Source organism: Bombus pyrosoma, linkage group LG11 (assembly GCF_014825855.1).
Source record: "Bombus pyrosoma isolate SC7728 linkage group LG11, ASM1482585v1, whole genome shotgun sequence".
NCBI lineage: Eukaryota > Metazoa > Arthropoda > Insecta > Hymenoptera > Apidae > Bombus > Bombus pyrosoma.
The window spans coordinates 1,622,996-2,625,412 of record NC_057780.1 but is presented as its reverse complement, the minus strand read 5'-3'; the positions used below and the strand labels follow the sequence as shown (position 1 = coordinate 2,625,412).

General features: G+C 39.1%; 96 protein-coding genes, 4 long non-coding RNA genes and 1 pseudogene across 311 annotated transcripts in view; 54 read left to right on the top strand and 47 right to left on the bottom strand.

Annotated features, from left to right (window-relative positions):
* Positions 1 to 22,942, top strand: part of LOC122572897 — a 520,130-nt gene extending 497,188 nt beyond the window's left edge. Inside the window, exons 3-7 of one of the 2 annotated variants that reach the window (XM_043738555.1) lie at positions 3,486 to 3,606; positions 4,911 to 5,092; positions 10,003 to 10,095; positions 19,142 to 19,230; positions 20,269 to 22,942. In XM_043738555.1, the coding sequence (XP_043594490.1) occupies positions 3,486 to 3,606; positions 4,911 to 5,092; positions 10,003 to 10,095; positions 19,142 to 19,227 (482 nt within the window). In that variant the 3' untranslated portion in view covers positions 19,228 to 19,230; positions 20,269 to 22,942. The remainder of the gene's footprint in view (positions 1 to 3,485; positions 3,607 to 4,910; positions 5,093 to 10,002; positions 10,096 to 19,141; positions 19,231 to 20,268) is intronic. The other variant, XM_043738556.1, reaches the window with a different exon arrangement.
* Positions 22,943 to 27,641: 4,699 nt separating this feature from the next.
* On the top strand, positions 27,642 to 30,846 carry LOC122573113 (transcription initiation factor TFIID subunit 5). The gene is made up of 11 exons (XM_043739076.1): positions 27,642 to 27,974; positions 28,142 to 28,327; positions 28,408 to 28,610; positions 28,690 to 28,886; positions 28,961 to 29,165; positions 29,246 to 29,365; positions 29,449 to 29,594; positions 29,682 to 29,819; positions 29,887 to 30,080; positions 30,149 to 30,440; positions 30,519 to 30,846. The coding sequence occupies exons 1-11, from the start codon at positions 27,912 to 27,914 to the stop codon at positions 30,731 to 30,733; spliced, it is 1,959 nt and encodes a 652-aa protein (XP_043595011.1). The 5' UTR covers positions 27,642 to 27,911; the 3' UTR covers positions 30,734 to 30,846.
* Positions 30,847 to 32,136: 1,290 nt separating this feature from the next.
* LOC122572933 lies at positions 32,137 to 75,143 on the bottom strand. 6 transcript variants are annotated; one of them, XM_043738669.1, is made up of 11 exons: positions 74,026 to 75,143; positions 41,316 to 41,526; positions 40,731 to 40,837; positions 39,254 to 39,390; positions 38,269 to 38,469; positions 37,289 to 37,632; positions 36,609 to 36,828; positions 36,224 to 36,529; positions 35,425 to 36,018; positions 34,607 to 35,334; positions 32,137 to 34,510 (listed from the first exon to the last, which is right to left on the bottom strand). In XM_043738669.1, the coding sequence occupies exons 2-11, from the start codon at positions 41,513 to 41,515 to the stop codon at positions 34,135 to 34,137; spliced, it is 3,213 nt and encodes a 1,070-aa protein (XP_043594604.1). In that variant the 5' UTR covers positions 41,516 to 41,526; positions 74,026 to 75,143; the 3' UTR covers positions 32,137 to 34,134. The 6 variants fall into 6 exon arrangements, with proteins under 6 accessions (XP_043594604.1, XP_043594609.1, XP_043594608.1 ...); XM_043738674.1 differs by lacking the exon at positions 74,026 to 75,143 and adding an exon at positions 71,635 to 71,651; XM_043738673.1 differs by lacking the exon at positions 74,026 to 75,143 and adding an exon at positions 43,508 to 43,524.
* Positions 75,144 to 75,701: 558 nt separating this feature from the next.
* Positions 75,702 to 77,688, bottom strand: LOC122572934. The gene is made up of 3 exons (XR_006318611.1): positions 77,097 to 77,688; positions 76,564 to 77,014; positions 75,702 to 75,834 (listed from the first exon to the last, which is right to left on the bottom strand). It is a non-coding gene; the product is annotated as an uncharacterized LOC122572934 (long non-coding RNA).
* A 5,408-nt stretch (positions 77,689 to 83,096) lies between these two features.
* LOC122572928 (replication factor C subunit 5) lies at positions 83,097 to 85,655 on the bottom strand. Its single transcript, XM_043738657.1, has 9 exons — positions 85,526 to 85,655; positions 84,722 to 84,916; positions 84,575 to 84,639; positions 84,366 to 84,493; positions 84,126 to 84,288; positions 83,900 to 84,059; positions 83,626 to 83,837; positions 83,480 to 83,557; positions 83,097 to 83,412 (listed from the first exon to the last, which is right to left on the bottom strand). The coding sequence occupies exons 2-9, from the start codon at positions 84,757 to 84,759 to the stop codon at positions 83,267 to 83,269; spliced, it is 990 nt and encodes a 329-aa protein (XP_043594592.1). The 5' UTR covers positions 84,760 to 84,916; positions 85,526 to 85,655; the 3' UTR covers positions 83,097 to 83,266.
* Positions 85,044 to 87,559, top strand: LOC122572932 (26S proteasome non-ATPase regulatory subunit 6-like). The gene is made up of 2 exons (XM_043738668.1): positions 85,044 to 86,213; positions 86,838 to 87,559. The coding sequence occupies exons 1-2, from the start codon at positions 85,059 to 85,061 to the stop codon at positions 87,537 to 87,539; spliced, it is 1,857 nt and encodes a 618-aa protein (XP_043594603.1). The 5' UTR covers positions 85,044 to 85,058; the 3' UTR covers positions 87,540 to 87,559.
* Positions 87,560 to 87,573: 14 nt separating this feature from the next.
* LOC122572908 lies at positions 87,574 to 93,467 on the bottom strand. 3 transcript variants are annotated; one of them, XM_043738592.1, is made up of 19 exons: positions 93,163 to 93,462; positions 92,925 to 93,052; positions 92,736 to 92,858; positions 92,510 to 92,661; positions 92,135 to 92,451; positions 91,885 to 92,063; positions 91,327 to 91,818; positions 90,981 to 91,211; positions 90,695 to 90,903; positions 90,371 to 90,634; positions 89,814 to 90,292; positions 89,575 to 89,742; positions 89,290 to 89,503; positions 89,042 to 89,215; positions 88,781 to 88,964; positions 88,522 to 88,720; positions 88,320 to 88,458; positions 88,068 to 88,252; positions 87,574 to 87,996 (listed from the first exon to the last, which is right to left on the bottom strand). In XM_043738592.1, exons 1-19 carry the CDS (start codon positions 93,261 to 93,263, stop codon positions 87,666 to 87,668), a joined length of 4,269 nt encoding a protein of 1,422 aa, XP_043594527.1. In that variant the 5' UTR covers positions 93,264 to 93,462; the 3' UTR covers positions 87,574 to 87,665. The 3 variants fall into 3 exon arrangements, with proteins under 3 accessions (XP_043594527.1, XP_043594526.1, XP_043594528.1); XM_043738591.1 differs by having other exon boundaries at positions 91,327 to 92,063; positions 93,163 to 93,464; XM_043738593.1 differs by lacking the exon at positions 87,574 to 87,996 and having other exon boundaries at positions 88,074 to 88,262; positions 91,327 to 92,063; positions 93,163 to 93,467.
* Positions 93,468 to 93,594: 127 nt separating this feature from the next.
* Positions 93,595 to 95,672, top strand: LOC122572917 (tRNA-dihydrouridine(20) synthase [NAD(P)+]-like). Of its 2 annotated transcripts, none has more exons than XM_043738611.1 (5): positions 93,595 to 94,032; positions 94,119 to 94,632; positions 94,716 to 94,961; positions 95,027 to 95,371; positions 95,445 to 95,672. In XM_043738611.1, the coding sequence occupies exons 1-5, from the start codon at positions 93,843 to 93,845 to the stop codon at positions 95,551 to 95,553; spliced, it is 1,404 nt and encodes a 467-aa protein (XP_043594546.1). In that variant the 5' UTR covers positions 93,595 to 93,842; the 3' UTR covers positions 95,554 to 95,672. The 2 variants fall into 2 exon arrangements, with proteins under 2 accessions (XP_043594546.1, XP_043594547.1); XM_043738612.1 differs by having other exon boundaries at positions 93,902 to 94,042.
* A 384-nt stretch (positions 95,673 to 96,056) lies between these two features.
* Positions 96,057 to 100,174, top strand: LOC122572911 (general transcription and DNA repair factor IIH helicase subunit XPB). 2 transcript variants are annotated; one of them, XM_043738597.1, is made up of 13 exons: positions 96,057 to 96,253; positions 96,424 to 96,635; positions 96,726 to 96,836; positions 96,911 to 97,231; positions 97,305 to 97,496; positions 97,574 to 97,671; positions 97,752 to 98,155; positions 98,233 to 98,501; positions 98,573 to 98,737; positions 98,805 to 98,991; positions 99,060 to 99,208; positions 99,290 to 99,406; positions 99,509 to 100,174. In XM_043738597.1, exons 1-13 carry the CDS (start codon positions 96,220 to 96,222, stop codon positions 99,635 to 99,637), a joined length of 2,388 nt encoding a protein of 795 aa, XP_043594532.1. In that variant the 5' UTR covers positions 96,057 to 96,219; the 3' UTR covers positions 99,638 to 100,174. The 2 variants fall into 2 exon arrangements, with proteins under 2 accessions (XP_043594532.1, XP_043594533.1); XM_043738598.1 differs by having other exon boundaries at positions 96,115 to 96,261.
* Positions 100,175 to 100,594: 420 nt separating this feature from the next.
* LOC122572921 (ceramide glucosyltransferase) lies at positions 100,595 to 131,186 on the top strand. Of its 6 annotated transcripts, none has more exons than XM_043738627.1 (3): positions 100,595 to 103,171; positions 130,825 to 130,971; positions 131,056 to 131,186. In XM_043738627.1, the coding sequence occupies exons 1-2, from the start codon at positions 102,021 to 102,023 to the stop codon at positions 130,964 to 130,966; spliced, it is 1,293 nt and encodes a 430-aa protein (XP_043594562.1). In that variant the 5' UTR covers positions 100,595 to 102,020; the 3' UTR covers positions 130,967 to 130,971; positions 131,056 to 131,186. The 6 variants fall into 6 exon arrangements, with proteins under 6 accessions (XP_043594562.1, XP_043594567.1, XP_043594566.1 ...); XM_043738632.1 differs by lacking the exons at positions 130,825 to 130,971; positions 131,056 to 131,186 and adding exons at positions 107,621 to 115,898; positions 126,953 to 127,102 and having other exon boundaries at positions 100,597 to 103,171; XM_043738630.1 differs by lacking the exons at positions 130,825 to 130,971; positions 131,056 to 131,186 and adding exons at positions 107,621 to 115,898; positions 126,953 to 127,102 and having other exon boundaries at positions 100,599 to 107,405.
* On the top strand, positions 130,982 to 133,108 carry LOC122572930. Of its 3 annotated transcripts, XR_006318609.1 has the most exons (4): positions 130,982 to 131,418; positions 131,504 to 131,558; positions 132,577 to 132,818; positions 132,994 to 133,108. XR_006318609.1 is itself a non-coding variant. In XM_043738661.1 (3 exons), the coding sequence occupies exons 1-3, from the start codon at positions 131,259 to 131,261 to the stop codon at positions 133,015 to 133,017; spliced, it is 426 nt and encodes a 141-aa protein (XP_043594596.1). In that variant the 5' UTR covers positions 130,982 to 131,258; the 3' UTR covers positions 133,018 to 133,108. The 3 variants fall into 3 exon arrangements, 2 of the variants coding, with proteins under 2 accessions (XP_043594596.1, XP_043594595.1); XM_043738661.1 differs by lacking the exon at positions 131,504 to 131,558; XM_043738660.1 differs by lacking the exon at positions 131,504 to 131,558 and having other exon boundaries at positions 132,577 to 133,108.
* A 408-nt stretch (positions 133,109 to 133,516) lies between these two features.
* LOC122572927 (ell-associated factor Eaf) lies at positions 133,517 to 137,235 on the top strand. Of its 2 annotated transcripts, none has more exons than XM_043738655.1 (6): positions 133,517 to 133,742; positions 133,849 to 134,221; positions 134,390 to 134,621; positions 134,894 to 135,127; positions 136,091 to 136,383; positions 136,481 to 137,235. In XM_043738655.1, exons 2-6 carry the CDS (start codon positions 134,071 to 134,073, stop codon positions 136,573 to 136,575), a joined length of 1,005 nt encoding a protein of 334 aa, XP_043594590.1. In that variant the 5' UTR covers positions 133,517 to 133,742; positions 133,849 to 134,070; the 3' UTR covers positions 136,576 to 137,235. The 2 variants fall into 2 exon arrangements, with proteins under 2 accessions (XP_043594590.1, XP_043594591.1); XM_043738656.1 differs by having other exon boundaries at positions 133,517 to 133,761.
* LOC122572913 (chondroitin sulfate synthase 2) lies at positions 137,235 to 140,610 on the bottom strand. Its single transcript, XM_043738600.1, has 6 exons — positions 139,444 to 140,610; positions 139,036 to 139,343; positions 138,372 to 138,962; positions 138,023 to 138,298; positions 137,773 to 137,956; positions 137,235 to 137,703 (listed from the first exon to the last, which is right to left on the bottom strand). Exons 1-6 carry the CDS (start codon positions 140,108 to 140,110, stop codon positions 137,393 to 137,395), a joined length of 2,337 nt encoding a protein of 778 aa, XP_043594535.1. The 5' UTR covers positions 140,111 to 140,610; the 3' UTR covers positions 137,235 to 137,392.
* A 581-nt stretch (positions 140,611 to 141,191) lies between these two features.
* On the top strand, positions 141,192 to 142,632 carry LOC122572923 (evolutionarily conserved signaling intermediate in Toll pathway, mitochondrial). Its single transcript, XM_043738637.1, has 2 exons — positions 141,192 to 142,209; positions 142,282 to 142,632. The coding sequence occupies exons 1-2, from the start codon at positions 141,339 to 141,341 to the stop codon at positions 142,569 to 142,571; spliced, it is 1,161 nt and encodes a 386-aa protein (XP_043594572.1). The 5' UTR covers positions 141,192 to 141,338; the 3' UTR covers positions 142,572 to 142,632.
* Positions 142,633 to 142,640: 8 nt separating this feature from the next.
* On the top strand, positions 142,641 to 146,418 carry LOC122572915 (alanine--glyoxylate aminotransferase 2, mitochondrial). 2 transcript variants are annotated; one of them, XM_043738606.1, is made up of 8 exons: positions 142,641 to 143,208; positions 143,397 to 143,485; positions 143,574 to 143,758; positions 143,846 to 144,161; positions 144,281 to 144,484; positions 144,565 to 144,879; positions 144,999 to 145,255; positions 145,321 to 146,418. In XM_043738606.1, exons 1-8 carry the CDS (start codon positions 143,139 to 143,141, stop codon positions 145,331 to 145,333), a joined length of 1,449 nt encoding a protein of 482 aa, XP_043594541.1. In that variant the 5' UTR covers positions 142,641 to 143,138; the 3' UTR covers positions 145,334 to 146,418. The 2 variants fall into 2 exon arrangements, with proteins under 2 accessions (XP_043594541.1, XP_043594540.1); XM_043738605.1 differs by having other exon boundaries at positions 142,651 to 143,208; positions 144,999 to 145,250.
* Positions 145,448 to 148,595, bottom strand: LOC122572929 (transmembrane protein 64). 2 transcript variants are annotated; one of them, XM_043738659.1, is made up of 4 exons: positions 148,349 to 148,595; positions 147,198 to 147,790; positions 146,956 to 147,117; positions 145,448 to 146,874 (listed from the first exon to the last, which is right to left on the bottom strand). In XM_043738659.1, the coding sequence occupies exons 2-4, from the start codon at positions 147,726 to 147,728 to the stop codon at positions 146,710 to 146,712; spliced, it is 858 nt and encodes a 285-aa protein (XP_043594594.1). In that variant the 5' UTR covers positions 147,729 to 147,790; positions 148,349 to 148,595; the 3' UTR covers positions 145,448 to 146,709. The 2 variants fall into 2 exon arrangements, with proteins under 2 accessions (XP_043594594.1, XP_043594593.1); XM_043738658.1 differs by having other exon boundaries at positions 148,361 to 148,595.
* A 352-nt stretch (positions 148,596 to 148,947) lies between these two features.
* Positions 148,948 to 154,019, top strand: LOC122572909 (VWFA and cache domain-containing protein 1). The gene is made up of 8 exons (XM_043738594.1): positions 148,948 to 149,994; positions 150,059 to 150,424; positions 150,497 to 150,673; positions 150,745 to 151,214; positions 151,274 to 151,475; positions 151,560 to 151,806; positions 151,876 to 152,909; positions 152,978 to 154,019. The coding sequence occupies exons 1-8, from the start codon at positions 149,520 to 149,522 to the stop codon at positions 153,508 to 153,510; spliced, it is 3,504 nt and encodes a 1,167-aa protein (XP_043594529.1). The 5' UTR covers positions 148,948 to 149,519; the 3' UTR covers positions 153,511 to 154,019.
* A 150-nt stretch (positions 154,020 to 154,169) lies between these two features.
* LOC122572910 (26S proteasome non-ATPase regulatory subunit 2) lies at positions 154,170 to 157,878 on the bottom strand. Its single transcript, XM_043738595.1, has 4 exons — positions 157,673 to 157,878; positions 156,771 to 157,498; positions 155,132 to 156,702; positions 154,170 to 155,053 (listed from the first exon to the last, which is right to left on the bottom strand). The coding sequence occupies exons 1-4, from the start codon at positions 157,748 to 157,750 to the stop codon at positions 154,752 to 154,754; spliced, it is 2,679 nt and encodes an 892-aa protein (XP_043594530.1). The 5' UTR covers positions 157,751 to 157,878; the 3' UTR covers positions 154,170 to 154,751.
* A 137-nt stretch (positions 157,879 to 158,015) lies between these two features.
* LOC122572912 (nuclear cap-binding protein subunit 1) lies at positions 158,016 to 161,703 on the top strand. The gene is made up of 11 exons (XM_043738599.1): positions 158,016 to 158,262; positions 158,380 to 158,848; positions 158,924 to 159,418; positions 159,500 to 159,671; positions 159,742 to 159,947; positions 160,034 to 160,137; positions 160,213 to 160,448; positions 160,521 to 160,699; positions 160,774 to 161,029; positions 161,098 to 161,211; positions 161,294 to 161,703. The coding sequence occupies exons 1-11, from the start codon at positions 158,223 to 158,225 to the stop codon at positions 161,405 to 161,407; spliced, it is 2,385 nt and encodes a 794-aa protein (XP_043594534.1). The 5' UTR covers positions 158,016 to 158,222; the 3' UTR covers positions 161,408 to 161,703.
* An 81-nt stretch (positions 161,704 to 161,784) lies between these two features.
* Positions 161,785 to 167,761, bottom strand: LOC122572926 (odorant receptor 13a-like). 6 transcript variants are annotated; one of them, XM_043738654.1, is made up of 13 exons: positions 167,626 to 167,759; positions 166,771 to 166,894; positions 166,231 to 166,656; positions 165,635 to 166,154; positions 164,916 to 165,212; positions 163,974 to 164,096; positions 163,601 to 163,718; positions 163,272 to 163,533; positions 163,044 to 163,208; positions 162,876 to 162,966; positions 162,201 to 162,337; positions 161,992 to 162,124; positions 161,785 to 161,917 (listed from the first exon to the last, which is right to left on the bottom strand). In XM_043738654.1, exons 6-13 carry the CDS (start codon positions 164,028 to 164,030, stop codon positions 161,867 to 161,869), a joined length of 1,014 nt encoding a protein of 337 aa, XP_043594589.1. In that variant the 5' UTR covers positions 164,031 to 164,096; positions 164,916 to 165,212; positions 165,635 to 166,154; positions 166,231 to 166,656; positions 166,771 to 166,894; positions 167,626 to 167,759; the 3' UTR covers positions 161,785 to 161,866. The 6 variants fall into 6 exon arrangements, with proteins under 6 accessions (XP_043594589.1, XP_043594583.1, XP_043594584.1 ...); XM_043738648.1 differs by having other exon boundaries at positions 161,866 to 162,124; positions 166,231 to 166,354; positions 166,458 to 166,656; XM_043738649.1 differs by having other exon boundaries at positions 161,866 to 162,124; positions 166,771 to 166,899; positions 167,626 to 167,761.
* Positions 167,543 to 176,015, top strand: LOC122572919 (protein pellino). 3 transcript variants are annotated; one of them, XM_043738616.1, is made up of 9 exons: positions 167,543 to 167,983; positions 169,495 to 169,673; positions 170,358 to 170,540; positions 170,621 to 170,852; positions 170,926 to 171,126; positions 171,205 to 171,492; positions 171,569 to 171,900; positions 171,989 to 172,116; positions 175,886 to 176,015. In XM_043738616.1, exons 2-8 carry the CDS (start codon positions 169,639 to 169,641, stop codon positions 172,113 to 172,115), a joined length of 1,398 nt encoding a protein of 465 aa, XP_043594551.1. In that variant the 5' UTR covers positions 167,543 to 167,983; positions 169,495 to 169,638; the 3' UTR covers position 172,116; positions 175,886 to 176,015. The 3 variants fall into 3 exon arrangements, with proteins under 3 accessions (XP_043594551.1, XP_043594550.1, XP_043594552.1); XM_043738615.1 differs by lacking the exon at positions 175,886 to 176,015 and having other exon boundaries at positions 171,989 to 172,192; XM_043738617.1 differs by lacking the exons at positions 169,495 to 169,673; positions 175,886 to 176,015 and having other exon boundaries at positions 167,544 to 167,983; positions 171,989 to 172,192.
* LOC122572924 (putative RNA-binding protein Luc7-like 2) lies at positions 172,592 to 179,625 on the bottom strand. Of its 8 annotated transcripts, XM_043738639.1 has the most exons (8): positions 179,413 to 179,443; positions 179,144 to 179,238; positions 176,567 to 176,708; positions 176,252 to 176,369; positions 176,047 to 176,140; positions 174,179 to 174,277; positions 173,327 to 174,063; positions 172,592 to 173,144 (listed from the first exon to the last, which is right to left on the bottom strand). In XM_043738639.1, exons 3-8 carry the CDS (start codon positions 176,589 to 176,591, stop codon positions 173,066 to 173,068), a joined length of 1,152 nt encoding a protein of 383 aa, XP_043594574.1. In that variant the 5' UTR covers positions 176,592 to 176,708; positions 179,144 to 179,238; positions 179,413 to 179,443; the 3' UTR covers positions 172,592 to 173,065. The 8 variants fall into 8 exon arrangements, with proteins under 8 accessions (XP_043594574.1, XP_043594573.1, XP_043594579.1 ...); XM_043738638.1 differs by lacking the exon at positions 176,567 to 176,708 and having other exon boundaries at positions 179,413 to 179,573; XM_043738644.1 differs by lacking the exons at positions 176,252 to 176,369; positions 176,567 to 176,708; positions 179,144 to 179,238; positions 179,413 to 179,443 and adding exons at positions 174,885 to 174,933; positions 175,884 to 175,967 and having other exon boundaries at positions 176,047 to 176,188.
* A 552-nt stretch (positions 179,626 to 180,177) lies between these two features.
* LOC122572914 (histone-arginine methyltransferase CARMER) lies at positions 180,178 to 188,430 on the top strand. Of its 3 annotated transcripts, none has more exons than XM_043738601.1 (8): positions 180,178 to 180,605; positions 181,194 to 181,334; positions 181,418 to 181,912; positions 181,996 to 182,262; positions 182,344 to 182,566; positions 182,663 to 182,949; positions 183,028 to 183,164; positions 183,373 to 185,058. In XM_043738601.1, the coding sequence occupies exons 1-8, from the start codon at positions 180,473 to 180,475 to the stop codon at positions 183,499 to 183,501; spliced, it is 1,812 nt and encodes a 603-aa protein (XP_043594536.1). In that variant the 5' UTR covers positions 180,178 to 180,472; the 3' UTR covers positions 183,502 to 185,058. The 3 variants fall into 3 exon arrangements, with proteins under 3 accessions (XP_043594536.1, XP_043594538.1, XP_043594537.1); XM_043738603.1 differs by lacking the exon at positions 183,373 to 185,058 and adding an exon at positions 187,123 to 188,430 and having other exon boundaries at positions 180,182 to 180,605; XM_043738602.1 differs by having other exon boundaries at positions 180,219 to 180,605; positions 183,391 to 185,058.
* Positions 188,431 to 188,711: 281 nt separating this feature from the next.
* LOC122572918 (putative Dol-P-Glc:Glc(2)Man(9)GlcNAc(2)-PP-Dol alpha-1,2-glucosyltransferase) lies at positions 188,712 to 190,797 on the top strand. Its single transcript, XM_043738613.1, has 4 exons — positions 188,712 to 189,169; positions 189,358 to 189,700; positions 189,774 to 189,913; positions 189,994 to 190,797. Exons 1-4 carry the CDS (start codon positions 188,990 to 188,992, stop codon positions 190,729 to 190,731), a joined length of 1,401 nt encoding a protein of 466 aa, XP_043594548.1. The 5' UTR covers positions 188,712 to 188,989; the 3' UTR covers positions 190,732 to 190,797.
* Positions 190,798 to 191,039: 242 nt separating this feature from the next.
* LOC122572916 (annexin B11-like) lies at positions 191,040 to 194,079 on the bottom strand. 4 transcript variants are annotated; one of them, XM_043738608.1, is made up of 9 exons: positions 193,764 to 194,079; positions 193,625 to 193,683; positions 192,870 to 193,439; positions 192,567 to 192,743; positions 192,237 to 192,441; positions 192,001 to 192,153; positions 191,749 to 191,922; positions 191,489 to 191,670; positions 191,040 to 191,420 (listed from the first exon to the last, which is right to left on the bottom strand). In XM_043738608.1, the coding sequence occupies exons 2-9, from the start codon at positions 193,640 to 193,642 to the stop codon at positions 191,370 to 191,372; spliced, it is 1,530 nt and encodes a 509-aa protein (XP_043594543.1). In that variant the 5' UTR covers positions 193,643 to 193,683; positions 193,764 to 194,079; the 3' UTR covers positions 191,040 to 191,369. The 4 variants fall into 4 exon arrangements, with proteins under 4 accessions (XP_043594543.1, XP_043594542.1, XP_043594544.1 ...); XM_043738607.1 differs by having other exon boundaries at positions 193,768 to 194,079; XM_043738609.1 differs by lacking the exon at positions 192,870 to 193,439.
* Positions 194,080 to 194,220: 141 nt separating this feature from the next.
* On the bottom strand, positions 194,221 to 203,964 carry LOC122572925 (galactosylgalactosylxylosylprotein 3-beta-glucuronosyltransferase P). The gene is made up of 5 exons (XM_043738647.1): positions 202,990 to 203,964; positions 198,323 to 198,531; positions 197,853 to 198,246; positions 196,947 to 197,104; positions 194,221 to 196,775 (listed from the first exon to the last, which is right to left on the bottom strand). Exons 2-5 carry the CDS (start codon positions 198,518 to 198,520, stop codon positions 196,377 to 196,379), a joined length of 1,149 nt encoding a protein of 382 aa, XP_043594582.1. The 5' UTR covers positions 198,521 to 198,531; positions 202,990 to 203,964; the 3' UTR covers positions 194,221 to 196,376.
* Positions 203,965 to 204,122: 158 nt separating this feature from the next.
* LOC122572922 lies at positions 204,123 to 211,886 on the bottom strand. Of its 3 annotated transcripts, none has more exons than XM_043738635.1 (9): positions 211,831 to 211,886; positions 210,976 to 211,757; positions 208,574 to 208,766; positions 208,351 to 208,468; positions 208,154 to 208,264; positions 207,966 to 208,073; positions 207,624 to 207,890; positions 207,267 to 207,543; positions 204,123 to 207,190 (listed from the first exon to the last, which is right to left on the bottom strand). In XM_043738635.1, exons 2-9 carry the CDS (start codon positions 210,994 to 210,996, stop codon positions 207,083 to 207,085), a joined length of 1,203 nt encoding a protein of 400 aa, XP_043594570.1. In that variant the 5' UTR covers positions 210,997 to 211,757; positions 211,831 to 211,886; the 3' UTR covers positions 204,123 to 207,082. The 3 variants fall into 3 exon arrangements, with proteins under 3 accessions (XP_043594570.1, XP_043594569.1, XP_043594571.1); XM_043738634.1 differs by having other exon boundaries at positions 211,066 to 211,757; XM_043738636.1 differs by lacking the exons at positions 210,976 to 211,757; positions 211,831 to 211,886 and adding an exon at positions 208,936 to 210,898.
* A 1,248-nt stretch (positions 211,887 to 213,134) lies between these two features.
* LOC122572920 (single-stranded DNA-binding protein 3) lies at positions 213,135 to 234,796 on the bottom strand. 9 transcript variants are annotated; one of them, XR_006318608.1, is made up of 15 exons: positions 233,690 to 234,791; positions 232,305 to 232,377; positions 232,149 to 232,210; positions 231,911 to 231,995; positions 231,792 to 231,833; positions 231,480 to 231,566; positions 228,939 to 229,046; positions 228,118 to 228,192; positions 227,970 to 228,018; positions 227,191 to 227,220; positions 225,913 to 226,124; positions 225,598 to 225,768; positions 225,251 to 225,451; positions 214,264 to 218,467; positions 213,135 to 214,176 (listed from the first exon to the last, which is right to left on the bottom strand). XR_006318608.1 is itself a non-coding variant. In XM_043738618.1 (15 exons), exons 2-15 carry the CDS (start codon positions 233,743 to 233,745, stop codon positions 218,363 to 218,365), a joined length of 1,356 nt encoding a protein of 451 aa, XP_043594553.1. In that variant the 5' UTR covers positions 233,746 to 233,838; positions 234,025 to 234,791; the 3' UTR covers positions 213,135 to 218,362. The 9 variants fall into 9 exon arrangements, 8 of the variants coding, with proteins under 8 accessions (XP_043594553.1, XP_043594554.1, XP_043594556.1 ...); XM_043738618.1 differs by having other exon boundaries at positions 213,135 to 218,467; positions 233,690 to 233,838; positions 234,025 to 234,791; XM_043738619.1 differs by having other exon boundaries at positions 213,135 to 218,467; positions 233,690 to 233,838; positions 234,268 to 234,791.
* On the top strand, positions 233,522 to 237,721 carry LOC122572931 (ubiquitin-like-conjugating enzyme ATG10). 5 transcript variants are annotated; one of them, XM_043738666.1, is made up of 5 exons: positions 233,522 to 233,609; positions 236,273 to 236,479; positions 236,561 to 236,801; positions 237,259 to 237,427; positions 237,529 to 237,721. In XM_043738666.1, exons 2-5 carry the CDS (start codon positions 236,372 to 236,374, stop codon positions 237,617 to 237,619), a joined length of 609 nt encoding a protein of 202 aa, XP_043594601.1. In that variant the 5' UTR covers positions 233,522 to 233,609; positions 236,273 to 236,371; the 3' UTR covers positions 237,620 to 237,721. The 5 variants fall into 5 exon arrangements, with proteins under 5 accessions (XP_043594601.1, XP_043594599.1, XP_043594602.1 ...); XM_043738664.1 differs by lacking the exon at positions 233,522 to 233,609 and adding an exon at positions 234,737 to 234,874; XM_043738667.1 differs by lacking the exon at positions 233,522 to 233,609 and adding an exon at positions 234,742 to 234,878 and having other exon boundaries at positions 237,268 to 237,427.
* Positions 237,722 to 238,034: 313 nt separating this feature from the next.
* LOC122572656 (excitatory amino acid transporter 1-like) lies at positions 238,035 to 253,440 on the top strand. Of its 4 annotated transcripts, XM_043737897.1 has the most exons (9): positions 238,035 to 238,315; positions 244,136 to 244,578; positions 245,488 to 245,771; positions 248,774 to 249,174; positions 249,940 to 250,134; positions 250,231 to 250,414; positions 250,569 to 250,997; positions 251,063 to 251,197; positions 251,300 to 253,440. In XM_043737897.1, exons 3-9 carry the CDS (start codon positions 245,752 to 245,754, stop codon positions 251,445 to 251,447), a joined length of 1,512 nt encoding a protein of 503 aa, XP_043593832.1. In that variant the 5' UTR covers positions 238,035 to 238,315; positions 244,136 to 244,578; positions 245,488 to 245,751; the 3' UTR covers positions 251,448 to 253,440. The 4 variants fall into 4 exon arrangements, with proteins under 4 accessions (XP_043593832.1, XP_043593833.1, XP_043593835.1 ...); XM_043737898.1 differs by lacking the exon at positions 244,136 to 244,578; XM_043737900.1 differs by lacking the exons at positions 244,136 to 244,578; positions 245,488 to 245,771 and having other exon boundaries at positions 238,036 to 238,315.
* A 136-nt stretch (positions 253,441 to 253,576) lies between these two features.
* LOC122572655 (peroxisomal N(1)-acetyl-spermine/spermidine oxidase) lies at positions 253,577 to 258,032 on the bottom strand. The gene is made up of 3 exons (XM_043737896.1): positions 256,697 to 258,032; positions 255,680 to 256,220; positions 253,577 to 255,601 (listed from the first exon to the last, which is right to left on the bottom strand). Exons 1-3 carry the CDS (start codon positions 256,875 to 256,877, stop codon positions 254,767 to 254,769), a joined length of 1,557 nt encoding a protein of 518 aa, XP_043593831.1. The 5' UTR covers positions 256,878 to 258,032; the 3' UTR covers positions 253,577 to 254,766.
* Positions 258,033 to 258,393: 361 nt separating this feature from the next.
* On the top strand, positions 258,394 to 262,507 carry LOC122572654 (solute carrier family 2, facilitated glucose transporter member 10-like). 3 transcript variants are annotated; one of them, XM_043737895.1, is made up of 6 exons: positions 258,395 to 259,097; positions 259,555 to 259,695; positions 259,778 to 260,329; positions 260,418 to 260,764; positions 260,837 to 261,065; positions 261,164 to 262,507. In XM_043737895.1, the coding sequence occupies exons 2-6, from the start codon at positions 259,575 to 259,577 to the stop codon at positions 261,409 to 261,411; spliced, it is 1,497 nt and encodes a 498-aa protein (XP_043593830.1). In that variant the 5' UTR covers positions 258,395 to 259,097; positions 259,555 to 259,574; the 3' UTR covers positions 261,412 to 262,507. The 3 variants fall into 3 exon arrangements, with proteins under 3 accessions (XP_043593829.1, XP_043593830.1, XP_043593828.1); XM_043737893.1 differs by having other exon boundaries at positions 259,290 to 259,695; XM_043737894.1 differs by having other exon boundaries at positions 258,394 to 259,695.
* Positions 262,508 to 262,657: 150 nt separating this feature from the next.
* Positions 262,658 to 269,051, bottom strand: LOC122572650. Of its 5 annotated transcripts, none has more exons than XM_043737882.1 (5): positions 268,754 to 269,051; positions 268,038 to 268,221; positions 267,767 to 267,960; positions 263,723 to 265,867; positions 262,658 to 263,614 (listed from the first exon to the last, which is right to left on the bottom strand). In XM_043737882.1, exons 1-5 carry the CDS (start codon positions 268,932 to 268,934, stop codon positions 262,887 to 262,889), a joined length of 3,432 nt encoding a protein of 1,143 aa, XP_043593817.1. In that variant the 5' UTR covers positions 268,935 to 269,051; the 3' UTR covers positions 262,658 to 262,886. The 5 variants fall into 5 exon arrangements, with proteins under 5 accessions (XP_043593817.1, XP_043593818.1, XP_043593816.1 ...); XM_043737883.1 differs by having other exon boundaries at positions 262,658 to 264,151; positions 264,260 to 265,867; XM_043737881.1 differs by having other exon boundaries at positions 262,658 to 265,573; positions 265,658 to 265,867.
* Positions 265,819 to 267,748, top strand: LOC122572661 (carbohydrate sulfotransferase 9-like). Its single transcript, XM_043737908.1, has 5 exons — positions 265,819 to 266,053; positions 266,121 to 266,360; positions 266,438 to 266,757; positions 266,828 to 267,014; positions 267,093 to 267,748. Exons 2-5 carry the CDS (start codon positions 266,325 to 266,327, stop codon positions 267,603 to 267,605), a joined length of 1,056 nt encoding a protein of 351 aa, XP_043593843.1. The 5' UTR covers positions 265,819 to 266,053; positions 266,121 to 266,324; the 3' UTR covers positions 267,606 to 267,748.
* A 193-nt stretch (positions 269,052 to 269,244) lies between the features above and the next one.
* On the top strand, positions 269,245 to 273,976 carry LOC122572651 (ubiquitin-protein ligase E3C). Of its 3 annotated transcripts, none has more exons than XM_043737887.1 (5): positions 269,245 to 269,646; positions 269,738 to 270,196; positions 270,282 to 270,817; positions 270,897 to 272,978; positions 273,042 to 273,182. In XM_043737887.1, exons 2-4 carry the CDS (start codon positions 269,754 to 269,756, stop codon positions 272,969 to 272,971), a joined length of 3,054 nt encoding a protein of 1,017 aa, XP_043593822.1. In that variant the 5' UTR covers positions 269,245 to 269,646; positions 269,738 to 269,753; the 3' UTR covers positions 272,972 to 272,978; positions 273,042 to 273,182. The 3 variants fall into 3 exon arrangements, with proteins under 3 accessions (XP_043593822.1, XP_043593821.1, XP_043593820.1); XM_043737886.1 differs by having other exon boundaries at positions 269,247 to 269,646; positions 269,741 to 270,196; positions 270,897 to 272,938; positions 273,042 to 273,976; XM_043737885.1 differs by having other exon boundaries at positions 269,247 to 269,646; positions 270,897 to 272,938; positions 273,042 to 273,976.
* A 55-nt stretch (positions 273,977 to 274,031) lies between these two features.
* Positions 274,032 to 280,094, top strand: LOC122572653 (muskelin). The gene is made up of 12 exons (XM_043737892.1): positions 274,032 to 274,268; positions 274,489 to 274,558; positions 274,743 to 274,885; positions 274,963 to 275,167; positions 275,269 to 275,461; positions 275,540 to 275,775; positions 275,837 to 276,117; positions 276,183 to 276,354; positions 276,426 to 276,626; positions 276,725 to 276,916; positions 276,994 to 277,236; positions 277,327 to 280,094. Exons 1-12 carry the CDS (start codon positions 274,180 to 274,182, stop codon positions 277,567 to 277,569), a joined length of 2,268 nt encoding a protein of 755 aa, XP_043593827.1. The 5' UTR covers positions 274,032 to 274,179; the 3' UTR covers positions 277,570 to 280,094.
* Positions 280,095 to 280,305: 211 nt separating this feature from the next.
* LOC122572334 (dynein axonemal heavy chain 12) lies at positions 280,306 to 294,751 on the top strand. Its single transcript, XM_043737196.1, has 30 exons — positions 280,306 to 280,419; positions 280,481 to 280,669; positions 280,748 to 281,124; positions 281,268 to 281,514; positions 281,693 to 282,091; positions 282,190 to 282,400; positions 282,599 to 282,872; positions 282,961 to 283,341; positions 283,416 to 283,509; positions 283,580 to 283,734; positions 283,847 to 284,132; positions 284,202 to 284,363; positions 284,423 to 284,634; positions 284,713 to 284,830; positions 284,910 to 285,150; positions 285,208 to 285,454; positions 285,511 to 288,691; positions 288,777 to 289,378; positions 289,486 to 289,772; positions 289,860 to 290,113; positions 290,206 to 290,502; positions 290,560 to 291,055; positions 291,143 to 291,888; positions 291,963 to 292,316; positions 292,400 to 292,866; positions 292,969 to 293,126; positions 293,248 to 293,494; positions 293,579 to 293,984; positions 294,061 to 294,324; positions 294,401 to 294,751. The coding sequence occupies exons 1-30, from the start codon at positions 280,306 to 280,308 to the stop codon at positions 294,749 to 294,751; spliced, it is 11,817 nt and encodes a 3,938-aa protein (XP_043593131.1).
* A 163-nt stretch (positions 294,752 to 294,914) lies between these two features.
* LOC122572659 (actin-related protein 6) lies at positions 294,915 to 296,553 on the top strand. 2 transcript variants are annotated; one of them, XM_043737906.1, is made up of 3 exons: positions 294,915 to 295,156; positions 295,233 to 296,199; positions 296,281 to 296,553. In XM_043737906.1, the coding sequence occupies exons 1-3, from the start codon at positions 295,150 to 295,152 to the stop codon at positions 296,408 to 296,410; spliced, it is 1,104 nt and encodes a 367-aa protein (XP_043593841.1). In that variant the 5' UTR covers positions 294,915 to 295,149; the 3' UTR covers positions 296,411 to 296,553. The 2 variants fall into 2 exon arrangements, with proteins under 2 accessions (XP_043593841.1, XP_043593840.1); XM_043737905.1 differs by having other exon boundaries at positions 294,919 to 295,156; positions 295,228 to 296,199.
* Positions 296,464 to 300,751, bottom strand: LOC122572660 (ubiquitin-like modifier-activating enzyme 5). Its single transcript, XM_043737907.1, has 6 exons — positions 298,048 to 300,751; positions 297,785 to 297,920; positions 297,517 to 297,713; positions 297,262 to 297,448; positions 296,844 to 297,180; positions 296,464 to 296,775 (listed from the first exon to the last, which is right to left on the bottom strand). The coding sequence occupies exons 1-6, from the start codon at positions 298,185 to 298,187 to the stop codon at positions 296,609 to 296,611; spliced, it is 1,164 nt and encodes a 387-aa protein (XP_043593842.1). The 5' UTR covers positions 298,188 to 300,751; the 3' UTR covers positions 296,464 to 296,608.
* A 142-nt stretch (positions 300,752 to 300,893) lies between these two features.
* On the bottom strand, positions 300,894 to 306,785 carry LOC122572658 (casein kinase II subunit alpha). Of its 3 annotated transcripts, none has more exons than XM_043737902.1 (8): positions 306,555 to 306,785; positions 305,282 to 305,435; positions 305,036 to 305,147; positions 304,744 to 304,956; positions 303,881 to 304,075; positions 303,449 to 303,800; positions 303,251 to 303,328; positions 300,894 to 301,815 (listed from the first exon to the last, which is right to left on the bottom strand). In XM_043737902.1, the coding sequence occupies exons 2-8, from the start codon at positions 305,374 to 305,376 to the stop codon at positions 301,463 to 301,465; spliced, it is 1,398 nt and encodes a 465-aa protein (XP_043593837.1). In that variant the 5' UTR covers positions 305,377 to 305,435; positions 306,555 to 306,785; the 3' UTR covers positions 300,894 to 301,462. The 3 variants fall into 3 exon arrangements, with proteins under 3 accessions (XP_043593837.1, XP_043593836.1, XP_043593839.1); XM_043737901.1 differs by having other exon boundaries at positions 305,282 to 305,513; positions 306,555 to 306,783; XM_043737904.1 differs by having other exon boundaries at positions 301,679 to 301,815; positions 303,235 to 303,328; positions 305,282 to 305,513; positions 306,555 to 306,766.
* A 638-nt stretch (positions 306,786 to 307,423) lies between these two features.
* LOC122572652 (PMS1 protein homolog 1-like) lies at positions 307,424 to 310,864 on the bottom strand. 3 transcript variants are annotated; one of them, XM_043737888.1, is made up of 12 exons: positions 310,533 to 310,864; positions 310,310 to 310,430; positions 310,062 to 310,226; positions 309,720 to 309,994; positions 309,531 to 309,647; positions 309,314 to 309,460; positions 308,784 to 309,241; positions 308,456 to 308,714; positions 308,273 to 308,390; positions 307,887 to 308,187; positions 307,677 to 307,821; positions 307,424 to 307,586 (listed from the first exon to the last, which is right to left on the bottom strand). In XM_043737888.1, exons 1-12 carry the CDS (start codon positions 310,668 to 310,670, stop codon positions 307,476 to 307,478), a joined length of 2,355 nt encoding a protein of 784 aa, XP_043593823.1. In that variant the 5' UTR covers positions 310,671 to 310,864; the 3' UTR covers positions 307,424 to 307,475. The 3 variants fall into 3 exon arrangements, with proteins under 3 accessions (XP_043593823.1, XP_043593826.1, XP_043593825.1); XM_043737891.1 differs by having other exon boundaries at positions 307,887 to 308,199; positions 310,310 to 310,452; positions 310,533 to 310,674; XM_043737890.1 differs by having other exon boundaries at positions 307,887 to 308,199; positions 310,310 to 310,426; positions 310,533 to 310,668.
* A 195-nt stretch (positions 310,865 to 311,059) lies between these two features.
* On the bottom strand, positions 311,060 to 312,175 carry LOC122572401 (acyl-CoA-binding protein homolog). The gene is made up of 3 exons (XM_043737330.1): positions 312,025 to 312,175; positions 311,442 to 311,556; positions 311,060 to 311,320 (listed from the first exon to the last, which is right to left on the bottom strand). Exons 1-3 carry the CDS (start codon positions 312,037 to 312,039, stop codon positions 311,187 to 311,189), a joined length of 264 nt encoding a protein of 87 aa, XP_043593265.1. The 5' UTR covers positions 312,040 to 312,175; the 3' UTR covers positions 311,060 to 311,186.
* Positions 312,053 to 323,018, top strand: LOC122572398 (serine-rich adhesin for platelets). Of its 6 annotated transcripts, none has more exons than XM_043737325.1 (16): positions 312,053 to 312,178; positions 312,422 to 314,496; positions 315,129 to 316,254; positions 316,340 to 316,668; positions 316,933 to 317,369; positions 317,445 to 317,578; positions 319,598 to 319,792; positions 320,074 to 320,622; positions 320,683 to 320,783; positions 320,866 to 320,968; positions 321,054 to 321,402; positions 321,465 to 321,578; positions 321,678 to 321,839; positions 321,945 to 322,139; positions 322,235 to 322,551; positions 322,635 to 323,018. In XM_043737325.1, the coding sequence occupies exons 2-16, from the start codon at positions 314,260 to 314,262 to the stop codon at positions 322,847 to 322,849; spliced, it is 4,563 nt and encodes a 1,520-aa protein (XP_043593260.1). In that variant the 5' UTR covers positions 312,053 to 312,178; positions 312,422 to 314,259; the 3' UTR covers positions 322,850 to 323,018. The 6 variants fall into 6 exon arrangements, with proteins under 6 accessions (XP_043593260.1, XP_043593259.1, XP_043593258.1 ...); XM_043737324.1 differs by lacking the exon at positions 312,053 to 312,178 and adding an exon at positions 312,201 to 312,338; XM_043737323.1 differs by lacking the exon at positions 312,053 to 312,178 and having other exon boundaries at positions 312,318 to 314,496.
* LOC122572400 (transmembrane emp24 domain-containing protein 1-like) lies at positions 322,991 to 324,624 on the bottom strand. Its single transcript, XM_043737329.1, has 4 exons — positions 324,320 to 324,624; positions 323,870 to 324,066; positions 323,705 to 323,771; positions 322,991 to 323,641 (listed from the first exon to the last, which is right to left on the bottom strand). The coding sequence occupies exons 1-4, from the start codon at positions 324,506 to 324,508 to the stop codon at positions 323,411 to 323,413; spliced, it is 684 nt and encodes a 227-aa protein (XP_043593264.1). The 5' UTR covers positions 324,509 to 324,624; the 3' UTR covers positions 322,991 to 323,410.
* Positions 324,625 to 325,533: 909 nt separating this feature from the next.
* LOC122572312 lies at positions 325,534 to 332,957 on the top strand. Of its 8 annotated transcripts, none has more exons than XM_043737148.1 (8): positions 325,534 to 325,853; positions 326,264 to 326,376; positions 328,009 to 328,251; positions 328,337 to 328,599; positions 328,673 to 328,838; positions 328,915 to 329,153; positions 329,238 to 331,818; positions 331,880 to 332,073. In XM_043737148.1, the coding sequence occupies exons 1-8, from the start codon at positions 325,778 to 325,780 to the stop codon at positions 331,928 to 331,930; spliced, it is 3,732 nt and encodes a 1,243-aa protein (XP_043593083.1). In that variant the 5' UTR covers positions 325,534 to 325,777; the 3' UTR covers positions 331,931 to 332,073. The 8 variants fall into 8 exon arrangements, with proteins under 8 accessions (XP_043593083.1, XP_043593078.1, XP_043593076.1 ...); XM_043737143.1 differs by having other exon boundaries at positions 325,538 to 325,853; positions 329,238 to 330,739; positions 330,830 to 332,957; XM_043737142.1 differs by having other exon boundaries at positions 325,543 to 325,691; positions 325,770 to 325,853; positions 329,238 to 332,957.
* A 579-nt stretch (positions 332,958 to 333,536) lies between these two features.
* LOC122572316 (mitochondrial translation release factor in rescue) lies at positions 333,537 to 334,140 on the bottom strand. Its single transcript, XM_043737156.1, has one exon. The coding sequence runs from the start codon at positions 334,138 to 334,140 to the stop codon at positions 333,622 to 333,624; it is 519 nt and encodes a 172-aa protein (XP_043593091.1). The 3' UTR covers positions 333,537 to 333,621.
* On the bottom strand, positions 334,097 to 334,752 carry LOC122572317 (MIEF1 upstream open reading frame protein). The gene is made up of 2 exons (XM_043737157.1): positions 334,346 to 334,752; positions 334,097 to 334,235 (listed from the first exon to the last, which is right to left on the bottom strand). The coding sequence occupies exons 1-2, from the start codon at positions 334,499 to 334,501 to the stop codon at positions 334,197 to 334,199; spliced, it is 195 nt and encodes a 64-aa protein (XP_043593092.1). The 5' UTR covers positions 334,502 to 334,752; the 3' UTR covers positions 334,097 to 334,196.
* A 126-nt stretch (positions 334,753 to 334,878) lies between these two features.
* On the bottom strand, positions 334,879 to 339,137 carry LOC122572314. 5 transcript variants are annotated; one of them, XM_043737152.1, is made up of 10 exons: positions 339,027 to 339,137; positions 337,676 to 337,969; positions 336,790 to 337,566; positions 336,474 to 336,714; positions 336,173 to 336,390; positions 335,852 to 336,106; positions 335,610 to 335,761; positions 335,410 to 335,533; positions 335,162 to 335,337; positions 334,879 to 335,100 (listed from the first exon to the last, which is right to left on the bottom strand). In XM_043737152.1, the coding sequence occupies exons 2-10, from the start codon at positions 337,811 to 337,813 to the stop codon at positions 334,995 to 334,997; spliced, it is 2,187 nt and encodes a 728-aa protein (XP_043593087.1). In that variant the 5' UTR covers positions 337,814 to 337,969; positions 339,027 to 339,137; the 3' UTR covers positions 334,879 to 334,994. The 5 variants fall into 5 exon arrangements, with proteins under 5 accessions (XP_043593087.1, XP_043593085.1, XP_043593089.1 ...); XM_043737150.1 differs by lacking the exon at positions 339,027 to 339,137 and adding an exon at positions 338,908 to 338,926; XM_043737154.1 differs by lacking the exon at positions 339,027 to 339,137 and adding an exon at positions 338,590 to 338,898.
* Positions 339,138 to 339,242: 105 nt separating this feature from the next.
* LOC122572315 lies at positions 339,243 to 341,864 on the top strand. Its single transcript, XM_043737155.1, has 7 exons — positions 339,243 to 339,380; positions 339,766 to 339,978; positions 340,044 to 340,245; positions 340,335 to 340,432; positions 340,529 to 340,665; positions 340,734 to 341,069; positions 341,147 to 341,864. Exons 2-7 carry the CDS (start codon positions 339,931 to 339,933, stop codon positions 341,490 to 341,492), a joined length of 1,167 nt encoding a protein of 388 aa, XP_043593090.1. The 5' UTR covers positions 339,243 to 339,380; positions 339,766 to 339,930; the 3' UTR covers positions 341,493 to 341,864.
* Positions 341,865 to 342,571: 707 nt separating this feature from the next.
* On the top strand, positions 342,572 to 348,403 carry LOC122572476. Of its 5 annotated transcripts, XM_043737447.1 has the most exons (13): positions 342,572 to 342,717; positions 343,381 to 343,514; positions 343,587 to 344,224; positions 344,304 to 344,416; positions 344,496 to 346,392; positions 346,460 to 346,590; positions 346,678 to 346,767; positions 346,873 to 346,959; positions 347,040 to 347,206; positions 347,284 to 347,454; positions 347,526 to 347,600; positions 347,682 to 347,788; positions 347,863 to 348,403. In XM_043737447.1, exons 2-13 carry the CDS (start codon positions 343,497 to 343,499, stop codon positions 347,972 to 347,974), a joined length of 3,606 nt encoding a protein of 1,201 aa, XP_043593382.1. In that variant the 5' UTR covers positions 342,572 to 342,717; positions 343,381 to 343,496; the 3' UTR covers positions 347,975 to 348,403. The 5 variants fall into 5 exon arrangements, 4 of the variants coding, with proteins under 4 accessions (XP_043593382.1, XP_043593383.1, XP_043593380.1 ...); XM_043737448.1 differs by lacking the exon at positions 343,381 to 343,514 and having other exon boundaries at positions 342,578 to 342,717; XM_043737445.1 differs by lacking the exon at positions 342,572 to 342,717 and having other exon boundaries at positions 343,042 to 343,514.
* Positions 348,404 to 348,470: 67 nt separating this feature from the next.
* On the bottom strand, positions 348,471 to 355,176 carry LOC122573020 (transcription elongation factor SPT6-like). Of its 2 annotated transcripts, XM_043738868.1 has the most exons (10): positions 354,990 to 355,176; positions 354,774 to 354,858; positions 354,439 to 354,635; positions 354,239 to 354,355; positions 354,124 to 354,141; positions 350,565 to 354,022; positions 349,944 to 350,460; positions 349,623 to 349,863; positions 349,106 to 349,556; positions 348,471 to 349,003 (listed from the first exon to the last, which is right to left on the bottom strand). In XM_043738868.1, exons 1-10 carry the CDS (start codon positions 355,026 to 355,028, stop codon positions 348,805 to 348,807), a joined length of 5,322 nt encoding a protein of 1,773 aa, XP_043594803.1. In that variant the 5' UTR covers positions 355,029 to 355,176; the 3' UTR covers positions 348,471 to 348,804. The 2 variants fall into 2 exon arrangements, with proteins under 2 accessions (XP_043594803.1, XP_043594804.1); XM_043738869.1 differs by lacking the exon at positions 354,124 to 354,141.
* Positions 355,177 to 355,728: 552 nt separating this feature from the next.
* On the top strand, positions 355,729 to 359,556 carry LOC122573024 (transcription termination factor 2). The gene is made up of 10 exons (XM_043738886.1): positions 355,729 to 355,846; positions 355,934 to 356,124; positions 356,183 to 356,352; positions 356,425 to 356,616; positions 356,727 to 356,887; positions 356,962 to 358,303; positions 358,378 to 358,724; positions 358,832 to 358,999; positions 359,075 to 359,274; positions 359,355 to 359,556. The coding sequence occupies exons 2-10, from the start codon at positions 355,964 to 355,966 to the stop codon at positions 359,500 to 359,502; spliced, it is 2,889 nt and encodes a 962-aa protein (XP_043594821.1). The 5' UTR covers positions 355,729 to 355,846; positions 355,934 to 355,963; the 3' UTR covers positions 359,503 to 359,556.
* Positions 359,557 to 359,649: 93 nt separating this feature from the next.
* On the bottom strand, positions 359,650 to 363,887 carry LOC122573030 (cationic amino acid transporter 2). Of its 2 annotated transcripts, none has more exons than XM_043738909.1 (11): positions 363,340 to 363,887; positions 362,124 to 362,370; positions 361,766 to 362,050; positions 361,547 to 361,651; positions 361,084 to 361,462; positions 360,833 to 360,972; positions 360,633 to 360,735; positions 360,382 to 360,530; positions 360,107 to 360,273; positions 359,910 to 360,018; positions 359,650 to 359,833 (listed from the first exon to the last, which is right to left on the bottom strand). In XM_043738909.1, the coding sequence occupies exons 2-11, from the start codon at positions 362,359 to 362,361 to the stop codon at positions 359,703 to 359,705; spliced, it is 1,806 nt and encodes a 601-aa protein (XP_043594844.1). In that variant the 5' UTR covers positions 362,362 to 362,370; positions 363,340 to 363,887; the 3' UTR covers positions 359,650 to 359,702. The 2 variants fall into 2 exon arrangements, with proteins under 2 accessions (XP_043594844.1, XP_043594843.1); XM_043738908.1 differs by lacking the exon at positions 363,340 to 363,887 and adding an exon at positions 362,521 to 362,703.
* Positions 363,888 to 364,419: 532 nt separating this feature from the next.
* On the bottom strand, positions 364,420 to 381,394 carry LOC122573047. 2 transcript variants are annotated; one of them, XM_043738953.1, is made up of 4 exons: positions 378,543 to 381,394; positions 364,947 to 365,066; positions 364,629 to 364,807; positions 364,420 to 364,545 (listed from the first exon to the last, which is right to left on the bottom strand). In XM_043738953.1, the coding sequence occupies exons 1-4, from the start codon at positions 378,547 to 378,549 to the stop codon at positions 364,468 to 364,470; spliced, it is 384 nt and encodes a 127-aa protein (XP_043594888.1). In that variant the 5' UTR covers positions 378,550 to 381,394; the 3' UTR covers positions 364,420 to 364,467. The 2 variants fall into 2 exon arrangements, with proteins under 2 accessions (XP_043594888.1, XP_043594887.1); XM_043738952.1 differs by lacking the exon at positions 378,543 to 381,394 and adding an exon at positions 365,125 to 366,827.
* LOC122573028 (protein kinase C, brain isozyme) lies at positions 367,073 to 392,901 on the top strand. 4 transcript variants are annotated; one of them, XM_043738900.1, is made up of 13 exons: positions 367,073 to 367,715; positions 375,880 to 375,911; positions 376,009 to 376,091; positions 378,304 to 378,415; positions 384,295 to 384,423; positions 386,660 to 386,813; positions 386,953 to 387,181; positions 387,281 to 387,412; positions 387,527 to 387,792; positions 387,879 to 388,080; positions 388,232 to 388,420; positions 388,498 to 388,638; positions 388,709 to 392,901. In XM_043738900.1, exons 1-13 carry the CDS (start codon positions 367,516 to 367,518, stop codon positions 388,859 to 388,861), a joined length of 2,022 nt encoding a protein of 673 aa, XP_043594835.1. In that variant the 5' UTR covers positions 367,073 to 367,515; the 3' UTR covers positions 388,862 to 392,901. The 4 variants fall into 4 exon arrangements, with proteins under 4 accessions (XP_043594835.1, XP_043594838.1, XP_043594836.1 ...); XM_043738901.1 differs by lacking the exon at positions 378,304 to 378,415 and adding an exon at positions 381,402 to 381,510 and having other exon boundaries at positions 367,074 to 367,715; XM_043738903.1 differs by lacking the exons at positions 378,304 to 378,415; positions 384,295 to 384,423 and adding an exon at positions 381,402 to 381,510.
* An 801-nt stretch (positions 392,902 to 393,702) lies between these two features.
* Positions 393,703 to 416,255, bottom strand: LOC122573025 (BMP-binding endothelial regulator protein). 15 transcript variants are annotated; one of them, XR_006318641.1, is made up of 15 exons: positions 415,672 to 416,255; positions 415,511 to 415,599; positions 414,909 to 415,173; positions 414,457 to 414,755; positions 414,231 to 414,361; positions 413,932 to 414,109; positions 413,616 to 413,852; positions 413,311 to 413,550; positions 412,790 to 413,076; positions 412,537 to 412,707; positions 409,562 to 409,699; positions 409,131 to 409,477; positions 400,112 to 400,289; positions 398,620 to 398,790; positions 397,501 to 397,600 (listed from the first exon to the last, which is right to left on the bottom strand). XR_006318641.1 is itself a non-coding variant. In XM_043738890.1 (11 exons), exons 2-11 carry the CDS (start codon positions 400,218 to 400,220, stop codon positions 394,818 to 394,820), a joined length of 1,923 nt encoding a protein of 640 aa, XP_043594825.1. In that variant the 5' UTR covers positions 400,221 to 400,289; positions 409,131 to 409,246; the 3' UTR covers positions 393,703 to 394,817. The 15 variants fall into 15 exon arrangements, 9 of the variants coding, with proteins under 9 accessions (XP_043594825.1, XP_043594824.1, XP_043594829.1 ...); XR_006318640.1 differs by having other exon boundaries at positions 398,620 to 398,801; positions 409,131 to 409,699; XR_006318638.1 differs by having other exon boundaries at positions 409,131 to 409,699.
* LOC122573045 (dynactin subunit 5) lies at positions 402,267 to 417,394 on the top strand. The gene is made up of 5 exons (XM_043738946.1): positions 402,267 to 402,284; positions 416,263 to 416,537; positions 416,638 to 416,825; positions 416,924 to 417,035; positions 417,136 to 417,394. The coding sequence occupies exons 2-5, from the start codon at positions 416,490 to 416,492 to the stop codon at positions 417,331 to 417,333; spliced, it is 546 nt and encodes a 181-aa protein (XP_043594881.1). The 5' UTR covers positions 402,267 to 402,284; positions 416,263 to 416,489; the 3' UTR covers positions 417,334 to 417,394.
* Positions 417,053 to 420,851, bottom strand: LOC122573026 (glutamate receptor ionotropic, delta-1-like). Of its 2 annotated transcripts, none has more exons than XM_043738897.1 (10): positions 420,692 to 420,851; positions 420,447 to 420,613; positions 420,037 to 420,366; positions 419,673 to 419,788; positions 419,338 to 419,508; positions 419,008 to 419,261; positions 418,265 to 418,473; positions 417,908 to 418,179; positions 417,403 to 417,848; positions 417,053 to 417,282 (listed from the first exon to the last, which is right to left on the bottom strand). In XM_043738897.1, exons 1-9 carry the CDS (start codon positions 420,849 to 420,851, stop codon positions 417,407 to 417,409), a joined length of 2,121 nt encoding a protein of 706 aa, XP_043594832.1. In that variant the 3' UTR covers positions 417,053 to 417,282; positions 417,403 to 417,406. The 2 variants fall into 2 exon arrangements, with proteins under 2 accessions (XP_043594832.1, XP_043594833.1); XM_043738898.1 differs by having other exon boundaries at positions 420,238 to 420,366.
* Positions 420,852 to 422,492: 1,641 nt separating this feature from the next.
* LOC122573033 (putative inorganic phosphate cotransporter) lies at positions 422,493 to 435,104 on the top strand. 5 transcript variants are annotated; one of them, XM_043738917.1, is made up of 8 exons: positions 422,493 to 422,724; positions 430,141 to 430,322; positions 430,486 to 430,740; positions 430,912 to 430,999; positions 431,263 to 431,489; positions 431,577 to 431,726; positions 431,832 to 432,206; positions 432,305 to 435,104. In XM_043738917.1, exons 1-8 carry the CDS (start codon positions 422,634 to 422,636, stop codon positions 432,488 to 432,490), a joined length of 1,554 nt encoding a protein of 517 aa, XP_043594852.1. In that variant the 5' UTR covers positions 422,493 to 422,633; the 3' UTR covers positions 432,491 to 435,104. The 5 variants fall into 5 exon arrangements, with proteins under 5 accessions (XP_043594852.1, XP_043594850.1, XP_043594851.1 ...); XM_043738915.1 differs by lacking the exon at positions 422,493 to 422,724 and adding an exon at positions 427,247 to 427,382; XM_043738916.1 differs by lacking the exon at positions 422,493 to 422,724 and adding an exon at positions 427,389 to 428,021.
* Positions 435,105 to 435,243: 139 nt separating this feature from the next.
* On the top strand, positions 435,244 to 437,716 carry LOC122573032 (T-cell immunomodulatory protein). 3 transcript variants are annotated; one of them, XM_043738913.1, is made up of 3 exons: positions 435,244 to 435,398; positions 435,723 to 437,250; positions 437,350 to 437,716. In XM_043738913.1, exons 2-3 carry the CDS (start codon positions 435,745 to 435,747, stop codon positions 437,611 to 437,613), a joined length of 1,770 nt encoding a protein of 589 aa, XP_043594848.1. In that variant the 5' UTR covers positions 435,244 to 435,398; positions 435,723 to 435,744; the 3' UTR covers positions 437,614 to 437,716. The 3 variants fall into 3 exon arrangements, with proteins under 3 accessions (XP_043594848.1, XP_043594847.1, XP_043594849.1); XM_043738912.1 differs by lacking the exon at positions 435,244 to 435,398 and adding an exon at positions 435,405 to 435,558; XM_043738914.1 differs by lacking the exon at positions 435,244 to 435,398 and adding an exon at positions 435,405 to 435,611.
* Positions 437,640 to 442,815, bottom strand: LOC122573041 (cyclin-dependent-like kinase 5). 2 transcript variants are annotated; one of them, XM_043738940.1, is made up of 7 exons: positions 439,723 to 442,815; positions 439,433 to 439,521; positions 439,131 to 439,324; positions 438,947 to 439,034; positions 438,703 to 438,874; positions 438,433 to 438,644; positions 437,640 to 438,352 (listed from the first exon to the last, which is right to left on the bottom strand). In XM_043738940.1, exons 1-7 carry the CDS (start codon positions 439,757 to 439,759, stop codon positions 438,248 to 438,250), a joined length of 897 nt encoding a protein of 298 aa, XP_043594875.1. In that variant the 5' UTR covers positions 439,760 to 442,815; the 3' UTR covers positions 437,640 to 438,247. The 2 variants fall into 2 exon arrangements, with proteins under 2 accessions (XP_043594875.1, XP_043594874.1); XM_043738939.1 differs by having other exon boundaries at positions 437,640 to 438,355; positions 439,723 to 440,338.
* Positions 441,068 to 446,561, top strand: LOC122573040. 3 transcript variants are annotated; one of them, XM_043738936.1, is made up of 5 exons: positions 441,068 to 441,442; positions 441,521 to 441,583; positions 441,657 to 441,719; positions 442,462 to 442,575; positions 446,049 to 446,561. In XM_043738936.1, the coding sequence occupies exons 1-5, from the start codon at positions 441,068 to 441,070 to the stop codon at positions 446,271 to 446,273; spliced, it is 840 nt and encodes a 279-aa protein (XP_043594871.1). In that variant the 3' UTR covers positions 446,274 to 446,561. The 3 variants fall into 3 exon arrangements, with proteins under 3 accessions (XP_043594871.1, XP_043594870.1, XP_043594872.1); XM_043738935.1 differs by lacking the exon at positions 446,049 to 446,561 and adding an exon at positions 442,673 to 443,112; XM_043738937.1 differs by lacking the exon at positions 446,049 to 446,561 and adding an exon at positions 442,673 to 443,112 and having other exon boundaries at positions 441,442 to 441,583.
* LOC122573043 lies at positions 443,700 to 446,055 on the bottom strand. Its single transcript, XM_043738944.1, has 3 exons — positions 445,362 to 446,055; positions 444,609 to 444,687; positions 443,700 to 444,346 (listed from the first exon to the last, which is right to left on the bottom strand). The coding sequence occupies exons 1-3, from the start codon at positions 445,431 to 445,433 to the stop codon at positions 443,880 to 443,882; spliced, it is 618 nt and encodes a 205-aa protein (XP_043594879.1). The 5' UTR covers positions 445,434 to 446,055; the 3' UTR covers positions 443,700 to 443,879.
* Positions 446,562 to 450,029: 3,468 nt separating the features above from the next.
* Positions 450,030 to 482,544, bottom strand: LOC122573035 (syntaxin-1A). 8 transcript variants are annotated; one of them, XR_006318645.1, is made up of 10 exons: positions 482,286 to 482,537; positions 478,168 to 478,254; positions 475,078 to 475,177; positions 471,353 to 471,427; positions 470,696 to 470,878; positions 470,515 to 470,588; positions 470,306 to 470,443; positions 467,860 to 467,970; positions 464,523 to 465,810; positions 458,920 to 464,422 (listed from the first exon to the last, which is right to left on the bottom strand). XR_006318645.1 is itself a non-coding variant. In XM_043738925.1 (10 exons), exons 1-9 carry the CDS (start codon positions 482,316 to 482,318, stop codon positions 464,536 to 464,538), a joined length of 882 nt encoding a protein of 293 aa, XP_043594860.1. In that variant the 5' UTR covers positions 482,319 to 482,533; the 3' UTR covers positions 458,920 to 464,422; positions 464,523 to 464,535. The 8 variants fall into 8 exon arrangements, 5 of the variants coding, with proteins under 5 accessions (XP_043594859.1, XP_043594860.1, XP_043594862.1 ...); XR_006318644.1 differs by lacking the exon at positions 467,860 to 467,970 and adding an exon at positions 469,167 to 469,277 and having other exon boundaries at positions 482,286 to 482,533; XM_043738925.1 differs by lacking the exon at positions 467,860 to 467,970 and adding an exon at positions 469,167 to 469,277 and having other exon boundaries at positions 464,523 to 464,616; positions 482,286 to 482,533.
* LOC122573039 lies at positions 455,796 to 457,657 on the top strand. Its single transcript, XM_043738934.1, has 7 exons — positions 455,796 to 455,982; positions 456,186 to 456,445; positions 456,510 to 456,632; positions 456,695 to 456,750; positions 456,834 to 456,912; positions 457,029 to 457,157; positions 457,232 to 457,657. Exons 1-7 carry the CDS (start codon positions 455,811 to 455,813, stop codon positions 457,436 to 457,438), a joined length of 1,026 nt encoding a protein of 341 aa, XP_043594869.1. The 5' UTR covers positions 455,796 to 455,810; the 3' UTR covers positions 457,439 to 457,657.
* A 648-nt stretch (positions 482,545 to 483,192) lies between the features above and the next one.
* LOC122573042 (GTP-binding nuclear protein Ran) lies at positions 483,193 to 486,150 on the top strand. Of its 3 annotated transcripts, none has more exons than XM_043738942.1 (3): positions 483,193 to 483,346; positions 483,900 to 484,383; positions 484,603 to 486,150. In XM_043738942.1, the coding sequence occupies exons 2-3, from the start codon at positions 483,943 to 483,945 to the stop codon at positions 484,816 to 484,818; spliced, it is 657 nt and encodes a 218-aa protein (XP_043594877.1). In that variant the 5' UTR covers positions 483,193 to 483,346; positions 483,900 to 483,942; the 3' UTR covers positions 484,819 to 486,150. The 3 variants fall into 3 exon arrangements, with proteins under 3 accessions (XP_043594877.1, XP_043594878.1, XP_043594876.1); XM_043738943.1 differs by having other exon boundaries at positions 483,312 to 483,553; XM_043738941.1 differs by having other exon boundaries at positions 483,313 to 483,642.
* A 256-nt stretch (positions 486,151 to 486,406) lies between these two features.
* On the bottom strand, positions 486,407 to 493,263 carry LOC122573038 (elongation factor Tu, mitochondrial-like). Of its 2 annotated transcripts, none has more exons than XM_043738932.1 (7): positions 493,023 to 493,263; positions 488,406 to 488,529; positions 488,152 to 488,204; positions 487,886 to 488,051; positions 487,502 to 487,809; positions 486,745 to 487,406; positions 486,407 to 486,654 (listed from the first exon to the last, which is right to left on the bottom strand). In XM_043738932.1, the coding sequence occupies exons 2-7, from the start codon at positions 488,437 to 488,439 to the stop codon at positions 486,471 to 486,473; spliced, it is 1,407 nt and encodes a 468-aa protein (XP_043594867.1). In that variant the 5' UTR covers positions 488,440 to 488,529; positions 493,023 to 493,263; the 3' UTR covers positions 486,407 to 486,470. The 2 variants fall into 2 exon arrangements, with proteins under 2 accessions (XP_043594867.1, XP_043594868.1); XM_043738933.1 differs by lacking the exon at positions 493,023 to 493,263 and adding an exon at positions 488,670 to 488,784.
* Positions 488,927 to 495,002, top strand: LOC122573034. 2 transcript variants are annotated; one of them, XM_043738922.1, is made up of 8 exons: positions 488,927 to 491,005; positions 491,849 to 492,017; positions 492,104 to 492,235; positions 493,129 to 493,419; positions 493,485 to 493,679; positions 493,781 to 494,200; positions 494,283 to 494,543; positions 494,751 to 495,002. In XM_043738922.1, exons 1-8 carry the CDS (start codon positions 490,946 to 490,948, stop codon positions 494,768 to 494,770), a joined length of 1,548 nt encoding a protein of 515 aa, XP_043594857.1. In that variant the 5' UTR covers positions 488,927 to 490,945; the 3' UTR covers positions 494,771 to 495,002. The 2 variants fall into 2 exon arrangements, with proteins under 2 accessions (XP_043594857.1, XP_043594855.1); XM_043738920.1 differs by having other exon boundaries at positions 493,763 to 494,200.
* A 134-nt stretch (positions 495,003 to 495,136) lies between these two features.
* On the top strand, positions 495,137 to 500,035 carry LOC122573027. The gene is made up of 4 exons (XM_043738899.1): positions 495,137 to 496,236; positions 496,305 to 496,593; positions 497,936 to 498,568; positions 498,639 to 500,035. The coding sequence occupies exons 1-4, from the start codon at positions 496,005 to 496,007 to the stop codon at positions 499,558 to 499,560; spliced, it is 2,076 nt and encodes a 691-aa protein (XP_043594834.1). The 5' UTR covers positions 495,137 to 496,004; the 3' UTR covers positions 499,561 to 500,035.
* Positions 499,844 to 504,598, bottom strand: LOC122573023. 2 transcript variants are annotated; one of them, XM_043738883.1, is made up of 10 exons: positions 504,113 to 504,598; positions 503,869 to 504,038; positions 503,554 to 503,780; positions 503,132 to 503,486; positions 502,689 to 502,895; positions 502,501 to 502,620; positions 502,201 to 502,434; positions 501,907 to 502,096; positions 501,581 to 501,810; positions 499,844 to 501,484 (listed from the first exon to the last, which is right to left on the bottom strand). In XM_043738883.1, the coding sequence occupies exons 1-10, from the start codon at positions 504,454 to 504,456 to the stop codon at positions 500,127 to 500,129; spliced, it is 3,435 nt and encodes a 1,144-aa protein (XP_043594818.1). In that variant the 5' UTR covers positions 504,457 to 504,598; the 3' UTR covers positions 499,844 to 500,126. The 2 variants fall into 2 exon arrangements, with proteins under 2 accessions (XP_043594818.1, XP_043594819.1); XM_043738884.1 differs by having other exon boundaries at positions 501,907 to 502,081.
* Positions 504,599 to 505,047: 449 nt separating this feature from the next.
* On the top strand, positions 505,048 to 506,348 carry LOC122573044 (transmembrane protein 222). The gene is made up of 4 exons (XM_043738945.1): positions 505,048 to 505,317; positions 505,471 to 505,681; positions 505,751 to 505,881; positions 505,949 to 506,348. The coding sequence occupies exons 1-4, from the start codon at positions 505,187 to 505,189 to the stop codon at positions 506,028 to 506,030; spliced, it is 555 nt and encodes a 184-aa protein (XP_043594880.1). The 5' UTR covers positions 505,048 to 505,186; the 3' UTR covers positions 506,031 to 506,348.
* Positions 506,144 to 507,331, bottom strand: LOC122573046. 4 transcript variants are annotated; one of them, XM_043738951.1, is made up of 2 exons: positions 507,190 to 507,331; positions 506,144 to 507,018 (listed from the first exon to the last, which is right to left on the bottom strand). In XM_043738951.1, the coding sequence occupies exon 2, from the start codon at positions 506,943 to 506,945 to the stop codon at positions 506,493 to 506,495; it is 453 nt and encodes a 150-aa protein (XP_043594886.1). In that variant the 5' UTR covers positions 506,946 to 507,018; positions 507,190 to 507,331; the 3' UTR covers positions 506,144 to 506,492. The 4 variants fall into 4 exon arrangements, with proteins under 4 accessions (XP_043594886.1, XP_043594883.1, XP_043594885.1 ...); XM_043738948.1 differs by having other exon boundaries at positions 507,158 to 507,299; XM_043738950.1 differs by having other exon boundaries at positions 506,144 to 507,041; positions 507,154 to 507,295.
* A 277-nt stretch (positions 507,332 to 507,608) lies between these two features.
* LOC122573021 (histone deacetylase 5) lies at positions 507,609 to 534,720 on the top strand. 13 transcript variants are annotated; one of them, XM_043738871.1, is made up of 19 exons: positions 507,980 to 508,162; positions 510,638 to 510,768; positions 517,192 to 517,337; positions 524,348 to 524,407; positions 524,989 to 525,146; positions 525,611 to 525,715; positions 526,523 to 526,648; positions 527,016 to 527,098; positions 527,565 to 527,677; positions 528,378 to 528,515; positions 529,000 to 529,103; positions 529,186 to 529,326; positions 529,415 to 529,727; positions 530,034 to 530,504; positions 530,625 to 530,915; positions 531,135 to 531,481; positions 531,661 to 532,215; positions 532,350 to 532,489; positions 532,567 to 534,720. In XM_043738871.1, the coding sequence occupies exons 1-19, from the start codon at positions 507,980 to 507,982 to the stop codon at positions 532,628 to 532,630; spliced, it is 3,669 nt and encodes a 1,222-aa protein (XP_043594806.1). In that variant the 3' UTR covers positions 532,631 to 534,720. The 13 variants fall into 13 exon arrangements, with proteins under 13 accessions (XP_043594816.1, XP_043594806.1, XP_043594805.1 ...); XM_043738870.1 differs by having other exon boundaries at positions 529,415 to 529,730; XM_043738872.1 differs by lacking the exon at positions 525,611 to 525,715 and having other exon boundaries at positions 529,415 to 529,730.
* Positions 510,775 to 516,788, bottom strand: LOC122573049 (annotated as a pseudogene).
* A 508-nt stretch (positions 534,721 to 535,228) lies between the features above and the next one.
* LOC122573029 (GATA zinc finger domain-containing protein 10-like) lies at positions 535,229 to 556,614 on the bottom strand. Of its 3 annotated transcripts, none has more exons than XM_043738905.1 (11): positions 556,422 to 556,614; positions 556,251 to 556,348; positions 541,958 to 542,047; positions 540,263 to 540,445; positions 540,035 to 540,153; positions 539,534 to 539,867; positions 539,325 to 539,437; positions 538,926 to 539,061; positions 538,381 to 538,764; positions 538,180 to 538,269; positions 535,229 to 537,869 (listed from the first exon to the last, which is right to left on the bottom strand). In XM_043738905.1, the coding sequence occupies exons 1-11, from the start codon at positions 556,462 to 556,464 to the stop codon at positions 537,504 to 537,506; spliced, it is 1,956 nt and encodes a 651-aa protein (XP_043594840.1). In that variant the 5' UTR covers positions 556,465 to 556,614; the 3' UTR covers positions 535,229 to 537,503. The 3 variants fall into 3 exon arrangements, with proteins under 3 accessions (XP_043594840.1, XP_043594842.1, XP_043594841.1); XM_043738907.1 differs by lacking the exons at positions 556,251 to 556,348; positions 556,422 to 556,614 and adding exons at positions 544,746 to 544,884; positions 544,963 to 545,268; XM_043738906.1 differs by lacking the exons at positions 556,251 to 556,348; positions 556,422 to 556,614 and adding an exon at positions 547,618 to 547,758.
* A 9,357-nt stretch (positions 556,615 to 565,971) lies between these two features.
* LOC122573036 (FAD synthase-like) lies at positions 565,972 to 569,013 on the bottom strand. Of its 3 annotated transcripts, XM_043738931.1 has the most exons (11): positions 568,429 to 569,013; positions 568,250 to 568,344; positions 568,031 to 568,154; positions 567,848 to 567,960; positions 567,711 to 567,722; positions 567,613 to 567,624; positions 567,411 to 567,550; positions 567,138 to 567,341; positions 566,845 to 567,039; positions 566,401 to 566,710; positions 565,972 to 566,210 (listed from the first exon to the last, which is right to left on the bottom strand). In XM_043738931.1, the coding sequence occupies exons 1-10, from the start codon at positions 568,535 to 568,537 to the stop codon at positions 566,410 to 566,412; spliced, it is 1,305 nt and encodes a 434-aa protein (XP_043594866.1). In that variant the 5' UTR covers positions 568,538 to 569,013; the 3' UTR covers positions 565,972 to 566,210; positions 566,401 to 566,409. The 3 variants fall into 3 exon arrangements, with proteins under 3 accessions (XP_043594866.1, XP_043594865.1, XP_043594863.1); XM_043738930.1 differs by having other exon boundaries at positions 566,397 to 566,710; positions 567,613 to 567,756; XM_043738928.1 differs by having other exon boundaries at positions 567,613 to 567,756.
* Positions 569,014 to 569,347: 334 nt separating this feature from the next.
* LOC122573031 (probable tRNA (uracil-O(2)-)-methyltransferase) lies at positions 569,348 to 571,682 on the top strand. The gene is made up of 3 exons (XM_043738910.1): positions 569,348 to 569,440; positions 569,556 to 570,620; positions 570,765 to 571,682. Exons 2-3 carry the CDS (start codon positions 569,682 to 569,684, stop codon positions 571,662 to 571,664), a joined length of 1,839 nt encoding a protein of 612 aa, XP_043594845.1. The 5' UTR covers positions 569,348 to 569,440; positions 569,556 to 569,681; the 3' UTR covers positions 571,665 to 571,682.
* LOC122573019 (zinc finger protein 236-like) lies at positions 570,172 to 580,862 on the bottom strand. Of its 6 annotated transcripts, XR_006318637.1 has the most exons (26): positions 579,879 to 580,603; positions 579,687 to 579,805; positions 579,319 to 579,612; positions 579,034 to 579,168; positions 578,742 to 578,906; positions 578,441 to 578,572; positions 578,203 to 578,346; positions 578,012 to 578,129; positions 577,768 to 577,910; positions 577,429 to 577,663; positions 577,273 to 577,342; positions 577,029 to 577,164; positions 576,773 to 576,912; positions 576,322 to 576,705; positions 575,919 to 576,153; positions 575,448 to 575,832; positions 575,220 to 575,332; positions 574,858 to 575,124; positions 574,500 to 574,780; positions 574,202 to 574,373; positions 573,948 to 574,060; positions 573,607 to 573,874; positions 573,240 to 573,516; positions 571,959 to 573,098; positions 571,570 to 571,635; positions 570,172 to 570,309 (listed from the first exon to the last, which is right to left on the bottom strand). XR_006318637.1 is itself a non-coding variant. In XM_043738863.1 (25 exons), exons 2-25 carry the CDS (start codon positions 579,982 to 579,984, stop codon positions 571,972 to 571,974), a joined length of 5,559 nt encoding a protein of 1,852 aa, XP_043594798.1. In that variant the 5' UTR covers positions 579,985 to 580,676; positions 580,744 to 580,862; the 3' UTR covers positions 571,710 to 571,971. The 6 variants fall into 6 exon arrangements, 5 of the variants coding, with proteins under 5 accessions (XP_043594798.1, XP_043594799.1, XP_043594800.1 ...); XM_043738863.1 differs by lacking the exons at positions 570,172 to 570,309; positions 571,570 to 571,635 and adding an exon at positions 580,744 to 580,862 and having other exon boundaries at positions 571,710 to 573,098; positions 579,879 to 580,676; XM_043738864.1 differs by lacking the exons at positions 570,172 to 570,309; positions 571,570 to 571,635 and having other exon boundaries at positions 571,710 to 573,098; positions 579,328 to 579,612.
* Positions 580,863 to 581,454: 592 nt separating this feature from the next.
* Positions 581,455 to 598,002, top strand: LOC122573017 (rho GTPase-activating protein 21). Of its 13 annotated transcripts, XM_043738849.1 has the most exons (23): positions 581,465 to 581,785; positions 581,873 to 582,385; positions 584,119 to 584,180; positions 584,929 to 585,144; positions 585,220 to 586,135; positions 586,269 to 586,355; positions 586,576 to 586,662; positions 586,736 to 587,053; positions 587,178 to 587,249; positions 587,356 to 587,476; positions 587,683 to 587,790; positions 588,517 to 588,628; positions 588,729 to 588,812; positions 589,011 to 589,223; positions 589,322 to 589,729; positions 589,849 to 590,013; positions 590,094 to 590,474; positions 590,586 to 590,733; positions 590,858 to 590,991; positions 591,159 to 592,073; positions 592,195 to 592,339; positions 595,596 to 595,906; positions 596,039 to 598,002. In XM_043738849.1, the coding sequence occupies exons 3-23, from the start codon at positions 584,130 to 584,132 to the stop codon at positions 597,020 to 597,022; spliced, it is 5,976 nt and encodes a 1,991-aa protein (XP_043594784.1). In that variant the 5' UTR covers positions 581,465 to 581,785; positions 581,873 to 582,385; positions 584,119 to 584,129; the 3' UTR covers positions 597,023 to 598,002. The 13 variants fall into 13 exon arrangements, with proteins under 13 accessions (XP_043594797.1, XP_043594786.1, XP_043594784.1 ...); XM_043738862.1 differs by lacking the exon at positions 596,039 to 598,002 and adding an exon at positions 594,026 to 594,453 and having other exon boundaries at positions 581,455 to 582,385; positions 595,596 to 595,732; XM_043738851.1 differs by having other exon boundaries at positions 581,464 to 582,385; positions 587,359 to 587,476.
* A 311-nt stretch (positions 598,003 to 598,313) lies between these two features.
* On the top strand, positions 598,314 to 604,057 carry LOC122572902 (mutS protein homolog 4-like). The gene is made up of 16 exons (XM_043738569.1): positions 598,314 to 598,459; positions 598,613 to 598,763; positions 598,862 to 598,932; positions 599,029 to 599,177; positions 599,341 to 599,534; positions 599,705 to 599,826; positions 599,898 to 600,115; positions 600,206 to 600,403; positions 600,487 to 600,673; positions 600,775 to 600,914; positions 601,012 to 601,115; positions 601,223 to 601,442; positions 601,536 to 601,751; positions 601,832 to 602,040; positions 602,191 to 602,380; positions 602,506 to 604,057. Exons 1-16 carry the CDS (start codon positions 598,363 to 598,365, stop codon positions 603,418 to 603,420), a joined length of 3,381 nt encoding a protein of 1,126 aa, XP_043594504.1. The 5' UTR covers positions 598,314 to 598,362; the 3' UTR covers positions 603,421 to 604,057.
* A 122-nt stretch (positions 604,058 to 604,179) lies between these two features.
* LOC122572333 (ABC transporter G family member 3-like) lies at positions 604,180 to 614,142 on the bottom strand. The gene is made up of 25 exons (XM_043737195.1): positions 613,570 to 614,142; positions 612,972 to 613,233; positions 612,480 to 612,790; positions 612,148 to 612,346; positions 611,917 to 612,055; positions 611,465 to 611,795; positions 611,236 to 611,367; positions 610,899 to 611,127; positions 610,673 to 610,778; positions 610,369 to 610,540; positions 610,132 to 610,230; positions 608,265 to 608,433; positions 608,123 to 608,171; positions 607,642 to 607,691; positions 607,429 to 607,568; positions 607,183 to 607,353; positions 606,552 to 606,790; positions 606,307 to 606,496; positions 605,848 to 605,885; positions 605,645 to 605,753; positions 605,288 to 605,515; positions 605,069 to 605,204; positions 604,866 to 604,971; positions 604,604 to 604,704; positions 604,180 to 604,465 (listed from the first exon to the last, which is right to left on the bottom strand). Exons 1-25 carry the CDS (start codon positions 613,669 to 613,671, stop codon positions 604,290 to 604,292), a joined length of 3,984 nt encoding a protein of 1,327 aa, XP_043593130.1. The 5' UTR covers positions 613,672 to 614,142; the 3' UTR covers positions 604,180 to 604,289.
* A 505-nt stretch (positions 614,143 to 614,647) lies between these two features.
* Positions 614,648 to 622,762, bottom strand: LOC122572903 (phosphatidylinositol 4,5-bisphosphate 3-kinase catalytic subunit delta isoform). Of its 2 annotated transcripts, none has more exons than XM_043738571.1 (11): positions 622,273 to 622,762; positions 621,874 to 622,192; positions 621,310 to 621,768; positions 618,271 to 618,702; positions 617,739 to 618,169; positions 617,306 to 617,599; positions 616,916 to 617,194; positions 616,520 to 616,789; positions 616,109 to 616,423; positions 615,564 to 616,026; positions 614,648 to 615,476 (listed from the first exon to the last, which is right to left on the bottom strand). In XM_043738571.1, the coding sequence occupies exons 2-11, from the start codon at positions 622,015 to 622,017 to the stop codon at positions 615,345 to 615,347; spliced, it is 3,219 nt and encodes a 1,072-aa protein (XP_043594506.1). In that variant the 5' UTR covers positions 622,018 to 622,192; positions 622,273 to 622,762; the 3' UTR covers positions 614,648 to 615,344. The 2 variants fall into 2 exon arrangements, with proteins under 2 accessions (XP_043594506.1, XP_043594507.1); XM_043738572.1 differs by having other exon boundaries at positions 622,525 to 622,762.
* On the top strand, positions 618,617 to 621,308 carry LOC122572904 (protein Spindly). Of its 2 annotated transcripts, XM_043738574.1 has the most exons (7): positions 618,617 to 618,989; positions 619,054 to 619,347; positions 619,439 to 619,742; positions 619,848 to 619,968; positions 620,034 to 620,343; positions 620,471 to 620,627; positions 620,699 to 621,308. In XM_043738574.1, the coding sequence occupies exons 2-7, from the start codon at positions 619,088 to 619,090 to the stop codon at positions 621,209 to 621,211; spliced, it is 1,665 nt and encodes a 554-aa protein (XP_043594509.1). In that variant the 5' UTR covers positions 618,617 to 618,989; positions 619,054 to 619,087; the 3' UTR covers positions 621,212 to 621,308. The 2 variants fall into 2 exon arrangements, with proteins under 2 accessions (XP_043594509.1, XP_043594508.1); XM_043738573.1 differs by having other exon boundaries at positions 618,617 to 619,347.
* Positions 622,763 to 622,945: 183 nt separating the features above from the next.
* Positions 622,946 to 633,065, top strand: LOC122572900 (nuclear pore complex protein Nup98-Nup96). Of its 8 annotated transcripts, XM_043738558.1 has the most exons (28): positions 622,976 to 623,155; positions 623,227 to 623,357; positions 623,628 to 623,702; positions 623,793 to 624,002; positions 624,308 to 624,550; positions 624,644 to 624,847; positions 625,172 to 625,255; positions 625,396 to 625,575; positions 625,701 to 625,840; positions 625,950 to 626,265; positions 626,434 to 626,617; positions 626,705 to 626,816; positions 626,918 to 627,058; positions 627,154 to 628,206; positions 628,285 to 628,428; positions 628,516 to 628,630; positions 628,726 to 628,869; positions 628,966 to 629,148; positions 629,223 to 629,399; positions 629,487 to 629,716; positions 629,807 to 630,053; positions 630,306 to 630,443; positions 630,537 to 630,807; positions 630,912 to 631,178; positions 631,297 to 631,617; positions 631,812 to 631,909; positions 632,013 to 632,259; positions 632,340 to 633,065. In XM_043738558.1, exons 3-28 carry the CDS (start codon positions 623,672 to 623,674, stop codon positions 632,518 to 632,520), a joined length of 5,661 nt encoding a protein of 1,886 aa, XP_043594493.1. In that variant the 5' UTR covers positions 622,976 to 623,155; positions 623,227 to 623,357; positions 623,628 to 623,671; the 3' UTR covers positions 632,521 to 633,065. The 8 variants fall into 8 exon arrangements, with proteins under 8 accessions (XP_043594494.1, XP_043594493.1, XP_043594499.1 ...); XM_043738559.1 differs by lacking the exon at positions 623,227 to 623,357 and having other exon boundaries at positions 622,946 to 623,085; XM_043738564.1 differs by having other exon boundaries at positions 622,976 to 623,357; positions 625,172 to 625,234.
* Positions 633,066 to 633,191: 126 nt separating this feature from the next.
* LOC122572901 (voltage-dependent calcium channel subunit alpha-2/delta-3) lies at positions 633,192 to 646,910 on the top strand. Of its 3 annotated transcripts, XM_043738566.1 has the most exons (25): positions 633,192 to 633,963; positions 635,205 to 635,362; positions 636,486 to 636,567; positions 636,817 to 636,927; positions 636,991 to 637,210; positions 637,333 to 637,464; positions 637,565 to 638,167; positions 638,599 to 638,735; positions 638,836 to 638,916; positions 639,106 to 639,186; positions 639,280 to 639,354; positions 639,463 to 639,477; positions 639,567 to 639,674; positions 639,767 to 639,838; positions 640,144 to 640,285; positions 640,380 to 640,601; positions 640,665 to 640,758; positions 641,454 to 641,486; positions 642,010 to 642,114; positions 642,318 to 642,430; positions 642,736 to 642,872; positions 643,015 to 643,184; positions 643,310 to 643,515; positions 643,601 to 643,898; positions 644,201 to 646,910. In XM_043738566.1, exons 1-25 carry the CDS (start codon positions 633,886 to 633,888, stop codon positions 644,493 to 644,495), a joined length of 3,768 nt encoding a protein of 1,255 aa, XP_043594501.1. In that variant the 5' UTR covers positions 633,192 to 633,885; the 3' UTR covers positions 644,496 to 646,910. The 3 variants fall into 3 exon arrangements, with proteins under 3 accessions (XP_043594501.1, XP_043594503.1, XP_043594502.1); XM_043738568.1 differs by lacking the exon at positions 641,454 to 641,486 and having other exon boundaries at positions 643,604 to 643,898; XM_043738567.1 differs by lacking the exon at positions 641,454 to 641,486.
* Positions 646,911 to 656,474: 9,564 nt separating this feature from the next.
* On the bottom strand, positions 656,475 to 718,510 carry LOC122573250. Of its 6 annotated transcripts, none has more exons than XM_043739353.1 (4): positions 717,797 to 718,510; positions 666,826 to 667,027; positions 662,570 to 662,713; positions 656,475 to 661,024 (listed from the first exon to the last, which is right to left on the bottom strand). In XM_043739353.1, exons 2-4 carry the CDS (start codon positions 667,017 to 667,019, stop codon positions 659,074 to 659,076), a joined length of 2,289 nt encoding a protein of 762 aa, XP_043595288.1. In that variant the 5' UTR covers positions 667,020 to 667,027; positions 717,797 to 718,510; the 3' UTR covers positions 656,475 to 659,073. The 6 variants fall into 6 exon arrangements, with proteins under 6 accessions (XP_043595288.1, XP_043595289.1, XP_043595287.1 ...); XM_043739354.1 differs by lacking the exon at positions 717,797 to 718,510 and adding an exon at positions 673,361 to 676,561; XM_043739352.1 differs by lacking the exon at positions 717,797 to 718,510 and adding an exon at positions 672,101 to 673,259.
* LOC122573259 lies at positions 676,999 to 681,565 on the top strand. The gene is made up of 2 exons (XR_006318696.1): positions 676,999 to 680,910; positions 680,990 to 681,565. It is a non-coding gene; the product is annotated as an uncharacterized LOC122573259 (long non-coding RNA).
* Positions 718,511 to 723,265: 4,755 nt separating the features above from the next.
* LOC122573260 lies at positions 723,266 to 727,201 on the top strand. Its single transcript, XR_006318697.1, has 2 exons — positions 723,266 to 723,645; positions 726,115 to 727,201. It is a non-coding gene; the product is annotated as an uncharacterized LOC122573260 (long non-coding RNA).
* Positions 727,202 to 728,383: 1,182 nt separating this feature from the next.
* Positions 728,384 to 731,930, bottom strand: LOC122573248 (tuftelin-interacting protein 11). Its single transcript, XM_043739351.1, has 8 exons — positions 731,548 to 731,930; positions 731,254 to 731,467; positions 730,989 to 731,166; positions 729,952 to 730,910; positions 729,652 to 729,848; positions 729,141 to 729,569; positions 728,903 to 729,060; positions 728,384 to 728,802 (listed from the first exon to the last, which is right to left on the bottom strand). The coding sequence occupies exons 1-8, from the start codon at positions 731,654 to 731,656 to the stop codon at positions 728,554 to 728,556; spliced, it is 2,493 nt and encodes an 830-aa protein (XP_043595286.1). The 5' UTR covers positions 731,657 to 731,930; the 3' UTR covers positions 728,384 to 728,553.
* Positions 731,931 to 734,910: 2,980 nt separating this feature from the next.
* On the top strand, positions 734,911 to 739,859 carry LOC122573252 (eukaryotic peptide chain release factor GTP-binding subunit ERF3A). Its single transcript, XM_043739365.1, has 7 exons — positions 734,911 to 735,531; positions 736,471 to 736,658; positions 736,772 to 736,892; positions 736,976 to 737,438; positions 737,519 to 737,825; positions 737,917 to 738,349; positions 738,498 to 739,859. Exons 1-7 carry the CDS (start codon positions 735,291 to 735,293, stop codon positions 738,539 to 738,541), a joined length of 1,797 nt encoding a protein of 598 aa, XP_043595300.1. The 5' UTR covers positions 734,911 to 735,290; the 3' UTR covers positions 738,542 to 739,859.
* Positions 739,860 to 740,101: 242 nt separating this feature from the next.
* LOC122573251 (acyl-CoA synthetase short-chain family member 3, mitochondrial) lies at positions 740,102 to 748,695 on the bottom strand. 6 transcript variants are annotated; one of them, XM_043739362.1, is made up of 14 exons: positions 747,941 to 748,691; positions 747,405 to 747,855; positions 744,718 to 744,883; positions 744,352 to 744,641; positions 743,987 to 744,083; positions 743,685 to 743,893; positions 743,004 to 743,232; positions 742,351 to 742,461; positions 742,083 to 742,282; positions 741,182 to 741,327; positions 740,834 to 741,056; positions 740,578 to 740,753; positions 740,311 to 740,411; positions 740,102 to 740,229 (listed from the first exon to the last, which is right to left on the bottom strand). In XM_043739362.1, the coding sequence occupies exons 2-13, from the start codon at positions 747,487 to 747,489 to the stop codon at positions 740,316 to 740,318; spliced, it is 2,028 nt and encodes a 675-aa protein (XP_043595297.1). In that variant the 5' UTR covers positions 747,490 to 747,855; positions 747,941 to 748,691; the 3' UTR covers positions 740,102 to 740,229; positions 740,311 to 740,315. The 6 variants fall into 6 exon arrangements, with proteins under 6 accessions (XP_043595297.1, XP_043595296.1, XP_043595299.1 ...); XM_043739361.1 differs by having other exon boundaries at positions 740,102 to 740,411; positions 747,405 to 747,604; positions 748,608 to 748,695; XM_043739364.1 differs by lacking the exon at positions 740,578 to 740,753.
* On the top strand, positions 745,380 to 757,112 carry LOC122573257 (myosuppressin). 6 transcript variants are annotated; one of them, XM_043739379.1, is made up of 4 exons: positions 745,380 to 746,273; positions 746,450 to 746,663; positions 756,273 to 756,487; positions 756,606 to 757,112. In XM_043739379.1, exons 3-4 carry the CDS (start codon positions 756,274 to 756,276, stop codon positions 756,692 to 756,694), a joined length of 303 nt encoding a protein of 100 aa, XP_043595314.1. In that variant the 5' UTR covers positions 745,380 to 746,273; positions 746,450 to 746,663; position 756,273; the 3' UTR covers positions 756,695 to 757,112. The 6 variants fall into 6 exon arrangements, with proteins under 6 accessions (XP_043595314.1, XP_043595313.1, XP_043595311.1 ...); XM_043739378.1 differs by having other exon boundaries at positions 745,380 to 746,368; XM_043739377.1 differs by lacking the exons at positions 745,380 to 746,273; positions 746,450 to 746,663 and adding exons at positions 749,817 to 750,801; positions 750,894 to 751,311.
* A 333-nt stretch (positions 757,113 to 757,445) lies between these two features.
* LOC122573246 (C2 domain-containing protein 5) lies at positions 757,446 to 767,765 on the bottom strand. 3 transcript variants are annotated; one of them, XM_043739341.1, is made up of 16 exons: positions 767,099 to 767,764; positions 766,693 to 766,967; positions 766,081 to 766,478; positions 765,881 to 766,021; positions 765,588 to 765,804; positions 765,389 to 765,508; positions 761,766 to 764,371; positions 761,080 to 761,232; positions 760,822 to 760,990; positions 759,944 to 760,739; positions 759,559 to 759,876; positions 759,267 to 759,465; positions 759,022 to 759,191; positions 758,811 to 758,936; positions 758,586 to 758,732; positions 757,446 to 758,514 (listed from the first exon to the last, which is right to left on the bottom strand). In XM_043739341.1, exons 3-16 carry the CDS (start codon positions 766,448 to 766,450, stop codon positions 758,428 to 758,430), a joined length of 5,619 nt encoding a protein of 1,872 aa, XP_043595276.1. In that variant the 5' UTR covers positions 766,451 to 766,478; positions 766,693 to 766,967; positions 767,099 to 767,764; the 3' UTR covers positions 757,446 to 758,427. The 3 variants fall into 3 exon arrangements, with proteins under 3 accessions (XP_043595276.1, XP_043595278.1, XP_043595279.1); XM_043739343.1 differs by lacking the exon at positions 766,693 to 766,967 and having other exon boundaries at positions 767,099 to 767,765; XM_043739344.1 differs by lacking the exons at positions 765,389 to 765,508; positions 765,588 to 765,804; positions 765,881 to 766,021; ... (1 more) ...; positions 766,693 to 766,967; positions 767,099 to 767,764 and adding an exon at positions 764,513 to 764,618.
* Positions 767,766 to 767,896: 131 nt separating this feature from the next.
* On the top strand, positions 767,897 to 769,881 carry LOC122573256 (iron-sulfur cluster assembly 1 homolog, mitochondrial). 2 transcript variants are annotated; one of them, XM_043739373.1, is made up of 3 exons: positions 767,897 to 768,001; positions 768,697 to 768,750; positions 769,046 to 769,881. In XM_043739373.1, exons 1-3 carry the CDS (start codon positions 767,918 to 767,920, stop codon positions 769,298 to 769,300), a joined length of 393 nt encoding a protein of 130 aa, XP_043595308.1. In that variant the 5' UTR covers positions 767,897 to 767,917; the 3' UTR covers positions 769,301 to 769,881. The 2 variants fall into 2 exon arrangements, with proteins under 2 accessions (XP_043595308.1, XP_043595309.1); XM_043739374.1 differs by having other exon boundaries at positions 767,987 to 768,081.
* A 1,696-nt stretch (positions 769,882 to 771,577) lies between these two features.
* On the top strand, positions 771,578 to 778,019 carry LOC122573253 (BRCA1-associated RING domain protein 1-like). 5 transcript variants are annotated; one of them, XM_043739370.1, is made up of 12 exons: positions 771,578 to 772,039; positions 772,281 to 772,346; positions 772,641 to 772,708; positions 774,405 to 774,582; positions 774,964 to 775,152; positions 775,380 to 775,533; positions 775,622 to 775,708; positions 775,775 to 775,971; positions 776,157 to 776,381; positions 776,477 to 776,586; positions 776,657 to 776,775; positions 776,848 to 778,019. In XM_043739370.1, the coding sequence occupies exons 4-12, from the start codon at positions 774,512 to 774,514 to the stop codon at positions 777,220 to 777,222; spliced, it is 1,527 nt and encodes a 508-aa protein (XP_043595305.1). In that variant the 5' UTR covers positions 771,578 to 772,039; positions 772,281 to 772,346; positions 772,641 to 772,708; positions 774,405 to 774,511; the 3' UTR covers positions 777,223 to 778,019. The 5 variants fall into 5 exon arrangements, with proteins under 5 accessions (XP_043595305.1, XP_043595304.1, XP_043595303.1 ...); XM_043739369.1 differs by lacking the exons at positions 771,578 to 772,039; positions 772,281 to 772,346; positions 772,641 to 772,708 and adding an exon at positions 773,820 to 774,081; XM_043739368.1 differs by lacking the exons at positions 771,578 to 772,039; positions 772,281 to 772,346; positions 772,641 to 772,708 and adding an exon at positions 773,820 to 774,271.
* Positions 778,020 to 778,165: 146 nt separating this feature from the next.
* On the top strand, positions 778,166 to 789,021 carry LOC122573247 (protein masquerade). Of its 6 annotated transcripts, none has more exons than XM_043739350.1 (11): positions 778,166 to 778,546; positions 783,101 to 783,411; positions 783,715 to 783,748; positions 784,255 to 784,715; positions 784,795 to 784,983; positions 785,133 to 785,256; positions 786,651 to 786,830; positions 787,050 to 787,305; positions 787,461 to 787,738; positions 788,200 to 788,354; positions 788,804 to 789,021. In XM_043739350.1, the coding sequence occupies exons 1-11, from the start codon at positions 778,429 to 778,431 to the stop codon at positions 788,969 to 788,971; spliced, it is 2,274 nt and encodes a 757-aa protein (XP_043595285.1). In that variant the 5' UTR covers positions 778,166 to 778,428; the 3' UTR covers positions 788,972 to 789,021. The 6 variants fall into 6 exon arrangements, with proteins under 6 accessions (XP_043595285.1, XP_043595284.1, XP_043595281.1 ...); XM_043739349.1 differs by having other exon boundaries at positions 785,097 to 785,256; XM_043739346.1 differs by having other exon boundaries at positions 786,651 to 787,305.
* A 3,085-nt stretch (positions 789,022 to 792,106) lies between these two features.
* On the bottom strand, positions 792,107 to 793,217 carry LOC122573255 (iron-sulfur cluster assembly 2 homolog, mitochondrial). Its single transcript, XM_043739372.1, has 3 exons — positions 792,996 to 793,217; positions 792,601 to 792,822; positions 792,107 to 792,519 (listed from the first exon to the last, which is right to left on the bottom strand). The coding sequence occupies exons 1-3, from the start codon at positions 793,097 to 793,099 to the stop codon at positions 792,345 to 792,347; spliced, it is 501 nt and encodes a 166-aa protein (XP_043595307.1). The 5' UTR covers positions 793,100 to 793,217; the 3' UTR covers positions 792,107 to 792,344.
* A 413-nt stretch (positions 793,218 to 793,630) lies between these two features.
* LOC122573238 (kinesin-like protein Klp61F) lies at positions 793,631 to 799,832 on the top strand. 2 transcript variants are annotated; one of them, XM_043739329.1, is made up of 18 exons: positions 793,631 to 793,734; positions 793,896 to 794,244; positions 794,659 to 794,806; positions 794,879 to 795,028; positions 795,431 to 795,591; positions 795,725 to 795,874; positions 796,262 to 796,504; positions 796,586 to 796,961; positions 797,041 to 797,312; positions 797,467 to 797,606; positions 797,709 to 797,815; positions 797,911 to 798,252; positions 798,333 to 798,560; positions 798,628 to 798,807; positions 798,884 to 799,106; positions 799,181 to 799,302; positions 799,383 to 799,616; positions 799,711 to 799,832. In XM_043739329.1, the coding sequence occupies exons 2-18, from the start codon at positions 794,180 to 794,182 to the stop codon at positions 799,735 to 799,737; spliced, it is 3,168 nt and encodes a 1,055-aa protein (XP_043595264.1). In that variant the 5' UTR covers positions 793,631 to 793,734; positions 793,896 to 794,179; the 3' UTR covers positions 799,738 to 799,832. The 2 variants fall into 2 exon arrangements, with proteins under 2 accessions (XP_043595264.1, XP_043595265.1); XM_043739330.1 differs by lacking the exons at positions 793,631 to 793,734; positions 794,659 to 794,806; positions 794,879 to 795,028 and having other exon boundaries at positions 794,226 to 794,244.
* LOC122573239 (paramyosin) lies at positions 799,108 to 803,962 on the bottom strand. 5 transcript variants are annotated; one of them, XM_043739335.1, is made up of 6 exons: positions 803,845 to 803,962; positions 802,888 to 802,994; positions 801,868 to 802,713; positions 801,650 to 801,799; positions 801,343 to 801,576; positions 800,813 to 801,274 (listed from the first exon to the last, which is right to left on the bottom strand). In XM_043739335.1, exons 2-6 carry the CDS (start codon positions 802,960 to 802,962, stop codon positions 801,248 to 801,250), a joined length of 1,332 nt encoding a protein of 443 aa, XP_043595270.1. In that variant the 5' UTR covers positions 802,963 to 802,994; positions 803,845 to 803,962; the 3' UTR covers positions 800,813 to 801,247. The 5 variants fall into 5 exon arrangements, with proteins under 5 accessions (XP_043595268.1, XP_043595270.1, XP_043595269.1 ...); XM_043739334.1 differs by lacking the exon at positions 803,845 to 803,962 and adding an exon at positions 803,290 to 803,429; XM_043739333.1 differs by lacking the exons at positions 800,813 to 801,274; positions 803,845 to 803,962 and adding an exon at positions 799,108 to 800,410 and having other exon boundaries at positions 802,888 to 803,283.
* Positions 803,356 to 915,266, top strand: LOC122573243. Of its 2 annotated transcripts, XR_006318690.1 has the most exons (4): positions 803,356 to 803,492; positions 803,826 to 803,895; positions 857,804 to 857,905; positions 914,953 to 915,266. It is a non-coding gene; the product is annotated as an uncharacterized LOC122573243 (long non-coding RNA). The 2 variants fall into 2 exon arrangements; XR_006318691.1 differs by lacking the exons at positions 857,804 to 857,905; positions 914,953 to 915,266 and adding an exon at positions 825,481 to 825,777.
* On the bottom strand, positions 804,810 to 906,402 carry LOC122573240 (zwei Ig domain protein zig-8-like). Its single transcript, XM_043739336.1, has 7 exons — positions 906,275 to 906,402; positions 864,105 to 864,364; positions 824,070 to 824,254; positions 823,244 to 823,457; positions 808,720 to 808,906; positions 807,655 to 807,776; positions 804,810 to 806,038 (listed from the first exon to the last, which is right to left on the bottom strand). The coding sequence occupies exons 2-7, from the start codon at positions 864,259 to 864,261 to the stop codon at positions 805,908 to 805,910; spliced, it is 996 nt and encodes a 331-aa protein (XP_043595271.1). The 5' UTR covers positions 864,262 to 864,364; positions 906,275 to 906,402; the 3' UTR covers positions 804,810 to 805,907.
* Positions 915,267 to 1,002,417: the final 87,151 nt, after the last annotated feature.

The following is a 1,002,417-nucleotide window of genomic DNA, read 5'->3' as shown; positions in this document are numbered from 1 at the left end:
ATCTAGACTACATTAAGTAGCTTTTAGCTTGATATTGTTTTTCAAATAGTAATACTCGGTAATATTAACATATATCGTTTTCCAACAGCAATTTAATTCTAATATTAAAATTAACGTTACATTAATTTTCTAATATTCAAAATAGTACTTTGTGTATCATTATTTGGAAAACGATACCAATTACCGAGTCCTATATACGTAAGAAGTTTTTAAGCATCGAAAGCAGAAGATGCAAAATTATTTTATAGCGTGTATTGAAATTTATTAATTAGAACAGGTACAGTATGTGGATCCATGTAATCATGTTTGAATACTAAATTCATCATCGAAGGAACCAAACCATGCGACTTAGCAATTGTAGTACGCATGAAAGGATAATGAGATCTCGTTGCCTTCGATTAAATTGCACTTGCTTCCTTGATTCCATGAATACGATGTTGATTTCTTGGCCTTAAGCGAACATGAAGAACTACATTCCATCCATAGACGCTCGATAGATACACTTTGCATCTCCACTGATTTTATACGAAATAGTTGAAGGAAAAATTAAATACTGTATTTAAAATTAAAAAACAAAAGTGAATAGAAATAAAATACCATTTCAAGAACTTCAAAGATTTCGTTAATATTAAATAAAACGAAATAAATCATTAATTTAATCGCTACGAATTGATTGTATTGATTTAAATGAATAGTAAACTTGCTTCCGATTAATGGTATAACTGTTATAAATTAAGAGGATAATTATTTTAAATTAATTGCAGGACATTGTTATATATTATTGGTATAATTGTTATAAATTAATAGTTTAAATATTGTGAATTTATGGTTTAAATGTTATAAATTAATGACTTAAATGTTATAAATCAATGGCTTAAGTGTTGTAAATTAATAGCGCAAATGTTATACATTAATGACTTAAATGTTATAAATTAATGGCTTACATGTTTAAATTGATAGTTTAAATGTTATAAATTAATGGCTTAAATCTTGTAAATTAATGGCTTAAATATTGTAAATTAATAGCTCAAACGTTATAAATTAATGACTTAAATGTTATATATTAATGGCTTAAATGTTTAAATTAATAGTTTAAATGTTATATATTATTGGCTTAAATGTTTTAAATTAATGGCTTAAATGTTACAAATTAATGAGTTAAATGTATAAAGTAATAGTTTAAATGTTGTAAATTAATAGTTTAAACGTTATAAATTAATAGCGTAAATGTTATAAATTAATGGCTCAAATGTTATAAATTAATGGCTTAAATGTTTAAATTGATAGTTTAAATGTTATAAATTATTGGCTTAAATGTTTTAAATTAATGACTTAAATGATGTAAATTAATAGCTTAAATGTTATAAATTATTGGCTTAAATGTTATAAATTAATGGCTTAAATGTTACAAATTAATGATTTAAATGTATAAAGTAATAGTTTAAATGTTGTAAATTAATAGTTTAAACGTTATAAATTAATAGCGTAAATGTTATAAATTAATGGCTTAAATGTTACAAATTAATGGTTTAAATGTATAAAGTAATAGCTTAAATGTTATTAATTAGTAGCTTAAATGTTGTAAATTAATAGCACAGATGTTTAAAATTGATAACTTACCTCGTAAAAGTCTTCTTCTTCGATCTTCACAGTATGAGAGATGTTCCACAAATGAGCTCGCGCGCGAGTCTTCTGTTATTTATATACCTGATGTCATGCACTTGACAATGTGTCGGAATGTCAATCGAACAATAACAATTTACTAACCTCATAAAAGCTGATTTTTCCGTTAAAATACAATCAAATCTAATAATTTTTCAAGTTTTATTGTAAATTAACACCTCCAATAATCTATTACAACAATCATTTTTATAATTTTGATATTTTTTACCAGCTAAAATTAAGCTTACAATTCTGTGATACTAGTTTTCGATTTAGAACTCTGCTAATTTGTATCGAATGCCAGTTTATGATGAAAATAACTGTACCATTATAGTCAAACGCTTATACACAAATAGATGATACGATTGATGGATCTAGTAATTGCTACGACCCAGATATCTTCGAAACTATAGCAATTATGTAAGAATTTGTCTAACTGGGATAACGCGCACATGGCTACCGAATCATCTTCTACATTAACTATGACATAATCTGAAGCAGTAACTTCTGAAAACAACGTCGAACATAATCATAACTGTATCGAAATGGAAAGATAATATGCACGCCTCGTGAAAGTAACGATTAAAGAATAATAAAATAGTATCACGTCTTTTCTACGAGTCCTACAATTTTATACTATTTTTATATTATATTGTGAATTCGATATTTAATATATAATATATAATAAACCATTGAAGAAGCGTGTTCTTATTAATAAATGATTGGCGCAGGGCAGGAACGGTATAATACATTTTTCTATCAGAAAGATAAAAGTCGGATGCATACGTAAATTTTTGGAAATATTAGAACAAAATAGGCCGCTAACGAAATTTAAAAATTATTTAACAAAAAAGTTATTAGTATTTAAGGAGGGAGTGAAACGTCATATCTTTTTATATTATTCGTTAAAAACGTTTAAAAACGTGCGGAAAGGAAACATTTCCATTCGTCAAATCATCTAACGATAAGACTAGCATATAGTATTTTATACAACAATATCAGTTACGAAATGAAAAACATAGGATTTATTCATCGTAATGTAATATGTTACGGGGAAAATACATAGAGATACATTAAGCGATTTCCGATACGGTTTAAAATATATTCGGAAGCGAACGCGTCTGAATAAAAATTGCAATAAAATAGAGTGTTGTCTATGGAAGGTAAATTTGTTGGACGTGCGACGAATAAAACTTCAAAGTCGCTTTTACAACAATAACAGGCGTAGCTGTTGGCCGCTTTCGAATATGTCTGAATCAGACGAACAGTCCGGAAATCATTGTCGAACATTAAGCTTTATCGTCTGTACTGTGTGCACGGTCGAATTTATCTGCCAATTTGTCTTATGCCAATAAGCTCACGGTAGAAAAAATAGATAAAAGCCAGAGAACTGGAAAAATAAGAGTCGACGGTTTAAGGGAGGCAACGGGTTGAATAAATTTCGAAAACAACCGGAAGCTTCGTTTTTCTAGAAGATCTGTGAAATCGTAATAGACTCTGATAATTAAATCTTTAGAAGATGCTTCGCACGATACTAAAAATTGCTTTTATTCTCAATTAAATTTCTCTATTACCTAGAAAGTCCACAAGATTGAAACGAACTGTATCATTATCTTTATTATTTTTATTTCTCTAAGAAAGAAACTTACGATGTTGTTTGTGTAAATTCATGCGAATATAAAATTTAACAGTATAATTCTGTACCTTCTTCCACCTCTTTACAAAACAGCTTACAGTATATATATTCTTTCTTTATAAAGTATTTTAATTAATTGGACCGTGATACTCCATTTATTTAATCGAGTAAAACTTATTTGTTCCAGCAACGGAGGACAAATTCGATCTTACGTATAGAAAGAAAACTATAGATAATAAGGATGGGGTGGAGATAACGTGTATGGCAGAAGGATTATATCCACACCCCACCCTGGATATATCCATCGAGTAAGTACTCCAGCAAGCTTTTCAACCCCTCAACCATGCACTACGGTAAACTACCTAATTTTCTGATACTTTTAGATCTTGATAAAGTCGAACTTCCGCTTCGTTGTTAGCGAATTAAACGTCTGTGCACGAAACAACACGATACGTGTTATCATTTTCGTTAAAAAAAAAAAAAAAGGAATGAAACTGTAATTTGCAATTACTATCGTCGAAACACGTTGGAATGTAAAGCGAAAAAGTAAAAATTATTCTCGAATTTTACACGTCCGCAAAATTCTAATTCTATGGTGAAAGAAATTAATGATTTAACGTGTTACAGAGTATGCTAGTGACGAAAAAAAATTCGTGTAAAATAACGAAGGCAACCGGTACGCGTAATAATTGTAAAAGCGTACGAGCTTTCTGTTAAACGTTGAGAGAAATAATATTTTATGTAGTCGATGTAATAATTTAATAATAGAAGCTCTTTTGCATGGATCAAGCGTAACAAAAGTATGTAGGAAAAATATGAATGATAAAAGCATTGAAACGAAAACAAACGGAAAAATTGTCTTATTTTAACGCTGCAAACCACTCAACGATAACAATGAAAATTATGAGATTCGTCTTGTAGCACTGTGTTGTCTGTAATAATAAACCTGCAACACAGACGAACCGTATAAAGAGACAAAGCGAACGGTTAATTATATTAAATAAACATTATTATTACCATTGTTTTAAACATAACGCGTAAAATAAAATATCGAACAACAGAATTATAAATTACTCGCACGTTACAGAAAAATTCACCGTTATCTCTATCTAAACTAATTGCCGTTTTTTCGTTAGAAAATTTGTCATAACTTTGAAACCTTACACGCGAAACTTGGAATATTTATCATTTTGAATAATTACGATTTGATTATTCGAAGCGTCGATCGAAACTCTAAATTCTGTTTACGTGCAATTCGAAATTTGCTTCTAACGAAATAATTCTTCCTCCATTCGGCAACTAAAATTTCTCAGATCTTCGGAGATTAAGTTCACCATATATACATCTCTGTTCTATGCTAAAAAATAATATAGAAGCTTAATTTCAGAGGAATTGTTGTTTCAACTTAAAAGTGCCTGAATATTATTGCAAAAACCAGCGATCAGAATTTACAAGAACAACAAGAACAGTAACAACGGAGAAGCAAGAGACGGGCGTGCGTCTCCGAAATAACATTAACATGCTAATGGCCGCTCATTCGGCCGACATATTGCATGATATTTCAGGTTGAGACGTGGCCGTGATAATTTTGCAAACGTCGCTTCTATTGCAGGGGTGTCCCGGAAAAGCAAACAGCAAAGCCCACTGTTACGCTGCGTCACGATGGACTGTACGATATCTTATCACGAACGACCTTACTGGACGAAGATTTACCGGAAGCAGCGATTGTCAAATGCTTGCTCGGTATACCAAAGGCGAACTACAACGTTTCCCACAAAACCGTCTACTATCCCGGTTAGTATAAACGTATTTTAATCTATCCTATCTATCTTCGTCTCTCTATCTCTACGGTCTCTGCTATCTTTCTCTGTCGCACGCTACCGGAAGCGTTTTACCTTCGATCTTTTCATATTGCGGCGAGAAAGGGGAAGAAGGGGAAAAAATGGAATAGCTCGTTAATGAGGTTCGGGGGAGGGGGAGAAAAGAGGAAATGCAGGCCGCATTTACCGCGAATTAAAGACGTTTTATTCTCGCGTCCCTTGGAAAATCGATTTACGTCAACCCTTTAATAGGAACGCGACTCAGTTTGCCCGGCAGTTTCGCGACATAAATATTTGCCCAGCCAAGTTTGCGCTTTTATAACCGCGATAAATTCACTGAGTGGTTTTAATTGGTTTACCTTAATCTTCTTTTTCAACTTTTTTCAACTTTTCAACTCCGACACTCGCAAGTATATATGAAATTCGCGATAGTTTGCTCGATAACGATAAATGTATTTCTCGATCGTGGAACAAGATGTTACGTGGTATTTATGGTGATTCGGACGTTTTAACGTTAAAGGGTTAATCATCAGCGATTCGTAGCGTGTTAGAAAACTCTCTCTCTCTCTCTCTCTCTATACGGTACGATTATAATTATTTAAATATGAAAACTATCTTTTCTCTCTTAGAAAAAATTCTAACGTTTTCAAACGATTTAAGATCTTCCGTTCGAACAACGACGATTAACAGTAGCGACGATTAAGAGATCGCGAAAGTACTTTTCTAACAATTATAGCTTCGATTCAACGATACTGAAAACGAAATTACGAAGCCAAGTACCGTCATCGTCGAACACTAAACATGTAACTTTTCGCAAAGTGAGTATCGCAAAGCCTGTGAACTAAAGCTGTGCAACTAAAAAATTTCACCCACGTATTTATGAAAATACAATGTAACGATCGTCAATGTAGATAACGCGTCATCGATGTATTTCGACGTTATTCAATAATATTCGAAGAATTCTCCTGGCTCGCGTGCAATTGTGTCTCCTGTGTGTACATGTTTTCTGTACCGTGCAACAAACAACAAGCGTCAATATAACAAACTAAACATGATCGATTGTCAACGAAATCAACCCTGTATAGATATGAATGTGCAACGTACGTGTGTACCTATCTGTGTAAATGTATGCGTACGAGTGTACATGTTTATGCGCGTGTACGGAGCGAGCGTACGATACGCATCGTTCGCGTCACGTACTACGAAACGTTAACGTCAACGTTGAATTTCGAAGCGATATCTTCCTTTGGGTCAGTAAATAAACCACCCCCTACCAGCGATTCTGGCAATTCACGTGTTTTTTTTTTTTATTTTTCACTTTTTTTTCTGTCATGGCTCTATCTTTTCGAGTACGATACACGGACGCGTGTGGAAATGTCGCAGCCTTCCGCGTCTCTGCTTCCGCGAGAAAATATTGCAAACGCCAACGGACGGACTTCCGGCCGAGCACGTTCTCTTTTGACCGAATTAGTTTCTCGCGTAGTAGGATAATAAAGTGACACGAGAAATAACGAGAACTACAGAGATGAAGTAATCGCGAGTATCCCGTAAAAAGTCGAGTTTCGTAAAAGTTCGAGCGGAACGCGAAATAACATTTTACGATCGCTTAACTAAAGCGAGAAATACGTGGGACTCGTAGCGAAGGAAGGTTCAAAGTGTTCGATGTGTCGTACGGTGTCCGCTTGAAGCGAGAAAACGGCCGACTATTTTTGTTCGTTTTATGGTTTCAAACGACTTTCGTTAGCTTCACGAATATATATGTTTCTCGAAGAATAAATCGACGAAATTTTGTAAACGATTAATTAAAGATCGTCATTTTTTTAAATGTCCAACGGAGAGCAAAAATACGTGTCAAGCATCAGAAGCAAATAAAAGGAGTTTTGGCAAGTTGATTATCGAATTTGAAAATCGCTTATCATATTCCTCGACTACAGTAGTCTGTATTTATTCTCTTGCAATCTCGCAATCGTGAAAATCATCAGGATAATCTCTTTTTCTATGAATATACACGGGAAAAGAAGTAGCAAATGTAATTTGTAGGAATCTACGTGATAAAGGTAAGAGCCTTTGAAATCTACCTCGGTGCTCTTCAACGAGAACCCCGGGCAGAACCTAAAACCTTGTGGCCTTAATCACCATTCTGGACGCAACCGCGAGCGTCGCTGGCCAAAATCATCTTAATCAAGCGTACAGCGTTTCGGCTTATTATACGTGTCCTTCCATTATCCTGGCAACGTCTGATCTCGGCAAGATGACATTCCAGCGATGGCAGTCGAGTTCAAAGGGCAAAGTCCTAAGAGGACCAGCCCGCGCCGATGGGTCAAGTAGTGGGCGTCGACAGTCTTGGCGTGTGCATCACGTTTACTCACAGACGGCCGGTGTATTTTGCGGTGAAACTTGTAGCCACGTCCTTCCTCTTGCCTCGTTATCATCTCGACCGAAGAAGGGTTTTCAGTTCGTCCGGTTGCAGCCGTGGCCACGCGGCGTAGACGAAGAACGAAAGGACTAAATTACACACAGGCTAAATTGCTTGTACTCGCAAGCAGCACGCCCCGTCTATTATCGTCCAATTTTCTCTCGCTTCGCTGGACTAAGTCTTCCTGTCCTCCTTCCTCCGACCAAACGTCTCACGAGCTTTTCCTCGAAGGATCCAGGGAAAAAATTCACGGAGGTTGAATCCTCCTTCGTGACATACGACTCCACGTTATAGAACGGTGCGCGACTCGCTTTCACACGACAGTGGATTCTTCGTTAGCCCTTCGTTCGTCCCACGTGTTTGCCAATTTGCGCCCCTGTCTATTCGACAGCCGCGCACGTGACGAGCATCGCGATCCGCGTCGCTAACTCTCGCCCCGCCGACTTATTATTGATACGTACTACTGGTCACGCCGTCTATGGTAGAACAGGTGCGCGCAAACTTCCACCGACTAATAACCGATCCCAGGCCGTTTGATCCGGAGGAAGGTAGAAAACCGGGCAAATATCGTTTACCAAATTTTTTATCGTTGACGGATTTCGGTGTTGTCGAATGGTTGATTTGAATTGCGAAACTCGCTTAATACTTTGACATAAACGAACGAACGATGATGAATTATTTGTCGTCAGAGTGTAGCGTGTTCTAAATTCTGTGGAGAGAACGTCTAAGAGTATTCGTAATTTATGTGGTCAGCCAAATATCGACCAGCTGTGAATAACAAATTTCTGTCCTCCGACATGGAAATAGCGCAGAAAATATAATTCTATCGTGCTGTCTAAACTTCTTCTCGTCGTCACCTCTGTAAACGCTTTATATCCTTTTTACAACCACTTCCATCTCCAACTTATCAATCGATTTTGTAACTTTAACATACGAAAAATGTACCAGTGGTAGATAGAGTTAAATCGAATCAAACGAATTCGATCGTTAATTCGTCTTTATATAAAACTAGCCGTATATAAAGTGTGCGATCGACATGTGAGACGAGCGTAACATTCTGCAATTGAATTTGTAACGTTTATTATAACCGACTAGTTAGAATTATTTTTCGAGATTAAATGGATGAAAATGTCTTATATCTTTGTCTCAACAAATTATTAATACAGATTTCGCGCTACGTAAATGTATTATAAAAAGTTAATAGAGTAACGTCATTCTCGTTCCATGAAGACGATGTAATTACGAAATTCATTTTTCCAAATGTAATAGACGCGAGAAACTTTGACTTTTCGCATTTCTCATTGGATAACTCGTGCTGAAAACTTAGTTCCTTTACGTGATTATCTCGCTCACTTGTCACGGAACTAGCATAATAAAATTAAAGGACTCCTGAAGTTTCCCAAGCATTATGTGGTATAATGCAGTGCTCGTTTAACGTTGCGCCAAACCGCAAAACATTAATTATCTGGCCAAAGGAATATTCCACGGAAATATATTTATCTTCTGTTTCCATCTGATGTAATTATCTCCGTATACTTTCAAGGAAGAAAATAGAGTAGTTGAAAAAGAAATTGTTACGTTTTGGCCACGAAATGTCCGTTAATATAATACAAAGTATTTAAAACACGCTTGCGACACGTCTAAACCTCAGAACAAACTGACCCATTTCCAATCAGAATTTTATTTGTTTTATTTGTTGCTACGCCATACTGCGTTTATACTGCGTTTACAAAACGCGGTATGAATATGTACAATTAGACGAACAATCTTCGTATGCATGCGCATATTAAACATCTTCGTAAGTTTCACCGGATTCGTTTAGTCTTTCGGTTGATCTTTTCTTTCATTTGTTACTAACGATCCGACGTTTTCAATGATCTTTATCTTTTACCACTGTCAGACCGTCCAACGATACAAATAATTAAATCACTTAAATTAAATATAATTGTAATTTATAACTGAAATTAAAATATAATTATAGTTATATATACGTAGTACATTTCTTACAATAGATAGAAAATTGCTATAATAAATTACACCGCTTTCGTGGAATAACATGTACACATTAGGAAATTATGTATCTTGTACCCAATAGAAAGCCCATACCTGTTCCTTTTCCTAACTTTCATTTTCTATATTCTTTCATTCTTTAATCTTCGCTTCTTCTCTACGTTTCTAACAAGAAAATAAACTGTACGTATACGGTGTGAGCGTTTAGAAAGAGATTCATGTCTAAACCTCTATGGCTTGCCAATGTGTTTTTTTTTTCCTAACGAAACTTTTTTAATATAACAAATTAAGACTATAAAACGATATTAGTTGTACCGTCACTACCAAGCTAAACTATTAGAACGAACTAACTAGTCGTGATTGACCAGATCCGTTCCTCTAACATTCTAACTACCCAGTTCGTAGAAATATATATGCTTACTACTTGATGGACGCGATATGTGGTGTTTATTGTGCAGGAACGCCTACTACTACTTCAACCGCTACAACGAAGCTGCAGCACAAAATGGAGATGAACGCGCTAAACGACTCAGAGGATGGCAATGGTGGTGGTAAGGCTTGTAAATTTCTCCTCGTCCATTCACGACATCACCACCATAAGCCACCATCGTTCATGAGAATTGGAAACTTTGACAAGATTGATCTCGTTGTCTTTCTTGCGTACGGGATTCCGATCCCCGCGACCCGATCCCATGCCCAAATTTCCTCGTGAACGCTTGAAAATAGCTTTAGATGCTCGGGGCCATGATTTCGCAAGCGACGATTCCGCAGGAACCCGCCGACAAGAAGCACGCGGTTTTTCTGCCTTGAACGGTTCGTAACCGAACGTTTCGGTTCCGAAAAACATTCACGTGTGTCCAACGAAATCTGTTTCTTTTCTCGGATGAAATCCTGCAATCGAAACTGTGAAGCGTACAGATATCGTGGAAACTCGATTTTTCATAGATTCTGGCAATAGACCGTCAGATTTCCATAGAGTTGAGAAAATTAAGAAATATTAAGATTATCTCCCTCTTAGGGTTCGATTTACTGTAATTATTCTCTTTCCTCCTCTTTTTTTTTTTCTTTTTTTGTTTACTTGGAAACGAAGAAAACATTAAAATTGATTTAAAGATTATTTCTTTGTTTCTAGTTCGCTTTGAATCGAACAGGAACGAGATTCTCAAGTATCGTTTTAATTTTCTTTATACGAATAAGTATATTGGATAATCGATATTATACACGTGAATATCCTTTCAATTCAAAAAACCGTTCGCTTCGGTGCATACCTTTGAACAGCTTGTTTTTGGCATCGTGTTTTCTGCACTCTATCGCACTTTGACATTTATCCTGAGGCACCAAATGCTGTTCGATGCTCTGATCATGTTAGAATTGTTAACCATAGGCATACAAATACTTCCTAAGTTCGTTTCACTGCTTGCATCCGATGTCCAATTTTTATCTCTGTTCTACATTTACGATCAGTGTTACACACGCATCGTGAAACGCGTTCAACGATCAACGGATAAAACAAAGTTAATTTTGATCTCGACGCAGTAGAGTAGTAGTTCGAACAATAGTATACCATCGTCTCGTTTATGTTATTCATTTTATTTTTCTCCTTAATTTCATATAACAGAATCTCTTAGTTAAACATTTTTGGTTACCATATTTTTGACAAATGTTTGTTTCCCGTTTTTTCTCATTTTATTTTTCTCCGAAATAATTTCATACAAGATACAGCTCAATCTGCTCAAAGTTCTCGAACGATGTAACCCAAATTTCAAACATCTCGAGCACGGTTAACAACTGTGCAACGTGTCCTTCTGCTAACACGCCTCTTCCTCATCGACAAGTAAAATATTTATACGCTAATTATGCCAACCGGGCTAACAAAATAACAAGTATTTGCAGATGGTATGCAAGAGGAAATACAAACAATTTCTAGACATAGTAAATAAATAAACAGCAGGAGTCCGCAGCGTGCTTTATAATGGCAACTATGTTTCTTCGTAAATATTCTATCAAGATTGATGTTTGTATAAATCCACTATTAAATGAAGCTTGTGAACAGGCTAGTGTCTTTCTGCGAAATAGAATATAAAAATTTAGCCACGCGAGAGATTAATTCTCAAAGAACGGTGGGTAATAATTTTCGACACAGGTGCGAACATTTCGGTTGCTTTATGATTTATTACTTCCACTTCTGATTCATCGCCTTTTCTTTCGCTTTTCCTCCGTTTTCCTTGTTCATTAATCTTTTTTTTTTTTATATTCTTTTTATGTCGTTTAAAGATACACAACAAACAGTTGGAGTAACGAAAAAAAAAGAGGAAAGTGTTTCGAAACGAAAATGCTTTTAAAAATGGATGTTCTAGTCTCGCGGGTCGATAATCGCGATAAGCGAATCATCTGGAATTTCCTCGACCAATCGATTTTTCCTGATACAGTATCGGCTATATCGCGTTTCTCGTTTCATCGACGGAAGACTTATTTCCTCGCACGCCGTTCCCGGCAAAAGGAAGCTGGCGAATTTTTGCGTAATCACCGAGTTCTTTTGCCGTTTCTTATCACGCAAAACGACCGTTGCAAGCACAGTTTGCAACGTTACTCCTTTAAACGACCCAAGAGACAGAGGAAAACACCTAGAACGTACGATAAATGTTATCTAATTTGTGTAAAAAGTGGGGCTCGAGATTCTTATTCAGAAGCCCGCGGGACTGAAGATTTTATAAATGAAAATGAATTTGTTAGGAGAGCGAGGAAGAGAGACATTTTAATTCGATGGGACGGGCAGAGGAAATCACGCGGGAATCACCTGGTAAAAGGTATTTACTTTCGTTAACAATTCTGTTTAACGTATCCGTTTGAAATTCAACTGAATTTCAAATATTCCGTCCGCTAGTAAAGTATTTAAATTCATCGAGAAAAAATACTGGCCAAATTAACAAAATTTTATGCCGCGGAATGGCAAAGACTAAAATTTTTGTGACAAGTATTCTACGCAATTTAATCAAAAACTCAGAAACACTGAATCTCGCTGATAAACTAAATTAAATTCAAGCTGCCTCCTTCGAAACGAAACTACGTCAAATGAAACATTTAAAAAAAATATTTGAAGTATCAAAAAATATGCTCCACCTATATCATCTCTAAATCATCGAACAAAGCTAAAGAGAATAATTATGAAATACCGAAGAGTACACTGCGGCTACATTGTTTCTGAATTTCTCGGAATACACGCGTTTAAAATCTCAGCAAATTGAAACTCAAAAACTGAAATTCAACCAAACCGACAAGGTTTCTTCGTCGTAAAAAACAATTTAACTGGCCGAGAAAATACCTTAATTCGTCTTATCCTTAACGCTTTATTTATTTCGCTCGTATAAAATAAAGACTACGCTTAAAGAGCGTAAAAGGAGAATTTTTATTCCACCAAAGATAAAAATCCAAACTTGTAAACGCTAAATGACGTGGCGTTTAATTTCGATCGCTAGCAAATTAATAAAACTTTGAGTTTCCCTCCGACGACGACGACCAAGAAAAAGAATAAATAACGTACGAAGAGCAGCTACGTATATACAGTAGATTAATCTCTTCGTTGATAATCGAGCATCACCGAAGGATACGGTTAATAAACTAACAGCGGCGTAAGTTCTGGTTGAAGGGGATGAAGGGAAGTGGCATTTCCTCTTGAAGCTCATCAGCTGGCATTACTGCGCTACGCTAATAAATAGCCGAAGTTGAGGTTGCGTTAATACCTTCTCCTCTTACACACTGGCGCACGAATTTCCTCGGTGATAACGCTATCAAGCAGTTTGCCGATCCATATCGCCGGCAACGCGTTAAAGTTTCTAGCCGAGCATCAAAGGGGAACGGCGTGTGTAACTTTCTTTTGCCGCGTAATACGGTGGCAGGTCTGACGAAAAAAAAGAAAAAAGATTTTAGAAGAACGAAGCAATTCGAACGTCGCAGCGCTTCGAGAAACGTATCGGCGTTTTCTCGAATACAGGAAACCGCGGACAGATTAGTTTACGATATCTCGTTGAATTTGGAAATATATATAATAATCGGAAAGATAATATTTTTACTTGGTCGTAATCTTGTTCGTTTTAATGTCATTTGACCTACGTACTTACGACTTTTCACGTTTAACCCTTCGCACTGGGAATTTTATTTCAATTTCGTTAGCAGCAGCTCCCAAACGCTTTTAAGTGTTTTATTCGAAATTTACTTGAACTAAAAGATAAGACAATTTAAATAAATAAAGGAAGAAAGAAATTCGCTTAAATAGCAGTTTTATCCACACTATTGTTGTATTTTGTAATTTTTCAGTGTATCATATATCTTGAAACAATTTCCAGCATGCAATCCTGCTTTCCTTTCGCACGTTTTACAGAAAAAGGTGGACATGAAATAATGTCGAGTGGAACTCGACAAAGGAGCTTCTGAGATAAAAACTAATGTCGAGTCACACTCGACATATGAATGCAAAGGGTTAAAGCTTAATTAAAAGTCGAGTCACGATTTTTCTTCGTCCTAAAGTCCACTCGAACGTACTTGAAAATTTGCGATATCGAAATTGTTAACGTACTAACATCGTTTCTATGATAATTCAGTTTGGTAGGTTAATTTGATTTGATTTTATCGTTGATATAATAGTTATCGAGCTACTATTACTGAGGAAAGAGAACGATATTAAATATTACGATATTTTATCGATAAATTACCTCAAAATGAATATATTATAATATAAGCAACATGTGTAGTACATGAAGAATTTTTGAATTCCGAAATCAACGAGTTTTATAAATTTGGAAGTGAAACAATTAGTTAACATTATTCGAGAACAGGGTATCTTTATTCCAACCAAATAGAAATTACGCGCGATCGATTGATTTCGTTCTGATCATGTTGAAATGATTAAAATCTCGTTTATACATATACATCGCTCTGATATGTATTATTTATAAAGTATATTATAAGAAAGGAAAAGAAGAAGAACAAAGAGTACGTCTTTCAGTTAATTGGAAACCATCGGAAATCATGCTCATAAACACGTTTAACGTGTTTCAACTTGAACGAGATTGGATTATGTTAATACGCAGCGTGGATCTAGTTAAATTTCATAGAGACGCCAGACGTTTCGTTTAAAAGCATATATCCAGTTTAGGAAGTTTCTTCCATTCGATCATTTTAGAACAGAGCAAAATGAGCAATAGACAAAGAACCTGGAAACTTAATTTCTACTTGTTATTAAGTTAACACAGACGGTCAATGCTTCTAACAATGTACACTAATTAGCCATGGAAGTTAGACCTCGTTTGCATCAGATAGCAACGCCAGTGGATCATTATCATATGGATACGCTATAACTGCACGAAATCAGCAGCATTCAATTTCAATTCCCTGCTGTCTCCCTGATTATGAACGGCAGAAACTAAAATTGCTAAGTGTTTCCATATATACGAATATATTCTGTAATTAAATCGCATTAATTCCAAATACAAAACATTTATTTAGTACGAAAGTTATATATTAACACTAGAACTACCGATAGTTAACACGAAGCTGTTTCTACCGAAACCGGTCAAAATGACTGGTCTTTAAAAAATACGTAATAATGGAATATTTTTATATTTACTGATTTATTACTTTCCTACAGAAACAATTCCATGTTATGTGGTACATTTTTGGTATTACTAATCCATCTGGGACCATGATAAACCTAAACGGGGGTTGACACATTTATAAAATTGTAGAACCAGTCGTTTTCACTACTGTGGTATTTCGAGCGATTCAGCGATCGACCCGGAATTTTCCTGATAATTGAATCATCATATCGAATGATACGCGGTAAAAGTTTTAAAAACGCGTGACAAGTTGTAGAAAACGAGGAAACTGATTAATTGGGGTTCGATAAACAGGTCGCAGGATCCTTTTACACTTTTAACTGCTATTGGTACAAGTAGCCTTGGTACAAAATTATTTTCAGTTTGAATACATAAAAAACAAAATAAAATTCATTATATTATTCTTTTAGTTATCGTTACGAAGGTCATTACACCATTGCGGAAAAAGATATAACATAAAGTAGGTATTTTAAAATAAAATTGTAAAACCAGTCAATTTGACCGGTGTGGTAGTTCTAGTGTTAAATACCAACGTTTCGCTTAAAACGCATAATTTTCGAAAACGTTGATCATTCTAGGCTACTTGTTTGAGCAAACATAATTCCATCGTTTAATACTAATCGTTATTCCAACTGAGCTGATATTAACACTCTGACTGCCACGTTGCTCATATACGACCGGCCACGGTTTCTCCTGTGACGCCATGATGGTCATTGGTGACCCGAGCGCTTCAACTTCTTACAATTGTAAAAATTGAATGACAATTGACAGTTAGGGCATTTTGAATATAACCGATAAATAGAAGATACTTTGAAATGAAAAGTGCCCCATTGAGCAATTAAACATTTTTATTGGAACATCAATAAAAAAAAATGAGAACAAATCTTGCATCTAACGGTGCACTGTATTTACGTCCATATCTTTAAGGGGTAATCTACGAATATTATTATAAACACACCTTAGAAAATGATCGTAAATGCTGCTTTATAAACATATAATTGAAGTTTGAAGTGTGAACATACCTTGCTATTATATATAAAATATGCAAATACCGTTTACTAATATCTTCTATACGTTTCAACGATATATTCTGCACGTTTTGCTTACGACGAAACGACGAATGCGAATGGTTCGTTGAAATAAACGAAGCTTTGTTGTAATATGTCGCTATCGACTGTTACCAAGACGCCACGGTGGTCACCAGTGACCACCAATGAGATAAACGGTCCATCGGGGAAGAACGTTGTCTTACATCGTCAATTTATTATTATTTTGCCACTGTATGCTTTGAATAATAAAATACTCCCGTGGCGCCCTCTGCGAAACATGTGATTTCGACGTGGCAGTCAAAGTGTTGAACGGATCAGCTATAGATACATATCGTATCCTTGTTTCAAAAGTGACACAACTTGGAAGCACCAATTTGTTAAAAATATTCAAGCAATAGTTTCCGAACGTAGTATGGTACGGTATTTCGTGAATGTCAGCAAAGGGAATAATATTCCTGGAGCAAGATCAAAATCGTTTTCGTCATTTGTAAACCTCTAAAAAATCCCCAGGCACTTTCTCGTAATTGCAATATAAGAAACACGTGTTCCGGAGTACGTTAATTTTATCACAGGAATATCATACACAAGCACCTACACTACATGTTTTCCGTATTTGATTCCGAGTTTCATTTTTAAGCATACGAGCCGCCATCTTTTCTTGTCTTCTTCGACTTTGAAAATCTCAAAGATTCAAATTTCCATTGTAAATCAAAGAAATATCGCGAACAAGTACTGCGGAAATTCCATCGAATTTTTATAGCAGCGCGATTCTACGACGCTAACGCCAGATATATCCAGAGTACTCGACTTTTCCAGAAGCCAGAAACACATTGCGCAAGAAAAACAACTTCCACCGCGGATGATTAAATCGTTGGAGGCAACGTATACGCATCATACGTGACGCGTAACGTTCTTTTCCCCGCGGAAGATTTCTCCTCATCGAGTTCACTGAACTTGCCGAAACGCACACCGTTATGGAAGAAACTTCCAACCGAAGCGACGATTAAATCGTCCGACCGTACGTTTTCGAAACGCCCACGAAGCACTGCTCTACGTCGACGATTAAATCTTTCGCCGGGCCATTTCCGAAGCGTCCTGTACGATTGTTACGTCCGCTCTTGGCTTCTGTCTTACCCCACTCCGTGTTCCACCTCCCCGTTGGCCAACGATTAAATCGGCCAACCATGGAAAAAAGTTTCGAGCAATGGAAACATTTCCCAAGGTAACGAAGGAAACAATAGGTAAAACAAGGAAGCTCGCAAATAAGAGAGTAATTAGCCGTGGCGGTAGTCGGCGAGTTAATTCTTATTGCTAATGGAAACCCCTTCTGCTGACAGGGGGTGAGAGAAGAAGAAGAAGAAGAGATAAAGCGAAACGGCCCGGTTCGCGGAACACATTCCCCTAATTTAAGGACATGCAGTTTACATTAGCGGTCCCTGACTTAGCGTAACGTCGGTGTCACGAACAAAGTATAGCGGCGTTATATCGCTGTCGTATCTCATAAACTTTTCGCCGGATCGTAATCAAAGCTTAACGGGCCACCGTAAAAGAAAATGGTATCCGCGACTATAATTTCCAGTCGTGAAAGATACTTTGCAGCGCGCTGGTTCATCGGCATGTTTATCGACGTGTAACGCACCGGTTAACCGGTCCGTCGGTCGATTACGTTTGAAATAATAATGCACGCAAAAAGCACACTATCGATCGCGATGATAACGACCGGCCAAGGAAAAGAATCCCCTCTGATAACGTTGGGAAAGAGTTTTTTTCTTTGAAAGGGATATAAGCGTATATATGAAGTTGATTAAATTGCGAAAAGTATCAACGATGTAGCAGCTGACTTATGAATTTTAAGCTCGTGTTTTATTTGGCAAGGAAGCAGGATATGTTCGAGAAGAATTCTTTGTCGCAAGAGGATACAAAGGAAAATAAATTGAGTTTTGTAGACAAAGTTAAACGAAGATTAAACGATTATTTATGATGTACCGGCTGATTTCGATCGTTTTATATTTGCATTTTGTTAAAAGGGCAACTGATCGATTTTTTTACCAAGTTCGAGAAGATTTCCTTTGTTAAGACCGTTCGCGGGGAGACGCGATCGCGAGGAAAACGCGTCAGCGAGAGGCGTAAATTCTCGCTACGATTCTGATAATCGACGCCGCGAATCAGTCGTTCCCCTGTTTCGATTAGGATAACAGAGATGATTCAAATGATTGTAACGCCGAATTAACAGGGTTAATATAAACTTGTACATTTAACAATATTTAAAATTATAATGAACACGTCACAAATGATTTACCGATGATGATGTATCCGTTTCACTAAGCGACCTCGATTTTATTACTCTCAACCTCTCGATACATTCGGTTTGAATTCTCAAATGATACTGACTGCCCTTCGAATTTTGCCTTTGTCTTCTCTGGGAGACGACCCCCACCATGCTCGAGTCTCGCAACTGTTTGCGCCTATGATCAAGTATGCCACCTTCTTTGTGTAAAATAACGGACCGAAGGCGAATCGATGTTTCTAGAACTCGCTGCTCGACACAGCTACGCGCTTATCGCTACTTTGAGTATATTTCGCTGGTCATGTAAGACGATCTGTCTGCGACACTGTAGTACCAAGGAAGACGGTTAGGAACACGGCCTATAGTAAGCCTCGGGGCGTAACATCCTTATTGGAATGGAGTATAGTAAAACGCATAGATATACGAAATCCTAGTACACGCGATCTGCCAGCTGATTCGAATGACTTTACATTTATGTTTTATTAGATTTTCGAGCATTATAACGCAACTGCACTAGCATCAAATTACAACCAGCAAGGATATATAGTAAATAGAGAAACGCATTGAAAATACGTTTCGAGCAAATGTTAACGTTAAGTTATAAAAATACATTTCCTTCTTTTTGACGCCAACTGTTCTTTGATTGCAGGAAATTTCGCCTCTGGATTGTCAATTAACGTCCTGCTAGTCATAGCGCATCAAGCACTGGTCAACATGTTCAACATATTGGACTAATAGGTAAGTAAATGAATATATAATATTTTCTGCGTTAAATCATTTCAAATTCAATTTGCTTATCTCTCATGGAATTTGATACGTTTTACGTTAAATTAGCCTACATCCTCTGAATAAAACATCAAAGAGTTGTAACTTTTTCAGAGCAGGGTACACGTAGTTCAAGTAGCTAATTATTTCCATAAAATCTTTTACATTTTTCGAGCAACGATCCAACAACTTCGTCGTTGCAATTTCACAAGCATTAAACGTTATATAAATTATGCAATTATTTAAGAACTCTTTTAAAGATTATTTTCAAAAATCTCTCGCTTCGAATTAATAATTAGGTAAAGCTAATCTACATGCTTCTAACGTTGTTCCACTTTGTCATTTCGCTCCTACATACGTAGACGATTGTCACGTGCGTCAATTCATTTAAGCGTCAAATAATTTTCGCTAAAGTCCACCTCGTGCAAAGTATCGCTTTATCGGCGAGATATTAGGTTGTCCGAAAAGTTTCTTTCGTTTTATAAGGAAATAATAGACGCACGATATTTTTTGTTTTATATTATTTATATATTTTTATATTATTTTATATTATTTTTATTTTTAGCTTTATATTTTTAGTTTATTGAATTATGCACGAACATAATAATAGAAACAGAACGAAATGGATCATAGTTGATTCAATAAAATAATATAAAACAGAAATTGTTGTTCATCTATTATCGCTTTATGAAACGAAAGAAACTTTTCGGGCAACGTAATATTTTCATCCAGAAGCCAATCCAAAAATATCATTCGAGAAACAATTTCCGACATAACGAAATAATTCTCGCCACTTTTTTACATCCCGGCGGAAAGATTGAACATTTCTTTCCCACGTGGTTTCACGGAATTCAGAACACGAAACTGTATTCCCTGAAACATCGAAAGAAAAGATATCGCGAAGAAGAGAGTAAGGAAGGAAATGTCGACTCTCTCGAACGTTTACGATAGAATTATATAAATATATGAAAAGTATGTGTAGAAAATTCATAACGAAATATTTGATTGCAGGTGGTCGCTTAAAACGCAGTGCAAAGCGATTGACGGACTGACGTGTGGAAGCTGCGTCGTTACGCCCTATCGTCTTGTACCATGATTCATTGCCTAAGATACTTATCAACAGACACGGTGTGCCCACGTTAAATGTTGTTTGACAAAATGCGACAGAATCGATCGTCGGACGACGAACGCCGATCAACGTACGCGTTCGTCGTCAGCACGAGAAAGTCCTGTTTCTAACTCCGTACACATACATACATACATACATACATACATATATACATACGTATACATGTAAACACACGTTTAACAGACAAATACGGTTAACACACATGATAACACACAGAGAAACATACAAAGATACATTATACGCGCTGTTTAGAGTGTTATTTGTACTCGTAATGAAATTCTAGTTTATCGTGGCTAGCGTGCACACGATTTAAAACCAAAGATATAGGTAAAAACCTGTTGATAGAAAGAAAAGACGGAGAAAAGCAGAAGGAGAATGTTCTTCGTAGTATGGCGTTGTAAATAATGTTCAAGATTTGATGATCGTATTACAGTTCGAGTCATATTGTAGACTGTGTTTGTTACTCTTCGTGTTACGTCAGATTCATAATATATTGTTTAAACGACTAAGATGTATGGAACTTTGCATACGATATACAGCAGATAAGATATTATATATATATATATATATACATATATAAATATAAATACGAATACGAAGATACGATTAAACAGAAGAAAAGAAAGCCGAGTGGATATATATATATATATTGATTATACGTAACTTGGATGTGTAATTATTTTAATATGTGTAAATAGCTGCGACAATATGCGGTATGAAAATGCAAGCGAAGAGGCGATTACGACGAGTATTTAGAGCCGAAGGACAACGGCGTTGTTGCACGGGGAAAGAAAAATGAATTGTACAGTTTGCACGACGATGATATTGCGACTAACTTTATCACGTGTGTTATTCCTGATCGCGAAATGAAAACGTGACAATTATATTGTAACAATGTGAGAAATAAAAATATATGCTAACGAGAGAAAAACAAAATTAGGAGAATTTCGATGTACGTGAGACGATAACGCTGGTGAAGTCGATGAATTTAATTTATCGATTTACCGAAATAATTGGAAAGCTCGCGCAGGTATTTTTATCGTTGTATTATCATTATTTTAGTTAAACGAGGGAAAAAAGAATTAACGCATAATTTCCTTTATCTCGTACGTTTAGTTTCTATCTTCGCTGTCCCGTGAATTATCATACCAAAGATAAACGTGAAAATACCCGATCGAACAATGTCCAAACTGTACGCACCAAAGTTTCTCGTTGATTAAATTAGGCCTAATCTATCGGGTTGGCAACTAAGTGATTGCGGACTTTGTCAATACCACCTAATGACAAAGTGCGCAATCACTTAATTGCCAAGCCAATGTAATGTATCTTTCGCTACGGCATGTAACAGACGCCAGCTAAAACTTTCCAGGCACATCATACATCGACCTACAAAATACCCGAGTTTTCCTTTTCCGATAAAAACATATATTCTTTCGTACGTTCGACCACCGAACACGAACAAAGTATAAAAGAAAGATTTTGTTGTTGTTGCGATGGTTAATTAAATTCGACTGTTGGAATTATCGGTAATGGAGGCTGGATGCGCGCGTAGCGAATGTAACGTTCAACGGAGAGCAAAGAAAGAATGAAACAACGGATTATAGTAGACGTTATAGTTGTAAATAAATTGCCCTCTGTAGCACTTCTAGTCCTTTAAAACACGGAAAGCCTATCGGACGAAAGGGAGGAAGAAAAGAGGAAATTCTGTATTATAATTTCGTGTACGAACATCCGACAATTCTAATTATGCAGATGCTTGGATAAAAAAGAAAACAGACGATTTTCATTGTTTGTAAAGCGAAATACATTTCTGTACCAAAGAAATCGCTGGATGGGTGTATCTTGTGTCGTTGAATATTCCACAAAACGTCCGTATCTTCCAAAGAGATGCCGGATATGACGAAGAAAATTAACGTTCGTCTTTTTCTCTACGTCGAGAAAAAAAGGAAAAACGAACGAACGATACACTTGCCGCAATGAATATAAAGGCAAACCGAATTTATTTTCCGGGGGACGGTATCGGAAATATATGTATGTGTAACGCGTGCCTCAAATTAAAAATAGGGTAGCTGATAACTTCTCCGATGAGTTTCAAATTTTTAGCAGTCTTTGAGAAAAACAATATTTTCATAAAGGTTCCAATTTATATATACACACACACACATATATATATATGTATATTCTTAAGTAATTGTAGCCTCGTTTGAAAAGTTTGCTATTCTAATTGAATATCGTAAATATTTAATACCAATAATAATAATAATAATAACAACAACAACAACAACAACAACAACAATACGTTATCATTTTGTTTGTTAACATTAAAAATTATTAAGCGACTAATTTGCTCTCGAGAATCGAGCAATGAATGGTTTTTATTTTTACTAACTGATTTTTCAATCTTACCTTACGCGGTAACTACATTGTAAAAGAATTCACGCAATTCTTCCACCTCATCGCTTTTTCCGAATATTTTCATTAACGTTTGTAGCGTTTCGAAACATTGGATAAACTGTAACGATTTTAATAAATGAGTTCTGTTTCATTTTAACGATACACCTTCTGCTTATTCGTTTCGTTCCATCTCTGCTGCCTTTACCGGCAGGCTCGTCATTTTTATTTCGCAAATTCCAACTTCGCCTGTCTGCGCCAGATAAAAGATAAACTCGTCACACTTTTACAATCGAATATCGTTAGCGTTTGTACTTGAGAATTTATTGGTTACCCTGGCTACAAACATTTGCAAATTCCGCTCTAAAAACTCGAGTCTTTCGAGCGAACGGCTTTCGACGATAGAAACGATTGGAAAAATCGTAAATGTGTAAATAAACGATTCAAACGAGCCGACAGTTCGATCGAAATACGAAAATTTATTCAGTTATCAGGTAAAACGCTCACACGCAAAGGGTTGGCCTTTCCGTCGCTCTTCTTGTGTATGAAAAAGTTGAAAGAAAATCGTGCGCAATTACGTTCGTTTGATTTAATCGACAGATAATAACGGATATTAATAGAACAAATTGATATCGAATCGGAACAGATCAAATTATAAAATATCAGCAACCTTTTGCGTCTGTGTAGTTCGAATGATCGGCATCGATACCATGTAATTTTATACGAAGCTCCCCCCCCCCCACACCTTCTTCTTACTTATGTCTTAATTACTTCTGTAAATAACGCAATTAACATGTATATTGAATTCACTTACGTGTATAGAGGTTGTAAGGAAATTTTAGATACAAATTTTTTAGAGTAATAGAACTTATTGAAAAATAATGAAAAATATTTTAATAACGACGACGATTTAACCAGCTAATAATCAATACGATGATTATTCCTTCGGTAAATTTGCAAATTCACTCGGTTACGAACGCTTCTATTTATCTATTTCTTCGATATTATGAAAACTTGATATTTGTTCGAAGATAGACGACGCGAACGTGCGAAATACGAGCGATTATCGAACGTAACGCGAGACGAAGAAATTGATATTTACGTTTCTCCGGGAATCGTTCGACGTTGTTGTAGCAAGTAACCGGAGAAAACACGCGCGTCTCTCATTTCTTTCAATACGTTCTATCGACGCACAAAACTTGTAGCCATAATTCCTTTGCCTCCTGTATACAGCATAAGATATTTCAAAATCGAGCAGATCGATTGTAAAAGCGAATTCTTTACGTTGAAACGTGCGCGAAGAAATTCTCACTTGGCCGAGGATTCTGCGGTACCATGCTCGAACAGTATCGAAACGATCTGAAACTATCGGAGAATCGATTACGTCGAGAAATCGACAATTCTTTTCCCTTCGATGGTAGACACGCGCGCGCGATGTATCGAAACGAGGAGAATATGCTTTCATAATTGCTCTGTGTAATTTTGAAAAATACACGAACGCGTGTACGAGTACATCGAACTCAAACAATTCACGAACACCGAACCAACAAGGTTTGTTGGGAAAATTTATTTAAATCTTGAAAAAGTGAATGGCGAAACGATAAATAAAAATATCCAAGTAACAAGGCAAAGGTAAACGTGGTCGGTGAATATCTGAATAAAATCGGCCGTATCGTTGAATAATTAAATGTTGATAAATAAATTGTAAATTGTCTCGTTATTCGCGAGATTTACGCACCGATTACTAGGACACACACACACACACACAAAGTGGCGAATCGTCTGGACGAGCTGCTAGACGTCGGTTCGTACGGATCGAGTGTTCCGTTAAAGTCGAAAAATCGTATTTTCATTTTCTATAAATCGTGTATCGTTTGAGCCAGACGTACGCTCGAACACTGGATCAGAAATAGTAGGCGCGCAACACACAGACACGCGACCAATCGTATCAACGTCGTATGTTACTGTAATCCATATTGTATATATCTGTGTATAAATGCGAATTAAAACGGCTATAGAGATAGATTATTTCGTACTAAATACAGGCGTTTAAATCGGTGTTTCACGTATGGAATTGCATTTACGGAATGTACTCGCCTAAGCCTGCGGATACCCCGACGAACATTTCGATAGCAAAGGATTACTTATTGACTTGTTATTCCTGTTCCAGCTGAGCCTTCGTTTCGTTCCACTGCTAATTTCAAATTGTATATCGTAAACGGCACACGTCCATGCTATTACTTTTCAACGCTTTATTCGTATCGTCGTTGTCGAGCGATCAAATTTTTATCGGCGAAGAAAAATGAAGAAGCACAAGGTTTGACGAGTTTCTATCACGTAATACGTGTTGATTCGTATAGATTTCTTTCGTTTATCGTACCTTTCATCCGACCAAGAAATCACGAATATTTCGAGATCAATGGCTATGCTCTCGTTTTATCTTGTACGAACGTAAAACACCTATCGATTCGAGAAACATTCATGGCCTTTTCATTACGTGAAAAACCATGAGAAATTTCAGAAATCTATTCAGACGATCGTACGCAGTGCGACGGAGAAAAAAACCATTGTCCTCTTTCTTTTTCTCGAGAATTTGTCGCTTGCAAAACAAATCGTACGGACTAATAACACAAACATAAAAATTATACTTTGAACGGAGAAATTTATCGTGAGATAATTCTTCGTGTTTTGATTTACGAATGAAATGATTACCTAATGTCTATTTGTATATGTATACGTATGTATATTTATTTATACTTTGATATTATTAATGTCAGCAAAACGATGTAAAAAGTTTATTTCGTTAACGAACAAGTTAAATGCTAAAATGTTGTATTTCTATGGAACCGATATGTAGCGAATTTATGAAAATGAATGTTTCGTAAAAATGTTTACGAATACTATGGAATCGTGAAATTGTATTTGACGAAAGCCATCATAGATGATATGTCTGTATTAAATTATTTTACTATGTTATGAAACGAAAGATTAACAGAAATATGTGAAATATTCTAAACGAATGAAATGCCAATAAGAGCTTTTATCGTGATCGTTATACGTTAAGTAACACATTCGATTTACCAGTCGAGACGATTAACAGAGTATTAATTAAAAAAGCATTTGACTGCCATTACATTAGATCCTGATCATTCGTCGATTATATCATGTAAAATAATCATATTCATTTTTGCCAGGATAAACGATGAAATTTACCCGGTATTACTGATCGTATTAATTGAAGATATTATTAATTGAGTAATCCACACACAGTTAATATACGAGAAAAGGGAATGGAAAAAAGTGTCACTGTGTATTTTCGCTGTTTTATAAATAAATAGAAAAATATATTACAAAACCAAAACTCCACGTGTGTTGTTTTATCTTGAATATCTTGTAAATATATTAATGTTTCACAAAAGGAAAAATTAATTATTACAGAATATATCGTACAATTGAATTGTGTCCTATAGTATATTAAATGTTACATACCGCGATTGCACGTGATGGAACTAGACTTTCTGACGTTATCCGTAAGTGTCACTTGTACAATGTTCTTCTAAAGAATAATTCATGAATTACACGAAGTTGTTGCACAATGATCATCACTTTGAAACGTCTTGAAATACAATTTTTCAAATATCACAAACGAAAAATCTCGAACATAACTCTCACTTCTCAGTTCGCGATCCCATTTGCCGCTTTAAGCTAACAACTTTTATACACCAAAAGTCCCTAGTGGCTTGTAGCAACATATGCATAAAAAATCACCGTTGAAAATAGTAGAATAGAAAATGTCTCTGACATTATTTATATTACGTAATAAACATAGAATATAAAGTACAACGAAACTAAAACTCCATATTACATACATTTCTCGAAAATTAAGGCTTTATATATGTATTTTTAATGTAAGTGTATAAATTTAAAACCGTCTATGCTGGTAACGCCATGGAAAAAGTACGTACATTTAGATACAAATTTCTACTTTATCAACTGATGGAAGAGGTTATTGTTCTAAAATTTTTAAGTACAAACTTGCGGTCATTTGTTTCAATAATAATAAAAATTGAAATTCCAATAAATTTTAATATCTTTAAAAACTGAAATTTTCGTATGAACGTTAAAAATCTATGAATTAAAACAAATACATTAAATAAATTACCTCCTGAGCACTAACTTTAATACCAAAAATGATTATTAAAAAATGTACGTATAAAAAGATAGAAATAAAAGACTATTAAAGTAAGCATCATCGACGAACAAACAGTGACTATAATTTCGCCTACGATTACTAGAATTAAATTCAATAGTAGCTATCGTGCTTTCAAGAATACCAAGTTACGAAGCAAACATTGATTCTACGTTAATGTCGGGAGTTGTGCTTTACAAATCGGTGCTTTATAAAACGTTGCGGTCGAAAAATTAGGATTATGTATTTAACGCCATCCTTCGATGGTAGCATTGAAAATGAAAGATATAAACTGGACCACTGAGCTTACTCAACGACTAAACTTAACTACTTTTCGTCATTTTTTACCATTTATTTAAAACAAGTTCATATATAATTCAAATTCACCGTGAGTCAAGTGCGTAATCGCAACAATCGCAACAAGGACAGAGAGGAAGGGACAGAGGCAACCAGAATCCTAACTTTTCGAATGAACTGCCTTACCATGGACAAATTAATAGCTCACTAAGAGCTCTGTCCCCACCGCCGGAGTTGTCAGGTCTATGTATGCAATCCGTGGTCAAAACATGGAACACGTTAATACAATTTCATGTCCGATCTATTCCGTAGCTCGTTTGTGATTGTACATGTGTATACATATGTACCTCTAAATAGATATATTACTTTGAAATCCAGCGCTTAAAAATTGTCTGATTTTTTCCACAGTCGGTACTTCAGGACGTACGACATTATCTTGTCATATCATGTTGTACATATCTAACTACATATCTATCTCTTAATTTATCAGTGACCGTAGCTCGTTCGTGGTTTTATGGCTATACACTGGATAACTAATGTTCATACGCGCCTACATGCGCGTACGGATAGTATAGTGGGTGTTCGTTCCTTGCAGAATTCGTTCGTTAGCAAATATTGCAATTTATTGACATAAAAATTCGGATAAACATGGACAATGATAAAAGTACTATGCTGGCAGTTCTGCAGCTACTTAGAAAATATAATTTAAAGGTATTTGGCAAAGAATTTCGTCATTTAAACTGTTCTAACCTCAAACATTTATACAAACATCAAAATTTTTATTTAAACAACTCTTGTACAGTTTGATATTTTTATACGAAAAATACATTTGTAATATGCAAGCATGCATTATAATTTTATAAATATTATTCTTACAGGGAACAGAGGAATTATTTAAAAAGGAAGCAAATCTGATAGACATTTCTCCAGATGAAGCTCAACAAACTGATTCTGAGGTGAACAGTGTTCTTTCTGCTTACAAAAGCGAGGGAGATCCTGCGTTATATGAGAAAGCATATAGTGAACTAAAAAAATTTGTAGAAGGATCTTTAGATATATATAAGGTAGGTTATTTAAATTTAAAAATGCATAATAAACTTTACAAACTAATAGAAATAATATATTTGTTATTGTTAAATGACAGCACGAATTAGGCACAATTCTATATCCAGTTTTGGTACATATGTACCTCGAATTGGTTTACAATAATCATTCTGAAGAAGCAAAGAAATTACTGGAAAGATTTGGTGGAAATTTGGAAGAATATTATCAAAATGACTTGAAAAGATTGTCCAATGTCACAAAACGTGAACAAATGGCTGGAAATGAATTAACCGACACTTTCAAGTATGTATTAATAAACTTTAATGATTATATGTACAATATATAATTTTATGATATAAACAATCTGTAAAATTTTCTACAGATCTAATCAGTTCATAATCAGAATGTCGAGGGATACACTCTCTATATTAAAAAGACATTTGCAAGAGAAGAAGCACTGCGTGTTGTTAAATATTATACAAGAACATCTTTATTTTGATATGTATGAAGGAGTAGCTAGGAATAAGCAGCAAATTGATGCCACATCAGGTGCAATGGTTGGTGAAGCAACAAGACAAGGTAATTTATCCAAATTAAATGCCAAAACTTTTATAAAAATATGTTTTTTATTTAAATTATAACTTTTAATTCAGATAATAAGGCGAAAGTATATTATGGACTTTTGAAGGAGCCAGACATTCAATGCATGCCTCCAACCGAAGAAGAAGAGGATGATACAGGTGGTATAGATGGAGATAAACCAAAAAAGAAGAAAGCTAAAAAGGATCCATTATTTTCTAAGAAAACTAAATCAGATCCAAATGCACCTCCTGTTGGTAGAATGCCTTTGCCCAATTTGTAAGGAGCTTTCATTCAATTCATAAATTTGTTTCTTATATTCTTATATAGAAAATAACACAATCTGATCATAAATATAGGAAAGATGCGGATAAGTTGGAAAAAGGAAAAGCATTGAGGGAAGCATCGAAACGCGTTGTACTTGGTCCTGATACTTTGCCATCTATATGCTTTTACACGCTATTGAATACAGTACATAGGTAAATATACGTACATATTCTATACAAAGAATTGTATATTTCTATACAAAGAAATGGTAGCATATATGTAATATGAGATTTAGTGTTACAGCAGCTGAAGTAGCAGAAGATTCGAGTTTGCTGGCCATCGGATTTGGTGACTCTAGTATAAAGGTCTGGAGTCTGGTTCCACAAAAATTAAGACTGATGAAGACAGGGGAACAATTACAGGACATAGATAGAGAAGCAGGTAATATCTCTTTTCATTCAATGAAGTTATGATATTTTGAATACAATAAACATTTTATATTACTAACGCGTTTATATTATAACGCAGACGACGTACTAGTAAGAATGATGGACGATCGTACAGCAGAAACATCGAGATCGTTATTCGGGCACAACGGTCCTGTATACAGTCTATCATTTAGTCCAGACAGAAATCTCCTTCTTTCGTCATCAGAAGACAGTACAGGTGCGTTTTAAAATGATGTGTCAATTACGCTTAATAACTATTGTATTATACTTATATTATATTGCAGTGAGGCTGTGGTCTCTGCATACATGGACGTGTGTAGTATGCTACAAAGGACACTTATTCCCAGTATGGTGTGTAAGATTTTCGCCTCATGGTTATTATTTCGCAACTTCTTCTCACGACAAAACCGCCAGACTCTGGGCAACTGATTCTCATCAACCACTTCGAATATTTGCCGGTCACTACTCAGACATAGATGTAGGTTTATATTCGTATAACTTCAAATGCTAAACGTGAATCGAAATGACAAATTAATTTTGTTTTAGGTAGTACAGTTCCATCCAAATTCAAACTACGTAGCAACCGGTTCTAGCGACATGACAGTAAGATTGTGGGACTGCGTAAACGGCGCCCAAGTCAGGTTAATGACAGGACACAAAGCTCCGATTTACTCCCTTGCTTTTTCTGCAGAAGGGCGATTTCTGGCATCAGCCGGTGCTGATCACCGTGTTTTAGTTTGGGATTTAGCACATGGTCATCTTGTCGCTGCCTTATCGAGTCATTCTGGCACTATTCATTGCCTATCATTCAGTAGAGATGGGAATATACTAGTTTCAGGTTGATCATATTCCTTACTTACATTTTCTTTTTGACAACCATGAAGCAAGTAAGTTATAATTTGTATTATTTTTTTAGGATCGTTAGATTGTACGATCAAGTTGTGGGATTTTACGAAACTTGCTGAAGAAATGAGTTTGGAAGATGTGAATGTTTCACATAATCCGGATGTAAAAACGAATACGGAATCATATCTCCTTCGAACGTTCGCGACAAAAAACACACCTGTGCTAGCGCTACATTTCTCGCGAAGAAATTTACTCTTAAGCGTCGGAATGTTCGAGTCAACTTAGCAAACATAAATGTCTTTCAACGAATTTTATCGTTAGTGATGGAATATGATTTGATGTCAGATCAACATTGTTGTAAATTACAAATGTTTATTAATAAATTTTTTCATATTGATCATGCAATGTACCTGAATTATACCTAATAATAATGTATTGAATTAAGATCCTAGAGACTGTATTTGTATACAATTAGGATATTTAAATATTCTACAGTACAAAATATAAACAACCAAAATATTCTAATACTTTATGTGTTTTTTCTTTCAAATAAATTAGTTTCGTTCGTACTACGATTATTTTACATATTCGATTATGATGAAAAGCAAATAAGATAGGAAAATCGATTAATTTGTTATGAATTGCTTAGCGTTAATGAATAAAGCGAAGACTATATTGTTTGTCTGAAATCAACGGAACTCTAAAGACAAAGCAGATTTACGAAATACAGCGGATCAGATTGATGAACCTCAATTACGAGTAGAATATGGATGGAGCGAGAATGGACGTTTCTCAATGACCACCGGATTCCGCGGCATCCATATTCTATTTGAATGATTAAATGGCGGACTTGGAATATTTATCGTCCTTTAGAATTCTATCGTTGCTTCCTGTTGTATTTTCATGAGCTTCTAGCATATTGTTCGCCGAAGGAACAGTGTCATCCTTAGAATTTAACACATACATATTCTTTACTCGAATAACGCGCACTTTATCGAAATTTCAAGCATACTACCTGAATAACTAGCACCGATTGATGGTAAGTATGACGCATGTGAAAAGTTTACAGACTGATTCATACAGAGGTCTTTTGATAAGATGAGGGCACTTCACTTGAAACTCTAATTCTAAGATCTTAAGAAATGAAAGAGTCTATAAGAACGAAAAGACCTCGAGATTTCGGAGTAAGATAGAACTGCAGAAAGAATCTGCATCCATGATCTCAAAGGGTACTTTGAAAAAAAAAACAACTCAAATAGGTAAATTATTGCCGAGGTACGTCCCACTGACCGACAAATGAATATTTCATTTAGGCAGCGATATTTATAGCTGACCGAAATCGGTTTTCAAAAGCACGTCCTTTTAAAAACCGCTTGAATATTAGAACAGAACAAATAAAACTGACGAGGATATATGAAAGTGGATACGCTCGTTACTTCGAAGGTCGGCCGAGAGAGGGATTTAAATAATAAAATCGGCGCTTTTTGAAGAAAACATTTCATTCCACAGAAGTCTTTTCATGAAAAAGTCGTATTTCTTTTCTAAGGTACGTCGTAACTTTTATTTACTGAAACGATGAGTATCATGTTTTATATATCAACAGGAACTGCGATAGGATTGACAGGAGAAGAGAAACGGACAGTATTTTAATTATACAGTTGAGAAGGTAGAATGCAATTCAGACCAAGTTTACGCGAGAAATTTATTTCCGATTGTTGATACGCTTACTTCTATCACAGCATACAGACGTAAGTTATACGCGCTTTTACCATACGTGTGTGTATGTGGTATGTATGTAAGTAATGTATTCCCTCTCGTACGTGTGGCGGTGTGTGCGTACGTGAAACGATGGCTTTTTTAATTAGTTAACACTTTCGTAATAGAGTTACAATGTATGCGTTGTCGATTTCATGTTGCCCACTTCTCTCGCCTTTGCACTCGTTTAAACGATAATCAACTATACACCAATCTCTACGTCCCAGTCAAGCCTCGCGCATTGATATCAAACCTAGGTTACATGTGTGATTTTTAACTATATGTTATACCATCTTCGTTAACGTACTTATGAAATCTGGATAGGTTAGGATCGCGGTTAACGCGGGAGCATAGAGTATCGACAACCGGATTTTCTGTACGCCCGCCGGGATTTTCCATTGATCTCGAAATAAATCCTAAAATGGCAGTTATAGAAGACGTCGCTACGCTCTCGCGTTAGTAGTCGTGATGGCTGCATGTTTCTTACAAAAAACGATGGAGTTTATTGACGGATCGACGCAGATGACATCGATTTGATAATAAGATGGAAACAGAGGGTCGATGATAACGCGTTTGGTTGATCTTGGTCGTATAATTCCTTAGAATAAATTGCATATGAATATCGTCGTTCAGGCACGACAATTTATAAAATTATAGAATAAAACCGGTTTTAAAAGTGAGAAATATCGGTCGAAATAATCTTTCATTGATTTATTTTTTTCTTTTCTTTTTTTTCCGACTTTTCCTTTTGTATATGTTTCTCGTAAAGTATAAAATCAAGGTTTTTTCATTTCTTTCTTAACCTTTTAAATGCCATAAGCGCGTGGTGCCACCTATACAAAGAGCGTGTGTACTCACGCTTTAGTTTGAACTTTCTTGTTATTGAGATTTTTTAATCGCGGCCTAGTGAGTATCTCCGATATAATATTATACGGCATCTAAAGGGTTAATTTCTTTTTCGATAAATCACAGTAGTTTCGTTTCCTTTTTTCCCCCCCGATGTTCACATGCGATTTATATCAAAGTCGTTCAAAGGGATTTTATATTGGCCGTTATTTTGTCAGTTCCCTCTTTTTCCCGCCAATTCTGTTCTGCGTCGTTTCTCGTCGTGGACGTTTGTAACACTCGTTTCCCGGCAACCGACCGTAATAAAAATTTTCTTTCTCTCTCTCTCTCTTTCTCTCTCTCTCTCTCTCTTTCTTTCTCTCTTTCGCTCGCTCGCTCGCTCGCTCTCAATGCAAATTACAGAATCCTACTTCACTTTAAAAGCATATATTCGTACGCATCAGCCGTGCGCGTTTTCGTCTTTCTCTTTATTTTCTTTCTAGTTATAATCTTTCGCGCTCTGTATGCTTCATTTCTTTCTTCTCATCGTCACACATTGCTTTATCCTAAAAACGTGTGTTCCTAGTGCTACTGTGATACGGCGGTTTTACCGTGAAAACCATATACGCGAATTGTTCGAGCAGCGCAAACGCTTCTCATCGATTCGATTCACCCTTTGTCTGTTCTCTAGAACGTTTTAAAATTCAGAGTTTTATAATATCCCAATTCGGTGCGAATTTGAAACTTAAATAGCGCCGGGAAAAGAGACGCTTCTCTTGCTCGGGTTTAAAATGAAACATCGATTCTTTGGAGACAAAGCGTGGATCGTGGTCGAGGCTTCGAAACAATCCGGAATCCGCTCCTTCGTTAAATGCCTTCGAATTGGTCTACGAGAGTTTAATACGATTATTGCGTATATATATATATATATTTTTTTTTTTTGTTGCGCCATACGCGCTGTGAGATGGGTTCGATCGACTATTCCGTCGTTTGCTTCCATTCTCTTCGCGGGAGGTGAGGGGGATCAAAGAGGCCAGCGAGGTAGGCGTATTTTAAAAATCCTGTAATATTCACACGGTGGTCTCGATATTGGCAATGGCGTATTGTCAACAAATACTGTCTTTCCCGTAATTTTCCAGATACATCTCTTGCGGCGTGGCGAGATTATAACGACCGCTCAGGCGAGTTCCGGTCAGACCGTTATTATGATGCGTGTGATTCACGTGGAGATGGTTCACGTTCAGGACAACGTTCTTCTTTTTCTTGCGAGCTTTGTGTCGATAGAGGCAATATTTGAGGCAACCGGTGGCAAGCAGTAGGATAAGAAATATACCTAGGGCGCCGGCACCTACGGCCACGTAGAGCAATGTTACGCCGAAACGGTACGAACAGTTGGTCTCCTCCTCGTCGAAACCGGAAGGGCAGTGACGGATCCCATCGCACCATAGCACGGAACTTATACACGCTTGAATTTCCGGGCATCTATAAAATAAAAATACACGGTAAATATGATCCCATTGTTTTACTTTTATGTCAGCCTATAAGTTATCAGAATAACGTAGAAAAAATTATCGTTACCGATAAGGACAATCCTCGTGTGGCATTATAGAGAATACATTTGGCCCGACGCTAGAACTAGAAGACCTTTTCGAAATGGCCATCCAAGTAACGGCATAGAAACCAGGTTCTCTCTGGAGGAACTCGACAACAAAGCTCCTGGAATGTTGCATCATGGCCACGGTAGTATTAATAGCGCTGTAGTTCCAACCACCGGAGAAGAAATCCACCGTTCTGGCAGTGTCAACGCCGCCCTCGGGACATATTACGCTACGATCTTTCGTATTGGCCGCCGAGTAGACGACGATTCTGTTCAACGTTGTACATTCCTCGACGTTATCCAACGTGATACTATATCCCGCCGTCCTTAAATACAAATAATTGATGCGTGCATCTTCAGGCTCTATCAGCCAGGGCTCGTTCACACATTGAGTCGCAGTCAGATCCTCCGTATTGGTTAGAATCTCTTCGACGGCGGCGACACCGGGTATCACTCGCGGCAGGGGACTTCTGAGGGAAATTTCACCGCTGGTTCCGCGTAATCGTCGCTCTTCGAGCTTCGTCGAGCAGCCTTGTTCGCTCGACTCTGCGCCCAACGCGACGAAACGGTACTCCCCTTCGAAATAGAAATCTCTGTAATCTTGCGTGACGTTCATTAAGGTCACGGTGAACCGGACTTCGATCACGTTGGATGTCAATGTTCTCAGAACGATCCTATCGCTGACGTTCGAGCACAGGCAATCGCGAACCTGAATATATACGAACAATGTTATCATTAGCGAGATTTGCATATCTCACGTTGCATTTCTAAACATATATTAACGTTATGAGAATCGTACCAGTTCCACTCCCTGCCAAGGGTACTCGGCAACGATCAACTCAGCCGTGCCAAACTTGGTGGAGTCGCCTATGCGTCGATCGCAGGTCCAGCGATTGACTAACGGGTCTACGTACGAGGAACATCCTTTATCTCCGAACGAGGCTCTACTTATGGACAGTTCTATCCTGTGATCCGGCTCGGTCTCGAAACGATACACACAGCTAACGTTCTGCGCACCACCGCGACCGTAAAAGAATACACTTTTCGGCGACGCGAATTTCCCCGCCTTGGCGAGCGACGACAGTAACGACGTGGAGGACGATGAAGAAGAGGATGAAGAAGACGTGGAAGACGTGGATGAAGTGGACGCGAAACCGAACACATGGTTACAAGAGACCGCCTCGTGCACGAACTCGTAACGCAGTACAAAACTTATCGGATAAAGTGCACTTCCTTGACGTAATATGTGCTCCAAGGTGAGATCTCTGCCGCTGGAAACGTAGCTTTCCGCGAGGCTACAAGGCCTCGCATGACGACTTCCGTTCCGTAGCAAGCTATGGTCGCAGAGACGTGGGGTATCATCCTTACAAAACTGACCCATCAAAGTGATATTCTGTAAATGAAAATTAATTTAGAAATCCTCCTGACGTAAAAATTAAACCCTTGCCGTCCGATGTTGCCATAGTGGCGGCATTTAAAATTTCTCTTTAAAGTCGGATAGATATTTATTGCTTCCTGATCAGACCGCCACTAGAAAAATATGCCAACCGTAAAAGCTTAAAGAAGGCTAACTACAAAAAGAAAGATGAGTATCATACCTTACGCATAGGAATTAATTTATTTAGCGTGCGATCGCCGTCCCAAATGAGCAGCTTCGCATTGCAATCGGAAGCGACGTCGATGCTCGCGGCGGCATCGGCGCTGGCAGCATAGTACTTGACAAAGGACAGCCAAACGATCTCGTTTGGCTTGCCCTGGAAATGGTAGCGACAAGTCGTGTTCGGAGGCAGAGAATGTTTCGGATTTTCCAAGACTCCCGAAGAGCTTTCGTCGCTGGGTATATAAAAGTCGCAGTTGTTGTTCTCCTTAACAAAACTCCGGGATTTCTCGTCGACGAACAGCACCTTTGAACCGTCGATGTGATTGACTAGGTAAAAATTTCGTTACTAGCAAAAGTATAATTAGGAACCTGTTGGGAATTACCTGAACCTCGAGCTCGAAGCCGGGCAAGAACGACAAAGGAACGGGATGAAAGGGATTGTCGTACGGAGACGTGTGGAACTCCAAAAGCATCGTGTTATGGCTACTAACTATGTCTGGCACCGCGTCACCTCCACAAAGTCTAACCAGCACCTTGTCGGAGGTTGAACCCCCGTCGTACACCGTCAAGTAATCTTGCACCACGTTGCATTGATCCCAAACTCTGTATTACAAAATAATTCAACGCGTTCCATTAATCGATCTTTCAAAGAATGGAATATCTTCAACTCTGTCGAAAAATTTGTATTTTTCAAAGTAATTCAAAAGCTCTATCGATCGACTTACTGCCACGCGGTAATTCAATTTGTAAAATAATAAGAATTTTATATTACTCGCATTCTGGCCGTATTTGCGAGGGCCGCGACAGATTGAAATATACTACGTCATAACGTATCATTTTTGTAAAATATTATACCGTATCTGCGCCTCTTCTCTCTGAAAATATTATCCAAATCATTCACATTGTTGACAATTTTCTGCTCCATGAAATATATATTTTTTTAGTTAGTCTAAAAAATTTATTATTTTCTAATTTAAAAAGAGGCGCAGCGACGGTTAATGTGACAATCAACGTGTTAAAATATTCAAAAAATAAGAAGAAATATCGTACGATAACGCGGTACCTTAATATCCTTTGGCTGCCGTCGTACTTGACGACCTGGTCTTTGATGTGTATCTTGTGACTGTTTCGCTGACTCACAGCGAGCAACGCCCGATGACCGGGTGGCGCCCGATTTTGCTCTACCCGGTAATAGCAAGTGACGTTTCTGGGATAAACGCCCGGGTAATTCGGCGATTGAAGTCGACAGGCTCGCGTGTCGCACTTGGTAAGCACACGGTCGCAGTACGTTCCGTTCACTAGCTCTCCCCGCCACGTGGACATACTACTGTTCCCGTATCTGAGGTGCGCCTCGCTACGTCTCAGGAACTTATACGATAATTTGAAGTCGAAATTATAGCCACTACCCTGTTGACAGTCAATATACAAGTATATCTGAAGAAGAAGAAACATACACGAAGATCTTCAGATACGTAACTTTCACGTATTTCTGATTTTTCGGGTCTCAATCGCGTTATTAGGACGTTGCGCTTGGGTCCGACGTTTCCTGCACATTCCAGTTCGCTCAATTAGTACAGAGTTGCTTCTTTACTATAAGAATCGAATAAAAGAATTTTCGAATGAATTAGAAATAACAATATTATAAATAATTTAGCTTCTGCGTATAATAAGATGAAACGGATCTTGTTGACGAATGGATGAAGAATTGTAAAGTGTAATCAATTTTAATACCTCCTTATCTAAGGGAGCGAAGAAGCGAGCTGAAATATTCATTGAAACGTTGGACAAAGTGAAACGTATTAATAACATCATCGAAACCCGGACAATCACAAACATGTCACATAGACGAAGATTTATAAGGTCTCTAAGAAGCTCAAGGGGCTTTCCCTTTATGTACATATGTTAGCTGTTATCGGACCTTAGTGCTTTGTGTGCGACTTGCCGCTAAATCGCAGTTTTATTTGGTGCTTACGTTTTGTGCTTATTATTATCTCCCACATGACATACGACTGATAATTATCAAAGAAGCAAATTTGCGCTTACCTGTTCTGCTAGCCGGAGTAAATACAAAGTTAAATTGATGGAAGGAGTTTCACTGTAATACACGGTGTACCCCCATGCGCTTCCGCACCATTGACCTCCGGTCGCTGGTCGACCCTTTTCCCGAATGGTCATGTAACCATCCGGACATCCTTCCGACGTGAACGATAAAAATCGGCCAACGGTGAACGTGTCGAATGTTAACTGCAATATCACGAACTTCCAGAGAATGCTCGATAATTTTTGTCCTCGTTGATTGTTCTTATCTACGTATCGTGCTTATCGTGGTATCGTATAAAGAATTAATTTTGTACATAACTAACTTTCTACGTATTAAAAGTTGAAAAGAGCGCAGATAATACTACACAAACGAGGGACGTCACATTAAAACCATTAGGTGACTGTAGAAGTTCAAAACCTTCCAATCGGTTCTGTTACTCTCGGTCTTTGTAAATGATTAACGTGAAAGCACGATGGATAGGTAAAAACGCATTTAGAAAATGCATCACAGAGTTAAATTGAAACGCTCGTTTCGTCTGAGAGACAAAGGTTCGAGGAGAGTTCCTGCATCAACTCGATATTCGATTTATTACGAAACAACGCGAAATCCGTGGACAAAAGTAAAAAGGGGATTTCTACGTGTAAAGAAGCGAGGGACGAAAGAACAGGAAAGAAGTACATCGAAGAGAAACACGATTAAAGAGGACATACAGAGAAATAAACAAACTTACAAAAACAATTTTCAAGAGACGATCTATTTTCGCTAAAACATCGACCACGCGCGCGCGTCCACGCGTCTATCTGTGTCCGTATATGCCTAGGAGAAAAAATTATTGTCCCCTACTACTGTCTGCCTCGTGACAGTCTCGTTCCACTCGCGCGACGAGTCACCGTTTATTTCCTACGGATTCCATGCTGGCTGCCCGCACGCTCGTTCGTGTGTTCGCTTCGCGCGCGCGTGTTCGCAACTCCTTTTCCTCCATCCCACCTGAACTAGATCTCCGAGATCAGAGCCGGCGGCAGTGAAATTGAGATGACACAAGAATGGCAGTCGATCTTCCCTCGGCCGGCGAACTTCCACCCTGTAGGTCCGGCCGACGTCGCCGTACAACGTTCTGTTGCACACTGTAAAACCAGGTAGAAAAGTAAAAATCCTGCTGCGATATTCTCGCGAGATCTATGACCGCTTCTTTCCTTCCCTTCTCTTTCCCCCCGATTTGCCACTGCGTCGCGAATCACGAGATTGCGAATCAAATGGAGAGGCAACAGAAGCGAACTTCGGGATTCTGATGTTCTATAGTTTGCACGGCAGAAGGAGTTCTCGTCCTGGGTAAAAACATCCTTTATCGCGTAATGCAGTTCGTGTTTAGGTAACCAAACTTTGATTAACGAATCTTTGTTACCTTTCAGATGGTAGATTTAGCACTAGAACTACCGACAGTTAACGCGAAGCTATTTCTACCAAAACCAGTCAAAACGACTGGTCTTTCAAAAATACGTAATAATTTTATATTTATTGATTTATTTCTTTCTTACAGAAGCAATTGCATTATTATTAATCCATCTGGGACCGTGATCGACCTAAACGAGGGTCGACACATTTATAAAATTGTAGAACCAGTCATTTTGGCTGCTGTGATATATCTAATGTTAGCATCTAACGATCTAGCGATCGATCCGGAATTTTCCTCATAACTGATATCGTCCTATCGAATGATACGCAGTAAAAATTTAAAAAACGCGTGGCAAGTTGTAGAAAACGAGGAAACTGGTCAATTGGGGTTCGATAAACAGATTGCAAGACCCTTTTACGCTTTGACAAGTAGCAGTCATTTTGACTGGTATTGGTATAAATAGCCTCGATACGAAATTATTTTCAGTTTGTATACATAAGAAACAAAATAAAATTCATTATATTATTCTCCTACCTATCGTTACGAAAGTCATTACATCGTTGCGGAAAAAAGTAACATAACATGAAGTAGGAATTTGAAAATAAAATTGTAAAACCAATCAATTTGACCGGTGTGGTAGTTCTAATGTTAATAGAACGAAGAATTAACGTCACCGCCGTGGAGCCCGTGCGTTGTACGAGCACATCGAATATTATAAATTACGAAGGTTTCTAATTGTTACGACCATCGTACATTTCATACTTCAAGATCCACATGGGAGAATCTTTGTGTCAACCTCGCGACGTAACCGTGGCAGCGCATCCTTTGAATCTACAGCGAAAGGGTTGAACGAGAACTTAAGATCTTCCATCTTGGCGAACAAACGATCGCGAAATGCGTTCTTTGATCGATACGTTTCGAGATTGGTTGTATATTCTTGAAAACGACGTTTAATCATCGGCGTACTAGTAACCGCGTATCGAAGAGAAATAGGAATTTTAATTGAATTAAAATTGCTGGGGCGAAATGGCGGTCAGGAATCGAACGAAACAGGTCGGATAAAGGACTCACGGGTGCAATATTTCGGCTCGTCGGAGTTGTCGCCGCAGTCATTTTCGCCGTCGCAGTATTTGTCCTGGGCAACGCAGTTTCCTGTGCCACATAGGTACTCGGATGGCCTGCAAATGGAATGCAAATAAAACGTACAATATATCCTTTCGAATACGCCTCGATACGACAGATATATCGGTTTGGTTCAACGACGGACACGCGTACGATTTAATGGCGGACCATCGCCGAATACGATCGACGCGATTTTGAATCACGATTTAATCCTATTTTCGTAAGCGCCACGAATGGAAAGCGTAACGGGGGAATAAGAGTAAGAAAATATCGATCTGCAACGCAAACATTTGTGGTTTCGAACGATTTTAAATTTGCCTGGTAAAAAATACAAGGTTTTTCATAAAACGTGACCGAGTTGGTATAAAGGGAAGTCTGTTCCAGTTGACCTTGTTTCGACGTTGCTGTAGAATCACATTTCTCTCCCGATACTAACTGCTCGTCTAATTTCAAACAGAAGAGAATAATGAAGAAGTTTTCTGGTAATGTAACCTGAGAATCAACGACGAAGAAACAACGGCCGATCGATTATACCTGCAAACATTTTCCAAATTTGTTGTTGGCGTGGTGGTCGCACCGGACGAGGTCTCGGACGACGTCAGAGCTGGATAAACGGGAAAACCAGGGTATCCAGAGTAATCTGAGGAGATTCCAGGGTGGTAACTAGCGGAGCCAGCCTCGATCGAGGCCGTGATCGCGGCTGCGATCAGCAGCAACCGCCGGCACATCAACATGCCCCCTCACCCTGAAAATATACAAAAAAGAAAAAAAGAAAATAAGAACGAGGGAACGCTTATCAAAATATATTAGGTATTTCGTATCTTTGGTAATTAAAAGACGACGCAACTTTCTTTTCAGTTCAACTCTCTTCTTTGATATTGACAAATTAAATAGATCTGGCAAATTAAACGTATTGTTTACGCGCGAGGATTTTAATACGAAACGCTTATTAAAATAGAAGACACGTAGTTTCGAACAAAGAGGCCAGAAACTCGGAGAGATAGCGACCGGGATTATGCTAATTCTATTCAACCGCTCGTATTTGTCTCTCAAATCTGGAATGTGTTCTTATTTCTCGGACAAATGGTCGGTTCCAGTTTACTTCATTCGTAAGTTCGTAAGAATTTTTCCTTTCGTTTCCCCTTGCGTCGTGTCCGACCGTCATTGACGAAACGAGGGAAGAACAAGACGTTGCGGAGAAAAAGCGTACCGCTAAACGTGGGTAAATGCCATAAAAAAAATAAGCATATCCAAGCGGGGAAACTGCGTAGTACGCGTGCCGCAAAAGCGTTCTGTTTATTAAGTCGCCGAATGGAATCTGGGCCAAACATGACCCAGGGACACGTACCGGAAACTGGAATATGGTAATTTGGCCTGGCTCGCTCCGCGAATATACGGCACAGCCTCGTACGAGTGTCACTGGAATTGCAAGCAACTTAAGCGTGCACGGTCAATTGAATACGAAAGAGTGGAGGATGACGGAGAAATAGGGTGAAAGCAGCACATTCAGAGAGGATCGAGCGATTTTTTAAATTGCCGTCGAATTATGAACGTCGTGCACCGTTTCTCGAGTCTACCGCGAGCAACGAAGAAGGAAAGGGTAGCTCGAGACGATAACAGTATCTTGAAGTAGCATCGTTGCACGGTCGAGCATAATCTTCAGCAATTTACGATGAATTCTGGCAAACACCTCGGGGCAACGTCTTACGGCGATTTAAGACCAAACGAGCAAATGCTTCGCCCATTTTAATAAAATTTAGAAACGAAAGCGCGAGGGAACATTCGTTTCGCCGTTTAGCTCCGATTGGTCGCCGAACCGGAAATCGAATATCCGAATGCTCTAAGAACGTTCTATACTTTGGCGACGAACGCGAGCGAACGTTCCTAGAGAGTACACCTCAGAGACGCTCGATAATAATTCTCTGTTCTGTTCTGTCTTCGTTCGGTCTCGAAACAACGATATCCGATGAAAACATCGTAGCTAACATTTGTTAACGAGAAGAAGACATTTCTGCGGCGATATTCGACGACGGAACTTTTTGACACAAAGCGCTGTGCCATGAAAACGTAAGGCCAACTGCCCAATGTACCATCGATATCCCTACGCGGAAAAATGCATACGCGGCAACCGTCGCGGACGTCTAACAAACGCGTGCGTAGTGGAGACATCGAGGAGCAACAAAGGAAAGAATCCGTTTGGTTTTGAACAAAAGATTCATTTTGTTTCGAACAGCGAAGTGCGAAGAGTCTAGCGTAATAGCGAAGCAAACGCATTCGAGAAGCGTGATCGTTGATCGTTGATTGTTGACTGTTAATTGTTTGATAAACTTTTTTGTCGAATATCGAGAGTATTTCTTGGGCACTTCCACATTAAACCACCTCGTTTCCAAGAATGCTGCATGAAACCGTTCGCTCACCTCTGCGATTAAAAGAATCGAAGATGCATTTTTGGAACGTTCGCGGAGCATTCTTAAAGCATTTGGACGTTAGATTTCCAATTCGGCGAACAATCGCCAAACAGCGAACTTGCTCCATGCTCGTTTACGCGTTCATTTTACTCGCTTCGTTTAGACGCACAATTACAAGTGTCGTTCCGCGGTACCGAGTTTTGTACCGTGTCTCGAACGATCGAGCAGAGAAAGATGGCGATGAACGCGATGGAAACAGGAAAACGATGGAGAACGAGCGTCTCAAAGCGGTTTTAAAATCAGTTTCGACCGTTATACCGCGACGAGGACTCGGTGATCCGGTAATCCGACAGAACGACGCGACGTTCCAGGAACGGTCGGACCTGGGTTAAATTGCCCGCACCGGCTTCGAAATTGGGTCGGTGCACGAGAAAATCGACTGCAGATTGAGAGGACCTCTTCGCGGTGGATCAACCGTCTCTCCTCCTCTTCTCTTCTTGATTTGTCCTTCCTCCTCCTCCTCCTTCTCCTCCTACTTCTTCCCTCTATCCACGGTCGTTTTCATCGATGCGAAATTGGGGCCGGTGAATCGTCGGCCAAGAATAGGCAGGCTGGATCGTCGATCGACGATTCCAGCTTTCACAGAACCCGATGGTTGTGCCGGTACTTAGAAACGCGGCCGAGGAAGAAACGATTTTGCGTAACAACCGAACTCCGGCCGCTCGCGCTCCAATTCGGCCGTATTGCAGCGGCCTTCCACGCAAATTGGCCGCGTATTTTGGCCTTCTTCGTCCACCCGATACGATGATCGTGCCAGCGATGTCTGTAATTGTACCTGCCGGCGAAATTCTTTCCACGAGGAAACGCGCACGGCACTTTTCCGTTATCTTCGTCTAACTTGTCCCATCCGTTCTTATCTCTTTGTTATCGATTCGAAGATCGGATTACGCGTTAACGGACGAATACTTTACAATAAATAAATTCTAGTCTGTATATTTAATTAATCGTCGATACGTTAATTAACAATACATATCGCCGAAGCGAAGTGCCTAATGAGCCGTCGATATCCCAATGGTCCTTCCAATGTTCGAGAAGAAGGCGTGCGTGGCAACGGTCGCCTAACAAACGCGTCACACGCTGAAGAAGACCACGCGCTGAGAAACAGTAATAGGATAGGCCAGACACCCTGCATACCACAGCCATCGAAAATAACGGAATAGTAACGGAATAGGCGCCTCTGAGATACACCAGACGACAAGCCCTCCAAAGGGACTAAAACCTCAGTATAAAAATCCCTCAAAATAAGCGCTCGCCCCAGTCTGTTAAAACATCTCGACCCAGTCTCTTGTAACACTTTGAACCGTCGCTCTGTTGGATTTGCATAATAAATTCCATTATCATATATAAAGTTCAATTTCTTCACCTTATTCGCGAAACGTTCGAACTGCGACGCGAGCAGATCACCGGCGATCTATCGGTTTCGCGATTTCTTGTATCTCCGACGTGACAAACGCGTGGATAGTGAGGATATTGAGAGGCGACAAAGAGAAAAGAATCGAATCCGATCGACGGTTAAGTTTGAACCAGGAAGCGACTTATAACCGAGAGCGATACGCGACGCGATCAAAAGAAGACACTTGTTAATAAATATATCGTTGACCTAAGCACCGAGCGATTATTTAACGCACTATACTCTCAATATCACCTCATATTTCTGAGAATTCTTGATAGAAATTGTTCGATGTATTCCTCCGAGTATCCTCCCGTATTTCGATATAGTTTAACAAAAGGCAAGGTTAAAATTCAAGCGAAATGACCGTCATTAACGTATCTTGTCTCGCAATATCCTGCACACAAGTTCCAAGAAAGCCGTAGTATTATTCCTGGCAACTACGCGCGCCGATAAAAGCTCGTTAATGTCGGCCGATTGCGCATCGAAAATTCTTAGGCGGAGACGGAGGCTCGGAAACTTGCTATTCCGTGTGTTCCATTAACATTTGCCATCTCGGTTACCCTTTAATCTCGCCAAAAATAGGGGCACCGGAATCGTTCCAGGTTCACCTTCGGCCGGTTGGCAAGCGGCGCCTCTTTCCGCGTTATTGATCACGCGGCGGCCTTTTTACAATCAATTGCTGTTCCCTCGTGGTCGATCGATGCGAATGCCGGTTCGCAAAAACTGTCTGGAGCCCGAACAGCTCCGACAGCGGAGGGAGCACCGGATTAAAATTCAATAAAACCGGTGGATCGTCCTCTATCGGGGCGCTGTTCATAAATTTCCGTGAAGAAGCTACAACCTGTTGCTTAATTATAGCTTCTCACGCGGCCGCCACCGAGCCTCTCTCTTTCTCTCTTTCTCTCTCACTTCTTTCTGTCTCGATTGGTATGCACGCCTCGAAAATCGATGAGTTCTCCCGCTGTACTGGCCTCGATACCGGGACTAAAGAGTTTCGCGACCGCTTTCATTCATTTCACCCTTCTGGTCAGCCGTTTCGCGGTTCGAAAATCTACCGACAGTTGCCTCCATTCAGGCCGAAACCGATACCGATCGATGGTTGCCGCCATTCAATTCAAATATTCGACAATGTCTATCCATATTCCGTTGCGTCATTTTGCCCGACGTCTATAGACCCTATGAGTCGTTATAGCCTTCTGTTCATTGAATAGCCGGTTTCGATTCGGCCAGGGAAGAGTGCCAGAAAAAGTGAAGATTTCGGGGAATAAGTGATACCAATGAGAGTGAGAGAGAGAGAGAGAGAGAGAGAGGGTGAGAGGAAAGGGAAGGAGAAGGGGAGGAGATGTAGGAAAGTTAGTTTCCACGTGAGAGATTTCGTAACGAGGCTTGCCTTGCAACCGTAGCTAGTGCACAGCAATAACGTGATATTAAAAATTACTGGTAATAAATAAGGCGGAAATTGCTGCGCGGAAGATGGAGGATTTTCAAGATGTATTACGCTGCTACTCGGACTTCGTAGTGGCTTAAGGCGAAGCATCTAGGAAAAATACAGAGAATGATTAACGCGTTTGGTTACACGGTCTGAGTTTCCTACAAACGATGTCACTCGTTAAATTTCGCCGATCGTAAGCAACGTCGTACGATATTAGGAAAAGCCGCGTTCGTTCGGAGTAGCGCGATCGGTGGCAACGATCGATCCGATCAAACACGAGCGAAACGCGCAAGACGTTCAATTATTATCGTTCGAATATAATCGAATTCTCTACGTTGATCGTCTTCTACGTCGTAGGCACGAGTTTGATTAAAAAGAGAAAAAAGTTAGCACGTTGTGCGACGTATTGCGAAAATACGTTGCCAGGGCTAAGGGTTGCAAGGTAAACGAACGATGGAGATTTTTTTTTATCGGAACGAAGCACCGTCTATAGAGTCCTGTGTTCCTAGGATCCGACCATACATCCCTCGGGTGTTACGAGACAGATGCAACGTGTCTACGTATTGGTGGAATAGGAAAACTGCGCATATGTGGTGGAACAAAGTTGGACGTTGGCAGGGAAAAGTGCCAGGAGGTAGTGAAAAGGGAAGGAAATAAGTGTTGTACGTGATGGCGTGGCTTGTCGTTGCCAAAAATCAAACTTTCCGGACCGTGCAAACCTTACCCGACACACGTAGGTGCTCGGTTATAAATAAAACGTAGAAACTGTGTATTTTGTAATATTATATTCGACGGAGGTCGCTTTTCAATTGTGCATTAGTCGTTAACGAAACGGAATATCCCCTCCCGCTACGGTTGATTAATATTTGCCCGAAAGCCCGGTCGTTTTGTGCAGTAAAAGCGAGCTATTTAATTACATCCTATGGTTGGGTCATTAAATAAATAAAACGCTGCCAGCAGGCGGAACGAGATAAAATTTTCATGCTGGTATCGCGAACGAAATCAGAGGCAGATCAAATTTTCAATGGATCTTTGACGCCATCTATTTTTATTATTATCCTTGCTAGATAATTTGTCGGACGAGATATAGAATAAATCTATCGGCTTCGTAAATCTCAAACATAGATGCTGATCTTGAAATTTATTTCCGTTTCGATGGAAGACTGGCAAAAGATTGAAGTCTTTTGATCTTTACATTTTTGATTTTCAACCACCGTGGTATCTTTCCGTCGAATTTTCGCCAGATTCCGGATTCAACGAAACTGTATTACGGTAGCGAATTAGCATTTGGAAATCCCTCTTAACACCATCTAGCCACCCGTTTCCCATCCCTCTATTATTTCGTAGTCTAAAGTATTCTAGCTCCTTAATTAGTCTTGGTAATCTCACAGCGTCCTAGCCCGCAATTACACCGAGCTGCTCATTAAATTTAATTCTCACGGTTGAAATAAATTTCCCTTATTTACCAGGCAGCTCGTTTGTCATCAATTCTTTGGCCGATTGATCGAGCGGAAGTACAGGCAATCTCGCTAGATCAAACACAGCCATCTTGCCTTTCCTGTGGCGAGAGCTGAGTAAGTAAACCGTGCTTGGCGCGACCTGACATCATCAGGATTTTATCTGGTCGGTAATTTCTTTCCATCGATTCCGCCGCGACGCGGGCAAAAAGTCAATTTATTCAAGACCCGCGTGTACCGTGGCGCTGATAAATGTTCCTTTTCCGAACCTTAGCCCTCGTTTTCTGACCACAACGTGTTGCGTCATCCCACGTACGACCGATTCTCCTGTCGCGCATTGTATTCTCCGTCATACGTTTCCATTTTTACTCGTCAAAAGTACCCCTCAGCGCGGTTTCCTCCCTGCCTCGCCGAGACGAGTCAGCGACGATATGGCAAAAAAAATCTAACGTAACCGAGAAACAGGGGAGCCGGTAAATCGAATTTTCGTCTAAAGGTCAGCCCAGAAACTCGACCTTATAGCTAGGTAGAATTTGGCCCCCTCTTATTAATCTCGTTGTCCAAGTTCCGTGGCGAAGGTCTGCCGATAATCCGATAGTGATCGCACGACATCGAGTTACATCGTTGAAATTGAAAAATGTCTAAGCTGATCGGGATTTGGAAATTCCTGGAATTCCAACCTTGTCTGTCTTTACTATCGTCGTTCTGCGGCCTATCTCAATTATATTCCTATGGTTTCGAAGCTGGTCACTCGTACGTAACGGCTGTTAACCAGCCGACAAATTCAGTTTGCCGCTTCTGCTTGGCGATTCCCTCGAGCTTGGGAACGAAATGTCGCCTCTCGTCATCCTCTTATCGCTCACCGAAGCATCTAAACGAAAGTATCTGTATCGCAGAATGAAGGGGCGTAGCATAAAATTGATGTGCCGACACATTCATCAGCGGCGATTTTCGGGCAAGTTTCAACCCTCTTTTCAATCCCCTGTTTCCCCGCAATTTATACCAGTCCGCGTAAACATATCGCGATCATACCGACAAAACAAACACATGTATTACCAGGCTTGTCTATCAGAAGCTGGATAAGAGCGGTTGGCGCGACCTAGCATCATCAGGATCTTATCTGTCGCTGGTAATCTCGCTCCATCGGTCCCGTATCCCGGTTCCATACACGCGTCATACATCACCGTGGCACGTTGCGCTATATAGCTAAGCCCTGACGTTTAGCTTTTTGCGAGAGCGTCAGCGAGAACACACGTAGTATGTGCGGCGCCATGTTTCGATCCACGGCCAGGAGTCCCCATTATATCTCTTCCTTCTCCTTCCTCCATCTCCTCTTCCTTTTTTTCCATCCCTTTTTGTCTATTCCTCTCTATTCTCTATTTTTCCCACTCTTCTTTCCGCTGCATCGCCCAGGTACCTCGTCGAATTCAGAGGCCTCGTCCTCTCGTGCGGAAAAGGCAGTCGAGCCAGGGAACAGCACGTGAACGAAGAATACCACGCGATTGTTAGGCGTCCCCGATTAATCTACGACTTCTTTTCCTTCTCCTCCTCCTCCTCCTCCTCCTCCTCCTCCTCCTCCTCTTCCTCCTCCTACCTCTCTGTTCTGCTCTCGTCCTCTATGTCGGTGTAATGGTGCTCGTCTCTCCTTATGATTGCGACGACACAAAGACACAGCTCCACTCGTGTAGACGGCCAAGATAGATATAGTTAAGTGGGTGAACGTGGGTGTCATCGACAGCAGCCGAGTATAGCCTGGTTCTTTTTCTTCTCTCCTACCGTAGACGCTAATCAAAGTACCACTACGGGTATACAGCTTCGGAGAAATATACGGAGAATAGCGGATTGATTGGCCGAGGAGGCGCGTCGATTGTGCCGGGCAAACGATAAAGCTACGCGCACAGAAATGGAAGATCGATGCGTGGAATTTTATCTGGCAATTTTTAACCTGTCGTTAGAGGCGCGTTTTGCTGCCGGGGCAAAACTCTGGCAAATTTCCCGTACACCGACCTACGTAGCTACGGTTTGTGGCGGGACAAAGAAAAAGAAGAAAGGAAAGGAACGCTAGCAGGAACATTTTAATCAGCATGGGAACAGTTTGCAGCCTCCAAGTTTTGCACGCGGGATGACGTGTACGTTACTTCTCCATTTTTTTTCTTTCTGAAAATTTTCTAGCAAAGCTTGACAAATTGAGGAACGCCGAGAGTCACCGGTACAAAGGTAAAAATTTATGTTCAGTGTGTATATATCTCGGCGCACGCGCGCACAAAAAACGGATCGGGGTGGGTGGGGAGACGAGGAGGGGGAGGAAAAAAAGAGAAGAAATGTTAATCATGGTCTATTTCTATGGCGAATGAAAACTGACGTTAAAAAGTGACGTATAAAAACAGCAGTTATTCGCTGCTCGGCCAGAATAAATTAATTACAAACGGAATGGTCGGGTTTCTGCTTAATTGCTCGTTCTTGTACAAATTTTTTTTTCGCATTTCCTTTGGCCAACACTGGTCAAGCCGAATACTCCTGCCAAATGAAAGAATCAACCGTGAAATGGCTACTTCCGTTAGGACAGAAATGGTCTCCGCAGGATTTCCGACGTTTTTGTACCGGCCACCGCACGAAACAAACAATAAAATTTATTTACAGACGTTTCAACCTCTGTGACCTCGTTCTACGAGCGTTAAAATTGGAACACAGGATATTTTCGATGGCCGTGCTGCTATTAAATTTCGTCATTTTATGTAGACCCTCGACCAAGCTCAACAGAGCCGTAATGCACTAGTCACGGCAGCAGGATTAATACGCGAATCGTGCATTTATTCGACGGAACTGTTTGTTTATCAGGAAGTTGACTGGGACCCTGTCGGAGTTTACAACCGCCCCTGTCGCTCTTCAAATAAACCTCTCTCGAAAAATCGATGCGCAATCACGGAACGCCACTGACGAAATTTCGCTAGTGCCGGGGCATCAACGAACGCGTTATTCTATCGCGACTATCGTGCCAAACGCGTTTCTAATATTTATCGCTAAGTTATTCGAACGATCGTGTCAACATTCCGGATAAATTGAATGGAAAACTCGTCTAAAATATTTTGCGCACATTCTGAGCAAAAGCGATCTTTAATCCTTTCGGTTCGAGCGTCGCTTATAGGCGGCGACCACGCGACGACTCCTGAGTCCGGCGCCTCGAATATCGAGCATCCGAATGACGCATATACAAGTAGTCAACAAAATATTTTTTCGTTATCAGCAGAACATCTTCCGATGATTTTATTGGCATATTGGATTAATCGCTTCTTAACGCGTTGGTCGCCCGGCGTGATACGACTAAGTATCCTGCGGGGCCCAAATCCGACCGCCGCTACGCAGAACGTAAATAGAGCGACAAGCGGCAATTCATTGTTTATTGCCTTCGGTTCATTGTTTATCACCTTCGATTCATTGCGATAAGCTTTCCAGCTGGAGTATTCCGAGGGATCTCATGGCAGATATCTCGGATCTTTGATTTGATCGAGAAGCATACCTGTGAGACGTACGTCAGTGATCTTTTTCATCCTCAAAATGTTCAGTAAACAGCATGAAAATATATTTGAAAGTGAGGAGAGTAGTGATGACGATGAATAGTCTACGACTATTGTTCGAAGTGCCCAAAATCACCCCAAATGTGTTTGGAATGTTTTAACAAACACCGGCGTAATGTAATATTTTATCCAGAATATAAATTAACAAAAAGTACGGTATAATTTGTTTTTAATATTTTTATCTTGTATATCCTATATTTAATTAACTCGAACAAGAGATATGGGTGACATTGATATGGGTGACGCGGCGACCAACGTGTTAAAGTTACTCATTGTTGAAACAACATCAAAATGTTTCACGCAATATATTTCAAACATCCAAACGATCGTATACTGTTTCATGCTAAGAATCTATTAAACCCATTAGCAGTGAAACGATACTTCATATACGGCTCTCGCAAGAATTATTGTTATTTAAGACTTAGGAAAAAGGTGTATATAGCTGCCACGCACACTGTGCGTATCTCTGGTCCGCGTTTCCGTTCAGTGACAGTACTTTGGCAGACTGGACTGCCAAAGCGAAAGAGTTAAGATACACCGTTCGATAAAACACGAAGTGCTAACGCGCTTCTCGTATTCACCGCCTTCTAGCGAAATATCTACGACCTGTGTGCGCTAAAACAATCGACAGAGATCGTAGACTCAAGTTTATTATTCAACTTTGAACAAAATGCGCTATAAACACTTATTATTCCATGTTTCGATTCAATTTAGAGAAACGTACGAATAAAGATTATTCTTTTCTACAAAGGGTCTGGTTCAACGCCGAAAGGTTAAAGTGAAAATCTACACCTCCGCGTGCTTTACGTTTCGTTCAATTCGTTCGTTTCAATATGCCTGAGGACCTAGAAGACCCATGTACTTCTCTCGTCTCGTAACCTAGAGAACTGGTGCGCCTGGCGAATGCAAAAAGCAGAGGCAAAGTGTTCTTAGGGAAAAGGAAAATTAACCAATCCAAGAGGGCCCGTCTCCGCGTAAGATATTATGTCGGCTACAAAGAGGTTGACAAAGCGAGACCGTTGGCGGATGAAAAATTTCTAGACCATCCCTCATAATCAAGGACATGACTAATGGACTCAGCTGGCTATGTTGCACGTACCGCCAGATAGAATGCATAGTGGACGCGTGCCTTCGGGCTACGTGTCTCTTTCACGCAACCAAAGTCAATAGTTGTCGTTATTTCGCAGCAAGGGGAACACGCAAGTTCAGCCAACTGCTCGTGAATATCGCGATCCGAATCGGTGAGTACCACGGATCGATACTTATTTTGGGTTCCGCTGGCGCGAATAATTGAAACGGAAGCGGTGGATGACCTGTCGTTAAGCGGAGATCGTTGCCCGATGATCTCAAATCTTCGTCTATTCTAGGAACGATCGCTAACATGATAGAACTGAGAGGAGGAAGAAGAAGAAGCGACAGGCTGGAAATAGAAGAGAAATAAGAAATTAAAGCCAAAGGAGACAGTTAAAAAGGATGCTGAATATCACGTGGGATCGGAAAATTTCGAAGAATTAGACCAGAGAGAATTTCGATCGCTTTGAATATACTGTCCGAATTGAAGGATGTTTGAGAATCTTGAAAAAAAAAATCTTGAAACATTGGTGGCTCTTAAGCGTCTTGAGAACGGCTGAAATATGCAGCAGGTGAGTTCAGCCAAGAGGGACGAGGAAGCGTAGAAAGAGATGGGTTGATAAGAGATTTAGAAAGGGCGGAATAAGAGGTGAAAAAGAAGAAGAACGTTAGAAGGAGGCGAGCAGGCAGCAGTTGATTAACTTTTCACTTGACGTTATTGCTTTGGAAACAGTCGTACGATTCACGCGCCTAAATCGCTTTGGAAAAATTGCGTTTCAAACATCGTTCGATCGATACGCGGCCAAATTCGCCCCGTTGATTTATCGTTAACGATATTATATTTCGAACTTGCGCGTTTTGTAGCTTTTTGCTTGGTCCGTCGCGCGCATTTTACGACGCGAATATTTCAACTGCCCGTGGCGAACGCAACATTTGCGTGTCTCGTACGGCTACATTTATTTTTACATTCTGCTAATTTCCAGGATTATTCTATTACCTATAAACATTTTCCCGCTGCACTGGAAATTATCCGGGAGAAATGTCGCGCTTTTATAGGTACGCGGGAAACTATCGCGGATCAGGATTTTTATTTCGCCATGTAACACTCGTACGAGAAAAACCACGACGAAACGTACAGAGACGGGTGACTGGACGCTTTCGCGCACGCGTGTCAACCTGCATATCACCGACTCTGATTTATGGAACATTTGAAATCTGATTTTCAAGATTGCTGAAACACAGATTACAGAATGCTCAGCCGAATTAAACGTGCCACTCTCCATCCACTCACGGTTTTTATTCCGCGATAGTGTAAAAAGATATAAGAGGTTTGCAACGACGAAAAGAAAAAGAAACAGAGAAGGAAAGAAAGAAAGAGAGAGAAAGAGAGAGAACGACGTGTATCTTCGTCGATGAATGCGAGCGAGAGAATTCAGAAACGCGAAATAATCCCCTGTTTTATGTATCCGACAGAATGGCCGCGTGCGCATGCACGCAGATACGTGGTACATGGCTGGCGAAGTTAACCAAGAGCTTGTAGGCGAACAAAAGCCTGTTGTTATCCGGCAGAGGGCAACCGTTCGATCCGGCTAGCAACATCAAATTTCTGTTTGCGAAAATCTGTAGCCATTTAACCATCGAATCCTACCGCGATATTATCCACCTCGTATAAATATGAATCGAAACGCGAGCTGGCAAAGCGAGCACAATCGCGGATAGAGAATAACGAAATGATTAATTCGTCGCGAAGCAGATTCTTTGAACGAATCCGCTTACCTATGGTTGGCCGGTGATACGAAAGAATCGACGGGCACTGGGTAACTGGGTATCAGGTGGCAGGTGACGCTTGGAATCATTTTTAAGCGGTCTAATTCTTTCGCGTTTTTCTTTTCCAGCGAACAATGATTTATCGCGTCGTAAATTTTTCAAGAGGATTCCATACAAAGAGAAGTTCGCGAGAGAGACAGAGAGAGGGAGAATAGAATAAAAGGGAAGAAGGATAGCGCGGAGATATAGAAAGAAAAATAGAAACTGAAACGAGAATAGAAGCGAACCGGGAATGGGAAGCGAGAGGGTGGTAACATACAACGACGAGAAATGTGGAGCAGAAAATGAAGGACGTCGAAGTGAGAATAAAAAAAAAGAATACAACGCGTATCTAGATAAATAGGTAGATAAATGTAAATGGACGGATAGATAAACAGATAGGCGACCAGATGAACCTTTTATTCCGGGAACTGATATTAAAGGTGTGTAGAAATAGAAACAAAAAGAAGAAAAAAAAAACAAGCGAGGAAGGAGGCAAGGCGGAGAATAGAAGCGAGAGAATGAGGAAGAAATTGTCGAGAGCAGTACTGCTAATATCCTGGGGGCGGTCGTGGGATAGCGTGCACCTGCGCGTATGACAGATACGCCCCTGGCATAAAGGCGACATTTAGGTCACCGGCTTTTACCGCGGCAGGCTGCACATGTAGACAGGCCTTACTAGCGATCGTTCTCGCTACTAGCATCAACGATGCCCTTTCTTGCAAAAAAAAATATTCCATCTACCCTTTTCAAGACCATTTAGAATGATTACTCCGTTATTAACCGAAAAGAATCGATCTTTTTTTAAGATTACGATACAGATGATGTCACTATTTTATCTTCACAAATATCTTTTCTCTCTTTTTCCTTTTTATTTCTTCTTCAACTCGGTTCTCTCTTTTTTTTTATATATATATACAATTCGTTAGCCGTGGATCGAACGTGGAAAGAAATAGCAGGACTTTTGAACTTTCTTTCACGACTATCTTTTACGATATGACGTAAACAATATATTTGTCGTTGCACGCGCAACACAATTCATTTTGATCGTATCGTTTTTATGATCGACACAGTTAGACAGTTACAGCGGCATGTTAGTCCCGTTACCTAAAGGGAACAATGGCATCGAATGCAAATAGCAAGAAATTATAACGTCAATCGATTATATCTAGCTCTAATATATTTAGTCGGACCGTATGACGTTTATGTGCCCGTAATGCAGAGCACTTTAAGCACAGCGAATGTGGACAGAAAACTCTGGCTGTCTCTCTCTCTCTCTGTCTCTCATCGAAATATAGGTTGGCCATTATATGTATATATTTATCCATTCGATACCGTAGGCCAATTATCGAGCACTTTGCTATGGAATAAATTACAGAAGGATAAATTGCATAAAGATCGTTCAACGATTCCGCTTATTTTCTCTTCTCTTTCTCTTTATTGACAGTTTGCCGTATCAAGCTTGAATAATACACCGCAAAAATATCTTTATAGACGAGACACGTATCGCGAACGGGTCAACGGTGTACGAAAGTTAAAATGCTAAAGTGCCTCTTTTTAAAAATGATTAACTTCTTACCATTAACGTCACAAGCCTATCTACAGGTACTCGCCTCTTTCCATTCGAATCGTAACTCTCGTCTTTGTACGATAATTGTACGATGCCGTTTAGATTCTCGTTTCGCTTGCGTGCCTCCTGCCTATGGTCCCTGATAAAATAAATACTTCATCGCGGCATTGTTTATTTGCTTATCCAGGTGTAGACGAACCAAACGAACGTATCTCGTTCACGTTGGATTAAAAATCCATGCATTATTAAACAGGCTGTGTTGGTTGGCTCTCCGACTAACGTAAACTTGCCGTTTACGCGATTCAATAAAACTCGATCTAACGGTATGCGCGTCTTTAACATCGCCGCGACGTCGCTATTCTGTCATCTGGCGACAAGTTTATCAAGCGACAATAATTTGACAACGCGCAGCGAGACGCGATGCAGTACGTAACAGGAGGAAAATTATCGTCTTGACGCCAATTTCGATCCTGACAAAGCTTTGTCGCCGGTATATTCGGGCATCCGTAAGCTCGAGACACTTCCGGCACGAGGGTAACGACTATTCTCCTATCTATACGACGCTAACTGTTCGCCGTACGAGTTGTCGCCTCAAGAGTGCAACTCGTCGAACGAACATAATCGGACACGGAAACAAGATACATACACAGGGCCGATTCTTTGTCAAACTATGTATTAACATTAGAACTACCACACCTGTCAAATTGACTGGTGTTACAGTTTTATTTTAAAATTCCTACTTCATGTTATATCTTTTCCACAATGATGCAATGACTTTCGCAACGATAACTAAGAGAATAATATAATGAATTTTATTTCGTTTCTTATATATTCAAACTGAAAATAATTTCGTATCGAGGCTACTTATACCAATAGCAGTTAAAAGTGTAAAAGGATCCTGCGATCCGTTTATCGAACGCCAATTAACCAGTTCCCTCGTTTTCTACAACTTCCCACACGTTTTGCAAATTTGTACCGCGTATCGTTCGATACGACGATATCAATTATCAGGAAAATTCCGGATCGATCGCTTGATGTTAACGATAGAAATGCCACAGCAGTGAAAACGACTGGTTCTACAATTTTATAAATGTGTCAACCCCCGTTTAGGTTGATCATGGTCCCAGACGGATTAATAATAATGGAATTGCTTCTGTAAGAAAGAAATAAATCAATAAATATACAGAGGTACAAGTACCTTCGTGTTAACTACCGGTAGTTCTAATGTTAAACAGGTTTAGCGCTTTGGAAAACTTTACGACGCGACGAAAAAGCTGACGGTTTAATCGTAGAAATAGGTCGATCGTATTTGCGAACGTGTATTGCTATACGAGGCTCGTTCTAATGACGAACAGAAAGAGAGTAATCGACCGATACATATTATCGATTAACCGTCTATCGGCCGACGAAGCGAATTTCGATATCTGAAATGTCTCCTAGACAAGCATTGAAAAATGAACCCCAGGCAAGAAATAAAAATACAGTCGGTTGGAAAACAAAATGCAACCGCCACCGTTCCGACACGAAGCTTCGGACAGATGAATTCGTCGACGGTTTAAATATCGGCCCGATCGATTCCTATAATTTCCTCGCGAACGATACATACGTTTGATCGTTCAGTTTCGAATATCGATAGACGTTTACCGATTCTCTTCCCGTATACGTGTATTAACACTAAAACTACCGATAGTTAACGCGAAGTTATTTCTATCAAAACCAGTCAAAATGACTGGTCCTTAAAAAACACGTAATGATGGAATATTTATTTCTTACAGAAGGAATTCCATTATTATTAATCCATCTGGGACCATGATCGACCTAAGCGAGGGTTGACACGTTTATAAAATTGTAGAACCAGTCGTTTTGACTGCTGTGGCATTTCCAGCGTTAGCATCTAGCGATCTAGCGATCGAACCGGAATTTTCCTGATAGCTGATATCGTCGTATCGAATGATACGCAGTAAAAATTTTCAAAACGCGTGGGAAGTTGTAGAAAACGAGGAAACTGGTCAATTGGGGTTCGATAAACAGATTGCAAGACCCTTTTACACTTTGACAAATACCAGTCATTTTCACTGGTATTGGTATAAATAGCCTTGATACGAAATTATTTTCAGTTTGAATACATAAAAGAACCAAATAAAATTCATCATATTATTCTTTTAGGTATCGTTGCGAAAGTCATTACACCATTGGGGAGAAAAATATAGCACGAAGTAGGAATTTTAAAATAAAATTGTAAAACCAATCAATTTCACCGGTGTGGTGGTTGAGGTGTTAATTGCGATTTAATTTGTCCGAACGATACGAGTGATACGACGTTGCTCGTTCATATACAAACGAACGAACCGATCTTACCGGCGATTTCTATGAAAATAAACGTATTTGTTATACGAATTTCGCGTATCTTCGTCAAGAAGTACCAGCGTCGACATTCTGTAGGCTAGTAAGTTACGTATTTCTATAGGAGAAACGATATTGAGATTTTTATTCATTAGGTACAAACAGCGAGGACAAAGGACTTTTATGTCACTGTGAGAAAAGTTCTTAACCAGCGTACACGACAGAGAGGAGCGTGTAATCATCGAAGCTGACGAATATTCAAAGCGTCGAACGTTTTCGATGCAGAGAAAGTATTCCGCCGGAAGTCGAATATGGCGGGCAATGCGTATACGCGTCGTCGTTTCTAACAGAGGGCCGCCTATAGGAAAATGTCGACGCGATAGAAAAAGGAGTATCGCGGATAATGGGACGGGTGTGTATCACTCCCCGAGATAAGTTATTGCTGAATCAGTCGTCGTTGTATAGTGTGATCAGTTCCACCGAAATAAAGCCAGAAGCATCGTTGACGAAGCATCGGTAAAGTGTCGAGATACGATTTTTTTCATCGGCCTCTATTTCCCTAAAAATATCGTCGAGGTTCCCGCTTGTAATTTCGATCGATCGAAACAAACGCCCCCTCTTTGTCGTTTCTGTCTTCTCTTTGCTTCTTGTTTTTTTTTTTTTTTATGTCCTTTTAAACGTACCAATGAAACGGGAATAAATATTGGGAATTTCTGGACGTGGCGAAATACTCGACAGCGTGGTTCCATTATGATCGGTAACGATCACGTACAAATCATTCTCGCGGGAATCGTTTCGTATTTTCCTATTTTCCTTTGGATAAAAAATTAGCACGAAAGTCAGCGCAACTAATTGCTTATAAACGGATAACGTGTAAGGCAAACTCTGATCGATATTATTCGATTTTCCATTGCAGTTTCACCTGGAACGCGAAGGCGGCTGATCGGCGCAGTTCGCGTTCTATCGCTCGTCGTATAGTGCTTCATTTTTCTTTCTCTTCTTCCTTCTTTTTTTCTTTCCCTCTTTGACATCGGAAGTTTCTCTACCCTTCGTTTTTCCAATTTGCCATAAATTTGGGAAAGCAAAGTGGCAGAGAGGCGAAGAGAGGAAGAAAAGGAACAGAATTATCCAGCTTTTTGTCAATACGCTCGTTCGACATTATTCGGCAGCCTTTGAAAAGGCCAACCGAATCAACAATGATAAATTCGAAGCGTAACGTGAATAATCGCGCGAACGAACAAAAAGCGATTCGAGACAAAAGCAGGCGAGAGTGAGAGAGAAAAAATCAGGATGGTTCCTCCTCCATCGGTTTCGGAACATTTAATTCGAAGGTACGAGGGGGCCAGGAAGCGGCTCCACAGGGGAGGAAGGGGAGAGTTGATTCACGAGAGCAGGCGAATTAATGCGAAAATTTAATGCAGCTGTCACGTGTCCAGCCGTTACTAAATCTACGTATAACGTCATTAAATCGGCAAAATCGGCGCTACCGTGACTCTAACACGCGTTTTGTTTCGTCCCGTCCGCACAGGCCATATTGTAACGTGTGACCCGTTTTGCAGTCGCTAATTGTAATAATTTTCTGACTCCCGAGCGTGCTGTAAAAGCGTCGAAAGGACACAGACGATCGTTCGAGTTGCACGAGTTATACAGCTCGTTTCAGAGTTTGGTATACAGGCTGGATCGGCCAATCGACGTGTTTATAAAAAAGAGTAGGAAACAAAAGCGATTTGACAAGCACGTGTACAAACTGTGTACTCCACAATGCCGAACAGATTGTGACTCTGCGCGTCAACAATCGATACATAACCTCAAAACGGTGCAATTTTTTCTACACCTTCAATGGCGCGCTTTACCGGCGCAAAGCTGAATCAATATCTCTCACTGTTTTTTCTACGCATCGAGCATTGTCGAATGTCTGTTCGACTAAAAAAAAAGCATAGCTCTGTCAAAAAAGAAAGAACGAATTAGCAGGTACCGGAAGATATCGTTTCATCAGCGGAACAGACTTTTCACATTCGTGAAACGACTACCTCGCCCCCATCCTAGATATTATCAGATATTCGTTGCTACTTGTTAAGCTTTCTGAAAGCCTAATAAGCGTAATTTCGCACCTATAACTCAGAAACACCCTGTATAAGTCGAGTTTCAAGGCGAAATTTTCCACAGGACACGCGAGCAACTCGATGTACTGAAAACTGCAAGTAGATATACCACCCTAGGCGTCTCGTCTCTAGAGCCCTCCGCTCCAACGACCGACGTCTTCCAGCCAAGAGAACACGAGTATTACCGTTTCATGGAGATCGGTAATTCGCGCGGTTTGCCGGAATTTGAAAATTACGTAATTAGAAATTCTTGATGCCAGAAATGTTACACGCGGCCCTGCGGCACAGGTATCCAAACTAAATATGTACTTTGTAGGAAGAGGCCGCTTTTGAATTTGATCACTTCGAAATCCAAAATTCGGCTCGTACGCGTTCGAAAAATCCGAACGGTCCCTTTGGCTATATTTCGTGCGATTAAAGACTCGTCCGCTTCTGTTACCTCGATCGTGTCCAATTTGACCCGAATAATTAAAGTAGCAAAATAAAAGGCGGATAATCGATGCGTTGGATTCTGGTACTAATTAAGAAGGCGCGAAGCTCGATCGAAGCGGCGGTTCTAAACGTGTAACGTTCCTTTCAGGGCAGACCAAAAGTGCACTAATTTCCGATCACGTGGTGGAACAATTTTACCGAAGAATATTTTCAGGCGGGCGCCGACGGGAGAAAGTCTGCTCCATTGTTGGAGAATTTTAAAGGTATAATGGAATCTATCGGTAGCTCGTTATTATCTCACTGAGGCGAAATTCAATCGAGCCTGCCCCTCATTTCTACCCCTGCCCAACGCTGGAATTCTAACTTCGGTTTCGGTCGATATTCTACGTAATCTTCTTCGGTGGTTTGGCAATTACGCTAGAAAATACATAATTCCATATGGAAGGGAAAACCACGAGCTCCGATGCTAATTCACCAGTTTTCTTATTTACTATACGACCAGTTTGCAAGGCGATATGCAAAGTTAATAGAAAGAGCAGTGAGGAAATTGGTCGAATTCTGGTGCAGGACACCGACAACCGTTTCAGAAATTAGATTAGCGGATTAGCAAACGCCGTGCCGCGGCCTGATGTACGATCACCTCTCTCCACCATCTCTGTCAATTTTCTTTTACATTTCGATCCTATCCCACGAGAAATTGTAATCGTAATAATTCCGCGCACAGCCGGCCAATACTCTCGAGGATCGACGTTCCAGTCGCGTAATTCTATTTACGTTAAACAATTTGGCCGGCAGGTGGAAATTCGTGCGTGGCGTAGGAAGATCTGGCGAAAAAGATGGAAATTGCGAAGCGATTTTAACGAGAAGAGATAACGCGAGATTCTGAAAGAGAGAAAGAGAGAGAGAACTACAGCAAGGGAACGTGATCTGAAGTTTGGACGCTCGGAACGAAGATGATACGATAAAGATGCTTCACGGAGTGCATCGGTGAGCGATTCGATAGCTTTTAAACGAATTAAAATTCTAACAAATGTAAGAGAAGAGTAACGATCGATGGACGAGTACTCGAACCTAACAACCTTTCGAAACGAAACTTTCGACGATTTATACGGCGATCGGTCCTAGAAATCTCCAGGTATCATGATTTCTCTGCCGCGAAAAGTCGTCGGCGAAACGTATTCCCATCTGCCCGATACACTCCATATGCAAACGACGATCCAGTTTGTTTGGATCTGTTCCATCCAAACAGTCGCGCCGTATACCTACCAAAAGCATACACGTAAATGTATGTATGTATGTATTACAGAATCCCAAAGGTGTACGATAGCGTTGGAGTCGGTTTACCCCGATCGACTCTCTTATCCAGCGAGGGAAAGGCAAAACACCGTGAGAGGATACATATGTTCCGTGCAAGCGGCCGGTAATCGATCATGGAAATCCCGTAAAAAGTATCAGGGATGTGTCTGGCCCATCGGTCTCCGAGTGTCAAACGAGAATTAATAGTTCGCCGGAGTAATGTACAATGTGTACTAGGCTGGCTAGTACACGATGAATAAAGATGAGACCGATGAGCGAATCGCTTCATCGATGTTGAAGAAACAAAGGAGAAAAAGAAAGGAGAGGCCGGTATATAGAAGAATGCAGAGGGAAGAAAGACGGATAACAGACGACGCGGCCTAGGAATATGGAGAGGCGGAGCGAAAGCCCGGTGGCCGAAAAAGAGTAGAAAAAGAAATTAATAATCGGGGCGGGTCACACGATGGCTGTGGCCATGGTGGTAGAGGTAGAAAGGGATGGAAAATTTAACCTGACCTTTTTGAAATTCTAATTTCGTTGAAAGCACTTCGAAGCAAGCGGATTTTCATTTTTTCCCTGGTCCCCCCGCCTCCTCTCCTATACGGCCTTTCTCCTTTTTCTTTCCTCTCCGCGCCCTGTTTTCTCCTTTCTTTTTTTTCATTCTCCACTTGGCTCTTCTTTTCCCTCGCTGCCGGTGTTTTGCAGATGGTAGTAATAGACGCGAAAGACAGAAATAAACGCTTTGACGAGCGGTAGCCCCGCTCCAGTCCCACTGTTAAAAAGATTAATGAGGAGAGATCGTTTCCGGGACTTCAATTTTATTAAAGGACGTTCAAAGAGAATCCCTCGATACGACGTATCCCTTCGTCCTGTTCGTTGGCGGATTTAAAGGGGAACGGAGGTGGAGAAGGCGATGAAAGGTAAAAAAAAAAAAAAAGAAAATAAAAAGGAATCGGCGGCGTGTTGTATCGCGAACGGGCAAAGAAAATCCCGGCATTGTGCAAGAAATGCAGCGTAGACAATGCATAGACAGAGCCGCTACGTGGGATATATTACGTCCTTTGAAAATGAACTGATTGTGAGAATTCCGCCGTTATCGATAACCGTTCTGAAGAGACTGCCGGCTTAACCGTTACCATTTCCAATTATTTTTTGTATTTCCGTGTGTCGATGCTCGAAGAAGTATCGTTATCGAAGCGTACGGAAGCATATCGCGAGATGTTGATAATAAAGCGTTTTTAAAAAAGAAACCTTTTCGTTTCGAGGAAAACCATTATGGCTGTATAAAACTGAAGTAACGTGTTTGTCGCCGATCGGACGAAACAGGCAGCGCTCCGTAAAAGATTAATAAAATCGCTATGAGAATTAATGAACAGATGGTTACGACCGAGTATACCGTAGAAAGTTGAGTGTCCCATAAGGACGGTTTATCGCATTCTCCGCAATTATCCGACTTTTCTTTCGCTAGTTGCCGTTTTATATACAAACTTGGATAATTTTGAAACATTTAAGAAACGATAAAGTTAAAGATCTTTAAAAGTGAATAAAACGATAGAAATGTGTCAACCGAGCGGAACGTGTACCGGCACTCGTCGTATTTTATATATCGTAGAACTCGTCAAGAATTTCACGGAATTCTCGCCGAGCTACGAAATAATATCGCACGTTAGACGACTATTGCGCTGTGAAGCGTATCATAACAAACGGAAATTTCATGTACGAAGCACACCGAAAGGGGAACATCTTGACGACGGAACGATAAATAACAGAGAATCGCGATAACTCGTCGATCGAAGCTCGCCGCTTCCTCTACAAATCGTCTCCATTTTGAAGCACCGTGGAGCACGCCAATCGGCGAGAAACCTAAGGATGGAGTCCGCCGATACAGAGAAAGAGCGATACTAAATGCGCCCGCGGCGGCGGAGCGTGAAGTTCCTAACAATTCTCATTCTATGCTCTCCAGATTCCGCTGTGTCGCCGTTTCTTTTCCGCCCAGACGCTCTGTATACGTAATTCCCGTAGCCGCGATAGCTCCTTTGTCCCTATTCGCGTATCCTGGCTACAAAGCCGGCTACCTTTCGCTTTGATCGCGACGTATCCTCCAGTTCGGCAACTTCTTCGGGCTTTTCCTTCTACCTCTTCCTTCCCTTCCTCCTAGTTTTGCCAACGGCAAAGCTGCTTTGGACGAGCAGTTCTCTCTCTCTCTCTCTCTCTCTCTCTCTCTCTCTCTCTCTCTCTCTCTCTCTCTCTCTCTGTTGATAATTTTCCTCTAGAGAGTTTTTCCTAAAGTATTTTATAGGTTTGCGCGTACTATTACTATCGAACTACGTACGTACGTAAGAGACGAAGGCAATGGGAAAATATTTGCGCTTAAATTCTTGCAATTGTGGCTAGTGGTGTAAGAAAGAAAGGGGGCAAATTGTTTCCAAATAGACGTAATTTTAATCGACTTTCACGGAATGTAATTTTAATCGACTTTCACCGACGCAGATCCATTGAGAGAAACGGGTATAACAAGGAATACAAGAGTCTGGGGGGATCAGAATTAATAAGCGATCCCGCTTCGGAAACTTTCTAGTCCTTTAAGAACATCCGGACGTCGTGACACGGAGGGAACGCGATTCTCCGCGTCGCGACGATGCACCCGCCCCCGTGTCCATTATACAAAGCTGCCTCGAAAACTTGAGGGAAGAGAAACACAAAAAAGAGAGACAAAAAACGGCGAAGAAAAAAGAAGAAGAGGGGGAGAAGAGAAAAGAACAGAAAGTTTCTATCACGCGAGCGAGAAGTCTGCTCGCTGGCTGGCTGGCTGGCTCGCTCGCTCGCTCGCTCGCTTGCTCGCCTCTACGAAGATTTACGCCTGACCGTCTGTAATTTAATAGAGGATACTTTGCCGGAGTTCCTTCGAGAGTTACCTGTTCTGTTCGCGCACCTCGCGGAACGTGAGCTGACTTTGTGTCTCGGCATATCGCAGGGAAAAAGAAATAAAAAGGTAGTCTATGAAAAGAGGAAGACGAAGACGAAGAGGCGGAGCGAGGAAAGAGACGAGGACGTGAAAGAGGAGGCAGGTTGCGCGCGACTCGTAGCGTCGTTATTCACCGAACTAGCTCGAACATCTAATTACAATGAAAGAGGCTGTCCACGTAGCGATGAAAAATTCAATATGAAACTGTAATCGGGAGCTCTGTCTTTCTCCACGGATTAGTATCGGTGGGCCGACCGCCTCCTCCGTCTCTGGTAGCCGTGATTTATGACCGGGCCACACGTAACGCGCATCGGCTGAATAATTTTCTCTATCGGGCTCGGCCTGATGTACGATACTTTCCATTCTCATCGATCTCCAAGTGTCAAACTGGTATTAGAATCGCCAGAGTGGCGTACGATGTCTTATCGAGTTCTCGTCGACCGAGACCCAACCTGTTCGAGCCCCTTCTCTTCCACCAGCTAGATAGAGCTCGTGGAACCGAAAGTAAATCGCTCGACAAAGAAAGGCAAACGACATCCTGATGTCTCTTCCAGCTAATCTCGAACGCTATTCGCCTGATACTCAATCTGCGGTAAGGGCTGAAAAAAGAGAATCTTACGAGTAATATTTTTTCATTGATATCGTTATGGAGATAGGGCTAGATCGGAATCGTTGCTATTAGACGGAAGAGCTTGTAGTTTAGAGCGAAAATCCTTTAACGAAACGAGAAAGAAGAACGTTGCCCAGGGATATATACGAAGAAGCGATACTCGAAGCGATTTGAAGAAAGATCAGGATTTCAGATAATCTCGATTGGTGGGATGTAATTTCAATTAACTTCTCTTTAACACGGTTGCAAATGTACCGATCTAACGACGCTCTTAATCGTAAAGCCAACATGAATTTCTGCTCCATGGCTGACGTACTTTCTACGTGGAGATACAAAAGAAAAACGACAGAAACAAATCCTCGAACAAATCCCGCATCCAGCCCGAACAAGTTTCTTTCAGCGCGCTAATGATCCCCGAATCTTCACAAAAGACTCGGATCGCAATCTCGTTTCTCTTTGCTACGTCTGTTTATCTTGCAGTAACATCGAGGCGAAGACGAGAGAGATTAGATGGACCCCTGTTATGACGTAAGTTAGGGAATTAACGTTTTTCTGCCCTTTCGGGATGAACTTCGTTAGCATAACAACGATCCGCGAAGAACGCGTGGACGTAGAGAAGAAAATGGAAAAACGAAGAGACTAGCTTTCTCTGGCTGGCATAGGTAGAGAAGCGAAGCTGTGCAGACCCGGCGATAACGTCACGGAATTTTCACGTCGCGGCTCTTAATAAAACTTACGAAACGCACGAAACGTAATAAACGAGCGACGTTATATAGGTTGATACACGCAGCCAGGCGACTGACCCACTTTTTCCAAGATGTATGAATATTAGTTTAACGAACTCTGCCTGCAACGAAGGTACCTGCCACTCTTTCTTTCTTTCTTCCTCTTTCCACCGCTTGCTATTGCGCCGTCACACTCGCGTCGCACGAATTTTTCCTCTTTTCCGCGTTAAACGAGCCACCTCCAGCCCAGACCTGGTAATCAACCGTCTTATTTTCGCAGCTTACACAAACGTTTTTACATTCTGAGCGCGATATCGTGCGAGGACTCGCGTTATCATCTCCGTCGCGCGGTGCCTCTTCAAGATCTTCGGTTCGATTAGCCGATGCACTATATCTTTCGCGATGAAGATTATCGCTAGAAGCAATCTGCAATACGTAGCTAAATATTTCGTAGATGGTTGATTAGAATTAAGCTAGTAAAATGAAAACAAATTATATGTAACCGCGTTTCTGTCTTTCTATATGAGAATGAAAATACCTATAGTTTCTTTAGTAATTGCAAATGCAGAAGATTTGGTACCGATCATTCTGATCGGTTCGGTTGGTCGATGTAGCAGATTAAGAATCAGTAACGCGAAAATTACAGCCAGATGATCGAACAAATATCCAACTATCCATGTAATTCGTCAAATTTACAACGACCCTAAAAACATTCGGATAACCTTGAACCTAAGTCAAACTGGTTGAACCTTCAAGACAGCAAATACTTCGATCGCTCAAATATCATCACCGTCCATCTAACACCAAACGTTTATGTGGAAATCGTGATACAGCTGAAATGTCACGACGACAGCCGTCGTCTTGAGCTTAGCAAGCGATGGGCCCCGATGCGACGATTCTCCGGTCGGAAGGCATAGCGGATCAGCGCGGGTCAGAGTAATAATTCGTGCGGAGAACATCGGAAACTGTCGGAACGTCTGAATCGCATATCCGGCCGAAATGGCCGGATACGAATCGAGTGTCAGCTCTGGGAATCCGCCCGGTCTATCGGTCGATTATACACGCCGTAATAGACCGTCACGCAACTATGAGAATCCGTTGTGTACTAGCTGGCTTCGAGCTACCTCGAGATGTGTCGAAACAGAAGCTTCCACGCCACGCGGCCAAGCTTCAGGATTTGCGAACGGACACGTGTACGTAGTCGCTCTTTGGCACCGTGTTCTCGACGTGGAATTAACGACGCGACCTCACCAAAGCGAATGAAATATCGAAACTAAAAGCTATTGACGTCTCGCTGAACGATGAAGATGTTTTTCAAGAATTTCCGGAGCAATGGATCTTTTTCCTTTTAAACGACCAGTCCATTTGAGAAAAGAAGATAGTTCGTCGAACAGTTCGTAACGAAAGTAACGAAAATCCAAATTGTCAAAGTTTACCATTATCTTTGCGTTATTCGTTGTTGTTACGTCAATTAATTTAATTTTATTTATAAATCGAACAGGTAAGAACTTTTTGGTAGTTATAATACAGAAGAAACTAGATTAGCGGAGGATTAACAAGCGAGTAGTATTGGCGGTTACTTCTGTGCTGGTATGGCCAGTCTGAAGGTCACTAGTAGAAAAAGAAGCAGAAGAAGAAAGAGAGAGAGAGAGAGAAAGAGGAAGAAAAGAAGAACATAAATCAAGTAGACAGCTAAGAGAAAAAGAAATAAAGTAAAGTACAGTATGTGAAAAAAATGAAACAAAATTATACCCCTTGGAAGTTAATATCCCTGAGGAATCTACGGGCTTCAGCTTCGAATACAGAAACAGTGTTTCGTATTGGTAAATGGAATATTGTCACTGTATAAGTCGAGCTCTATAATTCCGAAACATCTCTCGGCCTATCTGATCCTGGCCGATCAGCGATCGACAATTAACTGGACGCCGATCGAATTCTATTTTTTAACAGGCAAAAACGCTAGCGATAAAATGATTGCGACAGCACAGCCGATCGACGATGACCGTTCACCCAAATATCATGCATCATCGTTGAAAACATGCTGGAATTCTAACAAGGACGAAGAATATCCTGGCGAAAGGATCTCGGCTGGTCCGCAGCAGGAAACGATTACGGAACAATCAGAGCGACCCAGGCTTAATTACGAAATGATTTCGTTGGTAGTTTGTGCGCCTTATAATCGATTAGCGAGCATCGGGTTGGCGCTTTTCAATTAAAAGTTTTTGCCAACCGGGTCGAGCGTCTGAACACCGGTAAAACTGTCCGTTGTATGAAACGAGCGTCGACCAAAGGAACTCGACGTGGGATTAACTCGCCGTCACGTTTATTTTATATTATTCGACGATCAGAGTATACGACGATAACACGTCGGCGTCGTTGCGAGGGTTTACGAGACAGCAGGCGCTATCTGTCCGGTGCAACGGGGCACGGAGACCCGCCAACAGCTGCGGCAATCGTCGCTAAAAGATACGAGAGCGCGCAATGTTTTAACTCGATTCAGAATTACCAGCGCCAACACGTGTACACGTGTATCCCCTTGTTGCGCGTTCACCGCGGCCATTAAAGCCGCGGCTTTAACTGACCCCGGTGGAGCTTCGCCGATATATTTTCCGTAGAGGCTAGTAAACGCTGCAGCAAGTTGCCCACGAATCCGTCGATCCTTTACATTCCTCAACCGTCTGAGCGAGCTCGCTTCATCTGGAAATGGCCTGGGGACTTCACGCCAGATTATACACGGAATATATAGAATATATGGCCGCTGTTATCGCTGACAGTTTAGACGATTTTGATACCTTCAGACCTCGACTTTGGCAGCCTGTGTGTTACAAACGGCAGACAAAGTAAATTGTAATTTACTTCGATTTCTCTCTTGACACGGTTCGTAGGAAATTTCAAATTGCAAAAACACACATAACGTGCAGGAATGTACAAATTATTTAAAAGTATAGTCGTCATTCTAACGAAATAATTGTCTACTTAGGCTCTATCGATTTGATCGAGCTTCTAGAAACCTACAAATACGCGTAAAAGTATTATTACTACTGTGCCTGTCTGTGAATTTCAAGTCACCGCGATAATCCTATCTCTCCGTCTTCTAATACGAGACTCTACTCTACGCACTGGGATCTGTAGACTATAGATAACAAGAAAACAAAGAGCCAATCGTCAAAATCTTCCCGTCGCTGCAACTAGGAGACAATCAATCATCTAATCAACGACTCAAACTCTAATTACGTGCGGAAGCACCCTCGAAGTTCCTCCTCGAAGGCTGGAAACCGAGGAATTCCATTAAAGTACAGGCTCGTTCCATCGAGGGAGAGCTGCAAGAAAATACAGGGTAACTCGATCCCGCGGCCAGATCGAACAAAGCGGCGCTATTCGTGGCTCACGAGGGGGAACGAACTGCTCGATATCCTTTTTTCACCGGAAACGGGACCACGTACCGCTGGCTGGTCGCGGGTGCTCTTATTAAAGCGAGGCACGCTGTAATTCTCCGCGATCCGCGTTTCAAAGCGCGGTGAACTATAACGATTTCATTAGTCGTAGGTTCACGACGCGGAATTCCCCTGCACCGTCTTTGCGAATCGTTTCATTGCGAGTCCCGACCCGGTTCACGGCCAATGAAAACGCGATCGGGCTTCTGCTTCAGACTCCTCTTCTGCTCTACTCGTTTTCTGCCTCCATCGAAGATCAAGCCGATTAATCGTCGACGAAAGCCTGCTCGAACGCTTATCGTGGGAAATTTCTATCGATACATTATTACGCGCGTTGGAGGAAACTTTTTGAAATTTCGTTAGCCCCGCAACAAGACACAACCGTAAATCGTGATTACGATAGTACGATTTGAAATAGTACGTCTTCAGATTCAGAGCTAATGAGATTTCAAAGTGTTTTTTATACAGTATATACATAAAATATTTTTGCGAGCCGCTGTACATGATCCGCGTACAATTTCAAACTTTCGTAAGATCCGAGGAATTTAACCGTAATGTTTCTGTTTCTCCTTTCTGGCGAGATAAAGAAGTTATCAGCGTATTGCTGGAAGAAAACATTGGTACTTTGAAACTTGCAATTCTTTTGGTTCATAGGCATTTAACGGAATAGGTGTTCCGAAGAAAGGGAATAATTATCATTGGCGATGAAACAGCTGCCTGGTGAAATAGCTCTGAAGCCAAGCATTTCGCTAGCATGGTCGCAGAGAATCGGTGTGCCGGATCTTCATGCACAATGAACGCGAGCGCAACGAGTTACCGCGATGATGCGGTTTCCTGCCGGAAGAGTTGACCAGGGTATCGTAAAGAAGTTGGTAGAAGCCTGGAAAATGTTCACCGGGATGCCACTTTTCCCCTCTGGGTGGCCAAAAGAAATTGAATCTGTAGTTTCGCTGGTAACATCGACACCTGACAACGAGTTCAGCGGATACCTTGAAGCCACCTTGGAGAAGCCATTAAAAAGATCAAGCAGCTAACAAGATCGTAATAAGAAACAGCGGATCTATTAGAATGTTCAATCGCTTTTCCAGCCACCGCCCACGGTAATTTAAGGTTGGCTAACTTTCCGTAAATTATACTTAGAATTTCGCCATTGGTATAATTGAATTTCATAGACTATTCTCCGCTACTTAAAAGGAAGAACATAAATTCTCGTCTCTGTTGAAGCCGGCCATGTGACTACCGAATTCCTGATGGAATGTTAAAGTTCGACATCCGTGAAAGGAAACCATTTCTCAAGGAAATCTTCGAACGGTAACGATAACGGAAGAAAAGAAGGGAAAAGAAAGGACGAGAAGGAAGTTTCGCAGCGACGTAATAACTCTGGCAAAGATTAGACGGATAAGAGAGAACCGTCGAGACGTCCACTTCGCGAGATAAGATTCGGCGGAGACGACGCTTTCAAGGCTTTCGTATCGATAATGCAACTTTGACCGACCAGTCGTACAACATCGAATCGCTCAATTACCTGGACCAGGTATAAACCGTGCAACGAGTCGCATACGCGGCGCAAAGGAAATGGGAAAATCGACCGACGCCGAGTCCTGTCCAAGCGATCGTTCTGCTGTCGGCCGATCCATCTTTTTCCTGTCAATTCTTCTGCCATGCCGATCGCCTTTGCAAATTCCCGGTATATCAAACAATTTTACGACACAAAGGCACAGTAAGACCGACGAATTGAAGAAATACGTCACTTTTCATCCAAAATCCATCTCTGTACCCGATGAACGTATCGTGTCGCTCGTTGACGATCCCTGTAGATTATTTCGATAGAGTTTGACAAGGATTCGTTGATTGCCGAGTAATTTGTGACACTGTTGACCACTGAAATCTGACTGCTGACTTGAGATTGAGATTCGCGAACAGGGGAGACCTCGTGGTTGTCAATTGTTCAAAGCATGTTACGTCGGACTTATGTTATAAAGCGAAAGCTTGCATCTCGATTTCGCACGATCGCTATAGAAGTTGCAATATTACAGGTAAGAGATGTCTACATATTACACGATCGTTTCAGTTAAAAAAAATTGATACTGATTAGAAAACATTTTCAATTTCTGGCTCGTTAAATCGACTTTCAGTCACGTGTTGGGTCTCGGAAGGAATGTAATTAGTCTTACCAGTATAGCGATTTAATTGGCGAAAGTAAACGTGCCTAGCGTCCACGGGTTAACGTTCCTTCGAACGAACTTGAAGGATGGATCTTCAGAGGGTGGGAGAGCGAGAAGCGCGAGGATACCGTAAAGATTTATGGCTGTTGAATCGACGTGGAAACACGCTGTCACGGAACACGGAATCCATCTTGGAAACTCGTACACGAACTGAAAAATACTTGCGAACTGACGACAGACACCAGGAACAGGTGAATCTGAACAGGATTAGGCTAGTTTCCAAGTCAGCCGAACGGACAGCCTGGCCGTGCCGCGCGACACTTTCTCGACGACTGGTCTCTAATGATCGCTCGCATTTGTCGAATTTAATTCCGGATACTCGATCTCTAAATGCCTCGGGGCGAGACGAAAGCCAGCTGCCGATGGAATCGATTCGAACATATCCCTGCCGGAGTTCAAGAGGTTGGATAGTTATCGGAAACGCGGCTAAAAACGATAGTAGCTGTAGGAGGGGAATGAAATACTATCTTGACCCTATTTACGAGCCAGCCGGTTCGTAGATCCTTTGCCCATCAATCGAACGCTTGAACCAGCGTCTAGTAAAATACAGTTTCTTTGATTGCAACTAAATATATACGTATTGGAAAGCTAAAGCACACGTTGGACATTTAACCGTTTCGTAGAGAGATGAGTCCCTGAAAATTTTCTACGAGTAATAAGAAAATTATTCGATGAACGTTCTTGGTCGACGATGACGTACATCGATGAAACGTAGGTCCACGGCGTGGAGGATAATTAGCGAAGACAGTGCGTGCATGGCAAGCGAGGAAGAGATTGACAGGGCCAAGAAAAGGCCCGTTAAAAGCACATTGGAAATCTCGCGCGCGTGTATATTCCTCGCAAACGACGTTAATCCATTTTCAGATAACCGTGCTCGCTGGTCACTTAACCGTAACAAACTACGTAGCCCGTCTCTGTTTCCTCTCTGCTCAGACAAAACGACGACAAAACCCGGTTCTTTCGCGAATTTTACCACTATGCGAATCATCCGGCGAACGTATCCTCTGCTCGAAATCCCTCGAGCTTTAAACGTCAATCTCCGATGGTGAGATTTCCACGCGAGAGTAAGATCTAATCTAATCAGAGGAATTAAATTGCGTGTGAATGAAAAATGTACTTCGTGTTTAGTGGCACCATTAACGATTATGGCCATGAATCGAAGAATACTGTAGGAATTATACCAGTAAAAGAGATTCTTTATAATGGTTCAATGGTTTGCTATAAATGGACGTTAATTGGAAGATATTACGGTAGATCGCAGCGTACTCGGTTACTTTTCGTTGCTACGTAATTCTAGTTAACTACTTTTGTTTGTTAGTCTTGCAACGACACGGAAGGATACATCGAAAATATGCAATTTCCTCTTTTATAGATCACACTAACTACCATCAACTACGATCACTTGCTCGCAAACAATTACAACGAATATGAAAAGTCACGCAAGAAACCACGAAACCCGAGTAACGATTCAACGTCTGGTAGTTCGCTACTGCAAGCTTCGTTGCCACCGAGTACACCCAGTATTTTCAATTTCGAATATCATTTCACGGCACGTTTAATTCGTCGCAGACGTACGTTTCACGCGTGTACAAGTTAACGGGCTTCGATACACAACGGATGCCTCTTTTGCCGATTTTCATGCGTTTCGTTCGTTTCTATTTTGCGTCAGAAGCAAAGCTGCCTATCTCTGTCTGAAAGCCGAGCCAGCTATCACAGGATTTACAGATAAATCCATTTGACCAAAGATAATCACGATGGCGGACGGACAACTTGATCAAGCCTCGACGATCTTGGTCCGATACTTTTTTTTTTATTTCTTTCCCTTATTTCTCTCTCCCTTTTTAGTTCGCAGTTGCGCAATCTTTCCCGTGCTTTGAACGGTCTCGTTTCACCGTCTGCTCCGCTCCTTCGAGCAGATTTATTCTATTTATTCGCTCAACCTCGAGGGAAGTCGGCCGATTACGTCGAAATTCCTTCTCCAAAGCCCTCCGATCCGACCCCTTTCCAATATAGCTATCTCTCTTTCGCTCTCCTGTAGCCGAGGTTCGAGTGTTTACTCGCGTGTTCGAGTTCTGTCAGTATCACACGCTCTCCGCCAAACAAATCGATCGTCTCCTATCGCCGCCTCTTTTCGCCGATTTTCGCCCGCCTTTCGACTCGACCGATCCCCCGGGACTACCAGGGCTTCTGCGATAGACGCAAGAAAACAGGGAGCGTAGAAAGATCCGACCACTTCGTGCCAATATCTTCCAAGAAACGTACGGATATTTTCTCGCGGATTCGACCAGAGTTCCTTCGAGAATATAGCTTAAACGAAATGGCAATGTTACGTGTACTTACATGTCCAAGGATCGGCCACGTTGAACGACCGGCTTAGGTACGAAGTTCTCGTCGCCTGGTGCGAGGAGGATCGGCTTGGCAACCGATGGAGTCGCGCGTGTGAACGTCCTTCGACACAACGTGCACGCTATCCGGGCCTCACAGCCGCGTCTTCCCTTCTATTGCGGCGTCGCACCTCCTCATCTCGCCGTCACTTGCCCACGCAGAGATTCTTCCTCACTTTCCACCAAAAATCCCAAGAATCTTAGTTCTGGACGCACGAAAATATACAGAATATTCTCTGGGTTTCCGTTTCAAGGTTGATCAACCGATGAATCGTCGAAAATGTCGAGAGCAAACAGGCCAGGGTTTCGCGTTCCGAACAAACCCCCTCCGCTTCCCACGAATCAGTCTTGTCCGCCGCTGCGTCGAGACGCGAGAAAACAGAGGGTGGAAGGGTGGCGAGACCGCGATGAAAGGGCAGGTCAGTGCGTCGCCGGAGGATACAACCTGCCGAGATCAGTCACGCTGTCGAACATACGATATCCTTCTGCACACGAAGCAGCCAGTGACACACGCGATCCTCGTCGGTAGAAATGACAAAACAAAGGTGTACAGATACTGGTTCACTCTAAACGCGACAAACGACAACGAGGACACCGAGAAGAGGAACGAAACGGTGGACGAACGACCGAACGAACGAGGCGGCTGAAAGCACCGGAGAAAGAGTAGGAGTAGTGCGAAGAAGCAACGGCGAAGAGGGGTGTACCAAGCGATAGTCCAAGGTGGGGGGAACGATTTGGGTGGCGGGCGACGACTGGGGGTGGCTCTGAAGCCCGGTGGTTGTGCTCTTGCTCTTGCTCTTGCCTGCCTGCCTGCGTGCCTGCCTGCCTGCCTGCCTGTCTGTCTGCCTGCCTGCCTGCCTGCCTGCCTGCCTGCCAGTCTGCTTCGCCTACCTAAAGGCTTGCCTGGCTATCTGGTTGCTTGGTCGCCAGCTAGCTCGCTTTTGCTTGCCTCGCTTTTGCCACTCTACCTCCACTCTCTTTTTCTCTCTGTCTCCGTTACACTCGTCGTCTCACTCTCTCTTTGTCTGAGTATGTCTCTTTGGTTGCGCAGGACCCGCCGCGCGACCCGGCCAAACCCAGAACCCGGCGTATAGGTACCGCGGGCTCGCATTCGAGCTCCAGCCACCCCAGCTGCTCTATCCCCACCAGACCAGTCAACCCCCTCGGCCAGTGATGTGTCGACTGTCCTCCGGACCACGCCGAAATCTAAATTCAAGGATTTCTGTTACTGCCTGTTATAAGAATTGTCTTGTTTAATTATTTGTAAATCACATGCGTTAGTAACGGTGGATTATTTGAAAATTATAGCAATATATTACTATTGGTGAATCAATTCCGTTTACATTGATAAAAAGGATGATGAAAGATCAATGTATCAAGAATGTTCAAAAAAATTTTTTGAAGAACGTTTTATAGGGGTTATGAGATTGGAATTAGGGATGAAAATTTGAGGTACGTACATGGAGAGCAACTTTAGCGATGAATTAGTACGATTTATGAACGTCGGAGCGTCGAGGGGCGGAGGCGAATGGACGATTAACGACAAGCTAGCGGCGCGGCGATAGGCCCGTGTCATACCGGGGTGTATTAGTAAAATTTTATTTCGAGCACTCGAAAACCGGCTATTACAGTCTCGAAAAAAGAAGCAACGGCCGAGGCTGCTCGAGGTGAAGACGTTGCCCGTCCTACTTTTCTTCCTCGCCACTTCTGTGCTCGCCGTTATTTCTTGTTTCTCGTCGGCTGAACGCTTCCCCTTTCGAATAGCCTGCAATCAAATACGTGCGCGTAAATGGACCATTTCCAGTCGAGCCGAGAATTTTAGGCCATTCGAGGCGAACGTTGGCGAAGATAATTAAAAGAAAACCGCAACACCATCGATGTTCGAGCTTGGCGAATATTTCACGCATAAATTCGGTGGACATGGGAGCAAAGAGACACGATTTTCTTCCAGCCAATTAATTAAGAAGAATAATCACCCGTTTGGAGGGATAACAGTTATCGATATCAGAATGATATTGATAAAGCATTGTTAAACGATTCGAGCGGGAATTATCGATTGCGAGTCGCGGCAGTTCGCTTCTCTTGAATTAGTTAGACAACAAGCCACAAAGCTGGGCTTCCCTCTACTTCTACACTCCTCCCTCCCTTCTCCACCTGTGATGCTAAGTAATTGCTGCAACGAAATGTTACTTGTACAAATAAGTCGTTATCAGAAACGGTCTGATCCACTGGGGAGGAACGGCACGAATCACAACTCGCGTTATCAAACTCCAGTACCTGGAGAATAATACAAATTCTTAAAGTAGTGTTTAACATGTAATGATTTATAAACGATCTACGATCTAACAGACGTTATTAATCATTTCACAGGTGGTACTACAAAAAAAAAGAACGATCGATAGAACACTCCTCAAAGGTGGCTATTTCAAAAAGCTGGTGCATGCGAAATAGTTAACAAGACAAACACAGAAAGCTCTAACAAGCCTATATTTACGTGTATGCGAAAGATATCCGTCTCTGTTGCAGCCGTTCCATAATTTATCGCGCGAAGGAGTGTAGTTAACACGAAGCCAGGCTGTCATTTCGCTCGCGACAATGCCGCGAGATTATCCCGCCTCGAAGAGACCACATAATGATACTAAATTTCAAGCGACGAGGCTATCACTCGAAGCTTGCTTGTGTTTTTAGAAACCTCCATTTAAAGTATCCGCCAAGCGTGCAGTTGAACGAAGTCTAGACTGTATCTTAATTGCGCGTCGATGCTTCAGAATGTAAATCTCGCGACAGGATGAGGAGGTAGTCCTTGCATGAGATCTTGTGTTGTTTTATCGCTTCGAGTGAGCGTTCATAAATAACGAAACTCAGTTGTATTGTAGAATAACATCCAATTCTTCTTGCTCGTAATTTAGAATCTGACGATATTATCTTTCGTTTTTAATGTACACCTTAAAATGAAAGACGTTTTATACGTAATTTTAAGAAGGGTAAGTAGTTAAGAATATGTATCATAGAAAAATGTTAAGTTACATTCGAAAATGGTTTGCCCCGACTGTCTTCCGTCACGTGAAGTGGTCCTAGGCTCTTGAGTGTCGACTTACGGCACTAACGACAACGCCAGCCCCCTCCAAACACCAATTCTACCCTCTCCTTACGCTCCCCCTCTCCAGGTCAAGCTCCGCGATCAGCATCGAGCCGCACCACCGTATACCTATTTCAGCATGCCGTACTCACTCAATGAGTCTGAACGAAACGCCTGCGTTTTCTTAACCAACATCTATTACTTATTACGTATTTCTTTCACTGAACTATACCATCTATGATTTAAACAAACAAAAAAGAATGATTCGTGATTAAATGATCGTTTGATCTCCCTCGAAATATTCCAGTTCATGTACAAACAACGTGAACTATTTTATAACATTTTTATCTTTTACCTCGAGGAAACAAGCGCACTGGAAAAATAGTCGAAGGCCTAAGACACCATTTTTCAACACAGAGATACTCAACTTCCAAGACATGATTGACATGCTCCACTTCTTCCCCTACGAAATCCACTTTTTCTTACTTCACCGCAAGGCTGGTAATCATTCTTTCTCTCTACCTTCATTCCCACGTGATCCGGAGAAGGCTGATCTCTCGGCTGCGTTGTCTGCGCCGAACATTTCGCTTTAACAGTCTTTACAAATTTATATTCAGACCTGATCCTTCATACGTATGTACGTACCTCCAGATTCTGTAGCGACATTTTTAAGCAAATTTTCGCCAAATATTCGTGCGGTTGAAATCGTGGCCACGAAAAATGAAACACTTGGTAGAGACAGAGTAGAAAGGTAAAGGACGAAAGTACGTGATACACAGAAATAAACGGTCAATAAAGATTTTATAGTTCTCAAGGATTTAGCTTAGCACGTTGCTCTCGTAACAGTATTTTCCAATATATATATGTATCCTAAACCAAGTTTTTTCTGTGTCAGATATAAAGTCTCACCTGATTCATTCTACTTTCTATTTTGTTTTTTTTTTTTTTTTAGTTAAAATTATCATTCTAAGATGTACTTTATTTGTTAGCCAAAGTTAACAGCAAACTTTTCTACGAAGGAAGTCGATTCTTTGCTGTGTAACAAAACAATGAATTAAAGAGGATAAAGAATCACTCATTACCTCTTTATGATTAAAGCCACGGTGTCAGGTTTCCTTCGCAAAAGTTCAGTTACCTTCACCCTTGTACAAACTCTCTTGATTCTCATCGCTTAAAAGCTTTGCAGTTTCTTCTTTCTCTATGTTCTCTCGAACACGAAACTCTAGCAAGAGGAGACGGATCCGGAAACGGAGCAAACAATTTTCTAGTCAATCGTATTCCGTGAACGAGTCGGTCGTTGACATACAAGGCGGAAGATACGCGCGAAGGTCCGTGCTGTGATAATTAGGCAGAGATCAGAGTTTTCTTCTAGTTTCGTATACCTGAAAACAAGTTATCTCAGCACGCGCCAACTTCGAAAACACGCGGCTAAGATTTCATTCTTCTCAAATGGACCGTCGATCGTGATGCAACGGGACGGATAAAAAAAGGAAAAGCACAATGTATCTGGCAAAAATACTTTGAACGATGCTTAATAGCAGAGAGCGGAGAAAGGAATTTTTGGTGGGCTATCGACATACATCACGACTTTTTCCACTATGCTTCAATTCCTAAACATCACGGGATCCTGTCGAGCCGCCCCCAAAGCAGAAAACGAATCGATAAGCCGGCGGGAATCGGGCAAGAAATATTCGCGTGAAACACGCCATTTTAAACACCGACTAAATTACCGAAGCGCGTGAGAAAACGAAGTGGCCGATTTCTTTTTACCTTTTCCTTTTCTTTTTTTTTTTTTTCTTTTTTTACTTCGAGTTGCGACGTGGTTCGTTGCGAGACAAACTTAATGTTGACGTTGAAGAACTCCATCCTTGCCACCGAGAGCGATCTCGACGTTATTTTCAGCTCAACCCTGAATCTTAATGAGCGTTACAATCATGCTACTAGAGTAGGCAGAGCTTTGGGACCTCTGTCGAGGTTCTTGGACGAATTTAAGAATCCTTCCACGCACGGGACACTATATCTCGTCGTCATAATTCACTTTCTCTTACGAAAGATTGCTATCATTTGCTTATAAATCTCTTTATACTCTATGAGATTGTCGAAGGTGAAGGTTTTAAAAAGTGCATTACGACGCAAAGATAATACCCGGAAGGTTTACAAAACAACGTGTATGTATAGAGCACACAGTCGTAACAGTCTTTTTCAAATGTCGATACTTAATATACTTAAATGTCGAATGACAGTACAACGATGAACGTTCTCTTCAACGTCTTTGAATAGCCAATAAACTTTACGCGGACTATATATTATCAGTCCTTCTACCTCCGAAGAACAGTTTCGTTCGTTAAAGATAAGATATAATCCCAGCCTTTAATTTCACGTGCAATACCAATATTCAGACACCAGTTTTATCGCAATCGACGCCCTGGTAAGTTCGTTTCTTCCGTTCTATATTTAAAAAGCAGCGCAAAAAGATTTACTCTCTTCGCTGCCAACGGATCGATGCTGTGAGCAAACAGCGAACACTACGTCAAAATCGTGCAACGTTAGTATTCATCCGAAGGGAACGTTTATTGCGCTTTACTGGGTTCGAAACGAAGAAAAATGTCATCGACATTGCACAGAGCGAGTTTTTTTGAGTGACTTGCACTCTCTACTCAACTTCAGAAACTATACATATATCATTTAACGAACAGCGAACAGAGATCACGGACGATCAAGAACGCGTAGAAACGCTCGAATATCATGGAATATATGCAAGGGGAGACTCATGCTCGATTGCCTGTATCTCCATGGTTAGAGATGGTTAGTGATGGTTAGAGATTGAAACGTGGTCGCGGAAAGAATTGGTTGGATTTATGGCCGATCGAAGTGGCTTCGTGCTTCTTTCTTCTTTCTCTTCTTTCACGTTTCTCTTGTTTTTCTTTTTTCTCTCCTTATTTTGTACTTTTTCTGTTCTTGTATCGACATTGATACAACCCGACGGAGAGTAGACTTCTTTCTGCGAGTGTCCAGATACTTGTACATCAAAAGTCTTTGGAAAGTGGAAATCTCTGAAGTTAGGCGGAGACTTCAGCTATAGCATTATATGGAGTTTAGTAATGGACCATAGATCGTAACGTGGGATAGCAGAACGAAATGCATATTCACCACACCGAACCTCGTTAAAATCCCTAAGAGACACAGAGCCAGATAGTTCTGCTGTTAGCCTTTCTTTTTCCATGGCTCTAGTTGAAAATACGTATCGCCGTGTAATATCGATGAAGGTAAAGAATGCTCCATTCATTTGTATTCATTCTATCTTCTGCATCGAACATGGATGACACTTTGGAAGTCATCTTGAAAAATTCTGACATAACTTTTTCTACGTGACTTAAAAAAATGGGTAATCAAATTTCTTTATATTCATTCGAAACATATTACTTTGCATTTACTTAAATGTCTGAATGTCTATACAAATCAAATACTACAATTATCTTATTATAAACGTCAAAATCAAAATGACGAGAACAGTTGATTTCCCAACGAAGCTTTATCAGGTGATTAGCAATGTGAGAGTTAACGTTAGCGCGAAGATTAGATACACCATGCAAAGATGTAGTCAAACATAGAAGAGAAGGGTATAGCAGCGCTGATATACTAATTGAATTAGTTATTTCGAAGCAGAAAGTTAAGGGCACGTCTGCGCCAAGTTTTCAAGCTGAAATAACTCGGAGAATCGACGTGCTAGTAAGGGTGCTCGCGTACCCACCCTGCGAAGTTCTTATTAAGCTGAAAGTTCCGTTTGATATCGAGTATGAATATTATTTAATTATTAATTCCAGGGCTCACTGTCTGATCGATTTCGCTTTTGTAAAACGATTCGATCTCGTGCGAAGTACAAAACGACTATGATCAATATGAAATAGTTAGCTAGTCAATTCTCGAAAATTCACTACGTACCATCGTACACGCATTACACTTTATAGTCTGCTCGTTTTTCCGCCGATAAATCTGCGCTCCACTGGTCAGTCCGTTGAAATATTTGAATAGTTTGCATGAGAAAAGGCGTGGAATACAAATTACGAGCAATAGAATCCTTTTTTTACTCGAGCGAACACAAATGGAAAAGAAGAGGTGCGTGTTGTATGCTAATTTGGGAAAGTTTCACAAATGTAAAAAGAAAACGAAGAAAACTTGTACAGTACATATGATAATTAGAAAAAGAAAGCAAGGAAAGAAAAATTATTACATTACTTCTTAACCGAAGTCGAAGAATAAAATCCTCGCTTGCATGATCCTCCTTTATGTAAGGGGAATATATGTATAACAAGGTCGGCGCAGGACAGTTTATGTGTGATATAAGAACTTATAACGTAAACCTTCCACGGCAGTAGTGGTGCCTATATTAATACTATCCGTGGAACTCTGAATTGAAATTTATACTTTTACTATGATTATTTGTGATTAAATCGCAATTCCGATGTAATACCTATCTAATCAGAACATATAATTCTACGATATTCACATTTCTTCTATTTTACCTAAAAAATAAACAATCAAATTCAATTTCACTTTATTTTAATAAGTTAACAAAAAATTGATGAAATAAGGTTATAGCATAAGGAATTGTTTGGGGACCTGTATTCACTAATGAATTGCGAGGATTCCAAAGAACGAGAGAAAAGGAGAGGAAGCTAATAGCATGTCGGTCCTGTGTCAGGTTATTCTACTTAGGCATAGCTATAGACTGAGACGATTTCAGCAGTTTCGCCTCACTTTCAGGACTATGATATATGCAAGCAGCTTCTCCATTCACGGCTGTAACAATAATGTACAACGCATTAACACGTGCCAGCGATGTAAATTGAGCGCTGGCGCAAAACCGCACTAGTTTTTCGATACATATTCATTAGTGGTAATCAAATGATTAATATTCCTTCGTATCGTCTAATTTCATCGAGCTTCTCTGATATACATTATTATTAATGCCAACTAATTAGGCGAAGGACGCAATTATAGTTGACGAAACACTCACGGCCGAGTTCCACTCGTTCAAGTGGAAATTCCCTTCGAAATTACGGAACATGAACGGAAATTGAACAAGCCAGCAAGTGTCGTGTTTCGGTAAAAGTTACAAAATATTTCGAGCGTGGAAGCATAATTAAAACTGGATAAAACATACCGTTACCGTGGCATCGATAATGGCGCACATGTTAAATGAATATAAAATATTTTATATTAGACATTGGCAAAACAAATATCATAAACATAATGATGAAACATAACTTCAGTTGTTTTTCGAAAAAGATTTACTGCACGTGAAATAAAACATAAGAAAACCATTTTCTCTAAACATGATTCTGAAAGGAAATACACATTTCCGTTCCAAGTATATAAAATTGCACAATTTGTGTACTATGGATAATGTAATTCAAAGATTTTTAAATTACATAGTTTAAAAAACAAATCAATTACCAAAGTATAACATCCTGGAAAGTATCCACAATGCAGAAAATAGCGTAGCATTGCATGTTTAGCCTCTAGATATGTTTTTGTCGACATGGTACTTGAATGATCGCGTGCTGATTGAGCGACATTCGTCGGACCATTGTCGGACACTGTTTCACTTGTACGATCAAACGCTATCGTCACACAGTGATTGCACCAAATACATCTAAATACGTCTGTCGGTTACTACTCCGGCAAAACTGATCATTTCGGGCATAAGATTCCTATAACTGTTCCATACACATGAATTATCGAGGATACATGGATAGGAGCAAATAAAAATTAACAAGCACGGTATGCAACTCGCTTAGATGATTTGACTGATTTGTGATGTAGTCCTTGATAACATATTTTCAGAAATTCACTGCTTTGATACCGTTCACGTGAGAACTTAATTTATTATAGAATTAAAAAACAAGGTGGATAGGAGCGCGTAGGAGAATCCATTGCTTCATGTGTATGGTTTTCTAAAATTCTCGATCTTTTCTTTATTACACATAGTAACAATCGTAAATAATACATTCTTACCAAATTAAGTATTATTCTAAAATTCTTCGTACGAAGATATAGTGCTTCAAATTCGCTATTACTTCAATTCATAGAATTCGATCCTCAAATGTTGTACGCACTAAGAAATCTCGATATCGCGAGCTCTTTGAAATGCTGAAACGAGGGCATTTAATTGTACCGCTTCACTACAGCCAATGGATACTCTTTTCTCTATTTCGGCTAGTTTAATTACTAAATCGATAAGTATGGAATCTGGAAATTCAACTAAAACGAAATGATTAATCTAATATCTTCGCTTATTTTTTATGAAATTGATAACTAAGAGACATACTTTTATTTACAAACAGATGCAGTTCTGTTAATATATCCTGCAATGCCAGTCCTTTCTTTAGTTTTATGTCTTGTATTTCTAAACATGTGTTAAGGCGATCGTAATTTAAAAACGAATAATTGCAGTTAGTTATATAAAAAGGATACTACAATAACATAATTCATATGATTCATTCAACAACCAATTGATGATGTTTTTTATATCAATTGGAAGAGGATGTCCTACGCAAGAATAAACATTTTCTTCTGTAACTGCACTGAAAGCAAGCGAAGTACTTTGGAGGACATTCAAAACTTTCCTCATGTCTCCTCCACTCAATGTTATCAATGCTTGTTTTCCATCCTCCGAAACATTTAAACTGACGCATACATAAAAGTGTTAGTAATAGATACAATATTTTATTGTAATTTATATACCTACTTCTCTTCCTTAATAATGGTATCTAGCCTTGGTAAAATTTGGTCTGTAGACAATGGGCCAAACCTAAATTTAGTGCACCGAGACTGAAGGGCAGGGATAATTTGACTGAGATAATTACATATAATACAAAACCTTACATTGTCTGTGTACTTCTCTATTACTGAAACAATTTTTGCATAGAATGTGTCTTTCATACTTAAAGCAAGTAATTCATGTTACAACTTACTTCTCCTAAGAGCGTTCTGGGCATCCTTTGTCATAGCATCAGCTTCATCAAGGATGATTAATTTAAAACCAGATCTGTACATTGTGCCTGTACTTGCAAAGCTAAGGATTTGTCCTCTAACTATACCAATACCTCTGTCATCTGAAGCATTCATTTCTAATACCTGTATGGAAAAGAATGGTGTATATAAACCATAGTAAGTTGTATAAAATAAAGATGATATATAACAAAGAATCAAACCATTGAATTAAATTGGGCTGGTGTATATAATTTACGTGCACAAGCAAGTATTGTACTTGTTTTCCCTGTGCCAGGAGGTCCATAAAAAAGGAGATGAGGAAGCTGATTTTCATCAATGAATTTATTTACTGTAATAAAAAATAGTAATTTAGTAAACGAGTGATAATCATAAATTTTTGCAACACCATTGAATTCACACATATACTAACTAGTTTTGATGATTTCCTCGTGAGATATCAAATCATCTAATTTTTTCGGTCGATACTTTTCCACCCTGAAAGAACAAAATAACAATGTTATTCTTTATACTTATTCGATTATTTTTGTAACTCCATTGTAGATGACATAAATTTTACCATGGTAAATTGGTGGTTTGAGTAGGTTTCTCTGTCATAGTTTATAATTCGAACTTGTATGATAAACTTTGAAAAAGTTACCTAAAAGGTTAGAATCTACATAGGTTTTGGCGCTCATTTAATCAATGCCGGTTGCGAGTAACGAAAATGCGCCATTTCTTTATTTGAATAGCACATGCTGATTGGTTGATATATCTATCGAAATGCATTATGCAAAATATGTTAATAATTCAAATTGTTTTACATCTAATGATAAGCGAATATAAATCGAAAAACAAAAGACTGGCATGCAAAAGTCGTATGATATTCATTAGACTAATGAGTAAAAGTAAAAGTCATGAGTAATTCAGAATTGTGTCACAGAACCCCTGAGCATATATTCTTTATCAAAATCCGATTTAAATTAACTCTGCCAAAATACCAAAATGATGAGAACTTAAAAACTGAATTACTCGATATAATAAAACGCGGAAACATGACACGTTACTACGAAGATGTATGTAAGGCATTCGACTGGAAAATTGACGAGAATCTTCTCGATGCAATGAAGCATGAAAACGAGCTTACGTGGAAGGAATTAGAGTCCTTTGATAATTTGACTCTTGAGGACACTGAAAAAAGAAATTGGCGAGAGAAGTTCGAGTTCTTTTGTGAAACTGGTAATCTCGATCGTGCCACAGACATTGCGAACTCTGTCATAAACGACGAAACTAATTCATCCAGCATCAAAGTCGAAGCTGCATTCGGTTTGTTTAGAATAGCGCACATAAAAAATAATATTCGCTCGATGGGGCAAATAATTACCAAGATAACAAATCTGATGGAAGGTTCTCATGCATCAGGCAGCAATTGGTGTTGTCGTAATAAATTGAAAGTGTACGAAGCTGTTTACTATCTGGCAACGCGAAACTTTCATCGCGCTGCGTGCCTTTTGCTGGACTGTATCCCAACCTTTGAATCCTATGAACTATTGCCATTCAAAGAGGTCGTAGAATACACAACATTATCAGGAATAATTTCCTTATCCCGATCGGAACTTGATTCTCGATTCAACAACAATGGCCTCCTGCAACAAGCTTTGCTCACTGAGGCTCCCAAATACAGAGCATTTTTTTATTCTCTCTATGATTGTCACTATAAAGAATTCTTCGAAAATCTCGCCTGGATAGAATGCGAGCTTAGAGCAAATCCTTTGCTTCATTTCCATTATCGCTATTACGTAAGAGAGATGCGTTTGAGGGCATACTGTCAGCTATTGCAAGCATACAGGACCATCAATTTAAGTAGAATGGCGACAGAATTTGGCGTGACAGAAGAATACATAGAACAAGAAGTGGCACATTTTATTGCCAATGGTAAATTGCATTGTAAGATCGATAAAGTGGCTGGAATGATCGTTACCATCAGCGCTGCTGGTTGCAACAGAGGGCAAGCACCTGATGTTTCATGCGATCGAGGATTAATTTATCAAAATATCATAAAAAGAGGCGATGCGTTACTTAATCGATTAAAAAAGCTTGGTCAAGTTATAGATTATTAATTTTATGATAATTTATTCGTCAATGATAGTCTGATATGTCATTATATCAGTGACAATATTATTATATACATATGTAAGATTTGTACTCCTGTGCAGTCGTAATTACTGTTACACTTGATCTTCAACCTTAGGTAAACTTTCATGGCTCAAGATTTAAAATTTACTAGGATATTCAAAAAATTTTAACGTCGAATTATGTTTAAAGTAATTCATATTCCCACAGTATTGAAAAATTTCGTCATTTCGAGATTGATATTCAAACGTGCATTCACTAGTTACTAGTTATAAGTGTAAACCGGATGCGATTGAAATATTTGCGTCAAGTATGTCAAGAATCTGATGTATTTTTAAAATAAGTGTTTGATAGTATCTTAAATAGTATTTGTCAATTAAAAAGAAAATATGTTTTGTTTTTTGTTTTTTTTTTTTTTTACAAATGTTGTAACTAGATAAGTGGCGTTAGGAATTCTCCAGTTCAATAAACCATTTATTTTCTAACCTTATTTGACCCTGTATATATTCTGGAACGTTTTGTTTCGTTTTAACAGGAGTTATAGTAATTATTTTTTTCACGAGTGTAATGAAATAATGGCGAAACGACTTCTCACGAAATATCCTCGATCTATTTATAGAGGAACCAAAGAAATTAAGCAATCTTTCAATTATTTGCTTGTACTGGACTTTGAATGCACTTGCAAGAAACACGAGAAAATTGATCCGCAAGAAATTATCGAGATTCCCTGTGCAGCAGTGTCTACGACAAGTTGGGAAGTTGAAAACGTCTTTCACGAGTATGTTAAGCCAAAATACCATCCTCAGCTTACTCCATTTTGTACAGAACTTACTGGAATCATGCAGGACCTGGTAGACAATCAACCTTACTTTTCAGAAGTGTTTGAAACATTTTGTAATTGGTTAGAAGAACACAAATATTTTAAAGACGGGAACGATTCTGCATTTGTTACATGTGGTGATTGGGACTTAAAGTTTATGTTACCAAGCCAGTGCGAGTTAGAAAATATATCATTACCTAAGCAATTTATGAAGTGGATAAATTTAAAAGGTAGCTTTTGTGACGCAACAGATTATTATCCACGAAATTTAAAAGATATGCTTTCACATCTTAACCTTCCTTTGATTGGAAAATTACATTCTGGAATATCTGATGTAGAGAATATGGTCCAAATAATACAAGCTCTCCAGTCACAGCATAATGTACAATTTAAGATAAATAATGTACACCATGATGTATTAAAGGAATATACTATGAACAAATAAAGATTTTATTGATTAATTTATTTATAGTAAAAATATTGCTGATATAAAAATTAAAAGCTATAGGATAGTAGTATCTGTATAATAAATACTTCAATAAAAAATTAATTCTAAGATTTCAATTTACAATTATTTAACTGTTACTTTTATTTGTACATCAAACTTTTTGTTCTCTGTATAAATTTCAAGAATTGCGTTGAAATTCCGTTCGATTTTTCGTTTACACTGTATTTTTAATTGAAAATCTCTTCTAGTAGGTATCATTCCCTCCGCAGGAACGACTCTTAAATACTCCGTATTTGATAAAAAAGTTTCAAACGGTTCTGCCACAGTACAAGGACTTCTTATTGTTACAACTGCTTCTGATCTAGTCGGTGGAGTTAAAATCACAACAGATGGGCTAATCATAAAATCGTTTGCATTCATGCCGTTTTGAAGTGTACTATTTGCTACAAAAGTCCTGAAGATTTCTTTAAGTAAACATCAATGTCTATTGAACTTTATGACATTTAAGTTATTTATTATACTCACTCTGAGGGTAGGAAACTTTCACCATTTCCTTCATATATATGACTATTGTCGCTACAAAGAGAATAAAACATTTGTGATTCGTCGGCATTATCGTGAAGAACGGACATAGTATCATCGGCGCACACTTCCACCGTTAACATTATTTCATGTTGACGAATCCCTTGACAAAGGTCCCCAAGATTTTGCTAAATAATACTTAGATTTATAAATAATTTAATAATTAGAGCAGTTAGTAAATTCCTTGTTACCTACCACTGAATCTCGTATAGCATTTATATCCGATATTAATTGTTCTCCAGAAAAAGTTTTACATAATGGTTGAATAATATTCCTAAAAGTTTCATTTTCATTCCCACTCAATTCACCTGTTTCTTTCATTTTATTATACAATCTAAAAATAAAATATAAAAAAATGAAGAGTAGAATAATTTTTTATAAACTTAATATTACTCACCGACGAATTCGCCAGCGCGTAGGTTCATCTCCATGGGTAATTAATAGGGTTCCAACATGTGAGACATTAGATCGTTGCAGTAAAGCTAGATCTTCTTTTCGCGGTTCGAATTCCAGAGTCACCCATTGAACTTCTTTCGAATTTAACAACAATTCAGTTGGATTTACTTGCCAACTCGATGCCATAGTAGGATATACAGCTGAGATTATTAAAAAATAATTTAGAAAATGATCATTTACAATTCATATACTTAAGATACCTTTGGGTATTAATTTGATTTTAACATAGGAACACAGATCTCCAATGTTTTGTAATTTGATCTTTGCACGTGGAGATCTTCCGCACCTTAAAATACCAAGCGATAACCACATTTTTCCGCCTGTGTCTTTAAATGCTTCTGAAATTTCAACTTTGCTATAACCCCCATAACCATATAGGAATAGCTGCAAATGATATATTACAAATGGATTCAAATATTAATTAATTTATGGGAGTTTCAACATACAATACGTTTATTTACCACTTTCGAAGATCCAAATTCAGACTCTTCTCTTCTTGGCTCATAGTGTCTGAATATTATTTTTCCAGCCGCTGCGCCTATATGATGAGGACTAAATAGAACGGACAGCATTCTACTTTCCGAACCTTGCAGAGCTAATACAATAGCACCAACGGGCTGTCGTTCTCGAAGAAACTGAGAGGATGTCAAATGTTTTCATAAATGTAAAATATTAATTAAATGATATTTCAGTGGATTAAATACATTACTCGAAAATTTTTTTCACTGTCCGATATAATAGCTTGTATCCTTATTTTGTTGTTACTCGTATTACGAATAGTGAATTCCCTAATTTCTGACTTTCCTGTTTTCACGCTATTCCATATCAGAGCAGCGTGAGTTGTTCTGATAGGTATTTTATCGCCAGTAACAGTTGAACCAGATACTGAACTAAGAGGCGAATTTCTGCCAGATGCGCCCGACCTATTATCGTGTAAAATGTCAACATGTAAAACTTTGTAGAAGCTTAATATAACATATAATATTAAATTTACTTGTTTGAAACCACGCTATGCGGAGACGATGGAGAACTAACAGGTGGTAAATACTGAGGTGTTTCACATCGAACATTTTCATTTTCTGCCTCTGTATATGTGTTTGATTCCCCGATTACAGAATAGTAATGATCATCGCCAGCAGCAGTTAATTTAATTTTTGCATACCTATAAATATATGCAAAAATCAATAAAAAGATATTTATGATATTATATAGGTTTATAAAATGTCCTCTCACATTTTAGGAGTGCCGGATGTTTGTTGCTTGTATGTAATATAGAAGCATCCAGTTTCCCTAGGTTGCACAAGTAAATTTTCTGGTTCAACTGAGAAATATTTTGAATTTTTCATTAATTCAATTTCTTGGATAAATGAAGCTGTTATTAGCGTCGGTATCGTCCCAAGATTAATCACGGTCAAGGGTTTGCTTTGTTTGTTAGGAACGATCAAAGGTAGGTCCGTATCAATTGTTTGTATCTTATAAATTCCTACTTGTACAATAAGAGGAATTTCTTGGATTATTATACTGTTCTCTGGAGTACTTTCGTTTTGAATTATTAAAGTGCCAGCGTAACGTTGTAAGGATCGTTGTTGCGTCTCAGTATTTTTTTGCGCAACAGCCTTGCATCGAACATTTGTAGTGCGTACTTCTTGAGATTTAAGAGTAATATGTTGTGATTCTTCTGAATTTTCTAAGCTAAATATTGCTGGTTCATTCTACATTGCATTAAAAAAAGAGAGATAGCAGACATAACAAATAAAATACATATGAGATTAATTAGATGGAATTATCACCTGTAGTATAGAAATTTTGATGGGTACATCGACATTATTTTTATTTTTTATTGTAATAGGTAAGACTGCCATGCTATTTTCAGCAATATACTGAAAATCTAATTCTTTTTTTTGAGAAGGGTTTGACACGTTTATATCAACTTCTTCGGGTTTGAGACATATAATATGTTTCATAATCCATTCAATTCTTGTTACCATATCTGACACTGTTATGTTTAAAACTGCAATAATTGGTTTACACATTTTCACCACTATTACGGTAATCTGAAATAATTATGTTTTAACTTTTATATTACTGTAAATTTGTAATTGTCTTTCTTTTACCTTAACATGTTGTTCTGCATTTGGTTTAATAAGAATAACATCTTTCGGCAGTGTAAGTCGGACATTATGCTTATCTCCTTGAATTTGATTTACGCTTAATGCACAAATGACCCATCTATCACTTTTATTTAAGAGTTCGATATCAATTTCTCTAGGTATAGCAACGATACAACTGCACAATTCTTCTGTACTCTTGCCAATGACGACATCTATAAAAAATAAAAATTAATAAATCATAAAAGAGCAAATTAGAGGATGATATACTTATTGTGTTGTAGTATCTTACTATTAACATAAGATTCTTGTAAATTTGAAATATTTTGAATTTCTGATCTATCTTTATATGAAACATTTTCCTTTTTTATATTTTCTTTTTTTCCCATTCCTTCTTCTTCAAGACTGGCAGACTTTTCCTCCTGACTAATCATTGCGTTAATTTTCGAAGTATGAGGTGGTATTCTGTTTTCTGTATAATTTGGAAGAGTTAATTTAGAGTCTTCCAACAATGACTTAAGCTCTGAAAGAGATAATATTCTTTGAGTAAAGTGAAATATAGGAATAGTTGTAAACTTAATTTATTCAAACAACTTATTAGTTGATTAAAACTTAAAATTTTTAGGAAAAAACTATACCTTGACTGTATAAGGATGGTAAGTTTCCACTACTTAACTCTTTTTTAAGTGCCTGAGAAATCGCCTCATAGTTTATTTTTGTACCCGAGTTAGAGTCAAATGAAAGCATTCTTGGAATAGAATGTTTAATATCTACAGTTTCATTGATGATTTTACTATCTAAAGATAATTTTGAAGAAAGATTTAGTAATCCTACATCTTTTCCGAAATTATCTATATTTTTATTTGAAGTAGCAGGCATGGATTTTCTACTTGAAGGCGATAATGTGTAAGTATCTCCAGCTACACTCTTCTCTTGCACCTGTGTGGATTTTTTCTTTTTCTTTGCCATGATGAGTTGATCCACTAATCTTCGTGGTGTACCACTATCGATATCCTGTAGTGCTCGAGCGATACTGGTCAAACTCATAATACTTTGCTCTTCCGCATCTTTTGTTATATTTGGAATATTTTGAGTTTTATCTTTCGCGATATTGGGTCCAATTGTGGAATCTACAAGAAGAAATATCCTTTTAGATATACAAAAAAAATGTTTCAATGAATGCAAATAAGTAATACCTTCTGTTACAGAAGAGCAAGTTGAATCAACTAGAGGTATAAGATGATCTTTCTTTTTTGGACTGTCTACTGACAGACCCAAACTTGGTCTTTCTATCCCAGTATCCGATAATTCTCCAAAATTTCCACATTTTCTTCTAAAAAACTCACTCACAGATACTTTATGCCCAGCGCAGGATCTAAAATTTAATCGTATTTGATTATATTTAATAATATTTGCGATGCAAAATATTTGCAATTATGTACTTACTCTATTGATAAATCTAGTTCACCCATGATGCCAGAAAAACAGGATAAATTTAAGTATTCTTTTTCAGAAGAAGCTGTTGTGGGAAGAGCATAGGGATAATTTTGTTGCCAAGACACTTCATCAGCTAACATTTGACTGGCCATTTCAGAAGCTGGACGAAAATCTTCATTATTAAATTGAGCCATCAATTCAGCAGTTGTTGCATCAAATGTTATTTGATTCAAATTTTTACTTGAAGCTGATGATGATAAATTATTTTCTGAACTTCTACTTAATCCGGATGAACGTGCACTGATCTCTTTTGGCTCAAAAACAACCTATATATAACACTCATAAATTATTCCAACCAATTCTTCATAAAAAGATCATACTTACACTATTTGGTTTATCCTTAACTGAATGTGAAATATTTTCATTCTGAAGATTAATTTGATTGGAACATACGGATTGACCATAATCATTTAATGTTGAAGGAATGATATTACTAGATAAGTTTTGAATATTCGTATTGTTTTCTTTGTTTGTATCTGCAATGGTAAGAAGCCATATTCGATATTTATCTACAAATAAAGACTTATGTTTAAAAAATTAAGGTTTTTACCACATGTAATAGATGTACTTTTTATATCACTGCATCTTTGAAGTAGCTTTCTAGCACATTCTATGTCCAATTTACTCTTACTTTGTTTCTCTACTTCTTCTATTCCACTTACTTCAGCTAAAACTATAAAGATATATTATTTATCATGACCATCACTATAAACTGTATAAAATACAGCACAAAATTTACAGGAAGATATACTGTCCAATATTCCAAGAGATGAGTCAGTAGACTTCCGTGCAATATCATTTTTGTCTTTAACAAATTGTTTACAAATAGCCTCTTCAATATCCCTATCGAGAACATTGTTTTCCAATCTGAAAAGAGTAATGAATTTTTTTTTTTAATAACATACCATAACCATTTGAATTATACCGTATTATTCAGAGCTTGTGAAATACAAAATTTATAAACAAGACAAACTCACGTGCTTTTTCTTTGTACAGTTGAAGTTGCTTGTGGCTGAGGAGTACTTAAAACAGTCACGTCGATAAAATCTGCTTCTGTGGGCTTTAATGGTGTGAACATTATCAAAATTTTTCTTTGTCTGTCGTTCAATCACTCTTGACCGTTAATCTCTCATAGATACAATTCGTACACGTTGAAGATTCTAAGCGATTTATCAATCGCCAAATTAATGAAACAAAGGAGAGATTGTACCATATTACTCGCAACTTAACGTATTGTCTGACAGTTGATCGAACTTAGCGTTCAAATTTGAAAGTATTCTGTGATCATCAAACATAGAACATGAAATTCTTACTATGTTGGATCAACGATTCACATACGGTGAATATAATGAAACTGCCATCTAGCCTAAATATTCCCGAAGCAAACCATCATGTGTATCGTTATCATTATTCGTTATTAGAAGGAATCGACATGTGTGATACTGTACTAAATAAATCCATAAAAAGTTATTAATTTTCTGTAAGAGAGATGTTGAAAAGAAAAAATATTTTTATCTTAATAATGCATCGATAAGAAAGTATCGATAAGAAATTATTAGAACTATATGTTTCATAGTAAATATCCCAATTCGTTGTGACCGCATTAAAATTTACATTTTCAAGATCACAATAAAAATTGTAACATATTGAGAATAGAATGAACGAAAAGGCAGGGATAACGATGGAAAGGAAAAGATTGAATTATGAGAATAAACTTATATTAGCACCTATGGTACGAATTGGTACTCTTCCTATGCGTCTTCTTGCACTTGATTATGGAGCTGATATAGTGTACACGGAAGAATTAATAGACTGGAAATTATTACGATCATTCCGTCGTGAAAATGGTAAGAAAATGTTAGTATTAAAGTATTCATCAATACTAGTTTGATTTAAAGAATTAGAAAAGTTACTTTAATGAATTCTTCTTTAGATGTTTTAGGTACAATTGATTACATAGATAAAACAGATGGTACAGTGACTTTTCGAACATGTCTTAAAGAGAGAAATAAAGTAGTTTTACAAATTGGTACTTGCGATGCAACAAGAGCATTGAAAGTAGCCAAAATGGTAGAACAAGATGTTGCTGGAATTGATTTAAATATGGGTTGTCCCAAACTATTTTCCTTGGTAGGAAAAATGGGTGCAGCCCTTCTAAAAGAACCAGAAATAGCTATAAATATTTTAAAAACTTTAGTAGATAATTTGAGCATTCCTGTAACTTGTAAAATTCGTGTATTGCCAGATTTAGATAAAACTTTAGAACTTTGTGAACTTTTACAATCGACTGGTATATCAGCGATTGCGGTTCATGGTCGGACTGTTAATGAAAGACCACAACATATGAACCGTAATGATGTTCTGAAGAAAATATCTGATAGGCTTGCTATACCAGTTATAGCAAATGGAGGGTCAAAAGAAATACAAAAACATTCTGATATCTTCAAGTAATGCTTTACTTGAATTTTACCCTTAAAAATACATATATTGTTTGCACAATTTAAAAGTAATTGCAGTTATTTATTTACAGATTTAAGGAAATAACAGGATGCAGTAGTGTGATGCTTGCACGTGCAGCTGAATGGAACTGTTCAATATTTAGTAAAGAAGGTTTACTTCCCATGGAAGATGTAATAAAATCATATTTAAAATATGCTGTGGATTGTGATAATTCACCTTCTAATACTAAGTACTGTATACAAAATATACTTAGAGAACAGCAGGAATCAACATTAGGCAAGAAGTTCCTTAGTTCTCAAACTTTAGAGCAGATATGGTATGATTAATGTTGTTAGAATAATATGACCATTTATCATGACATTAATCAGTATCTTGTTTTAGTGATTTATGGGACTTAATTGATTATTGTCTTTCAAAGAAAAAAGAATTTGAAGAAAAAGGTTTATTGGGAAGATCTCAAGTTTCACCTATGAGAGAAGATGGAAAACAGGATGAGGGACAACCATCAAATAAAAGAAAGATTTCAGAAGAGGAGGACGTAACCTTAATGCATTGTGCGTTTTTAAGAAATAATTATGTAACAGATCTTGAACTACCAAAAACTATTTTACATAAATGGACGCAAACTCAAAGGAAAAAAATGCCAAATTATGATACACAACAAAAGGGAAAATTATTTCAATCTATCGTTACCGTCGATGGACGGAGATATGGATCATCCTTCTGGTAATAGATAGAATTGTATATTATGTTACATACTTTGATTTTATTAACGTAAATGTACTTTAAATTATTTTAGGGAAAAAAATAAAAAGTGGGCAGAACAAGGTGCTGCTCTGGTTTGTCTTTTTTCCTTAGGTCTAGTCAATAAGAAAGCTCTTTCTACAAAATGCAATGTTCCTTGTTGATAATCTATGAGCGAAGAGTGGGAGTAATCAATTATTACATCACGATTTTTGAAAACTGACCTCATATTTTTTTATTAATTTTGTTAATAATAAAAAAACATTTTTCTGATATAGAAAAATATAATGTTTTTACTTATCCTTTCTAACAACAGCGTTATATATGAATAATTTTTAATATTTTTAGATATTTTAAAAATATCACAATATTAACTGTACAATATTCGTTTTATAATATAAATTTTTCAGTAACAAGAAATCATTCTAATCAGTGGTTATCATTCAGGAATAATGGAACAATAATATCAGTGGTTATCATTCATAATACAAATAAAGATTCTTTTTTATATAAATCAGTCTAAATGCTAAAAATATAAAAAAATGTATATCATATCATGATATCATTATTTATAGACTTAAGAATTCTTACTAAAGACTTAAGTACTTTAACTTTTGTGTATCTAGCGTAACAAAAAATTGCATCCGAGGTTAGGTATATCTATATTATATTTTGTCTATGATTAACCATTTTTCGGATTGTGTGTGTTGGTATTCTAGTCTCCTAAAAAATTATTAATTCTGATTTAAGTGATAAATAAATTAGAGAAAATAATCGATCAGCGTTAAAAGTAACTATTTATAATTTAACAATTAAATTTTTAATTAATAATGGGCCCACCAAAACGTTTTAAAAAAGACAATGGTATGAAGGTATCTTTTATTCTATTAAAATGTTTTACAATTTTTACCTACAAATTTTATTATTTTTAGAGCAATTTCAATAAAATAGGAGTTAAGATAATTTTTATTACAATTATATATGAATGTCAAGTTATTTGATATTGTAGTGAAAGCTGTCACTTACTTTTACAGATAGAGGTAAATGGAAAAAGCGTAAAGAGGATCCAGAAGAATACAATGATGATGATACTTTAGATGATAATGAAACTGAAGGTATACCTGATGCAGCCAAAAATGATGTTGAAAAGCAAGATGATACAGCATTGGAAGATGAATTTGGCGCAAAGGATTATCGTTCGCAGATGATTTTAAAATCTGATTGTAGTTTAAGGCCACTTTGGGTGGTAATGCTAATTTTAATGTCAATCAATCTCTTATAACCTGATTTTTTAAACATATGTATACAGATTATCTTATTATTAAAATTTTTTTAGGCACCAAATGGGCATATTTTTTTGGAATCTTTTTCACCTGTATACAAACATGCTCATGATTTTTTAATTGCTATCTCAGAGCCAGTGTGTCGTCCAGAACACATTCATGAGGTAAAAATATAATTAAATATCAAATTTGCTCATATAAAATATAAAAAATCTTAATAATTCAAATTTTATTTTAGTATAAATTAACTGCTTATTCTTTATATGCTGCTGTTAGCGTTGGGCTTCAAACTCATGATATAATAGAATATTTAAAAAGACTTAGTAAAACTAGTATTCCTGATGGGATTATAGAATTTATAAAATTGTGTACATTGTCATATGGCAAGGTAAAGTTGGTATTAAAGCACAATAAATATTTTGTCGAATCTCCGTATCCCGAGGTATTACAAAAATTACTGAAGGATCCTGTAATTCAAGAATGTAGGTTGAAAAACACTGTAGAAGATGAAAAAGATGAGATAATCACAAATGTTCAAAGCAAAACAAAAGCACCACAGGTAATACCGTTTGAATATTAATAGCGTAATTATTTTGATGAGATACAATATTAATATTTTCTGTCTTTCCTAGTTTGGGGTAAAAGCAGTGACTAATGTTCCAACTGGAAACACTAAAGTAACAGAAACGACTAACGATCAGGTTCCAGCAGAAGTAGCTGCTGTTCCCGAAGATATTACTACCTTCTATGATAAAATGGATAAAGAGGACGAAGATGAAGAAGAAGAACACGAATTAAAGACAGTTAGTTTTGAAGTAAATCAGGTACGGAATTTTTATCTTAATTTACAAGAAGTAAAATTTCACGTGTTATTGAATATTTGTAAAAAATTATGTTGTAGGAAAAAATTGAAGTTATTCAAAAAAGATGTATAGAATTGGAGTACCCGTTATTGGCAGAATATGATTTTCGCAATGATACCGTAAATCCAGACATAAAGTACAATAGAGTAGTATAACAGAATTGTGTCTTATATATATAGCAGAAGGTGTCTGTAAAATTACTAAATTATATTTTAGCATTGATTTGAAACCGTCGGCTGTACTGAGGCCCTATCAGGAGAAGAGTTTAAGGAAGATGTTCGGAAATGGGCGTGCTAGATCAGGCGTTATTGTTTTACCTTGCGGTGCCGGTAAAAGTTTAGTTGGAGTAACAGCTTGTTGTACAGTTCGGAAACGTGCGTTGGTCTTATGTAATTCTGGAGTATCGGTAGAACAATGGAAACAACAATTTAAAATGTGGTCCACCGCGGACGATTCAATGATTTGTCGATTCACAAGCGAAGCAAAGGACAAACCTATGGGTTGTGGAATTTTAATCACAACATATTCTATGATCACTCATACGCAAAAACGTTCATGGGAAGCGGAACAAACTATGCGATGGCTCCAAGAACAGGAATGGGGAATTATGGTTTTAGATGGTAATATACTTTTTCAAAACAAAATAGTTCGAATTACAGATTTTCATTAAATTATTTAATATATATTATGCTCTTAGAGGTACATACGATTCCTGCAAAAATGTTCAGAAGAGTGTTAACAATCGTTCAGTCCCATTGTAAATTGGGATTGACCGCAACATTACTTCGAGAAGATGATAAAATTGCTGATCTCAATTTTCTGATTGGACCTAAACTGTACGAGGCCAACTGGTTAGAACTGCAAAAAAGGGGCTTTATCGCAAGAGTACAATGTGCCGAAGTTTGGTGTCCTATGTCGCCGGAATTTTATAGAGAATACCTTGGTTGCAAAATGACTAAAAAATTGGTAAATAATCGCATATTAATTTAATTTCATTTGATATATTTGACAACTTTTAAATACTATTCTATTTGCAGTTACTTTATGTGATGAATCCTAACAAATTTCGTTGCTGCCAATATTTAATACGATATCATGAAAGGCGTGGCGATAAAACCATTGTTTTTTCAGATAACGTTTTTGCTTTGAAACATTATGCCATTAAAATGAACAAACCGTATATCTATGGTCCCACTAGTCAAGTAAGTATAAATATAAAAATGAAAACCATATCAATCGCAAGATACATTACGACACAAATAATTTCAGAGTGAACGAATACAAATTTTGCAAAATTTCAAATTCAACACTAAAGTCAATACCATATTTGTGAGTAAAGTGGCAGACACTTCCTTTGATTTACCAGAGGCTAATGTCTTAATTCAAATATCTTCGCACGGCGGTTCACGACGTCAAGAAGCACAACGTTTAGGACGAATTTTAAGAGCTAAAAAAGGTACAATTCACTAAAAGTTATTTTACATGGAACGAATTAGACATATTAAATATTAAATGTTTTCATAGGTGCCATCGCGGAGGAATACAATGCATTTTTTTACACTTTGGTATCACTAGATACGATGGAAATGAATTACTCGAGAAAGCGTCAGCGTTTTCTTGTAAACCAAGGATATGCTTACAAGGTCATTACAAAACTTGCAGGAATGGAAGAAGTGCGTATTATGTACCTAGTAACATTGAATAATGATTTTGTAAAATTACTTTAGATTTTATTTCTTCGATTATTAAAATAGGAACCAGATTTGATGTATACATCTAGAGAAGAACAGGGTCATTTGCTACAACAAGTCCTATCTGCGAGTGACATTGATGCGGACGAGGAAAGAATACCTGGAGAAGGACCCAGACCTGTAAGTTTTAAGATATTAATGTGACTAAAAATCATATTCATCAAATTAGAAAATGTCATGTATTTTATTGTTTGTTTTACTTTACCTAAACTATTATTTCAGATTGTACGTAAAGCCGGAAACATGACTTCGATGTCAGGCGCGGACGATGCAGTTTATTATGAATATAAAAAGGCTCCTAGTTCGTCTACAGCAAATAAACATCCGCTGTTTAAAAAATTTAGGACATAAAAAATTTGGATTGTATATATAAAAGTATTTAAAAAATAAGGATAACATATAAAATCTTTCCTTAGTGTACATTTGTTAATATCAATCTTTTACTACACAAAAGAGTTTGAGTTCGGAGATATGAATTTTGTATTTAGGTTTACAAATCGCGTTTTGTAAAAACGGCGACCAATAACTTGCGACATGAGTGACATACTGATTATTTCTTTATTCTTTGTATACCTAATACGTCTGTTTGCACGATTTACGTGGTAGCAATACGATTTACCAATGTAAACTGGACTCAAATAATGCGATAAAGATATTCCTGATAAATGCGTTAATTTGGAGCGATAATATTGGCACACCTGTAATACGTTTGATGTTGGGTTCATTCGAAGCTCCCTAAATAATCTCGGCGAGGAGAGATAAAACTTAGATTTAGTAGATAAAAACAGCATAACGGTAAAACGCTACAACGGTATAATTTTCGTAAAATTAACAAAAGTTAAAATTTACGCATTTTGGTCGTCTAAACATTAAACATTTAATTCATAATTGTTTAATTCTTTCATACCATACTCTTATACCATACATCCTAATTTTTAACAAACATAGATTAAGTTTTAATAATACTACTCAATACCACATAATTTTATCGATAGATTATGGACAGAATATCAAGAAACGATTTTAGAAAAAGGCGTATAAAATAACTTTAGGAAATGGCATTCAATCGCGTTATATCCTTCCTACCTAGTATGTATGTACTAGATACAAAAAATTCCAAGTATCTAAAATATTAGTACAAAACATAATAAAAAAAATCAATAATAAGGGATTAAATTATTGTTTCAAACCTTGTTACATAATTCATTTAACATAAAGATTAATTTTAAAATTGCAGAATACCGCCAAAATATACACCTACAAAAGTAATATATGAATTCATAGAAATTCCAGTTTTCTATTACGTAATGACTCATTTCTTTTCGATTAGAATGTAATCGAAATCGTGCGATAATGGCACGATAACGATTAACAGATTATCATAAAAGTGGTAAGTTACACGCGGAGCACATCAGTTGATCGTAAGGTCGTACAAAGTATGTTGTGAACTTAGTAACGAACAAGCGGTTGAGTTGCCGGCTGTCGCCGTCACATGCAGCCAGTTATCCCGTCGACGTTTGGCGGTGCGTCGTTTATACGTAAGACGTGTCGTTCAAACCGCTGTTTCATCTCTGTTTTTCCTCTATCACCTTCTTATTCTACTCATAATCAGCTGGAATCGAGCAACAGAAATTTGGTTATCGACATGACATGCATCGGTACGCGTTGGCAGTGGCGTAGTTGCGGTCGAAACAGAACGGAGCAAAGCCGTGTAGGCGCATCGTTATGAAAGGGACCAGTCGTCCATGAACACAAACGGAACGTACTATCTTGACGTTACACATGTTGCATTGAAAGGATCGGTGAACTCTGGTTGCTGAACGTGCATATAGTTAAACAACGTCATCGAAAGTTATTAATTGTTGGAAAGCGTTGTGCGCGGAGTAAAATAAGGTAAGAGGCAACAGAAAAATTTACTCTGCTAACCAATACGAAATAGATCCGGGGAATAAAAGGTGGACGCATCGTTCGAGGGTCGTGTTTGCTCGTCGTTGTGTCGTCAAAACCACATATGGGTGCGCGTAAGGAACGAGGAAATTCAATGTATCGGTGAAAATTGGGGAGGATCGCTGGTAGTACGTAGTGACAAAGAGGGTGCTTTGGTGTCAATAACTGTGAATAGCAGGGCGATCCTCCTATCTCTCCTATCGTTGTTCCGGTGGAAGGTGGAAGAAAAAGAGAAAGAGAGAGGGAGAGAGAGGAGTACGTTCGGTTGGTATACCTCCGTTGGCACAGCGTGCCGGCGTTTTGGAGTGCTCGTAGACGTGGACGCGGCTACGTAGCTATCCTATACCTACCCTATAAACCGCGCGGGGGAACCTAGTACGTGAATGTGTTGGAAGCGGTGGCCACGTCTTCGTCGTCGTCGTCGTCGTTGTGATCGCCGTGAAAACGGTGTTACACCGTGGGAATTGCCGAAAACACATCATCGATGGCCCGCGCGATTTTTCCGCACACTCGGTATCCGTGATCGCGGCACGGCGAGAACCTCGTCAAGGATGCCGCGGATACCGTTTATTAGATATCCACGAAGGATGGCGGGCTTTGAGATCGTCGCTCGGATCGATAGGTACGAAAGGATCGAATAATCACGGAGGAAACAAGAGAAAGAGACAGACAGATAGAGAGAGAGAGGGAGAGAGAGAGAGAAAAAAGACAAAGCGGTGAGGTGAGTCAGGAGACCTTCCCCTATCCGGAGGTTAGGCCTCCGAGTATCAAGGATCCTTATTCGAAGATGAACTCCATGATATATACCTTGTACGGCTTCGCTATATTTTTCATGATATTCTGGTCGGTAATGTGGATCGTTCATGTACTGGCACTGATAGCCGGTCACTGGAAGCTGCACCGTAAAGTCACTCAAGTACCAACCTACGAAACGCCCTTACCCGGTGTGTCGATCATAAAGCCCCTGATGGGCGTTGATCCGAATCTGTTCAGCAATTTAGAGACATTCTTTACGATGCAATATCCCCGTTACGAGTTACTGTTTTGCGTGGAAGACGACTCGGATCCGGTGTTGATGTTAGTACGTAAACTGATCGAAAAGTATCCAGAAGTGGATGCGAGACTTTTCATCGGCGGTTGCAACGTGGGCGTGAATCCAAAGATCAACAATATGCAACCAGCGTACGAGGCGGCTAAACACGAGTATGTACTGATTAGTGACAGTGGTATCAAGATGAAGGAGGACACGCTGTTGGACATGGTTAATTACATGACCGACAATGTTGCGTTAGTGCATCAGATGCCGTTTACCTGTGATCGCGAAGGTTTCGCCGCGGCATACGAGAAAATCTTCTTCGGTACTGTACAGTCGCGTATGTACCTAGCCGCTGATTTACTTAGGATCAATTGTCACACAGGGATGTCAGCGTTGCTGAGAAAAGCGCCTCTCGATGAGGTCGGCGGTTTAAAGACGTTCGGTGTGTATTTAGCCGAAGATTTTTTCTACGCAAAGTCACTGACCGACCGTGGCTGGCGAATTACTGTGTCCTCGCAGCCAGCGTTGCAGAATAGCGGTCACTGCGAGCTGCATTCGTTCCAGGCGAGATTACGGAGGTGGGCGAAGCTCAGGGTGGCTATGTTGCCTACCACGATCGTTCTCGAACCGCTTAGCGAGTGTTTAGTGTTAGGTGCCTGTGCTTCCTGGGCGGCCAGCGTACTCTTCGAGTGGGACTCCCTTGTTTTCTATTTGGTACACATACTATTGTGGTTCATGTTCGACTGGACGCTATTGAGCGTCGTCCAGAACGGTCCATTGCCGTTCAACAAGTTAGAATTCGTATGCGGATGGTTACTCAGCGAGATCACAAGGCCTTATCTTTTCCTTCAGGCGGTTCTAGATCCTCTGATACAGTGGCGGTCGCGTGTCTACAAACTCAGGTGGGGTGGAGTCGCGGAAGAGGTTAAGGCAAAAGTCAAATATTAAATTGCACTATGAAACCAGCGGTTTTACTTTTTCCTCCTTTCTTTTTTTCGTTTCTTTCCTTTACTTCTGTTTCTTTCTCTTTCTTTGATACGTATGCAGGGTATTCCAGTTTTCTCCGACCAAATCTTGTCAGGATATTCTATGACCATGGGTAAATACAAAGAGAATGATACCAATCTTACGATTATTATGCTATAAGACGAAAATAGTTCATTTTCACTATATTATTTGATCGATGTATGTACATAATTTTTTTTTCAAACTTACCTAGATATAAAAGTTTAAGGCGATATTATCGGAGGCCTAAGCATCGTTCTCTTTGTATTTCTCTTTTGTTACAACTTTTTAATAAAGCTTTGAACGATTATACGATAAAATCGGTATACGTTTACACAAAGTCTTCTCCTTATTTATACCCATAAAACATCCTGAAAATATTTAGCCCGAAAAGACTGGTACATCCGATATACACGTAGGGATTAATATGCACACATTGAGCTAGAAGCGTGGATGTTTTGTAATATCCGATATATTATACTATTACGCATGTAGTTCTTATTATACTTGAATTGCGTTATACCGTGGAAAAAATATACGCCGTATATACACGATATTTACTAAATAGGGGTGTCTACGCGTCGTGTGTACTTGTACACGTATATACGTATGATTCGCTTATGTAAAACATTAATCGCGACACGCATGTACGCACGTGTGCCATCATTTTTCAATTATTCAAAATATCATCTCCGCCAGCTCATTGGTATGCTCATTTCACGTACAATGTTTACAGAAAAAAGAAGAAAAGTATAATGTAAAAAAAGAAACATCTATGATAGGTTATGTTCGAAAGAGGAAACACGTACTAAATAATCGATATATATGTAGCTTTTCTTTCTTTTTTTTCTTTTTTTGAAATCCTCGTCCGGAACGAGGTCGCCTTAAGTCGTTATTGTAGTATATTCGGTACGAAATTATTCATACATTTTAAGGAAACGATTCCTGTAAAAAGCCATGGTTGCGCTGGCTTCGCGATCAATTTAACATCTTATCGACGTAGTTGGTGATTTATTCTCGAAACATCTTTCGCGCGTTGTAGTAACTAACTAATTGGTAAGGTTAACGTTGTTTTGATTTTTAAGTAAATATTTATTTCTAACATTAAAAAGTATTTAACAAAGGATTATATGATTAAGCGAAGCATAAGCACGTTCGATTATGGAAAAAGAATCGTTTACAGATTTGATGATAATAATATTCGCTGTTAGTACTATAGTGTTTTCTTTCGACGTCTCCGTGTCGCTAAACTGGGAAGAAGTAGAATCAAATAAAAATATACGTACGTATTAGCAGAAACGATTAATTAACGCGTTATAGACGGTGCATATGTACTAATTGTACATAACAGAGAAGCACATTTTCAGGTATCAAAGTGCTTAACCGTATCTTACATTCTTTCCCCTTCTTTTCTTTTATTTTTCTTTTTAAGATTATAATTTTTTTGTCGAACTATTTGTTTTATTACGCAAGATATTAATTCTAACAAAATTTCGATAAATCGCTAGAATGGAACAAATACGATTATGTAAATATTAATTTATTTGATATGTATCTTTTTTTCGTTTCGTTCGTTTAATACGCAACGCGTACACGTACATACGTACATTTTCAATTAGAACTAATTGTTATTGTAAAAATCGTTCCCGTGAAAGCAAGTATCTTCGCGTCGAGTAATCGAAACAAATTGATTGTGTTACGTAACGTTCAACATACTGACGATGTTACTTTCTATCGATGCATATTTCTTTCTTCAACGTCTAGTAAAGTTCGAATTCAATTTCATCTGTCCGTGCTATTATCGAAACACGTTTATATTTCGAACGGAAGATATCGGACGCTTAATTACGATATCTCCCCCCCCTCCAAAAAAATAAGAAGATCAACAAGTATTAATAAGTATTAAGAAGATTATCAAGTATTAAAAATAAATTCGGATTTATCTAAATCTAAATACTTGTCTGCTTCTCGCAAGGTGTCGAGAAAAAAGAAATCGCACCATGTCGCTTAATTGTATTTTTCTACGAAAGAACTAATGTTTTCTACGCGGTACTTGTATCGCTTAATCGCTTATTAAGACTAATTAAGGGCATCCGCACGATGCATCTTTCGTAATTAATTTTTCTTTGAAAGTTTCGTACAAAATTTAGTCCCTTGAAATTAATTAATCCTTAATGCTCAAAATTATCGCCAACCACGATAATAATTTAGATTATAGTTAGATCGATCGGACGTTATTACATAAAGAGAAAAACACTCGTGTAGTTTTTAGATTATCGAATGGCAGGCATCCCAAAAGTTGTGCCGCTTCTTCGCGCTAACTTTAAGCTTAAGCTAATAATAATATTTACGTTGGTCATTATTTTCAAATACTGCAACTTCACCGATTTCGATGATTTTTGAATATGCTGTACAAATTAACATTTTCAACAACTTTTTCCTACACATATAACCCACGCGCGACCTTAATTGTCCGAGATGTTCGCAAAAATGTGAATTCTGCCTAAAATCGTACGCCCGTGATAGCTTATGTGTTAACATTGGTAAAATGTTGCTTAACTGAATCTACATATGCTATAAACAAACGATAAGAATTAGTTTTGGGCCAGGTGCTATTTTATTCGGCCACAATGAGACAGTCGGCAACCAATACCAGCGCATACGTTGTCTCGGCTGCACAATACAGGCAGAATTCACTGTAGTTGTACCGGCAGCCTTGTGCGAATATCTCGGAAACTAAGGTCAGCCGAGAATTATACGTCTAGGAAAACGTCGTTCAAAATATTGATTTCTACAACATATTTAAAAATCATCGAAATCGATGAGGTGGCAGTACTTGTAAATAATAACGATATTCCCTTACGTTTATTCTTACTGGTAGATCGGATCTTGTTTCATGGGGAAGTCGAAATTTACCTTTGATATTCTCTTACGCTTAAACACGTTCTCCATACACGTTACGAATATTGTCAGCGGCACGTTTAAGTATATTGCCTCTTTAAAACGAACACGGCATGCGACGCCGAAAATGAATTGCGTTCATAATCGTTGCTTCTAATTACTTCGGATGCATTTTGTAGATTGACGACGACAGTATCTTGTAAAGCACAGGAAAAAGGTTTCTATAAATATATCGCATAAACAAGATACGGACATATAAAATTCGATAAGAAACAACACGATTTACGGGATGACTTAACGCGACACTTTTATTTAATAGATTCAAAATACTTAATATCGATTCTTATCCCTGCCGGTCATACGTTTCTCGTGCCTGTAATCCTAACAACAAGTGAGATGACGCTAGCCATCCTCGCATGTAGGTTACCTGGCGTCGTAGAACCAAACACTGGCTAACAAAACTTTCGTGTACGTTCTCATATGGCACGCGTTCGATCGATTTTGTTGATTAGTTAAGATCAGAAACGTTAATAGGGTTTGTCGAATCTAGTCTTGAGTGTAATTTGCTGTGGAAGCTTCGACAATTGTACATGGTACATATTATTCTTTCAAATACGAGTGTTCCTTGCTTTTTCTACATTCCATATTCATCGTGTGTGTGTGTGTATGCGTGTGTGTGTTTTTACGTATGACGATCGCCATCCTTATAACGTTTCGAATGAAACTATCGACTCTTTGTTCTCTGTCTTGCGAACCAATTAGTACAAACTAAATATGTTTGTAACCAGTGTTAATTACACTCTTCTATTGTACCGCGCGTTTTAATTACTCGTGCAACGCAATCTATATCTAAAACTATACCGCTTGATTAGAAAACGCACGACAACATCATTACGCCAAGGTCCGCTGTTATTAAGATTTTCCTGTGTTCCGCGAGCACGTCACCGGTTAACAATGAAAAAAAATCTATCGGGCAGGGTCATCTATACTCTGCGTTCAGCGAGTGGAGTCAGTAGAGGTAAACAGACGCACATGACTAGGACAGAAACGTATACGTAACTTTCAGTTACGACGAAAAAGAATATCGATGTGTTATTCCTTATACATTTAAGTATCTGGTATAGGAAAATCTTTTTGTTTACATACAATTTTTGAAATCGAATTTTATCCGGGTTTTCGGTGCGAGCACCATCGTGCGTGTTTATGCATCCGAGAGGAGCAACGACGTAGGTAAATTTGCTCCTAATGTCAAATACTATTAATTTATTATCGAATAAGGAACGAATACAGAGGCAAAGGGTCGAAATGATATAAAAGTGTGTACAAAAAACGTTTTAGAAAACAATTTTCTAATTCCTATTTATGATTCTCCGATTTTCGATGTTTTTAATTTATTTCAGTGAACGAGTTATCTAAAAAGCTAATTGCTGTCGTTAATTTTTCAGAATATAAATATAGAAAAGAGATAGATCCGTGTTATCTGGCTGTTATCTGGTTCGATGGGAAGCGCGGTTTTAGCAAGTTTTCTACACAACGAGCGGTGCTGCGGTGCTTAACGACAAAAGTGAATTTAAGGCTTTTGAACCCTGACACTTTCATCAGTGAAGTGGTCAATTAATTGTGATATTTATATCGTACCCGTTCCACTACACAACCAATAACTGTTTAACCCTTGCCTCGTCAGGCTTCAACGAAATAGTGTGCGTGCGTTTAATTAATAGCAATTGTAACCGTACGATTTTGAATGGTTGGCAGCTATTGTGATTTTTCAATCGTAATAGTTTGTAATTGAAGGTCATTGATCGTGTTTACATTCGACTTTTATTCAAGGTTTACATCCTAATTTTTTAATTACTACAGGCCGTTAGTTTTCAGCATTTTTCTCCTAAGTGAAATAATGACGAGTCTACGAATGTTTCTAAATCGATAATTATAATTTTTTAATTTCTATAACGATAGAATTTCATTGTCCTAGCAAATAAATACATTGTTATAAAATCTCTAAATTATTTACTTTATTTTTGTATTTCGGGTACTTTGAATTCTATTGAGTATTTCGTAGATTTGTTGAACTCGTTCCAGTAATCGCTATCATATAATATAAAACGTCAATTCGAAAACATTTGATGGAAACAGTAACTGTTTTTATTTAAACAATGAATTCTTCTTTCGTAACTTTTCTGTCGTCGATATTTCGTTTCTTTTCGTCTTCGTTCGATAGTTCTTTTACTCGACGATCTCGCGAAGGAAAAAAAGCGACATTTTTTGCGATTTTGCTGAAATCGATAACTCGTATTAGAATTGAACACTGTTTACGTGCGAAGAACGCTTCGATTCGCGGAACTAGAGGTCAATTGTGTCGGTTAGATTTTTTTCCACGAATTGCCACGAGTACACTCTTTTTTGTGCCGGTGCAACACGGAATATTGGCCGTCCCCTATCTTATCGTGATTTATCGAAAGTCAAAGAATTATTCCACCTTACTCATCGATGTTTCCATCTATTAAGATTTGAAGTCTTCAATATCGCACGTAATCATCTTCGATCTGTAAAATTGACGTGTAGAATGAGAAAAAGGCAGGAAAGACAAGGGAGGAACTAAAAACGTGACAAAGAAGTTATCGTCCAGTTTGAATGAACGAAGAAAACGGAACGACATAGGAGGCAGTCTCGCGACAGGAATCTTTCGAAACTTGTTTTGCTCAGAGAGGAACTGCTTTCAAAATCTATCGTATGATAATTTTGAATGCGATTAAAATTTAGCTGAATCCATGTCGATATATTTTATCAGAAAAGACGTAAGAAGTGACGTCGCTTTTCTTAACCAAAAGGTGCAGTAGCTTAACACGGAAGGGATCTCCGTGTTAATGATTAGATCGAATTATCATTAAGGGTATCCAGAGAGTTTTAAATATTTTTCATAATTTAACGATGTCAAAAAGGTTTTAGGAATTTGGTAATTCAAAATTATTGCTTCTACCGACTCACGATCAGTCTTGATTTCAAATATGATTTGCGGCTACAGCGCATCACGTACATCATGTACAACGATGTTTGTTTCATATTTTTTTTTTTTTTTTTATCTTTCAAATAGAAACCTCTTAATACATTTGATCCTGATAAAATTTATTTGGTAAGAGATACAAACACATTTAAAGAACACACCCTTGTTTACTTATAGGATAGTTCGAAAAGAAAATTCTCCTAGCTTTACGTAAAGTATTATCGAAACAGTTACGTTACGTTAACTCAGCTTTCTGGTTTCTTACTTTTTCCAAGACACGTAATCTATATTCCAATGTGCTGATAAGATTAAAACGATACGATCAATAAAAATGAAACTGCTACTGTCTCTATGTACAGGCAGCGCGAGACTGACTCGTGAGGCTGTCTCGGGACGAACCAACGACTGCTGGGTTCTTGGCGAGATCAAAGGTGCCTCGCGGCTCCTTCATTTGGATACGTATATTGATGAAATGGATTGAGACGACTTTGTCGAAAGCGTAACCGTTGCTCACTTTGCTTCGCGTAATTATTACGTCGCGTACTCTATGTTACGACAAGAGGCAGCCTCACGGGTATACCTCGCACTGACTGTACATAACGTTAGACACAAAATCGCTTGAAATAGAGCGTCTTTTGCTGAACGTCGCTTTATTTTAACGATGCCATTCGAAACAGGCGTTTCAAGATTTTCGAGGATTCCTTTCATCCCAGAAGTTCGTCCAATTCTTCTTAATTGCCAAATGACACCATCCATCATTTTCAGCCATTTAAGTCACTGACGTAATCCTGTACTTCTATTGAAACTTTATTATGAACTATGACTTTAAGATACATACTCTGAGATGGACTATTGCTAATCTCTACGTACGGTAAAATGTTTCTAATCGTTAATTTTATTTTCAAGTAACGAGTTACTTAGTAATTGTTCCCAGCAATGTATAGTATACTCTTCAGTATGCCCTACCTACGCAATGAGATTTGCCCCGAATCATGTCTCCAAGTATCGTTCGAGGCGAGCGTTCATGAGACCTACTTATAAGAGTAGTATGGACATCTTCTGAGCAACGAAATATCATCTCTATGCGAGAAACAGTTGCAATTGTTTAAGTATAGCAGTAGATATGTGTATGGAAGAGCAAACAATACCACGTAAAAGAAGAAAAGGATCTTGAAGAATTAGCTAATTGTCAATATAATAGTATCGCTTTTTGGTCTCAGTTCAATCATGGCAATCTCGCCAATACTTTAATGAAATTTTTATTAACGAAAATATATAAAATAAAATAATTTCGTCGTTACATTAGCGTTCCATCTCACTGATACGAGGGCGAAACGCGTGGCTCTGTTGTGCGACACTCTCGAATACTTAAGATCAGGTCACAAGGACAAGGGTCATACAATGACGGTAAAGACTGATGATACAAAGCAGTCTCACCCTCACCGTATCCCATCGAAGACGAAAGACCAAAAGTGACCATGAGGTTAGATAATATCTCACTGACAAATGATTAAAGGCAGTAACTTTCCGTCCGTCTTTTTTATGGCTTTATATCTACATCATGGAATACAAGAAATTTAATCATGTCCAACTTATTTACGTTCAGTTAGTATTACCAAAATACCTTGGTCTACCGGACTTCATCCCATTACGATCTCCTGGCAAACTATAAACAAATTGATTTTTTATCGTTAGCTTCCTACGTCATCGAGTACAAGGTCGTAATAGGGCTTAAATTAAAGCTTATGATTCCCACTTTACGAATGGAAAGATCTGGCTGACTTCCGCTTGACTTCTGCCTGCCATAAATATGCAGTAGACCAGTTCTTTAATGCATACGAGACCTTGGCTATTTTTATACCTTGACTAAAAATTATTATTAATGCGTTTTACGCTGTTATAATAAACATATATACGTACATATTAGTTTAGCAGGTATTTTAGTCTTTATTTTGTAGAACCAGTCGTATGAGAGACAAGGAAAGATGTGAAGCAATTGTTACTTTCGTATTCGTCTTCCTCGTCTTTCATACGATAGGTCTTGCAAGACAAAAGCTAAACTATCAGTCAAGCTAGTATTTGTTCGACATATATAAGTTAATAATTTGCTATAAAGAATATCAAGACAGCGCATTAAAAATTATATGGTTCCATTTAAGGGAACGCATATCACCTTCATATCATCTTATGCCCCTTTCTATAAGAAAATTAATTACACCAGATTACGGTCCTCTTGAAATCATCCATTTTTTATCTGAACCATTTATTATATAACTGTCAGTTTAATATATATATACATATATATGCTTACAGTAGTGAAAAATGCTCCCTTCTTCATTTCGTATTGTCGACGGCATATTAGTTTGTTTCAGAAACAAATTTTCTAACGCCATTTCACTCCGAAGTCAGAACGGATACTTATTGTAAGTAGGCTTCATGAGGCCCAAAACAGGTCTCATAAGACCCAGCTCGCTTCGCATGTTAGACTAAGGAAAATCCCATTGGCTAAGACTCGCAATCATTGCAATCGCGTTTTTTTTCGACACGATTACTGATTACTGTATAAAGTTTCCAGTAGTTCTAGTAGACAGTTAAGCCCTCGAGATTCTATATGCTTAACATTGCGTTCTCCGAATTCCACCGTCTTATCCGTCATACCAATCAGCATTTATCCTGAATTCAAGATTTCACGCAATCAGATATTACACAATCTTTCTTTATAAAATAGATTACAATCTATATGTGTGTTTCAATTGCCCTGATCTCCAAAAAAGAAAAAAATACGATTTCAAGTGACTCGTCCTCTATCTTAACTTCCTTTCAATTTTTCAGATCTCGATTGGGGTTAGGTTGAGGTTAGGTTATAGAAATAGCTTCGTGGTTTCAGGTTATGCAACTCGATGTTTCGACGACTAATTTTTGATACACGAATATGTAGGATATTCTTGAAATTCCTGAGAAATTGTATCGTTCTCGGGAAAAAAGGGTTGCTGGGCTGCGCAAGATTTGCGTTTTCGTTGAAACGACACGGCCACATGGAGAGCAGATCTTTTTGATGTCCTTTCTAGCAAGATGAAAGGAAAGTCGAACGAAAACACTCTTTTTCCACGAACCAACGGTCGCTTGCACTCGAGTGCCATTATGAAAGTGCATTTAACGAAAAAGGAGCAACAATGGCGACTGTTACGAGGATCCATCTGTAGCATAATCTTTTTTTGCCGCGGCATAATTTGTCGCATCTTCTTTATGGGAATTATAATTTCAATTTAAAGGTGACGATTTCTTTTCTTCCACCTTTTTGGTTCCTATTTCCTGTTTTCTCATCGGAAAAGTAGCACGTTTTTCATCGATAAAATGATCGATCGTTGTTTGCAAAAAGCAAAATAAATCAATCAGCTTTCTGTCCTAACTCATCGCCTTCCTATTTTGTCGTTTACCTTTCAGACAACGTATAACCACTAGTATATATGTTTTATGATATAACTCAATGTTTATCGTATTTATCATATTTTTCATGAAAATGAAGTGAAAAATCAAACGGATATATAAAAGTGGATATAAAACTGGCAATAATGTTTATTTACAGATATTGGTCGATATCAAGCGAACGATAAGATGTTCTTTATTTGTAAAAATAAATAAATAAATTTGATGCAGCGTTGCAAAAACTTATTTCGTAGAATGACGAAGAATTGATATCTAAAAATCGGGAAATATAGGATCATATCTGATATCTATTTTTGTCAGTCTAATATGTAATAGTTATTAGTTAGTTATTAGTTTGATTATTATTACTTTATAAAGTTCGATTCTCGATGTTCCTGTTTCCTCATTTCAGATTCCTCGCTATTAAATAACTAAATCAAACAAATTTCTTTATTCCTTTCTGTCCTCACTATGAACGTGTTGTTTTGATATGCATAAAAAAATTTGTAGAAACTTGCCCGGAGGTTGTTGAAAGTGCATCGTAAATATCAAAGAGTTTTCATCAAAGATCAAAGAAGTATACGTCGTACTTACAGTGTTAATTCGAGAATTAATAAAACAAACAATATCCAATTCCTGTGAGAGAAAATACGCGTTCTATAAATTTTAGAGGTTATAGTTAAGCGATATCGGAAATTCGATTCATGGGCGTGTACAACGATGCAAGCTTTTCCACATTATTCTACTCGTATCTATTTATTTGTATACGATTTTATGAATGTTGTGTCAAAGTTTTGATCGTTATCTCTCTTGTAGAGATACAGAGATTTATACTATTTGGAATGAATTAGAGAATAGAGCTCTTAAACGAGCATGTCCAACCCAGTGATAAATACGGTACATAATAATTGTGTGATAAACATGATATGACTCACGCGTGAAACATTTCATTTCTCTCTTTTTCTTTGGTTCGTCGAGAGATAAAGTGACTTGTTGAATTTTCTATATCGTTAAAACACGTTAACGGAGAGATAATTCTCGGATTCGTCATCAATTATATTTTCCTTTAAAACTTTGTCCGCCTAGTCAAAAGTATACGAGGGAATTTTTTAATTTAAGAAGTTAAATAACGAAATGTCCCTTTTCATATAAATATTATTTGTTAACCAGTTAACTGCGTTTGACGAGTATAGACGTTTAGAGTATAGTCGTTGCTTGTATTTATTTACGCACTCTACGACCTAACCTAGTGAGAGAATTCTAAAACTAAATTCTGCAGTTAACTGGCTAATGTCTTAACGAACGATACTTTCGCTTATTTTTACTTTTGCTTTACTTTTTGTTAATGAATATATAGAAATTTTTAATTTAACATCTGATATCTATCTATCTAATATCTGCATATGTACAAGAATTCTGAAAGCTTTGCAATTTTCTTCGATTTTTAGTTTCTAAACTTTCAGTGTTTTAAATTTATTCATGCAAAAATACGTATGCACAAATTGTAGTAATATTTATAAGACATATCATATTATCGATGACAATAAAGGAAACCGTGTTGTCGTGGCGCTGTTTTAAAAGCAATAAGGAATTTCATTCAACCAAATTTAGTAGTTAAACGTTTGAAGAAATAAAATAATCCGGTTTATTACTTAACAACGATTCATATCTGAAACATATGTCGATTCATTTCGATTTACCGGATATATATCAACATACAAATCATATCAAGAGTGTTGTTTAGTGTCACTATATAATTGAATATCTTATTCTCGATTGCAATTCATTGTTTTGACTAATAAGTAGTCGTACAGGTGTTATTAAGCATCTGACGAACATCTGAATTGTCGCCTCTTAATTATGGAGAACCAGAAATGCAATTATTTTGCATTTTGTCTTGTTCTTGACTATTATCGAAGATTAATTTTCATCTAAAATTTAGTTGTTTAGCGATCTTAGTCGTTAACGTCGTGTTGTATAGAGCTGAATATTCGTAAAAAGAATTATTTTCAGATAAAGAGAGCATAAAATGTCTTTATTCGAAATAGTATCTCAACGTTCGTCATTATTGGTATAATGAAGGGTATGAAAATCAAAGTAATCATCAGGCAAAAAGTTAATTGTCGAGAAAAGTGTGTTAAGGCATTGACTACCACATTGCTAGTTATCGATGACTCATCTTTCTTTTTTACTAAATCTTTTAGAATGATTAAAATAAAAAAACAAAAATTTTCGATAATGTTAATGATTTAGATAACATTGTCAGAGGAAAAGCGAGCAAATATAGTGTAATGTTTTGCTAGAACGAAACGTTATAATATGATATATTTCAATTTATTTCGGCTTCCAGGACAAAATACGTATATAAAATTCGCGTGGCAGTCAACGCGTTAACGAAGATGTAGACTCGAGGAAAGTTCGGCTAACGTGAACGACGTAAAAATTGCTCTGAGCGTTTTGAATGCGAAACATGTTGACACAAGTCGACATTTGGAACTTGCATTGAAGGTTTCGTGGATCATTAAGTCTCTCGAAGGTTCTCGAAGGAATCTTCGCGCATAGAAACTGACGATGCTCGTTCTGTCCATGGATAGAATCGAAACACGCGTCCAATAGAAGGAAACAAGCGTTCGATTTACATTGTGCCGGATGAATCATCGAGGGAACACGCCAGACGACGAGAACAATACAAATGAATGAAGTTGGCTCGTTCGGATAGCACGCGAATATCTCGAAAACGCCCCATCGCATCTGGCCGTGCCGTTCTGGTGACTAATTTTTGCTTGTTATAATCTGTGATTCGACAGAATTTATTTGTAGGATGCGGCGTTAATATCTTCTTTGACATTTGAAGGGAAAGTCGAAAAATTGAAAGAAAAATATCGCTAAATATCTTCAAAAAATCATCACAAGCCCAATATTAATTACACGCACGTTAAAATGTGAAATCCAAGCACAATATAAAACAAAGGAAATAACGATTCGTTGAGGTAATTAAATCGAGTTATTTCCACGCTCTAAATGCGTCATTTCGAAGTCAGTTGTAAACCAAACTGGAATTTCCCCATTATTTTGTGTATCCGGGTGATGCCAACTGCTCTTGCAAAACCCCATTTCTATGGTATTCGCGAATCAACAACGCCGACAACGTTCCAAGCTCTCGAACGTTTTCGCAGCACCGTTTCACACGATCGATTTCAAGGTCTGTGGTTTATTCTTCGAAAAGTGGAAGCAGCACTGGTCTCAAGGTTCTCCAAATGCACCGCACTTGAAAACATCCAATACTGGTCCAAGTTAGTGAACTCGCTATCATTGATCTCCATTCACCGAAGAAAGACCATTCCACGCTATGTCGACTCCACGCTATTCCATGCTATTTCGCAGTAATGCCAACCTAATCTTTGATAATTTCACTACTATGATTTCGTCGTGATGAATTTCATATTAATTTCAAATATGATTTCAGGTGACTCATTAAATATCGTCTGAGAGTCATTAATGTCCATAACATGTACTTATCGTAACCTACCATCATAATATGTAGTACTTAGTTTCATTCCCGTACTCGCACTTCATTTTGTGATTGACAGCTTATGCAATCGATTTATATAATAAGTTAATTAATTATCGTGACTAGATATCTTACAACTATATTATCGCCAATATGCGATCTTTAACTTGAAAGTCACAGGTTGATTAAAAGTACAATTTAGTAATTTTTCTTTAGAAATTAATCTTAAAAGATCGGGGAGAAGTGGAACAGTGATAATAACACGAATAAATGAAATTATATATATATCTACAATTAATATCATAAATAAAAAATATATATCTCGTTTTTTCGTATTTCTTATTTCATTGTACAGTGGGGGAATTACGATGGAAGAACGTAACTTATTCTCGACTGTGTGTCACAATGAATAGTGAAGTACTAATTTCTATTGTCATTGGAAAATTGGGACAATCATGAACGATCCTTTACCAGCTTTTCTCTTTCTTTTTTTTAACAATTCCATTGGCACGAATTTTTTTTATTACTCCGGAATCGAACGAAGTGCAACGAAATCAAAGAAACAAATTGATACCCAACGATAGGATTAAATTCGTTTCGGTGAAAGTTATCGAAAGTATCGTGTTTGTTATTATGATATCTGCGGTTTTATGGTAAATTTTTCAAGGTAGACGAATGAAAGTTGATGAGCATGCGGAGAAGATATGACCTGAATGATGTAGAAAAAGGAAACACGCGCTCTGACTCAGACCTAACCTAACTACTTAATTCAATCATAATTCATACGCATAATTTAGACTTAAAGCGCTCTATTTATTTAATTTGCGAATTACTCAGCTTTTTGTATATAGATATATATAAATCTGCCTCACGCGTTACGTTATTTTACCCAACCTAACACACGATATTCAAATCTATTCCATTTTAATCCATAATCCAAATATTGGACCAATATACATATATATTTACACACTTCTTCCAACTAGTTCAACTATTATAATTCAGATAAGCAATCTGATAATGAGTATCGTGTAAACGCGCGTGCGTATAGGTACACATGGCGTTAAATATATGGCGTTAACTAGGTAGGGAATATTTTTGACGTTTTTGTATTATATATTTGCTCTTCTTTACGTTCCGTTTCTATTTTTACGTGACTAATCACGCGATTACATTAAACGATTAGTAACGACCGCACAAATACAGAGGATCCAGAACTTTCGAAATTCGTTCGGAATCGATATATCTGTCCAACGAATAACAGTTATACTTATCAGTCAATGTGAAAGTGATACGAAACCTTTACAACTTTTTTAACTCCAAGATGAGAGCCAAATTATTTCTATCTCTTTGATTGTGACTTGGCTGAGATTTTCATTTCGCGCACATATCATTCACAGCTGCTATCCGATCCTTTTCTATAAGAATTTAATATGTACATATATAATGCATATAAAAATTGAGTATTCGTGTTTATTTATACCAAATTGGCTGTACGATATTCTTCGAACAGAAAATTCGGAGCGTGCAGAATATCGAAAGCAACACAAATTTATCGATTCGGCGAAACAAATGTTCGAAGCTTACGACTATTATATGTATGCAGTTTCGAATGATCGTACCTTCGCGAAAATTCCACATCTCGGAAGCGTTTCTCGGATGGCAGGTGGGTTATAAAGCGTCCTATTGAATTGTCTTTATTAACGTTTTTTTTTTTTTGTAAAGAGAACGAGGAATGAAAAATGAAAAATCGACCAGTAGTTCGTAAGCGTGTATGACGGAAGAAAGGTATACTACTTAAGAGTAAGAGAGATCCAAAATGTGACCAAGCGGAAGCAGCTGTGATCTGCTTAAATAGGATTTCCGCGCCTTATGTAATATATGTCATCGCGAAACGTCGCTGTGTCGACGGATATACGTTTTATCGATCAATTTGTTTTTACCTGGTGGTGCAAAGCAACTTGTATTCATATGCTGCTAATGCCAACGGATTCGAGTGATTTTTACTTTTTAAAGTCTTTATACATATATGCCCATATAATCGATTTTATTTCATTTATATACGTCGGATATCCTACACGTATGTAATGTAATTATTAATGTATAGTATCGATACAGATATTATTAATAATAATACGAGAAAAATTATTAATAATATGTGTGATTAATGATATTATAAGAATATTATACATATAGATATGTATGTGTGTGTATAAAGACATCAAAGACTTACCGTTGCTTTTACTTAAAGCGCTTTCTTTTGCGCCACCTGGTATATTATTTAAGTACGAACTCGTTAGTCTAACTAGTCATTCGTTCACGATGTCGTGTCATCGCGCATTGTAAAAGTCATCCTTTTCCTGTGAATCATTTTGGATCTTACCCGGAATTGAATGACGCTGTGTCCGGGAAAGATTTAAAAGTTTCAGAGGAAACGATTCACCTGCGACTGTGACGCCTATGCGCTTTATCTGCGAACAATTTATATCTCGTTTTGTAATTGAGTACGTCCGTTCCGGTTGGTAAATTCGAATGCATCAAACGCATCTCGCTGCAAGTGACTTTTGCCTTTGACTTGATTTGCCGACAGTCAATCACACCAAATTCGACACACACGGAATTCCCGCCAGCCTTGGAAAACCTTGAAAAGTCCGCAAAAAAAAAAAAGTCGATTACGGATATACTCTCGACTATGAAACCAACCACCGACCTAGCCGACGCGCTTTATTTCCAAATAAAACATTCCCATGGTTGAACGTATTAAAAGTACAGATTCGAACGTTCAATTATTCAGGGCTAGCAGTTTCAAAGGCCATTCGAATAAATTGGGAACGCGTTCTATAAAATTACACGCATAATAGGCGTGTTGAAATATCAAACATCACAATGATCTAAAATCTAAATCAGGTACGAATTCTCGTTTCTTTAATCCAATATTTACTGTAAACAAATGGAAAGAAAGGGAAGGAACGAAAGAGATTTGCAGCGAAAATAGATCGATCTCTCATTTTGAATAGTAACTTTCATTCGATTGTTAATGGATGATCGATTGAATTTTCAGTTCGCGTGAAGTGAGAATTCGGTGACGTAGCAATAGTGACACAATTCCTAATTATTTGTCCGATTTGGCAAATGTCTCCCATTCAGAGTTCTTGGCGCACGCGCTCTCGTTTGGATTATCCAGCAACCGTTCGATTTGATCCTATTACCATCATAAGCCGCGTTAAGAGGATTTCAGACCGCGTTATTACGCGTGTGGGCGTCCATTTTCATTGAACATTCACGTCGAAAAACTTCTTTAAGCGTAATAAAAGATATCGTTGTACAGTGCGCTTCATCCAACTTCGTACGTACATTCTTATTTGGATCTCACAGATTGAAAACGCTAGGAGAACGTAAGTACGATCGTTTTTACCGGATTACATTTATTTGTATTCGCATGTGTGTGCGTGTGCGCGTCGCGCCGTCTACGCCATAAGTATCCAATTTGCGCAAGTTTACCGCCTTTGCTTGGAGAGAGGAAAAGGAGGCCTCATGAATATGGGTTCGATTCGACATTCGTTGAGAGGCAGCAATCGATGATTCATCGACACTTTGAGCTGTGATCCGCGGGAAATACTGCGCTGTTATTGGCTTCGATTCTACGTATATAGGATCGTTTTGATTAAAGATATAAAATATAATATTTAAGTAGTATATTTAGAATACGATTGAAAAATCAATCGTGTAATCATTTGTCAATAAATTAGCAAGTAAATACGATCGTTGAACACGCTGCCTGTCACAGTATACAGAAAGATATGATAAAATTACTATGCATTGATAATCTGTGGTATTTTTACGCTACAAGTGTTCATCGTTGAGGATTAAAATCTACTTTCAGTTCCTTTTCATACTGTGATATCTTAAAACTTTTAATACATTGTCGACTGGCCAGAGAGAACTCTTCTTTCTGAAATACATACGTATGTTACGATCACTGGCATTTTTATTTCCCCGATTTTGCCTCACGTTGTTTCCTTCCGGTATGGTTTTAAATTTAATCCAAAGCAAAGTACGATGTTTATAATTATTTTATAAAAATTCTGAAACGAACGAATATACACATAAAATGCCTTGCTCGGTGATCCTTTGACTACAATTATAAAATTTCAATCCGCAATCACAGTCGGCAATGTTTTAACAAACAAAAATATAACATAATCAGTTTCCTTTTCTTTTTTCATTTTATTCTTTGACTTTCTCCATAATAATCGTTCTTATCTAAATGCTGCATGACTGTGAGGTAAAATAAATCGAATAAGCGTAAAAATTCGGCAAATCCGCTCGAATTTTTCTTTCCATCCAATTCCGACGAGGCGGTAAAGCGGTACGCTACGCGTTACTAACGCTGCATGTATAAATGCGGTTGCGAAAGACTGTGACGTTGTAGGAGGGTTGTTTCGATTCGAGAGACTACAGCGGTAATGTTCCGCTGTTACGTTAATTAACACTTTCGCTGCGATATACGAGTCACTGGTGGTTCGTACATTAGTCTTACCGTAATTGTTCACTTTCAATGATAATTCGCTCTACCTGAATACGCGGCGTGATTTATCGCTTAAGATAGTATCAAACGTGGTAGGAATAACGCGACGCTACAAAAATTTCTTACTGTACAAATCGAAAGACAGGATGCGTCTCCTGAATAATTAAACGAACTGGATCAAGAAATGTATTCGTAACGAACGTGTTAAAACAAAGTAGCGAACAAAAGCTAACATGACAACCGCTAAACATTAGTACGTAAGAACGCGTATTCTATAACCACGGTGAACAAAGTGGAACTGTAAAAAGGCAAAGCTGGCAGTTCAAACGAGGAGGTGGTAAAAAGATTGTAAGAAATTTTGTCGCTGATAAAAACAAAACACTCGTTACTTGTCTTAATAAATTTTAATGCTTCTCTAAATCAATAAATATGCAATTTTTGTTCACCGGTATACGTATACGCATAAATACACACGAAGATCTCATCCTGTCAAACAGAAACCGTGTACGAAATTGTCTTTGCTTCTCCTTTTCTTTTTCCGTTTCCTTTCTTTTCTTATTTATTAATGTTCCTTTCCAAACTTGAAGGTCAAAGTTTCAGGATCGAGTTGGCCCTCTCCTCATTTCCAAACGAACTTCTTTGCGTAGCTTTGTAAATAACGAATCCTAGATAAGAGAAACGTTGCATTGTCACTCTAGGTGCGTATAATTCCGCAAAATTAATTCCTTAATTTCTTTACTGCCAAATAATAAGTGGTTGAAACGCTACAATCGAACGTTGTACGACTCTGTCGACGAAATCGATAGCCTGAGGTAATATTTGATAGCAATATATGTATCTACCGTTCGTTGGTGGAGCCTGAAACGTGAATATATCAATGGGGTTGTGTGGGTGTGAATATGAGTGTATTGTTCGGGTTGCATACGCGTGTATGTACACGTATGTACGTGCGATATTTGTATGTAAAAAAAAAATTAGGCGGACGTTCGTGTATTCTACAACGGTCTACACTCATGTGATCTGGATATCAGCGAGTTAATATCATCTTTGTTAATAATCGTTAGAACATTTCAAGTTTCGTATTCGTAATTCAGATTTATTAAACTTTGCTTTGTTCTTAACATCGACATTGTTTTTAGCGAAATTTTATTTAGCGCCACTTATTTACGTATATATTCGTATCTTCAAATTTTGTCATTCGTTTCGATCATCGCCGAAATTACGTACAAGAAATTCACGCGTGCCTATTTTCTCAACACGAATGTTCGCCGAGATCGAGTCTGCACCATTTTTTGCGCACTTCTGTACAATATTTTTCCGCGATTTTTGCCGCACGAATCATACTGTGACAGAGAGATGCAGGCAAAGAAAAGATTAATAAACTGAATGATGTGTTTCGACGAACTATCGCTATCTTTTTCTAAATCTTTGACAAGCTGCAACAATCGCGCGCAATTTTTTTAGGCGTCAATTGTGGAGGGATGAGTTTGAAAAAACATATAAAGAGGAAGATGGAACGATAGCAAGAAAAAAACGAACAATTGTTACTTGCTGTAACTTTTTGTGTAACGCGAAACATTGCCAATTATAGTTTATAATAATTTAATCCAATGTGTACTAGGCGGGTTCGAAGTTGTTTATCATTTTACTGTGTTTCTCGGTCATTGTAAAATGACTCTACGAGTCCGCCCGTGTTCAAGAGATGATATATATGTATATACATATGTATTTACGTATGTATGTATGTATAATATACGTATATATATATATATATCGTCAAATAATAATAATACGTTCAACAGAATACGTTCAACTGTACATGTTTATTAAAGTACCTGAATGGAAACCACTACCTTGTGTTTTCTCTTCGTCTTATAGGGCAGAACATGTTCTCACCGCATGTAAATGATACCAGCACACGTACTTTTCAGACTCTACCCTTTTTCTCACTTGTGCACATGTTTTGTGTATATGTGACTGGTTTACCGTCACTTCCTTTATCTCCGGTTTCTACACCCAAATGCACTTTTCCATGCGTATACACCCGACAGGTAAGCGTTCCCTCCACCCTTGTGCTTTTGTCGTTTCACTGCTTCCACATATCCGGAAACCTGCCGTGTCGAGTATTTATCACAATACCGAGCTAATTCTTTTTTCGAAAAAAGAAACAGGAACTCGATGTGAAAAACATCGGATAAAAGGGGCGGATTATTACTTGAAATCCACGACTCGTATCTGGCGACGATATCGTTTCTCGTTTTCCTGCATTATCGTAGACGATGAATTGTTACCGATCGGGGGTCGATACGCGACTTATGAATCATTTCTTTTTTTTTTTTGCGGTCCGAACAATTTATACAATTCCAATTCGGGTAATCTTAAAAGAGATAATAGTCCGACGGAAATTTTCGACGTCGATCATACACCGTTTCTCTATTTTATTTGTTTTCGCAGCAATTGTCGTGGATACGCGGAACAAAATAACACGATGGGAAGGACTGATTCGGACGGGATACATTGATCGGCGTACCCCGTGAGAAAATGCATTACATGGCTATCGCTACTTGGATATCGATCTTGTATCTACATCACGCGATACGTTAATCCAGGTATCGTGGTGCAGGTTTCGTATTTCGGTATCAAAGCAAACAATTTTTTACTGTCGAAGGTTCTTATACGCTTAAGTTAATCTAAACAAGATTAAATTTGATAATACTATTTTGCTTGATTTTCGAAAGAAATTTGCTAATTTTCTAATTTGTGACATAATCGGAACAGCCTACCGTGCCAACAATTTTGCAAAGGCCAGTTTCTACTCGGCGGATTAAATGTTTTTATTTATACACATAGCAGCGGATAGCAACGCATTCCTGATTGTTTCTTTTTCTTTCTCTATGTACAAGGTCGTTAGTAGATATTTAAGTATACCGTACAAGCTACATTCATTTATTTCGACAAATTATTTATGCGATTCGCGCAAAATTTACGATGCGCTAGATCTATCCAAGGCCAGAAGCTGTTATTTAAAGGAACCGCTTGTAATTCTCGAACGAATTACTCAAAGATTATACGGAATCTCGTATTTGACACAGACAACGAAATCGAGCTTCTGAGTGCTTCGCTTTCTGGTATTTTAAAGGACCGGAATATTCGAGTTCTCGAGTGCCAAGATACCCGAGTAAGTCAAACGCTCGAGTGTCGGCTTTCAAATTTCAAGTACGCGAACACTCGAATTTTTGATTTCTTGAATTCTCGAGTATCAAGGTATTCAAGTAATAGAAGTGCTCGAACAATTGGAAATATAAACATAATTTATACGTTTATTTATAAGTACAAACAGGAAATATCATGGAGATCGATGAAATCACATTCAGCGAAATCACAAGTGGAAGAGAGAACACAACACAGGTATATCTCTGAATGGAATGGATGGGAGACATCTGACAATGAGAAACTCGAGAGAAGTTTTCACCTTGTCTCCCCTTGGATTTTCTCTATAACGAGCGCATTGAACCAGACATTAGCCAATAAAGTCAACGATTTCACGTAGTATTTAAAATCCGAAAGCAGAATTCATTAAATTTCTCCTTAATTGTTTCATTAGAGACGAAGTAATTCTCTTGCGCGACCAAAGAGAACTTTACGGAAGCTGTTTTACAATTTAAAACTTTCGAAGACCGTCTTTTATCTGACGCGATGTTGTTCACCCCTGGATATCATCGGATAAAAATATTCTATTTTCGTGATCCAATCTGTAGAAATATACTTTTGCAACGAAAATACAAAATATATGATATTAAAATTAAACAGCTCAAAAACTAGACATCAAAGATAGAAGGAAGAAGAATATATTTCGCGTTAATGGTTGTAACGAAGTATTATTGATAACAGGCAAAAAGAAAACTTAAAATGACTGTATGCAACAAGCGGAAAAACAACTGGTCCGTCAAATAGTATATCAATAACCGATAACAGTACATCTAGGCTTTTTTAAATATCAGGCATAGGACAATGCTGCGTGTCTAGGTCAACAAAGCTTCAAGATCCGACCCACTTTCAACATTATAACTTTTCCTCCTCGTGTTTCTTTCTTTTTTACTTCCTTAATTAAACCTGAATCGTGCGGCACCAGCATCGACTAAATTGCTAACAAGCCAGAGTTCCGCAGTCGCGTCTCTTCAATACGCGATAGAGCTTCATTCGAGCAAAAATGAATACTTTTCCGGCGTTGATAAGCCGATGTTTGGAAGTATTACCACCGACAATCATTTCGACAATAGCCGCTTCATCAACATCGTCTTTTACTGACAAAAACGGTAGAAACCGTGATATGTTATCGTTGATTATGCATCTTTATCTACATATTCAGTTCCGTGCATAAAAAAAATAAAGAGGAAAAGGAGCGTGGGTGGGAGGCGCTCACCGAAAAGAAGGGGTGGGGATGTAAGTAGTGACGCAGAGCTGTTCTCCACCCGTCCACGCATTTAATTTACTATACAGACGCCCTATTAAGACCTTTAGAACACAACTCAGGATGGTGATTTTGAGAACGTATTTATTAAAAAATTATCGAATTTGGGGGTAACTGCTTTTTTGTAAATGTCTATCTTTCTTTAATTTATATTGATTAATAAAGCAACAGTTAGCTAAAGCAACTTTTATCATTCCATTTTATTTTTTTATGCAAACGAATATGCAGATAAAGATGCATAATTAACAATAACAGCGAAACTATAGAAGGATTGTAGAATGACCGATTACTTACTATCGTGTACGCTGCACACGCTTGCTAACGTATATGCTGCCACAGACGCACAACTATAGGCAGAATTCAATAATGCAGTAGCGGCAGTTTCCCGTGAATATTTTGGAAACTAAACGAGGTCAGTCTTTATATAGAAAAAATTAGTTGGCGAGTTGATGGAAAAATATTGTGTTTCGTAACATGTCCAAAAATCTTTTTAACAGCTTCGGCGCGATAACATACCGCGGTAGGTATAATAATTGCCAGCAAAAGATGATATCGGCGAAGTGACTGTTGATGAAACAATTGTCGGTTGTTTAAGATTTTATACCATAGGCTAACTCTCTTGTAATTTCTTTGAAATATTGATAATATATTATTGATAATATTATATAATATTTAGATGGAGATATTCATCTTCAAAGTTGAAAGTTTTAACATATAGCTGCTATAGTAAGTCGCTGCGAAATTGATTTTTTCATTAATCGTGGAAAAGCCATTCTCACAAAGTAGTTAAAAAGTTAAATATCGGTAATTTCAGAGTTCTATTTGCGGTATACGTTATAACATAAAGTTAACGTTCTGTCCATTTCTAAATTGTTTGTTAGTGTACGTAATGCGAATTCTCAACTAATTAGCGATTAGTCAGCTTGCAACTGATCGGTTGATATCGCGAACCGTGAACGCTATTAACGCTCAAGTTGGAGGTAGATTAAAGATGCAGAGTAATGCGATGTTTAGTGTATCTATTTCCATTGTTTGGTATAACACGAAGAGCGTGACTGTGTGGTGAACTGTTTGAAGACTTGTTTTACACTCCCTGAAGAAGCCTCGCCTGGTCCTTATGTACTAACTCCGCGTCCTGGGATTTTCCTTCTTACCCTCGTGTGCGCATATCCTCTGGTGTTTTTTATTGATACCAGATGTTTACTTTAGAGCGGACTCATCATGCATTTAGGGTGTTAATTAGCTTCTTGACGAGGTCCGCATCGTAAAATTTACAACTTGGGAGATAGGAAATTCGAACTTTGCCAGAAAAGGCAGATGTGCGTCCGAGCCATAAACTGAGGGTCGCCCAAAATCATAAACAGTACGCGTATAGAAATTTCTTTCTAGAAAGAGAATCTCAGACATACGCGAAAAATATAGCTTTCGGGTTTCAGCGTGTTTTATTCTTGAAGGCTATTCTCGCGCTACAAATACCTTAAAAGTAACTGGTAACCGGTTTACTCTTACCACTATCCTTATCGGAAATTTTTCCAAATTTCCCGATAATCAGTTCGCCTCTGGAAGAAACTGATAATTTCCATATCTCTACTTTACGCGTATATTATCTATTTTTGCGAAATAAAAATTAGTTCTGTTATCTTGGCTAACGCAAGTGGTCGACATCTAGATCGCTAAGCTTCGTAAGATAAAATGTGACATCATTCGTATTTGTGATATCTAGAAATCAATCAATCGTGCAATCTCACTGTCGTCATCATATTATATGAATACGTAAGGGGTAAGAATGATACCGGAACAATTCATTTTCTAACATGAAATTATCTTTAAATTCCAGGAGGTCTATCACGTGACGTTCCTATCTTGTATTATGACGAAAGTACGACGATGCACTTGGGACGCGAAGTTGAAAAATATAAAGTTCTTTAACACTAAAACTACCAACCTGTTATATTGTATAATAGATATAATAAATTATATCTCGTTAGAAGTCAACATTAATTTTGCTAAAATCGCCTGTATCTGTATTTTGAAATTGAAAAGATACGAAATCTAAAACAGACCTTTCCTGCTAATTTGATAATCGCGGTAAAGCGACCTAGCATACGCTGAAACATAGGTATTGCACTGCACGCATCGACTGCTAGGTTTCATGATGTAGGTTAGTGTAAACTCGCATCGACGTATCGATTTAGAAGTGGCGTACATCGATACATAAATCGATATACCATCCTAGCTGATGAGCAAGGCTAAATTCTAACGCAATTTCGTGAAATCTAGAAATCGATGTGTACAACATGTTTTAGTGTATGTAGGTCATTTTAAAATATGATAATAAACTTTTTTGCCAAACTTTCTTAAGCTCGATGAATTTAAACGCTTTAAAATGTTCCAGAACTTTGTATCCTGCAATTCTACCTCTTCGTCTGTGGTCAAAGTTCTAAATTACCGCCTAAATTGCAAATTTTATTAACAACTAGCTTCTTGTATATCTTTGATTTCGATCCTACGTAAGTAACTTGCATACGTCAAACATGTAGCTACTCGCAAAACTATTCGGGTGCTTATCAGAGATTTTTTCTATGAGTATATTACGTGCAATATACAAAATTTTTTAAAATTTCGTTGGCACTGTAACGAGACACGACTATCGTAATTATACTAATAAAATTTGAAATCAATCTGAAAACGTATATAAAAGTTACAAGACCTTTATTGCAAATATGCTCTTAGTAAAACATTAGTATACGCTACAAATAATATCTAGTCTTGAGCATACAATTAGTGCTAAAAATGATCTCAGTATATACTGCGACTTATTAATATATTCAATAATAGGCTGTACAAGTACTTTGGTAATTTTTGTGAGGGGTATGCTTCCAATAAATGTCTTGTAACTTCTAAATACATACACGTATATGTTTTCAGATCCGTTTCTTTAACAATACCTCTGTCTCGTTACAGTGCTAATGGGATTTCAAAATATTTCATATAATATATGCATAAAAATTTTCTAGGAGCGTTCGAATATTCTCGTGTACTGCTATACATACCTACGGATATACGTATATATATAATATAATAACCGAATATGCAAATTACCGAACATTTAACAATTTTAATATTCGCAATTCACTGGTAACGATCGTAAGCATATAAAAGGTTAGGATGTAAAGTTATTCGGAGAATTTCGATGCCACTGTGTTGCATAAATATTTCATAAGGAAACTTTTCTTGAGGAATTTATCAATATTCGTTAGAATTTTTTTTAGTAATAAAATTGAAATAATGGATTATATTACGAAGAGCAGTTTCTCTCTTTTTTTTGATTTTGTATAATATAATTATGGTGTATTAAGTAATGCATCGTGATGAACAATAAAGTATACGCAAAAGGAGAAAACCCAAATACATAGATACGCGTCGTTGACATTGGCAAACGGAAAACGAGAGCGGTAATTTCCCCGTTCCTTCCGTCGCGTAACCTCGTTGCAACAGCGTTGTAATTTTGATCGTTAGGTAATGACTAATCTCTGACAAAACGAGGAAATAAGACTCTGAATACATAGAATGTAATTAATATCTTGCAATAGCACTGCAAATAAGGAGAAAATTAAAGTCAGAAAATATCAGGAAATTAAGGTAATCGGAAAGTCATTACATAAGAAAAACGAAAGTCGTTAAAAGAGTTTATTTTCTTATACAATGTTTGTAGAAGAGAATCTTTTCCATCTTTCCCTTGTCGAAAATCGTAATAAATCGCGACAATTTTTCTCAATATCGGTTTATAAATTAAATTATAGTTCAGTTCACAAAGAGTTATGCGGTTACATTTTAAAATAGCATTTCTAGCGTCCAATGTAAAAATATCGCAAAATTCTATTTTTAGTAGTTACCTGCATAGGCGTGCAGGGGAAGGGAGAATGGTTATCTAATTATAAGAAAATATCCTGTAAACATAGGAGAATACGAGAAATAGGAGAATTCGTTGTTTCAAGGTGTAACCGTCCTGTTGGTGTAAAGGTTTCGTTATCGTGTAAGAACGTTTGACAAAATACATCATCATACAGTTCGTGACGTTGTTTGCCAAGGAGTGATAATAAAATCACATTGGAAAATTGTGCTAGGATTGTCATGACGGTTATTAGGACTGATCCTCCTATTAATGCGCTGCACTAAAAAGTAGTACTTCTTAAATAATATTGCTACTTTTTTGTAATTCAAAAGATAAATATAGCTATTTGTAAATGAGATTTTTACTATCACATCGATCATTCTTTAATTCCAAACTAAACACATACATTGAAACACATACAGCTAAAATAAATCTTCGTTTAATACTAAATGTCATATATTAAATAAGAATTATTACTGTTACTATGTATTTATTTTTCGTAAATTTTAGAAATTTGTGTATTCCATAAGATCGATTGCTGAAAAATGTGATTATTTAATTAAACAAAAGTATCACATATGTGAATAGATAGCTTTTATGGGAATAATATACATTTAAGATATTAGAATTTGTGTGTACAATCATTTTGATATAAGTGTAAAACGCGATTAGCAATTTTGTCAATTAGTATTTGTCATAAGGGCGATTTTGATCTGACAAATACCATCGAATCTTCACTTGATAGATGGCAGCACTTACTTAATAATAGCTAGGGATTCATAAATGAAGTATGTACCGTTTAAAGTCAAATATTAACAGTTATAATTTATAAATATCATTTCTAATCATTATCGTGTACTTTTACGAGATATATACGAGATTTATAAGAAATGAAAAAATAAGAAATTTAATAAATTAAGGAAATATATTTGAATGATTTTGTTCACACATACACAAAAATATGTTGCATATTTGGATTCAATGTTTCTCATTTGGAGTGTTAAAAAATAAAAAAATGTGGATTAAATGAATTACATCTTTGCGAGTCATTAAAAAAACCTTATTTGTAAATCATTGGTATAAACAATAAAATTAAAATTTTCAATAGTATGAAGTTCGCATAAGGTTTAGAGTAGTGTAATGATTTCACGTCGTCCGCGCACGAACGTTTAGCGCGATTACACGACAAGTTGTCAAGGGTAAAAATACTGCAGTACTGCTGCAAAATTTTTAGTAGTGACAACACGTATCAGTGATGTACTCATTCTTATTAGTCATATTGTCGTTCTGAACGAAGGAAAGACGTTGACCTCTAGCATATCCTTCCTCTTTCTTTTTTTGCGCAAAAACCTCTTTCCTTGCGTTTGCTTAAAAAACTTCTTGATCCAACGCCAACTTACTTGCCAATTCAATCCTTGATACTTCCTTTCATACGCAAGTATAATTATAGCTATTTACACTGATATTCCTCTAATCATATTTATGATTCTCATTTTTTATTCACGTTATATGTAAAATGTACATAATGTTCTTATATGTCATTTGTAAATTGTTAAAATATACATATACATACATACATATATATATATATATATAAGCTTAAATGTCATTATACTAATACTTACTTTCATGAGTTGCGAGTATGATACTTTTCTTTATCAACCCTCAAGGATAGAGTCATCAATTTTCAATCATATTTTTGCATAGATTTTATATCGAAAATTGAATAGAATATTTGGAAAGACGAATTTCTAATCAATCCAAATTTCTAATTAAATTATTAAATTAAATGTACTGAATCTATTAAATTTCAGATGTATCGTAGTAATTAAAATATGTGGCAAAACCATTTGGAGACACAAACAAGATACTTACATATATGTGCACATGTATATTGAGCTATCTAAAGAGAATACGATGTTCGTGCTGCTATCTATGCCGAGGATTGTGTATTAATAAAGTTAAGCAAATTCAGAAACATAAATGTAACTCGCATAATGTAGAATGTAGATCAGTCGTTAATAGATAAAGTTTGATCATTACAGATCCAAGAATACATAACCTCACTCAAATATCAAACAAATTGTAAAAGAATTGGTGTTTACCTTGTCAATAAAACACAAAGATACTTGTTCGTAACGACGTATTTTAATTGTGATCGCATGGAAGTTTTCGTCAACTTTAACGTATTACGCGATCTTAAATTAATTAAGCCAAAAAGTACAGTGTCTGTGGATAAAAGGTAGCCATGATCTGTCCAAGCAGCATCCTAGCACATTTAGCGAAATTCTTCGTGACAGTTGCTTGCATGAGATCTTTCAGTAATAAGTATGATAAAACAAGCACCTGGTCATTTCATGCCTTTCAAATTCTACTTTCACACTCCATACTGGGATTACTCAGGTTTGGTAAGAATGTATCTTCTGATAATTGCCTATATTTTACATCTTGATATTTGCCTAGTATATTTTTAAAGCAGTGTTATCTGTACAGGGCCCCCTAAAAGTACGTCTTATATGTTAGTGGGGGTCATGCAGAGGATTAGTTGGTATGAAACTACATAAGGGTATTGTACTTAATTTTTAAGTGTAAAGCTCTAAAAGAAGAAACTACTCTCAGTTTATCATTTTATCAAAATTTCAACTTTGTTGGAACAGGTGGGAAATAATAACATAATTCGATGCACTTGTTTTTAAGCGAAATGTAAAACATAAAGAGTGATCCCAAAAAATGTCATCTTATAATAGATACATAGTATCCTATTATATATTCTTTTAGTTACCACATAGTTTGCGTAAGTATGTATATAGTTGAACATTATGAGAATTAATATGGTAGATAGATAATAACTTCATTTATGTTTTGCATGCTTATAATTTCTTAATTTTGCTTCTTACAGTATTATAAATAGCGTTTTTCTGTTTTTCTATATTTATTACTTACATAATAATGAAATTCAATTATGTACTATAGCTTTGATCCTGACATTATATACATTTTTGTAACGATTTAAAGAAGTATAAATAATATGGATGAAATTTAAACTTTTTCTCATTTATAACAAACTTCTATTCTCTAATTCAAATAGTGATTATCAATTAGTTTTGCTTTGAAATATACAATATTATCTAAATATTAATTGCTTCATAGAAATTTCATTAAGTAGAAAATGAAATAGATAATGAAATTTTTATTTTTGTTAAGAGCTAAAAGTATCCAGTAATTACATTATTTCTCACAAGTTCCAACTGTGCATTTACTTTTATATCTGTAACAAAATTATTGATTATTCATTTATATATCATATTCAAAAATTAAAAATTGTTACTTTTCACATCTTTTTTGTCTTTTCCTCTAAACTTCTGGAAACTGATATGAATGTAGATAAACAGTGTCAGAAAATTTGACTTTTTCATAATAGTTCTAAGAACATTAGATCTAGAAAAACATTTATAAATTAGATGTTTAAAAACAACTAGTTCACGCTATGACACATAGTGAATAGTAACCGTCATAATATGTATCTGTGGTATAGAGCATATTATCTTTAGCAATATTGTTTTCAGGAGCTCCATTTCTTACATCAGCAACCAGTGTAGCAAGGTATTTAAGGATCTTCTACAATTGGTACTCTATGATCGTTGATGTTATATCAATGGCATTATTCACTGCTGGTATCTTACAAGGATATAGAATTACTGAAAGCATTTGGCTCACAATATTTTCTTTGAGCATTTTGCCAATATTTTTTCATCTACAACCAAGGCGAAAAGAAAACCAAATACGAAGGCATCAGTTGTTCATGAATGTAACTATTACTCTCCAATTGCTAATGATTATGTTGGTCGGATTGAGAAATAGTAATTACAATGTTATCAGTTTAGTTATCTCCTATATATTCGAAAGATTTTTTATTGATGAATTTTGTTATTATTATGATATTCCAAGTACTGATTTGACCCAATATTCTCTCTGTTTTGTAGAAATTTTCATGGTTTTCACTTTAAATGAAGTATAAATAATACATTTTATTGAATGTATAATATTACTTTTTGTATTATATATATTTGTCTGAAAATAAATAAACATTTATATCTACCCCTTTTGGATTCATAAATATTGTGCGATGCGGTAAATCCCCTAGAATTACCATCCACAATAAAAACAAAAATTAAATTGATATTTGAATTTTAAATTTCATACAATCTTGCGGATTTATGCTAAAATCAATGCTCCCCGAAAATGCTTCACATCCCTTGCCTATAGTAGAAGTTTACGATTGTGGTATAGGAATTTTGTAAAGTTACTAATATTAATAAAGTATATGTAAATTTGTAATATTAATAACAAATTTTATTCCTGAATAAAATATTTTAAAAGATATATGGTTTGCTTAAAATTCTTTAAATTTTAGACATTCTCAAAAAATGTTAATAAAATGTTGATATACACAATGCTTCTCCTTTCATACGTCACATCCGTCAGACACTTTAGTTTGTAGCCTATCTATATTTGATATAGATTCTATGATAATACTTAAATTCCTATAATACAGTGGAAAGTTCATTTTCGGTTGATTCTGTAAATCTTTTCTACAATGCTGCTGTTGAGAATTCAAGTCTTCGAATTCGGGAATTCGAAATCAACGGTGTAACGCGTGTTTTAGTAATTATTAAATAAATTAATGCAGTAAATGTGGATATCGATGAACGCAGATACTCAGACGAACTAGGTCAGTGAATCGTGTTGCAGTGAGTTGTGATATTTTCGCTTGATTTTTCTTTACCATATGAATTGTTCGGATTTGTAATGATAATTATTTTGCTTATAAATAACAGAAGGAATGGACGTGCAAGTAAATTAATCATAACAGGATAAAACGAAGCAAGAGTTTACGCAGCTGTTACCGAACTGAAATGCAAATGCGCGTCTCTGCCATATTTTGGCAGGATAACGAATAAAACGTGAAATAGTCAATCTCAGTCGGCCGTAAATTCCGAGTGTCTTTAGCACTTGTTTTATTCATATTATCGAAAGGGGGATTAATAAAATCGTACCCAATGAAATCAGTCACATCTGTTCCGGAAACAAACTTCCAAGGTATCGGGCGTGACATGGCAGAGCGGCTTGGTCTGGGTCCTGAGATTCGAGAACTCAAATTGGGATCAACTTTTACCAGTAACAGATCAACGGCCTTTCACACTTTGAAATGTTAGTCAGCACATTTTTTTCATTTATAATCTACATATCCATAAATATTTTGACTATAATTTTCTTTCGCGTTTTTACATACTGCAAGAAATATCAATGGTTAATAATATTGAAAATATAATTGATGTGTAGCTAATAATAGAAACATTAACGCGTTTTTTTATTCAGATGATTTTAAACCAGCAAGTGTTGATGTTTCCAAGGTGGCAAGAGTCGATGTTGGAACAAACAACATGATGACAGTTACTGTTCCACATTTAGATGGTGCTGGAATTCCACACACAGTTTTCAAGGGCTCTCAGAAACCTTATCACAAAGAATGTGTTTTGATAATAGATAATGTTACAGGTGAAATTACACTAGAAAAATTAACAGCAAATATTCAAGTGAAAAAAACTCGGTATGTAACTTTTTTATAAGATATTAGGTCGTCTGAAAAGTTTCTTTCGTTTTATAAGGAAATAATGGCAGCACAACATTTTCCGTTTTATATTATTTTATCGAATTACATATGATCCATTTTGTTTTATCAAAATAAAGAGCACAATATTCAACAGATTAGGTTTCATGTTTGTATAAAGATACATTGTTGTAAAAGATGTGTCTGTAAAAGAAAAATATTTTTCGGACAAACTAATATATTAGATCATAACATTTTATATCATCTTTTAGAACAGAACCAAAGTCTCAGATACATTTAGGAGTTTCTGGGGGAAATAGTAGTAATAGACCTATAACTCCAGTAGAAAACAAAAAGAGTCCTACTCATGGTAGGGCAACTGGAAGAACAAAAGTTATAAGTGGAAAAAAAAGGGAACCTAGTGTTCAGTTACATCCAAAACAATATAGTCCTCTTAGAGTATCACCATATCACAGCAAAAGTCCACCTTCTATCTCAACTAATAGGTATAAAACGTTTTTTGATATCTTCAAGTACAAATATAAATAGCAACTTTGATGAAAAAAATGAAATTTGTGATGCTTTTTAACACGTTGACTGCCACGACACCTATATCCGGGTGGCGCTTATTTGACTACTTGCGAAGGATCGTCGTAGGTATTTGGAAAGATATTCCAGAGGAAATAATAAAACTATTGAATTGCTATAAAAGTAATACGAAAATGGTTTATTAAAAATATTATTTAGAATGTAAAACTTTAAAGCATTCTATACATAGCTGAGGTTGGTTGGGACAATTTGGACAATAAGTTGTTGTTTTCTTTAAATTCTTTCGCGTCTTTGTTCGGTCCATTCGACGTCTTTTATTTGCATAACATAGTTTACATGCGCGTCTAATGCGTCTTCCGGAGTCATTTTTCCGAACGGCGATATTATGCTGACTCCGTCGAAGACAAGGATTTTTTGTATTTTCAGACAACCCTAATAATTTTGCAGCTAATAATTCTCTAAATATTCTAATATTTATATCCTTCCTTGTTGCAATTTTGTAAACTGTCAAAGCGTTTACAACAGAAATTCCCAGAAGGAATTGAATACCAAGTTTTCGGCACCATTTGATTCCTTTTCTAATTGTGGTGGCATAAGAAACCATTTGGTCGGAATAATCTATACCACACTTTCCTTCGTTATATTGAAGAACAGCTAGTGGTTTTAATGTTGCGAACAAATAAGGCAAGAGATCATTCTTGAGACCACTACTTGAACGACTCGCATTACTAAAATATCGATGAGAGTACCTAGCAGAGAACGTGTGAATACTGCGGCACGTGTGGCCTGAAGGAGATTTCATTGAAAACACGCATGGCAATCAATGTGTTAAAGAATGTAAAATAAGCTTGATTATGTAGTAATGTCATAGTAATATATTCAGATTTTTTTGTAATCTTATTAAAAACACGGAACTTTAGTTCACCAGTGCAATCTTCAGTGGCACCATCTACTTTAGCCAGCTTACCAATGATTGGTTCTGATAATGATGACTGTCCTTTAACAACATCTGGGACATTCCCGACTATGAATTCTACTGCACCTTCAAAGTTATCATCCGTAACTAATACTCAACCCAATATGAAACCTTCTGTCATTGTGGATAATGATGAAGGTGCTCTGAGTGATAGTACTTCGAGTAGTTCAAGTTCAGATAGTTCAGAAGATAGTGACTCAGACACTGAAGATGTTCCAGCTTCGACAGAACTTAATGGTATGCTTTCAATATGACTATTTTTACAAGTTTTCCTTTTGAATATAAGCAAATTTCCTTTTTTGATCTATTTTACATTGTACATATTTCTTTTTAGGAGATTTAAATAGTACAACTCCATCTCCTCCACTTCTTATGCCAAATAATCTCCTAAATGATGATTTACAATTATCAGAATCAGAATCTGAGTGATTAAGGGTAATATATGTTCAAATTATAATATATTTATATTGATAAACGCGTTTCTACTTGAATATTTTCCAAGGACAATGGAAGATTTTCTAAAGATCTTTTCTGCCAAAAAATTCTCTATTTTTACAACGCTTTATTTGCTGTTATATATTGAAGGATTCAAAAAAAAATAGAAAAATTCAATTGTATTCCATATCACACACAAGGTATGTGTCTAGCGAGTCTGACAGCATACTCTACATATTCAATATGTATTACAATAAGTTATGGTATATATGAAACAAAAACCTTTTGCTTCTTGTGCAGTAAATATATGAAAAGAATGTAATGAATACAAATGGTACCATATGTACGTTTATTTATAAGGTATTAGGGATTGTACAATTACTACTGACTAATATTTAGTGTAATTATATGATCTTTACTTTCTTATATAATTTAAAGGTAGAAATCTTGCCAAAATATTTTATGTAATTTTTAGGAAACTGGCTATTTTTTTCGATTCTATAGTTTTCAATTTGATTATTTGTGTTTTTTTAAATAGTTGTAAATATCTAAATGTCATACATAGCACATCTTATTAATTTTCTCTTATAACCTCTTTATAAATATAAAATTATGTGATGCGTTACGAAAAACAGATAAATTGAACGCCTGTATTATTTACAAACTTATTTATTTAAATGTATAAATTTAATGAAGTATTCATTATAATATGAATTTTATTATATATGTACATGCATAACATGTAAAACATATTAATATCCTTTACATCAAACAAAATAGTAGTATTATTTGGTAATACTTCCCTTACAATTTATCTTAGTAAACTATTCTTATAAGTTTCATAGTCGAGTATTAATCTAGCAAGTTGACTACGTCGACCTAAGTGATGATTCTTCGACCGTGTACAGAAATTGCTGATATTATCAGTTGTACCAAAGCAATCAACATTTTTATACCTTACTTTGAGAGCTGGTTCTATTGCGCGTAAAATATGTAGGTTACTGAAAGAAACAAACATATCGTATAGAGAAGTATCGGGAATATTCTGTAAAAGATTTAGCATCGATGAAATATCTCGATCGGAGTGTATTATTGGAATGCTAGCCTCAGTGGTTTTTCTCACTGCAAAAAAATGTAATATATGAAATTAATAATACAAAAATATATATATAAATAGAAAAATATACATACTGGTGTTATAGTCTCTAACATAAAAGGCAATATTATTGAAATTATATTCGTCGTATCTTCCATGATTGCGATTAATATCCGTATCAACTTGTTTTATATCGTTCATATGAGCTATATCAGGATGGTATTCCATGAAAGGAATTGGACTGAATACTTGGTATTGGTTTATGGTATTCATACGGATCTAAATATTAAATTTTTAATTAATTTGTATATACGAGATTTTTGTTACTATTAATAATACACATACCCTATTTAAATAATCCAGCCGAAGTTGTATTCCAGTTTCGACGAGAAGTATTAAACTTTCGGGTGAAAATTTTCTTATACATAAATCTGTAACAGCTATGTTCAGCAACTGATTTGTTTCAATGGACGTTACAATATTCGGTAAGCGTACAGAAAGCCAGGTAATTTTTGACTGTTGTTTCTTATATTTATCAGCCAATGATAGTGCATATTGTTTAATCTCATAGTATATATCTGCCCTTCCTTTAGATGCAGAGTCAAAATTATATAAAAGGACCTACATATAAATAAACAAGGTTAAAAAATACATAAAAGAGATTTTAAAAAATTAACTCAAAAGAAATATTAACCATCATAAGAAAGGTTTTGTACTTTTTTTCCATACAGTCTATAGCATAGTGCTCCAAAAAGTTCAGCGCATCCTGTTTCTTTGATGGATTTATGGTTAGTATTATATTTATTCTCGTGTTTTCTGTTACGTACGGAACAGGCAAGATCTCAACTTTTCCAAGCGGTTTGCACACTTCAATCCTCTTCCTCAATATTTTACCAGTATTAACATTGGTAAACTCCAAGTCTAATATGTAATTCATTCCTCGAGATGCATCAAACCTTTTATATCCATTCAATAATTTATTAAATTTGAATGTATATTGATAATCAGCGATTATACTAGAAGCTGTAATATTAATCGTTCGATCTATGTCAAATTTAGCATCGGTTTTTAATTCTTGTACAGTTGAAAAATCAGTATTTAGAAATATGTGAGTTTGATTAAAATATGACCATCGTAAAATATCAAAACGACCAATAGCTTTATTTCCTGGTTGATTACCAATTGGCCATGAAACATTGCGTTCTTGTGGAGGCCCTAAAACTGCCATATTTAAAATCGATTTCCGAATATTGGAAATCTTTTCTTGAATTTCCACGGACTTTGTCTAAAATCATTAAAAATTTGTATAAAATGTAAATTACAACTGAATTAATTTTTAATACATTCAATACACTCACTGCTGCAAAATAAGTGTTCAATTTGTAGGCAAGAAGGTGGTCATATATTGGATATATTACAAGTGAACTTAGAAATTCTTTGTTTCTAATTAATTCCTTCAGATTCATCTCAAATAAAAATGTTGGTTCCAATTTGGTATGCCGAAATTTCTGACCTTGTATGTGATCAGAGCAAGGTGTCGAGGTAGAATGAACAATACATCGCCCAAAATTGACATCATCCGAATCAGAATAAGCATTTTTTACACACCAATCCAAATTGTTCTTTAATTCCTGTATTATCGAATTGCTCAGAAGGATTCCTGAATCTGAAAATTAGAAAAAATTTATTATTAGTGAAATATTAAAGTAAAAAAACTATAACATGTGAATAAATGAACAAACAATATTTAAACATGCTAAGTTTACCCAAGGAACAATAAGTTGGAATGTCTCCAAGAACCCCCACATGAACATTTTGACTTACACTAATCTTGGTAACGAATTTTACTAATTTTTTAACATTGATGTAGCTTACATCTTTGATTAAGAAATAGTAATCATAATTTTCCAAATAATTGTCAATTATATATTTCATAGTATGGAATGGTTTCAAAATGCTTCTGGTATCTGTAAATCCAACTATACCAGGAAGAGTAACATTAGGCTTTGTTCCTTCAGGTATAGAAATGAAATATCGTACTTTGTCCACAATGTGTGCAATAGTTTTATTAATTGCTATGTCTCTACTATATAGGTATTGTTGACTTGTTATCACTCCAATGAATAATTTCTCTCTGATTCCAAGTTCTGTAGAATAATATCTTGGACGTACTAATGCTTTAGAAACTTTTTGTGCCTGTTGAGGTTTGCTGTTAATATTTATTTTTGGTTCATATTCATCCAAGTCATCTTGGTAATTTAAATAATGCATTGAATACTCTGTATTCCCATTAGAATTATCTACATTAACTGGTATTAACATCATACTGAAACTTAGACCCATGCTAATCCCAATTATTAAATGTATATTTGCCCAACAATGGGTTAAAAATATTTTTAGCACAGGATTCATTTTTTGATAATGTTTGGTCATATACTATATACATGCAATGAATATATCAATATTTATTGTACAAAAATAATTTTCTTTTATATTACAGATTTTATGTTATATTCAATCTTATGAGTAATCATCCTTGACATTAGAGTATTAAATATAAAAATATATATTCATTATCTTTAATAACCTGTAACACAGTCTGCAGTTATGCAAAGTTTAATAATTTCCTGTTAGTATATTATTCATCAGCCACAGCATTAATTTATTGCAAAAACACTGTGTGTATGTGTTTTTAATTATTTACCTATTATATTTATTAAATAAGATTGAAAGAGTACAGGTTTATCATTCATTAAAAATATTCTAATACTTATGTAGTAATTTTTAAATATCACTGGTTTTAACTCGTTTGTTCCTTAATGGTAAATGACATATAATGTGATATGACAATAATTTGAAATTTGAAACATTTATCCTCCATTACATTAAATACCACACATATAATTACTTCTCTATCACATTTATAACAGTGGTTCTCAACAAATTTTGCAATCAATTTCTTCTGTAAGAATGTTAAACTATAGAGGAAATTTCTTCTCTGGTCAAACTATGGTTAAAAAATTTCACTAGAATATGGATAGATAATAGCAGAGCAATACAATTATAGTCCGGTGTTTTCGGGCTAGTGCTCCCCCCAGTGGCTAAATGCTGAAGGTGTTCCACTCTATATATACATATACATATAACATATACAAGACCTATTTAATTCCATCATAAACGTGATATACCCGCTGTGGTTTCACGCTACAGAAGTTTATTACAGTATACCTCGTTTATGGTGGAACTAAATAGATTCTTATATATGCTAGTGTGGAAACGAACTGGGTACATTGTAAACTTTGCAGGTTTTTGTATATGCTAGAGTGGAACACCTTCAGTATTTGGCCGCTGGGGGCAGCACTAGTCCGTACACAGCCAGAACTCAGATACTCATTCTTTTTTATTCAATAGATATGTATTATTGAAAAATATTGTAATAAAATTGTACTATTATTAAATACTGACTGATAAATTAGTACTAAAATTTGTAAAAATATATTTACATAGAATGTTATTTTTATATTTGCATATCCGTATTACAAAATTTATTAATTCTCAAGAGGAAGTTATACAGAAAAATCATTGACGACGTATATTTATATTTAATTGTATATTTATGAATTGTGTTTAAATTAAAAATTATAAAATTTTCTCTAATAGTATGAATATATTAATGAGAAGCATAATCATCTCATTAAATAAATCACAAATAATTAAAAAACATGCAAGTGTACAACTGACAATCGTTAACCATTTTCATAACAATAAAATTTTCTATAATAAAGATAATCCAGATAGTGACATTACACCTTATCGTTTTAACGTGCAAATAAAAGAAAAAAAAACTTTTTTGGAAATTATACGTATATATAAAAGGGATGACCATGCTAGAAAAGCACAATTACAATTCATAACAACTGCTTTAAAATATATGGATGAATTTGATGTAAATAAAGACTTAGAAACTTACAAGGCATTATTTGATATATTTCCAAAAGGAAGGTACATACCAGAAAATAAATTTCAACTTATGATGTATCATTATCCAAAACATCAGGATACGGCTCTATTAATACTTAACAAAATGGAAAGTAATTTTGTAATACCTGATTATGAAATGCAAAAAATGATTGTAGATACTTTTGGTAAAAATGGTTTAGTTATGAAAAAATGTTGCAGCATGTTTTATTGGTTACCAAAATTTTCTCAACTAAACCCTTGGCCACTACCAGTACCTATACCAACAGACGCGAAAGTACTTGCCCAATTTGCATTAGCAAAAATATCGAGCATAGATGTACAAGCTAATACTACTGTATATAGAACAAAGGATGTACCTGATGCAATTGACGATACATGGATTGTATCTACCATGAGTAAATCACAACAAGAACTTCTTGCCGTACAACCAACTGATAAATCATTAACTGTCGAAGGTCCTTTTGCAATTTGGGTTGATAAATATTATATAGATTATTTTGTATTAAAAGGAGAGACAATAAAAAGGGAGATCATTTATGAAGAGTGTGATGGTAAAAGAAAATAAAGAATCTCGTATATTTCATATCAAATAATAAAAGTATTAATTGTTGTTTCATTTTCAGATATAACTAAATTGAAAATTCCATTTTGGGAAAAACATAACTTTAAAATACCAGTTACTATTCATGAACAGGAAGATGGTGTATATTATGCAATGTGTGCTACAGGTACATCTTCTAAAGATTCCCTATTATCATGGATAAGATGCTTACAAAAAACAAATCCGATTTTGGAAAAAATACCAGTAACATTTAAATTAAAATCAATTACAAATGAAGAATTATACATCAAAGATGATAAAAAACTTGATGTAAAACAAATATCTGAGAATATGGATGCAACAGAAAAATAGTTTATTAGTTTGTATAAATAAATTCAAACTGTAAATAAACATGTTTGTACAGTAACAACTATATGATTTTTAATATAATTTCAAGTTTTCTTCAAAATGTATAATAAAAGATTATGCTTTATTGAACTTAGCATAGTTTTGCAGATTATAAATTGAAGTAATACGAATTCAATTTTAATTGAAAGTAATATTTCAGCGCGGTTATTCATTACAAATATGTATTCACAATGGAACACTCTCGCCTATCAATATTCTTAAAATATTTTGACCTTTTTCATACACACAGAACTGAACGTGCCTCATACATACTTTATACACGTTTATATGAAAATAAATTTGCTTAACTTTTAAATTCATGCATACATAATCGAGTAACATTCGTAATAATCGTAGTGAGTGTTCGATTTTCAAACAGTTCAAACATACAATAGGAAACTCGTACAAATAAAGATAAATATTTTTAATACAATTTAATAAAAATAGAAATTAAATTATATTGCTAATTCCCTCCAAAAGTATAAAATAGAATTCATACTCTGCTAATTATAAAATAAAGTTTGTAGCAATATGTTAATAAATAAGTGTTTTCAAGTCACCACAACTTCTGCTAATTTATCATCTTTTATAAACTTAAAATGTAAGTATCTTTTTATTTATTAAATTTCAATTAATTTATTAAATACTGGATTATTTTATTACCGAAGAGATCTTTCATTATATACAAATGTGCTATACGAGTTTAAATTTCCGCGATGCAGTAATTGCTTTTCAACCGACGAATTTTTTAAATCACGAAAGATGAATAACATATCATTATTATCTTAGGGTTCACTATACAAACCAGAAATTTCGTCACTACGGTGAAAGATGTTTTAAAAATGCCTGATTGCGAATACGTACCTTTTACCAACAAGGTGAGATCTTTTGTTTGCATGTCGAAATTATTTTTTCCATAATACAAATACATAAAAATGTGTACTATTACATTTGCTTATGAAACAGATTACAAATTATAGAGAAATTAAAAAGGCATACGAATCGATTATATCTCCTTCTTTGAAGCAATTTTACAAAGAACCATTATTAATACACGAAGGTCGAGGGCAATGGTTGTGGGACCATCGTGGAAAACGATATTTGGATATGTTCGGCGGGGTTGCTACTGTGTCTGTTGGTCATTCTCATCCGTAAGAACAGCATAAAATAGAAACTAATAAAAAATGCAATGAAAAAGATTCATAAATATAAGAAATTAAGTGATGCATATTTTCTAGAAAAATAACAGCTGCTATATCTGAACAAGCGTCTAAATTGAACCACGTATCTTCCGTTTATATGCATACCCATTTATATGAATATGTAACCAAGTTAACAACTAAATTTTCAAACAAATTGAGAGTAGTATATCTAACAAATAGCGGATCGGAAGCAAATGAATTGGCGTTCTTAATGGCTAGGATCTACACGCGCAACCAGAATATCGTATCGCTAAAAAATGGATATCATGGTGCAACTTATGGAACCTCAGCATCTACAGCCATGAGTACATGGAAATTTCCATTTGTTGCACAACCACCTGGCTATTTACATGTAAGCAAAATCCAATTAGTTTTCGTATACAAATTCCTTCTGAGATCATTATTGGAACTTTGATTTGAATGCCTGAATCGGAAATAGATGATTCTATAATCAATGTGTAACCATTTCAGGCGGTATATCCAGATGTATACAAAGGTAATTGGGGTGGATCAAAATGTAGAGATTCGCCTGTACAAGTGATAGGAAGGGAATGCGATTGCGGAGATGAAGAATGTGTAGCTTCTGAAAAATATTTTCAGAAATTCGATGAATCATTTCGTTTTAGTTTGGCAAGTACGCACAGTGTCGCAGCGTTTGTAGCTGAAAGTATACAGGTATTCTGTCCTTCACTCTCAATTTTTCTATTTATAATTATTGGCAATTACTAATTACAAAGGTTGTGTGTCCCTTTTAGGGAATAGGAGGTGCAGTTCAGTATCCCAAATATTTCCTTCAGAAAATATATAATTATATCCATGAAAAGGGTGGTCTTTGTATAGCAGATGAAGTTCAGACTGGTTTCGGTAGGACGGGTGAATATTTTTGGGGTTTCGAGAACCACGATGTGGAACCGGATATAGTAACTTTAGCAAAGGGAATAGGAAACGGATTTCCTCTTGGAGCTGTAGTGACAAGTAGTGAGATTTCCGAAAGTTTGAATTCAGCATTGCACTTTAACACGTTCGGAGGAAATCCACTTGCGTGCATCGTAGGATCAACGGTATTAGATGTAAGTATATTTCACTCTATATATTTTTTTACATGTTTTCAAAATTACTTCATCATTTTTTTTAATTATTACAATTATTAATTAATTATAATATATAAGGGTGAATTAAAATAATTTAGATTATAAAAGAAGAAGATCTTCAACAAAATGCATATACAGTCGGGACATATTTGATCGATCGCTTGAGTACTTTGTTATTAGAATTTCCCAATATCGTTGGTGATGTTAGAGGAAAGGGATTAATGATTGGAATTGAATTAATTTCGAACTCCGAAACGAAAAAGCCGTTACAAACGGAATACGTGCTCGAGATTTTCGAGAATATCAAAAATATGGGTGTTCTTGTTGGTAAAGGAGGGTTATATGCAAATGTAAGGTAACTGATAATTAAATATTTATAAAATTCAATAGATGAATATTTATGGTGTTCAATGTACATAGGTGCTGCGAATAAAGCCACCTTTATGTGTAACGAAAATGGATGCAGATTTTACTTTCGCAGTTATTAAGAGAACATTAGAAATACACCAAGAAAAATATAAGCAGATTAAAGGATAAACGAATGTAATACGTGAATTCAGGTCCTTTTATTTGATATAATTATGTATGTTACATTTGTACAACATATGTAGTTCTTTCATTTTATTCATGCAAATTGATTGTGTTTAAGTTTATTCTGTACATGGTCATTTATGATAAGCATGAACAGTGAAAATTAATAATTATATACAAATATTTGTTTCCTTCATTTGTCCTTTAATAAAGTACACTCGGGTACTTGTCTAACGCGTTCGAGTATCTACCTATCGTGAACATTCGCAAACGCTGTGCAGCTGATAAATATCTAAATTAAAACTATAGTATGTATTAAAAGCAGATGTTTAAATTCACTTTGAAAAGAATCGTAATGTTCATCCGTATATATAATAAAAGGACGACAGAAATTGTAATCAACATTTTTATCTGCAGCTTCAATTATTAAACAGTCAGTCTTCGAAAAATAAAATGCGCATCAAATTTGCTTGATAATTCGTCATATAGCATTTAAATGTTATTTGAATGTTCCCTGTTATTTTCATGAAAAATGCAGTTTTCTATATATTACATGTAAATTACGAAAGTTAAATACTTCAAATCACATACGTAAAGTACGTAAAGCAACTTGTACGAATTAAATAAGTTATTGCTTTTGATCTTAATACTTCAAAATCTCCATGTTTCATATACTTGTTTGATTGTACATTTTTCTTCTATAATCTTTTCTTTCTAATCAGTTTTTCAATATGTTCTTTCATGTAAAATTCAAATTAATACATGTTTTGGAAGACTTTTTATATTACGTAAAAATATTACCCAAAGTAAATGCAAAGCTGCCAACATTACATAAAAATTATTGTATATCAACAAATGTAAATGCACTCAAATTTTCTAAATATGTGAAGACAACAATACATGGGGATTTCAAATATGTAAAAAATAAGATTTGGCACAAAATCTGTTTGTTTGAGAGAAAAAAAATAAATAAATAGAAAAATGTAATATTAACATGATACTCTATTTGCCCTTGTTATTGTCTAAAAATGCTCACTAAAGTATATTTAATAAAACAATTATTCATTATACTGTTGCTTGTATCACAAAATATTCAGTACTTTCAGAGTAATATTATTTGGAAAAGATGCATGTATAACTCTGTTATTAATGAATAATAAATTGAATTTCTCCAATCTACTAAACATTCTTTCATTAACTACTCCATAACAAAATGAATAAAATAGTGTTAAATATGAAATATGTAGGCACCTAATTAAAAAATAAAATTTCCAATTTTTAAGCAATCAGATTTGTTAGAACGATTTTAGAGTCTGGTAATGTATCAAGAAGGTAATGAGAGGTTTCAGCCATTGAGGCAAGATCAGCTTCTAATAATGCCAGTTGAAGTTCCCTACGTGCTTTTTGTACAACATATACCATCAGTGAAATACCTATTAGAATCTGAAAGTAAAATGGAAAAATTATTTGCACTTTCAATATCATAAAAAATTGAATCTTAATTTTTTTATACTAAAAATATACTTGGAAACAGAAAACAATGTAACCAGTTGCTGCTGTTGATCTATCTTCAAGGACATCTTGCATAGATCTTAAACTACTGCCCAGGTAAATATTGATGATTTGAGCAGGTAGTAAACCTAATGCACTAGCTATGTGGTATCGAATACCACCCATATTGCTTACCTAAATATTTGTGTATATTGTTAATAGTTTTTAACATGTTTTTTATCTATATTGTTAAATATTAATCAGAAAGTACATACCGCAAAAATGGTATTTTGTAGACCGAAAGGAATGGGAGTTAATCTTGCAAATAATACAACCTTGAAAGCTTGTGGTCCAGATATAACTCTGAGAATAGCTCTTGCAGTATCATTTTGTAAAAGAGCTCCAATAGGTAATTTAGATGACAATGCACTAAGGGTAACATGTGCTATAGCTATTCCTAAATTGGCAGACAAAACTACCATGACAATGCCTCTTAATATGCCAAATAAATAACCACTAGCAATGATAAGGAATAAATAACCGATTACAATAGGGAATGAGACCACTGTGAATAATGCAATGAATATTACAGTAACAATCCATATGTTCTGATGTTCAATCCAATAAAGCAACACTTTAATATAGTCTCTGCAGATAAAAACAATTGCACCTAAAAGTGCCAGGGTGGCAATTGTTACTACAATGTAGCACACTGAATTTGAGTGGATACAGTTACACTGTATCGAAGTAGAGTTCTTAGATGGACGAACACCAGTTTCCACATCTTCTATATTAATTATATCCATGTCCAATATGTCTATTCCTCATTATGAATAAGGAAAAAATCATTCAATTCTTTTGCTATGACCTGTTTGAAAAATGTCAAATGATATGTTATATACATATAATACATTTGCTTCTTATCAGTTTAATATTAGGTAATCAGTAATATTCAGTAATATATCAGTAAAATATATATTATATATATATATATATATATATAAAGGGTAATGTATTTGATGGTATTAGAAAGAAACATATCAGCTCATTTGCCTTAAATATATGTATTGTTATCTATGTTATATATAAATCATTTATGCAATAATTTTTTTATAAATTTTATGATACTTAAATATGTACTTCAACTAATTTATGGATAAAACACAAATGTTTGATTATAATGTTGCGATCATTATAGTACCATGATTATAAATAAGGCTACTGTGAACTATTCAATTTTGTATTTATTAAATATTTTTATATTGTTTACATAAAAACTAATTTCCTCAGAAGCACGCATAATACGGGAAAGAAACTTTCTGGTACAACAGAAATAACTCTACATTATTGTCTTAAATTACTGTAATCATAAATTCGTAGGAAAGCATGCAAATAAAAAATAACACGTAATAATATTTATTTTTACCTTATCACCTACCATAATAAACAATTTAGTAAATCGCAATTTTCTATACTTTTTCTATTATCATCAGATATTAGCAATATTATGTTTTATTTTCGATTTTTCTTTCATCCGTTATCATTCTTATCAAAAAATATGACAGTTTTGTGATAAAAAGATAAATAACATAAACTCGTAGAACATATTAATTGAAATCCGTTTATGATTTTCGTTTACGTCAAGCACTCTGTTGGTGTGAAAGCAGGAACATTTCATTTTCCAATATCACGCAGATTTATCAAAAAAAATTCCCATAACAATTCTATTATCTAATATTTAAATTAACAAAATTCTAAATATCATACTTAAAAACATATTTTTAATAAAAAAAAATTTTCAGGGTTTAGATGTGGTATCTATAAAATTATAGTTATATTTGAAGAAAATTTATATTAAAACTTGAAATGTTGAAACTTTGATCATTAACTATTAACGGGTATTATTTAAATCATAATTTTTATTCAAATTTAATAACTCTGTTTTCGATGTATTATTCAAATCTTTTATTGTGTAAAATTTCAACTTTTTTCTTAATTACATATTATATTATACTATGTAAATTAATACATCATATGATACATTAATTTAAGTTGTAATACAAAATACACATATAATAAGTATTTTTGTTATATACATTTTGTATTGTAAATATATATGATTTATATTATATAGTGCATTTTCTCCAAAATTACTCGTGGTTCAAGTACGGTTTTATATACGAAGTGTGAAAACGAAGAAAATCATGAAGTAGAACATTGAAGAAAAAATTAATCCCGGACTTCTAAAACCACAAGATATATTCATATAACACTAAGGACAGATCGGTTAGATTTCATTTAGAAAGTGATAGGGCTAAGAAAGTAATATTTCCAGTTGCGCACTTGTCAACCTTGTTTGCGGTGGCCGCGTCGTTATGGCGGTATAACGAATTTTTGCAGGTTACAAGCTAACAGGTGTAAGCTGAAAAACAGGATGGTCGTTCATACGTTCATTTGCTCGAATTAATTATTGTTGATTGAATACTGTGGTTACTAATATCAATCCACAATTTTAAGTAAATTCCAAGGTATCGATGTCACCGACACACAGTGCATTCTAGTTTTCTATGTGATATCGAATTTTATAACTTGACAGAATGATTGTCAAGAGGATATTACAGCTAGGATTTCTAGTAACAGTGCTTGTAAACGTGCATAGTTCAGCCGATGGAAGTACGAGCGTAAATGCAAAATGTCAATTTGGAAAGACCCTACGGAAACAAGTAAACGCGGAACCACTTAATGGAACCTGTTTACGAGATATTGTAGTTCGACTGTCGAACGAGTTTCGGTCTATCACTGATGCCGAACTCGGTTTGAAGCCGTTCCAAAGAATGCTCGGTGAAATGGAGTTCATGAATGTCTCGAGTAGCTTGAACATGAGACTGAGCTTATTAGTGGATAAATTAAACAACAAGCTATTATCCTATGCAAAGCTTGTGAAGCAGAGCTATAATATTATAGAACCTATTTTGGCAAAGAACGAAAATCAGTTTGATTATTTTGAATCTATGAATGGACTAGAATTGTTATCAAATGGATTGGCTGATTTTTGCTCACAAATTGCACAAAGTATGTATGATAAGTTCATTTAGAACTTGTAAATTCCAATCTAATGTGATTTTATGTATTTTAGAATTGGCACTTCATCTAAAAAATCAAGAATGGAAAAACTTACATTTGTTGCCTTTTATGTATCCGGTCACCATGTGTGGTCCATCTAGTGCAGGACATAATATTGGGCCTCTTTTGTTGTCTCAGTATTGTCCAAAAAAAAATGTTCTGTTATTGCTTGAGCATGCTGTGTTTATGTCTGAAGGAGATCTTACTCTAGCTCAAATAACTGCAGAGACAATAATTGACATGTTATCTCACACAGATTATGTTAATGTTATTGGCCTCTCTACTAATACTTCCATTCATTGCAAGGATGGTTTATTAAAAGCTACAGATGTTAATAAGTTTCAATTAGCGCGTTATATTCATAGTTTAACAAGAATAGGTACAATTATCTTCTTATCTGTCATATTTCCTATTTATCATTATTTATAGAAATTTTTTGTCCCAATTTTAGAAACAAATGACACAATTGAATTTGATCTTAATAAGTTATTACAGAATGTAAAGGGTGAAGTAGTGTTTATACATTTGACTAATACACTTAAGCCCACTTCACACATAAAAAAGATAAGAAACATGATTTCTGCAGAGAAAGTAAGTGGCTATATAAGAACAATATTAATTCTTTCAGGTGAGTTTAATTATGTAATTACGTGCATGAGTTGTTTGTAATATATTATTAACGTAATCGCTTTTTTACAGATCAAGAATCGCATTCAAACACTAAGGATTACAATGATAGCATTCTAACTCTTCCAACACAAAATATACTCGGTTTTGAAGTATCAAAGCTGTTTTCTGATTTAAAATGTTCTGAGGAACATAAGAAAGATTATTATTTATCTGATCCATACTTTGATTTATATAGTAAAACAATGACATTGTCTATTGGGCACATTACAAATAAAGCATTAATATCTTTAGATATTAAATTACGAAATTTCCTTGATGATATAACATATTTTAATGCTGGTATGCATGCATATGCTATACTGTTTGATAATAAGGGTATAGTTTGGATTCACAAAGATTTCCCACGAATGGAAACGATGCTAGATCAACCCCTCAAAGTTAATTTACATCACATAGAAAATATTAGTTCTGAAACTGTAAGAACAATGATCGAAGAATACGAGGGTGTTATAAACGTGAAAACACAATTAGGGAGAAAGGTACATCGGCATATATAAATATACGTAAAACTCATATTGATTTAGTTTTTATATTTCAGAAGTGGTATCGGTGGAAGCATTTGACGTACATGGATTTAATAGTATGCTTAGTATCGGCAACTAATGAAAGCGTATTACCTGTCGCAAAATTAGTACCGACATTGTCAATGAATATTTTGCATCATCGTCTCGATCTTTTAATGCATAGTATCACTGATAAAAGCATTCTATGTACTTATCACAATAAGCTTTTGTCCTTGTGTAAGTTAATGGATTTTAATAATTTGAAGAGATAAAAAACTTATCTAGCATTTGTATGGAAGAATATATGTATTTATGATTTAGCAACAGGAGTGGTCTATCTTTCTCCATGGTGTTTCCAGTCTCCAATAGAGCAACTTAAATTATTAGAAACTGGAACCGTTGTAACAATGCAGAGTTACATGGCATATCTAAAGGACTTAACAGGATTACTAGCTAACCCTGGTTTATATCAATCTGTCAGGCCAGATGTAGCTATGTTGACTCAAATGTTGGGATACTTTAAAGGCAGGCATATAGAAAGTGCTTTAAATAAATTTATAATAAGAAGGTACATTTTATACTATTATATGGAACGAGATTTTAAAAGAATTAGAATTTTTATTTAATTTTGTTATAGATATATCGTTGGAGTCGTAAGTGGCGTATTAGAGATATATCCAGGAATTATGCTCGATTCTGGTTTTGATCCTAAGAGAAGAGTGTGGTATGGAAAAGCACTGGAGCATTCTGGAAAATTAGTTTTCACACCTCCATATTTGGGTGTTGGTAGTTCTGGATATGTTGTTACTCTAAGTCACACAGTTCATCATAATTCGGAATCAACTACAAAGGATGATGCTATTGCAGTTGTATCTATGGATGTAGCATTAGGCTTTATTTCAAGACTTCTGAAAGAAATGTTCCCATTTTGTAATAATTCGACGGTGAAATGTTTCCTAATGGATGATAAAGGATATTTAGTCTCACATCCAGCATTATTAGAACCAACTGGTAAAATCGAGCAGCAACATTTGACTCACAAGGAATTATTGGTTGCAAATGACATATTAAATCACGAGCTTTTCGTTAAAAAAAAGGCTTGTGCAAATTACTTAGATGGTACTGTACAAAGGTATTACCAATTTAATACTTCACTCGATGAGGTTCTTACAAACATAGTTCACGGCGAACATTGCGTCAAATACCAAGTAGCAGCTGTACCAGGAACTAATGTATTTTTAGGAGTAGTTAATGTGACTTGTAATTTATTAAGAGCATTTTGCCCATGCAGTACTATGGATCACTCATGTTTAAACTGCAAAAGAATGGAACAAACCGAATGCGAATGTCCTTGTGAATGCGCATTATATTACTCTAATTGTGCAGAGTATACTATAAATGAAATGAACCTCGAATCCTGTCCGGTACCATACGAACAAGGAGGAAATTCGCAGATGTCCTGGATACAATCTACGAATTTGAAAACGTGTCCGTCCATTGACTGTAAGATATTCAAAGGAGAAAACGAATGTCTCGGAATTGTAGGTTGCCAATGGTGTCATATAGACAATGATGGAGAAACGCCATTGCAAGCACCATTTTGTAGCGATATGTCCGTATGTTTTAGAGGTATTCTTGGACTTTTTATGCCACTTAGTGATGGCACATACAGTAAGTATTGTATTTTTAATATATAATTCTGCATATTTTTTTCTCTTACAAAATATAATTCCTTTCAGATTCTCAGTCAACAGAAGAAATTGCAGTACGCGACTGGCCATCAGTTGGGCCTGTAGCTGGTGGAATATTAGCATTTCTTTTGGTACTAGGGGTATTGTTATTTTGTTATAGACTTCGATCTGTTCAGTCTGGTGTAGAACATCAGTGTTTACATATACATACATCACCCGATATGCTGCGTATGACGCATTTAGAGGGTGATGCAGAACCTATGGAGCTAGAGCAAACAAAAAACAATTTAGATTCTCTGATAAGGGATGGCATAGCGCCCATTTCGCCATATAAGGTTTCCACAAATTATAGAAAACCACCCGGTGGTGATAGTGATCATGGATATAGTACAATGACACCTCACGACGATTCTGAACAACAAACATTTGCTGAACCGCTATTAGTAGTTGGTAGTAATACTGAACCCGATCTGAAAAGACAGTCCACTTGTCTTCCCTCTCCAACAACAAATTTAGGGTCCCCTTATCATGTTTTAGCGCCAGTCACGGTTCATTGTAATATGGAAGCAAATTTTTGTTAACATCTATAACAAACAATAACCTGGAAATTTTTATTCAGGTATTGTTCCTTGAAAACAGTAAAACTTCGTTTGATTGAAATCAATGTTATAAAACATAATGTAAAAAACACACCTCAACCCTTATATCTCCAACTGACAAAGGCAAGCCAGCATTCTACTCCAAAGGAGTAATAAGGGTTAATTTTAAAAAGAGTTTATGATTTTTTATAAGTTCTTTTTATAAATATTAAGATTATACAAGTTATATAGTGATATATAGACGTGCATGTCTACTAGTATTATTTTAAGATAGTAATAATATTATTTCATTCAGATAAATCATACTTAATTCAACAATGAAATTGGATATGATTATTGACTGCTATCACAACTAGCAATGATACTGTTCTTTTTTCGTTTCTATAGTTAAGAATAATGCAGCAAATGTAAATGTGTTCGAATATTACTTAAAATAATCATATATTTTTTATATAAATCGGAAACGAACTATGTAACTGAGGTATCTTGATCTATTAAAATTGATACATATAACAGATATATGTATATTTTAATGTAATAGCAAGATATCTTACTTCATAGTTCGTTTTCATTGTATACATTTTTTAGAAAACAACATCACAAATTAGCTATTTACGTACTGTGTAATGTAAGCCACGTAGTTTAAGATTTTTAATAGAATTTATTGGTAGATATAAATTCGCGTAAGCATAAAATATATATACATTTTTATACATGGTAGTACTTTTGGAAAAAGTGTACAGTGACCTTTTTACGCATAATGAAACAAACTTTTATAGCTAAGAGCTAATCTCTTAGATATTTACATTTTATACGTATACACGTGACTGACTACTTATCACTTGATCTTGCCAATACACATAGTTTATTATAAACGCAGGTTTTACTATTTTTATAACTTGTAAATGTAGAACAGTTAGTTTTTGAGTACTTTACATGTTGATCAGTATTTTAATTATTAAAGTATATAATTGCTGTTAAAAAAATGTAATTTTATTATTATGATAAGTAAAAATACAAAAATTATCAAAACTGTTTGTTTATTCATTGTTTAAGTGTTTCACTGACTCGTAAAAAATAAATCTTCGGTAATTTGATTACTTTAGATCTATTTAAATTATGAATTATATACCAAAAAAATCAACAGCATACACGCAATAGTTTTCATTATATGTTATACTAGAACTTATATAAAATATTTTTTCCACGTAATTGCTTTATAGTTAAGGTATAAAGTCTGGATTCTTCCTTAAAATTACAAAACCTTCCATGATGGGTGTTAAAGGTATATATTCTTCAGTTGCAAGTTCTGCTCTTTCACCATATGCTAGTAAAACAGGAGTTGTATGTGTTTGGAAACCTGTAATCGTTTTGGGTTTTCCTGCTTGACCCACAACGTCTACAGCAAGACCTACCCTTACCGGTACAGCTAAAGGATTTAACTTTTCATCAAATGTTACTAACATCCTCGGTTGCATTGCAACTGCTAGCGTGTACAACAAATAATGAGATCGACCTAGAATGACTGAAAACAAAAATAGAGTCATAGTTATTTAATACATCTTAAATAATTACAATATCTAAAAAAGATTGAAATACTTACTGTTTTTTACGTCGAGGAAACCAATTAAGGTAGCTAAAAGTCCAGCAAGTGCTACAGGACTTAATACTTGTCTATCACTGTGATATGGAGATAACGTCAAAGTTCCTTTACCAAGATGCGTCAAACCTTGTGCGATGCGAACCATGAATAAATTGTTAGGATCTTTCGCATGGAATTGAGCAAGCTGCCTTAACATTGCAGCCAATCTTGCGTTGTTTGTTCCAGCTCCGACCAAACCCATTGCGAAAATTGCATTATGCGCTACTTCCGGATCGCTATCATGGGAGAATTTAGATAATGTATCGAGTATATTCAGTTTTGGATTGGAGACTGATATGAGTCCAAGTGCGAGTGGAACGGATCGCCTGATAACAGGCTCGCAATAACGCAATAAATGACCAAATGTTCTGTACGCCATCTCAGCACCAATTTCTTCTCCCATGGCAATTAAAGCAATGCCAAGCACGGCAATTGCTTGCCTTGAGCTGAGATCCTTCGCTTTATCCTCCTTTTTTTCTTCTTTTTTATCTTTATCTTTACGATCGCTCTTGTCTTCCTTCTCGTTGGATGGTTCGTAATGTTCAGAACAAATATGCAATAGATGTTGGATCTTCAAAACATTTCCGGTACCGGCGTACGCGCACACTTCTACTAAAGTTGTGGACATTGATTTGAAAGGTTCAGGTACTATTTCTAGGGCTGCTATTATAGCTTCTGCCGCTTCTTGTTTCCCTAAAAAGCATAATCCGAGGCCTAAAGGTAGAAATCGTGCGTACGTGTCTTTTAAATCTGCTTCTGACTTCTCCATGAGGGCGTGCATTATCGTTGTTGTAACGTAAGCATTGCAAGAACCTACTGCTACCATTCCTAGAGCAAGACCTGCCACGCCTATGACTTCCCAACTAGACTTGGGATCGCTAAGTACAGGAATTAAAAGACCATAAACAGCTTCCCGATTCGAACCCGCATATGCCAATCCAAGACCAACAATTGCACCAATACGCATTGTGTTACTGCTGTGCAATACATAATCAGATAGAAGTGCTAATGCAGGATCGCATTCAATTCTTACGCGGCAGTTGACCAGACCACAAGCTAATAGAGCACCAGATTTGATATAATCTTCAGAAGAATAAAGATACTTGTCTATCGGTGTCAAACCACCATCAACGTCCCATAATAGTACAAGACCAAGGGATGCTGTTGCACTAAGCATTCCATGTTCTTTATTCTTATACAACCATTTATTCCCATCTTCAACCAATAGTTTATCTTGACCAAAAGCTGCATTGACAAAACCATTAACGAAGCTCGCAGCAAGATTTTGTCTTGCTGAATCTACTTGACCACCCCCAAATGGAGATCTAGAATTTTCTAAATGTGACTTGTATACATCTTCTGGTGTTTTTGGCTCCATTATGTCTAATTCACGCGCAAGATTAAGGAAATGGTAATTTAACAAAGAATTGGACATGATTTCAACTAGATCATCATATTCTGGAGTAGATTCTGGAAGTTCCAAGAAAATTTGCTGTCTACCTAGCATAAATGCTAGTTGCTTTTGAACAGAACTAAAAACAATAGTATATATTAATACAATTTTTTTTTAAATATTTATTTTAATAGCATCTTAACTTACAGATCAGTGCAGTTTGTAAATATATCTTCAATAAGTGGTAAATCATTCAGTTGCATTGCCAGCCTAACAGCCTGAGGGTACTGGCCAAACTTCCTATATAATTTGGCAGCAGCATGAAGTAGAGTATTATTTTCTGGATCTGCTACATATGGTACACAGCTTGTTAAATATAAACAAACTCTTTGATATGCACTTTCATCTACGTATTGCTCCAATAGATCTAGCCTTTCAATTTCCATTAGCAGATCACAAGCTTCTGTTTCAGCATTGTGGGCCATGTTATAAGGTACAATTTCATGTACCAAAGCTATTAGTTTTTTACTAATAGCTTCTGCATTGTCTGTTGGCTCATCCCATTCACCAGCTAATTCTCCTGATAGATGCCTAACATATTCATGTCCCCATTCTCCAATAGCTATAGCGGACCCAGTAAGTCTATACTTAAGACATTCTCTACCTTCACCCATAGTCATAGCAAGGACAGAAATGACATCAGAACATAATTCCTTACACTTTACGTCTGTTATCTTTTCATAAATAGATTTCATAGTATCATAATGAGGTCTCATAAATTTAAGAGGTTTTGGAACACTAGTCATTGATGTTGTGGATGCACGGATATGGTTACGTAGAGACTCTAAAGCTGGATAATATAAACTTGTATTAGGATCTTGCAAACGTTCAACAAGGTGAGTTAACTCTTCTTGCAAAAGTTTATCCTCTTCAGACTAAAAAAATATTAGAGTAAATAAATGTTATAATATTAAAGTTATATTTTTTTATATAATGAGAATTTTATTTAAATTTATAATAAAATCAGATACGTCCTTTTTTACTTTTCGTATTTTCTACTGTTGAAAATGTTATTTTGAAATAATCCTGCAACAAAAACTACAACTCACCAATTCATTTTTATCTTCCTCTTTTCCGTTTCTGACTTCTTTGTTTGTTTTTGGCTCCACTTTCACGCTTTCAGGCATTTTGTTTCAATTATCACTTAAAATGATCGCAAAATATAAAACTCAATCGACCCTTCAATCCTAGTAATAGGAGCGTAGGTTAGAATAAATGTAGACCCTATTTGCGAGTCACCACTATTCATCATGGGTTAGAGATGTGATAGAATTGTAACATCAATTTCTGCATTTCTGACGAAGGTTTCCAGTTCCTCCGCCAGATGGGCGTTCGACTTCCACGATTGTATAGTGTACGATTGATACTGTGAATGTACAAGAAATATAGTAATCTACGTATCACTTTGTGTTTAAGGGTATATTTTGTGTGACGCTTCACTTTGCAACTATCTGTGGATTGAATGTGGAAAATTATAGAGTTAGTTATCCAATGATAATTTATAGTTACAGTATAATTGTGTAAAATATAATCGTGTTGAAATAAATCACGTTGTAAACGTTACAACTGATTAACGCGATATATTCAGTTTTTTAAAAAATGAGTCGCAGAAGAGTACATGAAGAAGAAGATGGATACGGTACATTCTCGTTTTTCTTATATTATCATTAATTAAAAAATTAAAAATTGTACATGTTGAAAAAATTAATTTTTTATACTCATGAGGAAGTATTCTATTTTTATACAAATTTTATAGAACGGGCGTATAAGAAACGTAGGAGGGTATCAGAGAATCAAGAGATTGAAGATCGACTTGAATCTCTCATCCTGAGAGTAGGAGAAAAATCTACATCATCCTTAGAGAGCAACCTTGAAGGTCTAGCTTCAGTGTTAGAAGCTGATCTTGGACTATTTCGCAGCAAAATACTTAGGATTCTGACTGAATGTGCAATTAGAATGCCAGAGAAATGTACAATTTATACCACTCTTGTTGGGTTGTTGAATGCAAAGAACTTTAATTTTGGTGGTGAATTTGTTGACTACATGGTAAAGAACTTTAAAGACGCATTAAAAGCTTGTAAATGGGATGTAGCTAGATATTCATTAAGATTTCTAGCTGATTTAGTAAACTGCCATGTTTTATCTTGTGGATCTTTAATGCAATTGTTTGACAATATGTTAGATGCTGCTAATGAAGATGGTGTACCTCAAGTAAGACGAGATTGGTATGTAAAATGTATTCTATGTGATTTTGTGGATGAGTGTAACAAAATATATTAATTTATTATCATTTATTATAGGTATGTCTATGCTGTATTATCAACATTACCATGGGTAGGAAGAGAATTATATGAAAAAAAGGAACAAGAATTAGACCATTTGATGGTTACAATAGAAATATTTTTAAATAAAAGAAGTAAAAAGCATCAAGCAGCATTAAGAGTATGGTCAAGTGATACACCTCACCCCCAGGAAGAATATTTAGATTGCTTATGGGCTCAAGTGAGAAAACTTAGGCAAGACAATTGGGCAGAAAAACATATTCCTAGACCATATCTTGCGTTTGACTCAATATTATGCGAAGCATTGCAACACAATTTACCTACTATAATGCCACCGCCGCATCATGAGTCTTATTCCTATCCGCTACCTACAGTAGTTTTCCGCATGTTTGATTACACAGATTGTCCAGCTGAAGGACCGCTATTACCTGGAAGCCATGCTATAGAACGTTTTCTTATAGAGGAACATTTAAAACAAATTATCAATAACTATTTCTTTGAAAGAAAAGATTGGTACGTATTTCCTACCCCTATCTAGTTTTTTTTTTGGTATTTCTGTTCTGTAATTAAATATTCGCGTATAATGAATTACAGTGCAGCCCAACTATTGAACTTTCCATATAAAGCAAAAATACCATTGGATTATTGTATAGTTGAAGTAATATTTGGTGAATTGTTTAGACTACCAGCTCCAAAGCATTTAGAAATATGTTATGGGTCGATTTTGATTGAACTTTGCAAATTACAACCATCAACAATGCCACAGGTAAAATGATAAGCATCATTATATTATAAATTCAAATATTTATCAGTAATTTTATTTTACGTTGATGTAGGTTTTAGCACAAGCAACAGAGATTTTATTCCGTCGCATAGACAGTATGGCCGCAACTGCTTTTGATCGTTTCGTATGGTGGTTCGCGTATCATTTAAGCAATTTTCAGTTTCGTTGGTCCTGGGAAGATTGGGATTCTTGTTTGCAACGCGATGCAGAACATCCTCGGCCAAAATTTATTCGAGAAGTACTTCTAAAAGCCTTACGGTATATATGTTAAATTAATCATGGAAACGTTTTACTGATATAAATAAGTTCATAAAAATAATATTTTATTTATAATTTATACTTAGATTATCATATTACCAAAGAATACGGGATATGATGCCAGGATCGTACGCTGACTTAATTCCAGCGCCTCCAGAGCCTATTTATAAATATACTTCAGAGGGTGCCAGTAAATATAAATTTTTTAACAATATTATTTATAGATAATAGATAAAAATCCTATGTAGAAAAAATTGTTCTATAGGTTCACTTCCGGGCACAGCAGCAGCTCATGAATTGGTCGTTTCTATAAGACGTAAGTGTACTCCAGAAGAAGTTCTCAACGTATTAAATACGTTACCAGGTCCTAGAGAAAATGAAGAAACGAATAATTTCAATCCTTTGAAAATTGATGTTTTTGTACAAACATTATTGAATTTAGGTTCAAAAAGTTTTAGTCACAGTTTCGCGGCGATAGGAAAATTTCATTATGTTTTTCAAGTAAGATTTTGAACAAAAAATATTTATAATCTGACAAAAATAATTACAGATGTAATAAGTTTGTATTTTCAGGTTCTTGCTGAAACAGAAGAAGCTCAAATATGCATTTTGAGAAATATGTATGCATTATGGAAGAATCACTATCAAATGATGGTAGTCTTGACTGATAAATTCTTGAAAACTGGTATTATTGAATGTAGTGCAATCGCAAATTGGATATTTTCTAAAGAAATGGTGCCAGAATTTACCAAGTATGTATAATTTTATAAACAGTACTGTTTTAAAACATTTAACAAAATTTATATTTACTATATCGCCTTTATAGATTATATATTTGGGAAATTCTTCATTTAACAATCCGAAAGAAAAACAAACATGTAACAAAGTTAAGCACAGAATTAGCGGAAGCTCGTGAAAAATTGAGAAGAGCAGAAAGTAGGTCAGGTTCATCGTCAGAAGATGAAGACAATAATAAAGACAGGAATAGGGAAAAACCTTCAGAAGATGTTGTAGAAAGAATGGAAGAAAAGCTGGAAACAGCTCAAGCAGATCAAAAAAATTTGTTCCTTATCATTTTCCAAGTACATATAATTATCTTATTATTACTATTATAGAAATAAAAAAGATATTCACTAATATCTTTTTTCAGCGTTTTATAATGATTCTATCGGAACATTTAGGACGCTGTGATACTGACGGTATAGATTATAATACTCACTGGTACAAATGGACCATAGGCAGACTACAGCAAGTGTTCCTAACTGTAAGCTTTTTATCAAATGATAAAAATAAAATTTATTCTTTTGTTTGTACATAATGTTAATTGTTTTTTCTCTTATTAACAGCATCATGAGCAGGTTCAAAAGTATTCATCGACATTAGAAACTTTACTTTTTACACCAGATCTGGATCCGCATATCTTGGATGTTTTCCATCAGTTTGTCTCTCTACGAGCGTAAATGTCATTTTCTACAGTAATCGTTATGTTAAATGTATTTTATGTCATCGAAAAGTTATGACTCTAATTTCCAACTTTTGAATATTTTATATAATCATTGTTAGACACACTGTGATTTTTCATGACGCAATTGGCGAATTAGAACTAAAAAAAGGAAATTTTTATATTGCAATATATTCTGTGACAAATTATTTGATTTTCAGGACAGCGTAATATCATGTAATATGTAACATAACATTATGTGTAAATGCTGAATGCGTTATTACGCGTGATGTAAATATATTTATCCAGCTTTAAGTGTATTTCTTTTCAACAAGGCATTGCAGTATAAATGATGGAATTCATTATTTCATCATACGTGATAGTATGTATTGTAAATAAAAATACAAAGAGCAAAATATATTATATTGATAGTTTCTATTAAATATACAACTAAGATATATTCATTTTTCATTTAAGTTTATATAGTCGATAATAACATAGTGAAGTAACTCATTGTGGTTTGAATAATCTGAAAATATAAATAATAATAAAATTACGTATACTTTTACGATTATCTAAGGAGTTATAATAAGAAATTTTTACCGTGAGAAACGTTTCCATTGACATGACCGCCATTTTGAAAGCTGTTATTTTGCTGAATATCATTGTCCTTGCGATTAATAACATATATAAAATATGAAACTTTTTAGGAAACATATACCACACTACCTCACATCTAAAGTAATTGGTTATCAGTTAACCGTTGGAATGTAAAAGTTGAAAAACATCAAAGAAATATAAAATATTCTTACGTCGCGACATACACTTCTTCACTATGATTTAATAATCTTTGTCCAGGAAGGCAAAGAATGAATATATGTATAGCTTGTGCCAATGCAAGTGATCCAAATCGCGTCATTTCGTCCGTATTACCTAAATTCAAGACAGTCTAAAAATAACAAAGCATTTCGTTATTATTTATTATTATATAGAATTAAGGAAGAATTGTCTAATTTACAACAGCGTACTGGCGATATTTCTATTGATATATTTGTAAGAAATTTAATATGAATCGAAAGCACATCTAAAATACTAACGAATCCAATCTCCTCCATTATTGATTACAGTTTGGCAATGTTTCAGCATACTTTCTATTAATTTTTCGGTGTATAACGCGATCTATTAAAGTGCTTAATTTCAAAATATGTTTTTCTTTCAATTTGTGTTTTATAATAGATCAAACATTTTATATGGAATTTGCGTCAAGTGACTGGAACGGACAGTCCAGCAAAATATCGCTTCAAATTGCTTAACATATACAGCATTCATTTCGAATAGCTCTATGCTTTTCAGTAATATAAGCTATGGTAAGATATTATAAGTCAAAGCATAATAATCACTCCCTCATTGAATATCAATTTTCGTACATATTGCCAGTACGGTCTTGTGGGATAGACTGTAGTTGCATGTAAAAATACAATACCTACTCCAACTCCACCAATGGTAAGACAGATAATGTGAAAAAACATCTGAGCTAATATAAATTTAGCGAACAATGATTCCACGAGATTTGAGTATCTACAAAAAAAGAAATGGATTAATTTCTCACACGAACGAAATAAGTAATTACTGTACATTAACAATAAACTATCGACCTTATTGCATTTTTATGTTCTTCTATACAAAGTAATAGTTTTCTAAAAATCTTCTCCTTTTCCTCCTGTGATAATTTGACATTTTTATACTTTTCGAGTAAATGATGCTCCTTTAAGTTTATTAAGCTACTTGTATCCAAAATGTGCATAGTTCTTAATTGATAACTGCAAACAAATTTATGCGATCAAATGTCGCGGAATATTTGAATCAATAGAGATGAATTTTACCTCACAATTGCAAACAAAGCACAGGCATGTTGGACGTATAACATGTAAGCGCTATAGCTAGTAGAAATTACCATAGCTACCACGAATATTGCTATATATGCAGGTATAAACACATAATAAAAATATTGTTGTGTATCCACGCCATAATCGACTATGACTGGTAAGATTTTCTCTTTGGAATGATTCGAAGGTACAATGAGATCAATTACTAGTGATCTGGTTGGTACCAGCAAGAAAGCCAAAACTGTTGAATAAAGGTACGCTAAAATGGAAAATGCTTTTAAAGTCGATGAAAACAATTTCTCTTCATTTTCAACTAGTCCACTTACAGAGATAATATAATACAATTTTGTTTCCTCGCGTGGTATAAAATTGAAGAATCTTATTTTCTGGACGGTTCATGTAATAATTATGATCATTTTTAATGAATAAGAGTACATCTTTGACCTGTAATAAAAGAAAACAAAAAAAGATCATTTAATAAAAATAAGAAGAGTTTATTCTAGAATACAGAAATTTCTCTGCAAACATATTTTTGAAAGTCCCCTCGTGCTTCGATCATTGCGTATAAATTTTAACTGCAACGAAAAACAAGTTGCTTTCATCTTGAGAATATTATTCCTTACTAAAGATTGAAACAGAATTAAATTAATTAATCGTTTTCAATTCTGAATATTCGTAGGGTAAACGAGGCAACGGTACCTTCTCCTTGTTAAAAATTAGATTCAAATGCGACGACAAGCAGAGAGGGATTGTCATCAACGGTGGTATGCATTCAATGATAGCATTTTTGTTGACACTCCACTTATTGCATAATCCTCTAATCTAAAACCAAAAGGGAAATGAAATATTGAATTACAAAAGCAAATAAATAAAAGCTTATTCAAGATACTGGTGCTTGAGTAAGGTACGAAATTCTATTCCATGCCAAATTATCACATTTTGCTATAAAAATTAAAATTTTCACTGATATACAAATAATTCATTAAGCGCACGGAATTATTCCTTTAATTTGTTGCCAACCGATCATACGAAATTCAGACATTTTTCCAGGTGATCAGTTTCGTGATCATTCATTCAGTGAAATACTGTACATACTTCGAGAAGGGCAATTAAGTAATTTCTATATCACACTTTTTATTTGTAATTATAATTGTAGGATATCTTATAATATAAAAAAGAAAGAGAATACGTGGAAAAAATGTTATACGCTTTAAAAATATCAACGCATAAGAATAAAACTAGTTCACACATCACACTGCCAATTTTGACTACCGCACATCGAGGACATCGAAGAAGTTCTTCGTGCAAAGGGTTTATTAAAACTTACTATAAAATGAAAATCGTTCTAATGCGGAGAATCAGTTTTCTATAGTCTACTTTTAGCAGGACGTTTAGTAACAATCGATCGTTTCGCTTATTAAATAGAGCGTTCTGTGTAAAATGATAAAAGGAAAAAAAAAAAAGGAAAAGAAGAAGTACTAATATTCTTTAATTAGCTATCATTTTACGAATCTATCATTTTAACATTAAAGGAATAAAACCTCGACGGAGAGCTTTTAAAGAACGTAAAAATCTCGTTTTTTTTTTTATTTAATGAATGTAGGAAGACGGACATTGTGACTGTTTAAATAATTAACTAACTTGTTAATAATTTAACAAGCAAATCTTCGTCAATTTTCCTTGTGTTTCGTTCGACTTTTTATTACTCGTCATCGTCACAGTCTATGTCTTCGTCTCTTAGCTTCAATTATGAGTCGAAGAAATGAAAGAAACGCGACGATAATCGGCATGAATTTCTTCGAGCAGGCTGCCTTTCGATTGAACAAGCGTCTTTTGTCCATCATCGGAGTATGGCCGTTTCAGAGTACTCTATCGAAAATGTTAATGGGAGGCATCGTTCACTTATTCTACATCTCTCTCTTCATAGCCGAGGTAATCCTAAAAATACGAATTATGTATAAATAAATTGATGTTACTAGAACAAAAGCCTAGAATGATACTTTGTTCAAATAATAGGATGAAACTGTAAAAAGAACAATAGCATGATATTTGTGTTTAAAAAGATATTTAGCGGTAATAATACACGATAGGATATTATGTAAGATTGTGTTGCAGTTTTATCAATGATTCAAGAAATTCACTATATTCCATGCCAAATCATTGTAAATCATATCTACTTACATATGTATGTACGTGTGAATTTGCACTATATATTTATGATAGCAAAAATCCATTGTTAATATAATATTTACTACTGGATTGAACTAGTATATAAAAATTGCCAGAATTATATGATAAATTTAATGCTTTTCTAACTATGCAGTGTTAATCCAATTTATGACTTAACTATCGAAACGTACCGACAAATATAATTCTTTATCTTATAACTGTAAACAAGACAGTCATGTTACTACGGGAATACTATGTACGGCGATGATGATAATCATAACGAACGCCAGTAACGTCTATAAATTTTTATAAGTTTCACTACAGCTGAAATTTAAAAAATTAGATCTTGGTATAATTACGTGCCTTAACATGCTTCAATAAATCCAGAGAGGGAAAAGCAATAGACGTAAAATTTATTAAAGATGGATGAGGAATATCAAACGATATTGGTATCACAGAATGACAAATTCGAACGGTGGAAATACATTTTCTTCCAATAGTCTAGACATCCATAATTACGCAGGTCTTGCATAATGGTAATTCGTCATTCCCAAAATTTATGGGAATTCTACTGTTTTGTAAAGGATACAATTATTCGGAGATGGTTAACTTCAGTAACACTTCAATACTAATATTAAGTACAATAACAATTATTGCTTTTAAAATTGTCGAGGATAGAACAGTGAAGTACGATGTGATTGTCCGTGTGTCCTATAAAAAGAAGAGAAATTACTACAATTGTGGATACATAATTGATGAAGAAAAGTATGTAAGTATTGAGACGGACGTTTGCATGTTCAGTTATATCATTTTTGACTAATTGATAAGATCTTAGAGTATTTGCACTCAATTAGCATCCGTACATTGGATGTTGGTGTCATAATCTATTCCGCACGATTCGATCAATTTATCTGAGAACATAGGGTAACTTATATTTTAAAAGATATCGCTTAATCAGAGTGAATAAGTACCAGTATATTACAAAAAATATTAAACAAAAATTATATTTCGCACATAATGTCAGGCAGATCTCCCCTTGTTCAAAGACAACTGTTTGATGATTGGTGTTGCATTAATTTTAGAAAAGAAGTTATTAAAAAGATAAATAAGACGTTTATGATAGTCCAGCTATACGCCATGATACTTGTAAGGCCAAATCCTATTCTTGCACAGAATCTTTTTCACAAAATCTCAGGTCCAACTTTAATCACAACTGCAAATAGATTTTAAGCCTTAATTAATGGTATTCATGGATCATTTAATGGAGCATTCTGCTGCCTCGAACTCAGACAATTGATGATAATGTGAAATTATTTTAATTATTTACCATTCCATATATCAAACAAAGTAGTTTGTATAGTTTTCTGCAAAATTTTTTATTTTTGTCCGACGAATAACTCAATAGAATACAGGAAATCATTTATGAAGAACGTGAATCTCCTCATCTCGTCCTTTTCTTAAACAGTTTCATTTTATTAATTGAAATTCAACAACAACATCAAAAAATCAAAAAGATCGATAAGCAATAAGGAATTAAATCGTCGCTTTATCGGAAGAGTGATACAAATAGAAAAGGTATATTTTTCAAGAAATCGGTTTTATTACTTTTTCAGCGAGTCAAAGATAACGACTTTTTAAATGTGTCATTCTTCTGGCACTAATTTCTGCTAGCACCGATCAAATGTGTATAACATGTATATACATGTATATAATGTACAGCGATGTCTCTGGAATGTTTTGAATCGCTTTGAATATATGCATGTGGCGGAAAATTCGAACCACTTCGAGCATGATTTGATATTTCAAACTTTTGAAGGCTTGATAAGTTTTAAATCTTAAGTTTTTCGATGGTTATTGAGTATTTAAATTTCGGATAAGTCTTGTTGTGAATTTTTACAATATTGAAAAATTTCAAATCGCTCTAAAATTAAGATTCAAATGTCTGTCACTAATGATACGCATTCTACACATGTAATATAATAAAAAGCTAACGATTCTTAATTCGTTTGAAATTGGCGCCATGTTAGTTATATAGACGTAGATTATAGTAAGAAACAAGGGAATTTTTTTCCTAGATTGGTGGCTATAACGCCTTCCACTCGTATATCTTTCGGTCGTGTCGTGATCGGTGTCGTGATTGTTCGATGAGTATAGTCTGGTATAGTTTATGCGAGGTACTTACGAATAATCGGTGCGTCTAGCGATTATCGGGGAGAAAAAATATCGGTGTCTCGTTTATCGTTAAATATTTATTCGCAGAATTTTTCTTAGTTAGGGTGATTTTGTCCCGATAATATTGGTCCGAGAATCCGTGTGTGCCGTAATCATGAATAAGAGGATCATCAGCGCGATACTATTCGAATATCATGAACATAGTAACAGTGTAATCTAGAAATGGAAAATTAAATTAAGGCATAACAGTGGACAAATGATTTTTATACTTCGTTAGTTTTTGTGCAAACGATCGGTTGACTGTTGTTGCGTGTCTCGAACGTGCGGCGATAATCGTTTCTGAACGCAGAGCTCAGCATGGTGATACGGTAAATAGACCATCGTTTCTGGATGCCTAGGTTAATTAAAGTTGTTTGTACATTGTGATTCCCTGACGATCCATTCGTGCTCGATATTACTCCCTTTCTTTTTCTATGTTCCAAATCGGTAAATTTTTTCTCAAAGTTTTTAGTTCGCTGTTTGATCAAGTAAACATTTACCTACATATATATTATTATTATTATTATTTTTAAATGTAACTTACAGAATGCCATCCAAATAATATTTTTCCAAAGATTGGAATCTATTGCTAGAGTTTAATATTCGTTCTTAATATTTTTCCATAGGTTACAATATTAAATATGATGTAAAATTAAAATGAAATTTTCTTTGTTTATTATTAATTTATGTGCCATAGACGATTGTATATAAGACGTTTATGTCGTGAAAACGATGGATAAATAAATTGGCAGATATATTCTCCGTTTAATGAAAACATTTTATTTGAAATGACGATTGAATATACAATAAATAATTTTATATTTTACAAAAAGCGTTTTATTATTTTCTCCAAGGAAAAATATACACAAGTGTGTGTGATGGAAAATGATGGTATTAAGGATGCCTTAGCATTTATATAATGGTTGTGATACTATGTTTATGATTTATATAAAATCAAATTAGACATACTTAAAATAAGCAAAAAAATGTAAATACATTATTGAATGTTTGTATATTTCTATAGTGATATGAAATAAATTAGAAGTATTTAGATTTAAGATTTAATGACATAGAAATTAAATATTAGAAATTAAATAGCTGCAATTAAATATTACTTAAAAAAAAAAGGATATTCAATTTATTTAAATGAGAAGCACGTATCATTTAAATAAATGTTATTTGATTAAGTATGCATGCATCAATTCTCAGTTATAGTAATGTTTAATGTAATATATGTACTTGTTTATATCAATGCAATTGATGGGTGCAATATTTTGATAAAAATGAATATATAGATAAGATAAAAGAATCAACTCTTTGACCAGTACAATCAGATGAAATCAAGAATAGCTATATCAATTAAACAGTCTCATATTGGTTATATATTTTTCTCAGAGGATATAATGTATTTTTTATTTCTTGTTTGTAATATCTGCTGTTCTAATTTAAATAAATATGTTATAAGTAAATTTTATCACAAGGATATATTTTTTATGAACAAATCTTAGAAAATATCTTGGCCATACTGTATGACATATCATGTATAGGAACAGACAGTTTTTCCTACAAAACAATATCAATGTATAATGTTACAGTTATGTGTAATTAATAAAATAATAAATTAATGTTTGTATAATATAACATAATATAATATTCCAATATACCAATTTATTATACCAGGATAACAAATCCTTTCTTAGTTTTCTACTATTATTGGATTTTTTATCTTCTCTTAATCAAAGAAGTAACTAGATCGTTGAAACTTTTATTAAATCTAGGAGAATGCTAAACTATACAATAGTATAGCAATTATTATTACACTGAATGTTTCTTATTGCAGATTATAATTACCAATTCACAGCATCCCATGTTGCACTTGCTCATGTTTGCTCAACTTTGCAAAGATACTTAAGACTGTCTGTCCTTATGAGTATCTTTTGAAGTACAGTGGAAGTAGTAATCTGTTAATTTTACTCAAAGGAGGATGCCAGTAACTAAACGTATTCCATGCCCTTCGCGGTAAGTAAGTGGTTTACGTATTACATACTGTAGGACAACAAAAAACAGAGATCTACAAATAGGTGACTTATATTCTATCTTTATATTAATTTTCAAATCTTTCTTTTTGTAATTCAAATTATGTAATCCTTCTTAGGAAGGTCCCCCCTTGTGATTTTTAAAATGAATTACAAAATACTGTTATTTCTATCATTTTAAAAATAACAGGTTTATTTTCTGAATTTTAGCACTTATGTTACTGACATCCACCTTAAAGCTATAAACTACTTATAATGTGTTAAAATATATGGAGCAATTAATTTAGTTGTCCATTTTTATACATAATGACTGTATATTTTCTAGCATAAAAAGTATAAGTAAATAAAAACAAAACTAGATACTTCCACACCATAAAAATGTTTTGTACCTATGAAAATATTTGTAAAAATATCTATATTTAATACTAGGCTTAAGAATATCAACAGTGATACAATGTGTAAGGAACATAGATATTATATTGCACTATACAATATTGTAAGAAAGAAAAAAGGCAAAGGTGGCAGAAATATTAATCATTCATTCCTTCCTCAAATATTTCTCAATCTGAAAATAAAATTATTACTTGTAGTGTTATATCAATAACTATCATAAAAATAATGTCAGTTACTAGTTTTGCTATTAATTATTACATTACATTTATTTCAGATCTGACGGTGGTAGCAGTGAAAGTCCATTACTTGTGGAAGAAGGAGAAACAGTTGGTGCACCTCACAGTCCACGCAGCAAACATAATCACAATCATACACATGCTAATCCTCATAGGTCCCACAGTTACCGCCATGAAAAACCAAAACAGCTAATAAAATATGGAGAATTAGTTATTCTTGGGTAAGAAGCTAATTTTTGTCTCTTACATTTGAATGGAAATATTAATGTACGAAAGTATAAGTTAATTAAATATTTTTTAGTTACAATGGATTCCTTCCACCAGGGGATAGAGGAAGGAGAAGAAGTAAGTTCGTTTTGTTCAAAAGACCTGTACCAAATGGCGTGAAACGCAGTAAACATTACATCGTTAAAACACCTCATAGTTCGCAAGCTATTCTTAATACAAAACAGCATTCGATATCGTATACTCTTTCTCGAACACAAGCCGTTATCGTGGAGTATACCGAAGATGAAGGAACTGATATGTTTCAGGTAAGTTTAATATTGTTTAATTCTTTTAAATATTGGAATATTCTCATTTACATCATTGCATTTATAAATATAGGTTGGACGTTCTTCCGAATCTCCTATCGACTTTGTTGTTATGGACACATGTGCAGGCGGTAGTGACGGTTCGAACGAAGGACGCGTTGCTCAAAGTACAATTAGCAGGTTTGCCTGTCGAATTCTCGCCGATCGATCGGATCCTAGAATCGCCAGAATATATGCTGCAGGTTTTGATAGTTCAAGAAATATCTTTTTAGGAGTAAGTTTCCTTTTATACTGTATACAAATACTTGTTTCGATGGGATTATAAGAAAAACACAAAAATTGATTGTTTTAGGAAAAAGCAACAAAGTGGCAAGAAAATCGTGAGATTGATGGGCTCACAACAAATGGCGTTTTAATAATGCATCCGCGGGGTCAGTTTTGTGGCGGTGAAGCACAGTGTGGTTTTTGGAGAGAAGTCAGCGTAGGTGGAGGAGTTTTCTCGTTAAGGGAAAGTCGAAGTGCCCAACAAAAAGGAAATGTCGTAGAAGATGAGAACAATATTCTGCAAGATGGAACTTTGATCGACCTTTGCGGTGCCACGTTACTTTGGAGATCAGCGGAAGGTCTGGCAAAGTCGCCAGTAAGTGCAAATAATTTATAATTCTTACATTCGTATGAAGACTACAAATCGAAAATATAAAATATGTTTTACACAGACAAAGCATGATTTAGAAGAACTAGTTGATGCTATAAATGCCGGAAGACCACAATGCCCCGTTGGTTTAAATACATTAGTTATACCACGTAAAGCAGCTGCAGATTCAGCACAACAACAACCATATGTCTATTTGAAATGTGGACATGTACAAGGTCTCCATGATTGGGGTCAAGAAAAAGACAAAGCCACTAGAAGGTGTCCAATGTGTCTAGTAGCCGGTTCAGTAGTTAAACTTTCTATGGGAATAGAACCTGCATTTTATGTGGATTGTGGCCCGCCTACTTATGCATTTAGGCCTTGTGGACACATGGCTACAGAAAAAACTGTCAAGTTAGTATTAAGTATATTACAGTACTTGCGGGTTTTCATTTGTTTAACGATATATATTTATAGTATGTAAAATTGTATCGTGTTACAGATATTGGGAGAAAGTTGCAATTCCACATGGTACAAATGGTTATATTGCAATTTGTCCGTTTTGCGCAGTCCCTCTTGAAGGAACACCAGGATATGTAAAACTGATTTTCCAAGATAATGTAGATTGAGGTTCGTTTATTGTAAGATCGTGAGTATGTGTAGAAACTATTAACTTCTTATAAAATGCAAGGACTATTGAAATTAATAAAATGTAAATAATCTTAATACGAATATATATATATATAATATTATATATATATATATATTAACAAAGTTCTATCTTCTTCCCACAAACATAAATTTAAGCAAAACTTTTGTATGTACAAATAGCTCTGCAATACTTACTATGTACATGGCTCTTAAAATAAATATCCCTTCTTAAACAGTATTAATTACATATATTTTTTATATATCGTGGAATTTCTTAATTTAATAACGCAAATTTTTTAGTTTTTAAAGTTTTAACGTCTTAATTTTGTAGCTACTGTTTTAAAACCAAAACTTCTGTTTTTTTATATGATTTGAATTTTTCAACTGGTGAAATGTAAGGTTATGAGAAAATGCATGGTTGCAGTGTTTGAATCAATAATTATTTAAACGTATATATTTTTGAACATATCTTCATTCTTTATACTCGTATAATATTCACATAAGATCATGTAATTGTATTATAAATATGTAACATTTCCAAATATTATAGAATTACGCCTGAACTATCCATATTTACACGAAATAGTAACTAGATTTAAAAGTATAATCAATATATCAAGATCAAATAGAATAAGTATAATAGTATATTAATATCTAATAAATTTATTCCTGTTTTTACATTGACAGGTAAATATGTTTAGTTTTACACAAAGATATTTCGAAATATTGGTGTTTTGAGTAAGTTGTGACGGACAATGTATAAATCTTAATTTATATTATTCAGGAAAGATCTCTATTGAAAAAATGATGTTTAACAAATGCGATCCTGTTTTCTTTTTTTCTCTTTATACATAATATGTATAAGTAAGCACGTGAGAATTCATACGAGGAAAAAATGATTGAGCATAATTAAAAATGGTAATTAGTTTTATCTTTTCCGATCATTGGACCCACTACGACGAGAACGGGATCGACGACTACGGCTACTACTCCGTGAACGTTTCGATCTAAAACAAATCAAACAATTATCTTTAATAATCATAACGTAAGCACTAACTATGTTTTATTTGTTTACAGATTCAACTCCGTAAGAACAAAAACTTATACCTTATACTTATAACTTTATACGCTAGAGAAATTGTTAAAAATTGTTAAATTACATGCTAGTTCTCAATCAATTGTAACCAACCTTTTTCCACGACTGCGACTTCGTGAGCGAGACTTTCTCCTATCTCTATCTCTGCGTTCGCGATCTCGATCTCTGTCACGATCACGATCACGATCGCGGTCGCGGTCACGGTCTCTGTCTCGGTCACGATCACGATCTCGATCACGATCACGATCACGATCACGATCACGATCTCGTTCTTTGTCTCTATAACCCAATCCTCCACGTCGACTGTCTCGATCTCTGTCGCGGTCATCTCTATCTCTGTCTCTGCGTCTATCTAACAATGATTCTCTTTTTTCTTTACGTCTTTCTTCCACGGTTTTTTGAAGCTCTGCCAATTTCTCACGGATCTTGATGAAGCCCAGATGTAATTTTCCACCGAAATGATCAGCTAATCGTCGATCATTATCATGAATTCCAAGATATGCACTGCAAACTTCACATACTCTTAGCTTCTGTTGCTGATAACTGGATGCCGGCATACTGTTTCGATATTCTTGTTCAGCCTCGTTCTTCTTCTTTCGTAACTCGTCAATCTCACCCATAAGCTTCATCGATTCTTCGACAAAGCCTTCTTCGCCAAGTTGCTCAGCTTTCGCCAATTTTTTGCCAATTTCTTCTGCGAGTACATGAACGTTATTTGCTTTCGCCGCCACTTCGGCGCTAAGCTCTTCCTGCGTTTCCGCGAGTCGTTGTTTTGCTTGTTCTGTACGACGATCGCAATCGGCGATAAAATTTTGTAAATGTTCCATAGCCTTGAAACGTACAGTAAAAGAAAAAATTCAATTACAAAATAAGCTATACGGCGTAAGTAAAAATAAATTTTCTATTCAACTTAAAAATTTGATAACAGAAAAGAATAGAACTTACATCAATGTCGTAGAAATGGTCCTTTTTCTTTTGTGCAGCTTCATAGTCAGCCCGTAAGGCCAAGTCGTGAATCTGGGGGCATTCTCCCAGGTCCATGCGCTGCGATTTACAAATCATTCGATATTAGCTTATTATTACATTCGATCCTAAGAAGCCTTATTGGATTTATTTAATATATACATATATATATACATATATATATATACGCATATATACACATATAGTCCCTCCCGACTTGTTTTATGAAAGATTATATTACGACAAGAACAAGGTTTCTCAACTGGCTGTTCCGTAAATAGAAAACCGAACTAGATAAATCGATAGCCAACTAAATAATTTAAAACGCAACAACGATAGAAGTTAAAGACCCTAATTATCCAGAAAAATACGGTCCAAGGATGTTCTTTATTATTCTTTTTTTACGAGAACTTATAAATTGTAGACAAAAGTATACAAATGTACACTTCCGGTATAGACATACGCGCTTACAAAGTAATTATATATACTTGTATATATATTTATTTTCGAATAAACAAATATACTAATACATATTTATTTATTCTTATATACATACACGTATATACGCTTACATTCAATCGATATTATCATTATTATTATTATCATTATTTATTTTTTTGATTCACAGAAATTTTAAAGTAAAAATGCAGTTCAATTTACAGATAAATATTTTGTTATGTTCACTTACAGAGTGGTAACACCTCTCCGCCTGACACGACAATGCGATGGCAATGAAGCTACAATCAGCACACACCTTAAGTTCATATGTTCAATGGTCTATGAAACAACTTACAACCTAATAGGTTTATTATACTATTTACGATAGAACACGAAATTGCGATATGTGAATCAATTCTAGACGATTTAGAAAACGAGTTCAATACGTACATCCAATGCTGAAGAAAATTTTTCTAACAAAACTGCCGTGCTGTATAGTTTCCCCTAAATAAATGACTCTCTCCCTCTCGCTCACTGTTCATGCCACTTTTCACTCTCTTTTTTCTCACCGATGACTTTATTAACTTGCAAATTGCCAAAATAAATGTTTGATCATTAACAATTAATGCACGATTTTCCCTTTGATATTAGTATCTCATTTTATTACTGTTATTGTCGTTTTCAAATAAAACGGAGATTTAAAGTTAACTGCGTATGCATATCAACCGAAAGGTGCGCGTTACGATAGTACGCATTAAAATTAGTTTTGATAATAGTTTGATTGTACATAAATCTCCCTAATGGTACATACGTTTGAAACGAATGAATGAAAAGAAGAGTTATAGTATATCTGATGTCAAACATCACAAGACTAACATACAATGAAATCTCGATCGAACATTTCTCTAAATAATTTTTACGTAAATCCCTAAATCAATCGTTTACATAAAACAATAATATCTTTTCTTTGTAGAAAAGAGAAATCAATATTATAATATTTTTCACAAATCGAAAAATTAATCGATAAATATTTCGAATAACATAGCGAATTTTCATAAAATAACCAATCGAAGTTTCATTGCATTTCAAATTAATTGAAAATTTATTGAAAAACAAGTTTAAATATGTTGAAAAAACATTTACGATTCCGAGACTCGAATTCGTCAAAAATTTAGTGTTCTTGGCAATTCGCATCCATTTTTATTTTTTTCCCTTCCTTTTTAAAATCTTTTTCTTTCTTTTTACTTACAGATCACTGCTTCATTTCCTGAACCCACTATATCTCCGAGGATGAATACGATTTTCACACATACTTTCAAAGTAAACTTGATTTCTACCTGCCGTAAACGGCATTATTAGTAAGAAGCGACAATAAGACATCGTCTCATGAGAATCAGCATGGCGCTACTCACCAACTTTACACTGGCCTTTTGGGGTCTCGGAATTAATATTCGACACTCAGCCTCGCCACCGTTGACCGGTAGAGGGGCTGAGGTAACCGCCCGCCTTTATGTATCATTAATCAAATTAATATACCTAGTACTTGAATTATGTTAAAGAGATAATCAAATTGTAGAATTGTAATACGTACGTCCTCTTCGCTTTTTCAGTACTTACAGTAACGCGCATGTGAGAGCGACAAGTACAACACGACATATGAGCGGACAATACTCGCAACAATATTGTACAATGGATCTGATTGGAATTGCTTTTTCCAGAGACTCTGGAAATAGAACTGTAGGTACATTGACATTAGTGAACTTGTATATTCATCATTCTCGCGAGTATTTGCCAGAAGTATTTCGTTTTTTTTTTCTTTCTTAACAATTTCATTCATATAATACTCTTTTTTATGTTTTCAAATCAGTCTTTAAATACTTCGTTTTATTTATTGTTATTTTTTGTATCTTACGTAGTTATTTTTAATTTTACCGTAATAAACCTGAGCGTAAGACATATACAAGGGTGCTTGCTAACTGCGATAAGAGACGCCACCCTAAGCACCGAATGCTAGGTTGTAAGTCTCCTTTTATCATCCCTCAACATGCTACAGTACTTTCCAGCGGTTCAATTTCTTAAACATAAAATAAAATATACTTTTCTCTTTTTTATTTTTAAATCGAATTATTTAACAAAAGAAAAAAAAACAGCTAAGAACTAAAAAGAAATTCAATGATTCCCAGCCAAATGATACTATAGACTATAAACACTTAATACATATGCTTTATATAAAACGCATTTTTTACATCTTAATGAGAAAGAATTTTTAAAATGAGTAAAAGTTTTCTGGCCCTTCTATAAAGAAATGTGATATTATGATATGCCAATTACTAAAAACATTTTCAATATCATTTTAAAAAATGTTCAATCTATTCGAACCATCACATAAATGCAGTTTACTTGTTAAGATTTTATTTTTCTAAAAAAATTCGCATAAATATTTAATACATAAAAAAAAGATTCATAATGTCGCCTTATTGCAAGTAATTGGGCGGATATAGAATCGGAAAAATCTGAATTTTTAATTTTTTTTTTTTAACAAACACCCTTTAGACCAATTCGCACAAGATGACAAAGAAATGCGCGAAGCAGTACTAATATGATCGGTATTACGCTTGTCGTACGGAAAATCATGTTCTCACTGTAATCGTAGACGTCATACGTTCGCGATTTCCTGCATGTAGATACGTTCCGCGATTATACGGGGCCACCAGACTAAATGTCGTTTTAATTTCTAAGTTTCATGAAGAAAAGAAGTAAAATGAATTTAAAAACTTTTAGAGTATTCTTAATATTATTTTGAGCAAATACCAATTTTTATTTACAATTGAAAATACTACATTATATCATGACATGATATTTCATATATTGATAAAATTAATAAAATTGATAAAAACAGATTGTTGATGATTTCAACCATAAATATTCCAAACTGGATATTAAAAGTTCTGCATCTTACTTCTTTCCTTTTCTGAGGAATCTGAAAGGCTTCTCCTTATTTATCATAAGTTGCTGCCCCGTATTGCACTTCAACGCCTATCTGGTGTGAATTGATCGGAATCAATTCTCCGAGTGTATCACACAAATGTTATCCTATTATTTGTATGCCATTGACTTGTGTTGTTCAATTATTTGATATAATGTGTAAAATCGATCCGACCAATTGGCACAGATTAAAAATGGTATGATTCACAATATATGTACTTTGAACGATTTTTTTATGATATTCAAAACTATGTAAAAACTACCATATGATAATATATGAAGAGAGATTTGTCAATGAAAATATATGTTGAATATAAAATAGTTTAATATATTATTAAAATAAGAAATGCTTCACTTTTTTCAATTGTCCAAATAAGATAGGCAACCATTCATCATTGAAAAAGTTGACATAATGTGTACATAAAACTTAATTATGATAAATAATATCAATATTAAATAATTATTATAGTTACACGATATAAAATATATGTAAATATTAGATATAAATATGGATATTACATATATTATTTTGATCATTCAAATGAAATGAAATAAATAATGTATAGGAGCAATAAAATGATTTATAATATTTGATTATATCAATATTGAATATTGAATATTGAAAATATATAACACATTTATGTGTACACATGTATGCATGTTTATGGTATATATAATTGCTTATAATGCATTAAATATATGAAACATTATGTTTTGTGTTCTTATAATATCTATACACTTATCTATAATAGCTACTATGTTTTAGTTGAACATCTTATAGCAAAATATAAATGTTCGCTTAATTATATAAAGCTACAATTTTGTTATAGCTTTTCTTTAGTGCACTTTTTTATTCAAGTTAAATGCAATATTAACTCTAAATGGTGCCATTAATAAAGTTTTATATGAGAAATATGCAACTTTTCTTATAATTTATATATTGTCATTGACATTATATATGTTATCATTTATATTATACTAAAAACATATCTTATATGAATCATAACTCATATAAAACACATATCTAATGCTATTATAAGTTACAGGTATGCAAATTGAATGATATTAATATAACTACTGCATCTGTAATCATCTTTGTTATGTATTACTTTCACTTTATATCAATATAAGAAAAAAAACCAAATGTTCATTACACATTGAAAATATATATAATTTAACCACTGAATTTTTATAGCTTTTGAAAATTATATTAAAGCAATGTTACATGTAGGTGTTGAAAATGTATTAATGTTTTACAATGTATGAGAAAAAAGCTCAAAAGGAAAGCAAATGAGTTTATTAATAAAGTGAAAGCAATTGAATCATGTAACCAGAAGAGACTGAAAAAATACAAATATAATGATGAAATAACTAACTGTGACATCAATACATACTGATGTCTGATTGCTTTCATATTAATGCAAAGACGTATCAAAAGAGAGATACGATAATGCTCTATTGTAGCGCAGAAGTGCCAATGGTATGTCATCGATATTCAATATGTAATAATTCAAGTAAACTCACTGTTGATGATAGGATTTCGTGTGGGCAGCATGCCAGCAAAAAGCTCTTGCAGACCTTTGGATCGGAGTATTTCACTTGAAATTTGTTATTTTCTCCTAAAATAATGATATATTTGTTAGTAATCAAGTCTCATAAACAGATGAGTATACATGTAATGGTAAAAGGTGTAAGCCACCATCTTGTATTTTTGTACGAGATTTCAGATAATTGTAAATAATAGTGTTATACGAAGGATAGTCAAATTCCATTTCTGAATCAATAATACGTACCATTCCGTCCAGTTCCCATCAACTGGTCAAGCATAGCACGCATTTGATCATGAGCAGTCATTTTTTATGAAAGTACAATATCTAAAATGCACTGTCAAAAATGGGGAAGAGCAATCAGCCACGCCGCCAGCCTTCGAGATTCGAGTTATTGTCCAACTCGTACTTATCGATCAGAATGTGGTACGTATACCACTAATCGTGTGCGTGAGACTCGCACAGGTCGTTCTACATAACATATAAAACTTCCGAGCATAAGTCAGTAACCAATAACGTTTCAGATCTTATTTTCACATTCAGAAACTGTATTTGATTGGTAGTCCCTTTAATAACAATTTCATAATTTAGCCATTGATTTAATATATAATAAAAATAGGACAATATACGGAGTTGTTAATATTTGATATAAACCTTTTTAAAATTATCTATATTTTCTACATTTCCAATGTCTTTTTGAAATATTTCTCTATACGGCTTTAAGTTGGTAATAGATCAACAAATTTTCCGAATTTCCTTCAAAAAAGATACACTTAATAATCCAAAATTATAAAAAGCTATATAAATAAACGAACAGTATAAATTATAAAGAAAAATATTACCAAGTTTAGAAAAAATTCACGTCTGATATACCTTAAATTCTAGATAAAATACGAAAATATAATAAAAAAAAAATATGATACGGAAGATGCAATTATATATAAAGTTGCGTCGGCGCAAGAGAAACGCATTTCATTAGCCTCCAGAACGATCATCTATGGTCATTGTGAATCTAGGGAGTTCAATTAACTGCTATACATATATTCAGTGCACTAGTAACCCTACTGCGCGTGTGTAAAACGCGCCGGGGGTGGTTAGTCGATGGTTCGGTCTACGAACGTGAAAAATTGCTATTTCAATCAAGATCCGGTTATATTGTTTGTGTGATTTGTATAAGAAGAAGCGAGATCACATACTATATTCTTTTCACTGATAATTTTTCGAATAACGACGTTAGAATAGACGACAAGCACGATAGAACCGATTTGCGGAACTGCAGCGTACAATACGCACGCGGTGTCTAAAAATGGCGAAGGTGTTTCGCGCGGTGACAGTATCGACTTTGTCAAACAATGGACAGTCAACAGCAAAATTTAACAAGCCGGTCACGCTTAATATCAATTATGATCCACAAGGTCTCAGCGTTGAGTTCCTTGCAGGTACTTGTTCACTGATAAATAATCAATTATGAATTATGTTAGCGTCGTTACAAAGTAGACAACATAACCATACTTAAATGATCGTATATAGTCTCTTTTTTTTTTTAATCAAAACTTAATGACTACTACTAATATACGTCATAATCATCGAATTTTTTTTAAAGACTTCTCTAATTTGTCATGTAAAAAGATTGACAAAATGTAGGATACTTATCTTTCGTTAAGTATCCATTTAATTCGATAGAATTTATATTTACGATGTGATTGTTCTGCTACATAAATATAATTTTCGTTTATGTTAAATGATAATAAATAGATTTCAATCGTCTCTTTTTTAAACATTTGAAATATTAAAAATATTATGTTTCCATTATTTTCTGAGAGAGAAGGTGCATACTTTATAATCTCTTTGTATTCGTTTGATGTTTTTAAATATACCCTTTTAATTATCAATTAATGAGTTTATTTTATTGTAGGAAATTTTTTATATAAAAGGAGAATATTAATAATAAAAATTGCAGATGATTGTAAGTTATTTTGTAAATGTGAAAGACAACTTTTTATATTCTTTTTATTGTTTCATAATAGGAGAATCAACTGGTAGAGATAAAACAACACTATTGGAATTCCCAGTAACTCCTAGTACAGAGTGTTCTAGAGTTTCATCTAGAAGCTATGTATTCACACTTGATACCGATAGCTTACTTATAACATTTGTCAGTGAAACCGGTGAGCTAACAAATACTCATAATTTAAATTGTATTGTTTAATTTAATTTCTTACATCACACTAAAGATGGTGTGTTTTCTTAGATTTTAGAAATTTTCATTCACAAATATTGAAATTAAAGAATGGCAAAGGTGTTTCTGCATTTAATGAAAGGACTGAAGAATCATCAGCTATGCAATATTTTCAATTTTATGGTTACCTATCTCAGCAACAAAATATGATGCAAGATTACATTAGGACTAGTACATACCAGCGGGCAATCTTGGGAAATCTGTCTGACTTTAAAGATAAAGTTGTGTTAGATGTAGGTGCAGGTTCTGGAATATTATCATTTTTTGCAGTCCAAGCTGGTGCAAAAAAAGTATATGCAGTAGAAGCAAGTAATATGGCAAATCATGCAGAACTGTTAGTTGCTGCTAATAATTTGTCAGACAAGATTATTGTCATTGCTGGTAAAATAGAAGAAATTGATTTACCAGAAAGGGTAGATTGCATAGTGAGTGAACCCATGGGTTATATGTTATACAATGAAAGAATGCTTGAAACGTATCTTCACGCAAAAAAGTGGTTAGTTCCAGGTAAATGTCATTTAACTGTTCTCTTGTTCCAATTTATTTTCAATAATTGTTATAGTAGAAATAATAAAATAATCATTTCACAGGTGGAAGAATGTTTCCCTCTCGAGGTGATCTTCACATTGCACCTTTTTCCGATGAAAATCTTTATATGGAGCAATTTAATAAAGCTAACTTTTGGTATCAAACATGTTTTCATGGTGTAGATCTCTCAGCGATGCGAAATAATGCGATCAAAGAATACTTTAGACAGCCAATAGTTGATACCTTTGATATAAGAATTTGTATGGCTAAATCTATCAGACACATTGTAGATTTTCAAACTGCTAATGAGACTGATTTACATAAAATAGGTGAATTTGTAGATAATGTATGATTTTTGCAATCAAGGTATTTAACAATCAATATATTACATCATTTTATATATTGCTTAGAAATTGATGTGGATTTTCACATATTGGAAAGTGGCACTTGTCATGGTCTTGCATTTTGGTTTGATGTTGCATTTATTGGATCAACACAACAGGTTTGGTTAAGCACAGCTCCCACAGAACCTCTTACTCATTGGTATCAAGTTCGTTGTCTTTTGGAAAATCCTTTGTTTTGTAAAAGTGGTCAACTGCTGTCTGGGAAAGTCATTCTTATTGCGAATAAAAGGTGAAATAATATAATTATAATGATGGCCTCTAAAGTTTGAGAATGTTCTTTTTAATATAGAATGTATGCGTAATTTCGTATAAAACGATGTTTCAGACAATCGTACGACGTAACAATAGAATTGAAACTAGAAGGGACGAATATGGAAAGTAGTAGTAATACTTTAGATTTGAAAAATCCGTACTTCAGATATACAGGAGCAGCTGCACAACCCCCACCTGGTTTAAATAATACGTCTCCTAGCGAGTCCTATTGGACTACTTTAGATGCACAAGGTGCCAGACAAGCGGTAAACATGGTTAATGGAATGTCTGTGAACGGTTTAGGAGAAGTTTCTATGGATGCGACCGCGGCAGTAAATCCCAGTAATTTGCTTGCAATAGGTAAAAAAAAAAGGTTGTAAAAATGGCTTTTTATTTTAAGAACATAATATAATTGTTATTTGTGTGACTGTAATCTAGGAGGACAACCAAATATTCATCCCGGTTCGATTTCGAGTACAGGGCGGGGACGAGTAGGGGGTACAGCGACAAGTACACAAGCAGCACAGTTAATAGGTGGTGGAATCACTCCAAATATGTTTACATCTCCCGCTACGGTAAGTGTAAAAGTATCTGAATTAGACTTCGAGCGAGCTACTGCCAAAATGTGGTACTAAGTGTACTAAGATATTTATATGCTCCGTACTCATATTCAATATGTGTAAACATCTGCACCAAACAATAGCTCGCTAAATACTCGATTTATAAATCTAAAGCAAAAGGATACTAAAGTGTACGCCTGCCTGCGTGTCTTTCGCGCTACAGCTTGGTGTTACTTTCCAGCAATCGCTGGTCCTTGGCAATACTTCACATTACCCAGTGAATCCCAGCTTGATGATTGGAGATTACGTGACACCTGGTAATGGCATATCATCTCAAACGTATCGACAATGATCAATGGCTAAATCATTTTGCACCGAGTATTCTCATTCGGCAAAACAATTAAGTGATCGCCATAGCTCTAGCAGTAGCGGAGATATCAGCAACAACAATAAACAGAGCCGCAAGTTGGTGTTTAGTTCCCCAGCAAGCAAATTACGACTCTCATCTGCTGTTCGTATCTTAAACGCGGTTAACTTGGCCAATCTTAATACGAACGTTGGTCACGTTAGTGGCAGCAGCAGCAACAACTTCGCTTACTTTAATAAAGTCATCATTGGTTCTGGTTTTGGATTTGGATGGAGCGTTAGAAGAAATAAGTCACAATGGGAAGCACGTTGGAGGAGAGTGCGAACCGTCCTCTCGTAGTTGTCATTAATTTCCAATTAGCCTTTATTTAATTGAAATCCCTTGAAGGTTTGATCTTCCAGATCGAGAAGTGCATGCTTGCCAAATGTACCCAAGAAAATAATATTTTTTAACGACAATACAGTTTACTAAAGCGTAATGTTCCACGCGACAACTATTTTACGGGATCCTGATACAACATCGATTGTACATCAAAATCAAATTAACGAAAGCAACGGGAGTAATCACAGTTGCAATCTTTTTCCCCCTATTTCCTTCGATGTACACTTCTTCAAAAAGGTTTCAGTATCGGATTAACCGTGCATCTAACGATTAAAACTCTACTGTGTATACAGGTTTGATTGAGTTTCGATCTTAAGCGATTTTTACACAACGTTTAGGTATATATAGCGTAATAACGTTCCGAATATTTCGAAAAGTGCAAAAAGCAATAATTCGTTAGGGATACGATATGGAGCACTCTGTGGCATTGCCTGTTATTTATATCGATTTTATTTTCGAAGTGGTTATATTCAATGAATCCTTCTTATACTTTTCCTCTATTGAAAACGAAAAAAAGGAAAAAAATAAATAGAATATGAAAAATTCCGTATGGTTACGTCCACCATAATTTCATTTAATTTCTGAACTGTTATTTTTTATTTTTTAGTACATAGTACTTCCGTTAATTATTTATAACTTAGAGAAGAACAAAGAAATTGTATATAATTAATTACGTAAATCGATTGACCCGATGATATAATTTGCATTAACAATAAGAGAAAGAAGAACATATTTCAATAAAATGATGATAAATTATGTTGCGATTCATATGTAGCTGATTTACTGTATTGTATTATTGCAATGTACAGATACTAGAATAGCATGTATAGGCACAATTTCAAATTTGTGACATTTGTATTACATATCGGCCTTCGGTCAATAGGATTAATTCTATACTTTTAGTGTACTTCTATTATAGTAGAATTTTACATATGTCGTCCCCATATGTCTCATATTGATTACTCATTTCATTGAGTAACTAAATTTTCCTTTGTTGCAAATTGAAAAGAAGTGGATTTTGTTGTTTTAGTAAAATATGACTTATAATATTCTAATATTTATAAATTTATGAAATAAGAATTATATGAACAATATATAATGAAACAATATCTTGTTTATTTAAATAGGTTTATTTTTCATTTACTTGTTTCTCAGTATACATATTTTGTCTATTTCTATAAAAAACATACATTAAACAAAATCCATTTGTTTCATTTTCCAATCTTAACAAATTTTGTTACGCGGTATATAATAAAAGTAGGAAAAAATTTTTTTTATAGTCTCGAAGTAACGAACGACTTATTTAATTGAATGGGTAAAGATATATTTCTAAATTAAAGATTCAGGTAATCTTCTGATAATAAGGTATCTTTATGATATTTGTAGAAATGAAGTAAACACGTGTAGTAATGTCAATGCGATTTTTACATATTTCTTCAGTTTAAAGATACAGAGTTACAAAATCTTTCGTTTTTATTTTATAACAAAACCTGAAAAACATAAACATGTATAAAAAGTATTATATTTCTTGAGGTTCTTGTTTTTTTTACATATTTATGTATTCATTGTCACAGTTTCATTCTATATATTTTGGTGATCCTAAATTTTATTATTCGAAGATTATCTATTCATAACATAATTGTACATATGATACTCTTAATTTTTACAAATTGATTATATTCAGATCTCGGTAATAACGCTTAAGTCTCATTAGTTCCTAAGGAGTGCTCTTTAGTTGCTATTTGCACAAACTTGCTTTTCATTTTAAGATACTTGTTTTTTCTTTTAATATATCAATCCTATATAGCTTGGAAAGTACTTTCGAACTTAATGAACCAGTTAGGTATACATTGCTCTCACAAAGAAGGGAATCGTTTGATTTGAGATCAGCTTGTAGTCTTGCAGATTAAATTTTTCGGATTTGATGTGTATGATATAAACGTTTATTTTAACGCTTATTTTATTGATTTATTGTCATTCTTACAAAGGGTTTCCTTTATCGACGATGTAATGCTAGATGTGTAAATAATTTGCTAGTATTCTTTGATGTTTGTTTAAGGAGTGGTTGTAGTTGTACGTAACGGAGCATATAATTTTTTTAGTGTATGTATTTAATATTTGAGATCACATTGACTGCAGGCATTCCACAAGTGCTGATAACATTATACAATTCGTTACTCTATATAAAACATGAACATGCCTCTTCCAATCTCGTTCTTTCTCTATTTCTATTTCTCTTTCACTCTTTCTCTTTCAGAGAAAAAAAAATTGGAAACATTAAAAGCAATATTTAGAATCGAACGCGTACAAAAGTATTAGTTACCGTGTGTTTTAAGTTTCAATAGGAGAGACAAAAGATTGAGTAAAACTAAGCATATACCTTTTTTGATATTTTTCTAGATATTGCTTTCAGTGTTAGCGCGTGTACTTTCAAGCGTATGTTCTTTCTTTTTTTCCTTTGCCGTCTTTTTTCCTCTTTTTTTATTATTCCATTTTAGAAAATTTTTAACGACTGAAAGATACAAAATATCTCAGGTAGCCAAGTAAGTTTGAAGGATACTGTTTTTATACATTTTCTGCCACTTTTCAATTGTGCGCTCGGATTTCGGAAATTTATGGTTACGTGTGGAAGAGAAAAAAAAAGAATAAGTTCTTCCCGTTTACTCTTCATAATATTGAGCTTAATTAATTGCTTTTATCTAGATACGAAATATTTGCAAGTAAAGAAAATGTACACGTATTAGTTTGGAAAACAATGACAAAATATTTGCGTATCACAAAAGATTTATTACTCAATAATGTCATTTCTGATATTGTTTTCTAGTTCTCTTGTAATGTGTGATAAATGAAGAGTTATTAGGTGGTGTAGAAAGTATTAAGTATTAATCGATTTGCAGCAGGAAGTATAGTTTTAAAATTTGGAATAAATCATTTGTTTTAATTAATCAATAATTTATAAGGCATTAAATTTTATAGAGTGACACCCAGTTACATTATAAAATCATATTTGTTCAATATTTCCTGTTGCTAATGGATTAAATATTTTTCCATTTTCTTTTGAGTGACCAAACCGAAGAGTGATTTATTTAATTATAAACATTTTGTAACTCGGCTTCGATTCTTTTTTCTACATTAAAATTTTTTACAATAATCGAAACACCTTGATTTCAATATTATTGCGAAGTATTTATCTCATAATTAATCGAAATTTTTTATCCATTCCAGATATCAAAGTCTTAAAGTACATGTATCGAAATTTTCATTCTCGGACATCAGAAAAATTGCTTTTTAAATTATATTTAAATTATAGGCTTAATTTAAAGACACGTAAATTATGATTATTCATTTAGAACTTATTATAATTAGATAAGAATAAGTAATTGTACATAAGCTCAAAGGTGACATAAATTTTTGTTCCACAAGCGATTGTTTTAACATATAACGTATAATCCACATTATGCTTTGTTTACCGTAAACTGATTAAGGAAATGAAAAGAGAAGTAAAAAGAGATTGATAAGTATGCACACATTTTACTTAAGAAATTAGACGACACTAGAATTCCAATAAAAAGGAAATGCTCAGCTTTGTACAGTGCATACATATAAACGTATAAATTCGTGTATGCATACACACTCGTGATATATACAGTTTGCCTATGTCTTTTTTATGTATAATGTCTATATATGTATAAAAGAATCATGTTTTACATATACGACAGTCGCAAGGAAAAAATCTGCTTACACACACGTGCATTGTACTTCAACAAAACTTCGATTACTTTATATTTAGTGCATTGACAATTTATCCTGTAATTATTCTCAGGTAAAAAATGCCATAAAGTTCGATATGTACGGTGTGAATTGATTTCCCTGAACGGCCAGGAAATCATCAAATAGAATAGAAACAAACTGAACGTTGATATATGTTATACTAATACATCATCGCCTTTGTAAGCTCCATCTAATGATACATCAAGAAGAAATTATACACAAAACGATCATTCGAGAACTGACGAAGAAATTCAATTTCAATAAGTGAACACGATACATAATTCGACTTAATCAATTTGTATCGATACATTTAATAGAAACATTCAACGTCAGAGTGAATTATATATTCGCTCTTAATTCTATTTGAACATTTAATGATTCTGAAAATTCGTAAAATTACTTGAAATTTTGTCTGTATTATTATATATATATATTATTTTAATTTAAAAATTTATTTATTGCATTGCAAATATTTGTAAGGATTGGTGTGTTGATAAGTTGATTCTTAATTCCTGTATAACATATCTCTAAAGAAAAGTACATTAAACGAGCGAACATTAAACATTTGTTCTCGACTATATATAATATACTCATCTTTTAACATTTTTTTGATTGAACAAGATAGGAAGTAAGCACAATATCTAAGTAAGAAGCGTAACGTATTAGAACAAATTTGCCTAGTATTTGCAATCTACTTATTTGTAAAATATTAATATTTGTATTCTGCCAACGTTTCTACAGATAAACGGAAAACAAGATTGCTCAGATTATTTCACCCTAAATCTGAGATTAAGTTAAAATAAACTTATTTACTTCAATATCATTGTGAAATTCATTCCCAAATGTCGCGTGACAACTTATTCTTCTATTCTTAACATTTTAAAAGTTTATGTTATTGAAATAAATACATAATTTTTTAAATTCCTTTGTTTTCCCGCCTTTTACTCAAATCGTAGTTTCTATGAATCGATATATCAACTCGTTGATTTGAAAATATTGATATAACGTTTACTTCACAGTGAAAACGTTACAATCGTATCCTAATTACGAGATGTTCATAATTAACCTCATATGTCTTGAATTACATCGCCTTGGGATGAAAATTAATCATTAAAGTATGATTATTAAAAAGTTTGACAATACGGTGTTATTTAATAATATGTATGAATGAAATGATCATCGTAATAAATGAATGTCTTTAATTAAGTGTGATTAATTAAGTAAATTGTTAGTGGTCAATGTGTTATAAATGGTTTTATTTTTTATTATTTGTGAATTATAATCACATTTAATTTTTATTTGATTTCATTTTATCAATGAAATGATGAACCAAATTTTACCTAAAGACATTCAATATGTACAAAAAGTTCTGATGTCGTTAATTTTTTTATGTATTACACAGTTATTTATTTATTTGAACCATGTACAACCTTATTATTTCATTGATGAGGTTTTTCACGTACCTCAGACTTTGCGATATTGCGCTGGCAATTTTACACAGGTATGTTTTAATTGTTTGTAATTAATCTCTATTTTTCATAACAAATTATTACAGTTTCTCTGGTTATTGAAGGAATAAATTATTTTCAAACTAAAAATTTAATTTTGATGAACTACGTTTATGAGATATATTACTGAAAATAAAATAAAATATATTTCGTTATTACATTTGAGGGATGTTATTTTCAGTGGGACCCTAAAATTACCACTTTACCTGGGTTATACCTAATTGCAACTCTGATATTATCACCCTTAAAACTCTGTAATATTTTTTATATGAGATGCATAAATTTGTTCGGAACATTTCTGAATCTCTATCTTGCTCACAGCATAATTAAACAAATTTCAATAACTCATTGGACGCAAAGATGGAATGATTGGATGAAATTTACTGTGGCTTGTAACATTATGTTTTTTCCACCGTTATTTTTTTGGCATTTTTTATATTATACAGATGTCGCATCAGTTAATGCAATATTACTAATGTTATTGTTACATTTATATAAAAAATTTAAAACAGCAGCTTTAGTAGGTATGTATAAAAACCAATGAACTACAAGATATATTGAATTTCAAAAGTAGCAGTTATCATTTATATCATGCAGGTTTTTTGTCTGTGTTAATTCGACAGACAAATATTATTTGGATTGCATTTATTACTATGGAACATTTATTTGATTTATTAGATCATAAAATACAAAAACCAATTTCACATGAACAGTATACTTCAATAATGTATTTAAGAGTGAGTAAATTATTGTTGAAATATTTGTCAAAAGTCGAATATTTTGCTTATTTAAAATTTACATTAAATGTGCTTTTTAGTTGTTATGGGAAAAAATAATGCAAGAAACATGTCATGGATGGAAGTTGTTTATAAAGTTCATAATTCAGTTGGGTGTACAATTATTCCCATACATTGTAGTATGTGTTATGTTTATTGCTTTTGTTGTATGGAACAAAGCAATTGTAGTTGGAGATAAAACAGCTCATGTTCCCACTGTTCATATTCCTCAATTGTTATATTTCTCTACTTTCCTATTTTGCTTTTTATGGCCACACATGATTATTTACTGGAAAGATTATTTAAAGTTTATTAGTAAACACTGGGTGTTTGCAAGCTGTATCTTGATTCTTTTAACTATAATTGTTCATTTTAATACTCTTGTACACCCATATATGTTGGCTGATAATAGACATTATGTATTTTATTTTTGGAGTAGGTTAATGGGAAGATATAAACAATTTAAATATCTTTTGGTACCAATATACTCATTCACTTTATATACAATGTTTCACGGACTTAAACATTTAAGATTTATGACACAAATTAATTACATCATTATGATTTCTGTAGTACTTATTCCTCAGTTACTAATAGAACCACGTTACTTTATTATTCCATATATACTTTATCGGTTCCTTGTTAAGGAACCAAAGAAATGGCAAATTATTGCAGAATCAATAACTGTAATTGTAGTAAACTTTTTACAATTCTATATCTTTGTCAATAAAGTTTTCTATTGGAATGATCAGCCTTATCCTCAAAGAATTTCTTGGTAAATTAAAGGATGAAATTTTCTGACTACAAACTTGTTATTTGTTTAATAAATTTTAAAATTTCCAAAATGTATGTATTTATTTCCATCCTATATAATTCTTACAATACCTTTTAAATTTATATTTATTTAGAAGAATATTTATGCAATATATTGTAGATAACAATATAATATAATAAACATGCTTACGCGTGTGTATATAGCATATATATATATATATCTCGCATATGTATAAAATAGAAAAATACATCATATAATAATAAATTTTAAGATTCACCTTTTATATCATTTTTATAAGTCATTAATACTTTCTTTTTTAACATTTTTCTTATAAATTTTTACTCGTAGAATACTTTTACAGTATTTAACAACAGCGCTTAACAATAATTGAGATTCAATGAGTGGAAATATAACAATTCCAGATTTGAAGTAAAGCTTGTAAAATTTCGTGTCTTCTGTATTGTATGTAGATTCTTATAATCTTCTTTCGTTTCTTAGAAATATATCAATATAATAGCGTAAATCATTTGTAACACATTAAGTGAATAACAAGTGAATAAATAAATATATGGACATTAATATTCGACAAATTGGCCATTAAATGCGATGAGATATAATCTCACATTTTTTGTTAATATAGTTTTAAGAAACAAGTGCTAAAAGACATTTCTTGTAATGTCCGGAACAATCGCCCTGTAAAAAACATAGTCATTAGACTTAATCAGTTAATTTTCTTGCATTTTTCTGTTGAATATACTAACGGATATAAATTCTTCTAGCGATTCATTATATAGCTGTCTGAATGTTTCTTTGATTTCTCCCATGTCCACTTCGCAACGTGTGACAACCAGTCTGATTAAACGATCATCATCTGTACCAAGACCTTTCATGCTTTTGTATAATTGTTCAGCAAAGAAACCGGCTCTGTTTTTGACGCACTTCACTGTGGTGGAATTAATTCAATATCAATATACCGTTTCAATCAAGACTATAATATGAACATAATATATTATTTACATACCGATGGCTAGAAGACCTTTTTTGATATCACCCGAGAATTCGTTCTCGATTGCATCTTCAATAGCATGTCCCGTAATATTTTCATATTCTTGGAATACCTGTTTCAATTGTGGAACATTTCTTTGAACCAGTACCGCATTAAATGTTGATTCATCAGTTCCGAAACGGAGTTCACCTGAAAAGAAAGGGAAAGTGCAAATACCATATATTGATAACGTTATAAATCAGTTGCGTTATTTATAACATTACATACCAGCTCTGAGAAGTTCTTTGGCATCTTCTATAGCGGCTGCGTGATCTATGTCGAATGACTCATCTCTGTTGGCACAACATAACGATACCATTAACCGCTTGAAATTCCCGGAAGTATCATCTCTTAGATCATCCTCTAATGTTCTTCCATACACTAAACAGTAAAAGAGAAATGATTGTGATTCTTCAATAAGGAAATTTGTAATTTAAAAAAAAATTATGTCGAGTGGGACTTACTCGCTTCGTAAGCTTGTTTAATCACGCGAATCTCGTGATTGGACATAGTACACAATACTTCTATGAGGACGCATTCGTCGGTACCGATACCCGCCATTGCGTCATGTAATTCTTTGGCATAAAATTGCGGTAACGGCATCATCATAGCAAGAACTAATCTTTCGAAGTTGCCCGACAATTCAGACTTCAAATCTTTTATAAGATCCTATTAAAGAAAATTTGAATTAATTTAAAATAACATATATATATATGTTATATATTATATATATATTATATATTATATATGTATTAGTCTTTTTATAGCCTATAATTAAATTTTAACGTTTTTACCTTCCCATATAAAGTTTTGAACTGGACTGCAATTTCTTGGCGTTGCAGATTACTGCGATTGGCAAGCACATGAATAATAGCTTTTTCATCTGTCCCAAAACCCTTCATTGCTTTCCTTAAGACTTCTGCATCTGCTCTGGCATCAAAATCGTTGTATGGTACAACTGTAGGGGACAGCTGTAACATAAACCAACGATCATACTTGATATTTTCATTGGAGAAACAATGATTAAAGTATATGTTTTGTATATTAAATCATTCTTTGAGCAATGTAGGCTTCTAGACATCTTGTGTTAGTCTCACCTTAGGCGTAAACTGATTTCTCCGGGGGGCTGGGGCTGGGGTAGGTTGATAGGGAGAAGATCTACCTGTGTGCGGAGAATAATATCCTGTACCCTGCCCCCCAGGATAGCTTCCGCCTTGATAGGAACTTGAATTATTTGAGTGAGCATTGGAAGCAGAGGTGTAAGGAGAAGGTATATTAAAACATTCTTTTGCATCTGGTGCATTCCGAAGATTTGGATACATATTATAATCTTGCTGTTGCGGATATACAGAAGGTTGTCTTGGATATGGTTGCTGCATTTGTTGGGATGGGTAAGGAGAAGGGGATTGGGGCATAGGTAAAGGTATTTGTTGAACAGGAGCTCCTGGTGCTGGAGGAAGACATTGATTTGATATAGGATGACTAGGTTGCACGGGATATGGAGAATAAGGTTGTGGCATACCAAAAGACACAGGAGCAGAACTTGTAAAACCTATGTTGCCACTTTGAGGATAAGGCAGAGCACCGGGGGCAGAGGGTGTACCAGGTGGAGCCCCAAATGATGTTGGTGGTGGTGCATGGCCAGGAAACTGAATCACTGGTGGTCCCTTTGATAGCAAGGTGTAAATAAAAAATAATACAATCACATTTTCATGTTCATTTGTTTTCTGACTGTAAATATTTCATGCTATTTAGATGTGTTTTTACGTCGCACAAAGATATGTGAATAAAAACATATTTAAAAAAAATATGTAAGAAGTATCTATAATAGTAAGAAAAAGTAAATACTCACTTGATAACCGTAACTCATCTTAGTTGATTTCTTGCAAAATGATCACTAGACACAAAAATCTGTAATTAAATAATTATTATTCCAATTAAATAAAAAGCGTGATGTTTCGATGTTAATCTAATTGTAATAATTAACAAACCTACGGATAAATAACAGACGAAAAAAGAAAACTGTAAGATTGGAAACGCCCAGTAAAGATGCACTTGTTATGAAACAATGACAAACAAATCGTATTTCTTCAAGCTTATATCGAAGTTATTTTTGTTGCACGAAAACAGTTTAGAACTGCTTAATGTTTCGTAGAATTGTGGTACTCTATAAGTATCGGGAGATTTTATTTTTGTGACGTATTAGTAACGGGACTTGGAACCTAAGCAGATGTTACAAATCCGAATTCAAGAGAAATGATGTTTCATCAGAAGGTATATGTACAATGTAAGTACGTATACACAGTCATGGGATTAGTAGGAAAGGATAAGAGGCAATCGTTTACCAGTTACTGACGTCACATCGAACTGACGTAGCGACAGCGAATTAGACGGAAATGCCATGATCAAAGTACGCATGTGTAGTTTAGGCGCGTAAAATTCAAAATATTTTCATCAGCTGTCCAAAGCTGTTTTCACTTTTCTTTTATTTTGCCATGATAAAGATTAAATGTATCGTTCACTTCCTTTTTTTTATGATTGTTAAAGTCATTAATATCCACGCACGCAAAGACATGATTCGCACAAAGCCAACATTATCTAACAACGAGTTTATTGCTTTCATGATATAGTATCTCCGCTTAATTAGAGTACGAGTAAATTGCAGGAAATTGCAGACTTGGTTTAACAATTTACACGTTGTGCTCGAAACGCTTTCACGAAACTATGTTTATGTGTCGACAAAATCTGGCTAATATATATAAATATATTTATAGTTTGCAACATAAAGATTATAATAGTGCTTCGCTAATTGGCCACGGGTTGGGACTTCTGGCTAGTTATTAAGATTCCAATTATCTTCAAAAATGTCAATCAGTTAACGTAGCACTACTGTAAATCTCCAATATCGAATATTTCAAAAAATTATAAAAAATGAATTTGCGTTTGTTCTGTGAATTTTTAAAGAAATATGTAATATACAATTATATTCGCTCGACACTGCGGTAATAGATTTTTTGATAATTTTAATATTCATTACAACGTTGTTAGACTAGATAATAATGTTCCAGATGCGTGCAGCATTCTAAGTTATTTTTCTTATTTATTTTGAGCAACAAGAGCGCGGAGAACTTAAACGTTTTGATAATGAAACATCGAGTTCCAATAATCAAGAACTAAAAAATATCTCTGTTTAACTTAGATTTTTTTGTATATCATTTGCATTACTTTGGTAAGTTAATGTTGCATATTAAGAAGAAGCTTCAAAAGGTCTATTAAAATTTGAAAATAACTTTTTAATTTCCGTATTATACTCTACTTTCGACTTTAATCGTTGATCATTTAAAAGTCGTATAAATCAGAGATTTGGTTACAGACCTTTTGAAACGCTTCGTTACATTTCATTTGTTTCCTATCTACGCATGCATTCGATATGAATTCACGTTCGACGATCGAAGTTCTTCCTGCCGCGAACTATGTATAATCTTACGATATTTCATACAATCCATTAAAAACTGGTGTGCATAATGTCTTCCTTTATCGACGTTTTCTTTTTTTCATTTAAGACTGACTAATTTCATAATACATTATATTATACACGTAGGCAATCTCCTTAAAAGTAACACAAAATAATATGAACTAATAATATTAAGGATCCTAACTATAAAAACAGAAAGTTAAAATATTAAGGTTTCCTATTTGCTATTTCGCAAAACACTTTGTTCGTTGTTTCACAAGACAAAAATATATATACGCTGTTATAGAAATATACTATAAAACAATATTTGTACAACAACGATAAGTATAAAAGGTAACTTGCATTCACTCTGTTTCATTAAAGATTTGATGAACGCTATTCACAGTGGAATTCTAAAAAAAATTGATCCGTTGATCATATATCAAATTTAGGGTACCTACCTAGAAAACAAACAACTTGCAAGGCGAAACGGAAGATAATGCAAGAAGTTGTATATACTGAACAGTAAAGGTTTTTCTTTCTCATAGTTCTTTTAGTTTTATCGTAACTCAATCGAATTACTTTTCTCGCGCTAATTGGTCTTTACCCTACACATTATATATTATTTATTACAAGTAAAATTAATACGTTAATATGTAAAATAATGCTCTATACTCTATGCTATACAGAAACATACCACTGTAACAAAGTTTGGTTAGTTCCCATTTCCTTTGCACATTAGCTTCTTTTAAGAATTTTGAGTTATAAAGAAAGCTATATTTTGTTTCAAATCTATCAATCGCTCAAGATTAAATAATCTACATAAGATGAAATAACATGAAATAATCTAATATGATTCTATCATAGATCATAATTCCACTTTACAGTCTGTTTAAGAAAAGGACAATGTAAAAAGATAGCCTATATAGTGTCTTTTTATAACAAGGGAAATAACTTTGTTCAACCAGTCCATTTTAAACAAGCTATAGCTTCTTTCGAACTCTTTCGAAGAATAAAAGACCAAAAAAGAAGATCATTGCTACGCCAATCGTACTTTACAATACTTCAGGCACTGAATCACTTTGTTTGTCGTACTTATTAATGATTAAAATCAGATCGAACTCGGAAGTGCAATCGTAGTCAAACTACATCATACTATTTGTTGTTTCAGTTTAACTAGGTTCGTTTCACCATATAGTTTCATATCAAGGGGCGCACTTGGTTCATTTTTTTTTGTTTGCGTGTGCCAAGCGAGCACCTTGGTGCAGTTGTCGGCCAAGAATTCGATGTCCTTTGGTTCGAATGGCGCCAAACTTTTCAGAAAACCGTCTTCCTCGTAGCCGGCCTTAAACGGCATCGATGCATTCGGCCTCTGAAGTAGAAACTTCACGCTTACCGCAAAACCTGCCATATCGACCGGGAATTTTCGTCCAGCGATCCAACCGTCGTAAAATCCAACGAACTTCTCGTTTTTAATGATGGGAGAACTTAAACCAAATTTGGTGCATAATCCAACGGGGAACATGGAGACTCGTTTCGTTTTACGGATCTAAAATACATAATTGCATTTCTGTAATGATTCTTAAAATAATATTTCGAACCAACTATGACCGTGATATCTAAATCACCAGAAGTAACATACAATTTTGTGCATCGCTTTAAATCAGCAATACTTGCTCTACGTAAATTAGAAAGAATTATATGCTCGCAGAAATAATACCTCGTCAAAAAGAGCTATGTCATAGGTATTATCGTCATCGGCAAAATAAAAAACGCCATTGGTCGCATTCGCTCTGATCCATTGCAAGCCACGATTTCGATTAGATACGCCTCGTGGTTTGGCACCCTTCTTCTGCTTATACTTCTCAGGCATTGGAGCTGAAAAAGAAAGCACAAAGCGTCCGGGTGAGGCAACATCGTCGAATTTTGTGTCACGATCCAATATAAATTAGCTTATGCAAAGACTGACATGATACCCCGTTTGGGAGAATCGGCCATTACAACTACATATTCAAACACAGACTGGCCTGGCCAACAAAATCAATATAACGCTTTTTCATCGAGAGCTTTGCGGCTGTTTCAATTAATTCCCGATGAGACGGCAGTCGATCAACGAAATTAATTTTCACCGGAACTATTTACACCGCGTGTGTCGACTCGATGGCGGGATATTTTGAAAAGACTCGAAATTACTTCTTTCGATCATGTCAATAAACGATATAGATGAACAAATACAAAAATAACACGATCTTTAATTCTGATGGCTAGTCACGTATGACGAAAGAATTACAACGATATAATACATAATGTAAAGAATTAATATATTGTTGTTCCAATCAACAACCTTATGAATCGCCCAGTTGCATTATCTTTTTATCACTCTGTAACGATGTCGTTACGAGAAACTTGACCGAAATACGTTTAACTTGGAACGAGAGGTACAAAGTGACGCGAAGAACATTTTTCCTAGGACAGAGTAATTATCTCTAAACACGCTTGAAACAGAGAAAGGAAGTAGAGAAAGTATCGTCGAATAGCCGACAGATTTCGCCCAGGCTAACGATTGATACCATTCAGTCGCAGCTCCGTTTGAATTCCGTTCCAATTTCTAATCTATTGGATTTACCAGTGAGATGCTCGAACTTCAATCCTGTTCGCTCTAGCAGCCTCGTGACTTGTTTGGTAGCAACGGACGCGTCCTCGATAACGAGCCAGTAAATGTTCTTTACCAACATCAAAGTGTGCGACATCCTGGTGAGCTCGGGTATTTGTTCTGGTCGGCGATACGTCGGCGTGATTATGTACAGCGGTTCCGGTGTTTTGTTCAACTTCATCGATGATTCTTGCTGTTCGTTCGATGTCGCGTTTCGACTAGGTTCGAATCGCGCGATCTTCGAATTGTTCTCGCCCAGCTCGAAGATATTCTTGTGCAAATGATTTATTAGCTGTTGCACTAACATCGACGCTATGTCTGGACTAAGTCCGTTAATCTCTTGAACTCTGCGCACAGCGCTTTTGATCTACAAATAGAAGGACTGTGTTTTAAACGAGCGATTAAACGAACCCGAAGCAAAGCTTTCATCTTCCAATGTTTACCATTTCTTCGGTGAATTTCGACGTCCTTACGTAGCGTTCTACTTCTTCCTGGGATAGAACGGGACCATCTTCCGCGGATCCACCCGTGTTAAAGTCAGTTATCTGATCGAATCTCACACTGGTGGACAAATGATATTGGTAGAACACCACGAACAGACCTATTATGGCTACCACCCCCATTTTCATGGATGACTTCATTATACCAAAACCTGCAAAGAAAAAAATACCATTTATATACATACAATAAATTAACTAATTGATAAACCAAGTACCCTGAATCTCGTATAGGATTAAAGAATTATACAAGCACGAAAGAGATAGTTATATAATTACTTAATGGCTATCGTAAATTGATCGTGAGTTTTGTAACGGTAATTCGTTAACTGTTCGGAAGGTCTCGAGCATCTAGATAATGAAGTCGTTTAGTCTTCGTTTTTCTCGCTTCTCTGTCTTTTTTTTTCGACCAAGATGCTTTGCAAATGAACGAGCTCGTAAAATTAGGGAGCGTGTATACTGTCGTATACTAAAGCCGTTATAAAGGGGAAACGATAAGATATATGTTTCCGGTGATACGCGTGCTCTTTTATGCATACAAGATTTTCAAAAGTCATTATGTTTTATTAATTTTAACATGCGCCAGAAATACGTGATACATCGTAAGTATTTGTGATCTTTTATCGGTAATAATCGGGCTACAACGTCCAGTTGCGCGTTATTAAGAATGGAAATCACCGTGGCTTACCGTTCCACGAGATACATGCCTATCATCCGCGTCTTGAAAAGTAATACATCACGATACATTAAGGAACCGACAGCGAATGGAATTCTATTTGACGAAATTATCTTGGCGATCGCATCTCCGATGAATACCTCTACCTTTGCAGGCAATTAAAAATTAACAATATCTTTAAATAAATGTTCCATTCCAAAAACTGGCTTCACGTGTATGCATATATGTTCTATTTATCGGTTCTATCTGCTTTTTTCTAGATGCCCCATCCTTCGATCAATTTAATCCAAGTTGCGTTACACTTGGTTCGTTTTATTAATCTGTTACAAAATGATCTTATCGATATGATTAGTATTTAAGTAAATTCGCGGACACGTCGTGGGTTCTCCAAGAGATTGTTTCGATACGGATTCGACAGATACTTAACAACGACACGAATGTGAAGATTTTCAATCGTGGATACAAATGTAGTTCTTTAACTGAATTACCTACTCCGGTTTTTTAAAATGATGGACGAAAAATTCCAAGGACGTAACTTATCTCTATGAATAAATAATAAACTGATTAACGTCACACAGAGCACCCAAGTAATGATTTATAACGACGTTTTAAACATATCAATCAACATTTTCATTTTAAACACAGAAACGGTCATCTTATCCCTAGTCGATAGAAATCTGTATAAATTTATCTGCGCGACTAAAAGAGAAAAAAGATTAAAATGGAGACACCGACCTGCGATTGAACCGATCCGATACACTTCAATTAATTTAACAACTAATATGCCTTTACACGAGTGATCATTCAGTTTTTATATGATACAATAAACGAATCTATTCGCTTTTATCACGATAACTTATTACGTGTGCTTTCTAGAATTTAGCAAAGAAAAGAAGAAGAAAAAAGGAAGAATATCTTCCGTTAGTGAATTAAACTTTGATAACGTATGTACATATTTGTACGCGATTGTCTCTTTTGTACGGTCGATTGATTTATATTTTCTATATCTCTTACAAGCGGTATATAGTTTAATAAAGGAAACGAAATAAAAGAAATTAATGCAATGGAACAGAAGTTTTTTCCAACAAAATTGGTGATAGTAAAATAGACGTTTTCCACGAAACAAGTCGAAATTGTATCTTGTATCACCTGACCGTGTTACACTCAGCAAGATGATACAGAAACAAGTGTAAATATAAAAACTTCTGTTTCTTATTGCAAATATGTCGATGATGACGAAAGCACTGATCAAACATTTATAATTACGCTCGATTGAAGATAACATTGACAAAAGAGAAATTAAAAAATTAAAGAAATTTGATATTCTGGAAATGCACCGAGGTTGAAATAATCGGATAAATTATGTATATTTCCACTAATTGTGTTTAATTACTACGGCAAAGAATTGGAGGTCTTGTCTGCTTTCGTTCTATTTCTAAATCGAATCCATCCAAAGTTTCGTTTAACTTTCATTAAATTTCTAAAATAGTGTTCGATCGTTTCGTTGGAAAGAAACTCGGCCTGAAATAGAGGAAAAATTATTGGTATTTTTACATCGTTAAACGAAGTGCGTCGAATTTTATGGTTGTACGATTATTTGAGAAGTAAAATAAAAAAAAAATATAGTTAATAATTTCAGCGAGTCTCGGGAACTATTTAAGATAAACAAAGTGTAAAATATGTTAGATATATTAAATACAACGTAGAGCAACCATATTTTATTCGAGCCCAGAGTGAATTGAGTGAAATGTAAAATAATCGCACATAGGCCCGCCACCATTATTCCTTGATGCAATATCGAAGGTAGTTTCGATGAAAGCGCGCGTTTATTTCACTATCCAGAACCGCAAATTTGCGACGAGAATGAGAATAATCTTCACGCACGGAATTCCATACAATTTCATCTGCAAGATAAATTACGCTCCGTTGGTGCTTCCACGGAATTTGTGGAACGAGTACATTTTTTAAACGTTAAGTTTTCTTCAGCGCGATGTTGCTGATTGTTGTATATGATTAATCGATTAAAGATAGTTTTTCTTTCATTCAGAGTTTTGCCATTTAATTTAAAACCATAAAACTTTCGGTCTTGCTCGAATACAAAAGCTGCTCGAACTGGAATTTCCCGAAATTTTGTATAAATATGATCAATTTGCGCGTTAGTTGAAACATTATTCAACAATTCGTCCGATAAAATATGCATGTCTACGTTTTTGAAACTGAAGAATTTATCATCTACTCGTTCATAATATATCTCACGAGTTAATTGTTTTTTCAAACATTCTTTTCGTAACTTTGTTTGTTCAAACAATCAATGAATTATCGACGACTATATTTCATCGTTACGCTGAATTACTTTTTCTCCAGCCCGAAAGTAATATGGAGGAGATTTAACCACACTGGATAAAAAAAGTTTTCACCAAGTTTGAACCAAAATTTCTTCTTCTTCGTGCTATCAGTCACTAACTCGAACGATCCCATGCTAGCATATGTGTTTATAAATATATATAATCCGTCTATTCTTTACCACCTGGAATTTCATTTATTAAACTATGCTCGAATATAATAAAAATAAATATAGAGATCAGATTATTTGAATTCAGATATGTAAAAATAGTTTTATCATGCATATACGAATAGATATACCAAAATATAATGATGTATTATGTTATCGTTATTATTAAATGTAGACATCAGATATAAGTTTATCAGGACGACTCCGCCTGTATGTATTGAAATCCAAATAGTCGATAAACATGCGGAATTTATTTCGCATTAAGAACGATACAATTAATATGTGTAATTAAGTTAATCGTGAAAAGTCCTGCGTGATTCTTGAAAAGTGGATAAGAATGCAAATAAATCAAAACGTGACAACATCTCGGGGCTTATAATATTACCGTTAAGTACCTACTATGTGAGCAGTAGGTGCAACATAAGATGCCAATGCTCGAGAGTTCTACGAAAGCTATCAAAGAAAGTGTAATATCAAGAAAATAATAAAAAGAAAAATGAGAAAACATCTGCGTTGAAATAAAGACGGAGTGAAAATTCCAACGTGCGCGGCGTTACATAATCAAATCAGAGGATTGCAAATAGTCTACTAAAGGATCGATTAGACTTAATTTAGCGCCATGACAGACGTACATCACTTGCTGCAGTATCAACTTCGGCCATATATGTAGGTCACAAAAAGCTGCAATTCTCCAACCCTTTGTTAACCCTTTCAATTTAGTGGCGCCACTTTAATAGCACCGGCGAATTTTCCTCTGCTTTTGAATGAAATCGTGCCTTTTCTTTTAATCAAAGAACTCCATCTATGTTCAATGTATGTTTCGAACGTTTCTAACTCAGTTTCCCCTCCTTTTCTAGCCGGTAATAAGCAGGAAAGTTACCGACACGCAAAATCAAAGCAGTTCGGTGCTTATAACCTCATCGCCTGGTTAACCCTCGGACACCGGGCCATGGGTTACTCTGTTGGGTTAATTCTAACTCATATGTAATTTTTTCAAGTAATTCCACTATTACAGAAAAATAGAAAAACCAAAAACGTATATGTTTTCCATCGATCAAAATCAAGTATGAAACATCAAAATATATTGCGTTATTAAAAATATATTTCTTTGCTTTCTTTCAGTAGTCAGGTCTCGTATGAGTCAACCATAGCCGGACAAAACGTATGAATAAGCCTGAATTTTTATATACTACTTTTTGGTTATCAAAATTAGTTGTGCGAGCGTTAAACTTGGTTTTAATTTAATAATATTTAATCAATAGAGTTCAAAGCTACCAGTTTTAAACGTTTTCTCGAAAGTCCTCTTTCCACTTGATTTCTGTAGACTAACATGAACTTTCATGATCGACTAATTCATCTTCGATATTAGTATCGATCTAACGAACCATGAATGCCCCCTATTCATTCAAGACAATTAAAACTTACCTGATAAACGGTGTTCATGCTCCGCTCACGAGTAGTAATTGTTCTGCTTCTCGTTTATGTAACTTGTATAAAATCCGGCTTATCACACATGTCAAATGTTCGCGCGTTTTTTACAAGACGAGAAACAATGGCACGGTAGCTATGTTATTGATATCGTTTAGTAACATTATTGACGGGACGTGGGGAGTCCCAATTGAAATTCGACACTAGTAATTTTCCTGCATACATATGTTCCGTGATTGTTTCACCGTACCATGCATTCGTGTATCGAATTTAATGCGCTCGATAAAGGGCACAGTATAAACGACGTTGTTTTCTCATAATTTAACGAATTTCGTCTATATTTCCACAATGAATTCACAAGTTTCGAATATAGTTGTTGCTACAAGGAGAAGATCCATTTAACAACTGCGACGGACTCCATCGATACGCGATGATGTTTCACCGAATCGCGCTCGTTTCCCTGCGCGATGCAGATAGACTGACAGACGATCACGAGGATTTCACGGCACGTAAATAACTAAGGGGATAACCAAGAGATTGCTGCCTTCGGTTGAGTTTTATAAATTTTCATGATATCACGACTACGTTCGAAAGACCGGGTGACGGAAGCACGTTGTCACTGACATGATTGAGAAAAAGGTCGATTCCTTTCATTAGAATGTATCACTGATCTCTGCTTTCACTCTAATCTTGTAACACTTTGATAGTTTGGCAAATGTATTTTTAGCGAAGAGTCTTGAGCCGCTTCGAAATTTTGGCCACATGTCGTGTCGTCTCGAGCGAGGACTGATCGTTTTGAAGTCGACCACAAACCGACTGGATGTTCGTGACGACGTCGAACCCTAGTCGATTGTTTCATTAATCACGTGCCTGTCCACCGTACGTTTCATTCGTGTTCTGTCAGCGAAAAGCGGAAACAGCATAGTTGACGGAGAATTCGATCGAACAACGACAAAACGACACTCCTCCGTCGGCTGATACTGAACTGTTCCTTCGTCGCATTCCCCTTGTGCGATCCGTCTACGTTCGCATATCCCCACTATTTCGTTTCAGCTGGCGCAGCAGCCGACACGCCGCCGTCACTGCTCTTATATGTGTACATATATACATTATACATATACATCTATCTATCTATATACATGTACGTATGTATGTATGTTTATATATTACATATGTATATCGCGATATATATGCGCGCTGCACTGAATCACGTGGGAGAATGTACTTATTTGACGCAGAGTAGGTGTTTTTATCGATCTTTGAAACATCCGCGTGGTGACTGTTTCGGATCGAGCGATCAGATGGTCAATTGAATTTTGGTATCAATTTTCCAATACATCCTCTACCTTTGTCGCCTTAATAACATGACCGAAAACCATTAAATCTTAAGTACAACTATCATACCCACTAGTCAAAATGACGAAGTACGAATTTATTTTTATAATTATCAAAAACATGTAGGTGTTTTTGGCAAAATTAACTTTAGTTTTTATTCAAATATGAGTATAATTATGTACATCCATTTATATCCATTATACCATTGTAATTATAATCATCTATATACAGGTTTATGATCTTTACTACTTGTAATGAAAATTGCACAATTAAAGTACACTATCGAAGTATTAAAATGTTAAAGACCTGTATGTCTCCTCGATAAAATATAATGGCATCGATAAATCATACATAGTAGATATATAAATAAAAACTATAGATTAGATTGAATATAAATCTCTATCTGTGAGTAATTATAATACATGATAAGCATATTATTTAGAATGTAAAATAGTTTTTTTTTTCTTAAATCCTTACGGCAAGTTCTAATTTCTTTGACTTTATTTCACTTGATTACAAATTCTCGTGAATTCTTACCAACTACGATGGAAAGTTAATTTAGGAATGTAATCTCTGTCAAATGAAAAACATTGTGATGCAACTATCTGGATTAAACGTGGAGTTACATTACAAGCTATTGTTTAAGTGGGGAAATATGTTTTGTTGGGTACGATGCAACGTGACTCAACTAAACATTCGCCGGTTGGCTACGATAACGACTAGTATGCGAGGGTTAAGTTTATATATCGATTAAGCAAAAATGTAGATCGATCATCGAACCGACAAATCTTTTAAGGTATACCGATTCCAACTCTTAACTTTAATTTATGACGTATTTAATGAAGCAAATAGATCGGCCGGTTTTGTTACCATCGCAGAAATGTAGTGAAAAAGTGAGAGAAAATTTATCTGGTGGGTTAATGAATCGGTTTTTAAAGCACTTTTTCGACCAATTTGCTTAAACAAATTAATTGCTCATTATTGTTTGTACACAGTGCAAACTCAATACGAATTTTCCCCAATGTTTTTAACTCAACGGCCCCATAACAAGTGGAATCGCTCGATAACCATGCTCAACAGACACCATGCGGTAGTCTCTCTCTCTCCGAGTATCGTCGTTTCCACTACCTCTCACCTCGTCTTTCAGCGACCGGAGTATTGATCCAACCTGGCAATACTTATACACTATACACACGGTAGTGTGTAGTATTGTAAATGGCCACGGTTGCCTACGAATCTCGAGAGGGACTTGTAAACGATGTTGTCCGAACTTCCTTGTGTTTTTGGTCGTATCCTACACTCGTTGCGGTTAAAATGCATAATGCAGGAATTATGTGTTCAATTGACAAGCGTTGTTGCGTGAAATACGTATGAAGAGAGGAATGAAGGAAAAGAGGAAAAGAGAAGCATACAGTAAAGTCGAGCCATGACCTACACAGAAATGAACTATTTTATAAATTTAGAAAGTAGGTACTTTCGGCTTTTGCATTACCTAACCAACAGAGTTCGAATGAGTTCGCGTGTAAATTCGATTATCAACGATCTAAAATAGAGCATGGAACTTCTATTAGCGTGCAGAATTAGAAAGGAAACGCTTGTTTAATTATCTGTATTTCTCATAATGTCTGTCACTGATTTTTATCGGCAGATGAGATAGGTTAGGAGAACAACAGAGATACGACATTTTTAAAGGAATCTCTTATCACGCAGTTTTAACAATATATATTAGAATTGTTTATTTATTTAAATAGGTGAACGTCGCATCCGCGTTCAAAGAATGTTGCAACATTGAAATATGGACATATTATGTAAATTACGTAATAAGTAGTTATAGAATGAAACGTATGATTTTACGTTGACTTAAATGTAGTCGTTTCTACGTCAACATTTAAAAAGTAGAACGACTGGTTTCAGTGGGTAGTTTAGAAGTTGGCTCGTGTCTTTGACAACGAACGTGGAATTTACTCAGCCCTCGGAACTATATATAACATATAATTTTCGAATAGATAAAGAACGGAAATATAACAATGTTTCATTATTTGTAAAATAAAATATCTCAATAGCCGAATAAATATAGTTCCGGATTTCTGTAAAAAATATCCTAATGTCGATTACGTATTTTTTAAATAAAAAATTTAATGTTTATATAACTATAAATGAGGGTTCTAATTATTCTTATATGAATTTCATTTTAATACCATTGAGATATTAATGAAGGACAGTGATAAGTATAAAAAGAAAACAGGAAAGAATTCTATAGCTATTCTACTACGTTAATTTAACAACGTATCTTGGTAAATGAAAAATGCAAATCATACTTTCATACAGTGCGAAACGTGGATTATTTAAAAAAAGAAATATGTACTTAGTAACAACGCGCGTTGATGCAACTTCGTTAGCGCGTTCTACTGCGTTCACGACAATGGTACTTCTCTTCAGTCTTTAAGGTGCACAATGCTGCGAATTTAATACAACAAAGTATTATATTAAAGCTAGATTATCGATCGCACTCAGTAGATCCACTTTAATTCTCCTCATTCGATGGTTGCTGAAATGCGATCTTCTACGTAGGTATTGTCTAAAAAGTGTACGTTCGATTCTAACATCTTTCCTATTCAATTATCAAACAAATCATCGATCGATCAAAACAGACTATTTCACTGAATCTGACAAGCTTATCGATTTAATCGTATCAGTCATATCACGCAAGCGCGTCCTCTTGCTCATTTACGTGATTTGACACGCGATATTGCCATCACAATTCGACGTTAGACCCGCTTCGACGGACGTAGCGGTTGAAGTAATCGGGACGCCAACACTTGCAGCTTCCTGGCACCAGGAACCAATCGTAGTACAATCTTACCTGTATCGCACACAAACGGGGTTAAGAAACTGTTAAACAAAATTTTCACTTGGAACATTTTAAATCGTCCGGTTACCTGGAAACAACCCATTTCGTCGACACCGTCGCAATGATGCTGGGATGAACCGCTGTTACGAGCTTCATTCTCCCCGGCACGTTTCTGTAAATATTGTTGATAATTCTGGAAATCGTGAACAGGTGGCGGTGAACCGGCAGTATCCCTCAGGCCGTTGATTCTAGAATTTTGATTTTCTTCCAAAAACGTGTCAGGATAGAAAATCTCTGCTACTAGCAAACTAGTCCATCTTGGAGATGACAGACAACCACCATCCAAGTAATGACATCTTGATTGCCTGTGAGAGATCGATTAATATTAAAAATCGCTCGACGATAATAATTGGTTACGATAATTGCATATGCTCTGTCGTATTACATGCATCGGGTTACTTCGATAGTCTGAGTGAAGTAACCCTCGTAAGGGATTTGCACCACGTAGCGCCAAACTCCTTGATAGTTCTTGGCGAACACTGGTGTAGCGTACTCCACTTTAGCTGGACAAGGAGTGGGTGGACCGGTGTATTCTGGCTTCTCTTGTGGCGGTGTTCGTTGACGGTACTCAGGGGTGGAGGGCTCATCACGGCGTTCAGCTGCTGAGGTAGCCAATGGTTCACCTTGTATAGCCTTGTACAGCATGCAGACTCTTTGGCGTAAAACAGAAATTATAGTTCAAAATCCAAACTTGTATTTTTTTTAAATAATTCGTTTAGCGACTTACACTCCTCCACCATTTTCGCAAAATTTACGACCGTTTCTGAGAGTATCCAAGGCGCTTTCTGAATCGGACGATCGCTTGCTTCTACTTCCTTTCTCGTCGGTGTCGACACTGTCGATATTAGGGGAAAAAAGTACATTTTACAAAACGACAACCCAACGATAGATTTACGTTTCTATATAATTACTAACGAATTCTGGAAGTAGGATTGCACTGTGGCGACCTTCGGCAACGAATCGTCAGCCTTGAGTATAGGCAACGCTTTGCTCAAAAATTTCAACGTGTGATTTTTCAACAGCGCGCTATAAGAAAAAATGAGAAAGGATATTAAATCACGGTTAGAATTTATCATGGTATCTCATCATATAAATAATTTTGTTACACTTACAAAGGATACGACGAGCCATTGAAATATTGATTCATAGGATTTCGCGGGATATAACCCTTGTTAAGATCCCCGCAAATATTGTGTATGGAAACGTAACCCTTTCCCTGTTTACCGGTGTCTAGAATCATTCATGTACATTTATTTGGAAGTAGCAGAGAGAATAATTTGTATTCCTTCTTTGCTGACGCATGATATTAAAGTGGCACAACTTTGAAATGCGTACCATAGCATTCTTTGTCGCTATCTATATAAGGTGGCGGCCTCACTTTAGGCGGTTCTGCGTTCGGTGACTTCACGAAGGCGTAATATCCTTCTGGAGGTTCGTTAGATTCTATCGTCGAATTGACGTCATTTGGTTTCGATTGTTTCGTGTCCGAATATTCATTCGCGTGGCATAAAATGCATAAAAGTACCATCTACAAAATTCACACGTGATATGTACAATACCCCTAACCTCTCTCGTATAAATATTTACAGTGATTCTCTTTATTTGCGACATTACTTAATCGCAATGATCATGTTTTTATGCCGTTTGTGAAATTAAATTATATAATCATTGTTATACATTGATTTCCTCTATTTTACCTTTTCGTCTCGATCGCGTATTTATCAGTGTCTCAAAACTATGAAACTTCATTCGATTTAATCGTTATTGTAGCTTAATTAAAATCTTAACTTAAGCAAACAGACGGTTCGTGCCAACATTTCATAGATCCAACAAGTTGGCTACAACAGAGGAGAAGCTTTATTCGAATAGAAGCCAGGATCAACGAAATACAAACAACACGTTGTTTGAACTAGCTTGTCGATGATCCTTCGTCTCTACGCGTTTCGGTCTTACAAGGTATTCCCCGTTAGTAAGATACCGACGTGTATCGTATTCGGCCTTAACGGTACTCGGTCCACGCTCCGCGGACTATTAATACCCCGAGACTATAGTCTTGTATACTGACTGCCCCACTAAGCGTGCACGTTCGCCAGCCGTTACATTCTTTCGGCTGTTTAACCTTCAGGAATTTCGAGGATAAAAATCGTCATGTGGAACTATCAGACCAGAGGATATTTCATTAATCGTGTAAGCTACCGTAGATCATTTATTTTGCTGCCTCTTTGACTACACATTTGTACAGATTCACAGAATGATTATTCGTTTGATCAAGAAAATTGTGGTAATCGAATTGACGAGGAATTTGATTGCCCAAAAGGTTTTTTCAAATTTCTTCGCACACTACACTATTTGCATCATTATTATATGTGAGCTGCGGATGTTTATGCGGATTCATATCTTTATAAACATCGATAAAGGAATGAAATCTCTTTATAAGAAAAAGTGATTTATACTTTAAGTGCAAATATTCTCAAGAAGGATATTATGAAACTACTTGAAAGATAATGGAGGCAAGATAATTGTTAAGTAGAATATCTGATACTACATTATCCAGACGCTAAGGTTTATATCTGAGACCTGCATGAAATCTACCTTTAAATTTCTTTAAAAATAGCGAGGAAACATCTTCACCGACCCAATACATATATATAGTATATTTGTGGTTGTTACTATCAAGAGTGCATTTATCGGCTGTATCGTATGTTTTATCAGAAAAATAATACCGAACTAAAATTTCTGTGAATGAGTAGCATTTGCTTTCTATTATTTACCTGTTCTAATGCCTTGGGCATGATTAGGAAAGGTAGGATGCAGTCCCCTGTCATTCGGTATGGATATGACAGGCAAAATTTGTATCCATAATTCGTGTTAAATTAGTCTATGGTGATGATGCTTTGTATGATTGTTAATCGAAATGTTTACTCCATTCCCAGAATTGGAAAAATAGTTTCAGCAAGAGTTACATAGTTTTGAGAGAGACATGTGGTTGAAAAGATGTTGAGTTTCTATTTTGTTTAATAGGTTATGTACTACTTTCTTTTTAGTTGGTGACAACTCTCAAAAGCAAGTTTTAATGATAAACTAATAAAATGAAATAAAAATCATCGTTGGATTGCGTTACGATTTCCGTTGGTTTTGAAAATTTTGTTCATTGTAAAATAAAATCATAAATCATTTTCAGAATACCAAGGCAAAGTGTCAGTCGGATTTATGACTATTTAAATCGCGTTCGATTAACATTTGACATTCCATTGACAAGAAGCGATATTAAAAAAAGACGTAAAAGTATATTTTTCCCGCCATGACATTTATTACGCATTTGTGTAACGGTATTACTTTATACCGGTTCCCTGCGATTACTGAATACGGGACATTTCTATAATAAGCATCGACTAACGTGAAGGTATTGAATTTATTGAACCTTTTCCGCTACAGTTAATCTAGAATGCGCACCGATCGAGTATATTTGGCGCCTGATTCCATAGAAATTGTAATCAGTTGTACTTGTACGAGATTAGTTTTGAAGAAGAAGCGATTTAAAAAATATCATGGTTCTATATTCACTTTTATATATAATTCGTTCCAAATTATTGATTCATTATACTTACATGAAAATAATTCATTATTAAGAAAGCAATACGATAAAAATAATATAGTAAGAATTCTTAGTGATCAAAAAATAAAAGTAGAGAAAAGAAAGGAAGAAAAAGAAAAGAACGATTACATTGTCAACTCACGATAAATGTTCGATATTCCATTGTAGTGTCGCTTTTTTTTCTTCTTTGACAAAGAAACAAAATGTATTAAACTCAAAATAGGGGTTCTACCTCGGAGATGTCTCGTGACCAGTCGACGGTCATAGCAAAACTGAACACATCGAACCCGTGCTATGGTATAAGGAGCCACCTGCCTTCGGTCCCGTACTCATCACCACCAAAGCCATCCACCATTCCACTTCAAATCACGCCCCAATGCACTTTAAAACTTAGTCATTACGTTTAGAATTTTTCGATATGCTTTAAAAATGCAAAGACGTTAAATTAATTTTTATAAATCCACAAAATTAAAAATTCAGAAATTTCAACGGTTATAATTACAAATTTTTTTTAATTAAACGAATTTTTATATGTAATCTGTTAAAAATAGACGAATCACTATTGAATCATTATTAAAATTATAATTCCAATTTCCGCTTCTTACGAATATAAAATTAGAAAAAATTTTGAAAATATATATATGTATAGTATAGTATTCCTGCAATTGGGATAAGTAAAATTTATACCATGGCGCGCCGCGATCTATCGCGCATGCGTACGCGCGACATATGCAAGATAGAAGTGACGATAGTTGGAAGTGATTCTGTGGGACAATGATACGAACAGCTTATAAGCTATAGACAACTACAAGTTGTCAATGTTACTGTTACTCATCGCCATTTGTATATAACTGTCGCGACATTCCAATATAATCATTACTTTCCAAAAAGGACACAGTCTTTGAAAGGAATTTCTCTTGAAATCTGGATAAACAAATAGGCACAACTATTCATATTATGATTATATAAATAAAGTAACTAGAAAATTTTAACTTACATTTTAATTTTCCAACACTTCTATAGTTTTATTTTGTTTTCCATTGGTTACAAATATATTTGTGATTTAATAGTATGAACATAAAATCATAATTTCGACATTTATTTAATTTATTATAAATTTTCCATTTATTTTGTTGAAAAAGTATCACATCGTAATACTATACTCCGTTTTTTAATAGAACATTCTTACCAGTTTTCTTTTGAACCACTATTTTATAGCTACATGACTTGTTACATAGAAGAAAGATCTCATGAGGCGAGAGCAAAGCATTTCCGGAAATGCACGTCGCTATAGTAGTTGGTCAAGGCCATCGACTCATTGAACATCCTTCCATGGCAAGAGTACAAAGAGGAATGTGGAACGGCAACCTGTCGATCTACGCATTGGCGTATAAACCGTATTTTTTATTCTTCGCATGTTAATACGTTATGGTCATTCTAAAATTGTATAGTTACGCTTATCGTATTTAGGCAAATGATTACATATGAAATACTTATCCTCTTTGAATTTTGGTTAAGTTCAACTTATACCGAAGTTTAACGATAAAATAGATTGGGAAATGAATTTTGTCTAATTTCACGATTCGGCATCTATCTCACAACGTTATATATTTGGAAAAATCGTAGATATAAAAAAATTAAAGTGCAAAATTTGTAGCGTGTTTCCTCGAAATTTAAATAATCGTGTTTACGACATTGGCGAACGAATGTATCAAGTTTACCGCTTGGAGCGCTGCAGGTCATTGATTCGTGACTCCATAATAGTTCTTGATGTTGTTTTAAAAAACGTCAACAATGACCTAATACTATATGAGCTCTAGAAAGTTTAACTGGTAATGTAGGAAATCCATATACCGCGTCATGCTGCTCTCACATACTTAACCTTCATGACACAATGAAACTGAATTGCATGAATTTTCTATTGGGATCACATTAAGTAATATATGTATAATTTAACAAACATAGAAAATTTACGATCAGTGTAAAAATCATCTACTATCACTCATATTTTGTATTTTGGAGATTAACTGTGTGCAACCATCACAATATTGTATTCGTTTCCCTTTTTTTTGTTTCAAAAAAATATAATCATAAATAAAATTGCCAAATTATTTTCTTCAAGTTTGTAATTCAAATAAAGATATAATATATAACTTACCAGCAAAAATAAGATACAACTAAATAACGAACGTTCTCGAGTCTTCTAGTATAACGATGCCGCCTTCTGCAGAAAGTAGATGCATAGTAGAATTTGCTAATAAGAGCGGAAGGTATTATACAGAAAACAATTTGGACACTTGGTAGGATAGATGACATTTATTCCATTATTTTATTGTTATTACTTACTACTTGAATGCTATACTCGTAATAGATATCTATAATTATGTCTATAATTATGCGTGAATTTAAAGAGTACGTGAGGTCAGCCGCAAGATGTACAGCTCGTGTCAGTTACAATTGTCATAGTTATATAGGTAAATAATTATAGAAAGAAATTTATGTTTTTAATTCTGAATGCAAACATTCGTTAAAGGGGTTGGGAACGATGGCAGCTCATTGATTTCCGTTAATCTCTAGTTTTTCGTTATCGATCGATTTTATAATTTACACACACTTCGATTCTTTTTATCGCGGCTAGGATATTCTTCTGTCCTATTATTTTCCTCTTTTTTTCGTTTTAATACGTTTTTAAAAATTACTCGATCACTGTTTTCCTGCCAACCTAACACCCTTACTTATTATAAATTCCTAATTATCTTACGAAATCGTAACGCGCAATAATAGTACACGAGATATCATTTCTTTCTTTTCCTCTTACTTCTTCACTAATCACGGCGAGTTCAACTCTTGTTTTAAACAATATACAAATATTTTTTCTTATATATATCCTCTCGATATATCGATTAAACTCGTGATCTTTTACAACTTATTCTGCGCTAAAAACGATCAAATACAAACTATATACTTCTTTCGTCTGAAAGTTTTTGGTCTACATTTAACGCAACACATCCCTCTAAACATTTTTTACATTAAAATTTTGATCATAATACTTATCTATTTCATAAAAGAAAGAAAATTGTTTGCTATTTCGTTGGAACGAATCGCTATAGACGACGAACGAAATAACAGAAAAATCAAAAAACTCATAAATTTTTGGTGACCATACAAAAAATGATCCCCATAAAAAAATTAAATATACATTAAAAGTAGACGCGCGAAACGTTCCGAAAAGTATTGAGATCCGAACGTGCCGTATCTTTAAATTCGGGTAAAAAAAATATCACCATATATAATCCATCAACTTTTCCATTCTTCCGCTTTGCCATGAAATTCTTTCGCCCAGCTGTAACAATACACACAGATGATAACAAAATATAATATTTACCCGAATTCAAAAATTTCTTAACGATAAAAGGGCGGATGTCAATACCGTTTTGATGTTTCACGCAATTAGCAGGAACACCGTATTCCGCTGTATATGTTATTTTAATCCGAATTGCACTCGACATTTTGTACAACTTATACATTTATATTTAATTACGCCGGAATAGTATACACGTGTGTGTATATACACGCCGCCATTCCCAGATTTGAGGCACGAACTAGGAGATAAACAGGCGAACGTAAAATTTATACACTTTATTCAATTTTCTTTACCCTTTGGACGAGTTACGATCGTACTTTATCGTGATTCTACGGTGACCAGGATTATTCCATCGAATGAGGATCGGATTTCAAACAACAAGTTAATTCCTGTTCCATCCTGTTATATAGTTACGTTCACGTTTGTCCGTTGCGCAATTCGCTGCTTTTACGCAGCTTCATATTTGCGAATGTCGCTTTTTATCAAGCGACAAACATGATACTACATGTGATTAAAAGAATTAACTCGCCTATGTACCGAAAGCATAGTCGATGAAAGAGATATAGCGAGGCCGTAATTATTGATAAATCTTTAGCTAATTAATAATTAATTAATAACTTACTCGAAGATTACCAATTTAAAGATTACTTAATCGTTATCTATTCATCGTCGTAAAACCGTATCTGATGAAAAATAGTTATGTAATAAATAATTAATCGCAGATACTGATTAATGCAGCGGTATCTAAACTGTGTCTGTGTTATATATTACGAACAAGAAACAATTCTATATTCATCCATGTTGAATTATTGTTTCACCTTGTTAAGACATGACTGATTTTATTACCTCCCTGTATTTGTTTCATCAACAATAAGCACCTTCATTCAACGTGAACGTAACGTTGCTATTGTGAATACTGAAAAATTCAATGGTAAAAGAATGAAATCTATAGGAAAGAAAGGAAAAAAAAGAACAAATTCCATTGGCAGTTACACATAACTTGTTTTTTATCCGTAATCGACAAACGACGATCGTCTCGAATAAAAATTCGTTTCGTGTGTACTATCGACGCACACTGGCCGGATTCCCACCATATCGGATTAAGTCCTAGGGGGAGTTCTAATAATGCGTTCTCTCGAGAACCGTTTCGTCGGGTTCCCCTCGTTCGGACACAGATAATACAAGCGAATTCTCGCGAATTCCCTAATAACCGAGTGTTCGATTTTTTTTCGAAATAATATTATTGCAGCCTTTCAGTACTGTGCGCTTCTCGAGTTAAATAAAGATCTGATCCAATTGTGCACAACACAATCGAGACTGCAACGTCTGTGCAACTGTTAACAATGCCCGTGAAGTCCTCCCTAAACGCAAATGTACCGATGTGAACAACGCTATCGATGCAATCGCTTGACGTTGCATCGTATTAGTCAACTTTTCGACACTCGATATCATATCGTTTCACATGTTCCCACCTTGTTATGTACAGTAGTGCTTCGCTAATTGCCCGCGGCTCAACATTTTAGCTGATCAGTTATCGAAAGAGGTATATCACTAGGATATTTCGAGAATCTCTCTTCTTTATCGGATACAAATGAGATATGGAAACCTGATACATACACTGATTTATTTTACATAAGTATACCAGAAACCATCAAATCGCGTCAAATGCATGCATGTAATGAAAAATTGGAATAACCTCAGATAGGATTCGATGCCCTAAAATTCGGGAGTTTTCTTAAGTCTTAGAAGTCTCGTCGGTCTTAGGTATTTTGATAAATCTTGAAAGCTTGGCGCGTAATCGATATTTCACAAGGATTTTAAATACCTTAATCTAAACGGTCAATTAAAAAAAAAAAAAAAACGATTCGAGGTAACGAAAATGCATTTACGGGAACGATTTACACAATTTCATGAGGTTAGGTTATCGAATTTTATTCGCTATGATTCGAATTTTAAGAGTATTGAGGAGCACCAAACTCTTCTCAATAAAATCAGTTGCGAGAATCGGTGAGGACAGGCGACAGGCAGTTGACGAAGCAAAATCTTGGTTAGTTAACGTGGCACTATTGTACGTACTATACACACAGCACTTTGAACGATCGATAAACCTAACGTACCTAGTTTCTTACTCCCTCTTGTAAATAAATTAAGAAACCACTTTTTCTTCGTCTCACGCACACGATAATATCGATACCATTGACCACTCTAACACTAGCATCTATCGGGACCCCTTTTAAAATCGCATTCTTTGTATTGACAGAAAAAGAGCACAAAGGCGTTGCGTTCTCGTGGATCTTTTCTCGGGTATATGTATGTATATAACTTCATGGAAGATATCGATGCTTCTTTTCTCGGAAGGAATAGCCGACAGATCGACCGTAGAATGATGCCACAATAACGAGTACAGGTATTATGCTACCAATACTCGCAAATTGCTGCGCTGACGTACAATCTTACGCGGGATCGATCGATCGTTCCAAAAAAAAAAAATTTAACAAGCATTTACATCTACGAATAATTCCATCATATACGTACAACATATGTTATAAAATTTTAAACGATGTTATAAGATTTGAATTTGTTACAAATAAAACGTAGATGACATTTTGTGAAAAGATCTTATTTTGAATAGAAATTATAAAATCTTTTTATTTGTAACACGACCCAAGGTATAGCTCTCAATAATGTATCATCTCAAAACTTATTACATTAAAGTCACGATAGGTTTTCTTCTCAAACAGAATCATAGAGTTTGTCGTATCAAAGATATCCGTATCGATCGATCTCGTTTCGAGAACAGTTTCGCAGAAGGCGCATGCGAAAAGTTTCGATTGTTTGAATAAAAATAGAGGAATCGTTTCGTCAACGTATGGAACCAACATTTGTATCAATATTAATTGAAATAAGTACAGAACGTACGTATAAAAGTGGTGTTCACCCGAGTGTACACTCGATGTGTGTACTACAATTGTTTGTTATTCTACCTGCGAACAGATATACGATAGTATAAGTATGTTGTGTAATGTTTCATTTAAAACGCTATCTTATCACAGTTACTTATGTTTTTTTAATAATTTCATACACTGAAACTATTCGCTGTGCACAGACGATGTAGGAAACCGATGAAACGTCACTCAAGTATACTCCATAAAAACGTCTAAATAAAAACTGAAGGGTTCGAAGAAAGGGACAGAGAGGAGAGGAGAGATGACTACTACTTTCACATATAAAAACATCACATGTACCTCTTGAACTGTTTCTCGAACTGTACAAAAAATATACTTTCCTTTTAACTTAGGGCCAATAAGGAAGCACTTATTATTTTCCTGTTCTTATTTTCAGAAACAAAATCAGGTTCCCTAAGAAAGTAGGAGACGATGTAGGAGTTTATAAGGAAAAAAAAAAAAAGAAAAGAAAAGACGACGTTGAAACGGGTCCACTTGTGTGAATTGCAGACGGTAATGAGCAATTAGGCATTCGACTTTTCATCGGTATGAAAAATCTAATCGAGCGTGAGTATTGCTCGAAATGAGAAACATTCGAGAATGTTGGAACGTAATATTTTAACAATAGATTTCATAATCTTAGCGAGCATACTCGAGGACGCTCAAAACATCTTGAGCCCGTGCTCACTTACAAAAACGGTGAGTATCATCGATTGACAATGATTTAAGATGATTGTGTATATTATATGGAGACATTTTGAAGAATGTACGTCAACGCGAAATTATGAAAGATTTTACATGAAACGGTGCTCTCTTACTTTAAATGGTTAGATCCTTTCCGTAATCCGGAGAGGATGAAAAAATCTTGGGATGCGCCCCCCCTCACTTCGCAAAGGGAGAAAACGCTTCTCCAATCTCTACGTATCTCTACGTATCTCTTGTGCACTTCTCTCACGGAGCTTAACTTTTTCTTTTTTCAATTTATCTTACTTTTTCCTTTCCTTTGTTTCTGCACACTGTTTTCAGTACCTCGATTCGAAGTTGCAGGGGGTTGGGGTTGTGAAAGGAAGGAGATTATCGTGGAGTACAAGTGCAGTAAGGAGAATTCTGGATTCAAGGAAGAGAGAGAAAAAGAGAGAGAGAGAAAGAGGGGAATCGATTTGCGATTTGTTTTTCTTAAAACGTTAGTTTGGTCTGAGGGCCCAACGACTCGTGACGAGTTATTGTATATAATAATCGGGGTGATCTGAGTCCTTCTCAAACCTCTTGGCTTCTTCCTGCATGCTTTCCTTGATCTTGAGTATGGCCGCTGACTCAGTCTGATCCTGCGAATCAACCAACACCAGGTCGGTTACACGTAAGAGGTTAGGCAAGTCCACCATTAGGCGATACCTTGCCCATTTTGTTTTGGACTGGTTTCATCAGCGTTTCATCAGCGAGCTGAGAATACTTTTCCCCTTGATGTTTCAATATTCGAATCTCTGAATTTTTTAAGCATGCAAATATTCTCTGGAAATATTTGAACGCGACAATGTCGCTTGAAACGTAATTTCCTTTTCCAGCTTCTTGTTAAAATATAGAATTAACTGATTATAAAATACATAAAGAGATTAATCGAACCCAGTCACGGTGAAGGTACTACAAAGAAATTCAGGTGACGGAGGAAAGTTCGTCGCAGTTCGCTGATCCCAAGTGAACTCTCGGGGAAAAAACGCTGACATGCTGCGTAAGTGATTGCGCAGCGCGGTGACGGTGCGTCGTGAAGGGGCTGGGCTCGTGAAACGCAAAACTTAAAGAGAGGATATATATGAAAGAACTAGGAAGAGAAACTTGGTGTTGATTTTTTGGGAACCGCGAATGAAGAAGAGAGAAATGTGGTTCCACATCTCCAGGGCGCTCTGACCCACAACACATGGACGTTATGTAAAAAAGAAGCCCGTATCGAGCACAAAAAGAAAAAAAAATAGAAAAAACATTGAATAAAAACAAAGAAAAATACGGATGTATAAAAAAAAATTCTTGCGCATTCCGTGTGCGCTGCCTGCCCCCCACTCACGCACACCTCACCGAGTGAACCAACAATGAAAAATTCTTATTTAGAGATTAAGAAAAAATTGTAACATAGAAACTCGACGTGTCATTCCTCACGGATTCTTAAAATAATTTTTTTTTTTCACTCTTTGCTTAATTGAAGTACTTTTTTTCGTTTGAATCGTTTCTCGATACGATCTCGCAATCCACCAATCGCTTTGCGCTCACGCATCCATGTGCTACAGGTCAGTACAGGCTAGTACTATATACAGCTATCAGATTTCACTATATTTTCTTTTCGTGTTTCAGAGGGCGATTTTCGTTCAATGAAAAGACATTAAAAGATCTTAAAAAGAAAAAAAAGAGATGAAGAAATTGAAGATATTTACCGTTCCATCAGGACGGTTAAGTAAATCACAAACATTGTGTTCCACAATATACGATAGTATCCGTTTATGGTGTGTCGATTTGTACCAGATACCGGAAGAATAGATCGAAATTGTAATTTATTATGCAGTGTATATATGCGTGCATAGTGTTAGTTTGAGTTTACTGTTTCTAATCATGTAAGCAAGTGTCATCGTTGTTAATATTAGTGGCAATTTGTATAATGTAAACAATATTACGGCGACGTTAAAAACACATACTTTAGTTACATATATCGCGTTTGTTGTAAAAGCAACGAATGTTAATGTCTTCCGTGTACCTGGGCGTGTATGTGTTAGAATAAATATCACATGATTTGTGATAAAAAAAAAAAAAATAGAAAAAAAGACAAAAATACATGTAACAACTACATCGTATCGACTACATTAGTTTAAGGATTGCATTCGGTGAGTTCAACTAACGCGGAAATATGAGGACAGTAAGTGATCAAACGGAAACATTCGTTTGATCGCGGTATCGACGTCGCGACGTATAATGCAATGTGAAACACAAGTGACATGTGATTACCAGTGTGTCTTAGACAAAAAACTTAAATCGATCGACCGCGTAAGAATAAATAAATAAAACAAGTAAAAAAAAAGACATAAAGTGTATATGAAAACAGATAGTCATATATAAATGTCTAGTAGCCAGCACCCTGCGGATTTGAACGCAAATAAAAAAGAAAAACGCAGTATTCTCAGTGTAACAGGTTTACATTTATTGTCTCGATCTCCCCTGGTTTAGGCATATATTAATAAATGTAATGTTCATTGCCATTCATTAACGTGGCTTACAACGTGGGGCTGTATTAAAAGTAAAATCGACGATTTTCTTTTAAAAGTACCATTCTGGTGCGCTTCACGCCATATATATATATATGCATATCCGTATATTATACATATGTATATATTGGTTCGAAGCACGCTCTCTCGAAATTTCTTTGAACAGCGCACGACGACGAGTCGTGTTACAAGCAACGAAAAGACTACTACTGCTCTTATCATCGTTAACAATTCCACGTTTACTCTTTCTATTTTGGCTTATTTCTTCGTCACGAACTTCGAACCCTGACCGCGTGCTATCACCAACTTTTTCGCCTGTTGCAACAGATTAAACGAGCGTTTCTTTGTATATACTGTGAAAGTCGCACCGATTAAACGTATTAAAGTTGGTACAAGCGAATATTTAGTTATCTTTCGTTGTATATATGTATGTGTGTGTACTTCCTTTTTCCCAATTAAAAGTACGCATTTCATTGACATGGTGAATACTCCGGAACAACGGCAAGCAGCAGTCATATCTCTACGATGATATCCTTACAAATATATTGAATGCTAAAAATACTAAACAAGACAGTCTTCTTTCACTATTAATAAGTCTCAGTTTATCGATTCTTTGCACTTTCAATTCGGTAAAACGAATTGCAGAACATAATATGTATATGCGTATGATCCGACTAGCGTTTATCAACTGTTTCGTATAATAAAAGCTTTGAAAATCGTACTTGTATAATGATTGCAGTCATAGAAAAACAGTGAAGAAGTGCGCTAGAACTGTTATACTTGATGTCGCTACTTTTTCGTTCCTTATATAATCGTCACATTTTTCTTTCGTCTTATAATATAACGTCATAAATATCAAAGATGTGTATTTTAAAAAAAAAAATATATATACATATATATAGATATGCATTATATATATTATAAATATATATACATATATTATATATTATATATAAAAACACATGTATATTATGTATGAATGTATAAAAAAGATAGAAAATATACAAAATTAAAAGTAAGAAAAGCGTGGCCGTTTAACGTGGCTCGTAGCATAAAAAAAAAAAAAAAAAATTAAGAAAAAAAAATAATACAGAATCTTTCTCGAGAAGTCACAATAATCATAAAAAGGTAAAAAGATCTGTGTGTTTGATCGTCCTCGAGATCATAATCAATCTTGCCGGTGCTCCTAGAGCATACCCTTGCAATTGGCGCTCTCTCTCCCTCCCTCTCGCTCTCTCTTTCTCTCCTCTCTTATATCGTTTTACATAATTTGATATCAATACCTTTTACTTTTTTAATAGTTTAAGTTAATTTAAACACAACTAACAGCAGCACAGCATAGTCCGGTACTGACCTATAACCATTACGGACGGATGGATTCCGGGAGGTTCGCACGATATATTTTTCTCCATTATCGGCCCGTATTACCTCTTTCTCTTTCTTTGTATTTTTGTCACACTCATTCATGTAGGTTCAGTACTTACACCGTCTATGATTCTTATACCATACAAAAATAATTACGTTATATATATATCGTCTATATATTGCCATGCGTACGTTATATATATAACATCTTTCTTTATACATTTTTGCCCAAGTACTTTTTTTTCGTTAAGTTAATCGCAAACGCCATTCGCTTCGCAATACTCGCCGGTACAGCATATCGTTCAAATAGGAAATACGATATTGCTGTACGCTTCCGTTAGGAAAGAAAGTTAAGGAACTTGCTACAAAGCTGTTTTCGATGTTATCTCATTTAAATTAAATCTTAATAGGAACTTTCTAACGAAATAAGTATCTGAATCATAGAATATTCGTACGTTTAGGAAATATTATTCAATGGGACAAGTAGAAAAAAATAAAATGCAAAGTGCATGTAAAATGAGGTTATGTTCGAATACCTGCGTTAGTTGATCGATCGATAAAAAAAAATCCCCATTTTTAAAACATAGTTCGATCGTAGGATCGCATGACTAGATTTGTACGCGTTTATTAGCTTTCGATTCGCTAAGGATATCGACGTTTTGCATTAAAATACACGATGGTACCTACATTCTTTTTCCAAACAAGGCACTAGGCGGAAATGATCCATTAATTCTAATTAGTCGTGTATATACTCGCGCGAAGTATTGCGATGTCAATGGCTGCGAATAGATGGTGCGCAAACTTTACTTTTCTACCAATATAATGAATTCTGAGCAAATAGTGGAGGGACTCGGTCTGAGTTCGGCTAATTTGATCACCTCATTACAGAGTTTTATTGGTTCAATGAAAAGGAATTTGATTCGAGAGATTAGGCAAATGTACCTCTAATACGTCTATCGATACGAAAATTATCATCCGAATAAATAAGATTCGAAATCGTTTATCGATGTAAAATTTATTAGGCGTTTCGCAAAAGCTTTGTAGTGAAATTTCAAAAGATTCTTTTTCCATTTTTCAACGACTGTCATGTCTTACCTGTCATAAACTTAATATAGCGTATATTATTTTCTAACCTAATACTGCTTAGAATCCAAACTCTATAATAGGATGAGAAATAAGCCAGTTAGCTAGCGACGAGCTAGCGGTGCAATTAAAGAAAGAAAAAAGATGGCAGATGAAGTAGAAATAAAATAACAATCATCGAAAGAAGAAAGATAGTATAGAGAAAAGAATTAGAAATCGATTAACAATTATGCGATTGATAATCACAGTAGTTCGTGTTTTTCAGGCACCTTTGCTTACAAGCTAATATTCAAATAAATATAAATAGACGTTGGCGTTGACACGAGTCGATAAAAATTACTGTCGATAATAAAAAGTATAGAAATAATAATATTTAAAAAAGAAAAAAGTAATAATAAAAATAAAGAAAAAGAATCATAAAATTCTAGTCTGCAACCTTGTGAGTATTTAGCAAGAAAAGCATATATATATATATAGAATATATACATATATATATATATACTTTTAAATATTTATGTAGTGTATTTTGCGCGCGCGCGCGTGTTATAAATGATCCAAGTATCATAGTTTCGTAATAGTAGCGTAATGAGCACTTAAATGCTAACCTAACTGATTAGGAGCGATTAATTAACAAACGCAAGTCGAGATGCGTCGACGCGAATGTATGTCTGTATCTTTTCTTTTCTCTCTTTTCGTTTTCTTTTCGTTCTCTATCTTGACACGAGCGAATAATCGTGCTTGAGCCATTGACGAAACCGTTATGAATCGCGTTACCACGTGACGATCGCACGTGACATAAAACTCAGGGTTTGCGTATCATCCTTTTCCACATTGCATGATTAATCGGGAAATCTACGGCATCTACGAACTCGGGGCTGGATCCAAGGCGACTTGATTTTTTAAAAAAACTGTCGGGAATACAGAAGGCGCACGTGCGAGATTACTGATTATTCTTTTAATTTAGAATCCTACTCACAATCCGAAATAATAACGTAAGATTAAAGAAGGAATATACCGTTTGTGCGCGCTCGTTAAAGAAATCGATTATTTTATACTATATTATATATACGATTTCCCGCAAGGCGTATCGTACTTGAAAAATATTAATAAGAGACATGGTTATAGACGAGAATATCTGTCATTCGAAATAATTGTAAGTATTTAAAAAACCATCAGAATTATTATAAAACGGAATTCGGTCTTGTATCGCTTATCGTATACAAATGCCGCAAAAGTATCACACGATCCTTTATGCTGTTGCAATGAAAATGAATCACATACGTCATATATGTGTATATACACCATTAAATTTATATGTACCAAGTAAGTTCATATTTTCATATATTTTTTAACCATGATTGAGATTTGTATGCAAAGAATATTGCATATATATTTAAACAAAATCCATGAACGAATGAATATAGATAAATTACTAAATTAATTTTGTTATGACAGTTATTAAATTCGATTAGCCGAAAGGAGATTTAAAATTAATATTGCACTGATAAGAATATTTTGAAAATTATTAGAAATCATCATTTCGACGTGTCTTTGTTATCATATACGATACACCTTATGGAATATCTTGTGTATTATTTTATGAAAGTTGATTCATACTCTTTTGTAAGTATAAAATGGGTAGAAAATGTTTTGAAGCATTTTATTACTGCGGGCATTAAAGAATCATTAGAGAATGATTTTTAGTTATGATCTTCCACTAATATTATGCAAAGTACTTTAATAAAACAGCCCATAACTTAGAAAATTTATCTTATCACCAACATTTAATTTTTTATAGATATAAAAAATACTACTTTTTAACAAGTTGAACATTTCATTGTTTAGTAAATTAAAAATTCTTTAAATGTTTCATGATTTTTTATACCCATTTTATGTTTGCATCATTAGTCATACTGTTAGTATGATAATAGTTAGACACAATATGAGCCAAACAGTTATAACATTAGATGCAAGTGGGTAATCTAAATTAAATCTCCCAAAGAAGCCTAAATGATTAAATAAGAATATTTCGAATTTTTATCAAATATTGATACTTTTTAGATTAAGCATTAACCAGGTGGTTGGAATAAGCTTGAGGATAAGCCCTCTAAATGTAATAAGACCCAAATTATTTTAACAGAATAATTAACTAACTGACGCATTGATGGAAGCACCTGAATCTGTTAATTGCTGAATAATTAGAAGAAAAGTCAGTTCTAATATGGACTTATATTTCAAACCAGAAATATCAACAATAAAGATCAACAGTAATTTCTTTTTTAATTATTATTAATCCAAAAGTATTCACGTTTACTAGGAATATAAATTTACACAGAAAAAGAAATGGTAACATATAAGTCCATACTAACACGTCGAGTAACCGTTATCGGAAGTATAAAAAAACTTACTAATACTTACATTTTCACCAGGGCCTCCAAAACCACCCAGATTATAATCACCCATTCCACTTCCACTATCTTCCCGAGGTGTCCCAGGACCACCGTTAGCTGGACTGTTTTTCATTCCATCAAGGCCATCACCATTCAACACAGGACCCATTGTATTTGGTCCCATAGGACCCATCGGACCACCTTCTGGTCCACCACTCATTGGAAAGTCCTGATACAATCAAACAAATTATTATTGCTATTATATCTCTATATACTTCATTAACAGACATGAACAAAACTAAATATTGTCTTATGATGAATCATATTTAATATTACTAAATCAAAATAATACAAAAGTAGTAGACAGTTACTTACACCAGGCATATTTCCTCCAGGTACAGGTTTCATCATGGTATACATATTTTCACCACCACTATTACTACTATCTTGAGGGCTGGGCATAATTGGTGTACCTGGGCCTGGAGGACCTGTTGAACCAGGTGGACCCCCGTAATTACCAGGTGATGATGATGAATAATTCATTGGCTAAAATAAAAATTCATTATCGAATTATAATATGAACATTTATCTAATTATATCACTGTCAATATATATAAAGACATATATAAAAAACATTTTGTTAATTTAAACAGGAATAACTCTTTAAATATGTACAGAACGTAATCGTACCGTGGATGTATTAGGTTGCCATTGTTGTCTACCCCCTGGTCCAGCCATACTCATTGGCGGCATACCAGGGCCTCCTGGACCTCCAGGTCCCAAACTACTATTAGGTGGTGGTCCTCTCATTCCAGGTCCATAACTTCCCGGTCCCATTGGACCCATTCCTGGTCCTCGTGGAGGATTCATCCTTGGATTCATAGGATTCATGCCTGGAGGAGCTAGTAATAAAAACAATTTTTGATGCATTTTCCTAAAGACACAAATATTAATACTGTTCTAGTTTATGTTAATACTAAACACTAATCGTGAATCTTTGGATCAACGGCAAATCATGTGACTGTAAAATATTTCAACATATGAAAAAGAGTATTTTAATTTAGATCTTTATTCTTTTGTCTGTCTTCTTTTTTACTATAGAATTAAAACATTCGAGTCATGCTTTGCCGAAGTCATATGTAATAGTAAAGCAAGTGGATGACATGCTAAATTGGTAATTTGCATCTACACAAATTAATGAAATAACAAAGCTCATGCGAAGGATGAAAAACAACGCTACTAAGTAACTTTTACAAACGTATGAGCTTTTAACTTGACAAAGGAAGATAATAGCGCCAGATACATAACAAACAAGACAATCATTCAATTAATACCTAGTAAAAGGATTGCGACATCATACAGCAATATTTTTATATATTTATGTGATATGAAATCAATTGTAAAATATTGTAAAGTTATTGTTCTATAATTGAAGATATTTTCCTTTTTAAGAACACATGAATCTTTTTCTCTTAAAATGTTACGAATGAAAAAGTCATGAGCAAGTAACTGCATTATAGTTCTTAGTATATGTTAAGTTTATGCTACAATGATTGACAATGACAATAACAAACAGATATATTTTGTTAGCCACAAAATTATTGCATTATATCTATGCAATGAGAAACTGTAATGTTAAAACAGTTATTCCTTTTTCTTCTACAAATATAAATATATCTATGTTAATATTTCACATACAAAAGTAAAGAATCTCTTTAAATGTGATCATTTTTTGTACATAAAAAACTGTTCTCATAGTGAAGTTCAACACATTGATTCTATTATTATTAAATTACGATTGGCATACTGAATGCAAGATCGGATGAGCAAGTATCGCACAAAGAAACGAAGCTAGTGCATTTATTCATAAAAAGTGAGAACAGAAACTTTAAAACGAGCAGGAGAAAAATAATAGTTAGGCTTGACTAAGTCATGTGAGTGTGATTTGGTTGCTGGGTTGCTTCCTACCTTGCCACCCTACAAATTCTCCAGCTTCGCCTGAGGAACACAAGAGCACACATTAGTACGGCAGGTAGGTAAGGTCAGGTTGATGGCGGTAAGGTCTAGTTACTTTGCGGTCGCATAGTGAATAAAGTTGTAAATATTACTTTAATGCTACGAAAATATATCGTTATAGCATATACCGACAAGTTGTATTGTATATTTAAATACTAATTTAACGAGTTGCTTCTAAATCCTTATTGTTAAATATTGTTAAATAATATATTCACGTCAAATTTTTTTTATTTGAATCCTTATTTACATGTCCCAATAAGATTATAGATCATTTAAAACAATATTTCTTGATAATTAAGAAAATATCTAACAACATTTTTACAGTAAAAAATTCTTAAACAATTATAACAACTATAGGATTGTATATAGGACTATTATATATACTAACATTACATTATTATTAAAATGTTTAGTCTAATCATCACTGAAACATTAAATTTGTATCTTTATCTCGAATGCAAAAGAAGAAAGCAAGAATACACAGAGTCATATAAATATATAATGCTAATTATAATGATTTAACTTGAAAACTACACCACTGCATGTAACTAGACAATTCAAAAACCAATCCACTCCACATCACAGCAATCCAATCCACTTTTAATAATTACTGATTTATTTATTGCTGTGTGGTTTTTGGTATGCATGCGTCTATGCCATTCTCCTCTCGCAATTATTGTCAATGCCAGAAAAAAAATCAATGTGAATCTAGCATATAACTGAGCCCTTACCTTGCCTAGTTGGGTCCATACTATTTGGCATCATCGGTTGTCCAGGTGGCTAAATAAAAATATCAATATGTCAATAATTGTTCAATATCGTAATTTAATGTACATTATTTACAATCGTTTGATCTGTTGGTAAAATAATAATACATACCCCATTAAAATCATTTCCCATTTGTGGCATACGTACTCCAGGTCTTGGTCCAGCAGGATATCGAGGACCCATGAACTGTAACAAGTCAGGAAGTTATACATTAAGTAAATTATGTTTGCCAATATAATTATGTAGCTAAAACCCCAGAATGTTATAACTATTGTATATCACAAAACTGACACACCAGGCAGCCGCAACAAGCAATTGATCACACATTAGGCAATATAACATATGCACTTTGATAGAAATCATCATAGTGCATCTGGAGGACACATGTTATATTAATGTACAAATAGAACTGCAAACCATGGGGGTTTATATTCAACAAAGAACAGATTATTTAAATCAAAGTACGATGTGCACTTAACACAACTCTTACCTTAAAATAAGCCCATTATAGACAAAAATAATAACATAACATTTTTTTACATTGTGCAACATTAAAGAAACCTTTTTTCTTACCTTAAAATTTCTGTTGTTACACATATTTAATAAAACTATTTTGTTTCTTTTTGGAGTATAATAAATACAATATTGCAAAATCATGTATTAATCGTTAATGTATTTAGGTGTAGAAAAGATACAAAATATCTGTGCTTGAAACAATATCATTATCCGTAACCATTTAAGCGAATCCTGTTTGTATATTCTATACATTGTACTTGAAGAATGACGGGTTAAAAATTGTACAGTAGAAATAACTTTGGTAGGAAAAGAAGCGATTTCGAGCAAACAGTCATAGGTACACGATGATATGGTATAATGAGAGTGGACTGAGTGATTTTCCATGAGTGATAGTGTATGTGTCGAATGAGGCTTACCTGAGTGGACATCATCTGCGAGTGTGGAGGCGGGGGTGGCTGGGGGTGCTGGGGGGATGGCTGTGATGAGGGGTGTGTGGGCGGAGATGGTCTCATTGTCGAGTTGTTCTGCAACAAGCAACGCAAACGACAGACATGTAGCAACACTGCGATCCAGGCAACAGCTAGACTAGAAGGCTTGGGTATGATTGTGTTAATACTATGTTGGTCAGCACCTTAAAAATCTAAAAGTTATAATTACGAAAATACAATGTTATAAATATTGTTTTCAATAAAGATTACATTTACGATATTTATTTCAGCCTACATACGTTAATCAATACTTCATTTCGTAATTACGACTTTGTCCACGAAGTAATATTTGATACTAAATGCCTGAGAGGATACCCCCCTCCCACCCATTTCACACTTAAACAAAATTTTGATAATTAAAAAAAAGATAAATAAATAAATAAAAAAAAATATATAAAATAATTTTCTTTTATGGATATATACGAATGTATCAAAGTGAGATCATGTTGTTTCTATCTGAACGTATACATCGTTACCCTAAAATGATTTAGAAGGCAATAAATATTCGAACAAGCAATATATGCATAACTAGACATTTTTTTCACCTACTTATATTGTTATTTAGATGTTATAATAAGCGGTCAACGAGAATATATTTTTCTCATAGAATCATTAAACTATCATTTATACAGAATACAATGTTTATAGTTTCTAAGGGTATACTTAACTTATACTACATAAAATATGTGTATGTCATATATAGATATAAATTTGATCTTTTCCATGATGTAAAGGATGGTCATATATTATTTTTACTAAATTCGTAGACCGCTTGTACTGAATGCTAGACTACTATCTATGCAGGCTTTTATATTAAATATATTAGAAATCCTAAAAAGTGTGACCTTAGCTGACATTTTTAATCTTTATAGTTTGTTAGATATTAAGAATTGTAGAAAGATAAATCCGTCTTAAAATATTACTCTAGGAGTAAATATATGCTTTCATTTTCAGAACTCAGACTGAAAATCGTAATACTAAGATATCAAGGTAGATCAGAAGTATTATAAGTAATAACTTGAATGAAGGAACAAATATATTTTGTAAATGTAGTTCAATAAATATATTCAATATTTTGTTATTGCAAAACAACTGTTAAGTTCTTGCACAGAACTAAAGTCAGCACAAGGTAGAACACTGTCAATTATAGACCTACAATATAAAATTATTCAAACTAAAACTATTCTCTAACATCTATACAAAATTTTTCCTGGTAAGTTTCTGAAATCTGCTTTATGCAGAGAGGAGATCAAAAAGTGAAAATGGTAAAGGAACGCACATACAAGTGTTAGATACATAGCAGAGAGAAAATAAGTACATAGATACAGTATAGACAAGCATGGCATGAGAATCTTATCCAAATGTACACTTGTTTCAAAACAAAATATATGTTTCAAGGACACTGTGTACATTTACAGTAATCAGACGAATGACATTGTACAGGATTGTGTTATTATGTGTAAGAAACATTAGTACTAATTAGTAACACTTGGGTCCGATTATACATAAATTAACTGTAACATAACAGATTTTTACTATCATATTTATAGAATTGTTTTCAATAAAATATAGCTATTTGTCATGACAGTATATCATAGATAATTAGATTATGTATTATGTAAAATTGAAACATTATTGTTTATCCCAAAAAACCAATGTCAAAAAATTATATATATATATATTATTATAAGGTGTATTTAATAATATGTAATGTAAATTTATTAACAATCTGTACTTGATTAATAACAATCTACAGTTAGAAGATATTTTAATTACTAACGTTTATTATACTTGATATATTTAATAAAATGTTAAGAGCTTTGAATCAAGTGTAGAATTATAATGCATGAGAATTGTAACTAGGCATAACAATGATAACAGATATTTATACATATTTATGTATGTATATACATATAAATATTGTGATATGTGTTTATATACAGTTAATATGTCTGATTTCCCTATAATAAAGATTGTAAAGATTAGAATGTTTTTATTCCTTTTAGAAGAATTAAGTTTGAAAACTTTCAATAATATATCTTAGATTACAATGTTATATTATATATAATCATATGTAGTAAAACTATTTTTTTATTTTCTTGCCCTCCCTTTCTTGAAACACAATATACACATGATGTATGTATATGTGCACATATAAACATAAAAGGCATGTTTCACAATATTAATTATACTATACTATAGACTATAGTAGGAGAATGTCAAAATTCATAGTTGATTGCTTTGAAATAAGAAACTATCATTAATAAATAATAATGTTTTCTATAAAAAATAAATATTTATCTAAATCTTTTTACTCATATTTAAACAACAAAACATAAAAGTAATTATTCATTAACAAAATACATAAACAGACATAGATAATTCAAATACTCTTCAAATTTTTTGATTCACACAATGAAATTAAGTAAAATAATATTGTTATCAGTATAAAGATATAAAAAAACTTACTGGAAAGAAGGCAGGAGGCATCGGACCACCAGGCATACCATCATTGGGTGGCATTTGCCCTATAGGTGAAGGCGCTGGACCAGCATTCTGTAATCATTTGATAATTATCTACCAGCCAAATTTCAACATCTAATAATTCATTTAAATGCCAGTTAAATGTGCATGCAAACTTTAGTAACAATCCCTGTTATCTACATACTCTAGTTTAGAAGTACATGGTCTTAGATCATATCAAAATACTCATGTAGGGTAGAACACTATGATTGAATAAACATATTTCATATGTATGAAAAATAATACAACTCAACTTACATGGGCAATGCCATTAACACCATAACCGCTATTCACAAAACCCTGAGAACAGAAATAATCTCTTGTTTATACATTTGTAATATATAATTATAACTTTCACATTATAAAATTATACTAACATAATCATGGAAAGCTTTGGCTTCATTGCTGTGTTCACAGGAATCCCGTCGTTCTGGTGCTGCTGAATATAGATCCCAAAATACACTGAAATATTTTTAATTGATTATTTTGTATGCATGTAAGTAGGAAAAATATATTAAATTATGAACATGTTCCTGAAGAAAATTAATATTTTATAAATAAAATGCAATTTTGTTATTTTTGTAGCAGAAGAATAAAACAATGTCTAACGCTTACCACCACCAAGAATGCAAAAATCCAGGCGGTTCACCAAGAGTGATATTTTTTTCCCACCGTATCTATGTAACAAAATAAGATATAATTATACCAATAATATATAATCATCTTTTTCACAGGTTCCATTAAATTTTCAAAACAATTTGAAATCATTACCTCTGACAAAAATGTCTGTGCCGCCTTTTGTGCACCAACATGTAATAAGTACTCGTACACATACAAGGCTAACCTGAAATATTATAAATAATCTGTAGATAAATATAAAACTAATTTATTTTTTTGAATTTAAATTATTTTTATATTATATAATAATATCTTTATGTAACATAAAGGTGTTGTTTATCGTTTCAAAATAGGTATACTCGCAACGATAAATGTTTAATTTATAAAATATTCATATTGAAATACCAATACGTATTCACAATACAAACACAAGCATCTGGGTAAAATATTTACGCATATTACAATTTATAATATTTCACAATGCAAACACAATATAAATAATCAGTCACAGTTAATAAGTGATATTTTTATAAAGTTTTATTAATGTATAAACGAACTTAACAAACAAAACTAAAAAATTGGAAACTTTTTTAAATGCAACAGATTCAGCATTACAGTCGCAGAATAATATTTTTAAAACTAAGAAAGAACAATTAGAATTATTTATCAATATTTAAAAAATTACATTTTCAATGATTGGTGTCATGGAAGGTGTTATCGTACTAATTTTTTCGTAAACTGTTTCTTGGTTGCAAGTTGCAAACGATAAAAACATGGCGCCCGATCGGCCTGCTTTGCCAGACAAGTAATTCTAGTGAGTCATAGCATACACTTCAGTCGAATTTACGATAAATCATATTGCAGGGAAGACAATTTTAGATAAACAATACGATTCATAAAAGTTCAAAACTAAATTTGTTAGATTAATTTCACAACGATAATTAATTACAACTGAAAAAAATTAATTACAAAACTAGATTTTCTCAGATTCCTTATAAATCACAAGAAATTTTACAAAAATACGTATTAACTATTTTATTTTAATTCATTAAGTTTGCATCAAGATTTTCTCATATTCATTATAACAGAGCTCATAAATATTATCTTCAATGATTATAATATAAAACTTGTATCAAAGAAGTTAAAATGAAAAATATATGAAAAAAATACATATATAATGCAAGGGAAAAAACAAGAATTTATCACAAACAAACTTCATAAAAGAAAAATCATTCGAATCTCGAAAAATGTATTGTAATAAATCTATAAAATTTCGATGAGAAAATAGAAATTTGTGATTTTTATTACTGTGGTAGTTCCAGCGTTAAGTAAGCCGGAATTATTCGACGAATCCGATCGCCCGGTTTGCAGATCAACTAATACCTACTACACGCATATACGTAGTATACGCACGCTTGATGTAAAGAAAAAAAAATGGAGTCACTGGTCGATCAATTGGTAAAATTTTTTTCTCCTTCTCGTTTACTTCAACAAATACATAATGCATGATAGATTTTATTATAAAAAATAATACTTACTTTTCTCTTGCTTGAGAATCTGAGGGTACCGTAGTCCCCTTCCCCTTTGCGTACATCCTCGAAGACTGTCAATTTTTCCAATGTAAACAGAACCACCGTTTTCGTTCCACAGATAGCAATGTCCGACACCGTGGCAAGTCCCGCACGAACTGGCAGAAAGTACAACTTAATATATGCTTCTAATTACTATACGTATACTCGTGGTTCTTAGATTTTCGAAGATATATGTTTCTACTTTCTAACACACTTGTTTCAATGGAAGAAACGTAATTATCAGAAACAGAGAATTATTGTATTTTCTATCGGGTCACACACACGTTACGAACACGTCGTACCACTGCCGCGGCCAGCAGCCTATACTAGATAGAGTACTCCGCATCATGGCTCGGCCAATTGTGGACGCATGACCGCGGAACGAACGCGCGTCGTCATCGTTCGTGGACTTCCCACTATATTCTTTCTCCCCCCTATAATGCAGCTCACTTTGCCTTTTTTCTTCCCTTTTGTTTCCTTTCCTGACTTTTTTTCCTTCACTGATTATCAAAAAAAACCTACGTGGTACATAAGTCGTGTCTTACAAATTCAACATAAACGACGGTGCGTCCTCTCACCACGATGCCCAAGTAGCGCTCGGTCACTTCACTCTCTTCACTCTTCACTCTCTTTAGCTTCGGCTCGCTCTCGCTGCTCACCTTACCTCACCTCACCAATAACTAAGCTTCACCTCGTCCCGCCTCACCTCATTAAAGATACAGACAGACAGACATACACACTCGTATTTCACCCCGTCAGAAGTGAAGTTCACTTTAGCGACACGCCGATTTTACGATCCTCGATGCGTATACTTCGATGATCTTACATACAGGACGACCAATAGGAGTTTGTCTGTTTCTATTTTGTTTCCTTTTTCCTTCTTCTATCACACCTACCTAGCAGGTAGCGAACGAACACGGTGTCACTTTTACACATACAATCACAAGTATAAGTGAACTTATTTTTATATAAACACGCACAAGATCGGAAATGTGTTTCGTACACGGCTTACGCGCAGTTCTCACACGCACACATATATACGGAATACGGGAAGCACTGTTGTCTTTCTCGTCCCTTGTCCCTTCTCTGTCCTTTTTGCGTCTATAGGTCATAAAAGCTGCGCGCGCAACCATTGGTTTTCACGTCAGGACCGTACGTAAGTTAAATTTTATTACTCCGCTTTATTATCTCACTTTAACACTAGGGCTACCAGAGTGATCAAAATCGTTAATTATTAATTTTTCAAAGATTATTTATTTAGGTTTTATTTCAGACTTATTTAGATTTACTCATGATGCATATTTGGAGATTTGAATGATTTTTTGTATTATGTATCTTTTCATATATCTTTTGTCTTGATTTTTTTAATAGAAATTTTACTATATATCCATCGATAGTTGTAAAGTTGATATTTTCTTAATAAATTTCAAATTGAGTAATCTAAATTTTGCTGTAACTATCCTATGATGTTCTCATCTACCATTTTTTCCGTTCATTTTATTAATGTATAGAAAACTAAAATTTTTTATGTACTTCTATCTTAAAAGTTTGGAGAACTCATTTTTTTTATTAATGTAAGAAAAATACAGAATAACATTTTATAAAAGACTAGATATATTATTTGTAAGATATTTATCGGGGACGCGTTATAAAAATTAGTAATAGAAGAATAGATACTTATGTGCAATTGCACCTATTATTGCTACATTCCTGGTTGCATTTTACCTGCTATTGGATGCTAACCGTTCCATGGTGGATGTATCTGTGTATACACCGCACACGTATATTATACAAGCTCTCGGCGCAGGTATCCAATAGCGGGGATAACCGAACATGACCGAATACTAGCGAACATTGCCGATGCAAAATAGCCGACAATTGACTGAGCGTCGAGGGGTCGGACAGAAAAGAGACAAGCCATTCCTTCGGGTGTACAGCTTCCCCTTTCTCAACTTCATCATGGAATTAATGTATCATTGATTTTTATAAACTATGAACAATTATTTCGAAAGGTTCATACTTATAAGAAAACAGTAGAATCTATTATGATTAAATATCTTTGTTTATTCTGTGTACTATAAATTAGTCTCGAGTCTTTCAATTAAGAAACTCAATTATAAGATATTGAGTTTTAAAAGGAAATGTATAGATCTTTTGATCTTTAACTCTGTTGCGTTTTTCTATTGTTAAAGAATTTCTTCAGTTTAAGGAAAATGCGAAAGAGTTTCTAACATTAATTTTTTGCTAAAGTTTTTCTTAAAACAATAAAGCAAGATTTTTACATAAAAATCTGAAAATCGCAGCATAATTAATATTATTGCTGGCGTAGTAGCGTTTTATTTTCGCGGAATTAAAAGTACTCCTTGATTTGTAATTTATTTTCGTTACTTATTAGTAAATACCCATATACTTATACCTTGTATAGTACACAATGTAACATATAGTTCATGTACTGTGTAATGTATAAAGCTATAATTCTATAATGTAGAATTGAATACATAGTATTTGAGTACATAATAAATTTTTACGAAATTTGTTGCTTGTCACCAGGGCTGTGAATTCTTAGAACATAAAGAATTACCTTCACAATATATTGCAAAAAAGTATAGAAACAATTAGTACCACATTTGTCTGATTTGACAAATATCAATGGACGGTCCAGGTACGATCACGTGGGACGAATTTCTCGAGAATGCTGAAAGGTTCGTAGAAATGTCGAGTGAAATCTCTGATCGATGGGAACTTCGAGGTAATAAGGTGACCGTCATTTTTTACTATTTGAGATCCCTAAACAAAGAGAGATTTTTAAAATAGCAAATACCTATACACGATTTGCAGAATGTGCCAGGAGAGGCATACATTGTCCGCCAAGAGAGACAATACATATGCAGTAATAGTAACTTAAATGATTATTCGACACCAAAAGATAACGACTCCGTCGATGATTTCGACTTTGTATTGAAACAAGACCCTTTTGAGGCCACTTGTCCTATGGAGAAACCATTAGTTACAGAACATCATGTGTTATGGTCCATGAGCTACAGCGTCCCGACACTTTATTTTAATGGATGGAAATCAGGTGAACGCGCCATATTTATTCGAACCATTGGAAAATTCTAAAGAAACGTTACAAAGAAAAAAAAGATCATCTTTACGATTCATTTTTAACGATATCTTGTGAATGTCGTTAATTTTATAACGACTATACATCAAAATACGAAACATCTATTACAATTGTTCTCTGATCACCACTAGACCTTAATCGGGTATGTACAGCCTGTTGAAAGCAGCAGGCGACATAATGCTGATTGTTCCTTCGATTGTAGCCTATCTCAAACTAGGCTAAGAAGTCAGCAAAGAGATTAAGAGTGACTGAAAGAAAGAGAAATAGAGGAAATCTATGTTTTACGGCATGCATGAACTTGCGAATAATTTTTCAGTGTCTTGTATTTTTAAACGAATTCGCCGTTTTCTCGTCATCTTTTCGTACAACCGTTTCATGTGTTTGACGTTTTTGTATAACTAATTTTTTGTAGATTTCCCAGGTATTAATCCAATATCCGTGGAAGAGGCACAAACCCTCGTTCGTAACGGAGAATTGAAATACAAGGATTTATCTCAAGCTATACATCCTATATTAGGTACACCTTTTCTACACTTGCATCCTTGTATGTCTCATGAGCTTTTACAAATTACAAGTAACAGGTAAGGGGTATAGAAAGAAGGAAAAAATCGTCTTATAAATATTTAGCAATAGTATAATTATTTATAATTACAAATGAATGAATTACTTTCTTACCTTTCAGTAAAAACAAGATAGTCAGTTGGTTGAGTACCGTCGCTCCTGCTGCCCTTAATTTTAAACTACGTCCTGAATATTGTCAGTTAACTATGTAATGTATATACACTTTAAAATATTCGAATTAAACTGTAATATGTCCTATTGCTTTAAGAAAGTACACGTATACACACGTGTATCAAATAAAAGTAAATTAAAATACTTTACTTTAGTATGGAATAGTCCTTATATATACGCATATTTTATTAATTTTAATTATGCTCTTAACAAACGGATTTAGCAATGCAATTTAAATTCCGATAGAATCGCTTATGGTTTACCGCCTCTGCGCAGAGGACGTGCGTCTGGTGGAACTTCAATTCAAGTAGGTGAACGCGATTGGCCCAACCAGTAACTGAAAGTTACTCGAGCACCAATCACGTCAAGCGGCCCATAGAACTGGTTTCTTTCTCCCTTCTTTCCAATTTCCCCACCACCCGCGCGCTTTTCGAACATTTGGCTCGAATTAGATGCTTCTAGTTGTAGCACAGTCCCGCGACTGTCATCACAGAGTATAGGTACATGAAATCGCGGTATAACTAGTGGAGCGTCGTGTTTGCACATGCCTTTTGTTCTTTCTATCATCTGAGTCGAAACGAACCTGTTATAATTTTTCCAGTAAACAATCGTTTTCGTAAACGCGTTCTGTACGCGACGGAAACGCAAACGGAATCGGTGCGTATTTAATGTGCATGCGTAGTGTTTTGTTCCAAATACAGAAATAGACAAAAATCATCGACGCACAATTGCTACAGGTAAGAAATTTCATTTCTACTTTAATTATGCGGCAGTTTCAGAATAACTTTTTTACAATCAAACCAAACGGTTTGAGTTTTTTTTTTACAAGTTAGAAGGATTAGTTTAATAGATGACGTATAAACAAAATTTAAAAAAAATTGCAATTAGCTTTTCCAAAGCCTGTAATGAAAATTTAAGCAACACATTTCGAAGATTTGTGCCAGTTATATACATGCTGAAAATTTTATCGAAATCGGTTGATGCGAAAATATGCGTCAGGTGTCGAGAGATGTACGAATCTTTAGATTTTAGACTGAAAATCGTGAAAAACTGCGATTTTCATTATTTTTTCATCAATTTCAGCTTGTGTACAAATAGTATATATCTTTGAAACGTGTCCTTTTAAGTTTCTTTACAAATTGAGATAAAAATGTTACAAAGAATGGCCTTTACTTATTTCTTTGTGATTCCGATTAATTGCAATTTCTTTAAAATTTTGTTTATACGTCATCCGGATGATCCCTCTAACTCGTCAAAAAACTTCAAGTCGTTTGGTTCAATTTTAAAAGAGTTATTATGTGTTTTAAAAACTGTTCAAATATAAATGGGGTCCACTGTATGTCCTACAAAACTTGTCACAATCGTCATAAATGTATCAATATACGAGTTATAATTGACGTTAAAGAATTTAATATTTTGTTTGTTCAAAGTTAGAAAATTATAACTTGTAAGTACAAATATCCCTCGGTGTGGAGAAATACAGAATGCAATCTTGTGGTTTGCAAATTTGAGAGAAATATACGATGCAGTCCTAACACGTGTCGGCGATAAAAATATAAAAATATCAATCGAGAAATAATTATGAAAAGATACTTAAGTCTGTTTTTCATTGTTTATGATTTTGTATCTTGGACTTCTACAAGCTGGATGTATAATAAAACGCCGTTTTTAATTTTAAATTAAAATTTCCGCGCGCATTATGTGTTACACAAAAAAGATATAATATATACGAGACTTTCGTACTTACGCTTTTCATTAGTAAGTACAATGTTCTTTTAGAATATAATCTATATTTAATTGCATACGTTTGAGGAACTGTATAGTCATAGGCGTAATATCAAGCATTTGGCCATTATATTCGCATTTATCATAAAAGAGATGCATATTTTGTAGCCATTTATCATTTCTTTTTAAACAAACAGATAAATTTGAAACAAGTTCCAAGAAATAGAAGTGAAATGTATTGTTCCTGGCTTGTCTATTATCATTTTGGAAAATAGAAATACGCGTACGAATCAAACTATCGATTACACTATGGCAAGACATCATAAAAAAAGATTCAAAGGTGAACTTGTTATATTCATCGAGTCACCTTCCTCGAGTGATTTTTCATTTCAATCTTAATTCAATTTCCTATTTGCATTTTATGTTAGCTTTTTCTTAATCATTAAGAAGGTTCACATTTATTGAAGTGAGAGCGAGGTTAGCAATTCGAGAATCGTAGTACAGTTAGATTATCGATAGCCGTATTACAAACTGTGATCAAAATTATAGAGACGGCATACTCGCCATTGATTAAAACTTCTAAATATCACATACATATGTATGTACATAATTGAATGATCATACTCGATGGCAGACTATGTCATTTTATCAGTCTTACATTATCCGTAAACATGTCGCAATATGATGATACAAAATTATATAAGCACATATACAATGAACAGGATATATAACGCCTTGTTGGTTACCTTGATAAACTCTGGGGTATCTTATAATACTTATCTATTAAATACATTAATCGTATAATACGAACACAACGACCAACATATGGAACATCGGGATTTCAGTTTGTTTTCAACATGATAGTTTTCAACAAATACTTATTTATTAACAGGACTATGAAGATAAGAGTGGAATACATGTCACCTATTTGAACAGAGATTTTCTTACCGCGCATTAATTTTATCATCGAGCGCAGACAAATGATTCTCGTATAAATCTTTTCAAACTTCATTACCATTATGTTAATACACGGTACAGCTATGGTACATTATCACAATCGTTATAGATCGCTTTATTTCTAATAAGTACTACGTTTTCGACAAATGGATTGTATCAGTCACGTTTCTATTTTTTGGAAAACTAAATATTAAAACTAGTTAAACCTTTTTCTTCTTTCTATGCATCCTAAGCAATTCTTTTTCTTCTAAATAAAGAATATAAATGTCTAGACATATAACGCTAAACAAATCGTCATGAATAATCAAATCTCACTCTTAAGTTTTTGGATAAATGCAACTTCATCCTTTTTCTTATGAAAACATTGAGATACCAATGTCTTATATAAACCCGTGAATAGAAACGAGGTTATGGTTTGTCCGGCCTTTAACTTGTTCGATCGTTTCGCTTGTAACTTAAGAAAGGAAACCACGTGACAAATCCGAATCTCCAAACCGACACAGTATATTTCAGAACAGCGAGAAATGGGCATCGATGACGTTCGATTTGACGAAGCGGCCGTCGTATCATCACCGAAAGACGAAACTGCTGATTGCAAATAAATATGTAGTCGCAACTAAATATAATTGCTAGTTTATCGAAAATAGATGCATTTTTTTTTCTTATGTTCGTCGCGGTTCCGCGTCTAATTGACTTGATCTTCTATTACTTGCATCTTATTTTTTACTGTCTTGCTTCGCCATGCTGTTTATAGTTACGTAACTTTCTTGATCCTGAGTCTATTAAATAGTACACTGAAACATTTGTTGTAGCTGTTTGAAAAACAGGAATTAACTGATGAATAAGAGAAAAGATATTGCGATTCGATGAAGTATCAACTTTCTTAGTAGCGTTGAACGTTATATTGATTCGTTTAATGTAATGTAAAAAGTGTAGTAAAAGTATTGTTTACATTTTCGTCGCGTTAGAATATAAATTGCGTTCGCGAATAACAAATTATCTATATACTTTGTTAATCAATACACTGATATCGTGCTGTTTGAGAGTCAGGTAAGTTGTCGCGCGTTACAGTTTTATCGTCGAAATTTGCATTGAAATACGAGCGTGTAAAAACTTGCACGATATTGCTTAATAATACTCTAATTATTGTCTTAAAAATTTATGCAAAAAGATGATAATATACGTCGTTTTCTTTGGACCATCTTGTCAATTTTGAAATTAGAACTATTAGCCAACTGACACGAACAGTTCGATAACAAAAAGACCCGATTGTTATTCCAGTTGATAAACTCAGTTTCTTACGGTCTTTCTCTAGGTCATCCAGTAAAGATCAAGGTTATCGTTTCTAGAAAAATATCCGGAAGAGTCATTTCGGAGGTCATGAAAACTTATTACGTACATATATGTATTTCGAACTGTTGGAAGACCTTGATTGATAAACTTATCTTGTATAATATTCGTTATATGAGAAGATAATGTTTCTAATAATACCCGTGCAAAATTGAAAATTATAGTGTTTTTACAATTGTAGCTAATTGGTTGATTCAAGGTTTATAAGAAAATGAAAGTTGATAGCCGTTGAAAATCATTTTAAACAACGGTTAATTAGTGAAACAAAGAAAAATAGTATTAGTTAAAGTGGGGAACTAATTGCGCATTCGCCAAATGGCAAATCGCCACGACGAAGTTTTAAACGTACGAAATTTGTCTGCCACCGGTGGGAATTAAAATTTTTTAATAGAAATTTCCAATGTTTCGAGATTGGGAGGGAAAGATTTAAATTCTCTTGTATCGTTTATTCAATTTCTCCATATTTTTAAGCACGCTATGAAATTTCATTTGCATCGTGCAGGACGAACAATTTATCGATATAATTGCACGTAATGAGAAAAGGGTAACGCGTTCACGTTCGGCTAAATGTACGGGTAAAAGTGAACCATTCACCTGGCTGAACACTACAATGAATAGGATACATCGTGCGTATTTAACACAGTACAGTAGAAATCCATTTATAGGAACGAAATTTTAATTAATGCCCGATTAACTGAACTTTTTCTGGTTGGATTCACGCGAGCGCCTATTATGTGAATGAATAATACTAGGCAGCGAAAAATATCGTTATATCGAACTCCAATTGTATAAACTGTTTGTCCCTTGGTTCGACAAGTTCAGATAAATGGAATTCTACTATAGTGAAAATACCTTTCTTATTAACAATAATGCTAAAAGCATCCTCCATTCGATTAAACTGTGTTACTGCCTATCGAGAGATAGAAGAGCCAATTTGGCTCTCAGTGCATTCTAATTGCCACTTTTACTATCCTTTAATCCCAAACGAACATTTTTATACGTTGCTCGTTTTATTCGATATAACGGTAAAATAGGCTTATGTCGTGCTGCTGTTCACTAACTCGATAAACTAAAAACGACCTAATACGATGGGTACACGTTTACTTAAAACGAAGGAACGTTCACAAAAGAACATTCGAAGTTTCCGCCTACGTTTTGATCCCATAGCTATTTGTAATCATCAGCTGATTGCGTCACGGTCCGGTTTTATAATAGTTCATTAAATTGCCGGTAATTCGTGGTTGTGGGGCTATTTTATGTAGTATAAATGAATGAACATTATCGTGCAACACTTTGAAGCTGTTCCACGTTAAGGCCAATTTACGAGTCCGTGAACTACGTTGACTTTCCTCAGTTTTTTATTTTTTAATTTCTTTTTTACAATAACAGAAGACAAACATCGCGTGCAAATCTATAAACCAAGATGAGAATTTGCATTTAAAATGTTGTTAATTTACCTTGAAATTCGAGCAAGTCTTGCAATTAGTCAGGATAATTAATATTCTTTACTCCTCAGATCCCTTGCATCAAATTATGCAAAGTTATGATCACATAACATGCGTTATGATCACGTAATGAATAGGCGTCGATGACTAATCGCGAATATACATTCGCGCGATCATATAATTGTTTAATTTATTGTGGTTCTTTATGGACGAATACGTAATCGTTTCCATAAATCGGCGCGATAAAAGCCACAATGTGTTCAAAGAATTGTTATTTCGTATCTTCTACTTTCCATTGCCACTATTCCGAAATAAGAAACAAAAGAAGAATAAATCAAGATTTCGTTCAAACGTAATGTCATTTATACGTATGTCTATAAAATTTGATGGAGCTCCATAAATCTCGAAAAATGGAGAAAAATATGATATTTGGAAACGTATTTTCTACAGATCGTAATGTATATCTAGGTGGAACACGCATTGTTTCTAGATTCCGTCGAACTGAAGAAACACTCTAATGGCCCGAATAACAGCGAAAGGTGTTGTTTCGTGCGAACAATCCGTTAAAGCTTTCTTCCTCTTGACACGAAACGACAAAAATGACCTACTTATCGCTCTTTGCTGCGGCGATCCTTACGCGTGAAAGGATTTTACGATTTAGGACTCTGAGATACGAGATTCGTGAAACGTACGGGTGGCCATTCTTCGTTCAATTCGGCGCACGACTCGAACGAAATTAATTATAAACTTGACCCATCTCGACCCGTCCTGTCAGCCAGAGATGCCCGAAAGTATTACAACTTCCTTCCTCCTTTCGAATGACCGCCTACGGAAAAGAAGTTGCCATTTCTTTTTTTCGTTCGTTCTCTTTATTCATCGTACTTGAACCGAAGAAAGAGTTTCGAAGCTGTAGAACCTTACAAATTTACGAATCCCTTCTACACATTAATCCATTAACCATTAAGGGTCAATGTTGCGAGCATAGAGTTAGTTTAAACGCAAAGCAGAGAAATTTTCGAACATTGGAAACGACAAGCTCTTCAAGACTAATAAGTCTAATCAAGTAACTTTCCTTCGCAGATCGAGAAACCATCGATCTCCGAAGAAGCTGTACGTCGCGATTCGCTCTTCGATCGAAGATCCACGAGCACCGTCATCAATATCGTCGTTATCATCATTGTCATCGATTTAATCCCGCTAGGAGAAGAGACATCGGAGGAAGAGGAGGTTTATTGTGGAAGTCGGAAGGAAGGGATCGGTGTACATGATCGGAGGAAGGTGATTTGAGGAGAGAAACAGAGATAGACAGGGCAGGCGACAAACAATAGACCCGGTGCTCCCGATGGGGTCGTAGTTGCACGTATTTGTAATATATCTGACGATGATAGGCCAGCACGGCAGGAAGAGATCGTCGTAGGGGGATCACCATAGCTAATCGTACCACCCAAGGTGGCACAGATTGAGAGCTCTATCAGCACACATCCTCTCCTGGTCGAGCACGAGTACCCGTCGACGTTCACCCGGTACGCGAGCACCTAACCACGTATATACGTACATTTTCATTAAAATCTCGACTCACTTTCTCCCTGAGTGTTTACACCACGAGCACAATGTATCTGCCCACCTTTACCTTCCTCTCTTTCGAAGAACCACTCGCTTCCGATCTCTGCCACTTACACGCTCACCGTTTCCAATGGTGTGACAAGCTTGGAGACTTCCGGATGTAATCACTGTTCTTTTTCGATTCATCAGATCGGTGATCGCTTCGTATCTGTAATTGGATTTCGTTGAATAATCGCAAGCGATAGTTAAAGTACACTGTACGATACAATATCTATTTGTATGCAAAACATCTTGGGAATTTCAGATATTAATTGGGATACTTCGAATCGATGGATTTATCGTTCTTGCATTCAGAACATTTGAGTAGCTTCCGGCTGTTAATTAGAATCCTTCGAAGGATGTATCGTATTCTCTTAGTATCTTTCGACCGTAAAAGCATTGGTAGTATATAAGGGTTGACGGTATATGAAGAAGACACGCATGAAACCTGAACGTTTCGGTCAGCCGTAACGATCTCCCACTCGTGAAAACGTCAACTTTTGGCGTAGAAACAATTCAATGTAAAAAGATTCGACAACTCCTGAAGGAAGTTTCCGGATCACTCCAACATTCGACAATGTGAGAAAGTGATACAAGTGCATCTTTCGCAAAACCTTTACGAACACATGTAATAATATATATTTTAATATTTAGAAGCACATAGACGTATTTCCTATGACGTATTTAATATCATCTCTCTAATACCATCACGTAGTTTATTCCTGTACGTCCTCGAGATCATTCTTCTGTAAATAAGATCTACGAAGATCTATACGTATAATGGTTCCTCGTTCTTTTTTTTTTCTTTCCTCCCTCTACGGTGACAACAGCGATCCAAGAAGTTAGAATCCGAGGCCAATACCATCATCGGCGATCAACGGATCAACGGATCGGATATCGTCGATCCCTTTTGAGCCTCTCGACCTCTCCTGCTCGTTCCACGCCGCCTTCCCTTCCCCATCGGGGCGCGAGCCGCACACACAGCAGCCGCTTCCGGCTAACCGGAAGTGACGCTCTATGCGAACGGTTGACCACCGTCTTTCGTCGGGATACCAACACCACGCAAACGTAGGCCAGCACTCCAGACGGGCATCATGGAAGTCGCCACTGAACTGTACGTATTCATTTAGTTTTCTTCCTTTCCTCTGTCTCTTATCGCTAACTTTGTCTTTGCTTTTCTTCCATCTTGCTACATTTCATTTTTCTCATCACAGATCACATTCAGTTTCGTTTTCTTTGGATTTTATTCAAATAATTAGGACGCAATTAATTTTGAAGACGGACCTAATGCTTTTGGATCCAATCACTGGACAGTGATATTTATGCAAGTTTTGGAAATTGGATATCGCGCGTTGGTGACTTGTGGTAACAGAAACATCTTTGAAACTCTATAAAATACCTTGACGAGTTTTGTCGTCATCGGTGAGTTTTATCGAATCTTTTTGGAGACCTTGTAGATCGTTTGGATCGGTGGATTCGCGCTAAAATCGTACGAGACGCGGGCCCATTAAGGCGACATTGACAGACAGATGAAGTTTCTCGTTCGTGTAATTCACTTACATCACCAGTTCGACTAATGAATTCGCGTAAAAGGATACAATTGCGAAACTGAACAGCGGTTTACCCGGTGTCTACTTTTAAGCCTATGAAATTTCTACGAAAAGTAAACAGTCCTTTCACTTTTGCCATACCGTTTCCTTTTGCAGTATTCCAAGTGACATCAGAAAGCACAGAAACTGATCGCTCGAAAAGCCGTACCGTGAAAGTACAATTTGATAATTGTCGGACCAGTTAAGATTAATCCCGGCCAACGTCGATGCTAGTTTGTCGGAATGATCCACGTTAGCGTGACCTTGTCGGCGAAGAACATTTTATTCGATCTTTTGCAACATTCAAACGTCAAAGTTCAAGGAATTCCATATTAATTTGAATTAATCGTTTAATTGTCATATATGCGCAAGAGAAGAAACGAAAAAAGCTTGTAAAAAAAAAAAAGGAAGGTCTAAGAAAACGTCGACATCTAAGCTGGTAGCATTTTATTGTTACTAAATATGCGTGAATGTAAGCTAAATATTCTGATAAATTGGATAAACGAAGCAATGTTCTTCGGGCTTTAACAAAAAATTATCAACGTTTGAGAATTTTGTAACACGTAATCGAGCTAGAACGTCCAAGAACTGGCTGAAAGGGCAACGACGTATTTCCCGGCAAGGTCATCGACTAGCGAGCAACAAGACTTTCAAGAGTGGCCAGCAACTCTCTCGAAGCGTACTTAACACGAGGTCACTCGTAAAGACTCAATCAAATCATAACGAAGACTACTGACCCTCAGTTCAAACGATAGGTTACGATAAGCATCGGCGCCTTTTACTTTGTTCTCAATTTGTAAAACATGCGAGGAAGATCTCGATCGATGCGAACTACTGTTCGTAACCGTAAACTGGAAGCGCGTGTATCACGGTATAACGCGGAACGTGGTTCGTTTGAAAATGAGGAATGTTCGATAGAAATAGATTTTTAACTCGCAAGATCTCTATATACGTGTTGCTTTACGAGCGATTTTCTGCATCATGAGGAAGAACTTGAACGACGATAACAGATATCTGAAACTGAAGAATTTGATGAATTTAAGACGTGGATACGTACACGGAAATTTGCATTTCGTATTGAAAGACTCTAAGATCGAATATCTTTGTATCTATATTGAGTTGTATCTATGCTTGATATCAAAGTAAGAATTATTAGTTTCACTCGTTATTCGGTAATCGTTGAAAGTTAGTCGAACTATTAGAGTATTAAGCATTCAAGTAACGTCTAATTCTACGTGTCAAACGAATTGACTGGTTTAATTCGATTAGAGTCAAATGTTATTCACGCATGGTTGAATTAAGACGCAGCGAAATATGTGCGGAGAAACAATAATACAGCTAGGACAAATGACTGCCAATCATCGTGCTTTCCTGCACACTCACCGCACGCGTAGCTTCAACACTCGGCGTTTTGTTAATCATCGTTAGCAAATTACCTTTATCGTATGTTGAAAATTAGATCTAAAAGGCGTCAAAGTTACTCGTAAATTGAATTTAAATTTATGCTACGCTATGCGTATTTGATAACGTTGTTTGAAACGCTGATATTCGATATGCATATAGGTAGAAAATAAATAATATTTACATGACCAGATACCAACGTAATAACATCAATATATATTATAGCTATATTTAAAACTTCTGTTACTCGGACGCATATTTATCAATGAGCTATTAATCATTCACGACCTTCAACCTTTCATGCTGTCATGATTAAAATATTACAACATAAAAAGTCTGCTACTATTTGTACACATTACGTAAATGCTACTTTATAAAAATATAATGTATTCGTAGAGCCTGCTGAGTAGGTCTTCCACTTACGATCAAATATGGAAGATTAGAAAAGCTATCGATTTTAATAGAATTTTTATCTGTGTGTGTAGGTAACTTGAACGACCTAACGTAAACGGTTTGACTTAAACAAGTCGACTGACTTAAATAATTTTTTAGTTTCTTTGGTAAGCAGACGCTATTGAAACCATTTCTGAAGGAGCACTCTAAGAATATCGCTTAGGATAGCTGTATACTCCACCTAGAAATCGATCGTATTAAGATTCTCAACTCGCGTCACGCATGCCTCTCGATCGTTCACAGATCGAATATATAAAATTCATCGAAGTTGCCAACGCATATGCAAATAGGGAATGACACATCACGCAAAGAAGTAAGACAACATGCCAGAAAAACTACAATCACTTGCGATTCAAAGAATCTACCAAAGTAGCTACTAACTAAATGAATATTATACAGAAAAAGTTACATATGCAAAAGAGTGATGACTATTTGAAGATAACATTACCTTTTGCCAGAATGTAACGGAATCCTTTGTCTTTCTTCTAATACTCGCGTCATTTAGTCGGTTGTCATTAAAACTAGTCAAACCAAGTTATCAGACCTGTTAACGCCGTTAAGGGATTAATTATCGCAATTAACCCCTTGTACCATCAAATCATATATTTTCGGAATAACAACCATTGTGAATACGTTATGGAAAAAGCCATTTAATCGTGAATGTCTATTTCAGGTCACCATTGTCAGGGTCTGATACACAATGCAAGATCGCCGAACGAACTTCGTATTACCCCCAAGAGCCGAACAAAAGGCCAAAGACCAGACAGGAGAAGATTCGATCATGTTTCAGGCACAATTCTCTGACTATTTTAACCGTCGTCGGTGTGTTCGGAGGAGTGATCCTTGGTATTATCTTGAGGAACGTGCGGAGTCAAGGATGGACGCGCCGCGAGATCATGTACATCAACTATTTAGGAGATCTGTTTCTGAGGATGTTGAAGAGCTTGATCCTACCGCTGATTATATCTAGCTTAGTCTCGGCCATTGGATCTCTCGATTTGTCATTGAGCGGCAAAATTGGCATGCGTGCTATAGTGTATTACATGGTGACCACTGTTAGTGCCGTTATATTAGGTCAGTACAGCTAAGAGATTCCTGATATTCGAAAGTTATTTAATATGGATACTAGAGTGACAACATAATAGTAGTAGAGCAGGCGGAGTATCGTGTAGAATGTAGAGGAACAACGTCGTGACATATTATAGTGTAGTAACGGGAAAATTTAGATATAAATTTTTTCCCGACTATTTACAATTTATTTACAATAAATTGACTATACAGACATTAATTAGACAGAAAACGATGGTTGTTTAACTGGAACTAAATACAAAAAATCATACTCTATCTCAAGCAACTGTCGCAACTCGACAACGCTAACGACTCTATTACTCGACTTCTAGACTAACTCTGCTTCTTGATTCACACTCACTTCTCGATGCACACGCTCTGATCTCTCGATCAACGCTCCTTGAAGCCAAAATCGTCCTTCTCTTCTAGCGTTTGTTTCCTTTTTTTTTCTAATCTCACTACGCCCATGCTCCGCAAGAACTAGGTGACCTTAGTCACATAGGCTTTTTTAGATGTAAAATAACAACTGAAGGGCAGACGACACTGTTTTTATGATTTGATCGATCTCTGCTTAGGCCTTTTTTTTCACGATACTACAATATGCATGGTAGTATATCGATGGAGTGAAAAAAAAAGCGATATTAAGATGATATAGTAGGTGCAAATGATACAGAATTTATATAAACATCAGTAGTTTCGCGATAACAATATGATATTGGTGTAATATAAAGCGCTTCTCGCGTATTTAAAAAATGTATGATTTCTTTTCAGGTATCATTTTGGTAATTAGTATTCAACCGGGTGTAGGAAATGATCCGGATATTAAACCAACAGAACGATCTCAAAACGTTTCAACCATCGATACGTTGATGGACTTGGTTCGGAATATGTTTCCTCCGAATCTGGTAGAAGCGTGTATCTCTCAACATAGGACGGAAATGCAGAAACCGGCGAACAGTACATCAGGTTGAAATCTTTCCTAAAATAAAAAAAGAAAAAAGAAAAATCTAGCAAACTATAGTAGTTACAACGAATATCTTAATACATTGTTTGTTGAAATAGGTAACATGGATGATTGGGAACCAGTGCAAAAGAGCGTGCCGGGAATGAACATAATGGGCCTGGTTGTCTTCGCCACGGTGCTAGGTATAACACTAGGAAAAATGCAAGAACAGGGCAAACCGCTGCTCCTGTTTTTCGAGTCCTTATCCGGCGCCATGATGTTGATTACTCATTGGGTGATTTGGTAAATTCATATTTGACGAAACTATCTTTCTCGCGGTACCATTCAGTCTCAGACAATAGCATCCCGAATTCTATCTACGTTATCACGAATTTATACGTCACGAAAATAAGTTGTATAATTCTTTCACGTAATAATGGAATATTTTATTCTGCAGGTTGTCGCCTGTGGGTGTCTTCTTTCTGGTAGCCTCGAAAATTACTGGCATGCAGTCGCTGGACGAAGTGGTTGCTCAGCTAGGAATGTACTTCCTCACTGTCTTAATTGGTCTCTTTATACACGGTTTCATAGTTCTTCCATTACTATACTTTGTAATAACAAAAAAGAACCCATTCAGGTACATATCCAATATGGCCCAAGCGTTGGTCACTGCGTTTGGCACATCCTCCAGTTCCGCCACGCTTCCAATCGCAATCAATTGTCTGGAAGAGCGAAACAACGTCGATCCACGAATTACCAGATTCGTCCTACCGATTGGTGCTACCATTAACATGGATGGTACAGCCCTGTACGAAGCCGTGGCTGCGATTTTTATCGCGCAAGTGCGTCAAGTTAGTCTCAGCTTTGGGCAGCTGGTAGCAATCAGGTAACTAAAACATAAAACAAAGTTTTCTTTATATAGCGTTAAAACTTACGCAAGAATTTCTTTAGTATTACGGCAACTGCTGCAAGTATCGGAGCAGCTGGTATCCCGCAGGCAGGTCTGGTGACGATGGTAATGGTGCTGGATACGGTTCGACTTCCGGCTGACGATGTTTTCCTAGTTATCGCTGTCGATTGGTTGTTGTAAGCACTCACCTTTGCTCATTTCCCACCAGTATACTTCGTCTAGTTTTTTCATTAAGTTAATATTGGATTTATATGAAACGTTAATCGTTGGATTTGCAGAGATCGTTGCAGGACGACGGTGAACGTGGTGGGCGATTCCCTAGGAGCGGGAATTGTGAATTATTTAAGCAGAAACGAGCTGGCTTCGTTGCCACACAATACACACACCCAAAACGGGGCGGATCATCATACCACAACCACTATATGAGATGAAAATCGTATCGGTATTAATCGGTATTAATTGGTATTAATGGAGAAAATTTGAAAATTCTGGCAAGAACGATGAGCGTTCGCTTTTTTCAACACTTTGCTCGTTAAATTGCTGCACACTCCCACCGAACTTAAAATTTTTCAGGTCGAAGACGAAGTTCAGTAAACATAATAATTCTTGGAAAGCAACGACAACGCATAGTAGCACTTGTGTAACTACTATACTATAATCCGTTTTGTTCGTAGCAAGTTCGTAGAAATCAGTCTTCCATTATTCAAGAAGAGACTTCGATGATTCTTGTACGATAATGTTAGAAGAATTAGAGCGATATTTTTTTATATTTAACCGTACAGCTGCCAGATTCGTTCGATTTGCGTACAAAAAATAATCAAATAATCTGATCATGTTTTAATGGTCATATTTTCCGTTGATTTTATGTTAAGTTGCGAGGTCTAATTGAAATGGTACGAAACGACAGGGAGTTGAAGAATCTAGATCTGATTTTATCTAAGTTGGAGCGTGGAAGCACGCTGGGAACGTGATTTCTTCAATTGATTCATCATGTGCCATATGCTTTAAACTGTTAGAAAGTACAATTGTCTAGCCTGGTGTTGTTAAGTTTCGAAATATTCCGATATTTTTAAATTTGTACGACCTCATTTCCTGAAGACCATTTATTTATTCAAACGAATTTATCCGATATAATGAACATATTACTGCCTAAGTGTTTTCTAATTTATTCTAAAAGTGTTCTTCTTTATCTTATTACTTCTGAACTCGTTTACGGCGAAATATCATTCTCTTCTCGCGAATCAACGAAGTTGTTATGCAAACATTTCATTTCAAATTGCATCTTTTCATGAATTATAACTTTCTTACATATGTATACTTAGAAAATTCGATGGTACTTCAAAGAAATACAGAAATAGTGCGAATACAGTTGAGATATATCAAATCCTATTATAATATATGATTATTTTAGTCACACCGTTTGTATTAACGATAGCTATATCGCATCAAGCTATCACCTACATTTCGATCTTTGTCTTCCATTATTACATTACGACCTATAATCTTTTTATCAATTTCTAAATTCTTAATGGTACACCTATAAAATCGAATTTCGAATTGAATTCAATTCCTTATAGATTTATACGCCTGTAAAAAGATTACGGAAAGATGCAGAGGAGATGTTGTTTCAAACTAGTTTCAAACTACTACTATCTATAGAAAGCCAGTAACAAGAATATTATGATATTCAATATACCTCACCGACTAAGACGAATAACGTTCAATTATTAACTAGAAAGTGAAAAAGCGTATTTTATTATCATCTGACGAAAAATAATCAAAGATGCATTATCACGTGTACTCTTTTGTGCAGTTACATTGGTGCATGCAGAGAATGTAACTGAATAGTCAATTTATATTTGTAATTTATTTACAACATTATATCGTATGTGGGGATCATTTAATTGACTCAAGAGACGATTAAGTATATTACACTCTTTTTCCTTTTTGCATATTTAACGCCATTTTTTTAATGACAATTAAAATAAGAATGTCAACATGATATTTTATTATAAAATAAATTCGTAAATTATTTAAAAGACCTAATCAATGTGGATACATACTAACATTTTAATCGCAAAAAAAATTGTGTATAAAGAAAAAGGATAACCATTCGTTTAATAAACATTCAGGAAAAATTTAATTGCTCTTCAGTATCATTATTTAGGAAGGAAATCAAGTTACAATGCATGTTTAATATTAAGGTATGATTCAAAACTAATAATCGTATTATCGTAATTAATCCCGTGAATCGATATACAGTTACACCTTATAATCAAATTCTATTAGCAGAATTTATGTACCTGTACGTAATTAAGTATTTGCCATAGTTGCTTAAAAATATACTGTATAATATTTATTTGTACAATAAATGTACAAACTGACGTAACAATAAAGTTATTGCTTATTTCTAAACAAAGTTAGATAGATTTTTTGAATATCAGTTGTTTTAACTCATCGAAAAAAGAAAATATATATATTTTTTATACTTAATATTTGAATTGCTTCTCCTTCGTTGCATGGGTTAATTGAAGATGTAAAATAATTCATTAAAATAATTACTGAAAATTATTTATTTCAATCGTAATTCTATCTGTGCATAATATAACATTTTTTTGGTTTTATCAATTATATTTCGATTTGCGTTGTCATGAGTAATATTAAGTGGCAGTTGCAGAAAAATAAATGTATATTTGGGATGTTAAAAATCTGTAATATGTATTAAAAAGAATCTTAGAATAGTATTAAATGTACGTAAGAAAACAATAGTATTGCAAAGGCTCCTATCACATTTCAAACATAATTTATGGTCACCTACATATTTCTATTGTCTTGTTTGCAAAATGGATATGCAGGACTGATTCATATTGTAGATCACTGATTGATTTTATTATAAGCTGGTACATTATTTGCATTAAAAAGAAACATATAAAAGATAAAGGATATTTTTGTTGCATATTTAAAAACTATAATGCATAATAACGTAATATGACTAGATAAAATGCACTTTATAATAATACTTTCAAATAACAGCATATAAAAATGCAGAAATAAGAATAAATTCAATAGAACAACTGGCAATTTTGGAATTGTACAATTTTGATATTCTTTCCATTATCATCTATATATATTCATAGATATATGTATAGATATAATAACAAACATTACTAAATTTGCTATGCAAATATAGATGTTTAATTTTATTTCTTTGTCAAAGTAAGATCATGTTACATTCACTTTGTTTTATCCATAGATAGATAGAAATCAATTCATTATTTAATGCAATGATTAGCGATCACTGAATTGTCTGAATTTCTATTAAGAATAAAAAGCACTTGTGATAGCATTAATTATATAAAATTTGTATAACTGATGTTAGGTGACCCTATAAAATGAAGCATGTTTTCGTGACACGATTTTTATACTGTCATCGCTTTCTTGATTCTTTAAGAAGAAAGGCATAATAGTAGATCAAATCGCAAAATACATATTTATAAAGTCTTAAAATTTTAAACAGGCGTTGTTATGTACATAATATAAACAATTCGCTATATTATTTACAAAATTAAAATAGTTCACAAGATTTCGCGTTAATATTAAACATCTATAAATCACAATTGTCATTGATTTCGACAGTGTGTAAAATATTCTTCGTACCACGATAATAAATTGTGCTCAATTGTGTGAAAATTTCGATATAGAGAATAACTTCCGATTCGTCTTTTCTTAAAACAACTTTTAATATTTAACTTAGAGAAATTCCTTGTATCCATGAACTTAGATCACTTGTGTCTTCGCAACTGAGACTCAATGAATTCTTTTCGTTCTTTCTCGATTCCAAAAGTGCTTGGGCAGCGGTCCGACCGGTTAAATACGCCCCGTGTACCGTACTATAAAAAGAAGAATGCGTATGTTCACCTGCAAACGCTATTACTATTTTCGAAGGATCATCTTCTTGTAGTATAGGCTCAGCTAAACGATTAATGTCTAATTGACTTGCACCAACAGCCATAGCAGTGTAGGAACCACGCGTATATGGCTGTGAATGCCACGAGGTGCACAAACAATTTTTTGGTGCTGGTACAAACGGATCGTTAAGAAATCTCCTTAATATTGATGTGCATACTTCTGCTACTTCCGCTCCACTTAATTTCTCCATGTATTCAGCAGCTTTTCCTGATATCCAACCCAGTAATAGAGTTTCCGAAATTTTCGTAAAAGAATAGATCTTTCTGAACCATGTTTTACTAATATCCTGCTTCTCTTCCTCTGGCAGTCCTCTATCATCCCATAGGAGCATTACTTCTGACACACCAGGATTTAAAAATGGTCTTTCATATTCTAAAAATATTTTATCTACACAACCAAATAAAAGTCTATCTATGGCTTCAAGTTTGTCATTTGGTAAAGGTGGTTCAAATATATCATTAGCTTTTTCCTTAAGTACTCCTAGTGGCAATGTACAAATCACATGATCAGCTAATATTGTTTTTCCATTTTCACATTGTATTTCGATAGGTGAATTTGTATTAGAACAGTTATTAGAATTTTCATTGTCCATGCATTTGTTTCTTTGCCACCTATAATTAATATATTTATGTGAGAATCCATAGCATAAATTTAACATTGAAAAGAAACCAATTTCAAGCTATGTTTACCTAATCTTAGTGACAACGTGTTTAGTTAGAATGGTGCTCTTTGGTATGTGTTTTGAAACTGGTTCTAATATAGCACTGTATCCATTTGGAAGACTAATATTTCCACCTTGAAGTTCAGCATAAGATCCCATTTCCAACAAATCGACATCTTCCATGCTATCACAGCCAGTAATACAAGTTTCTCTTTTGAGTAAACAATCAAACAATAACTGTCTAATTTTTCTTTCTTCAGATGGCAAGGTTGATAGATAAATCTCAGCCTCTAATGATACATGTGCTCCAACATTGTTTATTCCATCTGGGGGGCTATAAGTACTTAAGAAATATTCCTCGCATCTTCTTAAAAAACACACATAAGCTTCATAAATTTCTTGCAAAACTGGAAAAGGCAATTGTTTCCCATCTTCCATAGCAGCTACAACTTTGTGAGGCCTTGGTACATGTACTATATCTATTAATCCATTTGCCATAGCTAATTCAAACATTGGATTCCCTAGGACACCATGGATCCAATTTGCTCCTAATTCTACTTTTTCATTGCCTGTATTAAAGTGCATGGGTATTTAAATTTCAAAAGTTTTTATATAATTATTTCCATAGGAAATTAAAATTCATATGTACACATATATATAAATTTATATTTTTGTTTTATTTTTTAACAAGAATCTACCTTTTAATGGCAGTGCCATTAAAGTCCTAACCAAAGTATAAATGCAAAGGTCAAAAAAATCTTAGTACCTTTTGTACTTCATCTACTTTTACGTGTTTATCAAAAAATAATTTGTACAAAATACAAATGTAATGGTACAATCTTCAATTTATATTTTCTATGATTGCAACAATGAATGAATATTATAAATACATAATATAAGAAAATAACAATTCAGGTACATATTATAATGTAACAATCATATTGAGAAGATACGTAAATCGGTCGATTAAAATCAAAAGTAAAGACCAAGAATCGAAATACTTATTGATTGAGAAAGTTCTAAAATAGGTTAAGTAGAAACTCACCGATTTTGGTAGCGATTATACGCCCACCTATGCGACCTCGTGCTTCGACAATCAAAAAATCGGTCTCTTGATTCTTCAGTAAATGATTTGCAGCTGACAATCCAGCCATTCCAGCTCCGACGATTAAAATGTTACACTTAATTTTATCATCCTCTGTCTTCGTAGATTCCGCCATGATCATATCATATCAGTTGTCAATGGCAAAATTTACATAGCTTATTAATATTTATTTAAAAGGAAAGACAGTTAAGAACGTTCTTTCTCATGTTGATTCGACCATCATACTTTTTAGCATTGTCATTCAAAAGTACTTTGTTAAAATCTATTCAAAGCTTTTGACGTTTTCCATTTTAACGTACATCCAAAATACCGCAAACCACAGACCGCAACATATAAATCAGAGAGGAAATGAGAATGCTCTCGCTTATGATCCTGCTTATTCCCGAACTAGTGCTGCACCATACGGCCAAGCAGTGAAAGAAACTAGAGTTAGCATATACAAGAACCTATAAAATGAGGGATCTGGCCTCTTTGGTCACAATTTAGTATATACAAGATCCTATGTATTTAAGCTTAAACTTAGGGATCTGTCCTATGTGCTTGTACACTAGCATTACAACATAATATTTTTTCAACCACATATCCTTTTTCTTAGTACGTACGATGGTGTTTGTTAAGACGAATTCAACAACCTTGTATATGAGATCATATATTTTCATTTATAATAAATCAAAAATAAAAAAGTTTGAGTTTTGAGTTAAAGGTCTTAGCTTATCGCGGTCCTATTTGTTGATCGCTTCGATTCTCAGTCCTTCTTTCTCTTTCACTCGCATTATCATTTCCTACGTTCGACACGTCTAAGATCTCAACTTCGAGAAATAAAATCGTTTCTACATCTCCATTATCGCAACACTAGGGTCCCGATTTTTGTGCAAAAAAATCAAATGTTTCCTGTATTATCACAAAACGCAATATTTGAGAAAGAATTGCTGTAAGAAAATACTAAAGGCGAATTCAAGGCAGTTACGTTTACAGCACGTTCTATAGAATCGGAAATACTAAATTCGCGTGGTTCTACTTCGACGTTCGCCTGCGTCGACGATTGTACAAATAACACTCGAAAAAATCAGGCGTCGCAGTTACAAAACGTCGGAGCCAGCTGGCCCATGACATCATACGGGGGAAGGCTTAATTTATGGCACTCTCAAGTTTTGACGCTTCTTTCCACAGACTAGGGTGACGAACGCCAGGCGACTGTCTGGAGGAGGTTCTTCTAGCATGGAACTCAATAGGTTCTTGTCTATGCTAAATTACGGCCAAACAGTACATATCTCTAATTTTATAGGTTCTTGTATATGCTAATTTTAGTTAAATTCAGTACTTGGCCGCATGGAGTAGCACCTGTACTATGAGATAATTAGAACTACGGGCCTGAGCACTCTCATTTCCTCTCTGATGTTAATAGGGTAGATCCCTAACTGTAAGCTTAAATACATAGGTTCTTGTATATGCTAAATTACGACCAAACAGGGCAGATCCCTAATTTTATAGGTTCTTGTATATGTTAATTTTAGTTAAATTCAGCACTTGGCCACATAGCGCAGCACCTGTACTGTGAAGTAATTAAAACAACAGGCGTGAACATTCTTATTTCGTCTCTAATGTTAATAGATCGTTTACCCCACTACTACTCTTCCGAATATAGATTTCACGAGCGATCTCCATATACCCCTGATCGAGGATCGAGAAAGTTTTCAAATTGAACCATATTACACACCTACGGAGCGCATATCTCCGCCTTGGCATAAATTATATGAAATATTAGTGGTTCATAGCATGTAACAAATAATGTAGCTATTCATTGATAAAAGAGCATATATGGTAACATTTGAAGGGGGGATTCGCGACAAAGTGAATCTTGACTTTCCAAAATATACTTTGAACAGCTCGAGTCCGATAGACAACTAGCAGCATCGCTCGTACAGCGCGCGATGTGCACCAAGGGTGGAGCCACACGTAAAGACACAAATAGCGACATCCACAAGAAAATTCAAGAACTCAAATCACTCATGGACTTTATTCTATCACAGATTCTTAACAATTCTTTCATTTTATCATTCTTCTCACTTTCTATATAAATATCTCGATAATTTCAAGCGAAAACAAATGGAAATTTTCTCTCGATTCTATATATCTGTTCGTATTTACCTTTCTTTAGTAAGGCTGTGTCTCGCTTTTGCGCATAGCTGAATCTTCTTGTTTCGAACATCTTGTAAGATGGCGCTCCATATCTAAACGTCATGAGAACTGTCAATTCTTGCATCTACAAATCCAAACTGCAAATGTCAAATCAACGAAAGTAAACAGTAACATTTTTTTCTACTTTCGTTTTCTGCAAACGGTAAGTATCGTATTAAAATTATGTTACTTAGTATGCTGTCGATCGCGTGAATACATGTAAATGTTCCTGAAAAATTGGAACTTGGATTTTCTTACAAATTTACATTTATTCGAAGATTGCCATCAATATCAGCAACATTGATTGTAATTAATTTATTCCTTTAAATTGATAAAGATAAAGTTCATGTTTTAGGATGTAGAAGTAATCTCCTTAATGTGATTTTTATGTACTTAATACTACATATATTGAAGAAAAATGTCAGACGAAGAAGATACTACAATACTGTTAAACACTGCAAATAAAACTACCGAAACATCTATAAGTAAAGTCCCAAATGATTATCAATGTTTACCACCAAAAAATTTAAGGAAACCACTTCCCAAACCAAACGACAACTTAACACCATTGACATCAGGAAATAAAAATATTTTTGTTTCCATGGTAGCAATTTTTGCAGGTATTGCTTTTGGAAGTGATATGGGTATAGCAAAACCTATAGCACCTTTGATCAAACATGAATTCAATTTGAATTGCTTTGAAAAGGATTTTGTTATTAGTATTTGGTTCGTTGGAGCTCTTGTTGGTGGTTTAACGGGTGGTAAGTGTAGATAAATTTCTAAAAAATATAGAAATATAAAAATTAATAAAATGGATAGTACTAACGACACAATACTTTATAGGTTTCTTAATCGATTCATTTGGTCGACGTTGGGCAATGATATCGACGCTCGTTTTTCTAACTTTTGGCGCCACATTATCAGCTTTGGCAAATCATTATATCTTGTTACTTGTCGCTCGGATAATTTGCGGATATTCTGGATCTGTTTCAGCAATAGCTCACTGCATATATATGGCAGAAGTATCCGAGCCAAATAAACGCGGATATAATATAATGTTATATCACTTGGGCACAGCTACTGGATTCTTGGTTTCAGTCATTGCTGCTGCTATAAAAAATATAGACTATCAGTGGCGATTTTCCATTGGTATAACAGCTGTTCCTGCTTTAGCTGCATGTATAATAACCATTATATTTCTTCAACGATCTCCCCCATTCTTACTTTATAAAAGAATGGCAAACGTTTCGAAAACATCGTACAAAAAAGCTTGGTATACGATTTTTGAGACTTTAACGATCATGGCTTTCTTACTGATATTGCAACAAGGTACCGGAAAACGACAAGTTTTGCATTATGCACCAAGATTGTTTGCATTATTAGGCATTTGCTCTAGTAAGTATTATAATCATATATTCTTTTTTTCTATTTTTTTTTTTTTTTTGTTTTTATATGAACATTTCTTGCTTTATTCGTTTCACAGATGTTGCAGAAGTCACAGCTTTAATATCCCTTGGCATCGTAAAGGTATTTAGTACGATGTTATCTCTGGTTATAGTAGAAAGATGTGGACGTCGAACAGCTCTAATTACATCGGCAACTATTTGTATGACAACAATATCATTATTATCTTTACTTGCTACGATAGACAGGGGCGACGACAATTTAGATGTTGTAAATAACCATTGCAAGAATCATCATAACGAAGAAGTTAAAATTCATTCGATTTTACCTACTGGATCACCACCACCGTTTCCTTTATTGCCGACTCCATTAGCTATAGTCCCACCCAGCCCGGAAACCTGGACGCAAATTAAAGCATCTTGCGAAGTATATTTCTTTTATCTGGTATATTTACGATCATTAAAAGAATCCAACAGAATTGTTTTTATTCTATTGCAGACACAGAATATTGCTGTTTCTGAAGGTCTAACAGGTGGTTTACGTATTTTAGCAGTAATAACATTACTTGTATATGAAGCAGCATATGCCTTAGGGCTTGGACCAGTACCACTTTTAAATCTTACAGAAGTTTTCCCTGCAGCTATACGGGGGAAATGTATTAGTTTCGTTTCTATTGTAATATGGATAACACATATTATTGCCACGGAATCCGTCAGTGCTATGACCAGTAAGTTTCCTCCAACTTTTCTTTTTCATGTATTTTAAACAATATGTAATAAACAATATTTCTCATCCAACATATGCATATAATTGTTCTTCTTTCAGGATCATTGACATTAGCCGGATCCTATTTGTTTTATAGTTTCATGTGCCTCGTTACAATATTTTACGTTTTTTTATTCATTCCCGAAACAAAAGGTAAGTCTCTACATCAGGTTGCACAAGAATTACGGAAAATTTCTCTCGGAACACGTATATATAATAATTTACGTAGTTTACCGCTCATTTGTCATATTCAATGGATTAGAAAATATGATGAAAACGCGAGTAACGGGCAAAGCACCCTAATTTGAAAATAAAATTCCGACTATCAAAGTATTGGATTATCTTAAAAGTTTCCCGTAGTTTATCAGGTTCAAGATCATTTGTAGGTCACAGAGAGTCAATAAACTTGTTTTATAATTGCTGTTTTACAATTGTTCGTTTCAAAGTCTTTTCAAAGTCATTTCAACGAGATTTCAGTAACATTATGGTCATTCAAAGTGAACAGTTTAGAAACTACAGCAAGTTTCAGGATAATCCAATAATCACATGTAATCCCTATGTGTCTACGAAAGTATTTCAAATACTATTAACTTCATCTCGTTTTGCAAAGTCGTAACTCTTCTATAAAGTATTGTGTTCAACAAATATTGCATAAAAGTAACACACACGTATTTCAATAAAATTTTCTTAACTACAGATTATTACAGAACATATCACACAAACGTAATAAAGAATATCGAAATATGTAAAACATTTTCGATGCGAAAGACTGACTAGTTTTTGAATTTCAACTGTTCATCTTTCCTCAATTTATTAAGCAAAAGATTACCTAAGTAATAATTTTTTTCATTATTTATATATGTTTTATGTATTTTATTATAATTTTTAATGTTATTCAATGACACTTTTTATAATACTCACTTCTATGAAAAGTTTAATTGAGAAGGTGTGATTAGTAATCAAGTATTAGACTAGATATGTTGAGAATTAGATATTTTATAGTGTAACAACAGATCAAATTATGTTTAGAAATGCGTACCTTAGAAATTTCAATAAGGAAATGTATATGTTATATAATATATACCACCTCATATTAAGAATAGTCACCTTTTTTATTATACGTATCGCTACGCATATAGAATTCTTCAAATATCAATTTTATGATGTTCATTTGGGTGTTCATTGCGATTTCTCTACGTATAACAGTAACGTGTAATGTTCTTCGGTGCCATTTAAAATAAATATCACTATGTAAAAAATCTTTTATTATACATAACATTGCTGTATATAAAAATAATTTTCATATGTATAATTATTGCAGATTTACAATATTGTAAAATGTAATATTGTACTTAGCAATGATACAGTTGGTTTACGTACTTAATAAAATGTATAGAAAATATAACTGTTTTTTCCTTACATGTAAAAATGATATTACTCTGAAGAGTAACTTATTCCAATCTTATGAAAATATTAATGTGCATTACTTCACATCATTCAGTCGACTTGTAAACCTTAAAAACATTTTCATGTATTGCGTATCAAATTCGATTTCTGAATTATATGTATATACATTATTCTTATTTCCTCCTTCACTTCGATCGATTAAAATTAATCACGCGAGTACGGGAAAATGACATATTCTATGAAATAAAATTAAGTATCACTCTTGTAAAAACGTTTATCCTAACGAGCAACAATTAAGTACATTAATCGTATTAAATCACTATCGCAATTTTATTTTGGAACTATTAAAAATGTTATTTATTCTATGTAACTAATCTTATGCAGGTTTTTTCACAGTAGATCCACTAAAAGACTTTCTTTTATTCCATGTTAATAATTTCGGCGGCGATAAAACTTGCTCCAGAAATATATGTCTTCTTTCTTTCAAATTTAAATCGCTACCGCACAAAGACTTATCGTTTTCATAAATAAGGTCGATATTATCTCGATTTGAATGACACCTATCGTTCGAAGTGTTCTTTTCGTGACTTACTTTAAACGATGCGATAGGAGCTAAATTTTCTTTGTCGTACCTTGTACAATCGGATGACTTTTTTAAAATTACCGAGACATTTTTTTTCGATGCATCTAATTCCGAAGAGGCAGCGGATTGTCCAATTTTAATAGCATTATTCGGTGTAACAACGTAAACTAATTGCGACTTGGATTCAAATTTTTCTTTTAACAGAGAAAATTTTCGTTTCGGATAATTAATCGGTTTTTTACGTTTATCGTCAGACGGTTCTAATTTTTCCTCATTATTATTGGAATTCGACTTTGCCGATTGCATGCAAATATTTGGCATAGTGGCTGCCCGCGTAACATCCGTAGAATTCATATTCATGATATTAGAGGATACTGTCTCGGATAAATTATTATGTACAACCTTAACATTTTCAACAGGTACCAATGGACTCATTTCAACGTATAAATCGTTCTCCTTTGAATCGGATTCATCCTTTTGACGTGCGACAGAAGCTTGTTTTTGCAGCTTCGCTTTATTTCCTAAAATGGGTGAATCGGAAAGTATAGCATCTATCAAAGGCGTCTTCTTAATCGATTCTATCGTACAGTATTTAACTAAATCTTTGATAGTATCTATTTCGCATTTACCTCGAACAATCGATTCTGATTCGTCCAAACAATTAATGTAATTTCTGTTACACGTAGCGGAGTCATTTTTAAACAACGCTTTCGTCAGCTGCGCCTTCTTTATCAAATTTTTCGGATCAAAGTCTTCCCATTGACTACCCGTGGTATGATAGACATGCCTAGGAGAATTTTCCGCAGTATATTTCCTGATTTGATCTATCGTACTAACTAACGTACTAACCGAATCAGGACCGGGTTGGGTATATTCAAATTTTTCTTTCGTGGTAATTTCATCATGTTCCTCTAAGATGGTATCCAATGCGAACATTCCACCTTTATCATCTATTACCACCGGCTTCGCGATATACAGAGTGGGGTTTTGTTCGTCAATGTCAGAAATTCTTTTCGTAGAAATATCCTCATTGTATGTCGTTTTTAACTCTCGAGAATCTATCAAATCATATGTAAGTGTGTCGAGATAATCGTCTTGCTTCAGAATTCCTCTTAATAACGAACTCGCGCAAGTCGTGTCGGAAAATTCAGAACTGTAAGTAGTACCGGTAGTTGTACTTGTTAAAGTATCTCTTCTCCTGTCTCTGACAACGCTATCGTCATGGATGTAAGTTTCTATATCCGTATATCCTTTCCAACTACGAATACACCACGGTGGTCTAGCCACACCAAGAGGACAAACATTCTCATAGTCGTGGATCGAGGTAACACAACTCATCGTTTCATCCCTCTGCTGCAACTCCTTCGTCAATTTTTCTGTTTCCTCTGTTGCAATTTTCTCGCAAGTATCGTTAAAAATCGTTGGAGTTTCCAATCTCTCTCTTAACAATGTAATACTGTTAATATCCTCGCAAATATTACCACGAGAACATTCATCTAGTTTGTCGCGTTTCGTACTTACGTCCGGTACCAAATTTCTATTGGTCACAACCTTTTCCTGGACATCGTTCTCCATTTCAAGGATAAGCTGATTTGAGAAACAGATACCTCGTCTCTTTTGCAATGGAAGACAAGAATTTTGATCTTTTGTTGAAACATCTTTGTCTATATCTAATCCATGGGTCGTTGGCAAACAAATACCTCTGCGTTTCTGGCGATGAATATCTTTCTCATTGGAATCGTTACAATCGTTTTGAATTTCAAGATATTCGCAGGTATTGTCACCAGTTACGGAAAATGTATTTTTTTGTAAGCCGCTCGACGACATATTTTCGTCTTTCGAAATGTTGTGCGCCGACTCGCACTCCGAAATAAGGCAAATAGCAGTGGTTGCTGGTTCGCTTTCAATTTGACAGATTTGGTTGATAATACCATTTTCCGTACATTCCGAATTTTGTACGATATTAGTTAATAAGTACTGTTTATCCGTGGTGATTTCCTCGGAAGTAGCCCTCGGAGAATGATCAATAGAACAGGAGGACGACGCGAATGAATTGGGATAATACTGTTTGAAAGATCTAGGGGTGACAGCTTTGTTGATTACGGTCTTAGAGCTTTCATCGGTAGCTTTAGATATACCTCCGATTTTTGATGGGTGAAATTTTCCATAGTAGAACAACATGCTCGTCAAGCCGATAATCATTCCTCCAATTATTAAACCTGTCATTATCGCTATTTCTTCAGCTTTTATCGCATCTTTAAAACATAATACAAACACGACTAAAAAGACTATGTTTTCTATTACAATGACAGAGTAAAACACGAATACTCTATACCGAGATTTGCCTACACGTAAATTAAAAAAATCGAAGCAATAAATAAATCCTATAATACAATTATAAATACGCTCTTCCCATACAGTTGGGCAAAAGTCTGTGTTTTGGAGAAGTACCCAAATGGTCATAAAAAGCCAGTGGAATCCTGTAACATTCAGAGTGGAACACGAACTACGTGAAAGACATGAGTTTATTTTGAGCAATCTTGCTAGTTCGCTCTCATACTTACCAAGAAACAATAAAGACCATTCTTTTAAACAAATTACTGTTAAAACCAAAACAGCTATTCGGGATATCAGCATTCCAGCTCGCCAAAGACCTTGAAGAGTCAGTACTATCCATGTTGCTTCATTATGATCAGGATTTATTTTGTGCATAGCTTTTGTATATGTACTTATAGCCCAGCTCAATGAACAAAAGGAGACTACAGCGGATAAACCTATTTAATTATTTATTTTAAAATGTATTAAACATTGTTGATTTTTTTATTTTTAAGATAATTATCATTTGTATTTGCTCAAAGCTTTTAGTCAGTGACAGTGACAGTGGCAGTTATATTATTTTTAGCACTACAAACACCCACCCTACTGGGAGAAGAGAACATTATTTTTAAAGTTTCAGTGCTGTAAGTTCCCAAATAGAATGCTTAGATAGTAACTGTATAATTGGTTTCTAATAACGAAACATCTTAGAGTCTACAAGAAGATAGAATACTGACAATTATATCTATGCCACTGCCTTTGTTATCTATGGGGGCGGGTCAAAGGATGTGAAGATATGCAGCCATACAATATTAGTTTCTCTTCAAGTTCTTTAAATTCTAATACCTCTGTGTCTCAAAAGTATTATTATTTTAAACAATAACAGCGCATTTATATTATTTGAAAGTGAAATATATGTATGTTTTTACTAACATGTTCTCAGGACTACAAGTGAGTACTATTATCTATTTAATATAAATATTAAAATAATAAGCCATTTATATTATACATGAACTATTTTTCTACAGAGACAACTTATACTACTAAAGTTAGTTATGATATTTGTTATAATATTTATGTTGTTTATATTATTATTAAGTTTGCTGTGTAATTCATATTTACATGCAAGCAAACATGTAAAAATTGCAAATTATATCAGCAATGAAAATTATAAGCATAGTAATCTAATAAGCAATAAATCTACTATAGCCATGTTTTCAATAGAAGAGATGAGGAATATAAGAATGCAATTAAATTCTAGAAAAAATGAATTAGAACAATATTGTAAAATCATTGGTAGAACAAGCTCAAACTTAGACAATGTATTATCGAATATGATTATTGATACGTGAGTATCACATAATTTACTGCATCTATTACATTGTGAAGTGTAAATTTATTGAATTTATATTCTACAGAACACATGGATTATCATGGTGTCCTATATATAAAGCAGCAAGTTCTACTTGGATGAAGCACTTTGCTACACTTGGAGGTGTATTAACAGAATCAGCTATGGAATTGATTCGCAAAAATATTTTGCAGATTAATACTATTGTTAGAAAAGCATTTCCACGTGATCGAGATGTTAAAAAAGTGTATCAAGTATGTATAATATACAAAGAATACAAAGTAACAAAATATAATATACAAATATTTGAATGCCGAACATTCTTGTTGCAGAAGTTAAATATAACAACGAAATTTCTAATAGTGCGTCATCCATTTGAACGTTTAGTATCTGCATATAGGGATAAATTAGAACATATAGAAGGAAGAGATTATTATTATAAAAGATTTGGACGTCATATAGCACACAAATACCATCGCTATAGGAAACCAAATGAAACGAAATTAGAACCCACGTTTACTGAATTTCTTCGATTTATAGTGGAAGAAAAATATTTTGATGAACATTGGGCACCATTTATCGATACTTGTGAACCTTGTTTAATTCAGTATAATTACATTTTAAAATTTGATACTTTTGATAGAGATCAAAAGTTCTTAATACAAGAATTAGGTTTAAATGAATACCTGTACGAAAAAAATGACTTGAAAAATATAAATCCACGTGGAGTTACCACTACTACTTTAGTTAAACAATACATGCAAAATGTTCCTAGATCATTGCTCGATGAAATTAACAAAGTTTATGAAAATGATTTTAAACTTTTTTCCTATTTACCCATATAATATCTCAAGATATTTAAGAGTAACAGTAGAAACAAAAGCATAATAAATCTAAAAGTTACATTTAATTCTTTTTAATACAATTTAAGCAATAATAATCTCTGCCATAGAATTAACAGTTTTTAAATTTTTTGGATTAAGATAACTGTTTTATTTGTTCTTACTTGTCCATAATGGTGTATAACGTAATACTGCCATGATATACAGTTGCAATATTAATTGTGGAGCAGCCCCCATAAATGACTCAAATAAATGCAACATACATATATCACTTTCCTGTCTATATACCCAATTTTTATCCTTCACAAATCGTTTGTTCCTTAATGAATATATTGTGGAGTAAAGTAAAATTAAATACCTAAAAATAAAATTATTCACCCTATCAGAAAAAACACAACTAACTGCTGGCTGATAAAAACAAACTTAACACAATACCTGTGTAATACTCCCAAGAATAAAAAATGTAATAACCAATGTATGTTCTTAATGGAACCATCGCTGTGATACCATCTCAGACTAAATATTTGAATAACACCTGCAGGTAAAATTGTAAAGCTCAAAGCAAAGCATCCCCAAACAAACTCCCCTTGTAAAAAGTATTCCATAAATACAATACTATCTATAACAAAAATTTTGTTTCATGGTAACTATTATATATTTTTTATGTGTATATCAAAATATTAAACATATCTTCTATCACTTATTTTATTGTTTCAAAAAACACAACTTCATTTTTATGTTTCAAATGTATATATTTTTCACTTATGTAAAAATTAAAAAGTTTCAGTTATCATGTAATATAAATGATTTTAAGAAAGATCATTCAGTCCAAGCTTATACTCATTATATACTATACCCCAAGTATAAAAGAAATATACAGAACTTATAGATAATTTTAAGATGTAATTTTTATCTTACATTGTTATAATTATGTCATTAAAAAAATATATACAAATACAATGAATATATACTAAATTATTGCAGTTGTAATATTCAGGTTTAAATATAGAGACCGTATTAAACATACATCGATTCAATAATTATCCTTTATATCTATTGAAATATATTCTTTAATAAATTGTACTATTCTTCATACAAAGAAAGACATTTCATTACAAGGAATACGGAGTAAACATTCATTCTTTGTTCACCTGTTGCTATATCGATGAAAAAAAAACTGACAGAAGTTAAGTAGTAAAATAAGTCTAACAATCTAAATTGATAACATTCTATTTCCCTGTGTAATGTTATTATCGATACATTTTTGTTCACAGTTTCATAGCACGAAACATTATCATGTTTTAACTCTGCCGCCGCCATCTTCCCGGCCATTCTTGATTTAATTTTACACAACAAATGAAACGCGTTCCGAAATCAGCCACATACTTTCCACTTTTTCTTTACTTAAAATTCTTTATGTCATTAAGTACGGTATATTTTAAGTTATTAAGTATCTTTTCAAGTATGTTATCAAGTTATTCCTTCGAAAAACAGAATTGAATATGCAGAGTTAGCTTGATTCATCGAAGGAAAATCATGGACATATACAGGCATAAATTTTACAACACATTGCACGCAAAACCTGCATATACACACACGCAGGCGCATATAATATCTACGATTTTCAACATGTCGGTGAAATAAAATATGGCGAGTATTTGATGACTAGACGTATACGTACGATCTGGTGCTAGTTGCTTTTTGCTGACACTTTCACAAAATAAATGTTCTTCCGAGAATATGCCCATAGTTTAATTTTCAACGTAAATTGTACAGCAATATAAATCGAGAAAAGTAGTAACTATTGTACATCTTAACCTTATAGAGCAAAAAAATTTTAACTCTATATAAATTAGAATTTTGAACAAAACCGGCGATGCCATTAATTTTAAAATCACATTAACTATTGTCGAGAATACAAAGATAAATGACAATATTTTTCAATTATTAAGAAATGATACTTTTCTGCAAAATATTTATGTTTGGAATATATCAGAAAGGCTTGTGAATCATTGAGTAAAACTGTCATCAACTTTGCCACATTGTAAGTACTGAAAAAATTATTGCTCATTCTCAAATATATTCAATTACAGAAAAAACTGTTAATTGGTATTGTTATTATTCTTTTTCAAAAGAAGGAATAGGAATGTTATGCTATTAAAAAGAAATCGAAACATCATGTACAGTTTTGAAGGAGATTACAGACGTAAACCACAGCAAAATTTAGCAGGTGCAAGTAGAAGAGATGAGAAGTCAGTTCTGTTGCAGCATGCACAGTTAGAACGTTTAAAACGAGAACAACAGCGTAAAAGACATAATGCAGCACTGAAGATTCAGGCACTTATACGTGGTTTCATAGTAAGGAAGCATATGAAAATAATTAAACGAAAAGAATTTGATGAAGAACAACAAATAAGTAGTCGTAGAAATTTAAATTTAGATGAGTTAACAATATATTTCCAAAAGTTATTGTTCTTTTATAATCACACCTTGGATGCTAGCAGACTAGTTTGGATACTTCAACATTTTCTGAAACACCAACAAGAAATCAAACAGAAATGCGTGAATTGTCCAGAATGGCTATGGAGATTAAGGTAGGTTGTACAGCAAAAAACATGACATAGTAAGTGTTGCCTATTGTTTAAAAACGTGAATAAAATGTATGTCATATATATACAGATGGATTCTTCGCATGTGTATGCAACATAACTCAGAAGCTTTAATGAATGGAGCTTATTCATTGGCTATACCATTAAGAGCATTAGAAACATTTACAAGTCGAGAAGATGCAGAAAAAGTCCTACATGAAAATAGTTATAAATATCTAGGAAATATCTTTATTTATTTGATAAAACATAAATATTTTGATCAATTAAGAAAATTAATAGATAATAAAGTCCCATCTATGTTAGAACCAACCTCTGTTGCACCAACACCAATTTCAAAATGTTTACTGGACATGATTAAACGACCATTAGATTTAATTTCTTTTTTAGAACATGAAGACAATTTCTCTATGCTTGTTTTACAAGAACTTTGTAAAAGTATATTATCTTCTAAAATATCTGATCCAATAAGAATGTTTATCATTCCATCATTATCCGAATTTGTAGAGTTTCCATATAATCAACTAATAAAATGTATCGATAGAATTGAACTAGAACCAACAATAAGTTTACTTTATTCCATTTTATCTCTGGAATCAAATCGAATTTGTAAGTATACAAAATAATCGACAGTACAATTAATGAAAATAGAAAAGAACATTAATTAATGAAATTTCCTTTATTACAGCAACATGCAAATCTAAAGATGTTGTTATTAATTATTTACAAGTTCTTGCATCTATGAGCTCAACTATAATACCATTAATTGTCGAAGAAAACATAGAACAAGGAAGTGATTCGGACTCTGAATCTACTGCAAATATGATTGATCAGGATCAAGCCGATATTTTACACGAATGTATAGAAATGCTGAATGAAGAGCAACGTGTTCAAGGAATACTCTTAGCGGTAGATCGAAGCAAAGATCCAGCTATATTGCAACCATTGTGCCAACTCTGTCACCATTTGCTAATTACTGACAAATTAGCCATTCATAAGTATAAACTATTATATATGCTCGCTTTTAAGCCAGCATTTTTAAAGAATTTATGGTCTGCTCTATTATCGGCTTGTCAAATGTCCCTATTTGGTGGAGCAACCCCTCTCTTACAAATCATATCACGGGGAATTGGTCTTTCTACAGAAGATACGAAAAAAATAGTTCCACTGTTAGCTGTATTTTGTTCACTATTTAGTTTACTTATAGCAACGTTACACGACACGGAATTTTTCATTCAAGATCAATCTTTAGACATTAACGGACAACAAACGATGCCGTTTACTACTTCAGAACTGGTATTGCTGTCAAGTCATTTAAAAGGCGTTTGCTTAGGTTTGGTAGAGCTTGCATTTCCTGATAGTCGGCCGACCGTACGAGACGATTATAAGAGAGCTGTTCTTGGTCCTTCATGTTCTCTGCAAAACCAACAGGACACGCAAATGTGGACGCATTTGTTCAAAGTAACAGTCGGCTTATTACGCCAGCTGCATATGCGAGACTTAAGACGGCAATTTTGTCCAGAAGGGCACTGGATAGCTTCGAATATTGTAATACCAATTGATAAACCTCAAGATTTCACATTTCGCAGACGTAGATTGAGAGGGTATATTCCCTTTCAAGGATTACGAGTGTTCACCCGAGAAGACTTAGAAGAAGGGCCACCTCTTTCCGCAAAGGAAGTTCGAACGTTGACACTCCTTCGCGAAATACCATTTGTTGTGCCGTTTAATAATCGAGTAGTGGCATTTCAATCGCTGATTTATCGAGATAAAACGGAACAACAAGGTGAACTGACGCACTTCATGCAAGGACCGTCGATACAAATATCGGTAAGAAGAAACTACCTCTACGAGGATGCGTTTGAGAAATTGTCACCGGAAAATGAGCCAGAATTGCGATTAAAAATGCGTGTACAGCTTTTTAATACAGCTGGTTTAGAAGAAGCTGGTGTAGACGGTGGTGGTCTGTTTAGAGAATTTTTATCGGAATTGTTAAAAACAAGCTTCGACCCTAACAGAGGCTTTTTCAGGCTTACCAAGGATAATATGCTGTATCCAAATCCTACAGTACAATTATTGGTTGACGATTTCCCGAAGCATTATTATTTTATCGGTAGAATTCTTGGAAAAGCTTTGTACGAGAATTTATTAGTCGAACTTCCGTTCGCAGAATTTTTTCTATCAAAGATCGTTGGACGTCAGTCAGATGTTGATGTTCATCATTTAGCTTCCTTAGATCCGATTATGTATAGGAACCTTTTGTACCTAAAAAGTTACAAAGGCGATGTTGCGGATCTTGGTTTGGATTTTACTGTATTATCGGATGAACTCGGTGAAAGACGAATCGATGAATTAAAACCAGGCGGTGCTAATATTCCTGTTACAAATCATAATCGTATCGAATATATTCATTTGATGGCCGATTATAAGTTAAATAAGCAGATTAGAGCGCAATGTTATGCATTCAAACAAGGTATAGGTAGTGTGATTCCCTTGGATTGGCTTCAAATGTTTAATAATAAGGAGCTGCAAGTTTTGATATCGGGCGCACAAATCCCGGTCGATGTGAACGACTTAAAATTGCATACTAACTACACAGGAGGATATGCCCCTGATCATCCGACAATCATTGCATTTTGGAAAGTTGTTAATGAATTTAACGACCAGCAAAAAGGACAGTTACTCAAATTCGTTACGAGCTGCAGTCGACCGCCTTTACTTGGATTTAAGGTACAAAGCGGTTATTTCTTTTTTGATGACTAATCGATAGGTACGTGTATATGTATATAAATAGATGGATATACATATAAATATATGTTGATTTTTTTTCTAGGAACTTGATCCGCCTTTTTGTATTCAACATGCCGGCAGTGTTGATCGCTTGCCGACTTCCAGTACCTGTATGAATCTGTTAAAGCTACCAGAATTTCCAGATGAGAAAACTCTACGCGAAAAACTTTTATATGCAATACAAGCTGGTGCAGGTTTCGAATTGAGTTAAGCTCAATTTTTTCCTAATTTTAAGCAAATCCTTTTAGTTAAACCGATGATACCTGATTGTATATAAATTGTAAACGTAATTAACATTAAGCACGTACTTTGAAACGAACTACGAATGCAAAAGTTGTCATAACTCATTAATGGATAGGTGATTTGATGTTAATTAAGTGCTTTAAATATAATGTGTTTATTTATAACAGCGGGTAAGGACAAAACAGATTTCATTTGAACCATTTTTTCGCCCGCCAGAGGGCAGAATAATTTGAGAAATCTTCGTCGGATCAGGCAATAAACATATAACATTGTAAGGAGGGGCCAATTAATTAGCTGTAACGTCTGTTAAGGAGACAACTACCAGTACAGTGAACGAACATGTATTGTTTGTAAAAATACGTTACATTACCCTACAGGATATATACCAACTTATGTGCATATATATACATCCATATATACGCACACATATATGCATAGATAGATATATATACACACACACATACAACACATATTTCATTTGTTATAACTTTTCTGCCCTTGGCCTATAACTGTAAATTGTGTATATTTTTTGTATTCTATCATAATTACCGGCAACTATATATCAATATTAAATATACATGAGAGAATAGAATATATGTATTTATGAATTCGTTAATTTAGTGTAAATAACGAAAAGTCCTGAAGCGTTATATCTACATTTATTACAAATATGTAATTTGGATTTTACAAATAGTGTTCTATGTTTTAATAAAGGTTGTACACAAATAGAGAATAGACTGTCTTAAAATATTAAAAATTTTAACCGAAATTTATTTAAATGAAACTTAATTACAATTAACTGCAAAATTAAATTATACATTAAGGACATTAAATAGCTCATCGGGTCATGTTTTCATACAGCATTCGTCCTTAGATATGTATCTATAAAAATGGTACACATATGTATTTAGTGTTAAAGCTTATGTCATTTGTGTAACATGGCGTCCAACGAGAGTAGCAATTTTCAAAAAGTTTTGGAGTTCAAAATTTATAAATGCTCCAGTTTTTCTTCATCCTATGTGCCAGAGTAAGTACTTTACTAGTATTTAAACGGTTTTCCTTTGAATACATTTCGTAATTATAAAACAAAAATCAGTTATTACATGGTAATGATTCTCTAACCTAAAACGACGGTTATGTTGAACGATAAGAACCACTATATCTGAAATTATGAAATGAATATTTGCATTAATTACGCCGGATTTTTCGCCAAGTATTAAAATAATATTTTCTTTTTCTTTTTTTAGAAATATCCTTGTAGATAAACCATCAGATCAGACATCGCGCTGGTCTTCCGATATTGACACTTATCCACAGGTAAACATTGCTTAAAAATAACACGATTTATAATCAAAAGGTTGAAAACGTTGTTGCGAAATTTATAGAGATATTCAAATTACGAGTCTTTCTTTAATTACGTCAAAAAAATATTCGTTATTTTATGCCGCTGAAACTAATATTCCATAATAAATGTGTACAATAGATAATTTGGATTTTTCAGTTTCTTATATTGAAATTGCGATTTCCCTCGATCGTGAAAACAATTACATTTGGTAAATACGAGAAAACACATGTATGTAACATAAAAAAGTTCAAGATATATGGCAGTTTAGAGCCACAAAACATGATGGAACTTCTAGAAAAGTAAGTGTTGAACTTGCAATAGAAAGGAATAATTTTAGGTGTATTTATATATTGTTAATCTTTACTATCTTTTTCAGTGGTTTAAAAAATGATTCAATATCAGAAACTTTTGATTTGAAGCATGTATTAGGAAATGAACAAAATTATTTTCCAGTTAGATACATAAAGATTGTTCCATTGCAATCGTGGGGTCCTAGTTTTAATTTCTCTATTTGGCATGTACAACTAACTGGTACTGATGATGTTAACATTGTAAAACCTAGTATCGAATGGTTTAGTGTGGTAAATATATAACAATATTTAACTAAATGATAATGTTTCTTATGACAATATGTTTATGTTTTAAGTATTCTACATACTTGTTCTATACGAATATATTACAGTATCGCCAAAAAGAAGTTATAAGGCTGTGTATGAAACACTTTAGAAAGCTAGAGCAGTCCGAAATTGTAGAAACATTGCAAAGAGTTACCGGTGTTCCACTTGAAGACTCTAGATTGACCGGATTATATGATTTATTAGTTACAAAAGGTGACCACTTACAAGCTGAATGCTTCATAAGTAATGCTGTAATGAGTGAGTATTTTTCTCCTTTATTCATTGTTTTATAATATTCTGGCACAATCTTAGAAAGTAATATGATTTATAATACAGTGGGTCTTTTAAATGACTATATCAATGCTCAGACTTATAGAGCAGTTTGGACTAAGTTATCATTCAATGATGGTAAACCAGGAATGAGAGGAGGCCACCAAATGGTGCTTGATCCAACTGCAGAACTTCTATATCTTTTTGGGGGGTGGGATGGCAATCAAGACCTTTCAGATTTGTGGGTGTATAATATAGCTTCTAACAGATGGACCATTATATGTAAAGATACAGAAGCTGTGGTAAGTTGTCAAAAGAAAATATATATTATTCTCGATAGAGAATTTAAATGTTAAATTATAGGGTGGTCCAAGCGCAAGATCTTGCCATAAAATGTGCCTTGACCCAGATCGCAGGCAACTGTTTACTCTTGGTAAATACTTGGATGCAGAATATAGAACGCCAGAAAATTTGAAGAGTGATTTTTTTGTATATGATATTGAATCGAACAAATGGACACAAATATCAGAAGATACGTTCGCCGTAGGAGGACCTCAATTAATTTTCGATCATCAAATGTCTATGGATGTTGAAAAACGGACAATTTACATATTTGGCGGTCGTGTTCTTGTATCCCCAACATGGTAAGTAAAACAACAGCTGCAACTGTATCAGTTGGCGTTCTAATATGTTCATTTATAATCTACAGTTCCGAAGATCACGTTATGGTGTCAAGTTCAACTGAACCCATTTTTTCTGGATTGTATTCTTATCATGTACCAACTGGTACCTGGAACAAACTTGCCTGTGACATTGCAAGACCATGTCCTAATGCACCAACTATTAGATCTAGAGCTGGTCATTCTATGTTGTTTCATCCTGTATGTATGCATAATATCGTACGATGTATATCATGGATGGAACATAATTGAAAAATTTCATCCTCTTGCAGGGATTGCGGAGATTATATATCTTCGCAGGTCAGAGAGGTAAAGAGGATCTTAGCGATTTTTTTACGTACGAAGTTGATACAAATCATATTGAACACATATTTAACGATTTCGGTGCTAAAGACTCAAATCATGTTCCGGCGGCTGGATTTACGCAAAGAGCCACTATCGACCCTGAATTGGGAGAAATATATGTTTTATCGGTTTGTATCATATAATTATTTTTGTTAATCATATCCATAATACAAACAACACTCATTAACAGTAGTATTTGAATTCTTTTCTATTCCTATTTATTCAGGGCTTAAGTAAAGACAAAGGTAAAAGATTTGATAGTGTTCAAAATTCTTTTTGGGTGTACAGTATTAAGAACAATAAATGGTCTTGCATTTATCGAAATGACAATGTTGGGGAGAAATATTGGAGTAAAATGCAAGATTATGAACCATGTCCACGATATGCACATCAATTGGTTTATGATCACGTAAAGAAGGTTTGTTATATATTATTTATAAGAATTTGTTTTGTTTGTGCAGTATACAACAATAACGTTACGTAATATATTATTAGGTTCACTTTTTATTTGGAGGGAACCCTGGTAGATCCTGTCTTCCAAATTTACGTCTCGATGATTTTTGGCAATTAAAATTATGCAGACCGTCTCATGAACAAATCCTAAAGAGATGCAAACTACTTATTAGAAAGCACAAATTCAAAGAGCTAGCTTTGAACAATAGCGTCGAAGCACTCGAATATTTACAGACCAAAGTATCGGAAATTATTGATCATAACGATGTGGAACAAACGAAAGAGGTAGTAGCATTTTTTTAATCAGTAACGAATGAATACTGAATACTCCTTGCCAATGTTGCCTTTTCAAATGTATGCATTTCTTCGTTACAGTTTCAATTGTTAACATCCCTTCTATTCAGAGAACAAAACTCCTTGTTAGGAGAAGCCACAAATTCAAATAGTTCAGACGCCGTATTAGGAAATTTAATTAACATGGATACATCGTCGTTATGTTATTCGACTACGCGCGATATTCATAGTTTGAGAACTGAATTATACGATAAACTGACAGAATTTTTTCCTGAGTCATCGACACAACCCCGTGCTAATTTGATCGATCTTTTACCGTTGTGATCCAGCAATAATTAAAATTTAATTAAGGATATTTCGAAATGTAAAGCAGAGAGATTCTTTTCATTTTCGTGTAAAGACATTTACTATGATATCAAACGAATTTTATCTTTAAAAGAGGAACGTTATTTTTATAGCGTAATTCTTTGTATCATTTTAAAAGGAAAAGAATTCTCATAAAGCATGCAGCCTTCCCCTAACATATAAATACACAACTTCATTTCTTTTACATAAAGGATAATTTTTTTGGAAAGAAAAAAAGAAAAAAAGCATATGTCGATATATATTTCACCGTGATGCACTTAAGCGAGGAGTTAAATTATAACAAAAATTTATCCTTTACATCTTTTTCTTATTGAGTTTTCGTTTACATTGGACTGTTCTAGCTGTTTTTACTACATGTAAATTTGTTAAATTTATTTGTTAATTTTATTTCATAGAATGCGATTAATAAGTATCATAATTATTCACCCAAGTACTGTTACACATTGTTCAAATCGGTTCTCACTATTAACAAATCGGAATTATCTTGTCGATATATATTAACCATGTGTCTACAAACAACTATCATTCTTAAAGCAATTAAAAATTGACTATTTTTTAAATTTCTTTTTTATCCAATGTGTATATACTGAAGGGATGCTTTACAAACTCGAACGAAAACTCGTTAAACGTTGTAACGTTAATGAGAAATTGCAACATAAGTGCAACAAATAGGCGACGCATTAAAAAATGTATATTCTTCTATTTTTATGGCTTCGCTTTGTTCGCCATTTAAAATATTTTATACAATGTATTGTTATTGAAGCATCATCTGTACATCATGCGAAATAGGTCAAACTAGCATTACCATTTATATTCATAATAAGAATTTACTATACATATTTCACGATAAATGTTATAAAGCTTAGTATATAATAGTAAACTGTTATAAAGCATGGAGCTTTCTATGCATACTATGTATATCTGCAATATGTTTTATTATACTCTATGTTTGTATTATTGCTACATCGCTATTTAAATAATCAGTTATCATGAAGAAGACGCGCCAGCATATTTGCTTGTGATAGAATTGGTATAAAAAGCATTACTTTTGTTTTCGCGATCTTGTATATATTCTATGACCATAAAAAGTAATAGCTAAAGCTACCATTATTGTTAATCTTTTTGTATTATAAATGTTATTCAATGACATGCGCGGAACATCTTGTACATAGTATTGCTTTATCGGTGTATTTGTCTGAGCAATTATTTGTAGCATTATAAGATACGAACAGCGAAAATGTGATTATAGTGAACGTTATTAATTATTCGAGATACATGTACGAGAAGGTGTTTCTCTTAAGCGTATCTTTGTATATAACTTTGTGCGCTAGAGAATGAAACGATTGTACAATTCGGTTATAGGATAAGAAGTAGTGGATCTATACGACGAACATTAGAATAACATAACAAGGAGAAAAGATGCGAAATTTTTTTAAAAATATTTCATTGTTACAATCTTTCTCTGCGATTTTCAACGAAAACAGGACAAAATAATTTTTGGCAGAGAATCTGTTATAATTATTGGTTTAGTTAAGCGTGACTCTGGCATGTGTGCGCAGTGCAAGTATCTTCGATGTTTATCAGCTATCGTCGAAATCTATTTTATACGCGATCGTGAAAGTTACGTTGGTATTCGAAGATACGTTGCGTATACACGTTCAACAAATGAAAAACATTACTTCCACGATGTTATGCATATATATCAAGATAGTAAATATCAGATTTGTCTCAGGATTTTATCTGATCGTTTTATTATAAAATTCGACAAGAACGTTGAGTAGAATTCTAAAGACGTGATATTCGAAGTTCTAGTCAACTAATATACGATTATGGGGGAAAAAAAATAATCACCATTCGATATTTACAGATGAAACGATAAAAGTATAATTTATAATGATTAAGAATCATAATCATATTGTCATGTAATTTTTCTGGTTTCATCTTGTTCGTATAACCTATCCGTTTCTAGCGATAATTCGACGTTGCCTTTACTCAAAAGAAAGATAGTTATTTCAGAATTTTAGAGGATCAAACTGTCAACACGTGATATAGACAAAGATTAGTGGGAAACCCTCATTCAAATGTCTTTTGTAAATTTATGGGCGGAATTCCTACTAAACAGAGAGATATCTGAAAATTTTGCCTTCTTTTTAGCATATCTTTACCAATGAGAACATATTATTTTTAACATATATTTTTATTCTATTCGAACAAAGTATATGATATAATATATAACACGTGGACAGTTTGATCTTCAAATTCCATTTTCAAAAAGCACCTTTTACTTGTTTCTTATCTTCGATCATCTGTTCTATTTTTCTTTTTCGTACATTTAAATATAATCATTTCATTGCCAATGATTACGTGCATTTATTTGAAATCGTTATTGTTTTTTAAACAGTACTAATTGTAAGATAAAAACGAACTCGTGTCACATATGTGTACATATAAAATAAAAAAGGTGAACTTTTTTGCAAGAATTACTTAAGCGTAATAATTTGAATCGCTACATGAGCATTTATAATTTGCGATAAATAACTTCCGGCAAGTTCAAAAACAAGTGGCGATATTCAACGTCGATTTTCAATTCTACGGTTTGATAATCCATTCTCGCGTGGATGCGAGTACAAAAGGGAAATTTATTCAGAAAGAAAAAAAAAGAAAGAAACAAACCATCTAGAGAAAAAGTTAAAGATGTCAGACGCAGAAGAAAAGGAAAGAATAATATGCGAAGTAACTGCAACGTCTGACACCAAATTTTGCTGCAATATGGAGCAGTTGTCTAAAAATGCAATTAAACTTCGAAAGGTATATTGATCTATTTTTTCTAAAAACGAGTGAAAATGAAAAGTTGATTATCGCTTGAAAGATCAATGATGAGAGTGGAGATGCGCGGAAGGTATTGGAATTAATGGCAACGAAGTCAAAGATTCGTCATGAAAGGAAAGAAAGTAATTGTCAGGTTATTAACGAATGCCAACTGGAACAGCCTCAGAGTTTCTACTTCGCGAAGATGAAAGAGTTTGCAAATAACTTGCCCGCAAATACCCTGTTACCTGTACGTAACTTCAAAATGCATTATGTTGTTTCTAACGTATAATAAACGTAACGTATCGTTGCATGATTCAACGTTTAGGAACAGGAAGACTCCATACGAGGTTTAATATCGGCTGGGTTACGATACAAGTACGCGAATATTTTCGAGGAACAAATGCTCGAAACGAAGATACGTTATTACGAAGCGATGCACGATTTAGCTGTGAAAAGAGTAGTAGCGATCGAATGTCAAGATGCGTGTAATGTAGATTTAGAACAAATTCCTCCGTATAAACTTGCTGGGCGGACAGAATTTTATTCAAAGTATTTAAAACATCGATGCGCGATTAGAAAAAAGTATTATTTACCTCATAGATTGATGAGGAACATTGTTGCAAAAGCTCATATCTTGATGCCAGAGTGGATTTGTAATTTCGGCCGATATCGATTGGAATTTGATTATCTTGATTTCAACAGGTGATATATGTAATGATTATATAGTTTTTAAAAATTAATACCTGAACTGAACAGCGTTCTGTTCTTATCCCACACGCGTTAGCGTATATCAAATAAAACTTAACCATTGAACGTTAATAGCCTTTCATAACGGACAATCGTAGGTTCTTGGATTTGGTGGAAAACGATACGAAAAAAGGCGCGCTGATGATCAGCAGTACCTATTACAGCGACATCGTGCGATTAATTTCTCAACCCCGCTACATTTACGACGTGCCTCAACCCTCTTTGCCAGACTTTCTCAATTGCGCTAATAATTTGCTCGCGCTTCAAGTGGTCACGCGCATGATAAACACTATTGAATACTTGCTTCAAGTTTTAAAAGACAAACAATCGGTGCCTTTATTCAAGGTACAACAATTTCTTTGAATATTTCGAATTTTTATCGTTCGATCGATTGGTATCGATCGATAAATCGTTCAAAGACAACTACTGCTGCTAACTTCGTAAAGTATGATTGAAGTTCATTATTCAAATATGCAATTGACAATGAGTCGAAGAAACATTCATTGATATTTTTGTTCTGCAGTTACATTTAAAATGCGAGAACAACAAGCTATTTCTTAGTCCGACGATGCGTGAGATATGTCACGCATTTCATAGCATAGTTGATCAAATTAGTCATGTCGGTCAACAATTACCGCCACTGGATTCTTGGGTCGGTGTAAAGATTCAGTGCGAGAACATTAAAGCTGTATTACCAGAACTATATCTAGAAGAAACGCATCGACGTCTCGCAGAGATTTTACAAGATACTTTCCAACCTTTTAGTAGTTACATTGAAGAATTGTCTAACAAATTTCATGTTGTTTTCGATCCAGAAACGCACAAAAATATCGTTGCTTACGTTAAGACGGGACGCACGTTTCAAGAATGTGTATCCAAAGTTGAAGATTTTAACCAATTCATTAGAGAAATAAATGGCATGGTACATTATTATGCATGTACATAGATACACATATGACACAACATTTACTTATTTCGGAAGAAAGTAATAGGAGTTCACGAAATCTAGTTTTATTCCAGCCGGATCAGGAATATTTTTCGATCGGAATAATTCATCAAGTCGCAGCAAAAGCAGGACTTCTTTATTATACGGAAGAAGTACGTAAGCTGATTATCGAGAAGTTGGTCGAAACCCATCGAAATTACAATCTTGAAATTTGTGATACGTTCGAAATGATCAGAGAACGTGCTTTAAACATTCCTCATACTACTAAAGAATTACTCGAATTAGGTAAATTTCTTAAATAAACATTTTTAAATAAGAAGATTTTTTAAGTAAGAAATCTATTGGATTAAAAACTAAGTGATTGCGGATTTTGTCATTAGGTGGTATGGACAAAATCCGCAATCACTTAGTTGCCAACCCAATAGAAGAAAATTTGTAAATGTATCAGACAGAAAGGAATCAAGTGATATAATTTCTTTTTAGGTGAATATATGTTAATTGCTGCATCAACGTTAATGAGATCGTTAGAAGAAAAAATTACTTTATCGTTGCGCATGATGGCGTCATTAATCGGGATGACAGCATTAACCAAAGATCATATCGAATTGAATAACACCACTATTCATTGGTTAAAGCGGATAAGACCGGTATTCGAACAGAATAGCGCAGCGTATGAGCAAATTAAATTTGAATTAGAGGAGAAACTTCAGAAAAGAATCGAAGATTTAAACGCGGATGTAGAAAACATGTTTCCTAGGTAAACTCCTATGATAGGAGAATTGATACAGTTTTGAATCTCTTGTAATATATATTATAATATTGTATCGTTATTTTGCTGATTTTAGATTGAAAATTATGAACGATATGGATGACGCAAATCGAATACGGGAATATATAGAATATATGCGAAAGTTTGCGCGTGATTTAGATCGTATGGATGAGAGAACGACATGCATCAACGACGAGGAGAAACTTTTCAAATATCCTCTCTCGGAATATCCACGAATCAATGAATTGAAAGAAAATATAATGCCATATTATGAATTAATTTATCGTGGTTACCAGTGGCAAAGACATCGAGATGTTTGGTTAGATGGCCCGTTTGAGTACTTGGACTCAAACGATATCGAAAATAAGGCAACTGATTATTTTACTAATTTTAACAAAATCAGTAAACAGTACAAAACAAGAATAAAGTTGGAAATCGCAATGAATTACCCGCATAGGTAATGGATACAATATCGAACGTATTTAGTTAATAAAGATATCGAGTGTTAAGGCATCGCGATATTTTCGCTAGTTTCAAGGGATCGCCAGACGAACCAGACCCTTTCCAACAGCCGGCGCCCTTAAAACTTTGTCATCAACTTATCGAAGATATCAAGTGGTTCAAGGTGATTTTTAAGACACAATAGCCAGCTGTTTGTCAAGAATATTTTCTTACTGCCATTATTCTTAACACAGCAATATATACCGTTGCTAGCTGTTTTTCGAAATCCCGCGATCCGCCAAATCCATTGGGATGAAATGTCGGCTATAGCCGGTTTCGATCTTACTCCTGATGCCGGGACAATATTTCGAAAAATTATAAATATGAATTTAATGGAAGATTTGGAAAAGTAACAGAATTTTTATTACTTTCATGCTTTTTTCTCTAACGTATTATAAATTAGATATTTTCCACTCTGTTTTATACATCAGACAGTTGATTTAAGTCTATATTCGATCAAGGTACGAAACGATAAGTATAAGCGCAACAAAACAACTTATGCTTGAGGAATTATTAGCAAAAATGATCAGCGAATGGGATGATGTACTATTTACCATTTCTCTTTATAAAGACTCAGGAGTAAACATCTTGACGCAATTAGATGATATTTATGCTCTATTGGAGGAACATATTATAAAAACTCAAACAATGCGAGGTTCCGCGTTTGTCAAACTTATCGAGGAAGAAGTTAAAAATTTTTACTTTCTTCTACTTCGAATACAGTCAACGATCGAAGAATGGACCAAAGTACTTTCAGAAGCTTCACGGCATATTCCCTTTACGTTTATAGATATAATTTTTACATTTCTACATTAGGTTCAAGTACAATGGATGTATTTGTTACCCATCTTCTCAAGTAAAGATATCGTAGCACAGTTACCCGATGAAGAAGTACTGTTCGTTCAAGTCGACAGAATATTTCGTAGCGCAATGAGTGGTGTTGCAAAGGATCCTCGTGTACGAGAAACTGCCGGTTCCGTAAGTTTTTGAATCGTTGTAGTAATCGTAACGTTGAAGTAACGGGACTATTTACACAGGTGGGTCTTCTAGAAATCATGCAGGAGGCTAATGAATTAATGGAAAAGGTAAATGATGGAGTACTAAACTACTTAGAGAAGAAGAGACTTTTCTTCCCAAGATTTTTCTTTTTGAGTAACGACGATATGTTAGAAATACTGTCTGAAACAAAAGAACCCTTTCGAGTCCAACCCCATCTTCGAAAATTATTCGAAGGGATAAATAAGCTGCGGTAAACTATTCTCGTTGGATGTTAATGGTTAGGAACGCGATAACAATTTCGATTTTCTAACAAAGTATAACATGATAGATTTGACGAAGATATGGAAATATGTTCGATGTTTAGCGAAGATTACGAAGAGGTTAGAATGCAAGAAAAAATTTCAACCATTGCCGCAAGAGGCTGCGTAGAACGATGGCTTATTCAAGTATGCGATCACAACGTATTTACAGGAACAAAATTCGAATCGAATATACAACGATATGCAATCTGTCTCGAGGTTATAGGTCGAAGAACAAATGTCAATATCTGTAAGGCATGAAATCCTTATGAGTTACCTTGATTATGAAGTTAATAAACGGGTCATATGGGTATGTATATGGCCTGGTATGGTCGTCCTATGCGTTTCTCAAATTTACTGGAGTATGGAAGTTCAAAATAGTCTCATGACCCATATTCCTTCGACAATGGAAACACTGCATACTAAACTTAGATCTCAAATCTTAGAGATGGTTGAGTTAGTCAGAGGTACACATAGTTCGCTTAAAGCATTTGCTGTTATTAAATAAAACGTACCATCCTTAGGACAATTATCGAAACAAAATAGAACTACGTTGAATGCTCTTATTACTCTGGACGTGCATGCTATGGATGTGGTAAAATCGTTGATCGACAAGAAAATCATAAACGAAACGGATTTTGATTGGTTAGCGCAATTGCGCTACTATTGGGAAGACAATGTGTTTGTTAGAATTATATATACAGCTGTGGCTTACGCATACGAATACATTGGAAATTGTCCTCGCCTCGTTATTACTCCTCTGACAGATAGGTAAGAAAGAAGGTGTTGAATTGTCGAAACAAATTTAATGGGACTCTACTCCATAGGTGTTATCGCACTTTAATCGGTGCATACTCGTTACACTTGAACGGTGCACCGGAAGGTCCAGCTGGTACCGGTAAAACAGAAACGACGAAAGACTTAAGCAGAGCTATAGCGATACAATGCGTGGTTTTCAATTGCTCCGAAGGTCTCGATTATAAAAACATGGGAAAGTTCTTCAAAGGTCTCGCTTCGTGCGGAGCATGGTCTTGTTTCGATGAGTTTAACAGGATCGAACTAGAAGTATTATCTGTAGTTGCGCAGCAAATGCTTTCCATCACCCAGGCAGTACGAGCTAAATTGGAAACGTTTGTCTTCGAGGGCACTGAATTGAGGTTAAATCCTGCCGTTTACGTTTGCATCACAATGAACCCTGGCTACGCAGGTCGTACAGAGCTGCCAGACAATTTGAAAGTCCTATTCAGAACTGTAGCAATGATGGTACCGGATTACGCTATGATCGCTGAAATATTTCTTTACTCCTCTGGATTTAGTAGCGCTCGAGAACTCTCTACGAAAATCGTAACGACGTACAAGTTATGCTCCGAGCAACTGTCCACGCAATCTCACTACGATTATGGCATGCGAGCTGTGAAAACAGTCTTAACAGCCGCGCAAAACATTAAACTACAATTTCCAGACGAGGACGAGTCCATGCTTCTACTTAGATCCGTGATCGATGTGAATTTACCAAAGTTCTTGGCGCACGATGTTCCACTTTTCCAAGGTATCGTATCCGATCTGTTTCCTGGATTGGAACTTCCGTCTCCAAGTTATGAAGTACTTTTAAGAGCGGTTTACGAGGTTGCTGACAAATACAACTTGCAACCAGTGGATGGTTTTCTCCTAAAAATCATACAAACGTTCGAAATGATGATCGTTCGTCACGGATTTATGCTTGTTGGAGAACCATTCGGTGGGAAGACCTCGGTTCTCCATACTTTGGCCGATGCTCTAACCTTAATGCATGAACGGGGCGATGAGAACGGAGCGACGACGAGATATTATACGATTAATCCGAAGTCTATAACGTTAGGACAGCTATACGGATGTTTCGATCCGGTTTCATCCGAATGGACGGACGGTGTATGCGCTGTTATATTTCGAACGTATGCCGCCGAAGACTCGCCGGATAGAAAATGGATTATTTTCGACGGACCAGTCGATGCACTGTGGATCGAGAACCTGAATACCGTTCTCGACGACAATAAAAAGCTTTGCCTAACGTCCGGTGAAATAATACAAATGTCCAACGTGATGTCCATGATCTTCGAAGTGATGGATCTTGCACACGCATCGCCCGCCACAGTGTCCCGCTGTGGAATGATATACGTAGAGCCGCGCGTTCTTGGCTGGCAGCCATTCGTTCAATCTTGGATAAATAAACTGAATCCCGCGTGGAAGGAAGGTCAAGAGAAAAATATCCAGGAACTGTTCAATTGGTTGGTGGACCCATGTTTGGAATTTATTCGAAAATCCTGCCGCAAAATCATCAGTGCTGGTCAAATTCACGAGGTTGTATCAACGATGACTCTTTTCGAAATGTTTATGGAAGACGCGGTAGAACAGAATCCAAAAACGTACGATCAATTCATTGTGCCTTGGCTACAGGCATCTATACTAACTTCGATAGTTTGGGGAGCCGCCGGTACGTTGGATTACGCTTCCCGTGTCAAATTCAACGCGTACTATTTGACTTTCTGGAAGAACGAACAGAAGGATCACCCGCTTCCCGAATTTCTCATCGAATCCCTGATCTCTATCCCAACAGATGAATTGATTCACGATTGCTTTTACACGTACCGAGGACGAGGAGCGTGGAGACGTTTCTCTGACCTGGCAAGGCAAGAAGAGTATTCGGATACCGGAAGCATTGTCCAGTTAATGATCCCTACCATCGACACAGTAAAATATCAAAATCTATTTTTAAAGCACGTTAATCATCGTAAACGTTTTTTATTGTATGGGGAGACAGGGACCGGGAAAAGTTTCTACATCAAGGATTTGATCATGAACAAGTTAAACGAACAAGAATATCTACCAAATTTCGTTACATTTACTCCGCATATTACGGCTGCACAGACGCAGGAGCTGATCGTGTTAAAATTATACAAGAGACGCAGAAATCAATTTGGTCCTTTGTCGGGCACACACTGCATCGTATTTATCGATGATGTCAACATGCCTGCGAAAGAAACGTTCGGTGCCCAACCGCCGATCGAGCTGCTCCGGCAATTTTTCGATCATAAAATTTGGTTTGATCTAAAGCAACCGGAAATAATTTATATATACGATACAATGTTCATCTGCGCGATGGCCCCGCCAGGTGGTAGTAGGCAAGAATTATACCAAAGATTCCTGAGGCATTTCAACCTGTTTAGCATCGACAACTTCACCGAGGATACTATCATCAGAATTTTTACGAATATCGCGTTTATCGGATTGCAACGGAATGGTTTCACCACAGCAGTTATGCCGACCATCATGGAGATTGTAAACGCGACTATGAACATTTTCCAGGACGCTCAGAAAGAACTCAGACCGACCCCAGCGAAGTCCCATTATCTCTTCAACTTACGTGACTTTTCTCGGGTGATAACTGGATGCACGATGATCAGCGAGGAGTCCGTGAAATCGAAATCGGATTTCACAAAATTGTGGGTTCATGAAACTCTGAGGGTCTTTGGTGATCGTCTAATCGATACAAACGACCGACAATGGTTGTTTTTAAAGATCAAGGAAGTAGTTGGAAGTAATCTCAGAGAGTCGTTCGAGATGGTGTTTGATTATTTACCAAAATTTAACGACCAGTTAACGGAACAAAGTCTACGGAGTCTCGTATTTGGTACTTTCATGGATATAGATACGATTCCGAGCGATCGTCGTTACGAAGAAGTAAAATCGATAGAGGAGTATTCGGAAGTAGCAATTTCTTGTCTCGAGGAATATAATCTTACACACAGGCACAAGATGGATATCGTTTTGTTTCGTTACGCTTTGGAACATCTCGCAAAAGTCTGCCGCATATTGGTAATTCCTTGCGGAAGCTTACTAATGGTTGGCGTAGGTGGATCCGGTAGACAATCGTTAACAAGATTAGCTTCCAATATGACCGGTCTCGGTATTTTCCAGCCAGAGATAGGTAGCGCATATGGCATACAAGAATGGCGGGACGATATAAAAAAGGTACGTTCCTTAATCGAAATGGGATAATTAAATGGAATCCTGACAATAACTTAATAAACGCAAGTGTTATATTTGCATCGTTTAGGTGCTCATGAATTCCGGCGGCGCAGGCAAGGACTTCGTGTTCTTACTCACCGAAGGGCAAATTAAAAGTGAAATTTTCCTGAACGACATCGACAGTTTGTTAAATTCAGGCGAGGTGCCAAATCTATTTACTATCGAGGAAAGACAGGAAATTATTGAAATGGCACGGTTACCAGCTCAGGGTGGTGATCGAAATTTAGACATATCGGTACTCTCGATCCTAGCCTTCTTCGTGAATCGTTGCAAAGAGAAGTTACACATAATGCTATGCTTCAGTCCCATCGGGGACACCTTCAGAATTAGACTCCGACTTTATCCGAGTCTCGTGAATTGTTGCACGATAGATTGGTTCGATGTATGGCCAGAGGATGCTCTCGAACAGGTAGCACTACGCAGCACCACTGCAATCGATATCGATGAACAAGTGAAGATCAACGCAGTGATCGCGTGTAAATTTTTTCACGTTTGCGCCAAAGATATTAGCACTCGGTTTTACAATGCCACAGGCAGGCAAACTTACATCACAACGGCCGGATTTCTGGATCTCATACGAACTTATGCAGAACTGATGAAAGAGAAACAAGAAGCACTTATTCTCGCGAGGTACGCGTTCGGAATAAATATTCAGCGAAACTGAAAAAGAATGCAAATTTAAGATTACCCACTCTTTCTTTCTCTTATATTTGATACTTTCTTCTTGCGTATCGCAGAGATAGATATATCAGCGGATTGGATAAATTAGAATACGCGGCCGAACAAATTGGTCGAATGAGAGTAACGCTTTCGGAATTACGGCCTCAACTTGAAGCGTCTGCCAAGGAGACGGCCGATACTATGAAGAGAATTGAAACCGAAAATATCAGCGTGGAAAAGGCAAGGATCATGGTAAAGAGAGACGAAGATATAGCGAATGTACAGGCCGAAATAGCGAGAAATTTGAAGACAGAATGCGAGGCGGATTTAGCGCAGGCTTTGCCAGCTCTAGAAGATGCAATAGGTACATAGGTATACATATTCATAAGCACCTTGCGCGCGGTTAGGCTTTTCATAAATTTTATTCACTTTACATTTTACACGATTGTAGCCGCTCTAAACACTCTAAAGCCAGCAGACATAACGGTTGTAAGGACAATGAGAAGTCCTCCAGCCGGGGTAAAACTCGTAATGGCTGCGGTATGCGTGATGTTAAGCATACCCCCTCTCAGAGTTGAAGATCCAGCTACCGGTAAAAAAGTACTCGATTACTGGACTCCAAGCAAACGTTTATTAGGTGACATGAGATTTTTGGAAACTTTACGGCAGTACGATAAAGATAACATTCCACCGCATATAATGCAGGTCATATTGTCAGTTACTGTTTATTCTCCACAGCAGCTTGTTTGCGTAAATATGATAGGCTTAACACATAAAAAGAATCTTGGTAAATATAGGAAATCAAAACGACGTACATGACCGATAAGAACTTCGAACCGAAAATTGTAGCTAGAGCATCCTCGGCTGCCGAAGGTCTCTGCAAATGGGTGAGAGCGATGGTTTTATACGACGAAGTGATCAAAGTAGTTGGACCGAAAAAGGCGAAGTTGGAAGGCGCGCAACGAGATTTCGAAAATACTATTAAATTTTTGAACGAGAGACGTGAAATGCTGGCCGAATTGACCGAAAGATTAGAACTTCTTAACGAACGTTTAAATGTAACTCTCGCCAAGAAGATCGAGTTGGAGAACGAGGTAACAGAGGCATAAACGGGTCGTATATTATGCTAAATGCTAATTGCAATTCCATAGGTGTCAAACTGCAGAAATAAGTTGATTCGTGCCGAAAAATTAATTAGCGGCTTGGGAGGAGAAAAAAATCGTTGGATGACTGCAGCAGCAAATTTACAAAGTTCTTACGATACTTTGCCAGGAGATATTTTAATTTCCTGTGGCATGATAGCGTATCTAGGACCGTTCACGTCTAACTACCGTATCGAAAACTTGGAAAAGTGGATAGACTATGTTAACAGCTTGAATATCCCATGCTCGAAAAGTTACGATTTCGTTGAAGTACTCGGCACTGAGATAAAGATCAATTCTTGGAATATATTTGGGCTACCTCGAGACTCGTTCTCCACCGAGAACGCCATTATCATGGATAATTCGAAGAGGTGGAGCTTGTTCGTTGATCCTCAGAGTCAAGCGAATAAATGGATTCGTAACATGGAGAAGCAAAATGAACTTGAAATCATCAAGATAACGGATAAGGATTACATGAACATCATAGAACAAGCACTAGAGTATGGTAATATATGTACATATGTACATGTATTATTTGAAAAATATATTGCCACAATTTATTCTTACTGTTACTTTACGTACCTGCGTTTAGGAAAACCAGTATTAATAGAGAACGTTCTTGAAGACTTGCCACCACCTCTTGATCCGATATTAACAAAGGCGATATATAAAATGGGTGCCTTGTGGTATATCACGCTTGGTGAAAAGTCAATTGAATACAGTTTGAGGTTTAGACTGTATATTACGACGAAACTACGCAATCCGCATTATCTACCAGAAATTTTCAACAAAGTAACCGTGATCAATTTCGCGTTAACGATTGGTGCTTTAGAAGATCAGTTGTTAGGTATTGTGGTTGCAAAGGAGAGGCCCGATTTGCAGGAAAAGCGAGAATATTTAATCGTTCAAAGTGCCGCGAATAGACAAGCTTTGCAACAAGTGGAGGATAATATTTTGAGAACTTTATCGGCGTCAGGAGCTAGCATATTGGAGGACGAGGAAGCCATAGAAATTTTGGACTCGTCCAAAATTCTCTCTATCGATATATTTAAGAAGCAAGCTGCCGCGAAGAAAACGGAGGCGCAAATCGAAGAATTCCGACAAAATTATAAGCCCATCGCAAGACATAGTTCCGCTCTCTACTATACGATCACCGATCTACCCAACATCGATCCTATGTATCAATATTCTTTGACTTGGTTTATCAACTTATACATCAATTCCATCGATACTGCGAACAAAAGTAAAATTCTCGAAAGAAGACTCGCGTTTCTACGAGAAACTTTTACTTATAATTTGTACCAAAATGTCTGTAGATCTCTATTTGAAAAGGACAAGGTAAACTTTCATACTATATTTTCTTACGATATAATTGAATTGAAAATTTTGATATGTGTCATCTCCCCGATCAGATTTTGTATTCGTTTGTCTTATATACGACAATTTTAATATCGGAGAACACGATCACGAGAGAAGAAATGACATTCTTTCTATCTGGAGGCGTCGCATTGGCTGCGATACCTGACAATCCGGCGTCTAACTGGCTTCCACCTAAATCTTGGGGAGAAATTTGCAGAGTTCATATATTACCTAGCTTCGCCGATTTTCAATCAAACTTTATTCGCAATTTAAACAGATGGAAGCAGTATTACGATTTATCGAATCCGGAAAACTCACCAATACCGGACCCATGGGAGAAGAATTTAACGCCTTTTCAGAAATTGATCGTCACAAGAATGATCAGAACAGACAAAGTGATGATCATGGTAAAATACACAGACCATTATCCTGCCCTTCGTTCTTTTATTTATCCTCTTATACTTAATGCGAAAACACTAAAACGTTTTAGATACAACGATTCGTTGAAGCTGGGATTGGTTTGAAGTTTGTATTACCGCCACCCTTTGACATCTCCAAATCGTTCGCAGAATCAAATTCTCTGATACCATTGATCTTTATTTTATCTCCGGGCTCGGATCCAATGGAAGCGCTTACGATATTCGCAGAGAACATGAACTTCCATGAAAGATTTCGTTCGATTTCCCTCGGTCAAGGTCAAGGGCCGATCGCTCAGAAGCTGATTAAACAAGGCCAAAACGATGGCGAGTGGGTGTGCCTACAAAATTGTCACTTAGCTGCCTCTTGGATGCCTATGTTGGAAGATATCTGCGAACACCTCGATCCTTCGAATACACACAGCAACTTTCGTTTATGGCTTACCAGCTATCCTGCCACTCACTTTCCAATTACAATCCTACAAAATGGTGTTAAAATGACAAACGAACCTCCAACTGGATTGCAGAACAATATTATGAGGTGAATCTAACAAATTATTTAAACATAATCTACTAACTATCTATGTTTCAAGCGTCTACAAATGAAACGAATGAATAAACGAATGCTCAATTCAACCACTAGGTCCTACAAAGCAGAAGCTATCAAAACCATGGATTTATTTGATACGGAACCCAATAAAAAGAGAGCGTACTCGAAGTTGCTATATGCTTTATGCTTCTTTCATGCTGTAATACAGGAAAGACGAAATTACGGCGCTCAGGGTTGGAACATAAAATACGGTCCGTCAAACGCCTTTTTCTTTTTTTTACTTTAACTTTTTCCTTCATGTTTTTAAACTCAATAGTATCATACCTAAATGCTTGCAATGAGAAATATTGTATAAGATAATTACATGCACAGGTTTCAACGAATCGGACCTTCAAATATCAGCCCAACAACTTCATCTATACATAAATGACTACGAAGATGTTCCTTTTAAAGCTATTATATATCTAACCGGTGAATGTAATTACGGTGGTCGAGTCACAGATGATAGAGATCGACGATGCCTAAACACGATATTACAAGATTTTTATAATCGGAACGTAATTACGGACCCAAATTATGCCTTCGCGGATATCGGATCTGAATACACTTTACCAAAAAAGTATTTCTATTTTCTTTGCTCAGGCTTTTATCGTCGTAGTGTAAAAAGAGAGAAAGATTAACGTGCTGTTTTACATGCACGTAGGCACGAATACGAAGATTATATAAAACAAATTCAAGGAATTCCTTTAAATCCACCGCCAGAAGTACTTGGATTGCATATGAACGCAGGGATTACGCGGGATCTTGAATTGTCGAATGAATTCTTTGAGTCCATGATGTTAGTTCAAGGAACAGTGACGATAGGCGATACTACTAAGCAAGACGAAATGTTATTGAACATAAAAGATGATATTTATAACAGAATGCCTGAATTGTTTGATATCGAAGAAGCGCAAAAACAATATCCTATTGTGTACATGGAATCCATGAATACTGTTTTGATACAAGAATTGATAAGGTATAACATTCTTTTACATGAGATTCGGGGATCTCTCGATATGCTAGAAAAGGCGGTAAAAGGATTAATAGTGATGACTCCTGCGTTAGAGGTATTGCGGAATCCAATGGCATTATACAACGATAATATATATTTGGCGATAAATAAAATATGAAATATAATTATAGATTCTAGCTAGTCATATGTTAAGCGCAAGAATTCCACCGTCTTGGGTACAAGCATGTGCTTATCCAACTTTGAAACCATTGCCAAACTTTATCAACGATTTTCTTGACCGGTTAAGCTTCTTTCAAAAATGGTTAATACAGGATAAACCGAAAACATTTTGGATATCCGGATTCTCGTTTGTACATGCTTTCCTTACGGCAACGACGCAAAACTTCGCGAGAAAATACAAGATACCCATCGATAGAATTGATTTTGATTTCGAGGTTTTACGATAGTTACAAACGTATCTTTTATCACGGTGAGGAGGATGTTAAATACTTCCATCGTCATTTGTTCTAGGAACTTCCTACGTATGAATTGCATACATCCCCAATTGATGGCGTTTACGTTTACGGAATGTATTTGGCCGGCGCAAGATGGGATATACAAAGCATGCTACTCGCTGAAAGTTATCCAAAAGTTCTTTGGGAGCCTATGCCAATCATTTGGATGAAACCAAAAGTAGTGGATTCCATTCACGTAGGAGAGCGATACGAATGTCCTCTTTACATAACTTCCGCGCGTTTTGGTGTTCTTAAGACGACCGGACATTCAACTAATTACGTGTTATCGATCCTCTTAAATACCAACTATCCTGTTAGTCATTGGATTAAAAGAGGACTGGCTCTTCTTTGTCAACTTGACAATTAAACAATCTCTCATAGTGATCTTTATCACTAAACTTGTATTTTTTAGCTAGTTAATTACAAGATTGCGAATCATATGTGTAATATGTATAATGTATAACATTCAATGAATATCCTATACATACATACATACATACATATACATCAATACATACATAAAAGAAGTTAAAATATGGCGCCTCTCTAAGCGCTTAAGGCATAAATGAAACGTTTTGAATTAGGTAGTAAATGAAACTTATTTTAATATATATTTTACATCTACATATTAACTAAGTTTGTACAACGGAATAAAGAAACAATCGGATTTTATTTTATTATTTAATCACTTTATTAATATGAGTAGTTCTACTTTTGTTCTTGATAATGGTGCCTATACCGCAAAAGTTGGGTTAGCTTCCGACAATGCCAAGTAAGTTATGATGCAGAAAACAATTAAATTAGAACAAAAAAGAGTACAATTATTAACGGATTTATTTTTAGATTAGTTCCAAATTGTATAATGAAAGCGAAAAGCGAACGACGAAGACCTTTTGTAGGAAATCAAATCGAAGAATGTCGAGATGCATCTGGTCTGTTTTATATCTTACCGTTTCAAAAAGGATATCTCGTCAATTGGGACGTTCAGAAGACTGTCTGGGATTATATATTCTCTAAAGAATGCTGTCTGGTAAACTTGAATCAGCTTTCTGTAATTGTAACTGAACCTTTATTTAATTTTCCAACCATTCAAGAAGCTATGACAGAAATATTTTTTGAAGAATACGAATGTCAAAGTCTTTTAAGAATCAATAGCTCTACTCTCTCTTGTTATCAATATAAAATGGAAAATCCTAATACAAAATGTTGTATTGTAGTTGATAGTGGTTATAGCTTTACACACATAGTACCATATATAAATGATACCAAAGTTAAAGAAGGTATTAGACGCATTGACGTGGGTGGAAAACTTCTTACAAATCACCTCAAAGAAATTATATCTTATCGTCAGCTTCATGTTATGGATGAAACTTATGTAATAAATCAGGTGAAGGAGGATTCTTGTTTTGTTTCTTCAGAATTTTTCAAGGATATGGAAACTGCCAAAAATAAGTTAGAAAACAATCCTATAGTCAAAGATTATGTTTTACCAGATTATACAACATTAAGACGTGGTTTCCTCAAAAATCCGGAACCTCCTAATGAACAACAAACTCTACGTTTAAGCAATGAAAGATTTGCTATACCCGAAATCTTGTTTTTTCCCTCGGATGTTGGTATTCGTCAAATGGGTATTCCAGAAGCAATTATGGATTGCTTGAAAGCATGCGACGAAGAGACGTGGCCGCATCTTTTGTCTAATATTATTCTTACTGGAGGTAACGCAAAATTTCCTGGATTCCAAGAAAGGATTTACAAGGAAGTTAGAAGCTTAGCACCTGCAGAATATACGATAAATGTGCATTTACCTGAAAAGTAATGAAACATTTAATTTTTGTAATTGATACATGTGAAAAGATTTCGATCTTCGATATTACTGTTACATATTGTTTTCAGCCCGATCACATATGCATGGCACGGTGGTAAAACACTTTCAAAAGATCCAATATTTTCAAGTCTTTTGGTAACTAGAGAGGATTACGAGGAAGAGGGCCAAAATCTTTGTTTCGAACGTTTCGATGTCTAACTTTAATAAATTTGTTGTATTAAATAATCCGTACATATGTGTACAATATTGTATATTGTATATAATATCGCGACATATATTAATCTCTTTTTTTTACATGTGATACGAATAATATAAAAAATATAAGTGGAATGTATAAATAATATTACTATTAGTATGAAATATTATTACTGTTCCTGTAAATTCTTTGAATAAAACTCAAATGGATTTCATTTGTGCCATCAGTTCTTCCAGACTAGCATCAGATTCAGACGGAATTTGATTAATTTGAGAACAAATCGAATGCAAAGCGCTATGCTCACTTCCTGATAATAAATTCTCTTTTTCATCCATTTGTTGATCTTGTTCATCAAGAAGAGAAATTCCTGCAATGAAGCAATTGATCAATTTATTAATCATATACTAATATTTTATCTTTCCATGTGTTACTTACCCCATTCATTATCTTCATGAAGAGGCTTATCTTCAACTATTTTCTCTATCTTTTGTTCTGGTTTTGGTTTCAATGCATATTCTACTTGATGTTTTCTACAATACCTATCTTCACAGTTTGGATTTGGTTTTAATGTCATTTTAGGAAAAAAATCTTGCATAGCATTATAACCCAAATAATAGGTAACATCACCAAAGTTTAAAAGATACTTCAATGCATTTTGAACTAAAAAACCTGCAACAATTCCCATAGTTGTTGGCAAAGATGCTGCGCAAACCCCATCTCGTTTTAGAGTTTTTTCATCAATGTTTTCTGCTACTACTAATGGAGGAGCACACTAGAAATAAAATGATATTTTTCACAAATCAAGTTTAAGCTTTAATGCTTTGCTTATACTTTAATTTTTATTTTTATTCACCGCAAAACAAGCTGTTTCTCCAGGAATAATAAATTGAATATGACCTGAAACTGCATTTTCAGATACCCCACTTTCAAACCACTTCTGATTAAGTTCGTTACATGCGGTATTAATCGCCATTCGTGCTTCAAAATTGTCTACACAGCTCAAAACTAAATCTACTGGACCTTTATTTAAACTTGCTGTGCTAAAAATAAAATTTAATGTCACTTAGATATTGTTAATTACAATTATTCAAAAATTAGGTTTATGTACCTTATGATATTTGTAAAATCTTCAAAATGATCCATTGTAGTAATGTTGTAATTGTAAGTTTCAATCTCTACATCTGGATTAATATATTGCAATGTTGTTGCTGCTGCTTCTACTTTATTTTGGCCAGCTTGGTAAGGTTGGAAGAAAAGTCTATTCATATTGGCCATTTCTACTTTGTCATAGTCAAAAAGAATCAACTGAAATTTACTTGTTTGTTACATAGAAAACAGATAAATTCTTTATTTATGATTTTATATGAGACTGTTACCTTGCCAATTCCACATCTTGTTAGCATTTCTGCAGTCACGCTACCAACTCCGCCTATTCCAACTATAGCAATTGTTAATTCCTTTATTCTTTCATAATTATTTACTATACCCATACGTTTTAATGCCATCAAACGACTAATCAAAGGACAAAGAAACATTAAGATATTTTCCTTTCAATTTTGTATTAAAGAGTATATAATTGAAGTATTTATAATTCAAACTATTTAATATAATGGAAAAGTTTTATATAAGCAAAAATTACCTGTAAGGATTTGCATCAGTCACTTCACTTGACATATGTTCTATTTTTGCTCTTGTAGTAAACGTATTTTCATGTTGTTTTTGAAGTAGTTTGTCTTCAAGTTCTTTGATTTTTTGCCTCAATCCATCAATTTCATCCATTATGGATATTACAAGTAATTTTCAAAAATATATAAGCAGCTGTACTTACTTTAAACTGCAACTGCGGTTATGGCACGCTATTCTATTACAGGTGCAAAGCAACGTATTTATACATGCATGTATACTTATACGATACGCGCTGCAAAATATGAATCTTTATACACATAACACACTGATAAAGAGGATAATCCAATTTTGAATAAAAATTATTAACTTGGCAATTAATCGCATATACGATATGTTCGAATTTTATAATAACTTTTATTGAATTTTATCATGATTTCGTAATTAGAAACATAACCTGTTACATTCTACTTGATTTATCCAAGCAGAGTACGTATTTACGTATGCTACAAAATTAAAGAATATTTTGTATAGTTACTTATAAATTCCTATCACTTTTTTCCTACATTAAGGCAATAAAAATGTTAATTTTTTCGAAAATCAATTTTACAGATTTAAATTGAAATGTATGAAGATACGACTATGTGTTGAATTGTAATTATATGATAATGATGAAAAGTGAGAAATCAGTATGAGATATTGTTTAATTTCAGTAAAAAAATTCAATAATTATAAGATTTATTATTTCTTTTTAATACAAACAAAATTGTATCTGCTTTTTTTTTCAATTAATTTCTATACAGCATTGTTTAGTATTACAGCGTTTCGTATCGTAAATTATACATATTGTTATTACATTGCATATATGCACAAATGTTTTGTACCCGCATAAAGGAAAATTTTGAAACTTTTCGTCATTATTTATTTAGCCATTGTATCACTAACTTTAAGAGTAAATATTAGAAAAACATTAAAAACATGTGATCACGTAATACAGGATGGATAATTTTTTATTTTCATGCTTTTATGATCGATGACAAGTTTAAATCAAAGTAGATCCGTGCATTTTGGCTAATTTTATTGTCATACCTCAACCGCATTAGAATAATTTATTTTCCAATAGCCCGCGTTAAAAAAAAATTTAGAACCGAAGAGAGAAACAGAAAACGAAGAAGTATGTAAACAATTTCACTTTATCGCTTTGGCATTATTATGAGTGAATATAAAATTCGAATGTACATTTAGTATATATTGAAATATTAGGTGCACTTTCTTCTACCAGGATATAGCCGTTCTTAAACGAAATAAGAAAAACAGATTTTTAAACTGGCCTATAATATATGATAATGATAGAACGGCTTTCCTAGTGATATTTGTTTAATAATACATTCTGTCCTCAAAATAGTGTTAAATTATGATGTTGCAAGATAAAATATCAACGTTAAAATTTAGCATAATATATTAATTACATTAGTGACAATTCGTTATTTTAATTTTTTTTTTTTGTCTAAGTTAATTTGCAGATTTAAATAGTAGTTATTTAATAGTTTTTTCCTATAAAACTAAACTAGATTATCGTAAACTTAACGTATGAACAGGGAAGAATTATCAAATTTGGACAAACAATTATATTTGCGCCGTTCTTGCCATGTGAAAGTGACTTGAAATTAGATATTTGTCGCGTTCGAGCAATACGACAGTTATAAGCAGAATAAATAAAATGTATTTATACTTGTACATAAAGTATTTCCTTTTTACATCTTTAACATTTATAGCGCAGTATGCATCTCATACGTCTACATACTCTTTCCACTTATTTTCACTTATCTGCGTTACGTATATATGTATATATATTTTTTATGCATTATTGAAAAATAAAATATACATATATATATATACATGTAAAATCTTTAAATACATGATAATAAGGCAAAAACGGCGCAGTGATCAGAATAAGAAGCGAACATTACTCTTTAACCGATAATATTCGAGAGCATACCACGCTCTTCGAATTCAAATCCACACTCCGCTTGATAGGGTACGCATTTATAATATGCTACGTGTTTGTGTGTGTGTATATATATATATATATATATATATATATACACACATATACACACACTTGTATATATTTATATGTATGTGCATGTATTATATATATATGCATATGTAAAATTATTTTGTATATATATATATTGAATTGACCGTACTTTATGCATAATTTATACGTATAGGAACTGACGAATTCTTTCGAAATAATACGAAAGGACATGGTTTACAAGTGGAGTGTGCTCTATTCCTATACATTCTTTAAAAGTACGTCACTCTTCTTCTCTTTCTCCTTTTCTTCCTCTCAAAGAAAATTTATCAAATGTACACAATAAACTGACTTACGGTCGTATATAAATAATTACATGTTCAATTTATAAACATATTGAATAAGAAACACATTGGTAATGCTGTATTCGAAATAATTCGATCGATTTAGTGGGTGTTATTGACGTTAAGTTTTTGACCAGCGCGTTAAGCTCACAATGTACAGCAATACGAATGTTTCTTTTTTTCATTTATCGACGTGTGTCTTGTTCATGTACGTAGGCTTTTATTGGCGCCAAGTGTTTTAAGGTGCCTGTGAATTCTCGTTTTGATCAATGTATGAAAATTAAATTGAAAATCTTAACAGTTCTCTTTCTCTCTCTCTCTCTCTCTCTCTCTTTCTCTTACTCTTTCTAAATACAAACGACGAAATGGTCATAGAAATGTGGATATCATGTTCTCAAAATTTGATCAATTAAGTCTTTACCAGTACTTTGGTAACATCTATTACTGGATATACAGGTATTCACAGAGCACAAAGAGTACTTGGCTATAACAAACATTTTATTCAACTATCATTGTATCAGATATAAACGAACATTTTTATCATCGTTAAAAGTACTAAATCGAGCGGCCTAAGGTACATGTTAAGTGTAAGCACGTATGTGCTATGTGTATGTGTGTGTCGTACGCGCTTGTGTGGATGCAAATACATATAGTTTTTGTTTTGCATCATTTTTGTTATAATGTCTTATGACGGACGATCTTCGAAGTGACATAACATGATCTAATCGCATCTTTATGCATTTACAAATTTCCCGTGATCGTGACATTAGCAGCAGCGTCAAAGGAAAACAACAGAAATGACAGATTAAAAAAATAAAGAAAAGCAACATACAATTATTAATGGCACATGCACACCGGCCAATATGGACAGAGCACATACATTGATAGATTTCGTTTTAATATTCTAAACTTTCTTCCGTTCCTAAATTATTTGCAATATAGTAGAATCGATAGTAGTTTTGAAACGTATCATTTGCTCCTCATTTGTGCCATTTAAGGTCTCAATCGCACATAACAGATTGCTTCTGACACAACAAACGTAAATTCTTTTAAGTAATACCCAGGATAAAAAACAAGGAATGTCTAAAATATAGAACTTTATACACCACGTCAAAATATAATTGCCATTTACATAAAGACTGGTCCGCCATCATACAAAATACTTTTCTTCTTCTTAATTTTGCAAGTTTGGGTGGAATGAAGGGTTTTAGTTTGTAACTAACCAAAAGTCGTAAACCGTATGTTATGGATGAAACGGATGTGATGAATACTTCATCGTTTTCTGAGTCCCATTTCCAACTTGTCCTGCCACATTTTTCAGTCGGTTTATTCCACGAACCGGTACGCTGCTCACAGTCACGCTTAGGGATGGGATTAAGCCCCTCGCGCGAAGTATCGATACCTAAATGAAAATGTTTGATTCTTCGCACGCTCCTTATAAATACGCATACTGACTAAAAAGATGCCTGTTTTGAAATGACTGAGCAATTCAAGTCCAGTTGTCGTTTAATACGGATCGACTTATTTATAGAAAACATACTACATACGTATCTGTTATTAGTTACTGATTATCGATAGATTTTGAAAATAGTGTATATCTGACACACTCTTTCTCGAAACTATATCATTTCGATTGCACATTTTATTTGTTATTTGCTGAACGTTCTATGTTATCGATTATTCTGTTCCAATCTATTTACAGTTTTGGAGACTATTATATAAAGCTAGTCAGATCCGAATCTAAATAAATTAATTTTTGTAATATTTATTGTTTGTCAAGGAGGAATCAAACATTTTCTTCCAGGTATTATTTCTAGTGCGTGTGACTTTTTCCCGTCATTAATGTTGAGGGAAAAATGCATCCATCGCATAATCGGTGAGGTATCACTATAACCGATTTTCTGATGCGACAATATAAGAAAAATCAGCATTTTACACGCTTCATTCTAATCATAGATTAATCGATACTAAACGACATAGACTTGAATCGTTAAAATATTTCAAATCAAACATTTGTTTAGTCGCATCTTTAGTCACATTACGACCATTTGAAACGATCTTCTTATTTCAAGAAACAGAAAGAAGATAAAAAAAATCAGTAGTCAAGAATATTTGAAATTCTGAAATATAATGTACCGCGAAAAATAAAATATATATTAGTTGCAAAAAAAGATCGTTTTGCATTATTAACGGTCGACATTACTCTATTTCGTATGTTTTCTTTATAATATGACTATAAGTCGCATTGGTCATTCCATACACCTGAAACTTTAGATCAAAGAAGTATTACTAATGGATGTTTATATTCTGACCACAACGTAGTACATCTTGCTCTCGTTATTTAGATGCCTGGAATGACTTTGCGTAAAGCGTAACACAGTTGTTTACTTTAACTAATTCGCAATGGGAAAAATTTCCGATGGGTACTTAATAGTAAGGATTTGTTTCAACATAAATGTGTTTTCACGCTCAACGTTTGAACACTTTACAAGAACAGTGTTTATCATTGCGAATTAGTCAAATTTTACAATGCCGGACGATGTCAACAATTGAATGCCAACAGAACTGCGTGTATTCGTACATTACAATACAAACACGACGTGTTCATATTCCCGGCATTCTTTCTCATTCTTTGTTTTTATAAATATCGTAAAATAGAAGTTGTGAATTCGAATCAATACAAACTTCATGGATGTTCAATTGATACGCATCATATTCGTAGATGCGAATGAATATTCACGGGATTCTCATGGTCGATTCAACAATACGTGAATGATATGGTTAAATAATTATAAATTGGAAATTGAGGTGGTGACATTACCTGGGCCGTTACTCACCTACAGGCAACGAACCTGTTATGGGAGTAGGTGACGATGATACCATGTTTAATCGACCTTGATCTTTTACTATTGGATCTAAAGTGAAAGAGAATGGAGAAATAAAAATGAAACTATCAGTCTTTTGAAGTATTACACCATTCATATTTTCTGTCAAAATTTATAGCGCAAAATTTAAATATACTTCATAATACTTACAAAAATAAGGATGTTCCATAGCTTCGCGTGCAGTGAGTCTTTCGTAATGATCATAACGCAAAAGTTTGTCAAGGAAATCAAGGCTTTCGTGCGATACTAAATGTTGATTTTCTGAATGCATAAAACGTTCCCAACGTTTACGTGAATGTCGACCTAAAATATCATTGAAACGAGGATCCAATTCAATATGGTACTTTTCAAGATATTCAAATAATTCCTCAGTCCCGAGAACTTTTGCAATTCTCACTAGTTGGTCATAATTATCGTGTCCATGAAAAAACGGTTCTTTCCTGAATATCATACTTGCAAGCATGCATCCAAGGGACCACATATCTAATGAATAATCATACATCTGCAATACAGAAGAAGAAGCATATTATCCATAAATTACTTATAACATACAGTTAAAGATATGATAAATTACACACAAACCTGATAATCTACAAGTAATTCTGGACCTTTAAAATAACGCGAAGCTACTCGTACGTTGTATTCTTGACCTGGATGGTAAAACTCTGCTAGACCCCAATCGATTAACCGTAACTTTCGATTTTCATGATCTATCATAACATTGTGCGGTTTGACGTCCCTATGCATTATTCCCATACTATGGCAATAATCCAATGCCTAAACAGAAAAAGGAGACGACCATTTCTTGTACATTATTAATGATTTTCTCTTTCGTTTTACATCTTATTCAACCACAGATGCAAAATGGATCAAACACTATCGACACATTACTTACTTAAATATTCATGAGTCCGAAAATTTTTAAAATTTCTGAAACTAAGGATTCTTTTTATATGCTTTGACTAATAAGAAAGAACAATTTCAGTATTTTTATGGAAAGGCACTACATCATATTTTCGTTTAGTATATTCACTTTTAACCCTTTTGAGATAAGATACATTTAAAATTATTATATTTTATTGTACTTCATGATCAGAATAAACTAATAAAAAGCATAAGAAAGAAAGAAACATAGAAAATTTATATATGCAAGTTCATAATTGTTTAAATACTTAAATTTCAAATACCATAACATTGAAAGAGTAAAGATATACTTATGAGCAAAATAAAAATATAGAGATAAAATAAATTTCATATGAAATATTCTTTTATCTAAAAATACTAATACTAAATAAAACAATGGTAATAGAGGGAAAAAATGAATTTGTATAAATAAAATATTTTCGAACTCTTCCTTGAACCTATGATATACACCTACATCTATCAAAATAATAATCTCGAAGATTCACATTGGACTGTTCCATTGCACTTAACAATACACGCACTTTTAATAATTCGTAGAGGTAGTATCTTATGTCGTAGTCTGTTAGCGTCTGGTATAATTGCTTGAAATCTGTGTTGTTCACATGTTCAAATATCAGTGCCGGCGTCCTTGATACCGGATCTTTGACAACAGCTTGGAGTGTAATTATGTTGGTCCCACCTTTGAGGTTTTCTAAGATTTTAATCTCCCTTTTTATTTTCTTCTTTTTTACAGGCTAGACATTAAAATCACATGAAAATTAAAGTTTCCGCTAATTATAACTCACTTACTAAAACATAAGCTATGCTTTTTACCTTTAAAATTTTTACAACACATTTTTCATTATTTGTAATATTTATGGCTTCAAATACTTCGCTATATTTTCCTCTGCCTAATTTTCTTACTAGTTGATAATCATCTTGTTGTCTATATAACAAAAAATTTGTTACAATTAAATAAAATGAGGGAAATACACAAATATACATACATACAGACATAGATATGCACAAATATAGATACATTTATCTAAATACACACAGAATGTTTTATTGCACACTTACCCCCAGTCGACAACATAGGATTCATAGTCCCAGTAATCTCTGGATTTGTGTGAATTCACATCTGTGTAGACTCGCGCTCTACTGGGTAATGCCATTTTTTCTGATATATCACTACTACTATTTATTTTGTGGATTGCTATTCTTTCACTGTTGTCTATTGAAAAATTACAAAAGCTAGTTAATTTATCTCTTCCACTCACCCAGTTATAAATGCGCGAGGACAAATATACACCTGAGTCATTAAAAAAAATCATATTAAAATTAAACATATTTTAAATTAATAAGAGAAATATAAAAAATTGATGAATAATATATGAATGTGTAATAGTCTTTTGCTAAACACTAACTTATGTTTACATATGAACTGAATCAAATATTAATATATTAATGTCAATAATATAATTTATAATATCAATGATAATAGTATCTATTAAGGCAACTCAATATTGCACTTATATTCATGTATACATTGAAAAATTCATTAATACAATGCGATATTTAATCATGAATCTAAACATTCTCTTGATTCTTATATACTTTTTATTTAACTTGACATAAAACAATAAATGAGTAAATTCTATCTATACTATATTCTATACTACATTTAATGTAAATAAATTGACAATTATGTGTATCAATTAAAAATCAATAGTAGTTGCAACGTAATTAAAATAACATAGTAAAGAAAATATAAGTATATCATTGAGTTATAATTGAAACATTTAACTTAATTTCTTGTAATACAAATTCTGCAGAATACAAATAAATTCATTTATAAACTATCTAATAGTATCTTTATTAAAAATATCTATATGATATTTAACTGAGTGTAATTACAAAAAGGAGTTATATGGTTAGAAGAATCAAAACAACTTCACTAAAAATAATTATATGATAGCAAGTAGACTAACCAAAGAAAAAACTGAAACCTGATATAAGAAACTAACAAAGTTTAAAACGTGTTCACCGAATACAACGAATGAACTGCATATTCCTTAGAAGTCTATTGATTGTGAGCTCACAGAACACTATCAATTCGTTTCTGTGGTTTGAAGTTGTGATTTAGCAAAAGAACAATTCTATATATTCAAGCACAATTGGCATATAGGGAAAATTGGTATTTAAGTTAAAGATAAAAAATGTAGGTAAAAATTAATCTACTATCGCAACAGGGATTAGAACACGCACAAGCACAAGACACGAACACACATGTACGAGATAAATCACACGCCATCGCAATCAGGAAATTAATGTTGACTTATTCTAGACTCACCTAATACATTCCGGACCCGAATCTTGATTAGTTTGAGCGCAGCAGATCTCTAAATTCGTCGTGAAACCACGCAACCTGCTTAGGGAATATGTGAGGCCGCGCGAACGCGTGAAACTCAAGGATTTTTGCGGGCGGCCGGCTTCTCAAACGACCGAGGTCCAAGATGGCAGCCAACAATCCACCACAAACTTCAAATATATAGATTGAAAACTCCAACCTTCAACCGTCTCTTCAATCAAATCTTATTACTACTATTACTTAAATTATCGACTTAACCTTTAGAGATATTATTGTTCTTATATTATCGTTTACATCAATTAACTACATAGTTTTATATATACAGTATACGTGTTTGATATGTTTTATATAGGCACATAAAATTTAATATTAACTTTTTAATATTTTATACATATCATTCTCTTCACATAGTAATAAAATTTCATCCCCAAAATGTACGTATTAAAATAAAATATTACTAACAAATAAATTATAAAAATATTAGTACTTATAATATATAAACCTTTTTGTATAACAAGGTTTTTATTTAATCAAGGAATGTTCATTTTTATTCAAAAGAATTGTTAATTGTAATTAGAAGGGAAACTCATGTACATGTTTAGTAAAATATTTTAGTACACTTCATACATATTGACCAATCAGAATTTCTTTTATGGTGATATCTTCATTATCGCGTGTCTCAACGTGTGTCTTTAATAAATTAAATGTGAAAAAGATAATAAAGATTAATATATAATGTAATATAATATAATAAATTACGCTTACACTCGGCAGATGGTGGTTTGTTATAATAAACTACTAGCTATATTTACGTTAAATGTTAGATAAACTTAAAAATAAAAAAACATCTATATTTCAAACTTAATAGGGTTATTATTTAGATAATGTTTACAACATTTTAAGCTAAAGAGTATCCCTGATTTGTGTTAATGAATGTATAGGATGTAATAAAGATATGTCATTTTTTATTGAAAACCATTGCTGTAAAAGTTGTTCTATATTCTTAGCATTATCCTATAAGAAAAAAAATTTATGTAATAAATAACCAGATGGAATAATAATATGAATAACACTGCATATTTGATGTGCTATTGTCTAATTTACCTCATTCACATTCATATCAGTTATATGTAATTTTTTTTTAAGATTTTCAGCATCTAAAATCCAAATATGTGCAGATTTATAAACAATCCATAAATTTTTACGTAATAATCCAACAACAACAACGTCAGTATTTTCACACGGAGGACTGCAATGTTTATATTAAATGTTAAATAATAGTGTCATTAATGCATAACGATCTCCAATACTTACCTATCTAGAAAATTTTCAGTAACTTTTTTTAAATCTATATCCCAAGATACAGTAGTTCTCATGACTAAATTTTCTTTTTTCTCCATATTCATTGTTTTCATTTTTTCCAATGCTTTTAATAGTCTATTTTTATTTTTATTAATATTTACTATACATTTTTCTTTTGTTTCCAGTTTGCTTTTGTTGTGCTCTGATTTCTCATCGTGTGCTAGGTCTCTATAGTATCCACGTTCTTCAGGTGACAACTTTTTCCAAAGATTAGTTATTTGATAAGCAATTTGAGGTGCTGTCATATTAGAATCTTTTTTTATCACTAAAAATAAGAATACAGATCTAATATGTATATTTCGTATATAAATTAAGTTGTGTATGTTAAATACTTTTACCTTCTGACCTGGCATATTTTGAAAATTTAAGAAAACCTGCACATAAATTTGTATGTGAATCGATATTTGGTGACTCCTTTAGTTTTATATAATTGTAAGATTCTACATTTGTACCTCCCTGTAAAAATCATTTTTTAATATATTTCATGTGATTTCATGAATTGGATTTCTTATAAATCTTACCTCCAATTCAGATACGTGTCCTTTACTCCATTCTTTTAACATAATTGACTTTTTCATATCCAATTTATTCTCTGCATGCAAAGCGTTTGTTTCCGCATTTTTTATCTTATTTTCTTTCTCATCTGTATTTGTATTAGAAGAATCGAACAATACAAAATCCTCACCTAGATCTACTATAGGTAACTGACTGAATGTTTCAGATGATGGACTTAGTTCAAATGGTGGAGTATCTTCTGTGTTTTCTTTTGTATTACTATCACTATACAAAGTAAAAAACATATTAAAAATAATTAGATTATATTTTTTATCCTATATTATAAATACTAACACTGAATTATGAGAAATATCGTTATTGGAATAAGTCAATACAAAATTCTGTGATTCATTTGAATCTGATTCACTTAAATCTAGAGATGGTAATTGAATACTGAGGTCATCTACTTTTTTTTCATTTTCAGCACTTTCGTCATCACAAATTTGCATATTTATAGAAACTTGCGGTCGTCCTTTATGCTCGAAATTATTAATCTCGGTAGAATTTAAATTATTTATTACATTTTCATCGGTATTTATATTCCTTTCAATAGGTTTATCAAAATTTCCTTCTAATCGTAATTTTCGTTTTTTGCATGCAGGTTCCTCATTTTCAGTATTGTTAATGTTTACTTTTTGTGTATAATCTTGGTAATCAGTAAATGAACTTTCGCAATTGTTTTCTGGTTGCATTTCTCTTTGTATTCCATAAAAATTTTCTAAATATTTTTCTATTATATTGATAACCACGTTCTGTGCACATAATATACATAATACAAATTCTTAAAAAAGCATATAATTAATCATTTTTGCAGATATAACTACCTGTTCCTTAAAAAGGAGAGAAGTTTTATTTGGTTCTAGATTAACGTCTATGTTTGCTGCATTTATTAAAATATATACAAGAAATATTGGTTTTTTCCTTGTTGACGATTCTTGTCCTAATGCCTCGAAAATTATTTTAATCACTACCTGGAAATAACTCTTAAATTCTTTGAAACTGCATCATCTAATTAAAGGAAAAGCTAAGTAAGGTATATACCTTCTCTAATTCTTTATATTTAATTGGTCTATCATTCACAAAAATATATTGTCCTCCAGAATGTAACACTTCAGTTGCTTGTGTCATCCTTGAAGGAACCATTATTTTAATTTTAATCTAAAACATATACTTTCATATATTAAAGTATTAAATAAAGTATTAAATACATAAAATTTTGTATATAATTACATCTGTATCTGTAATATCTATCCAATTCATACAGCATGTTATTTTTTTACCAAGAGTATATGTAACTGCTTCTTCAAGATTACTTATACTAGGTTTTGCAAATATTATGTTATTATTTACTTTATAATTTATTCGTGCATTAAATTTGCATATTCCGTAACTTTTTATTAAAGACTCCAAAGTTCTAATATCTTGATTAGCTTTCTTTAAATTTGTAATTATTTGCCTTCTCACTGGCATTTGTTTAAATAATTGTTTAACTTGTACAGTTGTTCCTAAAAAGAGATATATAAATGTATATTTAAAAAATTTGAAGCAAAATATTTGAAGCTGTCTTGCTACCTGTAGATCTGTGGCAATGTTCTGAATTTATGATATGACCATTATGATCTATAGTATAAGATATAGCTGCTTCATCTTGTTCTGTTTTTGATATGATCGTAAGATCCGATACTGCACTCAATGCGTATAAAGCCTCACCTCTGAATCCGTATGTTTCTAAAGATTCTACAAATAATAGTATGATTATAAATGCAAAATCATATTATGCATTGCTATATAAATGTTTTCTTTGTGATATAACTACATACCTAAATCGGAGAAACTAGACAATTTTGATGTGTAAGATGATAAAGCCATGTAAGGAGCATCTACTTTTGAAATACCGCATCCATCGTCCTTTACTTCTATTAATGTACATCCATTATCTATCTAACATTTTTAAAAATATGAACTTTATATAAAAATTTTTAAATACTTTAAAGTAATTATTAAAGAACAAAATGTGCTCCGAATAAGAAAAAAATGTAGTACCAAGTTAATTTCAATATTTTTAGCACCAGCATCAAACGCATTTTCTATTAATTCTTTTACAGCAGTAGATATCGAAGTTATAACTTGAGTGGTAGTTATTAGTTTCACTGTGTCTTTGTCTAAAGCTGAGATGATCATTTTTACGTAACGTCAGATTTATCGAAGATCCATTAAGGCATTAAGATTTTTTATACGTCAAACTTATATCTTGTGCATTTTGTACATCACATAATGTATCCACTCATAATTTAATGAGATCAACGCGCGAATATCTGTTTTAAAATTTGTTTACAAATGAAATGGAAAAGATAGATCGTATACGACTTTAGAAATGAAGAACGCGATTGTAACGACATTCAGTGGACCGCATTTTCAAGCGCGGGAATTTATAAATATGAAACCCTTAAGTGTCATATTTTAAAAATACGTAATTGAAGACGGATCTAATTTAATAGTTAAAATTTGAAGGATGGGAGAAGAACAAGATATAACTCAACAAGATATGACGAGATATAACTCAAAATAACTATTTTATTTCAAAATATTATTTCAAAATAATCATATAAATCATATATGATAATCATCATAAATCATATAAAGTCATACACCGATATAATACAGTGTCGTATTTGAATAACAAAATAATTAAACACTTTATTTGTACTTCTCCAACAATTTGTCCACGAATTTAATGTATGCTTCTTTCGCATCGTTCTGCGACATACCTTCCTTCGATTTCCATGCGTCCCATTTTGCTTTCCCCTTTAAATCCAGCATACCAGGCCTCGCTGTACAGAATAATGGAATGATGTAAATAAAATAATTGCATAAAATTTTATACGAAGTAAGACAAGCATAATCCATATACTTCTTGTATAATATGTATTAAACATGTATGTAATAACTCACTGGTATTTATATTTCCCACCGTTGCTTGTTTAAACAACGCGTACAGTTCTAAAAATTCTTCGTCAGTAGGACGTTTGGTAAGAGCTTTTACAGCTTCTGTTGCTTGCTCGAATTTCTACAAAATCACATATACAATCATATACTATCTAGTCATATTAATTATTGCAGATGCTCGTAACTATATTTTCCTTAATATTTAAATTTCGTATTTCCTTTTATAGCACAAAACATTACTGAATAATGGAAGACAAATTATGACGTTGCACAAAATTTCACCTTTGAATCATTACGTTATCTAGTAGGAAAATATCGTTAGGAAATAAATTTCTTGTAAATGAGTGAAATTGGTAATATATTATGTACGTAAATCATATTTCCTCGTTTTCTTCCTACTGAGCAATTTTAAGCATTAACTATTTATCACAAATGACAATAACAATTATTATAACAAATTTTTCTTTCTGCTTTTTACAATTATACAATCCGATCTTGTATCAACACATAGTGATTTATTTGCCGAATATAGTCACATAAATGAAACCGAACGCGCCGAAAAGTATTGAATAAATAAAATCGTAATTACCTGATCAAGAGACATCCTTTTTAGCAGTTAATGGTAGCTTTCGGTTAAGTACTGCTAGTGACCAATGGATCTACCTATGCATCGATTAAATATTGCTTCTGGAGTCCCCACCTTTTTACCAACTATGCTACATAACTGGCAATGACAAAAAGAGGTACATGTAAGATTTAAAAAAAATTAGTACGTACATACATCTATGAATAATAATCTATCCATGTCGATGTTTTTAAGCCGATTTATATATTTCATATATAATTTACTACCAATAGTTTACAAATTGTTGGCTTCGTAAATTTTTATCGATACTACCGAAGGTGCGATATTTTCTTCTCGTCTTTAGCTCTAATTTTTTGAATTACATCTATAATAATTAAAAACGAATTTATATATAAATTAGGATGGTTGCTCGCTGATCTACTTTTGAGAAACAATGTCATGATACGCATGATTTGGTTCGGTCCAGCGATGGGAGACCAAGTCAACGAAAACCGCCTGGAAAGAATGGGGCCAACCTGCCACATCATCACCCAATACTCAGCTACGCAAGAATGTAGAAATTCTTGACTACCTGATACATCGTTTTACCTTTCCCTAACTTTGCTGTGCACGAGAATCTCTGCTCCTCAGGGCCGTGTTCGAAGACAATGTGTACATCGAAGCTCAGGCTGAATTTCAGAATTTCGAAACTAAACGAAATGAGTTTCAATCTCTCGAACGCATCGTACAGATTACACGGAGGATTTTATTTCTTAGCACGTATGTTGTACGATGATGAAATTGTACATGACAATATGGAATTAGATGTTTTATAGATGCGCATCGGATAGAAGCAATTTGATTGTGTGAATATCGAAAACAGATTAGATGATAAACGTAATAAAGGAAGGAAGACAAGGAGGATAATTTCGTTGGTATTTAGAACCGCAGAGTAAATAATAAATGCCTTGGGACAAAAGTATAGAAATAGCACTCATGAAGCTACGAGAACAGGGAGGGTGAATCATTTGAAGAATACGGGAATGGTTGACGAGTAGCAACGAAAACCGACGGAGACGACCGATTTCGTGTACGCGGGATCGCGGCCGCGCGCAGTCAGAGCAAAGTGGTTTCAAAATTCACCGAGTATGCGTGATTTGTCACTCGATCGCCGATCAGTTCGATCGGGACAGTGTTACTCTCTCTCGGAAGAGTACGCGGCCAGCTAACACTAGTGCCCGACAGACACGTCTGTCATCGTGTTTGCGATTTATCCGATGATCGGTATCGTCGGTATAAATATACTTATAAGCGGCAAATGTATCCGTGGCCTGGTTAACGAGATACAAGTTCTTTACATCGAGTGTCGAACAAATTTTGTGATTGTTTACTGTTTATTAACCAATACGGGAAAAGAATCAAAGAGTAACAGTAGCATAGGAAGTCAGAAAGTTTCGTGTGAAATATCTCAAGTGTCTCGGCAAGCGGACAAAATACATACCGTGAACAAGGAAATTCAACGAGAATAAAAATATTTTGATTATTGCGATTGCGTTTTTCGTTTGTTTAATAAACGGTGATATGTATTTCGTATTGCTCGAGAAAACGGGCATCGAATAACGAACGATCGACAAAACGTGCAATGTGTCTTTTTGAATGTTACACGTTACGAAGGAACAGCAGACAGGCTTAGTTGTTCATTCCGAGAATCGTGATCTGTACGGCATTCGATGCGACATAGTCGACAAAGATATGGCCAGACCGCGTTCTCGTTTAATCGCGATTGCTCTCTAACAAGCATTACGTATCAAGGATATCAACGTTGTTCGACCAACCATCGTATGATATCGATCGTATTATGTTAAAAATTTGTGCTGACAGTGGAGAAAAAGTTGTTGCTGTCACGTATGCGGCGACTACCGTGTCACGTTGCATAGCATCGAAAACCTCGTTAAAAGGTAGATAAATTCAATCGAATTCCTCATAACATACACGGGTATTTGCCGGTATCTGATAACAGGTCGTGTTCCTTTCGTTATCGCTGGATCGTCGAAACAGCGCATCCATGGACTTTCTTCGTTATGCGACACGATATTATGCTGTTGGACTATGATTTTCGCGTGGTCGCTATCGATAAATCAACTTTGGAAGTGAAAGGTATTCACAATAGTAACATGACAAAATGACGATTCTTTGGGTGAACCGGTAATGATTAATTAACATACGATACCACTGAGTGACGTTGAAGTAAGAGAAAAGATGAGTATTGTACCAGTTGCGAATAGGAGTTTTCTCCACGGAGACCGGAAACCATCTCCAACTTCGGAGAAAATTCTTTACGCGACTCTCGATAGTCTGGCTCTGAAGAGAGCGACGTTACCTTTGCAATTGTTACCTATCAACGATGATAACAACGCTCCGACCGAAGCAACGAACGAGTCGATGAAGCAGGGGAAAATTCATACTGAGACGATTGCCAAGAGATCCAGCTTCAAGGTTCGCGTTAATTGTTCTTTAATGGGTGTTCAACTTCCAGACGATTTCTTTCAGCTCGATAAAATTGCAATTTCGCAACTGTCAGCGCTATTTCACGTTTGTCATTTCACAATCGTTGGAAAAACACAACGAACGGGGTAGTTGGAATCCCGTCGCGATGCGAGTTCGCGAAAGTTAAAACGATGCTAATAAAGGAGTGGCTTGGAAGCTTGTTAGCTTCCAACGATCGTTATTCGCCATTCCGTTTGAATTCTACTGACCGACTGATTCGGTAACAGATTCGAAATCACTTTGTTATCTTATCGCACTCGTACTATCGTCTTGTTCCTCGTGCTTACATCCGTTAATTACCGACCGACGAGATCTCCTTTTTTTTTTTCGCCCGTTTGCGTGCCTTTGTCGGAAATCAAGTTCTTCCGGTCAAATCAACTAGTTCCTCTGGTTCCAATTCCTCTAGAAATTGCAACTCGCAGAGCGACGGGTCGGTTACTATTTTGAAACAGTTAGGATTGCGATTTTTATCGTATTCCTTGAAACCGTATCCGCAAAACCGTTATAAATGTCCTAACTATAGCATAAGTAGGTAAGTATATATACGCAAACTAATGAATCGCGTGAAACGTTTCGTTCAGGTCGACGCGACGTGTCCTTCATCGAAGCAATATGCAAAATACCTTGTGGTTGCATCGCCGTTGTCGTCGTCGTCATCGTCGTCGTCGTCGTCGTCGTCGTCAAAGTCAGACTCGCAGGAGACGCGGTTGAAAATCACCGCGGTCGAGCCTAATCTAAAAAAAGATATCGCCTGTTTGCAACGCAATTGGACCAATAACAGCGATATCGAGGATACTTCGATAAGAGATAGCGCGTTGGAGACTGACATTTTCGAGAGAACCTATACCGGGGAAATTGCACGTAATTCCAGTTATTGTTGTTATATCGCGAACGACGTAACAGCAGGTTCCACAAACGATAAAAATGAATCTCCATCGGACGATTATGAGAAAATAGAATCGGTGACCGGTACGGACGCGTGTTGCAACTTTCAGGCAGAAGCGAACGATGACGAAGAGAGTCTCGAGAACGAGGAAGATACTTCGTGCAGGAAAAATGTATTTGTCAAATCTAAATCTACCAATGATTTAGCTAGCAAGAGTTATTCGGACATGAGACTATCCTTAGACGGACAGTCTTTAGTGGGAACGTTCTCGGATGGAAAGTTAGCGAAAAGTTTGCTCTTTAGCGACGAATTTCCAAACTGCGGGAAAAAGAAGAAACATTTTGCGAAAAATGTGTTGCATTTCGTACCGGAATATTTGGTAAAGGGACAAAAAGGGAAGAGGAAGCAGAAGGAAAAAGGTATTCCGAGTCGATCGTTGAACTCTTTGAAAACTTCATCATCGGTAGATACAAAGATAGGGATAAATTCCAACGGCAGATACAGATCGAGAAGTCTTTCTCGGGAGGAATTGAAATATCTAAAAATCTCTTCGCCGACGAATTTCGTTCATATCGCGTCCGCCACGAATCCGAATCTGGTTTCGAAGGAAAACACGATCAGATTTAGTTTGGGGCAAGTGGTAATTACACACGAGCAAAAGTGTGCCACTTTACCTCTTCTCGTTGCAACGAACTACGAAAATTCGATGGCTGAAAAACGAAACGGGCAATCGTCGTCGTCGATCGTCGCAGCTGCTGCGGAGTCGACTTCTTTCGATGCAACGTCGTCGGTCGTTGATAAATCAAATGAGAAAGTCAAACGTACGTTTTCTCTTTTGGGATTACCTTCCTCATTTAAATATCCATTTTCTTCGTCTCGTTTAATCACAATATTTTCTACTTTTAGGAAGAAACGACGGGTTCAATGTTGAAACTCTAAAACGTCAATTATTATCCGAGTTGCAAACACGTTCGGCAAAACTATTGGAGTTAAGCCAGCAGGTGAAAACGGACGAATATCGGGCAAATATACGCGAGGGGCGTAACACAACGTACGAACTAGCGTACGAGCCGTGTACCGAATTACCTGCCAATTCCAGTTTTCTCTGGAGCAATCGGACTAAGAATTTCCTTCTGGAGAATACGCGGACGATACCCAATGAAAATACCGAAAACATCGAAGACACCGTAGGTGAAGTATACGACGACGTTGGACCTCTGAATCTTAGCAACCAGGTGATAATCCAATGCGTGTGTACGATGTATTAATGTTTAGCGAATCGACGTGTTTCTCTAATTCTTCGTTCGCCAGTTATTTGATACATAAATATTGATCGCATTAGAACGCGACGTCTTGGCAGTTTTGCATTTCAGTTTTTTCATATTGCGTTTTTGTTTACCTTAAGAAATGTAATCGCTTGGCGGTTTATAGTGAATTATCAGTTTCTTTCCTGTCGCGTTGCAATGCATTAATTATGCGTTAATTAATACATTAATTAGGAGGACGATTACGATGATGTGGGCACGCCTGATGCGTTACACGTTAATGAGAATCGTATCGGCGAATCTTCGACTGCTTTCCAAGATTCCGATGATATTTACGACGACGTTATGGGTCCGAGTTGCGCAGGAAACGATTTTAAGGACGACAAGATCGAAATTTGCGATAACGAAGTGAAGCAAGAAAGCAGCGAACTATTCGTCACTAACGAATATTCTAGCGTAGACGAAAATATCGATGTATCAAATAACGATCAAGATGTATATGATGACGTCGGTTTACCGAGCGAAGAGCGAGTCAATAGCCTTTATACCGGCTCTACGATAGGTTCGATCTTGGGATCGAGTTGGATGTGCGGCAAAGAATCCGAGTGGGAGGATTTAGAGGATTCAACTATGATCGGACTATCTCAATTTGCAAACAAATACTACACGTCGTAAGTAACATCGGATACGATAAAATACTTCCTTATCATTTCTCTAGAAAGTAGTTTTTCTCTTGATGAAAAAAGGATAGAGACGCAAGTTGTTTCGAGTAGAAAAAGGTCAGGTCAGAGATGGTCTCGGATGATGAGAAAACAACGATCCAGAATATCAAGGAAGGACTTCAATTCGTCGTCGAAGCCGTGCGAGTCTACGCTTCGTGGTAAGTTTTTGCAAAAATATTATAAAAATATTCTAAGATGAAATTACGTTATATGTATATCGGCAATATCAGGTATACAGTTGTTTCTATAATTGTTTAACAAGTGATCGACTTTAGGCATTTTATGTACAAACGCGATGTCGTAAATTGTCGTATCTCACAGACGATAAACGTTCCTGACATTTTCAATGAAACTGATTTTCAAAAAATATCTTGTTCCCATTTAAGAATTCGTATAGCACAAAGAGTTGAAAGATCGACGTGGCTTCGATACTCGATGCGACGAATACACACGTCGTTTTTCTTTTTCAAAAGTATTAGACAGCGTAAAATGAAACATTTGCTAGAAATTTCCGCTGGTTCACGCGACACGTGAATAGTATACGTAGGTATATATAGTAACAAGAGCAAGCTGGCCGTATAATTGATTCAGCGCTATTTGCATTCTTAAATTAGACGAATCATATGACAAGATAATGTTCAAAATCGAAACATACAGCAATGAACGGAGTGAAAATTTTCCATCGATTGTGACTTCCTTTGCCTTCGTACATAATCTCGTTGATTCGAGATTGAAAATCTCCAAGTAAAAGAAAGAAATAGACTTCTGGAATCAACGGCTATGGGACAGCTTGTGGAGTGCATTGTGCTGTTATATCGCTGAAACAATAGTCGGTTGCTCCAAGTAAAAGTTACCTAAATACATACTTACTTGTCGTATCGCACATGTCTCGCGATGAACGAACATCGCTAACAATCTACAAATGGTTGCACGTAATCGACCGATCGCGAATTTTCTATCTGAACCAGACTTACCCATTGAAATTTTCTTTCTTCGAAATGTTTGACACAGTTGTTATTCCTGAATTAAAAGAGAAATTGAGAAGGAAGATAGATCGCATCGATCCTTCCGATCGCTTTCACGGGCATATTGCCCATACCTAAGGCGATTCATCGATATCTTGTAAGGATTAGCAACAGTGGGATGGACGATAGTAAATAGACAGAACGTAGGCGATGATTCGATGCGCGTGAAAATATTTTATCGAGGAATTCAGCCTGGAAACCGGACTCGAACACACAGATGAGGGAGGTGAAAGCGCGTATTGCGCTCTCTCAGTGTCAGTCACGGCCGAGACGCTGCGCTGTTTGTGTCGCGTCGTGTAGCGTCGCGCTACTTCCTATCGTATCGTGTCGGAACTCTCTATTATACTTTCGCACGATTTTTCGTTCGTCGATTGCACAACGATACGATTCTTTCTTGATCATCGCTACCTGCTTAGTCTTTTACTTAATTCCGACACGAATTTCATATTCGTCCATCGATATTCGTAAGCGAGACTCGTCCGCAACGAGTCGACATGTCGTGGAAATGAAACAGACCTTGAAAACTTTCCAACGACCGAATACACAAGGTAAATTACATTGGTTATTTCGTACGATACTTTATTACATACACGACATGATAAAGACTTTACAAAAATCGAGGTTTGTCCAGGACATAAACAGGACGAAACCGTTTACAATGTATCCCTTTTGTCTGACTGATCTCAACTTATTTGCTCGCCATTCAGATACTGGAGATAAAAAAAACTCCTTTCGTCGCTTTTGTTCGTTCGTTCGGAAATATATATGTAGATTCTAATTATTCTTTTGAACAAGCAATACGTTTTAAAGTATCGGATCGCGAGAGTTATTCAACGAGATCCGACAAGACGATCTGTGTTTAGAAATGAAAGTAAAAAGAAATTACACGCGACTCACGATCGAAATAATTTCACTTTATTCATCCGATGCACCATGGCTTCTACCTGTCCCCTTCTCCTCTTTGATTTCTCGATTTCTCGATCTTCCTGTTAACGTTTGAAACTTGGACAAATGTCGAGCACCACACACACACACACACACGTTATACCACATCGCACCACATCACGTCACACCATGTACATATGCATTTATACACGTGTGTGCGGTAAGAAAACGACATAGTAACGCTTGACCGTGAACGATGATTTTAAGTGGCTGTCAGCCTTGGCAACGGATCGGTGTTGCTCGTTGGCTGTACGCAGAATATCGAAGAATGGAAGAAAGAAGAGAGCGAGGACCGAACGACGCAACAAGATCCACAGAGAACACAGGGTCTTGTTCAGATGAGGGTCATCGACCTAGACGAAGACGTGGACACGCAGGAAACATCGTGCTACGTTCACGAAGGTCCTTGCAAGATTTTAGGAAGTTGCGCTGATTAAAATTTTCACATACTGTTATACAACAACGAATTTCTATCGATTGTTTGTCCGTCTATCTTACGGGAAGAAAAGATTTTCTATGTATCTCAAAATCAATCCTAGAAAAGAGATCTAATAAATACTATGACTTACCTTGAAATCGTATTAAAACAAAAAACCACTTTCCTACTGGTTTGAGAGATAGAGGTTGGAACATAGCGCGTGTCCGTCTCGTTTTTCATCGACTTAGTCATTAACGTTTTACAGACGATACATCCGATGACAGCACGTACGAGAGTCTCCATTCCTTCCAGCCGGATGACTTCTGCACAGATTCGGAAGCGGAGACGACAACCGACGAGACGACAAGGGAGCGAGAATACGAAAGTACCGAAACAGAACAAAAGATTCCGATAGATTCCGATCGATTAGTGATCGCGTATTTGGAAGCACCCACAAGACCGAATCCTCCACCACCGCGCGAAGTTAGTCTGACTCGAACTCTTGGTAAAAGAATAAAGATGCTTCGTAGGACATGGAGTATTACCAAAGGAAGTCTGGGCCGCATGCGAAAGAGAACCACGGTTGATGACGGTCATTCATGCGACGAAAATAAGGAATTCTCCAACGATCATTCAAATTTAGACGGTGGAAGATATTTTAGTTTTGCCAGACATTTTAAAAGAACCGTTACCGGACCTTTTTCAACCTTTTACTTAAATGGTTACATCGATTCCGCGAATGGCGATAACGATCTCTCAACGTCCAAAAATTCAAGCGAGCAACCAGTGTATAGCAATACCAATGACGAGATGGGTAAGTCAATGTTTGAAACTTCTCTCTTGATTTTCCTAATTTCTCACGTAATTCCTCTAGACCACTACAGCGTACTCGTCGATCAAGAACCACTCTATCAATTTTATGCAGCAGCTGCTGCTAGGATCGCGTCCGACTTCAGCTCAGACGATTACGAGGAGGTAATATATTATATTACAGACCATTCGGAATATTCAAATGCTTCTGATACAGTCTAATTATTTATCTATTATCGATTATCAGGTCGAGGGTATGATCCCGTCGCGATCTACTACGGATTTGGCAAAACCGGGACATAGAACGTTGTGGTGTCAAACACCACAAGTCATAAATAATGGTCTTTTACGTAAGCGACACGTTACATTGTTGCTGTTTTGAATTTTCATATTTTATCCAAAGTCTATCCGAGATCACGTTTTACTTTTTACTAGAACGACTAAGTACGGAGGAGAAGAAGGTTCAGGAAGCGAAATTCGAGATTCTCACTTCGGAAGCGTCCTATTTGAATTCTCTTCGTGTCCTAAAAAACGAATTTCTCAACGAATCCTCACTCGATGAAATTTTAACTCCGCTCGAGAAAGATAAACTGTTCGGCGGTATTCCTAGCGTATTGCAAGCATCGGAACAGTTTTTAGCTGAACTAGAAACTGTATGGAGATACGATCCCATGTTGCACGGTTTGCCAGACGTGTTGCTTAAATATGCCGATAAATGTTTAGATATTTACGTAGCGTATTGTTCGAATCAAGTTAGCATAGACACGACTCTTAAAGATTTAAGGTAAGTAGAAAATAATTCCTCCGGATGATGATAAAGTTATATCGGTGGATTAATTTTTCCAGAACACGAAAAGGTTCGAAATTTATAGAAACCATATCGCAAATAGAAGCTCGTTCGACTTGTCAAAGTTTGTCGTTGCACTCATTTTTAATGTTACCAATGCAGCGAATAACGAGGTAAAATAAATTCTGTTTAAATGTTAGAATTTCACACATGTCGAATAACGAATGAACGCGACAGAAGCATGTAAATTATTAAAAAGTATGTGAATCCAGGCTTCCTTTATTGGCCGATGCGGTTCTCTCTAAACTACCAGTAGAATGTGAAGATAGATCACATTGGGAAAAAGTTTTGTCGAGTTTAAGTTACGTCGTTGCTGAATGTAACGAAGGCGCCAGTACCGCAGCGAAAGAAATCGAAATGGAAAATTTAATACGGTAATGTTCACGGCTTAATATAGCCCAAGAAAGTTTTATCGCAATCTTCCTTATTTACTTACATATATGTGTATATATATTAAACAAGAAATTTTATTTTAACAGAAAATTGGAATATTCCGCAAAAATTAAACCAATTGTATTAAAAGGGAAACATTTGATTAAAAGCGGGCCAACCGTACAACTATCGACAAAAGCCGATGCGGAATACAAACTCACGTTTGGAAAAAGATTTAACAAGACGCCACTTTATTTATTATTGCTCACGGATCTTCTTCTAGTCGCAAAACAAAAATCTAAGTATGAGCTTTCGTTATAATAGCATTCTCCTGCTCTGCTATAAAATAGAAAATTATTGTTTCATATAACGTATGTTTTTCTTCTATATGTCACAGTACTCACGACGAAGTGTACACCGTTATAGATACTTGTAAGAGAAGTTTAATCGCTTTAGAACCAGTTCCTGAAGACTCGCCATTTTCTGGACGCAATGCGATGCTGTTAACGCTCTTAGAAAATTATTCCGGACATCAGATCGAATATGTATTAACATGTGAAAGCGACACAGAAAGACAAAGATGGCTGGAAGCAGTTTCATCCTCGAAACGTGGATTACCAGAAGAAACTCTTTACGAAGTGTGGGATTGTCCTCAAGTAGTAGCTTTATATTATTACTCTCCAAATCAACCGGACGAATTGTCATTGCATCCAGGTATATAATATTTTTTATGAAAAGACTACTTAATCTACTTTGACCGATTCTGCGTTTCAATTAACGCAAAAAGTTGCTTTTAGGTGATATTATAAACGTGTTTAGGAAAATGTCAGATGGGTGGTATCAAGGAGGAAAATTGTTAAATGGTGAACAGGGCTGGTTTCCTGGAAATTATACGAAAGAAGTAGCTTCAGAACATGTTCGTGCAAAAAACCTTAAACAGAGACATCGTTTTCTTACACTAAGCGGAAACGCATTACAACGAAGAGCAAAACAACAATCAGCGACTCATTAAGTGAATGATGATTCAACTACCGATTATTAATTTATGCAATTTTTAATAAATCAGATTTTACGATATTCTACAATAATCTAATTCCTATCGTTCTCACATAAATAATAATAAATGTAAGGATTAGTCAAAACGGAAAACATGTTTATAATAAAAGTATCTTATTATTTATTGTCTTAATATAAATACTATTATAAATGTTCCCTAATAATCTCATCAATCTATAACTGTACTTCATATATTTTAGCTAAAAGCCTGAGAGTAAAAAACAAATGAAATTAATATTTGGATAATTTATAACAATCAATGGAATGTTTTGTTTATGCAAAAATAGGACATGACACGTACAGTCTTATAAAGCATGCTTTCCAGCTCTTTCTGAGAAAAGAAGAATATAGTATCCTGACAGTACAGCAAACTTTAACTTAAACAAAATAGATTGACTTCTATTACATTCTAAATAAACAATCCAGTATATTCGTCATTATCCTTCCGACGATAAGCGCAAAATATTTTTTCGTTAATCGCGCTCACAATCACAATGGTACAATGTGTCAATAATGTTTATATACCTGCTCTAGAATATCTAGATTGTTTCACTTCAAATAATTTTCTTACAAAAAATACCTGTACTGTTGTTGTTACCATTATGACAATTATTTGGGCAATAGACCATGTTTGGACATGAGAATTATTATCCAATAATAAATTAAAATCTCGAGCTTCTCTACTTCTGCTCAAATGTTGAGTTTGAAGCATTTCATTAATGTTTTTCTCCACGTTGATTATTGCAGACTAGGAAAGAGAAACATATCATGAACAAATTGTTGCTTTGAAATGAAAATAATAAATACTTACTGTAAAGTTTTCCACAGACAGATTTAATTCCTCTAGTTCCATTGAATATTTATCCCATTCATCGTATCTGTATCAAATAAATAAATAAATTATAGACTATAATTAAAAGATATACTTTGCAACATTATACATTTTAAAATGTACATACATATATGTATTTATTACCTGATTACTGTAATATATAAATTAACTAATTTTGAAGCAAATCTGGAAAACTGATTATCTATACAAATGCTATAATAGCCAGCATTTTTCACAGTATCTTGATAATCTGAGTTAGGAAGCCACTGATAAGGATGAACTATTACTCCTTCTGGATTTCGTACTGCAAAGCCAGCTTTTCTATCTCCACCACGTACCACCTGCATTTACAAATATTCTTCAAAATTTTCTTATTTTCTCTTTTTTTCGAATATTTAAAAATCTTTAGGAATTTATGCTTAAAGAATAGAACCATATGGTTAAATATATTCAGATAAATCATCACAGATTATACATATTTAAACTTGTACGAAAAATATTCGTTAATATTATACTATACTGATCCTCAACTTGAATAAGTGAATAAAAAAAAATACTTTCTACGAAATAACCGTGTGAAAATTAACTGTATACCTGGAAATTTACGTAGAAAGTAGCGCCAGCATTAACATATTGAAAGTAACAATCTTCTTTTCCGGCATCAATATGAACTTTGTAATCTAAGGCCACCGCGGGTAAAGTTTCATACCACGGATGAGGCATGCTGGCGTTCGCGAGGCTAAGAAACACTCCGAAAACCAAACTTCGTAAAAGATTAGACATTGTTCACGTTCAATCAAACAGACCATCACAACAATCCACCCGGCCAACAATCGCTTTCACGATCACTGACAAATGTGTTTCAATGTGCTTCTCCTACATCTACCACAATCTTCAGTGGTTCTCAACTGTCTTTATCCAACTCTTTATTGTAATGTATAATTCAAAATATTGAAATCTATTACAAATTTTATTATTATTTCATATTAGAAACGTAAAAATAGAACAGTTTAAATTTATAAATACTATGATAATATTCAATGTAAAATATTGTTGTCAATATTTTACGAACGCCAATTCTACTACCATATATAATTTATTTAAATCGTTGCAATTTCACGGTGTTTTATGAAATTTATGACGAATTTAAAATAAAATCCATTACCTATTCACTGTCCATTAAGGAAACAAAAAAAAATTATAACTAATAAAAGTAATAGTAATTTGAATATCTTAAATTTAAAAAGCTCTACTACAAGGTGAAAATCATTAAATATGAATGGAAAACAATGAACAAAGAAAATAAATATGTGAATAAGTATCATATGATCTGAATTTTGGCTTTCAATACCAAGTGAAAACATTTGTGAAAGAGAGAGCTGCTCGGATGTAATACAAATAAAGATCTAGTCTAAAACAAATTAATATTGATTCAAAATCTTATACACTGAAGTTATTAAGCTCCGTACATAAAAATAAAAATCAAATGGTTGTATGTAACGATATGATAACATATCATATAATTTTTAAAAAATTTTTATAGGTAGAAGATCAAAAGAAAGAAAAAATGAAAGTTTTATTCTGATATTCTGATATAAAATTATCGAGTAACTCATTGAATAGTTATTAAAATCATTTAATAACCATATTTTAATTATTACAATGAAATATATTTAACTTTTGTAAAACATTAAATATGAAAAATATCGGGCTATGTAAATTCAGGGACTTTTATTATAGTGGCTATCCTTATACGTTTATATGATCATGGTTCGGTATATTTTTCAAATAATCATCTAGAGTGCACAACTTCAGTTCATGAAAACGTTCAGAACGGTTCAGAAGAGTTGGATTTGCTAGTTCGGAAATGAAAATTGTGGTGTAATTTGTAGTTGATAGGTTACGTTTTTCTAATTAAATGGATATAATTGACAGATATGCAAAGAAATATTTATGGGAATATGTGGTACGTTTTTGAGAATGGAAAGTGTTGTAAAAATACAAAAGTACAGTAAAATATCGTTGTTGTCTGTGCGGTGCATAGCATAGGATATGGTATCGCCATCCAAAATTCAACATCAGGAGCACAAGCAGCCATCAAGAGAAAATAAATTAAACAAACACTCACGTATGTCTAACATATATACACATTTGTATTTATGTCAAAACAATTGATAATTGAGATTATTGAACTTCTATGAACAATTTCCTTTCGATGTACATACATACGTAATAAAACGTGCATTTGCATAAAAAATTATTTCTTCTATTGTATTAACATAATATACGTATAGAATGATCTTTCCGCATTGCGCGTAATATACATATGTCTATTAATAAAAAGAACATGTGATATTTCATTTTTAATCAGCATATTCTCTTCTTTTACATGATGTATTATCTTGATATTTTTGTAAAACTGATACAAACTTAAATCTATTCAAAATTATACGTTTTAATAGCATTTTAAAATTGTATTCTATCACAGGTATAGGAAAAAAGATAAAAAATTCTTATGACATTTCTGTGACATTTCAGATGTTTGTACAAAGAAGGAACTGAAATCATTGGAAGGAAAGTCATTTTACTTGGATATCAAGAATCATGCTACTACAGCTAAAATAGAAGCTAAGATTAAAGATTTGGGAGGAGTAAGTGTTTAGTTATATGTAGATGGCACGTATGAATGATATGTTGTTACTTCATTGCATAGTTTCTCATAGTGTATTTGTAGTAACTCCTTTCTGACATACATATATCCCCACTATGTCTCTCACATTTATTTAGTTTCTAGCTCATATTTGTGACATTTATCTTCTCTTTTGTTTTCTACTGTTCTCTATTATGACTTAGCCTATTAATATTAACTTTGCAAAGATATGATTTGTCATTATCAGAAAAATTAATTTCTTTCATAATATTTTTTATTCATATCTATTTTAAATTTTTAGTTGAAGTTTAAAAGTTGAGATAATAAGAAATAATTTGGAAACATGTTTAATTGTTAACTCTCTTCTTATTGACAAACTGTTTTCTCTTGTACAATAAATAAAAATCACCGATATATCAAAAAGCAAACTGTATTTCGGACAATTTGAATATGGTACAGAAGGATTTTCGTAAAATATTTCTGTTGACAAACAACCGTTAAAAAACCGGGTCGTGTCACGCCATCTTTAGGAAAAGCTGAGAAGTAGAAGCGAAGTGGGGCAGATTCGTCGCTTTCAACTGTTGTGTTGTGGTTTGAAAAAACAAAAAATATGGACGCGAAAATACAGGGAAAAAGGATTTTCAAGTATTCAGCGAGGCTACCGTATTCATTTAGTCAGAGTATTCATCGGCGGAGAGCGAGCAAGAATGCAAAGCGCCGCCTCCAGGCTCGTCTGCCAAGCTGTTAACGGCGAATGGCCATTTTGTGCGTGACAGTTCTCCCCCGCGAGTAACGATCTTGTCGCGCGTCCCAGCGCTCTTTTCCTTTGCCTCCTTCCTTTCGTTTCGCCGCTTGAGATATATCTCGACAAACTTCTCCCTTCAAACCCTGTACTGTGAATCGCATTTTAAATATTTTACAACGCAAAGTTCGAAATATTTGCGAATTCATAAACCGATAAACAGTGTGGTTCGAGGAAGTTGTTTTGTGTGAAGGTTTCATGCGTTTCAAGACCGCTTGACAGTAATTCAACATAAACTCACTGATTATTTTCATTACCATGAATTTCTTTTAAGAAATCCTTTTCAGTTGATTTCCCAATAAAAATTCCTTGAATTATTCCCTTCATTTGATCCCACGTGCTTCGTTATTGTCTTGATTGTGCGATTCGTAACATATTATTAGAACGGTGTGTAACAATGCGGCAACCATTGTTAACTACATGAGGATTTCCAACTACATACGCATGGCTCGCACTTCTGCGAATTCGATTGATAGTAGTGCGCTTAGTTGCGCTTGAGAAGAACACGAAATTGTTTGACGTCAGCATACCGCGATGTAAACGTGTGTATTTGTGCATCCGTCAACGGGTCACTTATCACCGGGCATCCACACATTACGTATCCTTTTGATGCAACTTCCAATTTTTTTCTCGTGAGTTCAATCACTATAAAGCCGGCAAACTTTTCTTCTTTGTTCTTGCTATTTTCTTCTCCTTATTTCTACCTTTTTCGCTTTTGGTTCTCGCTACCTTTCTCAATTTGTTTTGTATTTCATTTTACTTTTACATTATTCATCGTAATTAATCTATAGTTCTAGCAATCTTATTTAAGTTCTATTTATAATTTTCTAGGTAATAGAATTATTTTTAATACGGAGTGTAGACCTGGTGATTAGTGACAGAGTAGACAAGACTGGTTACATAAATTTTGAAAAACATAAATGGGGTTGTGCCAGTGGAGGCAGCGGGGGACCTCCCTCGCTGAGGAGTTTAGAAACTCCAGCCCCCATGCCAACTCCTCCAACATCATTTTTTAGTCCTGAATGCCCCTTATCTAATACAACCAATCTACGGGGTCAAACTACCCAAAGATCTGTGAGTATCATGTCAAAGTAAAATTTCACCTCTACTTTTCATACAACTGAATTTTGTGCTTTGTAATCTATGTACTATTTTTTAGAAATCGCGAGTGGAGGCAATGTTGGAGCGTGCTCTGATACAGCCACAACAGTGTTCCGTGGATCCACTCTACAACGCTCAAAATTGGGGAATTCCTATTTGGGCAATTGATAAACTTCAGTCTTGGCTTGACAAAATCTACTCATCTGTTAAAGACACGAATCATTTGAAACAATTAAGACACTCGCATCAACAGAGTTCAACTAAAGATATAAAGGTCAGACACCTCAAGGGTCCTTATCTGAAATTTGAATCCTTTCAGAGGTATGTTGTTTAACATAAGATCTCTATAACTATACGTCAAATTATTCTAATATACAATGACATATTGACATAGGAATATTAGACCTGTATTTGTTGAACTACCTGTGTGGCCAACATTGAATTTTCACGGTGATCCAGGCTCTTGTCCTTTCAATACGAAGAGACGAGAAAAACTGGAAAAATTAGGTAAAGAAGTAAAAGAAAACAGGGAAGGTATTCAGGCTATCAACCAAGAGGAGGTAATGTTCGATATACATATTTATGTTGTATAAAGTTTGATCGTTAGACGCAAAAAATTATATTGAATGTGAATAGAAAAAAGAAATGACTCGGCGACCACGAGCAGCTGTCCGCACTCGAAGAACAGAACAATTAGCTTCCGGTTATTGTGAAATTTGCCGTATTAGATATAGAGATCTGACCAAACATGTGCAAAGCGATCAGCATCTTAGCTTTGTTCAAAATGATGATAATTTCTTGTCTTTGGATAAATTGATCAATGCAGGAGCCAATGTAGAAGCGTTTTTAAAACTAAACAGAGGAAAAAATATAGAGTACGTAAAATATATTAATAATTAAATCACTTCTTTAACAATAAGTGTTAAAATATTGCTTAATATTTTTTTGCTCTTTTGTAGAAAAGATTGCAATTTGTTTTCCAATGGGGATCGTAATCTTCATGACACAGTATTGCCAGAGGGGAAGGTTAATAGAAATGCAAAAAGTTTAGGGGATTTTGACGTTGGAGACATAAAGATGGTACAACGTAATGGCGCACGTCGGAATCTCAGTTTAAGATTAAATTCCTCTCATAATTTACGTACACGTACAAGACATGAAAGCGGCCATTTATTAAGATCAAAAGGTAGTCCCTGGCATGAAGCCGATAAAACGGAGAAGTTTTATGACGAATTCGAAGGTTTTACTATCAAAAAGCGAGCGAAAGGGACAATTTGGATCGAAGAAGATGAACCAGAAGACAAATATGTAGAAGAAGACGAATTAAAAGAATCTAAGCAAAATGAATACAAAATTAAAACATTCTCGGCGGAATTGGAAGAAAAATGTTGTAATGAGAAAAATTGTGAAACATATAACAAACTTAAAGATACTAACAATCAGGACATACAAAGGACAATAAATTGTAATAACGAAGAAAATAATATTGAAAATAATACCGAACGTATCAAACAAGAACAAACTCTTACAAAGAGTAAAAATCATGATCAAATTAATGGAAACGTAAAAAATGGTTGTAATGAAAATCTTTTAAGTACAAATGATAACAGTCGTATTAAACCATGTAAAGTTTCGTCTGGAAACGAAACTCTAAAAGAATTGACTTGCAAATTACAGTTAGAAAATACTCCATCATGTGCAAAAAGGTTATCAGAGCACAATGATATCAATACAGACACAATCTGTAATGGTCATTCTGTAAGGGATGAACAAAGAATTAATAGAACATTGAATAATACAGAAAAGAACGAAGTAGCAAAAGAAGAGAAATCAAAATGTTGCAAGTCAAATAGAAGAGGTAGTCGGAGCGTCAGAGGGCGGCACAGGTTGTCCGTTGAAGAACGTTTGATTGAAGATAATCGTGCATATTATAAAGTGGAAGTGTTAGGAAGTAAGTTAAGATCGAGTGTATTGTCAAACAATAATTCCCAATGTACAGTTCAAAAGGATGGGGATAGTGAAGAAAAGAAGGAAGTGCCATCTAGTGAGAAACCAGTAGTTGTACGATTTAAACGTGTAAGAAAGTCGGAACTATCATTACTAAGCGATGAAGCGGAGTCTTTTATGTTTAGGGAACTTAAACGAGATGATTCGAGTGAAATAAGCGATGACGAACAGAGTAGCGTATTACCACGGGATACTGAAAGTGAGTGCAACGATAGCGGCAATTCTATCTGTCCTAGCTCATTCTTCACTTCTAGTTCACCTGTAAAATCGGAAACTACCGAAGACGATTCTCAGGACTCTTTAAGTTTGGGACGAGCTAGAAAAAAAAGACGGACACATGCAGAAGCGCTGATCAAAGATAATGTTGATTATTACAAATTTGAAACTCCTGGGAGCAGATTAAGGTATCAGGCACCTCTAACTGGTATTAAAGAAAATCAGGAAAAAATAGAAGGTAATATTGTCGAGAAAGGTATAGAAATAGCAAAGGTGTATCCGTCCAAACCCTCACCAGAGGTTGAAAAAATGCAATTTTCTTTTGAAGCCATACCAAAGTCTGAACCATGGTATCAAACGTATCAGCGGCAAGATGAAGGAGCAGAATTTTGGCACTATTTTAGCGAAGGGGACTCACAAAAGCCATTTCTTTTACCATATGAAATTGAAAATTTTCACGAAATTTTGATAAAAAACCAAAATAGAGCGGAAAATAAAAGAAAAGGTCGCGGACGGAGCATGGGTTGTATTGGACGATCTCCTAGGAAAAGTCCTCGTTGTCATGCTTCCACATTAGCTATTATGTCAACAATTATAAGAAAAAGAGAACAACAGCAACAACAATCTTCGAATTTGTACACGATAGATGAATGCCAATCCATCAGATCACATGCAAATACTCCCAGACCTGATCAGAAAACTGAGTTGAAATCTGATGTGGATGAAGATCTAAAAGAAATGGTAAAAAGTATCGACGAGATGCTTAATAATGCAAATGATAGTTTCGAGTTGATTGAATCGTTCGAGCCAGATACAACACAGATGGAATTGAATTTTTATGAACCAAATATCCCAAGAGGACCACCTCCAAACTTGCTTGAATTATTGGACAGTTGTCACGATATGGTAAACTGTTTAGAAAATTCATCATGTGCAAGTTCTGAGTGTGGTGAGGGAAGTGTCGAGTCACCTTTAAAACGAAGAAAGAAGAGGAAAAATAGAACCGGATGGCCTGGAATTAAAATGAAGAGAAGACTCCAAAGCAAACCTCTGGCAGACATAAACTGTGACAGGGAAAACCTAGTGGAAAAAAATACAGGGCCGAGCGAGAAGGATTGTAATGTGCAGGTCACGAATATGTCTAATAGATTAACAGAAGAAGGTAATATTAAAATAGCTACATCCATTACGAGTTCCATCACACAAGATGAACAGTCATTAGGCTTTGGCCAGAGGAAGGACGACGGACGTTTATTCGAAGTGTATACCTCGAATATTTCTTCTAATACGCGTCACGACGAAAACGAGAAGAAAGACGTAAGTATAGCGGTTCCTGATAATTCCATGTTACATACAACAAATGCTGAATCCTGCACAGGTTCACTCACATCTGATATATGCAACGAGACTGACAGGAATTTCATATTGAACAAAGACTATGGATTCAGAAAAAATTTGTCGAAGATCGAAGAAATGTCAGAAAATGATCACGGAAACGATGAAAATCACGAGAACGTGTTTCGGAAAGATGTTCATTCTATATCGGAACGTCGCTTTATTTCGAATGCAACCATCAAGAAACGGCAACATGACAACACATCTTCTGAAACTTGCGAATCCCGTGTAGAACTCGAAAATCATGAGATATTGTGTAGAAAGGACACCGAGACCAAAATTGTTTCTAGGAAACATCATAATACTAACGGATTACCGGGAAAGAGGCAACAGAAGACTCATTCTGAAAACTCTGACTCTGAAATTGAACAGCATCATCGCCTCCATCATCATCACCATCACCACCTCCACCATAGTAATGTATATAAAAGGAACAGAGTAACTTCGCGAAAACGGATTTGCGCGAAGAAACGGACGAGAAAAACTGACATATCTTCAGATACAGTCTTCGAAGATGAGAATTGTAAAAAGGATTCCTATTTAAGTATTACATGTAAAAAGCAACAAACTATAAAAGGTACAAAACGACGAGCCGATACCATGTCATCGGAAACACAAGATTCTGAAGTCGATTGTGCATTATCGGGGCATGTCAGCCCTACGATTATAACTACTTCAGAACTTGAACAAAGACGTTCGAGTATTGAGTTTCAACCAGTTGTTAGAATGATGAAGATCGACGATCAAGTTGAAATGGACCACAGTATTCTCTCGGTAACGATTGCAAGCAACAGACGGTTAAGAAGTTCCAGTTCTCCGAGATCGAATACTCAACCGCCGAAAAAACGTTTAAAGACCAACCGTGGTCAATTCGGAAGGTGGTTAAAAAGTAGCTGAAATCCTCAATATGACTTTCGTTATAGTTTAAATTTTAAAATCGAGATTCAGTCTTTTATACGATCTCGTTGTTAAAATTTAATCTATATGTTTTACGAACATGTAAATTATGTATAAAATATTTGTGTATGTAGAATAGTATTTAACACTACTGGCGCACCATCGATAGGGTTTTATTAATATTTTCCTTCATGTCCTTTTCCGATTTCTAAAGTTCTATGAAGAACCTTGTACATTGATATTTTGGTGCAGTCTGCGTTCTTGTATCAGAAAGTTGGCGTATGTATATATATATATCTGCGTTTAAAGAAAGTACTTTCTTTTATTTTCTTATTTCGGTATACGTGCAAAAAATGTGTACATCTAAAAGAAATTATTTTTATTTGTAAAAGCAGGCTTTAGAATGCGCAATGCTGTAAACAAGCTTCATTGTAGCAAACCATAATGTTCTGTCACAAAACGCATCATTGAGTGTAAGATATAATTCAATATATATGTATGTATATATATATATATGTATATATATATATATATGTATATATATATATATTGAATTCCTTTGCGAGAGTACATCTAAATATTTTATTTCAAAGAAAAATAATGTAAGCCTTTCGCGATTTCAAAAAAGAGATGACTATTAAAGATATGAATTTTCCATTAAAAATGACAACGAGACTCTACATGCTCCTAACCTATCTTGTTTTATATTATACTTCGTTATTGTGTAACATACAAAAATAGTATTGTGTTTGACTTAAATTTTATTAGACAAGATATTACATAATATCTAGAGCAAAAAATTGTTTAAATGATACATTATATTTTCGATTATTTTAAGTTCTCGCGTTCCATAAACGCATTCTTCAAATCTGCGAGTTTTTTTTTCTTTTGTCTCTTCTTAATAGAATCTTTTTTCATTAATCGTTCCTTTTGACTTTCCAGAGAATCCTGACCATTCACTAAATTATCTAATTTTCTTAACAATATCTCTCTAGCAATTTTTCTATTTTGTTCTAAACTTCTAGTTTGATGACATTTTATAACTAATCCTGTAGGTTTGTGTTTTAAAATTACTGCGTTATTCGTCTTGTTAGTTGCTTGGCCGCCAGGTCCAGTTCCTCTAACATGTTGTTCTTGTAAATCATTTTCATCTAGCCTGGGTACTTTTGAATAATCCAAGAAGCGATTGTATGATTTATATCGAATTTGTTTCTGGCTATTTAATAGATTACCCCAATTGTTCTTGACTTCACAACATAAAAATCCGTATATTTTTCGAACAATCAATGGCGATATATGAGTATCATAAAATTGATTATTATATGCTCTATTTAACAGTTTCAGCATTGCTGTAAGCAATATATAATTATGTTTGTCTAATTTTACTATAACGAACTATAGATTTACAATACTCTCTGATTTTGTAGAAGCTTTTGTCCCTTCTGAAAAAAATAACCTTTACGTTAAGTAATGTATATTGTTTTACTTTATTTAAACACATTTGCAGCTGCAAGTTTATGACAAAAATGCACTATATTTTATGATTACTTACTTGCAATTGAAAGTCAATCTCTATTTGATCAATTAAATGCTTATTTTGTTTAAAATTTTTACGAATTCTGTATCGGAAATATTCTTTGTCTGTATACTTCAAATTATCACCATAGCGCAATAAATCTTTGTATAATTTTAAAATCGTTTGTCTCATTTTATACTTTTATTTTGAAATTACAATTTTTCTGACGTTCGTTAAACTATTAAATTACTAGATTACTGATCATTAGAACTACGAATCGTCCTAACCTCCCAATGTTAGCGTTGCGTATTACTACTAAGGGATAAATCATCCGATAAAGTTCTTTCTAATATTTTAACATATATAAGTATAAACACGCCCAAATAATCACAGTTGCGATTTTTCAGTTACAAAAAAATATATGATTAATTCTTTTGATTACATTTAACTTTATCACTGATGTTATTACTATTACTAATTTATTAATAATTTTATTAAAATGTTTTGATACCAATTTTATTTTTATAAATAGAATTAACATAAAAGAATAAATAAATTACACGTTAATATACAAAGTAATAATTTATTTAAAAAGTTGTACTTTTGAATAAAAAACATTTGAAAAATTATTTGGTTTGTAAATATGATTTCCTATATTAATCCCATATAAACGAACGTTGTGCTGTTATAATTCTTGAAATTCCATTTCAAACAGTTTTTTAATTACATCATTCATTTGTAACTCTTCTGTTATTTCAATTATTAATTCCTCTATCAATTTATCAGATATCCTGTTTAAAAATATTTTTATCATTTAAAATTTATAAGAAATATATAGGATAGTATACTCACCATGCCACGATATCCCATGGTTTATTTTGTGTATTGCTAGAATACATTGGCCTTGATTGACACAATTTTTTATATTCACATCTGTATGTTAGAAATAGTAATTCAGTTTCTTCTGAAATAGCAAGCTGCACTCCATTTTTGATGTTTGAATCAGTAACCTTCCCGTTATGAATAATCTAGAGATTTTGTTAAAAAACATATATAATTTCTATCTATTCTAATTAGTTGCAGTATATTATGTCACATACCTTTAGTGCTGTCTCATAATCTACTTGACACGAAGCATCACAATGTGTCATTTTAGGAACTTTGCCCATAGAAGATACACAAATTAATTGTACATTTTCATTGTGTCTTTTAATTTCAGATAAGCTGTCACAATTCATAAAATATTCAATTTTATTGTGCTTAATAAAGATGTATTTTTATTACTGTATTTTCTATTTACCCATTAAGATTACAATGTGATTGTTGTTCATAACTGGTTTTTGCTAAAGAAGCTTTAGTATCACAATCTTTAGGTGACTGATATTTTTGTAAAAATTCTCTTAATGTTTCCACAGACGTTTCCGAAACAGGTTGCATCTCCAATTCATTTTTCTATAATATAATTCACAATAGTGAATATTAAATAACATATTAATTTTCATTATATATATATAATATACAATAAACTGCAATGAGTGTTACCTTTTTTGATACAAGAGCCACTAAGTCGTTTATTACAGGAGCTAGTGCAACCAAATGCTCCTTGGGAATTGTAGTTACTTTTTTAATTAAATCATCCTCCTCGTTAGTAAAATTGTTTGCTTCAATATTTACTCCTTTGCTTTTCATATTTTTCGCCTCCCGCATTTCTGTAGATGTCTTTTTACGTATTGCGACCGATTGTTGTCCACTATTTGTTTCAGGTTTACGTTTAGTTCGTATTTCTATATTACTATCCTATTTTATAAAACCCAATGTTTTGTTAAATCCTCCTTAAGATATTTTATTTTTAATATGTCTTACATTTTCAGAATCTATCGTTAATCCATCCATCACAGTTCGAATGTCATCTTCTTTAGAATTATTTATATTTTTCATGGAATCAATCTGAACAGCGTCCCTCGAAGATGTCGTACGCGTTATAGGACTAGGATATAGTAGTTCTGGTAACGTATAATCCTGAGCGTACAAATTTCCGATTTCCTTAGTATTATTCTCATTTTCTTTCTGATAAGTATAGCCTGCAAAATATATACTTAAAGTTATAACATATCTAGAATAATATATACCAAGTAATATAAAACCTGAAATAATTTTCGTATACTTTTTCTTCTTATATCGTTTCTTCTCTTTAGATTACCCTTAGACATTTTAACATCCATGCTGTACATGCTTAACCGATTAGATAGATTCTTGCGATTGCAACGTCCTTTGTTAGGTAAAAATATTGGTGCAGTAGTGATTACAGATTGTACATTCTTGTGACTTGTGGATCCATATCTACTTTCTAAATTTAACTTTAATTTAGATAAAATAGCATCACATTTATTTTGAAGAGTCTTCCCCTGCAGAAGAATATATTTTTAATAAATTTTATAATTTATAAATATTAATAATAAAATTTCCTATTCAAGCATTACCAACGGTATAATTGTAGTATCTCCTGAACAGAAATAGTAAGTAGAAATCTCAATTTTATCACAAATATTTATCAGATTGTAGACAACCTGTAACACATCTTGAAGTTTTGTAGAATGACCTTCAAGAATAGAGTTTGGAATATGTTTATAATAAGCAGTTAGAGCTTGTATTAATAATTGATGAGCAGCAACCAGCTTTTGTTTTATCATATCTTGATGAAATACAATATTCTTATATTGTTTTAATCCTAGTCTGGGAGACATAGCTCTGATATGTCTTTGAATGCTTGTAACAAGTCTGTTAAGATTGTACAGATAATTTCTTGAAAATCTTATAGAAAATTCTAGTGTTTGCTGTTGTCTTCTTTTCAAATCACTATCACCATCTGGTAAAGGAATTCTGCATAATCTAAATGATATTTCATCTAGTAGTTCAGCAATTTTCTTTTGCATCGATAATAGTTTCTGTATGGTAAATGGATCTGGTTGTATATAAACAATATCATCTTTGTTATTACTTGAATCTGTATCAGAATTATTCTCAAAATGATTGGTTGCACGAAGAAGTTGGTTTGTATAACATTTTTTCTCTGTGATAGAAGAATCTGACAAAGATTTTTTAGCCTTAGATTTAAAAACTGTTTTCTGTCCTTCAGATTCACTATACATATAAATATTACTGCCCCGAGAAGTTGGAACTGAAACATTAGTTTTACATGTACCCCTATTCTTTGTTAACATTTTCTCTTTTGAATAATTGTTCCTGATGCTGTTTACCTAACATAGATGAATTAATGAAAATTTGATATAAGTTAGAACAATATAGTGAATTAACACATTATAGTACACATAACATAGATCAAAATAAAAGCTTCAAAACACTTACTTTTGTATAAATCACTTCATTTTTAACATTAGATTTAGGATTTCGAATTCCTTTACTTCGTTCAGGGAGGGCATCTTCTTCAAGTCTTTTAAGTTCTCTATCTACATTTTGCATATTTTCTTGCAACAGGTCTTTCATATTTTGTATAGAATAGTCAACATCTTTTTTGTCAAACCTCAAACTATTTAACTCCTGTTCTTTAACGAATGAAGCCCATATACGTTCCTCATCCTCTTTGCGTCTGTGTCTCTGTACATTTCTTACTATGTGTTTAAAATGACTTTCAGGTATATACTATAACAAAAGATATTATTTTATATTAATGGTTTTTGCCATTTTAATTATTATATGTATTTAAATATGCTTGCATGTTTATATATGTGTATATATATACATATATATATGTTTACATATACAAATACCTTAAAGCTATAATCTTCAGTTACTTCTAAAGAAAGAAAATGTTCTCTATCTTTATTGCTTATTTCATTGGTTGGTCTATTTTCTACCATAAAAGACATTTTTTCTAGGATGAATTAAAATTTTGCAGAAGCGACAATCAAATCTTTTTGTTTACGTGACAGTATGGCAAAAAAATATCTCAAAGGATGTGTGAACTTGATGAAAATGGGTGTAACCTTATTTGTTTTGAATAGTAATATAGAAGAAAGTTAAAAAATTGTCTTCTATTCGGTTTTTGAACAGGAGTTAAATTAGCATCTTAACCTCGATCTTTTGACAACATACCAAAAATACTTCAGAGCATTCTTTTACATCGAAATTAGACCTCTATTGAATGTTATATATTATATGTATGTATGTATATATATACATATGTATGCATAGATGTTTAAAAACTAAAAACACACGTTCATAAATACATGTCTATTTTAGTTGATATAAATAATTTTTACTTATATTTAAAATGAAATACAATTTAGATTGCAATTTCTCAATGTTCAATTTCTTTAATACATCAGAAAATGTTATATCAATACAAAAAGTCTTTTGCTTCGTTAGAAATTACAATCAACTAAGTGCAGAAAATTACAGGAAACTTTACAATAGAAATATTTTGACAAATGATTCTTAATATGCTTATATGTTAAAAATTAAGCAATTTTCTTTTAGTTGGACAAATTTTTAACCCATGAAGATTTACAAAATACAAATATAAATAAATAAGTCAAGATAGTATTGATAAAAGTTTGGGTGCGGTTAAGGCGTGCTACCATTTGTTAAGTATCATTGGATCAATACTCATGCGCGCAAGGATATAGAAAATACAAGTGTCGTGGTTGTGAACGAGTTTTGTCCTGCGTATCTGAATAGTCTACCTGACGATCTATACCTTTGCGCGCTTGCTTTTCAAATTATCCAAGTAATCAGCATTACGATCAACCTTTATTATTCTTCTGTTATGATATCATTAATACATTTCTATACGTGCTCCCAAGAATTTCAAATCTCCTTATCTAAATATATTTAATCAACTGTTTCTTAGAAACGACCAAATTTCTCTTAACAGTTTATTGTAAGTGACCGCAAAATTGTTGCTAAACCGTTAACCAATCCTTAGTTAGTTCGACGTGACGTCAGGAAATTCAGGCGCAGAATCACAATCCACCAGGCTCCCGATTACTTGCATGTTGTCGATTTTTCGCCTTTTATTACGCAAAACGTCTGGAAATTTAAATCTGATTTGGTAATGTATAAAAAGGCAATTCATTCATTCTTTCTGCAGATTTAATTTATTTTTATTTCTTTTTATTTTCTGTGCTTGTCACATATCATTTTGTAATACTTATATTTTTACATTGATGTTAAAATATGCCGAATAACAATTTAATATTATGGAATGATCTTAATGGTAACGGAAAACGATATGTTACTTCTCTGTTAAGAAACAAAACGATATTGCTGTATTTGCATTTTAAAACATATTACATTTTCGAATTAATAGTCATTTAAACATTTTAAACAGTGTATTTCATTATATGAATATTTTTAATTTCAATGTTTCTTCTATTTTTTATATCAGATGATGTTTTATTTGAATTATTTTAAATTATAGTGTAATACTTTTTCAGATTTCCAAAACATGATATACATCTAAGGAAAGCTTTTTCTAGATAAGAAAGTAATTCATATCTCTGTGATTTCTGTTTGTGTGTGTGTGCGCAAAAATTTTATATGTCATTCAATTTGCAAATATTTATGTCTTTACATATCAAGTGAACATAAATTTTTTCAAAATGGCATCTACAGTATTAGTTAAATTATCAACTGTACCGTTTCCTCAAGTAAGTATCAGTTATATTTTATTAAAAATAAATATTCATCTAAATAATACACATATTACTTTTAGGGAAAGAAATCACCATCAGAGAGAGATATAGTAACATTAACAGATAGGAATGAAGGGTTGAATCAAAGTATAAGACATCAAACTATAAATATTGATAGAATAGCTCAATTGGAACAAAATATGAAATTTTTACAAGAACAACATCAAGCAACTTTGGTGGCTTTACACCAAGAAGTAGAATCATTACGTCAAAAAAATAGAGGTAAGCAGTAAATCATAACGTTCTTTATCAATAATATGTTTGTTTTTCCATGAATAAATAAATCCCTAATACTTCGTTATTATGTGTAGATTTACAGTTTCAATTAGTATTCTCAAAAGGATCTACTTATGTACCTAGCAGTCCTTCTTCTCCTGAAGATAATGGAAGTGGGTTTGTGAAACCAAAGGTATGCTTTACAGTCTTGATGTGTTTCATGTAGATGTATGTGCGTATATGCTCATGTGTGATATCAGGAACTTTAATTAGAAATTCTCTTTTACAGGGTAGCCCAGTATGTGTGAATGTTACACCATTACAAGTGGAACTTTTGGAGAAAGATTTACAAGATACCAAAATATCTTTACAAGTACTTAGAACAGAAAATCAGTATTTTTCTGAAATTATTGAAGAGCAGAAAAAGTTAGTAGTTGCAATAATTATCGGAAGTACTTAATTATAAGCTATAAAAATAATTTTGTTCATTGCAGAAAGTTGAGTTCAATAGAAGAACAAAAGATAAATAAGAAGTCAATGATAGATGTAGGAATTCAAGTAGGACTTCATTCCCCTCGAGCACATTTAATTGCATGCTTTGAAGGCACAGAAGCGGCGATAAAACGATTACGCAAACAAAATGAGGAACAGAGAGAACAGATTGGAACATTGAAAGCAACATCACCAAATATGAATGGTAATAAAGGAGCTCGATCCCGTGACAGTAATAATAGTCATCATAGTCGCGGGTCACCTACGAGCACTATACAAGAACAAACTCCTCATATATTTCCACCATTACAGAGCTACTGGCACCATAAGTCATTTAGGTACTGAGGACTTAAAATGTTTGCTACTATTACAGCGTATATATATTTTACAGTTTATTTGTAATACCATATTGCAGGAACGGAAGAAATCGACATAATAAATCGGACCATCAGACGGAGATGGATTCGACTATGTTACCACAACTCCAAAATGGCAATATAAAATTAGATACGATGATGTTTGAATCTCTATGTTATCGATCTCGTGGTCATCGTAATTATTATCGCGATGAGAGCAATCGAAAATATAGAGGAAACATTTCACAAAAAGATCATAGAGATAGTGAACATCATCAACATCATCACCATCATCATCATCGACGAGATTACAAGGATAGGAGTTCTAAAAGTCATCAAAAAGAATTTCCAGATTCAGCAGAAGGATCTAGCGAAGCTGATAATTCTGCGGGTGGTAAATCATAAAACAAAAGTAGTCTGTTAATATACTAGTTATGTAGCAGACTTCCTATTCTCTACCTATATACGAACAATTACGAAAGACTCTAACAACGGTATATTTGTTAATAAAAGAACAATCTACGTTTTCTTATATCTGCTTTAATAAGATAGTATTAGTTATATGCATACAGCTTGGAGTAGGATAGTCGTAATATCAAATTAAAATTACGCAATCTTTAATGTAAAAATCTAGTCAAGTTTTACTCATTATAGACTACTAATATAAAAACAAAATATTCGTGCTTAATGGATACAAAAGTATTAGCTTGTATGATTATTTCTGTTGTTACAGAATAAATAGAAAAATATATGACTGTACCATTTTTAATCAGGAAAGTGACAGTATATTTCTCTCCGACAGAAAATATGATCACAATGATGATTAGAAAGAATATGAAAATGAATAATAATAACAGTTACAATAATAGTAATAGTAATAATACAAATAACAATAAAAATGATACAATCGATATTTGTGCAATGCTATGTTCTCAAGATTTGAATGATAAAACCTTACACTTAATGTACACATTGTGTACACTTAATGTAGGTATGATATTTCAATATTGTGTATACATATAATTTCCTTTTATAATATTATTTATATAAAATTGAGATTTAATATATAATTGAATGATTCAGTGATTATTTTTTGTTATATTTTTTAAATAATTTAACATAACATTTCATATACAATACGTTTAATAAAATGTAAGTGATGTAAACAAGAAAATTATCCTGTAATGTTTATTTATTTAGTAAGATTGTAAAAAAAATAATTAAATGTCAGCTTTCGTTTTATTTATTCTCTCCTTCACCTAGAAATCTCTCCCACTCCTTGAAACCTCTTTCTGTATTTTTCATTAAATTTCAATAAGAATAATTAATATCATTAAACATATAAAAGAAATATTTTAAAAGATACAAAGATATCTATATATATACTAAAGATGTAAAAATTAATCAGTTATTAGCTGCTGTCATAATAGAGAATTATTCTTTAAGACAACGATACTTATAATTGCCGCGCAATAGCTCTTCGTATTAGAATCTACCAGGTATGGCAATTGTTATGGTTATGATTTGATATTGGATAGTTAACCGAGCTAATAGAGATGTAAATTGTATGGACGATAGTTACTGTTTAATTATGCAAGACTGTATAATTTAAAGTGAAATCTAATAAAAGGTATAATAACACATCTATATAAAGATTTATTTCTACACACGTAATTATTATTAAATTTTGAACCTTTCTATATCAACTGAAATGATACATTTTTAAAAAAATGTATTTACTTATTCTCGTTAATAGTATCTTGACTATTGAAACAAATATCATACAAAATATTAAAAAATTTTTTATTTTTCATACTATATAATGTATAAAAATGCAAATGAATTAAATGTTGGTCGTAGCAGAAATGGTCGTCTCTGGAAAAACTCATCTCTGGTCGTACCATAGTTATATAACTGTAATTATATTTATATGTATCATAAATCTATTTGAGAACCACTGAGAAATGAAAACGGTTGTGTTGTGCGTTGTGCATTATATTTGAATTGATAGAAAATCTTGAAATTACGCGCGAATGTCGGTTGGTTTAGATATAACCAAAAAAAGAAAAATAGTAGTAATAAAATAAAATAAACTAAAGAATTAGATATACATAGATTTGATGTCTTAGAATTTAAACAGTAGGTGTATCATTTTAATTTGTATCTCTCGATATTTATTAGTTGATTACAATGTTAAGACATCTGAGATGAACATCAATTGAAATCCTTATGCTAAATACTTAATAAATATATAGGAACTATATTGTAACTACATTGTGTTTGTGTATCTCAGATTGGTATGAAAGTGTAAGATAACAAAATTTTAAAGAACAGAAAAAGAATTAATTAAAAACAATAAACTTTATATATATACATATGTATATGTGAATAACTAATTGAAATTTTTAAATGACACACATGACTGAGGTAAGTATATTCTAAGTATTGTAACGATAATTACGTTTTTTATAAATTTAAAATTTGCTTGTATTGCCATAGGTAAACTTTGCCGATTTTCAAATGGAAGAAAGATACAAAAAATTAGAACGAACTTTAAAATTAGCTTCGCTTAGACAGGAAAACAGAATCGAAGATACATCATGGCCATTACTTACATCCCCTAGTATTTCAAGCATTAATGCAGATCCACTTGACTCTACTACTAATATTCCATCTTTGCAATTTTCCAAAATTGATAATGAAGTTGTTTCTTCAAGCAATAATTTGAGGAATATACTGTTGAAAAAGAAAGGCATTAATAGTAATCACAAAATGATTGCTACATCTAGCGTTAAGAAGTTTCGAGAAGAAAATGATTGTTTAAAAGATCGTCTTATGATGCCACCACCCAACTTTAATAATCATTTTTGTATCGAAAAAAAATCAAACAGCTTAACATCTCCTAATGCAAAATCTTTAGCACGAATTAGAAGTAATTCCTCTGATATTGACATTGAATCACCTAAGAAAACAGGAAATCACAGATTTTCTAGTAACAATGGAAATTATATTGACAGCTTTATTCCTTTACAAATTAGTTGTGATAATTTTGAAAATAAGAATGTTAGAATGTTTACAAAATGGAAAGTTATGTTAAATGAACAAAATCAGTTGGTTATTAAAGGAAAAATTGAGTGGTAAGATATGCAATATGTACCTAGAGTTTTAATTTATTTGCTTTTTAATATTTATTTACTATCGATTTTATTATGTTAGTGGGAAGATTGCTCAGAGTAAGCCTATTGTAAGAAGATTAACGAGTACTAAGGTAGTATCCATTTTTAAACATTTGTATCACTTGCAAGGAAATATTGTTGATGATGAGTATGGTAAATATCTTATAGTATTTACATATGTATGCACATGTTTATGTTTTGTATATATTGTATATTATTTTTTTATATTTAGAATTACCAGATTATGTTCGAGGTAAATTTTATAGCGGATTTCCTGATGATTGGGAAAATGTTTATCAAATTTGGAGAACATTTGTACAGCAAGGATATAGTGCAACTTTTCGTTGGCCTACTCCCATTACAGACAGTGATGATGATTTAAGAAGTGAAATAACAGATATCACATTTGTCGATTCAAAAAGCCCAAAGAATAAAAGATCAAATTTGAAGCCTTTTGAAGAATCCTATGCATCTGAAGCATCAGTTAATGTTGACTGTACATATAATATTTTGCAAACAAAGGAAGAACAAAATCTCAATTCACATAGCTGTCAAAAAAGTGATTCATTCACACAAACATGTTTATCTGACACAATTAACAATTCGCCTTACAGAGGAGTCAGCATTCAATCTTTAAAAAATCAATATGGTAATGATAAAGAAAATATAAATTTGAATTGCACTAAAACTACAGTAAACAGTTTGAAGGATAAATTGAATGTTATTGTAAACAACTTAACAGATAAAAATTGTGATGAAGAATGTGTGGGTAAAATTATTGAGATATTTGATTGCTTAAATTATGTTGTATCATACGGGACAGTTAAAGATGATGGATCTAATATTGAAAATTCAAAATTAAAAGGAGATAAACGTATAGTGGAAGAACAATATAATGGGATAAATGACGAGTCTCAAAATTGGGTAGAATCTGAATCAATTTCACTGGAACGTTCTGCAAATAGTAAAGTTGCAAATTATAACAATTCATCACAAAGAAAGAGAACTTTTGCGGAAATGAGTAAAAATAATGATATCAGTACCTCTGATAGTGAAAATGAAATTTATGTAGGGGTTCCAAGGATACCGATAAATCGAATAATACGACAGAAAAACATATTACTGAAGCCTTGTAAACGTAAAATACGAAAAAAAGCAATATATCAAAAACATGATGCTATAGAAAAACAACATATTTCAAACGCACCATCAATTATGTCAGATAACGATAATGGAAGTTATATAAAAACAATAAGATCCGAAAAAGTAAATGTTACAAATTTTAATGATTCTAGTATCAGTATTATAGAAGACGAGAGGGCTCATTTAAAAGTAAAGGAATGTATAAGTTCAAATATTCAAAATAATGTAGATAAATATGTGAAATCTGATATCATGGAAAGAGAACAACGGGGAAAATCAAATGATTTTACGAAAATCGAAGATACACACGAAATCCAGAAATATTCTGTACAACAGAATTCAACAGTTATTAATAAACCTATCAACTATTTGCACTATTCTAATAAAAATACAACAGACAATGATCCTGAGTTTACTGTGGCTAAAAAATGCAATAATACAATGACACAAACGAATTCTTACTTAGAGGGAAACAGACATAAGAACGATCAATATCAAAATCATTCACCCTGTCAACAATATGAAGAATCATTATTACATCCAAAAAATACCATGACTGAAATGACAAAGCCTGTTGTAATTAGCTCAGTTCCTATTGATATAGAAATTAGAAATACACAATTACATTTTTCACAAGATCCAAAGGTAAATGTAATTGAGGACGAAAATAAAGCCATTAAAGATTTAAATGAAAAAGTTAAAAATAGAAATCTGACAAAGAAAAAGTCTCCTATGAAATCTAATGCTATTTCAAAAACGAACTCAAATTTATTATCTGATAGTACGCAATATTCTGAAGAATACAGTAACATTCAATCAAGTAATGTCGATCCTATTATTTTAAAAAAGTCATTACAGGATAATTTAAAAGTTTCTAGAGATAATAAATTTATGAATAATTGTAAACCGAAATTATTATCTGCTTGGACACCGAACATTTTAACCAAATCAGGATTACATTTAATTTTTGAGGGAAACTTATTAAAGTAAGTAATTAAATCGTATAATGCGCATTATTAATTTGATATAAAACATATCATTATATTTATGTAGCGAAGTTGGCCACATCATACATAGGAAGTTTAAAACGGATATAATATTTCGTCGAGTATCACAAAAATTGGTCGAGACAATTCATCATGAATTTTATCAATTGATTGGTGACTTAAATGATACGAAACATGGTTAGAACTTGAAATATAATATTTAATAACATTAAAATATTTGTAATTATATTTTATATATTAACGATATTATTCTATTTCATGTAGTTGTACCTAAAAAGTTGGTGAACCAGTGTCGTTATGGTTGCCCCGCCGATATAGAACAGTTTTGTGAAATATGGAAATCATTAGAAAATGGTAAGCTCGTGGTAAATAATAATAGCAATTAACAGTAAGTAATAAATGATATTGGAAGTATGTATCTATTTCAAATTCTAAATAGAGTAATTGTTTGTGTTTAAGCTGATATTACCGATTCGGTACACATTATAAATGTTGGTGTGAGTTCAAAAGGTAGAAGAATAATACCTCCATTAAGTTATTGGAGAGGTAAGAAATAAAGATGTATTTTTTCTTATCTATAAAATGATACATATACATGATTATTTTTGAGCCTTTACCGTTTTCAGGAGAACGCATTGTTCTAAAAGACAACAATCCAGTATATAATCCTGGTACTTCTCAAAACTCTCTAATAATTTCTCCTCATAAGTCTTCTGCTAAAAATAACGACATAAAAAGGAGGAAAAACAGAAGTGATAGCAGCAAGAAAAGCCATTTAGACATATTGGCACAGGTAACAACTATAATTAATTAACATAATCGTTATAATGTCCTGAGCTTTACGAGAAAGTGCTAAATTTATTATCGTAGAATGTACCTACAATTTCACCAGAGAAATTGGTTAAACCCACTAAAAATGATACAAAATTAGTCGGACACAACAGATCCACAAGGATTGTAACAAGAAATAAGAGAAAAGCTTTGCAAGAAGTGTCAGAATCAAGCGTTTCCAGTGTTAGTAAAAATATTTCCGCATATGAGGTAATATCACTTATTTACTTCTTTGTTTTCCTCTTTCTATAGGTTTCTCATCTTTTTCTTTATTTTAGTAGAATCAGAAAATGACATTTAATTCCGGAAATATAATAAGTAAAGACGATATAGAATCCATAAATGCTGAAAATTTGGTAAGTGATTCTTTAATGACATTTATATTTATCAAGACATTTTATAAAATTACCAAGTATGTAATTACATTATTTTCGTAGCATGAATCTCGCATAAATCTTGTTACAACGAAACCGACAAAAATAAGATCAAACGCGAGAAAAGATATCGGACCGAATATGTCACTTAGCACCCTTTCTAAGCAAATGTAAGGTACTTACAGTTATAATATCAATTTTGTGATCTTGCATTCAATAGTATTGATACCGTATATTTATTCAGTCTTGGAAATCAGCCATCAGCTGGGAAATATCGTGATGTAGTATATACGTATTATCAAGATGTTGCAGGTAAAAACGACATATTATCAGATGATCAAGTCTCTCATGTATAAAGCAATACGACGTTGAAAAAATTTTATTTATATGCACATTTTACAGTTATGACTAATATAGTGTAAGTGTTTTGTTACATTTTTAAATAAAAAAACAGATATATGTCTATTGTTCGTTTGCTGATATATGTTGTTTATTTTTGTTTCAACTGAAAGAGGATATTATATGTACTACTACTTACTAGAAAAATTAAGTAAACTTACAAGATAAAATTGAGTTTATTGTTTAATGGTGTAATTTAACAATTGTATAAAGTATGTAAGAAACATGCTGCATTTCTAAGTTAAAAACATAAGAACTGTACAATAATCCATCATCAATAAAATTAAAATTAAAATAAAAATATATAACTTTCATATGAATTAATATATGCTAAATAAAAATATAAGAAAAAAATTCAAGATTTAATTTTTTACATTGCACTCAATATATATATATATATACATATATATGTATAAATATATATATATATATCTTTTTAAAGATAATCGAGTATGTAGTTTAATAATATAACATATATATACATATATAATATATATATACATATATGTATCGTGTGTATTCACACACACGTACACACATATGTGACACACACATATATATGTTTTATTGTTTATTTAAGTATATGAACGTAACAGAAAATGCTGTTAAAGTTAACAAATGGGCTCGGTAAATGGTTTTATACAGTACTTTTAATGCTCAACGTTAGGAGCATTTTGTATGAGATATAGGTCACGATTCTTTTTCAACTTCTATCAATATCTTTCTTTTTATATCACGTGATATGATATAATCGGAAAGTATGATATATTATGTATAAGCGAACCTGTTAACTTTCATCATATAAAGGAGTACCATCTCCACTAAGAGACATACTTCGAGGACTTGAATTAGTGTGTGGTGTACCTCGAGGAGATTTATAAGAAGGTGTCCGATTCGAAGTTCTATTTCGTGGCGTTGTTCTTCCAACCGATTCTTCGTAATTTCGTGGAGTTCTTCTAGATTCTTCATATCTTGGAGTAGAGGTACTAAAAAAAGGCGAGCAGGGAAAGAATGTGAATAAAAGAAAGAAACGCATAAAAAAATTATATAAGTCAAAAGAAATGCGGAAAGAAGAGACAAATACTTACGACACACGTGGTCCACTTTTTAACCGTGCCCATGCTTCCGCTGCTTTTTTCCAATCCATAGGATCGCCTGGTGTTGACATTGGAGGCGTAGGTCTATGCGATGGTGTTGATCTGTGATGTCCTGTAGAATTTATCCCTGAAGGTGGAGGTGGATGAATGAAAGGACCTTGCTGATGATTGGGTGTTTGTTGCCCATATCTTGGAGTTGGTTGACCATGATGATGTGGAGTATGATGTGGTGTTTGATATGGTGTCATAAAAGGTGTTTGTCCCGAAGGTGTGTACGGAGTATTAGGATAAGTATGAACTCCACCATAACCAGCTGCATTCGCAGTTCCTGGTGTGTGTGGTGGATAATGATGAGGAGTCTGATTCGCCACTTGCGATAAAGAATGTAACATATGATGCGGAAGATTCTGCGCCACTCTTTGTATGGCTTCTTGATTCATTCCTATAATATTACAATAATGTTGATGTCAAACAATTTTGAAAAATTGATGAAAGTTGAAATACGTACCACTCACTGCTCCTGGCGTTGTATGATAAGGTGTTCTAGATGTCATTGCTCCACGTGGAGTACTAGGAGTAGATTGTCCAGGTACCGGATCACGGAAATGTTCTTTGAACCATCGGAACAAGTCGCTCACTCTACCAAACATTTGCCCTCTGAACCTAAATCCTTCTGGTGACACTGTTACATATTCGTGACGACATCGAGTTCGCGGAAGATAAGATAGCAAAAACTTTCCAGGATAATTCTGAAATGATGCAGAAACGTACACGAAATGTTCGAATCTTATTGCACGTCCGAACATATTTGAAAGCTAATCTTACTAACCTTTGCAGCAGATATTATATACGGAATTCCTCCAGGATTTTCCTTCTTTTGTTCCTTTAATATCTCTTCCGCTTTATCCTTAATGCCTTCTACAGCTGGTTTATAATATTTAAAGTCCAATAATTCCGAAGCATATGCAGCCATAGGATTAACATGTCTCGCAATAATTTCATCCAAGTCCTCGAATTCTTCGTTTCCAATCCATAAGCTTTGACCGAGAGAAAAGGCATTTTCTTTTCCCTCCTCTCTAACATCGATATGCTGATAAATCTCATCAGTAACTTTCCATGTGACAGTTAAATGATCAGCACCTTTACTGCTCGGTCTAACTATTGCTTCCCCTTGCTTCATAGTTTGCATTAACTTTTCAGCTTCTGCAAAACTGATGTTGTGAAAAGAAGGATGTACGATTACGCGTTTCACATATGTCTGCCGTTGCTTCGCTTTCTTGGCATCTTCTTCGACTTTCGCATCTTTTTGTTCTGCTTCTGTGTCATAAAACGGATCTCTTTGTGGTCTAAAAATAAGATCAAAATAATCAGAGAAAATAACATTTTAAAACAAATGCACGCAACACACACACACGCGCGTGCGTTCGCGCATACGGACACATTTACGTACCTCCATTCGTGATTTTTATCCGCGAGGTCGCTACTTTTACTTGTACATTCGACGCTGAATCGCTCCACTTCAATCTTTATTATCCGGCAATGTATTATTTGTCCTATGCTTACTCTCTCTTCAGGATTCGCAACGTGTCTGTCAGATAAATTTTTTATATGAATATAACCAGATATTCCATTATCTAATCTTAATCTCACGCCAGTAGCTTTGCCGGGGCAAGCTCCGGCGTCAAAATGATTCCATACTTCGGATAATTCCGGAAAATCATTTTTCAAACAGAATGGACATTGCCACAATCCAGTTTCGTCGTTTCTTACGGGATTGGCTTGATCCAACTGATCACCTTGCGGTTTTCTATGGCTTATTCCTATTACTGTGGCCAAAACTAATTTCCCTACGTAAAATGTTTCCGGGGTTTCCTTCGTTAGAATATCGAACAACCTTTCCGCGCTCAGTGACTGATATGGTACACGTAAATCTTTATATCTGCAATTTAATTCTGCTCTGATATCGTATAAAGTGACACATTTATTGCCGAAACCTTGTCTTTCAAGTTCTTCCGCGAACGCGTCCAAATCAAGATCTTTTAGTCTTTCAGGAGATTCGAGAATCTCTTCCAGTGCTCCGGCTGGATTAGCATCTTCGTCGTCGTATTCTAAAGCGTCGACTGCCATTTTTCTCGCCCATTCATACGTTTCGGGATGTACTCGAGACCCATCAAGGACTTCGACATACGCTTCGGTGCTGTCTCCTAAACTGTTTGTATCTATCTTAATAAAACCCGCACAGTTAATAAAAACCTTAGGTCCCATGTGACAAGAAGTTACAAGCTGAGTTCTATTTTCCAACCTTTGATTGGTTTGTTTCAACATTTTGATCAATGCCTGTCCTTTTCTCGGCCCCAAACCACACACAAATTGAACTAAATTCCCGCAATAAGCTTGTTGTACCGCCTTATTCACATCAACGCCAACTTCGTTTACGCGATTCACGAATTCTAAATATAAATTATCCAAAAGTTCGTCTTTCGGCAATTGATCTTGCAAGTTGTGATACTTTAAACATAAAATTTCTTCGTCAGCGGTGCATAATTGAGAAAATTCCACCAAGGGATCCTGCATTCTCCTGCCCAATGAGATAGCCTGTCGCAATAATTCCGGATAATCCCGAAATTCAGATACACCTTTATTACTGTTCGAGTAAATTTTAGCCAATTCATTGTCACAAATTTCTATCTTAATGTTTGGGAATTGTTCTTCTTCTACTAGGTTCGCAATACATTCTTTAATATCAGCCGCGATCATCATTGCCTCTCTCGACTCACCACCTATAGCTACAACATGCGGCTTTTTTGTTGCTATAAAATTTCGAATTGCTAACAAATCGGCTTCTTTCATAGCTTTCTCGTCCTCTCGGTAACTATTCTTTCGTTTCATTATGTGTGGCAATCTCAAATAATCTGTACATTCCCCATCCGGTGCGATTAGACAAGTGAATGCGGCTTGAGAGTATTCTGGGACATAAGCTAAACCCATTACCCGAAGTCCTTTACTGGTATCCCATTCCTCATCTTCTTCCTCTGGAAATTCACAGGTATAAGGAGCAACTTTAATCCAATTGTACATTTTACGACCACATGCTCTCATTACGCATTCTTTAGCTTCTGCAATAAGATTTGCTTTTAGCTCTTTCTTTAGACTCGGTAAAACAATACGTGTAAGTGCCATTTCAACACTCCCAACTCTCAATGCGTTCCAATCCTGGACATTTTTACTAAACTCGTCTCGATAATAAAGTTGTTTCATTTCGTCAACATAGTTGTTACTAGTATTCCCTTCGATGCTATCACTCAATGTTATCGTAATTAATTTATCTTCTTCGGCTATAACCAAATTTAGGAACTGATCTCCAACCAGATCTCGCACTGGTTTATCCTTCAAATACTTCATCCCGTAAACTGGATGGTTTTCATCGATCTCTTTGATTCCTTTTTTCGTAGGTTTTACAGATATCTTTGCTCTTTCCATGTACATTTCTCGGACACACTTCCTTACCAAAGGTTCACGCGCTAATTGAATAGCTACCATTAATTGAGCAGCTTTTAGTACTTCTTCCGAACTATTAAGTATTTGACTACAGTATTCATTAGCAATGGTTAAAGGTTCCGTTGGTTCCTGATCTACTTCGTGTCGCTGATAATTGTCTCGTAAATTTTCGGCGAAATGTTCGGGAGTGAGACCGAACTTTTTTGCGAGGTTATCGAGGCCGGCCCGCCTGCAAATAGAATATGGACCAGTTCGAACAGCCTGTTTCAATGTTTCATCTGCTTCCTCTTCTTCCTCTACGTCCGGCTCCTCTTCCGGCAGAGGATCTTCTCCGTTTTCCTCGGCATCCGCAATTTGTTGTTTTCGTTTTTGAATCTTTGCTTCTTTCCGTGCTTCTTTCTCCTTCTGACGAGCAGCTTCCTGCATTGCTGGTATCTCATGACTATAGTATAACATGAAGTGGTGATAAACGTCATTTAGTTCCTCGCTGGTTTGCACATTTTTCAATCGTTCTATGTCATCATCTTTAATCAATCGTACGTTATCTGGTAATGGAGCATCAGGATTTTTCATAATCTCATCTAACTGATAATTTCGCATTTTGTCAAATAATTTTAATAAATTTTCTTTTCTCTGACGAAGTTGACACCACTTGGCGTCAAATTTGTACACTTTCCAGAGATCGTTAATGTTTAGTTCCGGTAGGACATATTCCTTTCTATAAAACGATATGAAAGGTACTTCGAATTGCTGATTTCGCATGAAGTCTAAAGCTTTTTTAATTTTACCGATCGTTTGAGGCCCTTTCCGAGCTCTTTCTTTAGCCTCAGCGTTTAGGTGTGCATCTTGAATTGAAATAGTTGGTCGACAGAACGCCTGTTTATAGATCCACTCCGCCTCTAAGTCTAGTTCATCAGAACCCTCTGCAACTGGCGTAACAGGAACAGTACGGAGTTGCATTCTCTCCGGTATATCTGTGTTCCGTATTTCATTATCCATATCGGTAAAATGACCGCGTTTAAGTTCGCTTGGTTCGTAAATTTCGAAAATACTTTTTCTCGTAGTTTTCTTTTTCAACTGTTTTTTCGGCCTTCGCGGTCTCTCGGCGTCTTCATCGTCCATGTATTCATCTTCTTCTTCTTCCTCTTCTTCCTCTTCTTCCTCCTCATAGTCCTCTTCGCCGTATTTACCAAATTCATCATAATCAAAATCAACACCAAAAATGTCTTGTGCTTCTTGCAAAGCTGCATCAGAAAAGATTGGCTTTTTCTTTTTGCGTTTCTCGGCGATTGGTCTACCGTCATCGTCAACAATAAAATCATCAGCGTCGGTGTATTCTCCTTCACTTCCTTCCTCGTCAAATGTGTCGACTTCAGGTCTGTGACTACGTTCGCTTCGCCTTTCATCTTCCTAACACATAACAAAAATAGGGAGTGAAACGAAAAAGAATAGATACAGAATAAATGAAACAATTCCTCTTCAATGGTATTTTTATGTCCATTTTTACATACCATAGCAATCTCCCTTTCCTGATGTAAAGATAGAAATAAACGCAAAAATATTGGGTATGTAATAGAAAGAAGTACAAATTTTGGACTAGGATATTTTAATAGTAATATAACTTACATCGCCGGAACCTTCAAAAAGTTCGTTTGCAATAGCATCTCTATCATCGTCTGCCTCCTTTTCCTGTTCCTCCTCTGATTCCTCATCTTGTATCCTTCGGAGGCGTTTGAAACGTTTCTAAAGTAAAGAAACATATTGCTTCATTTGTACTTCATATATAAGTTTACATACTTTAAATAAATGCATCAATTTGCACGTACTCTTTCAACTTTGACTCCTAAATTTTCTTCTATCAAATCATAATCTTCATCTTCTAAACGATCATCAAAGTCCTCATCATCACTTTTTTTACGTTTTTGAGACACTCCAGAAGCATCACTATCGTCTCCCTCGCTTTCTTCTATAGGGTTGTCGTCAATGAGATCCTTAAGTTCTTCCCGTAAACGATCCTCATCATCTGTAAATAAATGATAAGCATATTATGGTCATTCACCAATTATAGAATAAAATAAATAAAATATTACTGTATTTAGACGCATAAAAATTAAAAAAAAAAAATATGATACAACCTTGAAATGTATTACTCTATCCTCACCTTCCTCCTCTTCTTCATCACTTTCTTCCATAGCTTTTATTTTCTTCAGTTTCTTTTTTTCATTATCGTCTAATTCCTTCTCCTCCTAAATTTTAATAAAAGATCGATTAGTGACAGAAGTTTCAAACGATTAAAGAATATACATATAGATATACATATGATATCATTATAACAGCATTACATAAATAATGATATTGAACTCAACGATATAAATACCTCGCTTTCTTCCGCTTCTGAATGTAAAAAATCAGCCATTTTGTCAAAGAAAGTTTTGCTCCTCAATTGACAAGTCTTTGTTCGTTTTCACCGACCCGGAACAACAGAACCTTCACAGATGAGACGAGAACAAGAACTGAATGTTGAACATTACATCCAACTAGGTGCAAGAACAGTAAGGAAATGAGAATGCTCACACCCACTGTTCTACTTGTTCTACAGTACAGGTGCTGCACCACGCGGTTAAGTGTTGAAGTTGTTCTATGATATCATATATAAGAACCTATTTAGTTCCAGAACCTTTTTATTCCCCGTGGTTGATCGAATGTTGTGATCGTTCGAGATTGGTTGGTGCGCTGATAAAACCAACTAGTTCCCGTATAATGAAACAGGCTCTTGTAGCATGAAACCACAGCGAGTATACCTCGTTTGTAGCATGGACCTAAATAGATTCTTATATATGCTAACGTCGAACATCTTTAACACTTGGCCGCTGAGGGCAGCACTAGTCTGGAAACAATCGAAATTATAAATATGAGCATTCTTATTTGCTTGGCAGAAATCTCTTAGCCTTGGTATTTCTACATGAAAAACCCTAGTGAAAGAAAACCACTGACTTACTAGATAAAATTTTTATATTTTCGTTGATTCTCGATTTATAAATATCTTTCCAATATGTTTCCATTTGCTCTTGCTTATTTCATTAGTATCACGATTATTTTTTATAACTTTCGTTTCATATCATTAAAAAAATAATATAGCATGTCATACTATGTTATTACATAGTTCATATTCACGTGATACTTCGCAATTTGAAACAGTTTCGGTTAAACTTCCTGTCAACAAGTGATTCAATTGTAAGAATTAGATATTTATTTATATTCTGCATTATTCTAACATTTACATATACAATTTAATACGAATGTTGTACTTTTTACAATTAGGTAGGATTAATAAAGTTTACAGAAATTCAAATGGAGGAAAGCTTGAGTCAGTGGCGAGATTCGCCCGGTGTTACAAAGAAAACGAGATCTTATGTTATTTCCGATAGCGACGAAGACAGTGAGAATACCGAGAAAGAACAGATTTTTGTAATTGAAAGTAGTGAAGCTAGCGTAAATTCATCAGCGGAAGAGTAAGTAGTACATTTTATTTAATGTAATATTCCGAAACTTAACTTCTTTATATTTTAGAGATTCTTCATCCGAAGAATTATCGTCAACAGAGAAAGGAATTAGACGTAGGATTAAAAAGCATATCCCTCATTATTCTGACAGTGAAGATATCAGTGATCATAATGAAAATGATTCTGTATCAATCAGTAGTAGCGAAGAACATAATACTGATGACAGTATATCAAATGGTATCAAATTTGATTATTTTCATTAGTAAATATAATAGCTTTGAATTTGACATTATTAGTTATGTTTATTAGACGAGATTGAAACAATGATGAAGAATAATGACAAAATATTAATGGAAGAAGAATTGAAAGATGTACCAAGGAAAATCCAAGACGATTTGGAAACTAATGCTTCTAATATATCTAAAAATAAATCCATGATGAAAGAACATGTTTCTAAAAAAAGAGAAAAATGTGAAGAATCATATATTTTATCTGATTCGGGTATAAATATTTTCAACATTTCTTATTTCAAAACTATATATATATATATATATATATATATATATATATATATCATAAATTTATTATATTTATGTTAAATTGTTTTGCAGAATCACATACAGATGAAGAAAGTAGTTCACAGTTTGGAACTGCAATATCTTTAGCAAAGCAAGAAATAGGTGTTAATAATATAGATCCAGTGATAGCACAGAAAAGAGCTCTGCTTGTTTGTAAAATGCAACAGTTACAAAATGAATTGAGTAAGACAAAGGTAAATTCCAATAGTTAATAGGTAGTAATGGTTAAAAGCGAAATATACATTGTAAATGCTATATACATTTCCAGTTATTGCTTACTGCCGGTAATATCGATTTATTGCCAGATAAAGGAAAAAGATTACATGAAAGTATTGTAATGCAACAAAAAGAAATAGATGCAATTGCAGCTGAATTAGAAAAAACTCCTTTGACACAAATTATTAAATCTGAATCACACTCTGTAAAGCAAGAAATGTCATTTACCGAAGGAGAAAAGAAGGAGGAAGAGCCATATTCTGAAAATTTTAATTCGTATTATGATTCATGTAGTATACCATCGAAATTGAAGTCATCCGCAGAAACTGGAGAACTTGGGAAACAAGCTCAAGCAACGTTAGACAGAGAACGATCCTTGACGGTTGATAGGTTGCAAGATTTACATGGATCTCTTGTAGCTAGACCGACCGAGGAGGACAAAGCGGAAGATCCACAAGGCTTGAAAGTAAAATTAATGCCTCATCAACAGCACGCGTTGGCATGGTTAATGTGGAGAGAGCAACAGAGGCCTCCTGGCGGTGTCCTCGCTGATGATATGGGTTTAGGTAAAACTTTAACAATGATATCTCTGATTATAGCCAGTATTGCTAAAGGAAAATCGGAAGAATCGAATTCCGAGGAATGGGTGCATTGTGATCCATCAATGGCACAGCGTTGTAAAGGGGGTACACTCGTAGTTTGTCCTGCCTCCTTGTTATCACAATGGGAAAATGAAATAGATCGTAGATGTAAACGTGGTATGCTCTCTGTTAAAGTTTATCATGGTACAAATCGGGAAAATGTACCAAAAAGATTAGCAAAAAACGACGTTGTTATTACAACGTACAATATCCTACTCCGTGAATTTAAGAATAACTCTATGGCCTATAAAATTCATTGGGAACGCATTATATTGGACGAGGCGCATGTAATCCGGAATCATAAAAGTCAAGCTTCTCAGTCAGTGTGCGGTTTAGTAGCGAATAAACGATGGGCTCTTACTGGTACACCCATCCAAAACAAGGAAATGGATTTATATCCTATTTTGAAGTTTCTCAAGTGTACTCCTTTCGACGACTTACGAGTATGGAAACGTTGGGTAGATAATAAGTCAACCGCTGGTCGTCAACGATTGGCAACTGTGATGAAAACGTTAATGTTACGTAGAACAAAACAAGAACTTCAAGCAAATGGCATGTTAGAAAGTCTTCCAGAAAAATTTGTAGAGGAGATACTTATAAAGCTAGATCCAGAGGAACAGTTGGTATATGAAAAAGTATTAATATATTCTCGTACATTGTTTGCTCAATTTTTGGCTCAAAGAGCTGATAAGGATCATATGGTAGATTTAGCTGCTGGAAAATACGATAAACCAACGTTTCTTTCGAATCCAAGTAAGTACTTATATACGTTATATTTTGTTAGTAATGCATCAAAATAATTGTCTGTTTTTTCTACTGATTGTCAGATAAAAATACTCAGTTTACGAAGGCGCAAAACAAGTTATTATCATTACATGCTGATGTCAAAACGCATGAAATTTTGGTTCTTCTACTAAGATTACGTCAAATTTGTGTTCACCCGTCGCTTATTCATTCGATGCTAGATGAAGAAGATATAGAAGATAGCGATATAAGGGAAAAGGAAAATGTCAATTCAGATTTATTATCACAAATGAATAATATAACATTAGAAGAATCAGAAAATAACGAGGAGGAGACAAACGAAAAAGAGATTGGCATTGATCGCAGAGTAGCTGGTAATTTACTCACGTCTAAAAATCCTGTGTTTAAGTGCGATCGCGTGAGCTCGAAAGTGAGTTATCTTGCATATTCTCAAGTATGAAATATCACGCATTTGTATTTGTTGTTTGGCATCAGTTGGCTGATTCGAATTTACTTATACTTGCATCTTGAACGCAGATAAGGAAGGTGCTTGATACAGTTATAGAAATTTTACAAAAAAATGACAAAATAATTATCGTTTCTCAATGGACGAGTACGTTGAATATTATTGCATCTTGTTTGTCCTCGATAAAAGGCGCTAGTTTTAATATGTTCACAGGCAATGTGCCGATTAAGGAAAGACAGGTAGTTTTTTAATGAAGTGATAATTTTCGGTCATATCAAGTAATGCTGTTTGAAACGTGTGAGGTATTTTTACAGGGCATAATGGATTCGTTTAACGCTCCGAACGATGACCCGAAAATATTATTGCTTTCGCTTACCGCTGGAGGGGTTGGATTAAATTTGGTAGGTGGAAATCATTTGCTGTTAATAGATATTCATTGGAATCCGCAATTAGAAGTGCAAGCTCAAGATAGGATCTATCGTTTCGGACAGAAAAAGAATGTCTTCATATACAAGTTAGTAATAGTCTTTGCTGTAACATTTGTAAAAGTTCACGGGAAGAGAACGTTATTTAATATTGTATTATATTTCTTAGATTTATCTGTCGGGATACGATAGAAGAGCGTATAAAAAATTTGCAAGAAAGGAAAATCGAAATAGCTCAGAATGTACTCAGCGGCGACAAGAACTCTGCTGTCTCGAAACTTACGCTTAACGATCTCAAATCTCTCTTTGGCCTTTAAAATATAAACCTTTTATATAATTTTATTTTTTAATAGACTCAATTATAATATAAAGAACGCTCGTTTTTAGATATCTTTACCTTTCTCTTATCTTTAAGGCATCGAATTATCTTACCGCAATATTAAATCATCTACAAATTAAGTAACTTTGGGTATATACAAAGGTTTTATTATGAAAATAAAATACAGGAAATAGTGTATCATTGAAGTCTGGCAAAATTGTTGGTTTCCCATGTTGCTCCGTTATCACAATTGTTTTCAGGTAATTTCTTGCATTTATCTTTCCTCATTTTACTATGCCAAACACCATAACAGAAATATATTCCAAGCCCTGCAAGGAACAAAAGTATCATTTCTCCGATTATTTAATTTAAACGTAATCGATTATTTTGATGCAGTCTACTTACCAACTATCATCCATATTAAAAATCTCACCCAAGTCATTTTGTCTAACATCATCATAAGATATATATTAATAAGAATACTGAAAGCAGGTAAAAATGGCACTAACGGAACCTAAAAGTATATTCTTGTATGCGGTCAAAATTGTTACTGAACGTTCATATTAAAAGAGAACGATAACGAGAATGGAAACAGTATATACCGAAAAGGCAAGCTTCTTTCCAGAAGAAGGTTGGAGATAAATAAAAGTAAGAGTAATGATTAGAGCTAATAGTAGAATTGCTAATAGAGCGACGAATGTAACATTACCGCTCGTTATGTCATTGATAAAAATCGAAACAGTAATGCCGATGCAAATACACAGAATATCTGTAAAACATATGTTACTAGTAAGCGACACAGATGGTATTTGTAATCGTTAAAGATCAATAGTAAAACTCTTGGTTAATCGAAATAGTAAAATATACTATACTATACCATAACACACGACAAGACACGTAACGATTTGGGATGTTAATTTTGTAGAGTGATTTAAACCATTAGCGTTAATTAATTGTTTCGCAATGAATGTTAAGGTTCTTGGATCGCGATCTCCCTTTTTTTCATACGCTTCGCTTTTTTCATACCTGAAATGATACAATATATATACATAATGGAAATTGCAAGTTATTCTATCATTATTAAATTGCCATATCTTCTATGAAAACAAATGAGTATTATTCTTTTACCGAAGCATTAGTACGCATGTTGCGACGATCGAATAAGCGAGCAATGTTCCGATACTCATCATATTTACGAGTTGTTGCAAGTCAAATATCGCAGCTAATACACCTGAAATCGTAGTTGCGTTTCATACATTTAGCAGTTAGTGTAAATACCCGCCGAATTAGGGTATTATCAAGCAATAGAAAAGTGGTAAAATACGAACCTGTGAGAATTCCTGCCGAGAAGGTACCCATGAGAGGCGTATGAAATCGTGAATTAACTTTTCCCATCCACTCGAATATCAATCCGTCGGATGCCATTGCATAAATAATTCGCGGTAAGGGAAACATCGCACCCAGTAAACTGCATAAAAGATTGCTGTCACTTACATCGGAAACATCTCCGTAGGTATACATGCATTTACACATATATATGTGTGCAATTATATTGTATCATACTTATCGGAAGTTTTACCTGGAACATAGACCACAAATAGCACCTATGGTTACCAGCCATTTCGCCCAGTTCCAACCGATACTCTCGAATAGATGAGGAAACGGGGTTTCTGCATCCTGCTCGTAGTAAGGAAGGACGGTGGTTAACACCATAGAGACACCGAAATATGCTAGAAAGACGACGGTCAATGAGGCAACGATCGCTATCGGGATCGATCTTTGGGGATCTTTCGCTTCTTCTCCCGTTGTAGCGACGCAATCGAAACCGATGAATCCGTAAAAGCACGTTGCTGCTCCCGTTATAACACCCGCTATACCATAAGGCGCGAATCCTCCACTTCCGTAATCACATTTTTGCTCCGTGCACGTGGGCTTCGTTTTCCAATTGGTTATATCAGCTTTACGCCAAGTGCATATAAATAGAAACACGTACGTACACACGAAGAAACAATTATTTCAAGTTTAAATACTCCGTTGCTCACCTTTAAGAGATCCGGCGATTATCACGAATAAAACTACCGAGAGATTTGTAAGGGTGAAGATATTGTTCGCCACCGAAGACTCCTTTGCTCCGAACGCCAACGCGGCTGTATTAAATTTCGAATAGATTGGGATTGTGAAATAATCGATATTTTAGTGGGTAAATGTGTGCCTAAGTAACTTATATGATATCGATGTTTATTTGGTCGATAGCATTTTACCAGAAAAGATCAGAGTGATCCCAAAGGCAAAGAAATCCGGATAAGAAGAGAGGTGATTGATGTCGATATGTGCTGCCGTTTCAAACGCATTTCGCATAGTGTTGTTGAACAAGTCATCCACGTAGGTGCTCAGTCCTCGTACTACGCTAGCCGAGCCAATTACGTATTCGAGAATTAGCGTCCAACCTATCAGAAAAGCTGTAAATTCTCCCATCGTTACGTAGCTGTATATATATGCTGATCCAGCACGTGGAACTCTTGCACCAAATTCCGCGTAACAGAGACCTAAATAGTTTCTTCTTTACTATTCATATTATTTAGGGTAAAACACAACGAACGAATCGGATACGAATTGTACCTGCGAACATGGACGCGATTGCGGCAATAGCGAACGAAATTATTACGGCTGGCCCTGCGGTTGTTTTTGAAACGGACCCAGCGAGAACGTACACACCCACGCCGAGGGTCGAGCCTATTCCGAGAGCTGTGAGATCTAATGTTGACAGACATCTCGCCAAATTTGTATCCTCAGGAAGATCCACTTCTTTTTTTCGACTAAACGTTCTGTACAGATTTCGTAATTTCCAATTCTTCATGTCGCATAACTGAAATCAACGTTTGTTACACGCGATATGCAGGAATTTTTTTTTTTTAGGAAAAAAAATAAAATAAAAAATAAAAACGAAAACGAAGAAGAGACGAGGAATCAAGACGGTTTGTTCGAAAATATCGTGATATCTTTTTAATTTGCTCACCGGGTGAAGTACGGTCAAAGGAGAATCCATTTTTGTCTGCAGATGTTGAGAGACTACAATAAGCGACCGACTATAGACAGAACATTCGGCACACGACTAAAGGAGCGCTAATTAATGTCTTTAAATCAAGCTCAACCATCAGTCACGGTGCGAGCACACAGAATCATTCAATTGGTCGGAATCGCTTCGCCGCTGTGAGTATATTAGAACTGTTCAGCGTTGTCTATATTGATCATTTGCTTACAATATTGATCTTAAATCACACGATTTGATCGGTCTTTTATTTTGCTGATTTTTGTCATCGATAAGTTCAAATAGCATTTCTTTGACTTTTTTATGAAACAGATCGTACTTTTAGTTTCATCGTATCGTGGATTAAACATTTCCTCTCGTATTTGAACGTACTATTGTATTTTAGAATAGAAATCGAATAGATAGAAATCGTCTACATTTTTCAAGTTCGAATATATTTATTAATTTGATATTATTTCGATCGTCCATGACGTCAAGCATTGTGTTTGCAAGCAGTAAAGTTCAATCTATCATCCACATAGTTGATACGTCGGATAACCGATGCTACATAGACGAGCGACGAACATATACACGTGCATACATATATAGTTACTACGTATGCGTAATATTTATTCCCGTTTCTCTTCGATTATATTTTATTTTACCGAAATATACGATTTTTCTTACACAATAACACGTATATCTTCCCACGAATATATGATATCTGTATTTATTATTTCAATTAACTTAACCGGATACTATAGCGTATACAGAATGAGGAAAAATGCTGATTTTGTATATACTTACACAAGCAATGTACGCAAAAAGACGTTTATCCAAGGTTCGATTCAAACGATGCTGCTTGATGCTGTGAACGATATGAACTTATCCTTTGTGGGAATTACTTCCCTGACCGTGTTTGATTCGGCTTATCTACATCAGATATAGAATATCCTCTAAGCGACTTTAAGCGATATACGATCCGTTGTAAAAAGATATGTTGGTAGATTACGAATCAAATGGATGGATAATACACATTTTAAGATAGATTTTTCAGAGAGAATGAGTTCTTTATATGTTAGCTACGTGTTGAAAAGGATACAATGTACATCTAGTTAAAATTTAAGAAAGCCTAGCGATATGAAAGTCGGCACCAATATTTAAAACGTAATTGCAACGAAAATTTTCTTAGGAATTTTTCAAAAAAATTAATATATGATGTGAAACTGTGTTAGAAATTTCATATTAAAAAATGGGGAGGCTTAGCAGTTCCATTTTTGAGGTAGAAAAGTACGAAGTATGTGATTCGATAAAATTCTGAAAGAATAGAAAGTATGCACGTGTACAGATATAACACATCTATGCGTGTCTCTACGTAAGGCGCGGGACTAGTTTTACAAAAAAGTTACTTCCACGCCTTCGTGTGACGCGCGTCGCGAGCGATTGTGCTAGAAGAAATACCTTAAAAAAACAACGTGTTACATATTACATGTAATTTTATTAATTTTATCAACAAGTACAAAATATTTGTTAATGCATTATTTAATAAAATTCTCTTAAAAAATGTATAAAAAAAGAGTGTTTGGACGGATTGTTGTAACAGATGTTGTATACAAAGAGATGTTGTATACATGTTATAATGAAGGACGGATTCAAATTCAATTCCACCGTTGTTTTACCTTATATTATAGATTATATGATACGGAGAGTATGAATTACTTTTATCGCAGAAATACTCCGCATCGTCATTTGTTCCTAAATATGTTCCTTTCAGATACATGCAAAGTATCAACTTATATATAGTTACAATTAAAATATATATAATATATAATTATTTGTTCCATGCACAGTTGAAAAACATTGTTTTTCTAATGAAAAGGAATATCACTAGTTGCAAGAAGCCGACGCTGGAGCAATATCTTTTGCCATTATTCGTCATTTCACTATATGCCATAAACTATGCAAAGATATCATTACGATCAACCAGGAAACATGTATTTTCTCCGCTGCAGACTGAAAGAAAAGAAGCAAATTCCATGTATATAGTCTATATCGCTAATGAAGCTTTTAGAATCAGTATGTGAACTATGACTTACGATAACATAATAATTGCATTTATCTCCTTGACAACAATCAGAACATTTCCAATCTTCATACCATATATATGTGCAATCTCCCATATTAGAATGTTTTATTCTTTCGCATTCTTTTCTAGTTGCACATCTCTTTGAGACATAAAACTGTTTCTTCGCACCTTGTGACCAATATGGTGTACCTATAAACGATGTACGATGTTACAAGGATTTAAATGAATGATTTATATTGAAATGAACCATCGAGTATTGGTTAGTGTAAACATAACCTCAAATGTTGCTCTCAAACGAATTGTCAGCTATGGAAACTTTAAAACTTACTTCCCCATTTAATTTCCGTTAAACACGTGTCTTGACTCTGTTCACAGATTTTTGTACTCTTTAAACATTTTTCTCGATTACCCTCTTGATTGGTACATACATAGCATTCCAGGGCGTGGCCTAAAAACATTCATAAATAAACAAAACTATTCGATGAACAAGTATTTACTTAACATACTAAATGATAAGCAGCACGCGATGAAAAGGGCACAATATAATCCTGTTAATCTCATTGTGGAACAACAAATACACAAATTCAGATGAAAAAAAAATAAAACCACTGCACAATGCGACACTTGTTCAAATCGAATGTAGGAAAAGATCGACGACTGTAACGTTGGTACGAATGATGACGTTGACGCTCCCTATGAAGTTCGAATAATTTTACGGCTACGAATTAAAAGGGAATATGCATCTATTATGCTAAAATAACAATGAAGTACTATTAATTAAACAGTCAAAAGTTCTTTAGCGTTTATCTCGATATTATTTGAGTTTATTCGTTTCTTTGTCGATCTTATTGTGATTGGTAAAAGTGCGAATTAAATCGAACAGCAGAAGAAAGACGTACATCGATAATACAAAAATCGATCACGTCTACAAGAAACATTTCGTGTGCACGTAAGAAGTTCATGCGTGATTTTGTTATTAAAAATAACTAGTACAAATAATATCGATTCGCGCGTTAGAACTCGAGGTATATGCATCAATTTTCTGGTTGACTGGCTTAGGGTCGAATTATATTTGCTCCAATCTCTGATCAATCCAGTACATGGTTCGAAAATATCGTATTGAATTTTTTCAGGTGAATTTGTTGACGTTGACCTACGTAACGATATGGTATAAGAGCAAACGTTAAAATTTCAATCTTCCCAGCCTATGCTATGCTATTAAAAGACATACGTACGTCCAACGATGAATTCTAACAATGAAAAAAACAGAGAACATGATGGAAATGACTTTATACGTAGAGGAATGGATAAAAGATTAAAAACGGAAGAATGTTAGAACGATTTTAGCATAGTAGAGGAGAAACGATATTGATTAAAGAAAGAAGGAAAGAATCAAAGTCGCTATTGAGAAAGCACAAGAAGAAGCGGCGTATAATAGAGAAAAATACGGTAGAAAGTAAGAAAGCGAGGAAGCGAAGCAGCAAGGATGCAGGGGGAAGGTTAGCTAGTGCATTGATACTCCCCTCTCTAAGTACGTAGTCCGAACTCTCCCTCGGGGTTTCGGTGAGGTCGCATGTGCTCGCGGTTCTCGCGGATGTCGAATGTCGATATTCGAGTGCGCGGCGCAGGCTGAGCAGTAGCAGTGTCGAGCCACTGCGCCGAGAATCTAAAATTATCGGCCGGTTCATGAGAGGGGAGGGCAGGCATATGCAGAGGTGGAGAAGGCGAGAGAAAGGAAGGCGGGGAGGTTGACAGAACGATGCAGGAAAAAAGAAAAGAGAGCGAGGAAAAAAGAGAGAAGCAAAAGGATAAGGATGGAGAAAGAATACGTAGCCAAGAAGAACGATGGCAACAAATTCTCATGGAGAACGAAAAGAAGGGAAAAAGGAAGAAAGTCGATCGGAACTAGGAAGATGTAAATCATTATTATGTTTGATGATTATTTTATTCCTTGATAGGAAGGGACGAATCGACGAGAGTAGAAAGAAACATTAGAGTTAGGCTAAAATCCAAATATGAAATGACAAGGGCACAGAATGCAAAAAAAAAGAAAAATGGAAGATGAGAAGGTGGATGATATGAAAAGGAAAATGGAAAGCTGGAATGGAGATGGAAGCTGCGGGTGGGCAATGGCTGGGCATTGGAGAGCATGGCTGGAATGAGGAGGGCGACGAGAGAGGAGTACGGGCGAGGAGAACGGGCACGCGCGCGCGCCGTTTGGCATAGGTAAGAAGAGAGGAAAAACGAAAGGGAAGGGTGGTGAAGCGGGGATCAGATGCAGGCATAGAGAACGGGGTAGCGATGGTCGCGGAGGAGGGTGAGGAGGGAGTGGAGGTGGAGAAGGAGGAGGTGAAACGTTGTGGTGGTGGTGGCAAGCAGGCAGCGGCGGCGGCGGCGGCGGCGGCGGCGGCGGTGGTGGCGGTGACGGCGTTGGCAGCGAGCGAGGGCAGAGTCGTTGACGGTGACCGTCGGTCTCGACACGAGTTACCGTGACAAGTGCATTACTTATCGCACGTCGAGCGAGTACACATTGGACGCGCACGTCGAGCATTTCGACAACCGCGCAAACAAACGGCTTTTTCTCTTTCCCCGCTCCTCCGGTTTTCGTCTCTTTCTTCTCGACCGTACTCTTTCCCGACTTGTCCTCCCTTTCCCTGAACGTTTCCCCGAGCATTCCTGTGGTTGTTGGCTCTCGCTCGGATAGCTTACTCTTCCCCAGCAAGGGTCGATTCGTATACGCGCGTGCATCTTCCGACTGACGTGTGACAGTCGAGGAAAAGCTGCCGCAGCTCCATACATCAAGGGAAGAGTGGCCTGAAAGTGTGCGAGCCACGATCAAACTTTCACAGATTTTTGCTCCGATCATTATCTAGGGGAATCGATTAGTTGACTGCACGATGGCGGACGATCAGGAAGCAAACAACACGTGTGAGGATTCCCTTGGGCCCGGCGACGCGAACACTGCATTCGCCAAAAAAATTAGGGGACGAAAAGGAGCTCTGAAGAAGAAGAATGTCTACGTCGTCAAAAATCATAGCTTCATGCCGCGCTTCTTCAAGCAACCGACCTTCTGTAGTCATTGCAAGGACTTTATATGGTGAGTCCTTTAAATCGTCTTTTTCTTTATCTCGCGTTCCATCCTTCTCTCGCGATGTTCTCTGTCCTTACATCACCGCTCCACTTTTGTCTTCCCGCTCCTCTCCTTCTATCGATTCTTCTTTTCGCAATCGAATTTAATCTACGTACAATCGAATATCTGTCGCGTCTCGAGTTCCATTTGGAACGCGCGATCGTCTCTATTTTTCTCGTCTTTTTTTCCATCCTTCTCCTCTTTCCCTTTCTCTCTTTTTCTCCCTCGCTTTCTCTTTCTTTCTGTTTCTGTCCTCGATGATACATAAATCCAGTGGCCGGTAGCTGCCGGTAGAGTAACTCGAGCAACGGTTAAACGGTCCGGCCTTGAGAATACTCGCGCTTCGTCTAAATTAGAAACGACGACCGAATGAGAGATCAATTTGAGCGCGGGATTTTTGAACGATTTTAAGCAATCCAGCATCCACGAAACGAGTCCTGCTTTTTCTCTTTTAAGCTCTATCGATTATGGGACATCCAATAATTACGCTTATATTTTCCGTTGGTAAGATCGAACAAAGTAGAATGACATCGAATATATATAATGTTCACTTTTCGAATTCATTAATTCAGGGATCGATTCTGAAGTCTGAAAATCGAGTTTATTGTAACAATACTTGAATAAAATACAAAGGTGAAAAACAATTAATAATAATTAATAACAATAAATAATAATGAATAACAAAGCTTTGTACAAGGTCTGCTTGAAAATCGAGATTCGACTTTCCACGTCCTAAACTACCACTCTTCCTTTATCTATCTTCAATACTCTAAATAATAAATTCTCTCTTACGATCTTGTCTGTTTCTAACGCTCGAAATCCTTCTTCTCTAATCGTCCGTCTGTGAAATCACTGTTTGGCAAATTGATTGTCCGTAACAATAAATAAGGTCGCACTGCCCGTTAAACAGAGAAAGTCCCTTTGTTTATCCGCGTTTGAACTCTTAGGGAGATTACATATATGCGTCGGAAAGCAAAAACAATCGGTAATCGAAGCGATGACAAATCTTTGACTGACGATATTTCGTATTTGCATAAGAAATATCGGATCGCAATTGTCCGATCTTCTCCATATATTTTATACAATTTGGCGTACGATAGACAATGATACGTAATTAATTCTTTGTAAAGCGTCAGGTAAAAGAAGTTTACGGCATGGCATAACCCGGATGATATCTAACGAGTAACATTTACGTGCAGTTGAAACGGTTACAGGCATTGACGCACAATAGCGAGCGACCCAGTAACCAAACTAACTTGTTTCGCCGACATCGATTTTGCCGTTGAGAACGGACGCAACAGACGTTTCCGATCCAATTCTTCCACACCTTTTGTTGTTGCCTTCTTGCGGAAAAAGAAACGCGAAATGATCGAGAAGTCGTCCCGGTATCTTAGTTAGACTATCCCAACGGTTCTCTTTGTTCCTTCATGATGCTCCTATGCTTGTGCTTTCTTTCACTTTGATTCGGTTAAAAACATCGACGACGAATAATTCGGTTAAATTGTGTCGAATATGGTTAACCGTGATCCTGCCCGTGATTCTTTTCGATCGACCGCGACGATCCGGTATTGGACGCGATCCGATCCGATCCGATCCGATCCAATTGAATCCAAGCCGATCTGATTCGATCCGGTCGTGTATAACCGGAATGTACGAGTCTACTTGCTCGCCAGTGTTTGCTCTCATTTACGATCGACACTTGGATGTAACGTTCCGCCACCTTTTCTTCTCACGCTCGTTCGAACCTTGAACGATTGTCTTTCAAATATACGTCAACCGCATTTTTATTATGCAATATGAAGTTCAAATAAAGAAAGCCAAAAGCGATAACGTTGTTATTGTTATTATTATTATGTATCACTCTATCCATACAGAATAGTGTTTGGGTGTGACAATTGCATTTAACAGACAGTTTAAATCTCAACTTAACTCTAAAACCTTAAACTTAAGTACAACGTATTACCATACCTTATCTGATCATATACAAAAGCAATGTATTTTTACGAGCTTCTTTCGAAGAAAATAACAGATCATTTCTCGGATTTCGTTACCTAATAATGGAAGTCAAGCGTCTTTCAAGAGGATTGACGAACCTACTCACGGTTGACCGCAAGATTTATTTCACTGGCTTCTGTCTATTCGCGAATCACGTGTTGCGATTGCAAGTCCTAACGTATTTAAAGCTATAAGTCGTTATCGAGTTGTGTGGTTTCGCGTGACGAACTTGCATTATCCGTCAGGAACGGTGAACACAAGCTCGCCATTCATTTCTAATTACATACTTAGGTGTTCTTTGCCACACCGCCACACCGACTATACCGACTGATTTTATTTACGCGAAGCGATAACGCTGCACTCTTTTCTTGTTCAATTGCTACATGCTAACGAGAAGATAGAAGGATGAAGAAGAGAATGTGCCTCTTGTCGAGGAATCGGTTGCACAACGAGCAATGGTTGCGCGTCGATATACATATACATACACACGTATATGGCGATAGAGATGACGAATCACATACCAAACGATGCATTTGAGTTTCGTGAACCTTGAGATCGAGATGACGAAGCCAATCGACGACGATTCATCTTCGACTCTGTGCAATCTTCATCCACGGAAGAATAATCCGCACGATTCTAACGGAATATCGTAGATCGTAGGCATTGTTGCGTATTCATCTATACATAGAAAAAAAAAAAAAAAAAAAGATAGGTCGTACGATGCTAAAGAGGGTCAACAACGACCAAAAGACTTCCACTCGTTAAACAAAGGGATTGGCCCGTTCCCTTTGGATAAACATCGACTTGTCGATTTACAACCAATTGCTCGGAAGTATCTGCTTCCGACGTGGCTTGCTTCTGACAGGCCGATAAGTATACGATCGAGTTCAATGAAAAGGAAGCAAACGCGTTAGTTCCGTTGTCGAATTTCGAAAATTTCACCGCCAATGGTTATAACGCGGATTCTAATCTCATCTCCTTTTATTAAACAGTCGAGCGAAAATTGATCTCTGATTCGAAAAATCGCGTCTAACAAATAGGCAGAAATATTAAGTTTGTCGTACGTTACTTTAAAGTTTAATGCTTTCGGCTTATCGATCGCATTGCATTGTAACGAAAGGAGAACAGCCTGTGTCTACCTCGTCGGAATTCTCAAGCAACGCGACTATTATTTTTGGATCGTTGAAAACGCTTTTTATTTTAGAGATCAGTTACTTTTCAGGTCTAGAAAACTGGTTACCGAGTTTACGTAGAAAAGACACCTAACAGTTGGATCGTGAAAAAATTGAATACGCGTTCAAACGGGAAAGTTTCTTTTACTTTTAGCGTACTCATTTTGTTCGTTTCTGCTTGCGTGTGCCTTTCGCTTAAACTCGTGTGTTTCTTGTTTCGCGCGAGAAGGACGAACAAATATCTTGCACGCAGAAAGATGCACTCTTGCATCACTCAGAGTGATTTTCGTCACTGGGTATCTTATCAGGTAATTTCTTTAAGCTCCTCAAACGATGTCCGTGTGTCCCCCTTTCGCCAATTGATACTTTATCGATTTTAGACGCTTCCGCTTAGCGAATCAACAGACTATCTGACTGATTGGCTTTTTTTCGTATCAATTGTACCGTTTTACGATGTCGTATCGCTGAATACCTACGTAGTCGTCGATTAGACTGCACACGCCTGGTGCGGGGTTGTCTTATGGTACGTTTCGTATTTCGCGAAAATCCGAATACGACGTGCCGGTAAATGAACGTTACCAGCGTTGCTACCAAATGAACGTTCCGATTTATTCGTATGTTAGTTCACTCGTATTTGAGATTCGATGGAATATCAGGACACGGATTCCGACAATCCTGGCCATTCCTCGGAAATTCATGAGAATCCTGTCGCGTTGATCGTATCGGTGTGCCGCACACGCGCGTTGTGTCTACATACCTATCCAGTAGCTTTGAACTTCCATTTAATCATGATTTTATGGAATCATGCTTGAAACGTATTCGAAGCTTGTTCATTTTGTCAACGAGTTGGCCGGGTCGTGTCGCGTAGCGTCAGTTAAAACGGAACGCGAAAAATAGAAAATTCTCTTTGAGAATTCTCGTAGGAGACTGGTCGCTACGATTTACCAACAATATTTTTCGCCGCCATCTATTTCACCGCGTTCGGAGGAATTCTGTAAGCACTGGAATCTAAAAAAGCACGTTCCGTGAAAGCGAGCGTGCTCTGGCCGAAGGCCAGCGCCTGTGAGCTGCCTGTTGAATTTTGCATCGAACGTTAAGGATCTCGCTCTGAATCTCTCGTGCATCGTTCGCAATACCAATCGATTCAGAAGAATTCATACTTTCTTGCAAATAAGACGTACAGAATCAGCGGACAAGCGTGTCAAGAACAATCGCGTCTTTGACAAACGACCGATCGCTATCCGCCGCTAAACTAAGCATCGCGACTACACCCGTTTGTCGTTGTGCAAAGGTTTCGTTGCGAAAAAGTACTCGCGATATCTATTTCGGACTAATAAATTCGGGATGAAAGGTGAGAGACGAGGGTATGTGCTCGTAAACGCGAGTATGCTCGACGCTTCGTTTGGGAATTTTTAGCGGTCCGTTGCGGTTCATTGCGGTCCATGCGGGGGAAGAGTGAGGCCAGGGAGGCTAGAAAATCGATGGGAACCGAGCGAACCCAATTAGCTTAGAACAAAAGGCTTTCGATGGATTCTCGCCTGGATCGGTAAGGTCGTCGTGAGTCTCGATGAGCCCAGGAAACCCGTCACGGTCCAAGAAGCACCTGCGGGTTAAGCGAATATACATAGATGCGATATCGCGATCGATTACCTTTTCTCGAGGAAAGATTATAAAACCTTACGTTTGTACGATTCCTTCGACAATTGCCAATATGTACATTCATTGGCAATTTTCCGACCGAGCTTGCTTCTTATCGGTCCTTCCTTGTCATTAGACATATTTGTATGATCATTTGCATATTAGACACGCGTCGGTGTATTTGTGCGCTTTTAAATTTCCCATAAATGCGTAAAAATCCGTCCATTATATCATCAGCTTTACTATCCTTCCCCTTGCTACCGGGACCTCGATTGATCGTATCCTCCGGTCAAAGTGGAAAATCGTATTCGAAACACGGTGAATTTTCATCGCGCGTTCCTCCTCTTTCACCGGATAGTCAGCAGGACGGAACTAACTCGTTCCCTCTCCACCCTCCCCCCTCTCTCTCTCTCTTTTTCTCCCTCTATCTTTCATCCAGCTAACCCATATCGGCTTTCGCTTGAATATCCAGCTGATTCAACTAAAAAAATCGACAGCGTTGTGCCGAGCGATGTTGTTTGTTCGTTTGGGACGAAACGAGCGTCAAGCCAAACTCCTGCAACGATAGCTGGTTAAAAGATTAACAATATTTGGCGATCGTGTGTCGGAAGGTAGAGACTATCGGGTAGAATATGGTGGCCGCCGGTGTGGTGCTCCCTTCCGGCTCCGTTACAGTGGTACACGAGTAGCGGATAGCCAAACCAGTCGACTAAATCGACCTTAATTTTCCAAAGGGCGGCTACTGACGATGTATCCCGCATCGAAAATAGAACCGATCTACTTGTTATTCCAGTTATAGTAACTTCCACGACATAGGCATATATATCGTGCGTGTATACAATATATATACGCATACGTATATGTACATCAAGTGTACGTATATGAAGTAGCAACGCTGATTGATGCGGTGACACTTAGGACGCTACGCAGCGTTCTATTTTTTCTTAATAGGGATTCATTCCCGGACAAGATGTGCACGTTTCTCGATACGGCCAGCTTTAACGTATAACGGATTTTACGACCGTAGCTTTAACGTGCGAAATCCAGCTTCTTTTATACTGTTCGGCGTACCTGCAGATCCACCGAGCGAATAAACTCTCATTTCTTACCGCGTATAAGCGATTTAAGCTTGTCGTTTACCTCGTGGCACGGCATCGGGCCAGTTGTCCATGCATTCATCGCATTTGCCGCACGCCTTATCGACATCGATACGAGACACTATGAAAAGGAATATACGAGATTTAACGCTAGAACTACCGACAGTTAACGCGAAGCTATTTCTACCAAAACCAGTGAAAATGACTGGTCTTTAAAAGATACCTAATGATAGAATATTTTTATATTTATCGATTGATTACTTTCTTACAGAAGCAATTCAATGTTATGTAGTACATCTTTGGTATCATTAATCCATCTAGGACCATGATTCTTAAACGAGGATTGACACATTTATAAAATTGTAGGAGCAGTCGTTTTCATCTAGCGATCTAGCGATCGACCTGGAATTTTCTTGATAACTGATATCGTCGTATCGAGGGATACGCGGTAAAAATTTTCAAAACGTGTGGCAAGTTGCAGAAAACGAGGAAACTGGTTAAATTGGGTTTCGATAAACGGATCGCAGCACCCTTTTACACTTCGACAAGTACCAGTCATTTTGACTGCTGTTGGTATAAGTAGCCTCGATACGAAATTATTTTCAGTTTGAATACATAAAAGACAAAATAAAATTCATTGTATTATTCTTTTAGTTATCGTTGCGAAAGTTATTACACCATTGCGGGAAGAAAATATAACACGAAGTAGGAATTTTAAAATAAAATCGTAAAACCAGTCGATTTGACTGGTAGTGGTAGTTCTAGTGTCGATATCGAAGGGAAAGACAGGGAAGGGAAGCACAAAGAAGAAAAGAAGGAAGAAAAGAAAGGAAAGAACTTAGGGTTGTTCGATTTTAAGACGCCGTTAGATATAACTGTATATCGTTTATTCGCAAACTAACGCGAAGGGATCTGTATTATTCCGATAAAGTAAACAAAGATTAATAAGACGGCGTGGAAAACGCAATTACGAAGAAAGGACACGGTTCTGAAATACGAAACGCGACTGTATAAGCGTTTACGTCGATGTTGGTTCGATGCCGTTCATGTGCCCTGCTGTTAAGTGAGCGATAGCCTTTAAGCTTCGAAGAAATGTAGGCTAATCTGGGATTTGTATCGATTTTTCTTCTTTCTTCCTTTTCCTTATTCCTTTCTTTTCGTATTCCACGTGTCCTTTCTGAACATCTTCTTGTGTTTCGCATACTTTCCAGTTATAATCCCTGATCCCTTCGTGAAAGTGGATAAAACAGAGCAACTTGCCGCTATCTTTTTCTTTTTCGCTACCGTACGAGTTTCATTCTCGCGTTTGATCTCGCATTATCCTTTCGGTCGACCTGTCCTCGTCGCTTATCGTACGTAAGGTCGTTACGCTTTACGATCCGCCAATGATTCGCCCTTTGTTCATTATCTTCGGTTCGAACGACGCCTTTGAAACTGCGAATACGCGAATTCCGTTTGATCGCCGGCAATACGATACGCGTAATCGGAAGCTACGCGCACCCAAGTCTAGTCGTCTTGAATCGAAACCTTATTGGTATAACAGCGAAGCCTTGAAATCGAACGATTTGCTCGTTAAAGCTGTATTAATCATTCACGGACCAGTATAGATGGTTAAGGCGGGTTACATCATTGGTAAATAAATGCTATATCGGAAATGTACTTTGGATCGTCTCCCAAGATCCAACAAGTTCTCTTTCCTAGACACGCACTCGCCCTGTTTAAGTTCAAGCTTCGGCTAATATCGAGAGCTTGTTTACGTTGTTCGGCCAAGGTTTTAATATACGCGGTATAACGATTCGATAAAGTAGAATTCGTATCCTTCCTCGTTTCATTGAAATCGCCGATAATCGGGACAAAAAATCTACTTTGAACGTTTATCGAAAGGTTTTTATACAGGCACTTTCTTATTTAACGTAGTAAAAGTGTACAGAGAGAAGAGCTCGTTCGCACTTTGCTTTTGACAAGCCACCGAACGAAATGGATGCTGTTTCAATTGATCGAACATACAGACCTCGAACGCGTTTCCCCATGCAGCACGAGACTCGTCAGTCTGTCGTACTACAAATAGTTGTCAGGTGCTTTGTTAGTCAGAAATAACAACTACAACAACAAGAACAACAACAACAAGAACAACAACAACAACAACAACAACAACAACAACTGGAACAACAGAGAACGATGGAGCGTTCGATGGAAAAATTAATTTCACGACGAAAACTTTTGTTTCAGGGGCTTTGGAAAGCAAGGATACCAATGTCAAGGTAAGAACGTCTGAGGCTTCGACGCGATCGACCTCTTGTTCAGCCACAATTCGTCCCATGGAACAACTTTGGCTCCATTTTGCCGCTTGTGTTTCAGTCTGCAGTTTCGTCGTTCATAAACGATGTCACGAATACGTGACTTTCACGTGCCCTGGCGCCGACAAAGGAGCTGACTCGGACGTGAGTATCGACGAATTGCATATCTCGTTACACACGATTCTTTTCGTTTATTATTCTTCTTTCTCGAAGCAGTTTTATCGCGCCTTTCTCTCTTTCGTCCGAAGCCAAGGACGTTCTAAACGCGCTTCGTTTCGAGAAAAAAAAAAAAAGAAAAGAAAAGAAAAGAAAAATGTTACAGTCGCGATTTTCACGCGATTCGATTAGCTCGCATACCCCGCAGTGTGTTATCTGAACTGCGTATACGATTCATGTGATCGGAGTGAATTTCAAGAATAGCGGAATACGGAAATTCTGCGAGCAAAGAAATGCGCGTGTGTTGCACACGGGTGTCCACCACGGACTATTGTATTACGCCGAGACAGCTTGCAATTACGTTCTCTATTTCTTTTTCTCTTTCTCTCTCTCTCTCTCTCTTATAACTCTAGCTCGCTCACAATCTCTGTCGTCTAAATACGTGTTAATTAATAGCAGCAACAGCGTTAAACACGCGTAGAGGGCCGAGCATATTGGTAGCCGTTGCGAAAAGTGGCGACCGGTTAAGGAAGGTCGTTGTCGGATCGATATCGAGGTCGAGCTTTCCGTCGACCAAACGCGCGCGGATCGTATTTTTACAGTGTAATCGATTCAATGGATTCCGTATTTTATCAGCTAATGAAATTCGTTCTATCGAACAGAACTCGTGTTACCTAAACTTACGTATATCTAATAATAATAAGATAAAAGAAAGAAAGAAGGAAAGAAAGAAAGAAATACGTGTTTTGCGTTACACGTTGGTAGAAACTGTAGATGAGTTTATCTCGCGTTTAAACACGTAGGCCGATGTAATTTGAAGAAATGGACCAGAACGTAATTGCTTGCGCGTGTCGAGAAGGAGAGGAAGAAAGAGAGAAGGGTAACGAGCTAAAACGAATCGTCTAATTAGCCAATAAATAAAGCGGTAACGCGACAATTAAAAGAACAAGGATGATCCTCGGCTGGAGCAAATAGGGAAAGGACACCCGGGGCTAAGAGCTATATATTTCTCCACGTTTTCTCGCACCGCGCACGATTGGCCTAAGCGTTTACTGCGCTTCGTTTAACCACGCTTGTAACACGGAATAATTATGCGGACGACTATAAGGAAATTCGTTGGCCCGGATCGTCTAAACGGGAACAACGCTCCCGACTCGTTGCGAGATCGCAACAAGCGAATCGGAAAATTCACCGCTTCCATCATCCTGCTGCGACGCCTTCGATGGTAACCTGTCGAAGGACCGACGAGTCGCGAACGTTTTTCCAATCACTGCGGAAGGAAATGGTTTTTATTTACATTTGGGTATTCGACTAAAACGATCAATGTCCTAGCGTCTTCCTTGGCCCTGGTGCTGATTTCCTTGTGCTTCTGTGCTTCGAAGATGACTCTTTCTCGATACCCCTAATCCCTATACGACCTTGCAGATCGAATTACGGCACAATTTCCCTGAAGGCGATATCTTTGCTAGCCAAGGAAAACGTACGGTTGATCGATCGATCGGAAACTAGATTTCAAAATTGGCTGCGTTTTGACGTCGGTTAACTGACACGTCCGTAGCACGTAGCGGTTACGAGTAACGAGTCATGCCACGGAGAGTAATAATCGAGTTGGCGCTTTCGTAGTTTGAAAGCGTAGCATAACTTAGAGAACTTAATGGACCACAGCGCGGAGGACACAGTGCCGCCTCGTGATAACACGTCACACGGAACCGTGGTATCGCTTGTTCGTTTCAGCTGCGAAACTGGCTCGTTTCGCGGTTACCGCTGCCACCGATTCCGATGCTGCTCCACGCGACGGCTAGACGACCCGTTTCTAACTTGGACCAACGTACATAGCACCGGTTTATTTCGAACGACGTGCTACACGCCTCTGTCACTAGCGAGCGCGTGCAAGCTTCGTGGAATGGAAATAAGCGCTGGAACAGATGTTTCGAAACGAACGTGTCGCTGTCACGTGATCGTTCTCCTCGATATCATTGCAATTACGTCCCCGTGCAAGGCCGGGCAACGCGTTTATTCGCTTATCAGGGAAATCGATCGCCACCGATATGTGTTATATCCTTTCTATTCGATCTCGATCCTGATTTCCATTCCGATCCCGATTACGATCCCGGTTGCAATCCCGATCACGATCATGATCCCTACGCCATGACCCGAGAGTCTGCGTGTGTGTGCACGGTGTAATGGTGTAATAACGCAGGACACGCGGACGAAGCACCAATTCAAGCAACACACCTACAACAGCCCCACCTTCTGTGACCACTGCGGTAGTCTTCTCTATGGTGTCATCCACCAGGGCATGAAGTGCCAAGGTATCATATTAAAAACGAAAAGAAAAAAAAAAGAATGGAAAGAAAAAACGAGAACACGCAACCAGTCACACGCACACAGACACACGAAAAGAAAAAGGACACAGACACTATCGCACTTTATACTGACCGTACATTTTGTCTATGGTCCACCGTTTGTTCGTGGTGTTGCTTTATCTTCGTCTTGTTTCCTCTAATCTTCTTCGTGTCTTCTGATCTTCTACTTTTTCTTCTTTTTCTTCTACTCTCTCATTTTACTTTCCCTCTTCTTCTTCTTCTTCTTCTTCTACTACTACTGCCACTGTTTCTTCTTCTTATTCCTCATCCCGATGTTCGTACTTTGTAAATATTCTTTCGCAAAGCTTATCTCTCCCGCGCAAGAGTTTAACATATTCGTGCGTACGTAGCAGCCTGAACGCTCGCGAATTTCACAGAACAAGTTATCGTCGATGCGCGATGTACACCGTCTTCGATCAGTTTTCTCGATTACGCGCGAATTAATTTCTCGTCGGTCTTTCCTGTTTCGGATTTTACGATTCGCGGCAAGCTCTCACGTGGCAATCCTTGCGCGCACAACTTGATCGCTATTTGCGCCTTCGAACGGCTACGTATTCGTTGACACTCTCGTATCCGCGTACGTTTATCTCTATGTGCGCACAGAAACGTGTACCTATTTACTTTTCACGGGACGGGGATAAAGAAGCGAAGAGAAGAATAGAAGAGAGACAGCGAGATACAGAAGAAAAGAAATGGAAAGCTAGGGGAGAGAGATACACGATGTACATATGTAACAGAGGATACGATTCGACTTTGGTTTACTTTTCTGTCCGCTTCTTTCTTTCCAGTTTCCGCTCTCTGTTTCCCTCGCTCCTTCGCTCTCCTTGCGATCGTCGTGGTGACCGATCTGGCGATGGGACAGAAATCGGTTTAACAAAATCTCATCAGACTCGTTTCGTTAACGCGCAACCGGGAAACTATGAAAATATGGAAACGTGGAAACGTCGTAGGTACATACCCATCGCTGGACGAATCCTGTCTTTTTCACACACGACTTGTCTTTTCTCTTTTGAAATTTAACGTGTGCGCGTGAAACGTTTCCTTCCCACTTACACCTTTAAACCTTTTCACACTTCTCCTCGTTCTACTTTTCACGATGTGTGTGTGTGCACAGACTTTGATGTTCGTATACATATGTATAATAGTTACACGCAATATTTAGCTTGGCCTTTTAGACGTCGAAGCTTGATATTTGCGTTACTTTGTTACATCTACGATCTTCTCTCATAGTTGTCGGTGTTTCTCGAGATAGGCAAAATTGTGAATTCGAGGATGACGCGACGATTTTGAATGCACGAAGATCGCAAAGAACGCGCGATAGAAATAGCGGAAAGTAATAGTTTCGGAGCCGGCCGCCGCGCCAGGTTGCTCGTAAAATTTCGAGTAGAATCGGATAGTAGCCAGCAGCGAGAAAGAACCAACGATAATATTAATTATGGTTTAGACGATAGAAAGGGAACGCGTGATTTCCATCATACTGTGAATAACATCTTCGACTCTAAGCTTCTTCCGAATAAAGGCGATCTTCGATCCTGTACAATATTATACATATGATATATTACATTATACTTGTTATATTTTTGTAAATAACTCTTCTACTTTGTACAGATTGTCTATGCATTCTGTGTCTTTCCGCTTCTACGTGTTTTTTTCGGATAATCTGATGTCCCGCACACTTTATACGTTGATCTATGCCGCATCATGTGTCACCGCAATTCGTTTTCTATAATGTATATATGTGTGATTTCTGTGGCGCGTCTCGGTACCTCTTTTCCCTTACGTCCCTTTCCGCGAGATACACGCGAAATCGGACAAATCGAGATTCCTTTCCACCCCGTGTAATTTCCATTTTTCTACTTTATCGACGAGCCATGTGTAGAAATAACGAGAGGTTTGCGAACGAAAAGTCGGAAGAAGAATTCCAGGCTCCAAGCATAGAGTATAGAACGTGTTTGGCGCCAAGAGAGTAAAAGAGAAAGAGCGTAGTAGGGGGCGGGCTGAATTGGGAGAAGAGCGGCGTGGAAATGAATTAAACGCTCGAGACTACCGGGGTCGGGAGAAAAGCCTGGAAAATCGAGGCAAAGGAGCGGGCCGCGTTAGTGCCCGAAAGACGGCAAAGGCCTACTTCGCTCCTCGCTTCCCTCGCTGTTCCTCTTTCCATCTTTCTCTCCGTTAGCTCGATCCCATCTTACTCACGGGCTAGTCCATTTCAGCTCGTCCTAGCCTCCCTTTCACCCCATCAGCCCGACCGACCAAGCGGCCGCCCACCCTCCTACTGGGATTCTTCCATTTTTTCTTTCTCATTGTACGGAAACTAAGAAGAAAAAGAGACAAATTCAATTTCGCGTAGCAAACCATGACCTTAACTGGGTTCCAAGTGAACGTTACCGAGCGACTAGCTGGTTATCTTTATCGCGACAAGGATTCCTTCCCGACAAATAGGTTTACACTGGTGGGAAACGACATTCCTCCCTTCGCTCGAATTGAAAAAGATGTTAAAACGGCTTTTCCGTAAACCGTCTCCGATTAAATTTGAGATTAAATCGAGAGAGCGGTTGATTCGACCAACCACTGAAACGGACGCAGCAACACCTTTGTACTTTCAATTTCGGCCATCCTTTCTCTTCGTAGACTTTGTTCAGCAGCTTCGACCGGAATCCGAACGCGTCTAATCGTAGCGAAAAGCGAGAACCGGGAAACCATTTTTTTTTTTTTTTTTTGGTCGACGTTTTTTTGGTAACGAGCAAGTTGGTCGATGAAACGATCGCTGAATTAGCTTCGAGCGACTAAATTGGTAAACGCGATACAGCAGTTTCGGTCGAGCTATCGGTAGAGACGAAGTAGCGAGGATTCGGCTGGTATCGCTCGGAATCAGAGCATCAGATCACAATGAAGGACCGGGCTTTCCCGGGCCGCTATTTCTTGTTCCCAGATGAGCACCGCACACAAATGGGAGGTTTTCACGTACCTGACGCCAACCTTCTGCGACCACTGCGGCTCGATGCTTCACGGTATCGCGCATCAGGGACTTAAATGTTCAGGTAGTTAACAAACATTCAAATCAAACAAACTCAGTCCGCAATACATTCCACGAAGCGGCTAGATTTCGCACTCGTTTATCTCTTCACGTAGTTATCTTCGGTATAACGTACAAGTTCGCATTCGTCTAGATTCGAGTAGAAACAGCTGCTACCGGCATATCTACCCTCCGTCGCGTCGCTTGTATCGAGCGGCGCGCCTCTCAATATAATAAACTATGAAAACGCGTTGCGCTGTCTCTCTCTCGGATCCAGCTGGACCGCGATACCCATATTACAAACTGTGCGATCAATTTTTCAAATCCGTTCTCGATTCTCGATTCAACGATTCAACCCGAAGAGAGTAGGTACGACGCCCCTCCGTACGTACTTACCTTCTGCGACGAGAAGTCGATCGAATAAATTCCCTCGATTACCACGTAAATGTGCGAAATAACGCAATACTCGATAGAGCTTCGCTTCTGCGTCTCACTTTCAGTATCCTTATATTCCCCGATCTTATCCAACTACCATCTCTCCGACCTCGAAATCGCAGTTTAAGAAAACTCTCACTCGTCAGTGATCGCTAACTGCATCTACGATTCAAACGTATCCTTTTCTACGTTTCTTTCGCTGTTCTCGACTCGACTTTGGAAACCTCGGCAATTTCCATCCTTGCTCCCGTTCATGTTAATTTCTAAGACAAGAGAAACGTTAGGAAGGTTATTCCCGTGCATGACAAACGTTCTGCGTTCCCACCGTATTTTCCTCGTCGCTGTCATCATCGTGCACCTGTTCGATGCTATCTTTCCTTTCCTGCCTCATCTTCGTTGACGTCATCGTCGTCATCATAGTCCGTTGTTGTTCTCGTTTCCGTTCAGCTCTTCCAATCTTTTGCTATCTCATTCTTCGATCACGATATTTTTCGAGCAGACCGATTGGTCGGTTCGCTCTCAGAACCTTCTTCGTTTCTTCCAACAACCTGCATCCTCGATTTACTTCTCAATTTCTCATAAATCCTTCTGTGTATATCGGACGTATCGAACTCGTTACATCGATATATCTACATATCATATACATGTACGTAGATAAGTCGCGTTTTCAAGCGATTTTTAAACTGTCTCGCGTGGATCGTGTACGTGGCTCGTAAGATCTTCGAGGATCTTCGACCTCTGCTCTGAAACGTCCGTATCCAACGTTTACGATGTTCACGACGTTGGTAGGTACGAATAATTTTCTTATCCTTGGAATATCGTTATCCGTATCTCTCCCTGTTTGTTAAGAAGGAACGCTATCCCGTTCTGCTCGTATCTTCGTTCGATGATTGTCGGTGATACTGCCCCCCCTCATTCGCTGCGAAACGTTACCCGTTCCGTTTAAAGTGGAAGATGGGAACACCTTGCACTTGGTTGTTTGCCTATTAGCTCCTCGCTTGCTTACCCCGTTGCTCTTTTTGCCACATCCTATCGCACAGTTAGGCGAGCTCACCGCCTCCTATACATATACATACATCTATATAAAATACCTTAACAACAGTGTACGTACGGTATTTGTTCGCGATCTTTATACATAGATATTGTATATACGGTACATAATTGTTACACGATTGTACATACGATGCATGCTCGTAATTATCATAATACGTATACGTAGATTTGTCCTTTGCTCATTAGCGAGTAAACATGAACGCAACACCTACCCTTCTTCGTTGATTATGCCACCCTTTGATTGCATATTATTATTTTCAGATCATGCATACCATTCATACGTGTCAACTGCGATATTAGATTTTCCAATATACTATTATATGTATATACAGATACATATGTACATACGTATCTATGTATGTGTACTCGCGTGTGTCAAAACTTCCCTTCGTATCCTTCGATGGAATTTCGTTAAATGGTAACACTTTGTTCTCTTCTGGTTTCTCTGTGATGCTTGGTATGCGCACGGGAGAACATATCTATGTACATATGTTTCACGATCGCTGTCTTTTCTTTCCTTTACGAGCTATCGATACCGATGCGTACGCGTAGATATCGATTTCCAACGATAATTACCCGTTCGATATAGATCTTGTATATATTATGCCAGATCACGTGGTTTGTCATAGTGGCAGCTTCTCGTTGTATTCCACTTCTCGCAGTCAGAATTACGAGGTGTTATCGACCGATCGATGCGCGGATCGCGCGAGAAGAAAATCTCGTAAACGAAACGAAAGAGAAATAGCGAACGAAGAAATGGCTGTAACTGCGTTTACCAGCAGTCGATAATGTCCTCGTAATTCGTGCAAACTCCCTTTGTATTACGATTTATGCACGAACTTCCGTCGATCGAGCATGTCATTCGGACGGTTGTTCGTTTAAGTTCCGCGCGTGTGCACTTTCGACTGCAGCCGCGATCGCGCGTCTCGAATCGTTTTTCCATCGAGGAAAAATGAGAAAAACGGACCGAACCAGCTTCGATCGCGTGTAGCGTTCGGGTAGCGTAAACGATACGACAATTTAGAAAAATGAACGAACGAAAAAGACAGAGAGAAGGAGACGGTCGACAGCTGCAGTTTCGATGGCTAATGAAACGCGTAATGAACCGCGCCCCTATTCTGCATCCTGCTGCTCGAACCAAGACTTTCAGACAAAATATGCCGAGAAACCGTACGAAAGAAAAGAAGTAAATGAGTAATACGAAAAAGAAAAGAAAAAAAAAAAACACAGAAAATATACGAGATTACCGGTCTGGCTGCAACGTAAACGTGCCAGCGAGTATCGGACAACGATTATAATCGATCATGATCTAATAACGTAGCATGCGACATGAACGTACACAAGAGATGCGAGGAGAGCGTGCCGAATCTTTGCGGATGCGATCACACCGAGAGACGTGGTCGTATGTTGTTGCACATCTCATGTTCCGGAAACAAGCTCACCGTCGAAGGTACGTTTACCTTCCGCTTTGCTGCTCTCGATTTTCCCTACGACGATTGCCCTCTTCGTTGTACGAGTGAACAACGGAGAATAAAAGAGAAACGATTTGCAAACGTAACGTGCCATGTATCTTTCATATTTTATAATTATTTTTTCTACAACCGAAAGGAAACTTGTCTCCAGTTTAACCCCTCCCCGTGCCATTTAGTTCGGCGAAACTCGGGCCCAATCGGTAGACATCGACGCGCGCTGAACGGACTAATGCTCGTAAACAGTCGCAACACGAACCGAAATGTAGATGTATCAGACTCGCGATATTTATGTTTGGCCCAAGTATCTGGTCGCGAGTCAGACTCGCCGAAGTACGGGGAGGGGTTAAGGGGGCGCCCTGAATTAGAATATTCTAAAACAGCGTTTTTTTGCGATTTTCTTTAGAAGGGAAAGAAAGAAACGAAGTTATTGCATTTTGAGATATGGTTTTGTATATATTTAACGAATACAAAAAAGTTTTTTTAAGGTAAAGAAGAAAATTGTAACAGGTTTCTAAGCCTATTACATGGGCGTCTTGTGGCTGCAGGGCGGGAAAGATGCACCTCGTAATTCTTGATTGAAAGAAAAAACCAAAAAAAGGATTAAGTTATTATATATTTTTTTTCTGGGTGAACTAAACAATGGCAGAAAGAAATGTGAAATTAAAAATTTTGGCGGGGTGAAAAAAATATATACTTTAAGGTGCTATAGCAATTATTTAAATAAACTTTTTGACGAACCTTTTTAGTTTACCCAGAAGAAAAATATATAATAATTTAATCCTTTTTTGGTTTTCTCTTTCAGTCAAGTATTACGAGGTGGATCTTCCACGCCGATTTGCAGTCCATGAAATAGGCTTAGAAATTTGTTATAGTTTCTTTTGTTACTTTAACACGTTGACTGCCACCCGTATTCGGGTGTCACTTATTTGACTACTTGCGAAGGACCGTCGTAGGTATTTGAAAAGATATTCCATAATAATAAAACTGTTGAATTGTTATAAAAGTAATACGAAAATGGTTTATTAAAAAAATTATTTAGCATGTAAAACTTTAAAGCATTCTATACATAGCTGAGGTTGGTCGGGACAATTTGGTCAATAAGTTGTTATTTTCTTCAAATTCTTTTGTGCCTTTGTTCGGTCCATTCGACGTCTTTTATTTGCATGCGCGTCTAATGCTTCTTCCGGAATCATAAGCCTCGTAAAAGCTTTCTTTTTTACTGCTATCTGACTCACTAAGAAATAAGTTTTCAATTTTTCTTTTCGACATTGTAACGAATTAGGGCAGAGATTTTAAGTTATACCGTTCGTTGCTCGGCCAAGATTCAAACTGATTTCGTAGAAAGTGGAGAAATGAGAAACAAATACGAAGGAATGGAAACAAAAGAAACGAGAGGTAAGACCACCGGATGAGCGACTCGCATTATGAAAATATCGATTGGAGCACCGAGCAGAGAACGCTTGGTATTGTTGTACGCGTGGCCTGACGGAGATTTTTTTGAAAACAGGCCTGGCAGTCAACGTGTTAAACAAAATCTTTTTGTATTCGTCAAATATATATAAAAGCATACCTCAAAATTCAATAACTTCATTTCTTTCTTTCCCTTCTAAAAAACAAAAAATCACAAAAAGACGCTGTTTTAAAACATTTTAATTCAGAACACCCCGTTAAAGATAGAAAATATATTTTTCAAAATTATGCGAATTGCAATGGACCAACCATTGCATCGAATGCAAAAGCGTGACTATTCCTGGTGCGCGTATTACGCACGACAATAGTCTTTGTTCGATGCACGTACATAGATTTGCAACTTGAACGCCACAGCTGTGTAGCACGGTTCGCGTATAAAATGGATTTAGTCTTTTTACACCGTCCTGCGATAATTACCATTAAAAATACCCTTGTAATCGATTTATCGATTCTTTCGTCAAACGGCTGGCTCTGCAAGAGATGAAATAGGGCCCCGGAGCGACGCGACGCGACCGACGCAACATCTTTATTATTAGATGATTATTACCGGTCAAATTAAGCTTCTTTCGTCTCAAGGCCGTGATATTAAACGGTCGTTGATTATCGTAAATGAAATTCTACCCTTTCTCCGTTGCTCGTAGAACGGAACAATCGCGTAGGACGGTTGAAAGCGAGAGCGAATACCAAAGCGAGGAATGTAACGAACGCCAGGAAAATTATCGTAAATTTTGACTGCGATTACAGTGAAACAAGGACGAAATCTGATTCCGATGGATCCAAACGGTTTGTCGGATCCCTACGTCAAGCTGAAGTTGATTCCGGATTCGGACAACGTGAAGAAGAAAACGAAAACGATCAAATCCTCGTTGAATCCCGAATGGAACGAGACGATCATTTTGTAAGTGACGGTAAAACTCGTTTCTTCTCGAAACGATTCTCGAGAAATATAGTTTTTAATCTCGACGCGAAGAAGATGTATGTATTGTACGCGAATAGAAGTAAGAACGTAGCTAAAGAACGACCGATTCGATTTTTAGCGATCTGAAACCGGAGGACAAAGACAGACGACTTTTGATCGAAGTTTGGGATTGGGATCGGACGTCGAGGAACGATTTCATGGGTTCGCTGTCGTTCGGGATATCGGAGCTTATCAAAGCGCCTGCCAGCGGATGGTTCAAACTTCTCACGCAAGAAGAAGGAGAATACTACAATGTACCTGTGCCGGAAGAGGGTGTGGATCTTGCCGAGTTGAAGATGAAAGTGCGAGTATGTTTCTTGCTGGCAATGCCGCGACCACGAGCTTGCGAGAAAAAAAGAACAACGAAGCGACATAATAAACGATTATCCTGATTTTTTATCCCGTAGAAAACTTCGGTAACGAGGAAAACGACGGCGACTCAGGACAAGGAAGTGCCGCACAACATGGGCAAGAGCGACTTAATAAGGGCGAGCGATTTCCACTTCCTGATGGTGCTCGGCAAAGGCAGCTTCGGAAAAGTCAGTCGTTCGTTCCGTATACATAGATATTTAAGCAAATAATAATCAATAAAGCGGCAAATGCACGTATGTTTGAACCGCGTCATGTACATTAACACGGGGGTCGTGTTTAAGGTGATGTTGGCGGAAAGGAAAGGAACCGACGAACTATACGCCATCAAGATCTTGAAGAAAGACATCATAATACAGGACGACGACGTAGAATGTACTATGGTCGAAAAACGCGTTTTGGCGTTGTCAAGTAAACCGCCGTTTTTGGTGCAACTACACTCTTGCTTCCAAACCATGGACCGACTGTATTTCGTGATGGAATACGTAAACGGTGGCGACTTGATGTACCAGATACAGCAGTGTGGCAAGTTCAAAGAGCCCGTCGCAGTGTAAGTCCCGATCGTCGAACAAAATCGCGCGCTATTCGCGTGGTAGCGATCGTTCGCGTTAACGACCATACTCTTACCGTTCGTAGATTCTACTCATCCGAAATAGCGATCGGTCTCTTCTTTCTTCATGGCCGAGGTATCGTGTACCGAGATCTGAAGCTGGACAACGTTTTGCTGGATCAAGACGGCCATATCAAGATCGCGGACTTTGGAATGTGCAAAGAAGGTATCAACGGAGACAAGACTACCAAGACGTTCTGCGGAACACCCGATTACATCGCTCCGGAAGTTAGTGTTCCGCTTCTTCCTGACCAAAGCTATCGTAACATATACAGCAAGTATGCTAGTATATATAGTAATATACTATATATACTATACATACATCGCGTATATACGAGGATTCGCGACTCGTATCGATTCGTTTGCTCGTTTATTGCAGATTATATTGTATCAACCGTACGGAAAGTCGGTTGATTGGTGGGCATACGGCGTACTGTTGTACGAAATGTTGGTCGGTCAGCCGCCGTTCGACGGAGAAGACGAAGAGGAACTGTTCGCCGCGATTACGGAGCATAACGTTAGCTACCCAAAGAGCTTATCGAAGGAAGCCAGAGAAATTTGTAAAGCGGTAAGCGTTGCCCCATTAGCCGACGATTTTGTGGTTTAACCGCGATTAAATTATCGATTTCGACCTTGGTTTTTCAGTTCCTCACCAAGAATCCGGTGAAGAGACTCGGTTGCGGATTACGCGGAGAGGAAGACGTCCGCAGTCACGCGTTCTTCCGACGGATCGATTGGGAGAAGATAGAAAATCGAGAGGTGCAACCGCCGTTTAAACCAAAAATCGTGAGTATGTCGCGTACACGCGAAGGCAAACGGTATGAAAGATAAATAACGCGTGAACGTTTGCCCGTAGAAACATCGCAAGGACGTGAGCAACTTTGATAAACAGTTCACCTCGGAGAAGACAGATTTAACGCCCACGGACAAATTATTTATGATGAACCTGGATCAAACGGAGTTTATGGGTTTCTCGTTTCTCAATCCAGAATTCGTGCAACACGTTTAAATCGATAGAATATTTAAGTCACTGGATAGTTTTAATCTCTCCATTTCCTTCGACGTTCATCTTCCGACTCTTTGCTACTCAGGGCTTTCACCGTCATTTCTCCCTTCTCTCTATGTCTCTCTCCCTTCCGTCCTTTTCCTCGCGTCGAATCACTTTCTCTTTTGAATCATTCTCTGTTGCAAATGCAACCCGAAACTTTTCATCTTGTATCTTTGAAATAAAGATCGGGGTAGTCTGAGATGTCTGGTCGCTCGTATCGCGTTAGTATCGTGAAAACTTACAGGACCGGCGTGAATAATGGGTTCGTCGAATCTGAGATCGTAAGAAAAAGAAGGAAAATAAACTACAATCATTCGCTGAGGAAATCATCGTGCTTCCTCTTGCGCTTTTATCAAGAATCGAGGATATTTCCTAATTACGATACTCGTTCTTCTCTCCCCTTTCCCTTCCCTATGTACGTTATCGTTATACGTTTACTTCGGTATGTTCTACTGTTGCCTTCCGGAATACACATACACAAACACAGAAATAATACACGCATTTATATATATGAACGATGCATACCGAACAAACGAATTATATTCTTACCGTCATATTATCATGGTTATTATTATATAGATAATCTTATAAAAATAGTCTGAAATTGTTAACGTTATACGTATTAAATTTCCATCCGCGTTTCGTTAACGTTAGATACACTTTTCGTCTCTATGATCGTTACAAGTAGTTAAAGTACGTCTACGCATAGTATTCGAATGTTCTCATGCACCGGTTTTATCTCCCATTGAAATTGAAATTTCCTAGCGTTATAAATATTCGATTCATATTCTCGTTTCGTATATCTGCACTCGTTTACACTAACACCTATACATGCAGGTACATGCTTACATTTATACACATGTGCCGAAGCAGAATTATTACGCGATACAATCATTCTTGTTTCCTACTCTTAATGAATTATATCGTCGGAGCACGAACCTGACGCGTGTTTTCTTACGAATTCTATTAATTCGTTCCCAGGAACGTGCTCGATGACCACCATATCGGTAATAAGACTTACGATCGTAAAACTAATTTCATACCACGCGAGGGTACGCGGTGAATGTCGGTGATGTTGTTACACGGGTTACATATACAACACATGGTTGGAGCTGCTAAAAGATCGACGATGCGTTTAATGATCGCGAAGAGTACACGGTTGTTTTGCCTGTTCGATCGGACGTTGTTCTTGTCTAGTTTATAACCAATGTCCGTCAGATGTTTGCTCCCGTTTCAACGTTCACCGCTCGTTGAACGTTGTCGTTGGTCGAAAGAACGACTCTGCACATCGAGCAACGTGTTCGCCACGTGAATACACCGTTCTAGACAATGAACAGCTGTTCTCGACAGCACACACACCTCGTCTCCTCTGCTTCCTTTCGTTTGTCGATTTCGACTTTGCTCGAGATCATAAAACGAGCAACGCCTCGGTATTCCCTGATGAAACTCTTCTCGTGCCTGAAATCCTCGCTCCAGTGATATACGCCTTTTCTATCGAACTTGTTTCGGCTCGCGTCATCGAGGACGAGAACGATCCGACGTAAAAGAACCGGACGAATATCTCGCGTAGAACGTCGCATGGAACAAGAGCAAATACAGGAATTCGCTGAGAATCGTTCGAGATCGTGAAACGTTCTCCTCCTCGATTTCTCTTTCTCGGTCGGTTAACATGCCGACGCTCGATAGTAGGATTAATTATTACTTGTCGATTAACTGCGCGTAATTGTCGTAGATAGATAGATATACACACACATATGCATGCGCGCACACGCGCGTAAACACACATACACAGAGTTGACTGACTCGTTAACTTGAACGGACATCCCTTTTTTCCTTTTTCTATTCGTTTCGCGTTCACGACTCGTCGAGTGACGGTGTAATCGTACAACAACGGAACGTCGAGACAAATAGACGCGTTTGAGTTGGAGCGCGAACTACGAATTGCCGAAATACCTACCGTTTAGGTATTTTACTTGGTATCCTTGAGGACGACGCTCACTCGCCGAGAACCATGTGTATACGCTAGAAACTCGTATCTTTTCGTTGCACTTCGACGCGGACGATCGTCGTCGTTTATCGTCACATCCGACATAGCAGGAATGACGAAGGTTGTTTGGTACCAAGGATTACTATACGCTCAGGTACAGATGTTCGTAGCTCGAGATGCTGAAATCGCGAGTTTGCAGATCGTTTGATCATTGAAAATACTAAAAGATGGAAACGCTAGTGGTTCAGCTAGATTCGTTAAAACGTAAAAATTTGGACATTTAATAATCCCCTATATTCCTGGTGGTTCAACGACGAAAAGATACGAGTTTACAAGTTTGGAAAAATTCGAACATAATAATTACATCTGATTAAGCGTGTTCCAATAAATAAGTAATTATCGTGACGTAGTTCTCGCCCCCTTATTCAGCGGGTGATCCAATCTTGTTCTTCTATCAGCAAATCGGGCGAATTTACGTAATCTCGTCCATATTCCGCTGTCGTTGTCTAATTGAATTGGCCGCGTTACCACGGTTCGCGCGTTTATTCGTTAAGAAAACGAGTATTGTTTGATTCTCTCAACAAACGGTTCGTATAATTAATAATAGAACGACGCACGTGCTGGCTCTACCGCGTAGATAAAGTTCACCTTTAATTTGCCGAAAAGTCGAAAATAGCCGCGCGTAAATTACGTTCCGAATACGTTTCACGCCGCAAGATCGATTTCGGAACATTTGCGCTAATTCTACCGACGAATCTCATCGAGGTCCTAAATATTCCGGCACGAGACTACGTAATCTACGCCCGAGATCTATTTTTGTACGAAAAAAAGAAAAAAAGACCAACAAAAAAAAAAAAAGGAATGAAGTTCGACAAAGAATTTGCTCTAAGCGCGATGGCGATTCTTCTTTCTCGTTGCTCGTCGTCGAGAAGGAGATAGTACTTTTTCCCCATCACTGTACCGTGACACCTTTCGTAACGCTCTTTTACCCTCTACGCGATATTCGAACGTTGTTGTCAAAGGAACGTTAACCAAAGATAATCGTCGGATGATTTCGAGAGCCGTAGCCGTCGATTAGCGAAGCGTTTAAGCAATTCGATTCGCGAGATATATTTCGAAACCGAAATAATAGAGAAACTAGAAACGTAGCGATCGATCGCCCTGCAGCGGCGGTCGGTACTCAGCGACGTAAGTACTTACATACTTACGTTTTCGTTGTTTCGTCGGGACTGCGACAGCGTACGTATTTACTTAGATACATACGTAAGCTTCGCTCTACGCTGGTGTTCCAGCGAGGCGACACAGTGATTTTATAATCGTTGTGCCGATTTATCTCTTTTGTCCTTGTCTTTATTTTCTGTTTTTTTTTTCTTCGAAACAGGAAACAATGAAAAAGGAAGGAAAAAAATGATGCTTTTCTATCGATACTTCTTTATCTCGGTTAGGGATAATAGTTGACTGTTTCCTCTCCGATTCTGCTTCTGACCTCCTTTTCTATACCCCTTTTATCCTTCGCACTCTGTTCGCTGTTCTCAATAAACTTACATTTTAAAACTAAGGGATAGAGAACGGACCGTTCATGCAGTTTTCAGTGCGACGAACAAACATATTCGCGTACCTCGATTTTAACGCGTGTCTTCTTTTCGCGCATGAAACTTGAAATTAACAACGCTCGGATCTTTGAAGCTTAAGATTCGACCGCGCTCCAGTAGTAGCGCAAGCAGCGAGGCAGTTGGTCGGTAGCGCGGTTAAATCGAAAAGGTTTACGAATTTGTTTGTTCGAATACGAAAAATTGACATTAACAAGGAGAAAAGAAGAGGACGGGGATATTCGAAATGTAGCGAATGTAATCCGCGTAGTTCCGGTCACTCTCGAAGTTGTAATTCTGTTCTTTTATCTCGATTACACGTCGTATAACACTATACACACGTTCGCTCGTACACACATATTTTTAAAATGTTTTCTGCATTTATAATGTCGTAATAAAAGTTTCGAATCGTGTCATGAGAAAAATTACTCGTACGTACACTGACAATGAAAACCACTGCGCGTAACGAAGAATTTCGTTCGAACTTACCGCGTATCTGTTGCTCCAATCGAAACACACGCACTGGCAATGGCAGCGCACTCTTTCGGTCGACGTTGCCGTCCGCGAGAAGACGCCACTTGTCCCGCTACAAGCGTCGACGAAAGTTGAACCGTTCGAAACGCGGTAAACGATTCGCTCGTCGAAATTACCAGAAGATTACGAGATCGTGTTCATTGTCGACCTCATCGTCGTTGATGCTTCGTACGATGATACGCACCTCGGGTAGTATTCGGCGTCGCGATGTACCGGTGTACGATCTCCTCGCTGTGTTTCGCGTCCTCGACCATCGTGTCTCGCGCAGCACGTCGATCTTTGCTTTCTAAATCGTTTTCCCGACTAACGACAGTTTCAGCGATGCAAATCCTTTGCATGTTCCCATCGCGGACTCACCCACGGACTAAACACGCGCGATATCTGTTCGTCGTGTGTGTTTCTTTCTGTCTTACGCGAAATCGGTTTTCGTTTAAAATACGGTGATATGGTCCTCGAAAGACGTGAATCTGCGCGCGCGCCATTGTTGCCAGCTGCTGAATGAAAGGATCGCGCAGCGCGGCAACTCCGAAGGGAACGACCTGTCGGTGAACATGGTTATGTTTACCGATTATGTATTATTTTCACCTCGAACATTCGACTGCGTCTCGAACTCAACATACGAACCTGAATCGTGGTAAGTGAACTCGTTTTTCTTCCATTTCTGACATAGTGTGCAATGAAAACGTTGTCAATTTTACGAATATAACTCATTTATTTCGTTCGTACTCGATGCGTGCCAGAACATCTCTATGCTATAGTCGATACAAATTGGCTAAGGCTTTGGACTATCTCCGGTATATTTGCGACTCTTTCGCGAGACGTTGACGATTATGTCGATATAGTTGAACTTGTAGACGCATATACGTGTCGCTGCGCGTATGCGTACGCACGTGTCTATACTCGAACTATGTACAATTTGGACGCGCAACATAAACGAATAGGAAAAAGAGTGGTAGGAGTAGGTAGGATGCGAGAGAAAGGTAATAACAAAATGTAGAGGAGGTAATAGAGACGCGAGACAATTGAAGAAAGGTATAGAAATCGCGGTGGGAACACGTCCCGCGAAGAATCGACTCGCTGTTTCGCGAGCCTGGTCCGGGGTATTTATGTACAGTCGACGACGTCTCGTCGAGATCGAACATCTAATCGTAAAAACGTGGACGTTTATATACATACGAAGAAAAGAGAGAAACGACGACGACGACGACGAGGAGGAGAAGGGGAGGCGGATTAGCGTGAAAGAAAGGATGGAAAGTAGGAGTGGTATCGCGGTTTTACGCGATGTCGGCTTAAATCTACGAATATCGAGGATTCAACGAATGCCGGGACGTAGACGATATGCCGCGAGCCTGCTCATCGGCCGAAATACTGCACGGTGCTTCGGAATCGTCCGAGCTCGATAGGATTCGCGATCGGATGAGGAGAGGAAGGGAAGACGTCGTGTACTCGCGAGGACGAAGGAGGGTGATCGTCGACGGGACGCGGGTGTACAGTAGTTGTACGATGGTGCGCGATGCGTTTGCTCGTCTGCGGTGCGAATCGATCGGTTCGTCGCGGCTAACAAACGCGGTGACTAGCTGAGAATTTCGCGGAGCGATCGCTCGCGAATCCGGCAAACGCGGACAGAGACCGAGAGAAGAAGAGGCGCGAACGATCGTTTCCTCGCTGTCGGGACGTCGATCGCCTCGGACACCTTTCTCTCTCTCTCTCTCTCTCTCTCTCTCTCTCTCTCTCTCTTTCTCTCTTTTTCTCGAGACTCGAAGCTCGACGCTCGAGAGAAAGGACAAGGAGGGGACGTACGCATGGATCAAGGAAAACGTGGACCGAGAGATGGGCCAGATCCCGAGAACTGGTCCCAACCGGTTCGACATCTGGTCGATTTTCGCCAGTGCGGCAATTGAATGCCCAGCCTTTTGCACTCGTGCGCGTATGCGGTGAACGATTCGCAGTAGCAATTCTCGGTCGGGCATTCGCACATGTCCTGTAGACAAGCCTTGTAGTACATGGTCGGGTTCACCTTCTTGTGACAAGCGTCAAAGATCTGCGACCTCAGCCTGTTGCATAACCTGCGCGACACACGTCCATGTTGTTACATTTGCTGGCTACTGTCGGACGCGTAAAATCCAAATAGCCAAAGGGAGTACGACAGATAGATCGAATGTCACCGTACCTGTGATCTTTTCGTCCTCTGCAACGTTTGGCCCGATCCGGGCTCACGCTCGGCTTTGGCCTGACGCAGCTCTTTTTGGCCCCCACTAGCCAAGATTGACCGAACGGTTGAGGATCTTGCAACAATTTGCCCCTTCGATTGGTAAAGTCGTCCTTTGGTAGGGAATTGAAGTTGCCGCAGAGACCGCAGAGCCGTCCCCTGTACGAAGTCGGCGCCGATACTTCGAGGAAACTGATCCCATCCCACAGAACCTTGATTCCTATCTGCGTGCTCACGATTATGCTGTCCGTCGTGCGATTCACGTCCAGCCGGTTCGCCATGCGATACGGTATCTCCACCTTCTTCCCGTTTACCTTCACTCGCATCTTCTGCCCGAGATTCACCTTCAAGTCGCCTACCTACGACCACCACGGCGGATAGAGAGACTCGGGACGAGAGTGAGCTCGATCGATCGATCGGCCCGCACATCTCCGTCGCTCACCTTGATCGCGATCGTTTTCGTCCATGCGGAGAATCTGGTCGACCTGGCGTCGTTCGTCACTCGAACGCTAAACGTGTGTCCCGAGCAATCGCTGGCCAGCTGGTACTTGCAAGATCCCTTGAAGCTGTAAAACTTGCCATCGAACGTACGATAGTGCGGATCCCCGAAAACGGTGCACACCCCGTCACCTGCGAACAACGAACGTGCGATAGACGTGAAGAATCGCGACGACGTCTCGACGCTTGGCGGCGGTGGCGGTGCGCTTACTTTCCACGCAACGAGGACAGCATTGGCCCTCCGGATGTTCCAATCTGGAGTTTGGAGGGCAGGGCAAATTCAACGGTGGACACATCGGCATCGCGCAGCGTACTTTACCTTGCATGCAGGCGCATGCCTTGCACGAGTCAAGCTTCCAACTTTCGCCATCCTGCCTAGGACAAAACAGAACCTTTAATAAATCTTTGAACGAGATCGCGTTGGGTGAACGACCAGCGGCGGATCGATCGAACGATGATGGTTGTACTTCTCGATGGGAATAAATACTCGCCCCGTAAGTTTTGCCGGCGTAGGTGCAGGATCGTCGAACCTCCTCGACCTCGGAACACTGGGGACAGCAACGACCGGGGACAGCGATCTGATGTTCGGCCAGACAGTCGTGTACCGGGCAGGTTTCTCGAACGCAGGAGACGGTGGAATTCGAGCAGCTGCACCGCGTACACTGATCCAGGTAGAATTGATTGCCGGAGTTGTAGATACCCGTTCCCAACATGCACGCGCCTTTCGGCGGCGACAAGTATCTTCGACTGCCTGTTGACAATGACGTGCGTGCAAGGCAACATCGACCAGAGAACCGTGCTTATCGCTTCGTCCGACCAGGCAAATTTGACCTACCTTTGCAACGTGGACAACATTCTCCGGAATCGTGAACGATCTTCGAGCCAGGGCAGTGTAGCACCGGGCAGGCCTGTTTCGCGCACGTTAATCGACCGGCAGCGTTGCATCTGCAAGTAACGCAGGGATCTTCGGTGGTGGTCACCGATCTGTCTGCCGTCACTAGCTGTCCGTTTACGTTGCACCCTACGAAAGAAGCGATCGTGCGTGTAGTCCAACACACGGGACAGTGACCGATCCAGCTCGCCGACGTACTCACCTGCGCACACCGGGCAACATTGGCCGGCTGCAGCCGGAATAGGATTCGCGCAAGGCGTATAGCAGTGCAGTCGAGACTCCGTGATCACTCCGGCTTTGCAAGTGAAGATTCTACATGGATCGTTCTCCTCGGTCCACTCTGTCTCGGACTCATGATGGACTCCATTCCGCATACAACCTTCGGCCGATCGAACCAATTAAACTTTGAAAAAGTCAAAGAAGCCACGAAGAACGCGCCGATTAATTTCGCAATGGCAAAATCAGGGCTCGTGCCGAGCGCATTTAACAGAGACGAGAGAAGAGCAGGAGAGGAAGAAGAAGAAGAAGAAGAAGAAGAGGAAACGGACGATAAGAAATCCTCTGGCCTCGATCGAGCAAAGAGTCGGTCCGTGGAGCAACGCAACGCGACGGTTGCCGGTGTAAACAGCCGATCGCGATGCCCAAGTTGCTCGGGTTTATCGGCGTATCAACGCGACGTATCGACGAACAGAAGCGCCTTTGTGCCCTAGGAACAATGCTCCGCCCCGGACATTCCACTCGCGTCGAAACTCACACGCTCTCTCGCTCTTTCTCTCTTCTACTCTGTATGAATCCATTTCTCCGAGAGCTGTGCGCGATCCAGCTACTCGAACATGCCACGTCGACCCGTGCAACGAAATTAAACCGAGTCGAACATCCGTTTCCGCTTACCTTTGCACCTGTGACAGCACTCTTCCTCCCGTGGTTCCAACAACGTGTAGCAACCCTCGATACTGGGGCACTGCTGTTTCCTACACTCGACGAAACCATTCTGCGAAACAGAAGAAACAGCGGATCGTTTAGCGATAGATCAAAATCGCATGGCGATTCGATTCGATGCCCAAAGTCCGAGATCTCGCCTCCAGTCGCGCGACTATCGTCCAACTCCGGCGTAATTATTTCTCGCGCCTCTTATCGCGCGGCCTATAATTAAACCTTTGTGGTTTATCTGCCGGTTGGATTACGTAAAGCTATTTAACGCGCGGGTCACGGATGGTCTCGTAGCGAGAAGGTCGAGACTCTCGAAAATAATAGAGATTATCGCCGATGAAAGCATCAGACGAGAGTGGCGTTCTCGATCGCGAATCCAACGCTCGATCGATCCATCCATCTATCGGTCCATTCGGATCGGCTACGAACCGAACGTACCGAGATAGTCGTCATCGACGACGTCGTTTCGCCGGCCGTCTCGCTAACATCGCGTTCGCTCCAACGATCGCCACTTATTTGGAAGAATTTTCGAGTCCGATAGGTTCGGCTAAACGCGAACGAATTGCGAACGTGGCGTCGCGTCGCGTTAAAGATTCTCGTAACGCGCGTGGTCGAACGCTGTCCTCGCGGAGCCCTGTCGTCCTCGTTTACCTTGCACAAACAGTTGAAACATCTGGTATTCGGGATCTTGTCCACGGTGAAATCTTCTCCTTCGATGTCACATGTTTCTCGGCTTCCTGTAAGCAAAGGCCGTGAACGGCGAATAACAATGCGAACGGTGCGACGCGATCGGTACGCGTCGCGGTCGCCCGATATCGATTACGAGTGCCGATAAATCCGACGTCTGATCGCTGCGCTCCGCTCCGCGCCGCGCTGCGCCACATCGTACCGCGATCGAACGACGCTCGTTTCGAGAATCGACCTTCGCCGTTGTTCCACGCTTCCTTGTCGCTCGCGTCGCCTTATACCAAGCAAGTACCAGAGCGACGCGCTCGGTGTTCGCGGTCGTTGAGCGGCGCTCGGCGTCGCGTCGTGGCGGTCGATCGGAATCTCGATTCTCCGTCGTTCTTTCTTACTTACGTGATACACAGCTATCGATATCCAGTGGGATCGATCGTGCGCGCATCGAAGGTCAAATATCTATGGGAGGTCGACAGTTCGGCCGGCCTTTCCCCAGCCGCGTTGTCTTAGGTCAGCGAAGCCATCGTCGCAACGTCCCTCTCGGTTTCCTCGCGCACATATTCCTGCACACTTTAAACAACCTTCCTTTAACATCGTGCGCCCCTAACCTGTTCGCGATTCGCACGGCGATCTATTCGCGAGCGACGATCGCGCATCGCGTTGTCCGCAGCGCTTTTCCAACGCGAACACCACTCCCGGCGCTGTTTCTTACGCTCTTTTCACACTTGCACCGGCTTTCCGTCTCCGCGCGTCTCCATTCCATTTCGTTCGAGTCGTCTCGCGCTGTTCCAATTACGGGGCGCGATAATTCGACATCGCGCTCTATTGCTGGTCGCGCGGCTCCCCATCGCGCTTCCGTTCGAATTTCCACTCCGTGGAAAGTGAAAAAAAAAGAAGCAGAGAAATCCGTTCCGACCTGCTGGTAAATCACGCGTTTCTTCTTCCCTTTTCGGTTGTTTTCTTTTTGTTTTTTCTCAAGTGCGCAGGAATGCGTGCGAGAAAGAACGCGGCGGCGTTGGCGTTCGCGCCGTCCGTTTCCTTCGCATTCTCTTTCTCCTCTCCCCCCCCTCCCCCCGACTGGCAGTGTCCTCCCCGCGGCCTCTCCTCTCTCTCTCTCTCTTTCTCTCTCTTTCTCTCTCTTGTTTTTCCTTTCGCCGGTTGTTTCTCTTGTTCTCACCCGCGCGCGCGTCTAGTTCCGTTTCGCGAGAAAGCCGCGAACGCGACGACGAAACGAGAAAACGCGAGAGACGTTTGACGGGCGAACGCGTATCGGTAAATAATCAACGACGGTCGGAATTTTCTTCGGTCTTCATCTCTTTCGAATATTCTGTTTTCGGGCGTTTCGAGAGGCATCGTAGGACGAGACGGTTGGAAATGGAAAGTGGGAGAAAGAAAGGGAACGGTGGAGAGAAGAGGAAAGAAAAAGGAGGAAAAAGAGAGAGATTCGATTTGACCCAGCTACGAAACGAAGATGGAAACGGACGGACGGACGAACGAGAAGGCTGTTTCGATGGATTCGATCGAAAGTCAAGGCAAACGCGCGGGCGTTCGTTCCTGCGCGATTACGCAACTCGACTCGTCTCGGGCAATCGGTGGAATTTCTCGTCTACCGTGGAGTAACACGGACGGCTGTGCCGTCGTTCTCAAACGTTCGGAGACCTGTTTTCCCGCGAGTCGTGATTCGACCCGACCACTTGCGGTGCAAATAGACCGGTAGATAATGGAGACGGACTAAGAATAGAGCCTTTAAAACCCGTTAATAGAGCGTGACCCGCCTCGCGTTCGCGTTCGTTACACTGACTTTCGATCGCGATCGCGATCGCGGTCGGATCGTTACCGCGAATCCGCGAATCGAGCGACACCGCCGCGCCGTTTGTCACAGCGAACTCACCTATTATGCTTTCCGAAGCGGCGCACCGACCGATCGGCGAAACGAAAGCCAGGGCCAGAACTAGGATCAACGGTTTCGACAGCGATCGTCTCGTCCTCATCCTCGACATCGATGTCGTTCCGCTGTGCGCGTCGCCTTCGCTTCGGTCTTCCCCTTCGCCGCCGATCACGACGATTTACTAGAAAAGAGAAAGCAAAAGCTTCCGTGAGTGATCGTCGCGTTTCTGCCCAGGGCGACGTTCCACGATTTCCTCGCATTTCGCGAGCAACGACGATCGAAATCGGAGAAACGGACTCGACGAATGGATTTACGGGAAAAAGCGCGCCGGACTGGCGCGCGAATTCGGATCAAGGCTGTGGATAGCGGCGCGCCCCGCCGTGTCGAGTAACCCCCGGAACGCGTCGCTTCGCCTCGCTTCGCATCGCCTGCTCTCCCCTCGCCGCGCCTCGCGAACAAACGGAAAGAAAAGAAAGGAACGATCGATCGAGAGCGGTTGTTGAGAACGAGTCGCACGATGGTAGAGAGAAACGCGCTCGCCATCGTCTATCGAACGATTGTTGTCGTAACCTTCCTGCCGTCGGTATATTTGCGCTAGATCTTCGTATATTTTCACGAGCCACGCGCACAACCTACGGAATCTTTCTTCGGAAATCCATAACAGCCGGTTCGTAGTAGTTCCGAGAAACGCGTAGTTAAACGCCGCCGACCGACTAGTGTCCTCCGTGCAAGCGCGCCGATTCTCGCGAAACGATCGCCCATCTACTCGCGGCCACCACGCGGCCGCCGGATGATCAGCCGCCTGATTCACGGGGGTCGCGCACCATGCGACGCGGTGCCGTACGCGCGCGCCTCGTTCTCGCCGCATCGGCTTCGCGATGCCGTCCTCGCTTCGTCCGGGGGCGAGCGTTGCCGACCGAGATTTGCATAGAATCTCGCGCGGCGACGCGACGCCTTCTCCTACGACTGGGAAAAATGCGGCCAAACCTACGATCGATCGCCGCGCGCCATGCCGTTGCCTTCGAAGCTTAGAAAGTCGAGCGAAATTTTTCCGTCCTCGGTGACACTCGCGATCGCTTCCAACGCGATTTCCATCAAACGCACGCCCATCTCTTTGTTTTCGCTTTTCCTCCCGATTCTTACTCGCTGCGCCGTTTCTCTCTTCCGCGCGTCCCGCGTTCCCTCGCATCCTAATGGACCAGACGAGTTTCGTTTATCTCCGATTTAGAAGCAGAGGATAACACTTGGTCGGGACGGTTCAGTCGCGTTCACGAAGATAGCCTGACGAGGATAAACCGCTAAGGATAAACGAGCCAGCAACAGGTATTTGGTCGGGTTGTCGCGTCCCTCGAACGAACGCGTTCCTTTTCGAACGCGATCCTCGAGACTGGATCCTCTTGCCCGATCGAGAACCGACGTTCCAACGAGAAGCGCACGCGGCCACTGTACGCGTCGCGGAACTGCGTGAAAACTTATTTCGATTACCCACGGTCGCGTTACGTAAACGGCTGTTTCCTCGAGGCGAACCTTTTTCACGCGAAAAACCGTCATCCGCGAGACTTGGTCTCGCCAGAGGTTGTCCGAAAGAAGCGCGTTATCGTGCAACGTGCCGGTACGTTGCGCGCCGTTCTACCTCGTTTTTTCTTTCGGACGTTCGCCGTGCTTCGCGAGACGCGACCACGCGAACGGTACCCACTTGGCTCGAAAATTGAAACGCGCGTTCTTCTTTTTGTAAATAACTTTTTGTAGGATCGTCGATCACCGAGTACGGTCGGACAGCCGTACGTGTAGGAGAGGACGAAAGGAGGGTAAAGGGGAAGAAGGAGGAAGGAAAAGAGAAGAGGAGGTCGACTTTGCTTCGGAGCTTCGTTCTAGAAAAACGCGCGAGATCGTTGGCCGGATCGCTCGGTCGGACGATCGTGTTACGCGCGGCGTACGACGAAACAACGACGACGGCGTTCCAAGGAAAACGCAGATGAGCGAATCGTTCGCGGAACGAGCGGCTAAGCGAAGACACCCGCGACTCGATCACGACGATGTCCACGAGGGGCGATTCGTACGAAAGCGGAGAGACAAAACACCGGCTCAGAAGGTGGAAGACGAACGGGCGCGCGATCGACGATGCGGTGTTCTTACACGATCGGCGAAGAGGCCGGCTCTCGGCAAGTAACTGGAGGTAAGTGGCACGAGCTGTCGCGTGCAAGCACGCCGTGGCGGAACGACAACAACGGAACAGGTGCGTGGAACGAGAAGGGCTAGCGCGCGATCCGGCCGCGCGTGCGTCGGTATGCGAGCACCTTGAACGCGCGAGCTGGCCTGCCTCTCTACCTTGTTGTTGGTCGTTGTTTTACGTCGATCGGTGCCGGTCGAAGGTAACCGCGAGGGCAAAACAGGGAAATCGGAAGAAAGAAGGAAATCGAAACGGCGGGAACGGCGAAAACGAGTGAAGAAGGAAAGGAAAGAGAAGAAAAAGAAAGACGGACGGGAGAAGGGGAACGAGCCGGCGAGTCTTGGACGATCACGATCAGCGGGACAAAGCGGATCGCGTCACTGGCGACATCTAGCACCGTGTTCTGGGCTGTCAGATGGCTACGCGCCGCCTTCGATCCTGTATCGTGCGCGACCGTTCTCTTCCTCCTCTTCTCTTTAACCCTCCTCGATCGAGCGCAAATTCCACGCGCCACCACTCGTTCAATTTCGAATAATCGTTCGCGAGCTGGACCGATCGATCGTTCGATTCCGTGCAAACGTCGCGGCTACATCCTCGACGTCGATCGCGTTGCATCGTCACAGGTGTTTGCCGTTTCGTCGCATCGACGTTTCGTTCTTCGCGTCGCATTCGCAGGATCGCGAAACCGGCACGCGCGAACGTATCGGTCGGCGAACCGCGTTCCACGCGTTCAGGAATACGAAACCACGAAAAATTCGGTGGAATCGGAACGAATCGACTTACCGGAACCGTCGACGTCGACTCGGTCGAAGTATCGCCACGCACCCGTGACACTCGGCGCCGACGCGTCGACGAGGCTACTGTCCGTTGGCCGCGATAAATCGAGACTTGGTACATTTGACGAGCGGGAAAGCCCGAGACGTGTTCGAAACGACGCGCGCTCTCTCTCTCTCTCTCTCTCTTTCTCTCTTTCTCTCTGTGGAATCCCTGCAGCAACACTCTTTCGACTAACTTTCGCGTTTGTACTCGCGACCGCGTACAAAACCGCGCGCGCGCGCGGTGCGTCACAAACGAAAACCACCGTTCGAAGAATCGAACCGCGCTACTGCGTTCGCGGGGCAACCTCGACTACCAACTACCGACGATTCCGCGTCAGCTGCTCGCCGCAGCTGCACTAAAGTTCCGTTGCGACTTCCACCACCGTGGATCGTTCGAGCGTGTAACGACTAACGAGGCTCCGTAGCTGCGTGTTGGACTAGCCAGAGCGGAGGTATAGCGGGGAAAGGCGACTGGAAATGGCCGAGAGTGGTGGCTACGTCGGAGATGGTCGTCGGGCCAGCGGCGGAGGTGACGGTGTGGTGGCGGTGGCGGTGGCGGTGGCGGTGGTGGCGGTGGTGGAGGAGGTGGCGGCAGAGTAGCAGCGCGGGAAGCTGGAGGAACAAGAGCTTGGGAATCAGGAGAAGGAGGAGAAGAAGGAGGAGAAGGAGGAAGAGGAGGAGGCAGTTGCCTCCGATAGAGAGTGGGTTCGCTCGGAGAACCGGTGAAGAGAACAGCGGAGGAGAAACTGCGAGCGAGGTTTCGACAGAGAGGGGGAGAACGTTCGAACTCGGCCTCTCTCTCTTCTCTCTCTCTCTCTCTCCCTCTCTCTCTCTCTCTCTCTCTCCGAAGCATGGGTTAGGAGTTAGGACATCGCCGATTCGATTACCCGGTAGTTTGACAATTTTTGTACGCGACAAGACGCGATACCCGTCCGATTTCTATCGATTCGGAACGAGTGGACGAGTGTCTCGTACGACGACTACCGATCTCGAGAAGCATTCTCCGACGTAGCACACGGCGAACAACTCGTTCGATCGTGGTCGCGTTCGCGACTGGTCATACACTAGCGATAAGATAGACGACGGCAGCGGTCGACCGGATTGCGCGAATCGGTGCTGAGAAAGGTAGAAGGAAGACCGATCCGCGAGAGACGAGGCGAGAGAAGGAAGAAAGACGGAGGAGAAAAAGTTTGGTCGCGTCGCGGAGCACGAACGAGTAGCTACACACCGGCGACGAAACGTACGTTTTATCTTAGGGGCCGGTGGCGAGAAGAGAAGAGAGGAGAGGAGAGAAGAAGAGAAGAGAGGCTATCACGCGCGTCCCTATTCGATCGGAATGCTGGAAAATGCCGATTCCTCGGCGCGGCGTACGACGTCTCGAGACGACTCGTCCGACCCCGAACTCCGAACGACGAGCAAATCCGCTGACTCGGTGGACCTCCGTTCCCGGTTCTTGGCCAGCCACGTATTCTTTTCGATCGGTGCCGTCAACGGCAACGTCTTCGAAATCCGGCCATTCTATCGACGGTGTTCCAATTCGATAATCGTATCGGCTGCGCGCATTCAATAATACGGCGTTTTTACGAGATATCCGGGAGCGGAATATTCGCGGAGGATTTCGCGCAAACAGCCTGCTCGCCGACCCGATCGATCCGCGAGCATTAACCTCGATACCATTAACGAGTTTACGATCGATTCGACCCGATGCGAAAGAAACGACGCGCTAGGTATGCACCTCTTCCTTTCTTGTTCCGCAGCAGCTTAGCGAGGACGAAGAACGGCTCCGATCCTCTCGTCGCCTCCCTCTCTTTCCTTCTTTGCCCTCTTCTCCACCGCGTCTCGACGATGCGGAGTATTCCGCGAGCGGATCTTCGTAACGAGAAGTACTGCCTACCTTGTTAGCTTTGTTCGTGGAAGCGCGCCCTTGCAACGAGCCACTGTAAGAAAGCTAGACTAGAAGCTTCGTTGCACGCCACTCGTTATTAAATTCCACCTGGCCATCGCTGAACGTATAAACAACGTTCGCGTTAAATATCGTTGCTACTCGTTTCGTTACCTCGCGACATCGCGATCGAACGGGCGAATCGGCTTTCGCGCGTGTCTCTCTCGAAAAAAAAACGCGGAATTAATACTCGATCGCGCTATCTGCGATCATTGACGCACGCGCGAGCAAGACGAAGGAGGAATCGAAGAACGAAGAATAGAGGAAAACAGATTGGACGGACAGCGGAGGGAAATGAACGAAGGAAAAACGACTGCGAAACGGTCCTGTTTGTAACGAGCGGAACGTCAAACTGCAACCGCGTCGTTCGCTTTTGCTTTCTTTCGCGTAACGAGTGCAAGGTCGTGCGAAAACCTCGCTTGGCACAGTCCTCCGACCGAGTATCGCCTCACGACCGTTACGGAGAAATTTCGCCTACTACGTAGGACGCGGGGCTCCTCCGATGACGCGAGGACCGCTCGCTGCTCGTTGCAACGCGAGGGGACGAGCGCGAAGCCAAAGAGTACCGTTGCTCCGCGATATCTCCTCTTCCACTCGGACCTTACGTTCATTTTTCTCCACGTAACGGACAGCGTTCGAATCTGTTTCGACTTAGCGTCGGGTTCGTTACACGATATTGCTCCGTTGTTGACGCGTTGTCGGTTGCCGCGCGCGTGGCGGTCGCCGCAGCTCGTATCCGGTAAGCGCAACGCTTCGCTCGAGCTGCGTCGTGATCCGCTCGACAATAATAACACGTATCGTATCGTATCGCATCGTATCGCATCGTATCGTATCGTATAATATCGTAAGGCGTGTCAGGGGATCGGATCGGATCGGATCGAGTCGAACTCGGATTAACTCGTGCAAGCGCATACGTACGTATTGCACATTCGGAGTACGTAACGTGGGACATGCTCGCGGCAAGGTCGTTTAGGGATATCGCTCGCACGCGAGCCAAACATCTTTCGCGACCTGAAAAGGCAAACCTCGACCAACGAGTTCGCTTTCGATTCACCGGTCGACCGTTGCTTAACGTTCGCCCGACTTCGGCCGATTTTCTCATCTCGCCGAGTGGCCCTTCCTCCCATCTTCCTCTAAAGCTTATCGCGAGAAAGAAACCACGCCGCGAAAAGACGTGCCAGCCGCGCGCCATAAACGATCGATCGAGAGCATTTGTTTGAATTAGCAAAATAAACGAGCGGCAAACGCTGAACAGACGTTCGCGTGGGAAGCGCCGTTTTCGAAATATCGTAGGCAGCGTCGCGGTCCGCTCGGCTACGCGACCACGCGCGGACCGCGAAACGCGAACCATGCGACTCATCTTTCTTCCATCGTAACATTCCGATTCGCGGGATCAACGAAAAGAAACGATTCCTCGAACAGATTCCAGTCACGAAATTTATTTTCTCTTGCGATTCTACGACGCGACGATACGTTGCCCGATACGCGCGTGCGTTACGCTACCGGCTATTTTCGGCGAATCAAGCGTACGCAGCCTTCACGCGCGTAACTACCGCGCGATGTTCGCCGAGCGTTACTCGAAAAACAAAGCCGCGCCGCTCGCCTTCGCCAAACTTTTCCTTTCGAACAGATAGCAAGGGTATACGTTGGAGTACGTTCGACTCTGCCAGAGTCGCAACCCCATGACTCGACCGGAAGCTCGAGCTTTCCGAGGATCAGAAAAACGGACGCCTAAATTTGCGGAAGTCGAGGGACCCTGTCGTTAGTGAGGCGCTTGCCTATCTTTCGGCTCGTCATTATCCTTCGGCTCGTCATTATCTTTCGGCTCATCATTATCTTTCGGCTCATCTCTATCTTTCGGCTCATCTCTATCTTTCGGCTCGATCGGAACGATTTTCGTCGAATCTTTAAAACCATCGGCCACTCGATCTTCCATTAGGATGATTTACGAGTCCATCGAGCGAAACGTTGCGCGCTGCTTTCTCTCGACCCAGGCCGCCGGACGACCTTCTTGGGCCGCGCGAAATTTTGAAACACGCGGCTAACGTAAAAAGAAATTGCAAGGTGAGGTACGCGTTGTAACATCGTCAGGTAGACTGTGAACGAAGAAGGCGCAAACGCATCCTCGGATGGTTAGGTTGCTGTCAAGTCGAGAACGTTGGAACAGGACGATGGACGGCCCGCACGGCTGGCCCGCTCAGGGATATCGACCACCGAAAGAGAGGCAATAGGTATTTAGGATAGGAGTCGAGAACCGAGGTAATTGGTCGGAACAAGAGCCCTGTGAGAGAATTCTAACCGCGCGCTCCCCTTGCCGCCGTTTAGTCGGTTCGACCGCCTCGTTATCCCTGATTACCGCTCTCACGGAGATTCCGATCCTCTTCGAAAGAACTCCATTGGTGGTCCCAGGGGGGTTCGAGAATTTAGCGAGGTGGTCCGCTTTTAAATCATGCGCCGTGCCGACGAGTCTTTCTCTCCGTCTCTTTTACTCTGCGGCGAAACGTCGCTCGACCCCGATAACCGTGGCACGGCGTGGCGCGAAATTCAAAGCGGGCAACGTTCTTTCCGAAGCAGGTTTTCGAGGTCGCCACGCTCGCGACGCAATCTCGAGCGTGAAAAAGGAAGAAGGTTGCGGCGTACGATTCGCGCGTAATCTTGATCGCGTTTCCGGAAACGACCGTATCCTGCTTTAGCCTGGCCGAGCAGAAGGCGGAGAGAGAGCAGAAGTAGGAGGAGGAGATGGAGGAGAAGGAGGATCGCGAAGCGGCAAGAGGACGGGAGTGCGAGGCACGCGAGCGCGCGGGATGCCTAGGCAGAGGGGAAGTCGGAGGAACTCGAGCCGACCGACCGTTCTCGGTCGTCCTGGCGAAGAGGCAAAGAGGCAAAGAGGCAGGTTTTATCGGTATATGGTAAGCTAATTAGCGGCGTTCGCAATCAATCGCTTCCGGAGGCGGTAACGAGTTGTCCGTTCTGCATCGGCCGCGAACCAACGTGCGCGCCGAATTTTCCGTATCGCCATAGCGTTTGCGTATAGAAGCGTGTTGCTTTTCTCTTCTTCTTTTTTTTTTTAAGCCGACGAAAATAAACGGTCGATCGATCGGTATCGCGTAGCTGTCGTAATCGTGAATTACCGTGTAAGAAAGAAATCGCGGTCGTAATCGCATCTCGCGTGGGATCGTTCTTTCTTCCGAGAAGGTCGTCGATTGCCAACTCTCGGACGAGTTTCCGCGTAATCCCCACGGCGCACAGAGAACAGAGACACCGCGCACGTATTACCGTTCTTCCTCTGTTCTCGGCGAACACCATCGGCGGCTGAGAAACGAAAGACGACGCAACGACTCGCGCGATGAAAACGAGCAACAGTGAAATAACAGAATTGCGATGATTCTCCACTGTCCGTGACTACCGGTACGAACCGAACGACGCGATGCGACGCGACGCGACTACGCGACAGGGAGAAGGCGAAGCGGAAAGGTTCGCGAATCTATTTGTCGCTCGATGTCTCATCGAGGATGCGGTCTTTCCTCTAACGCGTCGCTTCCGACCGCGAACGTTCGTTCCTCGAAACGGCCTCGAACAAAAGCTCGGTTATCGCGATAAAACGCGTCCGCGCTTGTCGCCACATACGAAACGTATCACCGTCGTCGTCGTTCCGAACCGTTTGACGATCAAACTCGTTCGAAACGAACGTTCGTCCACGATGCAAAAGATTCATCGTGCAACGCGGTGCACGCGAGGTCCGATCGCGTTTTATCGCGGATGCGTCGGTGCGTGTAACTATCGGAAAATCATCGAACAAAACGTGCATTGTCATCGAATTCCGAGACGAAATGACGAATCTTTCGACTCGCGCGATTCCTTCGTTAACTAACGAGTCGGGAAAGCAGAATCACGGCGCCAGAATGAATCATCGTGGCGTGGCTTGGCGATTCAAGCAACGCGTTTCATCGAGTTTTATCCACTTCTCGAGGATACCGCGGTAGCGTGGCTTGGATCGCGAATCGCGGCTCGCTGGCCATGAAACCGCGCGAGCAAAGTCGCAATAGGAGCGATCGATCGAGTAAAAAGTTTCCACGCCACCGCCTCGATCACCTGTTCCAATTAATCCAACGATCAGCTTCCCGAAACGCATTTTTCAGACGAGCTCGACGGAGAAGTATCGCAGGAGGACGAACGAAAATAAGCAGGAGGAGGAGCTACTAAGCGGACTCGACGTTGCCGTCGTTCAGCTCGATCTCCGCGATGTCGGATTCCCTGGAGCCTTCGAGTCGTCGAATCGCGTGGACCAGCCGCGTCTTCAACTTGTTCACCTCCTTGTTGGACGCGATGGGGCTGAGCGCGTTCCACGTGGACGACGATCGCGTCTCCGAGGTTCCAGACTTTCTCAAAACGGATTTCAGCAGAGCGACCAGAGCCGCGTCGGCGATTTCTTCCCAGTCCTGTTTCCACACGCGAAGCTTCATTATGTCTGAACGAATCGTGCGTAGCTCGACGTTATCGACGTTGCGTATGACGTTACTTACGAAACGATCGGACGGACGTGGTTCGAACCCGATCGCTGCCCGCAGCGCTTCGTATTTATCGTTGGTCGCGTTCGATCGTACCAGCAACAATAACAACTCGACGCTGCATCGAAGCTCGTGGCCGGTCCGTTCTCGTTCCTAGGACAATTCGTTTGTTTAATTTATTTGTCGATCTAACACTTTGGCTGCCACGTTGGTCGTATACGATCGGCCACGGTTTCTCCTGTGACGCCACGGCGGTCGTTGGTGACCGGAGCGTTTCAACTTCTTACAATTACTTCTTTGAAACGAAAAAGTGCCCCATTGAACAATTCAACGTTCTTGTTAGAACACCGTTAAAAGAAAAGTGAGAACAAATCTTGCATCGGTGAACTGTGTTTGCATCCATATCATCGAGGGGTAATCTACGAATATTATTATAAACACAGCTTAGAAAATAATCGTAAACTACTGCTTTATAATCATATAATTGAAGTTAGAAGTGTGCGCATACCTTACTGTTATATATAGAACGAGCAAATACCGTTTACTAATACATTCTACACGTTTCAACGATATATTCTGCGCGTTTTGCTTGCGACGAAATAACAAATGCGAATGGTTTGTCGAAATAAACAAAGCCTCGTTACAATATGTCGCTATCAATTGTTACCAAGGTGCCACGGTGGTCACCCGTGACCACCAATGAGATAAACGGTCCATCGGGGAAGAACGTTGTCTTACATCGTCAATTTATTATTATTTTGCCGTTATATGCTTCGAATAATAAAAAATACTCCCGTGGCGTCCTCAGCGAGACACGTGATTTCAGCGTGACAGTCAGAGTGTTAACAAGCGACAGAACCTTTAGGACAACGCAAAACCAAGTCACAGCATTAACTGCTGATGGTGTCAGATAGGGTACTGTAATAATAATAAGACCACCAGCGTTTGCGATCTTTGTAAAAAATATGCACGCGGAAAATGGACGCAGAGGAAAGAATAATTTAAGTTATATTTTCATTTTATTTATTCTATCACGCTTATTACGCTTATTATTATTATATCGTTAGATTATACCTCTTATATTTACCAATGGAAATTTATTTTAATATTCTTGTTATCAAAGATTTTGCCACCGAATATTCCTCATTATTGTACTTATTATTACTATTAAAGTTGTTATTATATAATTTCTATGATCTCAGAAGATGGAGATTCTTTTGTAACATAATAACAGATCAATAAGTATAAAAATGTTTTACTATTACACATTGTTTAAAGACCAGTCAGTTCGACTGGCTTTGATAGAGATAGCTACGTCTCAAATGTCGGTAGTTGTAGCGTTAACAGCTGATCGAACTTAGCTTCAATAGCAATAGCACCTGAGCGAAAAGTATTAGTAACAGTAATAACTTTAAGTGACGCACACCGTGCACGCAAACGGGAAGTCTCATACAACGATTACCTCGCTTTGCTTTTGTAAATCGCTGGCTAACAGCTGCTGCGATGCGTACACGAGTAACGTGGAATTCTTAATCGATGCCTGAGACATTCGAAGCGATTTCTTCCTACTTTATGAATGAAACGTTCAAAACATGTTACCGTTTAATATCTCGAGATATCGCGTTGCGCGTTTCACGCGGAAGAAAACACTACTTGATTTCGCCTACTCTATAAACGACGCAGCAGTGGACAAACAAGGAACTACAACCGCTTTAGACGTTACTTTTTCCTTCTCGTTATCTTTTGCTGACCGTATTAATTAACCATGTAAGGAAAACAACGTCTTAAAAATCATCGTGTGTCGTTACCGAGCACGACGCGAATTTCAAAAAACCTTTCACCCTTAACATCTCTAGTGAAAGATACATAATTTTTTCACCTTCTAAAATAATCTCATGGCCAAGGAAAAATTGAGAAAAACACGTTTTGCAAGTACCTTTTTAACAATTACGTCGGGTGTAATAAATTTTGAAATACAGAACACACGATAATACGTTCTAGTTCGAACAATATCTTGTCTTTTCTCTTATTTTTCGTCACCAAGAGGTTGTGTTCGTTTCTCAGACGATAACTGGGAAGTACGAAAAAAATTATGCAAATTTGAAAACGTACAAAATTTGGCCCGTGTTGGAATTCGCGTCGACGATTACACCGGAACAAAATCTCTCTGTAAACGAAAGTTTGCTGTTAATATAGAACACAATTTTTCACGCTTTTTATCGCAAACGGAAGTATTCTAAAATATACAAAATATGTAGATTTTCTGGACCGGAGCTTCTAATTTTAATAGACCGAAGGGCTAAACAGTTCTGACGCACGCCGTGCCGACATCGCACTCGGGATAAACTGTACGGTACTTGACGCTCTGCTCGAGTCATACCCCGGATAAACTGTTAAGGGATTAAAATACTTTACCCGTCTCTAGTTATACCATACTTCGAATACGCGTCTCAAATATGGAATCCAGCACGGTCGAATCGCGTGAAATTGCTCGAAGGTATGCAACATAAATTTCTAGTATAAGCAAAAACTTGCCACAACTATGAAAATATTCTTATCGCTTTGAACATGCTCTCGCTCGATCAACGTGCCACCATACAGGATCCGAGTTTAGTTTTAAAAATCCTGGACCAATTCGTTTACTATCTATAAATTCTCCTGCTCTTTAAATTATATGCTCAAATTATATGCCCCTGAGGTCATCGTTAAAAGAAGGCAACTTTTCCATATTGTTCCATACCGAGGTAACTTTGGTACTTCCGGTTGTATCGACGGACTTTGCTCGATCGTAAACTGTCCCAGCGAGATCGTTGACTTTTTTCATCCGCAAATCAGTAAATTCCTTTAAGGCATCCACAGGATGTGAAATTGCAAAAATCGCCGCTTATGTTTATCGCTCGTTCTTCTTTAAATTAACTCCAACTTCGTGTTTCCGGTACCAACCGACGCATGCTCGTTAAATGAAATAAGCAAGAAATGAATAAACTTACCGCTCGCGCTTGCGCGAGTTGCTCGAGAAGCGCGAAGATCGCGTCGCAAGTGGAATCGAAGAGGAACGGCAATCCGGTATCGGGCAGAGATCGCTCGTTTCTTTCTCTCACGGCTCGCAACATTTTTCTCTCCACGTTTCTCAGCTGACTCGTCAGCAGACCGAGCTCGTTCTATCCTCGGCAATGAATGCAACGCCACATAGTTTCGACGATTCGATGGAAGACGACGTTGGTCGGTTGCCTCCGTACTTACCGTTATTCTGTTAATCTTTTGTCGTGCGGCAAAATGATCGTCTATCCGTTGATGCACCAAGCGAATATGATTTTGTCCTATGGTCGCCCCGACACTTTCCTCGTTTTTGCTCCTCGATCTGTCGATCAGTCGAGAAACGACCAAGGTCGACGATAATCCGTCGTTGGACTGTACCCGATATCGATTTCCGGCATTGCCGGAAACGACGGTGACCGTGTGGCCAGAGTTCAGGTGCCACAAACCCAGAGCGTTCCATCCTTGTCTTTGCGACTGATCCGCGCTGAATTCTGAACAGATAACGTTCGTGTTCCTGAGCCACGGATCGATAGCGTTAACGTGCAAGAATTTTGCAGAATGATGAACGATAAATCGGCCGTTTTCAATTTTCGGACGAGCCGAGGAAGAAAAGGAGGCGATAAAAAGAAAGCCACGGCGAAAAGGAGGGACGAAGAGCGCCGCGAGGCAAATAAACGGCAGATTCGGACCGTCGATCGATGAGACAGAATTTAAGACGCGTTTACCGGGAAACAGCTGGGTGAAGGTGAGCAAAGGTGCGCCGCTCTTGATCACGGTGACGAAGGGGGCCGAGCTTTCAGGCGGGCAGCTTCTCAACATCGTCTTCAGGGGCAATTGGCTGGTTCTCCGCACCGATCTTAAGACACCTGCGTCTGTCCGATAAGTCACGGTCGCTCTGATTTCCGAAGAGAACGCCGGCAAATCCCCGTCCACGTACACCCGGGTCTTCATCGCGTGTCGCTCGCCTGGAAGTTGAGAATTCGGTTCGGACGTAAAACGTCTAGACACGACTGTCTGCGAGTTTGCTTACAGAGATTCGGAAGAGCGTAGAAATCGTCGGCGACGACCAGAGGTTTGAATACGTCGACGCAGACCTGGACGTCGCTGAGGACCGCGTACGAGGACAACTCTATGGTGACGCTGCAGATCGGTTGTAGCTGCGCCTCCATCTCGCTGTCTGAACGATGATCCGACGAATTCGAATCCAGCGACACGTTTATCGATACTATGAGCTCCGCGTCCATTCCGGCGTCGCTGGTGCGATCCTCTGTCAACAACGATCGTTGCTCACTACGATCGCACGTAAACGCGTGGCTTTAGTGTCGTATACGCGCGCGCCGTCTCACCGGAATCCTTGCTCTTCCTCGAGAGAGCTCGCAGTTCCGCCAACTCCTGTTCCGCTGCCGTGTAATCGTAACCCCGTGGATGAAGCGGCGGTGCGACGAACAAACTCGGCTCCGAACCTAAGTAGCAGGCTTCCAGTCGACCATCCGCCGACAAAACTACGATCACGCCCTGCAGATGCTGTAAACATGGCGAGCCACGACAGTTGTCACCAAACGTAACCGTGAGATGCAAAAAGCGCAGCCCTGTTTTGCGATAAGCCAAACTTATCTTGGCTCGACTCGGCCCAACTCGGACTCACCTCTAATTGAACTCTGGCAACGGCAACCGGCGCGAAAGGCAGTTGGGCCGACCATTTCAACGTGCTACCCTCGTAAATCATGAGAGTGCTTGTGTCGGCGATTACGAGCACCATCAACTTCCCGTCCGGTTCTGAAAGCATCGTCGTCATAGAGCTGGATCAGTGCGTCTGTGTTTTCCATTGAACCGATAACGCACGAACCGACCTCGACCATCCAGCTAATTACCGATAACGTAAGCTCGAAAGCAGAGCGGCTTGTATTCCAGCCTCTTGGCGTACTTGACCGACGTACAATTGTCCTTTAGACAGTACAGATGTTTCTCGCCGAGAACCACTATGCCAACCTCGAAGCTGCTCAAAGTGACAGCCTCGATGCCGAGAACCGCTTCGCCGATGTTGTACGTCCAATCTGGCTCGAGGCTCGTGGCATTGGCGCGCCGATGCTGCGCGTCGCGCTCCTCCGCGCCGTTCGAGCTCCCGGAGACTCGTTCCGTGCTTCTCGACCACTCCGCCATACTTTGGTACCTACGCAATGGCAACGCAACCCACGCCATATATCTTACTTACTTACTTACTTATTTAATTACGCGTTACGCTCGAGTCGCCACCGCGACACCGAGTTTTATTAGCGGCCGTGGTCGAGCGGACGACGCGACAACGCATCGAGCAAGCACGTGCCTGTGACACTCGAGATACCAGGAGGAGCTGGCGGCGACGAACAGATCGTAGCGCGGAACGTAAATGATCGGCTCGGCCAGCAACCGATTCCGCGTCACCTGGCTGAACGCGAACATCTCTTGCTCGTAGAAGAGTAGCGTCCCGTCCAGGCATTGAACGCAGAGAAAGTCTCTGCCGCGAACGCCGCCGAACGGTCCTATCGTCAACGATGCCGGAAATCTCGGCAGCGGGTGCTCGTAAGCGATCTTCAGTTCGCACCGATCTCCTGTCAACCAAACGCGATCGTGTAAACTTGGTAAACGAAACTGGGGACTCAGCTCTGGGAGAAACGGAGAAAGGATCGCGCGACTGCCCGATACCATCCGTCCGCCGAATATTCGACGTCCACGACATTACGCCCGGAGGCGTGTTCTTTCGCCGTGTTGCGTCTCTCGTGAAAGCTGTTCCCCGCTCTCGTCTCGCCGAGAACGAAGAACGTACGCGATCGTCGCGATCTTTTCCAACGCGTTTCGCCGTCGCCGCTTTCGAGACGATTGCGAAACGCGCGCGAGGAACAATGTAGGAGAGGACCAGAGGGGAGTTTGTACTATCGGCAGTCAAACCGTATTCGATGGATTGGTCGACCAGGGCCACGTTGTAAACAGTCAACTTCGATGGCGTCAATACCGCCAAACGTAGATCTTGCGAGCCTCTGCAACCAACGATCGTCGTGAACCTCTCGTAGTTCGCAACGTTTCGTCGACTTTCGACGGCCGATACTCACGAGACGAACTTGCCCGCCTTCATATCCACGATGCAGTCGTCTAATCGAGTCTCGATCATCAAATCCGTGGACTTGTAGTTGGTCGGTGATTTCGTTTCGTCCACCCATCGCGACGACGGACTGTACATCCTTAGGTAACCGTCGTGACTTCCCACCACGAGGATATCTTGTCTCTCCTTTCCGAACAACGGCGCGGCCAACAGGCTGTGCTTATCGAACGTTTCGTTCGCACCGCACCTCGTTCGCCACCACTCCTTCGTCTTGAACAACGACATCGCCGTCTAAACGCTCGAGGACCAACGAAAATGGTTTACTATCTCGTGGCCGCTTTCCTCGCGTTTCTCTTTTCTACCCTCTATCGGCGTTACTATGGAGCCGCTGCTTCAAAACACCGCGTTCGAGCGGACTTTGTTACGTAACTTACGTCGACCGACGTGGTTCGATCGCTGCACTCGCGTGCGTCGCTAGCCCATTCGACGCTATCGCCCGACGATCAATCGACCGAGTTATCGTTGCGATAACTTTTCCGCGAGAAGGATCGAACGTTTGGATCCTTACGTTTCTTCTCTGTATTCTTTTTTCTTTTTTCAGTTCGGTGATTCGATCGTTTGTATGGATCTCGCTCGACGATCGAATCGAATTTGGCGCCGCGGGTTCGTTAGTTATCCGCGACGCCGCTAGATAGCGAGACCTACCGGTAGTCGGACACCGCAAGTACACGAAATCGTCGACAGTGGCTCTGTAACGTACCTGACAGATCAGTGGTTTGTATTTTGGAGAAATCGAGGATTACTTGGAGTTAAGAAAATTAAGACGATATGGAACCCCAAGACGTTTACTACAGTAAAGCGGAATACGTAGAAACGGTAGGAGAAGACCAAACTAGTAGTATTTGATTGATAATGGTGAAAGAGTACGGACGACCTTAACCTCTTTTTTCCGTTTCTCTTGATTTTGACGTTTCAGGCATCCGGGAATAAAGTAAGCAGACACACTGTTTTGTGTGGTTCGCAGAATATTGTGTTACACGGTAAGGTGATCGTACAGTCGGATGCTATTATCAGAGGCGATTTGGCAAACGTTAGGACGGGACGTTATTGTATTATCAGCAAGAACGCTATTATAAGGCCACCGTTTAAGAAGTTCAGCAGAGGGTTGGTAGTTGGCGGCTCGGTGATCGCCGACGCATTAAAGAAACGACGGAAAGTTTACCACCGCCGTAACGTCTGATTTCATTTCGTCGTTTCTTCAGCGTTGCCTTCTTTCCTTTGACGATGGGAGATCACGTGTTCGTAGGAGAACGGGCGGTGATTAACGCAGCTATCGTCGGCTCTTACATATACATAGGAAAAGATGCAGTGATCGTACGTATAAGGCATACACGCGTAAACTTTATTTATACGTATTTGCACGAATTGAAGCAACGGGATAACAGAAAGAGTAAGTGCTTGTTCAACTACGCAGGGGAGAAGGTGCGTCCTGAAAGACTGTTGCTACATCGAGGATGGAGCGGTGGTACCACCGGAGACCGTGGTACCCTCGTTTACCCGTTTCGCCGGCAACCCTGCCAAGTGCGTCGAAGATTTACCCGAGTGCACGCTCGACCTCATGCTGGAATTCACCAAAAATTACTATCAACACTTTTTGCCGTCCAACGTTTAACGGGTTTGTACGCGCGTGGAGAATAGAATTTATACGGAAACATGTTAATATTCGCTACTAATCTCGTACGTTTTCATTGAACCGAATTCACCGAATCCCCGATGGTCGAACGTGTTCCTTGTCGTTGACGATCATCCACGTCCTCTGACACCGATCCATTCTCCGTTTCCTTGTTCTCCGGAAAGCGATGACTCTCCCCGATGAACTCAAACGGATCGGCTTCGCTCCAAGGTGTCGCGTTGTCGTTCGGCGTTTCACCGGGAAATGGCAAGGCGTTTGAAGCGAACCTCTTTACGACCCGGAGGTCGATCAAGCTTCCTTTCCTATGCCAGAGATGTTCTACCGCCAACACAACGAGACTGAGAAGCGCCCCGTAACCCACCGCCACCAACGCGAAATAGCACTCGGTGAGTCCTATGCTGACGAAGCTCGTTTGTCCTTGACATTTGGGCTTCTTCGTGTACAACCGGCTGTCTTCGCGAGTTTGCAGACCAGTCTCGGCCAACACCAAAGCCCTGAAAACGATTCCTTTTGTTTTCTACCGTATCACTGCCGTGTATCCGTGCCATCTTACGCATTTTTTACGATCTCCAGATACGGCGATCGAGTTGGGATCACCAGAAGCGGATATAACATGTTCAGTATATCGATCTCCGTGATCCCGCACTTCTCTTCCTCCCGATACGTCTCCTGCATTATCTTGTAGAATGCGCCCAGTTCCGAGTGGAACGCGAACAGCTCGTCCTTAACGCGTCGAACCCCTTCTTCGACCGGCAACCACGAGCTGTTGTAACCCTTTGGTTCGATCTTTTCCACTATGGCTCTTCGCAGAGGATCTTGAAAGCTCTGCGAGAAGATCGACAAACGGACATTGTTACTGGATCGAGTTGGTAAACTGGATTGGAAGAGGTACGATTCTTGGCCCGCCTACCTTGAGGTAGTGTCGAACGTGGACCACATCTTGCGCCCCCAATTTTAACGGGCTGTAGAACAGGTCAGCAACTGTTCTGATAGAGTCGGTGGTCGATTGGAGCAGAGCGACGATATTGGCCGTGTAAGAAGCGTACAGATTGAGAGCGGCGAGTAAAAGCATCAAAGTGACGATTCGTGAGGGAACGCGATATGGCTCGTAAGAGTATCCTGCGGGATTGCGGTTCCATTTTACCGACTCGCCGGAGAGGGAACGTGAACGAACGAAAGGGAAGACGTACCCCATCGTTCATAGTATTGGAACACTCATAGAAAGCGAGGAGAATAACAATGATTAGGAAATCATTAAAATATTTAGGAATTATTGTCTGCATTAAAAGTTACGCACAGATATATCGTAAGATAAAAGGGAATTCGTATCTCTCGTTGTATGACGTTGTAATAATAATCTCATCGTTTGTCGATCGTTACTCGTAATAGTAATCTCCTTCTACTTTATTTATTCTTATTTACTTTTAAATTTTGATTCATGCAAGGCAAACTTTTTTAAACTTCGCACGTAATTTATAAGATAAGAACGTATGATACATCGTAAGATTTCTACAAAACATACGGCAAGTTTTTACAAAATCTTAATCGCTTAGTCATTTCTCTGATAACATAAGCTAAGATTATCCCGTATGCCGTAAAAATTCGAATCGCGTATTACATTGTTCCAGTACTTACGAACGGCAGCGAACTTACCTTGTTGCGCAAAAGCACCCAACACGACCATGAAATTATCACTGAGCGTTTGTTCGTCTAGATGAAATTGCTGCCAATATGCAGCGCTTTTCGCCGATGCTCCCCGACGATATTCCCATTTGGAGGAAAAGTAGAGCAAGCCAAGTACCAGCAGAAGAAAGACGCCGATCGCTATCCAGACGGATCGTTGAAACGGCAGCGTGAAAATGTTGCTCACGGTGGACAGCAAAGGCGCACGGAAAATGAATTTCGCTCTGTCGCGATTTAAGCTTGTACATAGGTTCGTGGAGATGGTTGTCACGTCCTTCGTTATCGAACGACACGACTTACTTGGTGCGGGTATAAAGTTGTATATAATCGATTACACCGATACGCTGTTGAATAAGATAGGTTCCCGTGCCTCCTATATCGATCTCTCGTCGTTGCAGCATCCCAGTGAGGCCGTTCCACGACCCATTCTCCTGTTGATATCCCCAGGTGTTGGTCACGCGAAAGTCGATGCTAAATCGATGCGAAAGGAAAAACGCAGCTCGTTAGAACGCATGATCTCGGCTAGGAGCCGAAAAGTTCGTCACAGCGGGAGACATTTCGGCCCCTGTCAGATGCTGGTTGCCATGCAAGAGAAAGGAGAAGCGACGCGGCAGGGGAACGCGAATGCGACTCACGTTGCATTCATTCGGCTCGCTATATGCAACATCCAAGGATAGTTGGCCTTCGTAACTGCATCTATATGCTTATTTTCGTAATCGGTTAAGTGATTGATCGTATCAGGATCCGTCATCTATGGGAATGCAAATGCAAGGCTAATTTATTAGGCGACGATTATCTACGCTCACGAGTTTTCAACTCCGCCAGCGAATGAGCGTTCGACGCGACGCGATGTTACGCTCGTTGTTGCAATTTGGAAAACTCGTTATCTTAATTTCACTTATCGTTGTTTGCGTGATCCAAAGTGAAATTCATCGCGGCACGTGTTCGCAAATCCACGGCGGATAACTCTTTGTTCGACGATCGCGTGTCGAGAGATACCACGAGACAGGATTTCAGGGGCGTCTGCCGAAGATTCCTTCTTCGTCGTGACGCCGCGTGCAGATTCGCCGCTCGAACGCCACGATCGACTGTCCAGTTTCCCCGATTCTCCGTTATAACTCCGTGATACGGGCTAGGCCTGTAGACGGACGTTATTCCCGTGAAGCTATCCTCGACTCGCAGCTTCGTCGCCACAATCACCTCGCTATCTGGATAAACGGCCATATTCCTGAACGTTTGCTCCACGCGCGCCATCGAGTCTCCAGCGATTGTCCCATCTCGAAGCAGAAGCCATCTCATCGGCGCTGAGAACCGACCGCTCGAATTTGCCTGCGAATCGGATGGACGCGACGTCGTTAGAGATCGATCGTGGTATCTCGCTGCTTCTCGTTTCCAATCCGACGACGTACCGCTCGCAAGAGTGGAATCGCGTAGTCGCAATCCAGATCCACCACGTACAAAATTCGATGTTCCCAGCTGTCGCGGTGCGTTCGTAGCTCGAATCCCTCGAACTCGCGATGTATGTCATGAGCCAGACCCTTTCTCGACATCCTTCTGGAAAGCTCGATCGCGCCGTCTACGAACGGGAAGAATCGTTCGATTTATCGATGCGCTCCGTTACCAAACGTCAACGAGATTCGCACTTTCGCCTTACCTTGGTCGACACGACAGAGATGCGCCGATACTCTTACCGGTGGAAACAGCACGGTGATCGAGTCGTCGATCAGATCCACGAACCACGAGTCGAACGCAACCGCTCGTCGAGTACCGGCGAGGATCGCGACGATACCGAGAACTCGACCGAGCGAGAGCATGATGTCGCTGGAGGAAGGATCGTCGGGAAATACCGCGCGACTGTCCTTCGACGACGTTGGACGTTGGACGTGGGACGACGCTCGCTGTATTTGAAATATTCAAAGGTTTGCGAGGAACCGCCCTATCCGCAAACTACCGGCTTCGAAAATAACGGGCTAGCTGCTTGCATGGATACGTCGTGGATTGTCCGTGGCGTGTTTTCGTCACGACAGCGGCAATTTGCCGTTTCGTGGAAATTGTCGCGGCAAAGGGTACGCGTGATGCGGCTGATGTAAATCAAGAAGCAAGCCATGATGTAACGTGGTTCCTCTTTCCAATCGATAAATCGGTCGGTCGAAGATAACTATCGGTGACCAGCGATTAGACGATTAAGTCGAGACACGATTATCGGGAAGGCTGAAACGAAATGAAAGAGAGTATCGCGTCAGTGCGGCGGACAAGCGGCAAAGTAGGTAGAGACGGCCAAAGATATGCACGCGGGAGAATGTTATTAGGCAACCGCGCGTACAAGTTCTCATAAAGGGGAGATCTAGCGTTGCGCGCGGCTCTCATCGGTGTATCGCGTGACGACTTAGTGATAGACACGTGCGCCGAGCCCACGGAGTAGTTGGATATCAGCGGCAGGTCGTTTGTCGACTCGCGGAGGTGGGCTGCCCTCCTATCAAACGCGATGCCAGAGTATGCAGCTGCGATGAGCTACGCGTGCTAAGGATTACGTCGGATTTGCAGAAAACCAGCGCGTCACGAGACCGCTCGTGCCTCTGCGTCAACATCGACGGATCAACATCGAGATGCTTTCCTCGAATTTGCCTGACCGGTTCCTTCGGATCGTCGCGGCCGCGCGATCACGTGCGCACGCCAACGCGTCAAAACAGCGAACGAAACGAAAGGGATTACGGAGTCCTTAAGCTCCGATCGTCGAACGCCGAACCATTAGTTTGTCGACCTATCGATGGCGAGGTCGAGGCGAACGAGCCAGCGCGAACGCCACGGGAATCGTTGATTCCCATGAACGTCGAGGTCTCGTTAAGCGAGAGCATTCGCGTTCGTGCTCGGAATAAGTTGTCGCAGAATCGAGCGCGATGACGCATAACCAGGTCGGATTCGTCGACTCGAGATGTACCGAGGATCGAATCCACCGAATCGCCAGCTTCTTACTAGGTCGGAAGAGCGTGTGCTCGGACAATGGTCTAGGCATTTCCAAGGAAACGCGATAGTCGACACCTTCGCACGTAGACGTGAACGTGAAAAGGATCGTATATGGAATTTTTCGCTCGCGATCGCGCAACGCGGCTTACGTTTATCTACGGTGTCGGCGAAAACAAAAAGATGGATGAGCGGCGCGCGACAGTAAAGTAAGGAGACCGAGGACGGTGGGCGAGGCGCGAAGCGAAGAGAAATTGGAGCGGAGCTGCGAAGCATGGGGGCAAGGGCGGAGAGGAAAAAATTTGGAAGCCTCGGCGGCAGCGGCAAAATTCTTTGATTTCCCGCGGCGATTCGGTTCGGGAGAAACGATATCGGTGCGTGGGGAAGGCGGTTGCGTCGGTGGGGTTCGAACCGCGTGTTCTAATTGGTCGCCGTCCATTAGGTGTATACAGCTAAGTGTCGCGAGTTCGGCAGCGTTCTCAACAGTAGCGACGAGACCGAGCGCGCGTCAAGCTTTGCGACCGATCGCTTCCTGCTTAGTTTCGTTCATCGACATCGAGTCCGAGACCCAGCTATTAAGGACGAGACATCGAACGTGTACGAGCATCTCGTTCTGGACACCTTCGAACCATACGATGTCGACGAACGGTGTTGCCGTGGGCTCGCGCAAGTCCGAGACGAAGAGGCCCGCCGAGGTGTTCGAGACGGAAGTGCCCTTACCGTCCGGTGAGTTTCTTATTCCGGTGATCGTTGCCGGGACTTTACTCTCCGATTGTAATAGGAATTTTCGCCGCTCCTTGTTCCACGCCGCAGGAGAAACTCGAGCCACGGACGAACGCGTTCGCTTTACGTAACTAGAAACGCTGTATTTGCATAACCATTCCTGCTCCCTCGTTATCTCGAATTAAAAAACCAAACGGAGCACCTACGAGCACTGACACGAGTTAAGCTGGCGAGAGAATTGGTCAGCGCCGCTCAAAGCTATCGTTTACCTCTCGCAGATCGCACAGTCGCGCGCATTTCTACGCTTTTCCCTCGCTTTCTCCGAAAGTTACCCTCTACGGGGCTGTTGCGCGCTGCCCGTTTATCACGGCGGTTCTTTGTCCGCGACCAACACAATCGGAGACAAAATCCCACGGATGATGTACCGCGAGTCCTAAACGTGCCACCGTCACGCTATCTCGCGCGATCACCTTGGTGTATTAAGACTTGTGGTGAAATTAGCGATACGGAGTACGGGCATTGCGTCGCAATCTTGTACCGCGGCGTGACGGTACGAAGGGGGGACACAAGCTACGACTGAAAATAATTTTCCTTCACTGGAAAGATGATACACGTGTTTGACGTTTTAACGCATTTCGCGGTACTTCCTTAAAACACGTTTTACGACCGATCGAACGAACGATTTAACGAGCTCACGATTTCCCAACGATCCTGACGAGATACTCGAACGATGGCGACCCTAACGCGTCGCCTACCATCGATCATAATCGAGTTCATCTATCCTCCTTTCCGAGACATCCGATGATAACGCGCGTTCCGTTTTCCAATTTATTCTCCGGTCAAAAACTTCGTATTCTCGTACCGTGTACCCTTATCGATTCGTTCATTGAAACGAGCTAAGCGCATCGTCGATTTCGTTTCACTTTTCGCCTCGGTGGATTTTCTGCGAAACCAGGAATTTGAAAGAACGCGCGACCAAAACGATCGCTCTCTTGCCGACGACACGTACATATGTATATACGCGCGAAAATACGTGACAACTAACGCTGGCCGACTATCGGACCTTCTTTTTCAATTACCGGATGCATAATCGCCAACTAACTGGAAGCGTCATGGCAACAACGTATTGGAAGAGTTGACGAGCCTCGAAATCTTGTCAACGTCCACCTATCTTATCGACAACCGCGAAAGTCTGTTTCCTTTCTTTCACGACGACGCTCGACGACGATATCTTGTCTCGATTCATCGTCTTACGAGAACCTGCGCTTTAGAGCTCAATCGCCCAGGATGAGGAAAACGGGAATGGACGCGCGGAGAGCGAACAATTGTACCTCGTTCAAACGATTAACGAGTTGGAAAAATGTGACCGTGACGGAGCGCGTGTGGGTGCTTCGTAAATATGTATCGAACAAACTTTTTCACTCGTAAATCGACCTCGCTTCCAATGATATCGAATCGACTGAAAACCGTTCACCATACGTTTCCTCTTTCGCGATAGGAATTCATCGGTAACAACTTCCCCGACACCGCAAACGTTCTCAAAGCGTGTTTTTCGGAAGAAGACACTTTCGTGAAGATGAACGAGGAAGAGGAAGAATTCCTCTCGTTTCGATAAAAGTTCTCGTTGGGAGAGAAGACAAGCGTGTCGTGCCTCGTCGTTTATACGCAAACCCTCTCCCATATCCACTTCTCTTGAATAATGTATTACGCGACTCGTACGACGCTCTCCTCTGTAATCGCCGGTACTCTATCGTCGTGTTTTCTCGCAGAACGAGTGGATAAAGCACGCGCATTCAATAACAAACAGGCAACCAGGCGGAAACGATCGATCGATAGAGCACCGCAAATCGTCGCGGAATTGCAACGATACCCGCGGTCCGATCGATCTTTGTCGTTGATAGCGCGTGTACCGTGAATTATAATTTCTTGTGCTTTTTCCCCTTACCGGCGCGATGCTCGTCGCACGATCCACGCGATTTCCCATTACTAGCGAGAATATTGGTAGCCGAATATCGACAGAGCGCAACTATCCGAGGGTATATACCAACGAGTAAATAATCTACGTAGATACTAAAGCTATCCATTCACGGAAGCGCGATTCGACGGCAGCGACACGTCGAAAACACGAAAGTAGAAAGTTTCTAATCTGGCACGAGATGGCTGTCCCCTGGAGCGTTCGCGTTCTACCTCGCGTTCACCGGTCAACGTTCCGTGACGTGCGTGTAGATCAGGGGCCAGGTTCTCGGGCAGGGCTCGATGTTCGTCTATCAACCGATATCCCGGTTGCGAATACGTATCAGGAAGCGCGTTCGTGGAAAAAACGCGGCAGAAACCTTGACACGAATTGTTCGAAAGTTCAAAGAGGGGAAGGGAAAGGTCGATGAGCTCGCGCTCTCGAAGACGGAAATCGTGCCGACCTCTCGGCTCCTGGCAATTTTCGCAAAGCGGACGTATTACTTTCAATTTCGAGTTCCGTCGAAAGCTTCCTGTACAATTACGCTCGCGCGTGCACGGTCTTTCGTTGTTCGCCCGAGGCGGACGCTATTTTCCACTTTACAAAGTGGATAACGCGTTTAGGGGACGAAGCATTTCCTGTAGACACAGACGCGAACGCGCCGTGCCAGTTGACTCGTATCAAGTCGATTCTCGAGCATCGAGAACGTCGAACGTCGAAGAAACGTGACGCTCTGTTCGTTTGAAAATTAGCCCGCGATATAGACGTCGACACATTGACGTCGACGAAGAAACGGAGCGTCGATAAACGAATGACTGTTTCGAACGTATCGGACACTCAGAGACCTCTCCGTGTCGTGAACACAGTGACTAGGTACAGATGGGTGTTCGGAATAACTCGTTACCGACCGATCGTTCGGTCGATACTCGGTTGCCGAACACGGCCCGTTTCTCCCGCTTGTCTTCTTGTCCGGTTGTCGGTAACAAACCTGATTGCGTAACGAATTCCGATTAAAAGCATTTATGTATGTACATACGTACATGTGTACTTACATAAATGCGTCGAGAGGTATTACGTGTATTTCCCAGAAAAAAAGGAAGTTGATACTTTTTTCAAGCACATCTTTTCGTTCGAGCTAATCGCGGTAAAGATTACGGCTGATGATCGCCGCAAAATAGCGAGTAAAGGCGGAAAGTACGAGGCGCAATTCGCCACGCCGGATTCGTGCGAAATGGCCGACTAGTTTATCTCGCACTTGCACGATGCAAAGATTTTTGGCACGCGAGATCCGCGAATCTATCAATAGCAGCCCCCCGCGTATCTTTTATTTTTGTACGCGAATTGGCGGCGCGGTTAATACGAACTTTCGAACGTTCCAAACATTCTGGCGTATATCGATGCGAAACGATTTCCGCCTTTGATTTCGAGGAAAACGAACCTAACCCGCATCGTTCCGATAATCCATGATTATGCAACTTTGTCTCGCGACGAAATGCGAAAGTCATCGACGAAATCGGAATTTGCCGTGTACTGTGTATGTTATGTCACGTCACGTATTTGCTCTGACAAACAGAATAAAGCCCTGACCTTGACGCGGTAACCATCAAACGGATGTTTCGTTAAACAAATGCGACTATCTCACCAACGTGACTCACGATCGACTTCCATGGCGATCGTAATCAGCGGAGGCTGTGAATTCATCGACGCGACGAATTTTCATCGTTCTTCCACCAAGATCGTAAACGACGTATGACGTACTACGATTACGCCATTATTAAACAGCGTTGCGATTCGAGAGATAATAAATTCCAAGGGTTGCGCGAGTTGATCCGAAAGATAAGCAGCCAGGCCAGCCAGCGATAATTTTACCGATAATTTTTCCATTACGTAATATTCGTAGATATTTTCGGACCGAGAATTCCTCGCGGTTCGGGCATAACGAATAAATTTTTCTATACAAAAATTTAAATGGTAACTGCAATGAGCTCTTGATCCCGTCAATTACCACCGTTTTCTACCAGATCATCGAAGCTCTTTTATGCAGTTACTCTCAACCGCAGGTTCGACCGCATCAATGTCATAAATGAAATATGTGACACAGACGATAGTTTTCGCAAACAGATTTGAAATTTCAACTGTTATATCTTTTTCTTCCGTTTTCTCTTACATTTTCTTGTATTTTCCTGTATTTTCTTTTATCACGCAATATTTTATGTTTCTGAAAAGCTTTCTATCCTCATATATTTTTGTATAATCTTAATGTTAAAAGGATTTTCCCGTCCGTCTTAATAAATCAAGTTAATTTAAATAATCGCGAAATCTCGGAAGGGGCGCAAGAAAATAACGCTGAAAAGTAGCACGTTGAATAGTGGGCGGGGCAGGTCGAAGGATGGAACGTGCTCGCAAGATGAACAGATCGACAGGAATCGATAAGATCGAACGCGATTTAAAGATATAATGCGAAAAGGGACGTGGTTTCGCGCGCGAGCCTTTGATTGGTGGAACTAAGGCAGGGACGCCAGATGGCGCCGTCGCGTCCAATCGAGGAAAGGGATTGACGAAGCTAGCGCGATGATTGGACGAGAGGTCTCGATTGCTCGGACGATACGTTTCGTCAGACCGCACCCCGCAGTTCCCCGCGGTTCCCGTCGATTCGCGGCTTCGCATCGAATCAACTGGCACGAGGGAGAAAAAGAGAAAGAGGCAGGTGTGTACTCGCTTCTGATCACGGGTTCCTTGTTAATCATCGTTATCGGTCTACAACGAAACCGTCAACCGATTCGCAGCAACGAGAAGCTGATATATTACTGGCGCACAGTGAGTGCTCGATCGCGCTCGTGAAAATCCTTCTCCATCGTCTTTCTCGTCGGCGTGATTGTGACCGTCGTCTTGTCGTGCAGGCCAGGAGCGCGTGTTTGCCGACCGATCGCGCGCAGGAACGGCGTTCGATTTTCTTCGGCTGGTGCTAAGAAGATAGCGCGAGTCATCGTATCTCTGTTGTGTTGGGAGAAGCGGACGGGCAAAGAATTCGCCGTTACGTTTTCCTTCGGTTCGCGACAACGTATCTCGTTCATCAGATTCGTTCACGAGATCCGTGTACGAGCATTTCGCACTCTCCTTTGGCATCTTCGTCAACCGTCGGTGTTCGCGTTGGCTATTTACTCGGTGGTGCATCGGTTCCGTGTGTGATCGCTTGTGCGTAGAACGCGTATCGAGCGTGCAATGAACAACAGTAACGGCACTAACGGCAGATCGAACGGAGAAAACAGGGGACGAAATGGCCACGTGCTTGTGTGGGAGCAACCAGGCTTGGAGGAAGAGGATAGACCTATCAGAAAACGTAAAAGTACGTCGGCCCGGCAGGCGCACGCGCTCGTGCGCGTGCATTCCTCCGTTAACGTAGAATTCTGTGCGATTTTCTCAAACATTGAATGGCGTTCCGAGATTAAATCCGTCGTCCATAGGCCGCATGGTTCGTACGAGTTTGCCATTCGGACGAAACTCGGTTTACCTCCGTTTACCCCGTGAACGGCGCGTCGAACACGTGCTCCCGCCGTCACTCTTCGCTCTCCTCTTCTTTCATTTCGCCAGTCTCGTCCTTTCCTTTTCTTCTCTCTTTCGGTAGCGCGCGCGCGCGCGCGCACTCACAGGTATACCGTAGCTGCGGAGCTCGCAGCATGACGGATTCGCTGACGAACACTCGATTTCGCGGGCTCCATTTTTCAATCATTAGTCCTTAAATGCGATCACGATGCGGCTGATATCGTCGAGTGGCGTAAACGCGGTGGCACGCGGCAACCGACCCGGTTTCCGGGCCTGGCAGCGAACTCGTTAAAAAAAGGAAGGGGCCAGAGTCGAACGACCCGATACGTTCGTCGACCAACGCGTTCCATTTATCTGCGCTTTCGACAGAAATCGTGCGTGGGTATGTGGCAGGTCTCTCTGTCTCTCGCTTACGCGAACGCGCGCCATCGTTGCAATCGTTCGTTTCTCAGCTCCTTGCACTCTGTCGTTCGCCGAGAGATGCCGGACGAAGAAAGAACTGAAAGAATCTTCGGGCGAACGGTTAAAGGCAACTTTTTGAAATCGGCATGGAACTCGGTAGTCGCATTCCGTGGCCGGCGCCAAAGAACGTCAAACGATAAACAGCGAAGAGGCAAAGGTAACGCGCGGTCGCTGATTCCCGGCATCGTTGTTCAATCGGCGATTAAACGGAGACGGAGATGGTTGGTGGGCGGCTGTCGCGTCGAAGCGTCACGTGCGTGGTTCGACCGCGCCTCTCCTCCCATTCGCTAATTCCATGTTGCTTTACGTCGCAGCGATAGCAATAGCGTCCGCACGACTGCGGTGCATGTCGACGAGCTGAAGTTATTTCTACCGAGCACGATCGACCACCACGTGCTCGATGGATGCCCGATGAATGCTAACTCGATGCGTCCTTAGGGAAAAATAACGATCGCAAGCCGTACGTGAAAACGGTACAATGAAAATCCTTGAAATCGCGAACCGTCTGACTAGCTCGATCGATTATAGTGCCGCGGTTGTTTAACCCGCGCGACCACGGCAATTCCTTGTCGGCAAATTACACTCGACGAGCGACCGACGTGACAACAGACGAAACGTTCAAAGTTCAGACGGCTGTTACCGAAAACTATTCCTATTACGTACCACATATACACACGTACGAAGAAGCGTATCGTAACGCGGAAGGGTGGGGAGCGCAAAAGCTTTGCGATTCTCGCTCGTCGTCGACAAATCATCGCGATAATCATCGCGATTGCATTCCGAAAATAAAGCTTACATCGTCGCTCTATTATTAATTCGCGTGTTATCTCGACATCTCGTCGCAAAAACAACGCGGTATAAATAACCGAGGAAATCGCGCCTTGCCAAACCGGAGAAAGGACCTGTGCAGCGGCGCGCTTTTCCGTCAACGACCGACCAACGCGTTACTCGATTCTCCCCTCGACCTTGTCCCCTCGCGTGCTCGAAACTGTCGCGTCCTTGGCGTACCTCCGACCGTGGATCGCGAACACGCCGTACGTTTTGTCTCCGCCGTCTTTTCTATCTTCCTTCTTGCCATTCTTTTTTTCTTCTTCTTCTTCTTTTTTTTCTTTTTTTTTTTTGCTTTTTTTATCGTATCATTGAAGGTTCGCGCCTGGCGCTCCCATTGTATCTGGAAAATTACCGCTGTTTTTCAAGCGTGGTTACGGAATTGGCAAACGTTTGCCGCTAATCGACCAATTATTTTTCCTAATCGACCGCAGAATTTTTCAAAAGATTTTCCCTTGGCAACGATCGAGACGACGAACGAAATTCGAGCGGCTGACCGAACCGATTCTATGCGCGTGCACCGCTCGCCGCTTTCGACATCGTGTTATTTATCAGTTAACCCTTCGTCGTCATGGTCGTGGTTGGCCCGATCTTTAAATGACCGCGTAACGAACGAACGTTTGCTGTTGCAGCGTTGGTGGGTTCGCGTCACATAGTGACTTTGATGCTGTTCCTCGGCATGGCGAACGCCTACGTGATGAGAACGAACATGTCCGTGGCGATCGTCGCAATGATCAATCATACCGCCATCGTAAATAAGGACGAAGTGGCCACGGTGAACGAGTGCGGGATCGTTAATTCCAGCATCACGAGCGTAAGTACGAGGCGCGATGCTCTCGACGTGTGCTGTCCGTAATCGACTCGCGCTATGTCTCTCTTATCTAATCGTTGCTTCTCAGGTGTAATCACCGATCAAGCAAAAGATCGGTAACCGTAAGTCGCGAACAATATCCATCGAATATTCTTTGTTGCGGCAGGACCACGCTGGAAAGAGCAGCGACGGCCAGTTCGTATGGGACAGCACTAAACAGGGCTATTTGCTCAGCTCGTTCTTCTATGGCTACGTCCTCACGCAAATACCATTCGGGATACTTGCGAAGCGTTACGGATCCAAATACTTTCTTGGTGTCGGCATGCTGATCAATTCGTTGTTTGGACTGCTCGTGCCTATGTCGGCCCGTTTCGGCTACTATTATCTGATGGGCGTTCGCTTCATTCAAGGTCTAGGCGAGGTAAGCGATCTCTAAGGGATCTTTCGATCCTGCGTTCTCCCTCTATGCGCGTACTCGCACGATCGGTCGAACGAAAAAGGATAGAAAAGCCTCTAATGTTTATAACGTTGAACGCTTTTTGATCGTTCGGGTGTATTTCCTGCCCCTAGGAATGGATTATCCCTATTGCAGGGTCCCATCGTGCCTTGCACGCACGCGATGTTGGCCAAGTGGATACCGCCGAATGAGCGTAGCAGAATGGGAGCGTTTGTATATGCCGGTAAGCTCGTTCGTTTCGACGATATCTTTTCTTCCGCCTGCGTAGCCCTGTCGCACGTCCATCAACACGGTACGATGCTACCTTCTGGGATCTACCGAGCGATTCACCTTCTTCTTCTTTTTCTTCTTCTTCTTCTTCTTCTTCTTATTCTTCTTCTGCCTTCTTTCTTTTCTCTTCCTTTATTAATCTCTCATCTTATTCGAGGTATTCGCTTTCGAATTTGCCGATCGATCTATTCATCGTTCTCCGTATTTTACCTGTAGGAGCGCAGTTTGGCACTGTCATCTCGATGCCATTGAGCGGTATCCTATCCGAATACGGTTTCGATGGCGGTTGGCCGTCGATTTTTTACGTGTTCGGTGCGGTCGGTACCTTGTGGTGCATTGCCTTCCTGCTGATGGTCTACGAGGACCCGGAAAGCCATCCGCGTATATCCGAGGACGAGAAGAAGTACATTCTGAGCGCTCTGTGGGGCAACGCCGGAGCTTCCGTGAGTATGAAAGGGTTAGCCGTGACTCGCAGGTCGTAAGCTCCAGCAAGATCGCTCTCGGCTTTAACGACAACGTTGTTTTCACAGTCCCCACCCGTACCATGGATATCGATCATTACCTCGCTACCGTTCTGGGCTATCCTGATAGCGCACATGGGCCAAAACTACGGATACGAGACGTTGATGACACTGCTGCCGACCTTCATGAAACAGATTCTACACTTTGACATTAAATCGGTAAAGAAACACCGGGAAACGGATAGGCGTCGCAACCGTCGTAAACACGAGCGCAAAAAGCAAACTCGTCATCGAGACGATAAACATCGCGTAAATATGTTACAGAACGGCACCGTTTCCTCGCTTCCCTACTTGGCCATGTGGATATTCTCGATGCTGGTGTCTCACGTAGCCGACTGGATGATCTCTAGCGGAAAGTTTAATCACGGATCCACGCGGAAAATCATCAACAGCATCGGCCAGCTGGGACCGGCGATCGCTCTGATTGTCGCTTCGTATACCGGATGCAATTCCTGGTTGACAGTGACTATTCTTACGATCGGCGTAGGCTTGAACGGCGGTATCTATTCCGGATTCAAAGTGAATCATTTGGATATCTCACCGAGATTCGCCGGCGTTTTGATGTCTTTCACCAACTGTTTGGCCAACCTGGCGGGCTTACTGGCACCCATCACGGCCGGCTATATAATCGTCTCACCGGTAATTATCGCGTCTCGCGAATTCTCACTCGGACGGCGGCAAGGAAAACCTCGAGTCGGACCCCGGTATCCAATGAAATGTCGCCTTTTTCTTTTCAGCCGACTCAGGCGAAATGGAGGATCGTGTTTATGATTTCGGCGGGCGTGTATATCGTGTGCGCCTTGTTCTACGCAATATTTAGCTCTGGACAACGACAGCCGTGGGACAATCCGGACAAAGACGAGGACAAAAACGAGAAAGAAGGCTTGGAGACTGTGAAAACACTCACAGAAACGCACCATTGACGAGCCAGCGTGCTAGTTGCTTTTTACTTTTATTATCGGGTCCTTCTTCCGCATATTTTTTGTACTTTGTTCTTCGTTCCTGCCACTTTGCCGTTCAACGCGACGGTGTCGCGACGTGGTTCGCAGTTGCTCGCCTTCTCCGCGTCTTCGCATCTCGCGCCCTTGTACGACTCGACCGTCCATCGTCGAACGTTCACGTTGTCGTTCGACGAGTGGCCATTAACACACACGAAACACGGACATCGGAAACGCTAGACGGAAAAGCAGATGCGAGCAAGACGATAGGAACGCGCGGGCATATATTCCAAGAAAGAAGGATATTCAAAGAAACTGCATAGTGATTTGTCACAGCGGCAGTGGATCGCCTGGACGATTAGCTCTTTCCTCCGACGCGCGACGAGGAACCGTACATTCGCTGTTTGTCCCTTGCTCGTGTGCCAAGTTAAATAGCACGCAAACATTTGTACAGCAAGTAAGTCGAATCGAACGTCACATTTCTATATCGAGTACAGACAAAGTAAATTACGGAGATATATGTATGCTTGGATACGTACGTACGTACGTGCGTGCGTGCGTGCGTGCGTGTACGAGAGAGAGAAAGAGGGAAAGAAAGAATGATAAGCGTGAAAAAATAACGAGCGAGCGAAAGATAGAAAATGCAGATAATTTTACATTTTTATAGTATTCATTTTTACTTAACGGAGATTACGTGCCTTAAGACCAAACAGTGTCGAAATAAAGATCAAATCGATGTATTTTTCGAGGCGTTAATTTTTACTGCGCGCTAATAGCCATATTATCGACCAACGAAAATGATCGATTAAAACTTCCGTCCGATTTCTGGATGCACGGGCACAGGCGAATCGCGCGTTTCTCTCTTTCTCGATCGAATATTAATCAGTGCTTGGCGCGACGCAACCCAGCACGCAAATACGATGGTGCGTTCGAGACGGTAACGCGTCCGAATGCCGCTTCTACGAGTAAACGGACAAGTACTATAACAGTATTAAAGTTAATATCCTCGCGTTTCTCCCATCTCTATTTTCGTTCGTTACTTACCATGCGTTATCGCGAGCAACTGCCATTTTATATTGCGCGATTGAAACTGATCGCGAGAAATGCGATAAATCGCTTCCCGATTTTGCAAACGTCCGGGAACCTTCAAACCGTCGCGTCGCAACTAATATAATGCAATACAACAGTGGTTTATAATATAAATATTGTAAATATTTTTACGCGTAGGTTTTTATCGAGTTGTAGACGTTAAACGATTTGTTGCTCCTTCTTATTTATGCAACGTGTACAAAGCAGAATGAAAGGATAGGCAGAAAGTGAAAAAGACAGAGAACGAAAGAGAGCGAGCGTGAGAGAGAAAAAGTAGCCGTTAAGTATGCTAAAAAGAAAAAAAAAGAAAACATTCAAAGGAATTATATCTTCGTAGCAGAATGCATTTTCTTTTTCTAATTATTATTGTTATTATTATTATTATTATTATTGTTGCTGTTTATTGTTGGTATTATTATTATTATTATAATTATAATTAGTAGTAGCAATAGTATCGTAATTATCGTCATCGTCACTAAGATGTAGTCGTGAGTGCAGAACTATCGTATGACACACCAACGCCAAAGAAACATGTACGCCTTTGTTTCGTTTCTCTTCCTTTTTACCCCCGTACATGCAGGCGTTGTTACGGGTGTATACGACTATAATTTATCGAACGACCGCTTCGTCGTAATTCGTATGAGCTTGGCCCGTTATGTAGTACGCGCGACGACACTCGAACAGGTATACACACGTACCCTCGCGTTCAAGCGGACGTTTACAAAAGCTCCTCTGCTCGGGACATTCAGCCTCTGAGACGATGTCGCTCCCGAGTGGAAATTTTTTGAAATTTCTAATTACTTACCGTTCGTTATCGCGTATCTGTTTTTGCTCGACCGTCTCCGGAGCGAGCGTATCGCCGATACCTCTGATCGCGTAAACAGGGATCGCGGCGGATCAGTCTGAAGTACCTGCGTTTTTCTGTGATCGTCTACCTAAAAATGTATCTTCGACGACTTGCCCCAAGGTTACTACCTCGCTAATTTCTTGGTAACCCGTAGACTATCCAAATCATTGTTGTAGCGGAAATATGACCAACTGCCCGTATGAAATTTTGCGTACGCGAGGATATTGTTAAATTACGGTCACGTATTACACTCAACGCCTCGTACAATTCGTACCTATCTTTTTACGCTAGGCTATCCGTATATGCCTATATGTATATACGCGCGCGTGTGCGTGTATATATATGCGTGTGTATTTATATATATATATATATACACGCACGCATACACATATAAATTATGTAACTATGTATACTCGTGGCTGCGTACACTTCGTGTGCGTGTATGCACGACTTACCGACAATCGCGATAGAAATTCTTGGAAACCAACTTTTTATAAGGTCAATTGTAAAACGATCGATATTTTTATACAAATATGTATGGTCGTTGCGCGGCAAAAGCTGACGCAATCTTTCTAGATCGTACGCGAAATATCTTTAATATTACCGTAATTGCAGAGCATATAAAGTGTACACACGGGTAAATAAAATATCGCTCAACGAGTACATCGCTTTCGAGATCTTAATTCATTGTAGCGTAAGGGAATTCAATTGAATGATTAAGGAAATGGAGTCTTCTTCGATGCATAATAATCGGGAAATGGATATATACATATATACGTACGTGCATAAATCGAAAGATGATCAAATTTTCAGGTATCTCGCCGTAACAGTGGTCGACAAAATAGAAATCTTATTCGATCGTTGCGTTATCGGTCGAGAGATGGCGCTTCCGATGGTCGATTAGCTGTCAAAACAGGATGAGCAATAACCAGTTTTCGTTTGCAATTCGTTTAAAACGTAAGTGATGGAATGATGGTATTCTGTGCTGTCCTCGGCGAATACTTTTGCGTCTTTCTCACGTAGTAATAATTGTTCAACACGCTGCGAGTAAAGTTTCTTGATTGCTGGATTTCCTAATCGTAGTACTGGTTCTTTAACTTGGTTGGACAATTTATAGGTTAGTTTGTCAAATGCGATCGTTTGAAACGACGTCAAAAAGACATTTCAAAGGTGATTCGTGTTCGAAGGATCTTACCGTTGGTCCGATATGAAACACTACGAATACGATACGAATGAAATTGAAATTGAAATTGAAATTGAAAATAAAATATTTGTTTCCAGATAAGTAACGGTGGACGACGCGATGAGGATTCAGTCGATAATCGTGCTGGTGATAGGGACTGCGATGGCAGCGAAATGCAGCGACATTACTCCTGCGGTGTTCGGGAACGTATTGGACGGTATGCCGGCCGCTTTCGGTGATTTCAATTCCGACGAATTGACCGACGTGTTTATGTTGCGCAAAAACGGTACCACCGTTGAAATCTTCCTTGCTACCGAGCAGGAGCCTCATTTGAGACCCAGCTCCGATTTAAGTTGCACCTTCGGTCATCTCATCGTCGGTGTGGTACCAGGAGATTTCGATGGAGACGTGTTCATGGACGTGCTGGTGATCACGTACAACAAAGAAAAGAAATTGTCATACGGCTACGTATTGTGGGGTGGAAAAGGTCGGTTAAATTGCACCAACGAACCACTGATAAAGATGACAGGTCAACCATTGGCTCTCGACTATAACGGCGATATGATAATAGATCTGTTCGGCTTGGATGAATATAAAACTAGGACGTTCTGGATATTCGACGATAGTAGAAAACCACCGAGATCCGTGCCAATGAAGACACCGTTAGATCTATCATCGATCAGTCAACCCCATTCGAACGCTTATCTAGACGTGAACAACGATTTCTTGGCCGATCTGGTGGTCACTACGAACGAAAATTTTGAAATTTGGCTGGGAGTCGAGCAGGGATTCGAATTTCACAAGCTGATAAAATTTCCCTATGGAATTTCAGAGAATTTCCACGGTATCCTCGGACAAACGCTCTATCTGGACGTCGAACTAACCGGCAAAATGGATTTACTTTTGCCCCTCTGTTTCGATAACGCGTGTACCAACAGCACGATCATGATGTACTCCTCCGGCACATGGTATAATCTCGAAGTGAACTTCAGGGACGCAGACAACGTACTGTGGGGCTTCGTGAAGCCTAACGGGCAACGATACACCGACACCATTACTCTCCGCGGCGGTGACTTCAATATGGACGGATATCCAGACTTGCTGGCTACGCTCCAGTCGACCAGCGGCAAACAGACACGATCCTATTTGCTGGAGAACGTTGCGTGCGTTTCGTGTAACACGTTCGCTCGAAAATTCCAAGTGAAGTGGCAGGCGTTAAATCCGTTCCACAACGAAACCGCGATGGCGGTGTTCTACGACTTCTATCAAGATGGCATTTTGGACGTGATCTTGGTCGAAGTGGACAAAAGCAGCAACAGCTACCGTACAGCGGCGTTCAAAAACAGTTTGGACTACGACGCAAACTTTGTCAAAGTGATGGTACTCACGGGCCGCAACAATAGCATGTATCCAATTTCCCCGGGCTCGCTCGGCAAGAAAAAGAGAACTTACGGGACGAATCTTCCCGGTCCGTCGATAGCGTATCGGACCACCACTCAAGACGGCAGCCCGCGTAACGCGATTGCGGCTCAGCTACCGCAAAGCGCACACTTCTCCTTGAATTTACCATACACGATCTTTGGTTTGGGTAGAACACCCAACTTTGTCGACGCTCTCACTATCGGGGTAAGTATATTCGCGCGAACCACTTACTCGCCCTTCTCTTTGTTACCTCTTTTTCGCGCTGTTGTTCGTGAGCTGACCGGTGTCTGTTTCTCACGGCAGGTCGGCGGAAAATCTCGGGAATGGCCGCAAATCATCCCCAATTCCCAGATGGTAATGATTCCGAATCCGATAGCAGAACCTTGGCGATGGAAAGCCCAGCTATTAGTAACTCCCAGTAAATTAATTTTGTTGAGCGCCGCCGCGTTGACCGGCACCTGCGGTTTGATATCCTTTATCATCGTCGCTCTTTATTGGAAAGAGCGAAGGGAAGATAAGATCGAGAAGCTTCAAGAGGCGCACAGATTTCCCTTCGACGCGATGTAAAGGTTCGATCAAGAGACCGTGTGAGATATCTTTAAGAAATGTATTTAATATATCTGTAAATTATTTCGTAATCGTTAAATAAATAGATAAATTAACGAATCAATAAATTAATAAATGTACAAACATCTACAAAATAAGTGAGCAAGTGAATAAACGAACGTGCATACGCGGCTAGACGCGACTACACGCGACTAGACGCGACGCATAATACAAATCAATACACGATCAGCAATACGCGTGTGTATGTAGTTTACGGAAATCTTTGGCGATATTTTGTACAGTAAGTTTCTGAAATATATCACGCACTCTGCGCGTTTCGAATATAAATCGTCGTCGCTAATAAAATTGACAATTTATTGATTTCTCTTGGACATTCTTATTATAACACAGGACCCGTCGCTTCGTATCGCGTCATAACCGACGCATCGAGTGCGAAATATATACTTACGATACTAGTTATATTATATATATATATAATATATATACCCTTTTTATATATTATATATTATATATATATATAATGTATATATATATATATATATATATATTAACAAACGATCTTTGCCGACGTGATTTTGGTCGTTACGCTACTCGCGACATACGCTGTAGATCGAGGCAATTCGAGTGACATTCACTACTGACAACGATCGTTTTTAATGGCAGGGTTTAAATCGTTGAAGTAGGGATGCACCATTGCTTCGTCCGCTGACAGCCGTAACGCTGGATTGCATACCAATAACTTCTGAAAAGGACAAGTTTCCCTGGTGAAAATTTGGGACCAGCGATTTCTGTCGCGAAACATCGAATACGATGAAATACCTGTAATAAGTCTCTGCCTCTGGAATTAAGTTTCGGCGTAACTTGAGCCAATCCTTGAGCGGGATGATAGAGTGGAAATGGCTTGTAGTCTGGAAGAGTGGTAAAATCCGGCCACGTTTCCTCGACCGGCGTACCCAGCATCTTGAATATTCTCTTCAATTGATCGTCTACGTCCGACCCGGGAAACAGTGGTCTACCGGCGTTTGCTAATTCTACGCAGTTGAGATCGGCATCATATTTTTCTCTCTTGTTTGTTAAAAGGCTACTTACCAGCAAATATACAACCGGCGCTCCACATATCGATGGACGTTGTGTATAATTTTGCTCCAAAGAGAACGTCCGGTGGACGGTACCATAACGTAACGACTTCCGCGGAGTAGCATTTTACAGGGATTCCAAAAGCTCTCGCCAGTCCAAAATCGGCTAACTTTAATTCGCCGTTCTAAGTAGAAATTTGAGAAGATAGAGCAACATTTCCTTTTTCAATTTCTCTGGAAATTACAAAATCACGTACCTTGTTGATCAGCAAATTTTGTGGTTTAAGGTCCCTGTGCAATACGTTTCTACTGTGACAAAATGCCAATCCACGGAGCAATTGGTAGCTGAAAAGCGTAGAAGGCACACGGTCAGCATAGGTAAAGGGTCTATGTACATGCCGACGGCCGACAAATCACAAAAGAGTCATAAACGGTACTTACAGAAAGGATTTGACCACGTCCAAGTCGATTTCTCCGTTTAGACTGTCGAAATACTTTTTCAAGTCCTGATCGCAATGTTCGAAAACCAGCGTCAACTTTTTATCGCTGTGCAATACGTCATACAACCTCACTACATTCTTATGTTTCAACTCTTTCAGTAGACAAATCTCTCTGAGCGCGGACGATGGTACACCCTGCGTGCAACAAACGGAAAAGGTCGTCACGATAAATCGAGTTTCGAATCGCAAGGGAATCTGTAGTGACGCGAATGCGACAGAATCTCGTCGGCGCCATAAACTTACTTCGTCGTCTTCATCCAATCGAACTCTCTTTAAAGCAACGATTTCGTGAGTCTCGCGGTTCTTGGCTTTGAAAACGGTTCCATAAGTACCTGAAGTACGCCAGAGATGAATATGTCGTTGGTAATCGCTAGCGAATCGCGAGAACGACGCGTTCTACGATCAGTTGTCAAAAGGCACGCACACGCCACACATTCACACATCACATGCACCCGACTCGGCACGCAGCACCGGAATTCTAAACGAGAAACCAGACATAATCGGTAGTCGAAAAAGGATAGACTCTTGCTTACCTTCTCCTATTTTCTCGAGCTTCTCATATTTTTGCATATTTTTGGCGATTCTTCGGGCGGAATAATCACAGAGTGGTTAGCGCTGCACTCGAAACAGTCGTGCGCGAACACACTGCTGCAAGTGGCGCCACGAACCTTTCCTAGCGCGCCGTTTCGCCACCAGGTTCGCACCACTTGTTTGCCGCGCGCCACTTTTAAACGGCTTCGCCAATCAGTGAAACGAATACGACCTTCGAATGACTTTGAACGCCACGCACACGACTTGAACAACCTCGAAAGGACTCCGCGTATCGCGTCGACCCGACCGATCGGTAAATCTATATACGTATACCGACAGCACGAAGCAAATCGAGTCGAGCGCAATTGCATTAAATTAATTGAGTTTCACGATAACTGACGCGCAGTATCTGCTCGATTACGCGTTACCGCTCGAAACATAGGCTTATCGTGGAAACTCATTCGCTGAGAGAGGGAACGTTTATACACGCAAATGCACATGCAGCATGCATCGTTGTTGTACGTACATCGCGACACGAACTCGAGTGACGGATCGATGCGATTTCAACGGCACGCAAACGCGTACATACCGCTCTAAAGAACCACTAGGCGTAGCTGTATAATTTATAAATACCCGCGCGCGTGCACGTTATAAAACGCGTCGCACGAGGGGAAAAACGTGGACAGGCAAGTACTTGGAAGTTCGTACGTCGTTGGACTTTCAAACCGATGGCAAAACGATAATGTCGCGAATTACGCGGAATCCATAGCGATTGCAACGACAACAATACAAACGTCTTCGTATTATCGTTCTTCTTATTTCTTAATACGTATTCGTATATCTCTCGTCGTTCTCCGTTCGTGAAAATTATTTCCCTCGTTTCTTCCGTTTTTAAGACAATACAGAGGAAGAGTATGGATAGCGTAATGGACATGGACGTCACCACAAGCCTGTTATCGATTGTTTATTTTATCGGTTCTTCGATAAGTACACAATGTTGACAATATCAGAAGCAAGGGACTGCGTGAGCAACTCCGAAGGAAAAATATGATGGAAAAATGCGTTTAGAGGCAGCAGAGTCAAGAAGTAAAAAAAAAAAGAAACAAAGAAACTATACACGATCAGTGGACGAAGAGTTAGGATTAAATTATCCTTATTAAATTATCGCTCGGACGAGCATATACCCATCGAACATCTCGTGTCGAACGTTTCGATAAGATTTCGTAAAATCGAGAAAACGCAAGCGGCATACACGCAACTACGATCTTCTGATATTCTAAACGGAGGATCGATAGTAACGCGAACCGAAACACTTCGCAATCGCGTGGAATCGCATTCGTATAGTATATGGCGACGAATTCGTATCATTTCCAACACTACTCGATGCTTGAAGCTCTACGTATGCAGATTCCAAGCGATTCCGCGCGTTCCAAATGCCAGCGCCAAAGATCGGAACAGAGAGGAACAAATCGTATTGGAATGGAAAGACAAGATGGTTGGGAACGAAGTTGGCAACGGCTAAGCGTCAAGTCGTGTTTTGTTTCGTCGAGGTATAAATTCGATAGGAAAGTACCGCGTGGACGACGATGCCACGGGAAAGGAAAGTTTTCGCGGTGTTTCACGTCTGATCGTTGCGCGACGATGCGGCTCGTTCAACACGTGCTCGGCAGCTCGATCCCAATGTTCGCCAACATGGCGATTCTGTTCTACGTTCTTCAGCGCGTAAGCTACCACAGAACGAATTATCTCGTAGCATCGGCCGCAGGAGCCGAAAGAAGACGCGTAACAGCGATCGTATAGTTTCTAGCGGCTACGAGACTGCGGCGCAAAATCATGACGGAGATGAGAGAATTCACCACGATAGTAACGTATTATAGTCGATGAACGATCGATCACGCGTACCAATCTTCCGCTAGCATTCCCCGCGTGTTGACAGGTTCGACGGGCGCGCGACAACCTCCGTTACATCAGCGAACGAGTGACCATGGGAATGAACGAGGTACGTATCGCTATCTTTTCCAATTTAACTCTATCGCCAAGGTAGAACTCAGTTTATCCGAATTCTATTTATCGATTTTATTTCTTTATTTATTTATTCATCTAACGGCTGAGAACATAGAGTATAGATACAATGACGTTAAACGATGTAAAGCAATTAACAGCCGAGTGGGACGAGTAATTTCTCTGTATCCGGATTAACACTTTACCGACCGATGGCCGATTAGACGGTTTTTTGTCATCGAAGGTTACCGATCGATAGCCTATTAATCGGCTCTTTGTCGCCGGCAATTTTTCTCATTATTCGAGCAGTAATTTGTTATTTAGTACTAAGGTGCCTTGCTCAGTTGCGTCAGTTGCGTTGCTTTGTAAGCTGCCACAGTTTTTTATCCATTTGAAAAACGTACCGTTCGCGATGAACGAAAATAACGGTATTGGAGAGTCTAAAGCGAAACAGAGCCGGCGTCAGGGAGAATCTGCGCCTGTGCTGCCGGTCGGACGTGCGTATGCTGTTGAATCGGCAGTGGTCGGTAAAGTGTTAAGATGGCAAATAGAAAAAATCGCGAGCTCCTATTGTGCGAGCGAAAAGTAACAGATAGCGAGAAAAATCGTCGACCTGCTGTTATACGATCTCCGATTACGTAAATCGTACGGCGAAAAGTTCGGATAAACGGAGCTGTACCGTACGATGAAGACGAATCGAGCGAAGATAAACATAAATCGAATGGAACGCGCGATCGCAGATCGAAGGGGACGTCGGCAAGGAACTGCGAGTGACCGGTCGGATAACGACGCAGAGCGCGAACCTGGCAGCGGTGTTACGACGGTTCACGGGCCTCGAGGAGAACGTGATCGAGGTAGGCTCGTCGTTTTTTCGCTCGTCGTCGGCTCCGAAACGTTCGGAGCAGCGCGAAACGGAAACTAATCGCGCAACGTTTCGACCGTCGGACACAGCTGGTACGCATGGACCGTAATCGAGAGAACGCGAAGGTGGAGACGCCCGTCGACGTAACGACGGAGATCGAGAGGGTAGTTGCAGCTGCCGAGAGGAAGAGCGTGGAGGATCGACGAGAAAAGGACGGGGTCGAAGAGGCGGAACGAGTCGGCGACGGTGCCACGCGGAATCCTCTGTCGAAATTCTCGGCTTGCGGACACCGAGAGACCGGGGCGGTCGTGGCGCGAAAATCGGTCGACGGTCGGAGTCGAGTCCGTACCACGCCGGAGGTTCGTCTTCTCGGCGAGTCGCGGCAGACCAAATAAATTTTCTCTCTCGGACGAGACGATCGTTTCGATAGGGTTGTTCGATGGCGAGAAGCAAGACAGAGGAAAAGAAAGAGAAGAAAGTGGTGGAGTATCGTGGCGGGAATGGGAAGCGATGTTTCGATGTTTTCCAACGCGTGGAATTTGTTTCAGCCGCGCTGTTCCAGGACGTTCGTTCTGCCGTCGCCGGTGACCATGTCGTCTGCGAATCTCTTGACGAATCCGCTCCAGCCGACGCGATCTATCTCGTCGAGGTTTCGCTTGAAGAAATTGTCGAAAGCCGTGCGGTCGATCTCGTCGATGTTTCGCTTGACGAACCGCTCGAGCAGTTGTCTATCGATCGGGGAGAGCGCGATCGATTTGCTGCGAACAAACGAACGGCAAGGCGATAAAAGAGAAGCGAGGCAACGAGGCACGCGTCTTACCTGGCAGCCGACGACTCGTCCGCGTAGTCGTCGGCGAGATACCTCGTCGATCCGGAGGAGAGACGAGACTGCATGTCCCGCGCGAACGGACGGACGCGTCGCAGACGGTCGTCCGTTGGGTCGTCCTGGTCGTCGCGCTGTTTCCTCGCAGCTTGAACGAGATGGAGAAACGCGTTGCGTTAGTAAAATTTTCGGTAGCTGCGCGGAAGCGAGAAACGACGTCGAGGAGGCGAGAAGAGGCGAGACCGAGAGGTGGAAAAAAGAGGAGAAAAGAAAAAGTTGACTCTGCAGCGCTATGCGATAATCGTGCGTTAGTCTTTATTACTATGGTTGCTCTAATACTACACGCTACACAGAATCGACCGCGGAAACACGGGCGAACAAAGAACGAAATTTATCGCGTCTATGCGGCGTCCGCGCTACCGTGGTGCTTCGTCCACGCGTCCCTACGTGACGGCGTGTTAATCGGGTCGTCTCTACCGGGTCTCGGCCGGCTCTCGAGACGCGTCGTCGGGCAAATTGCGCACCAAATTTCCTCCACCGATCTGATCCAAATTCCTACGAAGATGATCGGCCGCACCGCCCAGCCCGCGAACGAGATTCCCTCCACCGATGCTGTCCAAGTTGCGTTCGCTCCGATAGTCCGCCTCTCGAAGCAAATTTCCGCCTCCTATTTGATCGAGATTTCTCCGCGATGGCAACCAGCGACGGGAGCTGTCGTACGAGTCCTCTCGCTCGACCATCAGTCCCCTGCGCAACAAGTTGCCGCCACCGATCTGATCCAGGTTTCGCGAGAATCGATCGTCTTCGGCATTTCCTTCGTGCACGTACCAGCGACCTTTTCCTGGAACAATCGATCCTCTGCCAAACAACCGGCGTTCGACGTTGCTCGGTCGAGCCGACTGATATCGTTCGTCTTGCGCCGCATTCTCCTGCGGCGAACCTGAAATCCGTCGATCGTCGATCGCAGGTAAGAGATCGTTCGTCGATCTTCGTTCCCATCACCGTGATGCACCAACCTCCGCCACCAGGACCCAGGTCACGCGAAAGCGCGTTTTTTCACCATCGGTTAAGCGTAGAAATCACGACGAATACGACGCACACGAAGCGGCAGAGAAACTTCTTGGTTTCCTCCGCGGACCAGAAAGAAGCTTATACGAGAAACAAGCGTACGAGATACATGGGACCAGTCTCTTTTCACTTACCGTGACCTTCCAGATATTCGACGAGGAATTCCGGTTTGCTCGGCCCGTAAAACTCTCTTCGCTGGGAGCTCGTTTCAGCCTGCAACCAACGCGTCGTCGTTCGATTACGTTGAAATCGTGCCTCGTTCGTCGCGAACGCTCCTCACGCGACCATCCGCTCGATTTAAAGTCACGCGACGTATCCGCAGATCGATCCCCGAGAAAATTTCTCCTGCCACGAGATCTTCCGCGAGATTTCCCGCGTGATTTCCCAACGAACGTCCATCTACTCTACGTCCTTCTTTAGCCGTACGACAGATCGCTGAATCAATGGAGAAACCCCCGCTAGTTTTTCCCCGTTGCCTTTCCGGCGAACGTAACGACGATCGTTGTGTTCCACGTATTCGTAAAACTTTTCTCGTCCGCCGAGTCACGTTGAATTTACGCTTCGTTCGTCCGTAACTATCCTCCGGAATGGTTGACGTTCAACGACGCTTTCATACCGATCTCGTCGATTCGTTGGCGCGCCACTTTTACGATCCAACAGCGAACGATGCGACAGAAAATCGCGCCAGCTATGAATATCACTGTTTTTGATCGCGTGACTCGAAATTCTGCGAACGATTACGACTACGATCGAAACTCCGACTTGGCTAGCTTCTTCGAACTAGAGGAACGACGTTACAACGACGAAATGACGAACGAGAGAGAGAAAGAGCAAAAGAGAGAGAGAGAGAGAGAGAGAGAGAGAAGAAATAGTAAGAAAGATTTTACCTGGACGGCCAATACGCAACCAGCGATCGAGAGAGCCAGGATCGAGAGAACGAAAAAACAATGGCGCGTCATTGTCGATTTGGCACCGCGGCGGCTTCTATCGGAGGTGCGAACGTGGTACTGTCGATGGTAGTTGAAGTTGCAATGCGAGTCCGCGAGTGTTTCTGCTGCAAAAATCGCGTGCCGTGTACCGGTTCATCTCGTGTTTCCTCGAAATATATAGGGTGTAAGCGCGTCGAGTGCACGGACCGGGGGGTGAAACGCTCTTGGAGAACGCACGCGCCGAACCGTCGCACGCGCCGCCGAAATCCATTATCCGTTACGCGCGACCCTTCGCGCCTCCTGTCCTCGTCCCGAGCCATCGTCATTCGTCGACGAGTCGTCACGGCCCATCGAATCGACTTTCCACCACCCACCCACCCACCGATTTCAAACGTTTCGAAAGCGAGTTTCAGCGTGTGAAAAATTAGCCTACGTTATCGTAGCATCGCGTCACCATCTGTCCGGAAAGTGTTCCACCTATGCGCATATTTTTCCGCCTGGCTGTGCTACCGTAAAAAACAAATTTTCCTCACTCACAGTGGATCTTTATGAGTAGCGAACTACGCGAACCTGAAAACGTACGACTTGCCGTTCAGTTGCTCCCCCAGCCTGTATCAGCCGTTAACAGCGTCGTTGGTTTCGCAGCTTTTCGTAACTCGAGTGGCAGAAATATCGGAACTTGACATTCGCCGTAGGCGTCGCATCGGAGAAGCGTCGGAAGAAGAAATCGCTACGTCATTCCGCACAGCTAGAATCGAACGAACATTAACACGTCGACTGCCAGACGAATTTTCCATGCTTTGTCCAAGGCAAACTTTTCATTGTGCGATGCGTATTATGTTGAAATATTATTTGCAGAAAATAAAATGAGTTATAAAATCGTGCTTGAAGCATTTTTCGCGGTGAAGGTCACCGGTGACCCCGACGGCGTTGTAGACAATTATTACGATTGTTCTTTTTTCAAACAATCTTGCTATGTACTCTTAATATCTGCTGCGTCGCCGGTCACCGGTGGCCCCCGCGGCGCTATAGCTAAATCGAGTGCCGGTCACCGGTGACCCCCATGGCAGTCAACGTGTTAAACACAACATAATATCACGGCGTGAATAATTTGCTTGTGATTGTAAAATTCTTCCAAATAAAAAGAAAAAAAGGGAAAGAAATCCTTCTAGCGACTACCACTCGTTCTATTTACGTCGCCGCTTCGAGTCTTTCGATTTTTGCGATTCTCAAGCGAACAATAATAATCCCAGGCAGAATCAGCCGAATATGCGAAGAAATATTGTCAAAGGGATGACTATCTGTCCTCTGTCCCGCTGTATCTGTAGCAGTAATTATTATTCATTCGTTTATTTATTTATTTATTCACGCGGCTAATACACTTCGGTTAGATGTAATCAACATGAACGAACGTATATCAACGTATAACAAAAATATGACATTAACGATACACGTTGCCATGAAATTCAGATGAGCGTAAAGCTTTTTCGACATGTTTCGATTATTGCTCGATGATGATCGATTCGTGATTATCGAGATACAAATGATTATTATCGGAGAAGTTATCGCGCGTTTTGTGGTTTCCGTGTTTCGGTAATCTGGCATTTTCTACCCAGTTTTTTGCAAGTGAAATCGAAAGAAAAAGGCGATACGGACGGGTGTCCGACACGCGCATCGAAGACGGGTTCATTAAGGTGAGCAAAGGTTGGGTGTAAATAATCACTCGGTGTTTAGATCAACGATATATTTATTAACAAGTGTCTTCTTTTGATCGCGTCGCTCCTGGTTTCGCTAGTCAATCTTGCTACGTCACACTCGAACCGGCTGGCTGCGGAAACGATCAACACAAGCATAGAAACACACGAAGATGGTACCCCGCTGGGGGTAACCATCCACATGCTATATTTTACCATTTACAGCTATAATATTTTACCAAATGTTCCACTGGACAAATTGTAAAATTTAAATAAATAATAAAAAAACAAGCATAGAAAGAAGACTGAAAAGGAAACACCCAGCAGACCGCGCAAAGGATATAACCTAACAAACACGAAGATGGTACCTCGCTGGGGGTAACCATCCACATGCTATTCAATCACATGATACAACATTTTACCTAATGTCCCACTAGACAAATTGTAAAATTAAAAAAGCAAACAATAAAAAAAAAAACCCCAGCAGATCTCGCAAAGCATATAACCTAACAAACACGAAGGTGGTACCTCGCCGGGGGTAACCATCCACATGCTATGTATATTTAAGCTATGATATTTTACCAAATGTCCCACTGGACAAATTATAAAATTTCAATAAATAATAAAAAAAAAACAAGCATAGAAAGAAGACTGAAAAGGAAACACCCAGCAGATCTCACAAAGGATATAACCTAACAGACACGAAGGTGGTACCTCGCCGGGGGTAACCATCCACATGCTATGTATTTATAAGATATAACGTTTTACCTAATGTCCCACTGGACAAATTGTAAAATCGCAATTAAACAATAAAAAAAAGAAAATTACAAGCAAAAATTCTTAGAACAATAGTAAACGCACCATGGTACGTTAGAAATGAGGACATTCGGAAGGACCCTGGAATGCCAACGGTCAAGGAGGAGATTAGCAGATACGCGGAAAAATACAAGGAAAGAATAGCAACACACCCAAACAGGCTGGCTGCGGAACGATCGACACAAGCATAGAAAGAAGACCAAAAAGGAAATACCCAGATGATCTCACAAAGGATATAACCTAACAAACACGAAGATGGTACTCCGCTGGGGTTAACCATCCACATGCTATTCAATCACATGTTACAACATTTTACCTAATGTCCCACTAGACAAATTGTAAAATTAAAAAAGCAAACAATAAAAAAAAATAAAACCCAGCAGGTCTCGCAAAGCACATAACCTAACAAACACGAAGATGGTACGCCGCTGGGGGTAACCATCCACATGCTATGTATATTTAAGCTATGATATTTTACCAAATGTCCCACTGGACAAATTGTAAAATTTCAATAAATAATAAAAAAAAAATCTACGCACAAGACCAATCTCGGAGAAACCTCTTCTCCGAACGACCACGTATTCGCCGCGTACGCACGTACGCACACGTGTCGCAGCGGAGAGCGCTAAAACGTCGCGACGTACGATTCCGGTCGGGCCGAAAGCGGCGCCCTTCGCGCAGTTTCTCACGCTCCACGGCTTTGATTCTCGTAAAGCGTCAACGGGACGTTGATAATTTAATCCGACGTGTCGCAACGCGCCGCGACCGCGTATACACTTACGCACGCACCTGTTGTGGCATTCACGGCCGGCGAGAATTATTTTCCGCACCAGATACGAAGCGAGATCGATCGCGGTTTCCTGCTCTCGTTCCCCTCTGTCTCAACGTTGCGACGCATCGAGAAACGAAATCGAGTCGAGTGCAAGGACGATGATGATCGTCGATCGATCGATCGAGCGCCACGTTAGCGTACGTTAACGATCGAAATTCCTTGGCGAATAATCGCGGGTCGATCGTTGAACGAAACGCATTTCAAGATGACCTTAGACTCGCGTCTCGACGTTTCAAGGTTGCTGCTGATCGATTTCAAGTTGAGTCAGGCGAAGTGCACTCGATGATCCTGAGGTAGATAGGTCGTGTGGCGGCACTCGACGGTAAACTTTCCAACGGTTTCTGTCCCGTGGCTCGTTACACAAAGACCCTGTTCCTGCGGACAAGATGATTGCCAGATATCGATACATTCTTACCGAATATTTTCAGCTAGTCTAAGGACCCGCTATAAATCTTAGGATTTATCTTAGCTAAGGTCCTCCAAAGGGACAACTTTGTTTTATCAGTCCCTAAGTCTACCACCTATTACGGGAACACGCGAGAAATCTGCTTTCTCTCACGTACGATGCTTTCCGCTAGCAACTTCCTCTCAAGGGCAGTTGCATCCTTTTCCAACGACCAACACAAAAATTAGCCGATAAACAACGACGTACATTTCCGAACCAAAGCTTTCCGAAACGAATCCGACGATGTCGCATCCTTAGACACAGCCCATCACAGTTTCCCTCCGCAGCATCATCGTGACGGAAAGTCAGTATTTTACATAGAGTCTTTGCATAGAGTCGTTCACAGAGAGTCGTAACACAACGGTCGTTACAATCGCACGGTCCGAGTCAATCAAAAATCCAAGTCTTTGGCATCTCGCGCAATCATCGTCCGAACTCCCGTCGCGTCAAAACACATCGACCAGTAGTCAAACTGTTTTTCTTTTTTTTTTATTTAATACTTTGCATTCACAATTTGTCCAATTTGGACATTTGGTAGAATTTTTTAGCTGTTTGATTATCATGTGGGTGGCTACCCCCAGCGGGGTACCATCTTCGTGTTCGTTAGATTATATCCTTTGTGAGATCTGCTGGGTGTTTCCTTTTCAGTCTTCTTTCTATGCTTGTTTTTTTTCATTATTTATTTAAATTTTACAATTTGTCCAGTGGGACATTTGGTAAAATATCATAAGCTTAAATATACATAGCATGTGGATGGTTACCCCCAGCGAGGTACCATCTTCGTGTTCGTTAGGTTATATCCTTTGTGAGATCTGCTGGGTGTTTCCTTTTCAGTCTTCTTTCTATACTCTGTTACATCTATTACCGAATTTGGACATTTCTTCTTTAACTGTAGGTATCTTAAGGTCGCGATGTATCGTTCCGCACGTTTGGTAACGTACCAAGATGCATCTATCAAGGATCTTAGAATTTTCGATTGGAATTATTCCCCATAGTTGGATCCCATAGGTTCAAACAGGTTTTAATGTGGCTTTATATAGCGTTGTTTTACTCTGCACGCTTAAGTTGGAACGTCTGTCGATGAGCCAGTAGAATTTTTTAAATTTTGATTCGAGTTATTTGAACTTACCTACGATGTATCGTTTCCATGTCCAGGTATCCAGAATCGTGTCCAGGTATCTGACCGAGCTAGAAGGATGCAACCACCAAGTTATTTTTCTCGGTATAACACGCGCCAAACGCAACGACGATCTTCGAGTTCTCGACGAACCGATTCGCTGATCCGTCTCGTTCGTCTTTTCGTCGTGGTCGAACGGTTCCTGCGAGTCGCAATACGAGTTACAGGATCCCGCAGAGGCTTATTACTCGAGCTCCCCTTGGCAAATGCTGAAATTGGCGATCGCGTCGCAACCACTGCCCATCTTTCGATCCAATTCCATCCCATTGCGCTTCTCTTTCCCGCAGATACGCGTTCCAGGACTGCGAGAACCGAACACCGGATGCAACATCGCTCCCGAAATTCCTAAATCGCAACTGGCATCTAAACGCGCTTTTGGTCGTTTCTATCCAATTTCGGACGCTAAACGAGATTGATCGTCCTCGTTTCTCGATTCGTTTCGCCTTCCATTCTCGTTCTTCTTTTCGTTCCAGCAACCTTCGAGTATCCTAAAATGTCGAAAGTAGTCCGATCGTAAGGTCGTCGTCGTCGTTATCTTTACGAGTTTCGCTTTAACTGCGTTTCGTCTTCTACGGACAGCGGCGATGTCCGTAAGAAAAAGGGAAAACGAAGGAAAAAGAAGCGGAGATAGCGCTTCTCTTCTTTAGCTTTTTTTCGTTTTAGGGTGGACGATAGACGTGTCACGTAAAATTAGAAGTTAGATTATGAAGACAGGATGGTTGAGTCGTAACCCAATTACTATCTTTATTTTTTATTGAATAACGCTGTTTACAGGAAGCGTGACTAATCTGATAGATGTTGACTGATCGTAGGTTTAGTTTTCTATCCTCGGGTGTTCTCGTGTCATTACGGAGGAAAGCTCGGTGTGGGTGTGTGTCCCTTTGAATTAACATCGCGGATTCGCTGTTCGCACTTTTCGTTAGGAAAAGTCAGGGTAACGACCCACGATGCCACTTGGTTATAGTCCCCGTTAATAAATGAAGATAGGAGGAGGAAGCCTCCTAGCAACGTGGCTAGTAGGTGATATCGTTTATGGGAAAAACCAGCTTTTTCGTTAGTTAAATAATGCGTTTTTCCCATTACGTAACTACCTGCTTTGCCTGTAATTTGTAGGGACGTGTAATAACCGAAGGACTGTTCCAAGTACCATCCATAAACCGATAACACTTGATAAACTAAAAGTTTAAGTTTATGGTGGGTCCTTGAAGTAATTGAAGACCTGCACACATCCGGTCTCTAATGTGGATTGACGTCACAGACGCTTGTACTTTTAACCCTTTCGCTACGGCAGTGTGCTCCGTCGGAGTGACGTCGCTGTACGGGCCACCGTGCCGCCGGAACAGTGCTACTGAACGGAGCACTGCGACGGAAAGCGTGCGCGTAGGTAAACTGGTGTTCGGACTTCATCTTCCGGTGCAACCTCGTCATTATCCGAATTCTTTAAATGTTATACAACAACATATTTGGAGATTTTGCAATTATTATCAATAAAGATATATTTAAAAATTAAAAATTACACTTTACAATAACAAATTAAAATTCTCAATAATCTCATTCACAGTGATATATTTCGAAGCAGGGGATGGCACACAATCCCACGTTACAGTTTTTACATTCATACGCAGTGCAAACATCACGGGACTCATGGTCAAGTGGTATCCCGCGGACGTCGTCTATAGGCGACGCCCGTCCACACAGGTCGTCACGCGGATGTCGCCTATATACGACGCTCGTAGCGAAAGGGTTAAAAAGTACAAAAGATACATCGACCATTGGACCATGCACCGATGGTGACGATGCGGAGCATGCGTTGTTCCGCTGTCCTAGGTGGATTTACGAGAGGACTGAATTTGAAAGCTACGTTGGCATGCCACTTACGGTGGAAAATTTGATAGAGCCGGTAACCAGGAAACGGGACAATTGGACCAGGTTCCAAGCGTTTTCCAGGAAAATTATGCAAGAAAGACGAGTGCAAGAGAGGATTGTGGAGAGGAGGAAAAGACAAGCTGGTAGACTGAATTGACAAGACTGTACTACTGAGGGGTACGCACTAAAGCTAACCCTGAATTAACGTCGAAAGGCGGTTCCGGGGTTGGTTCCTGTACCATAAGAGGAGCGGATAGAGGAGGGGTTTTTAGTGGGTATGGCGACACTCCTTCCGCCGAGTCCCACATACATACTCGGTTACTGGGTATGCGTAATAGCATTTTCCCCTCCTCGAGAGAGAAAAGAAAAACAGAAAAATAAAAAGAGTCAACGATAAAGGATAAGAGAAGGTAGGAACGCTTTAGCCTGTATGGTCACTCGAGACGTTGTTTGCATGGCAATTGATTCATGCGTTTAACTTTATCCCCGTGTCTCTCGATCGTGTGCCGAACCCTCGTTCGATAGACAGCTTTCGACTAAAGAGCACTCCGTTTTTTGATAGCGTGACAGCCGACGATAGCGCGATTGACAGCCACTCGACACCTTCTGCTCGATATCGTTGTCTTATCTCTTAGCAACCCTTTTCGTAGCTGATACACCGATCGAACGACGGGTCTTCGTTTAGGCTCCCGATTTTATTCCGGAGTCGCGTTCGTCGTCGTGGTCATCGTGGTCGAGCGACTGCTCCCGCGGGATCGCACGAGTCCGACCGAGAAGAGATTACGGCGGTCAATGGGAAAACGAATAAACTAGACTCGCTCCCTGGAGAATGACTTTTGTTGTCGTTGTCAGACGCCTGACATCAACTTTTATTACTGTGGCTCGATGTTTCAGCTAAAAACCGGCTCGTTGTTGTCGTTGAAACGTCGAGACGACCCGAACACCATGGGAGAGCATTTGTTTGATCGCGTTCCGGCTGCGCGGAAAATCGTTAGCCGACCTTTACGACGCAACGCGAGAACGGGTGACAACTAATTTTAGACTATGCCTTGGTGAACGGATCTTTGTCGCGGTCGTGACGGAGTAGTTGCAAACTACTCGTCGCATGGAACGCCACGTATAATCGAGTAATTAATAGAATTACAGGAAACAGGAAGGTTTGGTAACGTTAATAGCTGCTAACCGAACGTATCGAAGCAACTCCTCCTCTTTGCGCTTGATATAACTCGCCTAGAGCAAAACGCTTCGTCTTTCGAGTGACGATTCGAGAACGAACCGCGAAACGCTGCGTCGCACCACGAACGTTTGTAAGCTTTTAATCGTCATCTCGTGTGAGAAGGATCGCTTCAGCTATACCGGTCGAGCTACGCAATCAAATTATTTAAAAATTGCACAATTACGCAAATTATTATGCAAAAAGTTTCATACTTGCAAATCGAATTGAGAAACGCCGAATCGTTCAAAATTCTTGAAACGTCAAATCCTTTGCAACTCTCGTTAACGTAACGAAGGAGTCGAAGAAAATTGGTAAATATTAAGAGAATAAAATAGCAGAGAGATATTCCATAATTTTTGAAACACCTGGAAATATCACCCAAACCGGCTGGCTACGGAAACGATCAACACAAGCATAGAAAGAAGACTAAAAAGGAAACACCCACCTGATCTCACACAGGATATAACCTAAAAAACACGAAGATGATACCCCGCTGGGGGTAACCATCCACGTGCTATTCAATCACATGTTACAACATTTTACCTAATGTCCCACTGGACAAATTGTAAAATTAAAAACAAACAATAAAAAAAAAACCTGGAAATGTCATTCACTGAGAAATTCCAAGAGTAAAAGATTTCCTGTTCAAGCGAGAAAGTCGACTAAGACAGCGTCGATGATTAAAAAAGCAGAATCTCGATAGAAAATTGTTTTACCTACCGAGTCTTATAGAAAACGCTATACCTTGGATAATTTATTTATTCTTTCCTACAAATCCAGAAAAATTTGCGATCTAATAATGATATACATTTCTACCTATTAATAAATAATCCTTTATATTTCAAAAAATGATTTCCTTTTAGTTAAAGATGCGAGTATGCGAAATAAAAATGCAATCTTCAATATGTTTGTGTGACGGTACAATTGAGTATAACTTCATATAAGCGGTATGTTAATCCAGGGACGAGCGAGAAGATAATGAGCATGGAAAAATTTAATCAGAAGTACGTTTCAGAATCGGCTAAAGACGGTATAAACGTGACATTAAAGGACGTGACGAGACACGGTTGTATCTAAGGTTCCGAAATATCGAAAAATACCGGAGAAAGATAAAGTTATCATATCACAGACGAGATGCGGAATAGACGTGACATTTGTGACGTCTGTGTCGGTAGGCCGACGTCTTACTGTTTTACCGACATAATTACAAGGAATTTCCGTATTTATCGCTGCTCCGTATTTGACGCGAATCCTGTTATCGCCCCTGTATCACCTATACCAGTCGATCGAGGTACACTTATATTACTGGCAATTCAATAAAGAATAAATGCATCGATAGACTCCAGCTTTGTTTAAACGTCTCGCATCTCAGTTCAGTTGAAATATTAAGGATCGCAAATGACGAGAAGATTCGAATAAAGTTTCGCTCACTTAGCTAAATCAGTGCAAAACAATTTTTAATTTCATCAAGCGGAAACGGGCAATGTCGCGTGAAAACGCTCGCAAACGGAAGAAAACGCGAGAAAGCAGGTGTAAGATCACGTCAAATAAAAGTTATACATCTAGACAAGATACATCTTTCGTGTTCTTCTTAATGTTACTTCTTTTTTTATGACAAACGGTTTAAGGAAAACGATGAAGAAAAAAACTTGGGAATGATTGTAATTTTTTTTTTTTATTTGAAAATTGAAATTGTCTCGGTCATTTTATACCAATTAGAGTTAATATTTGGAAAAATATCGTCATATTTTTCAAAATTGTAGTTATTCTATCGATATATGTATAACAGATTCCGCACGAAATCACTGTTCCAATCAGTTGCAGAAGTATAGGATTCTATACTTCCTTTGCAAACTGTTCTATTCTATCATTTACGTGCAATTTTATAGGAGAATTTAATTTCAATTCAAACCACTACCATACTGAATCGATAACGTTGAATGCGATACGAAAATGGCATGGGGTGGTTAGGTGACCGCCCAAACCTTGCGACACGAGAAAGCACCGATTGTCATGACTACTCTATACTTACTCGTTGGTAACTTCAAAAATTAGCGTCTCTAGCAGTGATGTACTACTATATTATACGGTACAATATGTATGTACATATCATATCAGATCTATGTAAACTCTGTATAATATATGTATATTATTGACATACATTTATCATACTGTGCATATTTTTTCAATTTTCTGATTATATAATAACTTGCCTTCAGAAAAACATGTTTACGCTTTAAAATGTGACGAAATAGCATTAGAGGCTTCCGAGGAGTATTATATAAAGCAGGATTTGATTAAAATTTATTGACATGAAAAAAGATAAAAGAAGTTGCGAAATTGCTAAGCTCTCGTTGCTTAATGGCCGCGAGATGGCGATCGCATCGGACGACCGTCGATCGATACGTTGTCACTTGCCACCGCGTCATTCGCGTGAAAATGAAAACGGAGACTGTTTTACTTTTTTTGACGTGTTACTTTCTCGCGGGAAGCATCGCGGACTACCAATTCCTCAGGGACAATTACGTCGAAGGTAAGGGCACGAATGTCAAACCGATTCGAGCTACATCATATCGTGTATTCGTATTGTCTGTATTTCCCAGCTATATCAAACACGCGTATCCCGCCTTTCTTAACCTCCAACACTCGTTCCTTCCCGATCGTCGTCTCCTTTTTCAAGACCTGTCTCGAACGAACCGATAGGAAAGATTGTAATATTTGATCGAAACATTGCAGAAGATGCACAACAGTACGACGATTTCGACCGATTAACCTCGTTACGGAAGTACGCGTTTGACGATGACCGCGAGAGTCGTCGAAACATCGACGATGAATTGGAGAATTGGACTGGCCGATGGATGCCCGACAGGCCAAACGAGTTCACTCCATCTCCCAAAGAACTTACAAAAGTCGATCAGATAACGATTTCCGGATCCTCTCAATCCCTTCACGGAGTACCGATGGGATACCCGTCAAGAGACTGCGACGATGCCAAAGTACAATTTGCGTCTTTTGTTCTTTGATCGATTCTTTGACATTGATTCTTCTATTTCCTTTTAGACCAACTTGACCATGGATTGGGACGGTAATCCGATCAATTACACCTGCTACGACAACAAAATCATCCCGAATAGAAACACGATAGCGCTCAAGTACTGCGAACGCATTCCAAAGTATTACGTGGCAAGTATTTAATCGCAAGGGCGGCGGCAAAGACGCTAGGTAATCGACTCGAATGTTCACAGGCTACGCATAAATGCATGTACGAGGACATAGAATACGACGACGACGTTCCGCTGTTGTAAGTACGCTGTTGTGTTGTTTCGTTAACGAAAAACCAATTACGATCGTATACTCGTAATATTAGCTGTGCGCTATCTTCAGCGGACCGCACAGGCCACTCTGGCCCATCTACGGCGAATACAAATTTTTACCGAAGCAGAGGTGGCTGCATAATCTCGAGGTAAATACACCGTCCGGCGCATTTGATTGATTTGTTTCCTCTCTTTCCGTTACCCGTACCCGTTTGTAACCATTCTTTCGTTTCTTTTTGCTTTTATCTCTTGCCTCTGGCTTTAGCACGGAGCGGTCGTCGCATTGTACCATCCATGCGCCAATCCGATGGAGGTAAGGCGTTTGAAGAGTCTGGTCTCGAACTGTCTACGGCGACACGTGATCAGCCCGTACAACCTGCTAGACGAACGTCGTGTAAGTCCTTGCAATTGCTAGAATTACTCTGTTTCGAAAAAAATTGGACTAAACTCCAGATATCGATGTTTCAGCCATTCGTTTTGGTTACGTGGGGGTGTCGTCTGAGCATGTCTTACGTGAATGCTGAACTGGTGGTTGAATTCATTCGCGAGCACGCCCTTCGCGGGCCGGAGGAGGTCGCGAGGGACGGCGATTTCGCAGATAATCTGCTACATCCAGCTAAAATCGTGTCCGATCTGGATGATACAGTTTTGTGCCCGAACGCGCGTACAGTTTAACGCAATTGACATGGCGTATCCGTATCATACCTACGTGTACATACCAACACCTGAACGAACCTTTTACCACTTATTTATTAGCTGAGATTTCTTTTCCCTTCCGTCCAGCAGTTTCCCATCAACTTTCCAAACTCTCCTCTCCTTTTCTCCTTCGTTATTCGTCGTTTTATCGTGACAGCATATAACAGAAGAATCAATAAAGATAAAATCGAATCGAAAGGCAACGTTGAACTATTTTTTTTTTTCCTTTTTTTCCCTTTTTCGCCCGATCAACGGACCCCTTTTTCCTTTATTTCATTCGCTAACCGAAGTGACGCGCCGGCTGTATTGGCTGCAGGCGTCCGGCAACGAGGGCAAAGGAAACTAATAAATGGGACGCGCAACATTCACTCCCGTTACATATTCTTGTATATTGTTCATCTTTCGAGAGAGAAGATTTAAATACATTGAACATCGTGTCGGTTTTTAAAATCTCTTTGCGGACCTTTGTTATCTACAGACGTATAGTAACTTCACTGTAGTGCTGACTATAATCGTTATTCCTGCGGATACGTATCTTCGATGATATATAAAATTAGGGTAAGACAAGTAACGCTATCATATTTTGGTAATGTAAAATATACTACTCGTCTACTCAATAGTAAGTCGTTAACGTAAAAGAATATAATTGTACAGTAAACGCTTGGCTCTTTTTCTTTTTTGTTTTTGTTGTCGCTTCGGCAGATCAATAGATCGAAGATAACTCGCAGAACGCGACGGAAAATCGGCGAATCGGGAGTCAGAGAGGACGAAAATATCCCGAAAGGTCGAGACGAAACTGTTGTACGGTTATCGTGTCACGACGAAAAAAGACGAAGATTCGACGATTCGCCAATTTAACGCTCACGCGGAACACGGACTCGTCGTACCCTTTTTTCCCTTCGTCTCTTCATTTCTTTTATCTTTTTCTTGGAAACATCGGTAGCCTCTGTGTTGCAAAGCGAGCCAGACCTATAGGATATCTATAGGAGCTACGGTCTATAGTGCAGGAATGCGTATGGTATATTCGATACAGGCTCGCAGAGGCGTTCGTATTTTTGTGCAGGATCGGGCGATGCTGAAAGGGCACCACCACCCTCGCTCGATCGCGCGTCAGACTTTCGACAGCCCCGTTGTTGTTTAGTCCTAGACGATGCTGCAACGAGCTCTCTTCTCTCCATTGGGCGACAAGCGCGCACCTCGCCTCGCGTTTCTCTCCTTTTTTTCTTCTTCTTCTTCTTCTTCTGTCGTCAAACACAGCTAGTAAACGCGTTACGACGGTGGATCTCTTAAGATTATTGCCAACTTTGTACAGTGTCGATAATAATAATGGTAATAACAATAATATCGCATTAAAGATGGAAACGAAATAACCATCTATCTCGTTCTGTTCTCGTTTAACAGAGAGAGAGAGAGAAAGAGAAGTGAATGCATCAGTGCTCGCTCCACGTAAATACGACTCATAGGCGGAAAAAACACCGTTCATTTATTTAATAAGTAATCCTTAATACAGGTCTCTTTTTGTCTTTTTCTTTTTCTATTTTTTTGCCTTTTCATCGTCCTTGTAATTCTCTCGCCTAATAGAAGTGTGTCTACGATAAAAAGTATTTCCATACCATTGTTCAACGTGCTAAATTCTTCAAAGTATCTCTTTCGTGCATCGGTTTCTCTCTCGCATGCACGCATACGCACTCTTTCGCTCGAACTTTTCTTTCTTTTTTAAACATCGTTCGTTCGTTCGTTCGTTCGTTCGTTCGTTCGTTTGTCAGTACATTCGTCCGATCGCACGTTGCTTCTCTCTTTCTAAGCTTTTCCTCTCATTCTCTCTTTTCACAACCCTTTTTCCCAACTTTCTTACTTTCTTATTTCTTTGCTTTCGTTCGTTCGTTCGTACGTTCGCGCGCTCGCTCGTTCGTTCGTTCGTTCGTTCGCTCGCTCGTTCGTTCGTTCGTTCGTTCTTTCGTTCGCTCGTTCGTACGTACGTGCTTTCTATACTCCTTCCTCTCCCACTCTCTCATTCCCTAATTAGTTTTCTCGATAATGTAAATTTATTATAATAATCTCACTTTGCCGCGTGGCAGTCAAGAGACACGACCACGTAACCTCTCTTATCGTTATGATTTAACACCAACACCCCAATCACGATCGCTCTTTATTTTTGTTCGTTTGTTCTTTTGTCTGAAAACATTCGCAAACTTACGATTTACGCTCGAAAGTGGAATTGACACTCATAAGGTTATTGAAATAGTCTCTCGAAGAGTAATAATTGCACCGATGCGACACGACCAATGTACATTTCTCGATACTTTGTCGTGTTCGAGGTCTCTAAAGCGTTCCCTCTGCTTCGTCACAATTCCCATTTACCTGTCGTGCTTACTTCCTGATTGGCTCACGCTTTAGCCCATCTGTCGGTCTTGTCTTTCGTCAGTTCGCGTTGCTACGACGTTCATCGGATGCGAACGCGTTTCCCGTCTCGATCGCTTTATTTATTTATTTATTTATTTATTGGAAAACAGAAACGAGTACGTACAACGAAGATAGGAGGAAAGAAAAGGGATATAAATGAAAGAAAGACAGGTAGACAGACAGATGGACAGACGGACAGTACCGTTGCGCGAATTAAGATCAAAGATTGATTCGCACTCGTGAAATCTCTCCTCGTGAACGAAAGGAAATCAACGAAGCCACAGGTAATATATATATATATATATATATATGTATAACGTGTGAACGAGAAAATTCCTCTTTCCTAGTTTTTCTTTTTAGGCCAAAATACGTATTCTATGCGCATACCGACCGTCGAGATTACCGACGATACGTACGCTTATTACAAATTATACATACAAATCTATCGTGGCCGGGAAAACTTATTCGATGGTACGAAAGTAAGTGTGATTCTTCAATTCCTATCGCTACACACGAGCGCGCACGCGTCTGAGAAAAACGCTAACGACAAGATATTTACGAGATTTAAAGCTAGTCGAACAAAAGGTGAACGACCTGTCTCCAAATCGCGGAGGCTGATTATATACAAAAATGATGCGCACAGGGGAGAGGGAGTTTGCGACGATCTCTCGTCTCGGTGCGGATACGCGATACGCGATCGATCGCATTGAGGCCGATAACGTGTTCACGATTGTTCCTGTATATCGTAGATCGGCATCGAACCAACACCGAGAGAGGATCGACGATTATCGACCAAAATCAATCAACCGTGTTCGTCGAAGCGATCACCACGATCACTCGGTGCACGCGATTCGATTCGATTTCAAAATGCGAAGCAACCAAGTTTGGAGGAGGGGTGGTGTCTATCGAGTAGACGGACCGCCGCCGATTATCGTTCCTTTTCTTTCCTTTCCACCGACAACACACGTACGCGAAAGCGAAAGAAATTTTTCTTCTTGAGATCCTCCTCCACCTGCTTCTCCGCCGCCGACGACGACGACGGCGACGACGACGACGTTGACGTTGACGTTGACGTTGACCGCGAGTGCGACCGCGACCACAACAACAAAATACCATCCGGTCCGATTCGAACAACCAGGCATATCGATCGACTCGTCACAGAGGGATTTTCCGCGTTTTCTTTTACTTATTCCTTAATCGTATTCAACGATTAAATAATAGATCGTGGCAACGTAGCTACCTAAACTAACAATCAGTATGCTTCTGTACAATGCAAAGTGATTTGAAATATCGTTAATTATCGTTATCATTATCATTATGATCGTGTCGTACGTTCCCCTCCTTTCACCATGTATATTTGCCACGTTTTTATTATTATCGTAGCATCGTATCGCCGTCTTCATCGCATTATCGCGTTCTACTACTTTTAATATCGTTGCTACAGCAACGTGGCCTGTGTGTAGCGTAACCATTTTTTACCTCTGTTTCGCCTCTTTCTTATATCATTCTCAAACATTAACCCATAATCTTTGAAACTCATGTACCTCAACGTTCATATAATATAATCAACAAAACATTAACACGAACGTCGCCCATTTCTTGCCCGAAAAGCAATTATCAGACGACAGTTTACACGAGCAACAGGCGTCGCGAATAATAAATTATCATCGTTAATATATTACTCTTTTCGACTGTGCCGACTACCTATTTATATATACATGTAATATGTTTTTATTTTTTCTGTGTGAACGCGTGTTACAGCGTTTCATGTAGGTGTGCGAGTATGTGTATGTGTATGTGTGTGTGTGTATATATGTTACTGCGTGACTCGTGTCTCTCACGCTCATAATCGCGAGCTACGGTATACGCACGCGCGTGCGTGCGTGTGTGCGTGCGTGTGTGTGTCTGTATTCTCTCTGTGTGTATATGCGTACGAGTGTTTTGTGTGTATATATATACATATATATACACATATAGCAATAAATATGTATACACTTTGTGTAGATACGATACATCGGTATGATCCAGATTTTATCGTCGACGATTGTATTAGCGTTAATTAGTTTCCCGTAACACCTATATCTTATTATTGCTGCAACTTTATAGATCTCCTCTTCTCTCCTCATCGCGTGTTCCTCGTCTCTGCGTCCATTTCCCTGCGCCCTTCAACAGCATCTTGTTCCTTGCGCTGTGTGACCGACCGCCTCAAGAACGACGCACGCTTCTCGCGAGAAGCTCTTCTCGATGTTCAACCGATATTCGCTTCTCGACCAATCATTCGCGAAACCGAAATCCAACTAAACCGGACAAAGTTCGACGAAACGAAATCGAAAGGAATGTTCCAGTCTTTGTCGTCGTAATAGTCCTGGTCGTAGTCGTAGTACCGTCGTTATTGTCGTTGAATCGGACATTGGCCGATTATTTCGCAGTACTCGACAACGTACTCAGTATCCACGAGCTGAACTGAAAAAACAAAACACCAGGCTCTCGTGCGTGTGTTTGTGTATGTGTATGTGTGTGTGTGTATGTGTAATCGAGAGAGAAAAGTCGCGAAACTCGGCAAAGATCGAAAGAGTTGCGACCTCTCGCGAAGGGAAGCAAAGCGATTACGCCGATCGGTCGATCGAACCCAATACCCTAATGGCGTTTCGTGCAACACGAAGTCAATGACGTTCCACTATTCGACTCGTCGTTCTCGATTAACCGGTCTCGACTTGCATCGACCAGTCGATGATGACGCCACGTCGAAAGCGAGAAACAAACTACTTAGGTGTATACGTATTTCGTCGAACGAAAGCTATCCTAACGTTGCGACGCGCTTGGAAATTCGTCCTTTGCGCTCTCGCGTGATCTAGCTACATATACGGTTTTGTTTTCTTCTCTCTTTCTTTTTTCCTTTTGTAAACAGAGTTCTCCGTCTTTGCCACAATGATGCGTCTCGCCATACTGTTCCTTGTCTCGCCGTTTCTTATCGTTCGGAGAATACGAGGATTCTCTCTCGGTTCGTCCACGTACTAGCCACTATCGTTGACGATCATATCTCGACGCGATATACAACAGCAGCTGGCTGCTGCTCGGTTCGATCGAAGACAGTTACGGCGATGTTAGAAGCAGCGAGAGGGGGAAGGCTCGTTAGAAATCTACACGCTTCGAATAGTACATGATATGTGGCGAGTGATCGTGTATGCGTGATGCGCGTCTCCAAAAACTATCGCGCGACTATGCTCGAAAGCGTTCGAAACATTCGAGAGGTTCGTAAAGAACTAATTTCCAAGCTCGGTTAAAAATCACAGTCAAAAGAATGCACTTCGGTAGGTAGTCGGTTTAATTGGACACGGCTACCAGAGCCGGCGCACCACGCCGAAAATGGCGTGAAAAACGAGAGGGTTACTCGGTAGCCTCGCGCGACGCCTCGCGTTACAGAAAAACTCCATTGGGTGTTAGGCTTGGCTCGGAACGAGATACATCGATACGACCTATTCTCGCAGGCAGCCACCCGCGAGAGCACCGCTCTTATTTTCTTTCCGCTCGTACTTACGTGGGCCCGGTTAGCCTCGAGTAAAATCGATCGCGTACGAGCGAAAGTGAACGACCGTTCGTCGCTCGACTCCGACGTTACATCACGCGTGTCATCCTCGTGTCTCGTTGATCGTCGGCCGTGCAATCGGCCAATAATCGCGATAGGCACACCGTGATCGCTCGAGAGAGATCGACGAAGGACTCGCTGCTCCGCCGCTTGCTCGTTGACGTACAGCAATACGTCGTCCGTGCATTTTATCGTTTCTCGCGTGTACGCGTTTCTGGCTGTCGGTATTTCCTATTCGCTATTTCCTACTCGCTACTTGCTATTTACCGCAATTGAGAAATGACCGATCGCGTACGAAAGGGGAGGTTGGAAAAAGGGGTAAAGACGAGGTTGAGATCTAGCGAAAACCGAGCCTACCAAGACAAATCTGGCGCTGTTAAGTTTTACGCTTGCTTCGTGATAGAAAGTGGAACGAAGCGAGGCTAGCGGCGAAACTATCCGCGCGCGTATCGAGTCTGTCGATGGAAGCGCGTGAAAACGGAAAGAAACTAAGGAGGACGGCGATTCGGTCAACGATGGCGAAGCTAAGGCGACAAACGACGATCGCGCAAACAAACAACGACGACGGCGATTCTTCGTTCTATCAGCTATCGCTTCCTCGTTTCCGTTCTCGTTCTTAATTCGTGTCTACGTCCGTTCTTTGCTCCCCTTCCTCTTCTTTCCTCCTTCCTGACGATGAAGAAGTTGGACGCGTATACGTTGACGCGTAAGCGTGACAGAAGGCAAAATACAGCGACGATCCGTAGGACGAGGAGCGGCACGCGCGGACAAAAGGCCTGTCGACAACATCGCGATCGAGCCACTGTCGTCGCTGTTGCTGTTGCCGTTGACAATGGCCAAGTTCCAGTCGACGACGACCGTGCGACTTGGAACGGGCGAGGTGTCCAATGTTGTTTCGGGCCGATTTGTCTGGACTCGGACGTTGCCGACGTTTCGCGCGGTGACGAACGCGACGGCAACCTCTTCGGATTTGTCTGCAAAAGAGAAAAACAGAGGAGGATCAATGGAAAACGCGTGTCGTTCTCGCCGATTTCGTTCGTATACGTGGACCAAAAGATTGAACGGGGACGGTACCTGGGTGCGGCGTTTACAGCCCAAAATATCCACCGATGGTGGTAGTCAGAACGACGGCGAGTATAGCAAGGCAGATCATGATCATGATCTTCTTCTGCGCTCGGCATCAATGCATCGGCAAAAACATAATGATCGATTATCAACACGGTACGCAATTTAGCGGTTCGTACCTATCGTAACTACTCTGTGATCTCCTCGCTGGTATATGCTACACGCCACGTTGCATCACGCCTCCCTTCTTTCTTCTCTTTACGCGTACACAACACCCACGCAAACATCGTATTCGATCTTCTTTTTAAATCGCACGTGTTTCGCATGCCTCTCTGCGTGTGTCACTGACCACTTGCTGGCAAACTGTTCGCGTGCTCTTGGATCCTTGCAAATCTCGTCGGATCGTCGGATCGTGTCGCATCAAACGAATCCTAGATTCGCGCGTTCGCTTCTCTCTTTTCGTTTCTTTTATTTTCCTCTCTTTTCGCATCGCTGTATAGACACGACACGCGTTCAGATACGAGAAAAAACGCAAATTTCTGCTTAACGAGATCGCCCGCCCTAAATATCCTCCGTTACATCTACTACCTCTTTCGTACAAATCGCCTACTTATTAACGGATCGTGCGGAATTAACTGAAAATTCGTTTCGCGCGATTGCTGGATCGCTCGATCGGTCGGGACGTCTGGTTTCGTCATCGACCTCCGTGTACCTTCGACGAGCCACGGCAACGCGTGCTACGCGACCACTTTTATACGCGACGACAACGTACGTAGCTGGAAATACACAAATTTCATAATAATTCTGGACACGGTTACGAGAAAATCGGGGAAGACGTTTAAAACGGCGTCGCACACGACCGCTCACTTAGCATCGACCGCCGCACGCGATTCTCCAGCAAACGAATCCGAATACGGGGAGAACTCGTGCGAGTATTTCTAAATCGTCGGACAGCGTTCGGCGTGTTCGCTTTCTCGAAACGTGTGACGCGTGTACGCGAAAACGCCGCAGCTGTTGCTACAGTTCGCGACCTTTTTCTGCGAGCTGGCTGGGTGTGTATGCGTGCCCTGCCATTCAACGAAAACATTGTCTTTCCTCTCTTTTTTGTCTTTTTTTTTCTTTTCTTTTTTTTTCTTTTTTTTTTTACTTTTCTTTCATGGTCCACTTTCGTGTTCGCTTTCGTACCGCTTCACTGAAATCCTCGTATCGTCGATCTATCTTCTTACAACGCATATACCAGAATGATTATGAGAATGATGATCGCTATTGTCAGGCAAATTACGATGAACATCAATTTCTGCGAACAAAATACAACATTGCTGTCACTCGATGAACGCTGAAAGCGCATCCAAGAACAGAGCCGCGAAAGAGAATTCTCGGTTGAGAAGTTGGAGCTCGGGCCAATGCTCGAGATGCCGATACGATCGCCACAGAGGACGTGCGACCAACTCGCTAAACGACGAGGAAGAATCGCGTGAGTTCGATTCGAGGCACTCGAATCGCCGACTCGCTGCCCTCTTCTTTCCTCTCTCGAGCTATCGCAGTGGCTCTGCTCTCTCTCTTACTTTAGAACGTCGCGCGCACCGATTCTACACGACCTTACGAGAGAGATTACGAGGACGAGTCGGCGATCAGAGTGCGAATAGAAAAGATTGGCGCGTTAGTGAGACGAGCGGTTGTGGGTTAACGAGGGTTATTGCGTTACGAACAACAAACAAGTTTCGTTTTTAGGTGTTAGAGACCGGAGCCAGGGGAAACAAGAGCTCGGAGGAAAAATAGCGAAGCTGGTTCCACTTGCCAAGAACGAGGCGCCTGCGTTCGCGCGTTAGAAAGAACCTGCTGCTTCAACGACAGCGTTTAGAAACGCGGCAAATCCGAAATCCTCCGGCGAATTCCGAAATCCTTCGACGAACGTGTACTCGTTTCTTGTCATCGTCATCGTCATCTATTTCTTTATACGTAATTACGTGCGTCGCTGACCAACCGCTCCGTTTACCACGAGTATAATAATATTCTCTAGCTGCGCTTCTTTCGTCTCTTCGCTTGTTTCCTCGCGCGCCTATTATCGTGGCTGTTCGATCGGCGCTCTTCCTCTGTTCTTGGCGTCGTATCGAAGCGTCGGTCAAGCGTCGCACACGCGTTCCGAAATCCCCGAGTAACCGCATCGTGTCCCATTACCCAATTCCTAGCGCGCGTTTCTCCGATACTTTAGCTCGGTACGCTCCCTATTATTATGGCGATTAATATCACGACCGATATTAAGACGCAGATTACGATGAAGATCATTTTCTGTGGACAGAAAAAAAAAAGGTACGATTCGTGTGAGAAACCGGCGAAACAGCGACGAACGAATCCGTCGAAGCGCGGGCAAAGGTGCAGAAATCACCAGAGGAGTAGGGAAACGTTGCGCCGTGTCGTTTCCACGGTTCGATGAGAAAGCGGCAGACGCATCGGTTCTTGCACACTTAACAAGGAGAACACGAAGGAGAAGAAGACAGGCAAGGCAAGCAGACAGAGATCGAGATCGAGATCGCGACCGATAATACTGGACGAAAGAAGAGATTATTAAGGTGGTCTGAATCGAGAGGAAGGGGAGAACGTAAAGAGAGGAAAAGATAGGTGAAACGCGCGTTTCTGCGCGAACTGTTGCGTCAGCGTTGATTCTAAAGATGGAGGTTTGCGACTGTTCGCAAGCAAGAAGAGAAGCGGCCGATGACGTACCTTTACGTTGCACATGCTGTTGATACGTTTATCTACGCCGGCGTCAGCTCTGCGCTCGAACGTATTGCACGACACACGACATACGACATCGAAAAGTCGAAAGAAAGCAAAGCGAAAGAGAGAGAGAGAACGTACGTAGATAGAGAAAGAAACTCGTACACGACACACGATCCGTTGCCACCGCTTTCGAAAAGGGGCTCGCAAAGCCAGCGAGCGATTAACGCGTACGATGATCCGCGTCGCGCGAGGCAAAAACTGAACGAGTGGCTTCGGATGTCGACGAAAGGAGTCGTCGTCGTTGTCGTCATCGTCGGTGAAATACGGATACGACCGAGGAGAAAGAAGAAAGAGAAAAAAGGAGAAACAGAGGTATAATAGGAAGGCAAGAAAGAAAGAGAGAGAGAGAGAGAACGAAGAAATCGCGAGATATCGAGAGAAAGATATGCGTCGACTGGTTGCTGTCGTCTCGTGTTTTGGCCACGAAATCCTCGGGGCCTCTTCCCCTCGTTCCTCCTATAACGAAGTATCGATGATCGCCGCTGGATAATTATCGCTTCTATCGATCGTGCTTTTCTATCGAGAGCGATCCGGCGGCGATCAACCGTTATCCATTCGATTCGTTTACCTTACGAGCTTTGCTTCGATACTCCTCGGCCTTGATCAGCTCCTCCCAGGCTTGGCCAACGTGGTCGCCGGTTTGATCCACGAGGTATTCAATGCGGTCCACTAACTCACCCTGACGTGCCGTACCAGGGATAGGACGGATGGGACCGATGAGAGCGAACAACGGGAAGAGACGGTGAGGATCGGAGGACGGCGATCGGGACCTCGGGAACGAGAACGAACGGAATCGAAAAGGAATCGCAACGGTAACCGGGGTGGATCGCCTCCAACAAGGATGTACCCAAAAAGTTAATCGTTATGCTTCGTCGCACGCGTGTTCATGTGCGTTTACACGTATACGTGCACGAACGTAATCGGATCCGACGACGGGCGTACGTATACGCGTAAGCAGCGTGCACAGATAGAGGTAAACACACCATGAGCGAAGCCACACACCGCGGTACGCCATACACCGCACACGTCGCAGCGTATCGGCAGCGCCATCACCCCGCGGGTCAGAAACAGCCGCGACGCCAGCCCAAACAATGATTCACGCGTGTACACGTTGTGTTTTCACGTATGACCGATAGGTGTACACGCGCGTGTACGCGCAAATCCAATCGTGAACAAGAGTTAGACGGTTAGAGAGCACAGATTAGTACGTGAGATTTTAGTAGTACAAATAAGAGCCACATTTAGCACACTCATTTTCAGTAGGACAGAGCGACACAAGTAGAGAGACACAGAGAGGCACGCACACACACACATATATATATACACGCGCGCGCGCACATAGAAAAGGTAGAAAAAACAGTCAAAGTGGGTAAAGGACGCGTAATACATACATCGTAATAACACAGATGCACATCGAACGTAAGAACGCACACAGGTGTAAGTATGCGCGCGAGCGTCGTTTCGATTGTACAAAATGTGGTGACGGAAACGACAGAGAAAGCGTCGTCGTTATTTGATGTCGTGTCATTGTAGTAGCAATAATAGCAGTAATAGTAGTAATAATGGTAATAGTAGTGGTAGTAATAGTAGTGGTAGTAGTAGTAAGCATACGCGTAAAGGCGCACCAGATAAACCAAAAAGCGTAAAAGGTTTCGCATAGTAGCGTAAAAATGTGTACAGGATGAAAGAGAACCGCGAATACATGGATGAACGCGACGAAGTAAGAGTGTGGATAGGCAGAGGAAGGGACAAAGGTTGAGAGATTTGTCGTGAATGACAGAGAGGGGGGGAGGCAGAGGATCAAAGGAGAAAACAAAAAGTGACCAATTAGACGCGAACGAAAGATCGATGGTTTGAGATCTGGGGAGGACTCACCCGTCGAGCTTTGCTTTGATACTTGAGCGCTTTTTTGGTGTCCTGCGTAGCCGTCTGCACGTAGTCCACCGCGTGTTCCACGTGGTATTCTATGCGATCTATCATCTCGCCCTAAAGTAGGTGCGTGGCGCGAATCCACACAGCATAACAGGGGAAGAGAGAGAGAGCGATGTTAGTTGTATAGTCGGTTACAAGCCGAGTAACGATTAAGATCAAGAATTTTCTCATGCACCGCTACACACGGAACAGGGAAAACGACGAGAAAGAAAAAGAGAGAGAGAGAGAGAGAACCATAGCCACGACGATAATAAAAAAAATGAAGTCACGAAGACGAGTCGAGCTAGAGTTGTCCGAAACTTGCTAATTACATTTCTCTTCTTGATAAAAAAAAAAAAAAAAAAAAGAAAAGATAAAAGGTTTGACGTTAATATCGTCGTGTTAATATCGATAATATCGTTATTACTGTTATTCATTTAGTTGCTCGCCGGTATAGCATGCATCTTTAATTTACCAACAACGGCCATTGACCTATTCTTCCTCGTTAGCCGTCGCGGTCAAGAAAACTCGCGAGAAAGCTCCGTCAATGGCCGCCGCGTTAGCGAACTCGACAAACACCAAAAAACGAGATCAAAGCGAATAGCCGATGTGTCTGGCAAAGAAGAAGCTGACCGCGAAAGAAAAGTTACATGGTTCGCGCTACGCCCCTCTTAAAATTCATCCTTTTCTCCGTCTCCCGAGTACTTCCGTGTGCTTCGTTAAACTTTGCCATCCGTACGTTATACTTACCTCTAACGCAAACGAGTGCGATTTTAAATAACAAAACGACGATAAATATAGAATTCTCGGTATCGCGTGAGCGTATCGAAGGAACGTCAACGAACGATCGAAATAAATAAACAAACGTAGCGGTGACGTGCAGAAGTAGCAGCTGACAAAAATACTATGCAAATACCGAGGCTCTCTGTTTCTCTACGCTCATAGACTATGGCGCGAAAAGATAAGAGGAAACATTTTTCGAAACAAAAATGGATGCAATATAATAACGAATAACCGAAAAGACAAACTGTGGAAAGCAAAGTCGGAGGGTGAACTGGGGGACGATTAAACACAACTACGACGTTACACGTCGCGGACCTTACCTGACTTTCTACCAACATCGCCATGTCCATGAACATATCGTGAAGTTCCCTGATCGAATTTTCTAGTTTAATGATGTCGGCATGACGCGCCTCGATATCGGCGAGCGTCTGTTTCGCTTGTTGCGTTTCCATGATAATCTGCGAGAAACGCGTCTCGATACAGCACCATGTTTTCGATCCATGTAGAAACGAAGAAACGAAACGCTTACCCCCTGCGTGAACACCGCCGGATTTCCTTGTTCCAGCATTTCCTCCAGTTCCTCGTTGGTGGTCGTCCTACCGGCTAAAAGTAGAAACCGATGGTCGTTTAAACTCTAACATAAGGCGTAACACGCGGTCATCTACGTGCTCTTATACGATATACAGGTACAGGCAATGATCCTCGCTTACTGATTTCCAGCTGTCGTTGTATCCTTCCCTTACACCGTTCTCTGTAATCGGTTTGCGTTCGATTATACTCCGTCATCACTTCGACGAACTTCCTCGAAAGCGTCGAATGCTGTGTCTTGCGTATCCTCAAATCCGCCGAAGATTTGTTCGTGTGCTCTTCTTGCTCGATATTTTGTTCTATCACTGTCCACATGGGAAACGTAATATCAAAACAGAGTCGGCCAGCGGACACCGTCCAAACCATACACATACAACATGCTTGTCTTCTCGAAACGCGACTACTTTTTATTTATAGCGAGCAGAGGTGCCCGTGGCTTTCACCAATACCTCCGCGTGCAATCTGCGCGTGAAGATTTACACACGCGCGTTCATTCAGGCCGAGGAACGATGTTGGCGCGTCCAGAGACAAAAGCCACGCGTACCTCTGTTAACACTATAAATACACCCCCAAATCAGGGCAAGACATAGTCAAGAATCATCGAGCGTTCGATCGGTTATTCGCAACGCACGGTCGATTTAACTACGGCCATCGTACGTATATAGTTGTAGACATACTTTCAAAGTAAATCTCGCAATTGGATGAATTAACGTTATTCGATATTTGTACAAAGACTTGCATTTACTTCGTCACGCATCTATCTAGGATCTGTCTCTTACCCTTCAGCTTAGCTCTGACTTTATTGGCCGTTTTCTTGATATCGGACATCAGGTCTTCCAATTCCATTTTAACCTCTGCAATGAAAAAACAAAAACTTGATTCATTCTGTTATCTACGGAGCTTGCCATCGTTCAACCACGTTACACGATACGTCCCTTTCCATGAATTCACAAGCGACTCGCCAACGGCCCATAATTCTTCTTTCGACGCGTAAAAGTATCCATTCGAGATAGCTCGAAAGTATCGAAACCAGATAGTCTACGTTTTTTTCGAGCTTTCTCGCGGCGAATGCCTGAGTTTCGGTTACGTTTACGTTCGAAGTTAATTGCCTGAACGAGAGAACGCGACAGATGGCGACTCCTTAGGACCCGAAACGGGGCAAAGCAAAAATGCAACGACACGATTCCACTCGATCGGTATTTCCTGCTGTCATCGGCAAAGTCTTTTCCACCTGACCCGGTTGTCACCGGATACTCCCTGTAACCCCTTTCTCATCCCTGTTCGTCGTTCATCGACAGGGTTACCCGATCAATTCCACCAACCGCACGGAACCGTATCGCCAATTATCGCGCGTTTATTAAAACGTACCATACCCATGTCGTGTCGCGTTCGTACTATACATCCGTACACCTACTATACACCTACGTGGTCTGCGTATCTATCTATATGTCGGAGACGAAAGGACATCGGGGCCTTTCTTTTGGAATTTTTGGGAAGATTCCCAATACTTTAACCTAGACTCTTTATTACAGCTGTACTTAAATAACGAAACTTAGAAGTAGTTGTTTACGATTTAATCCGATTATGTTTGCCCGAGATTTATGACAGTAGGCTTGGGCTCCAAGTGACACAACTGGCCGCTAAACGTAGGCCACGGTCACGGGATGGACGTTTTTACCTAACAGTGGTACGGAGTAGTTGTATAGCTCTGCTTAAAAATATAGTTGTAGCGGCACACGTGGACAAATCAAGCCAGCCACGTGTGGTTTTGCCTCGTTGTATCAATATCGTGGAACACACGAATATTGTACTAATAATCGAACTCGCCGCTACGTGGAACCGTCTAACAAAGGCGATTGGAATTTTATCGACCAGTATAATATAAACGAGCGCGATCGTAAGGAGAGGAGAGTTTCGTCGCTCGCAGTCGCATGCGATCTCATCAGCCAGTTACACACCACACCGTCTTTACGATGAGTTAATACCGAGCGTCCTAGCGAACATTCTTTGACTCGAGGGGTATAGAGAGGCAAAGAGAAAAGCATATAAGTGCAGTTCCACTTGGAATGATTTAGTTGGTTGAGTTCTACTTGTACTGTGGACAAGTACGTTGAGTTACACTTAAATTCTGGACAAGTAAGTTGAGTTCGACTTAGACTTTGGAGGAAAGCGCATTTGCCATCCCATTGACCGTGGATTCGTTATCGAACTTAAGATCATTGTCATTGGCATCTCGAGTATCTAATCACCACGGTTACTCGTCAAATTCTGTAACAATCATATTTGTACCAGTAAATATCGTCTCTATTGTATAACAACAATGGCTGATCCAAACAAAGACTCGTTACACGCCCCCAACCCTAATGAGAACTCGACATATACATATAAGTATCTACTGATACTAGTTAAAAAGCGAGGCTGGAGCCTAGAGACGTGGTCGAACGACGCACAGAGAAGAAAGGAAAACATCTCGACCGATCGAATTTGAATTCGACGTTGAATTGGATTCCGCTGGTATGGTCGCCGGTTGTGCACGCGTTCTCATAGGTGACGCGACGAGCGCGCGCATTCTCCTGCGTCGAGGGTGCTCGATGGAATTGGGTTAATACGGGGTGGAAACGTGCCAGACCTACTTCCAAAGCCTCTCGAGAACTCGGCACGCCCGGGAGACACGGGACGCTCGAATTCGATCGAATGGCGCGCGCGTTTCCTGTTCCAGAAAGATTTCCTCCTTTCCTCTTCCCTTTCTCGCCTTCTTTCTTTTCTCTCGAAGAAACGACGATATCGATCTCTCGGACGCTTCCGATTTCGGCAAACTCGTGCGTGACCCGGCATTCTCGTCCGCGATTTATCAAACACGTTTCCATATGGAACGCACGCTTCCGCTACGAATTGTACGTATCGAGCGTAACGAGCAGCACAGCGAACGATAAAATCGAACTACCGCTCCTCTTCGTCAACCAGCATTCAGCGACCTATTTATTCCAACGAATCCGTTCTATCGGGACACGCGACGGACGATCTTCGATACGACAACCTTTCGATAACAAGCGCTTCTCGCGATCGTGGCACACCGCTCATGTAACCGACAGCTAGAAAATCGACTCGATGCTATCTAAAGCCAATCTAAATCGCGCTTTGATCGTATTCGCGTTCCTTCGGCAAACGAAGCCATCTGTGACCGTTTTAGGACGGTGCTGACGCTGTTTCACATCTCCTCGACCGTGATCAAGCATCGTACGAGCACGTGGGAAGAAATAGATCGATAGCGATAGCCGCGATGAGAAAACCGTCGTCGCTTTCGTTTTTCGTTTCGAAACGAGATACGCGTTTGAACGAGGAGCAAGAGAGCTCGATCGATCTTTTTGCTAGAACGCTTCCAAGTCAGCCGATGTCAGACGTAAAAGTAAGTACGTGTGTGCAGTGGTGCACTCGTGGTGCATCGATCGGGTCGTCCTCTCCAGTTTCTCGCGACGAACAACGTCACTCGACTTGGTCGTTCACGGTGTTCATCTCCGTTCTTCGTGAATCATCGCGCGCGCACATTCGCGTCTCTATCCTTCGGTCCTCCTCCTGGCCTCGTTGTTCCGGCTATTTCCCCGATGCTTCGACTCCTAACCTACAGTTGTAAAATAGCTCGCGTACATTGGACAAATCGTTTCAACGATCGATAGGGATTTTCTCGTATATATCAAGGGGTCTAGCGAAATCGAAAGATCAGTTCTCCGCTGCTTCGGTGTATCGACGTAGGGGCTCGCTCTTTATATCCGAAAATTATAATAATACAAGGAGACACGAGTCGCATTCTCATTTTGTCGATTATATCCATCCTCGGACGTAGGAGGACATAATCCTGCTATTTATATCGCTTCCTATATACAATACATATATGTAGATCCGAAGAGGGATCAGCCGCATTCAGCAAACATTCCAGCCGGAACGATCGGATCGAACTGATCGGTTTGCCGAATAACCGGAACGCCGGTAATCGAGCATCGTTAAAGAACAGTAAAATAAGAAAAAGTATTAGCAAGCAACGAATCTCTAATTACGAGTGCCGAGTGGACAGTTAAGATAGCAACGAGGTTAAGACCAATCGTATTGGACGCTTCTAACGATCTTTGCGGTTCTAGCGTTCCGTTCTTTTTGCCTGTCGTCTTTCCTTGTCTGCTTCGCTGGCTTTCTTTATTACCGGTCCAATTCCGTTCGTTCCTTTGCTCGTCTAACCACCATTTCCGAAACACTGGACGAACGACGTACAATCCTTCCCGTTCGACTCGTACACGTTTTTCCATACTCGTTGCAACGCAGCTATTTTCTGCGAATTGTTTATCAGCCGGAATCAAATAGATTTGATCCTACGGAAAATTGGCCGTCTGCGTTCTACAAACAGCGATCAAACGTATCCAACGATGGAACAATTTTGATTTGGATCTCTCGCGCGATGGTTTGCGCGATCGATGCACGGGACGGATAAGAATAAGGAGAGACCGTTGGAACTCACTTTCGTCGGTTTGTGGTGCCGATAAGATGGCACTATGTTTTTTCTTCACATCCTCTACGTTCGTCTGGATCCTGTCTATCATTTCGCGGATCTCCTCCACCTATGGAAAAATTAGAAGACGTTAAACCACGTAGCGGTGTCGATAAAGATCGAAGAAGATAGAGAAACGAAGGAAAGAAAACAAATAGAAAAAGAGAGAAATGGGGAAGAATACATTGAAAAATATGAACTATCGATCGTGAGTTATACGACGAGAAAGAAGAACGGAAAATAATCCAGCAAGGAAGGAAAAGTATGCAATGGATGGTGAACTCGTTTGAACAATATGTAGTTTTCACAGGCATCGTATTACGAAGGCAAATCCACAGAACTTAAACAGCAAATCGGTTAGTAGCTACTTTGTCGTAACATACGTGAATAACAAAACGTTTAACATCGGTCGATAAGATCGTTGAAAGTTGTAGGGCCGCGGTTGTCCAGTAGGAGGAAAGGCAGATTTAACTGATTTTATTTTCAAAACGATAAAAGACGACATGTGGTTGATACGTCGTTTCTACGGTAACGATTCGCACCGATGTTTCACCTTTATTAAAATTGTCTCTTCCCACGCGCTGTAGAATAAAAAAGATCGGATACCGAAACAAGCGGTCAGAGTTAATACGAGCCCACGCAAATAGCAACGAACGCAAATGTCAAGGATCCTATTTGCACTGATTTCCTACATCGAATTGCCGGTAATGCGTAGGTGCGTGGTATCGAGTCGCGTTGAATTCTGATCGTTCGTATTTTTCCATTTTACGTTTCTCAAACAACGTTTGTTCCGGTGTGATGATTCGCATCGAGTATCGACGTACGCCACCCTTTATTATTATTATTATTACGATACCTACGTGAACTCCAGTAAGAAACGTTAGACTATAAAAGATCTGTAGCACGAATAAAAGAGGAAATTGTCATGCAAACGACTAGCAAGCACGGTTTATCAGCGAAGCTATTCTTAAAGCTATCTTTCAGAAAGCCGTTAGCTTCCAATAAACAACTTTCCTTGGTTGCGTGATTTCGCTGAAATATTTTACGGCCGGTGTCATAAACACCGAGTCCGAGAAACTATTTAACACTTTACCGACCGATCAACAGCAAACGCACGTCCGACCGGCATCGTCTCAGGCGCAGATTCTCCCTGGCGCCGGCTCTGTTTCGATTTAGACTCTCCAATACCACTCTTTTTGTTCATCAACGGTACGTTTTCAAATCGGTATAAAACTGTGGCAGCTTACAAAGCAACTGTGCCAGGTATCTTAGTACTAAATAACAAATTACTGCTCGAATAATGAGAAAGATTGTCGGCAACGAGAAGCCGATTAATAGCCTATCGATTGGTAAACGTCGGTGACAAAGAACCGATTAATCAGCTATCGGTCGGTAAAGTGTTAATTTTGCAAAAAGAGTTGGCCACGCGAGGTCGGTCCACACGGTCGATCAAGTCGCGACCCTCGAGCTACAAGAAAATCCCCTTACGTCTACCAATTTCCCCTAACAACTCTAACCCTCGCCAAAGCGCATACAAAATGTACGAAATTCTCCGCAAACAGGAAACGCAGAGGTGCAGCCTCCGACGAATACGGAACGTACACGCGGCAACGTAAAAATCAACCACTGCAAAACTAACCTCTGTGATTGAATCGAACACGCATCCAACAATCCCTTCAGATCCATATATGTATATTCCATGTTTTAACAAAAGTCCCGTCGATTTGATGTAGCGGATAATTATATTCTTTGTTCACCGCGCTTTCACTCATTTTCACGTTCGTATCTTTTGCTATTTGCCATGAGATATGCTGTAAATGATTCTATTGTTTTGGCAAGTAAGTAATTGCGGATGTTGCCACTAGGTGGTAATGATAAAGTCCGCGATCATTTAGTTTCCAACCAATACAAAACATATTCGCATTTTGCTATCCTAACCAATTCATCTTCAATTTTTTCGATAGAATTTAAGTTAAAAAAAGGATACTGTACTACCGTTCATTCTTTCGCATAATTGAAACAAATTTACAAATTTGTATCCTTGCATGATTATAAAATTCTCTGATCGATTAATCATTTTCTTGATACTTCAGATTAATTGTCGCGTTTCCTGTGAAATCAGTGGGTGTTCTAACATTTATGAACGGGGGTGTACGAGTAACGCGACCCAATGAGAAAATCGCACAGCGAACAACATACAGACAGAACGGATGCGAATACGGGGGTTGAAATATTTGATACATTTTGTACGCGATAGGTGACGCGATATGGCCATTCGGCTCGGAGTCGTCTCGACCTAATTCTCCAATATCGAGACGAAACCATCCGAACAGAAATTTTCTTGCGTTTCGATATCGACGTGAGCTCGTTTGTCGACGACTGGTCGCGTCTCCTTTGTAACTGCGTTCCCTCGTTCATCGACGAATCAATGGAACCGCGTCAAATAGAAATACCGATCGTTCGTCGCCTTCCTGCGCTTGCTATACGTAAACCACTTTTCATACGCATACCGCAGTTGATAAATTTCGTTCCATCGCTTATCGCGATTCCGTCGAAATAAACACGCGAACGCGACAACGATACTTCGATCTCCGAGTCCGACGACGAATTGTTTTAACTGGTCAAGTTACGTACAGATGGTTTGCGTATCAATGCGAAAATTCGACCGCCGTTCGCGACTTTGAAAAGAATAATTCCACCCGATCGCTCAACAGACGGAATCCGATCGTCTGGACAACAGGAATCGATAGATTTGATCATAGCCGATCTTAACGTTCACGCGAACTTTCGATCTGCCGCTTAATCGCCCTCGATCGCGTACGTATAATACGCTTTGTGTGTTTGTCTCGCGGTTGTGTGAAATAATTCGAAGAGGGAGATAGAAGATAGAGGGCGGGGCGAATAGACGAGATCGGTCGGAGAATAGATCGAGGAAACGAAAAAGAAAGAAAAAGGGAAGAAAGCATGTTTTTCTTGGCGATGAGATACCATGCTGGGAAATAGAGTTTCTTTCGAAACGAGACTTGACGTCCGCAGTCGTATAGATTATTATATACTTACCTCCGCGAAAAATTCGGTCATAAAATCATCTGGCCCGCCAACGTTGACGGAAACATCGTCCGCCACGTCATCGTCGTCCGACTGGGCCTGAAACAAATCAACAAAGTATTCGTTAATAGTCGGTTTGGTTTTTGCACTGGCGTGCATCGAACGCGCCATCAGCATCCATCATCCAGTCAGCATCTTTCGGATTACGTTGTTTTCAATTCGTGTACATACTAGCGATCGATCGGTTGATACATATTTCAGCCGCTTATTCGCCAAATCGGTTAACACTTTACCGACTGCTAGCGGTTCAACAGCATACGCACGTCCGACCGGCAGCTCAGGCGCAGATTCTCCCTGACGCCGGCTCTGTTTCGCTTTAGACTCTCCAATACCGTTATTTTCGTTCATCGCGAACGATAAGTTTTTCAAAATGGTGTAAAACTGTGGCAGGTTACGAAGCAACGCAACTGACGCAACCGAGCAAGGTAGCTTAGTACTAAATAACGAATTACTGCTCGAATAATGAGAAAGATTATCGGCGACGAGAAACCGATTAATGGGCTATCGGTCGGTAAGCGTCGGCGACGAAAATCCGATTAATCGGCTATCGGTTGGTAAAGTGTTAACCGCAGAAAATAAAAAGCAGACCAAGTCGATGAAATTATAAAAGACTAGCTAAAATTTAATTTAGCGATTCTAGATTCACCGTCGTTTGTAATAGAGATCGATATGGTAAACGGTATTTGGAGAAACATTTGTAGGAAGTGTTTCTCCACCGTTGGGTCGAGCAAGACGCAATCGTGAAGTGAAAATCAAGCTGCGCTAATCCGACTTGAGTCGCATCTACGCTCATCGTTCGCTTCCTTAACCGTTCGAATGGCAGAGGTGTTTGAAAAAACAGGGTAGAAAAATGTTAACCATTATTAACCTCTCATCATATTTGTTATTTTATGAAATACACCTATATTATTACATGTGCGTACTATTAAGTTTATAAATGTTTCGAGTTTTGTTCAATAAAAATTATTGAGAAGATAACGATAAAGTACAAGATACCATCAGTCGCTCGTAGCGTTCAAATGTACTGGGGCTTTTCGACACAAAATCTAAACAGCGCGATCGCGCTGCTTGCGACTCAAACGGTTAAAAGCGGAAGCGTGTAATAAGATATAGTCTGTGTCCATCTGGAGGAAATGTAGCTTCCGACGGTGAAGGAATTATATAAATCGATTGAATAGTTTCTGAGATTACCTCGGGCATACACATATACCTACGTAGAGGCTTTCTCTATTTACAATATTACTATAGATAAAAGTATCAGTCGACTGCTTTAGCACAAAGACGTGCAAAATTTCCAAAAATCGAATTAAACGTTTTAACCTGTGAACGGCTCATTTTCGAAAGACCGATTCGCGAATGTAAAGTGAACGCGATGTCAACCAACGACAAGTTGCCGCCGAAGAACAGTTCGTGGTGTGTGGATCCGCGTCGACGAATTAGCATCGAAGACACGATCGTGAGAAAGGACGTGAAAGACCAGTCACATCGATGCATCGATACTGTGTATTTTACTCGCGACCCATGCGATACTCATTATTCCGTTCCAATTAACAAATTGTTATATGTGTTGCATTTCGTATCGAATAATACGATACCTTTATTCCACTAACAAACTGAACGTCCGATAATTATATCGTCAGTCCAATACGATCGATACTCTCAAAGCTTCGTTGTATTTTCAAACACGTGCCAAACAATGTCTAAACACGAATCAAACGGAAAATCTCATCTCCGTACTGGTTCTCGTCACACACCCTGTATCTCATCCTCGTTCAAATCATCGAACTGGTCTAACCTTACTTTGGCTGTTCGCGATCGGCATATTTTTCTACCGCCACTACCGAACAATAAACATTTACAGTTTGAAAATAAATGTTGAATGCCGCCACTATGGCGACATCCGACTTTGATGGCAAATTTTAAATGCCGCCACAGTGGCGACATCCGGCTATAAAGGGTTAATCGTCTCCACGCGAATATATTTTTATATTCCAGCTATTGTACGTTTTCATCGATCTCTCCTCCTTAACTCTTTGTTCGTACCTCCTTCGTTTATCTACAGCCTAACTAATAAATGCAGACCTGGCAAAATTTGTCGCGAGACATAGTTCACTGAATTTCAAATTGTTTAAATGCGACTAATAAAATATGAAACTATCGATATTGTCATATTCTAAAGGATGTGTTAAGTATGTAATGAATGTGAATCTAATTGTTCAAACTACGGTATCAGACAGAGATATTAAAATAGGAATTACAAACAAGTTTTAAATCTTGTAAAAAAAGGTTCCATAATGTATTTACGTATAATATTTACAAATATCACTAATATGTTCCTATTATAATTCTCACATTTCGCCCTCCGCCCAAGAAAGATTTCTATATCCGTCACTGTTTCGAAGTCCTACTCGAGATTATATCAAGATGTCGAGATTATAGCGCGATACATTATATAAAACGCGAAAACGAAAAAGTAGGCCGTCCTTTCTCGATTCTTTCTTTTCGAAACTCTAATAACCGATTTTTGGATAATACCTTAACGATCTCGAACAAGTTCTACTGCTGTTGCTTTTTCATTCGGCATAACCTATGCAGACGCAACAAGCGCATGTTCGTGTCATCCCTTTTTAACAAATATTACGATATACATACATACATACATCTTATTTACTTCTTACTTTTTTTATGCGGCTTTTCACTTTGACTACTATTTTCAGTTGTATCAAAAAATAAAGAGAACTCGATTAGAAGTCGAGCGTACGATTCGCCGATTTCCAAGCGTTTCGATCGTGAACGCATTCTCGTACGAAAATCCAGGCCGTTGAAGAAGAAAGAATTAGAACACAACGCAATGTCTAACGCAGCTAGGCACGCTAAACAAACTACACATATACTATCTACGTAACGCGACAAACGATCGAGAAATAATTTTCAACACGAATGATTTGTTCCTTGCACGGTATTGGACAATACGCGCGACAACCGCGTGTAATTAACATCTCAAGAAAAAAACGACAGATAACAAAGCAAGTTGATTCTCACGATTGGCCAGAATATATGCAAGGGAGGGGGGAGAGTGTGGGGATGAGGGTGATTGTTCGTAGGGCAATTGTTTATCGTAATTAGAAACCACTGATTTCTTTCTTTCTAAAGTCAAACGAAAGAAGAAAAGTAGGAAAACGATCGCCGAATGTAACCGATGGGCTCAGGTACGCCCAAATACATATGTAGCAGGTTCTCATGAGTATTAGTCGGCGCCTCTGAGTCATCGACACCGACACCTCTATTCCTACGTACGATCGGTCACCTCCCAATGAAACTATAAAAATACTCGTCAATACCCGGAACATTGTATACTGTATCACAATGTTCGAACGTCATCCGGGAGAATGAATCTTCCGTTTGAAAGTGACTGCCTGAATGTACTTGTACCGGCATCGAGAACTCTGTCATCGTTATGAAATAAACGATGACGAAAAACATATATTGGCAAACACCTGTCAGTCACAGGAGGCATTGGTCTCTCTCTTTCTCTCCCTCTTTTCTGAACTCTCACGCTCGCTCACTCGCTCGCTCTCTGTTCAACTACCGAATGGTTGACAGTCAAGTAGACATCTCGGAAACGCCTTCTTTCCATTTTACCAGTAAACGAGCATCGATTCGTTTGACGATTGGTGTTTTTAAAGGAAATATTTGAAGTCGTCGAATGAAACGACGATGTACTATATTACACGTATAAATACATATACATATATATATATATATTATATATATGTATATATTATAAGCGCATATGTGTCGCGAGAGAATATCGTTTCTTCGAACGTCACAAAATACGAACGATGCAGAGAGTCAGAGTAACAGAATTACAAACAGACACTAGCAAAACTGAGATTTGCAGGAGTAAGAGAGAGAGAGAGAGAGCGCGCATGAATTAGAGAAAACTAGAGAGAAAACCACAGAAAAAAGGAAGGTAGAAGGAAGGAAAAAGTAGACGGGCAAGTTGTCGTCGACCGTTCGGCGATTCGGCTCGATTTCGAAAAAAATATAGCTAGTTTTTGAAAACTCACCGCAACGAGGGCTGCTAATCTATCCTTGGTCATGGCGAGGGTGGCAAAGTGTTGCGAGTCAGCGGGTGTACGGAACGATGAGACTAGCGACTAATCCCATTCACGATTTTATCCATGTACTATGAGCACGACCACTAAAAACTAAAGGAAACGGACGCACTAGCGGCGAGAGACACGATCGTAAAATCGATACACTCGCGAACTCGGCTGCTTCTGCAGTGCCGTCCGTTCTGTTGCGCATGCGCCGCTGACGTCAACTATACTCAGGACCGAATCTAGACCTCGACGTAGCCCCACCTTCGTCATTTTCCCCCTCTACTTCCTTTACCATTTATTTACCCTAAGAATTTTCCTTTCCATGCTGATCTATATGTCCATCACATATACAGCCTCCAACATAAAATTCAGAATTTTTTCGATTTCTTCTTTCGCTAATTTATCGATATATGTTTGAATCTGTCGCCTTCGTACGTAAATATTCTTCGAAGTCTGTAATACTCTGTTTTGTCAAATGAAACGAAAAAAGCGAGTGAATCTCCGTTATCAAAGCAATCATAAAAATATCAGACACTTTGATACGACAAACGCGAATCTTACGATCTACGTTTCGATGTATTATATATTTCTATGGAAAAGGAAGAAAGAAAACGAAAACGAAAGAAAATCATTGGGAAAAAGATGGAAGGTTAAAGTGGACGTGTGCATTCAAATTTAACCGCCTAACGTGCGCCAATGCATCCTTCCACGTATACGCATACGTATACGTACTAATTCTCCCGTTAAAAACTGAAATTCTTCGATACCGGCTCGGTGTGGCGCGCATAAAATAGATGTCGCTGACTTACGTCATTTTCTACTTATAATTTTTAAAAAAACCACCGATTTACATATTATTTTAATAATTTAGACGAAAAAATATTCCAATTTAATTTTTTCATAGCGTATCGATTAGATATATTCGTTACATTGAATGATATTCTACTTAGCGAATGATGAAAATGCGGACCCCTGTCGTCGACTCGAAGGAACGCCATTGTGAGCCGTAACGACTGTGTTGCAGGGTAAATTTTATCGGTCATTTTCACGTACACGTTACTTGCCGGGAAATTTTGTACAAATATTCTTCGATTTTCATAGATTCATAATAAATCTATCGACGGTTTGTTCAATTCTTTGCGATTTCTATCAAAATTACGTGTAGTCGCGTGACAAGATTAACGCGAAAGCTTGTGTTACAACGAGAGGCGCCATTCTTTTAGCGGAACGTGGTAAATTTTGTACATCGAGCGCGGGACGTTAACGATAAACCGGCCTTGCAATTTACTAGAAAAGATACGACAAAGTAGTATTTTGATAGGTGTGTTCATGTTATAATCGAGATATAACATATTATTTTTAAATAATTACGAATATAGTGAAAAAACAGACACGTCGATCACGTTTTCGATGCGTGATTTTCGATCTAGTATCTTCCAGCAACTTCCAAGTGTCGGACTATTCTAATTTTCTGTTGTGTATCTATAATAACCTAATCGATAATACATTTCTCTTTTGCATTCGGTTTTACTTTCATCTAGCTGATCAATTTTTTATATATAAATGTTACTTTTTCAGATCTCTTTTTGTCACATCAACAGTTTGTGGTCTAACAATCGGTATGGCACAAATGGCACAAAATGTTGAGATTCCAACTTTCAAATGTGTACTAGTAGGTGACGGTGGTACTGGAAAAACGACGTTCGTCAAGCGGCACTTGACCGGTGAATTCGAAAAAAAATATGTCGCAACATTAGGTGTCGAGGTACATCCTCTGATCTTTCACACGAACCGTGGTCCGATTCGTTTCAATGTTTGGGATACAGCTGGTCAAGAAAAGTTTGGTGGTCTGAGAGATGGATATTACATTCAAGGACAGTGTGCTGTCATCATGTTTGACGTTACGTCAAGAGTAACGTACAAAAACGTACCTAATTGGCATAGAGATTTGGTTCGTGTTTGTGAGAATATACCTATAGTTCTATGTGGGAATAAAGTTGACATTAAGGATAGGAAAGTAAAAGCCAAGAGCATCGTCTTTCATAGGAAGAAGAATCTACAGGTAATAGCATGTCCAAAGCATATAGTATATTTGTAGTTAGATTTTACAAGTCTTTTCTTTCTTCTCGTTTCTTGCAGTATGTAATGCGCCAAATATCTTTCTAGTTTGACTTATCTTAAGCTATACACATTCTTCTAATCTAACTTACCTTTAAATATAGGAACTGTCGACATAATACACATTTAATCGAAATAACGATTTTCTCCATGTTTGCTTTAGTACTACGACATCAGTGCAAAGAGCAACTACAATTTTGAGAAACCTTTCTTATGGTTGGGACGTAAGCTGATCGGTGATGCAAATCTTGAATTTGTCGCGATGCCAGCTCTCCTTCCTCCGGAAGTTACAATGGATCCACAATGGCAGCAACAGATAGAGAAAGATCTTAAGGAAGCACAAGAGACAGCGCTACCAGAAGATGATGAAGATCTTTAGTTTGCCACGTCGTGTGTATAATACGAATAGGGGCAAACCATATACGTACACGTGCATACTAAGTACGTTACGTACTTGTGCCTCTCTATAAGTCAGAGATTCTTTCTTGGATAGAATTAATGGGTACGATTACTTCCGTTTCATATTTAACTGTCATACGATGATAAAAATATTTCGACGATTCGCGTTTCTTGAGTTTTGTCTTAAAGGTTAGATGATACCAGGAATTGAACATTGCGTTTCCACGCATGTTATGATTTGCGTGCGTGAATTAGGCACGAGGTCTAATTCCATACAAGTCAGTTTCAAAATACGATTTGACCGATACACATTGACCCAATGAAACTTTACGTATCATAGATTACAGTACAGTCGTTCTTTCCTTTATTTACGTATAATTGATATGAGTATGCGTGAGTACACGTATGTTGTGTGAAACGATGTATTTAGTATAATGAATGCATAACTTGTTGATCAACCGAATTGTCGATTTGCTTTAAGGCATAGTGTCAAAGCTGTCGGATTTCTGTTGCTAACTTTATAATGTCGTATGCCGAAACATTGTACGTGAATTGCCTGTGGCGAAATGAATGAACGGGCTGCTTCGTAAAGCAAAAATGTGAAAAATTAATTCTGTAAGAAAGAATCTTTCGATACAGTCGATGCGCTAATATTAAAAACAACTGTTTACACATGCGTCTGCATATGCTTACGCGCGTACACACTCATGTGTACACATACACACACACGAAATTTGAGAAATTCTCAAAGTAGTTCAATCTTTACAAATAAATGACATAATCTTTTCTGCTATCTTGCATATGTACACACAGAATCATCCAACGAACATAAATGAAGAAGGAAAAGAAAGCATTAGGCGTGCAGTGCCCGCAGTCGTTTTTACGAGTAATATACGATTCTCAAACACAGCGTTGTATTTTGAAATAATATTCCGATTGGAGCGAAGTACAGTTTGTAGTCAGTTGCGCCTGTCCAGGATAATGAGGACTATTTACTATTTTTATTAGCGAAGGTGAATGTACCATTTGTTCAACTTAAATTATATAAACAGTGTTTTTTTCTTTCTATACAAATACGTTCGTTTCGTTATGGAGAGACAAAGCGTTGCACACGGTCCTTTCCCTAATTCCTTTATTTTATTGCCAATTGAATGCACCAAGTAATGTATACAAAAACACCATAGCACAACTATGGTTAAGAAATAACAGATTTAAGAGGAGAACGAAATGTTTCGTATTGGTGTCTCATCTGTTGTTTGAAACAACTTGTACCGTTGATGTATTGGACTCAATAAATCATCGTTGAACTGTTTTTTCAAAGTTAAGACATTTTCAAATCGTTTAAAGTACTTACGTTCTCTATTTGTTGAGGAAATTATGCTTTATCGATAATAAAAATCGACCATTTTAAAAACAAAATTAAAATACATTATATACAAGAACAATTTATTTATAAATTTCCAACATGACTGAAAGTAATATTTTTAAGTCGAATACTCTACAATAATAATATATATATAATAATAGTATATATATATATTGTGTGTGTGTGTGTGTGTGTGTGTGTGTGTGTGTGTGTGTGTATTTGTTGAATATTGACTGATACACGATAAATGCAGTAAATAATTTGAATTATGCTTCCGCCGCTTCTTTCTTCAGTTTCTTTTTACCTGCGAGAAGATCTAATCGCTCGATTTCGCTGAGACCTGACAAAATATTCGTGATTACTCCAGTTGCTATAGTCGTCGAGCCATCTCTTATCGTAAATCGCTGGCCCTTTTCACACACCATTGGCCTTATCAATTTTATCGTAATACTGAAAACAAAAATCCATATCCACGTTGAATCGATTTATCAATTCGTGTAACACGTTTTTCTGCTTGAATAACATTTAAAGAAAATTTACCCAGAGTCTTCGCCAGGCATGACCAAGTCCTTCGCTGACAAATTTAATTGAGCTGCACAATCCCAGGTCTTTGAAAACATTTGACCTTGCATGAGATCATGAATAGGTTTTTTTCGACCTCCTTCCGTAGGAGTCAGCACGTACATTTGACATTCTAAATGATCGTGGGCTTTCATGCTTCCTGGTTTACACATTATCATACCCCTTCTGACGTCATCTCTTTTTAAACCTCTAAGCAAAGCACCCATTTGGTCTCCCGCCTCGGCTTCTTCCAACGTTTGATGAAACATTTCTATTCCTGTTATTGTGCTCTTTATTAGTTTGTTGTACCCAATCACCTCACATTCCATGCCCTTCTTTATTTTTCCACGTTCCAATCTGCCAGTAACTACCGTCCCTCTACCCGTAACAGAGTAAACATTTTCTATCGGTAAGAAAAAAGGTTTGTCCAATTCTCTGACAGGGGTTGGAATATAAGAATCCACAGCCTCTAACAATTTCATTATAGCATCCTGTCCTATATTTGGATTAGTACCCTCTATCGCACAAAGGGCACTACCTTTAATAACAGGTACGTTTATTCCATCATAACCCATTTCGGTTAACAACTCTCTTATTTCCATTTCTACTAAATCGACCATTTCATTGTCTGCTATATCAACCTTTATGAATAAAAATAACGTTTTTGACAACAGAGAGGAGGGACGAGATAGCTTTTACATAGATAGTACTCAACCAACTACACGAAAGATCTTACCTTATTGATGAAAACAACAATGTTATTGATACCAATCTGCTTAGCAAGAAGTAGATGCTCTCTGGTTTGCGGCATGGTACCATCTGTAGCAGCAACAACAAGTATAGCTCCATCCATCTGTGACGTTCCAGTAATCATGTTTTTGATATAATCCGCATGTCCTGGACAATCGGTATGTCCATAATGGCGTTTCTCCGTCTGATATTCAATATGCGCGACATTGATAGTTATACCGCGTGCTTTTTCTTCGGGTGCATTATCAATATCAGAGTATTCTTTCGGTTTTGCGAGTTCCATTTGAGAAAGAACTACGACAGACAAGGACAACAGTAAACACAACAGATAAAATGATTAATGTAAATGAAAATCAACTGGTAAATATACTCTTGGTAATAGCTGCTGTAAGCGTCGTTTTTCCATGATCGACATGTCCGATTGTACCAACGTTACAATGAGGCTTAGTCCTACTAAACACTTGTTTCGTGCTGTAAAACCTTTGCGTTGTCAGACTCGATAAATATGTCCCTGCTCGTAACTGACCATAAAATTGCTAAAAAGAAAAGTTTTATTTTGAGATACCCCGCAAGCATTAAGTTTAGGAACGTATCATGGAAGTAGCGGTTATGGAAATTCCATTGTAATTTTCTTACGTGTTTAACAAGACGCTCAACTAAAAATAGCTGCTTCACAGTGTGCCTGAGTGCTGAAAGCAAAAGAAATGCAATCTTTTATCAATGGTCTGTAATCAATCGATGAGCAAATTAAAGTTTAAGTTTCTTCGATTCTAATTTCGTTCGAATGATTTCCATCTTTACGAAATCTTTCTACATTCTATCGTTGTCTTAAAGAAACACCGACTCGAAGCAATGATCATTCGATACAAAGCGATTTTACGTCTACTTACCAGAATTGCAAATTATTTTCGTAGTGAATACCATGTTTGATGCGTAATTTCTTTAACGTTTAACCTATACTTCCAACAAAACCTCTGAGCAACCAACTCGCTGAGGGCGACGCGTGCGGACAAACTATTGGACAAGTTGCGTAATATTTATGATTATAATTCGTTCGAATGTACACATTACATTAACATTTTGCTTTCCCTTGCCCTTTCCTATTTTTTCGAAGAGCATTGGACGCAAGAAAGAGTCTAAAAGCAATTTTTTACCGGTAGATATTCTAGAAATGTCGGCTATGCAAAATCTTCCATTTTTTGATTGGGTGAAACCATCCACATGCGGTAGTCCAATTCCGTGAAAGATTTTAAAAGGGCGGCCTTCTTCAAATATCGCTTACATCGTCGGTATGAAAAGTTTCAAAACGAAATTAGTGAACGAAATTTTGGCGAAATTGAAAACGAACTAGATCGAGAGACGCTTTTACGATACGTTTTCTGGAGTACGATCAAAATCGTCTCTTTCGAGAAGAAAACAGGAACAAGGATGCATGTACTCGTATACGCGCGGCAAAATTAATAAGTGAGATCTAATTAATTCGAAGAGAACAACGAGGCACGAGAAAAAGAAGAAGGTATAGAAGGTGCGGGGATCGGGAGGATTATCATTACCGTCGTTAGAGCATAATTTCGAGATACTCGGTCAGATAAGAGCATAGAATTGGGATCCATTCAGAATGAAACGTGAGATAAATTAAGGTAGATATTTAAATGGATTCCGGACATCCTTATTCGCACATTTCTCGAATGAATTTCTCGCGGATGAAACGAGCAATCGTGCAGCACCAAGGTGAGATCGATCGTCTAATCGAAGTGCGAAAAGAATTTTGTAAATAGGCACGGTTGGTACGCTAGTAATCTTCCCTGACCCGTCGCTTGTTTCGTAGCACACAAAACGTGCTACAATACGAACGCTCGGACGGACAAAACAAGAATGTCGTTGAGAAATCGTGTGTTCCGAAAACAGAGGTCCCTATACATACGCAATATAATAGATCTTTGCTGCTATTAGGCGATGTCGGTGACAGTGTTTTCGACCGATTTATTTCATGTTTCAGTGATTAACCTAACCCAAATCGACACACGATATATCGCGTCTAAGGTTAGTACAAAGATCTGTTATATATGTATAACAGTATATAGGGACCTGTCTGTATCTTCCGAATGTACCGTCTGCCGAAGCTAAAATTTTATATTTTAGATTTACCATTTGATTCTAAGATGTGTACAAAATTTCGTCTAGATCAGCCACCGGTGCCTTTCGAAAGTACAGACGAGAGGAAATTATTCGTTCACGGATCAAAACGAATTGGCAAAGATTTCGACGTAGCGATCATTTCCCATCTTGCTTCGAGCCCTGCAGAATTTTATGGCACTTCCGTGTAGGTCTTTTACCTCGCGCCCAACGCGCACTACGCGTTTCTCGCGGTTGGCTCTTCTTTTGTTCTCGGGTCTCGGTCGATTCTCCATTTACATTCCAACGTAGTCCATCGTGGCGCTTCCTGTTTCTCGGGCGACTCACCGCGTGCCGTTTCCCGCTTCCCGCTTCCCGCTTCACGCCTCCTTCTTTCGGCTTATCGCGCGGGCCTAAGGAAAGAGTCCGAAGGACTGGCCGTCACTCGCGTCTCGATCACGAGTCGGATACGGGCCAAGGGTAGCTCGTGAAACGATGACGTGCCGACGAAACGGTAGGTTAACGATACCGTTCGGTTGCGCGACCAATCTTCCTCGAGGAGTAGAAATTAACGAAACCACATGCACCGGTAGATGTACCGGTGCGACGAGTAACACAACGGGCAAGACGACGAGGAACACGATGAGAAAGGGAAGCGCGGCTGATCGAGCAGGAAGAAGAAGAAGAGAAGGGGTGGTGGATCACGACCAAGTTCGTTGCTCGTTTCGTATTGGAATACCAATGAATTTTGAAGCAGTCTGCGCGTGACCCGAATATTATTCGTTCGTCACCCTTTCTTCTTACCTTTTCCATTTCCGTCTTGCTCGTTCCTCGTCGTTGTTACCTCGTCCGACAGTTCCAACTATTATTCTCGAAGAGTCGCGTCATAGACATAGGACGCGAAGCGGGCAAAACATCGTCCAAACGAACCGCGAATTTGCCGATCACGATACGCTACGATCGCGGAAGGGAGTGTAGTGACTCGAAGAAGGATCGAGACCAGAAGTCCGGAACATAGACCGAGACGAAGACCGAGAGCGCGGTAAAGAGGTGGGAGAGCGAGGGAACACAGTTGTGTCCGCTTTTGCATCGTTCGTGCACGGGGACCAAAAGCAGCCAGGGTCGCCGTTTGCTTTCAGTCATTGCGAAGAACGCGCGGACATCGCAGTCGCGCCGGGTACTCGTGCGAGATAGATCGATTCGTTCGTCGCGAGCACGCTCTCGACGCAGAAGAAAAGGAAAATACAGTGTGATCGATCGATCGATCGATCGACAATCGGTCGTCGAGGCGAAGAGCCGTGTAGCCGAGAGAACGATGCGTGGCAACGGTGAAACGATCGTCGTTCTTCTGTTTGCGATCGCGATCGATCGTTTGGTGAGTTTCGTTCGCCGGTGGACCATCTCCGACGCAAATTCGCGCGCTATTCGTGCGCGACCGATGATCGCCAAGATTTACGGTTTCGCGCTCGGCGAAAGAAGAAGATGGGGCGGGTGAAGCGAGCCGACGGGCACGAAAGCGCGGCGCGAAACACGCGGAAATGGAAGTGCGGTGCGTCAACCGCGTAAACGGCCGTTCCCGCGAAAACAAACGTCGTCTTGCAGGAACTGGAAACTCTAACTCCAAGCGCTAGCTGGCAACACCTGATTAACGGTGCATGTTACGCGGCTACTTTAAACTCGGAACGCGAATGTCGCGCCACGTCGTCTCGTTTCGCGCTTACTTCCTTCCGAGCACATCGCCATGTGTCGGTCGTCGCCCCTCTTCTCCCCCGTTAGCGATTCCTCCGTGTCTCTCGCTACGTTGCACGTTCGACGTATTCCGTCTTCTCCCCCCCCTCTCTCTCTCTCTTTTTTTCCCAGCTACCTTTGTCTCTTCTTTACGGTCCTGCTCTTTCCATTCTATCCGGCTTGATTCTTCCGTATTGCCAGCAGTTTTTACCGTATTCGCGGCGCGTTTGTCCGCGCTTATTGTTCGACGATGAGATGAGAAACTGGCAAACGCGATCGAGGTAATGGGACAGGAAACAGGGTGAGAGGCGGTAGAGGGGCGCGTAGGAATCGAACGCGTGGAAAAGACGAGCAAACGGGCGACGAGTACGCCAGGCTGGTTCGCGCTCGTTTCCTTCCGGATAAACGAAGAAACGAGCCGCGGTTCTGGTTTACTCGTTGCCGTCGCCAGGCGAACGGGAATACGAGAAGACTGCGATGCGCGTTTCAGGGGACGATGGTTGTGGGCTCGGCAGCGAGGACAGTGAGCGCGCGGCTGGACGAGCGATGTACCAGGGACGCGGAATGCGATTCCAGCATCGAGGGTAGTCACTGTCGGAATGGCTATTGTCGCTGTTTGCCCTACTTTGCCGCGTACAACGGAACGTACTGCCTCGAGGGTGAGAATTTGTTGCGATTACGAGCCTCGATACGACGACGAGAATATAACAACGAGCGCTGTTTCCTTTCTCGCGGCGATATGCAGCGACTCTTTTGGGCCAGGAGTGTCTCGTCGACGAGCAATGCACCTTGAAAGTAGCCAACAGCGGCTGCATGGATGGCTTCTGCGGCTGCAGGGATGGTTTCCTCCAATTTCGTCGGCATACGTGTCTGGGTCGTAAGTAGACGCGATCGTTAAACCGTTCGTCGAGCTATAACTGTCGAATCGACGAAAATAGATTTTTAGGAGTTTTCTAAGCTCGTTTGCCGAGTCTGAGCAGCGCAGTCTCCGGATATTTGTAAACGTCGCTTCGTCCGACCACTCGTTTAGAGTAACCATGACCTTACGCGTGTTTCGCTCGTTTCGTATCGGCCCAGTGAAATCGAAAAAGACTAAATTCCACGTCAGATGGTAGCTGAAATTTTCTTGCGCCAACGTGGTAACAGTAATACGTTTATTACGGTGTCTATCCTAACCTGTCCATGGTATATAGACAGTTGAGGTTTCGTATCTCGCATTATAGAAATTCTTTGTTCAGAAATATTAGAAATTTGGATTACCAGTGGTTTCTATCCCATATGATAATGTACTGATAGATGGATTTATTACAGTGGATTAAATAAAAATCGATGATTATTTGACTCGAACTTAATGCATAATCAACGACTGCGGTTGATCGTCGAAAGGTATTATCGATGGCCGTTAGGCCTATTGAAGTTTTCTGACACTTTCGGCTTGTCGACATTTGCGCTTTATCGTCGACATTGTCTGTTTGTATGAGACACGCTTCAACGCCGTCTGTCCGAACGACGAGACTGAGTTACTAAAGTAGTCGAGTACGTCGGAGAAACGATATGGCGCAAGGAAATTTCACGTACCGTTTAACGTTGCGTCCAAGGCTACTTCGACTGGACTATATCGAAAACCGTCAGATTCGAACGAGACGATAGCTCGAATCGCTTACCGGCCTCGTCGTATGCCCTTCGTCGAAGCTTCGACGAGTCCGAGCAAGCAGGGATTAATCTTCGATGAGAGATCGATCGAACGCGCGTTGTTTCGTAACGTTTCAGCGGCGAAACTTGGCCAAGTTTGCTACGAGCACGCCCATTGTCGTCTATGGCAGCGGAATTCACACTGTGATTTCTTGATCCCCAACCTGTTCGGACGTTGCCAATGCACGGCGCCTATGCGTCGCGAAAACGATATTTGCCGACCCGACGATCTGGTTAGACCTTTACCGATGTTCGACGATTTCTCGACGGGAACGATCGCGACAGCGACGATGTCGTCTCGCCACGACGAGCAAACTCAGACGTTTGACGATCGACGAGAGGACGAGGCGGAGAAAGAGATGGAAACAGGTAACTAGATGGCGCAGAAACGATGTTGCATCGACTACCCACGTATTTCGTTCGGCTCTTTTCAGGAGTTCGAATCGACTGGCTGAAAAATGATACCGCGCAGTCGGCAATCCCGTCGTTTCCCCTTGACGCGACCACCGAGACGACGAATTCTTTCCACTCGCAAAACGTCTTACCGACGGCGGACTACGACAGCAGAGACGACGCTATCGTGGTCGAGGCGCTCACCGAAACCGTGTCGTCGACGGTGTGGACGTCAGGTAAGAGAAAAGGAAGAGGCAGACGGTCGATAAAAAGGGAGAAAATCGTTATCGATAAAACTTTTGCGCAAACTTTTACGCAGCGTCCGCTTCGAAAACAGATCGACAGTCGGAGGTGGAGGCGACCGAGCCGCCATCGGCCATCAGTTTAGGACACGATTGCGTCTCGGATTTGGAATGCCGGCTGGCGGATCCCTACTCGAGATGCATCGACGGAACGTGCGACTGTGGTTTCCGAGGAAACGGAAGCTGCTCCGCGAGAAATACCGGTTGCGCGGCTGGCACCTTCCAATGCAAGAATTCCGGAAAATGCATCAGTTGGTTCTTCGTTTGCGACGGACGGCCGGACTGCGGCGACGGCTCGGACGAACGATGCTCGGTGCGAGAAGGAGGGACGGAATGCCCTGTACAAGCATTCAGATGTGGTAGGAGCGACGTTTGCGTGTCGAGAGCGCTAATGTGCGACGGTAAACGGGACTGTCCGCGAGGCGAGGACGAGTTCGGCTGCAACAATCGACGGAGTAAGTGCTTCGTTGGCAATGACGCGAGTCGCGAATACCGCTCGATTCTCCAATGATCGAACACAATGAATCCGTGTCGTAGAATGTCCGGAAGGAGCGTTCAGGTGTGACAACGGACAATGCCTGCCAGCGTACGAGTTCTGCAACGCCGTGGTGTCTTGTCGCGACGGAAGCGACGAGCCGAGGGGAGTTTGTCGAAGGCAAGTCGGAAGCCGCGGCAGAGTCGCCACCAGACATTGTCCGTTCAGGTGCGACAACAGCAGGTGTCGATCGGACGCGATCGCCTGCAGCGGCCGCGACGGCTGCGGCGACGGCTCGGACGAGAAACGCTGTTCCGTTTGTAGTTAGTATGCTTCCTTTCTCTTTTCTCTTTACCAACGTTTGCAGCGACGGAACCGGACGTCGTGGATAAAAGTATCTAACTGGAATGCAACGCACACCCGCTCGTCCAAGGGATTGCACGACATCGTGTGTCTGCGCGCATGCCACTTAATTAGCCGTTAATTGTTATCGCATGGTCGTTAATGATTTTCCGTATCTTTGATGACAGGATGTCCGCAATTTCCTTAACTGGGTCCGGTAGGCGTTACAACGAACGAGCTGGAGATTAGCCGAATAACGATGCTCGATGTTGCAAGCGTGGTGATTCACGAGGTCCGAGGAGAGGACGAATCAACGGCAGCCTGACGTTCCAGCACGGGGCAAGGTTCCGATGCGACGCGACCGCCGATCATTTGTATCCAAGCGTGTATTTTTTGGTAGATTCGCGATTCGAATAAACGTACTGGAAAACCTGGAAGAATCGATGATCGTTCTTTTCGTAACGTCCCCTCGATGCCGCGGCGAGAGCATCGCCGCGCGTATGTGGTCCGTACAACGTAACGGACGTTTCCAGCCGAGAGTCTGTGTGGACGTGGAAAATTCGATTCGGCCACGTTTCGATTCGAAATTGGAGGAGATGCGCGCATCTGCGCGAAGCGAGCCAACACTTCGGTGGGGTGAGTACGCGTCGATAGCCAACCATCGTTCCTAGTTCCTAGTGTCTCGCTGTGTTTCGACGACCACGCGAAACCTTGGTTCGTCGATTCGTCGCGTCGAGCCAAGCCGTGTCCGCAACTTCGAAACCTTTCTCGTTCCTCTGTAACCTTCGTTCGACTCGACGATTTCCCCGATATCGGTCACCGAAGATTCTACGTTGACGAACGCGAACCGAACACCTGCGTAGACTACCAAACCTAACCCTGACGTCGCGTTGCCTCGCATTGGCCAGCGTTGGGTCGCATCGTCGCATCGCGTCGCAGTTTCTTCCGTTGCCAGTCCTCCCTACCCATCTGGAAAGACGCATTTGCCGTCAGTCGTCGTCGAAACGCGGTCGACTACGTTACCCGGCAGTGCGGAACGATCGGACGGAGAAACTGGTCCGCATCGCTGAAAAATCGTCGCTCGGTGTCCACCGTTGGTTGCTGGCCGACGATCGAGCGCGATCGAGGTCGAAGGAAGGTTCGTTCTCCGGACGAATAAATCGATATCAACGACGACGGCCACGACGACGACGACGACGACGACGACGACCACGTCGATCGCCAACGGTGGTGCGCGGTAGTGGTGCAGGGATAGATAGGTAAGCGTCCAGGTTGGCGTTTCCTAGCCGCTCGACGATCGCTCGAAGGACATCGTAATTTCGCGAGAGAGATCGATCGACCGGTGAGGAAAGGACGAAAAGCGATCGCCGGGAACCGGGCTCGATGACCGTTCGATCGGTCGCGTGGAAGCGACGCACGGTAGCGAGGACACGCGGAAAAATATGGTTTCGCGAACATCGAAGCCGGTGTTGCCTGTCACCGACGAAATCTCCTCGCGGAAACTCATGAGACGGTCCCAGTTGATCGTCGATTGCCTTCGTCGACGACCGAGTTTCGTTCTGCTGCTGTTGCCTGCTGCTTTCCTGGCCAGCTTCTACGTCGTTTCTTCGGAAAAGGATTACGATCTCGAGCCACGATATCCGTCCTTCGTCAAGTCATACAACGCGGTCGACGGTAAGTACGATCGACGATTAGCCGACCAACGCGATGGATAATCCGGAAGCGCGCGGATCTCTGCGTAGGTACGATGGAAGGTTACCTGGTGTGGAATTCGAGATGCCAAATGCCATCGAAGAAACCCGTTGACCCGTCGATCCGATCCTACGTGAAGAAGAAGGCGTTTGAAAAATGCGCGAGCGAGCCGCCGTTTACCGGTTTGTCCCTACGAGAAAACGGCACCGTGGTTCTGTCCGTGAACCCGGCCACTGCGGCCCGTCATCCCGGCCTCAGATGCTGTTGGTCGCCGGTGTACAGAGCCGAGAAACAACCGAAGAAACCGACCAAAGACAACAACGTGGATTCGTCGATCGTGTGAGTGTCCTCGGGTGAGACAGAGAACGAAGGTAAAGGTCGATTTGTATTATCCGTTCAAACACGGAACGATTCGATTCCGAGTTGGTGGATTGGCCAACGTAAACGAAATTCGATCTCTCCGGCTACAGATATTGGTTGCCGATTCGAGTGTCAGTAACAGGCGTGACTCGACAGGTTGCAGGGTTGTCCGTGTATTTATACAATTGGTTCGCGTCTGGCAACGATAAACGATAAGCGCAAAAATAATAACGCGAAGATTCGAAACGTGGCAACGGAACATCGTCGTAACCATCTGCGTTCCACGCAACTGTAACGCAGCTTGTGCTTTATTATACGCAGGCCGATGGATCCTCGTGAAAAGGGTGTCATCGATCGAAGCATCGATAGAGGGATCTAATCAATTATCGAAAAGTTCGGAAGAAAACGCCATTTTGACGAACTCGTGGATAAATTCGTGGCTCCGTCATAGTATTCAAGCTTGATCGCGTTAGTACTAACGTAATGGGTTTGCGACTATTAATCGGTCGCGTGACGTCGCGCCTGTGAATACACTTATCGATATTGATATAAACAACGTTGGTCTCTCGCCTCAAGGCGCGGTGCGCGGCCGGATGAATATTACATAAGTACCACTAACCCAAGCGGAGGTGGTTTGAAAATTAAGGCCGAGCGACAGAATATTCTTCCATATAACGTGAAAACGAAGGTCGATCGGCGATTACGCGTATAGGAAATGATCGATCGAAATGTTTCAACCAGCTTTACGACGCATTTCGAGATCATCGTAATCGTGGACAAGTTCGTTGAAACGGTGATCTTTTTCCAAATTTCCAGCGGTTTTCGCGCAGAATAAACAGCGTTGTCACGTTCCTCCGTCGACGCTTCACCTTTTCACGAGGCTCCATCGTCTCGTACGTAAGGAGACGCAGCTGCCGGTGATAGCAGCAGCTCCTGATTGTATAAACTATAATTTCCGATTCATTCCGTCAGAATCTCGTGACGCGTTGCAAAATATAGAACGGTCATGCGTTCGTCTGTTGATAACTAAATGCATATCGTACGAGATATGGGTGCACGTATCTCTATGGATTCCATTCAACCGTGTCCCGATAACTTTGATCGGTTTGCCGAGAATGTCGATCGTCGTAGTCACACGTCTGAGGCTATATATATATATATATATATGTATATACGTATAAACGCATCCTTATTTAATAAATCACTGCGACGCTGTTCCGTGTTTGAACGGATGATACAAATCGACCTTAACGCAACCGATCGACCAATCAGATGGCTGCGTGACACGCCACGCGTTCGATCGCGACCATCTTTTTTCTAGTGTGAAACGATGCGAGAGCTTCGAGAAGGAAACGACGACGCCCGACGACGCCCAGGCTGTGATGGTCAGTTGCACCGTCGATTCGAAGATCGGCGGTGGCGGCGGACAACGCGGTAAGCCAATCTACGAGAACGTTCACGCCATTCCGAACCCTGAGAAGGTTCGCGATCGGACGCGACGCAACGACAGCCAGCAGTCGACCACGTTCGGCACCGTGGCTCTTTCTAGAAAGCTGAGCGTCCTGCTGCTCGGCATCGACAGCGTCAGTCGATTGAACTTTATACGTAGCATGCCGATCACCGAGAGATACTTGCTGGAAACCGGCTGGCTTCGATTCGACGGATACAACAAGATGGGCGACAATACGTTTCCCAACTTGATGGCCATCCTGACAGGACAGAACCAGTCACAGGCCTACTCGTTGTGCAAACCGACCGTTCCGTACATGCTCGATCGTTGCCCCTTCCTCTGGCGGAATTTTCGCGACGCGGGCTACGCCACTGCCTATGGCGAGGACGAAACGGCTCTCAACACCTTCAACTATCTGAAGATGGGCTTCGTCGAGCCGCCGACCGACTATTACCTCCGACCGTACATGCTCGCCTGCGAGAAGTTGCTGAAAGTGAAAAAGAGGTAGATGCGATGGTTGGTTCTATCCGGGTCGCGGTGTCTTCTCTGCTTTTCATCGTTACCTACTTTTCAGATTCGGGCTCAAGTATTGCACCGGACCCGAGACCAGCTTCGATAGAATTCTCGATTACGCGACCGAGTACGCGCGAGCGTTCCGCGGCTCGCCATATTTTGGCTTCTTCTGGACGATCAGCGTGAGCCACGAGAACGCGAACGGACTGTCATCGATGGACGGCCGACTTCTCGACAAGCTGAAGCGACTGGAAAGCGAGGGTATCGCGAACGACACGATGATCGTGCTGCTGAGCGACCACGGAATGCGCTGGGGCCCGATCAGGAACACGTTCGTCGGGTGGTACGAGGAGAGGCTGCCGTTCCTCTACCTTTGGCTTCCCGAGTGGTTCCGAGAAGAACGACCAGAGGCGTATTCGTCGCTGCGCGCCAATCAACGTCGGTTGATCTCGCCGTTCGACCTCTACGAAACACTGAGGGACGTGTTGCGGTTGTCAGGTGGCTCGGCCAATCCGTCCTCGGGATGCCCCGGATGTCGCAGCCTGCTTGCGGGCCCGGTGCCCCTCGAGAGAGGTTGCTCCGACGTCGGAATCTCGTCTCATTGGTGCGCCTGTAGCGCCTTCGAGTCGGTGGACACTCGCGATCCGATCGCTCAGAAGGGAGCGCAGGTGTTTCTCGATCACGTGGACAAGCTGCTCGACGGCTATCGGGACAAGAAGGGAAGACGGTTGTGCGCGAAACTTCGTTTGAAGAAGTTGCACCGTGTTGACCGCGTGATCGACTTCGGAAACTCGAGCAGCGTCGCCTACTTCTACATGATACAAGTGAGCCCCGGGGATGCGAAGTTCGAGGTGACGGTTCGATACCACGAGAACGGAACCTACACCCTGTCCGACCACGAGGTTAGCAGGATCAATCCTTACGCCTCTACCGCGGAGTGCTTGGATCGCGGAACCAAGCAATATTGCCATTGTCTCAAGTAATTCGCGTGGAAAATCTCGGGCCGTATCGAAACCGCCAGATGTATTACGCAGGAACCAGGCCTAATAAAGTGCCAAAATCGATTTGCCTCGAACAACCTTGAGATTCCGTCTCGCCGAATTTATTTCGTTTTCTTTGGCAACCACAGGGCACTACTACGAGTACCATGGCCGACGAAACACCTTCGTACACGCGCGAGTACCAATTCATGCCCGCGTATGTACTATATTATTATTGCATACATATATTCGCATATATATATATGTAAATATATATGTATATGTATATGTGTGTATAAGTATGTATATATATATATATATGTATATTTTACTACGTCTCTATAAGCGTAATTTCCTTACAACTTCAAGAGAGGTACGCGGCGAAAGGCGATCGGACGTCGCCGCGTTTCTGATTCGCTACATGTTATCCGATCGTCGTTGCCAACATTACCAAAAATAAATCTTTTTCGCAAAAGTGTCCGTTACTTGTTTCTCTTCTCTTCGTTTCTACGTCCGTCCCGTGTCCCGTTTGACGAACGAACGTGATCTTCGCCCGATGGAATCCTCGATCAATTCGAAAGACCGTCCAGACTGAGTCGAGAAACGCGTCCAATCTCGCGAATCGTTCCCTCCTCGCCGATAGGTCGTCGCCGTATAGCTCCGTGCTCCGGTGTTCCGAACAACATCACCGTTACCGATTGTTTCCGAGTGTGCGCGACCGCCAGGCCCCTTCGCGCCAGGAATCCATCCAAGATCCTCATTCCTTCGTAGAGACTCTGCAGATCGCAGCTCGAGTATCGTCGGTAGCCTCGTCGTTCGCGGTACGACGATCCGATCGAGACCGGATCGGAGGCGTGCAAATTCATCCGCGACTCTTCGAACTCGCCGTTGCACAACTTCTCGTAACTGCTGATCGATCCGATCGTCGACGTTCTGCCGAGGTATCCGTCGCGCGAGCAAACCGGCAATTTCCTCATGGACTTCCCGAAGGTACCGCACGGCGTCGAACTCGCCGTAGATGCAACCGTGGACCCGGCGCTTCCATTTTGCCATTTACCCATTCTCGCGCCCAACAATTTCACGATCGTACTGCTTCTTGACTGATAGCTGCTTCCTCCTTCTTTTCCCTCCTCTCGTTCCTCTCGTTCCTCCTCTTCCATATCTTCGTCCTCTCGCTCTTCCACCTTCCTACCCCTTCTCGTATACCCCACAGCATTCTCCTTCTTTTCGTTTCGCTTTTGTTCCTGGCCCGATCTCTTTCCACTTTCCCTCTGCCAGCGTCGCCTATTCGTCTCTTCCGTCGCCGAGCGTTCCGCGTTTTGGTCCGCGGTAATGCGGCGAACCGACCACAGGCGGCCGATGGTTCGCTCTCTGAACGACGACGATCGACGAACGGTGGCGCAGCCGCAGGCACCTTCGCAGGAGCATCCGGACACGAAACCGTCGTCGGACTTGACGTTATCCTCGGTAACGCTGTCCGCGACGGCATCCTCGACGGTTGGCTGGTCGCCCGGACCCTCGCACGGTTCCCCGATCTGTTCTTCCATGTCCGACTCGATGGTTGCTCCGGATCGTTTCTCCCCCTCGACAGTTTCTTCCGCGTCTCCTCCTCGGTCTCCGCGATCCAACGACTCCGCGTCGATCGAAGCAGCGCGCGAGGTTCTCCGCTGCGAATCACACGAGACGCTGGCCGTTCGGATCGAATTCGAAGCGCTGCAAGTCGGCGAATACGCACCGAGAAATTCGACGTTGATCGAGACCAATGATCCCCGTGCTTCGAGGTCCCCCGGGGTGGTCGGTCCTGGAAGATCGTCGTTTCCGGACAAGGGCGATGAGAACGGTTCGCCGGCTCGACGAAGCCAGTTCCGCCGACGCGATTCCTCCTCCTTCTCCTTTCCCTCCTCCTGTTCTTCGTCGTGCCGTTCGCCTGACGGAACATCCTCGCGTGAAACTCACACGTCCAAGCGGTGTTTGCTGCACCCACTCAACCACAGCAAGTACCTACGAAGGTGGGAATACTTACGCGTGTTCGAATCGATCGACGCTAATCCGGATACGTTGAAATGTCGCGATATCGATCCTGGAGGAGTGACGTACGGCGGCGGTGGGCTCTCGGGCAACCGCCGAGTCGTAGTTCGGTTCTTCGTAATCCCCGCGTCCTGGTTGGAGCTCGACGTAGCGCGACCGCTCCCGCGACTGCTGCCTGCCATCTCGGCCAGCGAACAAACCGAGGAGGATCGTTCGACGTCCAACCTTCGATCGGCCAACCAATTCGTATTCGTACCGCGTGAAACAGGTATAACGAAGAATGCGTCGAGTGAAAGGAAAAGATATCGGTAGGTTACTTACGAGCAGCTTTGACTGGGCGAACTCCTGTCGCGAGTTTCTCGACCGAGCGCCCTCTTCTTTCTTCGAGCGATGATCTCCGAGTCGAATCCGAGCTTGACCACCTCGTCGTAGCCAGGTGGTGCTTCGTACACCGGCGGGTCGTCCGACACCGTGATTTCGTCGATTCGCGCTCCGTCTGCAATATCGAAAACTGTCGAAAGTGACGGTGAGAGAAATCGACGATGACCGCCGGACTATCCATGCTCTACAGGCAATGACTCCCGTATTAGATGTACGTATTAACTGTCTTCCTACCTAGAAGCTCGCTGATCGTTTGCAGTCTTGACTGAAGCTCTCTTTGCTGCCTGGCTCTGGCGCCAATTCTGTACAGCAAGATGATCAGCGCCGATATCAAGACGATCAGTCCGAGGCTGCTCGCCACAAACACCAGAGTAGCCGTCTTCAGGTCTGGGTAGCGATCGATCTTTGGAAAGTAGTAATTCGCCTTGTTCGCGTGCCATTTTCGATCCTGAGGTTCGAGCTCCCAATCTACGAGACGATGTTCGCGTCGAACAAAACGAAACTGAAACGGTTTGAACGATTGCGTTTACATACCTTGAAAGCAGGTTGCCGGTTCGTCGCTGTTGTCGCCGCAGTGATCGAAACCGTCGCAATTCAGCTGACTCGGTATGCATCTGTGATTGCGGCAAAGAAAGTCCGATCCCGCGAAACAGTCTGCGAATGATCGGACGAGAGGGAATGACGAATCGAACGGGATCAGGATTCGCGAAGGTTGCGCTCACCCATGTAACTGAAGGCCGCGTAGGCAATCGCCAGGTGCGAGGACGAGCCAAACGTTCCTCGTAGACTGACGTGAAAGCCGCTGGTGACGGGAGCGACGTGCTCTCTGTGCCTCGGTGGTTGCACCTGACTCGCTGGATGTCTGAGGATCTCGAGCGGCAAAAGAGCCGAAGTGGGCCCCTGTTTTACCACTAATTCGGTATTGCCGGCTGAAACGAATGCGAAAGCGAGTAGAATAATTAAACTGAGTCGCGCGTTTCTTCCAACGTTTGTCCGCAGGCACTGCTTCCTATTCCCCATGATAACGGAAAGCAAAATACAGACTAGTACGCGTTTATCCGCGAACCGTCTTCTCTCACTTGCATTTCGTCCTCGACGACGTATACGGATTGTCTGCGGGCAATTGAAGAAGAGAGATAAACAAAGATCACGCGTCTACACTCACCCATGTCCGCGAACGTGATCACCTTCAGATACATATGCGTTTTCATGTGTAAAAAGTTCTTGGGGGGCCTGATCAGCCAGACGCAGTCGTAAGTTTTTACCCCCTCGCCCACCATATCCAACATGGTAATCGTGCCACCAAGATTCTCCACGTAGCCGCCGCAGTCGGTTATCGGTTGCACGGACTTGTCCAAGGGGTGTCCAATCACGAATGAATAGAAAGCCTTGTAACCCAATCCGGTGCCGCCATTTGCGTAGAATCGTATCAGCAACGAAGGGCCGGAGCTCATTATTACCGGTGGCCGAAATCTCGCGCCGCTACTCACGTCCAATCGTTGACCGTTCCAATCGTAGAACTAGATCGCGCAGAACCATCGTCGATATGACAGGCGATCGTTTTTGCTTCGGTTAGTTTGCACTTACCTCCATTATCGACACGGTCGCCAGCTGAAAATCACTGAACAACAACCTGATGCGGCAGGACGGTGCTTCACTGGGACAGGTGACCACGTACTCCAAGCCAAGATCGCGAGGATACCGAGCCGGGAAGAACGGAGACGTTAAAATCCCACCGCCGGTGTTGTTCAATCCCTTGGCTGCTTGACCGGTCGCCGTTGTCAATTCGGTACCCCTCAGGTGTAATCTGTTCCCTGTCAACGGATCGTGAATCGTATCGATCGATCTTCGATCCAACGCGCTATTAATTCCGCGATGTTCTCTTCAAATTAATCTGCTTACTCTCCGCCGTGTACTCCAGCGTGAACGCGTGCTTGTGCGACTGACTGTAAAGCAGCGTGATCGACAAAGTTCTCGTGCTGGACCTGTACGTGATCGGCGCGTACAGTCCGCAAAACGGAGTTCCCGACACATCCTCGTACGGCGGCTCCGAGATCCACACGTAATCGCACCTGCGGAGACGAAAACAAAACGCCGAACGAAGGTTGAACGCGTTGACGCCTAACAGACGCGTGCACGTAATTACCTGCACGGGCTATCCAACGTGACGCTGCCGTCGCCGCAATGATGCGACAACGCGATGCTCTCGAAGGTGACGATTATCACGCAGGACGGACATGTCACCAGCTCGAGATTACACTGAGCGTGGGAGCTGTTGGTCGTATATACCTGAGAGCCCTCTTGTCTCGGCTCGTTCTTTATCAGCGAGACGTTTCTGGCGTATAGAATACCCTTCTCTCCTAGCTCCAGATACAATCGCCGTCCGTTCTGAGCTCCGCAGATATCCTCATTACGGACGATGTTACCTTCACCCGTTACCACGATCGACCACCATAGCGATATCCCTACAATCGCTTTTAGCGCTAGCATCGCGCGTTTTCGATGCCCCTCCTCTATCTACCTCGACACGCGCGAATACCGTATGCGTTTTCAAGATTTCTCGATCTAGATCTTATCGAGCCGAAACCGATGGAACATCTCCTATCGACGGAAGGGAACGTTCTGCCTTTCGAGAAACTACCATCGCGATTACGCACATAATTTCATTAGTTCGCAACACTGTTACGTACCTCCTTATTACGGTATAAAGCATTTTTATGGTATCCTTTGCACGGTTCTCCTCGCTCTATACCACCACCTCCTATCTTCGTTTACAACCTATACAAACAGATATTTCACGCAACTTTCCATCGCCCTGTCAATTTCTTATTGTCCGAGTAACGTGCAGCAATAACGAACGCCTACCGGTACTTTTACCTTCGTTTACGTTTTCAACGAATATGCCTTCGTATAGTCCTAAAAGTTCGATACATCCGAACCAATCGGTCCCATTCTTTTATCGCCTAATTCGACGAATCGATTTCCGTGAACATACACGTCTGTTCGACGACATATTCACGATGGATCTCGAATGCTTCCTTCCAATCTGCCATCGTGTTATCGTACTGCGCGCCAGCTGCGCTTTCAAACTTTAATTGCAAGAAGTGACATCAGATGTCTCCGGAGGAGACAGAGAGCGCGCGCATGTGTGTGTTTGTGTGTGTGTGCGCGAGAAAGAGAAAGAAAGTAGCTAGGTTGTCGCTCACTATCAAAACAAAATATGAAAGAGGAGGAATTGTTGTCTGAACCGCAAGAGTACTCCGATAATATGTCAAATATAGATCTTGCTATTAATTTGGAAAGGCAAAAATTCCCATTTTGTATAGTTTGGACACCTCTACCGATTCTGACGTAAGTAAAGCTAGAAAAATAACCTCAATCGGTGGCACGCTGGAGTTCTTATATAGTACGAATCGATCGATATATGATATATTTGCGTTGCTGATTTCGCAATATCTCCCCTTATCGCAACCTCAAAGCGATTGCTTTTGTTTCGTTGTGAAGATATTTCTTACCGATCATTGGTCACGTGGGGATTGCCACTTCTACCGGTGTGATACGAGACTTCGCTGGCCCGTATCACGTTGCGGAAGATAATATGACGTTTGGAAAGCCCACGAAATACTTGCAATTGAACTATACCAAAGCCAAAGGAGGCGTTCAGGGATGGGATTCTGCTGTCGCACATGCGAGTGAAATCTATAAAAATAGGATGGTTAGTGCTTAAGCTTGCCCTAATCTTCGCAATTATTTTTCTCTAAGACCACATCTATCTTCTTCACAGCACAATTTATGCTGCGACAACTGTCATTCTCACGTAGCTACAGCGTTAGACCTAATGTCCTATGATAATTCGAATAATTGGAATATGGTAAAGGTTGCGTTGCTTATGCTTATTCGGGGAAAGTATGTAAGGTAAGAGAAGATTCGACGTCGACATCAACGTTACCGAGCATCTTAGAACGCACCTGTCTTTTTTCAGTTTTTCAGGTTTTCTTAAAACTTGGCTGCCATTTTATCTTCTGGTGTTCGCCATCACCTCGCTTTGTCTGGTACTACGATAATACACACGATATTTGTATAATACGTTTTCTCTCCTGTTCGTCAATGACGTTCGCAATCGATTCGCTATCAAACGTTGACAGGTGTATGTCGCGTTGAAAGAATCAATCTTAAGTCTGGTGATGCTTAATATTTATTAAAAGCACTTATTAACACATTAAAATTATACATCCGATACAAATGTACAAACATATAATATAGAGTATACTTAAAATTATGGATAAGTGCTATGTTACAAACGCGCGTACAAAAACTTGATCGCGTATTTTCTTTATCGAATAAATTTGTGCTCGTGCATTATCGAGCGTGGGTGAAGGTAATTTGGTTTAGTTCCTTTTCCTTGTTTTCCTTTCCTTCGTTAAACCACGAGTAGAAAGTACATGTTTAATTACGAACGCATTAATCAAAGTAACGAGTAATGGTGATTTAGACGATCTCGTGGACATTGCACGTTGGAAAGGAAATCATTCGTCGCTTCTACTGCTCATTTCTGCCATGATGCTTTCTTCCAACGAGAAACTATAATCGTAATTTCGATTTTCTATTCTCTCTATAAAAGACAAAATCTCGCTAATTCTAAGGTTGTCTATCTCGAAATCGTTGCTCGCGTTAATCTCCAGACGTTTGCACAGTTTAAATGGAACTCCGTTCAGATAGTGCGGTGCGTTCTCTCCTTGATTATAGTCTTTGTGCAATTCGGGCGGTAAACCTTGGCCAAAATTTGGAACAGGAGGAACGTACGGATATAAATTACTACTAGAATGAGTAGCCGCGGTGTTGTGGCTTGTATCCATTGGCATTGCTGGGGGCATTGAAATGATATCGAATCCGTCGCTTTGACTCGATGACTGTTCTTCTTCCGTCGAATCGGGAGGCGAGTCCTTATGTCGTTTCTTCTTTCCGAATAACCAAGACATTTTTAGCGAATGCGATGCAGCGAAATAGCAACGACGATTATTCCAACGTATCTCGAAAGGCGGAAGAGGTTATCTGTGTGAAAAAAACTTGGCAACCTAACCAAACTCGACCAATGGACATAGGTAAGTTTTTGATGACGCGTGACTTGAATATATAAAGCGATTCACTCGAAACGAGTTGGCTAAAAATGAAAAAAGAGATACTCACGTACAATGGATTTAGGAACAGAAGAACGAAACGTACGTCTACAAGCTACCCATAGTCGATCGATGATTACGCGCCGTAGCATCAACGATATTTCGCGTCATCTTGGTTTAAAGGAAGTAAGCAGGCAAAAGTAAAGTCCGTCGTTCGCATTTGTAACGATTTATATTAACTGGGAGAATAACTTGAACAGCTTTTATTTAGACCGATCGAGAATGATATTTAACGCGGATACAGTGTTTCGTCAAATGTTGGAACTACATTGCGAAAACAGATTATTTCGAAGATTGATTGGCAGATGGCAGCATCACGGCAAACCTAACCCAAACTGAATATTACGGGGCGCAAGCGTTCGAGTAAACGGGCTGGGGTTAGGAGGTGGATCAGAAGTAGAGGAAGAGAGAGCTGCGCGCAACGTCATCGCGGTAATCCTTGTCGCATTCGAGGCCGTTCAAGATACAGCAGTCGCGGTAGTTGGCAAGACTGCAACGATCCGCCAAGTTGTAGGTTAGAGATAGCTTGTACAAGTAGCTAGACGACGACATCGTGAAATCGCGAGGAGTGATGAAGCGTTGAGGACCAATCGTAGAAAGTTTAATCGACAATTTGCACGCGTGGAACGGTGTCACTGTGTATACAAGGTGTTTCCAAGAGGTACACGTCGTTCGACGGAATCCAATTTACGCGTTCCTCGTGTTTCGCGAAACGCATGCGTGCTACCAAGGTAACCAAGTGCATCTGGCAATAATCGGACGAGCCGTTATAGTTGAACAAACCACGTCGAGGTAGCAGCGCGATCGCATTGTTTTTATGTTTCTCGTGTGTGTACATGCCATGCATATACGCTCTGTGTAAGGCGTATCGCGAGTGTCTCGCGAGTGATCAGCGTTTCTTCCTTCTACGCGTTCGCCGTTTTTCTCGAGTGTTCATACTAAAAGCGAGATTACACCGAGTGCCATCGCGAGACATTGGTTACGTTCGTGGTTCGCAAAGGTGTGGCAGCGTTAAGCCAGTAAGTCTTGGTGTTGGATTTGCGCGGTACCGACCATTGCTGGCTGTTCTCTTCGCTACTTCTTCGATGCGTTCTCCTCCTCCGCTTCCTCCCCCTTCTTCTCCTCCACCTCTTCCTTTTCCCTTTTTTCTTCTCTCCTCTTTCTTTCTATTTCTTTTCCAATTTTCTCGGTCCTCCCAATTTCTCTCTTCTTTCTTGCTGTTTCTCCGTCGACAATCAATCTTCCGTATCTTTTCTCCTCTTGCCTTCACGTCACACGCACGCACGCACGCATGCACGCACGCAAGCAAGCATGCACGAACTCACGCACATATGTGCGCGCGTGCTTCCATACACAGACACTCATCTATCTCTCCTCCCTCCCTCCTCCCCGTCTCTCTCTCTCTCTCTCTCTCTCTCTCTCGTTGACACATACACACATACATAAGTAAAACATTCTCCACGAATCTGCGCGTCGCATTTTTGCCACGTGTCGAACGATCAAAATGTATTCGTAGTTTAGCAACTAAATGATTTATTGTACGCGATACCAGTCTCTAAGCATAGTTTGTTCGATCTCTCGATCGTTCGACTCGGATCATCCGAAAATCGAATCTTCCATTTTGGGAGATCGAAGCGTTTTGCCGATGAGAGCGAGTGACCGCTTTCGTGACTTTCGATCTGTTACCGCTACCGCTACCGCCGCTCTTTACCCACCACACGACCACTATCATCGCCACCGCTACTACCACTACCACTGTACCGCCACCACCACTACCACCACTAGTGCCACTATGTCCACTTCCACTACCGCCATCGCCACCACCACTACCACCACCACCACCACCACCACCACCACCACCACCACCACCACCACCATCATCATCATCATCGTTGTCACGGACACTGACACGGGACTTGTTCACGAGCTACAAATACCGACACTAATACCAATACGATTTTCATCGTAACCGCGATTGAACGTCGAGCATGCCGCTCCTCGAACACAGAGTTCGATTTCCGAAATTAAAATCTTCGAAAATGTTAAACTTTTTTCAAAGTTTAGAAAATGACAAATTAAATTAGCATCACTCTGGCCAGCCTGCGTGCGTGCGTGCGTGTGTGTGTGTCTCTCGTTTTTATCTTTTTTATCAGCTGTTTCTACATAAACGATTTTTCACGGTTCGACAAAGAAATCGTTCCATTCCATGTGATTTTGGCGTGCAGACAAACGTTTTTGCCTTCAACCGAAGGTTATATCTCGGCGCTTCCGCGAGCTAACGTTTTTCGTTTACCATGCCCGACTCGAAATACCAATATCTATTCGTTCGGTATTCGTTATCGACGTTATTCGCTATCCTTTCTAGTCTTCGAATTGATTCGGTCGAGTTTAGCGAATGCCGTGTATACATGTCGTGCGTGCGCGCGAGGGTACGCGCACTCGCGAATACAAGTCGATCGATGTGGTTTCTTACATGGACGTTCGGTATATTTATTTAACGATCGTTTCTATCTAAACGAAACGTATACGTTACGCGCCAACTTTAGTATTCCAAACGTTTTCCAACGAATAGAGAAATTTCGCGACTATTGGTTGTTATGAAACGAAACGGAAGTATCGCCCGTTGCAAAGATGATATCGATCGCCCCCTCGAACGAATTGAACGCGATCGAAGTTTAGCGCTGACGCAGCCGGTAAGCACGACAACCATTCGAGAGATCGCGATACACTTCCACGATCGATCGTATCTGGGGAATCTCGAAATTTTGATAAACGAGATCGAGCCTACGCGCGACATGCGATACTCGGTACGCGATACGCGACACGCGACGCACGACACCACGCACGATATCCAGCAGAATAAATTTAATCGAATGAGAAATTTGGATTTCCCGTTGAGAGTGACGATCGAGTGGCAAAATCACGGCGTCGTCCGTGTCACGTGGACGCTTCGACTTCCGCGTTTACGGTTGAAAAAAAAAAAACGAGGAACTGTTCAGTTCTCGTGATTTTCGCTTACACTGGCACATTTCGTTTTGCGACAACTAGGAGACAACGGACGATTATCAAATCGTTACGATCGTTATAACGTTCGAAATATCTCATTAAGATATAGCGCGGTTTGAAAGATCTTGGCGTATTGGGTAAAAACAGGGAATGTCCACTACTTGCTGAATCGAAACACGCAATATGACAAGGATTACAAGTACTGTACAGTAATTACTATGTTAACATTCTTTTTTCGTGATATCTAATCAAAGTATAAACGTCGCTTTATAAACAATACAGTTAAATTTATCGAACATCGCTTCTTTACTACTGCATCAAAAAGATTAAAACTTGATTTTCTGAATAAAGTTATTTCCAGACAATCCTTGTTTTTTCCTCTTACCCTTTAGTTTCTAACTCGACGATCGCGTACGCTCTAGCAAGTTGTGTCGTAGTTGTTTTTAAGAGAGAGAGAAAGGAAAAAAAATTGCTTGTTCGCGTTGCAGGAAACGCATGCGACCAAGACAGAAAAGAGTTACGACGTTGCAGCGTTGACGGTAAATGCAGGGTTCGGTGAATGTTGGAGGAAACAGAATGTCCAGCGAACAAGCGCGAGCAAGCGCCGTCGCGACCAAAGGTAAGTTTTCGACGTAGACACGTATACATTTGAACTGGATTTTCCGGTTCTTAATATCAATTCAACGTTGGAGTGGCAAGAACGGTGATCGATGAATTTCGGATCGGCTCGCGATTTCCGACTCACGATAAACGCGGATAAAGAGAACGAGAAGCGATGCGGTCGAGGTCATCATCGACGCGACCCGCGATTGTGGTTGTTGGCGATATTCTAGCAGCGTGGGAATCGACGTTCGCAAACTCACTGCCTGCCACGCGATCGAGAAACGATCGCCAAGATAACGACAAGCAGTCTCCGTCGTAATAATAATAGTCAAGCTGACGAATACTACGAACGATTCGTGATCGTCATCGAGTCGATCCCAATGTCTCGATCGTTCTTGCCGCCGATCGTTCTTCTGGCCTGTTTCGTTGATTTTCGATCGATCGCGATAGGACCGCGATCGATTCTCTTCGAGACGAAAATTCTCCTCGAATCGGTCACGAACGTCGAACCACAACCAACCTTGCAAACGGCCTCTTCGCCGGTCTTACCAGCCGATCGTGTACCCTGTTTTCTCGATTACCAGCGAGATCGAGGTAAAATTGATCTTTCGTTTCGCGCGTCGGTGCGAATCGGTCGTATTGGAATCGCGACAGGCTTCGAACATATCGAACAACGACGGTAATCGTCGAGTATCGTCGTCCGTCGTGCCGCCCATATCCTCCGACCATAGCGACCGTCTCGCTTCTTACGGTTGATCGCGAAATCGCTGGCGCGCTCTCAACGTCAACGCGGTAGGTTCATTCATCGTTTGGTATATATTTTCGATCCGTGCCACCCCTTCTCTTCCGCGATCGCACTTGTTGCCATTGAGCGCCGAGACGAGCCGCGTACGTGCGCATAGATCATCGACGCGACACGATGTGACACGATTAGACCAGGCTAGACCAGACCGGAGACGAAACCAAACGAAACGAAACGAAACACAAGCCGAGTACGGTAAAGGGTGGGAGGAGGGGGAGCGATGGGCGAGCAGCAAAGCAACGAAAGTCAAAGTCGATACATTCGAGGAATCACGGTTATTTTAGAGATAGGGGAATTTACTCGCTCGGTACGCGGTTACGCGTAAGAGCGAGAAAAATGGAGGGGTGGAAGATGACGCGCGACGTGGTCGAAGAAAGAACGAGTAAAAATAAATCTCGAAACGCAGCGGGGATCTCTCGATCCGAAATAGATCGTAGATCAGCGACCGTCGTTATCTGTCATTCGCGATCCATGATCTATTATTCGTCGATCGTCGAAGCCACCAGCTGAGCAGAACGCGACAGAGCGCGCGCGAGCGGCCGTGCGAATGAGAAAGAGAAAGAGAGAGAGGGAGAGAGAGAGAGAAATAGAGAGAGAGAGAGAGAAAGAGCTGGTATAACGTTTGTTGCACGGTTTCTCGAGCTTTCTATTTTTAGACGGCCCGATCGAGCATACGGGCATCGTCAAGGCCGCGCGTTGCGAAACGATTATCGGTGGCACATGTTGCGCCCGCGCTACCAACCGGAACCGAATCGACCCAACCCGACCCGACCCACCCATTCCATCGCGACCCAACTCGATCCAACCGAATCTCTTCTTCCTCGTTTCTCCGTAATTGTCCGGCCCTGTCTCGACGCGCGTGCAACTTTATCGTTGCGTCGAATCGAGTCGAACTTTTTTACAACGGTAAAAAACACGACGAGCGCGTATCAGTTTGGTAACGAGCCGCTTCTCTTACTTCCTCGGCCGTGTTTGTCCGCGAACGGAGACGTCGGATGTAGAGGTTCTCTGGCGATGGTATTCGGTACGTAAGCTATGCGACGGCTTCTCAAATGCGACCAATTTCGTCTGTTGATATGCACGACGGACACCAGCAGCATCAGAAGGATTCCCATGCATTTCAGCGTCATGATCTTTCGCGTGTCGTGCTCCGAAGACGCCGTCCACATTAGAAACTCTACCACGTCTTTCGCCAATTGCGACTCCGTGGCCGGTGTGCCGTCGTCGTACTCGACGATTCCCTCGTAGAACATCTGCGAAAGCGTCGAAAGGGGCAACGGTAGTGGAAAACAAGCGTAGACGGGACAAGGCGCGTTCGACGAATCGCGATTTCGCTAATGCCGTACTCGTGGCATCGTGGTAGATCCACCGGTAAAGTAAACGTTGAAGTATTGGCCTTCGTCCGGAGTTACCCCTGCTGGAGGGTCCATCCATCCGGTTAACAGGGAAAACACGTAATCTAGGCCGCGTTTGCGCGTCAAAATCATGTAAGTTAGATCCGGTGGGACAGCGCCGTAGTTGGCCGCTTTAGCCGCTTCCTCGTTCGGATAAGGAGACGGAATCGCGTCCGATAATATCGCCGGTCTCGTGTAATAGTTGCCTTGATTGTCGGGGCCGTCCTCCACCTGATCGAAAGCGTTCGCTCGGTTACGACTGGTTACGCCGGAACGCACGGTGATCGCGTCGCGTCGGTCACAACCACCGCGCTCTAGAAATCTGACTGATAGAAACCTGGAACTCGGCGGCGATCTGTTTAACCTCCTCCGCCGTGTGCGTTACGTTGACCAGGTCAAGGAAGCGAACGAATTGCAGACTGTGACACGTGTGGCACACGGTTCGATAAACCTGCCATCCTCTTCTCAGAGCGGCGTGATCGAACGCCTTGAACGTACCGTTGAAAGCCCATGGGTACTTGGGTGGTCTAATTTCTATTCCGCCGAACGCCTTCACCGACGACTCGTTCAGAAAATAAAGAACAACGCCACAGCTTCCGATCGTGGCTGCGGTAAATCCGAACCACGCCTTTATCCTTTTCCCGTCGCACGACCAACGAAATCGACTCTCGTTGTTAAATTTACGACGGTAAATGGCCGTGGAAACAGCTCGACTGACTCTACCGATTATCGCCATCATCTTTTCGTCATCGAATAGACGCGATCGACGCTCGAACGGCGAATCGATTCTCGTAAATCGCGCTCGTCCGTTGTCGCGCGAGCCGTTTGTTCGTGTAACTCGATGCGATACGCGATACGTGAAGCGCAACGATGCGAACCACGCTCGTAAAGCGCGGAAATCGATTCGTCGTCCGCGTCGTTCGGCGATCGCAGCCCGTCGTGTTCGACGCGCGGTGCAGGGACGCGAGACGGTTCGTGAACGTGTAGTTTCTGTCGCGGTTACGCAACACGTAAGCCACGTTACACAACCTTTTACAATAAAGGTGTCGAGTGTATTTCCTCGACGTTATAAATAAACTACTCGGTTATGCTTGGCATTATGCATGCGCGCATATTGCCGAGCTTACGTCGAATCGGACCTACACCCGCTGTCTCGTGCGCAGCAGCTGTGTCGACAGGACGAGCCGCGCGAACGACACAGCTCGTGTTTACACGCGCGATTTTCCTTCGTCGTCTTTCTCGAGATTTTTGCCGAAGCAATAGGACGCGATCGATCGCACCGCGCGTCCAATCGCTCGACTCTCGTTCGACAGCGGTCAACTCAGCCTCGGTAATTTCATGCTCGCGTCGCATCATCGGCGCATCGTATTATCGGTAAAGGGTTGCGACGCGAACGTCCACGAGATGACGAACGAGCGATAACGTTACGGATGCGATAATCGGCGTGTCGACCGAGGCAGTCTAATAATAGATACCTACGTATCGATCCGTCACCACGACAAACCGTTATTGTCTTTGATATCGCGGTGGAGTCGAAACGCGCGTTAGCGAAAGATCGATTGGTCCGATGGAGAGACGAAAGAGCGTGGTTGTTATCAAAGAGCGTATCGAACCGCGTTATTTATACCAGCGACGCTCGTCGCGCTTCGATACCACGGTATATACGGGCTATATCGGCAACGCTTGGATTAACCGACCCGCTAATCGATGCGCTTTGTTTCCGCGCGCGCTAAGCTTGTTTCAGCCGCCTCGCGAGTATCTGCACACCGCGCGGCCCCTTTTGAAAAATGGAACGTCGTTGTCTAAACGACGGCGGCGGCGGCGGCGGCGGCGGCGGTGCGTGTTCGTTTTACGAGCCCAAACGAGGGTAAAAACTAGTCGGCGCACCTTTGTCCAGTTTCGATCTCGTCGGTGGAACGAGGTCGCCAAGGAGGCGCTCGGGCGGTTGCGCGATCGAGTTTGTCGCGTTCGAATCGATCGCGTTCGATCCAAGTTTGCGTCTACATCCGCTCGGCAACGTTGACGACAACGATGACGAGTACGACGACAACGACTTACGGCGGCGAACAGGCACGCGCGTAAAATCGTCTTTCGCGTTTATTTTCACCGGCTTCATTTATTTTTGCTCGGATTGCCGTTTACCAAGGATGCTGCGTGTGAACGGCGTTGGGCCACGCGTTCGATAACTCGATCTTCCGCAGTGGTTCGGCTACGTGGACGCGACCAACGTCGATCGCGAGGCCAACTGTCACGAGCGTCATTCCGATTGCGCAAAGATCGCGGTTGTGCGCGCTCGCGGAGGAAAGGTCGCTTTCACTGCGATGGCTAGCGCGCGAGAAGGAACGCAAAAGACTACGATGATCCATATATTTGGGATCTATTCAAAGCCGAGTTTTGGTACTTTGCCAAATCTATTTTTCCGAGCGAAGGCGGGATCGCTTATTGTGCCCGTGCTAATTTTGTCGCGCCGTAACGCTCTCCATTCCGGAGGTGTGGGTGGGTGGTGTGCTGCTGCTTGCTCGATACTCACTACGAGAGTTTTCAATCGTTTACACGCGGCCAACATCGCCGTCCCCGTCGCCGACCAGTCGCCCTTCAGCCGAGCTTCGTGCATCGATTTTTCCAAAGCCCTCTAGCATTCACCGGCTACGTACGCTCGATGATATTCCACGATCCTCGTGCCTTTCGCCGCGCATCGCGATTCCCGATCCAATAGGATTCGATCGTGAAGTTCATGTTGAAAAAAAAAAAAAAAAACGTTTCATCGGTTGGACAGCCTAACGGAAACGACCGCCGATCGATCGCCATGGCTATTTCTATTTTTATCGCAACCGCTAGTTGCTACGTGAACGGAGGTTACCGCTTCTTCGACGGTTTAGCTCGCGCGATGGCAGATTCTGCCGGGCCCCTTAAACTTCGTTCTCATCGCGTATCTCTCATTGGAGAAGAAAAGATTCTTCTCTTGGTCGAGAATTCGTGTTTGCTTTTGCCTCTGCTCTTCCGTCCGCGAAACGCGCGGTGGAGCGCGTACGCCAGCGAGGGTGTATTTTCCAGACGAGAAAATGCTTGCGGCGTCGCGTCGCGCTCACGTAGGAGGCGCCAAAGTTCGTGCACGCGTAAACCTCGTGGAAGGTACTCGCGGAGTTTCAGAAATCAGGAGGGGGTAGTAAACATAACCCAGATTCGTGAACGGTGGCATCTGCCCGAAAGGAAGCGTCCAAGTGGGATACAACCAATAACCTAGCTTAATAACGCGTTATAAAAGTAAACGTTGATCCGTGCAAAGGTCATCCTCCATCTATTTATAAGTGGCTCGTCTCTTTCAACTCTTTTTCCAACCTGTCGACCACGTCTCGGTCTCTAATTTCCTGTACGCGCGTTCGTGTACGTGCGCTCGTCGCATTTGCATTTTCGCGCGAGAGAAGCAACAACGCGTTCCTAGATCGCGCGCAATTTTTCCTCTTTTCTTTTCTTTTCTTTTCCTTTCTTTCCTTTCCTTTCCTTTCTTTCATTTGTTCGGTAATCTCAGGCGACGCTGACGAGGACAACGACGGCGACGACGATGGCGACAACGGCGCGATCACGATCGTCGACGTCGCCGTCGCTTTCGTTTCCGATGAGTCAGTTGAAGCATCGCTACAGCCTGTCGGGGTGGCGCCAACGCGTTGGCGGACTTGCTCTATACGTTTTACGACAGTTTGAAAATACCGAGCGGGTGAACCGATAGGACCGGCCTTCCGTGTTCGGAATTCCCGGTGTCTCGTGGCGCCGACCGTCTTTTCTCTCAGACCTCTAGATCCTCTGGCAAAGGGCACGCGACACAGCGGCGGCCGAACATAACGCCGGTAACGTTGGCAAGACACCGGCGCAGAGACGAGGGTCACGGTTCACGGTTTTCCTCTTTCTCTTTTCCAAACGACTCCTCGAACGCCCGGCTCGATCGCGCGGCTCCTCCTAGTCCCGTCCTTTCTTCCTTCCTCATCTCCTCTGTCGGCTCATCGTCCTCTAGTGGCACGAAAACACGAACGTCGGACGCACAGCGAATATTAATGCGTGTTTTTGCACGTGTAGACGTTTATTTTTGCTCGTATTTTTAGCAGCTGGTATTTTCGAACGGGACCGCCACTATTTTTGTCCTAGCACGCCATACGGCGTATTACCGTCCAGAGACCACCTACGAAGCAAATTCTCTCTCTCTCTCTCTCTCTCTCTCTCTGTCTCTCTGTCTCTCTGTTACAATTAGGCGGACGGACGGGTTTCTGTCGCGGACACAAGAACACGCAAGTCCATCTCCTGTCGCTTCGAGAGGTATTCGGTCGTTCCAGTTCAGTTCCAGAGATTCGAGAGGAATCGGGATAATATCGGACCAAGACGTCGCGGCCAGACCACGTACGTTCCGAACGTTCGTATCGATTTAGCTATTTCAAGCGGAAGCTGGTTTACCGTGTAATTGCGACAACACGTAATTAAACCGAGTTACGTGATCCACTACACGAATAAACGTCGCTCAGGTATCGTCGTGTAATTACGATACGCGGCAATGTCGGTTCGGAAACGCGCGTACATGAACCAGACCGTGAACGTTTTCTCGAAACGAATTACAGCGAAATTTATTTGCCGCATCGCTATTTTGTTCCAAGAGTATCCACTCACCCACCCACCTACCTATCCACCTACCTACCTACCTACCTACCTACCTATCTATCTATCTATCTATCTATCTGGTATCACGCTGCATGCGTCGCATAAAAGAAAAACAGAAGAGAAGGCGATTTTCGAAGGAATCGTGGTCGGTGTTGGACCACGGTTTGGACGCGTAACGAATAGCGTTCTCGTTCGCGTCTACCGCGCGGTGCTATTTCGAAGGGGTGAAAGGGCCGTAGCTAGGTAAGCCGCTAAAAATAACACCGGTACATCATATCGAGCGGTCGTCTATAAATAGTGGCAAGTGACGAGAGACCCTGGATGGATTGGAGTCACGAGCAGCGCTACCTAGCACGCGCCATCTTTTAGAAAAATTCAAAACACTGCCACTCCTGGCTGTTACCCTCCTCCTCGGTCTCGCTGCCCGTCCAACGCCGTCCACCTCCAACTCGATCGATCGATCGTAAATAACAATGGACGCGGCCATTCATTGACGCGACGTTGCCTGCAAGGTGGAACGAATCGACGAGCAAATCGACCATACGGCCAATCGATTATTTTCGCCAACTCGTCGTACAGTCGATGCGAACCGAATCGACGCGAGACGGAAATTCCTGCCGTGTCCGAACGACGATCGACGAATTGCGAGAGACGGATTTTCTCGAACGTAGTAACGACCACCGTTCCGCTTATCGGGGCTCGTCGTTCGATCGATCGATGCGTTCGAGCTTCGGGGTGGAGCGACCAAACGAACGGTACCAGATGATTCAAGAAGGGGCGACCTTGTCTCCTATTTTCGGAAGGTAGATTTCTCGCCACTCTCGTCAGTCTCGCGGACCTGTCTCCCGAAAGGAATCGAAGAAAAACCACCAGGTACAAAGATCGACGTTCGACGAACGTTTGCAAAGTCGTTCGCACGTGTATAGCGGTTTGCACGCACCACCTGCTAGTGGCGCGAAAATATTTCGCTCTCGTCTCGCCGTCAATAGCTTTTCCGTATCTCTTCGTCCGTATAGATTTGCCAGCGAATCGTTCCGCGGATAGAATGGCGCTAGGCATTCCGTAAAATCGTGTACATCGCGTAACGGACGACTAAATTGCGTCAGCGGAACGTGATGCATCGAGAATAAATTCCTAATCGCGCGCGTATTTAGAAGCGATACGAGGCGCATCGCGTTACGCTTTGTCTCGATTCCAGCCGTCCATCCGTCCGTCCTTCAGCCTTTGAAAATTCAGCGTCGCGATCTATTCCTCGCGTCATGGAACGTTTTGTTTACGCGACCAAGCGAAAGGGGGATCGAGCTGGCGGAAGGTAGTCGTTTCCTCGATCGAAGAGGCAGAAAGAGAATGCGAGGAAAAGAAGGGAAAGGAGCAGAAGGAAGGAGACAGGTCGGCAAAGTTTATCGGGCTGGTCGCGGTGCGACGAAAACGAGCGAAGAACGTTGGCGAGTGTAAGTTTCGGCGATGGAGAAGAGCAGTGGCGGAGCGAAGCAACGTGGAAAGGACGAGGGGGGGACGGTGAATTTGGCAGGGAGGGAACGGTAACACGGCGGTATAGCAGCGGAGAACAGAGCAACGCGCAAATGCGCTAGGAAGGCGGCAGAAGGGCAGCGGCGCGGCGGTTGCTGCTGCTGCTGTTGTTAGCGGTATAGAAGCTAGTGGGCGGCAAACTGGAGAGGCACGGAACGAGGCAGTTTTACAATTACGTTGGCGACGCTGTGCGCGCGCTCGCGCGAGTAACACAAATGTGGTCCGAACGCAACAATACCGGGTCTCTATAAATAGCCGAGATTCGCGAGTCTCGCGAGGGAGGGCGCTGTCATCGTGTGCGCGCGACACCCTCAGAGAATGCGAGAGAATCGCGAAAGAAACGGTAGCGCGTACCGCGCGCGCAGTTCTCTCTCGTTATCCGTGACATGCGCGCGCGCGCGCTCCAGCAAATCCGCGCTCCAGTCTCTACGTTCCGTCGTCGTTCCGAAATTATCGTCGTCGTCGTCGCCGTCATCGTCATCGTCGCCGACGTCGATATCGACATCGTCGTCATCATCGCCATCGTCACCGTCACCGTCACCGTCACCGTCACCGTCACCGTCACTGTCGTCGACGGTGTTTCCATTACCGACGCATCGACTCATTCGCTCGACTCGATGGCCTATCTTCGATAAAACGTAAGCCACTATTTTTCACGTTCTCCGCGTTTCTCCGTGTTTTTAAAGTGCGACGCAAGCGGATTCGCGAATCAGGTTGCAGTTAAATTCGGTGCTGGCTTTTGTGTTCGTTTGGTGCAAAGAGTGACAATAGTGCGCGCGATGCTGCAGCCAGCCGATTAAACGCACGAGACTACGTGGTGAACGTTCTTCGAAAGAACGACGATAAATTCGTTCGAGAGAAAAGTGCATTTTTAGCGACGCGTGGTCACGCGTGATCGCCTACGTACGCTTTCTTCTCTTTTCTTTTCTTTTCTTTTCTTGTCCTATGTATTTCGCTTTTGCCGCCGCTTCTCTTTCTCCGCATCGTCTTTTCGATCGTTTCCCCTCTGGCGTCTCCGCGTTCCGTTTTTTTGTCACACGATCGTTGGTAAACGGTTACGACGCGTGTCACGAGAACGATCGACGCTGTTTCATCGGAACTCGGCCTAAAAATCCGATGCCGAAATTCGAGCGTTTCGCGTTTCACGCAAAGTTCTCTTCTCTTTGCTGCCTGTCGCGTTGTATTTTCCATTCGCGTCCACTCGCTCTACGTCGATCGTTTCGAACGCTTCGTAGTAGAATCCCGTCGAGGCATTTCCATTCTGTGTATGCTGTATCGCGATTCAAAGTCCATTTCCAAATCGACCGACACCTGTTGTGCCTAGCTTGTAACGACGCGAGCGACTAGCATCGCTCCCGTAACTTTCTGTTGTCCCGTTGGCTGCTTCCTCTCTCTCTTTCTCTCTCTCCCTCCAATCCCCTCTCCCGTTCTCCGTCTCTGCGCTGTTTCCCCCCTTGTTTCTCGGTTCTCTCGGGTTTTTGTGCGTTTCAAAACGAAAGGCAACGCTGCCGCGATCGACGTTCGTCAACTCCATTGAAAGTGTTATCGTTTCTTCCGCGCGAGTCCTCGTTACTTGATGCTCGCTTTGCCGTCACTCGTGTTTGGTAGCGTCCAGGCGATATCGAACGGAAATGTCTCCGAGAGGGAAAAAAAGGAGGGAAAGACAAAGAACTAACGCGTCCGTGCACGAGCACATGTGTAGCATGTATAATTGAAATTACAGGGAGAGAGACAGAGAGAGACAGAGAGAGATAGAAGAGAAAGACGTTGAACTAGTTTTTAGAGTTTTCAGTTTTCAGGCCTCTTTCGAATATGCGGCGTAACGATGCAGACGAACAAGGAGAATCGCATTTGTTCGTGTTCGCGAGACTCGTCAACGCCGCGTCGCGCGTTAGCACGCATGTGCGCCGCGCGGACACGATTCATCGTTTTTCCACTGACATTTGCGGGAGATCGCGGGCGAAAGCGAGCGCGCGCGCGCGCGCGTTTCCTGGCTTTAACGGCGCCGCGTTCTTCTCCGTTTCTTTTTCACTCGATTTCCAGTGTACATTGAGGCGACACGAGATCGCGCAACTCGGTTCTCGAAGGAAACGAACGACTTGCGCGCGTTTACGTTACTCGCAACGGACGAATTCTCGCAATTGCGCGTACGACGGTCTGGAAATGAGTCGAGCGGCCACGATTCGCGAACCCGTCGCAACAAAGAGCAGAAACTGAAACAACGCTTGACGTCACTGCGAATCATTCTCGCCACTTAGACGAAGTCACGAGTTCAATTTAGAACGCGAACGAGCCAGCACCGTGGACCCGATTCGCCGTTTCGTTTTCAAACCTGTGAAACCCATCGTTGCGATCTTTTACACGATCGCGTGTTGCTCGCATCTAACGGAAACGAGAGAGAAACAAGGCGGGAGAACGTGGCGAACGAGACATCGATCCGTTCGCCTTACCAAACGCTTTTTTCGAGAAATAAGCAATCGAAATAACGCGGACAGAGATAGCGAGTCTAATTCTATCGTCGGTCTGTGACCACCGTCGGAGTCGATTCGCCTTGTTCCGATATCGCTTTCATTACGGGGTCATTGGTCTTCCTTCCTCTTGCTTGGTCTTTCGCCTCGAGGAAATACGTAGCACATACATACGAGTCGTACACGCCCACGCGGTCACACTCGCACGATCGCGTTGTCTCGCGTCGCGTCGCGTCGTTTAGCGTCGCCTGCTCTTCCTACTAAATCCTGCCCTCTTCTATCTCTTCAACCTGTTGAAACCACGATCCTCCGGATCTCTTCGTTCGTTCCTTTTTCTTAGCCTTGTTGCCCGTTTTCATATAGAATATACGCAATCGCGCGCATAGAGGACAAGAAAGAGAAGTTCGAGCGTAATCGAGGAGCAAATAATCGCACGAGGATGGCGGAGATCGACGAAGCGCGTCGATATCCTGTCGAACAGAGTTAGCGCGCAACAGCCATTCGATTTACGCGGTACGTAACGAACGCCGACTCGCGCGGAATCTTCAATTTTACTTGCTTGCTGGACGCTTATTCGAGTATTTTATCGTGGTCGTGTAAATGGAACGGCGCGGGACGATCGTTAGGTCGGCTTTCCAAGAGGCTGAGAACGAGGTGCGTGCGTGGCGTTGTTTCGATCGCCGCGTGAACGCGATGGTCGCAATCGGCAAAGGCAACAAGTACGTTGCACGATCGCGTTAACTCGCGTACGATAGGCGGTGGCGCTTCCACTTACGTGTCGGACGAGGAATAGAATCAAAATAGAACAATCGGCTACGTGTTACGGAATATGCGACACGTTGGAAGGAAAAGTGACGCGGACCAGACATAATTCGAAAGGATCGTCGAAAGGAGAACGTAGGGACGAACGGAGAAAGTTGCGTGTGTGCGTGCGTGTGGGCGACCAGCAGAGCGGCGAAGGAGAAAGGGGAGGCGCGTGTACCGTCGCGTTTAGTAGGTGCGTATATAAATGTCATCCTATATATAGCGAACGTTCGTCTAATCTTAGCTAGTCGGCCACCGGCCAGGAACACGAGTAAAAACTTACTTTGACTCTCTTTGCTCTCGGCCTCCTGTCCCGCTCGCACCGACCCCCATCCCTTTGGCGAACCAACGGCACGCAACGCGGCTCACTCCAATTTCCGCTCGAGCTCGCCTTTTCTCCCACGCGTTTACGCCTCGGTCCTCGTCCGATTCGCCGGCGATCTCGATTTATCGAGCGCCGCTCGGTCGGCCGACGTCCGATCGAACGCAAGACGGAGACCGAGCGAGCACGAGACAAAGTCGCTCTAAACTACGAAAGCCACCAGCAAAATACGAACCACCGTCTGCGCTGGTCTCGCCGAACCGACCGCGGTCACCTTTTCCTCTCTTTACACCAGCTACTCAACTGACCTACACACCGACATTCGCTCGCTAATAATAACGGTACATCGCGGCGAGGCGTCGATACCACGATTCTTCTTCTTCTTCTTCTTCTTCGTCGTCGTCCCGTCCGTTTTCTTCGCTCACACCCCTTCTTTCCCCTTTTTATCACGTAAAGTCACGACGAAACGTAGGAAACGCGCTAAACGTCGGCAAACGACGAGCAAACGTTATCGAAACGCGTATATCGCGATCGATGGCAATTACTTTGACCGATACGATGCAGCTGTGATCGCGTCGCCCGACATGTAATCGCAGGCTGCGGATGGAGGCTGGTCGGTGAATTAATAAATTTGAAACGTTCTCCTTTCGGGCGACTACGATTGCGACACGCGTGCGCTTCCGCTCTGCGAATCGACCGATTTAACGAAGAATTTTGGCAGAGCGGATGGCGGCACACAGCGAGGCTCGCGTAAAATACGCGGAAATACGCGGAAATACGCGGAAATACGAGCTTGCGTTGGAAGGGACGGCGATCGCAATTGCGGTCGGTACCTTTCGGCTGTGGCAACAGAAACACGAAGGAAAGAAAGGTGAACAGCAGAGCGAGCCTGTGGAGGAACGGCCCTCCTCCGCGATTAACCTTGGACTTGACTCGAAGGAATTCTCGCAGCGTACAGTGACCTCTGCTCGCCCGCTAACTCGACGCTCGTCGTCTCGACTCGGTTGGTTCGCACTCGCGCCGCGCTCATCTTCGCTCTGTTTTCGCTCCGTTTCCATCCGATTCCGAAATCCACTCGAATTCGTACGTTCGCTCGTTTACGCGCACACGCTCCGCCGTACATCGATCCCGTTTCAACGAACGTACGTTCCAGCTATCGGAGCCGCGCGAGCAATTTATTTAGTTATTTATTTATTTATTTATTCGTTTCGTAGACGGGAAGTGAAATCCCATTAGAGTACAAAGAATCGTGTGTAAAGAGAACGCCAATGGAATACGAACATAAATTTTCTTATATTTCTCCCTACGCGTATTTGTGTTCTTGCCGCTTCGGCCTTCTCCTCCATTACGTTACACGCGATTCCCTCTACTCTAATGGGATTTTACTTCCCGTATATCAGACGAATAAATTAAATTAATCGAGTTAAAAAGTAAACGGGTAGGAAAACAAAGAGCAAGTCGGAAGATGCGAGAGGCTAGCGGAAAAGGAACGAAGAGGGAGAGGGAGAAATTAGAGAAGAGGAAAGGAAGAAACGCGCGCGTTACGGAGAAATTAGCCGAAAGGAAATCCCAGCAGAAAGACAGCCAGAAGAGAAAAGCCGCTAAACGTTTGCATTTTTGCCTTGTTTCAGAAGACGTGGGTTACAGGAGCGTTGAGATCGCGTCCGCGTTTACGCATCTACCGCAGAAAGGTAAGCACGGCAGAAGCGGACCAGGCGATCGCGATTCGTCGTACGTGTTCTCGTAGACGTTCGAGCGGAGATGCAACTCGAAGCTCGACGTCTGGAAAGATCGCTACGAATCGACGAGATCGCGCCGAGTCCACGAACGAAACGTCGGGTCGCGCGAGTTTCTCTTTCGAACGACGAGTCTCGGCGGTGTCCGAACCGGACGATTCGGACGTCGGAAACGTTCGACGAGACCATCGACGCTGCATCGAAACGCTCGATCGAACGTAAGAAGAGAACGAGATACTTTACGCGCGTGACGCTTCCAAAAATAAACACGCTATCGAGATTCCGAGACCGAGCGACGACGGACCGTTGAACGACGAAGCTCGTTGCGGTGTCCGTTTCCGCGCAGGAAACCAGACACGTTGTTGCCGCTGTCGCCTTCTTTCTTCTTTCTTGATATTCTCGTCTCAGCGTCGATGTTGTCAGTCAGTAGTAGCGCTTCTTCGCACGATCGTCGATTTCGTTGAAAGTGGAGCTCCGCGACGCGAAACACCGCGCGTCGTCTATGCGTGCGTGTATATATGTATATACGTGCACAGAGATGGCCCGGGATACACCAGGCTCACCAATGTCCAGACCGAGAGACCTGGTCGGCGGAGTTGGTGCTACGACCACCTTGACATCGGGCGGCTATCACGCTGGCTCCGGCGATCCAGCGAGCCTGCACGGTCACGTGCTGCAGCAGAAGATACTCGAGGTAACGTAATCGATTCTCGTTCGTGGTTCGACGATTGCACGCGCGCCACGATCCCGCTTCCCTCCTCCTATCCCCTCTCTTCGTTTCCACCGTTTAATCGCGGTTGACGCGCGAACGCGATCGACGCACAGGTTCGAACGTACTTGTAATTGCCCCTGGCCGCGTCGTCGGCGGACTCGAGACCGGAGAAGATAAAGTTTCTGTCGAAGCGAAACGAGCGGTGACCGGCGACGTTGCACGGCTATGAAAAAGAATTTCTTCGTTCGCGCCGCTACCCCGTACGGGTAGCCTAACCCCGACCTAAGCCCAACCTAACCCCGTACGGGTAGCGGCGCGCGCATCTATACGCTTACACACACGTTACGGTGTTCTCGATTCGAATCTCGAATCTGTGCGTCGCGCCACGAAGACGAATCTCGGAATCGTTTCGAGCGTTACTCTCGACGCGTCGGTTGTGCTTTCAGCTACAGCAGCATCATCAACTTCAGCAACAAATACTGCGGCAACAGTACCAAGCTCAGGAGCGACAGTTGGCCGAGTTACACGAGCAACAGATGCACCAGCTAAAGGTAAGTCGCGTTCGTCGCGGCGCGTCGCGTTAACGTTCGGTCGTTCGTTCGTTCGTTCGTTCGATAGCGCGTGTCACCTCCTCGTCAATTTCGTTTCTCGGTCACCGTTCCGTGCGGTTCCTTCTCTCTGGAGGGTGACGAACCACACCATCACCCTCCCGAGTATCGAACCACCGTCGTCCAAGATCCATTGTCTTCGAACCGTCTCCGAGTCGAAAGTCCAGCGGAACCTTCCTTTTCCTCGTAAACTCGATCGATGCGCGACGCGTCTCTATCGCGACCTATTCGAAAAGCAGAAAGAGAGAGAGGGAGAGGGAGAGAGAGCGCCTAGACCGACGAGCAATGAAATTCCGCGCGTCGTACCTCGCGATGGAACGACGGGGAGTCGTAAATCGCGACGGATGAAAGATCGTCGAGTCCTTGGAGATTCGACTCTCGTCGTGTTCTCTGCTCCCCTTTCCTCTCCTCTTCTCTCTTCTACTCTCCTATGCTATTTGCCCGCTGATGTCTTCCCCCTGTCGTTTCTCGCTTCCACTTTCACCCTTCTTGCGGTAAAATTATCGTTGGACGTTGCTCGCACTTTCTCCTCTCGCCTTCCCCCACCCTCCCCCCTCCCTCTCTCTATCTATCTCTATCTCTATCTCTTTTTCTTGAATGGACGATATCGGCCGTCACCGTCAATGTCCAGCACACCGTCGTCGTGTAACGCGTACTACTACCCGTCCGTCGTATTATCGATCGAAACGAGGCGTCATTTCTCTCCTGTTTTTTCTTCGTTTTTTTTTTCTCTCTCTCTTTTTGTCGTAGCTCTGGGAGCAGCAAAAACAGCTGGAAGAGCAGAGGAGAGAAAAAGAGAGACTCGAAGCACTGAGGAAGAAGGATAAACACGACCACAGTGCGATCGCTTCGACGGAGGTGAAGCAACGACTTCAGGTACTTGAATGGCGGGCAGGGCTCGGTCGTATTCGGCCGAACCCATCCGCATGGGTAGAGAGGATTATCGTCGTGGAAGGGACGCGAAGAGGCTAAGTGATAGGCGAGATAAAAGGGAGCAGAAGAAGGTAGGACGGGCGGGGGTTTTTTAGATTAAAGAGAAGAACGAACGTTAGACGAGATGGCAGGCTGAGAGGGCTGGGAGATACGATTCGATTTAAAGCGTAACGACGGCTAGCTTCTCGTCGGTTTGTCGTTAAATAGTAGCGAAACGCATAGATGACGAGGGATGGTGGTATGCGTAGAAGAGGGAAGGGAGAAGTGTTGCGCGCGAGTGTTCGCTGAGAGGGGAACCTTACGATTTCAGAGCTTCCTCGTGAACAAGAAGCAAAGGGAGGCAGCGGCCGCTGCGAACGGGGCCGTACCTGGTACACCCGGATACAGAAGCTGGTGAGATTTTTTTCGAGACTGACGATTCTCGCGCGCGGGTACACCCGCCGCCCCTCGATCTTGTTGTCGTCCATCTTCCTCGAGTACATCCTCTCGCGATGTTTCACGCTTTCCGCCTATAACCCGTTCGCTTGCTCGCCCGCAATTTCGCTTTCTTCCTCGTCGCTGTACCACCCCGTACTGCACATTCTTTCGCTCTTTCTTCTCTTCTTCGCCGCATCCCAGTTCCGCTTCCCATTCCCGTTGTTTCTATCTCCGCCACGCTTTTCGACGATACCGCGCTCTATACACGCACACCCACCCACCCACCCACCCCAGCCGCCAAGGATGTCGCAGGGGGTGTACTCGAGTAACAGAAGCTCGAGTCGAAGAGCCGAGCGATACGATTCGATCGCTCGATCGCTCGATCCACCGAGCGAACGACACTGGAATCGATTGAACAAGAAGCCGCGAATTTGTTGGTCAGGTTGCAACCGCAATCGGCGGAATCGGCGGGCGCGGCGAACGCTTCGCATCCCTACCGGATGCCACAGATGCTGCAAGAAAAGTTCGCCGATGATTTCCCTCTTCGGAAAACAGGTACGTACGCGCGACCACGCGCCAATACGCGTTGTTTATACTATAAATTCCCGTGTTGTCGAGTGATAAGCATATTTGGTGGAAGGTAGTCTCTTTCTATGTGTGCCTATGTACGATAGTAGAATGCCTCAACTAAAGCATGGTTTTTTGCGACGCCCCCGCCCCCACCCCCCGAACCCGTCTCAATCATCTTGCCTGTCGACAAATGTACGAACAAACGAACGAACACGCACGCACGCACGCACGCACACACGCACTCGAACGTACACAAGACAGAGGCAAAGACGGACAGAGAGAGACAGAGAAAGGCAGAGACATCGTAGCCCCCTGCATCCGATCGACAATCATCCGCGCCGTTGTCCTGATTGCGAGCTTGTCGACGATCGACGATCCGACGAGCGATCTTGACCCAAAGAAGCATCGACTTTCGTGAAAAGATAATCGCGTCGGTGGCGGCGTTGGTAACGCTCGCTACAGATATTCGCGTAGACGTAGAATCTAATTAATTGGGTTATCGGACGGGGATCGTGTGGACACGCTCGCACGTCGTGTCGTTTCGCGTCCTCCTCTCGTTCCTCCTTCCACGCGATCGCCCAATGCTCCTCGATGTCCGCTCCCCGAACCCTGTGCCATCGTTTTACACTACTCTCCGGCCCGATACGACGACGACCAACAACTAACCCTGGCTAAAATTGGCCAGCCTCGGAGCCGAACCTGCTGAAGGTGCGACTAAAGCAACGCGTGGAGAGGAACATGGCCGCGTCGAGAAATTCACCCCTGATGGCACGCCGGAAGGATCGCCTGCTGTCGCACCTCAAGCGGAAATCACTGCTAGCAAGTACGTCCTTCGATCGAGCTTAATCGAAATTCGTTCGATTAATCGTCGAGTTATTGACTCTTCCTGCGTGAGCATTAGCAAACAATTCGTTGCACCCGTGTTTTCGATTAATCGATCGTTGATTTTTGCCTTTTTGCCAGTGTCCAGTAACAGCATGTCGACAACAAACGTTACCGATTAACATTACGTTTCCGAGACCGAGTCTCTCTCCTCTCGTTTCGCCTCGGCGTCGTATCCGCGTTTCGCACGCTTGCATCGTGCAAACATGGAAAACCGAACCGAACCGAAGGCGAAACGACGGGCGCGATGCGTCCCTTTCGCGCGAAGGAATTCGGGACAGTAGCGGCACGGGTCTGTGATAGGCCGAGGGAGGGGGGGGGGGACAGGTTGCTCGTTCGCTTTCCCGAATTCCAGTCTCGTACGCGACGAGTTGCAGGCAAACCTCGCCACGCTCATCGCCGCTCGCTCATCGAACGCTTTCCAGATTCTAGCAGTAATCCGGAATCTGGGCCTAATTCACCACCGACCGTAAACAATTCTCAAGCGAGCCCCACCGCGACAGCCAACGCAGCGGCAGCCATCCAAGAAGTGAGTATACGCGAAGACGCGTTACGCTCACTCTTCCTTTCTTTCTTTTTTTCTTTCTTTCTTTCTCGTTCTTCGTTCGCAGGAGACGGAAAACACCGGCTACGGAGGTCCGTTGACCAGCAGCAGTCAGCAAGGTAGCCTGTCGGATCTGTCGTTGTTCAGTTCACCGTCCATGCCCAACATCTCGCTGGGGCGACCTCACGTTCCATCCGGTTCCAGTACGGTGAGTATTTTAGCCGCCGATCCTATAACGTGATCGCCGATCGATCTCTAAAGGACAACGTGGCTGGTTTTCGCGTCTCTATTCGCAGACCGGTACGAAATTGGCCACCGTCTCGGAGGCAGAGGTACGCGCGGCGTTCACCGCGCGACTAGGGATGCCGCTTACCGGACAGATGTTGCCCGGTACCTTGCCTTTCTACCCATCGTTGACGGTGATCGAGGGAGGAGACGCTGCGTCGAGCGGCGGTTACGTTCACAAGCAAATGCAGAATATGGAACACCCGTCGATAACGAACCGGCAACACCCGTCTGCGGTTTACGGCACCGCGACCGCCACGGCTCCCATCACCGACACGCAAGTAGCGCATGCGAGGCTGCAAAAGGCTGGTCACCGGCCTTTAGGTAGTATGTTCTCTCTTCTTTGCTAGCAGCCGATTTTTACAGCGCGCGTGCCATCATCGTTCGCGCACCGCCGACGATTCCCTTGACCTGCGATCGTCGCGTTACACTCTGGTCGGTCAGTGTTTCCGGAGAGACACTGCGACGGAATCATATCGGCCGACGCCGAACAACTGGCACGCGCGAACGATTCACCCATTATTGGCACGGGTGAGGATCCCATGGTGGAGAATCGCCGCGCGCCTCCCGAAAATTTCCAGCTTGGCATACGATTCACGCGTCCCTTGGTCGCTCGTCCCGTTCCCACAGGTAGGACTCAGTCGGCGCCTCTGCCGTTGGGCCATCCGATGCTGCAAGGTGGCATCATGGCGCCGCAGACCCATTACGAGGAGTACCTGGCCGAGAAGCAACTGCACGATCAGCAGCAGGCGCACAACTACCTCAAACAGCAGATTCGTCAAACGGTGCTGACGCGTGTCGGATCTCGGGGACAGGCGAATCAGCTGGACGAAGCACCGGAGAACGACGAGTCCGCCGAGGTGATAGATCTTACCGGGACGAAGAAAGATTTGTCGGAAGAGAGCGAGATCTCGAAACAACAACGGGATCGCGAACAGTTTCTTCAGCAGCAGAGAGATCTGATGATGAGACACACCTTGCAAATATCCAACGAGTCGTCGACGGCCTACGGCGGGAGCGGTACCGGTGGCGGCAGCAGGAGCAGTCAGCCGAGTGCCAGACCGCTGTCCAGAGCGCTGTCCAGCCCGTTGGTTCACTTGAGTAAGCTGACCGACCGCGATTCCTTTACCTTTGCTCGCCTTTAGGCCGCGTTACCTCGTTCGTCGAACGCGACCACGATCGTACGCTGCTGCTCCACGCTCTCTCTTTGTGTCTGCTTAGCGCGCGACGCAGGTCCTCAGGGAAGCCAAGCCACCACCGGTGATCTGTTCGCGCGCGCTTCTTCCCATCGATCCACTACCGGTTTGGCCTACGATCCGTTAATGTTGAAGCACGCCTGTGTCTGCGGCGAAACGGTTCGTGGTCATCCCGAGCACGGAGGCAGGTTGCAGAGCGTCTGGGCACGGCTTTCGGAGACAGGACTGTTACAGCGGTGCGATCGGATACGTTCGCGCAAAGCCACCCTCGAGGAGATTCAAACGTGTCACAGCGAAGCTCACGCTCTTCTCTTTGGTGAGTGTTCCGTCGCCACGCGTCTCCCATACACGCACGACGCTCGGGCTTCCCTCGTTCCCTCCGTTCCCTATCCCTCTATCTACACCCCCGCCTTTGACCGGGTAGCCACGCTCCTTGTTGCTCACTCTGCCCGTGCAGTTTCTGCCGCCGTCGCCGCCGCCTTCCGTTAACGCGTAAACGTAAGTAAAGTAAAGTAAAACGTGCTGTCGCGCGCAGGGACGAATCCGATGAACCGACAAAAGCTGGACGTGTCGAAGCTCTCTCAACTTCCGATCAAGAGTTTCGTGCGGCTGCCCTGCGGCGGAGTAGGCGTCGATTCCGACACCACGTGGAACGAACTGAATACCGCGCCGGCCGCCCGAATGGCTGTCGGTTGTGTCGTCGATCTGGCCTTTAAAACCGCCATGGGTGACATTAAGAACGGTTTCGCCGTCGTACGACCGCCCGGACATCACGCCGAAACCAACCAGGCCATGGGTTTCTGCTTCTTCAATTCGGTCGCGATCGCCGCTCGATTGCTTCAGCAGAAGCTCGATATTAGGAAAATCTTGATCCTGGATTGGGTAAGAGACAACCAACCTAGCCATTTCTCTTCCACGTTTTTCGTCGGTTTTCCTCCGTTTGTTAGCTGCTCGTCGCGGTGTATTGCGATCGCGACGACGGGAACTCGTGCTCGGCATACGCGATCACAGTCCGCTGGACGAGAATCGCCGACTCGACCAGTTTTTTACCTTCTGTTTAGGATGTCCATCATGGGAACGGCACGCAGCAAATGTTCTACGACGACCCACGGGTGCTGTACATGTCGATACACAGGCACGACGAAGGTAACTTCTTTCCAGGAACCGGTGGACCGACCGAGTGCGGGGCTGGCGAGGGTCTCGGCTACAACGTGAACGTAGCCTGGTCCGGTGGGCTGAATCCTCCGATGGGTGACGCGGAGTATCTAGCCGCGTTTCGTACGATCGTGATGCCGATCGCTAAGGCGTTCGATCCGAGCATCGTCCTCGTCTCGGCAGGATTCGACGCCGCCGTTGGCCATCCCGCGCCCCTCGGCGGCTACAAAGTCAGCCCCGCTTGCTTCGGCAAGATGACGCAACAGTTGCTCGGACTGGCGAACGGTAAGGTCGTTCTCGCTCTCGAAGGTGGTTACGATTTGGCCGCGATTTGCGACTCCGCCCAAGAATGCGTTCGGGCTCTGCTCGGGGACGAACCTACTCAACTTCGGGAAGAGGAATTGACGAGGATACCTTGTCAAAACGCGGTCGACACGCTGCAAAAGACGATCGCCGTGCAGGTACGATCATCTTCCACTTGGCGACTCTCTCCTGTTCCATCTTCCTGCTTCCTTCTTCTCGTTGCTTTCGACCTCTGGTCGAGCCTTTGTCTTATCTTCTGTTTTTTTTTTTTTGGTTATCGTTTGACACGCAGATGTCTCATTGGCCTTGCGTCAAGCTGAACGCGCACACGGTGTCGATGAGCGCGATCGAAGCTGGACAGAAAGAGCGCGACGAAACCGAGACGGTCTCCGCGATGGCCTCTCTGTCGATGCAGCAGCCTACCAATTTAACGTAAATCTGTCTATCTGACTCGCGGTACGCTCGCCTTTTCATATTCCGCCGATTACTTACAGCCATTCCTGTTTCAGGACTACCCCAGAACATTCCCGAGAAGTTTCCGAGGAGCCAATGGAACAGGATGACGCCAAATGAAGAAAGACGCGAAGCTGCTCGTCGATCGTGTTTCGAAATAGTCACGAGGCTATCGTTGCGTTCGCATCGCTTCTGTATAAAATATGAGCGACGACCGACACGAAGCCGCTGTGAGCTGTGAGTTGGCAGCTGCTGCCGACGCCGCAGCCGGTCGCCGTCACTCTCATCGTTGCCGTTGTCACCGTTGCTGACATCGGTGTCTCGCCAACGCGCTGTATCGTACGGTCAACGATAAAAGCGAGCCTTCTTCGCTGCACCTCTTCCGCTTCGCTGTCGCACGTTGTTTGTCTAGCGTAGCTTGACGGAGCTGAAATCGCGGAGATCGGGCGAAACTAGCTTCTCGACTAAATCTAAAAGACAGTAGGTTTAAGTGTTTTCTACGCTTTCGCGTAAAGTTGCCCTAGAAACGCGTGACAGCGCGCGTTCACACGGCCTCGCCTTACCCATCCAGATTTCACCTTTAATTCGTCGATCGTACACTTTCCGCGTGATTGCCATCGAAATATTGCGAGAGTTTTTGAAAACGGCCGAGTGGCCAAGGCGAATCGAGGAGTCGCGATACGGAAAAAGAAAATGGAAAATAGAAAACAGCGCGTTCTAGAACGATGCATCGAGGGCATCGAGGGACGGAAGCGACGACGTTCGCGGTGGCGAAAGCAGACACGAGGTGCGCAGCGATGTTCCGCGGAAAAACGAAACGATTTGCGTTCTGTGTTTTCATCGTAAGGCGGCGTTTCGTTTCGGGTCGGGTCGTCTTTCTTCGAGCGGCATAGCACGATATTTGGTTGTCCTTTTTGTCGCGAACAAAGGCTGGTGTGATTTTTGTGATATTTTGTAAAAAGCAGAAATTTCATGAAGCATATAGTTAATTGAAGATGTACAAGCGTACGCGAGACTGTGTGTGTAACGTTGTTATACTTACGATTAGAACGGAAGAATGCATGCGTCCGTGTGTGTGCGCGTGTAGCTATGCGTAGATGCGTGTAAGGAAAAAGGAGAAAGAGAATATATGTAATCGAAATAGGAGCATTTATTTTTGTGCCGTGCATTTTACGAGAACACGGAGAATGCGAGCGAATCTATCGATCGATCATTTTTCGCCAATCCGTACGTTCTATGTAACGTTACGTACGGTTTAGCGTGACAAACATTGTATCGCGCGGATCAAAGATTTTAGCACGCAGACTCTTGTGTAGTATGCGCGAGATAAAGAAGCGCGTATGCGCGCGTCGAGTACAAGAAATACATGTGTATATTGGATGTTATGTGTCCGCAAGAATCTCAAGTGTTCGTCGTGTATCGTCCCATATTTTTACCAAAAATTTCGAAAATATCGAGCGCGAAACGTTCTTTTCGGTCGATTCGTGTCGCCGATTCCCACCTTCCTATGTCTCGTGCTTTCCCCGTGTTTTACGGCCCGGAAGCCCCGTTTCTTTTCCCGCCTTCGTTGTGGTTCCTCCTTCTTTCCTCGTCCTCTTCGTTCACTTGTAAACACCTCGTCTCCGCGATTCGCACCGTTCGTATCAATTTCGTTTCCCTTTGTTCAAAGCTGCGCGTTATCTCGTCCTAGATCCACTACTCTCTCTCTCTCTCTCTCTCTCCTCTTTATATCCGTTTCGTGCGATCACCGTTTGATCGCCAACATGGAGACGACCGTTTCTCTGCTCTATCAACTTCGACTCGATTCGACCGAACTCGATTCGTTCGACTAATCGATTCCGTGATCGTGTATGGCGATCGTCGTAACGGAACTTGTTGTTGACATTTTTGCGAGAATTTTATTTGTTTCGGCCAAAGGGACTTGCAACATTCCGGTATCGTTCGTAGAAAATCGATACAAGTTAGATGTAAATCGTTGATAATTCGCATCGAAAGCTGATTCTAATAAATGAACAAGAAATAAGAAATTAAACTCGCAGAGTATAAGAACGAAAATGGAAAAAAAAGTGTTACAATTACGTTACTGCACGTGTACGAATATGTCCATATTGCGTAAGCTTAAATGTATTAGTCATACATTTTTTATGTATATATAAATGTACCTCGTAAAGTAATTTTAAATAAAAACTATAGTCATTGTGTTACGCATACATTAACGACGGTACGTGCTTCACGGTATATTGTCCTGGCTGATAGAAAACTACGTTCCGTTTGAAAGAATTAATTATTAACTCACCGAATACTACTATCGCTCGTAATATAGCTCGTCGAACTAAAATCTCTGTCAAGGTACGCGTGTACGCGAGAATGAAACTGTCGTCGGTTGTTCTCGAGAGTATCGTTCGCATGTGAACATTGCTTCGAGAGTCGCTATCCGATCCACTATCGGATCAGATAATCGCACTCTCAACGCCGTGTCCGTTCACTTGCAAAAAATGCTCTTGAGACTAACTCGCGATAGTTGTATTATCAAGTGGATGCGTACGTTTACTCCACTCAGCTTGTTACATGAAAAAAAAGCCAAACTTTATGGAAAGAAAATGAAATTCGTTTCGAGTATACATTGTTACGCGTATGTACATGTAAGTGCAATGGCATGTAACGGCAAATAGAAACAGGGACACAAGGTTGCTATTAACGTATCGACGATATACACGATTAGTTGGATATCTTCTAAATTTTATTTTCTTTTTTCTCTTTTCGTCTTTTCTTTGTTTTTTGTGTTTTTGTTCTTCGGTATACAGATTTACGTGATTACGTCTAACCCTGGAAAAGTTCGAACTCGCCGTGTTTTGGATCAAGGATCGATGTTATTCGGCCGCGTGCGGAATAATATCGTCGCGTTTCGGGCAATTCGGCCAATTCATAACCATCTATGTAGTGATTGTTTACATTCAATAACGACGACAACGTAGTTATTCGCAGCTGTCGCTTCCTTTGCTACGTGTGCACATTCATATATACATACGTACATACAGGCGTGAGTCGCGTATACGTATACATGCATATGTAGGTACGTACTTATGTACACATGTATGCACGACGTCACCGATTAATTTTTACATTTATATTACTCATATATTTCTATATCATATTATATATATATATATATGATATACATTTTTTAAATTATATATATATATATGATATACATATATATAATTATTTATTTATTTATTTATATACCACAGACAACACACATGCACACATACGCGCGCACACGCGCATGTATATAGGATTATATACGTATGTGTGTATATGTGAGTTATGCCATTATCAATATGTTACACTATAGATTATGTTTACATCGTAGAGACTTATAAATCTACGGAATATTATTCTTTTTTTTTTTTTTGTTGTATGTACAAGGATACTGTTACAAAGAAAAAAAAAATTGTTTAAAAACTTATCAATGCCACGCGTTTACATGCGCGTGCGTATATGGGCACGTGAGTACGTCTGTCACGGAAAAGCTACATGATCTTTCGTAATATAAACATATTAACTTGCTAATTCCCCACTTCTTTCTGGAGTCAGAAATCGTGCAGAATCGCCGTCGAGAACACATGCAAAGGTTTGGAAGGGTAATACACACACACGAGTACTTTCCCACAAATCTAACAAAAAAAAAAAAGAAAAAAGAAAAAGAAAAAAAGAAAAAAAAAAGTCGGCCTTTTTAGGCTCCCGTTAAGTTACCATTATTTACCACCGTTATTAAGTCAGCTTTTGTTCGGCGATCGTGAACGGCTAAAGACTCGCGTCAGTACAAACTATCATGTTTCGAAATAAATAACGTCGACTCGTTTGCTTCGAACGTATACCAGTTGAGAACGTAATCGGATTATCGATTCAATGACACGAAACGATACGCAATTAACGCGAGCAGAAACGAACAAAACAATCGAATCGGTTGTGTGAATTAACTTGGCGAAGCATACGGTGTCACGTAACGATCACGTCTTCTCTGGCATCTGCACGAATCTTCTCCGCGACTTTCTCTTTCTTTGTAAAATTATACAAAAATAAGTTGCGTCACTCGTTCTTGATGGCTACCAACCGCCAGTCCTCTCTCGCTCTTCTCCTATTCTTCGTCGTGTCTTCGCGCTCATCATTCACGTTCTCACATCGATTATTAATTATAAACGAGTTGTCAACGCAGTCCGATCAGCAGGCAAACACTTGCTCGTTTACGTTGTTCGTTTCTACCACTTCGACACGGCGTGGTGCACCTATGCGAATTCAGTATGGAATAAACGTATCCTAAACGTTTGTGAATATATTTCTACGAAATTACTGTTATCTATCGTTAAACGGTCCCTAACTAGACGTTCAAGGAATGCAACATGGTTTACGGTCGCGCGCGATTCATCGTTACTTCTCGTTTTCGATAGTGTGTATGCGGCACGTGAACGTTTCGCGCGATCGGTAAACGCGCAATAACGAGATCGATTCCCTGGAACTGCAACCCGATGATCTTGTCGGCTGCTATACTTTGGCGATACTAATACTCTTTCGCGATTACGCAGCTACGTTGCTCGTCCTCGCGTGAGAAACTTAGTCAGTGGAAAAGTGAAACGGCAATATATATCCGCGTTGACGGGCATCGCGCTGCGACGCACGCAGTCTTTCAAACGAAACTTAGAGATCTGTGTAGCGATTCGCTTAGCGCGCTTTCTATCCTCCGGTCGTTCGTCTTTTGATTTGACGCGAAACCTTGTGTGTGTATATGTGTGTGCGCGCACGTGTGAGTGTGTATGCATGTATGTGTGTGCGTGTGCGTGTGTGTGTCTATCTGTGTGATGGACATATGTACAAAAGATATCGAATCGGATCACGCTTTGAACATCAGGTATATTCGTGTTCCGCGACTACAACAAACGGTAGGAAACATTTTAAACGATCGCTGCGTTTCACCCAGCTCGGCCCGTCGTCCTTATTTTACGGTCGAGAAATTCTGTTGTGGATTTTGGTTCGATGATACCCACGTGGTGAATACGTCTCTGCAATGGCTAACCACGCATTCGTTGCTGCAATACTCGTCCTCCCATTCGCTGTTTGCAACAGCGGGGTTCGGACATCCGTGACGTATACAGGCGTTCGACGTCGGTCTTTGACCGGCCATGTTCGCAGCCTGAGTTACAGAGTTCACTGCCGACGGTGAACTCGACAAAGAATCGCTTTTTGTTGGGTTCGAATGTATCATTTGCTGCTGCTGCTGTTGCTGTTGCGGCGGTTGCTGCTGTTGCTGATGATGTTGCTGCGATTGTTGCGGTACTTGTTGCACTTGCTGTTGCGGCATCTGCGAAAACGTACGTACTCTACTGTACAATTTGTCTCGTGGTGACATACTCGTACTTGCTGCTGCCTGGCGCTGTTGCCGACAACCGGCAGCATCGCAGTATGGAATATCGTTGCTATTTTCTTTGTGCTTGTCGCGGCTTTTTACGCGTTAAGCATATTCGAATGGAAATGAATTAAAAAGTCGTAAGGATGAATATGACGAAAGTGCGGGAGGACGAAAGGAGACAAGAATACAAACGGAGAAAGAAATGATCGTTGAAGAGAAATGAGATGCGAAATAAAGAAAATGAATTCATATCGCTGCTGACCTGCATGTACTGTTGCTGCATATGCTGCTGCTGTTGCGATGGTTGTTGTTGCGAGATATGCGTTGGCGCCATCGATGTAGTCATCATAGTCTGAAAGAGAAAGAAGTACACGAAGAAGAGAATGGTAGCCAAGTTTTAGGACACGTAACGCGACAATGGAAAATAGAAAGAGTCGACAAACGGACGAAGAAAGATGATTACCTGTTGCGTTTGTTGTTGCTGCGAGTTTCCTGGCATGGTTAAATGGTGAGGAGATTTTTTTATTTGCATTTGTTGCGCGGGTTGCTGATGATGTTGAAGCTGTTGATGCGGGTGAGGATGCGGATGTTGTTGCTGAGGCGAAGAAGGTTGAGGCTGCGGACTATACACCTGATACGAGACGTTTCCCGGTGTTCCGTTCCCGGCGTAGCTACCATACGCCGTATATTGAACTTGTTGCTGTTGCGGCGATGGCTGCTGTTGCGGTTGCTGCTGTGGATGCTGTTGTTCGTTTTCGGCTGCACCCTTGCTAACCAGAGACGCTCTGTACGCCGCGAGTGCCTGCAGATATTCCTTTTTCGCTGCTTCAGTCTTCTTCTTGTAAACCTACATAAATATAAATTTCTTCGTATACAGCGGTATAGAGAGACGAAACCGAAATTTCTCTAACGTAACGCGCGCTCGCTCTTCTCGAATGAATTTCACGAGGACGAGGAACGAAGCAGCAGAAAGAAGAAGGAAGAAAGTTACGTTTTGCGAGTACTCACGTTCTTATGCTCGGTCTCCAACGCATCCCACATCGAAGCGACGATCTTGGAAACTTCACCGAAGCTCGCATTTGGATTTTGTCCTTTTATCGCAGCTTGGGTATCTCTGAAGAACAGAGCGTACGCCGAAACGGGCCTGTAAAATAGATAGCACGGGTCTAATACGACGAAGACAGAGAGAGAGAGCGCACAAATTTTTGACGAGGAGCAATCTAATCGATCTTTCGAACGTTCTTTATCGCGGTGTTTCTCGTTTTTCGAAAGTAGATTCGATTCGATCTGGCTACTTTCGGGATCTATTATAGCGCACGCGCGCTACTGCGCCAAAGAGCTCGAGACACGAGTCGGCGGAAAAAAAAAAGAAAGGAAGAAAGAAATAAAAGTAAAAAGAATGCTCACTTTTGCGGTTCGTTGGGATCTCTTTTCTTCTTCTTTTTCTGCGATTTTGGTTTCCTTTGATTTTTTGCTGCAACGTCGGTCGGTTCCGGTGAGGGTCGTTTAATGCCGGTAATCTGAACAAACGACCGCGAATCGTGCCAGATTCGTTCGTTGTTTATATATGATCGGTCAGATTCGAGATGCGAGCCAATCGATCGACTAAAACTCACCATTCCGGAATGAGGTGTACTGTCATCGCTATCTTCGCTGGTGGTAGTATTGTTGTTTGCCTCGGGGATCGTGCTCGATTGTATCGCGGATGGACTACCACCCGTTGGACTCCTATATTGTATTTGTTGTTGCAACTGCTGCTGCTGCTGCTGCTGTTGTTGTTGCTGCTGCTGCTGCTGCTGTTGAGTATGCATGTACTGCATATGTTGCTGCATCTGCGCCTGTTGCTGTTGTTGTTGCTGCTGTTGAAGCAACATTATTTGCTGATTTCCATGCTGTTGCCGTGGAGAATTCATGCTCGCATACGAACCCTGCGAGTTACTATACGTCGAGCTACCAGAAAACATCGAAGAAAAAGTTGTTTATAGATAGTTAACGAGGATCGTTTCTTGCGAATTCAAGAATGGAATTGGCGATCGCGCGCCGGTTCTGCTTCAGTGGCAAGGTTATCTCATCCGTTATCTACATCGCACGCGGATCCGATTACGGCTCCGACTTACCCAACGTTCATCGGCTGCTGCATCGAGTGGTCCTGCTGTAGATAAAGAGATTGTTGATATCCACCCGGATCGAGATTCAACCCATCCGCAGATTGTTGCACGTTGCCGGTTTGCATCATCTGCGAAAGTCATTCGAACGATGCTGATTATTCAATCCGTAAAAGTGGAAAAGGCGCACGTACATTTCATCCCCTGCGAAACTTTCGTCTCATCTTGGATGAAACTTACCTGCGTTTGGTAACCGTGCATCGGATCGTGCTGAGATTGAGGCTGAGGCTGCTGCTGCTGCGACTGGTGTTGTTGCTGTTGCTGCGGCTGCTGCTGCTGTTGATGTTGATGCTGCTGATGCGAGTGCGAATGGATAGCCGGGATGTCGAAATCTTCATCGCCGAAACTGGGAGTGTGAAACGTCTACGAAGGAGAGGAAGAAATCGGACATTTTAATCGGTGACTCGAGGAGTACGGTCACCGATTCGGAACGTAGTAGGACACCGCGCGTCCGCATGGCTGTTGCTCCTGTTTAATCGAGCTTCCGCATAATCGTTCGATCAACGAAATACCCACGGCAGAGAGACTTATAGAGGAGAGAGATTGAGAGAGAGAGAGAGAGAGCATCGTCGTCGTATCGTTTGAAATCCTTTCAGCGATTTATTAGCGTTTCGGAGCGGGGAACGGAGGAAAATACATTTGCCGTGTAGAGCGCGTCGGGACACGGGGAATAAAAGTTTTTAAATTGGATTTAATAGCATCAGGAATTTTCCTTTGAAGGAACGTACTTGCCTATTGATCGAGTACACCTCTGCCTCTCTTCCCTCGCCGTGCCCATCGCGAGCGTTACCCCTTACCTCGCGATGTTTCTCTTACTCTATCGTTTCGCTCTCGCCTCTCTCTTCTCTCCCCTGTCCCTTTTCACCGCGCTTCGCCCCGCGTAACGTCCCGACGCCGCCCGTGTGTACGCGTACCCGTACCCGTACCCGTACCCGTCCTATTTCAACTACTCCTACACCTTCTACTTCTACTCCTACTCTCGCGCACCACCACCTCCTCCTCCTCCTCCGCTTCCACGGCCTCCTCCTTCTCATCCTCCTCCCTTTCCATCTCCGAATCGACTACGCGCGTCTATCCATCTTCTTCCTCCACCGCGCACCGGTTCCAAACTTTTCTTTCTCTCTGCACCCCTCCTCCTCCTCCTCCTCCTCCTCCTCTTCCTCTATCTCTCCTCTCCACTATTCTCCTCCCGCCCTATACCCTTCCCACCCGTTCGACACTCCTGCCCCCGTACCCTACCCAGTAACCGTGCCCGTACCCATGCCTGTTCCCGTTCCCATTCCCAACCCCGTCGCCGCTGCCGCCACCGCCGCCACCGCCAGCTTCGCGTCTCCTCTGCCTATCCGGCCTAACCAAGATAGTCGTCCCATCTTTCCTACCCCCTTGGACCGCGCTCCTATTCTCATTCGCTCCCTTCGTTCCCCATGTATGTATATAGAAAGACGACTGGTGCCTGTGGCCCGTGGCCCATGGTCCGCGGCCCGCGGCCCGCGGTCGCAACCCGAGCCCTCCACTCCCACGCGTCTCCGCCCCCACCCGTTTACACCTGCACTGGCACCCATACCCTCGACCGTCCACCACGTAACCACGGCCAGATATCCGAACAGGGTACGAGTCTTCTTCCCGACAGTCGAATTTCGTTGCCCAATTTCCAACGGCTTATTAATCCCAACAACTTTCGCGGTTAAAATATCGAACGAACGCTCTTCTGGTCGAGGGCTTCTCGCAACTTTCCGTCTCTCTCCACGGCTCAGTCTCGCTCCTCTCCACCACAGACACCGTGACTGCCTACTTTATCAAAGCGAAGAAGAAGAGCGTCGAATCCCGCCATAAATACAACGCCATAGAATCGAGGCGGAATACAATCGAACTTACTTGATCAGCCATGGCGTAGCTGTTATGATGGTAGGATGTCGAGTGATGATGCTGCGGAACGTTCAACGAAAAATCCAGACTGTCGTTTCTCTGAAACAGACGAAATATTTGTATCGATTTGCATCCACCAACGTCCAATTCGTTCGTCAAATCGTTTAAGAAAGTTTTCCGTTCGGCCGACAACATTTCTTACGACTTATCTCCTATGTTACTATTTTTCACGCCCGTAACCAGATTAACGATCGCTAGAGACCGCGATTCTATTTCTACAATCAATCCGTGAGGAGATTCTCGCGAAATATCCGCAATTTGTCAACCCCGTCTCGGTATCCTTTCCGCGACGGGACACGCGCGTCCTTCCTTCCTTCCTTCCTCCCTTCTATCGGTCAATGGCCTCGACAAGCGTAGCTTCGTCGATTCCATTCGTTCGATGTTTCGCACCACGAGTAAAAGCACACGAAATCTTTGTGCTTCCGCGTTCCCAACGGTCGCTTCCACTCGTCTCCAATTCGCTGGATTACACGCGACGGAAACGTTACGTTCCGTCAAATCGTAAACATCGAGCGAATTGATTTTTACGCAGCACGGGAATTTTTTCTACGCCTATGAATGCGTGTTCGAACGGACCAACGTTCCGAGCAACTGTCTGTGTCCGAGCGATCAAATATCTACCTAAACAGACTTTTACGACCGCATACATCGAAGCCTCGAGGCGTTTCGTTCGTTCGAATACGCATCAGCTATAAACATGACCCAAGTTTTAAGGCTCAAAGTCAAAGTCCTATCGGTGAAACGTCCGACGTAACGCTACGATTCTTCCGCCCCTGCTTACACTCGTCATTGTCATCGTCGCCATCGTCTCCTCCACCTGCTCGCTCTTAGGGGACAGCGTTATTCGCGTTTCTACACGGTCATCGACCCGTGCATCTATTTCGACTTTACTCTGTCCGAAATCTCTTTTCCTTCGCCACGCTCTATTATCGATCTAACTTTTCCTACTCTTCTTTCTTCTCCTTTACATCTTCCCTTGCTTACGTTCTCCAAACGATTCGACAAAATGCTAAAAGATCGGCACCTTCCCTATTCTTCGCTCTTTACACCATCTTTCCTCGCCATCTGGAAGACGACTTTCGATTCTTACGGCCTATGTTCTCGTGGGAGGGTCGTGCCACGATTTTGGTTCGAACGAGTCAACCAGATGGCATCGTAACGCGTTTTATATCCCAAAGAAGAAACGAAACTCGATCGTAACTCGATTTAATATTGTGACCAAAGTTCCAGACGAAATCGGCAACTGGGGCCCGTAAAAGAACATTTGAAACAGACAGGACCGCGCCGATCGAGGGAAGACGTTGCTTCTGCATCGATTCGATCCAACGACGATTATCGAAACGAACGAGTGGCACCTACTGAAATTACGATATCGTTCGACGGTTGATAACGTTAATGAAGGAGGTAGACGGCAAGAAGTGACAATGAAAGACAGCCGATGGTAGAAAGAGAAAGAGGAAGGTAAGGTGCACGATACGTTACTTTTTCCAGCAGAAGTAACAGCAGGCAAGCAGGCAGCCTGGCAGGCAAGCAGGCAAGCAAGAAAGCGAGCAGGTAGATAGGTAGGTAGGTAGGTAGGTAGGTAGGTAGGTTGGTAGGTAGGTAGGTAGGTAGGTAGGTAGGTAGGTAGGTAGGCTGGTTGGTTGGTTGGTTGGTTGATTGGTAGGTAGATAGATAGATAGGAAAAGACGGTAACGTAAGAGACACGAGCAAGAAAGTTGGATCGGGCTGAAATGAAAACGCTCTCGCGAATCTTTCGATTTCGACAAACGATATTAGTCCGATTAACGACCCTCGTTGGTTTCCTTGTTTCGTTCGTGATTTTATCGTTAGAGAAAAAAATCAAACGACGTATCGAATTTTCGATCCTTTCTGGCTGGAGTAATATTTCGATTTTCCACCTGATCAAATTCGAAAGCTTTTTTGCAAGTAACAACGCGTAGAATAGCTAAAACCTGGAGAAGAAAAAGGACGCGAAGAAGGGAATGGGGAGAGGGAGGGGAGTTATCTAAAGTAAGAAAACGGAAGAGCAAAGCGAAAGCAAGAGATCCAATAGACGTACGTACACGAACGAGTCTCTTACTCGGCGTATATAACCGATGTTAAACCTGTTCCCCGTTCCAATCCCCCTCCTCACTCCCGCCATTTGCCCTCCTCATACTCAACATTACTACCATTTGTAATCCGTACCTCCCCGTTTCTTCTAATTTCTCCTGAATAACGTCGTTAAACATCCCCACTCCCCTCCTTCAACAAACCGAAGGAAATAGTACAATTTCGTATGGTCATAAATTATTTTGGTTATATTTGAATCTCTCTGGCCTAGAATAGATACAGCGAAACGAAAACGAACGTGATATAATTTTATTATTCTTGAAAATAGAATTTCATGGGTAAACGAATGGCTATAATGCGCGAAGCGTGCTTTCTCGTTGTTGAATACGTTGAATACGACTGTGAAATAACTTGAAAATCCCACGATCGGTGTTAATTCATTGAATATTAGAATCGGCGTCACTCATAAAGTTGAACCATCGCCCGACAGATGGCGTTCCGAGTTTACCTCGAACATAGTACATATTTCGAAAGCAAATACAATCGTTTCCAAAAATAACAAATCTTAGGTCGATGACGTACAAATTTGATTTCAATCCCACGGTTCGACGACGAAATCCAAGAATTTTCGTACGCGAAGAAGGTAACATACCGGTTACCAATATTGAGATCGATGACTTACCGATGAGACGAACCGACTCGTCGTCGGGACGAGATCCAGGTTATCGAATGCACGTGTAACGTGCAGAGCGTGCCACCGCCGGTTAACCACGTTAACGTTATCACGATGAATTCTTCTCTTTTAAAACACAGCCCCTTTTCTGTAAGAGTGATTTCGTTCGGAAGTGAGAGATTTGTTAAAAAAAAAAAAAAAAAAAAAAAAAGGAAACAAAACGTACGACTGGAGCGAAAAGATAGAAACGAAACGATTTAATTCGACGATTCTTCGTCACACGATTGTTTCGATGCACACGTCGACACTTGACAAGCAACACGTTCTCACATCACCACGCGTGTTCTCAGTTACGTTACATCAATATAGAAAAACATGTACGCGATGACTTTACCGAAACATAACACGTAACCAAAATACAGATCGCTGCGCAACATACACAAAATATTCGACTCGTGGCGTAACTAGTGACAGCGTGGCAAAACGACGCGCGCTCCTCGCGGCGGCCGGCGCGGGAATGATTGAAGGGAGGTTCATTTTGTGGCACGCTTCGATAGTGGGGATAGATCTTTCGACAGGGGAACAGACTCGCGCGCCCCCTGCTCTCGTATATTGCTAAAGGATACAATGCAACGGCACGATACGACACGACACGAGACGATACGACATCACACGATACACGACCACCCAATTGCGAACATTTTTAGAAGACGAACAACGACGATTCAACGTACGAGGAAATCGTTAAACGGTATAAACGAAGATTTTCATAAATGTACCCAACGACGATGCGAATCTCGAAGAAGCAATTTGTTCGCTCTTTCCTGGATGCCTATTTTTCGATCCCGTTCGTCGATCTTCTCTAACTCTTAACACGCGTTCTGTTCGTCGCACACTTTTTATACGTTTCGGAACGTTCTAATAATTGGAAATGAACGTGTTCTCGGAGAGTCCGCATGAGATACAACGCATCGTACGATAATCGTGTATGTACCGGGATGCGATTCGACTCGATTGAATCAACAACGACGATGAACAAGGAGGCCCTTCTTCTCCAATGAGAACGAATCGTTTGACATTCTGTGATCGAAATATATGTACTTATATATATATATATATATATATATATATATATTCGGACGGTTTAAATCACGCGCTTAACCAGATCTCTAAACGGTTACTAGTTAAACATGTTTCTCCTGTTGTGTTTCTAACGCGATGTAGGATTTTATTTCAGAATCACGTTGAATCACGCGACGAATAACATTCGTGGTTTGTGGCCCAGTTAACAAGCTGTGATCGCTACACCGTGGAAGAAAGGGGTCGTCGGTTCGAAATATGGAGAGGGGCCAGCAGAAGGTAGGAGTGGGGTTTCTGTCGAACGGAGGGAGCGGAGGGAAATGGTGTGCAGGATTGAAAGAGGCCGGTGGCGCAACGAATAGAGAAAAGAGGACTCGCGACGTATGACGCGCACGCGGTCAAACGATGACGAAAGGAACCGTGCGCGTGCGGCAGGAGCATCAATGTTTCCCTTCTTTTCTTCCAACCAAACGATCAAAGGAATCGTACAGTAACTTTACTTACTCTATAGTCTCAAATATTCTCGAAATGATATATCCTCGACTTTATGTTTCTACGTCTTCTCGCTAAAAAATTCTATCCAACAGCGAAAAGCAAGCAGCGGTATCGAGATTGATCAATGCCACGGTTCGGTTTCGATCTAATCCTGTGCCTGAATCGAGAATAGAAAACCGCAAAACGAACACCAGCTGCTAAAAGCTACTCTTCCGCGATTCGATACAACGGATTACAACGTAATTAAGAAGCAACTAAGAGCAAGTAGAATCGGTATTGGACGACGTAACAGCGTGACGGCTTAAACGCGCGTTAAACACGCGTTATCTACCGATACTCGGTTACTCGAATATTCCAAGAAAGTAGGACACGACTGTGTGTGATGGCAACCAAGTGTGCCGCGTGGCCCGAGGAAACAGGGGTTACGTCGGAGTTTATAAAGAGTCATTACATTCCCGTGAAAGGTAGCTTTAATTTCAGTGGCATTCCAATCGCATTAACGTATATACCCGTGTATTTGTATTCGTTCGCGAGAAGCGACAATCTACTCGAAACGTTTACTCGAACGAGGTTTGTTACGGGTTCGAAACACGGCCGTGACAACTACGATTTTAACGGCAAATTCCTCGCGATCGATCTTGTAGTCATAGTCGTCAAAACTAATCGCCCATGTTACTCGATGTTTCTTACGATTGTCCATGTTGCGTAGCTGTGCCAGTATTTTCGATTTACGAGGCGAGACACGGCAAACTGTGCGAATCTTTGTTATACCCGCGTAATCAACAGTATAGGAACCAAAAAATAAAAGAAAGGGAAAAGCAGAAATGGGAGGGGGGGTGGTGAAAGAACGCTGTTAAAGCGTCGGTTTTTAATTTTCGTCGAAAGAAGGAAAATCTAGAGGCAGCCGGCTAAAAGAGTTTTACGAAGAAACCGCACGCTCCGTCGCCGGCAGCCGAATCGATATTCTCTCGCGGGACGGTCTACCGCCGCTGCGCCGCGCCGCGCCATTTCGTTCCAAAAAAACGAGACAGCGTGCTGCCGTTGTCGGAAATCGTTGTTTCCAATGTCGATCACATCGAATAGCGTGATCAAGTACGAAAATCAACTGTCAGACATTATTAAGTATCTACGATGCTCTGGCTGCTTCGGAGATTCATTAAACATGTTCTTCAACATCTTGGACAAATGTTGATTTTACAAATTCCTTTGAGCGAACGTTTGCACAGCTGATAATCGCCCCAGGCTTATCGCGCTGTGTGGTGATTTTCTCTTTTCGTCGTTCAACGTGTTTCTCTTCTTTTTTTACCATATGTTTGCACTTTCCCGTTTCCCTACTCGTTCCACGCGCCGCTCGGTACTCCGTTGCCCCGTGCCCCGTTCCCCGTGCCCGGTGTCCCGTGTGCCGCGTCCCGTGCCCCGTTCCTCGTGCTCCTTGCTCTGCACCCTGTCTCGCGCACCACGTACCCCTGTATCCCGGCCCCTCCGCTTCGTGCAGTACCACCTCCAACCCTTTTAGTTCCACCACAACGCGTCGAGGTGAATCGCGCAACTCGCAACTCGCAACTCGCAAATGCGTTTCATCTTTGTCCCGTGTATACGTCGATTCGTATTATCGTCGACGGTCTCTTAAACCGGTTTTACTTATTACGCGAGCGTCCGCTTATCTCGCGTAGATCTCTTATTACCAGTCACGGTAAGCGAACGTTTCTCTGTTCCCGCGATCTGTTTCTCCGGAGTTTCTACCTTCTAATTCTTTTTTCTCTCTTTTTTTCTCTTTCTCCTTTCGACGTGCTCGGCTGTTCTCCGTTTGAATATTCCATGCGGAAATGGAACGGATCCAATGGACAAATTTTATTCGAAGGAAAATAGGGGGAGAACGACAACCGAGGAGAAGAGGCAACGACGGTGAGGGCGCAGGGGAAGATAAGCGAGGAAAATGCGGAACGAAAAACGGGTAAAGGGAGAAGAAAGGAAGAGAGAAGCGTGCGAAAAGAAGAAAGGAATAATGGCGAGGGAAGAGGAGATCGTGCACCATAACCACGTGACCTTTTGACCGCAGGAAATTCTTCGGATAAACGGGCTTTTCACTGTACACAGCCAAGAAGGGAGCAACAAGTGTGAATCTTGTCTACCCTGTGGATCGGACGGTTCTTAGCTTTTCTCTCTGCTTTTCTACATCTTTCTCTCCTCTTTCTCCTTTTTCTCTTCCCCCTTCTACTTATCTATCTACATCCCCTCCACCATTATGCGCGCGCACACTCTTAACGATGCACACGTTGTGACTTTGATGACCTATTCTTCGGTCCGAATCGCAACGGATCGAGCGCTAATCGGGTACAAAATTTTCATGTCCCGGCGATCTTTCGCGTCCCGTTTCGTTTTCGATCGGAAGAGGCGAAAAGCGTTAAACGCGCAAAGTCGAACGAAACGCGTATCGAGATTAGTTTCGACGCTGTCGGCAGCCGTATAGAAAATTCGTGCCGCAGATTCGAAAATCACGATTTGAACAGCCCGATTCGTACCACGTAAGAAGCACGCAAGACGCGTAGAGCCCCGAACGTCGTCAGTACAAACACGATACGATACTCTGAAATGCTTATTCACCGCTACGGAATGAATAATGGATTGCTAGCAAAATACATCGAGACATAAATATTGTATCTGGAGCGCTATATATTACCTGTATCGAATACATTATCTAGATCGTTCTCCGTTCTCTGTTCTGCTAGTTCCTATCTGATCGAGATCGTTGCCATGGGAATGCGCATTCGCGACTCGATCCGATCGTTTCGTATCGCGTCGGACTGTTCCAGTCTCCTCCAACTAGACACTGGTACTTTCTGATTTTTCGAAACGAGCGGCTCTCTCGCGTTTCAAAACATCGCTACTACCAGCGGGCCACCCAGTCACGATAATCACGACGACACGTCGTAACGTGCTCGAAAGCTCGACGCTTGTCTTTCTCGCGTGGCTATTGTCCGTTCGATCGTCCGTACGTCGCGTCATCGTCGCGTCATCGTCGCTACTTCCACTGGCATCCAGCGATCTCGCTTCGATCTCTCACGGACGTAAATAAAATTCTTTTTCGATTGTGCTCGATCGGCGAAAGATAAAGTACGATGGAAGCGGGCAGAAATGGGGACGAGAGAAAGAGAGAGACAGAGAGAGAGAGAGAGAGCGAGAGAGAGAGCGAGAGAGGGAGAGACTAAAAGCCTAGCCAAGATTCGGGCTGCGCGCGCGCGAGTAAACGTAATCATTTGCAATCCCGCGTAGAACCGCTTTGAAACTCTACGAAGGAATTTATTAAAGTTTGACTAAGTCGCTTTACAAAGTTTCATCGGTGCACCGAGGCACCGAAGAGTACCAAGAGGTGTACCGGCGGCGGTGTGAGAGCGGGGATTGCGAGGTGCTCGGCGAGGAGATCGGGTACCGCGCGGCAGCCGAGGGGCCAGCCACGACAAGGAAACGGAGGGGAATCCTCTCGAAGAAGCGGGACGAATTGCCGAAAGAGACGAAGGCGAAGGTTCGAGAGGCGGGAGGAGCGGTTGAAATGGATGAGAAAGGGCTGCTGGTGGAGATGGTGGTGCTGGCGGCGGCGGTGGTGGTGGTAGTGGCGGTGGTGGTGGTGGTGGTGGTGGTGGTGGTGGTGGCGGCGACGGCGGCAACGGCGGTGGTGGTGGTGATGGTGGTGGGGGTGGTGGTGGCAGCGACGATGGTGGAGGAAAACCCGGCAGGAGAATGAGGAGGAGGAAGAGATGGCGGTGGTGGAGGTGTAGGAGGTGGAGGTGGAGAAGGTGGAGGAGGCAGCAGCGAACGCAAAACGACGATGGGATGTGAACGAGGTGAAGCGGCAGAGGGATGAGAGGAATGGTGGAACGAACAGACGGAGGACGAGGGAGGCGATGGGTGGTCGTCTTAGGCGGGGACGGAGGGGAAATACAGGAGGGGGTAAAGTTACTTTCCCGGAGAAATAAAAGTTAATGGAGTTCCCTACCCCCCTCGTCCCGCTACCTCCACCGCCTTTTTCTTCTTTTCCATCTCCTTGCCGGCGTACAACTTTCACGAAAGTTATTATATCTTAATTTACTATTGAACATTATCTGAAATTTCTCCAACGTTTCCGTTTTAATGCGCTGGAGAATACGAACGAAGAATATGCGCGTAGCATAGTCGGACCATACCAGAGACGAAATAACGTCGATACACCTTTCATCGCTAACAAAAGGAAACGAAAGGAAAAATAGGGAAGATAACGCGAGGAAAAACGTGCCTCGTTCGTACGTTTCGCCGTGGTTATGACTACGCGAGATAATACGTGCTCTCTTCTCCCGATGATCGGTAACTCGCGCGTTTCATAATTCTCGTGGAAAGAGATACATACTTTGCGAAACGTCGACTATCGACACTTTACCGAGTCTTTACATTCCTGACGTTTGCTTTGCCTCTACGCGATGTAACTTTGACCGTTATGCAAACATTATATCCTCGTTTATCGGATATTCGTTTGGCGATGTAGTCCTGGTGTCAACGACCTTGTATGTACAATCACTACCAACGTATTCTCGACTCTCGATGTCTTGTCCACGATGGAAACGAACGAATTGACTTATTTTACCAAGCTTCACCGGGACAGCCTGGTTTCTGCTATACCTAACGTTAACTCCTCCCCCCCCCCTCCGTTTGCTCTTTTCCTCCTTCTCTCTTTCTCCGGTACTCGGTCTTTTTTTTCTCTCTTCCATTCCCGTTCCCATTCTTGTTCCTATTCCCCATTCCTATTTCCGTTCTCTTCCCTTCCTTTCCCAGCATTTCGTCTTCCAGGCCACCCCTTCCCCCGCTTTGATTTACGACCATAAGTTGTAATATTTGCGCCACTATTGTATGGTAATACGCACAGCAAAAAATATGTTAATGGTTGCCATAAAGAAGATATACAGCACGTACATATACATATGTATCCCATTTCGCGGCATGTACTTGCTGTACATATAGAAACTCCACTCTCGACATCCCATCTCTTTCATTTTCCTCCAAATGGTATCCTCCGCTTTCTTCTCTTTCTTTTATTGTATCTTCCTCTCCTTGTTTAACCCCCTCCTCCCCTCCGTTTCTATACTTTCTTTACTTTTCCCTTTCTTACCTTTCCCGTTTTCAAACGGCATTTCGAACGGTATTTCGCTTTCGTCGATTTAACTAACGAAAGTACGAGCGTACGAAGATCGCTAAAATATAGTACTATATTTCTTCTTGCTTTTAAATCGTTCGTTGGTCGATGCGTAGTTACGACCGGTGATATACCCCAACGGTAACGATAAAACGATGTCGATATCGAACTAAAATAATCGACGGCGTTTATTTTTCGAACATCGGATGAAACTTTCTCGAATATCATACGTAGTACGTAAAATATATGTGGATGTATCGTACGTAGATCGTGTTTCTCCGCTACGTAGACGTAAACTAGCATTGCTTTGTTCTTGCATCATCGATCGAGCAATATCGAACGATCGATTGAAATTTATCGATCGGTATTCGGACGCTGAGATCGTGTCGTTTCTGCCTTCGTAATCCCTTTTTCGCTACCACGGCTGCTGTTGCCGCTGCTTGTACCGCTGCTGCCGCTGCTGCCACTGCTGCTGCGCTTCTCTCTTCCATAACTCGAACAATTCCAATAGTCGTTAATCTGTCGGAAACTTTCGGAAAACTTGCCGTTATTGCAGGTACAGAGGCGAGCAGTCCATGCAAGTAGGATAAGCGGAGAGGCGCAAGGAGAAGGAGAATGGTAGAGAGGAATTGGGGTAAGATGAGATGAGATGAGATGAGATGAGATGAGATGAGACGAGATGGGATGAGATGAGACGAGATAAGATAAAACGAGATGAGAGGAGACGAGATGGAACGAGACGAGACGAGACGAGACGAAATGAGATGAGATGAGATGAGATGAGATGAGATGAGGTGGGAAGAGAGAGAAGATAAAAGAGAGTAGAGAAGAGGAGAAAGATGGTCGAGTAGGCGAAGAAGAAGCCTATTTGACGGGAGGTGGAAGGGTTCGGAGAAAGGAGTTCGCAGGGCAGATTCCACGCAGAGATGCGACTCTAGAAGAGTCGAGGGAGAATGGGGATGGGAACCGGTGTGCCGAGGTAAGTTAAATAAACTTGTTTAGTTTCGCGGAAACTTCTGCCTGGCCATTGTATTCGACTGCCTCGCTGCCGAGTTTGCTCTGAAACTTTCGAATACGAACGAACTCGGTTCTCCGTTACGCTTTATTCGCTTGCTTTACCAACTTGCTACCTACCGTTAGTTACTTCTCTCTCCCTTTCTTTCTTTCTTTCTTTCTTTCCTTCCTTCCTTCCTTCCTTCTTTCTTCCTTCCTTCTTTCTTCCCTTCTTTCTTTCCTCCTCTTCCTCTTTTTCTCGAGATCCCAATGGTTTCTATAGGCATAGGCCGTATAAGTGTACCTCGTCGCTCTATTTTTTCGTCATCGCCGTCTCGGCGCTGCGACGCGACCGCGGCGCGCTGTCTCGATATCCCATCATTGCGAACGTTGCCCCCGTAACGTCTTCGCCTTGACCGTTCTTTGTTCTTCGCGTCGCCGCGTTTACGAAAAACAGACCGCAAAGGTTTCTCTCTGTCGTTCGCCGTTTCGTCCAGAGATTAGGCAGAAAAGGGAATCCGATCGGAAACAAAATCGGGCAAAGTGCCCCGTCGCTAGTGTGGCAGCAGACCGAATGGCTTATTGATTTAACGAGAGAGAGAAAGAGGCGAAAGAGAAACAGGAGGAAAGCAAGCACGGGGAAGAACGGGGGAGGCACAGGGGAGCACGGGGAAACACGGCTCGAGGTGGCTGGGGGGTCGCGAGCGGCAGCCTGGGGGAGGTTTGTGGGTGGCTAGGCTGAGACTAGGGAGAGGGTACGGGTACAGGAGATGGGTAACGCGGAATAGGCTAGGCGAAGGTGGGGAAGAGGAAGGCTCGCGGGTTCGCTGGCTCGCGAGCTCGGCAACGGAGAAAAGAGTAGGGTGAAGCGCAGGGTGAACCAGGGTGAATCAAGGTAAGGTAGGGTAAGATAGGGTCGGGGGCCGAAGAATAAGGGATACGGTTGCCAGTGTGCGGTGATGAAAAGGGCAGAAGGAAAGACCAGAACGAAGCAACGGCATAGAGACGATGGCTGGAAGCGAAACTGAAATCGTCGAGTAACAATCCGGGACTGGATAGAAAGCTAATAACTTGTTTTGCCTTTCCGATCCGATGCTCTTTCGAATATTTTCTCACCTAGGTATCATCCGTATCATCCGTATCGCTTCCGACACGTGTACCGACTTGCGCGTAGGTAAATGCACCAGCTGCGTGTAATACGGACAGCGATAATACATATCCGATCTGTGATTTTCAACTTGTTTGCCTTTTCGCGATAAACTCTTATAGATATAACGTACTCGTACAATAGCGAGTCACCGATTCCACTTTGTTCGAATACGTGGAAATCGTTGTGTTTGCAATTTTCAAATCTCTTTCGATTATCCTTCTTATTTTATTCACGACGTTTCCTCTCCTCTTTCTCCTTTCCGTACCTTCGATATCACGATCTTCGTCTCCCTTTCAGCTTTTCATAACTATAGTTTCGCTATTTTTCTTGTTAAAGCGGAGAATTGGCTGCACAGAGCCTCGCTGGAATATCGTAATAGCAACCGTTTCGTTGAACGACGTTCGAGTAGTATCGAGGTGGCCGAATGGTCATTGGCCGATCAACAAGTGGCTCATGATTTTGTCAGTGGCTCTGCAAGCGACTAACCCCGCTGGCCGGCCTGTTGTCCGACCGTCCGGCTGGCCGACTGTCTGCGTCCGGTTACCCGATGCGGTCTACCGCTAAAACACTCGTGGCATTCTCCGACCCATCTAACTCGTCATCCATTATACTCCTTCCAACCCATCCTGTTTCGGGAAACCTTGATCGGTCGATGTAATACCGAAATATCTGCCCAATCCAATCCAATCAAATTTTCCTCCTTTCGTCGTACGTTCGACGAGTATGTATGGCTTCCGGTCGGAAGCTTACGCTCATCCGCGATCAGTTTGCCTCTAGACAACGGGCGATCGACAACGGAAAACAACGGAACTTCCTAACGAGTATACGAAACGTTTCGTACAATTTCTCGGTTTCCATAATCGCTTGTGATGTTGTTGCCGTCGTCGTTACCGTTGCGAATATCGAGGTATCGATGCTTATCGGTCGCGTCTGTTTTGCAAAGCATCGTGTGCGACACACTTTCTCTATGAAACAACTTGTCTACGAGCGAAAGAGAAAGCAAGTTTACCAGTAGCGGTCACTTTTCTACCACGCTTAATTCCTCGGTTCGGCTACGAAATTAGCTTGTACGGTCGTTGCAACCGTACTCGAATCGTTTTCAACATTTCGTACGAATGGTTGGAAATAAGCGAGAGACAAGTATACGGGCAAAGGACGCGCGCGCGCATGTGTGTGTGTCTGTGCGTGCATGCATGCGTGCGTGCGTGCGTGCGTGCGTGCGTGCGTGCGTGCGTTGGGAACGAGCAAGAAAGAAACCTGACGGAAGAGACAAAGGATAGAGATCGCGAAGAAATCGAAGGATAGAAGACGAGGCGAATGTATTTTATTTTCATCGAGCGGCAGTAACAGCAGCAAACTCTTAATCAAACGAGTCGCGATAAGTAAATTCGATTACCGACGTTCGTTAGAACGAATTTACTTTGCGCGCTCGCGATCAGCAGGATTTCAATTTTTGCTTCAACGCGATAGGTATATGTAAATGTGGTAGAAATGCAGCACCTAGCCTGTACGTTTGCTTCGAGAGTACACAGACCTACACCCTTTTTTTATGCTGTTCCAATCTACGTTTATTCATTCTTTTATGGATACCAGCTGCCTCGTAGTGTAGGTTCGCCTTTCATTTTGTTTCAACCACGAGCAGGACCAAATGAAAAGCTGAAACGGTCAAAGAAGGTATACCGTCCGATGCAGAAATAAAGGTAGCGCAACGCGATGTAGCAAGATCTATGCCGTTATACGATCCAGGGTCGAGGCGTTTTTCACTCTTTATCCTGGAAACGAGGAAAACGGAAAGAAAACACGATCCAGAAATCGGAAGAAGATGTCGAAAAAAGACGGCAAACGACTACAACCGGAAAATAGAGTTGAGAAAGCAATTGGAGATAAACGTGTAAATTGGCCATGGTGACGGGAAAGAAAGGGATGCTCGAGTCTTCGACCGCGTCAACTCTTCGCGTATAAGACGTACAGCTCGAGGAGGTATTGTTTCGTCGTATTAAGAAGACATCGTTTCGTCGACCTCAACCTCTTCTTTCGTTCGTTTCATTGTTATAGCTTCAAACGCTAACAAATCGCGATAAATATTTGCGAACGCGAAAGTCAAATGAACAAAGAAACGAATGAGCAACGAAGAACGAAAAATGAGAGGAACGAAAGAATATCGGACGGTTCTGAACTTTTTTGCAGATAAAAGAACAGATAAAATAGGATGATATTCTGTGAGAATGACAGGAGAGAAGAAACGGGACGGGACGGGACGGGACGGGACAGGACAGTACAGTACAGTACAGGACGGGCGAGATGAGACGAGACGAGACGAGACGAGACGAGACGAGACGAGACGAGACGAAATGAGACGAGACGAGACGGGACGGGACGGGACGGGACGAGACGAGACGAGAGGAGACGAAACGGGACGAGACGAGACGAGACGGAACGGAACGGAACGGAACGGAACGAGACGAGACGAGATAAAACAAAATACACGATACGCTAAACGACATACAAGTATCTACATACGTACATCGTACGATATACGAGAAAATACGTATAATTTGCAACATATACATTTTCATTCTATGATATAAGATCTAAAACATGGTAGAAATATCTCGATGAGAAAAAGAATACTAACCTTGTAAGAGAACTGGTCGAACATTCTGCAGACATCGACATCGTTGCCAAGTATCGTGTAACCGGCATCCATGCTGTCCCGACGTTTCTTCTCGCTGCCTGGAACGAGGCTTCTGTAAGTGAAAATCGTTCGTCGAACAATACGGAAAGAAATTTCGCGGTGAGCCAGTACCAAACAGACTGATCGCGATTGCACCGACTATGCCGTCGCTCATCGTCCCGCGGCTTTTGCCGTGGTCGTCACCTTCCTGTTCGCCACCCTCTTCACCCGCTTCTCCGTCGCTCTTTCGTTATTTTCGTTTCTTGTTTTTCGTTCGCGTAACAGCCGCAACCTGCGTTAACCGACGACATACGAATCTTCGTGTTTCTTAATATCGTTGGAACGGAGGAGCGAGGCGCGAATCGTACCTCTTACGAGATCACTGATCGCGAGCCGAATCGATTCGATCGATCGATTAATCACGCGGTCGTGCGTAGCTGCGTGTACGCGTGTGCGCGTGATGCCACTTCGATCGTAAGTTAGTCGAAAAACGAAGGATCGGCTTTCAACGATATTTCTTGCGTGTACACATCTTCCACGAATATCCCGAATATACGAGAAAACGGAACTGCACCTTTTCAGACACCGCGATTTTCCATTGGGGAAACATTCGTTCGAGATCGGTCGCTCGATTCTTTGACGGGGTCGATTAAATCGCGAAAGAGCATAACGCGATCGTATCCAACTAAACCCTCTCTCTCTTCGCTGTTCTAACTTGAATCGAATACGCTTTATCGTTGGCAGGACAGTGCAACGATTATTGAAAAATGCTTCGAAAAATCGATTTCTTTTCAGTTTCTCGATGATCGACCTCGCCGCTGTATCGTTCTCTTCCTCTCCTCTCGTTTATCTCGTACTTTTCTTCCCTCTTCCTTCTCGTATTGTCTTTAATCCCGTTCTAGGTTCTCGAGTCTAGCGTCTGTTTTCCACGAACCTTCTGTACGTAGCATTCGATACGTGGACCATGCGACACACGCAACAAATATGTTTAACGTCTCGACGTTCAACTTGCCAAATCGATCAACTTCGAATACTACGTACTTTGCGATACTTTGTTACTTTCGCGTTTACGTCACCATTTACGTCGCCTGTTCCTTCGGTTAGTCTGCCGATTAACGAGATATCTCACGGAAATCGAGATCGTAAGCGCCGGAATACCGGCTCGCCACTGCCGGCTGTAAAGCCGGAGCACGTGGATGAACCGCGTTTACCGTTTACGTTGCTCTGTTTTCGGATCTATTTCCTTTTAACCATCTAACACCAACCGCGACCACCGACTGCGCACCGGTACTGACAACGGCAACAGCAACGTCGACGCTGAGAGCGAAAGCAACGAGAACGGCCGTGATGTTGGCGGTGGTGGTGGTGGTGATGGTGGTGCCACTGCCGCCGCCACCGCCGCTATCGCCGCCGCCGTCGTACCCGCTGCAACCACCACCACCACCGTCGCCGCCGCCAATGTTCAAAATACTGTCAGTGGTGGTGGATGTAATACCATCGAGGTAGGGGGTGGAGATATAACAGTAGTGGAGGTAACGATGACATTGGTAGTGGTAATAGTTGAATTCTCTCTCTCTCTCTCTCTTTCTCTCTCTCTCTCTCTCTCTCTCTCTCTTTATTAACCTTTTCTCATTCTCTTGTTTGACTATATACCTATTTACTTATTTGCCAAAACGTTTCATAGGTACTGCGCGGATAATAATACGAATTATTAGAAAAAAAGAAGAAAGCATATTGCCTTTCGGCTAATATTTTTTCGCAGAACGTAGATTCTGTATGCAATTGCTGTACGTCTTAAAAATGGTTCTCTGGTGGATGTTATCTCTCGCAGGTCGTTCGATTACCAGATAAACGTAGATTAAAATTTCAAACTCAGCTTTTTTCTCCCTCTGGATCCAGCATCCTATTATCGGAAGTTTTACGAACTTGATTAGTAACGACGAAGGGAATCGGTGGCAAACAAAGAGGCAATTACCACGACGGAAAACGTGGTGCTCGATTATCGATACGCGATGATTAACATCATCGTAAATTTCGCGGAAAAATCGGTCAGGGTCGAGAACTAGAAATTACGGGTTCGACACGAACGGTCACGTGGATCGCACGTGGGTTTCATTCATGAAAGTCGCCCGTAGGTCTCGGAGGTGGCGTCAGCTGTGGTAACGGTAGTGGTAAGTAGCGGTCGGTGGTGGTAGGTAGTGGAGGAAGGTAGTGGTAGGTAATGGTAAGCAGTGGCAGATAGTGGTAGTGATTTCGGAATGGTGATGACCGAGTTGGTACATGCTATATAGTTTGTAGTAGTAACACCGGTATCGGTGCGAATCTAACCATCTCCATGATTCTCCCACCGTGTAGCCTGGATCAAATGGATGTTGTTACGCGTCCGTAAAAAAGGGCTGTTTCAACAGGGAGGAAATCTGGCAAATCTCTCGAAATTTTTCGAGCGAGACATCGACGTTAGGGACGTTGATCTACAAATCGGTCGATTTGCTTTATTATCGTTAAACTTCCTACTTACGTTTCGATGTTGCACGTATATATACGCGATCGCGATTCCAACGGCAAAACGATCGATCGTTGAAATCCGGTTTTCGTCTTTTCTTTCGTCGGCCCTTTTATTCATTTTTTCTTTCCATCCTTCTCAAGACTCCGGGTTTTAAAACGCGCTCGACTTCTCCTTTCCCCGAGTAATACTTACATACGTGGCGTCGTATACGTTCGCGTGTCGGCTATCACGCTCCGATTACCATCCTTATCTATAGTTCTCGAGCTGTGGTGTTATTCAAGCAACGAGCTTGACATCGTGCCACGAATACTCTATAATCGAAACGACTCTCAGGGTTGCGCTCCATTCATATCCTCTCGTTTCCTTCGTTTCATCCAACCTTTTCTATCGACCCTGAGGCAATTTCCCTTTTATTCTATTCGCAACGTGTATTCGTTTCTAAGCAATTTGCTGGTACAAAAAAGGATCGCACGATAAAAATCGAAATATATCTGGATTGTTAAAGATAAGGTAGACGAGACGCAAGAACGTTCGATTCGCGAGGTCAATTTACACGGAACGGGGTACGGGCCACATCTTTCCTCGCTAAGATGCAACTTTCATCCTAGGCCGTTCCGCTTCGGCCTACCACCCATTCGTTCGTTGCTACATACATACTTGCTTCTCTCATTTTCTTCAAAAGCGATTTGTTTTAGATTCCCTACTCCAGTGCCTACCGCACCGCGTCCCGCCCGAATCCCCCCCGTCTACACCCCTGCCGCTCCTCTATTTTCCTTTCCTCCGGATGAGTCCAGATATAGATGCGCATGCCGCGCGACGCGTATACTTTTCTGTATGTCCGCCGAAGCATCGTACATACGTTTAGATTTCCGAGTCTCGTCGAGCGCGCGCATATCCCACGGGAATCAATATCCGCGTGTTTCTCCGCTTCCTCTCCCTTCTTTCCCTTCTTCTACGTTCTCATACTCGTCCTCCTCGTGCCTCTTGCCTCTTGCCTCGCGCATCGCACCTCGCGACTCGCGCCTCCGCGCTCCGCTACTCGACAACTTATCAACTCGCTCGCTCGCTACCCTCTTTCCCTCCAACTTACTCCCTTCTCCACGCTTCTCACCCATCCTTTCATCCCTGACTCTCTCTCTCTCTCTCTCTCTCTCTCTCTCCTGCAGTCTCTTTCTCTCTTTCCTCCACCCTCCCCCTCCCCTCGCCCCGCCGACCCGCCCATGCTTTACCGGCTGGTTCCTTTTTCTTCTCCTTCGGCCGCACCTCCTTCGATACTGCATCGCGCTGCTGTTCGCCATCCGTCTCTGATAAACGTGATTTAAAGAAAAGAGTGGCGAGTATACGACCATCCAACTCCTTCCTCCTGTAGATCAGTCTTCGTTTGTCGTACTTGGTATTCCACGCTGCGTACCTCTGTCCCTCGAACCCAGACCTACCTTCTATCGTGTCCACCTTCCGTGTCTTTCCTCTTTCAGTCGCTCGCATCCCTTCCTTGTTCCTAACGTATATTCTCCGTCTACTTTCGATACTCGGGCCCATAGCCCTCGGTCTTCGTCACTCTGACCGACTGCCGCCCCCGTCTCGCCTTTCCCACTATTCCACTCTAGCGTCATTTCTGACAGCTATTTTTCTCACTTAGGTCGACACGCATCTGCGAAACATTCGATTTTGATGCAAAGGTGTAACGCAATGCACGTTCTATGTGTATTACGTTTAATCGTAAACGTAATACGCTCATCGACGAAGACCATGATGGTCGTTGGCTTGATTTCACGATCTGTTCGAACAACGAAATTAGAAAACCATAATATAAATATCATATGCGAACGCGTGTACGAGGACGCGTTCTTTCGCGGACCCCCAAAAGAATTTTCGATGCAACGATTAAGACTATACGATAACGAGGAAAAGGAAAAGCGTGCGAGCTTGCTGTGACGAGGCCTTCGATGTTTTTACCTATGTATAGGTAAAAGTCACGATGAGAATGATGGACAAATTCCGTTAACGGTCAAACAGCGTGCAGACGACAAAGCTTGTTGACTGTGTGCACGATCTGTCTATCTAATAGCCAGGATAACGATCAAGGTAACATGACGTTAAGAGGCTACGAAAGAAAATCAAACCTCTCGGTAGATAACAAATACGAGAAGGTAACGTTGTCGATGAAATCTCGAACGCGAAAAAGCTTGCAGAGGATCCTCAGCTTTTATGCGATAACTTGCCGTTTTTCAAAACTCGATCGATATATCAAGTTTCTATGCCATACATCATCTTCTTTTTACTCTTTCCTATTTAAACGTACGTGCCTTTAACGTCAAACGCACGCGCATCTAATAAGGTGATTAAGCTGAGAAAAAGTAATGGCTTTTCGAGAAAGTAAAAGATTTCCAGAAATTCCTAGAGATTAACTGGTCCATCAACCAGCAAATTAATTCCGATGGAAATTGCATTCGAAAGCGAGATATTTAATAGGATAACAGAGAAGAATAATACATGCGATTCGAGGCGCGGCAATCGAAATTCCGGCCTTATCGGAACACGGAATTTTTCGGAAAGTAACGCGCGAACAACAGCCCAGACGCGTTCTCGTTTTGATTGCGCGATCGAGCAAACTGGTACGTACTATACGCTCGTCGCGACGCAACACGCTGACGCGCTTCATCGAAGCGTTCGCTGAAACGAACTGTACGGTTAAATCGAGCGTCGTCTAATCTCGTAAAAGAAATTTTGCATCGTTACCGTGCAGCATCGACGCTCTACAAAGCTTTTTTTCGGTCGAGTGATCTGCCGCAAAAACATTAGCGCGGTTAACGCAGCGACATCGCGATCCAGTTGCTGTCCCCTCCCCCTATTTCACCCACGCCACCAGCATTTAAAAATCTCTCGTTGAACTGGTCGTATTAAAAAACAGAAAGAGAGCTGCCAATTAAGAAGCCGCGTATATACGTACCCATTTTTCGTTTTACAGTTTTTGAAATTCCCATGACTCCTTTTAAAATACCATCCGGTTGTAACCTGTCTCTCGTACGCCATAGAAAACGATCGTTCGCGAAATCGTCTTGGTAACTTGTTATCGAAGTTTCCATGGCTGGATCGCGATTGCTTCCCAAAGAACATTTACTTCTAATCGTAAAGATGAAGGAACAAGATTTTCAAACGTTTGTCCGGATGGAAAATAGTGGACGGGGAATCAAAGGAGGAAGGAAATGAAAGAAAATCGAAAAATGTTTATACGCAGGATCGAGGACCGGTTGAAAAGCGAACGAACGAATAAAGGGGCGAGGTGGAGAGGAGAGGAGAGGAGAGGAGAGGGCACGTAAAAAAGGATGTTGAAAGGAGGAGAAGAGAGGTGCCGCGTGAACGAGAAAAGAAAAAAAGAGAAAAGGACGAACCGGCTCTGCTCGCCAGCTGACGGTCTCGTGCCGCAACCCAAAACTCTTTTCGAAGATTCGGTTGCCGGTATTTGTATATCACGTATGGTACCCGCGCAACTTGGCTGCTTTTGCGCTACCTGCCGTTGCTGACCCTCGCGACTCTGGCTACTCGATCTTTATCGATTCCACTCGATCGATTTCGCTACGCAACCTTTCGACCGTACACGCTTCCACGCGAAATAATCAGTCGATCGATCTTTGACCATACCTAAAAGCCACAGAGACAATAGTATTGTTCGTATCATAGAAGAAATTGCCGCGGACGAGAACGATGTCGTTCGCATTCGTTGTTCCTCCTCTTGCGCAATTCTCTTCGTCCGCTCGCTCGTCTTCGTCGCATTCCCGTTGGTATTGATCCGTTGAGTTTTCGAAAGTAAAATAGGTTATGCCGTGAATCGCACGGAACTACAACTCTGAACAGCAACGAACGAGACGAAGCGGTGGTATGGAACAGAAACGATGAGAAGCGAAACGATGAGAAACGAAACGAAAAGAGCGACGAACGAGCTGGATCCGCGGATGAATACAAATACGTCGCCTAAACTGTACCTACCTACTTACCTACCTACCTATCTACTTACTACTTATCTACTATTTATCCTATCTATCTATCTAACTATCTATCTATCTATCTATCTAGGTGTGGATACCGCCTATACCAATGTGCAAGTTTACACGAAGAAGAAACCGTGGTTACACTAAGGGGGCCGAGGAGAACGGGTGGGGACCAACTGGCGAAGCCAAAGGAAGAGATGGGGAGTTTGCAAAGTTTCGAGATTCAAGAGCGCTGCTCTCAATACGACAAGTTTGTGCAAACAAGAACTTACTTCGAAGGATGGATAATGTCGCAGATAAATCAACGAAATTTAATAAATCGACGTCTCTAAGAGTTTCGTTTAATTGTGTCTTCCTGCGCTCTCTCGATAATTTTACCAACTGTCCTTCATCTTCCTAGCCGCTGCATATTGTTTTTACACCGATCTCACAGCAAGACAAAATCGTGTATGCTTTCGGCATAGTGATCGGTAGCGTAGGGGTCACTTACATAATAGCTCTTTGCTTTTCTCTTTCTACAAATCTTAATCAACAACGCACGAACATCGATGTGAATACTCTACAGCATCTTTCGTCACTGCGACCTCTCGATATTGTATTTTAACAATAAATTAATCTCCTATGCATTATCACTGAACGAGTCTCCACGGACATTAGCTTTGGAAAACCGTTGATCATTCGTTGCTTCAATATTTGCTTCATAGCAAATATGTATTCGCAACTATTACATAAGCTTCATATTGACTGGAAAATTTGGAGAAATTGCGATTTCGGTATCGTAATAGTAATAATAATAATGATAACGATAATAATAAAGAGAAGGTGTGTAAAAAGAAGATGAAGAACCAGAAAACAATGAAACAAGACAAGGATAAAAGAAATAAAACGATGAAGAAGGATGAGAAGAAAATGTGGAAGAAAAAAGGGAAAGGAGCAAAAGAGCGATTATTCGTTTTCCTTTTAAAACGCGCCAACTTTGGTATATTGTATTTATCATCGAATTTCATTTCTCTATATCTTCTCGCTTTCGTTCTTTCAATCGTCCTCATCCTATTTTAGCACCCTTTTCGGGACTAGCTACCCGAGGGAATCAATAACCGACGAGGAAGCGACTGTAGATTCGGGAACTGGTGGAGAGAAGGGGAGACGCGAGGAACCAAAGAGTACCGAGGGGCGTCGCGTCGAGTAGAAGAGCTCCCCGCTGTTCCAGGAGGGTGTCGGAGGGTGCAACAGGGACCGCGAACTTTAGGGTGGAGGTGGCACGCGAGAGAGTCGAAGCTTGGCTCCGCCTCCGGCACGCGACCAGCACGCGACCATCGCCATCGACCACGCCGTCGGTCTAAGCCGCCGCNCACCACCACCGCCGCCGCCGCCGCCACCGCCACCGCCGCCGTCACCACCGCCGCCACCGCCACCGCCACCGCCACAGCCGCCACTACTTTACCGTTACCATTACCACCGCGTCCTTCTCATCTCCACTAGCTTCATCTACGATTACGCAAGGATCAAACCCCCATTCGCATCAGTCTCTACTCGATCTCTCACACTCCTATATTTTTCCTACTCTTCCTCTGTTCTTTCGTATCATTTCCAATCTTTAAACGATACAAATCTCTTTTATGTTCATCATTTCTATCGCAGAAGGCTTGACCCGTCGTCTTTTCCTTACAACTTTCTTCTACCCTTTTGCTATTTATAGTTATCTTATTCTTTCTCAACCGTCGTCTATTTACGTCGTCGTGTGTCTATATTACCACTATAATGAATTATCGAACACACATGTTGTGACATCAAATCAAATAATTTCGCGATGAGAATTTTGCCTTTTAACGTTCGCAATTGTTTTATAGTCGTGCCAATATTTACTCGATCGATTTCTTCTCCGTTATAATCGTAATAACTTCGATATGCTAATTGTAAAAAGACCGACGCAGAGAAATCGAGAAAAATCGCGCGTTTTATTTTCATTTATCATATTTTCTTTTCGATATATATTCGTCCTTTTCTCGCGATTCATTTTTATCTACCAACTAACCAGTCGAGCAACCACTTACAATCAATCCGTCGATTAATCAATCGCTCAGTTGTCGGTCAGTCAATCGATGAATGAGCTATACAGCGAACCAATCAGTTAAATAACCAGTTAGTCATCCAGTTAGACAGCTTGTATTCTGTCTTCTACCAACCTTGTATCATCGGCTTCTTTCTATTCTATTCTACTCTCGTGTAATCAATTTCAAACTTAAATGAAATACTCTGGTGAAATATGAGGCTCATTTCCGTCTCCCCACCTTCTCTTCTTTCCTCGCACAACTTTTTCCATTTACTCAATTTTTTTTTGTTTCGTTTCACTCGTGGATTACCTCGTTCAATTTTTCTTTTTTTACCGCAATTGAAACCACTACTGCTTGTTATTTTTTCAGATTTATTATTTTCAGAGATCGTCTACTAAATTTTTGATAAAAAGTAATAAAAAAGGGAGACACAGTTCTGTGGTACAGAGCTTTTGGCGTTAAGCGATGTGTAAGCGATCGCGGAAGAATGATACGTAAAGACAAAGTGCGAATAACGGAATATTCGACTTAAGTAAGTACGTCTTTTTTCTTTTTATTGATAATAATCATAAATATAAAAAAACAACTCGTATTTAGTAATTAGCATAACGAAGAATATCGCACTGTATATGGTTTATAAATTGCATAATCACACACACATACACACACACACACACACAAACTATCTAACTAGCATCATTCATTCGCTTTCTTTACCGTTCTTATCTACTCCCCCTTCTCACCATTCTATCATTCTCTTTTGTTTTGAGCTTTCAAAAGAAAAAAAGCTAAAAATACTTCAATGCGAAATTAAATTTCAGGAGGATGCGAGCAAGTAACAAAGCTTCTTTTTCTTTGGAACAAAACAATGAGACGTCGCGACTCAACTATGAGTTCAAAATAAATGACACAAATTTATATCAATACGATTTAAGGGTTTAATGAACCTTTTTTAATTGTATCCATCAAAAACCTTAAACGTTTGATCAATCCTTTTCCTCCTGCTCATCGTCTTTGAAGATACATTAAAAAGCAATCTATAAACATAGATGTCTTTCCATGTGTTTTCTTCGTAACAAATCTCGCTATCCTCGTGATAGATGATCAGGGATTAAAATATGAAGAAACGCAACTTTGATAATTTCTGATAATGTTTTGATTATAAACTGATTTTTGAACAACTTTGGTGTGAATTTGTTTTTATTTACTTCTTTGTTGTATGAAAGAAGATCATTGATCATACAATAATCTGCTATTGAACCAATCAATAAATATAAAATTTAATACGAGATACAACTATCTCGGTCACACTTCCATTAGCAGCATATTATGTATTTTGGCTTATTCTTGCTCTTATTTTTCTGCCCCATACCTATGAAAATAATTTGTATTTCTTTATACGGGAATCGAGTTATATAAATATATACAATATATATGGCAATATCTAACTAAGCATAATCAGAAAGAAACGAAAACAAAAACAAAAGGGTAAACAAAAAGAGACAGGGAGAGTAAATCAGAAAATGAAGTAGGGATAGAAAGACACATTTTTACTTACTTACTTATCGATTTTAATACATTTCTGTTGTATAGTATGGTAAACAGAGTGAACTAAAGAAATCTTTAATATCGTCATCTGTCCAATCAGCAAGTGGAAAATGTACTTGCACAGACTTAGAACTGTCGTCGTTTAATCGTGCAAGATCGTCGTCGTTTAATCGTGCAAGATCGTCGTACATTACTCTTTTATTGTTATTCAACCGTTTTCCAACCAATAACGCTTGTAATTCTGGTTTTAACACAGCGAAATTGCTTATCGCGTCAGCGGCATCGCCTTCCAAATGTTCTAACTTACATAGCTCGATATTATATCTATCAGATCAGTTAAATTAATTATGTTCATGTTAGTTTACATCTATTTTAGAAAATTGATTGTAACATTCTACATGCAATCCAATATAATTTTTGTTTGTAACAATTTTGACATGTATCGATACCATACCTACCTGTTCTTAAGTTCATGGAAGAATTCGTCAGTGCCCGACTTTAATATATCAGATTTAAAACAAATTGCACGCAGTTTGAACTTTGAACAATGTTGCAGTTTGTTACTAGCGATTCGAGCAAGATGTATCATAAGGACTGATTCTTCACTACCGTCCAAATATATCCAAACATTTTCAGGTTTTTTATAATAATTTCTACAAGGAAAGAAAGAGAAAGAAAACAAAGAAAAATTCGATGACACCTTATAATCGATACAAATAATCGATACTTTTTCCAGTTGTAGATGCATTACACGAATTTCTTGAAGGAACGCTCATAAAATGATCGACGTTGGGACTTTTCAATCCATGCTTCATACTTTGATAGACAATCCACATGTGGCATACGATCATAATGTACTAGCACATTTCTCGGAATACGATTACAAAACATTGTTTTTGCTGTTTCAGTATCTTTTTCGTTTTCGCTTTCTATGGTTACACGCGCTTTATAATACCTACAAAGCGATTTCAATTATCTACCAACTTCTCTATCATTTTTTTTGTATTGTAGTCGATTTTATTACCTATTCCATTCCGGATACGAGCCGAAGGTAACAGTTGGACATTCTTGTGCAACTGCATATAAAACATCTGCGAATGATTCCTCTTTTGCATTTATGTAAACTTCAGTTGCTGCAAAACTTTTGTAGCTAGCAAAACATTCCTACAAGAATAAGATGTTTTCTACTCTCAAACAATTATTCAAACGATTTGTGCATATTATACCTTGCAAAATGCCTGAAACGATGTTTCAAAAAACATAGGTGAGCCAGGGAAGATGTAAACATTTTCCACCATTATACATGGATAAGTCAGCTTTTTACCTGTGACTTGGTCTATCCCAAATTTAAGTACAGATTTAGTGGGTATCTTAAATTAAGAACCTAGTTTACATTGATCGTCAAACAAGCATTAACATACTATCATTTAATTTACACCATTCATTTAAATCACTACTTACATATGCCATTTTATAAGCCGGTGAAGGGAAAGTTCCACAACTGAAGCAATCTTTTATAATCTTCACTAGCGTTGGGTGATAGTGCAATGAATCGTTAAAGGCCAATGCTAAAGCTGTAAAATATAATTTCATTATAATGAACACTTACTATGTACTCTTATTAATTTTCAGACTATATTTTACCTTCATATGTAACATCATCGTGAGTTGGTCCTATACCACCGGATGTAAAAACATAGTTGAACATTTTAGAAAAGTATTTTATCTCTTTGGAAATATCTTCAAGATTGTCTCGTACGACCGCAGTCTAAAAATAGATAATTAAAATGAAGAATAGTATTAATAGAAAACAACAATATTTGACAGATAAACTGTAGACATCATGGATTAAGTTATACCTACTTTCTGAACCTTGACTCCATGCTTATAAAGCAGCTTACACGCATAAAAACAATTGGTATCTTTTACTTGCGCTTTTAAAATTTCATCTCCGATTACTAAGTAAAATAAGATGAACTTAACAGTAAGAAAAGTAGTATGTCCAAATATATGATATTAATAAAGTGTATACGCAATATTACCGATTATTCCAGCAGTAGGATGCTTTCCACTACTTTTCAACCGAATTATGTTTGTTCGATAACATTTTAATAAAATTTGTACTACCTTGTATCGATGTAAATTTATCATAATGCTTTAATCTCACTGTTAACAATTATTTGTGTATTATCTATATACAATACTGTTAGAGGGTGCTACGCAGCGCCTTCAAACTGAAATACTTTTACCTGTGTACATATGTATATACATATCTTTATAAGATAATTTACGACTATATTTTTACTCTTTGATATATTTATATATTAAAAATACACATGTCATTATACAAAGTCGCTTGAGTTTTCTAATTATATTGTACTAATTATAATCTTCTTTTTATGTTACCACTTTTATTAAATTTAAAGACCGTCTAGTGATCTTACGCTATAGGAGCTTCTTTCCTTGTCCTATCATCGTATTAATTTCAATTAAAATAGGATGAAAGAAAGTGAATCGTAAACAATCGTGCAACTTCGTTTTTTTTAATATTCTTACATAAAATTACACAATATATTATTCTTAACATTTTAATAATTATCGTTTTTCTTTATATTTTCTCCAACTTTCCACCAAAATGGCAAGTACAAAGTTACGAGAAGCAGCTTTAAAATCGCCGAAACAGCTGTACAAATTTTTGCTGCGAGAATGTGAAAAATTACCAAAAGAAGCACAAGGATTTTATAAATATTCGGTTAAGCAGGTAAATCGTATAACAATTTTCACATTAACAAATACATTTGGAGATCAAATTCACTACCTTCAGTAAAAATAATAAACAATAAAACGTTTAGGTTATGCGGCAAAATATGTAATATTCACATAACGAACATGTGATTAACTTGATTTTCAAGTACATTTAATTATTTAACAATAATTGGTTTTGTACTCTAATGCTTGCAGAGTTTTAAACAGCATTTAATCGAACCAGATGAGGAGCGTATTCAGCAAATTATGAAAAAGGCAGTACATGATGCAGAATGGATTGTTAAAAAGGTATATCAATATCAATAATATTATTAATATATATATTTTGTGAATGCTCACCATCTTCTTTTTTCCTTCTTTTTTTTACATATACTAATTATCTGTGTTTTAATGTGATTTTTAGTACTCAAAGCCGAGAGGAACAAGTGAACAAACAGACTAACAAGTATATAAAGATAGTATTCGCATCATAGATGCATTCTATAAGTTATCCTCTAAAGAAAGGATTTGTAATTGTATCATGTAAAATATGGATTTCAAAACCATAATACGTGATCAAAGTGGAATTAATGTGTCACAATTTTTCAAAGCCATTAGTATATGGCGTCGTAATCCTCAAACTGTGAACCGTAGAATTCTTGCATCTATTGAAATACTGGATATCGAAACTAGCTGCGATATCTTCCAAATTTTTCAGCGTATTAATACCTTGGACATTTCAACTTTAAGTACAGATCACCAAAAAGACAACATTGATAACATAAAATTACTAGAAGTACTACACATTTCTGATCAGGTGGCTATTACAGCCAAAAGGAAGATTCACTTATATGTGGCAAAGCAATTGCCACGTATGCCACACATATTTTCCACTGGTATTGAATTTTTTTTATCCGATAATGAAGAGAGTTGCATAATAAATGTCCACAAACCCTTTCTCTCGCATAAACAATCTCTTGGTGCTAAAATAGCATTTATGTTACAACAAGGAACAGATGGTTATACATCCCTTAGTGTCTATGGAGAGAATAACATTATATCCGATTTCAGCATTGAATGGTTAAAGCAGAAACTTTTCCCATGTATCCTGAAATGGGCAAGAAGCAGCGACTCAGAAAGAACATCCATCCCGTTGACTTCATTGAATCTCGTGTCAGCTGAAAAATATGCAAAATTGTATTGTAAGTTGAAAGAGAAATATGGTATGAAATTGATAAAGAACTGGCCTGAAAGTACAGATCCAACGAAATTTGTTTATGAGGATATTGCGATCGTTGCCTATTTACTGTTATTGTGGGAGAAAGAGAGATTTGAAAAGAAAACTAATAATTTACAATCGTTTCTCGATTTGGGATGCGGTAATGGTTTACTCGTGCACATCCTATTTAACGAAGGTCACCGCGGATTAGGAATTGATTTGCGAAGGAGGAAAATATGGGATTTATACCCACCTGAAACTCCATTGCAAGTATGTATAAGTATTATTTATAAAAATTTTGTAATTCAGATATTAATAGCAACTTATTTTATCTTATGTACATACATATATACGTGATTACGTATCTTCGATCTTACGATCGATTGATTAAATTTATTGAAACGTTTTGTACAGGTTTCTACCGTTGTTCCATCGTCTACGACTGTATATCCGGAAGTAGACTGGATTATAGGAAACCATTCAGACGAGTTAACACCATGGATTCCGATAATTGCCGCACGTAGCTCTAACAACTGTCGTTTCTTTTTATTACCCTGTTGTCCATATGAACTTAATGGCGCAAAGTATCAAAGGTACTGTGCCTCGAAAAGTCAATATTCGGAGTACATTGATTATGTGAAAAGTATATGCGTTCAATGTGGTTTTACAACACATCTTGATAAATTAAGAATTCCCTCTACGAAACGAATATGCCTGATTGGATGGGAAAGGACGCCCGAAGAGGTTAAAGAACTCGAAGATCGTATTCAACAAATGCTAAGTACAAAGACAACTTTGACTTGGCAAAAATACGAATTGACTGATAAAACAGTCGATAGTGAAATAGTTGAAGAATGGACTTGTGATTTTAAGCCAAGGGACAAAGTGGAAAAAGTACGAAATTGTACACAATTAGACAAAACATTAATTGCAAATATCGTTGATATCGTATCGAATCAGTTACTTCATGAAGGTCGCATTATGACTATTGAAGGAACACCCAAAAAACTTTGGAACGCTGGTAGATGCCTTGAATTACGTGAAATCGCTGAATCAATTCCTAAAGAAGCTATGATACATTTGCGAAAAGAATGCGGAGGTCTTCAAACTTTACTAAAAAATCATAGCTATATATTTCGTGTTACTCAAGGAAGGGTAGAATTTAGAATACCTGGAACAGGAGGAAGAATTAATGAAAAATCAAAAAAATATAAGTTACCATTGCCACAAACGAAGACTAAACCGTGTTGGTTTTATAAAAATCATCCGAATGGTTGTCCTGTAACTGAAACAAAATGTAATTACAGACATTAATATGATACCTTGATCAAATAGTTGTGTTTTAATATTAAAACGACATTACACGTTAAAAATTTATTTTTTGCTTTCATATAAATCGGCGAACGTTTTATACATTGGATGCGACGACAGATTATATTTATTTGCGAGATAGTATCGAGTAATTATTTAACATATTAAATAGTAACGTAAATAAGAAGAATGTCGAAATATTATTGTCTCTATCAGTTAATCAATATTTTATCGCAGTTAACAATTTTTGTCGAAGGCATAAAATTTAATTAAAAAGTAAAATGATAGTTTTTGTACCAGATGCATATTACTATTTAAGTAGCTCTACAAACGATATGTTGTCTAAATTTAGACTCTTAGCTTCGATCGTGTTTTCCTGAAGAGATGTTTTGGGTAGGAAGGATTGACGGCTACGTTTCCATTTCCTGATGTCAACAGTATCCAGTTGATGTACGCGTTTTACATGCGTTCGAAGATTGCCTTTTTGCGTAAAAGAATATTCACAGTACGAACAAGCGTAAGGTCGATCGCCAGTATGGTGTTTTTGATGCATCTGTAGAGTTGACTTTTGGGCAAATGATTTCGTACATAGATCACACTTGTATGGTCGTTCACCCGTATGAATTCGTTTATGTCTTTCGACTTGATACGGTTTTGTAAATATTTTCCCACAAATGTCGCATTCCTTTTTCGATGGATTCCCTTTAATCGTCGGTTTATTGGCTACTACTGGTAACGTTTCTTCCGTAATCACCTTTGAAAATGGTTCCAGCTGTCGTTCCAATGAAGGTGTCACAGTTGATATCGCTAAAAGACAATTATTTGCTGGCGTTTTTAACATTTCTTCTATATGAATTTCATCCTTGGCATGTTGTTCGTTAGTATCAGATACGACGCTGGGTGTTGTTAGTGCACACCCAGTATCAGGAACCCCAGCCGGTCGATGCTGCGAATTGTTAGCTGGTGATGCAGATGATTGTGACAACAACGATTCTTCGGTTTGTATAGTAACAAGACCGTTTGTCAGAAGAAAGTGTAAATTCGTAACTAACTGATTGTTTTCGTTTATAGACACTATCGTTTGATTGTTGTTCGATACGATACCTTCTGTGTCGAAATTAATTTGATCAGATAAACAGGAAGCAGCTGTTTCAATACTATATGCCTCTAAATGGGACGTTAATCCTGCAACTGTCTGTGATAGCTGCTGTTCCTGTGCTATTTGCTGCTTTGGCTCAAAATTATTCATTTTCTCTTCCTTTCCGTCACATTTCTCAAGATCAGTCGCTACTTCAGCTATGACTGCAACCTTCAAATGTTTTTGTTTTCTCTTTGGATTATCTTTGTGTTCGCGTGCATGTTTCAATAAGTGTACTTTCCTATGGCCGGACGTTCGAAATCTCGAATCGCATATAGGACATCTAAATGGTTTCGAACCTTCAGAAACATTGATCAAAATTTATTAAACAATTTACAAAAATATACGAAAGAAATAGTCGATACTACTTATTTATATATAACATGAGAATATTTTTTCTCAACCAGAATGAAAACTTGAATAGTAATTATTCAACTTACCGGTATGTAAACGCATGTGAACTTTCAAGCTACCTTTAGTCGCAAATAAACTATTGCACACGTGGCAGCGAAATGTCTTTTTTCCCGTATGAACTTTTGTATGAGAATCCAAAGTACATTTTACGGCAAAACTTTTACTGCAATAATCGCACTTGTATGGTCGTTCTCCTGTGTGTGTGCGTACATGTCTTATAAGATCGCTTGGTTTGCGAAAAGTTTTCGGACAATATTTACATTTGTTTGTATACTCTTTTCGTTCCTTCTTTTCCAGGAAAATCTATATTGCGTATAAAAAAATTCAGTTAATAATCCTTTGTCAGCGTTCCGTTTTGCTTCACAACGTAGCAACAACTAATAAGAAACTTACTTCTACTTGATCCATTACTTCTTTTTCAGCTACTGTATCCAACAGAACTTTCTCAGAAACGGCAGAATCGGGTTCTATCATAATATTATGTAATGGTGAATGATCATTTGCAATTCGTGGTTGATGCACTTCCGATAAAAACGTCGAATTATCTGAATTATCATTTATCCCTGAAGCATTCCATATTGAAGTTTCATGAATTTTACTATGTGATAGCAATTGGATTCTATTGTTAAACTGCTTCTCACACGATAAACATTTAAATGGTCTGCAAGAAAACATAACAAAGTACAATAATCAATTATGATTCATGTTAATGTAACATTTTTTTCGACACTCACTGCTTGACGACATGAATCTTCGAATGCCTATTTAATCCACCATTTGTGTAAAATTTAGAAGAGCACTCTGTGCACTGATATTCCTTCGTTCCGCGATGGCTTGTCAAATGTTCCTTACATCAAAAAGATGCCTTCATTAAACTTTGTCAACGTCAACAATGAAATGTGACGGAGAACACACACGGACCGAATTAGCGAAAAATAACGACTAGCAGAAGAAAGAAAACACCTATTATTTATTTTAAGATATTTACCTTTAAACCAACTGTCGTGAATCCTTGTTGGCTACACATATGACACTGTAACAGAGATTGTCCACGGGATATTTTGCCCGTGGCGGTTTTAACGATTTCTGGAACATCGGATGACAAAGCGTGCATATTTGATTGAATCTTGAAATCTTGTGATGTTCCCCGAAAGTCTTCTCTACGCAAATTGAATATTTGTTTTCACCGTAATTGTTTCTGATTTGTTCGCGATAAATACATATATTAGAACAGCATATGTGTAGAGAGGGTAGACAGCTGAGAAAAGAAACTAACGAGAACTTACGTAAAGAATATCGGGTTGATTATACATTGTTTGTGAATACTGTTCTTCTGGGTTTCTTCTACAGTAAATTCATTTGTTATATTCTCTTTTTTGGAAAAGTTTGGCTGGGAAACAAATACAACCGCTTGCACACCGGACTTCTCTGATTGTTCAACATTTATGTTATCTGGTGTCGTAACACAAACAGAAAGACGATGTTCATCTTTTACATTCCTAGGTAGTATACTCGCCATACTAGTTGAATTTCTTGTATCTAGTCCAATGTCAATTTCAGTATCCGACTAACAGATAAGATCTTTATTGGTTTCACATTCTCTGTAACGAAGACAATTTATAGAGAAAGAAATCTTTATCTTACTTGCAAAGTAATATGGTCCATCTCAAATGAATCTAATTGCGTCGAAAATACATGTTCTCCAGCTGATTCTACGTTACTATTACAGTTACTGTTATTGTTATTTTCATATATAACATTCAATACAGGTTGTTGTTGTTCTTTCATATGACTAAAATCACCCGTGTTTGTACTACTCGAATGTCTCGAGTGATTACCTCCCAAGTTAAGATTCATCCCGATATTAAAAAACTGTTGATTCAAGGTTTCTTCTATTTCTCGTATACTTTCCTATCGAAACAAGACAGATTTTAATGCCGAAGAGTAATTACAACGAACTCCTTTTACTTTATTTACTGACAACATGGCACTATGATATACAATACCGGTGTAAGTGTCTGATCGCCAGAGTAAACGGGCAACGTGACTGAACCAGCTTCATCAGCTTGTAATATTGGTGAATTTTCAAGATTTGTTACAGCTATTCCCGCTACATTTTCTAAAAACAAAAGCACAAAAGAAGAAAATAGTGCATACAAGATTATCAAGCTTATACAAAATAAAAAAATATGATTTCCTGATACGTATAACACACATACAAATTTGAAACATACGATTAATAAACGTTGTACTATCGCAATTTGTTGCTAGAATTGGCCTTATTTTTTCCTTTCCTTCAGTTATATTTTGAAACTCGGGAAAAGCTTGTGAAAGCTCTGATCCGAGCTGTGATTGAAATGACAATTCAACCGATCCAAGACGAGAAAGTGCAAGATTATCTGAAAACGTAGAAGAGGAAGTTGTGACGGTGGTAGGGGTGGTACTGGTAGTGGCAGTGGTAGTGACGGAGATGTTGCTGGTAATAGTGGAATTAATTGTAGTGATAGAGGCAGAAGAGGAGGAAGACGATTCAAGAGCCGCTTCTTGTTTAGAACTTTCCTTCATATTTGACTTGTCTGAAGCTTGTTCTTGTATTCTGATTTTCTGTTGTTCCAATTGCTACGAATTCAGAGAAAAACATAATGTATCATCGTTAATGACGAATCCAATTTTTGTTCTCTTTTCTTCTGTAATAGATACTATACCCGTTGTGCCAACTCATGCTTATGTATTTTCATGTGTTTCCGACAATTGACGTAAGTTTTGAAAGTCTTGTGACAATAAGGGCACATGAACGGCCTTTTATTACTGTGAGTAACCAAGTGTCTTTTCATGCTGCTTTGCGTAGAAAATTTCGCATTACAAAGAGAACAACCGTATGGTCTCGAATCTTCGTGAGTATGCAAATGCGATTTTAGAACACTATTCGATGTAAATCTCCTGAAACGATTTAAAACGATTTATCACTTGTTGAATAATACTCTTGTTAACAATTTATGTGCACAAAAAGAAAAGACAAACAAGGTACAAAAGAAATTTATTAGATGCATGTTTTAAAGGAAGAAAGAGGAGAGATAATAAACCGGAAAAAAATATTTGCGCGTGTACCTATCGCATTTTGTGCATTTATATGGACGTTCTCCAGTGTGGCGGCGATGATGTTGCTTCAAGTGACTGATTTTTCTAAATGCCGCCTGACAAATCCAACATTTATGGGGTCTGGCCTGATCAGTAGATGTATCATAAGCACGTTTTTCCTTTCCCGATGATACCACGGAAATTTTATTTCCTGTATCACTAATTACCAACGGTTCTTGCAAGATAACTTGAGGTACTAAACTTTCTGCTTCCGGTGATAATTTTAATTTACCCTTTATTTGATTTTTCGATTGATCAGTAGGACAAATGTCAGCATCAATTACCGCATATGTGTCGGGATCCTTATCATTGTCAGTGGTTTTATTTGAACAATTTTCGGACTTTGCATGCGATCTATTATAAAAGGCTTACTTGCAAGTCATCCGATTCTATTATAAGAAAAACTGTAACAATCACTTACCTAGTATGTGCAATTAAACTACTATGGCACACGAATGCTTTCTCGCAGGAACCACAAGCGTAACGTTTAACACTTGAATGCGTACGTTCGTGTGCTATCATAGTAGATTTCAAAGCGAACGAACGATAACAGTGGGTGCACTAAAGATACAAATAAGTATAAATGTCAAAAAAAAAAAAGAAGATCTAAGATAAAGTAAGTAAGAAAAGTTGTCCTCAAGTATGTAAAAAATGTTTTAATGTGTACATATAAGTACCTTAAAAGGCTTTTCTTGCGTATGAACACGCAAATGACGTATCAAATCTGATGGTTTTTTGAATTCTTTGTGACAAAATGTACACGCGTACCATCTCACGTTTCCTACGCATCGTTGTTTTATTGTCAAATATTTTCTAAAGGAATAGCAAGAAGGGAAAACGATTTATATCAACTATTTGCTTTTTACAATACACTTGCTTTTAACAATAAACTTGCTTTTAGGTACATATAAAACGGATTACCTCGTATCACCATCAGGCGCTCGATCCAATAATGTTACAAAATTAACACGAGCTCCAAGCTTCTTTATCTCTGATATACGGTCAATAAACAAAACATAGTTAATTATTAAAAATAATTATGCCATAATCTTGTAGTTTATCGAGTGTAATGCGTACCTTCAGAAGCAATTTTATTTTTACTAGGAAGACCACTGTTTTTCAATGCTTGTTGTAAAATATCCTTTTTCGTTACATTTTCCGATAATAAATGCGGTTCGAAATTTGACGACTCTGTAGTTTGATGAATGTCGGATTCTAAAGATGCCAGTTGTGTTATAACACTATCAACTGTTGCATGTATGTCAGACTCCACGGTATTACTCGAATGAGTATTGTCATTAATGGTATTCTCCTAAAAATGTCATTGCACATCGATCTAATGATTTCAATGCATTGTAGCATTAATAACAAATGAACTGAGAGACATGTCAAGTAATAATTTTGGTCATAAATTACCTCGTTTACATCGGTATGCATACGTTTCATGTGACCATTCAAACTGCCGAGTTTTTTAAACACGCATGAACAATAATTACATCCGTATATAGGTTCTCCTTCTGGGACATTGTGAACTCTCATTATATGAGCATTCAAATTACCTAGAAGTATTCATATTTACGTATAAATAGTAGTAGGAATGACTCAAAGAATAAATAAATAGCAATAAATTCAATCGTAAACAGTTATTCTAAGAAATTACCTTTCTGACTAAACTTGGCGTTGCAAAACTCACAAGCATGAGGTCGAATACCATTGTGTTGCCACGTATGAATTTGCAGCGAACTCTTTTGCGTGAATGCACGACCGCAGTCTGTACACTTTGAAATTAAACAAAATTTAGATCATTTATCATCCAAAAAATACAATAACACGAAGTGAAAATTAGGTTACTTTGAAAGGTTTTTCACCAGTATGCACTCTAATATGCCGCATCAATTGACTTGGCTTTTGAAAAGACTTCAAACATATGGTACACTTATACATTGTTTTGTGTTTTGTCCCTCTTTTCGTTTGTTTTACTACTTTTGTCTGCAACTAAAGACGAAATAGTGGTACAAATTATGTCAACCTTGCTGGAATCCTCTGGGAATCGTCGCTTGGAATACATTTGACACTGGTAGCATCTTACCCTATAGTGCTCACGAATATGAAGTCTATATAAGGCGGGTTGACTGAACTGTTTATTACATAATTTACATTTTCGTACTTCTTCAATCGTCCACTTTTCCCCATGCAGCTTTAAATGTGCATCTAATTGAGTCTATAATGTTCAAGATTAAAGTATATCGTCAATAATTTGTAATTTGCCATTGATTTTTGAAAGAATAACTATTTTCATTTCTATTTTCTTATCTTTATTGAATTAAGACAAGGTTATACCGTGAATAAATCAATTAGCAATTAAAATGTTTATTAATATTAATACCGACCTTTGTCGAGAAAGCATCTTCGCATTCTGTACAGAATAAGTTTTCTTCTTTTTCATGTAACAACATATGAGACTTTAAGCTAGCCATTCTCGCAAATTTTTTCCCACATTCTGGACATTTCGGTTCACCTGTATTATGCGTTGCCATGTGAAGTGTAAAATTTGTCTGCAACATTAATATAAAATAACAAATAGCAAAATTTCTATCTAGAGTATACATTCCATTATATAATATGTTAATGTTGAAAGTATCAAATGAAACATTGAACGAAGAGGAATAGAATAATTAATACCGGCACGTTGAACGATGCAGAACATTTTGGACATCGATGTGGTTTTTCTTCTGCATGACTTTCCATATGTTTCCGATATAATGTTTGTTTACCAAATTCTTGGTGGCAAATATCGCATGTTAAACTATCTGTATCCTAGTGCAAAAAAAATTTGTTCTCCGTTACCTTTATACCGTATAATGATTGAAAGAACAAATACATCGTATGTAATGGATTATTAATTACACATATAATTTATTTGTAATCACATATGGGAAAATAAAATGTAAGCAATTTCAAAATTACTTGAATTACTTGCAAAGAAATTGCTTTGTTTTTCTTGGGTCTTCCAGGGCTATTTCTTTTCACAGATGTATTAATTGGCTTCTGTTTACAAATTTTTCCATCCTTTTCACTAGCTACTGAATCACTCGAAGAAAGAGACTGATATTCTTGTGTAACTGTTTCCTTGCATGTTGATTCTTTGCATGATTGTAACTTTATTTGATCAATGCTATTAGGCTCAATCTCAAAATTTTGTGTTGATTGCTGAAGTTCTGACTCATTGACAATATTTTCAACGCTTATTTGAAAAACAGGCTGAAATAGCAAACAATTGAAAAATAAAAGCTTCTTCTGTAAGATAAATAACGAAGCATAAGATAACAATGTACCGAATGTAATATTAGATTTCCATTAAAATTTTTTACATCTACTAGTGGCGATGCTGCTTCACTTTGTCCAACAAGCATAACTGGAGTTGCAACAATTTCCAACATACCATCTTTATGTTCTGCAAAGTTTACAATGAATTGCTATAAGTGTTTGTTGCGAACATTTCCAATTTTATTGTCACAGACTCTTACCAGTTACTGCTAGAAGCGTTCGACCATCCTCAGTAGCAACGAGATTTATAGGTATTGTATCGACGTGTGAAGGAGATTCTGTAACTACACTGTGTCGCGTCAACATTTTTTCTCTATTTCAAAATGATATACGACTCGTAAAGAAAATAATTCTTTAGATACAATCGCGCATAACGAGAAAAACTGCGATGACAATTCCGAACCACTAGGCACATTCACAAAGATTTCCCATTGTACTAGATACTCTAGGAAAGTTCTGGCATAATTCAAATATTCGAATTTCTTTTGAAAAATGCATAACTCAATTTTCCTAGCGGACTTAATCAACTTAACCTATACTTTTACGATATGAGAGGTTAACTTGAATGATAGGTATCATTAACCATTGACTAAATATAAGATAGACCTGACATTATATGGGACTTTGTGTCTCATGTTCTGAAATACCGACCTCAAAAAAATCCGAGTATGTAAGATAGGTATGGAAGGGAACTGGGAAGAAGTCCCTTGGAAGGACTGCACACCTAATTGGTTTTTTTACAGACTCTACACAGTCATAAAGTTAAGCATGTGTATTGGCCGAACGTGTCACATAACAAATAAAACGATGTATCAACGCGTGTAACGATAGCGATAGAGAACAGTACAGTATCTCTTATATCTCCCTCGTCCCTGTGTCGTCTCGTAAAACCTTTTGCAGTTCCGCATTTTTACTTCCACGTCTATTATAGTGGCATCTTTAATAATGTGTCTTGAAAATGATAAGAGGATCGCGTTACCTTCCCAAAATATGGGATACTAAAAAACATTACATATTAGGTCTATTCTCTATTTTATCTATGGTCGTACATTTCACGATGATTACCTATTATATACATAGATCTCGTTAATAAAAACTTGACTCGTGAAAAATGAACACGGAAGACGATAAATTTCTTGTTTTTGTAAATCAGACAGAGATGAGTACCGTTCTTCTTTAGACATATCTATAGAATTCAATACTATGGAGCAAAATCATAAAAATGTGAAAATATTACGTAAATACTACGCACTTTGGCTTTTTTAAAAGTTTGATGTTCATTTACAATCATTCAGAACCACAAATACAGGAAACTTTCATATTCAGATACCTTCTTTTATCTTCTAAATCTAATTTGAAACTTCTAACATTTATAAATTTTACGTAACTGTACTTTACTTTTGCCCAAAATTGTATGTTTTTATTTTATACAGAAGTTCGTGTCTTTTGAAAATTGACGATCATAGAGCAATTCTGCTTCCAGATTTGTGTTTGGGGCGAGCAACTCTTTAAGGATCAACCAGTGGATATTGCAGAATAAAAAATAAATATCTTTTTGTTTGAACAATGTTATAGGCAGCATCTTTATCAACTATTGGTGTAGCACTGTACAAATACCGTATTTAACAATTAACGTATAGATGTCGTTCGCAGAGATCGTGGACGTATACGTTAAAAAAATAAGGAGATAAACGAGGATTGCACGATAGAGAAGGGAGTTAACTAACGCTGAGTGAGCGGTATTACGTACTAGTGGGGCAGTGAGGATGGCTCACGGTGGAAAGAAAAGGAAAGAATACGAAAGAAAGAAAATGTTAAAAGTAGAGGAAGACGGTTAGAATAATGGCGGGCACAAAAGTAGTGTTTCGTGACATTTTTTTCACAATGGCTTGAAATTAAATTACTTGCAAATTGTGCAAGAATATCGTAAAGTATATTCTTGAGCTTACTTTTTCTCAATTTCCAATGACGGCTACCTTAGCGAACTTTACTATCGTCACTGTGCTCGATTCTCTTAGGTCGCCATATTACTGTGCCGTGCCGTGTAGTATCGTACTGTGTCGTGGACGTTATTACTTTCGTACCAAGGCCCTACAAATATGTTAAAGTAATTCGATATATCATTGCATTTAACGAGAATTGAAAATAAGATTAGCGGATATGGTTTGTACAGATTTGTTCGATTAATTTATAGCAGATGAGTGAATCGAAGCGTCGATTCGATTGACATGAGGTGCATTTATGGAAGACGGTCGACTGTTTATTCCGAAATATAAAATAAGAGGAGAAGAAGATCGGTAATTGTTATTCTAAAGTGATCATACGGATACGTGTATCGCTCATTTATAATTATGTATCTGCTGTACGTATACATATATTGTCAGTTTACGACCATGTGTCCGTTTGAAAATACATTGATGTAAAAGGTAATTGTGACAAAACGTTCATCACAAAGAAGATTATGTCTTGGAAAACGAAGATTGTCTGCCGCCGACACATCTTTTATGGCGAGCATCTTCGTAGAAACACACTGACCGAAGTCTCTTTTTTCGATTCGTCCGCGTATAGTTGGTGTGGATGGACTTTTTAAGAGAGAAGAAAAAAGTCAAAGGGATATCCCTAATTAATTTATCCCTGTATCAGGGAAAACGAGGGAGTAACGGCAAGGGCGCAGCGAACACTCGATGCACGACACTTCCTACTTAAGGTGTGTACTTGATGTACTATGTAGGTATTAGTAGTAGCTACATTTCTCTCTCTTTCTCTCTCTTTCCCTTTCTCCCTCTTCCCTCTCTCTCTCACTCTTTCGTGCGCTCGCGCGTGTACGCCACACTCAGGTACACTGTACACCTCTCCTTTTCTGCTTTCCTGCTTTCCTCCAGTTTTATTTTTCAAACATATGCAATATCATGTGTTGCTTTCAATAATATACGCTATTTCATTTATCCATCATTTTATATTTTATACGATCGCCTAAAAATCGATGAACTAACGTTATAAGACGGTGTTTTTTTTAATACTCGATCGATGTAAAGAAGAAAAATTGATTGGCATTCGTGTCATATTCACGGAAATTGTGTTCGTTTCTTAAAAGACGGATAGAAATTCAAACGAAGTTAGGTACTCTTTAAGAAAACACTTTATAGTCGTTTGAAAAACTTATTGAACCAGTACTATGTAAACTTTGTCGAAGAGTTAGGATAACTGTGTACTGTATATATATGTTTTCGTTAATACAGCGAAATAACGTAACTTCAGAGAAAACAGCCGAATGCATTCTTAGTTTCTTATCGTACGCTTATCATAATAATCCCGAGCGTAAATATTAAACAATGTCGAACCGTTTCGTTTATCACCGATGTGAATCGGTCGGCATAATTCAAAAAATGAGCAAATAATTCGTACACTAAGTCGATTCTATTCGAACGGGCAAAATTAAAAGGAAAAAAGACTTTCACCCTATACTATAATTTTATGTAGATGTAAACGCTAGTGAGAAAAATGTATTCTGAACGCGCAAAAAGGACACATATCCAATGTGAATGGAAAAATAGAGAAGGACAGCAGAATCTTTCATATTGGCTATCGCAATGAAAAAATTTCTATTCTTTATACGTAAAACTGCACGATGTTTTCGGTTAATCTCGATGACCGACGAAACGATGATATCTGCGGCGTTCTAAAATACGATAAGGTTCAGTGGTAGGATAAAGAGAAAATCAAGCCGTTTAAAAACATTGGACGTGTTTGATCGTTCTACATATGTAAAATAGGTTATACGATTTGTTATTTTAACTCCTGCTGAGATCGAAAAATCTGTTTTTGTTGGAATGGTCGATATCACAGGAGAAACACCGTTATTTTTGTCTTTAAAGTTTAATGTGTATTACATTTTGTAGTTAACCTCGCTGTGCTATGGAATTACAAGATAATCAGGTTAAATCGACGTAACGAATCATTCGAATGAGTTTTCCTTTTTCTCGTGTCATGGAGGATAAGTAAGTCAAGCGGGACAATGAAAGATATTTCTGTTTTTCTTTTTTTTTTTTTGGTATTATTATTCCGACCTGAGTAAATTATATCAAGAAAGTATGTCGCGTTACAGAGAAAGTAGAATGGCTCGCTGCTCGGCCGTACTATGTGCGCGCGCGTATATACGTAGGTATGTACATATACATGTGTACATTAATTCCAATATGTATAGTACACTTTAGGAACGAAAAGCACACGACTGATAAGACAACTTTCATACATTGTAAATATGCGGAGAAATTTTGGAAAAGCAGCTTGTTCTATATATATATTACGACGTAGAATCGAATACAATTGAATTCTCGATTACTTATGGTAAATAGTATTGCCAATGTTTTTCACTTTGCCAACTTAAGATACTTTGGTAATACGAATGTACAATGACGCTAAATTATCGGTTGTTTTCAGGAAACGGCACAATGGCTGAGGACCGAAATAATTCCCAACGGTTGGTTAGGCAGGCGCACACGGTACGTAATACCAAACGATCGTGCCAAACTTCGATTCGGTTTATTTTAGTGAGCGAAGCTGGGAAACGCGCACTTTCCAGACATAGCGCGAGGGTGGGAAGGGAAGAAATTGAAAGGATCGAGTCACTGAGCGCTTTTCCAAGCGCTTCTTCACCATCAACATCTTTTACTTCATGCTTTCACACTCATTAACTTTTGCTGCCACTTAACATGTCTTAATGATTTTAAATTAGCAATTCGCCTGCCTGCCGTTACTTTCTACCGTGTTTTTCTTTTCGATACGCGTTTCTATTTCTTTTTCCTTTTTAGCTTCACCGATTCTTCCTTTTTCTTCGAATTATGCCTTGCTCTCACATTGTTCGTCGTTGTTACTTTATAATAAAGAAAAGGTTTTGTCGCAAGCAACATCAACGCTAATGCCTTGTTCCTGTAAATGCATCGGTTGATCGGTAAGACGCGATATTCCTCTTTTGCTGTTCATTTCACCTGCTTTCTGTATTTTTCTGCACCTTTCTTCTCTTTTCTTTCTTGTTATCCACCGATACCAGAACACACGTCTATAAAGGGGGAGAAAGAGCAAGGAGCGGGGGTTAAAAAGGGGATTGTAGCGTTCGATCGTTTTAATATCTTGGAAACAAACTAAAGTAAAATCGTTAAGAATGGCATGTGTGCCCATATATGTATGCGGGCAGGATTCGTCTCAAGTTCAAGGTTGAAGAAAGAAGAGAAAGAATAGAATTTCTTTTAGATAGAACACGGTTCGTCACCGCCTCCAGTATCGACGCTTCCAACAGGATCAGGTGGTGGTGTCGGAACAATCGCTAGTGCGATAGCAACAACGGCAGGCGTTCAACGATACGATTCGCCACCTAGAGGTCCAAGAACGTTATTGTTGCGCCGCGGAGAAAATGGTTTTGGCTTCACCCTCCGTCATTTTATCGTTTACCCACCGGAGTCCTGTTGCGTAAGTATTCGTTTAAAATTGTGACTCGATTCGACACGTTCTCGACTTTGATAGAAAATGATGAATTTCCATTAGATGCTACCAGGACACGAACGAACGAGGATAGACGAGCCGATGGATACGATATTCGTGAAACAGGTACGCGGGAATTCGCCAGCAGCCGAAGCAGGGTTACGTACAGGGGACAGGGTCGTTTCTGTCGACGGAAGACCAACGCGCGGTGAGCAATACGCGAAAGTAGTTCAACGTATACAGCAGGCGGGTCCGTGGCTACGACTTCTCGTGGTCTCCAAAGAGGACGATATCTTGCAAAGATATTTCGGTGAAACTGCTCACAATCCTGAGACCAATCAACGACCGCGCCTTCGTTCTCCGGAGAGAAGTGGACACAGACAACGCAGGTCAGTCAGTATGATTCCGAGTTTGTCGCCAAGAACAAGACAGTCTTGGGTTTGTCCCGCACGAAGCTCGATGCCGACACCTCTATGTCAAGAGCAAGATTCACCTCGACAGCTGATCGACGACAGTGTAGGAATCATCGATAAACATCAGCAACAATTGCAACGAAACATCGCTAAATCGAACATTTTTGTTGGAACACTGACGAGAATACATGAAAATATCGCAAGCGCTGGCACTTTACTACCCGGTGATCGGCAATCGATAGATACGAAAAATGGTACTTCTTCTCTGCCTTCGTCTCCTGGACCTGAAAAAAAGGTAAATGATAAATTTCCGATACTACCGCAAGGACTTCAAATCGTATCGAAGCGAGCGAAACAGTTCGAGTCAGGGCGATTATTAAGCGACGATGATGAACCGACTGGTGATCGAATCAGCCTCTATAAAAGCGAGCTGTCGAGATTATCGACTAAGCATAGCGTGCCGAACGTTGCCGTTAGAAGAAGGGAATTTGAATCGAAAGCCGAAGCTCAAGAACCGAGAAGAATACCACCTGTGCCAACCAGGGAAACCAAATCCTTGGATAGTGGTAAGTTTTCGCATTTGTTCCTTCCTTCTTTCTGTTTTACTAATCTAAAGGTACGTTTATCGTGGAATTACGAATAAAATGACGTAATTCTTTGATTATTGTACATTCTTAATATACTACTGTGAATATCTAGGTAGCGGATTAAAAGGCAACAGAATAATACCTGTAGGCAGCAAACACATCCACTGCGAACCGCCGGGCAACTATAACACGTTAGAAGGTAGAAGAGAGAGTCGATTTAGTTAAATGTTGTGTTTGTGCCGGTGTATTTCTCTTCTCTCACTTATTCACTAATTTACTGATTCACCCATCTCTTTAATCCTTCTCCGCCCCTTTTATCAGTCTTACTTCCATACATACACACATCCTTCCTTCCTCTCTCTCTCTCTCTCTCTCTCTCTCTCTCTCTCTCTCTCTCTATTGTTTTTGTACCGTTCCAGTGTCCGTCGCACAGCTTTTAATGTTGTGCTACTACATTGCTCTGGCCAAGCACGAGGTTTACTTGTTTCGTAGGCATACACGTTTTTGTACGTTCGACGCCATGATATTAAAAACTTACTAATAACTTGAGACATTGGTTCGATTTCAAAAGTACTCTAGTGTTTTGTTGTTTTCGCATGATTTATATAGAGACACCCAATCCGAGAATCACAGACGGGGAAACAGTACGGCCGAGGATTCGTAGCAACAGCGCTGAATCATGGGAATCTACGAGTACAAGCAATTTGTTAAATACCGTTAGACTTCACTGGTTTCAACGACAGGACGATACCGAACGAAAGCGAGATACGAACGGAAATGACAATAGTGTTTACGTTGATGCAACTAATATATGTGATGGAAAGGAGAAAATTGTCGAGAAAGGGTCTAGAAGACAACAACAGGATGGTTACGCGCAAATCATCAAAGCTGAATCTGGTTAGTTTTTTCGTGTTATTTTATTTTCTTTTCTTTTCGTAAATTCGATGAAGTTACATCATCTTAATTTGAATTAATCGATTAAAAGAGGTATAATTAATTAATGATTTTGGTTGATTCAAAGGTGTATTGCCATCGGATAATGATATGCACAATAACGAAGTTGTATTCAGGCGGCAAAAGAATACGCAGATTGGTACGTATTTATATCTATATTTATATTTGTCTAAGTATCAAGTATCGATAAGTTTAACGAATCAATCTGCTCACCAAAGAAATTTGTCTCCATTTGTTTTCTTTAGCAGACGAAGATCGTGCCACAAGAAGGGTATCTTACTTGAAAGCAACTTGGGGCGAACGAATTCATGTCGACAGTGATTTGGAACTAAGCGACTCCGAGCCCATTACCCATACTTCTAGAAGGTAAGTTGAGGAGATCGCTGCCACCATACATAGAAGCTTTTTTCTTTAGGTCTATCCACCTATGTTTCTTTCTCCTTCTCTCTGTCGTGTACGGGGTATAGCATCTTTCTATGATGTTTGGGGTGTGGATCACTTGCCTGTCGTAGTATATCGTAGTTGATCATTCGCGAGTGTACATCAAGTTCTGCCTCCGTCCATATTTTCAGCATTCATAAGAGATGGCGGCTACCGCTACTTCCAAACGATATAGCATCGCTGCGTCGCATCTTCGAGGAAGTGACTCAATCGACGAGTTTAAACAAAAATATTAATCGGTGAGGATAGTACTATGCAGAACTGGAAAGAAGACTATCGGGATGGCACAAGGGCAAGAGGGATAGTCTGCTAATTTCTCTCATCAGACAATACAAATTTTGGAGTAATACGTTGCATGTGTATGAGATTAAGGTGGACCTAACGTATTACGATCAATTGGGTGCCCGCATTCTATCCGCTCGTTTTCTTTTCAATTCTGCACTGTACATGTTGAGAAAATTACAAAGATGGTGTATTCTGTTTTCGCAACCGTCTTGTCTTTTACCGCGTTTTCGTTATAAACGTGTCCTAAATACATGGTATATTTCCTCGTTACTGGTTGCGATTGAGCGCAACATATTAATACACTTATCGCTCGATTTAACTGCTTCGTTTCTAACAACAGTAATCACTAATCACTAATCACATTCGTGTTCGTAGAAACGCGTATTAATTCCATCCTATACCTTCGCTGTATTTGTGTTTGTAGCTGGTACATATTGTTGGTTGGAAATAGATAGTGTTGGTAACGAAAGATGAAGGAAAAGAGAATCGCGTCGCTGAATTGTCCAAATGCATTCGCTCCTTTTGCTCTTTTCATTGTTATCGTCCCTTTCGCTCTTTTCGCTAGTCTTATCGTGGTACGATTAATGTGGAAAAAGAATTGATCATGAGATTTCTTGATCAATTAGACAAATGTATGACAGTAGTTATCGTATTAAAGAAAGTACGCTGGACTTTTTCAGCGGCAATTCTATTTGTACTGGCCGGGAAGCAGCGACTGGCATTATAAAAGACATCGGACAAGTGGAACGAGAGGGACCTTTACATGTCAAATTTACTGTACTTGATGGCAAGGTAATGATATATATATTATGTATATACAGGTTCACTGACTGTAATATATGTAACGAGGTGCATTTAATCATGTCATTTTTTACGTTTTATTCAATTTCAGCGATCTTCCGATCGATCATGGAAACAGCTATGGGGTGTTCTTCGCGGACCGATTCTCTTCTTTTATAAGGATCGTCAAAATCAGGTATCCAAAAAGCGATAAGTATTTTCAAGTTGATCGAATTTAAGATTATAATCTATAAAATTTGTATATTATTATTATTTACTATATACAGTCTTTGCCTATCGGATTGGGATAGACTTTCGGTTTTACGTTTCTCTCTGGTATAAATTTTTATATAAATGGGATATATATATACATTTGTTTTCGATTTTTTTTTAGAGTCCTTCGTTATCCTGTGACGGTGAAAATGTAGCTCAAAGCGTAGATGTGAGATGTTCCCTTGTAGATATCGCAGAGGATTATACGAAACGTAAACACGTATTACGGTTAGCAAATCCGAACGCAGAAGTTTTGCTACAGACCGAAGACGCAGCGTCCATGGCGCTTTGGCTACGAGCTCTACATGAACATGCTGCTGCTGAAAAACCGTCCGTAAGTTAAGATGTTACAATCTGTAATCTTCATTTATTAAACTGTAAGCTTTGTAACAAGTCACTCAACCGTTAGTTTTGTTTTGTTTTGTATTTTAGGAAATTGCTCATAATAGTACTTTGAAGCAACAAGCTGTCCCGCAAACTCCAGGTCCCACCAGCAGTTCTTCAACGTGTCAAACAACCACGAATGCTAGTCCAATGACAATGTCGACTGGTAGTGGTAGTGGTGGTCAGCGATTAAGCCCCCTTCCAGGGCATAAAGGCATCAAGAAGTTAACTTCGTTTAGGAACAGATCTCCGACTGGACAATCACCGATAAACAAGACTCGAAAACCGAGTCAAACGATCGATAGTTTGGTTTCTCCAAAGACCAAGACATGGAAGGGTAGAGTCGCAAAACAATTGCGGAGAATGCATGGACAAACGGGATCTCCTTCTTCACCAACAACGCAACTACCACCAGAGGGTGCTACATTCAAAGTACCGCTTGAACTTTGCCCACCGGTGATTGCTTTCATCTCTCTCTATTATTTTATTACCCGTATTTTCTTCGGTTAACGACAAACTTTCTTACTAAACTCATATTCTAATCGACTAAACTAAATTTTTTCGTTTTCGAATAGTCATCTTTCTCGGAATATGTGCCATTGATCGTTGAAATGTGCACGAGTATTGTCGAAGCGAGGGGTCTCGAAGTAGTCGGTATTTATAGAGTACCCGGTAACACTGCCGCTATTTCACATTTAACTGACAGCGTGAACAAAGGTTTCGAAAATATCAATCTCCAGGTAAAAATATTACATCGTCATGCAGAACGATTATTCTATTATTACATTACTGATTATTCGACTTATCTTGCTGCTTCTAGGATCCTAGATGGAGCGATGTAAACGTAATATCTTCTCTTCTGAAGTCGTTCTTTCGACAGCTCCCAGATTCACTACTCACCGCAGAATTATACCCTATGTTTATCGATGCCGATAAAGTTGAGGATCCTCAAAGAAGAATGACAACGATAAGGAAGTTGCTCAGGGATCTTCCGGAACATCACTTTGAAACTCTCAAGTATTTGATGTTTCATTTAAAAAGAATAGTCGAACATAGCGAGGTTAATAAGATGGAGGCAAAGAATTTGGCCATCGTGTTTGGTCCTACATTAGTTAGAGCCAGTGGTTCCAGAGACAATATGGTTACTATGGTTACTGATATGTCGCATCAGTGTCGAATTGTCGAAAGCTTATTAAACAACGTATGTACCTAATCTATGATATTTTTAATTCTGTTCATATAAACAAGGATGAAACGATGAAAGAGAAGCATTTTTTGACTGGAATATTGATGATTACACACCTGGTTATAGGTAGATTGGTTCTTTTCGGACGATGATTTGGACGATTTAAGTCGACTGAGCGTGAATCTCAGTCTTCCAGCTGACACTAGCGAGATCGAGACTACAACGTCGAGTAATAATCATAATCTCTTGTTGAACAACATTCAGAAAGTCGAAGGTACGATTTATAAATGGTCTACTTTTGATTGTTATTCTTCGATATATTTGATTCTGCGTCGCAACGATACATTTTTCATATTTCTATACTTAATTTCGTTTTCAATTTTGTATGAACGAAATAGGACGCGAAATGGCATCCGCTAAGGACATTGTATCATCTATTATATCCGCTGCTAATCGAAAAATACAAAGAAGAAGAAAGTGTCAAGACGAGACGGATAACGAAACTCACGAAGTCGATAAGGTTTGGTTTTATGTGAGAGATATAAATGTTTGACTGTACACGTACTTATATTTGATTTATTTAATTTCCACAACGAAATGGTGACGATTTGCTACGATTTACATTAACGTACACTTATGTAGACTAACGCATATTAACGCATTCTAATTGTTGCAATGTCGCGTTTGTTTCATATTTAGCTGAGGATGAAACAAGAAGCAGAAAACCTTCAAAATCGGCGAAGTATGGCATTGAACGAGAGGCAATGTTCGGTCAGTGAGATCGTTTTAATGCACGAAAGTCAGAATCAGTCGAATCGTTCCATCGATCGATGCGACCGGTCACCGACGCTCGATCAGACTGCGATTACTAGCGCAAGTATCGGTAGTTCCGATGTCATAGCTGATTGCACAATTAATAACCGTGATTGCACGTTAAACAGTCACGATGATGTTTCTTCGGAGAAATCGAACAGATATTTAAATCGTATGGTAGAGTCGGTTCCATCAATTCAACCGACTCATCGCTCGGCCGTCTCGTCGGCTTCAGAGTCTTCCCGACTCTCTAGCGAGACTGGCCTGAGCTGCTTCGATGCAAGTTCGACGCTTTCCAGCGCTTCGAACGACACGAAACAAAGCAATGACGAGGTTACGATAAGAACGTATGCTGGATTGAGCGCATCTACTCAAGAACGTATACGAAGATTTGAACAGGAAACAAAGGCAATGTTACAGAGGGATCGGAATCGACAAAGACGCGAAGCTGAAAGGAGAGAAGAAGAGAGGCGGAGAATCGAAATGGAATGGCAATTGGCTAAACGTGAAATGGAAAACGACGATCTGCTCGACAGTATAGTAGACACAACTGTGACAACACCTACTACTTATCTTTCATCCACAACAAGACTTTCTAGTTTTAACGACAGGCTTGCCGATAAATCTTTCCTCGATATCGGTTCCCGATCGACTGCTCGGATGCCGTCTTTATCGATAGCTGTGCAGCAACAACCCACGCCGGTTAGACGAGTGTCGCAACTCGCAGACGAACCTGCTACGATTCTGCCCTCGGAGAACGTCTCGAACACTATTATAAAGAAATTGAAAACTGATTCAGAGGTAAGATCGCATCGATTTCGAATCTGATCGCAATTCGATTACAATTGAGAGATCAAATATTTGCGAATATAACAAGACGCCTGTTATTTTACCATTATTACCGGTTTCTTGAAACTTATAGCAATCACTGGAAAAATCTACGACGCTACCGCCAATTCGTTATGGCAGTTTGGATTCTCTGCACGAAACGCACAACATTTCTCAGTCGTCGCTTTCACCGACCAGTCAACAACGGAAACCCCTTTCCAGTGATGTCTCGGACGATGGTTAGTATCGATGTATCAACTATTCTCCTGCGATATTCGTATTGTGTCCATATCCTTGTTTTATTTTTCTAAACTGGAACCTAAACTGATAGCTATAGTGTGAAGCTTGTCTTTGAATCTCCTGGGTGTATATTTAGTTGTTGGTTGATCCTCCTTAATTATTCTTAATTATCGAAATACGAACTAGTCGAAAGAAATGAATACGCGATACGTGCGCGATATCAATGTTGTCATGTGTTCCGGCACTGACGATTATCATGAAACGTTAACTCTCATCCTATCTATGTATTTATTCTCTTTATATTTTTCTCTATCTAACGTTGCTTCTCCGACGCTCTTGGTGAGTGTAGCTGGATCTTGTTTTCTACAATGGACTCAGAAGATTCTGACCATTAACAAAAAGCTTTCTAGGTACTCTTTATTTGTTCTTTCTACTCTTTAACAGATCTTTATGAGTAACCGTCCGATATTGCACGATAGATGCATACGGTTATTTTCTTTAACTTTATATCTTTCTACAGACATTTCGAGGTTGTTGTTTCTCTTCTTTCCCTCTTTCTTTTTTTCCATTACTAGCTCTTGTTCAATATTATAATATTTTCGCGAAAAGCCGACGATACAACCGGGCAACGATGGCACATTGCATTTTATGTAGATCGAAAGCACCTTGCTACAAAATTGTTTTTTATTTTTTTCGTTTCGTGCATGCTAATACGTATAACTAGCTCTATCTCTATGAATATCGAATGTCAAGTTGATTAAGCTTGATCGATTAATCAGTTGCGCGCTATTGAGATTAGTTTCAACGTGCACACTGTGATTATCAGTCTTATATTTTGTTTTTCTCGAATCGGGTTCGATCATTTTAAAACACGCAATCGGCTAGTTACGTTGAAAGCTTTTTCTTCGCATCTGCATGTAACGTACTAAAAACGACAATGTCGAAAGAACAAAAAAGAAAAAAAAGAGAAAGAAAAAACAGGACTATTCGTCGGGTACCGCAGCTTGATCGCTTGCTCGCTGAATTGTTCGCTTTTGATCTTGGCGTTGAAACTGCCTCCTGCTCGTTCTTCGAACGAGTCTCACCTAAACTCTCGGTGTATTACCTACTATAGTATCTGTAATTAGATGTGACCGTGCAATATCTTAAATGTATAAAGTATCTTTATAGTTTTCTATATTTCCCTTTCTATTTTTTCGTCTTTCTGGAACACGATAAAATCCTATTTACAATGTATGCGTGTATGCGTGTTTGTTTGTTTGCGCGTGTGTGCGTGCGTGCATGCGTGCGTGTTTGCGCGAGTTCAATTAGGAATATTAAATACGAAAGAAGAGGCGTGTAAAGCCGAGTGAAAAATCGCCAATACGAATACGCGATAGTCCGATACGAACTGAAAGAGTAGAGAAGAAAAGAGCGAAACAAGAAGGTGGTGTCAAATGAAAGAAAAGTAAAGAGGAAATAGATTCTATGGAGGAAGGTATATTAGAGGTAGATCGATCTGTAATCGATTGGAAGATGAAGGAAAGAAGCCGAGAGGGTGTAAAAGTATGGAAGAGGGGCAGGGGCAGACTCCTCGCTTTCGTGTTCGTTCGATGGTTTGCTCGTTTGTCACTGCCAGAAGCTGTTAGTACATGTTCTCGATGGGGTGTCGATTATGACGATGCGAATGCGTTGAACACTCTTAGGCAAACGGCAAATCCCGGTTTCTGGTGGTACATATCGTCTCACCTACATGGTACCGCAAGCCCCTCTGGTTCCGCCACGAAGACACCGGGCCCATCGTCAATGCCAATGTCCATGCCGATGTCAATACCAATGTCAATGCCAATATCAATGCCGATGTCAATGCCAATGCCAATGCCAATGCCAATGTCGATGCCGATGCCAGGGCGAATGCGAGTGCCAGGGCCAGTGTCAATGTCAGACGCAGCCGACATCGATGTTGTGCAACGATCATCGACACCCATCGCATCCTCCTCGGGAGTATCACCGGCCTCGGAGCCCTCCGAATTCTCGGAGCCTATCGAGCCCGTCGAGCAGTCACCACCGCGAGGGGTGTCTTCGGGCTCAGGGGCCGGATTGTCTTCCAAGACTATAAACAGGTTCCTTCGAGGTAAATTACTTCGTCTGCCAATAGGAATACCAAGTCGTAAACTGCTCGACTATGGTTGTGACTCGCTCATACGAATGGCTTTACACTCTTTATTTCTGCTAAACGCACGTTAACAAAACATCTGTCTCCTACTCCGAGTCTTATTTATCTTTATCGCTTTATCTCTGTCTCTTTCGCTCATGACATCTCCGTCATTCGAACGCTCCGTTGGTTATCGCGATGGCTGGCTGTTTGTCTATCCGTCTGGCTGTCTGTCTATTATCCTTCTTTGCTTTCGATAAACATAGTTCTTATCGATCAAAATCTCCATACGTACTACGATTATTGCTCCCTTTTTCTTTCTTTTCTGTTTTTGTTTTCCCCAATATTTCCAAGTTCTAGACTGTCGCTACTGGAAGAAGAAACAAATTGCATTTTCTGTTATTCGATGCTTTCTCATCGCTGCACGATATTCTTTTCATTTGTTTCTTTGATTTCTATACACATTGAAGATGGCAAGATGGTAATATTCAACGTTATTTGTGTTTCTCTTTCCTTCTCCTTTGTTTTACATCCTCTCTTCGTTCGTTCTTCTCTTCCTCTTATCTCTCTCCGTTCCCTTTATTTCCTCTCGTTCTTTCCCTACGTCTCCCTATGTGTCGTACTTTTGTTGCGTCTGCTCTTCGCTTCAATTAAGATTTGCTAATCGATCGAGGTATCATCGTGGTTTAATTATATTCGATGCGACGTGCCGAGGGGTAACAAAAATCGAAGAAAATATCAAGATGAGAGTAGCGAAGGGTGAAACGGATATACGACAGTTTTTGATACTGACCAATCGTTATCAATTGCTGGCAGTAATACCGCGTAGCAAGAACGACGATAGAAATGCAGTTTACGCAAATTGTGACTTGTAGTTGCTGTTTCATTCACGTAACAATACCTTCCTAACGAACGGCTCAAGCTCGTTATCACGCTCGTTGTTTGCTGTTACGCGAACGACCATAATTTTATTTTGCGGTCGAGGACAATCACGACCATCGTTCGATGCTTTGTGTGTGTTTCTCGTTGAACCGTTCGCTTCCGATTTAATATACAGGTATCATCATGATCGGTAAGATCGGTAGACGTGTTTCTATTAAAGCGAATCGATTGAATTGCAGGTAGCGATTTGCTGACCAGCTTGACGACCACGTTCGATCGTAAATGGAAGTCCCTGGTAAACTCGTCGAATCAAACGATACGTGGATCCGCTACGGAGAATCTGTCTCTCAGCGACGAGGACGCTGCGATAACGCGAGACTCGCAAAACTTGCGAAATCAACGAGGAGGAGGAGGAGGAGGAGGAGGGTTACGAGAAGAGAAAGAAGAACACAAAACAGCTTGTCCTCAATCATGCTCGATTGAAACCTATCGGGATCCGAGCCTCCATAAAACATCTATTGAAAAGCATCAATACGTTCGTCAAAAAAATGCAAGTATACACTCCAAGTCAAAGCGAATTAATGAAATTGAATAAAATTTAGTGTAATCGTATAGCATCCATAGCACATATGCGCAGGTACATTCATTTACTCATACCATTGGTTGTTTTACTCATGCGCAGGATGCTCCGGAAAAGGATACGGATTCATCGGTAACAGAGAATAGCAGCGTCGATCGACCGGATAATACCGATATGCCGGATAATGATCGAAGCGCTAACGTACGAAAAAGGGTCGAACCAAAACAAGAGCAATTGCGATCGAGCAAGGAAACAACGACCACGGCGACGGCGACAGTTTACGAAGCAAGTTTAGCTGCGAACGAACCGCAAGAATGCTGTAGGCACGAGAAGGAAACATCGGTGTTAGCGCAAAATGGTGGTAAAGCGATCGACGATGTGAAAGATTTTCGACACGATGTCGATTCAGCGAATTATTCGAACAAGCTCGAAAAATTTGAAAGTCTGACAAATTCCGAAGTCAGGTCGCGGCTGAAAAGATCTGAATCTTTAAATAAGAGATCTGAAAATACCACGTCCAAGTTGAAGAGGTCTGAAAGTTTGAACAAACATTCTGTCGAGAGGCTCTCGTCCCCGACCAATGGCAAGTTGAAACGCTCTGAAAGTTTGAACAAGCATTCGGAGAGATCCGATTCTCCGAACAGTAAATTAAAGCGATCGGAGTCGCTGACAAAAACTGAAAAAACTGAGTGTAATATTAGCAAGAGACGACAATCCGTTAGAAAAGATAGTGCGACGAAATTAAAACGAAAAAATGGTATGCCCGAACGATCGATCAAGCGCAGGCACACTGTAGGTGGTACTAAGGATTTCGATAAAGTACATTGGTTGGATAATAAACTGCAAGTCGAGGCTGAGAGAGTGGTCAGAAACGAATATAGACCGAAGAAGAGCCAATTGAGAACAAGTTCTCCGGATTTAAGTACTGGTCGTATCGGTCTTACCGATACTAGTTTTCTCATCGAGGTCAGTTTTCGTGGCCCGAGTAACGTCGTTTTTAACGTGACTAACGCTCGTCCACAGTCTTTACCGGATACTAGCTTGACTTCTAAAGTGTTTAAAGTACCTCTGGAGAGTCACGTGTAACGAATTCGACGTACAGCCTGTAAGGTAAGGGGCAACGAAGAAGAAACAGCTGGCAAAGCGTATGAAGCGAAAAGAAATTACCGTGAACGTCGATATTTCGCTTATCGCGAGCATCGAAACGCGACGTTTCTTTTTTTTACATCGCAGCGTGTCAATTATTTACGTACCGTACTTGTAACCCGAGCGCGATTGTGTGCAATTTTTTGTACATATAACGTATATGTATATAGATTATATAGTGTGTAATTAAAAATTATAATTCTGAATGTTCTATAAGTGGTGCGCGTATGTGGCACCATTTGGTGCGTATGTATATTGCCCACTCTCAATAGCGTTACATAATATCGGATTAATATCGGAACAAGCGTTGTAACCCATAGATTTTCTACTTCTTACAATTACAGTAACCGAATACGATGCGATTATACACATCGGCTGTGTGATGTCGGTCAATTTCATCGACATTTATCATCTGTCTATACTGTTTTAGACGTATGTATTTCCAGAATGGCAACGATTCGCTAATATACGTTGCTCATCTTCCCAGAACGAGTACTACTCGTTTCATCGATTATATACCCGTATACAGACTGGATTTGTTTGTACGTTTAACACGAACGCGATCGAACGGTGGTATTTCTTTTATTTGATCAAACGTGGTTTTATTATTGAACGTAATCGATCGATAAGACCGTGAGATCATGTAAGGCAGCTTATGAGCCTGACAATCTTAGATTTATAAGATTTTCTTAGACTTGTAAATACTTATAGACACGAATGTAAGTACGTAACGAATGAAACTGTAGACCGGCGATAAAGCGATATTTATTTTAAATCCGTAACAATCGTGATACTATTATTTATTGAATATGCGAGATACCTGGAATTGGAACAAGCATGTATTATCTACGAGTACATGGTATCGAATTTGTAAATAAATCTTATATATTGCTAAATTAAAAACCAATCCAACTTGTTAATTAGTAGGTATTTTCAATCTTCTCCTGCATAAACTTAAACGATGTATGCATATACAGACAGTGTGAGGTTGACCCACGAAACCGCCTCTCATTCGGCGAGGCAAGTAAGAGAAGTAAGGTGAGCCGTAATTAAATGCGTTTAGAAGAGGTTTTGACGTGTGTTCAATTCAAACGAAGCGAATAAGTTAAATAATTGACAATCATTGACTCGCCCCGAACCAGTACATACCTTTGGAATCGCCAAATTTTTTCCCCAAAAAGAATGTAGATGGCGCGCGCAGTCTTATGTATCTATTTGCCTTCCATTTTCAAACTCGTTGTCGCACATTTCACCTTGATTTTTCGATCGATTCAAAGAATATGAACGTAATACGAACTGAAACAGCTTTAAATGCACCAAGAAAACAACATGAGGCACGATTCTTGCAAGAATTCAATCATCCGTTAACGAAAGATCGTACGTAGCGATTTTGTTGCGAATACGTATAACCAGAGAGGAATTTCCTCTCCGATATAACCAATCATTTTTTCGCACGATTTTTTATCGATCCTTTCCTCTTTTTCATTTTTCTTCCATTTTTCTTTCCGATATGTACGTATATCCTTGCAGATAGGAAATTTGACATGAAGACAAAGCGAAGGAGAACCAATTGGAAATCAGCAGCTACCACTTCGAACAGCTATTCCAAAAGTCCGAAATTTCGTAATGCTCCAGTGCCGTCTTCTTTATTAACCAGTACATCGCGTTATTGCGTTTCCAGGTAAGCCTCGAATGAAACGGTTTGAACGGTTCGTGATCAAATGATCACATACGCTGTTCCTTATCGATAATGCTATGTTCGGCCATTATTACAATTAGATCTGCAACAAAAACTACCACGGGTCCTAGTTCGAGCTTGCTCGAGTCTGCTTCTGGTGGTACAATTCTCGGTTAGTTTTTCTTTCTCTTCTTCTTCTCTTTATTCACTTTCCGGATAATTATACATATAAATAATTAATTAAGTATAATTTGATTCGATCGAACAGCCATAACGACCGGCCGAGGTGATGCGAGATCGGAAGTGGGGATGGCCGCGTTGAATATCCGATGTCCACATTTGATTCTTTGTCAGATCAGCGATGCCCAGACTTATATTAACGCGTTAAGCAAATTGTATTTATTCGATCCAACGGAAGTAAGTGCTTTTAAATACATACATATTTCCATCTATCACCGTATTAGATTTAAAAAAGTTTCAGAGCTAAACTTAATTCAATTGATTCTTTGAATGAAATACTATGCGTAATCGACTCTGTTCGAGGGGCGTACCAATGATGATTGCGGTTTGAATATTGTAGGTTTTGATGCCAGACACGATATGCGAACGTACCACGGGGAAATGTGCCCTTTACAATTCGATAATGGAGAAATTTCCTGAAGTAGAGCTAACCGCAATATCTCGTGTACACTTTAATGACACAGTCGGACTGGAACGAATCAAATCACTTTGCAACCCTGAATACTCTTCGGTGGAATTATTCGTTAAACAAAAGTAAACGTTACTTTCAGTCGATAATAATGTGATTATGCATAATATATGTACATGTATCATCTTCCATTCTTTTTTACGCGTCTAATAATGTATAATAAAAAGCGTAATATAAATCTGGTACGTGGTCTTAATGTTTTTAAAGTCGAATATACATTGGTGCATGATTACAGATATTACGCATTAGCCGCGGCTGCAGCACTAGTGAAATACGTCGAATACACTCAACGTATTATTTACACTCCAAAATCGATGAAAATCGAATTTCAAGGATCACCGAACGCTACTATGATAGGTAATGGTGATTGTATCGATAGAAAGAACTAGAAGATATAGTAGAAAATATTATTGACTCCATACTCGTAGATTTGGAAAGCGCACAAAGCTTAGAGTTAGTCCAGTCGCAATGTGGTCGACGAAATATCAATTTATTAGGTAGCTTGGATCGTTGTTTAACGCCAATGGGTAGGAAACTTTTACGCTCAAACATACTTCAACCCCCTTGTGAAGAACGCGTGATTCTCGAACGACAAGCCGCCGTTACCGAACTGGTATCCAACTCTTCGTTACGTGCGTTAATCCAGGTTCACATTTTATTATTTCTTTCTGATATTCGATTTTATCATATCGTCCTGTTATTTAGCTTCAGTTTTTTTCCATTTTGAAACTTGTAGCCCATCATACGACGACTTTATGGCGCTGATAGACTTCTGGCTTTATCGACGATGCCAACTATGCACGAAAACAGCGTGCAAAATGCAGAACACAATTTAAATTACGTTCTGTTATTGAAAAATTTATTAGACGTCATACCCGAACTTGGAAAGATATTATTAGCTGGTGAGAGTGACCTCTTGCGCAGAATTCAAAAGGTTCGTGCAAATTTCCCATCGTGTCTTATCATCGTACGTACGTGTATCGTTGTTATCATCTCTATTTTTTTATCATCCTTTAGAAACTGGAAAGAGACGAATTTCGGTTAATGCGAGAAAAGATTGTCGAAACTATACATCCAGATGCGAGATCAGTAACTGGATACACATCTTCGAATATGCAACGTTGCTTTGCTATCAAAGCAGGAATTAGCGATCTGTTGGATGTTGCTCGACAAACCTATTGCGAATTAATCGATGATATGAAAAGTTAGTAAATAAAATTATGTTCGCGTCCTAAAAAAAGAAGAAAAGAAATAAGAGACCTTTATATGTAAAATGACCCATTTGTGTCCCTTTTCTTCCGGTAGCTATGGTGGAAAATTTGGCATCCAAACACAACTTAACTTTGTCTCTAAACTGTAATGCTTCTCTGGGCTATCATATTCAAGCGATATTGCCGCGAAATTTAAATACTGAAAACTTTAATCTACCATCCGAATTCATAGAGGTAAATATATATTTTCAAGTATTGTTATTACATAGCAGTTTTGAACGATAACATATAATATAATGAGAATATAATCGGATGATGATCCAACACCTAGGTACGGAAGAATAAACGAACGTATACGATGACTACCAATGCGCTTGTGACATTGAGTCAACAGTGTACAATCGCATGTGAGGAATTGCACTTAATGAGTAACGTGTAGGTATCGAATGATCGAAAAAGAATTTTTACACTAGTTAATCTGCGATGAATTTTCAATGCGTTATATATATGTGTAATGGAATACATTATTTTTCTATAAACAGGCTTCTCGCTAACTTGCTACAAAATATTCGAGAATACATTGGCAGTATGTTCCAATTGAATGCAGATGTCGCAGAGCTGGACCTGATAACATCCCTTGCTCAAGTCAGTTCTCTTCAGACATATACGAGACCATTGTTTGGATCTAAATTGGAATTAGTTGAATCAAGGCATCCAATAATGGATGTTTTTAGTCTGGATGGTCCCATACCTAATGATGTTGTAATTTCTTTTACTTCGATATACATACACATATACCGAGTACTAGAAATGTCTACCTTATAATTACCTTTCTTATTCCCTTTCGTGTTACAGAATGCATCGATACCTCGGAATCTATATGTAATTTCTGGACCTAATATGAGTGGCAAGTCGACTTATCTTAAACAAATTGTTTTGTTGCATATAATGGCACAAATTGGTTGTTTTGTACCAGCCAAGAAAGCGATGTTTCGCATCACAGACCTCATATTCTGTAAGATAGCCATCCGCGATGATATCGAATGCAACGCTTCCACGTTTGCTCTCGAAGTAAATAGTACTACTTCAATGTCAAATGCATGTATATAGTTTTTCTAATTGCACTAAACTATCAATTTTTTATCATGTAGATGAAGGAAGCCCAGTATATTTTACGTTGTGTTACGGCAAGATCGCTCATCATTTTGGACGAATTGTGTAAGGGTACTGCCATTGAAGAAGGCGCTTCAATCGCTTGGGCCATATGCGAAAAACTTTTGAATACAACTGCTTTTATTTTTGCTGCAACTCATTTTTCTTATCTAACGAAATTAGCAAATCTATACTATAATGTGACAAAGTATGATTCTTTTCCATGTAGATTTGGTATCGATAAATCTCTCTCTCTCTCTCTCTCTCTCTCTCATACTTTACTTACTTACCCTAGAAATATGTAATTATTTTTCTTCAACTTTTTCATAAAATAGCATCTTAAATTATCATATTTCAGTCTACATTTTGAAACGACAAACGTTCGAGGAGCGGAAACTGATAATTGCTCCCACCGATTAACCTATACTCATCGATTAAAATCCGGTGTGGCGGCATATTCTGACGATTATGGCATCCTTTTAGCTGAATTATCTGGTTTGCCAAAGGCAGTTACGGAAAAGGCACGAAGATATGGTTCTGAACGAGTGGTATTTATCGTCTGTTAATTCCTATCGTATTATTCCTATTACTATTACTTTCTCTCTCTCTCTCTCTCTCTTTCCTCTCTACTACTATTGTTCCTATTGTGCAAACGTATGATTATTTCTGGTAGGTTACGGATCAAGTCACAGCTAAATCGATTGTATGGGAAAAAACATGTTATAGCATTCTAGTTAAGTTGTACGAACTTTTAGAGACTGAAAAGTTTCATCAGGAGCAAGTGATCTTACTTATCCGACGCTTCGTAAATCTTTGGAGACATCAAGATTGCAAAGACACTGTACAAGAAGAGAAGAAAACGACAAATGAAAATGACATCAACACACAGAAAAGCAATGGAAAGGATATCGACACACAGAAAAGCAATGGAAAGGATATCGACACACAGAAAAACAATAAAAAGGATATTGACACACAGAAAAGCAATGAAAATGAATACGTAGAAGATATCGTATCCAATAGAACGAATATCATATATTCTGGAAAAAATTGTAATGAAACGGAACGACACGATACCTATGAAACTACAATTTATACAAATACCAGGTCGAAAGAGATTCCTCTTGTCTTGTCTAATACTGCAGGTACCGATATCTCAATGAAGGCACATCAGATACAAAGTGAAACTCTTAATTTTGAGAATGATTCGTCCAGCATAAAACATAACCAGTATTACATTTCATCGAATCACTCGTTCAATTCGATCGATCCTACATCTTCTTATTTAGTACCAACTGAGAATATTTCGAACAAATCTGACAAAATTTCGTTATCGTCGGATTATGTAAAATTTCATAAACAGTTTCTGGAAGCCTGTGCTTCTACAGGTCCTATTATCGATAAAACTATTCCATCTCCATCGTTTATTCCATCGAACGAGTTATCATCAGTATCGATGTCAATGATCGAAAAATCAACATCACAATTGTTCGAATGCTGTCTCTCGGATGATGATTTCGAACTACCCGATGTTTCTTGCAGCTCAGTTCTTACAAATTCAAGTCAATTGACGATTAACAGAACTTAAGTGGCTAGGTCCAAAGTTATCACTTATCTTATTTTCCTTGATACACGTTAGAAGTACATTCATAATATTATAGTAAGCAATATTATTCGTTTCGTTTTACTTTATGTATACTCCCTTATTTTTTTGTAGTTTTCTTTTAGAAATAGCGCTATCAAACGTATTGGTCTAATGTCAGCACAGATATGTCTATGGACTAAATGATTAAAAGTACTAGGATTCACATATTTGTCTCATTTTTTCCTTTATTCTTGTCCCATTTTCTCACTCTTTATATTCGCAAAATTATTTGCTTTTACATTTGAAGCATAGCTATTCGCTTTTTCTTTTTACCGTCAGATTTATTTCCCGTATCTTCCTCTCTTTTAAGCTTTTTTATTTATTTACGTCCATTTTTCCACCCTCCCACGCTTTCTTTTCCTCTTTTCACCTTCTTCCTTCGCTACTCAAACCTTCCATATCCTTTTGTAGCATTCTTTTTTCTTTTCTTCTTCTCCATTCCTTTTCCCACCTCTTATTCTTTATTCTTTCCTCTTGCCATCAAATTGTTACATATCTAGTTGACAAATGAATATTAAATAGAAGTGTCACACTACCGGTGTATATGTATTACTTGAGATGCATGTAACTTGAGATGAATTATGCGATAGATATACGGAAATAGAAACATGGAACATAATCCTCAAACCTTTACAAACACGTAATTATACATATGTATACTAAAATAGTATGTAATCTCTTTCGACATCGGTATTTTTCCACTTTGAATTTTAAAACCATATTTTATTCTTACTATTGTTTAATACACGAATATATTTTAAACGAATACAAACAAGCCAGCATGGTAATTGATATCATGATATAGTACTTTCTCATTTGCATCTACAACGATTCCATAGACACACGCAGGCAAGGATGTGAAAGACGAGATAAATAACGACCATTGACAGCATATCCATCCAAAAATTAGTTTCATCAAAGTCATAACGATGAAGCACATCGATCCCTTCGGTGATGCAAGGTAATTCAGGATCAGTTGTTTCACAAGCTAGAGATTTAGAAAAGTAACGGTCCAATGTTACCATCTGACATACATTTTACAGCATAATACTAATCATATCCATATGTATTGACGCGCTATTACGTATATATTATCCTCTGTATAAATTAGCAAAGTGAAACTTACATATATTATGCACACCGTTCCATTGTAGAATGGAAAGTGCTTCGCTGGAGTGTAGTAACCAAGAAATGTATTTAATCCATTGGATGTATAACGGTAACGATCTGAAATAAGTTAAACGTTAACTGACATATTTCCAATTAATTCATTTTTGCACGCAAGCACATGCACGTCATTTGCATGCACACAGAAAGATGCTCTTCCTTTTTCCTCGTTATCTTTTCTTACCACCTAGAGCTAGAATATAAGCCGTAATTAAAAGTACCCTAGTTTGAGAAAAGGACCCATAGTAATCATGAGAATATAGTCGAACGGTATTAAATAAGCCATCGCTAACGGTACGCTCTCAAATGCCGTTGAAAAAAAACATCCTGAAACAAGTTTCCGTTAATACCGCTTAATTCTGCCCTTAGATTCTCTTTTAAAATGTCCAACTTTTAGTTTTATCGTATAGATAAATTGCTTTACCGCACGCAGTCGATACGTTTATAGTAAGTAGGAGCACAAGTAACGTGAACCCAAAAGTTTCGACGTTATCTCGCAATCCAGCTAACCAATATATGATCGTTGCAAATAATAGCGGCTCTATTATTAAACCAGGTATCTGAAATTCATGCATTTAGTTTTTAAATAATTTCCCTTTAGTATAAGACTGTGCGAGGGAATTACTAATGATTCTTTACTTGCCAAAGAAAGTATACGCGCAGCATAGTACAGATAAACCGGATACATCCCAGCTCGGTACTCTCTTCGAAGAAGCGGTAGCTCCTGCGGTATCAGGGCTAATGTGGCGTACATTGGAAAAAATGCGTTCTCAGACACCAAGATGAAAATGACACCTTGCGTAGCTTGAATTCCGAGCTGATCAAAATTTACAGCACCCACGAAGCACAAACCAGCGATTGTTGCCACACTCTGTTCAATTTGTTACTTTAGCTTTAATTGTTAACTCATTATGACTGTATACGCTATGCTATTCGGTACTGAATTCTCCTTTATCTTTTCAGATATTTCGCTATGGTTTTCACATGTAAAATCACTTACCACTTTCTGAAGTATTCGAATAATTTGTACCGATGGATCTCTCAAAACTTGCAAAAAGTGTCGATAAATCAACCAGTAAAGCCGTGGACAATATCGTACTTCCTTTCTTCTATATTAAATAGTCGTAATATACAGACATACGTGTATAAACAACGATGTTAAACAGCGATCAGTAGATACTTGAAATTTTCTCAAATACTCACGTAATAAATTTGTCGTCGGAAAGTAATTGCGATCTAGACTGAAGTAATGATACAAAGAGATTGTTACTTCGTGTCTTATTATTACACGGATTAACCCTTTCGTTTCAGCAGTCCAGTCCGCCTAAGTGCTTGTTGTATAAATGTTTTCCTAAGTCTTAAATAACAACTGTGCTGAATAAAACGATAATATAACAATCTTTACTCCAATAATGAGTAACTTTTAAGAAGCGATTAATCCAATATATCGATAAAATCAACAGAAAATGTTCTGCCGGTAACGAAAAAATATATTATTTACTACAGATGGCACTGGTGTATGCCTGATATATGGGGTGCCGATCGTCACGTGGTCGCCGCCTATAACCGGCATCCGTTCACACAGGTCATCTAGCCGGCGCCGCATATAAGCGGCACCCGAAGCGAAAGGGTTAAAAGGCAAGGAAAAAGATGATCGCTTACATTCAGAGAATGCATCGATTGCATCTGATTTTCTAATATACGATCGATTTCGTTATATGCTTCACTAGTTGAGAAAACATCGCATATCTCGTGAGCTATTTCTTCACCATTCTCGTTCTTTGAGCCCGTAGCTACAATCGCTATTAGGAAGTCTGCTGGATTGTATTTCCGCGGACACTCGTATCCCTGACTGAAAAATGTATCAGTTTAATGGAAAAATATCGTTTTACATTACGGAAACGTACCTTGCAAAAAATTCCACTGCCTGGTCGATTCCACCTGCAAACGCAACTCGACCCTCAGCAATTAATATTATTCGATCGAACCAATTGAATATAGTGGAACTCGGCTGATGAATGGTGCACAACACTGTTCGTCCTTTCGCTGCGAACGATTTCAGTTGAGATATCAAACAATTTGCCGAATGCGAATCTTGTCCGGTCGTTGGCTCGTCCAGGAACAATATTTTCGGATCTGTTAACAACTAAATTAAATTTGTCAGTATGTTGCATCGTCGGAAATGACGATAATCGACCGCGATACAAAGGAAAAGAGAAAAAGCAGCGGAAAGTGTGCCCGCTGAGCCCGACGTTATTTAACATCTACGTGGCAGGGCTGGAAGATGAACTAAGGAAAAGGCATAGCGATAGGAGGAAGAAAGGTATGGTCACTGACGTACGCAGATGATATTGTATTGATGGCGGATAGAGAAGAGGAGCTAAAGGAGATGCTAAGGAGATTCAAGAAATTTTTAAAAGAGGAGCAGCGGAAAGTGTGCAAAACGAGTGAACGTTCAAAGAACAACTGATAATCGAGGAAGCTTGAAAGCGAGGCGAGAAGATAAAATATTATACAAAGGGGATGATTGTATCATACTTCGGTGGCAAAGGACAACCTCTTTTTTTCACCGCCAGATAATACTTTGTCGTCGGTGTCACTACCAATTCGTATATCGCGCCTGCTGGTCAAACCAACGTCTCTCAATAAACTGTCAATTTTTCTTCGAATGTCTAATACTTGTACACGTCCGTCGAGTTTCATTCGAGCCTGCATCAAAAATCGAAAAACGATAGAAAATCGCGGGCAAATGGGCGAAAAATGTGTACTGGATCGTATACCTACCATAAACCAAAGATGTTCGATCACTGTCATCGTTGCGACAAATATATCCTCTTGATGCATATAACCACTGTTATGCATCATGTAAGAGGAATCGACTGGCGTTCCATTTGCTCGTATATCACCGTGGATTAAAAGCTCGGCTGTGAAGAATCGGAAACGAAGATAAAATATTGTATCGATATCGAGGAAACAGAGGAAAGAGGAAGGACTTACGTCCGGTGCGAAAAGCCAGCGCTGCCATCAATGAACTTTTACCAGCACCGCTGAATTAAAAGAAAAGTTTGAAACAAGTACGAGAAGTATTTAAGATGTTGGAGCGTAATTATCGCAAATTATGAGGACAGTAAAAAATGTTAACATACGACAGGGAAAGGAATTTTGATTTATTTAACTCTTTATTAAAAAATCGTCAAGAAGAAAACGCTTTGATCCATTCTATTGATTCAAAGCGATACTCGAAGTGTACCATGATAACTAGAGAATATACATTTCCGATGAAAGTCGTTCCAAATCGTCAGAAATAATACAGGGTTTTTCAAGGACGATTCAGAGACAATTCCGGAGACGATAAGCTCATAATTCGCTGGGAAAGAAAGCAAGGAAAATAGAAGGAAGAAGGAATAGAAATTTACGCGTCATACGTATAATTTATATTTCGATGATATTTGTTACAAATTTTTGGATAGAATACTACCTTGCACCAATTATCGCTGTTAGATCGCCAGGTTTGGCCGCACCCTTCACTGAAATCGGGAAATATCGTCGATTATAGCTGTTCGATCGGATCGATATTTATTTTACGACAAATAAGCTCGGTAAAAGCCACGATTACACACCATTATTGATTAATTGCTTGCACATGTTTTTTCGTCCGCGATTCATTGCGTATACAGAAAGGTCTCTCCAGGTAAGCGTCACACCTCGCAAACAAACCGTATCCTCTTCCGTAAGGTGAGCTTGACTTTTGGAAAACCACTGATTTTCTTTTAAAACGTACATCGTGATCGATCAGAAATCTTGACCCTAATTATCTTCTACCGATTACACTGTTTTGTTGAAAACACCAACGACCTACCAACCGGACAGCCGATTGAACCGAGTTACTCCACAAATAAGATTGTTACTGAACCCACAGCGACGCGATAGCTCTTACCTTCCCACTCGACCCGTACCTGTTCTGCTTTTCCCTATTCTTTCGGCTGAATAAAACCTTGGGACGTACATATACATATGCATAATCTGCATGGTTTTTCTATTATTCTTATTGTTTGATAATTGTTTCATTAATATGTAATAAAAATGCCGGAGGTTCTCACCGTGAATCTTATGACATACATCTTAATCACTTAGTAAGAACGAGCAATCACTGAAGAAAAGTCGTTTCTATTAGTCATGCGTTTTTTCAGGTAAAAATAAACGAAAAATATACCATGTAATTGCTGAGACAACTACTAAATGGTTACCTACTACTAAATTGTAACTTGTACCAGTTGTAAGGAAATATAAAAGGGAAGGTGATTAAGGAGGGTCGAAGCCAGATTAGACGTATTACAGTAATCGAAGATGGAAACCTTATACGTGTCTCGTGGAAGCCGTAAGAATTCCCCGTCCAGGGTACCCTTTCTGATAGTATTTCCTACATACGATCACTATGAGAAGAGTTTCGTTCGATCTTTGCAATAATCAAGTACGTCTTTTCGTTACGTTCTATCGGAATGTTCGTCGGTAATTAGAAAAATGGGAACGTTTGGCGAGATGTTGGAAGAAGTTAAAAGTCAACGAAAAATTAACTCACGATATCGTGTAGAAATTTGTTACCACGAAGCTCCGATAGCTTTGAATTCGATAGAACTGAAAGTATCGCGGAATAAGCTCGTCTGTGAAATTTCAAGATTTAAAGCAAAATATACATTTCGGTATAAGAATGTTCTAACGTGTATTATCGAACAGATATATCCGTATGTACTATGTTTCTTTGCTATTTCTTTCTTACGTATACACGGTCGGACGGTGTAAGTAACAACCGGTTTGTTAACCGATATCGGAGTCTCAACCTGGAAGGATGGTCAACTATGGTGTACTTGTTTTTTACCGTCTACCGTTTGTCACCCGCAAAAGTTAACAGGAAACATCGACGGAATAATCTCACGGCTATATCGCTACTTTCTTTCGTCCTTCGTTTTTAATATTTTTTCCGTTTCTTTGCGGTAAATGCGCATGGCTGGAACGAAACGAAGATTATAGACACGTAATACGTAGTCGAAAAGAAGTCAATGCGTGTTTTTTCCAAAACCTTTTATTCGCTGTAAAATTGTAGTACAGAGTAGCTCTAGTTTAGTGTATCTTTTAGAAATAAATGAAAAAATGCAAGATTTTTACACACAGGCAATATACATGCATATACATATAATATAAATATACGTATAATATACAATACAAATATACACGTAATTTACGTTTGATATTATCCGATTAAATTACATAAAATAACTTGGATTATTTTAATACGATGATATAGATAATTAATAAATGTTAAAGTTAATCATTCATCGTACATAAACGTATGGAATAAATATCATTACGAAGAAGCGTTATCCGGCGAAAACGGCACTGTTTGTGCGAGGTTCTTGATATCATAGCAACGATTGGCAGCGATCATAAAACGTAACTTTTAATTGCGTACTCTTTTTCCTATCTTTGTTTGGAATTGGTCCAAGTCTTTGACAGTAAAGCCAAAAATGCCAAAAAACGAAATGCAACGATTAAGGCGAACAGGCAGGCGATGTCAGTCCAGAAATGATCCTAAAATCGAAAACAATGAGCAACGAATATCCGTATAGCAAGCATGAATATACGAACAAGTATAAAGGAAGATATAAAGATATAAATACGAAACGGCAAGAGTACGAAGTGAAGTATAATATAACAAATGACAAGCACCTGCTTAAAATTGAACGTTTGCAAAACCATTTGACCAGATTTAGGGCAAGTCGCGTTGCTTCTTGTGCACTCTATAAACTCTACTTGCGACCATTGATTAATAAGAAGAGCTTCGTTACCGTAACGAAACCAAGATAAATAAGAGAACCATTTAAAGTAGGATGGAACGGACCTGTGTGAATAACATGTAAAATCGACATGTGTATAATACATATATGTATGTGTGTGTGTGTGTGCGCAACATTAAATAATATTTATTAGATCGTGTAATACTTGTTAGATTTAATGGAACGTTCGTCCTTACGCTGTATTTAGAAAAAATCCACCAAACAGCAGAAACGGTATTATCACAGGTGGTCCGATAGATAGCGCCATGGATAAGTTGTTGCTGACACAGGATATTAAATAGCCTAGAAAAGATAATGGAGAAGAAAACTTTCCCATAGTTAATTACATACAGAACTACCACTGCATATTTTTAAATGCGCGTAGAACTGTACCATATGCGACATCAAAAAGAAACAACGTACCGAAAGACGTGGAAACATTTGCGACGAGCGCAACAATACCAGCGGTAATGAAAAAGTGATCGATCCCCGGGTACAATCCAATCATGGGATAAGCGATGATAGTGAAGAGAAGCGGTACCGCGATGAATATAGGTGCTTCTGCGAGTGTCTTACATAGAAAATACACATCGGTACGATACATACCGTTTCGGTGTTCTCGTAAAAATATCGGCAACTCTGCGCAGAAAACCTAAACATAAGGTAAGTGATAGGCGTAAACGTATACGAATACGTACTAACAATCCATCTAATTTCTTATTTTCTTCTTTATATACTAAAATAAGCAAATAAATCTTACATTGATTACGGCAAAAACATTCTGAAAAGTCATGTTGGTCAAAAATATAAACAAAGCACCATTGATGTTCATTACTCCGTCTTGATCTAACCGTTGATCGAAATAAACGATTCCGACCAATAGAGACACCATCTGGAAGAAACGATAAATATACGTAGCACGTTTTAAAACGAATCCAATTTTGCCTACGATCGATTGCAACGCGGTATTCGTTACAGTAAGCACTTACGACAGTCTGCAACAGGCGGACTTTGATAAGGATCGGTTCCTTAATAACCGATATCCAAGAACGCCATAAAACTGCATGAAATTGTTCGCACCAGCTTGCTTTATACGGCGATTGATTTTTCGAATATTTTGTATCTTGCAGAGAGTCCTCGAATTCGCCGTTTACTGCCTCCGCTTCCAATGCAATCTTAATACCATGATCGCTCTTTTGGAATGTATCGCACACGGTATTTATCGCGTGACGGCAGGATGTCTCCTGCCCCGGCACAACCGCCAACATTTGAACAAAGTAATCAGCCGGGTTGTAATTACTAGGGCAAGCAGCGCCGAGTCTAGAAACATCGTTTCGCTACTTACAACAACTTAGAACTTAGAACAACGCTATTTAAAAAAATGAAAGCACTGATTCGATATACGCAAGTATAGATGTATGCATGTCTGTCGATTACTTACGTCTCGAAAAAGGTGCAAGCTTGCGATGTTGTGCCCATGAAAGCTACTCTGCCTTCGGCCATCAACAAAATTCTGTCGAAGAGAGCGAACAGTTCCGACGACGGTTGGTGCAACGTAACGACGATCGTCTTACCGCGCGCTACGACATCACCGCTATCTCCCATTAACCGTTCTTATACACATACTCGTATATCCAATTTACAATCGAATCTATCTATACGATCGACTTACCAGTTAAAGTTTTCAATACGGAAACCACTTGATGCGCCATAAAAGAATCAAGACCTGACGTAGGTTCGTCGCAGAACATCAACGGCGGATCGGTAAGAACTTCCGATGCGAACGATAGCCTTTTCATTTCACCTCCGGAAAGACCTTTGATCCTACCTGGTTGTCCGATCACCGTATTTTTGCATTTGCCCAGAGCAAGCTGAAAACCACAAAGAACAGCTAGCTCATCGCGCGTTGCAACTGTCATAAATATACACAGGTACACGGGTTTATATACATAGTTATGCACGTATATTTATCTAGATAATATTGTATACCCTCATTCGACGTACCTCGTTGATTACTTGCTGTACTCGATCGAATCTCTGTTCCATAGGTATCCTTCGATCCATGCGAACCATAGCTTGAAACAAAAGATGCTCCTTAACGGTCAAAGTGCCAACGAATAGATCATCCTGTTGCACATACGCTGTTCTCGATGTCAGTATCGTAGAAGATACTCTTCGTCCGTTAGCAGCCATTACACCGGATGCAGTCACCCCAGAACCCGAACGAAACGTCAACGCATTCAGTAACGTTGTTTTACCAGCACCCGATGATCCCATAATTACTAATAATTCGCCTGGATATGCTACTCCACACACTGTAATTTAATTTTAGTCGATCCAATTTTTTGCTCTCTAGAACAATCCTACCTACGTAATTGATTCCCATAGCTTCGCTCAAATTCTAATATTTCCCAATTTTTTCCTTTCAACTTTCGATATCTTAATCAGGTATTTTAATAAGTATATTGATCAATGCGTATATAATTACGATCGTACCGTCCTTCAACAAGTGTCTTCTTTCGATTGGTTTCTTTCTCCTTAAAAGACTGTCCCATGGCTTCTCGTCTCTTTTGGCAGCATACACGTTCAAATCACTCCATGTGTATGTAATTGATTCGTTTTCGATACAACGAGGTATCAACGTCGCTATCAACGGTGTTACCGCTGTACTCGAAGAATGTAAGATGGGCTTTAGTTTGAACGACGATGTATCGGAAGCTGTCTTACACGATGCTGCTGTTTTTCCATTTCCTTCTCCCTATGATCAAACGGGAAAGTGATGCAATTTATAGAAAAGATCTTTAATAGCAAAGTATTATTTCTTTATTTTATCATCCCTATCCCTATCCCTGTATCTTCGATGCTTTTCTATACATTTATTCAGAATCTAAAATTCTTAAAATGAAACGAAAGGAGATAATCCCGGGAGAGCTGTCAAGTACGAAGGAAGCCACGTACATGATCGTAATCTTCGTTCATGTATCTATTCATCGGTCAAGCTATTGTCTGACTGATTTTCTATGTATCTTCTATAAAAAAAAAAGAATAACGCAAAAACTTTGCTAGATTAATATTTTGATTGAATATTTCTTACCATTGAGATCGCATTGTACGAGACCGTTTGTGATTTACTTCCGCTAAAACTAGCAAAGTCTCTCGATGAAATTAGTGGTTCAGTTTCTTCTGTAGCAGTCATATTTTCTTCTCTATTCTGGTTCAATCTCTCATCAATTTCATCTATTCTTCGAATCGTCCTGAGTACCACACGTACCACCGAACATAAATATTATCCCTTTTACGCATTAATGTCTACTATTGTAATCGAACCGGTTTCTACCGGCACCGATCAGTGCACACAACTACAATCCTTTGTTTACCATGCGATTGGGTCTCAAAACAGAATAGATCGATGTAATCTTTCCTTTCGAGGTGCCGCTCGATGCCGGGCATGCAGTTTGAACCTTTGAAACTTTCAAAAGATGGAAGTACGAATATTCGAACGAACGCGCACGTCACTTATAGTTTCTTTTATTACTTGTATTATGCTTCAACTTAATCAGCGTGGAATCGTCGCGCATCGCGAAAACACACTCGATTCGATGCGTTCAACTCGGTGCATGATGACAGTAGAGTTTAGGCGCGAGGTAGCCGCAAACGAAGTATATACATAACATTCTCGGGTTGCCAGTCTCCCACCTCCTGTCTGCATTCGTTGTTCCGTCACCGTCGTTGTGTCAACTTATATAACGCGACTCCAGTGATCCACGAGCTTACCAGCAACGCGACCAATAACGTAGTAAAAGAATCCACACGACGGCCTTGCTCACGTAATTGCATTCGATATAACTATTTTCTCTTATTTCATTTTCATTATTTCGTTTTCATTATACGTGTATGTTCGTTTAAGCTAATTCTCTTATTATTCTCCCTTTCTTTTCCTTTTAATTCTCATCTATGTATATTTATTTGCAAAATTCTGAAATTACACCGTCTAAGGTATAAACATTGTTTCAAAAGATCAAACCCTACACGTCAGCGTACGCATTTATACCTCTTTCCTAGCTTTTCTGTTTATATTCGGTACAAGTAAAATAATTTAATACTGTAAAACAGACATTTCATAGATTTTTTTTATAAAGGTTGTTCGAATAACAAAGAAGAAAAACAAAAGATGAAGAATAACTTCGTTTATTACAATCGATACAATAGTATTCCAGGATTCAGAAATTTCGTGGATTATTCAAAGTTTATTCCAAGCCTTCGACCATTCTTTGTTACAATCAGAAGATTATAAGACTGCTGGTAGAATAGCACAGCCGTGATACTGCAACAATCTTGTCAGGCGAGCAAATTGTCTTGAAACATTCCTTTCAAAGTAACGCCTGCTTATCTCCTGTTTATGAGAATCCTGCGATCGCAATGTCAACCAATGATATGTACTATACACGTATTTCGCTTCTATTTTCCGTCCACTTATCATAAGTGGCAAAAAGGGGGGTGTAGCATATAAATGTACAATAAAGAATCAAACGCCTGTGCGTGCGTAGTATGTGATAATGTGTATGAAATATAGAGAAAGAAATAAAGAGGGAAAGAAAAGGAGTCAGAGAGGAGGCGTGGGGATAAGGATGCGCACGCGTTACGGTTATACGGCAACGAGAAAAATAGTTGCTGGTGATCAACAAAATCTGTCTAATCATTCCATCGTTTACGTCTCTTCTTTACAGCAAACATGTATACTCTTTCCGTCAAGAATCATTCATCATCCAAATCAAGTTTTGCACATTTGAATGATACGATGGCACTTGTTCGTCGATAAGCATGTGCCAATCGAATTCATTCGTTTCAATTTGTTTTATTTTGTTCCGCTCATGTCGTTTTATTGTTTTTCGACATATTATGTGAAGCCCAGTTTAACGAAGTTTTCCACGAATTACAAAGAGCTTCGTCAAATTTACTCCTAAAATGTTTTTGTGCCTCGCTTTCAGACATCTCAAGTACCTATTTATGAACAATCGCATCAAACCTCTAACTAACATATGTACTCTTTCTAAATTCAGAAGGAAAGAAAAAAAACTGATAACGTACCAGAGTATCTCTTAAATAATTAAGATCTTTTTCTGATGATAATTCAGGTAATCCCGTTGATATCATCATAGCAAACAACGATAATATTAGACCTCCATGTTGTCGTAGAACGAGGAAAGCTTGTTCGCAGTGACTCTGAAATCGTTGAAATTCAACTGCTTGACCCTTCTTTGTCTGACCCTTATTTATTACATGTACGAAATCATTGGTCAACACGAAGGGCACGCGTTCACGCCTGAATCCAAATTTCTCTTTAAAGTGTCCAAGTATGTGACCAAAATCAACGTGAAACAATTGACCGGTCTTCTTCACCATTATATTATCCGAATGTCTATCCGCAATTCCGAGAACATACGTAGCCACGCAATAACCCGCGCAGCTTAAAGTAAATTCTTCGATAGCCCTATTCAACGCTGTCTCGGTGTGATTATGGTCTTTCAACCAAGCAAGTAAAGATCCTCGCCTATAGTGATACAAAAATAATTTGAAGAATATAATACAGATTGTGTGTCGTAAAGATACATAATATCTCTATTTGAATATACCTAAAAGCAGCAGTTGCCGAAAAAGTGCCTTTTTCCTTTTGAATATTTGCAATCGTTTCTGCATTTAGAACCACCTCGATCATGCCAACTCTATTTTCCGTTGATATGCAACCGTAAGGATTCATACGTAAATCCAGACCTTCTTTTTTCCACAGCTTATCCATGATTCGTAACATCTGCAGCGTAAGCATATCTTGTCTCAAATCATCTCCATGTTTCAATATCAAGTAAATATCATCACCGAACGGATCAGCATTTTCAAAAACTAACCAAAGTGGCCGCATCTTGCTGTCCATTACTCTACATTTCTCGATTCTGTAAACGATTGATATTTTTGTAAAAAGCCCAATGTAAATAATAAAGTTGCTTAAGGTAATGAATTCTGCGTATCATCTTAATGCAAAATCTTACTTAATGCGTTTCCATCGAAAACTTGGATCCAATGGATTTAAAACGTTTGACAGCGCATCTTGACAATGAGGTTCTTGAATAAATTCTTGAAATCCTTGTAACGTGGCTTTCCGATCTTTTCGCTGTTTTGTTTGTTCAGAAGCACATTTCAATTTGCCCAAACATTCCATTTGTTTAAACAGCGATCGCATATGCTGTTGGCTTCCTCTACAATACGCTTCTAATATTAAACCAAAACGAACTGATACAGCACCCACTTGCATCTCCGATCTAGCAAAGAATGTTCATAAAAGAGAAATAAGTGATTATATAAGGTATAAGTGAACTCGAAGAAATATGATGAGTACGAAATAAAAGAAATGAATCGAATACAAATGGAAAATATACAATACCAACCTAAGATGCCAGAATAAGAAATGACCAATGCTTCGATTGTTGAGAGCGCGTCTCAGTAGAAACTCCGTCAGTTCACAAGATAAATAATTTTCGTGTTTTAACGCTTGTACCAGCTGCAATAGATAAAGGCTCAAATCTTCGTCGCTGACATCCATTAAACAACGCACAGCAAAACTTCGAACATTTTGATCAGCGTAAGCATAATCCAATAATTCAAGTGCCTTTTCGACGGGTAATTTGGGCCACTGTTGCACCAGCGCCGTAGCTTCAGCTACTTCCCTGTATACGTCGAGAATCGGAAAGTAGATTTAAACGTTCTCTTTTTCTATGAAAATGGACGATGTTAAAATAACTCCTATCATTTGGTATTTCGAATATCTAGATTTTCACCTATGATCATTCCATTCCACGCAGTGCAACAATCTGGCCAACAGCGTGGGTATCTCAAGAAGACAGTGATGCCTTAATGTCCACATTATCTTTCTTTCTTGTTCGTGAAGCTCGTGTAGTGGATCTCTATCCGCTAATAATCGAAGTTGCTCGAGTTGTTGAAGCTTACCGACATCAGATTCTTGATCAGGTTCTTCTTGGATCGAACGTTCGGCAGATGATTCCCGTAACTTTCTCGCATATTCCACCATTTTCTCCGGAGTTGGATAAAGAACGGATTTGTCTTTCCCATAACTAATGGAAATACGCAGACAGACAAACAACTCGAATGTATATAGGATAACGGAAGCGGAGTATAGAAACGGAGATTTTTCAAAAAATAAAAAGAAGAAAGGAGAAAGAAGAGAAAGAAAGAATAAAAAGACTTACTTACTTTGGAAATGTCAACATTAAAGCAGCCGCTCTATCTATATGGGGATTTGAGACTACTGTTCCGAGAGGGTGCAGAAGATCGTCGTTTTGCATGTCCTCGGCATACGTCCACGTATAGAGAGTCATTGCTCCCGTTTTTAATTGAGATTTAAAGTCATATATGGTTGTATTCGCCCAGCATAATGGATTTATAAAAAACTCCTGTTTGGTATCTTTAACTAATCTACGACTTTTCAGTCCTTTCGCAGTCTTACTAATTTCATATAGAACAAAACACAGCCTAGCCATTCGCGGTATATCCCGCACTTTTATATCAAACCTCAACGGTTCTTCCCATTCGCAACTTCCGTCAGAACTGACAATAGTTTCTTTAGTCTTCTGGCTTTCACACAGAGATTTTCCACCATGAAAAAGGCCAGCTTGAAGGCCAATCTGTGGAAACGAAAATTAAAGAAGAAATATAAATCAGCTACTGTAAAAGATGATATCTCGAAACAAGTCACGTTTACCGATTACGGAAACGTGATTTATACCTCAACGGTACGATGAGCTGCATCGCAGTTTAATCGTGATATACCATTCACAGTAAAAACAAACGGTTCCTCTATTTTCCAAGCAGATATATGTTTACCCTTCTTACGTAGAGTTAACGTAGAAAAGGAAGGCCTTGTACGTTGTAAGGTATCTACTTCTACGTTCTCTGCAGTACTTTCTTGATCAACACAGACGCTATCTCTATTTAGGGTAACCAATGTAGGAGTAATATCTTTCGCTAAACAATCTTGAATATAACTAAACTGTATTAAAGGATAATCTCCAATTAAATACTCTTCCTGTCCGCAAACCTTCAAAGTAAAATCGTTTGGGTGTCCTTTCGACATTAACGTGTTTGCTCGTTTATTTAAAATAGATACCAATAACTGATATGGCGTCGTAGTGTGTGGTATTTGAAATGTGAAGGCCGTCTGAAATCAAATTGCAGTTGCACGCAAATATTGTACATATGTCCTTTAGGAAGATAAAATAGCTTTTGTCTTTTAACGTTTAGTTTCAAATGTTCCGCTTTTTAATGTATAGGCGGAACGGAACCGGAAATAATTGAAATAAGGATCGAAGAAGTAGAAAGTGGGGGGCAGATGAAGAGAGAGGGAGAAAAGAAATTGAAATAGAAAAGAAAAGCATATCAACAACAGAAGTCTGTGCTTTTTACATACCAACTGTAATTGGAAAGAAACCACAATGAATTGGTTAGGTAAGATAAACAACGTGTGCGTGTGCCGAATGTTGATTTTTCAATAACGTTCGTCGTGTTTAAGTTTGAATGTACAAAAGGGAACTTAACCTTTAACTATGTCGGCACGAGATTCAATGAATGAAGGGTGCAATGAAGAATATATCGGAGATTCTGAAATACTTAATCAGAGTCATTCCTATAATGTATTAAAAGCTGAATACGAAAAATGCAGACAAGAGAATCATGATCTAAAACGGAAACTTCGAGTAAACGAAGCAATGCTACGGGAGGTTCATGAGGCAAATGAAATACTTGAACGTTCTCATGATCAACGAATTTCCGAGAAAAAACAATATATTTTAAAAGTCGACGAAAAGTAAATATACGCAATTTCTATGTAGCAAACAATCGTTTGTTAATCTCTTTTTGCTAGGTTCTTCTTCTATTCTATTTGTTTTTCGTTTTAGACGTCGCACTGTCGCGAAAGAGTATGAAAACACAATTTTGAATCTAGAAACGAAATTAGAGCAACAAGCGGAAGAAATTGAAAAATTACGACAATGTGCTGATCAATGTATAAAGACTGAATGCGAAGCTGTTATCGTAGATCAATTCGCAGATCTTTCTTTAGAAACAGACAACATCTCCTTAAAGAAACGCATCGATGAACTTTTATCGATACTAGAAGAAGAAAGAAAGAAATATGAATACGCGGAAGAATCGATCGCGGAATTAAAATCTCGATGCGACCATTATGAACATTATACTCGAGTGAGGAGCGAATTATTCATGTATTTGATATTGAAAATCAAATTATTTATACCCGTGATCGTAAATCTCATAAAATAAAATGCAAAATCCTTTTTCTATCGATAGAGTATCAAAGAACAACTAGCGGAGAAAGATCAAACTTTGGAAGAAATTCGCGCAGAGCTTTCTTTGAAACGTACAGAGCTGGAATCACTTCAAATGGATCCTGCATGTAAATTGCGCAAAGGTAAGCGCCGATGCAAATTATGCAATTTCATTACTGTCACAGTCTATGTCTCACCTTTTTCTCAGGCAATTCAATATTTGCTGAAGTGGAAGATCGTCGGCAGAATGTAATGAGTAAAATGAATGTATTACGTGAAAAGTACATGGAACTCAAACGCATATGTAAATCACAAATTATGGAGATCAAAAAACTGAGAACAGAACGTGTTGCAACACTTAGGAAGTTGGATAATGACGCAGATCATACATTTACAGAAAATGAGGAATTAATTAAGAAATACAAAAGTAGAATATCAGATCTTGAAAACAAATTGAAAATTGAAATCAAGAAAAATAGTAATTCGAAACAATTGAATTGTGGCGATACATCTTTTAGGTACAAAATGTTAATCAAATTATATTATGAAATTATGAAATTCTGCAATAATCAATATGTTTTAGTTCATTGCTGTCTTTTTGTACTTTCTTGTTTCTATTTTTCTGTTCTATTTTCGAAACTATAGGTACTTTCAATCTCTGGTAGATACTCAGAAAAGAGAAATGGAAGAACTTCGTATAAAAGTTGAAGATCTTTGTACAAAACTTCTGATGCAAGAAGAAACAAAAATGAACATCACCAAACAACTACATTATTGGCGTTACAAAGCTTCCTCTTTGGAGGTAATTGTTTTCATTTTTGGTGCCTATAGAAATGAGAATGATCTTGCGTAACCATTTTTATATTTTTATAGGTTCAAATGTATGCTGTGCAAGCAGAATCGAGATTAGATCTTATGAATGATGCAGAACATGAAGTTTCAATCAAAGATCTCACACATAAGGCAGAACATGAAGTTTCAAATGTACTCAAAGATCTCACACATAAGTATAATACTGGTGCAACAATTGACGAAAAACAATCCACTTCTAACCAAAGAATAAAAAGTTCTGCTCATGCACTTCCATTAAATTATTCTCTTGAAATTGAGCATACTGGTTGTTCGATTGAGAATCCAGAAGAATATAAAACCCACAAACAATTAACAGACAAAGAAAATAGCAACAGTACTAGCAGTGATGTAAAAGTCAAGATTATTACACCAAAAAGATCATGCAAATTTGAACATAACCAAAGTACTAATAACGATGAGAACAAACCTTTCCACTCTGTGGAGAATACAGCCATTAAGAAGAGTAAGGTCTCACCAAGCACAACAGAACATGAATATCCTGTTGTTTACATACCAACTAATTTCAATGATTAATAAAAATTTGTTATATAACATGCATACCCGATATAGAGAAATATTTTAATTTTTATATACAAGTGACAATAAACGTAATAAAGCAACTGTTTTCTTACCTCTGTATTCTCAAATTTAGTGACAAGAACAATATTCCCATCCTTTAATCGACATTCAATATTTTTTGGTATTGTGGCAGTTGGTGCTAATCGGGTAGGAAACTGGTAACGTACTTTTTCCATCCAAGACTTCTTTTGTCTTGCCATTGCAACTTCATCTCCTAAAACTCTCATTTTCCACCTGAAGTCATTCACTTCTGAATTCTTTAAGGCTGTAAACTCGTGTAATCCTTTTCCAATGAGAAGACCAATTTGAGAATCTAAATTTCTATCGCTTTTAACACCTTCACGCTCTATAACTTTAAGCACAGAACAAAATGGTTTTATATCACATAAACGTCTCGTTTCATCTCGTAGTTCTTCTGCTTCTGCATTAGAGTTGATACATGAAAATACATAGGACGGAGCATCTTTTAATGTACCATGAAGAGGATATTTGCTGGCTTCATCCCAGAGGTCCTATGTAAAAATATGTATTGACATTGATATTTTAAGTTACTCTTGTTTATAGCATATAAAAAAACAATATTAGTCTTGTTATGTTTTATTATATTTTTGACCTACCTCTTTAATTTCGGCCAAAGTGATATTGCGATTAGTCTCTAAGGGTATAACGACCCCATTTGGCATTAAACAAGTTAGTTCAACAACTTCTGTGGGTGATTTTGCCCAAAAATTGTAAGTATACGCACTCGGTATATGTACCATCGTGTTAAATCTTCTCTTTAGGATGTAGAAAAATTTAATAAAATACAAAGAACCGTAGCTCAAATGCAATTAATTGAAGAAAAAAACACGAAATGTATCGTGCAAGTCGCATCGCGACCGAAAGTATCCTTTCTCTTTTAAGCAATATGACTTCATTGAAACGTTTGATAACAAGCTGTATAATACAGAAAACAATCATACGATCAACATATCTTTTATATGGATCTTTTTCTTCATTTTTACAACCATACATACGACTGTAAATTTTATTCAACTATGAATTTCGTAAAGTTGTATACTGAGGCTAAATAGTAAACTTGCTTGGTTTTTTTACTAATTGTTATCGATTGTATTTGTAAAGTACAGTCCATCGATATCTATTGTGTGCTTTAATACAAAATGTAACTTTGTTCGACTTGGATCACAACTAATGTCCATACAATCGCTTCTTTCTGTGTACGATACACTACTAGTCAGCCATTATTTTTATAAATGCATTCTACCCACCTACTTACACGTACATTTCAGTATATACGTGTATATCAAAGCAAAATTAGTCTCTTTTTCTATTGGGTCTCATTTCAATCGGATTCTATGATGCTGTTTCTTTAACTTCTTCATAATGCCTTTTAACTTATACTTCTTACTGTATATTTAATTTAATAATCTCATATCATAATACAATATTTCTAGTCCAAATATTGATCATTGTTTAATTTCACTATACAAAATAAAAACATAAATATACGATAATAATCTAAAAGTCCCTACTTGGCTCCGAATTAAAAAAGTTCTAGATGTTGTTATTTGTTAATTCAATTTGACAAAAAGATCTCTAAATACAGATCAATCAATGTGAAACGTGACATACTAATTGTAGAACTTTTTTACCTTTTATTTTGTCTACCCTGCTGGTTACCGATTTATTCGCATGAAAATTATAATATCGTCACTGTATTATCGATTGACTTTCGAGGTTTGCCATTTTACGACGTATATTATGCGCACTTACGTGATATCTACGAATTTTACGTGTCTATAATTCAGTATCAATAATCAGCAGTCGAGGTAGTTGAAACGTATGAATCCCGCGAAACTATATATTGTCGCTTTTCATATATCGTTTGTTGAATTCTTGGTAATATCATCAAAAATTTCATTTGTGTAACCTCTTTATCAAGTAATTATTTGTATCAAAACAAATTTTAGAAGATGTACAGTTTGAGAAGAATTCGTTTCATAAAATTATAACAGACGATTTTAATGTACTCATAACAATTCTTCGACAAATGCTCAATTACAGTGAATGACAATTTATTCTTACTTCTGGCGTCTTAACGGTAACTTTCTTAACGTTCTAAGAAAAAAAGAGAATGAAAATAGAGATCATAGTGTTATCGCGCGTAAATCTTGTGCATTTCCGTATCACATTTTAGTTTCATCAAGTTAATAGATTTCAGAGAATACTGCAAAATTTATAATAATACTTGAGTATACATTATTTAATATATTGTTTTATAGTTTTAGTAAATTTGAATCCGATATAACGATGGATTTTATTATTTCAAAATATTTGTTTTGAACTTTTTTTATTTACTATTATATTGCAGGTGCCAATAAATATTAAAAACAAATTAGGATCGTCCTATTAAGCATGTTTGGTCAAACTGGAAATACCTCTTTTAGTAAGTAAAACGAATTATATCTGTATTTTGTATTCCCTATCTTCTTTTATGTCCTTATGTAAATCCTGTTTTAATTCATCTTTATCATAGGTAGTTTTAATACACCAACGCAATCCAGCCCATTTGGGCAATCTGCGTTTGGTAAACCAATCACTACAACAAGTTTTGGTTCTGGTGCTACACCAGTCTTTGGCAGTGGCAATACTTCTCTCTTTAGTTCAAAGCCTGCAGGTTCTACCACTGGTGGCTTGTTTGGCAATACTACAACTCCACCTGCATTTACTCAACCATCTTTTGGAGGTAGCGATTCATAGATCATTCTACTAGCTGTAATTCAAAAGTATTTATCCATATAAATATTTGTAAAAAATATAAAATATCATTTTGCTAGCATTGATTTATAATTATCAACATACTGTCTTTCGTCTTTTTTACTGATCCTTAAATACAGTTAATAATTTGATCAACATAATGAATATAGTAAAAGTTTAAATTTTGTTATGTCTGTATATTTTTCTTGATTTGCAATATGATCGAATTTTATTTGTGTAAATGAAAATTTCAGGTAACGAATTGTTGTTATACTAAAATTTTCTTTTCTATAGGGTTTGGTACAACAAATACAAATACCAATTTATTTGGCTCCCAGCAGAATGCAAGTACAAATCTTTTTGGTACAAACACTGCAACGTCAGCATTTGGTCAATCGAATAAACCAGCTGGATTTGGTTTTGGTACCACATCTGGTACAAATTTATTTGGGCAACCCCAACAATCAGCTCAGCAAACCACACCTTTTGGGCAAAGCAGTACCACTGGAAATACAAATTTATTTGGTGCAACACCTGGTATGCTTATAATTTATAGTTATATAAGCTATAAGAAAGATCTATTCTACTATTTGATCTAGAAAGACAGATTTGAGAAGAATCTCATTCTAGGTTTTGGCAATACGAACACAGCAACCACAAGTATAACTGGTACTGTCGTTAAATTTGCTCCTATGATTACTACCGATTCCATGTCCAAGAATGGTATATCTCATACTATATCGGTGAGACATTGTTGCATTGCGACAATGAAAGAATATGAATCAAAGTCTTACGAAGAGTTACGTTTTGAAGATTATTCTGTGGGACGAAAAGGTAAAAATTATCACGATCTACTCTAACTACATAATCCAATTAATTTAAATTTTTACATATCTATAATAATATTCTCCTGATACTTAAACATGATATTATATATGTCGAGTGATTACGAACAATACGAATGCGTGTGCGCGAGTGTTAGTATGCGCGGTTGACGCACAGAGTCGCGTGAAGATTTAACTGACTCTATAAGATGGACTCTATCAGAGTGCTGTGTTATTGATGAGCAAGAAAGTTTTAACTAAATGTGTTGTGTTCTCTATTCGATTACACGAATCCTACATATATCATGTTATTTGTGTTTCCTTTGATGCTTAGGACCCAGTACAGGAATCTTTGGTGCACCAGCACAACCTTCACCTTTTGGTAATGCAGGGGCAGGTACTAGTACTGCAACAACGGGTAAAATATTCTAATGCAAATTAGTTATTGCATATTTATTAGATATTATACTTCAGGACTAAATAGCTTAACGTTTATTCTTAAAATTGAACTATTCCTATTGTTTATCTCCTCGATAATTGTTCCATATTTTAAATTAGGCTTTGGTGGAATGAGCGCTGGTTTTGGAGCGACCACACAGTCTGGCTCAAGTGGTCTCTTTGGAAAGCCTATAAGTACTTTTGGTACACCCTCGACAACAACAACAAATAATTTTGCTTTTAATTCTACTCCAAGCACTAATCTGTTTGGTACTAATACCCAGAATAAACCATTTGGTAGTAAGTATCTAATTTTCCAAATACCATTGGTAATTTTTGTTGTTGCTAATGTCACTTTAGAATTACTATATCGGTGTCGGTAAACACGTCTGTATAAATTATTTATATGCGCAAAATACAACTAGTCTTATCTACAGCAGCAGCTCCAACCCCACTTTTTGCAACCAGCAATACTAACCAAACTGCTGGTACAGGTTTCGGTGGCATTAATACGGGTCAAAATACTGCTTTCGGCTCCGCATTTGGTTCAACGCAACCGAATCAGGTAATACAAAGAAGAAATGAGAGAAAATTTTTATTAACCATCAATCATAACCGTCGATTGTAATTGTATTCTGATCGATGTTAACATTCTTATATTTATCTTCTTACAGAGTATTGGTCTATTTAACCAAAACAAATCAGCTTTTAATGCACCTTCCACATCGTCTAGCACTGGGTTTTCCACTTTTGGTCAGACACCAATGAGCAATACGGGTACACCTTTATTCTGTTCTAAATCAACTGGAACGATAGGTTTCGGGGTAAATTCGACTTTCGGTTCGACTGCACCATCGACTTTTGGAACTGCACCAGGCTTCACTGCAGGTCAAAATTCCGGTACTTCGTTGTTTAATACACCTTTTAAGCCTGCAGGACAAACATCTGGATTTTCTTTTGGTTCAACTTCTACACCATCGTCCGGACTCGGTAAATTATTTATATGCTAGTCTTTAATGTGACTATCAATGCATTACGACAATTTCAAATTTCAGTAGCCTTATATTTATTTTGTTTTATAAAGTTTATCTGTATATAATTTTCCAATAGAATAGTAAATTGAATAAAAATGTTGTTGAATATAAATTTATTTTATAGGTACAAATACGGGTTTAATGTTGGGTAGTGGCTCTACTTTATTTGGTCAGCAAAAATCAAGCGGTTTGTTCGGGAACAGTGGCAATAATGCACCATTTAATACATCGGGGTCGTTTGGATCTTCAACTTTTGGAAATAATACAAATGTAGGAGCGGGTATTGGGACTGGATTACTCGGAGCTGGGTATTACATCGAATTTTTGACTATTTTTATTCACATCGATCACGCGATTGAAAGTATTTTAATATGTTTTGTATCTTATCATTATAGAAATACTACGAACCAAGTCAAAAGTTCCGGAACTGTGCCGGTGCATCAACAAATTTTAGCTTTGGTGTCTGCACCTTTCGGCGATTCACCGTTATTAAAAAATCTTTTACCAGTAAGTAGTTTTTAATATGTATGACTGAGAACTTATTTGAGAACTTATTAAGGCACATTTAAGTGATCTATAAATATTATTCGAATATGACATGACTTTAGGCTTCCGGTAAAACAGAAGAGTTATTAAAACCGGCAAACGCGCCATCCAAATTAATGAATGGTCAACAGTATAAGGTTACTGCTGATAATAAGTCTCCGAAAATCAAGGCCAAAGTTGTTACTCCTGCACAGTTATCTAAGGTAAAATATCGATGTAATAAGAATGTTTATGTAATTGAAACTTTCTCCGCTCATAACTTACATGTATCATACATATGTGTAATGAAATTTTGTAGAAGTCAATGTTCGAAGGTCTTGAAGAGGAAGATCCACTCTCGGAAGCATTTCAGCCTCGTCCAAATGCAAAGCGTTTGGTACTACGTCCGAAATCCATATCGAACTCAATAGTTCCATCGCCCACAGAAAGTTCACAAACTGTAGGGAGAAACTTACAATCTTCCGGAAAAGGAGAAGAGAAATCATCTGTAACAAATACATATATCGAAAATACAACTATCGAAACTGTAGATAAAGAAAATCATAGTCAAGATAATAATCGACAATTAGTAAACGATCGAAGATCATCTTTGTCTTGGTTGAAAACGAGCCTTCCACGAAATGCAAAAAATTTAGACGAAGAATCATACGAGGCTCAACGGTCGCTATTTTCTAGTCCGAACGCATTGTCCGAAGAGATGATAAACAATACTGTTACTGAATTGCGACCTTATGCTAACGCCAATTCATCAAATCAAAAGTGCTCTGAAATTAATACATCTGTGGATACGTCTTTAAAGAATTCATCTCTCGTTGATAAAACATGTACGGACATTGTGACTCAAAACTCTGATTCGAGTCAAGAATTGGACGAAAATTCCTTTTCGACGTTGCAAACTTCAAACTGGAAACCAAACGCGGCTAAAGTAACACTGAAACGTGCTGGTTACTATACAATTCCGCCGCTTGATAAATTAGACGAGTATGTTCGCGGTGAAACGTGTATTGTACCAAACTTCACTGTTGGGCGTGAAGATTATGGGAATGTGTATTTCCCTGAATCGTTTGATATATATGGCTTGAATTTAGACGAAATTGTACATTTTCGACACAAGGAAGTCATCATTTATCCAGATGATGAGAAGAAACCACCTAGTGGAGAAGGATTAAATCGTAAAGCACAAGTTACTTTAGACCAAGTATGGCCACACGATAAATCTCTACATAAGCCTATTACCGATCCGCATCGTTTAGCTGCGATGGATTACGAAGAAAAATTACGAAGAGTGTCAGCGAAACATGATACTAGATTCTTAGAGTATCGACCTGAAACTGGTTCATGGGTTTTTAAGGTAGCTTAAATCCCAAGCAGTTTTATAATCTTTCTAATCTCATATTCATATTTCTGTCATGGTTATATATCGTTTCAGGTAGATCATTTTTCTAAATATGGCCTAAGCGATTCAGATGAAGAAGATAATAATGTCCCTACAGCGAATGACACGAAAAGATTAAAATTGTGCGCAACTCAGCAAAAATGTGCAACCAAGCAGGAGCAATCAAAAGTAGTTTCAGTAAGACTGTTTTACTCGTTAATTACACAAAAATTGGAGTCCCTACACGATCCAAATTTTTACAATCAATTTCTTGTTTTTAATTAGAATAAAGATACTTCCAAGGCCAATGATTTAAAAACAGCGAATACAGACTATTCAGATTTAGATACACGTGGACTTCTCTTGGAAGCAATTGTCTCACGTCGGTCGTTTAGAACAGGTGCGTGAGATGTATAACTTTACATTCAATTCGATTACGAGTAATTCTATTGTATTTATTGTTACTATACTGTACGAAAAATTCTTTTTCAATAGATCAGAATCGTGAAAAACAACTACCGATAAGTCCAACTGGTGAGAATGCTCGCATTTTGGGTACAGACAGTCATAAACTGCAATTAATGAAGGCCAGCTTCTTTGATGGCAGCGACGAAGAGATTAACGAGGCTTATGATCAAGGTAAACTCTGATCGTGTTAAGATTATATTATTAATCTTTTAATTTATATAATGATGTTTATTCTTATTTAATATTGGAATATTATTACTATTTTAGAATCGAATCGCGCGTTATTTCTTCCCGATCGTAGAAGTTCTTTGCGATGTTTCACCAATACGCCACAAAAATTAGATGAAGATCAAAACTACGAACCAATTTACAGTCCGATGTTACGATCTAATTTGGCAATTCATCGGACGCCAACTATTGCTTATGAAGAATCGACCCTTTCGAAGACAGGTAATATCAGGTTGTATGCAAGATTAATATTTTGTACATTGTACAAGTTACAAGGGAATCAATTTGTGCTATAGATTCCAAATTGGAACGCTCGATGGACATCGTTGTTAAGACATCAACGATATATGAAAAAGGTTTGCCGGATCCTTCGATAACTCCGGTGACTACAATTCTTCGATGTATTTCTGAAGTGATTCCGTTATCAAAATCTATTATACATAAACTGGAATCTCGCTCTGTTGCTGATATTGGTAAGCAGCTTTTATCACATTCGTATTTATTAAGAATTCGTGTAGATAATGTAAATAATTATATGTTATTCCTATGTATTAATTTAGGCATACAAATGGGAAGGAGGTTTAAACCAAGCTGGGGACGTGGTTTAACATTACTTACATTGAGTACGAAGAAACAGGCTGACGATGTACTATTAAATAATTCTTTTGAACAAATTGGATCTTACGTATGTGGTCGTTCTCCAGAAGATACAACATCCGTTGGGATAGTCCAACGTATACAAATTTTGGGTGGTAGTGGAACCGGCGAAGAACGCATTAAGACATTCAAAGTAAGTTTCATTTTTAAGTAGTTACATTATTTAGAATTAGACATTTTAATATTTATACTTTTATTTTCATTCTTTGTAACGTCATTTAAGGAAAGTATAGAAGGTCATCTAAAAATTCAGCTGTCACATCGTGTAATGAATCCAGATGGAGACTGTCTAATTTTTGACGTAGATACAGATATTAATAAGGCGAGCATGGCTTTACACGCACATTGTAGTTTAGCCGAAGAATTTGCGGAACAGTTTGCCACAGATTCCTTTGCTTCCTATGTTGCTAACGTTTGGAAACTCTGTGTAGCTCTTTGGGGAAATTTACCTGATGTAAACGTTGCCGCAGGTATGTATAATATGTATGTTAATTTATAACTTGATCGTTTAATTTTTAAAATGTATTATAATTCAAATTCAAATATAATATAATTTCTTCCTCCATCCCCTCTTTCGTTTATCTTTTCTCCTCTATCTGTAATCTTCCTTCCTCCGTTTTTTTTTTCATATATTTTTTGTTCCTGATATACGTCTGATATACTTATGAAGAAATTATGTAGAATACGTAACGAGCACATTCTTGTGTGTTTCATTATTTTAGAAAATTCAGAAGAGCATAGCGTCGTAATTGCGCGGCGAGAGGCAATCGGGGAATGGTTAAGAAACGTTATACGAAAAACTCTCGTGTTGGAGGATACTGATATTAATTATGAAACAAAGATATTGCTTTTACTATCTGGTATGTGTACCTGATAAGTATTGTATGCAATTATATAGAATTTCTGTCTTCTTTTCGACTTATTTTTCTATCGTCGTCTATTTGAAATTGCAGCTTTCGAATTAGAAGAGGCGTGTAAAATTGCAAGAGAAATGGGTGATCATTGTTTGGCCTTATTGATGGCGCAGCTGTGCAGTGGAATGCCAATAAAGGTATTAACACAGCAGCAAATTGCATTATGGCAAAATGCCGGTGTTGATGAAAACCTCTCGTTAGATCGGCTAAAGCTTTTTGCATTGGTGGCGGGTGAACCACCTAGTAAACATTGTCCAATCAATGTGTGTGAAGGTTTCGATTGGAAGAGATCGTTAGCTGTTCATTTGTGGTAAACATCAAATTTTCATAACATGATACAGTCATTTTTCTATTTTCATTAAAATATTACAATATACGTATATCCATATATTATATCGTTCGTGTATGGTGCAGGTATTTTTCATCTCCGACTGCTTCTATAAGAGACATATTAGACATTTACGAGGCCTCCTTCGATACAACCAAGACAAATGACGTTTATACGTCGATACCGAAACCCGAATACAAAGGAAACGATTTCGAACTTGAAATAAATAATGGGAAACCAATATATGATCTCTGTTTTCATCTTTTGAAGTTATTTTGCACTGGCAATCATACGTTAGGTGAATTATTGAATCCAGCAACACACACTGCTGATCCAATGGATTACAGACTCAGGTAATCGATCAATTTCTTTTCTGACAATTTCAAATTCAGTTTAATTTCGAATAATTAATAATCCGAAATAATTAATAAATAATTAATAATAATCCGAAATAAATTAATTTGATCGCAGTTGGCTGATGCAGCAAGTACTTTTAGCTTTGGGTTATTCACATCTTTCGGAACATGTTGCCATTTTGACACATGTTAATTTTGCTACACAATTAGAAGCATATGATCTCTGGCATTGGGCTATATTCGTAATGTTACATTTAAAAGATGCCGCAAAGAGGAAGACTGCGGTAATGAATTTATTGCAACGACATGTCGAAATAGACGATGCTAGCGATTGTCCTGATTTTATCGAGCGAGAAACGTTTTTACGGGAAGAATTGGGTATACCTTCGATTTGGATTCACCATGCGAAAGCCGTGAAAAGTTACGTAGCTAAAAGGTTAGTGGAGAGTTGGATCTATATTAATCATACAATACATGTTTATACATCAAATGTCGTTTCGCGCTAATGTAAACGCATGGTTGCAAAGATTTCACATTAAAAATGCAATACAATGCAAGAAATTCTAATAATAATAGAGTTTAATGTAATTCCTAACCCAATGTAAGGGAATCTTTTTTTCTTACTTGCAGATACGGGAAAGCAGCTTTCTATTTTATTCAAGCAGAACAGTGGAATAAGGCGCATGAAATTATTATTGAACATTTAGCAGCAGATGTTATAATAAACGGTATAATAAACGGTTTCATTATGAGCTAACGTTCAAACAGTGTGTTATCTCATTTTCATTATGTTAAAGTTATATGTATGACTTATTTTCAATTTTTGTTCAGAAAATTACGATTACCTGCGCAGCTTATTGCGTCCACTGACTCCTTTAGAATGCAGTAGCACTATAAGTGGTTGGACGTATCAAGGACAATTACTCTGGGAATATATGGAAATAACTATGAATGTTGAATCTTTGCTACGTAGTGCCGATCCACGTGGAATAAGTTCTAAATTGGAATCACTAAAACAACGATTGTCAAATCTTCCTTCCAAGATCAATCAATTTCCATGTTTAACTGCGAAACATAGGTAAACTGTTACATTTTCTATACAGAGCGTAAAAGATCAGCAAATCGTTAATATTTGAATATGATTATTCTTTGTGATAGGCTTTGTCAAGCGGAAATTGCAAAGAGAACGATACACTTAGCTAGGAGTTTGTTACAACTGAACGAGAATAAATCTACGTCGATATATCAATTGGTATCTCAATTACCATTGCCGGAAGACTATGCACAACAAGAGCTTCGTTTTGTCATTAATATGTGCGTGAACGAAATTATATATTAGGCAAAATAATTGTTTTTTCGCGGAAATCAACAATCTTCTCTCGGCCAAAATAGATATTTGTGGTGATACTTCTTTTTTCATGATTTTGTAATAATAATTAGAATGATTTATGAAACGATTTTATGATTTGTAACCACGATAATGGTGATAAAGATTGTAGTACAATTAATTACAACAATGGTAGTGATAACAACAATAATAATAATGATAGCGTCAATAATACATTCAATAGTTTAGATTTATAACTATAATTAACAATTAAGAATGTTTATACATATACATATATACATGCTAATTTGTTACTTAAGATATTCTATGTCTATAAATATTTAGATAAGTAAATAACAAGCGGAAAAGGACCAGAGAAATGACACGGTAAATGTTATAAGTTTAGATATTCAAACGATGCTTTTAATTCCATAAAGTGATAATTAAAATACGCATGTCATTATCTGATTGTTTTAATTTTAATTATAGGAAACATTTGAAAAATTTTTCGTTCTGTATTGTATGTATTTTCAGAATATAAACCAAGTATATTATTATTATTATGTTATTTATTTTGATATTAGTATGTTATATTGATTATTTAATTAGATGAATTGCGAAAGACGAGACGGTTGTTTTTTAATTATGCGTTCACGTTTGAAAGTGAGGAGGTATAAAGGTGGAAAAACCGTTGGAGCTTCCAAAATCCTTGGGATCTAGGAAGTTGTCTCTGCGCTTGAAAATATAGATAGGCGTTAAATCAATGATACCGAGCTTGCGCGCCCGGTCATTTCGACCATCTCTATTATGGTAAGAGATTGCGAGCATCTCGGTCTGCTCGCTAGCTTAAACTTGTCCGTTCGTTCGGTTTCACTCTTTCGCAAGGAACAGCTCCTCCTCGATAGTATTCGATCTATCTCTGTTCTCTCGTATCGCCTCTACTCGTTTTCATATCTGGCAACCTTCACCTCCTACTGTCTACCTTCCCCACCTTGGAGTCGTCAATCTAAGCTGCTCTTCCCCTAGTTCCGTTTTATCCCCGATTCCGTCGTTGCCGCTGCTGTCGCCGCTCTCATCGCTGCAGCCTCCATCGCCATCGTCATCCCTACCACGCACCACTAGCATCATCCCCGCTGGTGCCAATGTCACCAACAACACTACTACCATTACCATTAGCTGATATTCGCCGACTGCCGTCATTCCTGTTTTCAGGGGTGGTTGCGAGCACGCGCTCGCACCAGTAGAATAACGTTACTCCTAAAACGCCCGAGTCTAACGTAGTACCGTAGTAAGAGTAATGCGCGCGCGCTAGACAACCAGCCAGCCACCTTTCGTTTGAGCATAAAGCGACTCGTACACCATCTTTGTCCGATTTTCATGAAGAAGTGTTATCGGAACGGAGTCATCGCGTGTAATATAGTTATTTTTCACCGGGAAAGAACCTATATTTTCGCTGTACGTTATATTTTCGCGTATCGTATTTTTCAGTGCGCGCGTAACGCGTGCAAATACTTGATTTTTCTGTCATTTTTTTCTTTCTTCTATCTCCTCCGCATTCCCCTTCTTTGCTTCGTATCCCACCCCTTCTGGTCTCTCCCTTTCTCTCTCTCTCTCTCTTCCTCCCTACAACTACTCCCTTGTCCCACCCTCGTCCTTCATTCTTTCGGGTTCTCTGCGCGTTACGGTGTGAACATACTTGAGAGATCGCGCGACAAGGCGGTAATCGGTGGTGCAATCGTGAATCTCACAAAACGAATCGTGTCGACAGCGCATCGAACAATGTCTAATTTATTCGTGAAAAGAAAAATATACGTTCACTTGGGAAGGATACGATAATAAAGAAGAACACCGACTTACTGTCTAGGGGGTGATTTGACGTAGGATCGTTTTTTTCGTTTCTGTCTTGGTTGGTTAGTCGTTCGGTCCTTCGGGCGATCGGTCGATCGGGTGTTCATACGCGCGTACGTCGAAGATGCTTTTATTTTTGAGATGATTCGATTGTTAGAGAGGTTCGTAATATGTTCTGAAAAATGTTTACGACGAAAAACTGCGCGTTGGAGGTGAATTACGTGTTGTTGAACTTGCTTTGATTGGCTAGTTTTTACGAACTTTTCTCTATATACATCGTCGTCGTGTCGTCGTCGTTATCGTCGTCGTAGACGTCGTTACCATTCTGGTTGCATTGTGTCGTCATTGTCGTATCGTTATCATCGATAGTGACACTCTCATCGGCGACACATTAAAAAAAAAAAAACAATGATTTGATTCGGAATCGAAATATATATGTCCGAGCGAAGAATGCCAGACGCACAAATACGTACGAACGTTCGTCGCAATGAAACGTCGAAAACGTGCGTAGTGAAATGAAAGGAGTTTTTTACGTTCGACGGCTATACGATTAGCGTAGTTTCGATCGTCAGGTGCGGAGAGTACGTTTAAAGAAGAAGATGAAAGAAGGCGAAGAATCATACATAGAAGCTTCTACGTACTAGCGTATATAAGCGTTACAAAGTTGTGTTTTCTATCAAATGTATGTAGATGTATATGGATAAACAAGATTCCGTCGAAACGGTAAATTTACGCACGTAACGCTGACTCGCGTGTTCCGGCCGATCGATCGCTACTACGAGGGAGCGGTAAGACTAATTCTTTTCGAGAGGTTACTTCGAATTAACGTATGCGTTTTTTTTTAAAAGATTGGTTCGTTCGTTTCATCGTTTATTCGTATTCGGCTGCTCATCGATAGCATCGAAATAATGTTTCTGTCCGTGGAAAAATTTGTGCACTGTGGAGTGTTGTTACTGTTATGGATCAAATCAAGTTATCAGCAAGAAGAGGATATACCTCATAACGAGTAAGGATACATAGCTTCTTTTTCTGTCATATATCGTTTCAGTTTACACGTGTATTTAGCAAGTAAAAGGGGAATGATAAAACAATGACTCAATTTAGAAGGGATTAATGGGATTAACAAAGCAAGGCGAATATAGAATATTATAAATGGAAGGGCGTGGATGTTTTAAGAAAGGAGTATATCCACATGCGATGTTAAACGTATCAAAACGTATCGTTGATAGCATGGTAATCGGTTCGACTTTAACGCAAGTTAAAAATTAAAGACAATCGAAACTGTAATTGTATTCTACTGCTCTTTTTATGTGAAAAATATTTATATTTTTGTCTACTGTGGTAGAGGGGAGAGGGATAAAGGAGACACGAAAGATGCCGAAACCTAATACGTCACAGCGCGCAATAGTACAAATATGTATTTCCTTATATATATCTGACTGCATTAAAAGACAGACAGCATAGTACTTTCCATGATTCTCGAAGGAAAGCAACGAAAATTGGAAAGAACGCAGGCGCGTGTAGAGTTACGCGTACACAGTCGATTAACGAGGATCAGAATCGGCGTGTATGCGTACGACCTACGTGCGTGCGCACGTGAGCATGTACGTAAGTACGTACATACATACAAATGCATCAATGGTGCTCATTTACACGTAAAGCTATACGATGTATGTATATGTGGAAGCTGGCGAGCAGAACAATCGTCGATTTCGGTTCAAACCGAACCGTTAAGTAGCGTGCAACTTCATCGTAATACGACATTTTCCCTAAATTAAGGCGCAATTAACAATCGATATAACGATATTCGTCTCGATATCTTCCTTATTCGTTTAGTGACACATTTACGATTTGTTATCTCGATATCGAGTTTCATAATTTGAACGGTCAAATTCACTTCTCCGATATCAACCGTTTCTAATCTTTTGTTTCTTGCCTGTTATTCGCAAATCAGCGAACAAACGAAAGAAAAAAATCGAGACAGAAATAAAAGAACTCGATAATGTTAATAATACCGTGAACTAACGTACTTTAACGATTCGAATATTTACAGAATGCAGATCAAAATACACGAAACGTGTTTCGCTACAGATCCCAGTCCACTTAACGTTATCTTTGTCGTATTGCAGAGTAAAAAACTGGGCCTTAAAATTTGGCGTTGATTTATGGGAATTTGGCAAACAAGTTACGAAAATGAGCGAAATACAAAGGGTAAGCAACCGATCATTCTTTTTTCATTTTTTGAGTGGCAGGCCTAGAAGAGTAGAAACTTTTGAAATAGCGAAGTGATACGAATTTCATTCGAATAAAGGTTAACTATGCAATTGCCGTGGTATATCTGAACGTTATTTATAGGTAATAGGTGTTTCATATGATTAAAGAATTAAAGATTAAAAGGTATAATTTGTAAGGATAGTACGGTACACGTGGAAAACTTGGCTTGTCGCATTTTCGTTTCAGAAATATCACGATATGGAAGCACAAGTTGAGAAAAAGGATGGACTGGTCGTTGTCCGAGACATAGCCACGGAAGTAAAAAACATGTTGGACTTTAAAATGAACGCCGTTATGGTAAGGATGATTGTATTACAAAAAACGAAAAGACCATTGTATATCGTTAACGAACATTTACAGAGGTTGGTAGAGAGTGCCGAACAGGCAGCTGTGTCGGCACCGAGAGACGGGAACGTAGTGCCGAAATATTATCCTTCTCAGCGTTTCGACGTTGCTTCAGACGGAAAAATGTCGGGAACGGGACAAGAACCCTTGCTCTCGACTAATCGACACTTCGATCACTTAGCTGTGAACATTACTTTTTCGGCCGTTTTATTACCTGCTGGAGTAAAAGAAATTGGTAGGTATACAGGAAAACCGCAGGATCATGGCCCTGATAGGAACGCGACTAAATGATCTAATTAGATGATATTCTTACGCTATTACCCCTTCGATGAGATTTTAAATTTGCTTTCTCTGCAGATCGCGAAGTAGCCGCTGGTATCCAATGGAGTCAATATTTGGATTTGTTGTTTGTTAATAATTATGAGAGCGACTCTTCGCTTTCCTGGCAATATTACGGAGCGACTTCGGGATTCTTAAGACGTTTTCCTGGTACGGTTTCTCCAACACGCATTATCGATTTCTTCTTATAATTTGTTTCGTCTCACTGAGACCTTTCTCCTCCGTAACGATAATCGTTTACTTGTTCCAGCAATTTCTTGGCCGCCTATCGAGGAACGAAGTTTCAGCACTGGTAAAAGCGCGAATCGAGTCGTTCGAGACGTGTACGATTTCCGAATTTCTAACTGGTTCGTTGGAGCCGCGAATAGTCCGAAAGATCTGGCGATATTGGTCGATATCGACTGCTACGTCTCAGAGAGGAATAAGCGTTTGGCCGTAACTACTGTTAAAACTATACTCGATACCTTGGGTCCCAACGATTACGTTAACGTTTATCGTTACGGAGACACCGCGGAAGAGATCGTACAATGCTTCAAAGACAGTTTGGTCCAAGCGTCACCTGAAAATATCCAAGAATTGAAAATAGCAACGAGTTCCATGAAGCACGAGGAAATGCCAAAAAATATATCGGCTGCTCTTGGGACCGCGTTCGAGATTCTTCATAAATACAACAAAACGGTACAAGGGAGTCAGTGCAATCAAGCGATCATGTTAATTACTACGGATAACGCTGGCCTACCTACAGAGGTGATAAAACGATACAATTCGCCTCACATGCCTGTCCGTATTTTTACGTATCTAATTGGTGGTGATAAAAGTCCGGAATTACACAACGTAGCATGCTCGAACAAAGGTACGTATTCGCTGTTCTTTCCCTCTTGTTTGCCTCTTTTTATTTTCCCTTTTTGTTTTTTAAGTTTTATCGACGATGCTCGATACTACAGTAGCGTCAAGTAAAACTCAATTCCTATGAACTTGTCGGAACGCGAATAGATTACGCACCTGATTGAAGTTCGTACGATAGGATTTCACTGATTCCCCTCGCTACATCTATGATTTTTCGCCCATATAGCGAAACTTTCTGTTAAAACAGTTGGATTCAACTAGTAAGAATTCATTTAATTGGGGATTGACTAAAATTTGGTTCGAATAAATGCAGTTCGTACAAACGTAATTCTGCTGTATTTATCAAGTTCATTCGCTAAATCATAGTTGTTTATTGTACTATGCCTTTACGTAAGTAGACTATGTGTTATTCGTGTCTCCATCATTTCTATTATGCAGGATTCTACGCAAGGATCACTGAACTGGAAGACATTAGAAGTAAAGTTTTTGAATATATAAAAGTGCTCGCACGACCTATGGTGCTCTACCAACACGAACACCCTATTCATTGGAGTCCAGCTTACGTTGGCGGAAAGGTGAGCAAATTGAAAACCCTCGCTTTTGCTTCATATCTGTCTTATATCCAAACGTGATCTGCTGTACGCGGAGTTGTCTTCTCCTGTGTTTCTGTTTCAGAGCGGTAGATATGGTAAAGAACACATTGGCCAGTTAATGATGTCAGTCACCGCGCCTATTTTAGATCGTCGCAATTATACGGTAATATGTTTTCATCAAAATTTAGAATCTTGTCACTGTTTGCAACGGTGATTTCATTTATCTAGCTTGAAATATATTAAAGTTTATCAAAAGCTTGTCATAAACATATATATATATATATATATTCTTTTTTCTTTCTCCCTTGTGTATCATTATGTATCATTATGTATTATTATGTATCTGTTGCAGATGAAAACGGCTAATTTATTGGGTATCGTCGGCACGGATGTACCTGTAGAAGAGATACAGAAGTTGGTTTCACCTCATAAGGTAGATAAAATCGGTTATGCGAATATGTAACGTTCACGCGCAATGGAAAGCAGATTATTCAGATTAATCGCAGATTATTTTTCGAATTTGTAGTTGGGTGTCAACGCATATTCTTTTATCGTCGACAATAACGGCCGCGTTTTGTATCATCCGGATTTACGACCATTGGTGAGCAATGATTTCGTGGAATGCTTTATAGAGGAAATTAATCTAATTGCTGTTGACTCATAGCCTTAATGTTCACTGACATCGCATTATTTGTTTTTATTTACGCAGCCAGGAAACGTAGACGTAAGCAAATCAAATACACAGATCGTAGCATAGTACAAAAATTAACGTTTTCCAGTTGCACAATTTCCGTTGCTCTCGTTTCGTTGCAGTACGAGGAAACGTTAAAACCCACGTATATCAACGTAGATTTGTCGGAAGTCGAACTTGCCGAGTACGATGGACCGTTGCACCCGTTGAACAATTCCCTTCTGCTCGATGTAAGCGTCCCTAATAACTACCTAATAATAATATTATCGACCTTCTTTCTTTATTATGGTATGTCGTTATACACATATATGTCGTTATACAGTTGAGGCACGACATGATTGATCAAAAAGAAGGGGAAACTAGTTTCGCGATCAAAATTCATTACGACAATATGGTGAGTGAAAGAATGACGTTGGAAACGCTACATGCTGCTTCTTACACGTCTGTTGACGCTCGAATCGATCTTTTACGCGTCTATTTTGCCATACGTCGAAGAAAAGTTCTGATTTTGAAAATATACGTATACCGACAGGTACGGTAAGAGGCAGTAGCTATCTCCATTCATGTACATGCATATTTAAACTTGAGCCTTATCTTGGTACATGTAGAAGGTTTCCTATCGTTGCGTTATTTAACATAGGCATTTTGTTATTTTTCCGGTACACGCGCGCGCGCGCGCGCTCATGCATATACATACAGAGACGAGTTACCATTAGACGTCACAATTATTTTTATACACCGATAGAAGGAACTCCGTTTTCATTGGGGCTGGCATTGCCCGAAAATTATGGTATGTTTCAATTGAAGGCCGAACAAGAAATCAAACGTGCGATAATAAACGGTAAGCAAATTAGCAGCAGTATGTCTTCGATAGAAAACGAAGCAATAAATAAAATAAAGTAATTTCTATAATTTGGTACGTCTCACGTTTTCAGTAACCGACTATTTCAAGGGGAACAATTGGAAGGTGCATCCCGATTGGGTGTACTGTGAATATAGTTCGGCTTCCGATAAGTGGTTTCCCACCCCCGAAGAACGCGTTCTCCATTTTTTGGCACGAACGCAAAGCCCGGGGTGGAAATGGATGTCCTTGAGACCAAGGAGTCCGAGCTCGCATCATAAACAAGCGAGCAAGCCCGACAAAGATGCTTATTATTGTAAGTTGTAGCAATGAATAAATGGTTCGCCAGCTTTCACCTACCATTGTTTTTACTCCGTAGGTGATAAAACATTAGTGCAGTCCCTCGTGTTGGATGCGTTGGTCACCGACGGTTTCGACAAAAGAGGTGCGATGCACAAAGAGGAAAATCAAAGGTAAGTGGGTTGCGTGAGTGGAACTCGCGGATGCATGTCCTCCATGCGCGGACACTTATAGTGGAAATATTGACAACGCACTGCAATGCACAAGCAAGCACGCGGTCTTTTTTTTTCACGCACCGATTATCAAATAACATATCTTATTTGATATCGTAAAATCGCTGCCTACTCTACTTTCTCCCCCTCTCGCCGTTGACTCGCATAGTCGTGTTGCGAACGAGATGCATCGTTGAACGATAATGAAAAGGGGCTGCGTTGTTGAGAACACTGTTCAAGGTACGAGGGACCCCTTTTTGCGACGAAAAGGGGATGGCAAGGAAACGAGAGCCAGATTAAGGAGGTGTACGGTCATCCGTGGAAACGAAAAGGAAAAGGCAGCGCAACGATGTGAAATCAGAGAGAAAGAGCTGGAAAGCGTGCAAGAAGAGTAAAAAAGAAAAACAAAATAACTTTGATCGTTCTTAACTGTTCGACTTGTTATAATTTCTTTCTTACAATCACTTCGATCAAGTAAGATTAGAAAAGTATCTGTGTATCTATGTACATATTACACATTATACATGTATACTATAGTAGCGTTGTTCGTTCAAACGCGACACGTACTATGCGCAACGGCTAATCTTTTTCATTTACAATGCTACCTTTTATCGCATATTTTTATTACATTTTATATTGTGTGTCTCCACCGCTAGCCCTATTGCCATACTGATGGCTCTACTGCACAGGTAATCCATTATGCACAATTATTTGTATAAGCGCACTCGTCGATATATTGCACGGTGATATTTTCCTAAATGTCGTATTAATCGTTCGTTTTACGATACCTGCGAAAATATTCCTGATGATCCGATATCCCTTTCGTCGTTATATTTTTCGTATCTCTCTTGACTTTTTCTTAACGATTAATCAACTCGTATGAATCGTACGAAGTTCCTCGTTCCTCAACAACTGTAAAAGTACGGCATCGAGATTTACTTCTTTTCAAGAACATACGATAATCGCGAAGTTGTATCGTGCACATTCCATGTTCTAAGCAACATTAACGGAAATCAGAGAATGAATAGGTTTGATCGTACTTGAACTTTATTCTGCAAAGTACGTATTCTATGTATCGATTTTGTTACGCGGTAATTATTCATATTCGTTATCGAATATGAAAACAACGATATTTTGTGCTCTCTTATACTTTTATTGCGCCGTCTCTTACTTATTTTATTACGTTCCATATAACTACCTTCGTGTTTGCAGTCAAGGAAAAGGCACATTCGGTGTAACAAGGAGTTTCATCGCAACGAAAAGCGGCCTATTTCGTTGGCACGAGCATCAACAAACTGAAGAAATCACGAACGAACCGTAAATGTCAAACACTCATTGTCGTTTAATTCCGTTTTCTCAATCTCATACGAATTTTTCTCGTCTCTTCTGAAATGCGTACATGTTTGTCTTTCTAACAAAAACATCAACATATTAGAGTCTCATCGCGGTAGAAATTTCTTCGGTTCAACTTTACGATAAAACGTTTGGTAATCGTGATGAAAATTTTGTTGTTTATTTAGCCCGTTTGCTGACGAGTATGCAAGAGCTATAGATTCTTCATGGTATAAACGCGCCGTCGACCAACACTATATAGAACCGGAAAGTTTCGTTTTCAGCGTGCCTTTTGACGCCGGTAAGTAGTACTTGCGCTCTCGCAGCTTTCCACTTTCCACGGATCAAATAATACGCGTATACTTGACCATTAGCGATCGACGTATTTTCTTCGCGGCACTGCCACACAGCGAACTATCGTAGTTGAAGCGATCGACGTTTACAGTTTGAAGAGAAAATGTTAAATATCGCCACTGTGGCCACGTTCGATCGCAAATGGTTAACGCTCGAACGTTGTCCTATAGCGATTTTTCTTTCTCTCTTCTCTCTTTCGTTGTCGTTTCTTAACATCGTTCGTATGGTAAATTTAATGAAATTGCAAATTAGCCGACAGCCCCAATCCACTGGTCACGGCCACTCACGCGGTTTTCATCGGGACGGGACATAGAGCACCAGCAGCGGTCGTAGGTTTACAGTTTCAACATTCTTCACTGGCCTCTCGTTTCGTCAACATTACTTCGACGGTAAATTTGTATGGAATATCAATTACACGCTCTTTTTGCTTTCCTTCCTGGAATACGAATCGAGCCGAAGAACGAAGGCAAATTGCACGAATCACAGCCGTTTTTGCAACTCGTTTAATAACAATTTTCTTCTACTTTTCAGTGCAGTGGTACGAGCTGCAAGAAGAACTGCGCTTCCGAAGCATTAGACTGCTACATCTTAGACAATAACGGTTTCATTATAATCAGCGAACGACACGAGCATACCGGGAAATTCTTCGGCGAAATCGACGGTACTATAATGGATTCTCTGGTTCAGGACAGGATTTATAGGTAAAAATCTTGAAGCGCGATAGTACTTTGAAATGGAAGAAAGCGTTGGAGAAAGGAGAAGAACACTACACGCCTCTGGGCTCGTACGTTTTCATCTTCGAGTTAATTTCGTTTGTCGATTTCAGGAAAGTAACGGTGACCGATTACCAGGGCACTTGTAGTCCGCAAGAATCTCATCAATCGGCCGCACCGAGGACTTTCTCCGGATCCATCACGACAACGATCGCGATACTGGGAAATTTTCTGTGGAGCATGGCGTTCGGCTTTAATTTTCAAAATTTATGGCAAGTTGCTTTCGCGTTCGCTGGCGAATCCGCGAGGGCACTCGATGGTAAGACATATTCGCTCGAAAGAACGCTATGCGGAAAGAGAAAAGAGGCGAATTTCCTAGTTCTCGAACGTAAATATACTTTCAGAAGACTCGATGGGAGAAGTTCACGAGTTCGATCCGTTCGTGATAAGTAGAGACTCGATCGACGAAACAACGGAGGGGAACGAAGAGGCGTTCCCGAGGCTTCCGGCAATTGCCGCCGCAACCCCTGTTTCTCCTGGGACAACGCGAGCTACGTCTGCCCATTATCCACAGAGAAATTTGAGATCTTGCGAGAAGAAGACGGATCTTTATATTCTACAACCCGAGAGATTGAATACCAGCGGTCAAAGTAATCCGTTGAAAGGAAAGTTAACCAACTGTCATGACACCGGTTGCGAAAGGTAGGTGTATAGGTATATTTCTCGTTCGGGAACCACTCGCAGCGAGATAATTTGCGATCGCGGATATTATTCCGAATGGCACCGACGATCGATCGGACGATATTTGGTAGGAATCGTTGGGCGAGATAGTGGATCCGAGATATAAAATCTCGAAACGAAGATCTTATATCTCAGATTTACAATGTCCTCCGTTTGATATGCAGCAAATTTCGGGAGCACAAGCTTAATCGACAGTAGGTAGACTTATCGTCGTTTTGTCGCAACATTCAAAGATGTATATATATATATATATATGTTTGCAGGCCGTTCAGCGTACAAAAGATTCGCCATACGAATTTGATTCTGCTGGTGGTAGACACGTTGTGTCCATGCGGGAGTAAACAATTGAGCATCGAGCCCATAGAGGCTCTGACGGAGCCTGGTGCTTGTATCGCGAGAAGAGAACGTTTGTATCGTCGTAGGCCTCCGAAATGTATAAACTACCATCCGGAGGAGATGGAGATCAAGTTTTGTGGTAGCGCGAGTCGTCCTTGTCATTTCTTTTCCACGTTGGTTATCGCGATTGTTTCAAGCACACTCGCGACGCGATTCGCGTGACTTTGTTCGAATTGATCTTACACATATACACGCACGCACATCTACACGTACACACACGGACAGATAGACAGAGAGCGGACAGACGGACAGAGACACACAGATACTCGTGAATTAACGTTTTTGAAATGAATTTAGCGTTGCCGTTTCTATGAAACAGTTATGAAAATGGTATACTAGTTTATCGGTTTAATACCTATATAATTGATAAATACGTGCATACGAGTGAGCGAACGAGTGCATGCGTATGCGCGTTCATACACGAGTCAGTGGGTGCGCGCATACGAGCTTCGTGCGTGAGCGCGTGAGAGAACGAGATATGAGTGTAAGCGCATAAATTACATATATGTATATACGTATATGTTGCGTGTGTATGTGTGCGTGCGTGTGTATATACATGTTTACATAAATGCATGCATGCATGCATACGTACGTACATACGTACACACGATACATACGTATACGTATGAACGTTAATTTACACGCATTCACGTACGCGCATATGCACTCTATGTGTACGTAACAATCACATACATACACATGCTCACGCCTTTGAGGCATGCGTGCGCACGCGCACAGAGACATGTACATATCCAAATACATAATATTAATGTTGATCTATGATTACATATCCCATTATAAATTCTGTTGCGAAGAAATTTGTGAATATTTCCTAATCGTAATATTTCGTAATCGTATTACGTCGAATCTAAGTCGTAATATATAAAACAAATCGATAAGAATCACATGTACTCGCGATGCGTGTTCGAACAGAGTGGCAACGACAATATGCGTAAACATCTAAGATCTCGTAATACATACATCCGATGATTACAGTCGCGGCAAGAAGCACGATCGTTTTTTATCGTTTGGACGAGCCTGCCGTGCCAAACGAGACGTTCTATTTCTTTATATTTCGATTCGACTAAGACGTAGCATTACCGTTGTTTCCATACCTTCCGAGATCGGTATATGGTATCAGCTGATAATCATTTACACGCGAAGCACACGTGCAACGTGTGCACGACCCACGCAGGTACAAGCGTGGTCAGTTTTATAATTATTAATGCTCCGAGCGCGCGTGTTGTTTCGTTCAGAGGTGGTAATAGAAATTTTATCGAAACGTTCCTATTTCACGAACACGCTGTCGTCGTACGATCGCGGCAGGTCGATATCGATGTTCGTCGGAAACACCAAAATTTCCCCTTGAATTCTCAATGTAATTGCCAAAAGCGTCGACCTCGTGTCGTATCGTATATCGTTACATAGCGTTAGACTTTGATATTACGCTTGCACTTAACACTAGATCGAGTACCGATCCCTTTTTTCTCTCGTTTCGCCTTTCTTTAAAGTCGCGCGGTTATTAAACGCAACGCCAACAAGTTGTCGCACAACGTTCCGCGATTTCAATTCCAAATTACCGCTTGTAATTCTACGTAAACGCGATAGACTACGTTCGTCGAGAGTCAAGAAACAAGACGAACACGAATGGAATATTGCGCGAGAAGCTTGGAGCAACGAAGAACCGACTAGGAAGTAAAGTGTCGTAGCACTTTCTTTTTATTAAAAATAAGGCAGCATAAAATGTAACATATTTACAAAGAACTATCAATTTCAAATGTACGAAGACATTAAACGATACTTACGTGTCGTCGGTAATTTGACGACAATGTACATCTGGCCAGAGATACTTGTCTATGTAGTTGCGCGATTCCAAACTGGCAGGAAGACGAGAACGGAAAAGAGAATTCGTCCGTGTACCATGCTATGCTGCGTATATTTGTGTACGTAACGTCTCTTTGCCGCGCGCAAGTACATATACGCGTATCCGTACAAGATCACGGTGTGTCGCAAAAATTTAACGTACGACGTATCCGTCGTGTAATAGCCTAACGAAACGTGAAATGCGAAATAAAAAAAGGTGAATTAAATCGAATTGAGAGAAAAAGAAAAAAAAAAAAAGATTACGATACTCTATCATTACGTATCTCGCAGTTTGGTTACCTACGATAATTTAGTACGTTGTTTACAAATCTGCGGCTAGAAGTATATCGCGCTTCGTTTGCAGCGGCAACAGCGTGAATTACAGGATGAAGCTATCGAGAGGGGGTTTACAACAGTCTCGCGGAAAAGAGAACAATAAAATTTACGAATGTTTTAGGTAAGAGGTCGTCTTTTGAACAGCACTTCTAGGTGCTGCTATGTCTTCCATTATTTGTATATTGATAATAAAGTCGATTATTAAAACAAACACGCAGCGGTATGCGCCACGTGTGTGCATCATATATAGGTGTATATGTGCCGAACATGTTCTTAGGTACGTGTATGCCTATATGACGAATAGGGTATCGAATACTTAAAATTATGTAACTGAAATACGGCATAATATTATATAATAAAAGTTAAATGCAAGATAAACTCGTGCCTTTCTCTTTTTTCAGGTTAGCAACTAAGTGATTGCGGATTTTGTCAATAGATGGTATCGATATATCCGCAGTCACTTAGTTGCCAACCCAATACATCCCAAACGACCACGCTTCTTCGATGAAACGGAACCAAGCAAACTCGATCGAAAAGCTACGATTGGCCGGCGATTTCGATAGACGCGATATTAGCCGGAAATCTGAGAGAAATGGATTCCAGAGAGAAAAAGGTTAGTGGAAACGTAACGACGAATCGTAACGCGATACCGTTTAGTCGATGCGACTAGAAGTAACAGAATTAAACGTACGATCCTGAATTTTTTGCTAGCGCAACTATCGTATCTACGCGATTGGGAACGCTGAACATCTACAGATGTATTCGACGGTGACTGTTCTGCTATCGCGACAAACGCGTTTGGCCCACGAATAATTCCGTAGCCACGCACATCCCCTTGGATGGTCGAAGGGGTCGAGGTTTCTTGCTGTCGCTGATTCCAATTCGGATTTTTCGTTTTCGTCGCAGCTGTCGACCCTGGACAAAAAGTTGGACCAGCTGGTGTACGTGCCGGCTACCATATCGTCGCGTCGCGATCTCACGAAACTTAGAGGCGCGCGTGTTCTCCGGATATCGTTGTACGTTCGCCACGCGAATCGGATCAGGATATACGTATGAACGTGGTTTCGAAAATTATACTAAACGCACGAATCGTCGTATAATTAGGTATTACAAAGTAACAGGATTGAAAAATGTTTGATGTTACGACGGCGGCGCGACGCCGCGTCGCGTTTCAAGCTCGTCGAAAGAACGCTCGTTTACGGCAACGACGCGACTAATTAATCCGCGTCGGGAAAGGAATAGACGAGCAAGATGAAGAAGGAGAAGAAGAAGAAGAAAAGCGTCTGTCGGAGAAAAGAGGATCGCTGCAGTGGAGAAAAATCATCCACGCGGAATCCTGGTCGAACGACCATGGACAGGTTGCTCCTGTTGTCAGTCAAGCTGCGGCGTATTCCGGTTTTCCCTTCGATTAAACCTACCCGGGGAGAATGATGATTTCCGGTGGCGTCTGTTTCTTGCCTTGGGCCGCGGGCGCAGGTTGAAATAGCGGCCGAACGAATAGAGGCGGCCCAATAGCGTATTCCGACGGCATTGTGCCGATACCAGTTTCTACGCTCTGCCTGTCGCTGCACGGCGAAGAGAGAAACAGAGCGACGGTTAGACGAAGAAGGAGAGGAGGGACGTAGGGAAGAAAGAGGGAAGCAGGCTTTTTGCCGAACCACGGCCGGGTTCATTCATGAACCCGTTCCTCGACGAAACAACGATGAACGAACGACGTACCGGATGCCGACGAACGGCCGGGAATGCGGCTCTAAGGGGTTAATTGCGCGAATTACGTGAATTGTGCGAGCACGTCTCCGCATGGTGCATCTTAATCGGCCGGAATTATCGGCTTGCCGCCGTGTGTCACCGTTTTACCAGGCTGGTAAAAGGAGAGCGTCTTACGTAACATCTCGTTCTCGCGGCGTTCTTCCCGGTCGATCGATTTCGGTTCGTTTCGTAGGTGGATTGTCAAAGGGAGCAGGTAAAAGTTCACAGGTCTTAATTGAGTCGTTCAGGCAGAGCAGGGAAGAATTCTCCGATCGAGATTTGACGCGAGAAGGGAACTCGTTCTTTTGGCACTTTGACTGCCACGCCGAAATCACGCGTTTCGCTCAGCACGCCACGGGAGTATTTTTATTATTCAGAACATAAAATGGTAAAATAATAATAAATTGACGATGTTAGACAACGTTCTTCTCCAAGGGAACGTGTATCTTGTTGGTGGTCACGGATGACCACCGTGGCGCCTTGGTAACAGTTGATAGCGACGTATCGTAACAAGGCTTCGTTTATTTCAACGAACCACTCGCACTCTATATTTCGTCGTATGCAAAACGTGCAGAATATATCGTTGAAACGCGTAGAAGGTATTAGTAAACGATATTACGATTATTTTTATAATTTCGACGAGACATTCGACTGAAATGGTAGAGGTAAAAAAATTATGTTCGTGATAAACCAATGGTAGTGGTAGATCACAACGGAGGAAAATGTGCTGTAGATTTATCAGATCGAACGATGGCATATTCTACACCACATAGAAGAACCCTCGAGTGGCGCATAAAATTAGCTTTAGAGTTATCGTTAGATACGTCGATTTCAAACGCGATGATACTCCATAAACAAGCAGGAAAAACCAAAATCAAGGTATCGGATTTTAGAATGGCACTCGCGATGCACCTTACACAGTGCCGTTCGCCAGAGCCGTGAAATATACCTATTCGACAAAGATCGCGACACGAAACGCGGAAGGAAGAAGGGCGAGCGTATCTGGCAGGAAAATTTTGCAGAGAGTGGTATAAAAAAAATGTCAAACAGTTAGGATGAAAAATAGCTAAGAATCGGACCAAAAAGGTGACCACCTATCGTCCAGATTGTATCGACGAGCCACATTTATGTTTAAAGTGTTCTAACACAGAGCACCGTCAGATGCAAGATCTCTTCTCATTTTTGTTTATCGATGATATCAAAGTATCTTCTATTTATCGGTTATATTCAAAATGCCCTAACGGTCAATTTTCACACAATTGTTACGATTGTAACAAGTTGAAGCGCTCGGGTCACCAATGACCAACGTGACAGTCAAAGTGTCAACGATGACTTCGGGGAAACGATAGTCGTTTGATTAAAAGCGAATAAAATCGACGACAGCGGCAGAGCATCGTTGTTCGTAAAGATAGCGGCGGATCTTCTACTTTTCTTTTTTTCTTTCTTAGGATATCTAATACGGTAAAACGTATAACCAGAAATAGCAAAGTGGACGTGATAGCGTAGAAATAGAACGAGCGAAATTAAAATAATGTTTTTCACAGTACCGACGCGTAAGCGTAAGAGGAGCCAGGATGCTCGCGCACGAACGTAGACAACTGTATAAACGACTCGATAAATCAGAGACTAGCATTTACCAACACCTGGCAGAAGCAACGCCGTACCCCTGTAACGACAGGTCGATCTCGCGCGAGACGCTTAAAACGCGAAACAGGCGTTTCTCGATCAACGCGACGATAATTCGACGGGTTCGATAGCCAAACGAGTGGAAGCTGAATCGCGTAAATGCAAGCGTTCGATGAAATACGGTTAATTAATTATCGGGTAGGCTACGTCGCGGCGGACAGCACAATGTACGCGTTAAGCGGCACCGGTGTTACTATTTCGCGAATGCCAAATTAAGACCAGCCACCTTGTATGGAGTCGTCGTGCATCGGCAACGAGCCTCTTGGCTCCCTTTAATTAATGCTTACAGGCGGTTGTTTAAAATCGCTTGACTCCGCCCACGCCTCGTGGCGAGCACTCGGCTGCCATTCGGACGAATATAATTGCAGAGAACGCGCTGCACCGACACCATATAAAAACCAAGCGTGTCTATGGTGCAGAACGAACACGTACACGCAGTATGAATACGGAGAACGCGTTCGGGATACGCCAGTAACGAGTGTAAACTCTGTTCGATTACGGTTGTTCCAGCCGGACGATAAGGAAGGTTTATAGCGTGAAAGTTTTCGATCGGACGATGATCGGAGAAAAGGAGATTTAGGATACAGTCGCGGCACCAAAAAGTACGTTAGTTGGTAAACGAAGAAGTCCGATTTTAGACAAGACGCGATTCCCTTTGGGAATATGAAGCAAAAGTACAGAGCAACGTCTTTTTATCGGAAGTTTGGTTCTCGAGAAAACCGATTTTCCGCGTGGGTACTGCGGCGGCACTCGACCACGGAACATTCCAACGGCTTCGCGACGCAAAGCGCTATACCTTTGAAGCGTAAGGCCGACGCGCCTGATGTACCATCGATATCCTTACGGTTCTTTCGTCGAATATTCGGAAGAATGCGGCAACTGTCGCGGACATCTAATAAACGCGTGCATAGTAGGGATATCGAGGGGCAACAAAGAGAAGAATCCGCTTGGTTTCGAACCAAAGATTCATTCTGGCCCGAGCTGCGAAGTGCGAAAGGTTTAGCGTCATAGCGAAGCGAACACAAGCCGAGATACGTGAATATTAACTCTCGATCGTTGATCGTTAATTGTTGATCGTAAATTGTTCACTGTCGATTGTTAATAGCTTAATAAACCTTTTTTGTTGAATATCGAGAGTATTTCTTGCATCTTCACCAACAACCACCTCAGTACGTTTACGTAACGCGTAGCCAAAACTAAGACAAAGTCCGTAAATCGGCGCTTGCCCATAATTAGGCGAGACGCGCCACGCATTCCGCAGAATCCAAGTATCGCAGGTGAAACTTATCAATTTTTCCAGAGGCGAGCGGTGGTATTTTCAGCGAAATAAATCGAACTTCGCATTGGTAATAAATTTTAGAGTAAACGACAAGGTGGCGAATTTACCTTTAGTCGGAAATCTAATATTTCATTCGTCCCGATAATTTACCTCGCGACCTACGACCTTGCCGCACAGACTCATATTCGAAGGAAATAAAATTTCTTTCGCCACCCTCGGTGAACCTGGCGCAAAGCTCGAGCAAACCGACGATTAAACTCCCTTAGAAACTGGTAATTTCAAAGAACGTTAACTCCTACACGCGCGGCAATCTCGTTTCGTTGGAAGAGCGCGTGCGCGCACGCGTTATCCAGCCAAGTCAGCGGAGATATCCCGGCGGCGGGATAGGGGAGCGTGCGAGACAAATTGAAGTTTTTCGCGAACGAACCTGTCCGTGCACCGCGAACCTGTCTTTCTTCGACCGAACCGGCCGCAGCAGCCCGCTCTATCCGATCTTGCTCGCTCGCTTCACGCTTCACGCTCGATGCAATTCCGCGCTCGCAATCTCCTCGGCGTCTCAGCGGCCACCGACTCACCTTAAATCGCAGATTTACTGGACGCGCGAACTTCTTATCTTTTTGCCGTATAAGGCACTCGCCGACCCGAACGCGAGGAAACGCAAAGAAAGGGTACGCGTTTCCACTTCTCTTCTCTTTGTATCTCGTAATCTCAGAATTTCGGAGAACGCGTATCTTTGAAAGTTGCGGACGTTCGGAGGAACAGAGACGAAGCAAATTCGTCTGTCTCGACGACCGAACGAACGTTCCTGCGCTCTTTCCACGATTTATCGACGCACCGATCCAATAACTTTCGCCTCACAGGCTTCCACTTTATCTTGCTATCTTCTTTTCTACGCGCTTCCTTTTATTCTTCTTATCAATTTCTCGCTTCCGTACCGTTTTGTCGTATGTCTTCTCGCATCGATCTACCGAACTCGAGTCTTCGTCTTTGCCACGATCCTCGTGCGGACTTTTACGTTTCAATTTCAATTTCGCTGTCGTTTTAGCGAACGAAAGGAATTTGTTGTAAAGTCGGAACGAGGAATAGCGATAGCACGTTCTCCAGGTTTTGTCCACATCGTGAAGAGATTTCTTAACGTCGAAGAGCTACAGTAGCGCGGCTGAATGAAAATGCGAAGGTCGAGTATTCGTCTAGCTGAATCGTTTTCCCTTTTCTATCAAGAAGCGAGAAGCTCGAGTAGCCGGAGGAAGGCAAAGTTACGAAGAGAGAACGGTGGTCGATTATTAAATTTCTGTGCCGGCAGCATCTAACGCGGGACGTTGCTTCCCAGGCCCCCGGTGGTGGCCAAAATTCCTCTTTTTTTCATCGAGTTCCGCGACGAGACCGTATTAGGAAACCTGCAGTCATTGTGCGCGCCACGCTCCACAACGACGACACGAAGAAGAATGGCGACGACGACGACGACGACGCCTTTTCGCTTCGAGCAGTTGCACGTCAAATTTTCTTCGCTCGTGTTCGTTCGCAAACTAAGCACACGGTGTAAGTGGCACGAGAAAGACGATCGTCGCATCCTGTCGCTAGGAAAAATATCTACAAACAAAATTCGCGAACGAAGCGCTACGTTTCCTCCGAGACGAAAATATCGTGGAATTATAGCCGCGCGATGCACAGATTCTAAAGCGGCAAAAATTCAATCAGACGAACAATTTCTACACTTTTCTCCCTGAGATCGTCGAATCTTTGAATCTCCACGTTCCCCTCCGACATCGACAAAATTAGCATTCCGAGTTTCGCACGTCGATCGTCTCTTAGCGAAACGTTTCGTCTCGAGCCGCTAGGAAAAATATGTAGCAACAAAATTGGCGAACGAATCGCTACGTTTCGCCCGAGACGAAAATATCGTGGAATTATAGCCGCGCGATGAACAGATTCTAAAGCGGCAAAAATTCAATCAGACGAAAAATTTCTACACTTTTATCCCTGAGATCGTCGAATCTTTGAATCTCCACGTTCCCCTCCGACATCGACAAAATTAGCATTCCGAGTTTCGCACGTCGATCGTCTTTTACCGAAACGCTTTGTCTCGACGAGATCCTCTGGACGAACGCGCCGCTGGAAGCGTCGGATGTGAAAGAAAATTCGAGTCAAAGTGTAACGACCTTGCCTAACGAGTTTATAAAATTTGCAAATGCGCGAGTTTAAGCTGCGTACGAAGACGCGCGGTTGGAGCGCTGAAGCGCGTCGCGTCGCGCCGCGCCACGCCGCAACCACGTCCACATCGACCGACGATAAAAAGTGTTCAAGGTGAGCCGGAGAGACGTATGAATGGGCGTATGCATGAATGGCTGGCTGTACGCATCGACCTGAGACCAACCAGTGCGTGCACACTGCACACGCATCCTTATGCCTTCTCCGCGTGTATACGTCGTGCACGCGTGTACAATACACGTAACACGTACTTATCTGTTCAAGCGAGCTGCATCGCGGTCGCGATGTATATGGATCCTCGATCGATGTATCAATGAATCGTTCAGCGAACGTTTAACACGTTGACTGCCAGGCCTGTTTTCAAAAAAATCTCCGTCAGGCCACGCGTGCTGCAGTACCAAGCGTTCTCTGCTCGGTGCTCCCATCGATATTTTCACGATGCGAGTCGCTCAACTGGTGGTCTTACCTCTCGTTTCTTTCGTTTCCATTGCTTCGCATTTGTTTCTCATTTCTCCACTTTCTACGAAATCAGTTCGAATCTTGGCCGAGCAACGAACGGTATAACTTAAAATCTCTGCCCTAATTCGTTACAATGTCGAAAAGAAAAATTGAAAACTTATTTCTTAGCGAGTCAGATAGCAGTGAAAAAGAAAGCTTTTACGAGGCTTATGATTCCGGAAGAAGCATTAGACGCGCATGCAAATAGAAGACGTCGAATGGACCGAACAAAGGCATAAAAGAATTTGAAGAAAACAACAACTTATTGATCAAATTGTCCCGACCAACCTCAGCTATGTATAGAATGCTTTAAAGTTTTACATGCTAAATAGTTTTTTTTAATAAACCATTTTCGTATTACTTTTACAACAAACCATTTTCGTATTACTTTTATAACAATTCAACAGTTTTATTATTATGGAATATCTTTTCAAATACCTACGACGATCCTTCGCAAGTAGTGAAATAAGCGACATCCGAATATGGGTTTTGTGGCCTGACCAGAAACTTTGCTGACACCCGAATACGGGTGTCGTGGCAGTCAACGTGTTAATTAGGCTTCTCTCGGCAATTATCTTCGACAATCGTAACAAATATTTATGCGTATACAAATACGTATTACGGAGTTGGCGACATACTCGGCGCCGAATTACCGCCATTACGATACAGTCGCGTCGCCAGGTGAGAACGTTGCATCTTCTTACCACATTTGCATCATGGCCCTATTTAACCCTTTGCACTCGAGGGACTTTTTCAGTGGAGCGTAGCAGCTACTCCGGATGATTTAGCGTATACGTGACGCGTGTCTTACAGCTGGCGTAAATTGATTTTATATAGAAATTAACTTACAAAAAAAAATTATATTCTAATGATTTATCTATATTTGCACGTTTGGAAATATGAGTTTGTAATGTTAATTTCTGTATTTTTGTTTTATGATAATTTACAAAGCATTCGCCAACATGCGTTCCTCGATATAATCGATCTCGTTTTTCAACAGTTCAAAATCAAGTGCATCTTCGTTTCAGTTAATTTCACTTTCGAATACTATTTTTTAAGGGTTTTTAAACTATAATACTTTTGCCATGATCGTCGAATCCAAACTAACTTTGCGGACGTTGTCGGAACCATAGTTTCGAAGGTATACGGGATTAAATATTTTATCTGCATTTTAAAGTCTAACACTTTACACTTCCTAACGAAGAACATAAAGAACTAAGGAACCAATTTACCAACCAATATTGCACTCTCGTCAATCGCAGATGTCGAAATCTAACATAAACAGGGACTGTCGCTCCTCGCTCGCCACTGGAGGCGCAGCAGGAACGCCGTGGTGGGTGAGAGTCACCTTTCGAGTGCGAAAGATTAACACTTTGACTGCCACGCGGGTTTTCACTGAAATCTCCGTCAGGTTACGCGAGTTTTCCTTGAAATCTCCGTCAGGCCACGCGGGTTTTCACTGAAATCTCCGTCAGGCCACGCGGGTTTTCGCTGAAATCTCCGTCAGGCCACGCGTGCCAGTACCAAGCGCTCTCTGCTAGGTACTCCCATCGATATTTTAGTAAATAATATTTTTTGTTGAAGGCCACCACTTGTAAGAAAACTCTACTAAAACACTGAAGCGATCGACAGCGTATAGACAAAAGACTGGGACGAAGGCAGACCATAAACAGGCGACGTTGACCTCGCGGTTTTCAGTTATAGGGTAAGAAGATTTTCACAACGAAAGTAAGGTTTGTTTGGAAAATAATAAGCCGATATAGGCGAGATGCTGACAAACGGGTCAAACGCGACCCCTCACGTCCGAAAAATACTTTGCGACTGAAATAAAAAGCAGTCGCAGCGCGCCTAATAATCCGCGTTTGGTGATAGAAGACAGTCGTCCGATTGCGTAATAATCCGCGCTTGGATGCAAATGGTTTACCTGGTGCTTCGTACAAGTACAGTTTTCCAACGATCGTCGTACGACGGGAATCTTTCTCGAGACTTTCTCGTTCGGTGTCGAGCGTATGGGAAACTAAAAGCTTGAAAATTGAAAATTTACGCCGCGTGAATCTATGGTCCACCAACGAAGAAATAGACGAGACGAGATTGAATACCGGCAAAGTACAACAATGATCGGCAAAGTGCTAACGTGGTAATTACTTTGCAGCTAGTTTCGAATACCAACGAATCGTCGAGAAGAATTCGTCAGAACGAAAAAGAAGAAGAAGATGATCGTAGTAAATCGGCAAATAAGTACATAAAATGAACAGATTTATATCGTCAACCTTCTGGCGCTTGCGACTCTTCTACTCCGAACGTGATCGACCCCACGCATCTTCCTGAATTTAATCGAACAAGCTTCTCGCCTTTTTCGCAAATCGTCCTTTTCACGGTAGAGGATGATACACGTGGGAGAAAGGATGGAGCACGCGCGGGAGTAACGAGACGCAAACTGAACAACTTGCAAATCGTTGGGGAGGAGTAGCACGCTGGTCCGTTCACAACTTGTCGTTGCTAAAAATCAACAAGCAGAAAGATCAGTGACGATTACGTTTTATTATTACAGATTATAAGAACCGATCTGCTCGCTACCGGCAATACGTACAAAATAGTTTTGCTTGTCGCTGCACAGGATAATAACGACACGGGTATAGGACGGCGGTTCCTGTTGCATTTTCCCTCGTTCCGTCGCTTGTCGTCGTCGTTTTCGACGCGCAGTTTCTCCTCCAACAACGGAGACCCATCGGCGCGTTTACGAACTCGTTTAAATCGCTACGAACACGTGGGATATCCGCAAACGGGGCATCGTGAAAGCGAAAAGTCGACGAAAGCACGTCCCATCGAAGGAGGCGCCGCGAGTCTCAGGTACTGATCGTTTCTCATTCTCGTTTCCAACCTTCTCCTATCGTTTTCTTCGGACGTGTACGAGGCGCCAACGCGACGATCTCCGTCCTTTCGATCGACGCATTCGATTACATGTTTCCACCAACGTTTACACGTTTCCTTCCATTCGATTACGTCTCCATAAACGCCACTCACCGACACAAACTATGTACGACTATGTATGTACATGTATAAATAAACCGTCATCTATAATAATAATAATAATAATAATAATAATAATAATAATAATAATAATAATAATAAAGAAAAAAACACGACTTTTGATTTAACAAAGAGTATAAATAAGACTAGATTTCGTTAGGCGTTATTAAATAAGATTGGCGAGTAATTTACGATTAAAAAATAATCACGATAATCGTATAGTTAGAACGGGCTTTCCCGTTTCCTCTTCTTTCACTCTCGTTCTCGTTATTCTGTTTCTTCCTTCGAGATTATTCCCCATCCCGAGTCTCGCTCTCTCTCTCTCTCAACCTACGTATATTTATTCTCTTCTTTGCCCGATCTCATTGCCTCTCGTTCTTGCTGTCTGTTCCTGGAAGCGTACAAGCCTCGCGAAACGTATCGCAAAATCGAAAGCCGAAGAAGAAAGTCTCGCCTCGGCCATGGTCGGGGCAGCTAGAAAGCTGAATTTATCGCGTCACGCCTCTCGTTTCTTAACACGAAGATTACATCCGCTTCTAATCCGCTTCTAATCCGCTTCTAATCGGCGAGCACGAAACCACGCTCTTTGGTTAACTACGACAAACACGTTCTTTCAGCGCTATGTACATTCCAGTCTCCCATCTTTGGCACGAGCTACGATCGAATTAACATTATTATTAAATCACGTTACGCGACGATACCACGCCGCTGTCTCTTCTCTCTTGCGCTCTCGCTCTTTCTCTCCGCCTTGGCGTAAGGCGGTAGCAACGAAATCTCGATATCCGTGTGCGATATTTAGCAACGCGCGCGTCGTCCTTCGATAAGAAAAAGATACAAAGGGAAAGTTTGATAGAGGAAGTTTTCAACAGCCGCGAGAACTGCCACAAAGTCTCCATACCGAACCGCCGTGACGTTAACAGTCAGCTGTCGTTGATCGCGAGCGCAGAGTGAAAGCCACGCGATTGTCTTTCGCGTTTAACCTGTTACCTTTGTTACGTTTCTTAATCGGCAACTTCTTTAGCCAAGATCATAAATTCGATGAAGAAGAGACGACGTCGATCGAGTCTTTTGAATATCGCGAACGTACGCAACCGCGTTCTCGATTTTCCAAACGCTAAATCGTCCGGCGACGATTCATCGAAGAATCGACCAATGACTTTTAGATAATTTGAAACAAGCATAATCAAGCGAAAGGCGGATGAACATTGAAAACATCGGTAACCTGAGAGACGAATTATTAGGAGAATCGTGTAACAGGTTAACGCGTTAAAACCGCGCTCTAAATCCTAATCGATTGGCTATTTTTACTGTGCGCTAATTAGGTTTCTTAAAAACACCGTAACAAGGCAGTTTAACAGCGACGAATGCAATAAACGCTATGATGTTAGCAACAACGATCGAGACTTGTAACAGGCATTGCGATACAGAGTGATGCGTGATCGACGAATGGCTAGAAAATGCAGGAGAAACGAAAAGGAGACGTTGCTGAACCAACAAACTCGATGAATTAGGCGACCAGCAACGTTCACCTGCTTCGAGTAGATTTAACAATCGCGTTTTACAATCGCAGACATTTTCCTATCCGTTAATTTCGAAGATCGATTTCCTCCTTGGGATCTAAACGTTTCTTCCGCTTTTAATTCTTGTTACATTTCCGCCAGCCAAAGCTCATCGGCAACGTATCGTTACATGTTTCACGGCTTAAGGAATATCATCCTGCAATACGCGGTTTATCGTTCACCAAAGTTTCGTTTCGTTAGCTGATACTTTGCGCGATCATCGGATACGAAACACGGACATACGAAACTCGCTCGGAGGAAGAACTCCTCTCGACCATTTGGCTGTTCTTTACATCGAGATCGATCGCCACAGAACCGCTCTACCGTCGTCCTTCAAGATCTATGTACAATATGCTGGCCGTTCTTCGCTTCGAGCACTGGCAAGAAAAAGAACGATCGTTGAACCGATCGATATCCGCTGGACATCGGGAAGCGTCGCGTACTCCGCAGAGCCGGAACGCGGCACGCAACCGTGGCAAAAGTAGCGTCAAGTTGGAATCGTCCGACCGCCTCGGGGAGCAATTTCAACGTTTCACGTCAGAGGCAGAGCGCGATGCTCGTCGACGAAGCCAGCCGGAACGTCCACCATATTGGGACGAGGGACCGGCGAGGGTAACACGTTCGTGTCGCTCTCCGCGTCTCCGTCGGCCATTTCGTTGTCCGGCGCACCCGTCAGCTCGCGCACATTCCCCGGAAGATAGTCCTTCCAGCTTCTAAACAGATACCTGGTGAATTTCCTAAGCTGCCGGAACTTGCAGTAAGTAGCGCCCTCGGCTGACTCCAGCTGCTGCGTCTGTATGAGAAATCCTTTCTCCTTGAACGTTTGCTCCAGCTTCTCCCTCTGTAGAGACTTTCGAGTCTTCCTCTTGCGGCGACCTTCCTCCTGATTGCCGCTCCTCTGGCAGGCTGTCGGCTGAATCCTCTCGCCGGCGGCGTTCAGGAAAGCTCCCGTCGAGGAACCCGATTGCCCTGCCGACTGTTGAAGCGCTTCTCGCGGAAAGAACTCGTAGCCGCGCATACTTTTGTCCCCGGTGCCGCTGTAGTATCTAAAGTTGCCACCTGAATCCACCGACAGGCTCTTCTTCTCCTGTAGACTGGGCTTCGCACCTCCGGTGAATTTAAATTTGCATATGCTCACTTCCGTCGCTGGATTGTTGTTGTTCTCCGATGGCATGGGCGGGATGAATATGGCGGATCGTTTCCTCTTCGTCGGCTGTCCCTGGGCTTGAACCACGGACGCGTTCCTCTTCGGTCTGGGCGAGACAGGAGGCGGCACGGTGGACGTTTGAGAGGCTGGTTGGACCGCGGCTGGCAACAGAGGCGGACTCTTCGTCTCCATCATAGAGTATATCGATTTAGGGACGATCTTCTGCTCCTTCGGATGCTGGTCCAAACCTCGGGGATAACATTTGTCGTTCTGTGCCATCTTTTGGTAGTAGAGTAGCTGCGATTGCAACGCCATCGGATGGATAAAGACTCCGGCGTTCGGCCAGTACACGAATCCGGGATTGCCACCCAACACCGGCTCGATCACGTTGTTGTTGTGATTGACGTTGTTGCCGGTGGTGTGACCGAGATGATCCAGCGAACGGTAGCCCGGTTCCGAAGGGAACGTGGCGCCTATACACTCGATCTCTTCTCCGTCGCTGGACGTCTCGCTCTTCACCTGCCCGGACTCGTACACGTTGCCGTGTTTTCGCAGTAGCCTGATTTTCAGCTGGTTCAAGTCTCTGATGCAGAGATTCAACGGCTCGTCCTGCTCCCTCGAGTTTTCCATCGCGCCGAAGCTTCGTCGAGACTCCTGGGTCAATCGTTTCTCCAACAGGCTACTGATTCTATTCTGAACGTCGGTTCGTTGGAACGGCATCTGCGGCGAGATCCTCTCGCGGCAGTCCAGCTTGTCCCTCGGCGACAGCCTTCTCTCCTCGTGGCCAGGAGTGCCGGGTAGTATGGTGCCGTAATTCTTGTAGATCAAATGGCAAATGTCGGCTTTCTTCGGTTTCCTACCGCGTCGCGGCTTGCTGTTGTCCAGCGTGATCTCGCCCATGTAAGGCAGATCCGAGTATTTCATCGGCGGCCTGCCGGTTCCTTGAGACAGCGGCTGTTGCTGCTGACCGTGACCGTGGTTATGATTATGGTGGCCCGCGTTCAACGCGTGCGTGGAGGTGGACGTGATCACCGACCTCCTGGAGCCCGACGCTTGGCACGAATTTACGGGCGAGCATTGCGACGACGAGATCCGCGGACACAGCTCTTGTTGCATCGCGGCGATCCGCTGCAGCCAGCCGTGCACGTCGGCGATGGGACTCGGCGTCGAGGTGGAGCTGGTTGGCGCCGGGCTCGGAATCGTCGGTTCCGTTAGCCGCGTCGGCGACGAGTTTAAAGCCTCTTGAGCAAGGGACGCCTCGTAGTGGTCAAGGTACTCCGGTGGCAGCGCCTGGTGATGAAACTTGAGCTTCCATCGCGACTTCCTGCGGCCTCGGCTGCAACAGATATCGACGGTCCGCTCGTTTTTAACAGATTCGCTCAAGCTTTCTCCGTCAACGTTTCTTTCGACTACTCGAAGAGACGGTCTCTCGGTCGACCGTCGAACGAGAATGTCACGCGATAACGTCCGATCGCCCTACAGCTCGGAGCTCGTGATACGGAAACGGGCAAAGAGAAGATAATTTTCTCCTCGACCGCGTCCCTTTCTCTCCGCACGATTCTACAAAATTCGCCGCGATTCAACGACATCCCTCCGCGTTCGCGATTCTACCCGGTTCTCCGTTAATCGATTCGTAATTAATTTCTCGTTAGGCGTTGCAGATGTGGCGCGTTAGAGAAACGTATGGAAATCGGATGCTCGACGCCGATAATTACATCGGCGATACAGGCCTTTCGTTAACGTTCTTTTCCACCTAACTGCATTCCGAACCACACCTTGGGACGGCGATTTATACAAGCGGCTGCGTGCCACCTTACACGCATATTATGCATAGAGAGAGAACGTGCCCCGCGCTTCTCTTCCACCGGTGGCTCTAGCGCGCGACGCGTTTAATGAAATTCAATAACGGTAATCGACTCGCGGCGTTTCAGCGACGTACCAAACAAGTTCGCTTTTTTCTCGTCCGCGCAACAGTCCGCGAGACACGCGGAACGAACCAGTTTCTCCCGGCGAAGAGTCCTTTTTGTCGCTTATTTAAAAGCGACTGTTTCGTTGCCAGCGCCGCCAGTTTTACGCGAAAATGATCGTTAAAAGGGTTTCACCGCGCACGTCCCACCTCGAGGCTGCAGGCGCGTCATAGCGGAAAAATCGTTTCTCGAGGGAAACGTTCGGACAACTGGGGCCGAGAGAGTTTCCGCGTCGCTACCATCGCCGATTATCGTTGTCACCTGGTTTTTTGACAGCTGTTTTTGCTTTCCAGTATATACAGCATCAACGATATCTTTGTGCTTTTAAATTTCCCGTAAACGCGTGAACGCTCGTGATTTGTTAACGAATTATTTCATACGCAAAACTCGTATTTCGAGCAAACGATGATTTCGATATCTCAGAGTCGCGAATTTATGGGTCGCGAGTAAAATAAAAGGAGATTACCAAATTTTCTTTCCGTCCAAATCGATCGATTACTAACGCGATTATTGGAATAATTAGCAAGTTGCCAACCCAACAGAATTATTGGTAAAATTCGGAATCGAAAAACAAAGTTTCCCTCTTTTCTTTTTTTTCTTTTTATTACGTATTAGGTTGTCCAAAAAGTTTCTTTCGTTTCACAAGGCGATGATAGACGAACAACAATTTCTGTTTTATATTACTTCATCGAATTAGCTATGATCCATTTCCTTCTATTTCCATACTATACATATTATTACGTTCGTGCGTAATTCAATAAACTAACATAAAATAAAAAACATCGTGCGTATATTATTTTCTTATAAAACGAAAGAAACTTTTCCCATAACAAGGAGCGTAAACCGCAGCAACTCGCTTTTCAACCTCGCAAAGTATTTCGCGCGAATAAAAAAGGATTAAAAGGACGATTTACCTCGGCCTTCCTCGGCTATTGAGATCCGTAACAGTCTGTCCTGCGCTTTCCTCCAGTTCTTGAATCTGATGATGGCTGGTTTCGTGTCCATGTCCGTGTTTGCCATCGACGGACGTCGGCGAAACGTCTGCATCTACTTGAGGACTATCGAATTTTCCATTAGCTGTGTGTCGCGATGAGCGAAGAAAACGGAACGAAGCTTTCGTATTTCACGTACGTCGATAAAAATACGAATAAAGTAAACGCGGATACCTAGGCGCGTGGATCGGGTGAAAGTTGTTACTCGATGAACGTATGTATATATCTCGAAAAAGAAAAAGGAATTTTCTGCGCGATGTAAACATTCGTAAAACGTCACACATAAATCACATGGAAGAATCAAAAAACACCTACGACCTTTCCAAAACTTTCGTTTCTTCGCAAACTTTCGATAGAGGAAATAAAGTATCTTTACGATCTTCCTTTCCAATGTACCTACGTAGAAATTGAACGATATATAAAACTCTTGTCGACACGAGACGATAACACCGATAGACGTGTACAGTGGCTGAAGAAAATATTCGAACGCTTACGTATACGAAATTCAATGGCCGAAATAATGTACGTTAAAGTAATTTGCTTAGACAAGCGGATGTCGATATGAAGATGGAAGTCTTGAGATTATGTCGGTAAAATTTGAAAAGGATCGAACAACGTAGGTAGGAGTTATGGTACATTTGTTAGCTTAAACAAGCGTTGTTAGCGACTGACGAAAGTATTTGAACACTTACATATGCGAAATTGAATGGCTGAAATAATGTACGTTAAAGTAATTTGTTTAGAGAGGCATTTATTAGAAATACGCATTGTAAGTGACTGACGAAAGTATTTGAACACTTACATATGCGAAATTGAATGGCCGAAATGATGTACGTTAAAGTAATTTGTTTAGACAAGTAGAAGTGAATAGGAAGATGGAAATCTTGAGATTATGTCGGTAAAATTTGAAAAGGATTGAACAACATAGATAGGAGTTGTGGTACATTTTTTAGCTTAAACAAGCATTGTTAGCGACTGACGAAAGTATTTGAACACTTACGTATGCGAAATTGAATGGTCGAAATAATGTATGCTAAAGTAATTTGATTAGACAAGCAGATGTCGATAGGAAGATGGAAGTCAAGATTAAGTGAGATGATACATTTAATCGAAACACGCATTGTAAGTAACTGACGAAAGTATTTGAACATTTACATATGCGAAATTGAATGGCCGAAATAATGTACGTTAAAGTAATTTGTTTAGACAAGTAGAAGTGAATAGGAAGATGGAAATCTTGAGATTATGTCGGTAAAATTTGAAAAGGATTGAACAACATAGATAGGAGTTGTGATACATTTTTTAGCTTAAACAGGCATTGTTAGCGACTGACGAAAGTATTTGAACACTTACGTATGCGAAATTGAATGGTCGAAATAATGTATGCTAAAGTAATTTGATTAGACAAGCAGATGTCGATAGGAAGATGGAAGTCAAGATTAAGTGAGATGATACATTTAATCGAAACACGCATTGTAAGTGACTGACGAAAGTATTTGAACATTTACATATGCGAAATTGAATGGCCGAAATAATGTACGTTAAAGTAATTTGCTTAGACAAGTAGAAGTGAATAGGAAGATGCAAGTCTTGAGATTATGTGAGTAAAATTTGAAAAGGATTGAACAACATAGATAGGAGTTGTGGTACATTTTTTAGCTTAAACAAGCATTGTTAGCGACTGACGAAAGTATTTGAACACTTACATATGCGAAATTGAATGGCCGAAATAATGTATGCTAAAGTAATTTGATTAGACAAGCAGATGTCGATAGGAAGATGGAAGTCAAGATTAAGTGAGATGATACATTTAATCGAAACACGCATTGTAAGTGACTGACGAAAGTATTTGAACATTTACATATGCGAAATTGAATGGCCGAAATGATGTACGTTAAAGTAATTTGTTTAGACAAGCAGAAGTGAATAGGAAGATGCAAGTCTTAAGATTATGTGAGTAAAATTTGAAAAGGATCGAACAACGTAGATAGGAGTTATGGTACATTTAATCGAAACACGCATTGTAAGTGACTGACGAAAGTATTTGAACACCACATATATGCAATTGTTGTGGACTTACTTCTGTTCACAATTCCGGCAATCTCGTTATACGTAATCGGAATATTATTTCTCTTTCGCGCTTTTCTTTCACATTTTTTGGTATTCATTTTAAATACTATTGTGCACATTTTTACGTTACTGTTACGGAAACGATGTCCTAACATCAAGCGAACATATCAATATTTTCATTTACCAATGATGTTTACATTAGGTGCAAAGGAAGATGAAAAACCATCAACAGAGTTACAGCGTTTAATACTTTTCTGAGACACTTATCACGAATGTTTCTAATAAATGTATCGTAACTCCTGTCTATATTATTCAATCGTTTTCAAACTTTACCGATGTAATTTTCATACTTTCCCCTCACTATAGATACCAAATTGTTTCAATAAATAGTACACCTCAACATTTAGTACACCTTCTTTTATTATTTGAAATTTCTAAATGTAAGCGTTCGAATGCTTCTGTGAGACACTTATGAATGATTCTAATAAATGTATCGTAACTCCTGTCTATATTATTCAATCGTTTTCAAACTATACCGATGTAATTTCCACACTTTCCCCCCGCTATAGATACCAAATTGTTTTAACAAATTAATTTAGCACACCTCGTTTTATTAATTGAAATTTCTAAGTGTAAGCGTTCGAATACTTTAGTGAGCCACTTATCATGAATATTTATAATAAATGCATCATAATTCCTGTCTATATTATCGAATGGTTTTCAAACTTTACCGATGTAATTTTCACACTTTCCCCTCGCTATAGATACTAAATTGTTTTCACAAATTAGTTTAATGCACCTCGTGTTATTAATTGAAATTTCTAAGTGTAAGCGTTCGAATACTTCTGTGAGAAACTTATTATTAGAAACATTCATAACTCCTGTCTATATTATTCAATCGTTTTCAAATTTTACCAACATAATTTTCAGACTTCCTCCTCACTATAAATACCAAATTGTTTTAATAAATAGTACACCTCAACCTTTAGTACACCTCCTTTTATTAATTGAGCCACTTATCATGAATATTTGTAATAAATGGATCATAATTCCTGTCTATATTATCGAATGGTTTTCAAACTTTACCGATGTAATTTTCACACTTTCCCCTCGCTATAGATACCAAATTGTTTCAATAAATGGTACACCTCAACATTTAGTACACTTCCTTTTATTAATTGAAATTTCTAAGTGTAAGCGTTCGAATACTTTCGCGTGCCACTGTATCTCGGTTGTTTGAAAACGCGAACGTTCCACCGAACCGATACATTTTTTCTTCTTCTCTTTTCCGATCGTTTTGTAATCGATAACAAAGTGACGAGGAAGAAATTTAAACTCGTAGGTACCGGAAAGGAAATTATAAAATTATTACGGTCGATTAGACGTACGTACGAAGGAACGTGATCCGTGTGCCAAAGTTTTAGAGATCGCTGTACAGTGTACATATACATACACGTGTATACACATTTGCATGGTGCGAATCGACCCAGCCGTTTTCCCAACCATCCTCGAGTGCATAAATTACTTTTACGCGACTCGAAGGCGATCGTACTTGCTATACTCCATTAAAAAAATAATCTGTCGCTCGTAAACGCCAACGGAACGTCCACCGACCCGAAAACCTACACCGTCTGTATGTATACACATACGTTTCGCGTAATAATAACCTTTTCGGTGTATTATTTCATTTCCCTGACGAGATGTATTCATCTTGTTACGATGCGCAACGCGCCATAATAACAATAATAATAATAACTAATGCCTTTCTTATATGATTTACGTATGATACGATAATAACACATCGGCCTGTCGGCACGAGCGTTTATCTCGCTCGTGGAATGTTAATTTCAGTCATCAGGCTACGCAGTGTCGACGAAAAGGAGAAAAAAAAAGAAAAGAGAAAAAATAAAAATAGCCGACAAACGGAAAGACGCGCGATTTATATCGAAAATTAGTCGAAAGATAAAAAGAGCGTTGTCGGTCGTATGCGATCGAAGGATCCGAGGATTAAATTTACGACGAAAATATTACGAGGAAAAGCGTTAGACAAAGAGGAGATAGTATGGACCAAGTGGGAAAGCTTCGATCGGTATAAACCGTAGGCTCACCTCAACGCATTCGTGTCACGACTTCGTTCCTCCTCCTCCTGTGGCTCCTGCTTGACCGCCATGTGGAGCAGAGGTGGCAGCGGACACTTTACACGCGACGTACGATGCGGATGATGGTGCGGAGAAGCGTCGTCCGTGGGGCCACCGTCTATACCAGTAGATTGCGCGCGAGACACGATTTCCTCGGTCTGCATAGTGCCCCCTGCAACGTGAAACGTACTTGGTTACGTCGAGATCCAGCGATTTTTCACGTTCCGATTTGTCGCGTCGGGAATAAACAACATCGGCCATTCTGTCTTCCTCTCTTTCTCTCTGTCTCTCCCTTTGTCTCTTCTTTTCGTCCTCCTTCCTCTTTTTCAATCAATTAAATTTTAAATCGGTGAATCGGATTTTACGATTGGTTGGATCGTACCAAACGTTCGACGGTTCGCCGTATCTCGCGCAGGAAACTGTTTGACAATTCTAAGGATATCCTTGTCGATACGATCCGATGGAAAGCAGGTGGCAGAGAGACGCGAGCGTTACGTTGCATACGAACGTCTATCGAGTCGACACTCGGACGATCCAAAGAATCGACGATCTTGCCGAGTTTAGGACAATTCGGAGACTGGAAGAACGCAACGCGTGCGATATAAAATTACGATAATCGCGATATTACATGGATAGATACTCGAGCGAATCTCTGCTTCGGTTCTACCTCCGCCTCTACCTATTCGTACGACTTTCGACTCGCTCAAACATCCGTGTGACCCATCGATAATCCCTTTTCGCCGCGAGAGATAAGAAAAATGGGACGCGTACGACGAATTTCGACTTTTCGTTTCATCGTATCGCTGCCAAGTGGTACGCGCACGGGCCGAAAGGAAAAATTATCGATGCGTGGGCATCGGTCGCATCGACTTTTACGATGCAGCCTGGATATCGCGGAATATTCATAAGCTTCTGTATTAACGAAACATCGTTGGATTCACCGTAAATGCCGTTACGGCGTTTGTACGCGACGACAGGAGCAGACGTAGATTTCCACGTAGACGTAGAACGGAGCGGGCGTGAGAAATGGAAGAAACTAAACAAATGCCCACATGCGAATCGCGAGGGGAATCGTGTGGGGTGTTGCAGCATAGTTGGGCCGCGTGTGGGCACGCAGACGCGTCCAAGGCTTCGAAATCGAATAAAAGGAAAACGCGCAGCTGCCGTGTATTACGCGACGGATAGCTTTAGGAATGTTCTTCGACTCGCCTCTACGCACACACCTGTCGCGTATAATTCCTCGTAACGTTCCTTTAAGCTCATCGAAACGTCGATCCGCCCCGCCACGCACGTATAAATATAGTGCTCGGTCTAAGCGCGTTCTTCGCGCGTAATAATACGTACGGCGATCGGAGGACGACGCGCTTACGCGCAAAAATCAATTCGCGTTGGCGAAAACCACGCTATCGAAAGAAGATGCGACTACGAGACGAAAATAAAATCGCTTTCACCTATCGTCGGTGTGTGAAAAGCTCGGTTACGTGGCTCGGTAGAAAGCTACGACTATATCGTCGGCCAGAGAAGGCTCGGTATTCCCTGCAGAGAAGTCACTTTTAATCGAATAAAACGCTACGTTTGTCGGATAGTCATCGGTCAGATTTGGTTACTACGACCGGAAGGAAGCTGGAACGTCGTTGAAAGCTCTGCAACAACCGACAGCGATGAGGAAAGATCGCGAATCGTCGTGAAAAATCATCGCGACTGGGGAGGAACGCGATCGAGTCTCTCGCGATTCGCGTGGTTTCTAGTAATATTGGGTTGACAACTAAGTGGTTGCGGATTTTGTCATTAGGTTGTATTGCAAAAATCCGCGATCACTTAGTTGCCAAGCCAATACGCAACTCCATACGCCCGCGACCCGATCCATCAATTTGTTCGTGGCGGGACAAATTTAACGAAAGACGATGACGTTTGATCGATGATATATTATTATAATATATGCATATACAGGGTGGTTGGTAACTGGTGGTACGAGAGGAAAGGGATTCTACGCGAAAAAAGAAGTCGAAAATATAGAATAAAAATTTTTCGTTCGAGGCTTCGTTTTCGAGAAAATCGACTTTGAATTTTCGCTCGGTACGGACGAAAGAAAAGATTATCGTAGCCTTTCAAACTTTAAAACAATCGAATACGTTAGAAAGTGTTCATAGAAATTTAATTAGAAGAGCAGAACTATGTGTTCGGCAGAATGGGCAACATTTTCAGCAATTTTTCTAATAATAAACTTTATGATTACTTCATATTGTTTCATTATGTATTCCTAATCTTCCGTTACGGCAAAAACAAACTTAAACTGCGATAATATCCACCGAGACAACGATCTACAGTGAGATCCGTTATAACGAGACGTGATAAAGTGCGCGCGTACCGAGCGAAAATTCAAAGTCGATTTTCTCGAAAACAAAGCCTCGAACGAAAAATTTTTATTCTATATTTTCGACTTCTTTTTTCGCGTAGAATCACACCCTTTCCGCTCGTACCACCAGTTACCAATCACCTTGTACATTAGGTTGTCCGGGAAGTATTTTTCTTTCGCAAACGTGTCTTTTACAACAGCGCACCTCGGTACAAACGCGAAACCAAGTCTGTGAAATGTCGCGGTGTTTGTCTGAACAGAACAAGAAAGGATCGCGCGTAATTCGACGAAATAATATAAAACAAAAAACCTTGTGCGTCTATTATTTTCTCATAAAACGAAAGAAACTTTTCGGACAACCTGATACATCCGAAGAGCGAAGGGGAATGACGCGTGTCTGAGCTACCGGATCGAGAAGGACGGTCGACGAAAAGGAAGAAAAAGGTGTGGCGACGGAACGATATGAAGGAAAAAGGGACGCGACTAGCACCGCTCGTAGACAAGAGCGGAAACGAGAAGCAGAAAAAGAGAAAGAATGGAGAGGCCGGCGCGTGGAATCGCAGAGATGAAGAAGCGTATTGTACATACTGACTTTGCAGCACCGTAGGATAAAAATATTCCTGCTCGAAAATAGAAACAGACACGCGTACGGTTCTACCCAACACCCGCGACTCTTGCTCCGTACTTGGCCTTAGTCGATCGGGTTTCACGCCTTACCTTCCTATACCATCTTCGTTCCCAGACATCGGTGTAGTCGTGGTCGAATCATGGCGAGCGACGACCAATTCGAATCAAAGATTTCGATTCCGTCGTCTTTGTACGTATCTTTGTCGTACGATCTTTTGCAACGCGCTTGTAAAAGGTTGGTTCGCCGAGAGTCAAAAAGTTTCGACAGACAAAGACCACGAACGTCGGTAAATTCGTTTACGTAGCAGCGTTTTCTCGCTTTTCGTTTCTTATCGGGGAAAACGTGGATCGCGTCGCGTGTCTTTGATGCACCGCGAAGCGGCAAGCGCTTCGTAAGCGCGCGATATCGATGCAAATTTTGGCGAATGTTTTCTAAACTCGAAAATACTGTGATCGCGATACGAAGTAACGTGGAACGACGATGTTTCTCTGTCGATTTAAAGGCATAAAAGCTATTCTGGCAACGACGTTTCGAAAGCAAAGCGAACGTTCGAGCATCGTACAGCCAAACCGAAACGATATCGACCGACGACAGCTGATCGCAGCACGGAAAACGTAGCGAAACGCGGTTAATTCGTTCGCAGCACGTGCGGCAAAAGTTCTAATAACCCCGGACACGTGTCATTTAAAATTAAACGGCACGGAGAGCGTCGCGCTAGCTAGATCGATCGAAGCAAAGTTGCGCCTCGACCTAGGCGTCGACCGACGTCAACGAAGACCAAACGTCGCTCCAGTCGTGCACGCACCTACGAAACGTAAAATTCGATGGCAACGTCGTATGTATCGTGTACGGTTCGTCTCGGTAAAACGATCCCTGGATTCGGCTTTCGAACGCGATTTACCGCGCTAAAACGCAGGCCAAAAACGGGAGCAACGTAGCTTACCGACCGGCGTGTCTGTGTGATGGTGTATTAATAACGGCGTGTGCGGGAGGTGGCCCGATTCATTGAAGACCAGTTATAGAATGATGCAGGCGGCCGCGTAACTACAATTTATTTTTTGGCTATTTTTAGCGGTTGGCGTAGCGCCACTATTTTCGGTTCTCTCAAATTTCTCACTCCATATTTGGGATTATGGATGACGGGCCCGCTGTGCGGTGTATCTTTACGACTAAGCCGGTTGAGACACTTTCGTTTGCCCGGTCGCTGATATACGCCGATGTTTCCTCGTCTCTGCCTTCTGCTCCCTAACTTCGGTATCCATTTATGCTCGCGCTAACTAACTCGCCACGCTACGACGCGCCGGTTACGCTCGTTTCACACGGAACATCGTTCCGCACCGCACGCCAAATTTTCCATAGTACCATTTCCCAAGCAAAATTACCGCAAAATCCCCTAATCTATATTCGGCAACGCGCGTCTATGCGGCACCGTAGCACGTAGAAGCGTGCGTCGTAGCGTCGGTGTAAATCGCCAGCAACCAACTGTTCGAACGGAAACGCACGATATCGTTCGTCGCGATATTCCAACGACGTTTAAACGTCCGAATCGCGTTAAATCGACAGGATCGTCGGTGATTTTCGACGCAGCTAACCGATCGCGGCTTTCCGCGACCTGTGGATAATTAGATCGCGTAACGATCGCGTCAGCGCAAATGTCAGAGGCGATGATACGGCTACCGACGAGGCTGATTTTTTCGCATTTACCCGTGACACGCGACGGGCGTACGCGATTACACGGGCAACAAGTGGACAACGATTCGTGGCGAGTACTCGCACGCGGTCGAGCATGCGTTTGCTCTCTAATTGGCAAGGACGCAAGTAGGTTAAAAACGATAAGTCGGCTGTAACGCGGAGGAATATGTCAAGGCGACGCGGTGACGACGAAGAAACCGCGAAAAACCTTTTCCCAACTCCGATTATCTCGTAGGTTATCATCGTTGCGATGGAAAATCGCGTTTTACCCGGAACGACGCTGCACGACGATTTGAACGCGAAACTCGAAACTCGCGTTACGACGTACGCGACCACGAACCTGTCGTTGATCTGGAAACTTTGTAGCGCGACAGGATGCTGGAGGAAGAGCGAAATCGAACAATTTCGACGGACCGTGATCCACTGGCCCGGTTACGCTACCGTGTCGCTGCAACACGCCTACGCGCAGGGTCGTCGTGCCGCGTGGTCGTGGAAATATCAAAGGGAATCCGATGGAACGCGAACGTGGCCGTTAGAAAACGGTTGGTCTGCGCTAGCTGTCGAGGTACCTGTGACGGGAAACTTGCTTTCTGGCAACATGAACGGTCGTTGCCGAAGGATCGTGGTTCCCGGTAAATCCTGTTCCACGGACCACCAACATTCGTCGTTGAAGCTCGTGCTCCGACTCGACCGGAAGCCTCCGTCCGAGGAATCTTCGCTGGACTGGTGGTGATTTCGTAGAAAATCACTGGCGCGATCGCGATCAACAGCGTACGCGGATAGGACGACGAACGATAACGAGAACGCAAGACGCAGCGACACGATGGTTGCGGTGCGATGAACTCGAATCACGCGATCCTCGCTCCGGACACTTGTTGTCTCGACCGGGTCGTGTCGCGTTCGCGAGTTTGGCGCAGCCACGGACACGCTGGAAAAACGGGGAAAGCGTGGTCGATCGTATCGTCGACCAACTGGATGCCGAGAATGGAGACGGTAATCGAAGGTTCGAAGGAAGGTGCAAGAAGGCGGATAGAGGGCACGTGTCTGCGATGAGTTAGGTTATCCGTGGACGAGCACGGGACCAGCGATACGCGAAGAGGGAAGGAACACGCGCGAACAACTAGACAGAGAAAAGAAGAAGAAGAAGAAGAAGAAGAGGCAGAAGAAGAAGAAGAAGAAGCAGAAGAAGAAGAAGAAGCGGCTAAAGTAGAAGAAGAAGAAGAAGAGAAACAAGGAGAGATTGAAGAGAGGAGTAGAAGAAGAGCATAGGGAAGGAGGAAAGGAGAGGAGAGGAGAGAGAGAGCCGAAAAGGGGAGAGAAAGAGGAGGACGACAAAACGGAGCAGTCCGTTTTGAGGCAGTTTTGGCACTGTTACCAGCACCAACGGCCAAGCACCAACCCCGAGCAGCGCCTCCACCTCCGCCTGAGGAAGAAAAGAGGGAGAGGTAGCGAGAGGAATACAGAGACGATGGCGGTGGCAAAGAAGACGAGCAGAGATCCCCCTTAGAGGAAGAAGAGAGCGAGAGCGGAGGCGAGGGCGTATATTCTTGATTTGGGCGGATGGAAATCTGAGATTGCTCCATATCGGGCTGTGCGCCGTGACCACGGAGGTGCTCCGTAATAGCAGACGTCTCCGAACCTTCTCCTCGCTGTCTCTCTTCGTTTCTCAACCTCTCTAGCCTTCCATCTCTCTCTCTCTCTCTCTCTCTCTCTCTCTCTCTCTCTCACTCACTCATCGCGTGCCTAGTTCGCGTCTGTTCTTTTCTTCGCTTCTCTACTTCTCTGTTTCTACTTCTTTTTCTATTTCATCGCCATGTCGCTGTACGTACCTCGTACGGTCGTATTACGTTCGATAAACCTTCCTCGTCCGATCCATCCACTTTGTCTTTGTATTTCCCAACAACGTTTTTAGTCGTTCCAATTTCGCCCGATCTTTAATTACAGAAGCAGCGGCGTTTGAAAACGGCGTCGTTTTACGCGCAACAAAGCAGTCGCGTTTCTTCGAAAACCTTTGAAACTGTTCGTCGACGAAAACGATAGGTTTCGTCGATTAAAAACGCGATCGTTCGATCTTTTCGGAGTTGACAATTTCGTTGCCTTCGCATAGATCCGTGATATTCGATATTCGCGAATTCACCCCGTTTCCTTTTCCACGTTTATTTTTGCTCGCGTTCGTTCATTATTTTTCCAGATTACCCGCTCTCCCGTCTATTCCCATATGCGTATAATATTACCTTCTCGTCTCTACCTTAACGCGTTATCCCTTCCCCCTCTCCTCTGCGTTGTTCGGTTTCGCGAATGCGTATGATGCAAACACGAGGGTATATTTAACCCCGTGAACCAGCAGGGAAGAATCGAGCCGAGTGCAACCAGGATCTTCTTTTTCCGCTTCTCTCGTCTCCTTTCTTTTTCCCTTCTTTCCTCCTTCTCTCGCCGCGTTCCACGCTCCACTCTCGCGTAATTCGTTGACGCAACGTGCTTCGAAGCTCGTCGATCCGTCGATCGATCGATCATAACGACGGTCGATCTTTCGACTAACGCGTCGAATGCCACTGAAATTCGATTTTGCCGAATCCTTTGGAATTATTCGAAAGTAAGACAGGCTGGACGAGTTAAAAAATTGCGAACCATCCGGATGGAACATCGTCGCATCGGAAGTTGCGGAATACGAAATTGCCGCAACTCGTTGGTAATCGTTGAGTGAAATAATAAAAGAATAATAATAATCGTAGAGTAAAAAATTCAAGCGACAATCGGCGGGCTAATTGAATGGTCGATTAATAAAAGTTAACGTTACGGTATAAAGAAGCGAAAGCAAGTCGAGTATTTACTCGAATTCCTTACGCGCAAACAAGTTAATCTACAAATAGCAGAGAACATTGTAACTGTTTGTTGGCTTGACCAGAAAATTACATGGTCGCGCGGTGGCTGTGCAACAACCGGATAAATGAGAGCAAAAAATCGACCATCCTGAGTGCTGCCAACAGATCAGCCACGCTAACCGTCCGAGACACACCGTTTTGCCTATGTGAGGTCGGGCTGTTTACGAAACGGACGCGAATCGAAAATAGTAGAGCACCGAAAACTCGTATATATCTGGAAACCTTATACCATTACCGCTTATAAAACCGAAATAACACGGTATAATAGGAATAATATCTTACTCGATGTTTCGCGAGTAGTTGTTTTCCGCCGTTTAAAAATATTTCTATGTCTCCTACGTCGAATGACTGCGATACGTCTTGGAAAATAGCCTGTGAAACATCTCGTTTAAAAATATTCTTAGAAACGAGAATTCGTTTCGATGGAAAAATTCTCGTTTTCCGCACGAAGATCAGAAAATAGAAAATCTTCGCACGTATCGCTGACGATAATTGCCGACTTTTCAAAACCGTCAGAATTCCTCCTTCCTTCCTCGGAATCGACGATACTCGTAAATCATCTTCCGCTGACACGCCAACGTTCGTCTTCCTTATGACGTAGGGAAATAATAACGAAATAAGGAAAAACTCGATATATTTCAACGTCGATGAGAGGCTTATTTAGAACGTGGTTCGGCAAAACCGATCAACGCGACAAGCGTCGTAGAATATCTCGATACGTTTCGAGCAATTTCCAAATTTAGAAATATATTCGATTATGCAACGACAGAACCGTTACACAGCTCGAGTGGAAACCAGTCCCGGCGTGTAATAACGGATAAGCTAACAATAGATATCCAAGAATCGAGACATTTTTAAACAACTCGTAAGCCAAGAACGGGTCCCAATAAACAACGGTGAGACGGTTCTCGGTAGGAAGAGCAGCCACTTTTCTCCGTAATAACGAACAAGCTAGCGATAGGTAACAAAGTGATCTTGGAAACATCGAACGAACGAGGATAAATCGATTATAATAAATTATCGTAGTATCGTGGACAAATGGCCTGAGAAATACCGGGTGAACCGTAAACAATGTAGCGACAAAACCAAAGCGCCGACAGACACAACGATGTATCGTCGGTCCTTCGATCGAATAGTTTCGTGGAGAAGATCTGCGTGACCCTGGCCATGAGCGGTTACGAAACACGTACATGATGAGGCTAAGACAAAGGACAAAGGGATGCTAAGGGACAAAGACGAATTAATAGTCAGTGAGTTGGTTGAGAAGTGAAAGAGTGTTGGATCCGTTGATAATTAACTATCTAGTTGTGTTAATTATAATACGTTATTGTGTTCACGTTAAACAACCATCGTTTCCTGTTTAATCGATTTATTTTAGATAAACTAATTAAAGATCCTATACTAGCGATAGGTAACAAAGTGATCTTGGAAACATCGAACAAACGAAGATGAATCGATTGTAATAAATTATGTTTAAGTGGAAATCGAATTTTCTTTCGCTTAATACGCTATCATATTCCTTCGTGGTATTCTTCGTATACGAACTCGATCTAATCGCGATAGGCGAATCCGGCGCGACACATTTTTAAAATACCAGAATACGACGAAATAAAAATTGTCGTTTTTGCTAATTTACCGAAACTAAAACGATCGAACGCGTCCCATCGAATATCAAAACCTGGCCTCGGTTCGTACAATTTTGTGTAGCTGTACATCGATAGAAGTTTGAACAGGAAGAGCGGGACAACGAGACTGAAGAACACGTTACGTGTAACGACGTGTACGTCTCTTTAACAGTGCAACTACCACACCAGTCAAATCGACAGATTTTACAATTTTATTTTGAAATTCCTACTTCGTGTTATATCTCTTTTCCGCAATAATGTAATGACTTTCGCAACGATAACTAAAAGAATGATATAATGAATTTTAATTTGTTTTTTATGTATTCAAACTCAAAATAATTTTGCATCGAGGCTGCTCATGCCAATATCAGTCAAAATGATTGGCACTCGTCAAAGCGTAAAAGGGTCCTGCGATCCGTTTATCGAACCCCGATTGACCAGTTTCTTCGTTTTCTACAACTTGCCACGCGTTTTTAAAATGTTTACCGCGTATCATTCGATACGACGACATCAAGAAAATTCCGGATCGATCGCTAGATCGCTAGACGCTAACGCTAGAAAAATCACACCAGTGAAAATGACTGATTCTACAATTTTATAAACGCGTCAACCCTCGTTTAGGTCGATTATGGTCCCAGATGGATTAATAATACCAAAAGTGTACTACATAACATGGAATTGCTTCTGTAAGAAAGTAACAAATCGATAAATATAAAAACATTCTATTACAAGTCATTTTTCAAAGACCAGTCATTTCGACCGGTTCTGGTAGAAACAGCTTCGCGTTAACTGTCGGTAGTTCTAATGTTAATGTTGGACTTGATGTTTTCAAATTCTTCAGACGGTGCGATCAACGGAACGCGTCACTTTTCCTACTTGCCCGCTACGAATGGCAAGCTGCGCTCGTCAAAGAAACCACTGTACCTACTCACTTACCTCGTCTGTTCGCCCCATGTACGCTAATACCTGCGAGTTTACCCTTGCAACTAATGTCGCAAGAAATACGTTGCAGCGCAACGATATGCCTTTAAGCTGGACACGGCCGACCGCAATTATCCGTTTAACTGGCAGAAATGTAGCACAGACGCGGTTACGTATGCACGGGTAACGAGTCGAATGTAGCAAAGTTTCGAAGAAAGCAGCAGCCAGCGCGCGAGAGGAAATGCCAACGTAAATCTTCGAGTTAATGTTGCTGAAACTCTGGCTAAGTAAAAAGATAGCCATGATCGAATTAATACGGAGGAAACGCTGTTGCCAGGAAATTGTACGTACAAAAGCATCCGATCAACGTTTGTTCAAGCAACGTTTAAATTCCAACGATAAATGTTGCATTCCCGGCTACGGATTTCCGATGCTGATTACGCGTTGGTCGATGTTAATTCGTTGTTTCGACACCCAACAGACGATACGTTGCATAATAATTTTTAAAAAGACCTACTGCTCGTTAGAATTCTTTTTTTCTATCGCGCGTTACCACGTAACGCGCGTATCTTATCTTATTTTTTTCTCTTCCTTTATCTTTCTACAAGCTTCAGCGTTTTATAAGCCGTATTATCGCGCGATAGTATATTATTCAAACTATCCCTGTACTTCGATTTCCATCGCTGAGCAGCGCTGATAAACCGTATCGCGATTTTCCTCCAACATTCCACCGGCCAACGTTAAAACGAATCGCATACTCGTTCGCCGTACACGAGCAACAAGTGGCAGCGAAGGCACGCCACGCGTTTCTAATTTTTCGTGCGAATTCTTCGATGATCAACAGCTGTGTAGCCAAGAGTCCAGCGCGGCGATATTCCTCCTTCGAAAGCAAACAGCAATCGTAACTTAACGCTTAGCCAACCGAACGGGGAGATCTCCCTTTTGGACTTTAGCGAGGCGTTTTCTTTTTTTTTTTTTTCTTTTTTGTTGTTACTATCAGTTATCGTTTACCTGGAATTGTTGCCAATTAATCGCAACACGTTTTCTACTATTATAAAGTACAGTGTATAATAAAATACACCAATCTGGTGGTGTTGAAATTAACGAAAAAGTTACACTATCTTTTTGAATTTTTAATTTCACGTTCGAGTCGTCTTATTTATCCTTAGTCGTATTTAATGTTTTTAATTTTACCTGTATCTTTTTATACTTTTAATATATACTTTCAATTCGATGTTTTGCATAAACGATATTTGAAATCGTTAAAGAAAACCATTACTGCAAAATATAATTGGCCATTTAAATAATTTTTACGCTTTTTTGTTTTTCAAGTAACGAATATTAAGTCCTCGTTACTTGAAAGAATGCACGATGGACAGCTTGTTCGTCTGCGGAATTTCCCTTAAATCGCGAAAACTACGAGGAAGCAATAGACGAACAATAATTTCTGTTTTATATTATTTCATTGAATTACATGCGATTCATTTTGCTCTATTTCTATTATTACGTTCGTGCATAATTCAATAAACTAACATAAAACAAAAAACATTGCGCGTCCATTATTTCCTTACAAAACGAAAGAAAAATTTCGAACAACCTAATAGATCGCGCGCCGGAAGTAACCGATCGAGAGACAAGCGATTCGAAAGTCCAAAGCGATTGCATCCGCCTTAAGAATCGCTCTCCGTGTTTCCTTCACTTGCTCGTGGAATTAACGTTCGTAAAAAAATTAATATTCGCGGCGAAAGCGAACATTCCGCGGCCAGATTCGCTGTCCGAGAACGCGTAACGACCAAGAAACAGCGTAATCCGACATAACGCGCTATCTCGCGGGTTAACGAGCTTCGAACACCCCACCGATGTTCGACATCTCGAGTTTCCCGCACAGTGGCACCGAACGATACTACGACGCGATGCGACGCGCCATCTCCTTTGCTCCACGTCCATCCGCTAACGTACGCGATTTATTGCGCGTTCCGCTATCGCGTGTTCGCAAACGCACGTCGCGCGTTGCATCGTTTAGTCGACAGAGAGGATCGCGTTTGTCCCGACTGTCAAATATGTCAGCGCACGAACCAACAGGTTCGTTAACCGCCGCGTATCGGAAATTCGATTCTTGGTTCGCGATTTCGTCGTCCAAATCGCTCTGTCGTATCGAACGATGTAACAAACGCTGACGCGGAATTTAGACCAAGTCACGGCGATACTCGCGAAAGCATTTCAACGTCACCTCCTCGACCCTCGAGTCATCAAGTACAATAGCTAGAAAAGGTACTGGCGCGAACTTGGATTTTGCAACGAAGCGTTCTTTCATCGGGTAGCAAATTCTCGTAGTCGTGCGAAAGATATAAAACGACGCGAATATTTGGATTCGATCGATCAGTGCGTAAATCCTACAACGATGATGCAACGGCGGCTCAATGGAATAGTAAAATTAGGAATCGCCATCCGAGCTCTTTTCCTCTTTTCGCTGTGACACGTACGTATACACAGATATATTTAAGATGGTCTTGGAAACCACGAAAACAGAGACGAGTCCGCTTCGGTTCGCGACGGTAAAGTATTAGGTTATCCGAAAAGTTTCTTTCGTTTTTCGAGGAAATAATAGACCTTTTTTTGTTTTATATTATTTTGTCGAATTACGTACGATCCATTTTGTTCCGTCGAGATAAGCACCGCGACATTTCACAGACTTGGTTTCACGTTTGCACGAAGGTGCATCGTTGTAAAAAACACGTTTACGAAAGAAAGACGCGTCTTTTTTGAAACCTAACCTATCGAACGTTGTGATCTTTACCTTGATAGAACAAAATGGATCGTACGCAATACGATAAAATAATATAAAACGGAAAATGTTGCGCATCCATTATTTCCTTATAAAACGAACGAAACTACCTAATACCACAACGTGAAATACCTGTGGCGTACTCAAACTTTGTCGAACGCTGTGTACGAACGTTGCAAGAGGCGTTGTCTCGGAAACGTAAATTCGAAACGTCTTGTCCCGCGCTCTATCTTCCACGCTGTCCTAATTTATTAACCTAATAATATTTTTATCGAGATATGTATAACTTTGTGTGTTAGACTAGATTGGCCGCGTAGTAGTGACGTATGTGAATATGAGTGTGTGAAGTATGTGCGTGCGCGGCGTCTCGAAAAACAGATGAATGTAACCGTTACGTTGGTAGTGTGATAGGAAGATGGCGAGACAAAGAGAGTGCTGAAATAAATCTAAAACTATTTTAATATGAATTCTAAGTGTAACCTTAGCGTTCCTTCACCTTTATCTCGGCAATTAAGATCCACAATTCTCAACAATTTTATTTAAAAATATAAGAATATCGCCATAACTGTACTCGTTGACGCCCTGTCGTTGTCGTCGCGGCCACTCACGACCATGGTACGTTCTATGCTACGAGTACGTTATGCATTGTGGAATCGAAGAGTCTGTGAACTTTGCGTTGAATCAAATTGTACGTTTTCTTTCGATAAAAAGAAAGAACAAAGGCTTACATCGAAGGCGATGTTGCAGTCTATAACGTTGCTCGCGACGCATAACCGTGTGTTTATTACTTCGAAGACAATAAACGTATAGCACGGATTTATGTCGAAGGAAAACTTTTGTAAGCGGAATTTTAACGCAAGATGTTTACGCACCGATGATACTACGGTACATAGGAACCAATAAACGTATGAACGTCCTCTATCGCGTCGGTTATATCGCGATCGAGTTTAACACGTTGCTTACGTGTTGTAGAAATGGCACAACCGTTGGGAACATGCATTTACGATTTTCGTGCTTTTAACGATATCAACGAGACAGAATCGGAACGCAAATTCTTTCTTTGCATATTACGCAAAGTGTATTTTATAAATATACCTATTACCACATTTTTTAAGCTCGATATTCAAAAACATACTGACTTTGAATAGAAGGCGTAGGAGAATACGGTAACACGCTTTTGATATTCAAATACCGACTATGCCGTGAGAATTTATTAATGGAAAATTGTTTTTTTTTTTAATTCAGAACGACGTTGATATTCCACTCGTGTATTAGAATTTATTTGGTTGGCAAAGAAAGGATCGCTCGTGTCAAAGTTTCGTTCGTAGAGCCGCTGAGACGTATTTCTAGCGATCAGAAACTTGCAACGACTCGATTGCAACATCAATCACATCTCAACCTACATCACAGATAAGACATCGACTCCGAGCTTCGGACTCCTTTGGACACATCACCACCTTATCGTCATAGCCTACACCAAGGCTGTGACGCACCCCAGTTCACATCAAAGACAGGATATCGACCACCGAGCTTCGGACTCCCTTGGACACATCACCATCCTATCATCATAACCTACAGAACCCACAGAAGCTACGACACACCTTAGTCTACGTCATAGATAAGACGTCGGCCCCCGATCTTCGGACACTTCTTCACATCACAACCTACACCGAGCCCCTCAACATCCTCGAACCAAAATGTATATAAGTTGAGACTTGAGACAGTTGGGGCAGTTCTTGCGCAGCCCTTTTCTCCGGTTCAGTGTCAGTCTATTGCTTGTAAGTGGTGAATTTATAATAAAGTTCAATGCAAGAAGATTAATAGCTGGGTTACGACTCAGCATTCTTTTCTTTTATCGTCCAACCCTGAATTCTACGTGACACGATCGTCGTTAAGTTGGAAAGACACTTTTCCCGAAACGAGCCCCTGATCGAACCCAAGGAACCAACATTCGGTGCGAAATTATTCGGTTCCGTTTCGAAAGAAAGCAAGATCAAAATGTAACGCGAGCTGCTGCGAAATTGTTTAATTACGCTCTATCCAAAGCCACGTAACTTGTTACAAAACTTTGAAAATCGTTTCTTCCTTCATCTAACGCGTCCCGATTGCCATGCCGATCATCCACGTTGTTGGTACGTGTTAACACTTTGACTGCCACGACGAAATCACACGTTTCGCTCAGCACGCCACGGGAGTATTTTTATTATTCAGAACATAAAATGGTAAAATAATAATAAATTGACGATGTTAGACAACGTTCTTCTCCAAGGGAACGTGTATCTTGTTGGTGGTCACGGATGACCACCGTGGCGCCTTGGTAACAGTTGATAGCGACGTATCGTAACAAGGCTTCGTTTATTTCAACGAACCACTCGCACTCTATATTTCGTCGTATGCAAAACGTGCAGAATATATCGTTGAAACGCGTAGAAGATATTAGCAAACGGTATTACGATTATTTTTATGATTTCGACGAGACATTCGGCTGAAATGGTAGAGGTAAAAAAATTATGTTTCTGATAAACCAATGGTAATGGTAGATCACAACGGAGGAAAATGTGCTGTAGATTTATCAGATCGAACGACGGCATATTCTACACCACATAGAAGAACCCTCGAGTGGCGTATAAAATTAGCTTTAGAGTTATCGTTAGATACGTCGATTTCAAACGCGATGATACTCCATAAACAAGCAGGAAAAACCAAAATCAAGGTATCGGATTTTAGAATGGCACTCGCGATGCACCTTACACAGTGCCGTTCGCCAGAGCCGTGAAATATACCNTATTCGACAAAGATCGCGACACGAAACGCGGAAGGAAGAAGGGCGAGCGTATCTGGCAGGAAAATTTTGCAGAGAGTGGTATAAAAAAATGTCAAACAGTTAGGATGAAAAATTGCTAAGAATCGGACCAAAAAGGTGACCACCTATCGTCCAGATTGTATCGACGAGCCACATTTATGTTTAAAGTGTTCTAACACAGAGCACCGTCAGATGCAAGATCTTTTCTCATTTTTGTTTATCGATGATATCAAAGTATCTTCTATTTATCGGTTATGTTCAAAATGCCCTAACGGTCAATTTTCACACAATTGTTACGATTGTAACAAGTTGAAGCGCTCGGGTCACCAATGACCAACGTGGCAGTCAAAGTGTCAACGATGACTTCGGCGAAACGATAGTCGTTTGATTAAAAGCGAATAAAATCGACGACAGCGGCAGAGCATCGTTGTTCGTGAAGATAGCGGCGGATCTTCTACTTTTCTTTTTTTCTTTCTTAGGATATCTAATACGGTGAAACGTATAACCAGAACCAATGACACCGTCAAGGTGTTAAGGAAGTTAGTGGCAATGATTTTTCCCTTTTCTGTTCGCGCGGGTATTAAACCTGCGTAATCGGTGATCGCGCGTTAAAATGGCAGCTTGTCGAGCGTGTTGTATGCCGTTGTATGCTCATGGGCTGTCGCCATGGCCGAGTAGCCGGCATAATGTCGATCCATGAGCGTCGCGGATAAAGCTGGATGCCAGGACACTCCAGCGGAGTGGAAAGTAGCTGTTGACATATTGCTGCCAGGTATTGGGACACGACGCGCAAGTAGGCGGGGTGGCTTAACCTATGCGGTATATAATATACGCCTCCACGATATCCAACCGGCTTGGTCGCGCGAGACAGCAACGCATCATCGTAACAGCATTTTCACGTTTCTCTATCGACGACGACAATTGCGAGAACGACGTTTACGCGAACGTGAATCAACGCGTCGACTGGCACGGTGCTCATTCGCGGTGTTTCACGTTGTTAAGCTTTTTCCATCGATCAAGGTAAGATAAACTTCATGGAACAGAGAATGGTCCAACAACGCGTACGACTCGCGCGGATGACATCGTCCGAGAAAAAGCGCGCAAGTGCGATATGATATTTTACAAAAGTGGAACGTCGTACACACGCCGATCGACTCGATAAATTGAAAAATAAAGTTAATAATTCTATCGTTGGATCGTTACTACAATTACTTTATTCGCAATAAATGGATTAAAGAGATGTTGATTAGACAGGAAACGATGGTTGTTTAACGCGAACTAATCACGTATATAATTAACGTATTATAATTAAGACAACTAGAGATAGTTAATTAGCAAGTCCCGTGACAATGCAATTCGCACTCTCTGACTTCTCAACTCACAATGACTGTTAATTCGTTTCTGTCCCCTAGCAACCCCCCTCGTCTTTTGTCTTAGCCTCAGCACGCACGTTTTTCACAACCGCTTGTTTATAATTCGCCCGACACTGCCCAGGTCCCTCGTCCGCGATACTACGCTATTTGTTAAACTCGTCGATTCGAAGTTTCGAAAGCTGACAATCGGCAATCGTCGTTATTCCGTTGTTCGTTACGCGCGTAAACTTCGTTCCCTAAACGAGCTTGCGATAATTTTATTTAGCCGTTAAGAACGACCAGTTAAAAGCTCGTTAGAAGCTAGATTCGCGATAATGCCAACTATTAAATAGATGCGAGAAGATAGACGTAGAAAAGCGAAGCTTCTGTTATCGGATATTATCGCGCTATAGCTCGAGTGGATTAATTATCCGGCGATACGGCGAGAGATAGTACGTTTGAACCGGTTCGTCGACGAAAAGAGTGCACGAGTCAAACTCGCGAAGGACGTATCCTCGATGGTATAACTACGGACTGGCATACGTCGAAAACTTGTTTATGCACTTGCACAGCGTACAGCGAATCGATTTTGCCTCGATGGTCGATGGCCAGAGCGAATTCAAATCCATATCGGTGGAATGGCTGGCCGATAAGCGTAGGGCGTAGGCTGCTTCGTACTCTCGACTAGCTCCTAAATCACGTCGATCAACTCGTTACGACTCCAGAGAATTATCTAAACGTTTCGAGAAACGTGTAAAACGCTGCTCCGATATTTATCAACCTGATATTTTCTATTCCTATCGTGTTCCCATGCAAATATCCATCGCGTTGAATTGCTGAAATTTTCAAGTAGTTTCTTGCGTCCGTCCACTTTTTGCGAATCGTGTCGCCAAGTTGTATCTAAATTTTCTTTTTATCGTTAATCGCATAACGTACGCGTTATCGCCGAAGGACGGTATAAACATCGATTACGCGTTTTGTTGGGTTTTCTTTAGAAACACGTCAGTAGCTTAAACGAACGTCGGAACGAATTTGTATTCCATCGAACAAACGATAATCTCTGTTCTGTGGAATAAATAAAACGTTTGGAAAGATTCGACCGGAGACTGTTAATTCGAGATATCCGCATAGCGTAATTTTCTCGTCGTCGAACAGCAATCATCGTTACGGAGCGTAAAAATTGAATAACGCGCATCTAGCGCTCTGCACGACGCGCGGCACGAGTCGAGTTCCGGCTAACGCGGAAGAATATTTCTTCCCTTTTGACGCAAAAAGCAGACGTGGAATTTTCGTGAAACGAGAGCGCAGCTTTCGCTTCGGCACGCGCGCGTTAAATACGCGTGATGATTACTTCTCGTCGTAATATCCGTCCTTGCGGTACGATATAGCATAGATCGTTGTATCTGATTTTCGAACGTACACGAAAACAATCATCGACAGGGACGAATTTAAGCGTGATGATCGGAAGGTGTTTCTAAATCTACATTTACGAAGCTCGAAGAAGAGAAAACGAGCGTTCGCTGTAAGCCAACGATGGACCACCTTACACAGTTAGGCCAATTGGATCGCCCACGCACCGTAGAAATCTGTGAAAGGAATACCAAGCTCTGGGCTACCAATACCGTTAAATTGTTCCTGGCATTTCCCTTCGAGAAACTATTCAAGGTATACTACTTTTAATTTGGAACTGGCGACTGACGCAATTCATCTACGAGTCTGTCATCGACGTAGGCGTTTTCTATTAAAACTCGTAAAACCGAGTCCATGTTCGGCGGTAACAAGCACGTGGCGCTATTTCGTGTTCGTGACGTACAATTTTCCGATAAAAATGCGTTTCGCACGACCTCGTTCGATGATATGGTTGTTGCCGGTCCGTAGTCGCTTTTTCGCCAAGTGGAAAAGAAGCGAAAAAGAGAGAAGAAATTACGTAAGACGAGCATCGAACCGTTTTCCACAATTTCGAAAAGTGCAATTACGTCGACCACTGTGGCCTGTCAACTGCTCGATTATTATTTACTTGCCATAATTTTGCCACGTAGGTACACGGAACACGCGTAATCTTTGCAAAGTTCCGGGAACCTCTCTGTCCCGGATGTCGTCGAGGATCGATCGTTTTCTCGATTTCCTGTCGCTGTACCCGTAGACTTAAACATTCGGCGCTCTGACTATCCAATACTCAAAATACCGACTATAATAATAACGATATTGTTATAACCAAGCGTTACGCATTAGATTGTCCGAAATGTTTCTTTCGTTTTATAAGGAAATAATAGACGCACAATTTTATGTCTTTTGTTTTATGTTAGTTTATTGAATTACGCACGAACGAGGTAATAGAAATCACACGTAATGCGATCAAATAATATAAAACGGAAATTGTTGTTCGGCTATTATCGCCTTATGAAACGAAAGAAACTCTTCGGACAACCTAATGCTCATCTGGCGTACGCTGTTCATCGACCAACGTTCAAAGAGCTTGCAAGCTTTCTCGCGACTCGCGCTCATCCGTCCGAGAGATCGTGCGTTTAGACGCTTGTACTACTCGACCGCGCACTTGGCAAAATTTGAATCGGCGCGATGTTCGCGAATTATATTCGCTCGTCTCTGATCCGTCGAGACGAACGTTGCAAGAAATTACAGCCGAGTTTCGCAGTTGACGCTGTTCGCTGCACTAAAAACTAAAATCTTTCGCTCGAGCGACGATTTACCTGCAACTTATCGTACCGCGTTCAATGAAATCGCGTTGCAACTAAATTCTAATCTCCTGTGGAATCAAAGAGCACGTTCGAAGCTAACCCGAACTGAGCTTCTTCCCTTATCCTGGACGCTGGTACTCGACAAAGAGTATTTGTGGGTTCGTCGTTAGCAAAGTATCAGCCTCGTTGCCTGCTACTTACGACGAGCGAGCAGCCAGCAGCTAAAACGATTCATCGTACCCACGTTGGAAAGAAAAAGGCTCGTTCCGTCAAAGTAGTTTCGAGCGATCGTTAAAATTCGCATTACCGCAACCAGGTTTCCACGGGGCCAAAGAAACGGTGCTTGCAGCGATCTTTTCGAATAACAGAGCAGACACAGATAGTAACGATCTGCCCGAAGGAAGCCAGGCAAAAAGGAACGCTCGGAATAGGGGACACCGTGTATATAATACCAGTCGGTGTCACTTGCACAAGCCACTTCTCTGGAACTTTGATTGGACGATTCGAGAAGGAGAGAAAGAGACGCAGACACGTTTGTAAAACTTTTCCCCGGGCTGGTATGCCCGAATGTAAATGTCAATAGGCGGATAGCCAGGAAGAAGGGAGAGAAGGAAGGAGCGAGAAACGCTGTTATTTCACCGTTGCGATCTGTCTCTGGTTGCACGGGCAATCGCTGCTGCAGGTAAAACCCGCCGATCGCGATTGGCAGCTCTCTCGATGTGGAAATTCTCCCACCTCCGATCTTGGTACCCACCTTCGATTCACTGTGCCTCTCGATCGCCCCCCTCCCCGCTATTCTAAAGAAGCCTCTCGCGATCGCGATCTCCGCGGGTCAAGCCGACCCTTCCTCTCCGCTTCATCGCCATAGCCGCTAATTCCAGAAAATATGGCTGTCCGAATCGATCGCCGGCTGCTTAACGCGATCCACGTTCTCGTCGCTAGCGTCGATACGCCTTTATCACGTGCGCGATCGGATTGGCAAATTTACGACGCGCGTTTCCACGCGTGCGTCGAATAGTCGCGTCTTATAGCTGCAACGTGCAACGTACAGAGATCGCCATTTCATTTCCAATTGCCTGGAAATTCGTCGTACTAGCAATTGAACGGTTTTGGCACATCTCTCGGTCGGTTTACGTAGAAATTGCCATTCTTGGGAAACGCGAGCGTGTAATTCGCGAGGATCGACGATTACGTTTCCCTCGTTGTATCTCGTTGTATCGTGTACAAGGCGTCGGAAAAACGCTACGTCGCGGCTGACGTTCGTCGCGACGATAACGAAACGATCGGACGTGTTCTTCCGATAGACGAGCGTCGTCTCGTACAGAGAAAAAGAAAGAAGAAAAGAGACGCGCGAGATACATATCGAGTATTTTACAGCTCGTGCTAGATTTTATATTTAGGAAGCTACCGTGTAACCTTAGAACTACTGAATTAGGTTAGAACGAAAATACTGGCACCCACACGCTCGCCACTCTCGCGTCTCTCCGCGTTACGCGTTCTGCGTTCAACGGCAAAACTGACGATTTTTCCATGCAGTTTCGTGCAACCTGTTACGCCGGCCCGAACGATTCTCGTTACAAACGTTGCATCAGGTGCTCGATAAACCGCGAGTAGCCGGTAAAACGTAAGCAACAAGTTTCCTCAATACGATTTTCCTACAAACGTTTCGTTACAAAGTGGCAAGGAAATATCGAACGCGAACCGAAATACACGTGCAACGCGAATTTCCGTTGCACGGGGTATTAATATTGCGTCGTAGAACGCTTCGTTCGTCGAGACAATTCATCGCGACAGTTACGGCGAATAATTCACGAGCGCTTGAAATATCGAAATTGCATGGAAAGCGCGCACCTCGCTCTTGCTACGATAGAACCGTATTTCGCTTCGCGCTCGATATTTGCTTACGATTTTACAACGAAGCGGTCCGTGGCGAAGTTTTACAGACGCGACGCACCTTCTTTATTTTCGCTCGCAGATCGAATAGCAAAAGCCTGTAACCGATCGAAATGAGAGACAAGTTTGCCCGAGTAGAAAATGCTGGCATCTTTTTTTTTAGATCTGTGGCATGTGCGCGGCTTTTAGAATCGCGTTACGATCCGAAAGCTTCTCCTAAAATATACAGAAGCGAGACGAATCGAACGCGATACGAACAAACGTATTTTTTCGAGGATCGAAAACGCGAAGGTCGCCGACAAATTCGCGCCGAATAAATAGATCGCGCGTCGCTAGGAATCGCAACACATCCGTTCAGGGGCATTGTTTTCGATATTTATACATCACGGCACGATTAACGGAAATATCCCAACGACGGAATACGGACATATTTTTCGGAATATTTATCGCAATTCGCGTTGCCGTGTATACATAGAGAGATAGATATTTGCGGAACGTCGTCGTTGGCATAGAAAAAGCGACAGCGATGTTTGCGAAGCGATATCGCTACGTTCGGAGGAAATCGATGTAAATGAGAACGCGGTATCGGCCGTTTGACTTAAGCGATACTTGACGCGAGGAGAAAAGTGGACGCGCGCGTACAGCCATAAAAGGCATTCGCAAAAAGGGTTGAAGCCAGGATGTAGTTGTCGAATATAAAACTAGTTCTGCCCACGTAATTACGAATCGATCGCGGCGTTGATAACCAAACGAGAACGCGCCACCAAGCTGAGACGGGTTCTCTTAATTAAAAATGACGAAGCGAAATTTTCGTGGCAGCCAACAAAGATAAATACGCGTAAGTACGTGCCAATGGCATCGATCACGCAGTTCGTAAATGACCCTGCCAACGGTGCCAACCGGTCGCTCGTTACTCTCCGTTCGAGCAACAACGTTTTACCTATGCAAACTGAGCGTTCGCGTTGAAAAAAGGGCTGCAATTAGAGGCGGTATCGCGAGCAAACCGAGACTACCGTGCCATTAATCAAAACAAGACAGAAACGATTTAAGAAGCTGTGCTTGGCTCGGAACGTCGCGTTCACCTCGCTTCGAGCATCCTCCTCCGATGTCTTATCCTTCCGAGCGCGGCCGGATTTAAATAAATTTCAATACCGTCGGCCGCGAGTAACCATCTCGTCGTGCAACTTTTACTTTTACAACGAAACTGCTTAATATTTATCCGTTTGATCGATTGCCAGCTTTTTCGAATCACCGCGTACGGAGGCCAGCTATACGCGTCACTTGCACGATTTACCATTCCGTCTGATCGTATCGCGTAAATACCGATAACGGTTCCTTCTCTCTTTAACGTTAACGAACGTGAAAAACGAACGTACGAAAGGCCAGATATTTTTAAAAGCTAACGGTAACTTTGCATATTATTTCGTCGGATATACAGCCGTTTCTTTACTCTCATTGTCAGATTCCTCTCATTGTCACGCCGAAATCACACGTTTCGTTCAGCACGCCACGGAGTTTCCCTTACACGCGTTTCTTCTTTCGCGACTCCTTCACACCATCCAGCCCCGACCTAACGTTACAATTTCATTCGCGACACTGCTCGTTACTACCGTTGCGGTTCGTTTATGTTTCGTCTCTGTGACCCACCTGTGAAAGGACAAGCAGCGAACGCCGTAAACCCAGCTCCGACCGAGTTTTAGTTTTGTTCCAACGAAGTTTGTTTCTATCGCCGCGTGAACGCGTGACTAGCAGCGCGTCGCGAGTTTCACGAGGATCCGGTGCGCGAATTTAACGGCTGGTTAAAGAATTAGAAATTCCGGTAAATCGATATTTTTAAGCATCTTCCAGATTTAAAGTCAAACTTTATTTGTCGTATACTCCGTTGCAGAATTCTGTTAAGAACGATGGTAATACACGTTAGGAATTGCTTGCTGGAAATATTCCTAGAATATATTTCTTAACTTTCTTTGACCGCCACGTCGAAATCACACGTTTCGCTCAGCACGCCAAGGGAGTATTTTTATTATTCGAAGCATACAATGGCAAAATAATAATAAATTGACCATGTAAGACAACGTTCTTCCCCGATGGACCGTTTATCTTGTTGGTGGTCACGGGTGACCACCGTGGCGTCTTGCTAACAGTTGATAGCGACGTATCGTAACAAGGCTTCGTTTATTTCAACGAACCACTCGCACTCGATATTTCGTCGCATGCAAAACGTGCAGAATATACCGTTGAAACGCGTAGAAGATATTAGTAAACGGTATTACGATTATTTTTATAATTTCGACGAAACATTCGGCTGAAATGGAAAAGGTAAAGAAATTATGTTCCTGATAAACCAATGGTAGTGGTAGATCACAACGGAGGAAAATGTGCTGTAGATTTATCAGATCGAACGATGGCACATTCTACACCACATAGAAGAACCCTCGAGTGGCGTATAAAATTAGCTTTAGAGTTATCGTTAGATACGTCGATTTCAAACGCGATGATACTCCATAAACAAGCAGGAAAAACCAAAATCAAGGTATCGGATTTCAGAATGGCACTCGCGATGCACCTTGCACAGTGCCGTTCGCCAGAGCCGTGAAATATACCNTATTCGACAAAGATCGCGACACGAAACGCGGAAGGAAGAAGGGCGAGCGTATCTGGCAGGAAAATTTTGCAGAGAGTGGTATAAAAAAATGTCAAACAGTTAGGATGAAAAATTGCTAAGAATCGGACCAAAAAGGTGACCACCTATCGTCCAGATTGTATCGACGAGCCACATTTATGTTTAAAGTGTTCTAACACAGTGCACCGTCAGATGCAAGATCTCTTCTCATTTTTGTTTATCGATGATATCAAAGTATCTTCTATTTATCGGTTATATTCAAAATGCTCTAACAGTTAATTTTCACACAATTGTTACGATTGTAAAAGATTCAATCGCTCTGGTCATCAACGAGCACCGTGGCGTCACAGGAGAAACCGTGGCCGGTCAAGTGGCAGTCAAAGTGTTGAACAATAAATACCTGTAGCTCGAATAATTCGGATTATTAATTGTTTGAAGGACGTTCGAGGAGAGGCAGAAAAGAAAAGGCCTTTTGCTTTCTTTTTTTACGGCGCTTGTACCGATCGACTAAATTTATATTCTCCGTTTTAATCCAAGCGATGTGTGCGGATCTTTTTTAAAAATATCTCGTTGCCATTCGTGTTGCCTTCCACGGACCGTGCATTATTTCATCGTAACCTTGCCTAGCAGAATTTCGCCTTACTTCGCCAACCGATCGACCATTGACTAACGAGTCTCGCAACGAGTTCGCCCACCCGTGGTCGATACGTCGTTGTTCGATATCCCTGACGATTAAACAAGTATGTACACAGCATTGTTACGCGGCGGAATTTAGAAAAGGCGACGTCGAACCACGCAACGCTACGCGCTCTTTCTTCTCGTTTCTTTCTCTCTCGTGAAAACGCGAGCCGCGATGACGAAATGCCTCGTTGTCTCACGCCAATCCGTAAACTCGCCTATTCTATTTCTACGACGATTACTATATACCTGTTCGAGATATATTTTTGGTTCCTCTGACTCGTCTCGGGGCACGGTAGGCGAACTAAACGGTCGGTGTATCGCTTCGAGCAACGATGGATCAGCTTGTGAACGTAAGACGGTGCTCGAAGGGAGAGAGATCTCGAAAATCGGCCATTGTCCTTACCGGTGAAACGAAAAATCTTCCAGCAGATAAATCAGCCGCAGTTCGTGCTTCGAAAGGAAGCTGTCTTTTCCCGAGAAACTAATCTCGCGCGATAAACTAAATCCACGAACGCACGAAAGCTACTTTAGACAATTCGACTAGCAAATTCGAAGCAATTCGCGTATATTATCGATTTGAGGAATTTACAGAGATATAGTTCGATGCACGTTTCGACTCGTCGATGAAATATCGTTGGAATATCGTTTGCCCGGAAGCAATCGATTTATACGACGAATATAAAACAGTTTATCAACTGCGATAGAGACGCGTGTCAGAAATGGATAGAAAACGGCAGGTAAATGGCAAGAATCTTGTTAGACGCGTGATATCCCTATAACCGAAAGAAAGTACGTCGACTCTCGGGCAGCCTACGCCGCGAATACCTGTTGCTAAAAATCTACGCTGCTGCCGAGATGCCAGCCTCTCCCAAAAAGGGCGTTTAATCTTCGTATCGATTTGCATACCCCACGTTCATCGAACTTTCTCGTTGCCACGATGCCCATTAATCACTTAACCCGGTGCCAGTACACCTGAATCAGCTCGCACAAAGAGCGAAAATATCGCGTGGAAGCAACCGTCGGGATTTCACAATGACACGGTCCTTTGTTACACATCGTACGCAGCGTGCTTTACGTTCTGGCACGGACGTACGTCTTAATTAATCAACAGATCGTTCAGGCGGATAACCGACGCTCTTACGCACGTACGTTCGACGAAGAAACGATCGATCGTAAGAATTCGAAAACCACTGGACGGGAGAAAGTTTCATCGATGCGACTAACGGCGCGCTCGATGGAGGAAAAACGAGAGAAGGCGAGACGAAGTAAAACGATAGAGTCGAATGAGCGTTACGTTCGAGGGGCGACCACCGTGATCGTTTCAAGGTCGTAAAACCGGGCACAAGTGTCGAAAAAGAATGTTAGTGGGAATCGGGTTTGATCGGAATCCATCAGACGCGTTCAACCTGGAAATCGCGTCGTCCACCTGTTCTGTTAATTTCGAACAGCCACCAGTCGTTATCGCGTTACGTTTTTTATATCATTAACGAATCGACGGTTGTTTTCTCGTACAATCGCTTTTCCTGCCCGATTTTCCACAGAAAAATATGAAAATACGCGTCCCAGTACCGCGCTACCTGTGGCTGTTTTAGCCGCATCGGTGGAACGACGCATTCAGCCAAGTCCGTACATCACCGCGATATCATCCGTAAGACACATCTTCTACGACGTACAAACACGCTATATTTTTATAATCGTCAGGACTTTCGAAGCTCTTCGAATCTCTGCGACCTTCCTTTGTATATTTTTATAATCGTCAGGGCTTTCGAAGCTCTTCGAATCTCTGCGACCTTCGTTTGCCTTATCTTGTTAGTGTAGGATCTTTACCGCAATTGGTTTATTTACGATAAATGGATTAAACGGATGTTGATTGAACAGGAAACGATGGTTGTTTAACGTGAACTGATTTAATTCTCAACTCTCGTCACCACGGATTCGACGCTCTCTCGACGACCCTACTCTGTGACAACGATCATACCCACGTCCGCGTCATTCCATACCACCTGACAGCGAACCGTTAGGCTTTGACCTGACCTTAGCACATGGCCCAACATTACATTTTCCCCATTACGTAGGGCAATCAGGATCCTCTCCTTGCCCCTCAATACTCACAAACGCAACATATAAAACTGCGAGCATTCTACCACGAGACTAGTCTTGTGTACAGTTTGATCGTGATTTGAACGACTATTTTAACTTTGCTACTTCATCGTTTTCGCGAATAAAAGCCTACAAAATTACAAAAGCACAGTCGAGTTAAGTTATTGCTCAGCTACTCCTTCTTTTATCATTAATTTTACGTGACACTAGCAACACTCTCTCGATAACGCAATTCCTACTCTCTGACTTCTCAACTCACACTGAATGTTAATTCGTTTCTGACCCGTAGCAACCCCTCGTCTTTTGTCTTAGCCCTACCACGCACATTTTCCGCAAACGCTTGTTTATAATTCTCCCGGCGCCCCCCAGGCCCCTCGTCCACGATGCTACATTAGGTCGTCCGAAAAGTTTCTTTCGTTTCATAAGGCGATAATAGACGACCAACAATTTCTGTTTTATATTATTTTATCCAATTAGGTATCATCCATTTCGTTCTATTTCTATTGTAGTATCGCTGAGGAGACGGATGAGGGGACTGGGGGGTGTCGTGCGGATTATAAACAAGCGGTTGCTGAGCATGTGCGTAGCGAGGCTAAGACAAAAGACAAGGAGTTGCTAGGGGACGATAAACGAATTAACAGCAGTATGTAACAGTGTTGTTAGCGTTGTTAAGAGGGAGAATTGCGTTGACGAGAATTGTTCATTAATTGTCCAGTTGTCTTAATTATAATACGTTGTTACAATTCTCTGTTTAATTAACATCTGTTTAATCCATTTATTATTTAATAATAAATAATCATAATAGTTTACGATACTATACTATTATCACGCATCACGTGCATAATTCAATAAACTAATATAAAATAAAAAACATTGCGCGTCTATTATTTCCCTATAAAACGAAAGAAACATTTCGGACAACCTAATATAATGTCTCTCATTTTCTCCTTCTATTCTTTCCTTCTTTTTTCATTTATTTTCCCCGGCATCGCATTTGTGTATCAACAGGTTTGCTTAACCCCTCGCCCTCTAACCACGAGCAAGACCCGTGGTAAAGAATTTGTACCATAAACGGAACCCATGAGTCTGACTCGTGGCAATTTACAAATTTCTAGCGATTCATTATCCACTTTGAAATAATAAATTGTTTTTGTTAACCGATCGATTGATCGTGATTACGTCCTAGACGTCTTAAAAACACTATTTGTCCCCGAACGTTGTTTATTATTTCACAATTTCTTTTGTAGTCCTTAACACGTTGACTGCCACGGGGTCACCGGTGACCGGCACTCGATTTGGCTATAGCGCCGTGGGGGACACCGGTGACCGGCGACGCAGCTAATATTAAAAGTACATAATTATAAAAAGAAAAGAAAGGACAATCGTAATAATTGTCTACAACGCCGTGGGGGTCACCGGTGGCCCCCGCCGCGAAAAATGCTTCAAGCATGATTTTATTTGCTGCAAATAATATTTCAACGTAATACGCATCGCATAATGAAAAGTTCACGTCGGCGCCTTGGGCAAACCATGGAAAATTCGTCTGGCAGTCGACGTGTTAAATATACGTGTCATAAGAAGTATACATTTTGCGCCAGTTCGGGCACACGGCTGAACAGATGAATGGCACGGCGTGCGATCAAACTTGCTTACTATGGCTCGCGCGATCGGCAGATAGCGTGTAGGCCAAGAGGTTAATCGATGATAATAATACTAATAACAGCAATAGCAATGAAATTACACGCGTTTCTTCTTTCGAACGATCGAAACTGAGATTCGAAATTCTACTGGGTTGGCAACTAAGTGATTGCGGATTTTATCATTGCCACCTAATGAAAAAGTCCGCATTAGTTGCTTAGTTGCCGATCCAATATTTCCCTGGGAGTTGAAACGCGTTCGCAGCTGACGTGACTCGGAGACTCGTGTTTTCGGTGGAACAACGAAAGAGCGCAACAACAACAACGCCGGAGGTCGCCGCCGCTGCGTCTGTCACTGAAACGCCAAACGATTCGAAACGCTGGAGTCGATGTCTTCCATCGAACGATCTTCCGGGTAGCTTTCGTACTATGGCGCGTTATTAAATAAAGCCAGCCGGTTTGTAAATCACCGGGTGTCGTCTGACCGCGGAGTTCGAAGAAACGTCGCGTAGGAGTGAACGTTACACGACCAATAAATGGTTATTAATCGTTACGCGTACGCAAACGACCGGTAGATCGACGAGAAAAAATATTAGCAACGGCGATCGTGGGTGAAACGCGACAAAAGTTGTCGGTTTCTGGTTCTGTCGGCTGGTCGCCTTGATGGCCAAGAAAACGAGGAAATATTCATGAAGCGATTGTTGCAACGCGTTATTAAACGAATATAATTGCCGCGTGAATCACGCCACGCCGTCATGGTACGAAGCGCGAGAACCTTGGGCGCGAGAAGCAAATGAAACGAGACTGCAAATCGGAAAATCTTTTTACGGTATAGTCTACCTCGTAAAATTTCATCCGACGCTTTTATCGACCAACGTAATTAACCAGTTAACGAGGCAGAGACGGACGACGATTCCCAACGAACCGCTTTACCCGCGCTAGTTAACGCTAGAACTACCACACCAGTTGAATTAACTGGTTTTACAATTTTATTTGTATTATATTTAAATTCCCACCTCGTGTTACATTTTTCCATTTACAATCTTTACTGCGTATCATTGAATATGATAGCAGTTATCAGGAAAATTGCGGATCGATCGCTAGATCGCTAGATGCCAACACTAAAAATATCACACCAGTCGAATCNGACTGGTTTGACAATTTTATTTTAAAATTTTCACTCCGTATTACATTTTTTCATTTGCAATTTTTCCTGCGCATCATTGAATATGATAGCAGTTATCAGGAAAATTGCGGATCGATCGCTAGATCGCTAGATGCCAACACTAAAAATATCACACCAGTCGAATCGACTGGTTTGACAATTTTATTTTAAAATTTTCACTTCGTGTTACATTTTTTCATTTGCAATTTTTCCTGCGTATCATTGAATATGATAGCAGTTATCAGGAAAATTGCGGATCGATCGTTACATCGCTAGATGCTAACGTTAGAAATATCACACCAGTCGAATCGACTGGTTTGACAATTTTATTTTAAAATTCTCACCTCGTGTTACATTTTTTCATTTGCAATTTTTCTTGCGTATCATTGAATATGATAGCAGTTATCAAGAAAATTCTGGATCGATCGCTACATCGCTAGATGCTAACGCCAAAAGTACCACAGCAGTCGAATTAACTGGTTTTACAATTTTATTTTCAAATTCCTACTTCGTGTTACATTTTTTCCACAATGATGTAATGACTTTCGCAACGATAACTAAAAGAATAATATAACGAATTTTATTTTGTTTTTTATTTATTCAAACTGAAAATAATTTTGCATCAAAGCAACACTTGCATACGCTCGCAACTGTTCTCCAGAGTTTTCCTGAAATGATCTTGATGTTTGTCGGCGGATAAATTTATGCAGCTTTCGCAGTGTTAAAAGCCTTTCAAGACTGTGTTTTGCGATAGCAAATGTTCCATTTTAGCAATTAACAGCAATGGTGGAATAGTAACGGTTCAATTAGCATCTGTATAGGAAAGAGACGATATCTACGAGAAAATTTGGCAAATGGCATTTATGGGAATTTAGAAATATTCAGCCTTCAGAGACTGGTGTTTGAGGTAGCAGCGGGAAATTTATTTTATCAATTAGCGATAATGGTATTAGGTTGTCGGAAAAGTGTCTTTCTTTTACAGACACGTCTTTTACAACGACGCATCTTGTGATCTTTATTTTGATAGAACAAAATGGATCGTACGTAAATAATAATAAGATAAAATAATATAAAACGGAAAATACTTTCTTATAAAACGAAAGAAACTTTTCGGATAATAAACCTAATAAACAGCGACAGAAATAACGAAAGGAAATTTATCAAAGTCGAATAAGTCAACCAGGTATAGAAGTTAAAGATTCTCACGATTTATCTTCCCCAAGTTTGCGAATCTTCGAGAATAAAGTAATCGCGAGCGCGATGAGATTCCTAGAAACGAGAACAGATAATTGCCGCGTATTAAATATGAATATTAAAGATTACGCTTTTCCACGTGTAAACCTGAATTACAAAGACACGTATAAATACGTGTATAAGTCAAACGCGTGTAACTTAATTCGTACATATGTTTTCGCGTCTATGTACACAAACGAGGTTCGCGTATTTGCGTCTGAATTTCTGCAATTACATAAATACGCGGATAGCCGAGTGTCGGAACACGCGTCCCGGCTTAATTCGTCAAACGAGACGAAAGTTTTGCAACAAAGTTACGAGCTGCAGGTATCTACAGTTGCGGTTTTCCACAGAGTTTCTTCTAACAAACGCGTTCGGTTCAAGCATATTCCAAAAGCTGAGGATTTTATCACGAGACTAACGCCGATGTCTCTACAAGTCCGACGAACACCTCCGTAGTCTAAAAGCATGGAACAAAGCTGTTTTTGCCGAAGAATTAATAATTACACGACACGAGGGTAGACATCATAAAGCAACGGGGAGGCAAGAAAAGGAATAAATACGAGTTAACTCGATTCGTTGGCCGGCCATATACGGACAAAACGACCGAACGAATTATCAGTGGCTAACGACGCGGGATCGAGCCTTTAAAAAGGCGACCGGCCGACTACTCTTCCCATTGAGAGGAAGCCAGCCAGACCTCGTTCGTCTGGTTCACTGCTTCTTCTTCGCCTTCATTCATCAAACATCGTATTCCAGCAGCAGCGCATCGTCAACCCGGACATTATTCAGCCGCGTTTTTCGAAGATAATAGCTGCCTCTACAAATAAGATCGTCGAACGAGAAACGTCCGGCAACTCGAGGTGCCTCGTACATTCCTAGAAGAGAACACCGACGCCGAGCGAACCTCGTAAACATTCCTCGTTTCTTTTCAGCTACTTCAAAGCGCGTACCATGGAAAGAAGTTTGCCGTATGCCAGGGAAACGCGGATTCGTCTTTGGGAATTGTGTCTCGTCGTCGCGACAAGTTGCAGGAGTATCGGAGGAAAAGAAAGAAAAATTGTTCACGCTCCGTTTCGATTCGCGACGGCGATATAGTTTAACCTTATCGTTCGAAGGACACGCGGAGGACACGAAACGAAGTTGAAGGAGAGAAGAAAATTATTAGACCGAGGACTTTTATGCAAAAGCGTATTTTTTTGCGAACGATCGCGTCTAAGCAGAGTCTCTTTCGCCTCGTAAATATTTCCATAGCTTTCGTATCTCGGATATCTTGCAGATCTTCGTACATTACGCACGAATGCTATACATTTTTGCACCTGCAAATTTCCTAGCAACGCGTACAATTCGACGGTCCGAAGATCACGAAGATTTAAATGTTCGCTTGCTCGAATACCGAGTCGCTTTTCGAAAAGAGTTGACACTGCAACTACCACACCAGTCAAATCGACTGGTTTTGCAATTTTATTTTCAAATTCCTACTTCGCGTTATATTTTCTTCCGCAATGATGTAATGACTTCCGCAACGACAATTAAAAGAATAATATAATGAATTTTAATTTGTTTTTTATATATTCAAACTGAAAATAATTTTGTATCGAGGCTACTTATACCAATAACAGTCAAAATGACTGGTGCTTTTGAAAGTGTAAAAGGGTCCTGCGATCCGTTTATCGAATTCCAATTAACCAGTTTCCTCGTCTTCTACAATTTGCCACACGTTTTTCAAATTTTTACCGCGCATCATTCGATACGATGATATCAGTTATGAGGAAAATTCCGGATAGATGCTAACGCTAGAAATACCACAGCAGTGAAAATGACTGGCTCTACAATTTTATAAACGCGTCAACCCTCGTTTAGAGATCCTAGATGGATTAATAATCCCAAAAATGTACTACGTAACATGGAATTGCGTCTGTAAGAAAGTAACAAATCGATAAATATAAAAATATTCCATTATTAGGTATTTGTTAAAGACCAGTCGTTTCGACTGGTTTTGGTAGAAATAGCTTCGTGTTAACTATCGGTAGTTTTAGTGTTAATAAACGATATATTAGTGTAGTATCGTAAATTATTATGATTAGCATACTAATGATAAACGGATTAAACAGGTGTTAATTAAACAGAAAAACAATGGTTATTTAACATGAACTAATTGCAACGAACGTATAACAATTAAAACAGCTAGACAATTAATGAACAATTCTCGTCAACGCAACTCTCTCTCTCTCTTAACAACGCTAACAACACTGTTACATACTGCTGTTGATTCGTTTATCGTCCCCTAGCAAGCCCTTGTCTTAGCCTCATTACGCACATGCTCAGCAGTCGTTTGTTTACAATTCGCATCTCAGCAACCGCTTGTTTACAATCCGCACGACATCCCCCTGGCCCCTCGTCCACGATACTACATTAGGTTGTCCGAAAAGTTTCTTTCGTTTTATAAGAAAATAATAGACGCACAATGTTTATTGAATTATGCACAAACGTAGTAATAGAAATAGAACGAAAAGGATACCCGATTCGATGAAATAATATAAAAAGAAATTGTCGTTCGTCTATCATCAGCCTATGAAACGAAAGAAACTTTTCGGACGACCTAATGTATATCGTTTCGCAGCAGAAAGAACCGAAATCGGTGCAAAGATCGAAATGCAAAATTCGGTGTCCGTGCGAAGCGATAGGACGGTGACGCCGCATTTAGCCCGGCGATCGTCGAAAGAGACGAGGAACAGGATTGTCGAAAAGCTCGGCGTAATCGCGGCGAAATAACGGCGGTTCGCGTAAAAACGCTAAGAAGCTGGTGAAAATCGTAAATAAGAAGAGAAGTTGGAACAGGATGGATGGCCGCGCGCAAAAACAAAGGAATTTATACGCGAGATATCGTGGCTTCTTGCCGCTATAATCGTAAATAGAGGTTTATACGTTTGCAGCGATACATAGATGCCCGAGCACGCTGGTAATCTGAGAAAAGCCGGATAACGAAGCGCATGGCGAATAAGATTTTATTGGATCGTTAAAGAGAATGGCGATTCGCGACAATTTGCCCCGTTTAATCCGCACGATCCATAACTTTCTCTTTAAATCGAACGATAGTAACACGCGCCATCCATCGCAAATCTCTCCGACCTGTTCGTGGTGCCGTGATAACGTTCCCAGCTATTTCGCGCGCTCTTTCGTTTATATATCGATAGCACCGTAGTGCAGGCTTTGCTTCTTTCCAAGAACCCGAAAGTCGCAGCTTTACGACGTCGCTTTTCGATTAACGCCGGATGTGAAATGTCCGCCTGACGACGAATATCAAAGTTGCAGAAACGATTTCTCCAAACGCTTTTCCAGCGGATCGAGCCGCGCACTTTTCCAAGAAACCAGAGCTTACGACGCGGTCGGACTTTAAACGTTGAAACGTTTGTATCGCCACGAATCATCGGTCACCGTACATCGTTCAACGTGTTTCCAATAAGACGGTGCGGCACCATCGCACCGACGTTGCACGGCCAATCGTCTGTAATTCCACCCACGTGCCTGCGTCTGTCCTACGGTCCATTCATCAAACCGCACGAGTACTTGAGTTTCGCTCGTAACCGGGGAAAGATAGACGCGGTTGCGTCTTCGCGCGATGTGCAAACGATCCTATATGAATACGTACGTGGCCTCACATAAGCAGCCCTTATCCCATATAAGACGAGCCTCGCAGCAGTCGAGAAGGAAAACTCGAGATAGCAGCTCGATATAAAACGATCCGGCCCAGCGTTTATTTATTCCTGTCGCGGAGTATGCGTTCTACAGAGCGATTCCAACGAAATCGACCAACGGCGATTATCGTTCGTGGTTTATGAGATACGAAAGGAGAAAGAAACGTCGTGAAAAGAACGGGTCGAAAGAGAAACGATTCGTATCGTAATCCGAGCTCGCGTAATCCACGGACCAGCTATCGATCCTGTTTCCATCGTCGCGGATAATACAAGTTTGCGTTTACGCGAGCAAATTGGACGCGAAATGAAATAATATTTTCAAAGTTTCGTCGAGACGTAATCGTCTTTTGTATTCGATGAAGTAGACGGAGATGAATCGCGAAACACTAAGCTTCTGCTTCTTTCGGAATATCGGAAAGACGAGAAAATCGAACGCCTTCTATGAATCACTGTGTATGCGCGCAGTAACGCGCACACATTCATACCTTTATCTTTAGCGTCGCGAGCACGATGATTTTATCCGGCTTGCACGATCGAGCCTTGATTTACGAGTTCCTGCCTCTCGATTGTTACTGGTGAGGAACTTGGCCTGTCACGCGATTATGTATTTCTACGGGAAAGCTGCTGTTAACCGATATCGATCCGTGACAAAGGTCGCACCGTGGTCGATCCGCTGATTCTCGCCGGTGAGTATTAATTTGCATTCTGCGTAACTTGTCTCGATCGCGACGTAAAAACGCAGTCGGATAATTGGAACGCTTTATTGCAAAAGTCCGTGACCCGAATGATAATCGAGCATAGAATAGGTTACTCTGGTTTCTCACGACGATCGTTTTATTTCCAACGCCCCCGGTTTACGCTCAATCGCGCTCGAAGGATGAAGCGTCTAATCTGCATGCATCGACGTTCCGAGCGTCGATCGGCGCGCTAGATCGTTGCACCGAGTAGAAAGCGATAATTTACGCCGATCGACTGTTCAAACGGAGAAGAAAGTTATTTGGTTAACCCATTTGCATCGTGGCCCTACTCAAGGGGCCATTTGAAGGCATCAGCGGCGTTCAACTGACGACACGCGAATTCTTCACGGAGTTTGTCGAAAATTTACTGTTCAAAACGATTGGCAGACAATGTTACCTCGCAAACGTCGCATCTTACGTTCTTTATAACAGAGGGAAAAAGTAAAAATTATTCATTTGAGAAGAAATTATTTTGATTAAAATGGAAATTAGATAATTTTGTTTCTCGTGGAATTCTTTAAAATGGTCGATACATAACGGTACATCGGAAATATGGCATTTAAGGAACGTTTCTCTTCGAGTACCTTTAGTTTACGTTATAAAATTAGAACATTTTTTAAATTTGAATTTATTAAATTTCATTAAGATTGGCGGTACTTACGCATAGTGGCAGTTGAAAAGATTTTCACGAGGAAAGTAAGGCTTGTTTGGAAAATAATAAACTGATATAGGCGAGATGCTGACAAACGAGTCAAACGTGATCTCTCGCGTTTGAAAAATACTTTGCGACTGAAATAAAAAGCAGTCGCAGCGCGCTTCAATGCAAATGAATTAAGAATCGCGTGTATCGCGTTTGCCTAGCCGGTGAAATACGATTCAACGTTTTCAACTCGCAACGAGGCAAAGCGAAACAACGTGTACGTCCGCTGCGCGCTTTTCGCTCGTGCCACGAGTTTTCGAAACTCGCAGCGAAAGAACGTGCGCCGAGTACGCTCCGATCGAGTCTGACCTCACGTTGCGATCTCCAGGCAACTGGGCGAACGACTTCAATTTCAAAAAGATAGAGGCGCGCTGAACGATCCAGGCCGTAGACCGCAGGAACGTGTCATTTACGAACGCGATCGCTGCAGCTTGCACGCGTTAGCGCCAATAACGATCGGGTATCGAGCAAACGATAGATAATCGGCGAGATGGAGTATCGAAAAATCGGAAAAGAAAGGTAAAAGGTAGAATGATTGATTTCCGCGTTGGTATCTCGGCCGTGATCGAGATCCAAAGCGCAAGGTAAATCTCGAGTGGACGCGAGGAAGCTGATGCAACGCGCTGCTGAAACGCATTGTGTGCTGGAGGAACGCGCGCGCGTAACATCGACGCTCGGCCCCGCGATAGAAACAAAAGTAGAAGGCGGAGGCAAGCGGGGCGGCGCGGCGTGTGTACGAGGAAAGCCGACCGACCACATGAATGAAACTTCCATTCATGCGTGCCTCTAACCCCTTCCTACAACCCCCTCGCACCGTCTATGGGATCTTGTCGGCTACCAACGACACGACTATGCGACATACGCACGAACCTACATACACAGAAACATGTTGGAAGCGCACACGCGCGCAAAACGAAGCGCCGCGGCACACGTGATCGCCATTGTTGATCGCGAGGAAGAACCGGCAGCGCCAGCCAGCCGCGTTATTCCCTGCTTTTTTGCGACAACCGGCACACTGATAGCATACCCGTTCCCGTCTAAGTGGTACCCTCCGGAGTCTCTATACCGGCACCAAGCTCATTCATTCGTTCGGTCACGTAACCGAGATTAGGTGTGTTTAGCGCCGATGTTTTCAACGGCCAGCGTCCACCCTTCGACCACTAACGAACGGTACGCTTTCCACCATCTTCACTCCGCCGTGAATTACGGGTCAGTGCAGGTGTTTTTTGCCAAGTTCGCGTGGACCATGTGTCTCGTTTTGGGTTTGCCAAACATGGTTGCGGAGTATGCTGTTGAGACAGGTTTGTTTGGTGCCTTCATTCACTTGTTTACGACGAGGGCAAAGTAAAAAGTTCCAAGAACATGCTCTTTTCCCCTCGATCTATGGTACATCGAAGATAACGTCCAAGAGCCGATTCGTCACACGAAAAGTGTCCTAAACCCGATGGCGTCGCTTGATTTATTCCGAGCTGCGCGATTCCTTCCACCGGAGAATCCGTCGTACGAGAAGAAACGCCAGCATCTAGGGAAACTCGGTAAGAGATCGTTCGAATCCGCTTCAGTCACGTTCCTCCGTTTGCTTGTCCGTTTTCGCTAAAATGTCACGCTGCTCTGTCTATCTCTGCTGGTAACGCACTTTGCGCTTTCGTATTCGCTCGAGGGACATCGGGTGGACCGCAAAAGCGTCAGAATAGCAAAGAAACAGCGCTTACATCCGGTAAACGAGGATGCAAATATATGAGAAATATACGAGGAATATAACAAATTTCTGCGGCGAATGCAGTCACTTTGGAACGTACGAGGTAACTTAACGAGTAGCGACCAACATCGACCAGTTCCTGAGAAGTCGAGGCAGAAGAGCGTACGACTGTTGTCTCATTGATCGGCGACGAGGAAGAAGATTCTTGTCCCATTCATCGTAGTCCCGTCACGCTTGACGGGGACCTAGGTTAGCTGGATTTTAAGCACGCAAGAGGTAAGAACGGAAGAAAACACCGGCTAGAAGGGACTGGCTGAGCCCCGATGGCAGACGAAGAACGCGTTTCTTCTTCCTCGTCGAAAGAGTAACAAGAATGTCATAAGCGGCGGACGAAGAAGACCCGGTCGATCTGTCTCTTTCTGTTCTGCGTAACGAGCGCCAACCACAATTACAGTACTAATGGAAGTCTGCCCTTTATATGGTAAAATAAAATTACCGCTAATAACGTCGAATTAAAATATCATCGAACAACCGACCCGTGGTATTAACCTTCTTTCTTTCTTTTCTCTTTTTTTCTTTCGTCCTTTCTTTTACTTTTCATCGACGCGCAGAAACGCGACGCGATATTACGTTACGATCGATTTTCTTGCGGCGCTAACCGAATCGCATTTTGAAAGAAAACAGGGGAGGTTGTTTGATTTTTAACACTGAAACTACCACACCGGTCAAATTGACTGGTTTTGTAATTTTATTTTAAAATTCCTACTTCATGTTATATTTTTTTCCACGATAATTAAATGAATTTTATCTTGTTTTTTATGTAATCAAACACTGAAAATAATTTTGCATCAAGGCTACTTATACCAACAGCAGTCAAAATGACTGGTACTTTTGAAAGCGTAAAAGGATCCTGCGATCCGTTTATCGAACTCCAATTAACCAGTTTCCTCGTCTTCTACAACTTGCCACGCGTTTTTCAAATTTTTACCGCGCATTTTTTCGATACGACGATATCAGTTATGAGGAAAATTCCGGATAGATGCTAACGCTAGAAATACCACAGCAGTGAAAATGACTGGCTCTACAATTTTATAAATCTGTCAATCCTCGTTCAGGGATCCTAGATGGATTAATAATACCAAAAATGTACTACGTAACACGGAATTGCGTCTGTAAGAAAGTAACAAATCGATATTATTACGTACTTTTTAAAGACCAGTCATTTTCACTGGTCTTGGTAGAAATAGCTTCGTGTTAACTATCGGTAGTTCTAGTGCTAAAAATTACATTTCCTCGGTTATACGTCGTAAAACCTGCGTTGTTTGTCGCTTTCATCTTATCCAGGTACCGTCGACATTGTACATCCTTTTGCTACGAGGCTTCTCCAACGTCTACCGTCTTTTCTTTACGCGTAACTTTCCATTTTGTCGTTGAGCAACCTAAATACAAGAAAACGAGCGATTCATTTTCACTGTCTCTCCTACGTATTCCGCGTATCGCACCTGCAAACGGAGTAAAATAAATCTTTGCGCGTTCAAATCGATTAGCTACCGACGTTTCGTTCAACCTAATCCATCGGTTGCTCTATTCGTTACTCGCTCAGATTGTTCCTTTTCGCGCTTCCATCAAGACTATTACACCTCGAATCAATTGCAATTCGATTTAATTCGAATCAATTACAAAAGCAATATCACAACCATCGAAAGAGTTTTCAGGTTCGTTTTCTCGCGCCTGTTTTCGTTTAATCGTACCGCTATCCCCGGCGTAACTGCACCGATCATTTGCAATTTCACACTCGTGAATATTATTACGCTCGTCTCGCGCTCGCCTGTAGCACGAACCGACGTTTTCCTCCACCGAGAATAACCGTTTGTAATCGAAAACTATAAAGCAATGTGGGAATTACAGCGATGCGAATAGTCGCGCATAATGCAATCGGCGCGTAAAACATAAACATCGCAAACGAAATATCCGGATTCGCGGGTAGACGCGTAGCGGCACATCAGAGTTACAGGACAATTCGAATCATGTTGTTGTTTTGCCTGGGAGTATCAACGTCGTTAGAATATACATAATGCAATAATAAATAAATTCCGGGCGAAACAGTGTCGCCGCTACGTGCAACAAAGTGGAACTTCAATTTTCCGATACTCCTCCGATCTGTATAAATAAACATAAAGTTTCACATAAACATAAACATAAAGATTTTAATTTCAAGGGGGTGTCGTGAATTAGAATGTTCTAAAACAGCGTTTTCTTTGTGATTTTTTTTTTTTTTTTTTAGAGGGGAAAGAAAGAAATGAAGTTATTGAATTTTGAGGTACGGTTTTGTATATATTTAGGGAATATAAAAAAATTTTTTTTAAAGTAAAAAGAAAAATCATAAGAGATTTTTAAGCCTATTTCATGGGAGTCTTGCGCTGCAGGGCGGGAAAGATCCACCTTGTAATTCTTGACTGAAAGAAAAAACCAAAAAAAGGTTAAATTATTATATATTTTTCTTCTGGGTGAACTAAACAACGGCAGAGAAAAGTTTATTTAAATAATTGCTATAGCACCTTAAAGATTATTTTTTTTTAAACACATTTTTCTTTTAAACCCGCCAAAATTTTTAGTTTCACATTTTTTCTGCCGTTGTTTAGTTCACCCGGAAGAAAAATATATAATAATTTAATCCTTTTTCGGCTTTTTCTTTCACTCAAGAATTACGAGGTGGATCTTTCACGCTGATTGAAAACTGCAGTCCATGAAATAGGCTCAAATATCTGTAATAATTTTTTTTTTTACTTTAAAACAAATATTTCTGTATTCGTTAAATATATACAAGACCGTACCTCAAAATTCAATAACTTTATTTCTTTCTTTCCCCTCTAAAGAAAAATCACGAAAGAAAACGCTGTTTTAGAACATTCTAATTCACGACACCCCCTTAATAGATCAATACACAGTCTCAGCGAACCAATTAGTACAGAGTCTTAGCGAACATTCTCCGTATCTATTATTTTAAAATATATTTGACTGTTTTCAATATCAAGATATCTCGTCGTTTAAACAACAACTCAACCAACCATCCTCTACAGATGGTAGGACGTTAGAAGCGAGCGTGTACACAGGTAAACGCTGGAAAATTTCTTTCGCCGAGGGTACGACAAAGATCGTACAAGAACGGTCCGCTTAAATAAAGATCGTAAATAAAGAAGTTAACTCGTAATAACGCGCGATCATTGTGCAACGCGTAATTTATCAGGGCCAATTACATCGTGGCGTTCCATCCCCACGGACACCTTCCAGGCGATCGAGTTTCGAAAGCGATCAATTCGACGTAAAGGCCGCGACACCGTACGCGATTTATCGATTCGGATCGCGAGACGTTCGTTGGACCAGGTTCGGCACCAAACCCGACGCTGATCCGGCCTTCTTCGTTAACTCATATTTATACCGGTGATATTTAATTGATCGCGAGGATCTCTCAATGCCATTGTGGTCGCCTTTGAATGGAACATTGCGATCCAGATAAGCCCACGCGGCCAACTCGCCGTATCCCCGCGTCTACCAAATGCTGGCCGTGTGCGAGTAACGACGATGAAAATGGCTGACCGGCAAGCAACTAGTAGAGTTATTAATCACAAACCGGACGGTGATTATTTCTCTTGGAATAAATACAAGAACGTTAAGAAGGTACTGTTGCAGCGCGGCTAAGTACGACGGCGGATAACGTGGCTGAGAAACGCGTGTCCGCGATACCACGCTATACGCACAGCGAGTTTTATCGCGCGTATCTGCCAACGAATTAACGATCGAACCAGCGATTTGCCGATTTTCGATCGGCGGTGAACTCGGTGGATCGCGAGGCTGATAACGCTTCCACGACCAAAGCATAGCGATTATAAATCTTCTACGACTCGTATAAAATCTGCCGTATAATTTAAAGCGTTTACCTTGTTCGTCGAACGTGACAGATATTAATCGATCTAAATTTTTTCCACGATTTCCACGCGTGAATCTAGAAAGTTGTCGCGGTTTCTCTGCGAATATTCTAATTGTTTAAATTCTCGCCGAAGATTGTCATGGAAAAATGGGACAAAGTTCGGTACAGCCAAATTGGAAATATCAATCGACTGATCGTTCGACGTATTGTAAATTGAAAAGAACGCTATGTGAAAATATTCTCTTGGATACCGTTTCCGCCATCGTTGGCACGAAGAAACGACGAATCAACCGAACGGATACGCCTGGAAATCCGTAGATCTGTAGCCGTGAATGTGACGTTTAAATAATCGTTTCGCACGTCCCAAGTGCCGATCGGACCCTATAATCATCGAGGCTTCGCTTGAAACAATCTGCAGTTGCTCAGGTGCGTACGTATAGCAGAGACCCGGAGGATGCGATCAATCCTCGTTTATACTTTATACGCGCGCTTCACCAGCTGGAATCCAGCATCGTTTTAAGAAAGCTATCATAAATTATTGCGTGCTCGGACGTGTCCCATATGGCATCGTAAGTTTCCAGGCATCGTCGAGAGCATCGGAACGGTGCCGCGGCGATTCTCCACGATTCCGAGTCATCGCGAACCTGCAATAATAACCGTTTACCCACGCACCGGAATTAGAATATATCCGGCTGATAATTTATGGCGAAATTATGCGCGTTATTATGTATGTCAAGAAGACAAGGGAACGAGCACGTACACGCTCATTTATCGTCGATCGAGCGCACACGTACATCGTTTTTCCTCTCGATGACACACGACCACCGATAAAAAATAACTCGAGAGATCGCAGTCGCGTCTCAGACGACCACGACGGCCATGCAAAATGAAAAAAAAAAAGGAAAAACCAGAAGGAAGATCGTGTTCGATGCACGCGCGAGACGGAATCTTCTGCGAGAATTCTATCAGAAATATCATTTTCCGTAAAGATAAAACAATCAGCAGTTCAATGAAATTAAAAGCGATGTAAATATAATGAAAAAAAAATATAGCTTTCGCGGGATGCCGTCTCTTTTCTTTTTTCTTTCGCAGCTTCCTTTTTTTCGGTAACTGTCTCGGTCATCCGATCCGCGTTCGTCCTTCGTTCTCGTACCTTCTTTTCCTCTCTCAACGCATCCTCGCGCGCCTTCGCACGTAGCTCGCTCGATATTTCCTCCGGCATACATAAGACGTATCTTCGATCTTCGAAGACACATCGATAAAATCGTCATCGCAGCCGAAAGGTTTCGTACGATCCGCTAACGTCGTCATCCTTCGCTGTCCTCTATTCGCGTTACTTTATACCCGTCGTCTTGTTCGACCATCGATAACTTTACATCTTAAACGTTTCAAGATAAACACAGGAAAAATAACCTCTGTCGCACGTTTGCATCGCGTTTGCCTTCAGTCTCTGTCGCGAGAAAGACGCGACAGCGGAGCCACTCGTATCGGTTTTTAGGATATGCCGTTAATACGGCTCGCATTTCGTCTCTTTGTCTCGTCGTACGTTAATACTTTATCGACCGATAGCCGATCAATCGGTTTTTATTACCGACGCTTACCGATCGATAGCCGATTAATCGGCTTTTCATCGCCGATGCTTACCGATCGATAGCCTATTAATCGGCTTTTTGTCGCCGACAATCTTCCTCATTATTCGAGCAGTAATTTGTTATTTAGTACTAAGATGCCTTGCTCAGTTGCGTCAGTTGCGTTGCTTCGTAAGCTGCCACGGTTTTACACCAATTTGAAAAACGCATCGTTCGCGATGAACGAAAAGAAAGGTATCGGAGAGTGTAAAGCGAAACAGAGCCGGCGCCAGGGAGAAGCTGCGCCTGAGATGCCGGTAAAGCGTTAAATTACTTTCGAGTTGTCTTAGTTTGTAACAGGCCACGTGACTGATAGAAAATACGACGCGTTCTATCGCTCGTTAACCAAGGACAAAGTGATAGTAGGAAATACCAGGACGATTGAGTTTCGGATCTTTTAGTTGTCTCGTGGAAGCACAAAAGACGAGAGGATGAAAGAAGAGACGAGGTGGAATTAGGCGCACGAAAGCGGATCTCCTTACGGAATATCGGGCCATTCTTCGCGTGAGATCGGTCGTAGGGAAACCGAAAACGTGGCATCGCAGACGTATCGGGAACGTGGAGACGGTTAAACCGCGCGTTATTATTATTTCCTCAAGTTTTACCAGAATCGAGGGCATAATGACCGGTTGTAAAATTTAACAAGCACCTTATAAAGCACACTCGTCGGCCGGTGTTCCTCGCTGTACGTAAAATTACAATCGTATCGTGTATCGTGTTTCGAGATTCTGCTGTCCAACGTGCACATCGGACACCGCCGAACTTGTACCATTCGAGCCGTTGAAGAGGAACCGAAAAAGGAAGATCGTTTAAGAAGCGAAAAGGAGGAGAAAATATCGAAGGGAAATTCTTAACGGCGTGGCGATTTCGTCGTCGCCGCGGACATCCCGGTTATCCGCGACAAAGCGTCGCGCGTTCACGGCCGTCCACCATCTGCCTCGGTTTCATCGATCGCGATAAACTGTCGAAAAGAATGACAAGGCTGGCCAGAACAGTTGGCGAAAAGATGGCGAATAAGCAAGGTTGCCGCGATGAGCGCCATCGTTTCTTTTCCTTCGAAATGACTTCATCCACGGACCATTCCAAGGATTTCGTTCGTGCAAGGAAACAAAAAGCAGGTAGCAGTCGCGTCATGGAATGCGCGGGAAGGTCGAAATAATAGCCGGTACCGCGCGGCAGTCTGAGTAAAGCGGAGCTGATTACGAGGATAGCTCGATGAACTCGCGACCGCGCGATCCTCCGCCAACGATCCGACGATGAGAGATCCGCGCTGCCGCTGACTAATAACGCGATTCTGTATCGCGTTAAATTCCAGCCGGTTATTTCTGCCGGTTTACGGGCCTCCTTCCGGGGATATCGCGATAGCTCGGCGATTAATTGCGCCTCGTTCCACGCCGCTCTCCGGCTCCAAGTAAATAAACCCGATCTTGACCTTTCGACGAGCCTGGAATTTCTTTGTGACTCTCCGCGAAGCCCCGCTAAATAAACCAAAGCGAAACAAACGGACGCACATTCCTTCTTTTTAAATATACCTCCAGATGGATCGGACCTTGCTTGGGTGTTCTCCTCGGGGTTAGCTTCGCAAATTATACAGCTTGTATCAGGAATCGCGCTCCAGGCTCTTGACAAGAGTTACGCCAGCTATTCGCCGGTCAAACTGATCCACTCTGTTTCCTCTCTAAGTACCATATGCTACGACGTGTATATTTGTTAGCGTCGCCAACGATAACCAGGCCAGAAATTCTTTCGGCGACGCTAACAACTTGTATCGAGCTACGGAAGATATATGTGGGTTTGCAGCTAAGTGTCTGCGTATTTTAAATAAGAAGGAACATTCCAAATTTTTGCTTAAAAATATAACTTTATTCAATTAGGCCATCTTTCAAACTCTTATTGTTATAATTCCATGTCCGTGAAACTTCTGATTTTTGCCAGCAAAAAGCTGAATGAACTGTGATTTTACGTCGTCAGCGTCATTAAAAATTTTACCATTTAAGGACTTCTGCATGGAACGAAATAAATGGTAATCTGAATGTAATCCGAATGGTGGATCTGACAAAATATCCCAACTTAATTGCAATAATTTTTGGCGAGTACCCAGAGATGTGTAGGGCTTTGCATTGTCATACTGGAAAACAACATCCTTCCGATTTCCCAATTCTCGCCGCTTTTCTTCAACTGCATCGCTCAGTTTGGCGAGTTGTTGAACCCACGCCTTTGAATTAATCGTTCGGTTTCTTGGTAAAAAGTTCAAAGTACAGAATTTCTTTCTAATCCCACCAAACTGAAAGCATAATCCTTTTTCGGTGAACCTCAGCTTTTGGTGTCGCCTGAGCTGGTTCATCTCGCATCGCCCACGATCTTTTCCGATTAACTTTGTTATAAACTATCCAATTTTCGTCGCCAGTAATCATTCGTTCCAGAAACGGATCAATTTCAAAAGAAGCGAATCGCAGATGCTAATACGTCGCGTCAAATGAATTTCCTCAAGCTGATGACCCATAAATCGAGTCTCTTCACATAGCCAAGCTGTTTTAATTTTTTTCCAATGCATCGAGCTCCTCTGCAATCTCACGCGTTGTCCTATGACGATCTGAATCGATGGCCTTGATATGGGCCTCGTCAACTTCAAGCGCACGGCCAGGTCGTTGAGCATTTTTCAATGAAAAATCAGCGGAGCGAAATTTGGCAAAGCAATCTTCACACTGCCTTTCTTTCAAGGCTTCATCCCCATATAACTTCTTGCGTGCTTGCGATGCGTTCTTGCCTTCTTGCAATTAATATTAGGTTGTTATTGTTGAAAAGCGATAGCAAATGTTCCATTGTATCAATTAACAGCAATGGTGGAATAGTAACGGTTCAATTAGCATCGGTATAGGAAAGAACGTTTTTTGGAAAATTTCACGTTTCTGCGAATTTCACGAACGATATCTACGAGAAAATTTGGCAAATGGCATTTATGGGAATTTAGAAATATTCAGCCTTCCGAGACTGATGTTCGAGGTAGCAGCGGGAAATTTATTTTATCAATTGGCGATAATGGTATTAGATCGTCGGAAAAGTGTCTTCTTTTACGGACACGTCTTTTACAACGGCGCGTCTTTATACAAACACGAAACCTAATCTATCGAACGTTGCGATTTTTATGTTGATAGTACGAAATGGACCAAAATAATATAAAACGAAAAATGTTGTGCATCCGTTATTTCCTTATAAAACGAAGGAAACTTTTCGAACGACCTAATACGATAAAATATGTCTGAAATGCGCGTCCTGTTCTTCCACTTTTAAATTCGGATAAAAACGAAACTAAATGTTGGAATACAACGATATTACACATACAGACACCTACACAGGCATTTGAACAGGATACTTACACAGGTCATACTCACTACTGTATAGAGAGTGGGGTTGAAAATCTTTAACACGTTGACTGCCATGACACCCGTATTCGGGTGTCAGCAAAGTTTCTGGTCAGGTAACCCATATTCGGGTGTCGCTTATTTCACTACTTGCGAAGGATCGTCGCAGGTGTTTGAAAAGATATTCCATAATAATAAAACTGTTGAATTGTTATAAAAGTAATACGATAATGGTTTGTTATAAAAGTAATACGAAAATGGTTTATTAAAAAAATTATTTAGCATGTACAACTTTAAAGCATTCTATACATAGCTGAGGTTGGTCGGGACAATTTGGTCAATAAGTTGTTGTTTTCTTCAAATTCTTTTATGCCTTTGTTCGGTCCATTCGACGTCTTTTATTTGCATGCGCGTCTAATGCTTCTTCCGGAATCATAAGCCTCGTAAAAGCTTTCTTTTTCACTGCTATCTGACTCGCTAAGAAATAAGTTTTCAATTTTTCTTTTCGACATTGTAACGAATTAGGGCAGAGATTTTAAGTTATACCGTTCGTTGCTCGGCCAAGATTCGAACTGATTTCGTAGAAAGTGGAGAAATGAGAAACAAATGCGAAGCAATGGAAACGAAAGAAACGAGAGGTAAGACCACCAGATGAGCGACTCGCATCGTGAAAATATCGATGGGAGCACCGAGCAGAGAACGCTTGGTACTGCAGCACGCGTGGCCTGACGGAGATTTTTTTGAAAACAGGCCTGGCAGTCAACGTGTTAAGGGACCATGGGTCATTACCTACAGTCAGCCTGAAAGTAACTGGCCACCTGTCAACAATCCATATCGCTCACTTATATTTTAAATACATTTGGTTCTGTAATTCTGTTTAATAAACGTCACCTGATATTATTTCAATATAAACATCGTGTCTTCCACAGATTATTTATCTTAACTTTACGACTCGATTCTAACGCTAAATAACTGATCGATATGAGGTGATCGTTGGCGAAGGTGCCCGCAGGGAACGCTCCTGATGTTTAACAATAAAGTTTATTAACAGCGGTCGAGTGCCGCCACACATACAATTTTTTTACGAAATTGTAGTATCGTGGACGAGGGGCCTGGCGGGCAGAGTGTCGTGCTGATTGTAAACAAGCGGTTGCTAAGCATGTGCGTAGTGGGGCTAAGACGAGAGATACGAGGCTAAGACAAAATACAAGGGGTTGCTAAAGGACAGAAACGAATTAACATTCAGTGTGAGTTGAGAAGTCAGAGAGCGCGGATTGCGTTGCCGAGATAGTGTTGTTAGCGTTGTTTAGAGAAAGTTGAATTTGCGTTGACGAGAATTGTTCATTGATTGTCTAGTCGTTTCAATTATTATACGTTTGTTGCAATTAGTTCATCTTTAATAACCATTGTTTTCTGTTTAATTAACATCTGTGTAATCCATTTATCATTGATAAACCGATCATAATAGTTTACGATACTACGAAACTAAAGCTGCGAGTCCAAACAATAAGAAAATAGAATAAGAAGATATAGACCGGGTGCTTTAAACACGTTGACAAAACAAAAGAACGTGATAGGACCGCCGATTGACAAAATCCGCTATCATTTAGTTGGCAAGCGAAAGAGTGCCGAACGTTTGCTACGGCGTATCGCGAATTGAACCGTCGAACGAAAAGCTTGGAAATTCCATATCTCGTGAAACTCGATTTCCCTAAAATCTACGGAAGCTTTTACCTCTTTAATTTCCGTAACGTAATTTATTTAAAACGTGCCTCGGCTATGCGATAAATCAAGTACCGCTGCTTGCTATGTGCATTAATTAATCGGCCGACCGAACATAGTAAAACGATCCTCCGATATAAACATCAAACCACGAGCGTAATCGCGTTCACGTTCTACGTAAAAGTGATGTTTTAGAAAGTCAAGGAACGTGCGGCTGATAAAACTGGACGTCGGAAATGCGGACGTCGGGTCGGTAGTTTGTAGGAAATCGGAGCATCGAAAATTCATTCGCTACAGATAGTAACTTACGAGGATCGAGATACCGTTATAGAAAAGATCGTTATCCTGCCGTTAAATCCAGAGATCTCTTTGTCCGCGATCGCCACGAACGACGATTCCACTTTTATTCCTCGTAAACGATAGCTTTTAAGGAACCGTAAAATATGGATCTCGCGTTATCGATGAAATTCAGAGGAGGCCAAAGAGGAAGACGATAATTTGGTTAAAAGTGGAACATCGGTAGCGTTCCTTTCAACGAGGTAACAAAGATCGAGATAAGAACGCGAACAGATCGTTATCTTCGTATTAAATCCAGAGATCTGGTCCGCCGGGGTCGCAAGGAACAACGACACAATTTTAGTCGCGTGTAAGAGCCAACTTTTACGAAGTCGAGGAATATATGTCTCGCGTTTGCGAATGAAATCGACGCAAAGAAGTGGATAATTTGCACGAAATCGGAACTCGCAAGATATTCCCTGGCAGCGAGTTTGCGAGGATCAAGATAACACCGTGGAAAGATCATTATCGTGCCGCTCAATCCGGAGAGCTCATCTGCAGCGGTTGCAGCAACTAGCCGAGCGCGACTTTGCTTCGCGTTTTGCTCCTTCGATATATCTGCCTTATTATTGCAAAGCGACGTTGCGAAGATACGGCGATAATTTTCCAATTAATCGCCAACTGCTCCCTCCGAAATACCAAGAGTTTCCGCCACAAGAACAAGAAGTCGCCTCAATCTTGACTGTCCCGTGGAAAATTTTATACAAATTAGAAGGAATATTTGTAGGAGAAATACGTTTGGTAAGTCCGTTGAACATCCTTCGCGTTTCGCTTCCAACGTTTCGCAATTTTAAAGATCTCGGCTGTACGATGCGTCTTCTTCTTTCGTACAGCCAAATATCCACGTGGCAACGTGCATCTCAGTGGTTCGCTAAGAAAAATGTCCAACGTTGCTTGTATACGGACTAGTTGTAAAAAGAAAATTTCGTTGCAAAAAGCACGACCGCTTTGTGTTCCAAAAACTAATAAATGAAAAAACAAAATGCGGTCGTTACGCGCGATGAATCGCAATTTCCCGAACGACGGCTTGTTTTTGCGGTGACGCGCGAATTGCTACATTTGCACGGCTCGCTAATGGCCTTTTCCAGAGGCGGTAACATACGCCGGTCATTATTGTCATTCCGTTCACGATTATGAAAATATCCGATCCTTAGGCACTCATTGTGCCTATCGCGCTTGATGACATAATAGCACTCTCGCTGTCCCGATCGAATGCTCGCTACCAATAATAAGGAATGTCTTTATTCGTTGCAAACGTGCAGTAACATTGCCTTTCGATAATCGATCTTTACCAGATTCGACGAAATTTAACGATCGGAATACTCGAAACCGGTTGCTAGAGTAAACGACCGGCAATTTGTTTGAAATTTGACTAATCTAGTAGTTGCGATACGCCGAGTTGTACGTATATCAGGTAGTTAAACTTCGTTTCGACATATCCGAGTTACTTTGAGTTATAAATCGAACAGAGTTGTTCGTCTTGTGTGGTCTAGAAAATTCGTATAATTATCCTTGAAAATATATCGTCTCCTTTATCCCAAAGCTACGAACATATTTACATTCTTATGTTTTCCGGTAATGTTGTAAGCTGACAATGGACGTTTCCTATTCTTCTTCCTACCGTGCAAATTAAAACGACGATCGCACTAACGAGAAACTTGATTCATCGTCTCCACGATCGTCCGATTATTTTACGTACGATCGGCAATTTGTACGATCCGTGAAATCGTACATTCGCGGTATTACCTAATCACCATTATGTATTAGAAATCTGTATATTCAACGTATATACATATATTGCGTGCAAATTTAATTTGGTAGAAATGCGTAAACGTAGATAGATCGTTGGTTACGAAAGTACGAGAATACAAGCAAATTACAAAATGTCGAATTCCACTCCGATCGCGCAGGGTTGATAAACTTCGGAATTTGTCCAGTATGCATACATGGCGGAAGTTAACACCGGCAGCAATTTGAACGCGGTCGAGAAAAATGCGATGATGTCAGCGTATTAACACACCTGGAGAAGGATGCGCAATGATATCAAGAAACGACTCACCATCGGATAGGAATCCATAACGGGCCTGGTTCTGGGAGCGCTTTTCTCACTTTGTCAATCCGTCGACCCTTTGCCGTTTCTCCTCTAAAACAGAACTTTAGAACTCGTGGTCCTCGCGTAGCTAATCGGCGCGTATTTCGTATAACAGCGGAAACTTCAAGTCGTAGACAGCCACGCGGCACGTGCATGCACTAACGTAAAGGTTAGTTCGACAATCGGCACATATATCACACTTTCGGCGTTCCAAGCGTTTGTCTTCCTTCGTCGCACGTCATTTAACCCCCGATGACGTATAGCACGATTACGCGGACGCAGCAAGAGGTTCGCGTGGAAACGTTGCACAAAGTTCGAAGCGTGACGAGGCACGGTGGGAATCTGTCACGAACGACGTTCGAAACCGCGTGTCGGTCGATGGATAACGACGTGCGCGCGCGTCGACGATCGTATTCAAGTGTCACGCGGGCAACGAGTTCATCGAGTCACTCAGTCGGACTCGGGGAAAATGTTTGCGGGCTTACCGGTGACGTCGGAAACGTCAGCCGAGAGCGCGGTGAGACGACGCCGGTGTCGGTGACGGGTCGCGGTAGCGCGCGTATTTTCGAAAACCCGAACACGCCACCGCGCCGTCGCGATTCGCGATAACGGAGAAACGAGAGAGGACGAACCTCGAACGACGCACTAGGGAGACAAGCGAGACAGCCAGCCCGTGCGCGCGTTCGAACCGATGCATCGCGGCAGTGCGATTCGAGCCGACTATTCGTCCGCGTTCGTTCGGCCTCGGCCAATCTCGGCCCCCTTCGGCCCGGCCGAGCCGCTGCGCGGGCGGCTCCGCCGAACGAGAACCGCTTGCGCTCGTCGCCGCGCCTCAGACATTTCCAACGCTCATTCGGATCTTTCTGTCAATGAATCGAGTCAACGTGACTACCAAGTACACCGGTTTCGTCAACACAACCGGGAAAAGAAATCGTTGCTTTCATATCACGGATATATTCTGTACGAACAACGAATATCGATCATTCGCGTTCTATTTGTTCGTTTGTTGTTTCAGTAAGGATCATGACAAGTAAATGAAAAATATAGAATTCTGTCAAAGTACAAACTCTTTGCTTCGCCAAATTAGATTTGAATGCGAGTTGCGATAGCGTTGTAGCCATTCCAGAAATTTACTTTCTCGTATTTCATATATAAAAAATGAACATTTCTCTTTCGTTTCGGGTTCAGTTCGACCGAAACCGGTCTACCGTTGACTCGTAATTTACGCGATACGAGTGGATAAGGCGAGCGCATAATTTTATCGCAGGGACGTGTTTATGATTTGTGAACGACACGAACGATGCGATTGGATGAGAAAATTTTCGGCAGTCGCGCGGCTATTGCTATATCAATGCTGTGTAAATACTTCGCGTTAAATAGCGGCGAATATAAACCAGTAGATGTAATAAATTGTCGCAGGAAATGTGTCAAACAAATCATGTTAGTGTTTCGATTCGAATTGGAGCATGGCCTGCCAAGTGGATGAGGTAACGAGATTCGTATATTTGTAAAATTTTGCAACGCACAAACGTGTCAAGTGCTATTTGCCTTGCAAAACAGAAACCGATCCGTCATGCTTGAGAAATGTCAGATATCGTTTATCGTGCATCGATATCGACGCTAACTCGCTTTTATAAAAATCTCTGCAACTATACAAACAACGAGTTTAGAGTCTCACGAACGAGATGTAGTTTATGCGGAGCTTTCCATATGCGATAAGCGTGCCACAACATATGCGGAAGCAAAACGCGTTACCGTGTCACAGTTCTTTCAACAACGGCTAAATCAGTTGATAAACGATAAGGGTTCAAGCATCTGCGAGTACTTTTACTCGACATTATGTACGTACGTAACGCGATATCCGCGTTGGGCAAGTAGGAAAACTACGATATATGCGACTCTATTGCCCTGATTGTACGAACAGCCTAACGCGGCGTCGTTTCTTTGCTCGAAACGATCCAGAATATCGAAAAACTTCGTATCCGAGAGGACACTTTTTATTAAATGCTTCGTTTATACGACTTTGATATGCCACGATACTTTGATTATAGCAGATCTTTAAAATAACGACACGCGTAGTACAGTTACGAAGATCGAGAATCATAGAAAAATGTAATGAAATTTAATCGACGATCTCACCAATATTTCATCGTACAGATTATGTTATCATAGAAGAATACGAATATAAATTTCCAATGAAAACAACTTACTACACTACAATATACTAACGCACGTGATTGAGTACAAAGGTAATATGTAGCCTGAATCGCGCTCGTTCCAATCGTTAAACGGCATCTGGCACTTTACTCTAGTTTTGCATATCCGCTACAATTGCGCGTAGAGAAAGATCAACCTATCTACGTGATTTACATTCCCTGGCTTTTGACCAAGTTTCCTCGCTATGATATTGTACTTGAATGATCCGTATATTAGATTTCATCTGTACATTCGAAGACGCAACAACGACGATCGAAGGACGATCGGAGAACGAGAAATACATTGCAATTATCGATGCAACGTACTTTAAACGGTCGATTAAAATCGTACGCTTTCCGTTACATCATGTTGTTACAAGTATAACGATTAGACAGTATGTGTGTGAAATAAATTAAAGTGTCAGCATCGAATAAATGCCAAGCAAGTTAATAGCGACGTTTGCTCGGGTAGATAATGGTACGGAAAATAGGGGTAAAAATTGCAAAATCTTAAACGTGCTGTTCTCGTTCTTGAACGCGAAAATTGAAATTATTACTTCCCGCGATGGCGACATAACGTTTCCAGATAACGTAGCAACTTGTAACAATGTCCTGACTAACGTGCGATCGATACCTTTACCAATGGTAAAACCGTGATTCAGGTAAAACCAGTTTCTTCCTATACTCTCGACGAATTCTAAATTCCGTGATCGTAGGACCACCGAGAGGCGGTCATTTCCGGCCGTATTACTTCTCGATTCCACGTTCTGTGTATTCAGCTACGCGTATGCGTGTATCCGTACGTAATTACGTAAACCAGATGATACGAGCAGCGGTCACGGTTCACGATTGCAGTTACTTATACTGAAATGACTGAGGTAAGATGGAGTAAGTGCAGACTGTAATTCCGTCTGAAGTAAATGCGCCCACGCTGTCGCGCCAAAGAAGGTCAGAACCGAAGCACGGATTTGTCGTATTCGTTCATAGAACATTCAAACCAGCTTAATATACGAGCCGGCCACGGTTTACGTTCCCCTGTAAAACTTGTTCGTTAATGCTCTGAAAATGGTGCAATATTTTTGCTTAATAACGCAGTCACGGGACACTATGGTTCTCACAACTTCGACGCGGCTATTCGCTCGTAATGACCACTTTCTCGCCCTTCCTTCGCGCATAACCTTTTCCACCAACATAGATACCTTGTCCGTGGAAACGTTTAACATGATCCCTACACGACGCAAATTAACCACGATAACGTACGATGTTGCGTGTTTTAAGATGAACGTATCGAATTGCAACAAAACCAACATCTGCTTGGCAGTGTAACGTAAATTCGAAAATTCGCAAGACGCATTGACGATCCACTGTACGTAAACGAGCTTTGCAGAATTTTACAGTGTCCTTACCACGCACGCCTTAATAAGCGGACGAAAAGGTAACAAAGGTCCTCGCGAAGAAACCCTCCCACCTCGTTCCTCCGTCGCAAATTACGATCCATCGTCGATGAATACGGTTCTTCTTTTTTTTTTTTTTTTTTTTTTTCTTTCAACGGCAGAGATATTCCACTGTAGGGAGCGCAATCTGTGGTGTCAATTAACGTACAAAACGGCAAGAAATATTTCCGTACACGGACGACCAGTTGCATGTATTTTTATAAAACACGAACGGAGGATCACGCGCAGCAAGCATATTCTCGCTCTTTTACGCCGGTAATATAGTTCTTGTTATTAAACCGTTACACAACCCGGCTCGTTCCTCTATACAAGATGTTAGAGAGGATGTTAGACGTCCTAATGTAGGGTAGTTTATCTCTCCATAGAAGGTATAGCCGTATTAGGGAAACCCTATTCGCGGACTATAATATTTCGTACGCAATTACGATTCAGACGTCAGCGACAAAGCTGAAACGCTGCAACAGTATCGCTCGGTATGATTGTAAGATACGCTTATACCGTATTTAGCAGGCGGATGCTTTAACGCGAACATATTGCACTTTCGATATACACGCGTATACGTCTGTATCTGGCACTAACAGTCAACGTTATGAAATGGATTTATAATCGCGCTTCACGCGTTTCTCACTGTTACGCAATCGAGCTACGTTAGCTAATAAACTCTATGAAAATCAAGGTGTGTTTCGATCCTTCCAGCTAACTCGTCGACGAGACGGTTTTTTAAATATTTCATTTCATGGGGAAACGGTGGAAAGTTCATAGGAACATGTTGCGCGTTCCTTGCGTCGCAAGTTGAAAGAACGACGATTCAAAGAGCAGAAACACGTACTTTGAGACAAATACGGTGCTAAATATTAACGACGATGTTAATGGAATCCCTTCGATGTAATATCCATGTATGATCATTATATTATAATATTCGATCGCGTTATAATAATATTTACTACGATACATAATTTACAAACATTAATTGGAAAGAAACATCTCTACCAAATAGCGAGAGAAAATTTGAATCGAACTCTTCTATTCGAAGCCTTAAATCGCTGTGCCAACGAAATATTTAAATTAATCAACTTTTTCTAACAAAACAGGGGCTCCGCTTCATACTCGGCCATCGCATAAATAACTTTAATCTCATAAATCTGCACGAAGCTTTACACACGAATACGATACGAACAGCGTATATACGAGAAGAGAAGCAGTCGCACGGATGGAGGTCGTTTAAACCGAGTCGTAAGTGTTTGAACGAGCAGAAACCGGACGATAGTGTTGGTGTACGCGTAGAAACATGTACGCATAACCATGGAGACCGCGTGGGACCTGTTAGCCCCGCCCTGTACCGACCAGATGTCATTACTCATTACGCGCTACGTCGTTGCGGGTTCCTCCTTCTTGATTAAAGGGCCAGAGAAAATCGTTCGATCGGACATCACCCCGTCTTTTTGCTTCTGTTCTTGCTGCGCGTTTCGCCTTGCTTCACAGGTGCGTGCTACGAATCAGCAGCGATCCCGAACTTATTGTTCGGAATTTTAATTAGTTCCCATATCTTGTCGTTGGAGAGAAATCTTTGGCATCGGTTCTTCTCTACCAAAATTTCTTGGAATCGTAATTCAAAACCACACCCCCAATTTTTACCGGGCAGAGGTAAGCCTCGAAGATTAATCGAACTTATCCGAAGTTGCTACGAACTGAACGGTTAACCGAGACGGTTGATACCTCGCGAGTCGATGTAATCGAGTTTTTCGTGCGCGAACGATACGATATCTAGCGGTAGAATCTATAAAAACGTTGATGCAGTTCGCGCATGCTGATCTGACACGTAGTTCATGCAATGGAATAATATCGCAGAAAGCGATCGTTCGCGTCATTCCCCGTGGAGACATACGCGACTCTAGACGGAACGCGGTTACGTACACCTGCCAACGTAACGACCAGCAGGATTATTCACGTAATGTACCCAGCGGAGATACACGAGTCACACCTGTTGCTTGGTTCGATACACCGGGTGCTCTCTCGGTGTTCGTTCACCCGTGGCGTGCCAACGTTTCCCCTCTGACTCATTCATCCGCAAAAAACCTCCGAATTATCCACAACATTTTGACCGGACAAACTCGCTGGTAACCAAATTCACGAAACTTCATCCTTATGACCGTCTAACGTAGTCGAAGTAAGTACCCATATGCGAATATTCAAGCATAACAGCTTGAAAGATTCCATTCTCTCTAATTTACACTGCTATGTAATCTTAGCTGAATATTATGCATTACGTTGTTTCCGTTAACTCGTGTTCCCTTCCAATTTTCATGTGCGATACGGTAGAACTTCGTTTACGATGTACATACGTCGAGAGATAAAACAGTACCGATAATCAAATTGATTCGATAATATAAGTTCGATAACTATTCCCACCACGTGTTCTCGTCACGGTAATTCCGATAATAGGAATTGACATTCGCTCGTTCTGTATCTGAGACGCATGCAAATTATTCTAAATATAAATAAACAATTCACTATGTTACACGATAAAAACTCAGCTATGAGTTCGTGTATTTAAATCTGAACATTAACTTGCTTGTATGAACGATACGTAAATTTTCTCTAATTACAGACGATTAGATTTCTTTTTTTTTTTTTAATTCGGATTCGTAAAAGTATGGATCTGCTTAATTCTTTCCTCTTATTCCTTTTTTATTATATTCTTCTTCGAAAATAGATGAAAGAAGGAGTTGCGTTTGAAGCATAAGCTGCAATAGGAGATAACGATATGCAAAGCGGAGAGCAAAATGCCGTTTGTTTCTAAAACAATCCCATGGTTCGCTATCGTTTCACGTCGAATAGTCACATCTACGGTGTACATAAATGACACTTGCGCGCACACAACGCAACGCAACGCAATGCAACGCATAGAGGCACGTTCGTGGAACACTGTAATACTGGTTCAGTACATTATATGTACATAGTAGGAGCCACGACCTGGGAGGCCTTTCAGATAATGCAGAAAGAAGAACAAAATGACGATCGAGGCTAAAGGAAGCCTGTCGAGCATATCTTATACAGATATGCATTATGCGTTGTTCGCATTAAACTTCTTGCAATATCTCGTATATGTGTGTGTTCGCTATTTCCATTGCTAACCTATTTAGCAATATCATGTAGCGATGCAATTTTCCTCTCTTGTTTTATACGATTTCAAATTTTCATGATTTATGGCACAGCAGTTGCAGTAAGGAAACGTAATATGAACGAGAATCGCACGAATTTTCGAATAAAAATAAATAGAATTGCAAACTGAAGTAGCTCTGTATAGGTTAGGAATGGCTTTCAATTTATTCGAGGAATATCTTGGAAATCACTATGTACGATAGATTTATTACGCTATTCGTACCACAATAGTACTATATGTTCTTTTTGGCAATTCGAGAATGTATAGATCTTATAAATCTCCCTGTCCTCGAATCTCGTCGCAACACCCACGATCGACGTGACGATAATTCACGCGTCTGTTAATTCCTTGAAATAGTCAGTCGTGTAAATCATCCACCGAATTTATCCATACGTTATATAAGACTAATCGGTTAGTTTAGAAGATGGACGACACGCAAATTTCGAGTTTGTAATTCTGTCGGTGACGAACTAGACGCGTAACCACTATCGTTATTATACCACCGTTACCTATACTATTATTCTCTGCTACGGTGGTACTTCATTCCGAACAAAATGTAACTATATCGATGCTTTGTCCCATGGTTATTCATAACCTCGTTAACGGACGTTTGACAATAGAGAAGACAGTGTTTTTATAATATAACCTAAGACAACAATTGCAATTGATTTATCTTCAAGATTCGGATTGCAATCGAATATTGAGCCATCCACAATTAATATCCTACATTTTGCACCTTTTTTGGATCCGAAAACGTATCGAATGAACGATCGATGTCGCAGACTTAGTTTCGGTATTAAAAATAACTTTCTACCTATTGAGGAACAGTATTGCGGCCAATCCAACCAAACGATCGCTAAATTGTTCCGACGTTTTGCTGTCTCTATGAATATGTACTTGGTATTTCGTGGAGGGACTTAGGGATAGCGATTTGCGTGGGATTGGAATGTTTGGGCGCGATCACGTTTTGCTGAAAACATACATATGTCTACGAATGTATATATGTATATACTATCTATTGCAGGCCGTCGACCTCTCTAGGAACTATTTAAACGTTGCTCGTATTTGCCACGACATTAATACCTAAATAATCGATCTATCGTACGTTACGTTCAAAATTCCCTCGCATCTAGACCGGTTCTACTCAATATACATAGTGTATGCATACACACTACTAAGTATCTACGAGCACACGATTGTTTTCGTAGATTAATTTACATCTAAAATTGCAAATTTATCGCGAAAGAACTTAATTATCAACTAATCTTACTAAAGATCGTAACCCAACTATTAGTAATTGTTACATGACTATACGATTAGAAATAGATATATCAGATAGACAAAGTTTCGTTATAAACAATGGAAAGAGGACAAACTTTGTATACGCATATACAAATTTTCCGGAAAAGGATGATGCGAGTGAAATCACTTACGCATAAATCGTAAGTGAAACGCAATTACTCTCTGTTCCAGGAAACTTTGATCCTCGAAGAGCGTAAAAGCATCACGACTGAGAACGCGGCGATGCTGGCTTACTCTTTCACCTGTTATCAAGGAGACTTCATTCACCGCGATACGATGGCGCAACCTGAATGGTGCTGCCATTAAGTGGTTGCCTCGCTCAAGTAACCTCGCTTCCTTCAAATTGAATCCGCATTAATCCTAAGAGAATGCAATACATATTACTCATAACCCATCGGATACTCCGGTTCGATAATATATTTTAAGTCGGTTTTTGACTTAGATTCAAACTTATTTCCCAGCAACTATAATAGAGACTTCAAATTTTTGAAATAATTGTTAACCTAGAATCATATATCAGGTCGCGATATTTGGAATTTATAATGTGACAATGTCAAGTAAAAGCGTAAAAAGTTGAACCCTTCGACACGTCGCTCGAAGACGACATGACGATACCTGCGACTTCAAAAATATTACAAGCGCTTCGAAGAATGTCCGACGATGCACACGCGATTCATTCTTTTTCTGTACGTGCTATCTTATTTTTCAAACGAGAACGATCGTCGGCCCAATATTTCCCTTCGCGAGGCGACAACTTCACCTCGACTGTCTCTCGTACGATAGACGTTAAGATCTGGCAGACAGTTCGACAAGTGCTCGCGTGCACGTATGCACGTATCATGGACACACACACAATGAAAGAACGAGAGAAAGAGAGTGCAGGGACCGTTTCACGAATCCGGCCGTACGAGTCCGTTGCAGCAAAGCCAGCCAGTTACTAGGCAGACACACTCCGGTCCAATGCAAATTTTCTCGACACCCGAGAGCACGGATCTGCTAGGCGTGTAGGCGAGAGATGTCCATCCTCTTACAGGACCAGTCTTCTACGTGTATGAGTATGAGACGCAAACTCGTTGGTAGTGGTGCCATAGGCGTCACCTAGAGTCCAACTCATGGCTCATTGGAGGAATACAAAAATAGCTTTGATTTCACTTATGGTTCCAACTACGTATTACATATTCAGTTTGTCGCACCTGCGAATGCACTTGTCGTAATTGCTATGCGAAAATGTGAAAATATATTTACGATGATCGGAAAACGAAGAGTCGAGATTATTATTTCAGAGATTATAATAGTCCGATCGAAATTAATCGATTGTTCAAAGGTGTAACATCACTGTGCTGTTTAAGTATTCTTTCACTTTATTTATTAATTCTTTACGATATATATATTTACTTCCTCTTAGGATTGTTAAGACGAACTACGAACTCAAAACCGTTTCAGTTGCTTTGTTGTTTCAGCTGCGCCCAAAGATATTTGAAACGTATAATAAAACTATACGAATTTGATAAAATCAAGATGACTTTGAACAATTCATCTATTTTTATTTCGTTTTGATACGAGATAGTCGAGAATTAAGTCTTGCAGTATAATATATTATTTATTTATCATATGCAAATTATTATATAAAATATGCAATTCGTTTTTACTAGGGTGCACACATCTGTAACACGTATGTAATTTTGTAAAATCAGTTTATACCTATTTAAAGGATCGTCATACGTGAGTACGTACATACGTAGTAACGTCGATCACGTAGTGACCTTATGGCCTATGGGGCAGCTAACAATAAGTCTGGAAATCCATGTACCTCGCGCATGGTGGCGCCCATGGTTGATACACAAGACCGGCACACATCGTAGTGGTTGATACACGGTGCCTATTGGGCGACTCTGTAGGTACATACGTACGACTCCGCAGGATCACGTGCAACTTTCCATATTGAGGAGTTTTATAGCTGCGTCTCGGTAGTAGGATAACCAGGGGCGCCTACACGCGTTCGACTTCGACCGCTTCGAACAGAAGTGGTCAATAAGACAAACATTCGCGAACGCGGGACTGCATTCGTGAAACGTGAATGCCGGGAGTACCATCGAAGAAAAGAGATGTTCTCTGCTCGCACGGTACAACGTCTTGTAGCCGTAATGCCATTGACTAAGTAAAGCTATACAAGGACAGAGAGCAGAGAGGTTCGTGTTTGTTGGCTAGAAGAAAAGTCTTATCATTCCAAGAAGTTTAAATATAATTTCTTCTTTAAGCATTTGAATATTTGCTATTATTATACTATGTTGATTACTCATTTCGTACTTGAACATGTAACGACATAAATGTAATTTCAAACTTTTCAGGAAATCCATCCATTTTCTTATTTTAAAAAATAAAAGTAAATCAGATACAAATAACGATAGATAAGAAAGGGTTTGCAAAGAAATATAATAAATTTAAATATAAAAAAATGACAATCAATTTTATTCATTACACTGTACTTAATCTAATACAATCCTTTCAGCATTATATCTTGTAAGATATTTTGCAACGTATATACAAGAAAAATAATTATACACATTTGTTAAATATTAATCGTATACTATATTAAGATTACAATTATTCCTAAAGTTCGGACATGTCTAGTAAAGCATTTAAATGTGTTGGCATCCAATTCATGCCATTGTGACAAACGAATAAAACATTTCCATCTATATAAGCTTGGACATTACCAACTTTATAAACTTGTTTTGCTTCCCTATACCGATTCGGTATTGGCATAAACAATATACCTTTTTCTTCGCACTTCTTTTGAACGAGGTCTTTGAAACCGTGAGGTATTTGCGATGCCGTCCTAACTGCTTCGGCAAGTCTCTGCAAAGGAAAGAATGTAATATTATAATCAAAGTTAACATAACATAATCGGTAATATAGTTATCTCACTTTATTATAGGTAGGTAAAACTAAATCGTACCTCCATTCTTGGTTGAGCTGTTGAAGGCATTTGTGACATAGTAGGTTGACTTCTTTCTAAGCTCGTTAAATAGGAAACTTGTTCCATTGCACCCGGTTGATGACTCTGTGGCACGGAAACTGCTCTATTCATTATTTCTAACGCCTTTTTGAAATGTTCTGTAAGTCAATAAGCGTATGAGTATAAATTGATGACTTTGTTTAGAGGAAATTCAATATTTGTTATCCTGAACACACACCTTTCACCAACGGTTCGGCCAATATTTTTTCACTCAACATACTTTTCCATCCCATATACCAATTTGTAACTTGATCATAGTTAGGAGAATGATTTAGCCACAAGGCCAAAACTTGTAACCATTTAGGGAAAAAGAATTTATCCAACAGGCCTGCCATTATATGAGATGGAAGTAAGTCCTTCCATTCGTATACCCAGTTCCATTGATCTAAATGTTGCTGATGGGGATTTATAACAAATTCTGAAAGTGCTATTTGCAATTTTGGGATGATATTTTTCACTAGGAAGGCTTCCATATCTCCTTTTGCGAAAACATTAGACCATGGTTGTAACATCAGTCTGGCAGATCTGTCGGACGGGTGCCAACCACCCAATGCGGATCCTAATTTACGTCTTATTATTGGATATATTAAAGTATCTAAACGATTTCCTATAATAATAATATAACGTTACTGAAATAGTTTCTTTGTGTTTTCGTATAAGTAACGGTAAATTTTTGTATGTATACGTACGTAACAGTGGTAACCAAGGATGAATCCATGTGTGAATAGGCACTGTATCAGTAAGGGGATTCCATTCTTCTACTTCCAAGGTAAGTTTGGGGAGAACTAGCATATCTAAAATATTTTCTAATATCCAACTTGGAAGTAACGGGATCCAATGTTCTATTAATTCAATTAATGGTTCTGGCTGCCTACATGTCCACTGTCTACAAAAAAGAAAAAAAAAATGAAGGGTATGGTAAATATACATATATATAGTACTACTGAAGTATTTTAACGATCGAATTTTCTGTAAAACAAACTACTTACTGTATAGCACCTCTGATTGATGGCATCCACGAATTCCAAACAAGATGATCATACGGGTGCATAGTTCTTGTTTGAAGAGTGGTGGTGGTACCACTCTCTAAGATACTTTTCCATTGATCGAATAATTTAATACATTGCTTTGATTGCATCAATGGATTCCAACTAGTTAGACAATCTTTTATTTTTGGACCAACAAAACTGCTAGCTAATTCACCGAGTTCATACATTTTATATTCCTCGTAATATTTATCTTGTAAATCTTTAAAAGCGTCCGCAGTTTCTTGTAACGTTAATTGATTTGTTTCATCCATCAATCTGTCTACGATTGCAAGTACGTTTTCTAACGTATCTATTAATTGACCATGTTGATCTATAACTTTAGACAAGTTTCTCTTCTCTGCCTCTAGCGCAATTACTCTATCGCTTAGATGCCGTGTCCTTCTATCGTTCTGTATAATATCTTGCTCACACATATCCACAAGTATATTTAAATTATGCTGAAGTTCTGGCAATGCAAAATTAACTTTGGACTTTTTATCGGTAACTACGACGTTTTCGTCGGGTCGCTGTTGACCCCCAGCTATAGCATGATATCCACTGAGAATTCTTTGTTCCGGTCCAGTCATATCTATAACTTTAACCCTACTCATCTCGTTGGCTATTCTTACCTTTTTGTTAGGTTTCAATTTCCCATCTTCCAAAACTTGATCAACACTTCGATATATATAATTTACTTTTTTCTTAACACTATTTCCATCTCCTTTCCTCCACTGTGATAACTTAGCTTTGGGATCTTTCCCCTCTTCTATTTCTTCCTCTTTCTTCTTTTCTGCAACTTTAGGACCTTTTTCTGGTCCATAAGCACCAATCGCGCCTCTACCTTTCCTCAGATGTGCTTCAACTGGCGCACTTATACCTTGTAACTGTTTACCCAATCCTTTTCCAGGTTCAAAACCCATCTAAATAATGAACAGAACAGGAGATATAAGTATATCTATACGGAAGTATCAACAAAATAATTATTGTTTTATACATACCTGTAGCAATAACTTGGCACCAATACCTTTTGTATAGACTTCCCAACTCCCCATCCCACTTTGCATTAATAAGGGATTTACTTTATGCTTCTTTTTACGTAAACCCGCAATATCCCCATCCGTATTTAACGAGAACGACGTTCGTTGGTGCACAGAACTCGGCTTCTCATCTTCAGAACTATTGGCGAAAAGAAAGTTTACCGATTAGAATACTTGTACCAATATCATGAAATGAAATAAATAGGTCTTACTATCTAAAATTTACCTCGAACTATTTGGAAATTCTTTTTGTGATTTACTCTCGTTGTCACTTTCATCATCATCTTTGTCTTCTGTTTCATCTTTAGGCTTCCCAGCTTGTTGAATACCTCCTGCTACAAAATTTACAGGAGTCGTATAATTCTTTGGTCCTTTATCAAATGTTTTAAACGATGGTCTAGCAGATAATTCATCTTCGTCGCTGTCATCGCCCCAAATACCTGAAATATGAAATATGAAAAAAATATGAGTTTAATATTATACTGAATAGACGTAATAGTTATTAAAACAAAGAACTTACCAAGCATTTGTTGTTTTTTTGATAATTTACGCCTAGGACGATTAATATTGAATTCATTCTCAAGGTCGTAATCTGTGATTTCAAAGCTTTCTACTTCGTCTTCCGACATTTTGCTAACGTTTATTAATACTCTGTCTGTACAAATTTGATAAAAACTTGTATTAAACAAGTTTTTAATGATTGTTATTATATCAAATTTATGTTTTAAACAAATTTATATTTTCAAAAAATATAGAAATAAAGCAAAACGATAACGTAACTATCAAACATTAAAGGTTATGTTGTGTTTTACTCTCACAAAATTGAACAGTGTTCAGCTGATTGTGTTTAGCAGTGCTGCCAGCGTATAGGGGAGAGCTGAGAAGAAATACCATGGGAGGGATGCGGGCCTCATTGGGGTAACAAATTATTAATACGGTGTATCACATATATGTCTATATGTATATGCAGCGTTTAGTTTGGTGCACGCAGTGGTTTGGTGCACAGCTATCCATGGTTTGGTACACGCACGTTTTATGAGATCTGGGAACTTTAGAGTTGGTTCGAATGCCCACTGAACCGCTTTGGTGTATTTAGGACTCTTCGTTTAAGATTAGATTAGGATTAAAAATTATTGAATTATTTGGAAATTAACAAGAATAATGTATATTTAGCAACTCAATTACAAATTAAGAAACTTTTTCAAGATTTTTACAATTATGTATTTGCGTTCTGTTAGTACGTCCGGACTTAGTAAACACAGCGATAAATCTTCGAAGAAGTTATAGAATGATTCAAATCGAAATCTGTCCTCGTCCATGATCTTTCTTTCTTTTTCCTTGGCCATCCAAGCTGATTCAAATGGTTAAGTTAAAGTTCTGCATCGGCTGTCGAAGTCTCGTCTTCGTGGGTGGGGGAAGATTGAAGCGTTTTAGGAGGCCACCTTATTCGTCTAGGTGGAAAAAAAATCACAAGAGAATGCGAAATGATTGAGAAGGAAATAACACCGAAAAAAGAGAAATGCAATTTCTAAGTAAGTTTACATGAGCTGCCGAAGGTAATGTATCGAAAAATTCTAATTGTCCGTAACAAATAATCTAAAGTTAACTAACAAAATGCCCTTTTGTTTCCTGAACTGCCTCTTCTTATACGACTGTTTTCAATGAATAACTGAACAATATACCGTTCTCCGTTCGTACTGTATAGTATAATTGACCACTTTAAATTATACTTATTAACACTGATCCTATCGACACTTCGTATATACCTATTTCTACCGTGTACGGTCAAAATGACCGGTAATTAAAGAAATAATAGTTTTTATGATTTAACTTAGATAATGGTTAATCTATAATTAAATGTATATAAAATACTTTCATAAAATTTCGTCCACATTTACTTTTGTTTAATTTCAATTATAGACAAATACAATTACACTTTTATTTATATAGAGATATATCTTATTCAACTTCGCTGCATTTTTACATCGGCCCCATACTGTAGATATCATTGCAAATTTATTGGTTCGTAAACGTTGGCTTCCTTCGCTCTTCTTGCCAAATCGTGTAAACCTCGTAATTTCAACAAAATCATCCATGCTCATTGTTCTTGAAAAAAATGCAGGTCTCCAAATTTTATTCCACAAATATGAGAATTTTTTTGCCTAATATGCACCACGGGCATATAGCAGAACAATAAATGCATCTAGTTTTGTTGCATCTAGCTCCCTCTTAGTTCCCGATACTCTAAATGCTTCTCTTCTTTATAATTTTTTTTTTAAAGTCTTGACATTTCTAGGGTAAATATTTACCACAGAATAATACCATGTACGGAATACAAAATTATTGCCAAATTTGATGTGCTTTACTTTTCCTTTTAGAACAACTTTACACAAAACGCTCTGAGATGCTTTCTGTCTGAGTTTTAGAGATAATAAGTTTAGACGTTGACTAATTGATCAACAAACTGAGATGTATCCTAGTCGAGAGGACAATACACGAAAATATTGGCAGTGGCCGTTCTCCACCAACGGTTACTCGAGAGTGGAGTTGGGAAAGCTTCTCCCGTGTTTTATTGCAACGAGCAATAAGAAATTTCGTAGGATTATTATGGGCCTGAGTTGATATGTCTTGACAGCTGGCCATCTTGATCGAGGGACGGATTATGTTTTATAACAACATTACAAGTGTAACAGCTGTTATTATTTGTTATTACTGATTTTGTTTATCATTTGACCTTGAGATAGCCTTCTCTTTGTACTGATTGGATTTATTTTAAAAATGACTAACATATTTTGTCGGGCGGTCAAAATGATCGTTCACGGTAGGCAAGGCAAAGTATAAATTTTTCTCAGAAAATAAAAAAGCAAATCAAAAGCAAATACCGAAAGATATATTGTATGCATGTTTTAGGAAAAGTCAGAAATTATGAAGCGATATGATAAAATTTAAATATGGTTAAATTTGTGTAGAAGTTCGAGAGCGGTCAATTTGACCGACGCTGGTAGGTATAGTGTTAATAATATAAAATATAAAATGAGTTCTAATTTATACAAGGCGTTTTTTCAGGATTTTGGGTGACCCTTGCTTTATGCCTCTGACGCACATCTGCCTATTTTTGGAAAAGTCCGAATTTCCTACCTCCTAAATTGTAAACTTTACGATGCGGATCTCATTAAGGGAATAACGGACATCCCAAGTGTCCAATGGGTCAGGTCTAAAGTAAACATCTGGTATGAATCAGCGATACATGCTCTCACGAGAGTACACAATTACAAGATTTGAAATAATAGATTTCCATGCCATAAAAACTATAGTAAGAAGGAAAAATTGTATAAGGATCAGGCGAAGCTTGCTAAGGGAGTATTAACAAATTCATACGACAGTCGTATTACTCTTCGTGTTACTCATGTTACTTCGTGTCAGTGTAATTAAATTAACTAAACATAACGTTGTTGTGCATCTTGTATATACTTGTGTACACTAAAGAGTGCAAAAAAAAAACTAAACATACTCTACGTCTTTACTTCCACCTTGAGCGTTAATCTCGTTCAAGGCTCGTGATATTAACAGATACTTAGTTGAGAATTCGCATCAGCGTCTGAAAATACGATTATCGGAGCTAAATTCATACAAGCATATTAGAGACAATTTTACGCGATAGTGCAACACGCAAATGCAAATACATTAAAATCGGATTGATATGACTATATTACGTGGTGTTATAATGATGTTCGCGCGCTAACGTAACACGTCCGTACATAAAACGAGTTTAAATTTCGCTCTTAATTCTATTGGCAATCCTGCTACTGCTAAATTCACGCGGTCGTGTAACGCGTAACAAATGGAATTTGGTGATACCAACATTATCGTGTGCCTAGAGATATTTTAGCAAAATCGCGGGCTTAAATATTAGAACGTCATTTGTTGTACTGGTCGTAAGTTCGCGACACTTATTATCTTTTCGGTTTTGTAACGACGGTAATCCGGTTGAATGCGGTAAAACGACGGAACGTTCTCGAGTTGAAAGTTGGTGTTTTGATGTTTGCAGTTCCGGCGAAGTAGAACAACGAAACAGACCACGGGGGTCGCACGCGGGGTACCGATACGCGTGTACGGTGTTGCGCGGATATCATAAATAATTATTTTTTTAAACCCCGTCCCAATTGTAATCGCGGTTTAATCGAAATCCTGCACGTAGCGTAGCGTGATTTCCGTGTTCGATTAATCTACGAGGTCGGTTCAACTATTGAACTCTTAATAAATATGGCGAACAGTGTAGCACCAGATTCATGGGAACAGCAGGCGGATAACGGAGACATCGGTCCACCACAGGATAAGTCCATCGAAAGCAAATTTTCCACTCTGAATGTAAATGCTGCGGAATTCGTGCCTTCTTTCTGCATTAATTCTTCACCGCAGAACAGTAATACGGCCGACAGTTCCTGCAATGTTGCTGTCATGATGAATTCTGTAACCACTTCTATGCCTCCTGAAATACATCATGGTTAGTTTTGAAATAAAACTCGATTAACCATCAATTATGTCTTCCCAAACAAATGTACAGGCTATTAATATAAAGGGAAAGCATGTAAGGTTCTTGTTATTGTAAGTCATTTGTAATGTAACTGCTGCGGCTAACCCCCATTACTTTACTCGCATACTGATTCCTATCTTCCATATATTTGTTAATGAAAGATGATAGTTGATTTCTTGGTTTAGTTTAATGTCTGTCTTCTCATTGTAAGTTGACATTACTAAATTGTCGCTTTTTGGGAAGAGACAAGTTACACACAATACATATATTTAATATTAACCCAATATTGTGCAATAATTAAACTGATGCTAAATTCAAAGCATTTATTTGTACAGCAATTAAGGGCATGAAGTTAGGAATTAGATATGTATACTATAATAATTTTGTTTATATAATAGCATTAATACAGATCAAAATATTCGTATACAAATTCTAATATTCTTTGAATAAAAATGTGTCAGATTGATAAGGAAACATACTATGTAAAGTAAAAAGAAATATTAAATTTATTGGTTTATTTATATTTTGAGAAGAGAAGATGTGTCATTCGATTATTATTAAATACGATATATGAATATCAAAATGATATTTCCAATACAATATGGTAATGTTTTCAAATGTTTTACGTAACTTTACATTATAACAATGTATTATTTCCGATGAATCTATCATTTTCACAGCCGATAGATATATATTAGCAGAGGAAATGACTTATTACATTAAGATGGTTCATAAACATTTATGGGAATAAGATGATTGTACAAGATGACCTGGAAATGTGGGGAAATGATAAACCATAGAAAGTTCTTTTGACATTTTTCTGATTTATAAACTGTTAATGAGCATTTCTTTATCTTTGCTTTGATAGGAAAATTTTCCTTTTATTACAAGTTTGTGTATGTTTATTAGGTAATACTACGCCAGTAGTTCTACCAGATCCAGTGGGCAATCGTGTGGAGGAACCACCTGCTGGAGGAGGGGCTCCACCTCCGAATGTTACCGATCAAATGAATACTAGCCCGGAACATCAACCAGCTGATTCATGGGAAGAAGCAGCGGTAGATGGTGATCCTCTTTTAACTCCCGAAAATGAAGAGGTACGTCGAAGCTTTTACGTCTATAATAAGATCTTTCTTTGACTTTGGTTTATTGTTTAAAAAACTCCTTTTACCAGACGATTGCTTAGAATTTTTCGTTTTTTCGTTTTTAGGCTGAAAACGAAGAGGATGAAGAAATGGTTGTTAAAATCCCTAAGAAAAAGCCTGTTAAAGTAACAGAGGATACTAAGAGTAAAAAGGAACATGTTAATGTTGTTTTTATAGGACACGTTGGTATGTAAGAATTCTATTAGCAAGTTAAGATACGTAAGAATATATTTCAATCAGCATCGACTCCATTTTGATTCGTATTATAGATGCAGGAAAATCAACGATTGGAGGCCAGATTATGGCATTGACAGGAATGGTTGATAAAAGAACTTTAGAAAAGTACGAAAGAGAAGCAAAAGAAAGAAGTAGAGAAACGTGGTATCTGAGTTGGGCTCTAGATACGAACCAAGAAGAACGGGAGAAAGGGAAGACGGTGGAAGTCGGTAGAGCGTATTTTGAAACTGAACGAAAGCATTTCACAATTTTAGATGCGCCTGGTCATAAGAGTTTTGTACCTAATATGATTGGCGGAGCCGCACAAGCTGATCTCGCGGTGTTAGTTATTTCTGCGCGGAAAGGAGAGTTCGAAACTGGCTTCGATAGAGGCGGTCAAACAAGGGAACATGCGATGCTGGCTAAAACTGCTGGTGTTAAACATCTGGTTGTGCTAGTGAATAAAATGGATGACCCGACTGTAGAGTGGGATGAAAGAAGATACAACGAGTGCAGGTATGTTGTATAATATATCGTAAACTTAAGATACGATAGTTTTGTTTAGAATGGAAAATTAATTTGTTTATATTATTTAGGGATAAAATACTACCATACCTCCGTAAATTGGGATTTAATCCTGCTAAAGATCTTACATTCATGCCAGTCTCAGGGCAGCTTGGTTACGGTTTGAAAGATCCGATACCAGAACATCTTTGTACATGGTACACTGGTCCGCCATTCATATCCTTCATTGATTCTCTACCTTCGCTTAATCGTAAAAACAACGGACCTTTTATTATGCCAATCGTTGACAAATATAAAGATATGGGAACAGTGGTAATGGGAAAGGTCGAGGCTGGAGAAGCGAAGAAAGGACAATCGCTACTTGTTATGCCGAATAGGGTATACTTGTTCTATTTTAACAAGATATATATTTCAATATCGAATCGACTACTTGTGCTAATATATTTTATACTTTATTACGTTTTATTAGACGGCAGTGACGGTAGATCAGTTGTGGTCAGATGACGAAGAAGTGACATCGGTTGGACCTGGCGAGAACGTAAAGATCAAATTAAAAGGCATCGAAGAAGAAGACGTAAGCCCTGGATTTGTTCTTTGTGACAGCAACAATCCGATAAAAACGGGAAAAGTGTTCGACGCTCAAGTTGTAATTTTGGAGCATAAGAGCATTATCTGCGCTGGCTATAGTGCTGTGATGCACATTCATTGTGCAGCGGAAGAAGTTAGAGTGAAAGCATTGATCTGTTTGGTCGACAAAAAGACTGGGGATAAAAGTAAAACCAGGCCGAGGTTCGTCAAACAGGATCAAGTGGCAATAATGAGAATCGAATGCGCAGGTGTCATTTGCCTTGAAAGATTTAAGCTATTTCCACAGATGGGACGTTTCACCCTTAGGGATGAAAGTAAGTGTTACGGGTTTCACGCGCGCGCGCTCGCGCTAGTGTTTGCGCGTATGTGTATTTAAATCTGAAAAATTTCCATTTCAAGTGGATTACGATTTCTTACTTATCAACGATCGAGTTCTAACTGGTTTTTTCCTGTTACTTTTAGATAAGACTATTGCAATTGGCAAGGTGCTGAAGGTGGTGGAGTAAAGTTGCTCAACTGTGACCACAGATTGGGGTAATAATCGACTTTGATAACGAGAAATACACAAGAGATGCAAGACGAATACAGTACGCACGAGAAAAAAACGGAACTAGCGTGATTACTCGCGAACTACTGTTAATGTAACATACACTCATCTTACTCAAGAAGCAAAAAATGTTCTACATCAAAGAAAAGCACATACATCGTATGCACAGACAGTTGGGTCGGGGTTTGGGGTTACGGGGCGGGGGGGAGGGAGGGTATTTATAACCTGAGATAAAGAAAAAAAGCAAATAGATTTGATTATATAGATAAGGAGACAAAACCACTAAAAAAACTCAAGAGCGCGTGTTCCTTCTAATTAGGTAAGCTGAACCACAGCACTCACATTGAGTTCATTACAAATAAATTAATGATCAAATGACAAACAGTGTCTCCTTAATATTGTAAAACACGATATTTTTATTCTTCTGAGGTGAGAGACATTAATGAACGTAAAAGAAGAGAATAACAATTGCAAGATAAAAACTAAGGAAAATATTATTAATATTATTATAATGATTATTGAATAATTATTATTAAATTGGTGGTAAGAAGCGAAAGGATACTAAAAAAAAAAAAAAAAAAACAAATACAGAAATTTATTAAATCTGCCAGATAGTGTTACACGACAATTTATAATTATAAAATTAATATTATTATTACTACTATTACACCGTTTCTTATTGCATTGTCATTAAAAACAAATTTGCAACAAAAATGTGCTCTACTAATTTCGATAAGAGGTTTCATGTGTATGGTTGATTTGCTTTTTCTTGCACGTACTGTTTCTGTTAATACGATTGGTGTTTGACGGCGCCAAGGTTCGTGTATTGTATCGATGTATTACGTGTCTATAACACCAGATATTCTTACACTGTGCTTCTTCAGAAAAAAGTTTCGATGATTTATAGCGTTATATGCGATAAAAGAAAATTAATGTCGAGATTTAACTGAAAGGAAGTTAATATAGAGAATTTTCAAAGCAGACATTTTGTGAGTGCTTTCTTTACATGTATTACTGCTTCTTTTTTCTTTGCTGCTAATTTTTCATAGATATTAAAGTATATCTACATCTCTTGTCCTATTCTTTTTACTTTTTACGTTTATTATTATCCTTTATTTCACGTCTTACGTCGAATCTGTTTCCTAACAAAACAGATTTCACAGACAATTAATTTTATTCCTATAAATTGTTCGGCAAAGTTTGCGTTTTATGGTTGTTATATTTTTTAAATTGTTAATATTATTACGATCGATACATTAAAAAAAATGCTAATATAATTTCTCTTTTTTTTTTTCTTTCTTACTCACCATAATTTCAGTAATACAAAGTAGAAGCGACAGCATGAAACATATTACGGTGAAAGGAAGGTGGTGATATATTTAATAGAGATAGTTTTCTTTTTCTATCATACGAAATATCTGTTCCCGTATGATTTTTTATAATTTAAAGTATATTACGTTCGTTGTCCAGGTAAATTATAATTACAGCAGAGGCCTAACGGCGATACAGATTACACAAGTTGCTGAAATTTCGAGTTTATTTACTGTTATGGCGAACTCGAAAATTTTAGTGCAATCGACTAAAGTAATTATCAAATCGAGTTTTTCCACGTGTGATTTTGTCAAGACGCTCTTCTATGCGTGTCAACTATATGCCATACGTAGGTTTATTACATTTTATATATGATTATTGAAACATTTATAATAAAAATGGTAAAAGCTTAATTACACTTATTATTGAGGATCCGGTGCTAATTTAGCGTAACCGAGTTTCCGAAGTACTTCCTTGATTTCGACGTATACCGATGCATCTTCCACTGTACTTGAAATCTACAAATAAAAGAACAAATATTTTACATCGACGATTAACGAATGAATAAATAATGTATTCTTATCTCGTATGCAAATGCAATTTCATTATTCGAACCGACAATGTCGTTTGCTTAGCGCCAGTTTCTCACGTTTCTTCATACGTTTCATTAAACGATCGATTTACCTTCGCTAGCTTGGATCGAGCTAAATTAGCGATAGATTTACGAATCAATTTTCCCGAACGTGTTCGAGGTAACGCTCTAACGGCTGCAGCTGTTTTAAAAGATGCTATGGGACCGATCAAGTTTCTTACTCGCGCCACCAATTCCTCGTTAATCTGTTTTTCGTTTCTTATCGCTTCTACAGAGACAGATACATGGTATTATTAACAAGGCTAACATTCGCTCGATATAGACATTTTTCTCGGACAAAATCTTCACCTTCTTTCATTATATAAAGGCACAAAGGTATTTCTCCTTTAGTCGGATCTGGAACGCCGACTACCGCCGCGTCTACGATATCCGGATGAGCCAACACGACGTCCTCGAGGGCGGAGGTGGATAATCTGTGGCCGGCAACGTTGATAACGTCGTCGTCGCGTGCCATCACATAAACGTAGCCGAATTCGTCTTTATAGCCAACATCCATGGTGTCGTAGTAACCCTGTATTTCATCGGTTAAATCATCGAACCGTTGTAAAATGTCATCGTCGTATGTACGTATATGTCTCGCAATCCGATCGTAAAGGCAAAGTGACACAAGTCGCTGGTATCGAGAACAAGACTCACTGGATACGTGGAAAAGTATATTTCCTCGAATCTGTCGTCGTCTTCGTAGAGCGTGGATATGCAGCCGGGCGGTAATGGTAATTTTATGGCGATCCTGCCCAATTCACGCGCTTCCGCCTCGCTGCCGTTTTCTCGTAGTACGTCGACTAGGTAAAAAGAAATTTTACTCGCATTCGTACAATATTCGTTGAAACGGAATAACTTTTTTAAAAATTAAATATATAACTATGTTTTTGTGAAATAAATAATCATAATATATAACAAATTTATGCGATAAACTATAAATTTAAATATACAAGTTTCTATTAATTTATAAACAATATTGTTTTAGGAATAATTTTGATCAATAAATATTTAATAATTTAATATTAAAGAATTTGAAGAATTTAGATTAATTTCAAAATTCTTAATGACATATATATATATATGTTTATTAAAAAAAAATAATTTATAATTTATTTCTAAATTAGTAATATTTTTTGTTTAATAAATAAGTTTCAATATAATTAATATATATATAAGGAATTAGGCAAATTAAATATGTTCACCTGTTTAACAAAAACACGGCTTAATGAATTTAATTTTAGGTCTATCTGCCCAATCGGACCAAGCGACTCGAGCTTTTCCGACAAATTAGAACGCAGCGTAAAGGCCGTTTTTCCACCATTCTTTTCCACCTTTGTTTATCATCCAGTAAAGTAATCCTTCCAACTTTTCGAGAAACTCGAATCGTTCGGTTCAATCTTAGGAAAGTTACTCGAACAAGAAGAACGTCACCCGTACTTTGGTGACGAGGCCCGCCACGGAAGTATAGCCGTCACATAGCTATGGGTGACGGCTAACGTGTTGTGGCTAAAGTGGCGACGAACGTGTTAAAGCACGTACGAAGCACGAAACTTACTGTGATAGCCGGGAATCGGAAGACCGGTACTATATTTCGGTAAACCAGGATTATGCCCGTAATCGAGACACAATGCCGTAATAGGGTGTCCCGTTTCCGATTGCCACCAATTGTTGAGAATCGGCACTTTGAACGCTGCCTCTGCCCACGTTTTCGTCTTGTGGTCGCAAAATTCTCCAGCAACGAATACGGTCTTCAAGCTACGAAGAGCAAACGCGTGCTTCACCGAGACTACATCGACTGTACGTCAGTTTGTAAAGATACGTACCGCTTCATGGAGTATTTTCGACCCAGCAACAAGTCAGGATCAACGCGTCTTATAACGCGCAGCGCAGTGGGCACGCAAAACAATGCGTTCACACCGTGCTGATCGATCACCCTGTAAAACAACGATAGAATCGCGACTACTCTGTTGGACCAGTTTAGGCGAGATAGGCGAAGCATAGAAGCAATTGCGTTAAACGGCGATTAATAGGCAGATTATAGGTTGTAATTGAAAGACGAAATTGACGATTGATAGCAGCTGGACCGTTCAATTTATAATATCGTTGTATTTCAACCCTTTGCACTCGTATGTCGGGCGTGACTCGACATCGGTTTTCATCCCAGCAGCTCCTTTGTCGAGTCCCACCTTTTTCGGTGAAACGCGCGAAAGAAAAGCAAAATTGTATCCTGGAAATTGTTTCAAGATATATCATACGCTTAGAAATTACGAAATACGACGACAGTGTGGATAAAGCTGGTATTTAAGCGAATTTCTTTCTTTCTTCGTTTATTTAAATCGTCTTATGTTTCTTCAGGTTCAAGTAAATTTCAAATAAAACGTTTGAAAGCGTCGGTAGCTGCTGGCAACGAAATCGAAAATAAAATTCGCGGTGCAAAGGGTTGATACGGAATAAGATGCAGGTTAAATGTTTAAACCTAAAGTATTGTGCTGCATCCGGTGTCCTATCGGGTTTTCCCTCGTACATCACGCTGGTGGCACCATAGAGCAGAGGTCCGTAACAAATGTAAGAATGTCCAACCACCCATCCCATATCCGAGGCTACCCACCAAACGGAATCCTTGTCCATACCATAAACTGTTTTCATCGTCCAACAAACGGCAACCAAATGGCCACCGACTGATCTCAGAATTCCTTTCGGTTGACCTTTAGCGAAACAGTTTGATTTTCTTCGTGTAATATTCACGGTGAAACGAATTCGATCGTTTCTATTGTATCTGCTTTCCCGATAAATCCTTTACGCGCTTTATTCAAGGGCAACGTTTCCTCTGAAACGCGCATATCATTAAAAGTACGTGACGCCGGCTCATTTAACCGTTTAACGACTTTGCCACGCATAATATGAATTTTTATGCGTACGAAGTTTCGCGGTAAATGAAATTCGCATCGTACAATACGAAGTTAGAAATTAATGAGTTTCGACGGAACAATACCGCGAAAGCAATTCCGAACAACCAAACAACCAAACAAATATTTCGATATAACGCGTACAAAGAGCATCGTACAAGTTGGATACAGCTGATTGCAAGTTGAGGATATTTTTATCCTCTTCATCTCTATCCAAAGTACATAGTACAGCTACGAAGAAGGTACGTTACCCGTTGTTCCCGAGGTGTACAGAATGTACAATGGTGCGTTTGCCTCGACAGGCTGACACGGATGAGATTTCGATCTATCCATCACGTCGTCCCAATCGTACTGATCTTCCAAAAGAGCACTCTGCCAGATGTTCCTTCTTTGAAATACGATGCATCGTGGCCTCTTTACCGAGATGATCTTCATTGCGCCGTTTAACATATCGGTGTATCTGCGTGTACAGTGAATCTCTTTATTTACACACGTATTTCGATGGCGAATTTTTCCAAAACGCTATCGTTTCAGAGAACGTAGACGAACGTACTTGACGATTTTCGACGGTTCCAGGCCACAGCTGGCCGCGATCACTACCTTCGGCTTCGCGTGATTTATTCTGATGGCCAATTCGTTCGCCGCGAAACCTAAAAACATACGATAGTGAAATACACTTCTTCGTGGGTTGTCCTTTGAATCGTTCGATGTTACGATCTGCAGTCTTCTTCCATCGTTTACGATATTATGAATATTAGGCAAACACTTTCGCTCTTTTACAAAGCGGCACGCAGATGGAACGATCGGTTCGTAGCGCGAACGCAAGTGGTACGAGTCGGTGTATTCCGAGAGTCCGACGCTCGATCGTGTCGCAGATCGTAGAGACGGTTACTTTTAGGAATGTGGAAATAGCTTTACCGCCAAATACGACGGAATGAACCGCGCCGAGTCGCGTAGTCGCCAAAATCGCTATTATAGTTTCGGGAATCAAGGGCATGTAGATGATCACCGTGTCGCCCTTGCCCACGCCCATATCGGCCAACGCCCCAGCCAACAAGGACGTTTTGTCTAAAAGCTCGTTGTATGTTACTTTGCGAATCGTTGATGTTTGAGGACTGTCGTGAATCAATGCCACTTTGTTCCCATTTCCAGCGAGAACGTGTCGATCCACCGCGTTGTAACAGGCGTTCAATTCTCCGCCTACGAACCTGCCGAACGGACATATTTTTATTTAAACGACGATCCAAGTCGAGCGTGCAAGATCACGGACAAGCAAGTTTTTACCATTTCGTAAACGGCTGTTTAGAGTTATCCAGCACCTTCTCCCAAGGTTTGCTCCAATCTATGCACTGCGCGACCTTTCCCCAAAAGCGTTCAGGATTCTCCAAGGATTCCTTGTAAGCTTCGTCATACCTCGGACAGGGAATGTGATGGAAATTGACGATGTAATCTACGAAGAGAAGCGTTACACGATTTCGAGGGGAACATCTTCTCTTACGAGCTATTTTCTTCGATAAGAAGACAACGCGATGTAATAATTCCGAAAGAACGAACTATCGATAAATCCTATTATTTGTTTATCCACGATCTTAGATTGTATCAATCGACGTTCTCTACCGTATACAGTCTGGATACGCACGATAAATGTCGATCATTATATCGGATCATTTACGAAAAAAAAAAGAAAAAATGTACGTATTTAACGATTGACCGATAAATATCATAGACAGGGAGAGAATCGTGAGATCGCTAAATGGAAATTCAAACCGCGATTTAATGGTAAAATCAAGCACGTGTCGTGTCATGTACGATACGTTCTCGAAGATCGGAATAAATCTCTACGGAATTAAATCGACGAGTTTTAACATAAAACTATCGTGCCTCTCACGACGGGCATAAAGGGTTGTTCAGGCAGATGGAAGTTAGCAATCATTTTCTTACGAAGGGATATATTCGAAAATGCAATCGCGGTCCCGATTCAAGAACATCTAACGTCCGCCTTTCGCAAATTTCGAGATCGTATCGCAACGTGTTAAGGATAACGTTGACTTCTGTAATCTGCGTTATATGGTCGCGTTTCATGAATATTTAAAGGCCGCGTGTTGGCATCGTTGTCTTACTGATATTTTTTACCTCCGCCAATGAATAATTCATTGGAAGTTGTCGGTATCAAGTTCATAGTAATTTCCTATGCTGCCCGCGCCCCTTTAACACGTCCCTCACGTGTGTGCGTGTCTACTTCCGTGTGTATCATGAATTACGAACGTCGTGTGAAAACAGTCTTAACGTATCGTTGTTTACGCTACTTAAGATAATCGAAATTTTACGTTCACCTTGCCAATAGCGCGATACTCCAGCTTCCCTCCGTTTTACACGCGTTTCCCTTTCTCGGACAGTTTCTTCTTAATTTTACGAGACGCGTTTATTTACACGATCGGGTTAAACATCGCTCGAGGAAATTCTTATTCCGCCGGATATGCTGCGAACGCGTACAGGTAGAAGAATACGACGAAATTGAAAGAAAAACGTTTTCGGAAACGTTTTAAATGAATCGAAAGCGTGGAACGTCCGATTACGCGAAAGCCGCAAAATTTATTCCGCTCTTAACGATTGATTTCCATTCGATTTGGCCATTCGAAAAAACAAAGCGAATATACGTGGCGGCTGTACCTATATATACGTACGCTAGTTAATTTAGAATTTCACAAGCTGTATATTTATCGTACATGTCGTACGTCTGAACTCTACGTTAAAGTATAGCGAAAGCAACTTCTCCTATTCGAAACGATCGCGTGATGAGGAAAGTATTTCATTCGGAACGACGATATTTTGACGAACACGTACGTACGTAGCCGTGAAAAATGTCCTCCTTCTCTTTAACGCTTTATTCAATTTCCAAGCGCAACAATCTTGATATTGTTTTACCGTTGCGTATGTAAGTCTTCGCTTCCTGAAACCGTCGCGCGTGTACGTTGCATTAATTCGCCTACGAACAATTTATCGTATCCTGTTGTAGGAATCGACCGCATGTTTTTCGTTTCTTCGATCCAAAGATTCCCCGTAGGATGGAGATCCGGAGATCGAGCAGACCATCCAGCAACGCCGATCCTTTGCTACCTCGAATATTGTTGGACGACACGAGCGATTTGTCTCGTTATCCGCTTGATAGATTCGATAGTTTCGTCGCACCGAACTCTACAGCTTACGAAATTCTAAATCAAACAGCGTAGGTGAGTATATGGACACCATTGTATCCACGTATAACCATAAATATTCGGTTCAAACTTGTCTTATGCGAGCTGTTTCACGCTAACGACCGTCAACGAATACATTTTTGACAAAATTCGTTCGCTCTGTATATGAAAAATGTATCGGATTCGGAACGAAAGTTGGCGCGAACTGCTTTATAATTTTGTTTACGGTGCCCTTCGTATGGAAATTCTCTGCTCTCCCCTTGCCCCCCGTCGCTATCTGTCGCTCTCTGCATTTAATTATACGTCAACGTTTAGTAGCTCCGAATGCATCTGGAAAATAGCAGCTGCGTCGGATAATTTGATTAAAGTAATGGGTATTATCCGTGGACTTCCTTAACAATGAAATTTCGACGTTGCGCGGAACGGAAACTCTTACGCGTACCGCGTCGACGTTAATCGCACCAGTAAGCGAAAATGTTCCAACACGGAGAAATCTAATTACGGATAAAACTCGTGGCAAATACGCGCGTCAGTTATTAGAAAAAACAGCCAGTTTCCGAAGAAAATTAGTTTCACGACGATAGCGAGTTTTCGATGAGAGAAACGCTCCTTCTCCTTCTCCTTCTTCTCTCTTTCTCTTTCTCTGTCTCCACTTTGCCGGAGATTCGTCGCGCGACACTTTAGAAATTTCTTTAAATCGAAATTGTTAACTCAAATATTATTCTTCGATCGAATAGTTACCGTTCGATCGAAACGCTAGAAAAAAGAGACGTTTACCTGATCCATCGCTGTTTCGTAGATCTTTCGAATTGGCGATCAACGATTGGAAACTCATCTCGCTCGAGATCTGACCGTGAGACATCGGAGAATGAAGAATCGAATTAAAACGTGCCACACTTTTCTATCTACTTGGAGGCTGAGTCCCACCACGATCCAGCCTGATAGATTTACGATCTATCGGATCGTTGAACGATATGCTGCAAATCACGTTAAATCATCACCGCCTGATACCCTGATTATCACACGTAAAATACGATTATGGCAGTAAATGGGTAAGCACGGATTTCGTGCGGTTTTTCTTCGGCAAATATTACAGCGGCGAGAGGTCGGCTATATTACGGCAAGGCCAATACGTTGTCTAATCATAGAATCCTCCACCCTTGGATTTTGATAGGTCTCTGTCGAATCGTGGATCAGTGGAAAATAAGGTTCTTGTTAGTTTCCCGCTCTAGTATACGTATATAATGAATTTCGGCCAAAGGTTTGGCATATTTCATGAAACCGATAAACAATAACGTGATAATATTTCTTACTTTGTGCGGAGACGTGTCCCTGATAAAACGTCGAACGTTATATAAACGTCGATGTGTGATATAATGGGTTAATAGCAATAACGGTAACAAAATATGTCGAGACAGGGAATTAATTTTAAGTCGGATTCATGACAAATCGCGTAACCGACGATGACGTTACAATCGGTACAATTAAGTAAATTCTATTATCCTACGTTCAACGAATGGCATTCTTCCTTTATCGTTCTATTTTATCGTTTGTTACGGCTATCGCGAATGCAACGACCGAAGAAAGTGAAAATATCTACGGATACTTGGGGCGAAAAATTGAGCGATAAAGACGAATCGGCTGCTTTTACCGTTCCACGAACTCGTAAAATCGATCCTTTGCTATTTGAAAAACTCGGAAACTCGTCGCGGGCTAGTATCTAATGGCAATCAAAGTGTTTAAAGTCAAGGTATCGAGATAGCAAGATGGAAATTTCCAATTAATGTTACTTCGTTGATCGGGTTATCGGTTTTGTTCGCGGATCGAACCCTAATCTCCCGTAAAATCTTTCGTAGACGAAAGAACTTGAGGTATCTCCGCTTAAACTTTCTGATTGTTATTGCAAAGATAAACCATGCTGGGTAAATTTGAACTGTCTGAGGAGTCCTGGCGTTAGAACGGTACACAAATAATAAATACACTGAATGAAAATTGCTATCGAGTTCGAGGAGGAACCACAGAGTGTTGCCACACGGACGATATACGAGCTGAAACTAACGATAATCGTTATTGTATTGAATTTCTTATTATTCGCTTTCAGTGATCCACTTCCCCGCGTGAATTTTGATCCGAGGGTCGCTGCATTTAATTTAGACAGGAAGTTCGCTCGCCAGATCAACCGATCTATTATTCCGATCTAATAACGTCGATATTTTTGGCTACTATTCGAAAATGTCTTCCCTCTTCTTTTACTCGAATCAATCTTTTTAAAATCTTACACTTTTTCGGCATTTTTTTATCCTGTGTATGTGTGCGCGCCCGCGTGTCCCTATACCTGCACCTACGTATACATGTACGTATACGTACGCGTGTATCCACAGTCGACCTACACACATTTTACCTCTATATTTTATACCAATATTTACATATTAAAGCGATATATTTAAAAGAAATGCGATTAAATCAGAAATTGTAATGTGTTTCACCTTCTCAACGGCAAGAACTTGGCTCGATCCATTGGTACTTACGCAGAACCTATGAATATAATTAATTGTTCGTAAACGTACGAACATAATATTACGTCTGTTACTTTTATCATTTCGCGTAGATGTAACAGGTACGTGTAAACGTTCTACTTTTTTCCTCCGAATAAAGCGAAGAAATTATACGACGTCCTAACGCGTCAAAATGATTCGCAGTGTGTACGTTCTCAGCGTAAAGTCTCACGTTTGATATTAGGCGTTGACGAGCGTACGTAGATTATCGTTGCTAGCTGTACACATCATTCTTATCGCGATACCTTGTCGTTTTACCATTATCAACCGTAATTTTGATGTTTTAGCGGAGATTCGATTCCACGGTAAACTTTGATCCCTAAAAAGTGAAAGCGGACGGATCTCATCTCGTATTTTTTGCCTCGCTGGTCCTCGGTTCTTTGATTCGAGCTCCACCTTCGCCGTCGAACGCGTCGAAAAATTGCGAAAGAATATCCGTTCTGGCATGTAAAGAACTATATAAACATCGTGATTGACGAGAAAATCGACATCTCTGTTCTTTCCATTTCTTTCTTCGCGCGTTTCGTATTTCCTTCTTTCTCTTTCTCGTCTCTATTTCCTCGCGAATATTTCAGACATTATAGAGCACGATCTCGCTTATTAAGTTTATACAGCAACCTCTTCATAGCCTATCGTATTTACCGTGCGGCTATTTCATTACGCGCGATCAATCGATAATTCGTTCGTATTTAGCGTTTCGTGAAAATCTTTCGTTTGTTCCTTCGATCGAACGTACGTATCTCGTATCGTATGTATCAGCGATATCGATATTCGTCCCTTGCTCCTGTCCATTACGTTCTTTCGCGTTTCGTCGGAAAAAGTCTCCTGACTCAATCGCGTTTTTTTCAACGCGTTGCTTACGGTTTTACGAGACGCGATTTGCAATTTCATCAATGAAAACACTCCTTTTAATATCTTTCTTCTAATATTAGTCTTTCAACGCGGTTTCCTTCGTTTTGTAATATGTACGCGAGATATTTAGAAGGAAGAAGGAATCGAGCAAGAAGCGTGGTTTGTTTTCTAAAAACAAGAGAAATATATAGAAAAAGCCCAAGGAAAACTAGAGAACGAGGTATAAATTATTATACTCGGTGACTACGTGTGAGATACAAGTTTTCGCAACGAAAGATATTTAACGCGCCGAGGGTGCGTGCCGAAAAATTGAAATAAACCGCTTCTCTCGCCAATGCGTTTCTTTCGTATTTAACGAATGAAACGATATTCTCGACAGATGGGTGGAAAACAAACGAAAAAGCAATTTAGAAAGGACGATATTAAAATTCTGCGGTGTCTCATAAAGTCTCGTTAAGGCTTCCTATCGTTTTATCGCTCTGTAATTTCTATGACTTTTATCGCGTCGTTAAATTCATTACTTGGTCGATAACTCGATTAACCGTTTTGCTGGAGAACGTAATAAATTATCGACGGATCCGGGAAACATAGAAACAATCAGGAAAACCAACCAGGCAAGGAAAGAATTCAAGAAAAATAAAGTAAGAATTTGCTCTGCAAATGGTCTGCGTCTACGGAGATTCGGTGCCGGCTACGACGAAGCGTTCTTCGACAAACAACGAAGGAGTATCGTCGAAGAAGACCCATAGGAACCGGCAAGAGTGCAGGTAGAACTAATCAAGAGTTGATAAGAGTTTTCTTGTCTAGAGAGTTGTGCCGTTCGAAGCGACTATTTGACCGTTAAAAATCTCGTTTGCAGGCAACGCGTTCAAGCAAGAAAACGAGCGGCAACGAAGGCAGTTGGATAAGAGAAAAGGCACCCTCTGTTACGTAACCACCAGCGTTTTCATGAAATTTTTATTCAGTGTGTCGACGGGGAAATTGAAAATGTACGTCAACTACGAGATGAGAGGGTGTAATATGCGTGCGATTTCGCCTGACTCTTCGTTGAAACGCGCATGGCCGTGGAAACGGCGCGTATTTAAGGGCTGATCTCTCCCGTATCTCCTCACTATCATCGTATCTTTGGATCTTACCACAGACGTATATCGCACATCTGTCCCCGTATTCGCCAATCGTCCAGTGTCCAGTGAATCGACCAGCATTCGCAAGGATCGTCCACGTCGCATTTTCTTCGACGTTCGTGCGTTACCTTGGACCTCTACGTTCGTGAACAGGCAACAGGTATTCTCACTCTCCCAGATACCTGGTGTACCGTTGCGGTTCCCGTTTGCTTAGATCGCAGGGGCGAACGTTAAATCCGAACCGCTCGAATAATTTGCAAATTACGAGTGGTCGTAGAGCCAGGTACGCAAGTTTTGGAAGCAGGCTGACTTTTATTCATAAACGTAACGGAAAGTTCAAACTTTAATGACTCCCGGGACTCGTTACTTGTTGCATGAGAATATTCGTCGCGTCCCTCCCTGCCAACCCTCGTTAGGTTTTTTAATCAATTTTTTAAATTAAGTTACGAATCAGGTTTCTCCTTAAGCCCCTGTAATCAAGTTCCAAGCCAGCGTCTTATTAATCTTCTTTTTAAGACTTTGATTCAGTTTTTAACGAGAGATTTTATCGAACATTTTACACAACTTTGTGTCTTATTTGGCGAACGTTTTAACACGTCCATTTACCTCGATACCGTCATCCTGCTCGTTTCTGTAGCGGAGATTGTATAAATGAAAAATTCCAATCGATCGCACACCTGCACGCACGAACATCATTTTTACGCGACGCGGAAGAAACGAGCTTGTTCCAAACGCAAACATTAATTTCGGTCGACAATGTGGAACATTCTGTCCCAGGGGATAGTTTGCAGCGTTGCCTGTCCTTGTAAAACACGCGGACCAACGGTATAACGTACGTTCGCGAGACGTTTGTCGGTCGAAAGAAATTCCAATATATATGCATGCTGTCACGGCATTCTTCGCCCACCCTCCCACCTAGGATTATTTACTATTATTTTGAAATACTTTTCTCCATACCCGACTACCTCGTGTACAAACCTCCATTCCTCTATTTTACAATTTTTCATTGCAAGAAAGTGGCGACAGACGATACAGAAGATTTGATATCTTTTAACACGTTGAACTTTCTCTCTCTAGAGCGGCTGTACGACGAACAATCGTCGAACATAATTATTTAGTCTCGTTGCAAAAATAGAAATTATCGTAGAAAAATATCGTAGACGCGGGTAACCGAAACACAAAGATGCTGAAATTTATAAAATCAAACGATTCCATTATGCAGATTATTCGTGATATACGAGTTGTTGCGTGCGTTCCAAGCTTTTCTTCCAGATCATAAAGTTGAACGTGTTCCATAGGGAATAGGATATAATTGCGCGTGTCCTTCCTTCCGAATAAATCTCGTTCGACGTTCCCACGCGATCGCATCCTTTACGATCGTCGAGTTATTCTTCGACATCTACATAGAAATTCTTTCAACGATGATCGTATAAATTATATTACCTCCATCGCGTGCGTGAGTTATAAATTCTTCTCCGCGAATCCCTCTCTTTTACAATGCGATTTACCATTGAAATTCAAAACTCAATTTCACCATAGACGTATCCGGCGTGAACTTTTAGATCGCAACGATTAAAACTGCTGAGTCACGCGGTTTAACCGTAATTCCTTATTAAACATTATATCACCAAAGTCTTTCGTAAATCTTTCTAATCCCGTAGCGACGGTTTTCATTTATTCTCGAAGACCGGCAGTATGGGATTAGACCCGATATTGGGTTAATTAGTTGCCAAGCTGTTACCAACGAAATTATTACAAAACACGTGATAAAAGATATTTAACATCGATTGTGTTTATAATTCAACATATAATCTCGCGGAGATACGTTTTCAGGATATTACGCAAAAAAAAAAAAAAAAAAAGAAACGCGCACGACATGATAACAAGAAATTGCGAGAAAAGCACGAGATTGAAACAGAAGTTTCGTTCGAGCTGCCTGATCGTCTACGAGGTACCATAAGCGGCCTTGTTACAGCTCGCGCTGTACCGTTGACATCCCGGACAGCCTATTCGCGTCTATCGTAAGGATGACCAGCGATCGAGTATTTTATTTCTCCATGTCGATTCAAGGAATTTTTCTTTCTTTCTATTTATTTTCAAACGTTTCATTACAAAAATTTATTATATCTAATCTACGTTTACCCTTAATCCTGCACATCGTACAACGTTTACGTTAACGTGTTTCTCCTGTTGTCCTATCCACAAGACTATCTAAAGACAAGGCTATTAATCTTTTTCGTGAAAATTTCACGGTCCATGCTCTTTCCAAATGTTTTCCTTGAGCTTCCATTCGTTTCGTCACTTTTCTCCCTTCTTCGCATCGCGCGATAGAACAAGACCGTGAACTAGTGCGACGATATTTCAGATACAAACTCGATTAAGAGCTGACGTTCATTTCCTCTTGAAATCTCCCGCGAGCGATATCTGTTCGGTTTCTTGATCGATCTGCCGCGAGGGTAGCTCGAGGGACAGCTCGCCGAGTGTCCCAAGCTGTTCATCAAGATTTACATAGGTCTTCCTAAAACAGCGCGAGCAAGTAATTCCAATGAACCTTTGTTAACGTCCCCTGCTTGCAAATTTAATCATTGCTCGATCCAAAGTGTTTAGAAGATAAACGCCCGTTGTTTTCGCAACTGGCTCGAATTTTAAGCTTCGTCGGAGGAAGAACGACGCGCGAAGGATCGTGTACTCGCCGTGAGACCCGATCGGATCGAAATCGAGGGCGTAAAAAAAAGATCGTGGAAGATGATGGGTCGATTCGAGAAACAGTCAAAAACTATTTGTCGGTCGTTACAGGCGTTATTTCTTTTAAATGGACGATTATCAAGCTCTCGCGTCATCTTTTTTCCGCGCGTTTCTCCGATCACGTCTATCGCTTCTTCGAGTTGAGACGAATTATGGACGTACGAATACGTTTGATCGATTCATCATTTTCTTGCCCGAGAAACAAGAAGCGACGGACTATCGTAAAAAGACAAGGCGCTTCGTTTTATTAGCGCGGAAAGGAGAACTATGATGTTAAGTAGTAAACGTCGGCTTGGGTCAGACGTTTCCACGTATCTCGCGCGTTTTGCTGCGACTCAAGAGCATAAAACTTGTACTATGTTCGTTTATGTACATCTTTTCGTCCTTTCGTATTCCGTCCTAGCTCTCTCGAATATTCAAGAAGCAAGAAGCGCGTATCTCGCAAGCGTTCGAAAATGTTGTAAAAGACCAATTTCCTGCGAAATCATACGTGCTGCGCGGTATCTCTCTTAGTAAATTACCTTTTAGCAAAATTAAATTAACCGGAAGCGATTCCAGTCGCCTAAAGGAGATGGGGCGACTTTGGTAACGCAATTACCGGACGACTGTTTTATAGAAAACAAATGAAATTCGTAAAGTTTGAAAGCCCCATGGTATTCGAAAGGAACTTTGTAAAAACGAGCGAGCCAATTGGAATTTGCAAAGGTTGCACCGTTAGCAGAAATTACCTTTGTTATAGAATTACGTTTCTCTCGTTAAACAAACTTCGCTCCGATTCTTCCATTGCCATTTCGAACGCACCAAAATATCGGTGCTGTATCACAAACGTTTTATGGCCAACGATTAATCCTTTCGGATGTTGCGATTAACAAGTTTGATACGGGTTTAGTCGAGGCTGAAAGATGGAAAAAGAAAAGGAAACAGAGGTAATATCTTGATCGCCGCAGGGGGTGTAGAGCACGAGGTCACCAAAGCAATTCCAACTGATTCTATTCTCTTAATTAACTATCGATAGGCGTTCGAATTATTTACGAGTCGATCCTTTCTTGCCGAATTATACGTTGCAATATGCGAACCAAAATGCTAATTTATCGTTTTTCCCCTCTTCTCGCCGCTTTATCACTCCCAGAAACGTACAACTATTCGTTCTATTCGTTCGATCGTAAATAATTGATTTTCTGTATCGACGTCGCTTTGCACGCGGAAAATGTTTGAACATTCCGTCGAGCTAGAATACGGCGCTAAACTTTCAAGAACACGACGCATTAAGCTGGTTGAACAGAATGGCAGAAAGCTACAAAGCGTTCAAATTCAATCGCTGATGTCATTCTATTATTATTTGAATATTAATATCTGAATGATAATACGCTTCGAGCATTATTATTAATCAAACGCACGATAAAATCGCTCAAGTAGGTATATACTTCCGTTTACATACAATGTATGCGTTAATCGATTTATCGGTACTTTAACGTCTTTGAAAATTTGTTCAAAAACAAACCAAGGATTTTTCGTACGACCCTTCTCCGACAGACAATTTTCCTTTCCCTCTTTACCTTCCAGCCAACAAGTTGTACACACGTATGTAGGTACATACATAGCAGCCGACATTCTTGAGCTTCTTGGCCATCGACTACGACAAAGGCGCGTTTCGTTTGTCCGTTTCCTTTGACGTCGATTTAACTCCCGTGGTGTTCGTTTTACATTTAGTTCGAATAAATTGAAAACTACTAAACATTCCAGTCACGTAGCGCTGGTAATACGATTTCCCGGCTCTCAGATCACCTCGGAGATCACATCGGAATCGGCGTATTTTATTTCTTCGATACTCCGATTCCGTCTTGTGTAACGCAATACATATCCCAAATAAACATTAAGCGATCCTTTTTCAACCATTTCCCTGTTAGATGTTTTACACTATTCGCATAATTTTGCACGTTCGCGCGATAATTTTATTTACCAAATTCGATTATCACTCGGTAAAGCAAGAGAGTAAAATATTTGAGACTACCGTTTATTTCACCAAGGACAATGACGTTTTACAGTTTAACTTTGAGGAAGAACAGCTTGGTACAGTTCTTCCGTTCTACGATTTGTTGTTAACGGCGTTGATAGCCGCGTTAAAAATATGTCCGTTGAACCGTTAACCGCGCACTCGTTGTCGGAAAATTAATTCTCCTCTAGGCTGTCGCGTATTCGCAAGTAACGAGCTAATTCACCTGTCAGCGAAAGTGCATCCACTTTCTTTTGTTTTTAATCTCCTTGAAACTTTCTTCGTTCGAAATACGCCTACAACTCCGTCGAAATCTTCCAATACATTTAATATAGCGCTTATATGAAAAATGTGTCACGATGTCTTTTTCTTAAAGGATGATGAGCTCAACGATCGTGATCCTCTTTTCAATGACAACCATGGCCATATCCTATAACAATGTCCTGGCAGCTTTACCAACCCAATGTAATCCTGGATTCTTGGATGATCTTCCACCGAGGATCCGGAAGGTTTGCGCCGCTCTTTCAAGGATATACGAACTTGGTTCAGAGATGGAAAGTTATATCGATGACAAGGATAATCATATATCAGGTATTTCTTCGTTTTAAAATATTCACGATGCCCTAACTGTAGAGATAGAACTTGTATTACGAAGGGGAGAAAAGAAGGACATTTATTGGAACGATCGTAATGATGTTATAATTTATAGGGTTTCACGAAAGCATCCCGTTACTAGACAGTGGCGTTAAGAGACAGGATGTCGATCATGTTTTCCTACGCTTTGGAAGGCGTCGTTAAACATGACGCAAATGATGACGCTTCGCACTTGAAACGATCCAACAGTTCAATTCACCGCATCGTCAAGCTACAAAAGAAGAAAAAAATGTCTGCAAACCCCATTTAGAGATCCTTACTTATCTTCATATCGCATATAACAATTTGTGTTTTTCCTTAATAATCGAATAATTAAATCTGATAATAACGATAAGCGAGCAAAAGTAATGGCTCTCTAATTAAAATCCTGACAATTTACTCGTGCAGCTTCTGATTTCATTTAAATACTGTTTAAGAAGTTTCTTTTCCTTCCATCTCCTTGCTAATAAATTCTATAATGATAGCATTAACGACTTGCACTGGTGAACATTAATTTACTTCTTCTTTATAAGATTCGATGACTCTTTCATTTTGTCGTTTTTTTTTTTTTTTTTTTTTTTTTCGATAAAACAATTAGCAGCGTTTCCGCGTTATAATGTCGCGTCATCGCGTTACGATGTAAAGAACTTGAAAAACAACTTTAACAGCCAGTTTTATGTACTATTCAACGATTTTAATCATTTATTAACATTTATCAACATTTAAAATTATAATAAAGTTGTTGTATAACATCATCTTTTTCTCCTCATTAAGAAGCAAAGAAAATACAGGATGCTTTAATATCAAAACGTAATTTAAAAAATGTTAATATTTAATTACACGACGATTTTATTTAATCACATTGTAACAGAGGGATTAATAATCAATAACTATGTTAAAATAAAACACAAACACATTTTACAATGCACATTTATCACGTCGTTTAATTCTCGCAGAATAAGCGTTAAATCGATAACAATAAATTAGTACGACTATCGACAAACAACGATCAAATGTAAAGGATTGGAGACACATGCATAACAATCCAAATACACAGGATACTTCGTAAGCCGTACTCCGTCTCGTAATCTAATTATGTACATTTTACGTAGCTTTGAATTTCGGGAAAGATATTCCCCAACCATAGACAAAAAGGTCGTAAAACTTGAATTTCTGTCCCGTAACGATCAAGATTGTTTATATGTATATCCTTCTCTTATTCTAATATCTGCAAAATTATAAACAAATGTTTACTGGCAAATTCATTTTTACGAGCCAGCAACGTCGACTGTTATCATCCTCTAAAGAGAGCGAACGCTTATCCACACTAATATTGATCATCGCACTTTCATCTGTGTCTGAACTTAAGAAATGTCTACGTCTTTCTTTTTTTGTTATTGTTATTGTTATGTTTTGTTGTTAACCGAACGAGAAATGGGATTCCATTCAGATATCCGAATCATACAATTTGCCTCCAACGACTATCTACTTCGTTGGACAAAAGAATTGTTCGCAAATTTTCTGTGCAATTTCCAAGGCACCTAATCATCGAAGCAGCATTTAGAATTCTTTAAAAGGCCTACCTAAGACCGTGCTGAATCGAACATGTGCGTCTTGTAACACAATTATCGTTTTCGTTAGAGAAAGCCGCCTGACTAAATTTACGAAATTTAGCAAACTTATCTAAATCCATTAATCGAATTCTAGTAACTTATAGTACTTATACGCTAAAGATTCGAATATTTACAAACCCTATCCTATCACAGGATTGTAAGATAAAAGATACGATCTGTCCAAAACGATTAATGGAGTTCGTCGATCAACGAGAAGTCAAATCTCCAACGTTGCTTCTCGGTGTGCGGTTGTAGCTATGGAGGTGCAGAATGTGGAGGTTGGGGTCAGCAATTTGAAACACCACAGTGTTTTTCGTCTGTGAAATACGATACAGATACCACATCTCCACCGACATTGATCAAACATTGACCCTAAAATACAACTTTCCCTTAGCTATATCCCATCAGTCGAGCTCACTAAAGGTTAAAAAAATTATACGTACTTGGTTTTTGTGCGGACTGTGGAGGAGTACGCACTTGGTCATAAAAAACGCTACCATCGCATTACCACCCAAGGCCGTAATATGCGCGCGAACGATTGCCAAAACTTCCATCACAAAACTGTGAGTAAATCCACTCAGACCACCATTCTGTAATAGGTAGAAGATTATTAATTTTCGTTAATTTGTTATTTTTTATATCCGTTCGTGTAAAAAAACAGTACTAACTTCTCTGATGGATGTGCTCTCACGAATGAAGAAGAAGTTTAAATTTCCTAGATACCTTTCTATGCGGCCACCCGGTAGATAAGACAGAGGTGTTATATCTACACCGTACCTTCCCTTTAAAGGCACCTGTTCGTTTTAATTACAATTTATAATCAAAATCGTCTCAATCACATGCTTCATAAGATAATTCTTCTCGCATCGAAACACTTACATGTTTATGTTTACGTGTTGTAAAAATCTTGGATCGTAGTGGCGAACGAGTCCGGGATTTCAGCGATGGCGCGTGAACTAGGGTAGTTGAATTCATATTACTGCTAGACACATTATCCGACGAGACTTCCGTATGATCCACGTCAAGATTAAAAATCATATCACTATCATCTAAATATATAATACATTTTAATTAATAAACACTTCGAGTATAACAAGAATTTGTAAACAGCTTATGGTGCCCACCTTGTCTTTTAACTTGGTCTTTACTAGCAGAATGACTTATCAGTTTTTTCTTAGATTTATTTATTTTTACAGGATCTCCTAATCCAAGAGCCATACCAATTACTGTGAATTGTATTTCATCTGGCTCGGGAAGCGCCAACTTAAACTGCATGTCACAGAGCGCACAGGGGATCATTCTTCTTAATTTAAAATATACAGACTGAAACGAAAGGCCAATAATTTTATTTACAATTAAATTAATAATGATTTTATTAAACGTAAATTAACGATTGAAAACTAAATGCAACGGTACCTGAAGTAATCTAGCAAAATATTTAGAGGGCATTGATGCAAATTGTCCAGCGGGAATTTTCGTTCTCGAAATTTGAGTAAACATTTGCAAATTCCTCACGATTTCCAAATCGTCTAAACCAGGAATCGTTTGAGTATTTACTACGTGGAAATCCTCCGGAGGCCTATCATCCATCAGCAACGATATTCTATCCATATCTTCGATGTCATCGACTTCTAGCACACAAGTATCTCTCGGACCTACGCTAAAATCTAAATCTGGGAGATCATCGTCCGATTCATCGGTATCAGAAGTTGTGACACGTCCATTTTCAACGTCCTATAACAAATACATAAGTTGATTATTGATTATTTTCAATTTCAAAAACGATCAATAAAACACCTACCGCAACAGATTTGAGCCGATAGAATTCTCTGTTCTGTTTGACTGTTTCGACTAAAGTTTTCTGAATTTCAGCTAATTGCTCCTCTTTATGCCAAGAATTTCCAGAGGCAATTTGTGGAACAGAGGGTGTGGGTAAGGCGGTTAAAAATATAGCCGTACCCACAGCCATACCAATGATTAGCCGTTCACCAACAGAAATCTGTAACTTCAAGCCAAATATCGAATTCATTCCTTTGACTTTTAATTTGTTTAAGAGTAAACTATGCAATTCGTATTCTAAAAATGGTAAGCAATCGGATATCTCCTTGGCATTTAATTCTCCTCTGAGATCTTTCTTGGTTTTACACGCGGTAGCTTGAATGATGCATCCTCGTCCGGTCATTAATACGTTTTCTGGTAACTCTATAGTAGTGAACATCACATCCGGTACTCTGGCACGTTTGCATATGCCGCACTTTGAGACGTTTACACGAAACGGAACACTCGCTTCGTTGTACGGTAGATGACAGAGACTGCATTTACTTTGAAATTGGACATCTCTCTCGTGATCTCTACTCTCTGACATATGCCTTACTTTACAGGTTTGCATAGAAGTTGGCACAGACGTATCCGTATCGCTTTTCTCTTCTTTTATAGGTGCAGATTTCTGTTGAGCTTTCTCGCGTTCTACTTCCGTGGCATTAACACCGGATCCAGATTGTGCTTTGCTAACAAAAACATTGTCTGCATCCTGACTTGAGCTATGAAGATTAATTACTGCTGCAGTTCCATACGCATTTAACACGCAGACATCATCGCTACAAGAAAAAGAGTAACAGTAAAAAGCGTAAAAACAATGTTATTATAAACTACGTTTAAATGTCTTATCCTAATTTTTACCAAATACTAGTTTCCTCTTTGTAACCAATCACTACGTTACACGCTAATGCTCTCGCATGCGATCGAACTTCCATTCTAACTTCTTTCCACCAGGCATCACGACTCTCCGGTTCTTCTAAATTGCTGATCCTTTCGAGAAGTTTGACTGATCTTGAGCTTACAAGACCACCTGTCTCAAAGTACACGCTTTATGATTAAACTTTGCGACAAAGTCGTAAATAAACGTAAATTAAGATATCTAAATAATGAAATGCTTACCGATATGCAAAATAAATCCTGGCGGGTACTGTTGCATCGTAATAAATGGATATTCTAACATTTCAAATGCATCTTGATTCATGGTTCTTATCACAGCAGTTGACGTTTTTAGTAATCCAGTCGTTGATCTATCATTTGCTCCAAATGAGTTGCCTATAATGTACATTGCACTTTCTATTTTCGTTACAAAGAAATAAATTAATCTAAGAACAAAATATTTATTGAAACGTGTATTGTAATTACATGTCATAAAGAAAGAATGTCTCATAAAGTGATTCCTTGTTCAGCAATGTAGATATTCAGTAAGTAATAAGCAAAGAAGGAGATAAAGAAAATAATTTTTCAGGAAATGATACTCTTAATCATACATAAATTAAAAAAGAAATTACCTAGAACCATGTAGGATCATCATGAAATATGCTATTTTTGTTTCAGGAATTTCTTCTTTGCTGGCTATAAGTCACTTTATGAGGCATCCTGTAATTTGAATTTTGACCCATAATAAATCACCTGCAGATCAATGAATTTCGTGAATAAAGTGCGCTCGTAGCACTACATTAAAAACAACTCCAATTACGTATATTCACGAGTCATTCCAAATTGATCGAAAATGAATACGTTCTACATTCTCTATCTTAACTTAAGTTAGATAGAGATGTAATTAGCGTATAATTAAGAAAGCTCACCTTTTGGAGTAATGCTCAAATCAGAATCACTGGATCTTCGATGCAACGGGGCAGTGGGTTGTGCCTTAGTCGTCGGTAATTGGCATACTTTTGAAACCATAGGAGGAACAGCCGGAAGTGGATAAGACGGACTTAGAGATGCCTCATCTTGTTGCCTATGATCGAGGGAAGGAGGGGACACGCACGAGTTGTAAGTCATATTAGCAGTGTTAGTAATATTAGTTAATTCATCCTGATCTAATGCCTTTCTTATATTACAAATGCTATGACTCTCATGTACCGCATGATCTACAGATGTGTATGATGTCGAATGGTTAGTATCTTTTGGCTTTAGTTGATTCATTTCTATGGTGTTACTATCATTTTTAAACGAATCGCTGCTTTGTGTATCTAGAGTTAATTCTTTCGCAGCAATCTCGTACGTTTTCAGATCGACTGTAGATCTTTTGGTTATGAAGTTATCTCTCGAATAAAACGACTCAGTTGTTCTGCATAAATGTGATCGAATTAGCGTGTCGTAGATGATTACACTCTCGAGAGAGGAATTGTAGGACGAGGTGTCAGGTGTACGCAATGTTGGCATGGATTCGCCTAAAGGAAAATCTTTAGAGAACGAGGACACACGTGTAACTTTTGCCCATTTGTGATTGTGGTGATGTTTTCTCAGAAACTGATTATGCAAATTCCGATGTAAATTCCGAGGATTAATATTTCTGCATGCTCTATCTCGTCTTTTCCTTCTAAGGTGACCATCGTTGTTGTTATTATGATGAAGCGGATGCACCATCATTTTCGTGTCAATTATTCTGATTAAATCTAACATACGACGTTGCCTATTCTTGTGAATTACATCAAAAGTTTCGTTGCACGAAGATTGTAATAAACTTTCGATGCTAGACGATGTTTTCGACATAATTTCTGACGTTAGTTTATTGTCCAGATCTTTTCTTGAATTTGACTCTGCAGTAGAGAATTGATACAGTTGCAATGATGGAAGTGATCGTGTTAATAAAGTTAATTTCAATGCATTGCCCTCCTCTAATCTTTTAGTACGTTGCTTATCTTTGAAAGAGTCTTTCAAAGTGATTTCATCTACCTCATCGATCACAGAAGGAAATCTTTGAAAGAAATCTCTATCTATCCGTCTAGGTATTGCTATCGTATCCTTACTTTCAGTTTTACTTGCACCTTGCAACAGAGAATACGCCGAGATAGATACTTCACAATCATCGGCATAAGATGATTCATTATCCTTCATATTGTCCACATCATTCAAAATATCTTCCGAAGTAGGTTCCCTTATTACAGAAATTTCATTACACTGTTTAAGTTCGTCACATTTTTCATAGTCAGTAACAAGAGCAGTTAATTTTTTTGCTACATCAATAATTGAAGAATCCGATTTCGTTTCTTCTACAGAATTTTCTACAGGCGTACTCGTCGCGAGCGGAAGATTGAAGTCTTGTGAATTTTCACTACTTTGCCGGCTTTGTAAAACTTTCCCACCTTCCGGATTTTTATCAAACCCTGCTGCTGCTGTTTGCGGATTAGCTTTCCTTATTTCCGAACTTGCAGCAAATTCGAAATTAAATGTCAATATTTGATTCATAGATAGGCATTTAACAAGTGGAGGGGATGTACTCTCTTCGTGAAGAGGACACGTATCGCTATCTGTTCCTTGTGACCTTACTTGCGTTGGTTTTCTTTTTAATGAAGGGAAAGTATCGGCTCTACGAAGTTTCCTAAACTGATCGATTACGTTCAATTCTTCGTCGGTTGAAAATTTTGAATCGTTTAAAATATTATAACTAGTACTATCAATTGATGATTCGTTCGAAAAACCGTTAGAGCTAGATGTGTTTTCTTCGAACGAAGAATCGTGTTCCCTCTTCATCTGTTCTTTCGGGGTTACGGTATAAATTTCACCTTTAAAGTCATCCTTATTTGTTCCCTTTTGGATAGCATGTTCATCGATATTTTCGCGTTCCATCGTATTATCAGACAGAGAAAGGGCTGTTGATAATTCATGATCTTCCTTAACATGCTCCAAAGGAACATTATGTATAGACTTTATTAAAAGGGCGGCAACTCCTTCTTTACTGTCCTTAAGTGCTTTCCCTTTCTTTGAATATTGAATACTTCCAACGGAAGACCTAGCTGAACTATTTAACCAAGAAGTACTAGATTTACTTTCTGTATCACTTGTACTAAACAATCTCCTCAAATTTTTACGGACGTCCAATATATTTTTGCTTTCACCTCTTTCATCTTCCAACGCTAGCATCATTCTTATGGACGCATCTTGAATAATGGATTCAGTTGAAGTTGGATATGAAACTGGAATTCTATTTAAATTATTCGTGCCTGATGACTTCTCAATAGTTCTTACGTCGCGTAATTTACGGCAAGGACATCCAGTCTTTGTTATAATTCGCCGAGGACTTCTAGATACCTTTGAATGATGTGGAAAATCATCCTTTACACGCGTGGTTTGTGTACTCGCAAACCGAGGATCAAGGATATGAGTGGAAGTAACGGGATATAACGGCATACTCTCATCGAGTCCTGTACGTTCCTTTTGTGCTTTGTGTTGTGAAAAGAATGCCCTATATTGACACATGCAGGTGGATAGAAAGAAAAAGGCCTAATTAGTTTGTATATAAGAATTCTCAATATTTTTCATTCAATTAAAGATCACTAATCTTTTTTACTATCAATGATCAAAGTTGGATGCGCGTGTAGCGTACCTACTTATTTCCAGTCTATCGCAGTGCTCCGTTTTCTATACACACATCGTCCTGGTTTTAATGCACGCGCATCAGACCTCGATCTAGCTTCTACATACCGGGTGTCCTAAAAAAATTATATACTGATTAGAAGTTTTATAAAGTATTACCGTAACTTTTGTAGTCTATATTTTTACGCTAACAAACGCATCAAAAAATGAAACGTTTCTCAAAATAAATAATAAATAGTAGGTAAACGGAATATAGGGATAAAAAGATTATAAAATATTTATATCTTTTTATGTAAAAGTAACAATTCCAAAGAAATAGGACACCCAATGCGTAGAAGTTGAAATGAGATCGAATACGTTTGAAATATGTGGTACACTATGAATGTAAAATGGTTAAAACCTATTTGGTTCTTTTGTATGCAAACGCATCAAACTTTAAACCATATATTTGAAAATAAAATAAATACACATTATCAGTATCAAGTACTTGTTGACTAAATGTTAATGTTTATTTTTGAGTAATAAAAAGTTTAATTAATATTTTATCGCCTACTAGAATTAACTAAAAAAATTAGTAACTTTTTAATTGAAAAATAATAGTTTGATTTCTTTTACATGCACTTAGTTACGAATAAGCGGTATAAAAATTCGTACTTGTACAAAAAATGTGCAGTAGGACAAACTTCATCTCTCAGATTAAATAATCAGCATTATAATTCACAACACAGAACACTTCAATATATTTTTAGTATTACTAACATTGTTATATTAAAAGATACTTGGTAAAAAATTTAAGAGTGTAAGAATTAGGACACGATTAACGCAGAACTGGTCTATAAAAGATTAAGCTAAATGCGATATAGTGAACAGTATCGTATATACTTACTCTTCTATATCGTCAGATGAAAAGTTCAAGGTATCCTGCAATTTCACAAGCGTAACGGCTGTACCTATCCCCCGTGCAACAATGCCAGATTCACCTTCCAGGTCAAAATTTTGTAAATACCTAATTATGATAATGATAATGAAAATAGTGTGATAAAAACTTCTTCAATCAACATTTATGCATTATGTCTGTAATTTACCCAATAACAGCGTTTCCACCAAGGTCTAGAGCTTTCAAGCCAATTTTCCTTTGAACTTCCCCACTTAGTTTAAAAAATAATGTTTGCCTCGCCTCATTTGAGGCTCTGGGTGTTCTTATCTTATCAATCCATTTGTATTCAGGATCATCACTAACAACTAATTCTTCTACAAAACCGTGTATACTTTGAGTGTGATATCCGTGAGGTATATTTGGTGCTGAAAGAACATTATGCTACATATCAAATTTAAAAGAAATAATTTCTAATGTTTGATAAATATTCTGTATATTTACAGTAAAAAAATTGTACTCCACAGGAAGATTGTCTGAATTTATTAAAATCAGAAAATAACTCTACTTTAACGATAATATTAACTTCGCCACGAATTCCATGCATTGTATCATACACTGGTATCCATCCAGTCATAACAGAACCTAGAATAAAATCTTATTAAATTTGTTTGAATGTTCTACCGTTAAGAACAAATACGCACCACTCTGAGAGCCAGCATTGGTATTCATTGCGGCCTCTAATGTCCAGATATTCTTAACTGTGGGAGGAACACCAGGCAACAACAATGGATTTAAGTTTATATAAACTTTGCCTATTGCATCGTTTGCAGAATAGGTATCATGGTCCATTAATCGGATCTGCAATGGCTCATCCTGCAGTTCAGAATCATCAACTTCGAACCTGTACCATTCTGAATTCCATTGAGGATTGAGCGATTTTCTGCATACGTCTGTTTTAAACGTTGTATTGCCAAATTTTAATTCGACGTATGCATCCGTCGTATCGCCAGAACGATCCATTACTGGCAGATTGCGACCAGCCAATACTTTTACTTTTATCTTCCCTGGCATCCTGACGGATAACTACTTTAATAAAATCCTGCAATCAAAGTATTATAATTTTCGCAATCATATAAAAAAAATTTGGCCAGTATGTCATCATCTTTTATACTAGTAACGACACGTTTATTTGTATATGTAGTAACAGCGGAGGTTATGTTTTAAAGAATTTTATTTCGAGGAATATGTTGATCTATATGAAAACTAATTTTATAATACGTCGTAATCACATTTCCAGGAACAATAATACTTACTTCCGTCAAAACAGTTTATGAGTTTTAATACACGTTTTCGCAACAAATTCATTTGACGTGCAAATTATTATTTGTTACATTAGTACATAAAACTTCAGCTCAGCTAATATATATCAATGTTGTATTAATCATTCTAATGTAAATTATTTAAAAGTCTATTAAGTAATGTTGAGCTGACGTTTGTTTATAGCCATAACTTCCAGGTAATGCATTACGTGCTTGTTATCTTCACAGAAAAATTCTTCAGACACATTAACATATTTATTTCACACATTCTATAATTTATACAAAATAATATATAAGTAATGCGTTTACTTATAGAAACGAATAAAATATATAAATTTCTACGAATAGTACCAACTATTAATTTTATCGATTACTTTATTCTCGTTAATATTCAGCTTACCTATTATTTTACCAATAACGTTCGAAATCCGAATATTATGATTATGTGATAGAACATTATAATTGGAATTGGATAGCGTCCAAATTATTACTCTTTACAAAATTCGTATGGTTTATCGCGTTAAACGTGAAGTGCGATTTCAAATTTCTTCTATATCGCATACTTCTATTTTAGGTTAAAGGACATTGAGAAAATGATATGTGCAAACTTCGGTTTGAAATTTATAACTTTATTGCCCGCTGAGCAATTTTAATCGATTATAATGATCGTCTTTGTATGCAAGTAGATTAATGAAACTTATATTATTACGTTGATTCGTAACAGTTCCCATTTGCCATGAGAAGTGAAAAAGGTTATTCGATAGTTGTTTGTTACCTTTCGATTGATACTTGATACCTACGTTGTACTATATTCAATTTACCCAAGTATTAAATAAAAGATGCAATTACAAATTAAATACAATCTTAATCTTTTCTCTCTGATGTTATATTTATTGCTACCCTTATTTGGGATAACCTGAACATATGTCGAAACAATCTTACAGAATCGACTTTACTATATTGAAAATTGTAGTCTACCGGTGCGTAGAAAATTCCTCATTGTTTGTTACTGTAATTTGGCAGCATTTGGTCCACTGATGCATGGAAATACATATGTATATCAGCGATTCAGTCGATGTCAATCGTCAATCCTAAAATTCTGTATTCTAAATGCATCTACTATACCTATGTATGTTTGCATGAATATAGTTATATCATTCCTTGTACATGCATATATTTTACATGTGTTCAAACGCAGTATCAACGTTACGAGATCAATATGGCTTCTTCCGTAGCTGCTGCAGCTACTGTTCGCGCTGTCAAAGGTAGAAAAATACTTGCTACACGAGCTGCGCTTACGTTAGTAAGTGAATAATTAACATACACACATATAAATATGTGATAGTTTTAGATTATTGGTACATGGTTAATATTGCTACGAACGTATGTATATTTTGAACAATGAAAGGTTAAGATTAAGTTTTCAATCTATGTTGATATTTTGATGTATAATTCTTATTCTTAAAATCAATGTTATTACATATAATAACACATTGAATACTTATTTATCTTCATGGAAATTTCCATGATTTTAGCTGTTTATCATTTTCACAAAACAATAAAATATATGTATCAATAATTAGCTATTAATTTGTGGATAAACATTTCTTTTTGTAGCTATGAAATATCTTATAAAAACTTTGTATAGTGAATATTAAGTTATTCTCTATTATTGAGTATGTAAACATGTATAATTTGACTTTGTATTACCATTTATATTAAAAGTTAAATATAATTACACAATGCGTGACTTAAATATAAGTAGCAAAAAATATTTATAAATATTCTCACACTTGCACTTGAATTTTGTTTTTATACACATATATCGCACATTATATAATTAATTTCAGCATATTATTCCATTCAATAGAATATGTATTCATTTTTAAATTGTGAGAATTATAATCTTGTATCAATTTGTTTATTTATAAAAATATTTGCCATTTCCAAATAAGCAAAGATATTTTAGATTTTCACGCTGTAATTATTTTATTTCAGACATCAAGTGCGGTAAAAAAAGTTAAGGAATTGTTAAAAGACAAAAACGAATTTGTGAGTAGACAGTTTAACCTCTACTTTAATACCTTCTTATTTATTATAAAGTAACTAAAATACTGTGTTTATTTTAAAATAAATTTGTTTTCATATATTGACCATTTCAATTTTAAAGATTTGAATATTGTTTCAATTAAATACTAATTAAGCTGATTTTGTTCCAAGAATAATTGTTGAATTATAAATTGTACAAAATATTAATAATTGATGTAAAATATTTTGTAATATAAAATAGCTGACTTTTTAGAAACAGATTTTTTTTTTATTGTGTAAAAATTACTTCCTATTTCAGATCGGTTTAAGGGTCAGTGTGAAACAACGAGGATGTAATGGTCTAAGTTACACTCTTGATTATGCCAAAGAAAAGTGTAAACTCGATGAGGAGGTTGTTCAAGATGGAGTTCGCATTATGATTGACAAAAAGGCACAGTTGTCTCTGCTAGGTACTGAAATGGATTATGTGGAAACTAAATTAAGTTCCGAATTTGTTTTCAATAATCCAAATATCAAAGGGACTTGTGGATGCGGAGAAAGTTTCTCTGTTTAGTAAACTTAAAAAATCGTAGTTAATGCAGACTACTTAATTATCACAAATTTTGGTAAAATATGACTTCACAAAAAAATAAGGTATAATATAATATAAACAAAATGTTTTACAAATCTCTATTGGTTCAGATGTATAGATTTACATATTACATTATTTTGTATACTGTAAATTAGATTTGGCAATATTATATGGCTTGTTATCGCGGTAAATTCATTTCATTATCTTTTTTCTGTTTAAATAATAAATTTTGTTGATTATATGTATACGTATATCTGTATACTATATGTGTACATATATAATGAAAATTAATCGATTATTAATTCAAAAGATTATGATTCCGATATAAAAACATCTTTCAACATTATTGACGTTTTCTTGTAAAATATTATTACATGCATAAATCGTATTTCTTGATAAATTCAACGAATAGATAAAATATGTGAGTTGTATTATAGGAATTATTGAATGTTTATAATATTGTATATTTATTTTGTGACTCAGTACTGTATATAGAATGCTTCATATGATATGTATACATTTATAATAATTAATATGAAATAATATCCTGTTTGTTACAATAAGTCTCCTATGAAAATTTATATATCATTCTGCATCGTACGTGTGTACTTTTGTATTTCGACGATTATTAGTATTATATGCTATACGTATTTATTAACAGTAAATATATGTGCGTGCATATATGTACATATATGTACAGCAAGATTTATAAAAGAATAAAATAATGCTCAAAGAATATGACAGTGAAATCATAAAGCGTAATAAAGGCACTGTTCGTTCAAACTTTATGCGGTGATTTTGACGTTGATGTGCTTGATTCATTTTGATTTATTGAGGTGTACTAGTAAAGTAAACAATTGCAAGACATTGATAAATCGTGTTAAAAACTGTAAATAGTTCAATTTTAACATAAAATATATTTTCACGTAATACTAACATATTGCGTATATTTGTCCGGTTTTACCAATAATAAAAAAAAGTAATTGTTTTGAACTATTACATTTATTATAAGAAGAAGTCTCTATTAGGATTTGGACCAATCTCCTTCGGATCGGCAAAATGATACCGTGTGCCTTTTTTCTTTAAATTGTATTTTTTGTCAGCTACTTTTATTTTTGTCAATTATATTATTACATTATATAAAAAGATACAAAAGAAATTTATCTACACTGCCGAATGTAAATATTAGCCTATCTATTTGTCATATTTTGTCAATATCGGCGTCACTCGTGTAAGACATAAAAGCTTTTCATTAAGAACATAATCTTATTCGTAATTGTTACTGAACATTGCCTTATTTATGTTTTCTGTTCCTCAATTTCATCAATTTGACTATTTGAATACGATAAATTTGCGCGCGCTCGTATATACGAAAATCGAGCGCTCCTATTGGCGCAATATATTGCGAAGTCAAATCGAGCGTGGCTATTGGCGCAGAATATTTTCAAAGTCAAATCAAGCGTGCCTATTGGTACAGAATATTGTCAAATAAAATTGAGCGTTTCTATTGGCGTTCCTATTGGAGCGTTCGTATTGTCATTCAAATGGAGCCTTCCTATTGATGCGAAATATTGTGAAGGATCGTGTCGTGAGGTGTCATTGTACTCTCGAAAGTCGTGGAGCGAAAATTCGTCTCGTCGACCGTTACCTTATCGTTATTAGTACTTTCATTTCGACTTTATCAACATTTCTACACTTTTATCTGTTTCATTTAAATAGTATGTTCGTATTTAATCACTTATTAATCATAATCTTAGTAAAATTAAGAAATTTTCTTTCATTTTTATCGTTGACTGCGTACTTGACAAGTTACAATCGTCTATAGCTCATATTATCGATCTTTGAGGCAGAATTTGGGTTATATTGTTACTTTATTTCACTGTAATTGGTTTCATTATGGCAAATTAAATGGTTTATTATACATTTATTCTTGACTGTATTTCTGATGATTAAAATGATCGAAAATTCATATTACCGGCCTTTAAGGTAGACTGTGGATTTTATTATTCTTTTATTTTACTATAATTTGTTTAGTTATTGTAATATTATTGTAAATTATTGATTTTTTGTCATATTTATTTGAAATTGTTGATTTTCTTTTGTACAGATTATTGGCTGGTCACGTGACTGGAAAAATAGAGGTTCACATCACAGACGCCACAGGTGACTAATAATCGATAATTCGAACTGATACGAAATGGATGACACATTGATTAATAATCAATTCGTTGGTTTAGAAGATATTTTGCAATACATAAACAGTGTTTGAAATATTACACGTATATTCCTTAATATATACACACGTATATTTTCTTAATATGTATATGTAATACCTGTTTGTTGGTGAAAAATGAATGATAATCGGTATATAGTATATACGTTTCGAAAAACAGCAGTATTTCCTAAACAAACACTTCGCTCTCGCCCAATCTGCCTGTTAATACAACTTTTTTTCAAGGAATGTTTGTTATCGCGCGCAATGCGGTCGATAGAGTCAGTGTTTGCTGCATAATAATATTTTGTATATTTTCTAGAGGATAATAGCTTTTAATAATTATAAATTCAATTACAATACTTGTACGTGAAATTAGAGTCAGTGTGTTTGCCGATTATTACTTGGGCGGACGCGATAGTAGCCTTTCTTTTCTTTCCATTTTTTTTTTCAAACATTCGCTTTTGGTAGTAGAGTCGCAGGTTTCGCAAGAAGATACAGTCTCTTCTGTAAGTATTTCTGTATATTGTATTCTAATTTATTTTATTATTCGTATTTTGATCGAACCGTAATTAATTTCCATTGACATAAAATCTAAAAGTTATAATGTCGAAATACACAATAAAAATATTTAACATGTTTCAGAAATGATTAGATTATCATCATAAAATTAAAAAAAGAAATGGTTAAAAATTGTTATTTTAGCGTTTCTATTTTTATAGTAATTGGATTTCACATGTTTTGTTTCAGTTTCTCATAACTTTCACTTTTTCCTGCGCTACGGGAAGGACGCAGTGATGCTCCAAAGTTAAACACGTAAGAATCTTTGCATATCGTATTCAAATTAATTGTATACCTTGTTTTCTGCTTTAATTATTCATAATGAAAAAACAAGTCTGATTTTGAACTTTAATCTCAGAGTTTCAATTGTTACAGTAATTTGAGTTTACTAGCAATTTAACTTTTTTATTATCATTAAAGTTCAAAGTTTTTATAGAGTTCCATATTACATTATCTTAAATTTTTTACTGATTCATCACGTAGTTTTCAAAATAAATTATTCTCGCATATATTATTCATATATGTATAATAAGTCATATTTTGTTAAAGGTTTATCGCTCCTTCCTCTCCCTTCTGTTTCCTGAAAAGGATCTGGTGGGGCTTCAAAAGTCAAGAATGTAAGTAATTTTGTAATCGTTTAATTCTATTCCTTGCTACTTCTGATCCAGGTATTGTCATTAGAGATTTAACAGAAATTAATAGAAATCTTTCACTATTTCAAATTTTCAGCGATCTCCATGATCGTTGTTCATCCATGTACACTTGGATCAGCTTTCGCGATTTATATTTTTATTTCACCTTTGTAAGTTATTTTTTGGTTTGCGATTTAGAAAGTCTCGAGCCTAGATGTAAGTTTCAGCGGGCATCGCGCCCGAAGAAAAGAAGAGGCTACGAGCCGAAAGGTCCGGCAAATTGTCATAGAAGAGAGCAACTACTAATGGCTTTCCATCTTCTGGATCATCCAGAGAATGGAAAGTCATCCTCGTTACTACTTTGTTACTGTGCTCGCCTATAGTATTTGTAGTAGTATTAGTTGTGATTTGTTTGTTAGCCAACGTACATGTCGACCCATCGTCATGTTGGGCTAATCGCAGTCTTTGAAATTAGCGTTGCGAGTCTAAATTTCGTGTTGCGAAAAAGTACTGATTTCTGTTTGGATTAGCGTTACCATGGAAAGATGATCGCGTTTGCTTTAGCGTTGCGAATTATAAAATGTCGCGATTGTTATTAGCATTTGCTATCGTGAATTATTAGAATTTGTCGAAAAGTAGGATTTGAATTTGTCGCGTTTCCTTTTATTTAAAGGCGAATTAAAATGACACGTTAGTTTTGAATTAATTTCGTAGCGTTGCGATTTGTTACTATCGCGTATAGTTGAAATATTTTTTTTTCATTCATAGGTAGTAACTTTACATTAAAATCATTTTAAAATGTAGCGTTGCGTTGATTAATTGTCGCGTTCTTATACGTAGCGTTGCGTCTATGAAATACCCAAATTTCTTTCACTGGGATTGGGACATATAATTACTAATTGTATCATATAATATCATATAATTATGAATTATATAGCAAATAATATGAGTTAATTGGCTGCTATTTCGATCATGTTTTTTGTACTATTTCTAACTCTACTTTGTGTCATCGTACAAAATTGTAGTAAACAATTAATTTCTCTTTTTTAGGCAACTTACAATTAGTTTCATTATTGCGCGATTTTGTCATCGTTATACTTGTCTATCTCGAACAGAAAAATAGATATGAACTTTTCTGTAGAACCATACAATTAGATAGGTTCTTGTAGCGTGGAACTCGATATATTCTTGTTTATGCTAGTGTGCAACCAAACAGGATAGATCCCTAATTTTACGGGTTCTTGTACATGCTAACATCAATTAAACTCAGCACTTGGTTGCATGGTGCAGCACTAGTCCGGGAGCAACCAGCTCTATAAGCGTGAGCACTCTTATTTCCTCTCTGGTGATGTGAACAGGTGTGTGCTGTTTATTGTGGCGTAGTTCAACAGTTTAACTCCGTTTTCGTTTCAAGAAACAAAAACTTCTAATGCCTTAAAGAAAAGTGTTCTATACAATTGAAACAAGAAATGACATATATTTATATATATATATATATATTTTGATTAAACTTCGGTTTAATGGATATAAACGCGAGGATATATACACGTAACTTTTGAATTGCTGTGCTCCTAAAGTTCAAAGTTGTATTTTTTTAATTTTACACATTGAAAACTATTACAGTAATTTTATGTCCATTAGAATGTATTCTTCAAACTTAACAAACTCTTTAACCACGCAGGGAACTATAATTGGACTTAGTACGGTTAACATTCAATAGATGTTTATAAAAGGAATGATAAAGAAATTTCTTGAATATACGTATATGTACTGTAATAATAATTGAAAATGGACACTTCATGGAAGAACACTCGTGACGCTTTAAAAGACTTTGCAAATGTGTTGAAGTGTAACAAATGGTAATATTCTAATTAAAACAATTAACAAACTTATATTTATATTGTCTTTTAAATTTTCTCACATCTGTGTGTGTGCTGTGTTTGTGTGTTTTGTGTGTGTGTGTGTGTGTGCGTGTGTGTGCGTGCTTGTGTAATTTATATATATTTTATCTTTAAGTTCCATTATTTATTTACTGAATAAAGATAAAATTTGAACTTATTTTTACAATCTTATTAAAATTGTTTTAATATTACAATTAAAAAATATATCCAAAAATTAACATGCCTGATTAATTATAATAATACATTTCATATTTCTTACATAGTTTATCTCATATATTTAGCACTTTTTAAAATGTATAAACAGGTATGTTATAGTTTTTCTTACTTTTTTTTGTGTAGTGGAAATGAGCCAATAACTGCAACAAGATACACCAATTGTGGTCATTTCTTTTGCAAACAGTGTGTTGGGAACGATTCGCTATGTATAATATGTAAGACACCTGTACAACCCATTGAAATATGTAGCGATCATTTAATTGAGAGTCTTGTATCTCATTGCAATAATATTGCAAAAATAATACAGGAAAGGTATTATAAAAGTTAAAGAATAAATTTTTATATTTCTGTATTTGCATTCTTTAAAATATATTTAAATTGTTTCAAATATGTGAATAAGTGTATCTAATCTTATGAGACTTTATTAATATCTGATTATAGTTAATTCCAAAATTTTATACTAAATATGTCTTATACAAAGAAATAAAATTTTAATATGATATGTTCTACTCAATTTTAAATTAACATAAATTTAATAGAGATTTATGGAATGCAACCACAACTTCAAATTGGATACAGTCACCTAACAGAATCAATTCTACAGTATGTAATTTAAAATATCGCATACCAAAAAAAAATATCAATAAACAGAACAGTAAAGGAGAAACACAATTACATACTGCATGTTTGAAGGTAAATTTTTGATGCTCATATATATAATATAATATAATAAACAATTAAAAAATAAAACATATGACTAAACTTATGAAATGAACATTAGGGGAATATACAAGAAGATCATATAAAAGTTCTATTAGCTGCTGGTGCAAATCCAAATACAAAGGATTATAATGGTTGGACTCCTCTGGTAATTATTACATTATAAAATAACTTTTTAAATTGAATTTGAATAATGAAAATATAATTTGTGCAGCAAGAAGTCGTAAGTTATGGTCATACCAACATATGTCAGTTACTATTAGAATGTGGTGCATTACCAAATACACCTGGTGAAGGAAACAGAACAGCGTTACATGAAGCTGCTAAAGCAAATAGATTGTTAGAAGCAAAAATGCTATTAAAATATTCAGCTAATAAAAATGTGTATGATGATTATGGAAGAAAACCTATGTATGTGTTACTTAATATTGATTTATTAAACTGTCGAAGTAAATGTTCTATATATTATATACACATATGTTGATATTCTCAATATCTGTATAAAGTTGTTAGTAATATCATAGTTCTTATATATGTAAACTTCTCTTCTTATTATCATTTTATGTTTTCATTTCATATTATATGTTGTATTTTAGAGATTATTGTCAGCCATACAGTGAGATGTGGAATATTTTGAAAGATGAAAATGAATTGGATAATGTACTTGAAACCACCATAGATTTTAGTCACACTTTAAATAAATCGCTTTCCATGGCATTTGATATGGTTGTTATATATGTATCAGATTTACAAGAAGAGAATAAAAGACATCTGAATGAAATAGCGTCAAAGAATAAAATTAAAATTGTATCTAGATTTCAGTATGTTGATGATATTTTTAGTCATTTTATAGTATATAGTATTATATTACATCTTTAAATGTAGGAGATTATAAATATTACATAATATGTTGTAGATCATCTGTGACTCATGTCATAGTAGAAGCTAATAGTGAAAATATCGTACAACTGTCATATGACGTAATGATGGCACTTTTACATGGAGCTTGGTTACTTAATACCGAGTGTAAGTTTGTTTCTAGATTAATACCTTGTGTACAGTTATATAAATAAATTTTCATCTTTTATCATAAAAGGGATTCAATTAGGAATGGATATAAGTGAAATACTAAAAGGAGATTTAGAAATATTTGAAGTTAGTGGCACACCGATTAAAGGTATCCCAAAGAAAGCTAGAGAAAATGCACAAAAACAGGTAAAACTAATTGCAAACACATTGTACAGGAAAATTAAATAATACATTGAATGTTTTTGGCTATCCTTTTAGAATCCAGGTCTCTTCAACCGATGTTATTTTTATTTTGCATGGCAGTCAAAAAACGTTTATGCAAATGGTATACAATTAACAAAAGAGGCATTAATAGCACTAATACAAGAGGGTGGTGGGATGGTTTTGAAAAGAGAACCAAACCCAGAAAATATAAAGGACCAGGGATTATTTATTCCTTTTCACATTGCGAATGAACCTACTCATTCTTTATATAAGTGTACACATTATATCATATATGTACCAGAAAGAGATGAACCACGTATAAAATATAATATGCCTCATATAAAAACACTTCCGCTTATATGGCTAATTGAATGTATAGAAAAATTTACATTAATTGATCCATTGCAATTAGGTCTACATAAACTTTAATTATTAACACGTTTTGTGGCTATAATTGCTGTACTTGAACTAATGAAGAAGTGCTATTAGCTAGTAAAGTGTAATTTTTATATTGAATAGAATATTATATATTTTGATATAATTAAATATGTTAGAGAATTTGAAAAATGTGACGAATTATTTAAATATACTAAATTTTCTTGTCTGAACTTTTTAAGGAGACGTATGTTAATGTAGTACTATGATTACGAAGGATTGACCGTTGCGCAAAGAACGATAAATTCCAAAGGGAAATATCGTACGGTATCCCGTACATTTACGGGTAAAGTACCGCTAGTCGTGCACATATACTTACATACACATGCGGTGAGAAAGAGAGAACGGAAGAAAAAAGTTATAGGGGAGTGAGAGAGAGGCAAAGAGGAAGAACAGTGCGAACATGAAAGATAGGGAAAAGAGAGATTCTAATATAGTTGAGATCAGATAATAAGGAAAATCGAATATAAGTAAAAATTAATAAATTAGAGTATATATAAAGCAATAAATAACATAAGACAGTAATTAAATTTAATGAAAGAAAACCGAGTATAACGATCATAATCGGGATGATTTACGCCTATTTGTGTTATATGTTAATGCTATTACACTAATTTTATTAATAATATATGCTAGTAAATAGTTCATTCTTCATGGTTTGTAAATATACTTTGATTCAAAGCTGTTTGTTAATCTATTGTCAAAGAAGTGAGCAAGGTAAACAGAAAAGAAACATGTACATATTACGTATTACTAATAAATTGTAATAGCAGAATTGTTCATATTTAAAATATCGTGCATAAATATCTGATGTTGATGCCAACAACCCTTCCCCCTCTTTTTGAGTAATTCTTAGTGAGGTCGTCGACGATCGTTCTCTCTATTTCTCCGCCTTCGTTCTTTTCTCTCCTTTTTCTGACTGGCGTAAAAGAGGGGACCCGCACCCTGACCCACAAGTGGGCCCCGGTACCTCCTCAGTCAGTCAGTCAGTCAGTCAAACAAGTCTAACAGGCAATGCGGGCCCACATAATACCGTGGCTGCCGAACTCGCGGTAAAGTAGTTTGACACGCACGTGTTCGAACCGGGTAACGACACAGTGTGTCTTTCTTTAACTGTTTTTGCGGTTACCTTTTTAAATTGAAGAAAAAGAAGCGGAAAAGAAAGAAAAAGAGGAAGCAAGAGAGAGAAAGAGAAAGAGAATGAGGAAAGCGAAGATGATACTAAGAACAGTCCCTGGGGGCATCGTCCTTTTCCTCCTACTTAGCGGATCGATCGCTGCTCAGGACGACGATTCTTTGGCTGGCAGTTTCTTGTCAGGTAAATCAATTATTTCTTCTCACTTGGATACCATTTCATTTGTAATTATATACTCCTGTAAATTTAACATTTTGATAATATTTCGTTCTCACTCTTAAAGAGATTTTTTAGTTTTATTTGCGTTTTTTAATTTTTACACACAACATACACACATATACATATAGTTTGATGTATCAGCTGCGAACAATAAATAATAAGGAATATCTAATTCAATCTTATATTATTCCATATATTTCTCGATTTATTAAATGTCTTTCTTAAATTTTATTTATCTATTTATTTCTCCGTTCTTAGAATGAGTTGTTCGCTATATAATTTTATATAATTTTTAATTTATTTATTCTGCTTTCTCCTTCCCTGTAGAGAGATTTATTATGTTATTTAGCTTATGAATAAATAGAGATATATCTAAAGTATTGTCTCAAGAAATAGAAAGAATTTTCAATTACCAAATTTAAAATGTACATTTTCCCTCGTAGTCGAAAAATTTTTGATCGATTATATAAGTAACAGCATTTAGTAAAAGTATATAGAAAATAGCTGTAAATAAAATTAGTTCGTTGCAGAGGAGGTTTCGAGAAATAGAAATTCGCATGCGTGAATGTATGCTGTGTACGCTTGTATAGATAGTATCTGGAAGGATGTGATTGTCCTACTTAGGAGTTGTACAACGCTATGCGGATGACGCTCAAGTTCACTGTTGGTGAGAAGGCCATTGGCAAACTTGAAAAGTACGCGATGATACATATGTATATACGACGTACGTAATTAGCAATTGTTCGAATTTTCTGTCTTAGTGAAAAAAATGTGAACTAGAAAATTTTAGATGTTTCACTAGCTTATTGTTACGTTGTATCTCTTTTTTTAAATGATCAATTTTTAAACGACCAGTACAAAGATATAATTCAAAGCATTATGTAACAAACATTGATTTTCGAACATTTTGATATTCAAAATATACAGGGTGAATCATTTAATTTTATTACTTTGAATTTGCTTTAAAAGTGGTTATATAAAAAACCTTTCTTCAAACAAAAGTTCTATGGTATCAAGGGGATCGTGTAATATAATAATTAGTCTTTTGTTATTTCCCTTTTTTATTTGCATGTAAAAGTTAACTTGAGTTCCACAAATGTAACGTATAACACTAGCATAAATTATGAAGGTATATGGGTCAAAGAGCCAATAATTATTCTTTGAACGATTGTCTATATAAATAATTCTTAGAGTCAATGCAGGTGTGTGATCGCAGAAAATTCTATCGTTTATATCTTCGTGCATCGTTGGCAGCTCGCGATAAACTTCATTTTTCACATATTCTCGGAAAAAGTAGTCTAATGAGGATCAGGTCCGGAGAACGAGTTGCTTACGAGTCCTTCACGTTCAATCCATTGATCCCCGTAATACCTTACACATTCATTGTACACAGCAACTGCTGTGTTGGTAACGCATTGTTAAAGGAGTTTCACATGATAAATTATCTAATAAAGTGATAGTGTTTTAGATACAGAGATAGAACATTTGTGTCCTATTAGTGAGCCGACAATAAAATTTACTTGTCTGAAGTTTGTAAATGTGAACGATTGATAAGATATATTATTTTCGTTTATGTAAAATATCTTCGGAAACCATTGACAAAATTTCGCAGGGTTTTCAAAATCTTCTTCGTCGCGATGTTTCACGTGCTGATAATGCATTTGTTGTGATCAGTGAATTATTGTATCGATTGCGATGATTGCTCATAGCAATTATAATATTAAAATCTCTTTCGTTTCTTACTATTTTTAGTCGTTTTACATCTCGCATTGAGAAATTGCTAGATTTTCCAAACATTTCACTAAGCGCTTAAGACAAACAATATTTTAACGCATACAGCGATTCGCACTCATACAATTTTCTTCACAAGCAACGTAAACGACGATTATATCTCAGTTTTTCACTATTGCTCAATTTCATCGATGCAGAGATATTTTTCACGCTTACTTCTGTAGTTTAATCTACTACCAATAACTTTGGTCTAGATGTCCAGTCGTGTTTGTAAATGCTCTAATCCCCCTTTGCATAGAAGGACGAAATATCTCGCCACGTTTAGGTCTTCGATGACACGTTTTGGACGAGATATCTCGCAATGCCGTTCATGTGATATTTTTTGGTATCTCGTGTGACGCTTTGGGAGTGATATGTCGCACATCTTTTCATTAGAACTCGAGGTATCTCGTTCATAAAAGTCAATTCGTAAGGCACTGCGTTTGTGAACATCGAAAAATTGGGGACACGAGTTATTTCGTTCAAAGCGTCGCACAAAGCGTCGCGAGATATTTCGTAGCGTGGAATAAAATGTCCTTTTCGAGAATATAAAGCTTGAATATCAGTCTAGTGCGCACATGCTCGTCAAATATGTCGTTAAACTATATCGTTAAAATTTGATGTTCTTTTTATTTCGGAGACATATTTCTAGTTCCAATGAAGACGTAAAGAAAAAGCGTAAGTTAAAGAGCAGTGAATTTCGTTTGATCAGTTACCTTCATGTAACAGAAAATTATCTTTCCATGCAATTTTCTAGACTTGAAAAGATATAGATACGACGTTAACGCAATCGTACAACGCTAATTGAATATGTATACGGAATATAGATGTGAGTCTATTATCAATCTAAGACAATTATGTTAGAAAAGGCACGACGTATGGTATCAAAAACGGTCATGCGATTAAGTCAAGCTGTTTAATTAACTACCGTTATGTTTGTTTGGGCCGTTATGCCTGCTAAAGTGAAAACACCTAGAAGTCTACAACACTATGAGACGAATTTCTTGAAATTTATTTACTTAATTATTGGAAAAATTAACGGTCGTTGTTCATTAGCTGGAAATAAAAAATTGTACATTTTCCTTCGCTGTAAATCGTCGATTTAAATAATATACATATATTTTCAATCGTATGGCGCGTTCGTCTCATTTGTAAGAACGTTGCGACAGTTGCAAAGCGTATTTGTGAAACGGCACGGTAAAAATTCTTGCCCAAAACACACTTCTGCTTCAGATAGTTATCGTAGGAAAACTTAAACACGTAGTTTTATTTCATAGGCAAAAGAAAATAAGTTATCGTCGCTTTTTAGATAAGGAGATATGCTCCAAATTACATAGTTTGACCTTATTTTAATCAGAAAAACCTCGTAGTCACTTTGATAAACATTTCACTCGATAAAGATGAAAAATTAAAAAATTCTGTCCTTGCATTAATATTGTCTCATCGATATGTTTCTTTTGATCGATTCGGCTCTCCGATCTCTTTCTCCTTCACTCGCGATATCCTTTTCTACGTTCGGGGTAATCTCGAGCCTGATAATAATTAGGATATACTGGATTTTTTCGGCACTTGTTCAATTTTTACCGCATTTATTTGATTTCCGTTTTTAAAGAAACATTTTGAAAGAAATTGTTTTCCAAGATGGTTTCTCACTGCGTAAATTAAATTACATCTTCATATCATTGTCACTTCTGTATTGATTCATCATCGTGCTTTATGGCTGGTTGTAAATGTTTCGAAATTAGTTCCCCTTTCCACTTTCTTGGTACATACTCCAACTCTTCTGCCGCTAGAATAAATACTAAATTGACTCTCGTCAGCAAAGATAATGTTATTCTCCCATTGACTTTCTTTTGAAATAAGCTCTTTTACGAACTAAGATATTTTTCGTCTGTCGAATCAATGCACGGCCTTCTAGTCCTCTCCTTGTAATCTTTCGTTTCTAACGATTTAACAATTTTCGAGAGTGCACTAATTCTGCGTTCTTTCTTCGGCATTGCTGTCAATTTTGAAGCATTTATCCGTGGTTCTTCCATAATTTTTCCCATAACAGTGGTGAGAGGTGAAGAGGACAGTTTCAACGAATTATTAATTTCGTTTAGAAGTTCACCAACTGTCAAGATCAAATTCAATCACGCTTGACCATTTCATTTTATAAGTGGAGCGTAAGATTACGTATGCAGGAATTTCTCTTGACTCACCGTGCCTTCGCACCTGTACCCGATAGTTGATGTTGAATTTATAATACACGTGTTACTCATTATCCTGCATAAAAATGTCTCACAAGTAATCTTCGCAATAAGATATTATTAAACAATTGTCGTTTCTATTGAGTCATAAATTTATAAATATTAAATGCTCGAGTATAATATTAGTAGAATTTCTACCGCGATTGACACTCTAACTCCACTAATTTTTTAATATCTGTACTAAAATTTATGTGTACAGCTTTACAAACTTTCTTTAACAAATACATATTCTTACTAAATTATAATATGTGAAATACTCCATTTTAAATACCTTGAATATTCTTAGATACTTAGAAAAAATCCATTTCCTAAAATTGTTTGGTATCAAGCGAGTCATAACACGTCAGTAGCAATCCTTCTGTCATGAGTAGAGATTTTAATGATATTTTCATCTTCAACACGAACGTAATGATCTGGAAATGTGGCGGAGAGGTACACGAAGTCACAGAAATTTCATTAAATAAATAGATCTCACGTGGATGTTTTTATTTTTTTTCAGGTCTGTTAGATTCCATAACAAGTACAGCCAACAGTGCAGACTGCCCAGGCGTGTGTGTACACGCATTTGCAACGTTAATATGTTACGAAGTTCTTGAGGATGTAGAGTGCCCTACTAGTATGCGATGTTGTATCGAGGCACCTATAAATGGTACCGGAACTTCTGAAAGTGCAGCCCCTCCTCATGACGATGACTCTACTTCAACTATTATCACTACCGTTAAGACAACGACAACTACGAGCACAACAACACCTTCAACAACTACAGCACTTACAACCGTATCTTCAACAACTTCCGTAAAAGCTACTTCTGTATGTTCACAAAATCGTATTCTTCGAAACAATAAATATATTTATTATGTCGTACAAGTGAATGCATGTTTGATATTTAAAACTTGATCACTGACGTCTTTAGCGTAGTTATTATTACAGAATAAAGAATGCACAGAATGTCGTTTCTTTAAAAGTGATTGGACTCACATCCCAATTGACTCGTTAAATAGTAGAATTATTATTGTTGAAAAATTTATACGCATACAAATAGATATACTCTTTAATATCTATCGTACTAAAAATAAGAACTGAAAGTATATAAACACTTTACTTATTTTTCAGGAAAATCAGAAAGAAGCAGCGAATAAAACATCATGTATGTATTTTTTATCTTTAACTATATATTAAAAGAGCGAGATATATAATAAAATATAACATCTTTATATACCTTCTAAGCTTCAAGTAACAGTCCTTTTCAAGTTTCGAATTTTGTAATATCTTTCCATTTTTTTTCTCTGAAATTAACAATTCAATTTTCATCCAATTGGTACATAATCACAGTTAACGATTAGAGTGGGTATTTAATCGTCAATTAGATCATTAGTTAATTATTGCAATCTTCTTTCTTGTGAGATTGACGTTTTAATCTCTAATGAGTATCGCCTCGGATCTCGTATGAATCAGTTTTAATTGTTAATAGCATTAATTTAATATAATATACATTCTTAAATGTCAAATAGAATTTGATTTAGAATTTAATAACTTTTAACTTTTACCAATGGCTTTTAATCAATTAGTGCCTAATCCTGCCTCAAATGAAGTCATTTAATATTTTGCAATCAACGATCCAACAGTATTTATCACATAATTATTTTCTTTTAGCAAAAACGTGTTCAGGAATTTGTATGGCAGAGAGAATCGCCGATTACTGCGATGCGGTTCTGGTAATAGACACCCTTTGCAAGCCAGGATATAAATGTTGCGTATCCAGAGATGCGTTTGGAGATTCACCTCCGCCAGAACTACTAGTCATTGACCGAACGAATTCAAGCCGCATCGATGAAAAGACTGGTCTCAATACATCTTACAAAGGTTCTTCACCTTTTACAACTGTAAGATCAAATATGATTACCTCTACGAGCATAGCTAGCACTACGATAGCAACGACTACTACGATAGCGAAACAACCAACAACTACGACAAGACCAAAAATTACGGTGAGAAAGCCGTGTAAAGGTGAATGCGTTAGTGGCTTCTTCGCTCTTTTATGCGATAAAGTGGATGGAGAAGCTGAATGCCCTGATGATGGATCTTGTTGCGTTATCGACGCTTTCTTAAAAACTGTAAGAAAGTAAAGCTGTAGAAAAATTAATATTTCTTAAGAGTCAACTTCATATTTACGACCGTAATCCGATTGAACAGGAAACGACGACAACAACGACAGTTGGACCAACAACGAAACCGCCGGAACCAAAATTACAACCATGTCCCGGATTTTGCTTGTTAACCATTATGGCAGCCTTCTGTGAACGGCCAAACGCAATAATAGCGAAGACTTCGACTTGTCAATCCGGATATATTTGTTGTGACAACACGAAAAGCTCGCCGCAGGTGATTCTATTTCTTTTTTACGGTAGAACCCTTTCAATGGAACGATTAAATTGAGGCAAGTAAGATATTGGATAACCCGTACGAAAAAGAAAATTGAAATTACTCGCACATAGACAGTAAACGTAGTGACACCATCTTCTCCGTATCAGACACCAAGGCCAAGGCCAAGGCCCACACCGAGACCATCGATTACTACAGTTTCTTTACCACGAGACACACGTGCAGAGTGTCCTGGATCGTGTATTGTTTCCTATTTATCATTCACTTGTTTCAGTAAGTATTTGCTCTTCTCTTTTGTTGTTCCTACTTTATTCGTTTGAAAACTTATCGTTACCATAAAATATTAATTGCTTATGTTACACAGCTAATAACTTCCTTGCGTTAATACATTTTTCGTAAATATCTTTTCGTTATATCTGCATCGTATATTTCGAAACTGTCTCACTCTTATTTTCATCGGTAACATATAATGTAAAATAATAATAATAATAATGGTTATAGACTCCCTTAGAAATTCATTCACAGATCCTTTATTTATTTTCTTCTTAGCTTGAGGTAAATTTTATTTTTTATTTTAGATGTACTGTTTTTTAAGCGACTTCCAATTTTAAAGAAGCGAACAATTTGCTTTGAAAGTCTTAGTAATTTTAATTAAGGTAACTACTGATAAACTCGTTAGCTGGATAATTAAAATTCAATTGACATTTCCAAAAAAAGGAAGACTTCGTTTCGTCGATTCCGTTGATCAGAAATTACCCAGAATTCTAAATACCAATCCGTTGAATGTCAAGAGCACACATTTAATATTCTCTCGACGCACTTTTTCTTGAAAATTCCTTTTCTTCGGTTTGACAACGACACAGTACTTCAGGATTGACTATTCGATTATTGAATCGTGACAATTGATTTTCTAATTTATCCTTTAGAAACTCTTATTTTATGACGTTATTTCTTCACGCTATTGAGGGCGACAGACACGAGTTTCTAAAAACTCTGACTAAACAATTCTATCTTTCCTTGATGTGCTTTGGCATGCCTAAGCAACGAATAAGGACTCCAAAATAAAAATAAATTTTAGGCACGATACTACGAATTATTTGATCTGCTTGTACACATTCTGACGATAGTGGCTCTGTATTTATACGCAGCTGGATTAACAGTGTGTCAAAGCGACATGATTTATTATTCACTATAAGGATGCAGAAAGTTAAATCTATCTTTGTTTGAGTCTCTTTAATTAGAAAAATGCTAACCCTCGTACAAAGCCTCTTTTCAATTCGTTTTGCTTTCTCAGCCCTCCTTTATTCGAAAAATTCGATAACGTAAAGATAAAAATTCCAGTAACTTGAAAATTTTAACTCTCTCTTTGAGTTTCAAGTTACCGAGATTCGATTTTATTATGAATTTTTCCGTTTTTTAAGATAATGATGCAGCACGATTTTCGAAAGCACAGATACCTTTAAATCTTTAAAAGTTATAAGAATTCAATTCATGACTCATACAACTGTTGTAAAAATACATAAAATTTAATTAGCTTTGTAATATGTATCTCCATTCCTTCTCCCTATTTCGCTACTCTTTTAAAAGTTTGTATAGAAATTTAATATCGGATTTTATGAATTTGTTACAAATGAATATCATTTCTCATTATTTTTTCTTCTTTATAGGAAACGCTGAACTGACGAATTTGTTTAAATGTAAGAAACAAGGGCATCAATGTTGTGCTCCAAAATCATTGATACGAGAAATCAACGGTGGAAATTCTAGCGAAGCAATTTTGACTAATAGAAATGACACCATGTATGTTACTTCAAGGCCATACACAACACCATTTACAACAGCTATATGTAAGTTATACATTAATGACATTCAAGTTAAAGATTTATTCAAGATATTCGCACGAGCGGTTTTTAATTTATCTTGTAATTTTGAAAGATTTCGTACAACATACTACAGCATACAACGTCACGATATATTTATCCATAATCGTGTATTGTATTTTAATACAGGAATGGAGAATTTAAGTAAAATTTATTTATATGTAAAAAATTACACTAACTTTGTAGATGAAACAACAACGATGATGACAACTATGAGAAGCCCCGTGTACAGTAAATACGTGTGTGGTGTAAAAGGAACCTCCCGCGGACCGATTCAAGCACGTAGTCTTGAAAGAGGAGCACGAGTTGTCGGAGGGGAAGATGCAGATGCCAATGAATGGTGTTGGCAGGTTGCGCTGATTAATTCCTTGAATCAGTACCTCTGCGGTGGTGCACTCATCGGCACGCAATGGGTCTTGACAGCTGCACACTGTGTAACAAAGTAAGTTTTATCGTGATCAGTATATTTTGAATTTTAAATACATTTACCACTGTATAATATTAACTTACTTACTAATCTTTCAAAACGTTGTAAAGTTACAGACAATGAAAAAGTGGATATTTAAAATGATTATATTACCTCATTTTTACTTGTAGTATTGTACGATCTGGGGATGCGATTTATGTAAGGGTAGGTGATCACGATTTGACGAGAAAATATGGAAGTCCTGGTGCTCAAACTCTGCGAGTGGCAACCACTTACATTCATCATAATCATAATAGTCAGACTCTTGATAACGATATAGCGCTATTAAAGCTTCATGGACAAGCAGAGCTTAAGGATGGCGTTTGCCTAGTATGTTTACCTGCACGAGGGGTTAGTCATACAGCTGGTAAACGATGTACCGTCACTGGTTACGGATATATGGGAGAAGGTAAGATTCCCATATTGTTTTTGTTCGTTATACATATGTATGTACATGTAGCAAAGTTCCGAACAAATTGAAACTTTTTAATAAAATCTTCCATCAAAGTTAATAGTAAGTAGATTTTGTTATTATGAACGTTGTCTGTTGCTTATTTCTGTATCAGCCGATTTCGATGAAATTTTCAACATGTACGTATGTATATAAGTTGACATAAATCGACATAAATTGCCAGTTATTTTATTACAGCGCGTACTACAACTGTGCGTAGTTAACTTTTACTTGATGAGTACAATAAAGAGTCATTTTCTTTGTGAAGTAAAACATATTGCACTTAATCAAGATAATTTCTACATAATTCTATATACTTTTAACAATTTCATATTCCTAAAAATACGTATATATTTTCCTATATTTTCATGTACAACGTATATGTATATTTAATAAGGTGTGTCTACTTCTGTATGTAGCTGGTCCTATCCCGCTTCGAGTACGAGAAGCTGAGATACCAATTGTAAGCGACGCAGAATGTATACGTAAAGTGAATGCCGTAACTGAAAAAATTTTCATTTTGCCAGCAAGTAGTTTTTGCGCTGGTGGCGAACAAGGAAACGATGCGTGTCAGGTAATATTAATTCCGCTTTATATATATACATACTATACAGTGAAATCTCCGTATTCGCGAAAATAACTCACAAAATCGATCGCAAATATAGCTGATAGTAGTAGCGTACACCACATGCGATATTTATCTATGGCTCATTTATTAATCAAGCGCAATTAGATATTAACAAAAGTAACTAATAACTGTATAAAATAGTACAAGTTTTGTGATAATGATACAATTCCTATGTGATAAAGTGAAATGACTTTTACTTTTTTTTAAATAGAATGGAATGATATTTTCTACATAGATAAGAAATGAAAGAAATAATAGTTCGTACATTTCATGATATTTACTATTTATTTGTAAATATAGTATGTTTTATTGGTTAGGCTAATACAAGCAAAAGCACTGTTTATATTTTACTTAAACAATTATGTATAATAATTGCAAAAGCTAATATTTGATAGGGCGACGGTGGAGGTCCTTTAGTATGTCAAGATGACGGATTCTACGAATTAGCTGGACTGGTGTCATGGGGTTTTGGTTGCGGAAGATTGGATGTTCCTGGAGTTTATGTCAAAGTTTCGGCGTTCATTGGTTGGATCAACCAAATTATTTCCGTAAATAATCTTTAGCTTTTTTATGTTCTATTAATAAAAGTTAAAGTATTTATTTATTAAGGAAACATTGTAGTACCTTTACGCGCTTGATGACGTAACATCATTATGTTACGTATCCAGCAAAGATATCTAAGAAACATCTTTTTAAATATTATTTAATTATATCAATTAAAATATATGAGAAGAAAGAAAAATCTTTTTGACGCATGATAAGAATGCAACAATTCGTGCAAAGGAATTTAACATTGAAAATGTTACGATAATCGTACTATATTTATAAATATCGTAATACTTGATAATTACCTTTAATAATTAAAGGTAACTAAAAATTTGTTTTAGCAATATGGTTTTATATAACTAATGCAGTAAACTTCCGTTTATCCAATTTTTTAAATATTCGAATCACCGCACTTCAAACATTGAATTATTTTCGCCAAAGGTAACAAATACGTATTTATAATTTTTTGTGAGTCATAAAATCTTGGTGAGTAAAAATTACGTACTTTTAAAATACCAAAAACAAACGTAATTCTTAAAATTTTAATATCATGACAACAAGGTATAAATAAACATTATATTTATTAGTTATATATAATATATTTTGTAAATTTTAATAAATCTTGTTCCTGTAATTATTTAAACATAATTTTATGATATAGGAAAAACGAAAGTTTATTGTATCTATCAATTAAATAGAATCTTTTAGAATTTAAATTTTAATGTCATTGGTAAAATATATATAATAAATAAGCTTAATCTATGATTTCCTTCTGGTAATTGTGCCATCAAGTGCGTCAATTTTAGATGAAAAAATGCTGTTTTAAAAAGGATTCTTAGATAATAATGAAGATTATACAGTAAATTATAAAATTATTGGTAGACATAAATTCGCTCGAAAAACATTAATTAAAAGATTATATAAAAGTACAAAATACTCTAATTTTGTAAAATACTAAATATAATGTAAAAATATTAAACATTAGTGTATTATTACAATAATACATATATACGATACATATGTTAAATATTAATAAGATACATAAAACAGATTTGATTACTGTAATAATTATAACAACCTTCAGACATTTCTTACGAATTTTGTCGAGTATAGTTTGAGTGATTAAATATAAACGTTTTTACTATCGCGCATAATATATGTCTGCATATAATATGCGTAGAACTACATATATCATTTTGTCAGTTGCTTGTCACTTATTTTAAACGTTAGACAAAATGTTAATAAAAAGATAAAACTTATAATTTTAATTTTTTTTTTTGTGTCTTTACCAACAATTTTATAATTCATTGTATATATATATATGAGTATATACATGTCATTTATTTGTATTAAATGACATATCACAAGTGAAAGTCAATTTCATAGAAATTAAAACGGTTTTGTTAAGGCCAAAATATAGTGATATTTAATTACCATAGTAGAGAATATATATATATATATATATTTAATGTAATTTTTTAATAATAATTTATGTAAGACATTGCAACTGATATATGTATGTATGTATGTTTATTTTTATTATTATATATGTATATTCATCAGTTTTGTTTTATGAAATTGGCTCTTTATTTTATATATATGTTGCGGGCGAAGGCTGCAAGACATACAAAATCGGTTTTGCCCGGACAGTGTCAGCATTATGCACCGCTGCCTGGCAAAGTCTGAAGAAATAGTTGAATACGGAATATAGTTCAATATAATACGAACAAAATTTAAATTGCTCACCACTGCGTGAACAGTGTCGGGAATTATTATGTATTCTCCGAACTTTGCCAGCCTTAAAATGCACATTGAGAATAATAATAAATTAGTGTGGGCAGCGCTACGCTAAGTTATACCTGCTTTATTAATTTCAGTCACACCATTCCTTTTGAAATTAAATATCGGTATTGGATTAGGCATATAAAAATCTCTGGCCCGCAATTCTTTCGCCAATAGCATGGGAACGTCTACGCACGGAAAAACACGCGCGATAATAGTTTTCGGCCTTAATTATGATCCCGTGCACAATCGGTGAAGGAGTTGCTAGCCAGAAATTTTTATATACCTAATCCTATACTTTCAAAAGAAACGATATGACTGACGTGGGATGAATAAAACTGGAAGAACTTAGCGCGACGCTGTCCACATGGATTTATCATTATGCACAATACCGACTTTACATTTCAAACAAATAATAGTTTCCGACATTGTCCACTCAATGATGAGATAGGTAATCCTTGGACTTGGACCATGTTCGCCATTGAATTATTTCCCCTGACTTTGCCAGACAGCGATGTGCGGTGTGTAATGCTGATATTGCCCGTGCAAAGTCAACTTCGCCTGTAACATACATATACATAAATTGTTCAATATTTACATTATGTAGATTCAGTATATTTGGGGACAATATCACATTGCTTTGTACATTATTGCATCACTCATAATGTATTCTTCAAGTTATAATTATAAGAATGTTTTATCGATTTAAAAAAAGAGTGAAAATATTAAATGTGAATATCAAAGTTAGTTATTAAGTGCTTTAAATCTATAAAACATTACTGTAAAACATTATTGTAAAAAATCTTTTATAATTCAACGTAAATATTGTGTACCTTTAAAAACTAGACATTATTACAAATATAAATTTTTTATTACAAGTTAATAACATAACTTGTTATCGAATTTAGATGCATAAGAAAAAATTGCAGAATTTGGATTATTTATATATTTTTTGGTCTACAGTCTAGAGTAGAATTTAGGCTGATAATCTAACTTATTTTTAATATCAATTATTTTTCCACAAATGCAATATAGGAAGATAAAACATTAACTTATAAAAATTGTGACATCAGTCCAATCGAAGCAATTAGCTTCCCAAGATGGATCACTGGATTAATATGTAAAAATTACAAGTTATTTTAAGGGCAAATATAGAGAAATTCAAAATTTTATAAGTCATTCAACATTATTTGCGAAACCTCATAGTCGAGAATCATCTGTTCTCATCTTGTTTACATCTTGTAAATATTATTTTTATTAGTAAGTATACGATTTAATAATTTTAAATAATTAAAATAATAGTAATAATAACAATTTTAAAAAGTAACAGGGAAAATGAGTATCTCAATCAGAATTATTAGCAACTTTAATTATTAACAATTCACAGCTGACAGACAATAATTATTTTTAGTAATATATAATTTATGTACTAAGATCATTTTTAGTATTTAAATGTAAGATATACATAAAATAATCAAATGAATTAGAAAATTTACAATTTTGACAGAAATGTAACAATATTCTTAACCATTTTATTAGCACAACAACAATAAATATATCTATGCATATATATATCTAAATTTCTTTACAATTGAATTTAGATGAAAATTATATTTTAATAGAAAAACTAGCACCACAGCTACAACCTTGTTCAGCTAATGGATTATTAGTTATTCTAAATGCAGAACGTATCAATTCTGTGTGATACTCTATTGTGGATCCTTTAATATATTCTAAAGATGTTGTATCTATAACTACTTTTGCACCATCCTTTTGAAACACTCTGTAATACATCATTGCACTTAATTAGCTACCAGTGACACTATAGTCACATAAATATTTGAATTATTTTTATGACACTTACTTATCATTTTCATTTATGTTTGTATCTAAATCAAATTTATATTGAAAACCAGAACAACCTCCCCCTTCAACTGTAACTCTTAAATAAGCATTATCATCTGTAATTTCCTTTAAACGTTGAACACAACTGTCTGTAATGATGATATCATTTTCGGTTTTTAGTGTACTTTCCGTTATTGTTTTATTTAGTAATGAATCTGTAGACACATTGTACCACTGAGAACTATGAACAAAAATTAATTTCCAATTCATTGCAAATACAAAATAACACTGTCAAATTTTGCCTCTTATGAATGAATCTCATATTCTATAATCAAATCGAATTTGTTTCATATGAAAAGAGATTCAAATAAATGTAATATAAATTAATAAACAAAATATTAGTTTAAAACTTACGTTAACAAACGCGAAAAATATCGATTTGCAGCAAAATTGGAAGAAACATTCCAAATTGCGCGTTTCAATTTCGTCATGTTTTCAATGTTTTGTGCGACAGTCATAAATATATAATATTATAGACGTGAATAAAGTATTTATTTGACAAAGACGGATTTGTCACCTAATTCATACAGCAGACAATATTGTAGAAAAGTTCTTGATTATATATATTAGTGGATTTATTGTAGAATGCAATTTATTGCAAATAAATATTTATCTGCAAAATACGATAACTGATGGTATATAAAAACAAAAGTAGTATTTGTTAGGATAATTGACATGAAATATTTATAACATATTTTAATTTTTCATACTTTAGGTTGCATACACATAATATTATTGCATTACTGTGCATCTGCATTGCATAGATGCCTTAATTGTCCATAAGAATTAAGCGCGAATTTTAGACTGTTTTATAAAAATCACAATATAATCCTATATACTCGCTTATATTATCAATGCACAAATATAAACTCTTCATTCATAAAACAATTTACCGTTGTTTATAATAGTAACCTTAAAAACACCTACTAAAATAAGAAGTCAACAATACATGTAGTTAGCTCATAACAAAATTGAGTTAAAAATCGAAAGTTTTATTAGTTAATATCTAAATTTAATCAAATTTTTCAATAATGTAATTCGTTAAAATTTTGACATAAATCTGTAACTGTAACTATGTATATATCTGCGCAGTGTAAGTAACTACACCGGGAAGGATAACTATTTATTTAAAAGTATAACAGTAAAAAGTATAACATTAATATAAATTTATAATTCTCATTTCTCTTTGATATAAACGTTATAACTATATATTCTGTCCCTGACTAAGCCTATAAATTTATTTGTATTTTCTAGAGGGATGTTGATCTTTGAAGACGGATTCACATGTCCGCTTTCTGTCGCCCGATGTGTGCGACTCTTGTTCCATTGCGATCATTGCCCGTTCTGCGGTAGGCAGTAGAAGCTGTTTCTAGCTCGCCACAAATCAGCGCAAGAGCATTTACAAAACAGCGCTCCAAGTGACTTTACGAGGTACTACACATTTGAAATTGATGTTTAAATTGTAACGAATAATTTGCATCATTTTACATAGTAGTCTGATTGCAACGAAAATCAGCATTATTTAAATAATAATAAAGATGAACGATACACGGAGTGGAAGAAAGGAAAAATGTCAGCAGATACAAGTATTCGTTCGTGTTAGGTGAGTGATTGAGTTTTTTTTTTAAACTGTTGTTTTAGAAGATTATGATATTAATATCATGATATGAACGTAAATTTTATCCAGCGTTTATTAAATATTAAATTCGTATGTAGAATTAGTTTATATTATTGTAGCTTCTATGTTATATAGAGAAATATCAGTAGAATATGTAAATTACAAGGTTTCATATGTACCGAAAAAATTGAGAAGGTAAAAATCTAAAGAATCGAAAGAGACCTGAAACGAAATAAATATTTAGTAATAATAAGCTATTGATATGAAAAAATAATCTTTGATATTAAAACATTTATATAAGTTATACATTCATGTAAGCATTAGTTGTTAGAATATAATTTATTTTTACATGAAAAGTTTGGTTTCTTATGACTTATTTTCTAATTTTTATTTTCTTAGACCTATCAACAATTTTGAGGAAAATAATAAATCTACATCCATATTAGAAGTTCCAAATAATAAGGAAATAATAGTACATGAACGTCCAAATGACAAAGTTTCTAAAAAATTTAAGTTTAATAATGTATTTGATCCTTTGTCAAAACAGGTATATGTTTATGACTAATGAACATGTATGTTTAAGGAAAAGTTAGTTTATTACATATTTTTCAATTGATAGATCGATGTATATAATGTCGTTGTTAGTCCATTATTGGAACAAGTTTTGGCTGGATATAATTGTACAGTATTTGCATATGGTCAAACTGGTACAGGGAAGACATACACAATGGAAGGAATTAACAATGATCGAACATTATATTGGCACAGTGTAAGATATTTTTTATATTCATCTATTCATGAAATATAAAATTTCAAATATAAATAAAGTGGTAGTAACTTCTGTAAATATTAAATGAAACAATGAAAAAAGAAATAAACACAAAAAATTTATATATAAATATAATTTCCCAAAAGTATTCCATAATAAATTACATAAATAATGATAATGAACATACTCATAATATATAAAATGTCAGTATTAGTAAATAATATTTTTATAAAATACAATAGTGATAGTAAACTAAAATAATATCAGTTATTAAGTATGTAAGATAGATTTAATAATCATGTAAAGTATAAAAGAAAGAAATATTAAATAATATAATATAAAAGTATAAAGTAAAATATGAAAGAATATTATTTATACTTATACGAGACTATATAATTGTAGGACTCGTCTGCTGGCATGATACCACGTTCTTTAAGTCACTTATTTGACAAATTGCAACTATTGGAAGCACAGGAATATACAATTAGAGTTAGTTTTCTTGAACTCTATAATGAAGATATATTTGATCTTTTATCATCTAGTAACGATGCATGTAAATTGAGGTACGTAATTCAAGTTCTTTAAACTAAAAAGAAATGCTCAAATATTTAGTTAAATTTTTTTTATTTATTTAAATTTTGATAGATTAACGTATACATACATACGTACACATCTAATATAATGATAATTGAATAGGCTATATGAAGATGCATCAAAAAAAGGTGCAGTAATCATACATGGATTAGAAGAAGTAACAATACACAATGCAAGTGAAGTTTATAAAATTATTAAGAAAGGGTCGGACAGAAGGCAAACAGCTGCAACATTGATGAATACTCAATCTAGGTCATTATTTTTTATTACTAAAGTTAATTTTTATTTATTAGAAATATCTGCAAATATGCATGTTTGCTTAAATATTCAAATAATCACTAAGTGCTAGGAGATATGAGGAAGAGTTAAAAACTTTTTCTCTATCCTCATGCAAGAATATTTGTTATATTATCTCATATAATGTTAAAGTGAAAATTCATTATTTGTTAAAAAGTTAAAAGTTACTTCTATGCTATTATACTTAGCATAAAAATAAAATGTGCTATTTTACTCATATCTCCTGTATTTTACTAATTATTTCAGATGGTATATGTTTGCAAACATTTTGTGTATTATATAAGTTTACATTTTAAGTATATTATTGGTTCCAACACATGAAATGTCCAAACATGATTACAGCCGGTCCCATACTATATTCTCAATTACTATACATATGAAAGAAAGTACTGGTAATACGGATGGTGAAGAGATTCTGAAAATGGGGAAATTAAATTTAGTGGATCTGGCTGGTAGTGAAAATATTGGAAGATCTGGCTCTGTTGATAGGAGAGCAAGAGAAGCTGGTAATATTAACCAGTCTTTACTAACTCTTGGCAGAGTTATAACAGCTCTTGTTGAAAAAGCACCTCATATACCTTACCGGTGACAAAAATAAATATCCTGATTTTTACAATAAGATCAGTTATATAATTACTTTACATTATTACTTTTTACATCATGTAGGGAATCTAAACTTACAAGATTACTGCAGGAATCATTAGGTGGTCGGACAAAAACGTCAATTATCGCAACAGTATCCCCTGCTAGCATTAACCTTGAGGAAACATTATCAACGCTAGATTATGCACATCGTGCAAAAAATATCACAAATCGTCCGGAAATAAATCAGAAACTTTCGAAACGAGAATTTTTGAAACAATATACAGAAGAAATTGAAAAGCTTCGAAGAGATTTATTAGCTTCACGTGATAGAAACGGTGTTTATCTTGCAGATGATAATTATAGAGAAATGGAAACACTAATTTCACGACAGACTAAGCAAATAGAAGAAAAAATTAATCATATAAAAGCGCTTGAGAAAATTATGCAAGACAAGGAGGTACATCTTTATTAACGAAGAAAGTTTTGATTCCTCTATTTTATTGCCTATAATTTTAGTATGTTCTTTTTGTTTTTAGAAAATATTTAATGAACTTGAATTGCAAAATATTGCCCAGACAAAAGAATTAGACGAAGTTAAGACTAAATTATATAATTTCTCTGAAGCTTTACAGTCGTCAAATTATCGATTAAAATTAACAACGCAGGAACGAGATGAGCATAAATATTTAGTAGAGAGACATATGAATACAGAAAAGTCTTTATTGGATCAGGCTCAGACTTTGCTAAATGTTGCAGATACAGCAATAACAGATTCATATAAATTACACGATAAAATTGACAGGAAAAGGTTTGTCTATTTACATTTACAGCTTTTCTGACTATGCAAATGCTAATTTTATGATTCTTGAATGCATAAAAAATCTCTTAGTAGGCATAATATTTTATATTTTACATGTTATTGTACAATAAAATAATTTTTTTACTGTCTTTCTTCTCCCAAGTAAAACAGAACAAAAATTTGAAGACCTTGGTAGAACCGTGAAAAGTAATGTTTGTGAGTGTTTGCAAAATATAGAAAAAGATATATCTACATATGGTGAAAAATTAAAGACATTTTTTCCAGCAATGAAAAATGACATCGGTAAGAAATACTTTCTCACATTATAGAAATTGACGTATATATTTCGTCTACTAATTTTTTTCATTTATCATCTACTAATTTTATTTATTCTGTTGGATATAGAAACCTCTATCAAATGTAACGGTATTGACACGATAATACATCGAAACGCGACGAGCAATTCGAATCAATCAGATACTACTAATTTAACAAAAAATATAAATGAATTTGTATGTATTATTAATTCTTATCAAGTTGCATATTTTATTTCTACATCTTTTGATTTCCAATTACAAAGACTTATTGTTTTTCTTTAATATCTCAGCATTTAGAGTATCAGAATTGGATACAAAATGAAGTAAGAAATGTGGTTGGCACAGTGGAATCTGAACACGAATTAATGAGTGTTGTTTCTCTGCAATTGGCTGAAAGCATCAACAGTATGATAGAAAATGAAATAGCTAAAAACCTGGAAATCATAAGGAATAATGTATCTGAAAAATTAAAACAAACTTCGACTCTTCTAAAAGAAATGATAGATGCTTCTTGTAATTATGAATTAGAAATTAATGATCGTATGTGCCAAAGTGTCAAAAGTATTATGGAAGCTGTTGAAGTACTTCGTAAAAAACAAGAATTTAGTGAAAAACAACAGTTATTTACTAAAGTATAAAGAATATATCTTTATTCGATTCCGAAAATATTAATACTGATTTTGAAATCAAGAATAGAATTATTATATTTCAGATGATGGGAAATCTATTTTCACAGTCTAACGAATTACATGAAAGTCAAGGAAAGCATTATTCTGCTACAATTGACAAATGTGATTATGTTAGCAAAATTTGTAATGAAGCTAATGTTCAAGCAACAAATAGTTCTAATATAAATGTTAAAATGAGAAATGATTTAAAAGATTATATACAAAGTGATATAGAGAAAATAGAAAATAACGTTATTGTTACAACAAGACAGGTAATTTTCGAATTATAATCCTTTTTATTAATTCGAATAAAAAAATTGATTTTTATCTTGTCAATAGAATGAAGAAATTGCAAATGAGATTACAAAGCAAGGAAAGGATTTAATAAACGAATTAAAGTCAAATATAAATGAAAATTGTAATATGTTGAAGCAGTATACAAGTGATATGGAATGCAATATTAAGGAAGAACAACTGAAAATGGATGCAGATAAGAATATATCCCTTTCATTAATCAATGTAAATATACAGGAAATTTTTTATTTAACATGTTATGAAATATCAAACATTAACAAATGCGGTGTCATGTTTATAGGACGCGCGTGAAGTAATTTCAGATATAAGTAAAAACCATGCAAGATTCGTGAAAGATATAAAGGAAAATACTGGATATGTGTCTCAAAACGTATCTGCCCAATTAGAAAACCAAATAAGAGAATCAAGTGCACGGAATGATAATATTATTGAACAGTTACAAATAACAGTTGGTGAAATTAACAAATTTTTTGATGAAGATTTGCAACGTGATGTCGCAACAGGTTTGTTACCGTGCGCAGGTTAATAAAAAAAAAAGGAATATTCGCATTTAATTTAATTTGTGAATTTTTTCTAGGATTAACTCCAGCAAGGAAAAACTTTTCCTATCCTCGTCAATTTAAGGTAACATCTCCGCATGAACAAATTCTTAAAAAGTTTAGAGAAAGCAGGAAATTCCTTGAAACAACAGATGATGATGTAAGTGATACATACATGTGATAAAATATATTTTATGTGCTCTTAATATTATCTCATATACGTCTATATTTTTATATAAGTCTATACAAGATGACACAATTATCAGTGGTGAAATAATGAAGGGCATTGCAAATTCAACTGCATTATCTGACATTACACTCATATCTTCTGCAATTGATAATATAACATTTGATACTTCTATTTCAAGTAGTAAATTTGTGGATTCTCATACTGAAAATATTACACAAATGCTAGATGTATCTTCAAAGTTGATACAATCCCATACTCAATCTGAATCTGTAATATACAGGAAGGTAAATGCTTAATTACTTATACTCTTGATTTCTTAATTACTTTTATATAATTATAAGTAATATTTCATTTGATACTCATATTAATGTGTTACAGAATGAAAACAAGGAAAATAATAACTAATATACAACAATCAGAATGATGAAACAAAAAGTGAAGCTGATAGAAATATTTACAGTATAGAATTTTTTCTACTTATCTTTATAACATCTGTCCAATTAACATTATGTTAGATGTATGCATGTTAGTTTAGAAAACATATATTACGTGTCTCAGTTTAATTATTAGGTGATAAAAGATAAAATAAATTTGTATTATAGAATTAAAAGAAATTAACTCTAATCATGTATTCTTGTGCTTCGAGTGAAAGTTTTGGTCGAAATGTTGTTAATCTTCGAAGTATTACAATCCCGTGAGAAAAAAATCATACAATAATCTATGTGGGTCCATTTTAAAGGCTAAAGGCTCTACTTTCTCATTCCTGAATTGAATTTCTTCGATTCCTTTTCACTGAATTCGAAAAAGTTCCTTGTAATTCTTTAACAGGAAAATCGTTTTTATCGATGATAATTAAATATATAGCTTTATTTGGTGATATTTTTAGATTAAATTCTATTTGTGAAAATTTAGAAAAGAAATGAGTTATATTCTTTTAAATTTCTTTCACATTATGTTCGTTTTTTCTGTTTATGGTTCATTTAGATAATAACATTATACATCTGTATTCACAGTGTGCCTCATGACAGGATCGATGCTTGTAGGGGTGAGACTCCCATATCCGCCAATTGTTTTATGCCTGGGCATGCAAAAAAATGCCAATATGGATAATGATGTGTAGATATTCGATTATTTCTAGCTAGATATAAAAAAGTACAACCTGAAGAAGTGAACTGTAATGGAATAAAGTAGAAGGTTCCATTGCAAAACTTTGATAGAAAATAATACATCTATAAGATGTAATCGTTTAAAGAAATTTTTTCTACATAGTATGAGTTTAGAAAGATATTAAAAGAAAATATAATATTTCAAGTATTTCACAAAACTGAGCATTTAAAATGATTAATAATCTTTCAGTTAAGCTATCTTTATTTATTAAAATATAAAATTCAATGTAAAGTAAAAGAAAAATGTATTTATTATTATTTCGGAAAAATGGGAATATTTTAAGATTCTCTTATAAAAGAAGCAAATTTTCCAGTGTGTTTAATTATTTTATTTATTATATATTAAATACTTAAGAGAATATCAATTTAGATATTTTAATTTACTTCATGTTGTAATGAAATACGAGGAAAAGTTTGAACTTATGAAGTAAAAATCAGTTGATGTAATGAGACTGTAAAATGTACATAAATGACAGTATTATATTTCGATGCTACATAACCTATAATTTTTGTTGTTAATATTCATAAATAAAACACCAATAATAATTCTTATTTCTTTCATAAATAAAATAACATTAAGATAAACTTAAAAAATTTTCATAGCATATTAGTTAAAATATGACGAAAAATAATTACTATTTGTCAGGCATAAGTTGCATATGTACACAAAATTCAAATTACTAATAATTCTGATTAAAGCACATTGTTGTAGGAATGTCAATAATCGTTACTTTATAACCTGACTTGTATCACTTTTGTTTTCCTTTTTTACTGTTCTGAAAATTATTAAACCATACACTGAGTATTTAAAATAATTGCATTTACTTTTATGAGGAATTGTTACCTTATTTACAAGTTGGAATTTTAATTGTTGTATTTCTTCCGTTTGTGAAATGAGTTTTTCATTCATATTAGCAAGATGTTCACTCATAGTACTGAGTTGTGCTTTATAATTTCCTTCTTGTATCTCTTTATCTTTTTGTAAAGTATTACAATTTGAAAGTGCTTCTGTAAGAGCCGATTCACATTTTTCTCTCTTTGATTCGCTTGTGTCTAAATGAACTTGTAGAACTTCACTCTAAAAAATATTTTTCAATTAAAAATATATCAAGTTTTACATACAGATAAATTGCATAAATATATTTAATTACATTAGCAGCCATAGTTAAATTTTTCACATGATAAATATGTTTTTCTGTTATTAATTTGTCGATTTCTTGTAGAAAATAATCTCGGATTTTTGCTTCTCGAGCTTCAATTTCTTCTGGTATCGCTAAAGGTACTGTTAACTTTCCAATCTGCTATAAACATTTATTGATTAGATTATTTTAAATAAAAATTCTTATAAGTAATTTGAAATAAACATTACCATATTATTTATTTCTGCAGATTGCAAAGATTCATGTTCAATCTGCACATTACTTATGCAAGCCTTTTGCTGTATTTCATCGTATTTTATTTTAAGCATATGATATTGTGCCTTCCAATGGTTAATTTCTTTTTCTAGGTCACACGATTTTGAAAAATCAAAGTCGTTACTTTCTTCCTGTACCTTAGGATGACCTTCGTCAATAGACTTTAATGATTTACGTGTTATAGACGGCGATGAAAATGGAGACGATTCTACCTCTGGGAGATTGGAATGTCCTACCTTATTATCAGATTCGTATCCATCTCGTTTACCTTCGTTACTAGACCACGATACATTTTCTTCTTGCTTTTGTCTATCATTTAACTTTTTTTGTAAATCATTTCTTTCTCTTTCCAATTTGTCTATAGTATTTTGATATTGACATTCTAATTCAATTTTGCACTTTTCACAATAATCTAATTTAGATTCTAGTTGTTGTATCCTTTCATTTAAGGTTTCAATTTCGCTATCTTTATCACTGATTTGCGATAATAACTGGGCATTTTCGACTATTTTCTTTTGAAATTCTTCATCCAAGATATGATTCGGAGATGTTAGTACCTGGCTATTATTTTCCGATAATTTATTCTTTCCCTTTTTAGATTTATTTTGTGCTTTGTCAAGTTCTTCTTGTAATACAGTTATACGTTTAGTTAGTTGTTGATTTCGAAATGACAAACTGTCTAATTCTTGTTCGGCTCTGCGAAGTTCTACTTCCTTCTCTTTCAGTTGCTCTCGTATATCAGCATTACGTGCTTGTTCATCAATCACAGCTCTCTTCAAGACATTTGCCTGAGCACGAATCTAAGGAAAAAATTCTTTGATAATGATCTTCTTATAAATATTTACAAATATCGAACTAGTAAGGACGATAATTCTTTTTCACAAACAGATGATAGTATTAAAAATAAAAATATGTCCTAGTACATAAATGTTCAAAAACCAGATTATGTAAATGATATATTGAATATTTCTTACTTTTGAATATTCTGTGGCAATTTTTTGATATTTTATTTGTAATTGTCCACTTACACCCTCCATAACGTTTTCCATACTTTTTGCCTTCAATGTGTTGTTGAAATTTTCTAGAGAAATCATTAAAAATTGCTTATGGTTCTGCAGCTAAGGCACGGTATTTTCTAACAGGAAATGTATACATATTAGCATTTCCAAACAAATGTCAATAAATTAGAAATTTTTGACAGTTTGTAATGGATTGTATTTGTGGGAAATAAAGTTAATTATTTGTACAGTAACTTTGTAGCAAAACATAGCAAATAACACATAAACTTAACGCCCCCAAATGATACACATTATACATATACTTTTATATGAAATTCTATATTCACTATTCACTATCCAATTGTCAAGATATCTTACTGAAGAGAAGTTAGTTGTTAATCGAGGTACGAGATTTGATCCATTATGTTTTATTACGCCATCTATAATTTATAACATTGCGCGGATGTAATTAGTTCGTTTGAATGCACACCGTTTATTTAAATAAAACTTTAGTTAGTGCCCGATTAAATAAACTTTTGGTGATTGGATTCATTTATTCGAACGTGAACTACTATTATATCGTGAGTATAGAAGTTGTAAGTAGTAAGGAGAATCAGTATGATCTTAAAAGGGTTCAAACGATCAATATTATTGTCAATATCGTCAGTATTATTGTCAATATGCAGCATTCTCAGCACTATATTGACAATATATATTGGTCGTCCAGAAGATCTCTTACTTACGATAACATTGAGAATCCCGAATATTGATATAATACTGAAAATAATATTAATCGTCTGAACGCTCCTTTATTATATGATCAATTGTCTCGCGACAAATTCAAATAACCTATTAAATATGTATATGTATATTAAAGCTCTGAATTAAATAAAATTCCATCTTTTCTGTTACAGATTTTTCATAATCTCCTACTTCCATATTGTGTTATGACTTCCAGTTTCTGATGACTTCTTCTGGACCAAGGTAAAATTTCTTTATGCTCTTCTTATTTACATATTAATGAATTGCATGCATTTTCATTCCTTTGATCACCCAATTATGTCGTATGACAAAAGATCTGAAACTGAACGGATGGCTGGTTGTATTACGTAGAATTTTGTAGCGAGTATAGTGAATATAGATATCTATTTTATCCGTAAGCAGTAACGTTTCATTTTTATGTCTTTTGTTTATTAGTTTAGGAATTAGTTGATTATATGTTTTGTTTATATTCAGTCAATGTAGTAGGATATCCTCCGATTTTAAAAAATATTAATTTGAAACTTCATACCGAATGAAGGACGTATTGTTTTTAGGAACAATTTTGTTTATTTTTCTTGTATATACAAGTAACACATAAGTATATACGAGTATCTAAAATACAGAAAACATATTCACGAGATATTTCGTCCGTAATTATTTAAATTAAAAAATAATTCCTATTATATTCAACAACTTGTTCCTATAATAATGTGCTTGGAGTTGTGAGCATTTCGCTCCAAACAGTTGTTTCGTTAGAAGAATGAGTAACGATTCTGTATTTCGTTCCTGATCATAGGATATTCTTCTGTGCTACTCTTTATTTGTAATTTTATATCAAAAAGTATCAGTTGGAGCCACTATGAACATTGCAATCTTATCCTATGCTGAATCGGTAACGTTGGAAACTTCTGGCTGCTTCTTACTGAAAGTAGTCGATAAGAATATCGCAACAGAGGAAGTGATCTCGGTCTTTTCGGTAACTGTAGTTATAGAGATACTCATTGATTTTGACTCGAGAATAAAAAGATCTATTATCAGTAGTAATTTAGATAAATATCTATCAAAATGATTGTAAGGATAACAGGAGCAAATGTTTGGGAAGGTAGAATGATTTGAGCAAATAAATTTAGGTGAAATTAGTTAATGATAGTTTATTATCTGAGAACATATGCGCGTAGCTAAACTGGTCGATTTAAGTCGGGCAATTATACACACATTAAAGAGCAAGCAATTTGCACACCTGTAAAATTATGTCAAGTCGCAATAGATCGACCAATCGAGCATAATGTTTCCTTGACTATACAATATTTAAGGTATTTTATGTACAGGCCATCGAGAGGAGAAGAATAGAACGTTTATTACTATTCCTTATCTTTAAACTACTAGTATTCGCAGTTGTTCGTCGAGAACATTTATGTTTTCCCTAATAAATGCATGTTACGGTTGCTATTACAGTTTCAACTTAATTATTCATTCACTGATACAATTACTATATGATTAAAGATGGATACGGTCAGGAATACCGAATAACATTCCAAATATTTGACGATCTAAAATAGATTTTGATGGCGATTACACTAAAAAGAAAAATGAATATCGTATAGCCTAAATCGTGTAACAAACGCACAACGCAACCTTTCATTCGCTTTAACACTAACACACTTATATGTAACATTAACCATTTATCAAGAACAGTTCTTGTAGAAACGAACAAGCATTAGAAAATTTCCGACGATTTGTAATAATTTGTAAGTTAATTAAAATAGGATAACAAGAAGATATTAAATTAACTAATCGATATATTTCAATATAAGCCAAACCTCGTGAAAGACAAAGGCGTAATTTGTTTTAGGTGAATCACATCTTATCATGTTCTATTCTCTGTTACAATCTATCGAAACATTACAAAACTCACACGTCTGTTGCGTTAAATCGATATGGTCGAATAGTAACATGCATTTTTTTAGGTTCGGTCGGCTTCGTAAAACAAAATTTCCACGAGATATACTTTGTTGTCAGATTGCAATGATATAAGTTAGTATTCACAATGTCGTTCGTAGGTGGTTTTGCGATATTGTATACAATGCACACTAAATTATTGCGTACAATTTATTCGGCAGTTTTCTTCCATCGTAATACTGATCCGTTGCTAGAAACGCTTTCTGGCGGATATGCACGAGAGAGAGCGATGCGAGATAATGCGCAATCATAACCTCAAAATGTTTCGATGAACTTTATGGCGAGTTGATCATCCAAGTACGGAGAAAAACAAGGCTGGCGATTGTGACGTACAGACTTTTCAATTTTTCGTGATTCGTTCGCGCTGCGTTCCATTGATCGTGGTGAACTGCTGCTTGTTTCTCACCTACGATGAAGAAAATATAAGAAAGTATATAAAGATATGAAAATCAAACAGTAAATATTCGCGATTAGAAACTTGTTTATAACACATCGGTCAAATTGAAGTGCAAGTGAGTTTGTAGCAGTATCGGTCGGATTTAAAGCTTTCATTTGAAAGATTAAGTTTTGAATTAGTCGAAAGTTCTTAAACATTTTTAAACTTAATTCGATCAATTCATTTGGTAACCATAAGCTTGCCGAAATTAATTACTTCGATTATGCATGAAGTCCTACTTTTGGAACAGTAATTAATCTTCTATGATCTGAAGTAAGTAAAGTTTTAAATTGGCATCGCACCAATTGGAATATTTTTGATCTTTAATTATACGAATGAAACGAATAACAGATTACTGTCCTTTTTAATTAAAACGCATAATTAGTTCAATCGAAATTATTTAATTGGCATAAACTGTTTAATTTATTTAAAATAGATTGAACATTCGATAAATGTTACATGATTATTACGAGTAAATATCGATATTTACGAAATTTAACAAAATATCCCGTCACAATCCGACGTTACGTTATCCTTGATTTCATGGTTGGCTTTAACACGTTGACTGCCATGGGGGCCACCGGTGACCGGCGACGCAGCAAATATTAAAAGTAATAATTATAAAAAAAAAAGAAAGGACAATCGTAATAATTGTCTACAACGCTGTGGGGGTCACCGGTGACCCTCGCCGCGAAAAATGCTTCACGAATGATTTTATAACTCATTTTATTTGTTGCAAATAATATTTCAAGGTAATATTCATCGCACAATGAAAAGTTCACGTCGGCGCCTTGGGCAAACCATGGAAAATTCGTCTGGCAGTCAACGTGTTAATTTTGATAAATTTTGTAACGATGAGGTTTGCCAATAAATACCACTCTGTCGTTTACTATACTGTAGACGTTTACTTAAAGCTGGTTCGCAAACATACTAACGAGATTACGCATTCTATACGATTGTTAAAAATTTAACCAAAGGCAGCGGTTTTTACGGTATAATAAACATGGCATTTAGCATGTGGATGTGACTGGTCGTGATACTCCTTGGGATATTTCGCGGATTTTTCCTTCGAACCAGCTACGTATTCGACGATCGTGTAACTTACAAGATGTACCTAAGCTTCAACGTGCATTTCCACGTTCTATGTACGATTTATTTTAAAAATGAAAAAGTCCAGTGGATACTTGGTAATTTTTGAATTTCTTAAAAAACTCGTGGATCAAAGTAAGGGAAAGAATACTGATTTGTTGAATGGCAATTAGAATTTTGACGATATGTTGTATATAATATAAAAAAAGTGCCAACGTTTTAATTTTTCATTAATATTCTATTTACGTATCTTTGCCATTTCAAACGAACCTCGCGCATTTTTTCCCGAATCTACGAATTTTGTATTAAACTCCTTTTCGTTCGTTTGAATATCAGGCTTTCTTTTTTAAACATTGCTCCCCGGCACTTTAAGCCTCTTTATTCCACGTTTATCTTGTTACCAAGCGGTTGCCTCAATTTCCTGTACTCTTCGTAGAACAAAAATCCTTTTCGAATTAAACTTAAATTTTGAACGCATGACCTTTAATTCAATTTACCATTCAGGACGTGAATATGCACCGCGGCGGTACTAAATTGGCTCACTGAGCATGAGTATTCGCCGCTGTCAGTCTTTTTCGCCTGCTCGATATATAGCTTGGTCACCAGATCTTCGTTCGACCTGAAAAATCAGTTGTCATGTTACATATCGGACGTACTTGAATATTTCCGGTGTTCGATCGTACGATCGTGGGATATCGAGAAAATTACGAAAGTACAGTGGACTATGTATACCGCAGAAACTATACATATCGTTACCAGATTCCTAAAATCGGCCACTAAATCATAGCAGTATCCCGAAATGCAGCGATACAGATTGTGGCCAACGCTCGATGGATATGAATTTGTTACATTTAACGAGACAGCCGAGGCTCCTAATCTAGTAATTTAGATTCTACCGAAACAGATGCAACCGTACTGAATTCCATCATAAAGGCGTGCGACAGTCGGTCGACAAATAAAGATTCGCTTAACATATATATCGTATCTTGATCGGTTAATAATAGAATTTGTTATTCGTACGGATTGTAATTTATAGCTACGGTAGGTTTAACGACTGTAATTTGACGAATTTGGAAAAATGTACGAGAGGTGGAAAAATTGGGAAAAATACAAAAAATGATAAAATTAATAAAATTGCACATTTACTTAAATCGATGTACCGATATCGCGCGATCAAATTCTTCGTCTATACCTTGACAAAGTTGGTCGAAACTTTGCAACTTGTGCTCAGTGCCATCGAAAACATAAATTATCAAAAAGGACAAGATAAGGAACGTATGTGAAGGCGGCGGCGGATGCGACAAGTAGAAATGGAAGTAGCGATTGCAAGAGCACCGAGCGTCTCGCAAAGCGCCTCCAGGGAGATTAAACGGTTCGCTCGTTATCAAGAAAGGACATAGGTGAAGGGAATACAGCTTTCGGCAGGCAGACGAGCCGATAAAACGTTACGTGTTCAGTGATACGTGGACACAATTGCACATCGATGAACGAAAGTAAATCGGAACGTCGGTTATCTATCGTAGTTCTGTTCGATCGACCGTTTTGCTACTCTATATGCTCACCCATTAATGTGATAAACGTTGACATGATCCGGCAACGTTTCACCATTTTTCCTCCAGACAGGGTGCGGTATCCTGGAGTCGGGACAAGAAGGTCGAGCAACGCAAGCTAGCTCGATACCGCTTCCGGTTTTGTAGTAACGATCACGTAGTTCGTGTCTAGCTTCGTCCAGAATCCTGATGTCTGGAGCTACAAAACGAATGTGACGAATCGCATCTTACCAAAAACGATGAAATCTTTGTCGTGATTTGACTTTCTGTTTTTCCCGATATATCGCGAATACGCGGAGACAGAAATCTTCTTCGAAGGGAAAATTCAACTATCGTTTTAGAAACGGCATAGGGCAAAGAATCGAAGATGTTTGGGACGAATCAGGAAGATTGGATACTCGACTATCAGATTGTGAATTTTTACGTATCTATGGAAAATTCGAAGATGCGTTAATGAACAGAATGCTGTATTATGCTGTACAATGAAAAAATATCCAGAGCATTTAACGCCCAGTGGATATGTCAATTTTCTGCCTAACTTCCATTTTCAAAGTTATGTCCATAAAAATATGAATTTACATAAATACCTGTAGTTTAGCAATTACACATAAAATAAAATAATCCGAATATAGTAGCGAGTAGTATAAAATACTTGATATAGTTGTTATCCTGCGAGGATTTAAATCTTCGGGACGATGCGATTTTTGGGGAAATTTGGATTTAGAGAAGCCAAGGTCCCCGTTCGCAGGTATATTTAGCCCGAGTTGCATTCTCCAAGGATCATCTAATTCTGGTCACATGGCATTGGGACGCTGGGTATTAGGAAACACGCGGCTTGCGTAAGCTACAAAGTGCTCTGTCTCATTGCTCGACCACGAGATGATACTATTTAGGATTTAACAACTCTAGACTGAGAGTAATCTGTATTCAAGAGCGCTAAGCGGCACGGAACGAATCTCGGACTCACGTCTGCGGATTTCTTCGAGTCGATGTTCTTAAATAGTAGCTTGGCGCGAACCTTACGAATCCGTGACGAGTCCCTGGATTTATCCGCAGGATTTCTTAATTGCGAAGTTCCTGCAACGTAACCTGTTCCATGCTTTTCATTCATTTGGTCGTCTAAGATAAAGTCCTTTTTTTCTTAAAACTTGTTCCAAATTCTAGAAATCCTTAAATTATGTTTCGAATATTGAACGTTCAGTTCAATTTTTCTTGACGCGTCATGCAGTTCTAGCACGAAGGAAGAAATTCCAAATTAGTTTATGCTCCATGCTGCGTCTGTCGTTTCAGATAAATGGACAAGATCACAGTAGCTCGCCCTATTATCTCTCGTGACGGTCCAACTTCTCGTATAGTTAGTTGTTTAGTTAACGCGTATAGTCGAAATTCGATTTCCTACAGTCATAATCGCGCGATTCGTAGGAAGCCACGCTATAACATTACGAGCAAAGTTCTCCTATTTTCGGCAAAGCAGATTTTCAGGCAGCCGCTCGTTGCCGCGATTGTTTTCCCCAGACGTGCGTTTATTCTTTCGCCAGGGCAAGCAGCTCCCATTCGATAATTAGGTAGGGCGAACGCGAAGAGAAGTTTGGAGGGAAAACGCGCAACAAGGTGTTGCGTTCCTTCGGTTAAAACTGAGAAGGAAAATAAAAGAACGGAGGGTACGTGACACGGTACGTGTTCTCGTTTCGGCTCCCTCTCCTCTCTCTCTCTTTCTCCTTCTCTCTCTCTCTCTCTCTCTCTGTTTAGGTTCTGCAAGATTCCCCCGACGTAATTGAATCTTTTCAGGCACGAAATTCAAACTCGTTTCAGCATAGCCGCGGAAAACACTACGTTCCGTGCGCATTTCCAATCACAGACCGGTGAATGCGGTTTCCACCACACGATCGTGTTTGTACACAACGTAAACTGGCTCGCAAAAGCGTTGGAACACTTGTAGATACGTAACACTCGAATATGTTATTTACGTGATACTTTTACATTTAGAAATTTCATCGGCATTGTTACGATAGCGACGGGTTGGTAACGTTTGAAATGTGAGAAAATATATGGAAATTAGGGGCATTTAATAAAGGCAACCTGTGCAATGCTTCGTATTGTACTATGTATATGTAGTTGGAATGATTTTGGACTGGACATTTGAAAATGTTAAAAGCACAACTGTTTGGCTAAGCTTCGTCGTCGATGACGTTGTCGATAAATTTCGTTATTATTCGATCGTGACGGTTAGTTTGATGAACCGGTTCAAAGGATATATTCGTGGAAAGCACGTGAAAATGTAGCTTTTGCAGTGTATTAATTGGTAGCTGGAATTCATTCACAGCGTCGATTATTTCGATATCGTACACGTTGTCTCTTTTGTTTGAAATATTCCATTTGCTAATCGAATCACCGAAACATCGAAAACTGACAACAGTTGTTTGGCTCTTGATTTTTTTAAATCGAAAGTGTCATAGTTAAGAAATGCGTAGTTGGAAGGTACGCGATGGAAGGTATAAGTTTATAAAAACTTGTAAAATGTCAGCTCAAGAAATTGACGGACGAGCTTCACCAGAAGATCATATTTCGTTCCAGCAGAAGATAAAACTTCATAGTAGAGTAACTTTTCACCCTGAGCGTATCTCATGCCTATCTGACTCTGTACGAAAAGGATGATCGTTCGGTCGGCGATGACAAACGAATCTCAATCTCTGCTGTTCTACCATAAACTTGATCTCTGAAACAATTCCAAGCTCGTTCGAAGCAAATTACGAGAGTTATGCATTCGGACGAATCGTCTTCCTTACGCAACACACAGTTGCAGATATAGCTACGTATATGGTTGTATAAAACTGAAACTGAAACGTCTCTGATAGTGAAATTAAAAGTAGACTTTACCGTGTCACGTGCGTGAATTCAAACGTACGCAGAGCTTTGCGTGTAGAGAAAATAAACGTTGAACGTCCATGGTATTCGTAAAGTCAGTTTGATGACAAATAAAACTTTAATACAAAGATGTTTGAGAGGTGGATAGGTCGTGATAGCGTGCTTGCTGTTGCGGTATGAGATTTTTGTCTTCATCCGGGTTGGGGGATTTTCCTTCCAACCATTCGGACCGCTTCATTCTTCTTGTCTAGGAATCGTGAAAAACAAGACCTATGAGTGTCAGGATTCGAACCTGGGTCTGGAGCGTTCGTAACCAATTACGCTAACCACTGCGCTGTTGTCACACGCTCAAGAAAGCCATCCGCTCAGAAACAGCAATCAGAGATAAGACATAGACTCCGAGCTTCGGACTCGCTTGGACACATCACCATCCTATCGCCATAGCCTATACAGAAGCTATGACACACTTTAGTCTACATAGATGAGACATCGACCCTCGACCTTTGGATACTTCTCCACGTCATAGCCTACACCAAACCCCTCAACATCCAAAAACCAAAATGTATATAAGCCGAGACTTCAGACAGCTCGGGCAGTTCTTGCGCAGCCCTTTCTCCGGTTCAGTGTCAGTCTATTGTAAATGGTGAATTTGTAATAAAAGAGCTTAGTAGTTGGGTTGCGACTCAGTGTTCTCTTCTTTTATCATTCAATCCTGAATTCCACGTGACACTGTCGTTGTCCAGGCAGAAATCGTTGAAGAGTTTAGATAAATATCAAGTATACGGCGAGACAGCTTCTGCGCGATAAGACAATAAAATACAAGTTAGACTACGAAGTTTTCAGCAAAAAATAAAACATTTCAATTCTTATTCTAATGCTCGCAGTCTAATTCGAAAATAGTTTGAAGCCTACGGGATAATATTACGGGACGCTCCCATCGCTATTGACAGAAGAGGTCGAGCTTTTCGACGTTTCTCTCGATCACCAAAAAATCGATATACAAAATCCCCCGAAATAACGGATGTTTTCTAATCTTAGGGCAATTGCGTGGCTCGAACGGTTGACATATAACTCTTATCGTATATTTCGTACTACGCCTATCGTTACTCACATCTCCACTGCTTTCTTATTCGCAATTGTACCTTTGATTCGATTCCACTTCGCCTACCGTCAAGAATGACATATCGTATTTGCCTCGTGCTTTCATCTGCTCCCAACAATTTTCAACATCGTCGATTCACCGTCTATAAGATGCACAAACGCAAGAAACTAGTAGACGCACGTACGAGCGTTATTACCGTGCGTACGTTGAAGAGTTTGCACGCTGAAGCAGACATAGTCTGTCAAAGCAATCTATCAGAAATAACAATGGAAAACAACGACAAAGGCGACAGTGGGATAATTATCTCCGCTCGTTTGCGAGTAGAATGCTGCAAGTGCTCAAGCTCTCAGGCAGAATGCCGCGAGTGATAGAAAATATCGAACGATCCCGAGGACGAAGGAAGCATGCAGCCGCGATTCCTTGCCAGAGGAACGTGTCTTAAGTACACCGTTGAACGGGCGTTGACAACGATAAAGGCGGCTAGAAATCATCTTATTGTGCTTTCGCGGCGTACTATCGATCGACGAAGCTTTACAGTGGAAGCTTCCTTCGCCACGACCTAATTGAACGCGCGTCTTGTACGCGAACAGCGATTCATATCGCGTGCAAAGTTCGACTCGCAAGTCTTCGTGTCTTTCCATGTCGAACGAGCGCAGATTGTCGCGCAACTCCGACCATCTGTCTCGTCGATCGCTGAAAACTCGGGTAAATACGCGACACGCGCCGAAAGGGAAGATTTTCCTGTCCGATCAGGTTTTCCTTCTTCCCTTTCACGAGCGTGGCAACTGTGGATAGTGCGACAGTAGTCGCAGCCAAGTGATTGTAATTGCACATTTTTAATTTACCTTTTTATTTTTTATACCTTTCTTGATGTTTAGGAATACATCGTTAATCTCGCAGTTAATCTCGTGGAATTAGCAATCGATATATCGCGGTAGGTTGCATTGCTTTCGACATGATTCTTGGAAAAGCCGCGATACTTACTAGACAAATGATCAGATTCTTGGCTCAGAGGATACAGAGTGTGGAATTTGTTGCTGGTTGTTTCTCGCGTATGTTGCAAGAAACCAGCAAATCATACAATCTTTAACAGAAATTTCCTACCATTAAATTATTCACGCTTCATACAGAAAGTACGAGGAAGAATCATCTTTAAAATACGTTGTTCGTATCGTCCTAACGTCTTTTCATCGACAGATACTCTTCTTCGTGATATCTATACTTGTGTAATTCGATTTTGATTACTCTGATGGTTCGTTGTGAATAAAGTAAAAGCTGGCGAAAATCGGGCAAAAAATAACGAACGAGAATAAAGTAACTCTATTATCCTTGAAATAGACTGGATTAAATGTATTTCTATTTGCTTGATGTATGCAGCGGAAGGAAAGCTTATCGGATGGAAATAGTATTAGCCCCGTTGATACTCTAAATAGTAACGCGTTCGATCGATAGTATAGTTGGTTTTTCCCAAGTGTATCAGGGAGTTCCATCGATCAAGATGTTTCGTACGATATCGCGAGAAAAGAGGGTCGAACAGTGTTCGTGTTTAGTTTGTTCCTTTTCTTCTTCTTGTTGGAGATAAAAGAGTTCCTCGGGGTTTCGCGTGGCACACCTTATCACAGCTTCTGTTCGCGAAAGGATAAAAATCGCTGGAACGACACGGGTGGTGTCGATACACCCTGGGTTTTTGCATATCGCGTTTATGCTGCCGATATTTTCGACTTTCGTCGTGTCTCGAATCTGATGGAAATAAATGATGGATCTGAAATCGAAGCTCCGACGCCACGCGATAAGAAGAATGCATCCTTCCTTTTTTTCCTCGTCTTTTTGCTTTTGCTTGGCAAGAATCTTCTTGCGTTTTTTCCATAATGCAATCGATTCACGCACATTTACCATAGTAGCCTGTCGACGATTTCTGATTCGTTTTACGCGGCAAGCGAAATTCGTCTAACGACGAGGCAATGCTATATCGATGCGTCTAGAAGGGTGGTGGGTGGAAATGAAAATGAACGAAGCCGTGATACGACCTACTCGAACCCAAATCATTTGCGACCGTTTGCAAAGTCGCATGTGTATCTAATAATTTCCAGAGGTAAATCGCTATCGCGTTCGTTGTATTGCGTTGGCAACTAAGTAGTATCGCGGACGAAAGGCCTAAGAGATATCGAGTAAACCATAAACAATGTCGCGAGAGCCGAGACGCCGTCGGGCCCATCAATGTGTCGTCGGTCCTTCAATTGAATAGTTCCATAGAAAAGACCTACATGACCCTGGCCACGAGCGGTTGCGAAACACGTGCGTGGTGGGTCTAAGAACAGTCAGTGTCAGTGGAGAAGCTGGAGGGTGTGAATCGAGAAGTCAGAGAGTGCGAGATCTCGCGTTGTCGAGATCCGTTGTGACGAGAGTTGCAAATTAACTATTGAGTTGTCTAAATTATAGTACGTTATTGTGATTAGTTCACGTTAAACAACCATCGTTTTCTGTTTAATCAACATCTGTACAATCCATTCATTGTAAATAAATCCTCATATTATATTTAGGATATTACAATACCACGTAATGACAAAATCTACAATCACATAAACATTCGTCGACAGTGATGTTTCAAGAAATCTCGGAATTACATTAAATTAATGTTCACGCGAGAAAGTAGTTGTGATAAATAAAATAAGACGACGTAAAATCGCAAACAGGTTTGTAGATTATTCCGTGTTTTAGCTTGGCGCGATTCTTTTATTCATGGTATTAATCAAACGTTCATGTAAAATGAAAAGTATTTCGTACAGTGTGATGTTTAGCCAGAGATGAATTATTCATCGGCAGAGAACTCCTTGTAACGTAATCTATGAAACATCCTGCTCACGTTGACCCTTACTTCGGATACTATCCTTGCCTCTTGCTTACCTTAGATATCGTGCTTACCTCGGTGTTGTTGCGAAATAGCTGCGAATCATCTTTAAATAAACCACCTTCGCTCGCTTAAGAAACACTCGCCTCTTTCCTACGAAATTAGCACGTTGTAAAACCATTTAAAAGAGATTCTCGTTACCTTTGCGCGAATCTAACCTTCCACAAAGCTAACCACAAAGACGGAAATAATCGAGTAATCTCTTGAATTTTAATTTCCAAATAGCTCTCCCTGGAACGTTTCGTTTGATTATTCACATTGGAAATATAATCTCACTCGGTAAAATTTACCGCGATTTTCTGTAACAGATTATCGCAACGACATAATTCTCCGCTTGTACTTTAATCTTCTGTTCAACCAAAATTCATAATAATTCAAACTCGGATTTTTACAGAAAGTTTCTTTTCATCTCGTATATGACAGACAAGATTCGACGTAAATGTGCACCGTAAGTCTGAAAAATAACACGTATACCAGAGAAGATCTTAAAATCGCGCACGATATGTTGGCTGAAACTTTAAAAAGAGTTTCTTCCAACATCATAGACGATGTAGCGTACTTTTAACAAAATTAGAAGATTATCGCAATTTATCATTCCTTTTTCGGCTAGATTTGAATTTACTATGTCCTCTTCTCGGTACGTTGAAATTTTATTTAATCCAATTATCCACTTTTTACTATTAACGATGGAAATAATCGATCTCATACGCTGTATTCCGAATTTCTCTTCCACCATTTAACCTTCGCCCTCTCAACCTCGATGAAAAAATGAATGTCCGCTTTATATTGGAGCTTTTTGATTCGATGGTTTATAGTTTTACGAATTTAATTCCGCCTAACGAGCACGCGGAAACACATTAAACCTCGGCTAATTCGGTACACAAAGGCGGAGACCTCGAACGTATTGACTCCCGATCGAACGTATCGACCCAATGCTCCTGCGAAACTGGCCGACATACACGTTCGAAGCCGCTGAAAAGCGGTAGTGTTGTTCGCTTTTGTCGCGAGCCACAGCTTCTCAATCAACCTTTTATTATCCTGCTCATAAGAGCGATCGGGCAGCTTGCGGTCGTAGTGGCGAAATTACTCGAAAGAGAATGTGCGACGGGTTGCTGGAAAAATCCGAGTTCGGCCATCTTCTAATTAAACGGATACTCTCCGGCTGCCGATAGCCTTGGAACGAAATAAGAAGAACGGAAAGGGAAGAGAAAGGAGCGGAGAAACATAGGCTGGACCCAAGTAGCCGCCTGGATATGGACACAGAAGGCGAGCGGAGCGAAAAGGGTGGGTCGAAAGCAGTGCGGGGGATGAAAAATACCGTGTCGAGCTTAAGATTCCGTGAAGTCCGACAGAGCGAGGACTTTCCGGCCGGAAGCTTGCGGGAAACTCTTGCTACTTTTAACTAGATTAAACGGAAGTTCCGTGTTCCCTGGTCTTCCTCCGTTCGCCGCGACAACGGCTATAGAGAAAACCGTGGGGACGTCGTGGAGACATGGAAAAAGGGGCGTGTTACGTGCAAGGGAACTGCGACGAGCGACGATTCGGCCGAAGGAGCGACTCGCGACAACGTCAATTTCCTTTTCTTCTCGCTTTGTTCTCTCTCTGATATCTTGCCCCTGGATTCGTCGATGCGAATCTTTGCATTTTCGCGGTGCTCGTGCGGCGGGAACAGTGGAGCGAAAGGAACATTGATCAAAGTTGGCGGTGCAATGTATTTGCGACGTATTTGCGACGTATTGGCGATGCATCGGAGAATTTTTCCAGTGGGTGAAAAAGGTCGTGTGGGCTTCGTCGAGTGGAGAACGCGCATTTGTCATTTTGTCGTGACTTTTTGCCACGGGAATAAGGATGATAATATTTTAATACGACGTAGTTGAAACTGGAAAGAATCTTGAAGGGAAGAAAGAGCGAAAGAAGACGATTTTCGAAGATAGTCGATAGATGTTTGGAAAAGAAAGTTTGGAAAAGAGTTGTTAAGATACGATATTTGAGTATCCCCGGCGCTTTGATATTACGACGAGTAAAATTCTTAAAATTACGCAGAGAATATAAAAATCGGGGAATATAAAAATCAGAAGGTGAATTTTGTTAATATAGCATCGATCGGCCGTTTACCGAATTGTGCTACTTTCGTCTCGCCCTTTCTCTCTCTTCTTCCTTTTATTTTCTCCCTTGCTTCTTCCAACGAAGAATGTCAATTTTCTCCTTCGTTATATTACGGCCCGAGCTTTTTATATTTCCACGGAGGAATCGCATAATTGTCCTACGCCATCTCTGGCAATAATCGAGAACGAGAACTGGAAGGAATTGACCCAAGTAAGGATTTTCTGGCGGGATGTAAAAACGGCCCTTAGGAACACCCTGTTCCAATTGTCGTGTGTATACAAACGAAGGGCAAGAAGAAACTGCGAATAAATTTCCATGGATAAACCGAGGCTCTTTAACTCGACGATCCGATACTCGGCCGAGGTCTTTTCAAATTTCAGTAAACTTGCAAATTCCCCTTGACTAATCTCGATGGGGCATCTAATAAAGTTAAAAAACGATGGATCGATAAACGGAAGAAAGAGTCGTGTTCCGTGAGCAAAAGGTCCACTCTGTTACTTTCTCGTGACAGGGTTGTCGCGAGTTTCCTATTAACCGGCGGAATAACAATTTTTCCAGCGTCGAAGCTATGCCTGGTGAATTAAAGATCAAGCTGGCTCGTGAAGCTCGGTAAACGTTAACGAGAATTTAAAATGGGCCATCCTCGAGCGTCCGTTAAAAGTTTCGACGTGGTCCGGGGGACGATCTGTAAACCGAGTCGCGAAGAGAAAATAGCAATTTGAAGTAGGCAGCCGCTTCGTGTTCCGATGTGGAGAGCCTCGGAGAGCTCGAGAGTATTCGAACGCATCCTCGATACGCCGCCGGCCCAATGGTTTTTCGATTTAAAAAGCGAGAACCAGTCGATAATTCAGGGGGACTCCGGTCACGAAAGGAGGTCTTTATATTGAAAGGGAGGACGGAAAAGCGGCGTGCGTGCAATTAATCACTCGCCTTTCCTCTCGTCCATTTCGACCCGGCACTCGATATGGTCCCATCGATATTCTTTAAAATTATACTCGTGCTCCTCCTGTTTGATCGGTCTCTGTTCTCGTTAGAATTGTTTTCGTATCATCAGGGTTGAACGTTTTTTTTTATAATGGAAAGTTTAAAGCTCGTTGACCAGGTTCGTCGATCGATTTGCCAGTTTTATGCACCACGGCCAAATTTTCACCATCAAGTGGAATTTATATTCCAGCAGCGCAGTCTACGGTTAACGTCTTTTACATAGATGATTTTAAAACGATAAACGACGCTCGACGAATAACGTACGAATCGTTGTAACTTTTCCAATTTTCCTGCGTCTTGATACGAAATAGCACGCGCACGTAAAAAATAAATCGATGGAAATCACTGGCCGTTTGAAATTACTCGGATAAAATTGTTTCAGGTTTGCTAGGAACCCGTAGGGCTAAAATCCTCTAAAAGCGTCGAATATTTTGCTCCAGATGTTCGGGCATTATTTTCATCCGAGATTTTTCCTTCAACGGGCTGTGATACGAAAACTGGAACGCTTTGCGCCGTCGAACGATGGCGATAAAGAATATCATTAGAAAAATGTGATTTGTAGACGCTAGGTGAGATGGGTTTGTGAATTACGACCCATCGAGGACCTTCAATCTGAGAAACAATCAGACAAAACGAGCTGAAGGCAGTGATTTCGTTGAGTTTCTTGGTCGATTATGTCGCCGAAACAAAGGGAGAATAAAGCAAGTGCGCAATCTAATTCACAGCCGGGGAATTGCAAATTCTTGTATAAATACGTCCCGCCGCGCTATAAAATCAACGCGCGCGCCCCTTGGCGTGTTCCACTTTTGTACTTTTGGGAGACGCTCGAGGCGCAGCCTTGGCGAAAACCTGATCCTGCCATCGCGTTAAACTTTCGGTACAACTGTCGTTTGAAACTGCCTCCGCGTGCGCGCCAACTTGATTAGTTAAGCGATACCGATCTCTCGATAGCAAATTTCCTCGCTGCAACTGGGATTTACACGCGGCCTGCATAATTAACCATTTTTCGCCACGCGGCTGCTGTCTCGTCTCGCTGTGAAACAATTGGTCGGCCGAAATTTATTTCCTCTTTCTCGCCAACGTTTGAAACTTCAACAGCCGTTTTCGTAGATTTCTAAAATTTCTAATAGACAGACCCCGGACGTTTACGCAATTCGTAGAAAATGTAAAACCGCAAGAACGCGCAGAACGCAATTGGTAAATGCAACAACGTGGAAACGAAGCCGAGTTTTCAAAATTGATAGTTGATGATATATATGCGCGCGCGTTGATAAATAATATTTAAGTGGAAGTGCTTGCGCGGAAGTGAATCGAAAAATTCAATTTTATTTGCGAATTTCGTATAAATTTCGAAAGCGAATTTTCAACAGCAAATTTTTACGAGCAAACGAATCGAAAGAAAGAACGAGTACTCTGCTAAATTTGTACCTTCTTGTAAAACTTTTGATTCTGACATTTTGCTCGATTTTTATTAGCAACTTGTGATTATTATTGATAACATATGAATTAATGGCAGATGAACATGAAACGCAGATGATAAAATGAAATATATTTGCAATTCGTCCAAGTGTCAAACGATTGTAGACGATATTATCGTTGAAATCAGTCGCGATAGTCTCTCGATCACTTCGAAACGGGTCTTGTCTACAGCTTGGCAACCATACGAGCCGAGTATAACGATCTCCTTAAATAAAATACTGCAGCTGCTTGACGTTTATCTTTTTATTGCACGATAACGCGATATTCTACGATAATTCGAACGAAGGACAAAGTGTCTCTCCCGAGTCTCCTCTCTATTTGTTTGTAATTTTCTAGCTGATTCATCATCCGTCAAAAGTAAGTAAGCGCGCATATCATTTTGGGCGGTAATGTTACGCGTTTGTCTGCCTCTTAGGAAATAGATAGCAACTTCTCGAAAAGTCATTCTAATTAACTAACAAGCTAGCTGCACTTGGAACCTTGTTAGTTTCCTATTTACTCTCGAGACAGGTATACGAAAGTGCATGAAGTTCAATAACAACTCATTCATTAGACAGAGCTACTTTCTGCAAACTTCCTGACAAATAATTATACCACGGGGTTTGTGATCAATGATATAAACAGAGAAACATTTGGTTTCACCTGCTGTCCCGGTCTTGGTAAATCAAAGAACTTTGATTAAACTTCTCGTCGTTAATATCCTTTTAATTCAGAGAGGTTGGCAAACGTTATTTGTTACGCTATTGGTAAGGAAAAGGAGCAATATTGCAAGGACCTGTGCTTATTAAACGCCAAAGACATAGATGGATGAGCGAATTTGTAAACACGATGCTTCAATTACTTTTAGATGAAACGCATCACAGACCATTATAATATTTTAATACTCCTCTTGCAAACGCTATACGTATAATTATTTGGAGTGGCTGCCATCAGTTTGAGCGATTATAAATTGTGATTGATAGCTTGACGCGATATTTATGCAATATACTTGCAACAGAGATATCTCGCATGTTTATTATCCGGATAATCAATAATACGGTATTAATAATGTCGTCAATTTATTTTTCATCAATCTCGAAAATATTTACACCTTTAGAAGTTTCCAATATACGTATATATATATATATGTCGGAGTTGAAAGGACACCGGGCTCTTCCCTTTGGAATTCTTCGGAAAATCCCCAATATTTTAGTCTCTATAATTAAACTCGATTATAATTGTCCGAGATTTGTGATAGTGAGCTTTGGCTCGAGGCGGCAATCAGTTGCCGAACGTAACTGCGGTCAAGGAATGAACGTTTTGTCTAACAAAAGTATGGAGTAATAGTACAGCTCTCCTTTAAAAGAGATAGTTGTAGCGGCACACGACAGTAAACATTCCAACGGTATCTGTCCCGTGGCTCGCCACAAGCAGACCCTATTCTCCGGGTAAGATGATTACCAGATGTCGATGCATCTCCACAGAACAGGTTCAGCTAGCCTGAGGAGCCGTTATAAATCCTAAGATTTAGTCAACTAAAGTCCTTCAAACAGATAAACAGTCTTTGTCCCAACTACGGGAAGATAGGGGAAATCTATTTTTCTCGCGAACGACGCTTCCCGCTAGCAACTTCCCCTGAAGGGCGGCTGGCATCCTTCTCTAACCACCAACATGGAAATTGTCCAATTAACAGCAACGTCAATTTCCCTCACCTTCCGAACGAAGGCTTTCCTCGACGAATCCGAGGATCTGGTGTCCTTAGACACACCCCATCATAGTTTTTCCCTGCAGCATCATCGTGACGGAAAGTCATTCTTTCGTGAGGTCTCATTAGCGAGTTACATAGCGTCTTTACGCTCGGTGAATATTTCACGTTTTAACAAAGACTTAGTTTAGTAATACTTGTACCGTAGACAAGCAAGTTGGGTAGAACTTGGGCTTTGGAAGAAAGCGCATTTTGTTATCCCGTTGACCGCGGATTCGTTATTGAATCTAGTATCATTGTCATTAGCTTCTCGAGTGTCTAATTAGCACGGTTACTTGTCAAATTCCGTAGTAATCATATTTGCGCTAGTAAATATCTCCTCTATTGCATAACAACAATGTCTAATGCAAATGAAGATTCGTTTCACGCCCCTAACTCTAATCACAATGTGAACCCGACATATGTATAGATTGTCCATTATTTCTAATAACAATAATAATGTATGCAATTTGAAAAATGATGGCTACCGTGTTATGCAGAAACTTGGTTAATCGATGGAATGAAACTTTGGTATTCGACATGTTGTTAAGTTATCTCATAAAAGAGCTCAAGGCATTACACTTAATGGTGAAACTTTAGATATTTGCTTGAGAACACATGGGATATGATAAAAGTGGATCTAAACTTGTATGACTAATACCTATAGACAAGCGGAACACGATTTATTTGTTGGAAAGTTGAGCAATTTGACACCAATTTGCGGAAAGCTTAACTGTATCGAATTAATCCCACTAAATGTTACGCGGCGTTATACTCGTAACACGTAGGATACAGTCATTTATTCAAATTGTATTTACCGAACATTCGAACAGATTTCTAAAAGTTGGAAAGCTTAGAATAATTTGGAAGTTAAATGTCGCACGGAACGAAAGAAATCCAAGGGTCTGAGAATCCAGTCGGCTAATCCGAAGGCTTGAAAGCTTATTAACAACATCATTGATTCAAGAATTTGAAGAATTCAAGAACCTCGAAAGATTCGGAGTATCCGCTAGCCGTCCAATCTTGCTAAATTTCCAGCAATCTTGGCATTCTCGAGATCTTCGCTTCTAGAAAATTTACGCGTGCTGCGCTGTTTATTTGCCTGCCGGTGGCCTGTGTTATTTATTTCTGAGTGCGTCAAATTCGCAGAATAAAATCGAAAGTCCATTAACTTTAGACTAGGAGATCGTCGATCGTAATTAATATGAAAATTCGTTCGCCAAAAGCACTGGATATTTCGCGACAGTTGCACTAAACGTTTCTCTGTATTTTCTTATCACGTCAAGTTTGATTTGTTTGGATGTATATCGGTGATGGTATTATGGTTGACTATCTATATATTTTGTAACTAATAGAGAGAAAGCGTTACCGAGAACAGTGACGTTAGTGACGAGCATTCTCGGAGGATGCGTGTTCACTTGACAGACGTACAGTCCACGATCCTCTCTGCGTACCCCGGCGATTGCCAGCCTCCAGTTGTTTGGATATTGGAAGCTAACGCTGTACCTGGGATCGGAAATGTGAGTGGTATTACCCAGAGTTAAAAGGGATGCCCAGTCGGCGTTGCGGCGTAACCACATGACCTATAATTGCGACACACATTCTACAGTTGCATGTGACTCTGCGTGAGAAGTTGATTGGTTAAAACACGACGGTTTAAATCAAGTTACATCGTAAAACACCGATTGCGTGGTAGGCTCTGTGTTACGTATTTACAAGATTCTGCGATTACAAGTCGCTTCGAGCGATTTCTATCAGCTTTGACTCGTCAACTCGTTAAGCAGTTTCTCTAATTTAATTTCCAGTATTTGTTACTTTCTAACTAGTCATAACATAAAGTGTTTAACACTTTTCTGGTACAAACTGTTTCGAAGCGCGATTAATTCTTTTCATCAAATTAGTTTTTGATCGTAACGCAGCCATTTCGTGATTAATTTTTCTTAACACGCAACGATAAAATCTAATCTGGTCTCGATGGAACGCGAAACCGTGGAGTTAGGATCTTCTCGTTCGTTCGTTAATTTTTCTCATCTCTGTTTTATCACGATTAATATCTTTCCATTTGATCATCGGTGTTTTAGAATACTTGTTTCGCAAGTGGTGATCAGTAATCTGTAAGCGTTTCGATGAAAATCGTACAGATTCGTGATTGTTCCGGATCTGTTCCTTCGATATGGAAATTTATGAACGAATACCTTTTTGCCAGAGAGCATTGCGACGCGACAATCGAGGAGAGCAGTCGCACCAAGATGCAACGCTACGTTCTGCGATCCATTGATTCCCTGGCCTTCTGCATTTTCGAAGTACGGATCCCAATCTGTCACTCGATGATGCCTCAATCGAGGAATTCGAAGGGGTGGCAGATTAGCAATTATTTCCTCTGCAACAAATCCATGAATATTTAATGAGTTTCTGCCAATCTTATTAAACCTTCATCTTCATCTTCCTTCGTTAATGCACCCATAAATCCGACAAATTAAAACAATTTCAACCAATTACTCTCCTCTTTCGCTTTGAATATTTTTTCTTATTCGCATGCAACATCAACGCGTGTTGATTTATATGTTACGAAAGATCATTAATAATCGTCGTTAGAAGGAGCAATTTAATTTAATTCAAGCGATATATTTACATAGACAAAGTGCATATCACATGTTCCGCAACCCGAAACGCGTTCATTCTTTTTTAAACGAGGGACGAGGCAGACCATGCGTGCACGCGTGATACGTTTCCCATAGTTTTATATTATTTATTATAGTTCACCATAAATAATAGAAAGTTGCCCGTATTATATTAGTTTGTCCGGAAAGTGTTTTTCTTTTACAGACACGTCTTTTACAACGATGCATCTTTACACAAACATGAAACCTAATCTATCGAACGTTGTGATCTTTATCTTGATAGAACAAAATGGATCATGGGTAATTAAATAAAATAATATAAAACGAAAAATATCGTGCATCCATTATTTCCTTATAAAAAGAAAGAAACTTTTCGGACGACCTGATATGTTCCTAACGAAAGGAATATCGCGTCCCGTCGTGCTACAAAATGGAAGTAAAATAACACGGCGATTCTAATTCCTGTGAAGGTACAATTTCGCCAAGATTTTCCGGTAAGCTGCAGACATCTGTCTTGCATGGCGGCGCTGTAATAGGATTTTTACGGACGCGTCAAGCTCGTATAGGGAAAAGCGCGAAAAATGCGAGCACACCGTTCAAGTAAATTGCACTCTCATTCCATGAATCATTGCGCGATCGTTGATTTATCAGCTGCACCGTCGTTTGCTAACAACACTATTTGCTGCCGCGTAAATCACGAGAACGCTTTATTAAAGCGTTATTAAAATATACCGCTTTTGATTTATGACGCTCGGAAGACTTTTTCATAAAACGATTGATCAATCCGAGCAAATTAACTCGTACGGTTTTCAGAAGCCTGTTGTATCGTCGAACCTCTCCGTTAACAAATTTCTATCTATCCTTTCGTCTTCTCAACGTTAAAAAGTTTATATTTTCTTTTCTTATCAAACATGCGGTCATTAATCGTCGAAGTGGTCACCACTTCTAAGAAAACTCTACATCTGGCCTTTTTAGTTTTCCCCAGCACTGAAGCCATCGACAGCGTATAGGCAAAAGACTGAGACGAAGGCAGACCATAAACAGTAGACAGACGACGTTGTTGTCACAGGGTAAATTTGACTCATTATGCTATAAGATAGCAAATCCCAAGCGCCTTATCATGAGTGACCACCGGGGTAGCATCCAGTCACTCTAAACATACGATACGACCAAAGTCTTTCTCCCACTCCGATAAATAAAAGAATATAAATACTCCTCTCAAAATCATCCAAGTCAATCTGCAGTCTGCGTAAGTCCGAACCACCCTGAACTTTAAAGCCTATCGTCGCGAACCGCGAACATCATAAAAAGTTTACCATTAATCATTGTATAAGTGTGTGGAAATAAAGAGCTTGATCTCCTGTTTTGAGATCGACATTTTTTTTCTGTCATTTGTTGAATTATTACGCGACATTGTCTTGGGGGTTTTCAGTTATAGGGTAACACTGCTAGCGTGCCGATCTGGACCAGCTCGAATTATATTCCTACTTGCACTTACGCTTTTGTATTTAAAATATATTTTTCTACCGTACAACTTATCCACGCGTTTCTCTCTCTTTTTACATCTAACAACCTCAACATTAATATCGAGCACGATCGGTTTCTCGATATCCGCACAAGATAGAAATTTAATGCATTTTCGATAAAGCGTTTTATATCAACAAGCGCATCGTATTCCTTAAATAAGTCGCCACGAATGATCATCGATTGCTCGGTAATAATCGCTTCAGATTTAAACTCGATTCTTAATTAACGATGAAGAATGTTGCATTAATTGTAATTAATGTGGTCTCTGCATTTCTATGAGTAACCTAATAATACGTGAAGCAATGTTACGTGTCAAAGAGATTGGAGCACTTTCGTAGCGGACAACAGCAACGATCGATTGGATCATTAAGCGCGACTACTGTCGATCGAATATTTGGCAGAATATTCCGGCATACGGAAAAGTAAAATTCTTGGGACGCTCGAGATTGTTCGTTGAACGGGTTCGATGATATTTACTCACAGAGCTGAGTGAAATATCGCAGGTTGTGTGGTTTCTGGAACGCGAAGAATTTATCGGCACAGCCACCAATTTCGTGCATAAGCCGCGCGTTCATTTTCCACCAGTTCTATCACAATTTGTTAATCGTGTCAGTTTTCGATAGATCGTGTTATAGCGTTACCTCGTTTCATCCACGTGTTTCTTCAACTGACACAGTCAGACTGAGACTAGTCGATACTATAAACCTGTTATTTCTGCATCATTATAGTTCAAATATACAGGGTGGTTTGTAACTGGTGGTACAAGCGGAAAGGGGGTGATTCTACGTGAAAGAAGAAGTCGAAAATATAGAATAAAAATTTTTCGTTTGAGGCTTTGTTTTCGAGAAAATCGTCGCTATCGCTATCCACTATCAGTAACTATTAGTATACCATCATGTCTACATACAGCAATCGGGAATATACGGACATGTTACTTTCGTTAGGTGCGTGTGGTGGTAACGCATCAGCCGCAGACACCGGTATCCAAATCGTCAACATCCTGACAGACGTGTTATTCAAAGAGCAGAACGAACCCTCGGCGAATATGGTTCTTTCGAAAAAAAGTTCAAAAGTTGAAAATTCAAAGTCGATTTTCTCGAAAACAAAGCCTCAAACGAAAAATTTTTATTCTATATTTTCGACTTCTTTCTTCGCGTAGAATCACCCCCTTTCTTGTACCACCAGTTACAAACCACCCTGTATATATTCAGCGTTTAATTTGAATATACACAGATTTAGAAGATGTCTGTAATTGACATAAATATAGGAAACGTATCGTTTAAATTTTCATTACGGATTCGTTGGATAAGATGGTTGTAAAAAGAAATTTGTACCATTCCTTCGCAAAATTTCTTTCACGCGTTATCCATTAAACTAGTTGTTCTAATCTCTCAGAAAGACTCAAGCAATTTGTTCGTTTGGTGGCGGTTTTAAAGAAAGTTAGTCCGTTTTAAAGAGCGTCCAAATATTAACGAGAGCGACTGTAATCCCTATCAGAGGGCAAACTGATCGACATCACTGTTCGTCGATTTCTTAATTTCATTACACGAGCACGCGATTAATATTCAGTTTCGAGGAAACGGATGTCTTACTTCCACGAGTTGGCCCGGTGCAAGAAAATGACACAAATAATATAAATCCTGAGAAGAAATGAAAGAAGCAGCGTTTGTAACATCATCGGTTTTTCGTACTTTTCAATTTGCGGAGTTAATCAATGTCGCTCCTGAACAGCTTCTACCATCTTCTAATTATAAATTTCATCAAATTTCGATCGTCTTTTATTGATTTTCTTCGGTTCACGAAATTCATGCAATTTTTCACAACAGCACAACGATATCGTATTTTAAATGAAATTCCTTTGATAAATTTACCAACGTTTTAATATAGCGAAATCAAATTTCCAGCATACGGAACTCGCTAACGTAAGCGTTATCGTTGTAAAATACTAAATTTCATTCGTCGAATCGATATCTGAAATTAATTAAGCGCCTCTATCGAACACATTTTACGCGTAAGATTTTGTCACCGATGAAATTCCGTTTCAACGTGTACTCGAGCCAAGCTCCTCGAGACATTTTTCACGCTTACTGTCGCTTCGAATTTCCTGTTCCTTCGACCACCAACAAGACACCTTTGTGGCGAAGATGAAATCTACGGATCGACCAATCGATTCTAGCGACAGGCGACATTCTACGAAGAGGATTCGCTTCTTCGAGTATTCAGATGCGATCGCTTTCGCGACTCGACGCAACGTTCGTTGAAAACGCGACAAAGCACCGAAATCACGAAATCCCAGAACAATCGAGAGCGGTCTTGATAAGACGAGAGGGTGTCGTGGCAAAGCTGATGAAATTTGTCTACGTGCAAAGAGACAGAGACAGGAAGAGTCAGAGGGAGGGAGAGAGAGAGAGAGAGAAATAAAGAAGGTACTAAAGCGAAGAAAACCGAGAGCAGAAGAAATGAGGCGTGCAGAGTGGAAGGAAGGTAGCAGAGAAATCGTTTCTCGTCTGTATTAGTCAGCTTTTTCTTTTTGTTAATTATTTAATAACGCCGTAATATTCTGAAACGACGAGTACCGTGGATCGAAGCAATAGGGAGAGTACAAAGGAGGATGGAGGATTGAAACTGACCAAGGACAGAATAGAGCGAGAAGGATGGAAGAAATCGCAGAGACCATGGGTCTGATCCACGTTTCGCCACTTAACCTTTCGACCTTTCGCGTGGATTTAACTTGGAACGATTCTTAGGATTCGCGTTCGAGGGGAAACAGGAAATATAATTACGTCCCCGTGAATAGAGCAGAAGTTGCGAAATTTGATACAAAAGGGAGGAAATCCTACCGGTTTTCGAAGTTGTACGAAGTTGATAAAAATAATGGTAGGAAGGAAACGTTTCGTTTTGTTTTCTTCGTCCGTTCGTTTATGTCGGCGACATAAAGTTTACGTTTTCCGTAATCAATCGTGCCATTAGGTCTCGCTTCGTTTCAGGATTGCGAGACGTTCGACGATTGCTTTCGACTGTGTTTCAAAGTCTCGACTCTTTTCGATTCATTTCGCCGACTTCCTCGAACAATTATTTCCATTTCCCAAAAGGAAAAATATTTTTGATACGGTGATATGAAAGGAGATGGAAAGAACGTGGCAAAAGTTACTCGTCTCTCAGGTGGAGATCGTATCATCGTCGTTGATAGTTTACGAGAAGGCAAATTAGTTGGTGTACGATAGCGTTCAACGATAGAGTCAACATCCGAACGATAAAGCACGTGACATTATCGGGTGGATCGCGTGTTGACACAGCGAAAAGCGCGAAATTCTTAATTCGTGGTTTCTGGTTACACGGTTAGGCGATTAACAGAGGATTTCCTGAAATGTGGTGGTTATACGTGGAGCGCGAAAAGGCTGCGCTTTCGTCCGCATGGCTACCGACGTCATGAAGAACCAGTAATTAAACTTTGTGAAAGTTGTAGAACATGTAAACCGGCGCTTTCTAATGCATTCGTCGCGTGCGCTGAAACGGTCATTGCTGTGTAACGGATACACGGTTATGAAATTCGCTGGCCGTAGAATATCTGCACAAAGTTTGCGCGCGATACACTCGTGAAAAGCCTCGTGTGCCGCGGAACGTGATTCGTTTACGAAAATTTGACGTTTAATGACATCTTCGAGCGAGAGAACTTCGCGTCTTACCACCGAACGTTACGCAATTTTAACGTTGATTTTAACAAAAATATACTTCATCGACTGGTCGTTGATGCGAATACGAACATTCCACGGAGCGAAAAATCATAGCGGTCTAAGACAAAATTTCGAGAGTTTGAACTTAGCCGCGTGTTTCAACCCTCGAAGGTGTCGTTACTTTTTAATTAAGTTGTAATTTTATTCTCTTTATGTTTTCCCAACCCTTTGAACTCGTAAGACAACGTTTTTCTTAAAACGTTACTCCGCGTTTGATTTGTTCAGTCACACGAACACGAACATTACAGCGAATTACAACGAATTACTCACATTTTACGTTGCGAATTTCAGCCAGTCGTTCACAGAAGGTTTCACGTCGTAGTATTTTTTGTTGGATATTTCCCAAGCCGCTGCTAGAAATGTATTATTGAAAGGTAGGGCGAGTCAAGATGATACTTTTCGAACTTGTAACAGGCTCCGTGCGGAGAGTTCGCCGAGATCAATCCCTGATTTTCTTTCGGATCTCGAGAACGTGCTATCCAATACGTTGTTACGCCTACGGTCCATACGAAGAAGTCCATTTTCAACCGAGAGAAAATTGTCGAGAACAACCGAGTGGATTACATACCGAATTTTGAGGAAAATCTATTTGATCAGAAATCGGAATTATTCGTCTCGCGAAAAGAGGAGTTTCTATCGACATTTTCAATTTAATTGGAATCTTTTTATTTCTCGTCATTTGTACTAGCGTCGTTCTTGTCCTTTCAAATATTATTTATATTTGTTTAGGGTATTATACGTATCTTCGAGGATTTGAAAGAAACTGGCAATCTCTGTAACTTTATCGTTAAATCTCGTCAAACTCTTCCGAAAAATTAAAGTACGTTCGTCTTCGCTTCGCAGACTGTAACATTTTACTCCTCAGAATTTAATTAAAATTACTCAAAAAACGAGATACCTAAAAGTTTCACGTTCCATCTTTTTTCTCACTCCTTGCATTCTCCTAACTTTATCGGGCTTCCTTGTAATATGGCGAAGTAGCCCGAACGCTTCAATAAGTATCAATTAATATCAATAAACACCTGAATCGCGAACAAAGGAGAAATATCTTTACTTCGAAGGAGAAGATGTACATAAGTTTTAACTTGAAGTGCAGTGAATTTCATAAAAAGTATAATTTATATTTCAGGTATTTTTTAACGAACAGACGATGCAAATAACTTGCCGCGTTACATTAAATTATAGCATCACGCTGTTTATCTTTAATTAATGCTGTTTAATTAATGTTGTTTGGTGACAACGAAATCTCTCTCGTCATCTGATGCACACATTCGAATCTCTGTTACTCAAACACACCACCGTCTTCCGTTTATATCACTTTGCACAAGTTTTCAGTTATCTACTGTCGTTTAGTTAAGTCGTGTACATACATAGGAATACGGTAAATGCGGAGAAAACTAATATATTGAAACGGCAGGAATACGTAAAAGTGGTCAGAGCGACGTAATTTCATTTCGTTTAAGTAGTACTTTTCTTTCCCGAACGTGTTACTTTGTAACTTTTAGGAGAAATTGCAAATGATAGTTAAAACGCGAATATTTGAAAAATAGTTAAAAAGTCTCCGAGAGCTAGATAGAAGCCTACGCGTTGTTTTTAGCAAAAATTTTCTAAACATCTGCGGGAAACGTTCGTCTCGAGATATCTGTTTGACAAACCCGTGCACTTTTACTTGCAAATTGCGTTTTTCTTATCGAGACAAGCTTCACCATCTAGATTTATGAACGGTGTTCCCGGGGGAATTCTGCTTTGCCCTTTACAATCTTGCTACCTTTTCTTGAATAGACTGGTCAAGTTTTATGAAACGTATAACGGGAAAAGTGAATAAATATGCAAGCTCTTCTCCATATATGCAGATATCGTATAAACAGAAAATGTGCACGTTAATATTTTTACGTATGCGAATATTTCGTTATTATTAAACGATCAAGCGCAATTCAGGCGGTATAAATCAACGAAATTAACGGAAAATCATGATGTTAATTTTTGTTTGGCTATGAGGTAAAAAATCGTTGTGCGTTTCATGAAAAAAGGAAGGTCGAGAGAAAAGAGAAAATTTTGAACATTTTATGAGATATCACGCGACAATCGTCGCACTGGCAATTATTTTTGACATATTTATCGAAGAAGTAAAGTACATTAATAAATCGGTGGAAAAGTTTCGCCACGTTTATCGTAATGACGCTCTTCGTTCGTTCCTTTGTCATTCGTTTTGCTCGTTATTTACCGAGATGCTGCATCGTGCCATAACATAAATAACGCTGGGAAAGAGGCACGAAGACTGAGGGAACGGAGACGACGATTAACGTGGCTAAGTAAATGAAAAAAGCGACTCGCTTGATCGCCGATACCGAAGCATTTGCTCTCGTAACTCACCGATCGGAAGATTCGTCGAACACACATGCGTCAAACACGTCGTGAGACGAAGTATCGCGTAAAGAAGAATTTATCTCTCCACTTCGATTCACCTTTGTACGCGCGAAAGAAACCACTTCTTTCCAATTGCATCGTGGTTCTCGCTGCGTCCGCTGCACTGTATCCTATTTCACAATTCCATTAAAGCTTAAAGCCGGAAGAAAAAAGCACGCCTCCACCTATTCGATTAAAGAGGATAATCTTGAACGAGAGACGATAAACCGGGCCACTCTTAATTCGCGAAACAACGAGATTGTCATCGAGGAAGACATCGGACGTAAACAATCGGACGTAAACAATCGGATAGCCGAGCTATCGATTCGACGTGGAAAAAATACGGCAAAAAGAGAGGAAAATACACAGCGATGGATCCTTTCGGGTCGAACGACCGAGTTCCTGTAGCGACCGAAGGGCTGAGGGGCCTACGAGAAGAGGAGGGTGAAAGGGCGAAGGGTACACTCATTGCCGAAGACATTTAGTTCTCTACTCCGTTAACCCCGAGTACTCTGGCACAATCGAATCAACAACGGATGGGTAATTTCCTTGGAGGACGGAACAAAGCGGGCCACTCGCGAGATATCGAGCCTGGCGGAAAAATGCACGCGGACAAAGAGCCGATAATTGTAATTGCGATCTACTAGTCTCGGGGAGAAACGATTTATCGTCGGCGGGCCACCGGAAACTCGTCGCGTTCTATTAAACACATCCCTCGAGGAAAGATGTACAACTTTGTCTTTGAACTGTTCGCGATTCGATGACACATATTTGGTAATTTCAAGCGAATCAGCTGTAGAGATAAATAACAAGAATCGCAGTAAAGACGATAGGAATATCGATACGCGACTTTACACGGCTACGACTGTAGGTCTTTAGAATTTCTCATTTTTCCTACCTCGAATTGATAAAAATTTAATAAAACCACAGCCAGTTGTCGTATTTTATTAGAATATCGGACGAACTTGATGCGTCGACTCGACAAGTCGCATACGTATGTTGAAAGCGACGCGCGTTTCAAATCTCAGGAGAAGCGAAAAATGATTTGCAAGTTGAGCTATTTACCGAGACGCATATTGGCAAAATGAATAGATCCTAGACACAACGGTTGAATAAAACACTCCTCTGACACGGGACCGAGTTTATTTTGAATTGCGGCACATTTGAAACGCGCGTGAGAAGAGCGTGCATTATGGGCATATTCTACTGTGCATCTGGTCGCGCATACGACGAGATCTCAGCATATTCTACTGCGCGTTTGACGACGCATTCGGCACGCCGCTGACGTGCGTGCGTAGAATCCTTCAACTCACTGAAGATACTAATAACGAATACTAAATTTCGGATATTTCATATGTTTTCGTATATTGCGTGTCTAGTAATAATTGACAAAAATTCGCAGTCTAGTAATAAGTTAGATCTACGTACATTACGAAATTAAACTGGAATGAAACAAAAAAAAAAAAAAAAGAAAAAAAAATAGAAGAAAAGAGAAAAAAAGGAAGAACTGCACGGATGTCAAATTCTCCACGAGATTAAAGTCACGTAGAAAATACGATCGTCAAATAGAACGTGTCAATGTATCGTGAACAACGCAATTCGAGCGTTACTCTTTTCACAAGAATGACGAATAGAGAAACTGGCAGCTGGAACGATACAACGTCGATATCGATACTATGAATGGTCCTAGAAACAAACAGGGCTGGACGTGCTTTACTGGATTTTTTCGAAAGCTTTTCCAAGATTCGTTAATATCACAGTCTTGCAGATACAATAGCTTTCGCGAGCTGCGATTCTCTTCTCAGTTTGACAGCAGTTTTGACAATACGATTTATCCTACGAATTATGCCGCATCGAACAGATGGAAGATTTGTTTCAACGAACTCTGTAAATGTTCTTCTTAATCACAGTGAATTTCTTTGTAGATATAAATGCTATTTCAGTATCGCGACTTTCCACGCACTAAATTATCCCCTAAAAGCCGACGCGTATGTTTAAAAAGACCGCATCGCTTTTCAAATAAATATTAAATTTAAAAACCAATAGCTTTCGCCACGTGGCAGATAAAACTGACGTTTAAAATGGTCTGGATTTTTAACGCGAAACAATTAAAAATAATTCGACTAAATGGAGCGCTAACTAATGCACAACGCAGCCGAAGGAAATTGTGCACGGACAGAATAAATATAAAATTATATATCGTGCTGGACGGAAGCGCTTAATTCATTTTCGCGGGGAACAAGTCACTCGTAATTTTTTTAAAAACTATGCGCCAAGCGGGCGATTAAATTAACTACACGCAATACTCGAGAGCGAATGCTCGCAAATTGCATCCATGAAAAGACAAAACTGTACGAAGTTCTTCTTTCTTAGAGTTGGCTTAGTGGAAACGTGCACGAAGGCCACTTGATTTTCTAGGATATCAAATTGGACAAAACATCGTGCAGAACTAGAAACATTTCATTGGCAGAATTAATACGCTGCTGCGAAGGAAACGATACGAATGGAGATCGTAGGTCGACGCAAGAGCATGTCAAAGTATGTAACTAAGGATTTAGTTGTTTTTTGTTTAAATAAAAATATCGATACGATTCAATTCGTTTGGTTCTATTTAAACTGTGGACGAGTTGATTTTACGGGCGTTCGGTAGCGTGACAAAGTGTCTATTGAAAAGAAATGTCACGGTTTTCTGTATTTTAGGATACAGAATCAAACCGACGTTTCGTTCACAACTATCTGTATTTTCGACAGAGCTAACGGGAACGTTGGCAGTCGTTGGAATACTTTCGCGTTTCGACTCGATTTTCCAGTGAAAACAAAACCCTCTGTACACCGCGAAAAATTCCAAACTATCGAAATAGTTTAAAAAATGCAATCGTGTTATACGCGTTAGAAGTGAAAAAGTATTCGGTCAAGCGTCGCGGAAAGTATTTGTGGCCGAAAATCGGACAAAGCCGATTGCACGACAAAACCTATGAAACTTTGCAAAGGGATAATTCAGGATGGGGGAAATTTGGTTAAACCGCGCGCGAGTAAGCGCGAGTAAGCGCGAGATCGATTCGCTCGGAGAACGAAGTTGTATCTTCAACGGTGGACAACGCCATTTCCGTTCGCACGTTTTCATTTTTCAAACGGACCTAATTTGCCCCAATTAAAGCGTCGTATTATTCGCATGCTACCGGATCGGTGGCGTGTTTCAGCATCGATCTGGTCCAACGACGTTTGCCTATCGATGGCGACTGCGATATTCATTAATTAGAATACGCGGGAACAAAAGGTTCGTGCCATTTATGGAAAATTTTCTCATGAAACCGGGACACCGTTGTCCCGTGACCGAATATTCCGCTCATTGTCGCGCGTCAATGACACGCGAAATATTCATCGGCTGCTTCCTCGGCTGACGCGTATCACAGAAGGTGGTCCGGCCCCGAAAGAACATTAATTAAGCTCCGCGTGTCCTTCAGGCATTCGAAAACTCGTGTATAGCGAGGGTGGGATGAAAAAAGAAGAACGAAGTCGCTGCACGGATCTTTCATTAGCGCTAATGGGAAGCGGCTGAATTCGTGCTGAAAAATCTCTCCCCTTTCTCCCGACCCTTTCCTCTCTTCCCATTGCCATCCCTTTTTTGCCAGTCGATTCTTGGGAAAGATCGGGATTAAAGCGCCTCGTCCAACAGCACACTGCCATCGATCGGAAGTTTCGCGCCGATCGAACCACCAACCTTCGCATTTGCTGATTAGCACCGCTGCATTACCAAAGACGACGAATCTCGAATACAGCATCCGCTAAACGCTGTTGTCTTTACCCAACAGTACCGCGATTTACGGATTTAACCAGCACGCATTGCGAAATTTGTCTTGAATTTCCCTATGAATTTCTCGAACAATCTGACGCAAGCGTATTTTTACGAATGGAATTACTCGACAGTTGGAAAACCAGGCTTTGCTTTTTCTAAGAAGAAACGTCTCGCACGATCCGGGAAGCCCGGCATAATTTACCATGGCAGTGTATTGGAAGCACGTAAACGAGCGACTGTATCGTAAATAAATTTGTATTCGTGTGCTAAAAGATGCTTATTTGTTGGAACGTTGAGAGTGTTCGTAATGTGGTGAAATTTACGATCGCCTATTACGTGTAATATCGGAAACGTTTTTTTAAAGAGGTCGACGGCCGTTCATAACGCTATTTGGAATATTTATAAGCGATGATATAAAAAGCGGGTTCGAGGAGAGTGATTTTAAAGTTTAATCTACCGCTATTATACTACACACTGGGAAATATTAAAGCGGAAGGATTTGTTGTCGTCATAAAGGACCCGCAATTTACTATTCACCGCATAAACAAAGAACCCTTGGAAAACGGCTTTCATAAGCACGACGAATTATTAAACCGTGACTACTCACTTGTTCGCGGTTGATGCGCGGTGATTATTTTCTAAATGGAGCGTCACAGTCTATTAACGCGGAAAATTTGTGAAAAAGGAAGAAAAAAGGCAAACTGGCGGGAAGAAAGGCACGCGTATTCGAACCGATATCAAACTATAAAGTGCAAGTACGAGAGATAATTTCGGAGCTTGTTCGTATTGATAAAAATTCCATTCAAACGATCCTTTCGAAATTCTATTATTGGCTTAAACAATTTCGCGTGAAACGTGCAAAAGCGTCGATTAATCTTTGTTTCATAGGTAATAGAAAATACGCATGAATCTTTCTGCGATAAATCCGTCAATTTAAGCGACGCTCTCCAAACACGTTTCATTGAAATTTGTTTGCGTTCTATCTTTTTCAATTCTATTTTTACGCTTACAAATCTGGCGTCGTATCAGCCTGATAGAAGTTTGCAACGTACAGAGTAACGTTGTGACGTGAAAATAAACAGAATTACCGATGAATTTATCATCAAGCACTATACAACTACGAACGAAGTCGTGAATTAAAAATGGAACGCGCATTCTCGATATCTATGTTGACTTGTTCAAGTCGATTCTGTTTCAATCGCGAATGACGGAGACGACGGGGGAAATTGTTTGCTCGCTGTCTCCAGCTTTATTTATCGAGCAGCTTCACTTGGGTTACGCGTCAATTTCTATAGATTTGAATTTCATTAAAAAAAATTTCCTGTTGGAAACGTCTCGTAGAAATGAACAAAATTTTATCAATTACAAAATCGTTCGAATCTACGTTCGTTGATGTATATATGTATGTCGGATTCGCATTATGATCAGGGTTGGGGTTAAGGGCGTGAAACGAATCTTCGTTATGGTTAGACTTTGTCGTTATGCAATAGAGAAGATATTGACTGATGCAAACACGATTGTTACAGATATGGACAAGTAACCGTGGTAATTAGATACTCGAGACGCTAGTGACAATGATTCTAGCTTCGATAACGAATCCACGGTCAACAGGATAACTCTTTATTAAACGTAAAATACTTTAACACGCAAACACGTTTGCTGGGACGCTCTGTATATACCGCTCGATGTGTAACTCTCCAAGGCGATCGCAGGAATAATAGACTGATGGAAATTTTCCTTCCTTTACGATTGCGTTCGTTTGTTATATACTGGTCCGAAGCTTCGAGAAAGTTCCAATCGCCGTTGCTAGGCAACTTCTGCTTGGAGTTTGATTATTAATACGTGTGTCTCATTATATTGACACCTCCGAGGCAAAATGTCCATCCCGTGACCGCGGCTACGTTCGGCGACCAGTTGTGTCACCTCGAACCCAAACCCACTATCGCAAATCTCGAACAAATCGGATTGAATGACAATTGTTTAATTACGGCTATAGTAGAATCTAGATTACAATATTACGGGATTTTCCCACAGTTCCAAAGGGGAGGCTCCAGTGTCCTTCCATCCCCGACATGTAGAATTTCATGTTCTTGACTAGATCAGCTGCGTAGTAGTGATACATGTATGTGAATATCAGCGTGGGGATGTACGAAAACAAGAGAATGTAAACTGGTATGGAAGAAGGTGAGACGCGTGCAAGTGCGTATCGATGAATATCTTTGGAATCGTTTATCAAACAAGTATATAACTCTTCTAATATAAATTCTAAGCGTAAATTTAGTGTTCCTATACCATTATTTATTTCGACTATTAAGATCGAAAATTCTGAACGCTATGAAACACGCAGCCGAGTATATATACGATGCATTTATTGCCCTTTCTCGATAAGTCGATAGCAAACACGTTGGTCTCTCAGGGATATTAATAGTCTTCGTTCAATCGACGAAAGCATGTCTGCATAGAAAGCACTTCCTTCGATCTACGAGCGGAAGAAATCGAATTAATTCGTTGTCCGAATCGCTGTTGCTTTGAATGTGATAATTCATTTAGCCAGACATATTCAATCTCTTTAATGCATTGTTACGTTTGTATTAAAAGTATATTATCGTATTCGCGTTTGTAAGGACAAAAGTGAATAAATTTGCATTCGTCGATCTTCGACGTCGCGTTCAAAGAAAGTTCCTGAATAAGACCAATCTATTTAATATCTATCCAACGAGTCTCTTTAAATTCTCAATTTACCTTGTTCGCTCCCTTTTTTCCCTGTTGGCTCCGTAGAAAACAATATGTTTCGTCGCACATTGCTGCTCGAGACCTGGCTCTCGTTCATAAGTATCGGAACATCCGATAGTTTCACGAGAAACGTGAAATTTGAGTCCTGGAAAACCGTCTATTTCTGCAAAATACGGGGGGGGAGCGAAACGCTACAGAGGATATATCCGGAACCGTAACAAGTGAAGTCAGCGAAATAATCCCATCCAGGTCGTTGTTGTGCCGGAGTCCCCTTATTTTCCTCGGTCGCGACAGCGCAACGTTTCATTGGAAAGAAACGCTGCGACAAGGAAACCTTTGTCCTCCGAGTTCTTTTTTTTTCCCTCTCGTGTCTCGGCCTTCCGCGCGCGGAACCGACGCATCCAACGAGGTCAGCGCACGCCTTGTAATCGAGGTCGTCGCAGACGTTACGGCTCGCCATCGACCATGTAATAAATGTACAACCAAGACGTCATTTGTTTCCGAACATTGCCTCACGGCGAGGAGAGCAGCGGGCAAACGGTGGAAGACCATTCGTCTTGTCGGTCGTTTTTCATCGGGGCGAGTGCCAGCAGCCGTGGCGCTGATGCCTTTCCTGTACCAACCGAAATGACGTTCAACTGCCTCCTTAAGCTTGTACCGCGAATATATGAAACGAAAGAGGAGAACGAGACAGACAGAGAGAGAGAGAGAGAGAGAGAGAGAGAAAGGGGGGGGCGGTGTGAGAAAGAAAGACACGAAAGCTGCAGACAGGATGCGGCAACTCAGTTTTAAGTGTTACTGTTTCTTGGCTTCTTGCTCGCGCTTTGACCGCCACTCTCGATCTTTTTCCACGCTTGAGAAATGACGGTAAAAAGCTTGACAGACTCGACCGCGGCGAGTGTAAAGTAGATGCAGTGGAGGGGAACTGACGTTAGTCCTGCGAGCGAGCGAAAATCATCGGTACACGCGTCGAAATGGGCGTTTGTTGAAATCTATCGGCCATGTCGGTGGTTAAATGTCCAATGTTGTGGCGTAGCTTAGGATTATACGGTGAAGAGAATTGTAATTTTTGCATCTATTTCGTTGCCTGTTTCGAAGTTACACAGCGTGGTATATCTAGAAAACCAACAAGCACGGCGACTGTTGACGTCGTAGAAAGTCGTGGTTTTTCTTTTAGCGCGAATAGAAATTTAATATTCTTTGCGTTTCGTTCGAGTTTCTGGTCGAGCTTTATCGCAGTTGAAATATTTTTGGTGGATTATTGCGTTGCGCGTAGCCTTCTCTCAGTACGGGACTAATTCCTCCGTAAAAAGTTTGAAAGCTTCTTTACGTTTGACAATTTATCTGGTGCTGTTTGAACGAAGCAACTTATATCTCGATAAATGCTGATAAAACGGTATGGTAGGTGCTTCCGAAGGTATAAATGGTTTTCGAGAATAATTTATTAGTATCGTGAATCAGTTCGCTGGGAATCAGTCGACACCACTTTGACCCATTTTCCTGTGTGCGACTTTCACAAAGAAATTCAACAAATTTACATAGGATGCCCTATTTTCATCTATGAGCGGATTTATCTGGAAAAGTACATTCAATCGGAAGGATTGAACGAACAGCCCCTAAAGGAATTCTGTGAAATCATTAGAATTCCGCGGAGGAAAATCTGGAAACGAGAACATTCAAGATGTTTCACGATATTCTAAGTTTCTCCCCGAATTACGTTAACGATCTCGTTAAGAAAGTAGAATTAATCGACTTACATAATTCGTAAGATGGACCCTAACGCACTTTGAAAATTCGTATGATCGTCTCGTAACCTCAGTACACTTCCAAAACTGGTTTATTCGCTTTATCCCTGTAAAGCATCGACAAGTTTTCTACAATGGATTTTTCACTCTACAAACTTTTATTTTCGAATATCTGTATTATCTTTGAAGCAAAAGTAAAGGTTCCAATATAACGTGAATTTTTCTCTTTTTTTTATTCTTTTTTCTGCTTCCCCATTTTTTTTTTTTTTTTTTTTTTTTTTTTTTTAATAAGACAAATCTTTTCTGTTTTAAAATCATCGTTGAATTGGACGACCGAGCAGAGTCGGAGGAGAGGAGACTAGCTGGGAAACGCGCGCGATATTAGTAGCTGGGCGACGCGGATTAGTAACTATAAGGACATATAATTAGTTATCTTATCCAGAGCAACGCAAACTTTCGTACTTGTACTTTGCCGATACGAACTTGTTTAATCAAGGAAGTACATCGTGACTGCGCGTGATAGAGAGTTTCAAGAAGTACATTCGCTCGCTATTAGGCGCGAATCTTTGGATCAAGTTTGCCAACTGGAGAAGAAAGATCTTGATCTTATTGACATGCCAAGGTCATCTATCTCGAACTTACGATCTCATCGATGAGAAGCTATCTCGTCAGAAGATTAATTTTAACATCGACGTTATCTCGGCTACGCTATGGAAAATCTCCCGCGGATATATTTGAATAATCAAAAGACACGATACGATCGTGGTGCGGATCTTTAGTTTCCCCTGGCATTGCTGACTTTTTCCTTAGTAAAAGAATTTTCTTTTGGGAAACGGAAATTAATTTTCGCATCTTCATTCGTGCTAAATGTAAAACTGGCGTGAAATATGAAAGAACGGCAAATCTGAAGGGCCAAAGAATAGTCTAATTAGAGTCAGGAAAACCTGTGGTTGTTGCTTTAAACGGCGAGACAAGTGTCCTGCAAAAACTGCAGAAATTGCATGAAAACGTGCAGCCGCATTTTAACAATTCTTGCACGGTAGCGAGGTAGATTTTTAAATTTGGCGCACGTCGTCGAAGAATACGCGTAGAAAGTTAACTGGATGGTTAACCGAATCGAGTAACTTCGTAAACGAAGTACGCGATAAAAAAAAAAAAGAAGAAGAAAGAAGAAGCGTCAAGTTATCGTCGGAGGAAAGAATCGATTCAACTTTTACTCGATTATTTCGTTTTCGTGATACAGCACGTAATTTGAATAGATTGCAGGTTTTCCAAACGTTCGTACACCTTACGAACCGATATACATTTCCTCGAGTGTACAAAAAATACTCGATTATTAATTTCTAATTTTATTTTTCTTTTTATTTTCGACGAAGGTCGAACATTCGTGTGATTTATTTCAGCGATTTATTAAAGTTGCTCGGAAAGTGTCTTTCTTTTACAGACACGTCTTTTACAACGACGCATCTTTATACAAACATGAAACCTAATCTGTCGAACGTTGCGATCTTTAGTTTGATAGAGCAAAATTGATCATACGATAAAATAATATAAAACGGAAAATGTTGCGCATCCATTATTTTCTTCTAAAACGAAAGAAACTTTTCGGACGACCTAATAGTTGGCAGGTATCCAAACGTACCATCCAGATCTTGCGATATCCAAATATTTGTGAACAAAACTAGACGGAGATCTTGAGATTACGTATTTGTGAAGAGTTTCAAGAAACAAATAGCAGGGTTTGATAATTAGATTGTTTAAGTTGGTGAGTTTCGTTGCAATTACAAAGCTCACATTCTACCAAGTTCTCAACATATTCGTGGTTTATGTGTTAAACAACTCTCAGATCGTATTTACGTTCTTACCTGTCTTCTTTGCACCTGTAGCTATATTTCTCTCGAGTCATAGTTACTTTAAAAACTAATTTCTCAAACTGGATACGAATTTTGCTAAATACATACATATCCACGGAATAGAAAACTCGAATTATACGTTACGTCGTAGAACATTGTTGTCTGCTGTTCAATCTGATGTTTGAACATCGAAATATCGTAGACGATACACTCGTAACGTAGCCTGGCTGTCATTTCTGGATAATGAGATTTCGTATAGGGGAAAAGGGGGTTTGTATAGTCAGGTAACACTGGACTAATTCTCTGGCAAGGCGACATGTTTCTCAGTAACGATGAAACTTTCCACGTAATCCTCTCTGTAATCCTCCAGCCGGTGTACGATATTAAATCTCACGAGATTTCGTTCTCCCAGCAAGTCCCTACTTTACAAGACACGTTTTGATATTAATTATCGCAAATTAGTGGATCGTTTAGTACCGCGATTCTCTCCTTAATCGTCTTCGATATCGACTTCTATTCCCGAAATTCTAACAACGAATGTAATTTCCGCTTTGAAGCGTTCGAAAGGCAGCAGCGAGCATTCGATTGCGATTAATTTCATAATTTTCCAGTTTTAGCATTGAACGCGAGATAAATTGCTGTCGCTAACAAACGAGATCGTGCTGTAATAAATCCATCGGTGTTCACGATGCTATCAAGTACAATGCTCGGTGCAAGACAATGCTTAATCACGGTTCAAGCAACATTTAATCGTTTGTCTGGCAATACGGAACATCGTCACGCTGTGTGTATGTAAATTTTCAACGAAAACAGAAGCAAACGTCGATCACGTTAAAACCTACAAACTGTACTTTAATACTTTAATCCATGGCCAGAGAGATATGGAAAACGGTGGTGGCTTGACGTGGATTGATACAGTGCTCCACTATCCGACGAATGTTTTGTCTACCTGTTAGTTATCCCTGTGCTCGTTGCGACTAGATAGTACGACCTCACCGTTCCACTGTCCACGCTCTCGCGCTGTTTGTTCTGTTTCTACCGTTGCGAATCAACAACTCGCATTTTGCACAGTCGAACCTACGAATCGATGAAACAGCGGTGTCTGCATTCTCTATGTCCATGTGCATCGTTTCGAATGCCATTGTTCACGAGCGTCGTATGTCTTACCAGCGATACGCTTGTACTCTGCCTTTACCAGCGTCTGATCAAAAGTATCCTGTTGGTGAGAAACGCGGATCTAACAGATATCGTTGAGCTCGTACAGACTTTCGTACGACGACTTGGAAGATAAAGCAATGCAAACAGCAATTTGCTATTACGCGTAATATGTTTGGAGAAGTGAATACGAGGCAGATTATGTTTAGAGTTTCATTACCTAATTTTCTTTTCAAGATAAAACCTCTCTCTGTCGATAATTCGCTGTTTATTGTAACGTTGTTGTATAGTCCGTTCGGAATTTTGAGTGGCCGTCCGTTTATGACACGGACAGGCCCATTCCCTTCTTTAGGAAATTCCGAATTACATGTCCTCCCCGAGCTGTAAACCTACGGACTCCGAGGTCAGGTTAAAAGACCCCGGGAAAGGACGGACGAAACCCAACGGCTGGTAGAGAGAATCAGCGACGTAGGAGGACGGTTCATCATCGGACATCCTACCGTGCGGGTGAAATAGTTCACTCCCAACAAGATCTTACCACCGCCATGTTCGTAACATCAAACGTTACTTTTATACAACCAGTGCAAATACAGTTCTGGATTAATCTAACACTCGATCTATTTAATTTCCTCCAGCTTGAGCGTTAAGTCATTCGAGGTACGCGATATCGACCGATCGGTTCGACCTGACCGGTTGCTCTTTAGTCGACAATTCGCAACGCTGTTTGTAGTCTACTCGTTTATAACGGTGTATTTATTAAGAAGATTCGAACGGCAATGGTTATAACGCTTGACAGGATTTTACAGCCGATGGAAATGCAAATATTATTTCGCTGGAGACAATCGGCGAAAGGACATTTATCGAGAGAAGTAGTCCGAACCTCGTAGAACGTTCACGACAAAGTGTATGCACAGCGATCGTTATCGTCCTTGATTTAGTAGGAAAGTGCAATAAGCTAATGTACGTCGGTGTCTGACCAACGACTGACATTATCTACTGTTCATTTGCGCGGCGCGGCGCGCTTCCGTCTACCGTCAATTTCCAGACGCGCGAAATTGTTTCGGAAGCGTGATGCATTAACGAGCGCCTGAGGAAATAATACTTTCATCAAGAGCTGTGAAATCGCGTTCGAATGGCCGCGCGAATGCAAAACGGCAATTACTCGAGGAACAGCAGTTTGTCGACGTCCTTTTTTTTCCCGGAGGATCATCGATCTTCGACTTGAACGAAGCTAAATTGCTTCCATTTGTTATTAATCGTGTAATATTTATCATATGCTACGTAGAATCGTTACGCAACGTAGGAAGAAACAGATCTCATAAAGTTTAGCGTGGAATTTTTGACTCGAGAGAAAGTTCGCTCAACCGAGAGATCTCTAGCAACTTCTCTCTTCTAAAAATACTTAATAGCTTTGGATACTTTTCTTCTTGCGCCAGTTTCCCCTCTTAGACACTTTTAGACACTTCTGGACATTATAATACTTTCAGAAGACCGCGAAATAGCGAAAATTGCACGATGAATTCATTTTCCGTCTTAATACGAAACTTAACAGTAAGTTCGTCAAGCGAACGAACATATTCGTCTTTTTTAAACGATATTTCTTTTCTTACGTCTTAAATACTAACGAAGATCGCGAGATACCATGTCTAAGCGGACCTCTTTAAATCGTAACGACATTTTAAGCGAAGTATCGACCATGTTGACGTAAAAATTGGTTCGTCAATAGAATAGACGAGATAAGAATGGACGAAGAATTTCGAGCGAGCTGAAAATCGCAAGATGATGGCGATTCGCGAAGCTATGCGCGCATTATCCGACGTTATTCGCTATGGTGAACCAACGTTGCACGGACACTTTACAATCTAAAGAGTCTACGATGCTATAGCCAGCGGCAAGTTGTGGCAGCGACAATGACCATTGTGTCGTGGGCTGCTCTCGACGCAAAAGTACGTCTCTTTCCACTGGCTGCGCCAGAAAAAATATCTTCGTCTCGTATATCGTGCACGTGGAAAAAGCTTGAATTTTAATCGACTTTGATTATCGTCCTTGCACACCCGGCAAGACTCGCTCATTGAGCATTATAGCGTTCAATTTTCCCTGAATTTCGTTGAATTTCTTATTCCTTTCATTCTCTGTAGAAAATGTAGCGTGCAGCGTCGAGTCCTTATCGCGTACGGTTTGGTTTGTAGGGTAATCGTGAAAGGGTTCGCAATGTTTTGAAAACGAAGAGTTGTCAGCAAATGGATAAATATCTAAAAAAGAAAGGAAAATTATAACAAAGAGTTAATGATTCTTTCGAGGTAAACGATATCTTATGGATGCAAAGGAGTTGTTGCTAAAAATGAATATCCTTAATCAAGCAAAAAGCAACAGAATACACGGATACTGTGTCGAAAATATAATATATTTAATTTATCTGTTTCATAAACCAATATTCGCAAAAAAAAAAGGACACGCATAAATCATTTTGACGCGCACGTCGCTCGCAAATAATTACCCATAAATAAGAGCACGAATCTATCGTATAGTGATTTATAGGTTCCATTTTGATGAATTCCCTTTTAAATTCCCTTTTATCGAAGCGTGAATTACGGCACGCACGCATATATCTGCAGTTGACAATAGAAAAGACTGAATTACGAGTTTTCGCGAAACTGATTGACTAAACGCCAGAAATGAAAAAATCGCCGGTGGATAAAAAGCTTGGATTAATTGTGCCAAAAGTTAGACATATTTTAAGCATTAAACGACTGGCGCAAAGTCTATCGAAGTTATGCACTTTACGTACGCAGAATTGTTCGCAATATATGGTGAAAAATTTCGAATGTATCGGCTTCTTGGCCGGGTACCAGCTCCGAATTATCAATCACTATCAACACCGATGAAAGGTGACATTAATCCCTGAAAGCCACGAACCGCTACAGACGTTCGGAGAGCTTTTAGATTTCTTTCGGGGTTACGACATTTTCTCCCATCGTTCGCCAACTTTTCCCTAAACGTATAACTCCTTACAAGGCTGTGCAGATTCGAAAGCCGATTTCCTTCAAATCGATTTGCACTTGGTGCCCGTGATCTGCTCGGCCGACGTGTTCGCTATGATGGAACTACTTGAAAACTTCTATTCGAGGAAGTGTCTTTCATTGATTGAACTAACGAGCGGAGCATCTGCTCCGATGCTCCGCATAATGACGCTATTTAGAATAATCGCCAGTTCTTTGCTTTATTAACTTGTACAAATTGGGATAATTCCGCGCTCGTAATTACGTCGACGACCTATCGAGGCTACACTCAAATTTGATAATCGCGCTAGTAATAGGGAAAATATTAAAAAATATTAACATCATTATCACGAAACAAGCGTGTCATATCTGTTTTTAATAATCGCGACTGTTTCATTTAGTTGCAACGGACTTTAAATCCATTAAATTAATTCCAAGTTACCCGGTACTTCGATCGTAAAGAGTATATCCATCCCTTCTTTTGCAGAATACTATGCTTTTTAAGAGGAAGCTTGAAATAACAAGGGGAAAGCAATTCGTTAAAAGAAGGGGACAACGAACGAAGAATATCGAGGAGCGTAATGCTAATTAAAGTTGGAAATATCATTGATAGAGACGTACTTTGCGGCAATGTTATTAATTATCGTCGTGTTTCAGGTATCGATGTTCGTAGAGCCTGAAAAATTTCTCCTAAAAGTTAAAAGGCAATTTGATATCTTATAAAACTCGAAAGAGCGTTGAATTAATTTGCTATGCCGCGTAACATCGAATTTTCCAAACGTCCAAGCTCCTGCTCTCGTTCTTTCGAGTGAAACGATCGGCTTATTGGATAAATTTTTCGTTTCACGTCGACGTGTTATTACGGTTTGATGCAACAGCTCTCGTCGAAATTACACGTCTTTCGTTTTACGTGTTTAGCGTAATGTAGTGTATCGGTACAGTTATTTTTCCGCAGCTCCGCCGCGAAATTACATCGCATTAGTGTGTAAGTGGCGCTTTGAAGAAATCCCTTCAACGCGGGTCGAAATTGGACTTTCATGAGGATTTCGAGGTAGATAGTTGCCTGGATAGCAATAAACAGGCCACCGTAATGTCAGCCACACTGTGCACGTACAACGATTAACTTGCGCTCGTATCGTTTCTATTACGCGAAAATTTGTTTCCGCGGATTCGCGCCAGCGAAAGAATTCTTCGATAGAACGTACATATCTCTCGATAGTTGTACGTACGTTACGCGTAAATAGCCGTTGCATACAATTTTCGCATTTTACGACGCGCCACGCTACGTACAAGATGGTAAACTGTTAAATGAATATAATTATCCTATCTCGTTTTAATAATAATTAAAGTATTTGCCGGGTTTCAAGCCAAATCGCAAAGTTTCGGCTTACGCGATTTCCCTTTAATGTGTTCTCGAACGTTGTCGGCTAAATTAATATTGACCAATCGAACGATTAACGATAGACGATGGATGACTGCGTGCGTTTTGTCGGTTCGAATGATCTTGATACGAACAACTGTCACAGTTGTCCCAATTTGTTTTCCAAAATATTAAATTCTACGTTCGTTCCACTAGCGGGGCAAGACGATTCTTCCGAGCATGACTTAAAATTGTCTTCTCTTCATGGTCACCGGTATAACGCGTAGCCGCTAAAAGTTTCCCATTACGCTCCGTTAAACATTCGAGTCTCGCGATGGGAAAAATTATTTCGCGTAAAAGATTGTGTTCGATACAGATATCAAGTTTGCAGATTATCCGTCGAACCGTTCAAACTCACCGTAGTCCGAGCTCTTTCACTTTGCTTGTTTACTCATAATACGGCAACATCGTTGGATCGCCTTGTATTATCAAACGTCGAGCAATTAAACGCGCCAATTGTTACCACTAACGAGCGATCCGCTCTCGTTATCGTATCCACTAACGCGCATGAAAAATCTCACCGATCTACCCGAACGTTACCGATCAAACCGGAAACCGCGTTATACCTCGCGTTATACCAGTAACGACGACGACGACGACGACGACGACGATCAATGGTATCGATCGAGGAATTTCATTTGTCGAAGTTGCAGTGGGAAATTGTGGCTAATACGGCTGTTCGGGCCGAATCTAACCAACGATCGGTAATTTACAAGATTAAACCATACAACGACCGGTTGCATCGAAGTTGATTCGGAGCAGCAGTAGCCAGTCGTTTGGTTCGCAGCCGATCGATTACCGAATTTCCCACGTAGACTATGAAACCGGACGTCGGTGGGATGGATTGACCCGAAAAAGTCTCCAAGTTGTCCGGTCTGATGCATGTACGAGAGGCATTATGCCGCGCTTGAATTATTATCGAACGTTGTCAAAGGATTGAATCCCTCGGCCGCTGGGGAATGCGCTCGTAAATGGCTGCAAGCGCGAACGCCCGTAATTCTGGAACGCGTGCATAAATAGGTAGACGAGGATGGCTTTTAACGGCTTTCCATAAAAAAAGAATATCGACGAAGAGCCACTTTCTGCGGCCTTCGGATGGGATTTTTGCTTTGTCGCAGGCTTCAACGCCCGGTTTCGTTACTGTTTCTTTCGAACAACTTAGCGAGGTTACACGCTTAACGAAATTTCGAGATTCACCAAATTAATTTCACTACAAATTCAGGCACACAGTCAGTAGATTGAAGAAACTATAAGTAATTGCTTAACGCTAGAACTACCGATAGTTAACACGAAATCAAAATGACTGGTCTTTAAAAAATACGTAATAATGGAATATTTGTATATTTATTGATTTATTACTTTCTTACAGAAGGAATTCCATGTTATGTGGTACATTTTTGGTATTATTAATCCATCTGGGACCATGATCCCTAAACGAGGGTGGACAGATTTATAAAATTGTAGAACCAGTCATTCTCATTGGTGTGGTATTTCTAGTGTTAAATGGCGAAATTTAAATTTCTAGTTAAATAGTATCTCCTTGTTAAATATGATATCGACGATACAGTTGCGGATAGCACTTTTAATATTTACTCTGGTAAGCGAAATCGATTAACGTCAGTTTTTGTAAATATTCAACATAAAAAGTCCATACGAGTCAAACAAAAGAACAAATAATACGTTTGATAGATTTATACAGGATTTTACAGGGCAATCTGGATTTGGTCGATATTTTTATTCCTCGCTGTGTATACGTATGCTCACAGGGCGATAGAATAAATTTTGCTCGAGGAATATGTGGTAAATAAAAGAGAAAAAATTAAACGAAGAAGGAATAATTAGAAAAATGTGAACCGTCAAAGGGAAAACGATTAAAAGACTTTGACGATTTCGACGATAAACGTAGAGGTGGTGGGCAATTCGGCGGATATCGCGGCTGAATTTCGCTTGGTTAACCGCTTCAACAACTTCCGCTCGATGAGGCGACAAATCACGCGTATCTGCACGCATCGTTCGGATAAATTCTGGCGTGGAAAGTGGCGTGCCAGCGCCGATATATTTCTGACGGTCGAGTGGCACTCTGTAGTCGAGCGAACGGTCTCATGCACGCGATTTGCATACATGCGTGGGCGCAGGTGACGGCGCGGCGCGGCTCGTAGCACGCGACTCGTCCACACCATCCAGTTCCGACCTAACGTTACAATTTCATTTGCGACACTACTCGTTACTACTATTGCAGTTGGTCTATGTTTCGTCTCTGTGATCCACCTGTGGAAGGATAAGTAGCGAACGCCGAAAGCCCAGCTCTAACCGAGTTTTAGTTTTGTTCCAACGAATTTTGTTTCTATTGCCGGGTGAACGTGTAACTAGCCGTGCGTCGCAAGTTTCATCCGGTACGCGAATTTGACGGTTGGTTAAAGAATTAGAAATTCCGTTAAATCGATATTTTTACGCATCTTCCAGATTTAAAGTCAAACTTTATTTGTCGTATACTCCGTTGCAGAATTCTGTTAAGAACAATGGTAATACACGTTAGGAATTGGTTGCTGGAAATATTCCTAGAATATATTTCTTAACTTTCTTTGACTGCCACGCCGAAATCACACGTTTCGCTTAGGACGTGGCGGGAGTATTTTTATTATTCAGAACATAAAATGGTAAAATAATAATAAATTGACGATGTTAGACGACGTTCTTCTCCAAGGGACCGTTTATCTTGTTGGTGATCGCGGGCGACCACCGTGGCGCCTTGGTAACAGTTGATAGCGACGTATCGTATCAAGGCTTCGTTTATTTCAACGAACCACTCGCACTCGATATTTCGTCGTATGCAAAACGTGCAGAATATACCGTTGAAACGCGTAGAAGATATTAGTAAATGGTATTACGATTATTTTTATGATTTCGACGAGACATTCGGCTGAAATGGTAGAGGTAAAAAAATTATGTTCGTGATAAACCAATGGTAGTGGTAGATCACAACGGAGGAAAATGTGCTGTAGATTTATCAGATCGAACGATGGCATATTCTACACCACATAGAAGAACCCTCGAGTGGTGCATAAAATTAGCTTAGAGTTATCGTTAGATACGTCGATTTCAAACGCGATGATACTCCATAAACAAGCAGGAAAAACCAAAATCAAGGTATCGGATTTTAGAATGGCACTCGCGATGCACCTTACACAGTACCGTTCGCCAGAGCCGTGAAATATACTTATTCGACAAAGATCGCGACACGAAACGCGGAAGAAAGAAGGGCGAGCGTATCTGGCAGGAAAATTTTGCAGAGAGTGGTATAAAAAAATGTCAAACAGTTAGGATGAAAAATTGCTAAGAATCGGACCAAAAAGGTGACCACCTATCGTCCAGATTGTATCGACGAGCCACATTTATGTTTAAGGTGTTCTAACACAGTGCACCGTTAGATGCAAGATGTTCTAATAAAAATGTTCAATTGTTCAATGGGGCACTTTTTGTTTCAAAGTATCTTCTATTTATCGGTTATATTCAAAATGCCCTAACCGTCAATTTTCATACATTTCCGCAGCGTCACAGGAGAAACCGTGACCAGTCGTGACAGTCAAAGTGTTAAACATCGTCTCGATATAAAGGGAAAGATACGATAGGTTGTCTTTCAAAAATATTCCCATTTTCGAAGCATAATTTTCACGTGATGTTGTTTGACGACATACTGAATTTTAAAATTGTTTTTTTATATAATACGAGACACGTGTCTTATCGTGTTTTTCACCTTTGGTCCTCGCACGCGTTAAATGTATTTCTACGAGAGAGAAATATATATTTTGTGTGTTGATTCTTTGTAGAAAATTCGTAATAATTTTAAAGAAATTGTATATCGTGAAATAAAAATCTGTTCGTATTATAAGAGGCTTATTCACGATCGATATTACGCCGATAACGTAAGGAACTTTTGAAATGCCATATTCTCTTTCTTCGCTTTATTATACAGATCCCAACAAAAAAACTTCAAGTACACGATGTCGTATAATTTTCCTTTCTGTCCGCGGCCTACTTTCCGCCATAGAGAAAAGAGGGAAATTTGGGTCAAGCCGGTAAATTATTTTACACTTAGTAGATTTGAGAAAAGCTTTCTTCCAGACCGATTTTCGACCAGCGAGGAATAAAAGTTATCTTAAAGTAAGAATCGTTTCGGCAAAAATTCCTCGAAACAGAGGAATTACACCTTTTAACATCGCGTCGTTGAATTTCATTTCCTTTCCGTGTCAAAACTCTCTTTCATTCCTCTCTTAACCGCTAATCGTCGTTTCACAATTAATTATAATCATCGCTTCTCGATATTAATAAAACTGATGCAATAAATTTAATATCAGCTTCTCCAAATATCACGGGAACTTAATTTTTCGATTTCATTAAGCTTCAGTTACGAACGAAAGACAAACCAATGCGAGAGAACAAACGTAGAAATCACCTGTATAATTTATTGTCTGCGTATTCAACGGTTTCTCAATTATTCTACCCTGTTAACCGCCAACCACCTTTGTTCTCCATAGCAGTGTATTTGAACAAACAAGGATTAATTTTACAAACTTCATCCGATATGTACCTTTCGATCTATTTAACGGAATTTAACGCGGCTTTTAACCGTATCAACGAAAATCTGTCGTTCCTTTCCTTCATCATCGTGAATTTAATTACGTCCGCTCGGTTAATTGCGAACGTCGGTCGCGTTCCTACCGACGATCTAATCGACGGAGAAACGGATCAAAGCGCAACGTGATTTTCTTTCTTCGTTTCACGACCGGTCAATACCGAATTAATTGGAATCACTCGTCGAGGAGGTTGGTCGACATCGAGAGATCTGCAATTAAAATTTAGCCATCGTGGCATCCTTCTTTTCGAAATATCTCTTCCAGTGCCCCCCTGAAACGGAGTGACAGGAGGTTCAACGTCATTCAATCGCGGTTATCGAACGATCTGCGAATAATTTCGCTTTCCCTTTAATCCGCCGTTATTTCGATGACGATCGTTAACGAGACGACGTTTTCTGTGTTCTTCGTAAAATCTATTTCTCGTTAGCGCAACGTGGTTGGCGCGTTTCACTCTTATACGCCGTGTGGATCTGTTTAACCGATGAATCGCTAGTCGCCGTTCGTCGTTATCGTTGAAAGAGCAGTCGACGAACGAACGGGGCGATGAAACGTGTCTTGACCGTTACGATGGAAAATAGCCAGTCGAGAGTTCAGTTTTCAATATCAGAATTTACGCTGCGTACGTACGTTGTACAGACGATGTAAAACATCGACGCGAATATTTTCGATATTTTACATATTTTTAAAGTTTCATCGTTTATACGCTCAATTGGAATAATATAACGAATTCATTGTATAACATTCTCTCGATATTAACAAGTTGAGTGGCACCGGTACTCGTCGGTGAACTACGTTATTAAATTTTGCAGAACGATCAAAACGAAATAAATTTCACGGGCTGAAATTTTCAACAATGCGAATGATTTACGCAACATTGACTGGCAAAAGTACGCAAATACGATATAATATTTTGCGACAAACAAACGATGCCGTAACGTCTCGGTCTATTGACTGACGCTCTTAGGGCAACGTACGTGTACACGTAGAATTCGCGTGGTAATAAACGTGTTAAGGGAGTGTTCTGAAACAGCGTCTTTTTGTGATTTTTTTTTTTTTTTAGAAGGGAAAGAAAGAAATGAAGTTATTGAATTTTCTGGTATGGTTTCATATATATTTGAAGAATATAAAAAAATTGTTGTTAAAGTAAAAAGAAAAATTATTACAGATTTCTAAGCCTATTTCATGGGCTGCAGTTCTCAATCGACGTGAAAGACCCACCTCGTAATTCTTGAGCGAAGTAAAAAACCAAAAAAGGATTAAATCGTTATATAATATATTTCTCTTCTCGATGAACTATGAAAAAGTTGGTCAAAGAGTTTATTTAAATAATTGTTATAGCGCCTTAAAGTTTATTTTTCCTTTTTATAAAACACATTTTTTCTTTAAACCCGCCAAAATGTTTAATTTCACACTATTTTCTGCTTTTTCTTTGGTCTTCCCCTCCTAAAAAAAAAGTCACAAAAAGACGCTGTTTCAGAACGTTCTAATTCAGGACACGCCCCTTAACACTCGACTACAAGGTTTTTAACAACCGCAGCGCAAGTTATTGCGATAAAACGCCGGATGATAAGAGCGACGTAGGTCGGTGAGAATGTTCATTGAGAAACACGTGTAAAATCCTGAGATCGCGAGCGTAAAGTAGAACGATGGCGTAGAGAAATCTCGACCGATTAGCGGAAAGCCCGTGGAACGAAACTCGTTAAACGATACAATTTACTTTCGCTAAGCGGACCAGGCTTAATCAGCTTTCATTCTCATTCGTTGAAATTCCATCCTGGTCGCGTTAACACGTAACGCTCGCGAAAGCAAAGTGATTAACTGTTGAATAAGGGCGATGATGCTCGTATTCAGACGGCCACGATTTCAGAATTATTCATCGTGGCAAACGTTTCCGCTCGTCGTATCTGGCCACGATTGTCCTGCGTCGTTCCACGCGACGATTAATTTCAACGAGATTTCGACAGCAACTCGTTCCGCCACCGAAAAACCAGCCGAGGCACGTTTATCCTCCTTAACAATATCGCGACACTTTCAATTATTTAACGACGTATGTTTCAAATCGATCTCCTTTCAACTCACGCGGAAGATTTGATAAATTTTTGATAAAATCGATGAATCGTATACAGGTCGCTGTTAATATGGCTGAGCCAAGATTACAAGTATCGCTAAGAATAGATGAAAATTGCAGTGGATTAAATGAAATTGTCTCGTATTGGCATTGGATGCGTTTCGAAGAATCCAAGATTACTTGCATTTTTTAGATTACTAAACTAACCGACGCGTATTTTTCTTCCTATAATAGTTTCGTGTGAAAACGATCACCAGTTTCTTCAGTAATCGGTTTTTAGTTCAGTTCCGAATACCTCTTTTTTACACGGAATAAAAAGACGCATCGATCGATATATAAAAGAGTAATCGCGAAAGCCGAGAACAACACTGAAAAGTTATTCAGACTTGTGCACTTTGGGAAAAAGCGTACGCGACTTGTGACGCACCACTCGAAACTATTCAATTTTGCTTGGCGAAACTTTTTCTCAACGTTCGAACGCCTATGGCTCGGCTCGATCGCGGCAAACACTCGGTACATTTCGTTCCGCGTTTGATTGCTTGTTCTTCCCGTGTCGTACATTTCTTTTCCCTCGTTTTTTCTACGAAACCAGCAGCATCAAGGCAGTGTCTGCGATGGAATTCCACGTCGGCAGAAAAATGGTTGCTGAATTGTTCATTCAGAGAGAACTTTTCCGCTCGGAAGTTTCCCGTATTAAACCCTCGTTCTATACGGCAATTAACTTCTCCGCCGTTTATCCCGATACTATCTGCTACCGACAACTATTAAAGCACGGTCTAGCTTTCAAGTATACTTGTTTTCTCATACCATTAGTTTCTCCTATCGTTAGTTCCACTCAGTATATCACTCATTATATTAGCTTGTTCGTGTCTTTCTTTTACAGACACGTCTTTTACAACGACGCATCTTTATACAAACGTGAAATCTGATCTATCGAACGTCGTGATCTTTAGTTTGATAGAAGAACATGGATCGTACGTAATTCGATGGAATAATATGAAACGAAAAACGTTGTACATCCATTTCCTTCTAAAACGAAAGAAACTTTTCGGACGACCTAATACACGTTATACTGCGATAATATCGTTACGAAAAAGATACGATCGCCAGTTTAACGTTACTTGATTTTCTAAGCGTAATTATTCCTCGCGCTGTAAATATAATTCCCCTTTACGAGCGTAACTTTTTAATATCTTCAAGTGCACTTCAAGCCGTAATAAACACGAGAAGTGGCATGAAAGCTGCATTGTAATATTCTGGCGAATTTATCCCGCTACGAAACGTTTCACGCACAGAATATAAACTGATAAATGTGTATATTAATAGAATTGACATACACGCGCTCTCTATATTGTATTTCGCAACGTTAAATTCGTATTAAGAGCGGTCTGTAATAAATAATGGAACGCTAATTGCTTTGATCGACGAATATAGAAAAGTGTAGGGTTAATTAATTATTTCAACGTTCCTTAAATACTCGCTAATGATACGGAACCTAATCTGCCGTGAATTACAAAAATTTTAAGCTTCTGTAAGCCTTTTAACAGAACCAATAATAGAGGTGCTTTAAAAGTAGAATTAACAGTATCGACGGAATTAATGGACCGAAGAAGTCTTTGACGCGTAGCAATAAAAGTTTGAGTCGAAATACTTTCTCGCGTAACGAAAGTTTCCGATACGACCTATGCAACGACGTACAAATTTTCAGGAAAATCCTGCGCTCCAGATTGAAGGAAATACCAGTTGAGTCGTGACAGAGGATATAGGACGTGTAGCCTTTGCCTTTCGGCGTGCCGGTCGCAAAGGCGCAACCACATAAAATGTCTTTACAATTCGTCTCGGTGCCATCCTAACGTCGTTCCTTTTTCTCTGTCTCCTCGTATCTGTCTATCCACTTATCTCTAACTTTTCACGACGAAGCTTACAGATCTTACGGCACATCTCGCGCGAGCTTTCGCCGTTCTGCACAGTTTATTCGCCACCCAGTTGTAAAGAAGTCCAACAACAAGGAACCAATCCCTCCCGAACCGAGATTATTATGAAACACAATCTTCTCTTCGACTTTTGCTTAGATTCTTCCATGATTTTTCTTGAGCAAATATTTTGAGATTTAACTCGAAACGATCTTATGAACGTCGTTTCAAAATGGACAAAACCACCCGATTTATTTGTTAGACGCTCGGAACAAAAAGAAAAGACAAGAGTTTAAGTTTTCAATTCCTTCGATCGTCGATAATAAAAGAACAAGATTCTTCGCAACGATATTCAAAGATCGACGTTATCATCGATGCGATAAATCGTACGGTTTGCTTTAACGATACTTGAAGAGATCGTATCGCGTTTAAGTATCTACACGCACGAGACGATTATTCCTATAGGGTACGCTTGCTATACTTGTTATCAATTATGGTGTTACTTTAAGATCCTGCTTCGATTAAAACACAGCCTGAAACTTGGGTTATAAATCGAATTTCTCGAAAACGATCTTCGCAGCAGTTACTCCTCGTCAATTTCCGCGAGATTAATAACTTTTGCAAATTAAACGGAGGCTTATGTCGTAAAATCAAATCCCTTGCCATTTCAAGTACCGTGAAACTCTTGTTCTCGCTTCGATTCCCTTTAATGATGAAAAGCGCGTGGACAAGGAGGCAAATGATTGGAAGATGAACGCGAAATTACTAATTCACCGTTGGAAATTCCGGCAGACACTCGGACGCGTTCAACGCTATTCAATTATTTATCCGAAAAGTTGCCCCGAATAAATTCCAGCCATTTTCTTCAACTTCTCTCATCATTTGTTTGAAAAGCTGCTGTAATATTGTCCTCTCCAACCTTATGAATCTCAGTGAAATACGCTAACGATAGGGCAACTAGCTTTCAACTTGATCGTATATAGGGCGAGTCGCGAGAAACGGAACATCTACAGTCGGAGACGAAGATAAGCAGCAAACAGAGGAAACAAGTGTCGACGGAATTTCGTTAAATATGGCTCGTTTACACAAAACTGCACATACTCCTCTCAATTATTTGCTACATAATCTGAACCAGAAGAGTATATGATAAATAAAATCTACCTGCGTTATTTTTGTCCCCGACTGTAAGCACATCAGCTTTGTTTGTTCTCGTATGAAAAAATTTGTCAAGAGAGTTGCGCCATTTCAAGAGCGTTACACGCAACGGTGAAGAATTTCCGTTCTCCTGATTATTTTTAGATATTCAGATGACCCGTTTGTCACAGGTTTCGCCTTACGTACTCTGTTTTACACCTTAAAAAGGAAAGAAGAGAAAAAGGAGGATCGAACTAGGGGAGAGATAGAAAATTAAGCAGCCAGCAGCAATGGTAAGGATAGTAACCGCGTTTATTTAGCATGGACCGTGGCGGAGTGGTCGGTCGATGGAGTTATGTCGTAAAAGGCGGCTGCGAAACGAAAGTTCCGGTGGCCGTAGGTTCGAATAGTTGGGCGGCAAGAAAGTTGGCTGTAACTTTCCCGCTAGACGAATCACCGCCATGTTCGACTCGGTTTCTGAGCTTAGCCGCGTACATTGATCAACTCCCGGGGAGCTGGTAATTAAACGTGCTCGCTTCCTTACTCTTCGACTTCCTATCCCCACGCGTCGTTTATTATATTAAAACGGAATCGTAGATTCTCCGGCGTGGCGCACTTAATTGCGCGGCCCGGGCCGTTATTCTACCGTAAAATATCTACCGATGAACGTTCCTGATCCGTGAAGATACTCCATCGATCTGACGAACCTGAAGTCTAAAAGCTTCCTCGAAAGCGTAGGCAAACGAAGGTGCATTAATCGGTGCAAGTGTAATTATTATGGAAAGGCGCGAATGTATAAATTTCGGGGAACGTGCATCTTCCAACAATTATTTAAACAGGAACGACGAATAACGGAACAGAAGTTAAAACGAATTAAGATTTTTCAAAGAACCGAAGACTCGCTAATTGTCGCAAGAAACGATACATCAACTTTTGCTCGATGTAACGTCGACATTAGCAGAGCCAAATATCGTGGCAAGTTATTGTATTTTGTTAAAGAAATTTCCCAAAGTATCTTTCTCCCGTTTAGTCTTTGCACGTTGTACTTTAGAAAAATACGAAAATTGGCTGCTCCAAGCAAAAGCTCCGTTGTTTCTATAAACCTGCGATTATGGATATCCGTTACTCATCGTAGAAAGGTATTCGCAAGCAAATATTTTAGCGCTGTTGAATGAAATTGGAATAATCTAAAGCGAGATACGCGTAGTAACAAGCGTGTTAATTAATTATCTGTGCGAACTACAATTCCGACATCTCTCATCAATTCCTGATATCTCGAACTTCGCGATCAACCCTAAAGGAGCGCCGTAATTTCATAAGCACACGATCGTAAGTCGAGATCTTAATCGATCTGAATCTGTCTGTTGAATCTGAATGTGTCTCTTGAGGATATTACCGCCGCTCTCGTACATCGATATAATTTCAATTATTACTAATATTACGCGATTATTACTAAGTCTGAATACTCTGTGTAACGAGACAGGATTGTCTTGCGTCTGTTTTGTTCCAACACGACAATGGGGGACCAGCTGCAGTATGTAATTATTTGTAGATTGAATCTGGTTCAATGATTCGCTATGAGCAGTTACTAGACGCAAAATGTTTCATTATACAGTGTTTTAGACAATGACGGACTAGGAGAGACGCTTCGTTGCTTGAATAGTTCAACTTAATCGAATCCGAGGGCTGACAAGAGCGCAAACAAGAATTCGGATGATTGGCCAGCCTATAGAAATTGTTGCAAAAATTACGATTACGGAGGATATCTATCGAAATATGTTGTTGAAGGCGTAAGATCGAAAATATGAATTTCACTTACGACGACGTAGATAGATACACGGTTGGTTCCACCTGTCCAGTTAAGCAAAGCTGACGTGAATTTATGACTTTCGATGACGCACCTGTAGCATCTGCGAGCGGTACATTTTCCCCTGATTTTTCGCTTCAATTTGTCCTGGATTTATTAACTTCGCAACTAAACGAAAACAATACGCAAGGCACAATATCGCGAAAAACTTTTTTAATTTGCGATACTCCGTAACGAGATTCCGGGGCGTTAAATAACAGTTAATTATATGTACTCAGTTTTCGCCGACACAGCTAGCGCCGTTTCTTTTTTTTTTTTTTTTTTCCACGCGATGAATGACAATGTTCAACTCGGCAGATAATTAAAACGAAACAAAACTGTCCTTCGTTCGTTTGTCTCTCGTTTTCTTCTTTCCAAGCCTGTACAGACATCAATCGTACGATTTATAACGCTATAAAGGGATAAAATCGTAAATATATTTGTCAGGATGCAAGCCTGGTTCATGAGTTACGTCATGCTTTAACGACGAGGCGGGAAATGAGGCTACAAAATGGGATTAAACGAGTAAAATAATTCGCCCTGCAAAAGGAAAGAGATGATCCGCTTCTCGACAAAAGCGTATTTAAACGCGTCCTCTTCGTCATTGGTTTTCCCCGTATTTGTTCTCCATTACTTGGAAATGTTCGCATAATAAGAGATCCGGTAACTCTGCAAACGCTCTTTGTAACGCATGGCTTGCAAAGCGATTTTAATTCGATGTAACGATGTTTGGTGAGCGACATAGATGTTTCTCTATGTAGGGATCGAATTAAATAGCGTGTAAATCTTGATGATTCCTGAATTAGTATTTCTTCTCTCCTGAAATAAATTTGATTTCCTCATAGAATCAGATAGGGGGAAATTGTCGTGTTACAATTGATGTTGCTCTTCTTAGTTGAAACATTCCATTTGGCGTTTCTTCGTTTTACAAGATACTTTGATGTTGAAACATTTCCTACCGCGTATTTTCCGTCTTTTAAAAACTACGAGATTATATTGTTACGATAACGTTGCTAAGATTATTGTTATAGTGAGATAGCGACTGAATATTTTATTTAATATTCGAACGAAGAAAAGAATGGAAACGAAGAAGAAAACGATGAAACTTCGGTTTTCTTCGATTTCGCAACGCTGGATAGGAGATTTTAACCGAAGAAGATTTGTTCAACATCGAAGTTTAATATGCCAGGCAAATATTCCATTGACGCCGTCGTTTCGTTTAAAATCCTCAAGCTTCTTCTACCCACTTCTCATCTTCATTTTCTCCACGAAAAATTAGCTGGCAAGTAGAAGTTTTCCGTATCGGCAGTTCACTTTGCACAGAATTTCTCTGAAAAGCGACCGTTTGAGAAGAAAGTTGGAGAAAACCCTCTACGAGAAACTTTTGCAAATAATAAAAATTCCACGTCCGATTTGTCCGAAGCGTTTCTGTCTGTAACAAAAATTTCGAAACGAAGCTAACGCGCCCAGAGAACGTGCGAATAATACTCGGAGGTGCAAGCGGGTTAAGAAGTTGTTGAAGCGTATTTTCATCGTTGTCGTTCAGTCTGGCGACTGAAACGCGAAACAATCTGACGGCGAATTTTCCCGCAGGTAAATCGCTGATAAACTCGTGAATCAGGCGGCGGAACGTACGCGTCGGACGCAGAAAGGCGTCGACGCCATGGAAAACGACGCGCCATGACGTTGCCACTCGTTTTTCATCGTGGCTCGATACTTTAGCCACGTACCCAGAAATCAACGTTGGGCGATACACGTCCGCTCCTGTTCCGGTCTTCGACGTGTCGCTCGACATCCCCGAAATTGCTTTTATGGCTGTCTATTCCTTTTTTTATTACGACAACTCGTCTTTCTACAACAGCTTTCTTTTTTCATCGAGCTTTTCTTTCGTTAAACACGTTGAAACGTTCGTGAAACGTTACGAGTCGCGAGTTACAAGTCGGCGGTATCGATAAATACTATAACGGCCTTGCACAACGGTAACTAAGTTTGGTAATGAAAGAAATGAAATTTTGCAAAATTCACTGTACTTGCTAAAGCTATAAGATGATAGAAGAAAAGTATTTTATAATTTGAAATTTGAGGTGTATTATGTTGTCCGTGATATTAGTAGCTGCTGAGTGTAGATGTTGCTTTGCTGGAGTACTGTTTTGCTGGAGTACTGTTGTATTTTCTTCCTATTTAAGAATCGTGGAAGAAAAACCAGACTTCGGTCGCCGGGATTCGATCCCAGGTTCGAACGTTCGTAACCTAAGGCGCTAACCACTACGCTGCCGTCGTCCGTTGTTGTTAGTGTCGATTGGCGGTATTTGTGCTGTCGAGTGCCGCCACAAATTGTTTATTCGACCATTCGCGGAGAGACGCGATCGCGAGAAAGCACGTCAACGGGAGTCGTAAATTCCCGTTACGATCAAATAATCGACGCCACGATTACGATCGATCTCCTTATTTCTGTTAGGATAATAGGGATGGTTCAATTGAGTATACACTGAATTAACACGTATAAATTACAGTTTATTCCAACGACTTTGTAAAGAAGATAGTTAGGCTGCTGCGTATGTACAAGTTAAGTAGGTGATTGATCAAAGGGTAGAAACCCGGTAAAGAGATGTTGACTATTCCAAAGTGAATGAAGTATGAAGAATAAGTGAAGTTCGGCGACGATGCTGTGGCGGAGGAAAGCTGGTGATGGGTGTGTCTAGCGCACGGGACCATCGGATTTGTTGATGACAATTTTGGTTAGGAAAGTGAGGGCAGTAGACATTGCTTCTGATTGGATAATAAAAAGGTTGATGGACTAGGAAGGGTCTTAGCCGCCCTCGATAGAAAGTTGCTAGTGGGAAGCATCGTAGGCGAGAAAAACTAACTTTCGTCGGTCCTTCAATTGAATAATTACGTAGAAAAGCCTACGCGACCCTGGCCACGAGCGGTTGCGGAACACATGCGTGGTGAGGCTAAGACGAAGGGATAAAAGGGATGCTAAGGGAGAAAAACGAATTAACAGTCAGTGTCAGTGGGGAAGCGAGACAGTATATGAATCGAGAAGTCAGAGAGTGTGGTCCGCGTGAGAGGGAGGGAGCGTTGGATCTGTCGCGTAAAGTTTGTGATAGAAAAGGAGTAGCTGAACAGCAACTTAACTTGACTGTGCTCTTATAACTTTGTAGGCTTTTATTCGCGAAAATGATTAAGTATAATATCACAATGAAGTAGCGAAGTTAAAATAGTTGTTCAAATCACGGCCAAAACTGTACACAAGACTAGTCCCGTGGCCCACTGCTTGCATCTTTTATATGTTGCGTTTGTGGGCGTTGAGGGACAAGGGGAGGATCCTGATTGCCCTACGTCATGAGGAAAGTGTAATGTTGGGCCATGTGCAAAGGTCAGGTCAAAGCCTAAAGGTTCACTGTCAGGTGGTATGGAGTAACGTGGATTTGAGTATGGTCGCTGTCACAGATCCGTGGTGACGAGAGTTGCAAATTGACTATTGAGTTGTCTAAATTATAGTACGTTGTTGTATTTAGTTCACGTTAAACAACCATCGTTTCCCGTTTAATCAACATCTGTACAATCCATTAATTGTAAATAAATTATTATAATTTACGATACTACAATCTATAGCTGGAATACGACGCTGTCGTATGCTCGAGGAAAAGAGCAATCTACGTAAAAGGAAATTATGATTTCTAAAAGCAAAATTATCCGAATTTTTACTTGGCGTGTTTTAATTGTGCCTTCGTTTTCTGCTTGCCTTTTCTTGTTACGGTCGGAAGTAAATTGAGAACAGTAAAAGAACAAAATGCTTGGAAAGACGTAAAACATACGTTGCTGTGCTTTTTTAGTCCCGTTGCGTGGCTCGTTTTTTGTTGCACGGTTAGAAAAAAGTCTCGAAAGTACGACTCAAAATAGTATAGCTGGCTTGCATACGTTCCACTTACGACCGCAGAAAAATTACTAGTGCTTTGAATGAACGAAGAACTTATCGTCTATATAGCGATCGTTTCATTTGCTACTTCCGCTTCGATTACCACGGTTTACAACTGCGCTTGTTTGCCCCGAATTTTTTCCAAACTGAAATCGCTGAACAAGAAATTGTAGCGGATTAGGCCGTGGAAGAAGTGGCGAAAGAACGGCGAGTCTGTAAATGATTGGCTTTATACTTGCGCAATGTTTTTACTCGACGCGTCGTTTTCTTCGCGAAATATTTTCCAGGTAGCTTCGACACGCGTATTCGGCGCAAGTTTTCTCGCTCGTAACGATATCAGTTCGGCGTGTCCAAATATAGGGAATTGGCGGAAACCTCGTCTACATCGCTAACTCGCGTTTCATGCGAGATTGCTCGCGACAAGAGTTCCCATCGCACGCGAATATTCTCAACAATTGGAATCGATATTTTTAAAAGACAAGGAGAAAAAAAAAAGACGAATTAGAAGCTGTCGCTATATCGAAGACACGTGGATTTCGAGTTTGAAGATTCTTACGTAGAAACACGGATTCGTGACACAGCTGGTGCACATAAATTGGAAAATCGAAGCCGACAGAATTTCTAATATTTAACGTACGTTCGATGAACAAATCGAACGAATATGGATAGTCCGAAACTGAATTATCGAAATGAGCAATTTTGCTCGCGTTTAAACAGAACTTACCTTGTAATCGAGTGACGTTCCTGGTGACTTTGTGGCTGTTAACGAGCTGCTCGCGCAAATGAGTCCTCTCGCGATGTCGCTGATAATTGCCGATAACGATCGTGGTCGTCACCAGCACGAGAAACAACTTGGGCCCCCAGGCCGGTCTCATCGACATCGTCCTCCGGTTTTCGCATCCCCCGAAGCTTCTGATATTTCGCGGCGTCTGTTGATTTTACCGGGCCACCGACGGAAACCCAATCCCAGCCGTTCTGCTGTCTCTGAAATCCAAACAGCGGCTTGAAAGTCCAACAGCGGTAGCCATCGCGGTGTTTCTTCACCGTCTAAAGGAAAATTCGCGAAAGCGAATATCCGATGAATGCGCGTTCCCGCCAAAAGCGGCTCAGTTTATGTACTTTGCGGAGAAAGCGGCATGGAAATTGATATTTGCCATCTGCGCGTTTGCAAGATTTTTGCCAGCTGATCTTAATAGACGAAGGAAGTTGATACGGTACCGGGGCGAGTCTGTTTGGTCGAGAACTGCGGGAAAATTCGCAACTTGGTTGGATCACCAGCGGCGGTAGTTTGTCCATTTTGCGGAGTGAGTGGAGGATCAATATTTACACGATGAAGACTTTCTACGACTTCTGGAAAATCGAGATAAGAGACGGATGAAAATAATACGAGTTGGAATAATTAGTGGAGCGCGGATATTTGCGCAGCGTAAAATATGTAAAAGAACAGACGAAATTTATGCGCATAACGAAATATTCAGTTTTTCGTTTGCGAAAATATTCCCTATCTACGAAATAAAAATTGCCGCAACTTTGTGATGCAAATTTTTTTTACCGCTGCTCCGGTTTATCGAAAAAAAAAAAAAGAGAAAAAAAGAAAAATGGCATTGTACGGTCAAAAGATAATGGAAATATATCTTTCAAACGCTTGTCACATGTTTAATTTAATCCATCGCGCAATCTGTGGTTTCTCGAATACGAGTTATGCTTGTTCAATATCAAGCATCGGTATCGAAACTGTAAATTTCCGCTTCGGTACAGATCGATAATAATATTATTTTACAAATGTAGGTCAGAATAGAATATTTTCATTTTGTAAAATTTGATGCGAAACTCGATACATCGGCACGCAAAGTATAATTACTCTATTCGTTCCAGACACCACGTTACGTTCGAACGAGATCCGCTCATAAACTAAATACCGTAGCACGGGAAACGATGCAAAGTAACAGATCGTGCTAATAAAATGAAAACGACCCAAGTTTTCGTCGAAATAACAATTTTACTTGGCAATTTCGTCGACAGCGGAAATAGAATCAACGTTTTATCCAAAAACTGACGATGATGAATATGGCGATAGCAAAAGGCGCGATTACCGATGGAATCGTGTTACGTCATAGAACGCTTTATCATAGTCAGATAACTGTTAACACAGGCAATCATACGTAGTTGGTAATAACGTTGTCGAGAATGCAATAATAACTTGGATTGCGAATGGAAGTGCGTTTGGCGTATGATTCGGTTCTCATTGATCATAGTTATGGCTCGATTCCCTCCAGATGAACGTGAATTATCGGCAGAAAGCCTGCAACGATGGATTAAACGCAATCGTCGAGCGAGATACACGATTTTCGCGAATATTTTCACGAAACGGTAATACGCGTGGTACGTCGGTCCGCGCAAGTTTCGCAAACGTTGTACGATTTAATCCGCATAATAAACATTTGTAGCCGACAGTCAATTTGCATTTCGTTAGCGAAGAAAAATTACACAAGATGCAAATGGAAAACACCAGCTTCTCGCGTGTAATCCACTGCGTTCTTTACCGCGCAACGCGGTATAAAATTTCAGCAATCTCTGGCAATCTACTTGCGCGCACATGTTTCTGCACGATCTATCCCTTACGAGATAAGCTGCTCCTCGGTGCAGTACTTAGAGAACACGAATGCAATTTCGCTGCCGCATCTCGAATCGAATTTACGGTTACGTTTGCAGCTACGAGACAGGCTCGTGTCGACGGTTGAACGAATCTTGTTGCTGCGAAGAAGTGAAGTGACTTTGTATGGATGTTGATCGTCGAGTCAACCTGACACCAAAATGAAAATACAGCGGGGAAGAAACGCGCAAGTGGACAGGCGATGGAAGCAGATATCGATAAAGTTCGATCGAACCAGCGTTGTTAGTTTTTCATTTTTTATCGTTTCTAGCTTTGTATTCTTACAGTGCATAGATTATTTGCCGAATAATTGAAATTAACGTTCACATTTTTCTAAACAACTCGTATGTAACTGTGTCGATATCTATTTCCACTATCTGTGCCCGACTGCACGTGTCAGCGTGATGCATTAGATACGACGCGATCAACGCGACAAATTAACTTTTGGGTCAAGTAATTTTTCAAGCGCGTCATCGTTTGACACGAGCGGCCGATTCTAAACGATTTTTCGCTAGCGCGTAAATACTGTCAAAGTCTCGTTTCGAAAAGCCGCGATCATTCAAAGCTTGTAAAGCGACGAACAGAGGACAGGGACGGGAGAGACGGCAGGAGGCGGCAGCTATTCTAACGGAGATGTGATCAAAGTACGAATGCACGCCATTGCATGCACCCTACACAGATGGAAGTATCCGTCGATGCACCGCACAGAACATTCGGCAGCCCGACCGAGAATGATCTATTCAAGCATCCAGGTCGTCGGCGTATCCCTTTCATCCCCGTGGCATCTCGAAAAATCGCTGAAACTCCGTGCAACTTGGCCGAAGATCGACGCGAATTTCGCCCACCGAGAAACACCCATTCTTCCTTTGACACGTTCGCGAGAAAGTTTGCGAGAAAGGATCAGGGTTTCAGGGGTAAATGCGTCTGCCGATATTTCGATGCAGGACAGAGGATCCTTTGCGATCTTAAATTTAAGGGATCGTAGGTTAGAAATTAGACAGATCCTATGATCGTTTGAAAAGTTGCTTATAGAATTGCATAACTTTTTATTATTTATTTACTACGAGTTACAATACGTCGACTGGCAAGTCCAAGCTCTTATCTACTTTGCATTGCTCGACTCTGTTGAGATACGTATAATTCTCTGTGCTGGACTGGGTTAAATGCGTAGTAGAGATACTTGTATGTGAATATCAGTGTGTGGAGGTATGTGTGTGCGCGCGGCGTCTTGAAAACAGATGAATGTAAACTATTCCATCGGTTAACAGTCGGATATAGAAGAAAGTGCTGAGACGCGTGCAAGTGTGTATCGATAAATATCTTAGGAATCGCTCATCAAATAAATATATAATTATTCCAATATTAATTCCAAATGTAAATTTAATATTCCCGTAACATTATTTCGGCTTCAAAGATCCACGATTCTCAACAGACTCGAACAAGAGTGCACGGTGTATTCGCTGTTTGATGTTGAAGAAGGGACGCAACATATTTTCCTCGCGCGGAATGCAGACAAATTAAAAGCAGAAATAAAGATCGTTTAAAATCAGAATATCGAAGAAGATATCTCCAGGTTTCTTAAATTTCAGCGAGACTTGCACGGACATTTTGATTGAATTCCCAAAGCATAAAGATTCACCAGAATTATCATTTGAAAAGAGACCGTTGAGGATTGTGGATCTTAATTAATTCGCCGAAATAAAAGTAAAGCAACGCTAAGATTACACTTAGAATTCATATTAAAATAGTTTTAGATTTATTTAATAAACGATTTGTAAGATCTTCGTCGATACACATTCGCACGCGTCTCGGCACTTTCTTTATCCTCAGCATCTTCCATACTACACCGCTAACGGAACAGTTGCATTCGTCTGTTTTTCCAGAAACTGTGCACACTCATATTCACATACGTGTGTCACTACTACGCGGCTAATCTACACACCGGAAATAGAATCGCGTTAAAGGAACGTTCCTTTGAAATTTACCGTACAGTTATTCTTTTCAATCGCATCTCGTTCATGCGATCCGTGTAACGACAAGGCCGAAGCGAATTACCCCGGACAGCGTTGGCGAACAATAGTCGAAAGACGTTTTACATTTCCCACGTGAAGTTTAACTGGCATTTATCCCGGCAATTTTGAAGCGACGAGACTTCGTTTAATCATCGCGCCCATCTTTATCGCTTCGTCTCGACCAGCTGAAAGAGAGAGAGCGAAAGAAAAAGCATGTGAAGAACATAGACGCTTGGCAACGTAATGAGTCGCGCGAAAAGCGTCTCGACTGTTGATGAAAATTCAGAAATGTATAGGGATAAGCGCAGTTTCATCCATTTAATTACTGGCTCGAACATCCTTTTTGTGATCGTTGAATGGGTCAACAGAGTGAAAACCGCATGCGAGAATAGCGAGGCAAGCAACCGGTTAAAAACTTAACAACGCGTCTTATCTTAGAACGATGCTTCGCACTTCACCTGTCTAGTCGTGGGCATCGATTATATATCTATTCTTCGTTGAAATATCACCGACTCGAAATATCTGCGGCTAAATGTCACGCTCCTATCTGCATTTGGTGGACAAGCGTATCTATCAGAATAGCAAGCAACCGGTTCGAGGATACTAAATGTCGCCGGTCCTTGAATAGCACCATTATTATTCGAAACCAAGTTACGGGAATCATGGCGGATTGATGGTTTCCTTAGTTATTTACGCCAACTGTCCGATTTTACGTAAAACCAGGTGTCCTAATATTTAAGAAGAGTATTATGTCGTATCTGTTTCGAACGTTGTATTCGAATTGGACGCGCCGTTACCGCTGATCGGATTTTTCTCATCTACAGTGGCTACGAAAATTCGTAGTATTCGTGTTGTAATTATTTTCCATTGAAGCGTTCTTCAAACGACTGGAAATTTATTACAGTCGGATTTAATTAATTATATTATGTAAACGAAATGATAAAAGCAACGCAGTAAGCTATACATGGTAGGAAAATATTTTATTAGGTTGGTCCAAAAGTTTCTTTATAAGTGAAATAATAGATGCACGACATTTTTTATCTTATATTATTTTATGTATTTATGTATGATCACTCTTATTTTATTACTACAAAATGGAACGTAATTCAATAAAATAATATAAGACAAAAAATATTGTGCATCCACTACTGCCTTATAAAACGAAAGGAACTTTTCGGACAACCTAATACAAGCGATCAGGAAATGATTTTCTATCTATAGGAAGAATAGATGCGAGATACGAAAGAAAAGCGTTTTATTCGAAGCTTAGTTTTCATCCGAGTACACGTACAAACCGTGTACTACGATATGTGTGATGGAACTGTTACATGAGCGTCTCATAAGCTACAATTACGAGGCCAGTAATATGTGGCATGTTACAGACCCACAACGTGACACGCACAGTCCTGATCCTAACCAAACTGTAACACTTTGATCTAATTTCTGACAGCCATTCATGTAGCAGTATCCGCCGATCAGTTGCAGGATAATGAAGGGATGACGAGAGAGATACAGCGTAATTTAAGATCGACGGATGTAAACTAAATACATTTGATCCTTCGCTGTATATACAATACGCGTAATACACGATATAAAAATACAAAGTATTATTTTACCTATCATTCATCTTTTTTTAAAATATCTCGTCGTGCCTTTTTATTTATTTTTGCCCTCTAACTTGATTCCACCGATGGATAAGAAAGCGACAGCATCGGCCGTATTCCAAGCAACAGTGTTGAGAATTGTGGATCTTAATCGCCGAAATAAAAGTAAAGGAACACTAAGGTTACACCTAGAATTCATATTAAAACAGTTTTAGATTTATTTAATAAACGATTCCCAGGATCTTCGTCGATACACATTCGCACGCGTCTCAGCGCTCTCTCTGTCTCAGCATCTTCCGTACCACACTGCTAACGGAACAGTTGCATTCGTCTGTTTTTCCAGACGCTGTGCACACTCATATCCACATACGTGTGTCACTACTACGCGGCTAATCTAATCTAGCACACAAAGTTACACATATCTCAATAAACAGAATTGCGGATTTTGTCATTGCGACTTATTAACAAGATCCGCAATCACTTAGTTGCCAAGGCAAAATATACGCATAACAGTTTTACGATGAAATCAAACACTTTTTCGTAATAGTTCAAGGGTTTGTCCAGGAATTATCACAAAATTCCGTCATTTATATTCTCAGTAGAATAAGTTCGTGTGTCTTGAAGCGTTTTATTTCTGGGGTTAGCACGTATACGGGCGTGAAAGCTTCAGAAACGGGGGAAAATATCGTTTGCGTAAGTACGAGGGGTTCGCTATTCGATGTCAATTCGATTTGCAGTTTGCAGAACGATGGACCGTTAGATGGAATGTGGATTTCCGGACAATGAAAAAGCGATGGGAAAGAGAATAGCGATCGCGCCACCTTTTTCGCGCGAGTTTCGTGTATCGCTTGAATGGGATTTCCATTGAGAAAGTTGGCGTAAACACGCGAGTTGAATTCTCTTTCGCTTCGTTCGTTTCGTGACGAAACAAATTAATCGCGATTCGCTGTTTGAACGTTCTTTTCCGAATAAATTTCACGAATATTGTTCATTCGGGAGTACGCGAGACCTTCCATCGTAATTTAATTATGAACTGAATTGTTTGTCATCGAAGAGTTTAAAAATTTTACTTGGATCATCGAATTGTGACCGAAACTCATAGGAAATTATTTAATTAAAAATTTGAATTTTCTTTACCGTGTAGTACAGCCATCAACGAGGTAAACGAAATTAACAATTCTGTAACATGAAATAGGTAAAAGAACGTTTTTCTATATAACAGTAATCAGTCATGCTGGTTATAACGCTTTAATTAACGCTCTGTGGTAAGAAAAGATGTTTCTCCGTTTTTCTTTCTTACAGTTTGTCGTTAATCAATTATCGTAGAAATATTTTTCGAAATTAAACGACCGACGAGCTATCCTTTTATGGAAGAAACAGGCGGCGGAAATGTATGCTGATAGAGTAAATGTGGTAAAGTTTAATGCAAGGGTAGACAACGTATGTATGCAATGAATGTCGATAACAGGCTTCTTTTCCAATATTGCTTTCTGCTCGTAACTTTTAATTTATTGTAACTGCTTGCTTAAAATAGGTCACACTTTGGCGTTTATATAGCAGCTACGGACACGGTTTCTTGCAATTAATGTCAATTTATAATCCACTATTACGTATTAATACGCGCAACCACTTGCTCGTAATAAAGAAAATTTTTCTCTACGGAAAAGTTTGCATTTTAAATTGCTATATCCAATTTAAGATGATGGATCACTTTGATGTAGAAGTTTCTCCTCAGCTTTGCCTTCATTAACTAACTTGTATTCTTTGAAATAGTTTACTTTATTACGTAAAGTATCGTTTTGCTGTTACCAGGAATGACGCTATTAAATAAACAATAGCTAGTATAGAAAACATTGTGAAAAATTTTAATTCACAGAACAATCGAACAATATAGAACGTAAATGAACGGTTCACGTTTATCGTTAACTGACATAGTGCACTGCACGTAGCTATACGGTTCGTAGGAGGAAAATTTGATAATTAACCTTCTTTTTTCATTAATTAAATTTCTTTACTCGCTACTTCAAACGGTTACTTTCTGTCTACGTAAATCGGTCGAGCGGTAGAAATCGACCAGGTTAATTCGCAATTTATAACACGCGTGAAGCTGTAGATGTGCAGTAAGGAAGCGATCTTGTAGCTGTTCTCTGTGGGACGCCTGCGTGCACATTTTCCCAGTGGAAACACGGGACAATTAGAGAGTTGGGTGGGAAAAAAGGGATTACAAGTGGAAAAGGAATGGGAACGTGACGTGGAGTTGAAATTAGACAAACGGTGAACGCTACCGTAAGCTGATAGAGAAGGAGAAAGAAAGGAGGTCAGCGTGTAACCGAGACAGAAATTTAAAGATAGGCGGCGAGAGCTTAGGAAATATGGAAAAGAGGCTTGCAGCGTTTGAACCGCTTGACCGAGAACGAGAAAAATAAGTTAGCGAGACGATTAGAAGGAGAGATTCAACGAAATAGCAGGAGAACGATTAAAAGTGGACAGAGAAAAGCGCGATACCGGTTAAAATCTCCCACTTGTTGAAAAAGTAGGTCGTTAAAGAACCATTCAAAATGCAAAGTCGTAAAAAGTGTCTGCATAAAATTTGAAACTCTGTGAAACTTTTTACAAAATGCCATGCTACTTCCAATTAGGATAATTCGAATTAAACAAACACGGGTAGCTTTCCAGGCTGTCAGCGTCGTTATTGAAAATGGATTATTCTTTTGGATATAATTTTTGTGGCTTTCGCGGATAAACAACACGACGAATATTACGAAAGGGAATTAGCACAATGGTGAGCTTAATGTTTCATAAACATTCCATATAGTTGCTGAAAACTTTCAGCGGAAGCAACTTTCCCTTCTCAAGCTGAGCAATTATGGAAATACGCTAGAAGCTGTAAACTACCAACATTTCACACACATACACACACACACACACACACACACACATACATATCTATATATACACATATACAGAAACCATTTTCATTAAAATTAATGCATTAAAATAATACCAACGGCGGATCAGTGTCATATATTTGCACGAAGCACGAAAACGAAAAATTAACAGTGAAGAATATTATGGAAGATAGAATTCAGTTAAATAAAACAGAGAATAATATATGCAAGGTATCAGCGCAGAGATTAAGAAAGGAAATAATAGAAGATTAGGACGAGGATGATGGAGGTAAATAAGTAAAAAGATGAGAAAAGGAAGTGGAAATAAGGGAAATAAGATTCAGGCTTAAAGGATGGAATTAGGATACGCGATGGCGTTTTCCAGCTTCTACGAGATCTCGCTGTAACCGGTGGTGGTCGGAAACGGGAAACCGCGACTTTTCCAGCCGAACAACCGAGTCGTCGCACCGTCTTCGTCCTAAGATATGCGCGCGCCTGGCTAGCATCGTTAGGCAGCCGGACTATTGTGTCCGCGAAATAAAGTAAATGCATTTGCAATGCAGAGTTTATGGTTCTTACATAAGCAACTGGAACGGTGCATTGCGCGTTCTTCGAGCGTACGCATCGAATTGCAACGTCTTTTAACGAAGTCTCGCGTTTCTTGGATCGAACTTGCGTCTTCGTTCAGTTTCACGAGCAGCTTTAAATCTGGCACGTGCTTTCGAGTGATTTGCGAATTCTTGGGTCGCATTGTGAGGGAAGCAGCGTTGGAAATCCAATTTCAGGATTGAAATTTGAAGAAATTTTGTAGATTGAGTTCTAGAATTATGTCCTGACGTACAGTGGCTCGCGAACCTCTTCAAACGCTTATTACGGAATTTCTTTTCGCTATATAAATGCGGTCTACATGAAACTTTTACGTAACATCGTAACGAGACTCGACCATCCTAATTACGTCGAAGAAATTCGAAGTCAGTTAAAAAATACGTATAGAAATCATAACGAGTTTATCGCAGATATGCAATTGATAAAAAAGTTAATTATGATTTAATGATAGCGTAATAAGAAGTTGTTTTATTCCTGTAATACGAGAATCTTTGCGGGCCGAAGCATTGGTGTAGCTCGTTTGTTGCAATAAAGCAGACGGCATAAACACGCATATGCATGATAGTTGATGTAACGAGAAAAATGAAGATATAGAGGTCTTGAATAATTTTCAGTGTTCGCGTCGACAGAAGAATCTTGCTTTGCCGGCGCATCGTTGAGAGACCGGAGAACAAGCCAGCAACAACCGTTCTAATTGCATTGATTAACTTCATGCTTTAAAGGTTAATTCGAGGAAATTAGTATCGCAAACTGGTTGCGCTTATACCGAAGTCTCGCCACGTGCCGCAATTCGTTGATTCGAGTTTTGAAGATCGAAGACACGCGAGAACTTTTCGAATATATTTGAAGAAAGCAGGGAGAACATTCTAAAACTAGCGAAGATTGGAAAACTTGGCAGCGTTAGCGAATCTACCGATAGCGGAAATTTGTTATTCCGAGAAATATCGAAGATCGATGGAGTTTAATCTTTTCTTGGAAAGCGAAGCTTATTCTTCTCCAACGATCAGAATCATCTCGATTGTAAAATTCATCGATAATGGTCACTGGTTATCAGAAAAATATTTTATCACATACCAATATTTTTTAACGATTTCATCCTTTGAAACATCCTTTTAAGATCCGGTAAAATCATTGTGTTCCATCGAAACAAAAATTATCTTCTCTCGCGAAAAGTTGCAAAATAATCGTCATCTGTAGCCTCTGTGTTTCTCGATTTAAAGAAAGCTGTTGATACAGGCGGATAACTGATGAAACAGCGACTGTGAATTATTAAGAATCAGGACACGGGATAAGTATCCTTCCATGAGTCGCGACAAAATCCGCCAACATTATCTTCTCGGAATGCGATAAAATCCCTCCTTGGCACCATTCCTGCGATGAAAACGCAAATACGACGGAACAATAAACAAGCACGTGTGTACATGTAATAGAAACGTAGTACGTGAGACTTTAAAAGATTTTAGTCCGACTAACGGCTTGTGGTCTTTTCGGATTTGAGAACGGAGTACGCTCTGGGAAGCTCGTTTCGTAACGATATTTATGACGAGGTTCGCTCCCTGCGAGGGAAATCGTGCAAACGGAGCTTAAGCAACGGTGGAACCCTTCTGTAGTCTGGAAACAAAACGGTAAATAGGCTAGAGTTAATGTTGTTTTACGAGACAGATGAAGTCAAATGTCTAATTATGTCAGACGTAAAATAAAATTGCCAACGAGAATAATAAATTTGGCATTTTCTTAACGAGGAGATTCGAATATCGTAGGCGCGTGTCGTTAACAAAGGAATAGCAGAATATTGTTGTTGAGAATTTTGCATCTTAATGGCCGAAATAATGGTATAGGAACGCTAAATTTACGCTTAGAATTCATATTAGAATAGTTATATATTTATTTGATAAGCGATTTCAAAGATATTCATCGATACACACTTGCACGCGTCTCACCTTCTTCCATACCTGACTATTAACCGACTGAACAGTTTACGTTCCTTTTGTTTATTCGACCATTCGCGGAGAGACGCGATCGCGAGAAGGCACGTCAACGGGAGTCGTAAATTCCCGTTACGATTAGGTAATCGACGCCACGAAATGATCGATCCCCTGATTTCTGTTAGGATAATAGGGGTGGTTCAACTGAATTTACACTGAATTAACCGGTATAAATTAATGTTTATTCCAACAACTTTATATAGAAGATAGTTGCACTGATGCGTATGTATAGGTTAAATAAGTGATTGATTTAATGACGTGTTGACTATTCTAACGGTGAAGAATAAGTAAGTTAAAGTGGCGATGCTGTGTCGGAGGAAAGCTTGCGATGGGTGTGTCTAAAGCAAGGGACCGTCGGACTTGTTCATGACAATTTTGGTTAGGAGAGTGAGGGCAGTAGACTTGCTTCTGATTGGATAAAAGAAGGTTGATGGACTAGGAAGGGTTTTTTCCGTGTCTTCCCGTAATAAACAATAGGCTTTGGAAACGAATCAGTAAAAAGATGTTTGTACGGTCTGAAGGACTTTAGCTAGAAACTGCCTGAGATTTATCATAGGTCCTTAAGACTATTGAGGCTATGCCGTAAGGACGTGCGGACATCTGGTTGCTATCTTGCCCGCGGTGTGTGGCCTGGTCTAGGTAGAGTGTCGCTCGACGTAACACCTTTGTTTTTGAGACGCCGCGTACACACGTACTTCCACACACTGATATTCACGTACACGTATCGCTGCTACGCATCTAACTTAGTCTAGCACATACAATTATACGTATCTCAATAATTGTTATTAACGAAATGAGAAAAAATATTCGGTATGAGGTCCTAATTAACATGAATTCAGATTTGTTTAAACTTTTGCATACGAGGCGAATCCGTGTACGTTGCGACAAGAATAATTGTTAAAAAAAGAAGTTGGCTGCTTATCTGACAATTGGAATTGCTGGCATAAACCATCGGTGTATATACAGCGGTTAGATTACTGCTGCAAATACATTTTGTTTGATAAAGCACTCTGCAGACAAAACCGCATAACTATGCTTCCATGCAAAAGTAAATGTTACCGAAACTCGGACAAATTGAATGCGCTTTAGAGACAGATATAGCGTACCAATGCATCGCACGTGCAAATAGCAAAAGAACGTGGATACTCGTAAGTTTATAAGAATAAAAAACTGTCGATGGTGTACGAAAAATATTTTGCAATCGAAGAGAACGAAAGAGAAAATTCCAAAGACAAGGGATTGATGAAATTAATGAATTATTACGATGAATTGTTAGCAATGAATTAAAGAAAGTTTGATACGAAGAAGCACGATAATTTTATAAAACAGATTAATTTACACTTCCAGTAAGCAGTATATCTAGTAGTGCAAAGATTGCTAATCAATTGCAAATTTACAGAAACAGTAACTTCAAAAAGGTATTTCAACCTTAAACATTTCTTACAGCTGCGACTAACTCAAACCAAATTTCCAACTCGGACGATAGCTTTGATGATAGATAGCGTTTCTCACAGCGAATACGTATCACTTCGACGTCCACAAATGTGACGATAGGGAATCGTATCGAAATAGTACACAACAAGTGGTTGGAAAACCACATCTCCATAGACGAGGCGAGAGGCGTGATTCGCAACATCCTAGAAACAAGCAACAAGATCCGAAACGTTGGCAAAACGAGGATCTTGGGATAGGCCACGTCAAGATCAATGGTGTTGGACGTATATAACTTGGAGATCAAAAGGCACTAGACGAACCATCTTGCGATCGAAAGAACAGTCTCTAGCCACCTTAGGTGCGATAAGCCCAATATTTATAATCGCACAGGAACAGATTTCTGTAAGATCGTACGATTTTGATGACAACGGTGTCACGATGCCTATGGTCCTATTACCAGCTATTTCCAAGCTGCAAGACGTATCGTAAGAGCCTCGTATTGTCAGATATCAGCTTACGATTCTCATAGATTCGAGCGAAACAATCAGAAAGAGGAACATAGCAGACTACGACACGGGAATCCAATATTCATGATCGCAGACGCACAAGAAACCTCGTCTAAATCATCCGGGTCTTGTATCGTCTGTAGATCTGCCATTACAAGGTTGGAAAAGCTGATCTAGATCGCTCCAGTATCGAAGAACCTTGACACCTATAATTTCGAGGTCGAGAAACTCGATGCACACTATTGTAGGTCAACATACCACTTGGGCTTTGTAAGGATCAGCCCCTGTCATAGATGTAGTATCGTCAATGGAATATATTGTTATTATATCCTAATATTTGTAATTTATTTATAATGAATGGATTGTACAAAGATAGACAGAAAAACGATGGTAGATTAACATGAACTAATCGCAATAACACGCTACAATTTAGACAACTCTCGACACAACGGATCCAACGTTCTCTCTCACGCGGACCACACTCTCTCGACAACGCTAGCAACACTATACTCTACAACGCAACTCGCACTCTCTGACTTCTCGACTTGTTCTCTCCGACTTCCAAACTAAAACTAAAACTGACTGCTCTCGCATGTCTTTTGTCTTTCCGTAGACCCGCCACACACGCGTTCCGCGACCGCTCGTGGCCAAGGTCACGTAGACCTTTTTTATGAAACTATTCACTTGAAGGACCGACGACACATTTACGGGCCCATCGGCACCTCGGCTCTCGGGACATTGTTTATGGTTTAAAAACGTCTCGGCTCTCGCGACATTGTATGTAGTTCACCCGCTAACTCCTAGGCCTTATGTCCGCGATACTACATAGATATCGAGGTTACTGGAACCACATTTCTTGAGCTAAGACGTTGTATGTATCGAGGTCTACGAGTCTAACGATTGTTCTGATAAAATTCCGTAGTCTCAAGAACAGAAAAACTGGTATTTCCGTGTTACTGTGTTTCCAATCGTATCTTTTGCGAAGTTACCATCAATCTCCATCAATTCCTTTGATCTTTGTGCACGTATATATAACGAATACCAGGTCTCTATAGCTTTTTGGTAACTTAGGTTGAACCTATCGTTTCCGAGGTCGCGAATGTTAGAGTTGTAAGAGGTAGACCAGGTCGTTTTGCTTGGTTCTTGGACTCTGGCTACCGTAGTTTCTCGATGTTGGGCTGATCTTTCCGGTCATCTGTTCTCGAGGTTACTCGTATCGCGTCGGATGACACTTGGTTGCATTCCTCGTCCCAGTGGCGATTTCAGTTGTTTGCTAAACTTTTGATTAATACGGGTTACAGTGCAGTAGTTTAGTTGTCTTCATTTATTCATAGGGTTATGCTCTGTAAATAATTTGTTTCTCCAGTTCTGTGTTGGATGATCGAAATATCGTGTTTACAGTACCTATGTTTCATACTATTAGGTTGTCCGAAAAGTGTCTTTTTTTTACAGACAGTCTTTTACAACGACGCATCTTTATACAACCTAAATACAATGAAACCTAATCTGTCGAACGTTGTGATCTTTATCTTGATAGAATAAAATGGACCATATGTAATTCGATAAAATAATGTAGTATCATGGATGAGGGGCCTGGGGGGTGTCGGGTGAATTATAAACGAGCGGTTGCCGAGCATGTACGAAGCGAGGCTAGGACAAAAGACAAGGGGTTGCTAGGGGACAAAGAACGAATTAATAACAGTACGAGTTGAGATGTCAAAGAGTGCGGATTACGTTGATGAGAGTCGAGTCGTTGATTAATTACTCAGTCGTGCTGATTATTGTTTGCTGCGATTAGTTCGTGTTTAACGAACATTATTCTCTGTTCAATCAACACCTGTTCAATCTACTTATCATTAATAAACTAACTATAGTAGTCACGATACTACAATAATATAAAACGAAAAATGTTGTTCATCCCATTATTTCCTTATAAAACGAGAGAAACTTTTCGGACGGCTTAACACCTACATCTTCGAGGTAAATACCAAGAGCAGGATTAACATGTCGCGTGTTTTACCGTTTTGCAAATATCTTTGTTGCTCATCCTCTAGACATTCGCCTAGCGAACAGTCCATTTAATCTGCGTTGCCGCTTGCCAATTGATTATGAAATTCATTTTAATAGTTCATCAAAGGTCGAATGGGCTCGATATAACGAATTCTCTTTCGTCGGCAACAACAGCTTCATTAGCAGTAAGTTGTATCAGAGATATAATCGAATGTCAGCATCCTTATTGCATAAACCCACTAAGGCTGCTATTATGGTGACGTTTACAAGGACCAAGTAACCCACCCGGTCTTTATAGGGATATATCTCGTGAAACTACTGAACCAGAACAATTAACAATGGGCTGGGCCGAAACAAAGGGGCCAGAATTACCATAGCAGGCAACAACGATACAAGCTGTTGGATTTTCATAGTTAAAATTTCAAAGTTGTAGAGAATCTTGATACATGCAAAAAGCTGAGAATATGAACAGCAGGTGTACAACAATTCTAGAGAATCCGAGTTAATGCGTAACAAATTACAGCACCTTTAAATTATTACGTTGCATAATCTATTATGGTCACGTATTTACCTGTATCATTTCCTTGAATGCGATAGGTTTCGTAAGAAACATAGACAAAGACACAGTTTCGCTATCGTTGAAAATCGACTAAACTTAATTATCAAAATCTCTCTATTACATAACATTGCGAGTGTAACGTCACCTACAAACCAGGAATCTGCCGACCTCAGGATATGTAGATAACACCTGGTCGTGCGATAGCGATGAGAACAGACAGTAGCCGGATTCCCACGCGTGGGATATGTGAATGATAGTGAGGAGGTAAAGATTCCAGTCCTTTAGTCAGTTAGTCAGTCTGTGTTTCGCTATTGAAGTGTAACATTGTCCTATTAATAAAGTATACGAACGGGCTGTTGCTCATTCGCCTTTTTTTTTGTAATACCTCGTCATTTATTACGTGACACGAGAAATACTGAAAACTTGAAAGTATTTAAAATTCTCCAAATTTCGAATTCAAATAGCTCCTGTAATCCATGTGTGAAGTTTGAATGTTAAAAATATTAGAATCAAAAGTATGACAGTAAGTGGAATTACCCAGAGAAAGAAGCGAGAAATGGTTAGGAGACAAAAATTGTTAACGACTCGATCTTGTAACGATCGCCAGCTGGGATTCCCTCGTAAAATCGGTCGTTATTTGCATATGTAACGCGAGCATCTTCTTAGTTCTTTCTAGGTTCCTTCCGAGTGTTGTTAAACCACCGCAACGACGAGAATGCGAGTTGGTCGTTGGACAAAAGAGAATCGATCGGTAGAGGGTTGTTTTCAGAGATGAAACTCTCACGAGATCTGACGGTAGTGTCTCCTGGTCCTTTTAGTCGCCCAAAGACGTTCGTTCGATGAACAGGATATCCAAACGAAGAGTAGAAATCCGATTCCTTGTATTTTACGTATAACTTGACTTGCGTTGACTTTTCAAAGAGAACTGGTCGTGTAATTCGTTTTATGTATAATCGAGTCTGCGGCTCGATAAGCGTTCAAATAAATTCCGTTAAATAGAACAGATTTATGACGGATTATATTAAATAAGCGGTGTTATCTTGCAAGCAAGAAAATAAAAGTGGATGAAAGTAAAGTAGGGTGGAGTTTTTCGAACGGCGAGCCGTAACTCAGCACGTAAAAGAAGTATGAAATTTCTAAAGGAGTTTATAAAATTGAAACTTTGTCAAGCACGCGTGTGTAAGAAGGCTGCTTTTACTTGACGCTTTCTTTTGCAGGGAATTATTTTCTTCGAAGATAAAAGACGATATTAAATTGCGATATTAAACGCGAGTGTTCGCGTTGTTTATAACAACAACTATCCTACTTACATTCGATAATATTTGTCGCTCGCAACGCAAATAAATATTTCTATCTAATATCAGATCCTATTCGAAACATAAAATAAAAAAGAATGTATTCATAGCTTGTTCTAAATTTCCCATTGAACGCGTTTGACGCGAAATATGCAAATTCGTAAATATTTCAGGATTCATACATCAATCGATGGAAATTGCCCAAGAGTAGATATTATACGATGCTTTAAACCTTTATGCGTGTATCGCTCAAGACCAGAAATAGGCACGTAACGTTTCTATTTCGCTATAAATCAGTGGGAGAAATTTCGATATCTCGCGTATGTTTATATTATTCGCACTGCTTTACCACCACGAGCGTCTCTCTTCGACAAATGGATCGTTAAAAGAATATTTTCCAAAACTCGTAATCAAACGAGATTCGAAATCTAAAATAACTTTGTGATTACCGAAATCAGTTTACGTCATGAAATCCTCTTTGCTTACGATATAACAGCGATATATTGCTATTGTTCTGACGAAATGAAAAAAAGAGTAATACGATAAGGGAAATAAAGTGGATTTCAAGTATAGAAATAGTAGTCGAACGGAGTGATGGAATACTTTACAGTGGAATAGACTAAAACCCAATATCGCGTCGATATTAACAGGGCAGTATCGCAACGACACACACAAGGAGACGAATATAACGAACGTCGAAAATGGTTAAGTGATTTCAAAGTAGACGTTAAAACGCGTTGCAGACACGTCGACGAGTGGTCCGCTGTTCGGCTATTGAAATATTTGATTCTATCGGTGAGACGCGACGCGGAACGAGGCCTTTACGAATACAAATTGTTTCAGCGGCTTAATTTTAATTTCGAACGAAGTATATGCAATTTATTCCGCGCCCTTTCAATTATTCATCGCCATTACAGCGTCTGTGCCTTTCGTGTTTTCGCGTTACGCGTTCGTTTCGCGGACCCAATGAAATCTGACAAATATTTGTGGGCAAATGTTTGGGTAGGACGAACGAAACTCCACGTGTACGCGCGTAATTTATAATTATTGTCGTGAGGTTTTGTAAAGAGAATCGCTCGACAACGTTCAAAAATCGTGTTCATTAAAAAGAAAAGGCTACTCCGCTTTAACGGAGAAATTACCACCTACGATGTGTCTCGTCATCCACCTCTCATTTCTCTTGGCATTTCCCAAGACACGGTAAATTTTTAAAGAAGAACTCGCTGAAACCGTTCTGCACTTGCACAACGTTCAAGTATCGCAAAAACGGCTACGTGAAAGTTAAGGGGAACGACGAGCGGGAACTTTTTCACCGTCTCATCGCGCGAAACGAACGCGTTGCCGCGACCGGGCTGGAATCATTGGCGTTTTAACTCGATGCGGAATGCGGAGAGCGACTTGAAATTTAGAGAAGAGGTTCACGGAAAAGAATAATATTAACGGGCGAGACGGTCGATGCTCGAGGTAAAATATAGCGAAAGAACGAAGCTATAGAAAAGCGTGGTAAACGCGAGAGGATACTATCGCGACTGCGTTATTTCAACATTACGTCGCACACTCGACCTCGCGTAATGATGACTTCCCTTGCTTGGAAATTTGCCTTTCTTGCAAACGACTTTCTTCGCGAGTAAATAAACAGCTTAGCTAGGTTGTCGTCTTGTTAAACTGACGTTCCATATACTATTTGCATTTCTAGTCAGTTTCGTATCGTTTGAATCGACCGAATAGCATCCCTTTGAAGAGACGCAGCTCGAGTTACGTTCATGTAAAATTGCTCCAACTTATCGTATCTTAATGGAAATGTATTTATCGGTCTTTCGTTTCCATCGCCTTTCATTACGCAACAAATTGGCTAATTCGAAAGAATCCACGTGCGTGTAATATGCAAAGATGTGTCTTTGAATCGGCACATTAATCAGCAGATAAATTCGACACGAGAAGAAGTCTGGAAAGCAATCGAGCGACGAGAACTTGAAATAGAATTTGGAACGGAACGAAAATGTTTTCCAGCAGGAATACCATTACCAATATCACGTACGCTATTGCAATTCATAGAGAACCTACCACTTTACAATGGCATCCGTTTGTGTGTAACGAAACTGAAACTATTCGAAGGATTCGTCATTTGTAATGTAACTCCTTAAAAGCACGTGATCACGCGTAATGCTTGGATATAATATGGTCGTTCCGTGACAATCAGCAACTTGTTGAAACGTTAGCCTGAACTTTGAAGCGAAGCTAGCTGGTGAACTTTGAAGGGAAAGGTAAATAAAAGGCAATTAAAAATGCAACACCTCTGGCATTGTTACCATGACGAGGTGAAAATGGAACAATACTTAGCTTTTCTCTTCCTAATGTACACGCGAATGTTTGCTTTCACGAAGGCAGTTCTGTAATGGAAATACCTTCGTTTTTTCTGTGGTCAGAAATGCAAAGGAAATATCAAAGTCACGTAATTCCTGTTCTTCCTTGCTTTCTAACGCGATACAAAGTCTTACAATCCTTTGTGAAATAACGATCTGAAATAAGTAGATTCTGATTGAACTGTGAGCTCGTAGCAAGAAGCTTCAAGTTGATAATTTCGTTTAGTTCCTTTTTTATTAATCGCTTCGTTAGAGCATTATTCTCTCATATTCATTGACTTTGATACGACTAAGATATATTTTCTTCGCTCGGGTCGCTTAATCTGTTTATCTGTTGTTATTTTTAATTGCAGTCCGATTGCAATTCGCACGATAAAAGATGTCTCATTAAACGTAGCTGTGGCAAATTAATGTTGCACATTTATTAAATCATCGCCTGTCGATATTTCACAATATTATTTCCATGATATTTGTCTTCCATTGGTTTTCGCTAATTATTTTCATATCCCCGTTTTAATTCAATTAGATTAAATTTAATTAAATTAAATTAAGAGTAAGTACTAAATTTCATTGCGTATTGTGTGTATAATTGTACATCGTGTTGTTGTATCGGCAAGTAAATCGCAAAAACACGTTATTCTTCGGTCTTAGAAAATTACAGCCGAGTCGTTGATTCGAAAGGACAGCAAAAGAATATTTGACATCACGTTACACACATTGCTACGCGATGATGGTATCTTGCAATTTGTGCGTTTTTGTAAAATTTCCGAATTTTTCTCGTAGCATCTTTTGCAATTTATAGCTGCTCATTCGATATGCATACGTATGAATATTGATTTTAATAGCCAGTACTTGCAAATTTTATCCTCATCATGCTTCACGCATAAAATAGATCGACCTGTTTCCTGTCAATCGATATTCTATGGCAGAGCAAACCGTGTTACAAATAACTTTTATCACGTTCTAAAATTTTAGGAATATTCTGCACTTGCGTAGAACAATACGCGGAACTCGGTCTATTCTGATGCTTTCAAACCGTTCAGGCAATTTTCTTTTTATTCGAACCAATAACGTGACGTTTGAAAACGTGATTTTTAGGAGCTATGCCGATCAACTTTTCTTCTAAAATTTTCTAAAATTTGCTCACTTACTTCTCTGCCAATCAACGATAGTGAAATTCGCGAAAATAAGTAATTTGTCTCTTAAGATTTGAAGTTCTAGTCGCCTGTCTGATTCACGAAATTGAGAGCTTCGCAGAAAGTGAATCGATCGGTTTCACTTTTGAGAGACTCGAACAAGGAACTGCATTTTATCTGTGTGAGCAAGGCAAAGCAAATTTGTTCGACGATCAACGCGTTAACGTTGAGACGACTAATTATTAGCTTGTCTAGATCCTTCAGCTTGAGAAAGCAACGCGCTCTTTGCCTCGCGCGTGTCTATAACAAAGCTATTTTATTTAGTTGGAAGAAGTTTGCTGCGTGAATTTCAATTTTAAACGAGCGCAACAAAGATCTTGTTAAACAGAAATCTATAATGTACGTGTTCACGATGCTAATGTCGATGCTCGGGCTGCAAGCTACACGATCCGCTTTCACCATTCCGATATGCATCTCGTGACTGCAAACTCGTCGATGAATGCAAATGAACAGAATTCTTTCTACCCTTGTTCCGTTAAACGTGATCACGCGCGACGATAGGACGCCCGCCCCGCCTTCGAAACAATCGTTTCGCGGTATGCATTCCGACATTCGTTTAATTGAATCTCGCGGACAGCTGGACGCGCATTACGGTCATTTAAACCGTGTGTTTGGCCAACTGATTTTCATGGCGCCAGATTGCACGGAACTACTGCTGCTCCGCTGCTGTTCACCGATGTCGGACATAAATTTGGCACGTTCGTTTCGCAAGAAAGAGCGAAACAGCTGGTTGCTCGCGAATTTTCGTTTCAAGCAGATCTCTCTAGCTTTTGCAACTTGTGATTTGCGAACGACGAACGAGAATCCTCACTTCTGACATAGACTTTGCAGATGAAAAATAATTATTCCGCATGACTGGAAATAGATGTTAAATTTCAATGGACATTAGGCACCAAAATATAGATATGTAGAGGATGGTTGGTTGAGTTGCTGTTTAAATGACGAGATAACTCGATGTTGAAACCGTCAAATATATTTCAAAATAATTAATAAATACAGAGAATGTTCGCTAAGAACATTCGGTGCTAACTGACTCGCTAATAAAATCGCTCGAGACTGAGACTGAAAAACTGGCCACCTTACGATCGCGTTCGTTTATTTATACTGGCCGGGGGAGTACCGGAAAATTGAAATTCCACTTTGTTTGACGGTTGCACGTAGCGGCGACATTGTTTTGTCCGTAGTTTATTCATTATTACGTTATGTATGTTCTAACGATGTTGATACTCCGAGGCAAAACAACAACGTGATTCAAATTGTTCTCTAGCTCATGTGCCGCTACAGGTAATATTCTCAAATTGTCGATATTTCCAATAAAAGTATGAAAAGTAACATTTGCCTATCGATATAAGAGACTTCTGTCTGGCAAATAATTCAATTTATTCGGCATTCCCTGTAGCACTCTGTAGTCGATTTCTCATAGAACGCCTAAGTACACAGAAATATATTGCTTTTATGCACGATCCGAGATTGCTCGTAAAAATTCCCTTTCATGTTCCGCTAGCATCGGGAACGTATCTTCTCGGCGTGTAAGTACATCGCGATATCGAGCCACTTCGGTCAGATGGTCGGACAAAATAATAAAAATGGACATTTGCGATGCACCCATTCACCGACGGTCTATCGAGAATGCCCCAACTCGAACCACAGACCACTGTGCTACAATTTCGGGATGCATTTCGTGCTACGTGCACGGATTACTGATTCAAATTGGCAGCTTGCAGAGGATTTTATTTTATATCGGCTCCTCCGTCACCATCGTCGTCTTCACCTTGATCTTTCATTCGATAATTTTAATAATTAATCATTACAAGACTGTTATATCTATCTATATGTTTGTCGATAATATTTGACGTAGGTTTCATCGTTCATTTTTCATTACATTTCGTTTTATCCCTACGTTTTCATCGTAGAACTGTATGATTCCAAATTTTTCTGTCAGAGATTCACGTTTACGTACTTTTAACGTTTAGATTACGAGAAACGCCGACGTATATCCCAAGAAGAAACTGTATAAAATATTCTATGGCTTTTCCAGTACTAAGCAATCTTTTGTTTAAAACAGCGTTCTATAAGAAATAGCTGCCAAAAAGGGGAAAATATTAGAGTTTATTCGTGTCGATGTTGAGGTTGACTGATTGAAGAACGAGAGGATGAATTTGTAGTAGAAAAGTATTTTTTTTATTTAATAATTTACATTCACAATTTGTCCAATTTGGACATTTGGTAGAATTTTTTAGCTGTTTGATTATCATGTGGGTGGCTACCCCCAGCGGGGTACCATCTTCGTGTTTGTTAGGTTATATCTTTTGTGAGAAAAGTATATTGAAATAATTAAAGGTATAAGTTTACGCTCATTCAGATCCTTACTCTCTTAGTGTTACTAGACAATGGAACGATAGGGAACACGTTCATATATTTATAGCAAAAGGACGTTACCAAAAAAGTTAAGCTTGTAGCTTTAACTAAAGGCTACAAGGAACATAAACAGAAATCTGTTTATTAGTTCCTTTGTCCCTAGACCTTGCAACCCAAAACATAATGTATACTCAAGGGTACAATAATATGAACCGCTTCTTATTTAGAATAAAATTTCTGCGTAATGACAGTCCCCAGGTCACGGGTAAACATAAATAAAGATGTAGAGCTTTTCTCGAAGTAGTTACTTTAACAATTCGTATTACTTGGGAAAGCGAGATTCCCTTGTTTCGTTAACCTTCGATAGGAATTTATTAAACCCCAAATGTACAGTGTTGTCACGGTTTAATCGGAAATCTGAGAATCTGTGTGACGAAATTCGGACACTCTAAGGCAACAGCCTAATTAGAGAGCATTGACGCGCGCAGGATAACACGATTTTCCAATAAATTCGTTAATCCAGACCGCGAGCTGACCGATGAGTGGTGCGCGTTTAATTAAAAACTCAATTTCAGGAGGGTGGCCCAAGGGAAGCGCGAGGTACGGTCTCTGCATGTCTATTTAATGTAATTATTAACAGCAGACCGTAACTTTGAGTCGGGTTTCGGTGTGCGCCCATACAACGATCCTAAATGGCTACACGAAGAGCTGCCAGCCTTCGCCGTTCCTGATTATAACGATTGCATACGGTTAACCAACTACCCTGCATCGGGTTTCGAATTTCATAATTCGGAAACGAGACCGCGGCAACTGATATCGATAGGTTTGATACCGTTTCGTCTTTCTGCGTACTTGTGCCAGCGTGAAATTGTCAGTTCGTTTCCGAAGCTGTGAATTTATACGTCTGACGATATTTCGAAGGATATTGACGAAGGAACGAGTCTTGGACGCCATTTACCTCGTGCCACTGTAATTCGACCGTTCGACCATAATTTCGCGCGTGGGAAAATCGAGCGTCTAACGATATAACGTCTCGGAAAATCGAACGGTAATAATTTTACGACGTAGAAGCGTCGCAACGTGAAACACGGAACGAGCGAGTAGGCTTTTGATCGAAATCGTTGAAAATCCTCAAATTAAATCGTAGACGTAATAAGTAAAACGTAGCGACAGAATGTTTCGATCTGCGTAACAAAACTGTTAAAGTAACGTTTCTAATGCTCGATGAAATATCGAAATAAAAATAATTGCGAAGTAATATACGCAGCGAGGAAATTTCGATTCTTAGCAGATGAAGGCGATGGAAGAGAAAAAATTGATAGAGAAAAGAATGGCAAAGGAAAAGTTGACGGCGAGTACTCCATCGCGCTTCCAATAACACCTAATATTCATCAACTGTGGCGCGCGAGTTTTAAAACAAAGTCATTATCAAAGTTCGGCTGCAACTTGTGGTTTAGCCGGTCGAGTTATCGCGTTCTTTGCAGCTCTGTTAAACGGCGCAGCGGAACGTATAAAAGCGCTTGAGAAACGTTTCATGCGTAAATATTAAACTCGTGAAACCTTCTAAACAAAACGGCATGGAATGAAAGGAAACAACGAGCCGAGGGCACAAAGGCAAAAAGCAGCAACGATTTTTACCGTTGCCTTCGCATTGTGGCCGATCGTTCGAGGCCTTGGTATGCACCTTTGTTCGTTCGAGTTTCGTTTATCGGATACTGCTTTAAAAGGTTGGCTCCGGTCAATTCCGGTGTCATTTAACCGAAGACAAAGTGTGCCCGGCCCGTATTTCCTGAAACTAACCTGCGAGAGGTGGCGAAGCGAAACCTTGCGCCAACATTCACCAACGCCATCACCTAGCAGTTCGTAATCCAGCGAATTTATAGCAGGGATCACCGAGTACACGCCAGCCACAACGTGCGAGCCATTTTTACCTTGCAAAAGAGGAAAAAGCACTACTGATCGCTTTTTCCCTTTTTATTGAAACGTATGTTATGTATTAAGGGACCTTGGACCGATTGATCAGCAATACGATCGAATGGAAACCATCGCGTGGAATCTCCGAAGGGCAAATTCTGTTTGATGGATAAATGTTTTCGCGCTGGATTACGAGAAGGAATTACGACGAGATATCGTAGTTTGCGATAACACGGCACACGCGAAACGAAGAAAATCGTTACGATTATGATTCGCAGATTTCGATGAATTTCTGAAGCGAATTACATTTTTTCAATAAACCTCACTGATTTCATCGACCTTGATACATATGTTTGTCGAGGTTAATGTTCCGAGTAATTTCGCTTTGTACATATAACAGCCGTCTGAATTTAGTTACGATGACGTACGTACGTCGATATCAATGAAATTTGTCAGATACGTTCTTCCGTACACAAAATAAAATGCGGTAGGTAATGGTATTCGATGTTAAATTTGATATTAAACAGGCTTTGGAGTTCGATATTTAATTGATTCGCACAGATTCAGTTTTTATATTCTGTATTTCACCACCATGTACAGTCATATGAACACACCGCATACACTCAGATAATTACACGTGGCAGACGCCAAAACAAAAGAACGTCGTTAGAAGTCGTACCAACTTTGCATGTAGGAACTAGTGATCATACCAACCTAATATTTTCCTCAACATGATGCTTGATACATGGAATGATATTACTTGAAGAAGTTGCTATAATAGGGAGGCAGCTCCGTTTTTCAGTAATTCGGGTAAATTAACGGAAATTAACTAAAATTCAAATATTTTTTCACACGTCCTACAAATTGGTGGTCAAGCAATATTCGTAATAATAAACTTTTGTGTTTCTGAACGTGGAATCTACACCGTCGTCTTTCTTTCGCTAAACACGATTCAAATAACGCAGCTACATACCTCCTTGTTGCTGCGAATCGTTAAATTAATATTGTTGCAAAGTACTTTGGATATCTACATTTTATTAACGTTAAAAAGTATACTCAGCTTCTACGATGATATATTCAGGAAGTTAGGAAGGAAAGCATAAATAGGAGCATGCAGTGTACGGCCAAACTATAATTTTCCTCGCGCTTTTCGTTCATATATTTTTCACGGACACCTTTTCCGTTCCATTGAGAAAAAACGTCTCTATTACAGGTAATACCGGCGCACGGTATACCGCCATTTTTCTTGGATATAACTGGAGTCGCGAATGATTTTTCTTAGATATCTTTCAGTTGTTACGCTATTTTCTTCTTCTTCTTCTTCTCTAATGAAACTTCTAACAGGGTCGACGTGGTTTCCTCTTTTTAAATATTTAGCATCAGCCACGGTAACAACATTCTAGTAAAGTATACAAATATTATTAAACTTCTCTTCGTACGTAATTGAATCAAAAGTATCATGTCGCTTCTCATGAAACTATCCATCGTCAGTTAGAGTCATCATCGATAGACTTCTTATAGCCGCAAAGTCTCGGATAATTCTCTCACTCTCTGGCATTACGTATCGGCATGTGTGCAAGTGTGGCACGCGTGTTAAACAAGAAATATGATGTAAGTCTAGCGAGAGGATCTTTCACGAACGACGCGATACGCACCATGTATCACGCTTAAACGCATATAGAATCATCTACGAACAGGTAATGAATGGATTATCGGAACGCGAAAAGCGAATATAAATTAGAATATTTTTGTTAGGGGAAAGGAGCGGTGAAGCTGTTTTAGCATTTGAAATCTCGGTGCATGTTTATCGAATCTTACACGAGCGTGTTTGATAACCGATGACTCGAGTAATAATTTATCGACGATCCGATAACGAGCATAATTCATTTGTGTCGCGTAAATTTAAAAATGAGCAGAGAACGAACGAAAATGAATGGACACTAATGTTGTAACGTACTATGCAAATTGTTCGATAAAAATGAAGAAGCCTTTACGAATCGTAAACATCTGCGAAAGTATCGATCAGTCGAAACGCGAATGTGTTTAGTGCGCCACTTTGATATCACAAAGTATCGTGGAAGTTTGCGAATTGTTCCTTACATAGGCAAGATAACTTCATAGACATGATCATGTCAACGCGGTAACAAGATCTTGCAGCTAAGCGCATTAATGTAAATTACCTGGAAGATTGTAACGTCCTCCTATTTACCCGAGAATCGATACTTCGTTACAACACTTGTTATAAAAATAGGTAGACGAAGGTGGTGGCACAGTGTAAATGCATAATCACTGCTTTACACGTATCATTTTGTCGACGGGTGTATGCGCAATATGCCAGGGACATTGAAAAATTGTATCAACGCCAGTCAAATGATTAAATCACGTCTGAGTCAGTAGGTTACTCGTTTATTTATACAAATACGTAATACAAAATTAATTTTTCAATTTTGTTCTTTAATCAAATATTCCAACTGGCGTTATCTCGATGCGTTGCTTTGCTGATCTAATATTTTTAATCGGCTTATCATCATCGAGAATTCCGATTCGTAATAATACGCGTCGCTTCTTTTTTTAAAGAGAATTTTATTTCCACTCGCGAATACCACGATCTAAAAACCATCCGATTGGAAGAACGTTTACATTTCCCTTGTTATCATGAAGTATCTCGAAAATTATTGCTAATATATTCCATTCTCCACGTCAGATACGCTTGCATTCGGTAAAACGCTAAGAAGAATCTACTCATTGTTCTTTTCGCTGAGTAAATTTATGTTGCACGTTTCCTTGTTTGAAGTTTCGTTGAAATCCGTTTCCGCGTGTATATGTACACGGCTGGGTATATATATTGCTTGCTTGGTGCGCGTAACGATAAAAGAAAAGGAGGAAAAAGGGTCATGCATTCTTGTATCAGAGGTCCGATAAATTTAAATTTTCATGAGAACTATTTCCAATTGTGTGTTGCATATCAGCTCGGCAGAAATTGAAGGTAAACAACGTTTGTAAAACGCCAGCGTTCTACTTCGCTACGTTCGATCATTTTTCTTTTGACCTTTCCACTCGCCTTGCTTCGATATCGCTGGCTTGCAAGTAATTTCGATCTCTTCTATTGGCTCCGCCGAAAGCCTATTTATTTTTTTAATCCGACACACACGTACACACGGCCAGCCACGGCTTGATCCTGATGAGTGTGCAGTTTTCATTTCGAGGGACTGTAGTTCATCAGTCGCCTTCTGCAAGGCTTTTTTCTATTTTATATCGCGGTAAGAGCGGCACTTTTATTCCGCTGGATTATGTTTGACCAAACAACGCCACTCTGTGTAGATCACGCGTGAAAAGATATGCAACGCGCCATGGACTTTTCCATAGCATCCATGTGAAGTTTAAACATCGTTGATCTTTGTTGTAAACGACAGAAATTTAACAGCTTTTTGCCAATAGAATCGATCAGGTATACTTTGTCTTAAAATACATTATTCAGCAAAGTTTTTGAATAAAATTCTACGGGGCAGACAAACTTCGGTTTCGGAATTGAATTCAATACTTCAAAACTATAACTTTTTTTTTCTACCGACAGCTTTTGATACGTTAGTCGTCTCAAAACACTCGAAAATTTTGACAAGAGCGGAAAAGTGATTTTCGCTGAATCGCTTTTGTTGCGTTCGTTATATGTAAAGGCAAATATTATTGTTTCTCTAAAGATGAATATGAAGCTTACACATACACAAACTTTCTGTCTGTCTGTCTGTTTGTCTGTCTCTTCCGCTATTCTTTTTAATATATAGAAAATATACCTTCAGGCTTTTCGCTGATTAATATTGAAGAACAGATTTATATACTGTATAATAGATTAATTGTAAGTCATACGGCACCAAAAAGCTAATTATTGGTAGAAACTAATTACGAGATACGAGGTCGTTCGTAACAATATTTGCGATAAAGACAATAGAACGTTACGGAAAACACAGTTTGCATATTATTAGCAAATTGTTATATTCCAAATGTTTTGCGCGGAGATATCAATTTTCGATATCGCGTCTGTTGTCACAGATAATCGAATAATCTACGATTTAATAGAATCGAAACGGTTTCGATAATTATCAGCATATGATTTTATTTCTGGCTTCAACCAAAGGTAAAACTCGAACATGAGAAAACCAACGCAAAATCGAAACGGTCTATGATTAAACGAAAAATCGGAACAAATGCACGAATCAGCGGTATCTCGGTTAAACGAATGAAAAATCGGTCTATGCGTATATAAAAGTGTTTGTTGAAAAAAGTAAAATGTGAAAAACGATTCAACGGAAAAGCATGCAGAGTATGGAAAAGCAACGCGTGAAGCAACAATTTGAAACAGACGAATGCTTTGAATAAATTGTCAGCTTTCAAGAGTTTCGAGTATCGTTCGGCCACTTTGAAATCGATGCTATTAAACAAATATCGTGTGATCGTTGTTTTATTCGAACGAATGCTAAGCAAACGCCGTATCATCGTTGACTTATCCAAATGAATGCCAAGCAAATGTCATATCATCGTTGATCGATCCAACCAAGTCGTCAACGCAGAGTTTAATAAAAGTATAGCTTCCATAAGTCACAACGTTCAGCTTTTACGTCCCATATATTCTCGTTATGGGTTTTCACCGCAAAATATCCCAAGTCTCGGAGAGTGTCGTTTCACGCTAGACGTATTTCACCGCTTTTAACGTTACGCGATTTATTACCGATCGAATTTCCATTGATTAAACGTCGTCGAAGTAATCGTTAATTTCCCTTTTGATTATCGGCTAAACGGTATTCTAATTAACCAACAGTTTCTCTCTCATCGGCCGACAAGCTGACAGGGTTGCAGTTGACAACTCTGGCTAACAACCGCACCGACGCCGTGTTATCTTTTCAAGCCCGAATGGCTGTTTAACGTTTGTTGTTTTCAATTAGATTGTCTGCGTGTCGCGTGCCTCCCTGGCCAATGCAACACCACGCCTATAATTAATGAGGCTGAACGGGGTTAACTGGCCGCGTTAAATTTCACAGCCACGCGCTTACTACAATTTCGAACGTTGATCCTCGCCCTGTAATCGCGCGACTCCGCTCTTTAAAGCTACGCTTTTCATCAACCAACGATTTCGTCCGATCAACTTTCTGTCTTGCGCTTTGTGACGAGAATTAATGGCCAGATTCGATGGATCGCGTTATACAGATTATATCGTTATCCTGTCTTCAACGAGCTAAACTACTCGTCATTTGCAAATCAAATACTTTTTGCGATCGTTCTACATATTCATATTCTACGAAGAAGAAATTCTTTCTTAAAACGTTCCTTTTAAGACAACGGAAATAAAATTAGAAATAATGTCACACGTAAATTTCGCGGTATATGTCCCGCAATATTTTTTTCGCACATATTTTTCAACGTCTCCAGTTTCCATTAGCGAACAAGTAGAAACGAAGATAGAGGAAATGCATTTTTTTGCCACGATATTCGCGCTGCTCTTTCTCTTCGCTTTTCGTCTACACGCAACAAGAGGCACGCGCTATTCTTTTCGCATGGCCTAAGGCGTATCATTTTTCGCGTTTGTATCGTAGCATCGCGTTGGCCAGAAATTTCCCTCTACGTACGATGAAATCACGCGTCAGCAATAGCAACTTCAACAACCGAACGCTGGTACTTGGCGGTTGTACGTGTCAAAGATATGCCGGATGAATTCAGAATGCATAGATCTGCACCGTGGCAGATGCACGGGCTAGGAAAATAAATTGTTTACGTCTTTGATTTCCCCCACGTAATAAAAGATGCACCGAAACTCCCCGACGCGCGGTCTGCCGCAGCAAAGTTTTGCAAGCGGTATCGCTTCGTTGAACTTTATGAAAATTTTAACGCGACCTCGAATTATTGAGCCTCGGTTCGTGTTCATCCGTTCGCGTTCCTACAAGAAACAAACTGCTACTTTACATTTACCAAACACCTACACGTATGATTTGATTTTATTGTTCGATGAAACGAATAAAGCGCGAAGTTGGATCTTTAAGTAGCCAACAATATTTTTACGAACGTTCTGTCTTCTACGATTCTCTTCTTCCGACATTATCCACAGAAACGTCAGTAGGATTTTCTTTTTATTTATTTCGTTGTAAATCGGCAAAACTCTTTTTCTTTTTGGATGTCAGAATATCGACGCGTTTCTTATTAAGGATTTAGTCACACCCCGAGGCTTACTATAGGCCGGGTTCCTGTCTTCCTTGGTACTACAGTGTCGCAGACAGATCGTCTTACATGGCCAGCGAAATATATCCAAAGTAGCGATAAGCGCATAGCTGTCGTCAAGCAGCCAGTTCTAGAAACATCGGTTCGCCTTCAGTCCGCTGTTTTACACGAAGAAGGTGACGTACGTGATCATAGGCGCAAATAGTTGCGAGACGCGAGCGTGGTGGGGGTCGTCTCTCAGAGAAGACAAAGAAAAAATTTGAAGGGCAGTCAGTGTCATTTGAAGATTCGAACGGAATGCACCGAGAGGTTCAGACGAATAAAATGCAGGTCGCTTAGTCTAACGAATACATCGAGAAATATCATAAAGTCGGGTCGAATTACTGTAACAAACTAATTGTATCATCGTTAAATCGTTTGTGACGTGTTCATTGTAATTTTAAATATTGTTAGATATACAAGTTTATATCAACCCTGTTAATTCAGTGCTAAAATCATTTGAACTACCTCTGTTATCCTAATCGAAGCAGGGCAACGACTGATTCGCGGCGTCGATTATCAGATTCGTAACGAGAATTTACGCCTCTCGCTGACGCGTTTTCCTCGCGGTAGCGTCTCTCCGCGAACGGTCGTAACAAATTTCTTTGGCAAAATTATATCAGCATTTCTGACGAAATCGGTACTTTTTCACCGAAATAAAAACGTGGTCATCTCAGACTGCGGATATCTACGCAGATTCACGTTCGTATGAACGCAACTAGAAGAATAGGACCTAGACAGGATTTTAGCATTTGTTTCGTTTACCAAATACTATAACAGGTACTGTGGGTATTTTGGATATTTTATGTACATCTTTGCGTATCGAGTATACATTTCTCCGCCATTAAATTTCTCGTAAATGTGCAAAAATTCATTGTTCAGCGAACGTACTCGATTATTTTCTTCGCGCCACGTAAATCTGAATTATCATGGAAGATCGTCGATAGTTCTACCGTTAAGTGTGTTACCTTAATTTAAAATCTCTCGTTTTAGCAAACACGTAAGTATATAATTCCCTGCTTAACCTATATAGCAGGTAAATAACATAAATCTAAGGCATATTAGTCATCGGTGAATGTTATTTCGAGACTGATAAGAACAATAAATCTTCATCTGGCTGCTTCGTACGCTTTCATCATAAGGCATTGCTACACTTACGTACAGTAATAACTCAGAATTAAACGTACGGCGATGAACACGAGACACTGTTCTACGTAAATTTCAAGTAACACGAGTTTCAGTAGTACGTGACACATATTTGTATCACGAGATATGCGAAATGCAAAATACTCGAGTCACGTGTAAGAAGATGGCCATCATCTTCGTTAGATACGCAATAGCGGACGAAATTAATAAATTTGAGAGATAAATGGCACGAAAAGGTACCATAATTTTACAAAATCAAATTATATTTTACAAGATTAACGAACCAATGTAATGTCTATATATCCCAGTATAGCTTACTGTTACCGATACGATATTTCAAAATATTTAATGGAAAATTTAACGCGCTTGTAAAATAATTTGACAATCTTTTTTTTCGTTACTGTAAATGCAGAATAGAATTCGCGAATTCGTAATTATTAGACGAATCCTCCTCTAAAACATGATTTTCAAAAGCACTGTTCGCACATTGGTCGTGATATTGGGTTGGCAACTAAATGATTGCGGATTTTGTCAATACCACCTAATGACAAAATCCGCAATTACTTAGTTGCCAACCCAATACGTTGTTTACGAGAAACCAACCATTTTTCCGTACAATTTGGTTACGCTAGAAACTCGCGGGAAACGAAAAAAGTCGAAAACGAAAAGGCCCTAGCCTTTTTTCAGTTCTATCGTTATTTCTAAATGCCATTGACGTATTCCAGTGTTAACGTAGCACGTGAAGTTAATCTTGCGCCGGTACGACGGACGGAAATAGTTTATTGGCAGACCGACTTCCTACGGATGATGAAACACTGGCTCGGGTTATCGCGCGAATATAAAGAAAAAGGCTGAAAAAAGTGAAGTGCCTTCCGCGATATATTTCCTCGCTTCTCGAACGGAATACGTTAAAGTTTAACGCAATTTCATGGCGGGAAGAACGTTTCGTTCTCCTTCCTATAACTCGAAGGCGTATTGCTTTACACATGTGGCCCGTGGCATTTTTTGGCACCTCCAGGAATCTGTAGAACGGAGGAAATAAGAAACGTGTGTTGCCAAAGATGGCGCAAATTGTCTTCGCAAGTATATACAGTACATTATTTATTTCTTTGTCGACAGGAATACGTAACGAACTCTTTGTTCTTGAATGCGTTCTTAATTGTAAAGGAGAGATTTTAGTTTTGCGTGGATGCAGGTTAACGACGAAGAAGAGATGTAGTTGAAAAATTGTACAGACTCTTCGGTGCAAGCGATCGTACGTTATTGGCCATAGAGTGTTTTTAATGAAATATTAACGTAACATATTTCACGCGAGATTACAACAAAACAGTTGAGGAGTTTCTACACACGTGTTCACACACGTTTTATGTTTAAATTTCGGTAACATAATTGGATATTTATTACGCAGAATTGCAACACTCGTAACAAAATTATTTCAGCATTCCCAGTTTTCCCTCAATTATGTTTTAATGAATATTGGCAATATTTTTGTAAAATACATTGTACTCGTAATAGTAGTTGAATAAATGAAAATAACGAAAATAAATCGAGTAAAGGTATCTCCGTGAAATTTCACCTCTTTTTTTTTTTTTTTTTTTTTTTTTTTTTTTGATTGAGCCATGCACATGCATAAATGCAGCATTTGAAAAGAGATATATCGATCTGTATTTTTTCGATTTCAATTTAGCACATTGGAGAAAACGGAAGAATTGTACTTCCCTTTTCCATTATACAATTTTGCGTGTATAGGACGTCGTTGGGAAAAATATGATCAAGAGAAATAAGGTTAAACACGATGTACAGTAGCATTTATTTTACAGATTTGAAATTCATCTGCAGCTTGGTATTAATTTAGTACATATATCTAGTCCTCAATAGCATATTCGGGCAATTAATAGCGCCATTATCACAACATATATTTGCTATGGTATTTAATTGTTAGGATATCGACGTTGAAGCGGAACGCTGGCCGTCGATAAACAGTATCAAAAGCGTTCATTATACCAAACCACGTAACAGATCGATTGATGGCTGTGTACGAGCCAACGATAGATTAGAAGATGATCAAGGTAACGCCAATCAAAGCCTACTCGATATATCATTTGGAAGTAAGCAACCCATCGCAACCAATTCCAATTGATTGCATCTGACTGCTTTGATCGTTCGCAAAGCGGTTTTCTTTATTTTATCCACGCGTATCGTTGTTCTGTCAATGGCTTTTGGCAAAATTCACGAGAACCGTGAAATCTAAATAAACCGAATCAAAGGCGTTAAGAAATACAGGAAAGTTGAAATTTTGCACGAAACACAGAATATTGTAACGTAAATGTTATTTCGGTTGATCGATAACAGAACAACGTGTTAGTAATTATCGCGAAAATGCATGGATAATACGAATTTGAAGCGAATTTGGCTGGAAAACGAATGTTACCATCGTGTCTGATCATTGCTTGACTTGTACTACTTGTTGGTTCGCAACAGTATGCAACAGATACGCGTTTCTGAATATTCAACGTAATATTGTAATACCTAGGTCCTATATATTATGTTTCGTCAATGTAAAAACGTTAACTAAGACGGGATTTCATTTTATTTAAATTTTATTCAACCGTCTGTTTCGATCGAAACTCGTCTGAAACTTTACGTGGGATTTATTTCAAAATACCGAAATTATATTCTACTAATTTCAACGTTGAAGAGTGGACAACGCTGCAGCGTATAATATTAAAGCAAGAGCACAGCGCACTGTTAACAAGAATGATATAAATTATGCTACGAAGAAAAAAGCTTGCTTCCTGCATCGTGTTTTAAGTACGCCTTAAAATAAAGAAGTTGGATTAAAACGACTACGATTAAACGGAGAAAATAAATTTAAAGTGGGTTGTGAACTCGAAAACACCTAGTATTTATACCATAGAACGGAATAATATTAAGTTGTCCGAAAAGCTTCTTTTTGTTTTATACTTTTATATTTTGTCGAATTACGTACGATCCATTTTGCTCCGTCGAGATAAACACCGCGACATTTCACAGACTTGGTTTCACCTTTGTACGAAGGTGCACTGTTGTAAAAAACACGTTTGCGAAGGAAAGACACTTTTCCGACAACCTAATTGCAAGCCCGATATTTGGCATTAAAACGGTTCTACAATCTCGTTTCTGTACTTTGCGTGTTTAAACAAATGTTGCATAAACAGTCTTGCGATTAATGGAAATTGAAAATGAAATTGATAAAAGTTCGAAACTTTAGTGGTCGATAGGGTGGAAAGCTTTGGTGTCCGAATGCAAATGAGAAAAGATTTAAAACGTTCATTTTGTAATTTGCTGATGAAACAGGATTTAGCATGTTACACGTGTTATATACGTTATATGAATACATTTGTACCGAAAGTGATTTCCAGAATGCGATATCGAGCGTCCAGATAATTTTCACGTACTAATGTATAAAGTACGAGGGAATATTAAACATTTTTAAGTATTTAAAATTTCAGCGGAACCATCGTTAAAACATACTTTTATATCCGTACAATTTTACTGATATTTTGCACCGATTTCGCGTAAAATTCTTCTATAAAAGCTATTTTCCTATACCTTGCGCTCTTTACCTGTTCCAGTAGTTTAACTTTTTTAAGTTCGTCAGCAGCATTTTCTGCCAATCCTTTACGTACTTTAAAACTTCGATACCTGAAGACTCATATAATTCCACGGAAACTGGACGATTCGTTGGAAAACACCAACGTAATTAGTCAGAATATCATTTATTAACAAACTCTAAATTAATCGAGTCTCATGCACACCTTGTATAAGATCTCCGTATATTCTTAACCGTTTTATTATTTTAACGAAAATCTTGATAGGTCAAAGTCGTTCAAAATAAGCAATTTGCAACATGTTTACTTCCTTTCTGTACTCCTCCGCCGTTTCTCGCTCATTTTCAAACAGGCAAATGAGATTTCGAGGTCAACGAACAGTTCGTTTAAAATGAAAAACATTCTCGCGAGTTTGTTAAAGTAAGTAAAAAATAGCCGAGGCAAATGTTTACGTAACTCGATGCTCCGTTATATGAGCTTCGTTTTAACATCTCGAGGAAAGCCACGAATATAAAAAAGTATAAAATACCGTAAAGCCTCTTTAACAATTATCTTCCGCAATCCTTGTTTCCGATCTTCCTTACGCGGGACCATTTCCAAGTTTTTCGACTTAATCGACGTCCCGATGGACGATGGTTCTCTCAAAATCGGTATTTTGATAATCAAAAGTCTACTTTGTTCGATATTTTATCATTCGTGGTTTCAAGTTAACGTTGATTCCTTCTTAAATTACCTAAATTCCAAATCATTCGAGAGCGAAATTTATTATACAGAGTCTTTATATTTCACTTGAGAAAGAGACGGTGAACACAATTATGAAATACCTGGCATAACTTTAAGAATGTAGGGGATAGCGAATGAGAAATTACAAGGACCTGTGACCGAGGATTAATAGCACAAAATATCCCAGTAATCTTAAACGATTTAATGCTGATCCCTTGGCTCGTAATATCGATTACTTCGATGCTTCTCACCGGTGACCTAAATCGGACAGGGGGGCCTGACGTTTAATTATTCGATCAATAAAGTAACGTGTCCGATGATCGAAATTCGTATCGGTATCGGTATCTCGGTCGATACGATCATGAATTCCACGTGATTCTACGTGGAGGGAAATCGTCAGGTTGGATTGCGCCGTTCACGTTGACACGTTTGTCAAGCTCGACTCTATTCCTGCCGATGTACAGGTTCGATGGAAATTGAACGGACGGCTTACGAGCTCCGTTCGCTGTACCGAGTCGTTTACATGCTAGACCGGAGTAAGATGGATCACCGATCGTGTAAACCATTATTCGACATGGCGCGTGGAATCGATTATCGAAATAACGCGTCCGCTCACTGTCTACTGCCACGTGTGTGCTTCAGCTGATCGAACCTATCGAACCTCTGCAGCGTATTGCACACGTTTCCAGACGTAATTCTTCGCTTGGTCCGAGAAAACTCGGTTTCAGAAATTCCCCTGACACTTTGATCTTGCCACCTCGACCATAAAACTCATAAAGTCTTATTGAAATCGGCGTCGCGCTCCAGATGAAACGCGAGGCTCGCGTGTCAAAGGATCGACCAGTTCACCGCGCCATCATTTTTCAGAACGGCTCGTGACATTCAAATTTCTCCACTTCCTTCGAAAGGATGCGGGGAAAAAGGAAGAAAAATATAGTCGAAACTCGGATGATCGACGCAAAGGAACCTGACTTCCTTCGTTCATATCGTTTCGATTTGCCGATCGTTCAAGCCGCGTACTTGACAATTTCACGTGCAATCAGATTATCGATCGCATTTATGGTCGATCGAAGAAATTGACATAAAGTTTCGACATAAAGCGTGCGAACTATAATTTCAGGGCTAATAAACTTGGAGATAATGGCTCGAATCGATCGATCACTTGTGGAAGCACTCGAGACCTGCGAAATTTAGATATCTCGATCTTTCGAATTTCTATGGCTGAATTATTACATTTACATAGTAGTTTCATTTATAATCGACTGTCTAATTAGATGTTTATGATAATTTTACCTGGGTGATTTATATGGATAGTTTAATTGCTCAGTAAGAAATTCCATTTTCTAGGAAATTTGTTTTCAAAATTCAGGATGCGATTTCAGTAACAATGTTAACTGCGCTGTGCTCTCTCTATTTGTACATGTATACGTACATGTATATGCATGTACATGCATACGTATATGTAGTATTTTATCGTCTTTATATGGTAAACGCGGAAAGGTGCAAGTCAGCGCTGTTAGCAGAAATATAGCTCAATCTTACCACCTTTTTATTTTTGTAATTAATAGTCCCGTGAAACGTTCTTTAACATAATCTAACTTTATAATTCTTCAGCGTTTAAAAAATTCTTCGTCCTCTATTGTAACATATTTTGCAATTTTAACGATGCGAAAGTTGGCGGGATATTTTCAAAAACTACATTAACTATTAGCGGCTTATTAAAAAAGCTCTGTTAATATCACATGCGGATTTTCATTGCGGATTCGCTCCAAGTTTAACCACGTACGGGAAAATTACGCGGATTCTGTAAGTTTTCCATTGTACTGTCCCAAATAGAATATCAAAGAATTTTTGAACAAAAGATAGACGGAACAAAAGAACATATTTCTATCCGATATTTCATTCAATTTTATTCTACTCTTATATTTTTTCATAGTAACGATTTATATATATATATATATATCAAAAGGAATTAGATGCATCTCTCGTTTGTTGATCATAATTGGAGCGTGGAATTTATGCAATAGAATTTGCGCGCGTTCATATTTTTTTTACGAATACAATTAAAAGGAACGAAATGCAGACAGAAGTTTGTCTTCCGCACCGAATATCGTAACAAGTACACTACGCGTTGCATATTTCGCATATTTTGCCGTATCACGCGCATTCTGTGCGTTTTTCAACCTTTAAACGCACATAAACGCATAAAAATCCGTAGTCTGACGATATTATTTGAAGATACGCACGTAAAAAAAATATTCTTCGATGAATTAAACCATCGAATAACGCGTCGATCGTTCGCGGACGAAATATTTCACGCGCAAATTGCCACGAAAGGATAGGAGAGGAGCTAAGGAGAAGCGACTCTCGACGCAGAAGCTATTCTCAGGTCGGTGGTAACCCGGAATGGACAAGCATGGAAGCGAAACGGCGCTAGCTTGCAGCCTTTGTTAAAGGAACAATTAGCATTCTGCATACTGGGAATCTGGCAAAGGCGCGACATCCTGTCAGCAACGTTAAGAAAATGCCGAATGGTTAGCGGTTCGTTGCAACGTAATGGCGATTTACATTCGCCAGGGGGCAGAAAGCGGGGTCATCGCCGACCCATCTCCCATCTTCTCTATTTCCGGTTCCGTGTTTATGCGACAAATTGCTTCTGAAGGGTGAATTGAATTCTGTTTGTGGATGTTCTCGAACATCGTGAAAACCTTTATAAACGGAAGAGAGCGCCGGCATTTTATCCGGCGGAGGAGGAAATTGCTGGCCTTGTTTTTCTGAAACTTTGTCGAAGTCTATCGAACTCTAATTCTATGGTAATCCCGAGCGAACGTACGACGTTTTAGACGAAGATTCAATTTCGACACCGTGCACGTATCGAACACGTAATGAAAAATACCTTTTGTTCGTCGGGAAAAAAAAAGGAATTTTAATGAGGTGGTTTTCAAATTGCGGCCATTCTATCGAACCACTAAGTGCCCCTCTCTCGCTCTCTGTCTCTCTCTCTCTCTCTCTCTCTCTATTTCTAGATTTTTCGAGCTTCGGTAATTTTTAGGCCGCGAATTCGCGCGGATAATCAGGATATCCGAATTCGATATCAGCCACATGAAAATTTGTATGGATTATCGAACGACCCAGTCTAGTAGCTTGCAACAGACTTCCACGGTTTGTGTTCACAGACCATTCTTAACGACATGTTTGTCTTTCGTACCGATCACGCTCTTTTGCATATTTCCGGTACGATATATTGGGTCGGCAAGTAAATGATCGCGGATTCTGCCATTAAGTGGTATCGACAAAATCTGCGATCACTCAGTTGCCAATCCAATAATACCAACGTGTTGACAAAGTTTTAAAAGAAAGCTGTGGAAAAGGTGTCGTGCGTCTTACGAGTTAGAATAATTTTTTAACGGAATTTTCTGTTCACGCCGTTAAGCAACGAAAGTAATCTCAATCTAGAAAATAATGTTTCAGGCACGAAAGATCGTGTTTAATACCGCAAACATCTTTGCAATTGCGTAATTCGTATTTCCAGGTTAATATGGAATTAATTATTCTTTGTACGAGTCCTTTAAAAGCGAATCTACGAGGAAATAAAGGTCCAATAAAATGTCGAAGATCTACTACCGAAAAATACGAGTAACCGGATGAATTATAGCCCGTTGGTTTTTGCGACAAAAAACATGTCTTTGAGTGATGTATCAAATATATTAGCGTAATGTTCGTTCCTAGCTGAATATTTGTGCATATTGCGCATGCTGAAAGTAAATGGCACGTACACAGTAAGTAACGAGAAACATTAAACTTCACTTTCGTATCAAACTGCACAAGCTTATCCATCAACATCGTACCACAAATTTTCTTAACCTCGAACGAAATAAGATGAAATTATTAGAATGCGGTACACAGGAGAATAAAAGGATACAAGGAATCGACTAAACGTCTCTGAAGCTACGTAACTATTTCTCGTTCCTTCGTCATTTACAAAGTCACGTATCAGTTTTGCTCATCGTTGCCGCGTATGTTTTAAGATGGTGGACTATTGCACTAAAATACTACAGAGATTAACTTATATAATGATTGACATTAACGATAAGAGATTGTAAATGGAAATGGAGTGGCTACGAAAGGTGAAAGGTAATTCTTGCAAACTTAACGCGACGCTTGAAAAATCATCAATTATTCTCCGAACGACGTTCGCAATTTCATCCGCTGTACCGTCGCAGTTCTTCGCGCTAACAAGATCCCGACGTAACGACGCAAGTCGCAGGCGTATTCGATCCCACGGAACAAAAGCAAGGAGCAAGCAAAAACAAGCGAAAAGGAAAATCGAAATCAAACAATCGTCGCAACTTTGCCAAGCAGTCCGTTCAAGCTGCGCCGGGACGATCCGATCAGGACAATCGAAACTTTCTTTACCGCGCGAAAGAAATTATTCTAAAGATCTCGCGAGCAAAGTCGCTGCGTCTCTTAATACGCGCGCAATTTTCAGACCACATTTCCACCGTCGCTTTTATTCGAGATATCGCGACTGGCAAGGAAGGATTAAATTCACGAGCTGCGTTGTTATTGAATAGCTGGCCTCGTGTAGCCTTTGACAAGGCTTGCTGAAGTGTTTGATGAGACGACCGGTCGTTAGACGAGTTTTCGAGGTTTCTATTTAAGTTGGCGCGTGCTCATGAACCGCGTCAACGTTCGCCGCGCACCGCGTCTTTCCGCCGCTTTCTCAATCTCCAGCCCTCTGACACCACATACGTCATAATTATCACGAGTTAAGATGTCCCGAGCATTTCTTTCTTCTCCTCCCAGACACCGTTCAGGAAACTAATTAGCTACCGCATAACGAGCGTCGCGCGAACAAAAAGAAGTCACGTAATTAGTCACCGCTAGGGACTCGAGCCGCGTATCGATCTCTCCGCGAAAGATGCACGGTCACCGCACGAATATTATCCTATACATGTTGAATGTAAATTGTGATTGTAACGAGAGGTACCGGAGTCTCCTTGTGGCAGCCAAACGAGACTCGAAGATCTAGACGGCGATCGCATATGCGGCTGAATTATCGCCTCTGGTCATCGAAGTGGACCATATGCAGGAATTTCACATTTTTAGTTAAGACACCGTGTCCTTGGCTGGTTAAATCATCGTCAGATATTTAGAAGATCGTGCGCGTGGACAAGAATTAGTTTATCGCTGCTGATTCTTCGCAGAATTCTTTAGACGCTGTCGATACGACGAGATTATATATATTATGGGAGCAGATGATGGCGAAATTAATAAATTCTTCGATATTATTATGCACCCGATAACACGGAATTTCTATTTATCAATATGGTTTAATGAGAAGAAAAGAAACTTGCATTGCGTGGAGAGGGTAAAATTCAGTCTTTCGATTCTTCCGCCAGAGTTAAAACTTTCTAAACGAATACGACAGGGCATGGCTATCTTTAAAATCTCTCAACTTTCCCGCGCAAACAAGTTCTCCATACGGAAAGTTGGAAACTTTCCCAAAAGTTGGTCGAACGACATCCGTCGCGCTAATTTACAAAAGAAGAAGCCGATCATTTCTCTGTGTAATTTCAATTCCGGCGATTTCTACGTGTAAACGTTTAGCTGGAACACGTCCAGCAAATTACGGATAAAAGCCGCTGAAAAATACAAATCTCTCTGGCCAACTAAATACGAAATATAACATTTTTCCCGTCATTTTTCCCGAAGTGATTCTCGTGAAACCAAAATCATTTTAATTTAATCGTCCGACAAAGTTCGGGCAATTCAACGAATAAAGTTTTACTTTTGTTGTTAAACTTACCGACAACGATGCACAGTTCGCGGTTTCAAAAGCCGTCACGGTATTACGAGGACGATATCTCCTGCGACAAAACACGACAACATAACTCACAACTCGTGCAGCTCGGTCGGCTGGCGACTGACTGCTCGCAGTTTGAAAGCTCGCAAGTCTTAGAAGCGACCTCTGCCACCACCACGTGCTTCCGATGGATCCGGCGACTACAACGCCGTAAGCGGTGATCCTACGAAGCCCTCATTGTCCTGGAAAATCTTCGTAAGCTCGAGCTTTCCAAGCCGCAACACCCGATCCAGCAACTTGATATCGCCCCGATGATCAACGCGCCAACGTTGGAAACTACAAATAAAAGAGGGCTTTGTCGTTGCGGCCGCGGTAATCCGTTTCCAGTTGCAACTTGCATTCATTGCGGCAACCTACAGGAATTTACGATAACGCCACGTGTAATTCTTTCTTCCCTCTTCTTGTTTCTATTCTTCGCTAGCTACGTTTCTGCTTTGTTAAAATCGATACTTTGTCCAAGCGTCGAACTTAACTTTACCAAGAGACTGTCTCAAATATTTGTTGCGACCAGCGGCGTTTTGAAAATTTTGGAGATGATAAACAACTAAATATGCAGGCAATTTTAATAACGTAAGATTGGCAACGTATCGAGCCTTAAATCTGCTTCCACGCTGAAAATAAGAAAATAAGAAAATAAGATTTATCGTGTTTTTCCCTTGGAGTCATTAGCATTCATTTGAAAGAATCGTTTCACTGCATTTCGCGTCGTAGAATTCTTACGCGAATGGGCGACCACAGCAAACCGCTCGAATTTCTCCGTTTGGAAATGCTTTCGTAATAAACTATAGAATGGCTACGTGTTTTCAATTTTCACGAAACACGATCGTGTATACTAAGTATAGGGACAAGCTTCTTCCCGATTTTTTGGTGAAATAAAAATGAATTCGTCGGAAGCAACTCATTTCTACATCTATTAGATAGCTAACGCATGAACGTCGTAAAATAGTCTGGAAAAATCAGTTCGCGCTAGCGAATGCTGTCGTTGCGATGAACATCGAACGGAAAAAAGGGATGCCGATAGCGAAAGCGTTAATTGGAATTAGATCCTTTGCTGGAAGCAACTCGTATCGCAAACGGCCAAAGCGAAAGCGTTCAAAGCGCGAGTTACAAAAGTTAGGGGCTTGCAGCATAACGGGAAACGGGAAAATGATTCCGATCGTTGGTTTTATCTATCAGTCGAAATGAAATATCACCGGTCGTTTAATCGCGACGAAACTCTCGCAAATCTCGCTCGATCTCCTGCATATTTGCCAGGGATGATCCAACGAAAGGAACATTCGAAGCTGACGAAGATTGATGATCGATCCCGGTTGAATGTATCGCTCGCGTGGTATTATTCGTTGGAATTTCGCGGTGGTTCCTTCGACCCCGAAATAGTCTTTTTCGTCGTATACGGCTAGCATTCTCTCTACAAAAACAAAAGCACGAATCACTTGTGTGGGACACACGTGCTCGTAAATCTCCGAGCTTGTGACATGCTTGCGACCTTCCAATTACATTCGACGGATTAATCTCACGATCGAATCGTCGCTCGACGTTTCCGGGTCGTCGACCTGCGACGAGGCTGCCGCGCTTCTCCGATCCGCGTGTTTTCTTCTTCTCCCGCGTTCTCCGCGTCTTGCTCTTTTTCTAATTATTCTCCATGGGGCGTCCGTGGTGTCGCGCGATCGTGAGTACTTGGTCCTCTGGCAGCTGTTGAGCTTGTCCATCCGTTTAAAAGCTCGTCGAAAGTCCTTCGATCGATACAGGAATTTTCAGACGAAGCCGGGGCGTAGAAGCGAGGCAAGCGGAAGATTCGTCGCGATTTTTATCTTCGCTTTGTTCCGCGCGCATGCCATGTTCTCGCGTTTGTTTCGAGATTGGATTTTTATTTATAACGAGTAAACCATTCACGTTGTATCGCTTTATCGTATCGACGTTAGGAAAATCACCGTCGTGCGTACGCGACCGTTCTTTCAAGGGGAATTGAAATTCCGTCGCAGTTTCTTCCTTGTATCGATTTACCTACGCACGTGGTGTTTATTAAGAAACGTTAAACGTTAGCTTCGATACGGTATGCGATTTAGAACCGCGATAGACATTGATCGGCTTTCATTGGACGATGAAACGAATTAAAAATTGTCATCTGGTCGTATATTCTGCCTGATAAAACATCGTATCGCGCGTGCAGTAAAACGTAAACGTTTAAAATTGACGATACATATTTCCTATCTTTTATTCATAGATATGATATTATACTTTATAAATATTAGCAGAAAATTATATTCGCTATAACCTCTGGTATCGATGCGTCTATTCTACGTCAAAATACAAACTTTTTTTAAACACGTATCAATTATTAAGGGCACGATACGTCAAAATCGAACTGCATATTAATGAAATGCCTAGAACAGCGGGCTGATCAGTTGGAACGTGGCAGTACCCGTAGAATACAGATTTCCCAGTTTGTAACAAAACATTGGTTTAGGTCTTACCGGTATCGAGTTTGCTGTAATTAAGCATCGTTTAATCCCCTCTGCAACACCATGTCACATACGAATTCCGTAGCCATAGTGCTGCTCTGTTTCGCTTTTATTTCATTTGCCTATCGTCACGTTGTATTATAGCGTTCTTTGAAAGATAGGCAATTCTATTGCTATCAAAATCACTTTGGTTTAGTTTTACTGGTTAGATCTCGCATTCAGGACACAAAATTATAACGAATCGTTAATTCGTTCGAGTTTTCGATCGTAGATGCTTTTCTAAATACGGAAAGCTAAGATATATTTCTATAAATATTGCGCCATAAACTTCTTTCTATGTCTGGCTGCGTGACAAACGAAAACGTTCGACGGTAGTTGTTCGTGTTTCGCGAATTCGAACGAAGCTTTGCTCGAAAAGCTTTTACCCCTCTTCGCGACTTAGAAATCCACTTTAGTCCAAGTTGATAAAAGATTTATACACCCTTGTAAATCTCATAAATTCGCGATGGCGTAACCTGTTTTCATCGGCGATTATTGTGTACCGCGTTAAAAATGAAAACGCTTGATCACGATAACGAGACTGTTAATATTATTCATGAATATATCATGCGTATTTTCTTACCTGGCCTCGTTCGAATAGCAAAGATGAAAAAAGTTTGATCGTAATTTTGATTTAAGGCTACCTTAACGTTCTCAAGCTATCGGTATATTCAGCACTGTGAAATAGTTAAGATATTTTTTTCTTGTTATTTTCGACGACTACCCAAGAGTTTAGATTCTTAAAAGATAATAAGAAAATGCCCAGAAAGCCTTGAAACGAATATATTTATACGTATTAGGTATTAAACCATTTCGCATATATATTTTTATAGCGCCTTTATTTATCGATGTAATTACCTTATAACAGTCGATATAATTGTTGAGAATTGTGCATCTTAATTGCCGAAATAAAAGTAAAGGAACACTAAGGTTACACTTAGAATTCATACTAAAATAGTTTCAGATTTATTTAATAAACGATTCCCAGGATCTTCGTCGATACACATTTGCACGCGTCTTAGCATCTTACATACCGCACTACTCACGGAACAGTTGCATTCATCTGTTTTTCCAAACGCTGTTGCACACTCATATTCACATACGCGTGTCACTACTACGCGGCTAATGTAGTCTAGCACACAAAATTATAAAATAATTAACAATATAAATAAATAATAATAAATGAATAACAAATAACGATTATAAAGGATAAAGATTATAATATATCGTTTCTTATTCGACGTCAAGATCGTATATGTAGTATCTTCAATGGAATATACTGTTATTATATCCTGATATTGGTGATTTATTTATAATGAATGGATCGTACAAATATAGACAGAAAAACGATGGTAGATTAACATGAATTAATCGCAATAACACGCTACAATTTAGACAACTCTCGACACAACGGATCCAACGTTCTCTCTCACGCGGACCACACTCTCTCGACAACGCTAGCAACACTATACTCTACAACGCAACTCGCACTCTCTGGCTTCTCGATTTATTCTCTCCGACTTCCAAACTAAAACTGCCCTGCTCTCGCATCTCTTTTGTCTTTTCGTAGACTCACCACGCACGTGTTCCGCGACCGCTCGTGGCCAAGGCCACGTAGACCTTTTTTATAAAACTATTCACTTTGAGGACCGACGACACATTTACGGGCCCATCGGCGCCTCGGCTCTCGGGACATTGTTTATGGTTTAAAAACGCCTCGGCTCTCGCGACATTGTATGTGGTTGACCCGCTAGCTCCTAGGCCTTATGTCCGCGATACTACATATATGGTAGACATGCAAAAATCGGAAGCTGCGTGGGTCGATTCCTACGTGACATCTCGACTGAAAAGTTTCCGACTGCGCTAGCTGGGTTACGAAACTTATCGATAGGATCTCCTTAATCGGTTTATCTTGGCATCTGGATCGAGAATCGCTATATCGTTGGTCAATAGCTGGCCTTCCTTGTTGTTGCATCCGCGTATCGCCAACTTCTACCGGGGAAATTTCCTTCATAACTCGCCTGGCACGTAGATTACGTGATTCTATCGTACGATACCAACGATCGTCAGATTTAAGTCACAAATTCGCTATATTTCGTCATTAATGGTTTACCCCCCCGGTAAATTCTTCGTGTAACAGTTTTAGTTTATTTTATTAGCAGGATACACGAACTTTATCAATTTTACGAAGAACAGAATTTCCAGCAGGATATTAATAAAGAAATGGATGGCAAATAAATGGAACATAATATTAGCGCTGGTGAATGTTTTTTCTTTCGCGAATTAATTTCCGTACTTCGGTTATTTAGAGAGATCCGTCGGATTGTATAAATTAAGGTGTTTCCATGGAAATCCATGTGAAAATATTTTCCAATCGTTGATTTACCTAAGTATTCTTTAATCGATGAAAAGTATTTACGCGTGCCACCGTTTTCCAATGGAGCGTTTTCATCGGTTTCATTTTATTCTTCGTCGTCAAAAAATAGATTAAAAAGAAGCGAGATGATACAAAATGATACGAAATTTAATAAACGCGGATCTAATTAATTAGTACGTAAACGTTACAATAAATACAACGGGGTGCAAATATATCTCGTAGCCGCTGTATTTGTTTCATATAGAAATTAAAATGTACGCGATGGAACGAGTAAAAATTTGAGCAATTTAGATCTATCGAGGAAGACGAAACGACAAGTTTCCTAATTATTCTCTTATCGTAGAATTACATTATTCAGTTACATTTTACATATACAATTACATTTGCCGCGTGTACTATTCCCGTGTTTATATGCAACGCAAGAAATATTCCTGATATGCCGTACAACAGCGTATTCGGTCACAGATTATGCGACATGCACCGAATAAGATTTATCTTGTCATTTTTCCCCTCACCATCTTTCTTCATTCTCCGAGAAACCGTATAAAAAGTTGCGACTTCCATGGGAACCATGATTAATGGTTATCCTTGTCTTAAAGTGTACGCAAAATCCACGCATTCGCGCGCTGAAAGTCGACCCACGGGGCTTATCGATAACGATAGGTGACCTTCTTAAAGCTCGTTCATCCACGGTAAGACGATGAGTTTCCAGTACAAGGTAAAAAGCGTTTTAAATTGAAGCCATCGCGGTGAAGTTTATCGCTGGTATAAACGTAAATCAAGTTGCGTGTGACGATGTCATCTCTTAGATTGTTTTATTTCGCGCGTTACGAAGGAAAAAGGCAAATTGGTTCTTTAAATATAAATCGGAAAACACGTTTATTTCGTGGAATCTGTTTCGGTTTTTCAGCGTTTCCTCGCTTATTTCAATCTTGCAAACTTCGAATTTCTTCTCTCGTGGTAACGATCGATTCGGAACGTGAAAAATGTCGAGAACGTATTTGGCTTTGAGCTTTCGCATTTTCTGTCCCGCGAACTGAATTTAACCGGAAGTTATTGTAAGCAACGTTGCCGCTGATCTTACACGCACAATTTCAGCCAATTTTTACACTGCCATTCGTGAATTATATCTTCTTATAATAGTTTATTTATTGTATGTGCGTATATTATGTTACGCACGCGCTTCGAAGATTTCCAGAGATACCGGAAATTCGAAGACTCGCGGAGAATGGACGTCTAGTGTCATTGATTTTCATGTATCTACATAATTCTGTCGTGAAATTTTATAGCAAGTTTCTTCTCAATTTTAAAAACGTCGACGTACTTGAGAGATTTGCGAGTCAATAAACTGACCATTCAAGCCCTTTCCATATTTACATGCAGCGCGTTACATAGAAACAGCTCTTGACTTTGTAGAATCTACAGCAACCGAAATTTGCATCTTGGTTAATTATCTATGCAGGGAGCTTTTGCTTTGACGCTATACTCGAATGTAAATGTATCAATTCCACTTCATTTTCACGTCCATTGTATCTGTGTCAAGATTGATTCGTGCATTTGCAATATCGCAACGTGTTTTATCGCGCAGTGAAAAAATATTTTTTAATAAATGTAGCTTAGACCAGTCCCATAATCGCTAGTGCGAGGCGTGAAGCAATTCAGAAATCTTGGCCCAAACGATCTTTTTGTTAAAGGAATCTCGTGAGATTTAGAGGTGGCAATTTTTGTTCCGCTAATTACTGGTGTTTCGTGGCAAGTTGCGCATTAATTGCATAAAGTACGGCCTGCAAACCGTTTATCGAAGATACGAAATTAAAGCAGCAGCGTGACGTGGCTCGAAGCTAATAACTCATGCTTGACCCTACCTGGCTTTCATTTGTCAACTGTGCTTAACGTGTCACCGTTGCATTTCCATTGTCACGAGTGCACGAAAAACTTGTATGACGTAAAATAACAAGGAGGCAAAAACTATGACCCGTTCATACAACGGATGGCTCGTGTTTTTGTTAACGTAAATTTCCTAACTGCTCAACATAAAATCACCGCCGGACAAACTGTTCAACAGCGAATGTGAAAACGTTCGGCCGTTTTTCGAGAGGAAACCACGGCCATGGAACACAATTGTCAAGCAATCTTCCATTCTGTGAAAATCAGATTTCGACGTTACGTTGTTTGCTTTATCGCGGTTATGTTTGCTTTCTTTGTCGTTCCGTGTACTTCCCTCGGCGGGACGTTGTTCCCGCTTGCCAATGGAAAACACTGGAGGGTTTCCAACAATTATCCAAAATCGATTCTTTAAAATACCCGCACGATAATGTTTTTAAAAGGGATTCTTAACGCGACGTTTACTTTTACCGTAAAATTGCCAGAATCTGTCCTTCCCTTTAGCTTTACACTCAGCGTTTCGCCGCAATCGAAGGAGCAACGTAAGCGATTCCCTGAAAACGTTCAAACTCGATCGATTTATCGACGAACGACAAAAGACGAAGACGAATCATCTCCACGTAGAACTGGAAGTGAATATTTGCAGAATCAAGCAGATTAAATAAAAATGTTTACGTAAGAAATTACTAGGCAAACTAGATGCCTTTTACACGAATTAAACGTTTATCAGTATTGAGATATGTATAATTTTATGTGCTAGACTAGATTAGCTATGTAGTAGTGATACACGTATGTGAATACGAGTGTATGGAACTATGTGTGTGTGCACGGTGTCTCGAAAACAAAGCAATGTAAACTGTTCAGTTGACAGTCTGGTATGGAAGAAGGCGAGACGCGTGCAAGTGCGTATCGATGAATATCTTTGAAATCCTTTATCAAATAAATATATAACTATTCTAATATGAATTCTAAGCGTAAATTTAGCGTTCCTATACCATTATTTCGGCTATTGAGATTCAAAATTCTCAACAATCGGTAATTTTGCATTTCCATGGAACATATTTGTCTAAGATGGGCGAACAGATCTTTGGTATTGAAGCCGTGTTTCAGCATATCGCGAGAGCTCTCTAAATGCACTCGGAAATTCGGCGTGTCTTTCCCGCTATTCTTGGCGGGAAATTGCACGAGTCGTAGGACCGAGAATCCACCCAGCTACTGAACGTGCCTGAACTTTTAAAAGAGCTGCGGCTGCGAAACGTAGCAAGCAGACTTCTTCGAAATTTCGCAGCCAAAATCACGCGACAATTTTCACGATGCAAGTCATCGGCACGGTAAGCTCTCGATCGACGCTTCTTCCTTCCGTCTGCTTCCGTAAGAAAAAAATTTGACGAATGGATAGACTCTGGTTGTTAAAATAACAGATTATTTAAAAATTTATTTAGCCGGGAGGAATGTTATTTTTACACTCGTTATTCAGAGTTATTATTGCTCGGTTAATCCATTGGCTATAGTATCAGGTTGTCCGAAAAGTGCCTTTCGTTTTATAAGGAAGTAATAGGTGCGCAAGATTTTTTGTTTTATATCATTTTATTGAATTACGTTTGATCCGTTTTATTCTATTGCTACAAATTGGATCATAGATAAATCCATAAAATAATATAAAATAAAAAATGTTGTGTATCTATTGTTTCACTTACGAAGCGAAAGAAATTTTTGCAACAACCTAATAATTCTTTTACATAGATATTTGTTATTTTCTGTTAAAACAAATTAGATACATTATATTTAAGCTTTCTCGCGCAATTTAGCTTTATTAATTTTAGCCAATAATTTATTAATTCTTTATTCTGTGATTATAGAAACTTCTAGCTACTACCTGGCTAACAGTTTAAGTAGAACAAGGAAGATGAGTCAGACGGTGAACGCATCCGTTTCGATAATAATTGGTGAATAGAAAATGCACGATTGCAATAAATATTTGACACAGACAGTCGATCGTAATCCTTTCGAAATCTACAAATTGGATCCATGCACATCTTAAGAAGATGCAGATTAAGTCTCGAAACATCCGACAGACTACAGCGAAGTCCTTCGGGTGAGAAATAGTCCGATCTACAAAATATATTTGGTTTTTAGAGATAATGTACAGTTGGCGTGTGAGTTTGAAACTAGATTCTGTTAGCGGTATTCTTTTTACAAGGTGTCATTAGGATAGAATCACGAATTGGTCAATGCGCAAAATAACTCGAATTACATTGAAAATAGAATGTCGATGTAACGTAATTCGTATTTGACAGTGTTCTCTTTTAGTTCAATACTTTACACACGCGCATAGCGAGAGAGACGGAAAGAGGATCCGGAGGTTTTTTTATTTCTATGGCCCACTTGTTCTGGTTGCACTAAGAGTATGCAAACATCGCGCTTCTCTTTGTTCGACGAAACTAAAATTTCACGGAGTGTTGCATCGAAAAACGGAGGCAGATGTTCGATATACACTAAGGCAAACTCGAAATACTTTTCGTGTCGCGAATAAAGCGAATTATTTGATGTACGCTCGATGACACTTTAGATTTTTAGTCCCAGTGACTCGTATCACGTAGATCGTGACATTTATATCCTGACATTTCCTTTCAAATTTAATCGTCCAGTTCTCATCCTAAGCAGAATTTGCATATTATACGAGTCGTCGTAAAACTTTAACTATATTTTCGTTGCAGAACTTTAAATTCAGCAATTACTTTCGAAGTAGCCTCGACGAATTTGACGAGAACAATCTCGCCGATAGTAAACCAGAGAAACCAGAAGCATTCACGCAGTGGCAAACGGCGATCTTAATTCTTTTACGAAGTAGCTGACTTTCAAACTGTCTCGAAAATAATTTGACGATCCGTTTTCATAAGAATTGGTCCGCGATGACCCATTAAGGCTCAACCATTTTGCAATTTTCTTTCAATCGCTTTACTCTCGTTATCGAATTCTGTATTTTAACATTGCGGCTACGATTAGCTTCTACGATTTTATCAAACTTGAAAAGGTTAAATTCTAAAGAAGCTCTAATCTTATAGTAAACTATTGCTTGGTTCTGAACGAGTTAACGTATACTATACGATACACACATCAATTTTAAGGAATACGATTAACACGACGGGTATACAGTTATTTACACGAATTACTTTTACATTGCGGCTACGATTAGCTTCTACCATTTTATCAAACTTAAAGAAGTTAAAATCTCATAGTGAACTATTGCTTGGTTCTGAACGAGTTAATGTATACTATACGATACACACATCAATTTTAAGGAATACGATTAACACGACGAGTATACAGATATTTACACGAATTACTTTTACATTGCGACTACGATTAGCTTCTACCATTTTATCAAACTTAAAGAAGTTAAATTCTAAAGAAGCTCTAATCTTATAGTAAACTATTGCTTGGTTCTGAACGAGTTAACGTATACTATACGGCACACACATCTATTTTAAGGAATACGATCAACGTAACATGACGAGTATACAGATATTTGCAGGAATTACTCATCTATCGAATACTCTGCAAAACGATAAATAGAGAGAATTACTGAGACTATGAAAAAGTGAAACTGATCGGTTTGGCCTGCGAGCGGATCGTATAGGAAGCAAAGATCGAAGAAGGAAGTTAATCGTCGAAAGAACGGAGGGAATAGGAAAATAAAAAAGATTTAAAGGGAAGGGGCAACGATTTTCATTGGACAGACGCACAACTCCGTAAGACGATCTAGTTTTGTCTATTGCAGGATTCGTAGCATTAGGCATTGTTCGCGGTCGATAGTTTCCCGCTTGGCTGACGTATACACCGGGGCCTGGCAGTTGACAGTTTTTGCTTGATTAATTGTAACGCACGTCATCAGCCTACGGGAATAGTTTAGTCTGCTGCGAGCGAGCTCGTTGTTCTCTCAGCCCTCGATTCTGTTCTTCTCGTTACGAGTCAGCAAGAAAAACCGAGACTTTTTACAAATTGCTGTTTAACATTAACACCGTGCTTGGTCGTATCGTTTATGAAACTGTTTTTATTCGCGTATAACGGAAATTAAGAGTGAAACGTTTTGCACTTTCCCGCTCGACGATCTATGTGAAGCTAATTAGAAAATTAGGCAGTTCGGTATGAAATTATCGCCTACCTTTTGCTTTTATCAATTTATTTATTTGGTTGGTTTGGTTTGTAATTAAGTGGTAATGATAAAATCCGCAATCACTTAGTTGCCAACCAGATAAATAAATCGATAAAAACGTTTTGTAATTAAGTGGTAATGATCCGCGATCGGTTGCCAACCCAATATAATAACACTGGAGATTTGTTACGTTCTACGCGATATCGTTTTGTACGAGAAACAAGATTTAAGTGATATATGATGTCGAAAGCAAAAGCCGGTTACGCCGGTGAATATGCGCACGTATCGCTTTCAACGGGACAAGAATGTACATTAAATAAAATCAGATCGCTCAACTTCACCGGAAATAATTTGATTCTCGTCCGCGTGTTCTGCGATATTTTGAGCATTACAATTCCGCAATTGGAAAGTTAGTAGGATATGGAGTGTGAAATACCGCTACTGCAACCATGAGACTATACTTTACTGTAGATTCATTTCGGAGAGCCGAAATTTTTAACGCAGTACCTTCGTTCGTACATATTCCTCGTCGACCGTATTCGATTAGATTCATTTCGACAGAAGTAGAAACTTCCATTAACCACAAACTTGTCGAATTTATCGTTTTATTTAAACGTGGCAACGTTCGCTAGTTTCGATTATCTTCGTCTAACGAATAACGTCTTTCCTCGAATAATATGATTATTGAAAAATGAGAAAATATCCAACGGTATACAGTGGCTGGAAGCTTTATACGATTCGTCGATAATTCGATCATTTTGATGAAAATATAACAAGTTGCGCGCCATTTACCCGATTGCTGATGTCACTACAGTCGTATATTACTTGGTCGAAGATGAATTACCGCGTAACAGAACGTGTTCGGTGAGATAGAAGGGCGACGAAACAATAAATTACGCGTAATCTCCACTTGACTTAAAAATATAGCCACGTAATCACATTGTTCCGCGTTGTTGAAACTCCTTGTTACGTCAGTCTTACGTCGAATATCGTTAGAAGCTGCTGGAGAACCGAAGGAGATAACAGAAAGAGGATTGTCATTGCTCGAACTAAGCGAGCGATTTAAAATTCTTGCTGCTTACCGTTCATGGCTGCTAGTAAATTTCACAATATCTTCGAACGTTGTATTTTAAGTTGATCGAGCATTTCGTTTACAGAAATAAATATATTATTTGTCGATCTTTAAATAAAGAGAAATATATCTAACCTTAGAACTGACACAGAAAATTTCATTTAGTTTCGTAAGACGAAGAATACCATCGGAGAATCTAAAATAGAAACTACTCGTAAATTCCATTATCAACATCGATAATGTTCTAATTTGATTGCTTTCTATCGACAGACCTTCGTATTCTGTTTAAATATTAAAGTACCTGCGCAATTATCCAGGCGCATTTAAACCACTGTTTACCATTCTACAGATTATACGCAGACGTTGTCTTTCATCGTTAATTGAATTTCATTAATTGAATAATCGGCTGATCAAACGACACGTTCCCAACGACGTTATCTTGATCTGCAGGAGATACAGTTAGAAAATATGTATCTTTCCGTTACACTTGCGACTAATTTGAACTCTTCCTTCGAATCGCATAGATTAAAGGGAACGCGTTTCGTTATTCCGCGGCAATGGAGATTCTGTGTAGTCTAGGCTCTTTTCCCTAAAGCCTCGTGCAGATTAGTCGAGTTATTTGAATCCGAGTCTCCGTTCACACAGGTTCAGCTTCGCGTTCGTATAAGTCAAGCCACTTAACATAAAGTTGTTTCAGTTTAAACGACCTTGCTTCAAGTGGATGCCTAATAGAAAGCAGATATCTAAAATGTTGGCGGAATTGAAGTACGCGAGTGGAAATAATCTGCCAACTGTTCGTCATCTGTGCGTTGTTCGCATACAGAAGTTAAAATTCGATCTACTTTTTAATACAAAAGCTCGTTCTACGAGTTACAGTATCCGATAAAAGCAAAGTGGACAAATAAATGGCGCGTTTCTCTGAATTTACGATTACAATGGTTTCTAGTTTCTCGTCTTATTCATTACGTTATCCGTACTTATTTTCTATCGGAGAATCTAATATTCGAGGGGTCTGGGGTCTTCTGGAGAACGGAAAAAATAGAAAAAAATGGCCGTGAAATTTGTAATTAACGAGGACGAGCGTGGAAGCTCGACGAGTAATTTACGATCGAGTGAAAATGGTTTCAAGTTGCTGGAACCCGTTGAATTCGTTAATGTAAATCTGGCCCAATGAATTTATAAAAAACCAAGGACATAAATGTCGCGACCAAGCACGAGGAAGAACTTATTGCACGCGGTATTAGACACGCGTGTGCAGATGCACGTCAGGCACACGGATCTCGTACTGAAATTGAGACAAATCGCGGTTTTTGACGTTCAACGATAACCATGGGTCGGCGGTGTATGTATAAGCTCGCGTTTCCGGAGCGCGTCATTCTGTAAATAACGTTCCGGCGCCTAAATTATGTCGCGCTGTGCCCAGACCGCAACCCAGAATGGAATAGAATTAAAATTTCAAGCTGGTCCCTCGTTACATAAATCGGACTCCCAAATAGCGTTGGTTGTCTCCAGGGTGCACCGCGAAATTTGCCTTTCCTTCTCTCTGCCTCTGCTCCTTTTTTCTTCGCCGTACTTCTCTCGTTCGAAGTTCAGCCCTTTTTTTCTAAAATGGCGTGGCGAAGTTTTGTTATGCTAATGAGGCTGGCAATATGTCATAGAGATTGTTGTAGCGGAATTAAAGAATCCCAAGGTGAATAGCGACGCGTACATAATGTTCCTCGGCAGCCTGTATCTGCAGCCTTTCGCTGTCGGCGATTATTTTCGTAGTAAATTCTAGCGTACAGAGTTTTCGGAAACAGTCGACACATTTACGGACAGGATTTTTGAAACGATAACGCGCATGACTTGATCTAACATTTTTTTACTAAAGAACTTTACTACAGATTTGTAGTAGCGGCACATGAATTTTAGAGGACAGTTCGAATCAAGTCGTTGTTTTGCCTCGGAGTATCAATATCGCTAGAATATTCATAATGTAATAATAAATAAATTGGGCGTAAAACAACATCGCTGCTACGTGCAACCGTCGAACAAAGGCGAATTTGAATTTTCCTGTATACCGCCGACCAGTACAAATAAGCGGACGCGATCGCAAGGAAAAAGAGTTACGGTCAGTTGTCGATCAGTTATCAACCAGTTATCAACGAATTGTGGATCTAATTAACGAGTCATTAGCAATCCTATTTTACGACTTATACACGAGCGTCTCAGCGAATACAGTCTGTATACTAATTTATTATTTTAAATATATTCGACGGTTTCAACAAGGAGCAATCTCGTTCAATAAATCTCACGGTCAAACATCCTACACGAGTACTCTGCAGGTTTTTTTAACAAGATTTATTAATCTAAGATTATTGCTCCATTTGAAGCGGTAGATTTGTCGTGGAATCATTTAAGAGTTATACGCAAGTTACTCGAATAAATACGAGGTAAAAGTTTTATTTAAAAATATCGTTCATTAGCTGTTGTTTCAGGTATACGTGTAGCTTTGTAATCGCTCGGAACTTTGACTATCTTAGGAATTTCGATAAATTCTCCAACATAAGAAAGGTTTAAAAATTCGGCAAAATCTGGAGATTTCCAGTGGTACAGCAACGACACGATACATCCATTTCATTTACCTATGTAGCGGCACATGAGCTACAGGACAATTCGAATCACGTCGTTGTTTTGCCTCGGAGTATCAACGTCGCTAGAATATTCATAATGTAATGATAAATAAATTGGGCGCAAAACAGTATCGCAGCTACGTGCAACCGTCGAACAAAGACGAATTTGAATTTTCCTGTATACCCCCGACCAGTATAAATAAACGAACGCGATCGTAAGGTGGCCAATTTTTCGGTCTCAGCCTCGAGCGATTTTATTAGCGAATCAATTAGTACCGAGCGTCTTAGCGAACATTCTCAGTAATTATTAATTATTTAAAAATATATTTGACGGTTTCAATATCTAGTAATCTCGTCGTTTAAACCACACGACCAACCATCCTCTACACCTACGATAGTTACGATCCGATGCTTTTTAAGCGGCACTTTTGCAGCAACGAAATTAAGCAAAAGAAACAAAGAGAAATAAAAGAGCGAGCGGGTATAGAGAAATAGCGGAAATGGCAGAACGCGGATTCACGCGCGACGCTATCTATAACTTAGAGCAAAAGGCAGTAGTTAGCAGCCGCAGTATTTCCCTGTCAGCCGCAGTGCCCCATATGGGCCGTGCACCCAACTACGTATACGTGTACGTCCGCCGTAATCATTCGACGTCTGGACACGTGCATCCGCACATGCGCCCTTACGGACGTTGCAAATATCGCAGATGCGCAATATTTGCAACAAACAAAGGGGACAACGTGCGATCGTAATATGCAAACCTGGTGCAAACAATCAAACTTTTAGAATTATGGCATTGCGTTCCCTTCGTATTCATTTCTGCTATATTCTTTCGCTTTTTAATATATTTTGCTTTATTTATTTGGAAAACAAGTTTCTGTATTTGTTCCGATGTATCAGGCCGTCCGGAAAGTTTCTTTCGTTTCATAAGGAAACAGCGGATGCGCAACATTTTTCGTTTTATATTATTTTATCGAATTACCTATGATACATTTTGTTCTATCAAGACAAAGATCAGAACGTTCGATAGATTAGGTTTCTTGTTTGTACAAAGATGCATCGTTGTAAAAGACGTGTCTGTAAAAGAAAGATACTTTCCGGACGGTCTAATAAAATAGTGGAAAATTGGCGAGATTTTATGGTAAACAACGCTATGCTGGTTAACTGTCGTACAAAGTTCGCGAAGGAATAGTCGATTTAACGGTTCGCGATTTGATAGCTATCGATCAAATGATTAAACTTTAATTATTCTTCGTTCGTTTCAATTATAACAGTTTGAATTTTCGATGCTTTGTCGAAGGTCGACGTTATAAACGAAACAAGAGGGACAGAAATCGTACGAATGTTGGTAGATGCATCGTCAAAAATTCTTGAACAGTTACACGGAATCAGTTCCGGTAGAAGTTGAGCTGATTAAATTAGGATAAATAATTCGAGTCCGTGAAAGCGTCTATTATATTCTGCGATTACAAATTCAAACAAGTTGCACGCCAGAGTACGAGCGAAATACATATATGAATATCTTGCAATTAGTAAAACAACAAGAGAGTTGGAAACATGGGCTTAATAAATTACGAAATTACATTTTTAACGGACACTGATGCGTCCCAGGGAAAAAGTTAGGTGGGACGTTTCATAAATCGGAATGCGATTAAAATCATCGCGTTAAGTTGTACTAAAGGCACGTTGAAACGCTTGTGAAACGAAAAACAGTTCTCCCCAATGGCAGAGAAACTCTGGAAAATTATGATTTAAACGTAAGCGATTTAAATATGAAAATTATAATTTAAAAAGCGATAGGTATACAAATGTTTCACGAGGAAGAGGAATACAAACCACGCGACAAACCAACGACAAACATGCATTCTCCTTTTCGTATAATCAGAAACGTCCAGGTCACTGGCGAAATAGCCATCGGAAATAGAAAAAAAAGGAAAACTGGATTCAGCGCTATTGTGGACGTAAAGATTCGTGATTGCACGTGGAATTCGTCGCGATTGCTGTGCCATTATCGAAATCAATTAAAACGGGACAATGATTTTATTTCCGCGTTTTCGATTCGGTTTGGCTGAAAATCGTCCACGCAGTGTCGTCAGTCATCGTTTTTGATGGAAACGTCAATTGCCTCTCGTCAGGCTGCACGGTGGATCCACGACGCCCGCGAAAGACAAAATGGACGAGTGTACGCGGCTCGATAATTTATCTATTTGTCATATTTCCAATGGGATAAAAAACAATTTTCGTAATAAACGACTTTTGTCCCAACAGGCGTATACGAGCAAAACGGAAGAGTTGTGGATTCGGTGCGATTTTTTGAAATGTAAACTACCCCATACCACATAGAAATATATAGGCAAAGCTTCGGGCGAACGAAACTATTTCTTTTTTCGCATTCTTTGAATTTAGAGTTACTCTTGTCAATAACCTTTCTCCTTCTTTTTTCTTTTCATCTTTTTTCCTTTTTTTGGCTTCTTGCTTCGGCTTGCTTCTGATGGTTTACGGGGCAATTCGTTGATTATTCAGTTCGTTAGACCGTATTACGAGAGAAAGTTGCGCTGCTACTTCAGTTTTGTCGATAGTCCGATATTACACGAGGCTCCTTACGATATTATGCAAAATTTGTGTAATTGGTTAGTGCATTGCTTTACATAAGGAAGCGGATGTTACATGTTGATATTATACGCTTGGCTTGCAGGAGATCCGATTTGTTGGCTGTCGTTTTAAATAGAGCTTTTGCTGTCATATCGATACGGTAATGCGAATAACGTAATTTAGCATCAACCTAATTTAATATCATATAATATTAATCATACGGAATTAAGCAACGCACGAAGAATCTTGAGATGACAATTATCATCGATCATGTGTTGTACATATGTCGTAAATAATTATCATCATCCATTAACCCTTTCCATCTATTTCAAAGATACGTCTCATTGTTTTCCTCGCCGATCTTCCCAATATTCGTTTCTTCTTTGCAAACCTTTTTTCGAATCTTCGTACAATCTCCTCGATCAATTAGCCACCGTAATCTGTCTTATTAACACGTTGACTGCCGCGCGTGTTTTCAATGAAATCAGGCCACGAGTGTGGTATAAATTATTCCGACCAAATGGTTTCTTATGCCAGCGCAATTAGAAAAGGAATCAAATGGTACCGAAAACTTGGCGTTCTACTCCTTCTGGAAATTTCTGCTGTAAACGCTTCGACGGTTTGCAAAATTGCAACAAGGAAGGCTGTAAATATCAGAAGATTTAGAGAATTACTAGCTGAAAAATTATTAGGCTTGTCTGAAAATACAAGAAACCCTTGTCTTCGACGGAGTCGGCATAATATCGCCGTTCGGAAAAATAATTCTCGAAGAAGTATTAAACGCACGTGCAAACTGTGTTATGCGGATAAAAGACGTCGAACGGATCGATCAGAGACACGGGAGAATTTCAAGAAAACAACGACTTGTTGTCCAAATTGCCCCGACCAACCTTAGCTTTGTATAGAATGCTTTAAAGTTTTACATTTTAAATAATTTTCTTAATAAACCATTTTCGTATTACCTTTGTAACAATTCAACAGTTTTATTACCTTCCTGTGGAATATCTTTTCAAACACCTACGACGATCCTTCGCGAGTAGTCGAATAAGCGTCACCCGAATATGGGTGACGCGGCAGTCAACGCGTTAAGTCGTCTCGTCGTAAGCGATTCACAGATTCTCGAACCAATTCAATTGGAATAAATAATAGCGTTTCATCGTCGGTATTCAGTGGCTGATTTTTCAATGATCGATCGCAAGAACGCCAATCAAGTTGCGGTCATTTTTATGCTGCGCGTTCCGGACCGAGAACGCGTCGTTGTGGCAGCGCGATCACGATCGATGCACGCACGTTCCTCCGCCAACGTAAACAGACGCAGCAAATTGAAAGTGAAAACACGGGAACGCGAGGGCGCCGCGATGAATCGCGGCCTAATTATCTTTTAAAGGCATTATTTGGCCGCTTTTCAAACCGGCCGCGATTCAAGCCGCGACCAAACCGCAGAACGCGCGTCGCAATCGGACTTTGACTATTTACGCGTCGGCCACCGAACCGCCGTACGATTAGTTAAATTCAACGTGCCTGTCTGAAAACGTCATTTACCTTGATAATTTCGAGTGGTCGCGTTGCAAACGCGCTGTATTTATTCGTCTGGCCTGAACAAGCGGAAATGGATCTGCTAATGATGGATGATCTTCAACGGACAAGTCACCCGTACCGTTGGCTAAAATAAAGCAAAATGAAACCTAACCCGAACGGATGAAAAGAGGAAAAGGATCACCAGACACTCGCTTCTGTGGATAAATATATCGATAAAGTAGATGGATGTTTGCAAGTATATCAAAACTATGTCTTAGAACTAACGACACGACTTGAAACTAAGGCTTGAAATTGGAGCTTGAACGTAGGGCCTAATTAAAACTTAAAGCCGAGACTTAAAACTGAAACTTAAAGCTTGAAACAAAAAATAAATCGCTCTTCCTGCAGCAACAAGGCTTAAAATTAACCCAATTTAAATCTTGAAAGTAGAATCTACTTAAACTTAAGAATTAAATAAGATCCGAGATCCGGTTTACATTCTTTAAAGTTCAGGACGATTTTAGAGGAATTTAGAGGCAACTGAAGATACTAATCTAAGGTACGTCAGATCGCAGCCTTACTGACAGCATTTCTTATCATAGATCTAACCTAGAGCGGAATTAAACAACGAAATACTTTGTTATTAAAGAGATAAGTTGTATCTATTGCTCGGATCAATGAATTCGATTACCAAAAGTTTATTTAATCGAGCATTGGGTAATGTTTTGTTTAAATAAACAGGATGTGTTCAAATGGACTAATTACACTCGACACCATGTTGTAGATTGCAGACAGCGTAATAAATTTCTGACTGATCGGTATTACAGAACATGTGATGCGACGTATCGTAACACGACAAGTCCAGTTTTGTCGCTTTCAACGATTCAATCGAATATAATGCATATATTCGTTGTAGCAAATCGCAGAGGGCGCAAAAAACACTCTGATTTTTCTCATGGTCGGTATTTCAGAACCTGAGACACGAAATTCCATTTAACGTACAGGTCTGTGTCGCCCTAAGTCAATGACGGTAAGAAGTCTCGAATTATCCTCGTGGTTGATATTTCAGTGTAACTAACACGTGGTACACTAGTAGCATAAAGTGGTAGATCTACTCTCGTCGGGTATGTAAATACACGGTACAGAAGAAAGTTTCCTTATATCTGTTTATCTCGAAACTTGAATCGAACGTAATTCCCAATATAATCAATTGTAGCTAACGCAAGAAATTATTGATTTTTTTAAGTCGGTATTTCAGTTCAAGCAACTTTACTCATCGCTGGTAACTGCCCCTTTCGTTGATGAAACAAAGTTGATACAATAGAGTGGTCACGCAGACGAAGTGCAAGTAGAAAATCTACTCTTGCAACAGACGCGATGTTTGATCTGTGCTCGACCATTTCCACTTGCGATACTCGCATTAGAAATTTCCCACGTTATCATAGTTCGTTACGACGAATCACTAAGCTATCGCATCAAAGTACGTATTCTTTTTTCACTAATACGTGTACCATAAACGTCATACATTTTTATCAAAATCATTTATTAAGTTATTTATCGATTTGACAAAGGAATTGTTCAAAGAAGTCACCCAATGCTTTCTACCACGCGAATCACTTTAAGCAGAATTAAAAGCTTGTCTATCGATACGATTCTCTCGCGCACGCTAAACATAGAAGCACATCCGTTGATTGATTTGCAAGCTTCGTTAATCTTCGCGATACGACGACGTCGCTATGAGTTCGTCGACGCGCGTCAGCAGTTTGCATTTTCAACTTTTACCAGCACAAACGTGCACTGGTCATATATTATTCCGATATCGTTTAATACTTTCGACGTAGAATTAAAAGACAGAAGAGAAGCAATCACGAAACTCCCATTCGTTTGCCGTTCATTTTCACGGGAACGGCGCCATTCAGCGCCGAGACGCGTCAAATCCGGCGCTACCGCATCAGCGATGCGTCAAAGCGCTCGATTGACTCGTGAAAGTTGAATGATACCGAGTTCCAACGTATTTGAAGCTTCCCTTTTTTAGTACGAAGATACGCAAAATATATTGTACCAGTTCGCGTAACAATGTTGCAAAAGAACCAATTTGTGAATTTACGTACATTCTTTTTACAATACATTATACACTGATTCGGAAAATGAAATTTTCATCGAAAAATTGTCGATCTCTGAACATTTTAAGTGGTAAAGCCTCCACTTTCACATCCTGAAATTCAGTTTTCTCGTAGAAACTTTTACATCGAAAGAGGGAATGGTATGGTCGGAGTGGGTTGGCAACTAAGTGATTGCGGATTTTGTCATTAGGTGGCAATGACAAAGTCCGCAATCACTTAGTTGCCAACCCAATATATCGCTGATGGTTTTTGTTGCAGAAAATTTTTCAAATTCATGCAACTCTATAGAATTTGTAGACGAGTGTAGTATATATATACAAATATTAGTATAAATTTGAATTTGTAAGGAATTATTTTAAGCGAACAAAATCGAGAAAGACCGAGTATTACGAAGAATATTTGATCGTCAACTAATTTCCAAGGCGATCGACGAAATTTTTCGATGCAACTCGGACGCAGGACGTTTAATTGGGTTTTCCAAGTTATCCTGGTCGTCCCTTTTCTTGCGTTCGTTTTTTTGCACCGTCGCGATAAGCTGTCGTTTCGTGATTCTGCCGTAATACTTTTAAAGGCAGTGCATTTTCCCTTACCGCAGGGAATTCTAGCGATTTTATTCAACTGGGCCAACTTGCATCGGTGTTATACTCGGCCATTATGTTCCATATTTTTTTATTTCTTCCATGAAATATATTTATTGTAGAAACTACATTTAACGTTAGTTCATTACCGAGCAATTTTCATCTGCGATAATATCCTCTCGGAGAATCGTTATTAATTAAAATTCGACGAATATCTAATAATTAAATACATACAAAATTCGATTGAGTTTTAATTGATATCCAGGTGTAATTTATATTAACCAACATTATTTTAGCATACGGTAAGCCTTTTAAATAAACATTATCATCGAACGTTTGCAACGTTCCACTTACCTTGTGAAAATGTACAAACGACCGAGAGATATTAAGCAAACTCTTGCAATTATTTTTCCTACAATCACCATGTTCCATAACGTGATCCATAACAGATTCGCTGATAGGTAATCGAACATAAAATATCAAGTTGACGGGTCTAAAGATCATTATTTAGTACTGTAGTAACGTAAACTATTATGATCAATTCACAATGATTGGATTGTACAGATGTTGATTAAACAGGAAACGATGGTTGTTTAAGGTGAACTAAATACAGCAACGTACTATAATTTAGATAACTCAACAGTTAATTTGCAACTCTATCTCGACAACGCTAACAACACTATCTCGACAATACAACTCGCACTCTCTGACTTCTCGATTTACACTTCCTGGCCTCTTCACTGACACTGACTGTCAATTAGCCTTTCTCCCTTAGCATCCCTTTGTCCCTTCGTCTTGGCCTCACCACGCACGTGTTCCGCAACCGCTCGTGGCTAGGGAGGGTACAGTAGGTCTTTTCTACGGAACATTCAATTGAAGGACCGACGACATATTGATGGGCCTGACGGCGCCTCGGCTCTCTCGCGACATTGTTTATGGTTCACCCGATATCTCTTAGGCCTTTTGTCCACGATACTACAATACTTTGGATGAAAGTTCTAATTCACCTGTTTGGACATATGGAATCCAACTATGGGGGGAACAGCGAGTAATTCCAACATAGAAATTCTCCAATGATTCGAATCAAAAACTCCTTAATAGATGCACCTTGGTATGTTACCAACGAAACGATACATCTCGACCTTAAGATAGCCACAGTTAAAGAAGAAATATTCAAATTCAGTAACAGATACAATACAAGAATTCATTAGTTGTCCAATTACTTGACACGACGTATCAGATCCGCAGGCTAAAAAGACCCTTTAGATTTAAGCATTAGATTCAATTGGAATCAAACACAGTATAAACTCTTATAATCCAAGTTACAGTACCACGTCAAAATAATTTATTTCTAATTCTCAATGAGAATTGATTGTAAAAAGTCTACCAAATAAAAAAAATATATTTTTCATGGGGAATATATACTATAGTTCGTATTGTTCATCTTTATCTATTGTTTTATATTTCTTTATATATTATTCTACATTATATCCCACCTTGTTCTATTCATACACGCTCGCATCTTTTCCCTCCGATATAATCAATAATGTAGTATCGTGACTACTATAGTTAGTTTATTAATGATAAGTATATTGAACAGGCGTTGATTGAACAGAGAATAATGTTCGTTAAACACGAACTAATCGCAGCAGACGTATAATAATCAGCACGACTAAGTAATTAATCAACGACTCGACTCTCATCGACGCAATCCGCACTCTTTGACATCTCAACTCGTACTGTTATTAATTCGTTCTTCGTCCCCTAGCAACCCCTTGTCTTTTGTCCTAGCCTCGCTACATACATGCTCGGCAACCGCTCGTTTATAATTCACCCGACACCCCCCTGGCCCCTCATCCATGATACTACGATAATATATTGATTATATCGTAAATGATCGGTACAGGATCGACACGAAAGAAAACCGCGAATGATGGCGTATTTGTGAATTAAATTTTCATGGTCGCGGATATAACATTCGGCCCAATAAGAAGACCCTCTAGATTTAAGCACTAGATTCAACTAGAATCAAACATACTATAAACTCTTATAATGCAAGTTACAGTACCACGCCAAAATAATTTACTTATAATTCTCAATGACAATTGATTGTAAAAAGTCTACCAAATAAAAAAAAAGAAATAAAAAAGTTCTAATTCGAAGAACTATTTTCCATTCGGCATTGGTATTTCGGAGTCTATCTCTAATCTACATAATGCATAAGATATCTGAACATTATAACTAAAGGCAAACGCGTCCGACCCTCGAACGACAAACTTTCGTCTCGAATCGTCTTTATACTGTTTGCAGACACGTTACGTTCGCGTATCTCGCGCATACGTTCGCGTTTCTGCCTCTATCAATGCTATATTCTCGTTGATTTTCGGAAAGGCATCGCGGTGCAGTATTCCGCTTGAATCGTTCTACCACTGCAACGTTATCGCGCTGATATTATATCGTTGCTGCGATAAAACGATGTCGCTACGCCGTTATTGCACCGTATACGGGATATGTTTATGTAAAATTCTCGTTGCGCAGATATTACAGACTTTCGTTCGAGCGGATTATTTGCGGTTATCTTTGACGAATGTTTCATACCGAGAGGTTAACGGAAAGATAAAATTCTTTATCACAGGCAAACTTAGGTGGTGACTTAAAAATCTTGTCAGGAATATTTTATAAGCTGCCCTTCTGCATTATGTCAATAGAACATACCTAGTATCTCGCGTTTACATACTTTTGCTGCGACTCGAAGAGCCGAGGGTAAACGAGGGAAATGTCTCGACTTTCACCTCGCTAGACCTCGATATCTAAACGTTCCCTTTATTTTCATTAACCCGTAAGCAATGGAACGAAATAATTCGCAAACTCGTATAAACGCGGCATCGTTGCAAAATATAAGATCTCGTTACGACGAAGATTAAATAGCGGCGACTTTAGCATCGAAATGGTTTCTCGATAATAACGTGGCATTTGTCGCCAGTCGAAAATCATTTCTTGGTATTAACGTGCGCTATAATCGTAATTAAATATAATTTATGGTAAATGTCTCCAAAAAATCTTACAAAATTTCAGTGTCGACCCTTTACACTGCGAATTTTATTTCAATTTCGTTAACACCAGCTACCGACGCTTTTAAGCGTTCTATTCGAAATTTACTTCAACTAAAAAGTAAGACAATTTAAATAAACAACGGAAGAAAGAAATTCACTTAAACGCCAGTTTTATTCACACTATTGTTGTATTTTGTAATTTTTCAGCGTACGATCTATCCTGAAACAATTTCCAGGATGTGATCCCGCTTTTATTTCTCACGGTTCATAAAAAAAGCTGGGACTGAAAGAATGTCGAGCGGCACTCGACAAAGGAACTGCTGAGATAAAAACTGATGTCGGCATAAGGAGCGCAAAGGGCTAATAATCGAACTATTTCTTCCTGCTACCGCAGGAAGTAGTCTGGTCTGGTGTCTAACTTTGCAACGACGTACGCGATAATATCACGTTCGAACGCTGTTATTTCAAGGGAAAAACGATTGAGACTTATTTCGGTTGAGCCGGTTGTATGTCCTCAGGCAGCGAAGAATTTGCGGTGTTTTTAACAAAATCAATGGGTCTGAGAATCTCGGAAGGCTGGACAACAGCCAGGTTCGGGTGTCGTCTCAGAGAGGACACTGAACTGTCGTTTCGATCTCTCACTCTGCAAATTTACCAGGCCTTTTACACGCCCGTGGATAAAAAGCGCTGGGACTCGAGCCAAACAGATCGGTAACGATTCGGGAATAGAGAAACAATGGTACAAAGAGAAAGCACACGACACGACCAACCCGTACTTTGAATTTTTATCGGCGCATTGGTTGGCAAGCGGCTTGGTTTTTACACCTCGTCGAACGTGACTACACCTTGCGCCCTGATTACACCGTGATTACAGCCTCGTACTCAAATGAATCTAGCTGTTGGAGGTTTGGTTTCAAAGTACCTCTGCTCTGTCACGTTTTCTTTCCAATCTGTGATAGGTTTGGGTATTTTCTATGCTCCAAGGTGTTTACACATATTCTATGCTATAGTTTCTATAAGAAATACAGGCTGATTGTTATTGTTCGGGATTTGGAGTGACCGCCCGTTTATGATTTGGACAATACACGTGCCTTTTTTGGGGGAAAATCCGAATTGTCTAGCTGCCCAAGCTGTAAACCTTACGATGCGGGCACCGTTAGCCCCTTCACGTAAAAATAAAATGGAATTTGATACGTCCGAGGAATATTATTTAATTTGGCTGAATTAGTTATGCGCAACTGAACAGTTATGTGCTAGCTGAAAAACAGAACATTTTATTTCGAAACTTACATTGCTGTATAATATTTAATCAGGTTGATGTACGATGTTAATGGACGGCAATTAAGTAACATTATAAAATAATAAATTAATGTATGATACATTTGAAAATATTTTGCAATATATAGAGGAACGAGATTCTTTACATTGTCAAGTTGTTTGTTGAAAGGATATCGATTCACGTGACGATCGTTGGTTACTACTATTTAGAAGATCTTTAGAGGATGTACGATCCTTTTAAGAATTCTTGTAAAAATCGTCTTGTCGCAAAGTTGTAACGCTATGAATGGAAATGAAGCAAGAAAGGAAGTGGCGAGGAAAATATCAAACCTCGGAGCACGGAAGCGAGATATTCTCAGGCTTAAAATAGCTACTGCTATTGGACGACCGCTGTTTGAATCGACAATGAAATGTAACGCCCGTTACAAAACGCCTGGTTAAAGGGGGGCAAGAAATTGCAGAAGATGGAAGGATCTGCTTGCACCTGAAAACGGCCTCGATATAATAAGAAACCCGGGACTGAATAATAGCGGGTTATATTTCTGGAGGCTGCGGGACGGTCTAAATTCATTCGTAGGTCTGCATAGAGTCTCTCGCCGCATCGAATTTTCTCGGTCTCGTACGAACGAGAATCGCGACCGTTCGAGTAAATCGCGACACTGTTTCGTTTTAACGTGCTGCGATCGAATATGTTTTCGTTCGATCGGGCGGGTCTCCGACCCTGGGAGACACTGTCTACGTTGTTTCGATAGCCCGCGGGATGTTCGTTAAGCCCCCTGGTTTTTCTATCGCTAATTTATGGCTTTGTGACAACCGCGTGGATCGTTGCGAGGTGTAAGTGCTGTCCGTGATAATAGTAGCTGGTTGTGCTGGCTGTAGATGTCGCTTTTGTTGGGATATACTGCTGTATTTTCTTCCTATTTAAGAATCGTGGAAGAAAAATCGGACTTCGGTCGCCGGGATTCGAACCCGGGTTCCGAACGTTCGTAACGTAAGGCGCTAACCACTGCGCTGCCGTCGTCCGTTGTTAGGTAATGTTGAGTGGTGTTATTTGTGTTGTCCAGTGCCGCCACAGTTGCTTGGTTCTGGAAAACTAATTAGCAAATGAAGTAAAAAAGTAAAAAACGTTCGTAAAATGTATTTGCATCGGGCATTTGATCGCAGAATTATAAATTTTCAACGGCTTTATTAAAATTCCGAAGAAGAAAGTTTGAAGTTTGAAGAAAGCTTCATACGAAATTGACATACGATAGATACGGATGCGTGCAGAAGTGTGAACAATAAAGTGATAATACATATTTGATCGAAATGTACGATGATTGCGTACCACCAGAACAAATAGAACTTTTACATTGCACTGAAAGCGAATAGTCAGTTATCGAGTGGAAATTTACCTTTGCCCCGATTGGATTCGGTGTCGAACGTTTGACCGATCGAAATTTCGTATTATTCATAGTTGAGCACAGTTGAGTCCCTAGTGTTAACGTCAATAGGAAACAACGGTCGAATACGGCTGTCTAATCATCGAAACGTTTAGATTCGACACAGCCGACGTGCAAATAAACAATTATTAACGTTGTTCATACTCTTCTTATCTGTGCGTGGCGCTTTTCCATATTTGCTATCGAAACAATGGTCTATAGGTCTGTGAGTTACGACACGTTGCAAACGATTGCAGAAATATCGAATCGATTTCAGCTTACGTTAAGACTGGATTTCATTTTTTAATTCAAAGTGCTTTATTATTATAGTTTGCAATTTTTCATTTGTTGACGATAGAGTTCCTTAATACGCTTTGAGAGACTATATTCATCAGATCCGTTGTCGTTAAATGCTACCGATATCCAGAGTGAAATTGACGAGTTTTCTGGAGGAAATATTTTTGTGAAGTAAATTAAAGAGACAGAATTTTCAGACACAGAAATTTTACCGAGTAGAGTAGAATATTCGTTAGAAGTTTAATCGATCATCGATCAAGCACACGTATACTCGACAAATTTCGCAGCTTGATTTTCTCGAAGATACAGCTTTCAAAGCAATTTCGTTATTCTCCACTGATTTGCCACTTATTTTTTCTATTCTCAGTTTTATTTGAGTCACAGAATCTGTCTGTGGCGGCACTCGACAACAATGCATATCGCCAAAGCAAAGTACCTAATGAGTCATCGATATCCCAACGGTTCTTCCGCCAAATGTTGGAGAAGAAGGTGTGCGTGCAACGATCGCGGACGCCTAACAAACGCGTGGTTATTGGGGATATTGAGGGGCGACAAAAAGAAAAGAATCGAGTCCGATCGACAGTCAAGTTTGAACCAGGAGGCGATAAAGTGGAGTTGCAACCACGCAGCGAGATTGGCTAGCGAAACCGAGAGCGATACGCGACGCGATTGTCACAGGGGTCTCGGAATACAGCGCTAGGATAATCACATTTTTGCATACCATAGTCATCAAGCAGTAGCAGCATACCTATGCGACCGGCATCCAGCGATAACCCCACCACAGGAACTAAACGCTTGATATAAAAGAACCTCCCAAGTCAGCACTCGACACTCTATTCTGGTCTCTTCTGTTCTGTTTACGACATTCTGTATCTTTACTCTGTCAGTTTATATAATAAATTTTGCAACAATTATCATAATCGAAGTACCAATCTCTCACCTTACGTGCGCAACGTGAAATAATCTCGAACCGACGTGACACGATCAAAAGAAGACACTAGTTAGTAGTTATTATATATTGTTGACCTAAACATCGAGTGATTATTTAACGCACTAGATCCAATACCACCTCATGTCCAACTAATTTCCCTTGTATCACGAATTTAAGCCCTATATTTGCGTATATTACACGCATTCCGTGCATTTCTGCAGCTTTAAGCATCGCTTAAACGTATCAGAATCCGTAGTCTGCCGACGATAATGAAGTCGTTATCGCGTTACCAGACTTTCTATCAACGACACAATCACTTTAGCTGCAAAACAGAATACAGGGGAGGCGGTCGTTATCGGTCAGCGACATATCGAGAACCGGATGACCACAGAAATCTAATCATCTCGTTCGATCCTATTTTCCAATCGAGGACAAAGAGCATATATATATATATATATATATATATATATATATATATATATATATATAACGATATCGAGGAACGTTCGTTCTCTTTTCCTAGCGACAATCGTGTTGGTAGCTGGAATCGTGATCCGTGGGTCCCAGGACGATTCGGCGACGAAGAAACAAAGAAGGAAGCACGGGCGAAACGAGAGCACGGGAAAAAAAGAATTGATAGAACGATAGCAGATACGGAACGATACGTGGAGAAAGAAAGGAAGAGACAAACAAAGAGAGGCTGTATTACTGGAGCATGATATCGGCTGCGAGATATCTAGGGGTGGTTGCTCGTAGACCTTTTGAACCTCGGACCGATGTACAGCGATATCGACGCAACCTCGGTGGTTCTCGGAGGAGGCCAGCGTGGCTAATGGGTATGTCATTTGGTGAATCTACGAGCACGTAAAACCGAGAACTCTTTCGGTTGTATTCCAATTCCCGCTATGTCCCATTTGATCCGGCAGACTTGTAAAACGAGCTGCTTTAGACCTATCTTAGAAATCCGAGTTTTCGTAATCGGACCAAGTTTCTTCGGCATTGCGACTCCATGTAGTTTGCACAGCTTTGAGATTGTGTTTCGTAGTTTACCTCCATGGCGTTATTTTCTGCTATACGCATAGCTCGAAGGAAGCTGTGCGAGCTTGCTCGCAGAGAAAAATCGAAGCCGGCGTATCGGAAACAGTTTAAGACATAGAAATAGCAATGCAAGTTGATTAGAATTCTTAATGCTCGTACCCGGCTGAGACACGGCCGATCTTCCGTACCAATCGTAATCAAATTTTAAGATACGTCACCGAGGAAAGCGTACTTTCTGTTGAAGTAATTACTTCGAGAGAAACTCTACGTCTTTACTTTTGTATATCCGTGACCTGGAGGCCGCTGTTACGAAGAGAATAGAATTTAGTGAAAGAAAAAATTCGAAATAAAGAGAGGTCCATATTATTGTGCTGTTGAATATAAATTATGTTTTGGGTTACAATGTCTGGAAACAAAAGAGCTATAGGTAGATTTCTATCGCTGTTTCTTGTACCTTTCAGCCAAAGTTACGAGGTTAACTTTTTGGCAATGTCCTTTGCTGTAAATATATGAAAGTGCTCCCCATTGTTTCTTCTATTGTATCGTAACATTATGAAAGCGAGGATCTGAATCAGCATACACTATGCTATACTTATACCTTTATTTATTTCAATATATTTTCCTTCTAAAAATTCATCCACTCGTTATTCCATCAGTCAGCCTCAACACTTTCGAACAGTTTGGTCGGACAATATCGTACGATGAGGAGTTAAGAACAACGACGTACTAAATTGCACGCGAGGAAAACTACGTTCGGACGTGGTGGAGCGACGAAAGACGCTCGATCAGGTACGACCACCAAAGGTCGTTATTTCAGGTGTAAAATGGAAGCATCCAGCGTTGACCTTCCTCTTGTGGTTAAACACAGTATCGCCGGACGTGGGTCATTAAGGTCCCACGGGACGCAGTTTCTCAAGCGAGAAGCAGCTTCGAACGGGAAACCATCGAACATTCTTTTGAGTTTAAAGGACACGTCCCTTGACTCTTGCCGCGCTACGTTGCTCGAATCTCAGGCCCTTCTAACCCTTTCGTTTCCGTCATCTCTTCGGAATTGAAACACTCTTCGTGTTTCCGAGGTTTCCGGCGTAGACCGCGGAACGGAGGGTCGAGCTGTAATTCAACCAAAGTTCCCTAATTAATCAGGCTCCCAATTAGTTGAAGTAACGAAGGTCCGATGGTTATAACATGGAGGCGAGAGAAAGAGGAAGACCGATAGGGAGAAAAAGGACGTAAGGGAGGGAATAGTTGGAAAGGAGAAGAAAAGGAGCGAAGGGTGAAAGAGGAAGGTAGGAAATTGGAGAGTGGCACGTCGGTGAGTCACGTCGAAGTCGATCGACGAACGGGTTGCCCGATTTCCCTGAAAATTACGTTTTTCGTTCTAATTCGACGCGCAGTGGGGCGAAAGAGGCCAAACTCCGTGAAAAACCCGCGGATACAAACGATCCGCGTTAATACCTTCCCTTTAAACCGCCAAAAACGTGGAAAATGTAGCGCGGTTCGTCACTCTTCTCAGATAGATTTCCCGTATTTATTTATATCTGCGTGTTTCCTGATCGGATAGACTTTTGACAATTTCAGCAAATACAGATAAATCTGTTGAGAATTGTGGACCTTAGTCGCCGAAATAAACGTACAGAAACGTTCACATTACATGTAGAGATGATATTAAAATGGTTTCATATTTATTTAATATGTGACTTACAAGATATTCGTAGATAGACATTGCACGCGTCTCGGCACTCTTTTCGTCTCACCGTCTTCTTTATCATCACCATGCGTACGGAACAGTTGCATTCTTCTGTTTTACGAGACGCTGTGCACGCACGTACTCCCCCACACACACTCATACTCATATCATATGTGTATCACTACTACGCGGCTAATCCAGTGTAGCACACACAAAATTACATATATGTCAATAATACCGTTGGAAAATCAAATCTCTTTTCCACGCATGTTATCGCGTATCGATGGTGTCTGCCGTATTGATAACTTTCTCGATAAAAGTTGGATATATGTCCTTTTTGTGGAAAAATCAAGCGATACAGAAATTTCCGCTATCATTTTTACCGTTTCTTTGATCGTACTGCTTTCATTCTACTTGTCGCGCGTTATATGGATCTCTCGCTGCTACCATGGAATATTCAATAATAATGCGGATGTGATTTACAGACGTTGGAAGAGACAAAAAAATGCTTATCGTTTCTATGGAGATTGTGGGATTTATGACGTCCCTTAACGAACAATACGAAGATTTATTAAGTGGTATTTAGATCGTTGATCGTGAATGGCGACTTTGAACCGTTGCCGTTACAAAGAATCGTGACGCTCTAAAGGGGAAAAGATTCAACAATACCTTGAAAATATAAAAATGTGAATTCTGTATAGAGCAGAATAAAAGTTATGCTTGATTAACGTTCAATTTTTATTTTCGACGTAACGCCAGCGAATAATTGTTTCCCGTACGAAAAAGGAACCAATTCCCAATTGTATGTACGCGACAGAATTTTTGCAATATTTTTATTCGTTTTCCATTTAATGTACGAGGGGGAAAAAAATGTTTGTAAAATTCGCGAGTAATTTAGTTTTTCGCGTTTATTGACCCACCTTCGAAATTGCTATATCAAATACGAAAGAAAGGGGAACGTACGTTTACGCGCGTGTTCTCATCTCGAGAAATAAAACGATAAAAAGAGAAGGTAAAATTACCTTAAAACACGTTGCGCCTATAAGAAATATAGAAAAGTTAAAGAAGCTGGTGGGGAAATCACGAAGTTTGTTCTTCGTCTCATTTTCGTTAAACTTTTCTTCGTCTCTTTACGGCTGCATTATATTTGCTTCGAATTCTATGTGGACAATTCCATGACAAATAGAAATAACGATAGTAATAGACGTCGTCCCTGTTTGTCTACGATGTTTAAACGACCGGTTTAACTCAGGCAACTTTGGAATACTAGCGTCTTGGAAAATGCTCGCGTGGATTGTCCTGTTTCCTCCGACGATTCGAATAAACATGCTGCGCATATGTACCAGTCCGATACGATTGCGTCTCATAATCGAACCTATTCTATAGCTTATAAAATGTCTCGTATATTCGCTTGAAATTTCAGTCGCCTGTAATAAGTTGCCGCTAAGAAGGAAACGACGTACGAAAATAAGCGCCGACAGATATCAAGGTTAAATTAATATTTTTATGCATTTCCACCTAACTGACAAAATCCGCAATCACTCAGTTGCCAACCCGATACAACACTTTATCCAGTGCGTATCCGACAGACGAAAGTAAATAAACGAAATTAGTATTTTTATTGTACCTAAAATCTATTATAGAAAATGTATTATATGAAATATTATTATATCTAAATTGGGGACTCTCGGTTTGGTTCGGGGCGAGGGTAACACGTGGACGGAGAGCTCTGTGGAAAAAGCGAAGTGCGAAGGGAAAAAGGAAAAGGGAGCACAAAGTGACACGAAGAGAGGAAAATAAAGAGCGAGCATACGAGGAGAAAGTAAAGAAAAGCGAGAAAGAAGACCAGGACGAGAGAGAAATACAAGTAAGAGAAACGAAAAAAGAAGAGGTTAGGTAGTCAGAAGCGCGGCAAAAAGTAAGGTAAGGAAACGACAGATGGCGACAAACAGAGGAAGACCAAGTAACACGGGTAAACCGGGAGATAAGGAAGATCTCGAATATATTATATCTAAATTAGTATTTTTATCCAAAATGTTTGTCGATTCTAACGAACAAATGCGTAAATCGATACTAATCTGCATTTACGACAGTTAACCTCAATTGTCCTATACATGTATATAATGTATAATAAACGTGTATCGTAGCTAGCCGTATTGAAAGTTCCACCCTCGGTTCAAGAACCGTATTAGCATTTTCCTCTTTTCTCTTCCTCTTCCGTTAAATCCAAATACGAAATAATCTTTTCGACCAAATTTCCCGGTACAGCAGGGTGAAGTTACCTTCCGTTTTGCGGCTCGGCGAATGGGCGACCGCAAACGAGCTATCGCTCCAGCTTCCTGTTTCTCAATACTTATCGACGTTCATCTTTATTACGTTGCGGATTATCCGTTTCTTCGCGAGCCGCCGTGAGCCACATACGAAATTATTTCTCGTTCCGCGACGTCGGGAGAAAAATATTCGTCAGAGTCTGTAAAGACCGAAGACCGCTTTTCCATCGTTTCAGCAAATTTTTTCGGATACTGAAAGTCGAGGATCGATGATCTTACGAGGCTCGACCGAATATAAAACGCCTCGGACTTTCTTACGTGTAACTTCGTAAATCCGCAGACTGTATCCGCGAGTATGTGAATTTTTGGCGATGAATCTGAAACGTTAAAGGGATGCAGTTTGCACGGCGAGGTTTTAGAAACTTTAGTTGTAGAACTTGCAAAGCTGATTGTAGATGTGCAATGGAATTAAAACTCGTCGAAATTTCTTTGCTGGTCTGATCTATGCGAGCCAATTTCCTTTAGGATTACAAAGTACTCTCTTTGGTGTTTAATAACGAAACAGCAAGGTTTCTAGGACCTACTTAGTTTGCAGAATCACATTACAGGTGTTTAGGTTTTGAAATGTTTCCCAGAGTTCGAACTATTATAATCACAGCGACGTTATACCAAGTCAAATTCTTCGCCGGAATTCATCGTACGAAAGTTGTCTGGTTCAATTAACGTAGTTACAAAGTTTCGTCTATTTAATTTCTATAGAAGCGTCTAACATTCGTATTCATATTTTATCGCGTACGCTAATTCGAGTATACTAAGAGTTTCAAAAGTAATACCTTGTAATTAATTAAATCGCTAATCCGGTTATTAATTTTGTTTTAACAAAGTCTCGTGCGTCTTGAACCAGTTTCTCGCTTAATCTCTTTATCATCGCGTTTATTCGTAGGCGAATAATCTTTGCGACAAAGCGGCTTCTTTTAAAATGGAAATTCACAGCCTTCAATTATGTTAATAGCATTTACGGAGAGTGACATTTTTTAAACCAAACTATCCCCAAGTATAACCGTAACGATTCATTATCGTGGCGCTTTGAAGGTTCTATTTCTTGTAGATAGACGGAACAACTTTCTACGGAGCTAAAGCTTTTCTTTAAGAATCTATTACCGAGCTATCAAAAGTTTTTCACCCGTTTAAGCTGTTCGAAGCACAAAACGTCGATTCCCGCCGTTGGTATAGCAAGAACGTAACAAGTCGATAATTGGAGAAGCTTACCGAATGTCCAGATTTTTGTTAAGACGAATTCTTTCCCGATCCCGTCGGTTCTATCGACCAACTTTTCCGGCCACGCTGATTATTTCAGTTTCCCGTGTTATTCTAAAAGCAATTGCGCGAACAACCGCCAACAATTATCCCGAGGTTTCTGGCTGAAATTAAAGCCAGGCTTACGCTTTTGTTAAATACCGGTGCATTAAACATTTTTAAATGTACAGAATTCCGAAAAATCTCTTCGTTATGAGTTCATTCGTTTGCGCTGTGAAAAATTGTTGGGCATTTTTCTCATTTCTGTAATCACCGTGTATTACCTTGTTACTTTTATTTCGTACTTTTCGAACGTTTTCGTTTCGTTTAATTTTTAGGGAATTGATAAATACCGTGGTTGTGCATCGATAGGTCTTTCAAAGGATTTATTAATCTTGTCTTATTTTCAATGCAGTTTAATTAGATAATTTATGAACTATATTACGTTTAACTTACTTCTTCTGATTACAATTGCCATATCGAATTGTATTCGTCAATATTTTGATGAAGGATCAACGAAATTGCAATTGTATCATTTCAAATTTGCCATTCTATATTTCATAAGCAAAAATACGTAACTATTAAATCGATAGAGTAGTTTAGGAACACCGATGATCGCGTTATACGCAAATAAAAGTAACTAAGAATATAATTTGAAAAAAAAAAAAAAAGAAAAAACGTGAGAATTTGTGACGAGACTTATTTAAATTCAAATTAGATTCAGGCGATTAATTTCTCAAATTTTCCACTTTACCTTCAACGGCATTATAAGCCAGGTGACAGCTTATCGCTAGGCGCGCGTGGTTCTCTTAATTACCGTCAATTTTAATCGAATTTTAGGACCTCGAATCGAAAACTGATAATGAACTTTTTGCCCCGACGATAATAACTCCGGTCCTGTTCATCGTATTCGATGAAAGCGCGAGCTATAGAATTTTCTCGTTCCCATAACGAAATTTTCAATGTAATTATACCTTCATGAACGTATGAAAATGGCTAGAGAGAGCGTCCGCATATCGTTTATTTTTTAATTATTCGTCAAGCAATTGTTGCTTTCAATCGCTATTATAGTTAATATTCCCAGTGCAACAAATCCATCGTTCCACTTCAATCCATTGACTTTTTATTAAACCGTCGTCTGGCTTTCATTGAAGAATAATCGCATAGATGCAATTTTAAAATTATACATGTGGCTACTTTGTGTAAAGGCAATGTTCCTTTTTAATTCTTTTTACGATAAATGTAGCTTTTCCATTCGGTTTACAGGTACTTTTGAATTGCAGATGGAAGGCAGGTAGAATTTTCAGATTCTGGTTCTAATAGATTTCGAATAAAAAGAGAGGTTCGTCTTTAATATCTTTCATCACAGGGAAAGGAACTGCTTTCAATTTATTTAAGCAGAACTCGTTTGAATTTATTTAAATTTATTTAGTTAATTTATTTAAAACCCCTATTCTCGAGTATTTAACATTTAAAAGTTGCATACAAGTGGAATTTACGACAATTCTCGCAACCTTTACTTTTAAACGATTCCTCCAATTTATCCAAACGATTTAATAAACACCTACAATATATACTAGCTTGTCCGAAAAGTGTCTTTCTTTTACAGACGCGTCTTTTACAACGATGCGTCTTTGTACAAACACGAAGCCTAATCTGTCGAACGCTGTGATCTTTATTTTGATAGAACAAAATGGATCATACGTAATTCGATAAAATAATATTATTGAGATATGTATAATTTTATGTGCTAGTGTGTATCGACGAATATCTTAGAAATCGCTCATCAAATAAATATATATGTCGGAGATGTAGGGACATCGGGCCTTTCTTTTGGAATTTTGGGAACATTCCCAATACTTTGGTCTAAACTATTTATTATAGCTGTACTTAAATAATAGAACTTAGAAGTAGTTGTTGCGATACGATCCGATTATGTTTGCCCGAGATTTGTGACAGACAGTGGGCTTGGGCTCCAGGTGACGCAACTGGTCGCCGAACGTAGCCACGGTCACGGGATGAACGTTTTTACCTAACAGAGGAAGTACCGGTATTAACAAACAAGCCCCGGGCAGGAGCAACGTCGGCTCCACGCGGGTCTGCCTATAAACGGCGCCTGGAATTTTGTTGACATCCTCGGTCAATATGCAATTGACAAATGTGATCGTATCGGTCTTTTATTCTTGTGATCACCTTGGAGAGTTTACACACATCGTGTTGTCAGTCAGTCAGAAAGAAACCGAGCGTCACAGCTAACGTCACTTTGTGTTTCAAAATATGTTCTATTGAACAAAGAGTTTTCCCCGTTGACCGTGGATTCGTTATTGAACCTAAGATCATTGTCATTAACATCTCGAGTGTCTGATTGCCACGGTTATTTGTCAAACTCTGTAAAAATCATATTCATACCAGTAAATATAATCTCTGTTGTGCAACAACGATGGCTAGTCCTAATGAAGATACGTTACACGCCCCTAAGTCTAACGCCAACCCGACATATAATTATTCTAATATTAATTCCAAGTGTAAATTCATTATTTCGGCTATTAAGATGCAAAATTCTCGACAAATGTAAAATGGAAAATATTGTGCATCCATTATTTCCTTATAAAACGAAAGAAACTTTTCGGACGACCTAATATGAAGCCTAAAATGTGCAAGAAATGACATTTAAACGCTTTCTGCTTCCACAACTGTTACAAATCCTATCTGCTTTAATGCTCTGTTACTCGAAGCACAGAATCTTCGGACATGCTTATTGTTAGAGGGAACCTTTGTTAAAAATTTCACGGTAATCCTGCGACGCCTGGTTCTTCCTATTTCCTTTTAAATCCCGCAATACTCGACGAAGAAGATCGTGTTAAAGCGACAACTGGTCGATTCGGTAGCGACGGTGTTTCAGTAATGCGCGATTTAAAAATCAGGCTCGGCCACGATGCAAATTCGTATAGGTGTAGCTTGTCGGTAAACCAGCGATCCTCTTTTGTAGCAACAATCCCAAGGCGTCTCCTCATCCCTTATTCACCTGCGGTCGAGCCATAGCTTTTCAGAGTCACGAGGGTTGGTCTTTCGAAAATCCCAGCCGCTGGTCCGCCAGCAGAAACGCGCGCTTATTACGTGCGCTGCAAATAAACAAACCAGCGTTATTTCAAACCTCCGCCTCACGATTTCAGCCGGAACAATACCGGGAAAATCTGATGCAGCCACGAATTCAAAGAGCTTCGATACACTGTCTCAGAATTGTTTTACTTTTCGATTCGAAACGCGCACGCGAGAAATTTTCTTTTGCAGATTTGCATTTCGGGCTGAAAGCTTCTTGAAAGAATTTACATATTTTCTGGTGTGTAGGATATTAAGGGTTTACGTAGAAATTTTTATCTAATTTTTTATTCAGGCGAAAAGAAAAAGAAACGAGATGGAGGTTCAAAAGTCGAAACGTTCCAACGTCAATTGATTTTCAGTTCGACTTACAAATAATTTGCAATATTCGCGCGACTTTTACGAATTATTAGCTAGAAAATAGCGCAGAGAATAGTTCTTTCATTGGTAGATTTTACTTTGCCAGTTAAATAGACTCGTATCACCTCGTCGCAATGTCAAATTACGAAATTTTAGGAAGTTTCGTATTATACGAAAAATATACAGAAAAGATTCCGCGGTAAATGTTCGAATATTCTGGTGAATGAAAAAATCATATTCCGCGTCTCTAATTTATCTTTGTACACGGAATTACATTCTGCCTGCTTCGGCCGTACCTTGCGAAAGATAGAAGGCTTAGATAAAGTTTCCATTTTTACATTTCCCCTTCTATCTTGCTTGCAAGCTTCGGTCCGCGTAAGAATGCAAAGTATTTGGTTCGGTCGTAAAGAACGCGGATCTTCGTTTTTACGTTGGTAATTCGCGAACAGAATAAAACATAGATAACACCGAACTGAGGGATTACAGGGGCAAAGAAATAAAATTATCGCAGCCATGGTCAGAAACAGCGATGACAGATTAAACAAAGCTACCTGCACATACGTATTTATACGTCCAGGAATTTAATAACACGAAATTTGCGTCAACGTTCGATGATTTAAATTAGGCAGGACGCTTCAATGAATCCGTCCTATTATTATCATCTTCTTTTGAAATTTCAATTAATACGGTGAATCTCCTATAATTTCATTTGAAAATCAATTGTAAACTTGTGTGTGAATTTTGGATAAAATAAATGCAAATAATACGCGACAATTAGCAGNATAACAATAACAATAACAATAACAATAACAATAACAATAACAATAACAATAACAATAACAATAACAATAACAATAACAATAACAATAACAATAACAATAACAATAACAATAACAATAACAATAACAATAACAATAACAATAACAATAACAATAACAATAACAATAACAATAACAATAACAATAACAATAACAATAACAACAATAACAATAACAACAATAACAATAACAACAATAACAACAATAACAATAACAATAACAATAACAATAACAATATTAATAATATACGAAAGTTTCGATAGACAAACATTGGTTACGAAAATTTCAACGATTTATTTTCCATCGCAGCTCGTAACCTTTTTTCCATATCGATATTTATCTTCCGAGGATGGTTGAGAAATTATTTTCAGCATCATTTATCGCAATGTTTTGTGGATTATTTCGTATCTATTTGCAATGTAACTCTTCCTGTGCACAGGTATAGGCAGCGGAAGCATATGTTCAATATATTTTAATTCTTCAGCCACTCGAACAATATATCACGAACCTCTCGTCACAATGTGTCATCGAATCGTGCATTTTCGTTCGAAATTACGAATTGCAACACAAACGATATAATAATGTGGAAATTTAGGAATATCGCGTTAAAAAATGTATCAGCTCGTGTACCTTGTATCTCTTCTTCGTATAATAACATGCAACTGTGTTACCTTTCTGTTGTTAATAAAATAACGTAATGGAATATGAATTATTTAGGAAACCAAGTAATTCGCTCCGTGTTTAACAAATAAAATATTCAAGGTGAGTCTAAAGAGTGGTAAAGCTGCATAAATATTCTACTGAAAGAGTCTTTTCCGACATTTCATTGGGAACAAATTTCACCTTCGAATAGTACATTAAACATATTCTATAAATAACATTTGCATTCGCTCGGTTGTACCGTTTCGTGTGTTTGACGAGAAGTACGAACATATTCTAATTGTATATCCTTAAAGATTCTATCATTAGGAAACGGATTTGACTGAATGGAAAACACCGAATTCGAAATCGGATCACGTCCGTAACGAGGACAGTGCACGCAAATCCGCCGTATCTCTACTTCAATTTCAACAAAAACTATTCTTATTACACTCTGTCATCCTGATTATTCTCTTGCCTCTTCTCATTTTAAACATCGTAGCTTACAGCAATTTGTTCTACAGCAAATGTCACTAATTTGACTTTTTATTTTTCTCGCTGAGAGAAGAACTTGCTTCGAGGATAGTGTCGCCTAACTAATGTGGAAAAAACTTCTTTCGGGTAACATCGTTAATCGTATGTGCAAGAAGTCCAATCTAGTTTGCTCCATTTTAACGTGCAACCATTACGACCAACTGTTTAAAACACGAATTTTAGCAGCGTTTGCACCGTAAACGAGAGCTAAGAAGTTGAACACTTTGCGTTTAATTATGCAAAGGCGTTAACGTTTTCAACTTTCGCTCTCCCTTTTGGTTAAGAATCGTCAAATTTGTACGTTGTATCGTGCGAGGTTTTAATTCTGCTCGCGTCACCATGTTAAAGATTCTTTGCGTATGCTGGTTATGATATGTCAAATAAACTGCAGGTACGAGACTTGGTTCAACCTAATATCGCGCTAATTGCCACTCACATCAAGTTACGTTGAAAATATCGACGTTTTCCCCGATAGCGATCGTTGGACCACGGATTTTTCTGTAATTTTATATTTTGATCGATGCGACTACAGAAGTGGCACGTATTAGGTCGTCCGAAAAGTTTCTATCGTTTCATAAGGTGATAATAGACGAACAATAATTTCTGTTTTATATTATTTTATCGAATTACGTGTGCTGCATTTCGTTCTATTTCTATTATTACGTTCGTGCATAATTCAATAAACTAATATAAAACAAAAAACATTGTGCGTCTATTATTTCGTTATGAAACTTTTCGGACAACCTAATACATTAAATGTTATAACAAGTACGACGCTTCGAATATTTGTATATTTTCGAATCTCTTAATTTTTCTGTACAAAAGTCCCCGATCTATCGTTTACTAAACGTTGAATGCACATGGTCGAAGCATGATCCAAAGCGTACGTTTCGCGTTACCAACCGGCAATATCAATTATCCAGTATAAAACGAGTAAATGCCCATGAAACGAACGGATCCAGCCCGGACAAGATTTATAGCATCGATATCATCCATAATATGTTAACTGTCCTTAGTCTTATCGAAGGTATCGACACGACAGGTTCACCATTGGTGGGCTACGTACAGGGTTTATACATTTGGCTGTTAGCGAGAAGAAGAAGAAGAAGAAGAAGAAGAGGATATGATAGAAGGAGAAACAGCTAGTCAGAGGGGAACAGGTGAAACAAGGAAAAAGAAAGAGCGAAAGAGAATGAGAGAGTGGCACGTTATCCAGCTGCAGCCTGAGAAAAATGGCCCGTCTCGTAGTTTCTCCCTCTCGTACCGAAAAATCCGTGGCGACCGATAAATCAGATCGCGTCGCGTCTAGAACCGATGGTGCAACTTTTGTCCAATAACGTGATACGTAAACGTCCGTATACACGCGCCGGTTAAACTCGCTACGACTCGATATATTTGCTCGATATTTGGAAATTTGTATTCCGTTTCTCTTCCGTGTTTTACGCATTACAGCGTTCGTTTCCGGTCTGCTACTTCGTAGCCTGTTTTCAGCACGTAATAATCGTATAGTGGACCTTCGAACAAAGTTGCAATCAATGCTTAGCACTTTGTTTGTTTGCTATTTCATGCAGAAATTAACGCGTATCGTTGGGTTACTGATATATTTATCGTTAAAGAATGCAAGAATTTTGGTTGTAGGCTTGTAGGTCATGGTGGAAACACATGATCGACTGTCTACATATTTCACAAAATGTATTTACAGTCACACATTCTCATTTCCTGTGTTTTATGATTTTTCCCGCTCACATCGGACAAACTGCTTTCGGCAAACGACCTTCCAGACATATTCGATCACGTTTACTCGGCTGGACGCACCACTTTCTTCTTTCGCATGCCAATTTCAGGCCTCTGATCCTCTATCACTCCTCCGCTATTGGAAACTCACTGTAAACGTTACTTATATCATCTTCTTGCGATAAATAAATTTATGAAAGTATCGGATTGGTCGATGAGTTCGTTCACCTTTCACGATGCTGTAATAATCTGTTTGAAAAATGTAAAGATACACGTTACGAATCTTTCGCAAGATATAAAGAAAAAGATCAAGATATAAAATACAGAGATGGAACGAATACGACGATACTCGATTAGGTAGATTTTATATGAAGTACCTGACGTACTCATTTACAGTAAAAACGAATAATTGTTTAATCTCGTAAATAAGTGAAATTGAAATATATTTAGAAAAAGCAGAATTGATCAGACTTAGACTTCCGAGAGACTTGACTTGTGTATATGCAACTAGAGCACGAAGTTGATAATCCCAATGCGGTGGGCTCGGTACAGAATCAACTCTGAAACGTTGTCCGCCAAATTCCTAACGTTAGTGAGGTGGAAGTCGGCTAGAGCATTTCCAATGTCGTGGTAAATCGAACTTCACGACACAGAAATCGTTCGAATAGTCACAGATAACTCTATGGTCTTAGAACTTCGATCTTAGACTAGCGAGTGTTGCTGAGAATCACTACCAAGGTCATTGAACTACATAACTTTGCGTTCGTAGGATTCGAGGAGATCACTTTCGCGTCATGGAGATCCAGGTCTCGCCAATTTCCACTGTATTCGGATTAGACCACGATATTAGTTCAACCAGGAACGAAAACGCTCCTTGCGCAATAATTTAGGACGAGTGTTTTGCAAATTTATACTTATTTTCACATTGACTGTTGCTGAATCCATATATATATATATATATTGTTGAAGGTCACCACTTTGAAGAAAACTCTACATCTGATCTTATTAGCCTTCTCATAGTTTTTTTTAGTAATACATTAATTTGAATGGAAAAGAGAAAAGTGGCTGGCAAATGTATTTGTGAAGGCATTGGCGAAGTCAAGGTCCAGATATTTATGACAAGAGTCGGAAAATATTGGGGGATAATTGTTTTTAAGGATGTAGAGCTTTAGGGAGGGTGTTGAAGGTCACCGCTTTTAAGAAAACTCTACATCTGATCTTTTTAGCTTTCTAAAGCACCGAAGCCATCGACAGCGTATAGACAAAAGACTGCGGCGAAGGCAAACCATAAACAGTCGACAGGCGACGTTGGCTTCGGGGTTTTTCAGTTGTAGAGTAACACTGCTGGCGTGCGGATCTGGACCAGCTCAAATTATTATTTCATTTTTGTACTTTTCACTTCCGTATTTAAAATATATTTTTCTACCTTATAATTTATCCACGCGTCTCTCTCATTATACATCTAATAACCTCAACACATATAAATATATACATAATATACAATACAAGAGATTTGTACAGTAAAACTCAGTTTATATAAACCAATTAAAAGATAATCAGTTTATATGGTACAAGTTGATCATTCCACCACATACGATTTTTCCTTACACGACAGAAATTTTCATTCAAATAAATGGATTTAATGGGTAAAAGTTGATTCGATCAATAAACAATAATTACACTAAAATACTAAAAATCATAGTTCTCGCCAGACGAGAATCCTACTGCGTTCTTCGAGTTCCTTTCGAACTATTTCCTTATCGTTACGAAGTAAAGGAATTATCTTTTATATGCGTAATTTCACATTTGTATTCTGTCTACGAAGATCTTTTTTATAACATCAAAAATCTTCTAATCGGTCGAAACGAAAATTAAGTTGAGAAATAAAATTTCTAAGGGCACAACGAAGTTAAAGAATATTGCGTTCAGGTTACAAGACTTTTTGACACTGAAAAGTGCTTCAAATCTCCCAGATAACGAATTATAACGATCTCAAGATAGTGCACATCGAACCACTGGATCTATATCATACGCGTCAGCAAGATAGGCTTGCTCCAAGACTATCAAAATCGTGTCCAATGACACCGATATAATATGCGGTTTTCCTCGATCTTGGAATAGCGTTGGATCAGTACTATGAAATCATGGACGTGGAATTCGTTATACGGCGACTGTGAGGTTACCAAGATCGCTCCCCTTATTCTCATGGTTGGAGTGCTCAGCCCTTACGCTTTTGTGGTTCTGTGACGCTGATTTCACGTTCGTGGCAAGTATTCTATCCTTAGTGGATTATCCGTTCACGCTCGATGAATATACTAAAGCGTATCGTGTTTCTTTTTGCTGGCAACTGGAGTTGTCATTACGTTTCAACCACCCTCTTTGTTATATTTATTATTTCACGTTTTCCTTTGAAATTCAACAGGTACGAGATCATAAGATAGTTGGCATAATTTTTTAACATTTATAAGAATACTTGGACCAAACAAGTTCTATCAAATACTCGAGAATGCAACGATTGATCGCGTTACCAATCGCTAGTTTTGTGTATAAGAGATCCGATAAAACAAAATTCCAATAATTGACAGCCTTATCGGTCGACGAAGCGAGTACATTCATTTTAGTGAATTACGTTCGGTGTTTTCTATACTGCGATGTTTCGGATCTTGCGTATGTTTTTTTTATCCGCATACGTGTACGCGTTTCTCGTGTTTCGGTAGAAAATTTAGGTCTGTCGTTACATAATCTTCACGGATCTCATTTATAATTTATTTCTTGTTTATGTAACTATCGCGAATGTTTTATCGTCTCCCATAAAATATTGCATGCCGTAATGTGAAGTTATCGCGGCTATGTAAGAGAAGAAAGGAAGAAGTTGATAATAAAGGTTAAGAGTAAAAAATTGTGCTGGTTGGATCCCAGTGAGACCGACTGCAATGAGGGAATACGTATAATGCGAGATGAGGTGGAATTTTTTCTTCCACGTGCTAGGTCATATGACGTTTTGGACGGGAAAATGATATAGGTTAAAAATACGTGAGCAAAATCCTTCAAGAGGCCAAGGGACAACCGGAAATACGAAGTCGACCCGCGTCCCCGAACGATTTCGTGTGATTTCACCTGCCAGATGAAAGGACCAATTCACCAGACGTATTCGAGAAAGTATTATTCTCTGAAGAAATACGATTACAAATATCGAACGGGTATCCGTCAAATATGAAAAGAGCGCTTTCTCTCCTTTGCTGAAACGAAATATCATTCCGAATTTTCATTTTCATACGAACGAATCTTCTTCATCGAATCGTTTAAACGATACTTGAATATCGAATGTCGCGTTGACTTTTAGCGACGTCAGAAATCGTGTTACATTAATTTCAATGTGGATAAAATAATCGACGATCGAAGTTGACAGGCATTGACCGATATCGATTAATATGTTTTTCACAAGAACAGGAATCAAATGCGCAATTTTTGATAGGGATGAGGAATTTAGGAAATAATTTGGAATTAAACTGGAATGACTTTGAAGTAACTGAAATTTCTGTCTGATTTTGACGTTAACCTAACAGTAATTAACAAGACGCGAGTAGTCCTGTTGCAGCGAAGATTTCTTTAAGAAATTAAAAGAATACACAGTTTAGGCGGATACTTATCGAATCAAAAACGTTGCACGCTCGCTTAAAAAATCCTCGAACTTTCGTTGTTCCATTCTCTTGACGATTTCCATGCAAACCATGTCTATTTTCATTCCCCTCTTCCAACTGGCCACGGATCTTCTGGCAATCTGAAAGCATACGATAAAAACAAAGCTGTTACCATTTTACTGGTTGGAATTACACGCCACGCTGGTTATACTCCGGCAGAGCGTTATCTACTTCACGAGACGTTTAATATTTCGTTGTAAAACGAGCGGAAGAGGCTGAAATTACACAAAAATCAACGAACTTGATCAACATACCAAAAAAAAAAAAAAAAAAAAAAAAAAAAAAAAAAAAAAAAAAATACGGAACCGTGTACGTAGACTTTCGTTTCTCGCAATCAGATTTCTCTTTCGTCGATTCGTTTCGATGCAAGAACGAAGGGGAAAAGGCGAAATGGTAACAGAACCGGAAAGAAAACGGAAGAAAATATAAAAACGTGTGCCGTACTTTTACGAGTCTTCTCTACTTTCGCGAGTAATGTCCCAGGCATATGGTACTGTGACGGCTGTTACTCCTTTACGACGCCAGGCCACCCTTTCCTGACTCTCCACCCTCCGGTATTCCCGCCACGCGTTCCAAAATCACCAGCTGCTAAAAACGTGCATACGAGACGAGAACGTCCTCCCAACCCAAACCGATTTATCGACGATTTCAGCTCCATCCTGCGTCTTTTCAGCCGGTTGGATTAAACACGTGTTCGATCGCTATCGGCGATTTCCTCGTGCGATACTGCTCGCTTTGCGTATCGAACAGTAAACACGAACGTTCGATGATATTGTAACGCGACCAGGGCCAATTAGCATAGCTCGATACGAAAATCACGTGATATGAGTTTTGGCGGATATCACTGGTGCACGGTGATTCATTTTAATGCGTGGCAAGCTGCTCGTTTCTGAAAGTGCTATTAGCTTTAATGGAACGAGCCACGGATAAATAGGAGGAGCTGATCGAAAATTCTTGCGTGTTGCTGTGATACGTGCGTCGGACACTTGGAAACTTGAAAACCAAGTTTCTTCGCTGCTCCTTCTGTTTCGATTACGAATGAGGAAGCTCCGTGAAAATCAAGAACTCGTTCCCTCGGTTGGTTGTGTCAGGTTCTCGTACGTTAAAAGCAGAGGCAAACTGAAACGTTCTTTAATTCCATTGCGTAAATGTCATTTACATTAATTTTTCTTTTATACGTACGAACGTCACAGGTGAAAACCGTAATAACTCCTTTATAGAAGGACAGTATTTTAATTCGATATTTATAATTCCAACCGTTAAATACGAAGATTCGAAAAAATTAAATAATTTAATGGAAATTGTGTATTATTCTATAATCAATTCAGAAGCATCTGTTCTTTTCTATTTAGCAAGCACAAACGAACATTTCCTCTTTTTTCAACTCGGTGCTGTTACTTTTTTCGCGCTCGGACAATCGTATTCGGTTAATTTCCCGCAGAAGTTGTTTATGCCGCAGTTCCGCGCGATTTTAGTCCGGTTACTGAACTTTTGTAAGGGTAATCTCGGCTCGACAGTCTTTCGACTAAATTTATTTAATCGCGAGGAAAATTCTGTTAGAAGCAGCGTCGATCAAGGAATTAATCGAAATTTTGTCGCACTCTGGCATTTTTAACATTCGCTGATCTCGTCGAAAGATCCGCCAACCGATATGTTTAACGCGTTATCTATACAATTTATCACCCAAAGGAAACACGTGCCAGTAATATTCTGGAAATATGGTAGAATGAATTTTTCCTTCATGCAACGTTTGTACCATTCGAGTTCTTCCTTCTCCAGAGCTTTGTGTCCGAGTAATTCGTCGAATATCATCGATTTTCGTCGGGTCTCTGCTTTTTCTATCCTCCGTTGCCTTTGCAGGCCGATCTTGTACGTTTCCACGTCGATCGTTTTTTTGATACCCAACGATAGAACGTGCAGGCCGTCCTCCAAATAATCGTACACTGTGTTGAATTTTTCTTGCACGAGTTTCTTCTCTTGATCCATCGAGAAACGTGATTGGAAAATGTCACGAACCAACTGGGTATACGATTTTTCAAAAATTACGCTTAGAGAAAGATAAACGATTTCTAGACTTAATATACTACATTGTATTATGTGTATTACGTGTATAGTGATTTTGATAAATTCAAACTTCAGACTATCGTCCTGTAGAATATGAACAATTGCATTTACTAAAAATCTAAGTATTCAAGCTTCCTTAAAATCATCATTCGTATCTTTTGCTCACTGATTATCTGATTCACTGTTATAATCTTTATCATTGTTCTATTGGTACATACACAAAGATCACAGGAAGAAAGAAGATTAGAAGTATATTTCTGTTGATTTCTCGATTTCAGAAACTTGCTCGAGACAAATAATTCAGTCTATTTATCTCTATTTGCATTAACAATTAATTTTGTGAAATTTGCATGAATTAAATTTACTCGAAAGCCAAGCATTTTGGTGGTGGAATGCGGCTGGCTGGTCGATCGGGTAAATTTAATTGGAACATCTGGCAATAGGTTGATAAAAAGGACATTAATTCACTAACGGACATCCAATAGCGCCCGAGTGCTCTTTGGAGATCGATCACTGCATTTCCACCTGGTTCCTTGAATCCACGCAGAATACGAATACTCAATAATTCGGGCAAAGCTTCGACGTCGCCCATTAATGGCAGGTCATGGGTATTTTTCCAAATACCATTAGCGTTCCTTCCGAATGGGAATAGCCAATCGTACGGAATGGAATAAGTACTGCGCAATATGTCCCTCCTATCGAAATTCGTTGGCTTCACCTGATAATCCTGCTGGCGGTGAAATAAAAATACGAACAAGCTATTTCCTTTAGAAAATAGATTTACACAATTTCACGATCAAAGCGAATATAAAAATTGCAGTTGCGTGTGTTCCTTTTTCGTGATTTCAATTCTGAAGCTTTCAATTGCTTGTTCAACAAAGTTGCAAGATTCTGTCCTTACTCTTTTGGAAACATTTTTAAGAAAATAAAAGTTTTCGCGTTTGAAAACACCTGTAAACTTTTACTTGTCTCGGTAAAGCTTGTTAAAGGCACTTGAAAGTTCTTTGCCGTTTTCTGTTATCCATTAAACAGTTACTCATAACAGGATGGGAAATTAACGTTTCCTCTTACAAACATTTAGACTAAACGGTAAAGACTATTCGGTACGATTTAGTCGAATGCCGAAACTAATATAATTCAAAGCGCGGAATATAAAAGAAAATTCTGCTTTTAGTAGATGAAAACAAACAGTAAAAGCACCCAAACGATCCTTAATTATTTCCTCTGCGATAAATTAAAATCGCCTCAATGAGGCGAGAACCAGAGAACGTAGCGATTCAAAGATCTTGTTGCATTCTATGAATTCCTCTCTCGTTTTATCTCGCTCCTCAAATTAAGCGAAGTACAGACTCTACGACTCTACGCAATTATCCCGCTATTATACAATTCCTTTTGTTTCTTCTACGAATAAAAGTATGAAAATTAATCAATCTAACCGGGAACGATAGTGCGTTCTTCAGTCGAGATTCAGTTCCTACAGGTTCACACGTGATGAGTCGATGAAGTGTCGGCCGATTGGGACTTGGATATAAAATTATGCTCGTTTCCTTATCGAAGATTGCCGTCAGCTCCGCTTGATTCCTCGTATATCTATGAACGTACTCGTAAGCCGTGAGATCTCGATTTATGGCAAATATTCTACAATTAATTCTGTCGCTCTTGAAACAGAGCGTTTCATGACTGCAGGAAGGTTCAAGGTCTTCTTCGAACTTTTCCTCGTAATATTCTCTTTCCTTTGAGTCGACGCTGTTGGCGTCTGCTCTCTGACGTTTTAGCGTTTCGGCGTTCGGTTTGTAACGCGTTTTGCCATCGCTTGTTACTTCGAATACGTTGCCAAAGACGTCAGTGGTGGTGAATATGACGGCCGATGACTCGGAAGGGAAGAAATTGTACGTGGAAGTAGATTGGTTGCCGCAATTCGTGCACGTATTGCCTTTGAACGATAGATCGTCTTCGTTGATCTAGTAAAAATGTATTTTCTTGTAGAAATAATATAATTGGTAGCGTGTGGATTTTGGCACATTCATCTGAAATTTGAAGGTGTCAAAATACACGAGAATAATAATTTATAGTAACGTATTAACATACAACGCAGGGAAATATATTAAACGTTGATAAAATATAATCACTGAAATAATTTCCTGCCTAGATTCTATCTTGCTAATTATCTTCGTAAAAGTGTCTGCAGGCGAGTAAATTTCCTATCGCTAGTTAAAGAGATTAAAATATAGATACTTTCGTTCTGTAGGAATTATCGGGAAAATGTTATCATCGGCAGTTTGCTAGTCAGTAAATTAAAAAAATTATGAAAATGAAACTATTTATACAGTGGATATGGAATTGTAGAATTACCAGATAGTAGAATTGTAGAATTATAGAACTGTGAAATCGTGAAACTTTTCTTACTGAATATATCCATGAGAAGTTGGATCAGAAAAAGCTACACGAGACTCGCCATTCCAAGGAAGCTTTTATCGACTCTAAAATACGATTTTAATCGCAATTTCTCGCAAAGGCCGAGGAGTACCGGAAGTGCTATTAGAGTCACACGGGTGGTAGATATCCGTTTTCCAACGAATCTCATCTAGCAGGTTTTGATTACCTTTAGATTAACTCCGTCCGCCATCGAAACTTCGTAATGACCTCTTCTCGATATGCTGACTCGAAGATCGTCCGGCATCGATAAAGTGCAGTTAACTGCTGACTGATCGTAGAACACGGTGGCATAGTTCTTGTGTTCCATGCGACACGTCAACAGGACAGAGACGAAACTGTCCCTGATCAATAGCTCGTTTATTTTCTCCTCGTAAACCGCGTTCACTTTCGGCAAAGAAGCTTCATCGACGTATTTCAGATTCGATAACGACGGATCGATGTAGCGCTGCTGCTCGTCTTCCTTTATTCCATCAGAAACGAAGTATAGCAGAATTTCTTCCTCGGTCCAGTCACACATCACTGGCTCCTTTTCTATAGTGTAGCCAATCGTGATACGCGTACCGTCTAGAACCGAGCTTTGAATTATACCGGACCTTTACGCCATAGGAATCTTTCTATAAAACTTTCAAAACCGTTCCACCATGCGATAATCGTTTCTGTTATTTCCTTTCCCGACGTAATATTATCGGTTTTGTACGCGATAAAATTGTCAATTGAAAATAGCAAAATACCTCGCCTTCGCGCTGACAACCAGGCAAAATGTTTCCGAAGCTTTCTTAATAAAATATAGTAAAAATAAAAAGTGCATTAGTGTCATGAGAGAGGGAGATTCTTTGCTTCGATAATAAAGTGGATCATTGAAAAAATTACTGTGCAGGCTAGTAGACAAAATTGGTAATTCATTAAATTGCACGATTTATTGGATAAGTCATTTTCTCTGGGAAAAATTATTCGAATAGCAATAAAAGAACGTGGATCTAGCAAGTCAGAGTCGATGCTTCAAGAATTTCAATTTCGTAATTATTTCTTCTAGTAAGAGTATAGGTACGTGTGTGGAACTTTGAACGTGTTTTATATTTTAGTTCAATTCGGATTCGATGCTACAATTTTAAAATACTTTGACTCGCTTCGATGTATCAGCCGATCTAATGACACTTCCTGACCATTTCGGTTTCTGTCTTATTAGAAACAGCTGAGAATGTGATTATATCGGTTGAAATTCGTATTTGCTAGACACATATTAGGTGTGTCGAGAGCCAAGGATCAGAAAGAAGACGTTCGTTTTAACTCTACCCACGTAGAAATGAAGTAACATTCCTTTCGACATTGCATGTTTCGTTCTTCACTCTACTCAGAACAAATATATATACGTTACAAGTAACTAAATAACAAATTCGCGGGCAATCGGCGCAGCCAATTTAAGAAATAATGAATTTAAAAGCACTTGAGGCTATCACGGTTATGTCGAGATCGATGTTGTTGCGGAGCCAACTTTCTGGAAACTCGTTCCACGAAAGAATTTGCTTTACCTGACTGACAACGCAGCCGAAAAACTTTCATAATCAGATTATAATTTCTATGATACGATATTAATTTATTAATAATATTATTGATCATTAATTGAGGAAAAATTCAGTCACTGACTGAAATGATGGAATGAGAAAAATGATAAAAATGAGAAAAGGATACAGTATAATGTGTGCGTGTGTGTGTGTAGAAGAGTAACGATCACGTTATAAAGATATAGTTGAAAAATTCGAGCGTTTCTATTCATAAAGCTATGAAAGTCAAGGAACGTTCGATACAGGAAAGCTGCGAGTCACGTTCGCTTGGAACCAGTTTCCCAGCGGTAAAATTTTTTATTTGATTCTATGGCTTCCCACGAGCCATTTATAAATAAAAGAAAATGAGTCACCTGGCTCTCGAACGTACATACTAATACTTTTGATACAGAAAAGTGTGTGTATCGAGTTTAGACGGATTAAAAAAGAATGATCGATAACGAGGTTCGTTACGAGTTTCTTTGCCTCTGATGAAAAAAGAATTAAAAGGTAGTAGACTCATTACGTTAAAGTGCTATCGACGCGCTTTACTTCTCGTAGTAGTTGGTCAAACGTTTGTAGGAACTGCATTCAACCGAGCAAATAAAATACAGCCGGAGATGAGGAAAGTTCGGACGAAAGTTTATGAACTTGACTTTCGCATAGGTTACGAAAATGTTTTGTACAACGCAGCCGTGAATCGTAGCATGATTTTCCAGCGTTGCACGAGATAAATATTTATCGCTGCGACTTTTGATAACGTTAAATCATAAGGCAGAGTGTTTAACAAAATTGCAGAGTACACAGCAACGCGGATCGGTATCGGACTGTTAAAATCATTCTGTTTGTCATCGAAGATAAAAGAGCAATCAAATGTTTAACAACGCTGAGTTTTTGGATTACAGAGAGCCAGTTTGCCATTCACTTTTTGCTCGAAATTCATCTTCATTCTGTGGTGTCATTCTCAGTTTATTTTTCAACTCGCTAAAAGTTTAGGTAGAGTTTAGGTTTATTTTACAAACATGGATTCTTTTCACTTTAGACTTTTGTTAACGCGATTATCGAGATTATCGGGAGGATGTTTTTTTTACTGTGAATTTTCATGGAACCGTATCTTTTGGATTAATTAAGATATTAATGTGAAAATTTCAGAATATAATTTAAAGAGATTTTGATTATTGTATCTACGTTATTCAAATTAGATATCGTCGCTTTAGCTCTTGACCGTTCTATCTTCGCTAGTTTGTAAACCGAGAAAACTGAGTTCAAAGTTTATGAAGTTCAATGTCATTGTGTGCGCTTAGGACTGAATATTTAATTAATAAAATTAATTTGTCAAAGAACCGAATATTTATTCTAAGTAGAATTCTCATAATATTAGCATGAATTTCTATTCTTTATACCAATCAGATATACGTGGATCGATTGATTACATTTTTTGTTTAAAAATAGAGCTCGAACAGTTAAGAACTAGGGCGACGATATGTAGGTCAGAGGTAAAAATCACGATAAGTCAGACTTTCTACCTTTTATCGATATTCTATATTCCATAGAATTCTATAGAAGAGGAATTTTTAAACGCGACATATCGTCAACCATTTCCACACCAAAACTATCTTTTAATTAATCAGTTTCTCTTAATTAAGCCAAGCTTTCCAATTGATCGCTTTTGTTCAGAAAGTTTGTATCTTCGAATGTATCAGATTCTTCCCTCGTTCGATTATTCTAAATTATTTAAAAAGGTCAATAAAAATGCACTCGTCATACTTTTCCCGTCATACTTTTCATCTTTATATTACCCGTGATGCTTGCCATGCAATTATTTCACGATAGACCAATTAGCGTGTCTGGTCGTTGAAGAGTTAATATTCGACGACAGAATAAATTGATAAATTCGTAGTAAGAAGAGGAAAGTTGCAGAATGAAAGATGAGGACAGCTATAGACTTAACTGTTACGTTTAGTATCAAGCGCTACTTACTATCAAGCGTAACTTCTCGAAGGTTTTATCCGATCTCATTGAACGAAATATAATAGCGCGCAGAAATCGGAATCCGCGCCACAAAGTGGCAGGTACGCTGAAACGTACCTGGGTATCTGACGATCAATTCTCCATTGGAATTCAGCAACATGTTGGTACCGTCGGCACGACGCGTGAATTTCTCGTCGACCTCGTAGTCTGACGCTATTCTCACGAGTAATCGATGCTGTTCACTTACGATCAAGTCGTCTAGCACCTCGTACAGCCCACCGTCGTCATTCAACACTGTGTACCGTGACACTTTGACTGTGTTGTCCATCGTTGACAGAACGTCGTCACGATCCTGAAGACAAGTCATGTTCCGATCAACGAAGACCAAGACATGTTTGAATGCTTGCAATCGCGTTACGATTTCATATGTGATGCGGGAAATTGTTGTTTTTGTCTAGCAATTAATTCAAGCTTGGGAAACGAAGAACATTTGATCAATAGAAAAGAAACGATTGAAAGAGGAACGTTTTATTTGTTATCGTTTAATTGCGTTTCCTTGCATTTGTTTGTAATTTTTGCTCTCTAAGAGCATGTCATCGAATAGCGTTAATTATCAGGGATTTTATTTGAAAAGGAAGACGAAGAATATTATTTTTCTTTGTTTTTCATAATCTTTGAAAGAAATTTTTATTGATCGTAGTATCAGCGAGATTCGTCCTTGCGAACGTCCAACTATTAAAATTATCTTTGTCCATTGAGTAGGCATTGATGGATTTTAAAGTAATCGACTAACTTTTTTAAAATTACGTTCATATATTTCGTATTAAATAATAGAAGAAATTGTATATCTTATTTTCTCACTGATTGTGCAATTAGTTTATGCATTCCAATATAAACGACCAAGTGTCGATGCGTTAAACGTTTCCCACGAGTTGAATTCTTGTCGTATTAGATCAGATCGGACTCGTTCGTGGGTTAAAACGAAATTTAACGGGTACTTGACTCACCATCGTTAAATTCTGCTGTGCAGACACAGAATCCACCTCGTCCGCTTCGAGCAACGGAGACTTGAAGCCAGTCATTGGCTTTCTCTTGATTTTAGATAGAACCTTCGGCTCTTTCGGTCTGTCGCCTTTAAAAGTGGAATACGGATACATTTTCAAGGCTCGTCTCAATTCACAAAGCTTAAAACAATATTCAGAGTACGCGTTAAAACAGATAAAAGTCAACGGTAATCCTGAAATAGAATGCATAAATTTGTAAATTACAGTAGAACGCCGATTATCCGAACTAATTGGTAGACAAATCCCCGTCCGGGTAAGAGGTTTTTCGGATGATCGGTCCGAAAGAACCATGGACGTGTCATAATTCAACTAGAAAATAAACTTTGGAAAATAAATTTTCCAAATATGTGTGTTTATTACGCGAAAGAATACACACACCCGGTAAGAGAAATACGACGCAAAGAGTATGTTAAACGCTTTTAAATCCAGCCAAGTTGCGGAGTCCCTCTGACACGAACATTTGTACAGTATCCATTCCTTTTCGACGTTTTGCCCATTGCAATGCGATATTCAACGCGTTTTCAGCTTCGCTGTGTGTTAGAATACTGCACCGGTTAGAATACCACATTCCGTCATATCCTCTTTTGTATAAACATTACTGGATAAAATAATATCGTCGTGAGTCGTACTCTTATATGCTGGATTATTTTTATCTGTATTTAACCACTTCTGTATATCGTCGTTATTACAATCTTTGAATCCATATCTATATATTGCGTGCCAAACTTTCCAATTCACCACTGGTTCCAATTCGTCTTACATTAGCATATGCACCATTGTACAATCTGTCGCATGCTCGTTTAAGCGTAGCTACGTGTGTTATTATGTTAGACTTTTCTCATGCTTTGTTCAACACATAAATGCAATCTTTTAAATCAAGCTTCTTACAAAATTGTAAGACTCTCGCGTTGTTGTCGTCAGCGATTAACAAACATCGTAATAGATTCTTTTGATAATATCTCGCGAAAGATTCAATAATTAATTGGCCCATTGGACGAAGTCCTGATGTTACGATACATCGGGAGATAACGAAAAACGTCTACCATTTCGCTTTCGAATTGTACAAGTTGCGCGGAAAATTGCCGGTCTCGTCACAGTTGTAAACACGATCTTAATCTTAACCCTTTTCTTTCGCAAGAATTATTAAAAACTCGAAGAAATTCTTTAGCCGTGGAACTGTCAGCGGATAGTTTTCCTCCTGCAAGGTCGAGTTTACGTGTTCCATATCTTAATTCAAATCGCTTTAGTCAGCCAGGAGGTGCTTTAAAACTTCTATTATTGCCTAACTTCGTATTCAATTCAAAAGCTTCCTCTTGAATTAATAGACCTGAAGATGCTGTACCTGTGCTTCGTTTTTGTAAGATCCGTTTGTACATAGCGCGATCTAATTCATCATCCTTTGATATTTTCAAACTTCTAAGGAGACGCAAGCTACTTTCATATAAGTTCTTCCGAAGTTGAAATAATTTTGATTCGCTATCTTTAATGTCGCTAATTACAGATTTTCCAGCATCGTATTCTGTGATTAAATTACACGCGCTTTTATCCTTTTTTAAACGTTCAACGGTATTCGATTTATCTTGTACCGACAAAACCATTCTTTTTTTTTCTTTTTATACTCACGGTATATATATGTCGGGTTATCATTGGAGTTGGGGGCGTGTAACGAATCTTTCTTTGGATTAGACATTGTTGTTATGCGATAGAGCAGATATTTAGTAGTACAAATATGATTAATACGGAATTTTGACAAGTAATCGTCGTAATTAGATACTCGAGACACTAATGACAATGATCTTAGGTTCAATAACGAATCCACGGTCAACGGGATGACGAATGCGATTTGATCCACGATTCTGGTGTGACTCAACCTACTTGTCCTTGGTACAAGTAGAACTTATCTGACTGCCTCTCGGTCCAAGTGGAACTGCCCTTATATACTCCTCTCCGTATCTCTCTGTACCCCCCGGATCGATCTTTGTTTTTAAGGAGAGCTATATAATTACTCCATACCTCTGTTAGGTACACGTCCCTCCTGTGACCGTGGCTACGTTCAGCGACCCGTTATGTCACTTCGAGCCCAAGCCCACTGTCACAAATCTCGGATTAAATCATAAACAACTATTTCTCAGTTTTATTATTTAAGTACAGCTATAATAAAAAGTCTGGACTAAAGTATCGGGGACCTTCCCAAACATTCCAAAAGAAAGGCCCCGATGTCCTTTCATCTCCGACATATATAAAATCTGTACGTACGCGTTACATTCGGACGATACATTAAGACATTACAACGAGAGATTTGAGGCAGCAAGAACACGTGTTCAAAAATGCAAGCATTGTTTAAACATCATCAGATACTTTGTTTAAACGTGTACTTTGTACATACGTATGTACGCAAATGATTTATCCTGTATTCGGATAATCGGCGTTCCACTCTATTATAAACCAGACATTTTATTTTTCCTTTGATATATTTCAAAAAGCATTGCAAATACCTGAACCATTTTTTGGGAAGTTGACCTGCTCGTCGTAATTTTCGTGTCGCTCGACTCGAAGCTCCTCGAAAGCTATACAATCGACGATTACTCCGTTAGGACGAAGAACTGTCACTCTGCCATCGTCCAGATACTTTAGAACAGTCCCATTTCTCAGAAACTTTCTGCAAATTTCACGATCACCTTCGGGATTAGCGTATCCCTTTGGTATGTAGGACTGTTTAATGTAATATGGATTATCCGGACCGTCACCGATGATTGGTTCTATCAGTAATCCCGTCGGCCATGAGATTCTTTGCTCGACGTTCGTGTCTTGCCAGGTGTGAAAACGATTCTTTGACGCATCTAGTGAAAATTTACCAAATAATTAATTACGGGAGATGACGACAGAAATATCGCCAAAAATATCGCAAAATCATTGGATTGGCAACTAAGTCAGGTTACGAAGCGCAAAAAAGGGATGTTCTCGATATTATAATATTTCCATTGTATGTGAAAATTGCAATATTTATTTTTAAACGAAATAATAAAATACAGCGAAGAAATATTTAATTTTGGAAAATTTGATCGTTTCATAAGAATACTCTTAAAGTTGGGAAATAGAAGTTGCACGTGAATCATTCTTTTGTAAATGAACTCTACTAGAAATTGTTATAGAATATGAGATGGAACAATTCATGTAAGCGCACGATGAAATCTGGTACGCTTACACGGTTGCAAAGTTTGTTGCGTGGCAGCATACAAGCTGCATGTTAATCAAAACTTGATTCAAACGTCACTTCCATAGTGTCTTTTGCAGCTACTCCTACGATATTAATTTATCTCGTAAAAGCTACGTACGTCACGGTGCACAGGATGGAATTTAACAAGGAATATATTCACCAAGTCAGTGTGATCGACATTGTCTCTCGTCGGTAACTTTTTAATATTTTCATTTTAATTAATTGAATTAATTCGTTTCAATTCGTTCGTCCCATACAGAGGTTGAATCTTTTGATCCTATTATGCGCTTCAAGCTTATTATCGAACTGCGGATATTTATGCGAATTCACACTTCTATGAAGATAATTAAAAAACCGGGGTCTAGCAACGATTTTGTTTCGTTTTCTAAATACTGTAACTAGTACTATATATTTGATATTTTATACATATTACGTCGAGCGACACTCTACCTAGACCAGGCCACACACCGCGGGCAAGATAGCAACCAGATGTCCGCACGTCCTTACGGCATAGCCTCAATAGTCTTAAGGACCTATGATAAATCTCAGGCAGTTTCTAGCTAAAGTCCTTCAGACCGTACAAACATCTTTTTACTGATTCGTTTCCAAAGCCTATTGTTTATTACGGGAAGACACGGAAAAAACCCTTCCTAGTCCATCAACCTTCTTTTATCCAATCAGAAGCAAGTCTACTGCCCTCACTCTCCTAACCAAAATTGTCATGAACAAGTCCGACGGTCCCTTGCTTTAGACACACCCATCGCCAGCTTTCCTCCGACACAGCATCGCCACTTTAACTTACTTATTCTTCACCGTTAGAATAGTCAACACGTCATTAAATCAATCACTTATTTAACCTATACATACGCATCAGTGTAACTATCTTCTATATAAAGTTGTTGGAATAAACATTAATTTATACCTGTTAATTCAGTGTATACTCAATTGAACCACCCCTATTATCCTAACAGAAATAAGGAGATCGATCATAATCGTGGCGTCGATTATCTAATCGTAGCGGGAACTTACGACTCCCGTCTCTCCGCGAATGGTCGAATAAACAATACATTTTTGCTACATTATGTGCAATTTTGTACTTTTAGATCGCCCACAAATGCGGAAAACTTCACATTCCGTATACTTTAAAAATACCCAAATAATATCGTCAATTCGTCGGTCTAAAAAGGAAGGGGAAATTTCTAAAATATTTGACTCTTACGTGACGACGCCAGCATCTTCTGGAAAGCAAGGATAATGCCGATTCTACTCGTTAGGTGGAATATCTCGTTCGTTTCAGGACCATCGATTCTATGAAACAATCGTAAACTGTATCCATGCAGAGTAACCGTGATTCGTAAGTTCTTGGTTTTGTAAAGCCAGTCGTCTATTTCTACTTGTACCAAAGTATCATCGGCCGAATAAAACGTTTTCTTGCGATTTGTCACTTGTACACGTAGTCTCTCAAGATCATAACCTACGAAATCATAAACTGGTTCCCTGTCGGTATCGGGTGGGGCCAGTGACACTTTTCCAGTAATCAATGAAGAGATTTCATCGGCGATTGACTTCTTCGAACTGATCCTTCGACTGGACGATTTGTCGTTCCTCTTTTTGCCTTCCTTGCGGCTCTTCTTTCCCTTTTTTGCGCCGTTCGTCGTTTCTTCTATAGAAGTAAGGGCCGATACATCTACGAAAGAAGATTCTATTGGCGTCACAGATTTGATTACTATTGTATTTCTCATACTGGTACCGTAAGACCGTCGAAGATAAATATCTTTGGAAACTATTATATCCAATACCGAGATACTTTGATCAAGCAAATATTGAATTTGAAACGAAAGAATACTAAACAGCTGGTAACGCCAGAATCGTTAAAATTGCACAGTTTTCTTAATCGAAAGAACAGGATCGCGTCATTGACACACGTATTACGTATAGATATTTGTATACGATATAAAATATGCAAAGTGTATGTCCGATGGACAGGTTAAAGAAGAGCCGGAGATTGAGTCGAAAGGATAGAACGTCATCTTACCGACATCTAAACTACTTTTTTGCCTATCAAGATCCCTGCTGGCTTGCGAATCTTTTGCTTTTAGTGTCCCAGGGAGAATGAAGTCCTCGTCACGGAACAGCATCGTCTCCTCGTATATCTCGGCGCTCTTTCTCATCAATCTTTCCATGGACTTGGCCGTCTGCAATCTGTACAGCTCCTCCTCCCGGCGTAGCCAATCCTTCTCCTCGGGCGCTACGTATTTGCAGAAATCACGAAGTCGGACCGGCGTCCGAATGCTAGACATTCTTTCTTCGGTGCTTACTCCATTGATTTTCCACTTGTTACAGAAACACAGCAACAGAGAGTCGGTAGGTTCGAAGTATCGGAGACCGACGTGATCGAACGCAAGGAGACACTCGTAAAGAAACTGTAGAAAAATTGCCTCCGATAATAGTTCGACGTCGCTGAAATCTTCCAGACGAGCTCTATCCAATACTCTTGTCTTGAACACGTTCTTCTCCAAATAACCCGGGACTAATAATTCACGAGGGTCTATCAGGTCGAACAGCGGCGAACACTCGACGATATCTGGAACGATTTTCCCGTAATCGATGTTACCATCGCTGAGAAAATGGAGTTCCGGCGTCAATTTCGAGGTTAGGCTCGGCAAAGACTTGCTACGTTTCGGTGAAAGCGCGAAGGCTTCGTTTCGCATCGTCTCGTTCGGATCTTCTTTCGTTTTCATACCTTTTATATTTTCTGGCGTTTCGGAATCTTTGCTTTTACGCTCTAACGATCGAAATATCATTCTGTCGAACATTAAAACGTGCAAATAATGTCGAACCTCTTCGTCGCTTATCTCCACGTCGAAATAACGTCGAATGTTATCGATGTGACGGGCATATTCGTTCAATTTTTTCTCAGAGATTTCGTGCTTTCGACGAAAACTCGCGATCATTGGATGCCGGAAAATGGGCAAAATGTTGTCGATCAAATCTGTCAGGTTTCGGATCACTGGAATCGCACAGTCATCGAGAAGACGAATGGCTTCCAGCAGACTATCTCCGTGAAGGATTAGTTCAATGTCAGCCGGGGTTCGTCCGCCATCAATGTTGTATTCCACGTCATCGAGGTCGTATTTAATATTCAGAATCTTCACTTTTTCTTCCACGAACGAGACGAGGGACTGACTTGTCATTTCCGCTTTCGTTTTCGTCTCTACGTCGTGCTACGCGTAATTATAAAATATTACCTTTTCGCTACAAATTTTACAAAACTTTCTTCTTCTTCATACAGATTAAATCATTTATATCGTAATCTGCATATTCCGCGATACAAAATATTCCATGGTACAAAATTCGTACGATGGAATTTGCAGAAAATTAAACTTTTTCTGTCGTTTAATTTCGGAATTAATATATTTCAGTTAACTGTGGTCCGCGAATGCAGTTTGCATATTTAATTTTTTACGCGAGCCGTACAAGTAATTACAAAAAGAAAAAAAGGTATGAAACTTATCAGCTTACTTCTTGAGCCATCTTTGCATCCCCTTTCTCGTCGATGGAATTTTCCACCGTAATTCTTTCCTCATTCGCTTCAACTTGCGTCAATATTGCAAACAATATCAGCGGAACTGTAACGCACTCTGGAGGAAACGCATCCAGCAAGGTCTCATAAACTTCCGTATTCGCTTTCTTCGTACTTTCACCGACGATACCCTTCTCCACTTTCATGCTTTTCAAATAGTTACCATGCTGTCTATAAAGATCGTAAAAATCGTATACGATATACGACACTCTGTCGTACATGTCCTTCTTCAGAGCCTCGTACTGCTCCTTATTTGAAGTTTCTGGCAGCACCGGTGGACAAAATATGAGAAAACCGATATCGCAATATTCTTGGTACGCTTCAGGATCCGTCAATCGTTTCTTCACTTTCGTCCAAAAGTTAAACAATCTAATCTTACTGACACTGTATTCTTCTAGGAAATATAATTTTCTACTTTCTGTGGATTCCTGTTCGATATCTTCGTACTGTACGAGATCCAATTGTTCGTTCGGTCGTTTGATCTGCATCATGCAACTTAATGGCACGCCAACGTTTATCAAATGTTGCGGTAGATTCGGATCGTGGAAACCCGTGAGAATTATGTAAAGATTTGGTCCATTCACGGGGGCATCGTCAACGTAAACAGCGTCTCGCCATTCTTCGCCGCGCTTTCGCAGTTTCGTGTTCGCCTTTCGGTTGAATATTTCCGGATCCAATTTCTTCGTGCCTGGCTGCGCTCCTGTCGAGACGATCGTTTCAATTTGGACAATTTACAGAAGTCGATCCCATTCCCTTTGCCATCGAAGACCACGCAACAACAACACGACAAGTTCATTTTTCTTAATTGATTGACTTCGATGGCAGTCGTTAGGCTCGCGAATATGACTTTCCTGAAGACAGGCGACGAATCCACGAAATTTTATAAACGATCGAGTGAAGAATTTGAAGAAACTGGTTGCTGCATTTTAAAAATTGCTTATCATGTTTTTCGCCCTGTGATCTTCGATTGCCTTCGTTCCATCCAAGTTGTTTTAGAAAGATTATAAGAGAATTTACATCAAGATTTACATTATTCCTTAAATGTTACGACAACATACTTCACTTTGAATATTTTTTATATTTCGGCATGTTACGAGCAATTTCTACATCGTTGCATCCTTCAATTTTCCATAGATAATCAATTTTACTCTATTAAGAAAGCACGAATATCCCTATCGCCGAATCTAACCATTAATTCTACTCAAATTACTTTATACCAGAATTTTATCGCCATAATTAGAATGGCAACGCACCTATCGTCTCGTCGGTTGCTAATAACTTTCCCCATAGACGTTAGGGGCGTGATTTCGCACGCGAGCTACTAAAGCCTACCCCAGTCCGCAACTGTCTGTATAATCCAATACTCCTCGTCTATCTCTCGCTCCAGGTCAGCTAGCCTTTCCACTATACCGATGCTCTCCTCCCTGGCACGATATATTAAGTACTTGATGATCCGTGCCATCAGCCAGCTTGGTAGCGCGTCGTTCTCCTCGTTCAAAACCTTGTTCGCGTAATGACAAACGCCCTGAATCGTTGGACATTTATCTAGGCTCTGCTTCGACAAAGTTCTCACGCTGGCCAGCGTTTTCTGACAGCACAGAGAGTAAATGGCTTTCCGCCTACCCTCTTCAGCGGCCACGTTGAAAAGCGACACGCACCTCGAGTGTTCGGTAATCGTCTCAACCATCATGGTCACGATGCACCACCACTTCTCGTCGTTGATCGAAATCGCCTCCAAAGGCTTCCGCCACGCGTCCTCGTCCATCTGTTTCCTTCCTTTGCTCGAAGCCTCGGAATTTGCCGATTTCTTGCTTCTTCGCATTTTTCTTCGTCAATTTTCATGCGTTAACCTAGATTTTAGTTTCTGTCAACTTTTCACACGGTTACATGTATTTGATCGGTTATCGAACAATCGATACTTTATTCATAGGAAGAGTGAAACAAGGAGCATGAAGTTTATTGATATAATATAATACGTGTATTTTTAGGTAAAGAAAATATAGGTAAATTTAATAAATAAATTGTAGATAAAATAATTTTCATAGAGTCAGCACATAGAGTCAGAGATTCAGCGAAGGGATAGCGGGAATAAGCAGCAGTGAAGTTTCGTTAAATACGGCCTGTTTACGTGACGATGTAAATATTAATTTCAACTAATTATTAAATAATCCATATACTATAAGAATATTTTACGGATGAGACTTGACCCTTTGCACTCCTATGTCGAGAGTGACTCGATATCGGCTTTTATCTCAGGAGCTCCTTTGTCGAATCCCACTCGACATTCTTTCAGTCCCACCTTTTTGTGAAACGTGCGAAAGGAAATCAGGATTGCATTCTGGAAATTGTTTCAAGATATATCATACGCTTAAAAATTACAAAATACAACAATAGCGTGAATAAAACTGGTATTTAAGTGAATTCCTTTCTTCCTCTATTTATTTAAATTGTCTTAGTTTTTAGTTGAAGTAAATTTCAAATAAAACGCTTAAAAGCATCGGCAGCTGCTGGCAACGAAATTGAAATAAAACTCGCAGTGCAAATAATTAAGCGTGTAACATTGGTGATAGTTCCACTTAACTTTATTGATATCTACTTGTATTTGTTCTTGTGTCCAAGCGATATGTGTCTATTAACGACAATGACGAAGATCGAAAGTATCATAAGAATAAAAATTGTATGTTTCACCAGATAAACTATAAGAAAAATACGGGATTGTATACTTTTAGAATGATACACGCGTTAGTGGCAGGTGGTCCGATGCTGAGCAGTGTGAACATGACGGCTTCTGGTTTCGGACAGTTTGGGTTTCATTTTCGGTCTCTTCTCGTCCACGTCAGGTTGATTTAAAGCTGATTTACACAGCACGTCAACCTGTAAACGGCGCGATGCAAGAGTGACAAAACGTTGTCTAAACTGCGCTAAAATCGACTACAGTCGTACCGTCGACAAATCTGCTCCGTTTCGAATCGATACGAGGAATTTACGTAGCGATATTTTTTCAAACTGTGAAACGCTCCAATGATTTATTTCCGCTAGAAAATGGAACATTCTTACGAATAATTTCCTATAAATTAGAACACGTTCGTGATATTTCACGTGTAATTCGAACATTTTGCTATTAAGAAACGATACGTATTGCTGTAAAATGTAGAAATTATATTATATTACGTTTTATCGATTTATCTTGATATCCAGCGCCATGAACGCGACGAACAGTAACGTGATAAACAATTTAAAAATTCGATAATCGATTCCATGTTATCGAGGCTGTTGTTTTAATTCGTTGTGGAATTCAGTACGCATTTTTGCATCTTGTTCTGCGTTTCTTCGTTTACAAAATTCGTCGCCTATTTTCAGAAAATTTATATTTACGAGTCGTTATGTCCCTTTCGCATGCTCTTCGATTAACAATCACTGATCTGTGGAAAATACGATAATACAAATGTTGATTTATTTCAATTTACAATAGCAAGCATTTAGCCCTCGTACCTGTCCGTATGCTAATTGGATCGCGTTACACAAACTATGCGAGCGTCGATAAAAAAACTTTATGACAGAACAAGGAATAAAATAATGTAGGAACGATATAGTGCGGCAAATAAAAATGTAAAATAATATTTTATATTTCACCGTGTGAAAGCTACCGGTGTACGAGCATATTAATCCACACGTCCAGCTGCAGATTAAACACGTGCAAGCTACTTATACTACAGCTCATGGATGTGCGGATACGTACTTCAGCAGATTTGTGGTAGTACGTAGTATGTAAATTTTGCCAAAATATGAATTTTACGAATTAGTGACTACGATTCGATAAAAAAATGTCACGACTCGGTGTAATTGAGTCTTACGTTAAAAGAGCATCGAAACGATCAAGCACAGATTTCAAAGACTAAAAATTACAAAAATAATATTTAAAAAATAACTCTTTCGAAAACATCAAAATAGCTTCTCGTTTTTCCTGTAAATTTGCTTCGATCTTCGGTTCTAGATATGGACGATTGTCGATGAAAAATGTGCGCTGAATATTTATGAGTCTGCTTTACGAAAAGTAACATGGGGATGCTTGTCAGTCGTTTGATACCAAATATCAGACACCATCTTGAATCGTAATTGATATCCTTCGGTCGACGGGGCAGTGTTCGTTAATTAACAAAGTTAATGTCACGGAATGGCGTACACGTAACGAGGATTTAACGAGGTAAATCCGAAATTGGTAGAACAAAGCGAAAGGGTGCGCGAGCCATCGTTCGGTTGTTAATATTCGGGGAGATGGCAGAGCGACAGGACACGTACTGCTCGTGATTCTAACGATTTTTCACTTGAAACGGTGATTTCGTGACGCGGACTCGCGCGTAACTCGTTACGTTTGATATCTATCTACACGAGCCGTGTAGCTGACAGGAAAATTACACCGACTCGCCAAAGTATTTCAACGTTTATTACGTTTTACGAAAGTGTTTCCTAGGGGCCGCATAATCCATTTGTAACACCTTTCTACGTACAATTTGTATAACTAGTATAATATACATGTTGCACACGTAAATATATCGTAATGAATATGCAAAATTGTCCTGCCGAATATTTAGTCTCTGAATATTTTCTACCTTGCGCGTACATTTTCAGATTTGTTGCAAAATCTGTCAAGATGATCGTGATAGGTGTCGTAATAACGTTAATGAAACTTTAACATGTTTTTAACTAGAATGCACATCATATATTCATTCACGTGTATCGATCATACGCATCGTAAAATCTACGTACAAGTGTTCGAATACTTGGGTGAGCTGACGCGCCAGTTGCGACTGGGTCAAGACTCCGCGGGCCCGCCATAAAATACTGCGTTCATTAATTAATTCGTCGGTGAAATATCGCGGCGATACGTCAAGCGACAAGTTGGCCCGAATCTCGCGACAGTTTTGTTAATGGACAACGTTCTCTGCCGTGGCTGTCGTGTTCGCAGATCCATTAAACAGGTCGCGAGAGCGCGCGGGAATTCAATGAAAAGAACGCCGGATCGTTGTCTTTTCCCTGTGGACCGAACGACACGCGGAAACAGCAAAAACGAAGAGAGACAGAGAGCCGATGCGCTCGCAACGATTATGAAAACGACCGGCAGTCGCGGAATCAACTGCGAATCTCGTCCCAGAGGAGGGAAAAAGGAATGGATCCGCTGTGAAAACTGCCGCTGATGATGATGACTACGGTGGCGATGATGATGATCCCGGTGATTAGGAAATTGAAGATGAGGAACTTTGTACGACCGTGTGTTTCACTTGTCGGCTTTTTCAATTTTCGTGGAACGGTCGCGTGCAGAAATTTCGCGCTGGATCTACCCGCTGAATGGCGACCTGTTTCGCCAACATGTCGTGTTTTCTGCGTTCATCTTTTGCCAGACGCTAAATGTGAATACGTGGAAAAATTACGCGTTAAAACCGAGACTGATAAAACAAAATAAAATTGAATGTTGAATTGGATTTAAAGAAAACCCAGGCAATGAACCCGATTATTCTTGTTACTCGGTGTAATAATACATGTGCATAATTCGTGTTCTTGAATGTAAATTAACATAGATCAATTTCCCGCTAGGTAAATTCACACGAATCAAGTTTGCCTAAATGGAGACCGAATGGAACCATTTCGAGCAAATACCTTTCACATGTTTCAAACTCTTTGAAGGAAAAACTAATTTATTACTTATGCGAATGACGATGCTTAAATATCGAGATACCTTTCACCGTAGTACGAGAAGATTCTTTAAACGAAGCAACGACGTATCAAATGATTTTTTGATATTCGGGCACGGAGAGAAGCACTGAAAGAATACTGTTGTTTAAGGAATTTCGAAAACTTTTATCTCTGTGTGGAATTTAAGAGCGCAAGCATAAAGTAATATTAATTCCGGAAACTTTATTCCACGTGAGTTTCGGTCGTGCCTAATCCGCAAAAACTCTCGTTTGCGCAAACTTGTTGAAACCAGCTTCGTAAAATGCGAGGCACGAGGACGATTTTAGGTGTGTGCAGAATCTGCCAGCTCTCCGGGCGCGTTAAGGAAAACTTACAAAAGATACGTAACACGGAGCACGTGAAACAGGCTGCATAAAGTGGGATAAAAAGTATAGGAAGACGAGCCAGCAGCGAAGAAAGGGTGTTCGGAATATTTTCGTTGCCTATGAATCGCCTCAGGGATAAGATTATACACGTCGAATAGGATCAATTATTAAACAAAAGGTTAGGACAGAGGAATATTCCTGCGAAGAATTTTCATACAAATTGCTAAATGAAAATTATCACGTTGAATCAAAAGCTGATTGGAACTTTTGTGTATTTTCCAAGCATATTCTTGCTTCCTTTGTTAGGTTCACTTCTCTGTTCTTTCGGGAATCTTCTTGAGAGAAAATTAAATTCGACGTTTAATGGTTTTTTATTAGCCTAATGACCGTGAAGAACTTCCAATTTTCTTATAGTTTTCTTTTTAAATATTTATGACGACAATCGCGATTGGTTTAACGGGTTGTCTTACCTTTTGTTTTCAAAAATAGTTTTGTCAGTAACTCCACTCTATTTCTGTAGTTTTAAATTTCTTTGAATTTTCCAGTTACCAAACTTCCCTTTTGATTAAAATGATTCTCCTCTCACGGTACAAAAATGATAAAGAACTTGCCGGGTGTACTTTCCAACGAACTGCAGATAAAATCTTACTTTATAGGAGCCGAGGTCAAAATCATAACGCAGTTTACTCGTTATCGCGTTAAGGAGAAATGTCACGTAAACGTGACTTGACAAATTAATTTCCAGATTCAGCTTTCCGTAGGAAGTTACGGCGTTTCAAAGTTTCGCGTTAGAGAAAATGTTGAAAGGCGCTTTCCCGAACACGATGAAGAAGCTTTGTGTATCTCCTTTGTACAGCATACTTATTCTCTTAATGGTTCGAATACCTCGCACAGCTTGGTCGAGAACTCCGGCATTCTGGCTTCTCGCGAGTAGCTAACTTTCATGGAAAATAAACCGGCTGTTTAGAAGATAAACTCGGTACATCATCGATCAAGACGCACTGCTGGCGTGCGTATCGGTATTCGCGTTGAAATATTTAAGCGGATGCCTCGATGGCGAGCCAAACGGTTTCGTAAATCTCAAAATATCCGGCCCGACTGTTCTAACATTTGCTCGTGTATCTTTAAACTGCGATCTCGTGCAGGGATTTCTTCGCAGCTCGCCAAACATTCGCGATTCCCTATTGAAATTCACCGTTTATCCCGACTCGATTTACCTTGGTAGGGATCGTCAAACGCGCCGCGTCAACACGCCAAAGAGAACGGAGGAAAGAAACTTTGCCATTTATTCCGCCTATCGAAATATCTCGCCGAAACGTCTGAGAAAGTTCTATCGAGCGCCCGACACGCTCCGAGTAGCGTCGCGCGCCTAACATCCGAGAGGCGAAGCGACGCTCCGTGGAATCGCGCGGTCGACTCTCATTTCGAGTCGAACGATGCTACGAGCGAAGGGAAAAGAGAAACAGGGCAAAGTTTGGGGAACGATAGCCGGCCGTTTCATGGGAAAAAGATACAACGAGGCTGGCATTTATCCTACGGAGAGTGCGAAACTCTCAGCCAGAGTAAACAGACCGGGTCACGGTCGAGCCGGTGGGTGGAGGTTGGTTTTGTCTGGCCTTTTCTGTTTGCCTCCGCTGGTACGCATCCCTACACACGGGATATTTCTGTATAACTCGCCACCTCGTCAAGCACTCTTGTTCCGACATTGCCTCCAAGTAATTTTCGTTGGTCCGGTTTCTTGCTCTATCGAAACGATTCGTAAAAAAGTTCGACGCGTCGTTCGAATTGAACGCGAGTGGCAGAGGGGAAAGGAAAGATTAAACAGCGTTTAGGACACGAGCTGGCTACGAGTACAACGTAAAATTAAACTTGAATATCACAGACGGATAAATATGTTTCGGATCGATCGACAGATGCAAATATTTCTGCGACTCTTTCGTTAAGAATGTTCTTTCCTGTAATGATTTTGCGAAGCAGACAGAAACAGATAGAAAACAGTATTAAAAAGATGGATAGAGAGAATAAAAGAGGAGATGTCGGTTCGCTGTCGAGAGAAACAGTCAACGTCTTGACGTATACGATGAATCGGACGTAAGATGTATCGTAGTGGTAAAACGGCGTTTGTTCCCCTCGTCTCCTCGTGTCACTAATACTCCTTTAACGTGTCAAGCTTTCTTGTACAGATAAACCGTTATCAAATTGGATTTAATCAGATCACACGTTATTTCAAATAATTCGTATCTTGTTCTCTTTTTAACTGCAAGTTTCTTGAAATTTTACGTTTTCCGGTATTCCATTAGGTTGTCCGGAAAGCGTCTTTCTTTCGCAAACGTGTTTTATACAACGAACGCAGCTTCGTACAAACGTGAAACTCTGTGAAAGGTCGCGGTGTTTATCTCAACGGAGCAAAATGGATCGTACGTAATTCGACAAAATAATATAAAACAAAAGACGTATTATTTCCTCCTAAAAGGAAAGAAACTTTCCGGACAACCTAATGTTTGGTTCTACATTTCTCACTCCTTAGAAAAAAAAATAAAAAGGAACATTCAGATGGAATATTCGGTGAAAAAATCAGCTTATTTTATTCATAAATAAGAAAATTTAGTTAAGGGTAGAAGGCAGCTGCGCGTTAATTTTTTTTTTTTTGGAAGAAAGTAGTTTCAAAAGTTTTTATTACAAAAGCAAAGAAAGTTTCATAAAGAAGAAAGAACAAAAATGGAATAACAGTGAGTTTTGCTAATCGAAGCCCAAAGAACGTGTCATTTTCAATTAATTAGCTTCCATGAAAATTTGAAATTTCAACAGAACAAGTAACACCGTTCATCGGTGGCACTTAAATCACTCTGTCTGCGTAACGAACAAAAGAACGGAATCTCGCATTCGAAGAGAGCTTAAGTATGCATCTGAGAAAGAGCGGAGCGGTAAATTATTTAAAATGGATTAGGAAGTTTCGTGGAGCGAAGAGAACGAAGGCGAGAACGTATGCAAGACGATACAGTGTAACGAAGAAGAAGAAGAAGCAAGCCGCGTAAGAGTGATAAATTATTAAATCGGACCGCTTTAATCCCCGGGCGATGCTGAACGATGAGAGGCTGTGGAGCAAATTAAATCAAACAGAAGTAGAGGAGAAGCGGAGTAAAGGGTGGAATAAAGGAAAGATCTCGGTGTTTAGAGGCGGACACCGTAAGAGATGCTAGAAGCATATTATTTCGGGACAGACGTCACGCCGTTTGATGCATTGCGGCAATATAAATTACACAGTTGCATGGCTTTGAATTAAAGCGAGATGCTTGCGCGCGTAGTTAGAATTTTATTCCTCGGAATGGAACGAAAATAGGGAGAAATTCGAGAAAAATAAAAAGACTAAACGCTTTGCTTTCGACTGTAGTTCAATTCTGTCGATTAATATCCATTTACTTCAAACTACTTCAAACGTTTTTAATGTCTCATCTGCTCGAAAGAGCCAGGTCTTGGTCGGATCGGTAACTGCATAATTTTACATGGTTGTTTAACGCGATGGGAAAACGCGATATAGGTAAAACTTCGTACGAGCCACGATACAACTGGCTGAGAAATAATTTCTCTGTAAATATCCATATCCTCTCGTTTATTGCAACGGTACAGCTTGTTTTTCTCTAATTACTCGTAACGCGTTACCTCTACATTCATTTTATCCACGATATTATTGCTTTCGCGTAAAACTTCACTTACGCGTGTGTATCGGTATGAGGTATACGCTTGTGCTTGAAATTTGTTTGACAACTTGTTTCATATTAATTGATTACTTTATTACGACTGTAGGGTATATTTAAAGTAAACGCGTTGCGAAGCAATCAGACGGCGAATTGATAGAAACATTAACCCGTTAATCGGACACAACGAATTAACTCGTTGATCAAACTCTCATACTCTGCACGTTGCGTTATTATCGTATTCTGGCGGAAGTAAATTACGTCGTATTTATTTCACTCGATCGACGGACAATATCGATGCACAAGGATAGCTTCTATTTTCGTAAAATCCAGGCAAATCGAATACGTGGCGTCGATGTGTCTTGCTAGATCTTCGATCCGGGGCTTTGGACGTACGCAATTCCTCTTCGGTGAAGACTACAGTCGTGGAACGTGAACGCGCACGTGGCAAAGAGGCTGAAAGTGTGCAAGTACGTGCGACTTCCGGCTAAAAGCGTCGTAGCTTCCGGAAGTTTTGCCACTTTGCAGATCTTCTGGAAATTAAGCACTCTGAACAAGCTTGTACCGGCGAACACACGCGTCACAGTTGGCCTCATCCTCCCGATTCGCTCTCCGTACTTGCCTCTGGTCTTCGATTTAACTAGGAATTTCCACGCGGCATGTCAATTCGCTTGTTTACAAATTTACTTCGGCATGCGATGGTTTTCAGAAGCTTAGGCAACTCCGGTGCGTGTCACGTCACGCGGATCAGAAGGATTCCGGAAATTCCGTGAGTCGCTATTTCTGTGGCGATTGCGATAAGCAACGCAACCTAAGAGAAAGAATTTCTCTAATCTGATTCTCGCAGTAGAATAGGCCGTCCAGGAACACGCAGTAGAATTGGCCGTTCAGGAACACACAGTAGAATTGGCCGTTCAGGAATGCGCAGTAGAATAGGCCGTTCAAGAACGCGCAGTAGAATCGAACACACGGTAATATACGATACGCAATAGAATCAGACATACTAGTACAAGACACGAGAAGCTGATTTTCAGCAACAGTAGATGTAGAGGGAAAGAAGATAAATTTCTGACCCGGACAGGTGATTCTTTACATCAAATAGATATAGATAAGAATAAATCAAAAATGTTGGATAGGACTTCGTATTCGTTTCAAGATTATTTTTGACTGTGCTCTATGTTGAAGTGGTCACCATTTCTAAGAAAACTCTACATCTGGCCTTTTTAGTTTTCTCCAGCACTGAAGCCATCGACAGCGTTTTCGGGGTTTTCGGTTATAGGGTAGCACTGTTAGCGTGCGGATCTAGACCAGCTCAAATTATGTTTCCTACTTGTACTTTCACTTTTGTATTTAAAATATATTTTCTATCTTACAATTTCTCCACGCGTTTCTCTCCCTCTCTCTCTTTATACATCTAATAACATTATAGGGAAACTAAAAGCGCAGGTATTCTTGTCTCAAGCATTTCGTTTACTCTGTTCCACTTAAGTAGAAATTTACTTAATCCGTTAAATATGATAACAAATACTATACACTGAACATTTCACATATTTTTTCACATTATGTGCATTCTATGCATTCTTGCAATGTTATATTTCCTCAAAATATTACGTTCGAAGTAATATTTAAAGGTGTGTGATTAAATTATTAGGTCAAAGACATTCGCGTCGCAGTTATGTCCCATCTACCTAATTATTTCAATTGCAAAGATAAATTATCAAAGAAAGTACACTTTATACAAATTAAATTGTCAAACCCGAGGCAATTCTGGGAAATGTACACGGTGTATCTTTACGTGTACTTTGGAAAAGCTGGTTTCCAGAAACTTACGATGTAGGACGAACGTTGGAACTAACCTGTTGAAAACGACAAGAGTTAGAACGAGCCAGAAGGGGTGAAATGTCGTACTGACGCGTGTTTCGACGTCCCATTTGTTTAACTTATCGGTACCTGGTATTTTACGTAGAGTGTGAGGCATTTGCAGGGCGGAACGAGTCCTTTCCAACGTCTTCTCCCGAGGTTTCAACAAAGCGACTACTTTTTCGTCCCCTTCGACGAAAATTACTGTTTTCAGGTTTCCTCAGTTTCGTCGTTAAGTACAGCCTGCACATCCGTGTTATAATGTCGGCCGTCTGTGTCCTTGCTGACAGAACTTACAGCTCCAGTAATACGTTTTCCATTACTACTGGTCGAGGCTCGTGAAATGCTCGATTTAACTTCAGCCCGGTGCAGCTGGAACGGCAACAAACAAAAAACAATCAAGTCCAAGCCAACGAACGTTTGCTGCACCTTACTCGAAAGAGAGGCCAGAGAATGTGATTTTTTAATTACCAGCGATGCAATTGCACGTTCAAGTGCCTCGGTAACCGCCGTTTATTTGTTCTTTATGACCTGTTTCGAGGTTGCTTTTACGTTCCAGCGAAAGACATTGAAAGTGGAGTATCGAAATTGAACGATTTATTGAACAAAGACGTTTCTAATGTTTGTAATATTTGGAAATTTTGGTAGAAATTGACGTTTTTCCCAGTCGACTCTCGCGCTTTCTCTTTGTATTGCCACGCCCGAAACGTATCGTTTGTTTTTCCAAGTTCCGTTAGTTTTTCGTCGCTCATTCTCGTTGGTGCAGTCGCGCCGCTATGCTCTGGCGACGAAACTGGCGCAACATCGAGTCAACAAATTTAATTAATTCTGATAATTGAGAAGTTTATCAAGTCGGGATCGGCCGGGTGGATCGCGGTCGATGGTTTGGCCTCGAGAGACAGAGATTCGCTAATTTGTCGACAGTTTTGCTAACGTTTCGGCCAGCTATAGAAACGAAAACGAGGCTGACGTTCCAACGTTCGTGCACACCGACCCCCGTCAAGGGGCTTTGCTTTTAATTAAATCATAATGTAGTTTGCAGCTCGTGTATCTGTGCACACACCTGGAAACGCCGCAGCTTCCACGCCTAGCTGTCTTTCTTTTGCTTGTAGGTTTTCCTGTATGGCGTTCTCTCTGTTCGAATATCTCGCGTTGCTTTTGGCAATTTGGTCTGAAGGGGATCGCGAACAAGGGGAGACAGCAGGTCGTTATTCGACTTTAGTTCGAGTCTACTGTTTCCGCGGAGACGTCGGTTGTCGTCACGACAATCCCTCGGCATTTCGCTATTGGCATTCTTCCTGACTTTCCTCGTGTTAATAATTAAATCGTCACTCTGCTGCGTCGTTTTAATAAGTCAAACTGAGCTATGTATTTCCGAGCTGTGAAGTGGTTATTTCAAAGTAATTCCTTCCCCTTCGACCGCACCGCTTCGTCTCTCGAGTTCATTCGCTCATTCTTCAGTTCATTCTTAAAAGAGCATTCACAAAGTGTCATTTCTACTTTCGTATAAAATCTTTCTGTGTATGATCAATCGGTAGTTCCAGTTCTCCAAAAACATATATCTTTCGTTAGAAAATTTAGAAACACCTACACCATGTGTACACATACGTATACGTTCTATAGAACATATACAATTGTGCAACAATGAAAGGCGAGCAAACTTTATTACAGAAACCCAATAATTGAGATTCGAAAATTTTGAACTTTTGTGCTTGGAACAATCGTGGAACACGTATTCCTGATATCAGCCATCGACGTTGTATGGCCGTACAATGTAACCATAGAGTAACAACGAACCAATTTGAACCAAGAGATCAGCAAGCGAACTGACCTTTCCGAAATAATTCCGACGAGAAACAATGACGCTGAACGCTCAACCATCGTAACACGTTGAAAAGAGGCGGTCGGTTTGCCGAAAAGTCACTTACCGACAATGGGGCACTCGATCCGAGTTAAACGGTCGTTCATGGCCGACGAGACAGCGGATTAGCGGCTAGGTAATTGCGAAGCGACACGAATGGACGTACGGACGGAAGCGAGCCAGTTTTCGAGCGGTATCTGGGACCTGGATATCGCAGGTAGAAACGATGATAGGTAAGCCAGCGTAATGCGTCGGCCCATTTAGACCAGCAACTATAATGACAACGTGATGCAGGAGGAGGAAGGAACTAGCTAAGAGCGAGATAGCTTCAACGATGTTCGAAAGCAGGAAAGACGAAGAGAAGTGAGAAAAGAGTAAGACAGAAGTGGCAAGGTATCGAGGGAGAATGAGGCGTTAGACGGAGAAAGTAAATGAAATGAAACGAAGCGAAACGAAATTGCGTGTGTAGCGTTGTTACACGAATGGCGTTGCATCGTAATTGCGTGAAACGAGGAAGAAAAGCAAAATCGTGGGGAGAAAAGGTCAATGGGAAACTAAAGAACTGCCGAAAGAAGAGAGTCCATCGAGTTTATCGAGAAGGCGATCATCAGGTAGAAGATACGTAGAAAGCGAGAGGAGAATTAGAAGATAGAAACGGATAACGGAAAGGTGAATAAAATAGAACGAAAAGAGGATGAAAGAGGAAATTGACAGAAGTACGGTGTTGGGAGCGCGATCGATTTAGATGGACGATAGTTTGTTTGAGCAGGGCGATGATCCTGTCACGCGATCCTGTAATGTTTCAGCATGTGAATCCGACAAGGACCATTTATTTTCCAGGACGAACCCTGGCCAAGTTCCGTTTCGTATTCAGAGAGTGGCGTTCCATAACTACGAGTTACAGTTACGAGTTCAAAGCGCAACCACCTACTTTGTATTAAATCTAAAAACGTACATTTTCACCAGCTATTATTCCTACGATATATGACGCTCAACAGATCTGGATACAAAACTGGATAACTTTTTTCAGAATTAAAAATCGCGTAATTGTTTTGTACGCGTCGAGGTTTCATCTTGGAATAGAAAAAGGAAATACGCGGATCAATGTATAATAGAAATATATTTTAACACTACAACTACTACTAAATTTATTTTCAAATTCTTACTTCGTGTTATATTTTTTCCCGCAATGATGTGATGACTTTCGCAACGATAACTAAAAGAATGATATAGTGAATTTTATTTTGTTAACTCAAAATAATTTTGCATCAAGGCTACTTTTAACGATACCAGTCAAAATGACTGGTACTTGTCAGAGTGTAAAAGGCTCCTGCGATCTGTTTATCGAACCCCAATTAACCAGTTTCCGCGTTTTCTACAACTTGCCACACGTTTTTAACATTTTTACCGCGTATCATTCGATACGACGATAACAGTTATCAGGAAAATTCCGGATCGATCGCTAGATCGCTAGAAATATCACATCAGTGAAAATGACTGATTCTACAATTTTATAAATGTGTCAACCCTCGTTTAGGTCGATCATGGTCCCAGATGGATTAATAATACCAAAAATGTACCACATAACATGGAATTGCTTCTGTAAGAAAGTAATAAATCGTTAAATATAAAAATATTCTATTATTAGGTATTTTTTAAAGACCAGTAATTTTCACTGGCTTTGGTAGAAATAGCTCCGTGTTAACTATCGGTAGTTCTAGTGTTAAGTAAATTTATGTATAAGTACAATGTTTATACTAGTCCAGATCCTCACGCTGGCAACGTTACTTTCCAAAAGAGGTCCGAAGCCATGGGTCTATGGGTTTTGTATAATTACAAAGTACCCCAGGCTGTACCCCGTTGCACCATCCGTGCGAGGCATGTTCCTAGAAAAGGCTACGAGGCTGAGGGGCTCTTCGAATTGATTTAGTGTTAAACAATATTCAATGGCTTCGAGGACTAAGTATACTAAACATTAGAGAAGATGTGGAGTTTTCCTTGAGGTGGGACCCACCTCAACAGTACGTTTGAACGTACTTTTGAGAGTCGCGTTTTCAATCTTCATCCCTCTGATGATGAATACAAAAGAGTTGGAATAAAATACTTATTACATGCATGGTATACTTAATTTAGTACCATGCGTGAGAAACTATTGTATCTTGCTCTGTGCATTCAGAATATGTATTCAAAATTATTCAGTTTAATTGTACGGTCACTGGATAGCATTTTATTTAGTACTTTATTAGTATTAGTGAATATTTCATTCATTTGGGAACGTAAATATTATTTTCATTAAAAGATCCAGCTGTGACTTTCTGCAAATGATATATCACGCTACTAATATGGAGTATGCACTGCATAACTAACATATATTAACGCGGAGTTTGTAATTCACGTTGCTGACTTTCTACGAAAATCTTTGTTCCACTATGTTTTTGCTCGTCACTCGAATTAGTTATTCAGGTTAACAAGTGATCCAGTTTTTCCGCCAATTATTTAATTCCGGGTCAGAAATATATTAGACCATATTTCGAAACAATAGCCACGAATTTAGCACGAGGATTCCGCTTCGTGGCTAATTGACATATAGGTCGTACTTGACTGAGAGAATCGATATTTCGACGCGTATGGCAAAATGATCGCGTAATATCATCGTTCCCCCTGTGTACAGAAACCGCTAGTAACCGAATAGAAATGCTGAGAAATCAAAATTCAGATTGACGTATTCAAATTTCAGAATAATATTTGCACACTTTTTTTATTATAGAACCAGTTGTATTCTCAGTAATTCCGGTTATAAAAGATATGTATCAGGTGTAAAAGTAGGCATTTAAAGCTGCTCGTAGACGATAGGCTTCTGGCAACAATTTTTTATCCGGCAAAGATAAGACATTTCCACTTAAATCCCAAATGAGGCTGTCGAATTGTCATTTTTAGTTTCTACAATCGGAAAATATTAGTTTTCCTATCGTACGTATAACCTGATATTAGAAGTAGATCGCGGATATTTTTGCGCTTCTGGGAAATTTAAAAATGTAAAAATATGCATAACGTGGAAGGATATGTAAAGTGTCCAAAGTAGTGGCNAATAGTGTGTAGGCATAAGTGGGAATAGTGTGTAGGCATAGATTGCAATATAGTGTAAGCATTAGTTTTAGACTAGAGGTAAGAATAGGCTAAGTGCAATAATGTGTTGTAAAAATCGAATGTTCGTCCAAAGCCGAGAGGCACGGACTAAATAAAAAAAAAAAAAAAAAAAAAAAAAAAAAAAAAAAAAAAAAAAAAAAAAAAAAAAAAAAAAAAAAAAAAAAAGTGTCCAAAGTGGAACGCTCGTGATAATGTTTAGTGGTCGGGACGAATATCCATATAAATTTCATTTCTTAGTTATAAAAAAATATATGAAATTGCATAAATCACGCGCGATCTAAATCACGAATCACGATAGTACGAAATAATCGTGCATTTTTAGCCATATTCCATTTTCACCAAACAGTTCTTTTTCGCAATTCAATCAATAAACAAATACTTTTTTAACCGTTTCGATGTATTAAAAGAATTATTTTTAAAAAACTATCTATAAACGATCCTTCTTTCTCTTTATAGTTGAGCCGCTCTTGAAAATGTTGAACAGGATTGCGGGAATCAATCAGAATCGCGTGAATGACATCGACTCGTGTAATATTTCTATCTTTATCCGTAATAGATGGAAATATCGGTCTGAATATCGTTACGCTCGAGCAGATCCGTTATAAAGGTAGGAACGTGTATTCGCGCTCCCATTGAAACATTCTGCGTAGTCCGAGCATGGTAAACACCGAATGACTGCGTTTTAATTAAATCTCTATCGATCGTATTTGCCGGGTCGATTCACGCATTGATGAGTTTTAATTTTAGCATTTGATCTTTGCCGTTGAAACGCAAATACCTTTCTTCAATTCACCACGATCCCTCCAAAGAATTTCGGATCTCTGAATATTCTCATCCTGTTTTTGCATTTTCCAATTCATTCTAGCTGAGCAATCGTTGCTTATATAGTCGAGTGAAAAAAGGATTAAACAGCTGTTTCTTTGATAAAAGTCTACATTTAATTTTCCTCCCTGATATTTAACGACCAAACAGGATCGAGGAGTCGACGACAGTCGGTTAACAACGAGTTTGAAAGGTGATAGATATTTTTATTTAGATGATCAATTTTTAATCCTGAGAGTCAAGAGAACAGAAAGAAGGAAGAGGAAAGATAAAATGGAAAATCGTAGAAGATTGGAATATTTTCCCTTTCGTTTGATTATTTACGATCAACCGCTAAATCGTCTCAATAGCTGTGACTCGGTTGAAACGACAGGTAGAATTTTATCATCTTTACGCAAACTTGCTCTGTTTTAAAAATGTAAACGTTGCCAATCGTAATGTTAGATGAACATTTTCTCAAGCATCTGTCAATATTAGATTTATCATTTCTCGGTACTTCCAACAAAATAGTCAATATTTGTCGAGTGATCGCAGAAACGATACTTTTTTTCACAAACGAAACAGATACCGACAGAAGGAGGAAATAGAAGCGTAGAGATAGAGGAAGGATAGAAGCTATAAGAGCATCACGGGAGAATGATATAGCAGACAGGAAACATCCGTGCCAGATAGAGTGAATCGGTCCGTTTCAAGGGATTAGTATGTGTAGCAGAACGGTGGCATATTGCGTTATGTACCTCTGGAGTATCAGAATGCTCGATCGGCAGTAGGCTTACCCTACATCGCTTAATTCATGATCAGGTATGTCGGCCAATCCCCGGATGTTCTAACGGTTGTTCTACCAAAAATCACGCACACAGGACTGTCCCGGCAATTCGTTTTGAGCTATCGCTCGTATCTGCGTGATCTAGTACTCTTACATACAGATAAACGTAGCCCGAAACATCCTCGTCGATACCATTTTGTGTGTGCTGTATCTGTTCGGCGAGTCACTAGATGAACGACGCTGTAAATATTTAGTTAACCCTTTAACAGTATGAGAAAATGTAGAAGAATTCGGAGTTTATTATCAAAATTTCTCGCACTTCTCGATCGGATACAGAATGATCTAACTTTTTGTCGCAGATACATATTTACAATTATATCACGTTCGAGGATATTTAACCCTTTGCGCTTCTATGTCGAGTGTGACTCGACATCAGTTTTTATCTCAGAGCCCCTTTGTCGACATTCTTTCAGTCCCACCTTTTTTATCAAACGTGAGAAATAAATCCTGGAGATTGCATCCTGGAAATCGTTTCAAGATATAATACCGTACACTTAAAAATTACAAAACACAACAATAGTGTGAATAAAACTGGTATTTAAGCGACTTTCTTTCTTCCCTTATTTGTTTAAATTGTCTTATTTTTCTAGTTAAAATAAATTTCAGATAAAACGCTTAAAAGCGTTGGGAGCTGCTGGTGAGGAAATCGAAATAAAATTCGCAGTGCAAAGGGTTAAGATGTGTCGTTTGAAATTTTTCAGTCGAGCAGACTGCGGATATTTATGCAATTTCATATTTTTACAGATACAGCTAAAAGAGTAGAATCTAGTCAAGCGATTGTTTCACTTATCTAATGTTATAACAAGTACAACGATTGGAATATTAATCGGTGTGGCTTCTGAACGACTCATATATTTATGGGAAATTTAAACGTGCAGAGGTGCAGAACTTTGTGACATCAGATTTAATACGAAAATGTAATATGAACGAAGTATAGGCGATCGGATATATTAATGAAAATTTCATTTGATCGAGCGACTGAGACTATTACATACATTATGAGAGGAAATGATAATATTGAACGAATTAAAGCGGGTAATAATCGATCGGTGTTACTTGTATGATATAACTTTCGATAGCGCAATTAATATAATTACTGTCTGAGTTATCCGATCTATATAATGCGAAGCAGGTTGCTACTCGTCGTACTTCTGACTCTGATAATGGCTTTATCTATGTAAAAGCTTCCGAGCTTATTTCACGAGAGTTATGCTTTGGCTCACGCGAGAAATAAATTTAATAGGAGAAGCGTATAATGAGAAGCGATTATGCGATTAAAAACGAAAGTCCATCCGAAAATAATAAGTGGCGTCGTTTCTAATTATTCTGAGAGCTTCGCTTTTTCACGCTGTAGTCAAACGTGCGGAATTCTATCAATTCCGAGCGAATTCCATCAAGAGATAATTTTATCTGAAAAAAAGTAACAGCAAATTTAGAAGGAATCGACCGAATGCAACGATTCTATGAAAGCAGATAATTAATAGTACTCTCATATACTTTCTTTTCTAAATCTTCTGTCGCAATTGCATAATTTTAAAGTATGAAAAGCACTGTGATTCTTTGGTGTTTGGAGTTCTTCGGTGTGCAGCTCGATCAATCTAGAAGAATTTAATAACTCGTAGTCTACATATTCAATGAAGTTTTGATAAGATGCAGTCAAGCACGTTTCATGAAAGTATTACAAAGCGTTAAGAGCAAATCTATTAAGGGTATGTTATACCCTTTCGCTATAGCAGTTCATAAATCTTGATAAACGGAACTACTAATCTTCCCCTGCTTAAATTTCATATTTACCTTTTAATTCAAAGTTTCAATTTTTATTTTCTAAATGATCAATCATTTTTCCGCGTTTAGTGTAGCAACTTCGACCCTTAAGTTTCCTAGTAATTCGTTTTTACATGGTAACATAAAAGCCGAATAATATGCAGATTCCACTAATTAGCGAATCGTTAGGATAAAAGCATCGTTAAGATGCTTCTTGCCTATAAAATTTAGTTGCCACTCGTATCAACCCTCGTTCTTTAAATTCCCCTTTTCTCGCTACATTGCTCGTTCGACTGCTCTTCTTCTCGACCGATAACGCGTAAATCAGAGAGTCGATGAAACAGAAACCAGTAAAAAAGTTGTCTTATACAGACCGCCTTTCCTTCCATCTATATACGTGGCTTGATCGTAAGATTATCGCAGGAATTCAATTCGGTAGCTCGTTCGGTGGCCATCAGCTTGAAATCTCTCTTCATAGAGTAACCGTTGCTGTCATTTTTCTTCCATCGATGCTCGCTACATTTATTGATATTTAATGGCTTTAGCTATTTATTCCTATCGTGAAAAGTAACGCATCGTCATCGGGTTTTCGCAAAACGAACCTGCGTGCTTGAAATTTGAAAGATGCTCTCGTTTTAAAGGTTCCAGGACAAATTTCGTATCTTCTTTTTGCGATGATCAATCGTAAATATAAAAGTTATAGAATAATTGTAAAAGAAAAAATAGCGGCGAAAAGAATTAAAGCGCCGTGGATTTTACGCTCGATGTTTGGCATTTGAAGCGTCTCGGTTCTACCTTCGAACTTTCCAAGATAAAATTCATGTTTTCTTTCTCCAACAGCCTGTTATTGATGAATTGCCGTGGAGCGATCATAAAATAAATAATACCAGCGAGAGTTGCAGAGTTAAGGTATCTGAAGTGAAGAACACGAAAAGAATTACAGCAGTGTGAGCTGTGTACGTGACACCTAAAATTTCAAACCTTTCTCGCATCAAACTTGCCAAGAATTTCCTTCGCTCTTTCATCTCCTTTCTTCGATAACGATAAATTCCTCGTAAATGATGTAAAACGTACCGTTATACAAAATTTATGTCCAAGCGAAGGAACCAGACATCCACAATGGTTTAACTTGCCACACAACTGCAGATCCTTGGATGCATGAACTGCGATTTAAAGTAGAATCAACGCGCGCAATAACGAGCAGTGAAAACGTACGATCAAGGTGGACATTTCATTGGACGAGTCCGTTGGGGTGGTTCATGTTCGACGCTCGATGCAGGAAACTCGAAATGGCTAGAAACGAAAATCGAAACGGATTTGGCGGTTGAAATGCGAGAGCCATGGTAGCGACGTCGTAAAATCGAGAGTTAGCGACCGTACACCCTGTGTAGGAGGTTCCGCAGGGTGAAGTTGTGCGGTGGAAAGGGGAGGGAAAAAATAGGAGCCGCAGCCACGCAAAGATGGCAGATTGCCCCGTAGGGATAGAAGTCGGAGTAACAGTGGCTGGTGATTCAATAAACCAGATAACATGTAGAGAACAAGGTTGTGGAAACCGGTTTGCCCAGCTGACTGTTGGAACTATTCCAGGAAATCTCCAGGAAACAGGCTGCCTTAAGTCATTTTCTGGTACGCAGTGCGAGTAACTTGCCGTAGATAATGTTGCTAGACGGTCGCAACACTGAAATAAGATTAGAAACTGGGAAAAGTTTTGGCAGGGAGTATTTTGTCAACGCGACGTATCAAATTGACGATGCAGATATTCACAGGCGAATAACTTGCCTATTTTAAGTTTAATCGAGTCCGTGAAATCTTGAGACGTGTCGTAGAGAATCTCGATCGATTATTATGGGTCGAATAAAACAAATCCTTTCTCGTTAAAACGAGTATACATTGAATTGAATCGAAGGATCGCTAAATTTTGATCGAAAAATTGTCGACGTTTAAATTGTTGCAGCTTTTTGCGAAACATCGCACAAGTCCACCTGGACTTATTTCAAACAGTGAAATCTCTGTTTTCATACCTTCCAACTTCATTTTTTAAGAGATAAAAGAAAAGTTGCAAAACGGAATAGGAAACTGAGGCTGCTTATTTCTCTTCAGGTTTTACAAATTCAAACGACTCCACGGGGTTTAGAAATTTGTTAACAATGTAATAAGAATTTCAGAGACATGAAAAGTAATCGTAAATAAGATGCATTCCTTTCAATCACTGTTTTCAACAATTTTAACATCTTTCTTATCCTCCCTCTCTCTCTCTTTCTCTTTGGTTCTTATGTATGTGTACTATTCCGACCGTAGTTTGTCACAAGTTGATTGCTCGTGGCTTAAAGAGTAATAAAATGAAATTGTTAACGTAAATACAAGGCCACTTTTATCGTCTCGAAGTGCTGAGGATGTTAAAATATAAACGCAATGAATGTCAAATTGCTGAAATAGTTGCAATCTTTCAGAGATAATACAAAACTCTTAGAACGCAACTCGTCACTGCTAAATTCTCAGCATTGTGTCGTTGATTCTGGAGGAAGTGTTCTTCTCGGAAATAAACTCTTGACGCATTATCGTAAAATACTGCAGCGAAAGTTTACATCTATGATGCAACGAATAGCACTTGTTTGTTGTCACAAAGCAAAAAGAAACGAGAACGAGGAATTAATTATTATTTCGTGTAAACCCACGTATCTTAATATCATTTTTTTCAGAGTTTGAAATGGATAAAATATTAACTCGATGCCAGAGATATTGGTCTCTCTGCCAGCAATTTATAAAATATTTAATACTTATAACGCGAAACACGACTGCCTGCCAGTTTGTACGCGACTAAACGAAAAATGAAATAAGAGAACGGAGAAGAGCGAAATGTAAGTGCAGAGCTATGGAGAACCAAAACTCGCTAAGTAATTACAGTTGGATGACTTCCCGCGAGAATTCTTGACCTAGACGAAGAATGGCGCACGAAACCTTTTATCTATATAACTTTCTGATTATTAATTTTCTCTAACAGTTCGATTTGGAAAAGATATGCAAATTTGAACGAATAATGATCATACCGTTTTTGAAATAGTTCAATTTATGCAAAATTTTAATACGGTTCGATATTGTTATTTCTCTTCGTCAATACCGAGAGTATCAGATTTTATCTCAATTATTTTTATTTCTTAATTAAATTTATCTTCATCAATGCCGAGGATATTAGACTCCTCTTCAATTATTTGTATTTCTTAATTAAATGATCAAACTACCGAGTGTCAATATTATTCAATAAAAAACTTTCACTGAATTTCCAGTTTTCACATCTTTATTACATTTGTATATTTTTCACGCGTTTAACTGAAACTTCCTTCTATACGCAGATTACCTGACGCCAGCAAAGTTTCCCCTTGACGAATATAAATTTCTCAACTAATTCATAACTTTTTAACTCTTCATCATTTTTTAACCGCTGCTCAATGAACTATAAACAACATTTGTAACGAAAAACGTTTGGCAGAAGGTTAGTTTGCGATTGTAAAAGAAAAGAACAAAGAAGAAACGTACAAATGCTCACGAAAATGTAACTGTACCGATCTGTATGGATCTCCTTTGATCCTCATTAAGTGGACAAACCGATATTACGATTATCGAAATTATTGTCGCAGCAGTCTGCACCTCTGATAGAAAGTGAACATATTTGCGTACGTATTTGCAAGCTATTGGAACAGACCACAGCCTGGGTTTGCCATTGCATCCGCAAGGCAAACGGAACAAGCTGCCGAAGGAAACTTGAAAGAGTAAACCAAACAAACCGCGTAGAATCACGTTGCTTTTAAATTGCAAATAGAATTCGTATTGTAAAGAAAATTTACTCACGTATATAAATAATAGTCTTTACCTCTACAATAACGTTTTATATCATCATATCATAATGAATATACGCGGTTTATTGGACGATAGATGAGAGCATTTTCCGCATTGAAGATAATAATATTAGTAATATTGGTCAAAGTGTTATATTCGAGTGTATAAGTTCTATTATGTAAATTGAATTTCTCTAACGAATGTGAATTGAGAGTGAAATAAAAGCAAGGCTGTTGGACGATCTGTAAGCCAACTTATGGAAAATCTGATATCGACAAACGGCTCTTTCTGTTGAAAATATCGACTTTTATGAATCCATTTACGTTTAATGTTTTTCGTTTGGACGCAGCTGATAAAGAAAGTAATTATTTTGCATCTTTTTCGTAAATATTTTTTTTTTTTTTAGAAAATGGGAAAGAAGGCGAGATGTATACTTGCTTATGATGGTATTACATGCAAGAAATTTTATAGCCATTCTATTCATAAGTTTAATGGTAACGGTTAATTAAAAATTTCATTCAATGTCCGCTTTCAATATATCTGCCGTGTAAAACATTAAATCATTTGCAGAAAGAGGTACAAATTGATATCTTACATAACGTCTTTGAGGTATTAACCGCTAGTGTGAAAGCAAGTGACATTTTTCTTGAATTGAAAATATCCTTTAAGGTTCTTACTCTTTCATTAAATATCAAGGAACTCTGATGAAAAAACGAATGCAAATGCAAATCCTGGAATACGCACTGATTCCTTTATAACGAAAAATTGAAAATTGCATCGAATAAACGGGAAATTACACTGAATGGAAGAAAGAACGCAAAATACCATCTTGAACATCGACGTTTAACCCCCAGATAGTTCGTATTTTTACCACTATTCCAACTGTAAATTCTCTCAGATTAAATGAAGATAATATTTGTTAAGTTACTGAACCGTAAAAGTAAATCCAATAGAGCTTTTCCTTTAATGACATATATCCTTTTAGATTTTTTACGATCGGTGCCCTTGCTCAAATGTTGGAGCTGCTGAAACTTTCTGTTAAATTCTACTAATGAAGCAAAACTTGCAACTTCTCTCAAAGATCAGCAGTATTTTCTAATAAGAAGTAAAACTGATTTAAATATTAATTTAAGACACATTTTTTTCTTTTAAATAAGGTCATTGAACGAGAAAACGTAGATAGTGTCTTGGTATTCACCTAAGCAATATTGAGAGAAGTGAGACACCCGGTTTATCACTGTCAGCTTGAAGGTACAGCAGACGGAAGAAGAAGAAGAGAGGAGAAGCGAGTGGGCGGACAAGTGGAGTAAATCTACGGCTCGTTTAAGACGGAAACATTCTCAAGACAATTGAATTCATTGTCTCCCGAAGAACGTTCCGGCAACGGAAGGACCTAAGCATTTCTTCCAGATACTCGTAATTATCACCTTGTAATTGATTCGACAAATATCGGCATTTATCTTTCGTAGAGACAGACGCAACAAATAGAAAACCTGCAAAAATATTTTAAGAAATCCTCTAGTTTCGCTTAATACGGTTTAAACAAAATTCTATTACGAACTAGACCGTTGGATAAACGCAATTCCCACAGCTATAAACACGTTCTTTTCACGGGAGAAACCCGAATCACGAGAAAATAACGTGGCAAAAAACAAGTAAAATCGTCGGTATAAATGTTTCCTTTTATCCAATCGGCGTAAACAATTGTTTGCTGCCGTGTAAAGCGAATGCATAACTGAAAATCGTGTAACGCATTGATTGCGTTCTTTCGAGTCTCTGTACGCTGCGCTAGTCTGATCGCGCCGATTAAAACTCATCGATGCTCCTGATTGTTCCATTTACCATTCTGTTTTCATTGCTGACGAAATATTATCTAGAACAACCATAGAATTATTTGTATTCATTATGCTGACCATTATACGCAACGTTTCAGCGCCTCTGTAAGCCTGAAAATGTATCGTATCAAATGGACAACGATTGAACGCAATACCTTGGACTACCTTGGGCCACGTTAGGCAAACTTTAGTCCCCGTTTCCATTATTTCCTTCATTCTTTCGTTATTTTCACTAACGGTAATTCTTACAGACACTCGTTCTACTATTTGCCTCTACGTTTATAATTTTCGACCCGGTCTTCGGTACCTAAATTGACAGGCTGCTATCCTAATAGAAGAACCTATTACTTCGATAGAGTAGAGTACTTTAGTCCACTAGCAGACCCCAAACGAAACATTTTCTCCAATTCGTTCCTTTTTTTTTTTCATTCTTTGCAATGTATCGCCAATCAGCGCGATCGAAGAGTTACGAGTGCCCCCATGCACCTTGACACTTCGACTGGACCTTCATGATTTCAGGAATACACGTGTCAAAGAGCTGGTACTCCGGGGTGCTTTGATACCATGTCCTGCAGCTTCCGTGACAATCCAAGGCATCTCGCATGACCCTCTGGTTTCTGATGCATATTTTACGTTTCTGGATATGTCTGAAGCTTCTTCCGCGGGTTCTAGGTGGTTGAAGTCGTATCTTGCGGTTTTCGGTTGGTCTTGGCTGACCCGCAGTCCCTGCGGTAGGTTCAGTATTGTTTCACGTTTCCGGTGCCCTACTGTTTGTCGTTGCATATGCATGTTCTGTATGTTTTACATATGCATTGTGAATGTCTGCTTGTCTCTTATTGTTCTTATGCTATGAAAAATGTATGAATCTTGTAGCTCTCCGTAACGCTGGTCATCGTGGTATTCGTCTATCGGTGTACTTTATATCTATTTCAAAATTCCTGATTGAACGATATTATATTATAATTTATATGTTATAATTATATTTTAATTTATGGATTTACCGATGGACTAGGTCTTCAGATTGACACATATTGTCTATGATTATTGGAAATTTTCCATTTGATTGACACGATGGTCGTAAAGGGCATAATTTAACAGGATGCAGGAGAATTACAGGATTTATGGCATGGCATGCGATATTAGAATTATTATTCAAATCGTAAGAGAATTAAAAGGTTCGTATTAATAAAATTCTCTATTAATATAATCCTTCTGCTTCTATTTCCATCGAGTCTTCGATATTTTGAAGAATCTGCTCAGATGTAGCAAGCTTTTTTTCTCCGGCTCTTTAAAGTTCCGGATAATCGAACGTAATATTTCGCAGAGAACGACAGTTTGATATGACAGCAGTTGTCTCGGAAACATTGTCTCCTCTAAACCGTAACGATAAATTGATTTAAAAGGAATAAGAGGAAAAATATATAATATCAATTTGTTCCTTTGGTATTGCACAAAGTATACTTATCACTCTTTATTTGCCTTGCACAGTATCCTCTTTGCAGTGACGTATTTTACTAAATAAATGTACCGACGATTATAAAATATTTATTGAAAATATTTCAATTTTTACATTCCGCTGAATTGGTTACGCCTTCTCAACACTTTTTCACGCGCATTTTTATACGAATCTAAATGCATACATAAATAAATACAAAGTATTCTCCTTCTAATATTTAAATAACGAAACGAATTAATTTCTATTTAGAGTTTCAGCTTTGTAGTTGTATTTACAGAAAAATTCGTTTACCCGTAGTTCGCTGACCATAAATTATTCGAAATTTATAACGCATCGTTCGAGAATAATTTCTCTTCTGTTCTCCGCTTTGTTTCATCGCAACGAACAAGATTTTTTAATAATTCTCAGTAGCCGTGATGGTAAAAATTGTTCGGTATCGCTTGACTCCTCGTTAGAATTCATAATTTCAGTTTATCCTCTCGACTACTGCAAACTCTTTTACCGTACCGCAGTTTCTTAGTACCAATTTTTCCTCGGAAATTCTCCATTAAATTTCTCCATACCATCCGCAAAAACTCCGTAGCGATCTCCTCGTTTATCTCCATTTCTCTCTCTCTCTCTCTCTCCACAATTTGCGTAAAAGAACGGCTGGAATGCAATTTATAGCGCACGGAGCAGCTTCGACGAATGGGGAAAAAATGTTTCGAACGGTTTTTCAATGGACTCACGTTCAGTGGCCAGTCATTTGGAGCGGTTTTCTCGGACATTATTTTATATAAACCATTCTAGCAAAGCCCGATAAAATGATCGGATAACTGTCGAGGGGACAATAACTACGCACGGTGTGCTGTACGATATGCATCCGGAAATTGTATCCCGCAACTCCTGGCTCTCTTTCGCGTAGTTATATCCGCGAATGTAAATTTGCTTTAAGCTGCTATTTCCGTTTCGCAGAGGGCGCAATTATGCTCTTAACACACGAGTTGTCAACGTCGATCAACGAACAATTTTTCTATAATGTGCGTATTTTCAATAATACATAACGTTACTTTTCTTTGCACATTAAATGGCAAATTTTACATTCATCGCAGATATCATTGCAGTCGCCTTTCCAGATAAATTTTGAACTAAATCGAAGAGTAATAATTTGCATGAACTGCATTTATAGAAATTTCATCGAGGAGCTAATAAAATTAAAAATATCGAAGCATCGATGAAAAATTGACGAAGGCTTTGCCGAAAATTGGTTTTTCATATTAAAAAGAGGCATCCTTTATCGAACTAAAGCGATTGAAATTGTTAAAAGCGGATATCACTTCCGGTTGATTGAATTTCCTGGTAAATAATTAACGAGAGGAAAAGAAGCATCGACAATATTCCTATATTACTACGAGGAACTTGATATTTTTTTTCCGAAAGGAATATCACTCCATCAGAACCCCTTTAAAAATGATAGTTGCTTAAAATAACACGTTCCAGCCGATATGTATATCGACGGCTCTATTTTTCAGAACGATGTTGTTACACAATTATCCGTATGAGAATGAATAAAATTGAAATATACCGCGTTGCCACACTTTTAACGAGATTAGTATCAGCCATTAATACCACAAATATATATATATAAAGAGAGACATTCGATTTTTCTATCTACTGTTACCTTCAAAATTAATCTCGTTATACGCTACGTAAGGTAAATTGTTTTAATTTAGCTTAAAAAATTATTTTATCGTACGCTTCTCTCGTAATTCATTCATTGGTGATTATTATGCGTTACAAAAAAAAAAATTTGTAAATCTTGCCTTATGCTTTTAAGTGTTTCCAGATTCGTGCACGTTTTCGAGTAATTTTTACCTTCCTACCATCGTTATCTTATGATTATTATAGTTCAGGCTGCCTTGATCGTCTTTTCGGTAAAATCGTCGAATGGAAAGAGACGTTTAACATTTATGGAGGAATTACTTCACAGCAAGTGCTTTTTGACCTAATCGACAGGCGAGCCGCGCCGCATGAATCGACGAACCGCGTCTCGTTCTCAGTTTATCTGATAATAAGCAGGATATTTCGCGGATATTCGATACTCTTGCAAGCCCCAGCTGATCCTCATTCAACCCATTCTTACGATATGTATGTTGGTTTTAGCCCGTGGAGATTGATATTCCTAACATTCGTTGAAACGGCTGGCTTTACGGCAGCTTTCGTCTTGAAACCTGCCCTCTTCTTTCGTTTCAAACTCTCCGACCCTTCCATCTCCATTCTCTCTTTCGATCTCTTTCTACGTTTTCTTCGACCTCATTCTTTTTCTCTTCGGCCCTCTTTTATCACCTCCGCTTAACTCCGTGTGCGATTATTTTCTTCAAAGATTATTTACAATGCTTTAAAAGAATTCATTACATCGCGATCTTAAATCGTGAAATTAAATCTTTTCGTTATATTTCGATAAAGATCTTTCTTGTTTTACGTTACATTTTGTTTGTGCCGCGCTTTCTTTGTTCTTTAATGGCTTTCTTTCCAGGAAATTACGAATATTCTCGATTGTTCCCCCCGCTCGTTATCCTCCACCTTTTATTTGCTCGACCTTCGCAGTTCTTTGTCCATTGTCTTATCCTCGTACGGATACCACGCGTTGATTATCTTTCTCATTTCTTAGTCTAATTATTTCCTCAACTTTGTCGCTCCTTTGCAACGCTTTTCCCTCTCTATCATTTACCTTTCAATTACGTGCAGTACGTATTATTCTTCTTACCTTATTTACTGAAATATCATCCACCATTCGCTTTTTATGCGAGTACATTTAATACTTTTAATTATCCACCTCCATAAGTTTATTTATTGGAAGGAAATAACAAGCGTAAGCATGTCAGCGCGTTCTTACGTCGTTCTACGTACACGATATACGTATCAGCAATTTATTTTTGCAACAACAAAACTACGCATCGCCCAAAGATCTTAATTAATCTGTTAATTATACTAGAACCTCGTTTGTTTCGTTTCCAAACAATTAACCAAGGCTATTACTTAGTCACGTAAGATAATTCGTATCGTGGCACGTACCGTTACGACTTGCAAATTTCGTTATTATTTATTACATGAGTGGAAGAGATCGCGAAAGTAGCAAGGATGCTAGAAATGATCTGCCTGGCATTGCACTCTCGAAATGCCGTGTTTCCAATAAACCATGTCGGAACACGATCGATCACGTGAAATTCAAGCATGCCCGCCATTTTCTAAGAGCTTCCGAGCGTTTCCACGAACGAACAATGCGACCGCGGAGCTGAAAGTAAATCCCTGCTCAAAGAGAGGGTCATGAGCGTTCGATTTCCAAAAAGCAAAAAAAAAAAAAAGAAAAGAAAACAAGGACAGAAAAGGAGAGACAAAAATAACCGGTCGATGAAGAGAAGCAGGTTTTAAGACGGGCAGGGTTATTCCTGGCCTCGTTCCATATTCGCTTTCGTGCGTTTCCTTATTTTTCATCGTTCGGCCGGAACCTGGAAGCGAGACAATTTAGCAGAGAGGAGAATGTCACTTTAATCTCGTTGGCCTTAATTATAAGACCGGAGGTACGCGCTTCGAAGCGATGAATAATATCGTTAGTCGATAATAACCGGTAGACGGGCCCCGTGAGGGGAAAACGAGCAGGAGGATGTTTAATAATTTGCAGTTCGGCCTCGCTGAGCTGGAAAAATGGCCGTGCGTGGAATTATTATATCCCTGGCGGTCTTCTACGTTTGCTCGCTGCGGCGAGCTGCCTTTACAATTTACGGGAAATGGAATTTTCTGCTGAACGATCCCGCGGGATTCCTGATCGGGAAGCCTTGCTAAAAAGGATATCGTTTATCACGATGATCCCCTTAGCGTTGTTTTGCGATCGTATGCCCCGCGAAAAATTTACTTCGCCTGGTTCTTCTGACGAATGAACCTGCCTCGATGGGAACTCTCTGCCTTCGCTCAAGTTTTATTCAGTTTTATTAACACGACGCTGATCCGCTACCTTCACAGCGGTACAGAACGTTTTCTTGATTTAAATAAATTTTATAACTTTCATTCGCGTGTAATTCAGTTCTAGAGACTTAAATAAAGAAATTTCTTATATTTAACTTCTTTCAAGTATCGTAGTATTTTGTTTAACGTTACATGTATCTGTATTTCAATGTCAGTCATTTCCTGCGTATTTATTTCATCGTCGATTAACCTACGCTCTGAGATATTCGTTTCATCTTTTACAACTCGAGACGATAGCAAATAGAATAAAAGAATAAAGGAAGAAAAACATGTAGGAAACATTAACAGTCTCGGGGGTAAAACCCGAAATCTCGTCGTAAAGATGTCGACGTTTAGAGAGCGGCATATGCTGCGCCGTTTCCGGTGTGCTTCCGCAAAGCATCTGCTCGGTTTACTAGGATAGAGCTTTGCAGGCTGAGCAAGACTACTCCGAGAGATTTCACTGGATTCGTCGAACTCGCATATTTTTCGATCCTCTTTGCTTTTGCCTCGCGATGCTCCTATTCTTGGCGCGTTCCTCTTACTAACCCGTGAAGAAACTCAGGCGCAGCCACAGTCGTTGCGTTTGTACTTCCATATATAGGGTGTATAAAAATAAGCGATCGATATTTATGTACCTCGTTCGTAAGTATCAGGGCACTTTTTATCATAAGACGCGATAATTCGTTCAGATGGTTAGACGTGCGAGGTGACTAGGAAAAAATTTGTATAAAATGTATTCGTACGAGTCAGCAGAGTCATTTCATCGCTTGATCTGATTGGCAAAGCGTCGTACGAATTGGACGCGAAGCTCGCAGATATTTTCTTTAAGTCTCGATTGAAATTTAGGATTACGAGGGAACATCGAATAACGCGCGTGGCACGATTGATTAAAAAGTAACGATCGTGAGCCGCGGTAGATATAAAAATTGGAGGAGAAATTCGACGTTATTACAATACGCGAATACGAGATTTTTATCGTAACGTTGATACATATTCGTATGAATTCTTTATTCGTTTTATATTCTCTGACCTTTGTCTAAATTAAAATTTAAACCAAACAATAATCCTTATAGGTTTTAGCAAGTTCCGCTTCTGACGTTAAGCTCGCTTTTCGTAATGTTGTTCTAATCACTAGAGCTATGAGAAGCACGAGCTGTGAGTAAAATAGAAGGAAACGTCTGTCAGTTGATTCATCGACTCGTACTACTTCCACTGTAATTCTATCGTAATATTAGGTCGTCCGAGAAGTTTCTTTCGTTTTAGAAGGAAGTAATGGGCGCACAACATTTTCCGTTTTATATTATTTTATCGAATTACGTATGATCCATTTTGTTCTATCAAAAGAAAGATCACAACGTTCGACAGATTAGGTTTCATGTTTGTATAAAGATGCGTTTGTATAAAGACACTTTTCGGATGACCTAACACAATTGACTCGTTCACAACTTGAAAAATCAGCTTCTCAATCATTTTTATACCTCGATTTTCCTCGCCGTCTCGGTGTCTACAATCGCATGTTATAAATACCACCCTCTTTTTTTAACGCCCTATACGTACACGCGCGTATAAATACGTGTAAGTACATCGATGACGGCGTGGATGTGTGTGGTGTTGGTCGAATGTTGTGTACGCATGGTGTAGGGTGTGTATCGAGGTTGAGAAGACGGAGGATAGTAGTGGTGGAAGGTATCGCAATGCTTGGAATGTTTAATACCGGCGCAACGACACGGCACGGAGAAATGGCCGACTTCAGCCACGGAATAAATCTCGTGGAATCATACCTACCTGACGCCATTTTTTGCCTGCCAGCAAACGCCCACTTGAAAATTTTTCAGGCTGCCGCCCGAGCGAAAACGCTTATTGCAGCCCGATGCAAGAATATTCTACTCTCTGTTCTCTCGCTCTTCGTCCTCCTTTCGCGCGTTTTAAGAGTCTGTGATTGCTCGATTGCTTCGGCTCTGTCGGATTCCATTATATTCCACGTCAACCTAAACTGTGTACTGAATTAATAGCGGGGAGAAATAATTCGTTTAACTATAGATCACTGACTAGGGTCGATTTATTTCGTTATACTCAACCGAAAGATATTCATTTACGAAAGAAAGAAAAACATTTATATCGAAGATTTATGATCGAATATTGTAGGACTTTATTATTATTTATTTCAAACGGATGAAACAGGAAACGATGGTTATTTAACGTGAACTAAATACGGTAATGTGCTATGACTAAGACAATTAAATAGTTAATTTACGACTCTCGTCACCACGATTCCAACGCTCTCTTTCCACATTCCCACAACGCTGACCACATTCTCTGACTTCTCAACTCACGGCTGACTGTTAATTCGTTTATCTCCCTTCAGCGTCCCTTTGTCTTTTCTCATAGCATTACGCGTTACGCAACCGTCCGTGGCCATGGTCAGGTAGATCTTTTTTCCGCGTAATTATTTGACACGTTGATGAGCCTGTCAGCACTTAGGCTTTCTCGCGACATTGTTTACGGTTCACCCGATATTTCTTGGGCCATTTGTCCACGATACTACGATATGTATAATTGTGTTAACTTTTGTTACTTAAAATGCGCCGCATTTCACGCTTCTCCATAACATCACTTATCGACACTTATTTATTAGCACGAGATATCTTTTTATCATCAGCTGTTTCCGTCATTACAATTTCCTCACGCGTGATCCAAAATTTGCTAATGAAACAAAAGTTCCAGATTACGTGCCTCGTATCTTCTCGTATCTGTAGTAGAATTAATCTTCCGATAGAACGAAGGCGAAATGCTTGACGTATCTCTTTCTATCTTCTCGTCGAAGTAAAGATAAAAATAGAGAGGAATCAAGAGGAACAAAAGTTGGAAAACACGGGTCCATCGGTATTCATAATGCGATTTCGTGTACGTGGCTGGAAGGATCAGCGGAAATTTGTTTCGCTCTTGTTTCGCTAGCATCGTGGACTCGTCGTCTCGTCGTATCATCGATGCTTCACGGGATTTCGTCGTTCGTCGCTTAATTTTCCGTCGATTATCCGCGCTTACAGAGACAAGATCACGAGAAATTCAACTGTCGTTTGAAAATAAAATTAACTAAGCTTCGAAACTGCAAAACAATAACCTTACAATATAAAATATTTATTTATCTGAAAAAGCCAGTATTTCCTTCGAAATTGTAATATGTTCGACACTTAGGAGCAAGAGTGTGATTCGTTACGAATATTTTAGCCGTCGGATCGTTTCATTAGCGGGAATAACAGTTCATGGAAGCGTTAGTTTAGCGATAGATTTAATCACAGACAGCGAGACACATGATCTTAGCAACGTGTTAGCGAGCGTTTAAGTGACGCAACGAGGCTGTCGTGCTGGTACGCGATGTTTGCCAAGAACGTTTAATTGAGACTGCCGCAAGTGGACTCCGCGGCATGGCAAGTTCGTTAGAATTTCATTAGTAAGTTCAGACGTGGTGGAGTGATTCGCTTTGGAAGGGCCCGTCTCCTG

Excerpts from the sequence above, each read along its gene's own strand:
- LOC122573040 (XM_043738935.1), top strand. The coding sequence starts at position 441,068 with ATGGCGACGAATTCGTATCATTTCCAACACTACTCGATGCTTGAAGCT. Across the intron at positions 441,443-441,520 it reads TGTTCTACGTTCTTCAGCGC|TTTCTAGCGGCTACGAGACT; the intron begins GTAAGCTACCAC and ends GCGATCGTATAG. Across the intron at positions 441,584-441,656 it reads TGAGAGAATTCACCACGATA|GTTCGACGGGCGCGCGACAA; the intron begins GTAACGTATTAT and ends GCGTGTTGACAG.
- LOC122573041 (XM_043738939.1), bottom strand. The coding sequence starts at position 439,759 with ATGCAAAAATATGAGAAGCTCGAGAAAATAGGAGAAG. Across the intron at positions 438,875-438,946 it reads AAAATTTGCTGATCAACAAG|AACGGCGAATTAAAGTTAGC; the intron begins GTACGTGATTTT and ends ATTTCTACTTAG. Across the intron at positions 438,645-438,702 it reads CGCCGGTTGTATATTTGCTG|AATTAGCAAACGCCGGTAGA; the intron begins GTAAGTAGCCTT and ends TCAACTGCGTAG.
- LOC122572925 (XM_043738647.1), bottom strand. The coding sequence starts at position 198,520 with ATGAAGTCATCCATGAAAATGGGGGTGGTAGCCATAATAGGTCTGTTC. Across the intron at positions 198,247-198,322 it reads CGAAATTCACCGAAGAAATG|ATCAAAAGCGCTGTGCGCAG; the intron begins GTAAACATTGGA and ends TTCTATTTGTAG. Across the intron at positions 196,776-196,946 it reads ACATAGCTCTTTTTGACGAG|ATCCGTAAAACGAAACGAGT; the intron begins GTATTATTTCTG and ends TATGTATTTTAG.
- LOC122573047 (XM_043738952.1), bottom strand. The coding sequence starts at position 365,179 with ATGAGATTAACAGGATTATATTGTGCCCTTTTCATCGCGTGCTGCTTA. Across the intron at positions 365,067-365,124 it reads CGCGTGCTGCTTATCATTTA|GCCACGCCCTGGAATGCTAT; the intron begins GTATGTTAAGTA and ends GAATGTTTTTAG. Across the intron at positions 364,808-364,946 it reads AACGGAAATTAAATGGGGAA|GTACACCATATTGGTCACAA; the intron begins GTAAGTTTTAAA and ends CATCGTTTATAG.
- LOC122572933 (XM_043738669.1), bottom strand. The coding sequence starts at position 41,515 with ATGTTGATGTGCCGGCGGTTGCTGCTGATCGCAGCCGCGATCACGGCC. Across the intron at positions 37,633-38,268 it reads TACTCCGGCTAGCAGAACAG|GGTAGTGGCTATAATTTCGA; the intron begins GTAAGCGCAAAT and ends GACTGTCAACAG. Across the intron at positions 34,511-34,606 it reads CACGAGGATTGTCCTTATCG|ATGCCCGGAAATTCAAGCGT; the intron begins GTAACGATAATT and ends TTTATTTTATAG.
- LOC122573256 (XM_043739373.1), top strand. The coding sequence starts at position 767,918 with ATGGCTTCTTCCGTAGCTGCTGCAGCTACTGTTCGCGCTGTCAAAGGT. Across the intron at positions 768,002-768,696 it reads CACGAGCTGCGCTTACGTTA|ACATCAAGTGCGGTAAAAAA; the intron begins GTAAGTGAATAA and ends ATTTTATTTCAG. Across the intron at positions 768,751-769,045 it reads TAAAAGACAAAAACGAATTT|ATCGGTTTAAGGGTCAGTGT; the intron begins GTGAGTAGACAG and ends TTCCTATTTCAG.
- LOC122572661 (XM_043737908.1), top strand. The coding sequence starts at position 266,325 with ATGTATGTTTTTACTAACATGTTCTCAGGACTACAA. Across the intron at positions 266,361-266,437 it reads ACATGTTCTCAGGACTACAA|AGACAACTTATACTACTAAA; the intron begins GTGAGTACTATT and ends ATTTTTCTACAG. Across the intron at positions 267,015-267,092 it reads ATGTTAAAAAAGTGTATCAA|AAGTTAAATATAACAACGAA; the intron begins GTATGTATAATA and ends TTCTTGTTGCAG.
- LOC122572903 (XM_043738571.1), bottom strand. The coding sequence starts at position 622,017 with ATGGTACATATACCGAGTGCGTATACTTACAATTTTTGGGCAAAATCA. Across the intron at positions 621,769-621,873 it reads CTTTGGCCGAAATTAAAGAG|GACCTCTGGGATGAAGCCAG; the intron begins GTAGGTCAAAAA and ends ATTTTTACATAG. Across the intron at positions 617,195-617,305 it reads GTGGAATGGAATGATCATAG|GGAAGTAGCTGAAGCTACGG; the intron begins GTGAAAATCTAG and ends CGACGTATACAG.
- LOC122572930 (XM_043738660.1), top strand. The coding sequence starts at position 131,259 with ATGATCTGTCCAAGCAGCATCCTAGCACATTTAGCGAAATTCTTCGTG. Across the intron at positions 131,419-132,576 it reads ACTGGGATTACTCAGGTTTG|GAGCTCCATTTCTTACATCA; the intron begins GTAAGAATGTAT and ends TATTGTTTTCAG.
- LOC122572656 (XM_043737898.1), top strand. The coding sequence starts at position 245,752 with ATGGAAGTCGCCACTGAACT. Across the intron at positions 250,135-250,230 it reads ACCGGCGAACAGTACATCAG|GTAACATGGATGATTGGGAA; the intron begins GTTGAAATCTTT and ends TTGTTGAAATAG. Across the intron at positions 250,998-251,062 it reads GGGCAGCTGGTAGCAATCAG|TATTACGGCAACTGCTGCAA; the intron begins GTAACTAAAACA and ends GAATTTCTTTAG.
- LOC122573021 (XM_043738870.1), top strand. The coding sequence starts at position 507,980 with ATGCCATGCATATACGCTCTGTGTAAGGCGTATCGCGAGTGTCTCGCG. Across the intron at positions 529,327-529,414 it reads TTCCATCCGGTTCCAGTACG|ACCGGTACGAAATTGGCCAC; the intron begins GTGAGTATTTTA and ends CTCTATTCGCAG. Across the intron at positions 531,482-531,660 it reads AAATCTTGATCCTGGATTGG|GATGTCCATCATGGGAACGG; the intron begins GTAAGAGACAAC and ends CCTTCTGTTTAG.
- LOC122572900 (XM_043738559.1), top strand. The coding sequence starts at position 623,672 with ATGTTTGGTCAAACTGGAAATACCTCTTTTA. Across the intron at positions 625,576-625,700 it reads CCAGAATAAACCATTTGGTA|TCTTATCTACAGCAGCAGCT; the intron begins GTAAGTATCTAA and ends AAATACAACTAG. Across the intron at positions 627,059-627,153 it reads CTCCTGCACAGTTATCTAAG|AAGTCAATGTTCGAAGGTCT; the intron begins GTAAAATATCGA and ends GAAATTTTGTAG.
- LOC122573034 (XM_043738920.1), top strand. The coding sequence starts at position 490,946 with ATGCGTGGCAACGGTGAAACGATCGTCGTTCTTCTGTTTGCGATCGCG. Across the intron at positions 493,680-493,762 it reads GTCGACGGTGTGGACGTCAG|CGTCCGCTTCGAAAACAGAT; the intron begins GTAAGAGAAAAG and ends ACTTTTACGCAG. Across the intron at positions 494,201-494,282 it reads CGGCTGCAACAATCGACGGA|AATGTCCGGAAGGAGCGTTC; the intron begins GTAAGTGCTTCG and ends TCCGTGTCGTAG.
- LOC122572658 (XM_043737902.1), bottom strand. The coding sequence starts at position 305,376 with ATGGCATTACCCAGTAGAGCGCGAGTCTACACAGATGTGAATTCACAC. Across the intron at positions 305,148-305,281 it reads TCCTATGTTGTCGACTGGGG|ACAACAAGATGATTATCAAC; the intron begins GTAAGTGTGCAA and ends TTTGTTATATAG. Across the intron at positions 304,076-304,743 it reads ACCTCTACGAATTATTAAAA|GCATTGGATTATTGCCATAG; the intron begins GTGCGTGTATTG and ends TTTTCTGTTTAG.
- LOC122573044 (XM_043738945.1), top strand. The coding sequence starts at position 505,187 with ATGAAAGAGGAGGAATTGTTGTCTGAACCGCAAGAGTACTCCGATAAT. Across the intron at positions 505,682-505,750 it reads AAATCTATAAAAATAGGATG|CACAATTTATGCTGCGACAA; the intron begins GTTAGTGCTTAA and ends TCTTCTTCACAG. Across the intron at positions 505,882-505,948 it reads ATTCGGGGAAAGTATGTAAG|TTTTTCAGGTTTTCTTAAAA; the intron begins GTAAGAGAAGAT and ends GTCTTTTTTCAG.
- LOC122573248 (XM_043739351.1), bottom strand. The coding sequence starts at position 731,656 with ATGTCGGAAGACGAAGTAGAAAGCTTTGAAATCACAGATTACGACCTT. Across the intron at positions 731,167-731,253 it reads GAATTTCCAAATAGTTCGAG|TTCTGAAGATGAGAAGCCGA; the intron begins GTAAATTTTAGA and ends TTTCGCCAATAG. Across the intron at positions 729,849-729,951 it reads TCAATCAGAGGTGCTATACA|ACAGTGGACATGTAGGCAGC; the intron begins GTAAGTAGTTTG and ends TCTTTTTTGTAG.
- LOC122572660 (XM_043737907.1), bottom strand. The coding sequence starts at position 298,187 with ATGGATGAAATTGATGGATTGAGGCAAAAAATCAAAGAACTTGAAGAC. Across the intron at positions 297,714-297,784 it reads CAAGATGTGGAATTGGCAAG|TTGATTCTTTTTGACTATGA; the intron begins GTAACAGTCTCA and ends AGTAAATTTCAG. Across the intron at positions 297,449-297,516 it reads GATTTTACAAATATCATAAG|CACAGCAAGTTTAAATAAAG; the intron begins GTACATAAACCT and ends TTTTATTTTTAG.
- LOC122573238 (XM_043739329.1), top strand. The coding sequence starts at position 794,180 with ATGAACGATACACGGAGTGGAAGAAAGGAAAAATGTCAGCAGATACAA. Across the intron at positions 796,962-797,040 it reads AAATTATGCAAGACAAGGAG|AAAATATTTAATGAACTTGA; the intron begins GTACATCTTTAT and ends TTTTGTTTTTAG. Across the intron at positions 797,816-797,910 it reads CAAAAAATATAAATGAATTT|CATTTAGAGTATCAGAATTG; the intron begins GTATGTATTATT and ends TTAATATCTCAG.
- LOC122573253 (XM_043739370.1), top strand. The coding sequence starts at position 774,512 with ATGGACACTTCATGGAAGAACACTCGTGACGCTTTAAAAGACTTTGCA. Across the intron at positions 776,382-776,476 it reads AAAATTGTATCTAGATTTCA|ATCATCTGTGACTCATGTCA; the intron begins GTATGTTGATGA and ends AATATGTTGTAG. Across the intron at positions 776,776-776,847 it reads GAGAAAATGCACAAAAACAG|AATCCAGGTCTCTTCAACCG; the intron begins GTAAAACTAATT and ends CTATCCTTTTAG.
- LOC122573252 (XM_043739365.1), top strand. The coding sequence starts at position 735,291 with ATGGCGAACAGTGTAGCACCAGATTCATGGGAACAGCAGGCGGATAAC. Across the intron at positions 735,532-736,470 it reads GCCTCCTGAAATACATCATG|GTAATACTACGCCAGTAGTT; the intron begins GTTAGTTTTGAA and ends TATGTTTATTAG. Across the intron at positions 736,659-736,771 it reads TAACTCCCGAAAATGAAGAG|GCTGAAAACGAAGAGGATGA; the intron begins GTACGTCGAAGC and ends TTTCGTTTTTAG.
- LOC122572908 (XM_043738591.1), bottom strand. The coding sequence starts at position 93,263 with ATGTTCACACCATTAAAGCCCACAGAAGCAGATTTTATCGACGTGACT. Across the intron at positions 88,459-88,521 it reads ACGCGCTGGCGAATTCGTCG|ATTGTATAATAAAATGAAAG; the intron begins GTGAGTAATATT and ends TTTTATTTTTAG. Across the intron at positions 87,997-88,067 it reads GAAAGTTTCCTACCCTCAGA|GACTTTTGTAGCAAATAGTA; the intron begins GTGAGTATAATA and ends AGAAATCTTCAG.
- LOC122572316 (XM_043737156.1), bottom strand. The coding sequence starts at position 334,140 with ATGCTGAAACTGTTAAATAGAGCATATAATAATCAATTTTATGATACT.
- LOC122573247 (XM_043739345.1), top strand. The coding sequence starts at position 778,429 with ATGAGGAAAGCGAAGATGATACTAAGAACAGTCCCTGGGGGCATCGTC. Across the intron at positions 784,716-784,794 it reads TCGACGCTTTCTTAAAAACT|GAAACGACGACAACAACGAC; the intron begins GTAAGAAAGTAA and ends CCGATTGAACAG. Across the intron at positions 788,355-788,803 it reads AAGGAAACGATGCGTGTCAG|GGCGACGGTGGAGGTCCTTT; the intron begins GTAATATTAATT and ends AATATTTGATAG.
- LOC122572912 (XM_043738599.1), top strand. The coding sequence starts at position 158,223 with ATGAGTCGCAGAAGAGTACATGAAGAAGAAGATGGATACG. Across the intron at positions 158,263-158,379 it reads TGAAGAAGAAGATGGATACG|AACGGGCGTATAAGAAACGT; the intron begins GTACATTCTCGT and ends CAAATTTTATAG. Across the intron at positions 161,030-161,097 it reads TGTTCCTTATCATTTTCCAA|CGTTTTATAATGATTCTATC; the intron begins GTACATATAATT and ends ATCTTTTTTCAG.
- LOC122572652 (XM_043737888.1), bottom strand. The coding sequence starts at position 310,670 with ATGATCATCTCAGCTTTAGACAAAGACACAGTGAAACTAATAACTACC. Across the intron at positions 308,715-308,783 it reads GATATTTCTCATAATTCAGT|TGATAGTAATACAAAAGAAA; the intron begins GTTAGTATTTAT and ends TACTTTGTATAG. Across the intron at positions 307,822-307,886 it reads ACTGAAAATTTTCTAGATAG|TCCTCCGTGTGAAAATACTG; the intron begins GTAAGTATTGGA and ends TAAACATTGCAG.
- LOC122572914 (XM_043738601.1), top strand. The coding sequence starts at position 180,473 with ATGGCGAAGGTGTTTCGCGCGGTGACAGTATCGACTTTGTCAAACAAT. Across the intron at positions 181,913-181,995 it reads AAAAAAGTGGTTAGTTCCAG|GTGGAAGAATGTTTCCCTCT; the intron begins GTAAATGTCATT and ends ATCATTTCACAG. Across the intron at positions 182,950-183,027 it reads CAGTAATTTGCTTGCAATAG|GAGGACAACCAAATATTCAT; the intron begins GTAAAAAAAAAA and ends ACTGTAATCTAG.
- LOC122572653 (XM_043737892.1), top strand. The coding sequence starts at position 274,180 with ATGGCGTCCAACGAGAGTAGCAATTTTCAAAAAGTTTTGGAGTTCAAA. Across the intron at positions 274,559-274,742 it reads ATATTGACACTTATCCACAG|TTTCTTATATTGAAATTGCG; the intron begins GTAAACATTGCT and ends TGGATTTTTCAG. Across the intron at positions 276,118-276,182 it reads GTTCTTGTATCCCCAACATG|TTCCGAAGATCACGTTATGG; the intron begins GTAAGTAAAACA and ends TATAATCTACAG.
- LOC122572398 (XM_043737325.1), top strand. The coding sequence starts at position 314,260 with ATGAGTATTGTACCAGTTGCGAATAGGAGTTTTCTCCACGGAGACCGG. Across the intron at positions 319,793-320,073 it reads ATCGTGCTACGTTCACGAAG|ACGATACATCCGATGACAGC; the intron begins GTCCTTGCAAGA and ends AACGTTTTACAG. Across the intron at positions 320,784-320,865 it reads GCTCAGACGATTACGAGGAG|GTCGAGGGTATGATCCCGTC; the intron begins GTAATATATTAT and ends ATCGATTATCAG.
- LOC122573027 (XM_043738899.1), top strand. The coding sequence starts at position 496,005 with ATGGTTTCGCGAACATCGAAGCCGGTGTTGCCTGTCACCGACGAAATC. Across the intron at positions 496,594-497,935 it reads AACGTGGATTCGTCGATCGT|TGTGAAACGATGCGAGAGCT; the intron begins GTGAGTGTCCTC and ends TCTTTTTTCTAG. Across the intron at positions 498,569-498,638 it reads TTGCTGAAAGTGAAAAAGAG|ATTCGGGCTCAAGTATTGCA; the intron begins GTAGATGCGATG and ends CCTACTTTTCAG.
- LOC122573024 (XM_043738886.1), top strand. The coding sequence starts at position 355,964 with ATGGAGGAAAGCTTGAGTCAGTGGCGAGATTCGCCCGGTGTTACAAAG. Across the intron at positions 358,725-358,831 it reads GCGATCGCGTGAGCTCGAAA|ATAAGGAAGGTGCTTGATAC; the intron begins GTGAGTTATCTT and ends TCTTGAACGCAG. Across the intron at positions 359,275-359,354 it reads AAGAATGTCTTCATATACAA|ATTTATCTGTCGGGATACGA; the intron begins GTTAGTAATAGT and ends TATATTTCTTAG.
- LOC122573246 (XM_043739343.1), bottom strand. The coding sequence starts at position 766,450 with ATGCCAGGGAAGATAAAAGTAAAAGTATTGGCTGGTCGCAATCTGCCA. Across the intron at positions 759,192-759,266 it reads AGACCAAGTTAAAAGACAAG|ATGATAGTGATATGATTTTT; the intron begins GTGGGCACCATA and ends TTATATATTTAG. Across the intron at positions 758,733-758,810 it reads AGAGCACATCCATCAGAGAA|AATGGTGGTCTGAGTGGATT; the intron begins GTTAGTACTGTT and ends TACCTATTACAG.
- LOC122572920 (XM_043738618.1), bottom strand. The coding sequence starts at position 233,745 with ATGTACGCAAAGGGGAAGGGGACTACGGTACCCTCAGATTCTCAAGCA. Across the intron at positions 232,378-233,689 it reads GATTCTCAAGCAAGAGAAAA|GTTAGCCTTGTATGTGTACG; the intron begins GTAAGTATTATT and ends ATAATATTTCAG. Across the intron at positions 231,567-231,791 it reads GTGTTAATGGCATTGCCCAT|AATGCTGGTCCAGCGCCTTC; the intron begins GTAAGTTGAGTT and ends AAATGATTACAG.
- LOC122572921 (XM_043738627.1), top strand. The coding sequence starts at position 102,021 with ATGAACTCCATGATATATACCTTGTACGGCTTCGCTATATTTTTCATG. Across the intron at positions 103,172-130,824 it reads TCGCGTGTCTACAAACTCAG|ATGTATCGTAGTAATTAAAA; the intron begins GTGGGGTGGAGT and ends ATTAAATTTCAG.
- LOC122572476 (XM_043737447.1), top strand. Across the intron at positions 344,225-344,303 it reads ATTAAAGGAAAAATTGAGTG|TGGGAAGATTGCTCAGAGTA; the intron begins GTAAGATATGCA and ends TTATTATGTTAG. Across the intron at positions 346,960-347,039 it reads TCCATTAAGTTATTGGAGAG|GAGAACGCATTGTTCTAAAA; the intron begins GTAAGAAATAAA and ends TACCGTTTTCAG.
- LOC122572918 (XM_043738613.1), top strand. The coding sequence starts at position 188,990 with ATGATGAACCAAATTTTACCTAAAGACATTCAATATGTACAAAAAGTT. Across the intron at positions 189,701-189,773 it reads TAAAACAGCAGCTTTAGTAG|GTTTTTTGTCTGTGTTAATT; the intron begins GTATGTATAAAA and ends TATATCATGCAG. Across the intron at positions 189,914-189,993 it reads CTTCAATAATGTATTTAAGA|TTGTTATGGGAAAAAATAAT; the intron begins GTGAGTAAATTA and ends TGTGCTTTTTAG.
- LOC122573026 (XM_043738897.1), bottom strand. The coding sequence starts at position 420,851 with ATGCTCTCGCTCGGTCGAGTTCTCGGTATCGTCGCGATCCTCGCCGGT. Across the intron at positions 419,262-419,337 it reads CAACTTTATACCCGCACCAA|AGCGAAATTCATTTTCCGTG; the intron begins GTAAGTCGTGTC and ends AAATCGCGACAG. Across the intron at positions 418,474-419,007 it reads GGGTGCTTTTGCGCAACAAG|GATACTCTTACGAGCCATAT; the intron begins GTAAGTTCGCTG and ends GCAATCCCGCAG.
- LOC122573030 (XM_043738908.1), bottom strand. The coding sequence starts at position 362,550 with ATGGATTCTCCTTTGACCGTACTTCACCCG. Across the intron at positions 361,652-361,765 it reads GATCACTCTGATCTTTTCTG|CCGCGTTGGCGTTCGGAGCA; the intron begins GTAAAATGCTAT and ends AATTTAATACAG. Across the intron at positions 361,463-361,546 it reads AATCGCCGGATCTCTTAAAG|CTGATATAACCAATTGGAAA; the intron begins GTGAGCAACGGA and ends CTTGGCGTAAAG.
- LOC122573032 (XM_043738913.1), top strand. The coding sequence starts at position 435,745 with ATGAGGATTCAGTCGATAATCGTGCTGGTGATAGGGACTGCGATGGCA. Across the intron at positions 437,251-437,349 it reads TCGACGCTCTCACTATCGGG|GTCGGCGGAAAATCTCGGGA; the intron begins GTAAGTATATTC and ends TTCTCACGGCAG.
- LOC122572317 (XM_043737157.1), bottom strand. The coding sequence starts at position 334,501 with ATGAGACAAACGATTTTAAAATTATACAAAGATTTATTGCGCTATGGT. Across the intron at positions 334,236-334,345 it reads AGATTGACTTTCAATTGCAA|AAGGGACAAAAGCTTCTACA; the intron begins GTAAGTAATCAT and ends TATTTTTTTCAG.
- LOC122572654 (XM_043737894.1), top strand. The coding sequence starts at position 259,353 with ATGTCAGACGAAGAAGATACTACAATACTGTTAAACACTGCAAATAAA. Across the intron at positions 260,330-260,417 it reads ATTATTAGGCATTTGCTCTA|ATGTTGCAGAAGTCACAGCT; the intron begins GTAAGTATTATA and ends TTCGTTTCACAG. Across the intron at positions 260,765-260,836 it reads AAATTAAAGCATCTTGCGAA|ACACAGAATATTGCTGTTTC; the intron begins GTATATTTCTTT and ends ATTCTATTGCAG.
- LOC122572913 (XM_043738600.1), bottom strand. The coding sequence starts at position 140,110 with ATGACCAAACATTATCAAAAAATGAATCCTGTGCTAAAAATATTTTTA. Across the intron at positions 138,963-139,035 it reads TGAACACTTATTTTGCAGCA|ACAAAGTCCGTGGAAATTCA; the intron begins GTGAGTGTATTG and ends TAATGATTTTAG. Across the intron at positions 138,299-138,371 it reads ACAAAACCTTTCTTATGATG|GTCCTTTTATATAATTTTGA; the intron begins GTTAATATTTCT and ends ATTTATATGTAG.
- LOC122572312 (XM_043737141.1), top strand. The coding sequence starts at position 325,778 with ATGGTATCGCCATCCAAAATTCAACATCAGGAGCACAAGCAGCCATCA. Across the intron at positions 325,854-326,263 it reads TAAATTAAACAAACACTCAC|ATGTTTGTACAAAGAAGGAA; the intron begins GTATGTCTAACA and ends GTGACATTTCAG. Across the intron at positions 329,154-329,237 it reads AACAGAGGAAAAAATATAGA|AAAAGATTGCAATTTGTTTT; the intron begins GTACGTAAAATA and ends GCTCTTTTGTAG.
- LOC122572927 (XM_043738655.1), top strand. The coding sequence starts at position 134,071 with ATGAAATCAGTCACATCTGTTCCGGAAACAAACTTCCAAGGTATCGGG. Across the intron at positions 135,128-136,090 it reads CCTTCTATCTCAACTAATAG|TTCACCAGTGCAATCTTCAG; the intron begins GTATAAAACGTT and ends ACGGAACTTTAG. Across the intron at positions 136,384-136,480 it reads AGCTTCGACAGAACTTAATG|GAGATTTAAATAGTACAACT; the intron begins GTATGCTTTCAA and ends ATTTCTTTTTAG.
- LOC122573042 (XM_043738942.1), top strand. The coding sequence starts at position 483,943 with ATGGCACAAATGGCACAAAATGTTGAGATTCCAACTTTCAAATGTGTA. Across the intron at positions 484,384-484,602 it reads ATAGGAAGAAGAATCTACAG|TACTACGACATCAGTGCAAA; the intron begins GTAATAGCATGT and ends TGTTTGCTTTAG.
- LOC122572910 (XM_043738595.1), bottom strand. The coding sequence starts at position 157,750 with ATGCCTGAAAGCGTGAAAGTGGAGCCAAAAACAAACAAAGAAGTCAGA. Across the intron at positions 157,499-157,672 it reads AGGAAGATAAAAATGAATTG|TCTGAAGAGGATAAACTTTT; the intron begins GTGAGTTGTAGT and ends ATATTTTTTTAG. Across the intron at positions 155,054-155,131 it reads TTTCCTCGACGTAAAAAACA|TCATTCTAGGTCGATCTCAT; the intron begins GTAAGTATTTCA and ends TTTTGTTTTCAG.
- LOC122572922 (XM_043738634.1), bottom strand. The coding sequence starts at position 211,098 with ATGACCGTCGACTGGTCACGAGACATCTCCGAG. Across the intron at positions 208,074-208,153 it reads CAATCCTACTTCCAGAATTC|TGTCGACACCGACGAGAAAG; the intron begins GTTAGTAATTAT and ends TAATATCGACAG. Across the intron at positions 207,891-207,965 it reads TGCGAAAATGGTGGAGGAGT|AGTCTGCATGCTGTACAAGG; the intron begins GTAAGTCGCTAA and ends TTTACGCCAAAG.
- LOC122572901 (XM_043738566.1), top strand. The coding sequence starts at position 633,886 with ATGAAGAAGTGTTATCGGAACGGAGTCATCGCGTGTAATATAGTTATT. Across the intron at positions 639,187-639,279 it reads AGTTGGTTTCACCTCATAAG|TTGGGTGTCAACGCATATTC; the intron begins GTAGATAAAATC and ends TCGAATTTGTAG. Across the intron at positions 639,839-640,143 it reads AAATTCATTACGACAATATG|AGACGAGTTACCATTAGACG; the intron begins GTGAGTGAAAGA and ends ATATACATACAG.
- LOC122573039 (XM_043738934.1), top strand. The coding sequence starts at position 455,811 with ATGGCCGCGAGATGGCGATCGCATCGGACGACCGTCGATCGATACGTT. Across the intron at positions 456,446-456,509 it reads GAGACTGCGACGATGCCAAA|ACCAACTTGACCATGGATTG; the intron begins GTACAATTTGCG and ends ATTTCCTTTTAG. Across the intron at positions 457,158-457,231 it reads ACCTGCTAGACGAACGTCGT|CCATTCGTTTTGGTTACGTG; the intron begins GTAAGTCCTTGC and ends TCGATGTTTCAG.
- LOC122572928 (XM_043738657.1), bottom strand. The coding sequence starts at position 84,759 with ATGACAGAGAAACCTACTCAAACCACCAATTTACCATG. Across the intron at positions 83,838-83,899 it reads ACCATTATTAAGGAAGAGAA|TTTAAATGTTTCGGAGGATG; the intron begins GTAGGTATATAA and ends TGTATGCGTCAG. Across the intron at positions 83,558-83,625 it reads ATATGAATTATGTTATTGTA|AAATACAAGACATAAAACTA; the intron begins GTATCCTTTTTA and ends ACACATGTTTAG.
- LOC122572659 (XM_043737905.1), top strand. The coding sequence starts at position 295,083 with ATGAGTAGTTCTACTTTTGTTCTTGATAATGGTGCCTATACCGCAAAA. Across the intron at positions 295,157-295,227 it reads TTAGCTTCCGACAATGCCAA|ATTAGTTCCAAATTGTATAA; the intron begins GTAAGTTATGAT and ends ATTTATTTTTAG. Across the intron at positions 296,200-296,280 it reads AATGTGCATTTACCTGAAAA|CCCGATCACATATGCATGGC; the intron begins GTAATGAAACAT and ends TATTGTTTTCAG.
- LOC122572904 (XM_043738574.1), top strand. The coding sequence starts at position 619,088 with ATGTCGGCACGAGATTCAATGAATGAAGGGTGCAATGAAGAATATATC. Across the intron at positions 619,743-619,847 it reads ATTATGAACATTATACTCGA|AGTATCAAAGAACAACTAGC; the intron begins GTGAGGAGCGAA and ends TTCTATCGATAG. Across the intron at positions 619,969-620,033 it reads TGCATGTAAATTGCGCAAAG|GCAATTCAATATTTGCTGAA; the intron begins GTAAGCGCCGAT and ends CCTTTTTCTCAG.
- LOC122572314 (XM_043737149.1), bottom strand. The coding sequence starts at position 338,196 with ATGTCTTTTATGGTAGAAAATAGACCAACCAATGAAATAAGCAATAAA. Across the intron at positions 336,391-336,473 it reads AAACGATATAAGAAGAAAAA|GCTATACTTATCAGAAAGAA; the intron begins GTATACGAAAAT and ends TATATTTTGCAG. Across the intron at positions 335,338-335,409 it reads ATTATGAGACAGCACTAAAG|ATTATTCATAACGGGAAGGT; the intron begins GTATGTGACATA and ends CAAAATCTCTAG.
- LOC122573250 (XM_043739352.1), bottom strand. The coding sequence starts at position 672,131 with ATGTTGCCAGAAAGCAAGTTTCCCGTCACAG. Across the intron at positions 667,028-672,100 it reads AAGCAAGTTTCCCGTCACAG|GGGGCACTATGCAGACCGAG; the intron begins GTACCTCGACAG and ends TTCACGTTGCAG. Across the intron at positions 661,025-662,569 it reads AATAGCCGAGGAAGGCCGAG|CCGAGGCCGCAGGAAGTCGC; the intron begins GTAAATCGTCCT and ends TATCTGTTGCAG.
- LOC122572911 (XM_043738597.1), top strand. The coding sequence starts at position 96,220 with ATGGGCCCACCAAAACGTTTTAAAAAAGACAATG. Across the intron at positions 96,254-96,423 it reads ACGTTTTAAAAAAGACAATG|ATAGAGGTAAATGGAAAAAG; the intron begins GTATGAAGGTAT and ends TTACTTTTACAG. Across the intron at positions 98,502-98,572 it reads GCAAAATGACTAAAAAATTG|TTACTTTATGTGATGAATCC; the intron begins GTAAATAATCGC and ends TTCTATTTGCAG.
- LOC122573239 (XM_043739331.1), bottom strand. The coding sequence starts at position 803,007 with ATGATTTCTCTAGAAAATTTCAACAACACATTGAAGGCAAAAAGTATG. Across the intron at positions 802,714-802,887 it reads TTGCCACAGAATATTCAAAA|ATTCGTGCTCAGGCAAATGT; the intron begins GTAAGAAATATT and ends TTTTTTCCTTAG. Across the intron at positions 801,577-801,649 it reads ATTTAACTATGGCTGCTAAT|AGTGAAGTTCTACAAGTTCA; the intron begins GTAATTAAATAT and ends AATATTTTTTAG.
- LOC122572655 (XM_043737896.1), bottom strand. The coding sequence starts at position 256,877 with ATGATCATGGCGGAATCTACGAAGACAGAGGATGATAAAATTAAGTGT. Across the intron at positions 256,221-256,696 it reads TATAATCGCTACCAAAATCG|GCAATGAAAAAGTAGAATTA; the intron begins GTGAGTTTCTAC and ends ACTTTAATACAG. Across the intron at positions 255,602-255,679 it reads CACGTTGTCACTAAGATTAG|GTGGCAAAGAAACAAATGCA; the intron begins GTAAACATAGCT and ends TATTAATTATAG.
- LOC122572929 (XM_043738659.1), bottom strand. The coding sequence starts at position 147,728 with ATGGATATAATTAATATAGAAGATGTGGAAACTGGTGTTCGTCCATCT. Across the intron at positions 147,118-147,197 it reads TACAAAATACCATTTTTGCG|GTAAGCAATATGGGTGGTAT; the intron begins GTATGTACTTTC and ends ACAAATATTTAG. Across the intron at positions 146,875-146,955 it reads ACATTGTTTTCTGTTTCCAA|ATTCTAATAGGTATTTCACT; the intron begins GTATATTTTTAG and ends TTTTACTTTCAG.
- LOC122573020 (XM_043738868.1), bottom strand. The coding sequence starts at position 355,028 with ATGGCTGATTTTTTACATTCAGAAGCGGAAGAAAGCGAG. Across the intron at positions 354,859-354,989 it reads CAGAAGCGGAAGAAAGCGAG|GAGGAGAAGGAATTAGACGA; the intron begins GTATTTATATCG and ends ATTAAAATTTAG. Across the intron at positions 349,557-349,622 it reads AACGCCAGGAGCAGTGAGTG|GAATGAATCAAGAAGCCATA; the intron begins GTACGTATTTCA and ends GTAATATTATAG.
- LOC122573028 (XM_043738900.1), top strand. The coding sequence starts at position 367,516 with ATGGCGGACGATCAGGAAGCAAACAACACGTGTGAGGATTCCCTTGGG. Across the intron at positions 387,413-387,526 it reads GCAAAGGCAGCTTCGGAAAA|GTGATGTTGGCGGAAAGGAA; the intron begins GTCAGTCGTTCG and ends GTCGTGTTTAAG. Across the intron at positions 388,639-388,708 it reads CGCCGTTTAAACCAAAAATC|AAACATCGCAAGGACGTGAG; the intron begins GTGAGTATGTCG and ends GTTTGCCCGTAG.
- LOC122573255 (XM_043739372.1), bottom strand. The coding sequence starts at position 793,099 with ATGACTGTCGCACAAAACATTGAAAACATGACGAAATTGAAACGCGCA. Across the intron at positions 792,823-792,995 it reads TATTTTTCGCGTTTGTTAAC|TTCTCAGTGGTACAATGTGT; the intron begins GTAAGTTTTAAA and ends TTTTGTTCATAG. Across the intron at positions 792,520-792,600 it reads AACATAAATGAAAATGATAA|AGTGTTTCAAAAGGATGGTG; the intron begins GTAAGTGTCATA and ends GATGTATTACAG.
- LOC122573033 (XM_043738915.1), top strand. The coding sequence starts at position 427,247 with ATGATTGGACGAGAGGTCTCGATTGCTCGGACGATACGTTTCGTCAGA. Across the intron at positions 430,323-430,485 it reads TTAATTCCAGCATCACGAGC|GACCACGCTGGAAAGAGCAG; the intron begins GTAAGTACGAGG and ends TTGTTGCGGCAG. Across the intron at positions 431,490-431,576 it reads GGGGCAACGCCGGAGCTTCC|TCCCCACCCGTACCATGGAT; the intron begins GTGAGTATGAAA and ends TTGTTTTCACAG.
- LOC122573036 (XM_043738930.1), bottom strand. The coding sequence starts at position 568,537 with ATGATAAATTTACATCGATACAAGGTAGTACAAATTTTATTAAAATGT. Across the intron at positions 567,040-567,137 it reads CGTTCCTTCAAGAAATTCGT|AAATTATTATAAAAAACCTG; the intron begins GTAATGCATCTA and ends CTTTCCTTGTAG. Across the intron at positions 566,711-566,844 it reads TTCCATGAACTTAAGAACAG|ATATAATATCGAGCTATGTA; the intron begins GTAGGTATGGTA and ends CTGATCTGATAG.
- LOC122572916 (XM_043738608.1), bottom strand. Across the intron at positions 192,154-192,236 it reads TAAACAAGCTTACGAAGCGA|TGTATGGAAGAACATTAGAG; the intron begins GTAAGTCCCACT and ends TTTACTGTTTAG. Across the intron at positions 191,671-191,748 it reads AAAAGGTCTTCTAGCCATCG|TGAAGTGCGTCAAAAACAGA; the intron begins GTATGTAAATAA and ends ATTCCACCACAG.
- LOC122573031 (XM_043738910.1), top strand. The coding sequence starts at position 569,682 with ATGGATTTCAAAACCATAATACGTGATCAAAGTGGAATTAATGTGTCA. Across the intron at positions 570,621-570,764 it reads CACCTGAAACTCCATTGCAA|GTTTCTACCGTTGTTCCATC; the intron begins GTATGTATAAGT and ends CGTTTTGTACAG.
- LOC122573019 (XM_043738863.1), bottom strand. The coding sequence starts at position 579,984 with ATGTTGACGCGACACAGTGTAGTTACAGAATCTCCTTCACACGTCGAT. Across the intron at positions 579,806-579,878 it reads AACGCTTCTAGCAGTAACTG|AACATAAAGATGGTATGTTG; the intron begins GTAAGAGTCTGT and ends TAAACTTTGCAG. Across the intron at positions 577,911-578,011 it reads CGCCAAGTTTAGTCAGAAAG|GTAATTTGAATGCTCATATA; the intron begins GTAATTTCTTAG and ends GAATACTTCTAG.
- LOC122573257 (XM_043739379.1), top strand. The coding sequence starts at position 756,274 with ATGATGAGCTCAACGATCGTGATCCTCTTTTCAATGACAACCATGGCC. Across the intron at positions 756,488-756,605 it reads CAAGGATAATCATATATCAG|GGTTTCACGAAAGCATCCCG; the intron begins GTATTTCTTCGT and ends TATAATTTATAG.
- LOC122573251 (XM_043739361.1), bottom strand. The coding sequence starts at position 747,489 with ATGTCTCACGGTCAGATCTCGAGCGAGATGAGTTTCCAATCGTTGATC. Across the intron at positions 742,283-742,350 it reads CGAAAATACTCCATGAAGCG|CTTGAAGACCGTATTCGTTG; the intron begins GTACGTATCTTT and ends TGCTCTTCGTAG. Across the intron at positions 740,412-740,577 it reads CTCGATCCAAGCTAGCGAAG|ATTTCAAGTACAGTGGAAGA; the intron begins GTAAATCGATCG and ends TTTTATTTGTAG.
- LOC122572931 (XM_043738666.1), top strand. The coding sequence starts at position 236,372 with ATGGACGGTCCAGGTACGATCACGTGGGACGAATTTCTCGAGAATGCT. Across the intron at positions 236,480-236,560 it reads GGGAACTTCGAGGTAATAAG|AATGTGCCAGGAGAGGCATA; the intron begins GTGACCGTCATT and ends CACGATTTGCAG. Across the intron at positions 236,802-237,258 it reads TTTTAATGGATGGAAATCAG|ATTTCCCAGGTATTAATCCA; the intron begins GTGAACGCGCCA and ends AATTTTTTGTAG.
- LOC122573025 (XM_043738887.1), bottom strand. The coding sequence starts at position 415,946 with ATGTCGTTGTTCAAGACGAAGGAGTGGTGGCGAACGAGGTGCGGTGCG. Across the intron at positions 414,756-414,908 it reads TGGTATCTCGAGTGTCACAG|GTACCAAAGTATGGCGGAGT; the intron begins GCACGTGCTTGC and ends GCCATTGCGTAG. Across the intron at positions 412,389-412,536 it reads AACTCGCGCAAGCGCGAGCG|GAATTTACTGATTTGCGGAT; the intron begins GTAAGTTTATTC and ends GATGCCTTAAAG.
- LOC122573046 (XM_043738951.1), bottom strand. The coding sequence starts at position 506,945 with ATGTCTTGGTTATTCGGAAAGAAGAAACGACATAAGGACTCGCCTCCC.
- LOC122573113 (XM_043739076.1), top strand. The coding sequence starts at position 27,912 with ATGGACAATGATAAAAGTACTATGCTGGCAGTTCTGCAGCTACTTAGA. Across the intron at positions 28,328-28,407 it reads GATCTTTAGATATATATAAG|CACGAATTAGGCACAATTCT; the intron begins GTAGGTTATTTA and ends GTTAAATGACAG. Across the intron at positions 29,166-29,245 it reads AGAATGCCTTTGCCCAATTT|GAAAGATGCGGATAAGTTGG; the intron begins GTAAGGAGCTTT and ends TCATAAATATAG.
- LOC122573240 (XM_043739336.1), bottom strand. The coding sequence starts at position 864,261 with ATGTCGATGAGACCGGCCTGGGGGCCCAAGTTGTTTCTCGTGCTGGTG. Across the intron at positions 823,458-824,069 it reads CAATGCTCTCTGGCAAAAAG|GTCATGTGGTTACGCCGCAA; the intron begins GTATTCGTTCAT and ends TCGCAATTATAG. Across the intron at positions 806,039-807,654 it reads GCATATTCACGTCCTGAATG|GTGAGAAACAAGCAGCAGTT; the intron begins GTAAATTGAATT and ends TCTTCATCGTAG.
- LOC122573017 (XM_043738849.1), top strand. The coding sequence starts at position 584,130 with ATGGCTGAGGACCGAAATAATTCCCAACGGTTGGTTAGGCAGGCGCAC. Across the intron at positions 587,791-588,516 it reads TTAAACAAAAATATTAATCG|CGGCAATTCTATTTGTACTG; the intron begins GTGAGGATAGTA and ends GGACTTTTTCAG. Across the intron at positions 589,730-589,848 it reads CGCTTGAACTTTGCCCACCG|TCATCTTTCTCGGAATATGT; the intron begins GTGATTGCTTTC and ends GTTTTCGAATAG.
- LOC122572917 (XM_043738611.1), top strand. The coding sequence starts at position 93,843 with ATGAACGAAAAGGCAGGGATAACGATGGAAAGGAAAAGATTGAATTAT. Across the intron at positions 94,633-94,715 it reads AAACATTCTGATATCTTCAA|ATTTAAGGAAATAACAGGAT; the intron begins GTAATGCTTTAC and ends ATTTATTTACAG. Across the intron at positions 95,372-95,444 it reads AGATATGGATCATCCTTCTG|GGAAAAAAATAAAAAGTGGG; the intron begins GTAATAGATAGA and ends AAATTATTTTAG.
- LOC122573023 (XM_043738883.1), bottom strand. The coding sequence starts at position 504,456 with ATGCTAGCGCTAAAAGCGATTGTAGGGATATCGCTATGGTGGTCGATC. Across the intron at positions 502,097-502,200 it reads AACGATCAGCGAGCTTCTAG|TTTTCGATATTGCAGACGGA; the intron begins GTAGGAAGACAG and ends CACTTTCGACAG. Across the intron at positions 501,485-501,580 it reads GTCGATCGATTCGAACACGC|GCGAACGGCACGACGAAGAA; the intron begins GTAAGTATTCCC and ends ATGTTCCGTCAG.
- LOC122572932 (XM_043738668.1), top strand. The coding sequence starts at position 85,059 with ATGAGTAATTCAGAATTGTGTCACAGAACCCCTGAGCATATATTCTTT. Across the intron at positions 86,214-86,837 it reads ATATCATAAAAAGAGGCGAT|TGTAATGAAATAATGGCGAA; the intron begins GCGTTACTTAAT and ends TTTTTTCACGAG.
- LOC122573029 (XM_043738905.1), bottom strand. The coding sequence starts at position 556,464 with ATGAGCGACGGCATAGTCGGTGCAATCGCGATCAGTCTGTTTG. Across the intron at positions 540,154-540,262 it reads TGCACGGTTACCAAACGCAG|ATGATGCAAACCGGCAACGT; the intron begins GTAAGTTTCATC and ends TGACTTTCGCAG. Across the intron at positions 539,868-540,034 it reads CAGCAGCCGATGAACGTTGG|CTCGACGTATAGTAACTCGC; the intron begins GTAAGTCGGAGC and ends GTTTTCTGGTAG.
- LOC122573043 (XM_043738944.1), bottom strand. The coding sequence starts at position 445,433 with ATGACGCGCCATTGTTTTTTCGTTCTCTCGATCCTGGCTCTCTCGATC. Across the intron at positions 444,688-445,361 it reads GTTGCGTATTGGCCGTCCAG|GCTGAAACGAGCTCCCAGCG; the intron begins GTAAAATCTTTC and ends CGTTGGTTGCAG. Across the intron at positions 444,347-444,608 it reads CGAATATCTGGAAGGTCACG|GTTCGCCGCAGGAGAATGCG; the intron begins GTAAGTGAAAAG and ends GACGGATTTCAG.
- LOC122572401 (XM_043737330.1), bottom strand. Across the intron at positions 311,321-311,441 it reads GGTGGGAAATATAAATACCA|CGAGGCCTGGTATGCTGGAT; the intron begins GTGAGTTATTAC and ends TATTCTGTACAG.
- LOC122572651 (XM_043737886.1), top strand. The coding sequence starts at position 269,754 with ATGCTATTAAAAAGAAATCGAAACATCATGTACAGTTTTGAAGGAGAT. Across the intron at positions 270,818-270,896 it reads TCTGGAATCAAATCGAATTT|CAACATGCAAATCTAAAGAT; the intron begins GTAAGTATACAA and ends CCTTTATTACAG. Across the intron at positions 272,939-273,041 it reads CGCCTTTACTTGGATTTAAG|GAACTTGATCCGCCTTTTTG; the intron begins GTACAAAGCGGT and ends TTTTTTTTCTAG.
- LOC122573045 (XM_043738946.1), top strand. The coding sequence starts at position 416,490 with ATGGAACCCCAAGACGTTTACTACAGTAAAGCGGAATACGTAGAAACG. Across the intron at positions 416,538-416,637 it reads AAGCGGAATACGTAGAAACG|GCATCCGGGAATAAAGTAAG; the intron begins GTAGGAGAAGAC and ends TTGACGTTTCAG. Across the intron at positions 417,036-417,135 it reads TAGGAAAAGATGCAGTGATC|GGGAGAAGGTGCGTCCTGAA; the intron begins GTACGTATAAGG and ends TCAACTACGCAG.
- LOC122572924 (XM_043738638.1), bottom strand. The coding sequence starts at position 179,174 with ATGCTGCCCACACGAAATCCTATCATCAACA. Across the intron at positions 176,141-176,251 it reads GCTCTCACATGCGCGTTACT|GCGGGCGGTTACCTCAGCCC; the intron begins GTAAGTACTGAA and ends TGATACATAAAG. Across the intron at positions 173,145-173,326 it reads AGTCGCAGTCGTGGAAAAAG|ATCGAAACGTTCACGGAGTA; the intron begins GTTGGTTACAAT and ends GATTTGTTTTAG.
- LOC122572650 (XM_043737880.1), bottom strand. The coding sequence starts at position 268,934 with ATGGCCGGGAAGATGGCGGCGGCAGAGTTAAAACATGATAATGTTTCG. Across the intron at positions 268,222-268,753 it reads TTTCATCGATATAGCAACAG|ATAGTATTGTATTTATGGAA; the intron begins GTGAACAAAGAA and ends TTTTTGTTATAG. Across the intron at positions 265,868-267,766 it reads TTATACACCATTATGGACAA|GTTTATCCGCTGTAGTCTCC; the intron begins GTAAGAACAAAT and ends ATAATTAAATAG.
- LOC122572919 (XM_043738616.1), top strand. The coding sequence starts at position 169,639 with ATGCCAGTAACTAAACGTATTCCATGCCCTTCGCG. Across the intron at positions 171,127-171,204 it reads CAAGAAATATCTTTTTAGGA|GAAAAAGCAACAAAGTGGCA; the intron begins GTAAGTTTCCTT and ends TGATTGTTTTAG. Across the intron at positions 171,493-171,568 it reads AAGGTCTGGCAAAGTCGCCA|ACAAAGCATGATTTAGAAGA; the intron begins GTAAGTGCAAAT and ends TGTTTTACACAG.
- LOC122572926 (XM_043738649.1), bottom strand. The coding sequence starts at position 164,030 with ATGACAATCCCTCTCTGCTTGTCGTCGCATTTGAATCTAATTTTTAAC. Across the intron at positions 163,534-163,600 it reads AATTGTATTATATTATCTCT|CGTACCTTTATTCAACAGTT; the intron begins GTAAGTGGACTA and ends TTTCCATTTTAG. Across the intron at positions 162,125-162,200 it reads GAAGAAGTGTATGTCGCGAC|ATGTGAGGTAGTGTGGTATA; the intron begins GTAAGAATATTT and ends CAATTACTTTAG.
- LOC122572923 (XM_043738637.1), top strand. The coding sequence starts at position 141,339 with ATGAATATATTAATGAGAAGCATAATCATCTCATTAAATAAATCACAA. Across the intron at positions 142,210-142,281 it reads CATTTATGAAGAGTGTGATG|ATATAACTAAATTGAAAATT; the intron begins GTAAAAGAAAAT and ends TTTCATTTTCAG.
- LOC122572400 (XM_043737329.1), bottom strand. The coding sequence starts at position 324,508 with ATGTCTAATCTTTTACGAAGTTTGGTTTTCGGAGTGTTTCTTAGCCTC. Across the intron at positions 324,067-324,319 it reads CTTTCTACGTAAATTTCCAG|GTGGTACGTGGTGGAGATAG; the intron begins GTATACAGTTAA and ends TTGTAAATGCAG. Across the intron at positions 323,772-323,869 it reads TTATATATTACAGTAATCAG|ATACGATGAATGGGATAAAT; the intron begins GTAATAAATACA and ends TATTTGATACAG.
- LOC122572915 (XM_043738605.1), top strand. The coding sequence starts at position 143,139 with ATGTTAATAAATAAGTGTTTTCAAGTCACCACAACTTCTGCTAATTTA. Across the intron at positions 144,162-144,280 it reads AACCACCTGGCTATTTACAT|GCGGTATATCCAGATGTATA; the intron begins GTAAGCAAAATC and ends TAACCATTTCAG. Across the intron at positions 144,485-144,564 it reads TTGTAGCTGAAAGTATACAG|GGAATAGGAGGTGCAGTTCA; the intron begins GTATTCTGTCCT and ends TGTCCCTTTTAG.
- LOC122573038 (XM_043738932.1), bottom strand. The coding sequence starts at position 488,439 with ATGGTATTCACTACGAAAATAATTTGCAATTCTG. Across the intron at positions 488,052-488,151 it reads TTGAGCGTCTTGTTAAACAC|CAATTTTATGGTCAGTTACG; the intron begins GTAAGAAAATTA and ends TTTTCTTTTTAG. Across the intron at positions 487,407-487,501 it reads TTGTTGTTTTCATCAATAAG|GTTGATATAGCAGACAATGA; the intron begins GTAAGATCTTTC and ends TTATTCATAAAG.
- LOC122572909 (XM_043738594.1), top strand. The coding sequence starts at position 149,520 with ATGATTGTCAAGAGGATATTACAGCTAGGATTTCTAGTAACAGTGCTT. Across the intron at positions 151,215-151,273 it reads AAACACAATTAGGGAGAAAG|AAGTGGTATCGGTGGAAGCA; the intron begins GTACATCGGCAT and ends TTTATATTTCAG. Across the intron at positions 151,807-151,875 it reads AATAAATTTATAATAAGAAG|ATATATCGTTGGAGTCGTAA; the intron begins GTACATTTTATA and ends ATTTTGTTATAG.
- LOC122573035 (XM_043738923.1), bottom strand. The coding sequence starts at position 482,318 with ATGACCAAGGATAGATTAGCAGCCCTCGTTGCG. Across the intron at positions 478,255-482,285 it reads GATTAGCAGCCCTCGTTGCG|GCCCAGTCGGACGACGATGA; the intron begins GTGAGTTTTCAA and ends GATTTGTTTCAG. Across the intron at positions 467,971-470,305 it reads CGATGTTGGTAGAAAGTCAG|GGTGAGTTAGTGGACCGCAT; the intron begins GTAAGGTCCGCG and ends ACGGCACGTCAG.
- LOC122572315 (XM_043737155.1), top strand. The coding sequence starts at position 339,931 with ATGGCATCTACAGTATTAGTTAAATTATCAACTGTACCGTTTCCTCAA. Across the intron at positions 339,979-340,043 it reads CAACTGTACCGTTTCCTCAA|GGAAAGAAATCACCATCAGA; the intron begins GTAAGTATCAGT and ends TATTACTTTTAG. Across the intron at positions 340,666-340,733 it reads ATTATTGAAGAGCAGAAAAA|AAAGTTGAGTTCAATAGAAG; the intron begins GTTAGTAGTTGC and ends TGTTCATTGCAG.
- LOC122572902 (XM_043738569.1), top strand. The coding sequence starts at position 598,363 with ATGAACGTAATACGAACTGAAACAGCTTTAAATGCACCAAGAAAACAA. Across the intron at positions 600,404-600,486 it reads TCTTGCGCAGAATTCAAAAG|AAACTGGAAAGAGACGAATT; the intron begins GTTCGTGCAAAT and ends ATCATCCTTTAG. Across the intron at positions 600,915-601,011 it reads TACCATCCGAATTCATAGAG|GTACGGAAGAATAAACGAAC; the intron begins GTAAATATATAT and ends TCCAACACCTAG.
- LOC122572334 (XM_043737196.1), top strand. The coding sequence starts at position 280,306 with ATGTCAGACGCAGAAGAAAAGGAAAGAATAATATGCGAAGTAACTGCA. Across the intron at positions 284,364-284,422 it reads TACGAGAAACTGCCGGTTCC|GTGGGTCTTCTAGAAATCAT; the intron begins GTAAGTTTTTGA and ends CTATTTACACAG. Across the intron at positions 284,635-284,712 it reads GAAGGGATAAATAAGCTGCG|ATTTGACGAAGATATGGAAA; the intron begins GTAAACTATTCT and ends ATAACATGATAG.
- LOC122572333 (XM_043737195.1), bottom strand. The coding sequence starts at position 613,671 with ATGACTGCTACAGAAGAAACTGAACCACTAATTTCATCGAGAGACTTT. Across the intron at positions 607,569-607,641 it reads GCTGGCTTTTCGCACCGGAC|CCGAGCTTTTAATCCACGGT; the intron begins GTAAGTCCTTCC and ends GATTCTTCACAG. Across the intron at positions 606,791-607,182 it reads GGTTGTCCTTTGCCACCGAA|TTGTTAACAGATCCGAAAAT; the intron begins GTATGATACAAT and ends AATTTAATTTAG.